Genomic DNA, 1067898 nt, shown 5'->3' with positions numbered 1-1067898 from the left:
TGCCTTGGGAGGCCAAGGCAGGAGGATTGCTTGAGGCCAGGAGTTCAAGACTGCAGTGAGCTGTGATTTGAGCCACTACACTCCAGCCTGAGTGACAGAGTGAGACACTGTCTAAAAATATGTAAATAAACTTTTAAAGGAAGAGTTTAGGATTGGTTTTATTTCTTTTTGATATCATTTATATTTGTTTTTGATATCGTATCAAATTTGATATCATGATATCATTATATTTATATTTCTTTTTGATATCATTTATTTCTTTTTGATATCTTTTATAGCAGGGGTCCCCACCCCCAGGCCATGGACCACTGCTGGTCTGTGACGTGTTAGGACGTGGGCTGCACAAGCAGGAAGTGAGCTGTGGACCAGCCAGCAAAGCTGAACTCCATGATCAGCGGAGGCATTAGAATCTCATAGGAGCATGGACCCTATTGTGAACTGTGCATGCAAGGGATCTCGGTTGCACGCTTCCTGTGAGAATCTAACTAGTGCCTGATGATCTGAGATGGAACAGTTTCATCCCAAAACCATCCCCAGCCACTGTGCCGTCTGTGGAAAAACTGTCTTCCACAAAACCGGTTCCTGGTGCCAAAAAAAGGTTGGTGACTGCTGGTTTATAGAATTCACCAGTAAAGCCTTCTAGGCTTGAGCTTTTCATTGTGGGAATTCAATTTCTTTACTTGTTATAGGTTGATTCAGATCTTCTATTCTTTCTTGAGTCAGTTTCAGTAATTTGCATCTTTTTAGGAATTTGTTCATTTTAACTAAGCCATCTAATAAGTTCTGTAGAGTCTAGAGTTAGTAATGCTGTTTCCTTTTTATTCCTGATTTTGGTAGGGTTTTTTGTTTGTTTGTTTTTTAAGACAGAGTCTCACTCTGTTGCTCACGCTGGAGTGCAGTGGCACGATCTCGACTCACTGCAACCTCTGCCTCCCAGTTTCAAGTGATTCTTCTGCCTCAGCCTCCCTAGTAGCTGGGATTACAGGCATGAGCCACCATGAGCAGCCATCTGATTTTGGTAGTTTTTATTCTCTCTTTTCTATTGCCCACAGTTGCTAAAAGTGCATCAGTTTTGTTTATATTTTCAAAGAACAGATTGTTGGTTTCATTGCTTTTCTCTACTGCCTTTTTGTTTTCTATTTCATTAATTTTAGTACTCATCTTTAATATTTCCATTCTTAGGTTTAAGTGGCTCTTATTTTTCTGATTTCTTAAGAGGGAAGATTAACTTATTGAATTGAAACCATTCTTTTTAACATGGGCATTTAAAGCTATACATTGCCTTCTAAACATTGCTCTGCTGTATCCTATACATTTTGCTATGCTTTATTTTTATTTTCATTTAATTTAAAATATTTTCTAATTTTCTTTGTGCTTTATTTCTTGACTCATAGGTTATTTAGCCATTTACTGTTTAATTTGCAAATATTTTTGTATGTCTCAACCTTCTTTCTGTGGCTGATTTCTAATTTAACCACATTGTGGTTTCAGATAATACTTATTATGACTTAAAACTTTTTAAATCTGTTGAGATTTGTTTTGTAGTCTAGCATATGATATATGCTAGATAATGGTAGATATCTACTTAAAAAGAATGCATATTTTGTTGTCTTTGAGTGGAGATCTCTATAAAATATCAGGTCAGATTAGTTTATGGTGTTCAAGTCTTCATCACTCTTGCTGATTTTCTGCAGGTTGCTCTGTGAGATATTAAGAGTGAAATATTGACATTGGCAAATACAGTTATTGAATGGCCTATTTTCCCTTTAATTTTTGCTCATGTATTTTGTGGCTTTGCTGTTTGATGCACATAATGGTTATATCTTCACTATGTATTTGCCTTTTGTCATTATGAAATACCCATCTTTATTTCTAGTAATATTTCCTGCCTTAAAGTTTATTTTGTCTAATATTAATATAGCCAACCCAGTACTCTTACAGCTGCTTTTTAAGCAGTGAATTGCAGTATAATTTACATACCATTAAATTCACCCACAGTTTAAGTGTAAAACTCAATAATTTTTATAGACCTGAAATGTACAGAGTTGTGCAAACACCATGACAAAGCAATTTTAGAACATTACCATCACTCCAAAAAGATTCCTCTAGCTGATTTGGAGGCATTCACTCCCCATTTGTATCCCTGGCCCCCATCATCCACTAATCTGCTTTCTGTCTCTATACACTTGCCTTTTGCAGACGTTTAATATAATATAAATATTATATTAATATATAAATATTGATATAAATGGGATCATACAATATATGACCTTTTGCATCTGGCTTCTTTCACTGTGCATATTGGTTTTGAGGTTTGATATGGTTTGGCTCTGTGTCTCCACTCAAATCTCATCTCAAATCGTGATCCCCACACATCGAGGGAGGGACCTGGTGGGAGGTGATTGGATCATGGGGGCAGTTTCCCTCATGCTGTTCTCATGATAGTGAGTAAGTTCTCACAAGATTTGATGGTTTTAAAGTGTGTGACTTTCTTCACTCTCTCTCCTGCCACCATGTAAGACGTGCCTTGCTTCCCCTTAGCTTTCTGCCATGGTTATAAGTTTCCTGAGGCCTCCCCAGCCATGCAGAACTGTGAGTCAATTAAACCTCTTTCCTTTATAAATTACCCAGTCTCAGGTATTCTTTATAGCAGTGTGAAAACAGACTAATACAAGGTTATCCATGTTGTAGTACCTGTTCTTTGTTTCTTTTTATTTCCAAGTAGATTTCCACTGTGTGAGCATACCACATTTTATATATCTATTTACCAGTATATGGACATTTGATTTGTTTTCCCATTTTGGCAATTATGAATGATGCTACTATGAACATGCATACAAATCTTTGTGTGGGCATGTTTTTATCTTGACTAGATTGCTAAGAGTGGAATTACTATTTCTGTTAACATGTTAAGAAACTGCCAAAGTGTTTTCCAAAGTGGCTATACCATCTTACACTCCCACCCTGGGCATTCCAGTTTCCCCACATCCCTGCTAACATTTGTTATTGTTGGCCATTTTTATTAAAACCATTTGGGTGGGTGTGAAATGGCATCTGACTTTTATTTTAATTTTCATTCATCTCAGCCTAATGATGTTGATCACCATTTTTGTGCTTATTGGCTGTATGTATATCTTTTTGGATGAAATGTTTATTCAGATATTTTGGCCCTTTTTATATTGTGCAGTCTTTTTTTGGAATTGTACACATTTTTGTATATTTTGGATATAAATGTTTTATCATATTCATAATTTACAAATATTTTTTCTCAGTCTGTGTTTATCTTTTCATTTTTAATGGTGTGCTTTGAGGCACAAAAGTTTTTAACTGTGGTGAAGTCTAATTTATCAACTGTATGTGTATTAGTTTGCTGGGGCTACCATAATATAATTCTATAGACTGGGTGGCTTAAATAACATAAATTAGTTTTTTCACAGTTCAGGAGGGTAGAAGTCCAAGATCAAGATATCATTGGGTTTGATTTTTCTGAGGCCTCTTTTCTTGGCTTACAGATGGTCACCTTCCCTGTCCCTCACATGGCCTTTCCAAAGTACATGCACATCCTTGGTGTCTCTCTTCCTTCTTATAAGGACACTAGTCAAATTGGATTAGGGTCCATCAATATGACTTCATTGAACTTTAATTACCTCTTTAGAGGCTCAGTCTTTAAATACAGTCACATTATGAGGGGTGTTGGGGGTTAGTACTTTGTGAATTTGGGGTTACGTGATCAGCCCATAACATTATGGATCATACTTTTTCATGTCTAAAGAATCTTTGCCTAATCCAAGGGCACAAGGATTTTGTTTCACGTTGTCATCTTTTAAAATATACAAATATTTAATTGACAAAGTTGTATTATTGAAAGTTTACAATGTGATGATTTGATATACATTATACATTGTATATTGTTTACCACAATCAAATAAACACATCCTCATCACCCATAGTTACGTTTTTTTGAGTGTGTGTTTGAGGAGAGGTGAGGAGGCTTAAAATCTACTCTCTTATCAAACAATACAGTATTATTAACTAAAGTCACCATGCTGTACATCAGATCCCCAGAACCTATTCATTTTCTGAGTGAGAGTGTATACATTTTAACCAACATCTCCTAATTTACCCCAACCCCCAGCTCCCAGCGGCCACCATTATGTTCTCTGCTTCTGTGAGTTCAACTTTTTTAGATTCCACATAAAAGTGAGATCATACAGTTTTTATCTTTCTGTGTCTGGCCTTATTTTACTCAGTATAATGTCCTCCAGATTCATCCATATTGTCGCAAATGAAATAATTTCCTTGTTTCTTATGGCTGAATAATATTTCATTTGAATCTACCATTTTTTAAAATCCATTCATCCATCAGTGAACACTTATGTTGTTTCCATGTTTTGCCATTGTAAATAATGCTGCAATGAACATGGGGATGCAGATAACTCTTTGAGATACTAGTTTTATTTCCTTTGGATATATACCAAGAAGTGGGCCATAAACTTCTAAAAGTTTTATGGTCTCAGCTCTTACATTAATTCATTTTGAATTATTAAAATGATTGAATGCTTAATCTCTCTTTTCTCATCTTTTGGCTATCAACTGATTTGTGTCTTTGAGTCTAAAATGTGTCTCTTATAGGCAAAATATAGTTGGATCTTGACTTTTTAAAAAAATCTAGTCTGACAATCTCTGTTCATTGACTGGCATATTTAGATCAGGGATCAGCAAACTTTTTCCATAGGAGACTAGATAATACATATTTTAGACTTTTCACGGTGGTCTCTGTTGCACTCATTTAACTTTGCTATTGTAGCACAAAAGCAGCAATAGAATATATAAATGGATGCGTATGGGTGTGTTCCAAAGGAACTTTATTTTTCAAAACAAGCAGCAGAATTTGGCTTGCAGCCTGCATTTGCCAAGTCCTTGTTTAGACCATTCACATTTAATGTAAATATTGATATTATTGGATATACAGCTGGTACTTCATGATTTGTTTTCTATATATCTCCAATGGTTTTATTCCTGTGTTCTTACTTTATTCCCTTCTTTTTTCTGAAAACAGTTTTAGTGTATTATTCAATACTGAATTCTTGTTAAGTTTTTTCTTTATTGAGGTATAATTTACATACTATGTAATTCACTCATTTAAGTGTATAATTTATTGATTTTTAATATATTCAGTGCCCCCCAAAAAACTAAATGTTCCTTTCCCCTCAAACTCCCAGCCACTGGCAACCACGAATCAATCTACTTTCTGTCTCTATAAATTTGCCTATTCTGGACATTTGCATATTGCAGGTTGTATCAGTATTCATTTCTTTTTATTGCCAAATAATATTCCATTGTATGGATATACCACATTTTATTTATCCATTCATCACATGATGGATATTTGGATTGTTTCCACCTTTTGGATCTTTTGAATAATGCTCTTGTTAACATTTGCGTACAGGTTTTTGGGTGGACAAAATTTTCATTTCTCCTGAGTATGTAACTAGGGATGGAATTACTGGATTATATAACAACTCTATGTTTAACCTTCTGCTGAACTGCCAGAATGTTTTCCAAAGTGGCTGCACCATTGTATATTCCCACTAGCAGTGTATGAGGATTCCTATTACTACATCATTGTCAACACTTACTATTGCCTTTTATTTATTTATTTATTTTCATTTTGTTTTATATAATTTTTTTGAGACAGAGTCTCACTCTGTCACCCAGGCTGGAGTGCAGTGGCGCAGTCTTGGCTCACTGCAACCTCTGCCTCCCGGGTTCAAGCAATTATCATGCTTCAGCCTCCTGAGTAGCTGGGACTATAGGTGTGCATCACCACGCCCAGCTAATTTTTGTGTTTTTAGTAGAGAGGGGGTTTCATCATGTTGGCCAGGCTGATCTGGAACTCCTGACCTCAAGTGATCTGCCCACCTTGACCTCCCAAAGTGCTAAGATTACAGGTGTGAGCCACCACACCCAGACCAGTTGATTTTTTTATATGGTGTCAGGAAAGGGTACAGTTTCACTCTTCTGCATATGGCTAACTAGTTATCCCAGCACCATTTATTGAATAGGGAGTCCTTTCCTCATTGCTTGTTTCTGTTAACTTTGTCAAAGATCAGATGGTTGTAGGTGTGCAGAATTATTCCTGGGCTCTATATTCTGTTCCATTGGCCTATATGTCTGTTTTTATACAAGTATTATGCTGTTTTGGTTACTGTAGCTTTGTAATATAGTTTGAAGTCAGGTAATGTGATGCCTCTAGCTTTGTTATTTTTGCTTAGGATTGCCTTGGATATTTGGGCTCTTGGTTCCATATGAATTTTAAAATAGCCTTTTTAAATTCTGTGAAGAATACATTGGTAGTTTAATAGGAATAACATTGAATCTATAAATTGCTTTGGGCAGTATAACTGTTTTGACATTATTGATTCTTCCCATCCATGTACATGGAATGTTTTTCCATTTGTTTGTGTCATCTCTGATTTCTTAGAAGAGTGTTTTGTAATTCTCATTATAGAGATGTTTCACCTCCCTGATTAGCTGTATTCCTAGGCAGTTCATTCTTTTTGTGGCTATTGTGAATGGGATTGCATTCTTAATTTGGCTCTCAGCTTGGATGTTGTTGGTGTATAGCAATGCTACTGATTTTTGTACATTGATTTTGTATCCTGAAACTTTGGTGAAGTATCAGATTAAGAAGCTTTTGGGCAGAGACTATAGGGTTTTCTAGGTAAAGAATCATATCATCTTCAAACAGGGATAGTTTGACTTCCTCCATTCCTATTTGGATGCCCTTTATTTCTTTCTCTTGTTTGATTGCTGTGGCTAGCACTTCCAGTACTATGTTGAATAGAAGTGGTGAGAGAGGGTGTCCTTGTTTTGTTCCGATTTTCAAGGGGAATGTTTCCAGGTTTTGCCCATTCAATATGATGTTGGCTGTGGGTTTGTCATAGATGGCTCTCATTATTTTGAAGTATGTTCCTTCAATGTCTAGTTTGTTGAGGGCTTTTACTGATGGGAAGTTGAATTTTATCGAATCTGGGTGCTCCTGTATTGTAGGCAAATATATTTAGGATTGTTAGGTCTTATTGAACTGAACTTTACACCATCATGTATCGTCATTGTCCTTTTTGATCTTTGCTGGTTTAAAGTCTGTTTTGTCTGAAATTATGATAACAACACTTGGTTCTTTTCTGTTTTCCATTTGCTTGGTAGATTTTTCTCTGTCCTTTTGTGAGCCTATGGGTGTCATTGCATGTAAGATGGGGGTCTTGAAGATAGCATACTGATGGGTCTTTCTTCTTTATCCAAGTTGCCACTCTGTGCCTTTTTTAAAAAAAATTATTACACTTTAAGTTCTAGGGTACATGTGCACAATGTGCAGGTTTGTTACATAGGTATACATGTGCCATGTTAGTTTGCTGCACCTATCAACTCGACACTTACATTAGGTATTTCTCCTAATGCTATCCCTCTCCCAGGCCCCCACTCCCCAATAGGCCCTGGTGTGTGATGTTCCCCAGCCTGTGTCCATGTATTCTCATTGCTCAACTCCCACATATGAGTGAGAACATGTGGTGTTTGGTTTTCTGTCTTTGTGATAGTTTGCTGAGAATGATGGTTTCCAGCTTCATCCATGTACCTGCAAAGGACATGAACTCATCCTTTTTATGGCTGCATAGTATTCCATGGTGTATATGTGCCACATATTCTTAATCCAGTCTATCATTGATGGACATTTGGGTTGGTTCCAAGTCTTTGCTATTGTGAATAGTGCCGCAGCAAACATACGTGTGCATGTGTCTTTATCATAGAATGATTTATACTCCTTTGGGTATATAGCCAGTAATAGGATTGCTGGGTCAAATGGTATTTCTAGTTCTAGATCCTTGAGGAATTGCCACACTGTCTTCCACAATGGTTGAACTCATTTACACTCCTACCAACAGTGTAAAAGCCTTCCTATTCCTCCACATCCTCTCCAGCATCTATTGTTTCCTGACTTTTTAATGATCACCATTGTAACTGCTGTGAGATGGTATCTCATTGTGGTTTGATTTGCATTTCTTTAATGACCAGTGAAGATGAGCATTTTTTCATATGTTTGTTGGCTGCATAAATGTCCTCTTTTGAGAAGTGTCTGTTCATATCCTTTGCCCACTTTTTGATGGGGTTGTTTTTTCTTGTAAATTCGTCTAAGTTCTTTGTAGATCCTGGATATGAGCCCTTTGTCATATGGTAGATTGCAAAGATTTTCTCCAATTCTGTAGGCTGCCTGTTCATTCTGATGATAGTTTCCTTTGCTGTGCAGAAGCTCTTTAGTTTAATTAGATCCCATGTGTCAATTTTGGCTTTTGTTGCCATTGCTATTGGTATTTTAGTCATGAAGTCTTTGCCCATGTGTATGTCCTGAATGGTATTGCCTAGGTTTTCTTCTAGGGTTTTATGGTGTTAGGTCTTACATTTAAGTCTTCAATCCACCTTGAGTTAATTTTTGTATATGGTGTAAGGAAGGGATCCAGTTTTAGCTTTCTACATATGGCTAGCCAGATTTCCCAGCACCATTTATTAAATAGGGAATCCTTTCCCCATTTCTGGTTTTTGTCAGGTTTGTCAAAGATCAGATAGTTGTAGATGTGTGGTGTTATTTCTGAGGCCTCTGTTCTGTTCCATTGGTCTATATATCTGTTTTGGTACCAGTACCATGCTGTTTTGGTTCCTGTAGCCTTGTAGTATAGTTTGAAGTCAGGTAGTCTGATGCCTCCAGCTTTGTCCTTTTTGCTTAGGATTGTCTTGGCAATGCGGGCTCTTTTTTGGTTCCATATGAACTTTAGCTTTTCCCAATTCTGTGAAGAAAGTCAATGGTAGCTTGATGGCGACAGCATTCAATCTATAAATTACCTTGCGCAGTATGGCCATTTTCACAATATTGATTCTTCCTTTCCATGAGCATGGAATGTTCTTCCATTTGTTTGTGTCCTCTTTTATTTTGTTGAGCAGTGGTTTATAGTTCTCCTTGAAGAGGTCCTTCACATCCCTTGTAAGTTGTATTCCTAGGTATTTTATTCTCTTAGTGGCAATTGTGAGTGGGAATTCACTCATGATTTGGTGCTCTGTTTGTCTATTATTGGTGTATAGGAATGCTTGTGATTTTTGCACATTGACTTTGTATCCTGAGACTTCGCTGAAGTTGCTTATCAGCTTAAGGAGATTTTGGCTGAGATGATGGGGTTTTATAAATATATAATCATGTCATCTGCAAACAGAGACTATTTGACTTCCTCTTTTCCTAATTGAATGCCCTTTATTTCTTTCTCCTGTCTGATTGCCCTGGCCGGAAGTTCCAACACTATGTTGAATAGGAGTGGTGAGAGAGGGCATCCCTGTCTTGTGCCAGTTCGCAAAGGGAATGCTTCTAGTTTTTGCCCATTCAGTATGATATTGGCTGTGGGTTTGTCATAGATAGCTCTTATTATTTTGAGATATGTCCCATCAATACCTAATTTATTGAGACTTTTTAGCATGAAGGGCTGTTGAATTTTGTCGAAGGCCTTTTCTGCATCTATTGAGATAATCATGTGGTTTTTGTCGTTGGTTCTGTTTATGTGATGGATTACGTTTATTGATTTGCATATGTTGTACCAGTCTTGCATCCCATGGATGAAGCCAACTTGATTGTGGTGGATAAGCTTTCTGATGTGCTGCTGGATTCAGTTTGCCAGTACTTTATTGGGGATTTTCACATTGATGTTCATCAGGGATATTGGCCTAAAATTCTCTTTTTTTGTTGTGTCTCTACCAGGCTTTGATATCAGGATGATTCTAGCCTCATAAAATGTGTTAGGGACAATTCCCTCTTTTAATAGAGATTGAAATTGTTTCAGAAGGAATGGTACCAGCTCTTCTTCGTACCTCTGGTAGAATTTGGCTGTGAATCCATCTGGTCCTGGACTTTTTTTTGGTTGGTAGGCTAGTAATTATTGCCTCACTTTCAGAACTTGTTATTGGTCTATTCAGAGATTCAACTTCTTCTTGATTAGGCTTGGGAGGGTGTATGTGTCCAGGAATTTATCCATTTCTTCTAGATTTTCTAGTTTATTTGCATAGAGGTGTTTATACTATAATCTCTGATGGTAGTTTGTATTTCTGTGGGATCAGTGGTGATATCCCCTTTATTTTTTATTGTGTCTATTTGGTTCTTCTCTCTTTTCTTCTTTGTTAGTCTCGCTAGCAGTCTATTTTGTTGATCTTTTCAAAAAATCAACTCCTGGATTCATTGATTTTTTGAAGGTTTTTTTGTTTCTCTAACTCCGTCAGTTCTGCTGTGATCTTAGTTATTTCTTGCCTTCTGCTAGCTTTTGAATGTGTTTGCTCTTGCTTCTCTAGTTCTTTTAATTGTGATATTAGGGTGTCGATTTTAGATCTTTCTTGCTTTCTCTTGTGGGCATTTAGTGCTATAAATTTCCCTCTACAAACTGCTTTAAATGTGTCTCAGAGATTCTGCTACGTTGTGTCTTTGTTCTCATTGGTTTCAAAGAACATCTTTACTTCTGCCTTTATTTCGTTATTTACCCAGTAGACATTCAGGAGCAGTTTGTTCAGTTTCCATATAGTTGTGCAGTTTTGAGTGAGTTTATTCATCCTGAGTTCTAATTTGATTGTGTGTCCAAAATTGGTGGGTTCTTGGTCTCATTGACTTCAAGAATGAAGCCGAAGACCTTTACGGTGAGTGTTACAGTTCTTAAAGGTAGTCTGTCCTGAGTTTGTTCCTTCTGATGTTCAGACGTGTTCAGTTTCTTCCTTCTGGTGGGTTTGTGGTCTTGCTGGCTTCAGGAGTGAAGCTGCAGACCTTCGCGGTGAGTGTTACAGCTCTTAAGGTGGCGCCTCTTAAGGTGGTGCATCTGGAGTTGTTCGTTCCTCCTGTCCGGAGTTGTTCGTTCCTCCTGTCCGGAGTTGTTCATTCCTCCAGGTGGGTTCATGGTCTTGCTGGCCTCAGGAGTGAAGCTGCAGACCTTCACGGTGAGTGTTATAGCTCATAAAGGCAGTGCAGACCCAAAGAGTGAGCAGCAGCAAGATTTATTGCAAACAGTGAAAGAACAAAGCTTCCACAATGTGGAAGGGGACCCGAGCACGTTGCCGCTGCTGGCTTGGGCAGCCTGTTTTTATTCCCTTATCTGACCCCACCCACATCCTGATGATTGGCCCATTTTAGAGAGAGCTGATTGGTCCATTTTACAGACAGCTGATTGGTCCATTTTACAGAGAGCTGATTAGTCCTTTTTGACAGGGTGCTGATTGGTGCATTTACAATCCCTGAGCTAGACACAGAGTGCTGATTGGTGTATTTACAATCCTCTAGCTAGACGTAAAAGTTCTCCAAGTCCCCACTAGATTAACTAGACACAGAACACTGATGGGTGCATTTACAAACTTTGAGCTAGAGACAGGGTGCTGATTGGTGCGTTTACAAACCATGAGCTAGACACAGGGTGCTGATTGGTGCATTTACAATCCTTTAGCTATACATAAAGATTCTCCAAGTCCCTACCAGATTAGCTAGATAGAGAGTGCTGATTGGTGCATCCACGAACCCCAAGCTAGACACAGAGTGCTTATTAGTGAATATACAATCCTCTGGCTAAACATAAAAGTTCTCCAAGTCCCCATCTGACTCAGGAGCCCAGCTGGCTTCGCCTCATGGATCCCATGCAGGGGCCACGGGCGGAGCTGCCCGCCAGTCCTGCACCATCTGCCCGCACTCCTCAGCCCTTGGGTGGTCGATGGCACCAGGGGCCGCGGAGCAGGGGCTGCCGGCGCCTGTTGGGGAGGCTCAGGCCACGCGGGAGCCCATGGGGGTGGGGGGGTAGGGGAGGGTCAGGCATGGCGGGTTGCAGGTCCCGAGTCCTGCCTTGTGGGGAGGCGGCTGAGGCCCGGCGAGAATTCAAGCGCAGTGCAGGCGGGCCGGCAGTGCTGGGGAGCTGGCGCAACCACCTAGCTGGGGCCCGCTGAGCCTGCACCCACCCAGAATTTGCACTGGATGGCCAGTGCCACACGCAGTCCCAGTTCCCGCCCACATCTCTCCCTCCACACCTCCCCACAAGCAGAGGGAGCCGGCTCCAGCCTCGGCCAGCCCAGAGAGGGGCCCCCACAGTTCAGTGGTGGGCTGAAGCTTTCCTCGAGCATAGCCAGAGCGGATGCCGAGGCCAAGGAGGTGCCGAGAGCAAGTGAGGGCTGCTAGCATGTTGTCACCTCTCAATTGCACTGTTGTCTGAGAGACAGTTTGTTGTTGATTTCCGTTCTTTTACATTTGCTGAGGAGCGTTTTACTACCAATTATGTGGTCAATTTTGGAATAAGTGCAGTGTGGTGCTGAGAAGAATGTATGTTCTGTTGATTTGGGTTGTAGAGTTCTGTTGATGTCTATTAGGTCCGCTTGGTGCAGAGCTGAGTTCAAGTCCTGGATATCCTTGTTAACCTTCTGTCTCATTGATATGTCTAATATTGACAGTGGGGTGTTAAAGTCTGCCATTATTATTGTGTGGAAGTCTAAGTCTCTCTGTATGTCTCTAAGGACTTGATCTGGGTGCTCCTGTATTGGGTGCATATATATTTATGATAGTTAGCTCTTCTTGGTGAATCGATCCTTTACCATTATATAGTGGCCTTCTGTGTATCTTTTGATCTTTGTTGGTTTTAAGTCTGTTTTATCAGAGGCTAGGATTGCAACCCCTGCTTTTTTTTTGCTTTCCATTTGCTTGGTACATCTTCCTCCATCCCTTTATTTTGAGCCTATGTGCATCTTTGCATGTGAGATGGGTCTCCTGAATACAGCATACCGATGGGTCTGGACTCTTTAGCCAAGTTGGCAGTCTGTGTCTTTTAATTGGGGCATTTAACCCATTTACATTTAAGGTTAATATTGTTATGTTTGAATTTGATCCTGTTATTATGATGTTAGCTGGTTATTTTGCCCATTAATTGATGCAGTTTCTTCATGGCATTGATGGTCTTTGCCATTTGGCATGCTTTTGCAGTGGCTGGTACCAGTTGTTCCTTTCCATGTTTAGTGCTTCCTTCAGGAGCTCTTGTAAGGCAGGCCTGGTGGTAACAAAATCTTTCAGCATTTGCTTGTCTGTAAAGGATTTTATTTCTCCTTCACTTAGGAAGCTTAGTTTGGCTGGATATAAGATTCTGGGTTGAAAATTATTTTCTTTAAGAATGTTGAATATTGGCCCCCACTCTCTTCTGGCTTGTAGGGTTTCTGCTGAGAGATCTGCTGTTAGTCTGATGGGCTTCCCTTTGTGGGTAACCTGACCTTTCTCTCTGGCTGCCCTTAACATTTTTTCCTTCATTTCAACCTTGGTGAGTCTGAAAATTATGTGTCTTGGGGTTGCTCTTCTCGAGGAGTATCTTTGTGGTGTTCTCTGTATTTCCCGAATTTGAATGTTGGCCTGCCTTGCTAGATTAGCGAAGTTCTTCTGGATAGTATCCTGAAGAGTGTTTTTCAGCTTGGTTCCATTCTCCCTGTCACTTTCAGGTACACCATTCAAACATAGACTTGGTCTTTTCGCATAGTCCCATATTTCTTGGAGGGTTTGTTCGTTTCTTTTCATTCTTTTTTCTCTAATCTTGTCTTCTCACTTTATTTCATTAATTTGATCTTCAATCACTGATATCCTTTCTTCCACTTGATCAAATTGGCTATTGAAGCTTGTGCATGTATCACGAAGTTCTCGTGCCATGGTTTTCAGCTCCATCAGTTCATTTAAGGTCTTCTCTACACTGTTTATTCTAGTTAGCCATTCATCTAAACTTTTTTCAAGGTTTTTAGCTTCCTTGTGATGGGTTAGAACATGCTCTTTTAGCTCTGAGAAGTTTGTTATTACCGACCTTCTGAAGCCTACTTCTGTCAACTTGTCAAACTCATTCTGTGTCCAGTTTTGTTCCCTTGCTGGCGAGGAGCTGCGATCCTTTGGAGGAGAAGAGGCACTCTGTTTTTTGGAATTTTCAGCTTTTCTGCTCTGGTTTCTCCCCATCTTTGTGGTTTTATCTACCTTTGGTCTTTGATATTGGTGACCTACAGATGGGGTTTTGGTGTGGGTGTCCTTTTTGTTGATGTTGATGCTAGTCCTTTCTGTTTGTTTTCCTTCTACCAGTCAGACCCCTTAGCTGCAGGTCTGTTGGAGTTTGCTGGAGGTCCACTCCAGACCCTGTTTGCCTGGGTATCACCAGCAGAGGCTGCAGAACAGCAAATATTGCTGCCTGATCCTTCCTCTGGAAGCTTCATCCCAGAAGGGCACCCACCTGTTTGAGGTGTCTGTCGGTCCCTACTGGGAGGTGTTTCCCAGTCAGGCTACACGGGGGTCAGGGACTCTCTTGAGGAGGCAGACTGTCCATTTTTGGAGCTTGAACGCCATGCTGAGAGAACCACTGCTCTCATCAGAGCTGTCAGACAGGGATGTTTAAGTCTGTGGAAGCTGTCTGCTGCCTTTTGTTCTACTATGCCCTGACCCCCACTCTGTGCCTTTTGATTGGGGGCATTTAGCTATTTACATTCAGTTTGTATTTACATGCATGGATTTGTTGCTGTCATCATCTTGTTACCTGATTATTATACAGACTTGTTTGTGTGGTTGCTTTAGAGTGTCACTGGTCTATGTACTTCAGTGTGTTTTTGTGGTGTCTAGTTAATGGTCTTTCCTAACATTGTTTAGTACTCCCTTCAGGACTGCTTGTAATGCAGATCTGGTGGTAACACAGTCACTTAGCACTTGCTTGTCTGAAAAGAATCTTATTTCTCCTTTGCTTATGAAACTTAGTTTTGTTGGAAATGAAATTCTTGCTGGAAATTGTTTTCTTTACAAATGCTGAATATAGGCCCCCATTCTCTTCTGGCTTGTAGAGTTTTTGCTGAAAGGTCTGCTGTTAGCCTGATGCGGTTTCCCCTGAGCTGCCTCTTTTTTCTTTCATTTTGGCCTTGGAGAATCTGATGACTTTTGTGTATTAGGGATGGTCTTGTTTAGTATTTTGCAGGGGTTCTCTGCATTTCCTGAATTTGAATGCTGGCTTCTCTAGCAAGGCTGGTGAAATTTTCATGGATATGCTGAAATATGTTTTCCAAGTTGTTTGCTTTCTCTGTCTTTCAGGGATGCCAGTGAGTCATAGATTCGGTTTTGTTACATAATCCCGTATTTCTTAGAGGTTTTGTTCATTCTTCATTGGTTTTCTTCCTTTTTGTCTGACTGAGCTATTTTGGAGAGCAGGCCTTTGAGCTTTGAATTCTTTCCTCAGCCTGGTTGATTCTGCTATTAATATATGCAGTTAAACTGTGAAATTCTTGAAGTAAGTTTTTCGGTTCTATCAGCTCAGTTAGGTTCTGTCTCAGAATGGTGATTTTGGCTTTTATTTCCTATATCATTTTATTGTAATCCTTATAATGCTTGATTGGATTTCAACTTTCTCTTGAATGTTGATGATCTTCAGTCCAATCCATGCTCTAGTCTCTATTTCTGTCATTTCAGCCATTTCAGCTCAGTTAAGAACCATTGTTGGGGAACTAGTGCTGTTGTTTGGAGGGAAGACATTTTGGGTTTTTGAGTTGCCATAGTTCTTGGTTCTTTCTCATCTGTGGGGTCTGGTGTTCCTTCAGTCTTTGAAATTCTTGTCCTTTGGTTGGGACTTGTTTGTTTTGCTTTTATCTTCTTTGATATCCTTGGGGGTGGGGGTCTGATTGTGGTATAAGGTGGGTTCAGCCAACTAGCTTTGTTTCTGGTAGATTTTTTGGGAGGTCAGGACTCAGCTGAGTATTCCTGGGCTGCATGCTCTTCTAAGTCTGAGGGGCTGGTATTGGGCCTCCACCTTTATTTTCTGGCCCTTTGAGTTTGTGAACTCACTATGCTGGAAGTACGAAGGTGTTCCCAGACCGCTGGCCACAACAGTCTTTAGGGTGGTTTCAAAGCACTTTATCAAGTGGTGGCAGCGGGATCCATGCTTGTTAGTTCATGCCAGTGGCAGTGGCAGCACAGCAGAGTGTATAGTTGTTGGCTGTGGTGGGGTGCTGACCAGCTGGGGCTGCCGGCCTCCATGTGGGTGTTGGAAGTGGTGGCAGCCTTAAATTTTTTTTTTGAGACGGAGTCTCGCTCTGTCGCCCAGGCTGGAGTGCAGTGGTGCGATCTCAGCTCAATGCAACCTCCGCCTACCCAGTTCAAGCTATTCTCCTGCCTCAGCCTCTTGAGTAGCTGGGATTACAGGCATGCATCACCACACCCGGCTACTTTTTGTATTTTTAGTAGAAATGGGGTTTCACCATGTTGGTCAGGCTAGTCTCAAACTCCTGACCTCTTGATCTGCCTGCTTGAGCCTCCCAAAGTGCTGGGATTACGGACGTGAGCCCCTGCCCCCAGCCAGCCTTAAACAATTTTTAAATTTCTTTTGTGATTTCATACTTGACCCATTGCTTATTTAGAAGTGTTTTAAAATTTTCACATATTTGTAAATTTCCCAGTTTTTGTTGTTGTTGTTATTCTAATTTCAGTCCTTTGTGGTCAGAGAACGTGCTTTGTATGACCACAATGCTTTAAAATTTACAGAGGTTCATTTCATGGCCTAGCATGTTATCTATCCTGCAGAATGTTCTATGTGCTTTTGAGACAGATGTAGCAGTATTCTGCTGTTGAGTAGAATGTTGTATAGATGTCTGCTAGGCTTAGTTGGTTTATAGTGTTGACATCTTTTATTTTCTCGATCTTCTGCTTAGTTGTTCTATCCATGATTGAAAGTGGAGTACTTGTCTCTATTATTGTTTAATAACCAATTTCTCCATTAAAGTGTGTTTTTGCTTCATATATATTGGGGCTCTTTTGTTAGGTATCACTGATTATAACTTCCCGATGGATTACCATTTTACCATTATAAAATATCTTTACCTTATGAGTTGGGGAAAGGGTAATTGGGCTTCTGGTACTCTTGGCCTGCCCTATGCATGGAAGGAAGGAAGAGAGCCCGCTACAGTTTTGTTATGTGTACCAGGAATTTAGCCTTTGTTGTAACTTTTTTGAAAGACACAAGGAATGCTCACAGCCTGCCCAGCTGGTGAAATATCGTATTTGACTGTTAGTGGAGAGGAAATCTTATCTTCTTTGCCAGGAGCTCCACCTAGTGTGGAGCTGCCATCAGGCTGAGCTGAGGGTGAGAGATAATCTTGGTTCAGTGCCACAGGTTTTTGCCATTCTTACTGAATTTAAATTTTTCTTGAATAAATGTTTCTTCTTTTGCTGTATACCCTAAGGACAATTCTCAGTGATTTTAAATGGCTGTTTTAAAGTACTTTTCACCAGTTATGGTTGTTTTGATGGGAAACAGATCTGCAGAGGTCCTTATTTAGTTATTCCAGAAGTGGAATCTCCAGTGTTCATTTTTAAGCTGTATTATTTTCTTAGTGGCTGTTCTAGTGATGACAATATGCATTTTAATTTAATGCAGCCATCTTTAATACTAATTTCATCTGGTAAACTTTTCTAAAATATAGCTCTATTTTCTTCCCCCAACTTTATGCCATTTTTGTCATGTTACATATTTTATAAATTCAACAATAGTTATTATTTCTTTGTGTCTTCTAGCTAAAAGAAGAAAAATACATTTAGTCTTTTATGTAAAAATTTATCCACAAATTTTACTTTTTATAATACTAATTTCTTTCAATGGATTTGAGTCACTTTCTGGTATCATTTCTTTGAAGCCTTTAGGTTTTCTTCAGCTTTAAGGCAGGCTGGCTATCAATACACTTTCTTGGTCTTTATTAATCTGAAAATGTCTTTATTTTGCATTTACTTTGAAGAACAGTTTTGCTAGATGTAGAATTCTAGATTGACAGTTCCTTTTCTTTCAGCATGTCAAATATATTGCCACTGCCTTCTGGCCTCCATTGTTTCTGATGAGTCAGCTGTTAACCTGTTGTTCCTCTATATGAGAATATTTTCTTGCTCCTTTCAAGAGCTTCCCTAACAGTTTCACTATAAAACATGTCTAGATGTCATTCTATGTTTACCCCAGGCTTTACTGAAACCTTGTATTTGTAGTTCTTTTAATTTGTTTGTGCTTTAAGAGACAGGGCTCACTATGTTGCCCAGGCTAGTGTTTTAACTCCTGGGCTCAAACAGTTCTCCTGGCTCAGTCTTCCAAAGTGCTGGAATTACAGGCATAAGCCACTGCACCCAGCCATGTAGGGTATTTTAAATCAAATTGAGGGAGTTTTCAGCCATTACTTCTCCAAATATTTACCCCCCTTCTAAGACTCCCATTATACATGTTGTTATGTTTGATGTTGTCTCACAAATTTCAACACAAAGATTATCTATAATGAAATGGGGCCTTCTCTTTATGAAGCACTTAAATTATTTTTGTTCTATTTACTTTTAAAATCTTAGTTCAGTACTGATATCAAGAAAATATATATTTTCTTCCTTTCAGAAATAGAAGAGGGGCATAGTACTTAAGACTTTTGTTCTGCATACTAGCATATGATGTGACAAAAGTGAAACAGTAATACAGTAATGACCTGGTATGGAATGAAATGAATTACTGCTTCCAGTTACATTATCAGAATTTCTTCATATACAGTTATTAGAAGGGAGAATGAAGGTGGAACAGTGGTGTTCCTCTTCAGGAACAGACAATATTTATAAAACCTTAAATGTAATCTTTAATGAAAAGATATAAGCATTATAAAAGAAGGGGTCATAATGAGTGATGTGGAGATGGCTACATATACTTTCTTAAGAATGCCACATCTTTTATCATACAGATTTCAAATGCTTTTTGGCTACATAAGTACTTTAAAAGAATTGAGCTACATCAATTAAATAACAAATATAATTAGTTCTTCATCATCACAATAAGATAACAATGATTAAAATGTTTTACCTCATATGGTGAAAATACTAATCTTTTCATTCACAAATTTGTAGGCAAATGTGTAATTACCAAACAATGTATAGTACAGAAACAAGAAAAATATTGTAAGTCTAGTTATGATAGTTTTTTCTAATAGACAAAATTGTCAACAATTTATTATAAAAAACCTATACAATTAATAAATACTTGATCAAAAGTCTTTAAAAATATATTCATAATGAAATGTATAGAAAGAGACATTTCAAAGTCATAGCAGTTACTACTATTACAATATTTAATCATTTTTACAATAGGTCTGCTGGTCTATTTCAATTAAATTCATTCTCAGAACCATCACATATCTTGCTGAATTTCATTTAAAGCAAAAGCAAGTTGCTTAATTTTTGCTTCCATTGTTTTTTTGTTCTTGCATGTTTCTTCCAAAAGTTCACGCATTTCTTTTTCAATTTGATGGACCTAAATCGACATGTAAATTTTACATTTTAATTTCTTAAAGAAAATGTATTTTTAAAATGCATTCTGAAAGAAAAGGTCCAAAATTTATTCTTACACATTTTGAAATTTGTGATGTATTTAAAGAAATGTCAGTAAAATGTAACTTGCTCAAATGCTAATAGGAAAAATACAGTATTTATACAGTATACAAAGTACTTTCATGCATTAATATATTATCTACTTAGTTTTCATAAACTTGTGAAAAAGACATGGCTATATATATATATATATACACACATATATTTATATGCATTTATTTATTTATTTTTTGAGATGGAGTCTTGCTCTGTCGCCCAGGCTGGAGTGCAGTGGTGCGATCTCAGCTCACTGCAAGCTCCGCCTCCTGGGTTCACGCTATTCTCCTGCCTCAGCCTCCCAAGCAGTTGGGACTACAGGTGCCCGCTACCATGCCCGGCTAACTTTTTTATTTTTTTTTTATTTTTAGTAGAGATGGGGTTTCACTGTGTTAGCCAGGATGGTCTCGATCTCCTGACCTCATGATCCGCCCACCTCGGCCTCCCAAAGTGCTGGGATTACAGGTGTGAGCCACTACGCCTGGCCAAGACATGGCAATATATTTTAACTTGGCCGGGTGTGGTGGCTCACACCTGTAATCCCAGCACTTTGGGAGGCCGAAGTGGGCAGATCACTTGAGGTCAGGAGTTTAAGACCAGCCTGGCCAACATGGAGAAACCCTGCCTTTGCTAAAAATACAAAATTAGCCAGGTGTGGTGGTACACAACTGTACCCAGCTACTCAGGAAGCTGAGGGAGGAGTCACTTGAACCCAGGAGGTGGAGGTTGCAGTAAGGCAAGATAGTGCCATTGCACTCCAGCCAGAACAAGAGTGAAACTCCATCTCAAAAAAAAAAAAAATATATATATATATATATATATATATATATACACACACACACACACATACACACACACACACACACACACACATTTTAACTCTATTTTAGAGCTTAGAAAATCTGTTTATAGTTGTACAGTTTCTATATATCATAGCTAGGACAGAGAATCCCATGCTTTTGGTTAATCTGTCTACAGTCCTATACTGCTTATCAATGCTGAGTCACAAGTTCAGCTTAAACACCAGTTCCTTATAGATTTTTAAAACTGAAATAACCTCCCTCCCCAAAGAAACCCTATCTTTAATGTAGTGCCTACAGCTTTTCTAAAAACACTGTTGGTGGTTATATATTACCATCTTTTTGAGAGATCATTTTATCATTTATTCCTAACCTACATTCTCCTAGGAGTTGCTGTAGTTGATATTGTTAACTTCTAATTGAAATTGTCTTTCCTACGATATCGTAACACTTCTGATAATGTTACCAATATGACCATTTTTCTGTTTACTTCATGCTTCCTAAACCCTAATATAGATCTCTCAATCTCTTTTCCCTTAGAAAACTAATATTTCTCCCAATTTAAATAATCACTATTATGTGATACCTCATAATCCCCTGCCTGCAAACCTAATTATCATATTTAAGCTCTAGTGCTATTTCTAAAACTCTTTCCTTTGATATTACTTCAAACACTTCCCTTAAGTGTTTAAACCTTAAACTTATTTAGTATTAAGGTTAATACTTAAACATTACTATTAACTTATTTAGTATTACCTGTAACCTTATTTAAGGTTTAAACCTTATTTAGTATTACCTGATGTACCCTTGTTAAACACTTGGTAGGTTTTTAAAATTTTGAGATAGGATATTGTTGTCACCCAGGCTGCAGTGCAGTGGTATGATCACAGCTCACCATAGTCCCGAACTCCTGGGTTCAAGCAATCCTCCCATCTCAGCCTCCTGAGGAGACAGGTCTACAGGCGTGTACCACCATGCCAGGCTAATTAACACATTTTTTTGTAGCGACAAGGTCTTGCTATGTTGCCCAGGCTGGTCTTGAACTCCTGGTCTTGAGTGATCCTTCCACCTCAACCTCAACCTCCTAATAAGTGTTGGGATTACAGGTGTAAGCCTCCATGCCCAGCCTAAATTTGGTAGCCTTTTTTTTTTTTGAGACAGAGTTTCACTCTTGTTGCCCAGGCTGGAGTGCAATGGTGTGATCTCAGCTCACCACCAATTCTGCCTCCTGGGTTCAAGCAATTCTCCTGCCTTAGCCTCCCAAGTAGCTGGATTACAGGCATGTGCCACCATGCCCAGCTAATTGTATTTTTAGTAGAGATGAGGTTTCTCCATGTTGGTCAGGCTAGTCTCGAACTCCCAACCTCAGGTGATCCAGCCGCCTCAGCCTCCCAAAGTGCTGGGCTTACAGGCATGAGACACTGCACCCAGCCTGCATTTGGTAGTTTTTAAGTAAAATATTTGGAACATCTGTTCACCTGAAACAAAACACTGAATTTTGGACAAGTTATATTCTTACTCATTGTGATTATTTCCAAAGACCTCACTCCCTCTTTTTCTTTGCACAGAGTCCTGAGGATAATGTCATTTAAACACACAACCTTGATTATAATTTTTCTTTTCTTTTCTTTTTTTTTTTTTTTTGAGACAGGGTCTCGCTCCGTAGTCCAGGCTAGAGTGCAACGTGACACAATCTTGGTGCACTGAAACCTCTGCCTCCAGGGCTCAAGTGATCCTGTGACCTCAGCCTCCCAAATAGCTGTGACTACAGGCATGCGCCACCACACCCAGCTAATTTTTGTATTTTTAGTGGAGATGGGGTTTCACCTTGTTGGCCAGGCTGGTCTTGAATTCCTTAGCTCAACTGATCCACCAGCCTCGGCCTCCGCTGGGATTACAGGCTTGAGCCACTGTGCCCAGCCATATAATTTCTATATGGAGCATTACTTTGCCTTTCTGTTGGTGAACTCTTTTATAGTTGCTGATTTCTGCATCTCTAGTTTTACAGATACCTTAGTTTCTTATTACCACTTCAGAAGCAGGAAAAAATGGAAATTCATATTATCTCACCAGAGAGGTCACATAAGAATCACCTGTGGAATTAAAAAAATACCTGAGTCTGACTCCAGACTTAGTGAATGAGTCTCTGAGGGGAAGTTCATGAATATGGTGTTTTTTTTCTTTGAGACAGAATCTTGCTTTGTCACTAGGCTGGAGTGCAGTGGCGCAATCTCGGCTCACTGCAACCTCCACCTCCGGGTTCAAGCCATTCTCCTACCTCAGCCTCCCGAGTAGCTGGAATTACAGGTGCTCACCACCACGCCCAGCTAATTTTTGTATTTTTAGTAGAGAAGGGGTTTCACCATGTTGGCCAGGGTGGTCTTGATCTCCTAACCTCATGATCCACCCGCCTTGGCCTCCCAAAGTGCTGGGATTACTTGCGTGAGCCACTGCGCCCGGCCTGAATGTGTATTATTAAAAAGCTTCATAGGTGCTTCTGATGTTTCCCTCTGATTTAGCATTACTCTAAACTCATTACTTTATTAATAATATTGAGATAATAAAGTTGATAGTCTTGAACCCTAATACTCTGATAACTTTTTCCAAGGTGGTGATGGATTATGTTTAATACCTTCAGATTCTCACCCTGCCTATGTGTAACCAAAGAGACTCCTATCCAAGATTAGTTAGATATGAAATTTTTATCCAGAGAGCAGAGAAAGTACACACTAGAATCAAATGTACAAGTTTTGCTTAGAAATTAGAATTATGTTCTACAATTAATCTAAGTATTACCAACGTTTTACCCTGGTTTTAGGATAGTTTTGGTAACATTCTTTATATCTATTTGGTCATGAGATCATGTTGCCTTTTCTCTTTATAATTCTCGAAGATCTAATTTATTTAGCTATAATCATGTAATATACTGATTATTGAAGTGAATTTTACTTACAATACCTTTAAATTTGCAGAATCAATACACTTCTGCTTTTCATTGGCCAGCTGTGCTATTTCAGCTTGATGAGCTTCAACAATTGCATCAACTTGTCTTTTAAAGGCATCATCCATACTATGAAGTTTTTCCATTGCATTCCTTAAAAAAACAAGAACATCCACATATATATGTGTATATGTGGTGTGAATGTAAAGATTAGGATGTTATTTCTTCTCGGGTGGCTCACATTCATACTAATGGAAACATAACTCAGTATTATGAAAATATCAAAGGCTATTATAGGGTAACTAAAGATATAAGTAAGTAGTTCATCATCCAGCAGAATCTATTAGGATAACATTAGGTTAGGATAATATATCACTAATGTTTTTTACACTTTCATTTTCTGAAAGTTAGAGTACTCTGTTTCCCCATTTATTTTGAGTCTAGGAGTATAGTTTTTTATTTTATTTTTGAGACAGGGTCTGGCTGTGTCACTCAGGCTGGAGTGCAGTGGCATGATCATGGCTCAAGGCAACCTCTGGCTCCCAGGTTCAAGTGATTCTCATGCTTCAGCCTCCCAAGTAACTAAGATTACAGGATGTGCACCACCATGGCCCAGCTAATTTTCTGTATTTTTAGTAGAGACAGGGTTTCACTACGTTGGATAGGCTGGTCTTGAACTCCTGGTCTAAAGTGATCTGCCCGCCTCGGCCTCCCAAAGTACTGGGATTACAGAGGTGAGCCACCATTTGGCTTAAGGGTATAGTTTATAAGCACCTTCACAGATGATGACTACTACCAATCTTTTTTCTCCATGTTTTCAATGTGATAATTTGAGAAGTGCATACTACAGATGGTTTAAGTTTATGAATATGTATTTTTGACTTCCTTATGGTAATGCTTAGTGGACGAAACACATTAAATGGTATTCACAAAATTTTCATACTAAAAGTATCCTGGAGGTAAAACAATTCCTTTATATAAATACAAATAATACTATTTAAAAAGTAACATTCATAAAAAGAGCACATTTTCTGGTTTTAGTACAGCAATCAGTAATAACAGATTAAACATAAGGAACATGCATCAAAAGCCTTTTTAAAATTGTATGACTTAGTAGCCAAGTGACTAGTGGCAAGTCACAAGCTGAGTTTTTCAACTATAAAACAGGACTGTTCTGCCAACCTTACAGGATTACTGTTGGGTTCAAAATAAGATAGAAGAAATCAACCTATAAATTTTAAAAAGCTATACAAGTAAAACCTGTTATTATTTATAATAATTGGCTTATTTTATTACAATTCCCTTAAATTAAAAAGTATACCAGTCTTAGTCATAAAGACAATTCATGTATAAAATCAGGTCTGCATTTTTATATTAACGGTATAATGAATAATGCAATGGAAAAGTCTGAAGATTGTTAGGTTTTATAATTTTTATTAGTTTTTTTTGGCTAATTATAGAATATGACTTTCTTTTAGAATCTCAAAGACTCCTAATTGTAAATTTGTTACTGGCAGGATAAAAAATTGCAACAGATTCCAAGCCAAAGTTCTTGTATTAGTACTTGGTTGAAAGCAAAGTGGAACAGAATCTATCAACAGAAAACAACTGTGCTATCAACCAAAACTTTCTGCAGTGTAACAACACTTTCCCATTAGACTGAGTCAAAACAAGAAATCAAATTCCAGGTTACATTAGATTTGACATAATTAGAACCTATCTTTAAGTGAGATTTTTGGGCTATCCATAGATAGCCATGTTATCTGTATCACTCTATCTTCACACGAGAATTAATCATTAAGCTGTGCTACTTAATTCTGAAGGTTCCAACTTTATAACTTATTTTTAACAAGTCTAGTTATATTTTTTAACACAGTAAAACCTTATTTCCTCTTGAGCATTTTATGGAACCCACAGAACAGTGGCAGCCAGGTACACATTTTATTTCCTCTCTTTAAAATCGGCTCTCGGCCGGGCGTGGTGGCTCACCCCTGTAATCCCAGCACTTTGGCAGGCCGAGGCGGGTGGATCACCTGAGGTCAGGAGTTCGAGACCAGACTGGCCAACATGGTGAAACTCAGTCTCTACTAAAAATACAAAAAATTAGCTGGGCGTTGTGGTGCATGCCTGTAATCCCAGCTACTCGGGAGGCTGAGGCAGGAGAATCGCTTGAACCCAGGAGGTGGAAGTTGCAGTGAGCCCAGATCGTGCCATTGCACTCCAGCCTGGGCAATAAGAATGAAACTCAGTCTCGGAAAAACAAACAAAAAAATTGGCTCTCATCCTCAGCTTGTGCTGGCAACTGCTATCTAAATGTGCTCCAGCCTCCTCAGGAGCTCATTGACCCTGGTAGTCAACTGGCAGTCTCCTCTAAATTCCACTTTCAACAACTAAAATATCACTAGCTGCTTTCATTCAAACACAGTTTAAAATGCTCATCGTAATAAAAACAAAATGTTCATATAGCAATTCTTTTTTTTTTCTTTTTGAGACAAAGTTTCGCTCTTGTTGCCCAGGCTGGAGTGCAATGGTGTGATCTCAGCTCACTGCAACCTCCGCCTCCTGGCTTCAAGTGATTCTCTGGCCTCAGCCTCCTGAGTAGCTGGGATTACAGGCGCTTGCCACCACGCCTGGCTAATTTTTTCTATTTTTAGTAGAGATGGGGTTTCATCGTGTTGGCCAGGCTAGTCTTGAACTCCTAATCTCAGGTGATCCACCCACCTCGGCCTCCCAAAGCGCTGGGATTGCAGGCGTGAGCCACCGTGTGCAGCCTCATATAGCAATTCTTATGTGTCAGGCACTGTTCTAAGAACTAGATAATTCATATAAGCCACATCTATTCATAAATACACACATATATATCAAATGTCAACCTCTTATCTAACATTTAAGGTAGGTGCTACTGCTATCTTCATTTTACAGATGAAATGGAAATAAACTTCTTGGCAAATAACTATGTCTTACATGATTTTTAGCCCTCCTCTCTTTATACGTATTTCACCCATTCCACAGTGTTTACGATTAAGGAGATCTCAAATCCTTTAGAACCTAATGCTTACTTTTGTAGTTCAATACTTTTGTCTCTTTCCGCTTTAAGTTTCTTTTCCTTGTTTTCAAATTTTTCTTTCACTTCTTTTACTTGTGTTTCAAGATGACATAGAAGTTCTCCTTTATCATGCCACTTCCGATTCAGTGTACTAATATGAGAAGTAATTTGAAAAATAAATTGGGTTTATTAAATTATTAAGCCACATTTTATTTCTCAGTGGGAAATACTGTACTATATAATACCTGTAAGCTTTTCTGATTTCTTCAAGTTCTACTTCCTTTCCTTTCAACTGTTGTTTTAGTTTTTCTTTTCTTTCATTGTGCCTTTCCAACTTCTCAAGTACCTCATCCAGTTGTGAAGATTTTTCATCAAGTTGTTCTTGAGTGCATTTTTCTATTTCTGTGATCTTTTCTTGTAATCTTTTGATGTGTTCATCTTTTTCTTGTAAACACTTTAAGAAAAAAATTGGCACTTTGTTTTTATTAACTTTAAATGCTTCATATTCTGGTTAATTAGATATGGTTTAATTTATCCTTTAAAATAATATTTTAAACATATAAAATGTTCATTTTCTTGTGACTCCTAACCCTTAATTGACATTGGGTATTTCCAGTTATTCCAAAGGCCATAATAAGATTCTCCATTAAATTCTGAAGTATAAAGTTCATTCCAAATTAATAAATATCATGTAGAACTTTTTAAGAGCAAAAGGGCAAATATTATAAAAAGAAATGCATGATATCTACCCCAAATTTTACAACAGTTGGAAAACACTGAAAAACAGCTTTTGGATACTTTGATCCAAAGATTTGCAAACCTGCCATTTGCTCTTTAACCAAAATAAAATGTCAAACTTACATCTTTTAATTTTCTAATAGTTTCAGTTTGGTCGTCTATGATTTTGCACTTTATTCTTAATGCATCACTATCACTTTCATTTGTCTTTCGCAGACATTCATTCTCTCTAGATAAACTCTCAATTTGAGCCTCCAATTTTCCACGATTTTGGGCTAGAGAAGATCCTAAGAAACAAAAATCATCAATTACATACTTTGAAACACCTTGGGGGTTTGTATCTTATTAAACTCTAACAAACTGTAATATAATAATAATAAAAAAACTAAATAAAGAAACATAGCTTATAATAGTACAATATGAAGAGGAAAGGGGAAGCAAACAAAAAGGCCTCTTAAACACTTGTGGTTATTTCAAAACCTGAAACCACAAATAAAGTTGAGAACAAGTAACTCAGATATGTAATATTAATTCATGTTATGACATTCAAACAAACAAGAGCATATTAAAAATTCCTACAGAGAATGAACAAATAAGGAATGCTCCATTAAGACCAAATATCTTGGCTGGGTGCAGCTGCTCACTCCTGTAATCCTAGCACTTTAGGAAGCTGAGGTGGGCAGATCACTTGAGGTCAGGAGTTTGAAACCAGCCTGGCCAACATGGTGAAACCCTGTCTCTACTAAAAATACAAAAAAATTAGCCGGGCATAGTGGCTCATGCCTGTAATCCCAGCTATTGGGGAGGATGAGGCAGGAGAATTGCTTGAACCCGGGAGGTGGAGTTGTAGTGAGCCGAGATCACACCACTGCACTTCAGCCTGGGCAACAGAGTGAGACTTGTCTCAAAAGAAAAAGACCAAATATCTAGCTATTCATAATTTTAAAGGTATCTGTGAATGCAAACAAAACAAAACAAAACAAAAGAAACCAGTATATATCTCTTGCTTTACAATGATTGGAAAGGGAATGAAACTGAGGATTTACTAAAAAATAGTTTTCATTTATATAATATTTTAATTTGTGCATGCACAATAAATGTTGCATATATCAGAAAAGAAAATTAAATGTGTATACTGTACAAATAACTTAAAATCACTGTATAAGAATTACTTTTGGCCGGGTACGGTGGGTCACGCCTGTAATCCCAGCACTTTGGGAGGCCAAGGTGGGCGGATCACCTGAGGTCAGGAGTTTGAGACCAGCCTGGCCAACATGGTTAAACCCCGTCTATACTAAAAATACAAAAATTAGCCAGGTGTGGCGGCACATGGCTGTAATCCCAGCTACTCGGGAGGCTGAGGCAGGAGAATCACTTGAACCCAGAAGGCAGAGGTTGCAGTAAGCCGAGACTGCGCTACTGCACTCCAGCCTGGGCAACGAGAGCAAAACTCTGTCTCAAAAAAAAAAAAGAATTATTTTTAACAATATATTCAGATGCTGATTTGTAAAAGCACCCATGGTTCAGAATAGTAGTCAAATTATCATGGGAAACAAAATTTAAAAAACCAGAGCCATAACTTCTTCATTGGTGTAATAAACTATTTCTCATTTCCTAAGAGGTCTTCATTCCCCTGTAGCTGGCAAATGCCTACTTATCCTTCCAGATAAAGGGTCACCTTTTTTCTTGGCATCTTTAGGCAGAGTTGAGTCTTTTTCTCTCCAATACCCAGATTTGCTCATTTATAAGAATAAGCTATTTTCCCTTTGAAAATCTGAGAATTTTACCTTGTTGTGCCAGCTCATGTCCCCATACTTTTCTTTCTGTCCTTAAACCAAATATTAGTGATTCCTTGGCTGCTAGCTCAGAAATAAGCTGGACTTTTTCGTGCTTGAGAAGTTCTATTTGAATACTCTTCTGCTTGTCATCTTCAATTAAAATTTCAAGGGTGTTGATTTGATTCTGTATATTCCCAAAAAAAAAAATAAGAATTATTATATTAAGTGCTTTATTTTCTATTTTTTCCATCTTATAATGAGAAAAAATGTTATTTAAGCAAATACAAGTAAATATTACCAAATTTTACATCAGAAGTTTTAGTTTTACTAAAGACAAATGTAGGTCATGAAATAAACAGTCGAATTTAAGATACCACTCCTTTAAACAATCTGAATTTTATTCTAAAATTGTTAAAGAGAAACTATACCTGTAATACTCAAAATTTTTCACGAGCATTTATATCAATAGTGTTAAAGGTCATTTTCCAGAAACAAATTTTGGGTAAAATAGCATTAATGTTTAAAATTGAGACAACAGCAATAAAGACATTAATTTAATGATTATTACATCTAAGTATATCTAAAACCACCAGCATCACCACCACAAAATTAATACCAGCAATCCAAGTGGTGCTTCCCAAACTTTAACCATTTGAGTATCACTTCCACAATTTTTGTTGTATCACTATACTACTGGCACCTATTTAATTGAACATGTTTCTTAAAACTAATTTACTTATTTTACCTAATTGCTATCTCATGAGCAATACAATTTGTGAAATCATGAGCTTAATTTCTTTAGTTATACTATTTTTCTTATATGCAATATATAATTAGTATCATTTAAAAGTTCCTTTCGTGTACTTCCTAAATTTATCACAACCCACTTGAGAAAATAATGTAAAAAAATTTTAAAACATATAATGTTGCAAAGTCTTACCTGTAAATTTGCTGCTGTTTCTTGTTTCAATTTAGAAACTTCTGCCAGTTTTGTTTTTTGTTCCTTTACCATACAGGTCAGATCTTTAATTAAAGAGGAAGACTCATTTTCTTTTCGTTGAGCCCAAATAAGAGCATGTTTGCTCTTTGCTAACTCAGTTGCAACATTTTCAAAACCATCTTTAACCTATATTCCAAAATTGTATTATAAATAGCAGTTCTCCAAATAATTAGAAAATATTTGCTTCTGGAAATAGTATCACAGTTTTAGCAAAAGAATAAGATTTAAAGATAATCTGTTTCAATCTAGTAATTTCCAGATGATGAAACAGAGATCCAGGATGATGATTATATATTTGCCTAAAGTGACCCAGGGAATTAGTGACAAATCTAAAGCCAGAAATCATTTATTTGGGCTGGGCGCGGTGGCTGATGCCTGTAATCTCAGCACTTTGGGAGGCCAAGGAGGGCAGATCACTTGAGGTCAGAAGTTTGAGACCAGCCTGGCCAAAATGGTAAAACCCTATCTCTACTAAAAATACAAAAATTAGCCGGGTGTGGTGGTGCACACCTGTAAAATCCCAGCTACTTGGGAGGCTGAGGCAGGAGAATCACTTGAACCCGGGAGGAGGAGGCTGCAGTGAGCCGAGATAGCACCACTGCACTCCAGCCTGGGTGGCCAGATATTGCTCTAGCACTGAAATGCATCAGTGAATACCACAGAATAAAATCTTTGCTTTTGTAAAGCTTAAATTCTAGGTGGCAGGCACTGACAATATAACAACAAGCATAATAAATTATACAACATGTTAGATGATACTATATGCTTGGGTAAAAGGTTAGAAGGATGTGAAGTGTGTGAAGTGTTGGGAGATGTGGGTTCAATTTTAACTGGCATAATCACTGAGAATGCAACAATGGAGCAATGACTGGAAGGAGGTAGGGAATGGAGCCATGCAAATGTGTGGGAAAGGAGTGTTCTAGGCAGGAATGTGCCTGATACATTGGAGGAATAGGAAGAAGGCTGTTGTCACTGGAGTGGTGTAAATGAAGGGGAAGGTAGTAGGAGATGAACTCAGAGGGTTAGATTGTGAAGTGTTTTGACCACTACTCTGAATAAAATGAAGGGACAATGGAGGTCTTTGAAGAGAGGAGTCATATTACCAAACATGTATTTTAAAAGAACATTCTAGCTGCTGTGTTTGGCATAAACAGAGGGGGGTAGGGGAAGGATAGAGGCAGGAAGATTAACTTGAAAGCTCTTAATATAATACAAGATACTGTGACATACCAGAGTGGCTGTGTTAGAGGTGGTAAGAAATGGCCACATGTATATTTTTTAAATAAGGGTGACAGAATCTCTTGAGGTACTGAATGTGTAGTGTCACAGAAAGAGTAATCAACAATGACTTTGTTTTTGGCTTAAGCACCTAGAAGGATGGAGTTGTCTTTAACTGGGACAGGAGAAATGTCAAAGTAGAAGGTTTGGGGGTAAAATTAGCAGTGAAGTAGAATATGTTAAATAGGTGGTTAGACATAGAAGTTTAAAATTCTTGCAAAACGTCCAGGCTGGAGATATAATGATGCTAGAGGAGTTTACCAAGAGAATGAGTGTGTATAGAAAAGAAAAGGAATTTAAGGGCTGAAAACTTGGGCACTGCAATAATGAAACTGTGGACAAAAGAGAAACAAAGAGACTGAAAAGAAGTGACGTAATGGAAAGCCAAGAAAACCAAGAAATGCAGTGTGCTGGAAACCAAGCAAAGAAAGAGTATGGAAGAGGAGAAAGCTATCAACCCTGTCTAATCCTGCACCTAGGTCAAATCAGATGAGGACAAATTTGACTCACAACTTTCATAGTGTGGATATTGCTGGTGGCTTTGATAGCGCAATGCTAGTAGAGCAATAGAGATAAAAGCCAGATGAGAGCAGGTTGGAGAAGAGAGAAGTAGAGAAATCAAAGACAGCAAATGCACAATTTTGATATGTTCTGTTGTAAATGGAAGCAGAGAAACAACATAGTAGTCAAAGGAAGAAATGGAATCAAGAGAGTTTTCTTAAGATAAGAGAAATCACAGCATGTTTGTATGCTGAAGGGAATGATCCAATATAGCGGAAAAACTGAAGATGTAAGAGAGTAAGAAAGAAGACTTACTGAAGCCATATCTTTAAGTAGGCAAGAGGAAATGGGATCTACTATACGTTTGGTGGGACTGGTCAGAGGAGCACAATTATTCCTCTATAGCAGGGGTTACCAAACTTTTTCTAGAAAGTACCAGACAGTAAACTGTTAGGCTATACAGGCCAGGCCATATGAACTCTGTTGAAAGTACTCAACTACGGCTGGGCACAGTGGCTCACGCCTGTAATCCCAGGACTTTGGGAGGCCGAGGCAGGCGGATCATCTGAGATCAGGAGTTCGAGACCAGCCTGACCAACATGATGAAATCCTGTCTCTACTAAAAATACAAAAATTAGGCGGGCGTGGTGGCCTGTGACTGTAGTCCCAGCTACTTGGGAGGCTGAGACAGCAGAACTGCTTGAATCTGGGAGGCAGAAATTGGAGTGAGCCAAGATCATGCCACTGCACCATTCCAGCCTGGGCAACAGAGCGAGACTCTATCTGAAACAAAAAAAAAAAAAAAAAAAAAAAAAAAAGAAAGTACTCAACTGTGCTTTTGTAATGGAAAAGCAGCCATAGATAATATGTAAAAAATGAGCATGGCTCTGTTCCAAAAAAGCTTTACTTTAAAGAGAAATAGGCAGTGGGCCATATTTGGCCTGGGGGCTTTAGTTTTGCCAATCCCTGCTCTACAGTAATAGGAGGGAATTCAGGTTCTCAGATTCCTATTCCAGTGCTCTATAACATTTATAATCTTACTTAGTTTTTGCAAGAGCAGTAAATAGTAGCTATTATTTATTTGAGGAAACTAAGGCCTCTAAGAATTTATATATTTTACTTAAGATTATGAAGCCAACATTTAATACAGCTATGTTTCTAAAACAAGTCCTCTCATCAAACCATATCTTACTGATTCTGTTTTCAATAAAAAGCTGGGTGCCAATTCTTACATCTTGAAATCTTCTGGCTTCAACAGTTAAAGCAATACGGAATTCATTTTCTAAATCCATATACTGCTGGCTTAACACGTCAATTTTCTCTTGGTATTCTTTTATCATTTGCTCATGCTTTTTCTCTTCTTTGGCTATTTCTTTAGCTAAGGCATCCTGGAAGTCAGCATCAGTAAAAAACTCCCTTGTTTCAAGTTCCTTCCTGGAGTGAAAAACATATAAAGATAAAAGGATGATACTCACCTGAAAAGAAACATTTTAAAGGTCTTTACGTAGTTCTTAATATTCTATATTCAGTATTGTTAATTCAGTATCAGCCTCTCACTTTCAAACGCAGTAATTGGGCATAGATAGGTACAAATAATATGAGTTTTATTTGATTGTGTATTTAATAGTGATGGAGATAAGGGAAGTATGTCAAATCTTAACTTCATGAGATAGTTCAGAATCATTCTATGGCTTCAGAAATTCTTCAGATGCATTTGCATAAGATGCTTCACTGTATCTACTACTTTGGCCGAGTCTTTGACTTGCAATAAATACAGTCTGATTAGCACTGGTGGTTTGTTAATAGAAAAAGTCAGTTAAAGTGTAAAATTATTTACTAATCTTTTGATATTGGGCCAGTTAGTTCATTCTTTACGGTTCTCCACTACTTTTCTTGCATTACTCAAACTCATAATGTGAAACCCATTATTTCCAGTTTTTGGTTTCTTTAAACTGGAATGAAACTAAGTAAAGGAAACTAAGTACAAAATTCCTGTAAAGGAAACAAAGTACAAAATTCTAGATTTTTGTGATTATTTTCCCCCAATCTTTTATAATTGTCTCATCTATACAAGATAACAATTTTCCCCAGAGCACCAAAATTTATGTAGACACAAAACAAAACAGGTTTCGGAATAAATACAATTAACATATGATAATCATACAATTTCACTGGTAGGATAGTAAATAGATAACTGAAATAGATAAACTGAAAATGTTGAAATTATTACAGATTCTGTAGAGCAAGAGTTGAGAAACTACAGCCCATCAGCCAAATGTGACCTACTGCCTTTTTCTTTGTAAATACACTTTTATTGGAACACAGCCATGCCGTTCATTTATGTATTATCTATGGCTACTTTTGTGCTACAAAGGCAAAGTTAGGTATGGCCTGCAGAGCCTGAAATATTTTCTATGTGACCCTTTACAGAAAAAGTTCACTGACCCCTCCTTCAGAGGAATAAAGAATACTGATTAATTTACTAATTAATTAACTTGGGGGTCAATTAAAAATTTTCTCTCTATATAAAGACCAACTTTTGGCTGGGTTTGAAGAAATGAACAATAAGCTATATTGTTATAAACCTATACCTCAAATGCTGATAACAAAGGCAACTATTCATTTTTTAGCTACTAGTTCTTGCTATAGGGCTGATTCTAATGTATACATACATGAACACGGCATTTTCCACTAACTAATTCTGTCAGACTTCACCAATGCTCAATCACTATCTTTAAATACTGGTGGTGGGGGCCAGGCGCGGTGGCTCATGCCTGTAATCTCAGCACTTTGGGAGGCCGAGTGGGGCAGATCATGAGGTCAGGAGATCGAGACCATCCTGGTTAACATGGTGAAACCCCATCTCTACTAAAAATACAAAAAAAAAAAAAATTAGCCAGCATGGTGGCGGGCGCCTGTAGTCCCAGCTACTCGGGAGGCTGAGGCAGGAGAATGGCGTGAACTCGGGAGGCAGAGCTTGCAGTGAGCCGAGATTGCGCCATTGCACTCCAGCCTGGACGACAGAGCAAGACTCCGTCTCAAAAAAAAAAAAAAAAAATACTGGTAGTGGGGAACCAGTAGCTTTCTTTTTCTTTTTTTAAATGCCAATACATTCCTGATACATTTTTCATTTACCTGTGTTCCTGTTCTTTCAATGCAAGAAGTTGATGAAGTTGTTGCGCTTGTTCTCTTTCTCGATGAAGGGAAGTTCTAAGTAAGTATATTTCTCTATCGGCAGCTGAAGCTTTGAGTTCCACCTCTTGGATCAGTCTTATCTGAGTAAAATACCCACAATTACATTATTTAGATAATAGTCTCCCCTGCTATTTTAATGTCAGTTTCCATAAGTACCTTTTAAATGACAGTGTCCGGTGACTAAGTTGATTTTCAAACTTTAATAAATTAATGATGTTACAGTCACACAAAGTGCAGCCTTGGAAGGAACAAATACACTAGCATTAACTATTGCTTATTTGCATCACAGATTTTAATGATAATTTCCATTCAGAAAGCATGAAAATGAAATTCCTTCAATCACCTGAAAGCCTTTTAAAAAGCCAGCTCTCTCAGAATAAAAGCCTAACCACCTGCAACATTTCCATCAACTTTTCTTTTTAATTGCTTTGTGTTAAGAGCTAGTAGTCTTAATTTAGACATAATTCAACAGGCTATGTGACCGTTAAATTAACAGCAATTTAATTTTTGCATATGGCCTTACATCTTTTAGGTTTTCTAGGTAGTATAATTTGTTTCACGATAGAAGCTATGAATTTGTGTTAATCTGTGCTACTCATATATTAAAATAGAGAAATACCTGTGCTGCCTGCTGCTGCCTTTTTTGTCTCTCCATTTTTTCTAATGTTTTTTCGAGGGTTCTTAAGTGTTTAAGGTGATCCTCTTGTTGATCTTTTGCTTTCATTAGTTCAACAGTCAGTTTTTTAATTTCATTTTGAAGTTTGTGAACCATAACTTCGAGTTGTCCTTTGGAATTTCTCTCTCTAAAAATAATTTCCTTTAGCCTAAAGCAGAAGTTATATGTGGTGTTAAGTATATTACACATATAAAAATGATAAAATTGTTGACTTCAATGAGAGTACTCTCTGAACTGGTCTTCCTTTGTTCATGCTCTCAACTCCTGTTTGATATGCTATATGAAAGCGTGCTAGACTGTATATGGGTAGGGGCAGGGAAAGCCACAGAGAAACAGAAATGGAACAATCATCTAAGCAACAGTTAAGGGCCTAAAGAAAGGTAACAGTTTTGGGATACAGAGGAGATAGTTCAACATCTTTTAAGATGATATCAATATCAATTGATGAATAAAAGTATCAATAAAGATGGTAATATCAACTGGTTGTGGGATAGGAGAAAGAGAAAGGAAGCAAAAAACAAAGATTCCTAGATTTCTATAGTTTTGGTGACTGACTGGATGCTGGATGGGGCACCATTTATTAGGGCAAGAAATATAAAATAAGGAAGAAGAATGAATCCACCTGAGGCCATGGTGATCTTAAGAAACTTATGAGGAATACAGGCAAGGCATTTTTAGTAGATAATTAGATGAACAGATCTGGTCATCAAGGAGGTTTGGATAATAAAGATACCATAGTAGGTAAGATTCATTTTTTGAAATTGTATATACTCACAGCATGGCACCCACATGCCAGACCCTGCATTAGGGATACAGAGTCCCTACCAAGGCACATAAGGGAACAGGGAGATTGGTAAGGATCTAATCTCAAACAAACATGTGGTGGTGGGGGGGGTGGGGGGGTGGCACAGATAAAAGAAGAATCAGAAAAGATTGATTTTTCATGAGAAAAATGAATACATAACTTGGGAAACACGGGCACAACAATAGGTTAAGTAAGAAGAAAGATAAAGTGTGCCCAAAGTCTTCCAGTTTAAATGGACTTTGGCTAGCAGCCCTAGACACAGCGTCCTCTAATATCCCACTAAATACCTAGAATACAGAATAAAGTAAAAATTCATACACATATAACTGAAAACAAAGGATAAGAGAATGCCAAAATTTGGGAATAATTTCAATTACAAGGCAAATGGAACTAAATTGAAATTAAAAACAACTCCTACAACACTCAGGCTTTGCCTCATGAAACTGCTCCATTCTGAAAAAAGGAAGACATATCTTTTCTCTTCTACTATCTGTCCATGACTCAGTCACAAGATCTCTATAAATCTGTCACTACATAATGTTGGTTACTCATGCACTTACTGAAAGCAGGAGTGCTGTTTTTCTGAGGTAGTCAGAGCACTCTTAATTGAGACATCCTGTTCCCTCATCCATACCCAGTAGCTTCTTGTGTCAATTCAGACAGACATTTATAAAACACAAATAAGGCAGGAAGTTGGTGGGTAGTGGTAGAAGGGCTAGTGATAACATAACGCATCACAGCTTTATAATTATAGAGGTTCTCATAGCATGCATGTTGCGTATTAGAATTGTCCTTATACTCCACAGGTACAACCTATCAGAGAAACATGCAGTGGGGTAGAAAACACCACGTCAGTATCACAAAAGTGCCTAAAAGAAATCGGGAACTGGGCTGTGAACTGTGTACATCAACTTATCCAAATCAGATTTTAGAAGGGGAATTATCCACTGCACAATCAGACAAGAAATGGAACCAAGAGCAACTTCCCAAAGTGTGTTAGCAAATGTCAAGTCTAAAAACCTAGTGCTCATTCAAGGGTAAGAAACCATAAGAAACTCTAAACATGTTATAATCATTTGAGGAAAAGCATGACGTTAGAAATAATTACAGGAAACAGAAGAAAAAAAGTTATTGTAATTTAAAAAACTGGTATTTTCACAGAATGAAATGACAGACCTGTATTAAAGAATGCAATACAACAAAACAAAACAAAACAAAAAACCCAGATAAAATGGGAGACGTAATGGTGAGGATAGAATAAAAACATCAGAATTAAGAAACTGGGCTATATGATACAAAAGCCCATTGCAGAAGATAAGTATGTGATGAGATCAAATATGACCCATGAAGCTTAAAGAAAAAGGCTGCCAATGCCTGCCCTTTACAGAATCTGGCACTTTACATAAAGTTTGTTAATCACTGCTCTAGTCTCTTGCTGTTCTTTACTTATAATATTTATCTGACACCTTCCTGCTTGAGGGCTCAAATACATGTACCTGAATTTCTTGTTGATATAACAAGCTAATAAAGTGCTAAATTGTCTAATAAAATTAGTTCAAATCAAACTAAAACCACATACATTGTTGTTGATTGAACCACACTGAAACTAATGTATTCCAGTTCTAAAGTCAGTATTGTTTATGCTATGAGGTATCTTCAGGTTTATTAATTTCTTTTTACCTATCTGTGGTAAGTAGAGCCAGACTATGAATATCCTCTTTTTCATTTGCATGTTTATGCAGCTCATCAATATAATCCATGAGTTTATTTTCGGCTTGCTCAGCTCTCCATCTCTTCTCTCTCTCTTGGTCTAGCTGTTCAACAAGGGACTGAAAGAAAACAACAAAGTTATGTGAACTTAGAAAAGTTACCTAACTTCTCACAGCCTCAATTTTCCCATTTATAACAGGGGAATAATAGTACCTACTTCAAAGAGCTACAGTGAAACTTTTTATTTTATTTTTTTGAGTCTCACTCTGCCACCCAGGCTGGAGTGGAGTGGCATGATCTCAGCTCACTGCAAACTCCACCTCCTGGATTCCAGCAATTCTTCTGCCTCAGCTTTCCGAGTAGATGGGACTACAGGCATGTGCCACCAAGCTTGGCTGTTTTTTTGTATTTTTAGTAGAGATGGGGTTTCACCACGTTGGCCAGGCTGGTCTCGAACTCCTGACCTCAAGTGATCCACCCACCTCGGCCTCCCAAAGTGTTGGGATTACAGGTGTGAGCCACTGCGCCGGGCCAAAAATTATGTTACTGGTAGCAAAGCATGTAGGTAAGTGCAGAACAGTGCCTGCTACATAATAACCAATCAATAAATGTTAGCTGCTATTATTATGCCATAGTAGATAAGATTCCTTTTTTGAAATAGTATATACTCATAGCATGGCACCCACATGCCAGACTCTGTATTAAGGAAACAGAGTCCTTACCAAGGCACGCAAGGGAATATAAAGATTGGTAAGGATCTAATCTCGAACAAACTTGGGGCGGGGGTTGAATCAGAAAAGATTGATTTTTCATGAGAAAAATGAATATGTAACTTGGGAAACACAGGCACAATAGGTTAAGTAAGAAGAAAGATGAAGTGTGTCCAAAGTCATAATGATAATTATTATTTTTCAATATTAAAGCCTCTATAGTTGAGAATAAGGGGAGGAAACCAGTAGCCTAAAATGTACCAATTCTATTATTGAAAGAACAATACACAAGTAATATAAGGGGAAGTTAATGAAAAATATAAAATAATGAAACCACAAGTACTGAAGTTTCTCAACATGAGAAATGTTAAGCAAATTTTAAAGAATTAAAACATTTTTGAACACCTCTTTTTTTTTTTTTTTTTTTGACGGAGTCTCGCTCTGTCGCCCAGGCTGGAGTGCAGTGGCGGGATCTCGGCTCACTGCAAGCTCCGCCTCCCGGGTTCACGCCATTCTCCTGCCTCAGCCTCCCAAGTAGCTGGGACTACAGGCGCCCGCCACTACGCCCGGCTAATTTTTTGTATTTTTAGTAGAGACGGGGTTTCACCATTTTAGCCGGGATGGTCTCGATCTCCTGACCTCGTGATCCGCCCGCCTCGGCCTCCCAAAGTGCTGGGATTACAGGCGTGAGCCACCGCGCCCGGCCTTGAACACCTCTTAATCTGGGATCCAGTGGTCCAAAATTGAGTTTCAGGAAAGTCCATGAAAACCTTGAAATATATACATTTTTTTGAGTGTAAAAATAGGCTTCTTTGAGAAGACCTGTAAATTTTTTTAGATACTGAAAAGGGTCTGACACCCAAAAAAAGTAGGAAGCACTACCTTAAGGAATAAGAATTAAAAAATTCATAACTGTTTCTTCCTCCAGAAGCATGTAACAAATGATTTCACTTAAATCTGATCATAAAAAAATGTAATTTTCATTCGTTCAAAAATAACATTACATAAAATCTGGAAATCAGGAAGGAAAAAATAACCCATTTTCATCACTCCAATAAAATTCAAACACTTTTTGCTAATAAAAGCATGCATAATTTTTCTGGGACTCTGTATTTAAAATTATTCATACTCATTTTTTCTTTAACTCTTAAATCATACCTGGTAAGTGTTGTCTTCTGAGTGACTTTGGTCTACTTTAATTATTTCAGTCTTTGGCTTTTCTGATTCTTGTAACATAGGACAGTTTGCTAAAGATGAGCTTACATATAATTCTTTAAGGTAAGGTGGTTTCATTTTACGATTACAACTGTAAAGAATGAAACATAGAAAATAACTCAAAAAAGTAGTGTTCACATTACTTTTCTCTAAATTAACATTTCTAGTTGTATATGCAAACAGCTTTTTAAAAAGAATATTAATAAAATTATAGTAACTTGGACAAACTGCTTCATAAATTTTATAATGGGTGTGCTCTGTTGATTAATGAGTGCCTTAAGATTTTAAAAAAGATAATGATTTCATAAATGTTCAGGGTTCAACATTTTCAGGTAGGGTAGAATTCTTGGATATATCAGAATAATTTAAAAAGTACTGTGGTAAGATGATACCCAAGAACTTGAAAAGACAGTAAATAGAACTACTCTTTGAGAGTTAAAAGTTTAAAATCGACATACAATGGATCAAAGTTAATAGATTCTATCACTTGGTAGGACCAAAGAAATTCCAGGGTATGTCCTGGAAAAAAGTACAGTGTTTGAAGTGAACTGAATGCCTCTGTGTGTGTGGGTATATATACATGTAAAATGTAATTGGGTAGGTATGGAAGAATTAATCAACAACAAAACAACAAAATATGCTTTGCAAAAGGAGAATTACAGAGGCAAAAGTTTACTGTAACCATCCCAGAGTAGTCATTTCTGAACCACTTGTCATGGTGATCCCAATTATGAAAGTACAGATATTGGTCTCCCTTGTCCTTATGGCATTAAACACAATCATCTTATTCACATTTAATCCTAAACTCAGTATCATCTGACTAGGATTTGACTTTCCATCTAGATCTGCCTACAAAGAGAGAAAAGGCTAGTCATGTAGACTCAGGTGTACTAGTCTTATTTCCCACTGTAAATGAATGCAGTGGAATTTGAACTAATGTTATTAGTTCAAATTAAACTAAAACCACATACATTGTTTTTGATTGAACTAAACCTAGATTAAACTAAGGTATTCCAGTTCTAAAGTCAGTATTCTTTATAGTATGAGATATCTTCAGGTTTATACATTAATTTTGCAACTTAGGTACAGACACAGAGAAAAGGATCCTTTTATATACATTTACATGAATGTACTGACCAGATCAGAACCTGCAAGGCTGAAAAATCAAATCTTCAACATTAGTAAAGTAACAAATATCACCAAGAGATAGCTTCAAGAGAGAAGCCAGCATTATTAACTTCTGTGTGCCTTAAATTTCTAAAACTAAAACAAGTACCTTACAAAAGAGTTGTAGTTTTTATTGTGGTGCTTAATAGTTTGAATGGTTTTGGCATCATAAGGGATTTTTGATCTTCGAGGAACTTTTCTATTGCATTCTTTTCTGTTTCCATAGTCACTTTCAGAAGTTATATCTGTGTCTCTTTTTGGTCTGGGGTCTTTCTCAAGAACGTTATCTATTGAATTAGAAGTCTAAAATTTAAAAAGCCAACAAAATTTGTTAAAAGTTCAGTATAAAAAAGATTGAAATTGGAAATCTTCTGAAATATTATATCTTTTTATATGATTAAGGGTTTATAAACTAGAAATGTTTGATATTAAAGACAGGGAATTCAGCTTCTGGTATGGACAAGCAAGCTTCTACCATGTTGACTTTCCTGCAGATAATTATAAACTCTGGAAAAAATACAAACAAAACAAAAATAAAAACTACTTGAAGGCCTTATAAAGTGAACAAAACTAGGATTATCCTAGAGGGGAGCTGACACTTGGAAAATGGACCAGAATGAGAGTGTTTCTGTTTTTTTATGGTTTTTAGCCTGAGAATGTATCACAATCAGCATCATGCAGAGAGTCTAAACCTCAGGTAGGAAAAACCAGACTTCTGGGCCTGAAGAACCAGAGGGCAGTATGAAGTGGACTGCAAGTGGCCCAGCAAAGAACAAAATAAATGAAATGAACTTTGAACTGCTACCTAAGAGAAAAACATACAATCTGAGTCAAACCAAGTTAAATGCTTACTAAAACAAAAATGTCAACACTCTTTGAAGGACTATAACCAAATCTAGAGTATCTACAACGAAACATTCACAATGTCCAGGACGTACTTCAAAATTGCTTGCCGTAGGAAGAACAAGGAAAATGACCTATTCTCAAGAGAAAATGGACACCAAACCTGAGATGACTCAAACGTTTGAATAAGCAAACAAGAACTTTAAAATAGCGATCCAATAGTGATGTTCAATGAGATAATAAGAAATACACCTGTCATAAATGAAAAAACAAGAAAACTCAGCTCAGAAATAGAACTAAAAATAGAAATTCTATAACTGAAAAATACAATGTCTGAAGTAGAAACTGACTGAGATTAATAGTAGAGTGAGGCAATAAAGAAAGAGTACATGAAGCTGAACCTAGTTCAATGGAAGTTATTTGATATGAAGAATACAGAAAAACAAACATTGACAAAATGTACAGAGCCTCAGTGAATTTTGAGACAATATCAAAAAGTCTACATGGAATCTGAAAAAGAGAAGAGAGAATGGAGCAGAAGAAATATTGGAAGAAATTTCCCAAATTAGGTGAAAACATAAAATTACAGATTAAGGAAGCATAGAGAAACCCCAAGCAGGATAAATACAAAGAAAACCATCCTTAGGCACAATGCAGTCAAACTGCTGTAAACAAAGAGAGACAAATTCTTGACAGTAGCCAAAGAAAAATGGCATATTACATACAAGAAATCAAGGATTTTGAATTCATGTTAACTTTGCAATCAAAACTATGGAGGCCAGGCACAGTACTGAAAGAAAAAAAAATTGTCAATTGAGAATTCTACATTCAGTGAAAAAGTCCATTAAGAATAAAGGTGAAACAGACTAGTATCCACAGATGTAACGCTACAACATTTGCTAAAGGAAGTTCAGGCTGGAAGTCTTGGCTGAAGGAATATAACACCAGATGGAAATTTGAATCCTCAAGAAGAAATAAAGAGCATCACAAGTTGATTTATATACAGATAAATACAAATAATGTTTAAACATTTTACTTGAAGTGATACAGTATTAACTCTAAGTAGACTGTTTCAAGTCTTTTTTTAGAGCATCCAGACCAAAACAAAACCTAGAGAATTGTGACTAAAAAACCAACATATGAATTAAAACTGAATTCTATCCCACCACTTCGGGAAGCCAAGGCAGGTGGATCACCTGAGCTTGGGAGTTCAAGACCAACCTGACCAACATGGAGAAACCCCATCTCTACTAAAAATACAAAATTAGCTGGGCGTGGTGGCACATGCTTATAATCCCTGCTACTCAGGATGCTGAGGCAGGAGAATTGCTTGAACCCAGAAGGTGGAGGTTGCGGTGAGCTGAGATCACGCCATTGCATTCCAGCCTGGGCAACAAGAATGAAACTCCGTCTCAAAAAACAAAACAAAACAAAACAAAACAAAACAAAAAACAAAACAAAAAAAACTGAATTCTAAAAATTATCCAACAGAAAGTAGGAAAGGAAGAAAAATGAATATAAAAGAGACAAACAGAAAACAAATAACAATAAAATGGTAGACCCTAATCCAACTTCATTAATAATTACAGTAAATTTTAACAGACTCTTCAAAAGAAGTGATGGCCAGATGGGATTTAAAAACAAGACTCACTTTTCTTCTGTCCACAAGACCCATTTAAATATAAAGACACAAACAGGTTAAAAGTAAATGGATGCCAGGATGAGATATGCCTTTACACCCACTAGGATGGCTACAATGAAAATGACATATAAGAACAAGATAGCAAGGATGTGGAAAAACTGAACCTTCATATACTGCTGCTGAAGATGTAAAATGGCGCAGTTACTTTGGAAAGTCTGGCAGTTGCTCCAAAGGTTAAACATATGACCCAGCAATTCTACTTCTGGGGATATAGCCAAGAGAAATGAAAATCTATGTCCACACAAAAACTTATACATAAATATTCATAGAAATATCATAATAACCAAAAGTAGAGGCTACTCAGATGTCTATCAACTGACAAAAGGATAAATAAAATGTGGTATATCCATACAATGGAATAATTATTTGGTAATAAAAAGAAATGAAGTATTGATATATGCTACAATATGGATGAACCTTGAAAATATTATGCTAAGTGAAAGAAGCTAGTCACAAAAGGCTAAATATTATGATTTCATTTATATGAAATGTTCAAAATAGGCAAATCCATAGAGAAAGAAAATAGATTTGTGGTTGCTTAGGGTTGAGGGTGGAGGTAGAAGGAAATGAGTAATGACTGCTAATAGGTACCACTGAATTGCACACTTCAAATGGGTGAACCACATGGTAAGTGAATAATGTATCTCAATAAGGCTGTTAGATAAAGAGGAACATTTCATGATGATAAAAGAGTAACTTCATCCGAAAGACCAAGCAGTCATAAATGTGTATGTGCTTAATAACAGAGCTTCAAACATAAGAAGCAAATAAAGAACTAAAGTGAGAAACACAAATCCACAACCACAGAGATTTCAACACTTCTTCATGCCACAATTGATAGAACTAGATCAACCCCCCCACCTCTACAAACAAAAAACCAAGCATCAGCAACTGATAGAACAGACACAAAAAAATGAGTAAAGACATGGTTCACCTGAAAATACTATGAATCATCCTGACTTAATTGTAGAATACACATTCTTTTTAAGAGCACAATGAATATCCACCTAGAAAAACCATATGCCAGGCTATAAAAAAAAACTCAATAAATTTAAAAAGACAGAAATTATTCAGAATATGTTCTCTGAACAAAATGGAAGTAAATCAGAAATCAAGGACCAATAACATATCTACAGAATGACAAATGGTTTAAAAATTAATAAAAGACATTTCTAAATATTTCTTGGATCAAGGAAGAAATCACAAAGGAAATTAGAAAAGTATTTCTAACTGTACAATAGCAAAAGCAAAACATACCAAAATTTGTGGAATGTAGCTAAAGCAGTGCTCAGAGGAATGTTTACGGCTTTAAAAGGTTACATTAGGAGATATGTCTAAAATCGATGACCTAAGTACTTATATTAAGACGTTACAGCTGGGGGCCGTGCCTCATGCCTGTAATCCCAGCACTTTGGAAGGCAGAGGCAGGAGGATCGCTTGAGGCCAAGAGTTCGAGACCAGCCTGGGCAACACGGTGAAAGAAACCCTGTCTCTACTGAAATTACAAAAATTAGCCGGGTGTGGTAGCACATGCCTGTAATCCCAGCTATTCGGGAGGCTGAGGCAGAAGAATCGCTTGAACCCAGGAGCCATGGAGGTTGTAGTGAGCTGATATTAGGCCACTGTACTCCAGCTTGGGTGACAGAGCAAGACTGTATTAAAAAAAAAAAAAAAGTGCTAGAAAACAAACAGCAAAGTAAATTCACGGTAGAGGGGAAAAATAAAAACCAGAAATCAAGAACACAGAAAACAAATATTAATCAAATTAACAAAGCCAAAAGTCTATTCTCTGAAAAGATCATCAAAACCCCTTGCTAAACTGATCAAGGCAAACAAATAAAAATAGAGAAAACACAGATTGCCAATATCAGTAATGAAAGAGATTTTCATTATAGATCCTATAGAAATTAAAAGTATAATAAGGGAATATTAACAATTTTATGCTGATAATGAGATGAAATGGACAAATTAACTGAAAAATACAGCTTACCCAAACTGACAAAGAAAAAAAGAACCCAGAGCTAGATTTTACAGTTTGTAAGTTGATTTGATTTTTTTTTTCAAGAAATTCATTAAAGAAATTTAGTGAAAAGAAGAGCCTTTTCTACAAATGGTACTGAGATAACTGAAAATCCATATGGAAAAGAGTGAACCATATATGTATACAGATCTAAATGCAAAAGGTAAAACCATTAAAACTTTTAGAGGCTAACACAGGAGAATGTTATTTTGGTATGCACAAAAGTTTTTAAAGTTGCAGAAAACAATGACCATGAAAGGGAAAAAAATGATAAATTGGACTTTATCAAAATTAAACACTATTGCTTATCAAAAGACCAGTAAGGAAATGAATATGAGATCCACAAACAGGGAGAAAATATTCACACTAGATATATTTGACAAAATACTGGTGTCTAGCATATACAACAAATTCCTACAACCTGGATAAACAACCCAATTTAAAAATGGGCAAAAATTTTGAACAGGCATTCATAGAAGATAAATAAATATTCAATAAACACATGAAAAACTGTCCAACATAACCAATCATTAGTGAAATGCAGATTAAAATCACAACAAACATCAGGATACTCCCACTAGAATGACTAAAATAAAAGCAATGCTAACCTCACCAAATATTGGTGAGGTGGCAGAAAAACTGGAACAGCCATACATTGTTAGTGGGAATAAAATAGAATAACCACTTTGAAAAAAGGTATCAATTTCTTATAAAACTCAACATACATCTACCCTATAACCCAGAAACTGCACTTATAGCTGTTTAGTGAAGAGAAACAAAGATACATGTTTACAAAAAGATTATACAGTAATATTCATTGCAGCTCTACTCATAAACCTCTAATAACCCAGGTTATAAGCTAGGTTAAAACCTTCAACAAGACAATGGAAAAATAAAGTGTAATATATTCATAGAATGGCATACTACATAGAAATAAGAACTACTGATATACATAATAGCATGGATTAATTTTTACAAGGTTATGCTCAGTGAAAGAAGCCCTACACAAAAGAGTATACACTGAATGATTCTATTTATATTAGGTTCTAAAACAAATATTAAATAATATATGGTAGACAAAAAATAAGAAAAGTGATTGCCTCTGGAGGCAGTGGAGGACTGCTTGTCAGAGAGGCCATAAGGGAACATGATAATGTTAACCTTCACAGAAATTTGGATAACAGATATATGTATTCTCAATTCAGGAAATATGCAGACCTGTATTTCACATTAAAGAAAACACCTAAAAAATATTTAACTCTAATTAATGATATGCATGCTTAGTATTTAGGAAGAAATGTATTGATGTGTGTAATTTACTTTGAAATGTGTCATAAGATAGTTTGATACACGAATAGATAGCTACATGACAAAATAAATGTAGTAAAATGTTAAGGGTAGAATCTGGTTGGTGGATATACTGATGTTCACTAAGAAATTCTTTCAAGTTTGCTGAAGAATAAAAATGCTCATAATAGAATGTTGGAGAAAAACTAAAATAAAGGCAAAACAGCTTTTCACAGACATAAAATTTCCCAGTTCGGCAGGGTTAATTATGATTTTAAGTCCCATGATTAAGGAAAATAAATGTCTTTATTATAGTACAGCACATTGCAGTAATATTATGACTTTATAAATTGATACTCGAGATGAAATCATTTGAGTGTACGAACAGCTCAATGAAATTCAAACTCCATGTTTACTCTTTACCCCAAGTAAGACAGTGAACAAGAAGTCATTTTCTTAAACATTTTAAATATACATAGCAGTGAATCACCTTTCTTTCCAGATAGCTAGACTCCTGTTTTTGGTTAACAAAGTAGAAAGAACTAGCACCATAAGTGAGAAGCATGACATAGTTGAAGAATTTGATTGGACATAAGGAGCTATATGAATTTGGAGCTCAACTATCTTGCAAATAAAGTACTTTTAAATAAATGATTTAAACTCTGGATCTTCTTTTCAATAACAAGGACAATAATATATTAATCTCTATCTACTTGATTGGGCTGTCATGAGAATAAAATGAGATCAGCCTATGAGAAACTGAAATGTTCACTTCAAATTAAAGACATTAAACTTCAATCTAAGTTTTCACTGGTAGAAGAGTCAGCCATTAGAAAAGATGAAAAGATGAAACCTGAGGAAATGGAGGAGTCCAAAAGTCCAGCCATACAGTATCAATGATGTCAAATAATATGTAGGCCAGCATTCTTGTCTCACTTCTATTACTATCTCCTTATTGGCTCAAACTGAAATCTCTATGGATTTCTGAAACACAGAATCCTCACAGCCTTATTGACTTTCACTCACCTAAGGCAGACCTCTTGTTTATCCAGCATTATTAATATTATGTTATATAAATAATAGTTCAGGATTAAAAACCTCCTGAACCATAACCATTTCATAAGCATTTTCCACTCCTTCCCCCTTCCTAATTTGCGAAAAAATTTTGACTAAGAAAATTTAGTTATAGAGGTTGGGCGTGGTGGCTCTTGCCTGTAATCTCACTATTTTAGGAGGCTGAGGTGGGAGGATCACTTGAAGCCAGGAGTTTGAGAAAGCCTGGGTAACAAAGCGAGACCCAGTCTCCACACAAAGAATTTAAAAATTAGCTAGGCACAGTGGCATGTGCCTGTAGTCCCAGCTACGCAGGAGGCTGAGGTGGGAAGATTCTTGGGCTCAGGAATTCGAGGCTGCAGTGAGCTATGTTCATGCCACCATACTCCAGCCTGGATGACAGAGTAAGACCCTGACTCTAAAAAAAAAAAATTAGTAACAATAACTTAGTTAAAAATTTTTAAGTTGAACTAACATATGACTAATAGCCTCTTTGAACTATACCACTATCTTTCTATCCTACACCCAGCTAGAAGGCAAATAAAGTAATAATCTATTGCAGTCAGATAGTAGTGGTACCCAAGAGAACCACTGCCACTGTGGATGATAGTGAGAATGCTGGAGTGAGGGTTGGAGACCTGAATAGCAGTAAATTCTAGGAATTGTAGTTCATACACATAGTTCACAGATTCTAAAAACTAGAGATTCAGTAGCAGGGTAAAGAAGGATTAACAGCTCAGGAAAGTATAGATTGATTAGGTGATGGTCTACTAGAAAATGAAATTGATACAGGAACTATGTAAATTAACCTGCCATTTAGCTATAAGTTGTAGAAGTGATTTTGACCATTAAACCACTGAAGAGATAGTAGAGGCCAAAGTATTCCTTTGCGTTAAGTAACACTGAGTCCAAAGAGTTTCTCCCTTGCTTACGGTGGAAATAAAAGTTGGGTGTAATAGAAGTAATGTAAAGTACTGCAGAACAAGACAAAGAAATTACATAATGAAGATGTAAAGGAAGACAAGTAAAGTGAGTGAAAAATTTATGTTACCTTTTACTACCATTATGCAATAATAGAACCCTATTTCTGTAGAGGAAAACAAAAATACACGAACACTGATGCACTAAAATAGGTTGGTCAGCTAGTACATAATTTTTATTTTACATTTTCTTAACTATGTTTTCTTCAATAAACATGTCTATAGAGAAGTAGGAAAAATAGTTACTTCATTTAGAAGTTGTAGAATTTGGTCATCTAATTTCTGAAGTTTTATCTCATTCTGCAAATCGTTTTCATGATTATTTTTCTCTGGCTCAGAAGATTGACACACAGACATAAAAGACGTCAACACAGCATCACTTGGTGTACTTGCAAACTGTTCCAAGGGAACTAACTCATCGATAGGTGCTGTTATCACTGGCATTCTATCAATGATCTATGACACAGAAACAAACCAAAATCCTTTTAATTTATATTCACTTATTGAAATTTGAAGGTATTTTTTATATTAGGAAAAAAAAAGTAAATACTATACCTCATCTTCACTTATATTTAGGGGAGAATCAGAAGAAACTAAATTATCCAAAAGACCTTCTAGGCACTGCAGCTGTGATGAATTTATTTCTGTCAAATTTACTGGTTCACCAAATATGTTCTTGCAATCTAGGATTCTAAGCTGTGGCAAAGTCTGGAGAATAACTGCTCTGTACCCTTGGAAACAAATCATTCAAAATGAAAACTGAAATATTAAAAAAAGTCAATTATTTCTAGAATAAACTAAATTTATCAGCTACCAGATACATCACCCGGAATAGTTCCAGAAAGCAAATAATAAACTTGTTACTTATTCAACTTCTGCAGCATGTAATCATTAAATCCTTACATACAAAAGAAACAAAACACTTCTCCTCCACTCTCCATCCCTCTCAAATAACCCTCCTGATGAAGTTCAAAAAGTTAAAATAACTATCTCTAAAAAATTACTTTAAATATATAATGCATAAAACTAGTAGAAATTTATTCTAGGAAGGAAGCTAAACATGTCTTTTATTTTTTAATATGGTTAATATAAACAACATAAATGAACTTAAAGCAGGATGATGTGGATAATGACCAAAATGCCAGAATTTCCCTAGCGAGGTCTCAGCATTAGCAGAATATCCCTTCTTCCCTTTTAAATTACACATAACTAATATTAAAGCAGGTGAACTATCAAGTAATCAAGAATAATATGTTTATTTTCCCTAAGAACAATCATATCTGACAAATTAACATTCATTTGGTACTAAGGCTAACAGGAGCACCTTAATCCTGTGTAAATGTAATTTTAAAACTAAGTATATTTCTAATAAAGACCAACAAAGTGGTTGGAAGAATTCCGAAAGTAAGAAAGAAGTCTGGCAAATTAGTATTAGAAATCTTGAGGGAAGAAAAGTCATTTCAGCAATAAGTTACCTCTCAATTCTGAAGGGAGGGTGACTGTATTGAGAGAAGTACCTAATTTAGGAAAAAAAGTGAAAAACAAAGATTCAAATTGTAGAAACCAGAGGTTCTTGAGATAAGATTATTAAAAAAAAAAAATCCAACTTGAGGGTTTAGCAGAGAAAAGAAAAATGCAAGGCTTTAGAAATATGGTTTTCTTTCAAGGAAAGGGTTTCCTCAGAAAACTTTCAAATCTGTCCTGATTTTCAGGGAGACTATGGAAAAGAATAGGAAATATTTTCCACCTCAGGAAAACAATTATCAAATGTATCAGATTTTCTTCAGTGAAATAAAATTACCAACACAGGTTTCCATGCTGCAAAAAGCCTTCTTATAGTTGCATATGAATAATAAAATGAAGCCTCTGTAGCTAACTTGTACTCAAGCTGATCTTTAGAATGTATATTCACATTCTACACATTTCTCTTATTGTTTGGTTAAGCAATATGAGATAAGTGAGTTCTAGAAATGGTAGTCTGGTCTGCTTTATCTTTGTCAACTTGATTGATTCCCAATTAGCTCAAATAGCATTTCAGCAGCACCAGCATCTCTATATATTAAACTTTCTTAAAACAAAATCATTTATTAATAATGTAATAAATTCACATAATATGAAATTCGAAAGGAACATAGTAAAAAATTTTCTCATTTCTTAATCTCCAGTTACCTAGTTCCCTTTCCTTGAGTTAGCTAACATTATACATTTTTTTAAAGTGTATATTCTTCTAGATGTTTTATGTATATACTGAGCACACACACACATGCGTGCATACATATATATGTATGTACGTAAATGTTTGTGTATGTGTGTTACCCTTTTCACACAAATGGTGGCCTACTGTGTGCAGTACTTTGCAACCTGCTTTTCTTCCTCTTAATGTATCTTGGACATAATTGTCCATTAGTAGAAAAAGAGATTCTATATTCTTTCCTGTGGCTGCATAGTATTATACTATTATTAAAAGAATATACTATAATGATATAATTTTGAGGCATTCACTTATCAAATATGAAACTGCCTAAATAGGAGCATCACTGAACTGTTCATCTTGTGTTCTGTAACAGTCATTAGTCTTAATACACTAATTTTATTTGTAACCATGTTTTCCCCAATATAGAAAATGTTGCAAAGCTGAAGACTAAAATGAGGTCACGAATGCCAATTTCAGGAAAATAAAGAAGCTCTCAATATTAACTGTTAGAAAAAATATTAAATTAATTATTCATACCTGGCAGTCGACAGACAGGATTATCGTCTCCATCTTTCTCCAAAATAAGATTGGTCAGGAAGTGCAATCCTACCATACACTGAAGTAAGTGATGGATACTATCTATACGATTACTATGTAGATCAATATATCTAAGTTTATGCTTAATTCCATGAAGGGGAATCAATCCTGCAATAGGAACATAATTCTTTAAATGCCACAGCAATAGTCTTTCCAATAGCTAATTAGAAATAATTGCTAGATAGGTTATACTTTTAGAGGCAAACGGGCAGCATTAGATCTTGCTGTGAACAGCTATATCTAATGAATAGGCTATCAGTAAAGTTAATTGTTGCTTTGAAGAAACAGAAGTTTAACATTTCTTTGAGGCTTTAGTCCCTGAGGTTCCTGGGCTCTGGTTCTCTTCAAAAGAAAATGAATCAAAAGAACTTCCCCAGGTGGATGCACACACTCATATGAGAAAAAGGATAAAGCAATGGCTTTAGGCTCTCTCGACACATCAGTCTTGATTAGCAGACATAAGCAAACTCTGTAGTACACTTCAATTTTGCTGGTTTGAATATAAAATAAATACATTAGCATTCATTTAATTCCCTGGTAATATTTCTCGCACAAGCTTATCTAGAACATTTTGTAGCAGTAGCTATTTCTGCCTGGCCCACCTTGGACTTCAGCTGCAGCTGTCATGGACAAGTACTAATTGTACAATGCCAGTGTACCCTTCAAGCACTTACAGCTTCTCTTCCTGCCTCAGAACTTTCTCCAAAATGGAAAAATCATATAAAAAGCTATGTAATCATACGAACGTTCATGTACAGGTCTTTGAGTGGCCACATTTTAATTTCTCTTTGGTAAATACCTAAGAGTCAGACTGCACAATTATATTTAAGTGTTATGTTTATCATTATAACAAACTGTCAAACTCAGCCAGGCACAGTGATAGCCAGTACAGGCTCAAGACTGTAATCTCAGCACTTTGGGAGGATGAGGTGGGCAGATCACTTGAGGCCAGGAGTTCAAGACCAGCCTGGCCACCATGGCAAAACCCCGTCTCTACTAAAAATACAAAAAATTAGGTGGGCATGGTGGAACACGCCTGTAGTCCCAGCTACTCAGGAGGCTGACAGGAGAATCGCTGGAACCCAGGAGGCAGAGGCTGCTGTGAGCCAGGATCACACCACTGCACCCCAGAGCGAGACTTTACCTCAAATTAAAAAAAAAAAAAAACAAAACTCCTTCCCAAAGTGGTTGTACCATTTTAAAACTACCAACAATGTATGCGAGTTTCAACTGCTTCACAATCTCACCAGCACTGTCACTATTTTAGCTATTCTAGGTGTGAAACGGTATCCCATTGTGGTTTTAATTTGCATTTCATTAAATACTAAGGATTCCAACCAATTTTTTTTCATGGTTTATTTGCCATTTATATATATTCTTGGTGAAGTGTCTGTTCAAATCTTTTGCTGATTTTTTGGGGGTTGTTTTTCTTCCCCACTATAATGTAAGCCCTGTGACTTATCTTACCTATTGTTAGTTTTTTCATCACTATAAGACACTGTTCCATATAGTGATCTTCATAAATACATACTGAGAGAATTAACTATCTTATCCATTCACATTTTTTAGATAAGGAAATTGCATCTAAACAGTAAACACCTTGCTAAACATTACATAGTAATGACAAGGCCAGGGTTGAAACTCAGTTCCTTTTGTTGTTTTGAGATGGAGTTTCATTCTTGTTGCCCAGGCTGGAGTGCAATGCTGCGATCTCAGCTCACTGCAACCTCTGCCTCCTGGGTTCAGGTGATTCTCCCCTCTCAGCCTCCTGAGTAGCTGGGATTACAGGCATGTGCCACCATGTCCGGCTAATCTTGTATTTTTAGTAGAGACGGGGTTTCTCCATGTTGGTCAGGCTGGTTTTGAACTCCCTATCTCAGGTGATCCGCCTGCCTTGGCCTCTCAAAGTGCTGGGATTACAGGCGTGAGACACCACACCCGGCAAAAACAAACTCAGTTCTAATACTTCATGTCTTTAAGAGGAAAAAAGGTTTTAAAAAATTGAAATACAGTTGTTACTTCAGCTTAAGGGTACAGACTAGGTCTTTTTATTTTTTGTATACTAAGCAACTGGCATAGGGTAGTGTTCTTTTAGTGGGGGAGAAGAGTCGACAAATGAATCAGATTGTTTCAAATATTGATAAGGATTATGAAGATATTAGAGGAATTCTGCGAGTTTTAACAGATAATTCTAGGAATAGTCATGAAACTTTGTTCAACTTATCAGCTACATCACTTTAATCAATTAAAAAAGGCAACACTTTTAAAATCTCCTTAGCTATATTACAGATAAAAAGAAAATCTCATTTTATTTGTTCCTTAACTTGCAACAACCTTTGGAATGCAGCATATTGTCACTGTTCAACATGGCAGTAGCCATTAGCTACATGCGGCTTTTTATTTTCAAATTAAAATTAAATAAAATTACAAACTCAGTCCTTAAGTTGCACTAGCTACATTTCAAGTGCTCAATAACCACATTTGGCTACTGGCTGCCATATTGAACAGCACAGATTAGAACATTTTTACCACTGTGGAAAGTTCTATTGGAACTATTCTTCTCTATATAACAGTACATTGATTAATTGGCTAAAATTAAAACATATTCCCTTCAACTGGATCCTTTCCAATTAAGTTTTTCCTGCTACTGATTACCTTGGTTTTAACTTCTATTTTGTACTCAGCTGTGGTTTTGGTACCAACAAAATAGAATCATGACTGGAATACGCTCTCTAGATGAGCTCTTTGGCTAAAAATTAGATTAATATTCAGAGATTTCCAACATGTTTAGCTGAGCTGTTAACTTATCACATGTGGCACAACATTTAGCATACAGAAAACATAAGCATTTCTACTTACCACTAAGATCATCTATGTGGTTATAAGATACATTTAGTCTAGTCAGATTAATTAGTTCTTCAAGTCCTAAAAAAAAAAAGTAAAATAAAATAAAGCCTTTATAAAATTTAAATAATTAATTACAGAGATATAGCATTACAATGTTATTTCAGACTGTTCTGAAGTAAATCCAGTCTGGTAACAGCGAAATCAATTTTATTGGCATTTAGAAAAAACAGAATTTTTAAAAAATTGACACTTTTTTGGAGAAAATATTTTGTATAATGAGTTTCAGACTCAATTTTTAAGAGTTTCTGATATTTATTCCATTCTTTTGGGGAAAAAAATGGACCTAAATCATTTTCCTTACGCTAAGTGTTAAATGAAAATCACTTACAAACCTTCTACTTTTGTAATCAAATTGCAGGACAAATTTAATGTGCACAGTTTTGTCAGTGTGTTTAGTCCTTCAATTCTACTTATTTGATTAGATGACAGATCTAGATGTTGTAAATTCCAAATATGATCAATGGCTTCGATCTTGGAGATGTTATTGCAATGAAGATTGACGGCATGAAGAGTTGAATCTAAAGATAATTCTGATATGCTATAAAAGAAAATATATACTATAAAAATAGATTTTAAAAGCATGACCAAATAACTAAAATTAACCAAACAGCACGTAGATACTAAATATGTGCTCTATTCATTCTAGAATGAAATCTTTCCTATTTGTGGTACCTTTGAAATGTCTCACAAAACACGGTGCTTCTTACAACACAACCAAGTATTTTGGATTATTTATACAAACAAGAAACCGCTCAAGGCAGGCAAGTGACAGTGGGCATTTCTAACTCCTGTGTGCAGTCATCAGCATATATTGAAGGCAGTGCTGAATAGTAGTCAATAACTGTAAAGGCTTTGGAATGTTAATATCCCAGTTTGAATCTGCATTCTATCACGGTTTTGCTGTGTGATTTGAGCAAATGACAACCTGAGCCTCAGTTTTCTTACCTCAATTAATTCTCACAATAACTCTAAGCAGTGGGTATCTTAAGGATACCTAAATTTATGGAAATTAAATAGCTTGCCCAAATTCTTGCAGCTAACAGAGCATATGTAAATCCAGATCTCATGCTGGAGATTATAACTTTATTTTCTTCTTTGTGTGCAATAGCTATTTAATCCACAGTCTATTGCATTTTCAAAAACAAACCATGTTATTGCAATTCCTATTGAAAAAGTCCCTGTCCTCCCTTGTTGAAAGTTAATGGATCTCCCCTAAACAGAACTCATCTCTTCACTCCAATTACTATTTATAACTGAAGCTTCTCCTGAAGATAGTAGTTCCAGGAACACAAACTACAGCATACACAGTTTGGAGTTGCTAGATGGGAGATACACCCAGGAACACACAATGTCACGGGCATCTGCTGTAGGTTGAGTAGCAGCTATCTTACAGCTGTAGGAAACCTAACTCTGACAGCAGGGAAGCATTTGCAAATTTCAAACTAGCAACCTTTAAATGTGACTATCTGGGGCATTTCCCACTTATCCTGCTGTGTCATTTACTTGAGTTCTTATTTAGTGCCAGACCTTATGCTGTTAACACATGCTCTTAATGACAGTCATTTACTTTCTGACACATTTCAGTTTCTCGACATTAATAATGTGCAGATAATGTGAGATAGAAAAAGCATAGTGAAATTAGACGGAAAATGGGTTTGAATCCGAACTTAATTCTTCATGAAGTGTATAAAGATGAACAAATTGTCAATAGATTCTGAGTCTCATTCATCACTTGTAAATGAGAAAAATTACTACCTTGTAGAATTGCTGTGAGGATTACTGATAATGTATATAACATGCACACAACAGATAGCATTCAGTAAATGGCAGCTAGTATTAAATAGAAATGTAAAATGTCCCTTGAACAGCATCTTCTTGGGATCATCTGGCAAAGTTTAAATCAGAATCCAGAACAAGATGCTTAATTATCAGTAGCAGAGTTCGCGTAGAGGACACGCTACAAAGGAACAGCATGTGCAAAGGCACAGAGAAGTCTGCTATGGAATTGCCTGTAGCTCAGTACAGGTAAATAAAGTGTAAGTGGAGAAATGTTACGGGTCGAGACTAAAGAGCCTGAAATGCAGGTGGAGACCTGCTTTACAGTATTACAGAACCAAGTGCCTCATATGCTTTGCACAAGTCAGGGCTTCAAGAGAGAGGGAAACGATGAACTAAATATAGTAAGTTTAGTACTTTCAAAAAGTATATGAATATATGTATTGCAATGTTCTGTAACGGACAAATGATTTCGAATGCAGACAAGGAGAACTGAGGCAAAACTAACAGGCAGCAGCGACTGCCCGCTCATAGCTGCCAGAGATACTATCCTGCAGGTTTTTTTCAGAGGTAAGAACAGGAAAGACGAGAGAACACGAGAAAACCAGCAATTAAACGGCAAGCAAAGGAATAACCACCAGTAAGTAAGGAAAACCAGCAGAAGGAAAGAGTGGTCAGAAGCTGGTGGAGGACAAGGTCCTGGGGCAGTTTCTAGGCTAAGCAGAGTCGTGTGAAACGCTGGGCAGGAGACACGGGCGGGAAGGCATCCACGGCTCATTCAACCTGGCACTTCGGCAGGTAAGTTTTGGAGGAGCGGGGAGGCCGAAAGCCAGACTGCGTTCACTTATGGTCTTGGTAAAGCAGTGCCGCGCCTCCACTCTGGTGTCGCCGCCAGCCACTCGTGGCCCCGGCTCTGGGGAGTGCGCGGGTCGCTCCTGGCTGCGGAGCGCCCTTTACCTCTGCAAGCCTTTGTCCATGAAGCATACATCCCCGCAGCTGCTGTCGCCGTCTTCGTTTTCCACTTCCGCCTCTGCCGCCACCACCGCCGCCGCCGCCTCCATAGCACTGGCGACGGGGAGCGGGGTCTTAACCGGCACCCAGCGAGGGGTCCGTGAGCTTGGGACAAGCCTCCCGGAAGCGCGGAAGGGCGGCCCGAGGGGGCGGGGCGGGGCGAGGACCCACCCTCCAACCGACAGCCGGGAACTTTCCCGCCTTGACGGTGACGCAAAACTGGAATCCTCGTCCCAACTGTGGGCTTCTTTCGTTTTTACAGCATCTGCGGTGCGACTCTTGAACTTGCTGTAAAGTAAAACTGCTTCCCGGGCGTGTAGGAGCTGGAGAATGAATGGATTTGTCCTGTGTGCTTCTGTATATTTGCCTAGTAGCCGACTGACTTCTGAAGGCGGTTTTCACAGCGGTTTGGCTTTACGTGCCTTTACATAGCCTTACATACGTATAAATTGTTCCTCTGGCCATTGCACCTCCTGTTGATTCATTGAACAATTTGTGGGATGCCTTACTGTATGTCAGTCACTTCCCTGTATGAGGAAGAAAAAGATGAAGCCTATTCTTGTTCCTGGAAACATTCGCAGCCCCATAGAGGAAACAGAATTGCCATACAGTATGACGAATGCTAAGAATAACACAAGGGCATCGAAACCAACTCTAGAGTGATATGGGTAGTGGGTACGTTTTCTAAAAGAAGTGATTGATGACTGAATAGAGTCTTGCTGGGTTAGGGGGAGTTCTGGATGAATGGCATTACAGGTGGGAAAGCAATACCTGTGTGAGGTCAAATAACCCTCCTGGCTAGATTGCTTCCTAAGGCATAGTAATATTTTAAAACGGAGCAAATGGTGCAGTAGTCCATTTGAAGTGGACTATTTCCTTTTGAAATAACTCATATAGACAAAAATAAAAAAGATGTTTTAAAAAATGAGCAAAACCCACATGACATGTAGGACACCATAAAGTGACCAAATATTCAAAATTTTGGAGTCTCAGAAGGCAAAGAGAAAACAATAGAGTTGGAAAAATGGTTCAACAAAATACTATATGAAAACTTCCCAAGTCTAGCAAGAGATTTAGACACCCAGGCACAGGAGGCCAAAGGTTCCCAAACAGATACAATGCAAAAAGGTTTTCTTTTAAAAAAAATTTCATCTCACTTTTTATTTTAGATTCGGGGGTACATGTGCAGGTTTGTTACATAAGTATATTGCACGATGCTGAGGTTGTGGCTTCTAATGATCCTGTAACCCAAATAGTAAATATAGCGCTTGATAGGTAGTTATTCAACTCTTGCCTTCCCCCTTTTGGAGTCCCCAGTGTCTATTGTTCCCATCTTTGTGTTCATGTGTATCCAGTGTTTAGCTGCCACTTGGAAGTGAGAACATATGGTATTTGGTTTTCTGTTTCTGTGTTAATTCACTTAGGATAATGACCTTCAGCTGCATCCATATTGCTGCAAAGGACATGATTTTGTTCTTTTTTATGGCTGCATGTTGGTGTATATGTGCCACATTTTCTTTATCCAGTCTATCATTGATGGGCATCAGGGCTCATTCCATGCCTTTGCTACTGTGCTGCAATAAACATATGAATGCGGGTGTCTTTTTGGTAAAACAATTTATTTTTCTTTGGCTAGATACCTGGTCATGGGATTCCTGGATTGAACGGTAATTCTATTTTTAGTTCTTTGTGAAATCTCCAAACTGCTTTCCACAGTGGCTGCAATTTGCATTCCCACTGATGGTGTGTAAGCATTACTTTTTCTCTGCAACCTCACTAACATCTCATATTTTCTGACTTTTTAATAAAACCCACTCTGACTGCTGTGAGATGATATCTTATTATAGTTTTGATTTACATCTCTCTGATTATTAGTGATGTTGAGCATTTAAAAATATGTTTCTTGGCTGCTTGCATGTCTTCTTTCGCAAAAAAGAAAAGAAAAGAAAAAGTCTCCTTTATGGCCCATTGTAGTCAAACTGATAAAAGTCAAAGACAAAGAATTCTAAAAACAGCAAGAGAAAAACATCTAGTCATTTATAAGGGAACCCTCAACAAACTAACAGTGGATTTCTCACCAAAAACTTTACAAGCCGGCAGAGAATGGTATGATAAATTCAAAGTGCTGAAAGAAAAAACAGCCAGCCAAGTACTCAACAAAGTTATCCTTCATAAACCAAGGAAAAATAAAGTCTTTCCAAGATAAGCAAAAGCAAAAGAATTCATCACCAGTCGACTGGACCTATAAAAATGCTCATGAGAGTCTTACATATGGAAACAAAAGGACAATATTTACCAGCATGAAAACACACAAAAATATAAAGTCCACTGGTAGATCAAACACACAAGAAAGAGAAAGGACTCAAATGTTACCATTACAGAAAACCACCAAACCACAATCATAAACAATGATAGAGAAGGAAAGGAACAAGGAATACACAAAAATAACCAGAAATGGATTAATAAAATGACAGGAATAAGCCCTCACGTATCAATCATGACCTTATGCAAATGGAATAAATTTTCCACCTGGAAGATATAGCTTGAATTAATGGATTAAAAAATGACCCAACAATAGTCTGCTTAGAAGAAACTCATCACACTTGTAAAGACACATATGGACTGAAAGTAAAGGGAAGAAAAAAGATATTTTATGCAAATGGAAACCAAAAGCCAGCAGGAATAGCTATATGAATATTAGATACAATAGACTGTAAGTTAAAAATAGTAAAAAAGAGACAAGAAAGGTCACTATGTAATGATAAAGGGATCGGGCACAGTGGCTCATGCCTGTAATCCTAGCACTTTGGGAGGCCGAGGCGGGTGAATTGCCTGAGCTCAGGAGTTTGAGACCAGCCTCGGTAACACGGTGAAACCCCGTCTCTACTAAAATGCAAAAAATTAGCAGGGGCTGGCTGCGTGTGCCTGTAATCCCAGCTACTCAGGAGGCTGAGACAGGAGAATCACTTGAACCCGGGAGGTGGAGGTTGCAGTGAACTGAGATCGCACCACTGCACTCCAGCCTGGGCGACAGAGTTAGACTGTCTCAAAAAAAAAAAAAAAAAATCAATTCAGCAAGAGGATATAACAATTCTAAACATATATGCACTCTACACCTAGGCACCCAGATGTATAAAGCAAATATTATTAGATTTAAAGAGAGAGAGAGAGATTCCAACAGGATAATAGTTGGGGATTTAAGCACCCCATTCTCAGTATTACATAGATCATCTAGACAGAAAACAAACAAACAAACAAAAAACATTTAATTTAAACTGCACTTTATACCCAATGGATCTAACAGAAATTTGCAGAAAATTTCATCCAAGAGCTAGAGAACGCACATTTTTCTCATCAACATAGGGAACATTCTCCAGGACAGACTACATGTTAGGACACCAAAAATGGCTCAACAAAATTTTTAAAAATAAATAATGCTAAGTGTCTTCTCAGACTCCATTGAAACAAAACCAGAAATCAATTACAAGAGGAACTTTAGAAACTGCACAAATATATGGAAATTAAAGAACATGCTCCCAAATTATTGAGCAAGAAAGAAATTAAAGAGGAAATCAAAAAATTTTTTAGACCAGTAAGAACCAAAACACAACATACCAACACCTCTGGGGTACAGCAAAAGCAATGCTAACTGGGAAGCTTATAGTAATTAATGCCTTTATCAAAAAAGTAGAAAGATTTCAAATAAACAATTTAATGTTACACCTCAAGGAACTAGAAAAGCAAGAAGAATCCCAACCCAAAATTAGCAGAAGAAAAGAAATCATGAAGATCAGAGCAGAGCTAAATGAAATAGAAGCTTAAAAAAATACAAAGGATCAACAAAACAAAATGTTTTTTTTAAAAAAATGATGAGCAAAATTGATAACAAACAAAATTCACTAGCTAGACTAACCAAGAAAAAAAGAAGATCCCAGTAAACAAAATAAGAAATGAAGAAGAAGGCATTAAAACTGATGCCACAGAAATACAAAAGAGTGTCAGAGACAATTATGAACAACTGTATGGTAATGAACTGGAAACCCTAAAGGAAATGGGTGAATTCCTTGATACATACAATCTACCAAGGTTAAACCAGGAAGAAATAGAAAACCTAAACAGACCAATAATTAGTAGCTAGAATCAGTAATAAAAAGTCTTCCAACAAAAAAACTCCAGGACTGGATGGCTTCATGCTGACTCCCACCAATTTTTCAAAGAAGAACCAAAGCCAATTCTCTTCAAGCTATTAAAAAAATTGAACATGAGGGAATTCTCCCTAACTCATTCTACAAGGCCAGCATTACATTGATACCAAAACTAGACAGGGATGCAAAAAATAAAGAAAACTACAGGCCAACATCCCTGATGAACAGATGCAAAAATCCTCAATGAAATCCTCAATGAAAACTGAATCCAACAGCACATCAAACAGATACTAGATAATCAAGTGGGATTTATTCCAGGGATGCAGGAATTGTTCAATATATGTAAATGAACACATGTGATACATCATATCAACAGAATGAAGGACAAAATCCATAAGATCATCTCAGTAGATGCAGAAAACGCATTAGATGAAACTCAGTCTTTTCATGATACAAACTCTCAACAAACTAGGCATAGAAAGAACATACTTCAATATAATAAAGGCCGTATATGAAAAACTCACAGCTAACATCATCCTGAATGGGAAAAAGTTGAAATCCTTTCCTCTAAGAACTGGAACAAGACAAGTGTGCCCACTTTCAGCACTCTTATTTGACATACTACTGGAAATTATAGCTAGACCAATCGGCAATATAAAGAAATAAAAAGACATTGAAATTGGAAAAGAGAAAGTCAAATCGTCCCTGTTTGCAAATGGCATAATCTTATATCTAGAGAAACTTAAGGACTCTACCAAAAAACTCTTAGATCTGATAAATAAATTCAGGAAAGTTGCAGCATAGAATTTTAACATACACAAATGTAGCATTTCTATACACTAATAATGAACAAGCTGATAAAGAAACCAAGAAGGCAATCCCATTTGCAATAGCTATAAAAATAAAAGACTTAGAAATAAATTTAGCCAAGGATGTGAAAGGCAGCTTTTCTCTGCAAGAAAAGCTACAAAAGACTGATGAGGGAAATTGAAGAGGACACAGTCAAACAGAAAGCCATCTCAAGCTCATGTATCAGAAGAATCAACCTTGGCAAAACGACCATACTGCCCAAAGCAATCTACAAATTCAATGCAATTTCTATCAAAATGCCAACGTCAATTTTCACAGAAATAGAAAAAAGAATCATAAAATTGGTGTATAGAATCAACAAAGGGCTTGAATAACCAAAGTAATCCTGAGCAAAAAGAATAAAGCTGAAGGCATCACACTACCTGACTTCAAACCATATTACACAGCTATGGTAACCAAAACAGCATGGCATTGGTATTATAACAGACACATTGACTGATAGAGCAGAATAGAGAGCCCAGAAATAAACCTGCATACTTAAAACCAACTGATTTTTGACAAAAGTGCCAGGAACATACATTGTAGAGAAGATATCATCTTTAATAAATGGTGCTGGAAAAATTGGATATCCATGCAGAAGAATGAAATTGGACTACTGTCTCTCACCATATATAAAAAGCAGCTCAAGATGGATTATAAATTTAAATGTAAGACCTCGAATTATAAAGCTACTAGAAGAAAATGGGGAAAATATTTCAGAACATTTGTCTAGGCAAAGATTTTATGGCTAAGACAGGAAAAGCATAGATAACAAAAACAGAAATAGAGAAATGAGACTATGTTAAAATTGAAAAAACTGTACAGCAAAGAAAACCATCAAGACTTAGGATATCTGCTGAATGGAAGAAAATATTTGTAAACTATTTATCCAACAAGGGATGAATATCTAAAATATGCAAGGAACTCAAACAACTCAACAGTAAAAAAAAAAAATTCCATTGAAAAGTGGGCAAAGAACACAAATGGACATTTTTAGAAAGAAGACATACTAATGATCAACAGGTATATGAAAAAAATGCTTGTCGTTAATCATCAGGGAAATGCAAATCAAAATCAGAATGAGATACCATCTTACCCAGTTAGAATTGCTTTTATTAAAAAAGAGAAAAGGTAACAGATTCTGGCAAGAATATGGAGAAAAGGGAACTCTTATACACTATAGGTTGGAATGTAAATTAATGGGGCCACTATGGAAAACAGTATGGAGAATTCTCATAAAACTAAAAATAAAACTACTGTATGATCCAGCAATTCCCCTACTGGGTAATTATCTATAGGAAAAGAAATCATTATATCACAGGGATACCTGCACTCTCATGTTCATTGTGGCACTATTCACAAAAGCAAAGATATTGAGTCAACCTAAATGTCCATCAACAGATGAATGCATAAAGAAAATGTGGTATATAAACACAATGGATTACTAGTTGGCCATAAAAAATGAGATCTTGTCATTTGCAGAAACACGGATGGATCTGGAGGTTATTATGTTAAGTGAAATAAGCTCTGCACAGATTGAGAAATATCACATGTTCTCACTCATATGTGGGAGCTATAACAGTTGATCCCATGGAGATAGAGGTAGAAAGTAGAATGATAGATAACAGGATGGGAAGGGTGTGTGGGTTGGGGAGGATGGATGAAGAGAGATTGGTTAATGAGCACAAACATACAGTTAGGAGAAATAAGTTCTAATGTTCGATAGCAGAATAGGATGCCTAGAGGTAACAACAATGTAGTGTATGTTTCTTTTTCTTTCTTTCTTTTTGAGACAGAGTTTTGCTCTGTCTCCCAGGCTGGAGTGCAGTGGGGAGATCTTGGCTCACTGCAACCTCCACCTCCTGGGTTCAAGTATTCTCCTACCTCAGCCTCCTGAGTAGCTGGGATTACAGGCGCGTGCCACCACGTCCAACTAATTTTTGTATTTTTAGTGGAGACAGGGTTTCGCCATGTTGTCCAGGCTGGTCTCGAATTCCTGGCCTCAAGTGATCCACCCACCTCAGCCTCCCGAAGTGCTGGGATTACAGGCGTGAGACGCCACGCTCGGCCTGTAGTGTATCTTTCAAAATAGCTAGAAGAGAGGACTTAAACTTTCTCAACACATAGAAATAAGAAATACTTCGGGTGGTAGATACCCCTAATATCTTGACTTGATCATTACTCATTTTATGCATGTAACAAAATAGCATATGTACTCCATAAATATATACAAATATTAAACATTAACAAGACAATTAAAAAATCTGTTAACCCACTCCAAAATTTGTGGAAGTTGGCAAAAAAAAATTCGTAAGGGAAAATTTAGAACTTTAAATAAATGCATTACATAACAAGAATAACAACAGCATTAAATACTGAAAATCAATAAACTTTCAAGGAAATAAAAAAGGGGAAGAATAAAAGAAATCCTAAATTAATTGATTAATTAAAATAAATAATATGGTCATTTCAATGAAGTACTAAAAGTAATTTTTCATGATTAAAAAAGTAGTTAACAAGCTAGGAAAAGGTGGAGCAATTGTAACTTAATAAAGGGTACCTTTGAAAATCCTACAGCAGTGTTACCCAATAAAACATTAAAAGTATTCCTGCTATTGTCTAGAAATGATACTCAGACCATCATGATTGTAACCATATCAATTGTCCTAAAACTTACCTCACATTTCATTCAATCACAATAAAAGTCCCAACAGAAGCTTTCCTGGAACTTGAAAATATTATTTCAAAATATATGTCATTTCAAAAATTGTATTTTGATGAAAAATAAAGAAGGCAATTAACCATATCAAATACATAAAATATTTAAAAACTGTAATTATTATAATTATATTATTATAGACAAATAAATGGAAAAATTAACACTATAGGAATAAACTTTTATAAATATGAAAAAATTTTCTATTACAGCAAATTTATTTACTCACAAAATTTCCTTTCAAAAATATTTCTTTTTCAAAGAATCAGATCGTGCCTCTCTTTTTTTTTTTTTTTTTTTTTTTTTTTTGAAACTGAGTCTTCCTCTGTCTCCCAGGCTGGAGTGCAGTGGCCAGATCTCGGCTCACTGCAACCTCTGCCTCCTGGGTTCAAGCGATTGTCCTGCCTCAGCCTCCCGTGTAGCTGGTATTACAGGTGCACACCACCATGCCTGGCTAATTTTTGTATTTTTAGTAGAGACGAGGTTTCGCCATGTTGGTCAGACTGGTCTCAAACTCTTGACCTCAGGTGATCCACCCACCTTGGCCTCCCAAAGTGCTGGGATTACAGGCATGAGCCACCACACCTGGCCTGATCCTGTCCTTTGCAGCAAAGTGGAGGGAGCTGGAGGTCATTATCGTAAGCAAACTAACACAGGAACAGAATACCAAATACTGCATGTTCTCACTTATAAGTGGGAACTAAACAATGAGTACACATGGACACAAAGAGAGGAACAACAGATACTGGGGCCTACTTAAGGATGGAGGGTTGGGGGAAGGTGAGGATTGAAAAACTACCTATCGGGCACTATGCTTCTTACCCAGGTGACAAAATAGTCTGTACACCAAATACCCATGACATGCAGTTTACCTATAAAACAAACCTGCACATGTACCTCTAAACCTAAAAGTTAAAAAAAAAATCTCTTTTTTAAAAACAAAAGTGGAAACAAATTTTTAAAACTTATTGGCACTTTACTGCCACTTTAACATGATTTCTTTGTCTCTAGTTTTATTCTTAAGAATTTTAAAATACATGATTAGCTAATCATTTTTTCTGGAACAGAAAAGGAATCCAGCTCAATTTTAATTATTTATTTTTATTTGTCTTGTTTGTATAAATTTACGGGCCGCAAATGTAATTTTGTTACATACATAGATTGATTTCGCAGTGGTGAAGTTGGGGTTTTTAGGGTATCCAATACTTGAATAACATACATTGCATCCATTAAGTAATCTCTCATAATCTACCCCTTTTACTTCTGCTTAATGAATCGTATACATATTTTCTCTTCCATTAGATTTTCGTAATAACATTTTTTATCTAGCTTACTGTACTGTAAGAATACAGTATGCAATACATGTAATATACAAAATATATATTAATACACTATTTGTGTTATTGGCAAGGCTATTAGCAGTTAAGTTTTGGGGGATTAAAAAGTTATATGTGGATTTTCAACTGTTTGGGAGTCAGCACCCATAACTCCTGTGTTGCTCAAGCGTCAATGGTATATGCAAGGGCTTATTTTGAGGTTCTCTATTCTATTCCATTGGTCTATATGTTTGTCCTTATGCCAGTAAAACACTGTTTTGATTACTTGAGCTTTGCAGTATGTTTTGAAATCAGGAAGTGTGAGCCCTCCAGCTTTGTTCTTCTTTTTCAAGATTGATTTAGCTATTTGGAGTTCCGTGAGATTCCATATATATTTTAGATTTTTTAAATTTGTTTAAAAAATGTCATTGGGCTTTTGATAGAGATTGTACTGAATCTGTGGATCTCTTTGGGTAGTATTTGACATCTTAACAATATTAAGTCTTCCAATTAATGAGCAAGGGGTACAGTTCCATTTACTTATGTTTTCTTTAACTTCTTTCAACGTTTTGTAGTTTTCATCGTGCAAGTCTTTCACCTTCTTGGTTAAATTAATTCCTAAATAATGTATTCTTTTTGCTGGTGGTATAGATGAAATTATTTTAATAATTTCCTTTTCAGATTGTTCTTTATTAGCGTATAAAAATGCAACATATGTTTGAGCATTGACTTTGTATCTTGTTACTTTGCTGAATTCATTTATTAGTTCTAGCCATTTTTGTGTGTGTGTGTCTTTAGGATTTTCTTTATCTAAGATTATATCCTCTGTGAAAAGGATAATTTTACTTCTTTCTTTTAAGTTCAAATTCCTTTTATTTCTTTTTCTTGCCTAATTATTCTGGCCAGAGCTTCAAATACTATATTGAATACAAGTGATGAGAGTGGGTATCCTTAACTTGTTTCTGATCTTAGAGGAAAGGCTTTCAACTATTCACCATCAAGTGCAGTTTTATCTGTGAAGTTGTGCTATATGGCCTTTATTGTGTTGAAGTTCATTCAATCGATACCTAATTTGTTGAGAATTCTTTTCATGAAAGATTATTGAATTTTGTCAATTTTTTTGGCATCAATTGAGATTATCATTTGATTTTTTCCTTCATACTGTTAATGTAGTACATTATATTAATTTTAATATATTGAATCCTCCTTGAATTTCAGGAATAAATCACATTTGGTCATGGCATATAATTCTTTTAATATGATGCTTAATTCAGTTTGCTAGTATTTTGTTTAGGATTTTTGCACCTATCTTCATAAGGAATATTGGCCTATAGTTTTTCTTTTTTTGTAATGACTTTGGCTTGGTATCAGGGTAATGTTGACTTCATAGAATGATAATGTTAGGAAGTGTTCCTTCCTTTTCCATTTTTTTTGAAAAGTTTTAGAGGGATTGGATTAGCTCTTTTTTAAATGTTTAGTAGAATTCATCAGTGGAACCATCAGGCCCAGTGCTTTTCTTTGTCAGATTTTTTATTGCTGATGCAATCTCCTTATTAGTTATAGGTCTACTTAGATTTTCTAGCTCTTCATTATTTAGTCTTAGTAGGTTTTATGTGTCTAGGAATTTGCCCATTTCATTTAGGTGATCTGATTTATTGGCATAGAGTTGTTTGTAATACTTTCTTATACTCCTATTTATTTCTATAGAATCTAATAATGTCTCTACTTTCATTTCTGATTTTAGTAATTTGAATCTTCTTTTTTCTTACTCTATCTAGCTACATGTTTATCAATTTTGTTGATCTTTTCAAAGAATCAACTTTTGGTTTCGTTCATTTTCTCTGTTGTTTTTCTTTTAAAAATTTTTTATTGATACATAATAGTTGTACATATTTTTCAGTACATTTGATAAGTTGATACATTCATATAATCAAGTCAAGGTAATTGGGATATCAATTTTCTTAACTATTTATCTTTTTTATGCTAAGAAGATACAAATTATTCTCTTCTAGGTATTTTGAAATGTACAATCAATTAATGTGAGCTATAGTAACCCTTTTGATATATCAAACACCAGGTTTTATATATATATAGTGTATGTATATATATATATATATAGTGTGTGTATATATATAGTGTGTGTGAATATATATATATATATATAGTGTGTGTGTGTATATATAGTGTGTACCCATTCATCAACCTCTCCTTATTGTCACCTACTCCAGCCCCTTCTTGGCCTCTGGTAACCACCAGTATACTCTATCATTATGAGATCCACTTTATTATGAGTGAGAATATGCAATGTTTGTCTTTCTGTGCTTTGCTTATTTCACTTAACATAATGATCTCCAGTTCCATCCATGTTGCTACAAATGACATGATTTCATTCTTTTTTAAGGCTAAATAATATATTCCATTGTGCATATATGTTACATTTTTATTTATCCATTCATCTATTGATAGAAATGTAGGCTGCTTCCATATTTCAGCTATTGTGAATATTGTTGCAATAAACATGGGAGTGCAGATATCTCTTCAATATATTGATTTCCTTTCAGACATATACCCAGTAGTGGAATTACTGGATCATACAGTAGTTCTATTTTTAGTTTTTTGAGGAACCTTCATACTGTTTTCCATAGTGGCAGTACTAATCTACCTTTCCATCAAAAGTGTGTGGGGGTTTCCATTTCTCCACATTCTTGCCAGCATCTGATATAATCTTTTTATTTTTTTTAAATAAAAGCCATTCTAACTGATGTGAGATGGTATCTTGTTGTGGTATGATTTGCATTTCTATAATGAATAGTGATGTTGGGCATTTTTTTCATATATCTGTTTTTCATTTGTATGCCTTCTTTTGAGAAATGTCTATTCAGATCTTTTGCCCATTTTTAGATTGAATTATTTGTGTGTTTGTCTGTGTGTTTGCTATTGAATTGTTAGACTTCATTATATATTCTATTTATTTTCAAACTATCCATCTGACAAGAGATTATTAATTATACAGAGTCAGTGTAATTATAATACATACATTCTGTTGTACTTAAGTTAAAGTCTCAGATCAATTAGAAATGTCACTTAAACACTTAAGAGGAAAGCTACCTAGTTTTAAAAACTAGTCCTAATAGTTTATGGAATTTTTTTTCATCTAGTTGGGTCTGGGACTCTGATGTGTGTGTTGGTGGTGATGAGGGAGAAGAAGGAACATGCTTGAGGTCAATACGGCCTCATTCTGCTGCTTAGAATCTTGTTAAAGTAGCCTTAATTACTGAAGTGACATAAATAGAATTAGAATATGGATAGGAATGAAGATCATTGAGATTCAGGAAAATGGCAAAACCCAATCCAAGGAAACTAAGAATCACAATAAAATGATACAGTAGCTGAAAGATGAAATAGCCAGTGTAAAAAAGAACCTAACAGATGTGACAGAACTGAAAAACACACTACAAGAATTTCACAATGCAATCACAAGTATTAACAGCAGAATAGACCAAATTGAAGAAAGAATCTCAGAACTTGAAGACTGGCTCTCTAAAATAAGACAGTCAGACAAAAAGAAAGAATGGAAAGGAATGAACAAAACCTCCAAGAAATAAGGGATTATGTAAAGGGGCCAAATTCATGAATCACTGGCATCCCTGAAAGGAAGGAGGGGAAAGCAAGGAACTTGGAAAACATATTTCAGGATATCATCCACGAAAATGTCCCCACCCTTTCTAGAGAGGCCAGCAGTCAAATTTAGGAAACACAGAGAACCTCTGCAAGATTTTACACAAAAAGATCATCCCCAAGACGCATAACCTTCAGATTTTCCAAGGTTGAAATGAAAGAAAATGGTAAAGGCAGCTAGAGAGAAAGGGCAGATCACTTACAAAGGGAACTCCACCAGGCTAAACCCTACAAACCAGAAGAGATTGGGGGCCTATATTCAACATTCTTTTTTGCTGTTGTTGTTTTGAGATGGAATCTTGCTCTGTCACTCAGGCTGGAGTTCAGTGGCAGAATCTTGGCTCACTGCAACCTCTGCCTCCCAGGTTCAAGCGATTTTCCTGCCTCAGCCTCCAGAGTAGCTGGGATTATAGGCGTGCACCACCACACCCAGCTAATTTTTGTATTTTTAGTAGAGACAGCGTTTCGCCATGTTGGCCAGGCTGCTCTCAAACTCCTGACCTCAAGCAATCTGCCTGCCTCAGCCTTCCAATGTGTTGGGATTACAGGCATGAGCCACTGCGCCCTGCCAAAGATTGTCAATATTTTAATTTTTTTTTTGTTTTAATCTTTATTTTAGATATCATGCCTAGATATTTTCAATGGGAGAGTTGATCTGAATAACTGAGCCTGCTATTAATGGAAATTAGAATTTGAGAGCAGCCTGGTCAACATGGTGAAACCCCATCTGTACTAAAAATACAAAATTAACCGGGCATGGTGGTGCGGGCCTGTAATCCCAGTTACTCAGGAGGCTGAGTCAGGAGAATTGCTTGAACCTGGGAGGCGGAGGTTGCAGTGAGCCAGGATCGTGCCACTGCACTCCAGCCTGGGTGACAGATCCAGACCCCGTCTCAAAAAAAAAAAAAAAAAAAAGGCTTGGGACTTTCCATAATTCTTTAAGACTGTCAATATTTTATTTTTATTTACATATATATATATATTTATTTTTTTTTTGAGACGGAATCTCACTCTGTCACCCAGGATAGGGTGCAGTGGCGCCATCTCAGCTCACTGCAACCTCCGCCTCCCGGATTTAAGCGATTCTCCTGCCTCAGCCTCCTGAGTAGCTGGGATTACAAGCTTCTGCCACCGTGCCTGGCTAATTTTTGTATTTTTAGTAGAGACGGGGTTTCTCTGTGTTGGCCAGGCTGGTCTTAAACTCCTGATCTTGTGATCACCCGCCATGGCCTCCCAAAGTGCTGGGATTACAGGCGTGAGCCACCGCACCTGGCCTTTATTTTATATTTTTTGAGACAGTCTTGCTCTGTTGCCCAGGCTGAAGTGCAGTGGTGTGAACTTGGCTCACTGCAACCTCTGTCTCCCGGGTTCAAGCAATTCTCCTGCCTCAGCCTCCCGAATAGCTGGGCCTACAGGTGCATGCCACCATGCCCAGCTAATTTTTGTATTTTTAGTAGAGGTGGGGTTTCACCATGTTGGCCAGGCTGGTCTTGAACTCCTGACCTAAAGTGATCCACCTGCCCTGGCCTCCCAAAGTGCTGGGATTACAGGCGTGAGCCACCGCACCCGGCCACAGATTGTCAATATTTTATTTTTTTTGTTTTATTCTTTATTTTAGATATCATGCTTAGATATTTTCAATGGGAGAGTTGATTTGAATAACTGAGCCTGCTATTAATGGAAATTAGAATTTTTTTCTCAAATTCTTGTTACCATTTGATTGTTTTTAAATATTCCCTATTCCCTACTTTGTTTAGCAACGTTCCAATGTGTCTCCTGATTTTACCTTAATTCGATACATTTTTATATTTCTATTTCACTTTTCCCTGAATTTTGCCAGCTTACATTTTATTTCTTTCTGTGGTGTTGACATATCTCCTCTGAACTCCTGCAACTCTGCTTTGTGCTCACATGTCATAGACTTGATTGCAGCATAAGATTTTTAACATTCGTGGTGAATCCAAGGTCACATTTTCTAATGCATTTTATTGGTCAGCCATTTCTTCTTATTTCATTTCTCCTGTTTCTGTAGAATGTCTTACACAGATTTTGGGATTGTTCTTTTTTGATTAATTACTCATTTTTGAAACAAGCAAATTTTTCCTGGACCAGCCATTTACTAGAGTTTCTGGTGAGGAGGGATCATCCAGATGGGCTAGTATTTCCCTACGCTCTGGGACTTTTTTTTTTAGATTTTGTTTCTCCCATATTAAGGACATAGTTATCAGGGCACAAATAATTCAGAATGCAACATCTTTCTTATCTGCTTCCAAAAATATAGATTTCTGAACTTACGGTTTGTCCATCTGATGAATTTCTTCTTCTTTAAATTTAATTTAATTTAATTTTAAATTCTGGGATACACACGCAGGACATGCAGGTTTGTTACATAGGTAAATGTGTGCCATGGTGGTTTGCTGCACCTATCAACCCATCACCCAGGTATTAAGCTCCACATGCATTAGCTATTTATCCTGATGCTCTCCCTCCCTTCAAGACCCCCCAACAGGCCCCAGTGTGTGTTGTTTCTGTCCTGTGTCCATGTGTTCTCATTGTTCAGCTCCCACTTATAAGTGAGAACATGTGGTATTTGGTTTCTGTTCCTGTGTTAGTTTGCTGAGGATGATGGCTTCTAGCTCAGTCCGTGTCCCTGGAAGGGACATGATCTTATTCCTTTTGCGTAGTATTCCATGGTGTATATGTACCACATTTTCTTCATCCAGTCTATCATCAGTGGACATTTGGGTTGATTCCATGTCTTTGCTATTGTGAATAGTGCTGCAGTGAACATATGCATGCCTGTATCTTTAAAATAGAATGATTTATATTCCTTTGGGTATATATCCAATAATGGGATTACTGAGTCCAATGGTATTTCTGCCCCTAGGTCTTTCAGGAATTGCTACACTGTCTTCCACAATGGTTGAACTAATTTACATTCCCACCAACAATGTAAAAGCATTCCTATTTCTCTACAGCCTCATCAGCATCTATTGTTTCTTGACTTTTTAATAATTGCCATTCTGACTAGTGTGAGATGGTATTTCGTTGTGGTTTTAATTTGCATTTCTCTAATAATTAGTGGTTTTGAGCTTTTTATCATGTTTGTTGGCTGTATAAATGTCTTCTTTTGAAAAGGGTCTGTTAATGTCCTTTGCCTACTTTTTAATGAGCATTTTTTCATGTTTGTTGGCTACTTGCATGTTTTATTTTGAGAAATGTCTGTTCATGTCCTTTGCTCATTTTTAAAAAATGGGGTTGTTTTTTTCTTGTTTTTGTTTGAGTTCCTTGTAGCTTTTGTATATTAGTTCAAAGACAATTTTTGAAATGGTGTTGTGGCTGTTTTTATTAAGCCATGCTCTTCTCAGAACAGAATTTGTGTGTTTTAAGATTTCCAGAGTACCTTCACAGATTTTTTTCATTTTATTATCATTACTAATAATGTGTGAGGTGAGCTAATAAGACATCATTTTATTTTAGAGTTGAGATAACTGAGAATCAGTAACCTTTGATATATAGTATAAAATCTTATTTTCTTTTTTACTGTTTTATTTTTTAATGATATTATGGATTCTCTTTTATATTTAGGAACTTTTTATAACTGGAAATGTAAAATGTAAAAAAAAGGTATTCTTAATATATTTGCCTAGATAAATAAAGTTCAATGCAGAACTGAAGCTTTTAAAATTTGCCTATTTTTAGGGCAAAAAATTTAGTTTCTTTACCTATATGACAGTAATTAAAACAAATTCTGAAAATCTGAAAAATTTATTGTGAACTGAAATTATATACATATGGATAAATATTGCAGAAAGGTTCTGTATTAATTCGTTTTCATGCTGCTGATAAAGACATACCTGACACTGGGTAATTTATAAAGAAAAACAAGTTTAATGGACTCACAGTTCCACCTGGCTGGGGAGGCTTCACAATCATAGTGGAAGGCAAAAGGCACATCTTATGTTGTGGCAGACAAGAGAGAATGAGAGCCAAGTGAAAGGGAAAACCTCTTATAAAATCGTCGATATCGTGAGAGTTATTCACTACCATGAGAACAGTATGGGGGTCATGATTCAGTGATCTCCTACTGTGTCCCTCTCACAACATGTGGGAATTATGGGAGCTATAATTCAAGATGAGATTTGGGTAGGGACACAGCCAAACCATATCAGATCCATACATTCAGTAATAGGGAAATTGAGTACTTGAAGTGGCTATTCCTTATAGATTTTGGGCATGTGCCAGGAGACAAAGCATATGAGTGACATTTTCTGGGGGGTAGATGTTAACCTAAAGCACCCATGATGTCCTTGAAAAGTATGTCCCAAGGGATTTTGGTAAATATTCTTAGAATTTTAATTCTATTATGTCCTATTTAATCTATTGTATTCTGTTTATTTTTTTCCTTTTCCAATTTTTGGTGCTTTCTATATTTCTGCAGCTGGACTTTATTATTACCTATAATTTTAGCATATGTTCATAATTAGAGATTGCTTAGTCCTTTTAAATTTTTATCTTTAAATAAGTAAATAACCCAGACATGAACCAGTTTAGCATAATTCTCTTAAGGTAGGCAAAAAGATCCACTGTATTAGAGACCCCCTTCATTTAGGGGAATAAGAAAGAATCTTCTCTCTGGTTCTATGTAGCCATACCTGAGAACCCGATTCCCTCTGGAGTCCGGACTATTAGGTAGGACGTTTTAACCAATAAGTAAATCAGTGCCACAGGGGTAGGTGCAGTAATTACACATTTGGGGATATTTTCACTAGGCTTTTTCAGATCTCCTGAGAAAAAAAGGCTTTCTATGTAACCTTTGAAAGTGCCTTCACTATAATATATAATAAGAAAAATAAATGAGTCTGCAAACAACAAGAGCTCATTTGTTCATTTTTGTTGAATGTTTACCATGTCTCTGGCACATTGTTGACTCTAGTTGTGTTACAGGAAAGGGGTCCAATCCAGACCCCAAGAGAGGGTTCTTGGATCTTGCACAAGAAAGAATTCAGGGCAAGTCCATGAAATGAAAGCAAGTTCATTAAGAAAGTAGAATAAAAGAATGGTTACACCATAGAGCAGCCTGGAGAGCTGCTGATTGCCCATTTTTATGGTTATTTCTTGATTACATGCTAAACAACAAGTGGGTTATTCATGCCTCCCCTTTTTAGACCACTTAGGGTAACTTCCTGATGTTGCCATGGCATTTGTAAACTGTCATGGCACTGGTGGGAGTGTAGCAGTGAGGATGACCAGAGGTCACTCTCATGGCTATCTTGGTTTTGGTGGGTTTTAGCTGACTTCTTTACTGCAATCTGCTTTATCAATAAGGTCTTTATGACCTGTATCTCGTGCAGACCTCCTATCTCATCCTGTGACTTAGAATGCCTTAACCATCTGGGAATGCAGCCCAGTAGGTTTTAGTCTTGTTTTACCCAGCTCCTATTCAAGATGGAGTTGCTCTGGTTCACCCGCCTCTGACAGTTGTATCATAATTGAGTTAAATTCTGGGGTCTCAATGTTATACTCTGAGATACTTAAAATGGGCCTTTGGGTTAAGAAGAGTATAGGTCATAAACCTTGAACTCTAGAACATAACGGGAGCTAACCCTGCCCTACCCTGTGGCTGACATGGTAGAATGGTAACTGTGTTAATGAAGAGTTAAAATAGCTTATCTCTTAATCTGGTCACAATATTCTAGGGCATTCAGGTAGACTCTCCTGTTCTTTTAACTCATTGGATTAAGTGTCTAGACTCCTGTTCTTTTAACTTGTTGGATTAAGTGTCTAGACTAGTTAAGCCTTGGATTAAACTTGAGCATATATTGCCAACACCAAAACTGACATGGGTATTTAACTATTTGGAAAATAAAAAATTATATACAACCCCTTCAAAGTAATTCACATGCATTAAAGAGTAAAATGCAAAAAGTAAGACCATAATAATATAGAGAAAAAGTATTTATATAAAAAAGTATATATATTTATCTAAATCTTGAGATGGGAAAAGACTTTTTAAGTATAAAAACAGAGAAAAATTAAAAGATCAATAGTTTGATACTATAGATATTAAGTCTTAGAAATCTCATGAATGAAATTAAAAATTGAAGAACCAGCTGGGAAAAAATACTTGCCTCCCATCCTACAAGAAAGAAGTATAAATGATTGTGATCATTTGCAAAACTCTCCCCTTTCTTTAGTAATAGGAGAAAAAGTGGGATATAACACTGAGATTTAATCTTCATAAATCTAAGTGGCAAAAGAATAAGAAAGGTATGATAATGCCAAGGGTAGTCACACTAAGGTATATTTGTAGAACCTTTCTGGAAGGCAACTTGGACAATATTTCTCAAGACATTTCTTAATGTTTTTATCCTTTTTTAAGTAATTTTACTTCAAGATTTTTTTTCTAATAGAGCAATGAGTGATCCAACCAAGATTTATGTAGAAGGATGCTAATTGCAACAATAAGTGTTACATTTAAAAGAGAAAAACTGGAAACAACTCTAGGATCCAACAATGGAGAAAATGGTTAAATAATGGTAAATATTCATATGATAGAATACTGTGTTTTCTTAAGACCCAGTTATATTTAATAATATCTGTAAATTCTCACTAGGCATCTATTAGTTTGTTTTCATGCTCCTGATAAAGACATACCCAAGGCTGGGAAATTTACAAAGGAAAGAGGTTTAATGGAGAACTCACAGTTCCATGTGGTTGGGAAGTCTCACAATCATGGTGGAAGGCAAGGAGGAGCAAGTCACATCTTACATGGATGGCAGCAGGCAGATAGAGCTTGTGCAGGGAAACTCCCTTTATAAAACCATCAGATCTTGTGAGACTTATTCACTATTGCAAGAAAAGAACAGGAAAGACCTGCCCCCATGATTCAATTACCTCCCACTTGGTACCCCCCACAACATGTGGAGATTCAAGATGAGATTTGGGTGGGGACACAGGCAAATCATATCAAGGTACTTTAAGTAAAATAAAGTTATAAGGTTATATGTGCAGTGTGATTCCCCTGCCATAGGTGTGTACATGTGAGATAATTGGTTAAAAGTAATCTTTATTTTAATTCATATTTTCTGCATTTTAAATTTTTTCTCTGGTGATGTTCTATTATAATTAAAAAAAACAGACTGATACACTATTTTGTTCAGTGAAAAAAATGCAATTGCCTTGGAGTCTTTAAGCTGCTCCAGATTTATGTGCACTTGTTTTAATTGTAAATACCTGAAAGATATTTTACCCTCCAAAGTTGGTAGGCCACACGTGTAGAGAGCTTATTGCATTTCAGCCCTCTAATAAAGTAAAAGCTTAACACATCATATCAAAGCAACATACTGTTTTTTTTTTTCTAAGAATTAAAGTACTTGGTTGTTACATGTTTATAGCTTAGTGGTGGTTTTTATAATTAAATAAATAAATTTTACCTGCTATTCAAACAAGGACTCCCCACCCTGAATACACATAAAATCCTTGAAGAAAGGCTTCTGCAATCTGTGGGGCATCTGGAATTGTGGCATGAAAAGCTTTCTCAAACCTGACTAAGTGCTGTTTTCTTTCTCTCACCAACAGCATTATTCCAGTTGGAGATATAAAGCAGAGAACCATCATTCTCAAAACTGTTCTGAGAGTCAGCATGTCACCTCTTTCACTCCTCAAGCCTTCAGAATTCCAATGCTAAACATTTCTCTGGCATCTAAGGAACAAAACGTTCAGGATAGAAAGGCTGTGATACTACCCTGCTAGTATCAATCCACATGCACCAGGTCCTGCTGAAGTGTTAAATAGGTTGATACAGGGATGGAATAAAACAATAAAGTGTCTGAGAGAACTTCTGAGGAAATAATACTGTGCACCGCTTCTAGGGAAGGTGGCCCCTAGCTCTGCATGACTAACAGCAGCCATCACAGACACCATGGCACAAGCAGCCCAAATACTCAGGGAGACCCCACATTGAGTGAGTTGTATTTTAATGCCCCTTCAGGAGAAACAAATATGCCTGTACCTATTTTGATACTGAATAACAAATTTGTTCCATGGAAATGTCCTATTACTCATTGAAGCCAGGTACTTTCCTCCTCCTTCATTTTTTTTTTTTTTTTTTTTTTTTTTTTTTTTTTTTTTTTTTTTTTTTTTTTTGAGACAGAGTCTCACTCTGTTGCCCAGGCTGGAGTGCAGTGGCATGATCTCAGCTCACTGCAGCCTCCACCTCCCAGGTTCACGCCATTCTCCTGTCTCAACCTCCCAAGTAGCTGGGACTACAGGCGCCCGCCACCACGCCCGGCTAATTTTTTTGTATTTTTAGTAGAGACGGGGTTTCACCGTGTTAGCCAGGATGGTCTCGATCTCCTGACCTCGTGATCCGCCCGGCTCGGCCTCCCAAAGTGCTGGGATTACAGGCGTGAGCCACCGTCCTTCTTCATTTTTTAAACTGGAAACTTAATTTAGAAAGTTAACATAAATTCCCAGTTTTTATTCTGTTTGCTGTGCTTCTGAAAGGCTTCATGTAATCCTCTTGTAGTTAAGTGTTTTGCTTTCCTCTTTCTCCCTTACTCAAATATATTTTGTTATAGCTCCTAACATAATTTTAAAAACTCACTTGTGAGTTAATTGAACTAATTTTCGAAATCTTAATATTAAAGTTAAAATGTTTTACGAGTTAAGCATTTAAAAATCTATGCACAATTAAGCAAGTTAGACACAGCTGACTAAGAGATAAAAAAAATGCAACCTCATTAATGTTGACCCTTAAACAGTAATTCTTTAAATTTGTACAATGAGAAAATTAATATAGAATGATGAAAAATATTAGGTTTGAATCACATGATAACATATCTTGAATCACACACACATCTGCCACTTCCTAGTAATTCTGTTACTTATTGATTTCATCATTAAAAAATAGATCTGATAATCCCTGTCTTGTTTTTTAAAATAAAATTATATAAAGTAGTTGAAGTAGTTTATCTATAAAGAAATACTAATAAGAGTCTCCTGGTAGTGTACATAATATACATTAAGACTCCATAAATGTTAGCTTTGTAATTGGGTTATTCTAATTATTACTATCTACAATATATAGAGGGTGCTTCAGCTACTTTAAGATGCTTTAAAAATATTTTGTAGTTAGTTGCAAATTAGGCTTAATTTTCCACAAGCACATCACTTAGTACACATATTTTGGGTTTTATACTTCCTCTATCAAACAGATTTACAAGCAAAAAGACTCTTATATAAGCATAATTTATCTTGTCAACAATATGTTGAATTAATCTTTATCCTCTGGAAACTCCTGTCTAAAGAAGACATATATAAACCAACAGTTTGTAATACACCAGTTGTAAACTTTAACAGAGTTATAATAATAATAGCCAACACTTCTATGGCACCTACTATGTGCCAGGAGCTGTGTTTAACACTTATAGTAACTTACTAAATCAAATCAGCTACCTTGTGGGATAATACAGATAAATAAGGAAATCAAGGCATAAGAAATTAAGTAATTTTCCAAGGTTACTGTGACATAACAAAAAATATATATTCAGTCTTTGCCTCTGGTTCCTGGCATAGAGCTCCTAAAACTCTTGGAATTTCCTGAATGATAGACGTAAGAGGAGCATATATTTTGTTATTTATAATAAGCACCTTTCAACCACCCCTGAATTTATGCTAGTGAGGTGACTCTTGGAGGATGGGGGCTAGTTGCCAGGATAACCAACCATGTGATTAGAGGATTAGAACTTTTAACACCAATTCCAGGGAGGAAAGAAGGGCAGGAGATTGAATTAATCACCAATGATCAATGATTTGATCCATCATACCTATTTAATGGGGCCTTTATAAAAATCCTATGCTATGGGGTTTGGAGAGCTTCTGGGTTGGTGAATACATTCACATGTTGGGAGCACGGTGCACCTCAAATTCCATGGGGACAGAAGCTCTGATGCTCAGGACTCTTCCAGACCTCACCCTATGTACCCCTTCATCTGGTTGTTCATATGTATCCTTTATAATAGCCTTTGCAATAAACTGGTAATTGCAAGTAAAGTGTTTTCCTGAGTTCTTTGAGCAATTATAGCAAATTATTGATGAAGGATTTGTGAAAACTCTTGATTTGTAGCCAAGCTGGACAAAAGTGTGGTTAACCTGAGAATCTATTATAATACATATGCTTAGCATCTGATGGTGGTGGGCAGTTTTGTGGGACTGAGCCCTTAGTGTGTGGGCTCTGTGCTGACTCCAGGTAGTTAGTGTGAGAATGGAATTAAATTGTCAGATACCCAGTTGGTCTCTGTGGAGAACTGGAGTCTTTGGTAGAAAACCCATACATTTGGTGTCAGAAGTCTTGCGAGTACCAAAACTTTGTTTTTGTTTAGTCACTCAGCTATTCACTTAAATGAATTGAAATTAAAAATTTAATGCTTATAAATGTGTTTTTTACATATTTATGATTTTACTTATAAAGAAATCTGAAAAGGCACAAAAAGTCATGACACAATTCAGTGATTGAAAACTGGTTTGTTTTCTTAATGGCAACTTTTTCATGGGTCCTTTATTTATCCAGCCTCAGCAGTGCCTCTCCTGTGAAGGCACTGATTAGGACTGATGGAGCACCCAAGTCCAACTGCGAGAATAAGTGCATTGGTGGCCTCATTCTCCCTTCTCTCACAAGTGCTAAAGTTAGCATGATCTGTCGGTACAGGTTATTGCAACTGGATAAATAGACTTCAGTCTTGACTGTGAGAATAGTGTTCTGAAAATCTCGATACCTGTTATAGTTAAAAGCAGATCTCCTTGGAAATAGTCTACAGTGCTTTTCCTCTATTTTCTTTTTTCTCAAAAAGCTTTCTTTTCCTCCTCAAGCTATGATAAATCTTGGAACTAGCATCCTGATGAAAGATTGGAACTATAAATAGTATGTGGTATTTTGTTTCTAAAATTCTATAATTTTGGCTGGGCTTGGTGGCTTATGCCTGTAATCCCAGCACTTTGGGAGGCTGAGGTGGGTGGATCACCTGAGGTCAGGAGTTCGAGACCAGCCTGATCAACATGGAGAAACCCCGTCTCTACTAAAAATACAAAAATTAGCCGGGTTTGGTGGCAGGCGCCTGTAATTCCAGCTACTTGGGAGGCTGAGGCACGAGAATCACTTGAACCCGGGAGGCAGAGGTTGTGGTGAGCCGAGATCACACCATTGCACTCCAGCCTGGGCAACAAGAGTGAAACTCCATTTCAAAAAAAAAAAAATTCTATAATTTTTTCCTTTACTATCTCTTCTTCCACTTTATATGATAGCTATCACGACACAATTATTAAGATAAATGTAAAATAAATAAAAGGTTATTGCAATAAAATTTTGAAAATCAAACTGCCTTAGCATGAAAAACAGTTTTATTAATATTATATTTATATGATGTTCACATATATTCAAATATATTCTTTTAATTTTTGTCAACCTAAATAACAAACAGGCTCTCTAAAAGAAAATGTATTTATTTTGGAATAAAGCATTGCAGTGGGAATACCCATGCCATAATAAACTATGTACACATTCAGGGAGGCAAAGAAAGACAAAGGTTTTTAAAGGAAAAAATGAGGATTATTACACAATTGTTTTGAAATATTTTCCTTGTTTACATAGATCAATAAGAAGGGTGATGACAGTCAGTGGTTGTGCAGTAGAAACTTCCACTGGAACAAGTACCAGGGTAGGAAAATCTAAACTATAATTGATGAAGTATGGAGGTTCAGTGTGGACAAGACTGAGAGATAAAAACTCTGGAGGGACATAGAAACTCTAGTCATAAGGGAGGCCCTCACATTTTGGTGAGTTTTACCACCAGGAGCTCTACCAGGTCCTCACAGTGAATATCAGAGAAAAATCCACACATGAATCTGTCACAAGGAGGGAAAAACGAACCATTCTGAAATATGCTAAAGCATTTTATTCTTCTTAACAAGGCTTTCCTGCAGGAGAAACTATTTTACCAGAGCTTGACCTACTGGGCTTATGTCAGAGCCTCATCTTTCTATAGGAAGGGAAATACTCAACTCCAGCCCCCTCCACCCATCTTGCTCTACCTAATGGGGAAAAAACTGAGAAGCACTGGCTACGTTCACAGTCCAGAGTATAGACTCACCAAAAGACTGAGATCTTATCACAGGATTGTAGAATATTTCTTCTCTACCTGTACCTTACCACTACATTACTAAAGACCTATTTACTGCAGTTTCTTTAACCCAGTACGTTATATCAGCCTAGCAACAAAAAATAAGGCATATTTAAAGGCAAATAACACAGTTTGAAAAGACTGAACAAGCATCAGAACCAGAACCAGACCCAGATATGGCAGGAACATTGGAATGATCAGACCACAAATTTGAAAATAACTATGATTAATATGCTAAAGGCTTTAATGGAAATAGTAGACAACATCCAATAACAGATGGGTAATGTAAGCAGAAAGATGGAAATTCTAAGAAAGAGTCAAAAAGAAATATTAGAGATCGAAAACGTTATGGTAGAAATGAAGAATGCCTTTGATGATGGGCTTATTAGTAGACTGACCATAGTGAAAAAAAATCTCTAAATTTGAGGCTATAACAGTACAAACTTCCAAAACTGAAGAGCAAAGAAAAAGTACTGGAAAAAGAAAAAACCCAGAATATCTAAGAACTATGGGCTAACTACAAAAGGTATAACATATGCATGATAGGAATACTAGAAAAAGAAGACAGAGAGGAAGGAACAGAAGAACTATTTCAAGAAGTAATGGCTGAGAATCTTCTCGAATTATTTTTAGACTCCAAAACACAGGTGCAGGAAGCTCAGAGAACATCAGGCAGTGTAAATGCCAAAAAACTATATCTAAGCACATCATTTTCAAACTACAGAAAATCAAAGATAAAGAAAATATATTGAAAGAATCCAGAGGAAAAAAATACCTTACCTCTACCTGGATAGGAGCAAGGATAAGAACCACATTTGACTTGTCCTCAGAAACCATGCAAGCAAGAAGAAAGTGGAGTAATGTATTTAAAGCACTGAGTGAAAGAAACCACCAATCTATACTGCTATGCCTTATGAAATTACTCTTTAAAACTGAAGCAGAAATAAAGGTTTTCTCAGACATAGAAAAATTGAAGGAATTTGTTGCCAGTAAACCTGCCTTGCAAGACATGTTAAAACAAAAGTTCTTCAGAGAGAAGGAAAATATTATAGTTCAGAAACTCAAATCTATATATGGAAAGAAAAAGTGTCAGAGAAGGAACAAGTAAAGGTAAAATGAAAGCTTACTTTTCTTATCCTTAATTGGCCTAACAGAGAACATTATTCAAAATAATAATAGAAACAATGTATTTGAAAAAATACACACATTCTGTATATGCTTATGCATGAGTGAAATGAATGATAGCAATGATACTATGGGTGGGAGGGAAGAATTAGGAACATTTTGTTATTGTTAGGCATTTGCACTATCTGTGAAGTGGTACAGTAGTATTTGAAAGTGGACTTGGATTGGTTGTAAACGGACACTGCAAACTCTAGGGCAACCACTAAAAAAGTAGAAAAAGAAGTATAATCAATGTGCTAACAAGGGAGAAAAATGGAATCATAAAATGCTAAATTAAAACCACAAAAGGCAGAAAAACTGTGCAATATAAAAACAGGAGCAAAAAACAAGGGCAACAAATAGAAAGCAATAACAAATACGGTAGCTATTAATCTAACTATATCAATAGTCCCTTTGCACATCAATGGTCTAAATGCACCAACTAAAGGACAGAGATTATCAGAGTGGATCAAAAAACAAGACCTAATTATATGTTGTTTACAAGAAATCTGCTTTAAATATAGAGATACATATAGATTAAGAGTAAATTCATGGAGAAAATAATACCATGCTAACACTAATCATAAGAAGGTAGGAGTAGTTACTTTAATTTTAGACAGCATAGACATCACTGCAAGAAAAGTTAACAGGGATAAAGAGAGCATTACATAATGATAAAGATTTCAATAGTCAAAGATGACATAAGAATCCTTAATGTATATGTACCTAACAATAGGGGATCAAAATTTTTGAGGCAAAAACTCCTAGAACTGCAAGGAGAAATAGATAACTAGAGACTTTAGCATCAGTCTATCAGAAAGAATAATGCATCCAGCAGAAAATCAGTGAGGACATAATTAAACTCAAAAGCACTACAAACCCACTGGATATAATTGCCATCTGTAGAGTCCTTCATCCAAGAACAGCAGAATATACATTATTTTTCACATGGGACATTCACCAAGGTAGACCACATTCTGGACCATAAAACACATCTTAAAAATTTTTAAAGAACAGAATTCATACAATGTCTAGTCTCAGACAATAATGAAATTAATAATAACAGAAAGATAGCTGGAAAAATCCCCACATATTTGGAGATTAAGCAACATTCTTATAAATAACACATGGGTGAAAGAAGAAATCTCAAGATGAATTAAAAGTATTTTGAACTAAATGAAAATGAAAATACAAGTTATTAAAATATGGGATACAGAGAAAGCAATACTTAGAGGAAAATTTATAGCATTGTATGCATATGTTAGAAAAAAGAAATATCTTAAATCAATCTAAGCTTCCACTATAGAAAGCTAGAAAAGTAGAATAAATTAAGTCCAAAGTAAGCAGAAAAAAATAGTAAAAATTAGAGCAGGAAACAGGCCAGGTGTGTTGGCTCACATCTATAATCCCGGCACTTTGGGAGTCCAAGGAGGGTGGATTACCTGAGGTCAGGAGTTTGAGACCAGCCTAGCCAACATGGTGAAACCCCATCTCTACTAAAAATACAAAAATTAGTTGGGCTTGGTGGTAGGTGCCTGTAATCCCAGCTACTCTGGAGGCTGAGGCAGAAGAATTGCTTGAACCCGGGGGGCAGAGTTTGCAGTGAGCCAAGATTGTACCACTGCACTCCAACCTGGGTTGACAGAGGGAGACTCCGTCTCAAAAAAAAAAAAATACATATATATATATATATATTTATTTATCTAATATATATTTTATGTATACACACACATATATATATACACACACACATATATATGTATATATACTAGAGCAGGAAACAATGAAATTGAAAACAGAAAATTAATAGAGAAAATTAACAAAACCAAAAGCTGATTCTTTGGAAAGATCATTAAAGTCAATAAACCTCCAGTCAGCCTAACTAAGAGAAAAAGAGAGAGGGATTACTAATATTAGAAATGAAAGAGAGGACATCATATTGATCCCATAGACAGAAAAAGGATAACATAGGAATACCATGAACAACTCTCTGGCCACATATTTGATAACCTAGATGAAATAAATGGAGGAATTTCTTGAAAGGCAATCTGTCAAAGCTCACACAAGAAGAAATAGGCAGTCTGGATAGGTCTATGTTTATTAAAGAATTGAATCAATCATAACTTTGCAAAATAGAATGCCCCAGGCCCAGATAGGTTCATTGGTGAATTCTGCCAAATATTTAAAACAGAGATTTTAATAACTATCTACAATCTCTTGGAAGATAGAAGCAGAGGGAATTTTTTCTAACTCATTCTAGAAAATGAGTAGACAAATTATAGACCGTAAGAAAATATTTGCAAAGAACATACAGGACTGTTAGCCAAAATAAACAAAGAACTCTTAAAACTCAGCAATAGGAAAATGAGCAACCTGTTAAAATGAGCAAAAGACTTGAACTAAGAAAAGAAGATAGACAGGCTGGGCGTGGTGGCTCATGCCTGTAATCCCAGCACTTTGGGAGGCTGAGGTGGGTGGATCACCTGAGGTTGCGAGTTTGAGACCAGCCTGACCAACATGGAAAAACCCCGTCTCTACTAAAAATACAAAATTAGCCAGGCATGGTGGCGCATGCCTGTAAATGAAGCTGAGGCAGGAGAATTGCTTGAACCCAGAGGCGGAGGTTGCGGTGAGCCGAGATCATGCCATTGCACTCGAGCCTGGGGAACAAGAGTAAAACTCTGTCTCAAAAAAAAAAAAAAAAAAAAAAAAAGAGAAGATAGATCACAAGTAAGCATATAAAAATATTCAACATTATATTATTAGGGAATTGCAAATTAAAACAGTGAGATACCTTTATACACTTAGAATGGTCAGAATCAAGAACACTGAAAACACCATTTGCAGGCTAGAATATGTAGCAACAGGAACTCTCATCATTTATTGGTGTTGGAAATTTAAAATGATTCAGCCACCTTGGAAGACAGTTGGCAGTTTCTTGCAAAATGAGCCATATTCTTACCATATGATCCAGCAATCACACTTTTTGGTATATACTCAAAGGATTTGAAAACATGTCCACACAAAAACCTGCACATGGATATTTATTGCAGTTTGTTCATTATGGCCCAAACTTGGAGGCAATCAAGATGCCTTTCAGTAGGAATGGATCTATAAACTGTGGTACAGCTATACAATGGAATATTATTCAGTGCTATAAAGAAGTGAGCCTATCAAAACATAAAAAGACATGGAAGAAGCTTAAATGAACGTTTCTGAAAGAAACTATCTAAAAAGGCTACACACTGTGTGATTCCAAATACATGACATTCTGGTATGGCAAAACTATGAAGACAATAAAATGATTAGTAGTTGCCAATGGATAGGTGGGAGAGAGGGATGAATAGACAGAGAACAGAAGATTTTTTTTTTAGGGCAGTAAAATTATTCTGTATCATACTACAGTAGTGAATAGTTGTTATTGTACATTTGTCCAAACCAATATAATGTACAACATCAAAAGTGGAATCTAATATAAACTATGGGCTTTGGGTAATAACGACGTGTCAATGTAGATTCATCAGATGTAACTAATGTACTATTCTTGTGTGTGATGCTGATAGCGGAAGAGATTGTGCTTGTGTGGGAACAGGAGATATATGTGAACTCTGTACTTTCCAAATCAATTTTGCTGTGAACCTAAAGCTGCTCTAAAAATAAAGTTTATTAATTAAAAAATTGCACCAAACTATGAGTTCAAAGGGAAGGCTTAATTATATTACTGCTCAAATGTTTCTGCAGGTGGCAGACTTCAGCGCTCAGGCAGGAGACCCTTCTGTCCTTGGCAAAGAGAAACAAGGAGAAAATTCTTTCTTGACTTTTGCTAGCTTTACAATCTCTGGTAAAAGGCACTGAGACATGTCATTTCTCCTTATTAGCTTTGTGATCTTGTATATATCTCTTAACATGTCTGGCTTTGAGTTTCTCTTTCTATAAATGAGATAAAAATAACCCATACAGATTTGTGATGAGGAATAAATGGAATGAATATAAGAAGGTGTTTGGTAAAGAGCCTGGTTTATATAAAGCAGTGAATAAATCTTGACATGTGAATCTCAGTCAGCGTGATGCAACATAGAATCTTTACATTTGAGTAACGTTTTTCTAAGTGGCTGTGCTATCAAATGTTGTCTGCACAAGTTGCGTCATTGTTAAGAAAGACAACAGGAATCTAGGAAGCAGTGTAAGAATTAGCTATTGAAGCTGGAAGTAAATTTATTGGAGTCTTCCTATTCTTATGGAACATACCTCTACTAAACACTTTGCATGTATTATGTCATTTAATCCATTAAATGACACCATGAAGTAGGCATTATTGCTCCCCTCTTATTTATAGGTGAAGAAACTGTAGCTTACAGATCAATCAACTGTCTAACCACAGGACCCAAATTTCTCTGTTTACAAATATGGGAATCTCTGTCCTCAGAACCACAGTTATATTCTGAATAGAGAGTTATTCTATCTTATTTTTTTTTTCAGTTTTGCTTGAGAAAGAAGCTGAGGGAAAGAGGAAATAGGGTCCTCACTGAATTTACATCTCCCAGGATATTTAAGCTTACTAGAAGATCTGAAGAAAGTTGATTATGTCATGGAGGTTCTAAACTTTGGGGAAATAATCCCAGAGAGTCCAGTCAAGGCAATTGTGATTGTCCAGACCTGCTCTGGTATACTCAAATGTCTAGAACAGAATCCAACATTCCAAAACTCCTTAGGGCTGAGCTTCCTGATGTTTGTTCCAGAACACACTGGTGTGTCCTGTGAATGGGATTCAGAAGTGGGAAATATATTGATCTCTATGTGAGGACCTGGAGGGAGCCGGGGGCTGCCATAGCTTCCAGGCTGCTTGCCTCCATCCTTGAGTCACCTCATCTGTTTACTCCCGTGTGGCATGCCAACATTTTGTTTGTGTACAATGATGTGTGTTCCATGAGCTAGAAGCTCAGGCCCCCCAGGAGATGGATAATGAGCTTAGTAGAGAGTGTAAGGGGATAAAATGTCAGGGTTTACACAGCCAGAAACAAGCAAAGCAGTAAAACCTGACTGATGTGTGATTAGTCATTTCTTCTTCCAGGAAAAACTGGTATCCTCGACTCATAGAGCCATGGTGCAAGAGAGGGCGTCAGGGACCATTAATTCCCAAGCAAATACGATTTTGTTAGATGGGAAATTGAGAGGTCTCAAGAGGTGGAGTTTTTTTTATGCTCAGAGTTACACAGTATCTTCCTAAGCCAGGATTAGATTAGTTATAGAATTTTGTATGGTCAGTGAAAGAGAGGAAGTCTAGGCATTAGAAAAGAAAGACTTTCATTAAGGGGTAGTTGCAATAGAAGACTATTGTAATAGGGCTCAAAACCTAAGCCAGAAACATTTCAAGGAAGGAGTGGGTAGGGAAAGCCTTTATGTGCAGAGACTGAGGGATAGGTGGGTATGGAAAGAGGAGAGTGTGGAAAACTGCTGGGGGTGATCTTGAAATTTAAGGAACTGAGTCAAACATTGCAATAACAAGAAAGTTGAGGTAGGAAATGTCTGTAGTCAGGCATGTGAGTGCATGGGAGCATGGGAGAGGGGTGAGGTCTGAACCTGAGATGGAGCTGACAGTGAAGGAAGTTCACATAGAGTTTAGAGCCTCCCTGTCCTAGTCAAGTAAGCCTAAGTCATGTCAAGATGAACATTTGATCAGTCTTGTTAATATCAAGCTACTATTGCTTTTAGGTACTGTCTACTTTTGTTTTCAGTGTTTAACAAATAATATTTTATATATATCTACAACATATGATATATCTTAAAGGAACTTAGTTCTTGTTGCTTTTTTATGCTATCGTTGTCCAGTTAACACAGTCTGTTTAAGGTGTATCTACTGTCTTGGCTCTCATAATGTTAGAGCACATTATTATAGGTACAACTTTAACAGTTGGATTACTGAATAGGTCAGTTGACTTGAAACAGATTTGAAAATTCTATTCAGGGGCAGACTGTACTGATCTAAGTTAGACATTTTGTGAAAGTATATGCTTGGTAATAAGAGAGACTAGAGATTTATTTATTCAGTAAATATTTTTCTGTGCATTTATCATGTTCCTGGTAATAAACTAGGAGTTGAAAACAAAAAGTTGAATAAAAGTCATTTTCTGGATACAAGGAGCTCCTAATTTGAACGAAGAGTTATATTATTATGTGGTATAAGCTATATGTAAACACAAAGGTGGTATCTATGTTTTTATGGAAAATGGCCATACTCTTTATCTTTGAGACAGCTGGTTTAATGCCAGTCATTACTCTTCCTACATGGGAATTTGTCTTGACACTTTGAAACTTGTATGGGTTCCCCTTCTTTGTCTTATTTGTTCTTGTCATTGTCCCACTCCAAGGCCTTATCTTTTTGCTTGAAATTTTGTAATAGTATCGTATACTTCAAATCACATGCCCCTCCCACTATGGAAAAAACTGCTGCAGATATTGTTACAAAGCATCAATCTCATTTATGTTTTGTTTGCTTGAAGAACCTAACTGGATTTTAAACACAGAAGTGCAAATCTTCAATATGATATAGGTCCCCTGGTCTTGCTGAAGGGAAAGTCACTGAGATTCACATGTTTGCTTCTTTGTGCTACACTTTCTTTGAGAAAAGGGACATGATAAGAAACTTGGGAGTATACACCTCCCTCCTCCCTTCAACCCCTGTTATCCTCTAAAGCTGACTCTAACTTTGTGAAAAAGCGAAGAAGTTTTGAGACAAATAGGGGATGCTGGGGAAGAGAAAGCATGAAGAGAAGAAACCAAGAGACAGAAAAGCAAATGGTTGCAGCACAATATTGGCCACAGCTGTATACAATTGTGCTGGACATGTTTCAAGGCTGCTGTGGTTCTTTGGGCCCTTCCTGAGTAACTCCTTACCTCTTCACCTAGCTACCAGCTGTGCTCCTCCACACTCCTTATGTCATATTATATAACTTTTATTCTTCAAAACCCACTCTGTTGCTTCATACTTTATGACTTTTTATATCTGTTGACATTTTGATTGTTTTCCTTACGCAATCCTCAAACAACACATGCTGAGCTTGAAGTCAACTTCATGCATGTGAATTGCAGCTGTGAGGTCGCTTTCTTCACTGTTCTGTTAAGTTTTCTTAATGATTTTTGGTAGGGAGCTTTGAAGATACATCAGATGGCAATATTGATCTAATTCTACTTTATATAATACCATTTATTTTGCAGATATTTTAAAAAACTAATAATAAAAAGTCAACTTTAAACTAGAGGTCAGCTGACTAGAACTCTCAAGCAACTTTTTGCCCCTCAACTTTTACTTACAGAGAAAGGTTTTGTGACAAGTAAGCAACTTATATAAGGAATATGCTTTAAAAAACTAACAACTCTAAGGTGAATTTTGAGAATCAGCCCACAATCTGTTCTTTTTTTCTTTTTCTGAGATGGAGTTTTGCTCTAGTTGCCCAGGTACATTTAACATTTACATCAGTAGAATTGTGCAATGACAACTAAGGTTTAGAATGAATCATTAAGGAAGAATTTTATTTATTTAACACTAATCAAAAGATAAAAATAAATGTTGATATATTTTCTATATATAAATATGCACACACATGTGTTCATAGCAAGGCTTAATTAAAAAGGATTTCAGTTGCTCAAGTTTCTGATTACCATGGTGGAACAATGAATTCCTTCAGAACACTGTTTAATTCATTTTTTTTTATGTGACCTAAAATTTCTAACTTATGAGAGTAGTTAGAAGATGTTTTGAATTAGTATCTCATTTCAAAAGAGATAGGGATCTTTCTCATTTGGCATGACCTACTTTTGGCAAGTAGTGTAAAAATATTTGGATATGAAAATAAAATCTAAATCCCAACTTTAGATCAGGATATTAAATATCACTCAGTAATTTACTTGGGGTTTATTACATTCTGAATAAAATTTAGTCTGTTCTCTATGGGAAGGAAAGTCATTACATAGTGGTGTCAAGGGGTTCCAAGTTAACGTGGAGGATTTTTCTTAGTGTCTGCCATGTCAAATAGATAAAGGAAATCATAAAGAAACAGATGAATAAATTTGACTACATTAAAAAACATAAATCATATTTAATATAAAGTCTTTTATTGGTTTGTTTAATTCCTGCCTTGTTTAATTAAGGATATTGAGGTAGTTGAAGTAGACTAAAAAGAAAAATATGCAAATTAAAAGGCAAATAACCTTTAAGAAAAATGTTTTCACTATGTGCAGATAATTAATTCCTTGATTAAATGAATAGCACATAAAATTGATAAGAATATTGAAATTCTTGTAGGCTAATGGGAATAAAAATTGACTGATACTTTGAAAACAGGAACTAGAACTATGAAATAAACTGAGAAATGTGTCCAATGTCAGTAATAGCAAAATAGATGCACATTTTATTCAATTTTAAAAATTATAATACACTGTGGATGTTTTTAAGTTACACTAACCCATGCTACAGATATGTTGAAACTGACATTTTCTTAACACTCGTGCACTATGTTTTGGTTTGCCAACTCCTGGCCTATAGAGTAACGTCCAGGTTCTTAGCACACCACACTTTACAATCTGTTGTCAGTCTAATTTTCTCGAGGTAAGTCCCATGACTTTCCCACACACAACTTTCTTGCTGGTCTTGCTGAAGAGATGTGCTTCTCACTCTTCACTGCTGCTGTACATGTTGGTCTGTCTGACAGACCATTTACTTTCTACATTGTCATCCTCACAAATACCTACTTGTTACTCAAATTTTAGTACGGATCTCATCTCCTCTCTTCTCTCGGAAGGCTTCCCTAAAGAATCTTGTAATCTTTATTTTTTTCATTCTCTCTGCCCCATAAAATATTGTCTCCAACATTGTTATAAGGAGTAGACTCAATATTTGCTTTGACATGTAGCAAATTTTCCAGGTAGGAAAGACGTGTTCTGTGATACCTACTCATCACCTATCTGATATCCCATCAAGGAAAGTATTTTGATACCTCACTTATAAATAAGACCCAGCTCATACATAAGAAATCATACTTCCTTACTTTCTCCACTTCGATATAATGTAACTTATTTTGGCATGTTATTTCCATTTGACTAAGATCATTTACTTCTTTCTCTTATTTTATACGATTATATACAAATGAGCATAGTCTGTTATTACTTTTCAAATGCTAACTTTTATTCTAATGTCTGTCTCTACCTCTCCTCTTTCATTAGCCTTACTTCTCATATAGTATGACTTTTAATCTTACTTGTCTTCAATCCAGACTTATTGTAAGGTACTTAATTATTGCAGGTGCAAGCGTCTGGTAAGTTTGGTTTATCTTCTATTGAGTCATACTGATCATTCACATTCACATATTGAATTATGTGTCATTTTTATTATAAATTACTTATATTCTCTGTTTTATTTTACTATTATAAATTGTATGCTTGTTTGTTTTTAATTTAGTTGTGTAGGCAGGCTAACTTACCAATGTATTTTATGTCAAGATAATAAAGAAATATTACACAATATTTATTATAAAAGAGGCACTGGGTCTGGCCGGTTTGAAACTATAAACATAATGTCTCATATCTACATAAGGTGTGCCTGGGAAGTCCCACAGAGAGCCCAACAGCCACCTTGTGTAAGAACTTTGTTAGCACTAACTAGGACGGAGCAGAAAGTCTGAGCACATGAACTGACTATGCTGGGTATCTTTGTTCAACCACGTTGCCTTACAAATGGTCAAGACTTATGTGGCAGTTTTAAAACTGAAAATATAGAATACAATAGTCAACGTTACTAGCCTGGACATGCAAACTTTGAGTATAAAAAATAATTTAATAGCTCTAAGGTGAAATAAAACTTTGAATAAAAACCAGAGGTTTCAGTGTCATGTGGGAAATGGTCTAGATAATCTTTAATTGCAATGTGAATCTTTAGGTTATTCAGATTCTTCACTACTAAATTCCTATAATTATGTATAATCAGGTATATTATTAATGTTAAGTATGTTAAAAGTGAATCTAAATATCTTTTTTTACCAAAGCAAAAATATTAAATAGTACTTATAAATTTTTACTATCATATTGTATTTCTCAAGTCTAGCAATTCTCAATTTTCTTAAGTTTTCCAAGAATCTTTTATAGTCTTAAAAATTATGGAGGCCTCCAAAGAGCTTTTGCCTAAGTGGGTTACATCTATTAATATTTTCCATAATGGAAATTAAAACTAAGACATTAAAATGTAATGTAATAATTCATTTAAAGTGACAAAAGAAACATATTACATAATATTATAAATTAATTATATTTAATGAAAGAAATGCATTTTCTAAAGCAAAAGATATAGTGAGAAGAATGGCATTGTTTTGCATTTTTTTCATATATCTCTAATGTCTGGTATAATGGCTGGATTCTCATATTCGCTTTTGTATTTCATTTGTTGTTCTATGTTGTGGCTAAGTATATGGAGAAAATCCATTCTTACACAGATGCATATTTGGAAAAAAAACAAAGAACATTTTAATAGCCTTTTAAGATAACTGTGGATTTCTTTCTTGAAATATAAGTACATATGTCAAAACTCAGCATGTAATTGTTTCTTAAAGGTTAGTTGCAAAACAGCATTGCAAATCATTTTAATGAACTTTTCACATAGTGTAATATCAAAATTCAATGGCCTGTCTTGCATATTGAATGAATCTACCCATACATGATTTTGTACATTATATATTCTTAGTTTAGAAAATGTGGGTTCAATGATTTCTGATGATCTTTTCATCATTGACCCAATATTAAAAAATTACGTACATCAGTATGACCACTGATCTCTTGAAAAAATCATTAAGTATTGTGAATCTATCAGTCTCATTACAGCAGATAAAAATCTCTAGCATTCTACTTTTCACTTAAAAGCATGGATTGTATCACTGGAAACAGATATGCCTAATACTCAAATGTGAATAACCATAGTGTTTTTGTCATTGTTTTAATTTAAGATGACAGTCCAAGGGAAAAAATGTCCAGTTCAGCCTGCAACTCAACAAATGTACAAAAGCTTTTTTCCAAGAAATAATTGTATTTCTGGATGGCATCAGTGGTGATTTACACATACTTCCCCTTTTGTAAACAGAATATTAAAAAGTAGGTACTTAAAGAATCAAGATTTAATGTAATTTATGTTTTGTATTCTTTCATCAAAAATATTTTTAAGGAGCATATATTTAGGGCAACTTGAATCTATGTCTCCCAGGTTGCAGTCTTCAAATTCAGCCCAAATAAACTCTTTTTTCACATTTAAATTTTTTTTCTTTCTTTTTTTGAGATGGAGTCTTGCTGCTCTATCACCCAGGCTGGAGTGCAGTGGTGCAATCTCGGCTCACTGCAACCTCCACGTCCTGAGTCCAAGTGATTCTCCTGCTTCAGCCTCCTGAGTAGCTGGGGTTACAGGCACCTACCACCAGGCCCAGCTAATTTTTGTATTTTTAGTAAAGACGGGCTTTTACCATGTTGTCCTGGCTGGTGCCAAACTCCTGACCTCAGGTGATCCACCTGCCTCGGCCTCCCAAAGTGCTGGGATTACAGGTGTGAGCCACAGTGCCTGGTGAAAAAAAGAACATTCTTAAATGAAACCAGCATTTTTTTTTTTTCCTGCATGTGCGTGGTGGGAAAAAATACAATGAGCACTAATACAGTTTGGCTCTATTTCCTTGATTTGTGCTAAGAAGTTTTTTTACCCTTTATTTCACCATTGTGAAAATATTAACTTACTTAGTGAAAAAGGTAAATAACATCATAGTACTATTAGGAAAAGTTTTTGACAGACCCCCTCTGGAAGGGTCTCCATCTCAGGTGTTCACAGAACACCCTTTGAGAACTGCTGGTCTAGTCCTTCTATCTTGCTCTCTCTAGAATGATTATTTCTTGCTTTTTCTCTATCCTAAAACTTGCATCTCTGTCTCCATCCTCATTCTTAACTTTATTTACTTAAATATAGAGAATTTCTCAAGCTCCTTTATCAAATCTACCTACCAACCAGCACCTAGGTCAAAGTATTCTGCCTTCCTTCCCATTTCTGTGGCTGAATTATCTATTCATGCTCCTGTCTCATGCCATCTCCACCACTTTTGCCTTTGATTTTGAGACAGGATTTCTTTCATGCGCGTCCATGAGAAGAGACCACCAAACAGGCTTTGTGTGAGCAACAAGGCTGTTTATTTCACCTGGGTGCAGGCGGGCTGAGTCTGAAAAGAGAGTCAGCAAAGGGAGATGGGGGTGGGGCCATTTTATAAGGTTTGGGTAGGTAAAGGAAAATTACAGTCAAAGGGGGTTGTTCTCTGGCGGGCAGGAGTGGGGGTAACAAGGTACTTAGTAGGGGAGCTTTTGAGCCAGGATGAGCCAGAAGGAATTTCACAAGATAATGTCATCAGTTAAGGCAGGAACAGGCCATTTTCATTTCTTTTGTGGTGGAATGTTATCAGTTAAGGCAGGAACCGGCCATCTGGATGTGTACGTGCAGGTCACAGGGTATATGATGGCTTAGCTTGAGCTCAGAGGCATGACATTCCTATCTTCTTATAGTAATAAGAAAAATAAAATGAAATAGTGGTAAAGTGTTGGGACGGCGAAAATTTTTGGGGGTGGTATGCAGAGATCATGGGCGATGTTTCTCAGGCCTGCTTCGAGTGGGATCAGGGGCGGGTGGGAACCTAGAGTGGGAGAGATTAAGCTGAAGGAAGATTTTGTGGTAAGGGGTGATATTGTGGGGTTGCTAGAAGAAACATTTGTTATTTAGAATTATTTGTGATGGCCTGGATATGGCTTTGTATGAATTGAAAAACGGAATAAGAGAAGGAGAAAAACAGGTATTAAAGGTCTAAGAATTGGGAGGACCCAGGATATTTAATTAATGCCTAAGGAGATTCAGCATAGTCCTGCCAGCAAAGATTATTTATTTACTTTAAGAGTTAAGAGTGGCAGCTTGGGGATAGCACTAGGAGATATCAGCTGTGATGGCTTGGAGAAACAGTGTAAACAAGAGCAGGGCATGTTTGAGTAGTTGAGAATGGTGAATAGGAGTATGACTAGACAGAAGATAGTAGGGATGACAAGTTTTTTGGGGCACAGTCTAAGTTGGTCTGGTGTCAAATGAGACTGGGGTCTAATAAAAAGGAGCGTCTGTCTATACAGGAGCTCAAATGGGCTGTACCTTGTAGCATTCTGAGGACAGGCCTGAATTCTGAGAAGAGAAAGAGGTTAAAGTATTGTCCAGTCCTTTTTAAGTTGGTGGCTGAGCTTGGTGAGGTGTGTTTTTAAAAGACCATTAGTCCGTTTTACCTTTCTTGAAGACTGAGGACTGTAAGGGATATAAAAGTTTCACTGAATACTAAGAGCCTGAAAAAATGCTTGGCTGATTTGACTAATAAAGGCCAGTCTGCTATCGGACTGTATAGAGGTGGGAAGGCCAGACTGAGGAATTATGTCTAACAGAAGGGAAGAAATGACCGTGGTGGCCTTCTCGGACCCTGTAGGAAGGCCTCTACCTATCCAGTGAAAGTGTCTACCCAGACAAAGAGATATTTTAGTTTTCTGACTCGGGGCATGTGAGTAAAGTCAATTTGCCAGTCCTGGGCAGGGACAAATCCTTGAGCTTGATGTGTAGGGAAGGGAGGGGGGCGGAACAATACCCGAGGGGTAGTAGAATAGCAGATAGAACACTGAGAAGTGATCTCCTTGAAGATAGACTTCCATGATGGAAAGGAAATGAGAGGTTCTAAGAGACGGGCTAGCGGCTTGTAACCTACATGGAAGAGGTTATGAAATGACGACAGAATAGAATGGGCCTGTGAGGCTGGAAGGAGATATTTTCCTTGGTCTAAGAACTATTTGCCTTGTGTGGGAAGAGATTGATAGGTGGAAGTTTCAGTGGGGGAGTAGGTGCAAGTGACTGATGTGAAGGAGAAAAAACTGAAAGTGAGGGACAAAAGTTGGAATGCTAGCTGCTTTTTTAGCTATCTTATCAGCATAAGCATTGTCCTGAGAGATGGGATCTGATGCCCTTTGATGGCCTTTGCAGTGAATGAGTCTAGCTTCCTTTGGAAGCAAAGCAGCTTTGAGAAGCATTTTTATTAAAGAGGCATTAATGATAGAGGACCCTTGTGTAGTGAGGAAACCTCTTGCATGGTGGTGCAGGATATGGAAGGCATATTTAGAGTCAGTATAAATGTTGATGTTTAGTCCTTTTGTAAGAGTGAGGGCTTGACTTAAGGCAATGAGTTCAGCTTGCTGAGAGGTAGTGGAGGGCGGGCACAAAGTAGCCTCAATGATAGATGTGGAAGATACTATAGCATAGCCTGCCTTTGCTGGTGAGTGGCGATTAGGCCTGGTGGAACTGCCATCAATAAACCAAGTGTGTTCAGGGTGAGGAACATGAAAGAAGGAAATGTGGGGAAATGGGGTGAACGTCAGGTGGATCAGAGAGATGCAGTCATGAGGGTCAGGTGTGGTATCCAGAATAATGTGGGAGACTCAACAAAGAGTGAGTACAGCTGAAGGAGCCAGGAAGCAGAAAGTATATGTGTCAGGTGTGAGGAAGAAAATGGATTTTGGAAGTTATGAGAACTGTAGAGAGTGAGTTGAGCATAGTTTGTGATTTTAAGGGCCTCTAAAAGTATTAGGGCAGTGGCAGCCACCACACGCAGACTTGAGGGCTAGGCCAAACAGTAAGGTCAAGTTGTTTGGATAAAAAGGCTACAGGGTGCGGTCCTGGTCCTTGTGTAAGAATTTTGACTGCACTAACCATGCCTAGGAAGGAAAGGAGTTATTGTTTTGTAAGGGATTGAGGTTTGGGAGATCAGTCGGACATGATCAGCAGGGAGAGCACGTGTGTTTTTATGAGAATTATGCCGAGATAGGTAACAGATGAGGATGAAATTTGGGCTTGGCTGAAGTAATGGGGGCTGTCTGTGAAGTCTTGCGGCAGTACAGCCTAGGTAATTTGCTGAGCCTGATGGGTGTCAGGGTCAGTCTAGGTGAAAGCGAAGAGAGGCTGGGATGAAGGGTGCAAAGGGATAGTAAAGAAAGCATGTTTGAGATCCAGAACAGAATAATGGGTTGTTGAGGGAGGTATTGAGGATAGGAGAGTATATGGGTTTGGCACCAAGGGAGGGGGATAGGAAAAACAGTTTTGTTTATAAGGCGCAGATCCTGAACTAACCTGTAAGGCTTGTCTGGTTTTAGGACAGGTAAAATGGGGGAATTGTAAGGGGAGTTTATAGGCTTTAAAAGGCCACGCTGTAGCAGGCAAGTGATAACAGGCTTTAATCCTTTTAAAGCATTCTGTGGGATGGGATGTTGGCATTGAGCGGGGTAAGGGTGATTAGGTTTTAATGGGATGGTAATGGGCATATGATCGGTTGCCAGAGAAGGAATAGAGATGTCCTATACTTGTGGGTTAAGGTTGGGGGATACGAGAGGAAGATGCAAATGAGGCTTTGGGTTGGGGAGAAGGGCGGCAATGAGATGCAGCTGTAGTCCAGGAATAGTCAGGGAAGCAGATAATTTAGTTAAAGTGTCTCGGCCTAATAAGGGAACTGGGCAGGTGGGGATAATTAAAAAAGAGTGCATAAAAGAGTATTGTCTAAGTTGGCACCAGAGTTGGGGAGTTTTAAGAGGTTTAGAAGCCTGGCCATCAATACCTACAACAGTTATGCAGGCAAGGGAAACAGGCCCTGAAAATAAGGTAATGTGGAGTGAGTAGCCTCCATATTGATTAAGAAGGGGACAGATTTACCCTCTACTGTGAGAGTTACCTAGAGTGTCTGTGATGGTCCTGTAGGCTTCATGAGGTGATCAGGCAGTGTCAGTCTTCAGCTGCTAAGCCGAGAAGATCTGGGAAGGAGTCAGTCAGAGAGCCTTGGGCCAGAGTTCCAGGGGCTTTGGAAGTGGCTGCCAGGTGAGTTGAACAGTCTGATTTTCAGTGGGGTCCTGCACAGATGGGACACGGCTTAGGAGGAATCCTGGGCTGTGGGCATTCCTTGGCCCAGTGGCCAGATTTCCAGCACTTATAGCAAGCTCCTGGGGGAGGAGGTTCTGGAGGAACCCCTGGCAGCTGAGGTTCAGGCGTTTGGAGTTCTTGTGTGCTGGAGATGTGGCTGGGGTTTGTCTCACAGTGGAGGCAAGGAATTGCAACTCAGAAATACATTGCTACTTGGCTGCCTCTACTCTATTATTGTACACCTTGAAGGAGAGGTTAATTAAGTCCTGTTGTGGGGTTTGAGGGCCAGAATTTAATTTTTGGAGCTTTATTTCATGTCGGGAGCAGATTGGGTAAAAAAAATAAAATGCATATTGAGAATAAGACTGCCTTCTGACCTTTCAGGGTTTAGGGCTGTAAAGCATCTCAGGGTTACTGCCAAATGAGCCATGAACTGGGCTGGGTTTTCCATATTTGATGAAAAAGAGCCTAAACGCTAACTGATTTTGGGAGAGGTCGGTTAAAGAAAAAGGAGCATTAACCTTGACTATGCCTTTGGCTCCAGCCACCTTTTTAAGAGGAAATTGCTGGGCAGGTGGGGGAAGGCTATTTGAGGAATGAAACTGTAAGCTGGACTGGGTGTGAGGAGGGGAGGTGGTAAAAGGATTATAGGGTGGGGGAGCAGAGGCTGAGGAAGAATTGGGACCTGGCTCGGCCTGGAGAGGAGGGGAGAGGTCAGATGGGTCTATAGAAAAGGAAGATTAGAAAGACTCAGCAATGCTTGGGTTTGGGACTGAGGGGATAGGCTGGAGGGAAAGACGGATGATTTGGGACAAGTTGCATTGGGAACAGAGACTAGGGAGGGACTGATGTGTAAAAGAATGCCTGGATGTCAGGCACCTCAGACCGTTTGCCTATTTTATGACAAGAATTATTTAGATCTTGTAGGATGGAAAAATTGAAAGTGCCATTTTCTGGCTGTTTGGAACCACTGTCGAGTTTGTATTGGGGTCAAGTGGCACTGCAGAAGAAAATAAGGCATTTAGGTTTTAGGTCAGGTGTGAGTTGAAGAGGTTTTAAGTTCTTGAGAACACAAGCTAAGGGAGAAGAAGGAGGAATGGAAGGTGGAAACTTGCCCATAGTGAAGGAGGCAAGCCCAGAGAAAAGAGAGTAGAGACACGGAGAAGGGGTGGGGGGTTGTTGCCCTCCAGAAAAGCAGAGAAGGGGTCGGGGCATGGAAATAAGGGGTTGGGGTGCAGAGATAAGTAGTCGGGGTGCAGAAATAAGGGATTGGGGTGCAGAGATAAGAGGTTGGGGTGCAGAAATAAGGGATTGGGGCACAGAGATAAAAGGTCGGGGCATGGAAATAAGGGTTCAGGGCACAGAGATAAGAGGTTGGGATGTGGAAATAAGGGATCGGGGGTTCTTGCCTCCTAGAAAAGTGGTACTTGCTGCTAAGGGTGAAGGAGAAGGGGTTGGGGGTTTCTTGCCTCTCCCCCAGAAAAGTGGGACTTGCTGCTAAGGGTGAAGGAGAAGCGGTTGAGGGGTTCTTGCCCCTCCTCTAGAAAAGCGGAGAAGGGGTAGAGACACAGAGAGAAGGGGTTGGGGTTCTTGCCCCTCCCCCAGAAAAGTGGGACTTGCTGCTAAGGGCAAAGGACCAAGGCAGGCGTCCCTGTGTGGTCTGACACCTCTGAAACCCAGGTGAATAATCAGAGAGGCGTCCCTGCAGTGATTAAACACCAAGAGAAGGCTGCCTTCCCTAGTCCGTGACCGGTGCCAGAGTTCTGGGTCCACAGATAAAACGTGTCTCCTTTGTCTCTACCAGAAAATGAAAGGAATTGAAATTAAGAGAAGGGAGAGATTGAAGTGTGGCACCAAGATTGAAAGGAGAAAGAGGTTGAGGGATAGTGAGGGAGGTTGGAGAAGAGAGTAAAAAGAGGCCACTTACCGGATTTGAAATTGGTGAGAGGTTTCTTGGGCTGGTTGGTCTGAGGACCTGAGGTTGTAAGTGGATCTTTTTCATGGAGCAAAGAGCAGGAGGACAGGGGATTGATCTCCCAAGGGAGGTCCCCCAATCTGAGTCACTGCACCAAATTTCATGTGCGTTGTGCAAAGAGACCACCAAACAGGCTTTGTGTGAGCAACAAGGCTGTTTATTTCACCTGGGTGCAGGCGGGCTGAGTCTGAAAAGAGAGTCAGTGAAGGGAGATAGGGGTGGGGCCGTTTTATAAGATTTGGGTAGGTAAAGGAAAATTACAGTCAAAGGGGGGTTCTCTGGTGGGAAGGAGTGGGGGTCACAAGTTGCTCAGTAGGGGAGCTTTTGAGCCAGGATGAGCCAGGAGAAGGAATTTCACAAGATAATGTCATCAGTTAAGGCAGGAACAGGCCATTTTCATTTCTTTTGTGGTGGAATGTCATCAGTTAAGGCACGAACCGGCCATCTGGATGTGCACGTGCAGGTCACAGGGGATATGATGGCTTAGCTTGAGCTCAGAGGCCTGACAAGTTCAGCAAAACTTGTTTTTAAAGACACAGTTTACAAAAACCCTGCTGATAAAACAAAATGATGTAAAGAAGCCAGCAGAAACCAGTCAGAATCAAGATGGTAACAAAAGCTACCTCTGAATGTTCTCACTGCTCATTATGCACTAATTATAATGCATAAGCCTGCTAAAAGAAACTCCTACCATTGCCACCGCAATTTGCAAATGCCATGGCAACATTTGGAAGTTACACGGTCCAAAAGGGCAGGAACCCTCAGTTCCACTCCCTGCTTCTTTCCCAGAAAACTGATGAATAATCTACCCCATATTTTGCATATAATCAAGAAATAACCATAAATATGGCCAGCCAACAACCCATGAGGGCTAATCTGCCTATGGAGTAGCCACACTTTTACTCTTTTATTTTCTTAATAAACTTGCTTTCATTTTACTCTGTTGTCTCACCCTTGAATTCTTTCCTGTGCAAAGCCAACAACCCACTTGGCCTCCTGGGCTGAGCCTCAATTTTGGGGTTTGCTCTGTGACAATTCCATCCTCTTACAATGTTTAAAATTGGACTCTTCATCTTGTCCCCAACATGGTACATTGGCAGTCTTCTCATCTCAATTAATGGCAACTCAACCCTTTCTATTATGTTGGCCTAAAGCCTTGAAATTATCCTGCATGACTCTCTTCTATCATCCCCGACAGCTACCCTGTCAAGATACCATGTTTATTCTAGCTTCAAAATACATTTAGTTTTGAGTTCTGTCTTAATACCCCCACTGCTACTGCCCTGGTTCAAGCCACCACTGATTATTATTCTAATTGGTTTGTAATTGGTCTTTTGTCTTCCAATCTTGATTTTCTATAGTCTGTTTTCAAAACAACAGCTAAAGAGATGTTTTAAAAACTTAAGTCAAATCACATTAACTTCAAAAGTCATCCTATCACACTCAATGTGATAGCAGAAATCTTCAACAGCCTGTTAGCTTTGCATGATTTGGCCTTCAGTCTTTTCTTGCTTTCTCACTGGCCTCATCTTCTTTCTCTCTTTGCCTGACTTACTTTGCTCAAATCACAGAGGCCTCCTTGTTGATCTTTGGAGCCACAAGGCATGATCCTAATTTACAGCCACGATGTACTTCTTCCTGAAGGGCATTTCCCCCAATACCTGATTTCCCCTTCACTTCACATTGCTTCTCAAATGCCACTAATCAGAAAACCCTCGTTGAGTACCTACATAAAGTGGCCTTACTACTGCCACTCTATTTCCTTAACTTGCTCAATATATACTTATAGTAAGTATCATCCTTGGACATATTATTTATTTAATTATTCATTGTCTAGCTCTACGATTCTATTAGAATGTAAGCTCTGTGAAGACAGGGACATTTTCTTTTTCTTAATTAATATTATTTTTTTACTTTAAGTTTCGGGTTACATGTGCAGGTTTGTTACAAAGGTATATATGTGCCATGGTGGTTGGCTGTACCTACCAACCCTTTAAGCCCCACATGCATTAGCTATTTGTCCTGATGTTCTCCCTCCCCTTGCCACCCACCCCTCACCCCTCCTGGCTCCAGTGTGTGTTGTTCCCCTCCCTGTGCCCATCTGTTCTGATTGTTCAACTCCCACTTATGAGTGAGAACACGTGGTATTTGGTTTTTTATTCTTGTGTTAGTTTGCTTAAGATGATGGCTTCCAGCTTCAGCCATGTCAAGACAGGGACATTTTTCTGATTGTTACTGCTATGTCTCTGACTCCTAGAACAGTTCCTGGCATGTAGTAGGCATTCAATACAGATGTTTTTGATACCTGGCATGTAGTAGGCATTCAATACAGATGTTTTTGATGCTTATATCAAGATGGCTGACTAAAGGTGCTCAGCACTAACCTCCCTAAAAAGGAAGGACCAAAAAAACAAATAGATAACCACATGTTGAATAGAGTGTCTAGAGAACACTAGAATTTAGCAAGGAAGTGACAGAGACTCTCTGAGGCATGGAGGCTTGGGATAGGACCATAGAGAGCAAAGCAAACAAATTGCCAGGATTAACTGGAAGAACTCATTCAGGGAGAAGGCAGGGAAGAGATCCTCAGCAGTCCACACTCTTACTACAGATTCCTGCAGTCCTAGTTATAAGAAAGCCCAATAGCTTTCTAGTAGGCCCCGAACACAATATATAGGGAGCTGCCTGGAGTCCACAAAACTATATTATTCCACAGAAGAAATTTACTCTGGGTCCTCCCAACTCACTGACACACATGTTACTGCAGCCTGGTGCCATTTTGAGAGAGAAGCAAACACAAGACTGCACCCTGCCCAGGGGCCTAATAGCCCTTGCATCTCCATATCCCTGGGGCACCACTGACATGATAGCACATCTACCCAGAGGGCTGCAGTATTTTGACACCAGTGATGCAGCCATGACCTTGGGACCCAAGCCCACACAGTGCCCTGTACTCTGGGGAACAAGAGGTCCAGCACAGCAGGAAAGCTGCCCTCAAGACAGTGGGAATCAGTATGTGATCTCCTCAGAGACTGAGAGCTGCCCACCTGGGGCCTGCTGCCCTTACCGCCAGCAACTCTGTCCCTCTCAGCAGTAGAACCACCCAGGGGTGAAAACTGGCTTGCCCACAGCCAGCTCACTATTGTCAGCAACCCTGCCCTGTTCAATGATGGGATGGGATCACCAGGGCCCAACAACCAGCTCATGCAAGGCCTGCTGCCCCACTGCCAGGTAACTTTGTCCCTTTAGCAGCAGAACCACATGGGAGCCTGAAGATCAGCCTACATGGGGCTTACTACTGCCACCACCAGCAACACTAACTTCCTCAACAGTGGGGCTGCTATCCACCTGCATGGCACCCAGAGGTCCAAGGTCTGGTCTGCCTGGTTCTTGCTACTACCACCATTGACAACCCTATCCCTTCCAGCAGCATAGCTATTTCACACCTGTGCATGCCTCTCAGGGACCTGAAGGATCTACCTTCCCAGTGTCCTCATCCTCAACAAAGCCACATCATAGCCTCCACAAGCAACCACAGCCTACACCACTGAGGCATTTGCAGACACTGCTGTTATTGGTTATGGCCAAAGAAATCATACAGAGACTACACTACTGCATCCACCCAGAAACAAAACCAAGCACCCTACCTAACCAACACTATAGGACACATTTACAGGAAAAGGTCTCTCATTATGAAAGCTGCTTCATAAAGTTGGGAGAAGTAACTATTTCACCAGAAGTTCAGATATAAACATAGGGCCACAAGAAGCCAAAAAAAAAAGAAGGAAATGTAACATCTCCAAAAGAACACAATAATTATCTAGTAACATGCCCCAAAGAAAAGGAAATGTATGGAATGCCTGATATGGAATTCAAAATAATACCAACAAAATCAAGAAAACAATTTATGATCTAATAAGATTCAGCAGGAAAAGTGATGGTGGTTAATGGGTACAAAAATAAAGTTAGAATGAATAAGATCTAGTATTTGATAGCACAACAGGGTGACAATAATTTATTGTACATTTGAAAATAACAGTATAATTGGAATGTTCATAACACAAAGAAATGATAAATGCTTGAGGTGGTGAATACCCTATTTACCGTGATGTGATTATTATACATTGTATGCCTATATCAATATATCTCGGGTACCCCATAAATATATACAACTACTATGTACACATAACAAAAATATAAAAATTAAGACATTCAAAAAAGAGATAGATATCATAAAAAAGAACCAAACAGAAATGTTGGAAGTGAATAATTCAAGGAATTAAACAAAAAATCCAGTTGAGAGCTTCAACAATAGACTAGATCAAGTAGAAGAAAGCATTTCTAAATGTGAAAACATGTCTTTTAAAAATAACCATTGAACACAAAAAAAGAAAAAGAAAAAGGATGAAAAAGAATGAAGAAAGCCTATGTGACATGTGGGACACCATTAAGCAAACAAAGTTTTGTGTTGTGGGAGTTTCAGAAGCAGAAGAGGTGGGAAAGGCATAGAAAACCTATTTAACAAAATAATAGCTGAAACTTTCCCTAGTCTTGGGAGAGATATGGACTTCCAGATACACAAAGTGCAAAGCTTCCCAAATAGATTCAACTTAAAAAAGTTTTCTACAAGGCACGTTATAGGCAAACTGTCAAAATTAAAAGACAGAGAATTCTAAAAGCAGCAAGAGAAAAGCATCAAGTCATATATAAGAGAATCCTCTTCAGACAAACAAATTTCTCAGCAGAAACCTTATGGGCTAGAAGAGAATAAGGTGATATATACAAAATGCTAAAAGAAAGAAATTCATAGGCAATAATACTATAGCTGATAAAGCTATCTTTCAGAAATGAAGAAGAAATAAATTCTTTCCCAGAAAAGCACAAGCTTGTCATTACCACTGGACTGTCTATACAAGAAATGTTAAGGTAGTCACACATTTGAAAGAGAAAAGATGATATCTATCATAATGAAAACACATGAAAGTGTAAAACTCACTGGTAAAACAGGTACACAAATGAGAAAAAGAAAGGAATCAAACTTTAGTAATATGGAAAATCACTAAACCACAAAGATAAATAAAAAGAGACAAAGAAACAAAGGATACATAAACAACCAGAAAAAAATTTAACAAAATGATAAGAGTAAGTCCTCGCTTATCAATAACAACCTTGAATGTAAGTAGTTTAAGTTCCTGAATTAAAATATATAGACTGTCTAAGTGGATAAAAAACAAGACCTAACTATATACTGCCTACAAGAAATTCACTTCACCTGTAAAGACACACAAAAACTGAAAGTGAATGGAAGGAAAAAGATATTCCACACAAAAAGAAATCAAAAGTGCGTAAGAGTAGCCATGCTTATATCAAACAAAAAAGACTTTAAGTCAAAAAACATAAAAGAAGCTGGAAAGGCATTACATAATGATAATGATAAAGGAATCAGTTCAGCAAGAGGTCATAACTATGCTTCAGTATTACACACACACACACACACACACACACACACACACCCAACACTGGAGCACCCAGATATATAAAGCAAATATTATTAGAGCTAAAGAGGTAAGGTATCTTGGGTGGCATGTTATGCACATATTTGTTATTTCACCATTTACTGGCTAGCAAGAGATGACAAGAATATGTGTCTAGCATGGGCAACTGAGCCTCACTTGGTATTTCATTTAGCATTGCAAGTGTGTGATGTAGCTGCCTTGTCTGGTGCAATTTTATGTGACCAGATATGCACAGGTCTGAATTCACAAAAGACCTCATTTTCCTAATCAAGAACATATTTAAAAGAGAGTCATACATGTCCAGAGGACTTTACCTCCAGGTATGTTGAGAAAGAGAGAGAGAGAGACACTAAAGGTAGAGGTTAGCAAATTGAAGATCTTTGAAGCATACCACTTTCTTTTCTGTATACTTGATTTCTAAAAATGTAGAAGTGAAATTTTACTTTGCCATAGTAAATTCTAATAAATGCAGCTTTGCTTAATTAAACTTTGGTGATATTTTTGGAAATTCAACAATGTGAAAGTTCTACCAAGATCCATTCAAGAAATCTTCATTGCAGCAACTCAAGACGCTCAACTCAAAAACAGTGTGCTTCACCAAGGTTCCTTGAGCCTCCTGTTTGGGCTATGCTATCTCACACTACAGTATGAGATGTTTCACCTTGGGTCTGACCTATGATTTCCTTTTCGTTGAGCTCCCAAATGCTAAGGTTATTTTGTTTCCTCAGAAATTAGATCTCTTTTAAGAATCCTTTTATTATGTAATCAGATTTAAAAGTTTTTTGCTTATTGGAAAACTGCCTTGCTAGTAATAACATTATTTTCTCTGTCTATCCTTCTCCTTATTTGTTATGATTCTGCTATAGTAAATTCATAGGGAAGAGGTCCAGTATAGGGCCTGTTAAATCCATTCTTTAAGACAGTCCTGGGACCTAAGAAATTCAGAAGCTTTCTCCTCAGAATGGCGTTCTTTGGATACATTTTGCCTTCAGTCACTTATTAAAAACCTTATGAAAACTTTACCCACACTTACCTTGTTTTGTCTAGTGAGAGTCTGACTGTGGAAAAGATCTCCTCTTCAAACCTTTTATCTACTAGGAAATGCGTATTTTTCAGACTATAGGCAGCCCACCAATTAGGTTGTGGAGTCTCGAAACATGAAGAGCATAAGCAATGCGTTCAACTGATTGTTGCCTAGAATATGACATCTTACTAGAGGAAAAATCTGCCGGGCAGAACTTATCATGGTCACCAGAGCTTTGCCAACTAGTGAGTAATAATAGAGTTAAGACATATACTGAGAGTAGTATGCCTTTGGAGTAGTCCATGATTTTGGAATACTGAAAAAATGAGTTTTTTGTTTTCTTTAACCTCTGTAGAAATCCTAGTGAAAAAAGTGAAAAATAATCAGCTCATTTAAGAATTTGTAGGTGTTTTAATGCTTTCTAAGAAGGTGACTATGATAAAAGTGTGAATCCATACAACAAGGCAGATCATTGAGGCTAAAAGAAATGCTCAAGCTGCTGATTGATTACACCTGACAGGCAGCCCTCACAAAAGTACTGGCCCATATAATGCTGACTAGAATGGTTCCCACAGGCTACTATAAAATGCCAGCAATGTGGCATCACACTTTGGTTCCAAGTGTGAAAGAGTTACTGTGGAAAAATCTGGTAGAAAATTGGGCAATTGATGTCTGGTGCTTTCATAAGGAGTGCTTTGTGATGCCAGACATTACAAAATATCCCTCAAGCCAGAGAGGACAAATCAGCCATTGTACTCAAGCAACTAGTGGAGGGGAGGGGACTTTTTGCGAAGGGATGAGGTGGCTTTGTGCATGTCTGATCTAACAAACATTGAAAAATTCTTATGTTTAATATTGTGTAATCAAAGTTCCAGTTGAGACCAAATAAGGCTATCAATAATAGTACCATTTAGACAGGATCTGAAAACATGCTGCTTTGCACCATGGCTCAGTGTAGAAGTGCACAACGGGGAAGAAAGAAAAATATATGGTACCTATTAAAAATTATATACCTTTAAAAGTTGAAACTTAGAATAAGAAATATCTATCTGCAGTCATACTCCTGATTCTTCCTCCCAGAAGAAACCATTTTCTGTTATTTTCAGCGCTTGTGTCCATATTTCTAAATATAATTTTATCATTTTAAAACATTTTCAGTTTAGATATTAAAATGGTTAACTAAAGAGATTTCGCTCTTTTACATGAATGTACCACTTCCATTATTTTCTCTCTTCCCATCTTCCCAAAGTAGTTGTATCTCAATTGATTAAATTGATATTTGGTTTTTACACCATTATCACCTTTTAAGTATCATTTTCAGCTAAGCAATTTATTAAATTTATTTTTTCTTGTATTTTTTATTTTCTATTTTTCTTTCATATACCTCTTACTAATTAATTCCCAAATATTTTGATGGAACTGCAATCTCTTGTCCATATATCCAAGCAGCTGTTTTGTTTTTTGTCATTTTTAGATATTTCTTAGAGTTCTCAATCCTTCTCCTCCAATTTTTACTGGTTACTTTCTTTGTTTCACAGATGGAATCTTGAGATTCTCCATTATGATCAATCTGGGAATTTCCCTTTACCTCTTTCCTTCATCCTGTGTCCTGAATACCATGTTTTCATTATTTCTTGGTTTATGCTCTGCTGGAGTACAAATCCTACAGTAGAGTCTTGAGAAGGGCTGTAACTATTTTGCCTTCAGCTTTTGAGATGTTTGGGGATTCATCTTCTTACTGGCTTCCTCCAGTCTTCCTTAGTTATCAGCTTTCTCTAAAGGCAATGTCAGTTACTACCCATTCTTCTAAGTTCTAAAATTTTGTTAACATCTCTTATTTGCTGCTGTTTCCTACTCTGTTCTCTTTATCTTTACACATTGTGCATATTTTATTCCTTTATTGTCATTGTAGTGGGGTTTCAGGAGGGAGCAAGTAGCAGCACCTTTGTTCAACATACCTTGTTAACTATAAAACTCTCATCAGATTTTTAGTTACCATAATCGAGAATGACTAATCTGGTGTGTATACAGTGAAGGCCAGAAGTAGCTCAGGAAAAAAGTCATTCAACAGGCCAGTTGATGTATTAAATTGCTGCTGCCAGATGGAGGTTATGCATTCTTCAATGTTGAGGATATTGTGGACTTTTCCTCCTGTTTTCATTTTTAGTTTCACTAAACAAAATGGGCACTAGATGGCTCTATAAAAGCATATATATTCAGAACATTCCATTCAGCTCAAGAATTAAGCATAAAATCTTTTAGAACAAAAGAAAATTTAAGCATTTTTTTAGTTATGAGAAAGTGAGTTGAAAACTATTACTAGCCATTAAGGAATAAATTACGCACTTGTAAATTTTTGAAGTGTTCTTTATTGTCAGTAAATATTTATCGAATATGTACCAAATGCCAGGTACTAGAAGCAGTGCTGGAGCTGTAGTGATAAGAGAAACAAAAACGGCACTGTCATCATGGAATTTACTGGCAAAGAAAAAAAAATTCAGAAGATAAACAAAGAATTATAAATGATGAATTAAATAGTTCCAAGAATGCAAAGTTTTTTTTCTTTAATTTTCCACCTTTATATCCTAATTTTCTTTTTTTTTCTTTTTTTATTATACTTTTAAGTTCTGGGTTATGTGCGCAGAACATGCAGTTTTGTTACATAGGTATACACGTGCCATGGTGGTTTGCTGCACCCCTTAAACTGTCACCTACATTAGGTATTTTTCCTAATGTTATCCCTCCCCTAGTCTCCTACCCCCCGACAGTCCCCGGTGTGTGATGTTCCCCTCTCTGTGTCCATATGTTCTCATTGTTCAACTCCCACTTATGAGTGAGAACATGCGGTGTTTTGTTTTCTGATCTTGTGATAGTTTTCTGAGAATGATGGTTTCCAGCTTCATCCATGTCCCTGTAAAGGTCATGAACTTATCCTTTTTTATGGCTGCATAGTCTTCCATGGTGTATATGTGCCATATTTTCTTAATCCAGGCTACCATTGATGGGCATTTTGGTTGGTTCCAAGTCTTTGCTATTGTGAATAGTGCCGCAATAAACATACATGTGCATGTGTCTTTATTGTAGAATGATTTATATTGCTTTGGGTATATGCCCAGTAATGGGATTGCTGGGTCAAATGGTATTTCTAGTTCTAGATCCTTGAGGAATTGCCACACTGTCTTCCACAATGGTTGAACTAATTTACACTCCAACCAAGAGTGTAAAAGCGTTCCTATTTTTCCACAACCTCTCCAGCATCTGTTGTTTCCTGACTTTTTAATGATCACCATTGTAACTGGCATGAGATGGTATCTCATTGTGGTTTTGATTTGCATTTCTCTAACGACCAGTGATGATGAGCATTTTCCATATGTCTGTTGGCTGCATAAGTGTCTTCTTTTGAGAAGTGTCTGTTCATATCTGTTGCCCACTTTTTGATGGGGTTTTTTGTTATTTTCTTGTAAATTTGTTTAAGTCCTTTGTGGATTCTGGATATTAGCCCTTTGTCAGATTGATAGATTGCAAAACTTTTCTCCCATTCTGTAGGTTGCCTGTTCCCTCTGGTGATAGTTTCTTTGGCTGTGCAGAAGCTCTTTAGTTTAATTAGATCCCATTTGTTAATTTTGGCTTTTGTTGCCATTGCTTTTGCTGATTTAGACATGAGTCTTTGCCCATTCCTATGTCCTGAATGGTATTGCCCAAGTTTTCTTCCAGGATTTTAATGATCCTAGGTATTATGTTTAAGTATTTGATTCATCTTGACTTGATTTTTGTATAATGTGTAAGGAAGGGGTCTAGTTTCAGTTTTCTGCATATGGCTAGTCAGTTTTCCCAACACCATTTATTAAATAGGGAATCTTTTCCCCATTGCTTGTTTGTGTCAGGTTTGTCAAAGATCAGATGGTTGTAGATGTCTGGCGTTATTTCTGAGGCCTCTGCTCTGTTCCATTGGCCTATATATCTGTTTTGGTACCAGTACCATGCTGTTTTGGTTACTGTAGCCTTGTAGTATAGTCTGAAGTCAGGTAACATGATGCCTCCAGCTTTGTTCTTCTTGCCCTGGATTGTCTTGGCTATGCGCGCTCTTTTTTGGTTCCATATGAAGTTTAAAGTAGTTTTTTCCAATTCTGTGAAGAAAGTCATTGGTAGTTTGATGGGGATAGCATTGAATCTATAAATTACTATGGACAGTATGACCATTTTCATGATATTGATTCTTCCTATCCATGAGCATGGAATGTTTTTCCATTGGTTTGTGTCCTCTCTTATTTCCTTGAGCAGTGGTTTGTAGTTCTCCTTGAAGAGGTCCTTCACATCCCTTGTAAGTTGGATTCCTAGGTATTTTATTCTTTTAGTAGCGATTGTGAATGGGAATTCACTCAAGATTTGGCTCTCTGTTTGTCTGTTATTGGTATATAGGAATGCTTGTGATTTTTGCACATTGATTTTGTATCCTGAGACTTTGCTGAAGTTGCTTATCAGCTTAACGAGATTTTGGGCTGAGATGATGGGGTTTTCTAAATCATGTCATCTGCAAACAGAGACAATTTGACTTCCTTTCTTCCTATTTGAATACCCTTTATTGCTTTCTCTTGCCTGATTGCCCTGGCCAGAACTTCCAATACTATGTTGAATAGGAGCAGTTAGAGAGGGCATCCTTGTCTTGTTCTGGTTTTCAAAGGGAGTGCTTCCAGTTTTTGCCTATTCAGTATGATATTGGCTGAGGGTTTGTCACAAATAGCTCTTATTATTTTGAGACACGTTTCATCGATGCCTAGTGTATTGAGAGTTTTTAGCATGAAGGGGTGTTGAATTTTATCGAGATAATCATGTAGTTTTTGTCATTGGTTCTGTTTATGTGATGGATTAAGTTTATTGATTTGTGTATGTTTAACCAGCCTAAGAATGCAAAGTTTTATGAAAAGATATAAGATGTTGTTGGAACATGTAGCAGGATGTCTGACTTAGACTGGGTCAAAGAAGGCTCCTTTGAGGATGTGAGGTCCCAGCTGATGTCTGACGAATGAATAGACTGATGAAGCAACTGCCTGAAAAGATGTGTGTTCTAGGCTGAGGAACAGCATAGTTAAGGTTCCCACGACATGGGAGAGAACATGAGACTGAGAGAAGGCCAAGCTTCCTGGAGTGGAGTGGGCAGAGAGAGAGTGGAACTAGGTGAGGCTTGTGAGGTTTACAGGGGCCAAATCATGAAGGTCTGGGATTTCACACTGAGTCTCCGGGCGGTGGGAAGCTATGAGTGTTTTAAGCATGCTAGTCATGGATTTATGAATTCATGTTTTTACAGATAACTCTTGTCACCGTGTGAAGTATGGATTGGATTTGGTAAAATTTCAACTTTTCTAAAGTTGTCCAAATCACTGGATTAATGATGGTCACCAAAGAATAATTGAAATCAGTGTATAGGAGTAGTGGCTTTGAGGGTCTGGCTTAGAATCTAGTTAGGGACATGGTAGTCCCTCAGATAAAACAATCAAAGGAAACTTTTGCAGAATACATATATATATATATATATATACATACATACATATATATATTTTCCTCAAATATCTTATATTTTTAAAATGTATACATGTATCCATATTGATATGGTTTGGCTCTGTGTCCCTACCCAAATCTCATCTTGAATTGTAATCCTCATGTGTTGAGGGAGGGAAGTGATTGGATTATGGGGGGTGGTTCCCCCATGCTGTTCTCATGATAGTGAGTGAGTCTCACAAGATCTGATGGTTTTAAAAGTGGCAGTTTTTCCTGTGCTGACTCTCTCTCTCTCCTGCCACCTTGTGAAGAAGGTACCTGCTTCTCCTCTGCCCTGATTGTAAGTTTCCTAAGGCCTTCAAAGCCATGCAGAAATGTGGCTCAATTAAATATGCTTTACAAATTATTGAGTCTTGGGTAGTGTCTTTATAGCAGTGTGAAAAAGGACTAACACACACACACAAAGCACTATAGCTAAATGCTTACAGTAAAATGTGGTCTATGATTCCTATTAAAGTTATTATTTTAATTTTTTGATTGAATTTTTAGTTAAATACAATTTATTGTTTATTTTTAATTAAATAGGCATTACTTTATCTTTAATTGATATTTGGTTTGGATGGTATCGTAAGATGTGAAGGGATTGAGAATGAGTTACAATGGCATAACTTTGCCTACTTTTTGTTATTTCTCATATATTATGTATAACATATAACATTATTCTCCACTATGTGTTTGTACTAGTTTAGCCTTAATCAGTTCAGTCTTCATTTGATCTACAACTGAACAACCCAAGCCAGAGGAACATACTATAAATTTTTCTAGACATTTTAGAGTTGGAAAGGGTGTTACTGATCATCTTTTTTTTTTGTAATTTTACACTGTGTTTTTGTGGAATCTTAGGCAGTTCCTTTAGGGTGTCTATAAGTTGCCTGGGAAGTGGATGAGTTTCAAGCTGGCAATACTCTGCCTTCCCCTGCTTAAACTGGAAAAACCCTGCTTATTGGTAAGTTTTTGTGCAAAATTTCTTCTGATGAGAACTTTATGTTGATATAAAGTTGGAAATGCTCTGATTTTGTTCAGTATACTCATTTTCATGGGAGCACACTGAGGGCCAGGGTTGTAAAAGGATTTTCCCAAGTTCCAAATTAAAGAAACAGGACTTTCCCTTAGACATCTGGTGTAAGCAACTCACGAATTCCATTACATACAAAGATAAACTGGTGTGTAAATAAATTTACATGAGTTTTTAAAATGAGAAAGCCCAACCATTTCAATAAGAAATATAGAATTCCCAGAGTAAATAGAAATTAAAAGTTATACAACATACATATAAAGAAAAAAAATTCTTCTGTTGTATGAAGAAATCATATTCTTCTATTTATTTATTTATTTATTTATTTATTTATTTATTTATTTGAGACTAGTCTCGCTCTGTGGCCCAGGCTGGAGTGCAGTGGCTTGATCTCGGCTCACTGCCAGCTCTGCCTCCCGGGTTCACGCCATTCTCCTGCCTCAGCCTCCCGAGTAGCTGGGACTACAGGCACCCGCCACCATGCCCGGCTATTTTTTTTTTTTTTGTATTTTTAGTAGAGACGGGTTTCACCATGTTAGCCAGGATGGTCTCGATCTCCTGACCTTGTGATCCGCCTGCTTCGGCCTCCCAAAGTGCTGTGATTACAGGCGTGAGCCACCGCACCACCTATTCTTCTTTTAAATTGTACTGTTTGCTTAGGTCCATGTTTAAATATAGTAGCATTTACTATAGTCTCTTACAGAGCATAGATGTTTGAAAAATTTTTTTCTGACTCTTTTTAGGAGTATCTGGAAGGAGGCTACACAGGAATTAGCAGGAAAGAAGTGACAACAAAATTTATCAGTTAAGAAGTGACCAAAGAATTAACTGCAACCCCCATCTGGTGCACTATCGCATAGTGAAGTGTTAAGTGACACATAGTGAAGTGTTAAGTGACAATAGCAATGTAAGAACATGGGTGCTCTCGGAGATACTTTCAGGTTAATAAGTCCTAAGAATTAAAATGCCCATTTTTCTAGGAGAAAATTAATTTTTTTTTGTAGTCTCAGGAATCTGGTTCAGAGAGTCATGAAAGAACAGTGGAGGCATCGTTGTGAACAAGAGTAATAACCACAGTATTTAACCATCAATAGAATGAAGACTTAAAGCAATTAGAATAGTTGATGTCAGTAAGTCTGGATCAAAGTTTTTGGGGTCCTCTGCTGAGTCAGATATTATCCCTTCAGTTGCCGGATCCTGGGTTTGCTAGGGGGAAGGGATAGGGGCTTAGGATAGTGACCATTTACCAAGTACTATAGAAATAATGTCAATGTACTAATGTACTGGCTGAAATTCAGTTCCTGTTATGGGAATAAAGAGTCTTTCTCTTTGAAGAATGTTGCCCAGAAATTTATCTGGATCCACTGTATTTATTTCTTAAATCTCTTCTCTTGCCCATCTGTGCACTCATGCAAAATTTGATTGTGGATTTGCTCTTTAGATTCAGATATCACTCTGACTCATTATTTCATCTTTACTTCTCTCCCACATGCACTAATATTTTAGGCTTTGGTGACTCACTTATCTCTGCTATTCTTGGTGGCTGACCTCAGTTTATTGCTTCTTGATTACTTTGTTACATTCGTAAATTTTTCAAAAATAATTTTGGGAGTTCAAAGAATGCTATCACTCTATACATGAGGTGAGGGAAATTTATAGAATAAGTGCCTTTCAAAGTTAAAAAGGTAGTGCTTCAGATGCAATTAATATGTATTCTCTGGTAAAATAGTTAAACAAATTGGGGAAACAATAAGTGGTTATGAATTTAGACATTTTCCCTGGGAAAACAAAGAAAGTCTTGATAAAACTCCTGGGTTAAAGTTCAATTAACTATTGCTTAATTAATTTAAGTATTCTTAAAATTATAGTTACGGTATTATTTTCAGGCTTGCTTTCAGTCAACATTCCCCAACTTGCCTAATCATAAAATCGTGTATGGTGCTTCTTTAAAAATATTTATTTCTAGCTCCCTTTCTGAAGAGAAATTTTTGTTACTGAAATGAGAATTTCCTAGAAGAGGACCTGGAAATCTAGATGTTAAGAAGCACCCCAGTTAAATCTTATAAACAACCAATTTGAGAGACATTGTTCAGTTTTATAGATCATGTTGTTATAAGGCAATGTTCAAGAACAATCAGAGTGTTTAGTTGAATACTCACAAAAATATTTGCTTCTAAATCTATATAATTTTTTGTACAAAATGCATTAGTGCTTTAATAGCATAATATTGCAGAAAAAATTGCGAAAGACTTAGAAATGCATAGAAAACATTATTGAGTGTCCTCAATGGAAAATTGGACATTATCTAACACAACTTTCAGTTTACCTATTGTAGATATAAAGTTATTTTACAACTTTATAAGTAGTAGGATACTGGTAATGATAAAATGATTATTTTCCATAGAAAGGTAAATTGTGTCTCATATAAACGCAATTGATATTGGCCTCTTCTGCATGTTTTAAGCAAATTTATTATTGCACACACACACATAGACACACACACACACATAGTCTTTGGGTCATTCTAACATCTTACTGGTTCTCTCAAGAATGAATGAGTCAGGAAGTCCTAGCCAGAGCAACCAAATGAGGGAAAGAAATAAAAGGCATTCAAATAGGTAAAGAAGTCAAAAAATCTCTCTTCACTGATGATATGATTCTATACCTAGAAAACCATAAAGACTCCACCAAAAGGCTACTAGAACTGATACACGATTTTAGCAAGGTTTCAGAATATGAAATTAATGTACAAAAATTACTGATGTATTTCTATACACCAGTAATGTTAGGCTGAGAGTCAAATCAAGAACATAATTCCATTCACAATAGCCACAAAGAAAATGAAATACTTAGGAATATAGCTAACTAAAGAGGTGAAAGATCTCAACAAATAGAAGTATGAAACTCTGCTGAAAGAAGTCAGAGATGACACAAATAAATGGAAAAATATTCCATGCTCATGGATTGAAAGAATCAACATCATTAAAATGGCCATACTGCCTAAATCAACTTACAGATTCAATGCTATTTGTATCAAACTAACAATGTCATTCTCCACAGAGTTAGAAGAAACTAGACTAAAATTCATGTGGAACCAAAGAAGAGCCTGAATAGCCAAGGCAATTCTAAGAGAAAAGAAAAAACAGGCATCACATTACCTGACTTCAAACTATACTATTAGGTTAGGTTATAGTAACCAAAATGGCATGGTACTGGTACAAAAACAGGCACATAGACCGATGGAACAGAATAGAAAACATAGAAATAAAACTGCACACTTATCACCATCTGATGTTTGACAAGGCTGACAGAAACAAGCAATGGGGAAAGGATTCCTTATTCAATAAATAGTGCTGGGATAACTGGCTAGCTATATGTAGAAGAATGAAACCAGACCCCTAGATCTTTCACCATATATAAAAATTAACTCAAGATGATTTAATGATTTAAATGTAAGACCTAAAACTATAAAAATCCTAGAAGAAAACCTAGAAAATGCCTTTCTTGACACTGGCTTGGCAAAGAATTTTTGACTTAAGTCCTCAAAAGCAATTGCAACAAAAACAAAAATTGACAAGTGGGACCTAATTAAACTAAAAAGCTCCTGCACAGCAAAATAAATTATCAATAGAGTACTTAGACAACCTACAGAATGGGGAAAATATTCACAAGCTATGCATCTGACAAAGGTCTAATATCCAGAATCTATAAGAAACTTAAATTGACAAGAAAAAACAACCCCATTAAAAAATGGGCAAAAGACAAGATCAGACTTCTTAAAAGAGAACATACAAGTGGCCCGCAAACATATAAAAAATGTTCAACATCGTTAATCGTTAGAGAAATGCAAATCAAAACCACAACGAGATACCATCTCACATCAATCAGAATGGCTATTTTTAAAAAGTCAAAAAATAACAGATGCTGGCAAGGTTGCAGAAAAAAGGAGATGCTTATACGCTACTTGTGGGAATGTAATTTAGTTCAGTCATCATGGAAAGCAGTGTGGCAATTTCTCCAATAATTTAAAACGTCAAAAAATAATAGATGTTGGCAAGGCTGTGGAGAAAGGGGAATGCTTATATACTGTTGGTGGAAATGTAAATTAGTTCAGCCACTGTGGAGAGCAATTTGGACATTGTCCAAGAACTTAAAATAGAGCTACCATTTGACTCAGCAATCTCATTACTGGGTATATACCTAAAGGAATATAGATTATTATACCAAAAAGATACATGCATTCATATGTTCATCACAGCACTATTCACCATAGCAAAGACATGGAATCAATCTAGGTGACCATCAGTGATTGACTGGATAAAGAAATGTGGTACATATATACCATGAAATACCACACAACCATAAAAAGGAATGAAATTATGTCCTTTGCAGCAACATGGGTGGAGCTTGAGGCTATAATCCTAAGGGAACCAATGCAGGAACAAAAGACCAAATACTGCATGTTCTCACTTATAAGTGGGAGCTAAACATTGAGCACACATTAACATAAACATGGGAACAATAGACACTGTGGACTACCAGAGAGGGGAGGGGGGCATGGGTTGAAAATCTACTGGGTACTATGCTCATGACCTGGGTGCAATATATCCAGGTAACAAAGCTACACATGTACTCCTTATAAATGAAATAAAAGTTGAAATTAAAAAGAAAAGCACCAAGACACTCAATGAAGCAGAGAGTAGAATGGTGGTTGACAGAAAAGAGGAGAGGCAAATAGGGAGATGTTGGTCAAAGTGTACAAAGGTGCATTTTTACAAGATGAATAGTAAGTCCTAGATCTCTACTGTATGTCATGATGAAATACAACACAATAGTTTATTGTATATCTAAAATTTTGTTAACAGGATAGGTCTTATGCTAAGCATTAACATAACACACACACAAAACATAAATAAACATACACAAAAAATAAAAAGGATGAGAGGGATAAAGAAATTAATGAATCAAATAATACCTATGAGAAGTGCTCATTTAATATTTATATCACATTCATAATTGTACCCTCTTTAAAAATTATCAACAAACAGTATGTTATCTACATCTTTTGTATCCACCCAAGAAAGAACCAAGCCACCAGTTATTATACTGCCTTTTTAGTCAAAGAGTATACATAGTGCCTAGTTGAAATTAATCAACCACCCTAGAGTTTGCCTTTTAAAAAGCACATTGAGAGTTACATTTTTAGAGGAATTGAGAAAACAGTTTCTAGGGGCAATGCCACTCTGGTGATTATATAAACTATATTGGAAAACATGGACCATGACAATTTTCAGAACAGGAGGATTACTGTTAAGTTACTGCTTGGGAATCTGTATTTGTGCTCTGACACTAGTCTCTGTTCCTTCCCTGGAAGAGAAAAGCTCTAACGAGTGCCACAGTCTGGGTTGCCCAAGAGTAACTGGTGCAATCCTGATTCCATATGGTTTAGTCTTTCATAGGTACTTTCTCCACATTATTTATGAATATAGGTCTTGAGGTAAGTAATGAGGGAGATCACATTGCCTGCTTCAGTGACTCAGAACTGAGGCAGACACATAAACCTATTATGATATTAATAATGGAGGAAGGTACCAGTTACACAGTAACCATGGAAACAGTTAAATGATCAAGGAGTATCGGGAATTTTTAACAGAAAATGTGACATTTAAACATGATCATAATTTTTTTCCTAGAATAAAATGTTTATTTAGTCTTTTAATTATTAAAGTAGTACACAAATCCATGCTAGCCATAAAAATGTCAAACATTAAAGCAAGGTCCTTAAGGATGAATTAGGGAGGTGGGTCTAGAGAGAGGAGTACATGACAGTGAGTGGAAAAGCACAAGTGAAACAGGTGTAGGACAGCATGGCATCTTCAGGGAATGTGAATAAGTTATTCAATGTAACTATGACATAGGATATTATGGGGAGTGATTGACATGCAATTGCAAAGAAGCCTAGGTCAGGGTTTTAAAGGACTATGTTTAGATGTTTAGATTTTCCCCTTTGGCAGTGGGGAACCATTAAAGAGTTTTAGGCACAGACATAACTTGATTGGATCTGGATTAGAAAGATCACATTGGGAATGAACTAAGGTGGGAAGGGTCTGAAATCAGAGAAACACAGAGTTTTTATCTGCATAGTTTATTTGAAATCTCACACAAGTACAGGCATTGTTATTTCCATTTTCTTAATGAAGAAATAAAAATCTAGAGGAATTGGGCAATTATTTTCCAGGGTCATGAGCTAGTAGGCAATATATAATAGGAATCTAACCTCATGCCTCCTGACCCAAGCCCAGGCGTTCTGCTTTAGTCTTTGCTGCCATTCCAGTGATGTTGCTGTAGTTATGTGAGAAATACAGAAGGCACTGAGGGCAATCAATGGGCACAAAACAACCAGGGATCTGTTAGAAACATCGGTGTTACTGACTTACTGACTATTGTGAGATAGACTTCTAAAGAATATTGAGGCCGGGCGCGGTGGCTCACGCCTGTAATCCCAGCACTTTGGGAGGCCGAGGCGGGTGGATCATGAGGTCAGGAGATCGAGACCATCCTGGCTAACAAGGTGAAACCCCGTCTCTACTAAAAATACAAAAAATTAGCCGGGCGCGGTGGCGGGCGCCTGTAGTCCCAGCTACTTGGGAGGCTGAGGCAGGAGAATGGCGTGAACCCGGGAAGCGGAGCTTGCAGTGAGCCGAGATTGCGCCACTGCAGTCCGCAGTCCGGCCTGGGCGACAGAGCGAGACTCCGTCTCAAAAAAAAAAAAAAAAAAAAAAAAAAAAAAAAAAAAAGAATATTGAGACTGAAAATTACAAGACCTGGGTTCTTATCCCACCTCTCTGGTGGGATAAGAGATAATTTCTGGTGGGATAAGTTGAGTGGTTCTTATTTCACTCAGCTGGGTTGGTGATTGTGGAAAGTCATTGAAACATTTTGTGATTCCGTCTCATTCTCTGTAGAGCAAGGAGGTTTGTCTAGCTAATTTCTAGAGTCCCTTGCAACCTGAAAAGTCTCTGTTTCTTCATAAACATCACTATGGGCTGATGTGTTTAGAGACTGTCACGGGACAGGTGAGGCTATTCATCATTTCCATTTCCATTTCAGATGTAATCAATGTATTTTCTCTGTTTCTTTGGCATCATATATTTGCCTTTAATGTACAAAATACCACAGTACATTGTAATTACTTACAGGGGGAATATTAAAAAAAAAAATTAACAATCAGTTCAGCATAGGCAGTGACCTAACAGGGGAACCCACTTGTAAACAAGTGGAATGGTCATCTGGTGTGTGAGAGCTGAATATCAGTTCTCATGGCTTGCATGTTTGAGTCTTCTCTAGACTGTAAGTGACTCAAGGGCAGGACCTGTGTCTTTCTAATTTTGGATCAAATTTTAAGCCAGTACTTGGCTTAGAATTTCAACAGTATGTGCCCAGTCAATTTGCTGGATGAACAAGTAAATAATTTTCAGCATTTCCTTAGTGTCTGACAATGCACATAGCTGTGTTGCTTGAAGTTGTAGTGAGAGAAAAGGATGCCTGAATAGCTCTGCCTTCAATGGAAAGCTGCCAACCCTGGGAGTAAGCAGTCACAGAAATACCTAAGACACTGGGCATTCATTAATTTCTAAAGATCTTTTATTCCTTTTTTTAGAGAGTCAATTGTATCATACAACTTGGGCTTCTTAAATTTTATTTTTTTAAATAAAAGGATTTCAATGGCAACAATTTATTTATTTAAATTCACTTTATAAGCTATGGCATTTTCCAGTGAAAGTTAAAAAAAAAAAGCCACATAGGTTTAAGTTTTATCAGCATCTCAGGGATCTCCTTTTTAAATCTTTTCTTGACAGTTTGTCCCTTTCCTGATTATCTAATCATGTACACTGCGATCGTAGCGATTGTAAGTCTTCCACAAGGCCAAGATGGCTGAGTCACCATTTTGAATTTATGTTCAAAGCAGCCATAAGGACACACACACACACACACACAGACACACACACACTCCTTTAGTCAAGATATATTGATTAAAACTCTTCTTATTTGTTGCATGAACTGTACAGTCTTCAGTTCCTTTGTGTCCAGACTATTTTAACTATAACTATATTTAAGAGTGTTAGTGTCTAATTTAGGCTGATGTGTAGTCAAGCAGCTATATTGAAATCATGCAGCTTCTTGTTTAGAAAATGTATATCATCAAAACTCTGATGACTCTAGTTTTCTTTTTTCCTATTTTTAATTCTATGGTTCAGGGCCACCTTCTCTATTTCTATTCTGTTTTACAATATTAACGGTTCCTCCAATGTAAACATTTGTTCATTTTTTGACAGAATTTGCATATTCTCCAATTGCACATTTTAGTATCTAACAGGAACTTTTCCCCAAACAGATTCAGTTCTTTCCTGTTTTGAATTAATGGCATGTTTGTGAGCTGAGATGTAATGATGTATGCATGACGCATGAAAGAGAGGTATACAGAGTCATTGTTAACAGCAAGGACTCTCAGAATCTGCAGCCTGAATTCAAATCCTGCCTCTGTCCCACCCAGTTTTACCTCATTGAGCAAGTTACTTTACCTGAGACTTTGTGTTCTGATATTTAAAGTCGGGTAGTTATGATAACTATATCATAGAGTTATCAAGCACTTAATACAGGATTTGGAACATAGTAAGCTCAAAATAAATGTTAGCTTAAAAAGTAAAAGCATAATGGAACTGTAAAGCTGATACATACAATCACGCATCACTTAATGATGAGAACACATTCTGAGAAATGCAGTTAGGTGATTTCATCATTGTTCAAACATCATAGAGTGTGCTTACACAAACCTAGATGGTATAGCTTACTACAGGCCTAGGCTATATGGTAGAGCCTATTGCTTCTAGGCTACAAGCTTGTACAGCATATTACTGAATACTGTAGGCAATTGTAACAGGATGGAATTTGTGTATCTAAATATAGAAAAGATAAAATAAAAATACTGTATTTAATCTTATGGAACTACCATCTTATATGTTGTCCATCATTGACTGAAATTTGTTATGTGGTGCAAGACTGTAAATGCACATATTAGATCTAATATTATCAGTACTGAGCAAAAAATTGTGGTTAGCTATTTCAAAATTCATTTCTTAATGAATTTTATTCCTTGACATCAATTGATTTACCATTCATTCCCACCCTTTATCATTGTGCACAGCACACTGTGCATACCAACATAACCCTGGTGGTTACATTGAATTATTGTCAGCTTCCATCCACTCCAGCATTGGGCCGTTACTCTTCCATTGAGACCATTACCATTACCATTTAAATAATAACATCTTGAACTCTTCCCTCCCTACCATGATGAGATACCCAGCATCTCTCTCATGAAAATGCCTCTGTGGTCCTCTCTTGCTTCTGTTTTTACCTCCCCTGAGTTGGTTGTACTCATATCTTATCCTCTGTTCCTGATCTCTTCTCTCCACTCAAGCCAGCCCCAAATGGTACAGTCCTTTTCCCTTCATTTCCTGCAAACACTATTCACATAAGACATTTGTATGTATTAGACTTTTTATTTTTTGAGGATTTGGAAGGATTTGCTGTATTATTGAAAAATGGGTTAGATTATCTAAAATTGGATATTTCACATTTTTCTTCATAAGAGTTTCTCTTCTCACTACAGGGAATTTCTCAACAGCTTACTTTATTCCTGAATCTCCTGATTTCCTGCTTTGGGGATGTCCCACTCCCTCCAAAGACTCCCTATTCGTTAATGTCCTGCTCACACAGGGCCCAGAGCTCAACCTTTCTCTAACTCTATTATGCAAAACAATTCTGTTTTCTCTATGTCTATTTTAGCGCATTTGTCCATGTCCTGAGGGCTTTCGTTTTGAACAAACATTTTCTTTCTAAGCAACTGCTGCCAGCTTTAAAATAATATTCTCTCTCTACCCTTAACTCAAAGATAAATAAGCTATAAATTTTGCTTTTGTAGCCACAGTTGATTTTCAACAGAGTGATCATTTTAAATTGTGAGTCAGTTGCTTCAGCCCCCTGCCATGGCTTCCAAACTCAGAGCAACAGCCAAGCTCTTTGCAATGTCTGCAGGACTTCAAGGACCTGCTTGGTCATCTCTCTGACTCTATATTTTCATACTCTCCTCCTCTCTCATTTTCCTTCAACAGCTCCAGCCTCTTTGTTATGCCTTGAACCCAAAGCCTATCAGCCACATATTCATCAAACATCTTTCTACCTCAGGGCCTTCGTACTTGTTATTCCTTCCCCATGGAAACCTCTTCACTCAGATATCAAATAATTTCAAACTTCACTGCCTTTGAGTTATATTCTGATGGACATTTATAAAATAGCCAGAATTTAAAAATCTCTCTTTCTTTGAGAAATCACAGCTTTCCATATTACACATTTACTTACATATTTGATTATTGTCTACATCCATCCACTAGAAGGTAAGCTCCGTGAGGCCAGGGACTTTGTCTCTTCTGTTTACTGCCATATCTTGGCAATATATCAGGCACATAGGAGTTGCTCAATACACTTTTGATGATTGAATCAATACACGCAGAAATAATGGTAGACATTAGGTGCTTGAGGGGCACAAAGAGGTGAGTTGTGTTTGGAGGGATCGGGGAAAACTTCATAGAGAAGGAAAAATAAACTAGATGAACAAGAAGCCAGGATAAGGAGAGCTTTCATGAGACAGAGGAAGCATGATGCATAAAGGCATGAAAGAATGAGGTGCTTTTAGGAATCAAAAGACTTTTAATATTGCCAAACTCTAAGCTCTCTGTGTGTACAAAAGGCAGCCTTGCTCCAAGTATTGGCCACAAACCTGGTGCACTGGTGCAGATTTGTGGATAAGGTAATGAAGCTTCAGGGCCTCTCAATTGCATAATCTGATGAGAGGCTCTATTGATGTGTTTAGGAGGTTATGTTTTTGAAAAATTTGCCACAGTAAGATATTTTAATCACGATTGGCTAAAAGAGCTGTCTCTTTCCACTCTGACTCACCTCTGTTACACTTCTCATGTGAGGTAGTGTTGGAATGGTCACAGGCAATTTTGGGAACGTGACCTGGGATTCTTTTAATTTGATTTTAGTGGAATCTTACGTGGTTCATAGTCACTTCCGTGCATAGTTAAATTTTCGCTGGTATCGCTGAATAACTTCCACAAAAGCTATCACTCATTGCATCAACTCACTGACATCAAGAAATGAAGATGTAGGGCCTGGAATCATACTGTGATAAGAATGTGTCCATGGTGTCAATACCAGAAGGAAGAGAGTGAGGAGGAACAAGTGAGAAATGTTCAGGGCCAGAAATTTGCCTGCAGGACATTCTTCAACATATTCTAGTTCATAGATAAAAGAAATCTGGTTCATAGATACAAGAAAGACAATTTTTTCTCAATTTGAAAACAATCTTAGCAATCTATATGTATCATGTACTAGAAGCCTAAAAGAACTCCTTAGCTTGCCCAAATTAAAATCTTGACAAGTGGCTGAAATCTAAATTCAGCCTTGGGCCTCTGTGGCTCTTACGTTTTCCCTTGCCCCACCATGTTTATCTCTGTCCATGCTGAGTCACCCCAAACCTCCAGACATGGATCAAATGATAAATCAGGTAGCTCGATGATACAACCTGGTCTGTGGAGACTTGCAGCCCAGCAGGATGGAATTTGGTCAATGAGAAGTGGGAGGAAGAAGGAAACCAAGCCTATAAATTCCCTCTCCTTTTTTCTTTCCTATAAGGTATGGCTTTTTCTTGCAACCATTCAGAAAGTCCTCCTTGCTGAACTAGCGCACTGCTGAGAGATGTGATGTGTTTCTTTGCAGTTTGTTTAAAATGCTGGCCAGCAGGGCCATGTAGCATGCGTTTCAAGTCTTTCCTTGCCCCGCTGCTTTTTTTTGGTTCATCTTCACCTTTCCTACCTTGTACCTTCTAACTTAAGTGTCAGCACTTCAATCCTTGCTCAGGCTCTTGCCCATGGCAATCCAACTGAGAAGTTACAAAGAATGAACTGTGGCAGTACCAGTAAGAAAGGGAAAGACATGAACGATGTAAGGCAAGTTAATTGAAAAGAATCCAGTGATCAAGTTAATATCGTAGGAAGAGAAGGTAGGATGAATTGACGATTCCTAGGTTTCTGGCTTGGGCTTTGAGTGAATCATGGTGCTGAACAGGTAATACAGTACAATGGGTTTTAAGATAAATAATAAATTTGGTTTCAGACTTGTCGAATTTTATTTGTCCTGGATAAAGAAGTAATAGTTGGAGAGGACTTAACTCTGGAATAGACAAAATAGACAATAAAATGAAAAGTGAAGTTGGTTAACCCTTACGGAAGGCAAATGTAGGCATAATTATAGGCCAAATATGTAAAAAATTAGGAAAGCAAAATTTTCACAGGAGGGAGTGGACAACTGTGACAAATGGCATAGAGATTTCATGAAATGGGAAGCTTACAAAGCAACAAGATGTCAGAAGTGATAATTAGGACTTAATAATAGGGATGTCACAAGTGGTCTTGTGAGAGGAGGTCCTTTGAAGTGGCCTGCAGGGAAGCCAGACAGATGGGATTCAGGAGTGAAAGACCACCTGCACTGCAAGAACCGTTCATTTGCTTTCTCAGTTGATGCTCCTGGGCTGCTGAGCATAAACCTGTGCAGAGGAGACCCTGATGATTGATATTGCAGATTCCTGTTGTCTAATAAAATGGTCCATCACTTTTGATCAGCAATCTATTTATCCATTTCTGATTAACTCCTGTTAAGTTTCCTCCTAAAAAGTATTATAAATTTTTGTCCTCAATCTCAGTAAGATACAAACTTACATGATGGCAGCAACACTCCATTGATACACAATTATGGTTACCAATCATCCCTGTTTGCCCTGGACTAAGGGGTTTCCTGGGAAGTGGACTTTCAGGGCTAAAATTGGGAAAGTCCTGGGGAAGTTGGGACAAGACAGTCACCTTCTATAGTCCCATCTTATTTGTTGAGAATAAGAATCTAAGTGACAGCTTATGGGACCTTATGTTTTCTCTGCCATAAAATTATTCTTTGGTTTCCCTATCTTCTGATATTATTCTATATGAGAAGAATTATTATTCTTTCTCCTTTACAAATATAAATCCTACAGTTGTGTCCTAGCCATTGACCTTTGTCTTTGGAATTTTGCCACTTCAAGTGATGTCTCCTTTTTTGTTATTTTAAATGTTTCCCTTTCTTTAAACTTCTTTCTTCCACCTATAAACACACTTGTCTTTTCCCAGTTAAGGAAAAACAACTTCGCTTGACCTTTTCCCTCTTATGTTATCTTATCTCTCTCCTCCTCTAGTAGGTGAAATTTCCCTCCCTCCCTCCCCCTCCTCCCTCCCTCCCTCCGCCCTCCTCCCTCCCTCCCTCCCTCCTTTCCTCTCCTCTCCTCTCCTCTCCTCTCCTCTCCTCTCCTCTCCTCTCCTCTCCTCTCCTCTCCTCTCCTCTCCTCTCCTCTCCTCTCCTCTCCTCTCCTCTCCTCTCCTCTCCTCTCCTCTCCTCTCCTTTCCTTTCCTTTCCTTTCCTTTCTTCCTTCTTTCTCACTTTTGAGACAGGGTATCACTCGGTTGACCAGGCTGGAGTTCAGTGGTGTGAACATGGGTCACTGCAGTCTCGACTTTCTGGGCTCAAGCCATCCTCCAACCTCAGCCTCCTGAGTAGCTGGGACTGTAGGTACCCACCACCACATCTGACTAATTTTTAAATTTTCTGTAGAGATGGGGTCTTCCTATGTTGCCCAGGCTGGTCTCAAACTGCTGGGCTCAAGTGATCTTCTTGCCTTGTCCTCCCAAAGCACTGGAGTTACAGGCATGAGCCACCACACTCGGCCAAATATATTAAATTTCTTGAGAGTAGGGTGTGAACTCTGCCTGAACTCACGGGTTAGTTCTTCTTCTTCTCCTGCTTTTGCCCCCAGAATTTCACTAAAACAGTTCTCTTAACATCAGCAAGTAGTTCAACCAATGGTTTGGTATTTCTTATTCTTTCGCTCCTTCAGATTCTCTGAATTTTCCTGTATTGATTTTCTTCTTGAAATGCTTTTCTCTCTTGGCTTCTATGACACAGCCCCATCCTGATACTCCCTTGCTCTCTAATACTTTTGTTTCCTCTACTGACTTATTTTTCTCTTTCTGTCCTCTAAAATTTGGCATTCTTCAGTGTTTTGCACTTACTCTTCTTTCTATTCTACTAGTTGGCCACTATATCTATTTTTGTTAGCTTAACAATTATTTCAAAGATGGTTCTAAACCCTGCATCTTTGTTTCCAGATACTCCCTTGAGACTGAAGCCTTTATTTCCAGCTACACTTTGTATATCTTCAACCAGAAATCCTTCTGAACTCCACCTTAGCCTAAGTCTGAATTTAAGATATTCTTCCACTCCCTCTGCCCACAGCCAAAAGCTCCTCTTCCCGAGTCATTTTTTTAGTAGCTCACCTGTTTTTGCAGTCATCTGTGCTCAAAAGTCCAAGATAACATTTCTCCATCATAAGGAGTTCCTTTGTTCTAATTCATATTTAATCAGTTACTAAACTTTGTGGAGTCTAACTCAGACATATCTCTTGCATATGTTTGTTTTATCTGGTCTTCTTGCTACCACTACCCTAGTTTAGGCCCTTATGGAATTATATTTTTCTTACACCCCAGCCAGTATGCTTATTTCTGATCTCTCACCACCTTTCCATTCTGTGCTCTGCTTGCTTATACTGACCTTCAAGTTTCTCTCAAATATGACCTACAACTACTTTTTAAAAAGCCCTTCGTCCTAGTAGTCCCCTGATCACATCTATGCTCCGCTGTAAGTGGTCTGTAGCTATTCCTAAAATATATTCTATGATGAATCATTGCATTGTTCTTTGACCATGCTTTTCTCTCCATCTAGAATGATACTGTCCCATTGTAAACAGCAAACTCATGTCAATGCACTTCCTCTAATATCTTCAAAATTTCTCAGGCATTTGTGGCCTTCTAGTTAATTATTATCTGTAACTTTCTTTTGTTATCCTCTTACAGTATGGATTATAGGATGTCCCCATGAGATCAAAATTCCTAGACTATATGGATAGGGCGGCTCATGCCTGTAATCCAAGCACTTAGGGAGGCAGAAGCAGGAGGATCACTTGAGCCCAGCAGTTTGAGACTAGCCTGGGCAAGATAGTTAGTTTCCTTAGTTAGTTAGATAGATAATTTCCTTTTTCCACAAAAAAAGAAAAAAAAAACACCCAAAATTCCAAGACTGCTTAGATATTTTCATATGCTCTTTATAGTGACTTGTGTTCAGTTGACACTCAATAAAATGTTTATTGAAATGTATTTATTTATTTTAGTTTCACATGTTTGAGGCCTTAAATATTATTTCAAAAGCTTTTGGAATTGCATTAATTCCTTTGTTGATCAGAAGGGCAAAAACAGCTGACATGGTTTGGCTGTGTCTCCACCCAGACCTCAAGTTGAATTGTGTCTCCCAGAATTCGCATGTGTTGTGGGAAGGACCCAGGGGGAGGTAATTGAATTGTGGGGGCCAATCTTTCCCATGCTATTCTTGTAATAGTGAATAAGTCTCATGAAATCTGATGGATTTATCCAGGGGTTTCCGCTTTTGCTTCTTCCTCATTTTCTCTTGCCACCACCATGTAAAAAGTGACTTTCACCTCCTGCCATTATTCTGAGGCCTCCCCAGCCATGTAGAACTGTAAGTCCAATTAGACCTCTTTTTCTTCCCAGTCTTGGGTATGTCTTTATCAGCAGTGTGAAAATGAACTAATACAGTAAATTGGTACCAGTAGAGTGGGGCGTTGCTGAAAAGATACCTGAAAATGTGGAAGTGACTTTGGAACTGGGTAACAGCCAGAGGTTGGAACAGTTTGTGGGGCTCGGAAGAAGACAAAAAATGTGGAAAAGTTTGGAACCTCCTAGAGACTTGTTGAATGGCTTTGGGATAAATGTTGATTAGTGATATGAACAATAAGGTCTAGGTTGAAGTGGTCTCAGACGGAGATGAAGAACTTGTTGGGAACTGGAGCAAGGGTTACTCTTATGTTTTAGCAAAGAGACTGGAGGCATTTGCCCCTGCCCTGGAGATTTGTGGAACTTTGAACTTGAGAGAGATGATTTAGGGTATCTGGCAGAATAAATTTCCTTTTTTTAATTATTATACTTTAAGTTCTGGGATACATATGCAGAACGTGCAGTTTTGTTACATAGGTATACACGCGCCATGGTGGTTTGCTGCACCCATCAACCCGTCACCTATGTTAGGTATTTCTCCTAATGTTATCCTCCCCTACCCCCCAACCCTCCGACAGGCCCTGGTGTGTGATGTTTCCCTCCCTATGTCCATGTGTTCTCATTGTTCAACTCCCACTTATGAGTGAGAACATGCAGTGTTTGGTTTTCTGTTCTTGTGATACTTTGCTGAGAATGATGGTTTCCAGTTTCATCCATGTCTCTGCAAAGGACATGAACTCACTCCTTTTTAGGGCTGCATAGTATATTCAAAAGTGACTTGGGTGCTCTTAAAAGCATTCCATTTTAAAAGGTAAACAACATAAAAGTTTAGAAAATTTGCAGCCTGATGATGCAACAGAAAAGAAAAATCCATTTCTGAGGAGAAATTCCAGCCAGCTGCAGAAACTTACATAAGTAGCAAGGAGCCTAATGTTAATCTCCAAGACCGTGGGGAAAATGTCTCCAGGCCATGTCAGAGGCCTTCACAGCCAAGAGGTCCAGTAGGAAAAAGTGGTTTCCTGGCTGGGCCCAGGGTCCCCATGCTGTGTGCAGCCTAGGAACTTGGTGCCCTGTGTCCCATCAGCTCCAGCTGTGGCTGAAAGGGGCCAACATAGAGCTTGGGCTGTGGCTTCAGAGGGTGGAAGCCCCAAGCCTTGGCAGCTTCCACATGGCGTTGAGCCTGCAGGTGCACAGAAGTCAAGAATTGAGGTTTGGAAATCTCCATCTAGATTTCAGGAGATGTATGGAAATGCCTGGATGCCCAGGCAAAAGTTTGCTGCAGGGGTGGGGCCTTCATGGAGAACATCTGCTCCGGCAGTGGAGAAGGGAAATATGATGTCGGAGCCCCCACACAGAGTCCCTACTGGGGCACTGCTTAGTGGAGGTGTGAGAAGAGGGCCACTGTCCTCCAGACCCCAGAATAGTAGATCCACCGACAGCTTGCACCTTTTGCCTGGAAAAGCCGCAGACACTCAATGCCAGCCCATTAAAGCAGCCAGGAGGGAGCCACAGGCGTGGAGCTGCCCAAGACCATGGAACCCACCTCTTGCATCAGCATGACCTGGATATGAGACCTGGAGTCAAAGGAGATCATTTTGGAGCTTTAAAATTTGACTGCCCCGCTGGATTTCGAACTTGCATGGGCCCTGTAACCCCTTTGTTTTTGCCAATTTCTCCCATTTGGAATGGTTGTATTTACCCAATCCCTGTACCTCCATTATATCTAGGAAGTAACTAGCTTGCTTTTGTTTTTACAGGCTCATAGCCAGAAGGGACTTACCTTTTCTCAGATGAGACTTTGGACTGTGGACTTTTGGGTTAACCCTGAAATGAGTTAGGACTTTGGGGGACTGTTGAGAAGGTATGATTGGTTTTGAAATGTGCGGACATGAGATTTGGAGGGGCCAGGGAAGGAATGATATGGTTTGGCTGTGTACCCACACAAATCTCAAGTTGAATTGTATTTCCCAGAATACCTGCATGTGGTAGGAGGGACCCAGGGGAGGCAATTAAATCACGGGGGCTGGTCTTTCCTGTGCTACTCTCATGATAGTGAATACATCTCACAAGATCTGATGGGCTTATTAAGGGTTTCTGCTTTTTCTTCTTCCTCATTTTCTCTTGCTGTCACCATGTAAGAAGTGCCTTTCACCTCCTGCCGTGATTCTGAGGCATCCCCAGGCATATGGAACTGAAAATCCAATTAAATCTTTTTTTCTTCCCCGTTTTGGGTATGTCTTCATCAGCAGCGTTAAAACGGACTAATATAACAGCTGAAGCAAATGGTCACCAGGTGGCAGTGCTACAGAGCTGTTCAGTGGTCCGAACAGAAATAAGTTAGGATATTTTCTGCCCTTATCTGTAGAAAATTACAGAATCAGCTTTGGAAGGAAATTGAAGACACTGCAGTTCTATATTCTAGTTGTAAAGATGAGAAAGTTAAGGCCCAATATATAGAAATATATACGTCTCTCTATCCCCCCACTATCTCTCTCCTTCTCTCTCTCTCTGTATATGTGCAGACACGTATCTGCACATATACTTAGAGATCACTGGTTGAACCACAGCTAGAAAGGATTTTCAAGATCTTTCTGTTTTTTTTTTTTTACTTTTTTTTTTAATAGATAAAGTGAAGTTATGACCATGGGGATATATCAGTTAGGACAATTGATTATGAGTGTCATAAATTCAACATAAATATGTTTTTAAATGAAAATAAAAGTAGGATGGTTATTCACTCAAGTATCTGCAGAGTCTAGGGATAGTCCTGGCTTCAGGTAAGGGTGGATCCAAGGATCCAGCCCCCACCCCCAGTCCTGCTTTCCTTTATGGAGGTTTTATTTCAAACTTTGTAGGGTGGTCCCCAGCTGCTCTTGCCTTATATTACACTACTGCTAAAGTTTCTGCAAAAAGAAAATAACTTCCTTCTCTAGTGGCTTCAACAAGAGCCCTGAAATGGATCTCATTAGGCAAACTGGGTCACATGTTCCAGCTGGAGTGTAGGTGGGCCCTGTTTACCTCTACCAGGAATGAGGGTGGTTTGGGGCAAGGCCAACATGTACAGTTTTACAGGCTGCTCACTGCAGGAAGCTGCCCAGCTACATGGCGATTAGGGTCTGAAATCCAGCCTGAGCTCCCCTTGCCATGGCATGATCCACAGGGCCTGCATCTGCTTAGACAGGAGACATTTTCTGATTTGCCTGTGGTCTGCATTATCAGAAGAATGAATGAATGCTGGGTAGACCTAAACAAAAATGTCTACTTCAGGTGGCAATCAAAAAATATTCTTATTAACTTTGATTTTATTTTTCTTTATTTCTTTCTTTTAAAAATAGGAGACAGGGTTGTGTCATACAAAATGTGTGGGATTTAGAGTTAGAACGCCTAGGTTAATGCCACAATGCCACTTGCTGGCTGTGTGAGTTTGGGAAGTTTTAATATTTCTTGTTCAGTTTACTTATATGTAATAATCACATTTCAGAGAGGTTGGAGGATTAAAAGACATACATAAAAGTTGATCACACAGCCTGGGACACAGTAGCAGCTCAATTAATGTTAATTAATTGTGGCAATTTAAAAACATGGGCCCCAAATTCTTTGGTACTCCTCCCAGAGAAAGGTAGATCTGTTTCCCCTTCTTTTGAGTTAGGGAATACTTGTAACTGCTTCAACCAACATAGCATGGAGAATTGACATCATGTGACTTCTGAGGCTAGGTCATAAAATATCACTCAGTTTCCTCCTAAAATGCAGCTTGAAATGCATCTCAGAAATTTCCTCTTGGGATACTCACACTTTGAACCCAGCCACCATGCTGTGAGAGCTTAAGCCACATGGAGAGACAGAGCTCCCTGTAACCTTTCGGGGGAGGAATGTCAAAGAATTTTGGGGCCGTGTTTTTAAAAAGCATGTTGTGGAAAGTACTATGATGAGCATGATTTTCCTTACGAGTACTTATTTCCTTCATTATTGAGTGTCTATAATTGTGATGTTTAAATCTGTATCAACTTGGCTAGGTTATGGTGTCTAGCTGTTTGGTCAAGCACCAGTATAGATGTTCCTCTGATGATATTTTTTAGATGTGATTAACATTAAATCAGTTTACTTTGAGTAAAGCAAGTTATTCTCCATAATGTGAGTGGGCCTTATCTAATCAGTTGAAGGCCTTAAGAGCAAAGATGGAAGTTTTCTGAAGAAGGAATTCTCAAGACTGCAACATAAAAATCCTCCCTGAGCTGAATTTGGTCTCAAGACTACATCACTGTCACCTGAATTTCTAGTCTGCTAATCTGCTCTGTCAATTTCAGACTTATCAGACCCCACTATTGCATGAGCCAAGTCCCGGTTTCTTAAAATAAATCTCTCTTATATATAAAATCTGTTATATATCAAATCATATTGGTTCTGTTTCTCTGGGGGAATATTAATTAATACAGTAAACAATAATAACAAAGACAGAAATCTTAAGAGATAATTTCAACTGCTAGGTGATTTTGAGTACTTCATACCTGTACCCACACTTCAGAATTAAGAGTGCTTATGAAGTTCTTAAATTATTCTACATTTGTTTAACTTTGCAACCCTGATAAAAATGCAAGCTCCACATCTCATAATGCTAATCTTATATCTCCCATACCTCCCATTGTTTAGACCTCAGCTCAATAAACCTCTATAGGTTATTCTCTGGCAGTGTGTGAACCAGTTTGCTGTTAATCATACAAAACTATTATTGTGAGGACTGTGTGCCTGTTTAATCACATTTTTAACTGATTTTTTTTGTTTCACTGTCTCATTGACTCATTATGTAAATGTCATTATTGTGCAATTAGTATTTGCAAGTAGGAGTGGGATAATAATTTCCCCTGTTTACACAGAGATTTGCGATCTGATGGTTGGAGATAGTATTAGGTGACTCACAAAGTGTTGTCTTGGTAGAGTACATCAAGGTACATGCAGCTTTGTGATTAATAGGAGTTTCTAGACATATATCTTACAGCTTCGATTTTTATCTAAAACATGACCAGTTTGAAGATTTGCATTTTACTACTTAGTAACTATTACATTTTAACTTGGGATCATTTCTGAAGAAATCTTTTTACCAAGCTCCTACAGAGTCATTGCTAAGATATTGCTAAGGAGAAGTAGCTGAGATGGGCCTAATTTAAAATTTATAATTTATTAATTATGACCAGCTGCAGGGAAAGGAAAGCAACTAGCAGATGGTGGGATAGAGAACAGAATTTTTAGAAAGTAAAAAAAGGATAATATATATCTTCCAGATTGAGGGATGAACTGGGCAATTGCCCCTGAGCTGGGAGAAAGATTATAACAAAATCATGAGCTGTTGCTGGAAAAAAAAGAGGAAAGTTCCAACTTGGAGACTTTTAAGCAACCAAATAGTTGGAGCCACAATAGAACTGCGTTAAATTATTTCATCCAATGAAGAAACTAAAAGATGTGGGGCATTACGTCCATTGAATAAAGGAAGGAAACTCTAGAGACAGTGTGGATCCATGTGAATCTGCCAAGAATCTCTGGAATAAAAGTCTCAAGACTGTTTCAGATAAAAATGGAACAACTTCTCTTCCCCACTAGCCTAAATTTTTTTCTGCCTTCATTTCTGAATCAGTGGACCTGAGCCCTTTCTGAGTTCCTGGCCCATTGACTACACCAAGTCTTGCCTTTTGGTTTTCAGCTCTCATTTTCAGGACTACCTACTCAGTAGACATCTGCAGGATCCTAACTGATCTGGAGTCCTGATGGGCAGTCTAGTATCCTGACAGGGACAATCCATGCTATTAAAATTTTTCGGTTATTTCAAATCTGCATCTGTTTCAAAGAAGGAGATTCCTTTAGCCTGGACAGTGGGAAAACGCCTGTGGCAGTAAATAATCCATAAATTCCAAACTTGTTTTAAGCAGCAAAAAGTCTTTGGAAATACAAGGTGCTTTTGTAGGTCTGATGATGAATGAGGGCCTACAAGTGCCAGCTCTTTGAATGCATTTTGCATATTCTCACAGCAACGTTGCAAGTAGTTGTTTTTATCCCCATTCAACAAATAAAAATAAGTTCAGAGAACTTAACGTGTTAGATATTAGAGGTAATGAAAGGTGTCCTCAGCATTCAAACCCAGGATGGTTAATTCTTTCCCTTAACAACATAGGGCCTGCATGGCTCTGACTGAGTTACTTAGTTCTTTGTCATTTTACCATGACCAATTTAATATTTCTAATACTTAGTTTATAAGATTATTGTTTATTTAATAAAATATATTTACTAGAGGCCATATTTGTAAGGCTAAAGTTTTGATAGAATCCAAAAAGTAAAACTGAAAGATGAAGTGATTGGCCTAAAGATTGACTTTTTGAAAAAAACAATCTTATACATCTGAGACATTTATTTATTTATAAAATATTTTGCGAAGTTCTTAAATTTCAATGTGCCTAATCAACAGCTGCACCTCTCTTTCCTCAGTCAACATCATCAACTATGACGGGAGCTTATTTATTTTATTTTGCAGTTTTCTGGAAAAATTACTTAATTTCTGATTCTGACAAAACAGCATGAAACTATTCAAGTAAGTGTCTCTAAAATGATAATTTTTATGTCCATGACGCTTCTCAAGAACTACTAATATCGCCTAATTTAATGACTTCTTGGATTGACACCACAGAAAAACTATTTTCCCTCCTGATCTGCTCTTTGTGGTAGACTAGGTTCCAAATGTATATGTTTACTTGACTGTTGAAAGGTATTGTTGAAATTATGTGAGAAAAATCCCATTTTAAGAACTACATTACCAGGTTACTTTAAATTTCTGTCAGTATGCTAATAAAATGCAGAGCTGGAACTAGGCATTTTTGTGCTACAGGCAATTTTTTCTCTACCTGTTGCCTTTTCCTCTGCTTTGTTTTATGGACTGTCAGAACACGGAGTCCCCTTCGGAATCCTCGGAGTCAAGCTCTGTGGAAGCAGGAACTGCTTTTGGTTATCCTTGAATAAGCAGGTAAAATGGCCATCTATCTTGCTTAAGAGATCTTAGTTTTAATGACCTTATTTATTGATAATTGATACTTAGCCTGATACTCTACTAAGTATTTTTCATTCATTATCACAATCCTATGAGGCAAGTACTATCATTCTTATTTTACAGAAGAGGAAACTAAGGATCAGAGATACTGAGGACTTACATAAATTTTTGTGGCTAGAAAGTGGTGGACCCTCAATATCATTCAGGCTTTTGTACCTCCAAGGTCCAGGCTCTCAACCTCTGTGCTCTACTGTCACTTTCAAGGCTTTGGAGTTCCTTGTTTCTTCGCAATCTGTTGAACCCCAACCAACCTTCTTGAGACTCGCAAGAATAGTTTTTAATTTTCTTGTAATACTTGTTACATTTTTGCTTGAAAGCAATGATGCTATTCACTTAGTCAGCCAGCCTTTCTTTCTTTCTTCTTTGCCTGCCTTCCTTTCTTCCTTCCTTCCTTCCCTTCCTCCTTCCTTCCTTTGACAATCTGAAATGTTTTTAGTATGCAGAATTCATTTAGGATTTTTACAACTATTTCACTAGAGTTTTTACTCACTTTTTTTTGGCCTGAGTACTTTGTCTTTCATGAATATTTCTTATATATTCGTCTATGACTCACTGAATTAGAAAATACAGTTACTGAGTTGAGAAATAACACTAATGGCATAAAGTTTAAGGAGCCAATTTAGACCTTCTTTTGGTTTCAATCAAAGACTTAGAAATTGTAGCCACTTCTGTACAAAATATTCATATTACATTAAGAGTGAATGAACTATTAAATAAAATGCAAAGTCAGAAGTCATTAGCCTTGGGTTATCATCTGAATTTTCCTTTTCATTTATTGTATGGAATAGAATACATCCTCTGCTCCTTTACATTTTCTCCTTCTCTTTCTTCTCTTCTTCCTTTTCATTTCTTCCATTTTAGTGTCTAAAAATTAGCCATGACATTGTTTGATGTACCTATTTACAATAATATTAGGATTGGCTAATTAATTAATTTGTCGGAAAGGGATGTTATTACCTAGTGGAGTAAAACATCTCCTCTTTCTCTGTTCCCACCTTTTTAGAAGGAAGCTTTTGTTCATAAAATATACTGAATTTGAGGGAAAAATGGCTACATGTGTGTTTATAAAATGAGCCTTTCTAGAAAGTGGCTGAATCAAACTGGGGCAAATTCTTTATATGGTATGCTAAGATTGGGGAGGAAGAAAGGGAGGGCTGAAAGCGTAGATACCAAACTGGTATGCTGATGGAAGACATATATATGTATACACACATATATAATACATACATTATATAATATGTGATATATATATGTGATGGCTCTTAATATAGAATTTTAATATATTCAATTTGTGACAAATTAATTTCTAGAAATTTTTATAGTTCTTTGGAAAATATTTCTGCTAAAATCAGAGAAAACAGGTAAGTTTTGAACTTTTTCTGTTCTACTTCTGAAAATGAATTCATTAATGTAAGCATGTGGCTATGCATACTATTTTTAGAAACTGAGGGAAAATTTGGACAAATGCTTTTTGCTTAAGAAAGTAATTGAGTAAAATATAACCTTGTTAATGTTTGTTAATTTAATTAACATTCATGGTGTATGGCAATTATACTTTGACAAATACTACAAAACACTACGTAACATGCTGAGAGTAAGCATAACTTTTAGGTCACACATAGGTACTAAGCACAATGTGTTTCTCGAAATTTATTATGATAATGTCAGGTGTAACTCTATTCATGGTATAAATTTTGAAAGTTTTTCATGTTGAAAATTTGCCTCTTTATTACACAGACCAAAAAGTTGTTATAAAATTGAAAATAAAGACGAAGCAAAAGATGATTTTTTTTTTCCAAATTGTCAGAACTGCTACCCAGGTGAATACTGGAATATCAAGGAACTCCTAGATAACATTTTTGCGGACTTTGTAAAATGTAAAAAAATTATTTTATATTCTTGATTTAACCTTTAATAGTAATAGCAACAGTAAAAATAGCAGCTAACACGTATTGAATGATTACTGTAAGTTAGAAAGGATGATAGGTGCTTTGTGTGTATTATAGTATTTAATATACAATAACATTACAAAGTAGGCAGTGATATTATCTATGTCTTACAGATGAAGAAACAAAGCTCGGTCAGGCAGGCTGTCTGGCAGAAGTTCACAGAGCTGTGTCAGCAGCACAGCCTGACGGGAATCCACATCTGTTCAAAGCCAAAGATGGTGTTCTTAACCCTCATGCTCTTCATCAATGCTTTGCTGGCAGCCTGAAAGAACACTGGCACTTCCCAAAAGTAGCTCATTTCTTTTTTTGGGATTAAATATACACTCTGGACCTCATACATATGAAATATGTTAGGGCTGTTTATCAGAGGATGGAAAACTTTTAAGGTTTGGAAACATTTTATTAAAGAACTCATGAATATGGGAAAATAATAAGCATTCAACAACTTTGAATTGAAATGTTTTTGAGATTTTAACAAACAAGAATTAAATAAAACATAAATTTAGGGAGTTACAGCAACATTTTAAATAATTAATCTATTCATGGTATCAATTTTGAAAGATATTGATACCTTATCAGAAGAATGATGTTTCCTTACTGTTTTTGCAAAAGACGCTCATGACCAGTCTCGTTCATAGGAGAGTCTAATTTCAGAGTGGATGAAAGACTCAGATTTTTGCAGCTGAAGAGACTTTAGAAGTCATCCAGATAAATCACTCTGAGTTTTCTAGACAGAGGCTTGTCTCATTTTTCCTTAAACATCTCTAGTGATGGAATATGCTCTGCCTTCTGGGGCATCACATTTCATCCTAACAGCTCTTGTTAGTTCTTTCTTTCAATTGAGTCCAAATCTATATCTTTAATTTCCACCCAATTGCTTCCTTTTCTTTGCTTTTCCAAATAACAGCCCAAATTTTTTCTTTCTCTTGCCCCAATTCCCTATTTTTCTCAAGTACTCCATATGTAACATGGTTCTGGGTCCTTTTGTCATTCTGATAGATTTTCTTAGTATATATGTTCCTTTTTTTGAAGTTCATTCTTAAGTGTGTGATTCCAAACAAAAGACAATGCACAAAGAACTGTTAGTAAATTGCAGAATAAAATAGCACTATCGTTTTCCTTGATTCACCATGTTTTATGTGAATAACACATGAAAATACTAACCACAAAACATACAATAAAAATTATCAGCCTGATGTTTACTCAGACTAAATGTAATGAAAAACTTAATCAATAATGCAACAATACAACATGAGGATTATAGTTAATAGAACTGTATTAGAGTGTTTCGTTCAATAAATAGATTTTTAGCTGCTCTTGTCACACAAAAAAGTGTGTGAGATGCTTCACTATAGTAACCATATACATAGACATATAATCATATACGTATCACATAACATCGTGTTGTAACCCTCAAATATATGCAATAAAATTTATTTGAAAAACTAATATGACAATACAATTGCTCTTGCTACCAGCGCAGTTTGAATTCAAAATTTTAGACAAATGATAGACTACAGAAAATACTTGGTCATAGAAAACGTTAGTCTTTTTAGACTGCATCTACGTACGTCAACTACCTTGATGTTTTTCAATTATGATTTTGTTACTTGAATTTCTCCCTCTTCTCACCCATGCTTGCTTGATGACTGCCCATTATTCTGTCACCTCACCGTCTCTGTCCTCTAAGAAACTGCCCCTAAATATTTCAGCTTTAGTTGAGCTGCTTCTTTCTCGAATTCTTATTGAAAGTTAAAATTTTGTTAAAAAGATCTTCAGTTAATAATCTACCAATAAAAAATGAATAATGTTGATGTTTATGACATCTATTATTTATACAAAATCTAACATTACCATTTCTAAAGAAAAAATCTAAACATTAATTGAAGAGAACCATAAAGCTCAACATAGTACTGCTCCAAGTAGTTTTGTAATACAAGTTATCATTTAATACTGAATACCTTGGATTAATTTTAAGACTTGATAAATACATTCTAATCTCATAACCCAGTTTTATCCACAATAAGTGAACTATTCTTAATATTGGAAATTGAGTAAATTGTTGAAAGTCGTAGTGTAATGAATGACATGCAATCTAATAGAAGCACTTAACAATTCTTTTAATAAATGAGCATATTCAAAGCCCACAAGACTTTGGTTCTGCGTTGTAAATTAATCAAAAGGTGAACAGTTCCCTTCTTTGTTTTCAATAAATACATTTATTCAATTCTTTTCAGTAAAAATGGTTATTTCCCCAGAATTCTAATTAAAATTCCAGTTAAATACTTAATTCTTTTGACCTCTAAACAATATAGTTCGTTAACATGTATTTGTGCATTCAAGTTCTTATTCCATGTAATGTGCATTTGTATAGTCTCCCAGTATAAACTGAAGTTTGCTTGCTTGGAAAAAACATATTGTTTTCACCCACTGCAAGATTTTAGAGGGAGCATAGGGTCTGCAGCCCGATCCAGCTGAAGGAATGCTTATCTCCAGTATCTCTGTCTTGTTTATTGCAAACAAAGCTCATTTTTGTCCTTGTCTGACGGATTTTCTTTTCAATGAAACATTTTGGTCTTTTCATAAATGTAATTTTTGTCTATTACTTAACCACTCTGTACCTCTATTTCTTCATCTGTAAAAGAAGAGTAAGAGTGGTTCTTTCTTACAGGGTGTTGTGAGTGTTAAATGTATTAATACGTACGAAGTATTTTGAACATAGTGAATAGCGTGCTGTTAGTAGCTTGTGAAAGTGAATAATATGCTGTCAATAGCACATAGCGAATAATGTGCTGTTAGTAGTAGTAGCTTGTGAAAGTGCCTCTGTTACCAGGTAGTAAGGGAATCCACGGTTCTTAGTTGTCCAGGGAGAAAGATTTCGGCCAAGTGACAATTCAGATAACAGAGAGCTTTATTGAAGGGAAATCGAGAGCAGAGAGTTTATAGATAGACGGTACACTGAAAGATAAGGCCGAACGGGCTACCGGAAGAGGGTGAGCCAGCAGCAGCCCGAGACTTGGGTTTTGATGCTGTTGGTTTTTTTTCTTGAAGTTAGCTCCTATTTCTTTAATCTCTGCCTTTTTTCTCTGTCTAGTTTTCCCGCTCCTGTCTTAAATCCCTGACTTTTCCCCTCCTAGTTCCTACGCCAGGCTTGTAGGACCCTCCCTTACTATTAGTTGGTGCGCATACGTGCGCTCGGTGTTGGATCTCAAGTTTGTCTAATGGCTGCGTTGCTCATTACCGCCACCCCCAGGAAGGTTGTTTAGCGGGTCGAATCTAAACTGTGCCTGCGAATCTCTGACAAATTTTCTCCTTTGAGCTCTTCCCCTTTATCAGCATATACCTAGTGAGATTCTGACACCTTAACTGTAGAATGAGTGATTACTGGGCATCTTAAGGAGCTCTGCTTCCTGTATAGTTTTTTTCCCTCCTCTTTGCTCATATCTGCACGCATGTTTCGGGTGGTTTCTGGGGTGTGAGATTATCCAGACCTCCTTTTTCTCAGGGGCTCTTGCTCCTGGTCATGTCTAGCTCTAGCTGTCTGCCTACTGTAACACTACCACAGCACAACACTAGTTGAAGTAATGCTAAATAATCAATAAGCCAGATTTCCCCTCTGCAACCCAAATCTATAGCAATGGTAGTCATTTTGCTGACATAGAACAACAACAATTTGGTGATATTTTTTGCCTCTTTGCTCCATTAAGACTCCTGGATGAACTATAAACTCAACTTAGGTTTATACAATAGAATTTGGATTAAAGAAATATCAAGCAGAAAAATTTGTTCAGCAGGTGGAAGTATATTAAAATCAGGGAAAGTATTATTTTAAAATTTGGCTTTTTAATATATTTACATTCATTTTTATTATCATTAAAATTTTTATTTGTTTCAAATCCTTGTGAATTATGTCTCAGATTATTCACCTTCACGGTTGGTCCATTGGTTGATGCTGTTGAATGAAAAGAACATATTCTAGAGCTATTATTACATGAACCAATAACAGAGAGGCTAAGTAGTTTTACCCTGGACTGAGAGTCAGTAATATAGTAATTTATTCTTAATGAATGAAGATCCTCACATTAACAAAGAACCTTATTTTGGAGCCCAGTAACTTTTCTTACAGAACCAAAAGCCAGGATAACATCACTATTTTTTTTTAGATGAAAAGAAAGCTCTATATTCATTAGGACCATTTCGCACCAAAAGTTTCTGTCTATGTATAAAGGCTCTAACATACAGCATAATCTAACTAATACTAATTATGATGAATAGGTGATTTAATTCCAAATGAAATTAAATTATAACTAAAGATGCTATTTTTTCCTCAGCTTAGGCTACCACGGTATTCATAATTACATAAAAATATTACAGGTCTTGTCTTAAGAAAGATTTACCAGAGACTTGTGTCATTTTTAGGTGCATGAACTCAGGAAATGTAAACTGAAAAACTCTTTGGTTCAGAAAATTCATTTGGTGCCTCTCTGAGTTTATTATTGTGAATGGGAAGTATATGTATGCTTTAACCTATAATCCTGAAAACAGAAATCAAGATAGGAAATATCTATGTAGTTGAAATAGTTTTTGCTGTTGGAATAGAAGGCTGTGGAAAGAATGTGCTGCTAATACACACACTCCTCCATACTTCACCACTCTCACCCCACCAAACAAACAAACCCGAAAACACCTTGAACGGGGAAAATTCATACCTGTCAGGCCTAGAATTGCTTTTATCTTAAGACTTATCATTTTCTTAACTCTCAAGTTAAGATTTCTTTGACTGTGAAGTACTGACTTCTAAATATAACTCCATAGACTCCCAATAATTACTAGACTTGGAAACAAATGAGTATTTTATTGTTCCAAAAATAAAAGACTGCCAAAAGAATGGGCATTTGCCACCATCCCATTCATTTAAAAGAACATGCCACTGACTTTGAAAGTAATTCTAGAAGAAGATGTTAAAAAGCTTCACCAATGGCAGCATTATAAAAATGTGTACAGGGGGCTGACAACATCATTCACTTTTCATTTGTATATGTATATTCTACCCTATTTTCAAACTCTCATTTGGAAATACAAGTTCCGGTATTAAAAAAGACCCAGTCTTGTAAGTTTATTACACTATTATTGTATACTAAAATAATTTTTACCACTCCACATTAATAAGATAAATACAACAAATTCCTTCAATATTATTCCCCCATTATATTTATTTATTTATTTATTTATTTATTTAAGAAGCACTTATTAGCACTTTAAAGAGTTATATTTTAAGGAGGAGATAATTAGATGAAGTGATTCATCTTTTTGCTTGCTTGCTTGCTTTCATCTAAGCCAAAATGATATATCTATAGAAACATTATGGGTGAGAATCAGAATATACACACACTATATATATGGTGTGTGTGTGTATATATATAGGGACAAAATATATAGTATATGTATATATATACTATACTATGTACTATACATACAGTGTATATACATACTATATATATATTTTAAACATAATTTTACTAATAAAATTACTTAAAGGAAAAACCTTTGAAAGAATCATACTTGACTTCAATCATTACCTAAACATGTTCTTTCAGGAAATTCAGGGATGATGTATGGGTTGTTGTGAAAATGATTCTGAAGCCCAATTTTAGCAGCACTGAATTTCTTGTTTTTCTGTAATCAGTCAGAGGAATGCAGCGATTCATGAGCTTCTCGGCCTGTTCTTTGTCTCACCTGTGACACTAAAATAGTCTATTCTTCTAAGTGCCCCAGCCATCCCGAACTCAATTATTAACAGATTAAATTTCTATGAATGTTTAGAAACAGTTGAGTTAGATAAGAGTTGTGATTCTCTGCCATTTTCCAAATAATAAATGTATATTGACTGACTGCATTAGTAAGAAACTACTCTGTATTCACAGGCCATTCAAATTTTTATAGAACTTTAGATTCATCAAAAGCTTGAGGCGTATAGTCAGAAAACTTGTTTTTACCACTATGCTACTACCTACCTTAATGGCTTTGGGAGATGTTTCTCAAAATCTTTTGTTGTATCTCAGTTTCATTATTTTGATGATGGAAATGATAATAATGGCAATGACGTCACAGGCATTTGAGTTTGGGATTATAAAAGTGCTTTGTAACTAGAACAGTGAGTTGTTATTCATATTATTGTGAACTGAACAGAACTACTCTGATGACCACCAGCTTTATCACGGCACTAACAATGGAAAGAGAGTAGCAAATTCTCCATTTCATGATCATTCTGCCTTGCTGCAGGCTATTTTAAAATGAACAGGTTGTTAACAGATGCCCACCTTTTGTACCACCTATATTGTAGGGTACATAAAGGTATATAAAATATAAGAAGCAGCTTGGTGTGGTGGAAAGAACTTGGACTTGAATCCTGTCTCTGTCCCTCACTTGCTCTGTGATCTAGGAGTCACTTAGCTTATCTGAGCCTCTATTCACTCTTCTATAAAAGGGGTTAAGAAATACTCATTTTAGAAAACTGATGTGAGAATTAAAAACTGAAACTGAGTCAAGTGCCTGGCACGTTATATGTATCAGATATGTTCTTATTACGGTACCTGATAAAAGGAAATTGAAAATGTCTAATGCTTAAGGAATCTGCACCCCAATGCCCTCCTTATTCCTGATAAAGACATAGTTTGACATGGGGGTTTAGCATGTGAGACACGAGTCCTGACAGGTCACAGATGTCCCGAGTCTCCTTGTGTTTTATGATTTGTCCATAGCTGACACTGCAACTTAGCCCTTTAATGATAACTAGGTCCAGCATAGAGCTTGCTTTGAGGTCCTTGCCATTATTATCACTTCCATCATCAAAATAATGAAACTGAGATACAACAAAAGATTTTGAGAAACATCCCCCAAAGTCATTAAGGTAGATAGTAGCATAGCAGGAACTTAAAAATAAATTTTCAGATGTATACAATGTGCCAGGCACTTGACTCAGTTTCAGTTTTTAATTCTCACATCAGTCTTCAGAACCAATATGTTAGATAGATAAATAGATAGATAGATAGATAGATAATAGGTAGATAGGTAGATTAGATAGATAGATGAGAGTAGATTTATTAGGGAAATTGGCTCACATGATTATAGAGGCTAAGAAGTCTTGCGGTAGGTTGTCTGCAAGCTGGAGAACCAGGGAGGCTGATAGGGTGGCTCAGTCCAAGTCTTAAGGCTTCAGAACTAGGGAAGCCACTGGTGTAACTCTCAGTTCAAGAGTGAAGACCTGAGAACCTCGGGGGGCACTGTTGCAAGTCCGAGTCTCCAAAGGCTGAAGAATCTGGAGTTCTCATGTCCAAGGGCAGGAGAAGAATTGTGTCCCACCTCCTGGAGAAAGTGAATTCCCATTTCCTCTGCCCTGTTGTTCTATCTGGGCCCTCAGATTGGATAGTGTCTGCCTGCATTGAGGGTGGATCTTCCTTACTCAGTCCACGGATTCAAATGTCAATCTCTTCTGGAAACATCCTCACAGGTATACCTAGAAATAATGTTGTACTAGCTTTCTGTGTCCCTCTTAGTCCAGTCAAGCAGACACCTAAAATTAACCATCAGAGTACCCATTGAATATTAATAGTTTACAATTACCTAGTTCTGTTTCTTTTCCTTTCCTCTTCCCTAGATTCAAGTCCCAAGCTATGTAATCCAGCATATTTCACTTATATTTTTAGGCTTCATCTTGCCCATCTGTAAAATGAAGGATTTGGGTTAGATACCAGCTAAAGTTCTTTGCATTTCTTACATTTAATGATTTCAGAAATTAGCAATCTTTTGCTACAGCAAGACTGCCCCAGATCTGTCGTTGAGGTGCTGGTGATGATTAAATCTGCTATGGAAGTGGACAGATGAAATTATAATGGGGGTCCCAGCCACCTGAGGGCAAGCAATGAAGGAAGCCAGAGGGTCATGACAGAGAGGAGCACTAAGCATTATAGGCATACTTCATTTTTCAATGAGGTCTGGTGCCACTTCTGTGCAGATCACCCACAAATTGTGGACATAACAGCCACTGAGCAGGCTGTTAAATCAGGGAAATCCTGAGAAACTCCCTTTCTGCCTCTTCCTGCAGTATGAGGGGTTAGAGTTCCACTTGCCCAGTTCAGCCCAGTCTTTCCTATATAGGTTGTTCTTTCCAACTTTTAAAATCTCCTATGTAGTACCACTATCCAGATCAACAAATGCTTATTCCTCTGAAGTAATCTGGATTCCTAGTGTTGAGTACTGGCTAGGAACTCGTGTAAATGGTTACTTTTTCTAGTAGGACAGATTGCATCCAAAGTGAAAAAGAATTGAACAAACATAGTGCATGCTTTGGATCGACATGCAGACCTCCTTAAGGGCAGCTGCACAGTGATGGGACCTCCAAGTTCTAATATAATAAATTACACTGTTAGAAAAGAGTGGTGTCTGTGTCTTATTATATGGATGTTGCTAACAATTTTCCATCTATTTCTCTGAGTCCAACATCCCTGACTTTTTTTTTTTTTTTTTTTTTTTGAGACGGAGTCTCGCTCTGTCGCCCAGGCTGGAGTGCAGTGGCGGGATCTCGGCTCACTGCAAGCTCCGCCTCCCGGGTTCACGCCATTCTCCTGCCTCAGCCTCCCAAGTAGCTGGGACTACAGGCGCCCGCCACTACGCCCGGCTAATTTTTTGTATTTTTAGTAGAGACGGGGTTTCACCGTTTTAGCCGGGATGGTCTCGATCTCCTGACCTCGTGATCCGCCCGCCTCGGCCTCCCAAAGTGCTGGGATTACAGGCGTGAGCCACCGCGCCCGGCCACATCCCTGACTTTTAAAATTTAAATATTCTTGTCTTGGACTTGCCATTGGTCCTTTGATTGGGGGAAGATACATAAAAAGGACACACAAAAAAATCTAAGGATGTTACCCATGAGAGTGTTTCTCTGGAAAATTAGTAAACTATTTTAATCTATAATATTACCCTTACACTCACACAAAAGGGTTCTTACTCTGCTTTGGTTCTCCATTTGCCATCATGTTCTCCATTATATGGAGAGTCTGTGGGTCCAGTGGAACATGCCTATGCAACATTTGCACCATCTTTTTATCGAGACCATGTTTTGGGTATTCGGGGCCCCAGAAAATGGGGAAGGGATGCCTTTCTCAAACAATGTTCAACTTACTTGCAGAATCTGCATGAGTCTTTTTCCTTGAGTTTGGTCTCAGGCAAGATTTATGGTCCAAAATGAGAACTGCACGAATGATGAGTACATCTCTTGGCACAAGAGGTGGCTTTGGAGTGGCTGGTTGCAGAATGGGAGATGTAGCCAGAGCTTAGATGTGTAGGTTTGAATAGACATATCTGTGGCATGAGAATCCACATGGTGTGGAACAAAGACAGGTGCAAAGAAGGGAGGAAAAGCCAGGGACAGGAGCTGAGTGCACTTTGATGTGGGGCTGGCTTTTCCTACACTGCCACATTTTTGGGTGGCATTCTGAGGCTTCCAAGAACTGTAAATGTAGAAGCGTATGACACATTTTATTTGTGTTTATTGGCTTAACTTATAACTTTAAATATTTAGATGTATGCCATGTAAGTCTCTATTTTTCTTTTGCTCCAAGCTTCCCAAATATTAGGGGAGTCAGTTGGTCCTATATAGAATAGAAATTTATCCTTAAAGTGCAAATAGAAGGATTTATTCCCAGGACTGCAAGGATGGTTCAACATATGCAGATCAATCAGTGTGATACATCATATCAACAGAATGAAGGATAAAATCCATATGCTCATTTCAATTGATGATGAAAAATTATTTCAAAAATTCAACATCACTTCATGATTTAAAATCCCTCAAAAAACTGGGTATAGAAGGAACATACCTCAACATAATGAAAGCCATAAATGACAGACCCACAGGCTAGTATCATACTGAATGGAGAAAAACTGAAAGGCTTTCCTCTTAATCTGGAACATGGCAAGCATGCCCACTTTCATCACTGTTATTAAACATAGCACTGAAAGCCCTAGCCAGAGCAATCAGACAAGAGGATGAAATAAAATGCATCCAAATTGGAAAGGAAGAAGTAAAATTATCCTTGTATGTAGATGATATAATCTTATATTTGGAAAAACCTATGTATACATGTACCATGCTGGTGTGCTGCACCCATTAACTCGTCATTTAGCATTAGGTATATCTCCTAAAGCTGTCCCTCCCCACTCCACCCACCCCACAACAGTCCCCAGAGTGTGATGTTCCCCTTCCTGTGTCCATGCATTCTCATTGTTCAATTCCCACCTATGAGTGAGAATATGCGGTGTTTGGTTTTTTGTTCTTGCGATAGTTTACTGAGAATGATGATTTCCAATTTCATCCATGTCCCTACAAAGGACGTGAACTCATCCTTTTTTATGGCTGCATAGTATTCCATGGTGTATATGTGCCACATTTTCTTAATCCAGTCTATCATTGTTGGGCATTTGGGTTGGTTCCAAGTCTTTGCTATTGTGAATAGTGCCCCAATAAACATACGTGTGCATGTGTCTTTATAGCAGCATGATTTATAGTCCTTTGGGTATATACCCAGTAATGGGATGGCTGGGTCAAATGGTATTTCTAGTTCTAGATCCCTGAGGAATCACCACACTGACTTCCACAATGGTTGAACTAGTTTACAGTCCCACCAACAGTGTAAAAGTGTTCCTATTTCTCCACATCCTCTCCAGCACCTGTTGTTTCCTGACTTTTTAATGATTGCCATTCTAACTGGTGTGAGATGGTATCTCATTGTGGTTTTGATTTGCATTTCTCTCATGGATAGTGATGGTGAGCATTTTTTCATGTGTTTTTTGGCTGCATAAATGTCTTCCTTTGAGAAGTGTCTGTTCGTGTCCTTCGCCCACTTTTTGATGGGTTTGTTTGTTTTTTTCTTGTAAATTTGTTTGAGTTCATTGTAGATTCTGGATATTAGCCCTTTGTCAGATGAGTAGGTTGTGAAAATTTTCTCCCATTTTGTATGTTGCCTGTTCACTCTGATGGCAGTTTCTTTTGCTGTGCAGAAGCTCTTTAGTTTAATTAGATCTCATTTGTCAATTTTGGCTTTTGTTGCCATTGCTTTTGGTGTTTTAGACATGAAGTCCTTGCCCATGCCTATGTCCTGAATGATAATGCCTAGGTTTTCTTCTAGGGTTTTCATGGTTTCAGGTCTGACATGTAAGTCTTTAATCCATCTTGAATTAATTTTTGTATAAGGTGTAAGGAAGGGATCCAGTTTCAGCTTTCTAAATATGGCTAGCCAGTTTTCCCAGCGACATTTATTAAATAGGGAATCCTTTCCCCATTGCTTGTTTTTGTCAGGTTTGTCAAAGATCAGATAGTTGTAGATAAGCGGCGTTATTTCTGAGGGCTCTGTTCTGTTCCATTGATCTATATCTCTGTTTTGGTACCAGTACCATGCTGTTTTGGTTACTGTAGCCTTGTAGTATAGTTTGAAGTCAGGTAGCGTGATGCCTCCAGCTTTGTTCTTTTGGCTTAGGATTGACTTGGTGATGCGGGCTCTTTTTTGGTTCCATGTGAACTTTAAAGTAGTTTTTTCCAATTCTGTGAAGAAAGTCATTGGTAGCTTGATGGGGATGGCATTGAATCTATAAATTACCTTGGGCAATATGGCCATTTTCATGATATTGATTCTTCCTACCCATGAGCATGGAATGTTCTTCCATTTGTTTGTATCCTCTTTTATTTCATTGAGCAGTGGTTTGTAGTTCTCCTTGAAGAGGTCCTTCACGTCCCTTGTAAGTTGTATTCCTAGGTATTTTATTGTCTTTGAAGCAATTGTGAATGGGAGTTCACTCATGATTTGGCTCTCTGTTTGTCTGTTATTGGTGTATAAGAATGCTTGTGATTTTTGTACATTGATTTTGTATCCTGAGACTTTGCTGAAGTTGCCTATCAGCTTAAGGAGATTTTGGGCTGAGACAATGGGGTTTTCTAGATATACAATCATGTCATCTGCAAACAGGGACGATTTGATTTCCTCTTTTCCTAATTGAACACCCTTTATTCCCTTCTCCTGCCTAATTGCCCTGGCCAGAACTTGCAACACTATGTTGAATAGGAGTGGTGAGAGAGGGCATCCCTGTCTTGTGCCAGTTTTCAAAGGGAATGCTTCCAGTTTTTGCCCATTCAGTATGATATTGGCTGTGGGTTTGTCATAGATAGCTCTTATGATTTTGAGATACGTCCCATCAATACCTAATTTATTGAAAGTTTTTAGCATGAAGCATTGTTGAATTTTGTCAAAGGCCTTTTCTGCATCTATTGAGATAATCATGTGGTTTTTGTCTTCGGTTCTGTTTATATGCTGGATTACATTTATTGATTTGCGTTTATTGAACCAGCCTTGCATCCCAGGGATGAAGCCCACTTGATCAAGTTGGATAAGCTTTTTGATGTGCTGCTGGATTCGGTTTGCCAGTATTTTATTGAGGATTTTTGCATCAATGTTCATCAAGGATATTGGTCTAAAATTCTCTTTTTTGGTTGTGTCTCTGCCCAGCTTTGGTATCAGGATGATGCTGGCCTCATAAAATGAGTTAGGGAGGATTCCCTCTTTTACTATTGATTGGAATAGTTTCAGAGGGAATGGTACCAGGTCCTCCTTGTACCTCTGTTAGAATTCGGCTGTGAATCCATCTGGTCCTGGACTCTTTTTGGTTGGTAAGCTATTGATTATTGCCACAATTTCAGAGTCTGTTATTGGTCTATTCAGAGATTCAACTTCTTCCTGGTTTAGTCTTGGGAGGGTGTATGTGTCGAGGAATTTATCCATTTCTTCTAGATTTTCTAGTTTATTTGAGTAGAGGTGTTTGTAGTATTCTCTGATGGTAGTTTGTATTATTGTGGGATCGGTGCTGACATCCCCTTTATCATTTTTTATTGCATCTATTTGATTCTTCTCTCTTTTCTTCTTTATTAGTCTTGCTAGCGGTCTATCAATTTTGTTGATCCATTCAAAAAACCAGCTCCTGGATTCATTAATTTTTTGAAGGGTTTTCTGTGTCTCTATTTCCTTCAGTTCTGCTCTGATTTTAGTTATTTCTTGCCTTCTGCTAGCTTTTGAATGTGTTTGCTCTTGCTTTTCTAGTTCTTTTAATTATGATGTTAGGGTGTCAATTTAAATAACCAGCTAACATCATAATGACAGGATCAAATTCACACATAACAATATTAACTTTAAATGTAAATGGACTAAATGCTCCAATTAAAGGACACAGACTGGCAAACTTTTAAAATGTTAAAGCATCATGAGAAAATAAAATAAAATAAAATGACTGCAATACAGTCATACGTAGTAAACTAGAATCATATCTAGTAAACTAGAAATTGCCAAAGAATCATTTCTCATCATTTGAATATTTGCTTTTTCACATTATCAAAGACAGCTATAGCAAAGAGAAGAAAAGGGAGGAGGGATATGCTAGGAGGATGCAGAGTAGTTGGAAGTCTCCTCTGGCAACAGCTATTAAGACTCCCTGAAGAAAAGGGTCTTCTTAAACAAATTAGCCACAGCTCTGTTTCATCTTCAATACAGATGGGAGTCCATATGACTTATAGTTCTAACCAGAACACTTTTTAAAGTTAAAGGAAACACTATTTATAATTACTCTGAGACAACAGACATATTGGATTGTTCCAATTAAATCAGGATATGTGATCGCCCTAGTTATTTGATGGTAGAGACAGAGACAATGGAGGCATTGGGAACTACAAGAAACAGAAACTACAAATTGCCCTCCAGGAATTAAAATATGAACAACAAAAAAAAATAAGTGATTCTAAAACACAGATCTAGATGTGATATAACTCAGGTTTAAGAGAGAATCACAAAGGTCGCAGTGATGATAGTCTGGCGGAGCTAATTAGGAAAGCCTAGGAGAAATTAATAAATTTCTGTCAACCACTTTGTAAATGTTTTTTTCTCAAAAAAAAAAAAAGCAGGAAAAGACGTTCATTTTTAGTTTTTTCTTTGCTAGCTGCCTCTATTACAAATTTCACCTGTCAATCAGAGAAGGATAAATTACAAGTCAAACTTAGACCACCAGTTTCCAACTACAAAGCTTAATAAGCAACATAGCAATAATGAATGGTAGTGGATGAACTCATTTCTGGTTTCAGACTAACGAATGAAATAGATTTTTATATTTGTAAGTACAATAACAATTTTGTATTATATATAAAGCAACTGCTGTACTCTTGGGAGTTTCTACATGAACCCATCAATATTTTCCCCCTTTGATTTTACATCTTCACTCTTTATTTGGTCCATGAAGTTTTTATGTTCAATTTTTGATAAAGTCAAAATGTGTTCTGTAACAGGTCTATGTTGATGCAGTTTAAACCTTGGTATGCATACGAAGCACAGGAATCACATTAAAATTCATGTTTTATACAGCACGTCTGAGGAAAGGTATCAGCTCAGCATGAGCTCCCGGGCGAAGCTGATGCTGCAGACCCATGGACTCACACTTTGAAAAGCAAGGACCTATGTTGTTGTTCTACACCCCCAACCTCATAATCTACTTGTTTGGCCTCATAACCCAAATCCCAGGAAATACAGAGTAAGCTGAAACATCCCTAATTATGATTCTTCCAACCACCTGAGGAAACTTATAACAAATAGATGATGTTTCGGCAGGTGTGGGGGCACTCAGAAGCAAATTTGTCTGAAAAGTTTACCAGGTAGTTCTAATGGCCAGGCAGGTTTATAAAATACTACCTTAAATTATAGTTGAAACAACTATGATAACACCAGAATACTCACATAATTCAGATGGCTACTCAACTTGTCTCTGTTTACAGCAGAAGAAAAATGTTCAGTTGCTACACCATCGGTGCTATCTATGAGCATTGAATTCCCGAGGATATAATATTATTTTCCAAGTGGAATTTGAACAATGTACCTGGGTATATATTCTCTTTAAATGCACTTGCATCCACAGCAGGACCTGTTGTAATATTCCCTGAAGTGAATGATGCAGTTTCTAATTCAATTATTTTCATTTTATTCCAAGTCTTCATAAGAATCAAGACTGTCATGTATAAAATGTATCAGCATGTGCCACTCTGAGCTGAGTGAGAAAATGAATTTACAACTTATCTTTTTCTAACCAATGCTTTTTTAATCACCTTCTCAGTTTCCTTTGACAGGTTGATGTGCTCCAGAGCTTCAGAAGGGCTTTATGATTTAAATCAGTTTCATATATTAAAATGACTAACAGGCCAAATTAGCTCGTATTTAATTGGTTCACTGAGTATACTAATATTAATGTTATATTATTTTTAATAATAACTACTATCAATTTTTTAATGCCCATGACATACTATGCTCTATGCTAAAAATATTATGCTTACATTAATTATCAATTGTAGAACTGAGAAGAATAATGCAAGATGACTAATACTAGAACCATTTTATAAATAAGAAAAATGGGGGTTGGAGAAGTTGAGCATCTTGGCTTCTGTTGAATATGAACCCTTATTATAATCCATACCTACCTCCATCTTGTGCAGGTAATATAAGTTCCACTATGACATCCAAAACCTGTGAGTTGATAAAACTGAAGCAAAGATTCTATTTACTTTATAAAATGTTCAAGCAACCACAGCAGTCATTTGGTATGCTCCAAACAAGTGAGTGTACACAACCTTTAAATTAGGTGATCTAGTGTTTTAGCTTCACCCTAACTTTCTGCATAATATAGATCCCACATTATAGCTTCACAAGTAACAGCATTCATAACCACTACTCACAGTGTTACTAGGAGGAAATTCCAACAAGCTTTAATTTTTATATACAAAGGGGGATAATACCCTGACACCAGACCAGAGCAGTTTGGAGAGTTCAGCAGGAGATGCACAAGAGGGTGTAGGGAGTCTTTGCAGAGGTGGAAGGCAGGACCAATAAGGGTGAGTTACCCAAAAAACAGAGCTCCACCTGGAAAGAAACTTCTGAGAGTAGATATTATGCCTGATGGGTCATAACACCAACAAAGGGGAATTACAATGAAGGGTCCCAGAAAGTGAATCTGTGGGTGAAAGAGAGTCACCTTAGAAGGTTGAGGTTGTACTGTTTAGAGACAGCAACTACTAGTACAGGATAGAGAAGAAAGGAGGTAGTTTATAGTATGATTCAGCTGAAACAAGATAGATTCTGAAAATCAAAGGTAGCCTGACCATAAAAAAGCATCATATATTAAAGAAACTATTCTTCACAGAGCAACTGAAAAAAAATCCTTGAGAAGAGGAAATGAAACAGACATAAACGGGGTCACCCAAAATGATATAAAAAAGTCAATCAAAAAAGATAATCGTATTCATTTCTTAGAGCTACCATAACAATGTACTACAAACTGAGTGGCTTTAAACAATAGAAACTTAATTGTCTCACAGTTCAGGAGGCTAAAGTCCAAAATCAAGGTGTCAGCGAGGCCATGCTCCCTCTGAAACCTGCAGGGAAATCAATCCTTCCTTGCCTCTTCCCAGAGTCTGGTGGTTTGCTGGCAATCTTTGGTATCTTTGGCTTGCAGCTTCAGGACTCCAATCTCTAACTTTGTTGTCACATGGCATTCTCTCTGTGTGTTTGTTTCTTCACATGGCTGACTTCTTATAAGGATGCCGTTCATACTCAATGAGGGGTCCACTCTACTACAATATAACTTCATTTTAACTAGTTTCCTCTGTAATGACCCTATTTCCAAATAAAGTAATATTCTGAGGTACTTGGGGGTTATGACTTCAACCTATCTCTTTTAGGGCAGTGCAATTCAATCAATAACAATTACATATGTATTTATATGATAATATATGTATATATACATATATTTTTCCCCTGAAGTATATATATTTTTCCATATAAATATATATGTTTCCCCTGAAGAAGAGAACTAAAATAATTAAGCATAAAACATGTGTAAAATTATAATTCAAAATTCAAGAAGCTTTCAAGAAATGAAAACTTAAGAAATAAAAAAGACCTGCATATATATTGCAAGCAGATACTACATATCTGGTAAGATGACAAAAATGTTAACTCAAGCATATCCTGATAAAATTATTAAACTTAAAAAAATGCTTTGGGTGTCTAGGCAGAAAAAAAGTTACTTAAAAAGAAAAGAAAATTAGATTGCCATACTTTTCTCTGCCTAAACATTAAAGTCTAGAAGAAACTCAAGCAACAGCTACAAGATACCAATGGCAATGAATGTGAGATTCTAATCTAGATTAGATTAGAATTAGAATTAGGTTAGAAATTCTAATCTAGTCCAGCTGACCTTCAGTATAAAAAGAAATGGCAAAATGCAGAACTCAGGAAATATTATGTCCCTAAGCTCTTGAAGAATTTATTAGAGAAAATCTTGATTTAACTAGTAAATGGTTGGGAAAACTTCATAAATAGGACTAATGATGAGGAATGAATTTATTTAACTATAGATTTAAGACTAAAACAAAATTCCAGATTGGTGGTGTTAAACTATGTCCACAAATTATTTGATATGCTCCTCCAAGAGGCCTCCAGTTTGTGTGGGCTGGACTTAGTGACTCCTTCCAAATGGAAAAAACAAAAAGCAGAAGTGGTGGTGTGTGACTTGAAGACTAGGTCATTAAAAAAAAAAAGCCTGGCATTCCCCTTTTTCAGTTCACTGGCTATTTTAGTCAGTTTGAGCTACTTGCCCTGAGAAACATCATCACCATAGGCTGTGTTATTCATAACAACAGAAATTTGTTTCTCACAGTTCTGGAGTGATTAATATACCAGTAAGGTCTGGTTCTGGTGACAGCCCTCTTCCAGATTGCAGACTGCAAACTCCCCATTGCATCTTCACATAGGCGGAAAGGGAAAGCTCTCTGGGATTCCTTTTATAAAAGCACTAATTTCATTCATGAGAGCCTCAGCGTCATGACCTAATTACCTCCCAAAGGCCCCATTTACTAATACCATTACACTGTGGGCAAGGAATAAAACATAATGAATTTTGGAGGGACACAAACATTAAGTCCACAACACTTGTTCTTTTTTTCTTCCTGACAAATGAGATTTTTTAAAAATTTTTTATTTCCATAGTTTTTGGGGAACAGGTGGTATTTGGTTACATGAGTAAGTTCTTTCATGGTGATTTGTGAGATTTTGGTGCACCCATCACCCGAGCAGTATACACTGAACCCTATTTATAGTCTTTTATACCTTACCCCCTTCCCACTCTTTCCTCCTGAGTCCCCAAAGTCCATTGTGTCATTCTTATGCCTTTGTATCCCCATAGCTTAGCTCCCACTTATGAGTGAGAACATACGCTGTTTGGTTTTCCATTCATAAGTTACTTCACTTAGAGTAACAGTCTCCAGTCTCATCCAGGTTGCTGTGAATGCCATGAATTCATTCCGTTTTATGGATGAGTATTATTCCATCATATATACACCACAGTTTATTTATCTGCTCGTTGATTGATGGACATTTGGGTTGGTTCCACATTTTTGCAATTGTGAATTGTGCTGCTATAAACAAGCATGTGCAGGTATCTTTTTTGTATAATGATTTCTGTTCCCCTGGGGAGATACCCAGTAGTGGGATTGCTGGATCAAATGGTAGTTCTACTTTTAGTTCTTTAAGGAATCTCTGCACTGTTTTCCACAGTGGTTGTACTAGTTTACGTTCCCACCAGCAGTGTAGAAGTGTTCCCTTTTCACCACATCCATGACAACATCTATTTTTTTTTATTTTTTGATTATGACCATTCTTGGAGTAAGGTGGTATTGCATTGTGGTTTTGATTTGCATTTTCCTGATCATTAGCAATAGTGAGCATTTTTTCATATGTTTGTTGGCCATTTGTATATCTTATTTTGATAATTGTCTATTCATATCCTTAGCCCAAGTTTTGATGGCATTGTTTGTTTTTTTTCTTGCTAATTTGTTTGAGTTCATTGTAGATTCTGGATATTAGTCCTTTGTCATACATGCAGATTGTGAAGATTTTCTCCCACTCTATGGGTTGTCTGTTTACTCTGCTGACTGTTCCTTTTGCTGCGCAAAAGCTCTTTAGTTTAATTACGTCCCTGCTATTTATCTTTGTTTTTATTTTATTTGCTTTTGAGTTCTTGATCATGAAATCCTTGCCAAGCCAATGTCTAGAAGGGTGTTTCCAAAGTTGTCTTCTAGAATTTTTATAGTTTCAGATCTTAGATTCAAGTCTTTGATCCATCATGAGTTGATTTTTGTATAAGGTGAGAGATGAGGATCCAGTTTCATTCTCCTACATGTGGCTAGCCAATTGTCCCAACACAGTTGTTGAATAGGGTGTCCTTTCCCCACTTCATGCTTTGTTTTGCTTTGTCAAAGATTAGTTGGCTATAAGTATTTGGGTTTATTTCTGATTTCTCTATTCCGTTCCATTGGTCTATGTGCCTATTTTCATACCAGTAGCATGCTGTTTTGGTGATGATGGCCTTATAGTTTAGTTCGAAATGAGGTAATGTGATGCCTCCAGATTTGTTCTTCTTGCTTAGTCTTGCTTTGACTATGTGGGCTCTTTTTGGGTTCCATATGAATTTTAGGATTGTTTTTTTCTAGTTCTCTTAAGAATTATGGTGGTATTTTGGTAGGGATTGCATTGAATTTGTAGATTGCTTTTGGCAGTATGGTCATTTTCACAATATTGATTCTATCCATCCATGAGCACGGGGTGTGTTTCCATTTGTTTTTATCATCTATGATTTCTTTCAGCAGTGTTTTGTAGTTTTCCTTGTAGAGGTCTTTTACCTCCTTGGTTAGGTATATGTTCAAGTTTTGTTTTTTTGTTTTTTTGTTTTTGCAGCTATTGTAAAAGTGGTTGAGTTCTTGATTTGATTCTCAGCTTAGTTGCTGTTGGTGTATAGCAGAGCTACTGATTTGTGTATATTAATTTTACATCCTGAAACTTTGCTGAATTCATTGATCAGTTAAAGGACCATTTTGGAGGAGTCATTAGGGTTTTCTAGGTATACAGTTTTGTCATCAGCAAACAGCAATAGTTTAAATTCCTCTTTACCAGTTTGAATGTTCTTTATTTCTTTCTCTTGTCTGGTTGTTCTGGTTAGAACTTCCAGTACTATGTTGAATAGAAGTGGTGAGAGTGGGCATTCTGGTCTTGTTCCAGTTCTCAGAGGGAATGCTTTCAACTTTTCCCTATTCAGCATTATGTTGGCTGTGGGTTTGTCATAGATGGCTTTTATTACATTGAGTTATGCCCCTTGTATGCTGATTTTGCTGAGAGTTTTAATCATCAAGGGATGCTACATTTTGTCAAATGCTTTTTCTGCATCTATTGAGATGATCATGTGATTTTTGTTTTTAATTCTGTTCATGTGGTGTATCACATTTATTGAGTTGCATATGTTAAACCATCCCTGCATCCATGGTATGTAACCCATTTGATCCTGGTGGATTATCTTTTTGATATGTTGTTGGATTTGTTTACCTAGTATTTTGTTAAGGATTTTTACATCTATGTTCATCAGGGATATTGGTCTGTAGTTTTCTTTTTGGTTATATGCTTTCCTGGTGTTGGTATTAGGGTGATACTTCATAGAGTGATTTAGGGAGGATTCCCTCTTTCTCTATCTTGTGGAATAGTGTCAGTAAGATTGGCACCAATTATTCTTTAAACGTCTGGTAGAATTCAGCTACGAATCCATGTGGCCTTGGACATTTTTTGTTGGTAATTTTAAAAATTATTACTTCAATCTCATTGCTTGTTATTGTTCTGTTCAGAGTATCTAATTCTTCCTGATTTAAGTTGGGAGGGTTGTATATTTCCAGGAATTTTCCATCTCCTCTAGGTTTTCTAGTTTATGTGCATAAATGTGTTCATAGTAGACTTGAATGATCTTTTGTATTTCTGTAATGTCAGTTGAAATATCTCCCATTTTGTTTCTAATTGAGCTTATTTGGATTTTCTTCTTTTCTTGGTTAATCTTGCTAATGGTCTATCAGTTTTATTTATCTTTGCAGAGAATCAGCTTTTTGTTTCATTTATTGTTTGTATTTTTTGTTTCAATTTCATTTAGTTCTGCTCTGATCTTAGTTATTTCCTTTCTTTTGCTGGGTTCGGGTTTGTTCTGTTCTTGTTTCTCTAGTTCCTTGAGGTGTGACCTTAGATGTCTACTTGTGCTCTTTCAGGCTTTTTGATGTAGGACTTTAGGGCTGTGAACTTTCCTCCTGTCACCACCTTTGCTGTATCCCAGAGATTTTGTTAGGTTGTGTCATTGTTATCATTCAGTTCAAGAATGTTTTAATTTCCGTCTTGATTTCATTGTTAAGCTAATGATCATTCAGGAGCAGGTTATTTAATTTCCATGTATTTGCTTGGTTTTAAAGATTCTTTTTGGAGTTAATTTCTGCTTTTATTTCACTGTCATTTGAGAGAGTACTTGATATAATTTCAATTTTCTTAAATTTATTGAGACTTGTTTTGTGGTCTATCATATGGTCTATCTTGAAGAAAGGTTCATGCACTAATGAATAGAATGTATATTCTGCACTTGTTGGGTAGAATGTTCTGTAAATATCTGTTAAGTCCATTTGTTCTAGGGTATAGTTTAAATCCATTGTTTCTTTGTTGACTTTCTGTCTGATGACTTGTCTAGTGCTGTCAGTAGACTATATGTAGAAAGCGGAAACTGGATCCCTTCCTTACACCTTATACAAAAATTAATTCAAGATGCATGAAAGACTTAAATGTTAGACCTAAAACCATAAAAACCTAGAAGAAAACCTAGGCAATACCATTCAGGACATAGCAATGGGCAAGGACTTCATGTCTAAAACACCAAAAGCAATGGCAACAAAAGCCAAAATTGACCAATGGGATCTCATTAAACTGAAGAGCTTCTGCACAGCAAAATAAACTACCATCAGAGTGAACAGGCAACCTACAGAATGGGAGAAAATTTTTGCAATCTACTCATCTGACAAAGGGCTAATATCCAGAATCTACAAAGAATTCAAACAAGTTTACAAGAAAAGAACAACCCCATCAAAAAATGGGCAAAGTATATGAACAGACACTTCTCAAAAGAAGATATTTATGCAGCCAAAAGACACATGAAAAAATGCTCATCATCACTGGCCATGAGAGAAATGCAAATCAAAACCACAGTGAGATACCATCTCACACCAGTTAGAATGGCAATCATTAAAAAGTCAGGAAACAACAGGTGCTGGAGAGGATGTGGAGAAATAGGAACACTTTTACACTGTTGGTGGGACTGTAAACTAGTTCAACCATTGTGGAAGTCAGTGTGGTGATTCCTCAGGGATCTAGAACTAGAAATACCATTTGACCCAGCCATCCCATTACTGGGTATATACCCAAAGGACTATAAATCATGCTGCTATAAAGACACATGCACACGTATGTTTATTGGGGCACTATTCACAATAGCAAAGACTTGGAACCAACCCAAGTGTCCAACAACGATAGACTGGATTAAGAAGTGGTTTCCAAGCAAAGATGAAACAAACTACGGTGCAAGAAAATCTTGGTCCAAATTTGAAGCACCAGGTGTGGCTTCCACCCTTATTCGAATTATTTCTGAAGACCTCAGAGAGGTCTATGGTGGTGCATAAGAGGACCATTCAATGAAAAGGCCTTATAAAGAGCTTAATGACATGCTTCACTGAGGCATATCTCCCAATGGTAGTATTTCTAAGTTTAAAGGCTTTATCTCTCAGCCACCTGAGCAGAAGCTTAAAAGAGAAGGGGAAGGCCTATCCTGAGGAGATTCATGAGAATATCTTTTATCTAATGGAGTAAACCCTCATGAAATTCACAGAAAACTCAAGAGTTTTTAATAAAACTATGTTTTCAGAAATCTTCCAGCTTAGACTGAAAGGGACAGAGATAATATATAGTAAAAGAGATGTTGAATTCCCCAAAATTCTGGCATGAAACTGGATGAGAAACTATGCAGCTGCAAACATGGCTTACTTTTTTTTAAAAATGGAGTTTCACTCTTTTACCCAGGCTGGAGTGCAGTGGCATGATCTCGGGTCACTGCAACCTCCGCCTTCTGGTTTCAAGTGATTCTCCTGCCTCAGCCTCCTGAGTAGCTGGATTACAGGCACCCGCCACCACGCCTGGCTAATTTTTTTGTATTTTTAGTAGATACGGGGTTTCACCATGTTGGCCAGGTCTCGAACTCCTGACCTCATGATCTGCCCTCCTCGGCCTCCCAAAGTGCTGGATTACAGGCATGAGCCACCACGCCTGGGCCTATTCTTGAAAAAGGAGGATGACTCAGAGGGTGAAACCATGAGCCCAGAGGGTGTAGCCAAGAGCCATGGAGAATGATTCCTAGGCGGGAGTAGAACTGAGCTCTGATCAAGGAATTTCAATGTTTGCCTGGCTGAATTTGCAGAATTGCTATAGATGAATGACTCCTTGCCTGTCCAATCCCCTCTCTCCTTTAACAGGGATTGCTTAGAGGTTGTCTTATACCTGTCCTGCTATAGTATGATTGGCATATTAGTTGGAAGATAACTTATCTCTTTAGTTCACAGGTTTTCAGGTCTAGGGAAGCTATGCTTGAGAAGCTGTACTAATAAAACCATGCCCAAGGAACCTCAAATGCACCTGAATTTAGACGACAGATGCTGAACTTCAGGTTGATGTTATAATGGTATAAAACATGTAATATCCCTGAGAGGGGAGGATGTATTTTGCATATGGAATAAATATTTGTGATAAAGGGATTACCAGTGTTTTTTCTAAATATGTCCAAAAATTTTTGATACTGCTCCCTTCAAGAGGTATAGCCTAATTCCTTTCCCCTCAGCCTGAGCTGGACATAGTAATTTGCTTCTAATGAACACAAAAAAAGCAAAAGCAATGGTATGTAACTCCAGAGACAAGGTCATAAAAGGCACTGTAGCTTTTTTTCTTTGTCTTGGGTCACTGACTCTGGGGGAACCCAGCTGCCACGCCAAGAGGATGCTCAAGCAGCCTTATAGAAATACCCATATGATGAAGAACTGAGACCTACTGCCAATCACCATCAAGGAAATGAGGCATCCATAGAAAGATCTTAGAAATGGCTCTACCAGCTCCAATTTAGCTGTCAGATGACTGCTACCCCAGTCAACATCTTGATTGCTACCTCATGAGAGACCCTAAGCTTGAACCATCCAGCTAAACTATTTGTGGACTCTCCATCCTTAGAAACTGTGTGAGATAATAAATACTTGTAGTTTTAAACTATTAAGTTTTGAGGGTAATTTGTTACACAACAAAAGACAAATACTGGATTAGGGATAAATGCTGTATGATCTGATAATGTAGAAATAAAAAAATCAAAAATTGGAAAAATGGAGTGGGGAGAGGAAAAGAAGAAACACTTCATTGATTATCTCGAAGATGGGCATCAGAGAATATAATAAGCTGAAAAATCAAGTACTAAACTCTGAATCATAAGTAAAAGATAAATACTTAGAAAGCCAATACCATTGGTTCAAACTGAATGAGAGGAGGGTGAAGAGAGATGAGAAAAGATTCTAATCAAATGGAACAATTAATTGCTAAAATTGAAAATTAATTCATTGGAACTAAATTAGAGTACAAAATAAGCAGAAGAACCAAATTTCTCACTGATATGGTCAGAAAAATGTTATGAAGCTCAATTTTTTTGCCTAGATACAAGACATGGATTCATGACCAAAAAATACATTATTATTTTTTTCCTCCTATAAATGTGACCAATTCGCTCCAGTTAATGATCTAATTATAACACAATGTCTCCTTTTAAAGAGAAGATGTTTCAGTTATTTATGTGCTTTTCTGCTTGGCTAACACCATAATATAAAGAGTATATTAAATTTATCAGGATATTATACAGTCACTTTCACAGAAAGTGACTATATAGAAAGGCTATAGTTCCCTAGACAGTAGAAATAAAATAACCTAGAATGAAATAATCCATATGTACATTAAAATAAAATTTGTAAAAATGAAGCCTGCCAGATATGAGTAGAAATGATCTCATTGTAAAATCTTCAGGTTCTCATTTCTTGGAAAAGCCATAATTATAACCTTATCTTTTTAGAGACCAATTACTATATTCATGGTACTTTCTGAAAAAAATGCTTTGCTATTTTTATGACTTGCCAATCTGTATTTCCAACTCTAAGAATAGAAATCTACAACATAGCAATTTCCATAAATAAGAAGTCTGAAATAAATGACACTAGTCTATCAAAACACAAGTATAAAACCTTTAAATTTTAGGTGAAATGTAAAGTAGAAAGCCTTTATTAGCATAAATAAGTTACTTAGATGATATCCTTCACATCTTTCCAAGTTATCAAATTAGATCATTAGAGCCTCCAAATTGGCAAGAAAAAAAGATGTCTGTACCACACAAAGTAAATTGGCCAACTTATCTAATGAGCTAATTCGTAGTACTACAAGGAAAAAGTATCTGATTTGCATTCTCAAAATATAAAGGTTTAAAAAATCTTGCCATTCTAAAAAGGACAACTATAAAAACTAATGTTCTTACTTTCAGTTTTTCTTACTAAACTAGACTTTCACAATGTAAGCACTATTCTTGGGGTGTGTGTATGTGTGTGAAAGTGGAATGTGCAAGAAAGGTGTGTGGATGGGGAACATGGCAGCACCCCCATAACACACCATTCTCTCATGCTTCTCATTCTGGAGAAACACCACCAGAATCCCATTCAGTCCTCCGATGAGACCATTGTTCTAATACATCACCCTGCAATCATTTGGAGAATACAAGCAAAAGTCTTACACAACCTCCCTAGAACACACCTGATATTTGACTATCACTTCAAAGACAACAGACCATCTAATCACTCTTGAAAAGTTACACATATGTGCTTCAGTTACACATATGTGATAATTGCTTGAATTGACTCTTTTCCTCTAAAATGTTGACTTAGGAGAAAAGCACCTCTTTTTTTATTATTACTATTATACTTTAAGTTTTAGGGTACATGTGCACAACGTGCAGGTTTGTTACATATGTATACATGTGCCATGCTGGTGTGCTGCACCCATTAACTCTTCATTTACATTAGGTATATCTCCTAATGCTGTCCCACCCCCCTCCCTCCACCCCACAACAGTCCCTGGTGTGTGATGTTCCCCTTCCTGTGTCCATGTGTTCTCATTGTTCAATTCCCACCTATGAGTGAGAACATGTGGTGTTTGGTTTTTTGTCCTTGTGATAGTTTGCTGAGAATGATGGTTTCCAGCTTCATCCATGTCCCTGCAAAGGACAAGAACTCATCATTTTTTATGGCTGCATAGTATTCCATGTGTATATGTGCCACATTTTCTTAATCCACTCTATGATTGTTGGACATTTGGGTTGGTTCCAAGTCTTTGCTATTGTGAATAGTGCCCCAATAAACATACGTGTGCATGTGTCTTTATAGCAGCAGGATTTATAATCCTTTAGGTATATACCCAGTAATGGGATGGCTGGGTCAAATGGTATTTCTCGTTCTAGATCCCTGAGGAATCGCCACACTGACTTCCACAATGGTTGAACTAGTTGACAGTCCCACCAACAGTGTAAAAGTGTTCCTATTTCTCCACATCCTCTCCAGCACCTGTTGTTTCCTGACTTTTTAATGATCGCCATTCTAACTGGTGTGAGATGGTATCTCATTGTGGTTTTGCTTTGCATTTCTCTGATGGCCAGTGATGGTGAGCATTTTTTCATGTGTTTTTTGGCTACATAAATATCTTCTTTTGAGAAGTGTCTGTTCATGTCCTTTGCCTACTTTTTGATGGGGTTGTTTGTTTTTTTCTTGTAAATTTGTTTGAGTTCATTGTAGATTCTGGATATTAGCCCTTTGTCAGATGAGTAGGTTGAGAACGCTTGTAGGTTGTCTGTTCACTCTGATGGTAGTTTCTTTTGCTGTGCAGAAACTCTTTGGTTTAATTAGATCCCATTTGTCAATTTTGGCTTTTGTTGCCATTGCTTTTGGTGTTTTAGACATGAAGTCCTTGCCCATGCCTATGTCCTGAATGCTATTGCCTAGGTTTTCTTCTAGGGTTTTTATGGTTTCAGGTCTGACATGTAAGTCTTTAATCCATCTCGAATTAATTTTTGTATAAAGTGTAAGGAAGGGATCCAGTTTCAGCTTTCTACATATGGCTAGCCAGTTTTCTCAGCACCATTTATTAAATAGGGAATCCTTTCCCCATTTCTTCTTTTTGTGAGGTTTGTCAAAGATCAGATAGTTGTAGATATGTGGCATTATTTCTGAGGGCTCTGTTCTCTTCCATTTGTCTATATCTCTGTTTTGGTACCAGTACCATGCTGTTTTGATTTCTGTAGCCTTGTAGTATAGTTTGAAGTCAGGTAGCGTGATGTCTCCAGCTTTGTTCTTTTGGCTTAGGATTGACTTGACAATGCGGGCTCTTTTTTGGTTCCATATGAACTTTAAAGTAGTTTTTTCCAATTCTGTGAACAAAGTCATTGGTAACTTGATGGGGATGGCATTGAATCTATAAATTAGCTTGGGCAGTATGGCCATTTTCACGATATTGATTCTTCCTACCCATGAGCATGGAATGTTCTTCCATTTGTTTGTATCCTCTTTTATTTCATTGAGCAGTGGTTTGTAGTTCTCCTTGAAGAGGTCCTTCACATCCCTTGTAAGTTGGATTCCTAGGTATTTTATTCTCTTTGAAGCAATTGTGAATGGGAGTTCCCTCATGATTTGGCTCTCTGTTTGTCTGTTATTAGTGTATAAGAATGCTTGTGATTTTTGTACATTGATTTTGTATCCTGAGACTTTGCTGAAGTTGCTTATCAGCTTAAGGAGATTTTGGGCTGAGATGATGGGGTTTTCTAGATATACAATCATGTCATCTGCAAACAGGGACAATTTGATTTCCTCTTTTCCTAGTTGAATGTCCTTTATTCCCTTCTCCTGCCTGATTGCCCTGGCCAGAACTTCCAACACTATGTTGAATAGGAGTGGTGAGAGAGGGCATGTCATGCCAGTTTCCAAAGGGAATGCTTCACATTTTTGTCCATTCACTATGATATTGGCTGTGGGTTTGTCATAGATAGCTCTTATTATTTTGAGATACATCCCATCAATACCTAATTTATTGAGATTTTTTAGCATGAAGTGTTGTTGAATTTTGTCAAAGGCCTTTTCTGCATCTATTGAGATAATCTTTTGTCTTTGGTTCTGTTTATATGCTGGATTACGTTTATTGATTTTCGTATGTTGAACCAGCCTTGCATCCCAAGGATGAAGCTCTCTTGATCGTGGTAGATAAGCTTTTTGATGTGTTGCTGGATTCGGCTTGCCAGTATTTTATTGAGGACTTTTGCATCAATGTTCATCAAGGATATTGGTCTAAAATTCTCTTTTTTTGTGTGTCTCTGCCAAGCTTTGGTATCAGGATGATGTTGGCCTCATAAAATGAGTTAGGGAGGATTCCCTCTTTTTCTGTTGATTGGAATAGTTTCAGAAGGAATGGTACCAGCTCCTCCTTGTACCTCTGGTAGAATTCAGCTGTAAAAATTAGACAAATGGAGACTAGAATAATCAATGCAGAGTAGTCCTTAAAGGAGCTGATGGAGCTGAAAACCATGGCACGAGAACTATGTGATGAATGCACAAGCCTCAGTAACTGATGTGTTCAACTGGAAGAAAGGGTATCAGTGTTGGAAGATCAAATGAATGAAATGAAGTGTGAAGAGAAGTTTAGAGAAAAAAGAATAAAGAGAAACGAACAAAGCCTCCAAGAAATATGGGACTATGTGAAAAGACCAAATCTACATCTAATTGGTGTACCTGAAAGTGATGGGGAGAACGGAACCAATTTGGAAAACACTCTGCAGGATATTATCCAGGAGAACTTCCCCAATCTAGCAACGCAGGCCAACATTCAAATTCAGGAAATACAGAGAACGCCACAAAGATACTCCTTGAGAAGAGCAACTCCAAGATACATAATTGTCAGATTCACCAAAGTTGAAATGAAGGAAAAAATGTTAAGGGCAGCCAGAGAGAAAGGTCGAGTTACCCCCAGAGGGAAGTCCGTCAGACTAACAACTGATATCTCGTCAGAAACTCTACAAGCCAGAAGAGAGTGGGGGCCAATATTCAACATTCTTAAAGAAAAGAATTTTCAACCCAGAATTTCATATCCAGCCAAACTAAGCTTCATAAGTGAAGGAGAAATAAAATTCTTCACAGGCAAGCAAATGCTGACTGATTTTGTCACCACCAGGCCTGCCCTAAAAGAGCTCCTGAAGGAAGCACTAAACATGGAAAGGAACAACCAGTACCAGCCACTGCAAAAACATGCCAATTTGTAAAGACCATCAAGGCTAGGAAGAAATTGCATCAACTAACGAGCAAAATAACCAGCTAACATCATAATGACAGGATCAAATTCACACATAACGATACTAACCTTAAATGTAAATGGGCTAAATGCTCCAATTAAAAGGCACAGACTTGAAAATTGGATAAAGAGTCAAGACCCATCAGTGTGCTGTATTCAGGAAACCCATCTCACATGCAGAGACACACATAGGCTCAAAATAAAGGGATGGAGGAAGATCTACCAAGCAAATGGAAAACAAAAAAAGGCAGGGGTTGCAATCCTAGTCTCTGATAAAACAGACTTTAAACCAACAAAGATCAAAAGAGACAAAGAAGGCCATTACATAATGGTAAAGGGATCAATTCAACAAGAAGAACTAACTATCCTAAATACATATGCACCCAATACAGGAACACCGAGATTCATAAAGCAAGTCCTTAGTGACCTACAAAGTGACTTAGACCCCCACACAATAATAATGGGAGACTTTAACACTCCACTGTTAACATTAGACAGATCAACGAGACAGAAAGTTAAAAAGGATATTCAGGAATTGAACTCAGCTCTGCACCAAGAGGACCTAATAGACATCTACAGAACTCTCCACCCCAAATCAACAGAATATACATTCTTTTCAGCACCACACCACACGTATTCCAAAATTGACCACATATTTGGAAGTAAAGCACTCCTCAGCAAATGTAAAAGAATAGAAATTACAACAAACTATCTCTCAGACCACAGTGCAATCAAACTAGAACTCAGGATTAAGAAACTCACTCAAAACTGCTCAACTACATGGAAACTGAACAGCCTACTCCTGAATGGCTACTGGGTACATAACGAAATGAAGGCAGAAATAAAGATGTTCTTTGAAACTGACAAGAACAAAGACACAACATACCAGAATCTCTGGGACACATTCAAAGCAGTGTGTAGAGGGAAATTTATAGCACTAAATGCCCACAAGAGAAAGCAGGAAAGATCTAAAATGGACACCCTAACATCACAATTAAAAGAACTAGAGAAGCAAGAGCAAACACATTCAAAAGCTAGCAGAAGGCAAGAAACAACTAAAATCAGAGCAGAACTGAAGGAAATAGAGACACAAAAAAACCTTCAAAAAAACAATGAACCCAGGAGCTGCTTTTTGAAAAGATCAACAAAATTGATAGACCGCTAGCAAGACTAATAAAGAAGAAAAAAGAGAAGAATCAAATAGACACAATAAAAAATGACAAAGGGGATATCATCACCAATCCCACAGAAATACAAACTACCATCAGAGAATACTTTAAACACCTCTATGCAAATAAACTAGAAAATCAAGAAGAAATGGATAAATTCCTCCACACATACACTCTCCCAAGACTAAACCAGGAAGAAGTTGAATCTCTGAATAGACCAATAACAGGCTCTGAAATTGAGGCAATAATTAATAGCTTACCAACCAAAAGAAAAGCTCCTCTTATTCAAGGTTGACATAATCTGTCAGTGTTCCTCCTGAGCAAATGAATAAAGACCTGGTGAACCAGCTTGGAAACGGAGTCAGACAAGCGTTGAAGGAAAAATGATCTCTCAAAACTGACAGTGCCTCTGGTCATCTTTATCAAGATCCCTCCTTGCCAAAAATTGCCCTGCCAACTTCACTTTTTAAAAATGTTTAGCTCCTGAAATTCTTTATCCTCTCAACTTTTATATTTATTCAGAGAACAAATAGGACATCTTCAAGTAGACTGAAACTGAAATTGATTATCAAATTTCTTTTGGATTATCATTCAGGGTTTCTCTGTAATAGCAATGCTGACATTTTGGGCCAGACAATGCTTTGTCAAATGGGGCAGCCCTGTGCATGGTTGAATGTTTAACAGCATCCCTGAACTCGACTCACTAGATGCTGACCTTGACAACCAAAAGCATCTTGAGACATTGCCATATGTCCCTGAACAAATAAAGCCTCTCCCGTTGAGAATCTTTAGATTTACATGTTTTGTTTTTCTTTTATGTTTGTAATAGATGTACAGAAGAACTAAGACTACATAAACACTCAAACTGAAAAAGAAAATTAAATCTCTTAAGGTAATAATAAAAGTACTTAGAAGCTCTTCCCAGGTCAAAAATAAGCCTCAGTCCAGAAAGTTGCTGAGAATAATGTTATGCTGGTTAATTTTATATGTCACGTTGACTGGACCATGAGGTACCCACCTATTTGACCAGACTTTATTTTGGGTGTTTCTGTGAGGACATTTTCGGATGAGATTAGGATTTAAATTGGTTAAGTGAGTAAAGCAGATTGCTCTCCCTAATATGGCTAGGCCCCTTCCGATTAGTTGAGGTCCTGAATAGAACAAGACTAACCCTCTCCCAAGAAAGAATTCTGCCTGCCTACCTACCTTTCAACTAGGACATTGACTTTTTCCTGACTTTGGACTAGCACTGAAACATTGGTTCTTCCTGGGTCTTGAGCCTGCCAGCCTTCAAGCCTTCATACTGGAGCTATCATAAGCTCTCCTGGGTCTCCAGCTTGCCAACTCTCCCTGCAGATCTTGTAACTTTTCAGCCTTCATAATTGTAGAAGCCAATGTCACATATATACATATGTACAGTATATTATATATATACACATTCTTCTTGACCTATAATGGGGATGTATCCCAACAAAACCATTGTAAATTGAAAATATTGTAAGTCAAAAATGCATTTAATAGATCTAACCTACCAAATATAATATCATAGCTTAGCTTAGCCTAGCCTGCCTTAATGTGCTCAGAACACTTATATTATCCGACAGTTGGGGAAAATCATCTGGCAACAGTACTCTGTAGAGTATTGGTTATTTACTCTGGTGATCATGTGGTTGACTGGGAGCTATTGCTCACTGCCACTGCTCAGTATTGTAAGACAGTGCCATATCACATATCACTAGCTTAGGAAAATATCAAAATTAAAAAGTCAAAGTACAGTTTCTACTGAATACATATCATTTTGCACCATGGTAAAATCAAAAAATCATAAGTAAAACCATAGTTAAGTAAAGAAAATGTAGTACGTATACACCATGAAATACTATGCAACCACAAAAAAGAATGAGATCATGTTCTTTGCAGGAGCATGGGTGGAGCTAGAGGCCATTATCTTTAGAAAACTAATGCAGGAACAGAAAACCAAACACCACATGTTCTCACCTAATAAGTGAGAGCTAAATGATTAGAACACGTGAACACAAAGAGGGGAACAAGAGACACTGGGGCCTACTGCAGAGTAGAGGGTGTGAGGAGGGAGAGGAACAGAAAAAACAGTAATTGGGTACTCAGCTCAGTACCTGTGTGACAAAATAATCTGTACATCACACCCGTGTGCCACAAGTCTACTTATATAACAAACCTGCACATGGACTCCTTAACCTAAAATAAAACTTAAAAAAAAAGTTGGGGACCATCTGTATATGATTTTTTAATAATACTAAAATTATTCTAAATAGTCATAAATGTATAGTATATCATATCTACATAGTTATAAAAGTATAGTGTGTATACACACACACACAAAGACATAAATATATTTCGTATTGATTCTGTTTCTCTGGAGAATCCTGACCAATACAATTGACCAGGTGTTTTGCAGGCAGAAAGCAGGGAGGAGGAGAAAGGAAGACCTGGTTAGGCATCTTCACTCAAAGATAAAGTCTGGTACACAAATATATATTGAATTACACTGAGCTAGTCAGTGGCTCAATATATGAAAACCATAATTTGGCTCTCCCAAGTTTTACATTCAATATCCAAAAGGGAAAGTTAGTCTTTATACTCCAGCTACAAGCAGGGCTTATTTTCTTTTTCATAAGCCTTATGTGGCTATAGATTACTTTATTAACTTTCCTTGTCCATGAAATAAAACAGTCTAATCCCTTTAGTATAAGTTCTCTTTATCTCTTTTTTATAATTCCATTAACTTTGTAATAAAATCTCACTTCTGTTTCATGTCCAATTTGTGAATTCCAGCAGAATTTGCCTTCCCTTGTGGCACATTGTTAAAGATGAGAGTTATGTTTCCAGGATCCCATTCCTATATGTTTCAAGGTTAGAATTGGCCAAAAGAGCAGTTTGGCAGCTCTTGGAAGGTTGAAGTGAAATTCTTTATAGTCGGATAGGTTGGCACGCATTTGCAGATAGCCCCAGCAGGTCCCAGTTTATCCTTCATTTTACATCCAGTTCTTTTTTCTACCACTTACCTCATTGCCTGACAGTGGTCCTAGCCCAACACAGATGTTTGGCTGCAGACCCACACAGGGGGCAGCTGAAGTGGAGCAATGGCTTCCCATTCCTTCATCCCCTCCGTGAATGTCTCCCTTCCAATCCCCTTTGGTGGCTGTGACTGCTTTCCCAAATGCACTGTTAACAACTATTTTTCTGGCCCTCCAAGCCCTCTTCTGGACTTTTTTTTAACCAAATTCTTCCACAATTGTATAGGTCTAAATCCTATTTTTAAAATTCCTCATTTTAAAACACTCACAGTGACTCTGTTCTCCTGACTGAAACCTGACAGATACATGCCCCACTTTGCCTATGTTGTATTTTGGAATATAGTATAACCCACAGAAATGGTGCTTTAAAGCCCAGTCAACAATAGGAGCCTCCTTGGACACAGCTTCGCATGTGTTCAGTCAGTTCCCTCAGGTATTTTTTCCTTGGATTCCTCATTATTATGGACTGAATTGTTTCCATCTCTGATGTGGTTTGGCTTTGTGTCTCCACTTAAATCTCATCTTGAACTGTAATCCCCATGATTCAAGGGAGGGAGGTGATTGGATCATGAGGGTGGTGTCCCCCATGCTGTTCTCATGATAATGAGTGAGTTCTCAAGAGATCTGATGGTTTTATAAGTGTTTGACATTTCCTCCTTCACACTCATGCTCCTTGCTCTCCTGCCACCTTGTGAAGAAGGTGCCTGCTTCCCCTTCCGCCATGATTGTAAGTGTCCTGAGGCCTCCCCAGCCGTGTGGAACTGTGAGTCAATTAAACTTCTTTTATTTACAAATTACCCAGTCTTAGGGAAATTCTTTATAGCAGTGGGAAAACGGACTAATACAACTTCCAAAAAGATATATTGAAATATTAACCCTCAATATCTCAAAATATGATCTTGACAATTTCCAAGTAAGATCTTTGCAGATTTAACCAAGTTATTGATGAGGTCATTAGAGTAAGCCCTAATACAATATGATTGGTGTCCTTATAAAAAGTGGAAATTTGGACATAGACCCACACAGAGGGAAGAAAATATGAAGATACAGAAAGAAGAAATTCAAGTGACTGGAGTGATGCATTTATAAACTAAGGAATACCCAGAATTGCTAGAAAACACCTTAAAACTAGAAGAGGCAAGGGAAGATTCTCCCCCAGAGCCATGAGAGAAAGCATGGCCCTGATGACAACTTGATTGAGGATTTCTAACCTCCAGAACTGGAAAACAACACATTTCTGTTGTTTTATGCCACCTGGTTTTTGGTACTTCGTCAGAGCAGCCCTGGGAAACAGATGTCTGTCATACTGCCTCCATCCATGTGAGGCCATTGTGAGGTCACAGCTATCTTGAGCATAGCTGTCTTTTAGTCTGATCTCAGAAGAAGAAAACTATTTTCCTTTCTATTAACAATGGAATGGTTGCATCCATAATCCCCCATGGCACAATTGATTCTAGGTTATTAAATTTGATGATATGTTTCTGGGGGTACAATAAAAGGCAAGTCAACACAAGGAGTAATTTACAACCATTGTCCAGGCCAAGACCTATTCTAGATTCTTTACCAGAATCTTCATGACCCAGAGAAGCTTACTATTTTTTCCAGCAGCATCCCCTAACACACTCCATCTGTGAGAAAATGACTTTCACCTCACTTCAGTCGAAAACCCATCTCCTGAGCCTTGCCCTGACCTCTTACCAGAATGACTGAAAATTAAAATGTTTCTACTCTGCAGAAGAAACCACACTCCTATCAATTCAAAGCATGTGATCTATCCCTGTGACCTTAACAAAACAAACTTGTAAAATTGTAATAGTACATTTTTCAGTTTAGATTAGAAAAAAAATCTTGCAGTCCAGTCTTACAATTTGTCTTCTGGTGATGATGTGAAAATGATCAGGATATAATAAAATGTAAAACCATGTTATTAGTCCATAATCATCGAGTTGAGATCCAGTAAAGACAGAAATTGAGAAGTCTGGTAGTTTTTATCATTAGGCCAGTGACCAATTCCAGAAAAAGTGACTCAATGACTGAGCAGTGTTCTTGACAGCTTCAGAGTCAGGGGGAAGAATTTGAATCCTGGGGCCCTTCTTTTTTTGTGATTGGGACCCTGAAAGACTGCACTGCTGGAATAAAGGTGCACCAGAAGTAACAGCCCTCACAAAAAAATGCATCCCAGCTTACACCATCTATGTGATTCAAAAAATTTTAATTCATTAAACTGGCTTTAGGAAATCTCAGATACAGTCAATCCTCATTATCCAAGGATTTTATATTTGCAAATTTGCCTACTCACTAAAATTTATTTTTAAACATAAAATCAATGCTCACAGCACCTTTATAGTCATTCACAGATGTACACAGAGTCACCCAACATGTGCTTTCCCAACTGAGGTTAAACAACAAAATGCTCAGCCTTCTCATTCAATGCCATACAGTAAACAAGTGTCATTTTTGCAGTGTCTTTAGTGCTGTGTTTTCACATTTCGTGCTTTTTGATGGTGATTTTGTTACTTTAAATGGCTCCCAAGGGTAGTGCTGAAGTGCTGCATAGCGTTCCTAAGCACACAAAGGCTATGTTGTGCCTTATAGAGAAAATGTGTGTGTTAGATGAGCTTCCTTTAGGCATGAGTTCGAGTGCTGTTGGCTGTGAATTCAATGTTAATGAGTCAACAATATGGTACGTTCAGAAAAAGAAAGAAAAATCACCAGTCTGTACATGAGGCCACTTAAAAAGTGCTGATGTAATATCTATATTGTGTAATGAAGCTATGGAAAAGATGGAAAATGGCTACTTGTGGGTTCGTGAGATAATGACTTAAAAAGAAGCATAGTGGACAATGTTTTTGTAGGCTGAAAGCTAAAGAAATTTACAGTCATATTACTCAGAGTTTATGAAAATATTAAACCCCTCTAGCTAGTGCTGGTTGGCTTGAAGCTTTTAAAAGGCAATACACCTAAAAAATGTTAAAGTTTCAGGCAAGGCACGTTTTGCAAATCCGGAATTTACAGAAGAATTTTTAAAATACCTGCTTAGTGTTATAGGAAAACGGATATGTGGAAGATCTGGTTTTCAGTACTGATTAGACTGGCTTGTTTTATCAGGATGTTGGCAAATGAACCTATAATAGCACAAATAGACTCCAAAGCTCCTGGCTTTTTTTTTCAAATATAATGTCTGGCACATAATCAAAGATAATACACAGGGGAGTTAAGAGTTAATGAAGAAAAGCCAGCAGGAAAAAATAGATAATACAAAGAGAACAAAGGTCTTCAAATACTGGAATTATCAAACACAGACTTTTAAATAATTATGCTTATGTTCAAGGAGATAAAATAATGTCTTCAAAGAGATTTTAAAAATGGTTGCAAATATAGTAAAGATGAGGGAACTATAGACAATTTGTATAGCATATGTAAAAAAGTACCATATGGAAAATCTAAAACAAAGAAAATATGTGAAATCAAGAACTCGGTAGATGGGTTTAACATCTACGTTTCCAACTAGTCCAACATAGCAAAATTAGTAAAAAAGAAAGAAAAGGTAAAAACATTAAAAGCAAAAAAAAAAGACATTACCTTCAAAGAAGCAAAAGCCAAAATGACTTCTAATTTCTCAACAAGAACAGTGAAAGTCAAAAAATAATGGAGTAAATTTTTAATGTGGTGAAAAAATACTGTTAATCTAGAAATCTATAATAAATGGATTTCTAGATATCTAATATACATCACGAGGACTATAGTTAATATTGCATTGTATGCTGGAAATTTGCTAAAAGGATATATTTTAGGTGCTCTTACCACAAAAAACTGTACCTGTGCCTGAAGGATATGTTAATTGGCTTGGCTGCCATAATCATTTCAGTATTGAAATGTACGTGTATATAAAAACATCATGTTGTACATGGGGACTACAGTTAATAACAGTGTATTATAAATGAAAGAAGTCAATCTGCAAAAGCTACATACTGTTTGATGCCAACTATACAACATTCTGGAAAATGCAAAACTATGGAGACAGTAAAAACATTAGTGGTTGCCAGGGTTTATAGAAGGGAAGGATGAATAGATGAGGCATAGAGAATTTTTATAGCAGTGAAACTACTTTATATGATACTACAATGGTGGATACATGTCATTTTACATTTTTCCAATTAATCTGGTCACAGTTTGGACACAGCTTCACATGTGTTCAATCAGTTCCCTCAGGCATGTACAACACCAAGTGTGACCCCTAACGTGAACTATGGGCTTTGGATGATGATGATGTGTCAATGTAGGCTCATCAATTGTAAAAAATGTCCCACTCTGGTGGAGGATGTTGATAATGGGGGAGGTTATACATGTTTCGGGGAAGAGGCATATGGGAAATCTCTATACCTTCTGCCCAAATTTACTGTGGACCTAAACTGCTCTAAAAATAGTCTATTGAAAAATCATGTTGTTTACCTTAAATATATACATTAAATTTTAAAAAATTAAGCCATGCATACAAGAACAATAATTAAATTTTATTTTCAAGAATTAAGATAAAAATGAAGACATTTTCAGATAAATGGAAACTAAGATGATTTGTTGCTAGCAGATTCATGGTAAATGAAAGAAAGAGTATTCTTTAGGCAAAATGATAACAATCTAGTAAAAAAAAGAAGAGCTACAACAAAGAATAAATGAAATTAAAATAGTAAATATGTGGGTATACCCAAATGAATAATGACTGTGTAAAGTTTTTTAATGTCTTGAGAGGTTTAAAATATAAAGAGAATTAAAATAACATGGCAATAGGATTGAAGACAGAAAGAGATTACATGGGGTTAAAGCAGTCTAAACTTCTTGACTGGCTAGGAGAGAGTATAAACATCAATTTAGAAGAGAAGTGTAGATGCATTGCTTTTTTAAGAAATCAAAAAATGAAAACAATCCACATTTGCATTAGTACTAAAGTAGATTAAATTATGGTATTCCCTACAATGTAATACTATTAGCAATGAAAGTAAGTTAACTGCAGCCTCTTGCAACAAACTTCATGTTAAGAGAAAGAAACCAGACTCAAAGAATACAAGCCTATGTAGAGAAATAGGAACGCTTTTACACTGTTGGTGGGAGTGTAAATAAATTCAACCATTGTGGAAAACAGAACAGTGTGGTGATTCCTCAAGGATCTAGAACCAGAAATACCATTTGACACAGCAGTTTCATTACTGGGTATATACTCAAAGGATTACAAATCATTCTATAAAGAAACATGCACACATATGTTTATTGCAGCACTATTTACTATAGCAAATGCCCATCAATGATAGACTGGATGAAGAAAATCTGGCACATATATCCCATAGAATACTATGTAGCCATAAAAAATAATGAGTTCATGTTTTTTGCAGGGACATGGATGAACCTAGAAGCTATCATTCTCAGCAAACTAACACAGGAACAGAAAACCAAGCACTGCATGTTCTTACTCATAAGTGGGAGTTGAACAATGAGAACACATGACACAGAGAGGGAAACATCACACACTGGGGCCTGTCAGGGGGTAAGGGTCAAGGGGAGGGGGAGGATTTTATGCTACTGTATGCTACTTTGCCCAGATTCAACAATTGTCAAGAATTTGAAAATGGCTGTGTTTTGAAATTCCTTCCTTTATAACAACATTTTTTTTCTTTTTTTGAGACAGAGTCTTGCTCTGTTGCCCAAGCTGGAGTGAAGCAGCACAAACACCTCTCACTGCAGCCTTGACTTCCTGGGCTCAAGTGATCCTCCTGCTTTAGTTCCCCTTGTAGCTAGGACCACAGCCATGCACCACCATGCACAGCTAATTTTTAAAAAAACTTCTGTAGAGATAGGGTCACTCTATGTTGCCCAGGCTGATCTCAAACTCTTGGGTTCGAATGATCCCAATCATTCGGGATACCCCATAAGGTATCCCTAATACCTAATGATCCCATAAGGTATCCCTAATACCTAATGATCCCATTAGGTATTAGGGCAAATACCTAATGCATGGGGTGCTTAAAACCTAGATGATGGGTTCATAGGTGCAGCAAATCACTATGGCACATGTATACCCATGTAACAAAACTGCACGTTCTGCACATGTATCCCAGAACTTAAAATTTTTAAAAAAGAATACAAGCCTAATGAGGAGAGTATTCTCTCCTCATTACATTTGTGATTACATTCCCAAATGTAATCACAAGTGTCTTTATTGGAGAGAGCTTTGATACATAAATAGGCAGTGTGATGATGAACCAAGAGATTGGAGTAGTTACTAAGAGGAAGGAGTCACCAGCCAAGGAAAGTAGGTGGCCTCCAGAAGCTAGAAAAGACTAGAAGCTAATTCCTCTCTCCTCCAATTCTCCTCCTAGAGCCTCTGAAAGCAACCAGCCCTGCTAATACCTTGACTGTAGTCCAGTGAAACTGATTTCAGATTTCTGACCTCCAGAACTGTAAGAGAATAAATCTGTGTTGCCTTAAGCCTCCTAGTTTGTGATAATTTGTTTCAACAGTCATAGGAAATTAATACTGATTCTATTACTTTTTAACTTTTGCTAATTTAATAAAATTAAATTATCTCCTTACTTTAATTATTATTGCTAGTATCAGAAAGTTTGGACAACTTTTCTTATGTGTTTTTGTTTGTTTGTTTGTTTTCTCATTAGTGCTTTTACTATGAATTGTCTCTTTATATCTCTAGCCCAATTTTGCTATTGAATATTATGACTTAAATATGTCTCTTGATTTTCTCTTCCCATTTTTCTCAAATAAGTATTTGACTCTGAATCTTTTGAGTGTTTGGGGTCCCTTTACTCATGATAGATATCCCTGAAGCTAATGTCTTGTCTGAATTTTTGAGAGACACTGGTTATAAATTGCCCATTGCTGACAACTGCATTTTTGCAAAACCCACAGACTAATAATTTACCTCCCTAGTATTAACATGCCTCAACCAGCCCTATGCCTACAGTTTGGTGGACCTATTGTTCTGACACATGGCCAGCACACACACATACACAGACACACACACACACATACACAATGGAATTCATCACTGTGTCCTTTCAAAAAGAAAGTAGTATGACCATAATTGCTCTGAAACATTCACCCTGAGATATTTTACAGGGCACTGCAATCTATCCCTCAACTCTTAGAGTTTCTAGAGCCCTGCCTTTTCTGCCCAAGTCTACCATTGGCTCCTAGCTATGTCATGAATGCTGCTACCCCACACCGAACTCTTATTTAAGTCATGGTTCTCACCATAGACCAAGTGTATCATTTCTGTGGCTTTAAAACAAACATGCCACAGCCCCATCCTGGACCTACCCAATCACACAGTGCACATTTACCCAGCTCTGTAGGTGACCTGTATGTGTACTACTAATAATGATATGATCATACTCCTCCTTCTGATCACTCTAGTCTAGTTCTCCCTGTTTCCAGTAACCTTTTGTGGCACAGGTGCTTGTGGCTTTCCTGTCAGGTAAACTCCCTGCCCACATATGGGAACTGAACATATTAGACAATCATCCATAGACACACACTTTGTGTACCATAACCTATACATCTGACTTGAGTTTCCTCTGGAATCTGAAACCGTTCTGTGCTCCTACCTCTACCCTTTCAAGTTCCCAAACACTTCTATCCCTACTGTTCAGTCCCACTCCAAGATGGAGGTTCTGGCCTCTCTCCAGATGCTCCAAACCACTGCAGATAACCTTGTCATGTCAAGTTTTATGCTAGTATGACTTTTACCTGCTTTGGGGGTTGTTATTAGGAAAAAATATGGTAATGAATATGAAACTGTGTAAACTTAGGGTATGATTATTTATCAAGCTAGTTGAAATGGAAGTGAATTGACACTTGAATGTGGTTTAGAAAAATATCTATGGCTCCGATTATAATTCATTTCAGAATCTGGCATATATTCCTATATTTGTTATTAATGAAATGAGATATTATATCAAAAGGAATTATATCAAACCCTCAATAAAATCTGACTGATGTCAGATGAAAGCCTTTCTATTGAATTTTACTTAAATAAAATAAAGATCTGTGTTTTACTGACTTTGCTCCAAATCAATCAAGTTATCAAGACATAAAATATTCCAAGCACAAATTAATACCGCATAAGAGAGGCAGTTAAAAAGGTAATCTGCATATATAATCAATAGAGAACACCCTAGGCAGTATTTTTATAGTTTCAGAAGCATTCAAAGTAATTTTTACCTTCATCCAGCATTTCCGAGGGTCTGAAGTGAAGCTTTTATTCCAAGGTACATTAAAGAAAATAACCTAAAAGTGAATAATTTTCTCAAATAATATGAAATACGGTATTCTAATTCTCAATTTACCATGAGTTAATATACAAACTACTGGAATATCCAATATATAAGATTAATGGTACTCTACTCTGTCTTGATGATTACAAAATTATTCCAAATTTGGGTTTCGTATGACTGTGTCTCACAAACTAAAATAAGATGTACTTCATAGGAGACCTGGTACACTACATGCTCATGTACGTTTGTGTGCATGTGTGTGTGAGAGAGGGAGAGACAGAGACAGAGACAGAGAGACAGAGACAGAAAGGGAGATAAAAGGAAGAAAGAGACAGTTGCTCAATATCCTTTTTGAGAAACTATCCTTCATTCATTCTGGATCTCCATTTCTGAAGTCTCCTGTGCCACACAAAACTTTATTAAATTTGTTATGCTTTCCTCTTGTTAATCTACCTTTCATTATAGGAGTGTCAGCTGCAAACCTTGTGATAGGTAAGGAAGAGATATTACTTTTTCCCTCCTACAAATACAAACATCCCACTCAGACACACACTTCACGAGGACATTGGGCCACACCCATCCACACATGGTGTTACCATATTCCATTCAATTTCACATCACTTTCCCGCCAGCACTTTACAAAAACTCACAAGGTGCAATCCTTCTAACTACCGAGGACACTAAAGAGGCCCCCAACCTCCCTCTCTTTAATTTCCTCATTTCCTCTCAGCCTATTTTGCTTTTTCCCTCTGTGTTCACCTTCCTTTTTCTCTCTTCATCTCTCTTGTGTTCTCTTCCTTTTGCCTGTAGAGTGGTGGACTTGGGAGCCAGGTAGACCAGCCAGGTGGGAGTGAAGACACCTGGTTCCACAAATAAATTTCCGATAAGGTCATGCTGTATTTATCATTGAATTCATTCATTTCTTGCCTATTTAATGTCTAAAACTGTGCTACCATTTTTATAAGAGCCCTGCTTTTTAATTAGATTAGTATCTGGTTTTTGTGTGTGTCAGAAAAGTTTCCGAGCACTATATTCCTAAACTCATTTCCTTATAAACCCTGTATTTTTAAAAGCACTGTTTTGCATAGCTCAGTGCTTTTTAGGAACTCATCTGTGCCTTCACAGCGGAAGTGACTGTACTCTCCCCAGAATATTTTCTTCATATGCTTCTTCGGATACTTCCTATACTTTAGAAACTTCTCCAGACTTTTTAATAAACCTCAACCAAAACAACATATTGCAATAGTGTAAATGTAGAAGCAGAAATGAGACTCTACTATCATCTATGAATAAGCCAGATAAGAAAAGGATCTGTGAAAATGTACAATGCCACCATTCTCACTACAATTTTTTGTTTTGCAATATACAATTATTTTTCCTAAAAATGTTATACATATTAAACTGCAATAAATGTATTATTGTTAATTTTATTGCTATAAGAACACATGACATCTACCTTCTTAACAGATTTTTAGGTGCACAGTGCAATATTGTTAATTGCAGACATAATGTACAGCAGTTCTTTAGAATTTATCTTGCATAACTGAAATTGTACTGTTTTTTCTGAATAATTATATATTGAATTAATATATCATAATGTATTATTTTAATACTTAAATACTTATTTTAGTCTATTCAGGCTATTATAACAAAAGTACCATAATGGCTTATTAACAACAGAAATTTATTTCTCACATTTTTAGGGTATAGGAAGTCCACCATAAAGCTCCAGCAGATTCGACATCTGGTAGATGGTACCTTCTCTCTGTGTCCTTAAAGACAGAAGGGGCAAATCATTTCCTTTATGGCTTTTTTATAAGAGAACTAATCCCATTACTGAAGGCTCTGCCCTCATGACCTAATGACCTCCTAAAGACCCCACCTGTTAATAGTATAACATTGTGGATTAGGTTTCTTCAAATAAATTTTTGTGGTGTTACAAATATTCAGATCACAGAAATATTTTTAATATTTCTCATTTAATTACTAGTAGGATAAATAGCGGTAGATATAACCACATAAAGAAAAGCTCTCTAGGGCCCTGGGTAATTTAAGAGTAAAAGGAGGTCCTGACATCCAACAGTTTAAGATCAGTAGGTTTAGAAAAGCACATATGTATGATCCTTTTGATTATGAAAGACAATTTCCAGGTTGAAAGTATCTAAGTAGTTCCATATGCAAAAACAATATGAAGATTTGTTTTTCCAACTTATGAGGGAAAAGTCAGTTCCTAAACTTGGGGCATTATGGAGAGTTTTTCTTGGCATTTTGGGTAGAAATAAACAAGGAGCAGGAGCAGCATGGGCAAATGATGAAATGTTGGGAAGAGGGCTAGGAGAGGCTTGCAGAAAGAAATGAAAGTTTAAGCTCACAGGTGATGATGAGCAACTGCAGCGCCTCCAGATCCACTCCCCAAATTCCACCAAGACAGGAGAATCGTATCCTTTCTGCCACAAAATGCAAAAGAGGGACACAAACTATTTAATTAAATATTACAATCATGTTGAGCTCAGAACGCTAAGGAGTTTGGGACCACTCTGGTAACACTAAAAAATTAGTATGCATCAGATATTTATCTTAGGTCACTGACAACTCCTTCATTCCTTCCTTCTCCTATTTTAGATGTGAAACCAATCCACTTCCCACATGACACCAAGGATTCAAAACTGAGAGGAAAAGACAAAAGCCTTCATGTTTGCTTATGTATTTAAATGTTGGTTCTACTTTGCTAATGGGCCCTTACCTTTCCTGGGTCAAAAAAATAAAATAAAACAAGGCAGCAGGCCCTCTTTCTGCAAATGGAATTATTCTTGACTTACTTCCTTGTCCTTTATTCTTTCTGAAATGTGTTTAGTTATAATTCTATATTAAACCTTGGAGGAAGTGTCTGACTCATTTTAGAATTTGGGTTTTCAAGAGAACTGAAGTCAAGATAAAGAACTATCTTCTTTTCTGGACAGTCCAGGCCATTTTTGTTAAGGCTGTTCTTGTGACACCAAGATGAAGATGAGAGGATCATTCTTGTTGATGACAAATATAAGTGGGCCCAGGTTATTTTCACCATCATCTCTTCTACCAAAGAACCTAATGACGGCATTGTGGAGAGAAACATCCAAATTGCTGTTCTCCTGGACAACAAGAAGAATATCTCTGATCCCATCTCAAGGTTGAGAACCAAATTTGTGTACCATTTGTCATACCTCTGTAAAAAATGTGATCCTACAGAAGTGGAACTGGATAATTAGAGTTCCTGCTACCCAGAGCAATATCCGTGACGAAGACAGTGCTACAGAGATATGCCACACTGATGTCAGAAACAAGTGCTACACAACTATGGTCCTGCTTATATACGGTGGTGAGACCAAAATGGTGAAAATAGGCTTGACCCCAGGTTCCTGCTATCCTGACTAATTTGTCATTGCTGACTGCACAACTCTTTATCTTGAGAGGCTCTCCATTTTGATCCAGAAAGTTAATATATTTACTACCGGTGAATTTGAAACCTGGATTTTGTTTTAGATGATGTAAAACTAATGCCCCCCCCCCCAAAATAATCGAAATAGTAACATTATTGTCTTTATTAGGTAATTACTTCTCAACTATATGGTCACACCGTATTAAAATCTGTCATTTATCATGCTTGCCTGAAGAGGTATGCTCCCTTAAGAATACAGTTTCTAGCATTAAAAAAATAGACAAGGGGAGAAAATAAAACTCAAGGAGTAAAATCAGGAGGCATAACAAAATGTTGCCCTTTCTCTGCCTTTGCCTCGGAGAGCCAGAGCTTTTTAATTTTCCATACTATTCTCTCTTTAAAAAGTTTCACTGTATAGAGAACATACATGTGTAAACATAGGTCGATTATATGTCTTCACGAGAAAAATAATAATTGAAAAACATGTTTTTGGGCCGGGCACGATGGCTCAATCCTATAATCCCAGCACTCTGGGAGACCGAGGCAGGCAGATCACTGAAGGCCAGGAGCTTCAGACCAGTCTGGCCAACATGGCAAAACCTCATCTCTACTAAAAATACAAAAATAAGCCAGGCATGGTGGTGCACACTTATGATCCCAGCTACTCGGAAGGCTGAGGCACAAGAATCACTTGAACCCCGGGGGCAGAGTTTGCAGTAAGCCCAGATTCCGCCACTACACTCCAGCCTGGGCAACAGAGATACTGTCTCAAAAACAAAACAAACAAAAAACAACAACAAAAAAAACATGTTTTGGAACTATTTATAAAAATAATTTAAAATGAAATCTCTACTATTTATGAAACCCATTAGCTGAATAATTAAATGCATAATTGAAAAATGTATTTTGACATAACACTAGACTTGAAAGCAGATGATACAGATTTTCATCTTTTTTTGATAATCGGGTTAGCGTAAGAAATTCCCATTGGAAACCATCTATGTTGTAAATGAATCTAATGAAATATGTATGCCAAAATACTTATTCTCTAGCACAGTTTGAACAATTAACTAGATTCATAAGCATAAGAAAGAATAACACTCCTATGCAGATGCTCATAGTAAATAGAAATCAAGGAAATTATTTTCACATAGAACATTGGTCAAGTTGTATAATTTCCATTTTGGAAGGGAGGACTAAGTATTGTTACAGAAAATTATCAATTTCAAACCCACTAATTAATATTAAATCATATTATATTTAAAGATGTTTTGAACTTGTTAGATTTTTAAAATACATATTAAGTATTTTTAAAATATATTTAATTACGTTTACGTTAAGAGGCAACATTTTTTCTGAAGGCACCGTGAGGGCAAAGGAGCCACCTTCCACCCTTTCTCCTTGTAGAAGACCATGGGAATAGAATAATAAACATGCTCCACATCTGGGTACACCTATTGTCTTTCCAGAACAGTCTATCAACTCAGGTTTACTCTTCTAAGAAGGCATCGTCAAAATTATGTAGCACTCTGGCCGGGCGCGGTGGCTCACGCCTGTAATCCCAGCACTTTGGGAGGCCGAGGCGGACGGATCACGAGGTCAGGAGATAGAGACCATCCTGGCTAACACGGTGAAACCCCTTCTCTACCAAAAATACAAAAAAAAAAAAAAAAAAAAAAAATTCTGGGCATGGTTGCAGGCGCTGTAGTCCCAGCTACTCCAGAGGCTGAGGCAGGAGAATGGCGTGAACCCGGGAGGCGCAGCTTGCAGTGAGCCGAGATCGCGCCACTGCACTCCAGCCTGGGCGACAGAGCAAGACTCCGTCTCAAAAAAAAAAAAAAAAAAAAAAAAAAAAAAAAAAAAAAATTATGTAGCACTCCAGAGTCATAGGGGAACTACAATCTCAGGAATACGGAATTCACCTCCCATATGGAATAACGGTAATTCTAAGGTGTCTCTCTTCTTCCTTCCACATTCTTCTAACTCTGTAAATTCTATTTTCAGGCAGAGCAGAGGTAGCTCGCACATCATCAATACGTAATTTCTTAGATTTGAAAAAAATACTATTATCCTTTTTGTAACCTGTCAATGCTATGTCTTACTTTGTATTTTATTCCACATTTTGTTTTTTAAAAAATCAGACAGTAGTAGTTATTCTATTTTTGCAGTGAAGAATTTACAATAATTATGATTAACTTATTTGCTCAACGTTTCCTATTGTTATAACATTACGTAATATTCACCTTCCTCTTTTTTTACACTATTTCGAAAATTGAGTCGGTAATCTTTCTTGTGTGTAGATAAGGCAGCTTTGGAATAGTGCACTATAACAGCAGCTGGTCACTTTTTTTCTACTTGGATATCAGTTGTTGAATATAATAATTTTTTAAAAGTCAAATCACTAGTTTCATGACATTTACAAACGGAAAAAAGCTATAATTGACACATATGTAAAATGACCCACTGTAATACTAGGTGAACACAGATATATTTAATGAGACAGGATCTTTTCTTAATCCTTTATCAAAAGTCAGTGCACCATCTTTTCAGAGTCATCGGTAGCCCTCTACTCCCATTCATCTCCCATTTTGACTCCAAAGGGATTAGGGAATTCTAGCCCCATGGTCTTCTACATGAATTATATAATCAATCATTCTACTAGTATATCACTTTCATCTTGAAAAACTAGGTAAGTTATTGAGATATCTACCAAATTGGTATTGTTTCTGAGGGGAAAATATATAAATAGATCTTTTTCCCCTAGGTTCAGAAAGCAACAAATTATAAAAATAAGCAATGCTAGGCATGATAAGAAAAAAGAAAATACCCAGATTCATAGTAGTGGCATCTCTCTAAGTTGTTAAAATTAAGTAATTCCCAGAACATAAAAGCAACCATAATCCCTGTCACTCTGATGTTTTATAAAAAGATAATTCTGGTGTGACTGCAGCTTCATTGGTAAAGAACACTGGTCTCCTTTTTGTTGTCATTATCATGGAAATGAAGATTAGAACATTTCAACAGTAAACAAGACATATCCAGTAGGTGAACCATGAAGTTCTGAACTATACTGTCATTTTGGTATTCAAACTAGAGGCAGATTCCAAATGGCAGCTATTTATCATTTTAAAAACCTCAAATGGCAAGTAGTGCATAAATAGGGGTTGCTATTACTGTACCCAGGAAATCATGAGCATTGATGTGCAAGACTCCAGGATAATGAGCTTTTGAAAAAGTTGTTTCCACTCTGGATAGCATTCCTCTTATTAACTAGTACATTTTGAAATATGTTGTATAAAAATTAATCACTTTCCAGCATCTTTCTGAAGTTAGCTAGTAAACCTTCTTTGAATTTTAAGAACAGGTTTTTTTCGTATTTTCTTCTTCCTGAAGGGGCCTAATATGAGAAAAGCCATTATGTTAAAATCCAAAAGATTAAAATCCTCTGACTCACCTCTGTGAACCTAAGCTCCAGACAGTTTCACCAGCTCTACAGTTATTAGTAACACTAAAGTTGAGGATGAGAGGACCTGTCAATATTTCCCAAAGTCTAGGAATTGAAAACAGTCAGTAACTGCAATTTCTCTAAGTAGCACTACAGATAACCTGTGTCACAAAGCATTTTTGCTTTCTTGGGTAACAAAATAAATCCTTTTGAATCAAGGGCAATAATCACATTTCTTATAAAAAAGAGATAGTAATATTACATGAGAACACCAAGCAAGTTGAAAAAAAGTCTCAATTTGGATGTAAAATTTATTTTATTTTTAATTTTTTGTAAGTACATAGTAGGTATATATATTTATGGAGTATATAGAATATTTTGATACAGGTATACAATGTTTAACAATTACATCAGGGTAAATGCGGTATTCATCACTTCAAGCATTTATTATTTGTGTTACAAACAATCCAAATATACTCTTTTAGTTATGTTTAAACATAAAATTAAATTATTGAATATAGTCACTCTGTTGTGCTATCAAATACTAGATCTTAGTTATTCTTTCTAACTATTTTTTTCTGCCCATCAGCAATCACTCCCCCCTCACGCCCCAACCCTTCTACCCTTTCTAGCCTCTAGTAACTGTCATTCTACTCTCTACCTCCATGAATACAATTGTTTTAAGTTTTAGCTCCCCAAAATAAGTGAGAACATGCAAAGTTTGTCTTTCTGTGTCTGGCTTATTTCACTTAACACCATGACCTCTAGTTCCATCCATGTTTTTGCAAATGACAGGATCTCCTTCTTTTTATTGCTGAATAGTACTCCATTGTGTATATGTACAACATTTTCTTTATCCATTCATCTGTTCACAGACATTTGTGTTGCCACCAAATCCTGGCTATTGTGAATAGTGCTGCAATAAACATGGGAGTTCAGATTTCTCTTTGATATACTGATTTCCTTTCTTTTGGATATATACCTAGCAGTGTGATTGCTGAATCATATGATAGCTCTATTTTTTGTTTTTTGAGAAACCTTCAAACTGTTCTCCATAGTGGTTGTACTAATTTACATTCCCACCAAGAGTGTATGAAGCTTCCCTTTTCTCCATATTGTTGACAGCATTTGTTATTACCTGTCTTTTGGATAAAAGCTATTTTAACTGGTGTGAGATAATACTTCATTGTAGTTTTGATTCACATTTCTCTGATGATCAATGATGATGAACATTTTTTATATACCTGTTTGTCATTTGTACGTCTTCTTTTGAGAAAAGTCTATTCAGATCTTTTATTCATTTTTAATCAGATTATTAGATATTATCCTATAGAGTTGTTCAAGCTCCTTATATAGTCTGATTATTAATCCCTCGTCAGATGAGTAGTTTGCCAATATTTTCTCCCTTTCTGTGGGTCGTCTCTTCACTTTGTTGATTGTTTCCTTTGCTGTGCAGAAACTTTAACTTGATGTGATCCCATTCATCCATTTTTGCTTTGCTTGCCTGTGCTTGTGGGATATTACTCAAGAAACCCTTGCCAAAGTCAATGTCCTGGAGAGTTTCTCCAATGTTTCCTGCTGGTAGTTTCATAGTTTGGGAACTTAGATGTCTTTAGTTCATTTTGATTTGATTTTTCTATAGGGTGAGAGATAGAGATCCAGTTTCATTCTTCTTCATATGAATATCCAGTTTTCCCAGCATTATTTATTGAAGAGACTGTCCTTTCCCCATTATATGTTTTTGTCACTCACTCTTGTCAAAAATGAATTCACTATAGATGTATGGATTTGTTTCTAGGTTCTCTATTCTGTTCCACTGGTCTATGTATCTGTATTTATGCAAGTACCATGATGTTTCAGTTACTATAGCTTTGTGGTATCATTTGAAGTTAGGTAATGTTATTCCTCCAATCTTGTTCATTTTGCCCAGGATAGCTTTTGCTATTCTGGTTTTTTTGTGGTTCCATATAAATTTTAGAATTCTTTTTCTATTTCTGTGAAGAATTTCCTTGGCATTTTGATAGAGATTGCATTAAATCTGTAGATTGCAAGCCATGCACGGGCACTCATGCCTGTAATCCCAGCACTTTGGGAGGCCAAGGCAGAAGGATTGCTTGAGTCCAGGCATTTGAGACCAGCCTGGGCAACATGGCAAAACCCTGCCTCTACAAAATATACGAAAAAAAATTAACCAGGTGTAGGGGCACACACCTGTAGTCCCAGCTATTTGGGTGACTAATGTGGGAGGATCACTTGAGCCCAGTAGGCAGGGGTTGCAGTGAGTCATGATCACAACACTGCACTCCAGCCTGGGTGACAGAGTGAGACCCTGTCTTAAAAAAAAAAAAATCTGTAGGTTGCTTTGGGAAGTATGGACATTTTAACAATACTGATTCTTCCAATCCATGAACATGAAATATATTTGGATTTTTTGTTGTCCTCTTCAATATCTTTCATCAACATTTTACAGTTTTCATTGGAGAGATCTTTCACATCTTTGGTTAAGTTAATTCCTAGGTATTTAATTTTATTTGTAGCTATTGTAAATTAGATTACTTTCTTGATTTCTTTTTCAAATTGTTCACTGTTGGCATAGAGAAATGCTACTCATTTCTGTATGTTGATTTTATATTCTGCTGAAACTTTACTGAATTTGTTTATCAGTTCTAATAGTTTTTGGTGAAGTCTAGGTTTTTCTTTTTTTTAATTTTTTATTTTAAAATCAAAATTACTTTTTATTCAATAAGACATAACAGAACTTAAACAGCTTGATGAGTTTTAATAAGTGCGTATACCCATATAAGTAACACCCAAACCAAGATAGAGAACATTTCTGTAACCTCAAAGCATTCTCTCATGTTATTTCCTGTCAACCCTATCTAACTAAAGAGGTAATAATCACGCTCCTGATTTTCTAACATTAGGAGTTAGTTTTCTCTGTTTTCATAATTCATACGAATGAAATCTTATTATAGTATGTACTTTTTTTGGCCTGACTTCTTTCAGTCAGCAAAATGTTGTTAATATGCATCCATTTTTTTATTATTATTATACTTTAAGTTTTAGGGTACATGTGCACAATGTGCAGGTTAGTTACATATGTATGCATGTGCCATAATAAGAGCTATCTATGACAAACCCACAGCCAATATCATACTGAATGGGCAAAAACTGGAAGCATTCCCTTTGAAAACGGACACAAGACAGGGATGCCCTCTCTCACCACTCCTATTCAACATAGTGTTGGAAGTTCTGGCCAGGACAATTAGGCAGGAGAAGGAAATAAAGGGTATTCAATTAGGAAAAGAGGAAGTCAAATTGTCCCTGTTTGCAGATGACATGATTGTATATCTAGAAAACCCCATTGTCTCAGCCCAAAATCTCCTTAAGCTGATAAGCAACTTCAGCAAAGTCTCAGGATACAAAATCAATGTAGAAAAATCACAAGCATTCTTATACACCAACAACAGACAAACAGAGAGCCAAATCATGAGTGAACTCCCATTCACAATTGCTTCAAAGAGAATAAAATACCTAGGAATCCAACTTACAAGGGATGTGAAGGACCTCTTCAAGGAGAACTACAAACCACTGCTCAATGAAATAAAAGAGGATACAAACAAATGGAAGAACATTCCATGCTCATGGGTAGGAAGAATCAATATTGTGAAAATGGCCATACTGCCCAAGGTAATTTACAGATTCAATGCCATCCCCATCAAGCTACCAATGACTTTCTTCACAGAATTGGAAAAAACTACTTTCAAGTTCTTATGGAACCAAAAAAGAGCCATATTGCCAAGTCAATCCTAAGCCAAAAGAACAAAGCTGGAGGCATCACGCTACCTGACTTCAAACTATACTACAAGGCTACAGTAACCAAAACAGCATGATACTGGTACCAAAACAGAGATATAGATCAATGGAGCAGAACAGAGCCCTCAGAAATAATGCCACATATCTACAACTATCTGATCTTTGACAAACCTGAGAAAAACAAGCAATGGGGAAAGGATTCCCTATTTAATAAATGGTGCTGAGAAAACTGGCTAGCCATATGTAGAAAGCTGAAACTGGATCCCTTCCTTACACCTTATACAAAAATTAATTCAAGATGGATTAAAGACTTAAACGTTAGACCTAAAACCATAAAAACCCTAGAAGAAAACCTAGGCATTACCATTCAGGACATAGGCATGGGCAAGGACTTCATGTCTAAAACACCAAAAGCAATGGCAACAAAAGCCAAAATTGACAAATGGGATCTAATTAAACTATGGAGCTTCTGCACAGCAAAAGAAACTACCATCAGAGTGAACAGGCAACCTACAAGCGTTCTCAACCTACTCATCTGACAAAGGGCTAATATCCAGAATCTACAATGAACTCAAACAAATTTACAAGAAAAAAACAAACAACCCCATCAAAAAGTAGGCAAAGGACATGAACAGACACTTCTCAAAAGAAGATATTTATGCAGCCAAAAAACACATGAAAAAATGCTCACCATCACTGGCCATCAGAGAAATGCAAAGCAAAACCACAATGAGATACCATCTCACACCAGTTAGAATGGCAATCATTAAAAAGTCAGGAAACAACAGGTGCTGGAGAGGATGTGGAGAAATAGGAACACTTTTACACTGTTGGTGGGACTGTCAACTAGTTCAACCATTGTGGAAGTCAGTGTGGCGATTCCTCAGGGATCTAGAACGAGAAATACCATTTGACCCAGCCATCCCATTACTGGGTATATACCCAAAGGACTATAAATCATGCTGCTATAAAGACACATGCACACGTATGTTTATTGCGGCACTATTCACAATAGCAAAGACTTGGAACCAACCCAAATGTCCAACAATGATAGGCTGGATTAAGAAAATGTGGCACATATACACCATGGAATACTATGCAGCCATAAAAAAGGATGAGTTCATGTCCTTTGTAGGGACATGGATGAAATTGGAAATCATCATTCTCAGTAAACTATCGCAAGAACAAAAAACCAAACACCGCATATTCTCACTCATAGGTGGGAATTGAACAATGAGAACACGTGGACACAAGAAGGGGAACATCACACTCTGGGGACTGTTGTGGGGTGGGGGGAGAGGGGAGGGATAGCTTTGGGAGATATACCTAATGCTAAATGACAAGTTAATGGGTGCAGCACACCAGCATGGCACATGTATACATATGTAACTAACCTGCACATTGTGCACATGTACCCTAAAACTTAAAGTATAATAATAATAAAATTAAAAATAAAAAAACATTTTAAAAGTTGATTACATTATATATACTGTTTGTTTTTTTAGGGCAGTATTCCCCCTACCCTTTGGTGGTTTCTTTATTACCCTTTCCTTCATGCCCTGCCTGTCCACAGTTCATCCCCTTCCAAAACAACTGACATTAACAATATGTATCCTTTTGTATTTTTCTCCATGATCATAAAATAAAATATATCTATAGGCATATACATACATTGAATTTTTGTTGTTATTGTGGCTTTTTTTCTGTCACCAAAACCTTAGATTGTACCATGGATACAACATTCAAAAGCTGATGGCCTCTTAGAATGCTGGCGTGGCCTTCAAAAGGCAAAGTTGTAGTGCCTGCTCAGAGGAACAATTTGGAAAGATGGGAAGCCATCAGAGACCTCTACATGATGCTCTGTTCACAAAGAAAGGGTGTACGTGTCCAGGAGAAAAAGGATACGAGCAGGAGCGACCCACTTACAATCACTCTTGGTGATGACTAGGGAATGTGTGCTTGCTGTCCACACGTCTTCACACTGCAGGGTTGGAAGGCCTGTTTCCCCAAAGAGGCTCACTCTTGCCAGCAGACACATGAAAGGCTTAATTGAACATTAAGCTATGGCTGCTGCCAGGGGACTTTAGATACCTGGTGTCCAGGAACCAAAAGACAAGAGGAAAAGTAACCATTTTGGAAGAGGTAATTGATGCTGATCAGCAGGAAGACATAGCATGCTTTTGCATACAGAGGAATACATGTGGAAGTCAGGTGATTGACATTGATTCCTCCTGGTACATCTTCACTCCTTCATAAGTGTAAACAAACACATGCAACAACTTTGGACCAAAAAAGATGTGATTACCAAGGATTCAGACTCTTTTGGGATATGGGTTTGGGTTATACCATCAAGAAAGTCACTACAACCTGCCAGAGTAGTAACTGTGAATGAAGGGAATTTAGAATGACTGTTGGAGGAGGGAAGGGGTGAATACTGGTTGTGACCCTGAGATCAGCTACAGCAATGGTGGCTGTAGTTTGTCCCACTAAATTCCCTTTCAAAATATTCCTTCCCAGAAGAGAGTCATGGGAATCATGGAAGAGGTGCAGTTTAGGGTAGACTGTGACATTCATGAAAACATACCACAAATCTATGACTCTACCACTGCATTTGTATGGAGGCCACGCTTCCCACAGGACATTCTCTACCTGTGACTGAGTTGGCAGGGATATTAAGACAGATCCTTCCTGTGGGACCCCTCTAATGGGTGACTTTAGCTCCAGGAGTCCTTATTGGTCTGGTCAAAACTGTGTTTGATCTGTAGTTTGAGACTCTTCATACCAGCCTTCTCTTCCTCTCTCTGCATCATAAGGGTCAGAGCTGTATCACAGTCTCATGAGTTCACCCTCCTCCCCTCCCCCACCTTTTTTTTTTTCCTCGCAGGCATTTCCCTTGATATATCCCTGGTATGTCTAAACTTGTCTTGGGTGTCTGCTTCTCAGAGGAAGAATAAGAAGGAACTAATCCAAATATTAATTTAATATACTATATTGGATTCCTTCAGCCCTCAGAGGAAAGTTTTTATTTGAAAATTAGTGCAAGAAAAATGTGTTTTTTTGTGGGGGGAGGTAGGAGTCACTTTGCCATAGCAAAGTTCTTCACTGAAGAATTAGAATGCAAATACTGTGGTGTAACATTTCTCAAACTGTTTCCTATAGACCAGTGAATTCCATAAGGAAATAAATAGTTCCTGAGATTAAATATATTTGGGAAATACTATGTTTTCTTATTGTGGATATTCGTGATGCACATTAATATGTTAATGGCTCTGTAAAGTTCTTTAGTAAAGGATCTAAGGATCTTTAGCCAGCATTTCCCAAAAAACATTTGGCCATGAGCCCTTCCACCTTTTTAGTGGAATGTCTCTAACCCACTTAGAGAAGAACACAATTTGGAATTATAGCTCTAGTGACTTCCCTTGAAGCTAAGGATCATAGGAAGGTACAGTTTCAAGGCTAATCTTTGACCTTGTGTCCTAAACCCCAATTCATCCCATCTCCTTAAAGACCATGTGCACTTATCTTTATTCTGCAACTGTAACTTCTTTCTTTCTATTGGTTCTTTCTCATCAATATGACAAAGTTCCTCTTGTTTTGGAAAAATAAAGTCCCTTAGCTCTAGGATCTTCTTTCACTAAAACCCATAAACCAAGCTTTTTGACGATGAAGTCAGTGTTCACCAAACCTACTTCCTCACTTCCACTGTTATCTGGTCACTCTACTGATGATACCCTAATTATCACATACAGTGTACTTCTGCCTCTCTTTCCTTTTATATAGCATTCGTGTGTCCTGGAGACAGGTGGACCTCAGTCCAAACCTGATTCCACAAATTGCTGACTGTTGATCTTGAGCAAGTTGTCCTACTTTATCCACCTGTTGCATGGGAAATGCTTACTTTACAGGCTTGTTTTGAAAATTAGATAAAATAGCATAGAATAAAACACATAACATATTGCTTAGTAATTTTTCCTTTTCCCTGCCACTTCTTTTTTTCTTGAAATTTTTCCCCTTGGCTTTTAAGACGCAATGCTGCTGAATCTCCTCCTACCCCCGACTTCTTTGTCTGCTTTGCAATACTGTCCTTCTCTTCCAATCCCTTCTTGGCTTTCCCTTCTTATCTTTATATGTATTCTGGGTGGATTTGTCTATTTCATGGTTTCCTTTACCACTCATATCCTCATTATTTATATATTTATATAACTAGGATTGATAAGTCTCTTGCAATCAGATTCAGTTGAAAAATTTCACACTCACGTAGAGCTGAACATCTTCAAATCTGTGTACTCTTTCCCCACATATGACCCATTTCTATATTCCTTTATCTAGCTAATAGCATCACTACCCATCCAATCACACAAGCCAGAAACTCAAGTCATCCTACACCCCTCCAACTCTGTAGGAGTCTTTATGTGCCATGTCACCAACTCTCATTAATTCTATCTTCTAAATAATTATCAAATCAATCCTTGCTTTGACTGTAATAATTCAGCTCTCACTTGTCTCTGAACTGGTCTTTCCTCCAGCCTCAGACTTCTGTAATCTGTCCTCCAGATTATAACCAGAATAATTGTTTTGAATGCAAATCCCATTGTGCCAGTCTTTTATGTGTTCTTTGCATTACATATGATGCCTTCAGTGAGTTTGCCTTTGCTTACCTATTGGATTCAGAGTCCAGAATGCTAACCATTACACCATGGAACCCCCTTTTTTTTGCTTACCTGTTGAACCCTATCTCTTTTATCTCCTTCAGCTTTTCACCCTTCTTCTCACAGAGTCACACTAAACCACTGATAATTATCTTGGCTGGCTCCTTCTTCTTTTCATAATTCTCTTTTGCATGGGCCTCAGGGAAAAACATTAATTTATCTTTTAAGGCCATACATGAATGCCAGCCTTTCTCTGAAATTTTTCTCAAAAATCTAAATAAAATTAATTACTTCTTCCTTTTTTTATCACCCTAACTTAAACTTACCTCTATTATTTCCATAATAAGTGTTTGTGGTAAAACAAACATTCTTGAAATACAAATATCTCAAGATGACTTATTTTCAGTGGCGACACATATTTGAATGCATATATTGGGATATGCTTGCTAAAACATCCATTTCATTACTTTATAGTGTAAACACAACTAATCTGTTGTGGGATCTGAATATGGAAAATTAAATATTGCAGCTTAGAGAGTAATGCTGTTTGTGGGATGATAGTTCTACCATTAAATCAAGGATCTGAGTGTAGCAGATAACTGTGTTTAGATTGTAGCCCTAATAATGTAGTGGGTGTTTACCTGTTATCAAAAAATAGTATTCTCAGCAGAATATAACATCCTGCTCCTTCTAGTTTATGACTGTTTATAACATGCTATTTGATAAAATGATTAATAATATGTTAAATGTCTTCTACAATTGCCTAATCAAAAGATCTAGGAGTTTTTAAGTCTTCTTCTTAAATTATTTGACAGGTTCCAATGAAGCTAATACAAAAAAGAAAAAGGCAATATGTATTTTACCTATAAGATCTGTAAATCTCTCCTGAGTCTAGAATGAGGTGGGAGAGGGGAGAGAAATGAAAATCTTACCAGCTCAATTAGAACTACAAAATGCATGTTGTCTCTATCAGGGAGAAACACACATAAGAAAATGACTTGTGGAACTGAAAAATGATGGGTACCTGGCCTTTAATCTGGGAATTTTTGATACTAATGACATCTGACAAATTAGGTGAATGAATCAATGAAATATACATAAATGAGAGAACAAATAGCCTTGTATGTCTTCTATGTGTTAAATCAGATTTATTCTGAAGTTTTGAACATTTAATTATTTTCATAATGCAGTATAGAAAACACAAGTATATACAAATAATTAAAACAAAATGTGATATGAGCTATGAAGGAAATATATATAAAAGCAGTGGTGAGAACCCAGTGGGCTAATGTTCAGGGTTAGGTAAGTGGAGGAAGGGGATAGGATAGAAAGGAAGAGTCTCAGATGACCATCAATAAAGATTTGTTGTATTTAAGATGGGATACCATATATGTTTGGGTTCATGTAAAGTTAATTCTCAAATTTAATTCCTAATGCTAAGAAAGATTGCCCAAAGTGTTTTTCTCAATTTTCAGAAAAAATAAAACAGAGAAAATAAACCCTCACGTAATTTCATGTGAATAAATGACCTTGGGTAGTTCTCTGATTGGCCTCAGGAGCTTTTATGCAGTTGTGCCAGACCTATCTCTCTGCCCTACTTTTCGGCTCTTCTGTAATATTGTCTGGGAGAAAGGGAGCCTCAGAAGTCTGCTACAGAAGTCAGAGGAACTTTTACACATACTTTGGTGGAATGCCTCCCTTCCTAAACCTTTTTGTTAATAATGGATTGTGTTTCATCATTAGTTTCTCCTTCCATTTAAAATACATTCACGTCTTTTACTTTGAAACTAGGCATATTATACCTATGAATTCCTTAATTTCCTTTCTATGTTCCACACATTATTACAGCCATATAATACAAGCAACAGATGGCAGAGCCAGACTCTCTTCCTTTATTGGAGGTTGGAGAATACTGGAAGAAGCGATAATTTTTTCTAAGATAATCACCTTTCCAAAGAACCAAAAAGAGGCTAAAAAATGGATTTTACTGCCATGAGGAATACACAGATTATTATGAACACACGGAAAGGAAACTGGGGGATGTAAACTTAAATAGGAGTGTGGGAAGGTGCTCTGAGGGGACATGGATGAGAGAGCCCGTGATTTTTGCTGATGGGAAAGCATCAGGGAAAGGCACAGAGACTTAGTGACATTTGGTCTAAGCTTTATAATAGTGTTTATAAAGACCCTAAATATGATTTGGAGTCTTTCCACTCATCATTGCTTGGAAAAAGTTTACTAATATAAGGCAATGTACTAGAAAATTGACAAGAAATTGAGATTTTCAAAAAGTCATTCTGAGTTCTAACCTTTGTTTATAGTCCATTTCTTCTTGGAGATAGTGTGTGCAGATTCTACTGCTACTTGAGGTCTTGCCTCTATTTATTTTCAAATTAGATAAATCACAAGGCTCATATGTTTCTCAGCTTTGTGATTTATGTAGATAATAATTCAATGATAGTAGTTGGGGAGAGAGGCCAACTTGGGACTTGTGAGCTCAAGGAAGGCTGGGTGATTTCTGAAGTCTATGGTGCTTTTGATGATTGATATTTGTCCAGATTAGAGAATTCATATAAAGGTCTGTAGGCAGTAAGCTAATAAAGTTACAGCAGTAAACCATGAATACAAGGTTAAACAGTTTGAACACTGATTCTAGCCCTCTAGAGTAAATGAAAATATTTGCACAGGGTAGAAAATGTGCAGAGTAGAAAATGATAAAAATGATATTTTAAGAGACTCTTCTTACAGAGGTATAACTGTCTGACTTATAAGGAGAATTTCTGAAAAAATTAACTACTGGATTTGAAAAACCTTTGTTCAGAAGGCAATAATAGGATTTAGATACTCATTAGATTTAAGGGGCAAAGAGCAGAAGAGGCTAAGTGAGAGACTGGATTATTCATATCCCTACCTGAGAACAGACCCTGATTTCCCTGTCCCCTAGAGGTTGCAGTGACCATATTTTGAGGGACTGGCACCTATAGGGGCAAGAAAAAAATGGGCTTATTATTGTGACAAATCCAAAAGGGCAATACAGGGTAAGTCCCAGAGCAGAATCAGTGGCACTTGAGTGAGATACGCAGTTACATTTTTCTCCTTCTTGCCTTGAATGCCATTGGTGGCCCCTTCTCTGATAAGATAAGAGGAATATCAAATAAGAAACTAATTTATATTGATAAAAGAGTTATGAGCAGTGAGGTTACATTGCTGAATTATATGTCCTAGTGAGGTCATGCAGTGACCGTATTCCTCCGTGGGACAATGCAATGATGGTTGTACCATAGAGAGTATGCATAAAATACACATACACCACTGTTTGAGAGAAACTTTATCTAGGTCAGCGAAAGAGGAGAAATGATGGGAAGTGCTCAACTGTCCCTGAATAATGACCATGGCCTGCCCAATCCTACCTCTGCCTAGAATCATTCTGCTCTTCTGCTTAGCCACAGACTATGAAAAGCATCTGGGATATGACTGGCCCACAATTGGATTTGGAAGGGCTCAGGGCCGATTGAGTTGCCAGTGGAGGACTTCCCACATTAAAGTTCCCAGGGTTCCTCCAGCATGTACCATGGGATTGATTTCCAGAGAAATCTTAGATGTCAGCTGCTCTAATCTTACACTTAATTTTACATCTTACTTTTAGGTCTATGATCCATTTTGAGTTCGTTTTAACGAAAGTTGTAGGGTCCATGTCTAGATTCTCTTTTTTTCATATGAATGTACAATTTTTCCAGCACCGTTTGTTGCAAAGACTATTGTTGATCCATTAAATTACCTTTGCACCATTGCAATATATGTGTGGTTCTGTTTCTGGGATTCCATTCTATTCCATTCACCATTCAGTAGTTTCATAAAATCTTGATCAGCGTAGTTTTATAGTAAGTTCTGAAGTTGGATAATGTCAGGCTTCCAACTTTGTACTTCTTCCTTAGTATTATGTTGGCTATTCTGCTTTTTATTTGTTTTTCCATATAAATTTTAGTATCAGTTTGCCAATCTTTACTAACTACTTTCCTGGGATATTGATTGGAATTGTGTTGAATTTATAGATCAAATTAGGAAAAATTAACATCCTAAAGTGGAGTCTTTCAATTCATGAACATGGAATATCTCTCAATTTATTTAAATCTTATTTGATTTCTTTCATCAGAGTTTTGTAATTTTTCACATATAGACTTTACAAACATTTTGTTAGATCCCACTGATTTTATTTTTTGATGCTCATGTAAATGAGATTTTGCTTTTAATTTCAAATTCCAGTTGTGCATAGTTGGAATAAGCAAGAATAATAGATTTTTATAAGATATTTTAAAAGCAGTTTTAGGTACACAGAAAAATTGAGAGGTAAGAATAGGAATTTCTCCCCTTAGTCCTACACATACATAGCCTGTCCCATTATCAACATCCTTCACCGGAATAGTACATTTGTTGTGACTGAGAAATCTATATTGACACATAATAATCATGCAAGGTGTATAGCTTACTTTGAGGTTCTCTGTAGGGGTTGTACTTTCTATGGGTTTGGACAAACGTATAATAACCTGTATTCATCATTATAGTATCATAGAGAATAATTTCACTGCCCTAAAAATCCTCTGCTCAACCTATTCATCCTTCTCCTCCTTCCACTACTTCTCACCAACACCTGACAACTACTGATCTTTTCATTTCATAGTTTTTCCTTTTTTGGAATGTTGTACAGTGGGAATCATACAGTGTGTTGCCTTTTCAGATAGCGTCTTTCTTTTTTTTTTTAATTAAAGTTCTAGGGTACATGTGCACAACGTGCAGGTTTGTTACATAGGTATGCATGTGCCATGTTGGTTTGCTGCACCCATCAACTCATCATTTACATTAGGTATTTATCTTAATGCTATCCCTCCCTCATACCCCCAGTCCCCGACAGGCCCCAGTGTGTGATGTTCCCCATCCTGTGTCCAACTGTTCTCATTGTTCAATTCTCACCTATGAGTAAGAATATGCGGTGTTTGGTTTTCTGTCCTTGTGATAGTTTGCTGAGAATGATGGTTTCCAGCTTCATCCATGTCCCTGCAAAGGACAAGAACTCATCATTTTTTATGGCTGCATAGTCTTCCATGGTGTATATGTGCCACATTTTCTTAATCCAGTCTATCATTGATGGACATTTGGGTTGGTTCCAAGTCTTTTCTATTGTGAATAGTGCCACAATAAACATACATGTTCATGTGTCTTTATAGTAGAATGACTTATAATCCTTTGGGTATATACCCAGTAATGAGATGGCTGCGTCAAATGTATTTCTAGTACTAGATCCTTGAGGAATCGCCACACTGTCTTTCACAATGGTTGAACTAATTTACACCCCCACCAACAGTGTAAAAGCATTGCTATTTCTGCACATCCTCCCCAGCATCTGTTGTTTCCTGGCTTTTTAATGATCGCCATTCTAACTGGTGTGAGATGACATCTCATTGTCATTTTGATTTGCATTTCTCTGATGACCAGTGATGATGAGCATTTTTTCATGTGTGTGTTGGCTGCATAAATGTCTTCTTTTGAGAAGTGTCTGTTCATATCCTTTGCCTACTTTTTGACGGGGTTGTTTGCTTTTTCTTGTAAATTTGTTTAAGTTCTTTGTAGATTCTGGATATTAGCCCTTTCTCAGATGGGTAGATTGCAAAAATTTTTCTCCCATTCTGTAGGTTGCCTGTTCACTCTGATGGTAGTTTCTTTTGCTGTGCAGAAGCTGTTTAGTTTAATGCGATCCCATTTGTCAATTTTGGCTTTTGTTGCCATTGCTTTTGGTGTTTTAGACATGAAGTCCTTGCCCATGCCTATGTCACGAATGTTTTTTTTTCTTTTTTTAATTTTATTATTATTATACTTTAAGTTTTAGGGTACATGTGCACAATATGCAGGTTTGTTACATATGTATATGTGTGCCACGTTGGTGTGCTGCACCCATTAACTCATCATTTAGCATTAGGTATATCTCCTAATGCTCTCCCTCCCCCCTCCCCCCACCCAACAACAGTCCCCGGAGTGTGATTATCCCTTTCCTGTGTCCATGTGTTCTCATTGTTCAATTCCCACCTATCCATGAGCATGGAATGCCCTTCCATTTGCTTGTGTCCTCTTTTATTTTGTTGAGCAGTGATTTGTAGTTCTCCTTGAAGAGGTCCTTCACATCCCTTGTAAGTTGGATTCCTAGGTATTTTATTCTCTTTGAAGCAATTGTGAATGGGGGCTCACTCATGATTTGACTCTCTGTCTGTTATTGGTGTATAGGAATGCTTGTGATTTTTGCATATTGATTTTGTATCCTGAGACTTTGCTGAAGTTGCTTATCAGCTTAAGGAGATTTTGGGCTGAAACAATGGGGTTTTCTAAATTTACAATCATGTCATCTGCAAACAGAGACAATTTGACTTCCTTTTTTCCTAATTGAATACCCTTTATTTCTTTCTCTTGCCTAATTGCCCTGGCCAGAACTTCCAACACTATGTTGAATAGGAGTGGTGTGAGTGACGACATCCCTGTCTTGTGCCAGTTTTCAAAGGGAATGCTTCCAGTTTCCAGCCATGTAGTATGATATTGGCTGTGGGTTTGTCATAAATAGCTCTTATTATTTTGAGATATGTTCTATCAATACCTAGTTTATTGAGAGTTTTTAGCATTAATGACTGTTGAATCTTGTCAAAGGCCTTTTCTGCATCTATTGAGATAATCACATGGTTTTTGTCATTGGTTCTGTTTATGTGATGGATTACGTTTACTGATTTGCATATGTTGAACCAGCCTTGCATCCCAGGGATGAAGCCGACTTGATTGTGGTGGATAAGCTTTTTGATGTGCTGCTGGATTCAATTTGTCAGTATTTTATTGAGGATTTTCACATTGATGTTCATCAGGGATATTGGTCTAAAATTCTCTTTTTTTGTTGTGTCTCTGCCAGGCTTTGGTATCAGGATGATGCTGGCCTCATAAAATGAGTTAGGGAGGATTCCTTCTTTTTCTATTGATTGGAATAGTTTCAGAAGGAATGGAACCAGCTACTCTTTGTACCTCTGGTAGATTTCAGCTGTGAATCTGTCTGGTCCTGGACTTTTTTTGGCTGGTAGGCTATTAATTATTGCCTCAATTTCAGAGCCTGTTATTGGTCTATTCAGACATTCAACTTCTTCGTGGTTTAGTCTTGGGAGGGTGTATGTGTCCAGGAATTTATTCATTTCTTCTAGATATTCTAGTTTATTTGTGTAGAGGCATTCATAGTATTCTCTGATGGTAGTTTGTATTTCTGTGGGATCGGTGGTGCTATCCTCTTTATCTTTTTTTATTGCGTCTATTTGATTCTTCTTTTCTTCTTTATTAGTTTTGCTAGTGCACTGTCAATTTTGTTGTGAAGATAGCTTCTTTCATGAGTAATATGTGTTTAATATTCCTCCATGTCTTTTCATGGCTTGATAGCTCATTTCTTTTTAGTGCTGAATAACAGTCCATTGTCTGGATGTTACACAATTTATCCATTCACCTACTGAAGAACAATTTGGTTGCTTCCAAATTTTGGCAATTATGAATAGAGCTGCTATAAACATCAATTTTCAGGTTTTTGTATTGATATGTTTTCAACTCCTTTTGGTAAATACCAAGTAGTATGACTGATAGATCACCTGGTAGGAGTATGTTTAGTTTTATGAAAAAGTGCCAAACTGTTTTTCCAAGTGGCTGTACCATTTTGCATCTCCACCAGCAGTGAAAAAGAGTTCCTTCTGCTTCACAACTTTATCAGTATTTGGTGTTTGCAGTGTTCTGGGTTTTGGCCATTCAAATAGGTGTGTAGTGGTATCTTACTGTTGTTTTAATTTAATTTTCCCTGATGATATATGATGTGGAGCATCTTTTCATACACTTACTTGTAATCTATATATTTTCTTTGATGAGGTATCAGTTAAGGTCTTTGGCTTTTTTTTTTTTTTTTTTTTTTGAGATGGAGTCTTACTCTGTTGTCCAGGCTGGAGTGCAATGGTGCGGTCTTGGCTCACTACAACCTCTGCCTCCCAGGTTCAAACGATTCTTCTGCCTCAGCCTCCTGAGTAGCTGGTACTACAGGCCCGTGCCACCACATCTGGCTAATTTTTGTATTTTTAGTAGAGATGCGGTTTCACCATATTGGCCAGGCTGGTCTCGAACCCTGACCTCAGGTGATCCGCCTGCTTTGGCCTTCCAAAGTGCTGGGATTACAGGCATGAGCCACCGTGCCCGACCTGGCCCATTTTTAAATTGTGTTGTTTGTTTTCTTATTGGTGAGTTTTTAGAGCTCTTTGTATGTTTTGGATAATAATTCTTTAACAAAGGTGTCTTTTGCAAATATTTCCTCATAGTCTATGGCTGGTTTTCTCATTCTCTTGACATTGTCTTTCTTTCTTTCTAATTTTTATGTTTTTAATTGACCAAAAATTGTACACATTTATGATATACAATGTAACATTTTTACATATGTATACATTGTTGAATGACTAAATCAACTAACATGTGAATTACCTCACATACTTATTTTTTGTTGAGAAAATTTAAAATTTATTCTCTTAGCAATTTTCAATTATACAATACATTGTTATTAACTATAACTGTAGTCATGTTGTATAATAATTCTCCTGAACTTATTCCTTCTAACTAAAATTTTCTATCCTTTGACCAATGTATTTTCAATTTCCCTTCCACCCCTCAACCCCAGCTCCTGGTAACCACCATTCTACTCTCTACTTCTCAAATTCTATGAATTTCAGTGTTTCAGATTTCAAATATAAAGTAAGGTCATGCAGGATTTGCCTTCCTGTCCCTGACTTATTTCACTTAGCACACTGTCCTCCAGGTTTATTCACATTGTTGGAAATGACAGCATTTCCTTCTTTTATAAGATTGAATATAGGGTTCCATGTATATATCTAACATATTTTCTTTATTCATTCATCCATTGATGAACACAGGTTGATCCTATATCATGGCTATTGTGAATAATGCTGCAATGAACATGAGAGTGCAGACATCTCTTTGACATATTGATTTCATTTTTTGAATATATATCCAAAAGCAGAATTGCTGGATCATATGGTAGTTTTATTTTTAATTTTTTGAGGAACCTCCATACATTTTTGCATAATGGCTTTACTAATTTACAGTGGACTTTATTTCTATAGGTTTATTTTTGGGCTCTCTATTCTGTTCCATTGATCTATTTGCCTATTATTTCAACAATATCACACTGTGTTGATTACTGTAGCTTTAAAGTAAATCTTGAAATAGAATACTGTGAGTCCTCTGATTTTATTATTCTCCCTCAATATTATATTAGTTATGTTGGATCTTTTGCTTTTTCATATAAACTCTCAAATCAGTTTGTTGATATCCACAAAATAATCTGCAAAGATTTTGGTTGAGATTGCATCAAATCCATATATCAAGTTGGGAAGAACTGACATCTTGACAATATTGAGTCCTCCTATCCAGGGACATGGAATATCTCTCAATTTATTTTGTCCTTCTTTGACTTCTTTTATCAGAGTTTTATTCATATAGATCTTGGGCACATTTTATTAGATTTATATCAAAGTATTTCATATTCTTGGGTGCTAATAACAGTGGTATTGTGTTTTTTATTTCAAATTCCATTTGTTAATTGCTGGTATATAGAAAAGTGATTGATTTTTTATTTCAACCTTGTATCCTGCAAATTTGCTGTAATAACTTATTAGTTTCAATAGCATTCTTTGCTGTTGTTTATTCATTTGAATTTTCCACATAGATCATTCTGTTATCTGCAAACAATGATGGTTTTATTTATTTTGCCTCAATCTGTATACTTTACCCTTCCTTTTAGTGTTTTATTATATTAGCTAGGACTTCCAGTATAATGTTGAAAAGGCAGGATGAGAGGAAACATCCTTGACTTGTTCCTGGTATTAGTGGGAAAGCTTCTACTTTTTCACCATTAAGTTTAATAGTAACTGTAGGTTTTCTTGTAGATATGCTTTATCAACTTAAGGAAATTCCCCTCTATTTTTTACTGAGAGTTTTTATTGTGAATGGGTGTTAGACTTTTGTCAAATGCTTTTTCTGGATTTATTGATATGACTATATAATTTAAAAAAAAATTGGGATCTCACTCTGTTGCCCAGGCTAGAGTGCAGTGGTGTGATCATAGCTCACTGCAGCCTTCAATTCTTGGGCTCAAGAAATACTCCTGCTTCACCCACGCAAGTGGCTGGAACTACAGGTGTGTACAACTATAATTGATTTTTTTAACCCATTGATATGATGGATTACATTAGTTGATTTTTAAACACTGAACCAGCCTTGCACATGTTGTCTCTGTCTTTCTATGCCTGGGTTTTTATTTGTTTGTTTGTTTTTCATTTAAAGTCCTCCAGCTTCATTCCTATTGCTACAGATGTCAAGATTTCTTTCTTTTTTATGGCTGAATAGTATTCCATTGTGTGTATATACACACATTTTCTTTATATATTCATTTGTTGATGAACACTTAGGTTGATTCTATATTTGGCTATTGTGAATATTAGTGCAATAAACATGAGACTGTGCATATTTCTTTGACATACTGATTTCATTTCATTTGGATGTATATCCAGTAGTGGAATTGCTGGATCATATGGTAGTTCTAATTTTACTGTTTTGAAGAAACTCCATACATTTTTGCATAATAGCTGTACTAATTTAAATCCCCACTAACAGTGTGCAAGTGTTCCTTTTTCTCCACAGCCTGGCCAACACTTTTTGTCTTTTGTCTTTTTTGAAAAAAATGTTTAATTATACTTTAGGTTCTGGGATACATGTCCAGAATGTGCAGGTTTGTTACATAGGTATACACGAGCCCTGGTGGTTTGCTGCACCCATCAACCTGTCATTTAGATATTTCTCATAAAGCTATCTCTCCCTTATCTCCCTACCCCCTGACAGGCTCATGTGTGTGATGTTCCTCTCCCTATGTCCATGTGTTCTCATTGTTCAACTCCCACTTATGAGTGAGAACATGTGGTGTTTGGTTTTCTGTTCCTGTGTTAGAGAATTGTAATAGTGCTTTCTCTGGCATTGGAACTGTTAAAAAAAAAAAAAAAGCACAACCTATTGACTATTTGACACATGGGGATTCACATTGCTTGCTGTAACATAAGTAAAAAAGTTTCTTGTCTCCGACACAGGAGTTTTGTGTTTTCTGTCAGTATCAATAAAATAGTAACAGACTAACTTATTAAAGTAAAATTTCAAACCCTTCACAGTTCTTGACAAAAATACGTCATTCCACCATTCATTCCAAATAAGTTCTGTAATAAATTATGTTTTTATTAGAGATAATTAGCATTTTTCACTTTCAAGGTACGATTTGAAGACAGAATATTTTAAAATGCAAAATCTGTTGACCTCTTTACGGCTGAAATTAAAAGATGGTATTATATTTACTGCAAGTTTATTAACAACTTGATGTGCGTAGAAAAGCACTTGGGCTAGTGAAGCAGGTAGAAATAACAATCGTATTAAAAAAAAAAACCCAGGCTAATATAGTGATATAAATTAATGTCTCTTCTCTCCTTCTGCCGTCATCTAAGATATAACAGATAATAAGTCCATTTAGTGATTTAAAAGGAGAGATTTTTTTTCACCCTGTATAGCATTGTTCTCCCCAGTGAATTGTTCAATTTTCTTTCTTTCTTTGTTACCGGAATATCTTTTATAACTCTATTCTAAATACATTTGCTTTTACATTATTTAAGATAAAAAATACATATTCAATTTATTGAGGGATTTAATGTAGGATCTGTTCACAAAATTACTTTTTAGAAATTGATGTTTATTTCTAAAAAATAACTATATGTGGGTCAAGAAATTGTAGATAAAAAATACTTTTTTCACTGTAACATATAGTTTTTTTTTGTTATGGGGTTCTTGTTTTCATTTCCTTTTTTGTTTTTGAAATAAGTATCTTATCCAAAACTTAGGAATAACATTATAAATGCATTAAATTAATGAAATAGGGATTTTCCTCAGACTTCAATGAAAGTGTGAATAGAAATAAAATCAAATTACACATTACACATTCACATGATGTTTACTATTTGCTAGGTTTCCAAGATACTGATAAAGAAATTATGGTACACAAAGGTCAATCAACTTGCTCAAGGTCACACAGCTAGAAAATGATCAGAGGAAGTATGACCTTAGGCTCCATATTCCTATCCACCTCACTATATTGCCTCTTAAATTTCATTCTATGCCCACACCAAACAACAACAACAACAACAAAAAACAAAAAAACCCCCACAGAAATCCAATTCCTTTCTATTGTTCCTTCACCTCACTTATGGACCACACTCTATGTCTTCCTAAAATACCAGTGCATTTTTCTGCAATTACATTGTCATATAATTGAGGACAAAACTATAAAGAATATATTCATGTAAGGCTTTAATAAAGATTAAAAATATGGCATAGCAGCAGAAAGATAGTACAGACAAACATCAGAGAGGTCTAAAACTTTCTCCTTTTTTTCTTGAGTCTGCTTACTAGTGAAGCAATCTTCCTATCACTTATTTGTGCCACAACTAAACTATGAGATGTACAAGAGGTGTTAAAGTCTCCCATTATTATCACGTGGGAGTCTAAGTCTCTTTGTAGGTCTCTAAAGACTTGCTTTATGAATCTGGGTCCTCCTGCATTGGGTGCATATATATTTAGGACAGTTAGCTCTTCTCGTAGAATTGATCCCTTTACCATTATGTAATGGCCTTCTTTGTCTCTTTTGATCTTTGTTGGTTTCAAGTCTGTTTTATCAGAGACTAGGACTGCAACCCCTGCTTTTTTTTTTGCTTTCCATTTGCTTGGTAGATCTTCCTCCATCCCTTTATTTTGAGCCTATGTGTGTCTCTGCATGTGAGATGGGTCTCCTGAATACAGCAAACTGATGGATCTTGACTCTTTATACAATTTGCCAGTCTGTGTCTTTTAATTGGGGCATTTAGCCCATTTACATTTAAGGTTAATATTGTCATGTGTGAATTTGATCCTGTCATTATGATATTAGCTGGTTATTTTGCCCATTAGTTGATGCAGTTTCTTCCTAGCATTGATGGTCTTTATAATTTGGCAATATTAGACAGATCAGTGAAACAGAAGGTTAACAAGGATATCCAGGACTTGAACTCAGCTCTGCACCAAGAGGACCTAATAGACATCTACAGAACTCTCCACCCCAAATCAACAGAATATACATTCTTCTCAGCACCATATCGCACTTATTCCAACATTGACCACATAGTAGGAAGTAAAGCACTCCTCTGCAAATGCAAAAGAAAAGAAATCACAACAAACCGTCTCTCAGACCACAGTGCAATCAAATTAGAAATCAGGATTAATAAACTCATTCAAAATCACACAACTACATGGAAACTGAATAACCTGCTCCTGAATGACTACTGGGTACATAATGAAATGAAGGCAGAAATAAAGATGTTCTTTGAAACCAATGAGAACAAAGACACAACATACCAGAATCTCTGGGACACATTTAAAGCAGTGTGAAGACGGAAACTTATAGCACTAAATGCCTACAAGAGAAAGCAGGAAAGATCTAAAATAGACACCCTAACATCACAATTGAAAGACCTAGAGAAGCAAGAGCAAACACATTCAAAAGCTAGCAGAAGGCAAGAAATAACTAAGATCAGAGCAGAACCGACGGAGATAGAGACACAAAAAATCCTTCAAAAAAATCAGTGAAGCCAGGAGCTGGTTTTTTGAAAAGATCAACAAATTGATAGACCACTACCAAGACTAATAAAGAAGAAAAGAGAGAAGAATCAAATAGACGCAATAAAAAAAGATAAAGGGGATATCACCACCGATCCCACAAAAATACAAACTACCATCAGAGAATACTATAGACACTTCTATGCAAATAACTAGAAAATCTAGAAGAAATGGATGAATTCCTGGACACATACACCCTCCCAAGACTAAACCACGAAGAAGTTGAATATCTGAATAGACCAATAACAGGCTCTGAAATCGAGGCAATAATTAAGAGCCTACCAACCAAAAAAAGTCCAGGAACAGAAAGATTCACAGCCGAAATCTACCAGAGGTACAAAGAGTAGCTGGTTCCATTCCTTCTGAAACTATTCCAATCAATAGAAAAAGAAGGAATCCTCCCTAACTCATTTTATGAGGCCAGCATCATGCTGATACCAAAGCCTGGCAGAGACACAACAAAAAAAGAGAATTTTAGACCAATATCCCTGATGAACATCGATGCCAAAATCCTCAATAAAATACTGGCAAACTGAGTGCAACAGCACATCAAAAAGCTTATCCACCACAATCAAGTCGGCTTTATCCCTGGGATGCAAGGCTGGTTCAACATATGCAAATCAATAAACCTAATCCATCACATAAACAGAACCAATGACAAAAATCACATGATTATCTCAATAGATGCAGAAAAGGCCTTTGACAAGATTCAACAGCCCTTCATGCTAAAAACTCTTAATAAACTAGGTATTGATGAATGTATCTCAAAATAATGAGAAACTATTTATGACAAACCCACAGCCAATATCATACTGAATGGACAAAAACTGGAAGCATTCCCTTTGAAAACTGGCAAAAGACAGGGATGCCCTCTCTCACCACTCCTATTCAACATAGTGTTGGAACTTCTGGCCAGGGCAATTAGGCAAGAGAAAGAAATAAAAAGTATTCAATTAGGAAAAGAGGAAGTCAAATTGTCCCTGTTTGCAGGTGACATGATTGTACATTTAGAAAACCCCAATGTCTCAGCCCAAACTCTCCTTAAGCTGATAAGCAACCTCGGCAAACTGTTAGGATACAAAATCAATGTGCAAAAATCACAAGCATTCCTATACACCAATAACAGACAGAGAGTCAAATCATGAGTGAGCCCCCATTCACAATTGCTTCAAAGAGAATAAAATACCTAGGAATCCAACTTACAAGGGATGTGAAGGACCTCTTCAAGGAGAACTACAAATCACTGCTCAACAAAATAAAAGAGGACACAAGCAAATGGAATGGCATTCCATGCTCATGGATAGGAAGAATCAATATCGTGAAAATGGCCATACTGCCCAAGGTAATTTATAGATTCAGTGCCATCCCCATCAAGCTACCAATGACTTTCTTCACAGAATTGGAAAAAACTACTTTAAAGTTCATATGGAACCCAAAAAGAGCCCACATTGCCAAGATAATCCTAAGCAAAAAGAGCAAAGCTGGAGACATCACGCTACCTGACTTCAAACTATACTACAAGGCTACAGTAACCAAAACACCATGGTACTGGTACCAAAACAGAGATATAGACAAATGGAACAGAACAGAGGCCTCAGAAATAACACCACACATCTACAACCATCTGATCTTTGACAAACCTGACAAAAACCAGAAATGGGGAAAGGATTCCCTATTTAATAAATGGTGCTGGGAAAACTGGCTAGCAATATGTAGAAAGCTGAAACTGGATCCCTTCCTTACATCTTATACAAAAATTAATTTAAGATGGATTAAAGATGTAAATGTTAAACCTAAAACCATAAAAACCCTAGAAGAAAACCTAGGCAATAACATTCAGGACATAGGCATGGGCAAGGACTTCATGACTAAAACGCCAAAAGCAATGGTGACAAAAGCCAAAATTGACAAATGGGATCTAACTAAACTAAAGAGCTGCTGCACAGTGAAAGAAACTACCATCACAGTGAACAGGCAACCTACAGAATGGGAGAAAAATTTTGCAATCTACCCATGTGAAGAAAGGGCTAATATCCAGAATCTACAAAGAACTTAAACAAATTTACAAGAAAAAAACAACCCCATGAAAAAGTAGGCAAGGGATATGAACAGACACTTCTCAAAAGAAGACATTTATGCAGCCAACACACACATGAAAAAATGCTCGTTATCACCGGCCATCAGAGAAATGCAAATCAAAACCACAATGAGATACCATCTCACACCAGTTAGAATGGTGATCATTAAAAATTCAGGAAACAACAGATGCTAGAGAGGATGTGGAGAAATAGCAATGCTTTTACACTGTTGGTGGGGGTGTAAATTAGTTCAACCATTGTGGAAGTCAGTGTGGCAATTCCTCAAGGATGTAGAACTAGAAATACCATTTGACCCAGCCATCCCATTACTGGGTATATACCCAAAGGATTATAAGTCATTCTACTATAAAGACACATGAGCACGTATGTTTATTGTGGCACTATTCACAATAGAAAAGACTTGGAACCAACCCAAATGTCCATCAGTGATAGACTGGATTAAGGAAATGTGGCACATATACACCATGGAAGACTATGCAACCATAAAAAATGATGAGTTCTTGTCCTTTGCAGGGACATGGATGAAGCTGGAAACCATCATTCTCAGCAAACTATCACAAGGACAGAAAACCAAACACTGCATGTTCTTACTCACAGTTGGGAACTGAACAATGAGAACAGTTGGACACAGGGTGGGGAACATCATATATGGGGGCTTGTCGTGGGGTGGAGGGCAGTGGGAGGGATAGCATTAGGAGAAATACCTAATGTAAATGACGAGTTGATGGGTGCAGCAAACCAACATGGCACATGTATACCTATGTAACAAACCTGCACGTTGTGCACATGTACTCTAGAACTTAAAGTATATATATATATATATTTATATATATATATATATTTATAAAAGATGTGTAAGAGGTGGTGATTGCCTAAGTTTAATTTCATTTCTATTTTTAAAAGTTGTGTTAAAATACACATGATATAAAATGTTATTATTTTAACAATTGAAGTGTACAGATTAGTGGTATTAAATACATTCATAACATTTTATAATTATTATGTTCATCTATCTTCATAACTCATTTCATCTTGCAAGACTGAAACTATATATTCATTAAACAATAACTCCTCATTCCTGACACCCTCCAGCCCCTGGCAACTATCATTCTATCTTCTGTCTCTATGATTTTCACTATAAGTAATTACACAGTATTTGTCTTTTTGTGACTGGCCTATTTCATTTAATGTAATGTCCTCAAGATTCATCCTTATTGTAGCATATATCAGAATTTCATTGCTTTTTAAGGCTGCGTAATACTGCATATGTCTATATTATATTTTGCTTATTCATTCATCTGTTGATGAACATGTGTTTCTTCTTTAGTTATTGTGAATAATGCTGCTATGAACACAAGCATAAAAATATCTTTTCAAGGCCCCGCTTTCAATTTTTGTTTTTGGTATATGCTTATAAGTGGAATTGCTGGATTACTTGGTAATTCTATATTTAATTTTTTAGGAAACATCACAGATCTTTTTTTGGACAAGATGTGTTTAAGCTTCAGATTTTGAATCACCAAGATAGAGCAAGTTACTTTGGTCTCAGGGAGTCAAATTTACCAAGAGGTCTTTGATAAGCCACTGGTTATGTAGCTAAAAGCAAACTGCATAATTGGTTAAATCAGGTGCAAACTACTGATCTGTCTTTTCTATAACATATGAAAATGTTGAATAATTTCTATTAACATGTATTCAGTTTCACTAATCTTTTCTTTTGTCATATCTATTCTGCTTTTAATCCCATGCATTGTATTTTTTGTCTCAGACATTGTATTTTTTTATTTCTAGAAGTTTGATTTGACTTGAGTTTTAAAAACCATCTCCCATGTTTCTATTCACAATTAAATTTCTTAAGCTTCTTGAACATAATATCTTTGTTTACTAATTCTATTATTTGTATAATTTTTAGTTCAGTTTCAGTTGATTTTTCTCCTCATTATAGATTATATTTTCCAAATTTTACTTACTGATGACTTTTTTTAAGGTGTGCACTTTTATTGAAGTGGTCTCAAGTCAGTACCAGTATCGACTGCCTCCACACCTCCACCCACTCCCAGGAAGATGAAAAACCTTCATACATTTCAAGCTGGGGGACAAAAAGAGGGCCATGATGGCTGATCATTCAAAATAAAACAAAATAAAAAAGTATGAAGGTGAAGATTTAAAAAATGTTGCATTACATAATTTACAAGAAAGCAACGCTGTCACCTCCACTGTGTGGATGGGGAGATGACTAGGCCATTCTTCTTAGAGAGAAGTGGGATGGCTTTTGGGAGGGCAAGGGACTTTCTACAACAATGCATCTCATGATATGTAGAATGACCATTTTTTTAAAAAGAACAATGTATGATCGAAGTCCTCTGCCACATTGTAGAATTTTGGGAGATGCTCACTCCAACTGACCGCTCTCACTGTCACTGTTCATTTTTAAATCCTGAGTCACCAGGCCAAAAACCCCAAAGTGAACAGACAAAAAACAAATATGTTCATGCCAATTTCATCTTGTTTCCTGTGCAAGTTAGGTTTTATCAAGAAACGGTGTAATACAACTAAGTAACAGTCTGCCTAGAAGCATTTGTAGTGGACGATGGAGGGGATGGATTTTTAGTATTCTTGTTTGCTGATCCAAATCCACTAGAAGGTGAACAGGGAGGCCAGGATGAAGCCGCTGATTCACACAGAGAATGTGTGCTCACGGGGCACAATAATTTTGATCTTATTGTGCTGGGGGCCAGGGCAGTGATCTCCTTTTGCATCCTGTCCTGGATGCTCGGGTACATGGTGGTGCCACCAGATAGCACTGTGTTGGAGTACAGGTTCTTGTGCATGTTCACATCACATTTCATGATGGAGTTGGAAGTAGTTTCATGGATGCCACAAGATTCCATATGCAGGAAAGAAGTGTGGAAGAGAGCCGGGACCTATCAAGAAGAGATTGTTGCAGATGGTAATTACCTGGCTGTTGGCAGGGAAAAGAAGGATGCAGGGGCTGTCAGCTCCTGATTGAAGTCCAAGATGATCCAGCACAGCTTCTCCTTGATGTCATGCATAATTTCCCATTCTGCCATGATAGTGAAGCTATAGCTTCACTAGGGGAGGATCTTCATGAGATAGGTCCCGGCAAGCCAGGTCTGGATGCAGGATGGCATAGAGAAGGGCATAGTCCTCGGAGATGAGCACACTGTAGGTGAACCTGCCACTGGAATCCATCACAATGCCAGTGGTATGGCCAGAGGCTAGACGGACAGCATGACCCAGATGGCCATGTACATAGCTGGGATGTTGAAGGTCTCAAACATGATCTGGGCTATCTTCTCATGGTTGGCCTTGGGGTTCAGGGGGACCTTGGTCAATAGCACAGGGTGCTCCTTGGGAGCCACAACTCATTGTAGAAGGTGTGGTGCCAGATCTTCTCCATGTCTTCCCAGTTGGTGATGATGCAGTGCTCAGTGGGGTACTTCAGGGTCAGGATGCCTCACTTGTTCTGGACCTCATTCCTCACATAGCAGTCCTTCTGCCCTATGCCCATCATCAAACTCTGGTCCCATGGGCATCCCACTATGGAAAGGAAGAAGGCCTGGGGGCATCTTTGACAAGGATTCTGGCCTTGCACATACCAGAGCAGTTGCCAACAAGTGCAGAGGTATCATCATCCATGGTGAGCTCAGGGCAGATGTGAACCAGTGGCAAAGCAGTGAGGGCAAGGGTCTGTGCTTCCTGGGTGGATGAGGTTTTGGTGGTCTGCTATTGATTTGTGATTCAATGCCAGACAACAGTTTGAATTTTTTAGTCTTGTTTTAAGCTTTGTTAGGTGACACCAGAACAGCATTTAGCTTATTTATAGTTTGTAGCCACTAAGGCAAGACCCTTTTTAATGCTATAACTAATATCTGGTGAATCATAAGGTTTCCCACAGTGGCTGTTGGAAATTGGCGCCATTCCTGGCACTATAAGATTTCCAGGCAGTGGTTTCTCTTTTGGATGGTTCTTCTTCAAACTCAGGTAGTTTCCTCACAAACAAGTGTTGGTCAGTACTCAATTCAGTACTCCAGGAGTACCCTCCAAAGATCTTTGTAGTTCTCTCTGTGTGCAGCACTTGTCTCTTCTGCCACTGCTCTGTAAACTCTAGCCATCTTGGCTTTCCTGAACTCCTAGCTGCAGGTCTTCAACTCAGGGTTTTGCTTGGGTTCCCCCTCACTGCACCATCACCTGGAAACTCTTCAACCACTAAGCTGGGATGACTGTAGGGCCAACCTCATTTGTTTCCAGTCCTTAAGGATCACTGCCTTTCATTATTTTAGATCCAATGTCTTGAAAGCTATTGTTTCATGTATTTGATCAGATTCTCAGTTCCAGCCCCCATTATTCCATCTTGGCTGGAAGCCGAAGCTGATTTATACATTTTCAATAAACAATGTAGACAGGTTAATACAAAATGCCTCGAGGAGTTTCGGATTTTAAACAGCATACTTTAATCACTAGGTAGCACAATTTATTCCTTTCTTGGCTGAGGGTCAGTACCATGGCTCCAGGGTTCTATGGAGGCAAGCACAGAGGTACCACAGAGACCAGCTGCAAATTACTTTTCTTAAACAGTTCTCTGGAGGTGCCATTGTTGCAGACGTTCATGCATTTTTCTGCTGCTTGCCATTGTTCCCTTTTCTCCCTGGCTAGCCTTCTCTTACTGGACCAAGCCGAACTGAGCTTGTGCTACTACTATATCTAGTTCATTTTTTATCGTTACCTTTATCACACTGTATTATATCAATCCCCCTCTCAGACCACAGGATCTCTGCACACAGACTATGTCTATATAGTCTCAATGCCTGACACTCTGGGCACTTCATAATAATACATCAAATGAATTAATGAATAGAATAAATGAATATTTGAATATGAATTATTTTAACTGGTAAGTTAATGCAGAGAAATTTGGAAATTAGTATAGGAACTGCTAATAGAGTTTTTACTTTGTTACATATAATTATATTATTGAAGGAGGTATATCATTTTTATTCCATTTAATTTTTTACTTTCTCACCAAGTTATTTTATACTTTCAGGAAACCTGACCTAAAATAACTCTTCCTGGCACTTTCTATTTCAGCAATTGGATCAGTCGAATCTTCTCCAAGATTCCTGTACACAAAGTAGAGAAATTAGATACTACTGTCATGGTAGTTTGTGATTTTGACAGGCTGTAATTCTCAGAGATGAAAAAGTAGAATTTTATTTTATAACTGAACATAGATTTTGTTGTCCTTGATTCCCTACTTCTTCTTAGCAACAGAAAATTAATTTTTAATTTTCAGATATTCAGTCCAATACAAAAGTTATTCCATAATTTAGTTCTGATTGTCTAAGTCAGTTGGTTTTACAAAAGTCAGCTGGGATTTCTCTTCTATTCTCTTCCTCTATGTTGCTTATAAGCTCTGTGTGTGTGTGTGTGTATCAATATCTCTACATATATATTTATATGTATCCATGCATATCTATAGTAAGCTAGAGTGGGATGGGGAAGGGAGGAGGGATGCCTATGCCTTGGACTCACTGCTATCTCTGTGTGGCTTCAAATGTGTGTACTATCTATATTACTGACACAAGCGATATGTTATGCTGGCTATGTTTGATAGCTTCTGGATAATCTACTGATTGTCTATGCAGCTTTCTGACATGAAAGGCCCTATTTAGTCCAGACACTATAGGAGCCCTCCCTTTGCTGAGTGAGCTTGTCTCTTGGCTATTAATTTGACTCGTGCTCCTAGCATCCACAGCTTTCTCTCAATCTGAGGAATGGTATATTGGCACCAATCTCATACTTTTTAGCTGATCACAGATATCACAGATATTCGTAAATTTCAACAGGGACTCTTCCAGGAAAGGGTGGGAGTTGGGAAGGAAAGGAAAAAGAATCTGTTCTCCTTTCATGCTTTCTCAGAATCCCCATAAACTTCATTATTTCATTTGTTTTCTGCTCTAGCCCTCATATATCTACCTGTACAGGTTGTTTTGTTTTGGTTTTTTTTTTTTTTTTTTTGAGTCTCACTCTGTCACCCAGGCTGGAGTGCAGTGGCATGATCTTAGCTCACTGCACCTCCATCTTTTGGGTTGGAGTGATTCTCCTGCCTCAGCCTCCTGTGTAGCTGGGACTACAGGCATGTGCCACCATGCCTGACTAATTTTTGTATTTTTAGTAGAGACAGGGTTTCAACATGTTGGCCAGGCCAGTCTTGAACTCCTGACCTCAGGTGATCCACCCGCCTTGGCCTCCCGAAGTGCTGGGATTGCAGGCGTGAGCCACCATGCCCGGCCCATATATCTAACTGTGTAGGTTTTATGAGAACACATTCCTTTTCACATCTTTCAGTTTTCTGTTCTCACTGCCTATCATAGTTGTGTTAGTATGTATGAAGTAGAGAAGTTGCTTCTTTGAGTTGATAAGCAAAAAAAAGTAGTTGGAGCCTGGTCACTGCTCCCTAGCATATGCTGACGCAGCTTGTACTGAGGCAGTTGCAAAGAAGGAAAACACAGCACTTTGTATCATCATTCCTGTTATTAATCTAGCAAAAATAAGCATTTCACATATCATTTCATGTTACTTTATAGATAAAATAATTTCTCAGTTAGGGCCTCACAGACCACCTGCTTCAAGTTGGAACTTACCAAGAAATTACAAGGCATTCTGCCTCAATGTTCCCTAACATTTCCTGAAACTGTCATTCAAGAATCCTGGGATGGGAGAGTTAACCATAATATCTTGAAGATTATTTAACTGAGCCATCTCAAGGCCGTACAAATCATGAGGTCGTTTGTAATAATATGGGTTTTTCCAGAATAGAGATTCAGGTGGGTTCATTTCCTTTTTAGCTGCTCTTTTGCTTTAAGATAGCAGTTGAATTTCTTTCTTGACATATTTATTTCAGATTATTATCAAACATTTATATCCTAGGCTTCTTTACTTCTTAGGCATAGAAAGGGAAACTCTTTTGCTAGATACCAAATAAGAAAAAAGTCCTTCTTATTTATTTTATTTTTGAAGCTATAACTTGAATTCTGCTTTGAATTGTTTTTTAGTTTTCTTCCATGAACTAGGGATATGCATGCAGCAGATGGTCAATAAATGCTCACTGACTGAAGCCCAGTTGCTCTATTTAAATTACATATAAAAAACAAAATGACAATTCAACTAGTATATGTGAAAGAGGAAATTTCTCACAGCTATCCAAACTTTTCTAAGAAGTCAGTTTTAATGGTTACATAATGAAACGAGTATCTAAATCTAGTTCATTGTATATGGTCAATGAGCTTCACTAATGACATTAATAAGCTGATCAAATATATAGTTTGATACATTGTAGTATTAGAAAACTTTGTATAATCACAGTATTGAGATTATTGATAGATTTTTGATAATCCAAGTATTATTCATTGGATCTGCATCTCTATGAGTGGTTCGAATCAGACATGAAAGGCGACGTTCATCTGCATCAAAGGAGAAGTCACATAGAGAGGTTGTGCTTAAACTAGATATAAAGGAAGAGAATGAGAATGGAGTGCTAATAGGAGAGTCCTAATAGCATTGCTGGACTAGTTACAGGTCAGTGACTACACACAAAAGCTTAACCAGGAGGTGGCTACCGATCATGAAGAGCCAGGCTGTGTGCAGTCTTCCTTCTTGATGATTCATGTCTGGCTTGTGCAGATTATTCGTTAGCATGAGGTTGCACTCTTCAGGAGCAGCCATCGGGATAAGCACAAAAGTATTACAAAGTATTTTACTCTGTAGTTTATGTTTCTGTCAACCTCCCTTGGATGATTAATTCTTTAAAATCTTTGATTTTGTGTTACCTATGTGTTCAGAGGATGTGCTTGATAAACACCTATTGAATGCATAATTGAGTCGATAAGCAATGATAAAGTGTCTACCTTAAGTCCAAATGAAATGGATTGTATGTAGATGCATAGATATGTACATAGTTTTACTAAATACAAATGAGAGGAGGGGGGAGATTGTCTAGCCAGAACACTCTATACAGAATAATCTCTATAAATATTTTAAACATTTGTTTACTTGTACTGAAATGAAAGAAAGACTGCAGTGTGTTTGCTTTTGCTAACATTTTGCCTACATGAAGAGAAGTAGGAAAGAAGCCCAAATGTGTAGGTTGATTCCAGATTATTCTGGAGCTGAAATGCTGGGTTGAGTATTTAGGTAACGACAGGCCATCCAGGTTTTGAAATGTGATTTTTTAAAACAAGGAAAATGATGATAAAATACTTCAGTGGAATTAAATTTAAAGGAGTTTGAGCAATGAATGATTCACAAATTGGGCAGCCTTTTGAGCCAGGGTAGGTTCAGAGACTCCAGTGCAGCCTCGTGGTGGAAGAAGATTTATGAATGGAAAAAGGAAAGTGAAACTCACACCTGCAATCCCAGCACTTTAGGAGGCCGAGGTGGGTGGATCATCTGAGGTCAGGAGTTTGAGACCAGCCTGACCAACATGGTGAAACTCCATCCCTACTAAAAATACAAAAATTAGCCAGGCATGGTGGTGGCCACCTGTAATCCCAGCTGCTCTGGAGGCTGAGGCAGGAGAATCACTTGAACCCAGGAGGCGGAGGTTGCAGTGAGCTGAGATCGTGTCATTGCACTCCAGCAGCCCGGGGGACAGAGCAAGACTCCATCTCAAAAAAAAAAAAAAAAAGAGAAAAGAAATTGAGGCACAGAAACAGCCGAATTGGTTACTGCTCGGTGTTTGCCTTATTTGAACACGGTTCAAACAGTTGGCTACATTTGATTGACCAAAACTCAGTGGTTGGCACAGGTTTGGGCTACAGTCTGTTTGTACCACCACTTGTTACAGTTCACGATGTAAAGATAACCTTTAGACTGGACTTAAAACCTGTAAGGAGGCAGCTTTAGGCTAAACTTGATTTAACAATTCCCCACTTTTGGTCATTTTCTCAATTTTGAGACATTGACCAAAACTTTAGTCATTGATGTCACTATCACTATCATAAATATACTGTTTTGGTCTTGAAATTCACTGGGAAACAGCAGAACAGAGGGTTTTGTAAGGTGGGAACAAGGACTGAGTAGAGAGTACTTCCTTATGGAACACCCTGTTTATGAGAGAAATGCAAAACCTGGTCTGTTCTAGGACTTACGTGTTTTCTTAAGGTCTTAGTTTGATTATGTCACATTTAGCATGAGTGATTCTATTTTGGTTTGGTTTAGTCTGTTAGGGCCTAGAGAATGAGCTCAGTCCAAAACAACGGCCTCCCATAATTTTGTTTAAAATAATTCCCCCATTTTGGTCAGGTTTTCACTTAGGTGAGAGTGTAACTAAAACTTAGGGCCTTAGCATCACTCTCAGTTACCATCATTTTGGGTTTCTGGCCTCAGCACATCATTCATAGGTTACAGTGTCTTCATGGTCTCACGTTTCTTTCAGCTCTTGTCATTCCAGTTGAAGAGAGACCATTTGATATTCTAGATATGGCTGCATGCAAATATTTAAAACCTTTGAGAGAATACAGCCTGCAAGGGAGACTATTATTATGACTATCTGGAGGATAATACTATGAGTTTGGCATATGCTCCTTACCCGGTGTCCGCATAAACCAAAGCACCTAAAATTAAATAGATCAAAGAATAAGCTAGATAAAAAGTCTACTCACTTAACTAAGAAGACTCTTCATTAATCCTCTGGAATGAAATGTCTGTAATCTACATTTGATGTATTTTCCATTGTCTACAAGGGCCAGCAGCTGCACAGCTGTTTAGCTAATTATATTATTTAGCGTAAATTTCACAAGAGAATTTAAAGTCTGTTGTGTAACTATAGGCTTTACAGTAGAATCTGCTATAGAGCCTATCATGAGGGGTACATTCCCAATCATTGCTTCTTTTACTCTGAACCATGGAAAAAGGACCTAACAAATGATGTCCTTCTAAAGGAGTGAAGGAGCCCTCCTGGCAATTTTCTCTTTAACTTGTGATGTGGGTTAAGAGGAGTGAACCAATATTCTGTTTCTGACTGATTATGCAGGAACATATGTACTATTTAATTTTTTCACCTACATTGGGGCCTCATCAAGGTATAAGGTTATCCAGGTATAAGGCTGGCTGCAAAATCCTTCACAAATAAAAGTATACCCCATAAGTGCACAAAACATACTGCCTTTTTCACTTCTATTGTTCATAGAGGCATAAGCAAGAGAAAAATATTGAAAGATAAGCATCTCATAATAGTAGAGAAGTCTTCATGCATGATCTTGGGAAAAGCTGTTCACATCAAGGATGCCGTTTTCTTTTGGGGAGAAACTTCCCTGGTTAGCTTTACCTTAAGGGTTCCAATAGGAGTGCAGTTCCAAGAGTGTGGAGCGACCCTTCTCAGTTGTGATATTATGAAACCAGGTTCAAGGTCCTAAAGTTTTGTTGTAGTGTGGATGGCAAGGGCAGTCTTTCTCTGATGTTCTCAGAAGATCCAATCTTCGGGTTCTAGATTGTGAAGAGGTTGATTGTGGTCAGTCAGTGAACCATAAAAAGCTTTCTTTACCTGGTGAAAATACCACTGTGGCATAACAATTACTCTTATAACATCAGCCCTCTTGCATGGGAAAGTTTTTTAATGCAACCAGAAAACATGCACTGAAAATGACATTTGAATAAAATCCCTCTACATATGTTTAAATGGCCCATCAGGTAGCCAAATTTATCAGAAGCTTTGATTGTCTTCCCAGGAATATGGGTTTGACAAAGTAAACATTACTCAAATTATTTTAGCAATTTAGAAATCACCACACCAATGTATATTTAATTTAGATCACTTTAGGTTTTCCAGGATGAGTCATGGAATGCAAAACTTTCTTTTTTTAAGAACTCAGGAAGGACAAGGCAGCTGTCCTGGTTCTCCATGAGTTCATCTTTAACATTGGACTTATGTCCTCTTAAATACCAGTTGTTTCTCCAATTGAGGGGCATAGCACTAATAGCTGGTAGGTTATCATAGGTAATTTGACTTAGACCATGGAGTTCATTCAAATTGTGTATCTAAACAATTGCACTATTGGCTGATTTAGCATGAAAATCTGGCAAAGTATTTTCTTGATATTCAATTAATTTTTGTTCTACTTGGGTTAGCATTTTATAAACCAGTCAGTCTTTTCATTAGAGTTCCAGGAATGCTTACCTAGCCCAAATGATATGATTTTAAAATTATGAGAAACCTGTATTCAAGAGTGCTTTACAGGTCCTTTTTATTTTTTCATGAACCTCCTAAAAGACACCATATTCTAGGATTTTGCATGCTTGTGAGGTTTTCAGAAACTGCACCAGCATTAAGCAATTAACTGTGGAAATGACTTTAAGTGGTCATAGTTAAAGACACAATTGTCAAGGAAATTTAGTTATTTCTATAGTTTATAATAACTTAATAACCAAAATTATGATTGATAGCATATTCTCAGACATTAGAATTTTAGAAATCCCATATAATTTTGGAACATATATTAATATCATTCACTAAAAATATAACCGGAAGAAGTTTAAACATTATTTTTTATTTTGACAATGCTTCCCACGTAACTTAACATGTCAAACAATCCTGTTTACCTCTCTTTTCGATGCTTCAGGGGCCCTCTGTAGAATTTCAAAGTTAGAGGTCAGAAAAGACAATTTTGAAGCTGAAATTTGATTTGGGGAAGTCTATCAAATATATTAAAGGTTTTAAACACTTGATATTATAAAATAGAATTCCAGGTCAATGTAAGTCATTCATTCAGGCAAAATGATGACTCACAAATTTTAAAAAGTCAAAAACCATTACTCATTGATAGGGGAAAGTCTTAGCTTTCCAGTCTCTTGTCTTTCCCTTCTTTTTTTGGTAGTTTATTCAAAAAGCATTAAAAAATCTTTCATTATCCTTTAATATTACATGAAAATCTTGTTCAAGAGAGAAAGCCAAATTTCACCCTTGCATTAGTGTATTATTAATGCCAACCCCAATCTTTTTTTTTTAATTTTTATTTTTTGAGGTGGAGTTTCCCTCTTGTTGCTCAGGCTGGAGTGTAATGGTGCGATCTCAGCTCACTGCAACCTCCACCTCCCAGAGGTTCAAGTGATTCTCCTGCCTCAGCCTCCTGAATAGCTGGGATTACAGGCATCCTCCACCATGCCTGGCTACTTTTTTGTACTTTTAGTATAGATGGGGTTTCATCATGTTGGCCAGGCTGGTCTCAAACTCCTGACCTCAGGTGATCCACCTGTCTTGGCCTCCCAAAGTGATGGGATTACAGGCATAAGCCACCACACCCGGCCAACCCCAATCTTTAATATAACCTTATAGACAAATCTACCAATTTTAATCAGTTTGACCATAAGGTAAGATTTTCATAAACCTTTTATAACCCTTTACAAATCTTTGTTAAAGAGTAGATCAGTGCTCTAAGCACACTCTGTTGTGCTTTTATTCCAATCTTCAATTTACAGAAAAAAATGGATAATATACCTTTAAATTTAGCCAATGTGTTCATATACGGGATCTCTTTTACAAATAATTTTTCACAAATCTTTCACAACTTGTTCAAACCTTTAGCTTTATTCTATCTAATTTAAAATAATCCTTTAAACCAGGCAAAAATTTACATTTCCATGTCTTCTTATAATCTTTTACTAAAAGCACATTTTACTTTTCTTATCCACCTTGCATGTAAAACTGTTTTTTCAGTAGTCTCAAGTATATGTTACAATGTTAACTTTTAGCAATTTTTTTTTTGTGAAAAATATGGTAAGTGATTGTAATTATGTATGGATAAGGTCTGACTCTTTCCAGCATAGCTAGGGGACCACATGTCCCCAGGCCTTACCTACTTATAAAACAGGCAAGTTGAACAACTTTCAAAAACCAAGGAAGCAGTTTATGATCTTAAAGCATTAGCAAACTAATATCAGACCTGCCTAATTTAGACCAAGTTTCTTTATTTTACTAGTAATATTTAAAACTATTTTTATTTCTCAAAGATTACTAAAGTCACTTGAACTAAAAGACATTACAGTATTTTTTTCTTTCAAAATATTCGATTTAAATGCTTTTCTTTAAGCCAATTAATTTGAGCTGTTCTACATTACCATCACACTCACAACACATATATAACTACACAGACGGACAGAAGAAGATCCAGTAGTTGTAAGACTTTTTATTTGCCAGTTTTTAAGTTTCGTAACTGGCTTCAAGGTGGAGCCCTTCCAAGAACAGGGTCAGGAAAGCAGACAGTTTCTAGGGCCTAAGGAGGGAAGCTAGAAGTTGTTCATGGAGGAGAAGGGAATCAACAAATGGTAAAGGTCACACAGATATCAACAAGAAATTTCCTATGCTAGATTGAATCCAGGCCACCATTGTAAAATGGCACAGCCTTAGCTGCTGAGCTACAGCACTGGGAAGTTTCCATTGCTCTTCCCAGAAGGAATCTGGAGCAATCAGTTTTGAGCTTGCAAAGACTTTTAACTGCTTGAGATAATTTTTAGTGCTATGACATAAGTCCCCAAAATCCTATTCCCTGGAAGGCAGAGACCAAGAGAAAATAACCACCACATGGTCATAAGGTCAAGCTTTCAAGGACATAAAACAAGGTGGAGACCTCATCCAGTTTTTTTGTTTATTTCAGGGATCTGCAGCAAAGTTTGTTACTGACTGGCTTGCTGCATCATCGTGAATAGTGACTTTATGGGGTCCTGTATTAGTCTGTTCTCATGATGCTAATAAAGGCATAGTTGAGACTAGGTAATTTATAAAATAAAGAGGTTTAATTGACTCACAGTTCAGCATGGCTGTGGAGACCTCAGGAAACTTACAATCATGGTGAAAAGGGAAGCAAACATGTCCTTTTTCACATGGTGGCAGGAAAGAGAAGGATGAGAGTCAAGCAAAAAGAGAAAGTTCCTTATAAAACCATCAGATCTCATGAAAGCTTACCCACTATCATGAAAATAGCATGGGGGGACCGCCTCCATGATTCAATTACCTCCCACCGCGTCTGTCCCATGACACATGGAGATTATGGGAACTACAATTCAAGATGAGATTTGGGTGGTATCACAGCCAAACTATATCAGGACCTAAGCCCATGTTCTGGCCTAAGGTACCCCTCTTTATGATAGAACCATAAAGGAAGACATACAAAGCACACGAGATTTGCTACAGCCTAAGACTAGCCTCAGAATCCTTTTTTGCACTAATCAAAACTTTACAGAGGAGATGAATCATGATTTTTACCATTCATTCAACCAGTTTGCACAGACAGAGAGGCTAGATGTCTGACTGGTAAATAATCTTTACTCTTTTGCTGGCATGACAGACTGCTGGGTTTCCTTTCCCTGAGAGGCCCTAGCAACCCTGCTCACCACACTGTAGCCCTAGAAGCCAAGCTGCAATACAAAAGAATATTATTATTATTTTTCTGTTTCAGGGAACCACAGGCAAAACCTCTCAATTTTGTAAGATGCTGTCCAAGGGGCTGCATGGGGTAATCAAATTAACATTTTCCACTCTGTCCAGAGCAAAACACATGTGACAAAACATAGACATTAGCCATTCTGCTTAGCACCCAATATTGAACTGGAAAGACTCAAACTTGCCCCCAGTTGAGCCCTGTCATCTTTAATCCAACATCTGACCAGGAGTTTCAACATGTGGTCTCTGGGTAAGATGGTTGCCCTGAGTAACAGAAAGGATAGGAAAGAGAAAGACGAGAAAAAAAAACAAGCATTCCCTGTGGCAGGGTATGGAGAAGGTGAGGAGCTCAGGGAGGCCAGAGAAAGACCCACACATTGCAGCGATACTGAATCAAAAGTTCAGGTGGCTGCTTGTTGGTCCTGTACATGCCTATCCCTGTCACCCATAGCTGTCAGCAAAGAGTGCACGGCAGATTAATCCAAAGAGAATAGTGGTTAACATCCCATGGTGCCAAATCCACTTTTAACCAAGAGGGACTTTACTGAGGGGAGGGTCTGTAGTCCAATTCCGTCCTTTACTCAGGTAAAATGTACCCCATTACTTACCCAAAGTCAGCCAATTGGTGCTCCAGTCTATTTCCTTTGAATTGGGATGGTACCTAAGCTAAAAAGTTAGCAGATTTAATTTTTTTAAACCAATTAGTTACTTAAGCTTTTTATTTGTCCTTCTTACAGTCTTTAAATAAAAATATTCAAATCTTTTTAGAAGCTTCTTCATATCAATGGGCACCCCTAGATGAGACTAATTTGGGAGCCCTCATTTTCAAATGCACTTCAGTGTAGTTTTGCTCATTTGGAACGTTCCACTCTACATTATATTAAGTAAGATTTTGCCATTTCTATAAGACCTCACTGCTTCTGGGACCTAACACTTATGCAAGTATAAGCCAGAAGGAACTCAGTACTTTGTAAATTAAGGATCTCATTTTTACCTAAGATATTGACTTTGCTCTCAGGTTCCTTTGATTAACTTAGCCAATGATATATTTTTTTTTTCCTACCGAAGCACGTAAGAAAAAGGAAACGTGTAGAACATGAAAATCCCTGTGAATTTTCAAAAGCCAAATTTTGCAACCCCTGCAATATTACCATTTACTTTTTTTTCTGATCCAGTCAGATATAAGAGGCCTTTAACTAGATTCAAGCCAGATTACTAAATCAAATCCAATCCTGGACCCAGTCCAGTTTCTGTCATGACCTTTAAGCCCAGTTTGGATCAGAATTTGTTAAAAGAAACTTGGAGAGCTCAAAACACAAATCTGTGGAGCTCTGAAATTCGAGAGAGAATTTCAGAATGCTGCCCAGCTGCTCCGACAGATCAATGGACACAATTGGATCCTGTGGGTACCTTGCTTTGGTCACTCAGTCTTCCTGGGGTTTGTTGGAAACTCTACTCAAACCCTGCTTCTGATACCATCTGATAAAGGAAAAACTTCAGCTGAATTAAATTTAAAGGAGTTTAATTGAGCAATGAATGATTCGTGAATCGAGCAGGCTTGTGGGCCAGGGTAGGTTCAGAGACTCCAGTGTAGTCATGTGGTAGAAGATTTATGGACAGAAAAAGGAAAGTGATGTATAGACAATGAAAGTAAGGTGCAGAAACAACTGGATTGGTTACAGGTGAGCGTCTGCCTTATTTGAACATGGTTCGAACAGTTAGCTACATTTGATTGGCAAAAACTCAGTGATTGGCACAGGTGTGGCAATCTGTTTACCACAGATTTAACAAGTGGAGGGGTCTGTTTACTCTTCCACTTGTTATAGTTCACGATGCACAGAAAAATGTTTAGGCTGAACTTAAAATATGTAAGGAGGCAGCTTTAGGTTAAACTTCATTTAACAGTGATGTGAATATATTTGTGCATTAGAAAGATTTACATGGCAAGAATCTATATTATATTTAATGGAGAAGGCTACAGGGTAAATAAATTGAAGATGCTGTACTGAAATTATAAAAGGCTTTTTATATGTCAGGCTGAGGTGCTTTCACCGCATTGCCAGTGAATAAAGCAAGGCAAAAGGGAAAGTATCAACACGGATAAAGGTCAGTAAAAATGCATTTGGTTTCTGGAAATTTTTGATAATAGTTTTGGCACTTTTTAGGAGATAAAGGTTTTTGTATTAACCACAGTGAACTAATCTCATTTGAATTACTTTGAATCCTCCAGTTGTCAAGAAGGAATTTAACACATTTAGCAAAAATAATGGAGGAAAGCTAAAGAGAAAACCAATCTTCTGCATAGACTTAAGATAAATCACCAAAAGACAATGACAATGGCTACACATTTTTTTCTGTTTGTTTATAAAGAGTAAGTGTTTTCTGTCTTAAAGCCTGACAAACAGAAATCATTAAAAGGTTAATAATGCTTTCTCCCAAACATAGGGCTAAAAACTAGAATTTTTAAGACATTTAAAAATAACATAAATAGAACACAATGCATACAAGGAAATTATGATTCCAGAGAAGATTTTTACATCAAAGTTTCTTTTACTGGAAAAGAAAATTGACAGCAAAGCTAATCTTCAGAAAGATGCTCTTTTTGTTAGGAGTCTATCAGAGAGAAGTAAAGTTGAGAGGAATGAGTAGCTTTGAATGGGACTATTCTGTGTAAACTTTAAAAATTAGTCTGGCTCAAATAGTAGCAATGTTATACCTGAAGAAGTTAGAAGACTGTGAAATCTATAATGATTTTCCTCCAGAGGCTTTCAGCCTCAACTTAAAAGAGTGCTATGCATTAGATCATTAGGGCATGGGACAGAGTAGTGAGCATAATCATATTTAGAAGACATATTTTAAGCAGATTTCAGGTTATTTGGCAAATCATTAATGAACAAAGTAGTCAGGAAAGGTAAAACTTCATAAGATTAGTTTTATCTATGGACCACATCCTCTAGGATGTATGCAGTTACAGCCTGATGCAGGCTAATAATTTTGGACATTTTCTAATAGATGATCATTAAGTATTTCCTTGACACAATTGTGTATGTGTGTATGTATGCGTCTTTTAATGTGAAGGTGAATGAAGTGAGTGGAGAAGGATATTTGGAGGTTGAACCCTTATTTAAATACTCCATGGAAAGAACAGAACAGAAAATTTGAATTAGCAGGATTACACTCTCTCTCCCCTTTATTACTGGTATTACCTGGGCCAAGAGACATACAAAAGTTATTCTCCTAACTGCATACAGTCTTATCTTAAAGAGAAACCATGGCGAATACATTTTTATTTGTCTCCTTCCATTTCCAATAAAGCAATTTTGCACACTTTACAGGTTTTCACCTTATTCTCTTGACTTCTACTTCCACCCCTTAATTCAGTCCTAATCACCGGTGACTAAGGTCTTCCTTTTTTACTCTACATCAATCCTGGGTGTTGTGTGGTTTCCAAAAGGAAATTAGGAAGTTGGAATTGGAGGCTGAGATTTGAGAGTCAAAGATGGATCATCCAAGAGGGTGTGAGCTGATGGATAAGTGGTTGATTGATTTCTGTTTTAGTCCATTGACGCTGCTATAAAAAATATAGTAGTTTATAAACAACATAAATTTATTTTTAGAATTTTGGAAGTCCAAGATCAAGATGCTGGCAGATGTGGTATCTTGGGAAGGCTCACTCTCTGCTTCCGAAATGGTGCCTTGTTTCTGCATCCTCATACTGTGTAAGGTGGAAGGGCAAAAGGAATAAATGTGTCATGAAAATGCCAGACAGTCTCTGAAGCCTATTTTACAAAAGTGTTAATCCCATTAATGAAGACAGAGCCCTAATTACTTAATAACTTCTCAAAAGGCCATACTTCTTAATACCACCCCCTTAACGTTTAGAGTCCAACATATGCATTCTGGAGGAACACATACATTCAAACCATGACACTATCTAATTGGGAGATACTGTTTGCTATATCCCTAATGGGGAGGGCATCATCCCCAAAACTTACAAAAATTTGTAACAACTTAAAGCAAGCTGTTGAAATCTGCTGCTGATAGATCCTTCTGATATTCTCTTTGATAGATTGCATACCTCAGTTACTCTTATGTATAAAATGACTATCTGTGAGTATAATACAAAGGCTTTTGGTTCAAATAAACAACAGGTACCACAAACATATGTAGTAGAAAATGTCAGAGGATCATCTCTCTCTCTTCCTCATTTTGATCACCAATTTCTCTGTCTTCTTTATTTTTGTCATTAAGAATTCCTAGAGGTTAGCCCCTTGGTCCTCTCTGTTCCTAATTCATGGACATTTTTATTCATTCCTTCAGCTTTCTATAATGTCTCTGTGGAGAGTTCCAGAACAAATGCTTTCAGTCTTCATCATTTTCATGATATTTAGTACACTTTATGCTGGGAAATTTCACATTGGATATATATGTTGCCTAAAATCCAACATGTCTAAAACTAAATGTATTATCTTTCTCCCAATCTCATCTTGATTCATGTATTTCTGTAATTAATAACTCTATCTTCCAGTTATCAACAATATATTCAAAGTTCAGAAAAGTATAAAGATGGAGGAAAAGTTATATACAATCAAACATTTTCTCCCAATGCATTATTTTTTAAAATAAAACTAAAGTAATCCTGTATACATAATTTTTATCCATCTTTAATCCTAAAATTTTCACCATGTCATTAGAAATCCTTTCTAATTAAAATTTTAAAGGCTACACAATTTTATTCTTTTTTTTCTTCTTTCTTCTGATTATATCTTTTTAGGTAACCTAATTTTGATCCATCGTCGATGCTGTCTCTTGCATTTTTTATTTAATTCATTGCATTTTCAGCTCCAAAATTTCTGTTTTTAAAAAATAATTTCAATCTGTTTGTTAAATTTCTTATTCTGCTCATTGATTGTTTTTCTCATTTTACTGAACCATTTCAGTGAAAGAAAGAAGAGGTAGGAGAAGTCAGCAGAGCCTCATGGGTAATGACAAAAGCTTTGGATTTACTCTAAGGGCATTGGGATGCTATGAAGTTTTAAAATGAAAGTGTAGCAATTTACACTTTACATTGATGTTTTGAAAAGACAATTCTTACATTGGAGCTACAGGTAGAGAGGAAGCAAGGACATAAACAGGTGATTTCTAGAATATTTCATATGAAATTAAGAAAAGTAGATTAATGCAAGGTATATTTGGAGATAGACCAACAAAATGTGGTGGCAGACTGGAGGTGGAAGGAAAGAGAAGAAATTTATGATGACTCCTGGATTTCTTGGTTTAGTAAATTGGGAGATAGTAATGTCCCATTTCTAGAGATAGGATTAATTTTATGTGGAAAACCAAGAGTTATGTTTGAGATGCTTGTGACACATCCAAATAAAAATGTCTAGTGAGAAGCTGGCTATAGAATAAGAGAGGGCAAGGCTATGAGTGTATTTTTGGGCTCATAAGCATATAAAATATCATTAAAAACCAAAAGAGGTTGGGCGTGGTGGCTCACGCCTGTAATGCCAGCACTTTGGGAGGCCAAGGCGGATGGATCATGAGGTCAGGAGTTCAAGGCCAGCCTGGCCAAGATGGTGAAGCCCTGTCTCTACTAAAAATACAAAAAAATTAGCCGGGCATGGTGGCGGGTGCCTGTAATTCCAGCTACTCAGGAGGCTGAGGCAGAGAATTGCTTGAACCCAGGAGGCGGAGGTGGCAGCGAGCCGAGATCACCCCACTGCACTCCAGCCTGGGCGACAGAGCGAGACTTTGTCTCAAAACAAACAAACAAACAAACCCCAAAAAACCAAAAGAGTAAAAGAGATCTTTGAGGCTTAGGGAAAAAATTATATTTAATTAATAATGTGTAAAGAATCGGCATGTTGTGAACTTCAAACTTATCTAGGAACATCTTATATCTATTCATATATTCATATCTTTTATTTCTATGAATAAAAATTTGTAGTGTGTCCTACGATAGGTTTGTGGATTTCTTACTGAGCTTATTCTTAGGTATTTTAACTAGGTATATTATCATTATTGAATGGAATATTTTTTCACTGTATTTTACACCTGTTATTTGTATATTACAAAGCTATAAAAGTTTTAACTTTTATTGGAAAAATTTAAAAAAATTTATAATTAAGCCTAATAGTGTTTCTTCCTACTTACTTGGAGTTTGGAGGTTGATAATCCACATCATATTTAAGTAAAAATGTTTCTCGTCCTTTCTACTAGTTATACTATTGATTTCTGTTTCTTGCTTTATTGAACTACCTTCCTCTTCTAGAAAAAGATAAAATATTAATTTAAACGCAGAATTGTTCTTCTTGTAAATGTAACTTAAATTACAACATCTTTTTCAGTATAAAGTAGAATGTTATTTTAAGATGCATATACATATATCTATGTGTGTGTATGTGTGTGAGAATGTGTGTGAATTTTTGTCATAAAGCCCCACTTTGTCATGGGGGATCCTTTATATTGTGTTGAATTGTTCTGCTAGTATTTTGCTTTATTTCTGATTTTTACACCAATATTAGTGAATTAGCTAATTTAGCTATATTTAGCTTTTGGGTGCTACTTTTTCATCAAGTTTTTATATCAGAGTCAGTAGTTCCCTAAAATGAATTGGATAGATTCAGAGATTTAGGTCTTTTTATTGCTCTAAAATGGATTACATGGCAAAGAAATGAACAATATGTAAATATTTAATGGGTATCACAAGTAAAATCTCTCAGCATGAAACTTTTGGGAGGTTCATTCAATCATTTGCAACGTTTTAATATTTTTGTGACTCTTCTAAGCAGCATATCATAGATTTTGGTAGCTTAATTGTAGTTGTTTTTTGTCTTTCAATAGAGTGATTGAACTTCCTGTCATTTAAAAAAATGACAATTTTTTAGGCATTTAAAAATTGATTTAGGCATTTAAAAAATACTTTGCCTCACATTCCATTGCCTGCCTTTCCTTCTTCCTCCTTTTCTCCTCACCCTTCCCTATTCTCTCTCTCTCCCTCCCTCCCTCCCTCTTTCCTCCCTTCCTCCCTTCTCTCCTTCCTTCCTTCCTTCCTTCCTTCCTTCCTTCCTTCCTTCCTTCCTTCCTTCCTCTTTTGGGGTACAGGCAATGTCTGGTTTAATTTTGTCATTGTTGGGTTTGTTCTATTAGTGATTACCTTTATATGAAATATACACTTGATATACTACAAGCTTCATCAGGGTGAAGGGTTTCATGTCTTTTGTTCACTGATATATTCTAAGAATCTAGAAGAGTGTCTGACACATCATAGATTATTTGTGAATGTTTGTTAAATGAATGGGCCTGTGCAGGATAAGGCATTTAACATACACTTGTTTTCTGTTGTCCTCTCCTAATCAAATTTATTAACTCAATCTGGAATTATAGAAGCAGGTTGTTATTTAGCAGCAATTATATTTACATATAGATCATGTTTTTAATAATTTTTTAAATTCTATTTTAGAAATATCTTTGTAACATTTATATGTAACTCTGTGACATATTGAATTCACTAGTCATCATTAGATATTTGTTCTATAAACATCTTTTGCATTTTTATTTTTTGATATCACATGGTACATTATCTTTAGGTTAATTGTTCCAAAATGTTTTCAGGAATTCAGCATGAATGGCATACATTCTGAGTCTACAGATGTATGAGATATTTCATACGTGTTTTCACATATTATACACGTTAATTATACACATTATACACTTTCACAAATTAAAGTATTCATGGCCCTGCTCGCTCTTATTCTGGCTTAGCACTTTTGATCATAAATATTTTTCTATCATAGATTCAGCCTTAGCTATTTTGGAGCAGCTGCTTGAGAGCCTCCTGGAATTTGTTACTTTTTTATTTTTATATTTCACTTTTCTCCCTGTAATTTTGGATTTTCTTTTAAAATAGATTTTTCCTAGAGTATGGTGCTTTTTTTGAGTTGTAGATGGTCTTTCACTCAAGTAAAACATTTTCTTCAATTATGTCTTTTACTTTTCCATTTGTTCAGTTTTCTTTCTGAATGTTGTGATTTTTATTTTTATGGTTTCTTTCTAATTTAGTCTTGAGGTATCTCTGTCCAGAGTGGCCATAGGCCAAAATAGTCACTGTCTAGGAGAGCCCTGACCAGGGGATTTGGGTGTGTGTGTCAGGCGAGACACAATGAGGAGGTGAAACCAAAATGCATGAGACAGAAGAAATTTATTACTCATAGGTCCCAGAGAGGTAAGGAGTAATAATGAAAAGCTTAGGGAAAGTCCTGACGTGACAGGAACTCAAGATGGGGGCTGGGAGGTGGAGAGAGGAGAGGATCTGTGGGACTATATGTTTATTAAGGTCCATGGCACTATTCCTTAGGCTTTCCATGGGGGTTGTGAATTGGCTAGTTTAAAAAAAAAAAAAAAAGCATGAATGAGAGGGAAGGAACTTAAATGACTGATGATGATGAATAAGTATCATTATAGCAGCAGTGGGTGTGTTGGGCTGTAGGTCAGTGGGAAGAGGAAACAAATGGGCTATATCACCAGCAACCATATAGAGAAGGGAAGTTTTTACTAGGCCAGAGGTGACAGGGTACAACTGGGTTTCAAACAACTTATGTCAGGCCTAAAAATGGATGCCCAGGCAGAAACCACATTAAACAAATTTATGGTATTGAGGATTTAAAATGCTTGTATTGAGTCTTCTTTCTCTGCCCTCAATATTTAATATCATCTTTTTTATATGTTCACTTCTTTATTTTTGCTTTATATCACATAGAAGTCTCTAAAAGTTATCTTTCACTAAATATTTGTTTTTCTAAATTATACAGTTGGCATTTGACTATTTTGTTTTCAAGTTCCTTAAGTCTATTTGTTTATTTAAAAAATGTCTGCCTTCATATCCATTGTTTTTTAATGGCTCTGTGCTCCAATTTTATTAAGGTCTTATTGTCTTTTTGTTTTAAAAAATTGTTCAATTTATTCTGGCATTTTCAAGGTCTTATTGTCTGGTACTTTTTTTTCCCCCTTAACACAGAGCAACTGTTTTCTAAAATATTATCCTGTTTTATAAAAAATAGGGATCTGATCATTCTCTTAATTTTGAGTGAAATATTTCCTCTTTTTATAACATAGTTTATTTTTGATGTGTTCCATTTTGTTTTTCTCCCCTTGCATATGCACTTATCTACCAAAGAGTTACTGCCTCTTTCTGTTTGCAAACCGAAAGGTGGTTGGAATTTCATGATTGTCTTTGATGGCTTGCATGCTGGTGGCTTCTACCTCTAAGATTCAGGCCTCCATGGCAGGTTAATTACCACAGCTTTTGGTACAATTTGAAGTATACAGAAAAAAAAAAATTCTAGTTTGAAAAAAACTAGTTTTTTTAGTTTTTTTCAAACTGGAATTTTTTTTTTTCTGTAATTAACTGAAATATTTCTCTTGCTTTAACTATTTTGTTCTCTGCCCAGAATAGAATATCTGAAAAAAAGACTGCAGTTCTTTACTGAGGTATATTAATTTGAAAAAAACTCCCCCAAACAAAACAGAACAAAACAAAACCCCCTAACTATCTTATCAAGCATGCGGTACTTCTGATTAACTTCTTTTCCCTTAGGTAACTATAAGAATTATTTAGAATTTTTTTCAGCTGCAATAACAGAAAATATGACTCCAATAGAAAAGTTATTTGAGGCCATGCGTGGTGGCTCACGCCTGTAATCCCAGCACTTTGGGATGCCAAGGTGGGCGAATCACGAGGTCAGGAGATCGAGACCATCCTGGCTAACACGGTGAAACTCCATCGCTACTAAAAATATTTTAAAAAGTTAGCCGGGCATGGTGGCAGGTGCCTGTAGTCCCAGCTACTTGGGAGGCTGAGGCAGGAGAATGGCGTGAACCCGGGAAGCGGAGCTTGCAGTGAGCCGAGATCGCGCCACTGCACTCCAACATGGGCGACAGAGCGAGACTCCGTCTCAAAAAAAAAAAAGTTTTTTGAATAATAAGCATGTTTATTAACTCATATAAGCTAGAGGTAGAGTGGCGTCAGGGCTTATTTAGTGGATGGAAGACATTATGAAGACCCAGATACTTTCATCTTTTCCCTCTGCCACCTTCAATATTCTGGCTCCTCTCCTCATCATTAGAAGACAGGTGTTGGAGCTCCAGGCCTCAAATCCTCACAACACGGCTTTTTCTACAAGCAGAAAAGAACCCAATCCTCAACCGTGTTTCCTTCACCAGTGAGAACACCTTTCTGAGGAGCTCCCAGGAAGGTAAGTCCTCATATCTTGTTGTAAAGAATTGTGTTACATACTCATTCCTCAATTAACCACTTGTAAGAGGAATGGATTTCCATAATTAGCTTAGGTCGGCGGTTCTCAACACAGTCTGCACGTAAACTACCTGGGCAACAAAACAAAACAAAACAAAACAAAAAACCCCTGTAACAACACACCAATTAAATCAGAATATCTGAAACTGGCCTATGGTTATCTGTATTTTTAAAAGTTCTTTGTGTAGCAATACACAGATGTGGAGAATCATTGGCTTAGGCTTATCTAAGTTCAAAATCCAGGCCTTAGGGTTAAGGAGGGACCCAGCCTTCTCAGACGCACCTGGCTGATACCGTTTGGCTCTGTGTCCCCACCTGAATCTCATTTCAAATTGTAATGCCCACGTGTTGGAGGAGGGGCCTGGTGGGAGATGTTTGGATCAGGGGGCGAATTTCTCCCCTCGCGGTTTTTGTGATAGTGAGTTCTCATGAGAGCTGATGGTTTTAAAGTGTGGCACTTCCTCCCTTGCTCTAGCACTCTCTCCTGCCACCATGTAAAATGTGCCTTGCTTCCCCTTTGCCTTCCTCCAGGATTCGAAGTTTCCTTAGGCCTCCCCAGCCATGCGGAACTGTGAGTCAATTAAACCCCCTTTTAAAAATAAATTAGTCAGTCGCAGGTAGTTCTTTATAGTAGTGTGAAAATGAACTAATACACTGGCCATTTGATATTTGAACAAAACCAGGATCTTATAGTTGAAGAAGGGCTGGCTGATGGGTCGTCATCTTTGTTCTGTGCAGTTGGCTACCATTTTGTGTTCTAAGAACTGAAGTATTGTCTTCGCTATCTAAAGAGAGGAGCTGATGAGCGTGCAGATGTGTGCCATCACTGTGGCTAACGTCGAAGAGCATTCCCTTGTGTTTGGGTGAATAGCTATGTTATCTTCAATGTACAGCTAGTTTGTGGAGTCTGTAAAAAGTTGTGGTAAATCTGAGCTTTTCCTGCTGTACTTTAGGGCACCTATGCTGCTCTGTTACAGTCAACTGAGCAAAGGTAATTTAAAAAATGATTATCCATTTCCATCAGAGCTGTAAGAAGCAAGACTTTGGCAGCCAGTGTTCTTTTTAACTTGTAATATCATTTTAGACGTTTTTATTCTTTCCGTCTTTATTCTGCTATTTCCCAGAATTGTTCACTAGACCAGACCAGGTACTTTGAGGAACAGAAACGTGTTTGTATTCACCACTGCATGCCCATCATTACATACACACACAGAATAGAGCTAAGGCTTAACAAATATTTGATGAGTAAAGGAACGTGCTTCTCTGCTCTGATCAGACCAGTCTAGTCACAGGCCATGCTCATGCAGTGGTTTCTCAACCTAAAAATAGGAATTTCTGGGTTCCTTCTATTTCTTTAGTCTTTTCTCAATGTAGCAGCCCACATAGTTCTTTTAACCCTTATGTGAGATCATTTCATTCTTCAGCTCAAAACCTTCCACTTTTTCCCATCCATTGCAAAATAAAAGCCAACGCACTCAGATTCATCTCTAAGGCTCTATGATCTGGAATTCTAGCTTTTCTCTGGTCTCATCTCTTACTTTTCTTTCCATCATTTTCTTCGAATCCAAACATGTTGTCATTCTTACTGTTCCTGAACACAGCAAGTATAATCCTGCTTCAGGGCATTTACTTGCTGTTCCCTCTGTTCAGGAGACTTTTCCCATAAATGGCCACATAGCTCACCCTCTCCCCTGCTTCACACCTTTGTCCAAATGCCACCTTACCAAGGAAACTTCCCTGACCAGCCTATTTGAAACACTCATTTAAAACCTCATCAGCCCATTTTCCTTCCCTGCTTTGTTTTTCCCTTTGTGTTTATCATCATTTTCATCTGCAATACTATACATATGCTTCTTTATTGGCCTGTTAACATGTCATCCCCAGAGGAGTACAGGCTTTTTAAAGTCAGGAATTTCAGTCTTCATTATTTGTAACTGGACCCCTATTGCTGGGAACAGTGCTTGGCACAGAATTGGTACTCAATAAAGAATTGATGAGTGAACACATTATCTGCTTTCTTTACCTGTAAACTGGGGGTAACAGTACCCACCATGCAATTTTCCTTTGTGCCTTAGTGATAATGCATATAAGGTAATTAGCACAGTGCTCAGCACATAGTACTTGCTGAACAAATTATGGCTTTTGTTATTTTTATAATACAGTAAAAACCTAAAACCCTGTTTCATCTAATTCCATAAACATATATGGATAAATTCTGTTATGTCCAAGGCACCATTTTTACAGAGTATAAAGACAGAAAAGGCAAAGCCCTTAGCCTTATAGGAGTAGCATATAAACATGGAAACTATTTTTTGTATTTAGGTACCCCAAATTCTTGCATGATTCATATTTAAATTTCTAGAGTTTCCAGATATCTCAAGTGCTGATAGGAAGCCTTTTCAACAATAACAAAAAAATAAATTCACATGCACATTCCTTCTCTGTAAGAATGCCTTTGAACATTAGTGCATCTCTCTTTCTCTAGGTTATATTCTTGCCTAGGAATTTGAACATCTCTAGAAAAGGTAGAACACAAAGTCACAGTCTGCTGTTTCAAATTACCACCTTTATCTATGCTTTTTATATCACCCACATCTCTGTATCATGAATATGTACATCTATATCTATGTATAGATAGATCTATGTGTAGAAACTTTTTATAGGAAAACTTTGTGTTTCTATGTATAGATCTATATATAGAAACTTATCTATGTATAGAAACTTTGAGATATAAATCACATACTTTTATTATAAGGAAGTATTTTAACCCTAAAAAGCAACATAGAGGAAATATAATGAATATCAGCGTAGTCTAAAGTTTTATCAAATCTTAACATTTTGCCATGTTTGATTCAAACATTTTTCCTAGTAAATCGATTATTACAGATGTGGTTGAATATCCCTATTTTATTTCCCAGATTCTATTTTCCTCTCTTTCTCACCAGAGATAATCCTGAATTTGTTGTTTCTAATTACAAAGAATTTATTCTTTTTAAGTCTTATAACTAGTAAATCCTGGATGTAAATTACACCAGGATTCACATTAGAATAGAGCAAAAGAAACAAAATAAAATATCTCATTTTAAACTCTGGAGGTCTACTTTCTCTGGAAAAATCAGGAAACCTGGTCAATCCAGGTCTTCATTTCTTTAGAATTTCTTCATTTCTTCAGGTGCCCAGATGAAACTGAGAGATGGTTATCTACTCATCAACAGAGTTGCATTTAAGTTCTGCTAACTTACTTCTGGGCTATTTCTTTCATTTATATTTCTTATCAGGGCTTTATAAATATTTGCATTTGTAACTTTTGTTCTCTAAACCTTTTCTAAACCTTTTTTTTTTTTTTTTTTTTTTTTTTTTTTTGAGACGGAGTCTCATTCTATCATCCAGGCTGGAGTGCAATGGCGCCATCTCGGCTCACTGCAACCTCTGCCCGTTTGGATTCAAGCCATTCTCCTGCCTCAGCCTCCTGAGTAGCTGGGATTACAGGCACGTGCTGCCACGCCTGGCTAATTTTTGTATTTTTAGTAGAGATGGGGTTTCACCATGTTGGCCAGGCTGGTCTTGAACTCCTGATCTCAAGTGACATGCCTGCCTCGGCCTCCCAAAGTGCTGGGATTACAGGCATGAGCCACTGCGCCCAGCCATTGTTCTCTAAACCTTTTTTTCTTTTGAGACAGAGTCTCGCTCTGTCCCCCAGGCTGGAGTGCAGTGGCTAGATCTCGGCTCACTGCAAGCTCCGCCTCCCGGGTTTACGCCATTCTCCTGCCTCAGCCTCCCGAGTAGCTGGGACTGCAGGTGCCTGCCACCGCGCCTGGCTAATTTTTTTTTTTTGTATTTTTAGTAGAGACGGGGTTTCACCGTGTTAGCCTGGATGGTCTCGATCTCCTGACCTCGTGATCTGCCCACCTCGGCCTCCCAAAGTGCTGGGATTGCAGGCATGAGCGACCGCACTAGGCCTGTTCTCTAAAACTTTAACCCCTTAACAATTTTAAATAAATTGTTTCTTTTTGGCTTATCTTCTGCTTCATTTTTATTTTAATTCACTCGGTTGTGCATTTCTGCTTTGATAACCATTCTTTTGTTGAAGAAGATGAAAGCAAAATTGGTACTTTCCCTTTTCACATTTCCATGAGTCACCAGTTTACCTACCTTTAAGCAATGGGCCTAATTTTTCATATTTTTTCTTGAATTTAATGTGGTGAGTAATATCCTTCTTTTTCTTTTTCCCTTAGCATTGTTTTATGAGACTGACATAATTTGGAGTTAGAAGAAGCTCACATTCACCTCCTCAGCCTTTGAAAGCTTTCTTTTAAGTTGTTAAACCAAACATTTAGGGATTACAATCCTAAATCACCTGTACTTTGATTTGGTATATATTTTATTCCATGTTTGTCATTAAAAGAAATTCTTAAGCCAGGAACTGGTAACACAGAGAAAGACCCATGGTTTTATATTTCAAGGTCTGTGTGGAGAAAACCCAGCCCAATAACAAAGAATTATTTTTATACACTTTAATTATTTAACTTATTTTGAGAATAATGTCCATTGGGGACAATATGATACTCTCAATAATTTATGATCATGCTTGATTATAAATGCCACACTGTTTATTGAATACTATGAGGACAAATGACAAATTGGGAAAAATATTCACATACATAATTTTCTAATATGCAGTGCCTGCAACACTTCCTCTCTGGAGTATCAGATTATTCCTAGCAAATTCATCTATTTGGTGAAAACCAAGAAGCCACCTTGCTGATTTTATATAGAACCATATACAGGTTATTTTCAGTTTCAGAGTCTAATCTGGCAGTCACAAATTCTCCCATGCCTATTATGGTCATCAAAAATAACAGTGCATCATGGTATGGTTTTTGCAGTCCCTTAAAAAGGAAGTACATTCTTGATCCAGATCCTAGGTTCTATGTGCAACTTTCTAAAGACCTTAAATAGGAAAATGTAGTATATGCATGTTCTTTAATATTAGAGTTGTAATTCTTTTTTTTTGTCCAGAATTTTGGTTTTTAATACCTCTTGTTGGATAAAAGGACATTGTTTTTCATTAGCTTGTCTTCAAAAGACAGAGAAATAAGATAAATTACCTTAAAGAAATTAAATAGAAAATTAAGGGAACATGTACCAAGGTGGTTTTAGACTCTCCTCAGTTTCTTTGAAAAAAGGAGGGCTTAATCTTACTAAGTGTCCTTGGTGACATTTATAGATGTTGTCTCTGTGCTCTTTAATGAGGAACTTGCAGTCATTTAGTTATAGACTTTAAGTCTGGCAGAACGTAAATACCTCCCGATGAAGTAGTTTCACCTTCAGTAGTATTCTGAAATATTTTCTTAAAATTCTGTATTTGGAGGAAAAATATACTTTCCTAAAATATAAACTGGAGTATGACTTCTGTCAAGGTTTGAAGGCCATCTGGCTTTCTTTTACATGGCAAATTATCAGTGCCAGAATACAGGTCACTCCCAAGAGAGTGTGGGCATGTAGAACCTATGATGCACGCTTTGGTAAAGATACACTACTTTCATTATGGAGCTGATTTTGTGGTAGCACAGTGACTGTAAAAGTTCAAACTGAATATTAAAACTAAATGTACCCCAAATGAAAGATACACACCAACTTTGTTTTAAAAGAAACAGTATTTATTAAGAAATTATATGTTGAATTCTCCTACGGTCTGTGAAGATGGTTTCTTCCATTTCCACAGCACAAGACAACAGCTAAGATTATCTGGAAAACACTGGCAATGCTTGGGAATGGAGAGTTCCTAGGAACAGGAGGTGAAATGACATGATGTATGCACTAATTTAAACTTTTGGATCCAAGGGCAAGACAGTCTTTTCCTTGGCAATCTAGTCCTTACTTGTCCATGGAATCTCATACCCAGACTGAAGTAATAATTGGATCATTTAGTTCAGTAGAGCGGAGCATGCTCAACTTAATCACAGATCAAACCAACAGTTCTTTAACTATTATATCACATCTGAAATATCTGCATTCTTTATTAATAAAAAGGGTGCTTATACAGGGCAGAAATATAACTTTTTCAAGTATTTTATCATTATGATCTGAAGTACTTTAAACTATAAATTATAAATAAATTATAAAAACTAGCATAAGATGCATCTTTTCTTACATGACATTGTTGGAAATAAGCTTTAAATACAGAATTGCAATATCACCTGACTTTATATATGATCAACAGTGAAACATGCTAATCATAAAAATAGCTTTTACAAATATACATTTGTATATAGTGTTTCCCTTACCATTCATAAATGCCTTTCACATTTTAAGACTGAAAAAAAAAACATAATTAGCAAAGGGGAAAACACATTTACAATTTAAACCATAAAAACCTGACAATTGTACAGCTTAAAACATAGAAGAAATGGAATTTCTAAAACTGAGCAATACTGTCCATTTTATTTATTTGGGTTTTTATATAAATTGAACCAAAGATGCTGCTGTCCAGTAAGAAACCTCCTTTCACATTTCTGGGGGTTGTCACAGTTTCTCTTTTCTGCTTTGTGGCATCATGCGTTATTTCAGATCACTTTATCTGTAGAAACTGAGAAAATAAAAAAAAATTTTAAAATACAGAGATTTGTGTTTTATTGTTGATAGCATGCGTATACTGATATGTAAGTTAGATTTTAAGGTTAGATCAGGGGAAGAATAAAGGAAGAATTAGATATTTAGGACAAATAATTTTGATGGTAGGTTCTTAGGTCCTTTGTTGTAGGCAAATCTATAATTATTTTCATTTATGGAATGTTACGATTTTTTTTAATCCAGCTAATTTATTGCCTGAGGTCAGCAATTACTTTTCAACCTGAGCTCTTGTCCAAGTCAAAGGAGGAACCACTTAAAGTTCTAGACTAGGGAAAGAGATTTCAATTACTCGTGAATCTTTGTTGTGCCCCTAACAAGAATGACCATAGGATACCCCTACTACGAGGCTTTGAACAGTGCTGTCCTAAGCCTTATGCATCTGGGATAGGAGAAAAAGCCAATACAGGTCTTTGATCTGCATTTCACAATCTTGGTTGCAAAAGAAGAAAATCAGAAACATTGAAAGACTTCATGGTGCAACCATGAGTCTGAAGCATTATGTAAGAGCCCAAATTCAATTGGTTGAACAACTGATTGAAATTGAATATGAAGACAAAATAATGCAAGACTCAATCAGTGGGGAAAATTATGTATTTATCTTAGAATCCTATCAAGTTCCAGGTCTTTATATTTAGATAAAAAATATTAGACCTACTGTTATCCCATCAACTTCAAAGGTCTTAGGGGTTAGATAGAAAATCTGTGTATGTCTTAAGAGTCAAAGACATGCAAATCAAGGTATCAGATGGGATGGGACATGTTGACCTTTTATAAGTAGCCAGAGAATTAGGTAACTTGACTTTATTTATTAAAGCTTTGAAGTCCATGATACAAAGATTATGAAAAAGACTGAGTGTGGCAAATGGGTGGTGAGAATTTCTTTGGAGGTTTGCAGCCCCCCAGATTTCATGCCTGGCTAAGACTACTGGTTGAAAGAGACTCAGTGAATGTGATGATTGAATTTTCACACTCATGTGTGAGATGTGCCTCCCTCAAATCTTGTTATGATATTGGCACATTACCTGTCTAACATGAAAAAAAATTTAATAAACTGATCTAAAACAAAACATACCCACTTAATAGTCTTTTCTATAGTCAGACACATTTAAAAACTTATATCCCTAGGAAAGAAGCTTTCATGAATAAGACATTTTGACACTGTATTTTGATATATTCTCTTTCTCTCTATTTCTCTCCTTCACTGCCTTTTTCCTTTTCTCTTCCCTCTCTTTCTCCTTACCCAATTCATACTGTACACTGATCACATATATATGAATTTTGAAAAATGAAAGCTTTATTCAAATGTGTTTGTCATGCAGTTCCAGGTTGTGTTTATGTGCATGAGAAGAGTCAGTTTTGTACTTAAGGCACAAAGGTTCGAACTTATTATACAACATAAGTAGACTACTTTTTGTGTGGTGTAAAGGAAGTTTTGTATATGACCTGCATGCACATATCAACAATGATCAATTATCATTATGAGAATGAATAACTTAAAAAATAAAATAAAAGTAACCCATAGATGAACACTGATATATGAAAATAGGTATTACAATGTTTGAATTTTGATAGATACCACTTGTGTGCAAAAAAGGAAATAAGGCTATTTATATGATTGCAATTGCACTCTTTCCTCTAAGGCCTCCATTGATCACTTTCTTATTATAAATGGAAAATGCTAAAAATACTGTAGCAGCTGTGTATGTAAAGCTTACTAGTCATGGTGTTTCTCCAGGTTAAGTCATGGCAGTTGACATGAATTTAGTACATTCTTACACCATCCTGCATGTGTCAAAAGAGGTAATGACTGTTTAGCAACTATGTATTTTGTTAAGATGAAAAAAACAACCTGTAGATTTTTTGTGCATAATTCATTACCCCCAGTATAATTTTTTCTTACACCTTCCTTTGCTTCTTAGTTGTAAATAATTACATAAAAATAATTATTGGGGAAAGAAAGGTAGATTTGAAAATAATTTATTGAAGTCTTCCTTCTTACCATAAAGCTTCAAAGCATTTGAATAAAACAAAAGACTCATTAACTTTGCATTGTGAAGTAGGTATTATTAACCACATGGTTACAAGTCATGAATATATTTCTCCTTATCTAAAAACAATGTCAAAACATATTCACAAAGCTTTCCATAAAACTTCTAGTATGAGAAAAGGCTTGCTGTTGGCTGTAAAGCCTGGGAGAAAGAGGACAAACTATGACATTCATATTGCTTTTTTCTTAAGAAACATAGTCACTTATGGAGCTGATTGTTTTAGTATAATGTAAAACTAATTGTGCTCTCTTTCTCTGAATAGTGGGTAATTTATCTACTGGCTGTTTGGGAGCTTGGAAGCTTTTAAAACAAATTCTCCTGATGATGAATGCTTTTTAAACTCTCAATCTCTCCCATTTCTGAAAAAGAACAAAGAGATCTACTCGGATGGGACTGGATTGTATTGAACCAAGCAATTACTTCTACTTGACAAAGATGAAATGGATAGTATTAATCTACATGGAAGGCACATTTAATTTTAAACTTTATGCATTACTATATTTGAAATAAAAGAGTACAGCAATATATAGAATAAATCCACCTTATTTACACTCTGCCCAGAAAATCATACTTTTAAATAAGTCTTATGACTTCTTCAGTAGCAGGAATGCTTGTTATTTTTGTTCTAATTCAGATTTATAACTAATAAGAACTTAGAGAAATTTACATCATCTGTATTTTTAGGGAGCATATATAAATGCAAATAAGGTGAAAGAAACTGTAGGTAAGACAGGTCACATAACACTTTATAGAAAAGCAAAGTCTTATGAACAGCAATTATACTTGTTGCCACTATGGATCATGTTTCTTGAGTAATCATTCAGCCACTCACACTTTTTATAGACAATGTGAATATATTTGGCTTTCACAAATCCCTCATTCTAAATGAGATACAATTCAATTCAAATTTTTAAGTAACACAGACTAATTCTCAGCACCTACTGTTCATCATAAGTTAAAACTTGTCTTCTGTTAATAAACTCTTAGGAACCAAATTACGTTACATTTTTAGGCTCAAATAATCATATCAAAAAACTGTAATGGAATGAAAACCAAAATGAGTAGTAACTTATTGGAATAACTACCAATGGAGGAAACTGCTCCATTAGGTAGTTCTTGGAGGCTGAATAATCTCTATTCCTGAGTTGATGGCCATTTAGAGTATAGGACAGTGAATCAGAAAACACAGGGGAGAATCATCTGAGATTTTAACTTTAAAAACAAGGCTTAGATGAGTGACATCTAGTATGTAATTTCCCAACAGGGTGACTACAGCCAATAATAATTTACCTGCACATTTTAATATAACTAAAAGAGAATAATTAAATTGTTTGTAACACAAAGGATAAATGCTTGAATGTAAATTGGGCTAACCCTTGACATTGTCTATAGTGATTCTTGGTAAATTGTGACTACACTGGCAAACTGTCTTCTGAACATGCTCACTGCTTTTTTCCCTGTCTCCATTCCACCTTCTCTGTCCTTATTTCCCTGCCCCTCCTAACTGTTCAGTTTTATAACTCAAACCCATTGTTCTGCTCAGTAATTCTCATGTCTTTATCCTATTTTCCATCTGACTCACAATAGTCATGAAATAAAAAAGACCAAGAAACAACAGGGCTTTTTAGCATAGTGGATCACAAATGCCCAAATCAGTGGGTTTTGTTATTTCATACAGAAATGGAAAGATAAAAAGGCTAGGAAAATCAGCCATTTTCTATAGTATCATAGAATTTAAGTTACTGTATATGGTATGCTAAGATGTTTTATTTTCTTTCCTAAAACTGAAGCTAAACATAAAACAATACTATGAAACAATCATAAAAGGAAAAGGAAAAAGGAGGAACTTAATGTTAAAATAAATTTAACTTTGTTTACCAAATCCACAGAAACTTTTCCTATAAGTATTATAAAGTGACTGTCAAACTTTTGCATCATGTTTTACTTTAGTTTATAAGATTGATTTATAGACACAGTATAAAGAGCTTTTGATTTCAAATTGAAAACAATATACTAACATAAATTATAATTAGAACTACCATATTCTTTATGGATATTTGTTTTGGGACATGGCTTACTGTATTAGTCTGTTTTCATGCTACTAATAAAGACATACCTGAGACTGGGTAATTTATAAGGAAAAAGGGTTTAGTGGATTTACAGTTCCACGTGGCTGGGGAAGCCTCACAATCATGGCAGAAGGCAAGGAGGAGGAAGTCACATCTTACATGGATGGCAGCAGGCAAAAAGAGAGAGCCTGTGCAGGGAAACTCCCCCCTATAGCACCATCAGATCTTATGAGACTTATGTACCATCACAAGAACAGCACGGGAAAGATGTGCCCCCATTACGCAATTACCTCCCACCAGAACCCTTCTACAATACTTGGGCATTCAAGATGAGATTTGGGTGGGGACACAGCCAAACCATATGACTTACCATATGTGATTTAAAAAAAAAGAACCCTCTTTTTCAGAGTTAATGATATCATTTTCTATGTCTAATTATGAAGATGTACTTTATAAGATACAAGATATGTGATATAAGATAAATCAATCTTATAAACTAAAGTAAAACATGATGCAAAAGTTTGACAGTCACTTTATAATACTTATAGGAAAAGTTTCTGTGGATTTGGTAAATAAAGTTAAATTTATTTTAACATTAAGTTCCTCCTTTTTCCTTTTCCTTTTATGATTGTTTCATAGTATTGTTTTATGTTTAGCTTCAGTTTTAGGAAAGAAAATAAAACATCTTAGCATACCATATACAGTAACTTAAATTCTATGATACTATAGAAAATGGCTGATTTTCCTAGCCTTTTTATCTTTCCATTTCTGTATGAAATAACAAAACCTACTGTCTTTAATGAAGATGTTAGTGCAGTAATAGTTTTAACATCTAGACACACAGATCATTTGTGTTTCTGGAGTACATTTCATTTAACTGAAATCACAAATAATTTTCTAATAAGATTCTATTTATTTTGGATTCTACAGGAATAATTTTTTTAGTTTGATAAGATGTAATGATGTCAGGAACCATAATGATGTCTTCAGAACTGTAACTCCAGAAGCATCAGAGAATCAGAGTGGTTCAGTGGTGAAGCTGGTGATTAGTATCGTACAGTGATCTTGTCTAATCTTGCAAACAGAGCAGCAGTGTCTTTTACAGTAATCATGGCCAATGAATATGTAGCTGTGTCTTGTCTATCTCAAATGATACAGAACTCTTAAGGCAGCTTGCTCTATTTGTAGATAATCGTGGTTAGAAAAGAATTTGTTACATTGAGTCTAAATCAGCTAAATGACTGAACTATTTATTAATATTAAGCCAAAAATCTAGAGAGTATGACGATCAGTAAGATAGCCAGGCAGAATGTGAGAGGTATTGAAGTGTCAGGGGGTTTTGAGCTATAAATTCAGGTGAGATCTTCTAAGATGGCAAGAGAGAGTAAGGCAGAAAGCAACTCCAGTGGGAGGTGGGTTGGTTTTAGAAACAACATTAAAGACAGCTGAGTTACCTAGCTAAGGCTCCCTTAATTCCCTCCAGATAGACTATGCAGTCTCTATCATTAGAGTATGGAAATGGGTGTTTAGGATCTGGAACTGGGCTAAGCTTGTGGGCATGGGTGACAATCATCATAATGACACTTATTCTTATAGTGGGTGGAAGTTTATAAAAACAGTTTATATGTATATTTTCATTTGGTTTCTATTATAAATCAGTGAGGTAGGTTCTTGGGCAAGAATCATCCTCAGATTGATTATTAGTTCTTATATCAGAGAATGAATGATTTGCCTGTCTGCCCAGACTAGAGCTTTCTCTGATATTCTGTTCTGACCAATTGCGGGAAGAAGCGTTGTAGTGAGGCAGCCTGGGAACACCACTAATTATAGCACAGATAATCTTTATGTGAAAATACATACCCTCATAATTAGTAGGAGATAAGGGATGGAATTAGTGGAAACATACTAGGATTTTTCCATAAACTTCTACCTGCTTTTCCCTGATTTGTAGTAGTTCTGTCTAAATTTTTTTTAAGTTCTGTTTTGAACTAATTAAAAATCATTTTAATTAAGAACGTGCTTTTGGCATTTCTCTGAAAAAGACCTTTTATGTTGTAAAACTACTTTGATTAGGTAAAAAGAACAATTAACTTTATAGTAAAATTATCGTGAGTTACATAATTTTATTTAAAATGTGTAAAAATTTAATTATTCAAAAAATTTAGTCACATTGCTTGGATGTTCTCTTACACATACATTAACATTTCTCTTATTTTATTCCAATTGTACTCTGATACTTTCTGAAGATAATGATGATTGTATTTTGAGTGTTTTGGGATCACTGACAATCATATTTAACTAGTTGCATTGATAGATTATAGTAGTTTTATTTGGCACATAATTTATGTTTGATCATGCATCGATTTTTGATTTTTCATACTAATTATGTAGTGTCTAAAAATCGTTATTTACTCCCAATGCTAGAAATGATAATGATAATTTTAGGATAGTACTCTAAATTGCCTAAGTTAATGCTAGTGCGAAAAGCCAAGTGCTGACTAATGCTAAGATTATGAACTTTGAAATTTTACACATTTGACTGCTTTCCACAGTTCCTTATGGGATTAATTTTAGCACTACAAGTACTACAAGTAGAAATATTTTAAAAATCATTTTATAGCCAACAAAAATGTTATTTGGAATTAATTGCTTTACAGGAATAATTTTAAAAGCCCTTTGAAAACATATAGTTAACTCATAATTATTCTGAATAGCTGGGGGAAAGGTTGTCACGGTTGTTTAACAATTTTCATTTAATTAAATTTACTGTATACACATTCAAAGATTACAATATAATAAAATGACTTCATTTTTAAAATTGCATAAAATTAATCTGACAGTAAGTGAAATAGTATGGTGAAAAAAATACACTATTATCCTATACATAACCCTCCTTTTTTTTAAATCAGTATATTTGGGAAACATAGGTAATTTAAAAAAAACCACTTAAAGCTTTGTAATATTACCAAAACACTTTTAACACTCAAATTATGCTGGATATAATAGAATACTGGATAACTCAGAATTTCAGAGTCTTGTAGTACCTTCTATTTCATGTTTATAAAAGAATTTCCAGAATTATAACAGATGTAGAAGGAATTGGAAATTGGGTTTAATCTGTTTTATGAATGATCATGCCATATCCTCTGCAGGTTACTTTTTGAAATAGATTTCAGATACCAACTCACTTACCTATGTTTTCCTTTATTCATTATATGAGAATATAGAATTTAGAAAAATCGTCAGTTATATGATTATCCTGGTATAGATCAAGATAAATAAAACATTAGAGCATTTTTATTCAATAAATTATTGAAATAATTCAGTAAAAGTTGAATTCTCTCCTAGATTTTTGTGAACAAATCTGTTCCCAAATAAGAAAACAAACTTAATTGGAAGGGCTTTTTCCTTTATAATCAGATTCCTCTAATAAGCCACATGTTATAGACCTGAACAAAAGGTTCTAACATCATCTGTTCATTGGGATTTGACTGGGGTAATCCACAAGACTCATGATGACTAGACTGAACTTTGATAAAGAGGAAGGGCACTGTGTTTGCCTGGCTTTCTTTCTGTTGTATCATCTACACCTGGCATTACTTGCTGAGCAAACAAGGTGTGGTGTTACTTAGTGTATATGTGTATCTATCTATCTATCTATCTATCTATCTATCTATCTATCTATCTATCTACCTACCTATCCATCCATCCATCCATCCATCCATCCATCCATCCATCCATCCATCCATCCTGGGTCTGCACTGTACATCCAAAACTAAATCATTTATACTGTATTTCACAAATGCTCATTTTAATGAAGAGAATCCTGAGACACAAAGAAAGAAAGTCACTTGACCAGGGTCTTACTGAAGGTGATCAAATAAATCCAGCACACAATCACATATTTCTGCACTTACCTGAGGGTCACATTAAATAAATACTTGATTTGAAATCAACATGACAGAATATTGATTCCCCTTGTGTGAAGGTTGGCAATGACATGTTCCCAACAAACCTTCCTCTAAAAACGTGGGTCCTTGGTGGGAGTTACTTTTAGATTTACTTTGGGCACTGGGAACTATTTTGATTAGCAGAGTTTTGGCAAATGAGCGTTAGGAAGCCAATGGCGGCAAGCATCTTTTGCACTGTTTTGGAGATCCTCTTCTGCTAACAATATCAGCAAGTGAAAGAGCACAGGGAATTAGCTTCTGGGTCACAAAGAAGAATTGTGAATATTTACTTGCATATGTGCACATAACTTTAATAAACTTTAAATAAACATTATTGACCTTTTTAAGGGGGTGATGAACAATGCTTTTTTGAAACTGGATTTCTGTATTTTTTTCTTCTACATAATAAGGAATATATATTTTTGGTCTTAGTCTCTGGTTCCTAGCACAGAGCTCCTAAAACCCTTTTAATTTCCTAAATGATAAGGGTGATAGGAGCATCTTTCATTATAATATTTGGTTTTTGTACAGAGCTTCTGGAGTTCTTGTAATTTCTTAAGTGATAGCAGTGTCTTTTGTTATTCATAACAAGCCCTTTGCTCTCACTTGAGTTTATGATGATGAGGTGACTTAGGGCAAGGCCCCTAGATAGTCTCAAGATAGTGTTGGTCTCCAGAAAGACTGAATGACTAGAGGGTTTGAACTTTCAGCCCCACCCACTGACCTCAAGGAAAGTGAGAGGTGCTGGAGCTTAAGTGCTATAAAACTCTTGAACATGAAATTTAATGAGGTTCTCACTTGGTGAAAATAGCCACACGCCAGGAGGAGGGTGCATACCAACTGACTGGGACAGAAGCTCCTGTGCTCAAAACCCTTCCAGACCTTACCTTATGTATCTCTTTATCTGGCTGTTCATCTGTATTGTTTATAATTTTGTTACATAATAAACCAGTAAATATAAGTGAAGTGTTTCCCTGAGTTCTGTGAGCCATCCTAGAAAAATATTGAACACAAGGAGGGGGTACATGGGAACCTTGATTTATAGCCAGTAGGGCAGAGCACAGGTAAAAAGCTGGGACTTGCACTGGTACATGAAATGGGGGAGTGGGAAGGGTGGTCTTGTGGGACTGAGTCCTTAACCTGTGGGTTCGGATGCTATCTCCAGATAGATACTGTGAACTGAATCAACTATAGGACACCCAGTTGGTATCCACTGGAGAATAGCTTGCTTTGTGGGGAAACCCCTCTACCACCACATTTGGTCATAGAAGTGTTCTGTGTTGTGAGAATACAATAGAAGATATCAGTATATTTTTCACCAAATCTTCTTATCTCTATGCTCTATCAATAGCTGCATACTTATAAAGTATTAATAATAGCAAATAGCCATTGAATATTTCAATGTAATTGACTCATGGATTGGATCTGTTTGGGTTATGAAAAGATATAACCAGTTTTATTACTTATATAGAAAATACCATATCTTGCATAGGAATAAAAAATTAGTGATATGGCTGAATCTTTCAAAAGCATATTCTAGTCAATGGATAGTTGCTAGTTGAACTTTCTTGTGGGGAGAGAAGGAAATTAAGCCTCAGATTTCCTATTCTGCAATGGATAGTTGCTAGTTGAACTTTCTGGTGGGGAGAAAAGGAAATTAAGCCTCAGATTTCCTATTCTGCCATCTTGCTCACGTCATTCTTTTTGGCTAAATTTTTCAATCTAATATATCAATACTTCCAGATATAGTTACTCTCTTTAAGTTGATAGAAACAACTCAAAGAAAAATCTATTTGTTGCTTAGTATCAGTAAATAATGGAGATCAAACATGCCCATGAATATCAGAAAATGAAATATATCTTAAATTTTGAAATCATTTAAAATTCTGGGTAAAGTTTTAGAATAATTGGGCCTTATCTCAAAGTTATTAGTTTTCATATAAATATACAATTTCAGGTGATTTAAATTTATATTATTAATATTATTTTTCCTATAGCAAAGGTAAATGATTTAAAAAAACAGATGATATTTTATATTTTACAGGAACAAAGATTGATTCTCTGGCACACAGGTAAGTTTCAGAGGACTGAAGTGCAATCAGTACTGAGGTGAGAAGCTATGCACATGATTATATAAAGAGCATTTTCAAGTGCTTTTTAGATGTAATTGATTTTTATGTAGAATTCATACTTATCTCTTATATATATTTTTACTTTATAAACTTTTTAGCCCTTAACATCATCATTGATGGTAACAGATTTTTTGTTTTGAGATTTGAAAGCTGTCTCATTTAGACATAATAACATATGACACCTATCAGCGTAATTAATTATGAAATGTTTATGTGACTGTCTGTATTTTAGGTACCCCTGTTGATATTAGATCATGTATTTTAAGCATTTAACATCTTATAGCCCAAGACTTTGATAGTATGACTAACAGAGTAGAAGAAGTAGATCTTTCTCTGACATCTTTTTCTTCATTTCCAGTTTTCATTTGAAAAAAATATCTAATTTTTCCATGGTGGCAGTACAAATAGAACCATGCCATGTTTAGAATGTACATATGGAAATTCATACACCATCCTGCTTCATGTTTGATTGTAATTGCAAGTGTCATGAAAAATGTTTTTCTCTTGATCCAAAGCATTGTGTAGGTGTGCTAAGGGGGCATGTTATAACTGGCATACCCTGGATGCCTCTCTACTGTGACACAGCCTCTTCCTCTGTCCATCCTTTTCTGAACCTCATTTGTTATTAAAATCTAATTAGCTATTGTTTGAAACAAAGTATGAGTGTCTGATTCTTTAGGTTAAAGTGGGAGATGAGGACCTGTTAGTTAATTGTTAGAGAACACCAAACTGAAATTTTCTCCTTAATATACCTGGGTTCTTTAAATAGTTTTGTCACTGCTTTTTCCTTGGCAGTAAGACTTTGAGGCTTAACTTATTTAGTTAAAAACTTACATGCACTGAGGGCTTACTATATGTCAAGCCCCCTTTTAAGTACTTTAAATATTTTTTTCCATTTAATATTCACACCAGCACCATGAGGGAAGTGCCATCCTTATACTCATATTATAGATTAAAAAACTGAGGCACAGAGAGGTAAGTCATTTGCTCAAGTCACGTAAGTCTTCATATTTGGCTGTAACTAACCCAGTGCTTTGTTCATACAGCCTTTATTTCTTACCATTGTGTGTCATACACTCTCTCCTATTTACAGCAATTTAGATCATGCCTAAGCTCTCAACATCATTGTTACCCAAATAGTAATACTATTATATTTAGCAGCTAATGCTCAACCAGTTCTGTGTTATATAAATAGAAGGTTTATTCAAAATTATTTGTATCTATTTCAGTATTTTTGTGTTAATTTCTTCCTATTCCCTTTGGACAAAACCTATGGTATTAATTAGGAATGTTGAGACCTTACATCCTTTGAAAGGCAATAACAGGCTTGTAAAGAGATATTTATTGAACTATCTCAGGAACATTTGGGCACTAGCCTGGCAGCTTCTCTACAATCAACTTGCTCTATAGAAACAAATGTGTATACAGTATTTATGACTTTAAGTGTTCTTTTCATTGTGTGTGTCATAAGCTTTCCTTGTTAAAAATGAGGACATTTGAGAAGGCAATATCCTATTTTGATGGAAATCATTAGACATGTCACAGACAGAGCCCAGGTGAGGGCATCCATGTTGTCAGCAGTGGCTAGTGACCTAGAGGGCCATCTGCCTGCTGAGATCCTCAGGGATTTGGAATACATGGCATGGAAATGCTGTCTCACTTTTAACAATTGTGAGGTATCAAACTCTGTAAAATGTGGGGTACTTTTCCAATGTGATATAACAAGTCGATCTGCATGCAGAGTTTCTTCCAACTTCAAGTAGAAAGTTGCGCAAAAAAAAAAAAAAGTGCTGGAGGGTGACATCCAGTCAGAATATCATTCAGTGACATCAACTTGTCAAGCACGAAATGCAGATCAGCAGGATTGAGCTCTGCATTTCCCGGGGGTTTTGGGGAGATGCACAAACTGCTAGGGCTGCCCAATATATTGTTATATGGGAAGATTCATTAAAAATATTGACTCATAGTGAAAGGATATCTGCATTCTCATATTTATTGTGGCATTATTCACAATAGTCAAGCTGTAGCATCTACCTGAGTTTCTAACAATGGGTGAATGGATAAAGAAAATGTGGCATATATACACAATGGAATACTATTCAGCCTTAAGAAAAGAAGGAAGGACTGGCTTTTATAACACCATGGATAAGCCTGGAGGACATTACGTTAAATGAAATAAGCCAGGCACAGAAAGACAAATACTGCATGTTCTCACTTCTATGTGGAATCTAAAACAGAGGTAGGAAGCAGAGAGTAGAATGGTGGTTACGAGAAACAGGGAGGTGAGGGAAATGTGGAGATGTCTGTCAAAGAGTACAAGATTTCAGTTAGAGAGGAGGAGTAAGTTTTTTGAGATCTATTGCACAGTATGGTGACTATAGTTAATAACAGTGCAATGTATATTTCGAAATTGCTAAGATAGTAAATTTCAAATGTTCTCATCACAAAAATTGATAAGTATTTGGGGTGATGAATATGTTAATTAGCTTTATTTAATCATTCTACATATGTGTACATACACTATAACATCACTTTGTACCCCTTAAATATATGCAATTATAATTTATCAATATACAATAAAATATAAACATTGACTCATGTAGTGAGAACACTGCTCTTCCAGTTCTTTGGATTGCATTAATGAGAAAGTTTATGTTTGTGTCAGTCTTAACATTTCTCTAGTACTGTCTATTCTTTTTAATGGGAGAAAGAGAGATTGAGAGAGAAACAGGAGAGGACAGCAGGAACACAGGGTTTTTTGGTCACAAATATCAAGGTTTTTTTTTAAATTTTGTCCTTTCATTATATTTATTTTAAATATTTCTCCAACTTATGAAAAGAGATGCTTGGTTTTTCATTTATTAGAGTGAACTAAAGTTTAGTGTAAAAGATACATTTATTTTAAATAATGAGGTAATTTAATAAGTAAGTAAAAAATAGTACCACTGATGCATAGATTTGGCACAAACCAAAAGGGTACTATACATATCAAAATTAATAAAATTTGTGGAAACCCTAATACAATGAAAATATCTAAGGGTGTTAGAATCTTACGGACCCTGACTGCAGGTTGATTCTGCCTCTTATGAGCAGTGTGAGCTTGGGGAAGTTACTTAATCTTTCTAAAATCAGTTATTTGTGAAATAGCTACTCCTCGAAGTTATTTTAGGCAGTAATGACAAGACATATATAAAAAACTCAGCATTGTTCCTGGAAGGTAGTGAAAATGGAAACAGTATTGTTTTCTTTCCGTTTCTTCCTGACTTGGAATAAAATAAAAATCCTCTCAGTTTTTCACTGTGTGTGTGTGTGTGTGTGTGTGTGTGTGTGTGTGTGTGTGACGCTATATCTTATTTTCTCAGATTTCTGCCTTTTTAAAGATAAGCTGTTTTCCACATTTTTGAAACAACTAAGGCCCAAAGTGATTCCAGAACTTGTTCAATTCACACAGCTTTAAATAGCAGGGGTAGGTATTATTTCCAGTAGACTACAGGCTAGGAAGGTTTACTTTTAGGAAATGTTACTTAATATTATTAAAATGTATTCCTAAAACTGTGGCAAGGCAGAAAATATCAAATATGCATAAGGTTTCCGGGATACTTATCAGATTCCAGGTGAAAAGAATTCTTACCAGCTTTCCAAAGGCCTGAACTTTCATTTCATCTCAGGCTATCCTGGAGCAGGCAACCCCGGAGCTTGTGATTTTCCATATTCAGAGACATTCTAAAGACAGCGAAGGTTTAGAAGGGAAGATCCTTAGGCAGGGCAAGGCTGATAGTGCAGCATGGTTGTGCCGGTGAGAGACTTAATGAGGGGAGAACCAGCTGGGCACAGTCCTGGCTGGTGGGTGACAAAGGTGCACCATGCAAGGGACTGAGCTAGAGGATGCCTCTTTGCAACTTGAATGCTATCTGGATAAAATCTTTGTGCCAGTCCATGAAAATGTACTTTTTTTTTTTTTAATCAATTAACTTCCAGAATATGGGGCAAGAATTGTAAAAGGTCAGCAACATTTTGGCAATAAATCTCTTTTCCATTGTGATTTTGTCTGTTGAGGTATGAAAAAAGTTGGGGAAGAAAAGTGCCCCACTTTCTTTTCTTTCAATTTCAGATTAAATGAAATGTGTTCATACCTGTTGCCATTTCTTTTGTCACAGATTATTAGATTCAGTGTAGCTTGAGCAGGTATACCATTAGTTTCCAGAAATACTGCTGTTAATGACTTTCTTAGCTTGTTCAAGTACAAATTTCTTGCCCTGGTATTTATCAAATGAACATTGTCTTTTGTCTATTCATTTATTTTTATTCTGTTTTTAGAGTTTTTACAGCTCATCATACTCAATATTTTAAAAAATAGCTAGAAAAAAATCATTAAAGTCCTGTGCCTGTGAAACACTGGGAAATGAATCAATTATATTTGTATTTGGAGCATTAAAAAATAAACTTGAAAAGAATTTCTAGCTATTTGGCAGATAAAATACTTAGGCCACAGAAGTTCAACAACCTCTGGAAAAGGCAGTGAGAGGTCAGCATTTACAGTTAATTACCTTTTCCCAGAAAAGTCTATTAATCTATTCAATAAATACAATGTAGGGGAATTGGCTTGTGTAATATGTATACACTTTAACACTTTACTTCAATGAATTGCTGGATGTTTCTAAGAAATAAATAGCTTCTGGTATTTCTGTGTAGAATATTTTACGTATTCAAAACATTTTAGGTTTGGAATGTAAAAAAACACACAACTAAAGGTTCCAGTGTTCTTATAGATTGTAGGAAACAGGAGTATTACTATCATGTAGCTCTGGAAGAAAGAAATGAGGATAATTAAAAAAAATAGTATGCATAATTGCTTGAACCCGGGAGGCAGAGGTTGCAGTGAGCTGAGATTGCACCATTGCACTCCATCCTGGGCGACAGAGCAAGACTCTGTCTCAAAAAAAAAAAAAATAGTATTCATATAATGGTAGTGCCAGAAAATTCAAGGAATAGAACATTGTTGTGTCAGGAATCCAAAAATTCATTGTTTAATAGGATAAAGAGAATTACTTTTATGTGTATTCTTAGAATACAAAGATAAGTGGAGAAATTGGAATGCTTGCACACTGTTGGTGGGAATGCAATATAATGCAGCCACTCTGGAAAACAGTATGGAGGTCCCCCTCTCCCCAAATAAAAAGGGAACTATCAGATGACCCAGCAATCCCACTACTGTGTGTTTATCCAAAGAAATTGAAATTAGGATCTCAAAGAGTTATGTGTACTCTTACACTCATTACAGCACTATTCAAAATCACCAAGATGTGGAAATAACCTAAATGTCCACTGACGGATGGATTTTGTAAAGTGTGGTATATACATTCAAGGAAATATTATTTAGCCTTAAAAAAGAAGGAAAATCTGTAATGTGTAACAACATGGATGAACCTTGAGGAGATTATGCTGAGTGACAGTAAGACAAATACTGTGTGATTTCACTTATATGAGGTATCTAAAATAGTCAAATTTGTAGAATCAAAGAGTGAAATGGTAGTTACCAGGGGGCAGAGAGAAATGAAGGTGTTGCTAATAAGTGGGCATAAAGTTTCAGTTAAGCAAGATGAATAAATTCTAGAGATCTGCTGTACAACATTGCATAGTCAACAATACTGTATCGTACCCTTAAAATGTTTTAAAGATGGTAGATCTCATGTTAAGTGTTCTTCCATTCAGTCTCTCTTCACTGGCAGACAATTCTCCCATTTAAAAACTAAACAGTTAAGTCATAAGAAAATTGGGTGGAATATGCACCTAACATGCCACAGTGAACAGAGGCAACATAGAAACCAGAAAGGGAATAAAAAAAAAGTGTGGTTAAAATTTTATGAGTCTAAATGATATTTCCATGGTTACAGTGCCATTTTTTAGGATTACTTTTAACCAATGCAATTTGTAGAGTCTTTACATTTTCCCATAAACTGGAGGTAATTCTAGTTAAAATGATACTTTAAAAGTCAAATGAAGCAACTCTACAATCACTAGACAACCCGTGAACTATTTCTTTCTCATGAGTGGCTAACAGAAAATGGAAATAGTTTTGAATATATGTAATAGGTTTGGTTAAGCATACTCATAAGCATGTGTTCACATATTTTGAAATTATTTTCTTATAGAAATAAAATTCTTTTGGTTCTCTTATATTTACATTATTTGCTCAAATTACATTTTACCTCTTACAAAAATTGTGTAAATATTGGCATTAAAAATCACATTGTTTTAATACTAGTTTCCTTAAACCTAGAAATTTAGAAAGCACAGGTCAATTAGCGATGGTTAACAAAATTTACCTTGTGCTCATATTTCTACCTTATCTTGATAAGTCCTCTATTTACAATATCTATCATATCATCTATTTTTTTCAGTGAATTACAAATAGACCTTTTAATGGACAAGTCTGAATTTAAATAACAATGAGGCGTAACAATGGGCACTGAAGTAAAAATGAATTTAATACTCCAGTCATACTCCACTGTATTAGTTTTATAGAATGTGTTCAGGTTGAATAGTATATTTTAGAATGTGAATCTTGGATATGTTTTAGAATATAATCTGCGATTTGAGAATGAAGCGGCCTGCCTGCAACCCTTTCTCCCCAAAAGAGGTTTTTTTCTTTCTTATTCACTTCCTTTTACTCAGCCCTTACAATGGTGCCTGAGTACAGTAATCATTTAATAAGTATTTGCTGGCTGAGTGAATAAAAATGGCATTAAGGGCAAAACACATATCTAGACTAATTATTATTCTGTTGCATAAAACTCTTAATGTCACTAAGATGATTTTTCCAATAGCTTTTGCCCTTTGGAATTTGGGAATAATTTACAAGACGGGAAAGACTTGTTTGCCTCTCAGAATCTTAGAAGAGTTTATTGATTTAATAAATTTGGCTTGGCATCATAGAACTATAATACGGGTTTGGCCCACCCTACACAAAAATAGGCATTCTGGGCAAACTACGTGCAAGGCTATTTAAGAACCCTATGTTACTGATATTAGTATGTAGCATCTTACTCATCCTTATAGAACAATGGGAGTTACCTCCTGGGCAGGCAGAAGATGCCACTTCTCCCCCATAGAACTCCCTCATATGTGTGTGTGTTCAGTCACCTGCCTGTGAGTGGTCTAGTCTGTCTCTCTGTGTTTAGGGCAATGTGAGGAGACTAAGGTACCAAAGGGTGAAGGTTAGGGTTGGGGATGGGGTGGGATTCAAAAGACCAAAATACAAAGATCTAGAATTTGTGGTCAGATTTTGTATGGCTAAATAATGACAAACCCTTCTCTTTAAATAAGATAATTATGTATCAACTGTTTTATCTTGATTAGTTCCTTTCTTCTTAGTATTCCCATATAAATGAAAATAACTTCTTTCAAATTTGAGATCACTGCAACTTTTCTCAGCAATTTCAAATGATTTGGTGTTACACTATACCCCAGCTCAACAGAGAATTCCTCAAAAGAGTGTCTTGATGTGAGATACAAGATTACTAATAAAATATTCTAGACTTTTAAGACATAAAAGTTACAAGGGGTATGCATAAACACCATAACCAAGTCGTTAAAAAAAATAAGAGTCTCACTGTGTTGCCCAGGCTGGTCTCAAACTCCTAGGCCCAAGTGATCCTCCTACTTTGGACTCCCAAAGTATTGGATTACAGGCATGAGCCACCAAATCATTTTAATTTTTTTCTTTCAATGTTACTAAAACTTCCTATAATTGGCATGTCCACTAAATTTTGTTACTTGAGGAAAATATTAAGTTTGACATACAAAATCCCATAGCAGGGATTTTCATAAACATGATCCTATTTAATCTTTTCAATAACCCAAAAAAACTTCCTTTAACAGATATGGAAGTGAGCCTCAGAGACTCAGTGATTTGGCTTGTCCATCTGAACCTGAAACCCAAATAACTGAATCGATAAATGTATATCTGCACTTTGTAAGGGCAAATGGAAACGATTTTCTCCATTATAAAAGGCAAAGACACTGACTTCCCGTTTCCCCATTTTTAGAGTGTCTATTTGGAGGCCTGGTGAATCTGTGTCCTTCCTCCTACCTTTGACATCAAAATAAATTTTATTAGGGATTAAGCCCATTCTCCAATGATTACAGTGTAGACATATGATATAGCTTGAATATGTGTTCCCCGTCCAAATCTCATGTTGAATTGTAATCCCCAGTAATGGAGGTGGGATCTGGTGGGAGATGATTGGATCATGAGGGAGGATTTCTCATGAATGGTTTAGCACCATCCTCTTGGTGCTGTTCTCACAATGGTGAGTGACTTCTTGTGAGATCTGTCTGTTTGAAAGTGTGTGGCACCTAGCTTTCTCTCTTGCTCCTGCTCTGGTCATGTGACCTGCCTACTCCTGCTGCATCTTCTGCCATGATTATACTTCCGGGGCCTCCTCGGAAGCTGAGGAGATGCCAGCATCATGCTCCCTGTACAGCCTGCAGAACTGTGAGCCAGTTACACCTCTTTTCTTTGTAAGTTACCGAGTCTTAGGTATTTCTTTATAGCAATGTGAGGATGGCCTAACACATCTCCAAGATTGTGAGTCAAATAACCTCTGGATATGTGATGATGTTGAATTTTATGTGAGCCTCATTAAGATAGTTAAGAAACCCTTTGTTCTGGGAAATGGCTTATTGCAAAGAACCACCCTTCTCCAGTTGATTTAGATAAGACTCACACCTGCTTATTTACCTATGCTAAGGCCAGACATAGATCCTCCAAATTCCCACTCTTGCCCTCATTCATGACTAACTGAACTATTTTGTCTCCATTGGTCAATGAGAACAAAATGCTTATTAATCAAATAAGAGTCTCTCCTTCTCCCAGGACCCCAAACTTCAGTCCATCCTCAGCCTGAGCCAGGATCCATCCCCTCTTTAAGGGCCCTCCTGGAAAATATGCTGGCTTCAGGGTAAAACATCCTCTGATATATTTACTTAGTATGCCAGTCTTTCATCCCACTTCTCCACCCTGGGTTCTTTCTAATCTTGTTTACTCCTCTCATAAAAGAAAAACCCTTCTTGCCTAGTACTTGAGATGCTTGCGGATCTCATGGCCAAAGCATTCTCCCTATTGCAGTAGTCCCTCTCCCGCCTTGCAATAGCCCTTTCAAATAAGTCTCTCATTACTAAGTCTTGATTTGTTTTTTACTTGACAAATGTAAAAATGTAGCTCTGGAATTACCTCTGAGATCTCTTAAGAGTTGTTCAGAAAACTGTCATGAGGTACGATTTTTTGTCTTTTGAGGAAATAATTGTCCTTTCTTCTGTTTGGCCAAATAAAATGTGTGAGATTTTGTCCTGATGACCAAGAGGGCTTGACAAAACTTTAGACGGAGTTTTTCCTGACTATAGGCTCCTGACCTCCCTTTTCTTAGAGCATTTACTTTAGAAAAATTGTATTTGTAAATTTTTCCTCTGCCCCTTGGAGATATAAATCTTCCCCCAGCTTCTTGCCAGTTGTATAAACCCAGGAATATATTTCTTAAGGACCTGGAATCATTCCTTTGAACTGTAATCATTAAGTAAGAAGCAACCTCTATCTCTCAGTCTCTGTGGGAGGTGTAAACCTAACTTAGATAAGCAGCAATTAGCAAACACAGATGGCCTAATTACACTGACCCACCTTCCTCTACCATCCTCCAGTACTTTTCCACTAGTTACCCCAGTGCTTAAAATCTCTCCTGCCTGTTTCAGCAGAGCTGAGTTCAATCTCTCTCTTACTACAATAGTCTTGATTTCTGTTGAAACAGTCTTAAATCTTCCTTGCTTTTTTAACTTCATCCATTGCTATTTTTGCTATGACACTAACATTGTGGTCACTTTGGTGCTACCTTACATGCTTGTAAATTTGTTACTGCTTATGCAATTAAAAAATTTTGTTTTCCTACTATATTGATAGGGAGAATTTTTTTTTTTTTAAGACAAACTTTCGCTCTTGTTGCCCAGGCTGGAGTACAGTGGTGCAATCTTGGCTCACCACAACCTCTGCCTCCCGGGTTCAAGCCATTCTCCTGCCTCAACCTCCCAGGTAGCTGGAATTACAGGCATGTGCCACCATGATTGGCTAATTTTTTTCTATTTTTCATAGAGACAGGGTTTCTCCATGTTGGTCAGGCTGGTCTTGAACTCCCAACCTCAGGTGATCTGCCTGCCTCGGCCTTCCAAAGTGTTGGAATTACAGACGTGAGCCACCGCACCCAGCCGGGAGAGGTCTTTTTGTTGGCAGAATTGTTTTGTTTTTCTAACTACTTTCATAATTAGCTTTTTGAAATCTCACAGAATTAAGACTTTAGATTTCTCCATTTTCCTCTAACACATTATAGCATTTTTAGAAAAGTAACTATTTTTTCCTATTTTTGTATATTTAAAGCTTATTTTTAAGCTGCTTCTCATTTCCAAAGGACTCCAGAATCTTTCTGTTCTCTTCCCCCTGTGTTATCCTCTGTATAGAAACTCAGAAATGGTGAAAATATTTATACTCTAGATTTGTTATTTGGCTTTTAACATCATGAGAGGCTGTTTGAAAATTGTGTATCTACCACAATACTCTTAACATCTCAAAAATCCTTAGAACTAAAGCTTGTTTTTTAATGATCACGTTGTTTGATAGCTGCACTGATAGCTGCAGTTGAAATCACAGCATCTATCTTACTTATCTGGGCATACTTTAGTTTGGAATCCTCTGAAATTTACTTTCTTATGAACTTGTGACTCTTTTCTTTTGGCTTTAAAAATTGTAGATCAGGAGTGAGAGGAAGTCTTATTTTCTGGTTTGTTTTATAAGTCAGCATTCTAGCTTTGCTAACTAAATTCAGGTTACTTCAAATTTGCATTTCTATCACTCGTGGGAGACAATATTTCAGAACCACTGAAAACCAACACGATAGAGTCAATACTGCTGTGTTGACTTTGATGTGTTGGTTTTAAGCCTCCTTCTGTTGTTCCTCCTCAGTGCCTTCAAGACTCAGGCTGCTGCCTGAATGACCTAGTGATTAAGCTATAATGAAAACTGTTTGCTTCCATTCTTTGTATAATAATCCTCAAAATCACAGAGGGGATGCACACAAAAGTAATACTTAGAACACAATCTGATTATGACAGACAATAAAAATGCACTTAAAATGCTCATAATATGTTTGAGGTAGTCTGAGGACATTTTCCTCTCTCTTTCTTTAACAGATATTTATGAACATTAACATATGCTAAGCACTACACTGAGGAAAAATACAAAGTGAAATAACCCCCGAGAAATGTACAAATCAGTGATCCAGAAAGAAGGAAAATCATTAATTACAATATAGTAAGTTAAGTGTGAGGAGCTATGTACAAAGCATGGCCTAAAGAAAGAAGCAAATCCAAATGGATGTGTCCTTGTTGGGGGACAGATTTATGGAATGGGTGACACAGAATGATGATCTTTAAGAGAGGAGATGTTTTTGCCAGACAGACAAAATAAAAGGTAGAATGGGTTATTCCAGGCAGAGGGAACAGCATATGTAAATGCATGGAGTCATGACACGGTGTGTCAAAATCATCAGGTAACCCAACATCCCTCAGTCTACTCACTCATCCATCCCCATACAAATGCTAGATACTGTGCTATGCGTGAGGGATCCACAAAGAAAAAAGAACACCCTGGCTCAAACGGTTTTAAATCTAGTTGAAGAGAAAGGCATTTTAAAAAGTGGTAGCAGCACTGAAGGAAGTGTCCTAACAGAGGTTTGCAGGAGTTGTGGAGGATGTGCCTGAGTAACTTGAAATTTCAGGAAGGTTTCCAGATAAAACCGAGTAGTGAAATAAAAGTGGGTGTTCACCAGGATCAGGTACGGAATGACATTTCAGGAAAGTCAATCCCTGACCCTCACCCTTACCCTTCAGGCAACCTCTGTCTGTTTAATTGCAATGATACACTAGTGCTCCACTTCCTTGCCAGCATTTAGTTATAGCAGCCAATTTTGGTCAGTCTGAGTGAGGGTGTGCAGTGTTACCTTATTGTGGTTTTAATTTGTACTTTCTTGAAGACTGATGATTTTGAGTGAGTTTTCATGTGTTTACCTCTTTTGTGAAGTGTCTATTTGCCCTTTCTTCTTCATGTACCATGTGCTCTATCCCAGTGGTTCTCAGCCTTGGCTGCACAGTAAAACATCTTTAGACTTTTGGTCTGGGCTCCACCTTCTGAAACTCTGATTTAATTTTTATGGCTTGTGGCCCCTGTCATTGGTGTTTATGAAAGATGCACCCTCAGTGATGTCATGTGCACTCAGTTTTGAAAACTCTACTGTTGTACTTCAGGGTTCTCGAACTTCAGTAGGCACCACAATCACCTAGAATGCGTGTTAAAACATAGAGGACTGGGGTCCGCCCCAGAGTTTCTGATCCAGTAAGCCTGGGTTAGAGCCTGAGAATCTGCATTTCTAACAAATACTCCACATGATATGATGCTGCTGGTTCTGGGCCATCCTCTGAGTTCCACTGCTTTAGCCAAACTAAACTGGCAACTTCCCCAATTCTTTCATACCTTTCTTCCTTGTATATACTGTTCTTTCCATGCGGAATGCCATCTAATTCTTTTTTACTTTGCATACATTTTTTCATTCTTCAAGAACCAACTACAATGTTACACAGACTTTGTGAAGTCTGCTCTATCATCTCACTTCCTACACCCGATTGTATGACTTATGTGACATTTTTACCTATCATACTGTTTTACTTATTTGTTCTGGTTGCAACATCTTCTCTTCTACCCAGTGAGAGCTCTGTGAAACCAGAAACCAGTAGGTCTTATTCTTTGAATCTTAAGCAACCAACAATATCTGGCACATTACTGAGTTTCCATTATTTAATTAAAAATTCTTTCGGTTGTTATTTTAATGAATAAGTGTCTGGGTGACTAAAGAAAATGTGATATGTAAGGCTTCTCACATACTCGGTTTTCATAAAACCACAAGTTACCATCTGTTACTAAATTCATGGCCAGATCACATGAGTCAGAGAACAAATCTATAGCAAAAACTGAAGCAAAAGCCCTATATCATCACAGGATACTGTTAGTGTTATCTTTATTAAAAAAAAGAAAGCCATAAGAATGGAATTTAAAAATAAATTGTTTTGAATTGAATGTGCTGAGAGCTATACAATCAAATAAAAATTTAACAAACTGAAATCAAATCATAATTCTTCTCAGAATATTACATTTGTTTCCTGAAGTCTTTCTTATCAAATAAGAAGTGCTTTTTTAACAAATTTGGATAATCCAGGGTTTTTAAAAATACAAAGTTTCATATGAAGATTATGTTGCTAGGAATGTAATGTTTTATTGAAAGCTTCACTGGCAAAATGAGATGATCATAACAATAGCAATAATGATAACAGCGGCAATTTACTTGTTTACTTTGTGCCAGTGACTTTGCTAAGTGCAGTCCATGCATTATATTTTTTAATCGTTACAAAAGCCCCATGAGGTGGGTATTATTACTCTATTTTCATACCAAGGCTGAAAGAAGTTAAATAGTTTGTTCAAGGCCAGTATTCAATTCCATTTCTATGTAGGGGTGCCAGATAAAATACAGGAAACCCAGTTGAATTTGAATTTCAAATTAAATAACACTTTTTGGTACATTTCATGTAGTATTTGGGACATGATTATATTAGAAAATCATTTACTATTTATCTGAAATGCAACTTTAACTGAGTGTCCTGTATTTTATTTGCTAAATCTGGAGACCCTATCTCTATCTGACTCCAAAAAATTTGCATCAGACCACTAGGTTGTATTGCATTCCAATTCTCTCTTATGTACAGGTAAGTACAGGTTTACTTATATGAAATTTGTGGAATAAACTTCAAACATTTAGTAAAGCATCAAGGTCTTTTATAATTTGCCCTCTGTTCTCCTTGTCCCCACATTCAGGGGTGCAGCAAATGCCAAGGCCTTGAAACAGGAGCTGAGCAGTGTGTGCCTGGAAACTACAGAGCTGATGTGGTGTGAATGGGAGAGAACTAGGAGCCAGATCAGAGAGGTAGCAGGGGCCAGATCACGCAAGACTTTGTAGATCAACGTAAGGACTTCGGTATCTATTCCAAGCAAGGTAGGCAGTTATTAGAGAGTTTTAAGTACAATGAAATAGCCTGGCTAAAGCTTTAACACAGCCAAATTGGCAGCTCTTTGGAGAACAATCTGCAGAAGACTAAGGCCAGAAGCAGGGAGTTATTGCAAAATATTCAGTCATTAGCTCATGTAGCTGCTTTGCTCTATAGTAGAACTCATGGTTCAGGCTTTAGGCTGTGTTACTTGGGGTCTTGGTGACAACTTGCAGTTTAGAGCTGGGGACAGGGCATTGTCCTTGCAACTTTAATGTGGAACCTGATGTGGCTTCTCTGGCACAATGAGACCTGAAGGGATCTTACACCAAGTGCACCTTGTGGGTCCTGCACCTCTGAGTGTGAGAGAGTCATACTGGTTCTCACAAAAGGCAGCAGCAAAGTCTGTGGCAAGGCTGCATCCTCAAGGGGGAGGGCAGGTAGTGGGCAGGTAGAAGAAGCACATCATCAGATATGCTCCTGAGCACAGGTGAGATACTTTTTGGGACTCCCAGAAGCAGCTGGGAGAGATTGTGAGGGAGTGGCAAGGTATTGCAGCTATGCAGAGGCTGATATAAAGCCAGTAGACTTTTATTATTAATATAACTGTGACTTAATTTATCCCATGTCTGGAAATGCATGGAAACATTTGGGTCACCAAAATTAAATGCATGAAGTTAAGTAGGACAATAAAACAGAAAATACAGGCCTGGCACAGTGGCTCACACCTGTAATCCCAGCACTTTGGGAGGCCGAGGTGGGCGGATCACCTGATGTCAGGAGTTAGAGACCACTCTGGCCAACATGGTGAAACCTCATCTCTACTAAAATACAAAAATTAGCCAGGCGTGGTGGTGGGTGCCTGTAATCCCAGCTACTCGGGAGGCTGAGGCAGGAGAATTGCTTGAACTTGGGAGATGGAGGTTGTGGTGAGCCAAGATCACGCCACTGCACTCCAGCTTGGGCAACAGAGAGAGACTCTGTCTCAAAACAAAGAAACAAACAAACACACAAACCAGAAAATATACACAAGGATAAAAATGCCCTACAATAAAAACGGAAAGACTTGGCAAAGTTTTTCTGACTTTGGAAAAAAATATATAAGAGGATACAAATGCTCTACATCATAAAAGACTTAACAAAGTCTTTCTGACTTTCTAAGTCTTTTTTTTTTTTTTGTCATAGTGCAGTAGGTCACCTAGACTAGGTCAATTGCAGGACACATGCACCATGGTTGTTTATCTTATCCCTAACTCCATCCAAATAATGGTACTGATTTCTTTATGCCTTCAATATCTGTTCTCAGTAGGACAGGGAAGATAGCTTATGATGGATTGATAGAGTTCAAGACGAAGGTCTTTGAATGCTGTGCTAAAATACGAAAATCAAACAAAATTCAAAATCAAACAGATTAAGTAACTACAGAGTAGCACAAAATGCCTACTCTGTGCCAAGCATGTGCCTTTTAGACATTAGTTCATTCACTCCTCATGGCAATTGTGAGCCAGACACATATTATTGTCAACCCTCTTTTATAGATGGAAAAACTAAAGCCAGTGAAGGCACAGGTAAGTGGCTTGCTCAAAGTCATGGGACTTTGAATATGCTTCTGTCAGACTGCAGGCAGAGCTCTTGTTTCTAACAGTTAAGCCATCCAACCTCCAGGAGAGATTTTGCCTTAATGGCAGAGTTCGTTAACTACAATAAAAATGATTGAAATCAAGTGAGATGGCAAGAGTAGCAAGTCTGAAATAAGAGGGGACACTTATTACAAAGGGATCAGAACTCTTGAAGAGGAGGGATTCCAGGTGGAAAGCTGGAAGCAGAGATACCTGCTTATTACACTTTCTCTCACATCAAAGGCTGAGTCATATCCCATTTCTGTTGAGAACAGATGGCCAGTGGACATGCATGACCCATGCAGGTCACCTAGGCCAGGTCAGTTGCAGGACACATTCACCATGGCTGTTCATCCTATCCCTAACTCCATCCAAATAAGGGTACTGCTGTCTTTATGCCCTCAATATCTATTCTCAGTAGGACAGGGAAGATAGCATATGATGGATTGACAGAGTTCAAGATGAAGGTCTTTGAATGCTGTGCTAAGATACATGCCAAAATCCAACAGATTGAGTACTACTTTCTTCCTTGTAATTTACAATTCCAACTAATTCAGTTGGCACTACCTTTGTGGAACATGTCTCACAGTTCTTGTTTGTCCTCTAGCCAGCATTCATTCAAAATGATAAGAAAAAGAAAGAGAAGCGCAGTTGATAAGGGGGATCATCCAGGTGAAGGACTTCATTAGGAAAGAAACAAAAAGTCTCAAAAAGAAGGAGACATTTTCAGCCTTTCTTATAAAGAAAGACCAAGAATACTGATCAGAATGCTTTATGCATTCCAGTTTTTCAATGGTGTACCAGAATGTTTACTTTCAGTTGTCTTCAACTGCAGGATTGGATTTGAGGTCCAGACCTTCCCCAGTGTGCACAGAAATTCAATACCTGGTAAGCCCAGGTGACTTACTGCTTAGTTGAATGTTTTGTTAAATCCTGAAAGATGTATTACAACGTAGTACTCAGCTTTCATGTCTAAGTATTACACAGTTCAGCTAGGTAAATCTACTGTGGATTCTTGCTAGATTTGCCTGATTTGATTGTGTGTAGTCAGCAAAAGGAAAAGTAATTATAAGTAGAATTCAAAAGAACTCAAATTCTCCTTAATCCATTTAAATGTTTTGCTTGTCTATAGTTTCCTTTGGGAATTGATGGTTTAGCTCTGTAGTTTCAAACCTTGGTTTGATAAAGCACAGATTCCAGGGCTGCTTCTTGAGATAATCTATGTTGGCATTTTAGCACCCCAGGTATTGAGTGTAAGTTGACCAAAAACTCTCCTTTGGAAAACACTGGATTAGCCTAAGGCTCCATAACACATCTGAAAGCTTTATAATGTCCTAGAGTGTTCACAGAAGCCTTTTCTCATACACCTGAGGAGAGCTCATTTGCTTTTTTGAATTAGCACTGTGTTAAGCACTAGCTTTCCTATAGTATTTCCATTATGGCAAAGGCCACTTTAATTTTGGATGATGTTATTTTATATAAAGGGGAATACAGATTTGGTGGATATAAATATAGAGAATAAAAGAGATTGAAATGTTGTATTTGTGAAGTTTCCAGTAGTTTTTATTTTTTAAAATTCACCTTTACCTACCTATGTATAATGTGAATTATCTAATGCTTTTGGGATTTTAAATATATTTTCCATAAAATGATCTGGGGACAATGAAGGATGATTTGAATATTGTTTATTCAATTTTAGCACATGTCGTTTCTCTAATTTGTCATCCTTCAAGGTAAAGTTCCAACCCCATTTCTGCCAGGAGTCTTTATTGACCATAGTGGCTATGTCTGGTTCCCCAACTATAAACTATGTTTTTTGTATGGTTCTTACCATGACATGCTGCATTGTATTTTTTGTCTGTGGCCTTTATCCTCAGTTAGTTCATATCTTTCTTATTTTCCTTCTTTATCCCCAGCAGTCAATCAGTGAATACTTGCTAGTGGATTTATTCAGAAACACGACTATAGTAGTGGTTTCATAGTGTATGTATAGTGCATCAATACAGAATTTAACTGTAGATAAATCCAAATTTTGACTTCTATGCACTACTGAAATATATAGGTATAGATTATTGTAGAATCACAGATTTTTAGTCTTGGCTGGCTGCTTATAAATTATAAAGTCCGAGCTTGTTTTTTGTTTAGTTTTTCTGTTTTTGTGCATGAGGAAATCAGTCATCTGTCTGGTTTTTTTTTTATTATACTTTAAGTTTTAGGGTACATGTGCACAACGTGCAGGTTTGTTACATATGTATACATGTGCCATGTTGGTTTTTTTTTTTTTTTTTAAGACAGAGTTTTTGCTCTGTTGCCCAGGCTGGAGTGCAATGGCTCAATCTCAACTCACAACAACCCCCGTCTCTTGGGTTCAAGCGATTCTCCTGCCTCAGCCTTCTGAGTAGCTGTAATTACAGGTACCTGCTACCATGCCCGGCTAATTTTTGTATTTTTAGTAGAGATGAAGTTTCACCATGTTGGCCAGGCTGGTTTCAAATTCTTGATCTCAGGTAATTCACCCACCTCAGCCTCCCAAAGTGCTAGGATTACAGGCGTGAGCCACCATGCCCAGCCAGGAAATCAGTCCTCTCTCTACAAGACACTAAGCTACTTGAGACAAGGAGCCATACTCTTAAACATTTCCTTTCATACATAAAGCAAGGACTTTAGTTATCCCTGCATTTTTGGTAGCACCTGGTGCACACATGATAGATTCCCAAATGTTAGTTGAAAGAATTGCTTCATGGAAATCATTTTCACTAAGTGTATATTTAGAACTAGACATTATGTAGATAGTCTGTGCTCATATCTTTGGCTTCTCACCACCTCACAAGGGGCACCACCACCTACAGCTACCCTACTAGCTCATTTTGTTGAATTTCCTTCACTTCAGATCCAATTCTTATTTCCTGTTCATTCTTTTTCAAGAGCATTCTGGATTTGCCTTGAGCAGCCAAATGGGCATGTGGATACCAGCTCTTCTTTGTGAGAAAAACTCTAATTATATTGTATCTTTGCTGTTCAAATCTATGATGCCCTTTATTACCTAAAAAGAAAATATTTGTGCTTTTATTTCACTTTTTGGGAACCAAGGATGGTTTGGTTCAGTAGCCTGGAAAGGAGATAACAGTGAACACCAGACTAGGGAATTTTCTCTTGGCCAATCACTAGGAGAGACTCCTTAGTTTCAATCCGGATTGCAAGGACTGAGTGTTAAACCCTTCCTCATTTATTATTTTCCAAGTCTTAGAAACAAAATGATATAATAGAGATAGGATTTATCTCTAGTTCCCTAAGCCTCCAATGATAATACCAGGGTTGAGGGAGAAAACCTGATGAGTACCTCCAGGCAGGTGCTCAGTTCTAATCAGCTATTTTCTGTGTGTTTAGAGTATAGTCCAGATACCATGGTTTGGATTTATTGCCATGACTGTATGGTTAAGCCTTGCTCTTTCAGACATATTGCTCCTAGGAAACATGCATCCAGAGTAAAACTGAAACAGAATGGTTTTTGAAATTTCTGATCTTGCCTATTTTGTAAAAAAAGAAAGTCAAGAGAGACTCAGAGAAGTTATTTGGTTAGGTAGTTCAATTGGACTGATAATGACAGATCTGGGACTGAAATTGGCCATGCCCTCCCTTTCTTGTCAGCCTTTCCATAACTGTCTTACTCTTTCACCCTCTCATCCAATATTTGGAGTGACTTCATGCCCATGTAGATGACTCATCTTGCATCTGAGCCCCTCATTCCTTAGATTCTTCATCTGCTGTGACTTTCGCACTGATCCCACTTCTATCACTCCCTCCCATAGAACATCTCATCATCTCTTAAACTGTCCACCTCTGAAATATCTCGGTCCCTAAGTACAGACTTTGTTTTTCTTTTATTCATTTAGTTCCTCTTTCTCTAGTCCTTAATGGTATATGTAGGGGCTTTTTGTTCCCTTTGTGCCTTTATTTTCTCATTTTTAAACTGCCCCCCACAACCGTGTTCCTTTCCTTCCCTGTTGGTTAGATTCCATGACCCATCTAGTCAGCCACTCTTATTTATTTATTTTTTTACTAATATCCTAACTCCTTTTATTTATTGTTTTTTTTTTGCACTATCTGACAAAAATGCAACTTTGAACATGTTTGCTTTCTTCATGCTTCCATAAGGGCTGATAAAAGCCAATGGAGAAAAGGCAGATTGATAACGTGATAACAGTAGTTCTCAAAGTGTGATCCCAGACCAGCAGCATCAGTATAATTTAGGAACATGTTACAAATACAAATTCCTAGAGCCCCCTTCAGCATACTGAATCAGAATCTCTCAGAATGGGACACAAGAATCTGCGTTTTTACAAAGTTCTCTAAGTAGTTCTGATACATCTTAAAGTTTGCAAAATACTACTCTATTAATTCTTGATCTTTAACCTTAACTGGCTACTAACACTGCCAATCTTTATATGTTTTTTAAATTAGTAATCTTTAGTGTTTTCCATAGGAGCCTTTTCAAATCTTTTTCATTCCCCTCAAATCTGTGATAGTGCCCATCTCTCCTCATTCCCCAGAGGTTATCACTCTCTGACTTATCTTAGTTTGTGCTTGAACTCCCTCAAACTCCTGCCACAACATCCTTAGACTAATCACAGTCACTTGCAGTGGATGAGTCTTCAGGTATGTATACTTGTGGTCTAGATCCCTTTCCTTTCAGCATTGGGGATCTTTTCTCTTTCTCTTCACCAAGTTCTCTCTCTCTACTGGCATCCTTCACCTAATCTCATCACAACTTAACATTCACACTCTTTGGGATTTTGACTCTGTGTGTGATGAAAAACATTGTAGGGTTTTAAGCAAGGAAATGGCATTATCTGACAGATAGTTTATAAAGATATTTACCCTTCTTCTGTGGAGAATGGGTTGCATGAGGCAAGAGTTGAAGCAAGAAAACCAGTTTAGATATTATGGAAAATCTGAAGAGCAGGGATCGTGGCTTGGGTCATGGTACTTGTTGTGGAGTTGTAACTAACTTTGGGGGTGTGAGTTGGAAGTAGCATTAACAAGGATAAAGGTGGGGGCCAAGGATGATCTTAGTCTTTGGTTTTAATAACTATGTGAATGGCGATGCTGTTTACCAGAATGAGGAAGCCTGGGAAAGTGCAAAATGACTAGAAAAAAATCAAGACTGTTTCTGGCCATGTTAAGTTTCAATTGTTTATTGGAGAGCTATGTGGTGATAGGCAACTAAACATTTGACTCTAGAGTCCCATGAAGAGATCAGGGATAGAAATGTGAATTTAGGAATCTTGGCCTATAGATAATATTTAACGCTCTAGTATTTGATGAAGACATCTTGGGACAGGGTGTAGAAAGAGAAGATGGCCTAAGACAAAACCCTGAGCTACCCAATATTTAAAGTGGGAGCATGGAGGGAAAATTTCTAGTACAGGAAACTGATAATGAGCAAGTGGTAAATTAGGAGAATTTCTCAGAAGAAGGAAGTGGTCAGCTTATGAAAAATTCTGCTGAGAAGTAAATTAAAATAAGAACAGAGAAGTAACCATTGTAAATGGCAGCATGGAGGCCTCCAGAGAGCTCAAGGAGTGTAGTCACAATGGAATCCTGACAGCAGAGATCTGATTAGAATGAGTTGAAGAAATCATGTTGTCGAATTAGTCCTGCTGAATCATGTAGTCCTGCCTAAGGAGAAGCTGGGACATTTGTTTGTTCTTTAATCCTTAATCAATAGATTCCTGAAATCAATGTCAGTCTAAGAACAGGTGCTTGTGTTCTGCAAACTGATACAGACTTTCATGGAAATAGGGGTGGTTGTTAAAAGTTCATATTTGAAAAGTTTAAATGAAGGTGCTGGCTGGGCACAGTGGTTCACACATGTAATCCCAGCTCTTTGGGAGGCCGAGGTGGGCAGATCACTTGAGGTCAGGAGTTTGAGACCAGCCTGGCCAACATGGTGAAACCGCATCTATATTAAAATTACAAAAATTAGCTGGATGTGGTGGCAGGTGCCTGCAATCCCAGCTACTCGGGAGGCTGAGGCAGGAGAATCGCTTGAACCAGGGGGGCGGAGGTTGCAGTGAGCTGAGATCATGCTACTGCACTCCAGCCTGGGGGACAGAGTGAGACTCTGTCTCAAAAATAATTAATTCAATAAATAAACAAAAAATAATAAAGGTGCCATAAATTTTAACAGAGCTGGCATGTTAAAAGTTAATATAGAATCTATGCAATTCAGCTGTCTTGGAAACTATTGATAAAACAAGCACCATGACAAAATGAGTTAAGTAACTAAAGGTACAGTATTAAACTGGAACCTGATTTTTACCTGGGATAAGCCAAATTTAACATGATCAGTCCATAGATATTTGGAAGTTGGCGACATATATACCCACATTTGCCCGCATATCATTTTTATTAGTTAAGTCCTTTGAGATAGTATATTTAATTTCATGCTTGATAAAATATGAGAAATAACATCCTCATCAGCATACATTTACCAAGTCCGTGATGTGGTTATGCAGGAAAGGACATCTGGAAATGAGCAGTATAATGATTACAATATTAGGAAAATACAACTTGTAAAGAAGCAGGTCTTAGCCAAATTCCCAACTCATAATAACTGATTATCAGGCAGTACAGGCATTGAAAATGATGAACTGGCCATCTACCAAAGTGTCATCTTAGGGAGCACACTGTAGACAAGACTGTTGGCCATACAAATAGTATAAATAATTATCATCAGTTAGTAAACCAGGTATCTTCCAGTATATTGTAGTTTGTTACCAGGATATTATATCCACATATAGTTCACTTGTAATTGCATAAATGCAAGGTTCCTTTTGCAATGGAGCATTTTGGAGAGAATCTTTCACTTTGGACTTTAAATATACCTAATCTCTTACATGATATTTATTTTGCTCCTTCATTTAGACTTTCCTATTTTAAGTTAGCAATAAAGTATTGAGCACTTATTATGTGCAAAGCACTATACTCATGTTCCCTTAAATATATGCATATAAGAGAAATAAGCCCCAAATGATTTAATCCTTATTTTAGAATGAATGAGTTGCTAACATGCTAGTGTTGTTACCCAAAGGGTGTGAATACCAAATGTTTCTTTCCTACCAGCTCATGACCCCCATCTTCATCGAAGTCCTCCTCTATCCCATCTGTCATCTCTTCTCCATCGGCATCTGGCCCTCCTTCAGCAGGCTCCTCTGTAGAGTGATCTGCAATCTCTGACACACATTCCTCTTGGATCAGCACTAGACTCTCTTCCAATTGCTTCTTCTGAGCTTCTGGGGGGGGGAGAAAGCAAATGACTACTACCTTGGGTTGCTCATGAGCCATTTGGATAAACCATGAAAAAACAGTCCATGAAAGGGTAAACGCTATATGCTATTAAAGGTGTACAGAAGGTAAGGTAATATTATGCTTTAAGTTGAATTTTTTCAATCATGTAAATCATGTACAGATTTCTATGTGCACTTACATGTAAGCATATTTATTTAACAGAATTAGCAAAAATTAGGGAATCCAGATGGTAGTAGTACATAAATTAGTAAGATTTACATAAACAGATTGATCTTTCTGGCTACTTTATTTTATATATAGTGCTTTCTAATAAGGATGGTCTTTCTGAGAGGAAAAATAGAGCAAAAACAAATGGCAAAAATCAGATACAACATAGAACTTTTTCACTCAAGGAAGCAGGATTGAGAAAATTCATTGACAAGTTCAAACCTAAGTGAAAAAGACAAAAACTCACTGAGGAAAAAAGTACAAAAGCAAATATGTTGTTTTTCAGACAACATGTCTGTGTGAATAATTGCCGGAAATTTTAAAGTCTAAATTATGTTGACAGATGTGGTTAACTTCAATGGTTAAGAACATAAATTCTGGGGTCAGACAACCTGGGTTCAAAGTTGAGCTTCATCACCTAATAGCTTTGTGATGCTGTGCAAAGTGGAAATGATTAACCCTCCATGTGTCTCAGTTTTCTCATCCATGCAATAAGGACAACTATTTCCTAAACTTTCAGGGTTTGGTATAGTGAATCAAAGTGTTAGTATAGAGACTTGCAAATAATAAGTGCTCAACAAATGAAGCTACACTCCACATTACTAGAATTTCCTCTAGTTGTCAGGATCTGTGCATTCCATATACAGAAACCTGCTCAAATGGAAATTGTGCTGACAGCATCGTAATTATTTCCTCTAGTGGGTGGTATTCATCCCCTATGATAATACAAAGAAATGTTGGGTATCCGATAAATTAGATCATTGTATGTTCCTCCTTCTCTAACTTATTCCCATGTGTTCATGACTATTCAAAAGTTGGTTGTTTTCACTAATTTTGCTGGGTTATTTTTTATCAGATGATTAATCTATCCTTTGATCTGAGTTTTTAAATAGCCTAATTTTTTATCTTATTTATTGATAATTTATGACAATAAAGGTAGTTTATAGAGCTAAATAACTTTAGGGTATTCATTTCTGGTCTTTTTCATAACGTGAGATAAAAGGAAAATGAGCATTGATATAAACATTTTGTCTCAGCACCAAACTTTCCAAACATAACTAATATATAAATCAACAAACTGATATAAATATAATGTACAAATAAGCAAATAAGCAGATATTCTTTCCAAGAAATTGCTTATAATTAAAATAATAATTACTTTTATAAATAAATGTGTATCTATACTTTCTTGCATTTTAATTCTCCAAATGATAAAGTTTATTGAAAATAAGACAGTAGTAAAGGGTTGCCGTGCCTTGCCTCTGTTGTCAGAGTTTAGTTACTCTGAGCTCTAGTTGACAAGATTCTAGCTCTAGCTTTGTTACTTACCCACAGAATTATAGACACTGAGTTTGAGTCTAAGTTTTGGCCATTTGTTCGGGGCAGGTCCTTTAAGCACATTAAGTCATTCTTTCCTCATCTATACCTACCTCTGGGTTTTACTGTGAGAATTAGCAGAGCTTATATTTGGGAAATGTTTTGCAAATTATAAAGGACTACATAAATGTGTTCTATTATATACAAAAGGTAGACGGTATGCTCTTCACTGAATAACAACAACAGTAAACTTAGATCAAGAGGCCTGTTGAGATCACAGAACAACACTCATGGGGCTGAGGCTGTGTTTCAGAGGAGAAAAAGAGCTGGTAGATCAAACCAAGGCTGGAAATAATTACTACGGGTATCATAAATGACCAAAACATAGGCTCTTTTTCATTAAGAGAAAGACATTTACTTCATATAAATAGACACAAGCTATACACGCCTTGATGTTTTTAAAATCAACTTATTAGGTTCAAATTTCTCCATTTAACAACATTATTTGTGCAGTAAGGATGTGAATTCTGCTTTTAAAACTATACTTTTTATCTTGATATGCATATACAGATGTACTGATGGAAGGAAGTATAGTACATAAATTCTTCCCATTTTTCCTAATGTCTATATAACATTTAGCACAGAAAGTCCTATGAAGACTATAAAGTGGTTATTGTAAAATGTAACCAAGATTTTTTCTAAATATAGAAAATTATTATCCAATTTAAGAAGGTAAAACTGAGTTAAAGAAAAAAATCTGTTTAATCTAGAGAAGACTCAGTTGTTTGAATTCAAAGGAAGTTAAATAAGGCAAGAAAGACCAAAACACTCTCAATTTTACTCTTACTGAAGATTTCTAGGTTTTATTCTCATTTTCCTTCCACATATCATTCATTGTGCTCTACAGTTCTAGATCTGTAACCTAGGTTAACCCACATACACATCTATTAGTAGGCTCCACTGAGAAAATGATGTGATAAGTTGACTAGCTCGAGCATTGGACAGTTTTGAATCCTTTACCATTAATCACATCTCTTGTTCTATTCTGTTGCCTCTCCTATCACTGATCCTTTGACTGCACAATGGAGGTGGCTACTCTGGTTTTGGCCCCCCACTCTTCCTCCTAAAAGAAGTTTTTGTACACATCATCTAAACCGCTCACTTCTTGCCACTCTATGTCACCCTGCCGCTTGTTCAAAATGCCCTAGCTTTCAAGACCTAGTGTTGGTACCTGAAGAAAGAGAGAGAAATAGAAATTTGGGATTCTTATAATTCTGTACAGTGAAAAATGCTTTGAATCTTATAAATTTTTTAAACCCAAACATTCTCAATGTCAGGTCATTGTGTTTATCTTTTTGTTACAACACATAAATGGACTTTTGCTTAAGATTGACATATATTAGGAATTCAATTGGCCTAGTATATCCATTTCTTCTCTAATGATTCCAGAAATATTTGCTCTTTGAGAACTCTTACTTTTTGATGTTGAAAGTAACATATACATATGTGTGTGTGTGTAATATATATACATATATGTGTGTGTATATGTGTGTGTGTGTTTGTGTGTATATGTATATATAATTTTTTCTCTAGAAGATCTCTGGCCAAGGAAGCATAGCAGATTTTCAAAGGACCCCTGTAGGACCACACTTTAAACATGCATAGTCCTCATCTGGCTTCATGTATCAATTTGTTTCAGCTTGTATCAGGAAAGCTGACTTTCCTGATCTTCCCAGCTGAATGTAATCTTTCCCTCTTTGATCAACCAAGGCCCTGATCAAATGCTGTCTTATAGTTAGTTCTACTGTTTTCTCATCTTCTTCTCATTAGTGTTTAAGCTTCCTGGAAAGTTGAGCTATTGCCTCAGAAGATCGTTGTCACACTCAAAAAGGATGATACAGAGGTCGATCTTTAGTAAACTGAAAGGCACAATTCAAGTCAGTTATCAAAACATTTTGATGTGCTCCGTACCCCTCACTGAATGCCTTGCACATGAAGAGATAAGGTATCAGGAAGGATATAGGGTTTGAGATCCATACTTCTGCTAATTACTAGTCCTATTAATTGTAATTTTCTTCTCTAAAAGGTAAGCATGAAAATAACATCTATTTCAGAGTTGCTGTGTGCTCTAACGAAGAAAAAGATGTGACTGTGTTTTTTAAACTGCAAAGACCACACAAACATGTTATAACAGGCTCAAAACAGTTCTTGAGTTGAATCTATATTTATTTCTTGATTGCTATAGACAAATTTCCCATGTCAAAATTATTCGCCCCTACTGATCATTAAGAATCAGGCATTATAAAGATTATCTTGGGTTTTGGTTTCAACACAGCCTTTTTAGTTCTATGTTTAGACAGGCATAGTCCAGTACTGATATGGTTTGTCTGTGTCCCCACCCAAATCTCATCTTGAATTGTAGCTCCCATAATACCCATGTGTTGTTGGAAGAACCCAGTGGGAGATAATTGAATGATGGGGGTGGTTTCCCCCATTATAGTAAATAAGTCTCACAAGATCTGATGGTTTTATAAGGGGTTTCCCGTTTCTCCTGGCTCTCATTCTCTCTTGCCTGCTGCCATATAAGATGTGCCTTTCACTTTCTGCTATGACTGTGAGGCCTCCCCAGCCACATGGAACTGTGAGTTCATTAAACCTCTTTTTCTTTTTAAGTTACCCAGTCTTGGGTATGTCTTTATTAGCAGCATGAGAACAAACTAATACAGTATATAGTACATAGACATAGTTACTCTATTTTTTGTATTAACATACAATATACATGTGATTCTGACGATGTATTTCAAAGGCAGTGGTATATTAATACAGTTCATTGCAAAAAATCCTATATATTATTCTCATCATCCAATCATTAACTTGAAAGCTAAATGCTTGGAAGTCATTATCTGAGTTGAGGGAAAAAAAAGCTTTAATTATAATGGTATTGAGTCACAGGAGTTTAACAAATACAATCAGCCTGTGTGTTAGTAATAGGTAGTCAACATAGCTTTTGTCATCATCTCAATGGGAAATATTATAATCACTAAACAATGATAGGTTCCATGAATAAAATCACACATGAAAGCACATCTTCTTTATTAAACTGTTGGTTCACAGTTTAATAGGCAGTTTTGATTCAGTAATTACATTGCTGAAGTAGAGATAAAGCAACTTGTTCTTTTTTTATGAATAATTATCTAATTTTACTTTTCTTGGAGATGAGTAACGTTTAGTTCGTTCTTTATACAATTCTCTTTATTTGCATAGTTATTCTTCTAGTCATCACTCTTTTTACTGTCAATGTGATTGTGTGAGTGTGTATGTGTGTTTGTGTGTATGTGCATTTCTCTCTCTGCTGCTAAAGCTTCTTTGGGTCAGAAACATTTTTATTATTCATCTTTGTTTACCTGGTGGCTAACTCAGACCCTTAATCACAAGTTAAGTGTTTGCTGAATATATTAATGAATTGTGGAATCAACTAATTAAAATAAATATCAAATGTGTCAAATTCTTTTCAGTTAAAGTGACAGTTGAATTTTGCACACCATGGTAACAAAAATATAAATCCAAGATAACTTAAAAAGAAACAAAACTGAAAAACCTCGTTGCCACATTCTACATGACAATCCCAAACCACAAAGTCAAAGTAAAATGTGAGGTCTGAAATTTTCTGGGAAGAAAATTGTTTGTGTTTATATTGACAAGTCTTCAAGAGAAAAATGAAATGTGAAGTCTTCCAGTGCTTATTGGAGGAGGGCTGCCTTCGAACACTGGCATCTTTTGGAGTGTCTGTTGGCTTCTTTAAGTCAGAGTGATGGATGACCATAGCATTTCTTTTGTGAAAAGAGAAATGAGTATTAGATTTTTTTTAAAGGTCGATTAGAAGCCAAAAAGCCAACAGCTTATGTAAAAAGACACCTCTAAGACACCTACATTATGGATTACAAAAAGAAACGGTTTATAATGGCTACAAGTTAGTGTGTGCTTATGAAGTGCTGACCATGTAAGATTCATTAACTTTAGTCCTTGAAATATACTGCAATGTAGGCTTATTTATCATTTTACACATGGGGAAACTGAGGCACAAATAAGTGCTCATGGTCACACAGTAATAAGTGCAAGAGCTGGAATTCCAAGTTTAAATTTCTGATCTTATAACCTTGGCTGTTTTCTAATATATCTCTAAAAAAAGAAGGCCTAATTTGACATACCAAGGGAATACTTCAAATCTCTTCAATAACCAATTTTAAGTTCAAGAATGAAGAAGTCTGTTTAGTTAGGGGCACATGTTCTAGTTAGCTAAACAATGACTATCAAAGGAAAAGAAGTACAAATTACAGGTAAGTATTTCTGTTTAAGGGAAAATGCCTAAAGCTTTAAAAAACCATGAAAGAAAAGAATTTAATATTAAATTCCAATCCTCATATTCAAATATTTTTTCTGCACATCTCATCTCTACTTCAAAAAGCTATCTACGATTCAGAAAACAAGTTAGAATTGTTGGGATTTATGTTCAAAGTGTTTTTATTAAATTGAGTTTGCTGCATAGCTATTATCATTAATATAACTATGAAAATTGGTTGAGTTGGCAATTAAGTTTTTTGACATGCTGGCTTAATTGCTAGATAATTGCTAGCTGAATTGTACTTAGCAGATGGTTGGAAAGAATGTTGATACAAAAACAGTCACATTATTCACTAGAGCCAAGTTAGTATCCTTGAATCATTGTTTTTGCATACAAGCATAAACTGTATTTTAAGAAAAATTTTATATTACAACACCTGTATATAGTATTAATTTAACTCAATGGTTCCAATAAATTCCATTTAGAAAAATACAACTTATTTTGGATGGTATTACTATCAGCCACATAAATGAACATCAGGAAAATTACATAGAATGTTTTAGATGAATATATTAGTTATGTGAGTACATTTTTGGAGGAAATGGCTTCAAAGTTGTTCACATGAAATACCCTAGATTGTTGAGATGACACAAATGCAACATAAATCATTTAAAAATTACTGGTATATAATTGTGTTTATTTAAATCTAATAATGGTTTTAGTAGAGATATTATATAATCCTTATAAAACCATTTAATAGGTTTTATAAGGACTTTTCCAAATTTCATTCAGCTAGTAAGTTAAACTAGGTCTCTAGTGGGATGTGAACCTAGTTTTGTTTTATTCCTGTCTGGGACCTTAGATAATGTAAATCTGTTTTCCACAAGGAAGGTGAATTCGGGAGGAAGCAAACCAGAAGTGGAGACCAACTAAAAGGTGATTTTTAGGGGGATGAAAATGTCCTAACTGATTTGTGGTGATGGTTGTATCACTTGGTAAAATCACTAAGTCATTGAATTGTACTCTTGAAATGAGTAAATTTTATTCTATGTAAACTGTACCTCAATAAATTGGTGTAAAAAATAAGATGAATGCAACAGAACATGTGAGAGATGATGAGGGTTTGGGTATTGGCGTATCTTTAGGAAAATAGAGGGAAGGGGTGAAAAATATACCCAAGGTAAGATTTGGCAACACTGCTATGGTAGGAATAGAGGATAATGTTGAGACTGGCAATTTGATGGACAGGATTTATGTAATAGTGATGACAGAGATAGGGTACAGAGGAGTATATCTAGGTAGGAAAGTGAGGAGAAAGAATTCAATTTTGAAAGACTGTGATTGAGTTATTCACAAGATGGCTTCAATATTCCCCTTGGCTTGACTAAACTACAGGTAGGTTTCTTCCTGACCATAGGCCCTGGAGCATCCTTTCCTTAGAGTGTTTGCTTTAGCAAACTTGCAATTGTAAATTCTTTCTCTGCCCATTTGAGAGGCAAATTTTCTGTAACCCAGGAATATTTTTCTTAAGATTCAGGAGCTATCTCTTTGACATGTTATCATTGAATAAGATAGAGCCATTGTCTTCCAGTCTCCTTGGGAGAGTAGCAGCCTAACTTTAATAAGAGCTAATTAGCAAACACAGATGGTGGCCAAATATCCTCCTCCAACATCCCCCAATACTTTTCCATTAGCTTGCTCCAGCATTCAAGAATCTGCCTGCCTTTAGCTCATTCTAGAATTCAAAAAATTATTCTGCCTTTTATTTTTGCAGAGTTGAGTTCAATTTTATCTCCTATTGCAATAGTCTTGAACAAAGCCTTCCTTGCTGCTTTTAGTAAGTGTCCAGGGCAATCTTGCCTTTACAGTTAACTGAGGAAGCACTACAGGAAGCACTCCAGTAAGCAGTTGAAAGGTTTGATCTAGTTGCTAAGGACAACTCAATGTCTTTTCACCCCCTTATATTTAACTTCTTTAAAATATTTAATTTTTGTACTCAAATATTTCTACAAGCTTGCTATGGAAAACAGCAGCGTTTTGTTCCTACCTGTTCACCATTTCCAGCTCCTTAAAGGCTTTCCACTCACTTGGCTGAATCTTTTAAATACATGCACTCCTATCTCTAAATATTGTTTATATTGCTACTTCTCGATCAGTTTTATGCACTATCTGTTGACATTATCCCTAGGAAGCTGAGGATTCAGTTCTTGGTCCTATAATCCCCATTCACTTCCCATCTCTCTAGAGAATCATATTGTAAATTGGATTTAATAAATTTTCAGTTTTTACACAATTTTTATGGTGAAAGTACTTTGTGCAGCTAAGTTGTTAGTACAGGATGAATACTTTTTCTTTCCTGAAGAATATTTTATTTTCTCTAGAATTAAAAATTGCCTCAAGTTTTAAAAATTCGTTCTCTATGTGCTTCTCTTTACGTACTTATGCAAACTTACCCCTCCTTCTCAACCAATCCTCTTTCCCACCCAGTAGCTATTTCATCAATTTTGATGTCTTAAAAAGTCTATCCCAGAGCTTTTGAGCAGTTCTGATCTGGACTCATTTCTTTCCAGATCTCTTGCACAGCTCATCTCCTAGGATCTCTGTTACCTCTATCTTGAGAATTCCTTTTGTTTTTTGCTTTTAGAGTCCATGCTTTAGGAAGGCTCTGTTTTTCCTCTTTCTTGGTTTATCGCTGTGTTTTTGGTGAAGTACTCTTTTTAGTACTTTTCAGAGAAAGGGCATATTAAAACAGTTAATTGGAAGGCCATTAGGCTGAGATGGTTCCCGTGCCTTGGGTTCCCACATAGGTAAACTGAAACCCAACTCAGAATGAATACAGATGACCTAGGAAAACTGAAACTAAAGCTTATTCAGATATTCATCGTGTAATTCTCATATCCTTCCCCTATTTTCCATTTCTGTTTTTTTTTCCATATTTTCTGGGAGAGTTTTTCCAATTTTGTCTTCCAATCATTGTATTGAGTTATTTATTTGTGCTATCATATGTTAATTTATAAAAGCTCTTTTATCAGCGCTTTGAATACTCAGTTCTATAATTTTATGTTTTTATTACAGTATCTTCTCATTTCTCTGAGGGTATTAGTGTTTTTTTTTTCTTTTTGAAGTTTTATTCTTCCTGTATATGTTTGTTTCCTCTGACTTCTTTTTTTTTTGGCATTTGCTTATTAACTATGTTCTTTGATCTGGTGATTCTTGTTTGTTCACATTAACAGTAGGGCATTAAAATATTGACTGGCAACTTTGTAAGTATAGAGAGATACTGTCTCTGTAGGTGGTCTGGCTGAGTGATTCCTTAGTTGACCCTCTATCAGCATCTTTAAGTCTTTCCTCTTGGGCTGCTCATGTTCTCAACTGAAGACTCTTCTAGTGTCCTGCCAGTGCTGTGGTAGCTGAGTCAGGGAGAAGGTGGGCATTTCTACAGTAATTACGGAAACTTTCTCCCTCTCTGCTTTTAAGTGCTCTCAAGTTTCCTTATTGTCTACCAGCCCTGAGACCCACTGTTTTACCTTCACTAGAGGAAACTTCTCCAGCCTTCTTTCAAAGTGCAGTTGGGATAGCTGGGACATAGGAATCTGTTTCCTAAACAGACTTTCAACCATTTATTTTCCAGGGGAATATGATGCCTTGAATTCTGAGCTTTTTGGGAGTTTGTGATTAAAATTGGACTTGGATTTCTAGGATGTGCTAAATTAGGTATACCTCCTGTCCAGCTGCTAAACCCTTTCCTTGTTTTTAATGCAGCTTCAAGAGAAAACACTGCTCAATTCATGTGTTTAATTCATCATCTTTAACCGGAAGCATCACCAATTCAATCTGAAGTGTCAATGAGAGCAGTAAGGTATTCAGAACAGAAATGGTAGTCATGTTATAGGCTACAGCAGTCAGATCATATCTGGAGCAACACTTTCCATTCTGAGCAACGTAATCTGTGTTGACAAACTACATAATGACTAGAGAAGAGAGATGGCAATAGTTTAAGGTGCAAAACCAAGTTAAATGAGAAGCAACTAAAGGAACTGTTGATATTTCTCTAGACCAAAAAGGCCTCTACGATGCTGTGATCAAAATTTGAATGCAGTTAAGATGAATACCCATAGGCCAATGATATCAACTCTCTGTTCAAAGGTTTTGGAGGGGTGAGAATACTATAGCTCCCTTTAAATATATATGTGTGTGCGTATATGTGTATATATATATATATATATTTATTTGTTTTGAGATGGAATCTCGCTGTCGCCCAGGTTGAAGTGCAGTGGCGTGATCTCAGTTCACTGCAACTTCCACCTCCTGGGTTCAAGCAATTCTCCTGCCTCAGACTCCTGAGTAGCTGGGATTACAGGCATGTGCCACCACATCCGGCTAATTTTTGTATTTTTCGTAGAGACAGGGTTTCACCATGTTGGCCAGGCTGGTCTCGAACTCCTAACCTCAAGTGATCCACTTGCCTCAGCCTCCCAAAGTGCTAGGATTACAGGTGTGAGCCACCGCGGCCGGCCACTCCCTTTAAATTCTTAATTGACTGTTGTATCACAAAGAATTAGACATTAAGTTTCTTTTCAGAGAACATAAGAGTGATAACTGAACCAAGTGAAAGCAAAATACATTTTAGCTCAGTGTAAGGAAAACCTGCAATGGGAGTCTCAGACATGAATGTGAACAGGGACCAAATAGATAATATAAATACATGAACTGGCTGGATAAAGATATTAGCAAACTGAAAAGTGCATGCCATGTGTAGAGTGATTGAGTAGCAGTATTGAAAAGTTCAATATTTTCAAAAGAGCTCATATTTTGAGATTTGTTTACAATACTCCAATTTTTGGACATTAATTTATTTTTGAAAACTTCATCTCTTATACCAAACATATGGGTAGGATGAATTTATCTTGTGGGACTCCTGCTTGTAACCTCTCTAAGACGTAAGTCTAACATCCCAATGTTATCACTGGAATTGTCCCAGTCAGACTTGGCTGCTCATGTATCAGGAATAACAGTGAGAATAAAATTGAACTAAATAATGTCTAATAATTGCCTTTTCACTTCAGAAAGTCTGCACTTGAAATGTAATTTTTTAAAAAATGTAGTTACCCATGGAGTAACTGTTCCCATTGCATGCTATCCAGTCTTTTTACTTTTCCTTCTTGTGCTTTTCACTGTTTTTGTTCACTTAACATCTTTGCGTAAAGCATGTAATTTGTGCTATGCATATGTGGCAACTTATATGCGGCTCTTTTAAAAGAATCATCTAACAATGAGGCAAAATTGCTGGCCGAACTGATTTTAAGTGTTACTTGTGGTTTTCTATAATCTACATAGTCACTATATCCCCAAAGAAGTTGTGTGATGTAATGGAAAAAATAATACATGCATGGTGGATTCACAGTAATCATAGTTTTAGAAGCCAGAATATACATTTGAGGCCATAACCCATTCCTCTAGTTTACATTTGAAAGACTTGAGACCTAAGAGAGTTAAATGACTTGCTAAGTTGTGCCCAGTACATAATACCTGGTGTTGGGTAGAGTTAGGGAAGAGAAGACATGATCTTGTTCTGAGGAACTTAACAATCTCAAATGACAGGACACCACACACACATCTATTTGAGCAATTTAAGGTATAGAAAATCCAAAGTAATGTACTGAGAGCTTAGGAGTTCGCTTCCAAAAAAAAGATACTATGGAACTTGACCTCAGGCACAGCCCATGTTGTGTGTCCTTCCCCACACTTTCAGATTCTCCATCTCCTTCCTGCCATTATTTCTCTGCTGGAAAATTTCACTATTAAATAAATAACTAATAGTAAATTAGGAGTGAGAAATTTATGAAAGAGTAATAATGAAGAGTAAATGCTAGCTACCAAGTAAGTAATTAGCTTTCAACTAATTAAGCATTGTAATGACTGTCCCCTTGAATAAGGAGCCACTGAGCATTTTAAAATGAGTTTTAGTGCATTTCACTCTACTTTCCATAAGGTAGTGTTAATTCTTTCCAAGCAAACCTGATTTTTTTCGTGAAGAAAATATAGTAAAATATATAAAACATTTATCTTTTATTTCTATAAATACACTATTCAGGAAACAATTACTAAAAGAATGGAGTTACAAATTCATTTTCTTCATAAAAAGTTAAAGAGACATAAATATCAAAGGACTAAGTCTTATTATTTTAAAAGCAACTGTCTCATGACTGTAAAAGTTTAAACATGTTCAAAAGTAAGTGACATCTCATGAAAAAAAGATGCAAGCTTTGAATTTTAGTGTTACATTTCTAAATGATCTTCCAAAAAGATATATGGAAGGTATTAGTCATTGCAGCAAACTGAAAGGTATATTATGATGGAATAAGGACCACATTTTTCTCTTTGAGGTGATTTATATTTAAATGAGTTCTCCATATTTAAATGAGTTCTCCATAATCCTTTAAACTGAAGTGCAAATTGGTTATCAAAGTCCTTTGCTGTAAGGGTTGTTTTACATAATAATGAATTTTACAGAGTTCCTCAAAGGGAAATATTGATTTAGGCAACATGACAGAATATTTCAGTTACAGTAACATTTCAGTGCCATAGACAGCATGTTAAAAACTTTCTAAAATCTATTTTTTTTATTAAAAAGTATAGGCAAGTATGCCTTTCTGAATTGGAAATAATACATTTGTAATAGAAATCTTTAATTAAGAAAGATTCCATTTAGTCTATCATTCCTCATCTACCTTAACAAGGGTTAGTGTGAGTTGACCATGTGCTAGGTACATGGCTTATGTTTTTTAAAAATGAGCCGTATGAAAGTCGGAGGAAATGTCCATTTGCCTGTACATGGGTGTGTTGCTACTAGTCCTTGATAACTCCAATTATTATATTTTTAACTCTGTGCTATATAGTTTACATATGCCACTTTGTTCATTACTCACCATGTGAGGCAGCCATCAGTATCATTTTATAAATGAGAAAACTGTGAATGTGGTATACAGCGATTTGAACCAGAGTTTATTTCTCTCATCCATTATGCTACACTACCACCTCACATGTGCTTCTTTTCATTCTTGAGCCCTGTATGGCTCACTGCCAAGGGTACGCTCCAACCCTCACCCCAGTGATATGAGTCAACAAACTGACAGGCTCCTGTGTGTGGTAGCTCAGGGGCCCTAGGTCCCCATGAGTTCTCATCATTTAGGTGTCACCCAGATAGCCTTACTTTAGTGAAATCCTGGGACAAAGCTCTGAGGAGAACCTGAGATTGGGGCTGTAAATGGGAAAGGGCACTAAATTCAGTTACAAGCCCTGAGTTTGAGACCGAGGTCTATCACTAATTAGATATACAGGTCTAGGAAAATCGATTTACTTTCCTGAGCCTTTGTTTTCTCATCTGCAAAATGAAGAGGTTGGATTTATCAAGGGCTTTCACACTTTATTTATTTATTTATTTTATAAGAAATGGAACTCTTCCAGCAAATTAAGTCTTATGTTGAATGCCAGTATCTAGAACAGATACAGGGAAGTTACACTGGTCAGAGGAAGGGCTGGGATTCGAAGAGGCATAAGTCTGTCTACCTACCGGGTCTCTTCCTAATCCCCATCTTAACTCCAAGGAGGCTTCTGAGGCGTCTAAAGCCTCATAGAGCACACTTTTCAAACTGTGGCCTACTTCTAAGTTTATACCAGGTCTCATATACTTGTGACTCAAAAAATATCTGTAGCCATATGAAAAGAGCATTAGACTGGTACTAGAAAGGAGCTGGGTCAGGGCTGATAATTCAAAAGACAGAGGCTATTAAATTGTAAAATATATGATCAAATAACTTGGCCTGTGGGTAGCCAGGTGCATGGTCTTAGTCTTGATGTTCCTGAACTTGGGTACTGAAGTCTTTCAGGGTGGCAGCAAAGGCAGGAGTTGGGCATTATAATAATTGTTGAAACCTGTCAAATTTTGCTGCAGTTAATTTAATTATATATGAATATTATGTTAGCCTGATAGCATTATTCTGTTAATTGATTTTATTTTCTGAAAGGTTACTTGATATTGAGATAAAGTTTCAACTGTGACTCAACTACTACTGATTATTCCACCAAAACACTTGTCCTTGCCTTTTATTTTTAGTATGAACCTTAGAAAAATTAGTTCATGTTCTCTAAAAGAAAAAAAATCACATTTTATTATTGCAACTCTGGGCTTAAAGACATTGTTGGCACATCTGTATTAAACACTGTTAAACTCAGCCAGTGTCTTCCTGGCCCTGTACTGCTTCTGTGATTGACAACGTTTCACTGGTTCAATTCTGACCTGTCTGTGATCAGAGATCACTTACCTGCCTCCGCCTTCTGCTGTTTCTCAATCTTCTCCAGGCGCCCTAGCAAGGAGTCAATTTTAGTTTTGATCTGGGTTAATTCTTTCTTGATGGTCTGTAACTCATCTGATTTCACTGGAAAGTAGAAAGAAGGAAGAAAACAACAGAGCATCAAATGCACCATAACTCACCTAGGACCGAACTCACAGGGACCCCGTATTTTCTCAAGTCTGTGTCAAATCACATAGGACATTTTTCAATTTTATCAACTTCACATTACTTCTAGTGATCCTGGAATACTGGATGATTTTGCCAATTACAAATACGGATTCTCAGTGACATGAGCGTTTAATCCTAAATCTTTTGACTGAAGGTTATGGAAATGGATAACGGAATTAAGAAATATTTTTTAAAATAACCCAATGATGCTAAATTTTACAAAATAGAGTAAATCTTCAATGTGAGAGGGATTCAGATGAAGCAATAATTAAATCATGCCAGATACTACTTTGAGGAACTATGTTGTAATATGTATTTCAGCAGTCAATGATATTTTAATCCAGCTCCTTGAAGATTGATGGAAACCAGGATATACAATTTATCCTTTAAAGAAAATGTCTTAGATGTGAGAAAACTCTTTCCAGCTCACTCAAAGCTGCTATGAAGCTTCAGTTTTCCTAAATAAAACTAAGGCAGTGAGTTGTACATGCCTCCCTCTAAGCCCTGGGCTTGATGGAAAGGAAAATCACAGAAGTTCTCACTGATAATTTCAATAGTAGTAGTTCCCATTCTAGATTTTTAGAGTTTAGTACAGTTTCAAAGAAAACAACTGGGGACTAACATAAGATGACAATTTTTCATTTTGCCAAGTATGGATGTTAAAAACAACAATAAATAGCCTACTATTGACTACAGTAATTATTTTATAAGGGAAAAAGGCTTAAGGAAAGAACAATCTCATATTTCGAAGACAATTCTTTAAATGAAATATGTTTATATTTGTAAAAAATTTACTGCACTGTCCTTATTTTTCTGAAAACCATTTCAATTTTATCAACTTCTCATTACTTCTAGTGATCCTGGAATACTGAATGATTATGCCAGTTACAAATGGGGATTCTCAGTGACACGAGCATTTAATCCTAAATCTTTTGACTGAAGGGTATGCAAATGGATAATGGAATTTAGAAATATTTTGAATCCACAACAATCAGAGATGAAAGATTTTAAAGCCATTACAATGGAACAGCTATATCTGCCTCCGAGCTTTTATTAGGTGGACTGGCAGTATTCACACCTCATTCAAGAGCCAAGTTTCAAGATCTTGGATACTTATTTGTTTCCAGTCTATTTATCTTCTGTCTCTTTTCCTTCTGGTTTCTAATAATCTCAGACTAGATATTCCCCAGAAATTTCTGAGGAAATTAGAGTGTTTAACTTGATTCTTTAGTCTTCAGACTTTTTTGAAAAAATAAAAAAACAAAAACAAAATGCAATTTATGTTTGCTTAAAATAGAACTATTTGTCGATTAAGATAAATGATATAATATACATGATATGTTATGGATCATAAACACTAAATCTTAAGGGAAGAACAGATTTTTGTATAAAAATGAGAAAACTTTTCCCATTGTCAAATCAGATTTTTTTTAAAGCAGACTTTTATTTACAATGCAAAGTAGTTTGCAAAATAAAAACTGCAAGAAGCATGGGCCCTCTAGAGTATCCCTCTGAGGAATGACTAAACTGAAAGTAGAACAGGGTAAAATAGAGAATCACTCCTCATGTCAATTACTTCAAAGACATCAAAGTACCATTGTGGAATTGCAGCTAAATTTGAAAAACATCATCTGTCACAATTGCAAATTGATTTTGCTTTGAAGAGTGGTACTCATTCCTTTGATGAAGGCATATGTAGTTTTACTTAAACGTATCAAATTTAATAGAAAATATTTTATCTTATAACATTAGATTTCAATGCAGGAGAAATAAATAGGACTATAGCTGAAAACTAACAGAATATATTTCTTAGCAACTAGAGCTACTCCTTAGCCCAGGAATGCAGTTGACTAATTTTAATTTATGTATTGCCTTAAAAAACAAGCCAATAAACCACTACTACTCCACTTTATTGAAACTACATTAGAAAACAATATAGACTCATCTGGCTGGAACTTAGAAGTCTCCAGGGAGCCAAGGTTTCATTTAAGTCTAGACTCAGGTCTAGCACTGAAAGAACATCTTTCAGATCTCAGCTGGATTATTATGGAATTTGGGTCTAATAAGTTAATGTTACTCAAGAAACAATGTTGAAATGTAACACGGAAATCCTGTCAGTTCTTTCCTGGACCCTACCAGGAAATGTTAAAGTGAGCCTCTAACCCTATGCAGGCTGCTCAGTTCCCTCTTAGAATGGGGGGGCAGCAAATGCTCATCTAGGTCCTGCAAAGCAGGCTCTACAAATAGTCTTGGCTGCCTCTTGAGCAGTTGTAGAAGTCGTTTCCTCATCACACTTCAATATCTCAGTGCTGTCCTTGGGAAAAGGCTTGCCCCTTACCTAGTCCAATTGGCCTTAGTCCACTTTCTACTTTTCTTCATGCAGAGTCACTATCTATATATGGGGTACGGTTTTGTGCTATTACATGTGGTTTCTAGATGGAATGCCTGGGATGAACCTCCTCTATCTCTCATGTACTGCTCTTTCTAGCTCTCTTCTGCTTTTGTTTTCTACTTTTTCCCCTCCTGTTAACAACTTCTCTCCTGCACAGTGAATTATATTAAATCCCTATTTTTGCTTACTATTCTCTAGTAGTTGAGCATATATATATATATATATATATACATTACAGATATTTTAGAAGACATTGGTAATACTATCTTCACAGGAAAAATATCTTTTGCTCTTTTTCTCTAGATAAATTTTACCACAAAAAAAACTTGTCAAAAATTATACACAAACATGGTAAAACCCCGTCTCTACTAAAAATACAAAAATTAGCTGGGCATGGTGGCACGCACCTGTAATCCCAGCTACTTGGGAGGCTGAGGCAGAGAATTGCTTGAACCCAGGAGACAGAGATTGCACCGAGCCAAGATCGCACCACTGCACACCAGCCTGGGTGACAAAGTGAGACTCTGACTCAAAAAAAAAAAAAAATTATACACAAAAGCAAACATACTGTCATAATAAAAATCTCTGGTTGTCTTGTTGAGGACAACTTATTTTTCTATGAGTGATTATAGGGCTTGAATTTAGAATTACCAAACAAAAATCAGCAAAATGATAAATTAAAAAAATTACAAAGTTCCTAGGACAAATTACTTTAGCTTATTTTTAGGCAAGAAGAACACTAGAGAAATAGAAGTCAGGTTGCATCACTATCACTGTAGTATCTTTGTTTTTAAAAATAAGTCACATTAAGTCATTTCAGATCTGCTCTCTCTATAGAGTTCATTGATTTGGTGATAAATGTTATTACATTCTGATACAGTTGACAAAATGATTGTGCCTTCTGCTGTGACATAAGATATAATCCAAAAAGAATATTAGGCACACGGGATGATATCATCTGTCTATATAAAAATCTGTGCATTTCTGACTTATGTGGCCAAAAATATTTCAATTTATTTTAATCATCTTTGGGTCAAGTCTATTCAGGGTAAATAAAGAAGTTTCAGCTAACTGTCTAGATCCGTGGTTCTTAACATGGTGATTTTGCTCTGCAGGAGAGATTCTGCTGTGTCTGGAGACATTTTTCCTTGTTATGACTTGGAGGGGGTGGTCCTACTGGCTTCTAGTGAGGATTTAGTCTGCTCAACATCCTACAGTGCACAAGATAGCCCACACCGCATCACAGAATTATCTGACCCCAAATGCCGATCATGCCAAACTATTGAAACCCTGCTCTAGATATAACCTCCCTTACCAATACCATGCTTCCTATCAACTATTTAGAAAACTGAAAAATGTTTATAATCATGTGGACTTTGACAGTAAATCACATTAATTTGTTATTTATTTTCCCCAGCCATTATACATTATTTGAATGTCCAAAACAAAGAAATAAATAAAATTTGCATATCACTTAATTTATAAATCAGTTTTAAATACAGTATTTCAACAATAAAGAATCTGAGAATCTGATGATGTACATGATTTTCCCAAAGTCATGTGATATGCACAGGTAAGAGTTTAGGCTCAAACCTAGATTTTCTTACTTTCAATTCTATATTTTTTATTGTGCCATGCAGCTTCAGTTGATGTGAAAAATATGATCAAGGAATCACTGTGCTTAATTCAATAATATTCAGAAAAAGAAAAGGAAGGTTCCTGGAACTCTTTATCATGATCACTTCAACGCCTCCGCTCTGCTCCCATCTGTCCCTTTCTTTATATATATATATAAATATCCTATAATAAGAAAATGAACAACTGGCCTGAAGTTATAGGACAGGTGATACCCTTGTAACATAATACATAATACAATTTTTGAAGCTAATTTAATATGAAAAGGCTAATTTGCTAGTCTAGAAAATAGTTTTCAAAAGTCAAACTTTAAAGTATTTTGCTAAAATAAATTGCAGCAACTGGTTATCACCCACCCCATAGATGAAATTTCCTAGAACAGGGAATTACATATATATGCATATATATGTATTCATAATACTTATGCCTACATACATCTATACCCATTCTTTCTATATTTTTTAGAAAGAAAATGAAATGGAGAATGAGTGGATTTTATTCAGTAAGTATTCATTAAATGCCTACTATATGCATCTGTTCATCTTGCATTTCATTAGAAGCTGCAAGTGTATCATTTAATTTATTCCCAATATGCAAATCAGAATTGTTAAACTTACTTTTGGATTTGAATAGTGAATATTAGAGAAGTTAAGTAATGTGTTTAATTAAGATTGCTTAGCAGGCTGGGCATAGTTGTTCAGCCTCTAATCCCAGTGCTTTAGGAGGCTGAGGCAGGAGAGTTGCTTGAGCCAGGAGTTTACGATCAGCCTGGGCAACATGCTGAGATCCCTAACTCCACAAAAAATAAGGAAATTAGCCAGGCATGGTGGTATGCACCTGTATTCCTGGTTCTTCAGGAGGCTGAGGTGGGAGGATAGCTTGAGTGCAGGAGTTTGAGGTTACATGCCACTGCATTCCAGCCTGGGTGACAGAGTGATACTCTATTTCTAAAAAAATTTTTTAAGTGTTCTTTAAAAAGATTGCTTTAGCCAATAGGCAACAATTCAAGTTTAGAGTGGGCTGCCTGACTCCAAAGCCATGGGTATATAGGTCCCACCCTCCTACCCCCCACTGCCCATCATGGTGAACTGCCTCCCTGGTCTCATGGACTCTATAACTAGTGACAGACAAGAAACATGTAACTAATTTATTATTATGCATATAAAATACAAAAAAAAGAGAAATAGTAAAAATGTTCTGTCACCTGATATTGAAATTATCTCACATTTTTAAATTTTCTGGTCCCCCCTGCCCCCGACCAGATATAAGTGCCTGAAAATGAAAGATCATGTCTATTTTGTCTATGAAATAGTTCCTCAGGGCTCATGTCTATTTCGTCAATGGAAAATTAGTACCTGTCTGTGTTAGGTGCTGATTAATTGAACTTGTATCAGCTATGTGGGCAAAGAAAAAAGATAAATTAGTTTTGATGATAACTGATTGTGAAAATAGTCACAAAAGAATGAGTTTTTGAGTTATGACTGAAAAGATACTTTAGATTTCAGCAAGCAAAAACAGTCTTCTAAGTAACAGAAGTAGCAGATCTCAAATCACATAGCTTGAAAATACACGTCATACTGATTTCTTTTAGACCCTGGAGTGTAGGCCAGAATTTGTCCCCTTGTTTCACCGACTGATGCAACATATTCTGTAACTAATTTTCTCTGAACTGTAGCATTTCTAAAGATTTGGTTCAAAGTCAAATATAAAATGTATGACAAAAAGTAAAATGCAAAAAGCAAAAATAGTAGTGATGTCACATTTCACAAATGTTTAAGAGTATAATCTGTGCAAAGCATAATTAACTTGAATGAATTTGTAATTGAAAATAGAAAGATTAGATGTGCATACAAATAACTATAACATGAAGCAGAAAAGTGTAAGTCCCATAATAAAAAAACGAACAACTGGCCTGAAGTTAGAGGACAGGTGATGCCCTTGTAACATAGAGGGGTCTAAACTTGTCCTTATAACAAGAGGAAATTTATTAGACAAGACACACAAAGAGAGAAAACAGTGTGAAGACATGGGGAGAAGATGGTCATCTACCAGTCAAGGAGAGAGGACTGACACAGATCCTTACCTCACAGCCATCAGAAGGAACCAAGCCTTCTGACACTTTGATCTCCAACTTTCAGCCTCCATCATTGTGATAAAATAAATTTCTGTTGTTTAAGCCACCCGAACTGTGGTACTTTGTTATGGCAGCCCTCGCCAACTAATGCCACCCATCATATAGATGTCCTAAAATATCATTTTGAGCAGGTAGCACTTTGCTGAGAATTTTTTTATCTTGGCCCTGCATGAAATCTGAACCCTTCAATACTCTGCACAGTTTTTCATTATCCTTTTACCCATTTTTATATCTTGTTTAATAATAATGTCCTCAGTTTATTAACTGACATTCCTAGCAGTAAATCTTCACTTCAGATAATAATAGTTATTATTTTTACTGTCACAGTATTATCTATTAAGGCTTTTATATTAGCCGACACTGTTCTAAGAGCTCTACATGTGCTGGCTCATTCAATCCTCAGAACTCTACAGAGAAGGCAGTAAGATTATCATTCCCATTTTATAGATGAGGAAACTAAGGCACAGCAAGCAAGTACCTTGCTGCAAAACACACATAATAAATGGCTGAGGCACTATTGGATTCTAGGTTCAGCAATTTCATATTTAATACTCTTAACTGCTATAATAATTATAGTAGTAGCAATAATTAACCTCATTGAACATTACTATGTGCCTAAGCATTTTATATACATAAGTAATTCAATTCTTACAATAACTATTGGATACACAGTATATTATTTTCAATTTCCAGGTAGAAATTAGAGGTATATAGGGGTTAAAGGATTTCCCCAAGGCCACGATGGTAGTATACTATGGAACAGACTCCACTCCAGGCAATCTGACAGGAAAGCCTCTGTTCTTCTCCACCCAGATCTTGTCTCCCAGAAAGCAAGTATCTCTCATTCTATCTTTCAGAATCTACTGGCTCATCTAAACTCAGTTCAAAATCCTCTGTTAAGCCTTCTCTAACCTTTCCGGCCAATAGTACATTCTCTCTTTAAAAATCTCTAAAGCAGAATATACTTTGCCTAGGATAATGGATGGATGGGAATGTTTAATGATATGTTGCTGAGTATTAATATTATTTCTCTGGTTGATGCTTTATCGCTGTATTTCAATCATACTTTTGAGGGGAGGAACCCAACATAAGAAAGCCTTCTTAGCATTGGGGATAAATTCTCAATTTTAACTTTAATTGAATTGTCTTTAATTTCCTGTTAGATGCTTCAGGGCATTTATATTAGTTTGTCACCTATTCTGTCACTGAAAGTGCATTGACAGGTCCCCAAAGGCATTCAAACTTACTAGAGTCTTTCTTGTTAGACATTAGAATTTAAATTAATTCTTTAAAGAAATTGACTTGATCGAATTTTTTTTTCCAGAGGGCATCAATTTTTCCACTAAGAAACTACAGCTAAAGCTCACTGATATTCATGTTTTCTCTTTTGTAAAATGCTAATCTGCAATGTCACATTTTCTTTATTTTATGACTCTATGATGTCAGGAAAGGACAAGCTGATTATAGTTTTAGTTCAATTTGATTTTAAAAGGGACAGAAATGCCTAGTGGCAATCTATTTAAAGCAGTTCATTTTAAATGCTTATCAGTATTCATTTTTGGTAAATTATGACATTAATATATTTTCTTTATATAGTTTTCTCCTTAGCAGAATTCAGTCATATTACAAATTCTGAAATAAGAAATGACAAATTATCCAAGCTATAACATTAATTTCCTCTTCTGAACTTGCCAAACCATTAAATGCTGGAAAGAGCTATTAATTAAAGAGCAAGCTATATACCTTAGTAAATCTTTATTCAAATTATTTCAATATTAACATAGTATATTTTAAATTTCACTGATACTTTTCATTTGTGATTTGAGTTAGAAACTTTTGTTATTTCCAGAAACCAACCTAATTATAAAAAGTACTATAAATTAATGAATATTTATACATGCACATATATATTTTATTTACATATATGTATACATAATGTAATCTGCCAATATGCTCCTAAAAAGAATATTAAATCATGATTCTAGTTATGCTTGCCAGTGAATTATAAATTTTTATTAATGTTTCACTAAAGTAACACTAATCAACAGTTAGCTTTTGTGACTTGAGCTCTAAATTTATAGAACTATATGAAATGAATAGAATAGATCAGTCTGTTGTCTTTCTATAATAACAGGGGGCTGGCATCATGCTCAAGTACATCATGGCTGGCTGCCCCTTGTTTCTGGGTACTCTCTGGGATGTGACTGACCATGACATTGACTACTACACAGAAGCTCTGCTGCAGGGCTGGCTTGGAGCAGGCCCAGGGGCCCCTGTTTTCTACCATGTAAACCAGGCCTGCCAAGCTCCCTGACTCAAGTATCTTACTGGGGTTGCACCTATAGCCTATGGCTTGCCTGTCTCTCTGCAGTAATCCCTTGGAGCTATCTTATTGATGCTGGAAACCACATGACTATTCTACCTCCAAGCTTAGATTTAATCCTTAGGATAAATCTTTTAAAGTGATTTTCCCCAGTGCTTTATATGAAACATTTCCTTTTGATTTAACCTCAATATAATAAAGATACACCACTTCACAAAAGTAAGTAAAATTAACACAATTATAACATGCTGAATAGATTTTAAATGATCATTTGTCTTGATTGTCCTTACAAAATCTTTTTATCCCATAATTTATATTTCTACCTATTGCTTATCTATATCTTTCCAGCATAACAGAGATACTCTAGGATACACAGTTCCAAAGAATGATTGCTGCTAAAAAATAAAACACACCACATTTCTTTCAAAATATCTCTAGTTTGTATTTAGTAGTCCAATTTTCAGATTTAGCCTTTTTTCAAGACTGTCGCATCTTACACACACACACACACACAAACACACACACAAAGAAAAGATGAAATTAAACCTCATGTGTGATTTACCATTGGACTTAAGGATAGATTCTTATGTTACATGTTGTAATGGTTACAAACTGTAAAGTCTCTTCACATTATTTCTCCAAGTAGCTGACTTTGGTAATTTGTCTTTCTATAAAAGTCCCTTCATGGTTTATTTTTTCCAATGTAAGAAATAAGTCATTGAAATTTTCAACACTTGGAGACTTTTTGAGAGATAGAAACTTGTGTATACTCCACATTGGGGTGACCTAACCTCCAACGAGTTGCAGAAACTCCTTTTCTTTTATTACTAAGACTCAAAATGGAATTCATATTTATCTATCTACAGAATAGATACATGAATACATAATTACATAGAAATCCATAAATCTATTTAGTGTGCTATTGAAGTTATCTTAGTTAGGTCCACAAAGTTTGTTGAGTACAACAAACTTTAGCCTTTTCAGAAGCATCAGTACCTTCCTGCATTTTGAACTGCATTTTGTAAAAACAAAGTGTTTCAATAGTGATTCTATCTCAGTATAGTGCTGAAATAAAAGGCAGTGTTCTACAGCAGATAGCACATAGGCATAAGAACTAAGAGACTCTACTATGTCTATTAGCTATATGACTTTCTGTGTTTACTCATCAATAAAACTGGGATAATAGTATTTGCCTTACTTGTCTTAAATGGTTGGGATGCAGAGTAAATCCAAGTCTCTACGGCGGCTTACCAAGCTGCATTGGAACTTGCCCTGTGTCTAACTCTCTGACCTGATCCCCAGCCAGACTTTCTCTCTCTGGCTCGGCTCTGTTGCAGCCACACTGGCTTCCTTATTGTTCCTTGACTATTCAATTTAAGGTCTCTGCACTGACCATTTTCTCTCCACAGAATGCTCTGTCTCTGACAGTTTCAAGGTCACTTTCTCTTTTCCTCACTTCCTTTAGGTTTCCACTCAAATGTCACCTCAGTCAATGAAATATAGTGTTCTCAACTTTCTCTATGTGTTTATTCTTTTACCTATAGGTCAGCTTATTATCTGTTTGTTTTCTGATAAAAGGCAATCTCAAGGAATATGGGAAATTTTGTTATCCTTTCTTTATGAATAATATTCTAACAAATAAAATTTTTTTCTGTATCACTCCATATAAAAATTTAGCAATGTGTTTAGTTGGAAAGTTTGTATCGCTGCTTTTTACTAATTAATGTGAAACTATGCAAATATTATTTTACTTTTTATGACATTAAATATATCTTCAGATACATATATCTTATCATAATTTATCACTGTATGGTAAATTATGCTTTTAACATCTCTATAGTTTGCCTCTCTTAATTGCTCAAATATTCAAACCATGAACTAATTTTGTATGTTTCTCTGAAAAGACAGTTTATGCACTCCCTTTGGAAGTAAAATTATTTCTTCATTAAAAGCAACATATTATATTTCAGTACTTTAATATATCACAAGCTAAGCCAAGAGCACAGTGTTATTTGCTCTGATAAAATACTTTTCAAATTGGTCCTGGATTTTTGTTAGACATTTTTGTGTTTGTCTCCCCTACTGCAACACAGTATGGTGGAAAGCAGAGACCATTTTTTATCCATCTTATGATTTTCTAACACTTTATACATAGCAGGTCCTTCATAACTATCTGGTTAATTTATTGAATATAGGCATTCGTGCAATGATAGTTAATCACTCCCTTCTTTAAAGAGAAATAAAATGAAGGACATTACTTACATTTAGAACCTGTTGACCCACTGGCAGTAGATCTCGATCCACCTTTCATGGAAAAGACTCCTTTCCCCCTGCGAGTCGTTGTGACTGCCACTCTGGGACGCTTCAGCGGAATTACTGCACGGGGAGGTGGAGGCACACGCCCGTGGTAATCAAATAACCTTTACAAAACACAAATGGGACTGAGAGTTGGTTTGATGCCCGAGAGTTCTATCAAATATGTGAAATGTTGAACAGAATGTCCTGGTAGAAAATTTCAATAAATGTTTTCTTTCTGCTGCTGTTCTCTAATATTCAGATGCAGGTATTTATTGGCAGATTTAATTTTCACTAAGAAAATAGATGCTAATATAGTCTATGCTTTCTGGACTTTAGAGTGTGACCTCCAAGAGGAACTCATTTGTAAGGTATGAAAGGACAAGGAGCTTTGCTCCAACAGTACCATGCAATTTGTTGAAATTATGCTGACCTTCATTCCTAAATATATTTCTTTGCTTGGTAAAACAGATTTACACTTCTTATGAACAGAAATATTCCTCTTACACATCAAACACTTATTAGCACATTAGTTTAAAAGAGGAAAAGATCTTGCAGAACAGGAACAAAGAAATAAAATTACTGTTCAAACAGTAAACAGCCCAGCAAGATAAAAAGTAAAACCAGCTTCAAGAAAACAGCTATGACAGACAAATCAATATGGTGCTTCAGCTCACTTTAAGAATCTTTTCAGTAACAAAGTCTCCTCTGATTGCAGACAAAAGGAGACAGTTTGAATGACATGAAGCTAGCGTGAGGATAAAACTGTTGACTACTTACGGTGGGAAATATTTATCAAGATATCTTTTAATTATTCTGACCATTTGTTAGATTTGCAAATTGAGACTAGAGATATTTTATAGTTAGATATTACAAGCATATTTAACAAAAAAATCAATAAAACTTAAAACCTTTGCGGAAAAGTGAAAAATGATATTCACCACAATCAATTAATTTCCATTAAACAATGAAAGGAATCAAGGTATAAGGGTTAACTCATTTATAAAAATATATAATTCATAGATTCAGAAGCTTCATATTATTTGTACTGCATCCACATATACAACAGATTTTTATATGACAGCACATTTGAGTAACCTAAAAGGTCAATGAAAAAATACTGGGATACATTTCCTCATTTTCATGACTATTTTCCAGTGAACTAGACATGTAATTACGTTATTCACTATAAAGAAAATAGCATTATTGACTTAGAATTATGATTGTTACATATTTTATTGTGACAGAATAAAATATTGGATTACATTCTTATAATTACTTTAAAACAGTCAATAAAAACAATCTAATATGAAAGTCAGAAATGAGAAACTAGAATGGGAAGAAAATAAAAAAAACAAGTTCTATAATAGGTTAATTCATAAAATTACATCTTGTTTATACATACAGATGAAAATGTGATCATCTATTTTTAGGAAATAATATATGAAATATAATAAAAGTTAAGATAGACTGGTTTCCAAATATTCATTTAGAGACATTTAAAACTATTATACTGTGAGGTGAGGGAAGCGCAAAAAGCACTATTAAACCAAATTTAAAGCAAAATTCCTTAGTATTAAGAATATCTCCTACATTAGAGACTTAGGGTATTCGAAAATGATTTAGAACATGCTGGGGAAAAAACTAAGAGATATCTGGAAAGGAAAAGAAATGAAATGAGACAGAGTTCAAGAGAGGTGCCATCTTCTGTGACTAAGCAAAGTCCATTAGAGCTGAAGAACAGCTAGCAAAGAACAGGTCATGGATGTCAACACATAATAGTTTACTTCAAAGAGCACAGGCAGGATGAGGCTGAAAAGGGTTATGAATATCATCCATACCACTAGGGGCTTGAGAATCAAAAGGGTCAGCTAGACCTGCCCCTCATTTCAATCACAAAACAAGATCTACATTAGTTATTTATAAGTTGAATTCACAGAGCACCTTAAGTCAGTGAACCAAAATACAAAGGCACTTTGCATGAGCTATAACACCCAAAACTATTGAGTGAAAAGAAAATATGGCAATTGACTGATCTCTTCTAGAGTAGAAGTTGCTGCTTGAAATGAAAGGCAAGCTCTTTTAGCAGGACCATTTCCCTAGGACACCAATGTGTAGTTTTACAGGTTCACTAAACAAGCCAATCTATAAATTGGGTTAAGAAAATCTCTAAAACACAATCAAAATATACAATGATGTAAGAGTGCTATAGTAAAAATACAGGCCAAGTAAAGTTCACTATATTCACTGCTACTTTAATTGCAATGTAATTTAATACTACTTTTATAGGAAACAAAAATGTTTATCAATATTTCTATTGCTTCCCCCAGCCAAGGATTACCAAACCTCCAACAGTGGCATGGCCTGATCTTATGCTGAGAAAGAGCCATACTTGCTCACTGTATTTATGATATGCTTTTAGTATGGGGCATACATTTTAGTAATATACTTAGTACTTTACTAAACAACTTTCCTTTGGTATAAATTCCTATGGTGAGTGGCCTGTTCTCTGAATATTTTGGTGAGTTACTTCAAAGGAAAATGACTAATTTTCTTTCTCTCTCTCTTGTTTTTTTGAGACAGAGTGTCACTCTGTCACCCAGGCTGGAGACCAGTGGTGTGACCTCACTGCAACCTCTGCCTCCTGGGCTCAAGCAATTCTCCCACCTCAGCCTCCCAAGTAGCTGGGACTACTGCATGCCACCGTGCCTGGATAAATTTTTTTGTATTTTTTGTAGAGATAGCATTTTGCCATATTGCCCAGCCTGGTCTCGAACTCTTGGACTGAAGTGATCTGCCCAACTTGGGCTCCTAAAATAATGGGATTATACGCATGAGCCACCAAGCCTGGCTGGATGACTTTCACCAAGGTATTGGGTAACGTTTTACCAATTCTTTCTTCCACTTTGATGGGACGTTGGGCAGCATCAGGACTTAAATATTTTAATGTGATAGGTCATTCACAAAACAAAATTGGGAATGCGTGAGGCAGGAGAATAGGGTCTGGAGGCAGGGAACCTAAGGCTGTTTCATGCTGACTTCCTAGAACTAAATAAAAAGGAAAACCCCACCTTTCTACGCCCAAGTAACAAAAGGACCAGAGGCTACTCCCTTTGCGCCCCTCCTCATCCTGCCACCTTTTTCTGCATGGCCGATGAAAAATTGAAAGTACCTCTGATTGGTCCCCTCCCGCAACCAATCGGACTGATTGTGGGCCACTACTTAATATACATAGGGTGTATGCCAAGCAACCAATGGGAAACCTGTAGAGAGTATTTAAACCCCAGAAAATTCTGTCACCAGGCTCTTGAGCCCTTATGCTCGGTTGGCTCCCACCCTGTGGAGTATACTTTCATTTTCCACAAACCTCTGCTTTTGTTACTTCATTCTTTCCTTCCTTTGTTTGTGCGTTTTGCCCAATTATTTGTTCAAGAACCTGGACATCCTCCACCAGTAACATGGGCTAACACGAGGGCATAATTTTTAATTTTACAACTTTTAATGGACCTGAAGACTTTCTTAATTTTCATTGGGCACTCTTGAGTCAATTAGAAATAAAAGGAGGGAAGACTGGATGTTGTCCTAATGTACAAAAACATAACAAGACAAGGATAGAAAGCGGGGAAGGCTTTCTGCGATTGCAAGATGGGATATAGGGGTTCTTCAAAATATAGAGGGAAGTAGGTGAAAGGCAGCCCAAGAAAGACAGGTATTGGCCTTCTCATCAGAATTCGGCCTACAGTAAATCAAAGAAATTTTACCTTTATCAAATATTAGATTGGCAAATAGTATTGAGACTAAGGAACTAGTTCATTTAAGATTGTAGACTGACAGCAGAAATGGCAATCCAGCAGAATTAAATGGAATCTAAATCTCCAGGCTAGTGAAAAGCTTTAATTTTTTTCCTTCCTCTTGTTTTTCTTGTTCCTTACCCTTTGGATTTATATTTCCACTCCTTTCCTTTAATAGCCCTTAATTTTCCCTAATATTTCTTGGTCAGGATAATTTTCTCCCAAATACTTACTCATCAAATAGATAATGGTTTATAATGAAGCCAAACATATAATAATAATTCTTTCCTCAAGGTCCATTTTACAGTGAAAACTCTAAAACACCTGCTGTCAAGTAATAAATTTAAAAAATTCAGTCCAATTTTAATAAAACCAACTCATGGAGAAAATTTGAGAATTTAATTTCTTTATTTAATAAACATTTCTATTTTCTATGTACCCTTTTCTTATTTTGCCTTTTAATGCTTTAAATAATATCTGACATATGTAACTTTATTAGCTAGCAAAAGCTAAAAACTGGTAATATTAATTTTAATAGTAGTTTATTTGATAAAATAGACAACTTTTCTCTAGGAAGAATAAGGACATTTGATTTCATCTACTGTTCTTAAACAATAATTGTTTTTGGACAAAGGTAATTTAATTTAAAAACTAAGTGCCTTTTGGACAAAGGCATATTAACAAAGCAAACATTATTTTAAGTGTCTTTTTTAAAAAAGAACTTGTTATTATTAAGCTTTAGCAATAATAAAGTAACATTTTGGGAAAAAAAAGTACATAAAAAAACTACAATTCTAAGTCTCAGACCCCAGAACAACTACTATAATTCTTTAATCTGTTTTTATAAGCATCCATATTTTTCACATAATTGAAAACATAATATATGTACAGTCATGTATTCTAGCTCATTCTCTTTGGTTTATATTAAAAACAAACATTTCTCAGGCCTGTTAAATGGTCTTCGTAATGTTTATTTTAATGGCTGTGGGGCATTTTCTCAGGTAGATACACCACATTCTAATAAATCATTACCTGATGGCTAAACTTCTGACTTGATGCTTATATTTTACTGTCAACAAACGTGGTTTAAAACACAAGAAAAGAAACTGAAAAATGTAATATGTGTGTTGTATTTTATTACTGAATATTAAATTTTCATTTTAGATTAGTAGTAACTTCAAACATTTTCTGGTATTTACCTGTTTCTTTCTAAATTGCCCTCATGAAAACAATTCTTCTTTTTCCTTGTTCATGAATCAAAACTTATAGTTACTAAGTAGTTGATGCTAACAAAAATATTTGGTCTTCCCTAGGGGGCTAAAATTTCTGGGCTACCCAGAGGCAAAACCTGATAACAAATTCAGGGCCATATTCTCACCAGCACCTTTCAGTAGCTCTACAAAGATCAATAACCAGAGGACCAGAGAAGATCTTGCTCCATGTCTTGATTCAACCTCCAGCCTTCCTTTTCATTATGCTTAACTTTGACAGATGTACAGTATATAAAACCAAAGTAAGGTGCCTATTCATTTCTAAGAAGGGATAGATTTGAAATCTACACAAATAATTCTTTTTTTTTTTTTTTTTTTTTTTCTGAGACGGAGTCTCGCTCTGTCGCCCAGGCCGGACTGCGGACTGCAGTGGCGCAATCTCGGCTCACTGCAAGCTCCGCTTCCCGGGTTCACGCCATTCTCCTGCCTCAGCCTCCCGAGTAGCTGGGACTACAGGCGCCTGCCACCGCGCCCGGCTAATTTTTTGTATTTTTAGTAGAGACGGGGTTTCACCTTGTTAGCCAGGATGGTCTCGATCTCCTGACCTCATGATCCACCCGCCTCGGCCTCCCAAAGTGCTGGGATTACAGGCGTGAGCCACCGCGCCCGGCCCACAAATAATTCTTATAGGCTGGTAGTGTATCTGTTCCCTGTACTGTTTAAACTACTCAAAACTCATAAACTCTGCCTATAATTTCTACTCTGACTTCAAATAAATCTTTGGTTACAGTTGAATCAGAAAATAATTTTAAAAGGCACACTCTACCTGAGACCAGTAAATGAGTAAATTCCATTGATCTTTTTTGTTATTAAATTTTCCAAGGTTTTCTGTGAAGTTTTCTCCTTGGATCACACGGAAATACTTCTTGAACATGCTTTTAAAGGCAAGTTGATTGCAATCTTGAATGATCTTTTTTGCAATATTTTGATTCTAATACAGTCTGTATTTTATCTAACATTGCTAACTGTACATTTTGTATACAGCTTTGTGTAATTAAAAAGTTAATAAATTCAAATGTTGTTGTGGGGTTATAAGCCACTAAAACGATTTTCTCATTTAATTCTTGTAATTCTGTAAGGTCAGTAGTGTGAAGCCATTTTGCCCAGGAAGGAAACTGGCACAAAAAAGAGATGACTTATCCAAGCTTAACCAGTCAACACATGTGCATCTAGTCCTGAAATTCATGTCTTCTGACTCCAAATAATACCATTTGTCAAGTGTACCATGCTGTTATTTTCAAACATTTCAAATGGAATACCATACTACCAGAGGATAGTTCAAATTTGCATAACAAAACATTGTTTCTTGTTAATATGTTTTCCAATATTCATGAATATATATTGTGCTCTCTAATCAACTATCTGAAACAACTGTAACTTAGTGTTCTTGCGTTAACTGCAAATCTAGTAGTTTCTTGGATCAATTAACACAAAGTCAAAATGGTTCCAGAATTGAACAATGCCTATTTTGGATCATTTAAAATGTATACGTGTTTTACATAGAAGTAAAACACCTGTGGCATTTGTTTTTCTCTGTTAATAAAAGTCTCCTTATCACTGGAAATTATAAACTGATCAGTGCTTTTCCTAATATTATTGAAAAAAGAGGTTGGATTTAGACAGCTAACATTGCAGAAGTTAAAAACTTTCCCTAGGGAGATTAAATATAATTTTAGGTATACATCTCCTTTTACTTTGCTAGAGTATAAATACTTACGTTTAATGTATTAACATACAATGTCCTACATTTAGAGTCATATATGGACCTTTAAAAGAAAATGCCATTCAATGCTGTAAATTATTGGGCAATGCTTTGTGTAAAAGAGAAAAGATAAGAATTTAGAATAACCACTCATCTACTGTTTAATGATACTCTTCATGATCCCTGAAACCACGAATAGACAGGTCAATGAATCACAGTAAGGTGGAACATTGTGTAAAGAAGTTTTCTAAGCTAAAACTATCTAAGGGTTGGAAACCCTCAATCACATTAGAGTCTCCAAACCTGGCAGAAAGAGTATGACAATATAATGTGGACATATGTTAGTTATTAAGCTATTGTTTCTTGGTTTCAGACCTACCCTTAGCCACAGATGATGGGTTTGGAACTCTGAAAACCACACTTCCGGAGGTGAGGGTTAGGGTTGGGGTTGGGCAGCTAGCTCCCTGCTGGGCTCAGCCAATAAAGGACCTAAGAAAGAGACTGCAAGGTTGGAGCAAGGAAAAGGGACCTGCTCCTTCTTGTTTTGCTTTTTATTTGTGTTTTGGCTTCCTGCTCTTTTCAGCATTACCCCAATCTAGTTTCTTCATCCTGGCAACAACAATTCATTCCAGTAGCATCAGCAGAATCCAGTCTGAGTAATTTTGCAACACTTGGAGAACAGCCACTCCACGCTCCCTCAAAGACCCCAGCACCTGTCAGCCCATATCCCCATCTCAGAGATTTGGGTGTCAGCACCACAGGTTCTCCTTGTGGACTCAGACACAGCAGCACCATCTGAACAGAATCTCCTATGCATAGTTTCAGCTCTGGTAGGCTCTTTTTCTACAGCAATTTCTGAGACCCCAAATCTTCCTTTGTTTCTCCAGCCCTAGAAGTGGTAGCAGCTTCCTGCAGTCACTAACTCCAGTATATCACAGTGTTGTCTTTTTGCGTTTTCAGTTCTTTAATACCGACTTAACGAGTTTCTATATGCAATTAGCCCTGTTATACGTAAGTAGTGTAATTTCTGTTTTCATGATCTAAACAAGCAGCATGGGGTTAACAGAAACAGCTGAGCGCTCTCTGCAGGCAAGTGTGATCAGCTGCAGCCGGAATGCTTTGGGGGAGTAGGAGAGGGAAAACTGGGAAAACAGAATAATCCAGAGATGTCCCAAATCAGCTATAATGGAAGAAAAACTGACCAACCAGTTTGTTTCTCAGTTATATGGACACTGCTGTATGAATGTCAATATGAGAAATACATCTACCATTATTTTTTTTTCTTTTTCTTCCTTTTTCTTTTTCTTTTTTTTAGACGGAGTTTCGCTCTGTCCCCAGGCTGGAGTGCAGTGGCACGATCTCGGCTCACTGCAACCTCTGCCTCCTGGGTTCAAGCAATTCTCCTGCCTCAGCCTCCTGAGTAGCTGGTATTACAGGCGCCCACCACCAGACCTGGCTAATTTTTGTATTTTTAGTAGAGATGGGGTTTTACCATGTTGGCCAGGCTGGTCTCAAACTCCCCACTGCAGGTGATCCGTCTGCCTCGGCCTCCCAAAGTGCTGGGATCAGGCGTGAGCCACCGCGCCTGGCCCCATTATTGTTAATGGTTACTGTTAACTGTTAATACTAGCTAATATTGATTAAGCACTAAAAAATACCAGGCATAATGCTGATCATTATGTTACCTCATTTAATTCTTAGAATGATTTCATGAGTTAGGAATTAATTTCATGCTCACCTCCCAGAGGACATAACAGATTTTGTGATATTAACTAACTTGCCCAAGTTTGCACCTCTGCTAAAAGAGAGAGAGAAAAAGAAAACACAAATGCAAGAAGACCGTAACTTATGAGAAATGACTGTGGATTAGTAGTGACTCTGTAAGCTATGTATCTTGTCCAGCCTCTCCATTCTGTTTTTATTTCATGGTATTCTATGTTTATAGGGAACTCTTGAGTATATCCACTAGTGGCAGATGCTTATGTCTTTCTTAGCCAAGTGCCAAAAATGGAAAATAAACTAACGAGAGCACAGACTGCTCAGTCTGTTAACAATACAACCATACTGATCTATTTCATACTTCCATGCCAAACAGATTGTACACAAAACAAATAAATGATTTTGAAAATTGTTCATACTGTAGCTAAGTTCTTGTATAGTAGAGAGTCACCTGAAAGCTACAGCCTCTCTAATAATTTGACTATTTAAAGCTCTTGTTCTTTGGCAAGTAAGATGGATCTATTGATTATCTATCTATCTATCTGTCGATCTATCTCCATCCATCCATCTATCACCTATCTAATCTAATGATTTTATTGAGCTAACATTTCTAAATAGTAAAATGCAAATCCTGGCTTCCTTTTAAAGATGAGAAAACTGAAAACCTGACTTGCCTAAAGTTACAAGGCTAGTTACCATGTCAGAGGCATTCAAACCAGAGCGACTCCATCTTGAGTGAGGGCTAGGAAGAATGAGGCTGGGACTTGCTGGGCTGCATTCCCAGGAGGTTAGGTATTTATTCCTAGCTCCTAGATGTTTATGGTTAAGAGAACAGATTAATAATGTTTACTAAACAGACTCAGGCCCAGGAATGTCTTGATATCTCCATATCTTCAGAACAAAAGCATTCCTAATTTTGCTTTAAAGATAGTCATATTGATTCTTGCAAAATGCAGTAATTAGAAAAATGTATCCTTTATCACAAACCCTTGTAGTAGAGCACAACTCCCCATGGTTTTTGTTGTTGTTGTTGTTGTCCTATGTATAAACAAGCATTGTACCTAGGGCAGGCACGTCCTTCCTCTTACTTTTGGGAATACTGGGAATACTCTGCTCTGTCTATGGAGTAGCTATAGTTTCACCACCTTTCTTTCTTAATAAACTTGCTTTTGTGCTGTGGACTTGCCCTGACTTACTTCTTGCAAGACCCAAGAACCCTCTCTTGGGGTCTGAATTGGGACCCCTTTCCGGTAACAACCAGAACTTGGGTCTCCTACGGTGTAGAGTAAAACTCCATGTTAGGTGGAAATTCTTTAAATGTATAAGGAAGTCATATGATAGAAAATAAAAGATGCTAAAATGGTTTTATATAGACAGAGTATAAGACAATGTATATTAATTGAAAACTTTATTCGTAGCAAGTGAAAAAATAGCTATAGTAGAAAATGTCTTTAAACTTGTCAAAAAGTAACATTTTCAAATAGTATAAAAACAGTCTAGATATCCTTCCTTAATAGTAAATGGGATTATTTTAATGCTGCCAGATGTTTGCATCACTTTTAGAATAAGTTATGATAAGTTTCTTAATATTTAAAATATATTTTATAGAAATTATAAAATGCTTTGAGAAAATCATTCTTAAAGATTATATTTTTTTGTCAGAAAAGGATAACTAGTGAAATAAGTTGCTTAATTCAGTAGTTTGACCATTGCAGCAATGAAGTTACAGTTGTGGGTCTGATTCTCAAGTAGGAATCGCATAGCTCCATAGGCTGATATTGCCCTCCCCATTGTGCATATTCACATAGTTGGTTATTGAATCTAAATTGGATGCCTAGATTATGATCATAGTTCTGTCACTAATTAGCTTGGTGACCTTCGGAAAATGACTGTGTCTCTAAATCTAAGGAGATGAATTAATAATACAGAGTATCCACTATGTGTGAGGTTTACTGATAGTCCCCAAGGATACAAAGATAAGCAAAACTGAACATTGTTCAGGTGGGGGAAGGAAGACAGACATGAATCAAACACTGCAGAAAGAAATATAGCAATAGAAATTAGGAGAGGTGCTGTGAAGTAACAGTGCTGGGCGCTGAGCGAGAGGAACAGAGGAACCTAATTTAATCTGTGAGGGATGTTCGTGCTGAGATCTGAAAGATGAGGAGTCAAGTGAACCAGGTAGTGTAGGGAGGTATGAGGAGATGGAACAACACAGAGAAAGGACCTGAGGCAGGAAGAAACATGGAATTCTTGTGGAACTTACAAAAGGCCCTAGAGGCTGGAGCAGAGAGAATAAGACCCTTTCAAGGATCACAGTTACTTCCTCTTTAAAACATCTATTGAAAAATTTTTTCTAAGTTTGCATTTTTATACAGTACCTAAGGTTTTTTTTGTTGTTTGCATAATACTCATAATTAAAGGCTTAAAATATATTTACCTCATTTTTTAATCCCGTAATCTATCTATATATAGTTGATCCTCATCTCTGATATGCATAAATTTCAGTTACTGATATTAGTTAAATAACACCAGTTCTCCGACAACACAAATTTTAGTTACTACAACATATAAACGGTAAGTAATTTAATAAAGTCCAAACTTTGCTTCTAGCTTTTCCACAAATAAATGCATAAATAATAAATGTGCATGATAATAACAATGATCACTAATCACATTCCATCTTTCAAAGTCTGTCAATGATTTTTTTTGCTGTTCATTGATTATTCACTTCACTCACTTGTTTCAGATCATTAATTGTAATGCTTCCTTATCTCTCAGTGACAAAACGTGGCATTTTGCAAAATTGAATAATCAAAAGAAAGAATTGATCAAAGATGAAAATGCAGCAAAGAATCGAAGAGTGATAATACTAGATGTGAAACTCAAATTAAATGTAAATGAAATTACAGAAGAAATAGCTCATTATAGGGATATTGATACTCCTCTACTCAAGAGACTCTAGGTATGGAGTCAGAGGAACTTAGTAAAGGCAAACTTATCGACATAAGTGAGGAAAGTGGATGTGATGTGATGAAACGTATAACGCTATGGAGGGGAAGTGACCCTGGCAAGAGAATCACACATTGAAAGAACTCTCAGAGATAGTTCACAACATTGATAGAATGTCAAAGCTAATTCAACCTTAGAGAGGAGTATCCAACAAGGGATAAAACAGATGCCTACTCCGTATCCTGTCCTGAGTTAGGAAATGAGAAGGCATGCACTGTTTCAACTACTTTTGATAAGTGTTCTTTACAAAGAACTAAAACACCTTAATTCTTAATATTTTATTGTTTTAAATTATAGTATACTAAATAACAATTAGCTTTACTATAGTTTCCCATTAGTTTATAGAGAAGAGAATAAAAGTTGTTAATGTTTTGACAAACATGTTTAAGATCATGAGACAATCCTGTTTTTTCCTCATTGGATGGTCTCATCTTGCATCATCACCTTTGTGGCCTCCTACTGTCCTGCAAAGCAGGAACGATCTGTAAATTTTACAGACTCTACCCAATATAGCATTTTCAATGTTTTATTATGGACTTCAGAAGGTTGGAGTTATTTTTCTGAGTTTTCAAACTCTTGATCTTGAAGGATTCTAAATCAACAAATGACTTGGCAGATAATATTAGTTAATTAAATCTTTAGGATTTTATCTAAATATTAGACACCAAATCTTAGGTTTGAGCACCTCCAAAGTCCTAAAATTCCAAGATCCACTGTACTCAAGTAAGTATAATGAAAATATAAAAATCTGTATATTTTGTTGGGATTTAGTATTTTATTTTTAACTATAATAATATTGTTTTAAATACCATAATTAAGAGCACCCATGAATAAAATGTACAAAATGGTTAAAAGATAATTTAAGTCATAGGAAAACAAGGATGAAAAATTCACATACCGATTGTAGAAATCATCTCTGTAGTAATCATAGTCAAAGACATAACCGCTAAAGAGGGAAACAAAAAAATTAGTTGGCATTTGTTTCAATGACATTAATTTTATTATTAACTTATGATGTTATAGCATAAAATTTGTTACTTTTAAAATATTTATTTTTCAATATAATTATGCATCCAAAGGACCTTCCAAGATAATGTCCAATTTGATATAATGTCATGCCAAATTATTATTACATGTTTGACAATGTAGGGACTGATAATGGTGTGGTTTGGAATGAAAATCAGAACAGGTAGCAAAATAAATAAGTTAAAACTTTTCGGGCGCCTGTAGTCCCAGCTACACGGGAGGCTGAGGCAGGAGAATGGCATGAACCCGGGAGGCGGAGCTTGCAGTGAGCCAAGATCGCGCCACTGCACTCCAGCCTGGGCGACACAGAGCGAGACTCCGTCTCAAAAAAAAAAAAACAAAAACAAAAAACTTTTAATTAGGTATGAATGAAGACCATAGTTTTTCATCTCAGACAAGATAATCATATAGTTGTCCCTTCTCTCTGAGGTAATATAATTATCCCTTCTTCCTAAGGTATGTACAATGAGGCTACATAATGAACAAAAGGTATTGAAATAAGATAAATGGAAAGGTTTAATAACCCATTCATTATAGAAATGGTGAATAGAAATGTGGTTCCTTGGAAATTCAGGATTTTTTAATTCTAAAACTATGGATTCAATACTTTAAATAGAGAAAAATTAGAAAAATAACTGTGGCTGTCTTACCAACAATACCTTAATATTTTAGTATATTTAAATATGAATTAGTAAATGCATTTCAGAGATAACAGTATTACGACTAAGCTCCCTAAAAGAATATATTTTAAAAAGTCACCTCCATCCACTTGCCTTGTTGTTTGAATTTACGAAGCACTTTATATGCATTTCAATTACAGTCATCAAAACAACTCTGTTGGACAGCATAACCTGAAGAAATTAAGGTGCAACAGACCTAAGTGACTTGCTCAAATTTGCATTCCTACTAGGTGACAGAGCTGAGATTTAAGGGAAAGTTTTCTGATTTCACAAGTGGGGTCATTTTGACAACATCTCGCAACACTCCCCAACCTGGAAGAAGTCTTAATGTGATGATGAATGGAGTAACTGTACCACAGGGGAGTAATTTAAAAAAAAAAGTTTACTTACTCGTTTTCTTTTTATTGTGGCAAAACATACATAACTCCATATTTACTATTCTAATCTTTTTAAAGTTTATGATTCAATGGCGTTAAGTACATTCACAAAATTGTACAAACATTGCCACTACCCATTTCAATAACCTTATCATCAACCTAAACAGAAACTTTATACTCATTAAACAATAACTTCCCATTCCTGCCTCTCCAGCCTCTGTCATTAATACAAATACAAATCATACAATCATATAGTCATACAATATTTGTTCTTTTGTGTTTGGCTTATTTTACTTAGCATAATATTTTCAAAGTTTATCCATGTAGTATGTATCAGAATTTCATTCCTTTTTGAGGATGAACAATATTCCATTGGGATGAGATATATACATATATATATATATACACACACACACATATATATATACACACACATATATATATGCACACACACACACAAAATATTTAAAAGTATTACTCCAATAGAATATTATTAAAATATATGTAAATATTATCTATATCACCCCTATAGATATATATGTATACTGACATACATATCACTTTTTCTTTACCCATTCATCTGTTGATAGACACTTGGCTGTTTCCACATCTTGGCCATTATGAATAGTGTTTCTATGAGCACTGGTGCAAAAGTGTCTGATTCCCTGATTTCATCTCTTTTAGGTATATACCTAGAAGTGGAATTGCTCGGTCATATGGTAATTCTATGTTTAACGTTTTGAGAAACTACTATATAATGGAGGAATAATTTTATATTTCCAAATAAATTTAACAGACCTTTACTTTGTAACTATTCTTATGTTAACTGAAATAACCTTATTAAGATGGGCTTGTTATTTTGGCTTTAAGGATAGATTTATTTATAGCTCCTCATGCTCTTACATAGAGGGTGAAAAATCCTGATCTAAGAGCAGACCTAATCCATGAAGGTAAAGTCTGCCTCCAGTTCTGTCAAATGGAACACATGGTGTTTGGGTTCAGGTGCTGAAATATAAAGTAAGAACTTACTCCATTTGAGCATCTGAATGGAAGACTGAGCATTGTATGGCTAGAGCAATGCTGTATCCATCTATGCAAACCAAGGGGACAATGAGACCACTGCCTAAAGTGTAAGAAGGAAATAGCCACTTTTGTCTGGCAGTCATGGATTATTAAAATAATAATGGTTTTTGCTTTAGTTTATTCTAATAGTATAGATACAACTGTGACATTGAGTTGAGGGATGCTAAAGCCCACCTATTGGCTACCATCAAACCCTAAGGTGTAAATGTCACCTCAGGAGATCAGAACAAGAGGGCTAACTAGATGCAGCCAGAAAGTGCCTGTCTCACCAAGAGACACCAAAATGTGGACTAAACCTACATACTTAAAGCAGATCTTTTGAGAGAAAACACTGAGAGTCAACAGAGAGGTGACACAGTAACTGAGGCTGAAGATGGAGGAAGCTGGGGACCCTGCATGGGGATGCCAAGTGCCAGGACTAATTCCCAGCCCTGAATGGCTATTAAGGAAGGCTGAGTGAAGTGACTGTGGGGCAAACCACTTTCGCCACAGACCTCTGGGATCCTAGCTATAAGAGATGCCATGATCCCCACAGACATTTGAATTGGCAGGGGAATCTGCTCAGAAAATAGGCAGAGGTGGAGCTCCTGTCTGGGCAGAGCCCAAGGGATTTTGTGTAGGGGGCAGCGGCAGCAAGACATGGCCACAGGTGCCCATCTCCCAAGACTTTCCACTAAACTGGTAGACGAAGAAATTAGAAAACTCCCAAATTAACAGTCTAATACAGTATATGGGGGAATTAGAAAAACAAGAGCAAATTAACCCCGAAGTTAGCAGAAGAAAAAAATAGCCAAAAGTGGAGCAGAACTGAATGAAACCAAGATGTGAAAATCTACACAAAAGATCAATAAAACCAAAAGTTGGCTCTCTAAATAAATAAACAAGATCAGTGACACAGATAACATTACAATCAATCCCACAGAAATACAAAAGATCCTCAGAAACTATTATGAACACTGCTATGTACACAAAATAGGACATCTAGAGAAAATGGATAAATTCCTTGAAACACAACCTCTCATAATTGAACCAGGAAGAAACTGAAAACCTGAACAGACCAGTAACAAGTTCTGAAATGGGATCCATAATACAAAACCTACCAATCAATAAAAGCTCATGATCAGATGTATTCACAGCTGAATTCTACCAGACAAATAAAAAAGAGTTGTTACCAATCCAACTGAAACTATTCCAAAAAAGTCAAGGAGGAGAGACTTCTCTCTAACTCACTCTATGAAGTCAGCATCATCCTAACACCAAAATCTGGCAAAGAAAAATAATACACAAAAATAGGTAGCATTTCTATATACCAATAACATTTAAAGTGAGAGCCAAATCAAGAATGCAATCCCATTCACAATAGCCACAAACAAAAATAAAATACCCAGGAATTGATTTAACCAAGGAGGTGAAAGATCTCTACAAGGAGAACTACAAAACACTGCTCAAAGAAATCACAACATAAAATATAGAAAAACACTCCTTGTTCATGGATTGGAAGAATCAGCATCATTAAAATGGCCATACTATCCCATGCAATTTACAGATGCAATGCTATCCCTATAAAACTACCAACATCATTTTTTAAAGAACTGGAAGAAACTATTGAAAATTCATAGGGAACAACAACAACAAAAGAGCCTGAATAGCCAAAGCAATCCTAAGCAAAAAGAACAAAGCAAGAGGCATCACATTATCCTACTTCAAACTATACTACAAGGCTACGGTAACCAAAAAGCATGGTCCTGGTACAAAAATAGACAATAGACCAATGGAACAGGATAGAGAACCTAGAAATAAGGACATACACCTACAGCCATCTAATCTCTGAAAAATTCAACAAAACTAAGCAATAAGGAAAGGACTCCCTAGTCAATAGTGCCATCATAGCTGGCTGATATGCAGAAGAATAAAGCTAGACCACAACCTTTCACCATATACAAAAACTGACTCAAGATAGATTGAATATTTAAATGTAAGACCTCAAAATATGAAAATCTTAGAAGAAAACCTAGGAAATCCCCTTTTTGATATTGGCTACGTTTTCAAAAGCTATTGCAACAAAATCAAAAATTGACAAGTAGGACATAATTAAACTCAAGAACTTCTGCACAGCAAAACTATGAAGGAAGTAAACAGACAGCCTGCAGAATGGGGGAAATATTCATAAACTGTGCATCTGACAAAGGTCTAATATCCAGAATCTGTAAGAAACTTAAATAAATTTTCAAGCAAAAAACCCACCCTATTAAAAAGAAGGCAAAAGACATGAACAGACACTTCTTAAAAGAAGACAAGCTGACAACAAACATATGAATAAATGGTCATCGTCACTAATCATTAGATAAATGCAAATCAAAACCACAATCTCACACCCCTCAGAATGGCTTTTGTTAAAAAATAAAAAAACAACAGATGTAGAGGATGCAAAGAAAAGGGAATGGTTGCTAATTCCAATAAATATATTTGAGTATTTACTGTGTAGCAGAAATGGTGCTAGACATATTTGATGCATTCAATTGCTATTGATTGAGGGGACAATCATTTTCATGGAATAAAAGTTCTCAGTATTTTCAGATGTAACCAAATAAGCTCACAAAGGAAATACGTGACTAAATTTTTTATTTTTTTTAATTTTTTTATTATGCTTTAAGTTTTAGGGTACTTGTGCACAACGTGCAGGTTAGTTACATACATATACATGTGCCGTGTGGGTGTGCTGCACCCATTAACTCGTCATTTAACATTAGGTATATCTCCTAATGGTATCCCTCCCCCCTTCCCCCACCCCACAACAGGCCCTGGTGTGTGATGTTCCCCTTCCTGTGTCCATGTGTTCTCATCGTTCAATTCCCACCTATGAGTGAGAACATGTGGCGTTTGGTTTTTTGTCCTTGCCATAGTTTGCTGGGAATGATGGTTTCCAGCTTCATCCATGTCCCTACAAAGGACACGAACTCATTATTTTTATGGCTGCATAGTATTCCATGCTGTATATGTGCCACATTTTCTTAATCCACTCTATCATTGTTGGACATTTGGGTTGGTTCCAAGTCTTTGCCATTGTGAATAGTGCTGCAATAAACATACATGTGCATGTGTCTTTATAGCAGCATGATTTATAGTCCTTTGGGTATATACCCAGTAATGGGATGGCTGGGTCAAATGGTATTTCTAGTTCTGGATCCCTGAGGAATTGCCACACTGACTTCCACAATGGTCGAACTAGTTTACAGTCCCACTGACAGTGTAAAAGTGTTCCTATTTCTCCACATCCTCTCCAGCACCTGTTGTTTCCTGACTTTTTAATGATTGCCATTCTAACTGGTGTGAGATGGTATCTCATTGTGGTTTTGATTTGCATTTCTCTGATGGCCAGTGATGGTGAGCATTTTTTCATGTGTTTTTTGGATGCATAAATGTCTTCTTTTGAGAAGTGTCTGTTCAGGTCCTTTGCCCACTTTTTGATGAGGTTGTTTGTTTTTTTCTTGTAAATTTGTTTGAGTTCATTGTAGATTCTGGATATTAACCCTTTATCAGATGAGTAGGTTGCAAAAATTTTCTCCCATTCTGTAGGTTGCCTGTTCACTCTGATGGTAGTTTCTTTTGCTGTGCAGAAGCTCTTTAGTTTAATTAGATCCCATTTGTCAATTTTGGCTTCTGTTGCCATTGCTTTTGGTGTTTTAGACATGAAGTCCTTGCCCATGCCTATGTCCTGAATGGTATTGCCTAGGTTTTCTCCTAGGGTTTTTACGGTTCTAGGTTTAACATTTAAGTCTTTAATCCATCTTGAATTAATTTTTGTATAAGGTGTAAAGAAGGGATACAGTTTCAGCTTTCTACATATGGCTAGCCAGTTTTCCCAGCACCATTTATTAAATAGGGAATCCTTTCCCCATTGCTTGTTTTTGTCAGGTTTGTGAAAGATCAGATGGTTGTAGCTATGCGGCATTATTTCTGAGGGCTCTGTTCTGTTCCATTGGTCTATATCACTGTTTTGGTACCAGTACCAGGCTGTTTTGGTTACTGTAGTCTTGTAGTATAGTTTGAAGTCAGGTAGTGTGATGCCTCCAGCTTTGTTCTTTTGGCTTAGGATTGACTTGGCAATGTGGGCTCTTTTTTGGTTCCATATGAACTTTAAAGTAGTGTTTTCCAATTCTGTGAAGAAAGTCATTGGTAGCTTGATGAGGATGGCATTGAATCTGTAAATTACCTTGGGCAGTATGGCCATTTTCACGATATTGATTCTTCCTACCCATGAGCATGGAATGTTCTTCCATTTCTTTGTATCCTCTTTTATTTCATTGAGCAGTGGTTTGTAGTTCTCCTTGAAGAGGTCCTTCATATCCCTTGTAAGTTGGATTCCTAGGTATTTTATTCTCCTTGAAGCAATTGTGAATCGGCGGTCACTCATGATTTGGCCCTCTGTTTGTCTGTTATTGGTGTATAAGAGTGCTTGTGATTTTTGTACATTGATTTTGTATCCTGAGACTTTGCTGAAGTTGCCTATCAGCTTAAGGAGATTTTGGGCTGAGACAGTGGGGTTTTCTAGATATACAATCATGTCATCTGCAAACAGGGACAATATGACTTCCTCTTTTCCTAATTGAATACCCTTTATTTCCTTCTCTTGCCTGATTGCCCTGGCCAGAACTTCCAACACTACGTTGAATAGGAGTGGTGAGAGAGGGCATCCCTGTCTTGTGCCAGTTTTCAAGGGAATGCTTCCAGTTTTTGCCCATTCAGTATGATATTGGCTGTGGGTTTGTTATAGATAGCTCTTATTATTTTGAGATACATCCTATCAATACCTAATTTATTGAGAATTTTTAGCATGAAGGGTTGTTGAATTTTGTCAAAGGCCTTTCTGTGTCTATTGAGATAATCATGAGGTTTTTGCCATCGGTTCTGTTTATATGCTGGATAACGTTTATTGATTTGCTTATGTTGAACCAGCCTTGCATCCCAGGGATGAAGCCCACTTGATCATGGTGGATAAGCATTTTGATGTGCCGCTGGATTCGGTTTGTCAGTATTTTACTGAGGATTTTTGCATTGATGTTCATCAAGGATATTGGTCTAAAATTCTCTTTTTCTGTTGTGTCTCTGCCAGGCTTTGATATCAGTATGATGCAGGCCTCATAAAATTAGTTAGGGAGGATTCCTTCTTTTTCTATTGATTGGAATAGTTTCAGAAGGAATGGTACTAGCTCCTCCTTGTACCTCTGGTAGAATTCGGCTGTGAATCTGTCTGGTCCTGGACTTTTTTTGGTTGGTAAGCTATTAATTATTGCCTCAATTTCAGAGCCTGTTATTGGTCTATTCAGAGATTCAACTTCTTCCTGGTTTAGTCTTGGGAGGGTGTATGTGTCGAGGAATTTATCCGTTTCTTCTAGATTTTCTAGTTTATTTGCGTAGAGGTGTTTATAGTATTCCCTGATGGTAGTTTGTATTTCTGTGGGATCACTGGTGATATCCCCTTTATCATTTTTTATTGCGTCTATTTGATTCTTCTCTCTTTTCTTCTTTATTAGTCTTGCTAGCAGTCTATCAATTTTGTTGATCTTTTCAAAAAACCAGCTCCTGGATTCATTAATTTTTTGAAGGGTTTTTTGTGTCTCTATTTCCTTCAGTTCTGCTCTGATCTTAGTTATTTCTTGCCTTTTGCTAGCTTTTGAATGTGTTTGCTCTTGCTTCTCTAGTTCTTTTAATTGTGATGTTAGGGTGTCAATTTTAGATCTTTCCTGCTTTCTCTTGTGGGCATTTAGTGCTATGAATTTCCCTCTACACACTGCTTTGAATGTGTCCCAGAGGTCTGGTATGTTGTGACTTTGTTCTCATTGGTTTCAAAGAACGTCTTTATTTCTGCTTTCATTTCATTATGTACCCAGTAGTCATTCAGGAGCAGGTTGTTCAGTTTCCATGTAGTTGAGTGGTTTTGAGTGAGTTTCTTAATCCTGAGTTCTAGTTTGATTGCACTGTGGTCTGAGAGATAGTTTGTTGTAATTTCTGTTCTTTTACATTTGCAGAGGAGTGCTTTACTTCCAACTATGTGGTGAATTTTGGAATAAGGGTGGTGTGGTGATGAGAAGAATGTATATTCTGTTGATTTGGGGTAGACAGTTCTGTAGATGTCTATTAGGTCCTCTTGGTGCAGAGCTGAGTTCAGGTCCTGGATATCCTTGTTAACTTTCTGTCTCGTTGATCTGTCTAATGTTGACAGTGGTGTGTTAAAGTCTCCCATTATTATTGTGTTGGAGTCTAAGTCTCTTTGTAGGTCTCTAAGGACTTGCTGTATGAATCTGGGTGCTCCTGTATTGGGTGCATATATATTTAGGATAGTTAGCTCTTCTTGTTGAATTGATCCCTTTACCATTATGTAATGGCCTTCTTTGTCTCTTTTGATCTTTGTTGGTTTAAAGTCTGTTTTATCAGAGACTAGGATTGCAACCCCTGCCTTTTTTTGTTTTCCATTTGCTTGGTAGATCTTCCTCCACCCTTTTATTTTGAGCCTATGTGTGCCTCTGCATGTGAGATGGGTTTCCTGAATACAGCACACTGATGGGTCTTGACTCTTTATCCAATTTGCCAGTCTGTGTCTTTTAATTGGAGCATTTAGCCCATTTACATTTAAGGTTAGTATTGTTATGTGTGAATTTGATCCTGTCATTATGATGTTAGCTGGTTATTTTGCTCATTAGTTGATGCAGTTTCTTCCTAGACTCGATGGTCTTTACAATTTGACATGTTTTTGCAGTGGCTGGTACTGGTTGTTCCTTTCCATGTTTAGTGCTTCCTTCAGGAGCTCTTTTAGGGCAGGCCTGGTGGTGACAAAATCTCTCAGCATTTGCTTGTCTGTAAAGGATTTTATTTCTCCTTCACTTATGAAGCTTAGTTTGGCTGGATATGAAATTCTGAGTTGAAAATTCTTTTCTTTAAGAATGTTGAATATTGGCCCCCACTCTCTTCTGGCTTGTAGAGTTTCTGCCGAGAGATCAGTTGTTAGTCTGATGGGCTTCCCTTTGTGGGTAACCCTACCTTTTTCTCTGGCTGCCCTTAACATTTTTTCCTTCATTTCAAATTTGGTGAATCTGACAATTATGTGTCTTGGAGTTGCTCTTCTCAAGTAGCATCTTTGTGGCGTTCTCTGTATTTCCTGAATTTGAATGTTGGCCTGCCTTGCTAGATTGGGGAAGTTCTCCTGGATAATATCCTGCAGAGTGTTTTCCAACTTGGTTCCATTCTCCCAGTCACTTTCAGGTACACCAGTCAGGCGTAGATTTGGTCTTTTCACATAGTCCCATATTACTTGGAGGCTTTGTTCATTTCTTTTTTCTTTTTTCTCTAAACTTCTCTTCTCACTTCATTTCATTCATTTGATCTTCCATCACTGATACCCTTTCTTCCAGTTGATCAAATCGGCTACTGAGGCTTGTCCATTCATCACGTAGTTCTGGTGCCTTGGTTTTCAGCTCCATCAGGTCCTTTAAGGACTTCTCTGCATTGGTTATTCTAGTTAGCCATTTGTCTCATTTTTTTTTCAAGGTTTTTTACTTCTTTGCCATGGGTTCAAACTTCCTCCTTTAGCTCGGAGTAGTTTGATCGTCTGAAGCCTTATTCTCTCAACTCGTCAAAGTCATTCCCTGTCCAGCTTTGTTCCGTTGCTGGTGAGGAGCTGCGTTCCTTTGGAGGAGGAGAGGCACTCTGATTTTTAGAGTTTCCAGTTTTTCTGCTCTGTTTTTTCCCCATCTTTGTGGTTTTATCTACCTTTGGTCTTTGATGATGGTGACGTACAGATGGGGTTTTGGTGTGGATGTCCTTTCTGTTTGTTAGTTTTCCTTCTAACAGTCAGGACCCTCAGCTGCAGGTCTGTTGGAGTTTGCTGGAGGTCCACTCCAGACCCTGTTTGCCTGGGCATCAGCAGTCGTGGCTGCAGAACAGCAGATATTGGTGAGCAGCAAATGTTGCTGCCTGATCGTTCCTCTGGAAGTTTTGTCTCAGAGGAGTACCTGGCCGTGTGAGGTGTCAGTCTGCCCCTACTGGGGAGTGCCTCCCAGTTAGGCTACTTGGGGGTCAGGGACCCACTTAAGGAGGCAGTCTGTCCATTCTCCGATGTCCAGCTGCGTGCTGGGAGAACCACTACTCTCTTCAAAGCTGTCAGACAGGGACATTTAAGTCTGCAGAGGATTCTGCTGCCTTTTGTTTGGCTGTGCCCTGCCCTCAGAGGTGGAGTCTACAGAGGCAGGCAGGCCTCCTTGAGCTGTGGTGGGCTCCACCCAGTTCGAGCTTCCTGGCCATTTTGTTTACCTACTGAAGCCTGGGCAATGGCGGGCATCCCTCCCCCAGCTTCGCTGCCCCCTTTCAGTTTGATCTCAGACTGCTGTGCTAGCAATGAGCGAGGCTCCATGAGCGTAGGTCCTTCCGAGCCAGGTGCGGGATATAATCTCCTGATGTGCCGTTTGCTAAGACCATTGGAAAAGCGCAGTATTAGGGTGGGAGTGACCCGATTTTCCAGGTGCCGTCTGTCACCCCTTTCTTTGACTAGGAAAGGGAATTCCCTGACCTCTTGCACTTCCCGGGGGAGGTGATGCCTCGCCCTGCTTTGGCTCACACTCAGTGCGCTGCACTCACTGTCCTGCACCCACTTTCTGACACTCTCCAGTGAGATGAACCTGGTACCTCAGTTGGAAATGCAGAAATCACCCATGTTCTGCGTTGCTCATGCTGGGAGCTGTAGACTGGAGCTGTTCCTATTTGGCCATCTTGGCCCCACCTGCCGCCCCCAAATTGTTTTTATAATTTTTTTCAGAGACTCTTTTTTATGCTGTAATCTCAGACAGCAGAGTTTAATTGCAAGAAGAAAATACGACACACTCATCAATTATAAAGGCATTATTAATATAGATGACAGTAATGATTTCCACTTATGTGTCTTATACCTTCAGTAAATACTTCGATAATTTAAAAGCCTTCTGGGAATTTAAAAGTACACAGGAAAAGAAAATTCATTTTTATTTTTCTCAGTTGCTGCTTAAATTATCTTGTCCAACCTGCTTTTTTTTGTTCAATCCTGACTGCTAAGATGTATTTACAAGAACCAGTTATAGCTAAGTATTCTGAATTGTTTGATTCTCAGGTTCCACTGCCTGCCATCATAAACTCAATTTTATCTGTCAAAGTTAAAAATAAAATGAAATGCACAAACAGACCTGTCTTGGTAATCATGTCAAGACTGCTTTTGTCTTAATGGTTTGGGCTTTTAGCAGAAATGTCATGGCAGTAGTTGGCTCAGGTCATAAGCTATAAAATCAAGGTGGATTTCCAAGAAAGAGAAAGAGATTCAAAGAGATCCAAAGATCACACCAGGGCAAGTCTGATTCACACTAGCTATTGTTTCCCCAATGTTCCTGCCACCCTCCTCAGTCCTTTTTTGTGGGGGAGGGGATCCTTTTCTCTCTTTCCAGATTCTATCTCTTTCATAAAAATCCCCTTTTTCTTTCTGAGTGAACCTCTATTTGAAATCACCCACCAAAAGATGGCATTGTGAGGAGTCATATTCAGTTTTTTAAAGAATTTTATATATCCTAGAACTGTATTGCTAAGAAGAGTTGGTTTTTCAGTTAAGAAAAATCCCTGCCCCACACCCCTTTTCTCCCTCATAAACTGAGAGTGGTACTGTGATCCTTATGGGATGATCTATTTTGGCTTTTAAGAGAAGAACTTTTGTCGCTCTCACTTTAATAGTTTAGTATGACTATTTGGTTCTTAGGTAACTCAAAACAAAAATGATAATAAAATAGAAGTTTAGGGCACTGTCTAGGATGAAACTCAACCAAGGAAATGCTGAGGTTTCTATTGCTTGGAAGCATAACCATTGGCTTATGGCAGGTATTTGACCTTCTAGAAAAATGAAATGATGGTTTTGAATGTTTAGTGCAAACAAATATTTCATATTGTTTATTTAAAAATCCAGTACACCTTTACTAATTTTATCCTACTTCTCAGTGTGTCCTTAATCATTCACATTCTCTCAAGATGTAATGGGGAATCAGAATTGCTAAAGTAATTGCTTAGAGCCATATATCCACACTGTTTCTTTTATTACTGAAGATTAAATGAGGACCAAGTAACTTTCCTGAAATTTCATTTAAACTTTTTCATTTATAGAAGAATCACAACTCATTGGGTTTTACAATATACGTAATCAATTTTATCTAATCCCTTTGAATTCATAAAGCCAGTTTCATATGAGTAGGCTAATACCCAAAGTATTTCTTCTTATTTTCCCTCACCGAACTTCATTAAAATATAATCTTAAGAATACTAATAAATTTCCTAGCACAAGTAGGAAACATTTTAATGTGTTCTTAGCAAACATCTTGCCAATAATAACTACTACTAGAGCCTTCTCAATTGCGATAACTGGCTTTCTATATTAAATTGAATAATCAATTATTGAGTTCTTAATTGTAAGTCAGGTGCAATACTAGGAGTTGTGAATAACATTATCAGTAAAACATGACTTCTAACCTCAAGGAATTTCAATCTAAGTATAAGAGATTAGACAAATACACAGTTGACCGTAAGTTGAGGCAGAATTTGATAACTGAATCTGAAATAAGAACTTCTATGAGAGCTTATAAGGAGGGGAAATAGGAGGTGGTGAGTGAGACACAGGGATCAAACACGGCTTCATGAAAGAGCTGGCATTTGAACTGGACCTTGCAAAGAGTAGGGATTTGACAAGTGAATGTTCAAAGGGTAGGTATTTCTAGATGATCAAGAAATCTGGTGGTAGAAAAATGTGGAACAGGTATGGACAATATGTTTTATGGAGATTATTCTCTCTCTTTGGCACAGCTATTCTTCAGAATACCCATGGTTAGTTCTAGAAATTATGAATGCAGAAGATATAATGTAAAAATAATGCAGGATATAATTCAACTAACTGGCTGAATTTCCAGAGCATACTTCCCCGTGGATAAGGTGAAATCAGAGGTATCCTTAGGTGTATCTACAGGATCCTTCTTCTAATTCATCATAAAATGTTGGTGTAGGTTTCTAGCTGTCAGAGTATCTAAAGTTAAACAAATTTACAAACTTTGCCAATCTAATATTGTGAACAAAAATCTGTTCATTTCACTTTAGGGAATACATATAAATTTTTACTTTTACTTTGGTGTATGTCACCAATACGTATGCACACATATATACAAAATTCAAAAACAGTGAAATAAGCTACTTAGTCTAAGTTTCATTGATGAAATATTCAATTTATTTTCAAGGACCTTTGTAATGGGGGAGAAAGTGAGGAGAAACCTAATGGGACCTAAATAATTATGATATCTTCACAGAGTTCCTCGCTACTGGTGAATCAGGACCTGTCACCTGAGGAAGAGAAAATGGCTAAGAAGTTCTAAAGATTAAAATAATCCACCTAACTTAAGAAAGCTCTCATTCTTTGCTTGCTGTGAGTCAAGTTTACTGTCTCACACATTTAAAGGATGATTACTTTAATTGATAGACCAGTGACAGAATGTAGGAAGAGTAAATTTTGGAAATGAGAAAAGGAGGAAGAAAAATCCTATTATTTTTCTTTCTTTTGGCTAGTAACACAGGGTTTCTGATTTTGGAATTATCACTTTGAATGGGGTATGTTGTTACTTTTCTCTCTACTGTGTCTGTTAGGAAGCATACTTAAATAAAAATAACAGCAACAGCATAAAACCCTTCAATTAGTCCCCATGGCTTACAAGGTAACATACAGATCTCTTCAACATTCAGCACTCTCCAAAATGTAGCTCCTTTCTCTGACATTCTTTCACTATTCATTCAATTACTCTTTTAATCCGTCAGCATTTCTCAGCACCTACGCTCTGTCTGGCTCTACTCTGGTGCAAAAAAAAAAAATCTCCTTGCTCTCAGGCAGAGACATTCTTGTATCTTGACACAATCTTTTGCATTAGCTCAACTGATGGCTCAACAAAAGGTTTCCTGTTATACTCTCCATCCATCAACATATGTGGTATATTCTTTCTGCTGGAAGTATGTCCATTTTTTTTTTTTTTTTTTTTTTGAGACGGAGTTTTGCTTTTGTTGCCCAGGCTGGAGTGCAATGGCACGATCTTGGCTCATCGCAACCTCTGCCTCCCAGGTTCAAGCAATTCTCCTGTCTCAGCCTCCCGAGTAGCTGGGATTACAGGCATGCACCACCATGCCCAGCTAATTTTGTATTTTTTTTTTTTTTTTTTTTTTTTAGTAGAGACAGGGTTTCTCCATGTTGAGGCTGGTCTCGAACTGCTGAACTCAGATGATCCGCTCACCTCGGCCTGCCAAAGTGCTGGCATTACAGGCGTGAGCCCCCGTGCCCAGCCAATATGTTCATTCTTAAAGGCCTAAATCAAGCTCCACATCTTCCCCCATTATAAAGTTTGTTGAATTAGACTAAATTCCACTTTCTGTGCTATTCTTTGATTATAGCTTTTTTGAATTTACATCCAACTCATGCTTGTCAGCTCTCTGCTTCTCTTGTCACTTAGCTAATTTGTATAGATTTATTTTTGTTAGCCTTTCCCCTCACAAGCCAGTCTTTCCCTTCCATTAATTATCACCGTCTCTCTTCTTTGAACTTAATCTAATTTATCAGAATTTCTTGACACTGAAGTTTTCAGGGTAAAATATTCCAGGATGGCTCATGTCAAAATCCTGTAGACTATGATCCATCTCTTTGTTTTAACTGTTCAATGTAGTCATTAATGTTCAGGTCTCATTCTTACAGCTTCTTAAGCACACTTCTATCTAAATATATTATATTGTATTTGGCTGTTTATGAGTCTATCTCACTAGATCATAAGCTCTGAAAAGGCAGGTGTTTTAGTCACCCAAAGATATTTTTTTAAATCGAATGTTACACATCTGTGGAACTTTCTGCTATAGTATTTACTTTCTGTAGAAAAGTAAAGTGTTTTCATTCAAATTTTCAAACACCTGTATATTGATATTAGAATGTTTAGAGCATTACAATTGCGATATTGGGTTAGATCTTTCTTCCATCTATCAATTTATTGCTGGTCAGCTCTAAATCTACCCTTTTTTTGAGCTTGCTTTGTAATAGTGGAGCTGGACTTCCTCCTTTGCCTGCTGACACAGTGTTAAAGTTTGGCAGTACAGGGTGCTGGAGGAAAACTGCAAGGCATAGAAGAAGAAGGAGCTTCTTTTTCCAGGTGCTTTTCTTCTTATTCTCTGGCACAGCTACCAGCAGCTTATCAGAGGCCCAGTGATAACCATGGGCATCTCAGCAGAGGTTTCCTACTCATCACCTCCAGTCCACTAACATCCTCATAGACTTCTCTGACCTCAAGTCAGCTGCAAACACATCTCCTCCAGTGAGATTTGCATCTCAACCCTGGGGAGAGAGGCTCTCTTCAACTTCATTTTTCCCTTGAGTACTCTCCCTCAGCCACAGAGGTAGTAGCTGTTCCAAGCACTTTCTATTCCAATATTCTTTTGCAGATCCTGACTGACACAACCCAGTTTAGGCTGTGTTGTATTTTGCATGTTTTGTGTTTTTATATTCCATGTTTGTTGAGAATAACCATATGTGACACGTAGTCGAAGAGTACACTTGTCCATTTACAGGTAAATGTTTTTCATAGTTCATGCAGTTGATATTTTTATGATTTAACATACTGAATTAAAATGATTTTTTCAAAGTTTTCCTTCAAGGGAAAATGTATCAACTACACAAGCTCTTTATGGTGGAGACTAGCTTTTAAAAATGTTGGAGAATGATGTCAAAACAGATGATAATAATTATAATAATGTTAACAGTTATCATTTACTGAAGGCTTAGCATTTATCAGCCACTATTCTAAATGCTTTACATATATCAAATAATTTCATTGTCTTCAAAATTCTATGAGTTAGTATTAATATTATCTTGACTTTATATATGAGAGAACCAAGGCATCAATATAATCAAAGTTCATAGCATAGACTACCTTGTCTATGGCTTCCCAGATATTGCTGTAAGAAATACTTGAGTGTTTTTGTCAATTGCAATCTCAATATTAAGCCACAAAGATAATGAAATCTTTCTTTCTTTTTTTTTTTTTTTTTGAGACGAAGTCATGCTCTGTCACCCAGGCTGGAGTGAGTGCAATGGCGCAATCTCAGCTCACTGCAACCTCCGCCTCCTGGGTTCAAGCAATTCTCCTGCCTCAGCCTCCCGAGTAGCTGGGACTACAGGTGTGTGCCACTACACCTGGCTAATTTTTGTATTTTTAGTAGAGACAGGGTTTCTTCATGTTGGCCAGGCTGGTCTCAAACTCCTGACCTCAAATGATCTAGCCGCCTTGGCCTCTCAAAGTGCTGGGATTACAGGCATGAGCCACTGCACCCGGCCAGATAATGAAATCTTAATTGGCATTAAATGATTTTTAGTGTCTATAAAAAAAGGGTAATAATTCCATTGGACTTTCACTTTGAGCCATCATTGGAAATATTTAGTTTAGTATGTGTCAGTGCACTTTTAGAATAATTTTGACCAACTAGGATCCGTATAGATGAAGAAAATTAGGATGGCAAAAAGTCTCAAGACAATGACCCTATATAAAAAATAATTGAATTAAATAAGGTTGTTTGGGCTAGAGAAGGATGTTGGGCTAGAGAAGAGCCTTTGAGAAGACAGCTAGAGAAGAAGGGTGCCTAACTTTAAATATTTGAAAGCCTGTCAAGTGGAAGAGGAATTGAATTTCTTCATTGTGGCTCCAGAAGGCAGACTAAGTATTAAAGGGTAGTAATTATAAGGAAGAATGTTACTGCTAAATTTAACAAAGAAATAAGATAATGAATACCAATACCTTGAGCTTCTAGTATGTTTTAAAAAAGAATAGAATCGTAAAATGGAAAATACCATGACACAACATTGTATGTTGTAATATAACACACAGATACATATGCCACAAGAGTCTGAAAACTATTTGTTGGGGATTCTTTTTAGAGAAGAGGATTAATGCATTATAGCATTATATAGTTCTGGGATATTTTTCAAGTTAAAGTTTCATAATTTCATTAAAATTAAGTTACATTGTTAAAATGTAACATTTAGATATCCACCTACAGATTTTCAAAAGCTGATACCCTAAATCTGGCTCACTTTCCCTTAGTACTAGTTCAGTTTCTTTGACTCTCCCCAACCAAACTGATGCGAAGTCAAAAAAAGAAAAATTGCACTACATATTCTCTAGAAAGAAATAAAAACAATACTTTTTCCAAAACCTGTGAGACACAGTGAATACTTGCCTCAGAAAAATCTACAGCTTTAGATGCCTTCATTCTTAAAGAAAAAAGATGAAAAAGAAAAGAACTCAGACCTAATCTCATTAGAAAAAGAGCAACCTATAAGCCAAAGTAAACCAGAAAGAGGTCATTAGTATCAGTTTCAGGTCTGGAAATCTATCAACGTAATCTGGAACAAAAACAAATTAAAAGAGATTACAGATTTTATCTGTAAATACTAAAGAGGCATTTGATAAAATTTAAGAGGCATTTCTTATATTCAAAGTAAAATAGTAATAAGAAAACTACTTAAACACAATAGACTGTAGCAAAAACAAGTGGGGAATATTAATTCAGCATAAAACAGTAAACGTATTCAAATTAAAATGAGAGGACAGCTTTTTATCACCATTATTATTTTAAAATATTGAAGATTTTAGCAAATCTTTTTATACTAAACATTGTCATTCCTCTAGGCACATGCACTTGATTTTCTGCATTGCCCATTTTCCCAAAATACCTAGCTATTTATACATGTCCTCTATTGTCTTTTTGTTACAAGCTCATACTGCACTGGACACATACTATCTAAAATGAGTATTTCATACAAATATTATAGAAGCAAAAAAGAACTGATTTGCACCTTTTGTCAATTATGACCTTTTTGTGTGAACATGACTTATTGTTATGGTTTCTATTTTTTTCCCCACTGATTACTGTCAATTTTTATCCCTAAATCATGAATTTGTAGAAGAGATAGTCTCCCTCCTATTACTATTATTCAAAATTTTTAAAAAATCTCATCACTATTTTACCAGCTGAATTTTTTAAATGTCAAATTTTCCCCTTCCCTGATTATTTTTCTACATAGTCATTTTCAGTGAATCACTTTAACCCTTCCATAAAGTTCCCAGTTAAAGAACATGACTAAATATTTGTTAAACATACGTTTGTAAAACAGGTTGATCCTTAAGATGCTGGTGTTCAGGATAGACAAAACCAGGTGAGTGACTACCCTTCTAGAATTTTATCTGGGATTGGTACATGATACATCATAATTTTCTGTTGATGTCTTTCCGGCATCTTCACACATACAAAATGACATAGCTGAACACAGAGTTCTTGTGTTACAATCCTTTCCCACAAAAATTCTCCACGATTATCTTCACAGTAGTACATCACAGAGAAAACTGAGTTCGATTTTACCTTTTGTCTTAAAGTTAGTCTCTTTTTAAATTTATGGATTCCTATAGATTTCTTTACATTTCAAATTCTAAATGCCTCATTTAGAAAAATCAATGAATTATATATTTTACTTTTTATTATTGACTCATGTTCTATAAAATTGTCATCTTTGGTAATGGCTATTATTTACAGATTAAACTCAATGGTGTTTCATCCCATTTTTTTCTTTTGTTCTCATTTTTGCCATTTTACTTTTCCTCTATTTTTCTCATGGAATATTTGTTAATTTTCCTTAATATCATTTATTGACCTTCTTTTCCTCTGCAATATCAAATCTTTAATTTACTGCTTCAAATGGGGCATTGTATTGCATCTGGTGTCTTAAAGAGTTAACTGATATTTTCCATATTAATCTCTTCTTATTATAATCTATAAATGTTTCTTAGAGGTACTTTCCTTCTGAATATTATTAAGAAAACATTTTATCTAATATTCTTTAGTTTCTAGAAAAAAACCTTATACTCAAAAGTGAGTCCTCTTTGAGCCCTCAAAATATTGCTCTGTTTACTTGTACTGAAGAATTTGTGAACTTCCATTTTTTTTCCTCATTAATTCTTTTTTGTTTGGTTAGGTCAATATTCAATGTTTATATTGATATAACCATATAAATATTATTTACAGCTGAGGAACATACTGTGCAATGATTATATTTCCTTCTTGTACAATCATTGTTTACTTGGCACTTATAATGGTCTACTTTTTTCATTCTTCCTGGAGCATTCCATTGTCCTGCTGCAACCCAGACTGGTTCTCTTTGGGTCTGTTACAAAGCTGTCATCTTGGTACTTCTCTTCACCAGCCACCTTGGGGACTTCCTTCCCTTTTGTGTTAGACCCCCACCCCCCATTTTTTCTGTTAGTTCGATAATTTTGGTGAAACAACCTTTAGATTTCTTAGAAATAGCTTGTGAATAATTATATTTCTGAAAATACAGTTGATTCTCATTATTCATGGATTCTATATTTGCAACTTTGCAAAATTTGTTTGTGACCTCCTAATTAATACTCGCAGGGTTTTTATGATCATTCAGAAACATGCATAGAGGGTAAACATTTTGAGTTACATGTTCCTAGATGAGGTCCAATGAGGTGACACTGCCTCTTTGTTTCAGTTCATACTGCAAATAAGCATCTATGTTATGATCTATTTAGTGCCTCATTTTTCATACTTTTGTGCTTTTTCTTGGTGATTTTGCAGCTTAAAATGCCCCCCCCCCCCCAGTATAGTGCTGAAATGCTGTGATGTGTCTTATAGAGAAAATATGTGAGCTTCTTTAGATGAGCTTCCTTCAGGCATGAGTTGTGCTGCTGGCTGTGAGTTCGATGTTAATGAATCAACATCATATATTGATATAACATACACTAAAGACATGGAGTCTTTAAACAGAAACAAACAGCAAGTTTATGTATTGATTGGTTGGCAAAAATGTTGTGATCAGAGGCTCATAGGGATCTAGCCCTCTATTTCCGCTAGGAGCAATGGTTCAGTATTTGCTAACTCAGTGTTCGCTGTGACTTTACAGAATATAACTTCCACAAATAACAAGAGTCACCTGTATCTTTTAAAAGTCTTTGTGCTTGATTGACAGTGTGTTTGGTTTGATTGATTTTCTGGGCCTTCTGGCTGGAAATAATCTTCCTTCAAAATTTTAAAGGCACTGAGGAGGGGCTGGGGGTTGGGAAGTGAGAGTGGGACCTGGTGTCCTGGGGGGCATAGTGGGCCTGCCTCAGGTTTATCAAACAGACTTACTGGAAAGATGAAACCTCATGAAACTCCTGTTTGACCCAAGTCTACTTAAAGAAGTGGACTGGAATCAGAATACAGCTATATATGCTCCAGTTATTTCACCAACACATCTCCCAGAAGGCTTGGTTTAAGGCCTCTTTGTCTACTGATGATATGGTTTGGCTGTGTCTCCACCTAAATCTCATCTTGAGTTGTAGCTCCCATAATCCCTGCATGTCATGGTAGGGAGCCAGTGGGAGGTAACTGAATCATGGGAGTGGGTTTTTCCTGTACTATTCCCATGATAGTGAATAAGTCCCAGGAGATCTGATGGCTTTATAAAGGACAGTTCTCCTGCACATGCTCTCTTGCCTGCCATCACATAAGATGTGCCTTGTTCCTCCTTCACCTTCTGCCATGATTGTGAGGCCTCCCCAGCCACATGGAACTGCGAGTCCATTAAAACTCTTTCTCTTTATAAATTACCCAGTCTCGGGTGTTTCTTCATAGCAGTATGAAAATGGACTAATATAACTAACCTAGGGTTTTTTTTTTTTAAGGTAGTGGGTCAGCGAACTGCCACTGGAGTTGTCAACCTTGATAATGTATAAAGCATTTTGAGCATACAAAGAAATCTGTGGTTCATTATGTTACAGTTGTGGAAGATGTGACTCGGTGACAGTGTTGCCATGACAACTCTGATAATAGTACATAAATTCATCCTTTCCTGTGCTAAGAGAGAAAGAGTAGATGTTGTTAGCAGTGAATGCAGAGGAAGACAGCTTGGCAAATTGTTATCAACTTGTAGTTTGCTAAGCAAGAAACTGAACTGTTATAAGATTACTCTTGAATGTCTACCACAAAATGTTGGTTTTTACAAAACATTTGGATACATTGGATCTGAAGAAAACTACATATGTCAGAGGTTTCTAAAGTAAAAATCTTTTTAGAAAGACAATTGTCAAAGGAGCTAATCCTACAAAGCTATACTCTCCCTGGAGTTAAAATGTTTTGTTGCCGTAGCCCAGTGACCTCCATAAATACTGGCTTGAAAAAAAATTATAATACTGCAAATATAATGACATTTTAGAAGATTACCTTGGGCTGATGGGATATGCTGTGAATTTAGATTACAAAAGAATATTATTAAGGGGATGATTTTTACCCAAAGGGATAACTTGAATCTTTTCTTGCATTGCATTTTTCTAGAGTGTGGCTTCATTTCTTGGTAGTCAAGAGTACTGACAGTAAAGAGTTCTGTATCTGCTATCTGTGCTGCTTATTTTTAAAAATATATACATTTAATAGGCTGTTTCTTATCATATGCATAAAATTAATTATTTTTGTTTCAAATAAACATATCTAAATACACAGAGAGGTATAATTTCCCACATATTAAATTGTATAAATTAGTTATTATACAAATCTAGTGCAGTTCAATATTTGTTGATCCTATTATGGACAAACAACCTGGCCACGCCTTTTAAAGAAGCAGAATAAATGAAAACTAACTTATAAAATGTGAGGAGATTCAAAGTAAAACAATTTAAATGTTTTACTAAAAGTTTATATAGTTCTATGTCAGTAAAAATTACCAAGTGGCTTATCTGTGAAATATATTAATAATTATTCATTTGTTAAAGATACTTATGAACAAATTATTGCAGGACATCTAACGTACTTTTTAACGGTAAAATTGGGAAATCTCAACGTATGTACTTCTACTTCAATTTTTCTTTTTATCTGAAGCCTCTCTTCTGAATAACATTTTCATCAGAAAATGGAATATTACAAAATTGAGTGGAATGCGATATTTAATAAAATATATTGTACTGGATTTGTCATACCATAAAATTTTGATGGAAGCTTTTCTTTTTAATGTGGTTATAATGGCACTGTTATTCTGGTAACTATCCTGTTTTGATTTTATTGATTTTAATTATTTTAAAAGTTGAAGTCAGAATTAGATACTTTACTGGCACTAATCTTGAGCATTCCATGTTACAATAAGTCTATTCATGTGATCAAAAGACATTTAAAGGCATTCTTCTATTGTCTGCACGTTCTAATCTTGAAAAATTTGATGTTATTCTCATTCTTTGTATGTGGCTTTTATTCCTCTATTTAGACATTTAAGGTCTTATATACAGTAAACTGTTTTAGTTTGGGTCATCTTTCATTTATTGTGGTGAGCATATTTTATTAGAAAACTCGTATCTTTCAGTTTTAGGATATTTTCTTGTATTCTGATTGAATAATGTTGTCCTCTAAGTTTTCTCTTTGTGAAAACACTGTTAGCTTGATATTGAACCCCTGGAGCAAGGGTCTGATTGTTTAAAAACCTTTTCTTTACTATTTTCCATCTGTTTATCTTTTTGATCTTTTAAGTTCATATTTCAAACTTTTATTAAATTTTTCATTTCTGCTATAAGGTTTTTAATTTCTAAGAAGATTTTTCTTGTTCTTCATATATTCTTTTAAGTAATACTTTTAAATGTAGATACATTTTCCTATTGCTAGGGGCATTAATTATGAGTTTTTTAGTATTTTTGTTTAGTTTTGTACTCTCTATATTTCCCCTATTTCTGTGGAAATCTGATTTTCTCTGGGATTTTCTTCCATGTTAGAGTATTTCCTCAAATGTCTGGTGATTCTTTCCTTGTTGATTAGGTTATATTTCGGGGCAAGGCATCAAAAACCTGGCTGTCAGCTTTGTGAGTGTGTGTGGCGGGGGCGTGGGGGTGTGTTTGGGCGTATGTGTGTGGGTGGGTGTGTGAATGAGTGTGTAGATGTACATGTGGGCAGGGCTTATCGACTGGTGGGCCTCATTGGAGCGTGATGATGAAGGGTCCTAGTAGTTTACTGGGCATGTCAAATGTCAACATTTGATTGTCTTTTGGGATGACTAATTTCCTCAGAGATGATAAACTGCTAATTCCCAAATAGAGAGCAGTCTCATACTGGCCTAATATTAAAAAATGATGACATTTTTGGTATACCCTAGTATTTTAAATTTTTCATTAAGCTACTGGTAAAATTTTTTTCTCAACTGCAAAGCAAGAGCAGGAGAACAGGCTGGAGTATTAGGAACTTATGTTATTTCTGATACCCAGCAAACATTTCACATACATTAATTTTCCTTCCAATAGTGAGCTCTATTGCAAAGCAAAGAAAGCTCCTCGTTGAAGGCATGCATTTTTTTTTTTTTTTTTTTTTTTCAGATTCAGGGGATACATGTGTAGTTTTGTTACTTGGGTGCATTGTATGATGATGAGGTTTGGAGTATGATTGATCCCATCACCTAGTGAGCATGGTACCCAACAGTTTTTCAAACTTCTGCCCTCCCTCCCTTTCCCCCTCTAGTAGTTCCTAGATTCTGCTGCTGCCATCTTTATGTTCATGAGTAGCCAATGTTTAGCTCCTTGTTATGAGTAAGAACATTCAATATATTTTTTTTGTTCCTGCATTAATTCACTTTGGATAATGACCTCCAGCTACATCCATGTTGCTGCAAAGGACATAATTTTATTATTTTTCATGTCTGTGTAGTATTCCATGGTGTATGTGTACCACGTTTTCTTTTTCCAGCCCACTATTGATGGACATTTAGGTTGATGCTATGTCTTTGCTATATTTTTGGTTTTTGAGATGGATCTTGCTTTATTTCCCAGGCTGAGTGCAGTGGCACAATCTTGACTCACTGCAACCTCTGCTTCCTGGGTTCAAGCGGTTCTCCTGCCTCGGCCTCCCAAGAAGCTGGGATTACAGTCATGCACCACCATGCCCAGCTAATTTTTGTATTTTTAGTAGAGATGGGGTTTCACCATGTTAGCCAGGCTGGGCTTGAACTCCTGACCTCAGGTGATCTGCCTGCCTCGGCCTTCCAAATTGCTGGGATTATGGGTGTGAGCCACTGCACCTGGTTGTGTCTTTGCTATTGTAAATAGTGCTGTGATAAACATGTGAGTGCATGTGTCTTTTTGGTAGAACATTTTGTTTACTTTTGGATATATACCCCGTAATGGGATTGCTGGGTTGAATAGTCGTTATATTTTAAGTTCTTTGAAAAATCTCCGGACTGCTTTCCACAGTGGTTGAACTAATTTACATTCCCACCAACAGTGTATGAATGTTCCCTTTTCTCCACAGCCCTGCCAACATCTGTGGTTTTTAATTTTTTTTAATAATAGCCATTCTGACTGCTGTGAGATGGTATTTCATTGTGGTTTTGATCTGCATTTCTCTGAAGATTAGTGATGATGACCATTTACTCATATGTTTGTTGGCAGCCTGTATGTCTTCTTTTGAGAAATGTCTGTTCATGTCCTTTGCCTTCTTTTTAATGGGGTTGTTTTTTTGCTTGATGATTTAAGTTCCTTAAAGATTCTGGATATTAGCATTTTGTCAGATATATAGTTTGTGAATATTTTGCTCCCATTCTGTACGTTGTCTGTTTACTTCCTTGATAGTTTCTCTTGCATGCAGAAGCTCTTGAGTTTCATTAGGCCCCACTTCTCAATTTTTGTTTTCATTGTGATTGCTTTTGAGAACTTAGCCATGAATTCTTTCCGAAGGCTGATGTCCAGAATGGTATTTTCTAAGATTCTTATAGTTTGAGGTCTTATATTTAAATATTTAATCCAATTTGAGTTAATTTTTGTATCTGGTGAAAGGTAGGGGTCCAGATTCATTCTTCTGCATATGGTTAGCCAGCTATCCCAACACCATTTATTGAATAGGAAGTCCATTCCCCATCGCTTATTTTTGTTGGCTTTGTCAAAGATCAGATAGCTGTAGGTGTGTGGCTTTACTTCCAGGTTCTCCATTCTGTTCCATGGGTCTATTGTCTGTTTTTGTACCAGTACCACGCTGTTTTGGTTATTGTAGCCTTATAGTGTAGTTAGAAGTTGGGTAATGTAATGCCTCTGGCTTTGTTCTTTTTACTTAGGATTGTTTTGGATATTCAGGCTCTTTTTTTGGTTTCCTTTGAATTTTAAAATAGCTTTTTCTAGTTCTGAGAAAAATAATGTTGGTAGTTTGACAGGAATAGTGCTGGATCTATAGGTTGCTTTGGGCAGTCTGGCCATTTTAAAGATATTGATTTTTTCCAATTCATGAGCCATAGAATGTTTTTCCATTTGTTTGTGTCATGTATGATTTCTTTGAACAGTGTTTTGTAGTTCTTGTAGAGATCTCTCACCTTCTTGGTTAGATGTATTCCTTTGTTTACTGACTTATTTTTTTTTTTGCAGCTATTGTAAATGGGATTACATTCTTGATTTGGTTCTCAAATTGAACATTATTGGTATATAGAAATGCTACTGATTTTTGTACACTGATTTTGTAGGCTGAAACTTTACTGAAGTGGCATATCAGTTGCAGGAGCCTTTTGGTGGAGTCTTTAGGGCATTCTAGGTATAAAATCTTGTCATCTGTGAAGAGAGATAGTTTATTTTCCCATATGTATGACTTGTATTTTTTTCTCTTGACTGATTGCTCTGGCTAGCATTTCTAGTACCTTGTTGAATGGGAGTGTCAGAGTGGGCATACTTGTCTTGTTCCAGGTGTTAGGGGGAATGCTTCCAGTTTTTGTCTGTTCAATATGATGTTGGCAGTGGGTTTGTCACAGATGCCTCTTAATATTTTGAGGTATTCTCTTCTGATAGAAGGCATGCATTTTTTAAATGAAGAAAAAATATAGAGAAGCTGAAAGAAGGAGGAATAGAGAGAGATAAAGAAGTAGAGGGAAGAAGTAGGACAAGGAGAGAATGAGGAGAAAGGAAGAGAAGAGGAAAGAGAGAAGAAAAGAAGGAGAGTGAGAGGAAAATAAAGAGGTGTCAAGGAGGAGAGAGAGAAAGTAAGAGAAGAAGGCAGAGGTGGGAGGGGTGAGAAAGGGAGAGGGAAGTTGAAGAAAAGTTAAAACATATTCAGGGCTTTCTAGTCTCCCTTGATATAGTCATTGTTTAATTTTCCAGGCACGTCATCCAGTGTCTCTTTTAAGAAAAATGGTGCTACTACCTATCTCCAAAAAGAAACTAAACCCACCTGGCTTTGTGTGCCATTAGGTACCACTAGTCCTGCAGCCTTTTATTTCCTCTCTTTCAAGAGTCTTCAAGGAATGACTTATGTTACAGATGTCTGTTCATTTTTATTTTATCTTCTTCAGCAGATTAGAATTCCCAAGCAATGCCTTATATTATAGACACCAAATTATTTGTTTTGTCCTGTTCATTAGATTACTACCTCCCCAAAGGCAAAGATGTAGTCTTGTCTAGGGCTTCCTGGCTTATTGCAGTAAAGAACCAAATTTTTATTTTTTATTTAAAATATTTCCAATCTATCACAGTCTGATACTTTTGTACAAAATCATACATTTTGATATCATATAACATGCTATAACGATAGCATATAAACATGCTACACGTTTTAAAATGCTTACTCCTACTTTCTGAAATGAAATGGTAAAAACAATTCATTGATTGGCACTGCTTTACTGAATCCACTATGAGATGAAGCAGCAGTTCAGTGCACCTCGCATCTTGCTTTGCATCTACCAATATAACGTAAATGGAATTTTGCACTGAATAAATTTTATCTAAATATAACTGAATTGATATTCAAAAATAACAATAAAGATACTGGAAATAAAGTCTTGATTAGAATGAAATGGCATCATAAGATCTACTTCCTGTTTTTAACCCCTGATTTGTAGTTTGGCGGGTACTGTTAGGCAATTAACGATGCTTTTAAAAACAATGTGCATTGCATAATTTTTGAAGACATATTGTTAGTTAAGTCTAAATGATTTTGATACTACTCTTCATCTTACATTGCCAAAATAAATGTCTAAATATTTTACTAAATTCCCTATCAATGATGATTTGGTGTTGTTATCTTTGTAATATGGAAGGAAAGCTCAATTTTTAATCACAATAGTAGGAAACTATCCCTGTCTAGCAGGCTAGTTTAGAACAGCAACTGACATTATTATCATATAATATTTTGCACATACACAGTGCCCTTCAAATGTTGAATTGATGCACTTAATGAAATTAGACAGCTATTCTTCACAGAAAGGGCAGCAATGCTATCAAATCCTTTCACAAGAGCTTCAAACGAAAACCTGGCAACTTAAGAAAATTAATTAGGAATGAATGCTTTGATTTATTGGGCAATCCCTTAATTTGTGACTTGGTGGCTTTACATGGGAATTTGGAGTGCTTAGCCTGCCATGGGCTGGATAATCAAAGGCCCATGATTTACAGAACACATCTTTAAAATAACTTCTCTAGAGAACCTCACTTTTAAAAAGGCTTTCAAGACTTTTAGTATCCAATTGGGCTATAATATACACTTAACTGAAATACCACTTGCATGATATGATAATTTAGCCAGTATCTGGAAGAAATGTCTCAACAAGTGTTTCATCTTTTATATGCTTTTAATTGAAGCTAGGGGGAAACTGTAGTTGGTTGCCTAACACTGAATAAAACTACAAGCACATTATTTCATTTTGAAGTTGAATGTGGCCAGCAGCTTCTAATGGTATATTTTGAATGTGATCTAGTGAAATTTTTACTAAGGAAATAATAACATTTCTAAAAACATGAAACATTTGAGGATTGACTTTTCATTTTAATATCTACCTTAGTTAGCATGCCAAAATATAGCCACTCAATGCATTTTTTCTTCCTGATAAGCTCTTAAAGTATAAGTGATGTGTGGCTTTTGCTAATAGTTGGCAGCTATTGATTATACTATGATAGCTGACTTGTTCTGCAGAATAAAGTAGAAAATCCTTTTGAATCAAAAAGCATTTCTGTACTTTGAAAATGTCATTAAAAGCATTGAAAAGGTCACATTTTGAGATTGATAAAATAAAGATCAGTCACTCCTGGCTGGATGAACAGAATGTGATTGGGAAGTGAGGCTTTAAAACTGTTGCTAGCACTTTTATAGTGCAAATCTGGGATTCACAATAGCTCTAAAAGCAATAAATAACTTTTTACATACATGATTATTTTCCTGAATAATTAAAGCTATTATTTAGACATTCAAGTGCAGATGAAACTCAGAAGAAAACATGAGGTGTTAAGATACATGAAGTTGCCAGCTTTGTAAGCAAAAGTCCCAGACTGGACTCCATTCCAAAATGGCTACCAATATTCTGTGTTTATTTATGGAGATATCATCATGTCTCTGTATCTCACTTATTCAGCATTAAATGAATGATGATATCTATTTTGTCTTTATGAGAATCAGTAAAGATTCATTGAAGAACACAAAATAAAGGATAGTCAATACTTTGAACTGTCTGAAATAAATGCTGTTTAAACTGCCAAAAAATTATTTAGATAATCAAGTATTATTTAATTGAAAATTCAGTCTTCAGTATATTTAATGGAGCTAAAACAAAGAGAAATGAGTTCTCTTCAAGTAAGCTTAATTAGCTTTCTTTGAGATGAGTTGAAGGTAGCCGAGTGAAATCAAAGCACTTATTTTGCATTATTTTTAGTGATTATTTTCAGGACTGATATTAAAAGTATATGAGACTAAGATCTTATTTTTAAATTGAAACAATAACAACTCTCTTCGTGCAGTATTGATTCTACATATGACATCTAATCTTAGCCACCATTTCTATTTTATTCATATACACATTCAGTAAATATATCTTTCAACAGTCTGACTATATGATTACCCTTTCCAATGTGGCTTGACACCTTAAAAAACTCATGTTCCAATGAGAACACACGGACACAGGGAGGGGAACATCACACACCAGGGCCTGTCAGGGGGCAAGGGGAAAGGGGAGGGAGAGCATTAGGACAAATACCTAATGCATGCAGGACTTAAAACCTAGATGACAGGTTGATAGGTGAAGCAAACTATCATCGCACATGTATACCTATGCAACACACCTGCATGTTCAGCACACGTGTCCCAGAACTTAGAGTAAAATTAAAAAAACAAGACAAAACAAAACTAAATTCATGTTCCTTGAAAACAGTACTGGTAACAATAAGGAAACAGTGCTGGCTGTGTACATTAATGCACCTCCCAAAGCTTTGTTTGTTTTATATGTGATTCTGAAACATCACTTAAGGTTAGTTCTTTCCCATGAGTGAGAGCTTATGCATGTCAAGTTTACTGATTCATTTTCTTATGTAGAAATATTTGATGTCTACAAATTAGTTTGGCTAATTTAGACTTGCATGTTATGAAGTGGTCATAAATCCTTCATAGATTTTAAAGGGTTTCTCATAAGACTTGCTTTTTAAAAATAAATAAATGGTGAGGATTGCTACAACCAAGAGTTCAGAGGGTACAGTTAGATTATTTAGAGAATATTTAAGTTACAATTTTAACAACATTTTATCTTAGAAACACAGCCTAAATGACATCAAATTGTTACTGGGTTGAGTGGATTTAATGATTGAACAGGTTCTCTCTCTCTCACTCTCTAATAGATTGATTTTTTAAATTCTATAATTTATTGTGATGAAAGATCTCATCAAAATTTTTTTGGGGCAGGGTTCCCTATGATATATGATGATACCAATTTTTGAAGTAAAACTGATATGAATTGTGATATTGGGTTTAATGTGACACTTTATTATATGAACAAATTAGATAGTGGTAGAAGTGCTGATAACACTCTTTTGAAATATCATCAACTATAAAGTACTGCACCACTGCTTTCTTTATAAGCAGAACTTAAATAAATCTATTTAATGATCCTATACATTTTCTTCCCTCCATGTAACACTATATTGCTGCCTGCTATAACCTGCAATTGCTTCCTTTTCCCCAAGGAGAACATTTTGCTGAAGAAATAAAAGCCATTTCAGGCACAATCAGCCCCTCTGTTTCTTAAGACATTTTTTTAATTGTAAAAGACTGAGGGAGACTCTTTTTGATGACTCTACTGTATTTTACTATTGAACAGTAATGAGTGCCTACTTCTTAAAAATGCATACAGGAGCCCATGCATTCAACACGCCACTGTCAAAATATGCACATACATGATTGATTACCCAATTTACTGGTGATATTGTATATGCCATCATAGTGCAGTTTAAATGATTTTGACAAGTACAGAAAAGTGTCATTGACAGGTGCAGAAATAAATGATGGGTTTAAGCTTTCACATGTTTTTACAGCATTTCACTGACTGGCAGGTTGATAAATTAAAATTACAGTTGTAGCATCAGGCCTGAAAGCACAACTGCTTTAGATTACAAAAATAGCGCTGTGGAAACTTTGTGTACTCTCCAGAGAAGTAGCCTGGAGGGCTTTGGGGAAAAAAATGAAGCAAATGCAGTTGGTAAAGAAATCATTAATTTTGTGGTAGCACTGTCTGAGTCTTAAAAAAAACGCAAAAAAGTAGATTTTTAGAAGAAAATTGGCTTTGTCTCCTTATCCCTTTTTCCCTGCAGACATAGAGAAAATTGAAACCACATCATCAAAAGACAGGCATTGAATTGGCCATTAGTAATTCCGTGATGTTAGATGGGCATATTTAAAGCTTGGGGACAATTTCTTGTTAACCTTCCCTTAGTTTCAACACTACGCATGGATTTTAGCTTGTCATGCTGTCACCATGATCCCATCAAGTCTAACTGAGAAAACTTTAAGACACCACTCACTCACTGATTTCGACATTCTTAAAGAAAATGCTATTTCATCAGGCATTTTCTTTACATTCTTATTTCATTCTATTCAAGTCCTGCATCTTTTCAAGTCATGCCTGAACTTCTGCAACTGCTTTATAAGTGGCTCACTTTGGATAATATCACTCTTCAGTTGAAAGCAAAACAGCCAAGCAGGTATACATCATTGAATGGCTCCACTTCACCCACAGAATGAGCAGAAAGCTCCTTGTATTAGGATAATTTCTCAATACAGATTCTCCCTGAATTTGCCAATCTTATCTTTTGTCTTTTCCTGAATCTTCCTAGCTCACTAGACTGGAATGTCTGATACGTGGGGTATGGTGCCTTCTCTGCTGCTACTCATCCAACTTTGTCTCCCAGGAATGCCATTTTAATAGCTCCTTATTGAATTCTTACCTCACCTTGAAGAAAAACTCAGGTCCTACTTTTGTCTTGGAAATTTTCCTAATAATCTGACCAGTTTCTTTAACTTCTCAATTCCTAAATGCTTGATAGACAGCTATCATTTGATGGCATTAATATAAATCTGCTTTTGCTTTTATGTGTTCTGCTACCAACCATCCTTAAATCAGTATTGCTTTCCCTCTTTCATGTTCCTATTATTAAAGTTTTCAATATTGTACTCCATATTTTATATCACTCTAAGTACAGCCTGGAATTGTCTTCCTGTCTTCAGGCTGCTGTTTTGCTTTTTTTCTTGTCTCTCTTCCTCAGTGATCTTCCCTAGTAAGGCAGTCTGTCACTCCTGTGCTGATTTCACTCTCTTCTGAACTGAGAATTGGATTCTCTTAACACTTCTAAAATATTCAGTCCTTTGGATTCAATTGGTTAACATTTCTGCGATTCAGTGAAACTTTAGAAAAGATTTACAACTTAATTGCTGCAAAGAATGTTTTTAATAATTGATATTTATTTCCTGTTTACGATGTGTCAGACACTAAGTATTATCACATTCATAACAGCTGTTAAGAGTTAGTTATGACCCAGTATGATGGCTCATGCTTGTAATCCCAGCACTTTTGGAGGATGAGGTGGGAAGATTGCTAGAAATCAGGAGTTTAAGACCAGCCTGTCCAACACAGTGAGACCCCCCGTTTCTAGAAAAGATAAGAATTAGCCAGGTGTGGTGGCTCATGCCTATAGTTCCAGCTACTTGGGAAGCTGAGGAGGGAGGATCACTTGGGCCTGGGAGGTTGAGGCTGCAGTGACTGTGATTGCACCACTGCACTCCAACCTGGGAGATGGAGTAAGACCCTGTCTCAAAAGAAATTAATAATAATAATAATAATAATAATAATAATAAAAGATTAGTTACTACCTTAAGTGAGCAAATGGAGACTCAGGAAAGTTAAACAAATTGCTAAAGCCATCTGTCTAGGAAGTGACAGAATAGGATTCAGAGGAAGGAAATCAAATCACAGAACTTGGGCTCTTAAAGCAAGTGGCTAATACTATAATAATATATAGCATCTGTTACTAAATATGAGGTTTCCTACAAAACCTGGATAAATGTAAAATAGTGTGAGTCTTTAACCTAATAAGAACATCAAGGTTTAATAAAGTTTTCATAACAGCAGAAGTATATTGAAGATCTAAATTCTACTTCAAGACTGGAAAGAAAAGGGAGAAAATAAACCTCAAGGAAAATGGGTTCGTGAACTACAGCTGTTAGCAATTATAAGGTCATTTTTGGATGCAGGGCAAGCCTTGTTGCCCTGAAAGTATTTACTCTCTCTTGTTTGGATTTAGTAGAATAGATCCCGTGCATCTCAAAGGACTTAGGCGATCCAGGCTTGGCTGGTCCATGCTTAGCTCACACATAGTGCTTCAATAGAGATAAATATAATAAAATAATTCTGATATTTTTATCATTGATGTATTCTTTTTATTTCTTTTTATAATTTTAAAATTTTCTAATGTTAACTTTAGTGGGTGCATAGTAGGCATATATATTTGTGGGGTACATGAGATATTTTCACACAGGTACGCAATGTGTAATAATCACATCAGGGAGAATGCGGTATCCATTCTCCCAAGCATTTACGCTTTGTGTTACAAACAAACAATCCAATTACACTCTTATAGTTACTTAAGATGTACAATTATGTTATTATTGACTATAGTCACCCTGTTGTGCAATCAAATAGGTCTTATTCATTCTTTCTAATTTTTTTTGTATCCATTAACCATACCCCCGCCCCTGCCCCAGTGATGTATTCTTGAAGATCTTCCAACCAAACCTGGGAAATAATATATTGTGAGATAAGTCAATATAACTTTTAAATTGTTCTGACTTAGTTAAATTATTCTGATACAGTGAACAAAATCTGAAGTTTTTTTTAACCAATGTAATAAGCATCCTCATATAAAGCTACTTATGAAAAAATTCATCAAATGAAAAATTGGTATAAATCGATATTTAATTTCAAAATACAACTAATTCATATTAAAGTCTTCTTTAAAAGTTCAACTTCATGCTGAAGAAGAAGAAATAATTCATGTGGAAAGTTTCCTTTGGTGCTGTGAGTGTATGCTCAAAGTGGCTCAGTGTCTGCAAGGTATCAACAGTCAGTGCTTGAAGAAACTTCATGCATTTTTTGACATGTAACCTTAAAATGGAAATCTCAGTCTTCAAATGAAGGATCTTTGATTCCTTCTCATTTGTGTTTTCATTAAAAAGTTGTAATAACTTTTTCAAGGCAAGACTGGTTTTAAACTAAGATTTATATATTAGAATCTTGATGATCACTCTGTGCTTATTCACCTTTCTTTTCTTTTTTTCTTTTTTTTTTTTTTTTTTTTGAGACAGAGTCTCTCTCTGTTGCCAGGCTGGAGTGCAGTGGCATGATCCCGGCTCACTGCAACCTCTGACTCCCCGGTTCAGATGATTCTGCTGCCTCAACCTCCCGAGTAGCTAGGATTACAGGTGTACACCACCACGTCCAGCTAATTTTTGTATTTTTAGTAGAGCTGGGGTTTCACCATGTTGGCCAGGATGGTCTGGATCTCCTGACCTCGTGATCTGCCTGCTCGGCCTCCCAAAGTGCTGGGATTCCAGGCATGAGCCACCGCGCCTGGCCTTATTCACCTTTCTAAATGCAAACTTGATGCCTGTTTTCTCTCAGCTTATTTCCAAGATCAGAGTATATCTGATGCAGCATTGAAAGGAAGCATTCTCCTAGCAGAATTTTATTATGTTAATTGCTCTAAAAAAATATAATGTTTCAAGGATGATTGGAATATGAGCCCCCAAACTTAAGCCCTCCATTAAAAAACAAGGTTGCTTAACATCTTAAAAAATGTTAAGATGGGCAAGAATTTTAATGTTCAAATGTATTTTATAAATATATTTTATTTATAATAATATAAACATTCAGTATTATGTATTTATAATAAATTTAAATATATTTAATAAATATATAAATAGTAAATATATAAATACTTATAATAGTTTAAAATAGAAAATATTAATATTTAAAAAATAGACATTTATTAAATATTGAAATTATATTATTTAATATTTTGAAGTTTAAAATTTATTATGATCCCAGCCTTAGGTCTAAGATGACATCAGAATGAATTTATATGTACTTCTGCATAGGCAGTGTGGAGGCTTCCATGGCATATATTCTGGGCTCTTTGCATCTATCCTGGTCTCTGTGGAGTGAACTCCAAGATAGTTCTAGTTCAATGTGGCTGCCTCCACCACATGCATTTAAAACAGGGAGGGATTGTGGACATTACATTTCGAAGATTTTCTGAAGGGACTCCAGAGATGGTAAGTGTTTACAATGACAACCTGTGCATGTGTGTATGGAAAACAATGGAGGTGGATGAAAGCACCTTGTAGATGATGGCTCCCAGGCCCCACTGGTATCAGAATCACCTAGGTAGCGTTGGAAAACACTGCATCTGTTGATCTACCTGTGCAAACAGAATCACACTTGGGATGAGCTTTCATGCCTCACTCTAGGTGTATTAGAGGGAAACTACATTAAATGAACAAAGAAGTAACAGGTCTTTTTTCCCCCCTCAATGACATTATTTTAGAAGTCATTTCCTGGTGCATATGAAGAAAGTTCTTTTTATATCATATATATAGTTGCAGATCAGAGACCTGAGATTTCACTCAACTTCTTTTCACAACTCCATGCTCTTTCTCAGTAAGGAAATAACTTCTTGTAACTTTCTTTGACAGTTTTTTTTTCCACTGCAATATTCAGATTGGGTCTATGTTGTGACCAAACAATTTTATTTCAAAATTAGTACAGCACATTTATCCAGGGAAGAATTTGGTTCACCAATTTATATTAAGATGAGATGCATATTAAAAATGTATCAATATTTCTACTTAAAAAATTTAAATGACAATTACTAGTATTCATCATTAAAATCTAAATGACAATTACTAGTATTCATCATTAAAATCTGAAACATCTGTACTCATATTGCTTGATAACTCATTTCATGACAATTTTTATCTTTCCCCATTATAATAACTTCTGTTGGTTTTTATAATGAAACTTCTTTTGCTTTTTATAATGTAACTCAAAGCACTGCCTATAAAAATGGAGATTTATTATTTTAAAGCTTTCTGATTGACTCTTTAGAACATGATACATAAATATACCTTCCAGAATTGTAATGATAGCTAACATTTATGAGCAATTCTTATGTGTCAAAAAGTGTGCTAAATGTTTGATATAAATTATTATCTAAATCTTTTAATCTCCATTTCACAAACAAGAACCTGAAGCTTGGGAGTTTAAGTGGGGAGATGGATGAAGCTGGAAACCATCATTCTCAGCAAACTATCGCAAGGATAAAAAACCAAGCACTGCATGTTCTCACTCATAGGTGGGAATTGAACAATGAGAACACTTAGGCACAGGAAGGGGAACATCACACACTGGGGCCTGTCGTGGGGTGGGGGGAGGGGTAGCATTAGGAGATACACCTCCTGTAAATGACAAGTTAATAGGTGCAGCACACCAACATGGCACATGTATACATATGTAACAAACCTGCACGTTGTGCACATGTACCCTAGAACTTAAAGTATTAAAAAAAAAGTAATTGCCTAAACTAACACATCTAGCTTGTAAGTGTCCAAGCCTATGAGGGTGAAAGCAACTTTCACCAGTGCATATTAACAAATACTTTAAGACACTGACAGGCAGTGGACTGAAGTATGCAATATTTAGCAGTGATTTATTCATTAATATAATTCACACATTTTTATTGAACATAGAATTAAAATTAATGTGAGTGAGGTGTGCTGTGGACAAATTCAATGTTACATACTCACATGTCAACTGATGTAATAAACCATATACCATGCACTTATTCTGACATGTGACTATGGATTAAAAGTCATAAATTTGATCATCACAGAGGAATGGGAGGCAGGACTAGACTGCAGTTCCCACTTGGACAGACAGAGCAGCGTGCAGAGGCTCGCATGGTGAATTTTAGCTCCAGATCAACTGCAAGAATGAACCAGCAATCCCAAGAGGACCCACAGACCCTCTGAAGGAGGCAGAGTGCTCCTGCAGGACCCAGGAGACATCCCAAATACTGAGTGCCCCAACTGCAGAAGTGGGAAAGGGAGATCCTCCTCTCCCAAACACACACCCCCGACTGGAGAAACTGAAGGTCTGTTTGTGGCAGAAAAGTTTCCGACCTTATCTGGAGCTGAGTCAATTTCAAGAGCTGAGTGAAATACAGGGATAGAGGAAGCAGTGGGAAAAGCCCCGGGAGCTCGCTGGGTCTTCAAGCAGGCCATTCCTGCCTGGCACCACAGGGATCCATCAGGAGGGTGGCCAGAGGAGCGGGGGAAAAATACCACAGGCAGAAGGAAATCTCCAGCTGAATTTTGTAACAACTTGAAAGGGGCAAGAAGCCTCCTAGCCAAAATTCAAGGGAGAGCGGGAATCCAGTGTGCAGACTCCACAGGCTGGGGAAGAACCAAACCTTTTTCTTTCGCAGCTGGGAGACAGGTAGCCTGGGGCAAGTTCTCAAGCCTGGCTCACCCACTGCCTGCAAACCAACTTGGGGCTGTTAGCGGGGGCATGGTGGGAGTGAGACCTGCCCTTTGGTTTGCATGGGAGCTGGTTAAGCCCTGTGACTGCCAGTTTTCTCCCACTTCTCTGACAACCTTCATGATGCAGAAGAGGCAGCCACAATCCTTCTTGACCTGGGAACCTCATCTCCGTCCCCCACAGCAGCCACAGCAAGACCCATCGAAGGAGAGCCTGAGCTCGGACATGCCTAGCCCTGCCCCCACCTGATGGTCCTGCCCTACTCACCCTGGTAGCTGAAGACAAAGGGCATATAATCTTGGGAGTTCTAGGGCCCCACCCACCATTGGTTCCTCTCCATACTACCACAGCTGATGCTCCCTGGAAAGTGCCACCTCCCAGCAGAAGGCCAACCCGCACAAAAATAGAGCATTAAACCACCAAAGCTGAGAACCCTGACAGAGTCCATTTCATCACAGGACTCTGCAGACAACCCCCAGTACCAGACTGGAGCTGGGTGGACTTGCTGGGTGGCTAGACCCAGAAGAGGGACAACAATCAGTGTAGTTCGGCTCACAGGAATCCACATCAACAGGGAAATGTGGAGAGTACTACATCAAGAGAACTCCCTGTGGGACAAAAGAATCTGGACAACAGCCTTCAGCCCTAGACCTTCCCTCTGACAGCGCCTACCCAAATGAAAGGGAACCAGAAAACCAACTCTGGTAATATGACAAAACAGGCTCTTAAACACCCCCAAAAATCACACTAGTTCACCAGCAATGGATCCAAACCAAGAAGAAATCCCCGATTTACCTGAAAAAGGGTTCAGGAGGTTAGTTATTAAGCTAATCAGGGAGGCACCAGAGAAAGGCAAAGCCCAATGCAAGGAAGTCCAAAAAAAGTGAAGGGAGAAATATTCAAGGAAATACATAAAGAAACAAATAATAAAAAATTCAGGAAACACTGGACACACAGAAATGCAAAATGCTCTGGAAAGTCTCAGCAATAGAAATGAACAAGTAGAAGAAAGAAATTTGAAGTTCAAAGACAAGGCCTTCAAATTAAACCAATCCAACCATGACAAATAATAAAGAATAAGAAAATATGAACAAAGCCTCTAAGAAGTCTGGGGTTATATTAAATGACCAAACCTAAGAATAATCGGTATTCCTGAGGAAGAAGAGAAATCTAAAAGTATGGAAAACATATTTGGGGGAAAAATCGAGGAAAACTTCCCTGGCCTTGCTAGAGAACTAGACATCTAAATACAAGAAGCACAAAGAACACCTGGGAAGTTCATCACAACAATATCATCACCTAGGCACACTGTCATCAAGTTATCTAAAGTTAAGATGAAGGAAAGAATCTTAAGAGATGTGAGACAGAAGCACCAGGTAACCTACAAAGGAAAACCTATCAGATTAACAGCAGATTTCTCAGCAGAAACCCTACAAACTAGAAGGGATTGGGGTCCTATCTTCAGCCTCTTTAAACAAAACAATTATCATTCAAGAATTTTGTATCCAGCGAAACTAAGCATCATATATAAAGGAAACATACCATCTTTCTCAGACAAACAAATGCTGAGAGAGTTTGCCAGTACCAAACCACCACTATAAGAATTGCTAAAAGGAGCTCTAAATCTTGAAACAAATCCTGGAAACGCATCAAAACAGAACCTCTTTAAAGCATAAATCACACAGGACCTAGAAAACAAAAGTATAAGTTAAAAAGAAAAAAAAACAAAAAACAAAACCAAGGTACGCAGGCAACAAATAGCATGATGAATGCAACGGTACCTCACATCTCAATACTAAACATTGAATATAAATGGCCTAAATGCTTTGCTTAAAAGATACAGAACTGCAGAATGGATAAGAACTCACCAATCAACTCTCTGCTGCCTTCAGGAGACTCACCTAATACGTAAGGACTCACATAAACTTAAAGTAAAGGGGTGGAAAAAGGCATTTTATGCAAATGGACACCAAAAGTGAACAGGGATAACTATTCTTATATCAGACAAAACAAAAACTTTAAAGTAACAGCAGTTAAAAGAGACAAAGAGGGACATTATATAATGGTAAAATACCTTGTCCAACAGGAAAATATCACAATCCTAAACATATATGCACCTAACACTGGAGCTTCCAAATTTATAAAACAATTACTAATAGACCTAAGAAATGTGATAGACAGCAACACAATAATAGTGGGGAACTTCAATACTCCACTGACAGCACTAGACAGGTCATCAAGACAGAAAGTCAACAAAGAAACAATGGATTTAAAGTTTACCTTGGAACAAATGGTCTTAACAGATATATACAGAACATTTCATCCAACAACTGTAGAATACACACATTCTATTCAAGAGTGCATGGGACTTTCTAAAACATAGGCCATACAATAGGCCATAAAATGAGCCTCAATAAATTTAGGAAAATTGAAATTATATCAAGCACCTCTCAGACCACAGTGGAATAAAAGTGGAAATCAACTCAAAAAGGAATCTTCAAAACCTTGCAAATACATTGAAATTAAATAGGCTGCTCTGGAATGGGCATTGAGTCAAAAACAAAATTAAGATGGAAATTTAAAAATTCTTTGAACTGAACGACAATAATGACACAACCTATCAAAACCTCTGGGATACAGTAAAGGTGGTGCTAAGAGGAAAGTTCATAGCCCTAAATGCCTACATCAGAAAGACTGAAAAAGTACAAACTAACATTCTAAGGTCACATCTCAAGGAACTAGAGAAACAAGAACAAACCAAAACCAAACCCAGTAAAAGAAAGGAAATAACCAAGATCAGAGCAGAACTAAATGAAATTGAAACAAAAAGAAATAATACAAAAGATAAATGAAACAAAAAGCTGGTTCTTTGAAAAGATAAATACAACTGATAGACCATTAGCAAAATTAACCAAGAAAAGAAGAGAGAAAATCCAAATAACCTCATTAAGAAACGAAACAGGAGGTATTATAACTGACACCACTGAAATACGAAAGATCATTTAAGGCTACTGTGAACACCTTTATGCACATAAACTAGAAAACCTAGAACAGATGGATAAATTCCTGAAAAAATACAATCCTCTTGGCTTAAATCAGGAAGAATTAGATACCCTGAACAGACCAACAACAAGCAGGGAGATTGAAATGGTAATTTAAAAATTACCAACAAAAAAATGTCCAGGACCAGATGGATTCACAGCAGAATTCTACCAGACATTCAAAGAAGAATTGGTACCTATCTTTTGATGCTATTCCACAAGATAGAGAAAGAAGAAACCCTCCCTAATTTATTCTATGCAGCCAGCATCACCCTAATACCAAAACCAGGAAAGGACATAACCAAAAAAGAAAACTACAGACCAATATCCTTGATAAACATAGATGCTAAAATCCTTAACAAAATACTAGCTAACCAAATCCAACAACATATCAAAAAGATAACCCACCATGATCAAGTAAGTTTCATACCAGGGATGCAGGGATGGTTTAACATATGCAAGTCAATAAATGTGATATACCACATAAATAGAATTAAAAATAAAAATCACATGATAACCTCAATAGATGCAGAAAAAGCATCTGACAAAATCCAGCATCCTTTTATGGTTAAAACTCTCATCCCTCAATGTAATAAAAGCCATCTATGAAAAACCCACAGCCAACATAATACTGAATGGGGAAAAGTTGAAAGCATTCCCTCTGAAAACTGGAACAAAACAAGGATGCCCACTCTCACCACTCCTCTTCACATAGCACTGGAAGTCCTAGCCAGAGCAACTAGACAAGAAAAAGAAATAAAGGGCATCTAAATTGATAAAGAGGAAGTAAAACTGTCACTGTTTACTAACAATATGATTGTTTTCCTTGAAAACCCTAGAGACTCCTCCAGAAAGCTCCTAGAATGGATAAAAGAATTCAGCAAAGTTTCTGGGTACAAGATTAATGTACACAAATCAGTAGTTCTGCTACACACCAACAGTGACCAAGCTAAGAATCAAATAAAAAACGCAATCCACTTTACGATGGCTGCAAAAAAATTTAAAATACTTAGGAATATACCTAACCAAGGAGTCAAAAGACCTCTACAAGGAAAACTACAAAACACTGCTGAAAGAAATCACAGATGACACAAACAAATGGAAATACTTGCCATGTTCATGGATGGGTAGAATCAATATTGTGAAAATGACCACACTGCCAAAAGCAATCTACAAATTCAATGCAATCCCAATCAAAATACCACTATCATTCTTTACAGAATTAGAAAAAACAATTCTAAAATTCATATGGAACCAAAAAAGAGCCCGTATAGCCAAAACAAGACTAAGCAAAAAGAACAAATCTGGAGGCATCACACTACCTGATTTCACACTATATTACAAGGACATAGTCACCAAAACGGTGTGGTACTGGTATAAAAATAGGCACATAGACCAATGGAACAGAGAAGAGAACCCAGAAATAAACCCAAATACTTAACAGCCAAATGATCTTCGACAAAGCAAACAAAAACATAAAGTGGGAAAAGGACACCCTATTCAACAAATAGTACTGGGATAATTGGCAAGCCACATGTAGGAGAATGAAACTGGATCCTCATCTCTCGTCTTATACATAAATCAACTCAAGAAGGATTAAAGACTTAAATCTGAGACCTGAAACTATAAACATTCTAGAAGATAACATTGGAAAAATGCTTCTAGACATTGGCCTAGATTTCATGACCAAGAACCCGCAAGCAAATTCAATAAAAACAAAGATAAATAGTTGAGACTTAATTAAACTAAAGAGCTTTTGCATGGCAAAAAGAAGAGAGTGAACAGACAACCCACAGAGTGGGAGAAAATCTTCACAATCTATACATCTAACAAAGGACTAATATCCAGAATCTACAATGAACTCAATCAAATCAGTAAGAAAAACACAAACATCCCATCAAAAAGTGGGTTAATTACATGAATAGATAGTACTCAAATGAAGATATACAAATGGCCAAGAAACATATGAAAAAATGCTTAACATCACTAATGATCAGGCAAATGCAAATCAAAACCATAATGCAATACTAGCTTACTTCTGCAAAAATGGCCATAATCAAAAAATCAAAAAACAGTAGATGGTGGAGTGGATGCAGTGAATAGGGAACACTTCTACACTGCTGGTGGGAATGTAAACTAGTACAACCACTATAGAAAACAGTGTAAAGATTCTTTAAAGAACTAATAGTAGAACTACCATTTGATCCAGCAATCCCACTCTGGGTATCCACCCAGAGGAAAAGAAGTCATTATATGAAAAAGATACTTGCACATGCATGTTTATAGCAGCAGAATTCGCAATTGCAAAATCATAGAACCAACCCAAATGCCCAACAATCAAAGAGTGGATAAAGAAATTGTGGTGTATATTTATATGATGGAATACTAATCAGCCATAAAAAGAAACAAATTAACGGCGTTTGCAGTAACCTGGATGAGACTGGAGACTATTATTCTAAGTGAAGTAACTCAGGAATGGAAAACCAAACATCGTATGTGTTCACTGATAAGTGGGAGCTAAGCTATGAGGATGGAAAAGCATAAGAATGATACAATGGACTTTGGGGACTTGGTTGGGTGGGAAGGTTGGGAGGGGGGTGAGGGCTAAAAGACCACAAATATGATGCAGTGTATACTGCTTGGGTGATGGGCGCACCAAAATCTCACCAATCACCACTAAAGAACTTACATCTTCTCACTGAAAAAGGCAGCAGAGAGCTACATACATGCTTTTATTTTTTTGAGACAGGGTCTCACTTTGTTGCCTACGCTGGGGTGAAGTGGTGCGATCTCGGTTCATTGTAGCCCGGACCTGCTGGGCTCAAATGATCCTCCCGCCTCAGCCCCCCAGGTGGCTAGGACTAGAGGCACGGCACCACGGCCAGCTAATTTTTGTAATTTTTTGTAGAGATGATGTTTCACCATGTTGTCCAGCCTGGTCTCGAACTCCTGAACTCAAGTGAGTCGCCCACCTTAGCATACATACTTTTGGACAATCTTATTTAAAATAATTTTCTTGAGGGAACAGAAACATTTAGCTATAAATTAAAATATCCATTCAGCAGAATCATTTGGGTTGCCTTTCACACCACTTTACTTTTAAGACATAAGCAGTATCTTATGTGTGCCATGCTAATTTTCCCACTTTGAGCATTGGCTGAGCGATACAGTATTTTTTTTTTTTTTTGGAGAGATTTTCTCAGGGTTCTAATAATCAGTGCTAAACTGTTGATAAATTTAAAACAAAGATTACTTAGGGTCTGCCTTTTAAAACAGAAGTATGCAATAAAAAAGGAATTCCATCTCATAATAGCCAGGAGAACAGTAAAGGCTGCACAGAAACTACATGAAGTGAGGCGTGAAGAGAAGCTATTTCAGGCCTTTTGACTTGAGGGCAAATACACATGCATTCAAACTAAAAGATTTCTTCAGGTGTAGAGATTTTTAACAATAGGAGCTGATGATCAATGTAGGGAAAAAAGCATGCTTTATCACTTTTTTTGGGCCAGACCAACTCGACCTTTCATTTTCCATGTAGTCTTCAAATAAATGCATATATTCCATTTTTTGTCTTCCACATCCCCTAATAATTATTTTGATTTCCATGATTTGAGTGGCTTTCTGAAAAGCTTTTATGAAGAGTAGAAAGGAATTGGGAACCATGTTGTTGAATGAGTGATTGATAGAAATATTCAATGACCATGTACAAAGTAATAAAAGAAAATTGATCTGGTCACTTAAAAATCTAACCCCATTCCATGTTTCTGGTCATTAAGCATCAGTATTGTGGCTGCCTATATATGACAGCTTTTTTTCCCTCATCAAATATAGCATGATTTCTCTAGGCAAGACATTGCATTTTTCACAACTTTTTCATACAATATCATCTATAATATTGAAAGTGCAAAAGTCCTTTCATAATACACTTTAATATGTTAGTCAAAGGAGTATTTGATCAGATACAAACAACATTGCTTATTCTTAGTTTGAAATGCCTAAAAATAGAACATGTGCACTCATGTCAAAAACATATTATTGTTATTATTTTATTACTATTACTTTTTGGGACAGAGTCTTGCTCTGTCACCCAGGCTGGAGTGGAGTGCAGTGGTGTGATCTTGGCTCACTGCAACTTCTGCCTCCCAGGTTCAGGCAATTCTCCTGCCTCAGCCTCCCAAGTAGCTGGGATTACAGGTGTGTGCCACCATGCCCAGCTAATTTTTGTATTTTTAATAGAGACAGAGTTTCACCATGTTGGCCAGGCCGGTCTTGAGCTCCTGCCCTCAGGTGATCCGCCCACCTCCCAAAAATGCTAGGATTACAGGCATGAACCACCGCGCCTGGCCAACAATATATTATTCTTAAAGATATGTATTGTGACTAAGAAGGATACCATCAGAGCAGGCAAGCGTTCGTCTTATCTAAATTTGCCTCAGGGTTCCTCAGCTTTGGGTGCAAAGAAGCAGTCAATGTGAGTGAACTGGAGAAATTAAAGTGAAATGAGAGATAAGGAGAAAAGATAGATATTGATTGTGAAGACAGACTTAGGGAAGTGGGTGACGAAACAGTGAATAGAGTAGATTGAAAAGAAATGGAGAATGGCAATGGGTAGACAGGCTTGGAATGGTGGAGCTATGGCTCAGAGGAATTTTTAAAACCAATCTGAGTATATTTTTACATGAAGAGAATATGGATGATCACTGTGTACCTTGTTTAGCCTTTATGGAAGATACAGGATTTCATATACATTCATTAGCTGCATTTCTGAGGTCACAATACAACCTAGGGAGCATTTTAGTTAAGTCTTTATAAAACATAGATAGCAATGTTGCATGCACTGATATGTTATGATTTTGAATATGATGTTAAATGACTGAAAATACCATCTCAGAAGTTCTTGGAAATTTGAATTAAATAATTAATACTTAAAGTATTTAAATATATACTTACCCAACAGACAGGAAAGGTTCCTTTGATTCAAGTCTATGAAAAAATATGAAAATTTTCTTTTAATATAAAAATTTGCTGTATATTCAAAAATTGCTTTTACATGAACCTGACAAAATTATTATACTTGTTTGGATGAAAATGCATAATGTAGCACCAGTAAAAAGCTATAAATAATATACTAAGACCTAATCTGGACTAATTCAATTTGCAGCTGGATTAATGCAGAAGCTAAATAAAATGAGAGTCTTGGAATGAGGACATAACATTTAACTGATATATTAAGATGATCATAGTATTAATCTAATTCTGATTGCACTCTCTGTATCTACTCATTTTCTTTATACATGGTAATTTGTTTGTAGACGTTTCTATATATCTATTTGTGGTTGTTGTAATAGTGAAATAATTTATAATGTGCTTGTTACATGTTAGTTGAATAACTGATTTACTCAGAAGAGAGAAGCAGCATACCATATATAGTTATTTATTGGTCTTAACACCCCTTAGGGTGGGGTAGTGTCAGCTCACAAATTTGGGTCCTTCAGCCTCCTTTGTGCTTCTAAAAACTTGGTATTTTCTGTACCTCAATATCTCAAAGGGAAAGTCTAATCCTGAAGGTTGTGGTTCATTTGAGAAAGCCACTTTAAAACATATTCTGTGTTTTATTTTTCTCATTATAAAATGGGCTAGGCTTACTTTCAGCTACTTTTCTAATTTCATAAATTAACTTTCCATTTTTTTTACAACATGTAAGTAAATCAGGAAAGCATCCACTTCTAAATAGTTCCTAGATAATAATTAAGGAAACCTGTTGGTAAGTGTATTTTGGCCACGCTAGTTTCATTATAGGTTTCTTAAGATACAATTAAGGGTGAAATGTAGGCGAACTGAAGATATTTTTAACTAAATCCTGGTGTTTAAGATTTTTAAGAAAGACAGTTGAAATGACTATCTTAGAATTAGGCTAAACATTTATTTTTATAAATGTGAGTCCAAACAACGAAGGCACTAATTACTTTTTTGTCTCTATTTCATTCTGTGTAGGCAAAAATGTGCTTATGAGAAATATGCCTTGGTGCATTTATAGGCAGAGCTGACATGCATCTCCGCCATATACCATGCTGCTTTGGGTGAATCATAATGGCAGAAAAGGGATTTTTAGGAAGCAAGTGCCTTAGCAATCCCTTTGGACAGCTCTAGGTAGGGTAGAAGCAGATAAAACCAATAGTTGGTGCTAAGAGTTTGGAGAGGTTTATTTATGTAACCTTTCCTTTTCTGAATTCCAATATTATTCACATCTCTAACTGTAGGTACATTAATTGCCTTATTGTGTTTGTTTTTCTCATACATTTGTGATCTACATAAGCAAACAGAACTAGGGAGGGAAAAGCTGAAGCAACGAAAAATGTTTGGATATATTTGCTTTATAAGACATGACCAGTGCCAAGTGATCAAAAGGAAATTGCCTTGAAGAAATGAGGGGGATTCTACATAATATGATGCAGGAGATTGTTCACATATTTAGACCATCAACACGATAATGGTACTACTTTATTTTCCACCTGATAATACTTGAAATAAAGATAGCATGTGGGCATTAATGGGATCCCTTCTCTCTGTATTTGCCAATAATTTCAGCCTGACATTTATCAGACATTAGTGTATGTGTGTGATTTGCTTGTTTGAAGTGCTACTCTCCAGCTTCCTATGTTCCCCATTTTCTATACACTACATCGTCCCCCTTGCCTCTCACTGGTATGTGATTCTTAGTGGCACTGAATAATATAATGAGAATCTTTTGAAAGGTTTTATATCTTTCTCCTCTCTCTTTTTTCAGCCTCCATGTCTCATTAGTTAGCAAGTCCCATCAATTTTTCCTTTGGGACTCTCATGTCCCCCTCTGCATTCCATTCCCAGCCTGGTTTTCATTAGTTACCCCAGCCTAGTTAGTCTCTCCGAAATTCTTTGTTCAAAGTCACTTCAACTTTACACACTGCTCTCACACTAAGCTTCCATCAATGCTGCCACTCACTTCCTTTGGGCAAGTACTGCATTGCACCACTTTAGGGTGGCATAAGCAACTTGAATAAAAGCAAAGCCCACCACTTTTGATTTTCCCTCTGCAATTATCAAAATACTGAGTTCAGAATGTGTTTGTTTGCAGTAGTATTTATTGATTGATTTCTCTCTCTCTCTCTTTTTTTTTGAAGGTTTCAGACAAGCAACTGTTGGATTAGAGCATACAGGGACATATATTGTCCTACTGCCCCCTGTGGTTAGTATGATTTGTCTGACTAGCTAGTTATTAATAGTTGTCCCCTTCTCCTACCACTTCAAGCCCACTTCAACCAGCTCCTTCCAAATGCTCAAGAGAAGACTTCAGAAGAAATTCAAAGTTTTCAAAATGATGTTGGATTGAAAGTTCTGATGATGTTCTATAAACCAAGAGTTTGCAAACTGTGGCCAAATCCTGCTCACCCTCTGATTGTGTATAGCCCCAAGCTAAGAATGGTTTTTACATTTTAAAGTAGCTGGAAAATATCAAAAGAAGAGTAATAATATTTTGTGACACATGAAAATTCATGAAATTCAAACTTCAGTGTCCGTAAATAAAGCTTACTGAAACAGAGCCATGTGACTTCATTTACATATTGTTTAAGGCTGCTTTGTGCTACGGCAACAAGTTGAGTAGTTGTGGCAGAGCAGACTGCATGTCCAAAATCCTAAAATATTTGCTATGTGGCCTTTATAGAAAAAGTATGCCAGTGTGTGAGATATTATTTTGTTGGAAGGAATTGGAAACAACCTCCTAAAATAGGCTTTCTTTACTTTTAATACATATCAAGTTATTTATTTTCCTAGATTTAGAAATTCAGAATAATTTGAATTCCTTCTCTACATCACCATTTCAACCTCTGATCCTACTAACATATTCACCTGAAATGTTTTTGTGTTACCACCTTTCTTGATTTCATTAATCATAAGAAGATGGTACCCAAACTTTTAAGATCTTCACAAACATGCCCTCACCAGTTTTCCATGTCATTCTTTACTGCTTCTCTAACTAAACAATAAACACTTCATTCCAGAAAAACTAAGTATTGTCCAGACACATCTGATTTGGCTTTGCTTTGGTACACTTAGCATTATATATCTATACCAGAATACTGTTTTTTCCCATGCATGATCTATTTATCATTTACATTTATCTCAATCTAACTCCTTCTTAAAGCTGATCTTGAAGCCTTCATTTTACAGGGAAAAGCCCATCTCTGAGGTAATACTTATCATCACCATCACTATGACATATCCTCTGAACAATGTTATTCAATTAAAAAAAACTGAACTTAGAGTCTCATTAAGACTGGTAAGAATATTAAACCTGTACTCTGTTTAGACAAGAGACTTCCAACAGTTTTGTGTTAAGTCTTCTGATGATGGGTCTAGAGGGGAGAATGTTGCCGATGGTTCATGAACTGAGCTGAAAGAAAAAAAGATTATTGGTCATTGGTTCCTCCAAGCCATAGATGATAAGGCCAAGGTACCAGGACTCCCAAGTGTCTTCTGTGGTGAAATAATAGGGCAGGAAATCTTGGTGGGTGCCCCCATCAGGCCACTCTACCTTTTGTCTCATCCTCAAAATGATGATGACACACTGTAGAGTGGAGAGACAACTGGCCCGTGTTGAATGATGCTCTGCTTTGAAACCAACTGCTTAGCTGTTGTTCACTATATTGAGGCAGCTTCTCTAGGCTTGGTATGATTCAGGGACTCTGAATAACCTCATTTTTCTCAATTATATAGCAAACATCATAGCCAACTCAAGGAGTTTGGGGAAGAATATGAGATTTTCTATTTAGAGCATCTAGCACTGTTCCTGGCAGAGTGGATCCTGATGGTCACGACCATACCAGAAACAGGTTAATTCTAAAGTCTGAAACTGCTTGAAATGTATGAATAGATCATTTTAGTAGTGTTGGTCCTGAAAAATGAAAAAAAAGTAAAAGAAGGAAACTGCTAGGAGGAATATTCCTTTGTAGAAAATTATTTATCAATTTAATCTGTAGAAACGGATCATTACATTGTGATATGCCTAGAGAGAACTTTTCTAAGATTTTTTTACAAGGTAATTGTTTCATGAAGAAAGGAATTTTTTTTATCTTTCCTAAGATTTACTTTTCATGTGAAATAGGTAGTGAATTTAATAATACTTCATTCAGGACCCACTAGAATTAGGAGTAGAATAAGATAAACAAACGACAGCCTTCAGAAGAGTAAGACATAGTGGAGAAATAAAATAGAACACAGAATGAAGGTCAATATTTGGAGCTAAATGAATTATAATACTTTTTATTTAATAAAAACTAAATTGTATTTACTGAAGGCCAGGTATTATTCAACATTCTTTATAAACACTAATTTATTTAAACGTCATGATACAATCTGAGGTAGTTCTCATTTTATAGATGAGGAAACTGAGACCAAAAGATATGAAGTACCTTGTCCAAAATCACAAAGCTCATAAGTGGTTGAGCTGGGATTTGAATTCAGACATTCTGACTCTAAAGTTCATGTGTCATCTATTTTATTTGTTTTGCTTTGTTTACATGTGCCTCAAGGTACTGTCAGATTGTCTGTCTTTATACTTCTATGCTCTATTGAGAAAGCTCACCTGGATTCAGATGTTGGAAATTCCAAAACTTACATCTCTGGCATCATTCTATTTATGATAGGTGGCTATAGCTGCCCACGAAATATCTCTAATTGTAGATGCCTCTAAGCTAACATATCTCAAACTAAATTTACTGTCTTCCTCCCTTATTTTATTTATTTATTTATTTTTGAGACAGAGTCTTGCTCTGTTGCCCAGGCAGGCTGGAGTGCAGTGGCGTGATCTCGGCTCACTGCAAACTCCACCTTCCGGGTTCACGCCATTCTCCTGCCTCAGCCTCCCGAGTAGCTGGGACTACAGGTGCCTGCCACCACGCCTGGTTAATTTTTTGTATTTTTAGTAGAGACGGGGTTTCACCGTGTTAGCCAGGATGGTCTCGATCTCCTGACCTCGTGATCCGCCTGCCTCGGCCTCCCAAAGTGCTGGGATTACAGGCGTGAGCCAGCGCACCCGGCCCTTCCTCGCTTATTTTGCTCTTCCTTGTTTTTCCCTAACTTGGAAAACTCAGCCACTTAGGTGACCAAACTAAAAAGAAAGACTGGAATCATTCTCATGAACTCCTTTCCAACAACATTTCTAGTTCTGTTGTTGCTGTTGCCAAAAGTCCTCTTGATTCTGTACTTGCCTCTCAATTCTTATTTTCACAGTTCAAGTGATCATCAACTTTTATATGATCCATTAATCTCTTCAATGACCTTCCTTCTTCAGTATTTCTTTGGTGTTGCCATATCTACTAACAGAATTAAATTTCTAAAATACAAATATAATCATGTAATTCTCCTCGTTACAAATCTCTGCATGTTTCCAGGAAGTATTTTCTTATAAGGCACAATGGGTTTGTTAGTGGTACTTCATAACTATTTTCATAGCACTCTGTAACACTTAACCGTGGTGAATTAAAAATTTCCAGTGTAATTGCCAAGCTCCCCCTAAGACTGCACACTCCTTGGAGGTACAAACAAACTGTATTTCAAGTACCTAGAATCATGCCTACTTCACTGGAGGCTCTCAGTAATGATTGTGTTAGATGAACCTTCCCTGCCTTGCTCCCCAACTTCTAGTCCCATGTTTTGCCTACAGAGTACAATCCAATATAACTTTATTACTATATTTATAGTATTAATATAACTAAAAGTTCATTCACAATCAGGTTCCAGTGTACCTTCTCAGCCTTTGTCTTCTATGACTTCAGTCTACAGACTCCACGCTCCAGCCAAGCTGAGCAAATTGCTCACTGTCTGGGTGGCATCTTGCTTTTTCCCCTGTGCATTGGCATTTTGCTTTCCCGCATCCTGCTTTTTCTCTTGTGCTTCGGCATATGTGTGTTTTTGCAGAAATAATTTCACAAGCTTTTGAAAGACTAGAGCTTTATCATGAATCCAAAGCATGTTATAAAAATATCCACCCATTATATTTACAGAATTTTGTAGTTAAAATTTCCAGGCAGTGATACTACTTACCATTATCTGATCTGTTCTTTTTAGCTATGACAACCCAAGCCCTGACCTACATTTAAGATGGATGTGCCAAAGGGCTTAAGTGTACAGGTTCTAGAATCAGATTGCCTAATTCCAGTCATGACTCCACCACCTCTGGCTGTGTGGCCTTGGAGAAGTAAGGGACTTCTCTTTGTGCCTCAATTATTTCATTTGCAAAATGGAAATAATAGTAGACCTATCTCAAAGAGCTACTGTGAGAAATAAATATATAACTACACACATTAGATAACTAAATAACTTAAATAAATAGTGGATAAATGGTTAATAAATATTAACCATCATTGTTATTACTTTTTTTTTTTAATCTCTGAGTCCTCGAATCCTTGTTCCTGCATTCATAGCCAGTTAATAGAAATAGAGAGTTCAGGTTGGGGAATAGGTTGGGATATATTGGAGAAGATATGCAGTACTCAGCAGATGGAAATGTGGGCTCAAAGCTCAGGTGAGACATTTGGGCTGGAAATAGATTCAGGAGTCATGTTATCAATGCAGAATTAGTATATTAAATCATAAGAGAGAATAAGTTCGCCCAGAGATAGTGAAGAATAAGAAGAAAAGAGTGGAGTGAAGAATATTTATTTGGGCTCACTAACAGGACCTTAGATGTGTAGAAGCAAAGTTCAGAAGGGGGCAGAAGATCTGTTCTGGCAGTTGCATTAACCTGTACCTGGCATGGCACCCAACACATAGCAGATGCTCCCCAAATGTTGACTGACTGAGAAAACCTGTGCCTAGATCTATGCCACTGGCTTTCAATCTGTTCTGTAGGATAAAAGTAAATAAAGAAGAGAAGATTATCTCTGAAAGTGGCTCCTGTGTGCCTTACTCAAGCCAGCAAGGAGTAGGAATTGAGAAGTGTTAACATTCTCCACTAAAGTCGATTTACAGGCCAAAGCTAGTGTCCAAATCTAGTGATGTTTGAAATCTTGTTTGTCTACCCTTTAGGAATTAATCTCTTAATAGGGAATACAGGACTTCTTTTTTTTTAACTGCATACTTTTTTTCTCCAAAGGAATTTTCATATGCATTTCAAAGAGTTTTAAAGACCAATGTGGGTGCAAATATTTTATGTAGAAAAAAACAATGTGGCTGATTCCTATCTGTCCCCACCACACTTCCGCAAACAACGAGGGAGTCTAACAATTATCACAAGAGTCAGAGCTTGCGATGTGCCAGGGACTCTGCCAAGCTCTCTCACACATGGAATTTTGACAACAGTATATAAGAAAACTAAAGTTCAGAAAAACCTAGTAATTTGTTTAAAGCCACACAGTGCTGTTATCTGAATGTCCTCTCTAAAACTCACGTTGAAGTTTAATTGCCATTGTGATGGTAGTAAAAAGTGAGACCTTTAAGAGATGATTAGGCCATGAGGACTTTACCCTCATGAATGGATTTATGTCATTATTGCAGATGTGGATTTGATCTGCTTTTTCGCTCTGTTTTGTGCATGCGTTTCTTCACCATGTGATGCTTTCCACCATATTATGATGCAACAAGAAATCCCTCACTAGACACTGCCTCTTGATTTTGGACTTCTCAGTCTCTAGAACTGTGAGCCAAATAACTTACATTTTTTATAAATCATCCAGTCAGTGTTACTCTGTGATAGTAGCAGGAAACGAACTAAGACACACAGCAAAGTGACGGAGTCTGAATTCAGTCACAGGTCTAACTCCAAAGTCTATACAGCCACTGTTCTGTACTCTTAAGAAAAGATAAAGAACACAATAAATGCTACACTGGCCATATATTTCATCTATCTGGCCCCACACTGGGTATGATGGTGGCCCAGGCTATTTTAAGTTATTCCTTAGCTAACTGATTGCTTGTTGTTTATGCAATAATTTAGCATGATATTTTATAAATAACTTAATATACTTAAGAATTATAGAAATCTTGTTTTGATATTTAAAATTTAGTTTATATCTCATCCTTAACTATTTGTAATCTAAACACATCCATATGACATTTTAATCATTCCAAGGCATTCTGATTTAAAAAAGCTTTGTTACAAGGTAAATGGTTAAATGGGAGCAACAGATGATGACTGATCAAAGATAAGCACTTGTAAGTGATTCTTAGGTGTCTTCTTACAGAATATTTTGCATATTAAAACATAACATAATCCTATCAGTATTCTTAAAAATTCATTTATTGCCTAAAGATTTAATAAAGAAAGAGTCTTCTTTATGTAATAGGGAAAGGATATTCATGGATAACTGTAGGTGAATTCTGAGATCTACCAAAGATCAGAATCTGTCGGTGGTACTTATTCTCTTGGTTATTCTTGTCCCCTAACCTGAAAACTAAACAAAACAATCCCAGGCTTCTGTGCTGGCTGGCCTGGGCCAAGATGCCTAGGAGACACATTATTAGGGTTTTGTTGTGGAGAGCAAAAGATTTATTAGGAGGAAGCTTCCTTAGAGCATAGCATGGGAAGAAGCACTGGTTGGTCTGTACAGGCACTGACCTCCTCACCTCCATCTGCGCAAAGAAGTCTGAGCATGCCCTGTCAGTCAGCTTCTTTGGTCAAGATATAGTTGGATACTGACCTCAAGCATGTACTCACAGTGGACTCTCGTGCCAGCCATATCCCTTCTCCAGCTGTGGCTACTTACAAGGGTGTAGTGTTATGATGAATACACAAAGATTATCCCAAATGCAGACATTTGTGGTGTCCTATCAACATTGAAAAATTGGTGGCAAAGTGGGGGTGATACTGTGATGGGATAGTCTGAGGTGGCTGAAAGTGCGAATAAACATTCCTTTAAAAGCTTGTGAGCTCTAAAGCTGAGAGGTCAAATCAGTTTTGATTTTCATGTCAACTGACTGATGGTGGCTGCTGGGAACATCATGTTGACATGAATTCTAAAGCCTACTTAGGCCTCAGGGTGTAAGGGCCTGTAATTAACCTATGTCTGCCACAGGAATAAGAAGAAAAATGAAAAGCATTATGTCCAAATACGTATTTACCAACTTGTGCTAATGGAAGGTACAGAAATTTGCTCAAGGCTACAAAAGTAATGAAAAGGTATAAAATCCACAGTACAACTTAGATTTCCAGACATATAGTCCATAAACCAATGTACAAATAATAATGTATATTTAATGCCCCATGTATGACAGCCAATATTTAGAATTTGACACTCTATTTTAAGCATTTTCACATATTTAATCCTCATAACTTTCTTGTGAAGTTGACATCATTATCATGTCTATTTTATAAATGACAAAAACAGAGATAAAAAGGAATCAGTAAACTTTCTCAGGCTCTTAGAGCTAGGAAGACATAGAGCAGGGTGATAACTCAGGCAGTCTGATTAAGACATTGAGTCTTAATATTTTAGAATATTTATACTATTTTCTAATACTTTATTTGTTGATCATTAGAAGAACATCATATTTACCTACAAGGTTGAGGAGACAGCCAGGCTCCTTCATTCCTATGGGATTTTCCTATATAGAATCAATTTCTCTGGAGTAAAATGCAGCTTTCCCCTCTATTTCCTGTGATATCTTTTTCAAAGGCTTTCATGCTCAACTGAAATCTCTGCAACTGAAATCTCTGCTTAGGGCTATCATCAAGCCCCTTGGTAAGTTTCATTTGCAGTTACCACCATCTGGGCTGCTAACTCCAGGGACAGGTTAATGGATGGCTGTGGTATCAACCAAGAATCTCTGTGGCAGTTCTGACACTCAGACTCATGACTTTTGCCACATTGGAAATTAAGGCTGCAGGGCTCATCTCCCTCGGATGGACTGTAATGTTCTTTCATAATTCTACAGGGAGGAATGAACTGTAGCAACAGGAATGGAGGTGAAGGATAAAGAACCTCCTGGCAAGAAAGATCATTAACCACTGGCAGATTCTCCTAGGATAATTGAAATGCTCCAACAGCTTTGGGGGCAGCAGTGAGGATGGTGCTGGAAGATATTTGGTTAGGGTAAAGAGTGGGGTCTCATCCTTTCTCCAATATGATTACAGGATTAACTTTACTGCTCCTCACACTGGAAGGGAGTCCACACAATTCTGCAGATGTTTCTATTAAGAAAAATGATTTTCTGAAAAGAAATACTTTCAAACTTAATTATTTTCATGTAGCAAGATTTGCTCATCTCAGTTCCAGACTTGTAAAGGGAAGTAAATTTAAGAAAAACTAGCATGTGGCTGCTCAGCTGTCTCTTTCAATTGTCTTAGTTGCTTGCTAATGGCTGTTAAATCCTACAGAGAAACTGTGCCTTCTGTCAAGAGTGCAGCCTGGGGAAGGAGGTAATCAGTCAGAGTTATCCAGTTTCAGATCTTCATCCTCAGTCCTGCTCTTTGCAGAATGCCGATGCCATTTATCTTTTACTCCACTTTAAGATGAAGATATAAGAGTCAATACTCTGTAGTCTTTTGATCGCCCATCCTAATAAGTTGTGCAGAGTGTAAATGGTGCTAAATGACATGATCTATGTATTTTCAAGGCCCTGGCCTAGTAGGTTGGGAGGAGCAGCTGACTTGTGTGTCCTTCCATGTATCTCCCTGCTGCCCCCCATCCATTCCATACTCTTCACCTGTGCCCCACAGTCTCATACCCATCAGGTCCCAGCTTCAACCTCACCATCTCTGATCCTTTCTCTTAATAAAACATTTGAAACTCATTCAGACCAAGTCATAGCTAATGTCTGACATAGACTTGGTGAACTACAACTCATTTTTACGTGTGTTTTGCTTAGCTGTGTTTCTTCCCTCTTCCCAGTCACATACTGGTCTGGCTGGTTAATTTCTTGTCTGAGTTTTTGTTTTGGTAACCACAGCCCCTCTCTAACCAAGCTTTCCCACCCTCCCCTGGACCCTTGTTCTCTGAAGGCATTAAATCTTGGCACTTAATTTTAGAATGTAATTATTTAAACTGCCACAGGTTGACAAAATTGTGTGATACCAGTCACCTACCTGGATTATTGAATATTATCTACTCCTGGATTGTGTTGGAAGCTCCAAGTGACTGGCAAGGCTGCATTTTGGCTTCACATTAGAATCCCTCCCACTCTATAGAGCTGTATCTATCTTATACTGATGTAGGTTTATAATTCTACATCCCCTCCTGGAATGCTCTCTGAGATAATTGTGCAGGATCAAGCCATAACACCAAACCCGATGGATTCAAAGTCTTGTTTGTTTTTGTCAATGTCTCGAATGGTCTCCACAATGCTAAGTTCAATGATGAATTATTAGTTAACATGAACTTTGAAGAGCAGTTGACCCAATTGATTAATTCTTCTTGAAACATCTTCTTCCCTGAGTTTCATACCACCCAGCCTAACTACCTCACTAGTTGCTTCCTCCCAGTCACCTTTGCTGGTTCTTGACTTCAAATTTGAGAGTGTTGTAGAGCTCAGTCCTTGGAATTCTTCTCTTTTCTATCTTTTCTTATCCCCTTTCTGTTCTCACCCAGTCTTGTGGCTTTGAATACCATCTATATACTGATGACTCACAAATAGGCACATTCAGTCCAGATCTCTCCCCTGAACTCCAGATTAGATATTCAATTGCCTATATGATATCTTTACTCACCACCCACCTTGGCCTACTCTAACTTCTGTCAGTCTTTCCCATCACACTTAACTGCAACTTCATATGTCCAGTTGCTTGGTCCAAAAACCTTGGAGACATCTCTGGTAGACAGTCTGGCTATCATCAGTTTCTTCCCCTCACCCATCAAGAGGTGGAATCTATTTCCTTGTGACTTGCTCTTATACAAAGAATGTGATGTGGCAGATGGGACATTCTGGAACTTGCAATCCAGGTTTGAAGAGTACAAACAGCTTCTTCCTCTCTCTTGAAGTCAGTCATCATATACAAACTCTAACTGCTTTGAGACTACCATAATGTGATAAAACCTAAGCTGGCCCCAGGGAGAGACTATGTGAAGAAAAAGGCTCAGCCACCACAGCCATTCCTGCCAACCTCAGCTTCCAACCTTACATGCTGTTGATATGGACAGAACACACGGGAGTACTGGGTCGAAGAAGGTGGTTCCCCAGCGAAGGGCCCACCCTTAAGCCTGGAAACCCGTGGCCCTAAATGAGAAAAGGCATTCCTGTTTTCATGCCCAAATTTGCCTTTTGGCCTGCAACGCCCCCTATCCTGTACCCATGTAAACTCCAAACCACCAGCTCCAGGGGGAGATGAGAGGACAAACAGAAGAGCAGAAGAAAGGCAGAACGGTGCAGCAGAGAGAAGAGAAGAAGTGTCCGTACACCAAGAGGAGTTTGGCTGGGGACAGTTGGAAAGGAGATTGGCCGCTGGGTGGCCAAACTCCAGGGGAAGATCATCTTCCCACTCCATCCCCCTTCCATCTCCCCATCCATCCCACTGAGAGCCACCTCCAGGACTCAACAAAACCCCGCATTCATCTTTCAAGTCTGTGTGTGACCTGATTCTTCCTGGATGCTGGACAAGGACCCGGGTACCAAGAGGGTACTGAGCTAGTTAACACTTAAGCTGTCTTCAGATGGCAAGGCTAAAGGAGTGCACTGTAACACATGTCCACTTGGGCTTTGGGAGTCTCAGCTCCCTTCCCTGGATGCTGGCCTGGGGCCAGAGACCAGGGGTGCTTGCTTTGGCTTCTGCACCTGCCTGTTTGCATGCTCCCCCTCCCTTAAGGGGTTTGAGTGCACACATACGGTGGCTGAACAGACAGAAGGAGACACACCCTGTCACATCCTGCCGGGGGGGAAACAGGGAACTCTCCTGTTTCACTCTGTTAGTGCCAAAGCAATCTGGGACACACAGAGCAGAACTATTTGACTGAACTCAGCCCACATCGCTGAATATGACAAAAATGTTTTTTTTTAAGTTAATAAATCTTGCTACGTAGCAGCAGATAATGTGTTTATCCTCAACTCCATTCTTTCTTTCACAGTCCACTTCCAATTTGTTAATAAACTTGTTGGCACTACTTTCAAAATCAATCAGTAACATAACCATTTTTATTTGACATCTCAGTTGCTACCGTTTAACCACATCACCATCTCCTGCCTGGTCTCCCACATTCTACCCTAACACTCCACAATCCATTGTCAACATATGGCTAATGGGACTTTTCAGAATTTAAGTTCTGTCATGGTACTCTTCTGCTTAAAACCTTCCAAAAGCTCTTTATTTTACTCAGAGTGAAACCCAAAGTGCTTCAAAGGCCTGTGAGGCTTTTACATCATTTGGTGCCTCCATTTACATCTCTGCCATTATTCCTCTCATTTCCTCCTTGCCCAAAGTTTTGTGAGTTTTCTCTAGAAACATTGGCATCCTTGCTTTTTAAAACACATGAGAATGCTTCTGCTTTAGGGCCTTTGCTAGCAAAGTTCCCCTACCTAGAATGCTTTTCCCCAGGCATCACTTTGCCTGCTCATCACCCCCTTCACGGCTGCTCAAATGTCATGTTCTCAGCTGAGCCTTCATTGAGCACCCTATAAAAAATTGCAGTACTTGTCATCTTCCTACTTCCAAAATCTTCTAGCTTAATTTTTTTCTATAACATCTACTACCTTCTAATTTATAATTAGTTTGCTTTTGTTTGTCTTTAGTTACCTCAAACTTGAAGGCAAGGACAGAGATTTTTGTCTACTTTGTCATAAATCAAATTTAGCCTAAAGTTGCCTCTTTACATATTTTAAGTTCAGCCTAAAGGTTTCTCAGTACACGGTGAATTATAACCTAAATGAAATTGTAAACAGACCGTAGCTTACTCTTGTGGCAATCACCAAGTTCTGGCCAATCAAAGGTGGTCAACTGTTCAAACCATGTTCAAATAAGGCAGATGTGAAGCTGTAACCAATCCGCTACTTCTGGATCTCACTTCTATTTTCTGTACATCACTTTCTCTTTTTTTTCCATGAATCTTCTTCCACAATGTAACTGCACTGGAATCTCTGAATGTACTCTGGCTTGAGACACTGCCCAATTTGCAAATCGTTTTTTGCTCAATTAAATTCTTTTACATTTAATTCAGCTAAAGATTTTCTTGTAGCATTAACTGGGATATCCTTGGTACCCAGAAAAATGTCCAGTGGGTGCTTAATAGTTAATTGATGAATAAATGACTACATCCACAAATTTATGTTTCCTTCTGCACCAGATCCATTAAGAATCTTTAATATAGGCTGAATTTGGTCAGTCTTTGGGCAAACTCTGTTCATAGAAGCTAAGAGGTAAGTCATCCCTCCAGGCTTCAGATCCCATGATCTGCTCCAAATGCTGGGATTAGAAATTCTTTTGCAAGTCTCCATTGTTCCTACATAGACCCTCAGGGCTGACCGTATGTGAAATATTTATTTTGCGTTTCATCTCTCTTGCCACCAATTTGGTTTGTCCCTAAAATTTGGCTGTCTTGGCTCTTAAGTTCTAATGGCTGCCACCCCACAATCCCTCATGAAGACCAGCTGACTAGCTTGCCCTGCTTTTTTCAATTAACATTCCAGGACTGGAGCTTTGTTCTGGACTTTATTGTATGACCAAGAAACTTGTAACACACTGACTGGCTCCCCAGATGGCAACTCACTCCAGTGAGACTACTAACTGCCTGTCTATATGTGCTTCACCTACCCCTAAGACTAGTCTTTCTTGCTTTTATTTCATTAGCATTACATTTAAAAACATAATACATTTGCTTTTTCAGTTAAAATGGATACCTGATATTACTTATTTCTTTCATAATATCTTTATTTTCTAATGCCAAATATTGCAACTTTTCTATACTCAATTTAGTTCATATTTCTTTTATTCTTTTTCTTTTTTGAAACAGGGTCTCACTCTGTGGCTCTGGCTGGAGTGATTACAGCTCATGGAGCTTCAAACTGCAAGTAGGCTCAAGTGATCCTCCCACCTCAGCCTTCTGAGTAGCTGGGACTACAAGTGTACATGACCACACCCGACTAATTTTTGTATTTTTTGTAAAGATGGGGTTTCACCATGTTGCCCAAGCTGGTCTCGAACTCCTGGGCTCAAGTAATCTGCCTGCTTTAGCCTCCCGAAGTACTGGGATTATAGGTGTGAACCACCGCACCCAGCCCATATTTTCAATGAGATCATATAATGTTTTTTTTTCGATCCTCTAAACATGAGATTTGCTATATTGAGTTGGAGTAACAAAGAGTAAGGAAAAAAATGAGAAAAAGATAATCTTCAACAAATCATAAAATTATGTTACAATTCCATTTAAATTCTTCCTGAATTCTCACAGTATCATAAGTGTCTTTGCCACTGATGTTGTAGATAGTTTTAGTAAGATAGCATTTAAACTACCTTTAACAATTGCTAAGTAATTCAACTCAAAATGCTTTTTCACTCTTGATTATCTGTAATTTGTGGGTCATCTTCTGTTTCCTTTTCAAACTCAGCTATTGGTTGGTGTATCACATTCTTAAAAAGTACATTCTGATACATTTACTGAACTCAGACTCATTACCATTTGTTGCTCTGCATTGATGATAGATTCTCTGAGTTAGGAATACATCATGTGTCTCCTGTTTTTCTGTCATGTCCCACGCTCTGCATACTAAGGCTACAACCTGGACTTTATTCCGTTACTCTTTTAGCTCACACACGCTATGTCCTTTCAAAGCAGCAGCAAAGCAGCTGAATTACAGCTTTAAATACCAGGGGGCAGTTATTATTAGGCAGGCACAATTGTCTTCCTACCTGCTCACTAATCTGCAGTCATAAGAACTGCCTTTAGCACACATTCCTGATTGCTCATTCCACTGCACCACTTAAAGGCTCAGATATTTTGACTTTTTTCTTTTTGAAGATTAGACGACTTCAGCTGCTCTCCTGGCCCCCATATCCTGCTCCTTGCCCTTCGCTCTGCATACTGAACTCGGCATTCTGTCCTGGCCTGGGCTGACTGATAGGCCACTTCCTGCAGTTAGCTCTAGTAGGAACTATGCCTCCACACAGGGTCACTGGACTGCGCTGAACTGTGAGACTAATGTTAATGAAGTTGCCCTTTTAGAAAATTAACTTTTCTAATAACCATGGAGACTAAAGCAGTCTAGTACTAAAGATTAAGTGCTGTATGTGTTTCACTGGCTTTGCTTAACACCAGCCCCACCTCCCAAAACCTTCACTATTGCCTGCATGAGTCATTTGTATGGTGTTTGTCATTTTTCACTGAAAATGTCTAATTTTAAAATACATCATTTTTTGGTTATAAAATTCTCTTTAAAGAAAAATTGCATTATGTATTAAAGTTATAAGAAAAATATTATCTGCATATGGGTAGCCAGTTTTCTCGACGTCATTTATTAAATAGGGAATCCTTTCCCGATGGCTTGTTTTTGTCAGGTTTGTCAAAGATCATATGGTTGTAGACATCTGTTCTGTTCCATTGGCCTATATATCTGTTTTGGTACCAGTACCATGCTGTTTTGGACCCCTTCCTTACACCTTATACAAAAACTGACTCAAGATGGATTAAAGACTTAAACATAAGACCTAAAACCATAAAAACCCTAGGAGAAAAACTAGGCAATACCATTCAGGACATAGACATGGGCAAAGACTGCATGATTAAAACACCAAAAGCAATGGCAACAAAAGCCAACATTAACAAATGGGATCTAACTAAACTAAAGAGCTTCTGCACAGCTAAAGAAACTATCATCAGAGGTAACAGGCAACCTACAGAATGGGGGAAAATTTTTGCAATCTACTCATCTGACAATGGGCTAATATCCAGAATCTACAAAGAACTTAAACAAATTTACAAGAAAAAAACAACCCCATCAAAAAGTGGGCAAAGGATATGAACAGACACTTCTCAAAAGAAGACATTTATGTGGCCAACAGACATATGAAACAAAGCTCACCATCACTGGTCATTAGAGAAATGCAAATCAAAACCACAATGAGACACCATCTCACACCAGTTAGAATGGCGATCATTAAAATGTCAGGAAACAACAGATACTGGAGAGGATGTGGAGAAATAGAAACACTTTTACACTGTTGGTGGGAGTGTAAATTAGTTCAACCATTGTGGAAGACAGTGTGGCAATTCCTCAAGGATCTAGAACCAGAAATATCATTTGACTCAGCAATCCCATTACTGGGGATATACCCAAAGGATTATAAATCATTCTACTATAAAGACACATGCGCATGTATGTTTACTGCAGCACTGTTCACAATAGCAAAGACTTGGAACCAACCCAAATGCCCTTCAGTAATACTGAATCCAGTAATACTGGACAAAGATAATGTGGCACATATACACAATGGAATACTATGCAGCCATAAAAAAGATGAGTTCATGTCCTTTGCAGGGACATGGATGAAGCTGGAAACCATCATTCTCATCAAACTAACACAGGAACAGAAAACCAAACACCGCATGTTCTCACTCATAAGTGGGAGTTGGACAATGAGAACACATGGACACAGAGAGGGGAACATCACACGCCGGGGTCTGTTTGGGGGTGGGGGGCTAGGGGAGGGATTGCATTAGGAGAAATACCTAATGTAGATGACGGGTTGATGGGTGCAGCAAACCACCATAGCATGTGTATACCTATGTAACAAACCTGCATGTTCTGCACATGTATCACAGAACTTGAAGTATAATTTTTAAAAAAGCTTAAAGAAAAATTTATCTATATTCCCACCATACAAAGAAAATTACAGTTAATATTTTGCTCTATTTTTTTCTCTGCATATATTTTATTTGTTAAGTAGTTTTGGTCATGATGTTTATATAATTCCTTTTAACCAAAAGCAATCACAGCAAAAGCCAAAATTGACAAATGGGTTCTCATAAAACTAAAGATTTTCTGCACAGCAAAAGCAACTATTATCAGAGTGAACAGACAACTTACAGAATGGGAGAAAATTTTTGCAATCTAACCATCTGACAAAGGTCTAATATCTAGAATCTACAAGGAACTTAAACAAATTTACAAGAAAAAAACAAACAACTCTATTAAAAAGTAGGTAAAGGACATGAACAGACACTTCTCAAAAGAAGACATTTATGCAGCCAGCGAACACATGGAATAAAGCTCATCATCACTGGTCATTAGAGAAATGCAAATCAAAACCACAATGAGATATCATCTCATGCCAGTCAGAATGGCAGTTATTAAAAAAACAAGAAACAACAGATGCTGGCGAGGCTGTGGAGAAATAAGAACTCTTTTACACTGTTGGTGGGAATGTAAATTAGTTCAAACATCATGGAAGACAGTGTGGCGATTCCTCAAAGACCTGGAACCAGAAATACTATTTGACCCAGCAACCCCATTACTAGGTATATACCCAAAGGAATAGAAATCGTTCTATTATAAGGATACATGCACACATATGTTCATTGCAGCACCATTCACAATAGCAAATACATGGAATCAAACCAAATGCCCATTAATGATAGACTAGATAAAAGAAATGTGGTATACGTATACTGTGGAATACTATGCTGCCATAAAAAAATGAGATCATATCCTTTGCAGGGACATGGATGGAGCTAGAAGTCATTATCCTCAGCAAACTAACACAGGAACAGAAAACCAAATACCACATGTTCTCACTTACAAGTGGGAGCTGAACAATGAGAACACATGGATACAGGTGGGGAACAAAACACACTCGGGCCTATGGGCGGTGAGGTGGGGAGAGGGAGAGCATCAGAATAAATAGGTAATGCATGCTGGGCTTAATACCTAGGTGATGGGTTGATAGGTGCAGCAAACTACCATGGCACACATTTACCTATGTAACAAACCTGCACGTCCTGTACATGTATCCCAGAACTTAAAATGTTTTTTTCTCTAATCAAATGCTAAGTTTTTTCATGTCATTATTAACACTTTGTGAACATTTCATCTAATAGGTGCACCATACCCATTACTGCTTAATATTTTGGTTGGATCAGATTACTCACTATTATAAATAAATTACTCACTATTATAAATAAAACTGCAAAGAACATCTTGGAAAAATTTAATTTTTTAAAAATGTTTTTAAAAATATTTAAAATTATCTCCTTAGATATACTTCAAAGGATGGAATTAGTCAAAAGACATGAATACTTTAAGACACTGCACCGAGTTTGAAGGAAAAAAGGTATTAACTTAACAATAAAGCATGTATGTCTGACTTTAGTCTCTGGATTGGGAAGTAAACAGCAGAATCCCAGAATGTTAGAAATGGAAATAAAGTAAGAGGTGTTTTAATTCAACTCCTTCATTTTACTATGAGAAAATGGGGCTTAAAGAGGTTGATTTTTTTTTATAATCACTTAATTAGTTTGGGCAGGTAGTAGCAGATACACAACTTAGTTGCAGGTTTCCTGACTTCCAGTCCAGTGCTTCTAATGAACACTGAAATCTTCAGGACTGAGTGGGAAGAGGAGATAATGTCAAACAAATATTAAAACATAAACTCTCATCATCATGCAATATACCCAGGTAACAGACCTGCTCAGGTACCCCCTACATCTAAAACAAAAGTTAAAATTATAAAAAACAAAAAGCACCCCCAAACTCTACATAAACTATGTGGCATCTCAGTTTCAGCTCCAATGTAATACGCTTATTTCAAACAAGCCCCTTGTCTTTTGATTCCTTCATACAATAAACATAAGCAAAATAGATGTCAACTCTCAGAGTTGGAAGAAGATCCCTAAGTATTGTGATATTTGGAAATACCAATAAAAATAAATTATCAATCATGTTATAATTCCACTAGAAAGAAATTTAGAAAGTTTAACAGTTAATTAACTTCTAAAATAATGAATTTTCGTGTGAAGCATTCATCATGCATAGCCAACTGATAATCTAGTGAGACTTTGTGGTGTTCCCTTTTGCCTTCTGTCTAAACATGGAAAAAGGAGGCCTATCTAGCTTCACTTCTAGTACTTATAATTCCATCAGAAGAATTACTCTCACAAAGACACCAAACAGTTTATGTAAGTTTTATAAGGAAATTGTAGATTATTTTCTAATTAATATAATTAAAACCAACCAACACTTAAAAAACCTATAAGCCACTTTTCTACCGTGCAGAACTTGTTCATAATTAACATTAAAAATATTTATATAACCTAAAGTCTTCTAGCTTATGATTTGTAATAAGTATTTTCAAACTTTAATGGACTAGGGAAAAATACATTTTTACAAAGGTAATAGAATTTGCCAATTTTGTAAATGATTTTATATGTCTTTAAAAAATCATTCACATTGTAAGAGTGAGACTAGATGACCGAGGAAAAAGGGCTGTTTGGTTTCTCATTAATCACGTCCATCTACACTGTTAATATTCATTTCTTCTTCTCTCCTCTCCTCATTTTATATGGGCTCAAACATTCTTCTACACATTGTCAAATTGTTTATTACCATTTATTTCATTGTTAGAAGTTACACGGTCCGTCTGCTGCTAAAGCATCTCTGCATGTGTGAAGACTGTGTTATAGAAGAAGCCCTGATGTGGCTGCAGGGGCTTTAGAGGAGCAACCAGGAGGTGGAGCACAGGGTTCTAACTGCCAGAGAATGCGTGAAAAAAGAGGAACTTTCCATCAATCTTCAGTAGTCAGTCCTTAAATGGCACTGCCAATTGTACTATTGTTTAAAAAGAAATGAGACAAAACCCTAAAAACCTAAAATTAGAAGAAAAACACAGAATGATTTCAGAGTTGGAGGCAGGAAACCTGAACCTGAGCCCTAGCTTTTAGACTTCCTGGCTGGTTGCTCACTTTTTCTGCCTTGATTTTTCTTCCTTGTGCTTCCAAGGACAAATACAAATTAAAAACAGGTGGCTTAATTCTCCCTATTGAAAATAAAGAAAGAGATTTCCCTCCCTTCCTTTTGATTTGGGGATTTACTTTAGAAAACTGTGAATTGCAATTACTTCATCTTCTTTTTTAAATACATATGAATCCACTTGAAGACTAGATTGGCATTTTGTCAGCTTTGTGACCTGGGAATGTCTTTCTCAAGGACCTGGGGAGGCAGAGTGGGGGCAGGAGGCTTATTCCAAATTGCAGAACTACCTCCTTTCATGAGAATATGAAAAGTTTGTTTTTCTTTTGCATAAAGTCAATTACCTAACATAAATAAATGGTCACCCCAATTACCAGAAACAGTTAGAATGAAGGATCTATGACAAATGGTGCTGTCAATCCTCTTACTTGAGGACTACTTGTTGATTATATTGAAAATATGTATGTAATAGGTTGCATGTGTTTAGCTACATAAAAAGGTAAGATCTCTTTCGGTCTTCAGTCTCTTAGGTTGCCTGTGATGTGCACCACATTTTGGCTTAATGTTTATTCGATAATACAAGCTTTTTCTTTCTCTATTAGCTTTGTGGAGAGGATTTCTGACTTGGGAAAATACTTGTTTTAATTACATTTCCCCAACAGTATGATGAGAGAGTAACACTGGAACATTAAAAATTTTTAGTCTTTAATTTGATTCATTTAGAGATAAATCTTTAGAGACATTTCAATTTCTTTCATGCTACCCTCCATACAGTAATATGGAAGGAAAAACATATCCTGGAATCTTGAATACAGGGATAGATTGAGAAGGAGAAGGTGATATGGTGAGCACAAAGGGAATGAGATAACACTTCAAAATTAAAACAAACAATGGACTTACAAATTTATCATAGGTTGGACGCTCAAGACCCTACATTCTCTACTAAGGACTGTCCTAAAACAAGAAACAGGTCACTGGATAGAAAGACAATGAACAATACCCATAAAATAATGAAAACAAATGAAATCAACACTGACAATGAAGATACTTCAACTTACAAGCAAGCAAGGGCATTGCCCTTTGCAAGATAAAACCCACAAAGCATCTTCATCCCAGGCAGGGAGCACTTGCGCAATGACCTAGCATATGAGATGCACACGTTCCTGCTAAGCTCCAGTAGGGACTAGCGCTGTTGTTGGTGCTCTAACCGCAATACCCCACAGTGAGATGCCAGGAGAATATAGCATAAAAGATCATAATGTGAGTCCTGCTGATGAAGAGATCTTAGCTTCAGCACAGAACCATGCTTTTATATATAAAAGAAAGCAACAATTTCATGACAGGCTACAGTTTCCAAGGTGTAGTAAAACCAACAGTTAGAAAGAATCAGTTGCCTGTCTTCATTGGCACCTGCCAACTGTAAGAATGATGTGAAATTTCAGCCCTTTCTATCCCATGCTTGGTTTACTATTCCTTTTCCACTTCTCCCTACCTCAAAGAAAGAGGAGTCTTAAGTAGCAGCTCAAGTGGTCACTGTTACAGGTTCTAGACATTCAAGCATTGTCTTTTTCTTCTAGACTTAGAAGCTGAGTGGATAAGCCAAGCAAGGGGTCAGCCCACTTTTCCTTTCTATCTCCTCCAAGTATGCAGCTGTGTGGTAATTTGAAGGCCTAGTCTGTAGATCTAGCTACATGGAACACTACTCCTAGAATTTTATAGGATGATAAATTTGTCACAGTATAGTAAACTGCCTTGGGAGAAGCAGAAAGGAAAGGAATATCGTGTGATTCTTTTATTGAGTTCATAAGAAAAATGGCATCAGCTTTAAAACCTGTGTGTGTGTGTGTGTGTGTGTGTGTGTGTGCGCGCGTGTGCACAGCATGCACGTATTGTCTAAATGCTACTCAAGGTGGTACCTGCTATGCTGTTTAGATGACTTCCTATGAAGGCCTATATAATAAGTTTACATCAGAAAACAGAGTTAGGAAAACATAGTTTCTTCTCACACATATTCAAGTATTTTCTTTTACTACATGGTTACATAGATTATTTTGCTCCTGTTTTCGCCTTGACTACCATGAATCACATGGCTAAGTTTGTTGTGCTCATGTAATACTTTGTGACTGCATAAGTTTTATTAGTATAATTAAATTTTTGCTTGATTTGCTTGATCCTACCTGCCCACCTCCCTCAATTCCCACTGAATTATTGACTCTTGCTACTTTTCTCCTTTTAAAATTGATTGCATGGTTTTACTTCCTTTGATTTTTATCATAAACTATGTCAAACCAAACAAATAGTAATGTAGTCTTTCAAATAACCTGAAGACTAGCAACATAAACCACAAAGGTCTTAGAGATGGATTCTCTGCATTAAGTTCTCCCTCTACCTCTACTCTATTCTTTCTATATGCCAGAAGATATTAATGGATATTCATGCATTAAAAACATAACAGAAAACTGCAAATAGGCCATTCTTTAGCCTAGCAGAGAGAATTGCCCGCAGCAGAACTATTTAATGGGTATTGTGTCAGCACTTTTTTGAACATTTTAAATAAAAGGTCTATAAGTTATATTTGCTTAGTGTTAAAATGTGAGGAACATACTATAAGTAAAATAATCTTTTAAAAAATTTTATTTTTAAAGAAGTTATAGAAAACATTAACCTGTTTAGTTGACTGTGTGAGATTTAGCAACATCATCATAGCTAAAAACATATAAAATAACCTTTCAAAGCTGGAAGCAGTGGCTCACACCTGTAATCCCAGCACTTTGGGAGGCTGAGGCGGGCAGATTGCTTAAGCTTGGGAGTTTGAGACCAGCCTGGGCAACATGGTGAAATCCTGTCTCTACTAAAAATACAAAAAAGAATTAGACAGGTATGGTGGCACACACCTGTAGTCCCAGCTACTCAGGAGACTGAGGTGGGAAGATCACTCGAACCTGGGAGGCGGAGGTTGCAGTGAGCTGAGATCACGCCCACTGTTCTCCAGCCTGGGTGATGAAGCGAGACCCTGTCTTAAAAAACAAACAAACAAACAAAAAACAAGAAAAACCTCCTAAAATACTTTATCATAGATGTTTTCTTTGAATAATCATAATGATGAGGATAACTAAAATTTGTAGAGTATCTCTAATAGTTGCAGGCTCCTTAAATACATTACCTTTTAGGAAATTTTATATCTTCCTTTATGCAGCCCAAAAAGCTGAGGAACAAAAAAATCAAATTCAAAGCACTGATAATGCTCAGGTTATTTTAGGAGGTATGTCTAACATTTTTCCCACCAAGCAAACTGAACAAGCACACATAAAACATTTGCACAAATTTAAACAATCAATAAAGTGAATGTTTGACCCCTTTTCTAGAACAAAAGCATTTCAACATTCATTTGTGGAGATTTCTGAATTAGAGAACTCTCCCTCAATTACCCAGATGTATGGATATTCAGGTTTGAGTTTTAGAAATATACACCGTTTTTGGTATTTTCTCTTGTGGATCTTGATAACCATACATTAGTAATTTGGTTGCACAGGAAAGATAGGATCCTGAGCAGAAAGAGACTGCAATTGCTATGTAGACCTAAGCAATAACATACATTCAAAGTAAACCAGGGAGGCAGGTCAGTGTTTGGGCTTGTGTCAGTTTCAGAAGGACAGGATGTATTAATATGGCGGGTAGGAGAAAATATTTCCCTCTCCTCCTCACACTGTAGTTTGAGTGGAACCATCTGGCTGGGTAGGTGAAATGGAAGGAAGCCTTTGCCAGTGCAAAGGGAGATAATGATAATGGAAATATTAAGCTTCTGAAAGGGAATGTGTGTTATCCTTGATGTTATAAAAGGAGACAGAAAATGAATAAAATGATCAATAGCTAATTGGTAAACATTTCTCAGCAAACAGTATAAGTCAATGAAGTGAAGATGACCAGGATGTTTTTCCTTCATACTGATTTTTGCTATTTAGCATTAGCTGAAATTAGCTTACATTACTTTCATTTCTACTTTCAAGGTTCTAGGGAACATTTTAGGTGATTCAAGGGTCCCTTTTCCCATGATGTGCTAGAGCCACCATGAAGGAAGAAAACAAAACTCACGTAGGTCCAGTGGTGAATGAATCACCGGAGATATTTTGCTGCAGTCACCTTACTTGGTCTGTGCTCTGAAAGTTATTTTTTATCATTGGAGTTACTGTAATATAACCCACATTCATGGTGACCACCACCAATTGTGATGATCTTAAAATGGTGGCTGTAACTGTAGGTTATCTTCTGACAATCTTAAAGACTCTTGAAATGACTTGTGACAATCTTGATTCTCATGGTCATCTGGGTGGGATGGGAAGGTTGCTACAAGAGGCATTTGTATGATAGCCAAAAGCAATATTTGGCAATAGTACCAGATGATTGATTTTTACAGAATCAATGGGATGAAACTATATATACTACATGTCTTACTGAGTTGAGTTCCCTGCAAGTAGAAGGGAGTCACCTCTAGGTGAAAAAAAATCCATTGTTGTTCATCTCTTATAAATAGTGTCTTTGTTCTCTGATATTTTTTGTTAGCTTTCCATCAAAGAGGAAAGGTCTGTCTACTTTACAAATAGAAGTAAAACCATCATACAATTATTCTCATTTAGCAATTATTGAGCATTAATTGAAAGTTGGCATGCTGGAAAACTCACTTCCTGGGGGAGAATTATTATTTTAGAGTGCCACAGATATTGTGTAATGTACATAACGTATTTGAAGCAGCAATTTATTAAAAGTTACAATGTTTTCCCTAGAGAATGGATTAGCTATTCACCATTAGGGCCAGGTCCAATATTTATGAAATGTTCACAAATGATTAATTATGTTTCATTTACAAATAGACTCTAATGGGAGACATTTTTATTGCAAGTGCTATTTTAATGAATTGTCTGTCTTTATGAATTCATGTCCAAGACTGAAATAATTCCTTTTTGCTCCCTTTCCTCGATCTTACACCTGAGCCTGCCATTGCTTATCATGTGTTTCCTATTTCTTCTATTCAGCTCATGTGATCATTCCCTCAGTAGCCTGAACTAGAAAACCCTGGACATATTTGTGACTCTCTCTCCTCACACCCCATTTCCGATCAGTCACCATGTTTAAGTGGTTCCTTGTTGCCTACAGAATAAAAGTCAGCTCTCCTTAACCTGATATATAGATATATTCACAGCCTGGGCACCATAATGCCCCAGTTTTCCATTCCCCACAAGGTAGACTATCCTAGCTCCTACTATGAGATGCCCTTCCCTCTCTCTTTCCCTTCAAAAGTCAGCTCAAGTGTTGTCTTCTTCCTTTAACTTTCCAGATGTTTTTACTCCCTGCTCCCTAGGCAGAATCAGTAACTTCCTCATTTATTCTCTTACAGAAGTGTATGCATACTTCTCAGTTGTCTTTATTCATCTGTGCATCTAACTTATGCATAAGACTGTAAGCTTTTTGAAGTCTCACTGTTTTATTTTCTATGTATACCATGTTTACTTAGCACATAATAAGGCCTTATTGAAGGTTGTTTGGCTGAGTTGAAAATCCTATTAAAAGAAGAAACAAATCAAAGTTATGCCTCAGTGGATATTTCATGTGAATACCACTTTGTGATTGGTATTGGAGATAAAGTGGATGTACGTGAAGAAGAAAGTCTGGCGGCAGTTCACTTAGTGGTCCAAATAGAATAGTTATAGAGACATAGCAGTTTAGAGCAGGAAGGTAAATCAGAGACTACCTTCATACAAATAACTTACTTTCATTACGTTATGCTCTCTCTTCACCCTGTTCTTGCCATTTTCTATGCTAGTTTCCTAGAAAAGCACTATTACAGTCCCTAGACCATAGTAGATACACACTAAATATATCTTGTATAAATGAATGAATGAATGACCGAGTAAAAAGAGTCCCCCTCTCGCATTTTACAGATAAGAAAACAGACTCAGAAGCCGGGTGCGGTGGCTCACGCCTGTAATCCCAGCGCTTTGGGAGGCCGAAGTGGGCGGATCACGAGGTCAGGAGATCGAGACTATCCTGGCTAACACGGTGAAATGCTGCCTCTACTAAAAATACAAAAAATTAGCCAGGTGTGGTGGCCGGCACCTGTAGTCCCAGCTACTCGGGAGGCTGAGGCAGGGGTATGGCATGAACCTGGAAGGCGGAGCTTGCACTGAGCTGAGATCACGACACTGCACTCCAGCCTGAGCGACCGATTGAGACTCTGTCTCAAAAGCAAAATAAAACAAAACAAAACAAAACACAGACTCAGAGATGCAAAGAACAGGAAAGCAAAAACCATCCCTTTTCCAAGCCGCCACCATATTCTCTACATTGAACTAAATGCTTTTACCTCATTTATGCAACTCTATCCTCTCAGGAAAATTATACAACTACTATGTTACAAAAAGAACTTACTTACTTGAAGCTTAAAACCTGTGCCCTATGATCACACAGATAGGTGGTATATCTGTTTTTTCTTATGTAGTGTTTATTGTATAGTATTTCCTCTGCCACTTGCTGGCATGGTATTCATGGACAGTAATAGTATTGATGATTGGTTTGATGCTCAGAAAATCTCTACTTTCCCTATCTGTGTTGTTTAGATGGTAGCAAGTGACTAAATACAGGGAGCTATAATCTAGTGGTGAGAATACTAGACGTGAAGGCTGAAAACCGAGCACATTTCCTAATCCTGTGATCTTGTCTTGAACAAACCCTTTATTGTCTTGGAAACTCAGGTTTCTCATTTATACAGCATAGTATATACTACCAATTTTGTAGAGTTATCTGATGAACAGGTGAATGACTATGAAAGCATAGTTTGTCCACATAAAATTAAGGTAATTTTTTTCTTAAGCTTACGTGAGAATGAGAAAATGTGTATAAAAGGGCTTCCTCAGCTATACATTCACGTTTTTGTATCCCCTTTATTACTGTTTTGCAATTTCAGTGTACAGCCTTAATTTGTGTAAACAGATAAAAGGAGGATAAATAAGCACTTTCTCACTAATGTGGCTTGTATGCAATATAGCATATTTAAATGAAATTCTGCTTCTAGTTCTTTTGAACACAATTGAATATAACAGTAATAGAGAAATAATAGTGAAAATGACATTCATGTCATGAGCTTCCATTCTCATAAGAAAATCAAAACAATCCAAGAAAAGAGAAAATATGAAAATTAACATCATTGCACAGACAGTAGCAACTCTTTGATGATAAAAAAAAGCCATTGGCAGCTTGTTTTAGCAGTAATTGAAAATAAGACTTTTCAAATGTTCTGCATTAGCTGCAGCTCTAATGTATACATTTACAAATGAATCTGATAAAAATTTCTCGGTTTTATAAATCATCTCCTTTACCTCAAACAAGGTACAGAATGTGTCATTTGCTTCTTGTTGATAACATCATCTCTGCTCTTTAATGTCAATATTACCCCATGACCCACTATCAACATTTGTTATACTCTATTGCTTTCCATTTTTAAGAAAATGTTTTATTAAAACAAAAACAACCAAAATAAGAGAAATTATGATGTATTTTTCAGTATAGCTTTAAAAATCTCTGAATACCATACAGTAGAGAGCCCTGGGGTACTAGGCATGACTAGGACCTCAGAAGTGATCTAGTTCTGACCCTCATCTTAGAGTTCAAAAAATGAGGCTATAAGTGGCTGAAAAGAAGATATGCTAGTTTTCAGAGAACAAAAACAAGGAAAGTGCTCCAGGCTATTTTTGAGCACTCTTCTTACTATACTAAATCAGAAAATAATCAATTTTAACACATATAACTTAATTCTCCTTTATCCAAATGATATCAGAGAAAAAGGAAGCCTTGCTCAACACTTTTATGTTAACTCTTCAGATGCAGATACTGATGGACTGATGATATGTATCTGGGAGAAAACCAAATAAATAGGATGACAGGAGATCTCAATAGCCTGGAACAATTGGCTATATCTAACAAAAGAGAATTAAACAGCAATAGACACAAAGTCAGCACTTACAGTACAAAAACTAATGGCAAAAGCACATGAAGTGGGACATATGGTTTAACAGCAGAACATAATTTTTTCAGAAGTGGCTGTTCTTAAAGAACTGAAAGTTATATAAGTTTACTCTTGTACTCTTCCCCAAAATCAACTCAATTCTACTTAACATAATAGAAGTATATACAGAACAACAAAGGTGCTAAATCTCTTCACCTGGATTCTCCGCATAGATATAGACACTGACAAATTGGGGCACGTAGAGGGGAAAGACCAGAGTGTTAAGTGACTCAGACCCAAGCACTTCAGGAAAGGTTAAAGGAATTGGATCTGTCTCTCTGGAGAAGAGAAGGACTATATTTGTTGTCTGGGAAAAATGGTCATGAGAGAAACATGTACTTTGTAATAAAGAAGGCTGACTGACTGAGTGGAATTTAAGGTACAGAGGGCATGAGTTTGAGTATTGGTGCCATTGTTAACCAGTGGTGTGACCTTGAAAAAATCACTAAGAAACTGCATCTCAGGTTCCTGAGCTGCATTATGAGAACAGGAATATCTACATTGCAAGAGTCTTGTGAAAATTAAATTAAACAACATATGTAAAATAGCTAAAGAACATGGCATGCAGTTAATAGTCAACCAAGGGCTGGGCGTGGTGGCTCATGCCTGTAATCCCAGCACTTTGGGAGGCTGAGACAGGCAGATCACCTGAGGTCAGAAGTTCGAGATCAACCTGGCCAACATGGTGAAACCGTGTCTCTACTAAAAATAATAATAATAATGATAGCTGGGTGTGGTGGTGGGCACCTGCAATCCCAGCTTCTCGGGAGGCTGAGGCAGGAGAATCGCTTGAACCTGGGAGGCAGAAGTTGCAATGAGCTGAGATTGTGCCACTGCACTCCAGCCTGGGCAACAGAGAGAGACTCCATCTCAAAAAATAAAATAAAATAAAAAAAGTTAACCAACATTGGCCTTTCCACCTACTTGTCAGGTAGAGTCATTAGTGATTTTTATTAGATAAGTATCTCGTAGAAGGGTTGTATAAGCAGATATGAGAAGGTTAGGCATTGAGATCCTTGCCAATGCAGCAAGATATATTTATATGTTGACCAACAACATTTGTTGTACTTTATTCCAATAAGGATTATTATTTTAAATAGTGGATGCCTTACAAGTTATATTGCCTTATAAAGCTGCAAGAAAATTTCACTAATATATAGAGTAAAACAGTGCTTATCTACTTACCTGTAAAGTGCAGAAAGGGGCCTCTTGTTTCCAGGTTTTGGTCTGTATGGTTTGGGCTCTCCTGCCATGTTGATATCTGAAAGCATAAAATAAAACAGTACTGATTAAGAAAATACGAAACCATCTGAGAAAAGTAAATCATGAACTTTTATTTTTCTTTTTACTATTTGTTTATGCAAATATTGTACACCATTGATTCATTCAACATATGTTTATTGAGCATTTACTCTATGTCAGGCACTGTTTGGGATATGTCATGCACAAAACAGATTATATCTCTGCCCTTGTGGAACTTACATTTTACTGGGGGAAGACAGTGAGAAACAAACATAATAATTAAAAACTATATACCATATTAGAAAACGATGAGTACTATAAACAATCAAAATGTTGAGCAAAGTGAGGAGAATCAAAAATGCTTTTCTTTTTTCCCTAAAAGACAGGGTTTTGCTCTGTCGCCCAGGCTGGAGTGCAGTGGGGAAATCGTTGCTCACTGTAACCTTGAACTCCTGGTCTCAAACAATCCTCCTTCCTCTGCCTCTGAAGTAGCTAGGACTACAGGCATGTGCCACTATGCCTGGCTAATTTTTAAAATTTTCTGTAGAAATGAGGTCTGGCTAGGAGGCCCAGGCTGTCTCAAACTTCTGGCCTCAAGCAATTCTCCTGCCTCAGCCTCCCGAAGTGTTGGGATTATAGGTGTGAGCCGCTGTGACTGGCCAGAAATGCTTCATGAAACAAAAAGAGAATGAAATGTTCTTCTGATTTTCATTTTTCGCTAAGAATTTTTCAGTATGCATAAACATTTGTATGAAATAGAGTTCTGTTCATAGGAGGACTTATTAAATTTCCTATGATATATTTTCCATTTATATAGAAAAGGAAGCTAGAAGGATTTGATCATAAATCATACCAGGTTTACTAAAGGAGCAACAAAATGCACTCAGCAACTGGAATATGTAGTTATTGAATTCCAAGGTTGTCAAAATGAGAAGAGAGCACATACTTTGCCTTCATAAACTGAAAATATTATTGTCTCTGGGATACACAAAAAGAGGTTTAAGTATGTGACAAAACAGTCTATGCATACAACTGACCAACCTCAATCTTAAAGAAATATGTAAAACTGTTAAGAAATTGGAAAGTTGGGAGGAGAAGGTTTGGAAAGTAATATAAATAACTAGATTGAACAAAGTTAAAATTTCCAAATGATGATAGAAAGGGAAATCTAAAGGAGATGTGCTTCAAGAAATGAGGGATATTATTTTGACAGAAAGGAAAGGGAAAACTTCTATTTCTTGCACAGTGGACTAAATACACTGAGCTATCCACCACTGAAAACAACCAAAAATTCTGGATAAAATATAAATGTATCCTTTTAAAGAATGCAACATAAAACTAGCAAGAAAGTAAGGGATTTGAAGAACATTCCACCTGAGTGGAAACAGGAAATCAAATGGAAAAAGAACACTGCACCTGGCTTGTTCCTTAAAGATACTTGTTGCTGCCAGAACATGAGTTTTAGTTTTTACATCCTTGTGGTTCAGCGGGCACAGGTCACTATGCCCAGGTTAAAGAATGTGAGACATAAAATCATCTGATTCAACATAGGTGACAAATATGTGACAAAAGCCTTAGCAACTAGGAAGAGAAGAAAAATTCCTTACTTAATAAAGAAGATTTACAAAAATCTATATTAAACATTATACCTAATGCTTCAAGAAATGATGTCTAGTGAGACATTGGGCACACTTGCTTTAAGATCAGATAATTTAAAAGGACACCCACTATATTAAACTTTATATAATATTGTACTAGATGTCCTAGTCAGTGCAGTAAGACAGGAAAGCAATTTTAGAAATGAGAGAGAAGAAATAAAACTGTCACTAATTGCTGATGATATGTGGGTTCATGTAAAAAATTGTAAAGCATCCACAGATTATTACAATTAATAAGAGAGTTTAATAAGTTTATTGAATGCAAAGCCAGTATACAAAATTCAATTGTATATCTCTATACAACAATCATATGTATAAAATACAGTCTAAAGTATATTATTTACATACTATAAAAGACAAAGTATTAAGGGGTAATCTATTACAACACTTGAAAGACCTTAATGAAAAAAATTATAAAACTGTATTGAAAAATTTTACAGTTACCTTATATAAACAGAAAAATTAGAAGACTCAATATAATAAATATGTCAGTTATCTTCAAGATAATTATGGATTCCATGTAATTCCAATAAAATCCCCAATATTTTTTATGTATATGCCTGAAGCTTGACAAGCTGATTCTGAATTTGTACAATAGAACAAAGGCCAAACATAGCCATGATACACTTGGAAAAAAGGTATGAAGTTGGTAAAGTTGCCTTATCAATATTTATTTTAAAGCTGTGGTAATTAAGGCTGTAGTAATGGTAGAGAGATAGGAAAGGGACCAATGAACATGAAATACACACACGTATATATGACAAAACTGTACATGCATACAATTGACATATATAAACACATGGAGCCGACATAGCAGATCAGTGAGGGAAAGACTGATTCTTAAATAAATAATGATGGAATGATTGGTTATCCACAAGGACAAATATGAAATTGAACATCTACCTACACCATACCAAAAAAATCAATTACTATTGCCTAAATATGAAAGGAAAAAATATAAAATGTTTAGAAAGCAATAAAATAGAATATCTTTTTGAGCTAAGAATATGGGAGGATAATCTTAAACCAGACATAAAAAATCGCTAACCTTAAAATACAAAATTGATAAATTCTGCTTCATTAAAATTAAGAATTTCTGGTCATAAAAAGCCACATAAAGACAGTGAAAAGAACCATAAATTTGACAAAGGATTTGTTTCTTGAATATATAGGAAACTCATGCATATCATAGTAAAGAGAGTCAAAACACCAAATAGAAAATTAATAAAAAGCCTAGTAAAAGCACTTTACACAAGGGAAAACATGAGTGGTGAATAAACACATGAAAAAATGCTCAACCTCATTAGTAGTGGGAAATGCAAGTTAAAACATCATGAGATACAAATAAAACCCATTGAATTTACATTTTACAAAGCCTGGTAATATCAAATGCTGGCATTTCTGAGCAAATAGAATTTGTGTAGAATGCAGATATAAATGTACATGGTAAAAACTATTTTGAAAAATAATTCATCAGTTTCTAATAAACTTAAAATGTTCAAACTCTGTGATCCAGGAAGTACACACTTAAAAAACCTTTTACACATGTGTACCATACGGTATATACAAGTTTGTTCATTGTAGTACATTGGAATTGAAAAGATTCCTGGAAAAAACACAAATACCCATTGTATTTTTAATAGGATAAACAAATGGTAGCATATTTACCAAAAGGAATACTATACAACAGTAGAGAAATGACAGAGACAGAGAGAGAGAGAGAAAATGAATTAGGGCCATAGGAAATATTGAAATATTGATAACCTCAGAAACCTAACACTGAACAAAAATAATGCCCTGGAAAAATACTGACAGTATGAATTCTTTCATGTAAATTTAATTGCAAAATTGAATGATATATTGTATAAAAAGAAAAATACATGGGATAAAACTAGAAAAAAAAGCTTCTGTGCAGCAAAAGAAACAGCAGAGTAAACAGACAACCCACAGAGTGGGAGAAAATCTTCACAATTTATACATCTGTCAAAGGACTAAAATCGAGAATCTACAAAGAACTCAAACAAATTAGCAAGAAAAAAACAAATAATCACATCAAAAAGTGGGCTAAGCATATGAATAAACAATTCTCAAAAGAAGATATACAAATGACCAACAAACATTTGAAAAAATGCTCAACTTCACTAATGATCAGGGAAATGCAAATCAAAACCACGGTGCTATACCACCTTACCCCCATGAGAATGGCCATAATAAAAAAATCAAAAAATAATGAATGTTGGCATGAATCTGGTAAAAAGGGAACACTTCTACACTGGTGGGGGAATGTAAACTAGTACAACCCTATGGAAAACAGTGTGGTGATTCCTTAAGAAACTAAAAGTAGAACTACCATTTGATCCAGCAGCCCCACTACTGGGTATCTACCCAGAGGAAAAGAAGTCATTATACGAAAAAGATACTTGCACGTGCATATTTATAGCAGCACAATTCACAATTGCAAAAATATGGAACGAGCCCAAAGGCCCATCAATCAGCAAGTGAATAAAGAAATTATGGTGTGTATATATATATGATGGACTACTACTCAGCCATAAAAAGGAACAAATTACTGCCATTTGCAGCAATCTGGATGGAACTGGAGGCTGTTATTCTAAGTAAAGCAACACAGGAATAGAAAACCAAACATCGTGTGTTCTCACTCATAAGTGGGAGCTAAGCTATGGAGATATGAAGGCATAAGAATGATACAATGGACTTTGGGGACTCGGGGGAAAAGGTGGGAGGGGGTGAAGGGTAAAAGACTAAAAATTGGGTTTAGTGTATACTGCTAGGGTGGTGGGTGCATCAGATTCTCTCAAATCACCACCAAAGAATTTATGTAACCAAATACCACCTGTTCGCCAAAACCTATGGAAATAAACATTTTTCTAAAAAAAGAAGGCAGAGATAAACAAGGAATTCAGGATGAAGTTTACCTCTAAAGGAGTAGAAAAAGTGTGGGACTTGGAAACGACACCCAGAAGACATTAAAGTTAATAGTAAGGTAGTATTTCTTAAATTGGGTGGTAAGAGCATGGCTGTAAATTACAGCATTATTCCTCATAACTTACTTACTTTATTCTGTATGTAATTTATAACTAATAAGGAATTTAAGAAAATAGGAATGAAAACTGTAAATTATGTGTTGATAAATATTCACATCAGAGAAAATAGGGTTTTTTTGTTTGTTTTTGTTTTTCTCTGAGACAGAGTCTCACTCTGTCGCCCATGGCTCACTGCAACTTCTGCCTCCTGGGTTCAAGTGATTCTCCTGCCTCAGCCTCCCAAGTAGCTGGAATTGCAGTCACCTACCACCCTGCCCTACTAATTTTTGTATTTTTAGCAGAGACAGGGTTTCACCATGTTAGCCAGACTGGTCTCCAACTCCTGACCTCAAGTGATCCTCCAGCCTCGGCTTCCCACAGTGCTAGGATTACAGAGGTGTGAGCCACCGTGCTGGGCCAGAGACATTAGGTTTTAGTGAACAAGTGGTTTTAGCAGATTGTGAGCTGGTATATTTAAGAAAAGAGAACATGTTGTGGGTGGATTATTGGGTGTGAGAAGATCATTAGAAACCCCATTAGAGCTTCAAAGCTGATTTGAGTGGGATGTAATTTAGGGTTCTGAGTAGAGGAAAGACCCAAGAATCACTCAGGAAAATAGTGACTCTTGTATGACTTAGAATAAGGCACAGCCAGATCGAGGCTGTCTGAATCTTTTAGATGTGACACAGTTGTAACAAAAAAAGCATGTAAAATAAAAACAGATTTCTACAAGTTTTTTAAGCTCTGTAATGATGGTAGAGGGCACATGCGCATGAAAATATCATCAGACATCTTTTATATATTTCTAGCTTAGACTTAATGACATAAAATGAACATGTAAAATTATTCTCATCAATAAATAAAAAGCTTGAGACTTAAGTTTATTGACAAAATATTGTAGCATTTATCTTGTTCTTAAAAATAATATACTGTCAGTGATTCTGAAAACACACTTAGATTGACAGCATATTCATACAATGAAAAACCTTTCATGAAATGTTGTTAAACTCAGTATTTCCACACATTAACCTCCTTTCAAAGGTATTAAAAAATGCCAAAGAAAATACTTTGCCACTTATATACAATGAAACGTGTTCAAATGCAGAATTTTCTTTTGGATGTATGGAAATTTATGCTTAAATACAGATGGTCGCCGAGTTATGACAGTTCGACTTAACGATTTTTGAGTTTTTAATGGTAGGAAAGCAATTTGCATTCTGTAGAAACTATACTTCTCTCGCTTTGCTGGGCAGTGGAAGTGAGCCATAGCTCCTAGTCAGCCACACACTTTCAATTTATAGCGTTTTGAACTTACCCTGGGCTTTTTGGGATGCAGCCCCATCCTAAGTGAAGGATATCTGTATGCATATTTACATATTCTGCAGTGCTATGTTGTTTATCATCTAAAACCTGGTTTTAGTAGACAGGGAGAAGGGTGAAAGGGGCAGAAAGGATTCCATGGAGGAGGGTACAGTGGGCAAAGAGCTCAGGTAATCATAGTGAACATAAGCTTTGCCAAGATTCGAATGAACGAGCAGTCCCTTTGTATTGAACTTTATAAATACAAGATTAATTGGGTATTCAGGACAATCCAGCTTCATTGGAAGCCAAGGCTTAGGTTCTCATGCCTCAAGAGCTGTTGGCCTTGAAGGGACCAGACACACAGTATGGCATCCTAGCAGTAACTCTGTGGTCACCAACAACAGAGAAGTCTCCTGAGGTTTTGTTCCCTGATTATCCTGGCACTGTGTAAGTTACTCACAAAGTAGAGTAAATGGAAGAATGACCAAGGTTCAATTTTCTACGCTCTCATAAGCTAGGGGCTTTGTAGTAAAACATGAGACACAAAAAGTAAGGTGTTATTTCTTTGTTTTCTGGATTTACAAAGAGATTTATACAAAATATCAACGTTCAGAGCTCTTAAACTGTTCTCAAGAAATGATGTGGGTTTAATCACTCCCAATAAATGCTTTTGGCATATTTCAAAAAGCCTAGTTAAATTTGTAGTCATTGTGCAGAAGTACCTTTACAGATGCCTATATACCAGGCTGGTCCACGTTGTTATCTGGCTATTAGAATTATGTTCTTCTGAGTGAGGATTGATAAAACCAAACAGGCACCATTTAAATGAATTCTTTTGATAAGACTTATTTATGTTTGGGTGCACTACACATCACATCTGCGTGGAGAAGCTAGCTACTCTCACTCCATTCCAGCCATAGGGATAAAGCAGAAGAGAACAAACCACAGGTTAAGAGAACTCTACCTGTGGCTAATTGATGCCTGGCACGCCCCCACTTGAAGGGAGAAGGGCCATTTGCATTTTGTCATGATTCTCTCTAAGCAGAGAATAGACCCATCTCATTCTGAAGTTTCAATATTTCAAGTTAGCATGAAAAAAGTATAAAAAAAGTAAAATTTGCTCCAAAATTATCCCTCTGATATTAAACCTCAGGTTCAAACAATTGAAAAATATCCTGTTGGGCTACTAACTGTATCTTTTCACAGTAAGTTAATTAAAAATGTATTAACTGCTCTCAAAAATTTAGCCAATTTTTGTTTCTTCTTTAATTTAAAACTGAATAAGCAATACCATGATGCCGTGACAGATATAACTATAAACTTATGGAACTGAAAAAAGTCAATGAGCTGAACCTATTCTAACTTGAGGCAAATGAGATGAAGCAAATGGAGACGGGTGCTATTCCAAAGTGTCATCCACCAGAATACTAACCAGCCATGTAACTACATTTATTTGACCAATCTTTGTAAGCATACTATTAAAGGTGATCACAATGGATTTCTATTATTTCATGCTTTTGACTCTTGGGAAGATACTTTCAATTCTGCACCCAAATAGATGTGACTCTCCCACCTCGCACCTACTTTATTATACCATTTCCATGACACTGAGTATGGGTGCCCTTTGACTTTGGACTTCTAAAGGGCAGTCATAATTTCACTCAGTTTCTTATGCCCTTCAGCACCCCACGCACTGTTGTTTATGCAATAGATGCTCAATAAGTCTATTGTTAATTAAATTTATACAGACCAAAAGGCATAACTTTGGGCTCCAGTAAGTCTAACCAAACACATGTTGCCAACACATTTTATAAAATGGTGTTTATCAGAACAATGTTTTGGGAGTTTTTTTTTTTTTTTTTTTTTTTTTTTTGAGACAGTCTCACTCTGTCGCCAGGCTGGAGTGCAGTGGCGCGATCTCAGCTCACTGCAACCTCTGCCTCTCGGGTTCAAGCTATTCTCCTGCCACAGCCTCCCAAGTAGCTGGGATTACAGGCGTGTGCCACCATGCCTGGCTAATTTTATTTATTTATTTATTTATTTATTTATTTATTTATTTATTTTAGTAGAGATGGGGTTTCACCGTGTTAGCCAGGATGGTCTTGATCTCCTGAACTCGTGATCCACCCACCTTGGCCTCCCAAAGTGCTAGGATTACAGGTGTGAGCCACCACGCCTGGCTGGGAGATGTTATTAGGTATCGTGAAACAAATTTATCACAGTAAAACTGTTAGTAAAAATGCTACATTATATCCTTTTCTTGGCTATTTACACTTAACAGATAAAACTGCAAAAAAAGATTCACTTGCATTTAACTCAAATGTTCTTACATATACATGAATTTAGGATATTTTGGACGATATATCTATTAGCATCCAGCAAATCAGAGCTCCTCTAGGATACTGCTTTATGAGATACCCTGACATGTTTAGGAAAATATTTTATATTTATTTATTTGCCATGGATTCAACTTGGAGTACCCTCATTTTAAAAGTTAAACGTAGTCTTTTAAATTAAATATAATTTACACTGCTACAATAAACTGACATTTGCAACTTACTCTACCACTAGCAATCCCTGCTGGCTCTGTCATTTTTCAGATATATTTAACTTTGATATGGAAATGGTATCTAATTTATAATAGGACATCCACACTATCAATAGTATCTTCTAAATGTGAATAAGTCTAAAAGAAACATTTTTCTGAAATAATTGGTTAAAAGACAAATCTTTATTCTTAGGGTTTTTTTTTTTTCCTCATCAGGTTTAAATAGAAGTCTAAATAATTCAGTCATGGCATGCAGACTGCCAGGAAAAGTCATTCTGTCTCTTTTACTGTTCACATTTAGAAGATTTAGGGATTCATTACTGTTCCATTGAATAAAAATTCAGGAGATAAAGAAAACAGTCTGTTATGTTTGACAAGTGAACGGACATAACCATACATTACCCAAGTATAAGCACCATACCACCAAAAAGTGTTTTGGTAGTTATTATTAGTTGAGATCCTCAGAACAACCCTGTGAAATAAGCACAGCAGGAGCCATTCTTCCCACTTCGTATATATAGATGTTTGAGATACTGAGAAATTAAATGGCTTTCTTATTTGTACTGTTAGTTCAGTTCACTATAACCACCTTTCCTATTGAGCAAAGCCCACGTGCCAAGCATTGAACCAGCAAAAGAGGTGATACCCTGCCCCAGCAGCAGACAGGACTGTCTGAGAGTTAGCAGCAGATTGAACTGCAGCTGCACCAGACTCCTAATCTAGAACTTTCCCCACTACCTCTCCTTGTTCTTCATAAGATTTTGAATGTCACACCTTCTATGCCACTCAAACCCAGTTTGGCTGTGGAAAGCAGCCTGTAAAGCAATGCACTCTGTGTCCCAGGAGCTCTGGCATCACAGGGGAGGATGCATGATTAAAGGAGTGCTGTAGAGAGATCTGTCTGGCAGCAGAGGAGAAGAAAATTCAACTCCCAACTGTGCTGCCTGCAATTTCCTGGCCAGGTGGGTTCACAGCCCTGTGGTTTACAAGAGCTACACAGCAGTGCTTTTACTCTGAGGAAACAAAACAAAACAAAAAAACCCACAAATGTACCAGAGTTGCAAAAGCAAGTACAGCACACCCAGGGCTCTAAAATATGGACATTTGTAGCATTTTGAGCGAAAATCTGAGATTGGAGCCAATCTTCTACAAAAGTAAATAGCTTTCTAATGTTGTTGTTTTTCCCTTCACAGCATCAAAGCTAGTTTTAACACTTGAAGTATGTCCTTAATAGTATGTTAAAATATTCGGTGTTATAAGAATGAAACTGTAGTCTAATTTTACTGGGCAGTCACTGAATTGTGACCATTTTAATGAGCCTTTGGACCTAGTTTCATAAATTAGTTCTGACACAGCACTATGGCACGTTGGCCTCTGGTTATTAGAATGCTAATGTAGAGATCATTGGTTGGCCAGATTCCCATTTGTTACCAGAAAATTCTCCATGCTCCCAGGCTGTGTCTGCAAGGGCAAATCAAAGTGGAAACTTGAACTTCTTACTAGTTATTTGGTAAGCTTGATCATTGTATGTGACTTATTTAGATTTAGACTGTTTTTTCCCTAATAGAAACTGAAGTGAAAAAAAGCACATATATATTTGGATGCCTTTCTATATTTATTATATATTTCATTCAAAGGTTATATTAGGAATAAAATTAAAATGTCAGGGAGCATTCATTTTCATTGATCAAATAATTATTTGAACATACAACATATGCCCGGTGCCATGCTAAAGTTTGGGTAAACAAACATGAACATTTTTGTATGCTCAAGGATATCACAGAGAAAAGCAAACCTGCCGCTAACTATAGAAAATGTAACAGGCATCATAATAAAGATGTAGCCTTCACACTTTGGGAACATGGCAGTACACTGAGAACTATCAGTGAGACCACCCTCAGGGTTCGTTCTTGGTATATGAGGTGGTTTCTTCCCAAGACACAGATTCTAACGTTAGACGTTTTATCGAACCACATCTACCAGGAAACTCGGCAAATGCCTCAGCTCTATCAGTTGAGTCATAGAGATCTGTCTCTGTTCTTTTGTTTGTTTGTTCTATTAGCTAATTGTCAAAACACCTTTGATTTGCCTTGAAGCATAAGTGGCCATGAAAGTTGACGAATCCTTGTGGCTTTGGTGCATGCTTCATCTATGTCTAGTCTAAAAATTTTAGCTGAGAACAGAAGCACGTTTCATATAGGATACAAAGCAAACACGAAATGATAATGCCGTTAATTAACAAGTTTGTATTTACTTAATTCCTAAAGCTTATAATTTGGATTTTAAAAAAAGTTATTTTGTGTCCTCTGTTATCTTGAATAAGTTTTCTGAAAAAATATTTTCTATATTCCATGAACATCTTTCTCTCTACAAAAGTTAAAAATGAAGGAGGTATATTTTATCAAGAGATAAAGCCTATAGAAACCCAATGAATAGAAGAAAATCCAGACAAGTGTTCACCAGTAGCCTCCTGAATATGTTTAGAACTTTGCTTAACAATTTGACAAATATGCTCAGTGATTATTGACATCAACGGTGAATACAACTGTTAAGAAAATCAAGACTAAAAATCACATGGTGAAAAATCTCAGCTATATATTCATCATTAGTGAACAGACTTAGCACTATTAATTTCATTGCATCCCAAGAGTTTATTTAGTTTCATACTTGAGGACAAAACATTCCTTAAAGAATATCCTGTTGGTAACATTCAACCAACAGAAAGTCGGGATCATCAGTTTCCTTGAGAACTCTCAGGTTTTACCTTGGTGAAGCAAAGGAGACCCCAAGATTTTGGTATTTCTTTTCTTGTTCCTTCACTTTTCTCATTTCTCTCTTTTCATACGCGTATATATGGACTTAATTTTCTTAGGTCCTTTTTGTGATGACTTTGTATTCCACATTTAAAAAACCGAGGCTGCTATGTGAGGTATTTTATAATTCATAAATATAATGAAATGCCAGAGCTAATGTTAGGAAACTAAATGTGTTTCATGTGGAGAGAAGTATACAACCCTAGAATATAACACATTTAGCTTAAATCTTTTCCTTCAATTATATCTTTAAATATTTTATTGTTTTAAGATGTTTTGAAAAGAGAATACTAGGAATTCTGAGCAGAAGAATAAAGCTTTCAGGAAAGACATTTGAAAAATGCTTTTCTAATTATTCCATTCTAAAGCTCAGAATGGAATAATGCTATATTAATGCACTGATGATAATAATGGTTGGTAACATTTGTATGTCATTTCATAGTTGATCAAATTTTCACACACATTTAGAAAAATCTGACAATGATCTTGTGGTGTGGGTCTTATTATTGATTCCCAGTTATAGATATTGAAGTTCAGAAAGTCTTATTTGCACAAGGTAATGCAGCTAATAATTAGTGATGCCAGGACCCTGAGTTCAGCTGTCACTCCAAACATCATATTCTGTGGATAAAGCTGACTTTTTAACTTAAAAAATCCATTGCTTATGGCAAGGCCTATATAATTTGTTGGGAAATTACCAAATATTTAGTGATTTTATTTTCAAAAAGATTCTTTTCATAAAGTGTCTATGAGCATATGTAAAGTAAAAAGCCATTAAATTAAATGTGATTCTTAAGAATTCTATAAGGAAGCAAAACTTCAAAGAGCTCTTTTGACTGAGAATACAAACCTGAAAGAGCAAGGCATCAAGGAAATACAAAAGATCTAAGATCCTTCACCAAAGACAGGAGAGAAATGGGATATATGATATTTAATAACAAAGCCAAGCTAATATAAAAGTAAGAACACAAAACATCCAATGAGATAAAAATTCTTCTAGCTGTTGTGTAAACAAGAGTGTTTAGAGGATTTTTGAAGTGCGCCATCTGTATCTCTCCTCTTTCTATCCCACTGCATTCCCTCTCTTGCCCTTCATGTCTCATATCCTGCTACTGCCCCTTTATTCCTCTTTAGCTATTCTGGTCTCCTTGCTGCCTCTCAAACATGCCTGGTGCTTTGTTGCCCTTCCCTGTAGCAGTTTCGTCTCCCCTGGCCTGCTCTCTCCATAGATAATGCACGGCTAACTCCCTAAATTCCTCCAAATCTTTGCTCAAGTGTCACCTTCTCACCTATTTAATATTGCAAATTGTCATCTCCCTACCACTCCTCACACTCATAAGCCCCCTTACCGTTCTTGAATGTATGTTTTCCAAAGGATTTATAACTCCTAATACACAATGCTATTTTAAAATTTATTATGTATGTTGTATATTACTGGACCCCCTCCCATGTTTGCCTGTTTTGCTCAAAAATATATTCAATGAACCTAGAACAATATTTGACTCATAGATGGAGCTTAATAAGTGTTTGTTAAATATGGGAATGAGTTAATCAATGAATTAATGAGTGTATTATCTGAGCTTCTGTGACTCAACATTGCTGTGGAAGGTAAAAAGTGGTCATGAACAAGGTTCTAGTTAGGATGATCTTGCAATTTAGTATCTATGTGGTCACTTTACAGTTAAAGGGGGCATTAAAATTATTAAAATTATATAATTTCAAAATTTTAATTAATTCATTGGATAATGTAATTATCACTGGTTCTATAGGTTCCATAAATTCTTTTAATAAACATATTTAAAGTGTAATTAAAACAAATTTAGGTTGACTCTCTGAATATTAAATATAAATGAACTGAATGATTTTCCAGACACTTTGCTTAGTTTTTTTGACTTATGTATCATATCCTGGTCAGTTATATTTTTCTGAAAATTAATTTTTCTGTATTATTTCTAATTTTTCATACAATTTTAAAGGTCTTTAAAGTTGCATTTTTTCATTAATAGTTTTGACATTGTTGACTCTTTTCCAATGACTTTGCTTTGTAAGTATTACATTTTTAATTGAGAAAATACTTCCTCTCACAGGTGCTGAGGAAAATAAGCTGAGAGCCAATTATGATAAATGGAAGAGATTCCCTATTCTATTTTTGTAGTGAAATGTGTACATATTTTAGCCCCAATATTTTTATAAGTGTGGTCTTTTTACCTCCATTCACAGAGTGCTTTTAACATATTTTCTATGATTAAAACTGTCAAAAATGTTTTAATTTTCTTCTGAATGTCTCAGCAAATGTAGATATCATGCAGTTACAGGCATTCTCAATTTCATTCTATTCTGATACAGAAGATAACTATCTAATTATAAATAGAAGCTCCATTAAAACCTTTTCCTTCAAATTGAGATATTTCAGAGCCTAATAATTGGCATTCAAATTAAATCTTGTATTCCTTCAGATCTCTCAATGTTTATTTACTCCCTTCTTTGCTTTTATGAGAATAAATTTGTCTTTTCATTCATGAGATTTACTTTTAATAACTGAAATTCTTTACAAACTTAAAAATCTGAATTTTGCTTAACATTTTGATTAGAGATTTCCAACTAATTTCTAATAAAATGTAAACAAAATGTAAATAATTTATGTGGTAAATGTAAACATTTTTAAAATCCAACTGTGATAGGTAGTAAAGAGATAGATTCTGTGGAAATACGCTGATATTTTCTTTTCGTCTCAATATCAGATTATCACAAAAATTTTTGTATTTCTGTTTCATGACTGTATATACATAAAATATTTATAAAATGTGATACTTATATCTCTGCTTGTATGAATTGGTAGAATATCACAGCTCTTTGGATGCAACAATAAATTATTTGTATAACATAACCAACTTCAAGTACATTTTTGTTCTATAGGTCTCCTAATTTAGTAAGAACATTATTTTTACCACCATGCTCTGTTCCACCCAAATTTGTATTCATATCAACATGGAAAAAAAATCTAATTTTATCTTCAATGTTGAATTTTAAACTAAATTTACAGTGTCATTCACAAATAACAATCAATTTTATAATTTTTAATTTTATAGTTAGTAACAATGAGAAGTTTCAGTTTGAAAAATAATATCTAAGGGTACATGGATAAATTAGCTTGGGGCTTGTTTATGAATAAATATTAAAAGGGTTTTGGCATAATTACTATGTCTAGCAATGGCCTATAAGATAGGCAAATGGGGCAACATGTGATTCCTCAAAAAGGAGTCTTGATGTTTATGCTGGGTACCTGCCTGAAAGGGCTGAGACATATAAATCACTGGTGGAGGTCTAGACTATGTTTTTAAAAAGATATTGTTTATCAGTAACCTCAAGATTTAGAAGAAAAAGATCACATCACAGATACGTAACAGTATCAATAGCAGTCATTTTATAAAACAGTAGATTTTGGACAACAGAGAAGATGAAATAATCAATTTCTGAATTATAAATGAATCTGTACAATATCTGTGCAACATCAATATTATTTCCCTCATTTTATAAGTAAGAAAACCTTAGGCAAAAGAGATGAGTAACCTGCATAAGACCACATGGCAGTATTCTAGCAAAACTCAGATTATAACAAATTCTTTCTGACACCAGATGTATATATTTCTTAAACTAAACCCAGTTACTTTCTCCTACTTTAAGGTAAAAATTTTATCTTACTTAATCTGGGCAACCATAGATACCTGAGAAAGAGAAAGGTATGGATGTTGATCTCTTTTGGATACTGAATAACTAGTGCAGGCAGTTTGTTACCTGGGTTAGTGATCCACTAGACTTTAATAAATATTCTGAAAGGACTGGACCTTGAGTGTGTGTATTTGGGCAGGAGGATGATTCTAGGTACATTATTACTGTAGAGGTTTAAAAAATATATCCACAAATTATTTGACAACTGTAGTAGAAAGAATAACAGTCCCCCAAAGATGTGAACATTCCAATTCCTGGAACCTGTAAATATGTTACATTACAAAGTAAAGGGAAATTAAATTGACTTTAAAATAGGGAGATTTACCTGGATAATCTGGGTACATTCACATGTAATCAGAAGTGTCTTTACGTTTGGAAGAGGAGGGAAGAAGAGGAGGTCATAGTGCCATGATATGAGACTCAACCCACCATTGTTGGCTTTGAATATGGAACAAGGGGCCACAAGGAAAGGAATACAGGAGGCTGCCAGAAGTTGGAAAAGACAAGAAAATGAATTCTTCCCTGGAGCCTCCAGAAAGGAATATAGCCCTACTAATACCTTTATGTTGGACTTCTGATCTACAGAACTTTAAGATACTAAATTTGAGTCTTTAAAGTTACTAAACTTGTGGTAATTTGTTGCAACAGCAATAGAAAATTAATACAATAGCCTTCCTTCAAGAAGTAGAACTTAACTACCTCCACTTAAGTGTGGGTTGGACTTAGTGATTCTCTTCTAATGAATTGAATGTGACAGAAAATGGGATGTCACTTCCTAGATTAGGTCATAAAAAGATGGTGTCTTTCATCTTGGGTGCACTTGTGTTTACCCTTCATTTTCTCCCCCTATCTGAGGGAGCTGGCTGTCATGTCATCAGGCACCCTGTGGGAAGGCCACGTGGTGAAGAACCAGGGCCCACCAGCAACCACATAGGTGAACTTAGAATAATCCTCCTCCACCTAAACCTTTACATGACTGTAGCCCCAACCAACAACTTGGTGGCAGCCTTAGGAGAGACTCTAACCCAAAACCTTTCAGGTAAACTACTCTCAGGTTCCTGACCCACAGAAATAGTGAAATAATAAATGTTTGTTGTTTTGGGCTATGATATTTTGGGATAACTTGTTATGCAGCAATAGATAACTCATGCAATTACTCTAAGGTTTTTATTTACCTACCCAAAGAAGGAAAATAGTAAGAAAAAGAAAAAGTACTAATCAGGTATTACTCCTTTCCACCAAATAAACTCTGATGTGAATGTGCAAACTCCATTGGAAAGCTATGAGAAAATTACCCAATATTTTTAGCATAAGAATGCACACTTACAGAAGCTGACATTTCTATTAATTTAATTTAGTCAGCTTTTATTTGGATTACGAATGGAATAAAACCTCAGTGTTGAGAAAAACCTTCTCAAAACACAGTCTTACTAAGAATACATTCATCAATTTTTACACATATTTTAATGGATCAGAGCTGTCAAAACTACTTGGAAATCAACAAAGGCAATTAACCTCTAGTTTTTCTCTCTGTTGTTTTTTCTCCTATATTTTGCTTTTTCCTATAAGTCTATACTTAATGGAACAAAGCATGCCAGAAACTCAGATTAATTAATAGGTTTTTTACTTTGCCATATAGAAATATTCTCTAAATTTTTAAAGCTTAATGACTTCCAGCCTACCATATACATTCATTAAAGAAAGAAAATAACCATTCACGCTAAGACACTTTTATGTTGACTTTCAGATTGAATATGACTATTGCAATAAAGCATCTTTTACCTCCTTTCTGAGTTTAATTTGTTTTGGCTAACCAAATATATGTACTAGCCACACTATATTACATGGCAGGTAGCCCAGTTCCACCTCCATCCCTCTTTTTAATTCTACTAACATTTAGATTACAAATTCAGTGCTCACAAGTTCTTTTAAATGGAAGTGTTAGTACATCATATTCGCCGCCCCTGCATAGCTAAAATAGAATTCCCCAAATTCAGCTTAAATATTGACTAGCATATAAATCATCTCCTCCATGTATGAATATAAGAGATATACAAACTGCACATCGGCAGTTTTTTCCCAAGAATTTGAATGAATGTCTGTACCGAAATGTTGCAACAGGAAAAACTGTACTTGTATATAAATTGGTCTCCATTATTATTTTCTCTGTGAAATCGGAACTAGTTTTTACCTTTTGAAGCTAAATCTCAAGGAAACTCCAGTAGATACAGATGATGTACTTTCATTTTGTAATGGCATCTTCTGCTGCATATGATGTTTCAGGCATCATATCAGGCCTGAGTTTAATTAACAGCAGATAATCTAATATTCATAGGTTATCAAAAATATCTCTAAATTTTATTCATATTAAGAAATAACAGATTAGTTCCTTATTTCTACATGGAGAAATATGGAATTCTTTTCAGATGGTCTTTTCCTCCTTAATTCAAATTCTTCTTGTTAGTATGTCAATACACATGTTATCACTGTTTAAGAGAGAGGCAAGCTATAGCATGACAGGGAATTTTAAATAAAAATGGTGTGTTCACATTCACGGTCTCTAAATCAAGTAAGAAATTGGCAAAAAAGACAAATAATTTTGTACCTTTTTAAAATGAGAAGAGTAATTGTGGTTTTATTCACAGAGTAATCAAAATATGCTTCCATTATGTAAAGAAAAGTGTTCATCTACAAATCAATTAGTTCTGCTAATAAAAAAAAAAACACCTTTTACAACATATCTTTTATAATGCTTTTGCCTCACATATGAAGTTTGGATAATAAATCATGACAATCATAATCAGCAATATGAATATTAAAATATGAATATAATTAATTATGCATAACTTCTCTCCTCAGAGTGGGGCTCCAGGATCAGCAGGTGACGTTGTATAAATTATTATGTTAACAGCCCGGCTGTTGGGAAGATAGGTGTGTGTGTTACTAGTGGGTTCTTAAAATATCTACCTAAAATGGCACTAAGTCATCAATATTTATTCTTAAAGAGATGACAATTCAAAGCTAGCAAAATCAACATTTTTCAATTGTAGGAGCAGCTTGTGACTAGGATTTCATTATCATTAGCCACGGAGTGGGGGCTGCTATGTGTTCTAAACTATTTACTGAAGTTGTCTTGGTAGTTTGGTGCACTGATCCTACAATCTCTTTCTGTTCATTTGGATGGCCATCTATGAAGAAATTTATATCTGCTTACCTCAAGCCTCTGTTATTTGCTTTACTTTGTGTCTTGTTTTCTTTGCTTAGAAATTCGGCATCTGGAAAATTGTCTGAAACATTTTATCACTCTATATTTCAAATAATCTTATTGGTTTTTTTGGGGGGGATGAGAAATAGGTGCCATAGGGGTAATATAATCCATGGTATATTGGTACAGACAATGTATGACCCTGCTACTTTATGGATATATTACTAATCTCAAAAATTCAAAAAAATGTAGGTTGCCTCCATTTGTTCATGGCAATAAGTTAAAACACATTTTCTGTAAACCTTTTTGGAAAAGATCAGCTTAACCACAGCTTCACATGATTTAAAACTCTGTCTTTGATACTTTTAGCTTAATGGCATTGTCAAATGTCAAGAACACTTGGTAAGAGGATTTTTTTTTTTTTTACAATATGCCACATTTTGCCTTTTTTAATAATAGCTGTCAAGTTACAAAACATTTGCAATGAAGGATGATTAAGTGGATTACAATTTTAGGCACAATATTGTAGAATTAGAATTCTCTTGTATTTCTACTGTGGCCACATAATTCTATTATCACCTTTGTATAAATATTTAATATATATATGATTAAATATTAAGAAACAACATTGGCAGATGATTTCTTATCACTTAACAAGGCACTTTTATACAGACACAGCACTCACACGCATACTAATATGATCATGTTGCAAATTCTATTCATTCTGTAAAAACAACAATTTGCCAATTCTGTCTAGAATTCAAACATTTTATGTGATGTCACAGGACTGAACTGAAGTCCAGTTTATTTATGGTTATAGAGTTTGTTGAATATGTGGGTACAGTGATACAGCAAATATGAACAAAAGGGACTACGGAGATTTAAAGTAACTGCTACACATCATTTTATTTGATGCCTTGAGAAGGTGCTTCTGTTGACAGCTTGTTATTCATGTGTGTATTTGTGGCAGACAACACTGATATCGGGTTAACAACAATTTTCCTACCATGTATATACAAAAAGACTGCTATTTGGTTTGTGAGACATAGCATCTGTTTTTAGGAGATGTGACTGCTTCTTTATCTGATGGGCCACACCAGCATTATTTTCTCATCTATCCACTCTCTAGCATCATACTATGTTGTGTTTGCCATGTTTCAACAGCTACTTCAAATTGCATATCTGCCCTCTTCCTGAGTCATCTTGACAGTTGACCCTCAATGCTCCATAGCACCTAAGCATCAGTATAACTATAGCTGCTCATGGAAACAGGCATTAAAACTGGAGTGCCTTGGATCAAATTCTAGCTCCACTTCTTGTAAGACTGCAAACTTGGGCAAGTTACCCAAGCACATCTACCAAAAAGAAATTTGTACCACCTCATAGTGGTTTGGGGAGGAATTAAATGAATTAATATGTGTAAAACACTTAGAAGAGAACCTGGCATATAAGTACTCAATGGTTACTGTTCTTCTTCTTCTTATTGCCATCTACCTCCCCACAAGACCTACCGCATGGTGGCATCTATCAGTAATCATTCCTCCTCATCTCTCTGTCCCCATTCAGTAAAAGAGGAGGTATTGGATGTGAAAAGTTGCCTTTTGAGAGCATGCAATAGTTGTGAACTGTCCTCTCCTTTCATCTCTACACTGAAAAAGGAGAGAATGGTACCCAACTGGTGAACATCCTGCCAAGGGCAGGATCCTTAGAAAAACACTCTTCAAGTATGAGGATTTCAACATGAAAGAAAGACTGATAGTCAGTTCCACCATTGCATTTATACTTAATCTTGCAGCTTATCTGATGCTACCTGGAGAAGTGAAAGGAAACTGAGGAGAGGGCAAAGTGGAATGTCTAAGTAGAGAGGGACAAGAATCACCAGTATGAATTAATAATTCCAGAGAGGTATAGAGGACAGATTCCTCCTGGGCCCACCTACAACCAGCATGAGTTATCTATGAAGGAAAATTGTAATTGGTAGCAATAGACTTGCCAAAAATTGTTCAACCTGGTATATTAGTCTATTCTCACATTTTTTTTTTTTATTATTATACTTTAAGTTTTAGGGTACATGTGCACATTGTGGGCAAGGACTTCATGTCCAAAACACCAAAAGCAATGGCAACAAAAGGCAAAATTGACAAATGGGATCTAATTAAACTAAAGAGCTTCTGTGCAGCAAAAGAAACTACCATCAGAGTGAACAGGCAACCTACAAAATGGGAGAAAATTTTCGCAACCTACTCATCTGACAAAGGGCTAATATCCAGAATCTACAATGAACTCAAACAAATTTACAAGAAAAAAACAAACAACCCCATCAAAAAGTGGGCGAAGGACATGAACAGACACTTCTCAAAAGAAGACATTTATGCAGCCAAAAAACACATGAAAAAATGCTCATCATCACTAGCCATCAGAGAAATGCAAATCAAAACCACTATGAGATATTCTCACATTGTTATAAAGACATTACCTCACATTTGGTAATTTATAAGGAAAAGCGGTTTAATTGGCTGTACAGGGGGCATGATGCTAGCATGCTTCTGGGGAGGCCTCAAGAAACTTTCAATCATGGCAGAAGGCAAATGGGGAGCCAGCACTTCACCTGGCTGGAATAGGAGAAAGGGTGGGGAAGAGGTGCCATACACTTTTAAACAATCAGATCTCATGAGAACTTTTATTATGAGAATAGCACCAAAGGGGGAAATCTGCCATCCCCATGATCCAGGCACTGCCCACCAGGCCCCATCTCTAACACTGGGAATTACATTTCGACATGAGATTTGGGCAGGGACACAAACTCAAATCTTATCATTCTGCCTAGGCCCCTCCCAAATCTCACAACCTCACATTGCAAAATATAATCATACCTTCCCAACAGTCTCCCAAAGTCTTAACCCATTCTAGCATTAACTCAAAAGTCCAAGGTCCAAAGTCTTATCTGAGACAAGGCAAGTCCCTTCTGCCTATGAGCCTGTAAAATAAAGATCAAGTTAGATACTTTCAAAGTACAATGGAGTTACAAGAGTTGGGTAAACATTGCCATTCCAAAAGGGAGAAATTGGCCAAAAGAAAGAAGCCACAGGCCCCCTGCAATTCTGAAAGCCAGCAGGGAATTCATTAATCTTAAAACTCCAAAATAATCTCCTTTGACTCCATGTCCCACATTCAGGGTACACTGATGCAAGGGGTGGATTTCCAAGGCTTTGGACAGTTTTGCCCCTGTTGTCATGGCTGCTCTCAGGGGCTGGAACTGAGTGCCCATGGGTTTTCCAGGCACACAATGCAAGCTGCCAGTGGATCTACCATTCTGGGGGCTGGAGGGCAGTGGCCTTCATCTCACAGCTCCACTAAGCAGTGCTTTAGTGGGGACTTATTGCCCCTTTACACTGTCCTAGTAGAGGTTCTCCATGAGGGCTCCAGCCCTGCAGCAGTATTCTGCCTGGACATCCAGGCTTTTCCATACATCCGTTGAAATCTAGGCAGAGGCTCCCAAGTTTCAACTTTTATATTCCATGTACCTGCAGGCTTATTATCACATGTAAACTGCCAAAGCTTATGGTTTTCACCCTTTGAAGCAGTGGCCCAAGCTGTACCTGGGACCCTTTCAGCTACTGCTGGAGATGGAGCAGCTGGGAAGCAGGGAGCAGTGTTCCCAGGCTGCACAGGGGAACTGGGCCCTGGGCCTGTACTTTGAAATCATGTTTACCTCCTCCCTAGTGGGAGGAACTGCTGCAAAGCTCTCTGAAATGGCTTTGAGGCCTTTTTCCCATTGTCTTGGCTATCAGCACTTGCCTTCCTTTTAGTTATGCAAATTTCTGCAGCCTGCTTGAATTCCTCCACTGAAAATGGGCTTTTCTTTTCTACCATATATCCAGGTTGCAAATTTTTCAAATTTTATGCTCTGCTTCCCTTTTAAATATAAGTTCCAGTTTCAGGTAACTTCTTTGCTCACACATACAAGCATAGGTGGTTAGAAGCAGCCAGGTCACTGTGAATGCTTTGTGGCTTAGAATTTTCTTCTGCCAGATAACCTAAGTCATCACTCTCAAGTTCAAAGTTCCGCAGATCCCTAGAGCAGGAGCACAATGCTGCCAGATTCTTTGCTAATACATAACAAGAGTGACCTTTGCTCCACTTCCCAATAAGCTCCTCATCTCCATCTGAGACCTCCTTAGCCTGGACTTCATCGTCCATATCACTATCAGCATTTCTGATAGTGATATGACAAGTCTCTAGGAAATTCCAAACCTTCCCTCATCTTCCTGTCTTCTGTTGAGCCCTCCAATCTGTTCCGACCTCTGCCTGTTCCAAAGCTGCTTCCACATGTTCAGATATCTTTATAGCAATGCCCCACTTCTCAGTACCAATTTTCTATATTAGTCTGTTCTCACATTGCTATAAACAACTACCTGAGACTGGGTAATTTATGAAGAAAAGAGATTTAATTGGCTCATGGTTCCACAGGCTGTACAGGAAGCATGATACTGGCATGTGCTTCTTGGGAGGCCTCAGGAAACTTTCAATCTTGGCACAGGGCAAAGGGGGCAGTCAGGATTTCATATGGCCAGGCAGGAGGAAGGTTGTGGGGAGGTGCTACATACTTCATCATATCTTGTAAGAACTCTGTCATGAGAACAGCACCAAAGGGAGAAATCCACCCCCATGATCCAGTCACCTCCCACCAGTCCCCACCTCCAATAATGGGTATTACAATTTGACATGAGATTTGGGCAGACACACAAATCCAAACCATATCATCTTGGGGACAAAAAAATGCATAAACCAGGCCAGGCGTGGTGGTTCACGCCTGTAATCCCAGCACTTTGGGAGGTCAAGGTGGGTGGATCACCTATGGTCAGGAGTTCAAGACCAGCCTGGCCAACATGGTGAAACCCCGTCTCTACTAAAAATGCAAAAATTAGCCAGGCATGGTGGTACATGCATATAATCCCAGCTACTTGGGAGGCTGAGGCAGGAGAACTGCTTGAACCTGGGAGGCGGAGGTTGCAGTGAGCCAAGATCATGCCACTGCACCCTAGCCTGGGTGATAGAATGAGACTCAGTCTAAAAAAAAAGCATAAACCAGAGCATTTTTGAGGGATGTTTACCAACTGGGTGTCAGACTAAAGCCCCAGTGTCTCCAGAGGCTGACCAACTTGTCAAGGGAGCCTGCTAAAGCCATCACTCATACTTATCATGGTCACAGGAAATAGGTGAAAAGCACAGTGATATGGCCGATAAAGGACTAACAGTTTCTCAAGAGCAGGTATGTACAAAGACAGTGACTATAGTCACTTTCTTTCCTATCCTCCCCACATCAGCAAGATAAATGCAGGGAAGAAAAAGAGGGAGTCTTAGTTCATTTTCTGTTGCTTATAATAGAATACATGAAACTAGGTAAAGTATGAAGAAAAATAATTTATTTCTTACAGTTATGGAGGCTGAGAAGTCCAAGGTCAAGGGGCCACATCTGGTGGGGGCCTTCTTGCTAGTGGGGACCCTATGCACAGTCTTGAGGTGGTACAGGCCATCACATGGTAAGGGGGCTGAGCATGCTAGGTCAGGTCTCCCTTCCTCTTCTCATACAGCCATCAGTCCCACTTCCATAATAACCCATTAATTCACTAACCTATTAATTCATTAATCTACGAATAAATTAGTCCATTCATAAGAGCACAAACCTCATAATCTTATTTCCTCTTAAATGCCCATCTCTCAGTACTGGCAAATTGAGGATTACATTTCAACATGAGTTCAGAAGGGGGCAAATATTCAAACCATGGTAGGGGGCATGAGAGCAGGTGGACAACACTCCCTCTGGAATGGCTGATTGATCATCTTCAACCAGGAGCCAGAGGCCATCACACAAGGGGTAAAAACAACAGCTTTATAGAAAGCACCTGGGTCTTTACAAAAGTTACCACATCATTCTTAGATAGGTTGCGTTCAGACTAATGTGTAAAGGTAGTTTCTATCTTGTTAAAAACCGCTGTATTTTGTTTTGTTGCCTAATCTGTATCCAATACAAGACTGATGTATCTTTTTGTAAAAGAAATAATTCTTCTCTTTAACTCTTTAATCAGAAACTGGTCCTGATTATGTAAAGTAACAAGGCTTTTACTGTACTACAGATTGCAGGACAGTTTTCTGGCTGGCTCTGGAGTGACCCAGTTCTTTCCCCTTTCTTATGTGTAATTCTTAAGAATAATCACAGAGTGTGCTGAGAGTGCAGCATCCTGAGATAAAGCTAACTGGCTGGAGCAGCTAGGTTCTGTTCCAGGCTTCTCCCAGAGCAGAATGCCCTTCAATAATTTAGCTCAGTGATTTATGTGACCCCAAGGTATATAAGCCAGGATGAGCTGCCTCTCAGGGTTCCACATCTGTGGTTCAAGTGGGGCCATGAGCAGCCCAGAGCTCATCTTCCCTGGGCAGCTTTCTGACTTACAATGAATGTTGGACTTCTGTTCACAGAATTGAATTCAGCTCACAATAAATCTTGGGCTTCTGTTGTTTCTTGCTGCCTATCTGTAAGTGATACATCTGCCTGTTGCTTATAAATGTGTTGTCTCCCTAGACTCAGACAAATTGGTAACCAGTGCACAGTGAACCTGCTTCACATAGATCCTTCCCTCTCCCAATGCTACATTCTTTCTCTTACTAATTTATGTCCTGTGGATTTTTGTCTGACTCATTCAACTGAGTTTTGCTATCACTTCTAGGGGACACTTGTTCCTGACTTCTTGGCGAGGAACCCTTGTCTATGATGTTTAGGTTTACCTCTTTCATAGTATGTGGAATATTGTATTTATTGGTGACTTCTCCTAAGAGAAAATGCCAGATTCTCAGCATGTAGTAGGTGCTCCCAAGTGACTTGTGAAACAAATGAATACTAGACTCAAAAGGAGTGTAATAGGTGCAGAATTGCATTTAAGGCAAAGCCATATGGCCAGAAGTCTATAAAAAAAATTGGTACAAGCAAATATATCAGGCAGAGAGATCAGTTCAGACACTATTAGAATAATGTGGATAAAAAGTGAAAAGGTTTCAACAATAACAGTGTTTAGGCTGAGAACCATTGGAAAAAGGTAATAATACTTATTTTTTTACAGTAATTCCAATTATCTATCATCAAAGGATTCCTGTGTCTGGATTTCAATCTGCATTTTTTGAACATTTGTGATGTAAGTTTTTTTTAAACACTTTAGTACTTTAATTTTTTGACAACAGAGAGGTTAACTTAATGTGGAATTCAATTCTCAGAGTAGTGCTGCTGCCATTACAGAAAATTCTCTTTTCAGAAAGTAGCAAAAACAAATATGATCAAGTTAATTGCAGATAAGAAGGTGTTAGGGGAACTTTAGTTGCCAAGGAAAGTAGAAAAGAGACAAAGGACATAAACAAAACAAGAGAAGATGGGGAAATGCCGGCTCGTTGATATTTTTCATTGGATCAAAACCTACATCAAAATATAATCATTAGGTTAAATAGTAACATCATGTGTTGGTAAAAGTATTTAGAAAATGTTGATTATGGGTACATAAATCTAATTAGTAAATATTTGCATTCAACCAATATAAGATTCCAAGGTTCTGGTCAAGGATTAAATATTAGCATAGTTTGAAGTTAAGATACAAAGTAAATCTATTTAAAGTGAATCATTCAGGTAGCATGATAACATAAGAAAGAGATGTTTTACTGTTAGCTTCATCTTTTGCAATAGTAGTTACTGGCTTCAAAAACTTTCAAGACAATATATAGCTTCCTTTGTTTTTTAAGTAACTCAAAGAATTTCAGAATTAGGAAAATGGGGCAGGATTACAATAGATCATCTTGTCCTTGAGAGATCTTCCAAAGATTAAATACAAGAGCCAGGCTTGAATTAGATCTTCCCATTTTTCATCTGAGCTGCTACTCTCCTATCTTATCCATCTTTCATCCATATTATCCAAATATCATTCAAGCTCATACCATGTCAACTGAAAGCTGCACATTTTATTTGACAATTAGGTCAATTGTGCTTAACATTCCACTACAGACCTACCATTCCTACCTTCAAATATATGCTTGTATTCATATACTCTCTGTTGAATCATGGCCAAGAGTCAAAAGAGAAAATAATATGAAAAGAATGAAGAATCCTTTCAGTTAGTAAGATTAAATAAATTAATTCAAGTGGTGCTGGAATATACCTGCAACCTAAGAATTCTACCTTCCTACCCAAACAGCTAAAAGCAGTTTAAAAAGTATTAAGATGACACTTGACAAAGGAGACAAGTGATTCACCAACTTACAAAACTAATTCCCAACAGAAATATATGGATTTGGCTTCTGTTTTTGAACAAGCAGATAGAAACCAACTACAAAAAGTTTCAGGGTATTTACTTGTAACTTGGTTTGAATCCGAAAGAATGTAAGGTCCCAGGTTATTTTTTTGGGGGGTGTGGCTCAAATATGTGATTAAGTGACAAATGTCTATCACATGATTTAGATTCTGTCTAAAATAGTAACTCTTTTCCTAAGTATGTGTAAAACCTTGAAAAAATTAACAAATAATTAGAGAGATAATAAATTAAGTCAAGTCACTATTATTATTTTTCTGTTCAACTTAAAAATATATAGTGTAATCGCTTTAGTTTATTTGAGTTATCTGAAGTAATAAATAAAATTTAGAAATCTTTACAAGAACTGCTTATGTTCTTAGGAAGACTGTATGCTAGGCTTGTCTGCACTTTCCGACATTTAAAATGGTGAGATAATCAGATGTACTAAAGTTACATATTTAATGTCATAAGTGTTTAAGATAATATAATTAACTCTCTGTAAATGAGATTAACTATATAGAGAAATTCAATCTCTTAAAATTAATTTGAACGTTAGTCAAAGGAGACATTGTATTGCTCTTATTTCAAAACAATTACCTAATGTATAAATTGGTTTTAAAAAATCATGTAAGATGAATCTAAATATTTTTTCCAATAAAAATATTTTTATTCATTTTCTCCACACACACTTATTAGCACCATTTTTTTTTTACATAAAACATTCTGCTGGATGCTGCAGAGTAAGGGTATCAAAATTCAGAAAAGCATTAAAAGAGAAAACAATCATGCCTTCTGTTTAAACATACTCCTAACAATTTTAAAGAAATATTGGATTCTTCAACTTATTCTTCACAGTCTAATTTTAACTGGACATATGGTATATTTTCACTGAAAATTTATCTCTTGCAGACTTTTTTTATGCTCAGATAAAATAATCTTTTGTATTAATTTTGTTACAGAGTACAATGCTTATTATTCCTACTCTTCCAGATAAATATGTGATCATTAATTTGCAATTAATTGAACCTAACCTAAGAAAAGACTTGAATGTATAACTTTAATAAATTGAATATTAATTTACATAAAGTAACTTTCCTTACATTATCTACATAAAAAACTTAGACAGTAAGCATCTTAAATAGTAGCATAATATTTGGTTATTAAGTAAATTGTATTAATTATTTTAAATGACTTTATTATTAAGTATTTGAAATTTAAGTCTACTCCAACAAATTTCTTCCATATTTCTTCAACTTTATGCATGGGGCTAGTTTCATGTTGAACTATCTTAGGGGAATAGTGGAACATTTGTATGTAATTTCTTATTATGAAATAAATATTTATTTTTCTACTCACAAGTTACGAGAAAATATGTATTTCAAGAGTAAAGTTTGGTGGTATAGTCCAATACACTAGAAAGGTCACAGGACTTCTCTTCATGGACCATGACTGATTCTCTTATTTCCTCTTTACCAAATACTGTACTTGGGTTTGATGTGATGAAGAAATGGCTATGCTCTTTCTAGGGTAGAAAATTACACAAGCAAAATTTTCTGACATGAATCTGAGAATTTCAGGAAGGTGAGATTTTTCTCAATATGCTTTAAACATTACTAAAATTTCAGTTTTATGTTTTTCAATGTTTATATTTTTAAGTATCATATAAAATGTAGTACCTATGCCAACTCAAAGAGAAGAGGGTCATATAGTATATGTGATAGAGCTAATATCTGTTGGAAAACATTGATTGTTTTTGCTATTTTTTACATTTCCTCTCAAGTGATTTTCCCCATCCTGTGACAGGCATCTTCTGTCTTTGGAGAGAATTCAAATTGTTATTGCAGGAATGCAAAAAGAAACAATCAACTTTTAAATTTTGATATCCAGTGTAGGATTTTTGAGACTGAAGGTAAAACATAATCTTTAAAGCCAGGCTTTGTTGAGAGATGAAAGAATTTCCTCCAATTCTTTATCCTAGTTAATATCAAGAGATACCCTGCAACTCAATCATAGGTTCTTCCATAGCCTGGAGTGCCTATTGCTTGCATCAATCTGGCTGAACCATGATGCTAGCTGTCCTTGGAAGGGGAATAATATGTAAGAGAAGTCCAGGCTAAAAAAACACAGGAATGAAAGTCATATACTTTTAGGCCCAAGGGATATGGAAAGGAGACAGGGATGGAAGCACTGGATAGATAGTGAGATCTATACACATTAGGTCCAATGACTAGAACAAAGCCAAAGACAAAATTACAGTTTTCCCAGTTTCTGTTTGAGATTCTTGAGGAGAGGGCCTAGAAGGCCATTTCTTTATAAAATAAGAGATACTTCATGAGAGTAAAATCTTATATGCTACCTTGCAAGTGGAGACCTCATGAAAAAAAATATACTATGGGCCATTAGAGATAAAGAAGGCACATTTTCTTTGCACTGTGAATCAATAGAGAGTAATGCTGTGACACAAACTTACACAATACAATCACTTCTTCTCTAATACATATGTATGCCTAAAAATCACTGTAGTACACTTAATTACACAATAGAAACCCTAGGGCTTATGAAAAAACTGGGGTTGGTGTGTAGCACTAAAATTTTTTCATCATAGACGCATTTAAAAAATAGGATCTTAATAAAACAGTAGCATAATTTTACATAAATTAAACCATTAAAAACTATATAAATACTATCATAAACGTGGCAGTTCGTCTTGAAGAAGACTTGATATTTGCTTGTGGAAGTGGGCTTTGGAAGGATTACAGCATGTGCATTAATGTGAAGGAGTAGAGGGAGGGTGATCTGAAATCATACAGAACATTGTTAACACTAGATATGGATGGACCATGATGACTGGTGAACCAAGGTAATACTCAGATGTGTGTGTATGTCTGTGTGTGTGTGTGTGTGTGTTTGTTTTGGGAGTGGGGTGTTGCATGTGTCTGTTCAGCTGGGTTCATGGAGGTGAGTGTTTTGTGCTCAACTAATGTTTTTCCAGATGAATTTATGTGTAAGAATACTGAAAATTTATGCTATTTATAAATTATTCAATAGTATATCAATTACTTTGCAACAGAATTCATGGTTTCAAACAAATATTATAGCAAAACTCCCTGTACTTCAACTCCTTCATATCGTCTTTTATCATCATTTTTGGAGATGAGAAGTTCTGTATCGAGACCATCATCCTGATACCGGTACTAGATCTATTCTTCACCGAATTAGATGATTTGCTCTGATTTGAGTATCAGCAAAATGGAAGATAATTCTGGAACACAGTTAATGACCTTCCTTTGAAAAGCTCTGAATGGCCTTGGTCTTTTTGTGAGTAGTTTAGATAGGCAATTTTCAAGATGTGGTCCACAAACAATACTTGAGTAATACACATTCTGAGGTCTGTTTTCAATGAGACTACTGTATAATTAAATGGAATCTAGTTTGTTTCCCACAAAGGTCAAGAAATTAGACTCTGAGTGTACTGGGCTACTCCAAATTTCTTTGTCTCTTTAAGAGTGGCTTCCTGCTTTGCTTCAATGGGACCTAAAGAGAAAAAGGCAATGACAGGAGAATGTCAAGCTCAATCCTGCAGCATTTTAAGGCAAAATAAGCAACACTTGGTTTGTGTCTGGGCAATCCACAGTGGAGCTCAGACTGCTTCCCTGTACCTATCTCAGTCAAAGAGGAGACCAGAATCTGTGGGGCTAGGGATGACAGGAGGAGCTTTGAGCTTAGAATTATGGACATTACAGAGTGAGCAGTGGCTAAGCAAATGTTTGCTTCCTGTTCTGATTCCATTCCTCTCACAATTCTCCAATATCTAACTATCTCCTGCCCATTTCCTCTTATTTTTATTTTTTAAAAATTGTTGCCAAATACATAACACAAAAGTTGCTACTTTAACCATTTTAAGTGTACAGTTCAGAGGTATTAAGTGGATACACATTGCTGTGCAATCATTGCTACTATCCGTCTCCAATTTTTTTCATTTTCCCAAACTGAAACTCCATACCATTAAACAATAAATCCTCATTCCTCCCTCTCTCTAAACTCCTGCCTACCAGCATTCTGCTTTCTGTCTGTATGAATTTAACTATTCTAGGTACCTTATATAAGTGAAATCATAAAATGTGTATCCTTCTTTGACTGGTTTATTTCAGTTAGCGTAATGTCTTCAAAATTTATCCATTAGCAGCAATGTGTCAGGATTGCTTTCCTTTTTAAGGCTGCATAATATTTCTCTAATTTCCTTTTAATGTTGACTAAAAAGTACATATTAATTTCTAGACATTGTCTTGTGCCTTTTTGTTGTAGCATGTTAAGATAAGATGTGACCTGATGTCTTGGTTGTCTCAAAAAGCATAAAACTACTCAGTTACTTTTCAGCCTTTTCTTCTGCAGACTAAGTAGCTGTATTCAGTAACTCCCTAGCTGTGAATAAAATTTGTGACTGAAATGTGAGAACCCTTTTCTTAGGCCAATATGTTTTCAAATGTTGAGCATAAATTGACAGCGTCTCCATAAGAGACACTTTTTTTTTTTGTTGGTGGTGAGGGGAAGACAATCAGCAAGAATGCTAAATGACATTTCATCATTGGTTGGATCTTTCATTTCCTGATAATCACTGTGATCCCATGCAGTTTCAAATGAAAGCCTAAGGAGAACTCAAATGCAAAGTGACCTCTGAAGCAGAGGAAAGGACACAGAACGAAAAACTTCTCCAGTTAGCTTTATCCTGTGTCAGGGAATCACTATCGTATTTTAGAATGCTGTCATTTTAAAGCTGTGAAATACTTTCTGTAGAAATGATTACATTAATCCTGTAGTCAATTTGTCTGAGGTTAGCAAAGTGTTACAGCTATCAGAAGCGCTGCAAAAATAATTGAATACATTTTTAAAACTAGTAGATATTGTGACCATAATATATTTTCCTAAAATTGCCAGGAAATAACAGAAGAGAAATGACTCTGTCAGGCAGCAGAAAAGGGATGGATAAATTGAATGATACCATGCTTAATGTTATTCAAGGATCTCACATTCAAGGATCTCAATAAGTAGTAGTAACTTCTGCTTTCAACTATTGTTCCCCTTATGAGCACAAAGAAATTAGGACAACTATCCTTTCTTGATTTAAACCGTATGTGCACAAGTCAGCCTGATGGGTAACATAACCGGACTGCTTGAAGGACAGCCTGTTTCTCTGCAACACTTCACCAAAACCAATATGTAATGTACTATTTTAGGACTAATTTTATTCTCCCCTTGGGGGATGTTCCATTATACCTCCGTTTCTTTGCTTTTAATGCTTGGTAAACATTAAAATCATTGACCTGTGAGAGTTGGTCTCCACCCCTCCCAGTTTCCTCTGATTCTTGCTTACTCCTTCTGGAGTCACAGCCATGGAACATGGGACTGAGGCAGAGAATGGAATAAACTTGAAAAATGAGGTAATCGATTATGTGGATATATTCATCTTCCTTTTTGGCATATAGTTAACTTTTTCAGGTTAATTTTTTTTTAAAACAATTTTTTTGGTCCAACTAACTTCCATGATTATACAGATATTTACAGTATTTTCATGTAGTGTTTATTTGTAACACTTGCAATTGTCTAATATTTGCTAATAGCTTTTTTATAGGTAAAAACAAATTTAACCATAGTTTTGAAGGTCTCACATATTTTTAAAAACACTATTTTATCTGAACACTGATTCTTGTTGGCAGAAAATTTTGCTATTACATATAAAAATGGTAACCAAATGTCCATGAATATATTTGATGGTAAGACTGGATTTTTATCCACTTAGATTCATAAGGCTGTAGTCTGAGGCTTGTTTAGAGCCTTGCCAGTGTTTCCCTACCTAAACTTGTAATAGAAAATGTTATCAAGAACATTTGAGCTCCTTAAAAATGTATCATTTGTATGACCACAAACTTTTCTTTTGTATCTTTTCACCTCTTCTTTTTCTTCTCTCATTCTCAGTTCCTCCCATATCCCCCACCCAGGCTCAAAGGAAAGAGAACCAAAATAAAAAAAAAAATGGCCCTGGAAATAATAGACCTGTCTAATGTCCAAACCTTGAATGTTAATGGCCCAAATTTTTAGTCTACTAACAATGAAAACAGTATGCAGTATGGAATATTGTAAAACTTAAATTTTGTTAAAGTAAGTATTTCCTTCTATGACAATAAAAGGTTTATACACTCTGGAGCAAATTCTTTTTCTTTTGAAAGTGATATTTTCTTCTGTAAATTATAAATATATCCATGGTTTGGATGTATGTGTTCCCCAGAATTCATATGATGAGCCTAAGACCCAATGTGATAGTATTAAGAGGTGGCAGGTCTTTAGAAGGTGATTAAGTCATAAGTGCTCAGTCATTACAAACGGGATTAATGACTTTGTAAAAGGGCTGGAGAGAACCAGCTAATCACTTTTACCCTTTAGTTTCTCTTCTGCCATGTGAGTCCACAGCATTCAAGGCACCATCTTGGAAGCGGAGAGCAGCCTTTGGAACTGAATTTGTTTTCACCTTGATCATGGACTTCCCAACCTCCAGGGCCATGAGAAATATATTTGCATTATTTATAAAGTAACCAGTCTGAGGTATTTGTTACAGCAGCACATGCAAACTAAGACAGCTAGCTGTGTGATATCACTCCTGAGGAATAGGCACTGAGGAATGGAGTGATGAGCAGTGACCCTGGAGGAGGCTGCATCAAGCAGTGCCTCAGAGAGGCCAACACTGTGGTCATCATCTTCCTTTTCATCTACTCCAAGAGACACGATGTTCTTTCTCTTCCATGTCTTTACTGAGTCCCATCCAGGATAAGCCATACAAAGGAGAGGAGTCAAATCATTCTAAAATGACCGTTGCTCCCAACTCCATTTTGGGGACTGGGGCCTGATAAACCATAACTCCTTTTCTTCTGGCCCTCCAATATTAAAAAACCCTCCATCCTGTCCTTCCTGCCTTCTTGCCTTTGTTTTTTTCTTGCAAGACTCTTCAGGTCTCAGAGTACCTAATATACAAAAGTGCGTAATTATAATAGTAACTCAAATAGATGTCACCTGGTACTTTAGTTACATTAAGAACACAACCCTCTTATTACCTATTCCCAGGGACTTTTCATCACTGAACAGTCTGGCAAAGACTTTGATAGCTTACAATTACCAAAAGTTTGTGCCAGAATAACAGAAATTTCTCAACCACTTATGCAGAGCCATCGATTTTATCCACACTACACAATTCAACTGTGGTTCATTTTTAACCTCTGGAGTTATAACGCAAATTCAGGAGTATATAAATGTGTTATAGACATAAATAGGTATCAAGTTTCAGTTATGCAAAATAATTAAGTTCTAGTAATCTGCTGAACAACTTTGTGTGTGTAGCTAACAATACTGTATTGCACACTTAAAACTTTCAGAAGGTAGATCCATGTTAAGTATTCTTACCACAATAAAAAGTTACCTTTAAATGACTGACTTTTCACAGCTTCTAAAGATTAGGAAAAAGGGAAAAATAAATTACTTTCTTTTTAGAATAAATTATGCTTTATTGTATAATCTCTTCTCTATCACTGGTTGCTTTTATTCCGCCCTCTTTGTTTCTCTTTTCTTCTCCTGACCTTTAACAATAACCTTCAATACTTAATCTTTTTTCCTCATTTCTCAGCATTTGATCCTGCAGAGAGTAACTGACTTGCTCCAAGTTTTGAAATCATCTCCCAGTGGATGAATCTAGATATTTTAGTCTTTCACACTGTTTTTGAGCTCTTGGACGTTATGCACACCCGAAGTATAACGCAGAAAACTAAGCTAGTTGCCTTCCTTCCTTAAAGACACTTTTCCATCTGCTCGTTCATAAGTATTAGCATGTCTTCCTTCCTCACATTTCTTTATCTCATCAGACTTTTATTCTTAGGCTTTATTCTTCTATTCTATTTTTTCTTCCTGCTTTACCTTGGAACCACTCTCTAATGATATAATTCTTTGTTATTGCTAAAGCCACCACCCTCAAGCAAACCCCACAAAGCAAACCTGGGCTAATGTTTGGATTTACTGCTTTCTTCTTATATATAGTGACTCCAATTCTTATGTATATTATTTCACTCTTTTTAAGGTGTTCTAGTTAGTTTTAACATCAAAGTTTGTATAAAAGTTTAACTTTAAAGATTTTCATTAAATCATACTCAGAGTCTCAGATTCATTTCTCAAAATTCATCTTTCATTATTATTAATGATTCATCTGTTTCTTTCAAGTGAACCACTTAAATTCAATCCCCTAACTACATCTAACTACATTGATAATTATTGTCTTCATGACTTTTCTGTCATGTTTGTGTGTGAATATATATATGAAATACATACATATATTGTGTATGTGTGGATATATATATATGAAATACATATATACATAAGTATTTCACCTAAAATATTTTCACTCTTTCCTGCTCAACAATTGGTACTATTTTCTTCAAGGTGTAGGTGGAACCATTTATCCTTGAACAATTCTAATTCATATCTTTCCTATATTCTTTATTTCCTTGACACTTAGTCATTTATTTATATTATCTTATTTTACATGTTTCTATTTGACATTAATTTTTCCTAGTTTTTTTTGATACTAAACTATAAGCTCTTTAATTGGCTAAGATCTGTGATAGCTTTTTTCTCTTTCCAGTGATTATACGATGTGAAGTATTTGATAATTGTTTATGAACCAACAAAAGCATTTGATAATTGTTTATGAACTTACAAAAGAACACCATGGCATTACCAGAATCTTTTCAGCCAAATACAATAATCTAAATGAGTTTAATTCTTAATAGGAACTAAGGAAGATATAACATATGAATGTAAATTGTCTGAGTTAAAATTATATCTTAATCATGGACACATTAATTAATTTTGAATTTCCATTATCTTATTTTAGATTTTTGTTGGAATTTCCAATGTCATCTTCATGACGTGTATTCACATGTTAAATGGTTCATATTTCATGGGCCTTCCACATCTTAATCAGTTTCACATGGAATGATTGGTTTAGGAATACATATTTAATTTTTGAATTAAGTCCCATTGGTTGATAAAATAATTGATATTAAGTCTCTCAAAAATTGCAAACATTCATTAATTAAACACTCAATAGGTTCGGGCAGTTACGGTTAGTACTTCCCCATTGATGTTCACTGCATTTATCACAGTATTACAGCTATTTCCAAGACCTTATACATACTAATGTCAAGATATCTAGAGTTATGGTTTACAATGTGCTAAAGTATGCCCAATTAGTATAAAATAACATTGTATTGTTATCTATGATGCTCATGTTGATAGTAATATATAACGATGCTATGCTGAAGATGTAGCTGCAGAGGCAATATCAATTATGCTTTTCCAACTTATTTTCCCATATAGAAAGAAGGTAAAAGTAAAAAATAAGAAAGGGTAAGAAAAATATCTGAAAGAGTATTTCTGCCAGTGATGCAAATCTAAGTTTGAAGTGTGTCTGTAAGATCTATACCCATTCTCCACTAGCATTCCTGCAATGACTCATGGATTTCAGGATAGCATTTTAAATCTTTGATCATAGCGTGGTTCTATGGTCTTGACTGAGGTTAAGATTATGGTGAAGATCATAGCATGGTCTTAACTATGTCTCTTGAGGACTTTTTTTGTACTTCTTACTATTGCTGCTTTCCCACTAGGAATGTCCTTCATCTTTCTTTCCTTCCAATTCCTACTCTTTAAAACTCAACTGGACCAGTCACTCCTCCTCCAGCCTTTCCTAATTATACTATACTATGTGATTTAGATGGGGGTCCTTTGGCTCCCATAGCCCTGTGTGCTTCATTTAATCACAGAACTTAGACAATCATTGACTTACTTATCTGAATCTTTTATTTGGTTGTAAGTTCCTGAAGGGAAGAAATCACACCTAATTCGATCACACACCAACACCTAGTACAATGTCTGACATGGTCTTGGTCTGTTTGGGCTTCTATAGAAAAACACCATGGACTGGGTGGCTCATAAACAACAGAAATTTATTTCTTACAGTTCTGGAGGCAAGTCCAAGATTAAGGTGCCAGCAGATGATTCTGTGTCTGGTAAGAGCATGCTTCCTGGCTCATAGAGGGCCATGTTTTCACTGTGTGCTCATTTGGCAGAAGGAGGAAGGAATCTCTGTGGAGCCTCTTTTTTTAAAAGCATAAATCCCATCATAAGGGATCTGTCCTTATACACTAATCACCTCCCCAATACCCCTCCTCCAGACACCACCACATTGCTGATGAGGTTTCGCCATATAAAATTTGGGGACACAAACATTTAGTCTGTGACAGACATACAATCAATATATTTTTAAATGAAAACATGATTGATTTTGATAAACTAGATTTAAAGTTAGGCTAATTATCTTGAAATTATACACATTTCATATGGGAATGTCCTTTACTTAATATATAGTTCCCCCAATAGCACTAGTCTGTGTATATTATATAAATGTGTAAAATAACCTGCAAGATATAGATTATTAGGTCAGGAAAGAAAGAAAAGAGGTAATCTAAAATATCTCCATTAAAAGTTTGACTATTAGTAGTACATAGGGTAATATCAAGCAATGTTGCATAAAGGTCAATATAATATTTATATTTGGTAACATACCTTATGAGTTACAATGAAATTAAGGATTTATTTACCTTTAGTTTTACTGCAACAAAATTTAAGTGTAACTGCTAATAATAACAGCTAATAGCTTTTCAGTGATTGAGTTTTAAAAATATTTCTGCATAAAAGTGTGGTGATTTAGACCACAGAATGTGGAATCAGACAGAAAATTTCTGTCTTGGCTTTCTCACTATTACTTCTTTGAGCTCTTAATAGATAGAGTTGTTTGACTACTGTATCAAATTCCTAACCCAGGGCTGGTTACAGAAATGCTTAATACATAGTTTTTGTGCTGATGTGGAATTCAGGCATCTTTGAAAACAGCATTATTTTAGTAGTAATATTACAGTTTCATCCTTCAAAATGTGTTGAATAGCAAGTAGGATTTAGGAAAAGAAAACACAATGAAATATTTCTTTTAAAGGTGTTTTCATACTAGGAATAGGTGAAGGGGTAACATAATATCTATCATGAAGTAGATAACAATAAGAACAATGATTGTTCTAAACTTCAGGTAAAGACCTCTAGGTAGGCATAGAAAGAAACTCTGGACACTGGAATACAATAAGAAGTGGTTGAATATTGTTTTAGAAAACATTAAATTCAGAATAATCAATCAAATGTAATTGTGAATCACCTGATAATAGACCTCTAAGCATTTCAAATGGAGTAATTATAGTTCAATGGACATCGAACTGTTTACCTATTACCTATTATACTCACACATGATAGACAGTATGAAATATGATGACATCTTTCACAAATCTGATGTTTCAGGTGCCTGAGCTATTTTTACATATTTTGCATGTGTAGCTTATATTGCACCTCTCTCATGAAACTTTTTCAACCTCTAAGTTCCTATAACACACAGGTACCACTAAAGTTTCCACTGGATTATATTCTGTCTTATGTTGTCCTTTACTTGTTTCCAGTCATCCCCCAAATTATACTTACTAGAAAGAGAAGATGATTTTTTTCCTTATCTTCTTAACGTAATAGATAGAATTGTTGGATTATTGTATCAAATTCCTAGCCCAAGGCTGGTTACAGAGAAGCTTAATCCATACTTTTTGTGCTGATGTGGAATTCCGGCATCTTTGAAAACAGCATTAATTCTTTCAGTATATGAATATATTTACTGCACTGGGAAGAAACTTAGATATAATATTTTTCTTATTATTCTAATTCTTTGTTCGTTATGAATTTAAAATTAACTGGTCTCACATCTGCCTCCTGTGTTTCTCACATTGCTAGAAAAGTATGACTAGAGACTGTGTTGGAGTGTTGCAGTTCTGGGAGAATATCTTAGAACCTAATGTGTCATAATCACATGTGTTTGACTTTGCAGTATTTTGAGACAACTGTGAGGCTGGTCTCCAAGGAGCATGGTCAGAAATAAAAATTTCTGTGTCTGAGATGACATCCTGAATGACATCTCTGGACCTGTGTGTTCTCGTTCTCTCTCTCTCTCTCTCTCTCTCTCTCTCTCTCTCTCGCGGTTTGGATGATCTTAAGGAATGGGGCATGTTTTTTACCCATAGTTGATAGTAAAATCGTCCTTGCAAGAAGGTTGATTCAAGTTCAACCACATGCTCAATAATTGGCTGGAGAGAACCTCATTGTATAAGGGTACTAGTAAAAAGGGTAGATAGATTGTCAGTGTTCCAGTTAAGTGGGCTGAGTTTCAGGCTAGCAGACCAGCCTAAGAAAGGAAATGGAACATTTGTCTAAAACTAGGTTAGGACTCAGTAATTGAGACTCAATACATGAACTTCAGTTGAGGCTCAGTTGGCAGTTAGCACATGGGAAACTCTGCTGCTGGGGTGGAGGTGACTGACACAGCTAAATTTGGCTCTCTGTGGTTTCTGAAGCCATGCATAATAGAATTTGTAGAATGTTAATATGAGAAAAATTTTTAAAAATTGCCTTTAAGTTGCTTTGTTTTTTAACCTAAGATACTAAATTGTTAGTTGGATAGGAGTTTTTCCTTTTATCCTTTATTAATTTTTATTTCATGAGCCCAGTGTGGCAGACACTGTTTTAGGTCCTGTGGATACAGCATGAAGAACTTGGAACAGTACTGGAGGAATAAGTGTCAAGAATTCATTATCTAGTCTGCTGATACCCAGGCTACTCCTTGGGGTATTCGGCTTGGTACTGAGAAGTGTCTAAGTTGGTAACGAACAGTCCATCAATATGGCAAATGAAACTGTGCTTCTGACCATTTGTGGCCAATAAAATGTGACTGAACTTTCAGGTAAATGGAATACACACACACACACACACACACACACACACACAAACATATCTATATATTTCATTTTATTCAGTGACATATATATATATTCATGTTTTAAATCATGATTTATAGCAGTATTATTCATATTAGTCTTCTGCAAACCCATGTTTTAAATTTGAAACTAATTTATTTAATTGTTGGTTCTTTCCATTTTTATTCCTAGGTACTTTGGTGCACCTTATCATAACTCCTTTACTGTAATATTTTTCCACACTATCCATGTTTTTTACATTTATCTGTAGCGTCAGAATTCATGCTAATGTATACCTCATAGATTTTTTTTCCTATTTCATAGATAATGCCATTTTCAGTTAGAACAACCAAGATGCAGGGACTCAGAACAGAACTATCTCATAAGAATAGTCAACATGTCTTTAGTGACTGTCAAGAACAGAATATCACCAGGTAGTACAATGCATTTTAGCATTCTAGGACTTTATTGCTTCTAAAATTCTGTTTCTCTATACTGATTGACTGAAAATTTTTTGCTCTGGAAGCTGGATATTTTCATTCCAAGACCCAAAATACAACTCCTTTATATGAATGAAATGTTAACAATGAAGAAATAGTGAAGGAATTATTTTATAAAGTTGTACCTTAAAAATTTAAGAAAAACTAATCTTTTAGCATAAATATTCTCTTATGGCTAATAAACACAGGAACTATACCTAAGGTCTTTGTTTAAGCTAATTATAATTTTTAAAAAGATGAGTAAAGATATTTATTTTTTCCACTCTAAAAACCATCCCCTTTATTAAATTAGCTTGTCAAAGATTTAAATTAAGGGGTGATATGCACAACAGGAATAGAAAATGGAATTAACAATGAAAGCTATTCAGCAGTAAACAGAGATAAATGTGGCTGCCCACTTGCTGATTCAAATAGACTATGCAGGGTTTTCATATTACAGTCTGTCTGCATAAATCACGCATTTTTTACACAAAGAGTAAAAGCCTTATTAGCAGCCATAGCCCCACGTGAAAAGGTTGTGTATATTTGCAACAAAATAATACTTTGTATACAGAACTAACATTCCTTTTGTAGCAATAGGAAGTATTCTTTCTGCCTTTTTACTATTTTCTTGTTAGTCTTCTTTGAACATACAATTCAGAAATTGGTAGCATTTTCTGCACATGCAAATCAGTAGCATCTCTGGACTTGGCTGATAGTGATGGGTCAGGTATTTCATGCAGTAGCAATGCTAACCACCATTCACCAGTGATCACTGTGTCCCAGTCACAGTGCAAAAGATTTGACAGATACTTTCCCATTTACCAAAACAACCATATAATGTAAATCCTGTTATTATTACTAACATACAGATGAGAAAACAGACTGGCAGGAACAGGGAGGGATTCAAATTTTCTGGTTCACTAGATTTCAAGACCAGCACTTTAAAGCTCAGGCTAAATTTTAACTCTTTTCTTATAAATGACATGTTATTATTTTCCCTCATTCTCCATATTTAGGACTTTAACTTTGTGCTCCTAGTATCAATACTATTAATAATATTATTTACTTTTCCATTGTATGTCCTCAAAGCATTGTGGTGACCAACTCTCCTTGATGAGGTAGATGGATGAGGGATAAAATAATAGACTGTCAGAATGGAAAGGAACCTTACAGTTCATCTAGTTTTATTTTTTAACTTGGTAGCATAAGGAAATTTTGGAGATGGTACAGGTGGATGAGAAAGTATATCCTAGTGGTCTGAAACAAATGACAGATGCTGATGACAGGTGACAGAACTAAAGCTGAGTATAACGAAGGGCCTATTGCTCTATATCTGCTTCCTGAGCCAGAAGCTAGTGATTCGTTTGTGCCCTCTTCATAATCTCCATTTACCTGACAGCAGTAAGCATCAGCACAGGAAAAAGGGAATTTAATAGTATGCTGGGCCACATTTTCCACTTTTATCGGTCACTATGACTTTCCCAAACAACTAATATCTGACTCTGGGCCACAAGAGGACCAAGGTAAAATGCATACTAATTTTCAAAAATAATTACTTAGGCCAGGCATGGTGGCTCATGCCTGTAATCCCAGCACTTTGGGAGGCTGAGGTGGGTAGTCACTGGAGGTCAGGAGTTCTAGACCAGCATGGCCAACATGGTGAAACCCCATCTCTACTAGAAACACAAAAAATTAGCCAGGCGTGGTGGTGAGCCCTGTAATCCCAGCTACTCGGGAGGCTGAGACAGGAGAATCGCTTGAATCTGGGAGGCAGAGGCTGCAGTGAGCCAAGATAGCGCCACTGCACTCCAGCCTGGGTGACAGAGCAAGACTCCATCTAAAAAAAATTATATATATGTGTGTGTGTGTGTATATATATATATATAATTATTTAATAATTATGATAATAAAATTAGACTTCTCAGATAAATTACATGTTTTATCCTTTTCAGGTACTACCTGAACATTAAAATGTATTTTATATTTCTTAAATTTGTACTGAAATGACATTTCTCCCTCAAAAAACATTAGTTTTGTTCTTTGTGACCCTGAAGTTTTTGTAGTTGAATAATAGCTAATTATTTCAGTACTTTCTATATGTCAAAAACTTTAGATGAATAATCTTACTTATTAGATTGTGACTATCCTTCTTCATCCAATGGAAAAAGAGAAGCTTGTGGAGCTTACGAAAATTACCCAAGTCCATGCATTTAGTAAATGGAGAAGCTAGAATTTAAGCACAGATGAGGCTATTAATCATTCATGGTTCATTCAACAAATATTTACTGAATACCTGTTCTATGTTGGATGTAAATTCTCAGCATAAAAGAGCAAAAAAATCGTGATATCTTCCTCATGGTGCTTTTAGACTAACAAGAGGTACAGATACTGAACAAAAAGCACACTTATTAATATATATGTATGAAAGGGATAAGGATTCCACAGGAAAAGCACAGAGCCATAAGAATCTATAGAAGAGGAATTTTCTCTGTTTGCAGGATCAAGGAAGACTCCTGAGGAAGTCACATTTCACCTGAGGTCTGAAGGACAAACGTTTATTAAACAAATAAAGGGGGAAGGGTAGGGATGAGGACTAGAGAATGTTTTAGGAAAGGGAACAGCATGAACAAAGTCCCAGCTTATCCAAGCACATGAAGCAACACCAGTGTGAGCGCTACATGGAAAAATGAGGGAAGATACAGAGGTTGGCACTGCTGCCTATGAAATATCTTTTGGTCACTGAAGGACTTTGGTTTTTTTAAAGGGCAATAGAAAGCGATAGTTTTTTTACATTACTATTTTACTTTTATTTTAGGGGGCAGAATGTGAAGACTAGGTTTGGATTTTAAAAACATCATCCTGGCTATAGTATACAAAACAAACTGTAGCAGGAAAATAACAGATGTAGGAGGCACCATTTAGAAGGCAACTGCAGTAGCCCAGATACAAGATGTTAATGTTTGCAATAGCAAGGTAGCAGTGAAAGTGGAGAGAATTGGATGGATTATAGAACAATTTAAGAGATAAAATCACTGACGTTTGGTGATCGATTAAAAATGGAAGGTAAAGAGAAAGACGTTTCAAAGATAATTACCAGATTTACTGCTTGCATAATCAATATGTATGCTGCCTCTCTGTACCCCAAAATAGAGGAAGATTTTTTACAGCAGAAAACTTTACTCTATGCCCTTAAATAAAATACTTCTCTGATCCTTATCCTCAAAAGAGGGTTAACCATCCCTGCTGATCTCACAGTTACAGACAGGGAGGGCCAAATGAACATGAGTTTTGCTGAATTCAATTCTGTGGGTACAGATCTCAGCCTCCTATTCTACAGACTCTGTCTCCACGGGCAAGGGAGGCTTTCCAAGTCTTCAGTTCCCATTCGATAGATTAGAGATAGTAATAGTATCTAATGCATAGAGTTATCATAAAAAGTAAATAAAATCATCCAAGTGGCTTAGTTGTTAGTTTACATTTTGCCAAATGGGATTTTCACCAAAAAAATGTTTCTGCCCCTCTTTCTCACATTCTCTTCTCCTCTATCCCCTATTTCTTCTGCACCTTTTCTTCCTTCTGCACCACCTTTTCCTTCTTTCTCCTCCTCCTCTTTCTTATTCACTAACCTAAATTCCATCACAGCATATTTTTTCATTATCTCTTTTATTTTAGTTTTCTTTACATTCTCATTCCCATCATCAAGTATCAGCCTTTGTTTTTTAATTCCTCTACCATGATGAACGGTGTCATTGCTTCTAGTCTTGTGGCTTTCAAATCATGTGACATGCTGCTGTTAGATTAATGTCCCCAAATTACGAGTTTTGTTATGTCCCATGGTGCTGCTCAGAACGTTGTACAGATCCTCATTCATGGTAAGTGGAATGAAATATAGTGAAGAGTTTTTGGGCTGAGACAATGGGGTCTTCTAGATATACAATCATGTCGTCTGCCAACAGGGACAATTTGACTTCCTCTTTTCCTAATTGAATACCCTTTATTTCCTTCTCCTGCCTAATTGTCCTGGCCAGAACTTCCAACACTATGTTGAATAGGAGTGGTGAGAGAGGGCATCCCTGTCTTGTGCCAGTTTTCAAAGGGAATGCTTCCAGTTTTTGCCCATTCAGTATGATATTGGCTGTGGGTATGTCATAGATAGCTCTTATTATTTTGAGATACATCCCATCAATACCTCATTTATTGAGAGTTTTTAGCATGAAGTGTTGTTGAATTTTGTCAAAGGCCTTTTCTGCATCTGTTGAGATAATCATGTGGTTTTTGTCTTTGGTTCTATTTATATGCTGGATTACATTTATTGATTTGTGTATATTGAACCAGCCTTGCATCCCAGGGATGAAGCCCACTTGATCATGGTGGATAAGCTTTTTGATGTGCTGCTGGATTTGGTTTGCCAGTATTTTATTGAGGATTTTTGCATCAATGTTCATCAAGGATATTGGTCTAAAATTCTCTTTTTTGGTTGTGTCTCCGCCCAGCTTTGGTATCAGGATGATGTTGGTCTCATAAAATGAGTTAGGGAAGATTCCCTCTTTTTCTATTGATTGGAATAGTTTCAGAAGGAATGGTACCAGTTCCTCCTTGTACCTCTGGTAGAATTCAGCTGTGAATCCATCTGGTCCTGGACTCTTTTTGGTTGGTAAGCGATTGATTATTGCCACAATTTCAGATCCTGTTATTGGTCTATTCAGAGATTCAAATTCTTCCTGGTTTAGTCTTGGGAGAGTGTATATGTCGAGGAATTTATCCATTTCTTCTAGATTTTCTAGTTTATTTGCGTAGAGGTGTTTGTAGTATTCTCTGATGGTAGTTTGTATTTCTGTGGGATCAGTGGTGATATCCCCTTTATCATTTTTTATTGCGTCTATTTGATTCTTCTCTCTTTTTTTCTTTACTAGTCTTGCTAGCGGTCTAACAATTTCATTGATCCTTTCAAAAAACCAGCTTCTGGATTCATTAATTTTTTGAAGGGTTTTTTGTGTCTCTATTTCCTTCAGTTCTGCTCTGATTTTAGTTATTTCTTGCCTTCTGCTAGCTTTTGAATGTGTTTGCTCTTGCTTTTCTAGTTCTTTTAATTGTGATGTTAGGGTGTCAATTTTGGATCTTTCCTGCTTTCTCCTGTGGGCATTAAGTGCTATAAATTTCCCTCTACACACTTCTTTGAGCCCAAAATCTCCTTAAGCTGATAAGCAACTTCAGCAAAGTCTCAGGATACAAAATCAGTGTACAAAAATCACAAGCATTCTTATACACCAAGAACAGACAAACAGACAGCCAAATCATGAGTGAACTCCCATTCACAATTGCTTCAAAGAAAATAAAATACCTAGGTTCCAACTTACAAGGGATGTGAAGGACCTCTTCAAGGAGAACTACAAACCACTGCTCAATGAAATAAAAGAGGATACAAACAAATGGAAGAACATTCCATGCTCATGGGTAGGAAGAATCAATATCATGAAAATGGCCATACTGCCCAAGGTAATTCATAGATTCAATGCCATCCCCATCAAACTACCAATGACTTTCTTCACAGAATTGGAAAAAACTACTTTCAAGTTCATATGCAACCAAAAAAGAGCCCACATTGCTAAGTCAATCCTAAGCCAAAAGAACAAAGCTGGAGGCATCACGCTACCTGACTTCAAACCACACTACAAGGCTACAGTAACCAAAACAGCATGGTACTGGTACCAAAACAGAGATATAGATCAATGGAACAGAACAGAGCCCTCAGAAATAATGCTGCATATCTACAATTATCTTATCTTTGACAAACCTGAGAAAAACAAGTAATGGGGAAAGGATTCCCTATTTAATAAATGGTGCTGGGAAAACTGGCTAGCCATATGTAGAAAGCTGAAACTGGATCCCTTCCTTACACCTTATACAAAAATCAATTCAAGATGGATTAAAGACTTAAACCTCACACCTAAAACCATAAAAACCCTAGAAGAAAACCTAGGCATTACCATTCAGGACATAGGCATGGGCAAGGACTTCATGTCTAAAACACCAAAAGCAATGGCAACAAAAGACAAAATTGACAAATGGGATCTAATTAAACTAAAGAGCTTCTGCACAGCAAAAGAAACTACCATCAGAGTGAACAGGCAACCTACAAAATGGGAGAAAATTTTCGCAACCTTCTCATCTGACAAAGGGCTAATATCCAGAATCTACAATGAACTCAAACAAATTTACAAGAGAAAAAGAAACAACCCCATCAAAAAGTAGGCGAAGGACATGAGCAGACACTTCTCAAAAGAAGACATCTATGTAGCCAAAAAACACACGAAAAAATGCTCACCATCACTGGCCATCAGAGAAATGCAAATCAAAACCACAGTGAGATACCATCTCACACCAGTTAGAATGGCAATCATTAAAAAGTCAGGAAACAACAGGTGCTGGAGAGGATGTGGAGAAATAGGAACACTTTTACACTGTTGGTGGGACTGTAAACTAGTTCAACCCTTGTGGAAGTCAGTGTGGCGATTCCTCAGGGATCTAGAACTAGAAATACCATTTGACCCAGCCATCCCATTACTGGGTATATACCCAAAGGACGATAAATCATGCTGCTATAAAGACACATGCACATGTATGTTTATTGCAGCACTATTCACAATAGCAAGGACTTGGAACCAACCCGAATGTCCAACAATGATAGACTGGATTAAGAAAATGTGGCACATATACACCATGGAATACTATGCAGCCATAAAAAAGGATGAGTTCATGTCCTTTGTAGGGACATGGATGAAATTGGAAATCATCATTCTCAGTAAACTATCGCAAGAACAAAAAAACCAAACACGGCATATTCTCACTCATAGGTGGGAACTGAACAATGAGAACACATGGACACAGGAAGGGGAACATCACACTCTGGGGACTGTTGTGGGGTGGGGGGAGGGAGGAGGGATAGCATTGGGAGATATACCTATTGCTAGATGACGAGTTAGTGGGTGCAGCGCACCAGCATGTCACATGTATACATATGTAACTAACCTGCACATTGTGCACATGTACCCTAAAACTTGAAATATAATAATAATAAAAAATAAAATAAAAAAAATGAAAAGAAAATATAGTGAAGAGTTAGTCCTCTGGAATAAGAAAGATTTTTGTTGTTTTGTTTTTTGATTCAGACACTCATCAATTTTGGGGGAAATCGTTGCATACCTTCAGGGTTTAATGTTTCCTTTTATAAAATGAAGGTAATAACTCCTTACAGGCTTGTTGTGAAGATCAGCTAAGATGATGAATTCAGAAGCGCAGAATCATGTCTCATACATCTTAAGAGATGCCCAACATTTGATAACATTATCTTGGCATGAATGTCACGCTTCTAAGTATACTGTTGAATATCTTCCAAATCCGATGTGTATTTTTATTATAATGTCTCATAACCCACTTTTCAGTAGAGCCTTCCAAGGGGAATTTGGTGCTTAACTTAACCCCTCTTCATTCTCTAAACACACTTAGTGTCTTCCAAGCTTCATCTGCTGTTTCATTCTATACTTTATTCTCCACTTCCATTTATTGATAGTCTACCCATCCTTCAAGTTTTAAACACTGTAGCAGAACTAATCTTATTTTCCTGAGGGCTGCAAAGGCATTTTGTTAACTACCTTGTGTTGTGTCTGTGTAAACTTCTTGAGGATGGGGATCGCCCTTATTTATATTTACAACCCTCACAAGGCCTAGCACAGTACATTTCCCATTGAATAAATGTTTGCTAAGTAAATTGGTGAATTTAATGCTCTCTTCATTTAAAATCTGAGAATACTTGGGCTGGAGCCATAAAAAAACTTCATAAAACTGAGAAGAGCAGGACAAATATAGCAAATTATTGGAAATTGCCTCCATGTAAGAGTAATAGATTCTCTCTACATCATATATATGTACATATATATATTGCTATTTTATAAGGTTTTGCATGGTTTCTTTTAAATGTGAATTTAAGGCAATTTCTACCTTATAAACACTTGTTAGAAATGATATAGTGCTATTTTATTTCTCTCTTTTGAAAGTCAAAATAGAGTTGAAATCATATTAGGTTACAGATTATCCTTTAGTTATAGTCTACCAACATCAAGTGAACTGCTAGGTAGTAACAAAAATACCTCTTTTATACTCTAATTTTCAACCATTATCTGTAAGGAAGACATTGCACAGGACTATACCTACAAAAATAAAATTATATATAATTATATATTTATAAATATATATAATTTTATTTTTAAAAATATATAAATAAAATATATAAAAATAAAATTAGATATAATTATATATATTTATATATAAAAATAAAATTATACACAATTTTATTTTTATATAAGTGTGATCTAGATTAGTTACATTACCACTGAGCAGGTTTGGCTATAAATGCAATTATTCAAAATGATGATTGTTTATGGATTTCTTGATTTTATATATTCAAGTTGCTTTGAGGCTATTTTACATCTGAATTTACTTTTATAACAAAGAAATACTTAGTTGCCTTAAATTTTTGTAAATTTAAATTGCTTTGTTTAAATCTCATGAAAATATAAACAGTTGCTTATAAAGCATAATTGTTTTCATAGTCCTCATTTTAAATTTAAACGAAACTGATGATTTCAAACTAAGATTGCTTAATACTATTAAATGTGTTTGTGACTCCTATATACATCCAGAAAAATATCCATAAAATATATTTATGTGGGTCATTGGTCAACTAAATTAAGCTTTTCATCTTTTCTAATGTTTATGAAAAGAGTATATAGGAATCTGTATTATTCATTATGGGTTTCATTTATCTGCATTCTGGTAGTTTAATAATCTCTTACTTATAACTCATATTTCTTACTAATAACTCATATTTCTAAATTGAAGGGCTCACAGACGTATATTACCTAATGTGAGAACTCAACTAGAACATGCTGAATATAAAAATTATTGTTATTAAAGGAACTGAAAATTAAGTTTGCTCACAAAACATCATTCTTCTATGTGTGAACAGATGTATCAGCTACTAAAGGACACAACATTGCTTTGATTAAAGCATGAATCAGTCTACTTAATCTGTTTCAGTAGTCCATCCCAATATTATCAAAGTTACTGTTTAATACATTCCTTTTTCCTTGGTAAACTGACTAGACTGATTGGATTCATTGTTCAAAATAATTAACTGCCATTACCACAAATCAAATTTCTATAGTAATGGAAAAAGAAATAAGTGTGGCCTATATCCATTCTTGGTTGATATTTTGTCATAGCAATGTACTTTCATATATTATTTAATGGCCTTAGCAGTCACATTATATCAAGAAAGAAAAAACCTAAGACTCTGCCTAAACTATCAAAATGACTTTTTTGACATAAAACACTTGAATAGCATTGGTACTAAGATAATTAAAAAATAGTATTGATTTAGGCAGATCTTAGGCAGTAGAAAAATTATACAATATTCATTAATTACATATAATTGAAATATATATAACCACCTTACCTGCCATAAGATTCAGACTATGATAAACAGCAGGTTGATAGCACATCAAGGAAAAAATGAAGCTATGCTTCATAATTAATTAGTGATTGCAACATAAAATATTCTTAGAGCTTATTACTTCCATGATGAACATAGCATTGAAGTATTCTATTTGGAGAGATTAATTAAGCATTGTGAAAAATAAAGAGTATATATACTTAGTATTTAATTAAGGACTATTGATTTGATGATTATCTGGTGAATTTCTAAGCACAAATTCTATGGAAATGAGAAATTTGCCTACAAAATCTTAAACAACTTACTGTACATAGTGTGGGGAAGATGATGAAATAAAATCCAATGGGATAATTGAAAACTTTGATAAAATATGAAGCAGGATATTTTTCTGGTCTTGGTTTTAAAATGACTTGGAAAATAACAGAGCAGAGGTCAAAACAAAGTTGCTTTAGAAGTTCTGAATCAAAGCCTGTGACTGTGGGCCAAAAGTGATCAAGGAGATGAATTCTAAATGAATGTCAAAGATGGTACTTTTAAAGTTTGCCAGAAATTGGAATACTAGGTCAAGAGCTTTGAATATTTTTCCTCTAACATAACTAAGTAGATGGCTAGCCAAATATCTTTAACAAAGATTCCTCTATGGTATGCTTAGCACTCTAAAGGGGTGAATACATGATGATGAATTATTTATGATTCAGATATGAAAGTTGTCATTTATACTGTTACTGAAAGAGAGACAATGTAAAGTTCTTAAATTGTGAATGAAGACTACTGATTAAATTTCCAACCATTAAGAGGCATTAATTCAAAGAGGTTTCACCCTTTGTAGCCTTGCACATTTTAGAAACTGACAATAATATTATGGCTCCCTCTGGTACAATTTTATTAGTAAAGGTAAATATCTGATTTAATTTCTTCATGTTTCATTACTGAATATAAGCAGAAGTTTTAAAAGTATAATAAAAACAGACTCAACAATATTACTGAATTCATTCATTTATTCATTCATTTATTTGTTCATCAAATACTCACTGAGATCCTACTATGAACCAGGTACAGAGCCAGATAAGGTGATGCAAAGGTAACAGAACTACTCTTAATGATTATAGTTTACTGGAAAGAGTGACCCAAAGAAATAAATATAATTTACAGCATGATAAGCATTTTAATAGAATAAAGGGTAATGAGGGAGCATTAGAGGTTTGGGTGGGGGAATGGTGAGTATAGAAAAAAATGACTTATTAGGAAGAGAGACTATTGCAATAATAAAAATAACTACTTAAAGATTGATGTTAAACAGAAGAGAAGAATATTCTCATGTGAATCTTTATTAAATCTTAACTTTTCAGTGACAACATTCCTTTTCTAAAAAAAGTGAAGTAACTAATGCTGAAGAAATTCCTAGTTACTCATAGAAGAAAGATGGAAAGACACATTTATTAGTCACCATTTCTGGTGGGCAATAGAACAAACCTATTTCCTCTATGAAATCAAAAGTTTAGCTTCGATAACTCTGAAGTCTTTTTTGCTTTATTCCATGTCATTGCTGGGTTATGTTTATAAAAACTGGAGCATAGAATCAATATAAATATCCAGAGAATTCTGCCCAACTGAATTTAAGTTTATGAAAACCACTATGATTAAGTGTGATGCATGTGATAACTTTAGGTTCAAATCGACAGTAAGTCAGTACTGCACTGGTAGTGGAGGTGTAAGATTTATACTTATTAAATTAAGAAAGATGCCATGACACAATGTCAATCTCACTAGATAAAGCTGGAACTTTTCCTACTAATTCTTCTCACAGTAGGGCCTGAACCAAGCCTAAGCCTTCCTCAATAAAACAAATCTCAGATTCTTCGGTTCTTTCATGGTGAACAAAGTCAAGTTTCCTATATAAATTTAGTTACACCCATTCTGATGCCTCAAGAGAAAAGACAACAGCATACTTAATTATTTCAATGTCCTTTAAATTATCTAAAATTTTACTTATGCATGCAAGGATATAATGAAAAATATTGGGACTACCTTCATATACTTCAGTGAAGCAAGCTTTTTTTGAAATTGTAGATATTTTGTGTCCTGTGAAATTTCAAGTGTGTGAACTTGACACCTGCTCAAAAAGTAAGTGAAGTGAACCTGGTTGATTTTTACTGCCTTTATAAATTAAAACAAAAACAAATAATTGTTATTCAAACACAGTTATTCTCCCTTTTTTATACAAAATTGTCACACTATATATATATATGTATATATCTAGTGTTATGTGTATCCATATGTAAAGTGAGTATATTGCTAGAGTGATATGTATAATATTATATATACACACATACACAAAACATACCATACAATATACATTGTATATATGTATATACACAATATTTTATATACATACATATATATATATATATATATATATATATATAAAATCACTCTAGGAATATACTGACCTTGAGACATTGTAGTTCTGACAGCTGTGTATTGGCCCTGACCTGTTTCCCTCTTTCATCCACTGTTGTGTTGGGACTAGGTCCTTCTTTAAAGAATGTCTGGGCATAGTGCCCAAAATGGTCTGTGACCCAGAAAGAGGATAAACTACCTGGGCCACAGACAGCTCAACCCTATGACCTTGGCCACTTTACCCTGGTGTTCTAATCATCTCAGCTAAGAAGGTTGATATGAATTTATCAACCATACAATATTTTGTCTTCAGTTCTTTGAATTACTCATTGCTCTTTTAACAATTTTATCTTTTTTTTTAAATTACCAAGTCCAGAATATAAAATGAACATTCAGTAAAAATTTTTGGAAATCTCAATTATACTCAGAAAAGAAAGAAATATGTGTAGCAATCTAGAGGTCCTTTCAGAGTATCTGTATTATTCTAATAGCTTTTTTTCAATTCTTACATTCTAAGCTTTTATGTTAGAAATTTGCCAAAGCTGAGAATAAAGTTTGGGCTATAACTATTCAAGTTAATTTAATGTGTGGCATTCATTATTGACAGACATTGTACATCCACGTATTGAAACACTGAAAGCCCTTGAGAGAGCTTTCACCTGCAATAACTTTAAATGCTTCGGAAATGAGGTCATTTTTACTTACAATTCAAGAATTTCCAGTTGATACCATTACTGAGTAGCAGTAATAATGGAGAAGACAATGAAAGAACAGAGTAAGAAAGTGTGCATTATGTTATATGACCATTCTAATCATATCCCCAAATTTTAAAGTAGCATAAATTAGTGACAAAGATTTATTATATGACATGAAGTCTTAACTTTCATAGATTCAGCCAGTATGTCCTGGACTTGGTTCAAATTATTCCCTTCTGTCCATGTATTTCTGATGTTGATGTTAAAAAAAATATTCACTGAGTTACTGCTGAGATTAATGGCTACAAATCTGTGGAAAAACAATTTGTTCCTCTAACTGATGCAAAATTGATTTAAGGAATAAAGACACTTAGCAGCAGAGACAACCCTTGATGGGGGAGGAAACAGAATATAGAGAGACAAGTTTTAATTCTGAACGTGTTATCAGCTATGAGTCTTCATTTCTTAAAATGATAAAATAATCTGGAAGCTTTAAATTAAATAGAAACTATTACATTGTGCATATGCTGCACATTTTGTTTATTCATCTGTTGATGAACACTGAGTTGATTCCATATCTTGGGCCATTGTGAACAGTGCTGCAGTAAACATAGGAATACAGATATCTCTGGACATATGATTTCATTTCTTTTGGGTATATAACCAGTACTCAGTAATGAAACTGCTGGATCACATGGTAGTTTTATTTTTAGGTTTTGTTTTCTTTCTTTCTTTTTTTTTTTAATAGAGATAGGGTCTCACTATGTGGCCCAGGCTTCCCTTGAACTCCTGGCCTCAAGCTATCCTCCTGCCTCAGCCTCCTGAAATGCTGGGATTACAGATCTGAGCCATCTTGCCCCATCTTATTTTTAGTCTCAAAAGGAATCTTCATACTGTTTTCCATTGTGGCTGTACTAGTTTGCATTCCCACTTCCCTTTCTCCAAATGCTCCCCAGCATTTATTACCTTTTGTCTTTTTAATAATACCCATTTTAACTGGGTGAGATAATATCTCATTGTGATTTTCATTTGCATTTCCCTGATGATAAGTGATGCTGACAATTTTTTCATATATCTGCTATCCGTTTGTATGTCTCTTTTTGAGAGATGTCTATTCAGATCTTTTGTTCATTATTAATCACATTGTTTTTTTTTGCTATTGAGTTGTTTGAGTTCTACATATAATTTGGATATGAACCCCTTATTAAATGTATAGTTTGCAAATATTCTCCATCATTCTGTAGATTTTCTCTTCACTCTGTTGATTGTTTCCTTTGCTGTGCAGAAGCTTCTTGGTTTGATGAAATCCTATTTTTCTACTTTTGCTTTCGATGCCTATGCTTTTGAGTTCTTGTTCAAAAAATCTTTGCCCAGACCAATGCCATAAGGCATTTCCCTTATTTTTCTTCTAGTCTTTTTATAGTACATAAGTCTTTAATACATTTTGAGTTAATTTTTTATACAGTGAGGGATAGAGGTCTAGTTTCAGTCTTCTAAATGTACATATTCAGCTTTTCCAGCACCCTTTGTTGAAGAGGTTGTCTTTTCCCCACTACATGTTCTTGACATTTTTGTCAAAAATCAGTTGGCTGTAAGTATACAGGTTTATTTCTGGGTTATCTTTTCTATTTGTCTATGTGTCTATTTTTATGACAGTACCATGCTGTTTGGATTACTGTAGTTTTGTAGTATATTTTGAAGTCAGGTAGTGTAATGACTCTAGTTTGTTCTTTTTGCCTAAGATTGCTTTGGCTATTTGGGTTTTTTGTGGTTCCATACACATTTTTTAAGATGAGTTTTTTTCTATTTCAACACAGTATGTCACTGGAATATTATTTAGCCATAAAAAAGATTGGAATCCTATCATTTGTGACAACATGCATGAACCTGGAGGACACTACATTAAGTGAAGTGAGCTAGGACAGAAAGACAAATATGATATCGTTTATATAAATAATCTAAAAATGCTGGTCTCATTGAAGTAGAGAGTAGAATTGTGGCTACCAAAGATTGGAGAGTGGAAAGGGGCTGGGGTATAATGAGAGATTGATTAACTGTATATATGGTCACAGTTAGACAGGAGGAGTAAGTTCTGGTGTGTTGACTATAGTTAACAATATTGCATGATATATTTCAAAATAGGTGGAAGAGAGAATTTTGAATGTTCTCCCCACAAAGAGATGATGAAAATGCTAAATACCCTGATGTGATAATTATCCAATATATATGTATCAAAACATCTCACTGTAACCCATAAATATGTACAATTTTTATGTCAATTTTTAAAAAGTATAATAAATAAAATAAGCCATGAATTAACTAGAAACTAGTATCATTGCTTAATAATTAGTACAACAATAGGGCTTGTGAGAAAATTATAATATGGATTTCATGGCACTTTCAAAGTATGCCTTAAACATTGTTAAATTGCCCAGCATATAAGTATTTTTAGATTCCTTTTCATACTTCTCATCAAATAAGGAAATTAGGGTTGTCAGTAGAAAAAGTAACTCCAAAACCTGAGAACAAAAAGGACTTGGCAGGTGATATCATGCATACACATCTGTGAATATAAAAAGGCAAGAGATAGTTCACAAACAGCCTATATCATAGTAACATATTTGGGGCAAATGACTAAAATTTCTAGTTGCTACAACAGGTACATAAATAAGGCAATCCGTTCTGTTTATCCTTCAACGTCTATTAATTGAGGGCTTCCTAGGCCAGACCATGCTGGGGATATAGAATGAAAATAGTGACCTGATCTCTGTCTTTGGGGGTTATAGCCAAATGACTAGATAAATTATCAATTACATACAGAATACATACAGGTTACAGAGGAATCCATAACAAAGATAAACTCTACCAGCCACCAGCAGCTTAGAGAAATGTATCAGAAGGAAGTGATTATCTAAGCTGGCACCTGAAGGATGAGTAGGAATTAGCTCAGACAAGAGGAGAGGAGAGTGTTCTAAATGGAAACAACATAATGTATGAATGATGGAAAGAGTGCTTCAGAGAACAGAAAGAATTTTCAGTATCATATACTAATCTGAAATATGCAAGGTGAGATGTCAACAAATGAACCTTCAAAGTAAGATAATACCAGGTCAAGAAATGCCTTGCTTTTTAAAAGTCATAAAATTAGACGTTTATTTTCTTTTCTTTCTTTTTCTTTTTTTTTTAAACAGAGTCTCACTCTGTCACCCAGGCTAGAGTGCAGTGGTGCGATCTCGGCTCACTGCAACCTCTGCCTCTTGAGCTCAAGTGATTCTCCTGCCTCAGCCTCCTTCACAGCTGGGATTACAGGCATGCACCACCACGCCCAGCTAATTTTCTGTATTTTTAGTAGAGATGAGGTTTCACCATGTTGGCCAGTCTGGTTTTGGACTCCTGACCTCAGGTGATCTGCCCACCTAGGCCTCCCAAAGTGCTGGGATTACAGGCATGAGCCACCGCGCCCGGCCAGAGAATGTTTCTTAACATACAATTTTATGCAATAATTAAAAAATCTGTCTTTACTATAACAACTAAGAAATAGAGTTTGTATGAGTAAATAATATTAATGCTTTCAGTAAATAATAATGAAACTGACCCAGAATACCTACAAGGAGCAACTAATAAAACCTTAAGTTGATAACACATACTTAACAACTGAAATGACCTCTAGATATACTGTTTTCCAGGAAATTTGGCAGTTTATGTTTATTTCAATTGGGACAAGTAATGGAATATATGCTTTCATTCAATACGTAGAACAAAATCTTAATAATTTGGTAATAATCTGATTGAAGATCCCTAGTATTTTGCTTTTCTAGACAGAAGATAATAAAATTTCCCAAGACATAACAACAAAAAGAATTCTATTATTTTCAATCATGACAAATACCCATAGGGGAGTTTATAATTTTTCTTAAGCCATACCACTTTATAATAGTCATAAAAAACTCAATAATGACTAAAAGCCATAAATAGCTTCATAAAAATACCTTAAACTAGTTTTATTACCACATAAATATGGCAATGATAGTTATTTGTTATGAAGCTACATGAAACTGTACGGTTATTAAGTACATAAAAGGCTACAGCAAGGTATAAAAAATGCCCATTAGGAAGTCTCCTAGGGCAAAGAATTGTGTGATGATAGTCATATTCCAAATGTCAATCTATACCAGTGATTGGAATGTTAGTTACAAAGAATAATGAAATAATATTACCATTGTAGTGCATCTTATGCAATTCCAGATTTAATTATCCTGGACCCAAAATGAAATTATCATAACTGATGTGATTACACTGAATTACAATATTTAAAACATGTATTTTTAAAATGAATATTAAAACAGACATTCCTTACACCTTGCAGCCTATTCCTAAGTTAATATTGGTAAATATTAACAATGTGGGCAACTTACTGAGAATTCCAGGCCCAATGCCACATTATCCTTTAATATTCATATAAGCAAGGCAAGACTGTTAATTTGGCTTGAAGTATAGGGTAAATTACTACAACTGTTGATTAATTGCTGCCAGTAGTAATCTAAGAGAAATAGTATTATCAAAGGCTAGTATCTTCCCCAAACAAATGACTATGTTAGATGGCTGTTTATACAGTACAAAAAATATAGCATCTTTAACCTGATAAACAACTGTTTCTAATATATAAGAAATGGTTAACTTAATATGGTTCTAATTTCCAGGGACCCATTTTCAGAGACCAAAAAGAGAATCATAGTAACAAACACATCTATGATCTTTTTTTGAGACGGAGTCCCGCTCTGTCGCCCAGGTTGGAGTGCAATGGCGTGATCTCGGCTCACTGCAACCTCCGCCTCCTGGGTTCAAGCAATTCTCCTGTCTCAGCCTCCTGAGTAGCTGAGATTACAGGTGTGTGCCATCATGCATGGCTAATTTTTGTATTTTTAGTAGAGAGAGGGTTTTACCATGTTGGTCAAGCTGGTCTCAAACTTCTGATCTCGTGATCTGCCCGCCTTGGCCTCCCAAAGCATATCTATGATCTTTATGCTACAATTTCTTGTATTTTGTTCCTGTGCTTGGTTATTAACTTTTTTCCTAGATACTCAAGTTTCAAAGCATATTTTTAAAGTAGAATTTTTAATGATTTGTTTTTATTTCAAAATCAAATAAATTTTTATGTCCATTCAAATAGAATTTTCTCAAACTCTAGCTTGGGTTCTTGAAAACTGGGATGGTGAAAAATATGCAAAATATTTCTGTCTGGATAGTGAATAAGCAAACAAACTCTAGAAAGCTTCATGGAGTATTACTGGTACAGCTTCTTTAGGAGAGTTTGGACCCATTTATCAAAATTGAGTGTATCATCTATGTTACAAGTGATCATTAGAAAATGACTAGCTTCATATAAATAGCTCTGGAGGACAGTTCAGTGCTGAGAAAAATTTTACGACCACTTATACAATGCAAGTGACCATTTATCTTTTGCTACCTTATGAAGGCCAAGCATGTGACCAAGTAAATGAATTTTTCCTCATACCTCAATTAAAAGTAAACCTTTTCTGATTTTTGTCTAAGTTTATTTTTATGTAATTGTGAGCCAACCTCTCACTAATTACTGAGACTATAAATTAAATAAAAATTAAATATTCCATGTAGTATGTATGCATTTATAGTTGTCTTAAAACAAACGTGAGTTGAAAGACACTGTTAAGTGTGGGAAGAAAAAAGGTATGAAATAGACTTATCTACATGAACCCAGTAGAGGTGACTTCAAAGTCAACATTCCCATTGCCTGTGGAGCCTATTAAGAAGACAAACACTAGCAATTTGAAGAACAATGTGTTTATTTAAGGAAATACATTCAGCTGTTCCTCTAAGGCAGTTTCAGGTTTACTAGGGGTCAAAAGAATCGTCTAATATGAAATATAACATTTTCCAATGATAGGTAGCCCAAGGCATGGAACATTACAAAAATATATGCCACATACTCTATACGGAGTCTAAGGAAATAAATGTGGACATAATTTTTATTTTAAATACAAATGAAGTTCTAGAGATAATATGTCAATAATAAGAGACCATTAATACTTTGAGTCAATATTTACACACATATAATGTTTTCCTATATAACTAAAGGTGTCAGAAATTCCATTGTTAGAATAAGAGTGTAATTCAGTAAATAGTGCTAAGAAAATCAATAAGTAGAAAAAGGAAAATGAATCAAAAGGTTATGCCAAACAACTTAGCTGTTCTAGATCAAGAAGTGTGTAATGATTCACAATGAATTACTAAAATCACTGCAGAGAACTTCACTTATTCTAAGTTCTGGAAACCTTTCATTCCTTTGCAGAAAAGATAGCATATGAGACAAATACATTCATTTGCAGATATTTTGTTTGCCTATATTTATGTAAAACTTTCCTCAAGATATTTTTTCTGTTTCTATATGATTTAAAGGGTAGGGATATTGGTAAAACTTATATTTTGCTTTTTAAAGTTAATTTATTAGATTCCTTAGGAGATATATAAGGTTGCTTTTTAACTCCACTCAATGTTCATATTTTAATTTAATTTTGGGTGTCCAATTTCCTAGAGATTAGAAATAAAATCATAAATAACATTTTGAAATTATAATAAAAATGAAGTATCACAAATTACTTCATTATTCTATTACATGTTTGATTATTGCTCTCTTATGTAAATTACATTAGTCATCTATAACAAAATGCTTAAAACAGTGCCTGACATATGGTAAACATTCAATATATTTGTCAATTTTATTATCATTACCCAATTCATTTAGAACTACTCAATTTTCCCTTTGGATGAAAACAAAGTTTTAATGATAAAATATGTAAAATTAGAATTCAAATGCTTATAATAAACATTGTAAGTTTAGTTGAAGGTAGATACTTTCTAGAAAAGCTCTGATATGTCACTTGAAAAAATAAAGTCATCTAGTTAATCTATGTTGATGACACTGAACATACTTTCATTTTTTTTGTAGGAAGTTTAACCTTATATATCCTAAAGAGCAACAATGCATATATTCCCTAATGTAATTAGATATTTTTAGTGTATTACATAATCACACTTGGTTAACTGTAACAGCCCTATGCTTTTAATGCCAACTTGTGCTGGCATAATGGCTTATTATACCCACCTCTCCCCTTTTCTTGCCCACTTATGCAATAGCTGGTATTTATTAGATTTAACCATTGACTTACAAAACTGGTGATTTCATATTGCTCAACCAAAAAGATTTCCCAAAACACATAATTATGACAGATCATGGTTTTTAAGAAAGTTGCTTTCTGATGTTTCAAAGATGGCATATGTTAGAGCATAGAAAACACTACTTCCTACACTGCATTGATGCTTATGAATGGTTATCTTTTCTTTAGTCATGTCAAACTGCTTGCATTCATGACAGTATTTTATTTTAGTTTATTGATTAATAAAAATTATATATATATATAATGTTTTCATATATGTACATATTGTGGAGTGGCTAAGTCAACTTAATGAATGAAACATATCCATTACCATGTCTTTTTGTGAAAACATTTAAAATCTACTCCCTTAGCAATGTTCAAGCATATGATATATTGTTATGACTGTAGTCACCATGTTGCACAATAGATCTCCTGAACGTATTGCTTTTATAACTAAAATTTTGTATCTGTTGACAAACATGTTTCCATTGCCCTTCCTGTCCACCTAACCTCTGGTAACCCCCATTCTACTCTCTGCTTCTGTTAATGACTTCCACTATTTTAGATTCCAAATATTAGTGAGATGACACAGTATTTATCTTTCTGTACCTGGCTTATTCATTTAGCATAATGTCCTCTAGGTTTATCCATGTTGCCATAAGTGACAGGATTTCCTTCTTTTTATAGATTGAATAGTATTCCATTGGGGTGTGTGTGTGTGTGTGAGTATGTGTGTGTGTGTTGTATCTATATGAGATACATATATCTCATATAATCATATTTTTAATCCATTCATCTGTGTATGGACATTTACATATGATATATATGATATATGAAACATGTATATGTCTGAGATATGATATTTATATATTATATGAGATATATATATATCATATATTTTATCCTATCTGTGGATGGACATTTATGTTGATTCCAATCTTGACTTTTGTGAGTAATTCTGCTATAAAAATGGAAGTAGAGATATCTCTTTGAGATAATTAATTTTATTTTCTTTGAATATATTCCCAAAAATGAAATTGCTGGATCATTTGGTAGTTCTATTTTTATTTTATGAGGAAACTTCACACTGTTTTCCATAATGGTTGTACTAATATACATTCCTACCAACAGTGTAAAATAATTCCCTTTACTTTATGTACTCACTGACACTTGTTGTCACTTTATGTACTCACTGACACTTTTATAACAATTCTTCTAACAGGTGTGATGTGATATATCCTTGTGGTTTTAATTTTTAATTTGTATTTCCCTGATGATTAGTGATTTTGAACTTTTTTCATATGTATGTTGATTATTTGTATGTCTTCTTTTGAGATATGACTTTTTCACATTCTTTGTCCATTTTTCAATCAAGTTATTAATTTTATTGCTATTGAGCTGTTTGAGTTATGATTAATATTAAAAATACATGAAGAGTTTAATATTGAAAATATGTTAATCAGAATAGAAAGTCCAGCCATAAATCTAAGCATTTTTAGTCAACTGATCTACCAAAGTGCCAAGAACATATAATAGGGAAAGTATAGTCTCTTCAATAAATGGTGTTGGAAAACTGGATATCCATACAAACAAGAAAGAAATTTGATCTCTATTTCACCCCATATACAAAAATACAATGAACTAAAGAATTAAATATGAGACCTACAAGTATGAAACTACTAGAAGAAAACATAGAAGAAAAGCTTCTTGACATTAGTTTGAGCCAAAACTTTTTGGATATGTCCCCAAAAGTACAGGTAATACAAGCAAAAACAGATAGAATTGCATCAAACTAAAAAGATTTTGCACAGCAAAGAAAAATAATCAACAGAGTGAAGAGACAACCATGGAATGGAAGAAAATGTTTGCAAACCACATGACAGTATGTTAAAATGATAGACTAATATCTTCATTTAACACCAATCTTATTTTCCTAAGTGTCTTGTTGTTTCACATGTATAATTCTTTTATCAACAGATACAAATTAACATTATTTTTTAACTGTAACATTTTTTGAAGTGATAAAGTATACTCTGCAGAAAACAATTACCTAAACACCTGGGGACAGAGTAAATGCCACGGTTTTTATGCAAGTGTAGATATAAATGCAGCACAGATTCTTAGAAGAGAAATTAAAAGAGCAGGTGACATATGATAGTCAAGTTGTTTTCTGAAAGTACAGGAGAGAAATGGACAAATGCTCACCTGGTACAAAAGTGACCTTTGAATGTGTGGGGCATTGTTAAACAGAAAAATACATGAATATCATCAGATTTTTTTCTGAGAGAGACACAGAGAGAGAAAGAGAGAGAGATAATATATTTCTGCAGGCAGAACCAGTCACAGGCTGGAGCCTGTAAAAGCCTGTGATTAAGGATATGAGGCAGACCAATATGCATTTCCATTTAAGGTCAATCTGTATCGGGGTGTTATCAGTCAGCCTTTGTACGTCTCTGCTCCCAAACTGGCATTTATAGTCCCATTGTGCATGCTCATTCAGACTGCACTGATTCTATCCATGCACATGTGATTCCATGGAGGAATCTATAAAATTACAATTTCTCAATTTCTACCAGTTATAGAATTCATACTAGAACTTGAGAATAAAAAGGGCTGAAGACATTGCATATATCATACCAGAATTCCCTACAAGCATCAATAATAGAGAAATCAAAGATTGAATTTAATAGTGTCCTCTAGAGAGCCTTTACCAATCAAGCCTAAAAATAGTTTGTTTTTTCTGGTATAAACTTAAAAAAAGTTTTAAAACCTAGATCACATTTTCAACTCGTTAGGTAACAAAAAAGATCAACACTTAAGATATGAAGTAATTTGGGAATTAATAACAAATTATTTCTTCTGTCTTCACAGTTACAAAGAAATCATGGTATCAACATAAGTATTTGTTTTAAATAATCCATTTTTATATTGCTATTTAATTTGTAATCAATTTCAATAAGTACCTTTAAACAAGACTTCTATAAAACACAACACATTAATAAATATGTGACTGCTAAGACAAGTCATATTCTAAAAATTACAAAATATCAAACCTATTATCACTGTTGATCACTGAGAGACCAATTTTACACATCAATTGAGACTGGCAACAGCCTTGTTTTTCCCTGTCAATGCCTTAAAAAGCCTTAGAACAATTCTATCAAAATGTAAATTTACTTTTTCTCATAGGAAGATTTTTAAAGAGAGGTAGACTTAATTTTAATTCTTGTAATAAAGAATACAAGGATATTTATAAGAAGATAAGTCAGAAAATATTCCTGGTCAAACAATATCTTTTGGACTTCTGGATGACCAAAATTTGATTGTCTTCCAGTCAATGACTGCATGCCTTGCCATGTATGGAGAGTGATTATTTTAAAAATACTTTTAAAACTTGTCATTTAAAAATTATTGCACAAGTCACTTAGAAATATGGATAGTGATTTCTAAAAGTTAGTATATACATATTATGTCTTAATTCAGTTACAAATGAAATGGACTTTTCAGTTAAAATCTGTTGTCTGTCCTACTCTATCTATCCAATGTTCCTCATGCTTTTTTGACCTCATCTTTAGTCACTCTACTTATTGGACTCTTTCTTGGTCCTTCAATTATCCCAATGTTCCTCAGGGACTTTGCATATGCTATTTCTACTTGTAACTATCCAGAGAGAAACTGAACCAATTTCCTCCTTCTTTAGGGTGTCTGATCAAATGTCCCCTTAGTAAGTGGCTTTTCCTGACTTCCCCATAGACAATAGAAATTCCTCACTCCACATTCCAAAACTCCATTTCTCCCTTACTTGCTTTATTTTTCTCCATAGCACTTAGCATTACATAGCATATTACATATTTATTTGTGTGTCATCTTATCTTCAATAAAATGTTGTTTTGCTCATTGCTATAGCCCTACCATTAGAGCAGTCTCTGGAAAGTAGTAGGTGGTCAAAAATATATATTTAAGTCGATAAACTTCATTAGACAGCCATGGATTTTGATGGGCAAAGCATCATATTATGCACTGAGAATGTATCAAACAAGAATAAAGAATACCTTATATGAAAGAAACTTAGAGATTAGTGGTGTAAATAGATAATTTTCTATATATAAGACAGAATATAGAAATTTTAAGAAAAATTACAATATATGAACTGAGGCCGAGTGCAGTGGCTCACAACTGTAATCCCAGCACTTTGGGAGGCCAAGGCAGGCAGATCACCTGAGGTCAGGAGTTCAAGACCAGCCTGGGCAACATGGTGAAACCCTATCTCTACTAAAAATACAAAAATGAGCCAGCCATGGTGGTGGGCACCTGTAATCCCAGCTACTCAGGAGGCTGTGGAAGGAGAATCGCTTGAACCTGGAGGCAGAGTTTGCAGTGCAGTGAGCTGAGATTGTACCGCTGCACTCCAGCTTGGTGACAGAGTGAGGCTCTGTCTCAAAACAAACAAACAAACAAACAAACAAAAATATATGAACTGAAAAGATAGAAGGGAAAGAGCAATTTGACTTAGAAACTGGAGAGGCATTTAGGAAGGATGTGGCATGTGAGTGAAACCTTCAACAGAGAGGTGTGAAGGTGCAGGTGAAGGCCATCTATCAACAAGAAGATAAATAGGCAAAGGCATAGAGATAAGAGAATATAGTGAATTTCAAGGACAATTCGTAGCTTTTTTGTTTATTTGTTTGTTTTTTTGAGATGGAGTCTAGCTCTGTCACTCATGCTGGAGTGCAGTGGTGCAATCTTGGCTCACTGCAACCTCCACCTCTTGGGTTCAAGCGATTATTGTGCCTCAGCCTCCCATGTAGCTGGGATTATAGGTGTCTGCCACCACGCCCAGCTAATTTTGGTATTTTTAGTAGAGATGGGGTTTCACCATGATGCCCAGGCTGGTCTTGAACTCCTGAACTCAAGTAATCCTCCCGCCTTGGCCTCCCAAATTGCTGGGATTACAGGCATGAGACACTGCGCCTGGCTGACAATTGGTAGCTTGATAAAGGGTAGAATATAGGTGGTACCAGGAAGAGAAGAAAGTAGTGGGCAGATGACAATCATGTAAATTTCTACATTATAAGGTCTTGCTTGTACTCACTTTCTAGTTCAGTGATTCTCAACCTTCGGGAGTATGAAGTTTTTTTTTTAAAAAAAAGAATACCAAAACATAATGAGGGCTGCATGTACTATAGTTTTTTTTTAAAGTAAAATATATGGTATAAAAAGCTATTACAAATGCAGTACACCACCTTTTAAATACATTTGTTTTTATTAAACATATTTTAGAACTTTAAAAGCATATATGTATGTATATGTTTATGTATATATACACGTGTATGTCCATATACACATATATTTTTCTTCATTATACAATGATTCATATTTATGTAAATATTAATATGTAGTAACCTTGTAGTAACTCCATGGGCACCCAAGGATCTGAAGCACACAAGCCCAGAGCCACCATTATCTAGTCAATGAGAAACCATTAATGTCTTTGAGTAGGGGAATGACCTGATGAGGGTTGTGTTATGGAGGCAATGAGGGTTAGAGATGGAAGGTACCCTACAGAACACTTTCTCAGTGCAATCTACTAAACTTACAGAAGAGATTGCAACCCACAGAAATAATAGATAATTGGCCAAGACTATAAGAAGAGGGCTATGATGACTAGTATTTAGATTTCTGAAGTGATCTCAAGTATTTCCATGATAATATGGATAAGGTCGATAAGCTCACCCAAAGATATTATTAGGAATAAAAAATACATGATCTGTTCCAATTCAGTAAAATAAGATGAAATGTTACATATCTGAAACTCGATTCACACTGTTTTCTTTGCCATGGCACAGGTATTGTGCTATTTTCAAAATCCTATGGCTTCTACTCTACTTTTTCCTCTACGTCAGTGTTTTAAAAACATATTCATTTTTTAAAAATGTACCTTCATGTGTCTTTTATAAAACTCCAAAAATGTTTTCTCAAGGTCATGTGGAGTTTCAGCAAGGGAGGTTACAGGTTTTCCTTGTTGTATACAGAAATTTTTGAAAATTTAAACATAAACTTCACAGTTAAATAAATTTTGTTATTATATATGTATAAAAACTTAGTATTTAAATGGACTCAAAAGTTAAACATTAATTCCCAAATCAATCCGAATTTTAAAAAAACAGGTTTGCATGTATTAGAATTCCTTAAATTGGTCTGTACCTGTTTGGCTCTGGCAATATCAGCATCTGATATATGCAAACATTTTTTAATACCACTCAAAATATTCTGTATACAGTTGAAAGTATTTAATGCAGTTTTGCACAAGTAAGATCTGCTATTTGAGTGAACACTAAGCTGTTCCTTTTACCTAGCAATTGTACTATCAGAAGCAAGGCAATGGGCACTCTTCCCTCCCTCTCCTCCTCTTGTATAGTGAATTATAAATAACTAATCTCAATATGAGTAGAGAATGAATTTCAAAGCCCCACATGAATCTTCAAAGGTTTAGTACAATTTGTACTTTAAAATCTCTCTCATAAGTATTTTTGTTCTCTCCTTTTTCCTCAAACTCCTGACATAGCCACATGCACCTTTACTATTCCTTTTGTCAGATCCTCTGAAAGGAAACACTTATTTTTACTAAAAGATACCATATTAAATCTTTGGATAATGAGAAAAATTAGAAAGTTGATTTATGTACTATCTCATTTTTAAAGAAAATTGTAAGAAGACTTTCCTTCTTTCCTACAGTGAGGTTTTCTTGAATGTACAATTATTGCCTTAATTGGATTACAATTGCCTCTAGGTAAGTTTATGCCTTTTATATGATCAAAAACCCACGCATAAAAGATATGACTGAAAATGGAAATGCCCTGGATTTTGGTGATGGGAAAATTCCAGTTTTTCTGTTTACGCATTGGAATGCAAACCATTGTATTACATTCTACTTTTGCAAATATTGTTAGTTTAAGAAATTCATTTAAGGATTCTATTTGCTTTTATTGCTAAGCTTTCTATATACTTTAATTTTATTATGTTCCTGCTCTCTGATATTTTATATTATTAGAATATAGAAAAACTTAATGCAACATAAAATAGTTGATACAATTAAATTTAAGTAACACATTAGTTTTTTTAACTGAACCATTCCAGTACACCCTACTGTGTTTATGCCTGTATAATTATACATCTTCTGACTTGTCTCATGTAATTCACAATTTCTTCCTGCTGCTTAATCGCAGACTTCAGTGAGCACATTTTAAGGGGAGACACTCAGTATAATTTTTCTGTGAATCTCTTATTTTCCATGTGCATTAAGGCATTGATAATCCACAAGGAAAAAAAATGAGGGATATATAAAAGATACAGGAGTAAAGGCACAAGATGGTTTTCAAATCTATGCATAATTTAGATTCATTCTTGTAAGAGGAAATCACAAGAAAATTAATCAGCAATATATGTGTAGACTTCACACCAATCATTTTTACCTGAAAAAAGTAGCAGTTATCATATATTGTTTCTTTATCACAAGAAAGAACTGGCATCAAAAGGCAATCAAGCTTGCAGAATCAAACTGGCAGCCTAGCCCTCAGAGCTTTCTGTGGTGCATGAAACTTCTTTGAACAGGAGAAATGTTAGTTTTCAGATCTTAGGTGAAAACAGACCAAAGAATAAATTATCGCACTAAAAATTATCTTTATATGATTTATTGGCTTTTTGATAGGATAATTGTGACTGATAGACTTTGATTTTCAAAATATTTGATAACATTTAAAGACATCAAAAGAAATAATGAAAAAGTACAGACTTTGAGTACAGAGTAAGTTGCCGTTACCTGTCTATGACGATAAATAGAGACAGTGACAGACCATTTTGGGCTAAATATGGTATTATTTACTTTAGACAATAGAAAAGATAAAGTGATAAAGAGTTAAACTTACTAGAGAGAGGTGATTGTAAAGCTTTTCTTGAGAGGCATATTGCTTTACCGTAAAATAGTGTTATAACAATCTTTTGATTTTTAGCAAGATCCTGATAGCTTTCAGTTCCATAATAATCTTTGTTCTGGACTTTACGCCAGGGTAATTGTGCTGCTCCTTTTCAGCCAGAATCAGTTCCTTTAGGGAAGACTGCAGATGACTCCTTTTAACCCTTTGAAATGGTGCCTGTAGTGAATTATGTCACTAGCATGCTCTGGACCAAGAAGTTTGGCAATGAATATCCTGTTAAATATTTAGCTTGTCATTCACAATTAACTCTCTCCCCTCCATTCTGAACTGCTTTCTACTCCCTAAGAGTTGTAATTGAAATTGGATGAATAACGAGAAGTTTTAGGCTAGCTTCCCAAACCTTTCAATAGACTTCCAGGAAAGAAAATCTATCACTCCTAGAAAAGCAAAAAAGAGAACTGTCCAGTGATCATGCCTGAATGAAGGATGCTGAGCTAGACTGAAATTGCATTTGATCTGTTTCTCTGTTGATTTTGTAAACCTTTCCAAGGGTTTCCATGGTAACAAGCGAATTATCCCCTCTGCCCTCAACATCTTTCATGCATGTTACAGGAATAAAGATAAAGGTTAGGGTGAGAAAAGCTACAGTATCTTTTCTACTACCAGGATGTATCTGAAGAAGTCATGATTAGTCTTTTAAGAAATCAAGTATGTTTTCCCTACCCCAGTGATATGAAAAAGTTGGGTCAGATTTTACTTACATCTCTGATGTCTGCGTTTGCTCTTGTACATGGTCATTTTGAAAAAAATTAGACTTTCTAAGAAGTAATTGATTTGACCACGGAGACAAAGAGACGGGTTGTGCTCCTGCTTTGCAGTAAGACTGTTGCTCACTGACAGAAGGTAACCAGCAATCACACAGTGAAAGCCAGGGTAATACCATTCTCATAAAATTACAGGGGAGATGCTACAGCCTGTAACTACTCTGTTTAATGTAAATCTTCTAGGGAAAATTGTATTTCCTTCACCTCCCCCGATCCTATAGCAGTTAAGTTCTCTAATGAAATCTGTACTACTAAACTGCTGTCCATGAAGCAATGTTGGATTAAGAATAGATTCATATATTTAGCAAGAATTGCAAAACTGAAAATCTAAATATAAAAACCTTGTTTAGTATTTATATAAATTAAAAATTAGGTTCATATATCTTTTAACCACTATAGAATACTGAAATTTGTATATTATTTTGAAACTCTGCTAAATTCTTTTCTTCTGAGAATCTCTGATACACTTTGTATGTTCAATTATTAAAGCAATTCTCAATTTTAGTTTTGTCTATTTCCCCAGTCTATACTTCTCAGGCAAAACAGAAATTGCACATTTTCACATTTATATCCACAGAACTTTACATAGAAGGTGCACACAATAGGTTCTCAGGCTTGTTGAGTGCCTACTATGTAGCAGGCACTCTGCTCCTGCTTGCAAGAAGCCTCTCCAGAAGCTTCCCCCACCCCCAACCCCTGGGGCCTCAGTTTAGTCCTCAGTTCTCTACTTTGACAGTAGTTGGGGCATATCCCTATCTGAATATGTTTCACACTGTCACTCAAGTGGACAAGGTGGAAGCTCTGCCTTCATTATAGCTTGTACTGTCCTTTTCTGAGAGCAATGCCTGGCATTCAGCAGAAGCCCAGGAACACTGCCTCTCCCAAACACTCCAAATGAGAACATGGTTTCAAAGACACCTTTGGGTGCTGACTTGGGTGTCTGAAATTAGTTGTTATTTAAAATACAGAAGGACCCACATGCTAGTGAAAAATTTCTATGTCATAAGACTTCCTTGTTATGTATTAAGTTTCACCTTTTTGCCAAGAAGCAGAAGTGGAGATACTCAGCTGTTCAAAGTTATTCTTTTTTAAGTGTGAACAAATCCAGGCTACCTACTAGTAGCGGGAAATATCATCTCCATAACTCTTCATAGAAGCATTGTTTCAGTGTAAAGGATTTTTTTTTACTTAAATAATTATATTTTGTAACCACATATACCAAGAATAATATTCTATAAGTTTTCAGCAATATTCTGTTCAGTGTCCTTGACTTTTGATGAACTAAACTCTTTGGTAAGACTGTTTGTCAAAGACCCCTATGGTTATATCTTGCTTTAGGGCATAGTCAGTGTCTGCATTACTGTACATTCCACTGCTGTCTTTCTCTTCCTATTAGAACATACATTTCTGAGGATAAAACTTCATTTTTTTTCCAGAGATGTATGTCCAGAGGTTAGATCAATGCCTGGCACAAAGTAGGCTCTTAATAAACATTTGTGGAATAAATGAGTTGTTGTGTGTGTGTGTGTGTGTGTGTGTGTGTGTGTGTGTCTGTGTGTATTGGGGGGCTGGTGGTATAGAGTCTCGCTCTGTTACCTAGGCTGGAGTACAGTTGTGCGATCTAGGCTCACTGCAAACTCTGCCTCCCAGGTTCAAGCGATTCTCCTGCCTCAGCCTCCTGAGTAGCTGGGATTACAGGTGCCTGCCACCACGCCCAGCTAATTTTTATATTTTTGGTAGAGACAGGGTTTCGCCATGTTGGCCAGGCTGATCTCGAACTCCTGACCTCAGGTGATCCGCCCACCTTGGCCTCCCAAAGTGCTGGGATTACAGGTGTGAGCCACCATGCCCGGCCATGAATAAATTTTAATAAACAAGTTTCAATGATAAAGTCCATACAATCACAAATTCTTTTTCAATAAATTTAGACAAGAGCCAATTCATGTTTATTGACTACAGTAACTTTTTTATATAATTAAAATACTTGTCATTTCACATCTTTTAGTCCCAGTGTTAATTTGAATGCATTCTCTCATTACGTGAGTTCTCAGTATATAGATTTTGATGAAATTGTACATATTCACAGGTATGAAGATCTAATGATGTATTTTAAATTCACAGGAACAAAGCCATATTTAATAAGCAATGTCTCCTTTATAAAAGCTATTTGCTGATTTCTTAGACACCAATGCCATAAGACCAACAAGGCACGAAAACTGTGGCAATTCAATAGAATTAAAACAGTTTTTCTGTTTTAGGCAGTATATAGGTGGTATATATTTATGATATGAATAAACGTGGTGATGATTAGGCAGTAATGGACTAATGACTCAAATGTCATTGATATTAGCATTACTATTTGATTATATACAGTCAAATTTGTAGTTTTTCACTTTTCACACTTTTAATTCTCCATTATGTATAATTAATATCAATCTGAACAGTTTTTGGAAAGACCATGTGACAATTCACTTCATTCATATGTACAAGAAGCCCCCACCCTCCAGCCTCATCGATCATCACACCTATACACCTTAAAATCCACATGTATATATAAACAGATACACACTAAAACAAACAGCCAGACTTGTACTCGTCAATGTTTGGCCCACCTTTCTCCTCCAGACCTTATATCAGGGCTGAGTTTCTTAGGCTCCATATAGGCAATTTCCAGCTCCTCAATCCTTTCTTATGTTACTTTTCTCGCCTCAGTGCATTTAGAGCATCTACTCCTGAACCTCACATCTGGGCCTAGTGGCTTGAATCTTGGAGGGATTGGGGACCTTACATATACCCGGTGAATACAAGCCAACTTCATGAGCACCATGCTGCAGTAGGGTAGGCAGGTGAGAGAAAGGCAGGGGCAGTGGCTGAGGGGGAGCAGAGTCCTTGGTGAAAGTGGAACCTGGGGAACCTTCATTCCGAAAAGTAGGAAGAAAAAATATAGACATAAGGGACAGAGAGAGAAGCTGAAGAGAAGGGCACGTCCAGGCACCCCACTCTTCTTCCTGCCCTCTTCAAGAATCCCAAATGGGCTAGAGTTGTTTTGTTTGCAAAATCAGTTTTATGCCTTAATTAACAAACATTCTCCTCATCTACTCCCTACAATCTGTTTTTCTTTTACTTAAATTGAATCTTTATACTCCACACTTAAAATGCAAATCTAGTGAGCATTGATACATTGGGATAAATTAATTCTCATTAAAAATCAAATAATTGTATCTATACCTTTCATTTATTGATGGAAGGAATCAGTAGAAATAAAAGCCTATAAGATATATACTTTTAATATAAATGTATAATATAAACTGTCCTTTTAACAGTAATAGAATAACAGAAGAAAGGAAGGAGAGAGAGGAAGAAAAGGAAGAAAGAGGGGAGAGTGAGATAGGAGGGAGAGGGAAAGAGGAAGAGAGAAAGGGAAAGAATGAGTGTGTGTGTGTGTGTGTGTGTGTGTGAGAGAGAGAGAGAGAGAGACTATGCAACTAGCCCTATGCTAAATATACATTATGTCACATAATCTTCTGTTACTTGAGTATCTCTATCCCAATTTTGAAAATGGGGAAACTTTAGCCAAATGAGAACACGTAGAGGTAATGGTCAGGGACACAGCATGACTTACATAGTTGTGTTGAGAGCATTTTACCAGGAACTAGGCCAATATGATTTAGGGCTGAATTAAGTGGCAATGCACTGGGTAGCTTCTAGGGGAAACTTACCTAAAAGGGCTCTATGGTGTCACTAGTAATGTACTGAAACCAAGGACATCATGTTTGCCAGAATGTGACACAGGGAGTGAATGCTGTGTGATTTAAAAAGAGCTAAAATTTAGAGAATGTTCATTAGGTGCTGAGGTCTTTTCTAAATGTTATATGCATTATTTCATTGAACACTGAAAACAGTCCTATGATGTACGTATTGTTATTATTGGTTTCATTTTTATTATTCTTATCATCATTCTTATTTGATGCTTCAGTAAAGTGAAGCTAAGAGGTTATGTCTGAATAAAGTGTCACAGAGGGCGAGACATAGTGTCCTGATTAAAATCTGGCTAATATTTCTCCAGAGACAGTTCAACATAACATGCCATGTGAGGTGAAGGGATACTTTGAGTAGTTGTGCAGGAAACAGGAGATGACACCCCACAAGGGACATGTTTCCACAACAACTAGTTGTGCTAAACTACCTTCTAGGAGGGGTGAATCCAGTTGACTGCAGGGCTTCTGGCTTCCCGGCAGGGACATTCAAGTTTGGAGCCAGAGCTGACTTGGGATGACAGAACAGGCCTTCTCAGCTCTGCAGCAGGGGTGAGTACCCTGTCTTACTGGAGTCACCTCACCCCCTCTCTTCCTGATCCTCCAGCCCTCATCCTTTCCTCCAAATGAAACCCTAACTGGATATTTCCAGAAGATCAAATGTATCGAATTATTAGCTCACTCGGAGTATTGACATCTTTATCTGGTTTTCAAGTTAAAACGTGTTGAATTTCATAAACCTTCTAAGTATTTTGTCAAGACACTGTATATAGAGTGTATAGAAATCATTAACTTGAATTTTATGATGGTTCCGTTTCAGAGAATTGCTAGAATAATTAAATATTAAAACCGAAAAGATGCAGCAAAGTTCTGTTGCCCAAATTCTTCATTTACAGATGTCCGATAGAGACCAGACAGCTCCTACAAGTTTGCTGAAAAGATAACTGAAGGAAGATGAGGTATATGAACTCATGCAACTTGGACCATGTACTCCCAGCAGGGGCTTCAATCAGGGCTTCCAAGAGTGATAGGAAGTGATATCTCAACTCTCCTTTCTCAGGTAGGAACAGAAAATGTTTATCAGGTTTAGATGTAAAGTTACTCACAGTTAACCTTTCTCCTAGGTCATTCATATCACCCAGCGCCCCTGATGTATGGGTGGGACCCTTCTCTTACCCTTTCCTCCTTATCTTATCAGCTGCCCCTGTGGTAACACTGGCTTTTCTCCTCTTAGAGATAAATTCTTCCTTCTTTTGAAACACCTCCCTATTCATACAATTCCTATGAATTCTTTATATGAATACTTTCCTCAGGTTTTTTCAAGGATAACAACCAAATAATTTTCAACCCCAGCACAATCACCAACCCATCTTTTCAGCAATTAAACAAATATATATCTGTATCTTTGACACTCATCTATATTAAATTACTTGCTGTCTTGACAACTGTCTGGAGATCTGGACCCACATCCATTCGCCCCAAGTCAAGTGCTGTCCTGTAAGTAGATAATCTAAAAATAGTTACTAAAATATTTAACGGCTATCATATTAAAAACATCTTGTCATTTCATTCAACACCTCATTTTACTTTATTTATCATTGTTCTTTTTTGAATTGAAGGAAATAAAAGACTTTCTTAAGTTTGGTCCAAGTTTTCATTTGTGGTATTGGTTCAAATTAGGGAAAAATAACGATTTCCAGAAAGATGCTTCTTTATTCTTGACTGTTGCTAAAAGTGAAATAAGCAAACAAATCAATTCTGTACTCCTTAGTTTTGTTCAGTTTTTTTATGTATCTGGAAGAGACTTTCATTTTTTTTAAACTATAATTGGGTTTTATTATTAAGCCTTTATTCATTTCTTTGGACTTTGTCCAGTTTCCTATGCATTAATGTCAAAGAAATCTTTACAATTATTATGATTCTGAAATATTTAATACTTACATGTATTAAACAGTTAAAATGTTTATCCTTTATAACTACAATTACAATTGATTTTATTTTTACTGCATCTCCTTAGTGGTAATTGTTTTTTAGCATTCTTGCTTTTGTTGCTTCTCTTTCTCTATATGCTTTCCTTTCAATTTTATCTGAGTTTTATCTTTTTGTAGCCTAAATTTGATTATCCAGACTTAGTTTATCTTCTTGGTTGCCTGATTTTCTCATTTATACTTGGATAAATTTGCAGTGTTTTAAGGATAATGAAATTCTATCTTCTTTATCATATCCTTTGGATGGGTTCAAGTATTTAATGGTTACAAAAGAGTTGAAAAATGTCTTTAATTTCCTAGCGATTATACTTAAAAGTATGAAGGAAATTACTTATGCCTATGTAAATAATTCACCTCCCTTCAATATATTTTTAATAAATGTTGGCTATATTTTACCTTAAAGGTATAACGTAAAATAATCCTGAACCTAAAAAGGTACAAGGTCTCTTTTCGGATGATAGCCACATAAAAGGTACTATCATCTGCAACAAACTACCTCACAGACATATGGAAGTGATTATATAGTTTATTGGAGATGTGCATTGCTATGGTCTAAATGTTTTTGTTCCTCTCCAATTAGTGCATTGAAACCTAATCCCTCCTGTGATGTATTTAAAGGTGGGGCCTTTGGGAGGTAATTAGGTCATGGGAGCAGAACCCTCACAAATGTGATTAGTGCCTTTATTAAAAAGACCCCAGAGAGATCCCTTGCCTCTTCCACCTGAGGACACAAAGAGAAGTTGCCTTCTATTGACCAGAAAGAAGGCCCTCACAAGATACTGAATCTGCCAGCACTTTGATCTTAGATTTCCCAGCCTTTAGAACTCTGGGAAACAAATTTCTGTTGTTTATAAGCCACCCAATGTATGGCATTTTATTATAACAGCCGAGTGGACTAGACAAGCATGATGTGGGAGAATTGCTGTACCATGCTCCCTAGAGATCTTTTACTTATAAAAAATACTTCCTCAGCAGCTCACAACTTTTGTCTCAGAGCATCTCCACTGTGTCCTGAGATGAAGGGATAGTACTGAGTTTATAGGGAATCCTGATGAGAAATTAAAACATCCTTGAAGTCATATTAGTTTCTGTGATCATGAAAATTATGCATAGAATTTTACTATGAAAGAGTTTACAGAATAGGATGTATACACTTATCTATCTACTATCTATCTATTCATCTGTTATCTATTTATCCTATCTATCTATCTATCTATCTATCTATCTATCTATCTATCTATCTATCTATGTACCTACCTATCTTAAAAGCCACAGGGTTGTGAGTGGTAAAGCTTCCTAGCAAAACACGGTTCTGAGGTGTTTGCAGGATGCGTCCTTCCTCAGTGGCCAGATTGTAGCTAGAGAAAATTCTTAACCAAGCACAGAAGACTCAGGACAATGGTGGGGACCAGCAAGTGGCACGTGGCACGTGAAGTAGAGGAAGGCAGAGACATAAAGTAGCAAGTATCCTATTGTACACACTGCTGACTTCTCAGAGTTCTGCCTTCCTCTTTTCCTGGCTGATTCTATCTTAGTCAACGTCTGTCTTTCCTGAAACTTGCCCTTACTTTCTTCTTTCTGGACTCTGAACTAGAGCATCTGGTTTCATCTTTCTATTCTGTGGGGTTTCTTTCCTCTGCTGTGTTTTATCTATATAAAATTCATTGTATTTCTACTTTATTTTATATATGTGGTAGTGGGGCACAAATTCTTCTTGGTGTGAGGCAGGTAATAAATACATGATGCTAAAAAAACGATGAACTGGGATTCTGCACTCCACTGTATGATATCTTGCATATTCTGCTTCAAAGAATATATGTTATTATCATTGGGACTCTATATTATAATTTTACATCATCACCCCTAGAGTTCACTAATGTTAGCTTTATAATGTAAGCAATGAATTAAATATAGATGAGGTATTTTAATTAAAATAGTTCCCTAATTAATTGCAGAAGCTAAATGGAATCATAAAAATGAACAATTATTAAGTGCTTGCTTTGTATGAGGGATTTTGTTTATGTTGCTTTAATTTTAAAGCAGTGATGCGAGGTAGGAGTCCTCATCCTACAGATAAGGGAACCGAGGTTCAAGGGCCAAGTTCAAAGAGCTTGCAAGAAAGAAGCAGAGCTGGAGTGTGTACGTTTGTGAGCTGCAAAAACTGTACCCAGTTCATGATACCACTATCTCATGTGTTGTAAAACTAATTGTCAAAGAAACCAAATTCAGAAAACAGTTGAGAATAGAGAACACTACCTAGGATTTTACTTTAGTTGGAATTATTGGAGTTATTGTCATTTTGGCAAATATACATGCTTTTAAAGTGTCAGACAATGGGAGAATATATTTGATATGTGAGATTTCAATAGAGAATGCATTCTGATACTTACCTATCCTCATACTCCAGAAAAAGAATACAGTGTGTTCTCCCTTGTAAGTGGGAGCTAAATGATGAGAACATATGGACACATAGCGGGGAAAAACAGACACTAGGGCCTTTGGAGGGTGGAGGGTGGGAGAAGAGAGAAAATCAGAAAAAATAACTAATAGGTACTAGGCTTAATACCTGGGTGATGAAATAATCTGTACAGCAAACCCCCATGACACAAGTTTACCTGTATAACAAACCTGCACTTTCACTCCTGAATTAAAAGTTAAAAAGAATTCTAGAGGTGCATATATTGTGATTCTAAAGATATTCAAGTAAAGCCTAATTGGTGCATGAAGTCCACTGAAATGATAATATTTGCACTAATCTAAGGTCCATTATGGACTTGGAGAATGTTCTTCGGGGAAAATAATCAAGTAGGTTAGAATGACCCAGAGCAAATTTCCAATTAAAAAGAGATAACATTATGTCAGAAAATTAGGTGCCCATACACACACATAACCAAACAATTTTGAAAATGTTGGTCTAGACATTAAGAAGATTTATTCATAGTTTAAAAATATAATGCTTAAAATAGACAAAGACCAATACTATGATAAGTAATTCTTTATGGGCTTTAAAAAATATCAATTTCAATTTATGGATCATATTCAGCATATTTTTGTTTCTAAGAATAGTATCAACATTTTTACTCCAAAATTTCTAATTATTTCCAATTTAAAATTTGCATAAATATTATATATTAATAGAATTCATTTCAGCCTGTCTACAAAAGTATTATACACAGCAATCCTGTCCTCCTAATTCCTTTCCTGTTCCTATTTAGTTATAATTACACTACATTGATGAGCTACTTCAGCCTGCTGAGTTGAATAGAATGAATTTTCAGGTATAATTTAGCATTACATAGCCCAAGGGCATTTCAGAAATCCATCTCGAAACCTCATTTTGTGTGTATTTGTGTCTGCTAAAGGGCTCAGAACCACCTGGATATTCTTTGACCTCTTATATGTGTTTCAAAGACAACTATTTGAATAAACTCTGCATTTGCCATTACCAGCACAGCAGTATGTGAACAGTAAATATGTAAATGAAATTCATGATTCTCTTACCATTATAAAAACCGTTTTTAGATGTTTACTTAAACGGCCTTAGATACAGAAACAGAAATTATGGTGGGAAAAAAAGAGTCTCACATTTTATTTTCAAAACTTCTTTAGTTTGGCAAACACAAAATCTTGTATTATTTTTAATATTTTTAAATCATGCCTTGGAAAGCTATAGAAAGCCCACCTGGAGAACACAGTAAATACTTAAATGAATCATTAGAGGATTCACAAAATATGAACACAAATACAGCATGTGAAAAGGTGATTATTCAATTTTAAAAACCTTTGGCTCCCAGCTTCTAAGACCATTTAAAGAAACGTTTGTAGGAAAATAGTATAACAAAGAAGGAACCAAGATTTCAGCTTGTGACTACCTAATCTTGATTCGATGAGGAAAAAAATTTCTTTTTTATGGTTGCCTTTTTCTTGGGTTGATGATCACATGTGTTTTCAGTAGCATAAATAGCTATGTTCCCATCTGGATAAGATTAACCTTTTTTTTTTTAAATTTTAACATTTAGGATTTAACATATGATCCCTCATTTAAATTAAATGAACTTAACTTCAGTCTTTTAAATAATATACTTTGTGCACTTAAATTTTGTCATCTGGTTGATGTAATGCTAAGTAAAAACAGACATGATTGTTCATATAGCTTTTATTTTATTGGGGAATACTGACACTAATCAAGTGATCACAAACTTACAGAATATATTCATTCATGTGATTCATCATCCTGTTCATAGCAGATTTGTGGTCCTTTGACAGTGTATTGAAAAAAATGGCCCTTGACAATGACTGGTCCACTCTTCTCTGAGGCTGAGGGAATGAGTGCTGTATTAGGAGTGTTTAAAGAATGGAGTCATGGGTAACAATAATTAAGCATTAGTGAGAGAATTACTGAGAGGGGTAGAAAGTTCAGTGGAATATGTTGATTTAAGAACAGCATGATGATACATAATTGGTGTTCAACAAATAATGTTGATACATTTTTTGTTTTGCTAAGTTTGCTACCAATTTGTAATCACGGTGCAAACAATTTCTCATTACTCAGATTAAGAACACAATAATTAGTAAATAGAATTCTATACCTCATTACTTCATGCAACAAATACTAAGTATATACTTGTCCAAGATACAAGGGGACAAAGATAAAATAGCCATCATCTTAATCTTAAAATTTTGCTTATAATAGATATGTGATTCATAAGGTTTTCAAAAATAACATTTCTATAAAACTACCAGTTAAAATATCTGTTTATATCAAAGAGAATGAATGTAACCAGTACCCTGACACTTGAAATAATGGTTCTAGTTTTGAAAAGTGGCAGTCAGTGGTGATAGAAAACCCTGTAATATGTCAATAAATATATGACAAGAATTAATTCCATGGAGATCACTGGGCATGACATTTTGGAAATTTTCAGCAGAAGCAGAATAAATTACTTATGTCTTAGAGGATATTATAAAAATGTAAGCTGAGATGTATGTTTGTGAGTTGGTGCCCATGACATGAACAGGTTAGTGACAGCTGAAAAAATTACTCAACATAAAAATTAACTGCTGAAACATATGTGTAAAGACCTGACACATTATCAAGAAACAGTGATTAATCAATATGGCTTCAGAAAATGTAAAAAAGAAAACTTTTATAATAAAAATACCAAATCAAGGCATTTCTGGTTAATCCTAATTCTTCTTGATATTTGTTAATATCTGACGTTAATTATACTTCATATTTTCATACCAGAGTTCCCTCATCTATAAATGTTTCCTCAACTATTATATATTTACAGGACTGTTACAAGAATTAAATGAGTTAATACATAAAAAGTGCTTAGAATAATGACAAGTATAGTGTTAGCTATTATTACTGGCTATACCCATGTAGATGTTCAAAACACATATCAAATACAACATATACAAAAAACAAACAGCCTATTCCGGTGTTTCTGGTTAGATTAGAACATATCATAAGACAATAATTTATTGGCAAATGTGTCCGTTTTTATGACAGTACCATGCCACTTTGATTACTATAGCTTTGTAATATATTTTAAAGTTAGGTAAAATGATGCTTCCAGCTGTGTTCTTTTTGTTCAAGATTACCTTGGCTATTCAAGGTCTTCTGTGGTTCCATACATATTTTAGGATTGCTTTTTCTATTTCTGTGGAGAATGTCATTGGAATTATGGTGAGTATTTCATTGAATCTACAGATTGCTTTGAGTAGTCATTTAAAAAATATTAATTCTTTTAATCCATAAACACAGGCATTTTTCTACTTATTTGTGTCTTCTACAATTTCTTTCATCCCTGTTGTATAGTTCTCATTATACAGGTGTTTCACCTCCTTGCTTAAATTTACTCATGAATATATTTTTTATGATGCTATGTAAACGAGATTGTTTTCTTAATCTTTTTTTCCCAATAGTTTGTTAGTGAATGCTACTGATCTTGGCATGTTGATTTTGTATCCTGCAACTTTAATGAATTTGTTTATCAGTTCTAATGGACTGATATGAATCAGATTTTTGGTGGAGTCTTTAGGATTTCTCTATATAAGATCATGTCATCTGCAAACAGAAAATTCAACTCCTTCCTTTCCAATTTGGATGCCTTTTATTTCTTTGTCTTACCCAATTGCTTTGGCTAGGACTTCCAGTGCTATGTTGCATAGAAGTGGAGAGAGTGGGGTTCTTGTTCCTAATCATAGAAGAACTTTCAACTTTCCACCATTGGTTAAATGTTAGCTGTGGGTTCCTCAGATATGGCCTTTATTGTGTAGAGGTACATTATTTTTATACCTAATTTGTTGAGAGCTTTTTTTTAATCATGAAAGAATGTTAAATTTTGTGAAATGTATTTTTCTTCATCTTTGAGGTGATCATATGGTTTTTCTCCTTCATTATGTTAATACGGTGAATCACATTTATTGATTTACATATTTGAATGATTCTTATATCCCAGGGATAAATTCCACTTGATAATGATCACTGATTCTTTTAAAATGTTGCTGAATTTTATTTGCTTCTATTTTGTTGAGAATTTTTACATCTATGTTCATCAGGAATATCAGCCTGTAATTTTTCTTCTTGTAGTGCCTTTGTCAGGCTTTGGTATCAGAGTAATGCTGGCCTCATAAAATGCGTCTAAAAATATTCTCTCCTCTTCAAGTTTTCATTTGCTATTATATTAATATGGTTTGGCTATGTCCCCACCAAAATCTCATCTTCAATTGTTTTTCCCATAATCCCCATGTGTTGTGGGAGGGACCCAGTGGAAGGTAATTGAATCATGGGGCAGTTACTTCCATGCTATTCTTGTGATAGTGAGTTCTCATGAGATCTGTTGGTTTTATAATGGGCTTTTCCCCTTTTGCTTGACATTTCTTCTTCCTGCCATCATGTGAAGAAGGACGTGTTTGCTTCCCCTTCTGCATGATTGTAAGTTTTGTGAGGCCTCCCCAGCTATGTGAAACTGTAAGTCAATTAAACCTCTTTGCTTTATAAATTGCTCAGTCTCAGGCACTTCTTTTTAGCAGTGTGAGAATGGGCTAATACATTTATCCCCAACAGCCAGCCAGTGTCCGAGATATATTAGTTGCTCTACAAATATTTATGAATCAAATGAGTGTATTAGTTTTCTATTGTTGCTTTAACAAATTACCAAAAATTTGATAATTTAAAACCACACAAATTTACTCTGATGATCTTGGAAGTTAGACATTTAAAATAAGGTGTGGTTGGGCTATGTTATTTATGAAGATTTCAGGAGATAATTTGTTTGCTTGCCTTTTCTAACTTCTAGAGGCTACCTACCACCCTTGGCTCATGGCCTCTTCCTTCAACTTAGTGCATCATCCCACTTCGTGGATCCATTACCATGTCTCCCTTTTCTTACTTTGATTCTCCTTCCTCTCCAGTAGAAGGATTCTTGTGATTACATTGACACATCCAGATAATCTGCCATCACTGTCACTGCTACAACCAACAAGACTCAAGCATTTAGAAAAACAGCCAGATCCTGAACTATGCCATACCTGTTACAACATACACATGCAAAATAATGCTACATACTTTGCATTTTTAGCTTTTCAGTTTCTGCAGCAAAAGGATGAATACCAGAAATAGTTGAAATAGATATTTCACTAAATCTACAGATTAATTTGTGAGAAATAGATATTTCACTAAATCTATAGATTAATTTGTGAGAAATGATATTTAGGTCTTCAAATCCATGAACAGGTTTTGCAGGTTTCAGGGTAGTGGTCTTACACACCTTCCATTAGATTTATGCTGAAACATTAGAATTGTAAAAGCTATTCTAAGTGATACCCCTTTAAAATTTCATATTCTATGTTTGATTGCTATTGCTGGTACATAGAATGAAAAATGACTTTGTATATTGACCTTCTGGAACTTCTTAACTAATTCTAACTGAGCAGTCCATATTGTTTTTGATTTTTCTATATGTTCAATCAAGTTGTCTATAAATAGGGATGTTTTTTATTTCTGTCTTCAGTGGCTATGACATCTAGTGTAATACTAAATATAAGTGGTGAGAATGTGCATCTTTTTCTCACTCTTCATTTCAAGGCGTAAAGTTTCAATAATTCATTGCTAAGCATGATTTTACTCATGTGCATGTTTTTCTATTTTCAGAAACTTGTTACATTAAAGACATCCCTTCTATTTTGATTTTCCAAAGTTTTTTTTAAAAATCATGATTGGATATTGAATTTGGTCAAATATATCTACTGATGTATAATTTTTTCTCATTTATTGTGAAATATTTTGGTATATTTTTAAATGTTTTACCATATCTGCATTTCTAGAATAAACCCAATGTGATCATGATATTTTATACTTTCTATGAATCACTGCATTTGATTTGCTAATATTTTGCTCTTGTTTAGGATTTTTGTATCTATGCACATGAGAAAGTTGGACTATATTTTCTCACTCCAGTTATTTTAGTATCACTTCTTTTGCATGTGCTTTCTATCTACCTGGAATATCCCTTTCCTCCCTTTCCTCCAGGGGACTCACTCTCTTCTATTGCTTTCCTAGCACCCCAGGAATCCATCTGATATAGGCCTCACCACTTCTATACAAGATATGAGGGGAGGGGGGAGGAAGAAAGCCCAGCATGTTTGGTTTAGAAGGTGCTCATTTGCTCTTTCTTTAATTAAATGGGGCTGTGCTTAGCTCCTTAGGAATATAATCAGATAATGATTTGGAAGTCTTACTCTTTGTTTTTGAATCTTTCTCAATTCACTGTCATTTCAACTACTTAATGATGAAAATAAACTATGATTAAAGTGCACAGATTTTCTTCCAGCAAAAACATTTAGAGAACTGAAATATAATCTGTACTTGCAAATAGCCAGAGATGGCCAGAGTGCCCTAGATTCTATCTCAAGAGTGATCTGTGGACAAAGATAACCTCCTTGTAAACCAGAATGCCGTATTTTATATATGACAGAAACCAAAGTCCCTTTGGCTTTCCTTCAGGAGAGTTCATCACAAGCCCATTTATCATTTCTAGATCCCATATAAAGTTATCCTGACAAACAATACAAAATGTTTGTAGTCTAATAAAACTAAAGAAAGTAATTTTAACTTTTAGGTTTAATAAATGCCAGACATGTGGAAATTCTTCAAACAGTGCTTTGACTTGCCTGGAAAATGTTATTACTATAAAATGCTTGGAGATGCTAGATTTCTTTTTCTTTTAACCTCAAAAATCAGTCTTACAAAGATAAAAAATTAGCAATTCCACCATTTGAAAGTAGTTATGTCATTTTCCACCTATATAGTTACATTTCTATAACTTTGCTTCACTGATAAATTTATTTTAAAATGTGAATTAATGGATGATATCACCAATATCTCCAAAATCTGGGTCCTCATAATCCAGCTTTAGAATTTATCATCCACTTTCTTCTCTTTAATTTTCTGATTTAAAATATTTAATATTTGGCTATAAGACTTAAAGATGGATTTCTATGTTATATGCATGTGAGAAACAGTTAATTTTATTAAAAACAATAGTTCCTTTACCTTAGAAATTTATTTTTAAATTTTTTTGTTTTTAAATTTTCTAGCTTTATTGAAGTATAATTAACAGATAAAAATTGTATATATTTACAATTTATAATTGTATATGTTTTGATATACATACAAATTAAGAAATGATTACCATAATGAAGCCACTTAACACATCCATTACCATTTTTGTGTGATGAGACCATTTAAGGTCTACTCTCCCAGCACTAGCTATAGCCACCATTCTGTAGGTTAGGTCTCCCAAACTTATTCATCCTGCAAAACTGCAACTTTATACTCTTTGACCAATATCTTCCAATTTCTCCCATTCTTCAGCCCCTGCCAACTACCATCCTATTATCTGCTTTTATGGATTTGATTTTTTTAGATTCCACATGTAAATGAGATCATGTAGTATTTGTCTTTCTGTGCCTCGCTTATTTAATTTAGCATCATGTCCTCTAAATACATCCATGTGGTTATAAAAGACAAGATTTCCTCCATTTTTTAAGGCTCAATAATATTCCACTGTATTTATATGTGCCACATTTTCTTTATCCATTCATTCGCTGATGGAAACTTAGGTTGATTTCATATCTTGGATGTTGTGAATAATGCTGCAATGAACAGAGGAGTGATGATATTTCCACATACTGATTTCATTTCCTTTCAATATACAAGTAGTGTAATTACTGGATGATGTAGCTGTTCCAGATTTAATTTTTTGAGGAACCTCAATACTGTTCCATCAGGGCTGTACCAATTTATATTCACATCAACTGTAAAACTGTTTTTTTTCCACACTTGATGACACTTGCTATCTTTTGTCTTTTTGAAAATAGTCATTCCAAAAAGCACATGAAAAAATCCTCACCATCACTGGCCATCAGAGAAATGCAAATCAAAACCATAATGAGATATCATCTCACACCAGTTAGAATGGCAAACATTAAAAAGTCAGGAAACAACAGGTGCTGGAGAGGATGTGGAGAAATAGGAACACTTTTACACTGTTGGTGGGACTGTAAACTAGTTCAACCCTTGTGGAAGTCAGTGTGGTGATTCCTCAGGGATCTAGAACTAGAAATACCATTTGACCCAGCCATCCCATTACTGGGTATATACCCAAAGGACTATAAATCATGCTGCTATAAAGACACATGCACACGTATGTTTATTGCGGCACTATTCACAATAGCAAAGACTTGGAACCAAGCCAAATGTCCAACAATGATAGACTGGATTAAGAAAATGTGGCACATATACCCCATGGAATACTATGCAGCCATAAAAATGATGAGTTCATGACCTTTGTAGGGACATGGATGAAATTGGAAATCATCATTCTCAGTAAACTATCGCAAGAACAAAAAACCAAACACCGCATATTCTTACTCATAGGTGGGAATTGAACAATGAGAACACATGGACACAGGAAGGGGAACATCACACTCTGGGGACTGTTGTGCGGTCGGGGGTTGGGGGAGGGATAGCATTGGCAGATATACCTAATGCTAGATGACGAGTTAGTGGGTGCAGCGCACCAGCATGGCACATGTATACATATGTAACTAACCTGCACATTGTGCACATGTACCCTAAAACTTAAAGTATAATAATAAATTTAAAAAAAAAAAGAAAAAAAGTCATTCCAATGTGTATGAGTCAGTCTAATAGTGTATGAGTTAATATCTTATTGCGGTTTGGATTTGCATTTTCCTGATAGTTAGCGATGTTGAAATTTTTTTTCGTATACCTGTTGGCCCTTTGTATGTCTTCTCTTGAGAAATTCTTTCGACATCCCTTTAACCATTTCTTAATCAGATTATTTGCTGTTCGCTATTGAGTTTCTTACGTATTTTAGATATTAACCCATTTTGAGATGTATTGTTTGCAAATATTTTCTCCCATTTCATAGGTTGACTCTTCACTCCATGATTGTTTCCCTTGCTGTGAAAAAGCTTCTTAGTTTGATGCAATCCTATTTTTCTACTTTTACTCTTGTTGCCTTTGCTTTTGGGGTTATAGTAAAAAAGCATTGCCCAGATTAATGTAAAAAAAGCTTTTTCCCTATGTTTTTTTCTACTAGTTTTACAGTTTCAGGTCTTATGTTTAAATCTTTAATCAATTTTGAGTTGATTTTTGTATATAGGGTAAAACAAGAATCAAGTTTTTTTCTTCTGCTGCATTAAGATGTCCAGTTTTCCCAGCAACACTTATCGAAGTGATTTTCCTTTCCCCATTGTGTGTTCTTGGGACACTTTAATTGATCACATATGTGTGGTTGTATTTCTGGGTTCTCTCTTTTGTTCCTTCAATCTATATATCTGTTTTTATGCCAGCATCAGGCTGTTTCGATTACTACAACATTGTAGTATATTTTGAAATTATCTTATTGGATACATATTTGCCTTTATTTGTATCCTGTTATTTTGTCACCTAACATTCTAGATTATGGAATTCCAAGGCCTCTTCCAAATAAATTCTATACTGATGAATATTACATATTATTTAACACAGAAAGGCAAGTCTTATCCAGCATTGTTTCATATTACAAATATGCGTTCCTAAGCTAAAGAAAAAAAAAAACTATGAGGAGTGAGAAGTAGCTTAGTTCATCAATGGCAATTGGGGGAGGAATTAAATAAATGAAATACTTTGAGTGTCCATTTGTCCATTTAAATTCTTTTTCTTTTATTTATCCCCAAAAAGAGTAGAATTAACTGATTATGAGTATATTATCTTTCTCATATTATTTCTGTCTGTAAAGTGCCCAAAAAATGAACTGAGCAAAAAGGTGGATGGGATCATGAGAAATAAAAATAAGAATCAAAGGATTTACCTAACAGAGCTTGCATTATAACAGTCATTACATTAACAATCTCAGCAATTTCAATGACACAACTGTCTTCAAGATGTAGTGAGAGAGTGAATACCCCAAACAAAAAAAATTACAGAATTTTTGCAGAAAATAAAAGAAGTTTCTAGAAAACTTCTGTAGAGTACTTCATAGAACCCTAAAAAATTCAGTGTACTACAAGTAGTTTGAATAGGTTCAGTAATTTTGCCAATTATGCAACACATTTTTTAAATTATTACAATTTTTTGTGTTTCAAGTAACTGAGCTAAACAAGATACTTGTCTATATAAAGCAGTAAGTCACTGTAAAACTTAGATTTCAGTGTTCTCAAAGGATCGGAAACTATAATAAATTTGATCATCCATGTGGAATAAGGCCTACGTCTATCAGGAAATCAATTAACCTAATCAGTTGAGTGAAATAATAATGTTGTTTTCACTCGGGTATTTTTTCCCATTCGATGTGCTTCTATCAAGAGTGTTCTGAGTACAGATATACAATACTCAACAAGAGGGAACATTGGAAATTATAAGACATGAAATGAAATGAAATAGACTCATAGACCCTAAGATCATTTTATGCATATGGTAGGCATTTAATAAGTGACTATTAATTGATTTAATGAATCCATGTAATATAAGAATACATTTTGTATTTTGTTAATTTGAAATAGAATAGGTTAAACCTCAAGGAACAATATTTCTTTGGCTGAATTAAAAATTCTAATTAACATTAATTTAAACCATCAAGTTTGTAATATATCAGAACACAAAAAATGAAAACATGATTACCCCTGGATTAGAATTCATGAAGTTGCCATTTTTGTTATTTCAAAGTATGTGAAAGATATTTTCTAACATGGAAAGACTATTTGTAATATTTAATGTCAAGGCAAAGTTAATTCAGTTAGAGTGAAAGTATTTGAAATTTTTACAATGTTGCCATGTTATTAGGTGGGTTACACAAAAAGAAAGGCACATATATAAAATGAAGGTTTTAGACATCAAATGAAGTCAAATTATTTTTCCCGTCATTGGGGGGAATAAGAAATAAATAATCAAATGTTGGAAAAGGAAGTGAATTACAACACTTATGATGATGAAAATATGTTTGATAAAACTTTTAAAAACATTATGATGTAATGGTTGGGTGTGGTGGTTCATGCCTAAAATCCCAGCACTTTGGGAGGCCGAGATGGGAGGATCATTTGAGGTCAGGAGTTTGAGACCAGCCTGGCCAACATGGTGAAACCCAGTCTCTACTAAAAATACAAAAATTAGCTGGGCGTGGTGGCATGCACCTGTAATCCCAAACACTCAGGAGGCTGAGGCAGGAGAATTGCTTGAACCCGGGAGGTGGAGGTTGCAGTGAACTGAGATTGCACCACTGCACTCCAGGTTGGGCGACAGAGCTGAACCCAGTCTCAAAACAAACAAACAAACAAACAAACAATATGATGTATTAATATAGCTAAATAACATGCTGGCAGTTTGCCAAACATGATGTTCTCTTTCACACTTGGTCCCCTCTATGCATGTTGTTTCCTTGGCCTGGTTCCCTTTCCTCTTTTCTGCTGATATATAGCTTTTCATGTTAGAAGGCTCAGTTTACTTCACCACTTTTGTGATAATTTTTCCAACTGTTCATGGCACAATTATTGTCAGTTTTGCTATAATGCCTGTTTTGAAAAAGTAAATTTGTTCTAAAGGAATTGATAAAAAGAAAAAAATTAAGGTTACTTATGCATGATTTCCTCCATGAGAAACATGTGGGGAATGCAAAAAAACTGCACCAGCTGTGTCCAAGCTAAGTGGAGATACACAAAATGTACCCTAATCCACACATACCACAAACATGCACCAGCTCTCTCCATTCACTGGGTGTTTTATAAGCCACACCTATCTGCACCTAATACAACCTTTCCTCTGATTTCAGCTCACTGTCCTCCTACTTCCTAATAATTCACAAGCTGCAACCCTTTTAATACTCACTTCCAAAAGCAAACCAGATTTTATGGTAAAAATACCCACATTATTGTATCATGTATGTGTTTCTTAACTATTCACACACACACAAACATTGTCATTTTCATTAGATTCTTATTTTTAAAAATATGGCAGTGACAAAATTTTTGAATGCTGAACTCCAAGCCCATTTGATCATTAGCCCTGTGTTTTTTAAATTGTGTAATTCTACATGGTGTGATAATTTTTCAGGAACATGTATGTCATATTTATAACAGAACTGACTATACTACCATTAGTAACTTCTGTGATTCAGTAGTACTTAGCATACTGAGTTGCATTTATTTGTATACTTACCTATTTTCTCCACTAGAATGTGCAAATGTCCTAAATTGGGAGAGAATCAGGTACTAGAAAGGAGCTGAATAGTGCTGAGGAGGGTGGTGGAATGAGGGCTGGTAGTGGAGACGATGGTGGGGGTTGGGTAAAGAGCAGGAAGGGAACTAGGATGAAGACTAGTGCAGTAGCCTCACCTGGTGGCATAGAGTTGATGGGTTACAATGGGTAGAGAAAAAAGTAGACTGTATCTTCTCTCTGAGCTACAATCAATCAATCAATCAATCAAATGACCATTCAAACCCACTGATTTCACCTCACGGCTGCTCTTCTGTTTCTTTCCTTCTCCCCTGTTATGGACTCAATGTTTGTGTCTCAATACATTCCCATGTCAAAACCCCAGCCTCCAATGTGATTGTATTTGGAAATGGGGCCTTTGGGAGGTAATGAGTTAGACGAGGTCATGAGGGTAGAATCCTCATAATAGGATTAGTGCCTTCATAAGGAAAGACACCAGAGAGCTTGCTCTCTCTTTGCTCCCACAAAGAAGTCACGTGAGCACACAGCAAAATGGCGACTGCCTACCAGCTGAGAGGAGGCCTCAGGTAAAACTTGCTTTGCCAGCCCCTGGATGATTGATTTCTCTACCTCCTAAACTGTGCAAAAAATAAATTGCTGTTGCTTAAACTTCCCTATCTATGACAATTTGACAGGGCAGCCTGAACTAATACATCTTCATAAATACAAACTGTACCCTGACATGTATGTAAGGTATGCATATATGCCATGTATGGCCTTTCAAAGTCTTGATTGATTTCTCTCACCTACAGAAAAAAGTTTGGGTATCTTAAAATGTCATGCCAATTCTTACACGATTTTAATTCTGCATACCTTTCCAGCCTCAGGTCTTCTCAGTTCTGACCTTTCAAATACTAACTTCTTTGTAGTTCTTTGAACACAGATAGTGTTTTCTCATCAATGCTTTTGTCCACACAAATTCATTGCTTAGGATGTCATTTCTCTTCATCTTCAAATGCAATCTTCTAATTTCTTTAATATGGAGCTCAATCAAAAACTTTTCCAGAAAGCTTTACCTCAGGCTAGTCGGTGCTTTCATAATTCCCACTGAGTCTCCTTATCATTGCCTTGGGCATATCTGTTTATATTTGATTATATGCTCCTTGAAGGCAGTGATCATCTTCCTCATCCTAATTCATAGTGGGTACTCAATAAATATTTATCAAATAAACATAAATGGTCAGCACAGTAACTTGGCACAAGTATCACGTATTCAGTAAATGACAATTACTATTATTATTTTATAATGTTGAAGTCTTTTTTGTGAAGTGGTTATTAACAACTCCATACAAAGTTAGGATTCCAATGAAAAGATGTGTTTTCATTTGAAAGCCTTCAGGGCTCAGTCATGTCATGTTAGCAGTGAGTAGTGCTGAATTTGGCATAATAGTTAATGATCTTATTTACGTCTTCCAAGCAATCCTCAGTAGCATTTTTTTACCATGCTCTGATCAAAAACATACCAGCTACAGCCAGGCATGGCTCAACGCCTGTAATCCCACCACTTTGGGAGGCTGAGGTGGGTGGATCACCTGAGGGATCGAGAGTTCCTGATCGGGAGTTCGAGATCAGTCTGGCTAATATAGTGAAACTTGGTCTCTACTTAATATACAGAATAAGCTGGGCATGGTGGCACATGCCTATAATCCCAGCAACTCAGGAGGATGTGGCAGGAGAATCGCTTGAAATCAGGAGGCGGAGGTTGCAGTGAACCGGGATTGTGCCACTGCACTCCAGCCTGGGTGACAGTGTGAGACTCAGTTTCAAAACCAAAACCAAAACCAAAACCAAAAACAAAACAACAAAACAAAAAAACCTAGCTTCTACACAAAAGCGTCTAATCTCAGCCCCAGTGCTGTATAGATGTAGTTGTGCTAACCATGCAAATCTGGTATCTTTCAACATCCATTGAACAAGTATGAATCTTATATGCACCCAATACAGGAGCACCCAGATTCATAAAGCAAATCCTTAGAGACCTACAAATAGACTTAGACTGCTACACTATAATAATGGGAGACTTTAACACCCCACTGTCAACATTAGAAAGATCAACGAGACAGAAAGTTAACAAGGTTATCCAGGAATTGAACTCAGCTCTGCACCAAGCAGACCTAATAGACATCTACAGAACTCTCCACCCCAAATCAACAGAATATACATTCTTTTCAGCACCACACCACACCTATTCCAAAATTGACCACATACTTGGAAGTAAAGCTCTCCTCAGCAAATGCAAAAGAACAGAAATTATAAGAAACTGTCTCTCAGACCACAGTGCAATCAAACTAGAACTCAGGATTAAGAAACTCACTCAAAACCACTCAACTACATGGAAACTGAAAAACCTGCTCCTGAATGACTACTGGGTACATAACAAAATGAAGGCAGAGATAAAGATGGTGTTTGAAATCAATGAGAACAGAGACACAACATACCAGAATCTCTGGAAAACATTCAAAGCAGTGTGTAGAGGGAAATTTATAGCACTAAATGCCCACAGGAGAAAGCAGGAAAGATCTAAAATTGACACCCTAACATCACAATTAAAAGAACTAGAGAAGCAAGAGCAAACACATTCAAAAGCTAGCAGAAGGCAAGAAATAACTAAGGTCAGAGCAGAACTGAAGGAAATAGAGACAAAAAAAAACCCATCAAAAAATCAATGAATCCAGGAGCTGGTTTTTTGAAAAGATCAACAAAATTGATAGACCGCTAGCAAGACTAATAAAGAAGAAAAGAGAGACGAATCAAAAAGACGCAATAAAAACTGATAAAGGGGATATCACCACTGATCCCACAGAAATACAAAATACCATCAGAGAATACTATAAACACCTCTACACAAATAGACTAGAAAATCTAGAAGAAATGGATAAATTCCTCGACACATACACTCTCCCAACACTAAACCAGGAAGAAGTTGAATCTCTGAATAGACCAATAACAGGCTCTGAAATTGAGGCAATAATTAATAGCCTACCAACCAAAAAACGTCCAGGACCAGATGGATTCGCAGCCGAATTCTACCAGAGGTAAAAGGAAAAGCTAGTACCATTCCTTCTGAAACTATTCCAATCAATAGAAAAAGAAGGAATCCTCCCTAACTCATTTTATGAGGCCAGCATCATCCTGATACCAAAGCCTGGCAGAGACACAACAAAAAAAGAGAATTTTAGACCAATAACCCTGATGAACATTGATGCAAAAATCCTCAATACAATAATGGCAAACCAAATCCAGCAGCACATCAAAAAGCTTATCCACCATGATCAAGTGGGCTTCATCCCTGGGATGCAAGGCTGGTTCAACACACACAAATCAATAAACGTAATCCAGCATATAAACAGAACCAAAGACAAAAGCCACATGATCATCTCAATAGATGCAGAAAAGGCCTTTGACAAAATCCAACAGCCCTTCATGCTAAAAACTCTCAATAAATTAGGTATTGATGGGACGTATCTCAAAATGATAAGAGCTATCTATGACAAACCCACAGCCAATATCATACTGAATGGGCAAAAACTGTAAGCATTCCCTTTGAAAACTGGCACAAGACAGGGATGCCCTCTCTCACCACTCCGATTCAACATAGTGTTGGAAGTTCTGGCCAGGGCAATCAGGCGGAAAAAGGAAATAAAGGGTATTCAATTAGGAAAAGAGGAAGTCAAATTGTCCCTGTTTGCAGATGACATGATTGTACATTTAGAAAACCCCATTGTCTCAGCCCAAACTCTCCTTAAGCTGATAAGCAACTGCGGCAAACAGTTAGGATACAAAATCAATGTGCAAAAATCACAAGCATTCCTATACACCAATAACAGACAGAGAGTCAAATCATGAGTGAACTCCCATTCACAATTGCTTCAAAGAGAATAAAATACCTAGGAATCCAATTTACAAGGGATGTGAAGGACCTCTTCGAGGAGAACTACAAACCACTGCTCAACAAAATAAAAGAGGACACAAGCAAATGGAAGGGCATTCCATGCTCATGGATAGGAATACAGTGAAAATGGCTGTACTGCCCAAGGTAATTTATAGATTCAATGCCATCCCCATCAAGCTACCAATAACTTTCTTCACAGAATTGGAAAAAACTACTTTAATGTTCATATGGAAGCAAAATGAGCCCACATTGCCAAGATAATCCTAAGCAAAAAGAGCAAAGCTGGAGACATCATGCTACCTGACTTCAAACTATACTACAAGGCTACGGGAACCAAAACACCATGGTACTGGTACCAAAACAGAGATATAGACCAATGGAACAGAACAGAGCCCATAGAAATAATGCCACATATCTACAACTATCTGATCTTTGACAAACCTGACAAAATCAAGAAATGGGGAAAGGATTCCCTATTTAATAAATGGTCCTGGGAAAACTGGCTAGCCATATGTAGAAAGCTGAAACTGGATCCCTTCCTTACACCTTATACAAAAATTAATTCAAGATGGATTAAAGACTTAAATGTTAGACCTAAAACCATAAAAACCCTAGAAGAAAACCTAGGCATTACCATTCAGGACATAGGAATGGGCAAGGACTTCATGTCTAAAACACCAAAAGCAATGGCAACAAAAGCCAAAATTGACAAATGGGATCTAATGAAACTAAAGAGCTTCTGCACAGCAAAAGAAACTACCAACAGAGTGAACAAGCAACCTACAGAATGGGAGAAAATTTTTGCAACCTACTCATCTGACGAAGGGCTAATATCCAGAATCTACAATGAACTCCAACAAATTTACAAGAAAAAAAACAAACAACCCCATCAACAAGTGGGCGAAGGATATGAACAGACACTTCTCAAAAGAAGACATTTATGCAGCCAAAAGACACATGAAAAAATGCCCATCATCACTGGCCATCAGAGAAATGCAAATCAAAACCACAATGAGATACCATCTCACACCAGTTAGAATGGCAGTCATTAAAAAGTCAGGAAACAACAGGTGCTGGAGAGGATGTGGAGAAATAGGAACACTTTTAAACTGTTGTGGGACTGTAAACTAGTTCAATCATTGTGGAAGTCAGTGTGGCGATTCCTCAGGGATCTAGTACTAGAAATACCATTTGACCCAGCCATCCCATTACTGGGTATATACCCAAAGGATTATAAATCATGCTGCTATAAAGACACATGCACACGTATGTTTATTGGGGCACTATTCACAATAGCAAAGACTTGGAACCAAGCCAAATGTCCAACAATGATAGACTGGGTTAAGAAAATGTGGCACATATATACCATGGAATACTATGCAGCCATAAAAAAGATGAGTTCATGACCTTTGTAGGGACATGGATGAAGCTGAAAACCATCATTCTCAGCAAACTATCGCAAGGACAAAAAACCAAACACCGCATGTTCTCACTCATAGGTGGGAATTGAACAATGAGAACACATGGACACAGGAAGGGAACATCACACACCGGGGCCTGTCGTGGGGTGGGGGGAGTGGGGAGGGATAGCATTAGGAGATATACCTAATATTAAATGACGAGTTAATGGGTGCAGCACACCAACATGGCACATGTATATACATGTAACAAACCTGCACGTTGTGCACATGTACCCTAAAACTTAAAGTATAATTTTAAAAAAAAGAAAAAAAATAAAGATGTGAGTCTGACCCTCTAGATCAGGTAAACTAAATTCAATCTTTCTATCCAATTTCCCTGGCTTCATCAGTGCTGAATCCAAAGTATCAGGTCTGTTAGTGGCCATCAGCACTTAATATTGCCTTGAGGGTCAAAGCCATCCAACTGATGAATTAGTTCTCACATTTTTCTCTGTACTTCATTGTCACCTCCAGCACCATCATCAAACTGAGCTCTTCCAATAGCATCAGTTTCATCAAAGAAGATAAGGCAGGCGTTTCTTGTTCTGGCCATTGGGAAGAGCTCATGAATCATTCCAGCCCCTTTGCAGATATATTTCTGTAAAAGTTAATATCCAATAACTCAATGAAGCAAGCATCAGTCCTATTTAGCAACCACCTAAGCACAGAGTGTCTTGCACCTAGTGGACCAAAGAGCACACTCTTGGGAGGCTCCATGCCAAGGTTAACAAATCTCTCTGGATGAAGTAGTGGGGTTTCAACTACTTACAATGTCTCAATCTGTTCCCTACAGCCAACAACATCACTGTATATGACATCAGGTTTTTACTCCACTGGCATCATGGTAATTGTTGGATCAATCTTAGAAAGTATGGGAATATGAATTTAATACTTACATTCTTCCACATCAAATTTCATCCCTGCCTCAATGTCAGTAGATCACTGAGGTCTGCCATAAACTTAGCAATCTGCTCCACATTGACAATGTATTTTGAGTTCTCAGAATCAGCATTTACTATCTTTCTACACCTTGCAACCTGTAAACATTGTTCACCCTGGAGCATTTGCTTATTTGCAGCCAAATCCCAGAGTGCTGGTGGTGGCCAGGCTAGTGTCAGACTCTTTAACACTACTGAGATAATTAATTTTCTTAAGAAGTTGTTGAATGTCATTCTCAACCTGCTTAATCTGCCTAGAATAAGTGCTCTGACCACGATTTTTCAGCAAGGCAGTATCCTCTTCATTCAGAGCTCAAAAGTGTTTGTCATCCTTCTCATCCTTTTTGATTTTCCACTGATCAGCACTGAGGTAATCCAGCATTTTAAGAGATGCCAGTGCTTCAGCTCCTTAGTGATTACACCGCCTTACTATTATTTCTTTTATGCACTGTTGCTAGTGAACTTTTAGCTTTCTGCAGGAAATGTGAAAGTAATAAAGAGACTCAAGAAAGAACTCCATGTTGAAATAGGTTTGTACAATTTTTCTGACCTTTTGCAGCCTCCTTTTAAATTCCTTATCATATGCTTGTTTGCATTAAAAAACGCTACACTTGGCTGGGCACAGTGGCTCACGCCTGTAATCCTAGCACTTTGGGAGGCCGAGGTGGGTGGATCATTTTAGATCAGGAGTTTGAAACCAGCCTGGCCAACATGGTGAAACCCTGTGTCTACTAAAAATGTGAAAAAAATTATCCGGGTGTGGTGGTGCATACCTAAAATCTCAGCTACCTGGGAGGCTGAGGCAGGAGAATCGCTTGAACCTGGGGTGTGGAGGTTGCAGTGAGCTGAGATATCGCCACTGCACTCCAGCTTGGGTGACAAAGTGAGACTCCATCTCAAAAACAAAAACAAAAACAAAAAAACAACAAAAAAACTATACTTGCAGGGCAAAGGAGGTCATTTTTATAGGAAGTAATTCATAAAACTGACAATTTAGCTGTAGTAATCAAGAGTTGTCCATTCCCATATAGACAATGTTAAAAAATAAAGGGTGAAAAGCAAAGTGCTTTTGTATGACTTATGATATCGGTGGAATTTGAAATTTAGAACTAAGGATTTTTTTTCAATTGGTTGGTAATTTAAGAGAAAAGTAATATCACTTGACTTCACTCTGAAGCACACATCCAGAAAAATCTATAGCTCTAGCACTCCAGAGAAGTTCAACCTCCTATAAATGAAGAAATAGAACGTGGTTTTATTTTCCACTTGTGATGTACATAAGTTTATTTCTTGAAAAATGCTATCTGAGGTGAGTAAAGGGAAAGTAGCCTAGGCTAATAATTTAGACTAGAAGTACATGCATTGAAGGTACATTGAAAATGTCATAAAAAAAGTCATTTCACGTGGGAGCTGGGTTAGCCATAGCTTTAAGAAGTTTTCTTTAAAAACAGCTTTACCTGAGAAAGCAGCTGAAATAACTGCATCTTTCATTTTCTTTTATTGCACAAAATATCAATAAATACTGCTGGTTTTAAGCATTTTCTATTTAGAAGCAATCTTTATTCTTTTCTATTTCCAGTTTTATCACCAGTTTAAATTCTTAGATAGAATATGTTATAGGTACACTTTTCTGATTCAAAAAATCTCTGAAAAACACATTTTGTTCAGATCATTAAGAAATAGGCAAATTATTTATTCTTGCTATTATAACATATCATTTCTTAGTAGGTAATCTATTCCTATTCCCATTTATACTTTTATTTCCTTTTAAGGTTATAAGTAGTACAATGACCAGGTTTAACTGTTTATATTATTTCCAATCTATACTTACTGCTATATGAAAATATCTGAACCATGTTATTCAAAATACATTTTACAAACATAATAATTTTAACTTTTTATTGGTCTATTTAATAAAAGGCTAATCAAGATCAAATTTTATTTTATCTGGGACATTGACAACTCGGGAAAAACAAGTTTAGCTTTGAAGGCTTAATAGATATAGCTCTGCCTTGATAAAATCTTTTGGCTTCTTCATTCCTTTAATTCTTCATTTCTTCCTTTAAAGTACAAGAGTGCATTACGGGCAGGGTGGCTCATGCCTGTAATCCCAGCACTTTGGGAGGCCCAAGAGAGTGGATCATGAGGTTGGGAGTTCGAGACCAGCCTGGCCAATATGGTGAAACCCCGTCCATACTAAAAATACAAAAATTAGCCAGGTGTGGTGGCATGTGCCTGTAGTCCTAGCTACTTGGGAGGCTGAGCAGAAGAATTGCTTGAACCCGGGAGGCAGAGGTTGCAGTGAGCTGAGATCAGGCCACTGCATTCCAGCCTGGGTGACAAAGCGAGACTCTGTCTCAAAAAAAGAAAAAAAAAATCTTTTAATATGTAATCAAGCGCAAGCAATAAAAAATATTTTGAAAGGATTATAACTTTTGCATTCATTTCTATGTTTCCCCATAACTCCAAGCACAGAAAGGCCTTAATAATCATTTAATTGAGGCTTAATGATGGCATAACCAGCTATTATATAGCTTCTTGAAATCCAGAAGGCTGTTTTAGGATTGGGTGGGGACCTTAAATGGTCATTTGCTATTAAGCACGATCACACTAAAATTCTGGAGACAGATTCAGTTATCTCATGGACTCATTGTGAAATCAGTTTGCTCACATAACTAAATGCTAACTGGGACAAGGGATTTGGGAGCACACTGGGAATGTTAGGACATGGTTTTGATTGCAACATTCTCATAAACTATCTATAGGAAAAAAGGGGTTATGCCTACAATCAAGCTTTGTATATTTGCATGCAAGCCACAAACTAAGACCTATTTCTGCTGTATGGACATCTGCAAAATCTCAGGGACTATTTGGAGAAAGGAATAAGCTGCATTTCTGATATAGTCATAGTATAAGCAACCCAAATTGGCCATCCATATCTCTACATTAGTGATTCCTGGTTTTTGCAATTGCAATTACTTGGATCAGAAAAAATCCAAAGAGAAAATATTCTTTCATGTAAGGACATTTATAAAATATTATTGCTCATCATTTCATTTATTTATTTATTTTCCCATTTTTTCCAGCCTTGTTGAGGTATACTTGACAAATAACAGTTGGATATATTCGAGATATACAGTGTAATGATTTGACATACACATGAATTGTGAAATGATTGCCACATTACACTAATTAACACATCAATTGCCTTGCAGTTCTCTTTTTAGTTAAGATTCACCAATTCATGTGCTCTTTTTGTTGGTGACCAATAATATATTTCCCCCTTTTTATTTGTACAAATCTACGCAGTACACGTGCAATTTTGTTACATGCATATATTGTATAGGGGTAAAGTCAGGGCTTTTAGAGCACCCATCACCTGAATAATATACATGGTGGAGAAGACGATCTAACGTCTATGGACTATGGTGAAACGCCAAGGAGAATATCTACAGAAAAGGGGGAACTCAAAAAGACAAACTTTTTGGATGTGACCAAACACATAAAACAGTGAGGAATTCCACAGAGAAACAAAGTTGGCCTTTCAGAGAAAAAGAGATGTTTCAATTTGATAATATTTGTATGAGCATGAAAATCATCAAATACTGGTTACCTAAGTCAAAAATCAACTCCTAAAATTTCATTTTATAATTCAGTTTTGAAAATATTCCTCAAGTATAAACTAATTTTTATCTTTTTGAAGTAAATTTTAAACTAATATTTGGGGAATTAGGTCTATTCCATTCAGTTCGCCTATCTCCTATTTAAGGAGCCATTTGTAAGCCTCTATTAAGTCAAATTTCTTAAAAACATCAGTAGAAAAGTAACAGAATTGGTGGACTGGTTATACCTTAATACATACTTTTGAAAAAAGAGATTCTTCAAATAATCTCAAAACCACCCAAGTCATCCAAAGTTACATTGTAATTTAAGGAATAAGAACATTTAATAAGCATATTTTAAAAGTTTAGTGAAAAATTCAAGTTTATATTCAACTTAAATATTTATTTGCTAAGCCTTCAGAAAAAAATGTATTTCTCAAACAGCATGGAATTGGAAATACGATAAATCTTATTTGTTATGGGTTTTATGGTTTAAAAACCTTCAATTTAACAAGTTACAAACATAATTACATTTTTAAGAACTCAGAGCTACTTAACAGTAGATAGCAGTAAATTTTAAGTCTTCCTTTTTTTTTTTTACATCTGCACTATTGGCATATATCTTCTTATAATCAAATTTTAAATAAACATAAGTAAGAATAAATCCAAGAAACAACTTTAACTCAAACTGTGCTTACTTTGTATACAATTTGGTTTCAAAAATATAAGAAATGTACCTTCTTCTAAGTGTTCTGTAATCTTGGATTTCATGCGTAATAACCTAGTAAGCAAGTAATGACTGCACTAAGAGCTAAAAAGGAAATTTTATCAAATTTTATTGAGTATTCTCCATATGCTAAAAATATGCTAAGAATAAAAGACAAATGGTCCTGTCCACCTGGATTATACAGCCTTGATGAGATAATGATAAAAAGAATTACCTTTGAAGTACTTTTAAAGTACTGTGTAATCATCCAGAGTGTACATCTTGGCCTTTGGAAGGAGTAGGAAGAGCCAGAGATAACTACAAAAGAATGCTGTGTTTAGAGTAATGTTGAAAGATAGGGCAGTCACAGCCAATATCATACTAAATGGGCAAAAGCTGGAAGCATTCCCCTTGAAAACTAGCACCAGACAAGGATGCCCTCTCTCACCATTTCTATTCAATATAATATTGGAAGTTCTGGCCAGGGCAATCAGGCAAGAGAAAGAAATAAAGGCATTCAAATACAAAGAGAGGAAGTTAAACTATCCCTGTTTGCAGAAGACATGGTCCTATATCTAGAAAACCCCACCATCTCAGCTCAAAAGCTTCTTAAGCTAATAAGCAACTTCAGCAAAGTCTCAGGATACAAAATCAATGTGAAAAAATTACTAGCATTCTTATACACCAACAACAGTCAAGCCAAGAGCCAAATAAGGAATGAACTCCCATTCACAATTGTCACAAAAAGGATAAAATACTTAGGAATACAGCTAATTAGGAAAGTGAAAGATCTCTACAAAGTGAACTACAAACCACTGCTCAAAGAAATCAGAGATCACACAAATTAAAAAAAATCCCATATTCATGGACAGGAAGTATCAATATCATGAAAATAGCCATACTGCCCAAAGCAATTTGTAGATTCAATGCTGTTCACATTAAACTACCATTGCCATTCTTCACAGAATTAGAAAAAACTATTTTAAAATCCATATGAAACTAAAAGGGAACCTAAATTGTCAAGTCAATCCTAAACAAAAGAAACAAAACTGGAGGCGTTGCACTACCCAACTTCAAAGTATACTACAGGGCTAGACTAACCAAAGCAGCATGGTACTGGAAGAACAGACACATAGAGGGCCAATGGAACAGAATAGAGAACCCAGAAATAAGACTGTGCACCTACAATTATCTGATCTTTGACAAACCTGACAAAAGCCAGCAATGGGGAGAGGATTCCCTATTCAATAAATTGTTCTGGGATAACAGGCTAGCCATATGCAGAAGATTAAAACTGGACCCCTTCCTTACATCATATACAAAAATCAACTCAAGATGGATTTTAAATGTAAAATGTAAATGTAAAACCCAAACCTATAAAAATCCTGGAAGACAACCTAGGCAATAGCATTCAAGATATAGGTACGAGCAAAAATTGCATGACAAAGACACCCAAAGCAATTGCAACAAAAGCAAAAATTGAAAAAATGAGATTTAATTAAACTGAAGAGCTTCAGCACAGCAAAAGAAACTACCAACAGAGTAAACAGACAACCTAAAGAATGGGAGAAAATTTTTGCAGTTTACCCATCTGACAAAGGTCTAATATTCAGCATCTACAAGTAACTTAAACACATTTACAATAAAACAAACAACCCCATTAAAAAGTAGGCAAATAACATGAACAGACATTTTTCAAAAGAAGACATACATGTGGCCACCAAGCATATGAAAAAAAGCTTAACATCACTGATCATTAAATGCAAATCAAAATCACAATGAGATACCATCTAACACCAGTCAGAATAACTACTATTAAAAAGTCAAAAAATAACAAATGCTGGCAAGGTTGTGGAGAAAAAGGAACACTTATACACTGTTGGTAAGAGGGTAAATTAGTTCAGCCTTTGTGGAAGACAGTGTAGATTCTCTGCAGATTTGACTAGTGCAATAACATGAACACATTTACAGAAACTGGAGCTTTTTGGTTGATATGGTTTGGTTGTGCCCTCACCCAAATCTCCTCTTGAACTGTAGCTCCCACAATCCCCACATGTCATGGGAGGGACCTGGTGGGAGGTAACTGCATCATGGGGGCAGGTTTTCCTGTGCTGTTCTCATGATAGTGAATAAGTCTCATGAGATCTGAAGGTTTTATAAAGGGCACTTCCCCTGTACATGTTCTCTTGCCTGCCACCATGTAAGATGTGCCCTTGCTCCTCCTTTGCCTTCTGCCATGATTATAAGACCTCCCCAGTCATGTGGAACTGTGAGTCCATTAAATCTCTTTTTCTTTATAAATTACCCAGTCTTGGGTAGTTCTTCATAGCAATATGAAAATGGACTAATACAGTAAATTAGTACGAAGTAATGGGGTGCTGCTGTAAAGATACCCAAAAATGTTGAAGTTACTTTGGAACTGGGTAACAGGCAGAGGTTGGAACAGTTGGAGGACTCAGAAGAAGACAGGAAAATGTGGGAAAGTTTGGAACTTCCTAAAAACTTGGAAGGCTCATAAGACAAGATGTGGGAAAGTTTGGAACTTCCTAGAGAATTGTTGAATGGCTTTGACCAAAATGCTGATAATGATATGGACAATAAAGTCCAGGCTGAGGTGGTCTCTGATGGAGATGAGGAACTTGTTGGGAAATGGAGTAAAAGTGACTCCTGTTATGCTTTAGCAATGAGACTGGCAGCATTTGACCCTGCCCTAGAGATCTGTGAAACTTTGAACTTGAGAGAGATGATTTAGGGTATTTGGTGGAAGAAATTTCTACGCAGAAAAGTATTAGAGATGTGACTTGGGTGCTCTTTAAAGCATTTAGTTTTATTCATTCACAAAGATATGGTTTGGAACATTTAAAATGTTTGGAATGTTTAAAAGGGAAGCAGAGCATAACAGTTTGGAAAATTTGCAGCCTGACAATGCAATAGAAAAGAAAAACCCATCTTCTGATTTTCTGAGGAGAAAATCAAGCTGGCTGCATAAATTTGCATAGTAATGAGGAGTAAATGTTAACTGCCAAGACAATGGGGAAAATGTTTCCAGGGCATGTCAAAGACCTTCCAGCAGCCCCTCCCATCACAGGCCCAGAGGCCTAGAAGGAAAAAATGGTTTCGTGGGCTGGGCCCAGGCCCCCACTGCTGTGTGTAGCCTTGGTACTTGGTGCCCTGTGTCCCAGCTGCTCCAGCCTTGACTAAACTGTGCCAAGGTACAGCTCAGGTCAGGGCTTCAGAGGGTGGAAGCCCCAAGCTGTGGCAGCTTCCATGTGGTGTTGAGTCTGTGAGTGCACAGAAGTCAGGAATTGAAGTTTGGGAGCCTCTGCCTAGATTTCAGAGGATGTATGGAAACACGTGGATGTTCAGGCAGAAGTTTGCTGCAGGGATGGGGCCCTCATTGAGAACCTCTGACAGGGCAGTGTGGAAGGCAAATGTGGGGTTAGAGCTCCCTACGCCCACAGTCCCCACTGGGGCACTGCCTAGTGGAGCTGCAAGAAGAGGGCCCCCATCCTCCAGACCCCAGAATGGTAGATCCACCAACAGTTTACACTGTGTACCTGGAAAAGACACAGACACTCAATGCCAGCCTATTACAGCAGCCAGCAGGGAGGGCTGTATCCCGCAAAGCCACAGAGACAGAGCTGGCCAAGACTGTGGGAGCCCACCTCTTGCATCAGCATGACCTGGATGTGAGACATGGTGTCAAAGGATATCATTTTGGAGCTTTAAGATTTGACTGCCCTGCTGGATTTTGGACTTGCATAGGGCCTATAGACCCTTCGTTTTGGCCAGTTTCTCCCATTTGGAACAGGTGTATTTACCCAATGCCTGTACCCCCATTGTATATAGGAAGTAACTAACTTGCTTTTGATTTTACAGGCTCTAAACAGAAGGGACTGGCCTTGTCTCAGATGAGACTTTGAACTGTGGGACTTTGAGTTAATGATGAAATGAGTTAAGACTTCGGGTGACTGTTGGGAAGGCATGATTCGTTTTGAAATGTGAGGATATGACATTTGATAGGGGCCAGAGGCAGAATGATATGATTTGGCTCTGTCCTCACCCAAATCTCATCTTGAATTATAGCTCCCATAATCCCTAATGTGTCTTCAGAAGGACCTGGTGGGAGGCAATTGAATCATGGGGGTGGGCTTTCCCATGCTGTTCTCATGATAGTGATTAACGCTCACAAGATCTGGTGGTTTTATAAAGGGCAGTTCCCCTGCACACACACTCTTGCCTGCTGCCATGTAAAACATAGCTTTGCTCCTCCTTCACCTTCCACCATGATTGTGAGGCCTTCCCAGCTATGTGGAAATATGAGTCCATTAAACCTCTTTTTCTTTATAAATTACACAGCCTTGGGTATTTCTTCATAGCCATGTGAAGAAGTACATAATACATTGGTGTAAGGCATTGTGAAATTTTTTACATAATTTTTATAATCATCACTTTGTTTGGGGGAGATCAGATGTCTGACATTTCTCTTTCTCAAGGGATAGTCAACAGAAATTGCTAATTTGTGTACAAGTATTGTGTTCAATATGAGTTGAATGTCCAGCAGCAAGAGTTGTGTAACTCCTCAAGTGGGAAAAGTATAAAAAACAACAAAAGAGCTTTGAAGTCCTTCATCTGTATTTTTAGGGAAAAAATATTAAAAGTGATCTTAGGCAGAAAGTCCATGACCAGGATCCCATTATCAGTGGGAAATTAGTGCAAGAGGTGGGAGGTTATTATTAGTTTTTTTTTTTCAGCAGGAAATAGTCAGAGAAGATGCCTTAAAATGAAGGAAAAAAAGAGCCCTGTTTCAGAGGAACAAGCTCTCAAGAATTTTGATATAAAATAAGCAAGAATCAGCACCAATCCCCTTGGGGGTGTTTTGAGACTATATTAAGAAAGATGAACATAAAGAGAGAGTGAAAAGACTAGGAATCGGTTGAAATGCGCACTTGTAGTTTGCAAACTGCTCTATTTACAAACAGATGCAAAATACTTGGTGTTTGACAGAAAATAAGTTATGCTTATTTTAATAAGTAGATAATTTTTTGAGAATTTTTCATTTACTTAGCTATGGTATGAATCTAGGGCAGGAGTTGGGACACACCTTCTCCATTAGTAATGGAAGTACACCACTGACTTGAGGTCTGGACTGTAAAAAGTGAATGGCCATCTTATATGATAGGGTGTTTTGAATCCTTGACATTTGATGTGGACAGACTTGATCAACAGCATGCTCAGCTCCAGAATCTTAAGCAAATTAATGCAGGAACAGAATACCAAATATCACATGCTCTCACTTATAAGTGGGAATTAAACACTGAGCACACATGGACATAAAGATGGGAACAACAGACACTGTGAACTAATAGAGTGGGGGGGGGGGGAGGGGGGAGGGAGAAGATGTGGGCTGAATAACTAACTACTGGGGACTATGCTCACTACCTGGATGCAATATACCCATGTAACAAACCTGCACGGGTACCCCCTCTATCTAAAATAAAAGTTGAAATTAAAAAAAAATGCTCAGAAGCACATGGGTGTTCCAAAATGGTAATTCCCAAATGGCCCTGCCCAAGCCCAGAGACTATTCATGATCACCTAGTGTCAACATTTAGTGAAAAGGGATGACTGCCGAATTACTTTGGTTTAACATACAGAGTCAAAGTGTACCCAGTGAGATGGACTGTCCAGGGGTGATCTGACAAAACCAACACTAGACTGAAAGTTGTGGCTGTGAATCTCAGTTATCTATTACTGTATTACACCATTTCAAAGGGTGGGACCAAGTTTTATTTTTCTATGTGTTTCTTGCAAGACACATGAACATAATAGGCCTTGATAATCATTGAGTAAATGATTACGAATGAATGAATAAATGGATGGATGGATGGATGGATGGATGGATGGATGGATGGATGGATGTGTTGTTGAACATTTAACCTCAATAGCTTTCCTGCCAATTATCTGACATTTACCAGTAAATTTCTTGGATACTTGATTGTCTACTTTTTGATTTCTTTATGTTTTGTGATTTTTAAAAAAATCCTTTAATATCCTTCTCTGTCTTGTCTGGCTATTTCTGAGCTCTAACTACCCTACTTTGGTCTCACTCCATTATCATCCAAGCTCTAATAACAGTCATCATAACAAAATTATGTTGTCATATTTAAATCTTTCCTCACATCCACTCACCAGAATGACTGTTCTATTTGTACAGTGTCTCATAATATATGCCTCTCTATTTAATGCCAACTGTGATTATTCAAGTTTAGATAATAACTTTATAAGTGACCTTGCTACACCAACAAACTGACTGAAAGTGTCTTCTCAGCATAATGTTGGAACTTCCACCCAGGCACTCTATACTCTAACCACCTGGATCTACTACCTTTCCACTTTTAAATCACTGTGTCTTTGTCTTTATTACAGCTGTTCTGTTTTAAATAATGCCCCAACTCCCTATCCCCTGTTACATACGTACACACACACCAAAGTTTTATTCCTTTAAGACCTTTATGAAAACTCACTGCATGACTGCTTCTCTTTTTCACTCAGGCAGAATTTATTACTTTCTTGTTCTGGGCTCCAACAATAGCATTCATCACTCTATTGAAATAACCTGAAGGACAACGTGAAATAAGGTTTTAATCCTGTTTGAATCCCTTAAAGCTAGCATAGTGACTATTCAGTAAGCATTTCCTGATTGTCATATACCTTGACAGACACAGAACCCCATGAAATGAAGTGGTAATTTATAAAACGATTGCCTGCTATTATCACACACCTTTTCATCATCAAAGGAGGTAAGCCATGGAGAAAGAGCCTGCAAACATATGCCTTAGAGGATTAAAAATAGTAAGGAAAAAGAATTTTAAAAGGCTGTTGTCTCTATGGCATGATTTTCCTGCACACCACCATGCACTCCTCAGCCTATGTGGAATGCCCATTTTCTTGCTCATTCTCAGAAAAGCACTGCCATCCTCCCTAGGTTATATAACTCCAGGTAAGTTTTCAGATTGAGTCCCTAAACACCAACACCCACTAAGTTACTTGTTGGGCTGACTGGTTCTCAGTGTAGATCAGGAATGGTATAAGATATGTTGGTTACATTTTATCATACCAGAAACAAGGAAGTTATCAATGATGACCGGGGTCAAGTCTAAAGTTCTCTGGAGCCAATCTGAAGTGGCTGTCATTGACCAAAGTTGGGATTATTCAGGGAAAAAAAATGTAATGGACTGAGGAGATTAATTTTTAAAAACATTAGTTCATAATGATAACAGGAAAAATCCTTCAGCAGTCTACTTTAACTGATATTCAAGTACCAACTCATCATTTTGAAAACTGATAAAGAAGCAAGCCTTTATCTTGATTTTCCTATACCCACTGTACTGCAGCATAACTAGTCAATCAGAGAAAGTTTCTCTTCATAGAAAATTATGGCAAATATACTAAGAAGGAGTAAAAGAAAATAACCACTTAAAGTTCTTGACAAAATACTGGATTTAGGGAATGAAAATAATGGTCCATAAAATCCAAAAAGACACTTAAAACAGGTAGCATGGGTCTCTTGATGGAAGTACTCAACATTACTGATGAAGTATTCCAGCCCATACTCGAACCTGAATATGAACAAGTCTCTAGATTTAGCTAACAGTTTACAGGAAATACAAGAGGCAAGGAGAAAAAAAAAGTAAAAATAAACAGAAGGTCAAAATAAGCAAAAAATCCATGGTCAAATTACCTGTTTTCTTCTGCAAATGAATTAAATGGCAAAACAGAAAAGAGAAAAAGGAACTTCTTCCTTTTGTTTTAAAAACCCATGTCCAGGTTTCACACTTTTACTTAACTTAAATTTACCCTCACAATGTTGCACTTCTCATTCAGGAATGTAATCACAGATTACTTACTTGTCTTTCCTAATTGATATAGCAGAAACAATGTCTTGTTAATTTTGTATTAGCAACTACCACCAGAGTGCCCAGCACACAGCTCATAATAGGTGCTCACTGAATGTTTGCAGAATAAATACATGAATAAACTCCAAGCACCATCAACTGGCCCTTTATCCCAATGTTATAATTCATTTTCTTCTTGCTAAATCTGGGAGTATGAAGCAAGAGGACTGCAGTGGAAGAAAGGTGGCACAGAAACGATTTCATTTGATCTCAGATAAAGGTGCTCTTTATGAGTATTTTCAGTATTTGTTACACATTAGTGCCTCCTGGGAAAATTTTTAAAATACATACGGTTGGTCCCATAACCAGACATTTTGATTTATTTGATTTTGAGTGGAACCCAGAAACAGTATTTTTTGTAACTCCTCAGTTGGCACAAATGCGGGGCCAGGATAAATTGCTCTGTATCATTTTCAATGCCTTTCCATTCCACATGTCTCTCAAACTTTAACCTCCCATAAGTACAGAGTTCTTTGTTATACCTGCAGATTCTAGTGCAGAGCCTGGTTCACTGTTAAATATTTATCTTTGTGTGTGTGCCTGTATACATGTGTGTGCACATGCGTACTCATTTTCGTATGTATATTTTGTTCACATGAATAAATATGAAGGCCCTTTTTCAATAGAGCATCTTCACTATGGTCTCAGAAGTAAAAGACTCAGGTCATGAAGCCAATAACGAGCAAAATAGGCTAGTATTTCAGAGCAATGAAAAATATGTTATGGTGGTTAGAAATATACTTAAAGCTGACTCTTCATGCAAGAATAGAGCCAACCTTGGTTGGCAGAATCAAAGAGCTGTTATCTTTGTTTTACTGACAAAACATATACAGATCTAAAAGCATATCAATACCCGAACCATTAGGGGAACTGTTAGTTCTCTATGTGATAAGACCAATCTATATCCAGAAAATACAAGATAAAATAAACACGTGGTCTAGTATTGTCTTTTATTCTTTGTTGACAGATTTTTTTTACTATGATCTTTTATATTATGATATAAGAGAGATGAAAAATAGTTTAGATGGCTTAGTCAAGACTTGTGTTTGTGCTTGCTTTAGCAGCACATATACTAAAACTGAAGTGATACAGAGAAGAGTAGCATGGCCCCTGCACAAGGATTACATGCAAATTTGTGAAGTGTTCCGTATTTCTCCAGGAGTTGGATTTTGAAAAAAATTAATAAAATAGACTTCTAGCTAGCTAATAAAGAAGAAAAAAGAGAAGATTCAAATAAACACAATCAGAAATGATAAGGGGATATCACGACTAATGCCACAGAAATACAAACAACCATTAGAGAATACTATAAACACCTCTATGCACATAAACTAGAAAATCTAGAAGAAATGGATAAATTCCTGGACACATACACCCTCCCAAGACTGAAGCAGGAAGAAATTGAATCCCTGACTAGACCAATAATGAGTTCTGAAATTGTGCAGTAATAAGCAGCTATAAATAAAAAAACAGCACAGGACCAGACAAATACTACTAGAGTTACAAAGAAGAGCTGGTACAATTCCTACTGAAATTATTCCAAAAAATTGAAAAGGAGGGACTCTTCCCTAACTCATTCTATGAGGCCAGAATCATCCTGATTAAAAAAAGCCTGGTAGAGATACAACAAAAAAAGAAAACTTCAGGCCAATATTGTTGATGAAGATCAATGCAAAAATCCTCAACAAAATACTGGCAAACCAAATCCAGCCACACATCAAAAAGCTTAACCACCGCAATCAAAGAGACTTCATGCAAGGTTGGTTCAACATACACAAATAAATAAAAGTGACTCATCACATAAACAGGACTAAAGACAAAAACAACATGATTATCTCAATAGATGCAGAAAAAGCCTTCAATAAAATTCAACATCCCTTCATGTTAAAAACTCTTAGTAAACTAGGTATTGAAGGAACATACCTCAAAATAATAAGAGTCATATATGACAAACCCACAACCAATATCATGCTCAACAGGCAAAAGCTGGAAGCATTCCCCTTGAAAACTGGCAAAAGACAAGGATGTCTTCTTTCACCACTTTTATTCAACATAGTATTGGAAGTTCTGGCCAGGGGAATCAGGCGAGAGAAAGAAATAAAGGCATTCAAGTAGAAAGAGAGGAAGTCAAACCATCCCTGTTTGTAGATGACACGATCCTATATCTAGAAAACCCCATCATCTCACCCTAAAAGCTTCTTAAGCTGATAAGCAACTTCAGCAAAGTCTCATATACAAAATCAATATTCAAAAATCACTAGCATCCAGATACACCAACAACTGTCAAGCCAAGAGCCTAATCAGGAATAAACTCACATTCACAATTGCCACAAAAATAATAAAATACCTAGGAATACAGCTAAGCAGGGAAGTGAAATATCTCTACAAGGAGAACCACAAACCTAAAAGACATCAGAGATCACACAAACAAATGGAAACACATTCCATGCTCATGGATAGGAAGAATCAATATCATGAAAATAGTCATACTGTCCAAGGGAATTTATAAATTCAATGCTATTCTCACTAAACTACCACTGATATTCTTCACAGAACTAGAAAAAACCTATTTTAAAATTCATACGGAACCAAAAAAGAACCTGAATAGTCAAGGCAATCCAAAGCGAAAAAAAAAAAAAAAAAAAAAAAATCTAGAGGCATCACACTCACGCTACCTGACTTCAAACTATGCTATGGGGCTAGAGTAACCAAAGCAGCATGGTGCTGGTACAAAGACACAAAGACCAATGGAACATAATAGAGAACCCAGAAATAAGTCCACACACCTACAACCATCTGATCTTTGACAAACCTGACCAAAACAAGCAATGGGGAAAGGATTCTCTATTTAATAAATGGTGCTAAGATAACTGACTAGGCATATGCAGAAGATTGAAACTGGACCCCTTCCTTACACCATACACGAAAATCAATTCAGGATGGATGAAAGACCTAAATGTAAAACCCCAAACTATAAAATCCCCAGAAGAAAACCTATGCAGTAGCATTCAGGACATAGGCACAGCAAAGATTTCATGATGAAGATGCCAAAAGCAATTGCAACAAAAGCAAAAATTGAAAAATGGGAGCTAATTAAACTAAAGAGCTCTGCACAGCAAAGGAAACTATCATCAGAGTGAATGGACAGCCTAGAGAATGGGAGACCATTTTTGCAATCTACCCATCAGACAAAGGTCTAATATCCAGTGTCTACAAGGAACATAAACAATTTTACAATTAAAAAAACAACCCCATTAAAAAGTGGGCAAAGGACATGAACAGACACTTCTCAAAAGAAGACATGCATGCAGCCAACAAACATGAAAAAAAGCTCAATGTCACTGATGATTACAGAAATGCAAATAAAGCCACAGTGAAATACCATCACACACCAGTCAGAATGGCTATTATTAAAAAGCCAAAAAGCAACAGATGCTGGTGAGGTTGTGGAGAAAAAGGAACACTTTTGTTGGTGGGAGTGTAAATTAGTTCAACCATTGTGGAAGACAGTGTGGCAATTCCTCAAAGACCTAGAGGCAGCATTCCCTCCAGCAATCTCATTACTGGGTATATACATAAAGGAATATACATCATTCTATTATAAAGATACATGCACACGTATGTTCACTGCAGCACTTTTCACAATAGTAAAGTCATGGAATCAACCAAAATGCCCACCGATTATAGACTGGATAAAGAAAATATAGTACATATATACCATGGAATAGTATGCAGCCATAAAAAAGAACAAGCTCATGTCCTTTGCAGGGACATGGATGGAGCTGGAATCCATTATCCTTGGCAAACTAACACAGGAACAGAAAACCAAACACCACATATTCTCACTTATTAGTGGGAGCTGTACAATGAAAACACATGGACTCAGGGAGGAGAGTAACCCACACTTGAGCCTGTTGAGGGGTGGGAGGAGGGAGAGCATTAATAAGAATAGCTAGTGGATGCTGTGCTTAATCTGTAGGTGATGGGATGATCTGTGCAGCTAATCACCATGGCACACGTTTAACTATGTAACAAACCTGCATATCCTGCACATGTATCCCTGAACTTAAAAGTTCAAAATCCAAAAAGTAAATAAATAAAAATTATATATGCATTTTTATACTATTTTATATAAATATGTAGTAATAGATTAATTGTGGATGCCTATATATGATCTAAAACTATATTAAAATACATTTCCATAATTTGATCCAAAAAGGTTATTTTTTAATTTTGAAAAGTTTCAAATATATACAAAAGTCAAGAGATTGGTATAATGATTACCACGTGTTCAACATCCAGTTTAAACAATTATAAGCTCAGACAGCCTTGTTTCACCTACTTTCCAACCTCGGATTATTTTGAACCAAATCTCAGACATTATCATAAGCCTCTCATCATGTGTATGTAAAGAATAAGATTTCTTTGTTTAAACAAAATCAAAATATTATATCACATCTAAAAACATTAAAATGATGTCTTAATTTCATAAAATCATTATTAAATTACCTTGATTATTCTCAAAATATTTTTCTTTATATGTTGTTCAAATACAGATCCAAATAAGATCTATAAACTGATCAAGGACCTAAAGCATATATTAGTGTGAATGTGTGGTAGAGTGCAAGAAGGGAAGTTTTCAGAAGCAAGGTAGGAAATGAAAGCACATTCCTTCCATGAAGCCCATGATAAGCCAGGTGAAAGAGTTTCAGCATTATCCTGAGAGCCGTAAGAGTCCACTGAAATACTTTAAAGATTGAGACATGAGCATATTTAAGAGGCAAAGAAATTGAATGAATATTAAGGGAGCTAGAAAAGAGGTCACACGTTGAATAGCTTTCAAACTTTTTTATGTATTGACTTTATTTTTCTGTGAGAACTAAATTTGGAGGTCTTTAAAGATTATGAGAAAAGCTACCTTAAATCTGGACAACTATAAGAAGTATGGGACCACAAGGAAAAAAAAAAAAACAGTAACAAAAATGTGACTATGACTAAGCAGAGCTGGCTCCAGCTCAAAGAAATGTGAAAAGGGGTTTTGCATAATTCCTTCTACACTGCCAGGCCACTTTATCTGGGAAGAAAAGAGGCAAGAAGAAGAAATAAATAACCATACACTTAGGTGGAGCTTCCTTATCAAAAAATATATGTAATGAAAGAAAACTGCTAGATGACGAGTTAGTAGGTGCAGCGCACCAGCATGGCACATGTATACACATGTAACTAACCTGCACAATGTGCACATGTACCCTAAAACTTAAAGTATAATAAAAAAAATAAATAAAATAAATAAAATAAAATGTAGCACGAAAAAAAAAAACTATGTCAAAAAACTATTGCCATAAATTAAAGCCATGCCTATATCAAAATAATTCAGAGAATCTAGAAAGTAAACATTGATTAAATTCAATCAAAAAGAATGGAGATATTGTTACAATAATAAAAAGCACATTTGATTTGAAAGCCTAGTCATTAAGATAGTAGTATACATACTGTATAATCAACAATAAAGATTTGTTATTGAAAATTTATACAGCAAAATTGGAAGAGAATGAAATAGCAGAATGAAATTGATTTATCAGAGGAGTGGGTGACTTTGACTCATATATCTTACTGTATTCTATGGTATATCACAGGGCAAAAATAATAATAATTTATGGTCCCTCTATATATTAATAATAATGTGGGCTGGGCACGGTGGCTCTTGTCTGTAATCCCAGCACTTTGGGAGGCCGAGGTGGGAGGATCATGAGGTCAGGAGATCGAGACCATCCTGGCTAACACGGTGAAACCCCGTCTCTACTAAAAATACAAAAAATTAGCCGGGCATGGTGGGGGGCGCCTGTAGTCCCAGCTAGTCGGGAGACTGAGGCAGGAGAATGGCGTGAACCCGGGAGGCAGAGCTTGCAGTGAGCCGAGATTGCACTACTGCACTTCAACCTGGGTGACAGAGGAAGACTCTGTCTCAAAAAATAAATAAATAAATAAAATAAACAAATAAAAATAATAATGTAAGACATTTTATATGTATATTAAGATACTAAATTCTACATCCTGAAAATAGAATCCAAACTTTCTTTTCAAATTCTCTTGGGAATATATTCAAAATTTGTTCTATATGAAGTCTCAATAGTCTCAATATAACTTCAGTGAATTCTACATTTACACATAATATATAACTTGCTTTTTGATAACAATATCAAAGTGGAAGTTAAATTTTAAAAATAGAATCCTCCTCAAAAGGTATCTTTAAGTTGAAAACCTTAAAACTGGGGAAAAGCAAAAAAAATTGAAGAATATCTAAATATAATAGTTAAAAAACATGAAAAACCACAATCTATGAAATATGGAAATAAAATATAAACTCTATGAAATGATTCACTGTAAGAAAGTTTATTGTCTTAAATGCTACACACTGAAATAGGAAAATATAAATTAAATGAATTATTAAATTTAAAAAGCAAAATAAATACCTCTAATGAGACAGAGGGGGAAAAGTTAACCAAGATTAAAGCAGAAATTAACAACATTTAGAAGGTACAAATAGAGTAAAGCTAATACAATTCAAGCATATGGTTATGTGAAAGAACTGATAACATAAACTACTTAATAAACTAATTAGGACACAAAAAGAGAAATAAAAAAGTAATATAAATGAGATATATCATTATTGAGAAAATTCAAATAACTCTCAATTCTCAACTTTATGTACATAAATTTGAAAATTTAGAACAAATATCTTTTCTTCAATAGGGTTATTATATCCAAACAGGCCAACTGTAGTAGAATAAATTGAGAAAATTGTAAAGTGCCATGCCTATATCACTTCAAATGTAACCACCTACCAAATATTCGTGGAATAGATACTTCTACTATTCTTCAAAGTGTTATTCTATTATTCTCTCCCTATTGGTAATCATTGTAAATCAGAATAATATACTTAAACCTCTATTTCTTGTCCTATTCATATAGACAGTATTTACTGATTTCTAACTTTATCTTTTAATGATATTAGTAATCCTACTCTTTTTCACTCCTTTTCATCTTCAACTTCAAAATATCGGTTATCTATAATTTTAAATTTTGATTAATATGGGGATCATATGCATTCATTTATAGCCTTGTAGTCACAAATCTTCCAAATTTCAACAGGTTGAATATAAATGGCAAAAGCAATACATGATATTTATATTATTGTGACTAGGTAAAGCCACATGATCATATTTCCTTTCTAGCAGTTTGCCCTGAGCCTCCACCTACTCCTAGTCCACTATCACATATTTTATAGCCTTTCTTTTATTTTCTTGTATTTGCTGCATCTTTGTCAAGTTCTTCTGATATCTTAAGCTTATTATTAAACTGCTTAGGTCCCCTTTAAGGAAGAGCGGGCCTCAGCAGCTTTTAGTGCTGCAACAAGCTACCTTTCTTTATCAAACAGCCTTTTCTGATTGCCTTCCATTGACCAAAGGCTCACTCTTCAGGGGTGGCCCTCATCTGATGTCTGATCCAGGGAGGGGTACAATGGCTCTCTCACATTTGGCCTAATGGGGAACACCGCAGCCAGACCCTATCAACTCCAGAACTTCCTCTGGGTCAGCTTAAGCTGTTGATCAACAGCTTAAGGTGTTGATGCCACATCACAGTTCCACTTCTCTCTCTGCCTGATGCTGCTTCCCCACACCCCTTTTTAAAAGGTGTTGATCTCTACACAGTTTCTAATAAACATTCTACAATCTTATTTCCATCTCAGTGTCTGTTTCCTGGAGAATCCACTCTGCAACAATGCTGTTTTAGTCTAACTAGCTCCTTGGTCAGTAACCTGGAAATATGCCATTAAACATTATGCCTATACAGCCTGAAACCACTAGCACTGAAGAAAAATCTATCCCACTTGTAGTAAGCTGTCTTCCCTGGAAACAAGTCAGAGTCAACTTAGCAATGCTCCTTTCAGTTTTTTGTTTTGTTTTGTTTTGTTTTCTATTAGAGAGCCCTTGTGTTTTCACGGCAGCCATATCCAGCCGCAAACTGAGACAAAAGGCAAAAGGAGAATTTGGCTTAATATGAGACTGAGATGTAGTTCCCTCCTTTTTCCCTACCCCAATTCCTCTTTCAATACGTCCCCTCTTCTCTCAACACCATATATGACAAATTCTAGCCACAGAGTATCAACATGGGTTTTTCTTTTACTTCACTTTTCCTTATTTATATCTTTTTATAAGTGTAAGCTCATATACGAAGAGGCTTCATCTCCAAGCAGAGAGACCATCAGCTCTGGATTGTCAGTTTTCCACTCAGGCTATCTGTCTATCCATCATCTTACACAAACTGTTGGAACCGTGTTCTATGGGATCACTAGTACTGATGACTCAGTTGTTCCTCAGCACACTTACTGCTGTTTCTAAAACTACAGAGTTTATCCACAATTTCCTATGCATACACCTTTCTAATTTTAAGAGGGAGATACAATTCATAAATTTAAAAAGATGTATCAACTGAAGAATGATAAATTTCATAAATTTGGAAAGGAGAGCTTTACTTTTCATAAAGGTTGCAGCCTGCAGCGTAGCCATTCTGAGAGGCCAGGAAGTGTAACCTCCATCCAGAAGCCAGAAACACACTTTTTGAGGGTCAGAAGAATATGACAGGGATTTATGTTGAATAGACTGGCCAAATACACATATTCAATAAACTATAGGAAGAGTCATGAATATTTATAAGTAGAGAAATGTGGGCATGTGCAGTTGAGTTTCATGTCTCTCTATGGGACCCATGTTCCAAAAATGGGTTAGCATAATTCGAGGATACAGTTTTCAGCCCTGTGGTGTCAAAAGGTGAAGCAAGGGACATGAAAACTTTCATTGCACATGGGAGATGGTGTCCAACCTCCCATCCTGTTATTGCTGGGAACTCAACTTCCAAGCTTTCCCTGAGATCCCCTTGACCAAGACAGAATCCATTCAGTCAGTTGGCAGGCTTAGGATTTCATTTTTGTTTCTCATAGGTGTACTTAACAAAGTAAAAGGACAGCAATCTATATCAAACGGTGAACTATCTCCTGAAATCCTCCCTCCTCCAGCCCACTGATTGACTTGGTGGAATCTACTCCAATCAGGACTGACAGCTCTGTAGCCCTGTTGCAACATCTCATCTAGAGCTAGGTCCACAGTTTCCTGGATCTCCCATCTTCTTTCTTGATTTATCCCCCCAGTTTTAGAGAAGACTTCCTCAAGTGGCCTCTTTGCACTTCTATTAGAGTGTTCTTTCTCTGATTTGTTTTTTCACTCGACTTTCTTCCACCAAAGTTTTATCTTGTAGAAATCTACTGAAGGTATTCATCTGCAGATGGATGCTTTCCTATTCTCTTTGAACTTGGTAACGTATATCTAGAAAGCCCCTTTACTAATGCACTGTTTGAGGAGAAAGGTATGCACATGAGTGCTTTCTGTCAGCCCCAACAAGAAATATTCTAAAAAACCATAACCAGTTTCGGTTGAGAGTAAGACTTGGATTCTGGGAAGGAAGAGAAGCTTTCTTTTAACTGCAATTCTATTGAGTTGTGGAAATTTTTACCTTGAAAGCACATTCCTTTGTTTTTTAGTAAAAGAAAACTAATTTGATAAATGGACAAATACTAAACAAGCAACTACTACATACCAGACACAGTTCCGGATGGTTTTTAAACGGTACAGGAGATGGAGAAAAATCCAACACCTATTATTAGGCAATTTGAAAAGGAAATTGCCACTGCAACAGAACAGCAATTTCTGGATTTGTTACTATTCACTAGATCTGTGGAAGCCTACAGAATTTTGGTCTGTTTTAAAAGTAAAATGAAAACAATCTTTACAGTGTCAGCAGCTGAAATTTCTTATACTCATGTAATGTGGGCTTTGAAATAAATTTTTATCATTATATAAAATCTGAATCATCTGCTTAAAGTGAGCTCATTTTGCCTCATAAAACATTTTTTCCATTGTCCCATGTGTTTTAGCATGATTCCAGCTATAAAATTATAATAATCATAATCTCACAAAATAGAAAATTTCCAGGCTACTTTGGATATTTAATGGGAAAATAGCCAATTGTTTTATCTCATATGGCTTCTTAAACCCAATGCATTTTAAAATATATTTTTTCTCATTTTATATATATTTCAAGTATATTTATCTCAGGTAGATAATGCTTTAACTTTAACAATTACTCTAATTATCAAGAAATCTACACTCAATTTTGGGTAACTTGGTATGTTTGTATTAACTTTTCAAGTATGATAATAAAATGTTGGACCTGGAAGAGGTGGTGAAACAAATAAAGGCACTTAACACTTTGTGAATGCTCACTATTTACCAAACATCATGAACCTGGATTCTGAAACTCTGGTTTTCTTGTTATAAAATCAGAATACAAATATCTCATCTCATAAGGTGTGAATGAGGACTGAGTATGCCTAACTCATAGTCAGTAATCAGTCAGGTATATTATTTCTCTCTATATTTCCATCTTTATGGATTAATTTAAGTGAGTCTGGTCATATTCCTATAAGTAGAAAACCCTATTTCAAGAAGACAACTATTTTTCAAGGTTGCCAAAAGAGTTGCTGATCAATACTTGTCAATCAAAGGAGAACCTCAATAATATGAGAAAGGGACTTGTCTTGGGGCCTGCAGAATCAGCTCTACAAAGACACATGGTATAACTAAAAGGAAATTGAGCTGTGCCCTCAATCAGGGTAAAAACCAGTCTTGTACTTTTATAATCAGTTATACTGCAAATATGTCCTCTTGCATATAAAAACAAAACAAAACAAACAAAAAATAACTGACTTTGATTATGAACTTACCTTCTATATCCTTCTGTAACTGTGAGAAAGATGCAAATTATGAAATTCATTTCGAGTAGGTAGCATCATTTTCAGCTGTGGTGAGATATATGCCATAAGGTATTAACCATCGCTGGTTCTCCGTAATGCATAAGATCTTAAAAGTAACTAAACAAGGTTGCTGATTCAGGGGATCCTACTCTTAATTTCTGAAACATACTTCCAGCGATTGAGACAAATTGTCATCTCTAAGCTGAAATTCAGCTTATTCACAATCTATTTTTTCATTCTATTTGTCAAGTTATATTCATTGAGGATATACAGTATGGCAGACACTGTGGTATATATTTCAGTAAAAAGACCCCAAACACTTCCCCACTAAATTGAAACAAAAAATCCATTTGACAAGGGATTATCATCAGAATATAAGGAGCTCAAACGACTCCATAGGAAAAAAAAATCTAATAATCCTTGGCCGTGGTGCATGTCTGTAATTCTGGCACATTGGGAGGCCAAGGCTGGTGGATCACTTGAGGTCAGGAGTTTGAGACCAGCCTGGCCAACATGGCAAAACCCCGTCTCTACTAAAAATACAACAATTAGCTGCGCATGGTGATGTGCACCTGTAGTCTCAATTACTTGGGAGGCTGAGGCAGGAGAATCACTTGAACCTGGAAGGCAGCAGTTACAGTGAGCCGAGATTGCACCACTGCACTCCAGCTTGGGCAACAGAGGGAGACTCTGACTCAAAAAAACAACAACAAAAAACAAAACAAAACAAGACAAAAACAAAAAAAAAACCCTAATAATCTGATTTAAAAAGGGGCAAAAGATCTGAATAGACATTTCTCAAAAGAAGACATACAAATGGGAAACAGCATATGAAAATGTGCTCCACATCACTGATCTTCAGAGAAATGCAAATCAAAACTACAATGAGATATTGTCTCACTCCAGTCAAAATGACTTTTACCCAAAAGCTAGGCAATAATGAATCCTGGTGAGCATGTAGCAGAAAGGAAAACTTCGTGCACTGTTGGTGAGAATATAAATTAGAACAATCCACTATGAAGAACAGTTTGGAGGTTCCCCAAAAAACTGAAAATAGACCCACCCCCACCATATGATCCAGCAATCCCACCGCTAGGTATATATACCCAAAAAGAAAGGAAATTGGTATATCGAAGAGATAGCTGTATTCTCTTGTTTACTGCAGCACTATTCACAATAGCCAAGATTTGGAAGCAGCTGAAGAGCCCATAAACAGATGAATGAATAAAGAAAATGTGGTACATACACACAATGAAGTACAATTTAGTCACAAATAAAAATGAGATCCTGTTTTTGCAACAACATAGATGGAACTTGAGGTCATTACATTAAGTGACATAAGCCAGGCACAGAAAGATAAATGTTGTATGTCCTCACTTATTTGTGGAGCTAAATATTAAAACAATTGAACTCCTGGAGATGTAAAGTAGAAGGATAGTTACCAGAGGCAGGGAAAGAGCAGTGGTGGTAGGAAGTGGGGATGATTAATGGGTACAGAAAATAGTTAGAATGAATAAGAGCTAGTATTTGGTAACACAACAGGATGACTACAGTCAACATTAATTAATTGCACATTTAAAAATAAGTAACAGAATAATTGGATTGTTTGTAATACAATAAAATGATAAATGCTTGAGTGGACGGATATCCCATTTACCCTGATGTGATTATTACACATCATATGTCTGTATCAAAATATCTCATGTAGCATACCTATATGTGGTACATGATATATATATATATATATATATATATATATATATATATATATATGGAACATGAGATATACATATACGTTGGTGGTGGTGGTTTGTTTTGTTTTAATTTTATACATGTACATGTTGGTGATGGTGGCTTCTTTTGTGTTAATTTTTGTGGATACATATATACACTATATATATGTAACATATATGTATATATTTTTGTGGATATCTACTATGTGTGTATATATATATTTGTGTGTGTGTGTTTATATATACATATACTACGTATCCACAAAAATTAAAACAAAACAAACCACCACCACCACCAAAAAACAAAATACAAACCTTGTTCTCAATGGGCTTACCTTTCAGAGCGGCAGACAGAGAATAAGTGAAATAAATAAGTATAAAATAAGGTATGTTAGAAGGTGTAAGTTCTATGGAGAATATTAAAGTAAAAATACTTTATATTAGAGAATATTAAGATAAAAAAGTTAAAATATTTTTACTTTAATATTCTCCATAGAACTTACACATTCTAACACACCTTATTTTATGGAGGTATGTTAGAAGGTCTGTTTTATGGAGGTATGTTAGAAGGTCTGTTTTATGGAGGTATGTTAGAAGGTCTGTTTTATGGAGGTATGTCAGGAGGTATGTTTTATGGAGGAATGGGGAAAAGTAAGATGTGTGGTAATGGGGCTTTTGCTGTTTAAATTTAATTAATCAGAGATCTCTACTAGAAGATGACATTTTGGCAAAGACCTGAAGGAAGGAAGGAAGCCATTGGGAAATGAGAGGGAAAAGTATACCAAATAGAGGGACTGGAAATTGCAAAGGCCCTATGAGAGAAGGGAGCTTAATATGCTTCAGGAAAGCAAGGAAGCTACTGACTGTGGCTGAAACAGAATGAGCAAAAGAAAGGTAGGAGGTGAGGTCCAGAATGTGTGTGTGTGTACGTGCATTGCATGTGTAGCTCTATGGGCCATGTAGGTGCTTTTTGCCCTCATCCTCAGCTTGTCTATATTTATGTAGAGATAAATATGTTGATATTTTCTTAGAACTCTTTTGACTAGAAATAACCTATTTTGTTGAATATTGGTTTTTTAAAAAGTGGCATATAATTTAAAGCAGCTGAAGAAGAGTAGTTTTATTAATCAATCTTACCCAGGGACAAATTCTTTCTAAAGAAAGCATGTGTACAGCATGCATAAATTTCTAATATTATACTCTGGTACGCACTCTCAAGTTTCATAACCCATTCGTTTGTTTGTTGTTTTTAGCATTGGACTAACTGGTATACACAGTGAGATTTATGCAAGTATCCTGGAGACATTAACTTGAATAGATGTCCAAGTTCTCTATTTTTCTTTAAGCATTTAAAGTAGAAACCATATTTCTAGTTTTCCAGTACATTGATGCAATGTCTGAATCTTGATTAAATAATCCTGGTTTCTTAGTGTGGTCTAGAGTGACCATAAAATTTATCATCCAAATGAGACATTTCAGAAGAGGACAAATGCTAAGCCGGATAGGCAACAATCAGAACTGTCCCAGACAACCAGAATACATGGGCCCCAGAGACAGATTGGACAAAAGTTTTGGTGGTAAGCAGACCAAGAATTGAATCATAGCCTTACCTCTTACTCCCTTTATGGACTTAAACATATTATACAGCCTGTTTTAGATTCATAATGTGGGGTTATAAAACCTAACTCACTGTTGTTTACAAGGATTTATTCAGATGAAAAAACACACATGTCTAATAAAGAGCCATTTTAAAAATGGGATCTAAGCACAGATAGGGACATAGGAATAAATATGTTCACTTGTTGTAAAAGTTATTGAAAGGGGATTGCTATAATACTTTCCTGGGTGAAGTTACTCTAAGGCCATAGCAGCATAAAACTATCATTACTCAGTGAGTATCAAAGAGACTATCAGGGGTTCTGAACATCCTGTGGCATAAATAATAGTGCAATCATTTAACTAAAATCATACCAATCGAAGTGATGGAATCATCAAATATAGTATCTATTACGCTTACTATTAGAACAGCAAACCTTATAATAGAGAGATAATTTCTAAGTTTTTAGGTATCAGACTGATTGATTTAAAATGCTAAGTTTGATAACAAAAGTTTCTTTGGAAGAAGAGATTTATATTTTTACCCTCCTCTTACAATTATAGTCCAGTGCTGTGCCTACTTGTAGAAACACATTTGACAGCAAAGTGTCTTACACTTGAGATTCCTATGTGCAATCACAGGGGACTGGAATCCTTATGAGACATTTTAGGCCTTTGGATTTAATAATATGTTCAATTTTCATGTCAAATAAAAATGTGAGGATTCTGGCAAAAGATTCTAAGATCTTTACTATGCAAAGACTTGTAGAAATATTCTCATTTTCTCAGATTCAAGATATTTGGACGTTTTTTCTACTCTTTTAAATTATCCTAATCCAATTGATCTGCTCTTTTCTTTCACAGGCTTTATCTACAGAATCTGACATCCTGTTCCTTTCCAACAATTGGCTCAATACATTACCTACTTTGCTCCAAATCTAATTCAATAATTATCTTTATTTCCTCAACTTTCTCTCAAAAGTCTATTTCTCTTAAGTTTTTTTCATATAACACGTTTTATGAAATTGTCATAATTTTTGATCAGCACCTTAACTTTTGTCAATTCCAAAGTCTGTAAAGTATATCAAATGACATATTTATGTATTCTGTTACTTATTTTTGACACTTTAAACTTTTCAAGATCAAATAAATTCAAATGCTGTGTTTATTCTATGGAAAACATTTGCCTCTATCTCTAAATTTAATTGCTGCCAAAACCTGGAGGTTGAAGTAAATTTCTGTGTTTCAGCAAATTTCCCTATTTGTCTCATAATTAGGATTGAATTTAGTCATAAGTATTTTATCTTCACTGCTTGTGCCTAGAAATAAGAAATTTAATATTGTGGTTCCATACAAGTTATTAATTATAGTATAATTATTAACTATATTAACTGTATTATTCATAGTTATGGCATTCATATCATGCTATCCTTATTGCCAGGCATTGGTCTAAATAAATTTTATTTTATTTTAATTTTTTTAATTTTATTATTATTATACTTTAAGTTTTAGGGTACATGTGCACAATGTGCAGGTTAGTTACATATGCATACATGTGCCATGCTGGTGTGCTGCACCCATTAACTCATCATTTAGCATTAGGTATATCTCCTAAAGCTATCCTTCCCCGCTACCCCCACCCCACAACAGTCCCCAGAGTGTGATGTTCCCCTTCCTGTGTCCATGTGTTCTCATTGTTCAATTCCCACCTATGAGTGAGAATATGCGGTGTTTGGTTTTTTGTTCTTGTGATAGTTTACTGAGAATGATGATTTCCAATTTCATCCACGTCCCTACAAAGGACACGAACTCATCATTTTTATGGCTGCATAGTATTCCATGGTGTATATGTGCCACATTTTCTTAATCCAGTCTATCATTGTTGGACATTTGGGTTGGTTCCAAGTCTTTGCTATTGTGAATAGTGCTGCAATAAACATACGTGTGCATGTGTCTTTATAGCAGCATGATTTATAGTCCTTTGGGTATATACCCAGTAATGGGATGGCTGGGTCAAATGGTATTTCTAGTTCTAGATCCCTGAGGAATCGCCACACTGACTTCCACAAGGGTTGAACTAGTTTACAGTCCCACCAACAGTGTAAAAGTGCTCCTATTTCTCCACATCCTCTCCAGCACCTGTTGTTTCCTGACTTTTTAATGTTTGCCATTCTAACTGGTGTGAGATGGTATCTCATTGTGGTTTTTATTTGCATTTCTCTGATGGCCAGTGATGGTGAGCATTTTTTCATGTGTTTTTTGGCTGCATAAATGTCTTCTTTTGAGAAGTGTCTTTTCACGTCTTTCGCCTACTTTTTGATGGGGTTGTTTGTTTTTTTCTTGTAAATTTGTTTGAGTTCATTGTAGATTCTGGATATTAGCCCTTTGTCAGATGAGTAGGTTGCAAAAATTTTCTCCAGGGCAATTAGGCAGGAGAAGGAAATAAAGGGTACTCAATTAGGAAAAGAGGAAGTCAAATTGTCCCTGTTTGCAGATGACATGATTGTATATCTAGAAAACCCCATTGTCTCAGCCCAAAATCTCCTTAAGCTGATAAGCAACTTCAGCAAAGTCTCAGGATACAAAATCAATGTACAAAAATCACAAGCACTCTTATACACCAATAACAGAAAAACAGAGAGCCAAATCATGAGTGAACTCCCATTCACAATTGCTTCAAAGAGAATAAAATACCTAGGAATCCAACTTACAAGGGATGTGAAGGACCTCTTCAAGGAGAACTACAAAGCACTGCTCAATGAAATAAAAGAGGATACAAAGAAATGGAAGAACATTCCATGCTCATGGGTAGGAAGAATCAATATCATGAAAATGGCCATACTGCCCAAGGTAATTTATAGATTCAATGCCATCCCCATCAAGCTACCAATGACTTTCGTCACAGAATTGGAAAAAACTACTTTAAAGTTCATATGCAACCAAAAAAGAGCCCACATCACCAAGTCAATCCTAAGCCAAAAGAACAAAGCTGGAGGCATCACACTACCTGACTTCAAACTATACTACAAGGCTACAGGAACCAAAACAGCATGGTACTGGTACCAAAACAGAGATATAGATCAATGGAACAGAACAGAGCCCTCAGAAATAACGCCGCATATCTACAACTATCTGATCCTTGACAAACCCGAGAAAAACAAGCAATGGGGAAAGGATTCCCTATTTAATAAATGGTGCTGGGAAAACTGGCTAGCCATATGTAGAAAGCTGAAACTGGATCCCTTCCTTACACCTTATACAAAAATTAATTCAAGATGGATTAAAGACTTAAACGTTAGACCTAAAACCATAAAAACCCTAGAAGAAAACCTAGGCATTACCATTCAGGACATAGGCATGGGCAAGGACTTCATGTCTAAAACACCAAAAGCAATGGCAACAAAAGCCAAAGTTGACAAATGGGATCTAATTAAACTGAAGAGCTTCTGCACAGCAAAAGAAACTACCATCAGAGTGAACAGGCAACCTAAAAAATGGGAGAAGATTTAAATAAATTTTAGAAAGTTAAAGATTAACATGGTCTATAACCTGAAGGGATTTATAGAAGAGTTTTGGTGACAACATATGCAATCCTTATGTGAACCTAATAAATGAGTGAATATGATTAATAAGCTTTTTATAAAAATAACACAAAGGGAGGGAGGTCTTGAGAATAAGATATCACTGTGAGAAATTCATTTAACAAATATTTACTCTATGAATGAGCACCATGTGGTGTTATGCTTAAAGGGATGATAGATAAATAAGACTATCATTTTCCCTCCAGAAGAAACAACTCCAAAAGATTTGGTGAGAAAATCTTCTCAGATAGGTAGATGGAACCACCATGTGTTCCCTGTATCACTTTTGTTAAGATATTATAGTATTATTTAAATTTTATATATACATATATAAATAATACACATACATATTCATAATTCAACTTAATGCATTGAATATAAATTCAAATAATATATTAATAATTTCATCAAAATGCTTAAGACATCCTTTTTATGATTAGAAAACATGAGAATTAAATATTTTCCTCTTTTGAAATTTATACATTTAAATATTTTAATAAGATGTATAATGATTTATTCCATGCATAGTAATGTGGATATACTCTAAAGTTTTAGATTTTTCTTATGTTAATAGTTCACCCGTGTGAAAAATGTTTAGCATGGCCAGGGAAAAGGAATCAGAATCATTGGACAAAAGATTATCTTCAGCAAACTAATTCTAGCCTTGCAGTGAAAAGCAACCCTCTGGCACCATCTACTGACTGCATTGCTTTACTTTCTAATCAAACCACATGCAAATTAGTACTGAATGAATAAAACATAAACTTTTCTTCCTCATTTTTTGTTTATGATGGGGAGCTTGAGCCATGGATGCTGACAGCAGTTGATGAATTAAGATAAACTGGCAAATTTATGTGGCACCTGTGGAATCTGATGTTTTCTAATTGCTAATGAAAACTTGCTTTAATGTGTCTGCAGGAGTCTACCTCCACAGGTGATATACTGGAATGTTTAATCAGAGACCAAAATGATCTTTGCCAGAATGAAGCGGCAATGTCGTGTGTGTGTGTGTGTGCACGCATGTGCGCACATGCTCAAGCATTTACACTCTGCTGGAGAGTCCCTAACACAATATTCTGTGGTACTAACTTTAAACCTGGACATTGAAAAGACAGCTATGCAAAGAGCACCCATTACCTACTACTGTATAGGGAAATACTTTGACATGGACCATTTAATGTAATCCTTCCCCAAATTACAGATGAGAAAATTAGGTACAAAATGATTAAGCACCTTGCACTAACTCACATCTTCCAGGATTTTCATTCAAATGTCACTTTTTCAGTAAGCTCTTTCATAGCTGTCTTGCCTAAAATTCTGAACATCTCTCCAGCACTCGTTATCCTTCTTTCCTGTTTAATAATGATCACCATAACATACTGTGTCTTTTACTTACATATTGTTTCTTGTGTATCTCCCTCCATGGAATGTAAGCTTCATGACACCAGGAGTTTTATCAGTTCTCTTCAAGGGAAAGGTAAATACTAGAGATAATAAATTGAGTCCACAAAGACCTATCATTCTCTCACACTAGAAGATTCTTTTGTGAGCTCCAAAACTGCATATTCTGGGTTATATTTCATTATAGGTTAACTTAATAAAATCTCTTTATGAATTGCAACATTATGTTGTGAAAAGAACACAAGGTGTGAAATCATGTAGATAGATTTGAATACCACCTTCTCCAATTTCTATCTTCAGGCATGTTTATTCAGTCCTTACAAATACACATCACCCTCTTACTTCTCTGACCTTTCATCTTACTCTTCTTTTCCATATTCACCTGCACATCCATAGTCCAGCTCCCCTCATTTCTGTTCCGCAAACATGCCAGAGATGCTTACACCTCAAGACCATCATGCTGTTTCCTCTGCCTGAAATGCATCCCCATCCAATATCCCACTGCACAACTTTCTAATCCTTTTCAAGGCTTTGTTTAATATAACTTTCTCATTAACATCTTCTCTGTTCACCTCCAGATCTTAAAGACCTATAGGCTTGGAGAACAAGGTTGGCGTCCTGAGCTTGAATCTCCCCATTGATCCTTCTCCCAAAAAACTATAAAACCAACAAGGGGAACAAACAAAACCACAGATGATTCACACATCCAGGAGCACTAGGAAGTATTTCCATTGCCTGTGGGTGTGGAGAAAGAAGGAGAGGAAACTTAAGAACTAAAAAAGAGTAGGATTCTAGATGAATTAGATAAAACACAAACAAAATCATCATCAAAGTGAGAAAGTTCAATACAAATACCAAAATGCTGAACACAGGTCAGAACTTGGTGGTTCCTAACACTGGGTTTAGCGAAAGTAAGTGGTGCCAGAAGTGGCAACAGCAGGGAGTTATTGACAGTAGATGGAAGGGGGAAGTCAGATGTATGAAGTTGGAAAGGAAAGAAACAAAGAAAACAAAAAGGAATAAAACACTCCAATCCCTCCGCCCACAACACTGCAATCAAAACACCATTCATAAAAGAAATTACACAGATTTGGGCTGAACTGAAAGAAGTGGGCACTCTCAATTTATGAAGAGTATAGCCATAGAAAAAAAATCAGACCACATCCACACACAACTATTTTGAAAAATCACTTAAATTGAATTGACGCATTTCAGCTGATGAAAATTTTTCCCATAAAACCAACCAAAGAACTTAAGAGACCTATAATACAATCCCCCAAACTAAATTAAATATCCTCAAATGAGCATTTGGAAATTTTTTCAAAGTATGCTGAATTAGAAAGATAAACACTGAAAGCAGCAAAGGACAAAAACAGGAAGAAATAAAATGAGAATCAATTGAACCCAAGAAAGAAATAAAAAAATTAAATATCAGAATTGAAAAGTAAGTTACAAAATGACCAAAAATATGAATTCAAATGACAATTTTATAAAGGGTATTGAATAAAGAGAAAAACAACCAGGGTAATGTAAATGACATTTTTATTTAAAAAAAAATAAAAGAAAAAGGGTCAGAGAGAAGATGCTTGAAATGGAAGCTAAGTAAAGGATGTCCGAGATTTGCATATCTGGAGCCTTTCACTAAGAAAACCAAAACCATGAAAGAGAACTAATATTTAAAACTATAGGTCAAGGAAACTTTCCAGAAAACAAAAGAAGACCTGAATCTGCATCTTGAAAGGATGTATTAAGGAAAATTGAACTGGTGTGAGCAATTCCAAACCATACTCAAGTAAAACTATTAGACTTAAAAAAACATAAAGTATCCTCAGGGTCTCCAGGAAATGAAATGACAAGGTACAAAAGCATGAGAATAGACAGGCAATCAGACCTCTCAAAAATAAAACCAACATGAAGCAGAAGTTTCAAGAAATTTAGAAATTCTGACATCAGCTAAGTCCTTGAAGTGTGAAAGGAATAGAAAAAAGTTTTGAATGTGCAAAACACACACTTATGTGTCCTTTCAAAGGAATCTGCTAGAGGATGAGCTTCATCCAACCAAGTCTGACCAAAGGACTGGGGGTATTTCATATTTTTACTAGCAGACCTAAGACAAAGAACTGAGACTACAAAGTCTTAATCTTGGGTAAAAGAATAATATGTAAACATAATATATTCTCACAAAAATAAAACTTAAAAAAGAAAACATGGAAAAGGAGAAAGGAAAGTAGAATCATTTCATTAACTATTGTCCATGTCTTAGATAGGATTTGAAAGATACCAATTAAAATTGACAGAAGAGATTGTAAAAATTTTAAAATGGAGAAAACAGAAACAGAAAAATTAAGATTACTATATAAAATATTAAACCAAAAATAACCACTAGAGCTGGAATAGAAATCTTCATAAATATAGTATAAATATATAGTATAAACAAGTTAAAATGTAGTATAAACAAGTTAAATGATGTAAACAACAACAAAAACACAACATAGTGGGGGGAAAACACAGTAAAAATAATATATTCAGTAATTACAACATAAGATACCATGACAATTGAGACCCAACATATTAGTCACATCCTAAATGTGATTAGGATGTATTCATTTAATAATAATAATAAAATTTCAATTTGGCTTATAAAGCAAAACTGAATTCTATGCTATACACAAAGGAAAAACTTGGCCAGGTGCAGTGGCTTATGCCTGTAATCCTAGCATTTTGGGAGGCTGAGGGATGTGGATCACTTGAGGCCAGGAGCTCAAGACCAGTCTGGCCATCATGGGGAAACTGTCTCTATTAAAAATACAAAAATTAGCTGGGTGTGGTGGTGCATACCCGTAATCCCAGCTACTCAGGAGACTGGGGCACAAGAATCGCTTGAACCTGTGAGGTGGAGGTTGCAGTGAGCCAAAATTGAACCACTGCACTCCAGCCCGGGCAAGAGAGCAAGACTCTGTCTCAAAAAAATAATAAGAAGAAGAAAAAAAGAAAAAAAAAAGACAAACTTGGAACACAATGATTCAAAAAGCTAAACATAAAGGAATGAGCAAAGGTTTAACAGACAAGATAATACACAGGAAGGCAGGGATGGAATCCTGTTGCAGATAAAGTAGAATTTAAGCCAGAAACATGACATGAGTAATATTGCTACACTTTCCCTGCTGTCACTCCAGCAGTCAGATCTTCCTTACACTGTTCTACCTTTTCTTTTTTCTAAAGAATGTATCAAGTTCTAACATATAATTTTAATTACTAATTTCTTATGTCTTGTAATAAATGAGAAGTTTCTTATTAGAATGTCAGTCCACGAGGATAGGAATTTTATCCATTTTAAAATTAGTAATACCAAATTTCTAGAATAAAGCCTAGCTCATACAAGATGTTCAATATTTGTTAAGTGTATGAATAATAAATTTAACCTGTTTTGTTACCTGTGAAATGGGAATAATAATGTCATTGTTTTAGGCTAAAGAGTCTAGCCTAAAAGTGCATTTTAAAACTTTTCCCCCTTTTCCCTTTTTTCCCTAGTCTCAAAATGTAACCCTTAAGCATATTGTGGAAACCTTTTCTTCTCCTCTTTAGTCTTAAGCTATAGCCTTGAAATATACTTTCTTTGAAACACCACATGCCTCTCTCACCATACACTCCCTTACACCATGCACATTTATCTAACTGTATACTTTTACTCATTATCAGCTTATTTAGAAGTCCCAGGTGCTAGCCTTAAAACAGACCATGCCTAGAGACCCATCTGCAAGTTTCCAGAGATTACATGAAGGCTGTTATCATCAATCTGGCTATTGCTGAGATGATGCCAGCCTGCATTTCAGGAGGATCATGGCTAGAAACAGCCACTGGGACAAGATATACAGACCTCGTACTCAGTACCCTTCCCACATGCCTCCCATTCCAAGTTCCTCTTTTTAAACCCCTATCCCTAACGTATGAAGTGGTTACTTTGGATGTGAATGTGGCTACTTCTCCATTATTAGTTTTAGTAAATAAATTCACTTAGTTTTTATTATACCTCACTCTTGTTACTGGGCTCTGCAAGCAGCAAGTGGCCAGATCTGCATTTAGTTACAATTTTGGTGGCCCATATGGGGATTGCTGTGTGCTCCGGAGTCTCCAGCCTGCCAGTCTAATTTCTGTATGATGGGGCATAGGGATGCCTGTGAATGCTGGCTGCTCATGGCTGACCCCATGGCTGGAACGTTAGGGAATTTCTCTGCAGCTGCCAAGATGCTTTTGTCTTGTGGATCCTCTTTCTCTTCCTGCTGCAGTGCCTGCTGCCTTCAATGCTTCTCTGGTGCAAAGAAAGTGACCACTGGAGAAGTCAACAAACTTTGGAACTAAGTGAGTTAGTTGGAATGCACTCAACTATCCTCTGCCTCTTTTAGGTTGTCACTGGGGCTCTTCTCTATTTAGACTCGGCTGCTAGGGATACCATTTGAGTGTTTTATGCATTTGTATTTGTTTGTATTTGTGGTACCCTTGGGGTTTTGGTTGGTTCAGACTCAGCTGACTTTTGGGGGTGGGGGGACTGTTTGAAACTGAGGTGATACATTTGGGAATCTACCCAGCCCTTTACCTGGGGATTTTTTGGAGGTATGCCACTTGTTTGTATGTGTGAGTGTGTGACCTTTGTGTGTGGGCCCTACTCTCTCTCTTTCCCCTTCTTCCAACTTCATTCTCCAGATTATCTCAGGAGCCACCTACAGCCTTACTCCTTTGGGCCAAAAGCATCCTTAGCTCCCTCCACCTGGAAATAGTTCACCTTAACTGGTGACTTGCAGAGATGAGAGGGATTCACCCCATACCATGTAGGTGTGGGGTGCTGAGGCTCTCTCTGACAGGAGATAAAGTAGGATGGTGGGGGGTACTGACCCTGAACCTTGAGGTGGCTCAAAAGCTTCTTCTCCTACCTTTCTCTTTCATCCTCTCTTCTGTAAAACCTGACCTCCTTTCTTCTCTCCATTCCTTTCTTTTTCGCTTTTCTTATTCAATCCAGGGACACCAGCCCTGAAGGGGAAAAACAGCTTCCAACATCTTAGCCCGAGTTTGTCATCCTCTTTAAGACTCCAGCTGGTTACATAGTATGGCCTATTTTATGCCCATTTTGAACTGACAGACAAATTAAAGCAAGAAAAATTCAGAGCTCAAATGGTGAATCTGTAACTAGAGAGTTAAGTGGAATCTTCTAAAGCTCTCTATCTTGTTTTCTTTCTACCTGCTTTAAATCTGCTGTTACTAAGCTGCTGGTGCTAAGACTCATTACTTATGGTCTATCTAGAATGTAAACATTGGAAACTTGTTTGAAACTGAAAAGGAAAAAAAAGGTAAAAGAGTTTTTTTTCTCAAGTTTAAAAAAACCCCACAAATTGCCATAGAGGCTGCTTTACTTAAAATTTTGGTTCAAAACTTTCCTTGGATTACCTATCAGGGCAAACAAAGTTTAGCTATGTGAAGAGGTTCCAATTTTGTCAGAAAAATAACTTGGAGCCAGCTATCTTTTATAAGTCAATGAGTTTGTGATGCTATCTCATGGCTAGAGTTCCAAGGTAAAAGCTATTGGATCTTTGTGCACACATGTATACATGCGATTAGATGTATTTATGTAATATACATGTATTATGTTCTGTTTCATATTTAGTATGCTACCAAATTGGCTTATAAGTAAATGAGTACTCATAAATTAAGTCCAAATGCTTTTCATTCACATGAATCTTTGATAAATAAAACTAGTTTCTAACTATAATTATTAATAAAATTTTAAAAAATGCCTTTGGAAGCATGGGCATACATTTGTGTCTGGATAAATAAGTTTTATATTTGCCTTTGCTAAATGTTTAAGGTATCAATGTTTTGGCATAAAGGTTGTGAGACCCAGCCAAAAACAGAGTAATCTTTGTGTATATGAGTTTTTTTTTTTTTTTTTTTTACAAATAAGACTAATTTATGATTGTTGGTTCAATAAAAACAGCTGAATCTTCTGAGTTATCAGCAAAATACACACGTGCTTAAGTTTCTTACTTAGGTGTTCACCTAATGTTCAGATTTTAAAAATGGTTAACAGGGAAATAACTTTAAATAATGACTAGCTTTGTGTAATATGACAGTTTTCAAAAGTAATCTAGATCAACTGGTAAAAATGGAAAAATTGAGTACATGTTAATGACATAAATACTTGTAAGTGTACTTTTTGTATAATTTTAAATCTTAAAATTATTTTGAATTAAATAATAAGTGCTCCTTGGATGTCTCAGTCATTCCCAATTAAGAAAATATTATGATGTAGGAAAATTGTTTCTAAAATAGTGGAATGGCTTAATCTATAAAATGCTAACATCTGACAAATAGTTCAGGATTTCTTACCCCCTAAATTTTTACTAAAATTGAAGGTTACTAAAATTAATAATTCTAGTTAATATATAATTCTGTAAGTTGTATTCTTATGTTAAAAAAGAATACTTTTATATAATTTGGAGGTTATTTTAAAGTTACTTATTTAAAAAAGGTAAAAATAAACCAGTAAGCAGGGGAGAGAGATATAAAGAAAGTTATCAATATAAAATATATTTTAAATAAAAAGGTTATAAAGAAAAGATAATAATTTTATATGAAAAAAGAGTTTATATGAATGATAAATTCTTGTCTTAAAATAAAATTACTGGTTATGTAGAAAAGAGGAAAATGTAATACAAGTCAGAAAGTCCAAGCATGTCATAAATGGTCTATGTAAGCTGTGACAAGGTTCATGAAAGAAAAATTATAAAAGAAGTTTTGTATATAATTCAGTTGACTATAATTAGAAGGGAACTAGTTATAATGGTCTTTATAAGATTGGTCCCCTGTGTTATAATGAGATTTTCTTAAGATATTAATTGGCTCTTAATAAAATTCAGATTTTGATTTTTAATTTTATATCCTGTTTTGAAAACTTCTCAGAATCATACCTCAGAAGTTCAGCTTCTGTGGTGTCACACTGTTTTTAGCTTTTTCTCTCCTTGAGAAAGCTTGAGGTGACTCTTTCCTTCAGCTTTTTCATCAGCTTCTGTAAGTTTTTTCCTCCAGTTGTAACTATTGTTGTGGCCTGATGTGAAAACATTTTATCTCGAGGGTCTAGAAAAGCAATGTTTTCCTCCAGTATAACCTGATTTTGTCATCTTGGCTTTTCTTGATATGTCTAAATTTTTGAATGTAATCAGAAAACTTCTTATGCAGTTACTAAGAATTATATATTCCCCTGCTATACTCATAATCTTAACACAATCTTCTGATGTCTGATTAAATTCAAGTACTTTTTCATCAGATTTAATTTTCAGGTTATGTAAATGGGCTTCCCATAAGAAGCAGTCACATTGCAGGTTTTTCTTTGCCTTTCTGATAACTCGCTTAAGAGACAACATTTTAGGTTTTATCAAAATAATTCCTATACTCTTTATTAGGTTTTTAATTCCTTAAAAAACTGATATTTAAAAGAATTAATGTTTTACATCTATGTAACCTCCTGTATTGCCTTTAAAGTCTTTTGATTATTACTTGGGTTAAATGAGTAACTATTGTTTTACAATGACCTATGTTTCTGTTGCAATAATATATTTTGAGCCTTTTAACATCTTTGACAAACATCTTGAAGATCAAATCCTAAATTAAGTCTCTCATTTATAGCTGGGGCTTATCAAAGCTATACAAATTTATTCAGACCCTCCAAGTCAGGGATGGGCACACAGATGCCTAAACAGCTGAACAAACTATTTGTGTTTTGGACAGCTAATTTCTACAAGCCAAGATCACATCACAGTAGCTAAATGCACAGAATTTATAGATAAGTCCACTTTATGACCTTATTTTTTGGCTTCTGGATTTTGCCTATTATATTGATTAAAAGGGTTTTAAGGATTAATGAGTGCCTTCCCACCTTCATGCCTGTCTTGCTTAGAGCATTTAATTGGCTTTAATTCTTTTGACTCTAAGGTCCTTGGCCATAAGGATTCCACCAAGGTGTATGATGGACCAGGGGCAGGTATCACACCACCTCAGCATTGATATGGGACAAAATAGAAGGTTGGCCATCAGCACTGCCTCTGGTATACTTTGACAAAAAAGGGAGAATATAAACAAAAAATAAATTAATTCTAAGTCCCCCAGCAGACTGAATGGACCCCTTATCTTGGCTAAAGGAAATCCCAAAGAAACCTAAAAAACCAGTTCAGGCCATGACAGCAAGAAAAGAGTCAGACAAGTTTCACTATACCTTTCCTCACTTTTTTTGATTTAGACACAACTGATCAGCATTAACATTAAAATGGAGATCATAAGGTTGACAGAAAAGGCTTGTTGTAACAAAACACAAAATTATAAACAGGACCTAAGACCATGCCAGGCAGGGGTAAGTCACAGGCTCCTACACTTAAAGAATAAACTATGTTCTAACTGCCATATGGTTTTTCTTTTTCTCTATGTTCTAACTGCCATATGTTTTTTCTTTTTCTCTAGCAGTCAATAAGTTAACTGCCCCACAGCCCCTTATTGCACAAGCAACTGTAGCTTTAATTAAATAAAATATTAATTCCAGTAAGTTTCTCCCGAGAAAAGACCACCAACCATGGACTAGTTCTGCCCAGTTTACAGAAAGTGCACATTTGCATGCCTTTATATCCTAAAAAGACCTTTTGACTCATGAGGCCTAATATAATACATTAAATATTGAGTCTCCATCCCATCTGTGTGTGTGTGTGTGTGTGTGTGTGTGTGTGTGTGTCTGTGTGTGTGTGTGTACATATATATGGGTTATATTGTGAGAGAATATATATATATATATATATATATATATATATATATATATATATATATATTTATGCGTGCATTAGATACTCGTATTTCTGTTATAGATGTCTTTTCTCAGGACTCCATAACAACATAGTTTAGTTAACTTCTTAATACAGATAAGACTCTCATATACAATATAACTGGTATTCTGCTCATTGTTTAACTTGGTTGCTAAGGATTTTATTGCCACTGTACACTGCATAGGGTTGAGGACAGACTTTCTCAGAACCTTTTAGTTCCCTACACCATAATGCTCCAGCAAATTTCTGCTATTAATCTCCTACTTTGTTTCTAATTGAGTTTATTTGGCTTTCTCTTTTTTCTTGGTTAATCTTGTTAATGGTCTATCAATTTTATTTATTTATTTCAAAGAACAAGCTTTTTGTTTCATTTATCTTTTGCATTTTTTATTGTTTCAATTTCATTTGGTTCTTCTCTGATCTTGGTTATTTCTTTTCTTCCACTGGGTTTGGGTTTGGTTTATTCTTCTTTCTCTAGTTCTTTCAGGTGTGAGCTTAGATTGTCCATTTGTGCTCTTTCAGACTTTGATGCAGGTATTTAAGGCTATGAAATTTGCTCTTAGCACCACACTTGCTGTGTCCCAGAAGTTTTGATAGGTTGTGTCACTATTATCATTCAGTTCAAAGAATTTTTTAATTTCCATCTAGATTTCATTGTTGACCCAATTAACATTCAGGAGCAGGTTATTTAATTTCCATGTATTTGCATAGTTTTGAAGGTTCTTTTGGTAGTTCATTTCCAAATTAATTCCACTGTGGTCTGAAAGAGTACTTGATATGATTTCAATTTTCCTAAATTTATTGAGAATTGTTTTGTGGCCTGTCATATGGTCTATCTTGGAGAAAGTTTCATGTGCTGATAAATAGAATGTATATTCTGCAGTTTTTGGGTAGAATGTTCTGTAAATATCTGTTAAGTCTATTTGTTCTAGCTTTTAAATGTACTTTCTTTGAAGCACCACATCCCTCTCTTTCTTACCATACACTCCCTTAAACCATGCACATTTATTTAACCGTATGCCTGTACTAATTATGAGCTTACTTAGAAGTTCCAGGGGATAACCTTGAAACAGACCATGCATGGAGACCCAGCTGCAAAATTCCAGAGATTACCTCAAGGCAGTTAGTCAGCAACCCAGCTATTGTTGAGATAATCCCAGTCCACACTCCCGGAGGACCACAGCTAGAAATAGCCACCAGAACAAGATATGCAGACCTTGTACTGAGTACCTTTCCCTCATGCCTTCCACTCCAAATTCCCCCTTTAAAGCCCCTCTCTCCAGCCTAAACTTTGAAGTGATTACTTTAGATGTAAATCTGGCCACTTCCCCATTACTAGTTTTGGTAAATAAAGTCACTTTCTTTCTACCATAACTCACTCTTGTTAATTGGATTCTGCAAGCAGCCAGTGGTTGGACTTGTGTTTGGTTATTCTTGCAGGCCTGATGGGAGCACAGGAGAAAATGCATAAAAATCTTCTAGGAAACGTCACCTGACCTTGGATGCATTCACTACTATTACTACTACTACTACTACTTCCTCTACTATGAACAACTGCAATAGTTTCAAATCTAACTCCTCATTTCCTTAAATACCTGAAAACACAGGTTTGAAAGGGCAAAACTGTCCTAGAATAAACAAAACTTGAATTGATGAAGTCAATAGTTTTTGTTTAGATAAAATGTCTGCAACATCAAATGAAACATATGTTGTCTCTCTCACATGCTAGAATCACGGACTCACAGAATTTTGGAACATTAAGGATAAGAACCTAAATAGTATAATAACATTTTACCAAGCATCTACATAACTGTATGTATATTTTCTGATAGGAAGGTAGTTTGACTAATTTTCTGTTATTAGTTTTCAGATATGACACTGAGTCTAAGCTTCCATAGGTGAAGACCAGCCACAGCAGAATAGTTAGAACATCAACATAAACAGCTATTCCATTTAGGTGAAGGGGTGAGAAATAAGCCATGAGGGAGTTTTTCTGCAAGAAACATGATACTGTTATTTTACCCATAAACAGATTTAAAGATGTGCTTTAATGCTGGTATATGGTTTCCCTCCTCACATTTGAAAAATATGTATCAGTCCCAGTAATAAATTTTTATGACAATAGAAGGATTTTCTTCATCAAAAAGAAACCAGTCTAAAAGTAAGTGTGGAATAGCCCTGTTTGTCAATAAGATAAATGCTTGTAAAATATCCAAGAATCTGTAGGTGGAAAAAAGCAGAGTAACATTTGGATGATGATGAAAGGAGAAAGTGTGGTGTTATTCTTGTGGTAGTATATTATAGGCTGTCCAGCTAGATGGAGGACACAGTGATATTGTCCTAATACAGATCACTCAGCTGACAGTATCAAGATGTAATAAGGGGAGAGCTACTATTCGGGTTGCTTTTGGATACTTTTATTGTTATAAAAAATGTGTTCATTTCCTGACTTGTCCTGCGTACATTCCATCTCTCACAGGAAGAATTACTCTATTCTATGATACTAAAGCAACTTGCTTGTATTTACCAAACAACAGGGGAAAAGTATGTTTCTTTTCTGAATTTATATCATCCAGAAAGGAATCACTGATAAGGGTGATAAATTCCACATTTTAGGAGAGTAGATATAAGACATTTCAGAGCAAATATAAGAATAATGGCTCTAGACAGTGCTGTTAAAAAGGAAGGTGGCTTTTTGTAGATATGCACAAAATTAAATCCTGGTAATTAGAAAATTCTGATAAGTAAGAAAGGAGCAGAGCCTCTAAAGAAAGTGTGTGGTAATAGAGGATTTTCATATGAAATCTTGTTGGAAAATGACACTTTACATTATAGAAAGAGGTCAAATAAACAAGATTGGGACAGAATGGAAGAACCAAAATACTGGTGTCTGACAGTCTCACATTAGGATTAACCAGAAGTTCAAAAAGCCAAGGGGTTTTAATTATGTTCAGATTAAGAAAACCAAAGATACTGTAAGTTCACATATTGTGTTATAAAGCATGAAGTTAATGGTTGAAAATGAGAAAGCTGAGCTCAGTTTCCTCATCTCTAGAGCACAAAGCTAATAGGAAGAGAAGCTGACATTGATTGAATATTTCCATTCTGCGCACCATGCTAAGAGCCGTATGTTACATAAGTTCCCTTCTAAATCTATACTTTCAGTATCATTTTATTATATCTCCTGGATCTAAAGAAAGAATTACCTCAAAATACTTTATATCCAAGGGCAAGATGACATAATTTCACTTCATATGAAAATATCTAGAGGTTTTTATGATTTTTTTTTGTAAATCTCTCAATAGTATCTGTACCTATCAAAAAGCTGAATGTAATGTCAGTAGAACTGAAGTTGCTACAGTAAGAAAGCTGATTATTCTATTGTGCTTGGAAAACTACCTCCAAAAATGTTTTAAAAGAGGTTTTTGTCCACATTACCATATTCCGATAAATTTATCCAGAAAGCAAAAAGCCTGGAAACTTTTTCATTAAAAAAAATGGCTGATGAACCTGGAAATAGTTCTTCTATAGAAGACAGTACTTAAAAGATATGGCAGGTGTTCTAAACAATTGGAAGGGATGTAAAGCAGAAGATAATTGGACTTATTTTACCTTTTTCCAGCATATTGTAGCAATTCAATATTGTTTCGCTTTTTCATGCCTCCATTTTGTTTTTGTAGAACACCTTCTCATAGAAATGTGAGAATAAAATAAAAAAAATATGTAAAGTACTTAGCCTGCTACTTAACGCACTGTAAATGTTCAATCAGTTATCCTCATCACCCTCAGCAATCAGGACGTTCACTTTATAATGGCAGGAATAAAGAATGATTACTATCTTGAATACCTTTTTTTACCACCATTATCTGGCAAACAGCAGGTTCTCCCTAACTACGTGACTAGGTGTGGGCTTTTCAAGGTCAGAACTAGAATCCTGAGTGTAGTTTACAGGATTAAAGGCTTCAACTCAATAAATGCCGTGGAATCAACCTAAAGGAACATAGCAGTTTATCATTTTTCCACCATTTGGATATCAATAGAATGAGTTCAAGAAAAATCGGAGTGGTTGTCAATTTAGCGTGTTGACCTCCTCCAACTCCTTGAAGTTCTCTTTCTCTCTGGGACACACTATACTATGGCTTCTCTTCTATCTTTCTGACCAGCCCTTCCTCAGTCTTTTATCAATTTTTCCCATTGTTTAAACTTTAATCCTAGAATATTTCCTGACTTCTTAGCCCTTATTAATAAATGTATTGAATATATAAATATAATAAGGGCTGCTAAGCCCTTATTAATAAATGTACTGAATACATGAGACTGTGTTATAAGCTATGGATAATGCAAAATAGAGTACAGTAAATGTATTTTGATGCCAGCAACTCACAGTCCAATAGGACGAATATTTCATAAATAGCTTCAGAAGTTAAATAAAATGACAAATACTGTAGGAATGGCAGAGAGGGACAGGTTTATTTTAGAAGTGTTTTCTAAAAAGCTTCATGGAAAATATAGTGGTTCATCGGGGTTTTCATAAATGCAGAGCACAGGCCTTTGAAAGGCAGACACAAAGACAGGGGAAGAGTATTATTGGCAGACAAAAGATATTGGTCAAAAGTAGGGAGGAAAGAAAGAAAAGCATAAGTGAAGAGATATGTTTAGGGTCAACACATAAATCCGTGTGACTAGAGCATGTTATAATGTGTACTCTTATTTAGATGTGGAGATCATGAATACGAAATTTAATAATACAAATTCTAATCTAATCTAACAATATAAAAGTTAACACTGTCAGGTTGATGCTTAGTTTAATCTGTGATCTTTATAAGTACAGTTATGACATTTACTAAGTAATGAGGTATTTTGTTTGACAGGAACTGTACTAAGTTATTTATATTCATTATATCATTTTAACATCAGTCAACATTTCCTAAGGTACAAACCTGTAATTTCGTGAAGTCAAGACTTGAGAAAAATTAAGTATCTTTTCCCAAGCCAAACAATTATAAGTAGGACTGGATTCAAGTCTAAGTTTGGTTGATTGCATAGACTTTGATGGATCTTTCTATGGTGGCAGAATACCTCTGTCTTAATAGTAAAAACACATGAGAGATAGGCATACACATTTTTCCTAATTTAGAAGTGATATGACCCATACAGTTTGCATATATACAAAAAGTAAGCTGTTTGGTCCTCATTTCCCAAATGTCATATGTAATTTAATCTTTAGTTAGTATTGACTCATAGCCTCTTTTACAATGTTTTGTTGTTACTGTTACTATTTTGTTGCTTTAAACACGTCTGATTTGTTACTATTATCTCTCAAATTAAAAATAAATAACATTTTACCAAAAGGAATGTTTATGCGTGAAACTACTCAGGACTTCTTTTTTCTTAAAAGTTGCTGTATTTCAATTCACTATCAAATAAATACAAAAATGTGTTTTTATTGGGACAGCCTTTTTCTATTTTAAATTGTGCAGCTAAAAATTTTTTTTTAAAGTCAGGGGGGAAAGGAAGTAGCGGAGAGCCAGTTTCCATTTTATTTGCCTGATGTGATAAATAGTTATCTCCTACTGTCCAAACTCTATCTGGGTGTTATCAGCCTGTAATCTCATCTAGCTATAAACTCTATTGCTGAACCAGGACATTCTGAATAATACAAACATAGTATACCACTGGAAAAGTACATTAAATGGAGATTTACTAAAGACTCAGCCTCTTAACATTTTAATAAACTGCATGCAATATTAAAAAAAAAACCTCAATTCTATCAATTGTAGTAAAGAAATTAGTTTATGGTAAATCTGTATCTATGGCTAAACCCTCAAATTTTATGGCCAGAAAAAAATGCAGCCAATTGCAGTTAGTTGCTATCATAAACATTTGTGGGATAGATATTTAAACTGAATCTATTCCATTCTGAATGGAAACATGATACACATAGCATGAAGTCATTATAAAGTCATGTTCTCAAAATAGCATCATATTGAGTCAGTTACTTACTCAAGGCCATGGGGCTATGTGCAGTGGCAATTCAATGTTGCTGAAATGAAAACACTGTATATTCCTCTGGGAAAAGCTCTCCTTCATTTCCTATTCAAAATAATGTTGTTTGGAGATATTTATAAGGCTTTCTACAAAACTTGGTGGGGTACTTTACAAAATAGTAGAATTTAGCCCTGATCTCATCCGGAATAAGTCAAGGTCACCACTGTACTGGAATATACTAAATGTAAAGTTCAGACAGAAAAATAAAGAAAACTACACACACACACACACACACACACACACACAGGTCTATATAAAGTCACAACCAAATATCTCAATTGACAACTGTTATTTTTTTGTAGGATATGACAAAGCAGGTTGTTAATTGCCACAATCAAAGATACAAATAAAATGGGACATGGTGCAACACTGCTTTTATATCCAAATACTCAGAGTTTCTAGAATGGACTTCTAATATTATCATCTGCTTTAAACATAGCAAATATTTAGTTGGAAAAAAATTTCTTCCCATTTTAAAGATGGAAATGGAAGTCTAAGATATGTGTCTTAGTTCATTTGGGCTGCTACAGCAAAATACTCTCAACTGGGTAGCTTATAAACAATAAACATTTTATTTTATTTCTATTTCTTACAGTTCTGGAGCCTGGGAGGTCCAAGTCAAGCCACTGGCAGATTCTGTGTCTTATGAGGTCCTGCCTTCTTGTTCATAGACGGCATCTTCCAGCTGTCCTCTCGCATGGTGGGAGGGGATAATGAGCTATTTTATAAGGACACTAACCCCTTTCAATAGGCCTCCAGCCTCATAACCTAATCACTTCCCAAAGGATGCCCTTCCTAATATCATTTTAGGAGTTACAATTTCAACGTATGAATTTGGCAGGGGGGTGGGGTGGAAACAAGCTTTTAGAACATAGCAGTTTGGAATTTGCTTAATAATATGGAATTTGTTTAATAATATAAATAAGTAATGCCAATTTAGATTAATAAAATGTCTTCACCTTTAAGTAACAGTTGTTCAAATCATACAAATAATTTTGTGTATAATTTTTCCAGGACCATATGAATCCGCAGAATGTAAGTCCTAATGCCATCAATTATATCAAAAAGAAGGATGTTGGAGAAATCAATGAATAGTTTCTACTACTGACTTTCTCCCAAGACTCTGTTCCTGACCCTCTTTCTTTCCAGTACTTTCAGTCTTCCTCTATCCTGAATTCTATACCTCAGTCTACACTTATGTACAGATCTTCATATCAAAAAAAAAACTGTCTTTTTGACCCTGTTTACCTTCTGAAGCTACCATCTTGAAAACAGTGCTATCTTGAAAATTATGATAATTATACTCATGTATTTGAGCAGTGTTACACAGGTTTCAAAAGATTTTCATATAATTTATCTTTCATCCCATGACAGCCTTAAGCAGTTTTGTTGGTATTTTTGTTTTTCAAACGAGAAAGTGACACTCAGAGATTAATACTTCTTCAATTTCCAAACACTAAAAGGCTTTTAAAAGATCAAGTCAGAACTCAAATATGAACCCACAAAAAATAAACTGAATGATTTTTGGGCGGGAGTCACCTTAAGAGAACAACATGAACTAAGCTAATACCATTTTCATACAGTCCATATTTCTTTTCTTGGACAATAAGAGGGATTTCTGAAAGACAGACTTTGCTAAGATAGGCAAAGACCTTGCTGAAATGCAGAAACATTATAAAGGCATTTATAAAATTTATCAACCTAGTGACACTATCAAAACATGAAATAGGGTTTGGGACTTGTTGGTAATCTCCTTATGATCACACTTTTCTTCCACGATGTTTCTAAAATAACTATATGCCTTCTAGAATTTTTACCTGGTTTTAGTGTCAGGTTCACCTGTCTGTTGTTCATGCAATGCATCCTGATAATAAAAACGTTTATGTTTCAATCTTCTGATGCTCTCCAAATCTCCTTAATTTTATAAAATCTAATCTAATTTGCAAGTTTTTCTTCTTGCATTCCAAGTTTAAATTCTTTGGAAAATGCAGATGAATTGGTTAAATTATTTTGCTTTTTCTGATAATCTTCACATTTCTACTCTCCTTCACAGATGTTTATGGAGTACCTACTCTCCAACAGCCATTGAGCTGGGCACAGGGAATACAGCCATTACCACTGTCATTTAACAGTTTTTAGTTTGGTAATGTCAGCAAAAATATTTTGGTGTTTAGTTTTCTCAAATCAACTTCATTTAACAGTTTCTAGTTTAGTGAGGCCAAAAAACATTTGGGCCTTCAGTTTCCTCAACGTCCTAATTTAAAGATGAGCATTATTGAGGAGAAACATGGAAGCAGCGGAGAAACTGCATCATCCTTCCCACTTACCCACCCAAAATTCCTTTTGAAACTATGCATATTCTAAGCAATCAAACTGACTCATCATACTTCCCTTTTTCTTGGTTGAATATAGGGTTTCTTCTTGTTGTTGTTTGAAGTTTTTTAAAGTTTGGTGGCCTCCCTGGCTATCTTCATGTACCTGTCCTGAATTATGACTCAACCCTCCACACTAGTAGGTCCCAGTTACACTAAGAGTTCTTTGGAGAGCACACTAGGTAGCCAAGCTGTATTTAGGGTGGCTTTCCTGTTACTAATTAGTGAAACATTTGTAATGTCAAATATTCCATTTTCAGAGCCTTCTACTCATTCTGAATTCCATTTCCAATTAAGAGTCTATCTTTGTTTTTAATATTATTTTTGTCATTTGTTGTGCTAATCTTAGCTGGAAAAAATTCTAAATCATATAGCCTGATTGTCCTAAACTTCCCTTTGCTTAAATGATGTTTTCTCTTGGTAATCAGAATTAAGCTTGGAGTTTCAAGCCCTTATTTCTTTTCTCAGTTACTCAGAGTTGATGCTCTTTGAAAGGAAAATTAAAATGCTGCATGACCTTTAGCATGTCATTTAACATTTTTGGATGTCAGCATAGTCATTTATAAAATTTCTGGAGTAAAGTTTCTCTTAGAAAACCATATATCCTTTTGGTTTTTCATCCAAAAATGCATACTCATTGTAGGAAAATTAGAAAACACACAAAAGGGGAAAATAATCACACATAATTCCACTTGAAAACCACTTTCAGTATTGTAGTGCATAACCTTTCAAGCTTTAGTCTATGAAATACTGTGTGTATATACACACACACAAATATATGCTCTATTGTATATTATTATACATATTACACAGACTGTTCTGTCATATGAGCTGAATTTACCCTGAGCAATATATGTAACATATCTTTACATCTCCACTGTACCATTTTCATTGTTTGCTTAGGTTTGCATTCCATGGAATTTCCAGAATTTGTTTAATGAATCTGCCATTATTGAGGATTAAGTCTTATTCACTATTATTATAGAAGTGTCACAATGAATATCCTTATATATTTGTATTGCTCACTTATTTTCCTAGGGTGAATGCCCAGAAGTAGTATCTAAGTCTCAGAATATATGCATTTTGGAAGTATTTTTCCCACACTTTCACATTATTTCCAGCACAATATTGTAGTCACTTTTATTTCTGTCCATTAAAGAAAAGTTTATTGAGCCCCTGCTATCTAGGTGAAGGAGATACTAAAGTTAACAAAATAGACAAAGGTTTCTGCCTTCTTGGAGCATACATTCAATAAGGCAGGACAGTCAATAGTCAGATAAATAAAATACCTAGTATATTAGAAGGTGATATGCACAACAGAGAAAAACTAGGGAAGTCACCTAGAGGATTCAATTTCAATAACAGCCTAGATTTTCTGTAGCCACTTCCAGTGTATTATAATCCTGAGTCAAGGTTCTAGGTGTAATTAAATGCTGTGCTTTTTGCTGAGTCAATCAGGCATCCAGATAGTTGAGATGTCTATAATGGCAGTTATTTTTTGTATCTATGCCTATTAGATTATCTGTTTCAAAAGATTATCCTCCACATTTTTTTTTACTGGACAGACCATCTGAAATAAGATCTTTCACCATTAATATTTTTGTTTTTTACCATTAACAATTTTTGGTTTTAATAAACAAAAATTATTTTCCAAAATAACTTCCATCAGTATTTCAATCTGAGATTGTAGATGCTCATGGAGACTGCTACTGTTATTCCTGCTAGGCCCCTCTATCCACCCTTCTTACTTGGTGTTTCCTTCAGCAGCACCCTACCGTGATGGTCCTCCCCATCAGCACTCTATCCCCCGATATTTCTCAACAAAATGTTATGATTTTACTTACCATTTTCTGTGATGATTTCTTCAGAATTTAACTGCAACATGAGTTGATGTAAAAATATATTCATTTACTCTTTTGGTGAATATTAATAATCACCTACTCTGTAGGACTTAAATAATGTAGTAGGTAAAAGTAAGTTTGTCTACCCTCAAAGGAATTTATATTCTAACAAGGGAAATAGACAAGCAAATAAATGTTCACAAATTAGGAAGCACCGTGAAGAAAATACACAATCATGCCTATTGGGGATCATAATGGGATAGGGAGTGAGGAAGGCCTTTTTGAGGAGGTGTTACTAAATCTGAAACTTGAAAGATGAGGAAGAGCCAGGGAAACTAAGAACTAATTAAAATTAAGATGTGTGAATGCAGGAAGAAAATATTCATGGGCTGAGAAGTTGCATAAATGTTGGTGACTATGGAATAATGAAAAGAGGAAAGAGTTACTTAAGAAAAGAGGAGCGAAAAATACCAGCCAAACTGTATCAAGTTTAGTAGTTAGGATTGTACTCTGCATCTAACAGTAAGTCATTGAAAGGTATTACACAATGAGTGGCATTAGTTGTATTTATATTTTTAAAAGATTACTTTGAGATTCCAGAGAATAGATTGAAAGACGGCAAAAGAGAAAGACGAAACAGCAATCAGGAGTCTAATATAACGGTCCAAATGGAGAATTTTAGAGTGGATCAACTTTTGACAATGGAAATAGACATGAATTTAGTGGGGTACAATTTGAAATAGATTTGATAGGGTACATTGAAGGATTGAATTTAAATATGGGCATTAAAGAAGAGAGAGGAAACAGACGGGTGTGAGATTTCTCATTTGAACAGTGAAAGAATGGATGGTCATATCATTCATTATGGTGGGAAAGTGAAAAACATCAATAATTCAATTTTATCTATAAGACCTCAGCTCATAGAATAGGTCTGAGCTAGAGAAATAAATCTGGTATTTAACAGAATACAGAGAAAGAAGTGAAAGAGACAGGGGAAAAGAAGCTGAGAAAGAGTGGCCAGAAATGCACGAAGAAATCTAGGAGAACACAGGAAGAAAGTGTTTCTTTCTTCTGCAGGAAGAAAGAAATGCTGTATGTATTAAAGAGACCCTAGGAGATAAAAACTGAAAATTGTCCATGAATTTGGAATCCTAGCCACTCGATAAGACCTCTCTCTGGAGAGCAGTGAAAGGCACACTAGATGACTGTAAAATTAAGAATGACAGTATTTCCATTGAGGCTTCCTCCCAGCTATGCCTTAGTATAAAAACATCATCTGGGATAGGGATTTCAGGTACCCAGATTCTGAACAAAGAACTGGAAAATTATCATGGTCTAAGAGAGAGATCATTCCAAAAAGACTGATCACCCTGCGAGAAAAAATAGGAGGGATTATTTGACCTGGAAAGACGAATGCTAAGTTGAAGACTTCAGAAGCCCTTTTTAGGTCATTCAATCCAACCCTGAAAGGTTAAGAACCATATGCTTCTATTGTTGCAGTAATTTAAAAGCGTTGTAACAGATTTTGGATATTAAATTGAAGATACATTGTTAAAGAGCAAGAGTGTACCAGAGGCAGTATAAATGTGTAAGGTGAAGGGAGATAATAGTACTAATTTTTTCTTTGTCTAGAATCAGTTCTTTACATTTTCCTTGGAATAGGGGTTTAATTGACTGGTCTGTCAGTGTCACACGAAATAAGGCTGTGAAAGCGCAGCAAACTGTAAGGTGCTCTACCAATACCATTTATTGTTACTCTCTTCTAAAACATTATTGATTAAAGGTTGAAGACTAATATTTATTAAAACTTGGCAGGATCATACACAAAATAGAATGCAGCTTGACAATATACTTGTGTACAGTCAATCACCTGCTTTAAATGAATTCCAAATTTGATTCAGACTTAACAAAGTTTCTCAAGTAGTTATATATTTATGCTTTTTCAGTGTCTCTAAACAATTTTTAAAATCAATATTCCTGGATTAATTAATGTTTTTCAGGAATCTCAATTTTCATTTTAAATAATCTGAAGCTGGTTCTGAATACTCACTGAATTAATTTTTATGTTCCTTGTCAAAGAGAACCTAAATTTTTAGAGGAATATTCTGAAAATTTAAATGTCTTTTATTCCAGCTAGTGTTTGACTGGATTGATTTTCTTAATAAACAAAATCAGTGTGAGGAAATGTGAAGAAATGACTCCATCGTGTGGTCAGAAACTAATAATACAACAGAAGTGGAGAATGAGAGGTCTTTAGACATTCAGAATTTCACTGACAAATCATGCAGAGAGTAAAGCTTGGGCGGAATTCGCACAATGCAGGCGCACAAATGCCGCCGCCTAGTGGCACAGCCTGGAATTCTCACATGCAGCTTTATCTCAGTATGTTCAACTTAAACGTATTTTCCGCTCTTATTAAGTGTTCTCTAACTTAGTAAATTACAAAAGTTCAAAAGTCAAACTATAGTACTGAGTGTTATCTCTTATCTCATTTTTATTATATCACATACTCCTGTATACAAATATCACATCCTGTTATTTTACTTCCTAAATATTTATCATTTTCAGCCTTTTTTTTCTTTGCTAACTCTGCTATATTTTTGTCATATTTTACTTGGATAAGTGCCCCTGTCTCTGAATTACCTTTTAGCGTGTTTCTCTTTTTATCACTTCCCACTCCCTCCACATAACCACAACCACAATGACAACCACAGTGACATGTGACTTGACCATGACACTCTTCTGTTTAACCCCATCAAGGGAGCCCCTCCACCACTGGTTAAGGTTCCAGCTCTAACAAAAACTCCTGCTGACATTCCTTATCATTCACCACTCTTTGCTTTATTCTTTATATTCTGGTCATCCTGAGAGCTTGTATGGTGTAACAGAATCTTTGATTTCAGACTTCCAGAGTTTTAAACCTTGGATTTGCTATACATTGTTGGCAAGTTGCTTAACCTCTTTGTGCCTCAGTTCCCTGAACTAATGAATTTAGGTAATTATGGTATCTACTTTATGGGATCTCTATGAAGGTTAAAATAATAAAGCACTTAGAAAAGTTAGCTGATAAATAGTAAATGCTAATCAGAATTTAAAGCTACTACTAGTACTATTCATGAGCTTCTTGATACTTACCAAATACACTCTCTCTATAATGTTTGGTGCTTCACAGTGTTTTTACTTCTTCTATTTCTGTTGTCTGGAAAGTGCTTGCCATACAGTACACTTTCCTAACTTCTCATCTACTAAAATTTAGCACAGGAGACAATTCCAGGAAGAGTTCTTTACTTCTGCCCGAAGCTATTTTCCTATTGCATCCTATAATTACTATATCATTTCATTTACTATAATACAATAAAACCATTTGTGCCCATCATCCCAATTAGCCCCAGGTCATTAGGGTAGAGATTGTTTCATAAGGTACCAGTAATGTTCAATTAAGGACTGTGAAATTGAACCAAATTAAAATCAACTTGCTTGAAAGACAGTTTCATCACTTTCTTTTCAACATAATTTTACATGTAAACTTGTTTTTCATATTTTGAAAAGGACACTATGACATAATTCTAAGATATACTGTAACACTATTCAAATAAACTCCAGTTTCTGTGTACTCTGTGACTTTCAAATTATCTATGAATGCATTTCTCTATATGTATAAAAAGACTATATGATGTCAATGATGTCAGTATGACTTATGTTTACTTATGGGCACAGAAGTTTAGGAGAAATTTTGGGAGGTAAAAGACAAGAGCCCCTGAAGGTTACATTGAAACATCTGACAGGATTATTCTATGGAAAAGGAAAGAATGACTCTATTTTGTTTCACAATTCGATAGGGTAAGTCAAGAGGCAGTGTGCAAAAGATTTAAACCTAAAACAAGTGTGGTAGGCAGACTAATGTTCCCCAAAGACGTCCATGTCCTAATCCTTGTAGACTGTGAATATGTAATCTTACAAGACAAAAAGAGGCCTTTGCAGATGGCATTAAGGTTGTGGACCTTGAGATGGGGAGATGTCCTGATTATCCAGAAGTGCTCAATCTAATCACATGCATCCTTAAAAGCAGAGAACCTTTTCTAAGTGCAGTCAGTCAGAGGAAGATATGACCATAGCAGAAACACACAGAGAGATGCAATGGTGCTGGCATTGAAGATGAAAAAGGGGGCCATGCGCCAAGGAATGTGCATGGCCTTTAAAAATCAGAAAAGACAAGGAAAAGGATTCTTTCCTATAGCCTCCAAAAAGGAACACAAAACTTACTGAAACTTTGACTTTAGCCCAGTAAAACCCACGTTAGGCTTCTGACTTACAGAATTGTATGATAATGCACTTGGGTTGTTTCTAGCAGCTCAGTTGTGGTAATTTGTTAGAGCTGCAGTAGAGAACTAGTACAGTAAGAAAAGGTTTTCTAAAAATTAGTGATGTCTAAACACAGAAAGGGCTGTCCTTGAAAAACTAAGCTGCTCATTGCTGGATGGCCATGTTCAAAATATCTGAGCACTATTCATCTGATTCCTGGACAGAGAGGGATGTTGAATATGATGATCTCTAAAGACTAACAATAACCCAAAGTGAAAACTTCAACTCTTTTCTGTCAAGACTTGTTTATTCAAGTGATTATTTCACACAGACAATAGTACCAGTCGAAAGAGAAGTATCTCATCTCCCACTATCAGACCTACCAACCTCATGTACCTAGGATGGTCAGACTTTCCACGTTCATGATGGGGCCATTGGTCCCTTCCTGTTGAAACAAATCCTTCTGCTTAGGCTTGGATTCCATGCTCTTTGATTTGCTCAAGGATATTTTAAATTTTTTTTCCTCTCACTCTTTTTTTCCCACAGCATATTTGTGATAGTCCTCATCATGTGAAAGGGTAACTATTTGTACCAACATCCCTCCTCACCATCAACTCCCACATGATTTTCCTGCTCCTATTTAGAGAAAAACTTCTTCGAATTGCTGTTTGTATTCTTTCATTTCATGTTCTCATCTCATACTCTCCCCTTAATGCACCCCAATTGACAACTTCCTCTCCCTACCTCTCTAAAATAATTATTCTCAAGGTCAGCAATCATCTCAATATTAAGAGTATGTAAATTTAATTCTACTTACTGTTGGTAACTTACAGGACAGTAGGATGACCTAAGGGGTAAAATATTTTTTGGACCACTACTTTGGAGATTTATTAATTTCATAAACACAATTATTTTCAACACTATCCTTCTATACATATCAAGATATGCCCTTTGAAGTGAAAATGGGTAGTGATTATTTTATGCGGTGAACTGGATCAAAATAAACTTTCATGCTTTTAGACTGATGTATCTAAAATTAATGTGTCACGATAACATGACACATTAATTCTTTACCTATGAAAAACTTGTGCCCACTGAACATTTAAACAATACAATAAAACAACAAATCTAACAGCATGTCCCAGCTGACAAGTGGAACTGAGCTAATCTTTGAAAATGGAATAAAACTTAGAAGTTTTACTGTCACATTCAGGGACACATTTAATTTGTTAGAACTTAGCATTGAGAATTGTGTCTATTATAATCAGAACTGGCTTTCAGTCACAAGGATCTTGAATTTTAAGCAGTATGGTGTGCACAATGCCTTAAGAGATAGTCACTGAAAATGTTACATGACTATCTCAAAAAGGTGCAGTCTTTAATTTGTCACAACCAAACTTCACATCCTCTAATAATAAATACATTTACTATTTTTTTCCACGTAGATAACAACGACTTGGTGTGTACTCGTCAATTCTTACATCTTGAGACACAGATATGTCTATTTTTCAAATTAAACAGTATTGTTGTTTCCTTTATTTCCCATTATTTTCTACATGGGCTTTCCATAATCCACAGGACTTTATGATGGCAGAGTCCTTACCTCATTGATGCCAGCAGACTTCAATCTCTTCCATATGACAGCAAGGAAACTAAATAGAAATTGGTCTTATGGCCTCTGAGAGAGACTTCCCTGGAATAATTATATGTACTAATGCCCCTCGACTCTGTGGAGCGTTGTCCTGATCCCTGGACACACTAACCCTGAGGACATCCCTCTTTTCCCCACATTTGTTGCTGCTGTTTTTCTAGGAAATGATGCCACTCTCTGTAAAATCTGCTCAAAATTTAGTGGCTCAGATAAGATTCCAAAATTTTTAAATACTTAGAACATAGCCTGGCCTAGTAAACGATGCTCATATCTGAGGCTGAATTCTGAGCTCAAAGAAAATCACAGTGTAGATTTCTTTAACATTACCAATAAAGCAAACACTTTTATATTCTTCCTAGAATAAATTTTAACAAGCCCTTCATGCTGAAATATACTTTGGGATGAGACTTTCTCTTAACTCTCTACCAGGTTATTACCACGTATGACCCCTTTTTCTTTGTGGCATCAAACTCATCTTTCCTCTCATTCATGCAGTGTTAAAGCTCAAATTTTCATTCACTACTATGTTTGTCTTGAATTGTTTCCTTCTCAATTCTATAACTGATACAGTAGCAACTCATTGTGACTTCTGGTTAATTCCATGCATTTAAAGTTTTAACTGAAACATTTAAGTTAAATTATTGGTAATATTCATTATGCAGATGTAACTTCATAATTAATAATTATGCAGATGTCACCTTGTAATTAGCAAATGTTATAAAAGCCTTACCAAAAAGTCATAGTAAATTGGTTTCATAGAAAAAGAGCTTGAAAATAATGGCTAAATTAGCACTGCAAAGGACTAGAAATCCACATAGGCTAGAGTTGACATTATACATATTCATAAGAATCATGCCCTTGAGAATCTGTCTGAATTTAGAACTCATCTCTTACAATCTATTCTCTCTTTAAATCCTACAAGGCTACAGCTAACCTAAGTCTACATTAGGATAGGAAACCTTGAAGTAAATTAGAAAAAGCCTTTTAAGCAGAGAAATTGTTTTTATGAAGTTCATGTACTGTATGAAAGTTCTATAGTCGGGGGAGGAGCCAAGATGGCTGAATAGGAACAGCTCCGGTCTACAGCTCCCAGCGTGAGCGACGCCGAAGACAGGTGATTTCTGCATTTCCATCTGAGGTACCGGGTTCATCTCACTAGGGAGTGCCAGACAGTGGGCGCAGGTCAGTGGGTGCGTGCACTGTGCGCCAGCCGAAGCAGGGTGAGGCATTGCCTCACTCCGGAAGTGCAAGGGGTCAGGGAGTTCCCTTTCCTAGTCAAAGAAAGGGGGGACAGCCGGCACCTGGAAAATTGGGTGGCTCCCACCCGAATACTGCGCTTTTCCGACGGGCTTAAAAAATGGCAGACCACGAGATTATATCCTGCACCTGGCTCAGAGAGTCCTACGCCCACGCCCACGGAGTCTCCCTGATTGCTAGCACGGCAGTCTGAGATCAGACTGCAAGGGGGCAGCAAGGCTGGGGGAGGGGCACCCACCATTGCCCAGGCGTGCTTAGGTAAACAGAGCAGCCAGGAAGCTCGAACTGGGTGGAGCCCACCACAGCTCAAGGAGGCCTGCCTGCCTCTGTAGGCTCCACCTCTGGGGGCAGGGCACAAACAAAAAGACAGCAGTAACCTCTGCAGACTTAAATGTCCCTGTCTGACAGCTTTGAAGAGAGCAGTGGTTCTCCCAGCACGCAGCTGGAGATCTGAGAACGGGCAGACTGCCTCCTCAAGTGGGTCCCTGTCCCCTGACCCCCGAGCAGCCTAACTGGGAGGCACCCCCCAGCAGGGGCACACTGACACCTCACACGGCAGGGTACTCCAGCAGACCTGCAGCTGAGGGTCCTGTCTGTTAGAAGGAAAACTAACAAACAGAAAGGACATCCACACCAAAAACCCATCTGTACATCACCATCATCAAAGACCAAAAGTAGATAAAACCACAAAGATGGGGAAAAAACAGAACAGAAAAACTGGAAACTCTAAAAAGCAGAGTGCCTCTCCTCCTCCAAAGGAATGCAGTTCCTCACCAGCAATGGAACAAAACTGGATGGAGAATGACTTTGACGAGCTGAGAGAAGAAGGCTTCAGATGATCAAATTACTCTGAGCTACGGGAGGACATTCAAACCAAAGGCAAAGAAGTTGAAAACTTTGAAAACAATTTAGAAGAATGTATAACTAGAATAACCAATACAGAGAAGTGCCTAAAGGAGCTGATGGAGCTGCAAACCAAGGCTCGAGAACTACGTGAAGAATGCAGAAGCCTCAGGAGCCGATGCGATCAACTGGAAGAAAGGGTATCAGCAATGGAAGATGAAATGAATGAAATGAAGCGAGAAGGGAAGTTTAGAGAAAAAGTAATAAAAAGAAATGAGCAAAGCCTCCAAGAAATATGGGACTATGTGAAAAGACCAAATCTACGTCTGATTGGTGTACCTGAAAGTGATGGGGAGAATGGAACCAAGTTGGAAAACACTCTGCAAGATATTATCCAGGAGAACTTCCCCAATCTAGCAAGGCAGGCCAACATTCAGATTCAGGAAATACAGAGAATGCCACAAAGATACTCCTCGAGAAGAGCAACTCCAAGACACATAATTGTCAGATTCACCAAAGTTGAAATGAAGGAAAAATTGTTAAGGGCAGCCAGAGAGAAAGGTCGGGTTACCCTCAAAGGGAAGCCCATCAGACTAACAGCGGATCTCTCAGCAGAAACCCTACAAGCCAGAAGAGAGTGGGGGCCAATATTCAACATTCTTAAAGAAAAGAATTTTCAACCCAGAATTTCATATCCAGCCAAACTAAGCTTCATAAGTGAAGGAGAAATAGAATACTTTACAGACAAGCAAATGCTGAGAGATTTTGTCACCATCAGGCCTGCCCTAAAAGAGCTCCTGAAGGAAGCGCTAAACATGGAAAGGAACAACCGGCACCAGCTGCTGCAAAATCATGCCAAAATGTAAAGACCATCGAGACTAGGAAGTAACTGCATCAACTAACGAGCAAAATAACCAGCTAACATCATAATGACAGGATCAAATTCACACATAACAATATTAACTTTAAATGTAAATGGACTAAATGCTCCAATTAAAAGACACAGACTGGCAAATTGGATAAAGAGTCAAGACCCATCAGTGTGCTGTATTCAGGAAACCCATCTCACGTGCAGAGACACACATAGGCTCAAAATAAAAGGATGGAGGAAGATCTACCAAGCAAATGGAAAACAAAAAAAGGCAGGGGTTGCAATCCTAGTCTCTGATAAAACAGACTTTAAACCAACAAAAATCAAAAGAGACAAAGAAGGCCATTACATAATGGTAAAGGGATCAATTCAACAAGAAGAGCTAACTATCCTAAATATATATGCACCCAACACGGAGCACCCAGATTCATAAAGCAAGTCCTGAGTGACCTACAAAGAGACTTGGACTGCCACACATTAATAATGGGAGACTTTAACACCCCACTGTCAACATTAGACAGATCAATGAGACAGAAAGTCAACAAGGATACCCAGGAATTGAACTCAGCTCTGCACCAAGTGGACCTAATAGACATCTACAGAACTGTCCACCCCAAATCAACAGAATATACATTTTTTTCAGCACCACACCACACCTATTCCAAAATTGACCACATACTTGGAAGTAAAGCTCTCCTCAGCAAATGTAAAAGAACACAAATTATAACAAACTATCTCTCAGACCACAGTGCAATCAAACTAGAACTCAGGATTAAGAATCTCACTCAAAACCGCTCAACTACATGGAAACTGAACAACCTGCTCCTGAATGACTACTGGGTACATAACGAAATGAAGGCAGAAATAAAGATGTTCTTTGAAACCAATGAGAACAAAGACACAACATACCAGAATCTCTGGGACGCATTCAAAGCAGTGTGTAGAGGGAAATTTATAGCACTAAATGCCCACAAGAGAAAGCAGGAAAGATCCAAAATTGACACCCTAACATCACAATTAAAAGAACTAGAAAAGCAAGAGCAAACACATTCAAAAGCTAGCAGAAGGCAAGAAATAACTAAAATCAGAGCAGAACTGAAGGAAATAGAGACACAAAAAACCCTTCAAAAAATTAATGAATCCAGGAGCTGGTTTTTTGAAAGGATCAACAAAATTGATAGACCGCTAGCAAGACTAATAAAGAAAAAAAGAGAGAAGAATCAAATAGACGCAATAAAAAATGATAAAGGGGATATCACCACCAATCCCACAGAAATACAAACTACCATCAGAGAATACTACAAACACCTCTATGCAAATAAACTACAAAATCTAGAAGAAATGGATAAATTCCTCGACACATACACCCTCCCAAGACTAAACCAGGAAGAAGTTGAATCTCTGAATAGACCAATAACAGACTCTGAAATTGTGGCAATAATCAATAGCTTACCAACCAAAAAGAGTCCAGGACCAAATGGATTCACAGCCGAATTCTACCAGAGGTACAAGGAAGAACTGGTACCATTCCTTCTGAAACTATTCCAATCAATAGAAAAAGAGGGAATCCTCCCTAACTCATTTTATGAGGCCAGCATCACTCTGATACCAAAGCCGGGCAGAGACACAACCAAAAAAGAGAATTTTAGACCAATATCCTTGATGAACATTAATGCAAAAATCCTCAATAAAATGCTGGCAAAACGAATCCAGCAGCACATCAAAAGGCTTATCCACCATGATCAAGTGGGCTTCATCCCTGGGATGCAAGGCTGGTTCAATATACGCAAATCAATAAATGTAATCCAGCATAAAGACAGAGCCAAAGACAAAAACCACATGATTATCTCAATAGATGCAGAAAAGGCCTTTGACAAAATTCAACAACGCTTCATGCTAAAAACTCTCAATAAATTAGGTATTGATGGGACGTATTTCAAAATAATAAGAGCTATCTATGACAAATCCACAGCCAATATCATACTGAATGGGCAAAAACTGGAAGCATTCCCTTTGAAAACTGGCACAAGACAGGGATGCCCTCTCTCACCACTCCTATTCAACATAGTGTTGGAAGTTCTGGCCAGGGCAATTAGGCAGGAGAAGGAAATAAAGGGTATTCAATTAGGAAAAGAGGAAGTCAAATTGTCCCTGTTTGCAGATGACATGATTGTATACCTAGAAAACCCCATTGTCTCAGCCCAAAATCTCCTTAAGCTGATAAGCAACTTCAGCAAAGTCTCAGGATACAAAATCAGTGTACAAAAATCACAAGCATTCTTATACACCAACAACAGACAAACAGAGAGCCAAATCATGAGTGAACTCCCATTCACAATTGCTTCAAAGAAAATAAAATACCTAGGAATCCAACTTACAAGGGATGTGAAGGACCTCTTGCAGGAGAACTACAATCCACTGCTCAAGGAAATAAAAGAGGATACAAACAAATGGAAGAACATTCCATGCTCATGGGTAGGAACAATCAATATCGTGAAAATGGCCATACTGCCCAAGGTAATTTATAGATTCAATGCCATCCCCATCAAGCTACCAATGACTTTCTTCACAGAATTGGAAAAAACTACTTTAAAGTTCATATGGAACCAAAAAAGAGCCTGCATCACCGAGTCAATCCTAAGCCAAAAGAACAAAGCTGGAGGCATCACACTACCTGACTTCAAACTATACTACAAGGCTACAGTAACCAAAACAGCATGGTACTGGTACCAAAACAGAGATATAGATCAATGGAACAGAACAGAGCCCTCAGAAATAATGCCACATATCTACAACTATCTGATCTTTGACAAACCTGAGAAAAACAAGCAATGGGGAAAGGATTCCCTACTTAATAAATGGTGCTGGGAAAACTGACTAGGCATATGTAGAAAGCTGAAACTGGATCCCTTCCTTACACCTTATACAAAAATCAATTCAAGATGGATTAAAGACTTAAACGTTAGACCTAAAACCATAAAAACCCTAGAAGAAAACCTAGGCATTACCATTCAGGACATAGGCATGGCAAGGACTTCATGTCTAAAACACCAAAAGCAATGGCAACAAAAGCCAAAATTGACAAATGGGATCTAATTAAACTAAAGAGCTTCTGCACAGCAAAAGAAACTACCATCAGAGTGAACAGGCAACCTACAAAATGGGAGAAAATTTTTGCAACCTACTCATCTGACAAAGGGCTAATATCCAGAATCTACAATGAACTCAAACAAATTTACAAGAAAAAAACAACCCCATCAAAAAGTGGGCAAAGGACATGAACAGACACTTCTCAAAAGAAGACATTTATGCAGCCAAAAAACACATGAAAAAATGTTCATCATCACTGGCCATCAGAGAAATGCAAATCAAAACCACAATGAGATACCATCTCACACCAGTTAGAATGGCAATCATTAAAAAGTCAGGAAACAACAGGTGCTGGAGAGGATGTGGAGAAATAGGAACACTTTTACACTGTTGGTGGGACTGTAAACTAGTTCAACCATTGTGGAAGTCAGTGTGGCGATTCCTCAGGGATCTAGAACTAGAAATACCATTTGACCCAGCCATCCCATTACGGGGTATATACCCAAAGGACTATAAATCATGCTGCTATAAAGACACATGCACACGTATGTTTATTGCGGCATTATTCACAATAGCAAAGACTTGGAACCAACCCAAATGTCCAACAATGATAGACTGGATTAAGAAAATGTGGCACATATACACCATGGAATACTATGCAGCCATAAAAAATGATGAGTTCATGTCCTTTGTAGGGACATGGATGAAATTGGAAATCATCATTCTCAGTAAACTATCGCAAGAACAAAAAACCAAACACCGCATATTCTCACTCATAGGTGGGAATTGAACAATGAGATCACATGGACACAGGAAGAGGAACATCACACTCTGGGGACTGTTGTGGGGTGGGGGGAGGGGGGAGGGACAGCATTGGGAGATATACCTAATGCTAGATGACGAGTTAGTGGGTGCAGCGCACCAGCATGGCACATGTATACATATGTAACTAAGCTGCACAATGTGCACATGTACCCTAAAACTTAAAGTATAATAATAAGTAAAAAAAAAAAAAAAAAAAAAAAAAAAAAAGACGAAAGTTCTATAGTCAGGCTCTCTTAGAACGTATTGACTTATATTTGTAGTACACTGTTTAAACTGATTAATCACATTTAATTTAACTCTGCAATACCTTTATTGAGCATTTAAGCAGGTGTCATTCTTTTCTGGAATAAGATGGTATATAAATACATACTGACATTGATAGTCTATTGTATGCAGATGCCCATGCTACGCATAAGGACGTTCTGTTTTTTTTTTTTTCAATGTATTTAACATGATAGCAGGAAAGGGGGCTCTTTAAAGCTGATACAACTGGGAAATAAGAGCTAACAGGAGAGAAAGAATCTCTAACAGTCCTCTGGGACTAGCTAAATTAGGTAAACTCAGTTTAATAAAAGAGTAGAGCAAAAAAGTAACAATTCATTTTAGAAATATTTCCGTAAAAAACTACAAATATCTTAAAGTGCAACTTCATGAAAAAGTGCTGCTTAAAAAAGCACACATATTGATTATATGGTTTTGAAATACCTATTAGCTGTCAGGCACTGTGACAAGGACTGAACATATAGTAGCACATAAGGAAATAAGTGGTTTCTGCCTCTAAAGCCTCATTTTACAGTAATTTATGCCATCATTCCTCAAGGGCAGGTTTCAGGAAGATATTTTATTGAGGTCGTAAAATGCCATGTACAGTGCCTGTACCATATCCTCCTGGATAATTCTGGGGAAACTGTTCTGTGGGTTCAAATCTACCAGCATATTTTATAAGATTTTAGAAAATATGCAAATGTTTCCAAACAAAGAAAATGAAAAAAAAAAAAAAAAGGAAAGAAGGGAGGAACAATCTGACTGTAGTCTTAGCTCTTTCCATAGCAGCAAATCCTGACTTTACAGCCCTCTGTAGAGCCCACCAGTTGAACTAGTAGGTTGGTGCAAAGGTAATTGTGGTTTTTGCCATTAAAAATAGGGCAAAAACTACAAGTACATTTGTACCAACCTAATAATTCACTTCTAAGGTTCTTTCCAGCCTTAAATACCTGAGAATCTATACAATATTCCACAAGTAAGTTAAACAGCCTATTACTGAGGGAGATTGAAGGGCTGGAGGCACAGTCATTCTGGAGAAATAGGGAAGATGTAATCTAAAGTTTAGTGACCACTCTTCCATGCAGGAGATCCATCTCTTATGTGTCCTTCTAGATTCTGAAAAGCAATCTCAAGTCAGGAAGATTTATGTTGTCAGATGGCCTTTGTGATTTCATTCCTATAATATTAGCTCAGAATTTGAGTGTAGGGAGAACTTTTAGTTTGTTCTTATAAGACTACTTCCAACACCAACAATAATACCTATTCTGAGAGTAATACTGATACTCGTACTTATATTAATAACAACAGCAACAGCTAAGGCTTACTGAGTTCTTACTGTGTGCCAGGCACAATATGCTTCAACTAATTATCTTTGAAAATTGATGCTAACAAACACTAATCTTTATAGTAATTCAGTGTCATAGGTACTATTAGTGGATCCCATTTTACAGATGAGGACGCTAAGGCCTAACAATTTAGTTATTCTGTAAAAGCTTATAAATTGTGGAGATGAATTTGGAAGAGAAGACCCCTTGACTCAAGATTCTATACTTTTTAGACCAACGAGAGAAGGTGGCTGGTAGGCTACAAGTTCTGTAGCCATTGAAATATAAATGGCAAGATTTGTGTATTATATATATATATATATATATAAATCTGAAGAAAATTGTTTAAAGTAAAAACTGCGGATTTCTGACCTTAAGTAATAATTTTGCATGAATTAGGAAAATATTTGAGAGACTAAAAAACCTATAATGATGTTAATGCTTTAGCTATGTTGTTGGGCATTACAATTTTTCAAAAGGCTTTTTTTCCCTGTACATTATTGTATGGGATCAACAGGATTCTATAAGTGATAAAAATGGATATTACCTATTATATCTACATTGAATTTCTGCCTACTTCAGTTAGTGTGTGACTTTGGATAACTTATTTCACCATTGTGTGTCTAAATTTTCTCATCTAAAATGGGGATAGTAATAGCAGTTCCTTCCTAAGGTTGCTAAGAGGATGCAGTTAGTTACCACATGCGAGGTACCTGTGTCAGTGTCTTGCACATTTTCAACATCCGGTGGATTCTATGGTTATCATTATTATTATCATTAAGAGTCAGGATAATGTCACATGAGCTTTCTGCCCAAATTTTGTGATTATGTTTAGCATCAATTATTTTGTGAAAGAACACAGTAAAAAGTTCAAGGGTGTTTATTTCTTTAAGTATATATTTTATGTTTTTCCTTTATTTGCAACTAAGTTTACTGTGTTAAACTTGATTCTGAAATGATTCATTTTTAGTTCTTATGAAAATTGAGGCTTTCAGGTCTCAGACTGTAATTCTATAAGACAAGCATAACTCTGCCTACCTTAAATTTTTTATATTGAAATTGTGTGTTTACCTAGATATTTTATTTTTTCTAGTATTTGATTAACTTCTTTACCTAAAGCAACTCATAAACCCGTAATCTTTTCAAGAGCTTCTGCAATCCATGAACTTGGATCACAAAACACACTTTGCAACCACCTTCAAAGGGAAGAGTGAGTATAATCCATTTTGCACAGTAAATTTTACTACGAAAACTAAAGTGGTATTTACTGGAAAATGCAAGCAATTTACATGCAGTGGTGATTTTTTTCTTTGTGCAGTGTCACTATGGATTCATAAACATGCATTTAAAAATAACATTAGCAATGTTGTTCCAAGGATATTGAACTTGGTTTTCTTACTCTTTTTATACCTAGTTTATTCAGAGGACATTTAAATGATGTTTGTAATTTTCCATTTTGCACCAACTCACACAAAGTAATACTCCCAAATAGCACAGAGTTGTCTAAAATTCAAATTATTTTTGTAGTAATTAAAGGAAAAGAAAGTTACATATCTCACATAAAAGAATCGTATTATCTCCGGAAAGGAATATTGAAGACTGTTTATTTTTAAAGTCCTTGCACATCTCTCTTCTGGAGTAGAGTAACAGGCTGGATCTATTTTCTTTTGCATAGTCACTTTCTCAAGCTTTATAAGATTCATTAGTGGTCTTGTCCTGGCTCATAGATAAATACGGTATATGCCAGCAACAAAGCCTACAAAAGGGGGAGTTTGTCACAGGGAAAGTGTTACAACTTAAGTATGCTCTCCTGCCTTTACTATGCTCTCCTGATGTGACTTTATGATATTTGTCATTTCTGATAACTGATATTGCTAGGTATTCATGACTTGGGTAATATACAGACAACCACATGGACCACTTTTCATGCTGTTTTTTTTAACAAATAGCATTTTTTAAGTTTTACAAATGACACCAGAGCCAGAAGTTATGAAGAAATAATAAATAAATCTCACTACTGGAAACACACAAACCCCCAAAATCCCAAAATATAAATCTTCTACATAGCAAACAATTCAAACCACAATCTAAGAGAAAAAGGTTAGTATATGTTAGAAAATAGGCTAATACCATTACTATGAAAAGAGCTGTGACTAGTAAGACAAATACAAATACAAAAATTAACAAAAAAACCGGAACAGTAAATTTATTTAAAAAAATGGAGACAAATAACCAAAAACAGAAAAAAATGTTCACATCCACAAATGCAAATTCCAACACTTTGTTTACTAGTATGAGAGTGCTTTGTGTAATTGGGGGAGTGAACCCACTATAGACATGGCTATAAAAACAAAGCTTTTAAACTATCCCAAATATTACAACATTACTACAGTTTAGGGAAAGTGGAGATACAATGATAATGAGAAAGTAGGTGAAAAGTATTCTAAAAACAGACATGTAATGTGTAAATACTTATATGATGTACGACCATATATTTATTGCGTTAATCAAACAGGCTATGAATTCATTCAATTAACCTTGTCACTCATTTAACTTACAAATATTAATAGAGTGAACCAGTCAATAAGTTAGGGATACTATGATGAAAATATTCAGACATAATGTCAACTTTTGTGTGTGTGTATGTGTTCATTCATATACATGTATGAACACACACCCGCATATCTCTAAGTGTCTCTATTTAATACCTAATTATAATGGTTATCAGAGCTGTGAATAGAGTGGCTGATTAATTCTTGCCCAGGACTTTCTTGGTTTTAAAACTGTGAACTGCCTCAGTCCTAGAGAAAATGGGATGGTTATAATGCTAGGAAGAAAATGGTTAGGTAAATGGGAAAAATGTGTATATAAACATTTATTTGCTGTAAAGATAATCACTTCACCTCTTTGATGTACATCATAATTTTTAGGAAGTTAATGACACTTTCATCAATCAAATCACAAAAAACTGGAAAAAGTTATGTGAATAAAAAATTTCCAAAATGCACTCAGTGGCATCTTATTATACCACTTTTAGTTTTCTGTAAAGTAGGATAAACTGTGATAATAATAACACCATGAATGTGGACATTAAAATCCAAATGCCTAAAGGAAATGGTACTGCAGTAGAAACAAGCATGCCTAGTGTCCAGATCTTAGTTTCAAATGCCATTCTCCTTTAGAAACAACTAGGGATGCTTGCAGAAATAGCTGATTGTATACTGGAGTAGGAAATATCCAAACTGAACCTGGAGCATCTTGTACTGCCACAAAGTAAGAAAATGCTAAACAAACAAAATATACACACATACACACATGTACATTGACGGAGAGACGTCGAAGTGCACAGGAACCCACTGAAGGAGCTCTGAGTGGCCAAAGCTGGAAGTATTTGAGTAACAAAATAAGTAAAATATATCATGGCTAATAACCCCCAAATAAAACAAATACCCATCATTCCATACTGATATAAACAAGTGGTTTAATAAACTTATAAATGCGGGAGGAGGATTCCAGATAAATTATGTAGATACTCCTCTCTAAAGGAGAGAACATAACTACTCACTCTTTTTGAATGTGGGCTGTATATAATGATTTCCTTTCAAAGAGCACAATACACAAAGAAGAGCAGCGAAGAATAACATTACAGTGGAAAAATCTGACAAACACTACTTCAGCTGGTTGATCCAGATCAGCACCAACAGTTATAAATCAACAGTTATACATAAAGGATATATGTATCCTTTGTTGTGATGTGCTAAAAATTGCCTTACCTCCGTGATGTTCCTTCCAAAAAACTCTATCTGCAGTCTAATCATGAGAAAAATATCAGACAAAATACAACAGAAAAGAATCTTACAAAACACCTGACCAGTATTCCTCAAAACTATCATCAAAAACAAAGAAAGTCTGGGAGTCAAGCAGTCAAGCAGAACCTAAGAAGACATGACAGCTAAGTATAACATGGTAGTCTAAATGGGATCCCGGAACATAAAAAAGACATTCGGTAAAAACTAAAAGAAAAAAATCTTAATAAACTTTGGATTTTAGTTAATGGTTTATCAACTAATATGGTTTGGCTGTGTCCCTACCCAAATCTCATCTTGAATTGTAGCTCCCATAATTCCCATGTGACTGACATGAGAGGGATCCAGTGGGAGGTAACTGAATTATGGGGGCGGGTCTTTCGTATGTTGTTCTCATGATAGTGAATAAGTCTCATGAGATCTGATGGTTTTATAAAGAGGAGTTCCCCTGCATACGCTCTCTCTTGCCTGCCACTACGTGAGGCATCCCTTTGCTTTTCCTTTGTCTTCCACAATGATTGTGAGGCTTCCCCAGCCACGTGGAACTGTGAGTCCATTAAACCTCTTTCCTTTATAGATTACCAACTCTCAGGTATGTTTTTATTAGCAACATGAGAACAGACTAACACATCAACATTGGTTCAATAATTACCGGAAATACATTGTGCTAATATAAGATGCTAATAATAGAAGAAACTGTATGCAGAGCATTCAGGATTATATAGGAACTCTGCAGTGTCTGCTCAATTTTTCTGTTAAACTGAAATTGTTTCAAAAAATCGTTTTAAAAAATCAAGTTTTGAACTAGGCACTGGTTATAGTGAATTTTAACTAGGCAGTGGCTATAGTGAATTTGCACCTTCTAATGAATACTTTTAATGTGTACATTTACATCTAGTGACTAAAGGATTTGAGTTTCACAAAACAGACAAGAAAGGGGAAGGAATTCTCATGCACTGAGTTCCTAATATGAGGTAGCACCAATGGTACCAATACTTTCACGTATATAATTAATTTTCATACCAACTCTATGACATAGATGATTCCTACTTCACAGACAAGGAAACTGAAGGCAACAGGTTAAGTTGATCAAAGAAAAACTATAAATTTAAGTTCCTCAGAATTAAACTCAGACCCCTTAACTGTTTCCAATTCTCTGTGCCTCCTACACATTGGGAGGGATTCAATAGATCTTATAGAACCTCAAGATTGTGTAAATCTCTTTGATGTATGGAGCAGCAATGCAGCAAAGGTGAACGTTTTTCAGAAATGTCTACTAGCTTTGTTCTGAGACATATGAGGAAGAATGATATACTGGAAAGGTCCCTGGACACTGAGCCAAAAAATCTGGTTTGAAGCAACTTCTTCTTTGCACTAGCTGTGGGATTGGGGGCAAATTGCTTCAACTCTCTGGATTTCAGATTCCACATTTACAAAAAAGAAAAAAAAAGCCTATTAGATGTTACACTCTTTGAGTGGATGGGTTTGGTCTTATGCAGCATCGTAATCCCAGAACGCAACGTGGTGCCTGCTCAACTGCAGATATGCAACACATTTCTGCTGAGCTAAACTGAACCAAGGATTCGTGGCAGATCTGGGTCCTAAATCAGGGTCATCAACACAGACATTTCAGAGGTGGCATGGCAATGAGATGTTACAGTGGCTAGAATTCAGAAACTCTGTGTCATTCCTATAAAAATCTTAGAAATCCATGAATTTAGGATAGGCACACTTTATCCTAATAGTTTAAAAGATTCATTTTCAGAAAAGGAAACAGGAGTAATATGGAGCAAATGCACTGAACATGAAAACCCGCAGCCCTGGGGAAGGGCAAAGTGGGAGGCAGGAGCAAAGCTCAGGATTAGTCTAGCAGATCCAGGGAGTCCAGGCTCAAGGAACAACAGGGCCTTCAGAAATATAGAAAAAGCTGACAAAACAGCAATCGCATCTCCACTCAAATGTTTCCTGGGAATGGAGCAAGAGGGTAAGAGGAGGAATTGCTAGGATCCTGGGCCCCTTTCTTCCCATTCCCATCCCAGTCCTGCATGAGGTGCCCATGTCTCCCTGCAGGGACAGATTGGCCCATACGTCCAAGTTCTGTCCACAAGCCCACAACATCCACCAACAGTTTACCCTAGGTTATCCCGAGGGCCAAGGGATTCCTTCACCACTCTTGGGAGAATGATCCTGGAGGAGATGCTCTAGGCAATTGTGGCTGGCTTGGGACCTTTGTGCAGGAAATTCGGGGGGCCTGAATATTGGGAGTGTGATTTAGAACACTGCTACTCAAAGCATGTCCATAAACAGCTTGTCTGGAAACTGTTTCTAGACCGCAACAAGATATATACAAAATTGAGAATAAGAGCTTAGAAACTTCACAGCAATTGACTGAGTACTCAGAAACTTCACAGCAACTCGATTGAGTACTTACATGTCTGTTGAAGCTAATAAAAAAAAAAAAACCTAGATGCTTATATTTCTTTTAAATTACATTTTGTCTTTTTAGAAATTTATTTTTATTGTATTTTTATCAACATATTGATCCTCAAAACAGTAAAGAGAAAAATGAACCTTGACCCCAGAGGGTTTGAGAAACACAGGTTGACAAGAAGGGCGGAGGATCTAAGTATATACACAATAGGTTCCTCATTGGTAGTGGACATACAGATAGAGGAAAATATTGCTGGGAAGAGAGCAGAGCAGAGCTCTCTAATGCTCAGTGTCCAGGGCAGGCGATCCAGATGCCCAAGTGGACCGAATTACTCTGCTTTCTGCAGTTTCCTAATGGTTAAGAGTGGAGCAAGACACTGATTGGGGATTCTGTGGTCTACCTATGGGCAATGTTGGGACACATTGGAGAAAACTGTCAGATATCTAAACTGATTTTAAATTTTAAATGAAAATATGCAAAGGTTCCTTCATTTTGAATTACGATTTTGCTAAATATTTTGCTGATTTTTCTCTAACTCACAGTTTAAAAATCATTTTGAATTTATAATTACTCTGAGTTCATATTTAATTACTCTAACCAAAATTGCCTTTGTAAATTATCCTAAATTTATTATTGCATTACTGTAAATTATAAATGCACTTTGGCCAGAGAGGGTCAAAATGAAATGAAGCAGTTGGTCTGTAAGAATGTGATATGTATTGCTTCTTCTCCATACTTTACTGCTTTTTGGGAGAAAGAAGCAGGAAGAAAAGGGGGGGGAAAAGAGAAGGAAGAAGAAAATCTGGAAAAGACACAGGAAAAGAAAAGATAGATATTGTTTGGGTTTTATTGAGTTAAAAATAACACAAATAATCATTATAAAACAATTAAAATGTATGAGTCCCGAATGTGGCACTTTAGATTTATCATCTTTAAACAAACACACACACACACACCCCACTTCTAGAAGGACAGCATTATTTTCTCCATTTACATAAAAAGTTTTCACTGAAATAAAAATATTATTAAGTTGTTAATACAGTTGAGAGCAGAATTGGAACTCAATTCTATGACTCCAAATCTTTCCTCTACACTACACTGAGCTTTTCCCTTATATAAAGACCTTAAACAAATATATGTATGGTATATTGCCCTTTAATGCCTTTTTAATACTCAGTTTTCAAAAAACATTCATTTATCACAAGACTACACCTACTAATTGTAAAAAACAAAGGTCCATGTATGAATTCCCAGCCATTCAACATCAGGTTGGATAGACACTTAGAAGCACACACCAGCCATATTTGAATTACGTGCATGCAATGGAAAGACCCTCCACTTCTTTAGAGAAAAACTTAAAATATATTGATGTCTTCAGGAGAAAATTAAATTAAATATATTCAACTAAATTATTAAAGACTCCATATTAAGTTGTCTTCTGTTTTCACAGAATGGTTCCAGGCTCTAAAGCAATGTCCTTGTGTTTTTTAAATTAAAACAATGTAAAAAAGTACCGACAGTGTCTCCCAATTCTGCAGACACACATGAAACCAAAGACTAACATTAAGGATTATTTACAAGCTCAAGGTCAGTAGTGACCAAAGCATGTTCCTGCTCAAATAACTGGGGGATTTTTGCTGAAAACGATTCATTCAATTTCCTATGATTGAAGAAATTAGTAAACTCTCTGCTGCAGACCAATTATCAGAGAAAGCTTTGTCAAATGTGGAACAGATTGGCACCTTTTTAAAGAAACTGAGGGGAGATACTTGATGTGTGTATGAGAGTGCAAGAGCACCATAGGAATAGGGGAATACCAAAAGAAGTACAGTTATTATATAGCAGAGCAATGGAAAAGAGCTGGACTGATTTGGGTTGAAAACCTCCTGTGATCTTAATAACATGCACTGAGGAGGAGTTAGGATGGGGCCCAGGGGCTCGCAGAATGGACCCAAGTGTGTGGCTGTTTGTACAGGGAATGTGTGCAGATTAATGAATCTCACAAATAACTCTGGCTATACTTAAACCTGGCTCTCCTAGGTTTAACCTGGAAGCAGGGGCATTTCAATGGAAATATTTATGCTACTTAGCCACGAGCATCATAGTTCAGCCTTTCAGAGGAGGTCAGAATCCGGGGTTGTGTTCTCCCCCAGTATGTAAATGGTGTGCTAGGTTACTGAGGCAGGAGTTCATACCGGTTGGGCCAACACAATAGGGAGGGAGAAAAAGATTGCCAGTACATTTGGGGATTTACAGGGCATGCCCATGGCACTACAGAATCTAGGTTTGGAGCAAATGGACTAATAATAGACCCAATGTACACAATGATGCCATGGCTGTGGGCATAGAACCTATCTGCCTGAGTCAGGATCACCTAGAAAACTGAACAGGGTTGAGCCTATAGATTGAGAACATGAGTGTTAAGTGAGAGGCTCCTCAAATCATCGGCTGATTGAAATGAGCACCAGGTGAATGGAGCACAGAGGTTAAGAGCACAGAATCTGCTGCTGGTGGTGGTGGTAATGCTTATGATGATGACAGTACCTACCACAAAGGGTTGTCAAAAAGAGCAAATGTTGGTTTTTGTGGATTGCTTAGAATAGTTTCTAGTAAGCCATATTAATGTTTGTAAATAAAAAGACGATGTTCTTTGATTAGAATGCAGAGGTACTCAGGCCTGAGGCTGTGTATGAGGATGAAAACCCAAGTAAAAGTTATTGATTTAGTTCAGATATAATGTTCTTTTATTGAAAATCCTCAAATGAAGCTTATAAATGAGGTCTTACCCCCTATTTCACATTCAAAGGGAGAAAAAAAGAGCAAGTGAGCTCTGGCTGAAAAGTTAAATGTTATTCAGATCAATTTCTGAGACTTCCCTTGATTTACTTTATAATAAAAATTCATCTTTTCAAGGGTAATGGGAGAACTAGATTTTAGGAAGGTAGTGGAACAAAAATTGTGTATGCAAGTAGAATTGTTTGAAGAACAGAATGTCCCAGCATAGTTTCAAAACTACCAAATCTTATCCACATGGTGGCACCAAAGAGCTTTTCAAAGATTTACCATTCTGCTTTTATACATTTGTTGCACTCAACTGTTTTCCTTCATCTATCACATATAATAAGTAAAAGCTACAGAGCATTCTTCGTCTTCTAAAAAAGAACAGGAAACCTGACAGTTAAGTTTCTCTTGGTAACAAATCCCGAATGTGACACATCGATGGATCTCAAATTGATATGAGGTTAAGGGAGGGAATAAGAATAGATGGAAAACAACCCTATTAAAATGTACTACAGTATCAGAGACAATAACCTCTTAAACAGGGTGTGGCAAGCTTTCCTGTATTTCTGATATGTTTACAGAAATACTTTAAATGCTTTGCAAAAATTCAAATTAGAAGTATGTAGGAATACTTGCAGCAAAGTACAGCCCACCCTGCCGGCAGCAGCAGCGAGATGGGACTATGTTTTTGGCACCAGGGTTAGGGACAGTTGTCAGTACATTTCACATCAGCCTCACAGTTGCACGGAGGGAACTTCTGGATCTACCTTATTGCATGTGTTGACATGTGCCCTTTGTGTAGATAGCAAAGGCTTAAGATAAAAGTGGTTGAGATAAACAAAAGGCAGCCAAAATCGAGGTCTTTCTTGTATAGACTAACAATAAGCCACATGTTACTTAGTATACTTTCCTGAATTTCACGGCTTACAAGCAACCTAAAATACAATATTTGGGCAGATAGGGCATGGAAGCTGATTATTTATTGTAAGAGATTCAAATAGATTAATCTAAAGCTGTGCTGTCAGAAGCGCACTCAATTTTATAAAAGGAGAAAAATATCCATTCATTTTTAATTGGTAAGATAAAACTGTGAGGGTGGAAGAAGCTATGATTAGCTTTCTTATTCAAGTATTCAAGTCATTGGTTCCATAAAGTTTTTGAGCTCCAGGCTCTGCTCTTATAAATAGTAGGAAAGTGAATAGAAATTGTCAGATATTAAAAACAAACAAACAAACAAACAAAAAAAACCTGATAAAAGGGTCCAGAGCAGTGGTGGTGAAGTTTCCTTAAGACAGGTTCAGGAAAAACATTTTTCAGGAAGTGACATTTTAGCAGACACCTTCATGAAGTGACAGTAAGCCACCCAGACAATTAATCAAACCATAACAACACCAACATATCTGCAGCCCATAGTGCAAATGTCCATGTATGTCAGATTAAATGTTACTTATTATTTAGGTCTGTTTTTTAAATTAAAGTTTGCACTTGCTTTGCAGCCAGCCAGGCAGGGAGTCATTACCTAGCTCTTTCACTTACTCATGTGCCAATGTGAATGTGTTACTTCACTTCTCCTGCCTCTTGTCTACAGTGGGCAGGAGGTAAGCCTCACGGTGTGACTGTGAAGCCAAGTGAAATCTCACACCTACCTCAGAGGCCTTTTTCCCACTCTCCTTTTCTGACTCTTTTAATATTTTCTCAATTATTTATAGTAATAATAATAATACAATGCCAATTGTTCATTCATTCATCCATTTAAATCCCAAAGGAATTTAAAAGAAGAGTAACATTTAACCTGACAAAGACAAAAGGAGGAAGCTTTTTAGGTAATATTAATTATAATAAAGTAACAATAATAACAACAATAATAATAGCAAGCTCATATAAGCAAGAAGCAATAGTCAGTGTGTCATGTTTTGGGGGAATTAAGAATTTCAAATAGTTCATTTTAACACCACCTTTCTCATTCCTTATTCTCCTACCCCACTGGCCTGATCACTTCTAGAAACTTCCAGATTCTTTACCTCTTCATGACATTTATAATTGCTGTTCTTTTTTTGGAGGTACAATATACATATAAAATTTACCATCTTTATCATTTTTAGGTGTACAGTTCAGTGGTAATATATCTAAATTTATATTCTTTATTTTTCTGTTCTTTATGTCTAGGACATTTCAATCCTCAACACTTCACATTGCTAAATCCTCATCTCTCAAGCCTCAGCTTAAATATTACCTTTTCAGAGAGACCTTCACAGATGATGTAATATAAATCACTCTCCCCTACCATTATTCTCAAAGACAGAAATCTATTTTCTTTATTTTACTAATCACAGGCTGAACTTATTTTGCTGACTTTATTATCTGTCTCTCCTACTTGACAGTAAGTTCAACGAGGGCCAGGACAAAGTCTGTAGCCCCAGCAGTTAGTTAGCCTGGTTTCCATACATATCATTTACTCAATAGCTATTTATTAACTGGATAAATGGAAATGAATGCAAGTGATAGGATAGATACAGAAGAGATTAGATAACTAAACCAAGGTCAGGAAATGCCATGCTAAACGTTTGCACTAAATCTTTAAAACTCTGGAAAAATCCTGAAGGATCTCAGTGGACAAATGCCTCCAATACGTTTCTATTAAGGAAAATCACTCTCATAAGAATGTAGGGGAATTGACTGGAATGAGAGAACTGAGGGAGGGAGATCCATTAAGGGTCTGACTGCAGTAATTCAGATGAGAAATACTGCAAAAGCTTAGGCTAAGTTAGTGGCTATAAAGATGGAATAAATAGAGTCAAGGGTTATTACAATTGAACAGAATGTGGTGTCTGACTAGAAATAAAAAGACAATCTAGAGAAGTCCAAAATGACTTATAGATTTCTGACCTGGGCAAGTGAATAGATTAGAAAACAAGATTTGTAGGGAAAGATGAAAAACAGTTATTGGATATTTTGAATTTGATGCAATTATTGGATATGTTTCAGTCTGGAGCTCGAGGGAAAGATCTAGAAATACAGCTTGGGAAGTCACTGCATATGATGTCATGGTTAAGGCATTTTTATGGCAACACTACATGCCTCTTTAACAACAAGGAGAAGGATGAGGTCACGAAGAGAGAGTATGCAGTACAAATGCTGAAGGCAGTGAGAAAATTACGAGACAAGAAGGGAACTTTGGGAAATAGCGTTAAGATGTAGGAAGTGAAAGAACAGTCTACAGAGAAAATAAAGTGTGACTAACCAGACAGTTATTCCAAAATCAAAAGTAAGTGGAGTTATACAAATCAAGGAAGCTAAAATATTGAAAAAGAGGAAGAATACAATAGCATCATAGCCTCAATAGTTTAGGTTAAAGATAGATTTTGTTACTTAAGTTTCCATTAAGCTTCAAATAACAAAAAATCTGATTTTCCAATGGCTTAAACCATCAGGGCTTTAGTTTTTTTTTCTCCTAACAATAAACATGGGAGGAAGACAGCTGCTGGCTATGCTATGTTCACAACTCAACTGAGCCAAGGTCTATGCATGGAATTCTCTTTTTTTTTTTTCTCATGTTGCAAGATGGTGGCAGCAGCTATGGCCACTGCATCTGTGTTCAAAGGCAGGAAGATGGAATTAGGTGAAGCAGAGCAAAACCAGCTTCATCTGACCTAATTTAAATCCCATTAGTAGGCTTCCCGGCAGAAACTCTTCCAAGGCCACTGTCCCAGGAAGGCCGAGAAAGTGGATGTTTAGTTTCTAGGTAATTTCTCATAGAGGCCAGCATCTGCCCCACTGTTAAGTACATTTTTGATTTTCTCTTTCTCTGTCTTTGCTTTCCCTAGGCATTGTAGCTTTTTGGGAAACACAGGTTTTGAGACAAAGCATTATCCTCCTGATGACCTCTCATATCTGGGGCCATAACTTGTCTGCATCTCATCTCCTCCCTTCTAAAATGGACATAACTTGTTATAAGATTAAATGTAGGTCATACATAACACACTTTAGTGAATTGCTTATCCATAGTACTAAGATATAAGTGGCATCAATATTAAAACTATGCTATTTGTGCATATTAAATGACATTTATTTTATTCTCTGGATACATCTGTGCTCTGCTATCCCCTGTTTGCAAACTTCTTGAAAGAAGGAACCACATCTCAGATATCTTTGCATATCTAAGATTTTCCACATAGTTTATACATTATAGGCACTTACTAAATGTTTCCTGAACATATTGTTTAACTTAATTCAGTTATTGTTGATAACCAATAGCATCATGATGGAAATCATTGAACAGAAACACATATGACATGAAACCTGACACCTTTCCAATATAACCCGACATTTCAACAGGTTCTGTTTGATGTTTATTTCTAATACCACACTGTCAGTTTGCCTTGGATGGCAGAATCAAGTTCATCCTAACAATGTGGCTTTGTATTTAAAGAAAAAGAAAATGACTATAAAAGTAATTTTTAAAAATCCCCTCCTCATTCCTCTCAGTCATATCCAGATCAGCTTGGCATAGCTTTGCTCTAACAGATGGGCTGTGCACAGAGTCCCAAAGGCCTGCAAATTCAGTCTGTGAGATCTAGAAGGAAAGCAAATGTCAGCTATGGGGATCCTCCTAGGAAAACATTTTGCCTCAAATACCAACCTCCTTTTACCTATTAACTTTTTAAAGTGCAGACCTTTCTACACAGGCTGCAAAAGCAAAAATGTGTGCTCAGCAGGCAAATAACAGAAAGTGGATGGTCACAAGATAAACTAAATAAGTCCAGCCAAGAGACAGTCTAGCATAAACCAAAAATGTCAGAAAATAGCTCACAATCAGTGATTTGTCTGTATTTATATATAAAGAACCAAATGCTTCACCTTAGCCCTTGGAGAGGTGTTCTAATTTCACATGATTAAAAAAAGAAAAGGACGATATTTGATGAACTGAGGATGAGTATTAGGGGATGGAATGTAATTAAACATTACACTATTCTGTATTAGAAGGGAAAAAGCAAAATAGTAAAACCAATATTAAAGCAAAAATAATAACAGCAAATTCCCAAGTTAAAAGTTTTGGGATGAAATAAGTCAAAGATTGACAGACAGCACTGTGAAAATCTATAAGTGTATGTGCTTAGGATATTACCGATCAGTCTGGCAAAGATTGGCAACATAAAAATTAGATTCAAAACAGAAAGTGACCCATCATCAGATTAGGCTAGGTCATGAGAGTTCATACTTTTACAGATAATGGCAGAAGAAAAAAAAAAAAAAAACACCTCCTGCTAACCCCTGAACAAGTTTCTCACATCCCTCCGCAAATAACAAAAGCAAAATATTCTTTTTGGAACAACTAGTTTGAAGAAAAAGAGATCTAAAAAGTGTATAGCTAAAATAAAATTTCCTTTGTTTAAGAAACACATACACATACATTTACAAATGCAATTGAATCAATCCAAATTGTTGTTGTTGTTGTTGAGGGAGAGGGTGAAAAGAATGAATGATAAAACACTTAAAGAATTAAATATTTTTTTCTCATTAGCAAGATCAAAGGGAGTAAATCCTTTGAATATCTCAATAATTAACAGTAGGTTTTAACCATGGTAGGAAGCTCAATAGATATATATTGCCTTAGATTCTTTAAAAATGACATTTCACTAATGTTTAATTAGTGATATGTTTGCTACAGTTATTCTACTAACTTCTATGGGAGGAAGAAGCCTATTTTCTTATATTGTTTTTTGACTTACAAAATAAATACAAAGTATTATCTTGAATTTTTATTTTATTGCATATTGACAAATTACAATTGTATATATATACTTAAGAAGTACAAAGTGATGCTATGACATATTAATGCTAAATTTAACTATGCTAAATATTTTCTTCTAGCTAATATTAAATATATAAAATATTTCACATGTATGAGGTTTTAATTTATTCTATAATCATAGCACATATATGAAATTTTTAGTGGTCAGTGATACATGATAATAAAGAGAATGGCAAGCAGAGTTGTTTAAATATTTATGAAATGTGTTATTCAGCCCTATGAGAGCAATTTATTTTTACATCTAAATAATCTTAAGGTTATATGTTTTACAGTGTCCCTAAACTGAAAATCAGATATTTTGTAATGACATACCAAAATTGAATGTTCCGCATCACTAATCATCAGCAAAACACAAATCAAAACCACAATGAAATGTCATCTCATCACAATTAGAATGGCTATGATCAAAAAGACAAAAAGTAACAAATGCTAGCTAGAACGTGGAGAGAGAACCACTATTGAAAACAGCATGGAGGTTTCTCCAAAAACTAGAAACAGAAATACCATATGATCCAGCTGGATATTTTTCCAAAGAAAAGAAAATCAAAATGTTAAAGAGATACCTGCACTCCTATATTTATTGTAGCATTATTCATAGTAGAAAAGATTAGAAATGTTTACAAATAATTTTAATGCTACATTTTTGTTATCAGATGATACTGTTTATAGTATTATGTAAAGTCCTCCTTAAACCTAAAAGACTATTGTTAGTTGAGATATATATAAGACATTTTAATTTATTCAACAAACACTGATTGAGCCACTATTAAGTGTGAGACAATGATATTTGCTGAGGATTAAAAAAAATGAGATCCTTTTCCAAGTATTGATGGGCTCAAAATCCAGAGCTTGCAGTTTAGACACAAGCACAAATCGATATTCATAAAATAATGTGGTATGTAGGACAAGAGAAGTCAGGGAGGACTTACTATTCTGCATGGAGGTCTACAGAGTTTCCCTGGAGGAGATGATCTCAATACTCCTTCTACAGAAATGAGAAACAGAGCTGGGCATGGTGGTGCACACCTGTAGTACAAGCTGGGCATGATTGTGCACATCTGTAGCGGGAGGCTAAGGCAGGAGGATTGCTTCAGCTCAGGAGTTCAAGGCTGCAGTGAGAGTTATGACTGCACCACTGTAACCCAGGTTGGGTGAGAGAGCAAGACCCTGCCCCTAAAAATAAATAAGTAATGCGAAAGTTACATGATAAAGAGGGAGGAGTAAGGCATTCCATGAAGACAAGCATAGGAACCAAGGCAGAGCAGAACAATCTAGTGCAAGGCAACAGTATAAACAAGGGTGAGGCTGGAGAGAATAGGGCTCAGATAGCAGAGGTTTGTATGTCATGCTCAGGAGGCTAGGTTTCTCCTGCAGGTGACAGAATATCAGTAAAATATTTTGATTCGAGAAATGATGCAATAGTCTTTGTGCTTAAGAGCAGGGATCAACAAACTTTCTCTGTAAAGAGCCAGATATTAAATATTTTAAACTTCATGGATTCTATGATCTCTGTTGCAACTATTGAATTCTGCTGTTATAGCACAAAACACCCATGGACAGGACATAAAGAAACGAGTGTGGCTGTGTTCCAATAAACCTTTATTTATGGACACTGAAATTTAAATTTCTTGTCATTTTGATGTGTCACAAAATATTATTCCTCTTTGATTTTTGAAATCATTAAAAATGAAGAAAACATTTTTGGGGGTTTATGGACCATACAAAAGTGAACAGAAGCCCAGATATGTCCTGTAAGCTATAGTTTGCTGATCCCTACTTTAGATACATCATTAGGGTGAAATCCATGGAGCATGGATTTGAAGGAGACAAGACTGGAGTCACAGAAACCTATTACAGTGCTATTTCAGTCAGTCAGTATAGGACTCATGTGAGGCTGAACAAGGATATTGGGAGTAAAGCTTGAAAGGAGGGAGAAAAATCAAGAATGTTTGGACAATAAAACAGAATTTGATAATTAAGAGGTGAGCACAAGGGAGGAATCACAAAATCTATGTAAGTTTTCTGGAGCGAATGACTAGGTAGATGGTGGTGCCATAAAATATCATAGAGAATTGGGGAAGAAAGTCTGGTTTAGGACCTTAAATCATAAAATGATAGATTCAGAGAATTTTGAGGAAACTAAGCGCCACGGTGATAAAGGACTTATTCCACTGGACTATGTTTCATTACTTTAGAAAAACTTCTGCCTGTTCTTCTTGCTTTTGTGAGAAGTGAAGAAACTTCACTGTCTTAGTCAGATGACTTGCATTATTTTAGATTTTCCTTCCTCAGAAAAGCTAGCTTTTAAAAGGTTCGTTTTCCTATTAAAGCATATATTCTGTTGAATCTGTAGCCTCTTGTTTTCTATCAACTATCATTTTTTTTGTCACCTAAACCCTCATCCTGCTTCTTTAAGTAACAGAGAGACTCTACCAGCCTCCCCCTTTCTGCTCTATTGATATCAGTAAGATTTGTCATATTTGCTATATACAAATCAAGTCCCAGGATAGAAGGAAAGAAGTTAGAGCAAGAGCAAATCAAAGAAAATCAATGGAAGAAAAAAATGCTTGTAAACCCAGGAATTTGCTACCTCTCTAGTCACCTAATTAGCTGATTCAGAATTATCCAGGAGAGTTGAGATCAGGAAAAATTTTCCATAGGTGTCTAACAGGCGCTTGAAGACAAACCACAGACACTGAGAAAAGTAACTCACTTCTGCAGTTTGGGTTGGGTTGACTTCACTGTGGCCCTTGTTTCCACAGACTCATCACAGGGGAACCAGAAGCAATCAAACAGCTAAGACCAGCAAATTAGACTTCTTAAATTAGAATTTCTTGGCAAGAGGCTTAGCTTAACAAAAGAAAAAGAAGGGATTATTTGCTGGACAAGATGGTTTCTCTTAACCCTGAAAAACTGATGGTTCCTGTCCAGTATTTCCTGAGAATTTAAAACCAGGTGTCAGAGAAGCATGCATAATAAGTCTTTGCGACACAGAAGAGGGATATGGTTTTCAAATATGGCAGTTGCTGAGAAAAAACTCACACAATTGAAGAGCTAAAATATGGACCAACTGAAGTATAGATAGTGATGGGAATACAAAGCAAAACTGCCAACAGCAGCAATTTGGATAAATGGGCAAGGGGACACACCAATAATGACTTGATTGAGTGTCAATATATTTATGTAGAACCAAAAACCCTGACATCTTCTCAAAATTTACACTGAGCTCAAGTAAACAGAATTGTGACTTAGGTGTCACAATTTATGTAGTTGATTTCTTGTCCATTTGATAGTAAACTCATAGAATATCTAAGAAATTCTTAGCTGAGCAAATCTCATATCATGCCTAAAGAATGTGTGTGTGTCACCTGAAATTTGGTGCTCAGAAAGGAAAGAATGAGTGGTTTGAGAAGGAATGCAAGTTTCTCTCACCTTGCCCTCTGGAAGGGCTTACTCTTGCTCAGGATCCTGCCTGCTGTTCCCATGAGCGTGTGGTTTTCTTCCATTATGGAGATGCATGCCTTAATGATCAGGCTCATACTACAAATCCCATTTGCTCTGATTTCTTGGATGCCAAAAAAAAAAAAAAAAAAAACTTATGGTTTTAACTTCACTCTCTGTGATTTTCTAGAGAGGAAAAAATAATGTTGCTAGAAAATGGATTTTCTATGACCCTTGTCAGTTATGTTTCATATTTTATTGTGACCTATTTGTAGAGGGCCTCCTTTTTTGAAAGAACAGTTTCAAACATTTTGTTTAACATTAAGATTCTTAAAAGTGCCCGTTATTCACACTTTTAAAAACTAAAGGTGGTTTAAAGTTACCCAAGGGCACATGGCTTTAAGTGCTGCTGCCAGAATTCAAATCTTGTTTTTTGGGACTCCAAACCTACACTGTAGATACTCTAACAAGTAGACTCATTGTACATCAGTCATTTAGTTCTCTGATAAATATTCCAGTACTTTGTGAGCTGTTCACTTTGAGATATTCACTCTGTGCCCAATTAACTGTAGGGACCACTGTTAATCTAAGTAAATCACATTCCAACAATGCTCTTCTCTTAATGAGTCAATAGGCAACACAAGTAATTGTGTTCAAAGACACTTTCAATTCTTTATATAGATGGTACAGCAATGTATTTGGAGATGTAATTTGGTAAATAAAAGACATCATGGCAGAATTATTATTTTTATGGAGTTCCTGCCCCGTGCCCACCTTTTTAGTTACCAGCATATATTATGTTCTAAGGGTGACTCAGTATTTACTCCTTACTCACTGCTCTGCATGTTGTCTAGCTTGCATATTTAAATATATGCCTTGTTCATTTTGTCTGTATGTGGGTGGTTATATATCACAAACTTAGTTTGCTCTAACATCCATACTCCAACCTGTCAATGATATAAGATGTTACTGGAGATGATCTGTCTTTAAAAGCAACCATGCTCTAAAAGCTCAAGGTTCATAAAAGTGTGACTGGAAGATCAATTTTCTAAATGGAAAAGGTTCATTCAGGTTGAAACCCCAACTTGATAGACTTCTCTGGTTAAAATATTCCAATTAATGAAATAAATCAGTTTTCTTTGAAGATTCAGATCTAGGATCAATAGGCTGCAATAATTTAGGTTAAAAAAATTCACGTTAACATGAAAATGTCTCCTTTCCTATGCTAGCCACAAGTACGTTCAGTTTTAACTAAAGTAATGATTGTGGCAGATTGATTAATAATTTATACTATAATATAAACATTTTTTATATTAAAATGGTCAGGCTGATAATTGGTGCATTTTTTAAGGCAAAGTAAAATGCTTTAGCTCTCTGCTCCCAATCTTATTAATAACAATATAAATATGCTGAATACTGAAATTGTTCATAATAAATCATGTTCATTTTTATCTATATATGAATTTCAGTACAATCTTGTTTATAAAATAAGCCCTTAAAAAGTTCTCACTTTGGATCAAAAAAGAAAGAACATTTCTGTCTTATGAACAATAATTTAATAAATTATGTTGTTTTTAATACATCCTTATATGCTAGGCAACATGATTATATTGCTTATAATATCCTATTTTGTCTAATTTATTGTAGACTGCACTGTGACTTTTATTTCCTAAAAGTGAACTACACTATTAAGTGAAAATACATATTTCAGAGATGTTAATGCTTTTTAGGCATTGGGGTTGATGGACAGATAATACTTAAAGTGGGATGGGAAATCAGAAGCCAGAAATATGAACTGAATGAGGATTTAGGTAGAGAAATGCAGGTAAAGGAGGCTAAATAGAAAATGTTGAGATCAGTAGGACAGAAAACATGGTGGAAGCTGATGTGGAAAAAGCTACAAGAAGCATTAAAGTGGACACAAATGCTACTATGAGTGAGGCAGTGAAGAAATAGTTGTCCATGAGGCAAAGCTACAAGGAAGATGATCATAAACAAGTGGGTGGAAAGGTTCTGAGGAAGGGCAGTGCATATAATGGTGTGTTAAATCTGGACAAAAGAGAGACTAGACCTGAGTTTAGGCAGTTATGGAGGTAATTGTTCACTTTGCAAAGGAGAAGTTTTATCTCGTACCAAAGGAATATATGCAGAGTTCCTTTAGGTCTAAGGTGAAGAATGAATAAACTATTCAGACCTCTGCTTTAAATGAATCAACTTGGAGATAAAAGACACAATCTGTGAAATTATAAATGGCCTATGTACAGAGATTTACACTGGACTCTTAAAACCACAAATGCCTGACACAGCTAAGGCTTACCTTCATAAAGTCTTCTACTCTGTGAGAAGGCACATGGCTACATGTTATAAGTATCCCATTCTATTTCATATGATACCCTGTTAGAGGTTAAATGCAAAAAGCCTGTGTCCTACTGGACAAAAGCCAATTGATAAGCCACTAGAGATCTTTTTGAAAATTCTTCCCAAATAGAGATCACAGTGTTTAGTGTCAGCCAGATTTTTTATTCAGGACTCTAAATTGAAGATTGGCGACGCATGAGGAAAGTTTATCAGTTGACAGAACAGAAGCTAAGAAGGCTTAAGAAGAACACAGACAATATGGAAGACCTGAAAGCCTGAACTGCAGAAACTATAAGAAATCACAAATTATGAGTGAATAGAACTCACAATATAGGGAAGACCAGACATACAGGGGAGAGCTTAAAGTAGATTGTTGGTGAAGAAGGGACTATACAAGCAGAAAGAATGAATTTGGACCCCTACCTTACACCATATACAAAGATTAAAAAGATAAGATCCAAACTAATGTACTTAGAAATGCACTATAAGTAGGTAATGTGAAAAAAGCAGTCATATGTTGTAATGTAATACAGAGTCTAATGCTGGTGCTCTAATATACTTTTGGAGTTCACCAGTGCAGTCAGTATATTCACCCAAAGAAGCCTGTCTTAGTGATTTGATTCTCAAACAACCTTCAAGCTAAATATGTGTATATTAGATGAGATAACTTTATCTATTAGTGGGCAATATCCTTATCCTTGTGTGCAAATTTGAGAGTAATGAAGGCAGAACTAATAAATTTAATAAAGAAAATATGATATTCATTTATTTTCATAGTTACTGAAACATTTTCTGAAACTTTTCATTTTTATGCTTTGTGCTTATAAACCCAGTCTTCTTGGTTTAACCATAAATTGGTGGATATTTCCTCTGTTCCATGTACTATTGTGGGATATGTCCCATTATAATAGCCTACTTAATTTTGGTATGCATTAATTAGCTTTGCTCAATAGTATTCACAGGCCCACATTCAATTAAGTGCTTTATAAATAGTGTTTGGTGTTAATGATAACAACAGATTTGGTGAGATTAAAATTAGTAATTATGGCAGAAACTTCCACAGAGTTTAAGGAAATTTAAACTATATATTTTGGATATCTTATATAGACAGATCTGTATCAATCTACAAGTCTTGCCTTTCAAAAGACAGCAAAAATAAAAAAGAAAGAAAGCAAAGAAAATGAAAGCTTTGGTTATTCCTGAAGAGAGTGAGCACGGTTATTTTTGAAAGGAAACTTATTATCTTTAAAACTTTTAAAGTAAAAAAGGGTCCTGTCCTGGTATATATTTCTGATAATATCTGCTACCATTTCCTTATGGTTTTTAAACAGAATTGCTATTCCCTGCGGTATGGAAACAGAGCAAGTTATGAGAATGTTAAATAGAGGACCTGGCCTTTTGGAAATTGGGTTTTATGGGTTATGTAGATTGTCCTTGCTTTTCTTTTTCTGTTAAGTCACCCATCCTGGTTAGAATCGCCTGGCCAAAAAATAAACCAAAATGCACTGGTTAGCTGCTCATGTGTGGGGCACATAGAAACAATAAAATATAAAAGAGCTATAGTACAAAATTCACATTGAACAACAAAAAGAAAAGAGCTATGGTGAAGATGGAATCAGGCGTCCTATCAAGAAATAAAAGCCACAAATATCATAGATATCAATATATAGCCACTGCCAATTCTAGATACAGATTATTTAACTAAAGGTAAATTATAGTTTCAAAGTCACTTCGACACACTGGATCTGTGAATTTCATTTGCTTTTCCGTGTTCTTTCTTTTTCCCCATCATCATCACACAGTCCTACACCAGGTCTGGCTCAAGTCCTGCCCTCTTCAGTTCACGATGTAGAAGTATTTTATGAGTGATATTGGGAGACGATTAGCCATGGCTCTCTCATGTTTCTGCATGTCTTGTGAGAAAGGCAATGACCTAATTTTGTTTTGGACCATCTTTCCAAGGATATTGGTATAACAAACAGCCCAGGATAATAGATATTTTCTCCCTTGGAGAAGAGGGAAAGTGTGCTTACTATCTGTTATTTAAAAATTGGGTTCCTTATGCAAACTTAGGTTTATCTTCTGTAATGCAACCTACTGAGTGTGTAAGCACTATCTGGGCCCATCTGCATCTTACCCCTGAGATCTGGTGGCAAGGCGAAGCGACCCAAACATGCTGATGTCTATGCTTTTTGCTGTATTATAAATAATAAAGTCATTTTTCTTTATCTCAGGAGTCTTGAGTCTTCTGTTAACATCCACGAAACTGTGGTACCTTCTGACCCTGATGTCTCAGGTATTCAATCAGCATCCATAAAACTGACTTACGTTACCTTGTTAACATGCCAGTTGGGTAAAAACTCAGACTCTTCACAGTTTTTGAAAGATAACTCAGGAAAATGTTATTTTAATACTATAATAAATATTTCTCTTATATGCTATTTTAAAAAATACTATCCTGTATTAATTTCACCATACACTCAAATGCTTTCGGCATGTTCTAAGTCCAAGGCTTCTAGACTTCCCACAGAAGAGAAGAATATAAAAACAATGCAGTTACTTATCTTATAAAATTTGTTATATAGAAAAACATCTATAAAGGAACTAAAGACATGTGCAATTATGCCTATAATTAATAAGACGAAATATAAATACCAGTGAGAGAGTTGAAAGGTTACATAAGTGAAAAAAAATACAAGCTGGAAGTCTTAAAGTCAGAGGAGACAGCTTAGAAGTCATATAATCATTACTTCCAGGTTTGACTGCAGAAATGCTTTTTATATAATCAACTTTCCCGACATAGTTATACAGTTATTGCTTGGCAGTATCCAAGGACACCAGGAAGAAAACTCACCCCATTACAAAGCAGTCAATTCCATTATTTGATAGCTCTGGTTGTTAACATGCTATTTCTTGAATTAAAAACTGTGTAGTGGTAAATTCCATAGGTTCACCTGCCTGTAGATCTAATCCTCCTTCCACATGAGCGTCCTTCAAATGTGCAATATTTTCCTTCTCAACTGAGAATGAGCTCATTCAGTCACTCATTTCACACCTTATATCTCCTTATGCTACGTTTGAACAAATGATCATTGAAACTCAAATACACAAGTTTTCAGTTCTGCTATTATATTTCATCTTGTTTATTTTGACCTTGAGTGACACACTGTTGAGATAATTCTGAATCTTGATTCTACTTTGTGACTATAGAAGGGTTCCAACATAATTTTATGATCATGAGATATCCTGTAGAAATTACTGAATAAGTTTTACAATTATATTTTGAAACAATAATTATGTGGAAGCTTTAGTTTGCTACCTGTGGAAGTTTAGCAAAGCCTGGCATGGGCGGGGTGGAACCCAAGTACAAAACCTCTGATGACCATTGCACAGATTTCATATTCCTGTGATATTTCCTTTTGCTATTTTTAGGAGTATGATAAATTGATGATCTGATGTCTCTTTAAAGAAATGAATTAGGAAGATTATATCTTCCAAAATGTACAGAACAAAGGAATTAAACCACACCAGATTCAGTGTTATCAATGATAATATATGGCTATTGGAGCTAAAAAGCTTTCATATGCCCTCTTCATTTCTCTGAGTAATTAGATCCTCTCATTAGAACACAATCAATTTATCATGTTCAATGTACAGATAATGTGATGACTGATGTCTTTGCCACAAGCTACATGATATAGAAATATTATATATGACTTTTTAATAATTTTAAACAACAGAGTGGCTGAGTTTATTTCACATTCATATGTTTCTTTTCCCCTTTTAGCGTTCTTATTGCTCTTCTCTTAAAATGTGACACAGAGAGTTAATTTAGGTTGGCATTTGCCCTCTGGTTCTGATGTTACCAGATATGATCAGCTGAAAATAATTAATATAATAATTGGACTTTAGCTATGAATTAAGATAATAAAGTATAATATTAGCTATTTAAAAGTATTTTCCTGATACATAACCTGAAGTTCTAAAATATATTTTTCACAGTGAATTATGTTCATTAATATTTCATAAGCTATTTCATATAAATTATACATATGAAATATATGCTACTGCAATGGTTTTCATGTAATTAATCTCACAGTAAGTTAGTAAATTTGTATTGTTTTAATCTATTAATACAGTAATCTGGTAATTCAACATAAAGTTAATTACCTGGAAATTAAACATGATCTCTGTAACTGGCTTACTGGACAGGCTGAATCTAACAGGATACAGTAAGAAAAAAGCTACATTTTTCTCCTATCCATATGTTTAAGATTTTCTTTCAGGAATCCCTTTCAGATCCTTGGAAGACATCGCATTGAGATTCTGTAGTTTCATAATCACTATTGATGTTTAAAACAAGTCCGGGCGTGGTGGCTCACACCTGTAATCCCGGCGCTTTGGGAGGCCGAGGCGGGCGGATCATCTAAGGTTGGGAGTTTGAGACCAGCCTGACCAGCATGGTGAAACCCCATCTCTACTAAAAATACAAAAATTAGCTGGGCGTGGTGGCGCATGCCTGTAATCCCAACTACTCGGGAGGCTGAGGCAGGAGAATCGCTAGAACCCAGGAGGCGGAGGTTGCAGTGAGGCCAGATCATGCCATTGCACTCCACCTGGGCAACAAGAGCGAAACTCCATGTCAAAAAAAAAACAAGTCCTATGTTGGGAGACAGGGGAAAGAATAAAAAACAAAACAAAAAACACCTCTCTTCTTTATGAATAACTCCAGTCTTGGGGACATTTAATATTCGCATTTACATTCAGTTAACTGCTGTTCCTTTCCCTCCATTTGAGGTCTGGCTGTGGTTCTGGTACTCCCAGTGGGAGGGAATTTGGCTCAGTCTTTAGCTCTCCTTCCACCTCTTTATTTCTTTTGGTTTTTCCAGGGTCAATGCAGTGGAAGAGGAATTTCAGGTAGACATCAAAAGTCTTATGTACTAATTCTGCTATAATTCTCACTTGGCATTAATACTGGCTGAGCATTACACCCTCCACCATGGCATATCTGGAAACGCTGGCTTTTTTGTGAGTCACATTTGTGATGTCTTCAGAGAACATTGCTCTGTTACACACCTCACATAAATAGTACTGCAGTTTCCTAAGTGCATTATATATACCCGAACACACCTCCCACCCTGGCAACTATTTCCAGTGGCATACCTTATGGCTTCTTTCTGCCTTATTAGGTAGGCCCTCTGAGTGAGCCAACACATAATCTGAAAATGCAGAAACACAGATTTCTTTCCTTATCATGGCATAAAGAAAGGTGTTTTACCATAACAGCTCACAGCTTGGCAAAAAGGTGACAGGGGAATCAGATGTCCATGTACATTCCTTAATTTAACAACCTAGGTAAGGCTGTCTCAAAAATTATCTTGCTTAACTCCCCTGAAATGCACATACTGGTCCTACACATTTCTACAGCCCAGCACTTCACCAGCTGAGGAGAGTGATGCCACCCTGGACCTTCAAGCAAACCCCAAAGTTCTGTCAATGTTTCTCTTGGGTTAGGGGAGGGAGCAGAGGTTACCTCCTATGTGTGGGGTGTGTGGGTAGAAAATATGAAATGCCATCATACTCTTTAGGAGGCTGACAACTCTACTTCCACAGCACTCTGCTACCATCCTTTGGAATTTTTGGCCTTCTATTATAGGTGCTCGAGGAAGGCTAAAAATTGCTGAGCATACCCATTTTCATGTCATCATGTACTCAGTTATTGTGAATGTGTCCAGCCATCCTTAGTAGAATGTGGGCTACTCATAATCTGATGCTCTCAGTTTTGGAGTTTCAGCAATAAACTGAGACACATGGAAAGTCTCATTCAACAGCTCTTTGTATTTTACATGTTTTTAATTCATATAAATATTTAATTTAAAATTTTAGTAACTACAGTATGCTATGCATATTGTAGTACTTTGTCCAAAAAATCCTTAATTTTGGCTTTCAATCAAAAGAGGTTTTCTGATCAAATTAGTTTAGAAATGCTGCTGTAGAATAACTCTTATCTGGGGAATGAAAAGCTCTATAAAATATTATTAAAACAACATACTTTTTGTTTAACTTAGATTTCCCCAGAATTCTTTGACATTGTTCCATTTTTCTACATAAACTGCTATCTTATAGAACAAATATCACTGGAACACAATTTGGAAAACATATTTTGAAATAACATTTAATACATAAGATAAAGCAATGTGAAACTCAATATGATCATTGTAAAGGGATAATGAACTGTAAGTTAAAGTCAATTATCAATTCCTCAAGAACTGAATAATTCTCTAGGACTTACTCTCTTGCCATTACGCCTCAAAAAAGCTTTCAACCTCAAGAAATTCTAGAAATTAATATAAACTCTACTACAGCAACATTTAGCTGAAAAGTTTGTATCTCAGTTTTGCCACCAGAATGTGTCAAGAAAAGGTCCACTTTTAATGTAGGTTCGTTTGATAACCCTGTGTTCTAGCTGTATTTAACTGGGCTATGTCTGTTCCTTTCTGCTTCTTAAGTGTGAGTACTGCCACTGAAATCCAGGGCTGAAGTTACTGAATGTTGTGTTTAATGATACGTTCAGTAGCAGTCAATATTTTAGGCTTGGACAGTTGAGACACCCATGTTGCTCTTTGACCCAGAAAAAATGAACCAAATGAGTCATTTTCTAACAGTGATGTAGAGAGCACACACACAAAAAATCATATGGTGCTTTAGCAATGGTTGGTCCAAGTAGAAGAAAAGAACATGCTTCTCCAATAAGTTTAGACTATTATTAGGGTCATGAGACTTTTTTTTTAATTTAATAAGTATATGGGATTGACCTTTAACCCTAGGAATATATAGAAATCAGCAACATGCAGTTTTTTGAGAAGGGAAAACATTGCTTAGTATGATTTTCAAACTCAACTGTACTAGCTCAACTGTAGTAGCTGTGAGACTAAGCATTTGAATATTAGTTGTTATTCTTCTGTGGATCCTAAGTATCAGTCACTCAAATTGTAGGTTTATTATACATCCTTAATAGATGAAATTACAGAAGACTTTCTATTACATAGATCCAAGTACACTTTCTGATTTATTGGATTCTTAAGACTTTAAATAGAGAGTCATTAGTAAACAGCCAGAGTTTAAGCCTTGATGTGCCTGGCAGACTTGGAATGAAATTTCTGCTCTATGTCTTTGGATAAATTAATCACAAATTTCTCTAAGTTCTCATTTTCTTACATGAAAATTGAAACCAAATATCTGCTAAGGTTCTTTTGAAGCTTGCATTTAGTTAGTACATGATAGTGTTTAACAAGGACAGTGCCTTTCTGAAATCAGGAGAGTATCTTGAAAATCACATTTTTCTTTCTTTCTTTTTTTTTTTTTTGAGACGCATCTCACTCTGTTGCCCAGGCTGGAGTGCAGTGGCATGATCTTGGCTCACTGCAACCTCTGCCTCCTGAGTTCAAGTGATTCTCCTGCCTCAGCTTCCTGAGTAGCTGGGATTACAGGTGTGTGCCACCACGCCCAGCTAATTTTTGCATTTTTAGTAGAGACGGGGTTTCACCATGTTGGTCAGGTTGGTCTTGCACTCCTGACCTCATGATCTGCCTGCCTCGGCCTCCCAAAGTACTGGGATTACAAGCATGAGCCACCGCACCTGGCCAAACATCACGTTTTTTAAGGAATTCTTGGATGAACTTTCCACGCCTGATCCCAGTCTCAGCATTCGGCACCCTGGACTGCAAGCACCCATTTACTTGTGTGTATGTTTCATGTTGGGCAACTTGAGGAGAGGGGCCATTTTTTGTTTCTCCTTTTGTCTCCAACATGTAGCAGAGTGCTCAGCACATTTGGAATATTTGTTAATGTATAAAAAAAGGGCATTTTGGGATTAACTACAATGTCAATGCAAACAACATTTAGTTGTATTTTGCCTATGTTGTTTAAGAGTAAAGTATATTTAAATGAAATGTAAAACAGTCACTGAGGAAGCATTTTCTACTATAATATGAACATGAAAAACAATAATTATTGAATATGTATACATATTATATGGTTATATATTTGTATATACACGTTAACTGTACTTCCTTTATTAACAAAAATAAAACTTAGATCTAGTTATCTGATTCCCATAATTCATGTATACTATTGTCATTACTATGAATCAGTAATAAATATTAATAATGTTGACAATTTATATTTATTAATAAACATTTAATGGGCTCACACAATCACTTAAGAATATACACAGCACTGAATTAGACTTTTCCCAGAGGGCTTTTATTCCAAACTAGACAGGCAGATCAGACACAAACATAGAGAAAGAAGGTTAATGCATTCAGGGAAAGAATGACTGACATCATGGCATATAGATCAATACCTGACACTTAAAAGGAAAGTGAGAGATCTAAATTACTTAATGCAATTTATCACCATTATTAAAAAAAATACCCATAACAACCACAAGGACTCAAGCACATATGCTGGGAGAAGGTTGACCTAAAAGTCTCACGTCAAGTGAGGACCCTGAATATATTAATCACTGAACAGCTAGTGAGGCAGAAACAAGGGTTGCATTACCCTAGATATTGAATAATATGGCATAGAACAGGGCTGCTCTAGGGCAAACCACTCATAAAAAGCTTTTAGTGGAAGAGAAAAATCATCTGACTAGCAGTTTCTTTATGATCCTAAGAAGATATGAAGAGATGGAAAGAAGTTATGTTTTAGCAGTTCTATTATCTCTTTGTGATTATTTTCATTTTCTTTTTTTCTCAACTTAGGGATCCCACATCTTTAACACAAGCGTTAGCAAAGTTTCTGTTGTTTCTGCATGTCTTCTTATTATAAAATAATATTAGTTAATGGAAAAAGAAACGTAAAAAAGACACACCTAAATATTCACAACTTTTTAAAGGACTAAGAACAAATAAAATGTTATAGCTATTAAATCATCAATTTTTTTTTTTTTTTGAGACAGAGTCTTGCTCTGTTGCCAGGCTGGAGTGCAGTGGCACAATCTTGGCTCACTGCAACCTCTGCCTCCTGGGTTCAAGTGATTCTCCTTCCTCAGCCTCCTGAGTAGCTGAGACTACAGATGCACGCCACCATGCCTGGCTAATTTTTGTATTTTTAGTAGAGATGGGGTTTCACCATGTTGGCCAGGGTGGTCTCTATCTCTTGACCACGTGATCCACTTGCCTCAGCCTGCCAAAGTGCTGGGATTACAGGTGTGAGCCACCACGCCTGGCCTTAAATATCAATAATTTAAAAATGGTAAAAGGTGTGGGAATGTGGTACTTTGTTTCCGTAAGTTCCTCTGTATATGTTCTGCCATATGATCTATTCTTATATCATCCAGATTTTTTCCAATTAAAATATGTCCACTAGTATTTGATAGCACAACAGGGTGACTATGGACTTCAATAACTTAATTGTACATTCAAAAATAACTAAAAGGGTATAATTGGATTGTAACACAAAAAATAAATACTTGAGGGGATGGATACTCCATTCTCTATAATGTGATTATTATGCACTGCATGCCTGTATCAAAACATTTCATGTACCCCATAAATATATACACCTACTATGTACCCACAGAAATTAAAATAAAAAAATTTAAAAATATTCCACTATCATCAAATATGTGGTCATACTAAATCATAAAATCATTGGCTATATTCAGGTTCTAAACTGGGTTAATAATTTCACTATTCCTAAGCCTCTGTTTTTATGACAGTCCTATAATAACTTACATCTCAACGTTGTTGCAAGGATTTAATAATGCAAGATACCTTAGCCTCCTAGCAGTGCCTAGCATATACTATATAATAAAAATGTGTTTTTTAAGAATATATTTTATAATTGTGCAGGGATGTCTCCTTCACTCTTCCAGAAATATAAAATAATTTAAGTTCCCTGTAAGGTCTGACAGTAAATACAAAGAGTTTACTGAGCAATTTTGCTGTTTAATTTTTCATTAATACAAAATAACCTAAATTTTACTGGACTTCTAGAAATCTTAGTCATTCCAAAAATTACTGAAATACATTCTAACATTTGATTATTTATTAAATTAAGTTTAATGTATTAGGAACATGATATCTGAAAATTATTGAATACACTTGGCTGTACTGAAAAGTTTACAAATAGACTAAGTATGGCACTGCATTGTGCCTGAACATGTTAGATTTTATTATCTGATCCATTTTTTATCAAAGTGAAATAATATTATACATAGGCACAGATCTCACTCATTAATTTTATTAGTCATATTCAGGAATTCAACAATTAGTTTTGGAAACCTTCCAACTCACCAATCTCAAATCATTCTTAACCTAATCATCCATGATACTGATCTCAGTAAGTTCATATGTTCACTGAAGGACAAGAGGACTAACATTACTGTATTTTATTTAAAAGGCACTGTTATTTATCAGAAGTTAAAGAAAATGTTGTGTCAGTTTTGAACCAGGAAAATGAAGAGACAAAGAAATCAAAGATCCAAATCACTATCATCGATCTCTGTTACTAAGGCAGCTCTATCTTAGTGTATAGATAGATGGAGTCAGGAAATAAGTCAAGAATGTTATTGATTACTTAAGAATAAAGGAATTTAAATCAGTATCTCACAGCATCCCAAACTATATCTAACTTTTAGTTTATAAAAGCATTGTAAAATTAACATTGGTCATTATGATGAGACATAAATCTATAGCATATTTTATGAAATTAAATACATTTGTAGGTAATTGACCTTATAGATTCTATACCACACCAACAATTATAGAGCAAATCATCCTGAAGGGGTCTGTAGCATGCCTAAAATCAGTTATTTTGTTAGCAATGGAGAGATACTAGATCCCAGCTCTCCTAACTTAGCTCAGTGATGCTTTCTAACAGCTTTGCTTCATCTAGACTTTCGAAGAGTTTTAATATCATCTGTGAACCATATGTAAGAAGATAATAACAATGTCCCAGAAAATACTGCATATTTGAAATACAAATCAAGTGGGTGGTATGAAAAAAATCATGAATGAGAGATCCTTCAACAAGGGTTAGATTTAGTTAAGTGGAATATCTGGCCTTTTTTTTTCAGTTACATTGTAGAGTGGGGAAAGACTGCAGCTAACACACCAGCCTGATAGAGCGTTTCCAATATGGTATGATTCATTACAGATCATGCATTTGAACTGTTGTGAAAATAAAGGTATAATTTAAACAAAAATGAGTTACGTTTGTTATAACAGTAGTTCTCATTACCATTCAAATACTCTCCACATGGTTATAGGTAAAATTAACCAATTTTAAACTGTGATAGTCATTACTGGAGTATAAAATTATAAACACATTTGAATAGCAATTTCTTAACCACTTAGGAAGGACTTGAATATATTGAAATATATAGATAGGAGAATGACAATATAACTTTGTGTCAACTTTGTTCTTAATGTTCTGTACTAAGGTAAGAATCAGACATGTAAGAAAATAGCTAACAATCCTAATTTTGTTTAATTAATTATAAATGTTTCCAATAGACACCCAATGATTATTATTGTCAATCTGGACACTTACTTGATTTTAATTAGTCTCAGACTATTTCCAGAACACAAATGACCTTATGTAATAAAATACATCAGAATTAAACTGGCCAGAATTTTTCTTTATCTATTGTTTGGAATAAATTACTACTTCCTCCTCTTGGTTGATTAAAAAGAATAATTCATTGAGAAATTTGTCTCAGTTAAAATTTCTAGACAAATTTTCATAAGATACTTGGCTTACTATGTACCAGACACTACAGTAAGTGCTTTATTTGGATTATCTCATTTTATAGGATATACTATTAATATCCTATAAAATATACTATTATTACCTACATTACAAAAGAGAAACAGAGGCTTCAAGAATTCAAGTAATGTAATCAGAGCAAAACACATGACAAGTCATGGAGATGAAACATGAACAAAGACTTATCATTATAATAATAGCTGTTTAAGATACTTAAAGCTAACAATTATTGAGCACATCCAATGTGCCAGCTCTCTGCAGGATACTTAACATGTATCAGTTAACGTAGTCCTCAGATTCTATATTATGTGTGTAATAAGGTGGCATTATATCAGGCTCTGGGCATATAGACATGAAATCTCTGATGAATCTCTGAGTACAGTCAATATTTTGGGTTACAATAGATATAGTCAGGAGAATTCATAACCGTGGATATGAGAAGGTGTGAAGCAAAGTGTTCAGAAAGAAAAGTTGTGTGATCATTGTAAAACATGTTCTAAAATTCTGACCCCTAAGTAAAGAGGGAAGATCTATGTCACCTTCCTTTGAATAACAACTGAACTTAATGACTTAGCTGAAACCAGTGGAAGGAAATCGAAATGATGCTGTGTGACTTCAAAGGCACAGTCTGATAAGGCAATGCAACTTTGGTCATATTTGCTGCAACACTTGCACTTGGAGTCCTGAGCCCCAACATGGAAAGTTCAATCTCAGATGCCAAGCAGTGAGGAGGTCAAACTACATGGAGAGGCCACATGTAGTTAAAGTTGGCCATCCTTGTCTTTAAGTTAACCCAGATTAGGCAACAGATATGTGAGTGAACAAGATTCCAGAAGATTCTAGATCCCAGATATTGAGCCATTCCCAGCCAACAAGACTTACCTTCAAGGCTGTAGAACCTGTGGAGCAGAAACATGTCACCTCTGCTCTGCCTTTTCATATCCTGACCACAGAATTTATGAGCATAATAAAATGGTGATTTTACACTAATACAATTTGGGGTGACTTATTATGCAGCAATAGTAATTGCAGCAATGTTTTTAGTAATTTAAACAATATTCATAATAAGATACATTACTATTACTGGACATTGTTTAGCCCGAAAGGAGAATATTACTGAAAATAATTTGAAAATATCTATAGTTTGAATATTTGTCTCCTTCAAATTTCACATTGAAATTTGATTCTTAATGTTGCAGGCGGGACCTAATGGACAATGTTTGGGTCATGGTGATGGATCCTTCACCAGGTGAATGACTTCTTGCTGTATTAGTAACCATAAGAGCTGGTTGTTTAAAATAGCCTGGCACTCCCACACCCCATTCCTTTCTCTGCACATGCTGGTCCACTTTATCTTCCACTTTGAGTGAAAGCTGCCTGAGGTGCTCATCAGAAACTGAGCATATGTCAGCACCCTCCTTCTTATACAGCCTGCTGAACTGTAAGCCAAATAAACCTCCTTCATGTATAAGTTTTGTTTATAAGTTACTCTGCCTCAGGTATTCCTTTATAGCAACTCAAAATGGATTAAGACATAGACAATAAAAATATATTTGCCATTAATTAATATTTCATTTGTTGACTTCCATGCACATAATGAATAAATGAATGGAATGAAGATAAAAACTATCCCAATTTGTGCTGTCTTATATGATAACACAAGCCACATGTGGCTATCAATCAAATAGAGATGTGCCATAAGTATAAAATACAAGTGTTTGAAGACAGTTCCAAAAATTATGTAAAATTATCTCAATAATTTTACATTAATTAACCATTGAAGTGATATTTTGGATATCTGAATTTTTATATTGATTACATGATAAAATACACTATGAAGATTAATTTCATCAGTTTCTTTCTTAAATTTTTATTAATTTTGGTTCCTAAGAAAAGTTAAATGTAATGGTAGCTCATATCTGTGATTCATATTGTTTATCTATGTGACAGCACTAGACTGACCATTATTTTATCTTGGAAAATACTAAAACTAGTGAAAGAAAATAGTATAGAATCTGATTAATAATTTTTATTTTGCCACAATTTTCTCCAATTCCAAAAAGTGAGAAGATAGATATTAGTTTATCCAATGATTTATATAACCCAAGTAACTAAAATAATGACTTTGAGATGCTTGTCATTCCAAAATAAGAAAGCAAAAAAGACTTGGTGTCAAAAACACATGCACAGTAAAGCTGATGGTACTGCTGATGCCAGCCCTGTCTGGAACCACCATTACTAAGATGCAGGGTGCACAGAGGAGGCACAGCCAGGGTTGCACACTCCACAGAGTCAGCAAGTGCCATGAACAGGCAGGAGCTCTGCCCCCTACCAAGTCATTAGGGCTGGAGCCCCACGCTCCTGGGCACAGCTGCAGCTGACCAGCCATGACTCTGGACCAGGGATCCCTGCACTCTTGGGAATCCAGGAAGCCCCTTGCCCACACAGTCTTGAAAGGGCCTGCTCCCATTGCCTGTCCTCTGCCCACTCCTGGTGCCCGGGAGTGGGCGGAGCAAAGTTGTGGCCAAGCCTGGGTGCTGTTGCAACCTGGCCACGTGTGTGCATGCTTGGGGTGGTGCCAACAAGACTGCCTCCTGCTGCCTTGGCCCCCTCCAAACTTTGGGCACCAATAATCATGGGAGGGAGGCCTAGGGGGGCTGAGGGCTGCTTGGCATGGGCCTGCAGGCACCCTTCCACATGAACAGCCTGGGCACTATGGATGACATGTTGATGGTGGGAGGAAGCAGACAGCCTCCTGGGCAGAAAGGGGTGGTCCCTGGTGAAGCCCCACCTTCAAGCTGGGGACAGCCTGAAGCCTGTGGGCCGAGCTATCAGTTCTACGTGGAGTCTGTGGCCCAGAGTGAGAATGTATGGTGCTTTTTCTGGGCCTGCCCATGGCCGCCTATGGACCAATCAGCATGCACTTCCTCCCTTTTGAGCTCATAAAACCCCCAGACCCAGCCAGACTCACACAGACGTTAAGACTAACAGCTGCCCAAAGGAGCTAACCACTTCAGGTCTCCTTGACTTGTTGGGACAGCTTGCCTGTGAAAGGAGCTACCCACTGTGGTTCATCTCTCCACTGAGAGCTGGAGACTTGTCAGGACAACGTGCCTGTGGATAGGAGCTACCCACTTTGGGTCTCCTTTCTGCTGAGATCTGGACACTCTGGATGACTTGCTAGTGAAAATGAGCTACCCACTTCAGGTCTCCTGAGAGCTGTTCTGTCATGCAATAAAGCTCCTCTCCACCTTTCTCACCTACCAGTTGTCCATGTACTTCATTCTTCCTGGAAGTGGGACAACTGAAAAAGCTGTAACACAAACAGGGCTGAAACATCACCCCTGACTTGCCACATTGCAGGCAACTAGAAGGAAAGAAGAGCTGCAGCCCTTTGGGAGCCCAGACCTAGGTGATCCCTGAGCCAGGGCTGTGACACCCTCTTTGGAGCTCTGTGGTTGCAGCTCTAAGCTTCTGGGCACCACTGCATTCCCCTTGTCCAGATGTAGACACCCACAGCAGAAGCCGCTTATGGTGCATCTAATCCAGCTGCAGGCTTGCACTCAGTGCCTGTGCTAGCACCCAGAGCTGCCCATCCCACTGCAGCAGCCAGTGTGCATGGCTGTGTGCAGTGGCCAGACCTTTTGCTCACTCACTTATGCACCCCTTGCCACTCTGTGCCTGGCTCACCCTTGGCAGGCATGGGATCTGGACTGGTGGCATGAGATGAGTGCACTTGCCAGGCTGAGTGGGTGGAACAAGCCCAGTGGGCCGAAGCAAAAACTCAGGCAAAGGCACCACCAGCCACAGAGGTTTCCAGCTGTAAAAGCAATACCCTAAGTTTCCCATGCCAGTGTCACATTAGATACTTTATTTTATTAAGTTAAGGGTGCTCTATTTACTATGTTTTGTTAGACTATTCAAAATCTTGATTGGCTTAGGATATCTTTTTCATTTTCACACAAAAATATGATGAATCAAAACTTTTCACAAATTTTCTTAATTTTCTCATTATCTTTAAATGTATTTACTCTAATCTCTGCCCCTTTAAGATATAATTTATATTTTCTCACATTTCCCTAGCTCTTAAAGCAGAGACTAGAGTGACAAAATGCAATAAGTACAATAATCTTTAGACAAAAATCTCAACATCTTGAAAACTGTTTAAAAAAAAGGGGAATTCATATTAACATTTTAAAAGTAAAGGGATTAAAAGTTATTATTTTAGTAAAATTCTGACAGTTTTTCTTTGGAATGTTAAGATAATTTTGAACACTTAAATCTGTATATATTTTAGCCTTTCTATCACTAATCAAACCCCATGAATGCTCTGAGCACAGCCCAACTTCCTTCTCTGCCAGCAAACACAGTCTTTTCTTTACCACCCACCATTCGTCTGTCACTCTTAATTCCAGACTTCACTCTACCTGCCACGCTGCTACAGAGCTGCCACTAGTTTCACCTTAAAAGCCTGACATTTAGCCTTTCCTGCTCAGCTTCAGTCAATCAACTACTTGAACTTTGTGAATGTACCTTGCAAAATATGTGGATAGTGTCAGCCTGACTAAAAACTGTGAGATTGACTGTTTCCTTCCCTCAAGGAAGTGCGTAATTACGCCAAACGCAACTGTTGGCCTGCTTGTCTGATGGCGTTTCTGTCATAAATTCTCCTCAGAAAGACCTAAAAACTGTCAGATAAAAGCTGTGTGAAGTGGTTGGTATCACTTCTGGGAAAACACCTGTCACCTTCTATGTACAGTCAAAAGTTCAGTGAACAAGAAGACAGTCAAGGTGGTGGAATTACAATGAGAGAGATAGGCACTGTAAACTAACATGAAGGTTGGTCAGGAGTTCTGTCAATAACCAACAGTCATTTTGCTGTGGACCAGTGCAAAGGACTAATTAAGGTTTAGAGTTGCAGTCACAAATTCAAATGTCTTCAGAAGCCAGGGAGGTAAGACGTATTTGTGGAGAGACCAGATATTACTCTTACTCTTACTACAACTATTACAATTATTGAGAACTTACTATATGTCAGATTTTGTCTCCAGCAATAGACAGATAGGTCTAGATCTAGATCTGGATATTTACTTAATCTTTAAAAAATGCTATGAGTTAGGCACTGTGATTTTCATTACCTTATGGATAAGTATAGTGAGGTGTAGGCCATGTAAGCAAGAAGTGTGGCATTCAAATTTAAACTGTCTACTTCTGGAGACTGTGTGCTAGAGGGAGTGGTGGCACCTGTGTCAACCTGAAGAGCAAATGTATTACCTTAAGGCATTCAATTTTGGCCACATAAAACAAATGCATCTGCCATCCCAATTCAGCTAGTGATTTGTCTACAAAATCAAAGTTGGCACAATTGTTTTTTCTAAATTCCAGCCATGTGTTCTCATGCAGCCTGAAATTAAATATAAATATTTAACTGTAAAACTCAATTTTTTGTAGTAATCAAAACACATTTTACTTACAATTTCTTTACAGTAATGCTTATGTTCAGTGCTTTTTTTGTTTATATTCATAGGATAAAGAAACTAACATAAAAATTTCACAGTATATGAAATGAATATTGTTTACTTTCACAGTCCAAAATACAGTTTTAATGTTTTGATTTTAAACAAGCAAGTAAACGCTTGAAGAAAAAAAATCACTGATTATTCTTTATTTTGTGGTCAAATATGTGACACTCTCCTTTTTAATATTGACCATTGGCTATGCCATTGTAAAATATTCTTTTTACTTTATAATTAGGAAGGATATGATAGAATAATAACTTGTTTCATATCCAATATTGTCATTCCTTTTTTTTTTTTTTTTGAGACAAAATCTTGCTATGTTGCCCAGGCCTGGTCTCTAACTCCTGGGCTCAAGTGATCCTCCCACCACAGCTTCCTAATTACCTGATATTACAGGTGCACGCCACTATGCCCAGTCAATATTCTCTTTTCTAAAACTATAGGGTAATCAAAGCTAGAACTGCCTTCAATCACTTTCTGTCTCCACAGCAGTCATCAGATTTAGGTTGCCAAAATCACTTACCTTAATTTTCAAGTAGAGACTCTTGGATATGCCAATGAGATAAAATCCCCTCCCATTAGTTCGACATGCTTAATAAAAAAGCAGAGGATGTCCATGTCTGAATCTATCAAGGCACAGAGTTCCCATTTATGCCCCTGTGCATTAAGAATGAGCCTTTGCTGTGTCAGCAAGATAAGCCCCAAAAGAATGATCTTTTATTGACTAAACTGTCAACCTCAATCTTGTGAGGAAGAACACTTTCCATGCTGCACTAGACAATTATTGACCAGCAGTAACGCATAAAAATGTAAAGTAAATTATTTCATTAAAAATTTTATCCTCAAACTAAAGCAAAAGATTTATACTGCTTTTATAATTCTATAGAAGAAAGTAAGTCTTTCAAATTATCTTAAGTTATGTTTAAAATTTTTTGAATAATCTTCACTATTTCATATAAAACACATATATCTCAAATACAAGATTTTATGTTTATGTTTATGTTTTATGTTTATGTTTATAAACAAATAATTGGCACACATGTTTAGGTCTGGCTTATAAACAAGTGACAGGCACATGTGGGGGTTTTAATGGGAGATTCAGTAGCACTGAAATAAATAGAAAAGACATATTTTTAATTTCTATTGCAGAATAAAAATGTAATGCTGTAATTATAAACCATAATCTTTTTTGCTTTTATAATTCAAAAATCTGAGGTTGAAGTTATCTGCATCATCAAGGGGGAAGAAATGAAAGTAAAATCTTAGATTATTCTGACACTGAGTGAAAACAGCCAGAATTTTGTGGATTCCAGAAACTTTTACCTTATATGTCACGTAAACAACTATTTTTAAAAATTATAGACAAAAATATATGATTCTTCATAAGTTTTAGTCTGATGTCATAAGAATGGAGATATAACCAAATATTTAACTTTAATAATGGTTAGAAATATGCCAAATAAAACATTACTTAATTCTACTTTCAGCCATGACAGAGTTACTAAAATCACCTCGAGCCTACTGCAGTAAATAACTACATACATTGTCTACATATATAGGAAACAAACGTGTTCTGAAATTGAAAAGTAGGCAGCACAAGACTGAGAAAACAGAGACAAGAAACATGTGAGGTATGTCCTATGATATCATCCAAGCTTTCTGCCAGGATTTTTTCAGATCATAGTGAAAAAAAGGTGTGAAAGGTAGAGAGAGGGATAATTAGTGATAATAGGCTTTCTGGGTCGAGGAGACAGAGAAAAGTGTTTGGGAAAATTGAGGCACATGGAATATCTTGGGCAAAGTGCTGGAGAAAAGGGAGCACTGTGGAAAAAGAGATCCAAAAATCTGCATAGGAGTCTCCCTGAGAGTGTAACTGAATATTAAGCCATGAATATATATGGAAAAACTTCAGAAGGCCAGCCAAAGAACAACTGTGGGAGCTATAAAGGTGAGTTCACCAATTCTCAGAATTCACAAAGGACTGGAAATATATCGGTTCTGATAAGACTTTTTTGAACAACCAAGGAATTAAGGAAAGACATTAGAAGAGTCATATTTTAATAGTAGGGTAAAAGTAGGCCATTTTGGAAAACTTTTAAAATATGCCTCAAAAAGAAACAAGCTAATCCACAAGTAACTTTAGTTGCTTGTCAGATTAAAGCCTAAACTCTTTAAAGACTACTAAACTCAACAATGACATCAACATAAATTTATAAGGTCCGGTATCCAATTAAAGCTTAACAGACATGTGGAAGAATCTAAAATTTGTAATAAATAGAAAGGTTAGTAGAAAAAGATCTTAGAAAGAAATGAAAGAGCAGGTGGAGATAATATAAGCAAGCCTAAAATTAAAAGAAAAGCATAAAAATAACGAAGAGAGAAATGAAAAGTATATAAAAGAAAAAATTGAACTTGTGTGGGTGAAAAAGACAATTATCAGAAGTGAAGAATTCTGTGGATGGGATTAATAGCTGATTTAACACTATTCAAAAGAGATCAGAGAAAATACAGCAATAGCAAATATCCAAAGTGAAGAAGAGAGAAAGATAAATGGTGAGAACTGACAGGAACTTCAGTAAACAGCTTAAAAATATCAAGATGTTAAACATACGTGGATTGGAGTTCAAAAAGAGAGAAAAATAAGTGCTTAAAAAAATTCCATATTCTATGAAACAAATAAACTTACTGATTCAAGATCTGTAAAAAACCTTACTGGATAAATCTAAAGACAACGATACCAAAGTATTTTCTAATGAAATTGTTGAATACCAGTGAAAAAAAGAAAATTTTGAAAGTAGTCAGAGGAGAAAATACATATTTTGTACATAGGAGCAAAGATTACCACAGTTTTCTCATCAAAAATTAAGTCAGAAATCAATTAAATTCCATTTTGGAGGACCTGATAGGAATAAAAACTATAATACTAAAGTTCTATCTGGCAGAACTGTTCTTAAAATGAGGACAAAATAGCTGAGAGAATTTGCTGCTAGATCTGCAAGGTGTTTTTCAGATGGAAAGAAAAGAACCCTAGAAGGAAATTTCCATTTACATAAAGGAATACAAAATAACAGAAATTATAAATATATGAATAAAAAATTTTTTAAATTTATTTAAAAGACAAGGGATAAAGTAAAAAAATATATATTGTGTTAATAATATACATAAAGTATAATGTGAAAATAGGAAAAAACAATAAAAGGTTATGGAAGTACACTGTTGTAAGATTCTTACATTATATATGAAGTGAAATAAAAGGATTTGAAGATACACTGGGATTATATAAAGTTGCAAATTTTAAACTGTAACCCGACCATAAAAAAATTAAGCAAAAAAATCCAATAGTAGAGATAAAATTATATTCTAGGAAATAATTATTGAGAAGATTGGGAAAAAAAAGGAAATAGAACAGTGAGTGGACAAATGAAGGCAGTTAAGATAGTAAATTTAAATGTAACCATAATAAGTACATTATTATTCAAAATGCAGATATCTTAAGACTGAATCATTTTCTTGTATGTCACTGCAAAATTTTTCACTTGCTTCTTTTGCTCTTTCACGTATTCTAACGTGCATCAAAATCAGAATTCTCTTCAAAATCTATACATGAATAAATCAGAACAGAGGATTCTATTTGTTATTGTAAATAGAAGAGGAGAGTGGTGAGAATTGAAATGAGTTAAAATGATAGGAAAGATGATTTGCCTAATTTTGCCAATACCACTGTATAAGTTAAGTCTTTCCCAGACAAGCAAACACTAAGGGAATTTATCACTATGAGATCAACCCTACAAGAAATACTCAAAGGAGTTCTAAAAGTGGAAATGGATGGATAATACTCACCATCATAAAAGGACAGGTAAGCACAAATATCACAGATCCCAAAAAGTAATTACACAAATGAAACTTCAAGGCAACTAGCTAACAACACTATGACAGGAAAAATTCTCACATATCAATATTAACCTTGAACATAAAAGGCCTAAATGCAGTATTTAGAAGATAGAGTGGAAAAGGATAAAAAACAAAAACAAAAAACAAACAACAAAAACAAAAAAAACAAGACCCAAACATCTGCTGCATACAAGAGACCCACCTAATTGCTAAAGACACAAACAGACTCAACTTTGGACTTAAACTGGACTACAAACCAAGTGGACCCAATGGACATTTACAGAATATTCTGCCCAACAAAGGCAGAATATACATATATGCATAGAACATTCTCCAGAATTTACCATATGCTTGGCCATAAAACAAGTCTCAAAAACATCAAATTCATATCAAATGTCTTCTCAGACTACAGTTGAATAAAATTATAAATCAATTCCAAGAGGAGCTCTCAAAACTACAAAAATGCATGAAAACTAAACAATTTCCTCCTGAATGGCTTTTGGGTAAATAAAGAAATTAAGGCAGATATCAGAACAATTTTTCAAAACAAATGAAAATAGACAAACTATAAACAAAAACCTCTGGAATAAAACAAAAGGGCTACTAAGAGAAAAGTTGGTTTCACTAACTGCCTACATAAAAAAGAGAAAGATCTCAAATTAACAACCTAATATCACACCTTAAGAAACTGGAAAAACAGGAACAAATTAAACACAAAGCAAGCATAAGAAAATAAATAGCAAAGATAAGAGGAGAACTAAATGAGACTGAGACCAAAAAAATTATACAAATGACCAATGAAAGAAAAAGTTGGTTCTTTGAAAGGATAAACAAAATTGATAGACCACTACCTAGCTTAAGCAAGAAAAAAGGAGATTCAAACAAGTACAATTAGAAATTATAAAGGTGACATTAACAACTCATATCACAGAAATACAAAAGATCATCAGAGACTACTATGAACACCCCTATTTGCAAAAACTAGAAAACCTAAAGGAAATGGATAAATTTCTAAAAACTTACAACCAGCCAAGATTGAATCAAGAAGAAATAGATACCCTTAATAGACCAATAATGAGTAATAAAATTGAATCGATAATAAAAAAAATCTTCCAACAAAAGGAATCCCAGGACCAGATGGATTCATAGCTAAAATGTTACCAAACATACAAGGAAGAGTTATTTCAAAATATCAAGGGGGAAGGATTCCTCCCTAGCTTATTCTAAGAAATCAATATCACCCTGATACCAAAATCAGACAAAAAAGAGAACTACATGCAATATCCCTGATGAACCTAGAAGCAAAACTCCTCAACAAAATACTAGCAAACAGAACTACAGGCCAATATCCCTGATGAACCTAGATGCAAAACTCCTCAACAAAATACTAGTAAACAGAATCCAAAAGCACATGAAAAGATAATTTATCATGGTCAAGTGGGTTTTATTCCATGCATGCAAGGATAGTTCAACATATGCAAATCAATAAATTTGATTCATGGCATAAACAGAATTAAATATATATATAATCATCTCAATAGATGCAGAAGAAGCATCCAATAAAATCTAACATCGCTTCATGATACAAAACCCACAAAAAACCAGGCATCAAAGGAAAATACTTCAAAATAATAAGAGCCATCCATGGCAAATACACAGCCAGCATCATGTTGAATGGAGAAAAGTTGAAAGCATTCCCCTAAGAACTGGCACAAGACTGGCACAAGAACTGGCACACTCCTCACTCCTATTCAACATAGTATTGGAAGTTCTAGCCAGAGAGATCAGGCAAGAGAAGGAAATAAAAGGCATCCAAATTGGAAAAGAGGAAGTCAAATTATCTCTGGTCCTGATGACATCATTGTATACCTAGACAACCCTAAGATTCCTCTGAAAGACTCCAAAAATCAATAAATGATATCAGTAAAATTTCAGGATACTGAAATCAATGTACACAACTCAGTAACGTTTCTACACATCAATAATGTTCAAGCTGAGAGCAAAATCAAGAACTCAATCCCATTTACAATAGTTAGAAAAAAAAAACAATTTAGAATACATTTAACCAACTAGGTGAAAGATTCATACAAGGAGAACTAAAAATACTGATGAAAGAAATCATAGATGACACAAACAAATAAAAAAATCCCATGCTCATGGATTGAAAGTATCAATATTGTTAAAATGATTATACTGCCCAAGGCCACCTACAGATTCAGCACAGTTCCTATCCAATTACTAATGTCATTTTTCACAGAATTAGAAAACCAATCCTAAAATTCCCATGGAAGCAAAAAAGAGCCAGAATAACCAAAGCAATCCTCATCAAAAAGAAGAAATATGGAGGCATCACATTACTTGAATTCAATTCATACTACAAGGCTACAGTAGGTATAAAAGCATGGTACTAGCACAAAAATGTACATGTAGATCAATGGAAAAGGAAATAGAACCCAGAAATTAAGTCACATACCTACAACTGATTGATTTTTGACAATAGGGTCAAAAATAAAGAATGGCAAAATGACAACTTACTTGATAAATAGTGTTGGGGAAGTTGGCTAGCCATATGCAAATAAATGAAACTGGACTCCTGTCCCTCATCATATATAAAAATCAACTTAAGATTGATTAAAGACTTAAATGTATGACCTAAAACTATAAAAATCTTCAAAGAAAATCTAGAAAACACTCTTCTGGACATTGACCTAGGCAAAGAATTTATAATGAAGACCCTAAAAGTAAATGCAACAAAAGCAAAAATAGACAAATGACAGTTAATTAAACTGGAAAGTGTCTGCACAGAAAAAGGGATAATCACCAGAGTAAGCACACAACCTACAGAATGAGAGAAAATATTTGCAAATTATGCCTCCAACAAAGGACTAATAATATCTAGAATCTACAAAAAACTCAACACATCAACAAGAAAAAAATAAAGAACCCCATTAAAAACTGGGAAAATATAGATCAATGGGACAGAACAGGGTCCTCAGAAATAATGTCGCATATCTACAACCACCTGATCTTTGACAAACCTGAGAAAAACAAGAAATGGGGAAAGGATTCCCTATTTAATAAATGGTGCTGGGAAAACTGGCTAGCCATATGTAGAAAGCTGAAACTGGATCCCTTCCTTACACCTTATACAAAAATTAATTCAAGATAGATTAAAGACTTACATGTTAGACCTAAAACCATAAAAACCCTAGAAGAAAACCTAGGCATTACCATTCAGGACATAGGCATGGGCAAGGACTTCATGTCTAAAACACCAAAAGCAATGGCAACAAAAGACAAAACTGACAAATGGGATCTAATTAAACTAAAGAGCTTCTGCACAGCAAAAGAAACTACCATCAGAGTGAACAGGCAACCTACAAAATGGGAGAAAATTTTCGCAACCTACTCATCTGACAAAGGGCTAATATCCAGAATCTACAATGAACTCAAACAAATTTACAAGAAAAAAACAACCCCATCAACAAGTGGGCAAAGGATATGAACAGACACTTCTCAAAAGAAGACATTTATGCAGCCAAAAAACACATGAAAAAATGCTCATCATCACTGGCCATCAGAGAAATGCAAATCAAAACCACAATGAGATACCATCTCACACCAGTTAGAATGGCAATCATTAAAAAGTCAGGAAACAACAGGTGCTGGAGAGGATGTGGAGAAATAGGAACACTTTTACACTGTTGGTGGGACTGTAAACTAGTTCAACCATTGTGGAAGTCAGTGTGGCGATTCCTCAGGGATCTAGAACTAGAAATACCATTTGACCCAGCCACTCTCATTACTGGGTATATACCCAAAGGATTATAAATCATGCTGCTATAAAGACACATGCACATGTATGTTTATTGCGGCATTATTCACAATAGCAAAGACTTGGAACCAACCCAAATGTCCAACAATGATAGACTGGATTAAGAAAATGTGGCACATACACACCATGGAATACTATGCAGCCATAAATAATGATGAGTTCATGTCCTTTGTAGGGACACGGATGAAACTGGAAACCATCATTCTCAGCAAAGTATCGCAAGGACAAAAAACCAAACACCGCATGTTCTCACTCATAGGTGGGAATTGAACAATGAGAACACATGGACACAGGAAGGGGAACATCACACTCTGGGGACTGTTGTGGGGTGGGGGGAGGGGGGAGGGATAGCATTAGGGAGATATACCTAATGTAAATGACGAGTTAATGGGTGCAGCACCCCAACATGGCGCATGTATACATATGTAACAAACCTGCACATTGTGCACATGTACCCTATAACCTAAAGTATAATAATAATAAAATTTAAAAAAAAACTGGGAAAAGGACATGAACAGACATTTCTCAAAAGAAAACACACAAGCAGCCAACAAACACATGAAAAGAATGCTCAACATCATTTAACCAGAGAGAGACAAATTAAAACCATACTGAAGTATCATCTTGCCACAGTCAAAATGGCTACCATTAAAAAGTCAACAAATAACAGATGTTGGCATGGATGTGGAGAAAAGGGAATGCTTATGACCTGTTGGTGGGAATCTCAGTTAGTTAAACCTCTATGGAAAACAGTATGAAGACACCTCAAAGAACTAAAAATAGAATTACCATCCAATCCAGCAATCCCACTACTTGGTACCTACTTAAGGGAAAATAAATCATTATAAAAAAAAAAAAACAACGTTCACTCGTATATTTATCACAGCACTATTCACAATAGCAAAGTCATGGAACCAACCTAAGTGCTCATCAATGGTTGATTAGATAAAGAACATGTGGTATATATACACACCAAGGAATACTATGTAGCCATAAAAAATGAAATTGTTTCCTTTGTGGCAATATAGATGGTGATGGAGACCTAAGTAAAATATCTCAGAACAAAAAATCAAATACTGCATGTTTTCACTTATAAATGGGAGCTAAACAATGGCCACACATGGACATACAGATAAAAATAATAGGCACTGGGGACTCCAAAAAGGGAGGGTGGTAGAGGGTGAGTTTGAAAAATTACCTACTGGGTACAACACTATTTGTGTTTTGGGTACACTGGAAGCCAAATCCCCATCATTATGCAATATACCCATGTAATGAACATGCATTTAGACATGCTGTCTAAAATTAAAACAAAATTTTAAAAGTTAATATGAACTGAATTCTAGAAAACCCACAGAATGGGAGAAATCATTTGCACATATTATATCTGATAAGTGATTAATGATCAGAATTTATAGATAACTCATATAACTCAACAACAAAATAAACAACCCTATTCAAAAAAGGTCAATTCTTAGGCTGATAACTTTAATTACTTTAAGAAGTGATTCTTTCCATATTCAATACAAATGAGGAATGGGAGGAAATTGTTCAAGGAGATGGGATAAGCTGGTAGAAAAATTTTAAAAGAAACTGTAAATGAGAGAATTATATTCAAATGTATTAACACAGTCACTTTGAAAAATCTAATATAATCATAGACAGCATAATTCTGTAATTTAAAAAGCTGGGAAAATTGGGGCCAAGTTTCAATAATTTAGATAACTTACCCACAAGTAATTACTGGTTTTAGAAAAACTAGAGGTCCATTGTTTGGCTCTTATTTCAGTTTCTTAAAAATAGTATATTATCCAGTAAATTTTGGATTATGTACTCTCAAGGTTAGTGTCTGATTCTATTCCTTCATTAACTTGGATAATTGCACCATAAAGGTCTTCAACCATCTAAAAAAAATCACGGTTATGAGTTCTTGTTTAGTTGCATGATTTCTGAACAGACATCCAGAGTCAATATACATTTGTAGTAAATGAATAAAATGTTCAAAGAAAGCAAAAGTGTCTACTACTATATAATAAAGTATAATGTGAATTAAAGAGAAAATAAGTGGCTCTAGTATGCACAGAGAAGAAAAAATCCTTGGCTTTGTTGTAGCTTGCTGAAGTCTTTAGTCATTCTAATATTTAATTTTCTTTTAATTTAGGAACATATCTGCTGTTTTGATTGTTTATTTTTCATAGTCTCCACCCCTGCCCCACCAACTTTTTCCATAGTTTGAATTTGTTTGTATATTTGTCATTTTTTTGTTCCAGTATAGAATAATATTATTATAATGTAGTTTAAAATTTTTTTGTAGATTTTCTCTTAAAAAGGGAAAGAGTAAAGAGCACAGCATGAGAAAGCACGAAATGTTCTATGCAATTCAAGATCATCATTCTTTCTCCTAATGACATCCAAATGACCTACAGTCTAATGGCCCCTGTGAAAAAATACACACCATAATACTTCCATTATCAAAGGATACTAGTAGCCAAATGACTGAACTTTTGCCTGACCTAATTCAAATGAATTGGTTTTGTGTCCAATGTACTAAGGCACAAAGCAATTAATTCATTTCATCTTTAGTTGGAGGAAGAGATGGGGTGAAAGAAGGAAATAAACAATTTTGCACTATTTTATTTATTTCATATACATTATTTTACTTAATCCCCCAAGGTAGGTGGTATTAACACATTTTACAAATGAGGAAGTTGAGGATGCTCAGAAAAGTTACGTAAATTATTCAGGATTCACAGTATAAGTAAATAGCAAAGTTAAAATTTGCACCTAAATTAATGTAACCTTAAATCCTTCTTTAGTTGGCACTTCATCACAATCAACAGGCATTCAGACATTAATTCCATAACTATTTATTGACATTTATTATTACTAGTTCTTTTCCTGAGAGTTGTTGAAGATCCATTGAACTAATAATCCTATTGTTTAATTTTTCAAAAAAATTCTAGGATAGACTATTATTAAGCAGATCGTTTTTTCAACCCTCAGTAATCCCTTACAATGCATAATACTGTCAAAATTTATAAAACCTTTTTCATATACAGCATAATCTTATTTAATTATAGGAATTCTCTTCAGAAACTAGCTTTAATTTCATAAGACCCAGTGATACTTAGATAAATATTTCCTGTTGAGATGCTAGATGCTACATAAGTTAAATGTTACAGAAATTGATTATCTTGATTTGCCAAGATATTTAATAAAAATATCTTGTGCCAGCCAAATGGGCAACATAAGAGAAAATGGCTATGAAAACACATAGTTTGGTAAATTTATAAGTGGTTGAGCTTCTGCACTCAAATAGTATTAGCTAATTAATCTATTTTGTCATTAACTACATATGTAATTTATATAGTCCAGAAGAGAGATTCTTTGGGATATAATTTAATACTGTTCCATTCATTGGTCACCAGAAGGTGGATAAAACAAATCTCAGGGAAGCTGCTAATATATTAGAAAACAGAATAAGACATTTAAAATAATTTTTGTAAAGGAAAATTATGAAAGCACATTAACAAAATGAATATCAGCTTTGATAAATATAAAGCCTTGATTTACATTCAGATAAGTAAATTGCATGAATGCGGCATGAGCAGATACTTGCCTAAATAGTATTTTATATGAGCTTTTTATGAACTTATTTTATATGAATCTTTATATGAATATTTTCATATATTTGTTGATTGAACAATCATTACAATACAAAATAAAATTATTGCTAAGTAAGGTAATTAAACTTGGGTCACACTAATATAAATACGATGAAATGTAGTTTGGGACATTCAGGACCTAGGAAAGCTTTTATTTCTGGTGTTCAGACAATAATTTTAGAAGCCTTTATGTCTGTAAAATCACTACTCTTTACAAAAGTAACCGACAATTCAGGGAGAAGCCATGCAACGATTAGCAGGAAGATAATAAAAGATCTAGAAACTACGAATGGGAAACACATTGAAGGGATTGTGGCAGACAGCAAAACATAAAAGACTTTAGCAATAAAATGTTGACAATTTAAAAATTCTGAATGGCTATCATATGGATTGAGCCTTAAGCTTCTCTAAAGATGCAGGTTATAAGCTTGGGAAGAAGTTAACATTATGAAAATGCAGGGTGAAGCTTAGTCCAGGAAATATTTCCCAATAATAATAATCATTCTTGAAAGTGTTCAAGAGAAGCCAGATTATTATGTGTGACATATATTAATATGGGTGTTTCTACAGAGTATGAGATTGGGCTAAGGATACATAATAACTTTTTGCTTTCTAAGACTTCTATTTCATAGTGTACATAAGAGCACCTACAGGAGGAAACTTATGTCAAGAGATGATAAAGAAAGGCAGAGCTAACTTATATTTTGTACCACTTTTAAAATTAAGTATAATGATATTGAAGTTAGAATTGACAGAAGAAACATGACTATAAGAATTAAATCTAAGAGAGGTAAAACCATTATAAGATAATACTTAGTCATTAGAAAGTAGTTTATATGAAGAAATTGTTTCTTTTTGTATTCTTTTGTGTATATATGTCTTCAATTCCCCCAGGGAAATTCTCAAATACATTTTTACATACCTGTAAAAATTTTACATAAATGCAACATTCTAGAAACTCCTGAAATCACATTGAAATATTTTTATATTGTTAAAATAATGTTCCTTAAATGTAAAAATTAAAAACAAAGCAAATAAGCATTACATTTTTCAAAATCTATAATAAAGCATAAACCCCAAATACATATAGAATCATGTAACCAAAATAAGAAACAGAATCATAATATCATAAAACGTAAAAGTGAATAACAGGGAGACATCTTTTTAAAACATTATCTTTAACCACAGTGTAAGGAAAAGAAGGTTTATTTCTAGTGGAGCAATTTCCTGCACATAAAAACAACAAAGAAAAGATCTAGGTTCGCTGTGCTATATCGACCGCTGGTAATTTAAAAAAAAAAAAACTTACCAATTTAATCAGTCAGCTTTGCTTACACTAAAGGCTCTAAATCTGCCCCAAACTACTGGTTCTTCTAAGATAAGACTCTAAGAAGAGACTGTACTTAACTCATATAAAGGTTCTCAGGAAATTGAGTGTGAGTGCCAATGTAATAGTCTGCCTCCTCCAGTTCTTCTTTCCTAGAAGATGCTTGTGCTGTTTAGTTTTCTTCTTTTTCCTTTGTATAATTTCTCAATGCTCTTAATGGCATTGTTTTCTTGTTTGTTTGTTTTTGTGTTTCCTCATGAGCTTATGTTTCATGAGAATCAACCCAAGATGCTATGGAATCTTATGTAGAAATTATCTGTATCTGTCCCTGTGGTTCTGTGATACACCAGTTGGAAAGCCACCAGTCCTTCACTGAAGGACTTAGGAAATTGCTCTACTCCTGAGTTTCTTTGCTGCCAAAGCCACTACTGTCATATTCTCGGAGCCAGAAGAGATCCAGGTCTCCTGTGCAGTTCATCTGTTACAAAGGGGTCATCAGGTACTCCTAGGACTGCCCATGTAAGAGTGACTGCCATTCCTTTCCAGAATCTACATTTCTCTGCAAGGAAAGCTTTGTCTAGGTGTTCAGACCCTCATCCAGAGGACTGCATGCCATAAAGCCACAGGCTTCTATAATGCACATATGGTGATTGAGTCTCGTGCCCAAGGTCTCTCTGCATGGTATTCCCAGTCTCTGATCACCTTGGTAGATTAGCGTAATGCCTCCCTAACTTTAATTAGCACAGTCATTGCCTAGAGACCTTATTAAAATGCAGAATCTGATTCAGTAGGCCTCTAGTTGGGCCCCAGTGTCTGTCAAGTGAGACAGATGTTTCTGGTCTGCAGACCACATTTTGTATAGCAAGAAGGTTGTTAGTTAGTAGTGATTTTTAAAGGCAAAAGTGGCAAGTAGCTATATTAGTGAATAGTGGTCACTGCTAAAGCTGGATGCCCATCTGTTCCATTTTTTAGGAATCTTTTCCCATACATTTTATATGACCATCTTTCACCTACTTGATGGAACTCCTAATTATAACTATAAGGAAAAAACAAATTTTATTAATATATTGGTAGAAACATTAAATTGGCAAATTTAGGAGAATATGTGTTGGTCAAAACAATATGTGAAGATGTTAACGAGTTAATATTTGCTTATGAGTTTTTGATACCATTAAACGTAGAGGACATCAGTGGTATGACCAAAGTTTATCACAGGGAATAAAAAAATACTGCAGGTTTTAAACTTGCTGGCCGGCTACAGTTCACTCTCTTTATGCAAATGAACTATAATGAGTAAGATCACATGCAATTAAAATAAATATCAGTCAGGGATGAGGTTACATGATAGCTGGCACACAATGGGATTCACATAAGGGATTTTACAGCAAGTATTTTGGTCAGGATTTGAATCCAAGAGACTACTGAGTTTGCATTTTTAATCCCTAACATAAGCATTTGGAAGTTAAATTGTACTATAGCTTTCAAAGGTTCACATGGCTTGCTCAGCTGTGAAATGACAGTAGGAAAAAAGTCTTATATACTGAAATCAAAGAACAACTGTTTGGTGGAAATCTAAAAGGCCAGGTTGAAAAGAGTTCTTAGATATATCGGCTTTAGTAATACTTCAAAGTACCTGGAGGTCAACTGTTGTTCAAAAATTTTAATTGGAAAATTCCAGAAATAAATAATTCGTAAGTTTTTAATTGTGTGTCATTCTTAGTAGCCTGATGAGATCTCACAGGGTCCCACTCCATTCCAGAACCCAAATCGTCCCTATGTCTAGTGTATCCATGCTGTCTTCACTACATGCCCGTTAGTCTCTTAGTGGCCATCTCAGATCTGATAAGATTGACTGTCTCACTATTGCAGTGGCTGTATTCAAGTAACCCTTATTTTGCTGAATAATGGCCCCAAAGTGCAAGAGTAGTGATGCTGGCATATTGTTATAATTGTTCTATTTTATTATAATTGTTGTTAATCTCTTACTGTGCCTAATTTATAAATTGAAGATTATTATTGTTATGTATGTATAGGAAAAAACATAGTATGCATACGGCTCAGGACTGTCTGTGATTTCAGGCATTCACTAGGAATCTTAGAATATATTGGCCACAGATAGGGGGGACTACCGGACCTCATTTTTAAACATACTCATCCTACATAATAGTAACTTTGTGGCCTTTAGCTAAATCTTGCTCTTCCCCTCTACAATCCAGTCTCACTCCTGGTAACTACCATTGCTACTCTCTGTTCCTATATATTATACTTTTTTAAGATTCCATTTATATGTGAAATCATGCAGTATTTTTCTTTCTGTGTCTGACTTATTTCACTCATAAAATTGCCATTTATAGAAGAAAATGTAGTAGGCAGCATATGCAATCCTAAATAACACTATTGTCAGGTCCCTAGGTTAAGAAAAATTAGATTTTCAGAGATTGGTATTAATTATTGTTAATTGGCATAATGCCTGGCATATTGTATTCAATAAAACTTAATGAGTGAAGACAGGAAGGAGCTTCTGAAAAATACATTCAAACTTCTAGGATTTCAGTGGTTCCCTAAATTCAACACAAAAGATGATTCCTTTGCTGCACAATCACAAAATCTAGCAGTGAGGAGAAAACATCCATTTGATAATTACAGAGAACCAGAAATAGAGAATAGGTAACTCTCTATGAAGAGAGTTAGCCAAGGGCATTTAATTGACAAGTTCTCTGACTTGAAACCTCCTCTTATAATGTTTTCCCCAAACAGATAAGCAGGGTGATGGGCTGCCTCTCTGCGGTGGTCAACCCAAGCATCCGTGTCTACCTTATCCTCTCTTCTTCACTTGAAATTTGGTCTCCAGTATCATTTGCCACTGATACAATAATTTACCCTAATCTGTATTATCCTAAACCAAAATATTTTTGGATGCAAAATAAGAGGTGAGTCTCTCAGAAGAAGAGAATTCTCTGGCAAAGAGAACAACTAAATTTTGGTGGTGGGGGAGCATTGCTAGAAATAGTAATCACAATTAAGACACTGAAATAGCAATGAATGGAATAAAAACATAATTATATCCCAGGCTACATTGTCTCTATTGTTATTGTATTGTCCCTTCACAAGCTTTTGGTATCTATAGAAATACCCATGGCTCTGGATAGTTTCTACCTTTTGTTGCTGACATTATTATTATCAGTATATTTAGTTGTTTAACTTCTACTTCACCTTCTTTTGATAATTTCCCCTTTTTTGAGAAATTGTCTCTTTTCCTATTGTTTATAGCCTAGTGAACATTTTATTTAAGGTATATTACCCTTCCCTAGCCAAGAGATAGATTGGTAACCTGGCACAGATATTTGGACACTCTCTCCTTATAATCTAAATAATGGCATAAGAATGAAAGTCTAGCTCGCAGTTAGACTTTTCAGACCTTGTAGTTACTTTAGATTTATCATTTCCCAGGTCTGATTCTCCAGTCTTCTCATGGAAATTATAAACTCTCACATAGTCTTCCAATACGTTCATTTTTGTTTAGGTTAGGCAGAGTTAGCATCCATTTGAGGCAATTAAAAAAAAAAAAAAACCTAATATATTGCCTACACTTGATTGTAGGAGTTCAGAGCTCTCTTGTACTATGCCTCTACAGTACTCTTGGAGCTCATAACCCAGCCCAGTGTCTCCTAGCAGCCTCCTTTCCCCCCTGTTTCTTACTCTTTTATTGCTGACCTGTGTTAGCTGCTACTCTGACCTGATTTTATCTATATGAAATGCTCAACCACAGCTTGGTCATATCCTGAGATGTCTAATTTTTTCCCACCTGAGCCCCTTAAATCCTGAAATAAGTTATCACTTTCATTAACATAATTTTATTTTCACAAGCCAGATCTTTGCTTACTCTTTAATTAGTAATCATATTACTAGTTTTCCATTCTATTACGCCATTCCTGATTTCTAATTATGAATCAAAATAGTCCAACCTACCAAACTAAATTCACAATCATCTACATGAAAAATGAATCACCATGAAATGTGAATTTAATTTCATGAGAAATAAGTATTTTCCAGACACTGAATGGGTTACATAAAAAGCTATGTTAATGACTTCAAAATTAAAAAATATATAAACAAAGGACAAAGGATCTGTTTTCTGCTTTTTGAGATTATCCTAAGAGATACTTGTGGTTGAATAAGAGAATAAATATAGTTCTTAATTGCTTCTAAGACAATTGCACTCTGACTTCCCTAAGTATAATTATTTTAATGTTTTCACACTTACTGTATCTTTTTATGATTTCAAAATAATTCTTACATTAAATACTTATAAACCCACTATTAAAAACACTTCAATAATTAAATTAATATGAACAGAAAAACATTATTTTATCATCTTTTTCTCCCAAATAAATAAAAAATATCACTCAGTAATTTAAAAAAAATATCACTCAGTAATTTAAAAAAAATGTTAGAGGAAGAACCACACAAACAGAAAGTGCTATTTTGGGTCTCTGTTAAAGAATATGGAATTATTTTTCAGAAAAAACATGATGGTAATGACATGAAAATGTGATGAAGGCTTAATGAGATTTTACTATATTATTTGTAGTATTGTTGATTACTATTGTGTTCCTTCACAGACTCGGTACAGTGCAGAGGACAAAGGCTAGTGACCTTCTTTAGAAGAAAGAGAATGATGTGTTTCAGGTGCCCTGAACTCAAACCATGGTGCCAAGGACAAAATCAGAAAGTGCTAAAAGCAATTACAGAGGACAATCCTCACTGAAATTTACAGCACATGTTGAAAAACTACATCCATATTGCCTAATTATCTCTGTAGGAGAACTTTTCCTCTCCAGCGACCAGAAATTTTAAATTCAAATTTTAGTATATATAGGTCAACATAAACCCAGAAAAAAACCCTCATAATTGCAAAACTGGGAAATAAATTAAATCCACAGAAGTGATTTAAACTAACAGAAATAGCACAGAAGTGAGTTCAGCTAACAGAAATAGAAACTATCATTCCACAACAATTTTTTTAAAAATTGTTCTTAAATGGAAATACAAAGAAATGCCCTAATCTCTTATAACTAAAAAAGTCTTCAAGTGAAACAACTAGGCTGATTCACAAACAGTAACTTCTCATCTTTTAACTGTCAGTTTTGCAGATGATTTACAGATACTACAAAACACAAGAAACATGCCAAATATAGTAAATGAATACCTAATTTGGAAACTTGTCAGATCCAGTTTATTTTTAAATTTGTACAACTAATACCAGGCAAGTTTATGCTTTCAAAATAGTGTTTTCACCAATGAATATAAAGGAAAAGCACAATTCTTGTAAAGGAATAAGCCTTATTAAGGAAAAGTACAATTCTTGCTAACCCCAGTGTTGACTTAAATTATATTTATTGCACTACTAAAATACATATAAATGTGAAACTAAGTATAGCTTCTTTACACTTATAATTTAAGCAACTATAAAACTCATTTATAAATTAAACAGAAATAAAGCCATAATATCCATAAATTCAAATCAGCAACATTACATTAATGGGATGGATCACGAAACTAAGTAACAGCTTACAAGATGAACATACTTACTTGTATGCTTCAGGTTCTGTAGACTTCTACATTGTCTTACTTCCCAAAGTAATGCTCCTAATGACTGCATTGTATGGCTTTTCTGGTAAAATTATTGCAAAATCTTCTTTTGGGCAGTGTGACTTGAAGTCTTTTCACTCAAATTTTTCACTGGCCTATTAATCAGCATTTGTTTTTTTTTTCTCATTAGGCCAGGAAATCATAGCAACAATTTTCTATAGTAAATAGATCTTCTAAATACTCTAGAATAAATAGTAAATATAGTAAATAGTGCCAACTCTATTGTAAATACACACTTTGTGTGATAGACACAATTAAAAGGTGGCTATGTTTAAATTAAAGTATGAGTCAGATTATGCATGCATCATTTTAATTAACATATTGTAATAAATGTTTAAATGTTCATAGAGAATGCATAAGCTCTAGAAATATTTTTGCTGATTTCAGATTGCGATATAAAGTAATCAATGATATAAAAGAAGTCACAATAGTCATTTAATTCCTCAGCCTGTGTCACTGTTTCCCTCTGCTTTGAGACTCTTATTTCCTTTCCACCCAGTAACTGCTGATTGCTGTGGGTCCATCCCAGGCCTGTCCAGTCACGGGGAAAATTACTTTGACAAACATATGCACAGTAAGGCATTGCTTACATACTGAGTAACTTCTCCCAGGATTATTTATAAAAACTCTCTCCTTCGAGGAAACAATGCTTAAGCAAGATGAATTAATTTCTATGATCTCGTACCATAGTGGGGATATATATTTACAAAGAAGTCTTTTCCTGGCACCAGGGCAACAAAACTATTCTGGCTACACGGGGTGAAAATATATCTCTACAACAACTTTCTGCTTTTCACATGCAGTAGAAGAAAACTGTGACAAGTTAGGTTTCCTATTGTAAAAATGTTACCAATTAGCTTTTCAGATCTGCGGCTGTATCTCCTAAATGCTTGAAAAGCATATTATTTAGCTTTCTCTAAATTATGCTATGCGTCAAGTAACCCCAAAATATCAGTGGCTTTAATATTTATTTCCCATTCAAATAATATGCCCTGTGACAGTTCTGCTGAGTCTCTGTTTCAGGCTTTGGTCGGTGTGGTCGGTGTTCAGATCTGTGCTAGGTGTCTTAGAGACTCAGGCTGAAAGAGCAGCTCTTCCCAAAACATGCTGTTGTCAAAAAAAAGAGTAGAAACAGAGTGGTAAAATCAAACCACGTGAGCACATTTAAAGCACCACTCAGAGGTGGTGTATATCATGTTCACTTGTGTTCTATTAGCCAAAGCAAGTTTCATGGCCAATACTGACATCAGGAAAGAGAAATAACTCTGTCTACAAAAAGTCATTACAAGGATGTCAAAAATGGAGACCAATGTTATAAAAATTACCAGAGTAATGTGTTAGGGATGTGAATAAATAATAAAGATGTGTTTTTGTTTTATTTTATTTTTTTTTGTCTTTTACAAGTTCTTCATGGTCGATAGGAGCTTAGTCTTTGGAGTCAAATAGCCTTAATAAGACTCCAACTCTGACACTTACTAGCTGTTTGGTTTTGAGCAAACCCTCTGTGCCTTAGATTTCTGATCTGAAAATAAATTAATAATGCTTATCTCACAGCTTTATTTTAGGTATTGAGATGCTTAATGTAAAACTCTTGAGTATCTTTTCAGAAGTTTCAGTGGCTTCATACATTAATATGCTTTCCATCTCACCCTCATCCATCATCTCCACACATCATATCACTCTTTTTAAAATTCTGAAAAGTACACGCAAAATGCAACTTAAATAGTAATTTTCAATAATATTTTGCACAAATCACTCTTGTCCTTAATCACATTAAGTGACCTTATTTTGTTTTATCATTTGTCACACTGTTCCTGCAAATGTACATGATATGAAAGCAATTAATCTGGGGAGAGAGTGCAGACCATACAGACATGCTGTAGAGGCAAGCCCAAGTGAGCAGGTTATTTTAAGTTCTGGTGTTCTTTCTAATGTTTATGACTCTATTGCAAAAGCAAATTATCTAAAACAGTGAAAATTATGTACACTACCCTTCACCTGCTCTTTATAGTGCAAATTTCCATATTATTATTTTTATTCCATTCTAAATTGTTAGCAAATAGCTTGATCATTATATACTGATGGGATATCTAAATTTAGAAAATGTTATATAAGCTACAATGATTATCATATACTTGGGAGATTATCTCTGTGGTGAGAATGGGGCTGTTTCTAGCATATGTTAAGTGGCAAAATTTTAGAAGCTAAATATAATTCCAAAAACCTAAAGGAAACTTTAGAACGTATTATTAAATTAAAATGTCAAAACAGAACATTCACATTACTTTTATTTATCCAAATGTTCACTGATTCAGGAAATGTTTCCTTGAATGAAGTTGTACCAGTTAGTGAAAGAGAAGACGGCAATTTCTTCCAGTGAGTCTGTGGCATGAAACAGCCTAAAGAGGTTCCACAGGATGAATGAAGAGCCCAAGAATGAACATTTATGTAGCATGCCACTACCTGCCAGTCATCAGAGCCACCCTGGTGTATAAAGCAGAGGTTTCCCATATTGTCATGGAAATTACTGTCTAGATGAGGAGAGAAGTGTTAAACAAGTAATCATGTGGGAGCCAACATATATATGTGTGTGTGTGTGTGTGTATGTATATATTGAGATGGAGTCTCACTCTGTTGCCACGTTGGAGTGCAGTGGCATGATCTCGGCTCACTGCAACCTCTGCCTCCCGGGTTCAAGCGATTCTCCTGCCTCAGCCTCCTGAGTAGCTGGGATTACAGGCGTGTGCCACCACGCCCGGCTAATTTTTGTATTTTTAGTAGAGGTGGGGTTTCACCATGTTGGTCAGGCTGGTCTTGAACGCCTGACCTCGTGATCTGCCCGCCTTAGCCTCCCAAAGTGCTGGGATTACAGGCGTGAGCCACTGTGCCAGGCCAACATATTTTATAGCTAGGATCTAAAGTCAGCATATAAAGGTAAAAAAAGAGTTATGACTCAAAATTATCCTTGAAAATTCTTTAATAAAAAAATGGGCGACTCACATGAAAACTGACACTTTGTCATACTCTTTTGTTTTGAAGAAATAATTTATCAAAATTTCTATACTGGGTCCAAAGAATATTTTAGACATTTTATTTTATTTACTTGCATTTATATAGTATTATTCGTCCTAAGAGACGAGGCACTGTTGAATGTGAGGACCTGCTGAAATGGGAATTCGAATGATTGGTATTTGGTTTGTGATATGGAAATAGGATGTGTTGTGGCTAAAAGGATTCTTCTGAGCTAGGAGAGCAAGAATCCCAGAAATTACCAGGTGCTGGAGAAACGGAGTGCTCTGAGGGGCTGTAAGTATTACTGGGACTATGTGTCTCCATCTCTTTGACATTTGGTGATGAACATACAGTGATTCAAATATAACTTGGAATGTTTTAATATTTTTGGTTCTTTGGATTATTCATTTGAAAATACTCCTTACATAGACATGTGGCTCCTAGATTTGTAATATTTATATTTTCATATAACAGAAACACTAGACAACAATTAACACCATTATTTTGATATCTTTTCTCTTCAAAAGATGCACTCTCATGTTTAAGAGAACATGTTCTGGTTGGAAAACAAAACACAATGAACTACCGTAAATTGTTACATCTCCAGTGTTTAAATGTGTGATAGTCTAATTAACTTAAAGTGAAAAATATGGAGATGACTTGAGCTAATGATAGAACATTGTTGCCTACACACGAGTAAATGTCTTTCAGCCATGATTACTTAATTTTTTTAGGAATTTTGTTATTACAAAACTACTATTGTATCATGACAATCAAGTTTCTAAAAGAAACCTATTAAGTTTCAATTCAGTAAGAGAATTAAAGAAATATAAGAAAATAAAACTCTATTAGGGATGTGATTATGTCAGATTAATTCTTTGTTTTCAAGGCATTTTAAAAAGCATTTTGTATTCTAAAGTATTTGAAAATAGTTATGTGTATGGAAAGATGATTCATCTTAACAGCAAATGTTTGTGTAACACTTAAATTTTCTGCTTCTACTACTTAAAGTCACTTGGCTAATAATATTTAAATATTAACATAGATATACACGTAAGAAATAAAATAGACAGTATAGGCAAAATACATTAATTTTCTTAAAGGACCACTGCCACCTGTAGCTTGATTTTACTTTGGATATTTAATAAATTTTCACTCCTTTTTTTTTTCCAGGCACAATAAGAAAATGTTACTTTAGAGGTTACAAAATAATTTAATAGATATTCTTTTAGAAATACTTCCAATTCTTAACTGTGCTATTTTTACCTTGAAACAATTTGAGGTACAGATCTCAGTCCCCAAAACATGTCTCGTTTGAGGGATGTTGTGAGGCTGGCAGATGGAACCTGCAAGAAACAATTTCCTCAGCACCAGTACATGCCATTGACCTTTACTCAACTCTTGTCAATAAGAAGAGGAGTCTTGGCTGGGGACAGTGGCTCACACCTGTAATCCCATCACTTTGGGAGGCTGAGATGGGAGGATCACCTGAGGCCAAGAGACCTGCCTGGGCAACATCGTGAGATCCCAGTCTCTACCAAGAATTTAAAAATTATCTGGGCATGGCAGTGTGTGCCTGTAGTCCCAATTACTTGGGAGGCTGAGGCAGGAAGATCCTTCGAGCCCAGGTATTAGAGGTTACAGTGAGCTATGATTGTGCCACTGCACTCCAGGGACTGGGCAACAGAGCAAGATGCTGTCCCCCTCCCAAAAAAAGAAAAAGAAGTGAAAGAAGTGGAGTCTTTCCCTAAACAAATTATTTAAGATTAAGATTTGTTTTTACTTTATATAAATTCAAAGTAGTTTAAAATTTGTAAACTTACAATATTTAAGTATTTTTCCATATAATTGCATAAGATTTCCTTTTATCCCTCATCTAGTTCATTTATGTATGTATGTGTGTGAATTTTTTCCCTCCTTGCGCCCATTCAACCCCTACCTCAGGATCTTTAATCATGTTATTGACTAGTCACTTCTTTATTTATCACTTTGTCTTATTTTAAGGATCTTAATATAATAATTTCCTCATTTTGAATGCTACTTACTATAAAAATTTGATGGAAATATTTTAAATTTGAGGCTGGTGAATTTAATTGACATGAACATGCACTTCATTATATGAAGTTGCAACAAGAAGTCAACTTTTGGAATGTGAAAAAAAAAAGGGGTCTAATTAGGAAACCAAAGTCAAAACAAAGAGCCAAAATCAGAGTACCAGGTTAGATCAACAGCAAGGAGTCTAAGACTAAGTAGGGTCAAATCATGAAAAGTGGAACAAATATTGGAGCACCATGAACCAGGAGTATCAGGAGTGTTAACTTTAGCTTATAAGTGAAATTGTTCTCCTCTGTAAAATTGGGCAGGTTTGCTTGCCTTGTCTTCTAAGCAATAAGTGTGTATATGAGTGAGTTCATATTGGAGACAGAGTCATCCAGTTAATCACCAACAATGGCACCAGTTTGACAGAGCTACCTTTGCTGTCTCTGCTTTCTCAAAAAAAAAAAAAAAAAAAAAAAAAAAAATATATATATATATATATATACACACACATCCTACTATAGTTTACACAATAGGTAAAACAACAGAAAATGCTTTAAATTTAATTGAAAATATTGGAAATACAACCATCTTATTTGTATTTTCTCAGCACTTTTCTGAAACCACAGTTCTCCCAGTTCTGCACAACTTTGGAGATATTTTAAAACTTTCCTCTCACTGTTCTTTTTCATTTTCTGAATCTGATAGTCAAAAAAAAAAAAAACTTCCTCTCCTAAAAGTTTCTGACAGAGTTACTCGATCCACTTTATTCATCACTCTACTTTTGAACTTATCAAAATGTACTGAACTCTCTCTCTCTGTATGTGTATGTGTGCACATGCATGTGTATTTTTTTTCCTGTTATTCTGTAGCCTTTGGAAAAATGGGAGTATCTATAGTACTGAGGCAATGTTTTATTCCCTTTGCAATAGGCATTCAGAGCAAAGTCTAGGATAAATGAAAGATTAAATGATTCCTTTTCATTTATACAGTTACCATCTTGGTCCAAGCTAGGGTAAAAATGGCATAGCTTTATTTCAATGAATATTTATTCAGCACCATGCACCAGCCTAGGAGATAGAAATACAGCCAAGAATAAATTATACGTGGCTCTCTGCCCCCAGTGTATTCCCACTATCTTTCTAGAATTATCTTTTGCTGTTTTCCAACATAATCCCTCACTGCTATTAAATACTTCTTTCTATTATTATCCACTTCTGACTCTCTTTCCTCATTTTTTTTAAATCAAGCTATTCCTCTTAACTAGAATGTGCTTACCTATCAACTCTATCAAGTCTCTAATTACTTAATATTTCAACTCAAAAGTCGTCTTTTAAAGAGGAAAAGCCTGATCTAATTAACTCCATTTCAACTTCCTCTCTTATTTATACCATCTTCATCTAGCACATCTATATGGAATAATTTGTGCACTCCAGGACTGTAGCCAGATTTGAATTCAAATGATTCTGAGTTAGAATTCATGTCACACAATTCCCATCTTCAAACCAGAAACAATTATGTTGGTCAATAAATCATTTTTTAAAAGAAATGCATGTTAATGGAAACAGTGAAAAGTTATGTTGTTAAAGAAACTTGACATAATTATTACAATTACTTTAAAAGACTGATTCCAGGTACCGTTTATATTCTTCTCTAGCCTTTATCTAGTAGAAATTTAAATTTCAACATAAAACAGAAAATTACAATGTAATAAATGTAATACCAATAAAAATTCTATTTTTAAAAACTAGAGTTATTCAGTGGAAAAATAGAAAAAAACCTGCCATATTCTTTTCTGTGCCTCCTTAGTTTGTGTGTAAATGTCACTACCCTTAAAAAATCTTGTTTATGCTTTATTTTCTTAATTTCTCTATTTAATGTAAGTTTATATTTATACCTTGGGTAATGGTTATAGACCTAGATTTTGTCGCAATGAAATAGTTGTTTTCTTAATATTGAAACAACAATTTCTGTTTCCATGGTGATTTTATGATTATTTTATAGATAGTAATCAAAGGTAAAAATTCACTAAGAAATTTGGAAAACTTTATTTTTTAATAATGAGCCTTAATTTACTTTCAACATTGCAGAAAATTGTCAGAATAATAGTATTTATAGGAACCGCGTTCATAATGGCTATACTCTGAAATAGACTGTCATAAGTTTCTAAAGGACAAACATATTTCTGTTATAATATAAGCCTACTTTTGCTCTTATAAAATAAAATAAAAAGGTATATAATAAATCAAATATATAATATTTTATTAAAGAAACATTATTTTAACTAAGTCTATGTGGGTAATTTTTCAGCTTCACTTTTCATTATTAGTAGTTAAAGAAAAATATGGTACTATTTGCAGTCTAGAACTTATAAATATTTTCAATATCATGAGAGGAACATAAGGAAAATAAGTTTGCTCATGTGTTGATTAAATTTTAACTACTACATTAGCAAGGCTGTTCAATTCTTAGAAAATATCTTTACTGTTAATTGTAGCAACTTCTTTGATATCTTTAAAATTCTGAAAGAAAATAACTGCCAATCTAGTTTTTATAGCTTGTGAAGATAATGTTGAAAGTGAAGCTAAAGGAAAAGGAGAAAGTGGAGGGGAGAGAGAGGGAGAAGGATAGAGAGAGAGAGAGAGACCCAGATTAACACAAAATTGAGAGAAATGTTTGCTCTCAATTAATATTAAAGAAATACTAAAAAGTTCTTTGGAAAGAAACATGGAAATGAAGGAAAAGAACAATGAGTAGCAGAAAGGGTAGCTATCTGGGTAAATGTTAATGAGTATTGGCTCCACCAAACAATGACAATATGGTCTCCTGTTGCTAAAGTGTATGTAGAGAGTGTTCTGGATAGGTGGTGGTGGCAGTACTCCACAAATGTTCCTCATAAAAACAGACACCACAATTACAATGGTGAAATAAAAAAAATCCAAATCCAATATATACAACAAATATTGGTGACAAGGTTGAGGAGTTTAGCTTCTGATCAAAAAAATCTGTGTGTGAATTTTTTAGGCTCAAACATAGGCAATTACAAAGGCTTTACTGGACAGGCCTCCTGGGGGAAAGCTGCCCTCCCTACCCTAGACTGGATACACAGCCAGGGCACTGCAGTCTCTGAAGGGAGTTGCAGTTAAGGACTCAGGCTCCCCGGCCTGCCATACTCTCATGCATATCTGCATTCCTAGATCAGGTGTTTCCATTCAGTAGTTTACTTATTTTAGCTCTTTCCCAGAGGCCTTCCTCAGAGCTTTTGCAAAGACCTCCTTATCAGGGGAGAGGCAAAACATTTTGAAGGAGTTTTCTCTGTTCAGACTCAGTACTCAGCATTTTTCCACTTCTAGCCCTAGCCCCTTGTCCTCTCCCACCTCCTGGATCCATAAAATGGCAAACTCATTTTGTTTAGAGCTATGTCATCAAAAAGATGACCCTCAAGTCTGTTTTGATCCACCTGAACCTCAACCATCACACCAATCCATGGGGAAAATGGATTGGAAGGGGGTGGCATTGTTTTCCTCTGTTTTGTTTCTAGCTCACACTATCACAGTAAGTGATTAAAGGGTTGACTGTTATCTTCATTTCGGCTTGTTGTTTTACTTGGCTACTTTCTCCAGCTTAGCTGAGCTCCTGACAAAAATATGCCATGAACCCTCAAAGATGAGTAAGCACATGGAGAGAAATTATTACCCGCTGCAAGGTCTACATAGCATAGCTGTATCTGTGTGGGAGAAAGAGGAATAAAAATAACTGGGCCTCTCTGAGAACAGGACAGTTCAAACAGCTACTCCCTTTGGATGTAGTAGATCCATATGGAAACAGCATCCAAAACTTGCAGAGGGCTCTCATGATCCAATTTGCGAGTACATAAAAAGGGTCTGTATTTTGAGGAAAGTTCTTCATTCTAGAGAGGTTTTGACTTTTTAAACTCTCAATTAACAACCAGTAATTTCCTTCCAAGCAAAGCGAAACATCACAGTGAAAAGAAATTGCATAGAATAAATTCCAAGTTGAACAGAAAGCAAATTAGGTCCAAAAAGAAAAAAGAAAAAGAGAAAAAATGGCTCAAATAAAATTGAGGAAGAAAGAGCAGTAAAGAGAACTCAAGTTCTAAAAGGACATATTTTAAAATCACTTTTGAAAACAACAAAAGTGAGAATTCTAATGATTTAAAGCTAGAAAATCTATTCTGCCTTACTTTATCCCTTCTGAAAACATTGAAAAGTGAATTTCCTTTTAAGATGTACAACAGGAATAGATCACATTCAAGTCTCCAAATAGGTTTTAAGAGAAAATGAAAGTAAACAAGAACTGGAAATACATCCATACAGATGACAAAAGCACACTGGAAATACATGGCCACAAAAAAACAAAATTATAACACATAATTTCAACATGTGCTAAAACTTTTAAGGAAATGGTAGTAACTATTAAATAAGTATAGCAATTAGAATAAGAAAGTCCCTACAATGACATGAGTGGAGAAAAAGGTATCTGTAAACATGCGACAGAACTCGAAATATTTGAAAATTACAGAAAATAATTTCATAAAGAAAGCCTATGCTAGAAGAGACATGTGAACAAACAAACACAGAAAATCATACTTAAGAAAAATACGAGATGGAAAGGAAGTAAATTTTAAAGATCAAAAATAAACTTTAAAAAAAGATAAAAAGGATTTGAGAAAAAGTGATAAACGTAGAAGTTAGCAAAGAAATGTTAAACGATATAAATTAGCTACCATAAATTATAAGTTGAGAACACATTCCTGAAAAAAAATCTAATTTGAAAATATATACTAAGGGAACACATTTTTAACCTGGAGAAATTGACCGAGAACAGCTAACAAGTAAAAGTGACCTTCAAGGATAAAGGCTACAACTTTGAGGATAAAAGCAACAACTCAGGGAATATTATTCCCATTAGCCTTTCTGGGGAATATACTAAAAGTCAAGCTTCAGACAATGAAAACCACTGGAAACCTGGGTAAGGACCCATGGTAAACATTTACCAGAGAACTCAACTCTCAAAAATGATATCAACTTTTATCATATGAATGTTTACCAAATTGTGGCATATTATCCCACAAAGAAAACTTCAATAATACAATAAATTAATGACAATGAAAAGGTCTTCCTAGAGATAAAAGGAAAAAACTTGGCTGAGTACAGTGGCTCATGCCTGTAATCCCAGCACTTTGGGAGACTGAGGTGGGCAGATCACAAGGTCAGGAGTTCGAGACCATCCTGGCCAACATGATGAAACCCTGTCTCTACTAAAAATACAAACGATTAGACGGGCGTGGTAGCAGGTACTTGTAGTCCCAGCTCCTCGGGAGGCTGAGGTAGGAGAATCATCACTTGAACCCGGGAGGCAGAGGTTGCAGTGAGCTGAGATCGCATCACTGCACTCCAGCCTGGCCACAGAGCGAGACTCCGTCTCAAAAAAAAATTAAAAAAATAAGTAAAAAGAAAGAAAAAAAATAACAACAGTCCTTGGATAAAAGAATTACTAAAACTACAGAATTTTAGAAAAATATAGCATATCAAGTGCCAGAAATAACGCTAAATACCTATGTTAATTTGAAAATAAAAATTAAGAATAAAAAGTAACACCCACTTAAAAAGATGGAAAAAAATGTTTAAAAATAAGTGGGAGCTGAACAATGAGAACACAGGGAGGGGAATATCACACACTGGGGCCTGTTGGGAGGGCAAGAGGAGGGAGAGCATTAGGATAAATACCTAATGCATGCAGGGCTTAAAACCTAGATGACAGGTTAATGGGTGCAGCAACCCACCATGGCACATGTATACCTTTGGAACAAACCTGCACGTTCTGCACATGTATCCCAGAACTTAAGGTAAAATTAAAAAAATTAAAATTAGAACTAAGATGTAAATCTAATAGCTTATTATTTGAAAACTCCAACAAAATAGACAAAGCACTATCTATCCTAACCAAAATAACTGGGAAAGGAGAGTAAGAAAGCACAATTATTACTGAAGAAATAAAGTCATTCAAGAGCCCTACCCACCCCTAAAATCCCTAGATACACTTGGTTATCCAGGGGAATCCTATCAAATTCTTTAAAGATCAGATAACCCAAGCATAGTAAAATAAGAAATGTTAGGAATTCATATTGTGCCAGAGTATAAGATTTCTCCAAAAAAGTAAACAACTAATCAACTCACTTATAAACAAAAATTGTAAAATTTATCTAACAGAATTCAGCAACATAATAACAAATACATCACAGCCAAGTGGCATTTATTATTAAGAAATTCATTAATTCACAGTCATCTATCTCATTGGTAGAGTTGTGGAGAAAAGTCAGATGGTCATCTCCATGATGCTAAAAAGACGTTTGACAAAATTCAGTACATAAGTACATATTTACATTAAGATTTCTCTCTTGGCTCGGCGTGGTGGCTCACACCTGTAATTCCAACATCTTGAGAGGCTGAGGTTAGGCAGATCAGTTGAGCCTAGCAGTTTGAGACCAGCATGGGCAACATAGCAAAACCCTACCTCTACTAAAAATACAAAAATTCGCTGGGCATGGTGGCATGTGCCTGTAGTCACACCAGAGGCTGAGGTAGTAGAATCACTTGAGCCCGGGAAGTTGAGGCTGCAGTAAGCCGAGATTGCGCCACTGTACTCCAGCCTGGGCAACAGAGACCTTGTCAAAAAAAAATATATATCTTTTTCTCTTCTCTCTTTCTGTCTCTCTCCACTGTCTCATCCCGCCCTGCCACTTCCTCCTTCTCACATACAGTACACACACATAAACTCAGTCCCAAAGTCAGAATTTTAATGTGGAAATGTTAGAAAATTTACTGCAAAATCAGGAGCAACACAAGAATGTTCATCACTGTTACTAATACCAAAGTCCTTTTGGAGCTATCAGTTAATACAGTTTGACAAGGAAAAACATAATAATTTGATAATAAAATGTAAGATATCTTTACTTGTAGATATGACTATATAGTTTGAGAAGCAGAAAATATCAACAGGACCACTTAAGAAAGAGACAACTTGTAAAGTATGTCATTATAATATTACTCCCCCAAAGCTCAGTAGCATTCATATATGAAAACAAAATCAGTTGTAAGATATAAAGAAAAAAAGATATAATGTGAGAAAATACTCTATTTATGCTAACAAATTTAAAAGAATGTATTAAAACAGAAACATAATAAATATACATGAGGATCATACATGAAGTAAACCATAAAACACTTCCAAAAGACACAAAAGTAGATCTGGACAAATGGAAATACATATTATGTACTTAGTTGCAGAGTTCCAATATCACAAAGTTGTCAACCCTTTATGTTTATTTACAAATTTAAAGCAAGCCCAATTAGAATATAATATTGTTCTGTATCTAAAAATTTTGAATAAAAATTTTATTTGAAAGAAAAATCTAGTAGGTACAGAGAGGACAGTTTTGAAAGAGAACAGCATGGAGTAGGACTGTCCAGCCAGATGATAAAACTACTCTTCTCCAATGAAAATCATTTAGTATTGACAGGTTTTAGTTCAGACAGACCAATGGAACAGAAAAGCAAATCCAAAAATAGAACTGGTTGCTTACGGAAATTTTAAATACCACACAGGCAGGATTTTAAACTATAGAGGAAAAGATGGATTATAAAATAAGTGATGATGGTGTAGCTGGATAACTGTATGGATATGGTAAAAAATTGATCAATTTCTTATATTGCATATCAGTGTAAATTCCACATGGATAAGAGACATAAACTGCATGAGGAGAAAAAAAGGCAAGTTTTTATAGATGTTAGAAGTGGGAATTTTTTTCAGAAATATGATTCAAGGAGCAACAGTGAAAAGGTTAATGAATTTAATTATTTTCTTAATGTATAAGAAAAATACAACTGATTTCACTTATAATAAGAGAAATACAAATTAAAACTATATGAGATACTACTTATCATCATCCATCAGATGGGGAAAAATTCAAGTTTTACAAATATATTTTGTGTTGTAAAATATATTCCAAATATATGGATATATGGAATATATGGAAAACAGATGCTGTCAAACATTGCATGATAAAATGTGAAGTTGAATAATATGATAGATAGTTGAAAATATCTGGCAAAATGTAATATGTTCTTACTATTTGATCCCACACTCATTTCTTGGAATCTATCTCAGTGTACCCTATGTAAAATATGAAAGAGCATACTCATCAGGTTATTTTCTGCAGTGTAACTAATGATAAGAAAAGACTGGAAACATTTGAAGGTCAGTCATCACCTCAGTAGTCTGGTTTAATAAACTATGGCACATGGAGCATCTACACAATAGAATACTATGCAATGATAAAAAGAGAGTATCTCCAAAAGATATGAAATTTTTACAAGAAAAGACAAATAAAAAATCTGACATGGATAAAAGTATGTTTAACACATCATGATTTATCTAAAATGGAGAGTATGTAGATAGAAAAATAGATTAGATTTTTAAAAAAATAAAAGTTTACAAGTGGGAAGAGAGAGAGGATAGCAGAGGGAAAAAAAGCTAAATTTCTTTGAATATATATATTTTTAATTTGATTTTGGAATCGTGTAAGTATCATATATGGTTGTAAAAAATTAAAGAAAAGCAAGTATAATAATCAAACATTAAAACTGTGTATTTACTTGGTGACATAACCTCACAGAGGAGAACCACTCCAAGTGACTTTAAAACATAATAATTTTGTTGTTCTTACCTAACAGAATATTCTCTGGAATATTCTGCAGCCCTCAAATAAAAAATTATTAAACTCTTTTCAGATATCATAATGATGTTGGTGCTGGTGGTACTGTTTTTCTGAGACTTATAGGTGTATTGTGGGATAAAGCAAATGAGCAGTCATAATAGTGTCATTGAGAAGTGATATTTCTGACAATGCTGATCGATGTCACTGTAAGATTGATGAGGTTAATGAGCTTTCTTAGCACCCAGAATATTGGATCTAAATAGTATTCCCCAATAAATGATACCAGAGTATTTTAGAGAACTGGTTGATTCCCAACATGGGGCAGGAAATTATGACTCAGAAACATTTTGTCATATCAGAAATAAAGGAAACTATCAAAGACTCTTAGAGTTATGTCAAAACGACCCAGAAACCAACATAAATATGGTGTCAAAGCCAAAGTCATAATAATTTGACCATTAATTGAGATAATGGCAAGGTACTGAAATATATCTACTATGTTTAATCCCTGAGCTCATAAAATTATTAAGAATATTTTAAAACTCATTTTTAGTCTTTAGAAAATACTAGGAAACCACTTTACTAAGTTGTTTTTTTTTATTTTTTTTATTTCCATAGATTTTTGGGGAACAGATGGTATTTGGTTACATAAATAAGTTCTTTAGTGGTGATTTGTGAGATTTTGTAAAGTGATACACCACCACTTTACTATTTTGAATACTACTATAAAGGGGAAATAGTAAGTTACTTTATTTTTCTATACAATCATAATTCATGGTAATCAAATATGTAATGAAAAATATTTCTCTTTTTAGAATAATTCCAGCAAAAAAAAACAATAAAAAAGACAGGAGTGAATTTTATATTCACTGGCTGTTAGCACCAAAAAAGGAGAGAAAATCAGACATGTACCTTCTGATGGAAGTTCACAGTCACCAGGAATAAATCTTTAAAAAATTCCACCTGAATCTAATCAAGCCTCTAGATATAATTAATAATTTCCAGGAAGTACAAGAAACACAGAGAAGCAAGTTAAATGATACCAGAAGGATGCAATAATCAAACTGTAGACCTGTACAATTATATAGGACAAATGATTTTGTTCTTTCAATGGAGTCAAAATGTATTTCAACATAAAATACAAGGGGATGTGGGATATATTAGGAGAGCTTTTAAACTAAGAGACTTAAGGGACGTGTCAATGAATCTCAATCTCTGTATCTTTTATGAATTTCAATTCAAACAAATTAATTAAATGATTATGAGAGGGAACTGTGAAAACACGATTGTTACTAGATTTACACTAAGGGATTACAGCAATTATATTCAGTGAGATAATGTATTAGTCCATTCTCATGCTGCTATGAAGAAATATCCAAGACTGGGTAATTAATAAAGGAAAGATGTTTAATTCATTCACAGTTCCTCAGGGCTGGGGAAGCCTCAGGAAACTTACAATCATGGCAGAAGGAAAAGCAAACACAGCCTTCCTCACATGGTGGCAGCAAGATGTGGCAAGCAAAAGGGGGAAAAGCCCCTTATGAAACCATCAGTTCTTGTGAGAACATAATGAGGGTAACTGCCCCCCATGATTCAATTACTTCCCAAATGGTCCCCCTCACAATACATGGGGATTATGAGAACTACAATTCAAGATGAGATTTGGGTGGGGGCACAGCCAAACCGTATCAGATAATAATATTGTGGTTATTTAAGAAATTATAATGTATGTATTTACATATATACATATATGCTGAAACATATATTATACATATACACACATGCATGCTGAAATATTTGCAGATTAAATGATGTAATCTGAGATTTGGAATTTACTTCAAAACAATCCAGGTACTGAGGAGGAAACGGATGATGTATAAAAAAAGTAAAATGGTATAAGCTGAGATGTATACAGTAAAGTATACAGAACTTAGGAGCTAACAGAGTGGAAACGGCAAAACAATAAAAGAAACATTAATCTAAAAATGGCCACAAATGAACATGCAGTACATGGAACAAATTTAAAAAACAGCAAACTTGTAGACACAAATTCAAATATAACCGCAATTAAATGTGAATAGGTTATTAGAATTAAAAAAACAAAGGTTGTCCTACTGTATTTGGAAGATTCTATGTTCCTTGCAAGAACACTTTAAATATTAAGACACAGGATCACTGAAATTAAAACGGATGAAAAATGATATACCATACAAACACAAATCAAGAGGAAGTGAGTTAAGGAATATTAAGATTAAACCAAGCTTTTCTCTAAGACAGAAATAATTACTAAAGATATAGATATATCATACTATATGAAAGGATGACTACATTAGGAAGATACACCAATTCCAAGTTTGTATTTACTAAATATTGCTTCAAATATATAAAACAAAATAAAGAACTAAGAAGATAAACAGAAAGATCCATAATCGTAATTCACATCTATTAATAACTGATGGAAAAGAGGACAAAAATCAGTAACGATGCGGAAGGTCAGAGTAATTCAGTTAGCGATTTTTGCCTGTTTGACATATAAAGAAGGATACCCAGAACAACAATAGAATATATGTACTGTGTGTCAACTGCATATAGAACACTAACTAAAACTGACCATATCTAGGGCTATTTAAAAGTTCTCATTGAATTTTAATTAATTTTATTATATATTATTTTCTGGTTACAGTGAAATTAAGCTAAAATCAATTTTTAAAATTATAATGTCAGTAACAAACCTCTCAATAACCCATGGTCAAAGAAGAAATATAGACATGAACTAGAAAATATTTATCAACTAAATGATTCTGAAAATATGACATACTAGAACATGTGGGATGAGGCTGAGACTGTGCTCAGAGAGAATTACAGACTTATATGCTGTTTTAGAAAACATGAGAAGCTAAAAATCAATGATCTATGTCTTCATTCATGAAGTTAGGAAAAGAGTGGCAAATTAAACCCACAAAGTGTAGAAGAAAAAAAAAAGGATATTATTCCAGAGTAATGAAGCAAAAACAAACATGCCATAGAGAAAATACACAAAGCCATAATTTGGGTGTTTGAATAGATGACTAATCTGACTTAAAATGAAAGAGGTAAGGGAAAAATTATCACTATTCTGATTAAAAAAACAAAAAGACATAGCTTAAAGTTCTTAATCTTATGCTAATATATTTGATAATGTGTATCAAATGTACACTTTTTTTTGAAAACTCATTTTTCCATAACTGACACAAGAAAATATTTTAAAAATCTCAATAGTACTTTTCAATGAAGGCAATTAGATCTGTATTAAAGATAGTTCCACAAAATATTCCAGACCCAATTGGCATCATTGATGGATTATCCAAATGTTATGAAATGTTACCAATCACATGCAGATTCTTCCAGATAACAGGAAAAGTAGGAATGCTTCCTAGTTTGTTCTATGAGGCCAGCATCTCCTCGACAGTACAAATGGCATGGACATAACCAGAAAAAATATTATAAGCCAATAGTTTATCATGAACATAGAGGTTAAAAAAAAACACACAAGACAACACTTTTTTTTATCATGATGGGTTGATTCCAGAAGTATGAGACTGATTTCACAATCAAAGATCAATTGTTGTAGTTCATCACACTAACAGAATAAAAGGGAAAATAAAAATTCATTTGAATGCGTGCATGAAATATACTTGATAAAATTCATCATGATTTCCTGGTAAAAGTTGTTAGCCAACTAGAAATAGAAGATAACTTCCTTAATTTAATAGAAAGTTTACACATACACACACACACACACACACACACAAATCCTATGATAAACAATAATAACAAAATATTAACAGGTTTCTCACGTAATGAGACAAAGCTACCTACCATCATGATTGCTCTTCAATATTATTCTAGAATAAGCAAGGAAAGAAATGAGTACGTATTGGAAGATAATAAATAAAACTCAATTTTTTGCAAGAGACATTGTTGTACACATACACTGGTTTAAAAATCTAGAGTAAGCTTAAAATTAATACGTGATTTTAGAAGGTCATAAATACATCAATAAATAGACCGGGAATAAACAATTAGGAAATATGTCCAAAATGGTGTCATTTACAGTATTTATCAGTATTATTTACAATATCATATTTGCAGCATACGTTTAATTACATGTAAATTAAAATGTGCATGTGTGTGTGTGTGTATGTCTGTGCATGTACACACACACACACACACACACATATATATACATATATATATATATATATATATACATATATATATATATATATATGTATACTTGATCACTTAATATATATTCAGAGAGACATTTCAGGGCAGTTAAAAAACAAGAGTCTCTTCAACAAATCCTGTGGGATTACTTGATATTCACATGGAAATGAGTGAATCTTTTTCACTATCAAATACCATACCAAAAAATTCAATTCCAGAGGTAGTAAAGTCTAAATGTGAATAGTAAAACCAATACAAAAGTCCCTTACAAGGAAACACAGAAGCATGTCTTTATGGCCAAAGAAGAGGCAAAGATTTTTTTCAACAAGACAGAAAAAGCAGAAACCATCATGACTATTTGGTCTTTTTTGGGATCTTACTGATCACCTAGTCCCATGGCTTCCTCACAAATGAGAAAATTAGAGCCAGAGAACATAAATTCTTGTAACACGACCAACACCTTCAAAAAGCTAAAGATCTAGGACCTGTTTCTCCAGTTTTCTAAATTCATTTTTAGAAGGCATTAAACAGTAGGACTTAATTGGATATCTAGCCCTTTTGCCTTCTTTTAGGTTTTTACATCACTTTGTATGTCCCAGGAAATGTTTTTAACCATTTTACACATATTGATGCATTTAATCTTCACAACTCTATGAGGTGGGCCCTATTCTGATACCTACATTTTACAGACAAGACAACAGCAGCTGCTCCTTTAGTAACTTGTCCAAAGTTCCACATGTCCTAAGTGGAGAGCTAGGATTCTAACATAGGAATCGTGAGTCCTGAGCCTAACTCGAAACCACCAACTTTCACAAACATTGCAAGCTATATTTCAATTCTGTGTTTTGGTTCCAATTAAAATTACTTAAGAATTGCAGCCTATAAAGATTTTCTTCATGATTATACTCAATTTGTTTGCCACATATTTTAGAGTAACAGTTAAATTCAAATCCACATTTCCTAACAGGCCTTATTATAATCCACATTTCCAAACAACCTTATAATACTTTTTATTTAAAATTCCGGTAGCACTTGATGTGTGTTACGTAATGCCTTGAGTTTCCCACTTCCTATTGTGTGTTGTTTTATAGGTGAACATTTTACTCCACAACTGGCGCATAAGCCTTTCTTAAATAAATTTACAATACTTCATCCTTTTATGGTATTTGATCTGTATTACATCATGCTTTATCTTGTATTTATCATCTTCATCTGCATGTTATCTTATGTATAAATATTTTACTCCACAATTAGAATATTTTCCAAGAGCTGTAATCTATTTTGTTTTATTATTTTACTTTATATTTTATGTTATTTCATTTTGGTGGAGGCACTATGTTTTTATTCTCTTTTAGAATTTAACATATATGTTGGCAAGCATCTAAAACAACAAATGTAGTGTTGAAAGAATAAATATTTCCAGTAGTAGAGCATTCTAAAATTAGTTCATAAATGACTTTCAGACATTTTATTCCCCACATTAAAGGATAACTTGAGACACTGATTTTTTCTATTTATTTTATATATTATTTAGCTTTGTAGTAGGAATTAAGTAACAACAAGCAAGTTAGAACTAATACAATCTTTAAATGTTGCTCAGAAGTTTCCAATGATAGTTTTAATGAAAAAAATTATTTACAGTCTCTACCACTGCTTTCGCTAATTTAGGTTCAGTGATTGAGTCAAATAAGCAATTTTAGAAATAGAAAGCAAATCCCCCGGGCTTTCTATCATATGTGGGGCCATGTATCTCCCTGGCTGACAGACCGTTAGTTCTACAATTCACTCTATCGTGGAGGCTTGCTAATTAGCATTTGTTTACAGCATTTTAAGTAGCTCTGTTTAATTACTGAAAACTTTAAATGTCTGTTGTGCTTTATAACCCACATAGTATTGTTTTTATTACTTATTAATTGATGACAGTGAAAGATGAGGATGAAGACTTCTTAAACAATTACCAGATTTATACATACATACATACAAACCTTGGAAGTAGAATTAAGGAAACTTACAGTAATTATGCACAATATTGGAAGAAATTTCTGAGATTTTTGTTTTCATAAAACCTGCTCTCTTTAAGTACATTATAGAATTCCCCTTATTTGTAAAATGAGTTTAATTAAATCTACTATCTAACTTCCTTGAAGGATGCTGGAAAGATAATTTTTTAAAAATGTAATGAAGTGTACCTTGATCTTCTTTGAGAAGGTTGATGAGGAAAAAATGATATATAAATAAAAAACATTACTACAAGCCACTGATACAGGATGGCAATATATTTCTATGAATCTCAGAAAAGATGAAACAAAAGTGATTTGTACTGAATACCATCTCGTAAGTAATTTTTCACACTCCCACTCATTTGTATACCATTTAAGTCCCTCCACAGCCTTGTGAACAGACTTTTTTTTTTTTTTTTTGAGACAGGATTTCACTTTCACTGAGGCTGGAGTGCAGTGGCATGATCACAGCTCACTGTAGCCCGCTACCTCAATTTCCCGGGCTCAGGTGATTCTCCCACCTCAGCTTCCTGAATAGCTAAGATCACAGGTGCATGCCACCAAGCCCAGCTAATTTTTGTATTTTTTGCAGAGATGGGGTTTTGCCATGTTGCCCAAGCAGGTCTGAAACTGCTGGGCTCAAGCGATCAGCTTGTCTCGGCCTCTCAAAGTGCTGAGATTATAGGTGTGAGCCACTGCGCCCGGCCCGTGAATAGAGTTTTTTTTTTTTTTTTTAATATATATATTTATTTATTATACTTTAAGTTCTAGGGTACATGTGCACGTATACACCCTGAATAGAGTTTTTAAAACAAATATAGTAGCCATCTCTACATAGCATTCTGCAATTGATGAACTACTTTGCATAATCTGTATAACATAAAATATGGTAGGAAAATTGGATGTTTAAAATATAGGAATGAGTTGAACGTTTAGTTAGTGGAAAAAGCTAGAATGATGAATAGTTTCAAAGGTTGTTAAGAAAAATTCCAAGATTTACATATTCAAATATTTTTGTATGCTTATTGCAGCGAATATTTAAAGTAGCTGAAGCACTAACTTTTGATTTGTATCTTCGAGAGTGGAAGTTTTGTTAACCTATCAAGTTAAGAAATTATGATAACAATATCTTCTTTAGACACTGAGGCAAAAGCTAAAAATTATCTTCTTTTTTCTCAGTCCAAATGGTAATAGAATTACATAATGGTGCATTGCTGAAAGTGCTATTTATTACCTGCAGCATTCTTTGGATGTTTTCTACAAGATTTTTCATGACTTAGAAATCTCCATAAGGTTCATGTGCTTCTTTAGGGGTTCTGTGATAGACTACTTTGTCAAAAATGATTATCCATACTCATTTCACCCCAGGCTGTCTGTCAATCTGTCCTTGCTAGATGCTCAGATACTCCATCTAATTTGAAGCTGGAGGCATATGCAGAAGAATAATACTTACCAAAGTGAAATAGGATGGATGCTTGGTAAAACTAATGTATTTGTTAGAGACAACATCAACTAGGGATACTACAATTCTGTATTTGTCTTAACAAGTTTTTAGTGTTGTTGTTGAATAATATATATTTGAAGATCGTCCTGAGCCTCTGAGTAATCTTGGTACTCCGTATTTTTCACTTAACTCTTCCATGATACTTTCTTTTTCTTCATCATTTCTAGTGGCGATTAGACATGTTTGAATGGAGGGATCTAACGGAGAAAAATCACACCTCTAAAAGTCAGTGTATTAAAGATGTGAAGAGACAGAAGGCTTTGTAACAAACTGGTGATATAAGTGGGTAAGCTATGGTCATGAATACATTAAAATTGCCCTGAAACGCACTTACTGAGTTTTATTTCCTGAACAATTGGAAAAGATACATTCTTATTATAAATTATGAGTTACTGTCAAAATAATTCAAAGCATTGTTTTAATATAGTTTATCCTAAGACCATTAGAACAATTCTGAAAATTAATGGAGTTTATTTTGGTATGATTACCCTACAACAGTAATTCTTAACTGGAGTGATTTTGCCTCCCAGGAGACATTTGGTAACATGGAGACAATTTTTGGCTGTCACTATTTGGAAGGGGTACTATAGGTATCTTGCAGGTAGAAGTCAGGGATGCGGCCGGGCGCGGTGGCTCACGCCTGTAATCCAGCACTTTGGGAGGCCGAGGTGGGCGGATCACGAGGCCAGGAGATCAAGACCGTCCTGGCTAACACGGTGAAAAACCCATCTCTACTAAAAATACAAAAAATAAAATAAAATAAAATAAAATAAAATAAAATAAAATAATTAGCCGGGCGTGGTGGCAGGCACCTGTAGCTCCAGCTACTCAGGAGGCTGAGGCAGGAGAATGGCGTGAACCCAGGAGGCGGAGCTTGCAGTGAGCCGAGACAGCGCCACTGCACTCCAGCCTGGGCGACAGAGCGAGACTCCGTCTCAAAAAAAAAAAAAAAGGCAGGGATGCTACTAACATCCTACCATGCACAGGACAGGCTCCACAAACAAAGCAAAATCAATGAGAGTAACTTTTTACTCTCAAAAGTATTACTGTTTGGATGACAGAGTTGATGATCACTCTGCTGAAATGGAATAAATTTCTGGAAAGAGAAATAGTAAAAATAATTACGGTCAGAAAATGTGAGCCAACAATCTTGCACCACCATTTGTGTGATATAGACTAAGTTCATTTCTCTGTGCTTTGGCTCCTAACCAGCAGAATGGGCGTAAATACTAATATTATTTATTGGCATTGTTGTGAAAATCAAAGAAGATAATATGTGCATGAAAGAACTTTGACAATGATGAAGTGCCATGCAAATATCCAGCTATTAATAAGAGAAAACTATGAAAGGATGACATTTTAAGGAATGTGTAGGAAGTTTTTCATGAATAGAAATCTTTCTTCAAACCAATATATCCTTCACTCTAACTTTTGAATAAAGTATATATGTGTTAATATTTCATGCTTATTAAAGATTGGATTATATTTATAAAAAACTGAAATCAGGCCTACGAAACAGTTACCTTTGGAATGTCTGTTGAAGAATTTCAAGATTAAATACCTAGTCTCCTTAGCAAGCTGATCATGATCACTTTGCCTTCGCTTAGCAGCAACCCCAACTATATCGCCTCACTTTCTGGGGAACTTGTAATTGCCACTTCTCCTTCCTTCTTCTCCCTGTTCTCTTCTTATTTCTCCTCCTCCTGCTTCTTTGTCTTCTTCCTGTGGTGCTCTTTTCCATGTGAGGGACCCCTTTAGCCAAGTCCATCCATTCCTCCTACTAACCATCTATCCAATCATTCATCCAGTACATCCTCACTGAGCATTTGCCATGGAAGTGTTAGCATTTTGTTAGGTGCTAAGAAGATGAGTAAAAACATATATATTCCGTGCCCTAAAAAACTTATAGCTTAGAGGGAGAAGGGACAGATATCAATTACAAAATAATAAATATAAAAATACAATTGAAAAGAAGATACTTGCTAGAAAGTGAAGTAAAACACTCCAGCTAGCTTTGAGGGACACAAGTAGGTTTCACTAAAGTACTGAAATTTCATTTGAGATCTGAAGAATGATTAGCCAGGCAAAAGGGATTAAGTGGGGAAGTAGGGTGAGGTGGTGCAGAGCTTCATAGGGAAGAACTTTCTGAGCAGTCAAGATAGCATGTGCACAGGCCCTGTTGGGCGATAGAACACAAGTTGTTCAAAGAACTGAAAGAAGTGAATGTAGTTGTAGCTCTAAGCAAGGCTGATGGGGCTATGATGTGAGTCTGCAGGTGACAAAGAAACAAATGAGGTAGAAACTTGTAGCCCACAGCAAAGGTTTCATTCTTTTTTCTGAGAACAATGAGAAATCCCTGAAAGTTTTAAAAGACAGTGACATGATTAGATTTGCATTTTGAAAAGATCACTCTGGATGCAAAACAGTTGGGGATGAAAAGACATTTGAAATCCATTGCTCTCAGCACATGCTTGACGGGAATTGTTACAAGCATTTGAATGTTCTCTTCTTTGTTCTTATATCTCTCTCAAACATCTTCCTCTCTACTAAGACAATTCCATTACTTCCTTCAGGATCTAGTTAAGTATATTCACCATATTTACTTTAAAATTTACCATCCCTATTCATCATGTTCCCACTTTGAATTCTTTCTGCATTTGCAAGACACTTACAATGTGATACAATTAATTTAATTCTCTGCTTTATATATTCTTTTCCTAAAGCACACTTTGCTTCTTAAGGACAGGGGCCTGCATATGGGTTTCAGAACAAAAATGATTGCTCTAGATAAATTATTTTTCAGTGTTTGGTTCCTCCTACTATCCACAGCTGGCTTCTCAAGTTCATAAATTGTATCTTTTACAAGCATTGTAACAGTAAAATAATCCGAATATAAAGAAAGACATTGCAAATGTTTATTTATAGCATGTCTGTAATCAAGCCAATGTAATCAATAGATACATAAAATTGGCACTGTCTAGTCTTAGTCTCTAACCTCTGCATAACATTTTGTGTAAAAGGACACTTCGTATGTGACTACTCATAAAAATTGTCTCTATTAAGCATTTAAAATGTTTTTATCTCGCATATAATGTGTTTGAGGAAAAAAGTTCTAATGACTACACTTAGATTGAAAAATGCAATAAATATTTCCAATATTAACAAACTTAGAATTCAAACTCAATTAAATATTAAGAGGATATGTTAAATTTCACCTGCTTATATTTAAATTGTATTAAAATCAATTAAATAACCAAATATAGACGTAAAGTTTTATGAGGATTTTTACATTATAGGAATTGTGATTTAAAAAAATTCTGAATAATGAATAATTTCATAGATAGATTCTGACATTTTAGGAATCCCTAAGTAATATGAGTCAAAATGCAATCTTTTTTGTTTTTCCACAGAGGTTTTAGCAGTCTTCTATTATATATCAAAGACAGAAGCTAAGAATAAACATGGATACCCTCTATCATGGTGCGAAAGACGTGCCAAACAACTGGAAATGTATAAGAAAGTAAATTAAATTATGGCCAAGTTATCTATAGTCTTCATAAAACTTTAAGAACTGACATTAGAGTGTTTAATTTTTCCTGGTACTACTGATGTTTAATTTTTAATCTCTAAATCATATATAAATATTTTAAACATGCAGTAAATAAAAGATTGTTCCTTTTCAGAAAATGATGTACAAATATGCATTATTTGAGATCAAATAAGGTAATAAAGGTAAAGTACTAATGCAGTGCATGATCTAATCAATATTAATTTCCTTCTCACTCTTAAGAGAAAGGAGAATGCTTAGATAGGTCGTGGTACCTGACACTAATAATAACTTCATATAATAATAGCCTATTATTTCATCCATAAAAATGCACTTCATATTAAGAACTGGCCGGGGTTTGTTGGAGGGCAGATTAGAAAGAGTTTACTTGGGAATCAAAAAACTCAAGAAGCAAGTGATTAATATACTTGAACCTAAGTTTTGCTCAAATCATCAAAAACAAAGGTATAATACTTAAAGCTAGAAATGTATATACATCCTACAAACTGAGGGTCTTCTTCGGGACCTGATGGATGAACTAACTTCTATAGGGAACAATTGGAAGTCATGTCTTTGCCTGAGTTTCTAGCAACATAGTAAAAAACAAACAAACAAACAAAAAAACCGCTGGGTATATTCAAGCACTTGACCTGAAAAGCAAAGTTGTTAGATAAATTTTAATGTACTTGCTTTGTATGAAGTCATTCAGCTTGGACAGAGGTAGTGAAAGACGAGATTTGAACTAAAGAAATAAAGTCTAAGACTTGGTTTCAGGCACAAAGTGTGATTATAGATGATTAGGATATATGCTCTAAAGATTTACCTGAGGACAAAACTAAGAGAGGATCTAAGAGGAATGACTGAGAATGAGAAATGGTATCTTAGAAGAGGTACAATTTAACTTTGTGCCTCTCAAAGCAAAGCAATTTGGTGTCATCATTTTTTTCCTTGGGTTTGTGCATGTAAGGCACTACATTTTTAGTGTGGTATTTATCTTTGCCCATTGCATTCTTCTCAAAAAGACAGCAATCAACTGAGTAGTGATAGGAAACAGAACTCCAGAAAATTAGCTGTAGCTCATTAAAAAGTGAATCAGGCTTTTAATTGATCTTAAACTGATAATTAATTTTTCAAACAACAAAAATAATTAAATGCATTTCCTCAAGTATTTGTTAGTTTCATAACAATCAGGATACAGACAGTAAATAGAGCTTGCCCTGAAATCTGCTGGGATATGGCCCTGAATTAAGACTTTCAACTTAAAAAGGAAAACACAAATGTCAGAAAATTCCCATATCAAAGTAAGCAAGCAGAATGGAGACATTAAGGAAAACAAAAAGACAAGTGGAAAATATACCAATGTCTGTTGGAAAGCACTTCCTTTCTTTCCTTTCTTTAAAATATAGAAAGTTCGATGGGACCAATGTAAATAAAAACTATATTCCTATCTGATAGTGATTTGTTTGCAGTTAAATATCAGGCACTTACCCAAAACATCTTTTGCTTTTTTCCCTCAAGACTATTCCCTCTGACTTCTCCTACATTTTAATGAATTCATACCTTCCCAAATAGTTTTAATTGTGTTATATCATTTGATAATATTCACAATATTCTTAACACTCTCCTAGCTTGATTTCTCTATACTTTTAACTTGCTTCTTTTGTATGCTTCTTCATCTTTATATTTGTGGTCATGACACAGGTAAGATTATAAATTGAACTATGTAATCCAGATTCTGATAGGTGCTATGAAAAAAATTAACACACAGTAATAGAATAGACAGTGAAAGAAGGAGGAAGATGACTATTCTATTTTAGATAGGCTGGTCAGTAAAGGCCTCTCACTGGAGGTAAATTTTTAGCACAGCACACTCTAAAGAAAGGAGCAAATAATTAGCAAAGACCTGTTGTCTGAGCAGAGGGAATAGCAAATACAAAGCCTCTGAAGTAGGAACAATCTTGGAATGCTTGAGGCATTATCAAGGCAGCCAGCATTACTAGAGTGGTTCAAGAAGGGAGAGAGAATAAGGAGATAGAATTGAAGATGTGGCAGTATAGGGCATTGTAGGTATGGTATAGAATGTGAATCTTATTCTGTATGAGAAAGGCATTAGAGGTTTAAAAGCAGGTTAAGAACATAATCTGATCAATGTTTTTAAAAGACACTCTGGCAAGAGTAAAAAGAAGCGGACCAACTAGGGAGTTATTTCAGTGCCCCTGAGATACAACCATGGGCTGTATGAGATGGCCTTCAGCACACATTTAAAAGGAGATTGGGTTTGGACTATATTTGTAATATATTGACAAGCGAACTTGATGATGGGGGAAGTTAAGAATCAAAGTTTTTTTTTTTTTTTAAACTGGATAAATTGGGGGTTCCCTTTATTGTGATGAGGAAATTTGGGAGTGGAGAAGGTTGAGGGTATGGAAAATCATGGGTTTTGTTCTGGGCATATGAAGCTGAAATGCCTTTTGAGTATCCATGAGAAGATGCTGTACAATGAGTTTGATATATTAATCTAGACAGAACAAGAAACATAAATTGAGGAATCATTAATATATTAACCATATTTTTTTCCTAAGGTAGAAAAACATCTAAATAATTATCTAATTTTGATTTTTATCTACACATTAATTATAAAATATTTTTCCAAGTCTTTTTATTTCAGACTGCATTGTTTTCCTTTCTTTGAAAAAAACTATATTATTTCTTGAACATTAGACAGAAATCTGATTATTATGCATGATTATACAGGTATAATACACAAAATCCTTAACTAGATTTTTAAAATGTGAATTATATTCCTTTCCCCATTCTAAAAATTTACTTTCTTTCGCTATTTTCTACCCCTTCTCCTCCAAAACATAGGAAATGAGGAAAATGCATTAGGCTCAGATCAAATGCTATAAGTATGACAAGTGAAGTTATTTTTTGCATAGGATAGTGTTTCCTGGAAGACAGATGCTATCTCAAGTCAAATAAAGTTAAACCTGATGCATATTTATTATTTGCCTGGCTGTGTTAGGATGGGTGGAGGTAATAAGTATTGCAAAGTAGCCTTGATCTCAAATTTATAAATTTGTACAGAAAATAAGATACCTATATACAAAACAATATGAGGATGAAAAAATATAAATAATAAATATAAAATCACTCTAATTGGTTAAAGAAGAGGTAGAAACAACAGTGGTGTTGGGTTTTGTGAAATAAAACAATTTCCAGATATATGAACAATAACGTGAGATCCATGTCTGAGCATGACTTACCAAGTGGTTGGCCGGCGATGACTCTGGCATTTTCTCCAGCCACTGCAGCTCTTGCATGTCGCTCACTCATGTACTGTACAAATGCATAACCTTTGTGAACGGAACATCCAACTATTTTTCCATACTTTGAAAAAATGGCTTCAATGTCAACTTTCTTGACAATTGCCGTATTTAGATTGCCGATGAAAACACGGGAGTTGATGGACTTGGGGTCATTCTTATTGGTGACGTTGCTGGTCTGTGTTTTGCCAGTCATGATTGGCTCTCCTTGCTTTAATCCTTAAACAAACAAACAAACAAACAAAACAAATAATCAAAAGGTAAATCATTAGATCGAATGGGTATCAGTGGCTTTTTAACAGTTTTTCAATATTACACTCAGGAAACCTCCAATCCCTAAGTATTAATGATTTTCTTGAGAATAAAATTAATATATTTAGTAATATAAAAGGTAAGTATTGCATTGCTAAATACAGTAGAAAAAACATAATCACTTAACATTCAGTTATAAAGATTCTTGATTTGTTAATGACTGAATATTTTGCAGTTGTTTTTATATTTAAGTCTAACTATTTTGCAAAAGAAAGTTTGAGGAAAATCTGCCTTATTCTATCAACAGCAACCAAAAATCCAACATGGCTAAGGTCTGATGATAGATGTAATAAAGAAATGTAACCTCCATCTTCTGTTTGAGTACATGCATTTTTATTTCTATATTTCTGTAATAGGTAGACATACTGTCTATTTCAACATCAGAACCCTTCTGTCAGAAACTAACAATTTGTTCCATTAAAGGCTGTGGAAAAGGAAAAATGGTATTAGAAATTCAATTCAAAAATTTAACATAAGAAAACCACAATTTTAAAAATAAGCGACTTAGCCAGAATACTATATATGCTATTTATTTGAACCAATAGTACATGTCAGCTTCATAAAAACACAAAACAAAACAAAACATAAGAGCCAGTGTTCATCAATGATCAGCAAATTAGTAGATTAGGTAACTGTTGAAATTTTATTCTTAACTTCACTTTCTAATTCACTTAACTAAAGGCTCCTATGTTGCCTAATGATTGCTAGTATTTTTAAAAATCATTTTGTGAGCTTGGTAGAATATCTGTGTTTAATTAAATTAAACAAAACTTTTATTTCTAAGTATTCCAGCACATATAGATTTATTCTTAAGGCCTTGAAAATTCCTTCCTTCCTTCCTTCCCTTCTTTCCTTCCTTTCTTCCTTCCACAACATTTGCTAACAACCCATTTTTTGTCATGCATCATTTACAGTACCTATTAATTTATAGACACCATTAAGGCTAAACTAAAATTTCAACAAGGTAACAGTCCCTGACATTGATGATCATTGTTGAACATTAGCTAATTGATACAGTTTGTCAGTGACAACTATATTTTTATATGAAGGCTCTCTTAAAATATTACAGCTACAAAAATAAGTGCATCTGATTTTTAAGAATCATTTAAAATGATATTTCTAAATTAAGCATTAAGGCGGTGGAAGTCTTTAAGGCATGTAAATTGGATATGCTTGAAAATGTACTTATTATGCATTTAAAACAGATACTCCTGAAATCAAGAGCAACCAAGTAGCATAAAATGTTTCAAATTAAGTTGTTCAATATTACATCTGGGATTTTTAAAGCTTTACTTCATATTGGACAGCCAACATTATAAATATCTCCTTATAATGAAGATCAGTTTAATAAACAATACATTCAGTTATTTACATAAAAATTAAGAGTAAAACACCATTAGAAACAAAGATTATAACACTGCCTTGTATTGATTCAGATTAGCTACCTTTAAGTGGTTCCTTTATGAATTATTCAAAGTAGAGTTGAAGAAAGAAAAGTTGATATATATTTTTTTATCTTGCAATTTGAGATATTGTATATCTCAAGACAAATGCTCTGAGAATTAATGAAACAAGAAAAATCAAGATAGGTAATTTAGAGTCAGTTTCCTTTCTTACCATTCCAAGCCAACACCAGTAATACAATCCACAGAAAGCATACTACTTTGTTTGTGATCTCATGTGACATATATTTTTAGAAACACCATAGAGTTATTTTCAAGGGTAAACAATTCTTATAGTTGACATTTTATTTCCTGGACAGATATACATTGGTTAAAATGCAAACACAAGAATTGCTAGATTAGATCAGACCTGTGGTTTACAGAGCCCGGTGGTCTGCCATTGATAACCCTTGGTCAAATTTAATTCGAGGGTACAGCTGTACTCTGAATCCTCACTGTGAATGTCAACATGCTATCTTGGACTCTGCTCTGTTCTTTTATTCTGTGTAGATGACACTCATACCTGTACCTCCAAACTGACAACTGTGTAATTCTAATTAATAACTCTTACTTACCTTAAAATCTATACATATCTATATATCTAATTTTCTTCACAACCACCGACTTGTCAGTTTCTATCAGTGTTTATAAGAGTAAGTTTTGTTGTAGTATTGTATTCTGTCATTTCAACATTCTCTAAAAGTTAGGCCTCAATTCATAGTTTAATATCTTTTCTATTACATAAACTTTTACATCAGTTGAAGAAAGACTTCCACTTTCAGCCACGATGGAGTAACAGTGACTAAATTAACCCTCCTGACTCAAAGAAATAGAAAACCAGGGAAATATAGATGAAGCAACTGTTTTTAAGACATTAAACTACAGGCAGTACAGAGCCATTACATCTGAGAAAGAAGAGACAAGGAAAGTAAAACATAGGACAGCCAAGCTTTCTGCCTGTAAAACATATTTCAGGTCTAGAGCAGTGTCCGTGGAGTGGGGAAGATATTGCAAACTGAGACAGTGACCCTACTGAGTTGAGGAGATACAGATCAGAGTTCAGAGCATCTGGGGCAGTTGGAATTTGTGTGACAGGTTTCTTGAGACAAGAGAGCTATGCAGACAAAGAACTCTAGAAATCTGCTTTAAAGTCCTTTGAACCTATGCTGATTTCTAAGTCATGTATGCAAACGCTATAATTTCACGAGGCTGGGCAAGAAGTTATTGCAAACTTGTGAACTGAATGATTCCAAGAACTGCAGAAGGCCAAGAATCATTCAAGTTCCTACCAGCAGCAGTGCAGAGTCCAAATTGACTACCTGGAGAATTAAATTTAGGCATCAGAAGGGTGAGCCTTAGTAATGGAGATTAAAGATTCCAATAGGTAAAGGTATTCTGTGACCACCCTAGCAAAAGTTGAAAACAAGGCTTAAGATGATCCAACTAAACCAGAAACAACCCAAATGTCTGTCAAAGAAAAGTATAACACTTCTTTAAAAACAATAATTGGGCCAGGTGTGGTAGTTCACGCCTGTAATCCCTGCACTTTGGGAGGCTGAGGTGGGCAGATGGCTTGAGGTCAGGAGTTTGAGACTAGCCTGGCCAACATGGTGAAACCCCATCTCCACTAAAAATACAAAAAAATTAGCCAAGTGTGGTGGTGCACACCTGTAAATCCCAGCTACTCGGAAGGCTGAGGCAGAAGAATTGCTTGAAGTTGGGAGTCAGAGGTTGCAGTGAGCAGAAAGTGCCCCACTGCATTCTAGTGACAAAGTGAGGCTCTGTCTCAAAAAAAAAAAAAAAAAAAAAAGAAAAAAGAAAAGAGAAAATAGAAGTCATTCAATCACATAAAATACACTATTTTCACCATCACACAAAAACTCCTACAGATCTTAAGAATTGAAATATGACCCATGACCAGAAGAGACATTAAAGATGTTAAAAAATGAATCAAATGGGACTTTTAAAGATAAAAACTGTAATATCTAAAACTTTTTTTTAAATCACTGAATGGTGATGAAACTGCAGAAGAACGAATTTGTGAATTTGAAGTTGTAGAAATAGAGAATATGTAAAATGTAGTATAGGGATAAAACATTGAAAAAATATACAGAGCCTCAGTGAGTTAATATTTAACTCTGTCAAGCCGTTAAACATATATAAATCTGGAGTCTCCAAGGAGCTAGTAGAAAAATATTCAAGAAAATTAATGGCCAAAATATTCCAAATTTGATAAAAATGATAATCCCACAGATCTAAGAATCTCAATGAACCTCAAGCAGAATAAATATGTATATAACCACACCAGACACATCATAATAAAATTACTAAAAACAAGTGATAAAAAGAAAAAATAGAGAGCTGTCAGGCATTGGAAAAAATATCTATATTTTGACACAAAAATGGTGTATAACAGTCAAAGAAATGTTACAACTAAAAAACAAATGACAAGGGAAAATGAATTTTTCAGTGCAAACAAACTGTCTGTTTTTAATTTAGAAGTTTGGATGGAGCTCATGTAAAGTGTCTATCTATGAAAACTCCTGTAAAATAAAAGATAAACTGTAAACTACTGTTGCTGTTGTTCCAAAGAATTTTCTATGATGGTGGAAACATTTGATATCTATACTATCCAAAAAGTTAGTCAATAACCACATGTGACTTTTGAACCCTTCAAATCTGGCTAGTATGATTAAGACACTGTATTTTTAATTTTACTTAGTTAAAATTGAGGCCGTATTTTAATGAATTGCTCTACCCCGAAAGGCTAACAGGGATCTTGCCTTCTAGACATATAGGATAAAAGTAAATCAGAAATACATCTAGCTATTTATGTTTCATTCAAACCTAGAGAACGGCTGTTTTTGGTCCTGAAAACTTAGGAAAGATACAATAGTGTAGCTGTATTTCAGAAGAATAAAAAGTTCAAGTATCTGTCATATGATAACTAATTTAAAAGATTAAGGGTTCATTCCGGAAATATCAGGCTGAGGTGGTAAATGCTCTGTAAAATTATAAAGAAATGTGATCAGAATAAATAAAGCCTTTTAATTTCTATTTGAGAGAGATTTTTACCTTTGGATCCATATATGATACATTTATTATAAATTAAAGGCAGCTCAAAAATGTGCTTTAGATAAAATATTTTTTTGGAGCAGACAAAATCACCAGCTAGTAAACTCTACCATTCTGCTGATTTAGTGGTCTTGAATTTCCATCTAAATGATAGAGTCACTAAGACACTTACATTGTATAAAAAATAAAAAACAGTGTAAAAGTGTTCCTATTTCTCCACATCCTCTCCAGCACCTGTTGTTTCCTGACTTTTTAATGATTGCCATTCTAACTGGTGTGAGATGGTATCTCTTTGTGGTTTTGATTTGCATTTCTCTGATGGCCAGGGATGATGAGCATTTTTTCATGTGTTTTTTGGCTGCATAAATGTCTTCTTTTGAGAAATGTCTGTTCATGTCCTTCGCCCACTTTTTGATGGGGTTGTTTGTTTTTTTCTTGTAAATCTGTTTGAGTTCATTGTAGATTCTGGATATTAGCCCTTTGTCAGATGAGTAGGTTGCAAAAATTTTCTCCCATTTTGTAGGTTGCCTGTTCACTCTGGAACACTTTTACACTGTTGGTGGGACTGTAAACTAGTTCAACCATTGTGGAAGTCAGTGTGGCGATTCCTCAGGGATCTAGAACTAGAAATACCATTTGACCCAGCCATCCCATTACTGGGTATATACCCAAAGAACTATAAATCATGCTGCTATAAAGACACATGCACATGTATGTTTATTGCAGCATTATTCACAATAGCAAAGACTTAGAACCAACCCAAATGTCCAACAATGATAGACTGGATTAAGAAAATGTGGCACATATACAACATGGAATACTATGCAGCCATAAAAAATGATGAGTTCATGTCCTTTGTAGGGACATGGATGAAATTGGAAAGCATCATTCTCAGTAAACTATCGCAAGAACAAAAAACCAAACACCGCATATTCTAACTCACAGGTGGGAATTGAACAATGAGATCACATGGACACAGGAAGGGGAATATCACACTCTGGGGACTGTGGTGGGGTGGGGGGAGGGGGGAGGGATAGCATTGGGAGATATACCTAATGCTAGATGATGAGTTAGTGGGTGCAGCACACCAGCATGGCACATGTATACATATGTAACTAACCTGCACAATGTGCACATGTACCCTAAAACTTAAAGTATAATAAAAAAAATAAAAAAATAAAAAAATAAAAAACAACAACAGAAATATCAAAAAACACCCAGGTGATATGGATTGTCCTTGTGTCCCCACCCAAATCTCACCTTGAATTGTAATAATCTGTATGTATTATGGGAGGGACCCAGTGGGAGGTAATTGAATCATGGGAGTGGGTTTTTTTTTCCCCATGCTGTTCTCATGAATAAGTCTCATGAGTGTGAATAAGTCTCATGAGAGCTGATGGTTTTATAAAGGGAAGTTTCGCTGCACATGCCCTCTTGCCTGCTGCCATATGTCATGCCTTTGCTCTTCATTCACCTTCCGCCATGATTGTGAGGCCTCCCCAGCCATGTGGAACTGCGAGTCCATTAAACCCCTTTCCTTTATCAATTCCAGTCTCAGGTATGTCTTTATTAGCAGCACGAGAATGGACTAATACAGTAAATTGGTACTGGGAGTGGGGTGCTGCTGTAAAGATACCCAAAATGTGGAAGCAACTTTGGCTTCTTGCCTGCCACCATGTAAGATGTGCCTTTGCTCCTCATTAGCCTTCTGTCATGATTGTGAGGCCCCCTGTTTATGTGGAACTGTGTATCCATGGAACTTCTTTCTTTTATAAATTAACCAGTCTCGGGTATGTCTTTATTAGCAGCATGAGAATGGAATAATACATCAAGTATTCATGAGAGTCCACCAGCAATATTAATATATACACTATTCAAAAACCCAGGAAAGGATGAAAGGGAGGCAAAAATGACTAAGAAAGAATGGATCATACACTAAAAGTTATAATCTGCTGAAGTCTAGAGCTATTACTCAAGTGAGTACTTTAAGATAAACCATGGAAAATGCTGCAATAAATACAAACTAAAGTTGTCACTTTTGAAAGAGAAAGTGATCATATCCAGTTGAAAAATATCAGAGAAAATCTCTTAAAGTGAGTGATATTTGAATTAAACAATATTATAAAAATTTTCCTTTCTAGGCCGGGCGCGGTGGCTCACGCCTGTAATCCCAGCACTTTGGGAGGCCGAGGCGGGCGGATCACGAGGTCAGGAGATCGAGACTATCCCGGCTAAAACGGTGAAACCCCGTCTCTACTAAAAATACAAAAAATTAGCCGGGCGTAGTGGCGGGCGCCTGTAGTCCCAGCTACTTGGGAGGCTGAGGCAGGAGAATGACGTGAACCTGGAAGGCGGAGCTTGCAGTGAGCCGAGATCCCGCCACTGCACTCCAGCCTGGGCGACAGAGCGAGACTCCATCTCAAAAAAAAAAAAAAAAAATTTCCTTTCTATCATTTTGTGTATAAAGCATTAAAGATATAAAATATTTTATTAAGAACCCGCTGAAAATAGAGGTCACATGATAAATTTCACAGTAAACTGATTAATGTAAGAGATTTTATAAATAAAAATAGCTTAAAATACCACTAAATGGAATCTAGAAATATTTTAAAAATTAGGCAAATGATAGTATTTCCTTCAACAGCTCATCAAAATTTATTAAAATTATCGTAAGCAACATAAAAATGAAATTACTGTAGAATAATGGGAATGCATTAATTTTTGTTAGAGCAAATAATGTTAGCTAAGATATCTTAATAGGAGAGACTAGGTTTGAATAGAACAATTAGGTACTAAGAAAGAGGTGTTTTCATCTGGAGATTGAGATTAAGTAATTGGAAAGCAAAAATAAATATATAATTGTAGATAATGTTACAACTATAGTTATAAAAAGTTAATAATTTCTTATTGGTTATTTTAACTACAAAATTGGAAATCAATGGATATTGGTAAGTCAATATTTAAAACTTAGTTGAGAATTTGGAATATTAATAAACTTCCATGTTAAACAATTATTTGTTAAATATAAATTAAATGACTGACATTTTGTAAACAAAGAGTAATAATAAGTGGTAAACTATCTCTTGGGGAACATTTAATGAAGTGCTGAAGATCCAAATGTAATTTGGCAGAGGGTTCTATTCTATAAGGAACCATCACCTTGGTTCATAAGGGGGTTAAACACATTCATGCAGATGAAACAACACAACTGGCTGGGTCAGGCCAAAAATAGAGAATAAATAACCAATGGAACAAATAACCAATGGAACTCCTTTCTATGTTGATGTATTAGTCTGTTCAGATTACCATTTTTAAAAATGCCATACTGAGTAGCTTAAATAACAGAAATTTATTTCTCACAGTTCCTGAGGTTGGGAAGTCCCAGATCAAGCTGACAGCCAATTTGGGTTCTGGTGACAGCTCTCTTTCTGACTTGCAGATAACTGCCTTATCACTGTGTCTGACATGTAAGAGAGAAAGAGCTCTGGCCTCTCTTCCACTTCTTATAAGGGCACAATTCCTATTATGGGATCTTCACGCTCATGACCTCATCTAAACCAAATTATCTACCAAAGGCCCCACCTTCAAATATCATAACATTAGGGGTTAGGGCTTCAATATATGAATTTTGAGGAGACATATTTCAATCCACAGCAGTTCATATTATCCAACAGTAAGAACCCACTTTTCGTTTTGAAGCTTTGGGGAAATGGAATAAGCTCCCTCTGAGCCATAAGAGGCAATGTGATTGTTGCTATATTTATTCTGTGAGGGCTCGTGTAAACCAGTGGTCCCCAAACTGTTTGGCACCAGGGACTGATTTCATGGAAGACAATTTTTCCATAGGATGCAGGTGGTGGGACAAGGGTGAGAGATGGTGAGGTGGTTTCAGGATGAAACCATTCCACCTCAGATCATCAAGCATTAGTTAGATTCTCGTAAGGAGCACGCAACATAGATCCCTCACATGCATAGTTCACAATAGGGTTCACACTTCTATGAGGATCTAATGCTACTGTTGATCTGACAGGAGGCAGAGTTCAGGCAGTAATGGTGCCTCACCGGCCACTCACCTCCTGCTGTGCAGCCCTGTTCTTAACAGGTGACAGACCGATACCTGTCTGGAGCCCAGGGATTAGGGACCCCTATCTAAAGAATGTCTATGTATCCAATCACTAAGATCACATAAAATATTCCGATGAAATTTTTACAAAGAAGAAAAGTTAAATATCAATTTTAAAAATAAAAGAGACTTAAAGAAGTAAGATCATACGGTGGTATCACTAAGAAGTATTCATTTCAAGAGATTCTCCTAAAGTACATTCATATTCTCTCCATATTCTCTGGAATGTGACCAAACTGATATAATTCTAGGAAATGTAGCACATGTGATAATCTGAAAAGCATTTTTCCTCTGCAAAACAAAGCTTAAATCATACATATTGTCTAAATACACTGACCGCAATTATGCTTCCATAACTTTCCGCTCATCAAGATGACCTAGTAAGAAGATAGTTTTGAGTTATATAGAAAAGTCAAATGAACAATAATTAGACTTTTTGTTTTGTTTTACTGCGGGAAATAGATCAGTCAAGGTCAGTACCCACTTGTGATATAAGGATCTTGAGAAATGAAGCAATTAATAAACAAGCTTCCTTTAGTGATTGGTGATGTTGTGACTGGTGCTATGTCTACACTATCAGGGTTTGTGCACCAAGCACAGATGCAACCCTGTGTCACTGATTGCTATTTGAATCATATTTGGCAGAGGGCCGAGGACCATGGGACTCCATTACATTGTTTGGTGACTGGTCAGCAACATCCTGTAAAAATCAAAACCCATTTGGAAAGATCCCTTACTGGGCTGAGACTGGGAAGTCAGACTAAAGTGGAGAAGAAGAAATCAGTGACACTTTAATTCTTTATTCATATCATCCCCTTGTTTTAGTGCCTGTTGTAGACATTGCTAAAAGGGGTTCCATTTAGGAGATTTCTCATTTTAAAAGAAGGTCTAGAAGCCATTAAAACTATCTCAAAAATAATTCTGAAATGCTTAGTTTATATTTAATAAGCACAAAACACTTAGGGTATATCTGCCATTGGTCTAAGTGATTATGAAATACTCATTCACTTACAGCAGTGAGGGAAGGGTTTCACTTCTTTTGTTTCCTCTGGGATCTGGATTATTTTCAAATAGTGTTCTAAGTTACTTAGAGAAGACACCAATCACTACAGAACCCAAGGAGTCTACAATGAGGGACTTATTTACTGCCAAACCTATTTATGTCATGTTGAGAATAGCTACAAACTGCTAAGACTTTGTGATTTATATGATTCATATTAAGAGAGAGGATGGCCGTTTAAAAAGTATCCTGAGAATGCCCAGAAACTGTTATCATTTTTCTTAAATTATAAGATCCGCAAATCTACAAACTCCAGCTAAATTTCCCTAAAATATGTAAAATAGAGTATATGACATATAACTGTATATTCACCTTCTTCTGTTACTTAATAATAAATGGTATGACAGTTCACATTAATGAACTTGAACAAAGCAAATCTGGAGAGTCAAGGCAAAAGCATCATTATATTCATTTATAATTGATGTAGTATATGAAGACAGCAATGTAGAAAGAATAAGAAGACTGTTCTTGTATATTCACTGGAATCAAACTCTGCTGTATCCCTCTTATTCCTCCACTGAATAAAACATCTTTCTCCATTTTAAAACTCTCTGTCACAAAGAGCTAAATTGCAGGAGGTAAACATTGTCATGCCCACAGGAGAAATTCACTCAGTCCTAGTTAATAGGTCCATTCTATTCTTGTCCTCTTTGTTCAAACTGTCAATCATGACAGCTCCCTCAGGAGTTAAGATCGCTAAGTGATTTCATGTAGGCTACTATACTGGCCACAGAGATGCACAACTTTCAGTCATTACTGATGCAGCTTTGGAAGACTGGCCCTAAAGTGAAAGGTCTTAAATCCCATAATCAATCCCCTGAAATTTCTTGAATTCTTCTAAGATAAAAATAAACGTGCTACAATAGATGCAATGGTGAATTTCTTCCTACCAACTTGAATGTTTGGAGTTGCATTAGGCAGCAAACAAAAATGATACAGTGAAAATGCCTACTGTATGTCTAGATAAGATAAAGTTCCTTTTTACACATTCCTTAAATTCAACTGCTATGACTGTAGATGCAATGTCATAAATGATAGCATCTAGCAATGCATTATTGCAAATACTGACTTAGAATGTAATTTCTCATTGGTAAAATAAATCTTATTCCTATTGATGCAATAGTCTATCATGATATCCATGAGTGAGTTTCCACTTCTCCCTTCCCCTTAGCTATAGAAAGCAGAATTTCCCTAAAACTTTGGAAAATTCTAAGAAATGTAGAAATTAAAAATTATGGATGCTTTTTCTCTAATAAAAGCTAATGTTTAAGCTTAGTCAAGGTTAAAGTTTGCTAAGATCTTACTCCAGAAATAATAGTAAGGAGATGGTTGACTATAGGTATAACTATACCACTACGTCTTAGTTCACTAGACATTTGTTGTCTCCACTTAGGCCTTAGACTTTGCACTAGATTTTAATGTTAGCATAAATAGTATAACATAGAAGATTTTCAAACTTCGGAGAATAAGTCTACCTTAGTTTTTTAGAATGTTTAACCATTAGAGTTATGCCAACAAGGATTCCAGGCTCAGAACTACTTCTTTTTAGCTGAGTAACTTTTGGCAGTTATTTAGGCTCTCTGATCTTGAGATTCCCATCTTTATTTTAAAAATGGTGATAGAAACTATGAATATGATTTTTAAGAAATTTAAATGAGATGCACTAAGGTACTAAGCACAGTATTTGGCATATAAGAGGTAATTTTAAAATATTAGCTTAGTTATTATTCAGAATACATGGATAAGTTAGAAATTCATGCCCTAGACTATTTTTCTTCAGTGGAAATGTTTTCAGGTACATTGAGTTTATCCAAGGACGTTTTACATCTCCCTTTTGAATACTTCCACATTCTCAGGCAATTTTCCAGCAATCTGATAACTTCTCTGAAGCTGAATTTGGACTTTGATTACTAGTGCTTTACATAAGTTCCTTCCCAGATGCATTTGCTGGTTCCTTTGGATATATGACACAGCCTCTAGTATTTTATCTGATATAATTTTAATGTTGAAGTAAGCATGTTGGTCTCAACAGTTTCTTGTGGATCAACATTGCTGGAGAGTGTTTTAATTCACAAATGACATATAACAGCCTTGGTTGATATTTACCTTGTACTCAGGAGCAGTTGTGATTCTACAGGTATCTTTCCTTCAGTATTATGACCTAGCCTTTGGGTATCACCAGCATATACATAATCAAGTTATGATGTTATATAAGCTTTGGTGTTTGTTATGGCCCATATATATACTCTCAGGAATGACTTCCATATTTTATGCATATTCTCTTTGACTCCTTGATTTTGCAAGCAAATCCTGTGATAGCTTGCATTGGGGCCAGAATGACTGCATGGATCTATGATTCAACTGGAGTGTATATTTTATGCACTCAGGTAACAGTGTTTGGCCAGTTATCTTTTTGAGAATTTATGTCAGAAATTTCTTCTACAAATTTGATACCATTACAATACAAATAATGAGACAGTCTGTAGGGTTAATACTCAGGAGAGGTCAGATTCCAGAGATTGGCCAATTCTATGCAGGCTGTTTTATTTTTGCAGAAATATTCAATGTATGTCTTATTAACTTCAACGCTGATGAGACAGAAAGTAGTATTCAAACAGTAAATTACACTCACACACTGATATGGCTGGCTTTTAATTTACAAATATCGGTATTAAAATAAGAAGATAGAATACCCATATCAGCTCTAGACCTCTCAGCAGAATAAGAAACCAGAATCCCCAGCTGAAGAGAGATCCACCCTGAACAGAGACAGATACCCTCTTGCATTGGGATATCTTAATGCAGACTTGATAACCAGGGATGTTCACCCCAGCAAAGTGGAGAAAGGTGTGAAGTCTCCTGCTTATATTTAAGTTCATTTATCCTTTCTTCATATTAAAAATACAACTTTGCTTGGTTTGTTGATATCAATTTTGGTCCAATAGAGTTGTCACCAAAGAGTTTCAAAATGAACTTCATACATAAATTATTCTTACAGTACTATATTATTATTTAAAATGCTTCAAACTGTAGTGCTTAAATATATTATACAGCTCTAAAAACGAGCCACAAAGTAGCTTCTTCAGACTAGGGTTTCATTTATGAAATTTAAATATATGGATTTGGCTTTTAATTAAGGAAATATTATACAAAAAAAAGTAAAATACTTCTGGTGTATATCTCTCCACTTATGCATATTAGGTATATTATTTTTCTTATTAAGTGCATGGATGAAATATATTATAAACTCTATGTGTATATGTCATACACATTTTAACCCTGTGATATAATTTAGCTCATGGTTTTGAACATATTAGATATTAATTATTGCTGAGTTCATTAAATGTGTTTACAACCATCTAAAATGTATGACTGGAAACCCAGATGTCTACTATTATTTTTAGTTCTTATTGATATTGCCAATTTGAATTAACTATATCCCCACCCACCTCTCCCACTCTCAGCCCCACCCCACACCGCCCCCTACCCTGCCCCCGACCACCACAAACCAGGCAAATAGCATCTGGAATATATTCTTTTTATCATTTGAGATAATCTTATAGCAACAGCATTCACTGGTAAATCCATTGCCTTTAATAATCATACGATGAATTTTGTTGAGAGTCAAAATTCCGAACAGGAGCAATCACAGATTCTACCAGAGGAGAAATCTTTCTGGTAGGTTAACATTTGTAAAAGGATCTGTCATACCTCTTGGGCTGGAAAAATATTTTTTTCTTTTCCCTGTTGTGTCAACTGAAAATTTATTCCATTTTTAGACAGAGTATATTAATAATTTTTTTTGTACTATACATGCAAAGATGGTAATCACTGTCCTTTCTGGCAAGACCAACAATCTAAATCAAATAGAAGAGACTATGTAAATTAAATGGATTGAAAGACACCATCTAGAAGATATTATCACATTTCTGGAAAGAGCAGGAGCACAATTTTGAGAATCAGAGATTCAGAGATATGTAAAAAATAGTTTTGACTACTGTTGTTAATGGTGTTATTTTAAGCCTTTTCACAAATTTTAGGAACCACATTGAAAGGAATATATGCTGTGGTACTGAATTAAGGGATATGTAATTCCTATTTCAAATGAATCTCATTTTAAGACAGTATATATAACATTCCTCCACGCAAAAACATGCTAGTGCCCACTATATACAATATAATTAATTACACAGGAAAATAGAGCTTTTTAAAAAATTAGACAGGGAGTGATTCCCTTCATGCATAAAGAAAAAGCCTGTATTTTACTAAAGTATATTTAGAAATAATCACTGTCACTATGTAGCTATTTTCTAGGTGAACACTGTGAAGTTTATTTGGTAAAATAAAGTGGAATATTGCTTAGGGTCGTAAACATAAACAGTAATGACTTTAACTTTGCAGAGATTTATACAGAAAAACACAATTATTGCAACTACATAAGTAGATTTTATAGGCTTGAGAGACCAGAAGCCAAACTGATTTTTAAAAGAGTGCTGATACTCTCTAACCTACTGCATACTCAGCAGGCATTATTTGTAGTGTTATCTGATTATCTCTAAGGTTCTATAAAACACTTTACCTATAACAGCCACTTCTAGGGAACCAACTGCTAGAACTATAAGAGCTCTCTAGAGGACTTTCTCATCTTTAATAATACTAGCACCTGCAAAAACCTATTACTGGGGTGGCCCACACCTACAAGCAACAATCCACATACAACACAAAGTCTACTCACAATTCGGGCTAAGGGCACATAATGACTATTCTTAGATTGAGAATAAACTGATGCTGCTATATGTGTCTCTTCAAAATTTGTATGTTGGAATTTAGACCCGTATGTGGTAGTATTAACAGGTGTGTCCTTTAGGAGGTGATTCATGAGGCAGAGCTCTCATGAATGGAATTAGTGACCTTGTGATATAGTTGGAAGGAACAAACTAGACCCTTTTGCTTCTCTCTCTTTTTCACTGTGTGAGTACACAACTTTCAAGGTGCCATCTTGGAAGCAAAGAGTGGGCCCTCAACAGACACAGAACTTGCTGGTTCCCTAATCATGGACTTTCCAGACTCTAAAACTGTGAGAAACAAACTTCTATCATTTATATATTACTCTATCTCAAATACTTTGTTATACCAGCATAGATAGACGGCCACTTACCTATTGTTAAATTTTAAACATATTGGAGACCAAACAAAATGTAACATTCAAAACATCTTAACACATTCATGGTTTTCATGACTCTTCAATGACAACAGATTACTGTGTTATTACTTTTAGAAGTAGCAACACACTTTCTTACTTTGTAAAGCTAAAGTGAGTCAGAAGATCTAGGTGTCACAACATAGGTATTTAGGTATTCCTTTCTTTTCTTTTTTTCTTTCTTTCTTTCTTTTTTTTTTTTTTTTTTTTTTTTTAGATGAAATCTCACTGTCACCCAGGCTGGAGTGCAGTGGTGTGATTTCGGCTCACTGCAACCTCTACCTCCAGGTTCAAGTGATTCTCCTGCCTCAGCCTCCCAAGGAGCTGCAATTACAGGCACACACCACCATGCCTGGCTAATTTTTAATTTTTATTAGAGACAAGGTTTCACCATGTTGGCCAGGCTAGTCTCGAACTCCTGACCTCAAGTGATCCACCTGCCTCGGCCTCCCAAAGTGCTGGGATTACAGGCATGAGCCACTGCACCTGGTCCTATTGGCATTTCTTATCTTCAAAGGAGTTTATTTATAGGTACCATTTCATTCATGTTGTTTCTTCTATATTTTGTATCTTAAGAGTCAATGTTACCTACCTATTATAGTGATTAACAATAGGAAACAATTATAGAATATGCATCTAATTAAAAAAACTAAACGTTTATTTAAATATAACAAGATAATAAAAGTTACAAATGTTAATTAAATGTCAGCAACAAAGTCCATTCCAATGGATTTAAACCTTGGAGTCCTTAATCAAGGTGTAAATTTTTACTTGAGATTACATGTTTATCTCTCATAATTGAATGTGCTTACCAGAGGTTAATATTTCAATTGTGTTATGGCTTTTTCTTAAATAATTTTTGTGTCTAATATTTTTAAAAATTAAAAAAATAAGAACAAGAATCTTAACCAAATCTGACAAATAGCTACAAAAATTGCTAACAGTTTGCTGGATATAAAATCAACTCACAAAAAATCAATAATAACAAACTAGCTAAAAAATAAATCAAAGAAAGCAATAGCATTTATTTATAATAGCTACAAAAAATATTTGGGAATAAATTTAACCAAGCAGGTAAAAGAGTTCTACAAGGAAAAACATCTACTGATGAAAGAAATTGAAGAGAACACACACAAAAAAATGGACGACATTTCATGCTCATTGAATGAAAAGTTAATTTTTAAATGATTATACCACCCAAAGCAATCTACAGTTACAATATAATTTCTATCAAAATACCAATGACATTTTTCACAGAAATGGAATACTAAAATTTATATGGAACCAAAAGAAGACCCTGGATAGCCAAAGCAAACCCGAGAAAAAGGAACAAAGTTGGAAACATCACAGACCTGACTTCGAAATATATTCCAAGGCTATGATAACCAAAACAGCATGGTATTGGTATAAAAACACACATATAGACCAATGGAACAATATTGATAACCCAGAAATAAATCAACATATTTATAGCCAATTGACTTTCAACAAAGGTGCCAGAACATACATTGGAGAAAGTACACCCTCTTCAACAAATGGTGCTGGGAAAATTGGACATCCATATGCAGAAGTATGAAACTAGACCCGTCTATTATCATACACAAAAATAAACCAAAATGGATTAAATAAATATATGTAAAACTGAAACTATGAAACCACTTAAAGGAAACATAAGGGAATCACTCCTGGACATTGGTCAAGGCAAATATTTTATGGCTAAGACCTCAAAAGTACAGGCAACAAAAACAAAACTAGACAAATGGGACTATATTAAACTAAAACGCTTCTGCACAGTAAAGGAAACAATTAACAGAGTGGGGAGACAATCTGTTGAATGGGATAAAATCTGACAAGGGACCAGTATCCAGAATATACAAGGAATTTAAACAACTTAATAGCAAAAAGAAAACAATCACATTAAAAGGGAAAGGATCTGAATAGACATTTATCAAAAGAAAACCAAAAAAATGGCCAGTAGGTATATGAAAAACATTCAACATCATTAACAAGAAAATGCAAATCATAATCATAATGAGATATAATCTTACCTAGTTAGAATGGCCATTATCAAAAAGATAACAACAATAACAACAACAAAAAATAGATGCTGATGAAGATGTGTAGAAAAGGGAACTCTTATACACTATTGGGGGGAATACAAATGATTATATCCATTATGGAAAATAGTACAGAGATTTCTCAAGAAACTAAAAATAGAATGACCATATGATCCAGCGATCTCACTAGTAGGTATTTATAGAAGGAAAAGGAATTCAGCATATCAAAGGGGAACCTGTATCCCCACGTCTACTGCAGTGCTATTCACAATAGCAAAGTTATGGAATCAACCTAAGTGTCTAGCAAGAGATGAATGGATAAAGGAAATGTGGTGTACATACGCAATGGAATACTATCTAGCCATAAAAAGGATGACATCTTGCATTTGCACAGCATGGATGGAGCTAGAGGTCATTATGTTAAGTGAAATAAACCAGGCCTAGAAAGACAAATATTGGATGTTCTCACTCATACATGAGAGCTAAGGGAGGTAGAGAGTAGAATGATACTTACCAGGGACTAGGAAGGGCATATGTGGGTATGGGGAGAGGTGAGATGAAGAGAGGTAGTTCACTGGATACAAGCATACAGTTAGATAGAAGGAAATTCTAATTATTGATAGCACAGTAGAATGACTATTATAAACAATAACATATTGTAAATTTCAAAAGAGCTAGTAGAAATGATTTCAAATGTTCCAAACTCAAATTATATATGCTCCAGGTGATGGATATTCTAAATACCCTGAATTGATGATTAAACATTGTACACATGTATCAAAATATCACATGTACCCCATAAATATGTACAACTACCATGTATAAATAAAAAATAAGAGAATTCTAACACTTATTGAAAATGTACTATGTGCCAGGCATTGTTGTAATAACTTGACATTATTAATTCACTTAATTCTATACCTATTATGCATGAATGCAAACTGAAGATATTTCAAGCAAATGCCTAAGTTTAACTCCAGCAATTCAGCTTGAGAGTCTGATATTCTGTCTCACTAGAAGCCTAAACTTTAAGCACATCTTTGATAAGCACAGTGCTTGCTATTTCCCATGGTAAAAGAAGAAAATTGATGCCTGAAAGCAGAATAAGTTGTTGAATTCATGGAAGTAGAGTAGAAGGATGGTTACAAGAGGCTTAAGGGCTAGGGAAAAGATAGAAATGGAGAGCTGTTTATCAAAGGGTAAAACGTTTCAGATAGACAGGAGAAATAGGTTTTGAGATCTATTGTACAGCAGGATGACTATAATAAATGATTGTATATTCCAAAATAAGTAAAATTCAAATGTTTCAGCATAAAAATGATAGGTGAGTGAGGTGATTGATCTATTAATTAGCTTCAGTTAATCATTCCACATTGTATACATATATCAAAACATCACAAGCTTCCCCATAAATTTATACAATTATGGTTTTTTTTTTTTGAGATAGTTTCACTCTTGTTGCCCAGGCTAAAGTGCAATGGTGTGATCTCAGCTCACCGCAACCTCCACCTCCCAGGTTCAAGCAATTCTCCTGCCTCAGCCTCCAGAGTACCTGGGACTACAGGCATGTGCCACCAGGCACAGTTAATTTTGTATTTTTAGTAGAGATGGGGTTTCTCCATGTTGGTCAGGCTGGTCTTGAACTCGTGACCTCAGGTGATCCGCCCACCTCGGCCTCCCAAAGTGGTGGGATTACATGCGTGAGCCACCGTGCCTGGCTGAAGCTGGTATGTTTTTGATCAGAGCATGGTGAAAAATTGCTACCGAGGATTTCTTGGAAGCCATAAGCAAGTTGTACATAATGTATGTGATATGATACTCCAGGGTTTTAGACACTTTGTGGAGTATTGAGACTCACAGATGGACACATATCAAGTAAAGCTACATTAAATTTCAGATTTAGTTAGCTAAGGATAACAAATCAGTGCAGAGGAGTTGAAATTAAAAATACAGTATTTAAATTTGCCATAGGGATCGCTTCTCAGCCTTTTGGCTAAGATCAAGTGTAAATTTACCATAGGTATAAATCGAACAAAATATGTATACAACTTATATGATAAAAGCCACAAAATTCTGATGAAAGAAATCAGAGATGATCTAAATAAATGGAGAAATATTCCATGTTCATAGATATTGCCAAGATACCAACTTTTCCCAACTTTATCCATAGATTCAATGCAATCTCAATAAAAATTCCAGGAAATTACTTTGTGGATATCAACAAAATGATTCCTAACTTTACATGGAGAGGCTAAGTTCCCAGAATGGGCAACCTAATATTGAAGAACAAAGTTGGAAGGGACACAACCCAACTTTGAGACTCAATATAAAGCTACAGTAATAAAGACTGGTATTGGCAAAAGAATGGAGAAATAGCTTAGTGGTACAGAATAGAGAGCTCAGAAATACACCCATATGAACACAGTCAACTGATCTTTGAAAAAGTAGCAAAAGCAAAACTATAGACCATAACATAGTCTTTTTAATAAATGGTTCTGGAATAACTGGACACCTACATACAAAAAATGAATCTAGACAAACACTTTACACCCTTTATAAAAATTAACCCAGAATGGATCCTTGACCTAAATGTGAAATGGAAAACTATAGAACACCTAGAAGACAACCTAAGATGAAATACAGATGGCCTTGGATTTGGTGATGACATTTTAGATGCAGCACCAATGGCACGATCCAGGAAACAAATAACTGATAAGCTGAGTTTTATTAAATTTAAAAACCCCTACTCTGCAGAAGACATTGTCAAGAGAATGAGAAGACAAACCAAAGCCTAGGATAAAATGTTCGCAAAAGTCTGCAATTCCATCATGCAATTATGGCCTCATACAGCAGTACAATTTATTTCAAAATTTCAATATTGGAGGATTTGACAAGGGTTCAGAGCATCATAAATGCATTTAATCAAGGGATATTTTTCTCATTCTCAGAAGATTCTTCTCTTTGAGGCACCCCATTTTTCTACAAAGACACATTGAAAATAAGGGAAAAAAATTGCTACCCAGCAAATTAAATCAAATGCATGAACCCAAGTGGTCTATACATCAAAGAATGTGTTCATCCAGGCAGATATTCCCTTACTTCAATAAACGTAGTACACAATACAAGGTATTATTTTTAGGAATTTCTCTTTCTCCAATAGAATATCTTTTTTGATATAATATGTATGTAGTCAACATGCTTTGTACATTTTTTTAAAGTATACAAACAAGCAAAAGTATAAGCAGAAAAATATTTTTGGAATCGCAAATTTAGTTATTCAAGAAACAGTCATTATGTTCATTTACATATTAATGATTATTCATTCCTTTCTAAAAACCTAGTGACAATTAATCCTTCAATTCTATAAAAATATACACGACTTTTTGAAAAGATTGTTTTTATTATAATTTTTATAATGCATCATCAGCCTGGTATAAGGGGAATAGCAGAAGTCTGAGAATCATAATCTAAGGCAAAATGTTTAACAACGTTGTATTCTCAATTTCCTCCAAGTAGAAATGGTTAACACTTTTTTTGATAAAACCCAATCATAAACGCTTGGAAAAATTCATCTTTTTTTAAAAAAATATATATATGTATATAATTTGTGCAGTACTTGGCATGCAGTACTAACTTAAGAAGTTTTAATAATCAGCATATATGCCACACTACAGATCCTTTCAAGATTTTTAATTTAAATTATGTTTTATATTTATATAGCACTCAAATCTTACAAAATACTTCACCATTATTATCTTCTTGATTCTAATAATAACCTCGTGAAGTAGATGGAACTTGTATTGTTGGTGCTGTTTTTTACAGAAAGGAACTAAGGCTAAAATATTTGGAGATATTGATCATCCAGCTAAAGGGCTAAGTCCAAGACCAACTAAGACCTAACTTAGCACTTACACAGCCTTCCTATGTGTGATGCAGCTTAGTATAAGCCATAGGGTTAACTCAATCACTGTTTGCTAAGGATAGTCTCAAGCACTTGAGGGGGATGAGTGTTTATCCTGTTTATAAATTAGAGATCTTATTTTTTTTCAAGGCATGTGAACTTGAACAACACATGCTATTATAATTCAAATCTGAGGGATAATAATCTCTAAAAAATAGTCTCTTTGAAATACTGTAAGACCTTTACATGTGTCTAATATAACTTCTTTTATTCTTTTCTAATTATTTCCCTTTACAATGATAGTGAAAAGAACATATTGACTCTAATGCATCAAGTTAACAAGTGTTTATTTCGATTCTTTGACATAGACGCTTAGATATGTCAGTCATTTATCTACTTCCAGCTATCAACTCATTAAATACATACTTAATTTTCCTCCTTCAGAAAGGATTAGCAATGTATTTAGGGTCTGCCAGAACAAAAGGCTACAACTGTCTTTCAGCTAATTGTGAAATGTACTGTCCTCAGGACCTAATAATCACTGTATGAAATGTAAACTCAAATAAACTGCTTGTAATTATTGACAACAGTGTCCACAGCCATTGGCTAGTGCAAACCTCTGTGGATACAAGGTGAGATCTTCTCAGTGCCAAACATGTGCTCTGCCTTTGGAGGGAAAAATAAACCTCTGTTAGCTATAAAGTCATTTGAGCTTATCTCCTGTGTCACAGAGCAACAAGGAGCAAACAAAAACTCTACGTGCTTAATGAGACTTGACAATTTATACTTGATGGCAAATTAATATACTTCGTACTTAGGTAGACCTTTTTATTTCCTCCTAATTGCAACATACTAACCAGATGCTACAGCCTGACTTTCAGACTAAAAGCCTGATCGTTTATCTCACCGAACCACAATTTCTGGGCGTTGTCTTACTTTAGAACTGCATACCTACTGAATTCATAATTATACTTTGGTATCTAGTAATTAAATAATTAATTATAGTAAAATGGGTCATGCATGGACCAATGATGTTCATGTTTCACAAACCCAGAATTATTATGAATTTAATTCTGTGTACCTGCAGTCAATAAGAAAAAATCAAAAGAGAAACTTATGCACAAATAATTGTAGTTTTATATCTGATGGACAAATAGGCTTTGGTGATAGTATCCTAGTAACTGCAGAATTTGTTGTTGTTTAAGAAAAGGAGATGGGGCAGGAAAAGTGCAGAGTAGAAACAGTGGTGAACAATAAAAACTCTACTATTGTCAATTTACCAGGTCAATAAAAATGATTATAGTAAGTTCTAGGCACTTTGTGAAAGTACATATGGTACTTTCTAGGTAAGTGCCAGCTAGATGACAGTCTTACTCTGATTACATAAATACATACAATTTATGGTTAAATTGGGCTGTGCCGTGACAGGTTTCAGATGTAAAAACTTTCATTACCTTTGTTACCTTCAGAAGAGAGCAAAATATCTGTTATCTGGAAAATTTAAAGTGCACAGTTGCTTAGGCTTAAAGGGGTCAATCAAAAAAATAATATTTCAACCAGGTAAAATTTTACTTGTATTCTAGTTCAACTAAACTATTTAAAATAAACTCAGTACAGGGATATTATGAAGATTTCTTAATATGCTAAATAATTTAAAATTTATCATATTTTAGATAAAATAAAAAGTAACTCAAAATTAGTCTGTTGTGATATTTTAAAATTATTTTTAAAATTTTTATGATATTCAGAAAAACTAAACACTTAAGTTCCTTTCCATTATTTCATTTAGAACAACTAAATACATTTCCAAGCCTGAAACATCCAATAACCGAATACTTTACAAAATATTTTGATTATTAGCATTTTAGAAAACAGTAATTTGAATTATAAACTTCATAGTAATTATATTACAGAAAGCAAATTTAGAAGAACTTCATTTTTCTATGAATTAACTTATGGATGTAATCACAGAATATTGATATCATAGAACCTGGAATCAGGTGGCCTTGGTTCAAATGACAACAATGTACTCTATAAGCTGTGCGTCTTTATGAAAGTTATTTAACTTTCCTGATCTTCATTTACCCTATTTGTAAAATATAATTGGGATAATGGTATCACTTTCTTTATAAAGCTGCAGTGGAGATGAAGGCAATTATTATAAAACCTGGGTAGCTGTAACACTGAAAATATTACTGACAGCATGGTGACCTAGTTAGAAAACAGGGAAAAGTAATTATGATGCTTAGAAATAAACCAGAAATTCCAGAGAATGGTATTCTAATGTCGTGATCAATTTAATCGGTGTTAGGTTTGTCAATCCTACCATTACAATACTAATTATGGAGTTCTATTTCACAGTACACTAGCATGTGTAAGGAAAGTACAAAAATCAGAAAAACTTAGCACACATGGTATTTAATATGAGTAAAAATGACAAAATAAATCAAAAGTCACCCTATACCAGGTAATATGCCAACATTTTTATGAAATTTATATCTTTAACCTTACCATCTAATAATATTATTAAAATTTTAATGCTTGCTCGTCTAGCTTGCTATTCTAACTTCTAGCATGCTATTCTAACTTTACCATTTAAAAATATGTCTAATCACATGCAGTTTTAGATTGTTTCCATTTAATATTAAATCATCGAAAACTACCTATTGGGTTCTATGCTCCCTACCTGGGTGATGGAATCATTCATACCCTAACCCTCAGTGTCGTGCAATATACCCATGTGACAAACTTGCACATGTATCCCCTGAACCTAAAATCAAAGTTGAAATTTTAAAAATATATAAAATGTTCACATTATTCTGTATGTGTTTTTATTTTAGTTATTTCCTTTCCTCTAAATATTTTTAACCAACAAAAATAACACAATTTATTGTTGGTAAATAATATGTATGGCAACACAGAAAATGTATAAATAAAAATGACTCCTTCCAATACTAACATGCCTCTCTCCTCCCCAGATTAAAATATGAACTGAGTATTTGTTTATCTTGTTTGAAGCACATATAAACATAAAGGAGCATGTATAAGAAGGTATCAAATTTTAAGGCAAAAATTTGTCACATAAGGAAAATGTTTCTGGAATCTCAGAGCCCAGATCAAACTGTGATATGAGAAAGAAAATGAACTGGATACTAAACCGAGGTAAGGTGCAGATTGATGGCAAATAGGAATCTCAGGATGCTGAAAAGATGGAGGCAGGTGTATTGTTCGTGCACTCATGGCATCTGACTCCCCTTTCTGCCCTAAGATGAGAGTGAAGTATTGCTGATACTAAATTTGGGACACAAGCAAGACAGCCCAATATCTGTAACATTCCCATACACAGCATCACTTAGATGGATGGTTTAAATTCTTCCCCATTGGTGACTTACATGTTGAGAAAAATAGGGGTGCGGGCGTAGCAATAATTGAGCTTTTTCAATCTCCCAGCTTGTGACCCTGGGGCCAAGAGTATACATACTGAAGTATTCTGCCTTTACTCCTCTGCACTGATTTGTTATCCTTAACTAACTAAATTTGAAATTTAATATAGCTTTACTTGGTATGTGTCCATCTGTGTGTCTCAACACTCCATAAAGTGTCTAAAACCCTGGAGCATCATATCACATACATTATGTACAACTTGCTTACATTACTTAACAATGTAATATGGACATCTTTTCAGGCTACTGCACAGTTACTCATTCTTTTTAAATCTTGCCTTTTTCCTATAAGAGATAAAATATTATTTGATTAGCCATTCCCTATGTAACCACCATGGAAACTGTTCTTGATTTTTGCCAGCAGAATTAATATTTTTAGAATATTTGACATGTATATTAATATGTTGGCCTTTTATTTATGTACAAAAATTATCAAAAGTAATTATAGGGTAAAGTTATATGCACAGTCAAAATGTTATTAGATGCTGCTCTCTTAAATTCCAAAATTATTATTATTCATAGCATTTCACAGTTCCACGAAAATTACATGAGGGTACCAATTTCCCCATTCCCACAAAAGTATTCAATATGAACAAAAATTTAGTTTCTATCAATCTGATTGGTGAAATGAATAGGTCATTGTTATTTCCTTTTATATTCTTCTATTAAACATATTTAACCTCATCTCTTTAGTATCCATTTGCTTTTCCTTCTTTTTTGAATTGCCTGTTAAACAACATTTACCTATTTTAAAACTTTATTTTTCCTATCAATTTTAATGTTGTTCTTTATAGTAACTATTTTATTTTAGTTAAGTATCTCCCAGGATTCTCTCTCTTTCCTTATGGTGACTTTCATCTGCAAGGAATTTATATTCCCAAGCAATCAGGTATGGTCATCTTTTTCTTTAAATCACCTGGATTTCATGTCTGTCTGAATTAATATCCCTATATTTTTTCTAATATTTGATTATTTTGTCTTTACTTTTGGATCTTTATAATCTTCTCTATATTTTTGGTTTGTTTTCATTTTTTTTTCTTTGAGACAGAGTCTTGCTCTGTTGCCTAGGCTTGAGTGCAGTGCAATCTTGGCTCACTGCACTCAAGCCGATTCTCCTGCCTCAGCAGGAGATCATCAAGCCGATTCTCCTGCCTCAGCCTTCAGAGTAGGTGGGATTATAGGCACCTGCCACCACGCCTGGCTAATTTTTGTATTTTTAGTAGAGATGTGGTTTCACCATCTTGGCCAGGCTGGTCTTGAACTCCTGACCTTGTGATCCACCCTCCTTGGCCTCCCAAAGTGCTGGGATTACAGGTGTGAGCCACCATGCCCGGCCTTGCTTTCATTTTCTATAGGCTTAGAAATAAAATTGATTTCTGACAGATGGCCCAATATTTCAATGTTATCTATTAACAATATTATTTATTCTATTGAAAAGAAGTGAAGTGGGTATGAATGGTGGCTCATGCCTGTAATCCCAGTGCTTTGGGAAGCCAAGGTGGGAAGATCCCTTTAAGCCAAGACTTTGATACTAGCCTGGGCAACATAGTGATACCCTGTCTGTTAAAAAAAAAAAAAAAAAAATTAGCCAGGCATGGTGGTGTGTGCCTGTAGTTCCAGCTACTTGGGAGTCTAAGGCTGAGGCTGAAGAATCCCTTGAGCTCAGGAGTTTGAGGCTGCAGCGAGCTATGATCCTACCACTGCACTCTAGCTTGGGTAACACAGCTAGATCCTGTCTCTAAAAAAAGAGAAAGAAAAGTAATGAGTGAGGCCCTTTTTGCCTTTTTACATATTAAAAACTCACATAGATTTTGCTCTGGAATTTTTAATACTTATCAGTATATTTTTCTCTATTCCCGTGCCAATATTTCTTCTTATTCCATTACTAAAACTGATTATTCAAATGATTCTCCAGTATTTTTCCTTTCAAAACCTTCTTTCGGGTTTATTCTTCAAATTATACTCTAAATTATTTTTCCTTTTTTTTTTTTAAAGAGTGGGTCTTTGATTGAAGCAGAAATAAATATATTAATTAAAGTAAAAGGGCATTTCAATACTATTAAGTATGTCTATACAGCAAAATTTATCAAGCCATTATTTAGGTAATTTTACAATACTCGATGAAATTCCAAGTTTTTATGAACAAATTAACTCCAATAAATAGTAGTTGGTATAATTTTTTTTCTGTTTTGTTTTGTCTCATTATAAATTCATATTTGCTTATTCATGGAGATTGGGAAAACTGAAAACACACAGGAAGAAAAATAACCTCAAGACAAATATAATTAACTCTTGTCATATTTTCTTTCCAATTTATTTCTTAGTCATCTTTTTACAAAGAAACCTTTTTTATTCTATTTTTTATAGGTTTATCTCCTATCACAAGCATTTAATTATTATTGGACATTTAGAGTTGCTTATTTTTCTCCTGTTGCAAATAGCAATTAAGTATAAATCTTGGTTTTTTAGTCTCAGAATTTGTTCTCAGAATAAAAAGAACTTGGTCAAGGGATGCTTGGGATTTATAGACTTTCTTCTTCATGCAGAGTGAGACTACATCTGATGTTTCTTCTAAAAGTAGCCAGTTGTTCTAGCACTACTTATTGAATAATTATTTGATCAGTTAATGGACTGCAATGTATCCCACAAGATATTATATAGTCATAGATATATATACACACACATATATGTAAAGATTATGCTAATTGTCATGTACACATATATGTATCTGTGTAAACGTTTATTCTTCTTACTGAAATTCTTTCAAAATAGCATATAGAAATATAACTATTTACTCTTAAAAACTTTAGAATCATTTGTCATTTGCCAAATTGTCAAAAAATGGTATTTTGATTGGATTGTTATATAAATTACAAAATAGTTTGTGAAAAAAATCTACACCTTTACAATAATCAATTTTGTCTTCTGGAAAAGTGGCTACTATATTTTCAATGGTCTAAGGCTTCATGTTTCATTCTTGAGTAAAATTCTATGATTTTTAATATAGATCCCAATTTATTATTTATGAATAACATAATATGATATTATATATAGGCTTAGGATCTATATTATTTATTAATATATTATTTATTAATATAGGTCCTAATCCTGGCTATACAAAAGAACCATCTGAGGAGTTTTTAAAAATTGCCATTTGTGAGCCATCCCCAGAGATATTTCCTAAGAGAAAGAGACAGACAGATAAATGTAGATTTATAAATAAATATAGATTTAAATATAGACATGGGTCGATATAATCTAAATTTCTTGAACACTCATATTTATCCTAGTGATTTTCCAATTTGTATATGTTGGTTTACCAGCTGTCTGCTACAAATAATTGCTCTGAAATATATATTATGTTTATATCTTATGGAAATGACCATGACATCACAGAATATGTCAAATAGGATACATGTGGGTGATTTTTATTGGAATATTACCAACATTTCAGTTTTATAGAGAATTACACTGGCTATTTATTAAAATTAATTGTGTGCATATGTAAGTGTATGTTAAGAAATGTTATTTCTTCTAGTGTTCTAGAAAATCTATGTGGAAAGTTAAATTAGATATGTAATTACATTTGAAGGGCAAACAATACGCATTTTTAAACAATATGTCTTTTTAAATGTTATCTAACTTCGGAGAGCAAAAGAAACACACAATTTACATAGCTGCACTTTCTTAAAGAGTTTCAGAAAATTAACATTTGCTTAGAACTACCTCCTGGTGAACTGCAGTGTTTTATAAAAACAATAACTTTCCTACAAACACATACACCCACATATAAAGCACATTTAATGACTATGATAAGAATTCCATATGTAAATGGCGCCATAGATGATGACTTATATGTTACATTCAAGGTTTATTAACATGAATCTCAAAAGTACTCACAGAAATGATCTGATCAAGTTTGAGAGCCAGAATTGAAGATTATTGTTTTATATCATCTTGTCATTCCAAATAATTATAATATATGTGTGTGAGGTTGTATATTCTCTACTTAATCCTGTCAACAAAATTAATTATTTGACAGAACTAATTATTTTGAGATTCAAAATCTACTCAGCGGGGATAGAAATTACACTTTTACATGCAAACCTAGCTCCCAGGCCACCCTGCCAGAACACCCAGCATCACATTTAATTTCCATTAGTGAGGCCAGTCATTATTCTAATATGATTACACAGTCTTGTAAAATGTCCCTTTTTCATGAAAAGCAATTAATTTTCATTTAGTAACATTTTGGATGCAAGTATTTAGAAGTGACTCCTCAGAATGCAGTTTTTTCCTACAAATATTCATATTAACTTCCAAATTAGTATCAGACTGGAGACAAAGACAAGCAAAATAAACAGGAAAACCTAGATTCTAAATGTCATCATGAATACCAGAATAATTTTGAATATTCCCATTCATACTAGGACATTGATAACAAAAAATAAATTTTCCAGTTCAAGAGCTACTGCGTAAGGTCTTAAATAGCAGTACTTAAAAACAGTTCATTTAAAAACATATATAGATATGTGATAAGTGTGTGTAAATGTTTTTTCATCAGATTTGATTACATACTGATTGTAGATGTTATGTTATTCAGCCTTGATTATCAGTAAAGTTTACCAGATATCACGAAGTAAAAGGCCAGAAAAAGGTTGCAAAATAAACACCGCCACTCTCAAAGACACTGAAAAGCAGCCATTTGCAACATTTTAAAGTTTCAGTTTTTAAATCATCATATTTCAATTTTATAGAAATTTGTCTTAAGTATTACATACATGGTGATAAATTTATACGGTGTCATATAGGCCTAAATGTGGTAGAAAATAAATTATTTAAAAATCACTCCAGGCACAGTGGCTCATGCTTATAATGCCAGCACTTTGGCAGGCTGAGGCTGGAGGATCACTTGAGCCCAGGAGTTTAAGACTAGCCATAGACAACATAGCCAGATCCTAGCTCTACAAAAAATAGAGAAAATTGGTCGGGCATGGTGGCATGCACCTGCAGTCTCAGCTAATCTGGAGGCTGAGCTGGTAGGATGACTTATGCCTGGGAGTTTGAGGCTGCAGTAAGCCATGATGGTGCCACTGCACTGCAGACTTGGTAAGAGAGTGAGACCCTATTTCAAATAAATAAATAAATAATCACATCATTTATAAACTCTTAAATCAAGAAAATATGTCTCCCCATTCCCACCAAGAAATGCCAATGTGTTTTAAGGTCTCTCAATTCACAGGAGTCCAAGGTTAGACCTTTTTGCTAGAAACATGAGGAAACACCATGACTTCTGGGGTGGCTTTGCCTTACCTGGGAGCTCCTGAATCACACTACAGAAGTACATTATATAACAGGTCTCTGTTGTCTCTGCTCAGTGTTTGCCACATGCAACTGCTTAACTTGTTAAATGACAATAATATTGGCAAATACGATTTAAAATTAAAAATAATCTTCAGATCTTATCAGTTATTTTCGATGTTTCCCATTTTGTTTCTCTAAGATTTGGTGATAAACTTCACAAGGCACTAACTTAATTTTTACTCCCATTTCCCAAAACAAGTATTCTATTGATAACAAAGACAAACATCTAGTTTGAGGGGGTGATGTTTAAAAAATACATAATTGTAAACTACTTAAGAAAGCAAAATGATAAAGGCGCGAGGGAGGTAAGCGTTGAAAAATTACCTATTGGGTACAATGTTCACTGAATGATGCGTGCCCTAGAAGCTCAAGTCTTAACATTACACAGTGTATCCATGTAACAAACCTGCGCATTTACTCTCTGAATCAATAATTAAAAAAAAAAAAAAGAAAACAGATGGCATAGTCTTTATATGTTACATTCACCTTTTACTTATAAGACTGCTCCCCCAGTGGGTATTTTATAGTTTTCCCTAAAGAAAACTCCTATTTATCCAAGGGAATAACTTCCAAATCACTTTTTCCTTTATTTCCTTGGATAAATAGGAGTTAACTAATTGTAACTAGGTTAGAAAAACTATGAATATTATTATGCTGGATTTTTTTTAATTCTAGTTCTTTTAAAGTTATTAAAATTTTTTCTAACTCCTCAGGAAATTTAATCATATGATTTTCATAGCATTGTGTTTATGATTTTCTTTTACATCTTTGATAATATATAAGAGTCATCTGTTGAAAAGTGTGTTATCATTACTTTATTTCTCTTAAAAGAGTGTATTAGGAAAGGGCAGTTTCATGTGGATGTGAATAAGATAGAATGTATACAGCTTTATGGAAACTTTGATGATTAAACTAAATATACAGCAATTCAAGCATCTCCTACTTTCCTCAGCAGCAGTTAAAAATACTATTGATGAGGTATATTCAATACTAGAAAGGTTAGAAGTGCATCTAGCTATCAGGCATTGAGTATTTTATTTGAGGTGCCATGTTAACAAGCCTTGAAAGGAGATCCATTAGTAGCTTCGATGAGGCTTTTTAGTCAAAGTAAGTAATTAATGGAATTATGAATAATGGTTATTATTCAATTTAATAATAGGAAATGGCATTGAATATAAAAAAGACTTGATATTGCTCAATAAAGTGGTTAGAATTTTGAAGAGCTAATCATATGATGGGAACAATATCCTAGGATAATGATAGTCTACAACTCGCAAGCTGAAGAGAGCATATTCATTTGGACCGCAAAACTCTTTTATAAATTTCAAATTTATACATCTGTGTATTATTGTAGCTACTGGTTGATACATGGTAAGCATGTGGCTCTTGGTTAGAATGGAGTTATGTTGGCTTCCAGCAAAAAGGAATCGAATTTAAAAAACTACCTATTAGGTATTATATTCACAACCTTAGTGATGGGTTCAATCAAACCCCAACCTCAGCATCACACAATATACCTCTGTAACAAAGCTGCATGTGTACCCTCAATTCTAAAATAAAGTTGAAAACAAAAAAAAAAAAAACTTAAAAAGCAACCTTAGGCTGGGCGTGGTTCCTCACACCTGTAATCCCAGCACTTTGGCAGGCTGAGGTGAGCAGATCACAAGGTCAGGAGATCGAGAACATCCTGTCTAACATGGTGAAACCCCGTCTCTACTAAAAACACAAAAAATTAGCTGGCTGTGGTGGCACAAGCCTGTGGTCCCACCTACTCGGGAGGCTGAGGCAGTAGAATCGCTTGAACCCAGGAGGTGGAGGTTGCAGTGAGCTGAGATCATGCCACTGCACTCCAGCCTGGGTGATAGAGTGAGACTGTCTCTCAAAAAAAAAAAAAAAAACAAAAACAAAAACAACAAAAAAAACAAAACCTTAAAAATCATTCATTTCCATTTCTGAAATTGTGTGTATGAAAAAAACATATTGTTAATAACTTATATGATACTATCCTCACTTATAAATCTTAGAAATTTGGCATATTATGAAAAGTGGAAAGTTAATTTCTCTACCCAAGCTGTATTCTTTGCATTCCACAAGCACGTGTATATTGTGAAGGAGTAGTTAAATTTGTGAACCAATTAGCTAATTTTGGTTCATCAAATAAACCATAGTTACTCATAGTTACTAGAAGGTATAGTCACCATATTGTGAAAGGTACAAGTCACACTTTGCTCCAGTTTTATGGACCTGAGTGAATAAATTGATTTCACCCTCATAAAAGACCTTGCAGATTTCCTCTCTCTGGTTTTGCCTCCCTCTACATGCTTGAGAGTAGCCATCAGAGACATGTTTCTGTATGATTCTGTAGTGCCTATCAGTTCTGTACTTTCTAAAACAAGGTAGGAAAATTCTAAGATATGGATGGAGGTTTTCATGGATGGTAAGCGGCCTCATCTTAGACCATAAGCCTAAGTGGTTCCAGGACTCATGGTTTTAGAGTTTTGCATTAGAATATTGAGTACTCAAGCAGTTACTAATAAAAAACATACTTGGGCTCTTACAGGTTATTCTTCATATGTTTAGCTTCTTTAGAAATTCCAATCAAACAAGAGGGAGATATTTCTGTTTTCTTGCATTTCTGGGTCATAATGCCATGGAAAACATTCCAAAATTATCCTAACACATATTGATTATAATAAATGCTTAAAAATGGGATAAGGTTGAAGACAAAACTGCAATTACATTATTTAGTGTATCACTGACTGTGGTTTGAAGTGTTTTTGGAAAGTGTGAGGGTTGGATTACATAACTTATATGTAATAGATAGATAGTTGATGATAGATAGATGATAGATACAGATATATTTTAGAAATATATTCATAGATACACATAAGAATAATAATGTATGTTGTGCATATAGGTAAACTTATGTTTGCACTACTAAGGGGATTCAGTCTGTAAATGACAGTCATGTTTCCAAATGATTTAAGTGTATATATAGCAGCTTCATTTGCTTGGTTAGAGAACTATGCCAATAATGCCATGGTTGTGAGATGATCACATTATAGGGGTACCAAACCAGAATTACAAGGGGGAATATCCTGTCAGTTGTGTAAATCTTCCTTCAGACAGAATCTGCAGCATTCTAATGCTGCCATCCTATCTGAAACTAAACACCCAGTGATGGTACCAACATGTTTGCAAACTTGAGACCACAACTATTGTTGATATTTCATATTTATTTGTTATTTAACTACCTTGCTTATTCACATGTAGATGAGACTGGGGTCCAAATGGACCAATATACACTAACACCATGACTAAACCTAAAAGAAAAACAATAAACTGAATAAGCATTTAGTAGAGTTGTGGAGTTCTTTTTTTGCTGCTATTAATAGTCTCATTAACTAAAAACCTCTAGGATACCATGAACAAAGATCAATTTTTCTAGTAGAACAGGCAAACAGTATTCAATAAATAAATATCTACCTGTATAATGCATAGTGCTTTCACTTATTATCTTAAATATCACAAAATGACATAAAATATTTTACAAATAAAAGACAAAATTCAGAGAAGTACAACTTATTAAAAAAATATGGCCAGTGAGTAGTTAAGTGGTCTATTTGGCTATATTCAAAGTCTACTATCTTTCCATTACAAAATACTAATAACAACTTGTAACCGGTAGCCCAGTGGTTTTGCTATCCTTGTTACATCTGAAGAGACACTTTATGCATTTGCTTCTGGCTGTAATGCTGAAAAAGCGTCAAAGGTTACAAATAAGCAGAAAAGAAAATATTAAACTGCTTAAGACTGTAAAAATGTAAGACAAAAAAGAAAGGTGAGTACCCAAAGTTTTCAGAGTAAAGGTAAACAAAAATGAAAGGTCAATGAGATAGTTAAAATTATTTTCAAATATCACATACCTTGTATGAATGAATTAGTTCCCTGTTTCTAAAAGCTTCCGTATGCCAGGAAAATGTGAAAAATTATGAAATCTGCACATTTTTTAATTTCAAGGTGTATTTCTTTAAATATCCATTTTTGTTAGATATTTTTAAAATATAAATTGAGAAATACAATTAAAACAGAAAATAAAAAATTTTAAATCAATTGGGCTTTTAATAAATCATCACAAAATGAAAATGACATTTTTCAAGTTGATGTCTCAAAGTATTTTACGCCCTCTGACACTGTTTTAGTTATCCCGAAAAGAGGTAGAACCTGTGTATTACTCTAGTGTCATCTAACAAAGACATGAAACTATGCACCATATGCTAATTTCCAGGTGATTATTTTTCAAAAGAAATTTATTCTTCAAAGATGATGCTGAAATGGAGGTCTTAGTGTTTCTTCTGTATATCAATCAATGACAAAAACCACATGATTATCTCAATAGATGCAGAAAAGAGCTTCGATAAAATTCAACATCCCTTCACATTAAAAACTCTCAAGAAACTAGGTATGGATGGAACATATCTCAAAATTATAAAATCAATTTGTGACAAATCCAAGCCAATATCATACTGAATGGGCAAAAGCTGAAAGCATTCCCTTTGAAAACCGGTACAAGACAAGGATGCCCTCTCTCGCCACTCCTATTCAACATAGTATTGAAAGTTCTGGCCAGGGCAATCAGTCAAGAGAAAGAAATAAAGTGTATTCAAATAGGGAGAGAGGAAGTCAAATTGTCTCTGTCTGCAGACCACACGATCCTATATTTAGAAAACTCCATCATCTTAGCCCCAAAACTCCTTAAGCTGATAAGCAACTTCAGCAAAATCTCAGAATACAAAATCAATGTGCAAAAGTTACAAGCACTCCTATACACCAATAGTAGACAAACAGAGAGCCAAATCATGAATGAATTACTATTCATGATTGCTACAAAGAGAATAAAATATCTAGGAATACAGCTACAAGGGACATGAAGGAGCTCTTCAAGAACTACAAGCCACTGCTCAGGGAAATAAGAGGACACAAACAAATGGAAAACCATTCCATCCTCATGGACAGGAAGAATCAATATCATGAAAATGGCCATACTGCCCAAAGTAATTTACAGATTCAATAACATTCCCATCAAACTACCATGAACATTCTTCACAGAATTAGAAAAAAACTACTTTAAAATTCATATGGAACCCAAAAAGCCCACATAGCAAAGACAATTCTAAGCAAAAAGAACAAATCTGGAGGCATCATGTTACCAGACTTCAAACTATACTACAAGGCATCAGTAACCAAAACAGCATAGTGCTGGTACAAAAACAGACATATAGACCAATGGAACAGAATAGAGACCTCAGAAATAAGACCACAGATGTACAACCATCTGATCTTCAACAAACCTGATAAAAACAAGCAATGGGGAAAGGATTCCCTATTTAATAAATGGTGCTGGGAAAACTGGCTAGCCATATGCAGAAAACTGAAACTGGACCCATTCCTTACACTTTATACAAAAATTAACTCAAGATGGATTAAAGACTTAAAGGTAAAACCCAAAACCATAAAAACCCTAGAAGAAAACCTAGGCAATAGCATTCAGGACATAGGCATGGGCAAAGATTTTATGACAAAATCACCAAAATCAATGGCAACAAAAGCTAAAATAGACAAATGGGATCTAATTAAACTAAAGAGCTTCTGCATAGCAAAAGAAAGTATCATCAGAGTGAACAGGTGACCTACAGAATAGGAGACAATTTTTGCAATCTACCCATCTGACAAAGATCTAATATACAGAATTTACAAGGAACTTAAACAAATTTACAAGAAAAAAAAAGTGGGCAAAGGGCATGAACAGACACTTCTCAAAAGAAGACATTTATGTGGTCAAACATATGAAAAACATATGAAGTACTCAACAGCACTTATCATTAGGGAAATGCAAATCAAAACCACAACGAGATACCATCTCACACCAGTCAGGATGGTGATTATTAAAAAGTCAAGAAACAACTGATGCTGGTGAGGCTGTGGAGAAATAGGAAAGCTTTTACTGTTGGTGGGAATGTAAATCAGTTCAACCATTGTGGAAGACAGTGTGGCAATTCCTGAAGGATTTAGAACCAGAAATACCATTTGACCCAGCATTCCCATTACTTGGTATATACCCAAAAGAATATAAATCATTCTATTATAAAAATACACGCACACATATGTTTATTGCAGCAATATTCGCAATAGCAAAGACATGGAACCAACCCAAATGACCATCAATAATAGACTGGATAAATAAAATGTGATACATATATGCCACTGAATACTATGCAGCCATAAAAAGAATGAGATCATGTCCTTTGCAGGGACATTGATTAAGCTGGAAGCCATCATCCTCAGCAAACTAACACGGGTACAGAAAACCAAACACCACATTTTCTCACTCATAAATGGGAGTTAAACAATGAGAACACATGGACACAGGGAGGGGAACAACACATACCAGACCTGTCAGCAGGGCAGGGGAGGGAAGGGAGAGCATCAGGACAAATAGTTAATGCATGCGGGGCTTAAAACCTAGGTGATGGGTTGACAGGTGCAGCAAACCACCATGGTACACGTATACGTATGTAACAAACCTGCACATTCTGCACATGTATCCCAGAACTTAGAGTTTTTAAAAAAAGATGGATATATATTGTGTCTACTCTAAGTAGGTGCTCTGGTGTGCAAAATGTAAAATAATGGGACTCTTCTGAAAATGTAAAATTTATTAAAGGACAAATACAACCATAATGACAAATATAATGCAAGAAACTACATTATGTAATACCTTTTGAAAGATATATTTATTCATTTATATGCATAATGTGTACCCATTTGTATTATGGTTAATCACAAGAGGGGAAAACACAATCTTTTTCTGGTATCCAGTACATTTTATGGAGATAGTTGCATTTGAAAGGTTAGTGAAAAAGAAGGGATTTTAACAGATTAAAAAAGCATGAGCAGTTTCATAAAATATTCAGTTTGATGAGTGCACTACACACATATAAAAAAGCAGCAGGAGATCCACTAAAAAGATAAAGTAAGGTCAGACTGCAGACTTTGAAGGCTAAGCAAAGGAGTTTCAATGTAATTCAGTAAACAGGGAAGATTTATTGAGATCTTTTTAGTTTGCTTTTGGAACATGGATATGATACAGTAAATTTTGCAAAAAATGTTTTGTAATCAAATCTCTTTTAAAAGCTTTGCTATAGTTACACAATTGAATTATATGCATAAATTAGGTTTCTTAAGAGTGGTTTCTTCTAAATGTAGGGATTGGTGTTCTGGTTTGGGGATGGAAAGTTACTTTTAGTTGTATACTTTTTAAAATTAACCATGACAGGTTTTACTTTTGCGATTTAAAAAGTAAAGTGGAAAAGACTGAGAAAAACTGTATTGTACACTATATTCAAATTTTGCATTCTCTCAGTTATTTTGCAAGTGGAAACATTAGAAGACTGAAAAAAGTTTATAGTTTTTATAGTTTTAAGTTATATTCTGCTTCCATAATAGAACTGTTTTATGACTTCTAAAAAATGCTTTATTTATATGAATTTTTTTTCTTTTAAAACTGGGATAACACAAATTGCCCATCACTTGCTGTATTTCATAATTTTACAAATAATGAAGATTCTAAGGATATAGGGTTGGATATAAAGCTCCAATAAAAACATAAAATTGGAAAGAAACCTACAAGTGCTCTAGGACAACTTCCTTCTCAATTTAGAAATTGAGTCTATGGAATGTACGAGAGATTATCATCAAATATATCTAAGACTAATTCTGATAGTAGGAAACTATTTATCTTATAAGACATCCAAGAAATCCAAATTCATTTTAAAGGAAAATTCTTAGATAGCAAAAAGTTGTTTTGTTTGTTTGTTTATTTTTTCCTGAGCTTCCTTCTTTTGTTTTCGTTAAAGCAAGGGGAAATTCTGAGAAAATCAGCTCAAAATCACTTTTGAGAATGTTATCAGGCTGACTCTTGAAACATTAGTAGGAATCAGCTAGGCAATTACATGGCATGAAAAAGGAATTAAAAGGAGTTGGAAATTCCATGTTAAGGACATAGAAAGACCCAAAGTTCATGGAAATAAACAAACATTGACTACCTAGAGAATATACCCCACCTCAGGCATTGAATTTAAATACATTTCTCTTTGTAATTAATTCTGGTTATCTGTTTCAAAAACAGGTAAGATTAGAGAGAGTAAGAAAAAGGGGAAAAATAAAATAAGCCATATTTTGAATGCTGTTTTTATAAAATTATTTCTGGTGAAAACACCACATATGATGAGATGCCACTTACCTAAGCTGTATGTGTAGGGGATAGAGAGAGACAGAGAGTGAGCAAGTAGTATTAAAGATAGTCAACAAAAAGATTTTTGCATTGAAATTTCAAAAGTATTTGTATTTTCTATGTCATTTTTTCATTTTTAATAATTAGCATATATTACTTATATAGACAGAGGAAACAATACAGCTATTGTCACTTTGGGCAAAAAACGTTCTTCCCCGTTTTGATCATAAATGCTTCCTCATACTTTCTTCATAGGGGTCTTCAACTCTGCTTAAAAAATACCACAAAAATAAATGGAATCCTTCCTCCAACATGAGCGGTTTCTAAAAATATGAATTGCTATTAAAAGTATATTTGAATATAAATTTAAATCACATTGAATGATCCCTCCAGGATTCTTCTACCAATAGTCTAGATGTCCTTGCTTTCCCCACAGAAATCTTCCACAGTCAGTTACCATCCTAGAACTTAAAATTGTCCCTCTCTGATTCACCCTCAATCAAAAACTTAAAAGTATAATAATAATAATAAAAATATATATATTTATAAAAAAATACCCACATCTTTTTTATCCTAAAATATATTCTTGGAAATGCCCACTTCCTTCCTTTAATAAATATTGATTCACCTTTTCCAAACACTCCTCTAGCCCCTGCCTTCCTTCTTTCCTTCCACAGACAAATGAATTAACAGTTTTGTCTATTCTCATTGACTCTATGTTCTTATTTAACAGTTTTTAACAGTTCCAACCTTCAGTGTCCAAAGGAAGTATTAAAATAACAACCGAAGATGCTTGGCTTCAGGAATCATTCCAGGCAACAACCTTCAATCTTTTCTTCTGCATATTCTTTTTTATTTCACCTCCCATTGACCCATGAGCAGATTATCTCCTTTGCTATGGCCCCTTGAGGGATTTGCTTGCTTTATGTGAGTAAGTTTCCAGCCAGGTGGCAGCTCTGAAATCGCCCCAGTAAGCAGAAGAGATGGTATAAAGGCAAATTTAGAAAATTTTTTAATGGGCAGGGTGAGATGAAAGGCTCAAAATCCTCATAAATTAATAAATTTTGCCAAAGCTCAAGTCTTCAACATTTCTTATTGGAGTATGAAAATTATTCCCTCCCCACTCAACACACACACACACACACACACACACACACACACACACACATGCACGCAAGCACTCTGACTTCCACTATTCTCTGAATGTAATTCTTACAAAAGTAAATCTGATTGTGTTACTGTCATTAAAATTCAACTTCATTCTTTATCTTTAGAAAAACTTTTATTTCTGGATATGGTCTTTCATGATTTGGTTCCTTCTCCCTAATTCGGCCTGTTTCTTGACACTTTAAAACAAAAATATGAATTCTAGTTATTCCAAACCACTTGTGCTCTCTAAATGGCCAACACTTGTTTATTTCCATGCACTTTGGGTCTTTCTGTGTCCTTAACATGGAATTTCCAACTTCTTTTAATTGCTTTCTCATGGCATGGCATTGTCTATCTGATTACTACTCATCTTTCAAGAGTCAGCCTGACAACTGTGTTCTGACAATTGGCTCTTCTTATTGCTATCTACAATTTCCTCAGTTGCTCTTTCTAGGTGATCCCATAGCACTCTCTGTTACTTCTATCCAATAATAAAACATATAATACACAGTAATTCCTTTTCAGCTTGCCAGTTTCTGCAATTGGACTGCAAATTGCCTGAAGGTCTTTTGTGTCTTAGGTTTGAATCCCAAGAACTTTGCAACAGTAAGTTTTCAATAACTGTTTGCTAACTCTATGACATGAACATCTGGCAGGAAAATATTGAGAATTTCATATACGGTATTCAAAGTTAACTAAACATTCGTCTTAGATCTAGAAGTTTCTTTTTTATGTCTGGCTTATTGATTTTAACTTTTGTTAACATCAATAAATAACTCACAGGTTTCTGAACTGGGTTTCAGAGCTCCTAGTATAAGCCATGCTAAAAGGAATAGATACATCATTTCAACAATAACACAAAAGCCAAAGGGAAGAAAAGGAAAAAGAAAGAAAAGCCAATAGTAGCTAGCAGTTTTAAGATTACACTGTAAAGATAGAGATGAAACATTCCTTTATGCTCATATTTGATAGGAAACTCTACAGTATATAACACTTGAAGATAGAGACCTTGAGCACACAAATAATAGCGAGGCACAATATGTGAAAATAGTGAATACACGTGGATATCTGTGACTATATCATTAAGCAAATAAAGCTTATTCAATCTTTACATGGCTTCCTTTATTATAATTTGTCTTAATTTCACTGTTTCCTCTCAATTAAAGAAGTAGTTCTTTTAAAATATTTTGGCAGCTCTTATAACTAAAACACACATGCTATTTGTAAATATAAAATTATAATTCCTAGTAATACCACTTAAAATATATCTTATGAGGTAGATATTAAATATTATTTTGGAAACAAGAAGCTCTTGCCCACCACTTTGGCAAGGTGGGCCCAGTATTACTTTGAAAATGTTCTTTTTAGGCACCAACTCAGTGGCCCTCTCACTTACACAAATGTATGCAAGTAATCACCATTCTATGAATGGGAAATGGGATAACTTGAACTTCAGTGGTTTGACTAACATCTGCTCTACACAGTTGTTCCTTTGTATATGGAAATGATTGTACAGGAGGAACTAGATAAATTTAGAGTTCAAGCAGCCTATTGGGAAGAAAGGGAGCAAGGTTCAGAGGTCCACATCAGAACCCACAGAATACTGAAAATTCAGGAGCAATTTACAGCAGAACATGGAGCAACAACAGGATGCAGAGACATTTTGAAAATGGGAACTTTTGTGTACTTCCTGGGCTCTCTAACTATCCATCTGTGTGTTCTTTAGACTAAGAAAGCCTACAAACAGCAATTCTGGATGTTGAGACCTCAAAAAGTTGATATTAACCTTCTTGGTAAAATAGATAGGGGATAACTCATGCAATTAATTGGACAAGTGCAATATTCAACCGTATTTGTATCACTGAACTGGTGAAGCTGCTCATACAACTTATGCTGAAGGGGGAAAATCATATTTGTTACAATCATTTCCAGATATGAAATATTTGTACCATGAAAATATTCGTCTCTATAAAGTGGAGTTATAAATCATCTCATGATAAATTATTTCCTGTTACTCTACCTTGTATGGATGCTAACACTTCAATCATTCTTCCTCAATAAAAGCTATTTTGGTTCCAATATTAATGAAAATGCAAAGTTAATGTTTCATAATCTCACACCATGGATATAAACATCTTTCCTCTGTTGACTTCACAGTCATGTTAAAAACACTGTTGCCTCAGTAACACTTTTCTCAGATAGTAAATCATTCACTGCATACAATCTGGCCAAACTAGATCAATTTTATTTGCTTTTCTGTTTCTCATTAACACAGTTCAATAAATAAATTCATTATAAAGTAAACTTTAACACCAAATTCTTTCTACACAATAAGAAGGGGTTTGCAAGTATTTTCTATAAGAGGACAGATAGTTTAAATTCTAGGCTTTGCAGTCCATTTTTTGATATTTGTTTCAATTACTCAATTCTTCTTTCCAGCTCGAAAGCTGCATAGACAATATGTAAAAGAATGAGCATGGCCATTTTCCAATAAAACTTACAGAAACTGGTGGCAGGCCATATTTGTTCTGTGATTCTTGGTTTCTTGACCCCTATCATATATTTAAAAACTGGCAACAAATCTAATACTTTAAAGGACTTTTTCTATTAACCAACCACCATTTCCAGAATATATTTATTATAGGCCAAAGGTTCAGCTAAAGTAGAAGTGCAGTGAAGCAGAACTTGAATTCTGCAAATGTATTAAAAAATTCTTTTAAATACGGAACATTTATCTTGAATTTCTTATCTCAAAATTCAGTGGCCTACCAAAGGTGGAACAGTAGGAACAGTCCAACAGGGTGCAGGCGACTCAAAACAAGGTCAGTGAAAAATTATTTTTCTGAAAAAATTATTTATTGATCTAAGCTCTAAAAAACTGATTTGGTTATTTTTTGAATTTTAATACTTTGCTTATTAGTTTCAAACTGTCATGTTTTATTATGTATCACTAAAATGAAATAAAGCACTGTATTCTATATGAATGCTAATTCAGACAACTTCATTATATAATCAATCAAGAGTAAATTCATGAAGTTCTGAGATTCTTTAAACCCACTTGGCACAGTTTATAAATCCAGTGCCTGTGGTGGTCCTAACTATGCCTGAATTTAAACAGTAGATCAGGTCAGCAACTCCCCCTTGGGCGTAAAGTCTCAATGATACAAGATGAATCGATTCTAGAGATCTACTGTACAACATTATTCCTATAATTAACAATTCTGTAGAGTACACTTACAAATTTTTTAAGAGGGTAGACCTTATGTTAAGTGTTTTTAACCACAACAAAATACATTTAAAAACTCAGTTAATTCTATATAAACATAAATTATATTGTAATTATAAAAAGAAAACAAAATTTATTTCACTTTCAATGTAACCACTTATTGTTTTTTATGAATTTTCTGGAATTTATTGTGAAGTGGGATTTTTATACATCTCTTTCAAATTTAGCTGCATATTAAATGTTTTTCTAATTTTGTGTATCTCTTATTTGATATGAAAGAAACTATAAAAAATTAAAACCAATAAAAAGTATCCTCTGACCAAATATGAGCATAGACAGATCAACATATCTGTTTAAATCCTCTATTAATTATGAATATGCAAAGCAGAGTAATCTAGACAAAGTCATTGACAGTATGCAGAGGTTAAAGCTGGAAAACAGAATGATACTATTTATGATTATAACCAAATAAATGCAGATACAAGCTTCCTTTTTTTCAAAAAAGTATAAATATAATTTTAAAATATTAAGCTTTTAAGTATTTTTAACTATTTGCTTTTCTAAGAATATTTTTAAAATTATATATATGTATATATAATCATGACAAAAGTTGAATAATTTTTATATTGTTTTGGTTTATTTCCTGGCTATTCTGATTACTTATTTCATTATTATTATTAATTATATTCTTGTTGTATAGGTGAGAGAAGTTCTAAACAATAATCCAATGTATGTGTCAAATGCACACTAGGTACACTGCTGCTGTATTCTATAAAAAGAAAGTTGGGGAATCATACCATGTGGAGCCTTGTAGGCTACTGTCTAAATTCTAACTCTTCCTCAAAAAAAAAAAAAAAAAAAAAGCTTTTGATTTTCAAATTACAGGAGTCACATCCTGATATAACTTACATAATAGAATGAAGACACTGGCAACTTTCTTGAGAATCCATTGCAATGAATTGTGGGAGAACAACAGTAGAATGTGGACACTGATTAGGAAGATGCTATTGTAAAAATGTAGACAAGACGTAATGATAATAATGGCTGCTTGGATATGAATGGCAACAGAGGGTGTCGTGAGAAGAGGCTTCATATTCTGGATATATTTTGAATATAAACTCATTAATTTCCAAAGATTTTGAATCTTGGATGAGAGAAAAAATAAATCAAGAAAAATTCCAAGGTTTTGTCCTGAATAACTGAAATGGAATTGCCATCAACTGAGAGATGGTGAAGACTGAAACATAAATAGGTCTGGAGATACTAGTAGTTTTTGTTTTGTTTTGTTTGTTTTGAGGCAGTCTCGTTCTGATGTCTAGGCTGGAGTATAGTGGCATGATCTCAGTTCACTGCAACCTCTGCCTCCCTTGGTTCAAGAGATGCTACTGTCTCAGCCTCCTGAGTATTTGAGATTGCAGGCGTGCACCACCATGCCTGGTTAATTTTCACATTTTTAATAGAAATGGGGTTTTGCCATGCTGGACTCAAACTCCTGACCTCAAGTGATCCACTCGCCTCCGCCTCCCAAAGTGCTGGGATTAAAGGCGTGAGCCACCGTTCCCAGTCATATCAGTAGTTTAAAACTGGGCATATTGAGTATGAGATGTTTGCTAGGCCCCCAGGTGCTGACATCAAGGAGCTAGTTTAATATATGAGTTTGGTTGTTAGGATATAAAGAAAAATAAAACTCATGAAACTAAATGAGATCACCAAAAGACAGAGTATATAGAACTAAGAATGGAACCCTTAAATATTCCAATATTAGAAAGTTAGAAGAGGATAAAGCTACAACGATGCTCAAGAAGGCGGCGGCAGAGAGGTAAGAGGACATCCATTAAAGTATAAGTACCGTAGGGGAAGCCACTTGAAAAAGTCTTTAAAGAATAATAAGATACTGGATTAAAACAGTTGTTACAGAGCTTGACATATAATAACTCAATAACACTAGCTGCTAAGCATTATTATGGTGTGATATTTTGACATGTACTTAAATTGATTGGCCTATTCAATTCACAGATCAGTGAATAAACTAGTGAAAAAGCTAGTTTCTTGTTTAGTTTAAGCTCATCATGCCCCAAAATAAAAACTCACATATGACTTTAGTTAATGTTGATAATTAAATTTTAATTGTTTTTGTGAGGTTGTTTATTTTTAATGAATAGATGTATTTTGGAGTTTAACTGTTGTAAAAACAAATATTACATATGTAAAGTTAACAAAAATAATTTGAATGAATACTGTAGATTGGCAAGATCTTTTTTTCTTTTAACGTGTTCTGTTCATTACTCATGTTTGAGAGAAAGTGCCCTAACTAGAGTTCCACTAGACTACTCATCATTCCCAGCACACACCCTGACATTTCACACCTTCCTGCTTTTGCTTACGTTCTTTCTTCCGCTTGTTATCCTTCCACTTGAGAGTTCCTTCTCCTCTGAAAAGCACAGACAGAATTATACATTGCCTCTCTGGTTATCCTATAGCATTTAAAATATATCTCTGTCATACCACAGTGGTAATTTACTAGACTATAGCCTATTTAATTTACTCTACTTTCAAGAACTCTGAGAAGATTAAGACCTGGTTTGTCCTTCTTGCTGTGGTTTTCTTAGTACCTAGCCTTATCCCTTGCAGAGCAGACACACTCAATAAATATTTGTTAAAGTTTATTGAATGTTAAAGTTTTTGAATTTGTTATTCAATGTTAAAGTTATTGAATGTAAAAGTTACTGAATGTTAAAGTTATTGAATTTGTTAGTTTATTGAACCCTTTTCTCTTGATTTCTAAGGTGCTATCTATTGCAAGAAAACCTGTCAACTCAATGAAAGTGTTTCAAAAAAGAAAAGCTGCATTAAACATGTGCCGATTTTAAAAACACATCTTAATTTAAGAAACATTAAAATAGAAAAAAAATTTACATATCTCAATTGATGTAATTCACTAATGTCTACCCAAAAGGAGAGCTAAACATATTAAAACAGAACAGAGAATGTATAAAACAAATGAATAAAACAAGATGTGAAATATTCCAAAGTAAAACTGTATATTCTGTTTTAGAAAATGTCACTGCATGTAAAAATGGCTGGCTTTTGATCAGAGATGGCTTTCAATTGCAACTCAGCATGCTTTGTCTCTGAACAGCTTTGCAAAAACACAATAGCTTCTATATCTCTGTTGTAGTTTGATAATATCTGCCCTCCCAATTAATCGTCTCATCTTTTCATCAATTATTACATTTTCCACCTTTTGAGTTGAAGATATCTTTGCTTGGTTGCATATAGGCAAAATTAAGCTTAAGGACAAAGGTACATTATTTAAGGGACTTGCAATTATTTGTGTTATTATTAAATAAAGAACAGAGGACTATTAAGGCAAAGTTGAAATTTCCAGAATATCACCATCCTATGAAAGTCATCGATCAGTCACCACAACATGGCCTAATTGACCACAAGTACTCAGAGGCTTTCAGTAACTTCACAAGGTCTATATTGCAATAGCAATGAATACCCTACACCTCCAGAAGAAGATGAAGAGTAAAAAGTTACACACCAAGTCTAGTATTTCAAAGTTTATATCTAATCTCCAGAGGAAAAAAATTAAGTTATATCTTTTTAGAGTATTAGAAAAGTATCATAGCATGTTATGTAGCCATGCAAGTTAGAGAAAAATAAAATCACATTTAGAGGTAACACTGCAATTTGCAATTAGAAATTGAAACAATGTTATCTCTATTTTAAATGCTAGCTCTCATTGAATAGTGAATTTCATGTTGATTATATTCTAATTCTCCAGCTTATATATCTTCAAAATCTTTTCAAAGTGTACTGTACAATAAAAAATCACAAAATTAACTTTTACATAAAGAGGTTAATTTGAACCCAATGCAGAAAAATAGTACTAAGCATAATTTTTATATTCTGTATCTAACAATCTAGGCACAAAATCAAATGTGCCATTTTCACTTCATGGCTATATAGGACTTTAATGTCTCAACAGTGAATCAGTGACCTACAAGAGTGTCATTATTTTTGATAATAGTGCACAAGCTATTAAACTTATGCCATGGCAAACCAAACAATTTGGTTATCTTGCAATTTTTTAATGATGAGTGCATTAGTGGAGATCATCTAATCTACAAGAACGGAGGTGAAACAGACACACAGCTCCCTAGAGAAATTTAAAAAGTAAAAACAAGTATTGTAAAGACTACTGAAAAACATATATTTTGGGGTATACAGCTCTTTGTTTTGGATATCTGTGTTCTGTTTTCATGACCATTATGGTCTCTTTTCATGACCATTTTGAGTGGCTTAAGTGTGGCCAGTTACAGACTAATGGAGATTTTTTAAGTTGTTAAATGTTGAGTGAAATTGGAGAGGCTACTTGTTTGCAAACAAGGACAAATAAACAGGACAATTATTTAACAGTTTAAAAAGGAAACCAGAAAGCTATTATTTAAGCATAAATGAACACACAAAAATATCATAAACAAAATAAAATTGGTTGTGCTAAATATTCACTATAACCAGATCAGCAAAGCATTTTTACTAAAGATCAGGATTAAACATAGAAATAACTTGATTACACAGGATACTTTTTCACTAATGCTATCTATTATGGGATATTGTCTTTATCCTCATTTGAAAAAATTAAACAAAGGAGAGCTGTATTCCTCTGCTCTCAACAATGTGGTTCTACTCATCAATTTATTATTTTTAAAAATTTCTGGTTTTGTTAAGTACTAAAAGTGTAAGCATATTATTTAAAGAAAATCTACTACTGAATAAACTTACCAATTTTCCTTTCACAGCTTTGGATATAAGTATGAGACCAATATTAGAATAACATGTTCTTGCAAAGTTCCTTTCTTAATTTTTAGTTTGCTTTTTCTCTTTTACAAATGAGGTATCATTTACATACATTAAAATATATAACACTCAAATATTCAATTTTATGAGAGTTGATAATTGTATATATCTATACCACAGCATCCAATCACAATATAGAACATTTCTACCACTGAGAATATTTTCTTGTCAATTCCCAGTGAAATCTCATCCTTGGCCTTCAGACAATCATCTTTTTAACTTATATTTCCATATATTAGTTTTACTGTTTTAGATACTCATACAAATGAAATATAATGTGAACTCTTTTGTGCCTACCTTCGTATGATTTGCATAATGCCTGTAGTATTTATCAATGTTTGTACATCTATTCTTTCTTTTTTATTGCCGAGTATGCTGTTGTATGAATATATCATCACTATCCAATCATTTTTTATCCATTGTCTCATAGATATTCAGATTCTAAGTTGAAATTATATTTAAATTGCATTGTAAATAGAATTTCTATGAACATTCATAATAAAGTCTGTTTGATAAATTTCAAAATAGGAATAGAAGTAGTCCTAGTTACTTGGGAAGCTGAATTATTAGGATCACCTGAGCCCAAGAATTTGAGGCTGCAGTGAGCTATGATGGTGCCATTGCACTCCAGCCTGGGTAACAGATCAAGATCCTGTCTCAGAAACAAACAACAGCAACAAAATACTCATGAATTCTACAACAAACCTAAAAAACAAATACTTCAATTTTATAATGTTACAGGATGCAAAGTCAATATACAAAAAAAATTGTATTTCTATGTAATCTAGTGAAAATGGAACAATGAAATTTAGAAGAACGTAATTTATAAAAGTCATTAATCATCTCTTAAAAATTGACCTGTTCTCAGATCCTAATTCTTCTTTTTATCTTGCTTTGGCCAAGGCTTCTACATCTCCTGCTAGCACACTGAACTTTGTTTCTGCTATTTATAATACTTGGCTATGATAACAAAGTATGTATTTTGTAGTAAATATGTTCAGAGATCTGTAAGCCCAGATAATACTAAACATTAAAATAGTATAAAAACAATGCAGGAATATGGAAATTTTCTATTTATTTTAGACTTTTTTTTCTCTGAATATCTCTATTTTATGAGCTCCTTACTTTATAAGGTCATCCATCAGTTGCAGATAAAATTAATTACAACAAATATTATTAAGTCTACTTTGGGCATATTTTCATAGCTGTGCTTTATTACTCAGAATGAGAAATCTGTACAGATATAAAAGTCATCTCTGCTATCACTAGTCCTTCTACTTTCTACTAGGATCTCCAGAAAATGGCTTCTTTTTTCAACACAATAGGAACTCCAAAAGTCCCCTATCTTGAACGCTCTCTTATCACCACATTTCTTGGCTTTCTTCTTCCCATCTCCTCTTGATTAATTTGCTTACATCCTGTAAAAATCCCTGTTTACTTTTCTGTGTTTTCTCCCAAAAAGCATTTCAGCTGTTTTTCTTGCTCTATCCAATTTAGAATACGCACAGAAGTCCTTAATTACAAAACCAAAAACACTCATTAAGGTGTATTCCTAAACAAAGAAGGTTGTCTTCCTAAGGGAATCCTACAAACAGATCTTAAAGTAAGCATTTTTATTTTCTCATTGAGGTAAGATCATTAGAAGCACAAAGTACAGTCAAAGGCAAGATTATTCATTAACCCACTTTAGTTTCTTTTTGATGATGATAATGAGTCAGTAATGAGTTACTCAGAACAAAGTGCACTCTTTGTATTTCATCTTTTCCAGATATTAATGATATTCTAAATTTAGCAGATACATTAGATAGATATTTCTTGATCAGTTCAGAATATTATTTATACTCAGCTTAAAATATAATTAATTAATAATCAAATACTATTTATTTGACACAATAAGAATAACGAGTCAGGTTGGAACTCACTGGTCTACTCGTCCATATGTATTCGACACATATCAGATATTACACTTTTTTCCAGCAAGATTAAATTAGCCTATGATGCTACTATGGATCAAATCCATTTGCTCAAATCAGCTTTAAACTCCAAATCTCAGGAAGCAATTTTTAATTTCAGTCATATTTCAGTCTCTAACAACTTACTGCTGGACATTACATGATACCCTGGTGATCTGAAGTCATTAATGTTTCTAAATTCTGTAGATGAGGTAGATTCTGTAATCTACCCTGGGAAAAGAAGCTCAAATAGAAAACAGCAGGATTTTTATTAAGAGAATACTTAAGGAATATTTGGATACACTTTTCTAATGTCTGAAAACTAGATTCAAGGGGAGGAGGCAAGAATGTAAGCAGTAGCCCAGTAATCTTAAAAAGAGTATGTGTTCTCACTGCAGTACATTTTTCCTTTTTTGTAAGAATAATTATTAGATATACCAACGATATAATAGTTTCCAGAACAAAGACACAGAAACAATCAATCAATTGATCATTTTAAAGTTAGGAAATAAAATGATTTGAAAATAACTGAACTTGTTTCTCAGGGTAAAATTGGTCCTTTGGAATTTCAGGCACTATTTTAATCCTAAAACACGTGCTTTGGTCATTTTAGGAAAACAAATCTGTGCCATTTTCATGGTTAATAAAATGGTTTGCCCAAACTTTCACTTTAATATATAAATGTTTAGGCTATGTTGCCTATCTTTGATTACAATGTCTATGAAAGGAAGAGAAAAATATTGATTTTTGCATTCAAAAGAGAAAACTTATTTTAAGCATGAAATTCTCATGTAACATTTGTGTATAATGATGATGAACAGAATCTTCGGGAAAAGCAAGTAATTTAGGAAAGTTTAATAAAAGGATTATCTACAAAAGTATATGAGATTAAAGGAGAATCCTAAAGGATATACAGAACCCTGTGTATAGATTTTTTTTTTTTTTTTTTTTTTTTTTTTTTTTTTTTTTGAGACGGAGTCTTGCTCTGTCACCTAGGCTGGAGTGCAGTGGTGCAATCTCGGTTCACTGCAAGCTCCGCCTCCCAGGTTCACGCCATTCTCCTGCCTCAGCCTCCCGAGTAGCTGGGACTATAGGCGCCCGCCACCATGCCCGGCTAATGTTTTGTATTTTTAGTAGAGACGGGGTTTCACGGTGTTAGCCAGGATAGTCTCGATCTCCTGACCTCGTGATCCGCCCGCCTCCGCCTCCCAAAGTGCTGGGATTACAGGCGTGAGCCACTGCGCCCAGCCTGTGTATTGATTCCTAAGGCAAGATAAACTAAAGAGAATATCTGAAGACAGCCTCTGTGCAAAAACTATGCAAGGAAGAGAGAACACGAGCTTTGAGACCATCTGAGGCAAACAAGATGAAAAGATGTGTGGTTACCCTATGTGGAATACTCACTAAAATAGCTAGGGTTTTATTAAGATTAGAGGAGCAGTATCGATACCCAGGAATTCTGGTTCATTTTATTTAGGGTAAGGCCAGATATAACTTTTAAAAGCTGAAATATATGATCTGATATGTAGAGAATATCCATGGACTGCTTAGTATTTTTCTTGTGCAGAAAGTGATTAGTATAGAAAACTGGATGTTATAGTGTTTTCATTTAGACATTTCATTACATTAACTTTTCTATTCTTTTATTCAGCTCAATTGCTGCCTTCTGTCAGAGCACATTATACTCATTTGTAATTTTTAATTTATTCATCTTTGTCTTTCCTCCATTTCGCGACAAATTCTCACTCTCTGGGACAATCTTTTTATCAGGTTGTATTTGTGGTCTTAGTAGTGCTCAATCAGTATATTTGAATAGATATATAGGTGGATTTCATTAAGACATAAACATTACAAATAAGCATGTATCAACATAAAGTAAATTGTTGGGTTTTTAACTCATTTAAAAAATCTACAATATTAATATAAATTCTGTATCACAAAGGCTTTTATTGACAATCTTTTACTGAGACTTCACGCTTGAAGAAATGAGACAGGAGTCTTAAAATATTAAAAATATAAATAAAAATACTGTTTGACTTCTGAAATTTTAAAAACTGTTCATTTATTCAACAAGTATTTTGGTTAGGGACATTAAAAATTAATGAAAACTATTTCTTATCTATTAAAAAAGGAGTTTCTTTTTCTGATATTCTTACACTTGCATGGTTTGATACAATTTTCATGTAAGCCTATTTGACTGGTGTCATATCTTCCTCTTACTCCATAAGGGTGTTAAGGATATCACTTCCACTCATTTTATGAGAAATAAAGCTAGAAATGTTATTACCTTTGCTCTAAGGATCAGGATAAAATGGTAAAAATTACTTTCTGTGACGCTTTAATTCTTTTCACTAAAATTCAACTTTCAAATAATACTCATTATTTCTGCCATTGTAGAAAGTGAATATGAGAGGGAACTGGAGGTCATCATTATTGAGTTTATGTATATATTTATTTATTTATAATAAATCTGTAAGCAAAAATATATATCGTATTTTTATTTAATATACATGTATCATTTTTATTTGATATATATACATTTGATATATATATTGAATGTATATATAAATTCAATAATGATAACCTCCAGTTCTCTATCATATTCACTTTCTGCAATGGCAGAAATAATGAGCATTATATAAATGATCAATAAATAAATATATATTTATATGTACATTATATTAAAATATATGTAAATCAATAGATAGATGGATACACACACACAGTGCTTATGATGAAAAAGCAACAGCGTTAGATGCTAAAGGAGATACCCTAACTCCCGATCCAATTTAGTTAAAAATAGGACATGGATGCAAGAAGTTGTAAAGAATTAGGGCTATCTGCTAGTTAAGTCAAAATGATGAATACAGCTAACATGTGGCAATGAGAATAAAGACTTGAAATTTTACCTAGAAAATAAAGTATGAGTCAGATTGGTACTTTACATAGCAATAAGTGAATGACACCAAAGAAAAGAAAGCCTCATAGCATGATTTCAAATTTATCACCATGTTTTTTGCCCTGTGTGAGGATCAAGGAGCTCTACTTTGTGTTCCTTTTATTCCATATTATTATTTCTCTGCCACGTCTTCCAAAACCATGTCTTCATTACCACATAAAAATCTGATATAACAGAGTCTGTTTTGCTATGAATGTATATTCAGATGAGCCCCAAGTGTAGTTATTGCAGTCAGCTCCTGGACTTCTTCAAACTGAAAATATTCACAATTGAATTAAAACTTCTCCTTAATGTTGTGCTCCTTTCCGCATCTGCTGCATCACTGCATAGGACCAACATTTCCCCTAAATCATTAACACATCAGAAGCCTGGGAGAGCATAATAAAAAATGTTTGCCCTGATTCCATGGATGTCTGTATAAACAGATTATTTGAGAAATTTGGCAACGAGGGAATAAATATACTAATATTGATATGTATGGTTAGAAGAGAGAGTAAATATGAGACAAGAACCTTCAGGTATCAGTAGGAATAAGACATTGGCTCAACATTTTAAGAGATTATTAAAAAGTAAACCTTTCTGTTAACCTTAAGGCAAGAACAGTAAGAGCTGAAGTAGCAGCAATTTGATAAGATAAAAAGAAGATTAAGAATAAAATACTTTACCTTGCATGGCTTTGCTTTTTATAGAAAGCAAAAGAGGTTTTCCATAAGAGTCAAAGCATTGTGTATGGGAGTGGAAGCTTGAAAAGAGTTTTGACTAGATGTACTGTCTGTGGAATATAAAAGTACTGGCAAGAAATCATTCAAGGCTAGCTTTCCCTTGATATAGATATAATGAATTGGATATATGAAATAGAATTAGATTCATCTCACATTGAAATTAGCATAGAATCTGGCTTCCCTGTTTAAGGTTAACAACTTCCACTAGAAGCCTTCTCTACTACCTTATTTCTTTACTGGCAATTTTCCTTATGAAATGTTCCCCTCTGTACCACATCTATCTCAGACTGTAAGTTGTAGGACTTCAAGGACTGTATCCATTTCATTCACCATTTTATCCCTGAAATGTAGTAATAACAAATATTTATTGAATGAATGCCTGTTATTACTATAATCCTTCTGACCTCCTAACCTGGATTTGTATTTCTCCACATATCATTTAGCAACATTAATGCCAAATTTAAAAACTTCTGGATTGTAATTCCTTTGATGAAATAGTATTTTTATATATCATATATTCAACCTAGACTATGCCAGCCTAGACTACGACAATCTTAATGCAACAGATTTGATCCACTCCAAAGTAAAGGGACAACAGCAACTATAGTAGGTTTAAACAAATTCTGGAGACCATACCTTCAATAACTTCTTAGCCACAAGATTCAAAAGCCTTTTTTTTCTTTTACCAAACACTTTCTTCGTAAACACTAATTGTTTAATCTACCAGCTAACAATTTCTGATAATTCACAATTCTCATAAAAGAAAATAAATTATAAACCCTTTTCTTTGGTGTATGTCTAAACACATATTTCTATCTTTCTAGCCCTTGATTAAGCTAAAGGTATTTGCCTTCAAAAATTTTATATTAGAGTTTTCTAATCTGCCTAAAACACTTGTTTTATATATTTTTAAATGTCTCTAAAAATAAGTTGTTTAAACAGCCTGGGCAATGTGGTGAAAACCTGTCTCCAATAAATTACAAAAAATTAACTGGGCATGGTGATGTGCACCTATAGTCCCAGTTACACAGGAGGCTGAGGTGGGAGGTGGAAGGATTATTTGAGCTCTGGAAGTCAAAGGTGCAGTGAGCCAAGATGGTGCCACTGCATTCCAGCCTGGGCAATGAAAGTGAGACCCTGTTCCTTTGCAGGGACATGGATGAAGCTGGAAACCATCATTCTGAGCAAACTATCACAAGGACAGAAAACCAAACACCACATGTTCTCACTCATAGGTGGGAATTGAACAATGCGAACACTTGGACACAGGGCAGGGAACATCACACACCAAGGCCTGTCACTGGGTGGGGGGCTGGGGGAGGGATAGCATTAGGAGAAATACCTAATGTAAATGACAAGTAATGGGTGCAGCAAACCAACATGGCACATGCATACCTATGTAACAAACCTGCACATTGTGCCCATGTACCCTAGAACTTAAAGTATAATAAAACAACAAACAAACAAACAAACCAAAAAGGGTGGGGTGGGGCTGGGGGTGGGGGTGGGGAATTGCAGTTACACTTGTGATTTTTCTATTTCCTTTTTTCGAAGAAATAGACATCAGAGTACAGTGTGTTTCACATTCACCACACAAAATTTAGTCTAAATAAATGCAGATAGTTTGAAATATCCAAGTTTCTTAGCAGAAAAATTTGATTCAGGTACATTTACAGGGACGTCTCTTTACAATGTCATGAGACTGAACTTTCACCATCAGAATCCCACCAAGATAAAACTTGAGAGATTATTACACACTACAATTGCAAAGAAATCTCTTAGGTAATAATCAGAGCTTGAAGTTCCATCGAGGAATTTATTCCACATATACAATGCTCTAAAGGGCTAGGAAATATACTCTAGTACTATGAAATTTTCTCAGAAACTTGCACTTGCCCCATAGTTTATAACCAATTAACATAAAATTGTAGTAGGAAAAATAATTAGAAATTTACTTTTCCCTAAAGTATTCTTACTACTTTTTATTTAAAGTAACTTTTTTAAACCTTGCTTACACAAACAACTCGAAAGATTTCCATATTTTTGGTAAATGACAATATGACCTTTTGCATGAACAAGTATGAAACTAATCAAGTGGAAAGCATGTACTGTTAAAATTTTACTCATATCATATTTAACCTTTCTGCTTTGAAGTAATCATTAGTCAACACTTTATTTCATTACTAAACCTCCATTTCTTTCGCATGTTTAATTTTGTTTTAAAGATAGTATCTACAGTGGTGAAACTGGCAATAAATCAATTTTTGAAAGAGCAAGTAAACCCATCTTTTATTTGATATCAGAGCTCATAATAAAGAGAATGTCATGGGTTTGCTACTTAATGCATCAGAATCAATAACTCTCTGAATTACAAGTCACCTTAAGTAATATGAACAAGAATTTCATATAATGAACCAAATTCCATTTTATTTTTGAGACAAAGAATTTAAAAATTTTATTCTAATGAAAAGTGATAATTGTATGTATAGTAATATTAATACTAATAACCAAAATATATAAGAGGAGTTTATTGGCCTAATATGGTTTCACATGATAGATCAGATATAGTGTAGAACATATTAATAATTTATTTATTAAAAATAACACTATTAAGTGACATAGTGATCACATTTTCTCAACTGAAAATATTTCTACTAATTACCAATGAAAACCCAAAGGACACTGATAAAAGAAAAAATGTACACAAAATGAACATACCCAAAAATGTTCCATACATACAATGCTGTATATTGTTCTAAAACTAATTTGCCACATAAGGACTATTTTTTTAAAGAAAAAGCTTAAATAAAGTGAAAGATATTATTCTTTATAACATTCACATTCAAAAAACCATTTAAGGATAACTTCTTAAAAGTAATAAATTTAATTGGCATTTGATTATTCTATATCAAATATTGCTAATTACATGAATTCACTTTCAATTTTTTTGTTTAGCTCTTGGTAAAAGCACTTTAAAGATGATCATGATGATGTTTTTAAATCTAATATTAAATTAAATATTAAATCTAATAAATCAATATTAAATTTAAAAACTAATATTTTTAAATCTAATATTATTGCCTAACTAAATTATCTGATGAATGTAAAACTTTTTCTCTAATATTCTTCTACTTTTACATATGTAATTTAAATTAGAGTCGTTAAGAATGTTCAGCACATGTATTATATATTAAGAGTTTAATTCTTAAAAATATTTTAGTCAGCTTCAAAAATAAACCACACTATTACTATTTGGATTATTCTAAATAAACCTGGGTAGCCCTGCCCATTTCCCCCAACAGATATGCACAAAAATGTAAAGAACTACAAGGAATTTATTTAAAGCTTCCTAATTTTTTCACCACTTTTGAGTGACAGAGTACTAAAGCTGAGGCTCAGCAAGGTTAAGAATTTTGGTCTGATGACTTCTAAAAGAAGAGTTTTGCAATCCAGTCTCAAAGATTATTCCATGAAAATAAATCCCTGCATGGGAGTAAGCTAGCAGGCAGTCCGCATAGAGCCATTTCCTGAAGAAAATAATACTTTCAGAGCTGTTAGAATGAAGGGAAGATTTTGAAAAAGTAAAAACTGTTAAGTCAAAAACATTTTTCTTCATCATTCAAACTCTAACTAGTAGCCAGATTTATTTCACTCAAGGATCTGAACTTGTCTACTTTTTTTTTCAGGCTTGAGTTTACATTCAAGGAAGGTCCCTTTCTGTCCAATGAATAAAGTAAAAACCTTCACTTGCATTCAAAGTTCCCTATGATCTGGTCTAAATTTTATTCCCAATCTCATATCCCCCAGCTGTACTTTATGTATTCCAGTGAAATGGACTAGTTTCTCTAAACACAAAGATACTAAGGTACATTTCTTGACCTCTGAGATTTCATAGTTCTTTTTCTCTAGAATTTTCTCTTTGCGTGTCCAAATCCTATCATTTCTTCAGGCGCTATTTAGAGTCTTCCTCCATCTCTCAGAGAGAATTAACAGTCCCAGCCTTTTGAACTCACTAGGGATTTTGCTCTCCATCTGTTTTCCAACATCCTCTTTTTGTCCTGTATTATAAAAATTCATATACCTATCTCCCTTAAAAGAGGAAATAAGAGGAAGCATACCTTATACACACAAATTTGCATAGCCAGGGATACAGGAAGTTCTGAATAATGAATAAATGAATGAATGGTCAAATAAAGGAATGAAAAGCATTATTTTACAAATGGTATTTGAATGGTCAGTAGATAAGCAGCAGATGAGAAATTAGCCCATCCTGAACAAAGAATTAGAATGTTTAGATTAAACGATAAAAAAATAAAGTACTATTCATACTATTTTATGAATAAAGTAATGAAAGTGTTCCTACTGAGAATTTTGCAGTTCTGTTTACTAGACAAACACTGAGCCTCTAATTTCTATGTGTAAGTATTGTCCAAAGTATTGTAATTCAATATAATGTTAGGATTACCAAGTTTATTTATATAACAAACACTTCATGGTATTTTTTATGTACCAAGTAAGTGTCCTAAGAACTTTAGCAATATTAACTTATTTCCTGCTCACAAAATCCATTGGGAAATGTTTTATTAGTATTGCCATTTTACAGATGCAGAACATGACATACCCAATGTTTAAGAAATTTGTCAAGGTCACAGTGTTATGATAAATGAGGCCTATGCTGCATCTATCTAATGAAGTTTGCATTAGATAATGCTTATTTGTTTATTTTCATACAATGTTGACTGTTATACAATTCTGTGTGTCCTGTGTGAGACTGAGAAACCAGTCTTCTTGTTGTTGCTGTTATTGTTATTTTGGAGACAGAGTCTTTCTCTGTCACCCAGGCTGTCAAACTCCTGGGCTCAAGCCATCTTCTCACCTCAGCCCCCAGAGTAGCTAGGACTACATGTGTACAACACCACACTCAGCTAAGTTTTTTTTTTTTTTTTTAATTTGTGTACAGATGTGGTCTTGCTATGTTGTCCAGGCTGGTCTAGAACTCCTGGCCTCAAGCGATCCTCCCACTTTGGCATCTCAAAGCACTGGGATTACAGGTGTGAGACACTGTCCCTGGCTGGTTGTTGTTGTTGTTTTCTATCTTTTTTGAAAAAGCCTAAACAAAGAGCTAATTTTAAAAACCTGCATTTCTCTTAATAGCAATAACTTTGCAATATATTAGTTCAATATATTTTCTACCAGACATGGTGTGATTTGACTTTCTCTGTCCAAGAAATTAGAAAATCAACACTTACTTTGTAGGAGAAGTCATTCTTTCGATAAACTCTTATATTGATTCCAGTTTCACAAAGTAACTCAGAGCCAAGAGGCAGTGCTCAATGTTACAGAAAAGAGGCAATGATGAACATATGACTCCAAAGTGTTCTTTCTAATATATAACAGGTTCCAATTTGGGGAAGGCTAACCCATAGTAACATGACATCTGCATTTCAGGGAGGGTGAGCTCCTATTTAAATGATTGTGATTAACAACCAAAGCTTTATATACTAACAAGCCAAGTTTGATTGTAATTCATTGGTGTGTAATCATCCCTCTAACATATAATTATATACTATGAGTAGAGAATTTGGCAGAAACAAGAAAAGGACATGGGATAACTTTCAGATTTAAAGAGGCAGGCTCTGGAACACAAACTGGTATTCTGCTGACACACTGCTGGCATATCATAAGAGCTACTCCACAAGACCATTTAGAAGTCACTGGGGAAAATAAGCAGCATTCACATCTGATGTACCTCACAATAGGCTGGCAGGACACAATGTCAGTAAAACATCAAATTGCCAGCAAGATTTCATGTTGCTACTAAAATTTGAAGAGTGCATTTACTTTAATTTTATACCTTTCTTGTTCAGCTCAAAAAGGCTTTTTTTGGCAACAGAAAAAAAAAAAACCCATACAATCAGTCACACCTTGGCCTTTCAATCCACACTTTTCAAGAAAACCACCTCCTGTTTTTAATTTCATTTCAAACTATATGATCACAAACATTACAAAGTTATATTTTTTGAAAAACATGCCCTTGGGAATTCAGTTTTCATCTGAAATAAATAGAAAAATATTTCCAAAAATGATAGTGTAGGCCTTAAGAGAATAATCATTCTCTTAATGTTATTGCCTCTATATTCTATGCAAGTGGATGTGTACATCTTTAATCAAGTAATTTAAAAACAACTTATAAAAAAGCTTGTTTTGGAGGGAGGAGCCAAGATGGCCGAATAGGAACAGCTCCTGTCTACAGCTCCCAGCGTGAGCGACGCAGAAGATGGGTGATTTCTGCATTTCCATCTGAGGTACCGGGTGCATCTCACTAGGAAGTGCCAGACAGTGGGCGCAGGTCAGTGGGTGCGCGCACCGTGCGCGAGCCGAAGCAGGGCGAGGCATTGCCTCACTTGGGAAGCGCAAGGGGTCAGGGAGTTCCCTGTCTGAGTCAAAGAAAGGGCTGACAGACGGCACCTGGAAAATCGGGTCACTCCCACCCGAATACTGCGCTTTTCCGACGGGCTTAAAAAACAGCGCACCACGAGATTATATCCCGCACCTGGCTCGGAGGGTCCTATGCCCACGGAGTCTCGCTGATTGCTAGCACAGCAGTCTGAGATCAAACTGCAAGGGGGCAGCTAGGCTGGGGGAGGGGCGCCTGCCATTGCCCAGGCTTGCTTAGGTAAACAAAGCAGCTGGGAAGCTCGAACTGGGTGGAGCCCACCACAGCTCAAGGAGGCCTGCTTTCCTCTGTAGGCTCCACCTCTGGGGGCAGGGCACAAACAAAAAGACAGCAGTAACCTCTGCAGACTTAAATGTCCCTGTCTGACAGCTTTGAAGAGAGCAGTGGTTCTCCCAGGACGCAGCTGGAGATCTCAGGACGGGCAGACTGCCTCCTCAAGTGGGTCCCTGTCCCCTGACACCCGAGCAGCCTAACTGGGAGGCACCCCCCAGCAGGGGCACACTGACACCTCACACGGCAGGGTACTCCAACAGACCTGCAGCTGAGGGTCCTCTCTGTTAGAAGGAAAACTAACAAACAGAAAGGACATCCACACCAAAAACCCATCTGTACATCACCATCATCAAAGACCAAAAGTAGATAAAACCACAAAGATGGGGAAAAAACAGAACAGAAAAACTGGAAACTCTAAAAAGCAGAGAGCCTCTCCTCCTCCAAAGGAACACAGTTCCTCACCAGCAATGGAACAAAACTGGATGGAGAATGACTGACGAGCTGAGAGAAGAAGGCTTCAGACGATCAAATTACTCTGAGCTACGGAAGGACATTCAAACCGAAGGCAAAGAAGTTGAAAACTTTGAAAAAAAATTTAGAAGAATGTATAACTAGAATAACCAATACAGAGAAGTGCTTAAAGGAGCTGATGGAGCTGAAAACCAAGGCTCGAGAACTACGTGAAGAATGCAGAAGCCTCAGGAGCCGATGCGATCAACTGGAAGAAAGGGTATCAGCAATGGAAGATGAAATGAATGAAATGAAGCGAGAAGGGAAGTCTAGAGAAAAAAGAATAAAAAGAAATGAGCAAAGCCTCCAGGAAATACGGGACTATGTGAAAAGACCAAATCTACGTCTGATTGGTGTACCTGAAAGTGATGGGGAGAATGGAACCAAGTTGGAAAACACTCTGCAGGATATTATCCAGGAGAACTTCCCCAGTCTAGCAAGGCAGGCCAACGTTCAGATTCAGGAAATACAGAGAACGCCACAAAGATACTCCTCGAGAAGAGCAACTCCAAGACACATAATTGTCAGATTCACCAAAGTTGAAATGAAGGAAAAAATGTTAAGGGCAGCCAGAGAGAAAGGTCGGGTTACCCTCAAAGGGAAGCCCATCAGACTAACAGCAGATCTCTCGGCAGAAACCCTACAAGCCAGAAGAGAGTGGGGGCCAATGTTCAACATTCTTAAAGAAAAGAATTTTGAACCCAGAATTTCATATCCAGCCAAACTAAGCTTCATAAGTGAAGGAGAAATAAAATACTTTACAGACAAGCAAATGCTGAGAGATTTTGTCACCACCAGGCCTGCCTTACAAGAGCTCCTGAAAGAAGCACTAAACATGGAAAGGAACAACGGGTACCAGCCGCTGCAAAATCATGCCAAAATGTAAAGACCATCGAGACTAGGAAGAAACTGCATCAACTAACGAGCAAAATCACCAGCTATAATCATAATGACAGGATCAAATTCACACATAACAATATTAACTTTAAATGTAAATGCACTAAATTCTCCAATTAAAAGACACAGACTGGCAAATTGGATAAAGAGTCAAGACCTATCAGTGTGCTGTATTCAGGAAACCCATCTCACATGCAGAGACACACATAGGCTCAAAATAAAAGGATGGAGGAAGATCTACCAAGCAAATGGAAAACAAAAAAAGGCAGGGGTTGCAATCCTAGTCTCTGATAAAACAGACTTTAAACCAACAAAGATCAAAAGAGACAAAGAAGGCCATTACATAATGGTAAAGGGATCAATTCAACAGGAAGAGCTAACTATCCTAAATATATATGCACCCAATACAGGAGCACCCAGATTCATAAAGCAAGTCCTGAGTGACCTACAAAGAGACTTAGACTCCCACACATTAATAATGGGAGACTTTAACACTCCACTGTCAACATTAGACAGATCAACGAGACAGAAAGTCAACAAGGATACCCAGGAATTGAACTCAGCTCAGCACCAAGTGGACCTAATAGACATCTACAGAACTGTCCACCCCAAATCAACAGAATATACATTTTTTTCAGCACCACACCACACCTATTCCAAAATTGACCACATACTTGGAAGTAAAGCTCTCCTCAGCAAATGTAAAAGAACAGAAATTATAACAAACTATCTCTCAGACCACAGTGCAATCAAACTAGAACTCAGGATTAAGAATCCCACTCAAAGCTGCTCAACTACATGGAAACTGAACAATCTGCTCCTGAATGACTACTGGGTACATAACGAAATGAAGGCAGAAATAAAGATGTTCTTTGAAACCAACGAGAACAAAGACACAACATACCAGAATCTCTGGGACGCATTCAAAGCAGTGTGTAGAGGGAAATTTATAGCACTAAATGCCCACAAGAGAAAGCAGGAAAGATCCAAAACTGACACCCTAACATCACAATTAAAAGAATTAGAAAAGCAAGAGCAAACACACTCAAAAGCTAGCAGAAGGCAAGAAATAACTAAAATCAGAGCAGAACTGAAGGAAATAGTGACACAAAAAACCCTTCAAAAAATTAATGAATCCAGGAGCTGGTTTTTTGAAAGGATCAACAAAATTGATAGACCGCTAGCAAGACTAACAAAGAAAAAAAGAGAGAAGAATCAAACAGATGCAATAAAAAATGATAAAGGGGATATCACCACCGATCCCACAGAAATACAAACTACCATCAGGGAATACTACAAACACCTCTACGCAAATAAACTAGAAAATCTAGAAGAAATGGATAAATTCCTCGACACATACACTCTCCCAAGACTAAACCAGGAAGAAGTTGAATCTCTGAATAGACCAATAACAGGAGCTGAAATTGTGGCAATAATCAATAGCTTACCAACCAAAAGAGTCCAGGACCAGATGGATTCACAGCCGAATTCTACCAGAGGTACAAGGAGGAACTGGTACCATTCCTTCTGAAACTATTCTAATCAATAGAAAAAGAGGGAATCCTCCCTAACTCATTTTATGAGGCCAGCATCATTCTGATACCAAAGCCAGGCAGAGACACAACAAAAAAAGAGAATTTTAGACCAATATCCTTGATGAACATTGATGCAAAAATCCTCAATAAAATACTGGCAAAACGAATACAGCAGCACATCAAAAAGCTTATCCACCATGATCAAGTGGGCTTCATCCCTGGGATGCAAGGCTGGTTCAATATACGCAAATCAAGAAATGTAATCCAGCATATAAACAGAGCCAAAGACAAAAACCACATGATTATCTCAATAGATGCAGAAAAAGCCTTTGACAAAATTCAACAACCCATCATGCTAAAAACTCTCAATAAATTAGGTATTGATGGGACGTATTTCAAAATAATAAGAGCTATCTATGACAAACCCACAGCCAATATCATACTGAATGGGCAAAACCTGGAAGCATTCCCTTTGAAAACTGGCACAAGACAGGGATGCCCTCTCTCACCACTCCTATTCAACATACTGTTGGAAGTTCTGGCCAGGGCAATTAGGCAGGAGAAGGAAATAAAGGGTATTCTATTAGGAAAAGAGGAAGTCAAATTGTCCCTGTTTGCAGATGACATGATTGTATATCTAGAAAACCCCATTGTCTCAGCCCAAAATCTCCTTAAGCTGATAAGCAACTTCAGCAAAGTCTCAGGATACAAAATCAATGTACAAAAATCACAAGCATTCTTATACACCAACAACAGACAAACAGAGAGCCAAATCATGAGTGAACTCCCATTCACAATTGCTTCAAAGAGAATAAAATACCTAGGAATCCAACTTACAAGGGATGTGAAGGACCTCTTCAAGGAGAACTACAAACCACTGCTCAAGGAAATAAAAGAGGATACAAACAAATGGAAGAACATTCCATGCTGATGGGTAGGAAGAATCAATATCGTGAAAATGGCCATACTGCCCAAGGTAATTTACAGATTCAATGCCATCCCCATCAAGCTACCAATGACTTTCTTCACAGAATTGGAAAAAACTACTTTAAAGTTCATATGGAACCAAAAAAGAGCCCGCATTGCCAAGTCAATCCTAAGCCAAAAGAACAAAGCTGGAGGCATCACACTACCTGACTTCAAACTATACTACAAGGCTACAGTAACCAAAACAGCATGGTACTGGTACCAAAACAGAGATATAGATCAATGGAACAGAACAGAGCCCTCAGAAATAACACCGCATATCTACAACTATCTGATCTTTGACAAACCTGAGAAAAACAAGCAATGGGGAAAGGATTCCCTATTTAATAAATGGTGCTGGGAAAACTGGCTAGCCATATGTAGAAAGCTGAAACTGGATCCCTTCCTTACACCTTATAAAAAAATCAATTCAAGATGGATTAAAGACTTAAACGTTAGACCTAAAACCATAAAAACCCTAGAAGAAAACCTAGGCATTACCATTCAGGACATAGGCATGGGCAAGGACTTCATGTCTAAAACACCAAAAGCAATGGCAACAAAAGACAAAATGGACAAATGGGATCTAATTAAACTAAAGAGCTTCTGCACAGCAAAAGAAACTACCATCAGAGTGAACAGGCAACCTACAAAATGGGAGAAAATTTTCGCAACCTACTCATCTGACAAAGGGCTAATATCCAGAATCTACAATGAACTCCAACAAATTTACAAGAAAAAAACAAACAACCCCATCAAAAAGTGGGCGAAGGACATGAACAGACACTTCTCAAAAGAAGATATTTATGCAGCCAAAAAACACATGAAAAAATGCTCATCATCACTGGCCATCAGAGAAATGCAAATCAAAACCACAATGAGATACCATCTCACACCAGTTAGAATGGCAGTCATTAAAAAGTCAGGAAACAACAGGTGCTGGAGAGGATGTGGAGAAATAGGAACACTTTTACACTGTTGGTGGGACTGTAAACTAGTTCAACCATTGTGGAAGTCAGTGTAGCGATTCCTTAGGGATCTAGAACTGGAAATACCATTTCACCCAGCCATCCCATTACTGGGTATATACCCAAAGGACTATAAATCATGCTGCTATAAAGACACATGCACACGTATGTTTATTGCGGCATTATTCACAATAGCAAAGACTTGGAACCAACCCAAATGTCCAACAATGATAGACTGGATTAAGAAAATGTGGCACATATACACCATGGAATACTATGCAGCCATAAAAATGATGAGTTCATGTCCTTTGTAGGGACATGGATGAAATTGGAAATCATCATTCTCAGTAAACTATCGCAAGAACAAAAAACCAAACACCGCATATTCTCACTCATAGGTGGGAATTGAACAATGAGATCACATGGACACAGGAAGGGGAATATCACACTCTGGGGACTGTTGTGGGGTAGGGGTACGGGGGAGGGATAGCATTGGGAGATATACCTAATGCTAGATGACGAGTTAGTGGATGCAGCGCACCAGCATGGCACATGTATACATATGTAACTAACCTGCACAATGTGCACATGTACCCTAAAACTTAAAGTATAATAAAAAAAAAAACAAAAAAAAAACTTGTTTTAATGTTTTTAAATAATGATCTGGACTTCAATAAAATTAAAAACTTTAAAAATATATTAATAAAAAAGGAACTCACTACTGATAAATGCAACAGCATGGAAGAATATCAGAGAATTATGACAAGTGAAGGAAGCCACACCCAGAATGATTCCATTGATATGACATTCTAGAAAAGGCGAAACTATAGGGATACAAAGCAGACCAGTGGTTGCCAGGCATAAAAAACAAAGAGACAAGTGGAAATATATGGGGTGATGGCATTGTTCTACACCATGATTGTGGGTACATGACTATGTGCATCTGTTAAAATCAATAGAATGGTACACTAAAAAGGGTGATTTTTTAAGGTATGTAAATTATTTCCCAGTAAACCTTAGTTAGAATTATTTTCATATATATTTCAATGTTAATCTCTCAAAACACATTAGAAAGTAGAAAAGGCAAGCATTGTTATCATCATTATTTTACAGAGGAATAAACATAAGCTTAAAGAAGTTAAATAACTTACTGAGCACAACCAGCTAATATGTATCAGACACACGCTAAATCTGAATTTCACAATGCCAAATGCAGCATTTTTCTATTATAGTACATTGCCTCTTTGGATACCTTGGTATAATACACAATTAAATTAAAATTAATTAAAATTAGTCCCCCACTACTACATTCCCTCAAGGCACCTCATATTGAGATTTTCCACACTTGAAAAATATTGAATATGACCAACAGGCAAATGTTAATTTTATAATGAATTTAATATGATAGTGCAGTATGCTATTTTGGCAGCAAAAATACCAGTGATTTAAAGCTTAATACAGGATGTTGTCCATGTCACAGAAAGTAATAGACCCATTTTACACTACACTTAATGGAAGACCTCTAGAGCAATTGTCTGTAACTGAGTAAACAGTGTCATGAGAGGAGCATAGACAAGTGAAATTACACCCAGATACAAGTATATCAATGTCACATTAGGAATGTTTGGAAGAACAGAAAACTGCTAAACTATGAGAAAGAGTGAAAGACACTCTAACAAATATGAAAGTCAATGACATTTAAGAGTACAAATATTTGTATATTTCTCAAAAGGATGAACCAGGATATAGTACTTTTAGCTTCAGTATAATAATTTCTTGGACTAATATCTGTTTAAAAATGGGTGCTTAATATATGTTGAATGAATGAATGAATGAATAACTCAGGTTATACAAAACAAAGGTGGGTTGCTTTATAAAATCATCACCTATCCCTTAGTGTGAATTTGATGATGAACTTCAGGATGTTATGGAAGACATTCCCCATTATAAAAGTGGCTAGAAAAATATGGAAGATTCCTTTTAAAAGTGTGGGATAGTTTGGAGGAAACAGAGTAGAGAGAGAAAAATGAGCTTGAAGCCATATATTTTATGAAGGGACTAGAAACTCAGTAAATAAATGAAGAAAAATAAGTTTTACAAAATGAAGCCTTTTACAACAAATGATGCCAGAACAACTGGATATCCACATGCAAAAAAAAAAAAAAATGAATCTAGATACATACTTTATTCCTTTCACAAAAAGTAACTCAAAAGTGATTATAGACTTGCATATAAGATGCAAAAGTATAAAACTCTTATAAGATAACCTAGTAGAAAATCTAGGTGACCTTAGGTTTGGCAAGGTCAAACTGCCTTTTTTTTTTTTACAAAGAGAGTAAAAACTGCTCTTTGAAATACAATTCAGAGGACGGAACAAGTCAGATTAGGAAGAAACGAAAACATTTGCAAAAGACATATCCGAAAAGAGACTGGTGTCCAAAACATATTGAGAACCTTTAAAATGCAACAATATGATAACAATCTAATTAAAACATGGACAAAATATCTGAAGAACATCTCATCAAAGAAGATAAACAGATGACAAATAAGCAATGAACATACATCATTAGGCGATTGGAAATTAAAACAACAGCAAGATATCACTACACACCTTAGAATGGCTAAAATAAAAAAAAATAAAAATAAAAAAAAAACTGATTACACCAAAAGGTGGCACGGAAGTATGACTACAGGAGCTCTCATTCATTGCTGGTAGAAATACAAAATGGCACTGCTGCAATCTGGGCAACTATTTTGTATGATACTGTAATGGTAGATACATGTCATTATGATTTGTAAAACTCACAGAAAGTATAACATAAAGAGTGAATCCTAATGTAAATTATGGACTTTTGGTAATAATAGCATATCCATACTGGCTCATCAATTGCAACAAATGTACCACTCTAAATGCAAGATGTTAATGATAGGGGGAGAAATGAGGAAGGGGGATGAAGACTTATATGTAATCTTACTGCTTAGATGTTTCCACATTTCTACCATTCAATTGAAGGCTATTTCAAAAAATCGAATCCCAATTACAGTAAATACATTAAACATCAACTTTTAAATAATTATTTTTTGCCATGAAGAAGTATAACATTCTTTTTTGACCTCTCTCATGACCATACATTTAATAGACTTGTGAATTATTAACTGAAAAAACAGACATGTTTCAGAAGATTTTACAACTGTACTAAAATTCCTAGCTTGTACCAGAAAACAAGATTTTGCAGACACTGTACTTAGAGAATATGGTTGTTTATCTGAATGTTTAATGGAAGTTATTCCTTTATTGTCAATTATGCTGAAAACATAAAAGTGAATGGTTATTCATTTTACTTGTGAATTCCGTGGGCCTTCTGACATTCTATATTACCCTTCATTAGATTTGTCTTGTAGCCTCATTCTTGCAATATTCTCTTAATTTAGATGAGTGAATGCATTTTATTTATGATAACAGATAAAAGTTCTTAGCAGGCACATCTGTCACATTTTGATCTTTGATTAAAATGGAAGGTATCATAGAAGATTCTACATTTCTCTGTATTATATTTCATTGCAAACTATCAAAAACAGGGTTTCCACATTTAAAAGAATGGAGTCTCAGGAATTATCTCAGAGTAATCTTTTAGAAATTTTTCTCCTTTAGTAATAACATTCATAGCATATTGGGCCAACTTGCTCAAATGTAAATAATGCATATGCACTAAGATATATTCAAAATGCAAAGAATAAAAATTGCTTGCAATCCAATCCTACCACCTTTAGCAAACACTGTTGATATTTTGGGTGTACTCTCTTATCATTTTACTATGCCTGCATTATGTCAGTGTTATAGGTATATTCTTGTGTAATTTTTTTCTTCCCTGCCCTAAGCTCATTATTTTGAATATATTTCCAAGCTACTAAGATTTACAAAAGCTTATATGCTTATATTTGTTATATCTATAGTTTGATTTTTAAAAATTACCCCATAGTAATACATTCTAATTCAAAATTTATACTGTATGAAAAAATATACAATGAAATGACCACGAAAGTTCTTTTTCCACTTTTGTTCCCCGACCCTCCAACTTCTCATCAGCAACTAGTTATATTATTTTCATATACATTTATTTGAAAGTATCTTATACACAGGTATGCAAATACATATATAGGCTTTTCCCCCTTTTTTAGATTGCATTATACCACACTGTTCTGAACCTTGATGTTTTTCTTTTTTAATTAACCTTGTATCTTGAAGAACATTTTACATCCATAAAGAGTTTTTGCATTTCTTTTTACAGCTTCATAATGCCATTTTTATGGATGCACCATAATAAGCCTAAGCAATTCTCTATGATGGGCATTTTACTCTTACGAACAATGCAGCAACAAAATACCCTGTACAGCCTTCACTTTGCAAGTATACAAATATACCTGGAGGTGAAATTTGTAGGAGTGGAATTTTTGGGTTGAATGATATTTGCACTTGAAGTTGATGGACAAGGTTAAATTGCTTCCATAAGCATTCTACCCATTTAGACTTCCACAAATATAGATCTTCCATAATTTATTTAAACCCTCCTCAGTTATTGCACATTTTAAAATCCTATATTCTACCCTTTCAAAATACCATTTTATCCTTTCAAGATTTTCATACCTGTGTGTATAACCTCCAGGTATATTTGTATACTTGCAAATACATTTCACTCCCTTCTGTATTTAGCCAAAATCTCACATCTCATTGCTTCGACTACACTTCAACATCTTTAAACCTTGTTCCTGTTTTTTATATAAAGTAAAATCTAAATTTCGTATCAACCTATCTAGATTTCTATAGTTTAAGAATTTGTGTTTTCTGTCCTTTCCTATGAACTTCCAAAGAAGCAGAAGAAATATGTGAAGCAGTGTCCTAAAAAACTGAAGAGGAAGTTCAACACACCCAGCAATCATTCCTTATAGCTTCGCAGATGAGTTCTCAGTGCCATTTCCCAACAGATGATATTTTATGTCTTCACCACATTCCATAAACATTCTACTCCACTATCCTCTCTCTCACTTACTGGAGATGATTTCAGCAATTTTATTTATAGAGAAAATAGAAGCCATCAAAACAGAAACTCTCTCAATCCACTGTCCTCTCCCTTGGCTCCCATTTCCCACAGTTAGAAACATCTTTACCACCCATGCCTCCATTCCTCCATTGCAAAGGACATATACTGGTGTTGGTACTTCTGTTTAACCTCTTTCAATGACTCCCCATTGCTGTCATGATAAACTCCTCAACATGACCTACAACACCTTTAATGATTTAAACCCAGTTGCCTCCCCATTTTATGTTTGTTTACTTTTATTTGCAGTTTACACTCCCACACAATTCCCTGATTGACCATGTTTGTCCTAATCTTCTAATCATGGCTTTGAAATGTATTTCCTTTTATTTCCTATTCGCCTTGTTATGCCTCCTAGTTCTTCAAGTTTCAACTCAGATGCAACATTTTCTAAAAAGTTTTCCTAGACCTCTCAGTCTTGGTTAACTGTCCCTTTTAGATGATTTAATAATCCCTTTTGTAGACTTTAATCATTGCCTTATCATACTACATACAATTCTCTGTTAGGTTGACATCTGTTCCATTAGTTTCATATACAATCTAGAAACTCAATAAATGTTATAAAATATTTATAAATTAGCTTGCATTTGTTTGACTTAATTATTTTTACTTCTTGTCACATTATGTTTCAAGATTTTTTAGTAACAAATGCTTTAATTTTAAAATATAATCAAAATTAATAATTCATAATGATTTTTATTCCCTAGAGCATTCTTCATTCTCATGGTATCTCATTTCATTTAAATAAAAAAGTACATACATACTTCATCTAAGACAGAAGGTGATCTGCTGAAAATCATCTACTTAAAATATAAGATGGCTTTAGAAATAACCTTTATCAATACTAATGTTTATAATTTTATATTTTAATACCATACAAGCAAAATATAACCTATTTTTGTTTTGTTAGGTTAACTAAACTACTTTTTATGTGATAGATCATTCTTCCTATCAGCTATGAACTTTTAGTGGCATTATGAAGACCATTAGGTTCCAACTTTGATTTACCTTTTCTTTTTATAAGACTGAAATATTTTTATAAGTTTGAAATCTTTTGTCCTTAAAACATGTTTCAGTGAATTTTTTCCTCAAGAAGAAAGAAAGGAAAGATAATGGAGGAGCTCTGTAATTAGGGGAAAGCATATCACAGTATCATGTGAGTCCAAATTTGAAATAAAATGAATTTCTGTTACAAGACTCAAGACTTGATATAATCAACAATTAATATAAGAAAAATTCTAGATACAGTATAGAACCCTATGTGTTCTTTAAAACATGTGTTGAAAAGATTTAATTTTGAGTCATGGTTGGAAATACCGAATTGTACTTTTATGCCCTCATTGTTTTACTTAAATGGACATTTTTACAATATCTACACTCAGCCAGGGTATGAAGATGGAGGACTACACATTTATCATCTTTGACATTTGTAATATTATTTAAATAGCAAACCATCAATTGTCACATGCAAGGAACTATTAGAGCAAAGTACAGATGAAGTTGATTATTTCAAACAATTCAAATTTTATTTCCTGACAAATGAAAGAATTAAGTTGAGGTCAACATGATGTTAATTTATTTGGCTGTAAAAATTAATTTTGATCAGATGCCAATGGTCTTTTAGGCTATTTATATTCAACAATTTAAAAAACGCTTCTTGAGGATGTGCTCTATGTCAGAAGCTGTGCTTGGCACTGGGGCTAAAAGCATAAAATATCCTCTGTAAATAAGATACAGTTTGATATCTTGTCAATGACACAGCATAATTTAGAAGACAGATAATTACCTAAACAAGTTCAATACAATGTGGTAAGGAGTAATAATACAAGAAAGGAAAAATAATTATAGAAAAAAAGGAGGAGTTATTCTAATTTGGTCTGACTTAAGGTTTAGAGCAAAAGGGTAATTCAAGTTCATCAGCTCAAGATGAGTAGAAAGGAGAAAGACGTGCAAATAATGAAATAGGCTTCAAAGAATACAAATTATGTAATCAACAGGATTAATACTGAGGTTAAGACAAGGCGTAAGATATTAGAGAATGCTTAAAATAAACTTAAATAAGCCAAAAAGTGTTATACATCTACAATGATGTCATACAGAACAATCAGAAAGTGATTCAATTCTTGTGAAAAAAACTTTCTAAAGGTGAAACATTAATATGTCCCTTTTTCAAAATACTGCAAAAACAACACTTTGTATATCATTAGAACTGCTAAAGACATTTGGTAAAAGGCAACATGGCCTACATGATTAAAGTTAATTTAAGGATAGAGAACGTTATCAATGAAAACAAAAATGAAAGACACTCTGCCATCAAAAAGTATTTAAAAATTTTAAAGTGAACTCTATTATTTATATTATCCAGAGCTAGGTTTAGAAGAGTGTCTATGAAAATGATATCTTGTAATACTACTTGTCTATTCTATGAGTTATGGTACATCATTTAGGGGTGAGGGAAAAACAGCTTTTACTTCTTTTGTTAATGCAGAGCAAATACAACTTCCAAACCCTGCATTCCATTTATGCTTCAGAATGACAACTGGCAAGGAACTGAGATTCTGGAAGTGTTACAGTTGTGCTTGCCTGTGAAAAGGGGGAAAAAATTAGATGTTTTAAGATAAGCATTTGCATTGTCAGTAGAAAAATACAATAGAGATTCTTTATTTTAGATTGGTCCTTTTATTTTCTGGTAAGTTTCATAAACTGTATACTGCAGAAATGTGTGGATGCTCAAAGCGACTCCTAAAATTGAGTATCCAAGGAGGGCAATTACATCAATTCACTACAAAATGTACTATAGTATCTTTGTCAGAGTTAAATGCCTAAATGATAAAGAATATTAATTTAAAAATTTTCTGGCTGATGTAATTGTACTTATTCTAAGATGATGTAATGTAGGCTGAAACTTCCTATGATGCAATGTGAACAAAACACAATATATAATATGCTTTCCCCTTCTGAATCTCAGTCACTTGTATTCAGAATGTATCTTATTCTTTTGTAGATGCCCAGTGCCTGTGCCATAGTAGGAACGCAATGATTATCTGTTGAATTAATGACTAGAGAGAGGTTAATAAATACTTAGGGAATTCATGACAGACAATGAATCATTCATTCACCTTTTTTTTTCTTTAGAAGCAAGCTCAATTATCCAGTACCTTCAATAATATAATCAGGTCAGAATATGGAGCATAATAAAGAAGAACATTTGGTTTGGGCTGGATGCCCAGGAGTAGTATTGCATTTGTGCCACTTACTAGTTGTGTGACTACAGAAAAGTCATACACCATTGGTGAACCTTAGTATCCTCTTGGCTTCCTGTTGGTATAACAGTGATACCAAATTCGGATGAGTGTTGTGTTAAACGAGTTAATTAATGTGCAGTGCTTAGAAAAGGCATATGATTGCAGCTTAAAAGGTCATTTTTTAATGTATTCAAAAACTTTTGGGGGATCCTGCAATGGTCCAACATCTGTGCTAGGCACCAGTGAGCAACACCTCACCCAGTCTGTTTCAGAGAGCTACATGCTTGTCTCTCTGCCCCATTGGTCTCTCTTCCTCACTACATTTTATAATTGTGTACATTTTACCCTCGGAACAGAGAGAAAAATACATCTAAAATAGACTGAAAGAAGAGAGAGGGTATGCCTGAGTTGAGTTCTAAAGAAACAATATGGGCTACTTATCAGATAGATTTGAGGTTGAGGTTGGGGTACTAAGCAGAGGAAATAGCATGGCTGAAGATAGAGTGGAACTGAGATGAAACCAGGAAGATTCTAGGCAATCAGACTAGATGAACTGCCCATGTTTAAGTTCTGATGTAAATTGTTTTCAGGAAAAATAAATTCCCAAGATACCAAGAATTCTGATAAAACAGATACAGAAATGTATATAGAAATGGACTTAAGGATTATTTCAGCCCAGTTAATCTAGAGATCCTGAAAGCAAGAGACTGAATAATTGAATTGATTTGTTAATGTTTAAGAAAATAAATACATGTAAGAGAGCTTTGCCCATTTGATTATTATGGATGTTTGTGATTGACTTTGTCTTCTATTAGGTCTAGGTTAAATTCATTTTTCAATATTTAAACCCTGAATGGCTCAATTCTTTGATATGAAGAAAACAGAATCCTATAGAAACTATATTTTCTCTACAAACACCAAAATCTGAGCAATTTGGGATAATTCTTTCAGCAAAAACTCAGTACTTTTGGAAAATGGCTAAATCACAGATTTATTCTATTTGAACCTATTTTTCTTTGCTCTGATGAAAGGTTTCTTCTTCTCTCATAATGAGCTCATTTTTCCTTTTGGAAAAAAATAATGCCACTTTTCTGGTTTTGTATTCCACAGTGAATGCCTTATCTTTTATACCAGACATAAGGTATACCTTATCTAGTCTTGAAGCCCTGAACAGTTTCAATTTTTTTAAAAAAGGGTTAACATGAAGAAAGCATAGTCTGTTTTGAAGTGACATTAGCTGAACAATCAAAGGAGACCGATGAACTCAGCCAGAGATTTACTTACACAATAGGCCTCTACTTCAGAACTGTTCCCCAATCAATGTTCCCAAATTCTGTGCAGCGCCTGGCTCATTTTTATTCCCCTTTGCATGGCAAAGAATTTTATATTATACTATGTATAGTTACCCCAATTCATTCCATATAAAATAACTTGCTTCAGATTATGTGAATCTTTTACGCATTGATATAGTCTTTCTGCAGTGTGAAGAGTATTCTCTACTTCTAATTTCTAGTACATAGCAAAACCTGCTATACACAATTGTTAGCTTTTATTCATTCATAAAATAAAGATTTCCTGAGTACCTCCTCCCACATGCCTTGCACTGTGTTGGGAACAGGGATTCAGAAATGAGTGAGACATTGTTTGTTTCCATAGAAGTTGTGACTCTATTGTGGGAGAGACTTTTGGGATGAGAAAGTACCTAACATTGAATGTTAAAAGAGAGCTTCCTGAAAGAGTAGATGTATGAAATGTTTTTTAACTAGATGCGAAGGCGAATGCCAAGTGAAGGAGAGCACCAAAGAGGTGGCCACAAAGCCTCAGCCAGTGCATGTGGCCCCTAGCTCGTAGTTTTAACTGTAGTATCCATTTGGAACAAGGACCCCACCTCGAACACAAATCGAGTTGATTTAAAATGTGAGGCTCTTTATAAATGAAGGTAAATACTCTACTTCCATTATCCCTTCCTCCACTTAAACTCATTGATCCTTAAAGATCGCAAGTAGTCTATGAAGCCTATGAAGTTATGTATAGCAGTGTGCATGTATGTGCTATTTTCTGGGAAGAGTTGACCTGATACCAGATTTTTAAAAAAGGTTTGCCCTACCTCCTCAAACAAACACAGAGCTTCTAGAAATCTAAGTATTTTTCTACCTGATGCTAGTCACCACTTCCCCCATCTTACATCTCTAAAATATGACTCTGACTCTGCTCTAGCTAGCTTTCCATCCATGCTCTCTGCCCTACCTGAAAGATAATCTATCTCTTCCTTGCTGATGCCCACGTGGCACACACCCCACATCACAGTATATTCATTTTGTTTTTAGAAGTGTCCAGACTGACTTGATACCAAAGATGCATTACTTCTGACATTGGAATTCTGGAAGTACATGAAGTCCATTTATTATATGTAATCTTCAGCATGACTTTATACCTTAATGATAAAATCTGCCCACCTTTCATGTTTGAGATTGAATTAGCCTACATCTGGATTTGGTATAAATAAACAAATAAAAATAATAGTACCCAATTTTGCAAAATGGTAGGCAACATTTTGCTTCCACTTAAGGCTTTAAAATATTCTTTCTCTGCTTCTACCTACATGCTCTCAGAGCATCCAAGATTTTATTTTTTAAGCCAACAAAACCTGTTGTTTGAGATAGTATTAATGAAACTAGTCAGCTTATTTAATTCATTTCTGAATAAGAGATGTTCAATGTCATTGACACTGTGTCCCTGAATTCAGACAATATCAGCATCAGTCTAAGACAATTGTTCAAGATTAAATTAATTGTCCTTTCCTTTCTCTGAGTTGCCTTGGCACTTTGAATATATTTCTGTGATTGCAATCTCTTGTTTTGAGTTGTTTGTAAATTATATGTGTTTATTTCTCTCTCTCGTTAGATATTAAACTCTGTGGACCTGAACTCTGGTTTGGTCTTGTTTATACTAAAATGTGTTCTTGATTTGTAGCTCAACAAGCTTAACTGGACAAATAAATCAATTGCATGATAAAATACTGCTTTCTCTCCTATCATTATATACATATTTTCTCTTTCTGTATCCTATTACCTTCATAGATATCATGTCTGAAGTAGACATATTGAAGGCTCTCCAGTTTAGGAAATTGTTAAGCACCTCTTGAGATAGAATTATATGTGCTATTAAGCTTCTAAATAGCCAAGAGCTCTAATTATATATGTGTGTATATATGTATATGTTTATATATATGCATTTGTTTAAACTCCAAAGAGCTATTATATTTGTATGGACATATACACATGTGTTTAAAATTGCTACTTGCTCAAACGAAATAACATAATATCACATATCAAGAAATTATGAAGAGAATTCTTAGCACTCCAAAGTATCAAATTCTATGATAGTCTAATTAATTCTTTAAAAGCTCTGATGAGACGCAGTAGGAAATACTGTACTGCATCTATTTTAAGCAGTGTATTCAAACGAGGTAAACACAGCCCCTTTATATCAAGAATATAAAATCAGGAAATTGGCTGAATTTCCCTTTAAGGAGAAATGCCCACAAACATCTTAATCATAAATATACATATATACACAAATTCAAAAATAAAGGCTTTGACTTTCTTTTGGATATTTTTATCCAGTGATCTATCCTGTTTTATATTTAGAAAAGAAGGTAATGAAAGAAATGTACAAAAATACATAAACAGTTCTATGCTAAATACAACAATGTTCACTGAACAATGCAATTACGAAAGCTTTGGCAACATTTCCTTAACTCTTTAAAAAATTTCAGCTCTCTGAGACTTGTAAGGGAAACACAGGCATTATAGCATCTTCCTTCTAAAGAGTACTACCTGTTGGTTGCTAATTCATTTATAAATGTGTCACCCTTATATTGATAACCAGTGCTTACTTTATTTTTTACTAGTGAGATGAGAACCAAAAAAGTTTCCTAATATAGACAAAAAGAAAATATATTATTGGACTTTCATAATTGGCAATGAGGTAATCACCTATAAGTTTTGACTTTAATACTGATACTTTTATACACTTTATAAGGGCTACATTTTATTTTAGAATATAAATAGTATTAAAACAAGCAAAAAAAGAATGAATTATGAATCTAAAGCAATTGACTTGCCTCAAACTCTGACAGCACATAACTTTGTGAGAGCTCTAGTTAGCAACTTAGGGGAAAAAAAAAAAAAGTAGTATCAACAACAAACCAAGCTGTCACCCTGAGCAAAGTTGGAAAGGTCAATATGATGTTTTGATGGTTAGACAGACTGCCTTACGGGTAAGAAACTTTTGTTAAAAAGCATGTATGGAAGAAAAAGAGTCACACTGCCCTATCTGTGGGTAACCATTTATTAAATGGGTCAAGGAACACATATTTCCAGTAAGACTGTTGGCAATAAAGGGCACAGATTTGGTCTGTAATAAACATCAGCCTGATGTTCACTGAAATATCAGGGCTGCCCTTTAGAACATTGATCCAGTACTGGTAAATATCGAGTATGAGAACAACATAGCAAATAAAACCATGAGCATTTTGTAATTGAGTTATAGAGAAAAACAAAGCACCAAGTAGAAAGCAAATGGGAATAAGTAATGCCAAATATTCTTAATTTTAAGATGCTAGGTATAAACTCTTAGCCATAAGGCAATGTGTTTAGCAGTGCCCCTTATTAATTTTAAAGCATTCATTTTGATCTGTTAGGGATGGCAAAACCCAGTATTTAATGCAAAATTTTATTTGTTATTCTAAGCATTTCAATGCTCTCTTTCATTGTGAAAATTATCTAGTCTTAATTATATTGATCTTAAAGTGGCAACTTTTCCATCAGCTACTAAGAATTCAAGCCTGATAATCCAACACCTAGGCAAGGGATATTTTAAAATCAATTCCTAACTCACAATATCACTCAACAATTTGGCAAATATGTACATTCTGTATATAAATGAAAATAAATATATGAGTAAGTTGAAATTGTCATGTGAATTTAATTGATCAATGTTGTCTTTGGGCTGTGACCTGAAAATATATTACAGTCATCAGAATTGGGGAGCATACTATATCAGTTTCCGTCTTTCTCTCTCTTGCTCTGATTTATTTTTATATCACTAACTGCACTAGAGTAGTGGGGATACGGAACTAAAAATGAATGTTTATGAAAGATGACAAAATAATTTTAGATAATTACATATTTATTTCACCAATAAAACCCAGAAATATAGTTGGAATATTAGAGAACAAAAAAGTGAATTCAAGAGGATACTGACCCAAGGCCAAACTTTAAGCCATAGAGACTCAATTATATTCTCTTTGGCTAGAGTTAATCTTATTTACCCGAATAGAAATTGGAAATGCTTACTTGAAATATTCTTACTTAATCTGATAGCTTTTGACTTGCCTGTGGACCACACCAAATTGGTTGGGAATGCAGAAAAGCTGTACTCAGTTTGCAGCTCCTGAGCATTGGGAACAGACACCCAGACATAAGCAGAACCCCATGTATGAAGTAGAAATGTGTAAAAAGAAAAGATTTATTATCAATTTTTTAATGTCTTTTTGAAAAATGAAATTTGGCAACTGTTATATTGAGTAATTTGATGGAATCTTTTTGAAAATTTCACCCCTTTGCCCACAAAATTGGCAAAATTAACCATAATAAGACATGACTTAAGAAGATGTTATTTTTCTGGAGTTTAAAGTTAAATAAAATTCCATAAAGTGCCTAACTTTTTCATGAAATACAAGTAGAAAAAAATGCAAGAATATTTGCTCTTTTATAGGTCTTCAAAAAAGCAATTTAACATTGAATTAAAAAGGTATTATCTGAACTGTAGGTATTGTGAAAATGGTGCTGCAAAAATTAAAATACTAGTTTGTGCCGCAGCCATAAATTACTAAACTAATTATCTAGTAGCAGGCATAACTGAATCATTCAAAGAGGTAATTAGCAATCAGACATAATGAGTACTGCTACTATTTCTTGTCATACTGTATTTAGCTTCCATGCAGCCTGGAGGAACTGAATTATTTCCTATCCTTCTCAGAGGGCATTACTGCTATATTGAGTGCATCAGCCCATATTATTACTCCCAGTAGTTTAATTCTTCACTGGACTGCAAATTTTTGATTTCCCCTGTCAAAAGTTTCCCAGTTCTCCCAGATTACTAAAAAGCATCTTTTTAGTAATCATTCCCTAATATATATGTAAACTGCATCAAAACCAAATTATATTTCCTTTATTAGTTTTATAGAATTCTGATCCAATAACATAAGCTGTATCATTTTAGTAGTAGTTTCTGGAGCAATATCTATAAATTTTAATTATATGTAAAAATTAAAATAATTATAGAACTTTTCATATATATTTTAGACACAAATCTACAACAATGCTATAACTCATTTGTTCATTTTTTTTTCTGAACGCCTTCTATGCGTTCAGACATGAGCCTGTGTCCTGGGACATGAAATGAGGACAATATGGTCCCTGAATTATAGATTTCTTAGTCTACTGAAGATTTAAATATTTGCAAAAAATGTGGTAAATGCAATAATGATGCAAGTGAGAGAAACTCTATGTATACAACATACTACCATATGTCACCTCATCTTAGTGCCTTCTCATATTATGAACAAATTCAAAAGATTAGATGAGAGGAATACAATTTATAAAACAAATCAATCAAGGTAGAGAGTATATTTCAGGTAAAATATAAAAATTTAATTCAGTCCATGTTTCTCAGTTGAGATTTACTAAACATCCATTCTATGAAAATGCATTGGCTCTGAACCTTAGCTTCAAGAGGCTGAAGTTTAGAAATTCTGATTTAGAAAGTCTCAGGGGGAGCAAAGCTTCCAAAAGCTAAGCCAGGGAGCCAGGATTGGGAACCACTATATGAAGGCACTAAACAGTTAAAAGGAGAAAATCCCTTTTTCAGCCCCTAGATTTAGTCAAACAACATACAGGGACACTTAAGGTGGAAGGCACAATACAACCATAAATGAAAGGGGTTTTAAGAGACAGCTTTGCAAGCAGCACTCAAGGAGGATCCTGTGCTTTTTCTTTTCCAGGAATAATCAAGGAACATGACATCCCTGCTCTTCCTGCTGTAGTGGGTGCTAAGTGCTTCAAAGCTCCCCACTGTTGCCATTTGCTAAGGGGACCTCACCTCCTGCAGTCCTGCTCTGCCCTGTATTAAAATAGCAATTAACTAAAAGAAAAAAATAAAAGAAATGTAAATACACACAGATTTTAGGTGACCCAAACTTATGTTTTTTAAGGACTTATTTTTTAATGTCCTGAGAGGAGATCACTTTGCAATTAGCACACCAGCAAAAAAAAAAAAAAAACAAAAAAACTAACAGCTAACAAAGCCCTGTGCTACAAGCTTAATACTCACATTCCATTATCTGAATGGGATTGGACCACATGCTTGCTGGATATTCGCATATTAACATGACACCTGAGGATAAAAGTTACCTATAATCAGGCTGCAGATTCTGACGGTTTTTTGCTTTGTTTTGTTTTTGAAGAATGCAAAGTAAAAAGAAAGGAGAAGAACCTAGCATGACCAGAACACCTACTCTATACCAAACAGGGCACTCAGGGTTTTTAATCCATAGAGGGAATGGACATACTCAAAGCTCATATATCCCAAGATTTTTACGCTATAAGAGGTGAGGTCCTAAAAACAAAATGTATGAATCTCTATGAGTCAAAAAAGACAGCTACTTGTTCTCCTTGTCTTCATTTTGCAGTTTTTACCTAACTAGAGTCAAGGATCCCACAATTCAGAGAGTTAATAGAGGCAATACTCCTTGAAGTTAGTTACTTACTGAAGAAAAAGCGTGTAGCAGTGCTTTGTTAAATGACAACAATTCTATCAAGTGAATAATCCTGTATGAAGGTTTTTCATCACCTCTCTTCATAAGTGGTGCACTATATGGGGGCGGGGGCAGAAATGCAATTGAGGCAAGAGAATAGGTATCTTTTTAAAAACTAACATTATTTTTAACGAGTTATCAAATTGAAATTGTCCATGAGTTGCACATAATTTCAAACGTCTCAACAACTAAAATTGGAGCATGCTTAAACTCTCTGCCCACCACAGGCACAACGTTATATGGCTTGTATTTGTGCATAGACTCATTCATGCTTGTACACCTCCACACAAACACAAGCCATACATACATACATAACACTTAGGATATGACACTAGGTATGTGTGGAAGGGTGGGCTGGAGGGTGGTTGCTAATAAAGATAATATGAGAGGCCACTCCTTCCCTTTTGGAGTCCCTTACCAGTAATTTAACAGAAAACTGACATTATTCCCTGGTCACTCATGTATAAATTTAACTATATGTTATGACAAATGATCTAGTAAACAAAATCTTTCTCTCAAAGATTACCAGGCAGTGCTCTCTCTCTCTCTCCTCACTCTCGCTCTCTCTGTTGCTAATACACAAAACCTTACATTTTCTTCCCCTAGCCCCTGTAATATTATACATTATAATGCGTTCACTTCCTCCATGTCAGTCTTTCTCACTAGAATCTTAAAACAGTTTTCATGTAGAAGGTGAACCATAGATTTTCTTTAATGAACAAACACATAACTGCAAGTTCAGCTCTGACTATTCACACTAATATACCCAAATAAAGTACCACGTTACTTTGTCACATCTGCCTGAGCAATCAGAACCAGTTCTCTGTCCTGAGCTTCCCACAAAGTGTCCTCATTCAATCACAAATTTCTTGAAGCAACGAGAATGTAATGAATACACCGTAGTCATTCAATAAATATTTTTGATGTAAATGAAGGAATGAATGGATGGAAGTGTGTTAACCATGAGAGGACAGCCACCCATTGCTGTTGTTCATTCCTAGCCTGAGACTGATTTACTCTCTCAAACAAATCAGGCCTAGGATAAGGTAGAGGTTAAAGGGAGAGACTGGGCTGTGGGCCACACACTGTGGGCCTGTGTGTGACCTGAGACATGGCATGCTGAAACAAAAGTGAGCTCCAAGACCAAGCAGGCCACGCATTTAGGTATCACCCAAAACAGAGAGGAATGCAGGAATATGAAAGAAAGGAAAGAAGGGATCCAGACACGAAGATTCAGAACCGGAATGTGTTCCTGAGTAGGTGAAGAAAGTGACAGCTGCTCCCTAGAAGAGTCTGTGTCTCAGTCTTATTGGAGCAGGTGGCACAGAAGTCCTCAGAACCAAATCCAACAACAGTTACATAGGTCATAAAAAACAGTCCCGGATATGTTAATTAGGGCCACAAACTCAGATGTCTCCTGGAATCAGACAAGTAATATAATGAACTAAAGCAGACCTGTGACAAAAAAATGTGGACTGATGGGACCTGGGGTGGAAAGGGGAACTCCTGAACTGCATTTTAAGCTTTTGAAATTAGTGCGCAATTTGCAGCCTATATTTTTTGACTCTGGCAAAATGCTCGGTAGCGTGTGAATTATAGAAATAAAAAATATTAACAATTTTTATTGCAGTTTTGGTTCTCATATTACCTATCAGTATGGCATTGCCAAAATGCTTTTGGCCTTACAGAATCTTGGATAACAGAACTGAGAATCAAGCTTATTTATAATTAATAAGTGGGGAATGGGAATGCCCCCTGCATGGCACCCCCTCAGCTCCTGAAATTTCATATTCACCTTGGACAGCCCTCTCTCTTGACAACTTTATATTCACAGCCTGCCACGACCAAAGTCCCTATTCCATCACCCCACAGACATATTCTTAATAATCAATACTCAACTGAGCCAGGAAAATATGTTATTTCCTACAGATGTGTTCATGCAGAGAATAAGTTGATTTAATGCAATTATCTTATTAAACAGATGATAAAATTGACATACCAGGAAGAAACATGACTTGCCCAATCCCATACAGATGGTCCATGAGACAGCAAAGATTAAATCCAGGTCTCTTAATTAACAGCGTACTATTGAAATAACCCTAAAAAGCCCTTCCAGAGCTAGATCCATGAATATAACGATTCTGTATTTTTCCTTTTTTTTGCACCCACTATACTCTTTCAAGCACACAAACACAATCACATTTATAAACAGCACATAATGCTTTCATTTTTAAAAAAGAACTATGATTTTTTTTCTTTCTTTGATCTCATTATGGGTATTCCCATTATGGGTAGTTCAATATGTATGCTACTTCCTTGAGGCATGTGGAAATAATACACATGAATAGTTTGCAGAGAAAAACAGAGAGGAGCACCATGCATTTTGAGAAATATAAGCACACATATCAAACACAGGGAACACGTAGAATATAAAGTAAATTATGTGCATATCTTGGAATGCCAACCAAAACAGCTAATATCGCATATAAAATATAAAACAAGGAAATCTAAATTTGTCATTTCCTGTTTTCCTTGATATTTTCAATATAAATTTGAAAATCAATATTTTTAAATATTATATAAATCTTTAAACAATAATCAGAATCAAATATTATCAAATATTGGCCTCCTTTTAAAAAAGTAGAATGAATTATCAAAAAAAGAATACTATTACATTATTATATAAAATTATATATAACTTTACTTGTGAAAAATTAAAGAACATAGACAGGTGACTTAGTGTGGCTCCAAAAGAAATATAGAATCATTGATGTTGTCACAAGAGGGAGCCCACGTTTTTCAATTAATGCAAACACATTGCAAGTAAATGAAATGAAAGTAATTTAATCCTGACAAAATGTGAAGCTATATATGTTATAATATAATTCATTATTGATAACAAAATATAAATTATTATTAAGTATCAGTATTAACCATTCTTTTTTTTGTTTATCTGGATGGAAAGTGAGAAAAACTTTTTAATGATTTAATTTCCAAACAAACATAGAACTATGATATGCAGGAAGGAAATAAAACACGTACTACAGTTTTAATACTAAAGTTTAAAAGTAAAATATATTGTTCTGGCAGTGTGCGATGAAAAAAGAGACGAGTTGTCTTCTGTTCATAATTATATATTAGATATCCTTCTAAATTCACTTACATTTTTTCTAGAACCACTATTGAGTGGATGGCAAACAAAAGAAAAAATACTGATTATAAAGTCATGTAACTTCCTGTAATTTATATAGACTTCAAACATGTTGTAGATGATAAATACATACATTTTATGTCACTTTAAAAATTAAAATTAAAAAGCTTCATGGAACTTCCTGAAAGATATTTAACGTCTTTGAAATTAAGTTTTCTACATCTAAAACAGAATGTTAAGCTATCTTTCAACATGGTTGTGAGAATTAATGTGATAATCTAGTAACACTTGGAGCATCAGTACCTGGATTTTGGTCATTGCTAAAAAATGGCAATTTATTTCCACCTTTTGGGTAAACATTAGAGACATAACTCTAATAATAAACACTTTTAAGTCCCTTTTGTAAAAATAAACCCTTTCCTGGTACTTAATTCACTGTCTAAGCATTGATTTTCATCACTGGTTTCTTTCTAATCTAAGTTCTCAAAAGAATAGCATACATCAGCCATTATAATTCTTTCACTCTACCAAAAGTTCTCATATCCATTTCTGAGTAAATTCAAGGTGCCAAAACAAAATGGCATTTTTCAAAGTTTATCTTACTGGGTCCTTCTGAAGTGTGTTAAGCAATTAAATTACTTAAATTTACTTTTCCTCTCTGATCATTCCTATTGTTTTTTGCATGGACGCTTGTCTCCTATTATTGGCTTTACCCAGAGTTAAGCCATAGCCTCCTTGTTTGTTCCACTATATCTGTGGTTTCTAGAAATATCTTCTTCCATAGTTTCAGTACCACCTCTAGAGTGATAAAACAGGTAGACAAATGGATCTGCTAGAATGATGTATCTAGCGTGCATACCTAACCATTTCTCTTTCCTGCTGAAAACTCTGCTGGTATTCTCCTTACCTAAACAGAAGAAGGCTAACTGGGAGATCAAACAACCTGTTGTTTTTTCTCGTTCAGATACCCTTGATCTATATAATGTTTTGTCTTGATGTTCTTGTTTTGGGTGTGTGTGGTGTTTTTTTTCATTGTTGTTTTTTTGCTTGTTTGTTTGCTTTTCTTTGACAGGCTCTTGCTCTGTTGCTCAGGCTAGTGTGCAGAGAAATGATCAGGACTCACTGCAGCCTCAAACTCCTGGACTCAAGGGATCCTCCCGCCTCAGCTTCGCAAGCATCTAGGACTATAGACACGCACCACAATGCCCGGCTAACATTTTTATATTTTGTAGAGATGGAGTCTCACTATGTTGCCCAGGCTGGTCTCAAAATCTTGGCCTCAAGTGATTCTCCTGCCTTGACATCCCAAAGTGCTGACATGACAGGCATGGGCCACTGAACCCAGCCTGTTTTGTGTTTTTTATTTGAATACTTATTCACACAAAGGAAAATAAGATAAAACAAAAAATTCACTCCTCTGGCTTTGGGTAAAAGTTAGGAAAACTGACAATATTGGACACATAGTATCTGTTTCATCATTACTTGCCCTGTTCTCTACCATTTTGCTGCCACTGGAGGTTGCTATCATCGAGTTTGTGTTATTTTATTTATTAGTATGTAATTAAGAAGTAGGTGAAGCATTTTTTATATCCATGCCTACGTCAGAAGTGGAAAATTTAAAGCTAAACACAGGGGGTACGTGCATCAAGATAAATTCAAAGAAGAAGATACTGTACCCCAAAAATAAATTTAAGAAACCTACATAGAATTAGGCCAGCTGCTTCACTTAGCGCCCTCATGCCTGGCTCCTACAGGCATCGAGATTGTGATCACAAGGCTGCATGTGAGAGCACGCTCTATACCAAGCAAGGGACTAAATGTTTCATATGTACAGACTGAGTAGACATGCATTAAGCTCATACATTCCAAGCTCTTCAACTGTGATGAGATTCCTTGTTCATATTTGCATGACAAGGCATCCAATCAGCTCTAATGCTCGCTGATAAATTAGATGGACATTTTGGGCTGTGAGATGTGAGTTTCCAAACATTAACTGAAAATAAAAATCTCTGCAATGTGCTAGTTACTTTCCTTGTCTTCATTTGGAGTTTTTTACGTAACTAGGGTCAATGATTCCCTAATCCAAACAGTTACAGAGGTAATACTCTTTGAGACGTTATTTCCTTACTGCAGAAAAAGACAGTCTCTACTAGCTCTTTGTTAGGTGGTACCGTTTACTTCCCATGTAATATTAGCTTTATCAGGTAAAGTCTCTGAATATGAGTTCCTCTTCTGTAAAGTAGGCAATAACACTCACCTAATAAAATTGTAGGAAGAATTAACTGACCAATGTAGTAATATAAAAATGATAGCTGACTTGTACTAAGTCCTTACAATGTGGCCACAGCCTTCTTAGCTTTGCAAACATTGACATATTTAGCCTTCACAACAGCTTCATGAGGTAGGCTCTTTCACATCACTTCCCTTTACAGATAGAAAATTGAGGAGTAGAACAGGAGGTCACATATAAGAGAAGTGTGAGAACAAGTTCTGAAAGCCAGGCATTTTGGTTCCACAAACCATTATATTTTACCCTTGACCAACAGAAGATGCTGGCTGTCACTCGGTAAGTGGCAGGTAGATTGGTACGTCTGTAGCATGACACGTGAGTTCTTTTGTGGCCTGTTTTCTGTTATTCCCTGCTTTGATCTTTCCAATACAAAAACAATACGCAGAGTATCCTCTGCCTCCAAGCTTGCAACCAAAAATGTAGTTCACAGCTTCCTTTTGCTGTTTCCTGTGAGGGAAGAAGCATTCCTACCCACCCTTCAATGCAGCACAGGAATTATTGACTCAACATCTGTCTCTCCTTCCAGAGGAGCTCTCATGGAAACTATCCCATCTTTGACTGTAAGCACCTTGAAGTTAGGAACTAGGTCTTATTTGGTTTTGTGTCTTCACAGCCTTTCATAGTTCCTCCCATGTAGAAGGCAAGCAAAAATGGTGGTTGTAGGAAAAGAAAAAGAACAGACAATAAACGTTGTATAAAGAATTTAATACTAGAGAAAATAGACTCTATGTACGGCATTTAAATTGGAAGCATTTAATTAGAATCAAATTGCAAGTGCTAACATAAACTGATCCTAATTTAAAACCTGAACAGCCATAAAATAGTTTGTTACCATTTAAATTTAGCTATGTTATTACAGTGATGTATATTTATAATCTTTTTTCATATTTACACAAAAATGAGTATAACAAGAAAATTTAAATTTTAGAGGAGATAGAAAAGGAAAACCACATAGGAGAGTAACAAACATCCCAAATGCATTTCCATGGTTCTTCCTCCATTTCTTTCTTTTTGCCTTTGTTGGTGCTCCCTGTTATCCAAATGTTCAGTGATATTCCCTTTTGTTTAAATAGCATTTCATTGTTCTCATATTTTCTACTTAATGTTTAATTTCAGCTCATTTTTATGATGTGAACAAGGGAATAAATATACCTATATGTGGCTGTGGGCAAAGCATTGTATAAATTATAACCCAGAGAGGAATTTCCAAAGCCAATCTTACAAATGCCCCAATACTAGTCCTGAGATATGAATTGCCATGGGCAGTGGGATGAGGAATTGACGTATATGTCTAAAGAAAACAATGAAAACCCCTATTTTGAATTTAGATAAGCTACTAAACTTTTATAAACATTATTGATACTTAAATCAATCATAATGTGAACAAAATTTGCCGATCTGATTTGACATAGGTCTAAGGATTTATTTAGTGCACTGCTCTTTTCCTCTTTTTGGTTCTTCTAGCTCCGACAGTTCACTATGCCACCTTTCCCACAGATGTAAATACATGATCGTTCATGCCTGAGGGCTTTAAAGCAAACTCAAAAGAATAAACATTTTTGTAGCTAGCTCAAAAATAAAATTATTTTTCAATCTCTAAATCTGACCTTTCAAAGCTTTCTTCCACTTTATTGTTATGAACATCACAACTACTTTTCTAATCCTTATTCACCAATCAGCAACATTTATCCATTCAGTTGCTACACTGGACTCTGTTTTCTCTCCAATATATTCCGAGGCCAAAATTTTGGGCTCCACCTCAGTGCCTTTGACAAATTATGAACAACTTGAAATCAGAAACCGTTTCTTATTTACTTTTGAATCTGTAGAGATCTCACATTAGCACAGAAAATAAAATTAAACACAAAAAGTTTCTCCCCTGGAAATATCTAAAGAAGAAAATGTGAAGTCTTCTTAAAAGAAAATGTACAAATTTATAATTCCAAGTTAGTTTAAAGACTGTTTTATACATTAATATGCTTTAAAGTATCATTTATTATTAAAAAAATACACCACTACTACATACCTATTAGATCGGCAAAACATATAAACAAACAAAATCCTGAAACTAGTAAGTAACAAAGAGAATGTGGAACAATGGAAAATTCCATTCATTTCTGGTGGGAATGAAAAATAGTAAAACTACTTTGGGAATAAGGATTTTTTTCTTTTATATTATTAAACATACACTTAACCATACAAACCAGAAATCCCTCTTGTAGAGATTAAATCAAGTTAAATGAAAACTTATGTTCACCTAAAAACTTTTATGTAGCTATTATGTAGCTTAATGTAGCTTTGTTCATAATCCTCCAAACCTGGAAACAACTCAAATATCCCTCAAACAGGAATGAATAAAAAAACTGTGTCATATCCATATAACAGAATACTGCTTGGCATAAAAAGGAAAATAATATTAATATGTGGAACAAGGAACAAAGTAGATGAATCTCAAATGCATTATGCTTAGTGAAAGAAGAAGCAAGACTTAAGAGAGTAGGTTTATGTTTATAACATTCTTGCCAAGGTAAAATTACAGGTACAGAAAACTAATCAGTCATTACTATGGGCTGGGACACATAGCAGATTAATTATAAGAGTTGCTGCATTTCCTGAGTGATTTCTATGTACCTGCATCTTATTCAATCCCTCCAAATCAATCCTGTACAAAGTACAAACGATTTTTTTCTCCATTTTGCAGAAGCCACTGAAGTTTTAAAAAGTCACAATTTGAACTTAGCCCCTTGCTGTTAATCACTTCACCATTTTGTCTCTCACAAAGTTAGGGACATGCCAAAATTTCAGATGTCATGAAAGTGACCAGTGTGAACATTATCAATTACATCTTTTTAGTACTTAAAGAAAATATTTGCATAAAGTTATGAAAATAAATATCAATATTGTCAGCGAACTGAAGAATTCCAATTATTACCTGCCTCAAACTCTAATATCTAAACTTGTCTGTATGAACTTAGGAAAAGTATTTTCTTTCTAAAGAAATTTTGCAGTAAGCTCCAACATTCTGCCTTAATCATAATGACTTACAAATGTAAAATAATATGGAGATATTAAGAATTAACTGTGATTTTATTATACTACAATTCTGACTTAAATTTTGTTACTGAAACCAATTATAACTGCACATATCATTATGCTTACACTAGTTAAAAGGGTTTGAACCTTGGGTAACCAGTGAAGATTACCGACATGCATGAGCAAAGGATTATTAAGTATAAATCCAGCATAGCCAATCAAATAATTTTTTAATTATAAAGAAATCTAAGTATTAACACACTTACAAACACCTTTCTCTTAATTGTGACCATAAGAATCTGACAGGTTATTAAATTTGGCTGAAGAAAATGCTAGCATACTGAACTGTGTTTTAATTACTAAAATCAGGAGCATAGATCAATAGAAATGATGAGCAAAAGAAAATCATATATATGAAAAAAACAACAAAATATCTATCACAATTAAGCTAATCTCCATGACGCAGAAAATAAATCCTGAAAACAAAATGACAGATGATGCATGTAGCTTATTGGAATAAGATTCCCTCAAAAATGATGATCCAAAAGACAAATTAAAAGAATGCTTATATTAGACAAAATACAGATTGGAAAAGTCTTCTATCTAAGTGCACTTGTTTGTATTATTTATTTCTAGTATATATTTAATCAAGTTTGCCACCTCTAAACACATCCCCTGTATTGTACACAGCAGGAACATTCCTACCAGGCAGAAAGGAGAACACATCAGAAAAAAAGGGAGCAAGCTGGAATAAAAATGACTCCTGTGAGTTGAAAGATCTCTATAAGGAGAATTACAACACACAATGACAAGAAATCATAGATGACACAAACAAATCGACAAACATTCCATGTTCATGGATTTGAAGAATCAATATCACTAAAACAACCATACTGCCCAAAGCAATCTATGGATTCAACACTATTCCTGTCAAACTACCAACATCATTTTTTACAGAATTAAAAAAAAAATCTAAAATTAACGTGGAAACATAAAAGAGCCCAAATGACGAAAGCAATCCTAAGCAAAACAAAACAAAGCTGAAGGCATTGCATTAATGGAATTCAAACTATACTATAAGGCTCTAGTAACCAAGGCCTACGTTGGTACTGATAAAAAAAAAAGATACATAGACCAAGGGAACATAATAGGGAACCCAGAAATAAAGCTGCACACCTACAGCCATCTGATCTTTGACGAAACTGACAAAAACAAGCAATGGGGAAAGAACTTCATTTTCAATCAATGGTGCTGGAATAGCAGGCTAGCTATATGCAGAAGAATGAGACTGAACCATTACCTTTTAGCATATACAAAAATTAACTTAAGATGGATTAAATATTTAAATATAAGACCGCAAACTATAAGAATCCTAGAAGGGCTGGGTACGGTGTCTCATGCCTTTAATCCCAGTACTTTGGGAGGTCAAGGTGGGCGAATCACTTGAGCTCAGGAATCTGAGACCAGCCTGGGCAACATGGCAAAACCTCGGCTCAACAAAAAATTTTTAAAAAAATAGCTTATTGAGATGGCCTATGCCTGTAGTCCCATCTAATTATGAGGCTGAGGCAGGAGGATGGCTTGAGCCCAGGAGGTGGAGGTTGCAGTGAGCAGAGATTGTGCCACTGCCCTCCAGCACGAGCAACAGAGTGAGACCCTGTCTCTAAATAAATAAATAAATAAATAAGTAAAATAATCCTAGAAGAAAACCTAGAAAACACAATCCTGGACATCAGCCTTGGGAAGTAATTTATGGATACATCCTCAAAAGCAATTGCAACAGAAACAAAAATTGATAAGTAGGACCTAATTGAACTAAAGAGCCTCTGCACAGGAAAAGAAATTATCAACGGAGTAAACTAAACAGACAACCTACAGAATGGAAGAAAATATTTGCAACTAATCCGACAAAGGTCTAACATCCAGAATATATAAGAAAGTTAATTCAACAAGCAAAACCCAATCACCCCATTAAAAAGTGAGGCAAAAGACATGAACAGATACTTGTCAAGAGAAGACATAGCAATGGCCAACAAATACAGGAAAAATTGTTCAACATCACTAATTGCATTAGGCTGTTCTTGCATTGCTATAAAGAAATACATGAGACAAGGTAATTGATAATGAAAAGAGGTTTAACTGGCTTGCAGTTCTGCAGATGCATGATGCTGGCATCTGCTTGGTTTCTAGGGAGGCCTCTGGAAACTTACAATCATGGTGAAAGGCAAAGAGGGAGCACATCACATGATGAAAGCAGGTGCAAGCGAGAGAAAGAAAGGGGGAAGGAGAAGTGCCACACACTTTTAATCAGATCTCTCAAGAGCTCACTATCATGAAGACAGCACCAAATCATCAGGGATCTATCTTCATGATCTAAACACCTCCCACCTGGCCCCACCTCCAGCACTAGGAATTACAATTCAACATGAGATTTGGGCAGGGACAAATATCCAATCTATATCACTAATCATCAGAGAAATGCACATCAAAACCACAATGAGATACCATCTCATCCCAGTCAGAATGGCTACTATTAAAAAGTCAAAAAACAACAGATGCTGGTGAGGCTGCAAAGAAATGGGAATGCTTATGTGCTGTTGATGGGAATGTAAGTTAGCTCAGTCACTGTGGAAAGTAATTTGGAGATTTCTCAAAGATCTTAGGACTACCATTCAACCTAGCAATCCCTTTACTGGGTAGATATCTGAAAGAAAGTAAATTGTTCTGCTAGAAAGACACATGCACTTGTGTGTTCATCACAACACGATAGCAAAGACATGAAATCAACCTATGGCCCATTGATGGTGGATTGCATGAAGAAAATATTGTACATATATACCATGAAATGCTACACAGCTATAAAAAGGAATGAAATCACGTCCTTTGCAGCAACATGGATGCAGCTGGAGGCCATCATTCTAAGTTAATTCAGAAACAGAAAACCAAATACAACATGTTCTCATTTACAAGTAAGAGCTAAACATTGGACACACATGGACATAAAAATGGCAGCAATAAACATTGGGACTACTACAAGGGGGTAAGGAGGAGGGAGCAAGGGTTGAAAAACTGTTGGGTACTATGCTATCTTCTTGGGTGACAGGTTCAATCGCAGCAACCCCAGCATCACTCATTATACCCATGTAAGAAATCTGCAGATATACCTCTTAAATCTAAAACAAAACTTGAAATTATTAAAATAAATAAATAAATAAATTGTTTAGAGGGTAGATCTTATGTTAAATGTCCTTACAACAAAATAGGAGATGGGGCACATAGAAACTTTTGAGAGTCATGGATATGTTTATTATAATCTTGCAGTAAAGTTTCACAGATGTATGTGTATGTTCAAACTCATCAAATTATATAGATTAAATATGTATGCTGTTTTTATATCAATTATACCCCAATAAAGCTGTTTTAGAAACTAAGTTAAAATGTTCCAAGAAGTACATCCACCACTGTCTTCCCAAACAATAAATAAGTAGCTTAAAACTTCAAAAAAAAAAAAAAAAAAAAAAAAAAAACTCCCATGATTGTTGAAAAGACACTCTCTTTTTAGTGCCTCTGCGAAGGTTTTATTTTTTGTTTGTTTTTTAAAGACATGATAATGTGAGAAGTTCCCAATATAAAACTGATCTCATAAAAAAGGGGATAGGCTGCCTTATATATGTAGTAAATTCTGAAAAATCATTTTGGATCAGAAGCACCCATTCATTTTTAAGGAATTTTATTCTTGGCTTCCTCTCTAGCCCTCTACCTCTTCAATACTGCTTGGTTTCTACTGAGAAGCAAATGTTCCCTTTTCATTCAGCTGTCAGCATTCTGGAGTTCTGAGCCTGTCTTGGAGTAGGGCTCTTAGTCATCCATATCAGAATCATCTAGAGTATTTAATAATATTTAATCTTCTTCAAATTGCCTAGATCAACTACTTCAGACTTACTGGAAATGGATTTGGGAATCTCTAATTTTTTTACGTGAATAGGTTTTGGGAAACAGGTGATGTTTGGTTACATGAATATGTTCTTTAGAGGTGACTTCTGAGATTTTGGTGCACCCATCACCTGAGCAGTATACACTGTACCCTATGTGAAGTCTTCTATCCCTCACCTCCAGACACTTTTAATCCACAACAACCATATTTCTAGAGAAGAAAGCATCCTTTCTATCCAATCCTGCATCTCCATCAGGGGACAGCTCTGAGTAAATCTAGAGACAGTAGGGTGAGTAGGAAAGACTGGGTCCTGCCCTGAAACACAGTTCAATGCCTTATTTTCAGGAGTGAAAGAAAAGGCCAATTCTAGAACTACAATCTAGTAAGATTCAGGAAAGAGAGGCTGGCCTTAGTTTCTTTGGTGAGTATGGTAGTGATTACCCTGAATATTCAATTACTGGCAAACAAGGCAAATGTAGTTCTGTGATATGTTGAGATTAAGATTAAGTTTTAAGCACAGCACTTCACATGATCCAATCTTGTTATATGGTGGGTAGTAAAAAGTAATTGTGGAACATCACCGACTTACAGTTACTTACATTAATGTATGTCTCTAGAGTTCATTAAAAAGTCCCCTCTGAATATTTTTCCCTTTTTTCTCTAAAATTTCTGAAAACTACTAATTATTTAGTGTTGTTTTTGGAGACTGATCTGAATCAATATATTTAGCAGCATAAATTTGTGCTTTGAGAAAAAATTTCATCCAAGATTTGTAATATTTCTACCAATAATAGAGGGATAATGTTATGTTATGTCTATACAGTAAATGATTTTTAGAGAAGGGAATCACATTCCTTCTCACATACAGAAATAAATTTGAATTACATATAGCTATGAATTCTAATATCTGTGTAGGCTAGTAAGCTCTGGTACAGAAAGAAATAATCACAGTGTTAGAATCACAGAATCCTCCACATCAAAGAATATAAAAGCTTTCTTTTTTCCCTAGTAGCTGTTTTTCATACTCTTCAAAGTTCCTCAGATAAAGACAGTACATCCTGTAAGAGACTAATGCATTCTCCTTCCATCTAAAAGCCGAATGGAGCAATTGAAGAGGTCATGTCATATTCTTGAAATGGTCATGTTAGTGTGTTCAAATATCAGTTTATCTCCTTTGCATTCATTACTTTGAAGATATTATTACTTGAAATAATAGGGATTACTATATTCAAATCCAAATCAATATTAGCAGTTTGATCAAGCATATTATTCAGTCTGGGCAATATAGCAAGACTTTGTCTCTACAAATGTATATATTTTTTTAATTTGCCAGACATGGTGGTGTGCACCTGTGATCTCAGCTACTCGGGAGGCTGAGTTGGGAGAATTACTCGAGCTCAGGTAGTCGAGGCTGAAGTCAGCCGTGATCTATATTTTCTTACCTCAAGAAAATTATCAGGTTGGAAAACAACACTGTCAGTAATTATTTGATATGAATACTCTTTGATTAATATTCTTTAAGTTTGCTTTTAAAGAAAAACGTTATCTATCCACATGAATTTATGGCTAAGGTATAACTGGCACGTACAAATGAAATATATTCTCAGTGTGCAGCATGTTCTGGTACCTGTATACATTGTGAAATGGTTAAATCAAGCTAATTCATGTATCTGTCACCTCATATACTTTTGAATATTTCACAGGGCTTTCTAGAAAGGTAGTTCCTTAGCTAAGAATCTGTACAAAAACAAGTTATTTATGCCTTGTGCTTTGTGCTGAATTGCGTCTCCCTCAAATTCATATGTTAAAGTCCTAACCCCCGATATCTCAAAATATGACTCTGTTTGGAGATGGATTATAAAAGGGGTAAGTTAAAATGAGGTCATTAGGGTGGGCCCTAATCTAATATGACTAGTGTTCTTTTAAAAAGTAGAGATGAGGACACAGGCACAAAGGGAAGGCCATGTGACAATACAGTGAGAAGACAGCCAACAACAAACCAAGGAGATATCCACAGAAGAAACCAGCCCTGCCAACCCTTGATCTTGGACTTGTAGCCTCCCAAACAGTGAGGCAATGCATTTTTGTTGTTTTAAGTTACCCAGTCTGTAGTACTTTGTTATGGCAGCTCTAGAAAACTAATATACCTACCTTCCCTTGAGAAGGGAAGACATCATTAAGCTGACCAATTGAGGTACCCACAAACAAATTTCAGTATGAATGCCAGAGACTGAAATTTGAATATATATATTTTCAAATGTTACACATGGTATTATATATATATATATATATACACACACACATACACACACACACACACACGCACACATACATGCACACATATATTAGTCCATTATCATGCTGCTGATAAAGACATACCCCAAACTGGGAAGAAAAAGAGGTTTAATTGGGCTTACAGTTCCACATGGCTGGGGAGGCCTCAGAATCATGGTGGAAGGTGAAAGCCACTTCTTACATGGTGGCAGCAAGGGAAAATGAGGAAGGAGCAAAAGCAGAACCCCCTGATAAACCCAACAGATCTCGTGAGACCTATTCACCATCAGAAGAATAGCACAGGAAAGACCAGCCCCCATGATTCAATCACCTCCCGCTGGGTCTCTCCCGCAACATGTGGGAATTCTTGGATATATAATTCAAGTTGAGATTTGGGTGGGGACACAGCCAAACCATATCAAACATCGTCCTGTTTTAGGTGCTATGTTACAAAACTATAAAATATAATTCTCTCCCTCTAAGAATTTATAATCTACATACATAAAGAAAATAAGATGGTTAAAATAAAAATAAATACTACAAGGCAATATAGACCTAAATACTGATCTGATTGCCATAAATGATGAATGCTAAGTTTGGAGTGAATGTGCTACTGGCTGAGGTGGAAAGAAACTTCCATGTCAAGAAAGGCACATATTTGTCTCCTGAAGGACTACACAAGAACACTGTGGTTTTACAGATTTTTAACTTTAGCAAATTACACACAGGAAGTGTTTGATGTTTTTAAAAGTTTCCCATAAGCACAGACTTCCCCACTATTAGACTATATAAAATAGGAACAATCGCTTTTGAGCAATTATTGTACCTAATACTTTGCTTAATATTTCTTAAAATATCTATTAAATATACATATATATATGTATGTGTGTAAGAGTTTCCATAACAAAGGACCACTAACTGGGTGGCTTAAAACAATGGAAATGTGTTGTTTCACAGTTCTGGAGGATAGAAGTCTGAAATTGTGATGTCAGTAGGGCCATGCTCCCTGTGAGACTCTGGGTAGGAACCTTTCTTGCCTTTTTTTAGCTTCTGGAGGAGGCTGGTCATCTTTGTTATTCCTTGGATTGCAACTTTATAATTCCAATCTATGCCTCTATCATCACGTGGCATCTTCCTTTGTAAATTCACATTGTCTTATAAAACTCCAGGCATATTGGATGTAGAACTCAGCCTACTGTAGCATGACTTCATCTTAACTAATTATATCAGCAAGGACACCATTTCTAAATAAGGTCACATTCTGAGGTACCAGGGTTAGTGCTGCAACATATCATTCTGGGGGACACAATTCAACCCATGCAGATTATTGTGGTGAGAACATTTAACATGAGATCTACCCTCTTAACACATTTTTAGGTATACAACACAGTATTATTGACCTTAGGCATGATTTAATACAGTAGATTTCTAGAACCACGTATAATTTGTACAGGTATTGAATAGCAGCTCCCTATTTCTCCCCTCCCCTCAACTCCTGGCAACCACCATTCTATTCTCTGCCTCTGTAAGTCTGACTATTTTAGACTCCTCATATAAGTGAAATACTGCAGTACTTGTTTTTCTTTGCATGGATTATTTCACTTAGCATAATGGCTTCCAGATTCATCCATGTTGTTGCATATGACAGGATTTTCCTTAAAGGCTGAATAATATTCCATTCTATATTTATACCTCATGTTTTAGCTATTATGAATCATGCTACCACAAACAGGGGAGCGCAAACAATCTCTGAGACCCTGTTTTCAAATCTTTTGGATACATATCCAGAAGTAGAATTGTTAAACCATATGGTAGTCCCATATTTACATTTTGAAGAACCTCTATGCTATTTTCCATAGCTGCTACAGAATTTTACATTCCCAACAGTGTACAGGATTCTAATTTCTCCACATTCTTACCAATGCTTGTTTTCTTATTATCCAGCAATCCCCCCACTGGGTATATAACCAAAGGAAATGAATCAGTATGTTATAGAGATCTCTGCACTACCATGTTTATTGCAGCACTATTCACATTAGCCAAGATATGAAATCAACTTAAAAGTCCATAAATGGATGAATGGATAATGTGGTAAAGACACACAATGGAATGCTATTCAGCCACAGAAAAAGGAAATCCTGCCATTTGCCTCACCATGAATGAACCTGGAGGACATTATTGTAGGTGAGTTCATCCAGGACAGAAAGACAAATTCTGCATGATCTCACTCAAATATGGAATCAAAAAAGGTTGATACTATACAACTAGAGAACAGAATAGTGGTTACAAAGGTCTTGGGTGGTTGTGTTAGTAGGAGTTGAGAAAATGCTGGCCAAAGGATGCAGAATTTCAGTTAGATAGGAGGACTATCTTTTGTTTCATTTTTTGATAATAGCCATCCTAACAAGTGTGGGGTGATAACTCGCTGTAGTTTCATTTGCGTTTCCCTCATAGTGATATTGAGCAATTTTTCATAGACCTGTTGGCCATGAACGAAAAAAAAATCCTAACTTTGTGGTGAGTGGTGGGAGTCAGGATAGTATAGTATATTGGCCAAGTGCACAATTTGTGGAGTCAAAATGCCTGGCTTCCAGCACTGGTTCTGACACTCCTATCTTTTTATGATGCCCCTTCCTGCCTTGCAGTTGTCTCCCCAGTGGAAGGAGGCTTAACAGTAAAACCTTATAGGCTGTTGTGAGGGCTAAAGATGCTAATGCCTGTAAATCTGAGGAGATCCCAGGCACACTGTAAGTACTCAGGACAAGCTGGCTACCATTATTACATTCCTACATCAGTCAGCTAATTCTCCCAGAGATTTTATGAGATCGGTATTAGTGCCCTACTTTACAGAAGAAGAATTCTTACTCAGGAATGTTAAGTGACAAACCTCACATAACACAGGAAATAAGTAGGACATTATGAAGCCCAGCTGAGTGACTGTGGGACTCACACTCTGTCATTGACGGTATGGAAGGCACTGTTCCATCTAAATAAGCAGTGAGAAATCAGTGAAATTAACACCTGCTATTGAAGGTTATATTACAGGAACATTTTCCTTACCACCATAATCTGCTTTGAATGTTAGTAAATAATTTACATATTTTTATTCATATATTCTGAAGCTATCTAGTAAGGCATGTTTTAAAAATAAATAGTTAAAACATTAAAAATTCAAAATTGTCATTCATAATTTTATAAAAAGTGCTTCTGTGTCTTGTGCTGTGCAATTTTATAAAAAACATGATTTTTTCCAGAGCCAAATGTTTTACACTAGAGTAAACCACTGACACTCACTGGTTTCCTCCCAGTGGTTCTTATTGTCTCTATAAAGCTAGGTCTCAGATGGAGAATAGATGTTTTTTGTAGTCCTTTGCACATTGCCACTTTGTGAGTGACTTTCTTTCCTCTATTTGAACAAAGAGAAAAGTACAATTGTATTTGAACTTAACAACAGAGTACAAAAATTAAAAGAAATTCCATAAAGCAATGAATATTCCCCAAAGAAAAGTATACAGTACTTCAATTGTCTTCAAATAACTAATGTTTAAAATAAATTACTGCACGGTAGAGGAAAATATATGCTTTGGAGTCCAAAAGAACTGGATTGAAATTCTAGTTATGGTGACCCTGAAAAATTTTTATCACTATGTTTTCCATTTGCTCACCATAAAATAAAGGGAGGGTTATTCTGACCAATATATTTAATATATGATTAATATAACTAGCAAGTTGTTTAGCATGGAATTACACACTCAACAAATGTTTTATCTTCTGTGGCAAATTTAACAAGGACAAGTAAAAATCTGTGTTGTATTATCTCCAAGAAAAATGGAACTCTTTTTTTTTTTTTAAGCAAACTCTCCTAGAAGTCTATTTCCTATCTTTTCTTGTTTCTTTCTGCACCTTTCAGAGTAAAATGCAAAAACTGGGCAGAGGGGCAATACGTATAAGTTATCTGAAGGTAAAAATTGTGTCCATGTTCACGATTCCCCAGTGATAGTGGATAGGTATTGTTGAAAAAGCAGATAGTGGACATCCTTTAACTCTGTCTAGTAAATGACATGTTTTCCTTTTATAATTGCTGATGGGAAATTTACATGCAGATTTAAGAGGCTAACACCCAGACACCACCTCCAATTCCCAAGCCTCTTCTAGCACATCAAAATAATTTTTGAATGCTTACAGTGTGACAGTCACTCTATTAACATGAAAGTTTGGGAGGATAGAGGACTTTTAACATTTTAAGAATGGCAAGTCAACCACCGCAGAAATAAACATGTGAAACAAACTAAAAATAGAGATGCATATGTATCTGTATCTGTGTTTTTCAAACAAAAATATAATGTGGACTTGGGGGAAAATTTTATTTTTCTGGAAAAAGCATTTTAAAAATCTCATTTGTTTCAGCCCTCATTGAAAGTACTGGTCCAAAATGCATTGGGACTTCATTCAACAAAGGAACGAAGATCAAAACTACAGCTACAATATCAGGTTTTTAAAGATGTCAAATCTCAACAGCACTAAACCAGTTCTTCATTGTTCGTATGTTATTCTTAGTTTGTAAGTACTCAAACAGCCTGTGCAATTCTTCCCTGCTTCTTTTCTGCAATGATTTCCTTTTCAATGATTTAAGCAGTCTATTCACAAAAGCAATGCTCAGAAATCCAATTACCATTCCAACACCATGCTTTTGTAAGCCTAGAGCATTAAGCCATAGAATATGCTTTTTCGTGCCCCTTCCTAGTACCTCTCACTCAGCATTTCTCTATCAAAAGGGGTTTTGGTTTTGTTTCCCTTTGCTTGGCTTTCATTAGATAAAGGAATGTTGCCATAAATTACTTTAAAACAATGGGGAAATCTCTATAAATCATCCATGTGTAAGTAAATCCTAGGGTATGTATAAATAAAGAAAAATTGAATATGCAATTTTTCCCCTTGAAATAGTATTTGCTTTGCATTAAAGGTGGTTTATAAATTATAAGTCATAATGTATTAATAGACATAACTCACACAATATACTTCACATTGAATGCCAAGTTGGTCAGATAAATTAGGAAATGTAGAGTAGAGGGTACCATGGTAATTATACTATACAAAGTAACTTCACCCTATATATGTTTTCTGTGTGAATTCCTTTATCTGCAAATTACACTGTATGTGTCTCTGTGTATCTGTGTGCATCTTAGCATATGTGTGTGAGCAAATAAAAGTAAAGGTTAGAAAAGGACAGAAACATAGTAAAATTTCCAATTTAATTTCTAGAAGCAAGAGACAAAGATACTGACAAAGGGTAAAGGAAAGAGAGAAATCTTTAATTAGATTGAGGCTGACTACATCCATTTACATCAAGAATTCTATGTTTATGCCTTTTACATTGAGCCATTTCTCACAACCCTACTCAAGAAAAATAAGGAAGAAAAAGGTAAGTGATCTAAATCGTACATCTGAATTGAAACCAATTTTTCATACCCCACATTAGGATGAATCCAAGATACATGTGAAACTCCTCGGAGGTGATGGAATTTTTATGTTTATAGAATAAAAAGCCCTCATGATTAACGACCATCTGGCTACTTTGATTATCTTTTTATCTAACATTAGCTTTGGGAAACAAACTAGGTTTAAAAAGCAAAAGAAAACTATAACTAATAGTTTATATATTCTATAGAGTTATTTATTTTAAATAGTTTCAGTATAAACTTAAAATATATTGAACCACGTGTGTGTGTGTGTGTGTGTGTGTGTGTGTGTGTGTGAGAGAGAGAGAGAGAGAGAGAGAGAGAGACAGCGAGCAAGCGCAAGCGAGCCGGATCAATAAGACCTTGTTTGGTGAAAAAGTCTCTCTGGCAATCTTTATTTTACAGGTAAGGAATCTGAGACATACAGATTTGAAGATAGATTCATTGCCTTAGCAATAATGAATTGAATGCCTCCTCTATCCAGGCAGTGTGGCAGATACAGAAGATGAAAGCAGTGACCTGTATATATTTGCTTAAGAAGACCACAGTCAACACAGGTGAGGAGGGGAGAGAGAGATAATTACAAGACAATGTGAAAACTAGTTTGCAAGGATTATGAAGACAAAGCTAGAGCGGTAGAGGACAAGTGTCTAACCTGGCTAGGTTACTTAAAGAACGCGTCTCAGATAGCAGTAGAACAGGAGATATTCTGAGCAAAAGAAACAGTAGAGCATAATTAAAGGCACAGAGGAGAGACAGGACATGGGAAGATGAGTAATACATATGGCTAAGGCACAGGATGCCTAAGGGCCAGTAGTAAAAAATGATACTAAAGAACAGATCTTGAAAGGTTTTTTTTTAAATGCATACATATGTTTGATATCATACTGTGGGTCAGTGTTTTCTCAAAATATAACTTGTGGAGCAATAGCAATTGAAAACCACAGAATGCTTAATTAAAACACAGATTAATAGAACAAGCTTACAATCTAACTCCGTAGGATGTAGTCCAGAAACCTTCATTTTACCAAATTCCCAATCACTAATGAGAAAGGCCTGCTATTATCAGTTTTGTTATCTAAAAAGGAGGATATGGAAGCAGTGTGGAGAATGGACTGGAGGGCCTGAGGGGAGAAGCTGGAAGTCTAGTAGGGAAGCTATTGCCATAGCTGAGGCAAACGATGATGGTACATGCCATTGTGGCAAGGCACCAGTCATCTCTCATGCACACACTTGCTAGTTTCCATTGGGCATATCTGGGGTGAAACTGCCCCTTTAAATTTTGTCTTAGAAAATAAGCCTTTGAAATTAGTAAAATTATATATATGTACCAATTTATTTATCTGTTCATCCATGAGTTGTTTCCATATCCTAGCTTTTTTAAATAACACTACAATGAACATGACATGGGAGTGCAGGTATCTTTATGAGGTGGTGATTTCATTTCCTTTGGGTATGTGCCCATAAGATCATATGGTAGTTCCATTTTTAATTTATTTAGAAACCTCCATACTGTTCTCCATAACGGCTGTACCAATCTTCATTGCCACCAACAGCATGCAAGAGTTCCCTTTTCCCACATCCTTTTCAACATTCCTTATCTTTTGACTTATAGATAATAGCCATCCTGACAGGTATGAGGTGGTATCTCACAGTGGTTTTGATTTGCATTTCTCTGATGATTAATGGTGCTCATTAATCTGTTGGCCATTTTCAATGTCTTCTTTTGAAAAAATGTCTAGTCAGGTCTTTTGCCCATTTTTAAATCAGTTTATTTGTTTTTCCACAATTGAGTTGCCACTAAAAAAGGACAAGATCTTGTCATTTGCTACAACATGGATAGGCCTGGAGTACATTATGCTTATTGAACTAAGTCAGACATAGAAAGGAAAGTATTGCATGATCTCACTTATATGTGAAATCTAAACCCACACACACACACACACACACACACACACACACACAGAGAGAGAGAGAGAACGCAAAAGAGTAGTTACAAGGGGCAGGAGGCAGGAGGAATGGGGAGATGTAGATCAGTGGATACAAAGTAGCAAATATGTAGGATGCAAGAGTGTAGAGATCTAATGTACAAATGAAGGCTGTAGATAGTAAAATTGTGCAGTATATGAGATTTATGCTAAATAAGTAGATTTTAGCTGCTCTTGCCACAAAAACAAACTAAAACTAATGGGTAACTATGTGAGATGATGGATATATTAACTTGCTTCACTGCAGTAACCTTTATACTATCTATATGTATCCCATAATATCATGTTGTATACCTTAAATACACACATTACAATTTATTTAAATAATACATTTCATTAAATAAATAAATTAGTAAAAACATTTTGGTTCTCAGTTCAAGGAGATATGAGAGAGATTTTAGCTACACATTATATAAATGGATAAACGGTTATCCTCAATTCTTCTCTATTTTAGATAATATATATACTCTTTATTTCCTAGTTCCAATGAACCCAAGGGATGCTGCAAAAATGCTGTACTGGTAGCAACCAAACCCCAGTTAAATTCTCACCTCAAGTTCTATCAATAGCTGACTACCTTTCAAGCAACTTACACACACACACACACACACACACACACACACACACACACAGAAGAAAAACTGGCTTTCTAAAAATTGATGCTGCAATTGCATGCTATTGTTGGATTGATCATGTTTCTGGAGGGTCTCTGGAGTGACAATCTTCCAATAGCATCAGGATAGGATATTAAGTTTAATAATTAGCTGGAGAGAAAAGTTTAGAATTGCTGTTTTGGAAAATTGGACAAGTGGCTGTATAAGAGTTCATAAAAGTTAAGACCAGGAGGAGCCAAGATGGCCGAATAGGAACAGCTCCAGTCTACAGCTCCCAGCGTGAGCGACGCAGAAGACGGGTGATTTCTGCATTTCCATCTGAGGTACTGGGTGCATCTCACTAGGGAGTGCCAGACAGTGGGCGCAGGCCAGTGGGTGAGCGCACCGTGCGCGAGCCGAAGCAGGGCGAGGCATTGCCTCACCTGGGAAGCGCAAGGGGTCAGGGAGTTCCCTTTCCGAGTCAAAGAAAGGGGTGACGGACGCACCTGGAAAATCGGGTCACTCCCACCCGAATATTGCGCTTTTCAGACCGGCTTAAAAAACGGCGCACCACGAGACTATATCCCACACCTGGCTCGGAGGGTCCTATGCCCACGGAATCTCGCTGATTGCTAGCACAGCAGTCTGAGATCAAACTGCAAGGTAGCAGCGAGGCTGGGGGAGGGGCGTCCGCCATTGCCCAGGCTTGCTTAGGTAAACAAAGCAGCTAGGAAGCTCGAACTGGGTGGAGCCCACCACAGCTCAAGGAGGTCTGCCTGCCTCTGTAGGCTCCACCTCTGGGGGCAGGGCACAGACAAACAAAAAGACAGCAGTAACCTCTGCAGACTTAAATGTCCCTGTCTGACAGCTTTGAAGAGAGGAGTGGTTCTCCCAGCACACAGCTGGAGATCTGAGAACCTGCAGACTGCCTCCTCAAGTGGGTCCCTGACCCCTGACCCCCGAGCAGCCTAACTGGGAGGCACCCCCCAGCAGGGGCACACTGACACCTCACACAGCAGGGTATTCCAACAGACCTGCAGCTGAGGGTCCTGTCTGTTACAAGGAAAACTAACAAACAGAAAGGACATCCACACCAAAAACCCACCTGTACATCACCATCATCAAAGACCAAAAGTAGATAAAACCACAAAGATGGGGAAAAAACAGAACAGAAAAACTGGAAACTCTAAAACACAGAGCGTCTCTCCTCCTCCAAAGGAACGCAGTTCCTCACCAGCAACAGAACAAAGCTGGATGGAGAATGACTTTGACGAGCTGAGAGAAGAAGGCTTCAGACGATCGAATTACTCTGAGCTATGGAAGGACATTCAAACCGAAGGCAAAGAAGTTGAAAACTTTGAAAAAAATTTAGAAGAATGTATAACTAGAATAACCAATACAGAGAAGTGCTTAAAGGAGCTGATGGAGCTGCAAACCAAGGCTCGAGAACTACGTGAAGAATGCAGAAGCCTCAGGAGCCAATGCGATCAACTGGAAGAAAGGGTATCAGCAATGGAAGATGAAATGAATGAAATGAAGCGAGAAGGGAAGTTTAGAGAAAAAAGAATAAAAACAAATGAGCAAAGCCTCCAAGAAATATGGGACTATGTGAAAAGACCAAATCTACGTCTGATTGGTGTACCTGAAAGTGATGGGGAGAATGGAACCAAGTTGGAAAACACTCTGCATGATATTATCCAGGAGAACTTCCCCAATCTAGCAAGGCAGGCCAATGTTCAGATTCAGGAAATAGAGAGAACGCCACAAAGATACTCCTCAAGAAGAGCAACTCCAAGACACATAATTGTCAGATTCACCAAAGTTGAAATGAAGGAAAAAATGTTAAGGGCAGCCAGAGAGAAAGGTCAGGTTACCCTCAAAGGGAAGCCCATCAGACTAACAGCAGATCTCTCGGCAGAAACCCTACAAGCCAGAAGAGAGTGGGGGCCAATATTCAACATTCTTAAAGAAAAGAATTTTCAACCCAGAATTTCATATCCAGCCAAACTAAGCTTCATAAGTGAAGGAGAAATAAAATACTTTACAGACAAGCAAATGCTGACCGATTTTGTCACCACCAGGCCTGCCCTAAAAGAGCTCCTGAAGGAAGCACTAAACATGGAAAGGAACAACCGGTACCAGCCACTGCAAAACCATGCCAAAATGTAAAGACCATCGAGACTAGGAAGAAACTGCATCAACTAACGAGCAAAATCACCAGCTATAATCATAATGACAGGATCAAATTCACACATAACAATATTAAATTTAAATATAAATGGACTAAATTCTCCAATTAAAAGACACAGACTGGCAAATTGGATAAAGAGTCAAGATCCATCAGTGTGCTGTATTCAGGAAAACCATCTCATGTGCAGAGACACACATAGGCTCAAAATAAAAGGATGGAGGAAGATCTACCAAGCAAATGGAAAACAAAAAAAGGCAGGGGTTGCAATCCTAGTCTCTGATAAAACAGACTTTAAACCAACAAAGATCAAAAGAGACAAAGAAGGCCATTACATAATGGTAAAGGGATCAATTCAACAAGAAGAGCTAACTATCCTAAATATATATGCACCCAATGCAGGAGCACCCAGATTCATAAAGCAAGTCCTGAGTGACCTACAAAGAGACTTAGACTCCCACACATTAATAACGGGAGACTTTAACACCCCACTGTCAACATTAGACAGATCAACGAGACAGAAAGTCAACAAGGATACCCAGGAATTGAACTCAGCTCTGCACCAAGCAGACCTAATAGACATCTACAGAACTGTCCACCCCAAATCAACAGAATATACATTTTTTTCAGCACCACACCACACCTATTCCAAAATTGACCACATACTTGGAAGTAAAGCTCTCCTCAGCAAATGTAAAAGAACAGAAATTATAACAAACTATCTCTCAGACCACAGTGCAATCAAACTAGAACTCAGGATTAAGAATCCCACTCAAAGCCGCTCAACTACATGGAAACTGAACAACCTGCTCCTGAATGACTACTGGGTACATAACGAAATGAAGGCAGAAATAAAGATGTTCTTTGAAACCAATGAGAACAAAGACACAACATACCAGAATCTCTGGGACGCATTCAAAGCAGTGTGTAGAGGGAAATTTATAGCACTAAATGCCCACAAGAGAAAGCAGGAAAGATCCAAAACTGACACCCTAACATCACAATTAAAAGAACTAGAAAAGCAAGAGCAAACACATTCAAAAGCTAGCAGAAGGCAAGAAATAACTAAAATCAGAGCAGAACTGAAGGAAATAGAGACACAAAAAACCCTTCAAAAAATCAATGAATCCAGGAGCTGGTTTTTTGAAAGGATCAACAAAATTGATAGACCGCTAGCAAGACTAATAAAGAAAAAAAGAGAGAAGAATCAAATAGACATAATAAAAAATGATAAAGGGGATATCACCACCGATCCCACAGAAATACAAACTACCATCAGAGAATACTACAAACACCTCTACGCAAATAAACTAGAAAATCTAGAAGAAATGGATAAATTCCTCGACACATACACTCTCCCAAGACTAAACCAGGAAGAAGTTGAATCTCTGAATAGACCAATAACAGGAGCTGAAATTGTGGCAATAATCAATAGTTTACCAACCAAAAAGAGTCCAGGACCAGATAGATTCACAGCCGAATTCTACCAGAGGTACAAGGAGGAACTGGTACCATTCCTTCTGAAACTATTCCAATCAATAGAAAAAGAGGGAATCCTCCCTAACTCATTTTATGAGGCCAGCATCATCCTGATACCAAAGTCAGGCAGAGACACAACCAAAAAAGAGAATTTTAGACCAATAACCTTGATGAAAATTGATGCAAAAATCCTCAATAAAATACTGGCAAACCGAATCCAGCAGCACATCAAAAAGCTTATCCACCATGATCAAGTGGGCTTCATCCCTGGGATGCAAGGCTGGTTCAATATACGCAAATCAAGAAATGTAATCCAGCATATAAACAGAGCCAAAGACAAAAACCACATGATTATCTCAATAGATGCAGAAAAAGCCTTTGACAAAATTCAACAACCCATCATGCTAAAAACTCTCAATAAATTAGGTATTGATGGGACGTATTTCAAAATAATAAGAGCTATCTATGACAAACCCACAGCCAATATCATACTGAATGGGCAAAACCTGGAAGCATTCCCTTTGAAAACTGGCACAAGACAGGGATGCCCTCTCTCACCACTCCTATTCAACATAGTGTTGGAAGTTCTGGCCAGGGCAATTAGGCAGGAGAAGGAAATAAAGGGTATTCAATTAGGAAAAGAGGAAGTCAAATTGTCCCTGTTGGCAGATGACATGATTGTATATCTAGAAAACCCCATTGTCTCAGCCCAAAATCTCCTTAAGCTGATAAGCAACTTCAGCAAAGTCTCAGGATACAAAATCAATGTACAAAAATCACAAGCATTCTTATACACCAACAACAGACAAACAGAGAGCCAAATCATGAGTGAACTCCCATTCACAATTGCTTCAAAGAGAATAAAATACCTAGGAATCCAACTTACAAGGGATGTGAAGGACCTCTTCAAGGAGAACTACAAACCACTGCTCAAGGAAATAAAAGAGGATACAAACAAATGGAAGAACATTCCATGCTGATGGGTAGGAAGAATCAATATCGTGAAAATGGCCATACTGCCCAAGGTAATTTACAGATTCAATGCCATCCCCATCAAGCTACCAATGATTTTCTTCACAGAATTGGAAAAAACTACTTTAAAGTTCATATGGAACCAAAAAAGAGCCCGCATTGCCAAGTCAATCCTAAGCCAAAAGAACAAAGCTGGAGGCATCACACTACCTGACTTCAAACTATACTACAAGGCTACAGTAACCAAAACAGCATGGTACTGGTACCAAAACAGAGATATAGATCAATGGAACAGAACAGAGCCCTCAGAAATAACGCCGCATAACTACAACTATCTGATCTTTGACAAACCTGAGAAAAACAAGCAATGGGGAAAGGATTCCCTATTTAATAAATGGTGCTGGGAAAACTGGCTAGCCATATGTAGGAAGCTGAAAGTGGATCCCTCCCTTACACCTTATACAAAAATCAATTCAAGATGGATTAAAGATTTAAACGTTAGACCTAAAACCATAAAAACCCTAGAAGAAAACCTAGGCATTACCATTCAGGACATAGGCATGGGCAAGGACTTCATGTCTAAAACACCAAAAGCAATGGCAACAAAAGACAAAATTGACAAATGGGATCTAATTAAACTAAAGAGCTTCTGCACAGCAAAAGAAACTACCATCAGAGTGAACAGGCAACCTACAACATGGGAGAAAATTTTTGCAACCAACTCATCTGACATAGGGCTAATATCCAGAATCTACAATGAACTCAAACAAATGTACAAGAAAAAAACAAACAACGCCATCAAAAAGTGGGTGAAGGACATGAACAGACACTTCTCAAAAGAAGACATTTATGCAGCCAAAAAACACATGAAAAAATGCTCATCATCAGTGGCCATCAGAGAAATGCAAATCAAAACCACTATGAAATACCATCTCACACCAGTTAGAATGGCAATCATTAAAAAGTCAGGAAACAACAGGTGCTGGAGAGGATGTGGAGAAATAGGAACACTTTTACACTGTTGCTGGGACTGTAAACTAGTTCAACCATTGTGGAAGTCAGTGTGGCGATTCCTCAGGGATCTAGAACTACAAATACCATTTGACCCAGCCATCCCATTACTGGGTATATACCCAAAGGACTATAAATCATGCTGCTATAAAGACACATGCACACGTATGTTTATTGCGGCATTATTCACAATAGCAAAGACTTGGAACCAACCCAAATGTCCAACAATGATAGACTGGATTAAGAAAATGTGGCACATATACAACATGGAATACTATGCAGCCATAAAAAATGATGAGTTAATGTCCTTTGTAGGGACATGGATGAAATTGGAAATCATCATTCTCAGTAAACTATCGCAAGAACAAAAAACAAATACCGCATATTCTCACTCATAGGTGGGAATTGAACAATGAGATCACATGGACACAGGAAGGGGAATATCACACTCTGGGGACTGTTGTGGGGTGGGGGGAGGGGGGAGGGACAGCATTGGGAGATATACCTAATGCTAGATGACGAGTTAGTGGGTGTAGTGCACCAGCATGGCACATGTATACATATGTAACTAACCTGCACAATGTGCACATGTACCCTAAAACTTAATGTATAATAATAAAAAAAAAAAAGTTAAGACCATAAATTTGTAGTAGCAGTTCTAATAGACTTCTCAGGATAGTACTAGCCAAGTAAATTATTAGATGAAGACAAGTTTTAGGGATAATGGTACAGATGCAGAATGGGATAAAGACAATGAAAATGTTGGAAAGGCAGTGAGTTCCAGGCAGAACAAAGGAAACAAAGGAAGAAAACCCAGAAGTGATGGCAGACAGTGAGTTTGCTAAAGCAGAATGGGATTGACAGACGTTAATACCAAAAGGCTCAAGAAAACTTAAGGAGCCCTCATGATGTCATAAATTATGGTGAACAAGAAGACTATGAGCCACAACGCAAAGTCCTCTGTGAATATACAAGGAGACCACAAGAATAAATTAATAGTAGCATGGCTGGAGGGAATAGACACAGAGAAGGGGTTGGACTACCAATCTGGGAAGTGGCAAGGGAAACTGAGTTGCTCACAATATCCTCTTTTCACCTTATCTTTTTTACATACGGAGTTGGAGAGAAATCATATCTGCAACAAGAGAGGGATGTAAAACAATTCTATTAAAGAGAGAACTAGGCTGCAGTTGGGACAAGAAAATGTTGGGAATTATTAGGGAGATACTTAGACAATGCATGGGAGGCCTACTTAAGATGGAAATGAGGTTTCAGGTGATAAAATGGAAAAAAAAATCCAAAGAAATGGCAGGCCTCTAAGCAAGTTAAGGAGAACATCTGATGCAAGAGGTTGGTTTGTGGAGGGAGACAAACAGTGAATCAACTGAACTTAAATAAACTAATGGTATTGCATGTAAAAGTTGAAGACTAAGTTCAAGGTCCCAGTGAATATAAATTTTAATGACGTACAGAGTTTGGAGTTTATAATCTCTAAACTGCATTCTAACAATGGAATGATTCTTTTCTTTTTTTCTGGGGGAGAGGGTGAGGGTATTTCATGTAAGGACGAAGAGAAGACAACATAGCCATTAAAATATAAAACTGTACCTAGAGTGTTGTTCATGTCTTAAATAAAGAAAGGAGTAAATAAAACAGCATGGCTACTCATTTTAGGGTCCTTCTCAGTTTTTTCATCCTCCTGCTAAACTAATTCTAATCAAATAATGGCGGTTCTAGACATCATGCTAATTAAATTGTCATAGACATTTGTAATACTAGCTAACATTCACTGAGTACCTAATATGTGCCAGGGTATTCGTATGAATTATTTCATTTTATTTCCATAAGAAGTCTATATGGAAGGCTTTATAATAACTTCCAATTTACAGATGAGGAAGCAGATATATAGACTAGTTAAATACTGTGCCCAAGGTTCCGTAATCAGTAACTATCAGAGTCACAATTAAAACCCAACCATTCTGACCCCATATTTTTTGGCACCGTGCTGTTTGAGGATGCCCTATGTCAGACACTACAGATCTTGTCAAACACAAATACTTAGGAACTTAAATCAGAATATAAAGAGGTCAATTACTTGTGTGTTGGAAAAAACCAGGTGATGCATTACAGATTGAATTTGTATTTCCACATTTTCTTTAAACTGATCATCTCCTGTTGGGCAACTTAGTAGGGGAAAAGATCTCTATGTCTTCAAGTAGGTGCTTTTACTGAAAAAGAAAGAAGAACCAAATAGAGAAGCAAAATTATTTTAATTTCCGAAAGCTGAAGCCTTGAGACTATCAATAGAATTTTTAAAATACTTGCTAGGATTTTAATATGTTCCCATTTGAGAAGTGCTAGGAGTTTTCTGGAATTGGAGGGAAAATAAAGAATTGGAGAGGGGAAAAATATAAATATGAAAATGGCATGTCTCTTTGTCTTGTCTCCTCGTCCCTGATATAACACTAGGATATTTAAGTGTGGGAAATCTAGCCTAAAAGGAATCCACACTGTTGATATCTGAAGACAGTTATTTCCCATTGTAGTGAGAATAAAAAGAGAGGTGACTACAGTCCCAGCAATGAGGAATATGCAAAACTCAGTTGACCTAGGAAGGTACATCATAAAAGAAAAAAAAAAAGACTATAGGGCTGGATATCTTTCTTTGCTTTTATGATACTGTGTCAACCTCCCAAATTTAGTTGCAACCCAATAGAAAAGTAGTGTCACCATGAAAAGAAAATAAGCCATGCTCTTTTCCCCAGTATCTTCTTTCCCTCTGCCAAATACTGAGGATTCTGATTCAGACTTTCTAATTTCTGTCCTCCAAGGAGGATCCTACCTTGCCCAAGAGATTCTTGTGTCTTAGGACATGAAGAATCAGAAAAAACTGACTCTCTTGTTATATTTTTAAACGTTAAGAAAAGGTCACTAGTCTCCAACAGTATCTTAAAAATACTATGTTTTTCTTCTCCTAACCAGAGCACATATTATAGCTGCTCTCATGCCCTCTCAAAGCACCCCCTCAAATTCATCTTGTTTCCTCTTTTTTTTTTTTTGTTCTAATTCCTGCCTATTTAACTACTACATACCCATTGCCTGGCACTGCACCATGCATAAGGTAGACATTCCATAATATTGGTTACTTGCACTTTGAAAAGTAACAAGAAAAGGAAGGAAAAAAGGAAGAAAATAAGAGAAGTTAAAATGTTGGTTGGTTATTTGGTAGCTTATTTTCCCTATACCAAGACATTATACAAAACAAAAAGTAAGAAGGCTACACTTTCCTATGTATGCATTTACCAGAATTCCTTCCTTTGCAACTTTAAGAATTGGGTAAAGTATATTCTTTTATTCTAGATAGGCTAACCATAAGATTTACTATCCAAACTAGAATGCATTTAGGAGTAAAAAGGTCACTATTAATATTTTGTTTTCTGAAAGAGGGCTGGACCTGTTGTTAATACTGAGACTGCCATAATAAGACAAATTAGGAAAATGGCCATTCTAATTTTTGATGACCTTCAGGAAAACAACTCTTACAATCCAATATATTATTTCTGCAAAGGTAAAAGTAATCCCACATTTACACATGAAAAAAAAAGGTTTCAAATACTTGTAAAAATGTCACTTTCCAGTTTCCCTCTTTTTCTTTCAGTTCCTTGAAAGTGCCAACACCTTTTCATTTATTCTTCTCTCTTCATATGGGAACTATTATTCAGCCTCTTTGCCTACTTACTACTTCCTAAATGCCACCTTCTCAGGAGAGCCTTACCTGCCCCTGGGCCTTTATCCACCTCCACTCCTGCACAGACTAGTTTAGATCCCTGGATTATTGCACTCACCACAGTAAATTTTATGATTATTTGGATGATATTTAATGTCTGTCTTGACCAGTAGCTATTAGGTGTGATGAGGACCAGAATGAGGTATACTTTTGTCTACTTTTGTATTCCCAGCTTTTAGAATTGCATCTGGTACAGAGTGAATGCTCAATAAATGTTGAATGAATGAAAAATAGTGAATAAATAAAACCAGTGGATAAATGAAGGATTCACTTTCATTGCCAAAGGGTGTCAATTGGGTAAGAGATCTCAAAATGCCACATAAACAGTAAATTTATATGATACAAACATATCTACAAGCTATTTGTACCTTGTCTTTAAATGATCCTTCGTCACTCACTTTCACTGGCCTTACAAAGTTCTGAAATCAGACATGAATCTGCGACTTGACAATGAAAAGATACTCATATCTGAGAGCACTGACAAGTGTGTTAGAGATTTTTAACACCTATTGAATGAAGAGGATTTGTGTTAATATTAGAGAATCAGTGCATTTCCTATAAAAACAATACAAATACAGAAACACTAAGTACATAAATATACACATATACAGTTATACATACATATTAATTAAGTACTATTGTAACGGCAATTCAGCAATTTGCTTTTGTTACTTTTTTGTTACATATACCAGAAAAAAAAACCAGTGTCTCCTAGATGTTATCTGTGCATAAGGCAATAGTGCCCCTAGGGCACAGAGGAGTTTAATAATTCCGTCAGAATTGCAGAATGGGCTGGTAGATACTGGCAAGGAAACTGGTGACCAGATTTCTGGATGAACAAGAGTGTCGGCCGGGCGCGGTGGCTCACGCCTGTAATACCAGCACTTTGGGAGGCCGAGGCGGGTCGATCATAAGGTCAGGAGTTCCAGACCAGCATGGCCAACATGGCAAAACCCCATCTCTACTAAAGATACAAAAATTAGCCAAGCGTCGTGGCAGGCGCCTGTAATCCCAGCTACTAGGGAGGCTGAGGCAGGAGAATCGCTTGAACCTGGGAGGTGGAGGTTGCAGTGAGCCGAGCCGAGATTGCACCGTTGCACTCCAACCTGGGTGACAGAATGAGCCTCCATCAAAAAAACAAAACAAAACAAAACAAAACAAAAAAACAAAAAAAAAAAAACGAGTGTCTGCAAGTAGAATAACTTCCATTAAAAAAAAAAAAAAACAGAGGCAGAATATTAGAGTGAAGGGAGTATTAAGTGCCTTAATGCTAATTTCAATTCTACTAGTAAGAAATCACAATAACCCTTATGTCCTTTCTATAAGACTAAATGCATGAGTAGGTATTTTCAGCCTTGACAGACCATTCCAGTGACCTATGACTTTAAAAATTACAATTCAGGACCCACCCCGAACTTGGATTTTAGAGCTGCCAGTGGTAGAAGTCTGACCTTGGGTCTCAAGTGCTTCCGATGATTACCACAAACATTCAGGGGTAAGAACCACTGAAGAAGCAGAACATTCATCTCTCTTGGCCCATGTTTCCTGAGCTGTGTAAGTGGGTTGCTGTGTAGAACTCTAAGGTCTCTTTTAGAACAATATTTTTATAATTGAGGAAAAATAAAGTATAAGCACCAGCAAGCCATGGGAAAATGCAAACAGACACACAAACAAATAAAAACAATTCATTTCCCGATATTAGGAAATTTCATCTGCAGCTACAAAATGGCACTCAGCATTTTTTGAAAAACTAAATTTTTAATTACTAAGCAAATGTTGATAGTTGAATCTTAAATATATTTGCACGTCAAATATGCTCGAAATCATTTATCTTAGAAGTAATCAAATCATAGTGGAAGGCACAAAAACAGGATGATCTAACCATATTATACACCAGTTAAAATATTTACTTTACCTCTTCTTTAATTCCCTTCACCTGCCATTATAGAAACCAAAAATGTTTAGTCATTTGAAGCACAGATGCAAGTAAACTTTCTGAGTCACAGTCACATGTGGTCAAAAGAGGCTATTTTTAGCATAGTTTATAAAATGCACATTAATGAAATGTGGATAAAATGAAGAATGACATCAGGAGGAGGCCAAAGTGAACAAAAATGGCAAAGTATTGTTAATTTTCTTTGCTACAAAAAATAATTATTGATAGAGTAATTTATATTAACAGATATGAAAATGGTTTTCATGAAAATTTATAAATGTTTAAAATGTCATCAACATGGGATTAAAAAAATCATAAATCTCATCAGGGACAAAATGGAAGGAATTTTTTCAGACCATTTTTCTGCTGAACACAATAGAAGTTTAGCTTAAATATGCACTTTAATTACCCCATATTTTGATTCCTTGATTTCAACAAAAAGTTCTGAGGTTACTTAGAAAAAAACCTAGCATACTCTAATGAGATTTTCAGTAAATAGAAAAACCCTGTCTTATATGCCATACAAAGACAAATAAGGTTCAAAGTAATAAATTATATCATCCAGCAAAATCTATGCTACAGATTTAATGATGACGACAATGATTTGGTTCATGACTCAAAATAGGAAATAAGCTGATATTGATTTCACTAAGAACTGCCTATCGTAACACTAATTCTATATGGAAATCATTTGTAAAATGAAGATTATCTATTCAATTAATAGAAAATGTTATGGATTTATCCTTTACTTTGAGTGAATCATAAGGCAGTAGTTATAATAACTTGGCACTTTTATGGATGTTCTAATTGAAAATTAATTTTGACAACTTTATAAGGTTTATACAAAGAATATATTTCAAAGAATCATTAAATAAAAGGCAAAGTGAGATAATTTTTTTCATATGCAAAACATATAGTGAAAGATGTTCACATGTCCAAATAAGTTACACAGCTCATCCCAAACCATATCTAAATATATAGAATTTGGGTATCAGTAAAATAACAGTGTCTAATAACAAGAGGGATTTTTTTTTTCTCCATCAGTAAACATACAATGTATAGCTGGACTAACACCTACTTTTTCCCAAATAACCAAAATGTTTCCAAATAAAAATACATAATAGTCATTTATAATTCTTTGGAATTAGTAAAAATGTTGTATAAAATATAAAAATAATCAAAAAATATTAAAGCTTTAAAAAGTTCCTAGATCTTTAAAAATTTCCAGAACTTGATCACAGTGGTCTTAAAATTACCATTTTTATTTGAGACCTCTAAATTATTTAGTCAAATATTTTGAAGAACCAGAAAAAAATTAATTATGTATATAATTATATAGTTTTTAATTAGTAATATATAAAATTAATATTATAAAATAGCAGTGAGAAAGGGATGATAGTAAGCATTTAATTAGGGAAAACTTTTATTCTTTTTTCTTCTTCTCTGTTGCATTCTTTCTCTTTGCTTCCTCCTCTTACCTTTCCTTTTAGTGAATTTGCTTTCTATCTTCCACAAACTGTAGGACTTTGCTGTCATAACCACTTGTTAAGGTCACCAATTACCAGGTGCACCTTGGAATTTCAGGTCAAAATGTTTTCACTTTAAACTATATGTCTCTACTTGAGCCCAGTTCCTTGTGTCATTAACTGTTAGAGGATCGTAGTTACCTGGGTCCTTAATGACAAAGCTCTTTCTGCATATCTAAATCTATTTCCTCTCTAAGGAGCCAAGAAAATATCTACCTAATTGCTTTTAGCATAAAAGTTATTTGAGAGAGATTGCAGATTAGTTTTATCATTAATATAGAGGCTGAAATTAAAGGAAAAGGAATCTATAATTAGGAAGCTATTAAAGGAATAAAAATGGAACCTCAGTATCCCAACTAGTAGTATCATCTTACAATGTGAATGCCTTTGGGATTCACAATTCACTTTTGATACAAATGAAACCCAGAGGGAAATCTCTTCAGACCAAAAAATGTCCTGCTTTCCTGAATAAGGGACAATCTATAATCCATATGAGAAAGAGAATCTAAGTGAACTTTCACGTAAAGAACATAGATAACACTTTGGCTTTTATCATAGTCAGAAAATATGTTATTACTACTATCAGAAAAAATAAAATAAAATTGTAATGAGCACCTACAAACTCTAAGAATCTCAGCTTGCCTGATTTTCCAAATTTGATAACATCCCCTCTGATAACCTGACACTTCCTCATAGCTTTTAATATAATTTGTACTTTGATTTGTATCTTTGTATTTTTTTTTGCTGTCTAGACAATAAGTAATATAATTATCATTGTCCTTTAAAATCACACATCACAATTAGTTTTCAATAGGGTTTCAATAGATATTTGCTGAAATAATGAATTTTAGACACAGTGAAAATTAATAACAGCTAGTATTGTTAGTACTTAGCATGTGGCAGGCAGTTCTACGCATTTTGTGTATATTATCATACTTCTTCTTCTTTACTGTACTAGAGATAATTTTTTTAAATAACTTACCAAATGAGGATACAGAGGCAAGTTTAAGTCTTTGACAATTGTCATACAGCTTGTAAGTGGCAAAGGTGACATTTAAGCCTAGGAAGTCTGGCCCCTGCCCCTTTGCTCCTAACCACTATTTTATTCAGTAATTTTTGGATATTAGAAGACATATGACGATTTTCAGCACTGGCAAAATATATTCAAAGGCAAGCAATTTTACTGAAATAAAAGTATTTAAACAAATAATCAATGGTTGAAACTTTGCCCACTATTCACTAGGGGAAAAGATAGATAATAGTTATTATTAAGTGCCTGATATTTTGTTAAGTGCTTTACATAGATTATCACATTTAATCCTCAGGATGGTGAGATGATGAAGATGTAACTTGAAGACAGATGTTTGGTTGAAAACTGTTGAAGGGAACTTCTTGTTCTTCTAAAGAACAAAACCAGGAAAAAAAAAAGTAAAAAGAATTCAATGTTCCCCATATTGATGGATTTGAGATCATCTGGTTAAAGGGAGAGGGAATAGAAGCAGTATGATGACACTCAGAACTGTTAAATTTTAGAAAAGTCACTGAAAGAACTGTAAAATGGAGTCACTAGAAAATGAAAACAAGGAAATAAAATACTGTAAAACACCAACTGAGAGCTAATCTGAAGTGTCATGGGTAGTGGACCCCATCAGCAAGATGTTATTATTTTGTCCAGTGATGTTCTGTAGTTTAGGCATGAAAGTGGAGAAAGCAGACATTGGGGTAGATATTCTTAATGATAATACCATGGGAAAAAATAAAGTCCAAAATATTTGATTTGCTCATTCTTAAAAAAAGATATATTTTTGAGAAAATTTGTTCTGATTATTACCACATTCCCATTGATATGGTGTTTATTACATTTTTAAGCAGATTTTGAAAAAAGTTTGCATTGTCATATTTCCTAAATCAAGATTATTTATTGATCTTGGGTGCTTTTGAAAGAAGAAATATTTCCTACTTTCAGTGAAAAGGCCATTAACTTACTAAAATAAGATTCATCCTAGAGTTTATTTCCTTTCTCATTTTGTATGTATGTCATAAACCAGGAATTCAAGCAGAATATAAACTCTTATTCACTCTTAATAGTATGCATTTTTAAAATTCCAACTTAAATTTGGGGTAATATTTTCCTTAACAGGTAAGAAAATAACAGTGATAATATACATGCAACTTTATCAAACATAGAAAATGTTTCGTATTAAATCTTTTTTTGTTTTATTTAATCTACAAAATGCTCAAAAATATAATGTCAATATATATTAAATGGGGTCATTCTTCACTGCAATGTGATCTTAATTAGTTTTTAAAAACGACATATTGTAAACAATAATGTCCTGATATTTTAACTGGTTTATAATTTACCAGTTTATATTTGGAAAAAATTATCCAAAAATTATAAGGCAGAGAAAAGAGGGATTTTTTTAAAGAAATAACATACTGATGAAAGCTTACGCTTATTATGTCTAATACATGACAGATACACTCTGATAATTGTTTTATATTAATTAAATCATTTACTTATCTGTTCTGGATTATGTAGTTATTACCATAATGAATCCCATTTTACAGATGAGAACAGTGATGAATAGGCTGGTTAGAAATGTAAGCCTTGTTTCAAAAGCCATAGAGTTTTTGTATCAGAATTTGAACCTAGGCAATCCGGTTCTAGAGTACAGATTCCTAGCATCATTTAACACTGCTTCTCCTACATTACTGTGAACAAAAAAGAAAGCATATATACACTTAAATTTAGGAGTAGTTAAATTATCAGAGTATTTTTCATGTTTAACAATTAAAAACCTACATCTGACATGTAAGCACTAAAAGAATACTGTGAGAATTTCAAGAGAAAATAATGTTTATCTCTAAAAATACCATAGAAGTTGTGTTTCAGCTCATTATATTTACCAGAGACCATATTAATAGAAGATTTTAAGATTCTGTGGCTGGGCCATTTTTGGGTTTAGTTCCATTCTCGGTCAAATAATGACATGTCATTTGTTCTACAACATCATAGAGCCATTAGAATATAAAAGAGTTTTCTGGATTGTAAGATGAAATATTACTTTAAAACTTCATGCAACACATACTTAGTTCTTAATAGGTTTAGAAAAAGTGGATTTGTGCTCTAAAAGAATAAATAGAGATACCTGGTAATGTGTTAAGATTTAATTATGGTCTTTAGGATCTTAGTTGAAGTACGTATTGTTTTAGAAGACAACAATCTTTGGTCCAGTACAAGAGGAGTATACGATGGAAAAAGTCTCATATCAATCATTCTTCATTAAAAAATGTCATAAACTTAAGTGAGAAACATTAATATACAGAAATTATTATTTCTTTTCACTGGGCCTCAGATTTCTTCGTCTATAAAGTGCAATTATATTAAATGAGCTCTATGATAGCTCTCCTCTGAAATTCTATTATTGGAAAACTTAAAATCAGGTGGACCAACAGAATAATTATTTGTCCCTGTTTTCCAGAAGCTGTCCCCTGTTGTTCTGGAGTGATTATTAAAAGCATCCCTTTTCTCTCAATAGTGTCCAGTTCAGGTAATTAATTATACACATTGCAAAGAATCAGAGATATATTAGTGTTAATTTTCACTTATTAATATTTATCCTAGAGCACTCAATACAATATTTGAGTAATTTTGAATACATAATAGATAAATTAACATATACATGAGTAAATGAGAACTCAATGAAATAAAATCACCTGCTCTGATAAACATTTAGCATACTTTCAAACGTTAAAATATTTGATATTAGTTTATGCAAGATTATGCAGGATCTAGTAATGAGTGGACATGGCTTCTAATCTTAGTCATTTACCCACTTGGGGAGGTCAAAATTACATTTTCTTTCCTCGTCACATAATTAAGAGATAATTATCCCACTACTTTTTCCATATCAGGATGACTAAAGTTAATTATAGCATTGTGCTAAGCATTTAAGGGTGATACTATTAAAAATATTTATTTAAAAGGTTAATGCACAGTTTCTTTTTTTTTCTTACATAGTTACATGTAGTGCTGCCATATTTAGCAAACAGAATATGGAAAATCTAGTTAAATTTAAATTTCAGGTAAATACAGAATAATATTTTAGTGCTAGTATGTTCTACATATAGCATTGTTGTTCTACATTTTATCTGATAACCCTGCCTCCATGGCATTCTTATTCTTAGATTTCTTGACTGATGACTACTAGTGATGAACTGATGAACAAGCGTCCATGGTTGTCTCCTCCATGCAATCATTCAGGAACCCAGCTGTTGAAGATGGAAGAGCCCCAACCCACCTGGGTTCTTGAATGACTACATAGAGAGCGTCCATGGACACTTATTCATCCACCCCATGCTGCTATATGAAATAAGAAAGAAGCTTCTGTTGTTTTGTGCCATTACAAGGATTTGGGGTCTATTAGTACAGCAGCTGGCCTTGGCTAAATTATTGTCATCATCATTAAATCTGTAGCATAGATTTTGCTGGATGACATATTTTATTACTTTGAACCTTATTTGTCTTTGTATGGCATATATGACAGAGTTTTTCTATTTACTGAAAATCTCATTAGAGTATGCTAGGTTTTTTTCTAAGTAACCTCAGAACTTTTTGTTGAAATCAAGGAATCAAAATATGGGGTAATTAAAGTGCATATTTAAGCTAAACTTCTATTGTGTTCAACAGAAAAATGGTCTGAAAAAATTCCTTCCATTTTGTCCCTGATGAGATTTATGATTTTCTTTTAATCCCATGTGGATGACATTTTAAACATTTATAAATTTTATAAAATGTATCATTACAGATATAATTAAAATAAATAAGTTTAAAAAAACTTTTTTTTAAGTAAAATAAGGTTTCATAGCGTTCTTATTCTTGGTTTATTAGGCTAATGACTAAAATGTTTTGAGATATGTTATAGTGGTTACGAATAATCTCTAGAGACAGCCCTGGATTTATATTCTAGTCTTGCCACTTGCCTTGGACAATTTGTTTACATTTACAAAACCTCAATTTCTTCATCTATATAATGATAATTAGAGTGTTCCTTAATTAATAGGGTTGCTATGAAAATTGAGATGATGCTAAGCCTGTTTCATAGAAGCAATCTATGATTTTAGCTAATATTATTATTCTGATGAAAAATGTATTGACATATTTTCTTAGTATCAGTTTTGCAAACTGAACCAATTTTAAAAGCTTTTCATTTATAATTTCTTTTTCTTGTAAAAGTTGATTCTGCATTTAGTGAATTTGTTTTCCTCAAACCCATCTATCTAACAACAGAATATAGGTAAATATATTTATTTGTTACAGAGACATAGGGAAATCTATTACCTCAAGAGATATGTAAAGTATATGGGGTTCTGAACATGTTCAGTTTTGAGCCAAGGTATTTTCACTACCTTTGCAAATTATTTATCTTAACACTGTAGATACTGATAATTGTTGATAATTGAATAAGAATGATAGACACATGGGGATTCCTTCATTCACTCATTGTCTCTACTTTTGCATGTTTGAAATCTGTCATAATGAAAAGTTTTTTCAAAATAAGATACTGTTCACTGCTTTCATATTCTCTTAAATATGGAACTATTCCCCATGATGAGGAAAGGCAGGAAGCTATGTAGTGGTGTGGTCTTCCCAACACAAGTATTGAGTACTTATCATTTGCCAGGCACTCTTTTGCGTGCCATTTATGCAGTGCCTGATTTCACACTCAAACTAAACCCATGCTGTATCATCATAATTACTTCCATTCCATAGATATGGAAATGACAGATGGAGACTTTGAATAGCTCATTCAAGACCACACAGAATATATTCTTGTGTGTGTGTGTGTGTTTGTGTGTGTGTGTGTGTGTGAGTGTGTGTGTGTATATATATATATATATAGAGAGAGAGAGAGAGAGGGAGAGAGAGAGAGAACAAACAAAAATATCAGCAATGTTCCTGTGTTGCTATGCAAGGTTTCTTTCTATGTTTCCAGATGCTTCAAGGTCCATTAAAATTATTCTGCCTATGTCTGCACAGGCACTCCTTTGAAGATTATATTTGAGAATTAGAAGTTTTGACAGTGTAATCACCCATTATCTCTTTTCAATGCCAAAAGGACAAATTCCAGCAAATACTGAATGCATGAGGTTCCTTAATGCTTCCAGAAAGTATTGGTATTTTATTCATTTCAACATGCCTTAGACTCCTAGGGCCCATGGTAGTCGAAATGTTTCCTGACTACATAATTTAAATATTCAGTTTTGATGTTCCTAGGTAAGAGGTTGTATGCGTATGTTTGTGTAAATGGTTTATTCAAAATGGTTATATCAAAAGAAAATGCCCAGAAGTGCCACCTCTTATTTTCCACTTACCCAGCACTTTCTGATCCACAATATATTTGAATATATTTACCTAATATTATATTCCCAAATGTTAGGTAGTAAACCAAGCAGAAGATAGGGTTTTTTCTCCATTTATTTTTCATCACTACTCCCATATGGCTTCATATTGCCAAACTGATTTTCAAAGTGGGTGTACAACCCAAGGTCACAAGAGGCAATATAACTGGACTTCCTAAATCCTGAAAATTCATAATCTCTCTGGAAAGAGAATAAGCACTTAGATATGCATACATATATAACACTTAGATATATTACATACAGAATTCTGGCTATTGAACATTTACACTACTTGTATAGCCATTTAAGAACATGAAAAAAGTAATGCTCTGAAGATGTCTTAGGAAATGTAAGCATACATATAACAGTTCCTTACTTAAATAAAATACTATGCTCCATATTTAGAATAAAAATAGGTGGTACAGTTAACTTTTTGTTATTCTTTTTTTTTTTTTTTACTTTAGGTATGAAATGGTACAGAATTACCTTGCTTTTTCATATTTAACAAAAGTCTGCAATTGTCTTGCATTGTTTTTCTAGATTATGGTAATTATCCATTAAGAATGAAAATATTGGGAGGCTGAGGCAGGCGAATGGCGTGAACCCGGGAGGCAGAGCTTGCAGTGAGCCGAGATCGTGCCACTGAGCCTGGGTGACAGAGCAAGACTCTGTCTCAAAAAAAAAAAAAAAAAAAAGAATGAAAATATCTAGATTATTAAACTGATTAAAAATTAAGCATGAATTTATTTAGACACATCCTTATCTACAGTTTTATGTAATATCCTACAAAAATATATTAGTGTATTTGAAGAAACAATTCTATTCTCTTGTTAAAACTTGAAAATCAAAGTCATCTTTAAAACTGTAACTCTTGAGAGGGTATATGTGTCCAGGAATTTATCAATTTCTTCTAGATTTTCTACTTTATTTGCATAGAGGTGTTTACAGTATTCTCTGATAGTAGTTTGTATTTCTGTGGGATCAGTGGTGATATCCCCTTTATCATTTTTTATTGTGTCTATATGATTCTTCTCTCTTTTCTTCTTTATTAGTCTGGCTAGTGGTCTATCTATTTTGTTAATCTTTTCAAAAAAACACCTCCTGGATTCATTGATTTTTGAAGGGTTTTTCATGTCTCTGGATCTTTCAGTAATGCTCTGATCTTAATTATTTCTTGTCTTCTGCTAGCTTTTGAATTTGTTTACTCTTGCTTCTCTAGTTCTTTCAATTGTTATGGTGTGGATTTTAGATCTCTCCTGCTTTCTACTGTGGGCATTTAGTGCTATAAATTTCCCTCTAAACACTGCTTTAGCTGTGTTCCAGAGATACTGGTATGTTGTGTCTTTATTATCATTGGTTTCAAGAAACATCTTTATTTCTGCCTTAATTTCATTATTTACCCAGTAGTCATTCAGGAGCAGGTTGTTCAGTTTCCATGTAGTTGTGTGGTTTTCAGTGAGTTTCTTAATCCTGAGTTCTAATTTGCTTACCCTGTGGTCTGACAGTCTGTTTGTTATGATCTTCACTCTTTTGCATTTGATGAAGAATGTTTTATTTCCAATTATGTGGTCAATTATAGAATAAGTGTTATGTTGTGCTGAGAAGAATGTATGGTCTGTTGATTTGGGGTGGAGAGTTCTATAAATGTCTATTAGGTCCAATAACAAGTTCTGAAATTGAAGCAGTAATTAATAGCTGACCAGCCAAAAAAAACTTCTGGACCAGACAGATTCACAGCTGAATTCTACCAGAGGTACCAAGAGGAGCTGGTACCATTACTTTTAAAAATTTCCAAGCAAAAGAAAAAGAGAGACTCCTCCCTAACTCTTTTTATGAGGCTAGCATCATCCTGATACCAAAGCCTGGCAGGGACACAACAAAAAAAGAAAATTTCAGGCCAACATCCCTGATGAACATCGATGGAAAAATTCCTCAATAAAATACTGGCAAACCAAATCCAGCAGCACATCAAAAAGCTTATCCACCACAATCAAGTAGGCTTCATCCCTGGGATGCAAGGCTGGTTCAACATCGCAAATCAATAAATGTAATCCATCACATAAACAGAACCAATGACAAAAACCACATGATTATCTCAATAGATGCAGAAAAGGCCTTCAACAAAATTCAACACTCCTTCATGCTAAAAACACTCAATAAACTAGGTATTGATGGAACATATCTCAAAATAATAAGAGCTATTTATGACAAACCCACAGCCAATATCATACTCAATGGGCAAAAGCTGGAAGCATTCCCTTTGAAAACCAGCAGAAGACAAGGATGCCCTCTCTCACGACTCCTATTTAACATAATATTGTAAGTTCTGGCCAGGGCAATCAGGCAAGAGAAAGAAATAAACGTATTCAAATAGGAAGAGAGGAAGTCAAATTATCTGTTTGGAGATGACATGTTTGTATATTTAGAAACCCTATTGTCTCAGACCCAAAACTCCTTAAGCTGATAAGCAACTTCAGCAAAGTCTCAGGATACAAAATCAATGTGCAAAAATCACAAGCATTCCTATACACCAATAATAGACAGAGAGCCAAATAATGAGTGAACTCCCATTCACAATTGCTACAAAGAGAATAAAATACCTAGGAATACAACTTACAGTGGATATAAAGGACCTCTTCAAGGAGAACTACAAACCACTGCTCAAGGAAATAAGAGATGACACAAATGAAAAAACATTCCATGCTCATGGATAGGAAGAATCAATATTGTGAAAATGCCATACTGCCAAAAGTAATTCATAGATTCAATGATATTCCCATCAAGCTATCACTGACTTTCTTCACAGAATTAGAAAAAAACTACTTTAAATTTCATATGGAACCAAAAAAGAGCCCATATAGCCAAGATGATCCTAAGCAAAAAGAACAAAGCTGGAGGCATCACGCTACCTGACTTCAAACTATACTACAAGGCTACAGTAACCAAAACAGCATGGTACTGGTTAAAAAAAAAAAAAAAAAAAAAAAAAAAAAACAGAGATATAGACCAATGGAACAGAACAGAGCCCTCAGAAATAACACCACTCATCTACAACCATCTAATCTTTGGCAAAACTGACGAAAACAAGCAATGGGGTAAGTATTCCCTATTTAACAAATTATGTTGGAAAAACTGGCTAGCCATATGTAGAAAACTGAAACTGGACCCTTTCCTTACACCTTATCCAAAAATTAACTTGAGATGGATTAAAGATTAAATGTAATACGTAAAACCATAAAAACCCTAGAAGAAAACCTAGGCAATACCATTCAGGACGTAGGAATGGGCAAAGACTTCATAACTAAAACATCAAAAGCAATTGCAACAAAAGCAAAAATTGACAAATGGGATCTAGTTAAACTAAAGAGCTTCTGCACAGCAAAAAGAAACTATCAGAATGAATAGGCAACCCACAGAATGGGAGAAAATTTTTGCAATCTATCCATCTGATAAAGGGCTAATATCCAGAATCTACCAGGAACTTAAACAAATTTATAAGAAGAAAACAAACAACCCCATCAAAAAGTGGGCAAAAGATATCAACAGACACTTCTCAAATGAAGACATTTATGCAGCCAAAAGACACATGAAAAAATGTTCATCATCACTGGCCATCAGAGAAATGCAAATCAAAACTACAATGAGATACCATCTCACACCAGTTAGAATGGCGATCATTAAAAAGTCAGGAAACAACAGGTGCTGGAGAGGATATGGAGAAATAGGAACATTTTTACAAACTACAACAACTGTAACTCAAGGGAAATATGAATCTCTTTGAGATGTGCTGAAAATCAGAAACAGCATGTAATTTCTAGAGGTAAGGATTGGAAATGGTCTTGGAAGGGTCTATTTTCACTACTGACATATGGCAGGAGTCAAGGATTTTCTATTTCTTAACACTAAGATCATAGTGTTAAGAATATGATCTAGAATAGTGTTGATTCCTTCATTGAGTTTGAACTAGGACAGTGGGCCAGTGATACCCAGTCTTGTTTCAGTTAACTGGTAGGTAGTTGATCATGTAGACGGTCTTTAATTTTTTTAAGAGAAGCTCCGAAAGCTGCCTTTATTTCTAGAACACCATTATTATCATCAGGTAGTCTATATATTAAAATCTAAGTTATGGATTTGAGACACAATCAGCAAGAAAGGATATTAAAAAACAAGTTTCATGCTGTACTCTCAATGAGTTCTTATAGTGAATTAACTACAAATAAGTAAAGTTAGGTTGAGCTATGCAGCATGTTTATCTTAGGTAGCATATTTGCTATGGTGATGTTTTTGTGTATAAGGATGACTCACTATTATTTCAGTATTTATCATCTATTTCTCTGTAGGAACAATAATTTAAATAAAACAAAACAAAAGTGATATGTCTTGGCCCTTTTACACAACTCACACGGAAAGCAGAATGGAAAAGCCAGTACCATTTTTCTCAATTTGCCATTGCATTTGGAGATTATTCAAGCTTGTGTTCAAGAGATTATACAAGGGCCATCAAAAAGTAGGGAGACCTCTGAGTTTATAGTAAAGTGAAAGGGTTACAAGTGATTTCACAAAGGAGATGAGATCTGAACTAAGCCTTCAAGAGCAAACAAGATTTTTGACAGGGTAACTAGAAAGGTGCTTGAGGCAGAGAGCATGACCAAATAAATCCAGAAATTAAAGTCCTTATCAGAAAAAAAAAAAAAGTTTTACTGCAATGTCTGTCAGGCTATAGAGTCATAACCCATTTCAATATGTCTCAAAAACAGTGCTATTGATCTTTTACATAAGAATATTCTCTGATGTACTGCATGATGTTTAACAATATCCCTAACTGGTTACTAAATGCTAATAGTAAGGTCTTTTTTTTTTTTTTTTTTTTTTTTTTTTTTTGAGACAGAGTCTAGCTCTTTCGCCCAGGCTGGACTGCAGTGGCGCTATCTGGGCTCACTGCAAGCTCCGCCTCCCGGGTTCATGCCATTCTCCTGCCTCAGCCTCCCGAGTAGCTGGGATTACAGGCGCCCGCCACCGCGCCCGGCTAATTTTTTGTATTTTTAGTAGAGACGGGGTTTCACCGTGTTAAGCCAAGATGGTCTCGATCTCCTGACCTCGTGATCCGCCCGCCTCGGCCTCCCAAAGTGCTGGGATTACAGGTGTGAGCCATCGCGCCTGGCCTCTTACATATTTTCAAATGTTCCATAATGGTGAGTAAACCTTCCCCACACTGAAACATTGAGTTAAGATTCAATGAAGTTCATTTTTTAATAGAAAGTAACAGAATAGAAGAAAAGATTAAAAAAAAGAAGAAGAAAAGAAAGCACATTTCAGTAGAAAGAATGATCAGATAATGGACACCCTTGACATAACTGACTGTTGAGCTGCTGAATTTTAGAGCTGACAGGAATATGATTAATCAGTCTCAGTGATTTTCAAACTTTGTATTTTATTAGCATATCCATTGGGGGAAAAAGCTTATAAATCCCACACACAGCTTCATGGAAATGAACAACCAGAAAACTTAAGCAACTTAACAAATTAAGATGCCTGCCATAACTAAGTTGATGAGTCATTGGACATTTTGAGAAGGAATACCAATTAAACACGCCAAGAAAAAAATGTATTCATTCATAACAAAATGTATTTCCTTATTAAATAATAAAACACATGACAACACTTTTCCTACTTATCTTTGTTACTTGACACATGAACATGAAAATCTCTTACCTGGACTTCATGATCCAAATAAACTAATGGTGCCTACACAGCTTTCCCATAGCTTTCCTTAGAGGATTTAAACATCTCTTTCGCCCTTAAATTTTCATGTCCAAAATTTACATGCACTTCATCCCAAGTCCCTTGAAAAATGACTCATGTCTGCCTTACACTATGGCTGGCACAATCACCTACAAAATATAAAGCCCGATTTAGAAATATGGCTCCAGTTCCCTTCCTTAGCCACCATCACTCTCATATTCATGGCAATAAGACACTGAGCACTACAGGCTAAATTTTAATACATTTTGTTGGCCCCTTCAATTAATGTGCCCTCTTCAGAACTCAACTTTTTCTTTGACTTTTGAGTCTGAACATTCTTGCAATTCCAGCACAGGCTGAGCATCCCAAGTCTGAAAATCTGCACTCCAAATGCTCCAAAATCCGAAAATTTTTGAGTGTTGACATTACACCACACTTGGAAAATTCCACACCTGACCTCAAGTGACAGGTCACACATAATTATTAATAACACTGTATAAGATTACCCTCAGACTCTGTGTATAACGTGTATACGAAACATAAATAAATTTTATGTTTAGAATTGGGTTCCATCCCTAACATATTTCATTGTGTATATACAAATATTCCAAAATCCAAAAAATGACACACTTCTGGTCCCAAGCATTTTTTTTTTCTTTTTGAGACAGAGTCTCACTCTGTCACCCATGCTGAAGTGCAGTGGCACGATCTTGACTCACTGCAACCTCTGCCTCTGGGTTCGAGTGACTCTCCTGCCTCAGCCTCCTAAGTAGCTGTGGTTACAGGCATGTGCCGCCATGCCTGGCAAATTTTTCTATTTTTAGTAGAGACAGGGTTTCGCCATGTTGGCCAGGCTGGTCTGGAACTCCTGGCCTCAAGTGATCCACCCACGGCATGAGCCACCACACCCGGCCCCCAAGCATTTTGGATAAAAGATTCTCAACCTGTGTCTCCTTCAGACTTAGAAGAGAATTCCTTCTTCCCTTCTAACAACAGGTAAACTACATGACTGGGCTAATGGGTAATCCTTTACCATGGAAAGGGTTATAAGACATTGTGATTACAATGTAATTACAATGTAATTCTGTTCTCTGCATGTTTCCATTGCCTGATAAAATCTGAATAAGATTGAAATAAATAAAGGAATAATTATGCATGTAAATGAACGGTTTTGAAAGCAGTGTGGCTTTGTGGTGAGTTAAAAACCAGAGGGCTGAAACCTGAATATAGCCCACAAATAAATTATTGGTTGCTGGATTTGTAGTTTAAATATAAATGCATGTAAATTGTTGACAATTTGTTACAGTATCCACCATTTCATATTGCATTATACTAGGCAACTTCATAAATCTATGTTCCTGTACATTTTGAGTTTGCACTTATTGGTAGTCTTTAAGGACATGGATTCTGATGTCCTACAGAGGGATTACAAGACTGTGCTCTCCATGTAACTGTCTAGCTATAAAATGGGGGCACTAACAGAAACTATTTCTAAGACTCATTGTGAGCATTAACTTAGGTGATGCATGTAAAGTACTTAGCACATGTTCTATCATATAGCAATTAATAAATGTTTTTTATTATTCTTTAGTAATGAAACTCCTGCTGCTTGTGATATTGTGTTAGAGCAGGAAACGGGAATGAAATGCTTTGCCTGAAAGCAGTACTACCTGGGCATAATTTCATAAACATAATTTTATCTAGGCAACTTTAATAGAAACTGACATTAGGAAAGTGAATTTTAGTAGCAGACAAAACTATAATAAGATTTCTTTGCATAGTTCTTTTTTTTTTTTTTTTTTTGAGACAGAGTCTCACTCTATTGCCCAGGCTGAAGTGCAGTGGTGAGATCTTGGCTCACTGCCACCTCTGCCTCCTGGATTCAAGCAATTCTCCTGTCTCAGCCTCCCGAGTAGCTGGGACTACGGGCGCATGCCAACACACCTGGCTAATTTTTGTATTTTTAGTAGAGATGGGGTTTCACCATATTGGTCAAGCTGGTCTCAAACTCCTGACCTCAGGTGATCGACCCGCTTTGGCCTTCCAAAGTGATGGGATTACAGGTGGGAGCCACTGCACTGGCCTGGATTGGTTTTTAAATGTGGTACATTCATTGAACCAATTCTTAAGTTCCAAAATAAGGTAGTTTTCAGACATATGTTCCATGTATCATTTTTCCAGGTGTGTGACTCCATGAGCTAAGTGTTTAAAAGATTAAAATTATGACACAATATCTAGAAAAGATATTACTACTGTGAAAGAAGAAAGGGTCTTACGTTGAGTTTTATAAAAATGAAATATTTTCTAGGTCCTCTTATCTTTCACAATATTTATTGAAAGAAGAAACTTTCAAAACTTACAATTTCGCTTTATTCAAGAGACATGTATAGTCTAAAACTGTTTTGTGGTTTGGTATACAATATATGAAAAAAAGAGATTAATAATGTATTGGCAAGGATAAAAAAAAAAGAAACTTTACCTTGTAAAACCAAAAAATGTTCTGTTAACTGAGAAGTGGATGGAATGTTCAAAGTGCTTGCGGATCAAGCTCTCTGTAAAATCTGATTTATACTGCAGGCATCATAATGCCTGCCTACTTCAGAATGAATAATAGTACCAAGCTGAAGTCGCAACAGCAGCCCTGGAACATTAACAGCAAATGTCTTCCATCTTAATAGCTGAGTCTGTGCCATTCTCTACACTTAAAATTCTGAGCATTTAACACTTCTTGTTGCATCTAAATCCAGATACAAAAACCTTCAAATCAAACTATTTACCTCAAGTGAAATTTGTCTTGAATAATTCATAAGAAGAAAGAAAGATGGCAGTGAAGAAAGCCAAAGGGAGTTTTAATGAACTCTAGAGTTTCAAAACTAATGGCAAAGAAGCTATTACAGCTTTTCCCTTCACCTTATAAAAGGAAGTATGGGTCTCTCTTAAAATTAAATACTCCCAGAAAACAGGAGGTGCAGTACTGAGTTCAGCTTTTTGCTTGTCTGCGACTGATGCAAGAACATGATCACACAGATTACCAGGAGGGGCTCTTTGAATGTGTGACAGTTGAAGAAACACCTAAATTTTCATGTTCAAATGTCTTATTCTTAAGTCATTTCATAAAATTCTAGTGGTATCTGGGGATTCAGTTAAAAGGAAGCTATGAAAAATCAATAAATGTGGTGGTTCTGGCCTAGGTTACACGAGTACCTGCTTTTGTATTGCTTTGCTACCTTCAAAGACTTAGTTGGTAATAATGGGCAGTTACCAGCTAGCCTACCTTTGTTAAAAGGTTTCACACTCTGCTCTAATAGCTAATCATCTCTGCAGGGATTTTTCTGGGGAAAAAACCTGGCATTTTGTTAAATTGTCACAACAGAGGCCATTTTACAATGTTATAATTGTGTAGGTTTGTATTAATTTCCTATTGTTTCTGTAACTAATTATCATACATTTAAATTACTTAAAATACCACAAAATTATTTTCTACAGTTCTGGAGGTCAGAAGTCTGAAAGGAGTCTTACAGGACTAAAATTAAGGTATAGGTAGTGGTACACTCCTTCTGGGAGAAATTTTTGTTTCCTGGCCTTTTCCAGATCCCAGAAGGTGCCCTTGGCTGGAGCCCTCCCTCTATTTTCAAGGCACATCACCCCGGCCTCTGCCACTGTTGTCCATTTCCTTCTGTCTTTGATCCTCTGGCTTGCCTCTTACTAGGACTGTATAATTACATTGGGCCCAACTGGGTAATCCAAGATTGTCTTCCCTTCTCAAGATCGTTGACCACATTAGCTAAGTCCCTATTGCCATGTAACTTAGACAAGTTCTGGGGATTAGGAAGTTGATATTTATGGGGCGGGGGGGATATTCTATGAATAATAAGATTATAATAACCACATTAATTGCTTACTAGAAGAATATTTACATATTAGATGTTAGGCCCTTGATTATAAAACAGAAACAAAAGACAATCCTGATCATTTTAATGTGACTTTTTTTTTCAAATATTTTCTAAAACTATATCTCACACAACCTTAAAAGCTTACTGAAAAACTTTAACAATTTATAAATTTCAGAGTTGCTAATCTCTATTAATTAAAAATAGGTGGACATTACTAATATAGGTAAGACCTAAGTATTTATATCAAAGGAATTTTCATTAATTTTCTTTAATTAACTATAATTAACAATAATGTATTATCTTCTTTAAAATGGTTTCTGTGTCTGTCATTTTTCCTTCTAGTCCACAGGTGATTATATACCCAGTGTCTGGAACATGAACAAGGGTTCTTTAATGTTTATTGAATGAATGAATGAGTGAATAAATGAAACAATTTCATTTTGTAAAAGTCTACTTTTATCTTACCAGAGTTTTTAAAGCACAATAACATTACTGGTTGAAATATTAAATGCAGACCTGAGATTTGATGATCTTTTAAGAACTATATAAATTATCTTTTAGGCAGCTTCATTTCAAATATATGCCACAAATTTTTAAAGAAATCCTTAACAAAATGAGCCCATCATGGGAAGGTAAAACTTTCAAATAAAAATAGACCATAGATATTATTCTTATTTCAAGTTAATTCAAAAGCATCCTGATCTAGGACCTAATCTGGATGCATACAACAAACTCAAACATGTTTCTGAAGACTTGCTGAGTTTATAAACAATATAAGTTTTTGAAAAAAATTACTATCAAATGAAAATAGAAATATTTTAATTGATAAATTAGTCCATATAGTCAAAGCAATATGCTAAAATGAATGTATTTAAAACTTTAAAAAAATACATTCACTTCCAAAACTATTAGCAAAACTTCAAATTAGATATTATTCTATGAAGAACTGCATTCTTATCCTAGAAGCAAGACCATTTTAACGAGTGACTTATAAATAAAGATTATAATAGTGAAATTTACATCCCTAGGAAAGGAAGTTTTCTAAGTATTTTACATTCACATTTCTCATTCTGGGAATTTTTAACAAAGATAGAGATTTTACCAAAGATTATTTCACAATCTATTTCAAAAAAGAGAGTATATTTTAAAATAGTTATCCTCACACAAATGTTCTCTGTTATTAGACTCTACCTAAGGATATCATGAACATGTTAAAACCTTGCTATTTTTAAGGAATATTGGTAACCATATGAACATACGTAATGTGCCAAATGTTATTTAATAGAAAACAACAAAATGTTATTGATTTGAATTTCTATAATAATCTGAAGAAAAGTGCAAGTGCTGATGGCGGATTACATCATTTACAGATTACACTGATGATTTTTAGAACTAATCAAATCAGCACTCTTTACAAAAAGATAACAAATATTTGATCACAGAAATCCTCACGTATTTTCAACTCAAAATTCTGAGTTATTGAAAACAACTTCACTCAAAAATTCACAAACAACATACAAGGAAAAATTTATGTTTTAATATTGTTATTCTATATTTTTTATTAGAAATGGAATAATAAGAGGACACAATGTGGTTGCAACAGAAATAAAGCATCCTAACAGTGACAACAAAGACAGAAATAAAAAATGCTTTAAGCCTAAATCTTCACTACATGTATGTATATATGTATACAAGGACTTTTAAAAAATCATTTAATAAAATACTAATATTCCAACAGAAAAAAAGTGATCTTATGATAATTGTCTAAAATATGCATTAAATGGGTCAGCAATTGTCTATGAGTTATGGTAATATTTATTTTCTTCTTTGTGTTTTTGTTGTTCCTAAATGTTTTACCAGGAACATGTATACTTTAACAAGCAGAAATAAACAATGTTGACCTTTCCAATAAAAATATATTTTGTGTTTAATATTAAAGCCAAAAATAAATGAGTAAATGAACTTCACTTTATTATGTTTTCTAAGGAGAATAATGAGAAAATGCCACCCCTGAGAAAAACCACACTTCCTATTTTTATGTGAGCTTGTAAGAATTGTGAACTTGGGAAAAAATATTTGGAACTTCTATCATTTTTGTAAAAAACCTTTGCATATAATGGTGAACTATCAAAGAGTGTGAATTCCATTATTAATCTAATCATGAAAATCTATATTTAAAAACAATCATGGGTTTATCACCAGTGAATAAGCATCATATATATGGTATATCCAGTAAATAGTTCATTATAGCATATAGATAAATATTTCATGTCTTACAACTATAAAAAAACTATGTGCCTAAGCAATAATAGAGATAAGGAGTTTTTACAGTAAGCATCCTAATCATATTATTGCTAAATCACCTTATATTAAACAAAGTACATAAAAAGAACCATGAGGCACCAAACTGTATTCTTGCACTATGCTTTCAGCTTCATAACAATTTTGATAAATCTGGATGGAAGTACGCAAAGTGTTTAATAATATTTGCTGCTCCTTAGATCATTTGTAAACTACTATCATTTTCAAGAAAAAGATTCATGAATATCATTGTACTAGTTAAAAACTACTTAAAATTGTTCAATACATATAGGTTATTTACATCACTAGTAATAATCTTGATTCCTTTTGCATGGAACAAGCTACACCTGGAATTTATTTAGTTGTATGTGATGACTTACAGATTCATTATGTTATAATGCAACAAATGTGGTCAGAAGGAAGTGAACGACACTTGAAATCATGTTACATAAGGAACATCTGTAGAAACAGTGGAAGACTGGAGTGTGCACAAGTAGGGAGAAAATGAAGGCAACAAATACACTGTCTTCAGATGTAAATTAAAGGCAGGGTGAGGATTTTAAAGTGGATATGGTGATTAATAAGTTCCAAGTTGGTAAACTAATTTCAACAACAGGAAAATTCAGAGAGCTGGATTTCAAGTGAGGAATAAAGTAAGTAGATATATAATAAAAAATAATTATCATTATTTGCATGCTTACTATTTGCCAGGTGCCATACTCAGAACTATATATTCATTATTGTGTTTAATTTTCACACTTTATGAGGTATACACCATTTTATGGTGAGAAACTGATGCTTAGAAGGTTTAATAAATTCCCAGATATATGGCTAATAAGGGTTAGCGACAACTTAAGCAAGAGAAGTCTGATTATAAAGCCACCACTCTTATACACTATTCTGTGTAGCAGAAAAGATTAAAGCACTTGCTGGATGACTTCTTGATGTATTAATCCTGGATAGTAAGTTGAATCAACTAGGCTTCTAGTGGTAAGTAGCCTTTAGAATGACCGCCAGTGGTCTCCTCCTCCTGATATTGATGTCCTTGTTAATTCCCTTTTCTTGGGTAGCTTCCTTCTAAGCAACAGTACATAGCGTCATTGAAGGGATGTACTTCTGTGACTGGGTTATAAAAAATTGTGACTTCCCTTTCCTAACTGACCATCTATTGCCTTTTCAGCCTGCACTCTTTGATGAAGGAGTCACATGGAGAGGGTCACCTGTCAAGGAACTGAGGGCAGCTTCTGGTCAACAGCCAGTAAGAAACTGAGGCCCTCAGTCCAACAGCACTTGAAGTACTGAATTCTGCCAACGACTATGTAAGTGAGCGTGGGAGCGGATCCTTTACCAGTCTAGCTTTCAGATGAGATCCCAGGCCTGAGTGACTTCTTGATTGCAGTCTTGTGAGATACCCCAAAGTAGAGACAGAGATACCAACTAAGCAACACCTGGACACCTGACTCACAGATGATAACTGAGATGAGAAATGTGTGGTGTTTTAAGCCATTAAACTTTGCGGTAATTTGTTACATAGCAATGGATAATGAATTACACTTCCTTTAGGCAAAGACTGTTTTATTTGGCTTTCTGTACCTCACAAATTGCACTGTTCCTGAAACACAGAAAGCAACACTTTAATGCCAATTGACTAACAGTGAATGAATAACATTTGAAATTTGAGATTTTATTATTCTATGTAGATGATAAAACACTTTGTCTACCACAGTACTATCTGTTTTATCAGGATAAAAGATATTACAAGTAAAATAGCCCAAATTCAATAAGATTTTTTTTCCTCTTCTCCCCACCCGCCAGCTTTAATGTACATACAAAAGATTCACCCATTGTGTAAGTATACCATTGGGTAAATTTGGGCAACTAGGAAATATTCCTGTAACCACTATCACAGTCGAGATAGACAGCATTTCTAACTCCTGAAAATGTTTCCTGATGTCTCTTTACAGTCAAGCCCCTCCCCAACTCCTTCAGGCTGATCAGCTTTCTCTCACTATAGCTTAATACTTTCTAAAATTCCACATACAGAGATGTATTTTTAAATATTTTAAATGTTGGATTTGTGCTGCAAATGCACTAAGGTATCTATCAGTCCACATAAAGCAGCTGTGATTCAATTTTTTTTTTTGTTTTTCACTCTTTATTTTATATGGAAATATCTTCAATAGATTCAATTTACAAATGAATACTTTATCTCTAAGAAAAGAACTAAATATTTCAAATAGCATTTTAACTAATTGATCTTTAGTGGATTAACCTAATGAAGAGGACAGTTTCTAAAACTCCTTAAAGGTCCCTGGGATTTATCCAGATTTTTTTTCCTTTGAGCAGTAAGAGAAAAATAAGAATTATTATTGTACCATATTAAACTCTTCTGCAGTGGCCATTTACCAGAATGTTCTAAATTTAAAAACTGAAAGAAAGTTGAGGCTATAGTGGAGCAGAAAAGGATTTCATATGTAAAGTTAAAATTCCCTAGATTTTGCTACAACTTGGCACTTTTAAGTGCGTTCTTGCTGATTAAATGTTCAACTCTCACTCAATCAGCCCGCTTTCAAAGCCTGGTATTTCTTTTACTTGCATGTAAGGAAAATGCAGTCATCCAATAAAAATTCTGGAGACATTTCCTTGAATATAAGGGTTGATGACAGATGCATGAACAAAAGTGAGACCTTCACAGTAAAAGTATCAGAAAAAACTCAGCAGAAGTCACTGTTTGTTGGGAGTGGCAGCATCAGCTCACTTTGAATTCCTGCAGTCTCTCATTTAACCAATATTTACTGAAGTCTCAGAATGAGCTAGGTACTACTTTAGCTATATCAAGTATTTTCTTCACTTACTGGGGGGTAAAGACTAATAGTTGTTAGCACAAATGCAGGAGCCAATTAAGCTGGCTAGCCTTAATATGCCTACAATATCAAAACCCAATTTTATGCTGTATCTAAATAAATACTGAAGAGTTCTGTTGCTGTTTATCTCAACTTACACATGCCCTACAGTAACCACTTATAATTGAACAATCATATTTGGAGGTAAATAGTACAATGAACTGAAAAGGAGGTTTGGGGTGAGAATAACCTACAGACAAATCAGATTTTGACTTTTAATAAGTAAATTTTGTGGCCTTAGGGAATATAACCTAACTTCTACAGTCACATTTCTTTAGATGTAAATGAGTGCTTTAAAAGTACAAGATGTGAAATAGGACTTTTCTTTGTTTCAAACATTTCAGCTAAACCCTAAATATTGAGAATAGTTAACAGAAGGGATTCTAAAGAGCACTCACTAGGCACCTTTCCTAGGGCTTCCTAATAAGCAGCCAAACCGGCTACCAACCTACCACCTCTGGCCTCTCAAATGCAGAATTATGGAGTATTTTGAGAGAGAAAGAGTCGTCCACGCAATGAGATGTTATCCAAGGGAAGAGAAGGGCTTCTGACTTGTCTTCTTTTCACAAGTGCTCCCATATGTTAAGTGAGTGGTGCATTTTGCAAGGCAAAGAAAGCAGTGTCTCAATTCTCACCTCAGGCTTGCTGAGCTGCAGAGATGTGCAGCCAAATCTCCACATAACCCTGGGATGAGAAGATTCTGAAACAAACTGACATGTGGCCCCTAAAGTTTGGAGGAACGTGTGAACATTGAGATGACTGCTTCAGTCCCTCCTGGAGAATTCAGAATGCATAATGTTGGCTGATGCAGTCTATAACAGCAGAAAACAAGGAGAGGAGACAGTGGACTGGGAGGAACTACATCCCATTATTAGACATGACAAGAATGCCTGCGTTTCCATGGGCTCAGTCATCCCACAGAAAGTAATTTGCTAGCTTTATGAGATCCCAGTGAAAAGAACCACCTTCCAGTAAAAAATGATAAAGGGGATATCACCACTGATCCCACAGAAATAGAAACTACCATCAGAGATTACTACAAACACCTCTACACAAATAAACTAGAAAATCTAGAAGAAATGGATAAATTCCTCGACACATACAGTCTCCCAAGACTAAACCAGGAAGAAGTTGAATCTCTGAATAGACCAATAACAGGCTCTGAAATTGTGGCAATAATCAATACCTTACCAACAAAAAAGAGTCCAGGACCAGATGGATTCACAGCCGAATTCCACCAGAGGTACAAGGAGGAATTGGTACCATTCCTTCTGAAACTATTCCAATCAATAGAAAAAGAGGGAATCCTCCCTAACTCATTTTATGAGGCCAGCATCATCCTGATACCAAAGTCAGGCAGAGACACAACCAAAAAAGAGAATTTTGGACCAATATCCTTGATGAACATTGATGCAAAAATCCTCAATAAAATACTGGCAAACTGAATCCAGCAGCACATCAAAAAGCTTATCCACCATGATCAAGTGGGCTTCATCCCAGGGATGCAAGGCTGGTTCAATATATGCAAATCAATAAATGTAATCCAGCATATAAACAGAACCAAAGACAAAAACCATGATTATCTCAATTGATGCAGAAAAGGCCTTTGACAAAATTCAACAGCCCTTCATGCAAAAAACTGTCAATAAATGAGGTATTGATGGGACGTATCTCAAAATAATAAGAGCTATCTATGACAAACCCACAGCCAATATCATACTGAATGGGCAAAAACTGGAAGCATTCCCTTTGAAAACTGGCACAAGACAGGGATGCCCTCTCTCACCACTCCTATTCAACATACTGTTGGAAGTTCTGGCCAGGGCAATTAGGCAGGAGAAGGAAATAAAGGGTATTCAATTAGGAAAAGAGGAAGTCAAATTGTCCCTGTTTGCAGACGACATGATTGTATATCTAGAAAACCCCATTGTCTCAGCCCAAAATCTCCTTAAGCTGATAAGCAACTTCAGCAAAGTCTCAGGATACAAAATCAATGTACAAAAATCACAAGCATTCTTATACACCAGTAACACACAAACAGAGAGCCAAATCGTGAGTGAACTCCCATTCACAATTGCTTCAAAGAGAATAAAATACCTAGGAATCCAACTTACAAGGGATGTGAAGGACCTCTTCAAGGAGAACTACAAACCACTGCTCAAGGAAATAAAAGAGGATACAAACAAATGGAAGAACATTCCATGCTCATGGGTAGGAAGAATCAATATCATGAAAGTGGCCATACTGCCCAAGGTAATTTATAGATTTAATGCCATATCCATCAAGCTACCAATGACTTTCTTCACAGAATTGGAAAAAACTACTTTAAAGTTCATGTGGAACCAAAAAAGAGCCCGCATTGCCAAGTCAATCCTAAGCCAAAAGAACACAGCTGGAAGCATCATGCTACCTGACTTCAAACTATACTACAAGGCTACAGTAACCAAAACAGCATGGTACTGATACCAAAACAGAGATATAGATCAATGGAACAGAACAGAGCCCTCAGAAATAACGCCGTATATCTACAACTATCTGATCTTTGACAAACCTGAGAAAAACAAGCAATGGGGAAAGGATTCCCTATTTAATAAATGGTGCTGGGAAAACTGGCTAGCCACATATAGAAAGCTGAAACTGGATCCCTTCATTACATCTTATACAAAAATCAATTCAAGATGGATTAAAGACTTACATGTTAGACCTAAAACCATAAAAACCCTAGAAGAAAACCTAGGCAACACCATTCAGGACATAGGCATGAGCAAGGACTTCATGTCTAAAACACCAAAAGCAATGGCAACAAAAGCCAAAATTGACAAATGGGATCTAATTAAACTAAAGAGCTTCTGCACAGCAAAAGAAACTACCATCAGAGTGAACAGGCAACCCACAAAATGGGAGAAAATCTTCACAACCTACTCATCTGACAAAGGGCTAATATCCAGAATCTACAATGAACTCAAACAAATTTACAAGAAAAAAAACAAACAACCCCATCAAAAAGTGGGCGAAGGACATGAACAGACACTTCTCAAAAGAAGACATTTATGCAGCCAAAAAACACATGAAAAAATGCTCACCATCACTGGCCATCAGAGAAATGCAAATCAAAACTACAATGAGATATCATCTCACACCAATTAAATGGCAGTCATTAAAAAGTCAGGAAACAACAGGTGCTGGAGAGGATGTGGAGAAATAGAAACACTTTTACACTGTTGGTGGGACTATAAACTGTTCAACCATTGTGGAAGTCAGTGTGGCGATTCCTCAGGGATCTAGAACTACAAATACCATTTGACCCAGCCATCCCATTACTGCGTATATACCCAAAGGACTATAAATCATGCTGCTATAAAGACACATGCACACATATGTTTATTGCGGCACTAATCACAATAGCAAAGACTTGGAACCAACCCAAATGTCCAACAATGATAGACTGGATTAAGAAAATGTGGCACATATACAGCATGGAATACTATGCAGCCATAAAAAAGGATGAGTTCATGTCCTTTGTAGGGACATGGATGAAATTGGAAATCATCATTCTCAGTAAACTATCGCAAGAACAAAAAACCAAACACCACATATTCTCACTCATAGGTGGGAATTGAACAATGAGATCACATGGACACAGGAAGGGGAACATCACACTCTGGGGACTGGTGTGGCGTGGTGTAGGGGGAGGGATAGCATTGGGAGATATACCTAATGCTAGATGACGAGTTAGTGGGTGCAGTGCACCAGCATGGCACATGTATACATATGTAACTAACCTGCACATTGTGCACATGTACCCTAAAACTTGAAGTATAATAATAAATTTTAAAAATAAAATGTAGCTATCTTACAATCAAAAAAAAAAAAAAAGAAAGAAAGAAAGAAAAGAACCACCTTCCCAAATAAGTAAGGGAACTGCAGAAGGAGATTCTGGAATTGCTGCTGAGAGCTGGAGCTGAGTGGTAGCTAAAGCGAATATGTCCTTTGTCAGAAAGATGGGATCCCAAATAGTGTGGTGTAGGGGAGAGAGTGGTTCTCTGAATAGTTTACACATATATTCTACATGGCAGTCAATCCCTGCCATTGACAGAGGCACTGATTACTGAGAGATACTTAAAAAATACAGTCAACAAACTCTGCAATGCAGAGCTGGAGGCAGGAGTCAGGACTGAATTAAGGGGAGAGGAGTGATTTTGAAGTTTACCTGAATTAAGTACAGCCTGGAAATTTTAATAAATAAAAATAAGTTTTAATTATTGAAATTACATTGTGTTTATGACAAAATCAGAAAAGCTATGGTCTCTGCCTAAGTTGAATCAAACCACAAGATGAGAAGATTTGATAACATGCTTGAAGAAAAAAAGTAAAAGTGCTTTTTGGCGGTGAGTTCAGGCCATTCAGTAATCATTACATACGGATTACAGATAATACATGTTAAGTGCCTACCATATAGTACCTGGCACACAGAAAATGATTTTAATAAATATGAGTTATTGTTGGTTTTATTACCATGTCCCTGGCACTGCTAGTTACGTTACTTACATACATTACCTCTAATCCTTCCAATAAATCTACAAGGTAGCTATTATTATATTTATTTTATAGACAATGGAAAAGAGGAAACAAAAGTGAAGGAGACACTCTCTACCCTCACAAGCCTTATCTAAGGGAACCAATAATTTAACAGCACTAACGGCTAAAAGAGATTTCACAAGACACCATCTGAAGCCAACTCTGATGACACTGGCTTCCCCAGAGGATTGGGCCCAACAAATAGGTGTCAGTTATTGAGGTGAAAAGGACAGGCAACATTTTCAGAGGAAGGGCTCTCCGTGAGGTTTAGAATGCTGAAGTATAGGAAGTGAACTAGCAAGAACAGGACAGAGGAGGTAGGAAAGAGTGATATTATGAAAGGCCTTGCAACATTCCTTGGTAGTTTATCCTGAAGATGATATGTAGTCAATGGATGAATTTAAGTGAGGAAGAGGCAGGCCAGTGTGGTAACCAATATATAGCACTTGGGTCTGAAAGCTCTCAGTTGCTGAACCAGGAAAATCTGTGAACTCTTGAACCTCCAGTATCCTCATCTGTAATGCCCTTCAGTGTCCTTATCTTCAAAACAGAATAAAGGTACTACTACCCAATGGAACTATATTGAAATGATAAGTTACAAAGTGGTCATGGGTCTTCTATTATGAGCTCAAAAACTGAAAATTTCAAAGTCAAACGTTCCCAATTTTTGTTAAAATTAACAATTATATTACCACCAATTAAATTTCCCCTCTGCTTGTTGATACATGTTATGTAACAAGTAAATTAAACAATATTCTTTGTACTAGTCTAAAAACTTTGAGCTGAATTTTAAAATATCTATTTCTAATATAAATTCTAACAAAGGAGAAAGTAGCAAAATATGGTAGGAAAGTCAGGATGGATAAGGGCAAAGGCTAACTACAGAGGCTTCACTTGAAGCTCCCAGAGTGGCAATAGTAATTACAGGTTTGGACTTCTGGCAATTATAGAAAATTCTTAAATGTAGTCTATTTCCTCTATAACTCTGCAGTGACCTGGTGATCTAATTCAAGTATCAGAAAAGACCCAGCTTTGCCAAGATGCCTCTCTTTCCCAAGTGAATGCTTACACTGCTTTGCATAAATGCCAAGAGAGGAGAGAGACAGAGTGAAAGTTGTCAGGGTGAAATATAATAAAGCCACCTTGACAGGCAGTAGAATGATACAGAAAGGAGGGAGTGGCTACTTGGTCCTAAAATCAGTTCCTTACCATGCCATCCTGGAGATGAAGCATGGTGAACCTTGGCAACTATCTTAGATGATGAAGGTGAATGGCCAAGTTAAGGGCCAGCCACAGATCAGTTTACTAAGTGTGGTCTGTGAGATGCCTGAATTGTGCATAACATCAAAGGCTAGCTAGCCCTGTCAGGTGCAGCTAGGAAAGCCATACAGTGGCAAAGGTAATTCGTAAACCTATGAACTGTTCAATCAAGTTCTGAGACAAAGAGAGTCAATCTTGAGGAGAAGGCATGTGGAAGATTCCAGGAAAGGAGTAACAGAATGAAGACAGACATTGTTCAATGGTCTACAGCAATGTGGCTTTTACACCCAAGACAGGAAGCTAGGAAGAAGCCCTTCAGAACTAACCACTGAGAGTAGATGGATAAGGTGTACTCATCCTTGTCCCTTTTGTTCTAAAACTATCCCTCACACATTAGATGAAGTAAGTATCATATTTAAGGTTCATTTCTATTCTAATCTTTTGTCTTATATAATTAGATGGTTTTTAAGAACTTCTTTTGAAAAATAATGTTATATAACTGAAATTTGGGTTGCTCTAAAACTAATTTATATAGCTCTTAGAAATTGATTGAATTTAACTTCCTCCATTTAATATTATAATCAGCATTTTTTTTCTTTAACAAGTTTGGAATGTAAAAGTAGTTTAGTTTGTAACAGATTTGCTATTTTTTCCAAAATAACAATTTTAAGATATGTAAATGGATCATCTGATTACTCATATACACGCAAAATGCTTGAAAATATACTGCACATCTAGAAAAGCTGACTAAAGGATTAACTTTTGCTTTACTTTCCTGGACTTTGTGGGGGTGGAAGAATATTTAGGTCCTCGTACAACCTATGTGTACCAATAGGTTCTCTTTATCTTATTGCCATTATTATGCCCAGGGCACAAAACAAATGTTGCAAGAATTGGGGTAGTATTAATTGGAGAAGGAATGGAGTAGAGGCATAGGTAGCCTTAAAAATAACTAGAACTCTCTTTAACATGTCAACTTTTGGATGTGGTTGGTACCAAGCTCTAATTTTAAGCTCCACTACATAATGAGCATGATATTGCTATCATCTCCTTAAAACATCTTCAGTGTTTAATTTGGTACCTAGGACGGACTGGTGTCAATCCACAGAGCGAAGGATGGTGCTTATCAGAGAATTTGAATTCACAGAGTAAGAAAAAGATAAAATCAGGGGAAAGGAGGATGGGACATACAGTCAAGTTTTTATAAGGTACTTCACTCAATGAAAATTTCATTGCACCCATGTAATATGGGAGAAAGGAAGCTATGAAATGAAAGAGATAGGAAAAAACTCTCAGAAGTATAATGGTCCTTGAAATGTGTATTATTCTTTATCCAGAGTTCAAAGAATATCTATAATAGAAATAATATTATGCTTTCATGAAAATGCATTTGTCGTTGATTAAAATAGAGTCACATGATAAAAATCTTGTGGGACATGCTCTACAGGAATTAGGGGAGTAACGTGATAAATGGAAATTGAAATTGCTTCAGGTTCATATGGAGGAGACAGTATAATCATAATGATGATAGCTTGCATTTGTAAAGGATTTTCGTTTTCAAAGTGCTTTCATACCCATCATTTCTTCTGATCCTTTCAACAACCCTGTGAGCTGGGTAGGGCAAGTGTTATCCCCATTTTAAAGGAAAGGAAACTTTATATCTTTTTCAAATAGGTAATTTTATGTTTAAAGTGATTGTGTAATATCTTACTCTTCTTGATACAAAGGCATTATAAAATATTTTGTAAAAATGAGAATAAGTAAAGAAAATTTCCTGGAAAAAGTAGGCAATTAAAGAGGCGAAAACTGTGTGAACATGTATATGCATTTGATATGGTAAGTGGGACATGGAAATTATTTTGCATAACATAGTTTAAGTTGTTTCTTTATCCTTTTAGATATTTTCATATAAGTATCTGGCTGGCTATCATCTCAAATTTCATACATCAGAAACTTACCCACATCTCTCAATTCTTCAATCTTGGTATAACACCTTTGCTCATTTATTTATCCAGACTTGACACCTTTGTTTCAGTTTGGCCACTTTTTTTTTTTTTTTAATGTAACTGTCTCAAATCAATCACCCCATCCTCTTTTTTCTTCCTTTCACAGCTGTTGTCCCAACCTTAACCCAGATCTTCACTGACTCAATTCTACACTCCACTTCAGTTTATCTACTTTTCAATCTACCTTCAACCTCCCTCAACACATCACTGGGTGCAATCTTTTCTTCACAGTCATTCATTAGACCCATATTTTTTTTAACTCTCTGGAGTAAAAAGTACTTTCACTGCCTTTCAGAATCCTTTATATCTAGATAAAATAACACAAAATTTCCAAACATACTCTTTTCTTTTTTAATAAGCTCTGGAGCCTCCTATACCCTCCAATAGTTTATGATCTTTCCTTTCTCAAGCCCTCAATGTCTTGCTCCATTTATGTGGAAAGGAAAGTTTCCTCTTATTTGTTGCAAATATTTCTTTTTGTAAGCTTTACTCAACTGTCACTTCCAGGAGTCTGATTCCCCATAAAAGACCCTCTTTTCTGAATACCTATTTGATTTGTACTCTTTGATATTCAAGTAGTATTAATAGGACAATGTTTTACACTGAAAGTGATCCACATGTATTAACCTGTGTCTTCAGATATAATACTGAAGGTCTCTGACATGAAGCGATATATTTTAATATTGTTTTGACAACATCAGGCATGAATAAGTGATGTGAGTGGATCGTTTTAGTGAATAACTATATCAAAAATAAAAACAAAATGCTTGAAAATAAATGCACTTATTCATCTCAATCAGGCAATTTGTTAAACACTGAGAATATAATGACTATAAGATTAACCTGTTGCCTACCCTCACTGGGCTTATGGTTTATTACTATGAAGAAAACAAATTAATAAACACTCTCAGTGGGAAAATTCTGGATGCCTACAATCACGTAAGGTGGCAAAGATAAATAACGTAGAAAATTTGACGAGTCTTTATTACGAAAGAAGCTCACAAATGAAATAACCCTTTTTGCTTCATGAAGCATGAAGAGTTAATGAATATTGCTCTTTTACATATGGCAGCACAGGGACCATAAATAGTTCAACATTATATGAAATATGAAGATAAGTGAAATGCCTGGCATTTCAAGTTGGCAGCTGGAGACAAAATGATTTATAATTCAATGATATATATTTTTATATTCACCAAACACTGTAGGGCTAACATCATTTAATTTTTAAATAGAAATGAATAATTATAATTATCCTAATAAGCATTTAAAATAGCTTGAGGAACTTTAAAATTTTGGTTATTCACTAACAGAATAAATAAATTATGTTAATTTTAGTTAATTCTTCAAATTTATACAGTAATATTGAATTTAACTTGCAAATGTTTGATAATCCAAGTCATCACAGAACAATCTGCTTAGTTGATGCATTTTCTTTATGCATCAGTATGTATTACATGCAGATTTTTGCAAGATGAACATTTATTTGAGAGTGTTAAACCATAAAAAATAACCAGTGACAATCTTAAAGATAACTATTTCAAAGGAGTTATTTTGGTTACATTTTAATAAAAAGAACCTCACTGCAGTTTTTTTTTTTTTTTTAATTCTAATGCTGGCTTGATGCTGATAAATAACACATATTTAACTTCCATCCCAAATGTATTTTAACTAGCATGTGTTCATTTTTTGACAATGTTAAGTATGATTTTCTCAATCATAGAGGAAATAAAAGGAGAAAGAAAACATCTGCAATAGAAAACCAAATAAATTTTTATGATATTAATTTGATTATATAATTTATTTATAACTTGGAGGGATCAAATAACTATATTAGAGATAGGCTATATTTCCAATCATCAATAAAATTTATATTATCAACAGAACTTTAATGTTTCAAAGATTATTTCTATTTTTCCCTATGGACAGATTCATTATACTGAGAGAAAGGAACAACAAGGAAAAATGCCACAGAAACAGTGACCAGGTAGATGGAAAGAAAACCAAAGAAAAATAATGTCACAGAACTAAAAGTGAGAACACTATCAAGAAGTAAACAGGCCATATTAGATGCAGCAAAAATAATACATTTGATGAGGGACAAAAACAGGTTAACTGACTTAGTAACTAGGTTATAGGTAAATACTGCAGTCTGAGTATGATTGGGAGAAGGTTAAGAGCATGCACACCAAACATTTGTTATCATTTCAAAGAACTTGATAGAAATTAAAAATAGTGGCCTTAACTGATGTATAAATGTGGGTTGAAGGAAATAGAGGGAACATAAGCCCATTTGTAAACAGAAAATATGAAAATGGTAGAAAAAAAGAAATTAAGATGAGAAATGAAATAGGTTAAGTAATGGAGTAGGATTTTGAAAGGTGGAAAGATGGAGAAACTGAAAGAACAGGTGGAAGAGTTAGTGTTAAGAAGGACCCCTTTTTCTCTGAGATAAGAAGGAATGCTGGAACAAGTTATCCACATGGGAAATGGTAAAATCAGATCCTGACTACATTTCATACAGATATACACACATACACAATTCACAGAGTCTTAAAGATCTAAATATAAATATTAAAACTTTAAAATCGTAGAATTTAATATAGGAGCATGTGACTTCTGTGGAGAACAAGCAGGCTTAAATGTCCTTAGTGAGGTTGGAAACAGGGTCGTGGCTGTCGTTGGGGTCATCTCTTCCCTTTGGAGAATTTCCCTTTACTACCTGGTCACTGAGAGTTTCCCTGGCTTCTCTTACTGGGATTGTACTTGATGAAATTTTGTTCTCTTGTATGATAAATGTTTGGGGTCCTCTTTTTGCTGACTTGGTCTCATCTTGACTCTTGGTGCACTGGTGGACCTTCTGAACACAATCACACCCTCCACCCAGCTTCTGTCTGAGCTGCCAGACCTCAGATTCTGTGGGGGAAGACACTCATTCTCAGTTACGGAGCCCTTGCTGCAGGTAACCTACTTCTCAATGCATAGATCATGCTGCCCACCACAAGGCAGGTAGAAACTTCTGCATCTGTTAAGGACACCTGTGATGACTAATTTAAATCCTTTCGGTGCTTAAACATTTTCTGAAACACTTTTTAACTCTTACTGGACCCCCACCACTGATGCTGGCCTATTTTAAGTAGCCTTTCAATAAGAAGAGACACAAGCATCTGCTCCTTTTCGTTCTCCACTTCTACGATTTCAAACAGGAACAGACATGTGGTTAACTACTTGCTTCTTTTTTTCCTACATTCTAAAGGACCAGAAAGAGTAAGCTTTCCCGTTTCTCTTTCCATCGAATCTGAATTTATCTTACATCATTTGGCCATTATTCTTATAGGCCAGGAGCCTCATGACCTAGTAAACTCAGGTGGAAACAGTATCCTCTCCATAATATAAAACTAACTCTCCAATGAAGGTCTACCAGGGGTGGCTCTTGATATAGACTGATGAGACAACTAGGGACCAGAAATTTCCAAGAAAGAAAATACATTGGTTGGCTTACATCTCAGAAATATTATGCCTATTATATATTTTTTCAAAGAAGAAATGACAGGCCTCAATAATGGATTGGATGTGAGGAGTGAGGGAACCTGGGACATAGGTATCTTTCTCCCCATTTTGCAGATGAATAAACCAAGTCTTCGGAGGAATTAAATAATCTGCATCACATCAAATGAAGGAAAGTCAGAATTCCAACACAGGTCTGAAACCAAAACGCATGCTCTTTCTACAGTTTAAGAAAATGTGTACACCACACACACACACACACACACACACAATTTTGAGAAGCATATAGTCTACCACCATTAAAGTTTCTTATCACCTGATGGGTGATAAAACACAATAGCCAAACATCTGTGAAATCAGGTTAGTCATCATAATAGTCTAACTATTATGATGTTTAATGAAACAGTATTAAAACAGCATATTTTTATAGATCTTAAAGGAGTACAGTTTTTTTCTTTTTTTTTTTTGAGCTTGAGAGAAACCAAAGCTAAGATGTTTCCAGATTTGGCATATGTCCTTAGGATAAAAGCAATTTTTTCTCACTCAATTCCTGCCCGCATTTATATTTTGGCCTAGATGATTATTCTCTTGTTTGCACTTCTATATGTTTGGATGCTTTTACATTTTATCTCTTCTTTTAGTTTTTTGTTTTTGTTTTTGTTTTTTGTTTGTTTGTTTGTTTTTTAGTGGAAGAAGCAGTCAAGAAACTTGGTCCACCCTATTAGTGGAAATGAGAGTGCAGTTTAAATATTATTTGTTGTTTTATATGCTATCATCTTTAGGGATTTAAAAAGTTTCGCTAGGTTTATTCCAGATAAAATTTATTATCAAAGCTGATATCAAAAATATCTCCAAGCATACTATCATAGTAATATGAATGCTAGAAAGTACTACATTTTTACTCACAAACACTTGGATGCATAGTTTAATAAATATTGACCTCACCATATGTGACTGAAGTTGTACAATCAGTCAAGGGAACATAAACCACTGCATTTAAACCTGTGAAAAACGATCTAGGCCTAATTTTATTACTTTTCTTGCCACTGCTATTATTGATAGAAATACAATTAAATAATTAAGATGAACCAATCCATTGGAAGATTACTAAAATTGTATCTTCCCAATGCCTCCTACAGTAAGATTTCTTTATAATTATAACCCTTGGAGACAATTTGAACTTTATTTAAATGTTCTGCTCAAATCTAAATTTCCTTCTCCTAGGCTGAAGCCTGATCTAAATAAGGAAGTAGTTGGGATATATCCACAGGCTGTCGAACATGGAGCTGCATCTGAGAAACAGGTGGCAGCAACCAAAAGCAAAGCAGGGACTGAGAACAGGCAGGTTCCAAGAGCAAAATGGAACTTGAAAGCCAAGTATGGTTCACTGTAAAGGAGAAAATATAGAAATACGGAACTAGAACACCTGGTCTGGGATGTGGTAAGCACCCAAAATATAGGAAAACTGTATGAATTCTTGTGAAGCAGTAAACTATGATAGTAATCATGTGACACATATGATAACAAACTCAAAACAGGGAAAAGAGGGGCTTTATTCAATGCTGGAGATAAGTGAAAAAAAAAGTGAAGTGTCTCAAGGACAGAAGTTATCATCTCAAAAAGGCATATCAGCTAGATCTCGCGGAAACCATATGATTATCATAATTCTAGACTCTGTTCAGTATTACAAAGGCCATAGTTTATGAGTAGTCTGTTTCTCTCATTTATCAACAAATAACTTTGCTGCAACTGTAGCGAAATTTTACAAAGGACAATTCTTCTGTCTCCTAGACACATCTATTGTTTTCAGGGGTATACTAGTTTCTATGAAATTGAACTTTAAATGTACATATATTATTTATTCATATATGCCTAAAATACATGAAATGTATTATTCATATATGCCTAAAATACATGAAATGTTAAGAAATACATAATTAAACTCTCAAATGCACATTTATCTTTGGAAATAAGAGTTTGTCTAACTCAAAAGCTATATATATTGAAAAGATTAAATATAGCAAGCCATGCCCAATCTTACTTCGATACTGTGAGTTCAAAGCACCAGAGATAGCTCCAAATGGCTGACCTTATAACTTTATTGGCACACATTAAAATGTGTTATAGTTTGCAGAGAATTAAGAAGGCATAAACGGATATAAGCATAAATGTTACCTTGAAGGTAAAACAATTAAGTGGATATCTGTTTTTGATTGTAGTTGTTTAAGGAAAATCAAAGAATAAAACGTAGTTTATCTATCCAAGGAAACATTGAAGAGCATGTGTTCTAGAAAGAGGCAACTATATTAAACATGACTTCAAGAGCGCTAGCCAGTAATCTCATTGCTTTGTTAAATTCTTTAAATAAATCATAGGAAAATTTCACATATCATTCTCACAATCTATTATTTACTTCTTCATGATGGTGAACATTGACAACTCTATTAATATTGATAATTATAATTTATTTGTATCTTGAAAACTTTGCAGAACTCTAAGCTAAGCCTAAGGTCAGTGAACACTGGTTTTATGGATGTGTAATTCTGACATTTGTTTGGAGGTATTCATTCTGAATTTTCAATGGTTTACATGAAAATCACTCTATTTTCCTAGTTCCTAAGATGCATGGGGTGTATTTGAGCAGAGTGGGTGGATAAAATACTGAGTCTTCTTTGGGAAATATTAGTATAGAAAAGGACACTCTCACATGTTCAAGAACACTAAAGCACAACCTATTCCTAAGGACTTAACTTTCTACCTACTAGAGAACAAATAAGCATACATTTTTAATTGCCTCAGGCTATGAAAGTGGTATCATCTAAAAGAAAACTGATCTCATGGGATCAGTTTAAGAAAAAAAAAAAAAAAAAAAAAAAACAGTTAACCTTTGATGATATCTCCTCAAAATGTTAAGGCTGTTACCAAAAGAATATATTCAGTTTCTCTTGACAACTCATTTTGGACATGATTTATTTTAAATTCTTCAAGATTCTTTTGTTTAGCCCACATGATATTTTGAGGGCCACAAAATCCATAAATTAAGCACAAAATTTGTAAGTCAGTGTGTTCCAAACTTACCTTCTCACAAGACTCACTTGGGGTACTTTATTCAGACTCCAGACCTTCAATAAACTATACTTTTAAATTACACTAGTTGTGATACTTAAAATATGGAGTCTGGAATCCATTGATACATGTAAAATTTTTTAATAATTATTCCAGGATTTAGAAAATATATCTGTTTAGTCTATCAGTACCAGCCACAATTTTATTAACTCTGCCTTTTATTCCTGACTTAGTATACTTTAGATTATTTTTACATCCTTTCCAACTTGTAAACAATACTTTTTACTTCAGTGGCTCTTCCTCAGCTTCACTGTATGTATTTTAACACACATGAGACCCAGAGTTGTATATAGTATTCCAGGTAGGGTAAATTGACTAAACTTGGCACTCATCTTTGTTACAAGTTCTCTCCTTTGCCGGAGTGAATGATGTGGAACTGCAGAATCCAGCTGACCCCCAAGGTCAGAAACTAATATGAACTTTAATCAGAAAGACAGGAAAATACCCTCAATGTAGAAGAAATTAAGAAACTCATGAACATCAGGGTCAAGAGAATCTGCAGGGAGTCCTGCTTTGACTTGGCCTATTTCTCCTCTGATTTGACTACTCTTCTAATCCCTGTTCCATCTAGTAATCAAATTTCTTTTATTCCAGTAATTTGAGGCTCAGTTTTGACAACTTGCCAAGTACCCTGCTTCCTCAATGGGAGATGTCATGCCTTATACTTGCTAGCCTCCCATAACACAGATTTCTGTCTTTCTCTTACCCATTCTTTCTGGTGCTAGTAATTGCCTCTGCTACAGGCAGGTAAGTGGTAACCTTTCTGGGCTCATACATATAACCTTCTTCTAAAGCATTATCTTGTATTTGCTGACAATAAAACTTCTATACAATTTTATTTCTTCACTCAGATCCACTTGAAATATTTCTGACATACCTGGAAATCCTTAGTATTATCTGCTAAATTACAAATTTTACTGGTCAAGCACTGTCAGATGTTTTGTAAAAATGTAAAATAAAACTATTCCAAGTACTGAGCCTTAGTTCAAATTTTTTCTTTCAAAGAAGTGCCTGCCCTTGTTCCTTGAGTATAAGTCAATTTTCTATTCATGACAACATAAGCTATCTTACAATGACTTAGATTTTAAATGGTCTTTGGTGTGTCACCTTTACAAAGGGCTTTTTAAAGCAAACACATTATGTATGGTACATTTTTCTTGTAAACAGACTTACTTATTCTTCAAATAACTCTAGAAGCTTTTCACTTTCGGAAAATGTTACCTTGCTTCATTCTATTCTGCTTATTTGAGTCCACCAGTTTGCAAGGAAAGAAAATGGAAATCACAGTCTTTTTTGGAGATTTTTACAATGGCAGTTGTGTTTCTCAATCAGCCAAGGCTCTGGTAGATTGAGAATTTATAAAGACTAGTCGATTTATTTTGGCCAAGGACTTCTCATTTCACTCTTACATATTTCAAAATCTTCGTTGGATGACATATTCTAATAAAGTATTTATATCTACTTTGGCAAATAAGTTGAATGCTTATTATTACTTATTATAATATTAGCAAAAGGAATCAAAATCATTAGAAAGGACAGTCCTCAAAAAAGCATGAATTTGCGTACCACTTTTGTACCATTAACATTCATGTGTTCAATTCTTACAAATGGGATCAAATAATTCTTCCTATAGGTTCCTGATAGTGGGATTAGCGTGTTCCATAAAATAGCTTTTGTTCTTTAACTCTGTGAGAATAAAACTTCTATTAAATTAGGTATAAAATACCTACTTTATTCTTTCATTCAAGATGTATTTATTAAACATCAGAATGTGCTCTCAGACTGTAAAAAGCAAAAATTATGGTAAGTGATAACTCTAAACTTTAAGAAGCTCAGAATAATAAAGAATCATATGGTTCTTTAGGGACTTGGCTCATACTGGAAACTAGGACAGTTTGTATCCACCACAGTATTGGGTATTGTTTGTGGGTTGCAGTCAAGATACTGAATGGCAAATAATAGAAAATGACTCTGAATATCTTGAGCAGAAAATAACCTAAATATATAAGTGATGTGTGGTTCACAGAACATAAAGAAAGCATAAATGCTTGAGGTGATGGCTGCCCCATTTACTCTGCTGTGATTATTACACATTATGTGTCTGTATCAAAATATCTTATGTATCCCCTAAATATATACACCTACTATGTACCTGCAAAAATTAAAAATGTAAAAATTTTCAAAAAAGGAATCAATGAGAATAAAGGTGATTCAGGCTTGAAAATGTTCAGAAATCAAAGGAAGTTGGTTGGTTAGAACCACAAGCAAAATGATTCCACTGACTGTGTTTTTAGTGTTCTATTTATTTTCATTTTCATTTTCATTAATTAATTAAATTTTGTCTTTTAGGTTCAGGAGTACATGTGTAGGTTTGTTATACAGGTAAACTCATGTCAAGGAGGTTTGTTGTACAGATTATTTTGTCCCTCAGATACTAAGCTTAGTACCCAACAGTTACTTTTTCCGATCCTATCCCTCCTTGCACCCTCCACCCTCAAGTAGGCCATAGTGGGTGTTGTTTCCCTTTTTGTGTGCATGAGTTCTTATCATTAGGTCCCACTTATGAGTGAGAACATGCAATACTTGGTTTTCTGTTCCTGCATTAGTTTGCCTCCAGCTCCATCCATGTTCCCACAAAAGACATGATCTCATTTATTTTTATGGCTGCATAGTATTCCATTGTGTATATGTACCACATATTCTTTATCCAATCTGTCGTTGGTGAGAATTAGGCTGATTCCATGTCTTTGCTATTGTAAATAGTGCTGCAATGAACATTGATATGTGTTTAAGGTAGAATGATCAGTAAAATAGTTATTGATGGAACATATTTCAAAATAATAAGAGGTACCTATGACAAACTCACAGACAATATCATACCAAATGGGGAAAAGCTGGAAGCATTCCCTTTGAAAACCAGCACAAGACAAGGATGCCCTTTGTCATCACTCCTATTCATGATAGTATTGGAAGTCCTGACCAGAGTAATCAGGCAAAAGAAGAAATAAAGAGCATCCAAATAGGAAAAGAGGAAGTCAAACCATCACTCTTTGCAGATGACATGTTCCTATATCTAGAAAACCCTATAGTCTCAGCACAAAAGCTCCTTCAGCTGATAAACAACTTCAACAAAGTTTCAGGATACAAAATGAGTGTACAAAAATTACTAGCATTCCTATAGACTAACAACAACCAAGCTCATATCCAAATCACAAACACAATCCCATTCAAAATTACCACAAAAAGAATAAAACAGCTAGGATACAGCTAACTAGGAGGTGAAAGATCCCTAAAAGGAGAAATACAAAACACAGCTTGAAGAAATCAGAGATGAAACAAACAAATGGAAAAGCATTCCACGCTCATGGATAGGAAGAATCAGTATCATAAAAATGGCCATACCACCCAAAGATTCAATATTATTCCTATCAAACTACCAATGACATTCTTCACAGAACTAGAGAAACAGTATTTTAAAATTAATATGAATCCATAAAAGAGCCTGAATTGCCAAGGCAATCCTATGCAAAAAGGACAAACCCGGAGGCATCACGCTACCTGACGTCAAACTATATTGAAGGGACACAATAACCGAAGCAGCATAGTATTTGTACAAAAACAGACACATTGACCAATGGAACAGAATAGAGACCCGAAGATGAGGCCACACACTTAGAACTATCTGCTCTTCAACAAAGCTGACAAAAACAAGCAATAGGGAAATAATTCCCTGTTCACTAAATGATGCTGAGATAACTCACTAGCCATGTGCAGAAAATTGAAACTGGACTCCTTCCATATATCATAAACAAAAATCAACTCAAGGTGGATTGGAGATTTAAATGTAAAACCTGAAACTATAAAAACCCTCAATGATGACCTAGGTAACACCATTCTGGACATAGGAACAAGCAAAGATTTCATGATGAAGATGCCGAAAGCAATTTTAACAAAAGCAAAAATTGACTAAAGAGCTTGGCACAGTAAAATAAACTATCAACAGAGTAAACAGACAACCTACAGAATGGGAGGACATTTTTGCAAACTATGCCTCTGACAAAGGTCTAATATCCATCATCTATAAGAAACTTAAATTCATAAGAAAAAAAAATAACCCCATTAAAAAGTGGGCAAAGGACATGAACAGATACTTCTGAAAAGAAGACACACATAAGGCTAACAAGCATATGAAAAAAAGCTCAATATAACTGATCAGTACGGAAATACAAATCAAAACCACAATGAGATACCATCTCACAATAATCAGAATGGATATTATTAAAAAGTAAAAAAAAAAAAAAAAAAAAAAAAAAAAACAGATGCTGGCATGGTTGTGGAGAAAAAGGGAACACTTACACACTGTTGGTGGGAGTGTAAATTAGTTCAATCCTTGTGAAAAGCAGTGTGGTGATTCCTCAAAGACCTAAAATCAGAATTACCATTTAACTCAGCAATCCCATAACTGGGTATATACCCAAAGGAATATTACTACTATTTATTTATTTTTTAGAGACAAGGTCTGACTTTGTTGGCTGGAACTCATCAACTCAAGTGGTTCTCCCAGTCATCCTCCTGGGACTACAATCTCATGCCAGCACACCTGACTAGCTTATTTTATTTTTATTTTTTAAGAGACAAGGTATCCCTATGCTGTGAGGGCTGGTATCAAACTCCCAGCCTCAAGTGATCCTCCAACCTTGGCCTCCTGAGCAGACAGTTTTTAAATTGCTACTGGCCCCATTGTTCCCACCTCTATTACTGTATGCAGGCTACTGCTGCTGCTACCACATGCAGAATAGATTTTGAACTATTCTTGTTGCTTTATGATACATTCAGACTAAAGCAATGCTAGGAGAACGCTTTTGATTGGCTGAATGTAGGTGAATGTGTGCCGCTCACGTGCCAGAGTTCTCAGAAGGCAAATACCTGCCCTTTTTTCTGCCAAAATAGTGGACTCCAGTCACAGATGTTCACTAAAATTAGCCCAGTAATTTTTATTTGCTGTTATTGACTTGTAAAGTCATACTAGACTTTCTCCATTAGCAGCCAAGAAGTACCACCTCTCTAACATTTATCCCTCTTTCTTTACATTTTGAAGCCCCTAGTATGGTTTTTATATGAATGACTTCATTTGTTGCCAAGCACTCTAAAGCATTTTTTGTTTTGTTTTGTTTTTAGTTTTTTACAAAAATTCATGTAAGAAACTTTATACTCTGGTCAGCTCTTCTGCTAATCACAACTGAGTGTTTTATTAGCGGGCTGCACACAGCATCAATATCATCTTCCACAAGACAGAATTCTCACTGACTGCATGTGTGTTTGTGTTATTTCCTGAAATCATCAGTGCTGTCTCTCTATATATGTATAATAAAAGCTACACTGGCATTTGACAACTTTATTTTTTTCCCAAGAAACCTGTTCATAAAGACATTATCTTCAAAGGATTTATCTTTAGAAATAGTTCTCTAAATTGTTGATGAATCTAAAGTTTTCTCATCTCTAATGATGTGTATATCACAGCACAGTATTTCACAAAGCAGCCCCCTTAGGAACTTTGAATTTTGTATTCAGTCTACTCAGTTAAGTAATACGTAAAATTTTCCTGCCCCCTTCTCTCTCTCTCTCTTTCTGTGTGTGTGTGTGTGTGTGTGTGTGTGTGTGTGATAATCATAAATTTATTCCCTATTTTTAATAAACTTGTGCTCCATAGGTTAAACATTATTTCATTTTATCTATGATGTTACTCTCACAATCATAAGGAATTCAATGCAGAAATACAAGGAGGAAGTAAGTTCCAAGTAGTTTTTTGTTGTGGCTTTTTTTGTGACGGAGAAAGAGTGAGAGACGCAGAATGTCACCGTGCATCACGAAATACGTTATACTAAAAATCTTTTAAAATCTTCCTCGGATATTGCTGTATATCTGTTTCATAGTGAAAAGTAAAATAATAGCAATGCCTGTTATCACAAATTAATTTCCTCAGATAATATTAAATATATGAATGTGCTTAGCTCAGGTCTTGACAGAGTAAATACTGAGTGAATGTGGATGTAATGAATCTGCTTCTACAGGGGTTGTCATTGGGGCTTCCGTGAGGAGGAGCAAGAGGATGGGGTTATAAGGATAAGGAAGTAGCACAATTAATTCTTACTCTCGCTCACATCATAGGCCAGGCTGTGTTTGCTCAGTTCTTTAATTTCAGCACTACCACTCTTTGAGGATTTTTACCCAGAGATGGGTAAAAATTATTATGGGTAACATTATTATTATCATAATAATCTTATTAATGAAACTGTCTTTGTCTCACTTTTCTGGAACAATGCAATTTTGCAACCTCTGACAATCTAAGGCAGCTATATATACTGCCCACATAGTGACCCTCACCTCCTGCTTCCACAAAGTGAATAAATTGAAATACCCTCATTCTGTTTCCAGGCTTCTACAAACTTGCACATTTATACGACCTGAAAATATTTCTGACCACCTAAACATCTGTAGTTTGTGTAATTACTCAGATTCTAAACACTTCCACCTAGCTTTACTGCAGATTTTACATTGCCATTCACTTGCTGCACACTGCCTTTTTCTGCTGCTCTCGTATTTTCCTTTTCTTTGTTCCTGTTTCTGACTCTTACCATTCTAACATACTAATTTTACTGAACATATCATATGGTTCCCCGTTTAACAGACTCATGATTAGTTTACACCCAAGCACAAAACACTTTATGTGTGTATGGTTGTGTATATGTGTGTGTGTGTGTGTGTGTGGTTGTATGTAAAATTTCCCATGTTCTAACTACTCTAAAACTACTTTTCATTTACGTTAAAATTAATAACTTCTTATTCTTGACAATCCTGTTACTTTAGCAGCAGGTTCAGTAGGTTAGGATGCTCATCTTAGTCTTCCTATCCAAATTTTTACTCATAACTAAGTTAAATCAGGTAAGTAGTAGTAGTTCCCCTGTAAACACTAAAACTAAATATTTATTGTCTTTTACAGCTTAATTCTTCAATGCTCACTGGAAGAAATACTGGTTATTTTAATACATCCTAGAACAAAAATTGTATACCTGCCCTTAGAAACAAAATGGTGCAAGGACTAAAATTATTCAAAATTTACGTGGCTGTGTAAAGCATCACTGTTGGAATTGTGTCCCATTGTTGTTAATAACATTTGAAATTGATGGAATTAAGATGAACAAAGGCCAAATAAGACTCCCTGCTGAAATCATAGCTGGTGTTGCATGTTCAGTATCTGAATGTCTCTAATCCGTCTGTTTTGAAACTGTGCCACCAAAGTGATGTTCTGTTTTAATTCATTATATTAACTGATTTGATGCCTAAATAGTTTTCTTTGGGAAGAAAAAAATTCGTAAGAATTTTTAATGGTTTGCTATAGGCTAATATACTGCAATTGGAGAGCACTTTCCTATAACTACTTAAACTAAAGCATTCTGTGAGAGCTAGGTATTCTTTATTCACTAGTATCATTTATTTTCCTTATTCTTTCAGAATAAGTAATTCAGCTAGTTCATTTGCAGCATTAAAATGCTGGGTTGTTTTTAAGTTTAAAAGTAACATGTTTCAATGAAAAGTAAAGCCAATGATTAAAGGGGGAAGAAATCCTCCTAGTAATGTCTTCCACAACCTACCCCCCTGAAGCTCTTTGAATGTCCTTCATGTCTCCTTTAAATTCAGCTCAGAAGTAGGAAACAACTTAACTGGGTTGAAGAGAGAATTCACAGTCAGAGAGGAGAAACAATCTGCAGAACCAAGACTTTCAGTCTGAGGTATTTATTGACAGAAAATTACCACAGTTTCCTGCAGAGGCTTGTCTATATCTCTTTCTTTTGACCTTTATCAAGTTAAATAAATAAATAAATAAATAAATAAATAAATACTAGTTTTTTCCACTGTAATTGTTAAGTTTGATGCCAGTTTTCTTGTCAAGAATTTATTGGATTTCAAGAGGACAGTGTGAGCACTGCTCAGTAAATAATCAGGGCTGCTCTCCACTGTGTCCAGGGGAGGGTGTGGCCTGAGGACAGCGATAAACTTCAGTACAAAATACATGTCTAGAACAGAAGCAAGCTCAAAAACTCTTTCCCAAAAGACTAGTTTCTGGTCAGACAAATCATGTATTCATAGGTTCAAAATCCCTTATGCATATAGCTCAAGCCTAAAACCTTTTTAAAGTTAAAAGCTTTGTTTCCTAATTCATGCGATGGAAAAACTTGACCTGATCTAAACTAACGTGCCAGACAAACTTGCCATGAAGTTGATGGGGAATTATTGTAGTTTTGTTTATTTATGAATACTAAGTTTATTTCAGTGTATAACTGTTAATTTCTTTGATTATGGGTTGCTGACTGATATGGTTTGGTTGTGTCCCCACCCATATCTCATCTTGAATTGTAGCTCCCATAATTCCCACATGTTGTGGGAGGGACCTGGTGGGAGATAACTGAATCATGGTGGTGGGTCTTTCCCATGCTATTCTCATGATAATGAATAAGTCTCAGAAGATCTGATGGCTTTATAAGGGGGAGTAAATTTCCCTGCACAAGTTCTCTTATCTTGTCTGCTGCCACGTGAGACGTGCCTTTCACCTTCCACCATGATTGTGAGGCCTCCCCAGCTACGTGGAACTGTGAGTCCATTAAACCTCTTTCTTTTGTAAATTGGCCAGTCTCAGGTATATCTTTATCAGCAGCCTGAAAGCAGACTAATACACTGACCAAATGCTACTGGGAGTGTTGCGTAAAACATGGTATATGCACTATATTATTTTTCTAATTATAAATTCCAAAACATATGTCTAAGCATTTTAGATATAATTTTGTGCATCAAAATTATAATAGTACATTATCACATAACTAAGTATCCCTACAAATAAATTATATGTAAAATTTTAAACTACGTTTGTAATATACACATCTTTCTGTATCTAGACTTCTTTCTCTTTGAGAAAGAGGGAGAGAATAGCGCTTGCACATATCTAAATAGATACATGTACTTTTTATGTTTCTTATATATTTGACTTATTTCGTTTTTCAGTTACAAATTCTCAGCAGAAGAGTGAAATACATCAAGAAACATCAACTCAATGAAACTTCTGCGTGTATCACGAGTTGGAGACTTGTTGAAGTACAGTGGTATGATAGAATCACATAGTTTTAGAAATCAGAGTGATCTTAGAACCATTTAAGACATTCCCTCATTACCACATGAGAAAATTTAAAAAGGAAGGAAAAGGTGACTTTTTTTAAGCTCAGAGAATAAGTGACAGCATAGATCTGGAATCATTTTTCTAAACTTTAAATCAATGGGATATAGCTTTTTAAAATTCCAGTCCACTGTGATTTGAGGCCTTTTAATATTACTTATTTGCTAGGATATCTTACCTATAATAATGAGATAAAGCAAAAGGACAGGGTGAAATTCTAATAACACTCAAGTGGTCTGGGATGAAAGATACTATAAAAGTGTTATTTCTTAATGGAAGAAAAGTATGGGAGAGATTGCTATGTCTTGTGACACAATTCACAGAAATCAATATATTCTCAAAAATTATAGAAAAGGTCTATGCTTTTCCTAGCCTTTGAATTTTGTGAGGCACCTGAAAAAATAGTGATTTTTCCTGACAGATATAAACCTTATTGAAAGATATGAAAAATTATCAAACAACATATAATGGTATTATAAGAAAATGAGGCTGCGCTAGTGGCTCATGCCTGTTAATTCTAGCACTTTGGGAGGCTAAGGCAGGCAGATCACTTGAGGTCAAGAGTTTGAAACCAGCCTAGCCAGCATGGTGAAACCCTGCCTCTACTAAAAAAAAAAAAAAAAAAAAAAAAAAAAAAAAAAAAAAAAAAAAAAAAAAATACAAAAATTAGTTGGGCAGGATGGCAGGCACTTGTAATCCCAGCATCCCAGTTACTCGGGAGGCTGAGGCAGGAGAATCGCTTGAGCCTGGGAGGCAGAGGTTGCAGTGAGCGGAGATTGTGCCACTGCACTCCAGCCTGGGTGACAGAGTGAGATTCCATCTCAAAAAAAAAAAAAAGAAAAAAGAAAACAAAAGAAAAAAGAAAATGAAAATGAGACATATTTCTCTAAAATTGCTATGTAGTATGTAGGTGGCTTTGTTTTCAAGAGAATTTCTACGGAGTGTTTTTTTTCCCCGAACACCACGGTACAGTTTGTCCTCTCATCTGTCTTAAATAACCTAAGATATTAGTATGTTAGGTCATATAGAGGCTATTTCCTACTATTCTCCAATCATCTTAATCCTTTGCCACTGTTGTGAAAATCTGATTTGACAGGAATAGTATCCAGCTGTTATCATGTGTTTGTATATTGTGTGAACAGCACATGTTGTACAGATGCAGACTGACAAACTCCCAGGATACCCTTTTTTTTTTTTTTTTTTTTTTTTTTTTGAGACAAAAATCTCACTCTGCCTCCAGGCTGGAGTGCAGTGGTGTGATCTTGGCTCAACTCCTTGGGTTCAAGCGATTCTCTTGCCTCAGCCTCCCAAGTAGCTGGGATTACCTGCACAAGCCACCACATCCAACTAAATTTTGTATTTTTAGCAGAGACGAGGTTTGACCATGTTGGCCAGGATGGTCTCGATCCCCTGACCTCATGATCTGCCCTCCTCAGCCTCCCAAAGGGCTGGGATCATAGGCGTGGCCACCGCACTCGGCCTCCAGCCACCTTTTAAACATCCTTTTCCATCTCTGATATTTCATTTTCACTCCCACTACTGCAGATCTTTGGTAGTTGTAGCTGTTGTTTACAGAGTGCTTATATTATCTTTCTAACTAAACTGCAAATTAGTTATTTTAGAGGTAGATCTTATCCATTTCTCAATCTTTGTTTTGCACATTTAAAAACTGATATCTAGAAAGGTTGAATAATTTGCCCTCTTAGGTCATACAACGTTTTAATGGCGTTAGTGCTCATTAGTCATTTTGATGCATACATATTCCCTTCCAATTTTGGGAGATCATCTTCTTACATGTTTTTATTAGAGGTAGGGTCCTCCCTTCCACAGCAGAATCTGAAAATTACAGTTAATTGCTCTCTCTCTCTCTGGCACCAGACAACAGAGCATAAACATGTGACCCAGTTAAACAACTGGATGATATCATCTGGGACCATGAATCTAGAGCAAGTGATACAAAGAATTAAGAACAGTTCAGAACTGATTACAACAGAAGCTACAGTGAAGCATCTATGAGTGGCAGCCAATGCCAACGTGTCCATGCGGTCAGTGTGTGGTCTAGTACCAGCAGCAGGGACCTCCTAGCTACTATTCCAAGAGCACAATTTGGCTAAGTAGATGCTTTAGGTTCTTAACCATTTCTAATTCTGTGGTTTCTGCCAATCTTCCAGCATTTCCTTCAATTCTATGTACTAACCATTTCCTTCTAAAAAATTCATTTTCTGAGTAAAACCCATAACTGCCTTCTGTTGTCTGTATCCAAGAACCTTGATTAATATGATATCAGTATTGAGTTAGCACATAGATTCACCAAACCTTAAAACTTTATTCTTCTTCCATTCTAAGTAACTCACTGCTTTCATAAAATACATTTGCTTCAATTTTCTAGACACTATCAGTGGTAGTGCTAGATATCAGTGGCAGTGCTGCCAGTAATTTCCTTTTAGTTGTTCATTTTTATCCTTTTATTATATAAATTGAGTTATAATTACGAACATCAATTCTTTTATAAATAGTTTATAGATTGTAGTCAATGTATTGATTTTTATGGCCAACATTAGTTTTGCAACACTGTAAATTTGGTTCATCCTATAGATGAGGACTCACTTATAGGTCATTAACACAATTTGAAAAGGAAAAACATGTTTAGCTGGAAATGAGAAAGATACTGGGTGAATATATGAGTGAAATATTTGTGTCTTCAATATGTAAGAGAAGACTGGTGGAACCTTCTAGAAAATATAAAATGTATCATACATGTATGCCCAAGAGTGCCCAAACACCTATTTATTTTACATAACTGACTAGTAATTTACTATTAAGAAAACCAGGTAAATAGTCCAAGAGTGAAAATTTTTCATTTATTATTCATTCATTGATTTGCTCATTTAATAAACAGTTCAAAGAACCAACCATGTACCAGTTGTCATTCTTGCTTTGTTGACTATTTAATAGCGTCTATCATTCCCATAGGATATTTATGCAACAAAATGCATGGAAGGGATGTTTAGCAAGTAAAAAAAAATTCAAAACTATTTATTTGAAGCTGAAAATAACTATCTCTAAACTTCTATACCTCATTGAAGGTAAACTTTTCTAAATCATATATTCCTTTCTCTTAAAATGTGTTCAACTAATTTTGTGATGTAACACATTAGCAACAATTGAAAAGCTTAAGCTGAACAATTATGAAAAGATGTTGAACTGAAAAACTAGTGTAGAATATACTCTCCTAAACAGTACTGTTTGTAAAATTTTAAAAAATGCTATGTGATGATTTATAACTTAGTGTTAATGAATCATGAGTTTTTATCATAATATACACAACTTTTACACACATAATTCAGTATTATTTTCTCTTTCAGTAATTCAATCATAGCAGTAGATGTTTTATATTAAATCATGGTCATACTTTTCATGTTATTAAACTTTTTATATTTTATAATTTTAGGTGAAAGAATAAGCTAAGAATAAGAATAAGCTAATATACCTCTTTTCTTTCTTCCAACTTATGCCAATAAATTTCAATAAAGAACATTTTTAGTAGGTCATTTGCTACTTCATTGAAATATTAAAATGTTTTTAGTTTCTATCAGAGGGTTATTGTCAAAGCAGATAAATATCTGCATTGTTTATGAACACCATTTGCCGGTCACAGTATAATTTATAATTGATTCCTTAATAGAATTATACCAAGTGAATCTTATATTACTAGTAAGAAAAGCGAGCTATTTATATGAAAATGGCAGCCTCCCTCATTTTGTCAGAAGCGATGGTTGATGCCTCTCTTCTCTCATTTGAATGGCATTAGGTTAGGCAATGCATGCTCCAGATGTAATCCTCAATCCCACCATCTTTTTTGGTCTAACATTTGTGGTTTATGTCTGGCCCTTGGGGATACCTAAGTTTGCAAACTGAGAGATACTGCATAACAAGACTATAGGTAACTTGAGTTGTAGAACAATAGGTAGGCATGCCTGTCTTTAAGGAGTCAAGAATACATTGGTAAAAACAAACATACAAAAGCTACTACAGTATATAAATCAGTGGTTCTCAGCTTTATTGCACATAGATACACCTAAGGGAATGACTGCTTTTACACCAGTATTGGTGACTTGCTATGCTATGATTCTTCAGCAGCAGCGGGGTGTGTATTCATCCTCTAAAGAAACTGTAATCAAAATTGCAGGGTTCAGGGAGATGAAGCAACAGAATAGAGGTGATCAGCTGGAAAATGTCCCCAGCATGATCCTGGGATGCCTTCCTTATTCATCCGTTTTTACGCTTCCCAACCCCTCCTCATACCTCTCTGAGAATTGCCAAAGCAGAAAGAGTTAGATCAAAGGCCAATGCTCCCTTATAAGAATAATATCAAATCTCTTCTCTCTTCTTGGGAGTGATTTTGCAGTGTCAACATAGCTAAGCTAAAAAGTAAATTAGGCAAATTCTCCAGAACTCCCTTTCCTGTGTGGTATTAGGTTGTTGATCATAAAGAAATATGCACTGTTTATGGAAGGCAGAGATAAGGCATTACCCATCGCACATCACTCACATTGTCACTCATCTGAAGGTTTACCTCATTGGTGTGACAAAGCAGCCAAACTGGTAGTTAATCCAAACTCCCCTTTTCCCCATCTCCCTTCTGTTTCTGAGTCCTGGGTCATGTGCCTATGCAGATCCCTGATGAAGAGACCAGATTTTTCTGCAGGTGGCCAACATCACTGCGATTAGAAGAAATGAGACACAGACATGGCTTCCAGTTTGTTGTAGGGGCTTTGAGTATTTTCTCAAGGTTTCTTGTTTGTGCTCATCAGTCCCAGTTTGTCCTCATGGGTCCAAGTTTGTCTTTGCCTTGTCTTATATCCAGCTGCCCAGAGCACCTACAATAACTTCATGCCCATCACCAAAAGCGTGGTGACAGCTTTCCATAATTCTTCATAAGTTCCTCTTCATGATCCTTAAGTTCATGTGTGTATGTGTGTGTGTGTGTTTCTGATCCTTCAATCTCCCCCTTTCAGACACTTATTTCCCCACTGTGTCCTGCAATTGTATAAGGTTTAATCCCAATCATAAATCCCTTAGTCTAAACCACACATTGTGGTTCTTCTATTTTTCTACTCAAATTATAATTTTTTTAAATAAGAAAGCCTTCAATATATTCTCAAATCCTGTGGGACTAGCCAAGGTGCTGTTCCCAAAGATAAAGAAATCCCTCCAGAGCAGTGGTCTCCAAATTTTTTACACCAGGGACTGGTTTCCTGAAAGACAATTTTTCTATGGACTAGGGGTTGGGGAGATGATTTTTGGGATAAAAGTGTTTCACCTCAGATGATCATTAACTAATCAGGCATTAGTTAGATTCTCATAAGGAGTGTGCAACCTGGATCCCTCGCATGTGCAGTTCACAACAGGGTTCACGCTTCTGTGAGAATCTAATGCCACTGATCTCACACGAGGCAGAGCTCAGTGGGTAATGCTCGCTTGCCTCCTGCTGTGCCACCCAGTTCCTAACAGGCCAGGAACTGATATGGGTCTGCAGCCCAGAGGTTGAGGACCCCTGCTCTAGAGGGACACATCAGATGCTGAGATATCTGAAACCCCTATGATCCCATAAGAAAAATTGCCCAACTCAGATGCAATTCCTCTCTTCAATTCACTTCAATCTTGGTGCCTCCCTCTCTATTGCTAGTATAATGCTGATACTCTGCTGCTAGTGATCCATATTCTAAAGATAGTTTAACCATGGTAAGGCAATTTAAGAACTAATGAACTACTCCTGATTGTGGTCTGTTTCTAGTACTCTCTGGTATTCTGTGTATATTTAATAAATGTTTACTGAATGAATGAAGAATGAATAAATGCTAAGAACACTCCACTACCCACTGAAAAGTCAACAAAATAACAGTGACTACTAGTTATTAATTTTCTACTGCATATCAGGTACAGTGGCTGCTCAGTTTTGAAATACAGCAACCTGGAAAATAAGAATTATTATGGGAATTTTACAGATGAAGGAGCAGAGATTCAGTATTTTGCTCAAAGTCTCACAGCCAGCATGTGAAAATAAACTTCTCACTCTAAAACAGGGGCTTCTTCTACTACACCAACCGGCCTATCAAAAGGACATTATCTCTAGTGAAGGCTTGCACAATTTATCTCAACTTCTTCACCCACCAGTTCTCTTCGTGATTGTTCTCCTTCCAGTATAGGTTTTTATTCTTTTTCTTTTTCTCAAAGATGGTGCTCTGCAGATTTAGAATTTCCCCTACCTCCAGCCTTTGATTCCTGCTTTCCCCACATTTGGCCTTGTGTGTATGACTCAGCTTGACCTGCTTCTGCTTTCCATTTTAAACCTGGCGAAGAATTACATCACTAGATTAAAAACAAAAACTTCAGCCATTGGCTTTTCAGATGAATTATGGCTTAGGATTTCTTCTTTGATGTAAATAATATGTGACTAGATTCACTGCAACTCTGATGTAGCCACCCCATCCTCCACAGCAGCATGCTCAGGTCTGTTGTCCCAGTTTCTTCTCTGTACAATTTCTTCCAATGCCTCTCCAGTGAGTGCATTTGGGCCACTTCCCAAATCCCTGGTTGCCTGCAGCTCTGACCTGAGTGCCTGCTGCCTCATTTCCAGCACAGCCAAGGGCTTGAATATTGGAGTGCTGGAACAAATTCCAGGAGGCTGAAACACCAAACTTGTGTAATTCTAATGGAACATTCTCAAAATGGCAACTAGAGCTTATCACATGTGAAACTAATTTTACTGTTCAGATTAAAGGCAAAATTCATTATTTCATATGTATTTTCAAATCACACTAAATTCATTTTCCCTTAAACTCAGCTATATAATAGGAATTTAAGATTTTCCTTCCAATAGTAGTGCTTACACTCAGACCCAAATCATTTCATTCTTACTAAAGAAGAGGAAATACTAATCCATCTCAAGAAACACTGATTCTTAAAATGGCAAAGTGCTGGCATTTCTTATTTTTCTTTTTTTTTTTTTTTCTTTACTGCATTTGAAAAGTTGTTGAATGTAAGGTAATATTTTGGGCCTGATTCACTGCTAGAAAAATCAGTCTGGAAACCTGACTCCCTGAAGAACACAGTGAGAATTATCCAATTTTATTGTCCTCTATAGATTCATAGAATTGTTGGTGTGAGAAAACCATGACAATGAATCTAATTCATCCCCACACTCAATGCCTGCAGGCATATCACATACCTCCCTAGAGAGATTGAAATGTATTCTATTTTTAAGGATTTCCCCAAATCCTACAACCTCACTCAATAAATCCTTCCAATGTGCAATTCCTTTCCACACCAGGAAACATTTCTTCATATCTAAGTAAAATTTCCTTTTCTACAGTATCCTTGTGCCCCCTGCTTCCTCTTGTCTTACCTGTAGTCAAGATTAAGAAGGAATGCTTACTTAATTGCCTTATTCATTAATCTTCGATATTCATTGGAATGAATAACACATTAGAACTTTCTTGAACTTTTCAGTGTCTTTCTCACTAGAAGTAAAGTTCTTAAACACTTCAATGTCATTTATAAGTAAGAAGTTTGTAAGTGGATACATCTCTTGTAAGATTCAAGACAACATTTATTGGGTTAATACAAAATGTTCACATTTATTGTCCAGCACAAGTGCTTACTTAGCATCAACTATATTTCTTGATGGTTGACAAAGGTCTGGGGTTTCAAAATTCTAGCATTAGCTGCAAAAAGTAATCTCTAAAAAGTTCAAAGGATACTCAAGTAACACTTTGTGCTCCACAGCAAGAAATGAACGCATGGCCAGGTATGGTGGCTCATGCCTGTAATCCCAGCACTTTGGAAGGCCAATGTGGGCGGATGACTTAAGGCCATGAATTCAAGACCAGCCTGGGCAACATGGCAAAACCCCATCTTTACTAAAAATACAAAAATTAGCCAGGCGTGCTGGTGCATGCCTGTAGTTCTAGCTACTTGGGAGGCTGAGGCATGAGATTTGTAGTGAGCCAAGATTACACCACTGCACTCCAGCCTGGGCAACAGAGTGAGATTCTGTCTCAAAAGAAAAAAAGTTAAAAGAAAAAAAAAAAAAACATGATATTTTTAATTGTATTTCATTTTCATTAATTTAAATATAAAAAGCCATGTGTGGCTAGTGGCTATTGAATAACACAGGGCAGGTCTAGTAGGTATACATGCAAAATTGTTTAGTAGAGATTATATTTGCAAATTATTAAATTTAGAATTAAGGACTTTTCATTTTCCTCTCAGAGCATGCCTTGTTACTGCAGGAGTTAATTCAGATTTTAAAAGCATTAATTTATTATATACAAACGAGGAAAGTCTGATCTTTGTTTTATTCTACAGTGATTTTAGTTAAATAGGTATTTTCAAAGTGATTAGACAAAGAACATGTACAGATATGATTATTAGACATGACTAAAATACTTCTTTTTTAAAAGTGAAAGAAAGCATTACTGAAGATAGCTAAGGATATTAATGGTTTAAATATTAAATCTATATATACAAATATATTATAAACAGAATATTGTCTTACTTTCTTACAACAAATTTATCTTTGACCCTGCAAGTATATCATTAACCCTTCATTCTAGTCACTTCACAAGGATAGATGGTTAACTTAACAAAAGTGGTTTATGCTAATTCAGTAGAAACCTAAAAGATAATAGCATTCAATAATGAAAATTTTTGTTTGTTCTTTAAAAAAAAAAAAGCTCTCAAAATAATTTAAATACCTATAGTTCAAAGTCCCTCCAAACCCCCACCCTGTTCCCAAAGAAAATAAAATTAGGGTTACATACTGTGAAATAATGGGGAGAAATAATATTTTCTTTAATTCAATTTTAGTAAAATGGATTCATATGGTTAAATACTTTGTGGTGCATGTGTGTATACTTTTCAATTTGTCATTACCAGGTTCATAAATATATTTCTATATTTATGTATACATATTTATATTTAAGTATTTGCCATCAATTTAATCATCTAGTTCTTCATCACCTAATGCGTAAAGTACTCAGCAATTTTACATATGTTCTGGATCCTTCCAACTCTGCACTTCTCCAATAAGCTACTACAAATACTACCTCACATATAGTTCTTATAATGCTAGGGCCTAAAGAATCTCTGCAAGAGTCTTTCATTTTTGTTATCCACATCTAAGACATTAAATCAACAACCTCTTCATTCTCTCAACATTTCTATTTCTAACTAAGCAATTTTCAATTCCTCATTAACACAGTTTCACCAGTGCAGTTAAGCCATTCTTCTCACATATGCACTTCAGGAGTGCCTTATTTTCTCCATATTCTTCTCAGCATGTAATTTCATATCAGTATTCTAGGCTTCACATACCCATCATTTCTTCAAGCCCCTGCTCAAAACCACGCTCATCATTTACTAATCCATCATTCACTAATCTCTTCTTTCATCTTTTACTAATCAATCTTACTTTATATTCCCTTATCTGAAACATCACAACAATAAACAACATCGTTTCATGTATTCCTAGTAGGCCATTTTATTGTTTTATTGCATGTGCACACACACAGACACACAATTTTATCTTCTAAGAGCCTAAAAGCTAAGAAGAGTTCTGGGGAACTCTCTAAATTCCACTATTAAGTCCTATACTCAAAGTGTTTCAATTTTGCTTTATAAACTAATTAAATGACTGTTTATTATTAAATTAATTTTTTAAGAGGAATTAAGAAATTTTATGACCATGACTTGGTATTTCAATGACTTCATTAAAAAGTTCAAAATGAAAAAAACAATGAATAAAATATGCCTAATCATATTTAATTCATTCATCAACATCTATTTCTGTTTTCTACTTGACATTATTTGACTTAGTGAATAATTCTAATTTACCTTAAATGCAGAAAGCAGTATGAATGGCTCCTACAAATACTAATGTATTCTTCAAAATTATTTTGCTTTCTCTTATTAAAATGTTCATGTAGATGGCGAACCACATCATAAAGAAAAATACTTATTTCCATCATGGAGCAAAGGAAATGTAAAACATATAAACTTTAATTAAATCAGCCTTTACCAACTAAATTTATTTTTTCTCAGGTAAGCCAGTTAACCATTTTTTGAGATTAATTACTTTTAACTTTTGATTTTTAATGAGCAAATAGCCACTATCAAAATATATATAAATATATAAATATATATATTTATATATATACGACAAGCTAAATTAGAATGAATAAGGAAAAAGGTTAAAATCTATCTAGTTCAAGAGGATGGTAGCCTATAGATGCCAATGATTTAAAAGGAAACAGTCTAAAATGATGAGGTACTTTTCTAGAATTCTAAAGATACAAACTAGGTATTTCATTAAAATTCTTGAAAAGACGGATTAAAAACTTGTTTCTTAATTCACTTTGAAATCACTAGCATACATTTCCCCAGTGCCTAAGGTACCAGGCAAGATTTCCCCAGGAAACTTTAACCTTACAATTAGTGTTATCCTAGACAGAATTCATTAGATTCTTTTAGGGCTTGGCATATAATGAGAAATTATTACAGAGTAACCTTTAATTTAACTTTGTAATGAATGTCTGTAACAGCTATAGGCAGTAAGTGGGAATGCATGAGATGCCACTCAAAATCAAGGAAATCAATCTTTCTTTGCTTTCAGTTGATCTTACATTTCTATTCTGATGTATAGTATGTAAATTATACCTTTTTTTCCTGGAAATTTGCTTGTCACAATGATTGGGGATATTACTGGCATTTGTTAGCGAGGTCTAAGAAGTGTCATCCTACAATGTGAAGGGACATAAGTGTGTTATCAAATAATTGTTCTGCATTTCCTACCACTTTCCAATGTGCAGCAGGATTGCAAGTAAAATATTAATCAGGAAACATTATACATTGTCTTAATCGGAATGTTACCAAGAGTTGTCCAGTATTTTAGAGAAAGCAACAGTAACTGGACTCATTATGTTTGTGACGCCCTTACAGCAAAAATATATCAGTCTGCATCACTGCTGCTGTGTTTGTTGTGATTCCATATATTGCTGCAAACACTATTTACTCTATTATTCTATATATATATTTGCAAGAATCCAATTACCTCAATTTGAATCTGGCCCAAATGTTTACATATTCTTTTATTTTACTGTGTTATGACAAAGAGAGCATAACATTTTTTCTTGTTAGGTTATGTGTGTAGGTAAATTACATCTGTAAATTTCATTTCAGATTACTAATCAAAAGAGTTGGTGTCTAATAGAGTTGAGAACAACTGTTCTAAGCTAATTGTGATGATCTCTTTCCCCTTTTCTAAACAGTCCACATCCTTTGCAGTTTAGAGAGGCCATGGCTGGGTAGACCTATAAATGAATCTTCTGGAGTCTTGGAGGTAAAAAATTTGCTTATTATAAAAGGGATAAGAACAAGAGGAGAGCATGTTAATACTTTCCTGTTCCATCCTTCTGCCTTTAATGATAACATGATGTCTGTTGTAGCCATTTTGTAGCAATGTAGCAATGAGGCAATAGGCATGGAATAAAAGGGCCTGAACCAGTGTATCGTCTTGGAACTACCCTCTTGATCTTCTTGATATGTGAAAGAAGGGGAGTTTGTATGGTTTCAACAACTATTACTGTTTTAAGTTTATGCAGCCTAAATCAATTGCAACTGATACAAAACTGAATTTAATATCCTACCTTCAAACCTGGTTATTACCTATGTATTAGTCAGTTCTCACATTGCTATAAAGAACCACCCAAGACTGGGTAATTTATGAAGAAAAGAGGTTTAATTGACTCACATTTACACAGACTTAACAGGAAGCATGACTGGGAGACCTCAGGAAACTTACAGTTATGGCAGAAGATGAAAGGGAAGGAAGCACCTTCTTCACAAGGTGGCAGGAGAGAGACAGAGTGAAGGGGGGAAGTGCCACACACTTTTAAACCATCAGATCTCCCAAGAACTCACTCACTATCATGAGAACAGCAGGCAGGGAAATCCACCCCCATGATCCAATCACCTCCCATTAGGCCCCTCCTCCAATTCAACATGCAATTTGGGCAGGGACACAAATCCAAACCATATCATTCTATATTTCATACCACCATTCACCTAGCTGTTAATGCCAAAAACCTCAGAGTCACCTTTATCACTACCTCTTCACCTCCAACTTCTAATCAGATACTAAGTGCTCTTGATTTGACTGCACATAAATGAAGAAATCCATCTAGATTTCTCACTTTCCACTTCCATCCTCATAAGCCTAGTGACCATCCCATGCTATCTGCACTTCCTGCTATCATCTCCTAATGGTACTGAATCTCCTTCACCCTCTACCACATTCTCTTTATATCGCATACTTACCATTTTAAAATACAAATTTGACCATATTGGTCCTCTTAGAAAAAGATAAATTCCTTTTGCTCAAAAACAAAATTTTAAACTCTTATGCTGGTACATAAGATCAATCCCATGATCTATGCATGAGCTATGTTGTCTCCATTCCTACATACAAACTACATACAAACTCACTTTCCACTTCCTTGGAAAAGCTTTTCCTAACCCATATATTTGGAAAGCCACAAGTTATCCACTCTTACTGAACACTGTTCTTCCTTCTGAATTAGTTTGAGTTCTTAATTTAATACTGTTTCTGCCACTAAACTATGCGATATGGGGCAGCTGATGTGACATATTCATCATTATAGTCCTAGTTCCCGGCAGAGTCCTTGTCTCAGATTAAGTACTGAATTTGCAGTGATAGAAACAATGGAAGAATGAACTTTTAAGACCCCTTGGTATGATTCTAGATATATCAAATAACTTTCCTAGAGTAAAATTTGGCTCTCTCCTTACGTCTTCTTCATGGAGGAAATGAAGTAGACATATCAAACACAGAGTCTTGTCCTCTCAAAAGTCATAATTTCCAAAGTAAATTATTACTGTGATTTTACATCCTGGTTGTATATTTGTGATGCGCATGAGATAGAAGCACTCTTGGTATGCTGACAAAAATGCAGGATTCATTACAAAGCTGAGGGTTTCTCGCAGGAAGGTGGTACATTTACCCAGGTAGAGCTATTTTGTGAGGTCCTAATTGTGCGGCTTTTCTAAAGAACCATTAACCAAAAGAAAACTGAAACCTTAAGCTCTCAGTGTAATAAACATAAAAATCCCAAAGTATAAATAGACATAAGCTTTTAGCTACCCCTGTCTTCTAAGGAGGACTCTTCCTTTGCTCAGCTTGGCTCCCAGGATTCCGTTGTATTGACTTAGATATTTAATGTAGAGAAACACTAGAAGTCTTAAGAGGTTAACTTAAATTATATAAGAATGAATCACATGCCATAGAAAAAGAATAATTCAGAATGTAGGAGAAGGGGGCCAACTTGGAATGAGAAAGTCCTGAAGCTACAGCTAGAATTTTCAAAAAGTGACTGAGGAGAAATCAGGGAAATAGAGCTGTGGAGAGTTGTCTTGAAGGATCTGACTCCAGATAAAGCTGGAAGAGAATTTCTTCAGAAGTTTTACTTTGTGGTGTATGGTGTCTAATCCCAATCCCATCACACACCAAAAGCATCCAGTAAAAACTCCTAAGAGCTGTCTAGAGTTGATTTTATATTTTACTTTAAGGGAGAATTATGCTGAGATGGGCCTTAGGGAAAAAAAGAGTTGCATCCCAGAATTGGGTTACAAATTTGCCAAATACATTTAGTTCAAGTGCCTTCTAGTAACTAGCAACTTCCAGCAAACTGTTTTTAATCAGGGTGGCTTTCACTGAGTTGAGGCAAAGGAAAAATTATTATTATGCAAATTGTAATTCTTAACATTGCTCTGGGAATTTCTTCAGTAGCCACAATACACTTTCTTTTAAAGGGCTGTGTGAAAAAAAAAAAATCTATTTTTTAAAAATAGTGATTCCCTCAGGCATGCAAATAAAGACACACAAAAGCACTTTGTCACTGTGAGTCATTGACAACAACTCCAGACTTTCAAAAGATATCCTGGGATATCCAATAACAAATAACTATATGCTTTAAAGTCAAAAATCTCTTACTCAAAATGATCCTTTTGTTATATAATGGCTTTCAAAGAGGAACAAAGACATTTATGACACTATCAAATAAAGACAAAAATATTTATATTTTTAGAGGACTTTATAAGTAAAAAATTACTCAGCTCTATTAACCCTGCTCAGAGAAACAACTCCCAGTCCTCTAACAAATGCTCACCAAAACACCCTTTTTAGGTGGTTAAAATGTTTTTTTCATAAGTTAGAAAGGCAGTTAATGTTAAGTCTTGCACCTTGTAACATATCTTGACGTGCTGTGAACAAAAAATGATTCATACTTTCTCAGTGACTCATTGATTAATCGTAAATTTGCATATCTAAAAGTAGAAATTTGATGAAAATTTCAAGCTACAGGGAAATTATAAACATTGTCACAGCTGGAATCTATTTAGGTGAAGGGATGAATTTTACGAAGCTGCATGTTATAGTCTTGTGATTGAAAATAGTGTAAAAGAAGAGATGCACTGGGAATATTGCTGTGGCAGGTGATCTGTGGGAGACACAAAAATGAATAAAACACTTTCTGTACCACGGGGGCTTAAAAGCTAGTAGGAGATGGAAAGTTTACAGATATCACCAAGACAGTACAGTGAATGACTCACTGGAGTGGGCTAAACGATGGGAGTAAAAACCATGCAAGTTCTATGAAGGGCCAGAATTTGATCTTTATATTCCCCAGCACCTCGAAACAGTCCGGGACATAGAGGGTGCTCAATAAACATATGTTGAATCAATGACAGTAACATGGGAGGGACTGTGTATGTATATGTTAATATGATTGTATCTGGGAAATTATTTGTAATTATAGTTTCAAAAAACTAGAATGACTTTAGGCAGCATGGTAGCATGGGCACTTTCAAGTCCGCAGGTGTCCTGGAAACGTCTAGGGGTGGTCCAACAGGGGTCGCGGCAATTGGCACCTTACCTAACTTGGGTTTCTATGAAATAGATTATTCAAATACAGTATTTTCTTACTAAAAAGAGTTTACAATTTTTTGCAGAGTAAAAAAACGACATAAGATTTGCAGTCCAGAGCTCAATGTTCAAATGCTAGGTCTACTGACTATCAGTTCCCCATGGCCAACATGGGGAAATAGTTTAACCTTTCCAAACGTGTGTTTCATTATGTGAAAAAGGAAGATAACAATAGCTAACCCACAGGATTGTAATGAGAAATAAATAAGCATCAAATGCCAGCAGATTACTTATGATATAGTTTTCATTTTTGCATTTGATGGATCTCAGTTCCCCTTCCATTTCATTAATAGTTTCTAAAAACGGCCTAATTCCAGATTTAGTCTGACTATTCAGTCTTGACCTCCTGTTAGTTGTGTGGCTTTGGGAAAGTTATTAAGTTGTCTGACATTCAGTTTCCTCATTTGTAAAATAGGAACAAAAGTGGTATACACTCTCAGGAATATTACAAAAGCATAACAAATATCCTAAATGGCCCTTCAAATATCCTAATTTTATTTGAACCCTGTATGTTGGGATTTTCAAGGATTTGTTTCTTTTGAGTATTTTTAATTTCCATATCTCTTGTTTATTAGTTTCCATTATTAATTTCTTATTCCTTATTAACCTCAGTTTTTTCAGAGGTTCTAAATTACTTAAGAGTATAACTGGAGAACTAACCGGGTAAAATCCAAAGCATGGGAAATCTTTTCCTCTGGATTTAGCAATGGATTTATATTACTAGCACTGAAATAGCAAATTGGAGGGGAAAAAAAGTCTTTAATATCCCCACAAAGTAAGAATTAAATTAAAAATATATTGTGGATAAAAATTTCTTAATTGGGCAGCTCTCCAAATTTAACTTGCTTTAAGGTCAAAAGAACAACTTTCTCTGCAGCTTCGTCTCCAATGTGGGGTAAGATTCAGGTTTACACACATATATTTCCATCTAAAAATTCACAATTACTGCACGCTGTGAAATTAACCTCTCCAGGTCACCTTACAAACTCTAACTCCCATCCCATTCAGTCATCATGAACTTAATTCATTTGCTTCTTAAATTGCAAATGTAATGAATGTATTAAAAATGCCAAAATACCTATTGTCACAAATGAATAAGCACAACGCATATTTCTAGATACTCTGTAGCATCAAGTACTTTATATGCCTTTTAATAAAGTTATGGAACAACCATACTGTACCACTGATTGTGCACCCCATCCTTGCAAAACAAATAAAAATAAAAAACAAGGTAGTCTTAAGAGACCTAACAAGGACAAATAAAATGAAGCTGCCAAGAGAAAAAAAATCGAATTAACAATATGGGAGACTATCAGAACTGTCCAAAGATAAAATGGGCCATATTGAAGGGTATCTAGTTGGCCACATGGTAGGGATAATTCAGAGGCAAGTCAATCATCAACTAGCCAGTAATACAGAAAAAGGAAATTTATGCACCCCTGGGAGCTGGAAAAGTCCCTCTGTACCACAGGATTCTGTAAATTCTAAGTAAAAATAATAAAGAATAGGCTATTTTTTAAAATGAATGTCTAAAGGCAAAATTCACATTTAAAATAAATCACATTAAGTAATAGTTTGAGGAACAAACCACAACTATAAGTACATAATATTAATATCATGACAGTTTCAGAAAAGTAATATATGAGAATACTTAAAGTTTTCCTCTTATTGATCAGTTTAGAACATTCTTAACAAAATAACTACTTAATCAGATTCAAGATGACATTAAGTTATTATTTAGTATAGAACTGGTTTTGTCTGTTATAAATAAACATTTTACTTTAATGTAACACTGTTCGATATTGATATTTAAAGTTCTAAAGAAGAGTTAACCGAGAACAAACAGGAATAAATTATTCATCATTATTATTTTTGGTATTTTGTTTTGCTATTAACATGTTATGAAAAACAATGTCATGCCACAATCCGCTCACCCCCTCCTTATCCAAGGCAGTCCCAGGTATCTCCCCAACAGAGATCCTTAGTGCCCAGGTTTATTTCCTACTGTAAAATAATTCTATTTTACCACTGAACAAAGATAGCTGGCAAAGCTCTTCGGAGCATAGAAAGCAACTCTTCTATTGATTTCTCTCCTTCAAATAGTGCTCCAAATCCTCCCTTCTAATTATAGTATTTTAGTCTACATAAAACTACTTGCCCCTAATTACTCTTAGCCAATTTCCACTGGACAGTTTTATTTGTGTTTTGCTTATTTGGCAGTATTGTCCCAATAATAATGAGAAGGGGCCTCTTGTCACTGTAAATGGTGTAGCACTCTGATTAACGTGGCTTTGTGAAGTTTACTAGTGCCCTGGTTCTGAGGTAATACATGCATGGCTTGTTTTTACTTACTAATTTACTTAGTTGCTTATTTTCTTACAGACTTATTTATTTCATTCTGGAACCCACAAGCAGACCAGTGTAGTACTGTCTCGACCAGGGACAATACAGATTTCAAATGAACATTATAAAACAAGAAAAATAAAGCAAACTAAATTCATAGGCAAATATTTAAAAAAATTCTTCATTTTACAAAAACACTTGAAAAACAGCACTCAACAGCAACTATTTCTGCAGTTTTGCAGTATAGCAAACTGTTATAAGCATTCACATTTGGAGCCTGATGTGCATTTTAGATCCCTGTGAACTGGTTGACTGCAGAAGATATTGGGAGTGTCAGGGTATGTGGGGGAATAAAGCTATAGGCCTAGCCAACTGTGGTGGATATTGGTCATACATGGGGCTGCCCAGTGTCTTACGAAAAGCCATTTGGTACCTGAATATATTTTCAAACTGTGAATTCTACCTTTCCAGTTCAGAAGCTCAACTTGAAATAAGCAGATTCCTTTGCTGTTGTGATACAGACATATGACCTAGGCTCCAGAAATCAAATGCAAAAATCAAGAGACACTTGTATTCAAATGGGAGTAATGGGAAGAAGTTGTTTATATTTTTGCTGGGGGATTGGGAGTTGTGCAGTGGTGTCTGGATATACTTGGTGACAGCAGCAGAGACAATGATGACCAAAATGATGCAAGGTCAAGTTCTTGGCTCAGGCCTAACCTCATTAAGGTGATGGGTGATTCCTCCATCTCATTGCATGGTAGTTACTAGGCTCATGTTCATATAAGGCCAGCCTTGTGATATGCTTCTAAGCATATCTCTTGAAGATGTAGCCTCAAACTTGGCTTCCCAGAACTCTTGTCAATTCTGTATTCTAATAAGCATATTATAATGAACACATTTGATACTTAAGTGTTTGCATCTGTTGATTGCAATTAAGAACAATGACTGATAATGACTGAATATAAGGGTAGGTGGGGGGAGAGAAAATATCAAGGCAGACTCCAGAATTTGAAGCTCAAGTAACTGCATAAGGATGACCTACTAACCAAAGATGTCCAGTGTGGTAGGCAGGGGACAGCAGTAGTTCTCAGGAACTTATGATAACCAAAATTTAGTCAAAGACTGATGTGTGTTTGGATTTCAGCTCTTCCCCTTGTTCAGTTTCTTAAACTGTAATACCTAATGTTCCTGTGAGAACTGGGTATAATCTACGTGAAGTACTCATGAAAATTCACAATACAAGTTGCTGTTATAAAGATAAGAAAGGTGCAATAGCATTTTTCTGAATGAATCATCTAATTTGTAGACCTAGCCCTGGAGAGGGATGGGTGGTAAGTGTTAAATAGAGTACCTGGAATCCTAGCCAAATAAACTGGGTTTTAAATGTTGGTTCTAGTTCTAAGTGTGGTCTGGACATATGATAAAACTTAAATAGGAAGGTAAATCCAGGGAAAGCCAAGAAAAATTGCCTCTGAATGGCTGTTCCCTGGACCTCGGACTATCCATAGGTTGATCTCAGGCACACTTGTCCCAAGCCTTAAGCAGCAAATCTAAACCAGTGGTGTTAGGCTTCTCTTCCCTACCCAGCCTGTTTCAGGGTTGCCTGAATAACTTAGCCTACAATTGAGGGCAACTCTAACCATAGGTGAGTTAATCACAGGTTAGTTAATCATAGTTAACCTATGGTTAACTCACCTAACCCTAACCCTGGCCCAGAAATGTCAAAACTTTCCATGCATCTTATGATAATTTACACACATACACCACCCGAACATACATACACCATAATCCTTTTCCCTCACAATTTTCTATTATAGGCTCAGAACTTGTAAAAGTTGGTTCTAAATAAATATTTGTAGTATTGGATTAAATTTTTAAATTGAATACCTTTTGAGAAACTGCTGGAATATGGTTTTCTTGTTATTTTTAACTTCAGAAAAATGTTTACGGTCGATAAAGCAGTAATTGTTCCTGGTGGTGTAATTGCCTGGGCATTGTGCAATGATTTGATCAGACCCTTTATACAGACCCTTCTGTACATTAAATGGACAACTGGCTGGGTAAAATAACCCACTTTGTAAAGTGATGCTGATGGGAATGGGGGTGCAAAATAGCCTGGGAGGAATGAATGTCAGTGGGACATGCAGTGAGCTCTTGCAAGGTAAGTGAAATGCAACAATGTAAGTAGAAAATACAGAAAAAGTGCATGCAAGCCAACTTTCAGCTCAGTCATTACTCAGTCAGCAAACTCTGTCTCTGAAAATCCATACCTTTTGACAGTATAGCCTGGTGCAAAGATACCAAATAGTGAGTTACTTCCTCAGAAGTGATTTTGGCAATAGAGCTGTTAAATTAAATTTGTCTTAAAGCTGCCTATATATGTAGCAAATTGCAACCTTACTTAGTATGCAAATAAACTGTAATCTAACTTAATAGTATATTCCTCCAACAAATAGCTAAGTCTCAGCCAATCACAGCAGCCAAACTCCAGCCATCACAGGCTGCCAACTGATCAGGTTAGGTCCATATAAGGCAAATGTCTTGTCCCACCATGCCCAAAAAAAGCAAATGCTAAACTTTAACCTATCAAGCTGGGTTTTTTTCATCAATTCCCTTTCTGTCTATAAATACTATCTACTACTGGGGAGAGCTCTCTGAACCTCTACAGGCTCAGTGTGCTGCCCAACTCATGAATTGTTCTTTACTCAAATAGCAAGCTTTGCTGAATTTAATTTGTCTACAGATTTTCTTTTAATAGAGCCTAAGAGGCAAAGCTGCTGATGCTAATCCTGTGCAGAGGCTGGAGTTTTTCATTTCAGTTGCAGTGAAACAGCACAAATAATTAGAGGACTAAAATGTTCAGATACAGTTTATGCATATTTTATTTTGTCTGCTCAGAAAATAGACATTAGGGACTTATGTCCTTCCCTGGATTAGAACCAAGGTGAAGCAATGGGCAAAACTAGTTTGAGAGACGAGAAGAAGGATATATTAGATTAAAACTAAATGGGAAGAGATCCTAACTAACCAAGAAGAACAGGATATTAACCTTAGAGAGGGCAGATTAGGAAGGATCTAATGCCCAAAATCAGAGAAAGCAGAAGCACATAAAAAAGGAAGATGCCAGTAATTAGGGGAAGACGGAGAAATCTAAACATAGTTGAGGTCAGAGATACCATAGAAATGATACGGATAGGGTGGCTGAGGATAGCAGAGTATAAAATCTGCACAAGGAAAATGAAGAAATGCAAAATAAATGAAAAGGACAGCAAAGTAAAGAAGTCAAGGGCTTATTATTTTATTATTGTTATTAATAATAACAAGATTGGGGGGCTAAAAAATACTGTAATGGTAAATGTGTTTATTTCTTTTTTTTTAAATTGCTCTGTCACCCAGGCTGGAGTGCAGTGGCATGATCTCAGCTCACTGCAACCTCTGCCTCCCAGGTTCAAGTGATTCTCCTGCCTCAGCCTCCCAGGTAGCTGGGTTTACAGGCACCTGTTACCAAGCCTGGCTAAGTTTTTTTGTATTTTTAGTAGGGACGAGGTTTCACCACATTGGCCGGGCAGGTCTTGAACTCCTGACCTTATGATGCACCTGCCTCAGCCTTCCAAAGTGCTGAGATTACAGGTGTGAACCACCGTGCCTGGCCAAATGTCCTTATTTCTTAAAAATATTTTATAAATATCAATTCCTTATTTTAGAATACTTATTTGTGTATGGTCTTAAGTATTTTGACATTTTTACTTTCAAGCTATGGATTGTATCAATTTTTAGTTCTCCAATAAAATCAATATTCTGGCATAAAATACTCATAGGCCTGTAAAGAACATTAGACTTTGGGAGGCTAAGATGGGCAGATCACCTGAAATTAGGAGTTTGAGACCAGCCTGGCCAACATGGCGAAACCCTGTCTCTACTAAAACTACAAAAATTAGCTGGACATGGTGGCACACACCTGTACTTCTATCTACTTGGGAGGCTGAGGCACAAGAATCACTTGAACCCAGGAGGCGAAGGTTGCAATTGGCCAAGATAGCACCACTGCACTCCAGCCTGGGTGACAGAGTGAGACTCCATCTCAAAAAAAGAGCATTAGAAACTTTCACTTATCAATCTTTCCTACAACTAGCATAACCATTTGTTAATTCATGCAATACATATGTATTTAATCTCTACCATGAATACAAACATACTCCAATGACAAACAGTAACCATTTATACCAAAAAACCAACATGGGTAATAAATTACTTTAAAGACAGGCAAGCCTGTCAGCCAATCTCTGACACCATTAAAAGAAGCATCTGACATTGCATCTAAATTTGGGAAATCTGGTCAGATGTTGGTTATCAATTTGCTTAAATACATTTAAAATTCAACAATGCAATATTTTATTCAAACATTTGTTGAACACTTACTATGGAGCCAGGCACCTCGCCAAGGGCTATATCTGCAAAGGAAGAGAAAATAGAGCAATTGCTCATGTGAAAACATATAAGCAACCAAGCAACCCATTTCATTAGGATAATTTTGAATAAGAGAAATGCATACAAGTTATAATAATTGTCCCAAGGAGGTAAATCAACGAGGATTGGAGGGTTGAGTGAAGGTTTCACAGATGGAAAGGGCAGGTATGAGTAAAATAGTAAAAAGCAACTTGGAAAACTGATGCACAGTCCATGGTACCTAAACTTTTCCACGGCATGCATCATAATTATTTGATTAATATCTGTCAACCCCACTAGCCTCTGTGAAGCTCCCCAAGAGTAGGATGAAGTCTTTCTCGTTCACTCATATTTAACACTTGTATCTAGCATAGTGCCTGACTTCTTTGTGGTGCTCAATTTACATTAGTGGGGAAGTGAATGAGATGTGTTTCTATATATTAGGGCGTGAAGGAAGGTAGACAGGGAGAAATGAAAATGAGAGGGAGATGCTGGAGGGTCTTCCCAAAGGCTGCTTTAGTAATAGTCTAAGAGTTTAGATTTTCTTTTGAAGGTGATATCATTTCATTGAATTAAATCCATTAACTACTTACAGAATACATAAAAAGACTCATGTATCTAAAGATAACCCTGGGGCAAGGGTAATGTGTATATGGATTGAACAGGAAGAGACTGAGGTAGATATGTCATAGTAGAGAAATTATGACAGCATTTTATTTCACTTCCATGATGAAGTATTTCTAAACTGCCTTTGTGAGGGGAGGGTAATACTTTCTAATGAAAAGTTGGCAGATACCATTGACCTAACATCTCCCTGGGAGCATCTATCTTACTGAGTAACGTAATAGAGGAGGCTATAGTTGGTGACTTTCTGAGGCCCACTACACCCCATAAACATGTTCTGTTTGTCTCCCAGATGTGTAACAATGTAAAGAAAGGGAACCCTTGCACACTGTTGGTGAGAGTGTAAAATAGTATGGCCATTATGGGAAACTGTATGGAAGTTCCTAAAAAAAAAAAAAAAGAGAAAGAAAGAAAAACTGAAACTAGAATTATCATATGATCCAGCAATCCCACTTTGGTGTATATATCATGAGGAATTAAAAAGATATCTACTCCCATGTTCACTCCAGCATTATTTACAAAAGCCACTATCTGAAATCAACCTGTGTCCATCAGTGGATGAATGGATAAAGAAAATGTGGTTTGTAAGCTCAATGTAATATTACTCAGCCTTGAAAAAAGAAGGAAATTCTATAATTTGCAACAACATGAATGAACCTGGAAGACATTATGTTGAGTGAAATAAGCCAAGGACATAAAGACAAATACCACTCATCTCACTGATATGAGGAATCTAAAAAAGTTGAACTCATAGTAGCAGAGGGTAGATTGGTGGTAAGGGGATGGGAATTGGGATGGGATAATGTTATCAAAGGGTGGAAAGTTGCAATTGAGAGATTAAATAATTAATATTTAAGATGATAGATATGTTAGTGTGATTTAATTATTCCACACTGCATACATATATCATAACTCTGTACCCCACAATTAGTCACAATAAATTACAAAAAATTAAATTAAATCGAAACAAACACACCCCCAGAATAAGAAAGTAAATATAATGAGGTAGGTGTTACTATGTCAAACTAAAAGCAGGTTAATGCAATCATCCTACACCTTCCCCAACAGACTCATTTATTCACTTATGTCGCTGCCCAGCTCCTGAAAGTATGTAGGTATGTTACACTACTTTAAATAATCTTCCTTGAATAAAGGAAAAATACATACAATTATAAAGTTTAAAGGTATGATGATAGCACTTTCAATAATAATAAAATTTTCTATTTTTTTGCATAACAAAATAATCTTGATCAATTGTAAGATTTACAAGTATTTCTTAATAGGTTAATCTGTATTATACCTAATCATAGTCTCCTCTGTGAAATCATGGGTTGCAATTGTTATAAAATATAAACTAAAGAGAAAACAAATCCTCCCACTGTGACAAATAACTTTATAAAAAATGAAATTCCTGTTGCGCAAGATTGCACTAAAAATGATAATTATAAACCATAAATACTAGGCATTTTAATATGAAATTGAACACGTTGGGGATTTTTCTAAACATAATCAGTAAAACAATTGCCATATATCACCGCAGGTCATATCCAGTTATCTTTAAACTTTTATATAAGTTATTTCTGTTTCGTTTTCAATTGTTAAAAAAAAAAACAAACAAACAAACAAAAAAACTCTTGAGCTCAGGAGTTCAAGACCAACCTGGGAAACATGATTAAACCTCATCTTTACAAAAACAACAAAAATTAGCCCAGTGTGGTGGCTCATGCTGATAGTCCCAGCTACTTGGGAGGCTGAGGCAGGAGGAATGGTTCAGCCCTGGAGGTTGAGGTTGCAGTGAGCCATGATTGCACCACTGTACTCCAGTCTGGGTGGCAGAGTGAGACCTTTTCTTAAAAAAATGAAATAAAATAAATAAATAAATAAATAAATCATATTGTGTTAGCCTTCTGTTTATCTGTGCTTCTTCCTGAAAGAAAGAATTAAGAGGAGGAAAAAATATCACTTTATATAGGGGTAGAATTACTTAATTCACTTACATCTAAGTATTTCAACTGTAAAATATAAGACGGCTTATTTTGTTTAGCCTTCCAGTTTTTCAATTTTGTATTATTTGGATGATTCTTTGCTGAGCTATGTAGAAAGGTATCAATGTCAGCATTGATAAATGTATGTATTCTATTTGCTTTTCAAAGTGCAAGGAGGATGTATCCGATATTCAAAGTGAGCAGAGCAATGCTTATCTGCATTTCTGAAGGTCTGCAAAAGTCCCATGAATTGTAAGAAGCTGACATAACTAATATTTCATACCACTATGAATATAACTCATTAATAGTATAAACCTATTGACAGTAAATATCCTCCATACCTCTCTGTGGAAGGATTTTCTTTAAATTTTCATAGAGAAGTAACCTATAGAACTAAATCTTTAAAATATACTCCTTTGATAAAAATTATTCTTTAATAGCAAGAATCACAGCTGTTAATGCTGTGATCCACTTTGAATGAAGAGTGACTTCTTTACTTCTGTGCTGCCTACCAAATGGTCAGTGTCTAAGTATCATATTACTTTGCAGAATTTCTGTGCACTTTAAAAATAGGAAAGATTGGCATAATTCTATTATGACTTTTGATTCAAGTTCCAAACAGTAGGAAAAGCTAGAGGCCTAACAGGAGTTCTACTTGTCCACTCATTATATTTAGTGATTACAGACAGTTTACATCACCTGCTTCATCAGATTTTCCCACCCAGACCATTTTCTTCTGCTGTAATATGTTCATACACCAAAGGAAGCCAAGGTAAAGCACCATCTGATGAAACAACATATTACCCAGGCATGCAGAAGTGACATGATATTAATCTGCATTACCTTGGCTAGCTGGATCCCACTGTACCACATCTAGGAGTAATTGGCATATGAAGCCTAGGTCAAACATTTATCTGTTCAGTATGCAATTATAGAAATGCTTGGCTTATCCATCATCATTTGGAAAGAAACACCTACTTCAGTGATTTTTCTAGATAATAGAAATTCGCTTCTTCAAGCACCAAAGCTTTTGGTTTGCTCAATTTTCATTTTCTGTTCAGTGTATTATATATTCCTCTGTTATCCCAGAAAATAAAAACCATAGACATCAATTTGGCCCTATGGTGGACTGTGCTGATGCCTTCACAGACGATTAATGTGTGTAGGCCTGGCTGTTCTCATATTAAATGATTTGGGAGGACCACACTTTTTGAGTTTTATATATATATATATATATTGAACGATGCTCTGTACCCTCACTCACTGTTAAGGCATTGTTAACAATTTTTGCTGCTGTGAACTTGACTGACATTAATAGATTCTGCTCTTTTTGTCCTTTTTATTTTCTGAATTACAGTTCCCTAAGTAAAGGTTTGGTTCTCCCATAAATGAATTTCATCAACTTTAGTGTATGTGTGTGTTCATATTTCATTTATCTTGTCAGTCCAGTCTTATTAACAATATTTTTTCTTGCCTATTTTATCATAATGCAAATGATAATAATGCATCTAATCTTTACTATGGGCTATCCTCTGTGTTAGTTACACTAGGTTATCATGTGCAACCTAATTAAATCCTCCTTATCACAATTTTATGAGGTATGAGCTACTTTTGTCTATTACATTCTACATATGGGAAATTCTCCATAACTCTCAAATGATAGATATTGATTACTTTGGAATAGTGACTTGAATAGTGACTTCTAGATGGGTGAAATGTATCTGTACAATGGTTATCTTTACAGCTGGTTCACATTGATATTTTCAAACAAAATCCTTACATAAGAAGCTTCTATGGGTTCTATGGGCATATTTTCAAGAATGATGTATTTCTATTATTAGGAATGTTTTAAATTTTAAATAAAACAAGCAGTCATTCTTCTGAATTAACTTATTTATATATGGTTAACTTTTTCAAGGGCAATTTAAATTAGTTTGTAAACAAATGGTATGTTATAACAGAATTGTAGATATATAAATGCGATACCGATACATTATAGAAAAATAATCATTTTAAGAAGGAAATTGTTAAGTATTTACTATGTATCAGGGGCTAAGGGGTTACATGCTTCCTAATCTTGTTTATGTCTCAGGTAGCAATCCTCTCAATTTTAAAATCAGGGAAACTAGATTCAAAGAACTAGAATTTGAGCACAGAATTTCACATGTTAACCTGCACGCTTCACCCAGTTAAGAGCAAGGGGAATATAATATTGTAATACTAATGACTGTGCACATAATATTTAAATAAAATGGTAATATTTAGTCTCTCATTGGCAAACCACTTATCTGATAAATAGTTAATAGCCAAAATTATAAAACTCCTACAAATCAATGGCAAAAAAAAAAAAAAAAAATCACCTGGTTAGAAAACAGGAAGAACTGGAATAGACATTTCTCCAAAGATGACATACAAATGGTCAACAAGCATATGAAAAGATGCTCCATACCACTAATCATTAGGGAAACGTAAATCAAAACCACAATGAGATATCATCTCACACCTGTTAGAATGGCTATTATTACCAAAAATAACAACAAATACTTGCAAAATTATGGAAAAACTGGAACCATTATACAGTATTGGTAGGAATGTAAAATGGTGTGGCCTGTATACAAACAGTATAGCAATTCCAAAAGACTTAAAAATAGAATTACAATATAATTCAGCAATTCTACTTCTGGATATATATCTGAAAGATTTGAAATCAGGGTCTAGAAGAGATATCTGCACTCCCATGCACATTGCAGCATCATTTAAAACAGCCAAGATATGGAAACACCTTAACTACCCACTGATGAATGAATTTAAAAAATGTATTATATACAAGCAATTGATTTTTTCGTCTTAAAATAGTGACTTGAATAGTGATGGAATTTATTCAGCCTTAAAAAGGAGGGGAATCCTGCCAAATGTGATGACATGGATGAACCTGGAGGACATTATGCCAAGTAAAATAAGTCAGTAACAGAAGAATAGATACTGCATGGTTCCACTTACATGAAGTATCTAAAATAGTCAAAGTCTTTTAAATAAAGAGTAGAATAGTGGTTACCAAGGGTTAGCAGGAAGGGAAATGGGGAGTTGCAGTTCAATGGATATGGTGTTTCAGTTATGTAAGATGATTAAGTTCCAGAGATCTGCTGTACAACACTGTACCCACAGTTAATAACACTGTATTTTACACTTAAAAATCAAGTGAGTAGATCTTACACTGTGTTCTTACTACTTTTTTTAAGTTTAGTTTAGAAAAGGCAAGACCTAGCAAAGACCTGATGTATTAGTCCATTTTCATACTGCTATGAAGAAATACCTGAGACTAGGTAATTTAATAAAGAAAAAGAGGTTTAATGGACACACAGTTTCACATGGCTGGGGAGGTCTCACAATCACGGTGAAAGGCAAAGGAGGAGCAAAGCCCTGTCCTGCATGATGGCAGGCAAGAGAGCATGTGCAAGAGAACTGTCCTTTATAAAACCATCAGATCTCATGAGAATTATTCACTATCACGGGAACAGCATGGGAAAAACCCATCCCCATGATTAAATTACCTTCCATTGGGTCCCTCCCATGACATGTGGGGATTATAGAAGCTACACTTCAAGATGAGATTTGGGTGGGGACACAGCCAAACCATATCACATAACTGTCCTCATAAAATGAAAGAACAACTCATGGAGGAAGCACTAGATTTCGTACTAAGTTGTCTTGTGAGCAGAACTAGGAAGAGGCATAGGTCGATTTCAGCTTACTGCAAATTTTTCTGTCACATCCCTATGCTTACGGGGGAAATGTTTTCGAGTCCAGCAGTCCCTAAGCTTTTTTGTAACAGGGACTGGTTTTGCAGAAGACCATTTTTCCACAAACTGGGGGGTGGGGTGCTTTCAGGATAATTCAAGAACATTACATGTGTTGTACACTTTATTTCTATTATTATTACATTGTAATATATAATAAAATAGTTCTACAATTCACCATAATGTAGAATCAGTGGGAGCCCACAGCTTGTTTTCCTGCAACTAGATGGTCCCATCTGGGAGACAATGACAGAACATCAGGCATTAGATTTTCATAAGGAGTGCACAACCTACAATAGGATTCATGCTCCTATGAGAATCTAATCCTGCCATTAATCTGACAGGAGGCAGAGCTCAGGTGGTAATGCGAGGAATTGGGAGTGGCTGCAAATACAGATGAAGCTTCACTGGTTTGCCTGTTACTCATCTCCCACTGTGCAGCCTGGTTCCCAACAGGCCACAAACTGGTACTGGTTCATGGCCAGGGCATTGTGGACCCCTGTTCTAGTACATCTAGGTTACATGCAGTCTCTTGGTGGTTCCAATTTATGCAAAAAACTAAGATGTAAATTTGCTCATGTGTACAAATGGGACATCACAAACCTCTGGACTGAGAACATTGACCCCAATCCCCTTAGCTCTAGTTAACCCCATCGTCAGATCATGTCTGCGCCACCCTGACTTTTGGTGACTTGTTCGTATTTGGTTTCTGAGGATACCTCTTATATTTTGTGAACTTATTTATGCCTTTATAAAATAGGTTTGTTATATTTTTAAAATTTCTATACACTTGTTTTTGAAGGGATTGCAGGTTACTGATTTTGACATATTGGCAGAACCATCAAAATAAAACTCTTTTGGAAAATAATAATATTCTGTAAAAGCATAAGATGCTATCACTATCATGTCTATTAGTGGTATTCTAAATTATTATCAGTGTAATTTACATTAAAATATGGATGACTATGTCAGACAATGTGTTAGTATCAGAACTCTTTACTCACAGAAATATTATATACAATACCAAGGTATAAAAAAGACCAAAGAGGGCTGTTTGATTTGAAAGTCTAGCAGCAGCTGTACTAATTCAGCTGTGCTAGTTGAGCACTAAGTTACACTTCCACTCAAAATATGTAGCATTATTCATGTTTTAAGAGAGCTCTTAATATATAATGTTCCCTCCCCAAAGAATGAGTTGGGTTAATCTTGTTAATAATACTCAATCTGTTTCAAGAGGTTTTTTTTTTTTTTTAATTGCAGTACCACAGCTAATTTTATCCTCTTAGATTTGTTAAAATATACTTCCTGATTAATTAATCTTAACATCTTTAGTTCTCTTCGGACAATTCTTATTCTATGTTCTTTCATGTCCCTAGTACAATTAATTTATTTCTCTAAGTAAAAACAATACAATATATTAAAGAACAGGAGTCTGCACTATGGTCCCACTCTGTGACTAACATTCATCTCTATGTAATTTCTCTTACCTATAAAATGAGAATAGTACATCAAATTCCTATTTTACAGGATTATTATAAATAAAGTTTTTTTTTTAAGATGGAGGAATGTAAGGTATCTCATTCTCTAAAAATACCTAGTATTTAAAATAACAAGAAACACAACTATTTCACATTAAGACACTTTACAAAACCTGAGTACGGGTAATTTCTTGGTGCACTCGTTTACTCTCCCAGCCAATGTACAGTCTTAGTTTTTCCTTTGAGCTAATTTGAGCTGTAAGAATTATGAATGGATAGTGTATATTATGGTACCCAGAATGATTCTGGGAATTTTTTAAGCTCCCAGTGAATGGTAGCCTTTCTTTGCATTATCTTCCTTATAGGAAAAGTGGATGGCACAATGTAGAAAGAGAATAAGGGGAAAATTCTATGCATTTAAAAGGTGAGTTGAGTGTCTTTTACCAGCTTTTACAAGGTGTATCAAATGCCTATTTACAAAAGTAAGGAAACTGTCAATTTGATGAAGTACAACTCACAACTCATTAGTGTTTACCACAGAAGAAGTATTCCACATCAAAAATGACTGCTGAAATATTCACAATTACCAGCTGCTCAGAAACCATTTTATATGAATAAAAAACATGTCACATTTAATTTATCAGATGTTTTCTGCTGTCATACTTTCTTTCATTCAATGTACTGAAAAGTTATAAAAACAACTTCAGTCTTACTGTAGCCATGTATAGACATTAAGAATAACACAAATCCATTATCCACCACAATATAATTGTATCTACATGGATGAATGATCTTCTGCAGCTTTTTTGCACTCAATTCTGAATTAAGTGTTCCTTTAAAGATATCTGAAATACACCATTCAGTATCTCTATTAAAAAACTACCATTTCAATATAAAGAAAAAAAAAAAACAATTCATTCCTGAAGCTATATTCCTCGAATGAGCTGGCATTATTAGCCTCATTTCTATAGTGACGACAATGTGAGACATCATCAGAAAAATAATGCCAGTTTAATTTTCTAACAATACTGAAATGAATCAAATATGCACCAAACACTTGTGAAAACAAAATAGTAACAGTCTAGCTTTCCATTGTAATGCTGTGATGTAGGCTTCAAGTAAAAATGTAATAATTTGATTAACCCTTTTCCATAATTATTATACATAACCAACTGTTATACTAATTCTATGAGAAGACTAAAGCAACTAGATACATAGATACACAGACAGGTTATTCCAAATAAAAAATATGAATACAAACACTAGTAGTGTGCAGATTTCCATCTTATATTTAAACCATTTTAAACCTAGCAATGTTCAAACTAGTGTCTATGGAGGGCCCTGCTCTCCTAGGCTCAACTAAATGTGCAGCAAGCATCATTTCTGCTCCACTACATTGCGCATCATAGACTCAGTGCAGTCGTGGACCTCTTAATGGATGGCCCTCACTTTCTGTTTTCAGGGTCAGCTGCAGTGATGGTTGTGGCTCTGTATAAACTGTTGGCAGTAGCTGTTTAATACCACGAAAAGGAAATAAGGCTTGTTTCTTTGGAACTTCTCATCTTAAAAAACAAACACATGACAATCCCCTAACAATTACCAATTTGTGTTGCTTTATTTTTAAATGATTCCCCAACCACTATAAAGGGATATATAAGAATACTTATCCTTTTACATACTTTAAAAATATCCCATTCTATCCCTAAGGCATGTAGAAACTGGGAATGAGGTCCTTCTCTGATACAAAAGAAAGTGTTAATAGCTATCCTTCCAATAAAGTTATTTACTCATACATTACTTTTTTCCCAAACATCATTTTTTAAATACAAGTCTACATGTCAAGAAAAAAGTGAGGACATTGGAAGAAAGAAAAATGAAAAAAAGTAAAATAAAAAAGCCTGGGTTGAAATTGTAAACCAAACATGTGTCTTGCAGTTTTGCACATTTTCTAGAAGTGAAAAACCGTCTCAGCTCCAGTAGATCTAGCAGTTATCACAAGTGAAAAACAATCAATTCAGTGTCCATAAGGTTAAAAAAAATCAGTTGCTCAGAAATATGACTATTCCAAGAACTGTGGACTGAGACAACAGTCTCCTGTAATCCATGTAGAGAAGTCACTGTACTATAGAGATTGTAATCAATCCCCAAAAATAAATACAGAAAAGCTTGCAGGATGATTTTACATTCTCACTGAATATCCACGTATGCCATATGCCAGACTATTGGGATTATTAGATTTAGTCCTGCTCATGCACAAAATCTCCCTCTAGAAATTAAACTTTTTCTTCATTTGTTTTTCTCTAAAGGAGGACAGGAGCTGGAAATGTTTACTTAATTGCACTTGCTAGATTTAATCACTATCCTGGATGTTTCAAGGGCCTCTGTCTCAGTTTTGGCAGAAGGCCCAAAAAGCAGAAACCAAAATAGCAGGGCACATGCTCTTACATTCCCAACGGAAATGTTTGCCCACCAAGTAAGATGAGCAAATGATTTGGCAAAATCAGGTCTTGGAAAAAAAAAAAAAAAAAAAGGTAAGAAAACACATATATTAGAAATATTAAACCACTCTTTGAGGTAGTCAAAATGATGGCATGGTATTTTTTTTCTGATCTTCTTGCGGGAGTGGAGGGGAGAAGATTGCTTTCCTTCCCCTCCAATCAGGTAAGAGAGACGATTCAATACAAAATTCAGAAAATTTGATTTGTGTCCCCCACAGTTTGCACAATAGGTTCCTGACTCATAGTCCCCAAAGATTCTAAGACAACCTTAATGGAACTGCCTGCTTAGCTGTTGAGGGAAAAGAAACAGCCATATTAGAAGGCAACTGTGCTTTCAAAGACAACAAAGCAAAAGATGCTTGTTTCCCATGGACCGAGTGAATACTGGCCATGCAGTATGCTGATGGACTGAGACAGCTTCATCTGGGAGCAAGGAAACATCAGCAGAGAGAAGATGGATATGCACCCATCACATTCAGAAGCTGAGAATATGTCGTAAGAGGCCAGCAAGAGGAGAGAGACTGCTGCAACCAGAAGCTCTTGTGAGGAATCTCTGAAGGCTGTGGAGATGTTCCACTAGAGTATTCTTTGAACTTAGTAAACCCAGAGATGAGCAATGCCAGCCACTGCAACAACAGTGATGTGTAGCTCACCCTCCCTCCTGCCTCTCCCCTCTGCCAACCCTAAGGAGGTCAGAAACAAGAGTTAGTCGACAAAGAAACAGCAGTGAGGGGAAGGATAAAGTACAATAGAGGGAAAGAACAGAAAACTATCTGACGTTGTCTTCCTCTTCCTTTACCATGATAGGCATCCAGTCCAAAGTAGGCTTGAGATGGATAAGAGGACAGGGTTAATTTAGAAGATGTTTGGAATTCTGACTCTAAATGGGACTGGACTAGAGATTGTGCTAATGGAACAAAATATCAAATATTTTATAATTCTTCATAATGCAAAAAATGTAAAGGTCTAGAAAGCTGAGGTTATGTTCCAGACTAAGGTAAAATAAAGAGAATTGATATCTAAATGCAATAAATGATTCTGGATTGGATTGTGGATTAGGAAGAAAACAGTTACAAAACACATTACAGGGAAAACCAATAAAATTTATATAAACACTGTAGGTTAAACTTCTTGATTTTTATAATTACATAGTTTAATTACACATAATATTAAATGTTAAGTTACAATTTTAATTTACTTTAATATGTAATTATTTAATTATATATTTTATGATATTTATAATTTAAGAATTATGTAAAAGGATGTTCTTGTTCTTAGGAAATACATACTGAAGCATTTATGTATAAAAGAACATGTTTGTAATTTGCTCTAAATTTATTTCTCTATATAAATTCATTTATATAGCTTACATAAAATTATTATACATAATTGATAAAATTGTTATGTAGTATAATTTGATATAAAATTTAATTATCAACTTTTTACCTGTCAGTACATTTCCTGATGATCAAATACATGACTGATTTAAAGTACTGAATATGGTGAGATAAAAGTGCTAAAACTGATTTTTTAAAAAGACGGCCTGGTATTAAAACATGGCCTGGTGAGGTGGCTCACACCTATAATCCCAGCACTTGGGGAGGCTGAGGTGGGTGGATCACTTGAGCCCAGGAGTTTGAGACCAGCCTGGGCAACATGGCTAAACCCCATCTCTACAAAAAATACAAATTTAGCTGTGTGGTAGCATGCACCCATAGTCCCAGCTACCCAGGAGGCTGAGGTGGGAGAATCCCTTGATCCCAGGAGATGGAGGTTGCAGTGAAACAGAGATCGCCCCACTGCCCTCCAACCTGGGCAACACAGTGAGACCGTGTCCCAAGGGGGGAAAAAAACAAGTTAAAATAAGACTCTTTCAAGCTGCCCCCACCCCTGCTGTTCAAATTCTAAAATAAATAAATTAATTAATTTACTATTGAGGTATATACTCAAGAGGATTATCTACATCTGGAAATATGCAACAATTGACTTTTCCAAAAACTGGGATTACAGTCTCCAACTCTCACCTAAGCTGTGTGACTCAATTATAGAAAGCCAAGCTCATCTGATCCAAATGGGAACATGTCAGAATATCTGAAAATTGAGAGTCAGCAGGCTTTCTAGGCCAAGTCACCTGTATTAGAAGTTGACCCGGCCAGATAAAGAAGATAAGGTAAATTCCTTTGGGCTGCTATGAGGGAACTGGGAGTGAGCAATGGGTGGTCATTTCAAAATCAAAGCAAAAAGACTGTATCAGAGTTTTATCTAATATTTTTCCATTTTAACTATGACTACATGCCTATATTATTTTCCCGATTAGACTGAGATGTTTCTAAGGGATAGACTATATTTTAATTGATCTTAATAGTTTTCACTGTGCCTAACACAGTGTGTTTTATTTGCAAGCAGATCACTAATATTAAAGAACACCTAGTGCATCTCAGGTGTTTTATAGGCACTTTCATCATTATCTCAATGATATTTATGGTGAGACTGAACAAACAACTAAAATGATATAGTGAGGTGTCCAACATTAGCACAATAAGGTAAGAACATGCAATGGTTATTCCAAGTGTTAATTCAACATTAAACTTGAGACCATTCTCTTGGTAGGGAAAATAAAAAACAAAAACAAAATAACAAGTAGGACATAACCAAATGTAAATGGATTCTAAAGTAGCTATCATGACTCTTCTGTAAAATGTTTGAGTATTTCTGCATTCTTGTATACTGGAAATTCTCTTCGTTAGCGTAGGAATGTACTAGAGTAAGGCCTGCTTTCCTGCTTAAGTGGCTTGAAATAACAGCGCTGCTGATACGTTTTTAGGGAAATCACCCAGGGATCACTGTGAGATTTAATTGTCTGGGTTCACTTCTGGATCTTAGTTTAGTTTCCAGGTCACCTCCCCTCCAGCTCTTTTTCTCTGAATCCAAAGAATGGCCTCCAGAGGCTCATCTTTGCTGCCACTATCTGGGCATACTTCCATTAGTCTTTCTCTGCTCATGGATCCTCTTGTAAAGGTCACTAGGAAGACAGGCACTGGCAGCAGGCAATAAAAGGAAAATAGGTAGGAGTTTAAAAATTATAAACTTGTACACATAAAAAAGGGGAAATATTATTAATAATGGTCTTCACAAAATATAAATGGAGATAAGATTTCTCTTTATTACCTTGTTCCTTCATTGACTGGTTTCTCGTTTTCTGTAAGATTGACTTTTTAAAGGATCCAACCTTGTATAATCCTCCTATTTCCATTTCTCATGCTCCGAGAATTCCCCTGCCCCTTTGTCCTCTGTCTTTTCAGTCAGAACTTGTATATGCATATATAATAAAACAATAATCAATTGGGTCAAACTGTGTATAATCTTTACATTTCCCTTTCTCAGTCTATGGATTCTTTCCTGTCCTCTGTACTTTCTTTTTTCTGCTGATTCTTAAGAACCAAGCTCTGGATACCTCCAAAACAAAGAAAGGTAATGTGAGAGGCAATCAGACCAATAAGGCTGAAAGAAGAGTCAGATGACACTTCAGACTGACACGTTAGTAAAATGCCCTTCTCTTCTACACACACAAGTCATGATCTTTTTCTTACAAGAAAAAGAGCATTATTTGAGGGAGCCACGTTGCCTGCAGCAGTAAGAGAAAATTAAAATCCTGTAAGATGTGAAAGGCAGAGAAAAAATTAAAAAGAGGATTCGGGACCACAAAATGTTGGCAGGATGGGGTTGTTAAATGTCAGGTCATATAACTTCAGCTATTTTAAGAACCTCGTAACATAAACATATAATTGCACAATATTCAAATAATATATGCCTGTTTACTATAATACATTACAGAGATTTAAGGAATTATTATGATTTGCATGACTACAATATTTACTCTGAACCATCAAGAATAGGTAGAAGGTATGTGTTTGATTACAGAATATTATGCTTAATAAGTCAGCATGTGTTTAATGCATTTCAGAATTTATGGAAACACTGTCATTTTTATGAGAAAATAAGACAATTATATACTGACCTGCTTTATGCACTGCTTAGTCATAGCTAAATTTACTTCTATGAAAAATATCTTGGGAAAAAACTAATTTATATAGACCTTTCAGATAAGTTTTTGTTTTTAAATTCAGAATGCTTTCCTCATCCCTGCAGTGGACCTTGGCTATGAGCATAGACCAACACTTCTGGATGCATAATGAAATACTAACTTTCATGGGATTTCTGAAGACAGCTTCAAGAAAGATGTGGCATCCAAGTTCAGAGACTGTAAGCAGTCTAAGATAGTAATTATTTTAAAAGGTAACATCAGATTTTATTGAATCCCAAAGACATGAGGATTATTATAGTAATTTGATGCTGTGGCTCCAGTGTTACACATTATAATTGTACAACATAAGATGAGCCTTATACTTCTCTGTGACTCAGACACACATGCTCTTGGATATTGCCTTGATAGTAAAGACAAAGATAATTGTTATCAATGCAACAACTCTAAAAGTGCAAAGATCAATATTATGGTGGCTAACTACTCTAATAGGCCCTGATAGACTACTGACATAAGTTCAGTCTTTGTGGAGATGATTGATGAGCTGGGATATCACCTTAGGCTAAGGATATGTTAGAATGTCTTATATACATTTCCAATAAGCAGAATATTCACTGTTCTTCCTGCTTATAAAGAGATTGAGTACATTACATTCTTCAATAAAATTCACCTTAAAATATCAGTGTTTCTTCATCATTTCCAAGACCAAATGCTATCCATTTCTCACAGCATACAATGCTCTCCATTACTTTTCCTGCCAGGCTCAAGTCCTAGAATGTGTGCAAATGAACATAATGCAGTTTTCTAGAAGTTCATGAAATTCTTCAAATACACCACCCTTGCTCATGCTATTTTCTTTTTAATACATTTCTAAAATTTTGATTATTACCCACTGTATTGATTTAATGTCTCAAGATTCTATCAAAACCCACAGTTTGAAAAAGTATGATTGAAGGAGAAAGCTGGACAAAGGAAGTGAGTCGGGTAGAATTTTGTGAAATGCCAAATTTCAATGCCAGTTAGGGGATAACAGGCCTTCAAAGATAAGCAAAATCTAGAGGCATTAGAAGAAAACCCAAAGTATGCTGTGATGGAAGGAAAGGGAAGAGTACTTGAAAAGGAAACTACGTTTTACTTTTATTTGTCATTTATAGTAGCTGAATAATATCCATTTTATGAGTGTATCCTACAGCATTTTGCCACCTCCCAGCAGATAATAACTTTGGTTGTTTCTAGTATTCACAGTATCAACAATGCTATGATGAGCAAATTTATGCATGAATCTTTATGCCCTTGATCTACCATTTCCTTAGCATAAATTCCTGCAAAATTACTAAAATAAGTTTGTAAATAGTATAACATTTAAGATGTAGTATATATTGTCAAACACTCCTTCAGAAAGACTAAGAATTATGCTCTTATAAACAGTAGAGTGTTTATGTTTTTATGTGCCCTAGCTACTACTGTAGCTAATATGTTTCACTCACCTTTACAATCAAGTAAGTAAAAATATAAATACGACACTGTGCTTTTAATTTGTATTTCTTTTATTCCAGAGAAGTTATGCATCTCTACACATATTTATTAGCTACTTATATCTACATTGTGGATTGAATGTCCACGTTTTTGTTTAATTTCAATTGAGATACACATTTTTATTTAATATATTTATGAATTCTTTACATATTCATAATAATATCCCCTTTTCTGATTTTCCAGTTTGTCTTTCATGTTTTAACTATAAGGTAGTGCTTTTAAAGTAAGTCTTGAAGGGATTTATTCAATATGATTTTTAATAAAACAGAGTTCCACTGAAAACAGACTCAGGCCTGCATCTGAAGGCATCAAATTAGCTTACATCTTCAATATGCAAAATAAATAGTTCTATAGTATGGCTGTCATTTAAAACCTAAGGAATTGATAGGAAATTATTGTGAAAAATATAGAAGTTCTAATAGAATCTGCTTATTTAATAACAGATCACAGTGCTTTATATTTCATTAATAAAATAGCAAATAGTCTTATTTACAACAATATAACAGGAAAAATTATACAAGTAAAACTCAAGCTTGCAGGACCCTATAATACCTAATTAAACTAAGGAGCTTTTGCACAGCAAAAGAAACTATCAATAGAGCAAACAGACAACCTACAGAATGGGAGAAAATATTTGCAAACTATGCATCTAACAAAGGTCTAATAACCAGAATGTATAAAAAATTTAAACAGTTCAAAAAGCACAAAACACATAATCCCATAAAAAGTGGGCAAAGAGCATGAACAGATATTTCTCTAAAGAAGACATACAAGTGGCCAATAAACATGACAAAATATTCTACATCACTAATCATCAGAGAAATGCTAATCAAAACCACAATGAGATACCATCTCACAACAGTCAGAATGGCTATTATTAAAAAGTTAAAAACAACAGATGCTGGCGAGGCTGTGGAGAAAAAGAAATGCTTACATACTGTTGGTGGGAATGTAAATTAGGTCAGCTACTGTGGAAAGCTGTTTGGAGATTTCTCAAAGAACTTAAAACAGAACTCCCATTTGACCCAACAATCCCATTACTGAGTATATATCCCCAAAAAATAAATCATTCCACCAAAAAGATAAATGCACTCGTATCTTCATCACAGCTCTATTCCCAGTAACAAAGGCATGGAATCAACCTAGGTGTCCATCACCGGTAGACTGGATAAATAAAATGTGGTACACATACACCGTGGAATACAATGTAACCTTAAAACGAATGAAATCACGTCCTTTGCAGCAACATAGATGCAGCTAGAGGCCATCATCCTAATCGAATCAATGCAGGAACAGAAAACCAAATACTCCATGTTCTCACTTGTAAGTAGGACCTAAACACTGGGCATTCATGGACATAAAGTTGATAATGATAGACACTGGGGACTCCCAGAGTGGGGAGGGAGAGAGGTGGACAAAGGTTGACTAACTGTTGGGTACTATGCTCACTGGGTGACAGGATCTTTTGTATCCCAAACCTTAGCATCCTGCAATATACTCATGTAATAAACCAGCACATGTACCCCCAAGTCTAAAAGTTGAAATTATAAAAAATAAAATTAAATTAAAACTCTATAATAAGCTGGGAGGCAAACAAAAGTGCAAGAGTTTATGGCTTACCTTTCAAGTACATATTTGCCATGGCAAGCCTTTTTCTGTATCTACAAATATAACACTCTAAAGTGATTGCTGTTGACATGTGAAATTAAAGCTTACAAAGGACAAAGGTAATGCAGCAGGCAGTAATTATGTGAAGTACAATGTCTGTCAGATTAATGTAGAGTTAATGAATGACGCTTATTGTGTATTCATACTGTATGACAACTTCATGAAGAGCACTTAAAAGGCTTCAAGTTTAAGACAACCTAGGAAGACTTGGCTGTGAAAAGAAGTCATTCTTAAAACTGACAAATTTCTGGGTCTAGAAACGGTGAGCTAACCCAGATGTTCTCTGCAGTTGTTCAGTAGTTGTCATGGCCCAGACTTGTGTACTGTAGCACTTCCTATTGTGTTGACATGACAATGAATACAGCCAATATAATTCCCAATAATTAATGTTACCGTAATAAGTTCTAAGTGAAAGACTATGAAAGACAGCCTCAAAAACTAATTAAAATAGCAGGCAAAGCCCATCCATGCTTTCACTGTGAAAGTGTGGTCCTCCTTTCCCTCCTTAAGCAAATTCTTTAATACCTTTTTGGCAAATTCTTTAATCATTTTTTAGTTAGCTTTCTATACTGGTGGTAAATAAACTATTTATAGTGTATATTCTTCTGATTCTTTTGCATTCTAATTTCTAAGCATAGTCTATATTAAAGATTTAAAAAAGAGCAAAACAGAAAAAACTATGAAGATCTTCAAAATAAATGAGCTGTTACTCCACACTTTTTTAAAAGAACTCCCATTAATGAATTCCTACTGCTTTAAAGCTTCCAAGAACAATTGATGAGACAGATGAGGGGAATGGCAATTTTTTTTTTTTTCTGTGAAGGGCCAGATAGAAAGGATTTTGGGCTTTGTGGGTCATACCACCTCCGTCACAACCACTCAAGTCTGCCATTGCAGCAGGAACGCAGCCATAGATACATAAGGTAAACAACTGGATGTGATTGTGTTCCAACAAAACTATTTCCAAAAAGAGGTAGCAGGCCAGATATGGCCTATGGACCCTAGGTTGCAAGACGCTGGTCCATACGTTGAAATTCAAACATACATGGCCCTTTACATCACACCACAAGCTGCCTCTATAGACCTATCTCCTCCCACATTCCCTCTGCAGACTCCACAGGCTGCCACTGTGGAATTGTGCCTGTTCTCTAGATTGTGCCATTCCATAATAGAGCTTGTTTTCTTGTGTATCAGACCACCTAGAATATCTTACCCTATACTTCACCTGAAAAATTCCTAATTAAACTCAAAATCATTTACAAGTGCCTGATCTTCTCTGAAATGCTTTGTTTCCCCTCCCCACCCCAAACTGAGTTAATCATTTCCATTCCTGAGTTTTCACTGCACTACATTCCTAGGCTCTACCACCCCCTTTCACAATAAATTGCTTATAATCTTCCAGGTAAAGGCCATATTTCATTAATTTTTATATCCTCTGGATCAAACATGTGGTAGCATGTCAACCAAGTGTTTTTGGAATAGGACCACAGAAATCTCATGAATATCAGAGGCAGAGACAGCTAGTTGCCCCCCATTCTCCATTAACACTTTAGTCCTTCCTCATAGAACTTCCTATTTCAAGACAAGTACATGGATGCCTAGAATAAAGTCTACATTTAAAATCTGATTTGCTGATAAGTTTTGTCCCATGAGATTGAGACACAAATACTACATGAAAATTCTGAGTATTACCCTTAAAAAGACATGGATTTTTATATGGGAAAATAAGTTGTCTTTTTAAACCATTTTAATTTTGATATCTGTCACATATAATTGCATTTTACCTTAGTTATATAAAAATATACTTAATGTAGTAATTCATAAATATATTTAATGTTTATGTTTTGATCTTGAAACATGTTGCTGCAGAAATATAAACGTATGTATTTATTGGGCTGGTATAATGTTATTTAAAAATATTCCTTTTCGTTATGATATTATTTTAAAAGAAAAATAGCTAACATGTTTGAGGCATCAACTAAGCGAATAATATTTCAACTGTCTACCCATTGTAGGGATTACTTCAATTCAGGAAAGTTAAGCTGTTAGCTAAATGCAAAGAGAAAATACTCTAATTTTATCTCCTAGAGAAGCAGTGAACAGTTCAATTGGGACAGTAAGTGGTCATTAGCAAAGAAGCAATCAACAAAGGCTGGAATCTGAAACAGCTTAAAATGGACCATAAGAGACATATTATCTAAAACAGTATAAGGATTAGAGGAATAAATAAGTGGAATGTTCATTAAATTTTTGGCATTGTAATTCATACACATTACATATGACACTATAATGTGCATACTCATATATGTATATTTTATTGTTAATAGTGAATAAATCTAGTAGTTTGTAGTAAGTGCTTACTACTTATTGTTTTGCTTTGTTTTGAGACAGTGTCTTGCTCTGTGGCCCAGGCTGGAGTACAGTGGCAGGATCTCAGCTCACTGCAACCTCCGCCTCCCAGGTTCAAGGGATTCTCCTGCCTCAGCCTCCCAAGTAGCTGAGACCACAGGCATGGGCCACCACACCCAGCTAAGTTTTTATATTTCTGGTAGAGACGGGGCTGGTCTCAAACTCTTGAGCTCAAGAGATCCAACCGCCTCAGCCTCCCAAAGTGTAAGAATTACAGGCATGAGCCACTGCACCCAGCCTATTTTTTAATAAATAAGTGACACAACTATTCTTGTTCTGTGGATTTTCCACAAGAGACACAGACCAAAAGTTATCTGCTAGCCACGTAGAATGGTGTTAGCAAAGTGATACTTTTGAATGCTAAGAGTCAGGCCATCTCAGATACTAACTGGGCAGCGTGGAAACAAATTATCTTCATCTCTAACCTAGCAACAGAAGTGGACAAATAAAGAATATACAGGAGGACCAGATTCAGGTACAAATTTATCAGTTGTCAGTTCAGTGTTTGTCACTTGTCAAAAAAGTGGAGAGGCAGTCCTTGTCTATCTTTGAGACTGTCAAATCAGAGGTGGAGAATTTCTGAGAGTTGACACTTTTGAAGAATTGGCATTGCCACTGGGTGGCTAAAATGAAGAAATGTCAAAATCCAGAGGCGTTGAGTACATCAGGAAACTGAGTTTGGCAAATTTTATCAGTTATAAATAGTGATTTTACAGTCATAGCAGAGGGTGTTAGGAGGAAAGTATAATTAGTAAATTTATTAAGAATCAGGGAAATCTATAATTCAGTGAATGAAATTGACTAGGCTATTGAGAACAACTGCAACTGAACGGTTTGGTGATTTAAAGGAGATATATTTCCTGACGATAATGAAATTTTGAATACAGTATCTGAGAGCAAGTTGTGAGGTGCCCTCTCCCCATAACAGAAAATCTGTAAAAGTGGACTTGGTGACCTCCACTGAAAAGTTTCATAGAATTGTGGACATAGGAAACTTTAAGGGAAATGGAACTTCTTTTCTACTAGTACAACAATCTTTATGCCACAATGAGAAAGATTATTAAAAGGCTGGACATGGATGAAGTATATATACACAGTATGATTCAAGCTTCAAAGAATTAAGGGTACCAAGGAAGTGACAGTGTGGGAGGTATAGAGTAACAAGGGCCTTTACATGATATATTTTAAGATGCTTCCTGATGAAAGCACATTATTATGGTTATGAAGGAGGGAAGCATTAGTAACAGAATTATGAATTTAATACCTTCATAATCCAGCTAGGAGGTACAGTAGCTGAAACCTGATTCGTCAAGTGATAAATCTTCCAAAAGTTTACCTTCACTAATCTGTGGGAGTGGGAAGGGAGCAGGATTTTGGGAAGCAGTAATAATTCCATAATAGTACTATTAAATAATGTAAAACAAAAGCATCACTCCGCAACCAGAAATTAATTTTTTAAAAAAATAAAACCTGGAAAAGTTTACAAAAAAAAACACAACTATTTACTGAAAAAATATAAACAGGGAACTGAAAGATTCCTAAAGGAATATATTCCTCGTAATGAAACTCCTTTGAATGGGTTCTCAATATATTGAGAACTTTAATATGTTTAATGCATTCTTCAAAAGAACTCCACGAGGTTGGTTCTAAATGAGGAAACTGAAGCATGGAATGATTTAAAAAGGTCACTAGTAAATGACTCTAAGCTATACAACCACTCAAAGTTCATTTTGTTTGAAGTAAAGACAGTGAGTAATGTTATCCTCAGTCATAAAGATGAAGGAAGGAAGGAAGGAAAAAAAAGAAATTAACTGTATGTGGAATCAAAACAGTTGGTTGATACAACAGGAAAACAATCAAGATACTCAAAGTCAAATAACCAGTCTATTTAGTTGAATAGCTCAAACCACACGTTCTGAAACCAATTAGTGAAAATAAAGAGACCTTCTAAGATACATTAGAATACTTGTATCTTAGACAAAATATTATTCACAGCCCACACACTATCACAAACACACACGTGCATACTTTAAAATTTAGTACAGCACAGTTCTATTGTTTCACATACACTAATAACTATATTACATGATCCAACTATAATAATACAAGAGACTCAAAAAGAAAACATTTAAAGGATAATTATATAACTGCTGTAGTGACGTTCCAATATATTTTAACACATGCTAGTATTTCAACCCTGTGATTAAAGAACAATTTCTGCACTGAGTCATATTGTAGCACTCATCCATTGTAAGATGGCATATTTAAATTTTTAACTGACAAAATACTTGTTTGATCATGAAGGATGGAAATCAGAATCCAAGAAAAAGTTGCTTTCATAGTAACACCCTGGAATTTAATATGTGTGGTCATATAGGATATCCATAATTTTCTTCATTTGGTTTATCTGAAGATATTTAATCTAGAAGAACATTTCAAGTGCCTTTACCTACTGATGTGCTGGTTTACCAGTTTAACACTGTGCATTGAAATGCACAGAATAAACTAGACTGTTTATTCTGAAGAGCTCAGCTCTAGACCAAGAAATGAAATGATTTTTTGTTTGTTAAGGGACATATACTGAGATCAAAGGAAAGTATAATTCAAAGTTCCAAGGTCAGCCTTTTATAGAAACTTAGTTCATCCTAACCCTTCTAACAAGCTCTTTTAAATTTAAAGGCACAAGAAATTGGAAATGCTTTTTATAGCTAGCTTGTTAGCTTTAGACCAAATTTATGATACATTAGAGTTATATTATTTATGTTCTCTATGTACAGCATACTTCATTCCTTTGTATAAAATATACTTAATTTTATATGCAATATATTTATGAGCTTTTCCTAAAACTTGAGGCATGTTTTACTATTTAAAATAATTATTAAGGATTACAATTCATTTAACATTTATTAAAACAACTTCTATTTATGAAGACCCAAGCTGGAGGAAACGAAGCTGAATAAGTTATAGTCCTTGCCCTTATGAAGCATGAATGTACCACAATATATATTTTCTGTGAAAAACATTATTTCACAATTTAGGAGAGAAAAAGATGCTGTCTGATTTTAACAATCTTCTTTATCTTACTTGTATCTCAATCTTCATCCCATTACCCAAGAATAATATATACTTGTGACTTCTATTTGCAAAGTCACCAATAGTCTTTTCACATACATATTTTAAATAATATGAAGTGATCAACGTGGGATATTTGATGAAAGTATCCTAGCAGCAATAACTTGACCTGCAGAGGAAAACAAGATTTACTGGTAGGAATATGAGAGCCAAGAATAGCTGGCCGGAAGTAGGGAAGCTTGAGACTGATGAGAAATAGGACCTGAGAAAAATGCAAATACTCTACCAGGCACTGGTCACTCTCTAAAACTCTTACTCATGAATGAATCAGTTTTAGATTTAAGCCATCCAACCCAGCTTCACAAAAGGTACCTTGACTCCATATTTAAAGAGTCAACAAAGTCAAGTCTTGGTTAAGGTTAGGTCTCTGGCTTTAAATCTCGGCTCTGTCACTTACAAATTGCTCATATTCTTCGAGTCTCAGTTTCCTCATCTGCAAATGATGACAAAAGCCCAGATGAAAGTGGAAGATGATTAAATCAAGTCATGTATATAATGTGCTGGGAACAGAACCCACCTATATACAGTAAAAGCTCAGTAAGAGGTGGTAGCTATTATTTACTTTTACTGTTTTCCTAGCTTTATTCTTTGTTCCTCCTACCTATAATTTTTTTCTGCCAAAATTATTTTGAGATAAATCTTCTCCTCTATCACTTTCCCTTTCTACATTCTGTTCTGGTCTGTTATGGGCACAGAATATGATCTACTTTGGTGGATACTTCATGTGAGCTTGAGAATAATGTGTACTCTGCTGTTTTATATTCTATAAAGATCAGTTAGATGAAGTTGATTTATACTGCTATTTGGGTCAATTATATTGCTAATGAGTTTTTGTCTGCTTTATGTATCAGTTACTGAGGGAGGAGTATTAAAGACTCGAATTATAATAGTGATTTTGTCTGTTTCTCCTTTCAGTTCTATCAGGTTTTTTGTCACATATTTTGATATCTGTTGTTAGGTACATGCATGTTTAGGGTTTTTGGGTCTTCTTGGAGAATTGATCCCTTTATTATTAAGCAGTGTCTCTCCTATTTCTGATAATTTTCCTTGTTCTTATGTCTGTTTTCTCTAAAATCATAATAGATACTTCAGCTTTCTTTTGACCATGGCATATTTGTCACCATTTCTTTACTTTAAGTCTGTCTTAAAGCTCTTTCAGCTGTAATTTATTATTATACTAGAGCTTTGTTGATGTGTGGTAAGGTGTGGAGAATGGGAAAGATTCTACTACCTTATGGTTAAATCTCAGTCTTTTCGTGGCTCTGTGTCCCTGGTTATGTCCCAAGTTTTTCTTAGCTTCTCCCTTCTCCCAGCTTAGGTGACAAAGAAAAGATAGAGTGGGCTGTCGTGGGGGAAATCCCCCTTCCATATCTATGAGAGAATATTTCTCAGTTCCACAGGATGTAAAACCTATACAAATACAATGACCTCCCCACCAACAATGTAGCCCCAATAAGTTTCTCACTTTTGTGTTATTCCATAGGCTCTAGCAACTTATTAAAATTACCTTGTGTCTCTACCAGGTATGGCTCCAGTGGCTTCTGCTTCAAGTAAGCAGATCTTTGATGTGGCTCTCTGGATTAGCCCATCTCTCTAGATTTCAGCATGGCAGTCTGCCCCAAGATATCATTTCTCTTATGTGCCTAAAAAATGTCATTGATTTTCAGTTTATTCAGCTTTTTGTTATGGTAAAGTCAGGAATTATGACTTCCAACTTCTTCACATGTTGAAGCAAAGACTGTAAGTCCCACTCGTGCATTTTGTTTTATAATGGTGGTAAAATACACATATCTAATTTACCATTCCTGTCTTTTAAACTGCTTTTCTTCTATTCACTTCCGTTTCCATCTAGTCTCTTCTTCTTTCTATTACGATACTAAGAAAAAGCTTTTCACTACCATACAAATAGAAGTCTCCCCTAACCCCTGACATTTCCCTAGAAAATTTAGATATTTTGCAATATGCCAAAAAATGAAAAGGTTGAAGAATGGTGCTATGGTAAGTCATTAAGTCCAAGTAGGAATTACTTTCATGACAGGAAATCAGCTTTTCTTTTATGCCTAGATGGTCCTAAGTTAGCCTCAGAGGCACTGTAGAAAGAGAAAAAAAAATCTGATAATCTATCTTGGCTGGATTCATGAAGAATCTAAAACTATATTTTAGTTTTTAGTTCTCTAACTCTACTTTATTTGCATGAACCAGAAAAATTAATAAAGTACCCCAAAAAGGCATTGGGGGAATAGAGGCCTAGAAATAGGAAGAAGGTCATTTATTGTACTCTAATACATAACAGATATTAAGTAACCATTTGCTTCATGAATGAATAAATAATTTCATTTTAGCTTCAAAAGCCAACAACTAACATTTAAATTCTGTATCTTTGGTATTTGCATTTAATTGTGTTATGTAGCCAACATATAAGACATACTTTTATATAAATCTATAACTATAGAGTACAGCTTTATTACAATGAATTTTTTAATAAAAATAGAGAATGAGACATAAGTGTGTGTATGTGCATGTATATACACATACACACATATATGCACAAGTGTATATATGTGTATAGATATATAGTGAGAAAGATATACATATATATATATGGTGAGAGAAAGAGAGCAAGAGAAGGTAGAAGGGGAATAGGAAGATGAATGCATAATGGAAATGTCAAGCTTAGAACCCTCATCATGTACTCACTTATATTTCATATGACTCTAGCGCAGACAACACAGAACAATGGTTGTTATTATATGCTTCATGAAAAGCCTAAGCAAAATATGGTAAATCTGAATCTGACATCAACTATTCTGACTTTGATAGATATGTGTGCTTTACTGTAAAATTACTACTATGGCAGAAAATTAGAATTCCAACTATAGAGACTGGAATTCAAACGTGGAGAAAGCATTTACCCAGCTTATATTTTACAATAAATATTTTATTTAGGAATTTATACACACTGACACCATTTATGTATTTTAAGTGTAATGCAAGAGTTTTATACATAAATATAAGCTATAGAAGAAAACAGAACTAGTTACATATTTGAATTCTGTCTTACAAATTACCTTAAAGAATTTATATTTTTTGAAAAAAAATTATGACTACAGTTCAGAAGATACATCTTCCTTGGAAGGGTAACAGAAACATATTCTAATATATTTAAGTGATGGAATGATGGAGAGAAAAAGTATTGCTTTCTTCACCTCAAATTGCTTCACCTTTTCTAAGCCTCTTCTGTGCACCAATAACTCAAGAATCATTAATGAAAGCTTTACTTACACTTAGCAAATATTAAGACTTTTTAAAGACTTGTCACCTAGCTATGATTAAAGAAGTGGAAAGTTAAAAAGACAACAAGCAAAGTTCTTTGAGCGTATCATCTGGTATCTGCAATAACTTTAACAAGAACTTAAAGAAGCCTTCCTCTGTCTGAATATCACATCAATGAAAAAGAACAACTAGTCTTCTTTTTGATAGGAGAGAAGGTTATGAAATTGGTCATCTATTCACAAAATACATGCACTTTAGGTTGTTTTAAATAGATCTATTAAAACTACTTTCAAACCAAGGACAAAATCCAAGGACCCTTTAGAAGAGTGAAACTTTTCTTTGAAAAATTTTACCATCTATAGTCACTAAGAAGACAGAACATAACATTAATAAATGCTTTCTAGACCACTTAAAACACTTAGCATTATGAATAAGTACAATAATTCTGTTGTTTTAAGTATAAATGTAACCAAGCTATTTATTCTATGACTATTGAAGGGAGATGAACCTTCTTCAAGACACCCACCAAGTTCATTCCAGTTCCTGATGCCAATGTATAGTTGGCTGATAATCAGTCACATGGGTAAGCCATATGTATATTTCAAATTTATTTAGGAAAATAGCTCTTCGTTGAGTATCAATGAAAAAAGTATGTTAAATACTTAAATTCACGTAACTCTGTTAATGTCCATTCCTAGGCAAAGCAGTGTTATCCATGTCAAACACAGCATGTGTTGGCAGGCCATTCTATTCTCCACAAATAAAGCCTGTAAGACTTTTATGAGGAGGAAAATATTAATAAATAATCTTTCATTGATTTAATTTCAAATATTTTACAGATATTGAAACTAATGGACATGCTTCATAGAATTACCTGCTAGTTTTCCTATATTGTAAACATTATGATGACAAAAACTACATTTGTCCTACTCTCAACTCTTTTATCACTCCTATACTGCCATTCAATTGATGAGTATTTTTGAGACTCTTGTACAGGCCTGGCCCTGTACTAGGCAGTAAGGTTTTAATGTATAAATAAATAAATTTGAACTTCCTGAGTAAATGGCCAATAACAAGAAGGAAAAAGAAAATTAGTGAGCAAAAATATTGTAATTTATATTACAATGGCTACAAAAAACATCACACGATAATTTGCCAAATTTATGAAGTCAGTGAAGGTTGAAAGAGGATGTAATGAATGTTGTGAGAGAAACAGAATTTGCAAATGTCTAGTGGTATGATGATAAAAGAGAGTCAGTGAAAGATTACCATGGCTAGAGCACAGAAGTAAGAACAGGGGCTGGTATGTTGTAGATGCAGATAAGATAATTAAGCTGATAACATTTAGTTCATATTAAAGATGTAGATCCTCATTCTGAGAGCAACAGAAAAGATATTTGAGGGCACTGGGTGGAGGACAAGTTGGAAAGCAGGGCCCAGCCTCACAGGCATGCAGCTTGTGCAGTCCCACAGGGTCCCATGCTTGAATTTGATACTCTACTGTTGCCACGCTGAAGTTCTTAATACGTCTTTAACAGAAGCCCCACATCTTATTTTTACAGTAGACCCTACAAATGATGTAGCCAGTCCTACCATAGAGGCATAATAGTAAATTAAGGTAGACATGTTTTATGGCTATTTTCGTTGTCTACAAAAGAAATAATGTGAACAGACTAAGGTGAATATAGAAGGTAATGGCATTTAAGAGGAAAAACAGAAAATATTGGTGATAGACATAAAAACTTAATAATTGAAATAATAATTAAGATAATAAGAAGAGAAAGAAAAAAGGTAGAAAGAGAGAATAAAAAGAAGCATAAAATAGCCAGTTTCCGTGAAACCTAGGACTGTGATTTTCCAAGTAGGTCAACGTACATTTTAATTGCCAAGACAAAAAAGCACAGATTGATCATGACACTTCCCTCTTCAAAAATTTTCAATTATATAGCAGACACTGATAGTTGCTTACAGAATATACATCCCTTCTCTCTTCCATCCTGGTTAGCAAAAGCCCAATTTTGTTCTGTCAAAACTTGTTTTTACAGGGCCATGTGCTTAACTAAGCTAATCATGGCAAACACATTCCCTCTGTTGGTTATTGCTTTAGAAACAGTGGTATGCGGCAATTCTGACGGATGAAAAGTCTGTTTAAGGGTTCCTGAAAAGATTCTCTCATTGCTAAAGAGACACATCTAGTCTCTTTTCCTACCCTTTTCCACTTGAGCTTGCCACATGACATTAGAATTGAGGCAGCTATCTTGACATCATGCAGAAGGAAACAAGCTCAGGATAACAGGGCAGCAAGATGGTAAAAATCTGTATGCAGTTGCTGAATTACCCAGCCTCTGATCATCTATTCAGAAATTTGAAAGTACAATAATAAAAGTCCTTTGGTTTAGATTTAATATCCTTAAGGTCAGACACTGTTTCATTCTTTGTTTTGCCCTCCAGCATCTAACATAATGTTTTCAATCTCTTTGCTGTATCTCATACTATGAAAGATGAGTTAATTTAGAAACAAAGGATTATAACTAAAATATCACAAAATAATATGTAGTGCAAGTTTTTATGTGCTTCATCCCTGCTGCTCTGACTATATTCCTTTTAAACATGGGATCATTATGTTGAGTAAGAAGTGGGTATTTTTGCTCCTATGAATCATGAAATCTAGCTCTGGAGTGCTTTTGAGAATACCTAACCTAATTAAATGAAGTGTTATTAAATTTTAATTAATGTGTGCTATTCAAAATTAATCAGATACATAACTAAAACAGTGCTAAGCAAATGATCAGACACATAAAAAGAAGCAGTAGCTCTCTACTGACTTCAAATGATGTTTTATTTTTTAAAAGATTTAGTATACCATTTTTCTGCTAAAATAGAAAACCTCCCATATGTGTCTATTTCTTACTCGGTCAGAATAGAGACTGATAAAAATCATGGATGTAAAGAAAGGTAGCCTTCTAAATTCAAATTCTAAGAAGGTGCTAAGTTTAAACATTGAATTTGCGGATGCAGAATGAGAACAAACATTTGAACATGCTTTAATAAAAAAGAAATAGATCTGCCAGGAAAACAACTACAGATGAACAACGTTTAAGCAAACAGTAGAAAGCATATAAACCAAAATAATAAATCACTCAGATTTAATCATACCTACTAGAATGTACATGTAACAACAAAGAAAAGTACCTTTTCCAATTTTCTGCGTAATTTTTTATGTCATCTAATAAAACATTCTAATGTAAGTACTAATGATGACTTCACTTATGGAAATATAATTTAGCTTCCTCATTTTTAAACCTGATATTATAGAAATACTTTGAGAAAAGTATAATAAATGATTTAGAATATATGAAAGGTTGTTATAGAAAGAAATACCACCAGTACAAAATTTTCCATGTCTTTCTCATCCAGAACGTCTGGAAATAAATGTAAATTGCAAATGAGGGATTTAGGCTGACTTTGGGTAGAGATGCTAAAGAGTAAATCGTTAGCAAACAAAGTTATAGTTGTTATTTCTGGGAAATCAGAGTAAAGATGGCTTTGTAAAATCCTGATGGAAACGTGAGCTTTAAGGACTTTCCAAATATAAAATTATCTGAATCTAAGTTAATAAAAAGTGGAAGACACTTTTACCCCAAAGTAAAGATAATTTTACAAAGTGTTACATTCTTTGTATTTCAGTCAAGTAATTGGACTAAATAGCATCAGTTGTGCTTAAAGCTTCATCCTACCCCAGATTTTATTTGGTTGTTATTACCAAAGCAACCTGTAATTTTCATTTAGGCTAAAAATTCAATAAGATGTTCAATACAATTTTAATATTTGTGTCCTTGATTCAGAAAGTTTTTTTTTTTTTTCAGGCAGTGGGATAGCAGAGTGTCAACTTCTTGCTCAAATTAAATATTTTAAATTGGCTATAAATTATGCAGCTAATGGATTTTCCTATGCACTTGGGCTACATGCTTGTAAAGGCTACATGAATTCTCATTGTACTTCAATATATAAAATCTACTTAACTGAGCTTACATTAACAAGAAATTTGGTAGTTTATTCAACCAATTTTGATAGATGTTGGATGCTTCCGAAATTAATAATTTGTGAATGGTTCAAAATTCAGGAAGCGTATCAAAGTTACTCAGTGAAAGTTTCCTAACCTACAATTCTCCCCTAGACCTGCAATTCCTTTTCCTAAAAGTTGCAAATTGTTATCAGTCTCTTGTATGTAGATATATAATGTTGCATATTCAACAAATATGTACAAATGTTCTTTGTTCTTTTATATACAAATAGTTTTAAAAATTAAAGTAAACATACTCTTGGCAAATCATTTAGTATAATTGGGGGATTATCTCCCATCAGTACATAGAGACTTCATCAATCCTTTTGAAAGCTGCTTTTGATTCTATAATGTGGATGAATATAAATTATTTAATCAGTGTTCACTTATATATATGGGAATATGCATATATAATATATCTTACATGGATTGTGTATATGGGTTGTAATTTATTTAACCTCTGGCTTATTGAAGCACATTTGGTTTATTTCCAATGTTTTGTTATCACAAATAATATTGTGTAAAGTTTTATCTATATCCTCTTGTACATATAGGAATGTACCCACAGAAAAATTTTCAGATGCGCATGGTAATTTCAATAACAGTTGTCAAACCACTTTTCATCTATTCATGGAACACCTGTCTCTCCAAAGTTATGCACCAAAGAGTGACTTTGAGGTTATCTGATATGTTTAAGAGCTATTTATTTTCTGTGAACAGTTTGGTCAGATCTCCAGCCTATTTTTCTATTGAACTGTTCTTTTTCATATCAATTTATATTTTTCAAAAGCTCTTTATAAATATCTTAAGAAAATACATATCAAAATCTGTCATTTTGTTATATTTCGCTTATGGTGATGCTGTCTTTAAAACTGATTGACTGATTAACGATGGGGTCTCACTTTGTTGTTGCCCAGGCTGGAGTGCAGTAACTCCAGCCTCATAGCTCACTGTAGCCTCAAACTCTAGGGCTCAGGTGATCCTCCTGCCTCAGCTTCCTGAATAGCTGGGACTATAGGCATGTGCCACAATGCTCAACTATTTTTTTATGTGTTTACATATTATCTTCTTCAATTCGGTTTTGGTTTCACATATATTTATTGAGAAGATCTTTTTTGGTATGACATTTATATATATAATACACATATTTTTATACATAAATATACATATATACTTGTATATTTATAGTCATTATCTTCTTTTAATATTTTCCATTTCTTATCTTTTCTCTTCTTTTTATTTGCTCAATTTAAAATACTGAGGGCTTAAGGTATTATATATAATGTAAAATTTATTTATTTTTCCTTATTGATATGGTGTTGCTCTGTATCTCCACCCAAATCTCATCTCAAATTATAATCCCTACGTGTCAAGGGAGGGATCTGGTGGGAGGTGACTGGATCATGGCAGTGGCTTTCCCCATGTTGTACCCTTGATAATGAGGGAGTTCTGATAGGATCTGGTTGTTTGATAAGTGTCCAGTGTTTACCCTGCACTTGCGCTCTCTCTCCTGCTGCCTTGTGAAGAAGGTACTTGCTTCCCCTTGACCTTCCACCATGATTGGAAGTTTCCTGAGCCCTCCCCCAGCCATGCAGAACTGTGAGGCAATTAATCCCTCTTTCTTATAAATTACCCAGTTTCAGGTAGTATGTTTATGGCAGTGTGAGAATGAACTAATACAGAGACTTGGTACCAGGATAGTGGGATACTGCTACAAAGATAACTTGAAAATGTGGAAGCAACTGTGGAAATGGGTAACAGGAAGACTTTGGAACAGTTTGGAGGGATCAGAAGAAGATAGAAAAATGAGGGAAAATTTGGAACTTTCTAGAGACTTGTTGAATGGTTTTGACCAAAATGCTGATAGTAATACGGACAATGAAGTCCAGACTGAGGTGGTCTCAGATGGAGATGAGGGACTTCTTGGGAAGTGAAGCAAAGGTGACTCTTGCTATGCTTTAGCAAAGAGACTGGCAGCATTTTGCACCTTACCTAGAGATCTATGCAAATTTGAACTTCAGAGTGATGACTTAGGGTATCTCGCAGAAGAAATTTCCAAGCAGCAAAGTATTCAAGAAGTGATCTAGCTTTTCCTGAAAGTGTATGGTTATATGTGTTCACAAAGAGATGATTTGAAATTGGAACTTATGTTTAAAAAGGAAGCAGATCATAATGGTTTGGAAGATTTGCAGACTGACCGTGATAGAAAACCCCACTTTCTGGGGAGAAGTTCGAGCTGGGTGCAGAAATTTGCATAAGTAATGAGGAGCCAAATTTAATAGCCAAGACAATGAAGAACATGTCTCAGGGCATGTCAGAGATCTTTGAGACAGCCCCTCCCATCACAGGCCTAGAGGCCTAGGAGGAAAAAATGGTTTCGTGGGCCAGGTCTAGGGCTCCATTCCTCTGTGTAGCCTGAGGACTTAGTGCCCTGTGTCCAGATGCTCCACCTCCAGCCATGGCTAAAGGAGGCCAAGGTACAGCTCGGGCTGTTGCTTCAGGGGAGCCCAAGTCCAAAGCCTTGGTGGTTTCCATGTGATGTTGGGACTGCAGGTGTGCAGAAGACAAGAGGTGAGGCTTGGCAGCCTCCACGTAAATTTCAGAGGATGTATGGAAATGCCTGGATGTCCATGCAGAAGCCTGCTGCAGGGGCAGAGCCCTCATGTTGAAACTCTACTTGAGCAATAAAGAGGGGAATGTGGGGTTGGAGTCCCCACACAGGATCCCCACTGGGGCACTAGTAGAGCCTAGTGGAGCTGTGAGAAAAGGGCCACTGTCCTCCAGACCCCAGAATGGTAGATCCTCTGACAGCTTGCACCATGTGCTTGGAAAAGCCACAGACACTCAATGCCATCTGGAAAGGAAAGGCAGCCACCAGGGCTTTACACTCTGGAGCCACAGGGGCAGACCTGCCCAAGGCCATGGGAGCCCACCCTTTGCATCAGCATGCCCTGGGTGTGAGACACGGGGTCCAAAGAGATCATTTCAGAGCTTTAAGATTTAATGACTGCCCCCACCATGTTTTGGATGTGCATAGGTCCTGTGCCTTGTTTTGGCCAATTTTCTCCTATTTGGTACCCAATGCCTGTACCCCCACTGTATCTAGGAAGTAACTAACTTGCTTTTGATTTTACAGGCTCATAAGTGGAAGGGACTTGCCTTGTCCCAGATGAAATTGTGGACTTGGACTTTTGAGTTAATGCTGGAATGAGTTAAGATGTTGGGGGACTGTTGGGAAGGCATGACTGGTTTTGAAATGTGAAAAGAACATGAGATTTGAGAGGAGCCAAGGTGGAATAATATGGTTTTGCTCTGTGTCCCCACCTAAATCTCATCTTGAATTGTAATCCCCATGTGTTCAGGAAAGGACCTGGTGGGAGGTGACTGGATTATGGGGGCAGTCTCCCCTATGCTGTTCTCTTGATAGTGAGGGAATTCTTGCAGGATCTGCTTGTTTGGTACATGTCAGGCATTTCCCCTGCCCTTGCTATCTCTCTCCTGCCACCTTATGAAGAAGGTCCTTGCTTCCCCTTCACCTTCCACCATGATTGCAAGTTTCCTGAGGCCTCCCCCAGCCATGCAGAATTGTGAGTCAATTAAACCTTTCTTATAAATTATCCATTATCAGGTAGTATGTTTACAGCAGTGTGAGAATGGACTAATACACTCATAAACACAAGACTGTTCCAACACTGTTTATTGTATAATCTCTGATTTGATTATCACTCTTTTACTAAATTCCTTGATGTATTTGTTCTATTTCTGTTATTGTTTTTGGTATTGTTGCTCTGACTCTTTTTCTAAGTATATGTACAGTACCATGCTTCTTAAATGATTGAAATATTGTAATAAATTTCAATATCCAGCATGGCTAGCTTCCCTTCATTACTCTTCATTTTCAGATGATTTTAGTTATTTATTCTTTTTTCTTATCCAGAAATCATGACATAAGGTACTAAAATAATCTCTATGGTATTTTATTGGGATCCTATGAATTCCAGAGATTAATTTACAGGTAACCAATTCTCTTTAGGATAAGAGTTCAGTCTTCCATGTCCATAGAGCTTTATATAGCTTTTGCACATTACTTCAAGTTTATTTATAGTATTTTTTGCTACCATAGTAAAAAATGAGTCTTCTCTCCCATTCTATGTTTAAACATTGTCATTTATGAATAGAAAAAGTTATTAATTTGCTGAATTATTTTGTTTATAGTAGATTTTCTGTTTATTTTCTTTATTTTTCAGACAATTCATCATTATTGGATAAGATAATGCTTATATGCCTGGAAAACATTCTCAATTTTATACTTATTGTTTCAATGTCTTCTTTAACTGACTTTTTATTAAACAGTAGTGGTGATAATGAATAGCCTTGCTTTAATTCTGAATTCAATGGGACTTTTTAAAGGTTTTTTACATTAAGCATAATTTTAGTTTAGGAGTTGATACATTCTTTTTACAGTTGATTATACATAATAACCATATTATATATGTTTCACATATTTATACTATACATTAATATACATTTTTTTTTTTTTTTTTTTTTTTTTTTTTTTTTTTTTTGAGACGGAGTCTCGCTCTGTCGCCCAGGTCGGACTGCGGACTGCAGTGGCGCAATCTCGGCTCACTGCAAGCTCCGCTTCCCGGGTTCACGCCATTCTCCTGCCTCAGCCTCCCGAGTAGCTGGGACTACAGGCGCCCGCCACCGCGCCCGGCTAATTTTTTGTATTTTTAGTAGAGACGGGGTTTCACCTTGTTAGCCAGGACGGTCTCGATCTCCTGACCTCATGATCCACCCGCCTCGGCCTCCCAAAGTGCTGGGATTACAGGCGTGAGCCACCGCACCCGGCCTAATATACATTTTAATCATACATTAGAATTAGCCATTTACTTCTGCCTTACAAAAAATTCTATCAAATGCTGTTATGACAATCCACAGATAACTATGTTTTCTCCTCAAATTCATATTTCACATTTATTTTTATATGATTGAACATAATTTGTGCCATTTTCATCCTTGTTTATATTATTTTGCTCTTGTCCCTTCGTCCCTTCCTTCCTTCCTGCCTTTAATCCCTTTCGTTCATTTCCCTTCCCTTCCTTCCTTCCATTTTCTTTCTTTTCGGATTTATTGCCGTTTTCCATTTTTCTTTTTGCTTTTTCATCTTTTATTTGATATACATAGACATTGTGTGATGATTACCACTATTAAATTAACATATATTCAATTTTTCTCTGTTGGGTTAGCCAATTTTTTTTTTCTTTAAAAAAACACATATGCCAGGCATGGTGGCTCATGCCTGTAATCCCAGCACTTTGGAAGGCTGAGGCAGGTGGATCACGAGGTCAGGAGTTCAAGACCAGCCAGGACAACATGGTGAAACCCATCTCTACAAAAATACAAAAATTAGCCAGGAGTAGTGGTATGTGCCTGTAACCCCAGGTACTTGGGAGGCTGAGGCAGAATCATTTCAACCAGGGAGGCAGAGCTTGCAGTGAGCTATCATGCCATTGCACTCCAGCCTGTGTGACAGAGCGAGACTCTGTCTCAAGAAAAAGAAAAAAAAAAAGAAAAAAGAAAACACTTAGCAGCTAGGTGCTGTGGCTCACGCCTGTAATTTCAGCACTTTGGGAGCCCAAGGCAGGTGGATATCACCTGAGGTCAGGAGTTCTGGACAAGCCTGCTCAAAAGAGTGAAAGCCTGTCTCTACTAAAAATACAGAAATTAGCCGGTCGTGGTGGCGGGGGTTGCAGTGAGCTGAGATGGCGCCACTGCACTCCAGACTGAGTGACAATGGGAGACTCCATCTCAAAAACAAAAACAAACAAACACCCACTTAGCTCTGAGATTTCTTTTCTTATGAAGTTTTTTACTGTTTTGCTTTTTATTTTTTTGATTCACCTTTTTCCAGTGTTACCTTTATTAATGTTTGGTTTTCATAGGTCCATGTTTCCATAAATTATATGCTTATTTCGTTTAACTTCTTTTTTACTAATAGAAGATAGTTTTGGTCTATGAATATATTTCTGAGCACTGCTACCTCTATTTCACTAATCTGGATATTCAGCATTTTCATTATGTTAATTTTCTATAATTACTACAATGTTTTATTTTAGAATTACTTTTTAATAAAAGTGTTATAGAGAGGATTTTTATCTTTTAATATCAAAGTGGTAGGAATCTTACTTTTTAATTTTGTTATTAATATATTTTTCAGTGCATTATTAGTATACCTTCAGTACAGCAATGTTTTCTATACTACTTCTGATTTGCTTAATTAAGACTGTTTTTACAATCTAAGATGTTATCAATTCCTGTGAATTTTCCATTGATATGAAAAATAATATGTATTTGTTCTTTTCAGGTTATAGCATTATACAACATTAATGCACCTAATTAATTATATAATTTATATTTTTAAATTTTGTTTGTTTAAATCTATCATGGTCTAAGACAGGCAAATTAAAGTTTTTTACTTATAATAAGAATGTGATTTTGTTCTATTTAATATTTTTTCCTATGGTTTTTGCTTCTATGGATGTTGATATATTGCTTGCATGCAAATTTAGTATAATTGCTATACATAATTGTATAGTATATACTTTAGCACTATAATTTTATGTCAATTAGTAATTATTGCCTTAATTCAACATATGGTGATATAATTATCATGACCCTTGATATTTGTTTATTAGCATTTTATTTTTATATCTTTGCCCATGTTTTTATCAATCTATAAGAATGCCTTATTTTAGAAATATTTGTTGTTGAAAGAACAAAATTGGACTTTGATATGTGATTAAATATAACACATTTTTCTTTCAATAGTTAAATTCAACCCATTTTTATTTATTTGTATTACAGATGTTTGTCTTAGTTCTGACAGTACATTTTAATCTATTCTTTAAATTTAAAAATACACATTTTATCACACTTTTAACAACTCTGAAATTGGGATGTACTATTAAAATCCATGGGGTAATACAATTTTCAGTGTTTTACAATTGCTTTTGACTACTGGAAGTTATTACAACTTCACTCCCTAGCATGCATTAACTATCTAAAAAGTGAAGTGACCTCAATGTTATTCAAGGTGGCATGACTGGATATCTGTGGTCAAAAATCTGTTTGTGGGTCATTTGGTTATTTGTTATTAACTACTTGAGGAAGAGACCTAGAAAGTGCCAGCATCCAACAAATCAATGGCATGAGAAAACTTGGGAGTTGAGACTGTTTTAAATAATTTTTTTTTTAATTAAGATATATAATAAGTCTCTTATGTCTCCATATTCTCTATGAGCACTTGTTTCACTCTGGTATGTGCTTCACAGAGGCATACGATCTTTAAATTTTTGTCAAGATGGTTTATTTTTATCTGCTACATGGCTACATTTTATTATTTTTGTAAGTATTTTTCTTCTCTGCTCTTTGTCTTTTATGTTCCTTTTTTTTTCCGTGTAGAATCTTTGTTGGTTCCCTTTTGATTATTTAGCCTTTATGTTCCTAATTTTTTTCTTGGTGATCTATTTATATGTGGCTTTTGTTTAGAAAGAATCAGAGTTATGGTCTGAGAGGGATTTTTTTTTTTTTCTGACCTACGGTTTTGAGCGGCAGCTCAATTAGCCTTTACTTCTTAACAGCTAATGGAAATAGGAAACTAACTTGCTTTACACAACTCAAGGACTTCCAGCTACTTCCTGAAATTACAGCTTTGGTGAACATTCCTTATTTATCTGAGCCCTTTTTTTGTGAGAAACAAACTATAGTCTAGAAAGTTCCTGATTCAAGCTAATAACCCCATTCTGATCTCTGCAAATAAAAGATGTAGTCCTGTGTCTCAATTTGTGCCCTGCATCTTTGAAAAGTGAACTGGATTGGTTTTCTCAGATGTGTAACTGGGGCGGTCCTTGCTCCTCTTTCTTCCCCATTCGCCCCTGCTCCTTCTTTTGTTTAGCAGCCCTTCAAACTTCTTGTCACCAAAAATATTAAAGGTCTATGTTCTATTCTCCTTCTGGCCTTGAGTAAATTTCAGAATGGCAAAGAGGAAATTTTTGGTTTTGATGCCATTTTGAATTGATACTACTTTAATCAATGAAATAATTTAAAATATACGTGGTTGTGCTTTTTTTTCTTCATTTGGCTATAAAGAGTGACAAGATATAAGCTGGAATTGACAAGAGAGGGCAAACTATTTAATCTCTAATTTTCTGTTTCATCTGGGCTAACCTTTAACTTAAGCCCTGATTCATGATATTCATAAAAGATCCATTGTTTGTGTTTTCTGAGGTGTTACAGCAAATATATCTGCCAAGATAGGTTTTGAGATTGATTATGCTATGAACCAGGGTGAAGTGTGCCCATAAATGGCTGAATAAAAAGAGAAGGAATAAAGGCAAGTCTACTCTCCATATAAATACACAGAGGAATATCTGAATGGGGTTTCTCTTCTCTTCCTAACTCATAGGAAGATCACTATTCCTCCCTGTGTACTTAATGTAAAACATCACCTTAGCTGACAGTGTGAATCAACCACTGGAACCCTCAAGCCTCACTTGTTGATCCTAAAGGAGTTATATAAGCCTGCCTTGTTCACATACTCTGTGTGGTAGAACTTGTCATTCCCCCCACATCCACTCCAAGTAGAAGGAATTTGAGAGCTTTTGCTGGTTAAGCCCATGCCATATAATGCACATGCTAAGACTGGGAAAAGTTCCCTCCAGGTAGTTTAGAATGCTTGTGCCATTTTCTTAATCCTGATCTAAACACCAGGATACAGAACCCTAGCAATTCAACTTGACCTCTTCAGGATGAAGATTCTGCCTTTGTAGAATAAATTACCCAGAGTTATGGGAAGTTTTTAATCCTCATCTTTGTTCAAATCCCTTTATCCTCACATCTTTGGGCTGAGTGGCCACTTCTGAAAGGATCTTCATTGTCAAGCAGTGTCAGCTCCTGCAGAGCTGTCCTGAAGTGAGACAAGGGGGCCCAACATTTGTGTCCATGCATGAGTTTGTCAGTGGTTGTAGGCTGTCCCCTGAGAGGTATAACCTTGTCCCAGGCACTTTCCTGAAGTTGAAGTGAGGCGCATCAGGCACTGTAGGTAATTATGGATGGGTGTATTGGCCCTGAAGAGGGATCAGGGAGGTGTGCCAATGAATCCATGATAACACCAAAGTCTGACCTATACTTATCAAAAGATGGTTTAAAAACACTTCGCCTGATAGACATGGTTCCAGAATCTATATAGTTAGCAGACCCACCCAAAATATCACTTCAGAAATACTCCTCCTCCTTTTTATCATGTACAAGCATCCCCCAAAAAACTAATTGTAGCAAAAATATTTTCCTAAGAACCCAATTTGTTATAGTCATAGGTACCTGAGACTTATTTTGAACACTATTAGAATAAGCTTTGCCACTGAAAGAGGTGGGGTTTTCGTTTTTTTTTTTTTTAGACGGAGTCTCGCTCTGTCACCCAGGCTGGGGTGCAGTGGCGCAATCTCAGCTCACTGAAAGCTCCGCCTCCCAGGTTCACGCCATTCTCCTGCCTCAGCCTCCCGAATAGCTAGGACTACAGGTGCCCGCCACCATGCCTGGCTAATTTTTTGTATTTTTAGTAGAGATGGGGTTTCACTATGTTGGCCAGGATGGTCTTGATCTCCTGACCTCATGATAGGGGTGGGGCTTTCTAAAAGTCTCTCTGCCTCTTAGGACACTGGAATTACATACTCTTTGTTTTCTTCCTCAACAAATCACAGTGCCTTCCTTCATTTACATTAATAGTTCATTTTACCTTCAATTTTCTAATCCAAATCATCCCACTGGTTTTGAACTATTGCAGTAGCGGAGACTATGCAACCTGCTGGGATGAATGCTATTATATTCAATTACCAACCAACTTGTTTTCCTTACCATTAGTAGGGGAAGATAGGGGATGAGACCGGAAGAGGGAATACAAGTTTTCAAATAAACTATATGAAAAGTGATATACTACTAATCCAATCTATGCCTCTAAATTATGTACAAACAACAAAAAACAGCAATTGAAGAAAGATGGAAAACATGTACTTTTTCTTCATTTGTTTCATTTGCAATTTGTTCCCTTTTCTCACATTTTACACAATTAAATCTATACAAATTTTTAAGTAATCCTCTATATACGTTATTTTTCCAAACTTAAGCTTAAGATAACTGTTTTTTAATATCCTCCAATTCCTGAACATATTGTTTCTTATTTTATGTAAATGAGCAGCTGTTGCTGAATAAATATCAGTTGAATTACTAGACGAATGATTAAAGCAAGGAATCAGTGAAAGCTAGAGGTATAGATGAGTCTTGTATTACTTTATGTTAAGAATTTTTAAATAAAAAATTGCTCTGAAACAAAAAGCTCTTATTCAATTTTCACATGAGCACATATATGCTTAATAAATTGGTTATATACTTGGATGAAAGAATGAATAATTGAGTGTTTTTTTACTTAATAGTTCATACATCTTTTAGGTATTAAGCTTAAAACAGAAAAATAAAACTGTATTCTATTTTATCATCTCATTTCTCATTCTGTTAGGTACAAAGAACTTGTGACAAACCAGCTCTGTAATGTTTCCCAAAAGTCATATGAATAAACAGTTTTAATAAAATAATGATATAACTGAACAATAAAAGCTTTCCACACTAGTATGTAAAAATTCCAAGATCAGAACTATTTAGCAAATTTACCGTTAAGTGCAGCATCTAGAATTCTCCAGAATAAATATTCTTATCTCAATGTACATATCTCAAAGCTCAATTTAAGGACATGTCATTAATGATCAGCTTTCATTACTGCACAGTTTTACCTATTCTGTTTTGTTTTGGTCAACTTTAATATTAAGAAAAAGCATGACAGCAAACCAACTAATAAAATGTACAGATATGTAGAAAGAGCAAAATATTCCTATGACTTTTCTTTAAAAACTCTGATTGTGAGGAAAGTATAACATTAGAAGTCACTTCTTTTAAAAAAAATAGTGTAAACTTTATGAGAGTTTATTTTACATAAAACACAGGATATGATGTAAAAGTGCTAGTGTTTATTAATTAATTTAAATAAGAAGATGAGAACAACTCATTTTCTAAAGAAGATAATTGAAGTTAAAGAATTGTTAGATGAAGGACTTCACTAATATCCCATATTATATTAGTTAGTATTTGAACAGAAACACAAAACGGATTTGGATTAAAAAATAAACCTTTAGGGAGGCAGAGACGGGCAGATCACGAGGTCAGGAGATCGAGACCACCCTGACTAACACGGTGAAACCTCATCTCTACTAAAAATACAAAAAATTAGCTGGGCTTGGTGGCGGGCGCCTGTAGTCCCAGCTAATCGGGAGGCTGAGGCAGGACAATGGCGTGAACCCGGGAGGTGGAGGTCGCAGTGAGCTGAGATCGCGCCACTGCACTCCAGCCTGGGCAACAGAATGAGACTCCATCTAAAAATAAATAAATAAATAAACAAACAAAACTTTAAAAAATAATGAAATATGAGTTTTATATTTTATCAATAGAATTCCAATAAAAAGAGAAAGTTCCCATTATTTTTATATTTTATCAGTAGAATTCCAATAAAAAGGGAAAGTTCCCATTAGTTTTATATTTTATCAATAGAAGTCCAATAAAAAGAGAAAGTTCCCATTAGTTTTATATTTTATCAATAGAATTCCAATAAAAAGAGAAAGTGTCAAAAGTTAAGTGTGTTTAATATATAGGTCGTAGAAATGTGCACTTACTTCTGCTAATCTACAATTCAGATGGAAATGGAAATACCCATAAATCATAGAGGCATGCATGTGATATATTTCCCTAACCAATGGAACAAAAAAATATATCATTATTCTGAAGAAGAAAATAGAAATTAAATTATACCAGTTTTACCTACAGTAGGACATTACATTATATCCAAGGTCCTCAAGAACTCTGCCTTTACTGAGCTTTCCTTTCAGGTCACACATTTCTGTTTTAAATTTCTTAGCATGTTTTAATGAAAGACTCCTAAATACCTACATCTCTCTCTGATTAGCTATCTTAGAAAACTAATTAAGTAATCAATAAGCAGAACAAGTATAAGTCAATAGTACCTCTGATAAGCACGTGTGATCTCCAACCTACAACAACACAGTTGTCAGCAATTACAGGGGAAGGTATATCTTAAGTTCATTAAAGACACACTTGTAAAGCTATTAAATATTATCTGGAAATGTTTTTTGTAGTATTTACAATGCTGCTCTTCATTACTAAATTTTAACTCACATCAATTTATTTTTAAACAAGGTAAATAACAGACAAATTTTATCCAACTCACCGAAATACATAATTTCAATAACAACTACACATTATGTCTATCATTCATTCATTCATATTTTTTCTAATATGTTCCAGATGCTCTGCTATTTACAAAGACATAAACACTAACATGTCAGTCTCTCAAACATCAGTCAGACAATAAATAGTCTAGTGAGAGATAGACACATATGAAGAATAATTTATTATAAGTGAAAATGTACCCTGAATGTGTCCTAACCTCAACAGCATATTGGTAAAAATTAAAGTATATTAACATCAATATTAAAATTCTCTAGTACACAAACTCCTACCTACATAACTACAAGACTTAAGATTCTCCATCTCAAAGTCTCGCCAACTATTTCTGCAAGTCCTTTGGGTGTCTAACGTAAGATCTTAACTAATCATCTATTTTACTCTGCCAGAGCAGAAATAGAAAGACTCCCAGAAATAATTGGAGAGACCTTATAAATGCTCATTGACAGAAAGGTACTTGAAAGACTCACCCTGATCAATTCATAATTAAACTCCCCTGCAGATCCCACTGTCCCTCATCGACTCCATTCCTTTTTCCAAAATGCTGCGCAGGTATCTTCATAAAAATGCAAATCTGTTTATCTCACTCCTCTGCCTACTACATATAACCCGTAAATGGCTTTCCACTGACTTGAGGATCAAATCAAGATTCCATCTCCCAAGATGTACGACCTTGCTCTTCGGCACTACAGCAATCAGGATTACCAAAAGGATAAAATTTCCAAATTAATAAACTCTCTTGGGGATAAGCACTATAAAAAGAGTAAAGAGGGTGGAACTAAGTATCCTATGAGGTTTTCAGAAATCAGAAGGCACTAGAATAAACTACAGCTTAGAGAAAAGAGGGACGTGAGCAGGAAAGCTGTCTGAATGTTTAGCGAGTATCCTGTTCAACAAGTGGGCTTAGTTCTTAAGATCTAGAGAAAAGAATAAGGGACCAAGGAAAGGTAATGAGAAGTCTTTGACTTAACAAGAATAAATTTTTCAGTGATCACTGTATTAGATATGATGTGAAGCTCTCTTAAGGAACAACTTTCAAAAGTATCAGAATGTTCACAAATTTTAAAAAGATAATCCCTACATTGAGGAAAAGATGGGGTAAGTGACTCCACATCCCTTATATGTCTCAGTTGTATGATAATCTTTGATACAGCCCAGCAATTGCTCCACATTTCAACTATTATTGCATTGGTTAATACTCCAAAAGGCTAAATGATAATTCTGTAAAGACTTGATTTGTAATTAAGGTGCAGATAATTTTTAATTCCCCTTACCCAAACTATGACTTTTTAAATTGAAGAAATGAAAATCCTCTATTAGCAAAAGACACATTTTCCAAATTGCTTCCAATGGGTAGAAAGGATGCTCATTAGATATAAGTTATATAAGGAGAAGAAAAAGATAAGTACTTAATTTTTATACAAAATTGATAATTAGGATTAATTAAATTATATATAAAAAACACTTTCTCAATGTTTCTAATGTTTAAATTATAATGCACTAAATAATATTAGTTTACTAGTAAAATTATCTAGTTACTTTATAAGATAACTAGAGCCCTCAAATGGAAGTTTTACTATTATTTTCCCCTATGGATGTACAATTTAGAGCAAAAGAGTTTTAAATACTTTGACAAAAATTTAAAGGTCACAGAGCAATCATAATTCTCCCATTGATTATTAAGATCACGTTGTGAGTTTCAACATACAGTCATTTTTATGGCCTCGCACTATCGTTAAAAGTAAGAAATGGGAGAGAAAGCAAGCAAGTTGGATAAGATGTTTGAAGATATTGTCCATGAAAATTTCCCCAATCTCACTACATAGGCCAACATTCAAACTCAGGAAATGCAGAGACCTCCTGTGTGATGCTATAAAAGATGACTTTCCCAAGAAATATAGTCATCATATTCTCCAAGGTCAACATGTAAAAAAAAATTTTTTTTAAGGCAGCTAGAAAGAAGGGTCAGGTCACCTACAAAGGGAACCCCATTGGGCCAACAGTCGACCTTTCATCAGGAATCCTACAAGTGAGAAGAAATCATGGGCCTATATTCAGCATTCTTAAAGAAAAGAAATTCCAACCATGATTTCTTATACAGCCAAATTAAGCTTCATTTAAAAAGGAGAAATAAAAGCCTTTTCAGAAAAGCAAATGCTAAGGAAATTTGTTACCACCAGACCTGCCTCATAAGAGGTACCTTACACAGGGGTTAAATATAGAAACAGGCCATTACCAGCCACCAAAAACACACTTACATACATAGATCATTTACACTATAAAGTAATTACACAATCAAGTCTGAATAATAACCAGCTAACATCAGGATGACAGGGTCAAATCCACATATATCAATATTAACCTTGAATATAAATAGGACAAATGCCCCCACTTAAAAGGTATGCTGGCAAGTTGAATAAAGGGACAAGACCCAACTGTATGCTGTCTTCAAGACACTCATAGGGTCAAAGCAAAGATAAAACCAAACCAAGCAAAACCAAAAAGCAGGGGTTGTTATTCTAATTTCAAACAAAACAGACTTTCAAACAATGATACAAAAGACAAAGAAAGGCATTACATAATGGTAAAGTGCTCAATTAAACTATGCTAAATATATATGTACCAAACACAGGAGCACCCAGATTAATAAAGCAAGTTCTTAGAGACCTACAAAGAGACATAGATAACCCCACAATAATAGTAAAAGAGTTCAACACCCTACTAACAGTATTATTAGATCCCCAACGCAGAAATCTAACAAAGATATTCAGGACCTATACTTGACACTTGACCAAATGGACCTAACAGAAATCTATAAAACTCTCCAATCAAAAACAACAAAATATACATTCCTATTATTTGTAAATGGCACATACTCTAAAAACCACATAATCAGCCATAATACAATTCTGAGTAAATTAAAAAAAAACAACTGAAATCATACCAATCACACTCTCAGACTACAGTGCAACAAAAATAGAAGTCAGTACTATGAAGATTGCTTAAAACCATACAATTACATGGAAATTAAACAACCTGATCCTGAATGACTTTTTGATAAATAATAAAATTAAGGCAGAAATCAAGACATTCTGTGAAACTAATTAAAACAATAATACAACATACTAGAATCTCTGGAATACATCTAAAGCAGTGCTAAGAGGAAAGTTTATAGCACTAAATGTCCACATCAAAAATTTAGAAAGATCTCAAATTAACAACCTAATATCACTCTTAGAGGAACTCAAAAAATAAAAGCAAAATCAACCCCAAACCAAAATCAGAACTGAACTGAATGTAATTGAGACACAAAAATCCATTCCAAAGATGAATGAAACCAGAAGTTGGTTCTTTGAAAGAATAAATGTGATCGACAGCTAGTGAGACTAATAAAGAAGAAAAAGAGAGAAGATCCAAATAAACACCATCACAAAGGGGACATTACCACTGATGTCTCAGAAACACAAAAAACCCTGCAGAAACCATTTCAAACTCTTCTATGCACACAAATTAGAATATCTACAATAAATGGATAATTCCTGGCAATATACAAACTCCCAAGTTTAAATCAGCAGGAAATTGAAATTCTAATCAGAGCAATAATGAATTCCAAAGTTGAATCAATAATTAAAAGCCGACCAACCAGGGAAAGCCCTGGACCACACAGATTCACAGTTGAATTCTACCGGAATTACACAGAAGAACTGGTACCATTCCTACTGAAACTGTTCCAAAAAATTGAAGAGAAGGGACTCCTCCTTAACTCATTCTATGAGGCCAGTATCATCCTGATACCGAAACAAGCAGAGACACAACAAAAAAATAAAACTTCAGGCCAATATCCTTTATATACAAAGATGCAAAAATTTTCAACAAAATACTGGCAAACTGAATCCAGCAGCACATCAAAAAGCTAGTCCACCACGATCAAGTAGGCTTCATTTCTAGGATGCAAGTTTGGTTCAACACATAGGAATGAATAAATGTGATTCATCACATAAGCAGAATTAAAACCAAAAACCTCATGGTCATCTTAATAGATGCAGAAAAGGCTTTCAATAAAATCCACAGATAACATCATACTAAATGAGGAAAAGCTAGAAACACTTCTCTTAAGAATCACAACAATACAGGAATGCTCACTCTCACCACTCCTATTCAACATAGTACTGCAAGTCCTAGCCAGAACAATCATGCAAGAGAAATAAAAGGCATCCAAATAGAAACAGAGAAGTCAAACTGTCTGCCTGCAGATTATTATGGTTTTATACCTAGAAAACTCTATAGTCTCTTCGCAAAAGCTCCTAGATCTGTTACACAACTTGGGCAAAGTTTCAGGATACGAAACCAATGTACAAAATACAGTAGTATTTCTATACACCAGTAACATTCAAATGAGATCCAAATCAAGAATGAAATCCCATTCACAATAGTCCCATTCACACACACACACAAAGCTAGGAAAACAGCTAACCAGGGAGGCGAAAGATCTCTACAAGGAGAACTACAAAACTGTGCTGAAATAAATCAAAGATGATACAAACAAATGGAAAAATATTTCATGCTTATGAACAGAAAGAATCAATACTGCTAAAATGGACATACTGCCCAAAGCAACTTACAGATTCAATGCTATTCCTAACAAACCCACCAATGACATTTTTCACTGAATTAGAAAAGACTATTCTAAAATGCATGTGAGACCAAAAAAGAGCCCAAATAGCCAAAGTAATCCTAAGCAAAAAGAACAAAGCTGGAGGCATCACATTACCCAACTTCAAACTATACTCCAAGGCTACAGTAACCAAAACAGCATGGCACAAATACAAACACAATAGACAATGGCACAAATACAAACACAATAGACAATGGAACCGAATAGAAAGTGCAGAAATAAGGTCACACACCTAAAACCATCTGATCATCAACAAAGTCAGCAAAAACAAGCAATGAGGAAAGGACTCTATGTTCAATAAATGGTGCTGGGATAACTGGCTAGCCTTGTGTAAGAGATTGAAATTGTATCCTTTCCTTTCACCATCCACAAAAATCAACTCAAGATGGATTAAAGGCTTAGATGTAAAACCTAAAACTATACAAACCCCAGAAGAAAACTAGGAAATACCACTCTGAACATAGGCTCTGGCAAAGATTTCATGATGAAGATGCCAAAAGCAATTGCAACAAAAATAAAAATCAACAAATAGGACCTAATAAAACTAAAGAGCACCTGCAGAGCATAAGAAAGTATCAACAGAATAAGCTGACAACCTGCAGAATGGGAGAAAATATTTGCAAACTAGGCATCTGACAAAGGGCTATCAAGAGTCTATAAGGAACTTAAACAGTTAAACAAACAACACCATTAGAAAAGTGGGCAGAGTGCATAAACAGTCACTTCTTAAAAGAAGACATACACGCAAACAACAAGATATGAAAAAATGCTCAATAACACTAATCATTAGAGAAATGCAAATCAAAACCACAATGAGATATTTCACACCAGTCAGAATGGCCATTATTAAAAAGTCAGGGGACAAAAGATGCTGGCAAGGCTGCAGAGAAAAAGAAATGCTTATCCACTGTTGATTAGAATGTAAATTAATTCAACCACTGTAGAAAGCAGTTTTGAGATTTCTCAAAGAACTTAAACTACCATTCGACCTATCAATCCCATTATTGGGTATATACCTCCAAAAATATAAATTATGCTACCACACAGACAGATGCATGTGCATGTTCATTACAGCACCACTCATGAAAGCAAAGTAATAGAATCAACCTTAATGCCCATCAAGAGTAGACTGAATAAAGAAAATGTGGTACATATACACCATAGAATACTATGCAGCCATAAAAATGAATGAGATCATGTCTTTTGCAGCAACATGGATGGAGGTGGAGGCCATTATCTTAAGTGAACTAACACAGGAACAGAAAACTAAATACCACATATTCTCACTTATAAGTGGGAACCAAATATTGAGTACATATGGATACAAAGAAGGGACAACAGACACCAGGGCCTACTTGAGGGTAGACAGTGGGAGGAGGGAGAGGAAGGAAAAACTACCTATCAGGTACTATGCTCATCATCTGGGTGATGAAATAATCAGTCTGTAAACCATACTCCTGTGGCATGCAGTTTACCTATATAACCTGCACATGAAACCCTGACCCTAAATTTTTTTTTTTTGTAAATGAAGAAATGCCTGTACTGTCTTAATTCTAATCATACAACACGTTATTCTTCAAAGTCTTTCAGTTTCTTCCAGGACCAACTCATCTGTCACATATAGAATTTAAGGTGCTTATTCAGCTCTCTCTCATACGTACATTTACCTCATTAAAAAAATGCCAATATTTCTAAGACTCTTTAGGCAACAAATCAAAGTATAATATTCAGCTGATCAGCATTACATATTCATTTACTTGTGAAGTAGTGTATGCATGTCCCCACCAGATGCTTCCTACTCCATTTATTGATTGATCATTTTTAAGCAAAAGAAACAAGTAATTACTCTAGATTTGTGCAAAACCAAGTAACCTTGGAGCAGATTTAACTTTTCCTACATGTTCCTTGAGAGATACACCTCTCAGTCAAAAAAAAAAAAAAAAAAAAAAAAAAATGCAAGAGAGAGAAAGATGTCTCCTGCTCTAGGGAATAGGTAAAACAGGCCTTTCTTGTGACTCGGCATGTCACATCTTTGCATGCAGAGCTCTGCAAACTGGATGGAATAATTAACATAAGGAGCCTGGGGCATTTTCAAAGGAAAGGAAAGATGAACATGGTGAACAGGGTAAGATGTCACAGACCTAGGAAAGATGTGTCCTGGGATATATGTATGTGATCTGAAAGTACTGCTCACTAAGATAATTTTCTGGTTTCTTGGGAACCTTTTAGTCTTGAATTCTCTGATCTAAGTCTTTCATTAGGAAAATTTCCACATCTTGAATAATTACTACCTTTGAGCAAATCTGCATTCAGCCAGTAGCAGATGCCAAGTTATGGCTTTAGTGGTTATACACCCTGAAGTTACTTGAAAGACAAATACAGCAATATAGAGTGCATGTTTCTCATAGACATATCACTTCTTTAAAAAATCTTCTACTACATAGACATTCTAGTGCCACCCATCCTTAATCCTCCTCAGGGACAATACCTATTAGGATGGTGCAGAAATAGCTGTGTTTTTGCCATTACTTTTAAACAGCAAAAACCACAATTACTTTTGCACCAAGCTACTACATTATACTATTCACCAGAAGTAGCACTGCTTCCCCAACTCAGTAGCTTTTCCCCATTAGCTCAAAGTGTCCTGGTAGTGTCCCTTCCACAGTCAGCAAAAGCAAACAAGTTCAAGTTCCAAATAATGCAAGGATTCTTAGACCCATAGAGAACACCTTTAGGAAGAATAAACAGTATTTGTAGAGAATAATACTAGGAAATAGAATGCAGTGCAAAATTCTGAGAGATTTCCTCACATAAAATGTGATTATGAATTTGACATGACTATTTCATATATTGTGCAAGCTTCAATACAGGACAGTGTTATCTAAGGGGAAGAAAGAAGATATGGTCCAAGTAAAAAGAGAGCAAAAACTGTCTACTCCCACAGTTGGTCTATATACTGAAAAGGAACACCACACTTCAGGCTGGGTGGGTGGCTCATGCCTATAATTTCAGCACTTTGGGAGGCCAAGACAGGAGGATCACTAGAGCACAGGAGTTTGGGAAGAGCCTGGGCAACATAGCAAGACTCCATCTCTATAAAAATGAAAATATAAATAATTAAATAAAATAAAACCATTCCTCACTGTCTCTATAAACATGAGTTTGCTCTTATTTTGTCAATAGCATGACTCTTTTTGCAGGAGTCTCCTGCCCAAGCAAAATGGTTTGATTGTTCACTATAGGAACTTCCTTAAAGATCTCCTCAATGACAAACATCAACAGGCATTGACTCACTCACCACAAAATCCTTATCTTGCTGCTTCAAACGGTCTTAGTTGTATCCTTATCCTTACCCAACTCTAATCAAATTTTCTCTGTTTGAAAGACTTGCCTTAAATCAAACTTCCAATTCTCAACAAACTGACTTTTACTCTCCCCACCCCAATCCACTGTCATATCTTTGTGAGATTGCATTCTCTCTTACCCAGATAAGAAACAATTTCAGGTTTGTCTAACCAACAGGTTCTGTAGGTAATATCTGGGGAGTGAGAGATCATACGTGACAATAGAACTCTGATGCACAACCTCTGCAGCAATCAATGCAGGAGAATTAGGACTTGGTCAAGGACTGTCAGCTTCCCCAATTTTTGCCCTGCTTTGAATGCAGGGCCAACCCCAGAGAAAGTCAATTATGTTCCCTAGCCAAACATAAAAGATGCCTCCCATTCTAGGTTGCCCACCTACAGCTTCCCCATGCCAACAACCTCCAATCAGAGCAAAACTGAGGTCTTCCCAGATTCTTTTTTTTTTTAGTACAAAGTTAACCCACTTCTCTGTCTACCTTTGAGTCTCTGCCACAAGTGTGACTTCTGTGAGTCACACAAGTGAAGGTCGGTGACCTTTGTTATAACAAGGTCTGATTGAGTGGCCTCTATTTGCTCTCATTTTGGCGACCTTCCTTGCTTTCTATGAGAGCCAGCTTTTGACAGGACTTGAAAAATACAGGAGAAGCTTTTAGAATAATGAATTGATAGCATGTTTTTCAGAATTATTAATTTTCCAGTCAAGCTTTTAACAGGAATTAGTAAACTCCCTGCCCAGCCAAGAGTTTCAGGGACAGCTGAGTTTTAGATACTACTATTATCCTCATATGAAACTGAAGATACCAATAAGCAAGCATTGCTGAACAATTTAATCCAATCCATGTATAAAAATCATCCTCAAATCATGCCTCTTTTTAAAAAAATAACTTTTCTACATCTCTCAATTTGCATCCTCTAATTCCACATCTAGTTATCATGTACTTAGATAAGCACAATTCATTTTTTTCTACTTCAGCACCACTTACAACAATCCTAAATTGTCGATTTTATTATCTTTTAAACCCTTCTTACATGCCAACCACATTTCTAAGTATGTACTTTTTTTAACCAGGCACCAAAATAAATTAAAAAGTAGAATATAAAGGATTATAAAATTATCATTTTTCTTACATAGAGTGGAGAGGGAAAACCCTACAGTTCTTCATGCAGAATGAAGACAAAACAAATAATATGCCTTCTAAGAGAGGCACATAATTTTTCTCCAGGGTGGATGATTACTCAGAAAAATAATGTTACAGGTTGTTTTGGTATCACAAGTAAAAGGACTGCTGCAAGAAGAAAAATAGAAAACTGAATTTCATACATAAGAAAATGTGGAGAAACAAGAGGAAGAAGAAGTAGTAAGGAAAGTTTCGTGCTTGGAGAGTGTTGTTTGTGAATCCCAACACTTATCCTAAAAGGTGAGGAGATGAGGACATGGATGTTTGATGACAAATGACAGCCTGTGAGGGATTCCAACAGTGTGAATGAAAGAAAGACTGTTAAGAATAATATTCTACTAATAAGAATAGTCTAGTATTCAATTTGTTAGTGTTTTCTACGCTGTGCTACTCAAAATGATTTAGAAAGACTATGCTAAATTCAAGAGCTTTGTTATCACAATGGGTTTGGAGTATCAAAGAAAAAATATGTAGGTGTTTATATCAACACAGAATACAGAAAACAGGCCACAGGAGAGAATTTCAATGACCATGTGAAATCAGGCCAAGAGGTGATGTGTAGAAATGTAGATCCCAAGTGTTCCTATAGATGATGTGAGGGAAATGCTGGCTTTTCTATAATCATTAGGATGGAAACCAACATGAATTTTACTTATTTATTAAAGAAGAATAATCCCTCAGGACCAGAGGATTTGGGAACATCTAGGCAACCAACATCTAAGGGATCGATGGTTCTACCATTGTAGTCATATGAACGTTAATTAATAGGACTAACAATTGGAGTTGTTCTTTCTCTCGCTCTCTTTTTCTTCCTATTTTGAAAAATTTCCCCTATTGCTCAGTCTGTTGGTATTTAGTTATTCTCTGCTTTGAGTTTTAAACTTAAAAAAGTAGTTAAACTTAGTAGTAGTTCCTTTTCATTTCTGCCATCCACGTTTTCCATTACCATATTATGTAATTTGAATGTTACATATTCAAATGTAATACTGAAGTAATGTTTAAAAGGAATTCATTAGCACTACCTATATTCAGAAGGTGGAAGCATGATGTGGAAAGTAAGAAATGTGTGAGGAGTTATTTCACTGGAGATTGAGACCAAAAGAAATGTGATGTGAGAAAGAATTCAGGGCAAGTACGCAGTGCAAAGTGAAAGCAAGTTTATTAAGAAAGTAAAGGAATAAAAGAATGGCTACTCCATAGACAGAGCAGTTCTGAGGTTTGCTGGCTGCCCATTTTTATGGTTATTTATTGATGATATGCTAAACAAGGGGAGGATTATTCATGTCTCCCCTTTTTAGACCATATAAAGTAACTTTCTGACATTGCTATGGCATTTGTAAACTGTCATGGCGCTGGTGAGAGTGTAGCAGTGAGGATGACCAGCGGTCACTCTCGTCGCCAGTTTGGTTTTGGTGGGTTTTGGCCAGCTTCTTTACTGCAACTTGTTTTATCCAGCAAGGTCTTTATGACCTGTATTTTGTGTTGACCTCCTATCTCATCCTGTGACTTAGAATACCTTAACCATCTGGGAATGCAGCCCAGTAGGTTTCAGCCTCATTTTACCCCACTCCTATTTAAGAGGGAGTTGCTCTGGTTCACACGCCCCTGGCATTTCTCCCCTCCCTTTTATAAGTGATCTGTGTGTACTCTGTTAATAATCTAACGTAGGTTAAAGAAAATCTGTGAGACAAAAATTTCAACACAGAAATATGAGGAGAATAGAATAGTATGCACTTGTAACTGGAATTTGCAGGTTTGGGGTAAATCAGATTGCAAACTGCTAAGAATATAAATGGATATCTATTGCACATACCTACCTCCTCACCTTTTATGATAAAGGTTAAGATTCACAAACTATTCTCCAAGCATTGAAACTTTTCTCACTGCTTCACCTTCTTCTTCTTATTTGTTTCTCCACATTTTATTATATCCAAAATTCAGTTATCTATTTTTCTTGTTTCAGCAAGCCTGACTTTTTATACCAAAACAACCTGTAACATTATTTTTCTGAGTAGTACATATATATGTATGTTCCACATATAGATTCCATATATAGCTAATATATATTCCTAATGCATGTATTATATAATATATATAATCTTTGTATATTTAGATTATATATATGAATATATTATTTTTTATTATTTAGCTTCTTAAATTTGAACAATGGGAAATGTGAGATATCTTCTCTTCACTAACAGTTTATCAGAAACCACTATTTATTCTTAATTATCTTCATTGAGGCTCTGCATGAACGTAATGCCATTTTATTGGTTATAATTCAAGATCAAAACAGTCTTTTTTAAAAAATACAAGACCTCCCATTCAAACAATAAGCTCTCTTGAAACTGGATGACAATTATATCTATAGTAAGCACATTTTTATAATCAATATACATAATATTTAACTAGCTTTAATTATTCTCATCAGGAATAAAGTCATGGTACTCACCAGTCATTAATATGTTGGCTTAAGTTTTTAAGCAATGTTTTAAAAGTTAAACTTTTGACCATTAATATTTCCTAGAGAAAATATAATTCAACTGATATTTTTGATAACCATAAAATTATTGACAACATATATTGTACAAAGAATTTTTAAGATTTTCTAAATGCCCATTTATTCTACACATCTTTTAAAACTAGATCAAATGTCACTAGCTTTCCCAACTTCTGTACCTTTTTACTAAGCATTATGTGCCAGATCCTATGGCAAATTCTAAGTGGGCAAAACTAAAAACAAAACAGTGTTTCTCACAAGTCTTTCAGCCAATAGTGCTTCTTTTTTAAATAAGACTGGATTTCTCTCAGGGCTTGGCAGTTAGAAATCACTCAGTAAACTTTAGTCTCACCGTCCTCTTTTCCCTTACTTCTTTTTATACCTTTTATGAAGCCTATGTTCCAATATACTTCACTGAAATTACATACTTTTAAGCTTGTTCCCTTACAATGAGCTTGTAGGGTTTCATTTCAGTATTTCAACAGTATAGAATAGTGTTTATTTTAGAATACGCAATCAATTCATTACTTGAAAAGAGATAAAAGTAATAGATATGGAAAAGAGATCTGAAAGATATCAAAAGTATTATAGAAAGATATCAAAAGTATTAGAGATCTGAAAGATATCAAAAGTATTATACATATCAAAAGTATTACAGTAATTTCAATATACTACTTTTCTCCAATGATTTATGGTTGTTACTGAGAAACACTGAAGCTTTCAGAATTTAATGAACATATAAAGATAGGGGGACTTAAAAAGGCCAAAGTATGTAAACAAGTGTCAGGCCTCTGAGCCCAAGCCAAGCCATGGCATCCCCTGTGACTTGCAGGTATACGCCCAGATGGCCTGAAGTAACTGAAGAATCACAAAAGAAGTGAATATGCCCTGCCCCACCTTAACTGATGACATTCCACCACAAAAGAAGTGTAAATGGGCGGTCCTTGCCTTAACTGATGACATTACCTTGTGAAAGTCCTTTTCCTGGCTCATCCTGGCTCAAAAAGCACCCCCACTGAGCACCTTGTGACCCCCCACTCCTGCCCGCCAGAGAACAAACCCCCTTTGACTGTAATTTTCCTTTACCTACCCAAATCCTATAAAACGGCCCCACCCTTATCTCCCTTTGCTGACTCTATTTTCGGACTCAGCCCGCCTGCACCCAGGTGAAATAAACAGCCATGTTGCTCACACAAAGCCTGTTTGGTGGTCTCTTCACACAGACGCGCATGAAAACAAGAGGTGACTATCAAAGTGCCACAACCAAGAATATTTAATGTAACAATTAAAACATGGAAGATATGGACCTTGGTGTGCTGTGTTGTAGGTGGGTGGTTGTTGCTGGGAGAGAGGCTGGGATGCCACATGAAAGAAGTTTTGTCTTTCCTTCATGATAGTTTTGCTTATCATTTGATGTATACAGTAAAATATTTACTTTCCTTTCTCCAACAAGCAGTGATTGTCTCTATGCAACAGTGGTATCAGCGTCTAATATTTTATTAAACTAAGATATAGCAATTCCTTTGGCCTGAAGCCAAAATAAGAAAACATCCTCAAACCAGACAGTCTCCTACCCCAGTTGCTTTTATTCAAAACTAAGGAATCTAGTGGAAACAAAAGTGTGAAATTTCCAGGGAAAAAACAAATACCCAGGTTTCATTAGCTCTTGGTACAATACAGATTTTCTCTTGTTTCTGAACCAGTAAGCAGAATAATACTACAGTTGTCTTTAAAAATAATATAAACAGTATAAAAAAATGTAGAAAACTTTACAAAATGGCAAGTCCTGGAAAAAGAATTACAAAAGAACAAAAAATATATCTTTTAAAGTTTAATTTCACTGGTAATTGGAAGTGAGATATTTCATTCTTCATTTAAACATTTGTCCAAATAAACATAAAATCTGGAAAGAGTTTCTTTAACAATCTCATGTTGGCACACACATAGCAAAATGGAAATCCTCATACTCTACTAGTGGGAGATAAATAAAAAAAAAATATTCTGAACGCAATTTCCCAATACAAATCAACTGGTTTTAAAACATTCTTGCACTCACCTAGCCATTTACAACTCCTCTTATATAATGAGAAATAAGCATTGATCAAAAAGACCTTAGGGTTCTCCTCAGCTTGGAAAAACTCCGTACCTGCTTCCTTCTGACTAGGCCCTGATTTCCCTTTTCTTACAGCATTTTTTTCTTTACTTTAAAAAACTTGCAATAGTAAATTTTTCCTATGCCCTTATGTAAATATTTTTAAAAGCCTCTTGCCAGTTTTACAACCCAGGAATCTCTTTCTCAAGGACCTGGCAGCCATCTCTTTCAAATGTAAACATCAAGGGAGATAGTGCTGCTGTTTCCCAATTTTGTGGGATGCTGGAAGCCTAACTTCTGCTGGAGCCTTGCTTTAATTATGAAACTACCTCCTGTCACAACAATAAGAGAACATTTATTTTTCCTTTGGGTGAAGCTAATTAGCAAACACTGATGGCCTCTGGTCTCCAGCTCACCCCAGCGCTTAAAAGTCTTCCCACCCTTTGTTTTGGCACAGTCAAGTTCAGACTACATTTTGGTCTTTCTCTCTCCTATTGTGATAGCTTTAAATAAAATCTTCTTTGCCATTCAACTTTGTTCAGTGCAATATGTACTTCTACAGCATAAAACGGTATATATTATTGTATTCATTAATGCATTATTTACGATAGCAAAAAAGAATTTTTAAATATCTAATTATACTAATTACTTAAAGTATAAATATTGTAAAGCAAATAAAATGTACAGAGAAAAAATATATCTTTCCTTTTACAAATCTCTACATACAGGTTTTTAGGTAGAAAAGCAAAGAAACTGTAAGATGAAAATATCTTGCATCTCTTCTCATTCATGGGGTTAACATCTGTTAGTGAATTATTATTTCAAACTGGGCAATACAATTTAATAGAACAATAATATGCAACTAAAAATGCAGAAAAAAGATGCAACTAAAAATGCAGAAAAAAGATACAACATGACATTAAAAACTTTCCACACAGAATTTCATGTAATTGATGAATGTGATGTTCTGCAACTACTTAAATAACAAGCTAAGCCATTGAAAAATGAGGCCCTGTCACAGTTTGAATAGATACAACTGAAGAAGAGAAAATCGGCAATGATGACATGACAGATATTTTCAATGATTTGCATATGATAGGATTAAGAGATACTGTAGCACAGTGGCACTCAAATTGGCTGCCCATTGGAATCAACTTAGGGAATTTTTTAAAATGCTGATTCCTGCGGATGTGGCCTGGGTGTCGGGATTTTTGAAAGCAACCAGACATTTCTAAGGCACAGAAAAAAAACAAAACAAAAACAAAAACAAAACAAAAAAAAACAGGAGAACCACCTCTGTAACCAATACTCCTGGTCCTCTGCATAAGTCCTCCGATGCTCAGCTCTGTTTCCACACTGGCCTGACTTCCAGCCTGACACTCAGCCTGTGGGCTTTATTTATTCACTAGAGCTGGATCAATCTCATTCCATTTATTTCAGAATACTTATAGTTCTTTCTTTGCACAGCTCTGTGATGACTGAGATTTGATAGTAACATGCTTTGATCTCAGTAATCACAGAACCAGGACAAATGAGGATTGTTTGTTCTTCAGCCATCAAGAGTGCCCTAGACTCCAAAGTTATATCTCAACCTCAATGAAAATATTTTATATCTTTCTACATCCCCCAAATGACCCCATTTCTAACCATTCTCCAATTCCTGAAACGATTGGATCTTCTAGAATTAATCATCAAATTATCAGCAAAATTATTTTACACACTCTCTTTGAATATTTCTATCATCATCTTACTCCCATGTGTCCACAGAGGATAATGGTTTTCTTATAGCCCTATTAAGGGGCTTTTTTTTCCCCCATGGCCTTCGAAACAATGGGTTGTTTCTGTTTGCCACTTCCAGACCATTTCCTTCTATTCTCCCTACACTCTCCTCTTTCGATTCTCATGTAACAAACAAGATGCCACCCATGACCCTTCTTCATTTTATTCTTCTACCAACTGCCACTCAATTCCCCTCCTTCCTTGAGGATTTCAGATCATGACTTCATTCTTTCCCAAACTAACTGTAACTTTTTGTGATTTTGACGATTTCAATGATCTTCCTAATAACCTAGCCCAACTGTAACTTTTTGTGATTTTGACGATTTCAATGATCTTCCTAATAACCTAGCCCAGTAGTTTCCTGAGCACTTAGTTTCCATATCTCATCCACTACTATCCTCAACTCACCCTCACCATTTTATTATCCAAATTAAATTGTTTAGCCTATCATAATGAGATGGAATGGAGATCCCTCTTAGAGGCCTACTCCCTGACCCCTACTCCCAAGCATGGAAATAAAATAAAATAAAATCTTGAGTTCCTCCAAAGGAAATTCCAGGCACCTCACTGGTCCTGAGAAGTAAATGAGCAAGAAAGTACTGATAAGCAAGAAAGTAACAGTAGCTTAAAACAGTAGCCAAGAAAGTCAGAGTCACAAGAAGTTTGGTCCTCTATCAAAGCTAAAGATAACATCTTAATTTACATCCCTAAGTTGTTTTCCAGAAACCGGGACCCCCACCAAATGGATTTGTTGGCATGTAGACCTCAGATAAGGAGGATCTGATGACTGAACCCTGACTGCCATTCTTTGCTCTAAATGGCCTCTTCTGAAGGGCCTGAGGAAGTCACACCCAGAGGCCAGAACTAACATTTTTTTCTGTCAATCTCAACGTTTTAGAAAAAGCTTTGCTTCCTTAACAAATCACAAATCAGAAAATCTTTTAATCCACTTATGACCTGTGGGCTCTGGCTTCAAGATGTCCCACCTTTCTAGATCATACCAATATATAGTCTCCATGTATTGATTTATGACTTTACCTATAACCTCTGCCTTCCTGCCTTTAAACCTCCTTATCTACAAGCCATCCAAGAATTTGGGTTTTAAGCACGAGCTCCCAGATTCTCCTTGCGAGGTGCTCTGCAATAAATGTCACACTTTCTCTTGCTGCAATCCTCATGTGAATGTTTAGCTTTGCTGCACCAGACAAATGGACCCAAGTTCAGTTCGGTAACAAAAATGATAGCTCTTTGCATATATACTCCACTCCCTAACATTCTCTTGCCTCATTGTACCCACATGAATAAAAGATCAATCTTGGTTACATCTAACTCTCACCATATTCTTATTTCCGCTTGCACAAACCAAACATGACCAGAGAAAAAGACATAGCTGTACCAACTGATGCATCTTTCAGTTGTGTAAATTAAAAACATTCGGCCAGGCGCAGTGGCTCATGCCTGTAATCCCAGCACTTTGGGAGGCCGAGGCGGGCAGATCACGAGGTCTCAAAAAAAACATTCAAGTCATCCTTGGCTTCACTCTTTCTCTCATACCATAAACTCAATCATCAGCAAACCCCACCAGTTAAACTGTCAATGTGTATCTACAATCTGATCATTTGTCACCACCCTCTGCTGTCACTGTGATCTGGGTGATCTAAACCACCAAAATTTCTCACGTTTCTTACTATAATAGCCTCCTCAGTGATCTCCCTAAGGCGTCCATCAACAAAACACCCAGAGGTCCTTCTAAACTATAAATCAAATCATGTTATTCCTCTACTCAAAATCCTCCAATGACTTCCACTCTCACTTAGTAAAAGGCAAAGTCCTCACTACTGACTACAATTTTCTGTATTGTTCAGTCTGACCTCACTTCCTTTGGCTGTTCTCCCTTGCTTACTCCTCATTAGTTACACCAACCTCCTTTCTATTCCTCCAACATGTTAGGCATGCTTTTACCCCAGAACCTTTACACTTGCTATTCCTTGAGCGAAGTATCTTCTTCCCAAGATATCCCTATAACTCTTCTCTCACCTCCTCCAAACCTTTATCAAATGTTATTGGCTAAGTCACAACCTTATTTAGAACGATAATGCCCCCGCTCCACCATCCCTGTACTCCTGATCCCCCTTCCATGTTCCATAGCATTTATAACCATCCATCACACTATATAATTTTAAAATTATTCTTCTCCCATTAATATGTTTGTCCTTAGGCTTAGTATCTTAAAAAATTGGAAGATGTGCATATCTTACTAACAATTATCACTAATAATTAGCCCTCTATATATTACTTATTTTTACTTGAGTGATAACTCTCAAATGTCAAAATATATTTTCTATACTCTAGAATATATACTTAAATGACTTTTTAGATCTTTGAACTCTAGTAAGAATATTTTGGGATTGTAGCACTGAAATGCATCTTTATAGTTATTTTAAGTATTACAGGTTTTGTTAGAGCTACTAGCTTATAAGAGTGATGACACGGAGCCGTGTTTGGCATTAGCGCAGCATCCATAATCTCATGAGGACTGCATTAATGTGCTTGAATGAAAAAAATGAACTTATTAGGCCTTGGCCTTCCAACATCATATACAATCATAATTCTCTCCTCTCATTTCTCCCTTCTTGTCCTCTCTTCAACTCACCCCTCCTTTTCATTTCACATTTTTTCCACAGAAAGAAATTCACTTGAATATTGTAGTTTAAATAGACATCCAAGCAGACCTCATGTTTAATATGCTTTCAGCATTAGAAATGACACTAATTTTAGGTTTCCTAGTTATTATATCCTTCACTGTAATTAATATAATTCAAAGTACATATTTTAAGATAATGGAAAAAATACTAGTTAGAAAGAGCTTGGCCCTAACCATCTTCTGCTATTACTGAGTATATGAAGTATCACTGCCAAATGAATTTTAACCTGTGTCTCTTTCCAATTAATGACTTCATGAGTTCCTTTAATCCAAAAATCTCTAGGAGATGCCCAGCCTGACTGTGATAAGGTTAAAGCACTGCCAATGGTCTATGAATCCTTTCCAGTGAAAACTGCTCTTTCCTTGAACAACCCTGTTATGAAGTGGTGAAAACATTTGTAAACAAGAAAAAATTGAAAGCTACATAACTGGTCCTTATGTGTTTCTAAGTGACTTATTTCAGAATCTAAAGATTTCATTACTTAGCTAGAAGTGTGCTAGTTTGTTTAACAAAACACCAATGTCACTATTATGAGAATAAAAATGAATTTTATATAGCCTAACATCATACATTTCTCTAATGCTGAACTACAGATGACTTTTGAAGCTAAAAAACAGTCTTTCAAACCGAGCAATTTTCTGCATTACTGCTTGACTTTCTGAAAATAACTAACCTTCTATATAATGGAAAATTGAAAGAAAACAGTGTTACTAAATATTTTCACACCTTGTAATCTGGGGTAAGGAAATGCAGTATGTCTGTCATTGAATGAGACCGCATCTCATCGCAATATTTTCTTTGTCCAGAGTTTATCATAATACAGGAATAATTCTCTAAAGACTACTTTGTCAACTATTTCAACTATGTCCGCCTATTTGATTTGTTGCTCTATCTTTTCTTTAGTCTTTACAACAAAATTATAGTTTGTATTATAGTCAGTATCCTATTTTAATTTATTTCCTTAATTTACTGTTCTACAATAGCTTTCATTTTTTTTTACTGGTCTAATGTAAGGTTCCATTTAATACATATAACCAATACCTTTTATAATTCCACTAGGATATGTATTCACTTCTGGGAATCAGCCATTTCACTGACTGTGAGAATTATGTGATAAATATATTCCAAGTCTCCACCTCCCAGAAAATTCTGAATCCCTTAGATATGCTACCTTCCCACCCTGACTGCCCCTCCTGCAATTTCTCTTGGGTAAGCCAATCTATTGGGTGATATTAAAGGCAAAAAATCTGTAAAAGATTATTTTGGGTGCAAATAATAGAAAACCCAACTAAATGTGGCCAGAACCATAGGAATGTTTTTGATCACTAAAATGGTGTTTGGTTCTGGGATTCCTTCAGTGACTAAATAAGGACCTAGTCTCTTTTACTTAATTACAGCATCATGTTGGGATTTCTTCCCCATGTTAATTACATGACGGTCCCCAGATGGATGCTACCTCTCCAGGATTATAGCCTAAAACCAGCATCACAGGAAGAAAGAGGGAACAAGGGAAATCATTTTCTCCTCATGGGACTATCTTTTAATGTGAAAGAGAGCTTTTGCCTTTTTTCCTTTGATGGCTCTTTCTAGGTAGTGATGCTGAGAAACAGAGCAGAAAGACTCCATGGATGTGCAAACATATGATTTTTGCCCACAATGACTTGACTAAAGCAAAAGAAAGACAACAGGTCAGCAATGCCCAGGAAGCCTATGCAATAGCAAACTCAGGTTAACTCTTTTACACATAATTCTTTTATACATAACTCAACATTATACATAACTCAACATTTATACATAACAACTCTTATACATCACTTAAGTTTCACATATCATTATGTTATTCTTTATGGTACAAATGCTTTTCAAATTCCTTCATTATACTTTGTTCTTTTCTTAAAAAGGAGCTAGCTGGAATGACTACATTTCTAATTATTATAATTATTCTAATTATTGTTTACTATATTTCCATGTGGATTATCTTATCATAATGCCATTAAAACAGGGAGGAGCAGTGTCCTACTTGTATTCCAACCAGGAAAGATACAGACAATCCACTTAGTTGAACGCGCTCTTCTATTTTGTCAAGTTCCAACATTTGGTTTGGTCTAGCCCAAAAAGACTGGGTGACCTATACATATATACTCAACTGATTTTATAGATCTAAATTATATATATGTATACACACACACACACACACACACACACACACACGCATACACATATATAGATACATATATATACACACATATATATGTACACACGTTTTAATTCTTGCTTAGATATCTGCTCCTCAATTATCAACATAGCATTCTCCTCTGAATAATCCCAAAACCTCAACAAAAGGGCAGAACAAATGAATAAACAGGACCTTGCAAAATTTTGGCTGGGTCTTTGTGCAGCTAAAGAAAGAGCCTTAAAATTATGAACCACCCCTCATCCCTACCTCCTCCTGCCTTTTTACTCCCAGTAGTTCAGAAGGTTCACACTTTGAAAGGAATGACAATATAGAACAGAGAGAAATAAAAATAGAAATATTGTTTTATTTACTCAAAAATTCATCCAAATATCCTTTAGCAATTACTATGTGCCAGCCATACCACTAAGCACTGGATAAATACTGGAGAACAAAAGTAATAAGGACCCCTGACCTGGTGGAACTTACAATCTAGTGAGAAAGAGGGACTATAATTAACTAAACAAATACATACACAAAATTATAATTTTTCAACGCTACATGTAAATATATGTCAGATAATACCTATAGTGATAGAGAATAAAAGAAGGAAGTCACTTAGAGAAAATTCCCAGGACAGAAAAGTCTCTTTGAGCTTGTACATCTTAAGGCAAAGACTCATGGACAACAGGACAGGCAAATACAGAGGAGGGGCAAGAGATTTCCACAGAGACTATCATGTACTATTTCTTTAGGCAGCAGCAAACTTCACATGCTCAGATAACTGAAAGGGCACATTAATGGCTAAATCATAGAGTACAAATAGAAGAGTAGCATCAACATGAAGTGTGAAAAGCAGGCAGGGATTAGATCATGGTAGAATTCAGGCATAAGTTCAAAATGAAATGGGGAGTCATTGGCCGTGAAGGGAAAGAGTATGTGTGCATGTGTATATATGTGTATGTGTGTGTAAATATATATATACACACACACACATACACTTAGAGATTACATATATACATGGGTGCACACACACATACACTTGGAGATTACATATATACATGCGTGCACACACACATACACATACAATTTTTCTTATTACTTTCAGGTGAGTAGATTAAAGAAGGAAAAAGAAAAGTTTGGGGATGGATATCTGGGGAAGACTAGCTTCTGCTGAGTTTTCCCAAACATGTTTAATAATTCACATACTGGAATTAGAAGAAGATAATTCTGGAAAGGAGGGTAGGGCAAGAGTCAGGTGAATGAACAGTGCCATATGCTCAAGAGAGGACACTCTGTGTAGTTATATTTAGCTTCCAGCATTAAATTCTTTCATTCATATGTTGTAAAACCTTACATCTTTTATCCATTTTGAGAAAAAAAATTCGAACAAAGCATCTTAGTGTTGATAAGTGAGGAGATATAAAATACTCCATCTCAATTTTCCTTCCAAGTGATGATACTTAGCAAAACTGATATAATAAAATCAACATTAAAAATAACCTCATGTTTGTTCATGTATCTAAAATTACCCAGAGATATTTAGGCATCCAGAGATATTCCAGTATCCCAAGTGATTTTAGGAAATTGCTCCACTTAGATGTCCCACCACAAATTGAGTCTTCAATCCAGAATCAAAATCAAAAAGCAAGCTAGGAGTCAAGCCAAAGAAAAACCTCTGTATAGTCATGCTAACACCACTTTCCAGTGCTAATGAAAGTGCTGCATAGCTATCAGCTTGGACTGCTCATTCACACAAGCATCTATCCTGGTGATAATGCACCTCCTCCCTATGCAAACTGAAGTGTGAAAACACAGGCTCACAACATCACAGAGTTTTAAATGTGGAAAATAAATAAGCAAGAGAGTCAGTTTGAATACTCTTCATATTTTTACTTCATGGAATAATAAAAAATATTATCTCCTACCCAAAAATGTATTTTCACACGGACTAATCATTAATGGGTGGGAAGAGTTTAACCATCTTCCAGTTAAAATATGTATACATATATATGTATATTATATATATTTATATATGTGTTATATATGTATATGTAGAGACATATATGTACTTTGTTGGGTACTATGAATTCAAAGCTAAGCTATGATGTACTTAAGGCAAAATAATTGCTGCAAAGATAAAGTCAGGGTCTTTGAGTTTTTTGTTGACCTTTATTATGGTATGGTGATGTACTCTGTGTGTGGTGTTAAATCCAGAAATAAAAATATATTACTAAGTTTCTAATAATACCTCTGTCTGAAATTTTTCAACTCCCTAAATTAGAAATATAAACTAATTTTGTTTAAACTTTGTAAATAAAATAAAAATTGGTAACATACTGTTTATTTAGTCGTTTTAGGAAAGTAGGTGGATATATTATATCTTCCCTTTCAATGAAATTTTAAAAATATCTGTAAATTAATATTTTTCCATGTAGAAATTTTGGTATATTGTTTTCTAACCTATGAGAAACTTCTAGAGTTCTCATCTAGATACTTTAAAGATATCACAAGTTGCTGAAATTTAATGTAAGTATTTTGCTGTCAAAAGCTTTCAAGGGCAAATTGAAATATACCACTGTATATTCATAATTGAGACATGATTTTAATGGTATAGTCACATGGAATCAGTAGACTGTATCATCTCATAGGTACTGATAATTCTTTTCAGAGAAAGCCATTATAGCAGTTCTTTCAGCATTTCTACCTCAGCTGAACTGTTACTACTTCAAATAAACCAACCATGAACATCCAATCTGACAATGCCCTGTCCACTCAAGATTATTCTGTTATCTATATTCACTCAGTAGGCTGAAAAACTCTGCCCAACTAAGATATCCACATCCTCACCCCAAGAACCTGTAAATATGTTATCTTGTTTAGTGAAATATACACTGCAAATGAGATTTAGGATTCTTATGAGAATGAGGTAGGAAATTATCCTGGATTAGCTGAGTGGGCCACAAGTATAAGCACAAGAGTCCCTGTAAGAGGGAGGCAAGAAGGTAAAAATCAGTGGTAAAAAGATATGGTGACAGAAATAAGAGGTTGTAGTGATACTAGGAAAAAGCTATAAACCAAAAAATTGAGGGGAGGGCCTCTAGAATCTGAAAAAAAGCAAGAAAGTGGATGCTCCTCCAAAGCCTCCACAAATAACATAGCTCTACTAACACCTTGACTTTAGACTTCTGGACTCCAGAAATGTAAGATAATGAATTTGTTCTAATATTAGAACTTTTACTAGAAACTTTCTATTAGAAACTTTGAGCCAGTAATAGCAATAGAAGATTAATACACTTCATTTTTATTTTCTTTCATAACACTTACCTCTACCTGAAATTTCCTGCTTTCTGAATCTCATAAATATATCTGTCCAATTTTGAATAAAAACTCTTTAATATGGACATCAAACTTACCTATCTTGTTGGCTGCAGAAACCACAGAACTTGGAGGAACATCCCAAACATAGTAAGTGATATGGTTCGGCTGTGTCCCCACCCAAATCTCACCTTGAATTGTAATAATCCCTACATGTCAAGGGTGTTGCCAGGTGATGTTAATTGAGTCATGGGGACAGTTTCCCCCATACTGTTCTTGTGGTAGTAAGTTCTCATGACATCTGACGGTTTTATAAATGGAGTTCCCCTGCACATGCTCTCTTGCCTGCTGCCATGTAAGCCATGCTTTTGCTTCTCCTTTGCCTTCCACCATCCCCAGCCATGTGGGACTGTGAGTCCATTAAACCTCTTTCCTTTATAAATTACCCAGTCTTGTCTGTGTCTTTATTAACAGCCTGAGGACAGACTAATACAGTAAATTGGTACCAGGAGTGAGGTGCTACTATAAAGATACCTGAAAACATGGAAATAACTTTGGAACTGGGTAACAGGCAGAGGTTGAAACCACTTGGAGGGCTCAGAAGAGGACAGGAAGATGTGGGAAAGTTTGTAACTTCCTAGAGACTTGTTGAATGGCTTTGACCAAAATGCTGATAGTGATATGGACAATGAAGTCCAGGTTGAGGTGGTCTCAGGTGGAGATGAACAATTTGTTAGGAACTGACACTGACAAGTAAAAGCCACTCTTGCTATGCAAAGGGACTGGCAGCATTTTGCCCCTGCCCTAGAGGTTTGTGGAACTTTGAACTTGAGAGAGACGATTTAGGGTATCTGGTAGAAGAAATTTCTACATGGCAAAGCCTTCAAGAGAAAGCAAGGCATGGAATTTTGGAAACTGGGCACCTGACAATGCAATAGAAAGGAAAAACCCATTTTCTAGGGAGAAATTCAAGCCAGCTGCAGAAATTTGCATAATTAACGAGGAACCAAATGTTAAGCACCAAGATAATGGGGGAAATGTCTCCACAGACCTTCATGGCAGCTCCTCCCATCACAGGCCTGGAGGCCTAGGAGGAAAAATGGTTTATTGGGCCAGGCCCAGGGACCCCACTTGATGCAGCTTTGGGACATGGCACCCTGTACCCCAGACTCTTCAGCTCTAGCTGTGGCTAAAAGGGGCCGATGTACAGCTCAGGCCATTGCTCAGAGGGTGCAAGCCCCAAGCCCTGGTTTACACATGGTGTTGAGCCTGCAGGTGCACAGAAGTCAATAATTGATGTTTGGGAACCTCTGCCTAGATTTCAGAGGATGTATGGAAACTCCTGTATGTCTAGGCAGAAGTTTGCTGCAGGGGCAGGGTCTTCATGGAGAACCTCTGCTAGGGCCGTGTGAAAGGGAATGTGGGGTTGGAGCCCTCCAACAGGGTGCCCTCTGGGGCACTGCCTAGTGGAGCTGTGAGAAGATGGCCACCATCCTCCAGACCCCAGAATTGTAAATCCACTGGCAGCTTGCACTGTGCACCTGGAAAAGCCACAGACACTCAATGCCAGCCCATGAAAGCAGCCAGGAGCGAGGCTGTATCCTGCAAGGCCACAGGGGTGGAGCTGCCCAATGCTGTGGGAATGCACCTCTTGCATCAGCATGCCCTAGATGTGAGACATGCAGTCAAAGGAGATCATTTTGGATCTTTAAGATTTGATTGCCCTGCTGGATTTCTGACTTGGCATGAGGCCTGTAATCCCTGTGTTGTGGCCAATTTCTCCCATTTAAAATAGGTGTATTTATCCAATGCCTGTACCCCCACTGAATCTAGGAAGTAACTAACTTGTTTTTAATTTTACAGGCTCATAGGCAGAAGGGACTTGCCTTGTCTCAGATGTGACTTTGGACTGTGGACTTTTGAGTTAATGCTGAAATGAGTTAAGACTTTGGGGGACTGTTGGGAAGGCATGATTGGTTTTGAAATGTGAGGATATAAGATTTGGGAGGGGCTGGGGGCAGAATGATATGGTTTGGCTGTGTCCCCACCCAAATCTCACCTTTAATTATAATAAGCCCCATGTGTGAAGCACCAGGTGGAGATAATTCAATCATGGGGGCAGTTTCCCCCATACTGTTCTCATGGTAGTGAATAAGTCTCACAAGATCTGATGGTTTTATAAATGGGAGCTCCCCTGCACAAGGCCTGTTGCCTGCCACAATGTGCCTTTGCTTCTCCTTTGCCTACCACCATGACTGTGAGGCCTCCCAAGCCATGTGGAACTGTAAGACCATTAAACCTCTTTCTTTCATAAATTACCCAGTTTCAGGTATGTCATTATTATCAGCATGAGAACAGACTAATACAGTAAATGCTACATTAATATTAAAGGTATAAGGCAAAGACACAGTAGAGATATAAAAATATACAGAGATGAGCATCAAACCTTGTGCAATGGCAGCTGCGTGCTTTCTTCACCTTACATCAGCATTGCTTTTCTTAGGGAAAAAATTATCTGTTTATTTTTTGATTATCCCTGACATGAAGACAGAATGATGACAATATGTTTTCACATAAAATTGTAACCTAGTCATTGTAAATGTTTCATTGAAAAGTCTAAACTTTTCTAGATTAACAAATATTAGTTTTGTTTTATTCTTCAGTCACAATACAACTCTTTCCTGTCCCTGAAGAATGACTAGAGCAATTCCAAATTTAGTCCAACTTAAATGTCAAATATCAAACCTCATTTAGCACTCATCTCCTCCTTGTTCTCAGGGATTCTTCTTAAATTCCTTTTCATCTCACTGTTATCTGCTTATAAGGACACAAGGACTGAGTCAATAGGATGACTATAGCAGGCCTAGTTCTGATGCCTCTCAATAAACTTTCCAGAAGTATACTTTATGTCTCCTATTTTCAACTTTGCTTCTCAGTTTGATTAATTGCAAAATGGAGATAACAGCTTTCTTTCTTACCGCAGGAAGATGTTATATGGTTCAAAAAGCAGGAATTAGAAGAAAATGTTTTGTAAAATGCAAAATAATAAAGATTACTGGAAGTGAGGTTCAGTAAAGACAGGGGAGGGAAATCCCATTTGCTGAGCCACATTAGGTTCCATAAAGGTGTCCATAAAGGTGCCTTACAGATGCTAGAGCACTTTTCCTTCCCAATAACACATTTCAGTATTTGATAATTTAGGATTCAAAAACAGTAGAATCATGACCACATTCGTATTAGCTAATAAGTGTCAGAGCTCAGATTCAGTCAGTCTCCAAAGCTCTTCTTTTCAAAACACCATAGATTATTAAGAAACAAACAAAAAATAAAACAATGTATTACCAATGGAGTTTGACTTCAGAGGTTATAATACATACATCAATAATATGTATAGATGGCAAAAGTACAGTTAACATGTTATGTTTTAAGAATAAAAGCATAATAAAAAAGCAATGTGATGTTTTATATGCCACCGAGTGCAGACTGGTTAGATGAATGATATATTTTTTTTAAAAATTAGTTTGCCAAAGTAAATTTAATTTTTGCATTATAGAATATAAAAACAAAAAATGTCTCAAGGCTACTGACTTCTGGTTAACTCATTTCAAGCATGACATTTGTAAAGATCTTGCTAAGAAAATTTTAAATACTGACTAGATTGGCTATTTCATCTTTCCAAAGGCTATCCTTGTAAAAGAAATAAATATTCAACTGAGTCTAATAGAGTTGATCTCACCGAGTAGAAAGTAGCATGTTGGTTACCAGGCGTTGGGCAGGCTGGCATATTGAGAAGATGATGGTCAAAGAATATTGAATTTCGATTTGATAGAAAGAATAAATTCAATGGATCTATTGCAGAAAATTATGACTATAGATAATAACAATATACTGTCTTGAAAAATGATCAGTGGATGTTGGGTTCTCACCATGAAAGTGGTAACTATGTGCATTAGCTAGATTTAGCCATTTCATAATATATATATATATATATATTTCAAAACATCATGCTGTACATAATACATAATTTTATCTGTCAATTTAAAAATGCAGTAACAAAAAAGTTAGTACTGATTTTACAAATGTAAGTTGCTTGTAATATGAATTCCGAATTTAATATTGGCAGCAAATTCATGTATAATTCCTACTTCTCAGTGCAGTTATGAAATATACCAACAAGTTAGATTACATTTAATATACATGCACAAAATACTCAAAAAATAGCAAGCTAAGATTTCAAAAACATTAGAGGTTTAGAGATGACAATGGCTCTAATGCAAGCACAGAGAACTGAGTCTGTGTTTGTTATACTTGTAATAGAATTCTCTATCAAAAAGTCTAAAAAATAAGGAAAATATATTAAGCTTAGAGACCAAAAGAAGATGATTTGTAACTTTGATGTTTGTGTATTGCACTACATGCTGGCTGTAGTTGATTGGTACAAGAGGAACACCAGATGCAAATATGGTCAGTCACAGTATCTTGACTCTCTGGCCTCAGCTGATTGTTTCCAGAGTAGAAATGTGACCCAAACCTGACAAATCAGAATATAACTCTGGGATTTTTTCACTCTGATGGTAGAGCTCTAAGTTACAGATCTTTGAAGACTGTCTCTTTCAGATGCCATATGGCAAAAAAACTACCATAAGAAGAGATGACAGAGTTTTGGCAGAGTTCTAGACATTTATACAGCTTTAGTTTTTAATCTTCTCTTCGTAATATAGGAGACTTTCAATAAAACAACAATTTTGCCTGTGCTTATTTGAATTAGATTTTCATGACTTATAGAGATACAATTCCTGAATTACACAAAAATGCCAACACCAAAGGAGCAGTCTCTTATGGTGTCAGCAACAGTTTTATTAATGTCACCTCTGGTATTTATTTAAATGTTTTTGATTTGCTTTATTGCCCAAAAAAGACTCAGGCGCAAAAATTTGTGCTTCTACTTTTACTTTAAAGATGAAAGCATTATTCTTTCTTCTTAGGTACATTACCTAAGAATGAATAACTTAGTTTCAGGGCACTGTGTACTGATTATGCTGAGTACTCTATACTCAGAATACACAGCTCAGCTTCCTGAAGTTAACCAGAGCGAATATTAGTGTATTTTATCTCTTGATTATTGTGTTTAATAAAAGTCATTAAATGGAAAAGAAGAACAAAGATAATAGTAAATCAAATACATTAGAAACATATTAAGGGATGAAAGTAAAGGCATTTTGCTAGACTTGTAACATTTATCAATAGCTTCCTAAACTGAGGCACACATATGCATCACCACCACCAGCGCTACCACATTTAAGTACTATGGTTTTTTAAAGTTCACATTTCACTTTTACATTCAAGTAAAATGTTATTCTAGGCATATAATCATGACCCCAGAGTTTGGGGGCATCACAAAAGGTTAATGAAAAAAATGTGTTTTTTGCCAATTTAATTTAAAAGTGGGTATGAGTTTTAAAATGAGAAAAAAGAAAAGAAGAACGCAGTGGACAAGCGAGGCATAAAATACATGTTTTATATGGTTTCTAGTTTTCTTCTGTCTCCATCTAGATTGATGCTAAGTGAGAAAACAGACAGTAACAATTTACACGGGAGCATGATTCTTAATGCTATTCAAGCAACCCTGTACTTCTCATTCCTCCCCTTGAGACAAAATATATTTCCTCCTGCCTTTATCATTATATTGCCTGATTTTTAATAAAAAGGCTCTTGCCCTTCAATTGTTAACAATGGAGTCTTACATCTATATTTAATTCAGACTTTCTTTGTAGGAACTACGTATTTTCACCAGGGATGACATGTCAAGTAATACTAAGAGCTAAAATGAAGCCTCTCCCAAAACATATAAAGACAGACATGTACGCATCCTTGAAGATGGCTGAGATGGTATGATGACTCCACCTCCTTGTATCATGTCCTTGTGTAATCCTATATCCCTGAATGGGGATTTAATGACCCTTCTCTGTTGAAAAGTATGTGGCAGGGGTAACAGTTTACTTCTGAGTTTAACTTACAAAAAGACTGTGGCTTCCATCTAAGTGCCTTCACTTGTTCTCTGGTTACTTGCTCTGAGGGAAACCAGCTGCCATGTAGTGAGCTTCCCTACGGAGAGGCCCATGTGGCGAGTACCTGGCCCAAAGCCAGAGAGGACCTGAGGCCTGCCAACAGCCACACATGGGTGAGCTTGGCAGTTGATGCTCTCCCACTAGAGCCCTGAGATGATTTAATTGCAGCCTTGTAAGAGGCCCTGAGTTAGAAGCACTTAGACTCTGGATGTCTGATCTATAGAAACTGTAAGACAATAAGTGGTTGGTGTTTTCAAGTGCTGAGCTTTGATTGTGTAGTAATAGATAACTAATAGAAAAAGCAGTAAACTTGTCCTCTGACTATAAAACGTTATGATCAACATAAATTTTCAGTGCTGACAAATGCAAATCCATCTAAGTAGGCTGAATAATTGCTAGAATAAAAGGAATCAATCTAGCAAATGTATATCACTATGTCTACATCTCTACATCTCTATACATGTATCTATGTCTATGTTTATATAATTTCTCTGAGGGGGATGGTTAGACATGGAAAAACACTATCCTTGCTGTGGAATGAAGAAACCATCCTATTGTATCCTGGTTCCAGAAAATGTCAACTTTTTCTAATTAACTGCCCTAGTTGTGAGTCTGAACTTATCAAGCAAAGTGCTAATTTTTATGTATTTTATGAGCCATTCATACAGGCTGACATTCTTGACTTTGCCATTGCTATTACCTAAAATATACCAAGGTATTTCATTATGACTGATAAATGAAATTGCCATTTTACTTGCTATATAGTTCTGTTATCAGTACTAAAATTATTACATGTATGCTAGTATCCTGGCCCATGTGACAATGATATTTGTCATCCTGCTGACAAAGTCAAGTTTCTCAGCCAGATATTCCATCACAGTAAGTTTACCAAGTTAAAAAATGCCACTTTCTGAAATCTTGCAGGTAGCAGCAGCCTGCTAGTTTTCTCTCCAGATGGATGCTTTTCCTTTCAATGTCTCTCTTTCAATTAAACATGTACACACTTGGCCAGGTGCGGTGGCTTACGCCTGTAATCCCAGCACTTTGGGAGACTCAGGTGGGTGGATCACCTGAGGTCAGGAGTTCGAGACCAGCCTGGCCAACATGATGAAACCCCATCTCTACTAAAAATACAAAAAATTAGCTGGGCATAGTGGTGGGCGCCTGTTTTCCCAGCTACTCAGGAGGCTGAGGCAGGAGAATCGCTTGAACCTGGGAGGTGGAGGTTGCAGTGAGCTGAGATCAAGCCATTGCACTACAGCCTGGGCAACAATAGTGAAACTCCATCTCCAAAAAAACAAAAATAAAACAAAACAAAGAACCAAAAAAACATGTACACACTTTTCCTACTAAAAACAGAAAATAATCTTAGAATCTCATTATGGTGGTAGCCTAATAATTGTTTAAAGCTCTACTAAGGTAATTTACTACCAGAAAATTCATCTATTTTAAGCACACAATTCAATTTTAGTACCATTATATAGTTGTGCAATAATTATCACAATGCAATTTTAAAATTATTTCATAACTCCCCAAATTGCATTATGCCCATTTGCAGCCTTTCCCCACTCCTCCTCCCAGCACAGATCTGCTTTCTGTCCCTATAGCTTTGCCTTTTCTAAAACTTCCATGTAAGTGGAATAGTGTACTATGTAGTCTTTTGTGTCTAGCACCTTCTGTTTGGCATAATACTTTTGAGATCATTCATGTTGTCGCATGTGTCAGTGATTCATTCCATTTACTGCTGGGTAGTAGTCCATCATATGGATACACCATATTTATTCACCCATTCACAAGATGATGGTCATTTAGGTTTATTCAATTTACCTATAAGATGCTTGTGTGCACATGTGTTTTCATTTATCTTACCTAGATACTAGAAATGTAACTGCTGGATAGAATGTTAAAACACACACACACACACACACACACAACTATTTTCTAAAGTGGCTACTAGATGCAAACTATCCCCAATACTGCATGAGGGTCCTAGTTTCCCCACATACTCACCTATACTTGGTATTCAATTTTAGCAATTTTCATGGGTTTGTAGTTGTAACTCATTGTGAATTTAATATGTGTATTTCCTAATGCCTAATGATGTTGAGTATACTTTATGTGCTTGTTTGCCATTTGTATATTTTTGTTAGGTCTATTCAAATATTTTTCCCATTTTTAAATTGTGTTGTCTTTTTGTATTTTAGTGGCAATTCCTCTTCACCTGTTTTTTTTTTAAATGTCTGTTATCAGATACACATTTTGAAAATGTTTCATTTCACTCTAGCTTGTTTTTATTTTCTTGGTGGTATCTTGTAAAGAGCAAATATTTTTAATTTGATAAAGTTCTATTTGCCATTTTTACACCTTCTTGTCCTTAAAAAAATCCATAATTTGCAGATTACAAATATTCTCTACGTTTTAAGAATTTCATAATTTTAGTTCCTGAATTCATGTCTTTTAGATGTTATTGCACATGGGATTCCATTTGACTCCTCTGACTTCTAATGATTTATGCTGACACTGGAATATCCCATGAGATCCCTTAATCTACCACTAAGTTCATCTATTCACTATAACTTGTTAGACTCAGAACAAAATTAATTTTAAATTTTTAACATTTACTTACCTATTGGCAAAATTTTAAGAAATGTGTAAGAAATTTATTTCACTTCCTCATTTTTAATATTAGAAAGTAGGAATAAAAAGTGTGGAATAAAACATGCAGTATAAATATTATAGTGTCACAGTGTCATCCTTAGGACAGTACACTGTGTAATAATGTTTTATAGAAAGATATGTGAAAATTATACATACATACACACACACACACACACACACACACACACGAATTTCATGTCACTGGTTAATCGAAACCTCAAGCCAGAAGTTTCCTCATGTTGCACTCCTTTGGACATAAGAATCTCCTTACAGCTCTTCTGTCAGTATTCTCCCCCTTTTTCCTGAATAATTACTTTGAAGATCTTTGTTTACAAATGCATCTTAAACTCTGTTCTAATCTATATTTGCCTTTGTCTTGTGTGTGTTATCAAAAACCTTTCAAGGAGCACCTTTGAAGCTTGTATCTTATAATGCGTTCCACCATCACCACGTCCCTTGACCATTATTTGTGCTCCTTCTTCCTTCCCACAGAGTGACTTGTTTTTACTTTCCTGTCATTGATCACAATGCACATCTTAGAGGTGGTCCTGGTATGTGCAGGTGTAAAAGACAATTTGTTCTTTGGATTTGTTAAGAACTGGGCTGTAATGACTTAATCCGTTGCTGGTGAGCACTCAATCCTACCTTCATGCAGTACTGCTCACATGATGCCAACATTCTGCTTGTGGCTTTTGTCCACAGCAGTGTTATTATGAACAATAAGGAGATGTCTACTATAATTGAGGCATTCCAACAGTAAAATTATACAATCAGAAACTAGTTCTTTACCCTAATTTACTCTTTAAAATTTTGGAAATGTTAAAGATAAACATTTCTACTATAATTTTAAAATATTAATAATCAAATAATGAGTTTCAACTAAACTTCTATAGTATTAGTTTTAAATACATTTTCTAATAATATATTTGGATTTTTTTCCTATGATCCACAATATTAGAACCTATTTCTCCTAGGAAATATTTATAAAAACAGAAAAAATATTAACCATACATACAGTATTATATCACAAACACTCAGAGTTGATGATCTTTCTTAAGAATTATACTTAGATTTTCTACACATTACATACATTACTGAAGCCACTTTGATATTTCTCAGCCATTGAAAATCAGTCTGAATGATTCATTAAACTTAATGGGCAGTGTTTTCCTGTCATTGACAGCATGTGGTTTATAATTCCTAAAGAACTTAAAATAGATAATGGAATTGAAACTGAAAGAACAGAGAGCCAAAACAAAGTAGGTTTAAATCAGACAACAAATAATATATTTCACAAGATATAATCATTCACAAGATAAAAATTCTACCTCTGATTCATAATCTGTATTCATAATAGGAGACCTGCATCCCACATTTGTCAATCACTCCCACTAAGACTTCTGTTGAATAATGCAATTGCTTACTAAAGCATTCAGTGTGCCATGGCACTAGTGGCCACCAGTCCATAAATTTCAAATTAATTAGTTGGTAATTTAATCTATATTCACCACTATAATTCTAGTATCATTATGCAGTGGAGTCATTCTTTCCCATATTAATTATATAATTTCAATAGTGTAAAATAAGAGGTATTGCTCTTGAAAGACCTAAAATATTTAGAAAAATAATGAATTACAAGCTCATTACCTGAAAAGAAGCAACACTAGAAGTTTATTACATCTGTAAATGCAATGTGATTTCACCATTTATGCTCAGTACTTACTACTCAGTACTCTTTTATCTTCTAGATCTATCATATTTAGTAGTGGGCATGTTATAGTGACTTTTAAAAATACCCTTAATTTGACTGTATATGCTAGTAGATTATCGCATAACATTCAAGCTTTTAAAATTCTTTCTCATATATGATATGCTTCCCTTGCCTTATGGGAACTTATATTCCAAAGAATGAACATTTATTAAATACGGGATACCAAAAGACCCATGCAGTTTTCTCACTTACTTCAGAAGGCTACAGCACATGGCAGCTATTAATACTTTGTTATAGAAATTGCTTGAATGGACTAGATAAAACAATCACTCTCAGTAGAAAGGAGTAACCCTAAAATGACCTCTGTCTCCATTTGTACCTCCAATTAATATTGAAAATGGTAGCTATACTATAATGTAGTTCCGCGTATCTTAACTAATTTGTAAAAGAGGTATTTCTGTGTTTTGGTGAAACAGAAATTCCAAGTAATACAATAAACTACACAATAATGCAATTATTACTCTTTCTTATTAATATTACTATTTATTATGTGATTTGACTTGATTTGACTTTAGACTGAGCTTACTCTATTTCCTGAAAACACTAGAATTGAACCTACATATTACATATTAAATTGCCAATGAGTTTTAAAAGTGAAGTCTCTCATGGAGGTGATTTCAAGTATGCAGGTATGACTGAAAAGGGCAGAAGTCAGCTAATGGCCCTCTAAATGGCCCCTATAAATATACGGAATGTTGTCACTGGTTTATGACTGAAACTGTTTCAAGAACCTCTCACTGTGTCTGACTGTCTCGTTGAGTCTCAACCTTGTGAAGCCATTTGCTAAAAAAGATGTAACCTATTTCTGATAGCTTCATGTCATATAGGATTAGCTGTACAGCTCCCAGCCATCACAAATTGTTTATTTTATTCTCAGGGATATTCAAAGTAGTTTTCCTCTATTCTTCATATCAACCATATTGTTTATTACCTATTCTTTAATGACCTGAACAAGTGGAGCAAGTTTAATGTTTTAACACTGATAGTCATTTTAGCAAGCATTCAGTAAAATAAAACAAATGATAGGGTAGCCTAGACTGCCTGATACTGAATCTAGCATAGTCAAAGTTCTTGGAATTCTCTCTGCTTTGATTTCAATTGCAGTGATAGGATTTATATAAACTCTGCTTTAAAAACAACAACAACAAAAAAACACCTCTCAATTCTTGTGCCCAAACTTTAAACTATTTTAGACCAATCAAGGATTTTATAAGGTATTGGATCCAGCGCAGAGACGTCTGTAAAATATTCAACTAATAAACAGTTTGTTTTTTTGGCTGTAGTTCTCTGGGTCTGCTGAAAGGGTGTGGCTTTCTTGGTAGCAGATAGTTTTAAATGGTATTCCAGGCAGGAGAAAAAGAACTTAACATAGGCAAGACATGGCGTAACATAGGCAGAAGCGTGCTTGACTTGAGGTAAATATTTAGTAAACATTATTTGAGTGATAGTTCTGTGTGCACCGTTATGAATACAGCAAAAAATAAGGATAAGGTCCTACCATCAAAGAACTTATAATTTGCTTAAGGAAATGTAACAAAAGGAGGTAATAATTAAAACACAATATATAATTTAAATAAGAATGAAAGATCATGAGTCTCATCAGCCAATTCACGGTTAAGTTCATCAATGCATGCTTCAGGTGTTAGAGGCTTCTGGAGTTTACAATCGGGATCAAAATGTTTAATATTTGAAGTGGATATTTTGAGGGATTCTCAGGAAAATAAAGGCATCCTAAAACTCATAGATCACTATGAAATAATTTTTCTTTCTTATTTGAAAGAGGAAAAGAATAGATTTTGGTCATTTTCCTTTAGCAAGACTGCCAAGCAAGATCACTCTGCCCTTTCCTGTTAAGATTCCTGCAGATCTGCTCTGGGAGTGAATAATGAGCACATCCGCTGCTTAAGTCCTCATGTTTATACGCTCTCTCAGTATAAGTCCCTGAATACTCATCAGGGAGATAGGTATCCCTTTGTTTCTCACATCAATTTTTTTTTTTTTTTTTTTTTTTGAGACGGAGTCTCGCTCTGTCGCCCAGGCTGGAGTGCAGTGGCGCGATCTCGGCTCACTGCAAGCTCCGCCTCCCGGGTTCACGCCATTCTCCTGCCTCAGCCTCCCGAGTAGCTGGGACTACAGGCGCCCGCTACCACGCCCGGCTAATTTTTTGTATTTTTAGTAGAGACGGGGTTTCACCGTGTTAGCCCGGATGGTCTCGATCTCCTGACCTCGTGATCCGCCCGCCTCGGCCTCCCAAAGTGCTGGGATTACAGGCGTGATTCTCACATCAATTTAAAGGACTGGCATTTACCTACTGAGGTTGTAATTTGATTTCACCAGGAACTCTCAATCTCTGTCTAGGAAAAGTAATGAAAAACAAAGGGTCAAAACACCCCTTGCCAGAGGGCTAGCCTGATCTGTCTGACCCAGCTGTGAAGTCTAGGATAGTTTGATATTTGCAGATTCCTGCCTTCAGGACTAAACAGGAAAATGATTTTGGAAAAATCGAAATACTATCTGACATTACATTTCATAGGGAAGAAAGGAAACATGATTTCATTGGTCTCATTCTCTTGGAGCTCTGAAGTTTCCTTTTCATTGTTATTAAGATAATAGGAGCATAATCTATTCCAGGGGCAAAACTTTTGCTAATTTGAAAGACACTAAACAAAAGAGAACTAGGGTTTGAATTCGCAAAGTATGCCAGGAAGTAAATACATTGAAGGTGAGAGGAATGAGACAGGCAAAAAAAAAAATCACACTGGCAAAAAACCAAGAGGTATATTTGGGGAATTCTGAAGGAGCCAAGTTGGCTAGGTAAGATGATTTCTGTAGAAATATACTGAGATATGAGACATAATAAATGTAAGTTGAAACCAGGCTGCAGAGTACCTTGAAAGCTATACCACAGAGGAGGCTATTAACGTCAAGGAATCATTTAAAGTTCTTGACTTGGGAAGCAACAAGTTCAAAAGGAGTTTTAAAAAATTTATTTAAAAGGAGGCTCATGTACTTAGCAAGTCAAGATGTGATGAGCCCAGGATTAGGACTGTGGGTACAGGAAAGGAAAGAAAGGGATGAATATGAGAATTGGAACTACTCAAATATTGCAATATCTCATCTTGATAAAAAATTATAGGTTTGTGTATAGAAGGTGGTGAGTGACAGATTCAGGAACGATTAGGTAAAGGATGGTACTATCAAACCAATCACAGAGTTATCAGCTGCCTGAACCATCACTGTGATGGGGTATATGCTGCTATTGCAAATTAACCACAAATTTAGTGTTTTAAACAATCCAAGTTTTTTATTTTACAGTTCTGTATATCACAGTCTGACATTGGTTTCATCAGGCTAAAATCAGTTTCACATGGCTGTGTTCCTTTCGGGTGGCTCTAGAGAAGCACCACTTTCCTTAATCATCAGGTTACTGGTAGGATTCACTTCCATCTGGGTGTAGCACTGAGGTCCCTGTCTCCTTCCTGGCTGTCAGCTGAGGGCCTGTCCCAGCTTTTAGATGCCACCCACCATTCCTTGCCTCAGGGCCCTTTCCTGCATCTAGAAAGCCAGTAACGGCAGGTTGGGTATCTCTCACAGTTGGAATTGTTCTTCCCTCTGTCATAGTATCTCTTTCTGGCCACAACTGGAAAGATTATCTACATTAAGGACTCATGTGATTCATCTGAGCCCACCTGTGTAGTCCAGGATAATTTACCCATCTCAACGTCCATATCCTTAATCAGATCTTCAAATTACCTTTTGTATGTAAGGTGGCATTCACAGGTTCTGAGGATTAGGGTACAGACAACTTTAGGGGGCTGTTAATATGTGTACACCAACAAGGACTATGAAAAAGATTATCTTTCTCTAGAAAAAGAAAAGAGGCAGATTAGGGCAGGCTTTACAAGCACATCTAGCTCATGACAGCACTTTTGCTTATGCAGTTCCCCCTAATCTAGAACACATCAGACTAGTCATTAGCATTCAGATCTAATCTGACTGCCTTTAATACTTTTTCTAACAACTTGAGATCATATTAGCTCCTTCATTCTCTAACTACATGTTAAATTTTAGACATTACCACAGTTTTCCTACATCATGTAAATCAATTCATTCAATAATCCATTCATTCAACAATACTGAGGTTTTGTTAAAGAAACTACTGAAGATATAAGAGTTATAAATATAAACATCAGTCATTGTTGATTTCAAGAGCTCACATATTGCATGAGTTTTAATTTTATCTCCTCAATTAAAATGTTAGTCTCTTGAAGAGAGAATCATACCTTTGGTGTTTCAGCAGTATACTAAACCAAGGTACAATTATATGACTGATCAATTACTAAGAATTTAAAAAATCTAATTAAACTAAAGAGCTTCTGCACAGCCAAAGAAACTATCATCAGAGTGAACAGACAACTAACAGAGTAGGAGAAAATCTTTGAAATCTATTTATGCAACAAAGGCCTAATATCCAGAATCTACAAGGAACTCAAACAAATTTACAAAAAAAAAAAAAAAAAACCATTAAAAAGTGGGCAACGGACACAGACACATCTCAAGTGACATTCATGCAACCACGAAACATATGAAAAAAGCTCAACATCACTGATCATTAGAGAAATACAAATAAAAACCACAATGAGACACCATCTCACACCAGTCAGAATGGCCATTATTAAAAAGCCAAGAAACAACAGATGCTGGTGAGGTGGTGGAGAAATAGGAATGCTTTTACACTGTTAGTGGGAGTGTAAATTAGTTCAACCATTTTGGAAGATAATGTGGCAATTCCTCAAGGACCTAGCACCAGAAATACTATCTGACCCAGCAATTCCATTATTGGATACATACCCAAAGGAATATAAATCATTCTATTACAAAGATACATGCATGCATATGTTCACTGCAGCACTATTCACAATAGCAAGGACAAGGAATCAACCCAAATGCCCATCAATGATAGAATGGATAAAGAAAATGTGGTACATATATACCATGGAATACTATGCAACCATAAAAAAGAATGAGATCATGTCCTTTGCAGGGACATGGATGAAGCTGGAAGCCATTATCCTCAACAAACTAATGCAGGAATAGAAAACCAAACACCACATGTTCTCACTTATAAGTGGGAGATGAACAATGAGATCACATGGACACAGGGAGAGGAACAACCCACACTTGGGCCTGTTGTGTCGGGGTGAGGTCGGGGAAGGATAGAGTATTAGGAGAAATAGCTAATAGATGCTGAGCTTAATACCTGAGGTGATGGGTTCATAGGTGCAGCAAACCATTATGGCACACGTTAACCTATGTAACAAACCTGCACATCCTGCACATGTACCCCAGCACTAAAAATAAAAATGAAAAATAAAAAATAAAAAATCCGTCTTCAATACTAACCTAATAGATTAACCTTTGGTTAACAACTACAGATTTTTAACCACAATAATTATTTAAATTGCATTCAGAATGAGGGAATTTGCATTTTTACTATATAGATTTTTTATACATTATACTTCACCTCATTCTGAAAGTAACTTGTCATGTCACAACATACAAGTAATAGAAACTTGCTATTTTTTAATGTTGTAACACTTCCTGTTGTGTAAGTCAACACATTAACTCTTACACATGGGAAGTTTTCTGTCAAAATACTTCAAGTATGACAGACAACTGTTCTATGGTTATGAGTAATAAACTGAGAAATTTGAGGTAAATCAATACATGAGTCCCAGGCATTTTAGTATCAAAGAAAGCATTTAATACAGGAGGCAAATATTTACTTAGAACTTTGAAGACCAAAATTTCACACTTTTCCCAATTAATAATAGCTAATCTTTATTTTATTTGCATATATTCATAAGGTATAAGTGGAATTTTGCTACATTGATATATTGCATTTTGGAGAAGTCAGGATAGTATATTTTAAAACAGTCTGTGGCTGATCAAATTACAGCTAGAAACACTAGACTTAGTTCAATAATGAAATTTAATCTTGTTATTAAAAAACTAGAGACACTTCTCAACAGGTACCTTTCCAATTGATTTGACCATTACCCTTAGCTAGAGGCATATTTTACAGTGACCAACCACACATAGATGTATAAAAGTGAAACAAAATCTTCATGAAATAAAATCTACTCTTTACTGCACACCTATGTATTCTACTATTCTTCACTCTGATCTATTTTAGTCAATTTGATTCCTTTTTGGTAATGCCAAGTTTAACCAACAAAGTTGATTTCATGACCCATTAATAGATCACCAACAGGTTGGACAACTCTAGTTGCAGAATATTCTATATAATTCACCTAAGAATGTAAAAACATTATTTCTATGTATCAAAAGTCTATAAAAGTAATTCAGGCCAGTTATTTTACAGAACAGGATAGGACAATTTGTTAAATTATATGTAAATGTATTATCATTCATTATAAAACATTTATAAAAAACAACAAATCATAGTTTTATTCACTTTTTATTTACAGAAATGCTCAACAGATTAGAATTTTATTCAATAATTATCATTTGGCATCTCCAGAAAAAGAAACTATAAACATTTTGATAACACATTGAAAGATTGTCTGTTTTCAGTTTAGATTTGTAAATAGTCTTTGCACATAAGGAAACTTGAAATGTTATTTTGAGTTTCCATTGTGAATCAGAACAAACACTCTTATGCATATAAAAACCATGATTTTAAAAAAAGTGCACTATATTTTTCCACTCGTGAAATAACACAGTTGCCAGAATGAAATGTTAAATCAGAGGACTAGGCTTTAAACACTAAAATTAATAACATCTACCAACAGAAAACATATCAAAAATCCCTGTTCTGGAACCATGACTCCACATTCACTGGTGTCATACAAATTTCTATCAACAGAACAGAGCTGAATTTATTGCCATGAGAATATTCTGAGTATGGTAGTGATGTAGAAGAACATTTTTTATATAACTTTGAGTTTAATAAGTGATGACACAAAATTTCCTCTGTCAAGTGTCTTTATTATGTGAAGTCTATTGCAAGGCAATTGAGCAATAGTGAATTTTATTTTTTTAAATTATGAAATCTGAATTAATGTGATGAACTTCAAAAATGCAGCTTAAAGTTTTTAAGATATACATCTTAAAAACACTAAGATTGCTATTCTAATTCCATATCACAAATAAAGTAATAAAACATATTAAAAATAAAATTTGCATGCATTGATTGTCTAGAAAATGAATAAATCAAGGTAAAATTAATAAAAGCAAGCTCAGATGATTTGGATTCATATTGAAAGCCATATATTCAGATTTCAAAATAGTGTTCTATAGAAAAAAAACTGAACATTTGTTAAATATTTATATCAGTCCATTCTCATGCTGCTATAAAGAACGGCCTGAGACTGGGTAAGGAAAGAGGTTTAATTGACTCACGGTTTTGCAGGGCTGGGGAGGCCTTAGGAAACATATAATCATGGCAGAAGGGGAAGCAAACATGTCCTTCTTCATATGGTAGATGCAAGGAGAAGTGCAGTGCAAAAGGGAGAAGTCCATTGTAAAACCACCAGATCTCCTCAGAACTTACTATAAGGAGGAAAGGATGGGAGAAACCGCCCCCATGATTCTATTATCTCCACCTGGTCCCTTCCACCACACGTGGGGATTATGGGAACTACAATTAAAGATGAGATTTTTGTGGCGACACAGCCAAACTCTATCAATATTGATAAGAAGTGGTAAAAGCAAATGCAATTCATGATTTTGCTGAGATAATTTATAACTAAATCAGATATTTTTAAAGGAATCTTAAAAATTAATTCCACCTGAATAAAACTTAGGAATTAATCAAAGAGTAAATTATAAAAAAAAAAACCTGTAAATAACTACTGTAGTTACACAAAGTTAGTGGGACAAACCATATTTAAACATAATTAAGTATCTTAAGGCAGCAAAAACGGTTAAACAATAAATATATAGATCATAAAAATTCAAGATCCCAAAATTGTCATCTGCCACTTATCAGAAAATGTTTATCACACTCAAAATTACAAAAATTGCTACATAAATAGTAAAGCATAACTGTAACAACAGAATTAATCACAAATTGGTTTACTCCAAGAAATTTGGTGTTTTAGGGCTTTTAATCAACATATAGAGGAGAAACACCATTCATATGATTTTTAGGTAACTGGTTCTATGATCTTGAAAATTAGCAATGCTATTCCAGAACTCACATCTTTCTGAATGTTACTGTTTTCCTAGTAGGTCATGGTAATAGGCTACATGCAACTATGGTCACCAACAGTGGCCACCATCAATTCTCCTTATCCCTTTCATGCATATTGCTCCTCTCTTCAAAAGGCAACTTCTCCTCTTTAATTTGAGCTGGGCTAGTGACTTGACTTGCTGTGATCAAGAGAACGTGACTAAAGTGACATTCCTGTACTTCAGAGTCTGAGCCTTAATCAGGCTGGCAGCTTCCATGTTCTCTCTCTGAGAACTTGGCACAAACTAGCTGTCTGAGCAGGCCACATAGAGGAGAACTAAGGGGCTTCAGCTGACACCACAGCCCGACCACCAGCTGACTTGTAGCTGCATGAGCGATCACACCTGAGACCACTCTAAGTGGTCTTGTTCCTGGGACAGGAACAATAAATACACATCATCATGAGAAAAAATAATTGCCAGTGTGTTAAGCCACTAAATTTTAAGGCAGTTTCTATTTTTTTCTTCCAACTTTTATTTTAGGTTCTGGAGGCACATGTGCAGCTTTGTTTCATGGGTAAATTGCATGTTTCTGGGGCTAATGTGGTTTCTTTTACAGAAAAAAGTATCAGAAATAATCGGTTAACTTTTCTCACATGGTCTTAACTCTTCTTCAGGAAATATCTAACTTGTAAGTGCAATCCTTCTTGTATAGCTGCCAGACCAGACCCAGATAGACCATAATAAAATAAAATACACAGTCAGTTTTTAATGCAAGCCAGAATGACTCTTCTGTATCTTTAGCCTTTCCAGGGAATACAGTGAACTCAGATATCCCTGCTAAATCAGATGAGCAAATTGCAACAGCCTGGTCTCCGTTCTTGGGGATCCTGAAAGGGAACGCAGTGTGTGTATTCATGAGCTTCCATCACACAACCAGACTGCTGAAACACACAGCATGTTATCACTGCTTTTTTTAGGCACTAAGTTTTATATTATACACTTTTCTGTTGTTTTTCTGGCTGTTGAGAATCATCAGTAAGTATGAAAATTAAAGGTGGGATAAAAAGATAAACAGTAGTTTGATCACAAAAACACAAGGCTGTATACAAGCATAATCAGGAAAAACATATTATTTAATGAATATTTGAATCACTATGTCCCCCAAAATGTGCAAACTTGATAATTTCAGATAGTTCATCTAAAAAAATTACTAAACTGCCATGAGGAAGATTGTATTCTGGTCTCACATTTAATGCTGAGTATCCCTGTTCAAGTCGCTTAACTTCTTTATGCCTCATTTTACTGAACAATTAGAATGATAATACCTGTCCCTACATACATCACAGGAAATTTGTTCAAATAAATGAGATAACATATATGAAAGTGCTTTTGAAGACTACCTGTGAGGGTAGTTAATAACACAAGAGAAAAATGTAAGGCATGGAATACAGAAGTTGGAGGGGAATTTAGAGGTCAGGCTATGCAACATTTCTTCTGCATTATCATTCACCTTGTGCTTGACCTACATTGTAAAGGCGGGTCATTTCATTTTCAGACAGCTCTAATTATTAGTAATGAGCTTAAATAATCTGTGTCCTTGTCACTTCTGCCCTCTGGCCCTATTTCTTTCCTCCAGAGAACGATGGAACATTTCTATTATGCCCCCAGTTCAATTTGGTACAAAAGCATATTGTCAGAAATGAGCTAAGACTTAGGCCACAGACATAAATAACATGTTAGTAAGATGAGGTCTGAGTTCTCACATCCCTTGCAGTCTAGAGGAGACAGACGCAAGTATCAATAAATTAATGTCTTTCAATATGGTAAGTCCTAAAACAATAAAGATAGAACAGAAACACAAAGAGAACACAAAAGAGGGATTGGTTCACACCTGGGAATATTAAGGAAGTCCTCACAGAGGAGGTATCTCTAGACCTGAACTTTCAAAGACAATGATGTGAATGAGTTTGCGGGAAAATGTTAAAAAGTGACTGTGGGGAAAGGCAATACAGTAACAATCGTTGAATTATATGCACCCAATATCACCCTGGTAAAAAAATTCTTAAAACATCTATATATCATCTTTACAGCAAATAATCTACTTTCCAACCATTAAAACTACTGTAATTTCTCTGACTGTATTACAATCTTAAGAATGAGAATTAGAAACAATATGCAAAGTCCCAGACATAAATTATAGAAAGAATGCCTTTTTTTGATACAATCAAATACTGCAACTTGTTTATTTGGGCAAGGAGGAGGAGTTGTAGAAGCCACTTGTGAGAAAAAAAAAAGTAATCAAAAGAACACCTAGTTCATCTTCAACTAAGCACTTTAAAGTGTGGCTTCACTAATCTTTCTGCAGGACTGTATTTACTGTTTCAATGTAAATGTAGAATTTAATATCTATTCCTTTAAATTTTCACTTTGTTGACACTGATTCTAGTCAAAATTTACTGAATTCTGATTTTGTCATATATTAATTATGCCACGCATTTTTATGATATTTGAAATCCTGAGAAACTCACCCATGTTATCTGTGCTCATCTAAATTACTGATGAGACAAACAGATAAAGGAAGAGGACCACAAGTAAACCCCACCACCACAATCCTCCACCTTATTGAACACCTGATAAACAACACTACGTACATGTGGCTACTTCGGCCCCCAGGCTTCAGACACCAAATAAGCTGTTTCCAAGTTCAAGAACTGTATGTCTAGATATCTTCTAGAATTTTCGTGTAGATACCCAACAAGAACTCTAAATTCAGTAGTCCAAAACTCCTTTTTTATTTCTATTTGTCCCTGAAATATTTTCCTGTTACTATCCAACTTGCTTAAAGGCAGTTTTATCCAAATAGTCTCATCTAGAAATGACAGTTCTTTTTTTCACAAAATAATTTGTTCTTTAAATAGCAAATAAGTTTTAAATATCCACAAACTGATGTTTGTAGCAAACATTTTTGCCTATTTTAAATTTTCACTGGGAAAACCAAGCCAATGCAGCTTCAGGAGTCGTACCTTTCCAGTTAGATAGCTTATGCAATCACACAGAGAAAAGATGCTTTGAGTATGACAAGTGTCTGTTGCCTAACGCTCTAGAGTTACTCCTAGCCTGCCAACAACTGGCCACAAACCAGGCATGATGTAATTTCTGACCTGGTTTTAGAAGGCATATGTTAATATCTCCATGACGATGTTGATGAAAATTTGTAACACCAAAAGGTTTTCCTGCTATGAACTTTTAGCATTTTATGGCTGCACCTGGTATTTTGCAGTCCCATTAAGTAATTAAGTGGGTCTTCATTTTGTCAAAGTGTCTTTGCTCTTAAGTATGACCCTTCAACTCCAGGCATAGCCAGTGGTAACTGGAATTTAAGTAGTCAAAAACAATGAAATCCTGCATAAATTTTCTTCTGTAATTATAAGATTCAATAATCTGTGACCTAATGCTCTATAAAGCAATTCATGCTGAAAGTGGGGCTCTACCAACCACCTGAACATTTTCTAATTGCATTTACTGACCAGATGATTCACGCAATCTTTTTCTCAGCAAGTTTATCAAGAATAATTTTTGTTGTAAAAAAATTAACTTTAAAAAAAATCTCGAATTCTCCAAAGTTTATACTCAAGAGTAAAAAAACTAATAAATATCCAAAATAATAAATATCTTATCAGTATATTTATTAAACCAATATAAAATCTTGGTTTAATATTTTATATTGGTTTAATGAATATATTATATTTATATCGTGGTTATATTTGTTTAATAAGTATATTAAACCAATATAATAAATATCTGCCATGGCCAGAAATTATCTCATTTAATCCTCAAAATAATAAAATAGATAATATTAGCGAGACACAGAAGAACGTGGGTAAAGTTATGGATCAGGGGACAGAAGCCCGATTCAATTCTTATGCTTGCATTCACCTGTCTGGGTAAATTACTTAACCTCTTTCTACTTCAGTTTCCTAATTTAGAAAGTGAGCATGACCGTTGTGGTACCATTCCCTAGAGTTGTCTGAGAATTAAATAAGTTAATTCATTTAAGGCCCTTAGAATAAGAAAAGTGAATTGAGACACAAAGAGGTTAACTCATTTGTTGAAAGTTACAAAGTCAATAAATAACATTGCCCTGATTCAGACAAATTTCTGTTACCTAAGTCCAGTTCACTTGCTCTACCACAGCTGCATGAGAGCCTACTATTTTAAGGATACAGCCAAGATAAGGACATCAAGTAGTGCCAAAATTACTCTAAAAGTCCTCAGGACAGGAAGTATAACCTTCAGAAATGATTTTATGTCTGGAATGTCTTTTAATGTAAATCACTCTCAGTTGGTACATAGGAAGCCCCTTACCTGCTATTCGATATAAGAACACAACTTGAATTAATGAAAATAGGTAGCAAAATACAGGTTTCTGCTAGAAAATTAAAAATGTTGTTCAGAAAGTAGAAATGTTATTCTCTGTGTAAGAACATATGTTAAGAGACAAACCTGAATATATTTTTGCATATACATAACTCTACTCTTGCCAGGAATATTTGAAGACTTTATATTAAGACTCAAAACTAGAACAGAAAATGTGGTACACAGAAACAGCTGACAGATGTTGGCAAACAAGCCAGCACATATAACCCTTCCCAACCTCAGAGATAATTATACCCTTCACCAGCAATCAGACATACCCTTTGCAGCTCTGGCCTTCGGTGGACCTGTAATTGTGCAAATTGTTTATTTTACAATCACCCAGATTATTTCATGATACTCTGTCTATGCCTTTCAAAATATTTTTAAATGAAACCTTACTCATAATCATAATAATTTTGCTAAGTGGTATCCTTAGTTATGCTCCTGGTTATAAAAGGGAAAAAATATCTTCTAATTTAGTCTACAGTGAAATTATATGCAATATCTCATTCATTCATTCATTTCCATATAATTGGTTTTGAAAAATGTAAATAAATTTTCCGGGGAAAACTCTACATAAGTGCATGTAAACACAGACACAGTCATTTCAGATGTGCAGCTATTATGTCATTAGTAATTTATTTTTGCACAAATATTTATTGAGTGTTTATTCTGCGGCAATGTTTGATGAATAGAAAGATAAACAGGGCACAGTTTCTCCGTGAAAAAGTTCAAGTGATTAAAAAAAATGTCAGACTCTTAAATCTGGATTTCAAATCTCTGCACCCACTGGTCCTGACCAAACTTTCCAGAAAAATTTGCACTAACTTCCATCAATGATCTGAAGCACCAGTTAAAACAGGTTCTTTTGAATTTCCAAATACATCCTGAACTTACCCAGTTCACATATTATTCTAAGGGTTTGAGATGTTTCCCCAAATTCTGTCAATTTAAATTCAATATATCTTTTAATATTATCTTAACTAATTTTTCCATGATCTTCACCAATCAAAAATAATCTATATTTTTTCAGCACTTTCAAATTACTTTTACATGACATTTCAGACTTTGCAGTGGGTTTGGTAACTCTTACTATAAGAAAGTTCTGTAAAGGCAGAGTCTATATCTAAATTTTTATGTCCTACACATTCTAGCATAGTAGCTTACATATACAAATTATTCTGCAAATATTTACTGAAATAAGTTTTTTTAAATAATTAAGACTTTCAGTTTAAGCACATATCATTTTGTGATACGAAACTGACTTACCCTTCTGATATGGTTTGGCTGTGTCCCAACCCAAAATCTCATTTTGATTGTAACCCCATAATCCCCATAATGCCCAGATGTCAAGGGAGAGACGAGGTGGAGATAATTGGATCATGGAAGCAGTTTCCCCCATGCTGTTCGTGTTGTCATAAGAGCTCACTCACGACATCTGATGGTTTTATGATTGTTTGGTAGTTCCTCCTGCATTCATCATTCTTCCTGCCACCTTGTGAAGAAGGTCCCTTGTTCCCCGTTCGTCTTCAGCCATGATTCTAAGTTTCCTGAAGCTTCCCCAGCCATGGTGAGCTGTGAGTCAATTAAACCTCTTTTTTTTTTTTTTCATAAATTACCCAGTCTTGGGTAGTTCTTTATAGCAGTGTGAAAACGAACTATTACATCTTCACTTTTTCATTCCATTTGACACCACCCTCACTCCCACACACACAAACTTTGGCATTCCCACATATTAATTTGTAGAACTCAGGAAAATTTTCACAAGCCAAAGGCAATTGGAGCCCTCAGGAAAGATACTCAAGCTAAATCCAAGTAAAGGAAAATTTACTCACCCCTCCTACCATGACATGTCCCAGTGTCAAAGGCACAAGGGTTTCACTGATCACAGGGCTTGCAGATCCCACAGACTTTTATAGAACAGCTAGCCAAGGAGACAAAATTTCATCTTTACTTTCCTTCCATTTGTACTTCTCTGACTACATTATTTGAGGGCAGGCTAGCCAAGTTTCAGAATTGCTTCAGTTAGAGTGGTACCAACAATTTGAACAAGTACATTTAATATTATAATTTAATCTTATATCTTTAAAGCAAAAAATAGTTTACTGCTTTTTAAAAATATATACAACAGAAGATAAAATTAACTTAGCTAGTGTTGATATTAAAAAGGCAAATAATGTTAGTAATGAGGTAAAAGGAACATGGTCTACTAGAAGTTACAATCTCTGGGAAGTTTATATTTTATGGTTGCTTATAAAGTGGACAATTATTTGGTTTGCCTAAAACTGTGGCGGTCCCCAGGACTTGAGATTTACAGTGCTAAAACCAGTACAGTGCTGAACATATCATGATGCATTTGTCAACCTATTTACAAAAATATGAGAAATAATATTTTCAGCTATTCAGCAACACCAGTTTCCAGATAGACAATATGGATTGAGCTGAAGTGGAGAGGCAATAGTATGTCACATGTTGGAATAAGAGATTGGCAGTAGGCAAGGATGAAGCAATGAAAAACTGTGAGAGTGCTTTTCTGTATCAACAGTGTCAGAGGAAGAAATACTGTTTTAAATTATCCAAGCATAAATTCTACTCTACCTAGACAGACAGAGGTAACTGAGAGATTTCCTAATTCAAGAGACCTATACCTATGCAAAAACAAGATCCAAAAAGGATGATGTGAATGTTTACCTGTCAACTTCTTTTCTATTTTAAGGTCTGATACAAGAACTGTAACAGCACCCCGGGGGTTGAAGAGCAGGACAATTAGAACCTTTCTCAATCAATTACTATTCAAATAACAGACATGGAAAGTCCTCTTCATTCAACAGTAAATAAAGTAAAATGAGACTACAGGGCCAGGTGCAGTGGCTCACGCCTGTAATCCTAGCACTTTGAGAGGCTGAGGCAGGCGGATCACGAGATTGGGAGATGTAGACCATCCTGGCCAACATGGTGAAAACCCATCTCTACTAAAAAAAAAAAAAAAAATACAAAAATTAGCCTGGCGTGGTGGCACACACCTATAATCTCAGCTACTAGGGAAGCTGAGGCAGGAGAATAGCTTGAACCCGGAAGGTGGAGGTTGAAGTGAGCTGAGATCGCACCACTGCATTCCAGCCTGGGCAACAGAGCGAGATTCTGTCTCAAAAAAAAAAAAAAAAAAAAAAAAAAAAAAACTGCAGAACTACACACAGACACATACACACAAACGCATATTTATAAGAAGGGCAGTAATATTGGTTGAAAGGTATGTATATATCAAATAAAGGGCACAGGCTGTTAAAGAAGTAGTTTTAGTCAACATAAGTACAATGGCAAAAACAAAATCAGAAGCCATACACAAAGTCCTTATGTAGAAAACTAAACCTACAATATAAATTACAAATGAGAAGACTCTCACATTATGCAAGGAAATAAAGCTATGTGGAAGCAAATGAAACATAGGATATTGATGTTCTTAAAGAAAACAGCAGAACACATGGCACAGACACAACATTCAAAAATTAAATAATTTATTTGGAATGCTAACCTTCAAAACTGAAGGGGTTATCAATTATACATCAACTTAATTAAAAACCATCAACAGTTAGGCCTATTTCAGGGATTTTTTTCTAGTTCTTTGAGGATAATGAAAAAAGTCAGGTAGAGAAAAGCAGGTCATGTGCACCAGGAATCACACTTGCCTCAGACTTCTCTTCACCACTAAATGATAAAGATCACGCAAGCAATGTCTACAGGAACGCTAGCTATCTGTGACCCTAAATGGCCTGTTGTCATTTCTTTTTTCTATCCAAGCTTAAAAATACATAGTTGAATATGAATGCCTTCAGAATAGGTCTGCGCCTTTGCATCATGCTATAGACTTTACCTATGATCTTACATTAGGCATATTTCACAATTTACATTTCCAGCTTGTACCGTGTAGGCGTTTGTGAGTTTTCTTTAACCTCTAGTTTATGGAGAATTTTATAACTAATTAATATTTAATTTGTGTCTGAAGCAAAATAATTTGATTTCTGATATAATATCTTCATGTAACTCTGAAAAATATATCAAAAAATGAGCACTGGCTACCTATAAATAAAATAAATGATAGTAATAGGGAAGACCTAGTTTATTAAGTGTTGGTAGACTATGTTGAAAACAGTGAAAATGCGGAGGTTTCTCTCAATGTTTGTCACAAATAGGGTGCACCACAAAATGTAATTGTAAAAATTTTGGACTCAAAGATAAAAATATAACGGTTCCATGTTATATAAGGATATATCAACAAAACCTGTGAAACAAGTGAGTTAAGGGCATAGGGGAAGTAAAGAGTACAGATTCCCCCATTTAATATACATTAAGTTGATATAATATCCTCATTAACATTAATAGAGAAATATAGGTTCAAGTATTAAGTAAAGAAACAAACAAACAAAAAACTAAAATGGAACTACCAGGAGAATTTGAAAAGGAAAATAAATCTTTCTAAAACTTCCCCCCAATCATTAGAGAAAAAAAAAGAAATGAAAATAAATTCCACATATTAAAAGAAAAAAACAAATGTAATAATACACACAAAAAACAAAAGGCACGAATCAAAACAGCAAATATAACAGCCTATCAGCTGTGACAGTAAAAGTCAATGGATTAATGCCCTTATTAAAATACAAATATTTTCAGATTGTGAATAAAAATCAACTATATGCAGTTTTCAAAAACACCATAAAAGAAAATGTCATACAAAGGTAAGGCGAAATGTACACTCAAGGACAAATATATCAATTTCAGACAAAGTGGAATGTTTTTTAATGGGTGTGTTTGTTTAGTATCAGTCTAAATAGACTCTAGACTCTAAAATTAGATAGAACTTGCTTCTTTCAAAAAAAAAATAACAGTTTGCACTGCCAGAAAATGACCGTAATTCAAAAGTGGTGTCAAGGAGACAATTTTATTATGTAAGAGTCAGCATATTTACTATTTGACAATGAAAGTAAATTCCTATCAAAATTTATAATAAATATACTAACAACTTTGTTTCTGTATCCCAAGACAGTATCTTTGCAGAAATAGAATGGAAACTTGATCTGGACAGCAGAATTTCTGAGTCCTCCTCTGAGGTCTACATTTCACAACCTTGATGCTGCAAAAGCCATCATTTAATATGTTATCTGCTTCGGTTTTCTTAATTATGTAAAGAAAATAATAATGCCTTCCCCATCTACATTTATACAAGAGTGTAGGAAGTAAAAAAGGCATTCTCAGTCAAAAATAACTTGTAAATGTTTCTTAGAACTCCTTACCTGTCATGTTGTGTTTTGGAAACACTGTTTCACCATTACTCCTTTTCGAATTTTAAGAACCTATTTAATATTGAAGAATTGGGAACAAATAACTGTGCAAGAAGGAATAAAAATCAACTGACATGCTAAAACTGAGTAGAAGATCAACCCAGGAGATATGGTTCCAAAGTATAACTTTTAGAATACTTACTTTCTAGCCAAAGGTTGAGGGAGTGAAAATGGGGCTGTTTGGTTCTCTTTTTTTATTCATTACACCCTATTTTTCCATTAATTTGCAGATAAATCTTTAGTAAAAGTCTCCAAGAAAGTACATGATAGACTGAAAAGTCACCTTTTTCATACTAAGGAAAACCAGCATTGACTACAGCGTCAATTTTTGCATATAATTTTTTGAAGCAATTCAGCAGCATGTATGTGTTATTTGCTTTCATTTTCTTCTAAGCAAAAATTCACATAATTCTATACTTCTATCTTGAAATTGCCTATAATTAATATACCAATCAAAGTTTTGTCCATAACAATATCAAAAATGGCCATTATGTCTCTGGGTGGTGGACACTTGTAATCCCAGCTACTCAGGAGGCTGAGGCAGAAGAATCGCTTGAACCCAGGAGGCAGAGGTTGCAGTGAGCTGAGATCATGCCACTGCACTCCAGCCTGGGCAATGGGAGCAAAACTCTGTCTCAAAAAAAATAAAAATAAAATAAAATAAAAACGAAACATAACATCTCTGGACTGCATTTCAATATAAATTAAACAAAATATGTATAAAAGAGGAAGACACACCTGAAGCTTTTCTTAGTACCATCTGCTCAGTTGCTCATTGTAATGTGAAGTTCAAAAAGATTTTTTTAAATTTTAGAACACTATTGTGAACCGCTGTTTGACGGCCATAATAAATTTTTTGAGTGCTATGAAGCCTCTGTTTCCCTAAAATTAAAAGGCATAAATAGATAATTTAATTTCTAGTTTTCCTTTCTGTATTGTCTCAGCTGTTTAATAAAGCAGGACACTGGATATTGTAATAAATTAATCTGAAACACGAATAAAATTAGAAATCCCATACCAATATTTTTATAAATTTTGGAACATTTTTCAAAATACTTTACTTACTAAAAAAAAATCACCTTTTTATATCTTCTTGTTATTTTATTATTAATAGCTTGGTTATGTGCATATAGGAAAAAAAAAACCTTTGAACTCAAAATTAACAATACATTAACTCCAGGTACTATTATTTATTTTATATTTTCTCTCCCTGGTAATTTTTTTCAATGGACTTAGAATCTTCTACATGTAGTATAGTGCAGTAGAATATATACTCTCTAAGACATCAAGATGCCCATGTGGTCTTGGCTTGAAAACAATCTAGAGGCATCTTCTGATTTTCTAGAATTCAGTTTAGTCTTCCATAAAGTGCAGAGAAAATATGTACTCAACTATTTTTCAGTTTCAAGACTATAGGATTCCTCATTCACCTTTATCACTTCCCTCAAGTAATTGTGTTTTGGCTTTTAAAATTGTAGAATTGTAAAAATAAAGTTAAAAGAATCACTTATTTCAAAAATGGTTTGATAAAGTTACAAATTTTAATTGCTTATGGATATAAGTTGCTGGACTATCTTAAAGGAGAGATTTTAAATGAGGGTTATACTATGTTTTCTTCTCAATGATGTAGAACTCAGATAGGTCAGGTCTAAACATTTATCTAAACTCTTGTACAAGTTTTGTCTTGCAAATTTTACAGCAATCTAACAGGTTAGCTGACTGTGCCTGGCTAAATACAGTGAAATTATAGTAGGAAAAAGGAACAACATAAATAACAACTTTTTAATTTAATTTATCAAGTTCCAGGCAATCTTCCTTTAATTCCTTACCCAATTTTGTGACGTTAGGGTTTCTTGAATATCATCTCCTTTGTATTTTTCAATATTTTAAATAATTCCAATATTGTTTTACGCTGCCTCAATATTGCCAACACAGTTCTTTTTAAAATAATATTGACCCTTTTATCATAATGAATAACTACTTTTGTTCAAGAAATGCTCGTTCCATGACTACAAAATAAACAAATATATAAAAAGAGAACCATGACTACAAAGTGATATTTCTTTCTTTTTTTCTTGACATAATCAAGCTGGATAATTTATGTTTGAGGTATTTCAAGCTACCTTTAAAACATCAAGTCTCTGAAGACTTTGTTGATTTTCTTCCTTATATTCTGTAACTCAAAAGGAAAATGTAAATCCTTCCACAAAATGAAACTGCTGCTACTTATATGCTTTCATTTTGGAAGCATATAAATATGAGTTAAATATGAGTTTGAATAATGCACAGATTTCATGCCAACATTCAATATGATAGATTCTCAACCCAAAATGTCCAATAGCATCAGAACAGATAACAAGAAAGAAGAGTGAGAGGAAGAATGTTTTCTCCATCTACAGCCTCACAATGTAAATCTAAAAGCAGGAGAGAAAGTTTTGGTGGAGAATACAAGATGACTAAGGATTACGCAAAAGCAGACTATATTTGCAACAAAAGACAGCATCAAATTACTGCTGTTACCATTTTGTGGAAACAATATTAGAACAATCATTAATGATGTATGAATTCTGACCACAAAGAGCTCTTAGGTGTACTAAGAGGGACACATCAAGTGCTATCCCTTGGGAAAGACACGGCATTGTTTGCCTATCAGGAGATTATTTGGTCCAGGTTTGATAAAGTTGCTGAATAGGACTACTACTGACTAATCTTTACTTCTATTTACTCCCATAAGCCCCCTGAAATGTTGTTCAGGCTGTAAGCCTACACCTGGCCAATTTATTTATGAGCATCCTAAAGAGATATCTCATGATGGCCTGATGTAGCCAACTAAATTTAATCACATATTTTGGTACCAAGCATATAAATTGGTAATCCTCCTATTTTTTCCTCTCAGGTACATAAAGCCCTCCCCTAAGCAAATTAAAGGAGGAATAAGCTGTACGTACCTTATTTATGTATATTATTGTTGTAATTATCATGATTAAAATTTATTAGTTTAGTAAACTTAAGCACAAAAACTGTTTATATCTTGAAACTAATTTTCCACTTGACAGAGAGCTTTTATAAAATATATTCCTTTGACATAATACACAGAAGAACTGTTTCTACTTTGGTGTCATTCTGAAGACACACAAATTAATGCAAAGCTAGGATAGTCTGAGTCCCACCATTTATTTTATTTGCATAACTGAAACTCTGGCAGACTGTTTTTAGTGTTATCACTGCTTAAGTAGCAGAACTGTGAGCAGATGGTGAGCTGGCTCACTTCGATTAGACGTGTCTGTATTATTACACTTGAAGGGGTACTTTATTATAAGCTCTTGGAAAATAATACAAGAAATTCTTTTTAGAATAGAATTTAGAATAACCAAAACTAAACCAAACAGATTTATTTAACAATTCACTAGTAATTAAAGCCTGCGTCCTATTCTATATTTACAAATTTCCAGGTTTGCACCAAGTTTTTTTTTCTTTTTTTTTTTTAAATTTAAAATGTGTCATTAAATTGTTGCACAAACTTGCAGGAATAAACTTCAAGAAAACCTAATATTTGGCCTGCTAAAGGATAATACACTTGGTATGGTAACCTTGAGAAAAATTCAGTAATGTGTTGGCAGTGTGCCTACCAGTTACATGTACCTCTTAAGAAATACATAAATATTAAAACAAACCAAAAGGGTTTAAGACATCACAGAAGAATGATAAAGAAACACCAAGAAAAACCTAATGGTCCAATAAATGCTAGGGCACATTTGACATACTTGAATGGCATGGGATATTTGCTCCTCTAATAGGAATAATGTGGAAAGCTTCTGGCTTTGTACAACCATTTCTACCCAGTTCAGTTCTTGTTAACTTCTTTAAAGAAACTTGTATACTTTGCCTGTGATGTCTTTCCATAAATCACCATCGTGATTTGGATAATCGCCATTTGGATAATTTCACTAACCCTATAAAACAGACATGTCTATGCAGCTTATGTTACAGGTATATGCACTGAAGGCCAGACTGCACAAGTTCATGCAACTAGTAAATACAAAAGCTAGGATCTGGACATAGCCAATCTCACTCCAAAGTCTGTATTGTTAACCATCATGCTTTCTGAGGGTCATAGACATTTGATGGCAATTAGAAAATAATACTGATGGATGATCACTTTTTTTTTGCTTGGAGATTGGTCAGTTGTTTTACTTATTGGTGTGGAAAAGCATCCACCCATGTCTCTCCTCCTCCACATCCAGGTATTTGGTACATACCACACCTGGACTGTGGCAACAGCCTCCTGGAGGGTCAGCCCTCTATACACCTCCTCATCACCAATCAGTCCTCTAAGCAGAAGCCCAGTTCTGCTTTAGGATCCTGCTTAAGTCTCCAGTCTCTTCTCAGATCATTTATCCACAGGCGCTTTTTTCCAACCACATTGGCCTTCTGGCAGTTTCTTATTGTGAGAAGGTCTTTCCTATCATATTTTCCATAGCAATCCCTTCTTTCTATACCTGGAAAATTCTTACTTGGAATTACATCTCAGCTTAAATATCACTTCTTCAGGGAAGCTTTTCTAGTCTTTCAATCTAATTTGGTTGTCCCTTGTAAGTTTCTTCCTTGAAAATCTCCCTTGCAAATTATTATGATTTGTTGTCATATATTTGTTTTGTTTCTCTTACTAACTTGTAAGTTTCTTGAAGGTAAAAACAGTTTCTATTCACTACTATAGCCTTAGGTCTGAGCATAGTGTCTGACACAAAGTAGATATTTATATCGTGAAAGTGGGGGAAAAGTAATAAAGGGAAGGAAAGAGAGAGAATGAGGCAGGGTGAGGAAGGAAGGGAAAAGCTCACTCTAAGTCAGCTCCATCTGTCTTCACTGGTGCTGTTGTCTACCTCTTGGGGGTACACATGTGTTCTTGGCATAATTACCCAATTATGAAATTATCCAAAGAACATCTCTCTCCCAGGACCACTGTCACTGCTACCATTTTACCATCTTCCTTTGGCTTCTGAATACCAACACATGATATTACATTATTCAGGGCTTGATTTTTCCATGCTCTCTTTTCTGTGAAGCTCTCTCTGCATTTGCTTTCAAAGCTGCACTTTCTCTTTGTCAATTAAGATTCCTCCCAGGCTGTGCTTTAATTATTGAAAGGTTCTTCTTTGTAGTGAGGGTAAATCAGCCTTCTCATAACCTTTATTCATTGATCCTGATTCTGTATTCTGGAGCAGTTTAAACCTGTCACTCCACCCACCCTACAGCATTCCTTCAGATTATTTAAACATGCTATCATGCATACCCCTGAGTCTACCCTTCTCCAGGCTAGAAGTTTACTTTAATGTTAACAAATGTTCTTATGAATATATGCTATCCAAAACTATTCAAGCATCTTAGATGTGATAAGTCATATGCATACGCTTAAACAGCTAATGACAACAACAATAAGAACAGCAATAGAGTATGTAAAGATTTCCTTATTATCTAATTTGCTCCTTTCAAGCATTTTCTATTTGAAGTCTTCTCTGAATCAAGGCCCCCAAGCAGAATTTATCAGCCTTTCATTTGGACCACCAATCTAAGGAGTCCAAATTCCTCTACATTTTTTACAATCTGGTAAAATTATTTGTTCATATGAATCTGTCCTAAAAGACACTTCAGAAGCTGCCAATTATTGTTTAAAGTCCATTGTCCTCCTTTCATTTTATGAGGAGAAACTTCTCAATGAGTCTTTTGTGTTTCTGCACATCTTGCTAGCAGAGACAATTGTTCCAGATTACCTTTCCGAGAATTTTGCATACCAGAGAACCCTGGAAGACAGAAACAGCGTCCCTCTCTAGAGCAAGGGTAGATTTGTTTACTGACCAGTCAGAGGATCATGTTGCCCTTCAGTGCAAAGTTCAAGGAAGTTCACTTCCAGCCCATTGCAAAGATTGATATTTTCCAAGCTCAAGGTTGCTCATCTATGAAGCATATATACTATATGTGCAGTATCCACCTGAGTCACTCCATGTTCCCCTTGTAGGACTTAAGAACAAGGGTAATTGCGTGAACTTGAAAATCACTCTCCCTTCTATGCCTTAATTAATAAAGTCTTTTGTCTCTGACTCAGGAATCTTGTGTCTTCTGCCAGCATGTATGATAGTTTACATATCTGGCAAAATCTCAGACCCTTCACCATCTTCACAAGTCCCAACTAACAGCAAGAATCCACCTTCAGATATAAGTGAAGGAAACCTCTGATAATTCAAGCTCCTGACCTTTCATTCTCCCAGCAGATCCACAGAAACTGTGATGTGTCTGAATTTGTAATCCACAAAATGTGAAAGATAATAAATGATCATTTTTGTTTGAAGCAGTTTTTGAGGTAATTGGGTTAACAACAAAGACAACTAAGACCTGGAAATGAGGTGCTGTCCTGACAAAAAGAAATAGTGCAGCAGATGTAAGACAGTACAGTGGGCAAAAAGTGGAATGGTTTGTACCTCAGAATAGCTTAAAGAAATGTGACATAAAGTGACATTGAAAACTGGAAGGAAGAAGACTCTTTTCCTGTGGTACAATTCTGACTACTCAGGTTGTTCAGAAACTTTGGTGATGTATTCAGATAAATGTAAAAAGGGAAATAATGGAATGTTGTATAACCTCATGTACACTGTTTGCTTGGTATATCAAAATTATTTGGAAGATATTATCTAAGGGAAAAGAATACTAAACTTTTGTCCTTAATTAAAATGTTAAGAATTCTGTATTCTTATGTTTCTGTATCTTTGAGTCAAACCCAGTTTGGTAAGTCACTTAACCTTAGCTGAATCTTAATATACTCATCCACTAAATGGGATAATGTCATAGGATTACTGGAAAATTTATAGGGAATAGCAATCATATTAATCATATTAATAAGATACATAGTTGCTTCTATTTAATTGAATATGCATGATTAATCTCCTGCCCCTGCCCCAAAGCCACTAAATGGTAGTAAAGAAAAAAAATAATTTACTAAGCCACATAGAAAAAATGAAGAGGAGAAAGACAAGAACAAGTAAGAAACCTATATTCATTTACATTGATGGAAAGGTCTTAGAATAATAGCAACTGACTAAGTCTGACTTCAAAGGGAAATGCCAAAGAGAGGGTGCATGTCCTCCTGACTTATATCCTCCCAGACTCCTAACTTATAGTGCAAGATTCCAACTCTGTGAAGCCAGGTAATGATCTTTCATGCCACTACACTGTGACTAACCAGCCCAGCTAGAAGGGTATTCTCTTGAAAAAGAAAATCTGAGAGATCATGGATTGGAGGAAACTCGGCACAGCAAAGCACAATGCAAATTAAAACATGAATAAATGCATATGGAGGGTGGGAAAGTGAGTAATTAACTGATGTCTACATATTTAACTCTGCTGTTTCTTCTCATCTAGCTTCCAGAACATGAGTAGAGAGATGCATACCTCCCAGATTGAAAACTACATTGTTCCACTCTGAAAAGCTGACTGATAGACCTCAAAAAAAAAAAAAAAAAAAAAGTGTGAGAGAGAACAGAAACAAACGGAAAAATATTCCATGCTCATGGATAGGAAAAATCAATATTGCTAAAATGGCCATACTGCCCTAAGTAATTTATAGATTCAATGTTATTCACTTTAAACTACCATTGACATTCTTCACAGAATTAGAAAAAACTACTTTCAAATTCATACAGAACAAAAAAACAGCCTGGATAGCCAAGTCAATCATAAGAAACAACAACAACAACAACAAAAACACGCTGGAGGCATCATGCTACCCAACTTCAAACTATACAAGGCTACAGTAACCAAACAGCATGGTATTGGTACAAAAACAGACACATAGACCAATGGAACAGGTAGATAACTCAGAAATAAGACTTCACATCTAAACCATCTGATCTTCAGCAATGGGGAAAGAATTCCCTGTTTAATATATGGTGCTGGGAGAACTGGATAGCCATATGCATAAAATTGAAACCGGACCCCTTCCTTACACCTTATATAAAAGTTAACTCAAGATGGATTAAAGACATAAATGTAAAACCCAAGACTATGAAAACCCTAGAAGAAAACTTAGACAACAGTATTCAGAACATAGCACAGGCAAAAATTTCATCATGAAAATGTCAAAAGCAATTGTAACAAGAGCAAAAATTGACAAATGGAATCTAATTAAACTAAAGAGCTTCTGCACAGCAAAAGAAATGATCTTAAGAGTGAACAGACAACCTACAGAATGGGAGAAAATTTTTGCAATCTATCAAATCCATCTGAAAAAAGCCTAATGTCCAGAGTCAACAAGGAACTTAAACAAATTTACAAGTAAAAAACAAACAACCCCATCAAAAAGTGGGCAAAGCGCATGAACAGATACTTCTCAAAAGAAGACATTCATGCAGCCAACAAACATATAAAAAAACCTCAACATCACTGATCATTAGAGAAATGCAAATCAAAATCAAAATATCTCACAGCAGTCAGAATGACAATTATTAAAAACTGAAGAAACAACAGGTGCTGGCAAGGTTGTGAAGAAATAGGAATGCTTTTACACTGTTGGTGGGAATGTAAATTAGTTCAACCATTGTGGAAGACACTGTAGCAATTCCTCAAAGATTTAGAGGCAGAAATACCAATCTGACACAGCAATTCTGTTATTGGGTATATACCCAAATGAATAGAAATCATTCTATTATAATGACACATGTATACTGCAGCACTATTTACAATAGCAAAAATATGGAATCAACCCAAATGCCCAACAATGACAGACTGGATAAAGAAAATGTGGTACATATGCACTATGGAATACTATGCAGCCATTAAAAGGAATAAGACCGTGTCTGTTGCAGGGACATGGATGGAACTGGAAGCCATTATCTTCAGCAAACTAATGCAAAAACAGAAATCCAAACACTGTATGTTCTCACTTGTAAGTGGGAGCTGAACGATGAGAACACATGGACACATGGGGGGAACAACACACACTAGGGCCTGTTGGGGGTGTGGGAGGGAGGAAGGAGGGCATCAGGAAGAATAACCAGTAGATGCTGGGCTTAATGTCTAGGTGATGGGTTTATCTGTGCAACAAACCACCATGGCCCATGTTTACCTATGTAACACACTTGCATATCCTGCACATGTACCCCAAAACTGAAAAGTTGAAGAAAAAAAACAAAAAGTGTGGTTACTAATATTTGTAAGACCTCCTCCATACAGATTTTTTTTTTTTTTTTTTTGAGACACAGTCTCCCTCTATTGTCCAGGCTGGAGTGCAGTGGCACAATCTTGGTTCATGGCAACCTCCACTTCCTGGATTCAAGTGATTCTCCTGCCTCAGCCTCCTGAGTAGCTGGGACTACAGGCACGCACCCCCAAGCCCGGCTAGTTTTTTCATATTTTTAATAGAGATAGGGTTTCACCATATCAGCCAGGCTGGTCTTGAACTCTTGACCTCGTGATCTGCCTGCCTCAGCCTCCCAAAGTGCTGGGATTACAGGCATGAGCCACCGCGCCAGGCCCTCCATACAGATTTTAGTCCAATTCACTGATCACACTCAGCAGCTGGAAAGCCTATCACTTTCTCTCTTCATTCTCCAGCCGCCACACCAAGCACACAGAGCTTTTCAGTGCTTTACTCTTAATGGAGAACGTAACCAGGGATTATCAGGTATTCCAACATGAAAAAGAAAGTCCAATAGAAACAAGCAGGATAATCAAACCAGGAGGAAGCAGAGACTATATAGAGAAAGAAAAAAAGACACATGGGAATAACGGCAATAATACTGACAATACACCTCACCATAAACTTATCAGAATGAATTTGTTGGAGAAATATATGGAGGGGAGGTACTTGTGTGTGTGCACAGGCACTCATGTACACGTGTGTATGTGTATGTTTTTTTAAGTGAGCAAAGTAAGTACTATAACAAAAAATCAACAGATCATGTCCAAAATAAATATATATAAGTATATATATTTAGAAATGACAGTATATCTGTATTATTTTAATACACACAGCTAAATATTAAAATTAATATTTAATAGAATTTTTCCCTGTTAATACCAAGGGAGGTAGGGAATGAGGTAGGTGTCTGCTGACTCTGTTTATAAACCTATTGCCATTATTTTATTCTGAAGCTATGTGTATCTATTGCTTTGATTTTTAAAAGAACACATCTTTTTGTCAACACTCAATGCTGTTACTGGGATATAGTTCATTCTCAAATTTGAGCTTTTTATCACATCTTTTCTATTCCTGTCTGTTAAAATCAAAAGTCTACAACTTAGCTGGAAAGTGTTTTAAAGTTACTGGTTAAAAAGTTCTTAGAAATGCCTAATTCAAGTTGGTCTTTCCATGAGAACTTTTTTTATCCATAATGCTGAAGTATAAAGACCCCTCTCCTTCAGAAATGCCATAGTACATCCTGTCTGTTTTATTCATGTGGAAATGAATTCACATATTTCACCTTGTGACATTTCTTCTATCATCTTGAAGAATGAAAGTTCCCTACAAGAATGCATGTTATTTGAAGATATTTATTTCTTAGTAACAGTGTTGCACTTAATAGGCATTCAATAAATATCTGCTGATTAGAACTGATTGCAAGAAAGAGGCCAGACTTTCGATATTCTAGATCTCAAGAAGTGAAGAGTTCAAAATCAGCAATACCTCAATTGACATTAATTGGAATTTTGGAAGGATCAAAGCTAAAGAGAATTTTAAATAGAACAATTTTCTAGAAAACATTATTTAATTTTTAAAAAACAATAACATCAAAAGTATAATTGCTTTTTAATTTTTTACCTGTTTTATCTAAATGTACAGACTGTGGGAAGTTTTTATTACTCATTTGTCTCAATTCTGGTTTAGAAAATATATAAATTTAGTGTGTCTACAATAATATTGTCAAACAGTGACAAATAATATTTAAAAATTTAGTCATTGCTATCACTGATTCTTCCACAATGAATTAAAACATTGGCTTTCTATTGTTGGTCTGTCACTTTTACTGTGTAAATCAATTTTAAGTAGAAAGTACCAAATGTGCTGCAGTACTTTGGCACACACACTACAGCCAGACTGTCTTTTATTTTTATTTTTATTTATTTTTATTTATTTATTTGAGATGGAGTCTCACTCTGTGCCCAGGCTGGAGTGCAGTGGCGCGATCTCGGCTTCACAGTAGCCTCTGCCTCCCAGATTCCAGCGATTCTCCTGCTTCATCCTCCTGGGTAGCTGAGATTACAGGCACACACCACCACGTCTGGCTAATTTTTGTATTTTTAGTAGAGACAGCATTTCACCATGTTGGCTGGGGTGGTCTGGAACTCCTGATCTCAGATGACCTGCCCGCCTCAGCCTCCCAAAGTGCTAGGACTACAGGCGTGAGCCACCACGCCCCACCGAGCCACGCTGTCTTAATGTAAACCCTGGCAGCTACTATCTGAGTGATTTTGAGTAAGCTATTAACCTATGTCTCAGTTTCCTCATCTGTACAATGGAAATGAGGTAACTACTGTGATAATGCCATAGAGATTTAATGGTCTGAGACATGTAACGGCTAGGCATTGTATAAACACATGCAGCTCTTTTAAATTATTAACTGAGGTATATTTTTCTACTTAAGCATATTACAGTTGGATTTTGTTACATTTCCTGGTTCTGATAGAATTAGAAAATGACCCAAATTTATTCAATGCATGAGGGGACTCAATTATATTTATCAAGTTATGTTTTATTTGAGTTGTCCATGGATGAATTATAAGCTATGTAAGTGTTCAGTTGGTGAGAGTTTCTTCTGTTCTCTATAATAAAAACATCATAATGTTTAAGGCATTTTCTGTATACCTACTAACCATGGAATGGTCAAACCATACATCAAGAGGAGAAAAACTAGCAATGTGGTTATGTAGCCTCAAGCCATTTTGAAGCATAGTTCATCAGCACCTATAACAGAAAGCTGCTGCACATCTCAGGTCATTATGGTGCCTAACATGGTATAAGATGTCTTTACCTCCTTGTCAGCCTAGGTAAAGCCCCATGGTCCACAGTAGAACCACTAATTCTGAGCCACAACTTGTAAACTCGTAACAAGAAACAAGATGCATGCTATAGATTGTCATAAAACTAGACTATGTCCAATTCATTATATTAATTACAGATCTGGAAGTCACAAACTGAGTGTGAGCAGCCACCACCATGCCTGTTTTCTGAATTGCTGTCACTCTGTGCCCACATGGATGTGCTGACTCCTACTAAGCTTGATGGAAGAAGCTCTAAAATTTCCCTCTCCTCTCTCATACCCTACCACTACAGCCTTCAAAGGGCTTGACTTTTCATCACTTTTCCTATCTTCCCCCTTGCTTCTCTGCCAAGCTCAGTCAACGCCCTCTCTGATCTTACTCACCAGGTTCACCATGAATTTCAAGACATAATAAAATAACAAGTTTCTCTCTACTAAAAATATGAATATCGCAGTTATAAGGTAAGTAGTAGCTGGTTGATATATGCTACAGTTCAGGCAGCAAATGTTAATTTAACCGTGCACCTAGGATGCATGTGGCATCATGAAATGTTCTGGAAATATAAATATAAATAAAGAACAAAGTCTTCCCTCAAGAAGATTTGAGTCTTCGGAGAAAAAAAAATCTATATACATATATATGTATGGACAGATATCATGCAATGAAAATATTTACAACAAAATAATTTCCCTCATAATATGTATACGATCAATTTCTGGACATCATCAAAGAAATATTTTATAAATATTTCCCAATTTTTAATTCATTAATGAATGTCGTACTGTCTGAAAACAAATGTGTACCTCACCTCTGATAATAGACCATTATATTTTTATGAAGGAGAAAGTGTGGGTCATTCTACAAAATATTTTATGCTTATTAAATGATTTACAAGCAATTCAGCTTAACATTACGGTTATTAATTTCTTCTTATATATTCACATTTTATGTTTTTAAATTTTTTAGTGTTTTTTTTCTTTTGTTTTGTTTTTGCACTTTTTTCTTCTTTTTTTTAGATTCATATTTTAATAGCTGATTTCCAATTACTTTCATTTTAAAAAAAATCTTTGGCCTCTTTTGGTGTACCTTTCTCTTCAATTTCCTGATTTTATCAACTCTTATGCCACATCCTTCAGCTTTTCTTTAATTCATCTCCTCAGTTTTTAAATTTTCAATCTGAAATGTTCTTTCACATATGCAAATGCTTAATAATATTTCTTCTGAGTTGTGGGTTGTATTTGGGAATCATAATCATCAGATTAAAAAAGACTTACTTTTTGTTTTCTTCTTATAGTAATGGTGTTTGAATACAGCCTGATGTTCCTCTATTTATTTTAAATTATCTGAGGGTTTTCTTCAATAACAAGAAAATTGGTCTGTCTAGGAAAGAAGAATTTGAATTTTATTGTTGTTGTTGTCAATAGAACTTTGTTTTTTCGGTGTAATAAAATGTATTTAAAAAAATTATTTCCAGAAAGGGAGTGGTAAGTCATATGATTTTCAGATACTCATTCCTTTCTTTAATACCTCAAATTTCTACCAACTGCTTATTTTATTCCCTTCACCTCTCAGCCTCTAAGAGAATCTCCCGCTGAGGCAGTGCATACCCAAGACTGTCACTTCTGCTCTGCATACCTTTAAGATTCTTCCTTAGGATTCTCTAGTACACAGTGGTCTCATCCACCAGCTGCCAGAGCTGTTCTCAGTACTTCTCCCTCTTGGGAGTGATCTTATTTATGCCCAGCCACCAAGAGAATCCTGCTGCACTCCCTGGTTCACTTCTCTCTCTGCCTACACTGGTTCCAGCATGGGCTTTGGAACTGGCTGTGTAGGTTTCCTGTAACTTATTTCCCATTAAGAAGTATCTTAAAATGTGCAGTATTCTTGGTCTGCTAGTTATTCTGTAAGCTTGCTTGAAAAGAGTTTTATTTACTCTCCTTGTTGATTTTTCTGTAGGATATTTGGAGAGATCAAATTTTGACAGCCATCATTATCCTACAGGAACCTAGATGGTTCACCATCTAAGAACCAAATACATTTACTTACTAATTAGGTGCTAATTAAGTAAATTATACTACACCATATTATTTCTTTCAGCTTAATAAACTTTTATTGAAGTACACATCATCTCCCATAATTTTATTATATTCTACCTGTGTTTGAAGCATGAAACCATTTTCTTTTGGTTTCCAGCTTTTTCCTTTGCATTTTTATTAGGTGTCACTTCATTTTTTGACACAGTGAAATAATATCACTGCAGTCACCTCACGACGATATTGATTGGAAAAGTATAGTGAGTGATGGGAAAGCCACAGCCCTTACAATGTCTGTGTCTGGCACACACAGAGCAATCTTTAAGTTCCAGTGTGCCCTTTCTGCATCTCTTTTCCTTTCAGCACAAATCCTAGTGTCTTGCTTTACTAGAGACATAAGGTGGCAACCCAATCGCATGACTTGGCCAGGATCATTATACAATAAAAAAGGTGCCTATCATATGGGCAGATTCAAACTACTCAAGCAAGCACCACTGAATGGCAATAAAGGAACCCCACAGAACCCTTCCTGTGGGGAAGGGTCATTTAGCCAAGGCTGTGAATCTAAATTCTTGGTAACTGTTCAGCTGATGAAAAATACTTTATTCTTACACAATTCACTGCCTGTGCTTAACATAAATTTTGATTACTGTAATTTATGTATATTGTTGCTTTGTGATCCTGAGTTACTTTATATCACTGGGCAGATGCAAAAACTTGTTGATAAATATGGTGTTCTCATCTTTCCAAATATGCCTTTAGTCCATTTTATAAAATGTAATATATACGTTGCAAACTATCTTACTCAAGTTGATTATACTGGATGTCATATAATTAAACTATCTAATGTCCTAATAAAAATGAAACACAGCCACGAGAACAGCTTTAATGAACTGGAATCATGTTGGTAATATCTGTAATCCCAGCACTTTGGGAGGCCAAGGTGGGTGGATTATGAGGTCAGGAGATCAAGACCATCCTGGCCAACATGGTGAAACCCTGTCTCTACTAAAAATACAAAAATTAGCTGGGTGTGGTGGCACGTGCCTATAATCCCAGCTACTCGGGAGGCTGAGGCAGGAGAATCGCTTGAACCAGGGAGTTGGAGACTGCAGTGAGCCGAGATCGCACCACTGCACTCCAGCCTGGCAACAGCATGAGACTCTGTCTCAAAAAAAAAAAAAAAAAAGAAAAAGAAAAAGAAAAAGAAATGCATTGGATAATATTTAGCAACTCATATCAATGTAGTTTCACCCTCTTTGAATTAGTAACATAGTATGTACTAAAAATATTACTAACTATCCAATGCTGTGTTGAGGTTTTAGCATCTCTGCTAAGGTAAACTGTTAATATTCAAGATTCCAATTCTGGATTTCTTCTTCTATGATTTATATAACTTACACATCAAAATCTTGCAGGACATTCTGAGGTTATCTTCTGGCCATGCCAACATCAAATTGACTACAAATTACAGCAACAAGAAATGGTTTAATACAAATTCTTATCATATTTCAAGGAGCCATAATTGGCAATCTGAAATATAATTGGTACATGAAGTAAAAGGGGCATATTTCAAATCTTATTGTGGAAGAGGGGAAGCTGATAATGAATATCTATGTCTAAAGTGGTTCAGTTGCCCCAAATCAGTTTGTCTAACTGACTTCTTAGCCTGTATTTCAACTTCATCTGAATATTTGTGTATTTTGCTACAAATTCTTAAAATGAAAATAAAATTGCACTTGTCAATTAATTTTCACATTATAATTAAATAAAAAGAAACTCTGAAGAATGCAAACTTTGAATAACAATTGTCATAAAATATTCATAATAAACAAAATGGAAAATGCTACTTAGAACAAAGCAAAACATTTCTATTTCTAAAATTTTGCAATTAGGCCCGGCGCGGTGGCTCACGTCTGTAATCCCAGCACTTTGGGAGGCTGAGGCGGGCAGATCACAAGGTCAGAAGTTCCAGACCAGCCTGGCCAATTTAGTGAAACTCCGTCTCTACTAAAAATACAAAAATTAGCCGGGCATGGTCGCGCCCACCTGTAGTCCCAGCTGTTTGGGAGGCTGAGGCAGGAGAATCACTTGAACCTGGGAGGCAGAGGTTGTGGTGAGCTGAGATTGTGCCATTGCACTCCAGCCTGGGCTACAGAGCGAGACTCCATCTCAAAAAAAAAAAAATAAATAAATAAATAAAATTTTGCAATTTAGTAAATACTTTAATGAAGTAAAGTTGCATGTCCTCTCAGAAAATTGATTTTAAGATGTTCAAAATGTTTAAAAGGTGGGCAGATGGACAGAAAGGAAAGGACATTCCGATGAAGGAAAATAGCTCAAAAATGGTTGCACTTTCCAGAGAAGGAAACTCGAGCTTAAAATGCTTAAGTAACTTTCCCCAAGTCACCCAGCTGAATCAGTTATGAAACATGCTTTTTAAAATAAATTCCTATCTTAACATTAAAGATCAAGTACTTAATCCTTATATCACATTGTATCCTGGTCATCAGTTTAAGCTCAAGGATTCAGGTTGAAGAAGTCTTGCAAGATTATGTTATTTCTGTTGAAGATGTGAAAAAGAAGCATGTCATTTTATAACAGAGAATAAGAAAATACATATATAAAGGTATCCTTTACAGAGCTTTCTACAAAAGATACCATTTTTATTTGGGTCAAAAGACAAATGAACAAATGGGCCAATCTGCCAAAGCTAAGAAATGATGAGCAAAGAGGAGAAATTAGCAGTGACTAGACTCTTGAAAGTGTATAAACAATTTAACTCTGGATTTTTTTCCAAAAATGCCTAATACACTGAAAATTATTGGAGTTATCTGGCTTTTCCTTATGATATTTATGTTTATACTTCATTCCACAGAGAGATACAAAAAGATAAATAGGTAAAAGAGATGCCAACAAGTAAGAAAGGAAGGCAAGACAATCAAAGGTGCATCAGGATACTACAGACAAATGAGACTGAAAAGCTCACTGCACATCCTTAGAACAATAGTTGGCCATCTACAAGTTTCACAGTTTTCATCTGAAGTAAGGAAAGAAAGGAAATCACCATCCAAAAGGTAATAGAAAATGACTAAGATGAAACATGCTATTCTCAAGAATTTAAGTAGCAATGTTAGGATAAATTAAAGGGAAAAAGACAGAGGGAAACAAGACCAACTAGAAAGTTATTGCATTATCAATACCCATGAGACCCCAGAATATGATAATGTTGGTCCAAGTGAAGGAAAAAGAATGGAGGCAAGAATGAGTAGGACTTGGTGAGTACTGATGTTGGCTAAGACAAAGAAAAGGAAAGTTCACCCAAAACTCCAGGGTTTTGAGTTTGAACGGTTGGAAGAATGGAGGTGGCAGAGTGGTGACTAAGAAGCAGTACTAGTCCTTGCTTTCTGCTATCTCAAATTTAAAAGGCAAGGATTAATTCCAAGTCTACTCAGCACCAGACCTAAAGCAGACCAAAGCTGGAATGAGTGAGGTGCTTTGGGGTGGGAGTTAGTCTAGCTCCCTCACACTAGTGACACAATGTTATGGGTATACCTAGAACCCAGATCTGCCATAGTAATAAAATGTCTCCACCAAATGCATCAGATTTTTTTCCTACAAAATGGAAGTTTTTGTATTCTCTGAATATAAAAATGCATTACATATAAAATGTAAATATAGGATGAATGCGACTCTGTAATCCCAGAGCTTTGGGAGCCCAAGTCGGGAAGATGTCTCAAGGCTAGGAGTTTGACACCAACCTGGGCAATGCAGTGAGACCTCATCTCTACAAAAAAACAATAAAAATTATTTGGGTGTGGTGGTGCACATCTGCAGTCTTAGCTGTTTGGGAGGCTAAGGCAGGTGGATCGTTTGAGCCCAGGGGTTTGAGGTTACAGTGAACTATGATTTTGCACCACCACATTCTAGTCTGGATGGCAAAGCAAGACCCTGTCTTTAAAAAAAGAAAAAAAGAAAATACAAATTTTAAAATGCAAATGTAGGAAAGAAAGAAATTTTATCTTGAGTATGCGAAAGGTTTCTTCCATATTCAGGAATATTACTATACCACTTTTAATGGCTGTTTTATTATATTATTAAAATATGACATCATTATAATTCCACACAGTTATAATATGATCACTTTATAGGATATTAATATAATATAATCACACATTCATATTATATAGCTTTTTTAACTGACAGATAAAATTGTTATACAACACATATATGCCTACCGTCTCTCTTCAAAACAACATGAAGTTTTGTTTTTAAGTATATTTACATGTGGAATGACTAAATCTAGTTAGTCAGATTACAGTCATAGGCATTACCTCAGGTAGTTACCATTTTTGTGGTGAGAACACTTAATGCCCACTGTCTTTGCATTTTTTAAGAATATAATATATTGTTATAAACTATAATCACCATGTTATACAATAGGTCTCTTTAGCTTCTTCCTCCTATCTAACTGAAATTTTGTATCCTTTACTTTTAAAAAATAGTTTTGAATTGGATAGGCTAAAATGATATCTCATTATCATTTTATTTCTACTTTTTAGATTATTAGCAAGTCTGAATACATTTTAATATTTTATTGTGTATAGTAACCTTTCATCTCTCACTTGTGTTGAACACAACTTTCACAGTTATTTTTCTTCCACCATGTATATGTTATTTCATAGCAGAGAAGTTGGAAGTTTTTATATAGTCAAATTTGTCTTTTCCTTATGGATTTCTGTCTTTGGTATAATTTACTGAAAATCCCCCCACATTCTAAGTCAGCCAAATTTTGGGTTGGTAAGTCACCCAAATTTTGGGTTATTTTCAGTTTTCATAATTAAATATCCCATTCATCCGAAATTTATATTGGTGTAAAGGGCGGAGTACTGACCAGACCTTTTTTCCCCCAAATGATTAGCTGGCTTTATTAAAGCCTTTTTTTGGAATAATCTGCCTTTTCCATGATGATCCTAAATGTCACCTTTATTATTTATTAAATACCTATATATCAGATATCTTTGACAAATCCCACATTGTTATATTTGTTTCTCAGTTTCCTGATCTGTACTGAACTTTTCTGAACAGGAAGAGCAGTCTTACCCAGAATCCTAGATATTTAACTATCTTCTCATGGACAGGGCCTGGTATATGGTAACTATTCAATAGATGTGCACTTGAAAAGGATGTAATGACTACTTTGAAAGAGTTTGATGGACAATGATAACCCAACAACTACAGAGATATTTGCAGATGTAAACATGTAACTTAAAGTATGTAAGAAATAAACAGAACTCCATATATTTTCTTAGGTTCATCTAACCCAAGAAATATGTTTTAAAAACAGAAAAAGTAAAATCTTTAAAAAGGCCCTCCAGCCCTCACCGGGAGTCATGTTTACATTCTCCTTACTGGTTTTCTTCTTCCCAGTGTGGCCCCTTTCATGGCATTGCGCTTTACGTTCAGAGTGAACACAGAGAACAAACATGGCCATTTTTTCAGTACTATAAGGTCATCAACAGTATCTCAATAACTATGGAATATATTGTAACCTTTCTTATATGTGATTAATGTGAATAAAAGTCATACAATATTTGCTAATACATGTGCCTTTTTCTCTAGCTGTATTTCTCACTTCAGTCAATTTGAAAACTACACTTTTCCCCATGCCGTGTCATGGTTCTTAGTCTTTTCTCAAATCTGGACAACTATTCATTCTCTCATCCATCCAACATTTCTTTATCTTCTAGTCTCAGCTCAAGCATCACTTCTTAGAAAAAGCCTTTCCTTGGAATTTGTAAGTAGAAAGGATACGACTTCTTTGATGAGCTGACTATGTTCTTATGCCTTACTGCCACAGCAACTGTAAGATTCCATTGCAATTGTTTAGTTAAATGTCTTCTCTTCTGGAGAAAGTCTGGAAAGGCTGAAGCTGTTCTTTTGTTCTTGGCATCCCTAATATCCAAAAGAGTGTTAGTGTCTAGAGGCTCCGTACATATGTGGCAACTGAACAGAGGTGGTGTAGCATGGAAGTCAAGAGCATGGGCTTTGAAATCAGAGAGGCCTAGGCCTAAGTACCAACTGCGCTATTTAATGATTGCTTGACTTGAATCATTTCCTTATTCCCCATGAGACGCTGTTTCCTCATCTGTAAAATGTGGGTGATAATAACAAACTTGCAAGAATATTATTAGAATTAAGTGAGAAAATGTAGAGAAAGGACTTAGCACAATGCTTGGCATAAAAATGTGCTCAAAAATGAGAGCCATTAGTAGTAAATAGTAGTAACAAGTAGTGTCCATAGTAGTAACTATACTGGTATGAAAGTCGAAAAACTTAAAGCTCCATTTCTTCAGGATTTGTAAGAATTCTAAGGAGAATAACTAGAGAGTAAGTTATTATACAACTAATTCATATTTTAACTAATGTAAATAAATAGGTTTTTAAATACCAAAATTTGCTCCTGTTCACATTATTCACAGGATATTTATAACATTCATTAGTATACTAAATTTCCAGAAAGTTCTGTTTAATCATGTTATTTTGTTTATTTTTGTCATCCATATTAACTGAATAAATTTGTATCATCCTCAAAAATTCTCCTGCAATATTTATTAATATTTATTTTTAGGGTTGGTTGCAACTCTCCATGTATACATTGTTTTGAGAATTTCATAAAATATTTAACTTATGGAATGAAATACACATTTCCTTAATTATATTAGCTACCATAAAATAATTTTTGTGAAATATCACATATATATTTTTAGAAATCAGGAATTTGAAGCTATTTCTATACTTATATACAGTCTATTGGCACTAGTGGATTTTCAACAATTAACCCTATATATGAGGACTATATTAGATTAAGCTTTGTTTATTTGAGTATACATTACTTCATTTATTTGTTATTTATGTCCTACCTACTTCTCAAACTAATTAGGAGTGATATCCAAGTAAAATTATGTGTAAATATTATTTTAGCAATTTTCTATTTCACTTATATTACACTCAAGTTCTCAGGTTTTAATTCTACAAGCAATCTTCTTATCCTATATTTCAAAATCAGATTTATCATGGGGAGAAAATCACTGCAAGTCAGGAACTGTGAGTTCCAGTCTCAGCTCTGCCACTACAATTGTGCCCAACCTTGGGATGTCACATAATTTATATTTTCATATGTAAAATGAGAAATTGGGCAAGAAGTACCTCAAGGTTACTTCTAACTATAATTTATCTTTCCTCTGTAAGTTCCATCCTCTTTCTTAATCTCAAAATATCTAATTATTCTTCAATTATTTATATTTTAAACCAGAGTTATCTTAACATTTAGTGAGAGATGTGGGCAGCTACACAAATTATTATTATAGGCTGGAATGAAAAAAAGGACTGGAAGTTAATGTCGACTGTTTTGAAGTTACTGTCTCAGGACCCCAAACTGGAAATTAATATTTGGGATAAATAGTTCCAAGTTGTCTTCTAGTGTAAGAAACACAAGTAGCAATTGGTTATTGGTTATTTAATATGTATTACCCTCTGGGCATTAGCACTTGCTTATCCTTTATTTTGCATTCTACATGTTCAGATATTGCTTATTTCTCAAGACTCAGTTCAAATTCCACTGCCTCTGTGAAATCTTGCTTGTGTTTCTTATGAAGACTCAGAGAAATTTATGTATGCATCTGTTATGACTCAGAAGACTTCCTATTTTCCCTTTAAGAAAGAGACTATGTTTCTGATCATGGTGTCTATCAAAGAAACTAAAAGTATTACTTGCCTTATAAATTTCGGCCACCAAAATGGCTGATTGATTAATTGACTAAATGCATTTAGGTATGTATGCACGTATGAATGAATGGATGAATGAATAGCCAGAGATGAAATTCCATAAAAAGCTGGAGCCTGAGTATGGCAATGGTGCAGAAGTGCTTACATGCATCTTGAATGTGGGGATGTGATATAGTTTGGCTCTCTGTTCCCACCCAAATCTCACCTTGAATTGTAATAATACCCATGTGTCAAGGGTGGGACCAAGTGGAGATAATTGTATCATGGGGACAGTTTCCACCGTACTGTTCTCATGATAGTGAGTGAGCTTTCCGGAGATCTGATGGTTTTACAAGGGGCTTCCCCCTTCACTCAGCGCTCATTCTCTCTCCTGCCACCCTGTGAATAGGTGCCTTCTGCCATGACCGTAGGTGTCCTGAGGCCTCCCAAGCCATGCAGATCTGTGAGTTAATTAAACCTCTTTTCTTTATGAATTACCCAGACTCAGGTATTTCTTCATAGCATTATGAGACCAGACCAATACAGAGTGTGCATACAAAATGCAGCTTAGATGAACATTTCCATTTATATAGCAAATGATGCACTCTTCCCTACTATCCTAAGACATATAGAAGTGTTTTCCTCTATCTGCCAATTTTGGAGATTCTCTTCTAAATGCTGGTATTCTTACCATTTCCAACTGCATACAAAAGTTGCAGGATTTTTATCAGTTGATACCCTTTATGTCTTGGATTAGCTCTCTTTTCAAGAATCTAGTACTACCTCAGATACCTATGGTCAAGTGTACTTGAATTAAAAGTGCCATCAAAATTCTTCTATGGTAGTAATTTTGTATGTGCTCTCTCACACACTTGAAAGTCTATATACCCAGGATGGAGCTTAAATTATTTAACTTGGCTTATTCTTGCGACTGTATTTCATAGCCCTCCTCCACCCTCATCTCCCATACTATGCTATTTTCTCTGACTGGAACATTAACTACCACAATCACATTTTTTTTTTTTTTTTTTTTTTGCTAGACTATTCTTTATGTCTTCGTTTAACTAGCACTTTGGGACAAAGGAATTTCACTGAACATTTAAGAATAGGGGAGTATCTCTTCAATTCACTCCCTTACAGCTCTATATTGTTATTGAAGCACTTATCTCATTGTGTAATGTAGCTATCTGTTTACCATTCTGTATGTGCCATGTCAGTAAGCCTTCTCTATGATCTAGGAAGGTGTCTTTTAAATTCTGATGGTAGACACAAAGTAGTTTTTGATCAATATTTGGTAAATGAATACATAAATGCCATTTATGATAGTATTAACAATTTAAAAAGTCAAAGAGGAAAAATTGTTTTCTGAGGCACTATTACAATAATGAAAGTGATTTCTAAGATTTGATTCATAGTACCTAATTACCCATAACTACTGTAATCATAATTAATTCTTAACTTTACATTATTCCATAATAGTAACAGGGGAGTCAGGGGAGATTGTGGATAAAGAAAAAATACCATCACATAGTGTGACTCTAATAAGACAAAAAGACTTGCAGGTGAAATGCCAAAAAATCAAAATTTAAAAATAAAATAAAAATTTAATAGTGGAAGAATAAGATCATGTAACTTTTGTTTGATAAGTATTGAATGTACAATTTTTTGTTAGTACTTACAAACAAATACCTGTTGAATTCTCTCTCAATGAAACTATTAATAAGACTGAGCTAGCAAGAACTATACACAAAGATCTTACAATCATTATCACCTAGAACAGTGGCTTTCAAATGTTTTTTATTAGAGCCTTTTTAAGAAATACATTTTTTTTGTGCCAGACGTGGTGGCTCACGCCTATAATCCCAGCACTTTGAGAGACCGAGGCGGGTGGATCATGAGGTCAGGAGTTCAAGACCAGTGTGGCCAACATGGTAAAACCCCGTCTCTACTAAAAATACAAAAATTACCCAGGTGTGGTGGCTGCACCTGTAGTTCCAGCTACTCAGGAGGCTGAGGCAGGAAAATCGTTTGAACCCGGGAGATGGAGGTTTCAGTGAGATGAAATCATGCCATTGCACTCCAGTCTAGGCCACAGAGTGAGACTCTGCCTCAAAAAAAAAAAAAAAAAAAAAAGAAATACAATTTTTTCTGGAAGCCTACCACAGAAAAAAATATAAACATGTACATACACACAACTGGATCAAATTCCATGAAACAATACCTAACCTATCATGCAAGGTACTCTAGTCCACTCCATTAATTCACTAATAACACATCAGCTGAGATCAACTAACAGATATTGATAGCAACATATTGCAATGTGATCCACACTCCAAAAATCCTGTCCTGGAAGGAGGTCACTAAATCTTGGTCACAATCCAACTGGATTTTTAATTTTGAAAATTGTTCTTAAACACCGTATAGAGAAATTAGAACTTAACTTCAATGATAAACTCTATTTTTCAAACACACTCTACTACTGCTTTTCAAAAAAAATTTGAACTTTTCTAAAGAAGTCTTCAGCTAAGTACAATTGAAAGGGTAGTAGATGTAGATGTAAATTATCTCCTTTTAAGTCATATTGCTTCCCAGCCACCATTTATTTCATATATGTATATACACTGTAATCCCAGCTACTCGGGAGGCTGAGGCAGGAGAATCACTCAGAGGCAGGAGAATCACTCGAATCCAGGAGGCGGAAGTTGCGATGAGCTGAGATTGCACCACTGCCCTCCAGCCTGGGCAACAAGAGTAAAGCTCCATTTCAAAAAACAAAACAAAACAAAAACAAACAACCAAAAAAGAAATACATAGTTTTGATATACTCTACACCAGCGATCTCCAACCTTTTTGGCACCAGGGACCAATTTTGTGAAAGACAATTTTTCCATGGATGGCAGGGAGGGGTTTAGTGGGGTATAGATGGGGATGGTTTCAGGATAAAACTGTTCCACCTCAGATCATCAGGCATTAGATTCTCATAAGAAGCATGCAACCTAGATCCGTTGCATGCACAGTTGACAATAGGGTTCACGCTCCTATGAGAATCTAATGCCACTGCTGATCTGACAGGAGATGGAGCTAAGGCAGTAAAGTTCCCTAGCTGGCAGCTCACCCCCTGCTGTGTGACCTGGTTCCTAATAGGCCACAGACCAGTACTGGTCCACAGCCAGGGATTGGGAACTCCTGCTCTACCCATAATGATCAGCTGCTCCACTCCTTCTATTAAACTCACTAAATAACCTACTTCTCATTTCTTCTCAGTCATTCATTCATCACAAAGCATATTGGTTCTACAAATGTGTCAGGCATGGGTCTGAGTGATAATAATACAATAGAAATAAAGAGATACATAGTTTCTGTCTTCATGCAGTACTCATTCTAGATGAGCAGTCATATAAACAAGCACACACATTCGAGACTGTGCTAAGTGTAACACAGGAAATAAAGAGGACACCGTGAAGGTGGAAATCAGGAGTGGGGGCAGTCACACAAGTTTGAGGCCAAATAAAGCTTCTGTTAGTAGATGGAATAAAATCTCAGACATCAAAAAGGTGACAAAACCAGTAGTGAAAAGAGCTGAGGAAAGAAATTTCATGCAGAGAGAGAAATAGCCAATATTCTGGGCACAAATAAAGCTTTTTTTGAAAACCGAGAAAGACTGTGTGACTGAAATGTAATCATCAAGAGGAAACAAGACAAGGTTGGAGAGATAAGCAGGAGCCAAGTCAGCCAGGGCCTTGTAAGCCACTGCAAAGAATCTGGATATTGTTCTAAGGGTAATGAAAATCTGCTGAAGGACTAAGCCAGCTTGTGACATGATCTGATTTGCGTTTTGGAAGGATGACTTCTAACTGCTATGTAGAGAATGGATTAGAGCTTGTAAACATGAAAGTCCAGCTAAGGAGACTATTTCAACTAATCTAAGCTAGAAATGACATGACTTGGCCTAGGGTGGTGGCAATGGATATAGGAAGAAATACATAAAATTTCAACACACATTTTATACCAGAATCTTAAGGCTTCTGTATCAGAAAATAAGAGCAAGGCAAAGAGAAGAATTAAGGATAACTTCTAACTATCTATCTTGAGCAACTGGATGGATGGTGATGTCATCAACTGAGACAGCAAAGTTTAGAGGAAGGTAGACTCATCCATAATATCTGTGGGTCCCAAGGCTTGGTTCCAAATGAAGTTCAACATGTGCTTAAGTGTTTTAAAAGTATTAATGAAGTGGCCGGGTGCAGTGGCTCATGCCTGTAATCCCAGCCCTTTGGGAGGCCAAGGCAGGCAGAGCACGAGGTCAGAAGTTCGAGACCAGCCTAGCCAATATGGTGAAACCCTGTCTCTACTGAAAATACAAAAATTAGCTGGGGTTGGTGGCACACGCCTGTAGTCCCAGCTACTCAGGAGGCTGAGGCAGGAGAATTGCTTGAACCCAGGAGGTAGAGGTTGTGGTGAGCCGAGATCATGCCACTGCATTTCAGCCTGGGTAACAGAGTGCAACTTTGTGTCAAAAAAAAAAAAAGTAATAATGAAGTTAATAATCCATTAAATAATATGTTGTATCATTCTACATTCATAAAAACACCTGGTAATAAACTTTATACTTAGCTTAAATATATAATTTTCAAATTCCTTGGAATTTTGTGCAGGAAAAATTCTCTGTGTTCTCTGTGCACAGAGAACACTGGCCCTTGGCCCCCAGCCTAAACCCTTTATTTTTCATACCTTGCTATATCCTTCTCAGCCAGTACCCTCACTCACATTCATTTGGACACTCCAATTTAAATATCCAGTTCTGTCCAGTCTCCCACCGGTGCAAATATTCACTTAGTGAGCCTCAAGGTATGCACACTAGTGACACCATCCACCTTTTTGAGAATGAACCTGGGGTTGAGAGCTGTACAGAGCCAAAAGTGGAAAATGGGCCATTTGGGAAAGTAACTCTTAGACTCAGGATACTTAGAGCTTGGTTCTGATGTGGACGAAAATATTGCCTTGCAGTGAGCATATGACCATTTTGCCCCAAAAAGTGAGCCATAGCTGAAAGAAGTCACAGTAAGCACAGTGCCAACGGTAGGGACCATTTTTATCTATGTATAAGGGTGGTATTAGAGAAACAGAAGGATTGGAAAAGATGAGAATCAGAATTTCTAACTAAGTTAGGGTAAACTTAAGATACCTACACATACTCAAGTGAAGATATCCAGTAAGCTACTGGCCATAAGGATTTGGGATATCTAAGTAATGCCTGAGTGTTGGGTATCTGATTCCTTTTCATCTCAACTTCTATTGACATATTGGAATAATTTAATTCATAACACTCTGGTCTCACATTTTCTTGATCATGTTGACTTTAATGATCTTCACACATTCATTTACTCATTCAGAAATATTTACTGATCACTTACTATGTGCCACTTCCCACAAAACTTAAAAAGTTGTACAGGACAAGATGTTGCAGCATCTGTGCAGCTTAAAATCATTCAACTTTAGAACCTCAGAATCCCATGATTACAACCTGGAATCTCAAACTTCCTTCCAACCAAATACTCTGTTCTGAGAGCTACTAGAGAAAATGCTGCATTGTGTAGATTAAGGCAATAACCAACTCATGGGTCAATCAGGGTTCATGGTGCAACACCCTGCTATTTGGCATTCTTTCTGCATATCATTGCTCACCTCCATCTCCCTTTTCTTATAGTGAATATTCCAAACTTCTACCATGGTCCTTGCCCATCGTTCCCTGTCATCCCTAAGTGCCACCAAAAAGGCAAATGCTTTTATTTGACTTACATATCATGCCAGGTGATCAGTCTGAACTAGTCAGATGAGGTGGAGACAAAAGAGCCTATTAAGACCCTCCCAATATAACCCATTCACCCAAATAGCATTCAATATTAAATTCTAGACATTTAAAAGAGACATGAAGGAAAGAAGGAAGGGAAGGGAAGGGAAGGGAAGGGAAGGGAAGGGAGGAATGGAAGGGAAGGGAAGGGAAGGGAAGGGAAGGGAAGGGAGGAAGGAAAGAAAGGAAAGGAAAGGAAAGGAAAGGAAAGGAAAGGAAAGGAAAGGAAAGGAAAGGAAAGGAAAGGAAAGGAAAGGCAGGGCAAAGGGAGAGAGAAAGGGAAGCAAGATAAGAAGACTCATTTCCTCTACCTGGCCCCCAAATTCCCACTTAAATTCTGAAGACACCATATTCTCTAAATGGAGAAATTATCCAAGATAGATGTGGCAGGCAGTAGCACTACAATAACAGCTCCTCTGGTACTTGGATTCCTACAAGGCTACCTTTTCAGAATTTATTTGAACAGAGTATATTTGTCAAGACCAATCACACCACTCTCATCTCATAACCAAAGACTCGATCTTCTTATAGCATTTTTCCCCCACTCCTTCACCTCTGCTTGTTACATAAGAAGCTGAGGTTAGTTCTCAATGGTACACAAATCCTTAAGGTCTTTGCATGCAGCAAGAACCAGATTACTATTGGCCAAAGTGACTTAATACACCCTTTCAGTGAGGTTTTCCTAATCCCATAGAATAGTGTTACTTATAAATTTCAATGGTACAGGCAGTCATGTGCCGTCTTTTCCTCATCTCCCAAGGTGGGATAAAGTATTCTGCATATTCTCCACTCTAATTTAATCATCAGAGCCTTAAGAAAACCCTCCTAGAAGTCTGTGATCAGGTAGATCCATTTCTGGGCTTCCATGACTCACTGTTGTACTTCTGTTATGGCATCCACCATTTTGAAATCTAATTCAGGCTCAAAACTATATCTGGTTTGTGTCGGTATCTCCAGTTGCTAAATATGTATTTCTACATAAATAAAATTAGTGTGTTAACACAGCATAGATGTAACATAGAAAATTGAATGTGACAGGTGTTCAATAAATAATTGGTTCAATAAATTGGTTTATATGGATAAACTATTAGTCTATATGGATTAATTTCAACTTACACTTGCAATCAATTTTTAATTTATTTTCTTTAATTATTGCAAGCATAATAGTAATTTACCTCTGCATACCACTCATCTTTCACAATGCACTATTTTGGAAATTAATATCAGCTCATGAAGGAGCCGATATTAATGCAGCCATGATATAGGTGATTAAGCAATGCTAATTTTACTTGCCCAATATCATAGGCACAGTATCCATCTACCTCAGAATATTTAAAACAGTCATACTAAGCCTAAACACAAAGATAGATATTTAAAATAAATTATAATTACACAAAAATAAATACTTAAGATTATGCATAAAACACAGCAACTGTCTGCTTTGTGTTAAAAAATTAGACTAGCAGACTCTAGAAAGACAGACCACACCAGAATTCCAAGAATACAGAATAGATATTTCCATTCCATTTTTATTCCAGTGAACCTACATCCAAGTATAGGGATACTGAAACATAAGAGATATTAAGTTTTTCTCACTTTAATTTTAGATTTCCCTATGTGTCATGATATGATTGGGAAGAAGACATTTATATCACGTGGACTCCTAGTATCTAATAATAACAGCCAAGATTTATTTAGCATTACTGTGAATATTTGACATACAGTACCTTAATTTTTTAAACACTCTTTTTGGGGTACTATTTTTATTCCAGTTTATGTTGACAAACCCCAGATTTAGAAAAGAGAAGTAATTTGCATAAGGTCTAACAGCTAATGATCAATAAAGCATGTATCTGAACCCAAGATTTCCCCAGAGCTTACACAGTTAACTGTCATACTATGCTGATATGCTGACTTCGTATCAAAGTGTATCCTGTCACCTCCAGTTCTGTGAATTTCTGAGCTATAACTACTTGTCTCTTCCATGAATGTGAAAACAGTATTACTTGCAGTTCTTTCTCTTTGCACGCACATGCACACACACACACACACCCGCTTTCCATTTTCTTATAAGATTAGCTTATTTTTTAAAATGTTGTTTATGATGATACCAAAATCTCCCACTGGAATTAATTAACTGATATTCTCTATCGGACTGTAATATGCAAAGTAATAAATGCCTTCTCAGATTAATAGCTGAAGCAAAACTAAGGTGGTTAATGAGTCTCAAAGCCTATTTACTTTGAGACAATAGTGATTATTGTTCTTTTACAGTCAACCATATCATTAGGAGGAAATACAAGAAAATTATATCTTACCTCACCTGAATGTGTTGAAAATAGTGTTCCTATAAAGTGTTCAGCAAGACACATTCTAATACTACATGATATAAATATATTGGTAAAAATTTTTTAATGATTTATAGTTTGGTGAGGTTTACTAAGATAGTATAGTTTATATTAATAAAGTAAATATATATGATAAAAATTTTAACGAAGTAAAGGAAATGAACAATTTTACTTATGGTAATAATGCACTCTTAATCATTTATGTACTACTTCCATTTAATTTTTCCAGTCTGTGGTTTACAAAAATTGTTCTTGTTTGACTTAATTGCATGAAACTCACTGCAAAAGAAACTCATAAAAGTGTCTACTTTCATCACCTGGGGGAAATAAAATATTGGCTAATTCAAAAGTTGTTTCAAATGGTTATTATATGTACATAAAAATTATGTTCTGATGTAAAAATCAGGAAGACATTTGGAAATTGGTTATGTTTTTTCTTGATTTATTATCATTTACCATAATCTTCAATAAAAGTATTTAAAACCATGAGCCCTATGTCAATCATTTCTAGGACAAACTATGTTTCCCAAAAGTTAGTGTTACTGGACAAGAATATTATCTGCTTCCCAGTTGTGGGTTTACCAGAGACAAAAATATACCATATTTCACCATGTATATAAGGACTGGCCTTTAATTCACAGCAAATTCATGCATGTTATGTCAAGCAAAATTATTCAAAAATATATGCTTACATATATGACAAAGCAAGTTATTGAATATATAAAAATAGTACAAATACCTTTATGTAGTCTTAAAGAACTTAAGATCCCATAATTGTTTACAACTGTAGCAGCATTAATCTCATAACTTAGTAATACAAAATTTTAAAGAGAGGAGTGAGCACTATATTACCACACACAATTAGCTATCTTGGTATGAAGCACTGGTTGACCATATCCAAATTACGCAACTCAGGATGGCAAAACTTTGCTGAGTACCCTAGTAGAACATTCATTGACATGACTAAATTAGGGACATCAGGCATCTAAAAAATCAAACTGTTAGTGTTGTGATGGACAAAATATAAAGGACTCAATTTTCTTCAGTTTTACATCACAAGGCATCAGAAGAATGTTTGTCCAATCTTTTATTATTGATTCATTTCTAACTATCTATCTATCTATCTATACGTCTTCTGTTATCATTACCTTTTAAGAGGGGAAAAGCAGTAATTTTCTGCTTCCAATATCTTCATTTCCTTACCTTATAGGTCCTACTATCCTGTTAGACCCAGTCAAAATTATTATTACCCAATAATTTTTAATATTATAATTTCTTTTTTAATTTCCTTTTACTCAGTTATGCTATGTTGCACCCTGCATTCTCATCCATTTCTCTGGAAAGAAATATGATTTCCTTTTCATTTTGTTAAAGACACACTCACACACACACACAGACATGTCTTATTTATTTTTAAGTTACACTTAATACGAAGTGTGAGTGAAAAAGGCAAGTGGATCATTACACACGCACACAAAAACAAAATGTATAAATTATTAATACATATATTAGTCAATTTTCACACTGCTATAATGAACTGCTCAAGACTGGGTAACTTATAAATGGAAAAGATTTAATTGACTCACAGTTCAGCATGGCTAGGGAGGCCTCAGGAAACTTACAATCATGGCAGAAGAAGAAGGGGAAGCAAGGCACCTTCACAAGGAGGGAGGAAGGAGAATGAATGCAAGAGGAACTACCGAACATTTATAAAACCATCAGTTCTTGTGAGAACTCACTATCACAAGAACAGCCTGGAGAAAACCGCCTCATAATCCATTTACCTCCACCAGGTCTCTTCCTTGACACGTGGGGATTATGGGGATTATAATTCAAGATGAAATTTGGGTGGGGACACAAAGCATAACCATATCAGTACACAATCACAACTTTTCTTGTACGTATTTTTTTATTTTAGTTCACTGTAACTACCTTCAGGTTTTAGTTCTGCATCACATTATCCAAGAGGGCACTAAATTTTATAGCTTTTAGGATAACTTGAAAATGTCTCTGAAACATGATTCAGATGTGGGAAGTTAGTCTTTGGAAGAGTTTAAAAGGAAAAACTTAATTTGGCATTGTGGCTACTACATCACTACATCAGCACCCCTTCTGTGTATTATCCATCCATTTGTTCCTTCATGGGAGTCATTCAGCACCAACCACACGCTGGGCACTATCGTACAATTTTTTAAAGGGTTATCATATGCCCTCAGGGCTTTGGAAATCCTGTGGTAGGTACAGAAAATCAATAAACTGACTGTTGAGGTAAGCTTCAGTGGAGCTGTGTACAGGTGTTGTAGGAGCTCACAGGACAGGCACCTAATTCCAATCAGTGTTGGAGTTAGAAACACTCTTCAGAGGGAGTGAAACCTCACTGGAGTTCTGACCTGTACAGAATGAAGGATTTTCCTGATATCAGTCTGCATTATTTACAAAAAATATTGCACCAGAGTAATCTGTGTGAAAAAAATTACCCTATTTCATGTAATTTTAAGGACATATTTATCACATTTTAACAGCTCTGAACACAGGCCATATTTTGCAATTGAAGGCATGTCACAGTTGAACTGACAGCATTTTTCCTTTTAAGAAAATAATGGTGTATCTTATTGTCAATGGCATCTTCAGCTTGATGATATATAGGAAGTCATCATTCTGCAAGACATCACTTGGGCAATATTTCTGCTGGGATAGTGTAACTGGCCCTGATAGTTTCTCTGCAATTATATAAGGTTACTTCTTCCACTTACTCTCTACAAAGACTTAAATCCTATCATAATTTCACCTATATTAACTTGGAAATTGGCTTAAATAAATTTTCTATGACTAGTCTCTCTACTTGCCAACAATGGCTGCCACTCATCCATAGTTTCCACAAATGGTGAAGTAAAATGTTCTAGAATATCTCTTCTAAAGACTTTATATTTTTTCAGAAAATATGTTAAAACATATTGTAAAAATAGTTTCAAATCACTTGAAAATGCTAAGAAAAAAAATCTTAAATGTTCTCACCACAAAAATGTAAGTATGTGAGGTAGAGGATATGTTAATGAGCTTGATAATAGCCATTTCACATGTATGTTTTTAAAAAAGAAAACATCTTAAAACAATACTTAAAACTATTGGGTCAATGAGGAGAACTAGTTTGTGGGAAATTCTATTAGGCTCCTAGTTTTATCTTCAATCATCATTTTACAGCCTAGTTATGCAGATCATATTAAAGGCAACCATTTTAATGAGAAAACAGGTAGTGAGACAAAGTAATTCCAAGGATGATCTATTGTAAATCTTCATGCATTCTGCTTTTCAGGTGGATTTGAGAATTCCCACTACATATGGACCATGTCCCACAAGCCTTTAAAAAATCGTATATATGAGTGGTATAAAAACCTTACGTTTCCAACTTTAATTCATAATTATTTTCCTTTCTGTGTAACACTATAGTGTCTAACCTTGTAGTGTTAAATACACTCCAGCTTTTTAACATTGCACAACTTGTCATCCTCTTCTGACGGCTATTTTATTTAAGATAGTCTAGGTGCACATACAAAATGAAAAATAATATAGTTCAAATATATTTAATATTGAGTGTATTTAAAATATTTTAATATATGTTTACAAAATTCATTTTAATATGTATTTGCTAGACAATTTTTATTTTGGAAATCATAATCATTCTTTTTGACTAATAAAACATATTGACATTAAATGGCTTAGTAGTTTCTAGAAACTAAACTCACACAGCAAATTAAAATGCAAAATGTGCTTGTCTGGTAAGATTATTCACAGGGAAATAAGGACATACTAAGTGGATCACAGTTTTGAAAGAGCTTACCTACTGAGGGTAAGATTTACATATTAATGATACAGAAAGTTTGCACAAGCTCAGAGGCTAAGCTGTGTTCAGGGATGAGCAGGCTTCTATTTAAAAGGGTTATAACCTATTATAACCCTTTGTGTTGTCATTACAAAGTTGATCTATGCTAGCAGCATATAGATGTAAGCTAGTTCCAATTTTATCTCAGGAAAGGAACAGAGCATACTGGTTATACACCACCTCTATCTAGCACGTGAATTAGCTCATATGGATGAGCAAATAGGGAAATGATGTCAGCACAAAGTGGAAATCAATTGGTTTACACCTGCTATTTCCAATTTGGTAGCCACTGGCCATATGTAGCTGTTTAAATGTAAATAGATTAAAATTAAATAAAATTTAAAATTCCATTTTTTAGTCACAGTAGTCACATTTCAAGTGATCATTAGCCACATGTGACTACTGTACTAAATAGCAGATACAGAACATTTCCCTCAGTGAAGAAAATTCTGTTGGATAGCATTGGTGGACACTTACTTAATATTTCCCAAGAAGTGAAGAGTCTGCATCAGGGACCTCTGCTAAATGACTGAGTTTTAGCTATTCTTGCCACACGCACACAAAACAGAGAAACTATGTGAGATGATGAATATGTTAATTTGCTCACTGTAGTAAATATTTTACTAACTATACATAGCCCATAACATCTTGTTGCATACCTTAAGTATACACAATAAAATGTATTTCTAAAAAATTTTTAAAGGTTGTCTCTTATAACTTCCCTATTAAAAATGTTACATCTCTTAACTCTGCTGAGACTTTTATTAAAATAATATTATATTTCTTCATGATCTTGCTACATAGGCTTATGGTGGTATAACTGAATGTCCATTTTTTTCTGTTAACCTTCAAAATTTTAGTGTATAATTTTGCAAAACATTTGAAATGTATACATCATAGCAGAAATATCTGTATATGTCAAGTCTCAAAATTAGGATCTGAAATCCCTGCAAAATCTTCAATCTATAAAGCTGTTTTCTTATCTGTACAACAGAGATAATTACAGCCCTGGGTCACAGCATACTGAAAAGAGGTCATGTGCCTTAATATATGATAAGTGCAAAATGTGGCATTGTTTACTGAAGTTATCATTTATTGTCAAATGTTACTCTGGGACTATAAATTTTGAGAATATTATATTTTCTCATAAAAGTAGCTGGCCATAGTTTCTTCCAGGGAGTATGTACAGTGATGAGAAGGGAGACACACATTTTATTTTATCCCTTTTTGTAGCATTCGTTGTTGTTTGCCATGCGTACGCATTACTTATCAAAAAGTATCATTTATTTAATGTTCTTTAAAGATCCTCTTTCTGTGTTCTTCTTTGTGCACTTTACAGACAGATCAATTAGTATAGGCAGTGTGACCCAGAAATCACTAAAGCCAACCAAACCTCCGAATTAGAAAATAAAGTATTGACTGGCTTATGAATTTAAGATTAACAAGCTACTGTTAATATGACAAGGAAGTAAATTGGCAGGAAAGAGAGAAGCAGCTACAGATAGAAAAATGAAGATGTAAATTGCAGAGGAGGTCAATTTAAAAAATATGGCCTGGGATTAAAAAAAAAAACCTTATGCATAAATAAATGTATATTTATGAATAGATATGCATTTATATCCATATATAAATATAATGCATAATACATTGCTTTTAAATGAATAAACTTTTAAATATAAGAATTTTTACATTATTCAGAATCAATAAATGGTAAGGTATAAAATATTTTCTTTATAAACAGAAAGAACACATTTTAGTGCTGATGGCCATTTCAATAAAATGTTTCCATATTTGAATCATAATGCCAATTTTTGCATTTTATATGTCAAAAATCATTATGGCTATGACATTTACTCAAATATGACAGTTTTTTCCTGTTACAATGATGATATTAAAATGTGTACTATATTTTGGTTGTAGTATTGAACTTTTTGAATCATGAATCAGATAAATCAGTGTTTTTTCTTGTAAAACTCTGAGGAAGGACCAGGCTTCTCCTTTCCCCTCAAAACCCCATCTCTACTAAAAATACAAAAAATTAGCCGGGCACAGTGGCGGGTGCCTGTAGTCCCAGGTACTCGGGAGGCTGAGGCAGGAGAATGGCATGAACCCAGGAGGTGGAGCTTGCAGTGAGCGGAGATCATGCCACTGAACTCCAGCCTGGGTGACAGAGTGAGACTCCGTCTCAAAAATTAAATAAATATATAAAAATTAAAAAAAAAATAAAAGTTAATTACTAGAAAAATGATACAAAATGTAACACACAAAAAAATCCAAAATATTTATTAAACGCAATAGGTAAAAATTACTCTGTTGTTTGGCATAAATGGTCTTAAATGCTAATTCCTATTTTCTGTCTCCCAACAAATCTGTAACAGACACTGGTAACATGACAGTGATATAGTGAATAGACTACACTTCGAGTAGCACTGAAGAGGGTTAATATACAATTCAGTAAAAATGTCTCAACTAACTCTTGCCAGTTAGGTATATTAATGTTATCAAGGATATTACAGTAAATGATATTAAATTGCCTCTCACAGTATTTGAAAAATTTAACATATAACTAAAAGGGCAAAATAAGTCATTATTGCACATTTTAGAAGTATTTAGGTAAATAGAATTTTTAGTAAATATGTAATTTTATTTATGCCAAATATGAATATATATGCAAATATTATATATTCTCTACTTAGTTTATTTAAATTTGATAAAGCATAAAGACTCATTTGATAAATCACAGACTCATTCCATCCCAGGCTATATAAATCCATCTAATTATCAGAAATAGTTTGACCATAAGAAAATCCACAATTCTATTTCTTATTATATGTATATGAAATGATACCAATTCCTTATATGCAACTTATCAATTTTCATTACTCAGAGTTCACTTACAAGCTGCCTAATTACCTTGTCTTATCTTTTCCACCCAAGGTAACAACCTAACAACCTAAGGTAATTTGACCTAATTAAGTATATTCTATAAATAATTGGCCTAAAGTACTAGATACAGGTTGTGGCAATTGATAACAATAATGAACCACAGCCATAGCAGAGAAAATTAGCTAAAGATAAAACCAAATAATGTGCTAATACTTTAGAAATAAAATTAGAGGAACTTTAATAATCCTTAAACTCTGTTCACATTTTCTTCATTCAAATTCCAATAATATCAATGAAAAAGTTCAATAAAATGTATCATTGAAATGTCACTCTTATAGTAATAAGGCACATTGAGGGAATTCACAATACATAGATTGATCGTTATTGCATACATAACTTCCAATATGTATGTATGTCAATTGAGCATTCGAACATATATTCTTAGGACAGAACCGAAATATAAATATGTCATTGTAATACTTCTCTGTAATTAATGGAAATACATGAAATTCATTTCAGGGATTTGTTTTCAAAGTGGGATTTATGTAACACATATTCTGTAGCATGTATTTTGTGTTAGTGTTGTGATTACTTTCATCTTGAACCAAAAAGAGACACATATATACACACACACAATTTCCTTTTGAGAAGAAAAGCTAATCTATTCCAAATACAATATATTTTAAAAGATAAGAATTTTAAAAATAAAATGTGATGCATGTTTTCAAAATAATTAAACATAAAACAAACTTTTACTATTTGCAGAAAATTTCTATTCTCTACTTTCTTTTTTGCTTTTTAAAAATTTATTCATTTATTTGTTGTTGTTGAGATGGAGTCTTGCTCTGTTGCCCAGGCTGGAGTGCAATGGCGTTGAGGGATCTCGGCTCACTGCAACCTCTGTCTCCCGGGTTCAAGCAATTCTCCTGCCTCAGCCTCCCGAGTAGCTGGGACTACAGGCAGTTGCCACCATGCCTAGCTAATTTTTGTACTTTTAGTACAGATGGGGTTTCACCACGTTGGTCAGGCTGGTCTCGAACTCCTGACCTCAGGTGACCCGCCCGCCTCGGCCTCCCAAAGTGCTGGGATTACAGGCATGAGCCACCATGCCCAGCTGAAAATTTCTATTTTCATACAGTAAGTAAGACAGTTATCTATTGTATCTATATACTCTGAGAATTTTCCAGAATGTAAAAAAAGAGAACAATGATAATTCATTAGGCATGTTATAAAGAATAATTTCTAATGATTCAAAAAATCTCATTTGTTTGGTACATTTATGTAAGGAGATAACTTTTTATTGTATTACTTATTTATGACTGAACTGTCATTTCTGTTATTTATCTAAATCTTCTTAAAAATTTTTTTAAGATAAAAACTGCCAATAAAACAGCTTGTTTCAGACATGCAAAGGTAATTGAAGAAAAGCATGCCTAAGAGAATACTGATCTTTTTCAAGTATATATTCATAAACTCATAGAGCATATTTTTAGGGAAATATTGAAATTATCAGTCTTGTTTTTCAATGGAAAGATTTCTATTTATACATTGCTCACATTTGCTTTACCTCACTTATACTGCCTGTACTTCACCTACAGCTCCAGATATTCCTATCAAGTCTTGTTTCCTGAATTCTGAAATTATTTCATCAAAATTTAGATGAAGCAATAACCTTTGTGCTTTGTGTCTTCAGAGATCAATGTGTGTTCTCATTTTAAGCCTGGGATACACTTGCTGGTGATTTCATGTTACTTATTACATGTCTCTATGAATAATTTTTTAAAATAAACACTGAGAAAATCATATCTCCCCAGAAAAAAAATGAAGGCGTCATGAGGACGGTATCAACTATTAAGCATGATTTTGAAAATACAAACGTAGGTAAATAAATGATAATATAATTTATGGTAAGGGAGAAAGCTAGAATACCACTTTTATGTTAAAAATATACAGTGTAAAATAAATGGAATTTCCATTTATTTGTCAAAAAACACTACAGTGATGTAATTCATAGAAAATATGTTTTACACAAAATGTATATTCAGAATTATTAACCTCTGCTATGAAACTTTATGTAAATTAAATCTGCATCTTATACTCAACTGCATTTTCATCCATTTTATACTCAGAAGAGCTAAGAGGCAGAATTCACAATTGTTAAGAACACAAAATTTGAACTAAAACTGCCTGAGTTGCAATAGTGAATTTTCTGTTCTGTGACCTTGGACTTACCTTCCTTATGCCTCAATTTCTTCCTTGGTTATTGTAACTATTAAAGGCGATACAATTCGTGCAATGTGCTTATAATATTGCTTGGCAGTATACAAGTACCAAATAAATTTTTGATAATGTTTTATTATTATTACTATTATTATTATGTCTCCACAGATTTTTCCCTAGGGTTAATTTTCCAGGTTCATGTATTTTCTATAATTCTAAATCTGTTTTCCCATGGTTCTGATTGACTGCAAACATTTATACACAGCTATATAAAATCATAACACATCTTGCTGTCAGCCAACAAGGCAGTTTCCTGAATTTCATGGAATTCATCACCATTCATCAGTATATAATTTTGGATCAAGGTACATGCAGTTAGTGGATTAACCTTACAGCCATTTTCAAACATAGAACAGAGAGCTTCTTACTGCTTAGATTGGGGAAACTACATGCTAATCATTGACATTGTAATCTAATCACCAAATGATAAAAAATATTATGGGAGGAAGCAAAATCTAAGTGCTGGATCTAATTACATTACTATTCAGTAGCTTGATGGAGAAGATGGGCAAGTTGCTGCAGTCATTTAAACAACCAAACATTCAATAGACCATTCTAGGCCCCAGTCCAAGCTGCGAGTGGAAAGCTAGTAGTTGTGCATTTCAAATGAAGACCAGTTGTTAAAGTATTAACTAAGGGGCTTCAGGAACTCTAATTCTTATGATCTTTAAGTAACAGCAATCTTGTGGTAGGAGTTATGATGATGTACGAGAAAGGTATGCAAGAAAGAGGTCAGGTACAGTCAGAGATATATATTTTCAAATCTCTGCTCTGCCACTTGATGACAGATATGAGCAAGTGACCTAATTTTTCAGTTCCATCTGTAAAATGGGGATCACACTGATCTTTCAGGGATTATATAAAGACAGTGACCACACAATATCTGCACACAGTTGGTATTCAGGAATTGGCGATGTTTTTTATTGGTGATCATAAAATAATAAAAAAGTATTAAGAAACTAGCCAATATTTAAACATTATAGAAAACTGCATTATTATTCACTATAATTATATAAGCAATAGGGAGATTATGCTAGTCATTCATACATCAATGCCGAGAGCACACACTAGGTACACAGAGCTAGCTATGACATGACACTGATGCTAAATGATGCAATTTATGGAAACAGAGTGAAATGAATAATCCATGTGTATTTGCCTCTTGTACAAGCATGAATGGCATAGAGCCTTGCTGAAAAATTAAGTTGGTGAAAATAAAATATAATAAAAAATGTTCAGCAAACTATACAATAAGCTTTCCGTGGCTCGTGACCTTACAGCATGGATTGTGCCAATGTATAAAATAAAACACTGTATATTATGAACATTCCTGAATTTTCCGCACTGGTAGAGGGAATGATCCAGAAGAGCAGGCGATTTATACTTTATTTCTATTTTGACTCTTGAATAAGCGCCTGTACATATTTATTACATCACAATAGCTTTTTTTTTAAGCCAATGAAGTATTGTTTTTATGAATGACCCACTAATTAAGTGAGAAGCAACTCGTGCTGGTACTAGCACTACTGGTCCTGTGGTGATATAAGGAGTTGCTTAGAAAAAAAAAATCCAATTTGAGAAATCTATAATGTATTAAACATTATTTATTAAAATATTAAATACAGGATTTAAAGATTTATCAGCTGTCAATACAGAGGCTCGGTAAAATTAATTTAAATAATTTGAAAAGTAATTAAGAATATACATATATATATACACATACACACATATATATATGCATATTTATTATTAAGCTTGTGTAATTCTGAAGCCACAAGACTAGACAGCATATAAAGAAGTAGGGTGCATTTCAAAAACATCAGAATATCTACCTTGAGCTGTGTACTGTCAATCCAAAGCAATCAGCTTCAGAGGCACACATTTAATTCCAGTGATGCTGTCACTAGTCCTCTTTAATAACTACTTTTGCCTTTGTGTGAGTTTTCCATATGAGAAAAGTAGCTACATTAATTCATAATCACACTACATAGGTTGTCAGCCAAAGAGGAGTAAATACGAAATGAAAAATACATAGAAGCAGTATCCTGAGCAAATAATGATAGCTACCTATTCAGAAATAGTCATTGTATTGGAACACACCCACACATGTACACATACACATGTAGTTGGGGATGAAGAGGTGTTAGAACACTATACTTGAATGCCAAATCTACTTTGTCATGTTTTTCATTTATCTGATGGTATTACAGCACTGGTTCCCACCTGATAGCACTGTAAAACAAACTGAGGGACTTCTAACACATAGATTTCCAGCTCCATCCTAGGCTCAGGTGAACCTAAGTCTAGGGTCTTCAATCAGAGTACTAAAATTTTTTAAAACTCCCAGGTAATTCTAAATTTGGCATAAGGGCCACTGAGTTACAAAAAAGAAGCCATCATTTATTGAAAATATTGCCCTGTAGTGGCTCAGTTTATAAAAGGTGACACTCACAATAACAATTAGAGTTAGATGTTCCCATCCCCATTTTCTTTCCAACAAAAGGAAGCTTTTAGAGTGTAGGATGCAAAGCTAGTATCTGAGTCTAGATATGTCTGATTCTAAATTTGTGTTTTTTACGGCACATCAAAGTAAAACTAAAAAGCTTTCATAACCGGGGCCACAAAGTGGCCACAGAAAGGGAGGTTACAAAAAACCAGCACTTATGTTTTGTTCAACCGGCAGCAATGCTTTGAAAATTGCACATGCATCTGTTGGACATCAGGGAATATCAGCAAGACAATACCTCCTAAAAATAGGCTTCTTGTAATATCTCGCATGCATAGTTTTTCTTTTCTTTTCTTTTTTTTTTTTTTTTTTTGGTGGAGGAGTGGGATGTTTATGCAATATTTGTTAAATCTTTTTAAATGTTTTTATTATTATTAAATGTGTGTATGCATGTGTACATATACAAAGCCTCTCCAATTTAAAACTAAAGTACAGCCTTCGCCTAACTCCCAAAGGGATGAGAGCCTCATGCAGCCAATACAGTCTTCCAGCTAAAATGTCTCCTTCCTTATTCATCTATTTTACCCTGGCTTCCTAGACAGAGCTGCTACTCCCAGGTACCTGAGTTAAAGAAGTCTCTTATATCACAAAAGGAAAGTTTCCGCTTTGTTTGTGACCCCTGATTTAAAACTTCCCAAATTTTTAAACTTAAACATTTTAAATAGGAAGTAATTATAATAATGCATTTGAGTAACACTAGCCTAAGTGGTTCTGTCAATCATTTTATTAATTAGGGTAAAAAATTTGGCATCATTTCTATAGATGATATATAGATGAGGAAACTGAGGCTCAAGCAAGAAAAGTGTGGGATGAGCTCAAAAGGCAGGGCAGGAATTATAGGCAGGTCACCTGCCTGCCAGCTCCCAGGCCCTTCCAAGTTTCTCTATTCTTGAGAAGCTTAAAACCCTCCCAGAAAGCTTACGCTCCTTCCGAGGGCATTAAGAACCATCACAGACCTAACAGTAGGGCTATTTACTGATTAGTTAAAAAAAAATTACCAGACACAGTGAAGCTGAGAGTAGGTCTAAAAAAGGTACCAATCATATTTTGAGGGGAGAAGGATTACTCATGATAATGTTTCTAATCTGCCAGTACATCCGATATACTTAGACACAAAGAAAAATCGGATTTAAAGAGAAAAATGGTAGTTTGTCAATGAAATTAAAAAATTTCAAACACTAAAATTTTTGTTTCTGTGCTAACGATTTTTAACACACAGACTTTTATTACTGATTTCACAATTTAATACTCTACAGAAAAGAGCTTCATATAGCCGATCAATCTTGTGTTACTTATAGAGTATCATAATCCGATATGTGTACCAAACAGCCCATGAAGAAAACTCAAATTTTTGACAGAAAAACGGTGGCTTTGATCCGTTCTTTACTATTGCTAATAGAACTCTGCAGCTAAAGATCTTCCCTCCTAATAACCCCCTAACAAGTTAAATGCATTTCTAACTTCTTCAAAGAGCGAACTGCAATTTCTACTTTGATGAAACTTTTTTCCCTAATTTCCCTTTGATGAAACTTTTTTTCCCTAATCGAGGTATGACACATAAAAATTGTATACATGTATAGTGTACAATGCAATGTTTCTATATATATATATATATATACACACACACACACACACACACATTATGAAATGATTATCACAGTCAAGGTAATTAAAATACCCATTACCTCACACAGTTTCCTGGGGGGTGGGGGTTGGTGAATATATTTAAGACCTGCTGTCTTAGCAAATTTCAAGTATCTGATACAGTATTATTAACTATAATCACTGTGCTGAGTATATTAGATCTTCCAAACTTATTCACCCATCATAACTGAAACACTGTACCTTTGACCAACATCTCCCCATTTTGTCCATTCCCATTCCCAAGCAACCATGATTCTACTCTCTGCTTCCAGCTTTGACTTTTTTAGATTATACATATAAGTAATATAATGTAGTATTTGTGTCTCTGTGCTTGGTTACTTTCACACAGCATAATGCCCTCCAGGTTCATCCATGGTGTCTCACATGCCAAGATTTCCTTCTTTTTCTAAGGCTGAATAATATTTCATTGATATATAACAATGTATATTATATACAGCATAATATATAACATACTTCATATATATAATGTTATATATATAACATTTTCTTTATTCATCCATTGATGGACACTTAGGTTGTTTCCATATTTTGGCTATTGTAAATAATGCTGCAATGAATGTGGAAGTACAGATATCTCTTTGAGATACTGGTTTAATTTCCTTTGAATTCCCAAAGTGGGATTGTTGGATCATATGAAAGTTCTATTTTTAATTTTTTGGGTAATCTCCATACTGTTTTCTATAATGGCTGTACTAATCTACATTCTCACTAAAAGCACACAAGAGTTCCCTTTTCTCCACACTCTGGCCAGCACTTATCTTTTTGGTCTTTTTGCTATAGTTATCTTAATAGGTGAGGTGATATCTCATTGTGGTTTTGATCTGCATTTCCTGATGATTATGTAACATTGAGCATTTTTCATATACCTTTGGCCATTTGCATTTCTTCTTTTGAGAAATGTCTATTCAAGGATGGGGCTTTGGTGCATGATAATCTCTGCCTCAGTTTTCATAAAGCTACACAACTTTCAACTTCCTCACTGGTGTGCCTTCCTTTGACTCACTCATGTTCAGCATGCCTCATGATTAAATGTCGCGCCACAATCTCTTTGCTGCCCACAATTCCTTATTCCCAGAGAAATCCATTTTCATTTCAACTATCACATATCACCTCCACTCAGATAGTTCTAAAATCTTTCTCTTCATTCCTAACTATTCCTCAAAGTGCATCATCAATTACTGTTTCTAGAGACACCTCATACCTCTCACTTGAAAAACGGAATTCATATTGTCCTCTAATTGAATTTACTTTTAGCACTAATTCAGTCCTTAATCATATGCTCTCACTAAACTGTTTTTTCAGTGTCTCGTGTATATAGCCTTGATGAAATAATTACATTTTCTAATAAGAAAAGTTCCCTCTTAAAATAAGGAGCTTTTGAGTGACTGAGCAAAGAACACTTTCCCAGCTACTCAAATGAGGTCACCTGACTTTAGGTACCACGAGGAAGGCTGAAGTTACCTCCAGATCACCCATGCACTCAAGCTGTGGCTATTTTACTTGGTCCCACATAGAATGGTAAACTACTTGAAAACCAGAACTGTGATCTATACTCTTAGTATTTCCCACAGTGCTTAGAAGAATAATTCATACATGTTATGAACTGAATTGTATCCCCTACAAAGGTCATGTGTTGAAGTCCTAACCCTCAGTACTCCAGAATATGTCTGCATTTGGAGAAAGGGCCTTTAAAGAGGTAATAAAAGTAAAATGAGGTCTTATGGGTGGGCCTTAATCCAATAAGACTGGTGTACACATATGTTAAGAAGAGGAGATTGAGAAAACAGGGAGGCATGCACCCACAGGAAAGGCCAAGTGAGGACACAACAAAAATGTGGCCATCTGCAAGCCAAGGAGACAGGCCTCAGAAGAATCAAACCTGGCAACACCTTGATCTTGGCCATCCAGCCTCCAGAACTATGAGAAAGTTAAGGTTCTGCTGTTTAAACCACCCAGTCTCTGCTACTTTGTTATGGAAGCCCTAGTAAACTAACACAATGTTCAGCATTTATTTGCTAAACTGATGGGAATTTATGATGCTACTTTTATCACCTTCTCAGACTAGGTTGTTAAGGTAGATTTACAAAGATAGATTACTTGACATCATGGATTTCCCACTTGTGCTCTTTATTGATAACTAGTGCTAATATTCAGACCCAAATATACACTATATTTATTCCTTCAAGTAACATACTTGCATTAGAAGTCAAAGAATATTGAAAAGATAAAACTTCCGAGTAAAATAGCTACAGTGGCTTTCCCTTTGCATATGTGGTATATGTGTTAGAGGGGGGCTGTGTAATATTTTCAGGTTATAATACCTTTTGGAATCCTGTCTAATTCAAACTTAAATAGATCACTGCTTAAATCCTGAACAGAAAAGGGTTTCATGCAGTTGGTTTCTAGACACGTGGCCTTCCTCATCACGATTCATTTATTTGACCTTGAAAAACTAAAGACAACAGCTATTAGAGGGGTGGACCCTGGAAATCATTACATTTTTCTCTTTAGCTGACTGGAGCCACATTTGTAAATATTCAGTAATTGCATATCGAGAACAGTACCTGTGGCCATGGGTTTTGAAGATATTTGGAAGTAACAACATATGTTTTATTAGGCAGAAAATATAACAATGTATATAAAACGAAAGGGCCATATTTGTAAATAATCAAATCCTAGTTAACCTAGCATATAAAATGAGATGAGAATAATCTAGTGGGTCAGAGTTAGAAGATTTCAGAATCAGACCTGGGCTTAAGTTTTAGCTCTGCTAGTTACTAGCCCTGTCATCCTGGGCAAGAAGCATAGGCCCAGTGAGCCTCCAGTTTATCATCTATAAAATAGGAATAAAAACAATAAAGCTCTGAGGACTGTTTGAGAAAAAATACACATACTTTGTATGCCTAGCCCACAGTAAGAATTCAAATAAGTGTTATATATTATTTAACTTAGTAATGCTGAACACTCTCTGCTTACTGAAATTATGTCTTCAGAGTGAATTATTTTTGGAATGATTATATAAATACATAAGCTTTATAATGAAATTGGAGACAGCAGTTGAACATATGGCATGCACAAAGTAGATACATTTAGGAATTCACCAAATATTAGAAAGGAGCAAAGTATCACAGCAGTACTTTGGGGAACATAGTATGGTGAGACAACATTTTTGTAGAAACAACAACAAGAAAAACCAAACAGATGAACACAAAGCAGGGTGACTTGATTTAGGTAATATTGTTGTTCATCAAGAATATGCAAAAGCATACTGGTAGAACCAGCAGGCAGTAATGACATGCACAGTTATGATGCAAGTTTGTTTCCATTCAACATGAAACAGATTGGGTCAAAATATGTGTAGTCTTTGTAAGAAAGAAAAAATACCTTATTCCCCATTTTTTAAATTTTAAGACAACGGCAGAATATTATTTATAGATTTTATTTATCAGTGTTTTTCTAGATATTTTAATCCAATGATAAAAAGATATATTTTTGTGGTGCTCTTCCTCTCATTTTTTTTTTCTGAGCTAGAGTCAACCTGTTAAAAGATCATTCCAATATTTATTCAGATCTTTTGGGTAAACTACTGAGACTATCAATCTCTACATGATATTTCTGTGTTCTTATTCAGAATTCTTAAACTATAGGAATAATTCAGTATTATTTATATGTGATGATTAACTTTGAAATTTAGGCAATTTACACAGAATGCCACGGGCTTAAAAAACAAAAAAACTTATACACTGAGTATATATGATATACATTACACATACACACACACACATACATTTAAAGAAGTACATTCAATTCCAGGAATGTTTACTTAATCTATAAGCACTATAAGAGAGTATCATAGTGAGATACTCTCTGGATATTTTGAGTCCATTGAGAATGGGATGATGTTTTTTTCATCCAGGGCATCAGTGACTAACACTATGTCAATAGCATTATTGAATGAATGCCAGAATATGAGAATAAATAAATGACTGAATTTCACAATACCTATCTTTAAGAAGCATATAATCTAGGAAAAACTAAAACTGTGTAAATGCAGTGTGTGTTCTGTACCTGAACTTCTCAAGCTATCTATATTGCACTTGAGAAGCTCATTTTCCATTTCCAATCAACCACAAACCAGTATTTTACAGAATACAATGAAAATATATTACTAGAAAAGTGAGGGAGAAAACACAAAGACATATAATGAAACATGAAATTATTCTGTAAAATTGTTGTGGAAATCTCAATTCTTGTTTCAGAACAGAAACCAACAGGCTACAGAATATATTTTAAGCAGCACCACTTTTTACTATCACTATGAACAACATGATGGGAGAACACCCCACTTAACACATGGGTAAATTAAATAAAAGCACTTGAAAAGTTCCATTAAGATTAGTTTAGAAAAATCTGCTGGGAAAATTTATCATTTTCTTCCTGTACTTTCCAGAATTCTATAGTGATTCACTCAAGTGAGAAGAAAAAAAAAAAAGAAAGAAAGAAAAGAAGGAAGGACACCAAATGGTTCTTTTCAACAAACTAGTCATCCTGGCAACTCTGCAGGACTCAAAAGGAGAATGTACTTTACATCTCCTTTTCCCTAGAAAGGCTCCACATTATCAAACACTCTCCTTATGGTAAGTAAGAAACCCAAACCACTTGAGTGATAATGTCATAAGCACAGTTCTCATTTCCATTCTTTTTCCTTTGCGAATAACTAACATTCTTTTGTTGTGTGGCTAGAAATAATTTACAACTACATGAGGGACTGATCTCTCTACTCCGTTCCTGTGTAATTCTGTTTTTATGTTATGGGTTTCAAGCAATTTTCACCTATGAATGATAAATTACTAAAAATGTGTTACTATTTGTACTCAAAAGCTAATATACATGTACGTACTGAAAATATTAAGAAATCATTATAGTATTTTAAATTTAATGAAAAAATACATTTAGCAAGTTTTTAAAGTAAATGTTCAAAATGTCATGCCTACACCAGGAAAATACTGTACAAAATGCAATTTTGTAGCATAATTCCTAGTGGTTAGAGTCTAAAGTCACCATGAAAGATACATAAAAATTACTTCTAAAAATCCCTTCAGGGCTGGGCACGGTGGCTCACGCCTGTAATCCCAGCACTTTGGGAGGCCAAGGTGGGTGGATCACAAAGTCAGGAATTCAAGACCAGCCTGGCCAAGATAGTGAAACCCCGTCTCTACTAAAAATACAAAAAAATTAGCTGGGCGTGGTGGTGGGCACCTGTAATCCCAGCCACTCGGGAGGCTGAGGCAGAGAATTGCTTGAACCCGGGAGGCGGAGGTTGCAGTGAGCCAAGATTGCACCGCTACACTCCAGCCTAGGCGACAGAGCAAGACTTGTCTCAAAAAAAAAAAAAAAAAAAAAAAATCCCTTCAATAGATCATATAATACTTATACATGATTTTATATGTTTTATATCATCTTTAAGTAAATCTAACCCAGCCAGTTTCTCTACCAGTGTTAGGTAAGAAGGTAAAGTCCTTTAGATGAAGACTAGGTGAAGAGCTAGGCTTTATTTTTTTTTTTTAAACCAAAAATATAAATTAAGTCTATAAATTCATATAAAATAAAAGTGCATACAAAACTGCAATATTACAGTAAAATAACCACAAAAAGTGTATGGAAATACTCATTATTCAAAATAGCAATGAAAAGAAAGTGAAAAAAGAACCAACTAAAATATTCACAATGGGGCATGACAAAGTACATTATTACAATGGAATGCTGTATAACCATTAAAATCCTAACACCTGTTGTGAGGGTTGGATATAAAAAAAGGAAATCTATGACATAATATAATTTACTTAAATGTAATACATATCATTTATCTTTTAGGGACAAAGAGACATAGTATCAAATAAATATGCTAGCTGCGAACAGTGGTTCACACTTTTTATACCAGTGCTTTGGGAGGCTGAGGTGGGAGAATCGCTTGAGGTCAGGAGTTCGAGACTAACCTGAGCAACATAGTGAAACTCTGTCTCTACAAAAAATAAGATAAAAAATCAGCTGGTCATGGTGGCACACACCTGCAGCCCCAGCTACTAGAGAGGCTAAAGCAAGAGGATCCCTTATGCTCAGGAGTTCAAGATTACAATGAGCCATGATCATGCCACACTGCACTCCAGACTGGATGACAGTGAGACTCTGTCTTGAAAAAAAAAAAAGAAAAGCAAAATGAATGAAAACTACTCCCCCAATTAGGCAACTAAATAACTAATACCATTTCCTAAAGCTATTAATAAGCAATTGATTTCTCCACACACACTCACACTCATACTCATACTCACAAGGTTATATTACCCTTACATACAGAGACATACCTTGAAAGACCTATACTGGGAATACTGACATATGCTTAGCTCTAAACCAACAAATAAAGATAGATGATGGATCGAAATTACATGCTCATATTTCCCCATCAAATTCTCACTGATTCATAAGTTTTAGTCAAAGATACTAAATCAATTTAACCTCAAAGACTATACAGATTAACATTCTATAAATTTGAAGTATTTCTTTCTATTCATGTTATTTTACATATAGTCTTGAAAAGCTGATTTGACTTCACTCACCTCATCATGGGTCACATTTTGTAGCTGGAAATGCATAGGAAGGTTAATCCTCTGATTTAATAGAGAATAAGATACTATCTTAACCCTGAACTTTATTTTTACTTGTGAAATTTATCACCATCAGCTCCTTCTGCACTGTAAGCTCCATTCTTATACATTATATAATGCCTTGTGACACACAGAAGGATAAAAAAATGAATTTTCATGAAATATTTGTTGGATAACTACACTAAAACATTCATGAAATAATGTGAACATAATGCATTGCTTAAATTAATGTAAACAATATACTCATAGTTTGTGAACTAGTAAAAGAGTTAAGTGCCATAAACCAGTGATTATTCAACCTTAAAAACACAATTGTCATCCCATCCCCCCATTAAAAGTAGGAATGCATTTTCAAGCCTTTTAATTTTACACTCACAAACTATTTGCAAAATAGCCCAAGAAACTGTTAAAATACATCACCAAGATCATCTTTTAAATAAATATTAATCCTATTTGTTCAAGCTTTAATTAATATAGATAGAAAAGTATCTACACTTTTCAAGCAACAAATGTCAAAACTGTTGTGGTTTAGTTAACAGTTAAAATTATTTTAAGATACTCTTATTTGCAAATAGTTAAAATTCTTAGCAAAAACTGCATGAAGGAAATGATTTTAAAATGTATTTAGTCTTAGGACACTTCCTTTTAATGAAAATCTATATAAAATATCCTAAATTAGATATAAGTAGTAACTTCTATCTTAAAATTACTTTTTAATTTACATTTGTGAAACTCTATTTTAAAGTTAATCAATACCTGAAATGACGTTTGCTTTGATGAACACAAAGCTTTGTATCTGGAGTCCACTGATCATCACTGCTATCCTATATCAGTCTCAGCATCCAATGTATTTATTTTGTTTAGTGTACTGTATTTCGAAAATTCTTATCAATATAATTAAGTATTTGTAAATGGTAACAGTTTAACTGTTCATGATAACCATTAGAATCTCATGCTACACTAATACTGTTACAGAAGCTCAAACGAGTAAAAGCAGAAAACTTTGGTTTCAGGTTGAATCATAAGAATATATAATATTTTGAATTGCTTATCATAAATGTAATAAGAAGCACCCAAAATTACATAATAAGTACTGGGATTTTCAAACTATTCCAAATAGCTGACTAAAATTAAATTAGAGGATCTACAGAACTCCCAGGCTACACTATTACCTTCCAATGCAATTGGCAGAGATAAGTTCTTTCCATGACATTTACTAGGTAAGCAGACTGAGTCACTTCACCTCTGAGATTAAATTTCAACATTTGGAACAGCATAGAGAACTCAGAAATAAATTCACACACCTAGAGTGAACGCATTTTCGACAAAGGTGCCAAGAACATGCATTGGGGAAAAGACAGTTTCTTTAATAAATGGTGCTGGGAAAACTGGATACCCATATGCAGAAGAATGAAACTAGACAACCATCTCATGCCATATACAAAAATCAAATGAATATGGATTACAGGCTTAAATCTAAGACCTCAAACTATGAAACTACTACAACAAAGTATTGGGGAAACTCTCCAGGACATTGGTCTGGGCAAAAAATTATTGAGTAATATCCTACGAGCATAACAAATTAAAGCAAAAATGGACAAATGGGATCACATCAAGTTAAAAAGCTTCTGCATAGCAAAGGAAACAATCAACAAAGTGAGGAGACAACTCATAGATTGGAAGAAAATTGCAAATTGCCCATCTGACAAAAGATTAATAACCAGAATTTATAAGGAGCTCAAACAACTCTATAGGAAGGAATCTAATAATCTGATTTTTAAAATGGACAAAATATTTGAATAGACATTTCTCAAAAGAAGAAAACAGGCATATGAAAAGGTCACCGATCATCACCGATCATCAGAGTAATGCACAGAGAAATGCACATCGAAAAGACAATGAGATATCATCTCATCCCAGGTAAAATGACTTACATCCAAAAGCCAGGCAATAACAAATGTTGGCGAGGATATGGAGAAAAGGGAACCCTTGTATACTGTTGGTGGGAATGTAAATTAGTACAACCACTATGGAAAACGGTTTGGAGGTTCCTCAAAAAAACTAAAAACAAAGCTACCACATAATCCCGAAATCCCACTCTGGAGTATATACCCAAAAGAAAGAAGATTAGTATATCAAAGAGATAGCTGCACTCCTATGTTGCAGCACTGTTCACAACAGCCAAGATTTGGAAGCAACCAAAGTGTCCATCAACAGATAAATGGATAAAGAAAACATACTATCTACTTCACAATGGAGTACTATTCAGACACAGAAAAGAATGAGTTCCTGTCATTTGCAACAACATGGATGGAACTGGAGGCCATTATGTTAAACGAAGTAAGATAGGCACAGAAAGATCAATGTTGCATATTCTTACTTATTCTGGGGATCCAAACGTCCCCAAACTCATGGAGATAGGGAGTGGAAGCATGATTACTAAAGGCTGGGAAGGGTGGCAGGGAGGTGGGGATGATTAATAGGTACAAAAAATGGAATGACTGAATAAGACCTAGTATTTGATAGCACAACAAGGTGACTATAATCAATAATAATTTAATTGCACATGTTTAAATAATGCCAAAGGGTATCATTGGATTGTTTGTAACACAAAGGGTAAATGCTTGAGGGGATGGATATCACATTTTCCATGATGTGATTGTTATGCATTGCCGGCCTGTATCAAAACATCTCATGGACCTCATAAATAGATACACCTATCATGTACCCACAAAATAAAAAATTAATAAATAAATACAAATAAATTTCAACATTCAGAAATGAAGCAGTGAGAATAAAATTAAAATGTATATGAATATGTTTGAATGATAAAGCCCTCTACAAATGTAGAATAACTGTTAAGACAAATTATCATTTCAGTACACATATGCTCTTAGCAGTTACGTCCTTTCTCCTTCATGCTGGAGAAATTATGTTTTCCTTTTCACATTTTTAGAGATAATTGTCATGAATTGTAGTGAAAGTTCCTCAAAAATCTTTTCTTTTCAGTTTCTACCTACATCCTACTAAAGAGTGTGTACATAGATATTGAAAATATCTAGAAAAGAGTTCAAGTGCAGTAAAACATCAGTGAGGAACTACTTCACTAATTAATTAATTCAAAAAGGTTTATTGAGTGCTTCCTGTGTGCCAGGTACTGTCTAGGTACTGGAAATCATCATTAAGATAAACTGTATTGTCATAAAGCTATCGCCTAATGGGAGAAGAAGGCATCAAACAAGAAAACAAACAAACAAAAAAGAGTGAAATAAAATTTCAGGTATTGATAAATAATCCAAAATAAGTTTCGCTTATTTTTTTTGTCTTTTTTTTTTTTTCCTTTTTCTGGAGAATGGGGTCTCGCTATATTGCCCAGGCAGTCTCGAACTCCTGGGCTCAAGCTATCCTCCCGCCTCTTGCCTCCCTGAGAGCTCGGATTACAGGCGTGAGCCACCGCGCCCGGCCCCAAAATAAGTTTCATACTTAGATAGTCTCATCTTCTGGAGCTCAATGGATGGAGATCAAGGGGAAGTAGAAAAATAAAGCAATGGTTTGGAGGACAACACCTGATACATGCTAAATACTAAATAAGTGTTGGTTGTTTTGGTGGTTGTTAATATCTTTATTATCACCATTCATCTCAAAAATGTAAATAGGATGTAAAAATGGAAGGTTAGAAGTTGTAGGATTATCTTCTTTGTATGAAAGTCAGGACCTAAAAATGGGTAAACATGTCTTTAACTCCATATTAGAAAACATGTGAGACTCAGAAGAAACTGGTCTGATAAGAAGAAAAGAATGTGGGGAAGAAAATGAGGCTGTGTAGATTGCGGGGTTTCACAGTATATAAGCCTCTTGATTTTCCACATTTATGGACTTCGAAAATGCAGGAAACAGATAACTAGATACAGGATTTTCTATTATGTTTTCAAATAACTTCTGAAACTAAGTTGGTATTCAATTGGTGTTAAATCTGTTAGCAAATTTACATGTTAAGTATATCATTCTGTTTTTAAAATAATGAGTGATTCTCTGCAAGGCCATGGATAGTTCTCATTAAATTAGGTGTTAGGCAAATACCACTAATATAGAAGCCTATCCTATGAAGATGTTACCAATTTCTGACAATTGCATTATTTCCTTACCTCCAGGGCCAAATAACAAATGAGTAGACTGAAAGAGCAAATTTAGTAAAAGTGGCCATCTTGCTCCTGAAGAACAATAAGTATCAAGATAAATTTAATATTTCTTAGTCAATGGGACCATATTTTGGGATAACTTTTTGGCAAATATGAACTTCAATGGATTTCTATTTAGGATTTAATAAAAAGTGAAAGCTGAAATTGAAATGATCAGAGAGTATTTAAAAAATCTATCTTGGATAATCTCCGATAAGGAACAAATGCCAAAAGGAGTTTGAAAACATGACATAGCCCTGAAGCCTCTATGAACACTCTATATTTGCACTGTTCTATGTGATAGCCACTGGCCTGTGAGCTCCTGAAATGTGGCTGTTCTGTGCTGTTAAGTATACAATACAAACTAGATATCAAAGACTTAGCACAAAAAACAGAATATTTTAAAAGTAATTTTATATTGGTTACATGTTAAAATAATTTTTGATACACTGAGCTACATAAAATCTTTATGAAAATTAATTTCAGCTGTTTCACTTTTTAACTTTTTTAATATGTCTTTTAGAAAATTTACAGTTACATATGTGGCTGGCTTGCATGACTTGCATCGTTTCTTTTGAACAGTGATCTAGAGAAAGCTTGTTCATGGCTATTGTTGACCTCCTTCTTTCTCTTCCATTTCCTTTCTCCCCTCTTCCACGCTTCCCTTTTTCTTTTAAGTTGTACCACTGTCCAGTGGGAGGACTAGAACAGGGAAAAAGATCCAGCAATTATGAAATAAAAAGATTGCATACATGATGAAATGGGTTCAGAATAAAACAAAATATTTTCATACTATTGGTTCACTAATCTACTTTAAATTATCAATAAAGCTATATCATTAGAGCCATTGTAAAAAATCTAAAAGCATAGATATTTTCTAAATTCATTTTATATATTTTATAGTACTTAACAGTTTCTAATAAGTTTATTTGAAGTTTTGAGTAATCTCAATATATTCCAGGATAAACTTCACTCTCCTGAACAATAGACTTCATATTAAAGCATAAAATAAGGATAAATACAAAGGTGCAAACTCATGTTAATTGTACCTCTACCCTGACTCTCTCCTATTTTCCTCAAAATTTCACCATTTACTTTCATCTTCCAGTTTTTTTTCCAGACAATTTGCTCTAAATCTTTTTGTTGCTGTTGTTCCTCTCACTTGGCCCCCTTTACTTTTTTGTCTACACACCTCTTCTCTACACTGTCATACATTCCTGGCTTTGGAATACAATGGAACGAGAGTAATACATAATCTCCCAACCTGAGGACTCACCAAGTCACTAGAAAGGGGAGAAAGAAATTGCATGCTAGTTTGTTCAAGTGCCTTAATAACCCAAAGAACTACAAGCAATCATCTTTACTTTTCTTAATAGTCATAACTTTATGCATTGTCACTTTTCACATAAAGCATTTCCTTTTCCTGAAAACTGTCTATTCAGGAGGGTAAGACCAATGTTTTCTGATTTTTAAAAACTTATGTTTTTATTTTTTTGAGATGGAGTCTCGCTCTGTCGCTGGGCTGGAGTGCAATGGTGCGATCTTGGCTCACTGCAACCTCTGCCTCCCAGGTTCAAACAATTCTCCTTCCTTAGCCTCCTGAGTAGCTGGGACTACAGGCGCATGCCACCACACCCAGCTAATTTTTGTATTTTTAGTAGAGATGGATGGGGTTTCACACCATGTTGACCCAAATACAGTGACTTACATATAATAGATCCCCGACAAATATTGTCTAAATATACAAACAATTGTTGAAATTCTCACCCATTATGCCCACAGAAGAGACATTATGGAAGACTCTGAAAAGAGGGGCTAGAATCAGAATCAATTGCACTACAGTTCTAAATGTAAGCATTGTGTGTTTTTAACATGCTGTGCAGAGGGAGCTATTGTGAGGGCATTAATTATGTGAGCGTGTCTATTTTATTGGACAAATGTTGCTGACCTATTGCTGTACCAATCAAAGTATCTCCTTTTTTCCATCTGTTGAACAAAATACAGTAGTCCACATTCAAGTTGTGAAGCCAAAAACTCCTGGGTTCAGATCTTTACTCAGCCATTTAATAGCAAGAAGACATTTAACAAGTCAACTGTCTGATCCTCTCTTTTCTCCTAAATATTATTATCTATGGTAATATACTCTCCTAGTGTTGCAAAGATGAGGCTCTATCTGACTAAGCATTTCTCAGTCAGTCTGGTCCAGAATGTTGATTCATAAATAGAATGAGATCTCAACAGAGCAGCAGCAACAGAACTAGCAGTAAATATAGCTATATACCTGCTATCTGGACTTCTGATGTTAATAAAAATGTATTAACAAATACTCCATAGCTTTCTTTTCAATCTGAATCATTCACTGTTATACTTAATTATAGGATCCTATATTCATTTCCTTGGTTTTGAAAAGAGACTTCCTTACAAAGGGTTGCATTGCTGTATCCACTGCAGAATTTATTTCTGTAGTAACTGAAAATTCTTTTCAAATGTAAGCAAGATACACAAACACATTACATATCTATAGCTTCCTTCAAAATGTTCCAAAGAAAGGACTAAAGTCCTAGAAGTCACAAATGAAAAAAAAAAATCTGTTTTGGTCTTAGTTGATTGTAAAGCTCTAAAAATATCACTGATACTTTTGATACATTTATAGTTTTCCTTTCCACCTCCTCACTTGTCATCCTGTTACAGGTTTTTTAAATCACGTTTTCAAAATTACACTTTTAATACTCAGCTTCACCTCACAATATCTTAACTTCTCAAAATCAGCAGTGTCTTCCTTTCTTAGCCACATGCTTTACCATACTCTAAAATTTATTCACCATTTGACGATGTTCCACTGTCAAACGCTAGAAATACAATAGTCTTTTCTGACCAAACCTATCCATCCTTGCACTACTCTCATTCTATTAAAATTAGTGAGTCTGCTATTCATTTTCATCCTGCTCTTCAGGCTTTCAAATCTTACCAGTTCTTATTCTGTTCATCTCGTAGAGCTGCCCTTGCTCTCTTTCTCAGCCCAGATTTATTTATATCTTCATATCCACTACCTCTGGAAAGCTCCTCACTTTGTTTTACACAAAGTGGATGCCTTTCTAGTCTCTAACCAAGTAATCCTCAACTGTTTCCTTAACCCATTCAGATTACAGGCTAAGTGTTCCTAGAGAAGTGATGTAACTGTGTTGACTAAAGTGACAACAAATGCTAATTTTGCCAAGTTCCTCATTACAGCTCTAGAATCTTTCTATATTTCATGCTTATTCCCTACTACACTCCCCTAGCTCCTATCTCCATACCAGTTAATTTCAACCTAGGACCTCATTTACAATTATCTGAGAAGACTGAAGTCACCATTAAATGGCAAACTCTTTGCAGTCAGCATTGTTATCAGTTTTATTTACCACAGAATCCTCATCCTCCAGCACAGTACTTACAAAGAAAATGCTCAAGAAATATCTGTTAAATAAATAATGAGTTACTTAGTTTAACTAATGAACTGATTCAATTCTCTTCCTCTTCTGAGACGTAACCAGCATCTCCTTGCGCTACTACTAATCACACCAACCTTCTTAGAACATTCTGAAATTGACCCTGAAAAATTATTTTCCTTTCTATTATACCTCCACCTCTTCCTGCAAGGGGATTCCATCCTGAAAAACATAAAGATGCATTCATATTTTCCTTACTGTGGCTTTAAAAATATCCTTCCTTCAATAATATTACTTCGATGAGTAATATTTCATTCCCACAATTTAACATTAAACTTCATTTTTTTTGTCTCCATATCTTCAAGATCCCAGATGACCTTAAACATGGGCAATTGGACTTCTGCTTCTATTTAGCCTCAATAAACATATTTTTTTCTCAATGGCAACTAATAGACTATTCAACTTTCCTTACGAAAAAAAATTCAAATAGATGGAATACTAGAAAGAATAACACAATAAAACCAGCATAAGCACTCCCTGATTTAAAGTTGGTTAACAAATGATTATTTTACATATACACGTACACAACCCCCCCCCCCACACACACACACACACACACTCCCTCCCTCACTCCTTTGATGACTCATAAGAAATTCAGTTGCGGGCTGGGCACGGTGATTCCAGCAGTTTGGGAGGCCAAGGCAGGCAGATCACGAGGTCAGGAGCTCAAGACCAGCCTGGTCAACATGGTGAAACTCTGTCTCTACTAAATATACAAAAAATAACTGGGCATGTTGGCACACGCCTGTAATCTTAGCTATTCAGGAGGCTGAGGAAGGGGAATTGCTTGAACATGGTAAGCGGAGGTTGCAGTGAGCCGAAATCGTGTCACTGCACTCTAGCCTAGGCAACAGAGCAAGACTTTGTCTCAAAAAAAGAAAGAAAAAAAAAAAGAAAATTCAGTTTCATGTATCACTGCATTTATCCCAAATAATTCAGCACTCATCTGCTAATATCATCTGTTTTCTAGCCCATATGAAAAATTTCCCAATTCTACCAAAATTTGACTTTTTATAGACCACATTTTTAAAAAGTGAAATAAAATAAATCTTCAAGCACTGCATTTGTTTGTCTTTAGTCCTTTTTAATCTGGAAAAGTCCTCCCACAGTGGCACTGACATTTTACAAGTCTAGGCCACAGGGCTGGTATGTATCTTCAATGTGGAATACCTCACCTTATGCATTTGTCTCATTATTTCCTCATGGTTTAGTTTAACTGGTCCTTTCTCTGAATTTTTCTATAAACTGGAAGTTAAATCTAACCAGGTTTTATTAGATTCAGGTTAGACATTCTAGCAACAATATTTCACAAATGGCACTATAGCCTTTATATGGCATCTCGTCAGGAGGCTCATAGTGTCAGGTTGTCTATTGGTGATGTTGGGTTAAATCATTCAGTCACTTAAAACGATGACTTGCAGATGCAATTAATACTTGAGCACTATGAGAATATGTTATTCATCAAAATAATTTTAATTGATTATTTTATCACTTGTTGATCATCTTTGACTGAATCACTTACTTCACTGAGAGTTACAAATAGTAATTTTCTAATTCTTACATTTCTTACACTTAATTCACATTATTTTGTAAAAAGCTGTCCCTCATCAACTAAGAAAGGCAGGCTAATCATTTAATTATCTCAATTTAATTATTAATTGTCATTTTTCTTTTTTATATATTTATTTAGAGTATCATTATGCACTCATGGATTTTACTTTACTCAACGTTTACAATTTGTTATATTCACTCTTGAAATTCAAACTGATTTAAATTGCACAACTGGAAGGCCCTTCAAGCTAGCACTTGTTTACAATGATACAGCCTTATTTGTCTTTGACCATTTCCTTACTTTCTGCAGTGAGTTGTCCCAGGCTCATCTTGTGTTTTTTCTGCCCAGACTTAGAATCAGCCAATTCTAGGTTAAGGAAGACTAAAGGGCTCTTGTCCTCTTGAATGGGGAATGATATTAAGAAGCCATGCTTTGTGCACTAGAAGGGCTCATTGCTTCCTGAAAGACATTGCTTTGAAGATTTTTCAGTAGACATAGCTAGTAAATATATTTATTTTTAAAGCTTTATAGTGTATTTTATTATGTAACAGGTTAGCCCTCTCTTCTTTCTCAGAATATTCTCTGCTATTTTTGCATATAAATATAAATTTCAAATCAATTTAGCTAGTTTCAGGAAAAACTTCCTACTGGTCTTCCTATTTAGATCATGTTATCACTGTACACACACACACACACACACACACACACACAATCACACACACACACGACACATACAATCCTGGGAACAACAGCCCTCTTTATGACGCTGCCACATCATATTGAGGATCATCAATCACATTCATTTAGTTTATTTCAAAAATTCATGGATTTTAATGACAGATTACAAAGCTTTTATCTCAGGTCTTATCTTCTTTTGAGCCTATGCAGCATTAGCTCTGTTGAACAATACTTACATACACACACACACACCCCACATACTTTTTCTGAGCTTCAGTGGCTATCATCCTAACTCTATTTTTCTGCCCTTTATCAGCCCCTTTTACATTCACTCAAAAAAAAAAGCAGATGTTCCCAAATTTCTACCTGTGCAGGACTTATTCCCACTTAAAGAGTTTTAATGTAGATGATACTGTCATATCTCCTTCTAGCCTTAAGTGTGCTTCCCAGCTCTAGACCTGAATTTCCATTGCACATTGGTCATTTAATCCAGAAGTTAATGTCAGAACTTCAAATTACTATGTTCAAAATTGAATCATTTTCCCACCTCCAACCAAATAAGGCTCTCCTACAGATACTACTTTCTCTTGTTTTGTTTTATACCACCTGTTTTCAAGATATCCAGATTCCAAAATTCAAAGGCAGCATTTAACCCTCCCTATACTTTGACCTCTAAATCCACTGATTTTATGAACGTGAGGACTTATGACCAAGTCTTTAAAAATCCATCTCATCATGTGCATTCACACTGTTTCCACTATAGTTTATGTTTCCCATTCTGCATTGAAAGTATTCACTTTTTCAAGTTCCAAGGAAACTAATGATGGAAGACATTCTTGCACATCTGAAGAGGCAATTAAACACAGAATCCTCAAATAATATGTTACACTTATATGTGTTTTATGTTACTAACATAAAATGAGCTTGATAAATGTCACATACAAATATGTGTAACAGTAAAATTGTGAGGTGTTATGATGTTGATGGTGAGATGTTGGTAGACAGACAAGACACCTATATTTACAGAGCTCTGTGTTATGAAAGAATTAGCTGTTCAGCTTTCCTTGCACAAAAGACTAATTTTCCACATCACACTGCAAAAGCTCCAAGAGTAGAGATTACATTTTGTACTCAGTAAGTAAATGCTGAATGTGTTTCCCAGGCTCTCTGCAAAGCAACTAAGGACAGAGAACCGTCTCTTCTGACCCAACCACAGAGCAACAGTGGTAACTCACAAATGTGATGCCATGCATTGGCTCTCTTCAGAAAACCCGTCTTGAAGAGATGTGTGATGACATGGTCACAGAAAGGTCCTTTCAGGACCAGTTAAGAGTATCTGTGTGGGGCAATATTCTTTTGTTTCTGCTCAAAGCACTCACTAGTGGAAAGCACTCCCTGTTGAAAACTTGCCAAACTACAGACATCTTAAGTAATGTATCAAGAATAAATACATAACAGTTGTTTTATATTAGGAAAAACAAAAGAAACAAAAAAATCATCTCCACAAATGAAGCATATCTGTGTAGGAAAAAAAAAAAAAACATGAGTCGTCAGTTAAGACTTCCTACATGTCAAATTTCCCTTTACCACCTATGGAGCTCTGAGCTCCAAGTCTCAGTTTCCTCCAACATATAAAATAATACTATTATCTAATCACGGAAGGGAAGTACAAATGGAATTGCATTCATTTGACACATCAATTTCTTTCCCTCTCATCTTGATTTAATGAAAAAATAGCCGTTCCTTACTCCCACCTGTTAATAATTTCCGAAATGACTCAGAAATGTGTTGCTCCTCTTATTATTTAGCATATGGCTATCAAAATGTGTATAAACATTTTCTCTAAACACATGGATTATGTATGAATGCAATCAATTCCCACTCTGAAGTTTGGGAAAGAATTCAAGCAAAAAGCATATTAGTGAGTTAAATGGAATTTTGCCAAACATATTTATGCACAGAAAATCTCTAGTATTTTGTAATATAAGAGCACTTAGTGATGCATGCTATTGTATCTTTCAGAAGACCAGTGCAAGACTTCCACGTTCTACTCCATAATTTTCCTCTCTATTTAGATTTTTACATGGTCAAATAAATAACTCTTAGAGTCTTGACCCCCAGCTGAGGAGTCTGCAAGGACAGCCCAGAAAATGTAAATCCTAAATACTAACTCAAGTCCTCCAACTGCCATCTCTGTGGCTACAAATGGATAGAAAAAGACATTAAACCAATGCCTCTATTTTCCAGGACTCAGTCCCAGAAAAATAGCAGGATAATTCAAAACTAGCAAACAAAAATCTTTTTAAACGTAAGGAAGAATTTAGAAAAACACAAAGTTAATTTTCCACAAGGTAAGTTTGATATTTAACATAAGTCTAACAAAAGAAAACAAAATTCCCAATGTATTATTGAAAATCTAAAAGCAATGAGGATAAGCAAAACTACTAAAGTTGGCAATAGCTGTGTTATATCTATGCAGTCTGCACATCAAAATTTAATAATAAAAGGAAGGGTGATGACAAGTATAATTATGTAAACTTGTTAACAGTGTAACTTGCTATTGATACATTCAGAAATCAGATATTACTTACATGTTATTGAATATTGTTTTCAAAATCATGATTTAGCAAAACAAACTGTTGTTATTGCCAATAAAATGAAAGTTTATGTTGCCTGCCAATTACTGAAGAGAAATTTATTAAATCAAAGAATCAAACTGAATTATGGAAATGGCATCTTTACAAGCATTCGTACAGGTCACTGGAAGTAGTAGATAGTAACAGTAATAAGAGAATAATAACAATAACTGCAGATCAATAAGGACCTTTTTAAACATGTTATTATTTACTTTCTGGAAGTCCATAAAAATTTGAAGAATAAAATTAATCATTACTTCAGGTTTTCATAGCAAAACACAGAGTTTTCATAATGACAGTATGATAAAAGAAGTAAAGAAATAACTATTTTTAAAGTCTCAGCTAATCATCATTTAAAAATAAAGATTTCATGGCCGATAAAACTATCTGTACAGCAAACCCCTGTGACATGTAATTTAGCCATGTAACAAAACTGTACATGTACCCCTTGAAACTAAAAGTTGGAAAGAAAAAATAAAAATAAACAACTAAAATAAAAATAAAAGTTTCAAAAGTCAGAGAGAAAAATCAATTGTAATTGAAATATTTTTCTCAAATTCGTCCTTACTATTCAAACAATCTTACATACCCACTTCACTTCTCTTCTACTTCCATAATGGAGCTTTTTGAAGACTTGAAATGTAGAGTTATATCAATGAATGCCCTGCTTAATTAGTTGCTTACACTATCAGTAAACAGTAAACAAAACATGACCACACTTTTACTGGGGTAGAGTTGCAAAAACGCAACAGACCTATACTTCTCACTGGAATTTCTATATACTTACTACTGGCTCTTAAAATAAGTCAATATTGCATTTAAGGAACAGCTATCCAAATATTTCACATTTCTTTTAATTAGGAAGAAAATTTTAGCATATCAAATTATTTTTCTAATTAACAATTTGTATATTCTTAAGGCATCATTTATTTGTATTATTATAGTAGCTCTTTTAACCACTAGACTTTCATATAAATTAGAGAAAATAAACCAATTATCATTTTTAAGAAAGGTAACACATCTATTATGGCTAAGGATGTGTCTTTATAATTTTATGTTTGGAACTTTTCCCCCTTGTATATACACCACCACGGTGTGGCTATTTGATGCATGTTAAGAAAAAAATCAGGGTGTTACTTGATTATGACCATAAAAAATAAATATGAAAAATAATTAACTGTTAATCTTCAATGATGAAAAGTTATTCATTTAAATATTCTTCAACAGACCACACACTCAAGACAGAATTCCAACTAGAACTTTCTTTCTTTATATCAAGACTGAGATAGACATTGAAAAATTAATTTAGTAATCCAAGATTTTAAACAATACCCACATTTTATTATCCCATAAAAAGTTCTTGAAAATTTAACAGGTTTTCATTTTGTGATTATTTCTTTGTCACAGTTTAGATAGTACAATGTTTGAGGTCAGATAGTGATCCAATGCCAATTTAATTTGTGGGTCTTATTTCCCTCAGTCCCCACCTTTACCTTGGAAACCCTCTCTCATTACAAAATAGAAACTTTTTTTTCCCTCCTTCTCGCTTAGTAAGCAGTTGAAAAGATCTGCACAATTAAATTGATCTAAATCCCTGTGGGTCGCTTGGCGAATGAAAAAATACATTTTTTCCATGAGAAGCCAGTAGGCGGTGCTAAATCTAGGATACTACCTTCAACAATTTTAAATCAAAAACTAAACAGGTGGCCAGTTTAAGAGTTGTAGAATTCCCAGAATGATTCACACAGGAAGAAATCTGAAAAATTTGAATGTAATAGATAGAAATGTAATACAAGTCTACAATATAATTAAAAATGAATCTTAAATAAATGAAAACATAGATAACTAAAGGTTCTTAGAATGATCTTAAGTTACAGAAATTAAAGCACAACTACCTCTCTGTCCTCACATTAAAATCGTCTTTGGTCCCATTAATTGTTTCAATCTCATTGGGAAATATCACACAGTACAGCTAGTGCTTTGCCCAATCTTAAACCACATACTACCTCAACCTTAGGGCAGCAACTGATTCTCTTAATGAAAATGCAGGTTCGATCATTCAAGTTCTTGCTTGCTTGCTCTGTCTCTCTCTCTCTTAAAAGAACTAAACGACTTACAATACATAAAACATACAAAAATATATTATACACATAAATTGTCTTGCATTTTAATAAATGAGCATTTCTATGTACATACATTGTTATAATTGAAATGATTTTTAAAATCACAGAATGTTGCAAGTGGCTTTTTTAATGTTTTATGTTAGCTGTTTGAGGCATATGAAAGACTGTATTTTAGTAATTAGCTCACTATACAAAATAAGAAAATCCTAATTTCAGGCTTAGTGCCATCATATTGGCTTCAAATCTTAGAACTATACACCTCAAGATATCAAATATGGTGTCCACAGACAGTGACATAAACTATCTTCTTTATATAAATGCAACAGGATTTCCTTCACAGAGAAAAGCTACTCGGAGAACAAAATAACTCACATACATTGTATTTCCCCGCCAGGAAATACAATGAAATGTCCAAAGACTTTTGAGATACTTGCATGAGTTGTGAATAAAAAATATATACAACTTTCCAGATATTACACTAACTTTTAATCTTCTACAGTTAAATGGCCCATTGCACGCCTTACTTTTTGACCACAAAGAGTAAAAACTAAGGCGTAAAACCTTTCATTCCACAAACTGAGGTTACAGACAGTGAAATATTTGCTTGAAAAAGCCAGTGTATGTTATAAACCCCTTTGTCATGGGCCCCTCTGTATGTTGCAGTCAGTTTTTATTTCTGTAGTTACCTAGAAGAAAACTTCATCTGAGAGGTAAAAAGTTGTTGTTTCATTTGCTTTATGTTTATTTTACAGAATTCAAAGTATATACACATGGTAATTTAAAGCTAAGCTTTTCATTTAAGGGGGGAAAAGGTAAGAAAATCAAAGCTTCAAAATCAAAGTATTTAAATAATGGTGACTCTCCAGATTTTAAGATGTATGCCTTCAGGAAATTTATTTGGACAGAAAAATTTCCAGCAGATTCGGTCACAGTGTTAAATACAGAAAAGGCTTTTTATTGCCAACTGGTACGTCTCTGAAAAGTAATGCTAAATTATACTGAAAACATGTAACAGGATAATCATAAAATATCATAGAATACATTCAACATTGAATACGTCAGTGCTACCAACACACGAAATCATCACCTCTATCACCAACCCCTCACTCCTGCCCTGTACACAGTTCTCAGGGGAAAACCTTTAGAGCCAGTATCAGGTGGTTAAAAAGAGGGAAAACTCTGCCCCTTTAACAAAATTTAAATAAAAGGCATTTTTTTAATACCTTAGAGGTGTAGGGTCATTACTGCAAACTAACAGCGTCGTCCTCAACATTAAACCCAAGTGATCATCTTATAAGAAACTATTTCCCCATCCCCTGGAAGACGACACCAGCAGGCACTTAAAACCAACGCAACACAACAGGGAAAAAAAAGATCCAAAGACAGCATCCCTAAGAAAGCAAAGCCCTTTGGTAAAGCAAAATAGGCTGGGTAGGACCTACTGCGTCGTTTACTCATTGCGAAGAGGAGGAGCAGGAGTTGAGCGTGCGAGGGCCGGTGCCATCCTCAAGGCTCTGGAAATGTCTCCAGCTCCGGCTCGCGTGGCCTGGAGCCAGCCCCTCCGGAATATGCGGTCTCTGCCGCTTCTACCCCCATCTCCCGGGTGCTCTGAGGGTCCCCTCTAGCCCGCCCGACGGCCAGCGCCACGTACACGGCCCTCGCCCCTCCTGCTGTGCAAGTGGCCCTCGGAGAACTTACAGGGCCCGCCGGCCGCCTAGTGCCCGGCCGGCGCGGCCCGCAGCGCAGACGCCACCCGCCCCGCCGGGAGACGACCTGGGCGCAGCTCACCGTGGGAGGGGTGGGGGGAGGGGACTGTATTTTGCGCACATCTAGAAAACGATCCTGAAGCAGGGAACGGACTTTGGTTTTCCCTGGCTCCCTGCGCCGCTCTCCCCACCTCGGGCTCGGACACTGCCCGGAGATGCGCGCGCGCAAACACAGACACACACACACACTCACACTCACACATTTCTTTGCTAGGACCAGTGTTGCCACTGCACACCCGGGAAACGCCTCCAAGGGGACCAAGTACCTGCTCTCTGCGAGCTGCTCAGCTGTTCACTTCATCCTCCGTTGACAAGGAAACCAAACCGCACTTCATTTTTTTTTTTCCAGAAAAACCTTCCACTGCCATCATTTGAAAATTGATTTACGGGGAGGGAAGGGGGAGAAATAAGGGACAATATAGATATAGATATCAGGATATCTATCATAAAATTATCTCGGTTTTTTAAAAAAGTCAAATGTGCAAAAGTCATAGTTAATTTAAAGGAGGAAAAAAGTATTTTGCTTAAAAATGATCCCAATCACCAGCTGTAAGAAAAGTTTCATGTTATCAATGGGTATCAAAAACAGGAGGGAAAAAAAACGAATTTGTTTTCACCGGCTTCCAAAAAGGGCACAAAAAATATAAAATTAATGTCTTTGCTCAGTGGTTTGCACCAGTATTGCAAGACCACAAACTTGTAAACACTGCCGTAAAATCCCACCTATACAAAAATGTTATCAGAAAAAGAGTATGCAAAAAAAGAGTTAGAAACATGCTTTTTATTTTTACAAAGGAAAAAAATAGGCACCATACTTCACATCGCTTTTTCCATAAAACCAGTTGCACATTTTGCTGGACTTGGGAGACGCTCCCAGCGGGCACGGTCGCCGCGGACTCCGAGACACAGCGCCTTGTCTACAGAACGATCGCATGCTAGAAAAACTTGGATTCAGGAAAAGGCTCAAAACCATGCTCCTCCAGCTTTCCCAAATATAAACAATAATCAAAGAAGTGGAAAAAAAGAAAAAAAACAAAAACAAAAAAAACAAAAAACCAAAAAAAAGGACAAAAAAAAGAATAGGACAAGAATGCCACTGAGAAGGTACTCACCGAGCGGGAGTAAAATGTTGGAATAAAAATGAGATTTAGTATAAAATACAGTATGGCGGTGGAAGAAGGAATGAAGCGCGTTTTTTTCTCGCAGTCTCTGCCTCAGGCACTGACACGTGACTCGGAGCCAGGCTGACTTGCAGGCAGCGGGGAAGGACCGAGGCTGCGAGGGGGGAAGCCCACGGAGCCCAACTCTGGCTGGCGAGGCGGCGGCGGCGGCGACGGGGAGCCTGGCGCCTGAGAGCGGCAACACCAGTGGCGGCAGCAGCGGCAGCGGCAGCTCGCGGCGAGGCTGCCTTCGCTGTGAGCCCAGACGAGCAGGTGCCCCTCACGCTGAGGCTGAGCACACGCACACGCACACGCAAGACAGGCAGGGCGCCGGCGAGAGGGGGAGCCGAGCGGGGTTGGGCCCGAGGCGCGCAGCTGCCGCCGCCTCTGCCGCTGCTGCCGCGATTGCTGCTGCTGCCTCTGTTGCTGCCGCCGCCGCCTCGCATTGGGAGTGTGTGCTGTGGGGGCAGCTCAGGGGTGCTGATCCAGCGCCTTGAGAGGAGGTGCACAACTTGCTGCTCACCTCAAAGTTGTTGCTTGCCACTTCCTTGTGTATTTCATCTATTTTTCATCTACAGGTAGTTACCTGGGGAGAGATCCCATCGTCTTCTCTCTGGAAGTTTTACTATTCAAGCCCACATTCACTCATTCATTTTGTTTGTTTGTTTGTTTGTTTCCCTGATTTTCCATTTCCCATCCCTCCCAAGCTGCCTTTGCCTCTGCTGTTCCCTCCTCCCTAGATCTGCGTTTCCCCCTCCCGGTTCTCAGGGAACCTGGCTCAGCGCGATGCTGGGGGCGTTGTCACGGGCAAAGCCACTGTCAATCTTTATTGCCATCTGAACGCACAGCCTCTCTTTCGCCGTCTTCAAGGGGAATGCTTGCAGTTTGAAAGACACAACAAAATCTCTTATTTAGGAAACCCCGTCCCGGGTTTCTTTCTGCGGGTTGCGGAGCGGTGGGTGGGGGCATGGGTGTCCTTTATTCATTCGTGGACAAGGCATTGTTTTGTCTGTGTGTGCGCCCGTGCTTCTGAGCTGGTCTGGAAAGCTCCAAGGGTCTATGCTCCATGGCAGAGACTCCTGTTTGACTCTTGCTCAAGTTGTTCGCTGAGGCTGGAAGTCAAAGGAGAGGGGCATGGGAAACAAGTGAGTCCATTGTGTGAGTGCTCGCCTGGAGGGAGCAAGCACTTGGCGGTCGAGAGGGGGAGACGTGTACCAGCAGTGAGGCGGTGGCGCACCCCGCGGGAGCCAGGTGGCTGAGCAGTGGATTCTGAAGGTGAGGGTGGCAGAGGGATTTCTCCACCCAGCGTGTGGGTTAGGGCGCTCATCGATCGCCTGAACAAAGATGCCATCAGCCAATCGCTGGGTGCATTGGGCTTCTATTACTGCCTGTTGAAGAATCAGCTTTGTGGACGCTAGAACACATCTATTTTTCTTCATTTTTGTACAATACTCACCTCAGGACCATTTCCCTGTGCTGCTTTGAATCTAGGTTGTGTGGAATTAATTGGCGTCTCTATATTTGAGAATGAGCAATTAACACAATTCTGCAGTTCAAAGATTCCTGCTCCCGATCTTTATCTCAATGTTTCCAATGCTGACGTTTCATATAAAATGCCTCCATCAGAGATGATCTAACCTCGACATTCTGAAAATTAAGTACACATCCTTCACACAGAGCTTCAGTAGCAAATATGGTCCTCAAACATTGTGCTCAGAATTCATTGGCCAAATAAAGTTTTAATCCGCAATTTAAATAAGAGATTTAAAATAGCCATTAAAATATCACTAAATATTTATTTTGGTGAGTTGCCAACTGTACACCCACTTATTATACATACTTTCCAGGGAGGACTGTTGATTAGGAATACTGACAGAGAGAGATGAATACATCAAAGTGGATTTGATAACTTTGGAAGCCTTGAGTTCTACTCGGAAATCACAGAATTTTAAGCTGGCTAATACAGATCAAATATTGTGCTCTCGCTGTAAAACATGTTGGACTTATTTTATTTTATTTTATTAAGTAAGATCTCTTTACACGTGATCTTTTTCTTCCACAAGTCCTGAATTAATTTTATCTAGGATTTAAAACTTAGTTTGTTAAATTTTCCACATTTTCTCTTCCATTTGAAAATATATCTGATTCTAAACATTTAAGAAGAAAATATTTTAATGCATATCTTTTTCCATCATTCATATCACAGTGGTATTCAAATGTGAAAAACTTCACTTTAAAAATGAGTTTTGAACCTTTCAACCAGGCTGGGAAGAGTTATTCAAGAAGAACTTTGAAAAACAAGCTATTTAGAATTACACTGCACTAATGGCTGTCAGCCAATCACAGTGATTGTCAGTCTTTTATTATTCAATAAAATGACTCCCCTTTATGTTAATGCAGCTCTGCTGAAGAAAAGCAAGACATCAATATCCTCCCTGCACTTTTCCCGTTTACTTATATAATTACATTAGAGTACTCAAAATATTCCACTATCGTTTATTTCCAGTGTGCCATTTTCATCTTTTTGGGTTGTATCACTGCATTATAAACAAGAGTAAACAAAGTCAGGTTGAGGCAACTGGTATTTAGAAAGTATAGCCACTCATTTAATTTTTGTAACAGCTCCATGACATTGACTTTATACTCATTTTAACCATTAGAAAAATAAAGTCAGAGATTTTGAGTAATTTGCACATGATTCTATTGTTAGTACACAGGAAAAACAGGATTGAACCAAAATTATATCTGGTTTTACAGCTAGAATAAAAAAATTCAAAAAATACATCAAAGATACTGAATACTCTTCAGTAATGTCATCAAAGCCAATTAACAAAGGCATGATTTGCTCAAATTCAGTAGATCTAAAATAGATTTGTGAGAATTAATTTAGTCCTATTATTGCCACAAATAACCATTGTAGTACACATATTTATATTCACCTTTTTGATTCTATAAAATACCTGAAGAAAATAAACGAAATGCAGAAGTGAGGGGGTTAAATTTTTCTTAACGAAAAATCTGTACAAAAGATGTGGTCATGTTATCGTGGTTACGTCTTCAGGAGTTGACTACAGAGACTTTTTAAAACAAAGTTTTCATGTAAACTGTTCATGTCCATTCCAAGCTAAGCCATGGTATAATTGAAAAGTACACTAAATGTAAGATAAAACAAATGATGGTAACTGAGGAAAAAAATCTATTTTAAAATTTATGCTATGTAATCTCAATGTTTGTTTCCATAAGAAAATATTGAAGATATATGAACCATAACTATATATATATATATAAAATATAAATATACACTTAGAAATTAGGTTATAATATCATGGTTTAAATGCATACTTTTACATTCAGTACCCTCAAATCATTTTCTTTCATTTTGCTTGCTAATTTTTTTCATAACTTTATGAATTTTATTTTTGATTAATTTTTTTCCTTATTTGTCCTGTCTCTGCCTATTACTATACTTTACTGATACTTCTCTTTCAACGTCTGATAGCATTTTTTCCAATACTTTTGTTTGGAGAAACTACAAATACCAAGACAAAGACATGTGAAATAATGTGTACAAATAACCAAAGAAAATATATGAAAACAAATATTAACATTATAATATGTCATGAGTAAAATAAAGCAAGAAGCACTACCACAATTTCTGTGTAATTTAATTTTTAATATATTTCAACTGTTTTTTTAAATATATTTTTAACTTTTACTTTAAGTTCAGGGGTACAAGTGTAGGCTTGTTGCATAGGTAAACTTGTGTCATAGGGATTTGTTATACAGATTATTTCATCACCCACGTATCAAGCCTAGTACCCATTAGTTATTTTTCCTGATCCTCTCGCTCTTCCTACCCTCCACCCTCGAAGAGGCCCAAGTGTTTTATTTCACTCTTCACATTGTATATTAATGGAATTCAAAAAATTCTGATATGTAGACTAAAATACATAATACGTTAAGGTTTATTATGATTTAGGTACACTCATATTTATTTCCATATTAAATTAATAAAATGTCTATTCTCTAGAAAGTTAATGTAGAACAAATTAATGTCTACTAGTATTATTGTATCAATATGTTTATTTTGAATTAAATACATGGAGTATAGTTCTATGATACAGTAGCCTGCAATAGTGACAGGGTGTGTACAAAAGAAATCACTGAGGTGTTTCCTGATAAATATACTTGAGGCACAGAGAGAAAAAAGAACAAGACATGTTTAGGGTTCTGCATCATTTGCTATTATTCACTGATTACTGATCTGACAATAATCCATTCTAAACACAGTTTAAAATGTCACTTTATAAATTTAGCAGCTGTGAATTCATCCAAGACGCTTCTTCAGATTTTAGGAGCTAAAGATATAAATACTGCTATTCTGGAGCCAGAAATAGGCACCGTAAAAGTTCTACAGGTTAAAAATATTACTAATTTAAAAATACATAGAGGAAGTAAGGATAGAAAAGAGAGGAGGAGAGAGAAAGGAAAATTGTATGACCAAGAGCACTGCGGGCCTGGAAAATCTCCAAAATAATACTTGAGAAATGTATGACAAGTGCAAACACCGGACAGATTTGGGTCATACCGATGAGTCTTAAAATGCATGTGGCAAAAGCACATTAGAAAAATAATGTTTTTGCCTAAAAACTCCAGGAAACAATGTTGCTGAGGTTAACAAAACTCTAAATCAGAGGAAGTAACATTTTTTAAAAAAGGGAGAGAAAAAAACAGAAAGAGGTACCTTTATTTATATCTACAAATCAAGAGATTTGTTGATCTGAATGACCAGACTGATCTCACTGCAAAAGTAATTTTAAGTAGAAAAATCTTGAAGATGTACAGAGAAAACTGACATTTTACTGTCCACCCACAAGATTTTAAGGTATGAAGTTGTCCCTTTGTATACCATGATACAAAGTCATCCCTAGATATGGGGGACTGCTTCCTCAAGTACCAAAATCTTGTATGCTCAAGTTTTAAGATGGTATATTGTTTGCATATAACTTATGCACTTCCCCATACTTTAAATCATCTCTAGGTTACTTATAATACTTAGTGCAATGTAAATGCTATGTGAATAGTTGTCATACTATATTGCTTTTAAATTTGTATTCTTTATTGTTTTATTGGTTTTTATTTTTCCAAAATATTTTCAATTCATGGTTGATTAAATCTGTGAGGATTCAGAACCTACAGGTACAGAGAGCTGAAGTTATTATTCTGGTTTTTTTTCATTTGTTTACTTGTTTTCATTTTTAAAACCTTAGGTTTAGAGATTATGTGGATTTTAAGTATCGATATTAATTTAATTAAACTCAAATTATTTTTTTGAGTTAGGGGTTATTCATTTGTTCTTTGTTTAAAGATTATAGCAATCAAGAGATGAATATATGGCATCAGTTGATTATTATCAAGTCTCGGTCTCCTGTCAATAATACTTGTAATTTCTGTGAAATTTAGTAAATTATTTATTTTTATCAATAATAATCTTAAAAGTGGAAGATAAAATTTCCTTTTCTAGGAATGAAATTAACAGATTTTCAAAGGCTAGGTAAGTATATTAAAATAATTTTATTATGACAATCATGTGACAATATTCTCTGCAGCCTCTAATGAGACAGCTGAACATTTAAATAATTAATATTTACTCATTTGCATCCTTTGTACTAACATATGTGTGAATAGACATTTGGTAAAAAAAAGTTACAGGAAACAGTTGATTAAGTTGTGGTATGTACAGATCTGTATTCTTTTTGGTCTCATTGAAACCATAAATAGGTTGTTTTTGTATAACTTTTCTGTTTTATATTCTTAATTTCCTCTGACACCCTCTGTTCTCTTTTTACTCTCTCTCAGAACTCAGATCTCTTATATCTTCCTATACATATTCTAGGTATGTACGTGGGGTGAGATAGGACAGTAACCTTTTATACTAACAGATGTGTAAATAGGCATTTGGTAAAGATAATTATAGGAAATAGTGATTATGTATGTGATATGTATATGTCTGTATTCCCCAAATTCCTTCTTTTTCCCCTGTGGATATTTCTCCCTCTTCAGTGTAGTGGGGGTCAAACTTGTTAAGACCTGAGAAGATCACAGCCCTCAGCTGTTTGGCTTCAGGGCAGTAAATTATTTGTTGTTTTATTCATTTCAAGCTCCAGAGAAAACAGGAGCAAAGATCAAACACAGGCTTTCCCAATAAAAATATAATGAACTACGAGTAAGCCACTGGACAAAATATGAATATTTCAACAACAAACCTACAAATAAACATTCCAGTTAAGCCTCACATCACAGAAAAGCAGTATATCATTCATATCATTTGTAAAGATTCTCAATATTTTAAATTCAGATTAAAATGTAAACGGATCCATAATTGATTGTACTTAATTATCCTTAAGTTTTTTTAAAAAATGATCTTAAAGTTTTTTATAATATTAAAAAATTTCCTAAAGTTTGCAGAGAAATCAATATAGCTGGCATCTGGCATGAATTAGTTTCCTCAACAAAATATTATTTCACCTGAGAATCTTTGTTCTCATTGACTAATGAAGGAAACGCACAAATTTACTAGGCAATATTAACTTTATTTTAGTACGAAAATCTCAAAAGAGTTTATTATTAGATGCTTGTAATGATACTTTTGCAATAAAGAAAGACTTTCAAAGAAATATTATTTATATATTATCTTTATATAAAGATTGAGAAGCTAGTATTAAACTTCAACTTAGTAAAAGCATGTCTGCAGGATTCTGTTTTCTATCTATTCTGTAACTACACAGGGTTTGGTTTTTGAGAACCTGGAGTAACGGACAGTTAATATGTCCCCTACATATTGATAAATATCAGATTTTCAAGCAAGCCTTTCCCCAATACTGGATCACAGTCAAATCATGGTTGAATTATTTCACAAATGCTTGAAGTGCTGATACAGTGCTAAATAGAAATTCATATGCTTAAGATACCAAGCATTCAGGTAGTAGAAATGATATCACTTGTGAAAATTTAGGGCCTGATTTGTATGTGTCAATCAGGTAGAGAGCCGGGCCACACCCTCAAAGTGGTGTGATGTAGGGTAGATATCAGTAACTAGGTACGTTTTTGGCTTTGGAAAAAGCACTGGGTAATTTGGCTATGTGTTCTATGAAGACGCAGAATCCTGTCAAGAGGAAGAAGTAAGGTCCCAAACAGTTTTAAGGACAAGTATTTCAATAAGCAGCCCAAACAAAAGGGCAGCTTTTAAAAAAGTTTTATTTTATTTTTAATTGACAAAGAATAGTTACACATATTTATTGGGTGCAACGTGAAACTTTGATACATGTAAACGTTGTGGAATGATCAAATCAGGAAAAATAGCTCTGATATTGAATAGAATTGTATCCTTAAGCATCTGACAGGATGTCAAGGTTAAAAGCATTCCCGGAAGTATCCAAATCCACATGCTTATCTTTGAGATTACTTATCATTATCCTTGCAACAATGTAAGAATCCTGCCCCAAATAGCAATTCAACAATAATATGAAACTTTTATCCCAAGGCTAAATGGCTTTTGTAGTTGTTACCAGTTTGTGCCCCTTCTGAAATGCCAGGGAACAAAAATTTTCACAGTCCATGGCTACCATCATTTAGTTACTTATTCATATATTTCTCTGCTCATTCATGTGTTTTGTTCACTCATTAAAGTGAGCTTTTTTCCAGACATGCAACACCCCCCACACTACTAGCTCAATGCAGGGGAGACAAAAATAGAGGACGCAAGTTGCTATGTCCAGCACATGCCTCAAGATAAAGCATCCTCAATTGCAGCTGTGTGGTCTTTTACAAGTCCTGCCTACGCTTTCCCCCCGCCGTTTTTCACATAAAGAAGCTGCTTCCCTTATTCAAGTCAAGTCCTTTATACTTCTATTACTCTCTTTTCTCCTTACACATGATCTTATCTCCTACATTATGGCTATAGCCAAGCTAGAACTTGTAGGATAATTTGGAGTTTTGGAAGAGAGGAGAAATTATAGAGAAATGAGGTGAAGGAAGCTGTGAGAAGAACAGACAACAAAGGAAAGAAGTATCTGTGAAAGATTCAAATGAAAATCTCTATTGCACAATTGGAAAATACTTATCTGGAGCTCAAGAGAGTGATCCAGATTAGGGCTAATAAATATGGATAAAATCAGTTAATACTGTAACACCATATGGCATAGATACTATTATAATCCTCATTTTACAGATGAGGAAAGTGGTATGCAGAGAGGTGATGTAATTTGTCTGCAATTACACACCATCTGCAGTGTGATTTGAAGCTCTTAACAAGCTCCCAAGAAACACCAATGTTTAAGACTGCAAAGGAACTGTCAAAATGCAATGGAAACTAGAAGAGTTTTGAGATGGCAAGAGTGGTCAAGAGAGCCAAATGTTGCTGAGAGTTCAAGAGAAAGAGGTGATTTTGTGCAGAAATAGATGATACAGAAGAAAAGCATTAGAAAGATTCTAAAAATATCTCTTTGGTGAGAACTTTGCAATCAGAACACCCCACATCGCATAGAAGGTTGTTACTGCTATCCGTCCTTAAGGGAAAAACATCACCGGTGTTATGGCAATGTCACTAGAGAGGTGTAAAGGTGAGAACTGAAATGACTTTGGGAAAAGGTTTTGGAAGATTGAGAAGAAAAAAGAGAAGGTAATTTGATGTCACCTTTTTCCTGAGAGAATGAAGGTATCCTTGTTTACTTTAAAAAAAAAAAAAAAAAGAGGCGGGGGAGTTGGGGGATGAATTGGTGTTGGAACTTGTCTTGGAAAAAGTTGTTAATTTAGTTTGGGGACATGTTGTGCTAGAAGTGACAGGAAGAGATACAGATAGAATTACCCGGTTGCTAATAAGAAAAAGTGCTTCTTGTAGCTTAAATTTCCCAGTTGTCTCTTCAGAGTCTTGAGAGTAATTCGCACAGATTTTGAGAGTTGAGGCTCTTTGAATGGATGAGATCTGCAAATGTAATACCTGGAGAGATCACAGGGGCTAAAGTTTCAAGAATCCAGATTTAAAGAGGAAAATGAGACAAGGGAGTAAATTGAAAAAGAGGTGTTAGGGAGTTTAAGTAGAGAGCATATATATTTCACTAATTTTTTTCTTCAAAATGTGATTATCAGATACAATCTAAGCATGTTATTACCAGATTTCCTTGATTATAAGAATTAAAATTGTACTTAACAAGTTTTATTTGGATTATATTTTATAGCAGATATAGATATTTAATATAGAGATTTCTTTCCCATTCTTGATAAGGTTTTACTAAATAGATGTTTCTTTTATTTGATGGTTTCTTAGAATTTAAAAATATATATTACAAGCACTCATAGACTTTCATTTATGATTTATACATATTTTATTACTGTAAAGGAGAGATTATTTGTTATCCTTCATGTTAACTCAGTTTATGTAGAGTGGGAGGAGGTAATATATTTAGGAATTTAAGATCCATTAGTAACCTGTTCAGAGCTCCAATAATGGTGCATAAGCATGGATACTGAGGACCAGAGGAGAAAGCTTATTTTTTTAAAGCCCCAATTTCCTGCTCTGCAAATATCTAGGAGCATTAAAAATGATGACATGCAGATATCTGCTACATGTACTGTTAATACTGCCTACATGTATAATGTGAACAAGTGATGAAGAATAATAATTACAATGAAGCAGTTTTAAACAGGTTCAGGAAGAATTAGCCATAAGGAAGATACTGCTGAGATGCTTATGAAAGCTATGGAGTTGTCCCTTGTGATGCGCTTTGTCAGGCAGAACTAATTATCTGTGGATGATAAGAGAAAATATGGTGAAAAACAGCAGCCATTTCCCATAGCGGGAGTATCCATTTAAAACCCAACAACTCCCTGAACCATGAGATAATTGAAACAGTACCAAAGCTGGCATGAATAACAAGGCATGTACTGTCTTTCCTGGAAGGTGGTGGGGGCTGACAGTGAAAATAAGTCCAAATGCATCTTAGAAAAATTAAATTTTATTTCAACTGTTTGACATTATTCAATTAGAATAAGAAAGGAATTATAAAATGCACCCAAACTAAGGATTTCTAGCCAGAAAAATTAACTTAGTTTGCTGAAGTTTGCAGATGGCATAATCTGATATGTTCCTAATCTTTGTATTTTGCAGTTTGAATATGAAACAAACTTGAAAGATTTTTTTTAGTATGTCTTTGCTTATATATTCAGCAATTAAAATTAAGATTTAAGGGTCTCAATGAAATTTGTTTCAAATTAAAAGAAATATTAACAGAACTTAAATATTCGAACAAAAAGAAAGTTATTCTTTTTCCTGAATTCAGTTAATAGCAACAAAGAATGATATACAGAATTGTTTGCTGACATTTCCCTCTCACACTATTCTGCCCCAATACCCAACATCCCAATTTTCCAGGGCCAGGGTATCATCTAAAGATCTCATCAAAGACCAGATCTCTTCTATGCATCTTTTCTTTTATGCTTAGACTGTGGCTTTCATTATCCTGCTGCTAAAACTGCTGCTTCTGGTCAACAGGAAGGTGTAAAGGTCAGAAGGTAAAGGAAGCCAGGAAAGTGACCATCTTTTAAAAAAATGTTTAATTTTTAATTTTAGTGGGTACATTGTAGGTGAATATATTTATGGGGTGCATGAGATGTTTTGATACAGGCATGCATTGCATAATAATCATGTCATAGAGAAAGGTGTATTCATCCCCTTAAGCATTTATCCTTTATGTTACCAACAGCCTAATTATACACTTTTAGTTATTTTAAAATGTACCATTAAATTATTACTGACTCTAATCACCCTATTGTGCTATCAAATAGTAGGTCTTATTCATTCTTTGTAATTATTTTTTGTACCCATTAACCATCCTCACCTCCTCCCAACACGCCACTACTCTTCCCAGCCCCTGGTAAAATAAGGATTTTGTTAGCAAAGAAGGGGAGAATAGGTATTATTAATGCAACTAGCAGTGTTTGCCAGATATATTACTTTTATCAGATAAATTACTTATCTGATACTCAGAGAAGTAATAGAGCAGGGATTCCATGTCTTTTAGAATATTTAATTAGATCCATGATGTACAGCACAGGGACTCCAAGAGTAGCCCTTAATATTTATTTACTCAATAAAGAAATCATCTGAATGTTGCAGAAAATTTAGGGAAAAGAATACAAAACATTCAGCAAAACTACTAACTTTTTTTTTAAGATGAAATTTAAAAGTTGAATAAATGGTCAATAAAAGAGGATATTTGAACTTTTATCAATTTATTTTCTCTGCGTTATATTTCCCATTCTAAGAATAATCAGAAGACAGGGCGCTGTGGCTCACGCCTGTAATCCCAGCACTTTGGGAGGCCAAGGCAGGTGGATTGCTTGAGGTCAGGAGTTCAAGACCATCCTGACCAACATAGTGAAAACCTGTCTCTACTAAAAATACAAAAAATTAGCTGGGCGTGGTGGTGGGCACCTGTTGTCCCAGCTACTCAGGAGGCTGAGGCAGGAGAATTGCTTGAGCCCAGGAGGCAGAGGTTCCAGTGAGCTGAGATTGTGCCATTGCACTCCAGCCTAGGTGACAGAGCAAGACTCTGTCTCAAAACAAAACAAAACAAAACAAAAAAAATCAGAAGTTAATTGTAAATGGAAGCAATGCGGTATGCTATATTGTTTATAAAAATGAAAGATGACTGAAAATTTCTGTTATGATTGTTAAAAACATATGTTTTGAGGTTTTTTTACTGTAAATTTTAAATAATGATGAGATAGGAGCATTTCTTTTTTTTTTTTTTTTTTTAATCTTTTTGTTTTGGTTTGTTTTTAACTGCAGTGGTGTCATCATGGCTCACTCACTGCGGTCTCAAACTTCTTGCCTCAAGTGATGGACCTGAACTCAACTCAAGTGATCCTCCTGCTTCAGCCTCCCAAAAATGCTAAGATTACAGCCATAAGCCACCATGACCAGTCCCTTTTCTTTTTTTTTAACCTTTTTAAAATGCTCATTTCTTTGTTCTCATTGAATCCTAAAGATGGATGTAAGTTATGATAAACTGCATTGCTATTCATGTGATCCTTTCCTTTCTACTGTCTCCTCATCTCTTCAGAAAGGCAGCATTTTTTTTGAGTTTATAATGATATTGATAGCCAGTTTAAGTGCAACCGTCAGGAAGCAATATAAAATCAATTTAAAATCAGTAGGTTTTAGGAATCATTTCTTAAAATGGAGATTTTTAAAAGAATGTACATGTATGGAAAGAATGAACTTAGAATATTTGCAAATAGTAATTATATTGACATAGTAAGAAGGTGTAGTAGAGTATAAAACTATGGATGCTAACATAATTAGAATAAAACTGATCACATAATTTTTTGAAACAGGTATATCTGTTCTTAAATGTGATGCTCACTTATCAAAAGAGAAAAATATTTTCAACTCTTGTCAGCAGAAACTAATTGTTGGCATATTTAAGGTAAAACACATGGATCCAAAAGCACAATTACAAACTTTTCTGCATTATGAAAAAATAATAAAACTGGCTTCTCAAACACCAATTTTTTATTAAAATCAAAATTTCAAGCCAATCATCAAAAAAACATGTTTTGTCACTCAACTGTTATACATTATAATGTCCATGTAGTATATTCAAAGAAAATGTCTATATTTATTTTAATAGGCTAATATTTATTATTTAGAATGTTTGTTATAGTCTTTGCATTGTGATGCTGCATATTAGTAATATTACAATGTTGGTAACCATTTTTCACAAAATTAGAAAAAAACTACTCTAAAATTCATATGGAACTAAGAAAGGGTCTGACTAGCCAAGGCAATACTAAGCAGAAAAGAATTAAGCCAGAGGCATCACATTACCCAACTTGCCACTATACTACAAGGCTACAGTAACCAAAACAGCACGGTACTAGTACAAAAATAGACTCACAGATCAATGAAACAGAATAGAGAACTCTGTAATAAAGTTGTACACTTAAAATCAACTGATTTTTGACAAGTCAGCAAAAATAAACAATGAGGAAAGGATTTCCTATTCAATTAATGGTGCTTAGAAAAATGGCTAACCATACGCAGGAGAATGAAACTGAACCCTTTACTTTCACCATATACAAAAATTAACTCAAGATAAATTAAACGCTTAAATCTCAATAGATCTCAAACTATTAAAATCCTAGAACAAAACCTAGGAAATACTCTTCTGGACATTGGTGTAGGCAAAGAATTTATGACTAAGTCCTCGAAAACAAATGCAAAAAAAAAAAAAAAAAAAAAAAAAAGAACGGGTGCGAACTAAATGAAAGAGCTTCTGCACAGCAAAAGAAAGTATCAACAGAATAAACAGACAACCCATAGAATGGGAGAAAATACTTGGAAACTACGCGTCTGGCAAAGGGTTAATATCCAGAATCTATCAGGAACTTAAACAAATCAACAAGAAAAAAACAACCCCATAAAAGACATGTACAGACATTTCTCAAAAGAAGACATACAAGTGGCCAACAAACATATGAAAAAGTGCTCATCATCACTAATTATCAGAGAGATGCAAATCAAAACTGAAAGATTCTCCCCGGGGCCTGAAAGCTTAAGGGGATGAATAACTCCTCCCTCCTCAGGCCCAGTCCCAAGGTGCAAGGCCACTTGCTCCAGCAGCGTGCGTCAGGCAAGATAGCAGAAGCAGGAAGAGAGCTGGCCAGAAGACACATACCCCCTGAAGATCTAGAGGGAGGCCATCCGGGTACTATGTAGCAGTTACGTCGGACTGGGACACTTCCTGTTTACAGAGGACTATGAAACCCCTGCCTGTCCTCACTTGGGGCTGACACCATTTTAGGCCTCAGCCCAGGCACTCATTAAAATAGCATGTTGCTCCACACCACCTCATGTTGTCCATTGGCATGCTCTTGGGGTTCGAACCAATACAAGAGCCTTGGAAAAACCACAATGAGATACCATCTCACACCAGTCAGGATGGCTATAAGTAAAAAGCCAAAAAATAACAGATGTTGGCAAGGGAAATGACACATTCACTACTGGCGGGAATGCAAATTAGTTCAGCCCCTGTGGAAATCAGTTTGGAGATTTCTCAATGAACTAAAAATAGAATTACCATTCAACCCAGTAATTGAATTACTACCGGGAATATACCCAAAGGAAAATAAATTATTCTACCAAAAAGACATTGCATTCATATGCTTATTGCAGCACTATTCACAATAGCAAAGACAACAAATCAACCCAGGTGCCCATTAGTGGTGGATTGGATAAAGAAAATGTGGTACATACATACCATGGAATACCACACAGCCATAAAAAACAGTGAAATCATGTCCTTTGCAACAACATGGATGCAGCTGGAGGCCATTGGCCTAAGTGAATTAATGCAGAAACAGAAAAACAAATACTGCTTTTTTTCACTTATAAGTGGGAGCTAAACAATGGGTACATAGAGACACAAAAATGGGGATAATTAACACTGGGTATTCTAAAAGGAGGTAGGAAAAAAGGGTTGAAAAACTAACTATTGGGTACTATGTTTACTGTTTGGGTGACGAGATCATCAGAAGCCCCAAACCCCAGTATCACATAATATATCCACGTAACAAACCTACACGTGTACCTCTGAAAATAAAATAAATTAAAATAAAATAAAAATGTTGGTAAAACCTAGGGTATCATTATATGAACACAATTTTTTAAAATATCTTATACTCACATTGGACCATTGGACCCCTTAGGGACATCACAAAATGAAAAATTACAAAACAAATAATTACAAAGAAACATTTTTACGTTCCTGTAAATGAGAGTTATTGTAAAGTAATAACTATATTTTGGCCTTTGGAAATTTATAATACACAGCAGCTGAAACTAATTTTATACACACACACACACACACACACACACACACACACACACACACAAACAGGGTGAAGAAATCCTATACACATATAAGGAAGAACACCTTGGCACAAGAATGTAAATTGCTCTCCTTACGTGTAAAGGATAATCCTCTAACTGACATGAACTGAAAAATACAACGAATCAAGTAGTTTCCCAGAAAGTGAGTGTAGCAGGAAGGAGTTCTTTTCTGTGGGGTTACAAGGGAGTTTAAAGTACAGAAAGAAAATCCCTGCAGGAGGGGAAGAAAAGTTACTGAAAGAAGATTAATTTTTTAAAAAATTTTTTTCTTGTTTCATTAAAAAAAAAGTAAGTGTTGTAGGAATGGATCCATTGTGGTTTTGAAAAAGGATTGGTTGACATGATCTTTCAGTGACGTAGTTTAGTGAATTTTATATTTAGAAGTTTTATTGCGTAGGGGAATGTATCTGCTTTTTAAGTGGCAGAATTCTTAGAGAAGGGAACTCTAAGGAACTGCCTGATGGACATTTGGCAATATGGGAGGTGAAATTAACTGAAGCCTGGGCTAAGACATCACAAACGCAGCAGTGTAGTATTTTAACAAAATGGTCTGGCTTGGGAGTCTGCACTCAACACAGGTTATTTTCCTTTTTCTCTTTCATTGTCTTAAGAAGCTTTATTTATTGTTTATAACCCAAAATGTAGTCATTTTTTAAAGAGCCAAATTCAATTAAAATCACATTATAAAACTTTCCTGTGACCATTAGGAAACAATTTCTTCTTACACTGAATCTATTACACTTACAATTAGCTTATTTTCACAATATTGCTTTGGAAATTCATAAACCATAGTTATATGAATAAATCCCTATTGCTCTTTACTTTGAAGCATATCTCATGGAGTTCCCTATGGAAGATGCAGCTTAATTATAAATCGATTCTTATAAACTCAAGTCCCTGGCCTCATGACTTTTTATTTGAACCTCATGTTTGAAAACAGCATTATCTCTGTTCATGTTGTCTACACATTATGGCGAGTCTGTTGTCTGTTACAGTTAGTATCCACATAGGCCTCTGGTATCAAGGTTTCAGTTACTCTTGGCATTATTTTGATCGCCTAAAGTTGTAACGTGGGCATGGAAAGTGAATTCCATGAGTGCCACATGGCCTGTATTTATGTTCAAACTTACTCTTGAAATTAAAAATCAATTCATGCTTTTTTTTTTTTTTTTTTTTTTGAAACAGGGTCTCACTCTGTTGCCCAGGTTGGAGGGCAGTGGCGCAATCTCAGCTCACTGCAACCTCCACGTCCCAGGTTCAAGCGATTCTCCTACCTCAGACTCCCAAGTAGCTAGGATTACAGGCATACGCCACGACGCCTGGCTAATTTCTGTATTTTTAGTAAAGACGGGTTTTACCTTGTTGGCCAGGCTGATCTGAAACTCCTGACCTCAAGTGATTTGCCCACCTCAGCCTTTCAAAGTGCTGGGATTACAAGCGTGAGCCACTGCACCCAGCCAATTCATATTATTCATATGATGCCAAAAGAGGAAATCACAGACTTTTAGTGTACCACACATTTGGGTTATCTACTGTATTATTATGCTTGATTTGTGATAATGTAACACATTTATTTAAGAATATTTGAAAATATTCATCTGTGTTTGTGTTTATCTCTTTCTTGCTGTGTATGTGTGTGTGAGAGAGGGACAGAGAGAGAAAGAGAGAGAGAGACTCATCTTTCTAACTAGATTCTAGTCACTGAGAGCAGATGAGCACTGTATAACTTGCACCCTACACAATAATAACAGTTGATAGAGTAAAAAAATAAACACAGTATATTGCTCAACAATAAGCTGAGTAGTGGGATCTGGAATCAAATATGGGATACTGGAGTTAATCCATGGCATTATTATTTCTGTATTCTTTAAACTTCTGGCACATACACACATGCAGATTTTAGTTACATTTAGTTATGTAAGGCATAATTCATACTTATTAATAAAAAAAACTTGGATTACACACATAAATGTCCATTTCTAGACAGGATGGCCACCAGCACTGGATTTCTGCTCAGTTCCTTAATTGAGCAACAAATGCTTGTTGAACAAATAGTTGGCATAAGCAAATGATGCTTCAGAAAAAGATGTATGGGATCCATCATGTTGAGTTGGCCTGATGTTGGTGAAAACAATTCAGAGTCATAAAGACATCAGTGGCAGCTCTATTTTGTTGGTACATAGAGTAGCAATCCTCATTATTTTTATTTTCCATTGGAGAGGGCTGTTCAAATGCATGCAGCTCTCCCCAGGGTTACCATGTTGCTAGTTGTAAGTGCAGCTTTATTCTTCCTATCAAGAAACCATATTGCCACACAAATGAGTCAAACAGACACTGTTTTATGGATATGTTAGAAAATAATTTATTAAACTTGTAAATCACATATATATTTCAAGTCTTTGTAAGTAGTAACAAATTGTCTGTAACCTCGAAAAGTGTATTATATCAAAGCCTGACTACACAGCAATTAAGAACAGCTGCATAAATAAACAATATTGCATTTTGATCATTAGGTTTTCCTTAAAGTGCTATTATATTGATTCTATAATCACTCTTCTCTCATGGTAACCATGATGCTTTCCACATTAATGATTCCTTTAAAATTCATTTTTTGGTAGTGTTGACAGGCCTTGAGAGATCTCTTCTGAAGCCTTTTGTTGCTCCAGAATGTGCCAGAGTGCTAATAAAAATTGAGAATATTGGTGTGTTCAAGATGTTTTATTTATATGCACTTCTATTGTGTGTCAGGCTTTTGCCAAGCACTTGAACAACAATAATGAAAAGAACACTGACTATTTGGCTTTTACTTTTTTAAAAAAACTGTCTGATGATATAGATTATATGTACTATGTAGAGGAATGATAGAGTCTGAAGAGTACTTACAACAAATCATTACGACCTCAGGTTAGAGGACAGTTTTGAGGAGGCAAAGTTGTAGACAGTGAAAATTCGAATAGCTCAAGTGACAGCTGATAAAGAGTGAAACTAGACTGGAGTTAAAAATTTGTAGAAATAATAGGAAGAAGTTCCTTTGAACATCTCAGGAAGTAGAATGAACAGGACTTAATTATTGTGTAGGAGGGAGAATGAGAGATGTAGAAGAGACTAGAATGACTTTGATGACTGGTGAGTTGGCTGGGTAGACAGTAGTGGTATTAATGGAGATTAGGAAAACAGGAGTAGCTGATTTAGTAAGGGAAAGATGGTGGATTCAATTTTGGAATGTCTGGGTTAAGGCACCTGTGGAATTCAATTATTTATGCTCATCAGGCAGTTGGAGTCTTTACTTCAGGGTAAGAGTCAGGATCAAGGAACAGATTTGGGAGCCAGCAGCTTCAGGCAGTAATGTAAGACAAGAAAATAGATAAACTCCTTCAAATAGCATGTAGAATGAACAGCACAGGGATTGTGGATTTTTAGAAAATCAACATTTGAGGGGTGGGCACAGCATAACCTGAAACAATACATACGATCAGAAATTCTCAGTGCTTGAGAAATGAATAGAGCTAAGATTTTCACAAGGGGAGTAGTTAAGCTGACCGTGGTGGCACTTGCGTCCCAGCCACTTGGGAGACTTGGGAGGCTGAAGCAGGAGGATTGCTTGAGCCCAGGATTTTGATACCATTCCAGGCAACATAGCAAGACCTCCAACTCTTAAGAAAAAAAAAAAAGTGAGTCAACTACACAGCACCCAGATCTTGATTTCTAACACTATTCTTTAATAAAAGGAACCAGAGATCATTGTAGAAATCTGGGTCAGGAAATACACAAGATGATCCTGGAGCACCTTGTAGTGCCTGAAAATAAGACACTGCTCAAAAAAAAAAACAAAAACAAACAGAAAAACAAATAGTCTGATTTAAAAATGGGAAAATGAGCTTAATAAACATCTCTCAAAAGAATAGATAAATGCACAACACCACTGATAAGGAAGAGGCAGGAATGGAAGTGTGAGCAGCAGCTGAATGGTCACCATGGCTGGGACCACCACCATCAAAGCGATAAAGCTGGAGACCCCAGCTCTGCAGCAACAGGCTGATGATGCTGAGGAGAGAGCCAAGTGCTTCCAGTGAGAAGTGTAGGGAGAAAGGCAGTCCCAGGAATAGGCTGAGGCTGAGAAGCCTCCTTGAACCTTAGGGTCCAACTGGTTGAAGATGAGCAGGATCACACTCAGGAGTGTGTGGCCACTGCCCTGCAAAAGCTGGAAGAAGTGGGAAAAGCTTCTGATAAGAGTAAGAAAGGTATAGGCCAGGCACAGTGCTCATGCCTGTAATCCCAACACTTTGGGAGGCCGAGGCGGGCAGATCACCTGAGGTCAGGGGTTCGAGACCAGCCTGACCAACCTGGAGTAACTCCGTCTCTACTAAATATACAAAGTTAGCCAGGTATGGTGGCACATGCCTATAATCCCAGCTACTTGGGAGTCTGAGCCAGGAGAATCACTTGAATCCGGGAGGCGGAGGTTGTGGTGAGCCGAGATCAAGCCATTGTACTCCAGCCTGGACAACAAGAGAGAAACTCCATCTCAAAAAAAAAAAAAAAAAAAAAAAAAAGTAAGAAAGGTATAAAGGTTATTGAAAACTGGGCATTAAAAGATGAAGGAAAGGCAAGGCATGGTGGCTCACGCCTGTAATCACAGCACTTTGGAAGGCCAAGGCCAGCAGATCACTTGAGCCCAGGAGTTCGAGGCCAGCCCAGGCAACATGGGAAACCCCCATCTCTATTAAAAAATACCAAAAAAAAAAAAAAATAGTTGTCCTTGTGGCACACGCTTGTAGTCCAAGCTACTTGGGAGGCTGAGGTCAGTGGGTCACCTCAGCAGAGGAAGTCGAGGCTGCAGTAGGCTGAGATCATGCCACTGCTCTCCAACCTAGGCATTGGAATGAGACCCTATCTCAAAAAAAAAAAAAAAAAAAAAAAAGAGAGAGAGAGAGGGAAGAAAGAAAAACAGAAAGAGGAAGAAAAGAAGACGAAGGAAAGATGGAACTCCGGGAAATCCAACTCAAAGAAGCTAAGCATATTGAAGAAAAGGCAGATAGGAAGTGTGAAGAAGTGGTTTATATATTGGTAATTATTGAAGGAGACTTGGAATCCACAGAGAAAGGAGCTGAGCTGGCAGAATCCTGTTGTTTTAGAGTACTATACGGTGAATATAACAACAAGTTATTATATGTTGTTGTTTGGGTAACTTCTCCTGGAATCACCTTTCTGGTTTGTCTGGTACTTTGTGCAGAACAATGAGGTTTCCTGTGGTGGAGTCTTTCCCGGAGCTCTGGTTCTCAGTAAGGTAGGCCCATATAGTCTTCCCTCCTTTATGGTGAGGGTAATATGCATTAAGCTGAAAAGCCACCTTCCAAAAGTGAGGAAAGAATTACATTGCTGTTTCAAAGCTGTAGAATTATCTGGAATAGTTTACAAACAGTTGCTGCAAAACAACAAAAAAAAGTAATTACGAAGTGTAGGGCAGGGTGACATGGCTCACACTTGTAATCACGGCAGTTTGAGAGGCAAGGGGGGCAGATGGCTTGAGCTCAGGAGTTTGAGATCAGCCTGGGCAACATGGCGAGACTCTGTCTCAACAAAAAATACAAAAATTAGCCAGGTATGGTGGAGCACGCCTGTAGTCTCAGCTACTTGGAAGGCTGAGGTGGGAGGATCACCTGACCATGGGAAGTTTAGGCTGCAGTGAGCAGCGATTGCAACCCTGCACTGCAGTCTAGGCATTTCAGTGAGACCCTGTCTCAAAAAACAAACAAACAAACAAACACACAAAACCACCACCAACAACAAAAAACAACAACAAAAAAAGAAAAACCAAAGTGTTTACATCACAACATGCTATTAAAGACATCTTGCATTGTTCTTGCATTCCGTTCAATGTTGTTCCTATAGGTGCTTAGCTTCTAATGCCGCTGGAATCTCTGGAACCAGGCAGAGACAGTTTGGTGAAAAAGACACAGATGGGTGGAGGGGTGGTGAAAGGAGAAAGCAGCCTTCCAGTTAAAGATCAGCCCTCAGTTTCAATGTCAGCTTGGGAAAGCCTGGCCTCCAAAGGAGTCAGCGGCAGAGGGAAGAGCAGCGGCAGGGTTGGACCAGGGTGCTCCACATTTCCTTCAAGCAGAGTCTAGTCCAGCATCCTTTGTATACAGAGGTGCTTCTCTTTGGTGCATTTCAGTTTATCTTCCAAATCATCAATTGTCTTTTCCAGCTTGGCTGCTCATTTCTCAGCAAAACCTGCATGAAATGCTGGCTCCTTGAGTTTATCAGTAAGAATCTTGATCTCTTCCTCTTATTTGGCTTCTTTTTGAGAGTGCTTTTCTTCGGCAACACACAGACATTTCAGGTTCTGGTCCATCATTCTGATTGGCTCATCCACCTTTAGGCAACAGGACTCTGCCAGCTCAGCTCCTTTCTCTGTGGATTCCAAGTCTCCTTCAATAATTATGAGTCCTGTTGCCTAAAGGTGGATGAGCCAATCAGAATGATGGACCAGGTTTTCAGCTTTAAGGTGTCTTTGGGTAACTTTATTTATATTTTTTTACTTTCTTCATTAGAAGTGAGCAAATTAAGATGGTGAGACCTCTGAGACAAATTTTTGTCCTATCTCTACCCGCTTTCCAACAGCTCACACAATGGGTCATGTGCCCCTTATGTTAAGGTGAAGTAGAGATTAGAACAGTGGTTAGTGAGGCAGGGAAGGATAGGGGAAAAGGGGGAATAGCCAAAGATTGGTTAATGGATGGGACGGTACAGCTAGGTAGGAGAAATAAGTTTTAGTGTTATGTTTTCAAATAGCTGGAAAAGGAGATTTTGAATGTTTCCAACACAAAGAAATGATCAATATTTGAGGTGAGGTGATGGATATGCTAATCACCCTGATTTGATCTTTACACATTGTATACATGTATCAAAATATCACACTCACCTCATAAATATGTACAATTATTATATGTCAACTAAAAATAATAATAAAAGCAAAAATAAATGACAAGTCACAGACTGGGAGAAAATATTTGCAAATCACATGTGTGATGAAGGATTTATATCTGGAATATATGAAGAAGTCTTAAAACTCAACAATAAGAAAACAAACAGCTCAATTTTAAAAACGGGGAAAATAAATATAGAATACTTCACCAAGGAATATAAAAAATGGCAAGTATGCATGAAAATATGTTCAACATCATTGGTCATTAAGGAAAAGGCAAAGGACAAAACGATGAGGTGCCACTACATAAATATTAGAATATTTAAAAGAAAAAAGCAAACTGATAATACAAAATTCTGTTAAGGATTTGGAACAAGGGTACTGTCCTCTACTGCTGATAGGAATGCAAAAATGATACAGCTCCTTAGGAAGACAGTTTCCTAGTTTTTAATAATATTAATCATAGACTAGCTCCTAGATATTAACTCAACTTATATGAAAACTTATGTTAACCCAAAAACCTGTATGTGAAGGTTTATGGCAGCTTTATTCATAATTACTAAAAATTGGAAGAAACCAAGATGTCCTTCAATAAGTGAATGGATAAACACACCGTGTTATATATCATGGGAGAAGTCTTCAGCCAGAGAAATGGAAAACACTATTCATCCACACAATAACATGGATTAATCTAAAATACATCTTGCTAAGTGAGAAAAACAGAGAGTAGAAATGCTATATATTGAATATATAGCACTCATAAGACATTCTGGAGAAAGCAAAAATAGAGGGATGAAAAATCAGATCAGTGGTTTTTAGGAATTAAGAAAGGAAGATTTCCTAGGGAAAACGTAGGATATTCTTTACAGTGATGGAACTAACCCATATGGTAGTGGAGTCATGAATATATGACTCTGCATTTATCAAAACCCACAGAACCTACAGCACAAACAGTAAAACTTTATATATGAAAATTTCATAAAAATCAACCAGGAAGTCAAGGATACAGGGAGTAAAATAGAGATTGTGACAATGCTTAACGATTTACTTCCAAAGAGCAGGGTACGGCAAGGGGGAATAAAAGTATCTTTAAAATGGTAAAACCTGGCAGTCACCACCTTAAGCAAGTGATCAAAGTTAACATCACCAAAAATAGGACAAATACATTTTTCTGTGCCTTAAATTTGTCTATGCTTTTTGATATACTGAGAAGGACACAACATCACTTCTATTCATGGCCAAAATATGTAATATAAATTCAAGCATGAGATAACATCAGGAAAAAAAATAAAATTGAAGGACATTCTAGAAAATAATTGGATTATACTCCTCAATACAGTCAAGATCCTGAGAGCAAAGACAAATCTGGAACTGTTTAAGACTAAAGAGAAGATATGATAACTAAATAAAGTATGTGATACTGGACTAGATTTTGAACCAGAATAAATTGATCTATAAAAGGTATTATTGGGACAATTAGAATTTGAATGTGATCTGCAGATTGGAGTTGAGGCATTAGTACTTTTTATAGTTCACCAGTAGATTTCCATGTGCAACCAAGTTTGAGAACTAGTAGAGTCCCTCCCTTGGTTTTCATTTAGATTAACTGCTGGCCCAGTTAGACCAGGTAGTTTCTAACTCCACATAAATTGTATCAGGATTTCTAGGAAGCTCTGAAGACAGAGAGATTATAAAAATGTAATACTATAAACCCAACATTGGCATGCTTTGATGGTAATTAATAAGAATGATTATGTAACTACATTAATGTAGCTGCAGTTGACTTGAATGGTAGAAATAATCTTCCTTCCTAATCACTAACACACACACACACACAGACACACACACACAGCATTGAAGAGATCAAGTCAATGTGACACAAAAGTCAATTGAAAGGCTCCCAATGGCTAAAGGTGAAATAAAATTGAGCAAGAAAATAAAATTATGTTGGAATATAACCCAAAATATAAGATAAATATACATAAGTCCATACTAATATAACTAAATGATTTAATATATAAATAGTAGGAGAATGAACAAATCTCTCAAATAATTTAAGTAATTTTTTTTATGTAGATACCTTACCCTTAAGGATGGGGAACATAAATCCCACTACAAATATGTATATTCTTCTCCCAACAATACTTATCTATTCTTTTCATATCTCAACTATAGATTAATTCAGGTCAACTGGAAAATGTGATCTCATCTGCAATAACAAATCTGAGATGGTCTCTAGCAGAACAATTTCTTATAACTTATAAGGCATAGAGATAAATCAAAGTGATTGAGAATGCTTACAGCCTCAGAATTGTCCCACCCTTGAGACTTGGTATGTAGCAGAGATTAACTTCTAACCTTATATACAGTAATTCTTCCTGAATATCTTGGACAATATCTTTTTAGCTATAATCTCTCCCTTGAGATCACACTTATCTTTTAAGAAGTGATTATTTTATGAGAATAAATACAGGAAGCTGAGGTCAGCTATATATCTTCTAAGATATTTAACTAGAACAAGGGTCTTGATATCGTGTGATATGGAAACCCTGAGAAACAGGCAAAATGTGATGTAAGCATTATTTTACCTCCTTTACTTTCCCTCTTAGTGCTTTTATAGATCAGTTTCTTTTTATGCCTGCCCATGTGAGTAATCAAAACCTTTCATGGAACCTTAGCACTCAGATCTACATTTCCTCAGCTGGCCTCATATATTATACCATCTTTCTCCATCAACAGCAAAAGTATCTTTCTTTGGTACCATTCCTACGTAATTTTTTCTTTGAGATGGAGTCTCACTCTGTTGCCCAGACTGTGGTACAATCTAAGTTCACTGCAACCACTATCTCCTTGGTTCAAGTGATTCTCCTGCCTCAGCCTCCTAAGTAGCTGGAATTGCAGGCATGCACCACCATGCCCACCTGATTTTTTTGCATTTTTAGTAGATGTGGTGTTTCACCATGTTGGCCAGACTGGTCTCAAACTCCTGACCACAAATGATCCACCCGCCTCATCCTCCCAAATGGCTGGGATTACAGGTGTGGGCCATAATGCCTCCTTCATACTTTTTAATTTTGCTATGGTGTTACTAGCTTCTTGCTAGCAAACATATCCTTTGATTTAGCAAGAAAATTCTACAAATAGCATCATAACCAAAAGGGATAATTCTAAAGGTAGGAATTTGGGGTTATTAGTCATTGAATAAGGGTGATAATTTCATGTATGTGCCAAAATTTTTCAACTCTACGTTAGAGCAAACAAATGGCTTCTAGAAGGATTGCTGGGGTGCCTATGTGAATCACATACATGAGATGTCTATCATAAAAATTATATTCATAGATGTGTATTTTTGTATGTATGAACAAACTTCCTGCTCACTAAATAGAGTTATTGAATGACTTTAAGACAATTATTAAAAACCAAAAGCAATGGAATTCTCCTCTTAATATTGTTAGTATCACACAGAGATATATTGAAATTATTGGTAACATTTGCCGTAGATAATGTTAATCATTTAAATAATTTTGTGGTTATTAAATAACTTGTGGATATCAAGTTATTTAATGGATAATTATCCCCATTTGCAACGTTTGCTCACATTTCATATATTATAATTCTACATCAACAAAACCAATGCAGCAGTATGCTATGCACATAATATTGAAATTGCAGGTAATTTAGTCAATGGAGCACAAGCGCTAAGCATAAAGTATACACTATATGCCGTTAGAACCCACAAGTTCAAAGCCAATTCTAGGTAACTAGCTCATCCAGGATAAAAGGCACTTGTGTTAATTAGAAGGATAAAGGGTAAGTGGCTGTAGCAAAAAGATACATAAAAAAATGCAGTGGCTTAAATAAGATGAAAGTTTACTTTCCTTTCATATAAGAGTTAGGCACGTCTAGGTTGGTGGGCATGTCTGCTTTACATCATTGTGAAACCCAGTAGATTTCTCTTTCTCTATTTAGTCCACCCATTCATCAGCATTGTCCTAGTCTGGCTCTAAGCTTTGTCCCTGACACTTCTGTATTCCAGCTCAGAGGAAGAGAAAGAGAAAAGAAGACGTCCTGGGCAAGCAATTTCCTTTTAAGCATGTGAGGCGGAAATCATACACATTCTTTGTGCTTACATCCCAGTAGAGAAAACCTGATCACACAGCCACAAGGTAGAGGTGTAAATGCTGAACTTTTTTCTAAACTTTGTTTTATAAGGTGAAAAGCTGATCCAAAGCCTTTGGCTTAAGGAATTATTGCAGTGCCTATCCCGTTTTTTTTTTTTTTTCTAGAAATTAAATAAAATAATTTCTCCTTATGCAAGGCATGTAGTGATCATTCACTAAATATTAGGCTTCTTTCTTTCTCCAGATGATTCCATCAAGCCAAGTGATCTAGGATTTGTTCGGCAAATTGATGATTGGTGATATTTTCTGGAGATACAAAGACTCAAAGTCCCTTTGAGCACAAAGAGAACGATGCCTATAAGTAAGTCAGGATTGATAAGCAAGGGCTTCACTGCACAATGCAATAAATTTCTGCTAAAAAATAATTATTCCATCCTATGTGAAACCTGGTTATAGTCTCCAAATTGGAGAGGAATTTGATTTGGTATTCAAAGATCATGGAATGTGACAGATTATTGCTAGGTGATATGGTCTAGAAAGCATGATACTAGTACTGAGCAAATGTATTTGCAGAAAATTCAAGAAAAACACAAAACATAAGAGGAGATCTCTCTTCTTGGGTAGAATAGTTAGACTGATTTATTATGGAAAGTCTTAGACTGTAACTATTTTGTATTTTGACAAACATCAATTCTAATTGAAGATTCATACAAAGTACTCAGTGCTTTTCTCTAAGGGATTCCACCTACTTGTGAAGATCTTCAAGAATATTATTTGTTGAATCAATGAAAGGTATTCATTTTCTGGGTTTATTTCCCCTCCTTATGCTAAATTGTTATGCCAGGGCACAGGAGAATGATGATTCAAAATCTATACCTACATCCACAGGAATTTGCAATACTTACACATTTTACCATCATGTCCTAAATACAATTCAGTATGCAAGGCATATTCAAAACCCAGTCCAAATGCTAAAAATAAATTCCTGTCAGCAATTTATTTCCTATCACACCATCAGTGTTTTCTCTCTTTTGTCAACAAACTATTTTAGCACATGACATTTTCTGTATCATTTATGTGAAGTTTAGTCTGTAATATTTATCCTTATGTCTTGTCTCCTCATCTAAGTGATGAATTAGTTGCCAAGCAGGGATGTGGCTTATGCTTCTTTTTCTAGACAGCACATGCAGATTTTAAGCCATAAGTACTTTATAGACTCTGAAGGGAACTTTTCAAACATGCAACCATTTTTTTAAATTATATTTTTCCCTATTATGTCTTAGACAAATATGTATTTGCTTGAATTTAGGGAAATGAATTAGAAAAAGTTACACAATATCAATCAAAAAATTAACATGGTTAAACATAAAATGCCTTAAAATACCCATCTGCAGGAGGTTTCCATCCAGAGATGTTCTAAAATGTGTTGATAATTATCTTGCAGATTCCATAAATCTCTTCAAACTGCCAGAGAATGAAAAGCCAGGTAAGGTAAGTGATAATCTGGGAAATTAATGTTTCTGACAAGTCATGAGAACCAGAAAAAGTTATTAAATGCTAACATTTCCCATATAATGATAATGGTTAACACTGGTGTAATGCTTGCTATGCCCAAGCACTGTCCCTAAAACAAGTACTGAAGGGTAAATGATAAATATCCCCACTTTGGAGATGAGAAAGCTGAGGCACAGAGAAGTCAAGTCACTTCTCCCAGGATTCAAAGTCAAAATTTCAACTGAGTCATTCTAGTTTAAATTCTACCTTAATTTAAGGAAGAATCTACTCTGGCTAACACCCTTATATGCAACCTGTGTAATGTCGTAGTGCTAATGCTGACTACTATTTGTTGAACGTTACTATCCTATGACAGGCACACGAATGTTAATATTTGAGGATTCATGGGTGTTGGTGCTCTCAGTACTTCCTGTGGCACTCCTCCTAGCTTCCAGGTCTTTTATTTCATAGATTTGGTTAATACTGAAAGTGGAAACAAAAGGCAATAAATAAGGTTAAGGTAAAATTGATTAATTTGACAAAAGACTCCAGGATAAGAAGAATAAATTCAGAAAGCAAAAAGGAGGAGTGGGACTGTGGGATGAGAAGCCAACAGGAAATGGAGAGGAGTTGGCAGTTGAGAATTTAGGAGATAGTTTAGAGATGGAGGGCCAGGGTGCTATACTCTTTTCCTTTAGGGCTTCTAGACCAAAGTGCAGCCCCCAGACTTTGCACCTAAGGAGGTATCATGCTTAAAAAAACTTCATTTATCAGAGGCACAAAATATTATTAAGGTAAAATGAAATATGCAGAATAATATTGACTGTATCTATAATATTTCAACTAATTATTTTGGATAAGACAGGGTAGTTCTGGATTCTAATAGCTCAGGATTGCCATATGTTAAAAAGTCCTGGAAAATGTTGCACATTCACCTGGTGCTTGCTTGACATTTTCTCTACTATTACTTAAGTGCTCGTAGATTTATCACTTATCCTATGTAAAAGAAATGCTCTCTTTTCTGATTTGAATTTCACCTTTGCCTCTTACATGTTTCATAACTGCATTTGTCTCAATGTGACATATTGCAATAAGCTTGTTGCTAATAAAATTGACACATTTTCTGTTGTGAGTCTGCAAACAAGTAGAAAAGCCCTCCTCTTCAACATTTGTTTCATTGTCCAGTGCTATAAAAAAATGCTCATGGTCCTGGCTATTATAGAAATCCTTAGGAAGATGATAAAAAGGAGAACAATTTCTAGGAATGCAGTTACTATTGCCTAAAGATTTCAAAAGAAAATATGGCTGGAAGAGGTGTTCTATGTTTAGTCAATAAAATTACAATGGTTAAGTTTAACATGATCAGAAAATGAATTATTTTTCTCATTTATTCTTCATTCCATGGTTAAGATTGCATTCTGTGGAGACAGGAAGCACAACAATAACTTTTGGGAGAGTTATTGGAAGCCAATATACCAAGACACCATGATGGATGATCCAGAATCATGGGTAAAGATGTAACCAGTGTTAAGTAAATGGTATCAGGGAATTGTAGAGATAAGAAGGTCCATACTACTTCATTATGAATAGGTTCCAAAGAGCCATGACATTGTAAGTAATAATGGTGTTATTAACTTTTTCTTGTGGGGATAAATATAAAATTCTCTAGTAATAATACATTTGAAAGTAAAGAACAGGAAGAGATGGTTTCTGGACATAAAAAGATGCCTGGAGGATCTTTGCATGCCTTAACTGAACAGTAAACAATTATGTAATCCTTGCTTTTCCATCTGCTAGTCTAAATTGTTATTGATATATAGTAATACCTCATGTAGGGCCATGAGTTTTGTGTTACTTATTTTAATTAAAATGTTTACATTGGCAGAGACCCACCAGAAGTATTTCTCCAGGGCCCTGACTACCCTTCAGGGTGCACTGCCCTCTGGAATATTTAGAGAGATAAAGGATTTTAGGAAGTTTTTGTTGCATATCATAAAAGGACTTTCCTTTTGGTGCCTCTTCAAGAAATTTTATTCATGATTTAAATAATTTTTCTGTATGTCAGATTGATATATCCTGTACAAACCACACCAAATTTACAAATGAGAAAGTTCAGAGGAAAAAAAGATTTTCTAGAGATTGCTCAGCACTAAAGAATGAAGCTAAGGTTTTTGTCAAGATTTATCTGATTCTAAAAGTCATTGTCTCCACCACACTGAACACACCTTATTCTTCTTCTGATGAGTAATTCAGGCTGCCCAATTTTGGTGGAAGTGAGCTTTTGCTTTACTATGATACCAAAACAATCTCGAATTAATTTGATTGCTTACATGTTATTCACTAATAGAGAATAAAATCACTAGGATCGTTAGGTCAGATATTTTCAGCAGTTGTCTTGTAAATCAATGAGCATTTGTTGCTGTTGGTTTGATTGGGCTCACATATTCTCTAGAGTCCTGCCATCATCTTGCAATGACATAATTAAGTTTCTCTGTGCAAATATTGAGGATTCGGGTCTGGACACATTTCTCTTATGTTAGGTTTCTGAGTCCTCAGGCAACTCTGACTATATAGACATCTATTGATCTTTCTTTTAGGCAGCTTGACAGTATAGCCATCTATTGTCTTTTCTATTTATCTAATTTATCTAAAATTATCTTAATTTTAACATAGCCAGGACCTGCCCATATATGATTGGATAAATATGTGTTGAATAAATAAAAGAATGAATGAATAAATAAATCAGTCAAGTTACATAACTATCTGAATAATTTTAGGTCAATATTCTAACACATGGTAGAGATCATATAGATTATACAGATCTCTACTATGGTTTATAGATTAGATAGATTATATAGATCTCTACTATGTTTTATTTATAAAAATATTTAAAGTTTTAAGTATTTCCTTATTCTTAATAAGTGCTTCAAAATTGATAAAATAAAGCAAAATTAAAAAGTCATGCAATCTAATATAAATTTTGCTAGAAAAGAAATAGATTTTTTAAAAAATTGAAATAGTTTTATTTCAGAGAATCCAGATTCTGGGTCATGCATTCTGGCTTTCATTTGGTAATGAATCATTTTACTTTTCAAAGGTATTGGTGGTAAGTCTGGGAGCAAGGCTAAAACCCTAGTTGATCCAGAGCTCAGGCTGATCAATGAGAAAACACAATTAGCTTCCAGCAATGTGAACATTGTTTCTACCAGTATTGATTATCTAATTTATAATTTAAAAAAATAATGTCTTTTTCTTATTAAAGGTTGTATTTCTTCTAGTATTAGGAGGGGAGTGGAGTAGAATGAATAAGCTCTACACAAGGGTTTACACTTAGAAGTTGGTCAAATAAAACACATGCTCTCCTTAGTATGGATCTCTTTAGGTCAAGGCTGTTTTTATCCACACTGGTGAAATTGTGAGACAGCTTATCACGGTCTACAGTTAATATTCTCAGGTGCTTTAAAAACATTATATCTTATTATAATGCATTCAATATAGGAAATAGAATTATGATTATCACCCATTAGTCACTCAAAGAAAAATGTTCAATGAATGAATTGATTAAATGATGGATAAAACATTTTGCAACTGGCTTCATAGCAGTCACTTTATTGATTTCTTTGTACTATGCAACCTTTAAATATTAATTATCCAGGATGCTTAGGTAGATGCCTAATTAAAATGATAAAACTGTTCTATCATTTTGCTTTTTAATTACTTGGAATTATTTTGATACAATTCCTATCTCACTTTGTATATTTCTTCATATATTATGAAGGCCAAATTTATATTCAAGAAGTTGAAAATAATTTCTGGCTAATGACTAGAGACAGTATTCCTGCTACACCAAATATTGGTTCTAAATGATTTATTTACCTGATTTAATGCCATCCTGATAACAGATATGTACTTTCTCAGTTAACTGCTGTTGGGGGAAGTGTATTAGAGAAACATGTTTTCCTGACTCAAAAATTTCTCCACAAAAGTAACAAATAAAGAACACAGTTTTATGATTAAATAAGCATTAAACCAAAATGTGATATGCATCATAGGCAATCTGCTAAGAGGTTGCAAAGACAGAAAGAAACCTAACTGTTTTATATAGGCAAGCCCTCAAGTAAGAAGACTTGAGAGCACCATTTTGTCACACACAGTTCATCCTAGATTCACCTGACAATTGAGATAATCATCTATGTTACCTAATGAGTTTTATCCAGAGGAAAAACAAACTTCTCAAATCTTTATGAAAAAGGTAGCTTTGCAAGAGCAAGGTGCCCACCAAAGTTAAACTTGGCTGATAGGGATGCTATCTCCCTTGATATATACATTTCAAAGAGAATGCTCCCGGGTTCTTGAGAAAGACATTCCTGGGTCATAAAGCTGACAAAAAGCCTGTCTAGTTTCAAAAGGATTTATATACATTTCAAATAGAGTGGAAAGTACTTACAACTTTTCTAAAGTATGTTCTCTAAGAAAAAGGAGGGGAGGGAAATATATTTCCTCATTTTCAACAGGGAGATGAAGCTTATTTTATTTTATTATTTTATTATTTTATTTTATTTTATTTTTGAGATGGAGTCTCGCTCTGTCACCCAGGCTGGAGTGCAGTGGCCTAATCTCGGCTCACTGCAAGCTCCACCTCCCGGGTTAACGCCATTCTCCTGCCTCAGCCTCCCAAGTAGCTGGGACTACAGGCACCCGCCACCACGCCCGGCTAACTTTTTGTATTTTTAGTAGAGACGGGGCTTCACCATGTTAGCCAGGACGGTCTGGATCTCCTGACCTCGTGATCCGCCCGCCTCGGCCTCCCAAAGTGCTGGGATTACAGGCGTGAGCCACCGCGCCTGGCTTCTTATTTATTTTTTAAAAAATAATTAGGTTGTTTTTTGCAGGGACATGTATGAAGCTGGAAACCATCATTCTCAGCAAACTAACACAGGAACAGAAAACCAAACACCGCATGTTCTCTCTCATAAGTGGGAGTTGAACAATGAGAACACATGGACATAGGGAGGGGAACATCATACACCGGGGCCTGTCAGGGGGTGGGGGACTAGGGGAGGGATAGCATTAGGAGAAATACCTAATGTAGACGACGGGTTGACGGGTGCAGCAAACCATCATGGCACATGTGTACCTATGTAACAAACCTGCACGTTCTGCACATGTATCCCAAGAACTTTAGGTTCTGGGATAATAATTAGGTTTATTGAGGTATAATTTGCATAAAATAAAGTTCACTCATCTTTAATTGTACAGTTCAATGAATTTTGACAGTGTATATATTCAGGTAACCATCATTACAATGAAGATGTGGACTATTTCTATCAATCCAAGTAGACGCCTCTGCAATCCCCCCCACTTCCGCTATCCCCACTTAGCCTGCCTGGCGGTTTTGCCTGTTTTAGGTCTTTTTTTTTTTTTTCTCCAGCTGTATTGAGATATAATTAACAAATAAAAATTGAATATATTTAGAGTGTACAACCTGATGTTTTGATATAAGTATGCATTGTGAAACAATCACCACAGTTAAGCTAATTATCTATTTATTATCTCACATAGCTACCTTTGTGTGTGTTTGTGTCTGTGTTAAGCTTCTTCTTTTTCATGTATTTGTTGTTACAATTTTATTTGTCTTTACACTGGTCATATGTTGTGTTCTTTCAGAATTACCTTGCAGATGGCTATAAGTTTGGAAAATAATGAATGCTATCATTTCTCTATTGGAATTTCCTCATTTCTCAGTTTATTTCCTATTTAATACCTACTGGTATTTAATTAGAATGCTTGGTAGCTTTGAAAGTAATAATAAGCTGTTGATTTGGGGTTAATTTGATTACTTTCTCTGAACCATACTTTTTAAACTTAGAATGCGTATATTTAATGTGAGATCCCAGTTTCTTCAATCTTTTTTCAATTGATTTAAATTATATTACAATATTATTCTTACTTTCTAAATTTTCAGATACATTGCATGTTTTTATAATGTACATGATGTTTTGAAGTATGTATACATTGTGGAATGACAAAAATCTAGGTAATTAATACATGCATTACCTCACATAGTTCTCATTTTTGTGGTGAGAACACGACATCCACTCTATTAGTATTTGTCAACACTACAGTATATTGTTACTAACTACAGTCACCATGTTGTATAATAGATGTCTTGACCTTATTCCTCCTACCTAAAATTTTGCATTCTTTGACCAGCATCTCCTCAAACCCTCCTCTCCAACTGCCAGGGCCTCTGGTAAATACTTTTCTACCTTCTATTTCTATGAGATTAACTTCCTTAGATTCCCCATGTGAAAGAGATCACATGGTATTTGTCTTTCTGTACCAGGCTTATTTCAATTAACATAAAAAAACTCCAGATTCATCTGTGTTGTTACAATAAGATTTTCTTCTTTTTATGGCTGAATAGTATGCCACTGTGTATATATACAACAATTTTTCTTCATTCATTGATGGACACTTAGGTTGATTCCATATCTTGGCTATCGTGAATAGCAATGCAATAAATAAATGGGAGTGCAGATATTTCTTTACCATACTGATTTCATTTCTGTTGGATATATACCCAGAAGTGGGATTGCTGGATCATATGGTAATTCTACTTTTAAGGAACCCCTGTATTGGTTTTCATAATAGCCATGCTAATTGATATTCCTACCAGCACTGTGCAGGCATTCCCTTTCCTTCATATCCTCACATCTTCACGTTTTTGTTTGTCTTTTTACACCTAGCCATTCTAATAGGTAATATCTCATTGCAATTTTAATTTGCATTTCCCTAATGATTAGTGATGTTGAGCATTTTTTAATATACCTATTGGCCATTTGGATGTCTTCTTTTGAAAAATGTCTATTCAGGTCCTTTGCCCATTTTTAAATTGGGTTATTTGTTTTCTTGCTTTTGAGTTGAGTCCTTTATATGGTTTGGATATTAACCCCTTATCAGATGCATAGTTTGCAAATATTTTCTTTCATTCTGTAGATTGTCTCTTCACCTTGCTAATTGTTTCCTTTGCTGTATAGAAGCTTTTCAGTTTGATATACTCACATTTATCTATTTTTGCTTTTGTTGCCTATGCTTTGGGACCATATAAAAAATGATTGACCTGATCAATATCAATCTTAAAAATGAAATTTTAAATGGCTAATATGAATATAGCAATTGCTTAGGCATGATTCTAAGCACTTTACATCTAGTAACACATTTAATCTACAAGGTATATAATATTATTATCATTCTTTTTGTTTTTACAGAAAAAAAACAGACACAGAGGGTTTGTCATTTTTCTAAGCTCACTTAGCTAGCTAGCAGCAGCACTAGAAATCTGATCTGAGCTCTACTTTTTAACAACTACTACACTACACCCACTTCGTACGCTGAAGTGATGAAAAGGTATATTAGATAATCCACTTTGTGCAATGTTCAGCATATATTTAGCACTCAGTGAATGCTAGCCATTGTTGCTGTTTTGTGGTTGTTGCTGTTGTCATTCTAAAACTGCCTTCTTCAGACTTTCAGGCCAGTTTTCACCCATTTTCTCCACTAATTAAAAAAAAAACAACTTTTATGCAATCTGCTCTACTGGCAATATTAACACATAAATGTGGAATCTTAGGGTTGAGATGTTCTGAATTGTTTGATATTGCAATTTATTTATCTTTAAAAGGTTAGCAAGGATTATATGTCAAATCGTTTCTAGACATAGAGACCGAGCATAGTTGGGGATTTTCTAACCCTAATTATTCATTTGTTCATTAATTAATTTATCAATTCAGTCAACAGCTATCTAAGGAAAGCCTCCTAAATACTAGGCACTATGCTAGGTGCTTTTACAGAAGTTCATGCTTTAAAGATTTGAAACAATTAAAGAGTATTAGGAGTTCAAGGCCCAAAGAGGCTGAAACCTATTATTACAGCTTAATTTTAGAACACAATTGGCATGAACTACATAGAAGACTCAAAACCTTTTGAATCTGACCCTGTCATCTTTCTCTAAGTGATTTATCCAGAGATATGTTACTATTTTCTTGAGGCAAGATAGATTGAAATGACCTAAGGTTTTCATTAATGGTTTTCATTATTTTTTTTTGGTCTCAACTAATTGCTTCAGAATACCTCTCCAGTTTTAATATTCTTATAGTTAATATTTCAAGATTCTCTGATAAAAATTTGACTTCCCCTTAGGAAACCCAAAATCTGCAAAAGCAAAATGTTGAGCTTAAAAATGGTAAAATCAAGAAGTCAGACTTAGTAAAAATGTTAAAAATTTGAATAATTAATCATAATGATAATTATGCCCTGGCAATAACATACCTTGAAAGTTTCTTATTTTGCGACTCACCTCAAGATCAATTTTTGCCACATTCATCAGTGGTAAATGAAGGTGTGAGAGGGCTGTTGGGTAAGTATGACAGGATTTGGGTAGTTTGGTTTCAAATTCTAGCTCTGCCTCTTAGTCGCTGTGATTTTTGGACAATTTACTCAACCTCTTTAAATCTGTTTCTGAATCTGGAAAATAGGTTGATATTTTTATGTATTTCAAAATTTAGTTGTACTAGCAAGATAATGTATATAATGAAATTATTAAACTGTAAGTATTAAATAATTTATAACTTCAATAAATTGTGGGTTCAATAAAATTCATTTGAAATTCCCTAAGACAACATCTTTTTCTTTTCATTTATTTCAATACAGCAGTCATAATTATCTTGTTGAATTAAGTCAGATAAAAACAAATACCTCCCCATCTTGACATGTGAATCCTTACATGGGCTGTATTATTTGCTCATTTACTTTATTTCTTTACCCTCTCTTTGGTTTCTCTGTTCAGGCCACATGAGCTCAGGACTTTCTTGCTGCTCTTGGAACAGGAGAGGTACACTCCCGCTCCAAAGCCTATGCAGTTGATGTTGTCTCTCTCGGAATACCTTTTGACCTATGCACTGCAAAGTTTGTTCCTCACCTCCTTCAGGTCTTAACTCATATGTCATTTTCTCTTTAGTGCTATCTCTAACCATTCTGTTAAAAATTGTAGTCTACCTTCCAACACTTCCTACTCCTCTTGGCTTTGGTTTTCTCCATAACATTTATCACCATTTAGTATTAGGCTACAATTTATTTATTTATATTGTTTCTTGTTTGTCTCCACCACTAGAATATAAACACCATGAGAGCAGGAGTTTGTGTCTATTTTGCTCGATTTTGTGAGCCCACTTCCAAAATGAGTCTAGTATAAAAAAGACACGTAATAAGCATATGCTAGTATAAATTGTCCAAGTCAAAAAAAAAAGAAATTATTAAAGTGTGAATAAGAGATATGGAGGATCAGAATATATAGAAAGGCATTGTGATAACGGAGACTTGAGTTATACTATGGTATGGTTTGTATAAGACAAACCAATGGGAAATAAACCGCTTGGGAAGAATCATAAAGTTATCTTAGATCACCCTTGATTTTTTTTTCCTTTTTAAAAAAAATTTACTTCAAGTTCTGGGATATATGCACAGATTGTGCAGGTTTGTTACATAGGTATACATGTGCTGTGGTGGTTTGCTGCACCTATCAACCCGTCATCTGGGTTTTAAGGCCCACATGCATTAGGTATTTGTCCTAATGCTCTCCCTCCCCTTCCCCCCTCCCTCTGTCCAGGTGTTCTCATTGTTCAACTCCCACTTATGAGTGAAAACACGCAGTGTTTGGTTTTCTGTTCCTGTCATAGTTTGCTGAGAATGATGGCTTCCAACTTCATCCATGTACCTGAAAAGGACATTAACTCATTCTTTTTTATGGCTGCAAAGTATTCCATGAGATCACCTTTGATTATCTTAATTGTTTACCACTTATTTTAGGTAACAAATAACTAGGTATTTAATCAGCAAAACAGATATTATCATTGGTCTTAGCTAGTTTGCTATATTATGCTTATGATTCCATCCTTTACACTTTCTATCAACCAGAAATGTCTTATGGTATATAAATATAATAATAAAAAACAGTGTTGCCAAATACTCAAATAACCTGAGAAACCCTATACATTTATATGTTACAGATGAGTTATAATTTTGAATTATGCAGAGGCCACATGACTTAAGGACTCTATAGTTTTTTTCTACCATGTCTATTAACATAAACTTAAATTAACATTAAGTTATATTACATTTAAAAATCCACAGGAAGGGTACTCTTTGCATTTCTTAAATAAAACTTGAGTTTATTTTGAGTCAATGGAGGTTCTCTTTCTTTTGTGGTGCTCCAATGTATACAAAAATTTATTGAGTGTTGTTCCTTCCATACTGTATTATAGTATGAAAGATAGTTATCAATTTGTGCCATACTCCATCTCACTTTCAGAAGTATTTATGTCTAAAGGAAAAGTATGACCCATAAAATGATCTCTTTTAAACAAATAAATGGTGTAGGATATAACAATGTAACACTGTGCTTTTTACTTGACTTAATTTTATTTCCTTGTTTACATCTTAGATATTAGATGCATTAAATGAAATACTGTTATTGGTCTGAGACCATTTCATTGCTATTAGCTATACTCTGCATATTATCCAGTAATTTATGTTCTCTGTGGCATTGCCAAATGATCCTTACATTTGATAAACTGTATGAATTATTATATTCTTATTGAATTATAAGTAATTGCATCTGTTTCAGTTATTGAGACCACACTCTGCATCATTTGTGCATTTATTTTTATTGTTGTAAAATCAAGGCCTTAGCTAAATAAATTAGTGATAAGCCCGGAAATGTTTATGAAGAGTTTATATCATTAAGGAGTTGAGAGAGTTTTAGAAATTATTTTCAATGTTAATTCTTTTCAATCTTTCAATATTAATGTGCAAACTGAAAAATTTGTTTCTCATTTTGTGAATTAGTCAGCTTTGTGGGGTGCCTATAAAATTACTTTGTCTAAAAATATATTAAATTCTTTTATTATAGAACAAATTGCATTCTTTTGCCCTTGTCTGTGAAGACAGAAATTATATCTAACTTATTCTCCTATCACAGAGTATGGCAATGCTAAGTCCACAGTAGGTGTTCAGTAAATAGTTTTAACTAAGTAATAATCACACAACCAAAATTTTCTCTGTTTGCCATTTAGAAAGGAATTACAGTATTAAAAACATTAATCAAAAATTATCCTGAAGAAACTTACAGTCTCATAATAGTTTTAAATATTTTAAACTCTTGATTTTTCCTGAGATATTCTCAAATTTTCTCTTTTACTTTCATGAGTTCTGATAACCAATTCAACTCAGCAAGGACAAACCACCATGTGAGTAGATTAGAAGCAGAAAAGGCAAAGGTGTTTTTAGGGTGCATGGATCCCTTTAGTGATTCATGTCACTTGGAGCTAGTCTGGAATTATACATTGCTTTTCCTTGGAAAGTCCTAGTTTAGATCTGTTGTGCTGATGTCTAAATAAATTTTAGTATTTTTACTCCAAAATAGGCCCTGAATGAGATAATAAAATGCATAGTTTCCCTACCTATGATCCCCTATTCCTATGATCAGCAGTTTGTCACTTGATTTTCCAAGCTCCCACCCCATGAATACTTAACAATATGTAAGGATATTTAGAAAGCTTAACCTAGTAAGAGAAATTCTAATATTAAGTATATATAAGTACAAAAGTCATGCAAATTACCATTCCTTAATTCATTCAATAAGTGGGCCCACATAGCAGTGCCCGAGATCTGCTTCAAATTCCAAAGCCTCAGTCCCAATGTACCAGATGCTTCTTATCAAGCACCATCAGCAACAATGCTATTAACATCATAATGAAGGACAAGCATGATGGCACATTAGATATCAAAAGAATGGCTTATATATTTTGTCACCAAATTAGAGAAATTGCCAAACATCAAAACTGGCATTGAAAACTCTGCTTATTTCAGTGGAAGCTAGATATTATGCCTACTCTGCTTTTTCACACTTTATAAAATATTCTCAGTATATAACTATCTGGGCATGTGTACAAGTTTAAAATGTTATGATCACATCTTTAAAATAATTTCTCTTTTTATCTGTTACAATTTTGATTTGTGCCTAATACAAATGACTTTATTAATGGCCTTTTGATATCCAAAACTTTATTTTGTCCAAGCAATCAGAATAACAAATACAATTATTTGAACCAACTAATCTCATTTCAGGAGAACGAAACTATAAACCGTGAAACTATAAGCCTAGTTTCAATTTTCTATACATTTGATTTTCATGAGGACATAAGGATCATTTACAATCTGATGCATTTTTAAAAAGATGTGTACCCTAATAGATAAAGGATAAGTTTTAAATTCACGTAGATCTAGGCTTGAATCCCAAGTAAGTCGATTACTAGATTTGTGAGTTGGCCAAGTTATTTGCTCTTTTTTTTAGCTTCATTCTTCTGGTTTGTAAAAAAAAAAAAAAAAAACAATGCTTCCTTTCAGGAGGTTACAAGATTAGGTTGGATGATACATTCAATAAGTCCAGCACAGCACATTGCACATAATAAGGGCTTAACCTTCTCCTTGACTTTTCCCAACAAAATTGTCAGTGTGCTGAGGGAAAGAATTGTAATTATTCTTGGTAGCATCTCTTTTTTCCTCTTCTACTCTGCTCTATAAAAAAATGCCACGGATATGATAATAAATATATGCTACCTTCATTTAACAAATTCCAGGATATGATGATAAAGCTTAACATTTTTAGGCTTTTTCTGATTGTATGACTTTTTACAATTTTCATATTATTTTTTCATGGCTGTATGTTTTATTATTGGAGGAACTGAATAAAGCGCTAATGCTTTTTTTGTTTTAATACAATGCAGTTAAGCTGCAATCAACTTCATGTAACACTTTAACCTGTAGAACTACTGTGGTGGAAGTATTAAAACAAACAAACACACACCCAAAAGCAGCTGACATGGAGAAAAGTTAAGTGGGAAACAAGAGCTGTACGCAAAGGGCATTTCAAAGTTTTTTGGAGGACTATTCTTTTATTAACCTCTCTTATATTTGACTAATAGAAGGATATGAGTCAAATTGGGGATTAAATAACTGTTTGTTACTATTTTTTCCTTTAAAACTTTGGAGATGTTTTACTCTTTTCTAATGTATGGCCAAGGTAAAAAATCTTTTGACTTTCTGTGCTGCAGTGTCCTCTAGAGCTATCATAATGACTGTAGTATGCTTAATAAATTGCTTTGATATACATATTATATAGCCCTTATTGTCATGTTTGGTTAAATAGATGTGGCTAAATATACAAAAATCATCACTTAGGAAGCATAAAAATTATCAGGAAATACATTATATTAAAACTGGATGGTAAATTTCTAATAGCATCAATTAATTTTATGGAATTTTTGTAAACACTTTAAAATACTAATTTTGTATATTTGTCAAGGGAGGTTATTAATACCGAATAATCAGTATCAATAGAAAAACATCTAGACATCTTTGCTCAAGTTGCAAACGGTTTAATTGACAATGTTAATTTAAGTAAATAGATAATAAAAACAGACGAAAGTACAATAATCAAGCACATTCATATATTTTCTGTATTGATTGGCTTAACTAATGAAGGGAAAATTGGGTTTTACCTCTGACTCAGGTATGTTAAGCGTTAGACATGGAGAAGTCAAGTCAGTAGAAAGGTCAAGTAAAGAGGCAAAATAAGATAAGGACTGACAAATATTTCAGATTTAGCAAATAGAACGTGATGAGTACTCTTGACAAGAAAAAAAAAAACAAACAAGAAAACAAACAACATCAACAAAAAACTGAAGAATGAGTGAGAGACCAGGTTCCTAAGAGTTGAGGAAAAAAATGAAAAACGTTGGTGACAAAGTCAAGATAAGAATGCCAACTCTTATTGCAAAGAGGAAGGTTCAGGAGAGAAGAAAAAAGTTGAAATTCTAGATTAGGATATAGGATGAAGTACCTGCTGTTGCTGCTTCTGATTGGAAACACTAGTTTGAGAATATTCACATGTTAAAAATATGGTGCTGCTGCATAGACAGGTTCAAAATAAAAGGAGAGAGGGGGCAATATTTGTGAATCAAAATTGTCAGAAGATGACTGGAAAGAATGGAATTTAGCACATAGGTGAAGTGATGAGTATTAGACAAGATGAAGGGCTCATTTTACTGAAAGAAGAAAAGAAGTAAACATAGATGTTAATTTATTCTTCCTCTCATTTACTCAGTTAGCAAATATTGAAATATTATAATGACAGCTACTTTACTGCCAAGTCATTTTCCCACAAACTGTACTCCATCAGTTTCTCAAATGATCTTTTGGAAATACAAATCAATAATATGATTTTCCTTTTTAAAATTCAGTCGTGTCACTGTATTTTATACGTTCTGAGAATTCATTGTTAGGCAATTTTGTCATTGTGTGAAAATGATGGAGTGCACTAACACAAATCTCAATGGCACAGCCTACAACACATCTAGGCCACATGGTATAATCAATGGTTCCCAGGCTACAAACCTGTTCAGCATATTAATGTACTGAATACTGTAGGCAATTGTAACACAATAATAAGTATTTGTGTATCTAAACATATCTGAACATACAAAAGGTACATTAAGAACACAGTATTATAATCTTATGGGACCACTGTATATGTGGTCTGATGTTGCGTGAAATGTTATGTGGCACATGGCATGTTACGGGGCATGCAGTAGTTCACCAATGGATCATCAATATAAATTCCACATTCTCTAAAAAGACACACGAGGATCTGAGTCCTGTCTTTCTCTCTAATCTCTTCTCACCACCCTTCATTTCACCCCCTGCCCCACAACCATCCTCTTCAAATACACTGACCTACTGGCAGTAACCATATATTTTCTTCTCACTCAGAGTAAAGACCAACATTCTTATCAGAATTTTCAAGACGTTATATGATCTGCACATCTCCTGACCCACGACCCACTCCTGATCTCATCTTCTTCTACTTAGTATCTGTCTTATTTTGTCATTTTTTTCCCTGCTGTCTCTTGAGCTGGTCAAAAATGGTTCTCACTTGGGTCCTTCACAAGTGATCTTTCCCAAGATATTTACGTGACTCAGTTTTCTCTCTTCAATTCACTGCTCTAAGAAGCATTTCCTGTCTACCCTATCTATACAGCAACCTCTTCTCAAAACTGAGTTCTTGCTTCGATTTAGTGTTCTTCATATCTCTTATCACCACTTCATATATAATATTTAGTTTTTGTACTATTTTCCTCTCCCTATAAGAATATAAACAGCAAAAATCAGAGACTTTATTTTTCATGCAGCACTGACACATTCCTAGCAGCAGACTAGTGCCTGATACAGAACTGGAACTTTTCAAACATTTGTTAAATAAATAAAGAAGTAGATGAATAAATTGTGTGAACTAAATAACCTAATTCCTAGTAAAATTATATTTTTCATTTTAAATTAATGCTCTGGCATTCTGATTTTGGAGGGCTTGTTTCAAGCCACAAAGAGCCATATCAAACAACCAATGATGGTGTTAATTTACTAGAGTACCACTCAAACAGGACTCTCAGATGTCATGAGTAAAGGAATTTATTAAGTTGAACTTTTTTTGTTGTTTTGAAAGAATTGTATTTTATACTGTGCGTATAAACCACTTGTATAGTTTAAAAAGTGATAATATTCACATGTTCAAAAACTCAGCTTGACAAATCAGGCATTACTATACTTTTGAATCCCATGCACTCCTCCCAGGTCATGTTTCCCCTAACACCCTACAAGTAACCACTATTCTCACATAAAATGTGACCACATGTGCATAAACTTAAAAACACAGCATTTAGGCCGGGCATGGTGGCTCACGCCTCTAATCCCAGCACTTTGGGAGGCAAAGGTGGGCAGATCACAAGGTCAGGAATTCGAGACCAGCCTGGACAACATGGTGAAACCCCATCTCTACTAAAAATACAAAAATTGGCTGGGCATGGTGGTGGGTGCCTGTAATCTCAGCTACTTGGGAAGCTAAGGCAGGAGAATCTCTTGAACCTGGGAGGCGGAAGTTGCAGTGAGCCGAGATCATGCCATTGCACTCCAGCCTGGGTGACAGAATAAGACTCCATCTAAAACAAACAAACAAACAAAAAAACACAGCATTTAATTCTAAATGGATAAGACCTTTATTAATATTTATAATAAATAAATCACACTCTATGTTCTTCTGGAACTTTCATATTTTTGCCTTAAATTGTATTTTTTAGAGTTATCCATATTTTATTTCATTGATCTATCATTGCTGTATAGACATCAATTTAGTATACTTCCATTTACAGTCTGTTCTATCAAAAATATTTGGAATATATCCATGTTTTGTTATTATAAAATACACAGCCATCAACATTCTTGCACATGTCTCCAGCTGTAGATATGCAGAAATTTCTAGGGTATATTAAAAGGTCATGAGGCAAAGAACGCCTTTAGCTTTTCAGCTGTGCCAAATTAACTTCCAAAGAGAGTTACCATTTCAAACTCACAATAGACATGTTTCTCATTCCCACTTACACATGCTTTTGTTAAACTTTTAAATTTTTATAAATATGATATTAACAAATGGTATTCTTCTGTAGCTTTAGTTTGAATTTTCTTGATTACCAATGAGATTGGGCCCTTTATGTTTCCTCTCTGTAAATTGCCTATTCATGTTTTCTGCCAGTTACTCTCTTTTTCCCATATCAGTTCACTATGATTGTTTATTCTAGAAATGGGACTTGTTGACTATGTCTATGGTAGATTGAATCATTGTTTAACAAATATGTTTCTCTCTTATTTGGAACAGGACAGGTTGAGCTTGGCCCTTTGTCTTATTTTGGAGTGTGAATGGAAGTCACAATGTCTCTGTTCTAAGCTAACATGATAGGAGGAATACTAAATAGCTGACAGCTGTCTTGCTATCTCATCTTCTGCCATAAGTCTCTGTATGTGCTGAGCAGCTACTTTTCTCAGATGGAGGAAACACGTGGAGCTGACCTAAAGCATTCTTGACCAAGTGCAGCCCAACTCAGACTTCCTACATCTCATCACTCCCCTGTAGACATATGAGTGGAAAATAAATGCTTGTTATTGAAAACTACTGAAATAATTTCAGTAGTTGATTACTAGAATTATTTTTTACACAGCATTATCACAGGAATCTCAATTACTATATATGAGTTACAATATTTTTATTAAATCTGTGGCTTTCTGATCCTTTTTTAATGGTATCTTCATGAACATAAGTTCTTAAGTATAATTCCTCAAATATCACTTCAGTGATTTGAGATTATGTCTTGATTAGAAAACCCTTATTTCCAAATCAATTTTTTTCTTAGATTTTTTTCTAATAAAGTTTCCCTTTCACTCTTATGTACTTATTTGGGTTTTATTTTCATGAATAGCGAAAAGTAAAACGTCAATACCTCCCTTTCCTTCTTTTCTACCTTTCCTTTATTTTCCTTTCCTTCCTTTTATTCTCCTTTCTTTCTTTTCCCTGGCCTCTCTTAATCTTGTTCTCTCTCCTTCTCTCTCATTTTCTTTTGTGGTTATTCATTTGGCTAACTAATTTTTCTAACTTTCATTATTGAAAACTATTTTCTCATTTCCAATTTCGCTCATATATTAGGTTGCCACATATGTTTCGTCGTCTATGTCTGGATATGTTCTTTGTTTTCAAGCCAATTGGTATACAAATGAAATAATTTTATTCTCTCACAGAGACCGAGAGAATATGAAATTACCTTGTTACTATTTAGTGATCTAAAAAATTATAAACTAATTTTCCCTATTTTGCAATTACATACATTTGACTGAGATGCTGGAGACTTTGTCAGAATATTGACTTCTTTTCTAATAAAATATACTAGAGCCAAAATATATCTCTGAATTAATTATAAATTAGAGAGTTTTGGACTTTATTTGGGGCATTAGTTACTGAAATAACTTTTCTAAGATAGTTCTTCTCTAGAGAAGGCAGTCTCCCTCCATGGACTTAGAGGACACCCGTGTAGCCAGCAGAGTTCCAGTTTGCTACCACTGTCTCTTCTCTTTAATTGTTCATATGAATCTAAGAACCAGCTTTTCAAGCTTCATGAAAATAATTGGTAGAAATTTTAATTGAAATAGAATTGAATTTTTACATCATTTTCTTGGAAAAGGTACACTTTTACATTCCTGGATGTTTCTATATATGATTCAAGTTATTTAGGTCTTTAACATGTTTCAATAAAGGTTATGATTTTATAAAAAACGTCTACATATGTTGTGAGATTTATTTTTACTACCTTATATTTTTTGCTGTGCTCAGAGATAACAAATATTTTCATATGAGTTTATTTTATTTTCTAATGTGGACAAATTTCATATAATTCATCTTATATCTGTAGCAACCATCCCAATCACTCTTATTAATTCTGTCTGAAGATTCTTTTGGGGCTTCCGTGTTGAAAACAACACACCTGTATATGCTGATAGCTTTGTTTCCTTCTCAAAAATCTTATGTTTTTTCCTTTCTTCTTATTCTGGCTAATCTTTTTAGAATGATATGGAATAGCAATCAGGACAGTGGATATCATTGTCATATTCTTTAAGAGATGAATTATTTTAACCTATTAAATGTTATTTTTTTCCAGATTTTTATCACATTAGAGAAGTTCTCTTTTATTCCTATGTTACTAAACATGTTTTGTTTTAATTCATGAATGGTTGTTTTATGAATCTGTGGGGATTATCATACTTTTGTCTTTAACTTGTAAATGCAATAAATTATATTAATATATTTTCTAGTGCTGAATTAACTTTGCATTTCTAGAATAAATCTAACTTGGCTGTGTTATTATTTTATTAGATTTGATTTGCTAATATCTAAAAAAGATGTTCCCATCTTGTTTTGTATGTAGGAGAGATCAGCTTATAATGTTTCATTTTTACAGGGTTATTTTCTGTTTTTGCCATCAACGTTAAACTAATGCCATGAAAAAAGGAAAAGTTGGAAAAAGGCTTTCCTTTTTTATTACGTTATAGGCATGTACAAGATAGTAATTTTCCATTTCTGAAATCTGTGTTCAAAACTAGTCTATAAACTGATCTTAGTGTTTACTTTGTAGATACATTTTAAAATATTGCTTCCATTTCTTTAATGATTGTGTAGTTCTAATTTCTGTAATTGGAGTGCTACAATCAGAAATATGTGTTTACATATGAACAGTGTTATACAATATAAAATATATGCAGCATATCGTGCTCTAAAATCTGAAAAACTCTTTAATTTCAAAACAAAAAATATTCCCAAGAGTTTTTGTTAAGAAATCTTAGGTTTCTGGCTGATATTCTATTTTTTTGGCTCAATTTTGGTAAGTTATATATTTTTAAAAATCATTTGTTTCATGTTTTAAAAATTATTTCCATCTAGTTTCTCATAATACTCACTCATAATTTGGAAAATCTCTGCTGCATTTACATGTCTGGGCTTTACTTCTAATACATTTTAATGTACATTCTTTATCAGTCTTGCAAGATGCTGTTTAAAACAAATTTAGCTTTCCAGATCTTCTTTATTGCATCATAGGTTAAAATATTAAATTCTGCTTTTTATTATTCTTTTTTTATTCTGTCTTTGCATTTTTCTTTTTGTAGCTTCATTAATTAGATGTATAAGCCATTATTTATAGACTTCCTCCTTTTCTGATGAAAATATTTATGTTTTTCTTTCACTGCATACCACACGTTTTGCTCTGAATAACTTTTATTATCACCAGTGCTAAGTATTTTCTAAATGCTTACACTGATTCTAAATCAACTACTGATAATTTAGAATTATTTTATATCTCTTTTTAGTACTTTAAAAATTTCTGACTTAATTTTATTTTTGTCAGAAAGTAAGTTCTGTACGTTTTCAATTTTGAAATTTTCTGCGCTTAACTATATTACCGTTTAATCAAAATGCCATTTACTGTTATTAAAATGAATGAATTAATTTTCTAATACTAAAAGTTAACTTTTTATCATCAAAAATCTGAGCTTTAGTTTCTGCAAATGTTAAATGAGGATAAAACTATCTACCTTGATAGATTAGAAATGACATATATTTCTATCACAGTTCCTTGCCAATAGTGGATATTCATAAATGGCAGCTCAATAAATGGACTCTTTTATGTGCATATATGACATATATGTGTGTTTTATTTGATTAGATTAAACCTTCCTGCCTGCCTGCCTTCCTTTCTTCCTTCCTTCCTCCCTTCCTTCTTTTTCTTTTCTTTTCTTTCTGTTCCCTCCTCTTCCCTCCTTTCTTATCTCTTTTCTTTTCTGTTTTCTTCTTTTCGACAGGCTTTTTCTCTGTTGCCCAGGCTAGAGTGTAATGGTGTCATCAGAGCTTACTGTAAACTTGAACTGCTGGGCTCAAGGGATACCCTGCCTCAGCTCCCCAGTAGCTATGACTATAGGCGCAAGCCACCACACCTGGTTAATTAAAAAATAAATTGTAGAGACAGAGTCTCTCTTCTCTTGCCCAAGTTGATCTCAAACTCCTGCTCAAGCAATCCTCCAGTCTTGGTCTCCCAAAGTGCTAGAATTACAGGTATGAGCCACCACACCTAGCCATAAAAGTTTCTTGAAGGGAGGAATGACTCTGATTCTTTTCTGCATCCAACAGTGTTTTCTAATGTTATACATTGCATAAGATACTACTAAATATTATTGTTGATTGACTAATTGATCAGTTGGGTAATTAATTGTAACTCAATCTTTTAGAAATTTCTGTTTTATTCAGATTTCAAATGTTAGTATTAAATATACAAGAAAAGCACAATGATGAATAATGGCCTGTCACTAAAATTATGTTGAATTGACTACACACGACTTTGTTTATGGAGACTCCCTGAAAGAGTGGTCCAAAAAAATCTCCTGTGGAGGAATGTTAAGGGTGAACCTTAATACAAGAGGCCCTAGATAGCTGGAGCTGGGCACAAACGCAAACACACACACACACACACACACACGTACACAGGCATGCCCTAAGCCTTCAGGTAGTTCTATTGCATATATACAGCTTTCTAGAATGATATTATGAGAATTAAAGTATGGAGACCTAATTTCCTCCTGCAACACAACTAGAAAGGCAGTAACGCAATTACAGCAACTGGGCCAGGCGCAGTGGCTCACGCCTGTAATCCCAGCACTTTGGTAGGCTGAGATGGGTGGATTACCTGAGGTCAGGAGTTCGAGACCAACCTGATGAACTTGTTGAAACACCGTTCCTACTAAAAGTGCAAAAATTAGCCAGGTGTGGTGGCAGGCCCCTGTAATCCTGCTACTTGGGAAGATGAGGCAGGAGAATCGCTTGAGCCCAGGAGGTGGAGGTTGCAGTGAGCCAAGATCGTACCACTGCACTCCAGCCTGGGTGACAGAGTGAGACTCCATCTCAAAAAAAAAAAAAAGAATTGCAGCTAATGGACAATGATCCCAGTGTTCCACACAGACAACCAAAAGTAAAGAAAAGGAAACCTCAGCATTTGTGGGAGATATTGAAATGGATGTGACATAAAGAAGTAAATGTAAATGGAAGAATTGGGACAAGTGTTAGTCATCCCCTGTTTTCAATTATACTGCAACTAGTCATACTTAAAGATGACACTGACCCTGTGTCATCCAGCTCTATACACTTAGTCTGTTTCTATTGCCAGACTGATTTTATTCCTCACAGAAAAAATTACATTGTACATAGACTGTCCTCCACCCATACAAAAAAAATTGTGTGCTGCTTCTCAGGCTCATTGGCAAGCTTCTCTCTCTGTCCATTAAATATTGCCTCCCAAAAGCTCATTTCTTTTACTTATCCGAGACATTGTATCTAGTTCTCAGTCTTCAACTCCATTACCTTGGGTGACTTCCATGTTGATATGCATGAACCGTCCAGTGTTTGAACCCCACTGTCTTACCCTGCGTCAGTTTCAAATTCCTTCCTTCTCCTTTTGCTTTTCACCTCACTCTCTCAATCTTTGCCATCGCTGCTTCCTTCATAAGCCATGTATTCTCTCTAACCATAATCTAGTCTCCTTCCACATTAGTTGGTCAATTATTCCCACTCTTGCTGCTCCATTAAATATTCTGAAGAAATACTTTATGCAGCAGTTAGCATTATAACCCTTATACTAACTCACTGACTACTTTCATGTTTAATTTTATTTTCTAAGTATGTATCAAATTTGTTCGTAATTCTAGTCCTTAAAACTATCATAATCGTTTTCCTGGACTACTATAATAGCATACTAACCGTTTCTTTGGACTCACTATGGTTCCTTTTCAATCTGCAGTGAAACTGATGCTTTTGTAAAGCTCGTCTGTTCACCCCTCTCTTACCACTACCCCCAAGCACAAAGTATTATACCATAGACTTCCATTGCTTTTCAAAAAAAAAAAAAAGGACCTAAATTTCTAAATGCTCTAAGTCTTGACAAAGTCTACTACCCAATGTTTTCTCCTGGCTCACAGGCCTTCCTTCTTTCAGTTTCTAGAAAGCCCCACGTTACTTCCTGCCTCAAACCTGAGGTCTGCAGCCTTCATCACCACCCTTCCACCTCAGCTTCTCTCTCCAGTCAATTCTTACTCTCCTTTCAGAATAATACTTGGTTATTATTTTATCTGAGAAGCCTCTCTGATCTACGAAGTGACTAGTATGTTTACTTCTCTCTGAACTCCATGCATTTTATTTACAAACACTAATCGAAGTTGTAATTTTATGTCAATTTGTGTCAATCTTTGATTAGTAACTATAAGCTTCATGACAGCAGGGATATTGTCATTTTTTGTTTTGTGAAATGGTTGTGAGGGGGGCAGCTGTTCATCTTTGTATCTGCAGCCCCTAGAAAAATGTACATGTAAAAAATATACTTGTAGGAACAAATAAATAATACTAATTATGCTCCCTTCCCAATTTAAGTCCGCTGAGCTGTTTCTCAGCTTCTTCATCTCTGCAGGTGTTCTTACTTATATTATTTGAACGACTTTTTTTTTTTTTTTTTTTTTTGAGACAGAGTCTTGCTGTGTCACGCAGGCTGGAGTGCAGTGGCGTGATCTCGTTTCACTATAACCTCTGCCTGCTGGTTCAAGCAATTCTCCTACCTTGGCCTCCTGAGTAGCTGAGATTACAGGTGCCTGCCACCATGCCTGGCCCATTTTTTTTTTTTTTTTTGGATTTTTAATAGAGATGGGGTTTCACCATGTTGGCCAGGCTGGTCTCAAACTCCTGACCTCAGGTGATCCACCTGCCTCAGCCTCCCGAAGTGACAGGATTACAGGCATGAGACACAGCGCCTGGCCCTATTTTAACAATGTTTTAACTGTTTTTTTTCCCTCAAATGCTAATATTAAAATACATTTAAAATTCAGTAGTGTTTTAAAAGTTATACACATGTGATAACATTTTTTGTGAGGATAGTAAAATGTTACTATCAGAGGGGCAGGGGGATCATGATCTGGAAGGAGAACATGAGATTCAAAGGTATAGTAATGCTCTATTTACCAAGCTGGGTTTGTGAACATGTGTGAATATTATCACTTTTTAAACTATATATATGCTTTATATACACAGTATATAATACAATTCTTTCAAAACAAAAATATTCAACTAAATATATTTCTTACTCTTAGGACATTATAGGATCCTATTTTTAATGGGACTCTAGTAAATTGGCACCATTACTGGTTATAGTCAATCAATCAAAAAGTCTTATGATCAACTGCAGAGGGAAGAAGAGTAGAAACATCAGTTGGATACTCAGACATTATCAGGTGAAGGAAAAGCAACCCATGGAGTAGAAACCCTAGGTGGTTTCTGAAGACATAAGGAGATAGAATGTATTATTTTAAAGACATCTATCATTATTTATCATCTACCTTGGTCTTGATGACAAAAAATGCAATTTATCAGCACTTGAAACCAATATGTCTATTTGTAGCTTTAAACAAAGCCTCCCATATCAGAATATAAATTTGAAAAATATATATTTTGAAAAATATAATTGTACCAGGAATTGGAACACTTAATTTATACAATTTATTCATCTACTTATTCATTTATTTAACAATTATTTGTCAAGCTTCAGTTATGTATCAGACACTATTCTGCTGCTGGAAATGTAATAGTACTGTGTAAAAAGTAAAATATTTGGTTTTTTTTTTCGTTTTGCAGAAACTGATCACTACCTCTTTGATAAAATACTTGTTTCATTTAACTTCCAAGACAGCCCAATCACCTTGCCTCTACTCTCCTCTTCTTCCCTCACCAGTTAATCACAATTTTTTTTTTTTTTTTGAGTTGGAGTCTTGCTCTGTCGCCCAGGCTGGAGGGCAGTGGTGCGATCTCGGCTCACTGCTAGCTCCGCCTCCTGGATTCACGCCATTCTCCTGCCTCAGTCTCCTGAGTAGCTGGGACTACAGGTGCCCGCCACAAAGCCCGGCTAATCTTTTGTAGTTTTAGCAGAGACGAGGTTTCACCGTATTAACCGTCTTGATCTCCTGACCTCGTGATCCACCCGCCTCGGCCTCCCAAAGTGCTGGGATTACAGGCGTGAGCCACTGAGCCCAGCCAATCATAAATTTTTATAAGACTTTTTGATTGACCATAGGACATTAAATAGTTTTTTGGTTTATATTCTCATAGGGAGAGGAAAATAGTACAAAAATGAAATACTATATATTAAGTGTTGTTAAGGGATATGAAAAAAAATAAACCAAGTAAGGAGCTGACAACTGATGAGAAGAGCGTTCTTTTTAAATAGGGTAGACAGGAAATGCTTCTCTGAAGAGGGGAAATGGAGTCATATAAATATCTCAGAAAACATCACGTGTGAAGGACCCAAGTGAGAAACACTTTTGACTAGCTCAAGGATCAGTGGGAAAACAATGGCAAATTGAGACAAAGACTGACTAGTAGAAGATGAGGTCAGGGGTGGGTGGTGGGCAGAGATGTGCAGATCATATAACATTTTGAAGGTTCTGATATGAATTCTGGACTTTATTCTGAGTGAAAAGGACATTTATGGGTGGGTTTGAAGAAGATCTACCTCATGATCTGACATATTTTTTAATTTATTATTTTTTAAAATTATGGTTAAAATGCATAAAACATAAAATTTACCATCCTATTTTTGAGTCTACAGTTCAGTAGTGTTAAGTACATTCACAGTGTTGTGCAACCAATTTCCAGAACTTTTTCATCTTGCAAAATCGAAACTTTATACTCGTTAAACAATTACTCTCAATTTTCCACCGCATCTAACTCCTGGCAACCAGCATTCTACTTTCCATTTTTAGATACGCCTAGATATCTCATGTCTAGAGTAGTTTGGCTACTCTAGATACCTCACATAAGTGGAATCATATTTGTCTTTTTGTGAGGGGTTTATTTCACTTAGCATAATATCCTCAAGGTTCATGCATACTGTAGCATATATCAGAATTTCCTCCTTTTTAAAGCTAAATAATATTCCATTGCATGTATATATTACATTTTGTTTATCCATTCATCTGTAGGTGGACATTTGACAATAAGCTTCTACCTATTGGCTATGGCTGCTATGAACAGGTCTTCACAACCCTGTCTTCAATTCTTTTGAGCATATATCCAGAGATGAAATTGTTGGATTTAATCTGACATATTTTAAAAGGATCATTCTGGATGCTGTATGGCAAGAAGACAAGGTGAAAGCTAGAATAACATAAAAACAGGAAGACCAGCCAGAGGGCTATTGACAAATTCAAAGAGAGTGATGGTGGTATCTCAGGCTGGAATTGTAATGATGTAGATGGTGATAAAATGGCCAGATTTTGGTAGGGCTAACTAAATGTGTTTCTGGATTAGAAGTGGAGTCTGAGAGAGAAAGAGGAGTTCTTGATGACTCTAAGCAGTTTGGCTTGAGCAATTACAGCAAAAGAGGCAGGAAGAGGAGGGATAACAGGAGCGGTTCACCCTAAGGTGTGAGAGTGAAGAAGTGTATGGTTTAATATTGAAGAAAACGTCAAGCGGTCAATTACATATTTTTATATTATTTAGGGGAATGTTAGGGTCTAAAAGTATATATCTGGGAATTGCCATGAGTGTGTAGATGGTATTTTAAGGCCACAAGACAGGATGAAATTCCCCAATGAGTGAATATAGATGGACAAAAGATGTTCAAATACTGAGTTTTGGGACTACCTGATATTTAGAGATCGGTAAGAGAAGAATCACCTGGTGGAGAGAGGAGAGAAGAATGGGTCATGAAGGAGAGGAGAGGCAAGGTGAGTGGTCTGTCTTGGAAGTGAAAGGAAAAAAGTATTTTATCAAAGAGGTAGTGATCAAGGGTTTCAAAAGCTGCTGACAACAAAAATACTTAACAGAAGAGGAAATAAAAATGTCCTTTCAGCATCTGAAAATAAACTAATTATGCCTAATAAAAGAAATATAAATTTGAACTATATTGGAATACCACTTATTATCTATTAGTTTGAAAACCATGCAAAAATTTGACAATATTCCCTGATAGGAAAGTTGTGGGGGAATTAAAGCCTTCCTATTGTTGGTGGGAATAAACAATAATATAACCTCTACAGAGAAAAACTGAGCAATAATTAAAAAATAATGTATGCATTTATTCTTGACCCTGTCACATTTAGGAACCAATTCAAAAATATGCAAGAAAAAAGTACATAACAACTAATTTTCAATGACATAAAACACAACAAATTAGCCACCCCTCCCCTTCAACAATAAAACATTCGGAAGGAGCTGCTTATTTAAAAAGGCCGTAAAACACCTAAAAACCAAATATATGTGAATCTTGTCTGGATTCTCTTTAGAATAAATCAATTATGCAGACATATTTTTGAAACAATAGGCAAAGTATGACTACCAAATAAATATTAACTTTATTGTTAACTTTGTCATTGTTTGTTCTATTAGATGTGATAATGTCTACAGCAGAAAAATGTTTCCATTTTATAGAAATGCATATTGAAGTAGATAGTGACAAAATGCTGTAACATGAAGCATTTGCTTTAAAATGTTTCAGCCCCATGTTCTTTAAATACTTCAACAAAGGAAAAAAAATGCAAATGTAAAAAAATCTTCATAATGCTTGAATCTGAGAAATAGGTGAAGAGCATGGTTTGAGTATGTATGGGCTTAGAATCATGCCTTCTAGGTTTATCCATGATGATACACAAAGCAAAATTTCCTTCTTTTATGAGAATGAATAATATTTTATGTTTTATATATCTCACAATTTATTTATCTACTTATAATGGAAATTTAGATTATTTCTATACCTTGCCTACTGTGAATAATGCTGCAATACACATAGGAGTACAGATATCTCTTTGGGATATCTGTATATATACACCCAGAAGTGGAGATTACTGGATCACATCACAGTTTTATTTTTAATTTTCTGAGGAAATTCTGTACTGTTTTTCATAATGGCTGTACTATTTTGCATTCCCACTAACAGTGTACAAATCACAGAAGGACAAATACTACACGATTCCACTTATATAATGTATCTAAAATAGTCAAAATCAAAGAAACAGATAGTAGAATGGTAGTTGTCAAAGGTTAGAGAGAGAAGGAAATAGGAGGCTGCTTTTCAATGGATAATAAGTTTCAGTTACACAGATGAATAAATAACAGAGACACTTGATAGTGTTTGGCTGTGTTCCCTCCCAAATCTCACCTTAAATTATAATAATCCCCACGTGCCAAGGGCAGGGCCAGATAGATATAATTGAATCATAGGGGTGGGTCTTTCCTGTGCTGTTCTCGTGATAGTGAATGAGTCTCATGAGATCTAATGATATTATACAGGGGAGTTCCCCTACACATGTTCTCTTGCCTGTCGCCATGTAAGACCTGACTTTGCTCCTCCTTTGTCTTCTGCCATGATTTTGAAGCCCAGAAATGTGGAACTGTGAGTCAATTAAACCTCTTTCCTTTATAAATTACCCAGTCTTAAGTATGCATTTATTAGCAGCATGAGAACAGACTAATACACCTCTATATAATATTGTGCCTATAGACAACAATGTTGTATTGTGCACTTAAAAATTTTAAAGAGTAGATCTCATGTGAAGTATTTTTAGCAAATTATAATGCGTAATAATAAAGAAATATGTAAGGGTTATATGGGGTCTTGTATTATTTTTTATTTGCTATATGTTGAAAACTATTAATAGTCTTAAAGCTGCTAATATCACATAATAAGAGGACCAATTGACTGTTGGTCATGGCATTATGGTGGTCAACTTAACAAGAACTGTTTCAGTGGTCAGACTAGGATAAAATTCTGCTTTGGATATGTTCAAAAGAAAATAAGAAGAATTATCAAGAGACTACAGAAAACTATTAAGAAGAATAATGTAGAAGGAAACAAAGAATTAGAGAATAGTAAGGAGGGGTATGTGAGATCAAACTTTAAAAAATGCTGTGAATTATTTCAATATATTTTGATACAATCAGCTGATTCTCTCCGCACAAAGAATCCATAAATAGAAATTCTGTTGACAAACATGTCATAAGGATGAATGGGGTTAGAAAAATTAACATAGACCCTTTGTATTTATTTTATAATAGGAATGTTTTTCAGTGGGACATACTGGGAGACCCTTAGGTAAAATGCTGTCATCCCTGGGAAGATGGATATACCAGTGTTTCCAATGCTGTTTTTTTCTCTAGTATTCCATAGATTCTCCACCTCTTTCCAACTGACACATTCTTTCTTTAAATATGTGAATACATTCAGTTTTGTCACAGAATATCTTGACCTCAGGAGTACTGTTTCCTAGGGAGGCGTCACATAACTCTTCTCTGGGTTATAATGAGTTAGTCTCAAATTTTACTCTCCAACAATGCTATTGGTTTCTTAAAAATAATGGCATTAATTTTATCCTCTGTATACTGAGAATATGTGAAATTTGGGAACAAGCTTTATGAAGCAATTACTTTAAAATGTAAGTGAGCAGTAATTGAAAGCTACCAGGCTATTAATCCTTCTTAACTTGCTGAACATAAGTGATATTTAAGCTTGTATTAAATATTATAGTATTGAATGTTTTTTGATGCTGCTATCTTGTCTATAAAATGTTGTTAACTAGAAGGGGTTTGGTAGTTTTAAATTTCTTCCTTTGTGGGTTATAAAGGTATGTGTAAATATAGTTATGTCCCTGAAATTCCAGAGATTAATACAAATGTTTAAATATTAGATTGATATATTTTACATGGATTAAAAAATACAAAGATTTTTAAAAATTTGGGTCAGTGAATAACTGTTTATTTTTGAATGTATTTCAGTTTGCTTATGTTTTTATTCCCTCACAACCAAAAATTATTACTTTGAAAACAGAGTAGCTTCTTATGCTTGTACTTGCGATGCTTTTCATATTAAAAGGTACTTTCACAATTACTTTATTTTGAACAAGCTAATACTGTTTGGGTAAGACATACTCTTCTAAAATAACCTTAATCAAAACCACTGTTCATTTTGAATGAGATCATCAGTTTCAATTAGAAAAAATTCAAAAGGACTTTACATGTTTGAATAATATTTTCTTAAAGTGTCAGTATCTACATTGCAAATGTTCATGGTGTTTTAATTCAGTCCTTTAAAGAATACTTTATAGAACTCTATAAAATTTATTATAGTATAATAAGTGGTTTATATTTTGAGATCACATATTCACACTTATAAGACAAATTTTTCAAAAGATTGTCTTAATACTTTTTATATGGGATAAAATCTCCAGGGACAATATCACACCTAAATTGAAAAGGTGATATTTTTTACAACTCAGAAGAAAGTGAAGATGATGATCTTTTAAAAATGTGTGAGATGGCTTGAAAACTCATCCTTATTTTGACAAAGCCTCTGACATTAAAGATGTATTTTTAAAGATTGACTACAGTTTGAAATAAAATGTAGTAGTGGGAAGAAAGCAATATTTCAAAATGAATATATTTTACACAATTTTAGTAATAATAATCATGGTGAGAAATTAGTGCAAAATCTAACACTTGATTTTTCCTGTCAACATTTGTACCTCTCAGATTCTTCATATTTCAGGAATTACCAGCTCCATTTTTATACTTGCTCAGGTCCACAATCTTGAGATTGCCTTTAATTTTGCTTTCTTACACACCTTGCATCTAGCCATCACAAAACCTCATTCATTGTAACTTCAAGAGATATTGGAATTCTGCCACTTCTCACTCACCACTACTCTCTCATACTACTTTAAGCATCTGTGAAATCTTTCCTACATTACAGCAGTAGGTTCACCACATCCAGTATCCTCTCCCAATAGTCTAATGCAACATAGGAGCTAAAATGACCCTTTTAAAACAGAAGTCAAATCATGTTACTTATATGATCAAAATATTCCATGAGGTATTTCTCTCAAGGAAACAATAAGGTACTGAAAATGGCCTACAGAGTAATTCATGTCCTCGCACACTTCCAGTCCATTGCACCATTGACTACTACTCTTGACCTCACTTTCAGAGTTATGGCCAAGAAAACCTCCCTACTTACTCTCAGTACAACAAGCACAGTTCCACATGTGGACTTTGCATTTGCTGTTCCCTTTATCTAGAATGTTATTTCCCAGAAACTCAGGTTATTCTCTCCCTTGTCAGTTATGTCTCTCTTCAAATACCTTGTTATCAGAACAACTTTCTCCAGAAATATTGTAGAACAATCATATATTGTAGATTTTATGCCTCAGACCTGGAATTAGCCAATTATCCTAGTATCTCTGTTTCCTTTTCATGGGAGACAGTATTTAGAAAACACAGTTTGGGCAAAGGAGTGTCATTTCTAATGGTGAACAATATTAGAACTTCTGTGTGTATGTGTGTGTGAGTGTGCACGCATGTGCATGTGCACGTGTGTTTTCCAACCTTTATAATTTTCTATCATACATCTACATTAATATAGACATACATGTAGAAGAAGAAATACACATGTAGGTATTTTAAAAATAAAATGTCGTTTGATGTTACTTGAAATTTCTATTCATATTCAGTAAAACTTATCCTCTTCAATGTTATGTGTGTAACTCCTTTTCCCCACAAAGAAGATTAAGAATTGCAAGGATACCAGAAATGATAAAAGTAGAATTGTGGCCAGGTGCAGTGGCTCATGCCTGTAATCCCAGCACTTTGGGAGGCCAAGGTGGGCAGACCACTAGGTCAGGAGTTCAACACCAGACTGATCAACATGGTGAAACCCTGTCTCTACTAAAAATAAAAAAATTAGCCAGGCATGGTGGTGTGCACCTGTAATCCCAGTTTACTCAGGAGGCAGAGGCAGGAGAATCGCTGGAACCCGGGAGGCGGAGGTTGCAGTGAGTTGAGATCATGCCACTGCACTCCAGCCTGGGTGACAGAGCGAGAATCCATCTCAAAAAATAAAAATAAATAAAATAAAAAAGTAGAATTGTTTATTGTAATCTAGATTACACACAAAGTTTCTTCAGAATAATAACACCAACATTGCCACTGATTTACATTTTAAAAGTATGTTCTGTAAATGCTGTATCCATTCTCTCCTATTGTACCCATGATCAGAACACTACAGTCAATACAAATTATACTCTCTCCTTTTTATCCTCTGTCAGTTTTCATTTTATAGGTAAATTGCAGCATCTGTAATGCTCACCAGAAGTCTTTATGTCAAAGTATCTCCAGGCATTTTGATTGCCTGAAGCTCATTCTTTAGTAGATTTTAAGAAAATACTTTTTAAAACAACATTCCTTGAAAACTTGCATACTCTTGACGACAAATTTTCTGCAACTTTTATGCTTGAAAATAAGTTTGGCTAGACATAAACTTATCATTTTCTTCATTTTTTAAATTTAATCTGTTTTCCTTTTAAAAATTTTCTATTTCCCTGAAAATATTGCCAGCGTATTTGCTCTTTTTGGTCTTTATTTTAGAAACAATTCCTTCTTTTATTTCTGATTCTTTCCTGATTTCTATCCCCTCATTTCTGAATTATATTGTTCTTAAACTTTGAATGACTTTTCCTTTATCTTTTAAGCTATTTTAATGTATTGATGTTTTGTAGACATTTCTTCTGTCCTATTTTCATTGCCTCTATGGACATCATTCATTCTTTCTTAGACTCTGTCCCTCTCTCTTTCACAATAATTGTTGTTGATGAAAAAGCCGAACTCTGTAATATGTTAGAAGAGGTATATTGTGAGCCAAATGTGAGGAGCTTGGCCCATGATGCAGCCTCGGGAGGTCTTGAGAACATATGCCCAAGGTGGATGGGATGTAGCTTTGTTTTAGATATTTTTTTAAAAATATAAGACCCCAATCAATACTGTGAGATATGCATTAGTTTGGTCCAGAAAGGCAGGACAACTTGAAGCAGGGACTTACAGGTCATATGTGGATTCAAATATTTCCTGATTGGCAACTGGTTGAAAAAGTTAACTTATTATCTAAAGAGCTGGAATCTTTAAGGCCTGTTTTCTGTCATGTGATGTTATAAGCTGGTATCTTATTGCTATGAAGAGTATCAGTGTCAGCCTTAGAGTCTCTATTTTAATGTTAATGCTGGTCAGTTACATGTAAAATCCAAAAGGGAGAGAGTTTAATGAGACATATCTGACCTCTCCTTCCCATTATGGCCTGAATGAGTTTATCAGGTATTCTTGGCGTCCCCTTGACTAAAAGAAGGGGTCTATTCAGTTGGTTGGGGGGCTTAGAATTTAATTTTTGTTTTATGTTTTATTTGGGAGTTATTTTGTCAATTTAATTGTATTAAACTTTAAAATAGAATTTCTAATTTCATAGATCTAAGTCTCTCTCTTCTGTTATTTTTGTAAAGAGTTAAAAAATAGCAACTTATTTTCTAAGAACTCCTGGCTATTTCTCCCTATCAATTTTATCCAAATTCCTTTTTCCTTTGCCTCTATTTTTTTCTAATTTATTTGAATTCTAGTTAGGTAAACTTCTGCTCATCAGGTAGTATTATCATGGAAAAGAAATGAAACTAGTTCAAGAGCTCTTAGGATGCAGGATACCCTACACTGGACTTCACAGAGATTCATTGTTCTCAACCACTATCGGTACGTACACCTTCCCAATTACAGCTACTAGTCTCAAAATAATTTGCTAAGCTTTCAATTAAGTACTATTTTGTGTGTGTGTGTGATTTCAGACTTATTAGATGCCCATTCGCTTTCTTCTGTTCTCATGCAAAGAGACTATCAGAGGTCTGCCTCCACCCACTTGCATTTTGGTAATTACAAGGATACATTATCGATTTTTTTTTCTGTAGATACTGTCGATGTCTTTGTTTTGCTAATTGCTCTGTATGGTTGGTCTGCTTTCTTTCCAGAATTCCTCTCTCACTTTTACAAGTTGAATTGACTTTACTTGATACCAGAAATCTGAGGAGAATAATAAAATCTGGAAAAAGATGCTTGGTTCAAATGTTGACAAATTATGGATACCTGTGGGCATCTTTATTAATTGATTGATATTGTTTAATCATAGTATGCTACTGGTCAAAATATTTGAATAAAGTTGCCATCTTATATAGAAAATAAGGTTAAAAAAATCTAGGGATCTTCATCAATGTTCAACTACCAGCGTCTTTCTGCTCCTTTACTTGCAATGTCCCTGGGAGAGAGAAATGACATATTTGCTGCTAAGCTTGAGAAACAAAAAAATAGAGTGCATGTGCAGTGCCTTTACATTATCCCTTCTACTTATGAGAAACACACCTTCATACTTTGAGTTTTACAGGGACAAGACCTCAAGTGAAGGAGATGGAGTACTCTTCAGTTGTCAGTTCTGTTGTGACCGGTAAGGGGTCTAACTCCTGGCCTAAATCCCACTTATGATCACCCTACTGATTGCTGTTGCTCATCTCAAAATGATTTGCTGAGCAATTGCAATGTCTCCACCTGTAGACTCCTCAGGAAAGCTGCCCTCCCCACACCAACCTGGTACACAACCAGTGCATTGCAGTTTCTGAAGGAAATTGCAGTCAAGGACTCAGCAGCTGTTTCCATACCTCCTTCTTCTCTTCACACCGACCATGATCTTAGACATATCTGCATTCCTAGCCTAGGCACCTTCATTTGTTGGCTTCTTTACTGAAGCCCTTCACCAAGCCTCTGATATAGTTTGGATATTTGTTCCTGCCCAAATCTCATGTTGAAATGTAATGCTCAATGTCGGAGGTGGGTCCTGTGGAGAGGTGATTGGATGATGGGGGCAGTTTCTCATGAATGGTTTAGCACCATCCCCTTGGGGCTGTCCTTGTGATCGTGAGCGAACTCTCGTGAGATCTAGTCATTTAAAAGTGTGTGGCACCTCCCTGACTTCTCTCTCACTCCTGCTCCTGCTTTTACCATATGATGTGCCTGCTCCCCCTTCTCCTTCCACCATGATTATAAACTCCCTCAGGCCTCCTGAGAAGCTGATCATATGCTAATGCCATGCTTCCTGTAAAACCTGCAGAATGATGAGCCAATTAAACCTCTTTTCTTTATAAATCAGCCAGTCTCAGGTATTTATTTATCACAATGTAGGAACAACCTAACACAATTACTATATCTGATAATTCAGTCCTTTTCAGCTCATTCCAGCTCTAGACAGCTGAGTGAGTAAATTTTTCTAATTCTGGCCATCAGTATTAAGAAGCCTACTGGCTTAAATATATGTTACATGTCCAGTAGCAATCTCAATATGTCTTATTTTTCTTTTTTATTTGGTTTAGAATCCAAATGAGGAAAACAAAATGTTATATATTGACTTCCTCAAAACCATAACGTTCTCCTGGCCTTGGGCTGAAATCTTGGGGAATAAACAAGAGTGAAATTTGTAAAAAAAAAAAAAAAAAAAAAAAAAAAAGACTCGAATGTCAAGCTTTTGTTGGGCTGGGTATATGGGGTTAGTACCCTGGAAGTTCACAATAGCCTATATTGTGCATTACGGCTAGTCTTTATAGTAGTCTAATCAACTTTTTTAAAAAACTGATATGGCCTGGACAAACACTTTTAATCCTTTGGTCATGTGATTTTTTACTTCAATGTACACTTCAGCTTATGGCAGCTTTAACCACAGGCTAGAGGTTGTTTCAATATTTGCTAAATTGACTGTGAGGAAGAGTATACAGGGCTCAGCAAAATTGTGGTACACTGAGACTGCATTAAAGGAATAGAGAAAATGGTGGGAAATAAAATGATTACTCCACACCCACAGCTTTAGAAAAAACTGTGGCAGAAAGAAAAGATGCTGAGAGACTAGCATGTGCAAAAGTTAAGGAAGAGCAAAGTTTTAAGTACATAGCTAAGTATCCATCCCCAAAGATTCTAAATGTGTTTGATTCTGATGAAACAAAGCAACTTTAGATCAGGACTTTGCTGAGGATGATCGTCCAGTGGAAAAAAAAAAAAAATGGGAAGAGAGGAGAGAAATCACCTTTAGTGTTGCAAAGGGCTAAGAAATTCCATAGGCAGAGGAACTCATTCAAACTACTGTGGCACACGAATAAAAATGCTCACAAAAGACAGTTAAGCCTCTCTCCCTTGTAACCACCTTTCATGCGGTGTGGGGGTTCAGTAAACACAGGCTGAAAGGGCAAATGCAAACTAATAAGCTTTTATTACATGACAGGTACCTCAGACAAGACCTAACCATTGGATTTCATTTGCTGCAAATTTCAAAAGTACTATATAAAAGAGCTATCTCAAAGGCCCCTGATCCAGACTTAGCTTAGGGTGGCTTCACTAGCCTACATTCCTGGCCTCTATTTGCTTCTTTGCTCTCTTCTTTTCTGGTAAAGACAAGAGACTTCTTCTTCTTGCTCTTTTTTTTTTTTTTTTTTTTTGAGACTGAGTTTCGCTCTTGTTGCCCAGGCTGGAGTGTAATGGCATGATCTCGGTTCACCGCAACCTCCACCTCCCGGGTTCAAGCGATTCTCCTGCCTTAGCCTCCCGAGTAGCTGGGATTACAGGCATATGCCACCACGCCTGGCTAATTTTGTATTTTTAGTAGAGACGGGGTTTCTCCATGTTAGGCTGGTCACAAACCCCCGACCTCAGGTGATCCGCCTGCCTCAGACTCCCAAAGTGCTCGGATTACAGGTGTGATCTGCTGTGCCCGGAGACAAGAGACTTCTTTAGATGATATGTTCAGGAGAGAAATTGAACATGCCTACTTTACTCTTTTCTCGTCTCCTATTTTTTGAACCAGCTATCTGTGGGAAGTATTCATTCTGTTCCACTTTTCTATGTTTTAGTTTTAATTTTATTTTTTTAAAGTGACAGTGAATTTATTGAGAAAGTAAAGGAATAAAGAATGGCTACTCCATAGACAGAGCAGCCTGTTTTAGGTTTAACATGGTCACAGGCTCTTGCATGGAGAGACTTTCCATTACCTAGTGCTGCTCATGACTGGGTATGTCAGTATTGAAAAACTCCCTTACATAACGATATGAGTAGCATAATTAGCATGAGTCTCATAAATAGCAAAATGATCAGCTTTGTCAGTAATAAATATGCTATTTTTTAAATATGCCTTACTTTTTAATATTATTTTTAAATTGATTCTAATTTGTCCAGTCAACGAGGGCTATTATGTATTTACTCCCACAAAAGCCCAAAACCTGCCACTTGCAGCTTATCTTGTGTTATAGACTCCTCTCCTTTCTGCTCCTACTCTATTCTCCCCACATGCTCATACCTTATACTGCAGTCACCACAAGTGACCCATAATTCTCCATACATACCTCATAGTTTGTGCCTTTGTTCAAGTTAATCCAGTTGCAACATTATTCTCATAGAAAAACTGCTCATCATTTATGATTCACTATAAAGGCATCTTCCTTTTCTCCTTGGCTCTGTTCCCAAGACAGAATTAATATGTGCCATAGGCACCCAGTGCTCCCTAGGACACACATGTAGCCTACCTGGTGTGCTTAGCTGTAAGTCTGCTGTCTTAGCTTGGGCTGTCATAACAAAGTACTGTGGACTGCATGGTTCAAAAATCAGAAACATATTTTCTCACAGATCTGGAACCTAGAAGTCTAAAATCAGGGAACCAGCATGGCCAGATTCTGGGGATAACCCTCTTCCTGGCTGTTATAGCACTGCCTTCTCACTCTATTCACAGGATGGAGGTGAGAAAGAGCGAGTTCTCTGGTGTCTTGTCTTATAACACTAATCTTATTAGATCAGGACTCCACCCTCATGACTTTGTTTTATCTTAATTACTTCCATAAAAGCCCAAGTCCAAAATATAGTCAGTCATACCAGGGGGTTAGGGCTTCAACCTATGAATTGGGGATAGGGAACACAGTTCAGTCCATAGCACCTACTTTTCATGGCAAGAATATTATACACTTCATAAGGGCAGAGATTTTCTTGTGTAACTTTGCTTATCCCACAGCCACCAGCACAGCTCTGCATGATCAGGAACATTATTTTCTTATGGATACCTACCATTTTCAACCTAATTCTAATTACACATGTTAAAGCTATCACATATCTCTTTCTGTTCTAAGCCTTTTGTGCTGTGACCTGTATATATTGGAAATATATTACTATACATCTGTTCAAAAGTTATGTCTTTCATAATTATGTAGGAAGAAGCATCATCAAAATTAAAAATAGAAATAAAAATAAAGGTGAAAAGTAAATCACAAAAGCAAAGCCAAGAAAAGCATTTAAAGAAAGACTCATGCTAAGAAAAAGACAAAGTATTTCTTTCATTACATCATAGTAAGAAACACTAAAGGTAAGTAAATAAATGTGGTGCTATTTAATACAGAGCTGATAGCCTGTGAACAGAGAAACCCATTTTATTTCTCTGCATTTCCCATGTCACTGACCGCCTTGCTTGGTGCTAACATTTCACGGCATTTTATTGAATCACGTCCCAGGCATCCTTAAATTTCTAGAGCACAATAGAAAATCTGGTTTATATCTACCATGTAAGTCAATGTTAAACTAAAAGTTAAATGAAAGTTTGAAATAAGTAGAAAGTGTTTGCTATGACATGGACTTTTGTTATAATAAATTAACAGAGAACATATTAACTTTAGAAAGAAAAGAAGAAAAGTATTTTTTTGGAAAGTACTAATGTTTTCTAGCCAAGTTTATAACATGATTTCAATATTTTAGGCTGATTTCCCAAAAGATTGACTTTTCAAAATTTTGTAATTTCTGCGGGAATTCTCCTCTGAGATCTTACTGCTTCTGAGAGGCAGAGTTCATGATAATTTTAATATTCCAAGACATTTAAAACCTTGCTAGGTAAAAATTCTTTATAAAATATGATGTGAAAACATGATTGTTTTCCTAATTAATAACCAAAAATTGTCAAATGTATTTTTGATGTTTAGCTTTTGGTTCAGTTTATTATCTGTACTACTTTGGTTTATTATAATATGCTCACTTAAAGGTAACTTATTATCTCTTCTTCCTGCTTCCCTTTACCAAACATGTATATCCAGCAGTGTTTCTATATTGATTGTTACAACGTCAACAAATCAATCAAGCAATTTGGAAACTTGGAGTTATTCTTCAGTTTTTTTCCTTACATGCTATATTCCATCTATCACACAATTTTGTGGATGTTTTTCATTAAATATTTCTTGATTTTTGCTACTATTTTCTATCCCTACAGCCATTGTCAACAATTATGAACATTATCTCTTATCTGGATTACTGAAAGAAACTTCCATTATTCTCACAGCTTTATCTGCCCCCTATTTTTTATCAATGTTTTCACCTACCTATTGGCAGGGTGATTGTTCTAAAATAAGAATCATCATGTTAATCCTCTGATTTAAACCAACAGTGGATCATCTTTATTAATAACACGAAGTTATATTCATTAGTATATAAAATACTCTCCAAAATCCAGTAATTTTCTGTAATTCCAGTCCCATCCATCATCTTTCTCTTTCATAGCCTGCACTTCAGATATAAGTAATCCTCTTTAGTTTCCTGAAAATACACTTAAGACTTTCTTTATATTACCTTTGGCCAGACTTCTTTCTGTCTTCTGATTGTCCTCATATCCATTCACACTTTAATATCCCTATCAAACTTTTTCTCTTCTTTAAAGACTCCCTCTCATCCCAGCCAATGTCAGTTAATTTATAACATTTGTCATATCCTATTAGTTTGAATTTTTATTGCATTTCTTCTGAGCTCTACCAGTTCCTGGTTTATTTATTTTTGTCTTGCCATATTTTCCCTGAATTCTTGTATCTGTGCCTTAGTTCCTTATTTTATAATTATGATTTCTGTATTGTTTTGTATATTCATGACCATGTGTATGGGTATAAGCTTGATTTATGGTATGAAAATATTTTTCTGGCTAAGATTTTTACTTGCCATTTGCCTTTCTTATTTCCTTTCTCCTTTTGCCATGAAACATCTTATGTTCCTGTAGGTTTCTTTTGATTATGACTTTCCTTTCTAAGAGATTGTCTTGGACCAAGAAACTTACATTGAGGAGAAAAAGATAGAACCTAGTTTCTGACTAGCAAGAATTCTCTGTGATGCAGATGTGTGGGTGTGTGTGTGTCTGTATGTGTGTGTCAGAGAGAGAGAGAAGAGAGATCATTTAGGCTTCACTCCTCTTCATGCCACAGAGGTTTGAAATCATGGGTCAGCTTACAGTGTGTTCTTTTTCACCATGCTTCATCTATAAACCTCTTTCTGTAAATTTGACTTGTCTATTTCGTTTAGGAAAGTTTTTCAAGCAAGTAATTGTGATGATTTTCATTGTTCTAGACAAGGTTTTTTGTTGTTATTGTTTTATGTTTTTTGTTTTGTTTTGTTTTGTCTTCAGGTATGTGCCACATTTCTCAAAGTATGATTTTCTACTAGCATTATCTGATGTCAGCAGTGACGAATGTCCTCTCTCAATGTCGTGTGACACTTCTTTTTGACCTTGATTGCTACTTAGTCCAGAGATATAGTTATCTATCTATTTCATAGAAGATATTTGGGTTTTTTATTCATGCTCTTCTAACCACTTTAAGTGATTTCTGAGAAGGGCAGTGGGGAATGTCATCTTTCCTTTACTGTATGAAATAAAAGCAATTATACTGTATTAAAATCATTATTACAAGTGAAATTGGTCTTACAGATTGAGGGTATCTTGAGGATAGAAAATATATTTTTGTTTGTTTGTTTGTTTTTGTTTTTGTTTTTAAACAGAGTCTTGCTCTGTCACTAGGCTGGAGCACAGTGGCATGATCCCAGCTCACTGCAACCTCTGCCTCCCAGGTTCAAGCAATTCCCCTGCCTCAGCCTCCCGAGTAGCTGGGAATACAGGCACGTGCCACCACGCCTGGCTAACTTTTTGTATTTTAGTAGAGATGGGGTTTCACCATGTTGGCCTTGATCTCCTGATCTTGTGATCCACCTGCCTCAGCCTCCCAAAGTGCTGGGATTACAGGCATGAGCCACTGCGCCTGGCCAATATTATGTATTTTTTAATTCACAGTTTTTATTCTAGATTATACTATATTGCAAATGTTTAATGCATCCTAACTGAAGAATCAGCTTAGATAAGTAGAGAGAATATAGGCTGCACTATAAGTTGAAGCCATTACAGCCAAAGTAAAAACATTGCAGTAAAGATATAAAATACAGTGTGTATGGTATCTGGGAATCAGTTTATCTTGTAGGCTTTACTCAACTGTAGTTTTGTATTTGTTTTCATTTCATCAATTTACTCTTATTTCTTTTAAATATGAAGTTTGTGGTAAGCCTTTAAGTCATTCAACCCTAGCACGAGGGTTTCCTTTTCCAGGCAGAATTCCTTTTTGAAAGTATGTGGACTTTCAAAAGCAGTTGCTAAATGTCAATTTCTCTTTTCTGAGCTTTTAAAAGAATGTCTATTTTTTCCTTTGCCATATTAAGATATAAAAAATATTTACCTCTGTTATGCTGAGTTTTAGCCACCATTTTGAACTGATGGGAAATTATATTTTTAGGCTCCAAAGTGTCTGCAACACTTTTCTGTGGAATGTTTTGATTCTATTGCAGCAAGTATAGCATGATGGCTAAGAGCATAGGCTCTGAAATCAAATATTCTTTGTCTGGAATTCAGAATCTACTACATCCTATTCACCTTATACATGGCATTTAACCATTCTATATCTTTGTTTCCTTAGTTATAAAATGGGGATATAATACCTACTTCATAGTGTTATTTATATTATTCCTATGTGTAAATATTAAACACTAGGGTCAAAGTATGTTTGCTCAGCAAAATTGCCCAAAATGTATCTTACTGTTGACTCCAATATTTTATTCAGCAGTGATTTTTAAATTCAGGGATTAGTCGATTGTAGAAAATATAATCAAGGATGCAGAGATTTACTACTAGTAATAATGTCTTATCAATTTTTTTCTCCTAAAATTCTTCGGGGGTCTCTTCATCCCACACATGGTGTTCCAGCTACTCAATTCCAAAGATTTTGGGCAATATCAATCTCTCAGTGAGCCATTTTTCTGCAGAACACAAAACAGTTGTGTGTATTTCACTTTGAATAATGTAGATATAAATGATGAACCTATAATTAAAACATATTTCTGTTTTTATGATCAAACATCTTTTAAATTTTTGAGTGTACATCTTTAATCATATAAAAAGCGGGTGGCTGGGTGCACTGACTCGCCCATGTAATCCCAGCACCTTGGGAGGCTGAGGCAGGTAGATCACCTGAGGTCAGGAGTTCGAGCCCAGCCTGGCCAACATGGTGAAACCCTGCTTCTATTAAAAATACAAAAATTAGCGGGGCATGGTGGCTCACACCTGTAATCACAGCTACTTGGGAGGCTGAGGCAGGAGAATCACTTGAGCCTTGGAAGTGCAGTTGCAGTGAGCTGAGATTGTGCCACTGCACTCCAGCCTGGGCAACACAGAGAGACTCCATCTCAATAAAACAAAAACAAACAAGCAAAAAAAACCCCAATAAGCAAAACAAGTAAACCAACTTCAGTATTATGATATGGTAAGAAGTTTACTTACAAATAAATTGTTCTTATTGCTGTTCATAAAGAATTAGCAGCTGTATGCTATAAATGACTATACATGTTTATTTTATAAAACCTTATAAACATGTATAAAAGTATATATAAACATATATTTTATATTAAGATAATCTACCACTTTGCTCTTTAAATTATATTATTTATACCAAATTTAGGCCTAAATATGTAATATGTAAAACTGGCATAATGCATTTGTCAGCTTATAATAAGGTCACAAAATAGTATATTTTAAAACTTTCTACTGGCATGTAACATGCATACATACATGTGTGTTACATACATACTGTTATGCTTATTGGACCCTGACCAATAAATGGAACATTACTAGCACATAAGAAATCCCCACTGTGTCTTCTTTTAGCCATTGATCCTACCAAAGGGTTACCTGCACAGGTACCATCTGAACCTAAAGTAAAAGTAGGAAAAAAATACTGATTTCTAACTGCATAGTTATAACTCTCTTCGAACTTTAAATACAAGGTATCATTACAAAGTGTATTTCATGCTTACCTTTATTTCCTCAATATTATGTTTTTTGTGAGACTTACTCATATTTTGCACGTCATATTTTATATTCATTGCTGTAAATATACTGTTTGTAGACATTTGGGTAGTTTCCACTTAGGAATATTATGAATTATGTTACTATAAATATTTTAGCATGTCTTTTTGTCAACATATGAACTAATATCTATTTGAATATAAACTTGGAATAGAATTGCTAAATCATAAGTAAGTACATAACCAGCTTTAGTACATACTACTAAACAGTTTTTTCCAGTGTGGATGTACCATGACAAGGAGTTCTCTGTTGGGTCCTTGTGTCCTCTTGACTAATAACAGTTAGAACCTTCTCATAAAAATTCTAATATTATTGAAATTCAAAGGGAAGTCAAATTATCTCTGTTTGCCAATGATATGATTCTGTATTTAGAAGACCCTAAGGACTCCACCCAAAGGCTCCTAGAACTGACAGATGACTTCAGTAAAGTTTTAGGACACAAAATTAATGTACAAAAATCAGTAGCATTTGTATACATCAAAAATATGTAAGCTCAGAGCCAAATCAGGAATCCAGTTCCATTCACAGTAGCTACAAAAATAAAATAAAATAAAATAAAATAAAATAAAATAAAATAAAATACCTAGGAATGCATCTTCCCAAGAAGGTGAAAAATCTCTGCAATGAGAGTTGCAAAACAGTGCTGAAAAAATTCTGAGATGACACAAATAAATAGAAAATTATTTTATGCTCAGAGACAAGAAGAATCAATTTTGTTAAGGTGACCATACTACCCGAAGCAATTTATAGATATAATGCCATTCCTATCAAATTACCAAAGTCATTTTTCACAGAATTAGAAAAAAAAAATTAATTCATAAGGAACCAAAAATGAGGTAGAATTGCCAAAGCAGTCCTAAGCAAAAAGAACAAAGCCGAAGACTACACTGCCTGATTTCAAATTATACTACAAGGCTACAGTGACCAAAACAGCATGGTTCTAGTACAAAAACAGACACATAGACCAATCAAAAAGTCTAGAGAACCCTGAAATAAAGCCACACACCTGCAGCCTGATCTTCAGCAAAGTTGACAATAACAAGCAATGCAGAAAGGACTCCCTATTCAATCAATAGTGCTGGGATAACTGGCTAGCCATATGCAGGAGATTGAAACTGGAACCCTTTCTTTCACCATGCAGAAACATTAACTCTAAGACAGGCGAAATAATTAAATATAAGACCTAAAACAATAAAAACCCTAGAAGAAAACCTAGGAAATACCATTCTGGATGTTGTCCTTCACAAAGGATTTATGACTAACTCCCCAAAAGCAATTGCAATAAAAACAGAAATTGACAAGTTGAACCCAATCAAAAGAAAGAGCTTTGGCACAGGAAAATAAACTATTGACAGAGTGAACAGACAACCTAGAGAACGGGAGAAAATGTTTGCAAACTATACATCCAATAAAGGCCTAATAAACAAGCAAAAACCAAATAGCTTCATGAAAAAAAAATGAGCAAAGAACATGAACAGAAACTTCTGAAAAGAAGATATATATGCAGACAACAAATACATGAAAAAAAGCTCATCATCACTAATTATTAGAGAGATGCAAATCAAAACTGATACCATCTCACACCAGTCAGAATGGCTATTACTAAAAAGTCAAAACACAACAGATGATAAGGATGTTGCAGAGAAAAGGGAATGCTTTGGGAATGTAAATTAGTCAGCCGCTGTGGAAAGCAGTTTGGAGATTTCTCAAATAACTTAAAAACAACTACCATTTGACCCAGCAATCCCACTAGTGGATATGTAGCTAAAGGAAAAGAAATTGTTCTACCTAAAAGACATATGAACTTGTATGTTCATCACAGCACTATTCATGATACCAAAGACATGGAATCAATGAAGATGCCCATCAATGGTGTACTGGATTTAAAAAAAAATGTGGTACATATGCACCGTGGAATCTGTGCAGTCATAAAAGGGAATGAAATCATGTCCTTTGCAGCAACATAGATGCAGCGGGAGACCATTATTCTAAGCAAACCAATGCAGGAACAGAAAACCAAATACCTCATGTTCTCTTTAAGTGGGAGCTAAACACTAAATACAGGTGTGCACAAAGATGGAAACAATAAACGCTGCGGACTGCTTGACAGGGAAGATTGGGAGGGTGGCGTGGGTTAGAAGACTACCTAATAGGTACTATGCTCACTTCCTGGGTGACAGGATCATTTGTACACCAAGCCTCAGTGACATGCAATTTACCCAGGTAATAAGCCTACACATGTACTCTCTGAACCTAAAGTAAAAGTAGAAAAAACTAAACTCAGGATTCAAACCAGTTAGAATAATATTAAAACATCTTAAATTATTCAAATATTGAAAAATCTCTATTATTTTAGCAAAAGTAGACTTTTAAGGTTTGGATTTAAATTTTCAAAAAAGTGATAATTTATATGAGAAAATAGGCAAATATCAATCAATAAATAGGTAAATATTGTATCGAATACAATATTAGATATTTTATCAATGGGTAAATATTTTATCTAATTCACTTTTAATTTCATACTTGTGTTAGTAAAAACACAAGGTTTTACTACAAGTTGTGTTATTAAAATAAGCCAAGTTGTGATATTAAAATAAGCCAAAAAAAGTGAGAGAAATGTGATTCAGTGGATACACTTTCCTTACTCCTACAATTTATCAGTAAGAAGTCTGTCATAATGAGAATTTTTTTAGTTTATGAAAAGATTGTTTTAAGGTGTTATTAGAAAACAACTATGTTCCTATATTTATTTATTTATTTACTTTTCTTTTTTTTTTTTTTTGAGATAGAGTTTCACTCTTGTTGCCCAGGCTGGAGTGCAATGGCGCCATCTCGACACACCACAACCTCCGCCTCCCAGGTTCAAGTGATTCTCCTGCCCCAGCCTCCCGAGTAGCTGGGAATATAGGTATGCGCCACCATGCTTGGCTAATTGTGTATTTTTAGTAGAGAAGGGGGTTGTTCATATTGGTCAGGCTGGTCTCAAACTCCTGACCTCAGGTGATCCTCCCACCTCGGCCTCCCAAAGTGCTGGGATTACAGGCATGAGCCATTGCACCCAGCCTATTCATTTAGTTTAAAAGCTGAATTTTATGGAATAGTTATTGGACTCTAGGCAGTATTCTCCCTAAATCTCCTTCAAAAATAAAGGAACATCATATTAGACAAAGGAATAAATTTAGATTCGAGGTTTCTTTACCTTTTCTGATAAGATACAGTTAAATTTAAATGACTTTCAAAATTACCACTACAGCAATACATTTATTTCCACAATTCAGAATTCTTGATACGCCTGCTATTATATTAGCATGATTTTTTACAATTCAACTGGTGCAAACAGGGAGTAAATCAGTAGTATAATCTCCAAACATGCTCCCTGGGCCTTGAATCTAAAACCATCTGGACACTATGACAGCATTCTATTTATTACATACAAAAGCCTGGATTCTGCTGATGCATAAACAGTAATTAAACACACAAGCCAACAATGCATGCCAGTTCTGTGAGAACTATCCTCTGAGTATCTTAGAGTTTCCATGCCAATGAGCTTATTGAGAAATTGGCTGGTGATTAAAGATTAATGATTTATGGCTGCAAGCAAGGTTCATTTGCTGCTTATGGAAATATGTTTGACAGTGTCTTTTTATTTTTCTAGGATCCTTAGTCAGAGAGATATTTATTCTTAAGACAATATCTCAATTAATTTTAAACATGAGCTTAAAGTGGCAACATATAAAATCTCTAGTATTGTAAAACCTTGTTACCATAGAGCACGCCTTTTCCTATATCCTTTTTGATAAGCAAGTGTACTTTGTGTGCATTTGAGTATAACTCTTACACTTCATATGTTGGAGGGAGTAACCATTTTGTATGTTTTTTTCTTTATCATTTTGCTTCTCTAATTCATATCTTCTGCGGCTGGTCACAGCCTATGCTTAAACCAAGAGGACATGATGGATGAAAAAGAAAAATAAGGAAGGCATTTACAAAGAAGCCTGGTTGTACCTTTAGTTAATCAGCATTTTTCTTTTTAAAGGTGGTTAGATTTCTCAGAATTTGTTGATTCCCAGGAGAAAGCAGATGTTGGGGAGAATAGTCAGTTACGTGTAAAAATAAACTAGTAGTTACAGCTGGGGTTGTGAAAACTCATAAGTTGTTTCAGAAGATAGTAGATTTTTTCAGTGCTATGTTCTTACAGCTATTGGAATCTGTTATTTCACCCATACCAACATAACATATAATTTGCTTTATAAATGCAGTAAAGTATAACTGAAAATATGACTGACCCTTTCATAACCTTAATGGTTCTATAAATACAGAACTAAAGTAATTTATAAAGCTGTTAAAATTAATTATGCCATTAAAATAAACTCCAAAGTACATTACATTATTACTGTAGTAACCTAACTATGAACTTCTCTGAGTCAGCAAAGTGAATCAATGGTGATGAATGATTATTACTGCTGAGCACTGCATGAATTAAATGCTTTCCTGGTCAGGAAGGTACTTTCTTCCAATACAAACAGGTTTGTCTTCATTGACTATTTGTTTCTGGCCTATGGTCCTTCTCTTTTATGGATGCTATGCTTTGGCAGGCACATATTTGGCTAAAGCTGCTTCTCTTGTTAATTTCTTTTTGAAATTCTGACATCAACTTTTATTTATGGTAATATGTTGTTCAGAAGGTTTGTGATTATGTACAGATTCCTGAGTTTTCACTTGAACTACATTTTCTTTAAAAGAGAGGTGCGTGCTGTCAATATCCTCAAAAACCAGGTTAGTCAGTTTTAAACTCTCCACGGTTTCACCTTTATATTGATGAACCATGTTGTCAGGGCCCTTGCTGAAAAGCGCAAGAATTGCCTTGATTTCTATACTCAGCATGGAGTAAATGTAAAAATACCTTAGACAAGATCCACAACCAAATTAGAATTTCTGCCACTTGATTTAACAAAGACTTCCATTTTTTGAACAATATCCATAACCTTTTGGAACTCATTTTCTCTATTGTTTCTGCTCCAATTCTATCAGGTGAATTTTTATTCTAGGTCCTATTTCTCACTTTCTCACAGTAAAAAGAAGAATTAATCCCTCCCTAGAGACAGCAGAGAAGAGTCTGCCAGTGAATCAAACGTGCAGAGAGAGGCAGACACGTTAACTAAATGACTCACTCCCAACCTAAACTAACATTGCCCCATTCAAATATCTGCTTCCTCAAAATTATCAATAATTTTATGACCTAGACCTTCATTGTTATTGTCTAATTGTTGAAAGCAGAAATACTAAATCTCTGAATCTATGCATTCTTAAATAGTAATTGAAAGCCATTCCAGGAAAAAAAAATGTATATATATACAAAGAAGGCAGTGATTAAATACTAAAGAGCCTGGATGTTTTCCATAACTGCTGAAACTACTTAAGTTGCTGAATCTGTCTTAGAAATTTTTATATTAAGGACCTGTAACATAAAAACGAGCAATAGTTACCTAGAGTCTAATTTGAGAGCTAACTATAATTGGCTAAAAACTATAAAATGGACTAAATCAGCTCACAATAAAACTAATAACTTGACTAAACAAGATCTGAGAAATAAGAGGTGAAAATGTTTTGGTAGGCAACACAATCAATATCCATAAGCTTTCCAGAGGGACTGTTGGTAATATATATTAGCAGCCCTAAGAATATTTATGTACTTTGATCTTCAAATTTGATTTCTAAGAATTTTTCCTAAGAGATTACAGATGTTATTAAATATTTGAACCCATTTGTACCTTTGAATATCAAAGAAAGTTAGAGACACCATAAATGCCGAATGTCATTTAAATGAAATATTGTTATAAATATTTAAAATATAAGAAAAATAACATAATTATAACTAAAGACATATGTTATAATACACCTGTTCTTGGCCAAAAGGAGAGAAGTTATAAAAATGTTTTATAATATATGCTGCATGATTTATTTCTGTTGAATGTAGGTGACAGGGACAAAACATTAAATCTTAAGTACTAAAAATGACACCCACCCTCACCATTATTAAAGGTGAGTCCTTAGAAAGGTTCTTTTTTAAAAAAGCATTTTTAAAAATTTTGCCGGTCATGCACAGGAATTCACATGAGAGACGCTAAAGGAATGGGGAGATCAAAGTATTTTAGAAAGTACAAGCATTTACTCTGAGTGTGTGTGTGTGTGTGTGTGTGTGTGTGTGTGTGTGTGTGTTTGATGGGAAGAGGTTGGGATCCCGTATGTTAAGATAAGAAGAGAGCAATAGGGCTGGTGGCAGTTTTGTGGCTTGAGGAGAAAGGCAGAAGGAAAGTAAGCAAGATGAGGCTTTATTAGTAAGAAAAGATAACTAAAGAGGCCTTCAGGAAAGGTCTATAGTCCTGAGCAAGGTTATTCAATTTTGACTTTTCTTGACTTTTCTTTCTTGTATTGTAGCAAAGTACTGAACCTGGTCATGTGATGACCCAGTTTCATGTAAAACAATCTATTACATAGATAGATAGATAGATAGATAGATAGATAGATAGATAGATAGATATAGATAGATAGTGAATGTTAATCAATTCCTGGGTGACATTTTATTTTCTATCTGTCCTAAGGTCTCCCTAAAACTTTTAATTGTTTTTATCTTTAAAATAAAGCCAAAGATAGTGATGTTGATTGACCACAATCTGATAAGATTAATACTAGATGATTAACGGACATTCCAAAAAGTCCAGTTTCCCCCTTTCCTAATTTTTCATTTATGAATTCAATATGCTCTTTATTTTTATAGAACTTTTCGCACTTGAGAGATGGATAACAGAATAGAGGCCCAATAGCACATACTATGTAAATCATGCTTTTTTCCTTTTCTGACATTTTATTTTTATTTTAAAAATCTGGGCTGGGTGCCATGACTTTCGCCTGTAATCCCAGCACTTTGGGAGGCCGAGGCTGGCAGATCATCTGAGGTCAGGAATTCGAGAGCAGCCTGGCCAACATGGTGAAACCACATCTCTACTAAAAATACAAAAAATAGCTGGGTGTGATGGTGCACGCCTGTAATCCCAGCTACTGGGGAGGCTGAGGCAGGAGAATCGCTTGAACCCAGGACGTGGAGGTGGCAGTGAGCCGAGATTGCACCACCGCACTCTAGCCTGGGCTACAGAGCAAGACTCTGCCTCAAAAAAAAAAAAAAAAAAAAAAATTCAAATCTGATCCAAAATTTTAACTCCTTTGTGAAGAAATTATTGTAGTATTTTGAAAGTAGTCTACTGTAATCTTGCCACTAAATTTGACAGATAACATTACTGAGAATCAGAGAAATAAATATGTAGCACATTTTGGACTGGCTTACTGAACTAATGTCCCATTTTGTAGCCCAGGCTTGCTTTTACTGGACAGCTTCTTCTAAAACCCTTAGAATAATTTAATTTATTCACAATGCTAAATAGAAAAAAGATTAGTTCAGGAGTATCTCCAACTTTTTTTTTCTTTTGCTTTAGATTTTATTTTCTTAATCCATAATCTATTGAAAAAATATGTAACTGAATATATTTTTTTAATGAAAGTATGTATTTATCTGGGTTTAGTGGAGAGACAATAGGTTTGAGAAGCTGTTATGCTCTCTTGAACCCTGAATGGCCCCAGTGATGCATCAAGGATTGGTGCAGAGGAAAAATTTCTAACCAATTGGTGTTCTTGTTCCCAAATCCCAGCTTTAAGTAAAGAAGCTTTGCCTTTGACAGTTTTATGTATTTCTCTCCCTATTAAGATATTATTTGCTAGTGGATTGACTTAAAATTTAAAACAAAACCAAAACTCCAAATACACTGTTCCAGTATTTGAGTTGAAGGCTTTTACTGCATGAATTTCTCTTGTACTCTTTCAGATATTAATCACTTTTATTTTTACACTTTGTACATAGATAGTGTTCGGCTCTGTTTCCCACCCAAATCTCATCCTGAATTGTAATTCCCATATGTCAAGGGAAGGAGGTGATTGGATCATGGGGGCTGTTTCCCCCATGCTGTTCTCATAATAGTGAGTGAGTTCTCAAGAGATCTGATAATTTTAAAAGTGTTTGGAAGTTCTTCCTTCATTCTTATCTTCTCTTTCCTGCCACCTTGTGAAGAAAATACTGGCTTCTTCTCCGGCCTCTGCCATAATTCTAAGTTTCCTGAGGTCTCCCCAGTTGCGAGTCAATTAAACTCCTGTTGTTTATAATTACTCAGTCTTAGATAGTATCTTTATAGCAGCAGGAAAATTGACAATACATACAGGTTTTGTATTTTCCATTGCTCTTTAATAGGCATATATTATATTATACTTATTTATTTATTTATTTGGAGACAGGGTCTCACTCTGTCCCCCAAATTGGAGTGTAGTGGTGCAATCATGGCTCACTACAGACTCAACCTCCCCCTCTTGGGCTCAAGTGATCTTCCTGCCTTAGTCACCTAAGCAGCTGAAACTACAGGCATGTACCCCATGCCTGGCTAATTTATGTACAGTCAGGTTCTCACTATGTGCCCGGGCTGGTCTCAAACTCCTGGGCTCAGGCAAGCCTCCTGCCATGCTCCCAAAGTGCTGAGATTACAGGCAAGAGGCACCACATCTGGCCATATGTTGTATTTTTCATCAGAAAATAAAATCTAACAAAATCCCTCAATTAAGGTAGCATAAAATTCATTTCCTACGTAAAGGAAATCTTATAAAGGTTTTCTCCTCTTTCTTGTTCAGTTTTTCTTCTACTTCCTACTATATTGACATAATGCTGATTCCTTCATACCCTAGCTCTGCCTTTTTCCCCCTGTGGACAGACTAATGAATCTCTTTTGTAGATGGCCCATTATTTTGTTACATATGACAAAGTATATTCCAGAAAAGAATACTTTTCACTTCCTCCGTCACTACTACACTGGTCCGGGCCCCCACCATCTCTCACCTACGCTATTGCAATAGCCTTCCAATTGGTTTTTCTTTTTCTGCCCTTTGACTCCCACAATCTATTCTTAACAATCTAGAATAATCTTATCAAAAAGGAAATCAGCTTATGTCAGCCAATGCTCAGAAACCTCCAATAATTCCCATATCAATCACAGTAAACCCCAAAGTCTATAACACCCTTTTCTTCTGCCTCCATGTATTCCTGCTAGCTTGTCTCCATCAGGCTGGAAATGCTCCCACCACAGGACTTTTGAACATACTGTTTCCTGCCTGGAATGCTTTTCCCCCCAAAATCTCTGTGACTTGTTCTCTCACTTTTTCTCAAATAGTGTCACAATATCCTATTTATCTTGTCTTACCATCCTATTTTACATTACCATTTCCAATCCTGCATTCCTTTCCCCAATTCCTTACTTTTATTTCACAAAATGAATTATCAAGTTCAGCATACAATATATCCTACTTATTTTTGTATTGTTTCTATCGCACTATGGTACAGTTTAAAAGAACACATGGTTTTTTGACTGCTTTGTTCACTAAGGCGTCCTTCTGCCAAAGTAAATAACGATATTGAATAAACCCGCATTAAAATTTTATTTGGCTTTTTAATAAATGGACCGACAAGGTGGTAAAACTGGTAAAACACATTTGAGAAACTGAGTATATTAGGCACTAAAGATAGAATAATATGGATAACTTAGGTATAAAAGTGGTTAATGTCATTCAGGGCAATACAGTCATAAACTTGGGGCTAAATTTTTTATCAGAAAAAAATAATTCAAATCTCTACTAGGCAAAAATCTGCAAGTACCAACTAATGTCATAACATGTGAGCACTAGTTAACAGGAACTAGCAAGTCAAACAAAGGCACATTCACTTAGATAGTTCAATAATCCTGGGTGTGCCTGTTAAACAATTCTCTGATATGACGTTGAAAAGGCAGGCGGTTCTTCCTAAAACTAACTAGAAGAGTTATTGTCTTGTAGTAAGTAGTCAATAAATAATTATTGATTATGTAAGTGAATGGTATTATCTTCAATTAAATTGTAGAAAACCTTATTCTGTATTGAAAGTTAATATGTGTCTTTAAGGTGTTCTATTATGTCACATTTTAAATTTATTTTTCAACTAGCAATGTTACCTCCATTTTTGATGCAGTATTTTGATTATTCTTTACGTACAAGGAATCACATCATTTGATAGATGGAACGTGGATAGTGAGAAACCTTATCTTGGCAAGAGGAAATTCTGTGCCAAATATACGCAGCATGGTTTCTACAAATGTAAGCTAAAAATATACTTCCAATTATTTGTGACAAGTTGACCTATGGTTTATAGGGTATACTGATTTTTACACTACTTATGGAAGAAAAGGGTGCTTACTGTATGGTAAGAGAAAATGTAAATTGGAACAATCTTTCTAAAAAGCATTGAGTAGAAAGACTTATACATACACATAATTGATGCCCAGGTAATTATAATTCTGTGCATTTACATCAGACAGAATTTAAATTTCCTTTATATTTCTTTTATTTTATATTGTCCTACAAAGAACATGTATTAACAAGTGATAATGTAATAAAAATAATTATTTTGAATATTGGTATATATTAGTTGTAAGTATATTCAGCTTTTAAGACCACTGACATACTGCCAAATTACTGTCAGATATTAGGTATTGTGCATTTACAAATTTACTCTACTACCTTTAAATATTAAAATTTATTTTTGAAATATTTACCTTAATGTGTCATATACACTGAGCATCAACAAAGAAGAAGGCAAAATTGTCTGAATTTGAACAATATGAAAATCTACATGGAATAGCTCTGCTTTCCTCTCAAAATATAACGCAGCCAAACTTATACATTTTCTATCCAGTGGAAGAATCACATTCAAGATTATTACTAAGGACAGTGATGTGCTTTAAACTGTGTTTTACTCTTCTCCCTCCACCCTAACTGTTGGCTGTGTTTAGTGGCTTATTTCCAAAGAGTAGAGTATGGAAAGAGGAAAAACTAAATACATTTATGGCAGAGAAATCTGGAAAACACTACCTTGGCCAGGGAGGTGTTCAAGGGTAATATTATCAGTGATTAAGTCGATAACATGTTATCTTATTATTCTACAAGAAGACTTCACTTTTACCTTTTTCTTCCTAGAAACCTAAAACTCTGGCTGAGCCATGATAAGAAAACATCAGACAAACTGAAATTGAGAAATATTGTACCAAATATTTCACTGGTATTCAAAAAAAAGTCAAGGTTATAAAAAAACAGAGAAATCTGATGAACAGTGACAGATCAGAGGAGACTAAAGAGACAAGATGGCTAATTGTAATGTGTTATCCTAGATAGAATCCTGGGTGGGATCCTGGAATGAAAAAAAATCAAAAACTTGAAAATTCAATAAAATCTAAGTGTAGTTAATAGTAATATGCCAATGTTAGTTTCCTAGTTGTTGCAAATGTACGTTGGTAGTGTAAGATGTTACAATGGGGAAACCAGGTGAGGGTATAAGGCAACTATTTTTCCAAATTTTCTGCAAATCAAAAACTAATCTAAAATTTAAAATATCTATTAAAAATATATTCCAACATACTTGAGTACTTCTATCAACTCAGTAGGACACAAAGGAAAGAGGGAAGGAAAAGAAAAAGGGAAGAAATAATTAATAGAGAAATCAATTCCTGGATGGACAAACTTCAGAAAATTCTAAACATTTTGCTCCCATTATCAAGTGGTAAATCAGTGTGTTAAGAATGTCCTGTGTCTTCAGATCCTTCTACTATATTTCAGTTCTTTTTGCATATGGTCCTAAGTGTTTCTTTCTGCAGAAAGAGGCTTGCCTTCAGTAACCATATGTTAAACAAAAAATTGTTAAAGAGAGCCTTGTTTCCCCCTCAAAACGGGAGTACTTCATTGCCAAACAGTGTAGTGCTGGTTTGAGATGATGCCTTTCTCCAGACACTTCACATTCACAGTCTGTAATTGTTATTATCTGAATATTTTGTGGATTATTTCAACAAATTAGTCACGAATACTCAAGATAATTGTTTCAATTATCCACTTTGCTTTTTGTTACTACACATATTTTGTGTTTGGTTTTGTTTTACTGTGGTATCCCAAGTTCCAGAGTCATTATCCAAACCTTCAGAAACACTTAGAATCTTTGTGTTCTGAACCACTTCCAAATCACAGGAAATAACCATCAATTTGATCAGCACAGCATGTGTGCATATGTCAGATGTGTGGTGTGAATATTGGAGATATTATAGTTCAACTTCAGGAGATATTATAGTTCAACCTCAGGGAGACAATTGCTTGAGTTTAAAATTTGACCTTCAATCTGTATTGTAATATCTTGCTTATTAAAGTTAAGTGTATTAATAAGAGGTGATTTATTATTTTACCAGTATTATATATATATGTGTGTGTGCATGTGTATTCATATATATATATATACACATGTCTGGCTCCCAGAGGGGTGTGTGTGTATATGTATTATCTATAAAATGATTATATATATGAATATCTGCCTCCTAGGAATCACACACCTCATACCAATCATCAGTGTGAGCAATCTAACAACCCCACAAAGCCTGCTCTCTGCTGCCTGGTCTCCTTTAGCCACTGTCACCTCTAGTTCAGTTTGTTTATAGATGTAAGTCAAGCATTTGTCTACTGTCTTTCAAACACCCGGAGTCACAACAGACAAGCATTCCTATACACCGATAGTTTTGTCTGATGTTTTTAAGTTATTTCTTAATATCATGAAGGGACTCTTCCCACTTTCAGTCTTCTCTATGTTCATAACCACGTTTTCATTTCAGATAGTTTTCTGTCACCACTGAAAGAGAAATATTTCATGTGCACAAAAATCATCTTTGCCTCATTAATTAATATTACAAAATGTAAAACTGTACTATTTTTCTCTTAGTTTTGGTTGAAGCCTAAAGGACATATAATAACCTGCAGGTGGTTAAGTGTTTCCACATTCTAAATATACTTGTTGATTTAATTATTCCGCCTTGTATTAGTAAATTATATTACCACTTTGTACCCCATAAAATTATATAATTATAAATTGTCCCTGTACAATCTAAAAAAAAGTGGTAGGACTTGGAAAAGGGACATCTGAAGACTGGTTTTGTAGACACTCACCCACTTGAGGTATTAAAGGTTTGAAGTTTCATTGCTCTGGGGATTAGGGAGAGGATTCCTTTAGATAAGTTGTTCGAGTGTTCTGACATGATCCATATCCTTGCTTCTCTGTGGGGAAGAGTGAAGTTTACTTACCAATCACCCTAAGCCTTGGGAACAGGGCCTCCAAGGGAACACTGCTATGATAATTAACTTGTGTCTCTGGGTGTTTGAAAGACAGTAGACAAATGCATGACTTACATTTATAAACAAACTGAACTAGAGGTGACAGTGGCTGAAGGAGCCCAGGCAGCAGAGAGCAGGATTTGTGGGGTTATTAAATTGCTCATACTGATGATTGGTACGAGGTGTGTGATTCCTGGCAGCCAGATGTGGAATGGCATCCTAATCAGGAGAGGTGACAAATGCAGACCCTGAGGGGAGAATTTAAGCAGTAAGCCAAAGACAAGATCGCCACTTCTATGGCAGCTGCAGTCAGTACACACCCCAGAGAGAAAAGCCACTAAGAAGCACAGCCAATATCATACAGAATGAACAAAAGCTGGAAGCATTCCCCTTGAAAACCAGCACAAGACAAGGAAGCCCTCTCTCACCACTTTTATTCAACATAGTATTTGAATTTCAGGTCAGGATAATCAGGCAAGAGAAAGAAATAAAAGGTACTCAAATAGGAAGAGAGGAAGTCAAACCGTCTCTGTTTGCAGATGACATGATCCTATATCTAGAATACCTCACCATCTCAGCCCAAAAGCTTCTTAAGTTGATAAGCAACTTCAGCAAGTCTCAGCATACTAAATCAATGTGCAAAAATCACAAGCATCCCTATACACCAACAATAGACAAGCAGAGAGCCAAATCATGAATGAACTCCCATTCACAATTGCTACAAGGAGAATAAAATACCTAGGAATACAGCTAACAAGGGAAGTGAAGGAACTCTTCAAGAAGAACTACAAACCACTGCTCGAGGGAATCAGAGAGTACACAAACAAATGGAGAACATTCCATGCTCATGGATAGGAAGAATCAACATTGTGAAAGTGACCATACTGCCTAATTTAGAAATTCAATGCTATTCCCATTCAAGAAGCATTGACATTCTTTACAGAATTAGAAAAAAACTATCTTAAAATGTATATGGAACCAAAAAAGACCCCAGATAGCCAAGATAATCCTAAGCCAAAAAAATAAAGCTGGAAGCATAATGGTACCCAACTTCAAACTATACTATAAGGCTACAGTAACCAAAACAGCATGGTACTGGTACAAAAACAGATACATAGACAAATGGAACAGAATAGAGAACTCAGAAATAAGACTTCACATCTACAAGCATCTGATCTTTGACAAGCCTGACAAAAACAAGCAATGGGGAAAGGATTCCCTATTTAATAAATTGTGCTAGGAGAACTGACTAGACACATGCAGAAAATTGAAACTGGATCCCTTCCTTACACTTAATACAAAAATTAAGTCAAGATGTATTAAAGACTTAAATGTAAAACCCAAAACTATGAAAACCCTAGAAGAAAATCTAGGAAATACTATTCAGGACATAGGCATGAGCAAAGATTTCATGATGAAAATGTCAAAAGCAATTGCAACAAGAGCAAAGATTGACAAAAGTGATCTAATTAAACTAAAGAGCTTCTGCATAGCAAAATAAACTATCATCTTAGTGAATAGACAACCTACAGAAGGGGAGAAAAAATTTGCAATCTATGAAATCCATCTGACAAAGGTCTAATATCCAGAGTCAACAAGGAACTTAAACAAATTTACAAGAAAAAAACAACCCTATCAAAAAGTGGGCAAAGACAAGAACAGACATTTCTCAAAAGAAGACATTCATGCAGCCAACATATATATATATATATATATATATATATATATATATATATATATATATATATATATGCTCAACATCAACATCACTGATCATCACAGGAGTGAAACTCAAAACCACAATGAAATACCATCTCACACCAGTCAGAATGACAATTATCAAAAAGTCAAGAAACAAAAGGTGCTGGTGAGGTTGTGGAGAATTAGGAATGCTTTTACACTGTTGGTGGGAATGTAAATTAGTCCAACCATTGTGGAAACAGTGTGGCAATTCCTCAAATGTCTAGAACCAGAAATACCATTTGACCCACAATCCTATTACTGGGTATATAACCAAAGGAATATAGATCATTATATTATAAAGATACATGCATGTGTATTTTCATTGCAGCACTATCCACAATAGCAAAGACATGGAATTAACCCAAATGCCCATCAATGATAGACTGGATAAAGAAAGTGTGGTATATATACACCATGGAATACTACACAGCCATAAAAAGGAACAAGATCATGTCCTTTGCAGGAACATAGATGGAGCTGGAGGCCATTATCCTCAGCAAACTAACACAAGGACAGAAAACCAAACACCACATGTTCTCACTTATAAGCGGGAGCTGAACAATGAGAACACATGGACACAGGGAGAGAAATGACACACTCTAGAGCCTGTCAGGGGTGCAATGGGGGAAGACAGAGCATCAGAATAAATAGTGAATGCATGCGGGGCTTAATACCTAGGTGATGGCTTGATAGGTGCAGCAAACCATCATGGCACACGTTTACCTGTTTAACAAACATGCACATCCTGCATATGTATACTAGAACTTGAAATAATAAAATAAACAGTTTGCTTTAAACGTTTGCAGAAGTCATCAGAAATGGAAGTCAGATTAGATTGACACTTTCAAGTATGACATTTTCTTTACCTTACCTCTAGTTCCCATCCCCTGCTATCCCTTTCTCTTGAGACTTGCAGAATCCAGAGGCCTCCTGGGGATGAGATGGTCACCAGGAAAGAGAGATGAGCTAAGGATATCTACTCTCAACCCACCAATTTGAAGCAGGTCCAAGTGGGGTGGGGAGCTCTACCTTTAAGTGAAGTTTAGATATTTATCTTCCTTTCGCTTGACTTGCTTTCTATTCCTTTCTCTTTCCTTCTCTTCTTTCAACTTTCATTTCTTCAGCTTTTTTCCCCCTTCCTTTCTTTTCTTAAAATAAAGAATTGGAGATTCAGGATCTTGAACCTAAACTGGAGATGAAAGTTGAAGTTGACTTCAACAAGTTTATTTATTTTTGTTACACAGGACTGTGTATACCCATTATTCAACCTGGAGGCCTGTTTATTATATGAGAATGAGTGGAAAAGTTACTGGGCTTGTGTTAGATCTCATCTAGGGGAAGGGGAAGAATCTTTCCACTAAATGGGTTTAAATGAACAAAGAGAGAACAATTAAATTTTCTAAATCCAGTCCTGCTCATTCAACATACTAACTGCATCTGTGTGCATCACATTCTAGCTGGTTTATATCATTTGGAATTAGTCTTGTTTCTCTTCAGTTTAGTATTCTATAGCTATGTCAT

General features: G+C 35.7%; 2 protein-coding genes, 1 long non-coding RNA gene and 9 pseudogenes across 77 annotated transcripts, besides 6 other annotated features; 6 read left to right on the top strand and 6 right to left on the bottom strand.

Annotated features, from left to right (window-relative positions):
• Positions 18670-57512, bottom strand: LRRCC1 (leucine rich repeat and coiled-coil centrosomal protein 1). 15 transcript variants are annotated; one of them, XM_017013921.2, is made up of 20 exons: positions 57351-57512; positions 54950-55155; positions 54570-54635; positions 51651-51818; positions 50395-50436; positions 49475-49650; positions 49166-49375; positions 41144-41337; positions 39811-39958; positions 37913-38061; positions 35371-35575; positions 34692-34831; positions 32749-32990; positions 29718-29800; positions 28787-28961; positions 27123-27286; positions 26507-26715; positions 26275-26412; positions 23233-23368; positions 18670-19361 (listed from the first exon to the last, which is right to left on the bottom strand). In XM_017013921.2, exons 1-20 carry the CDS (start codon positions 57452-57454, stop codon positions 19239-19241), a joined length of 3078 nt encoding a protein of 1025 aa, XP_016869410.1. In that variant the 5' UTR covers positions 57455-57512; the 3' UTR covers positions 18670-19238. The 15 variants fall into 15 exon arrangements, with proteins under 15 accessions (XP_016869410.1, XP_016869409.1, NP_001336566.1 ...); XM_017013920.2 differs by having other exon boundaries at positions 29718-29903; positions 32789-32990; NM_001349637.2 differs by lacking the exon at positions 54950-55155 and having other exon boundaries at positions 29718-29903; positions 32789-32990; positions 57032-57512.
• On the top strand, positions 56888-77948 carry LOC105375933 (uncharacterized). 4 transcript variants are annotated; one of them, XR_929117.3, is made up of 3 exons: positions 56888-57191; positions 76522-76647; positions 77690-77948. It is a non-coding gene; the product is annotated as an uncharacterized LOC105375933 (long non-coding RNA). The 4 variants fall into 4 exon arrangements; XR_929118.3 differs by having other exon boundaries at positions 56973-57033; XR_929119.3 differs by lacking the exon at positions 56888-57191 and adding an exon at positions 57597-57674.
• Positions 57341-57400: an enhancer, noted in NCBI's record as "active region_27589". NCBI's record gives its function as "activates an Ori minimal core promoter by ATAC-STARR-seq in GM12878 lymphoblastoid cells {active_cell/tissue: GM12878}" and the evidence as "EXISTENCE:reporter gene assay evidence [ECO:0000049][PMID:35858748]".
• LOC100422614 (solute carrier family 7 member 13 pseudogene) lies at positions 77564-78135 on the bottom strand (annotated as a pseudogene).
• Positions 155326-155405: an enhancer, noted in NCBI's record as "active region_27588". NCBI's record gives its function as "activates an Ori minimal core promoter by ATAC-STARR-seq in GM12878 lymphoblastoid cells {active_cell/tissue: GM12878}" and the evidence as "EXISTENCE:reporter gene assay evidence [ECO:0000049][PMID:35858748]".
• JCHAINP1 (joining chain of multimeric IgA and IgM pseudogene 1) lies at positions 184188-185173 on the top strand (annotated as a pseudogene).
• ACTBP6 (ACTB pseudogene 6) lies at positions 214482-216241 on the bottom strand (annotated as a pseudogene).
• On the bottom strand, positions 242906-981963 carry RALYL (RALY RNA binding protein like). 58 transcript variants are annotated; one of them, NM_001413305.1, is made up of 12 exons: positions 981172-981476; positions 980326-980420; positions 927035-927140; positions 818600-818631; positions 635173-635451; positions 390096-390171; positions 359948-359980; positions 314723-314770; positions 302297-302454; positions 291353-291466; positions 276974-277146; positions 242906-243856 (listed from the first exon to the last, which is right to left on the bottom strand). In NM_001413305.1, exons 5-12 carry the CDS (start codon positions 635426-635428, stop codon positions 243839-243841), a joined length of 876 nt encoding a protein of 291 aa, NP_001400234.1. In that variant the 5' UTR covers positions 635429-635451; positions 818600-818631; positions 927035-927140; positions 980326-980420; positions 981172-981476; the 3' UTR covers positions 242906-243838. The 58 variants fall into 58 exon arrangements, with proteins under 58 accessions (NP_001400234.1, NP_001400240.1, NP_001341235.1 ...); NM_001413311.1 differs by having other exon boundaries at positions 980326-981476; NM_001354306.2 differs by lacking the exon at positions 818600-818631.
• Positions 244837-244932, top strand: LOC124902092 (uncharacterized; annotated as a pseudogene).
• On the top strand, positions 335790-336374 carry LOC100421444 (glucosamine-phosphate N-acetyltransferase 1 pseudogene; annotated as a pseudogene).
• Positions 484907-486001, bottom strand: PSMC2P2 (PSMC2 pseudogene 2; annotated as a pseudogene).
• Positions 498885-498991, top strand: RNU6-1040P (RNA, U6 small nuclear 1040, pseudogene; annotated as a pseudogene).
• Positions 538302-538596: an enhancer, noted in NCBI's record as "tiled region #11463; K562 Activating DNase unmatched - State 12:CtcfO". NCBI's record gives its function as "activates a minimal TATA promoter and a strong SV40 promoter by Sharpr-MPRA in K562 cells {active_cell/tissue: K562}" and the evidence as "EXISTENCE:reporter gene assay evidence [ECO:0000049][PMID:27701403]".
• Positions 543475-543995: an enhancer, noted in NCBI's record as "NANOG-H3K4me1 hESC enhancer chr8:85532990-85533510 (GRCh37/hg19 assembly coordinates)". NCBI's record gives its function as "activates a minimal SCP1, AML or CMV promoter by ChIP-STARR-seq in naive H9 embryonic stem cells {active_cell/tissue: H9 hESC(naive)}" and the evidence as "EXISTENCE:reporter gene assay evidence [ECO:0000049][PMID:30033119]".
• Positions 739471-740040: an enhancer, noted in NCBI's record as "H3K27ac-H3K4me1 hESC enhancer chr8:85336945-85337514 (GRCh37/hg19 assembly coordinates)". NCBI's record gives its function as "activates a minimal SCP1, AML or CMV promoter by ChIP-STARR-seq in naive and primed H9 embryonic stem cells {active_cell/tissue: H9 hESC(naive and primed)}" and the evidence as "EXISTENCE:reporter gene assay evidence [ECO:0000049][PMID:30033119]".
• Positions 873830-874392: an enhancer, noted in NCBI's record as "OCT4-NANOG-H3K27ac hESC enhancer chr8:85202593-85203155 (GRCh37/hg19 assembly coordinates)". NCBI's record gives its function as "activates a minimal SCP1, AML or CMV promoter by ChIP-STARR-seq in naive and primed H9 embryonic stem cells {active_cell/tissue: H9 hESC(naive and primed)}" and the evidence as "EXISTENCE:reporter gene assay evidence [ECO:0000049][PMID:30033119]".
• Positions 981964-1000146: 18183 nt separating the features above from the next.
• On the top strand, positions 1000147-1014418 carry LOC101929943 (tropomyosin alpha-3 chain-like; annotated as a pseudogene).
• Positions 1002084-1002614, bottom strand: TPM3P3 (tropomyosin 3 pseudogene 3; annotated as a pseudogene).
• Positions 1014419-1067898: the final 53480 nt, after the last annotated feature.

Source organism: Homo sapiens, chromosome 8, assembly GCF_000001405.40.
Source record: "Homo sapiens chromosome 8, GRCh38.p14 Primary Assembly".
NCBI classification, from domain to species: domain Eukaryota; kingdom Metazoa; phylum Chordata; class Mammalia; order Primates; family Hominidae; genus Homo; species Homo sapiens.
The sequence above is the reverse complement of the archived record's forward strand: the minus strand, read 5'-3'. Positions and strand labels throughout refer to the sequence as shown.

What these genes read in the sequence shown, in the direction of transcription:
- LRRCC1 (XM_017013920.2), bottom strand. Translation starts at nt 57,454, where the DNA reads ATGGAGGCGGCGGCGGCGGTGGTGGCGGCAGAGGCGGAAGTGGAAAAC. An exon ending in CCTCCCTTCAGAATTGAGAG is followed by an intron (nt 49,651 to 50,394) that starts GTAACTTATTGC and finishes TTTGTTTCCAAG; the next exon opens with GGTACAGAGCAGTTATTCTC. An exon ending in AAGCCAGAAGATTTCAAGAT is followed by an intron (nt 29,904 to 32,788) that starts GTAAGAATTGGC and finishes TTTGGAATATAG; the next exon opens with GTTAAAGATGGTTTTGAAAA.
- RALYL (NM_001413323.1), bottom strand. Translation starts at nt 979,566, where the DNA reads ATGTTGAGGACGACGCTGTTAGTTTGCAGTAATGACCCTACACCTCTA. An exon ending in GAACCTTTCCTGTCTGTTGG is followed by an intron (nt 314,771 to 359,947) that starts GTAAGTATATAT and finishes TTCCCTCTTTAG; the next exon opens with CGGTTATGTCTTTGACTATG. An exon ending in TGGGTCAACAGGTTCTAAAT is followed by an intron (nt 291,467 to 302,296) that starts GTAAGTAATGTC and finishes TCTACTTTCCAG; the next exon opens with TGAAATCAGATGAGTTACAG.